Source organism: Zalophus californianus, chromosome 12 (assembly GCF_009762305.2).
Source record: "Zalophus californianus isolate mZalCal1 chromosome 12, mZalCal1.pri.v2, whole genome shotgun sequence".
Lineage (NCBI taxonomy): Eukaryota > Metazoa > Chordata > Mammalia > Carnivora > Otariidae > Zalophus > Zalophus californianus.
In genome coordinates this window covers 19,146,754-20,083,927 of record NC_045606.1, presented here as the reverse complement: position 1 = coordinate 20,083,927, position 937,174 = coordinate 19,146,754, and the positions used below count along the sequence as shown (strand labels likewise).

General features: G+C 40.7%; 3 protein-coding genes, 2 long non-coding RNA genes, 1 other non-coding gene and 2 pseudogenes across 11 annotated transcripts; 3 read left to right on the top strand and 5 right to left on the bottom strand.

Moving 5' to 3' along the window:
• Window positions 1-27,672: 27,672 nt before the first annotated feature.
• LOC113911400 (eukaryotic translation initiation factor 3 subunit E-like) lies at window positions 27,673-29,187 on the bottom strand. The gene is given in 2 exon segments (XM_035723301.1): window positions 27,673-28,319; window positions 28,321-29,187. Coding segments are annotated over 2 exon segments (1,338 nt in total). The 5' UTR covers window positions 29,161-29,187; the 3' UTR covers window positions 27,673-27,821.
• Window positions 29,188-115,240: 86,053 nt separating this feature from the next.
• Window positions 115,241-205,210, bottom strand: ORC5 (origin recognition complex subunit 5). Of its 3 annotated transcripts, XM_027574953.2 has the most exons (14): window positions 205,030-205,209; window positions 202,128-202,220; window positions 200,226-200,426; window positions 191,308-191,382; window positions 186,781-186,892; window positions 180,238-180,368; window positions 171,366-171,414; window positions 171,187-171,277; window positions 162,553-162,605; window positions 161,069-161,181; window positions 159,647-159,694; window positions 153,613-153,723; window positions 125,985-126,097; window positions 115,249-116,053 (listed from the first exon to the last, which is right to left on the bottom strand). In XM_027574953.2, the coding sequence occupies exons 1-14, from the start codon at window positions 205,099-205,101 to the stop codon at window positions 116,008-116,010; spliced, it is 1,308 nt and encodes a 435-aa protein (XP_027430754.1). In that variant the 5' UTR covers window positions 205,102-205,209; the 3' UTR covers window positions 115,249-116,007. The 3 variants fall into 3 exon arrangements, with proteins under 3 accessions (XP_027430756.1, XP_027430754.1, XP_027430757.1); XM_027574955.2 differs by lacking the exon at window positions 191,308-191,382 and having other exon boundaries at window positions 115,241-116,053; window positions 205,030-205,210; XM_027574956.2 differs by lacking the exons at window positions 115,249-116,053; window positions 125,985-126,097; window positions 153,613-153,723; window positions 159,647-159,694 and adding an exon at window positions 160,254-160,385 and having other exon boundaries at window positions 205,030-205,210.
• Window positions 201,203-201,537, top strand: LOC113911963 (annotated as a pseudogene).
• A 15,026-nt stretch (window positions 205,211-220,236) lies between the features above and the next one.
• TRNAN-AUU lies at window positions 220,237-220,309 on the bottom strand. The gene has a single exon. It is a non-coding gene; the product is annotated as a tRNA-Asn (tRNA).
• Window positions 220,310-293,868: 73,559 nt separating this feature from the next.
• LHFPL3 (LHFPL tetraspan subfamily member 3) lies at window positions 293,869-866,988 on the top strand. 3 transcript variants are annotated; one of them, XM_027572964.2, is made up of 4 exons: window positions 293,869-294,313; window positions 704,845-705,081; window positions 809,050-809,077; window positions 864,659-866,988. In XM_027572964.2, exons 1-3 carry the CDS (start codon window positions 293,869-293,871, stop codon window positions 809,064-809,066), a joined length of 699 nt encoding a protein of 232 aa, XP_027428765.1. In that variant the 3' UTR covers window positions 809,067-809,077; window positions 864,659-866,988. The 3 variants fall into 3 exon arrangements, with proteins under 3 accessions (XP_027428765.1, XP_027428763.1, XP_027428762.1); XM_027572962.2 differs by having other exon boundaries at window positions 809,050-809,097; XM_027572961.2 differs by lacking the exon at window positions 809,050-809,077.
• Window positions 722,278-756,172, bottom strand: LOC113910909. Of its 2 annotated transcripts, none has more exons than XR_003516312.1 (3): window positions 756,055-756,172; window positions 754,467-754,648; window positions 722,278-722,424 (listed from the first exon to the last, which is right to left on the bottom strand). It is a non-coding gene; the product is annotated as an uncharacterized LOC113910909 (long non-coding RNA). The 2 variants fall into 2 exon arrangements; XR_003516313.2 differs by lacking the exon at window positions 722,278-722,424 and adding an exon at window positions 739,825-739,984.
• Window positions 855,294-857,639, bottom strand: LOC113910910. Its single transcript, XR_003516314.1, has 3 exons — window positions 857,521-857,639; window positions 856,236-856,314; window positions 855,294-855,424 (listed from the first exon to the last, which is right to left on the bottom strand). It is a non-coding gene; the product is annotated as an uncharacterized LOC113910910 (long non-coding RNA).
• A 4,365-nt stretch (window positions 866,989-871,353) lies between the features above and the next one.
• LOC113911973 lies at window positions 871,354-871,670 on the top strand (annotated as a pseudogene).
• Window positions 871,671-937,174: the final 65,504 nt, after the last annotated feature.

The following is a 937,174-nucleotide window of genomic DNA, read 5'->3' as shown; positions in this document are numbered from 1 at the left end:
AGCCCCGACAGGCGCCCTTCGCTGGACTGTTCTGTTATTCATTGCTGCTGGGTTCTTCAGGCAGAGAAGGTGGTAATTTTTAAAATACGTGTTTATTTCCTTTAAATGTCAGCTACGACCAATGTCCCTGAAATGGGGGAAGGGGAAAACGTTCTGGGGAGACGCTAGCAGTGGTGACTGAAGCGGGTGGTAATGAGCAGCTGCACATGAGACTGCGGGGAAGTGAAATAAAAAGCACGTTTTTTAACCCGGGACGGCTGGCAGGAGCCCTGAGGCATCCAGAGATGGGGGAGCTAGGTTGCCAGGTTTTAATGCTTCTCCGCACCCACCCTTGGCTTACCACCAAGCCCAGATAAACCCGCACGTACAGAAATGAGTAGATTATAAAACTGGAAAGAATGGTGTCTTTGCCTATTGGGGGGGGCGGTGCACGAAAAGCAGGGGCCCACGGGAGATCTCTGTAGTCATTTAGGTTGCAAAAGGAAGAGATTTTCTTCCTCTTACCCAGACCGAGTTCAGACAGGCAGAAAGGTCCCACTTCTAGCTGCCTTCTGGTTTTCCTTCCTTTGAACCCCCGAGGGCCCGACTGCTGTATATATTTGATGTAATAATCGTTACCACTGCAGCTCTGTGCTGGGTGCAGGCTACATGGGCTCTAGGTAAATTAACACATAAAATACTCACACCACCCCCAAAGGCAAAAATTATCCCCATTTCACAAGGGAAGAAACAGTCAGAAATGTTAATTTGCCCAATATCAGTAACAAAGGCTGGATGCAAGACAGCCTGGCTGCTGGCTCTAAAGGCTCTCACGCAGAACAGCCCTGCAACCATCTACAACCTTAGCTAGAAGGAAAAGCATCACCACCACCTGTTCACAGCAGGCAATGTTGCCCCAAACAGAATTACAAGAAACTCACCCCACTGCTGGCATGACTGTTACCATGTCTTCCTGTCCAGTTATGTGAATATAACCTAACACAAAATGAATCACTTCTAGAAAGAATCCAAAACTATTGCACATTTTTAGCTAACACTTTTAAATGTTTACTGTGTGCCAAAGGGCTGTCCTAAATACTTCATAGATTAAACTCTTCTAATCCTTATAATAACTTTATGGGGAAAGTACTATTAATAGCCTCATTGTACATATTATGAGAATGGAGCACAGAGAGGTCAAGTAACTTGTCCAAGGTCACACAGCTGATAAGTGAGACAGCCATGACTTGAACAGTCTGATTCCAGAGTCCCAGCACTTAACCGCTACAGACCACTTCTAAGGAATGCATGTTGGTGTTGTTAGAGGAATGGGAAAAGAACTATTCTTTACTAATATCGGATCACCTCATTTAATCCTTACATTACCCTGTGAAGTAGATATAATTATCCTCACTTTTTAGAAAAGTTGAGATTCATAGAAGTTAAGTGATTTGATGAATGAGTGCAAAAAAAAATACAGCTGGATTGTTTGCCACAAGTTTATTATTCAATAAATTTTCTGTGGTTTGATGTGCAAAAAAAAAGCTAAGTGATTTGTCAAGGGCACTCAGTAAGGAGTCTGGGATCACATCTGGCCATGCTTGTTCCCAAGATTGCTGCTTTAAATCAATTATCTTTAGGGGCACCTGGGTGGCTCAGTCAGTTGAGCGTCCAACTCTTGGTTTCGGTTCAGGTCATGATTTGATGGGTTGTGAGATGGAGACCCAAGTCAGGCTCTGGGCTCCGCAAGGAGTCTCCTTGAGATCCCCTCTCTCTGCCCCTTACCTCACTCACACACACACACTCTCTCTCAAGTAAATAAATAAAATGTTTTTCAAAAAATTGTCTTTAGTAAAAGCACTGATAATTGGTCCAGGACATAACTGGCACCTAATTCGCAGAAGGTTACCAATTCCCAGAGGTCCCCCTCTTTCTGTTCTATAAGAAGTACTCTCTTGTATGTCTCTTACCATGGCTTTCTTAGCATTCGATTTATGTAACCAAGTTTATTTTCCAATCTTCCCCCTTTTTTGTGCTTTAACTTTTTACAACATTACCTTGCTATGTACATTTTGGTGACTTTTATACTCTTAACTACGCAGGCTCAAATCTCTGCCTTCAGCCCCATGGTTGTTCATTAACAGGCACAGAGACTGTTTAAATAATGCCCTGAGTGGTGTTGAGTTGCTTAAGAAAGGGATAGATGCTGGTACACCCCACTTAGCAGTCCCTTGGACAAGCATGAGTACTTGTGCTCTTACAGTAACAGAGGTCCAAGTTCACACACCTCTGATACTTTCATGGTTAAACCCAGTTCAACTAGCTATTATTAATATCTTTTAATAATCTTAAAAATAAATCAGTAAATGGGCCCCTGGGTGGCTCAGTTGGTTAAGCGACTGCCTTCGCCTCAGGTCATGATCCTGGAGTCCCGGGATCGAGTCCCACATCGGGCTTCCTGCTCAGCAGGGAGTCTGCTTCTCCCTCTGACCCTCTTCCCTCTCGTGCTTTCTATCTCATTCTCTCTCTCTCTCAAATAAATAAATAAAATCTTAAAAAAAAATAAATCAGTAAAATACATGGCATCTATATAGAATCACCTTGAACATCAGGAATTAGCATCTTCCTAGTAGAGCACTTTACTGAAGTCCCACAACAGGAGGCAAAGTGAGTTACAATTCAAAATTTCCAGTTTCCCAGCTCCTGTGTTAAGCCTTAGATCTTACTTTTATTTAGTGAACTATAATAAACATCTTCAAGAATATTTGGTCCAGAAAATCTACAAGCCTTCAAACTAAATAGAAAAATAGAGAAATGCTTTTCAAGAAAAACTGGCTTTCATCAAAAAAATCTGCAAAAAATAAAGAGTGGTGTCAGGGGTGAAAAATGAGAAAATCTGTGGGAAAGGGAGTTTAAAATGGGGCAAGATTCTTTTTTAATTAAAACTGCTCTTAAGTGGTAATTAGTCTACCAAAAAAATTACACTTAGGCATTCTTAGACTATGAAACTTTTCTTGCTGATAAGTAGAAATCATTGCCCAGTATTGAATGTGAATAATCATAACACAATGGGAAATATATGTATATACATATAAAATCAGAACCACAACTTTCAAATCATTGGGAGATGATGAATCCAGATAAAATACAAAACAGACATTGAATTACATTTAAAAGTTGCATGAGTTCACTCACTGTCTGCCTTTTACCGATCTTTTGAGCCCAAGTAACAAATGTTTTGATATGTGTGAGAAAGGAAATCTCTACTCTTATTTACTATGGAAAAGCCAAGCAGAAAGTATATAAAATTTTATATATATATGTATATATATTTATATATTTTATTTATATTTATATATATTTATATATTTTATATATTTATATATTTATATTTGTATATATTTATATATTTATTTATATATATATTGGTTCCAGGTTGTTCAGGAAAAGTTAAGCAGAAAGTATATAAAATTTTATATATATATTTATATCTGTGTATATATTTATATATTTTATTTATAATATTTATATATTTTATATATTTATATATATATTTATATTTGTATATATATTTATATATTTATTTTTATATATATTGATTCCACGTTGTTCAGGAAAAGTCAAGCAGAAAGTATATAAAATTTTATATATATATTTATATATTTTATTTATAATATTTATATATATTTATATATGGAGAAACTGAACAAACTGGAATCAGTCAACTCTTTAAGCTTTAAAATAGTAATAAAGGGCCAAATAAGAGGAAACCCCTCCTTACGTAGAAGTAAATTTCTCAAACCTATTACTTGTAAGACATGGTACGATCTGAAGAAGTTGAGACTCTTTAGCAAAAGAAGGGAGTCTTCAGGGAATGAAACTTCACTGGGAAAGGACTGGCTCTGATATTCATGTCCTGCTAGAACATGTTACTTACTGCACCCCAAATTTAAATACGAAGATGAGATAAACCATGGGTCAATAAAAGGTCATTATATCATAAAATTTCTGAAAAAGATCCCAATTCCTCAACACTAAAAATCCTTCTTTTTTAAGCTTCTCCACTTCCAGGGATTTGTACATTCTGTTTCCTCTCTCTGGAATGTCCTTCCCAATCCTTGTGCCCTAAGTGCACACCCTCGGCCTTCCCTCCTCCACCCCATTCCTCACTTGGATGCTGTCAACTCATCCTCCACATCTCCATTTACAGGTTTTTGCCTGAGAAGACCTTTCCTGACCCTGCCCTCCCCCCATCCTAAATCAGGTTCTCTAGAGCTGCACTGTCCATTATGGTAGGCCCTAAACTTCATGTGTCTATTCAAATTGAAATTAAACAAAACTCAAAATTAAGTTTTTCAGATACACTAGGCACATTTCAAGTATTCAAAAACTACATGTGGCTAGTATTTACTATATTGGACAGAGCAGACTTAGATTATGATGGTTAATTTATGTGTCAACTTGACTGGACCAAGGGATGCCTGGTAAAACATTATTTCTGTTAGGGTGTTACCAGAAGAGATTAGCATTTCAATTGGTAAACTGAGCAAAGCATACGGCCCTCCCTAATATTGGTGGGCATCACCCAATCCACTGAGGGCCTTAATAGAAAAAAAAAATAGAGGAATGGAAAAGTCACTCTCTCTTCCTGCTTGAGCTGGCACATCTATCTTTTCCTGCCTTGAAACATCTGTGCCCCTGGTTCTCAAGTTTTGGGACTCATATCAGGACTTACACTATTAGGCCTTCAGACTTAGAATGAATCATACCATGGACTTTCTCCTAGTTCTCCATCTTGCAGGTGACAGACTGTGGGACTTCTCTGCTTTTATAACCACATGAGCCAATTCCTATAGTAAATCTCTTCTTATATATATATATCCAGGTAGGTAGGTAGGTAGATAGATAGATATCCTAATGGTTCTGTTTCTCTGGAGAACACTGTCTAATCTATAGACTGTTTCCATCATCACAGAGTTCTATTGTTTAGCACTGCCCTACACTGAAAGGTTGAATGAATGTTCAAACACTAACACATTCGTTCAATCATGCAATCAATATATATCAAGCACCTTCTATGTGCCAAAATGCTAGATGCAGTAGACACAGCAGTGAATAAAGCCAATACAGTGCCTGCCCTCACGGAGTTAACAGTCTAGTGTTGGGAATTGAACAGTAAACAAGGACAAAAAAAACAACATAATTCCTGACACTGGTAAATGGTATGAAGAAATAAAACAGGATGATGTGGAAGAGAATATCGAGGGCAGGCAGGTTCCTTTAGATTGAAGAGGCAGGGAAAACTCTGAAGAGCAAAATTGGAGCTGAAACTTCTTGAGTATGGAAGGGCCCACCATGTGAACATGTAGGGGAAAACAGTCCAACAAGTCCAACCATACAACTAGTATGAAGTCCCTAAAGCAGGACCATGCTTGGGATGTTCAAGGCTCAAGAAGGGCAGTAAGGCAAGGGAAGAGCCATACGGGATGAGGCCAGAAAAGCAGGCAGGGGCCAGATCACATCAATATGATGGGAAAGATTTAGGTCAAGGAGTGACATGATCTGAAGGAATTAATTAATTAATTTTTAAATGCCAAAAACTTTTTGAGAAAAAAATAATCTACTACATTTTCCCCAGGGTTTAAATAAATGTCCAGCATAATATTTTAACATCATTGTCTCTAGTACACTTTCTGTTACAGCATCGCAAAGTACATTCTTCATTCATTCATTTACTTGGCAAATATTAATTAAACAACTATTATGTGCAGAGCACTGTGTTAGATCCTAGGAAAACTGGTGAACAAGGCAGATGCAATTCCTGCTCCGTAAAGTTTACATTTCAGGGGTAGAGATAGGTATCGACATCGATTACCACAGTCAATGAGGGACTTAGAAAAGTGAGGCTTTAAAGGGGAATAAAGGATGAGAAGGAAAATAGAACAGTGGAGATTTACCTGAGCAATGAGCTGTTAGTTTGGTAAAAAGGACTGAAGGGAAGGAAGAAAAACATATTTCGGGCCAAAGCACCTATGTGTAAAGAAGGAGCTGATGGGGAAAGCAAAGTGGTGGATTCCAGGCCTGGAAGAATGTCAGTGCTGTTGGAGTAAAGAGCATCAAGGGAGATTGGCCCTGAGGAGCTGTGTGCACAGTAGTGGACAGACTGGACAGGGCCTTTTCAGCCCCAGCAAGGATGGTGGTCTTCTTGCTGAAAGCAGTGGGGAGCCACAGAAGGGATAGTAAGCAGGGACATATCCTGAGGTCATAGTCATACATTTGGAGGGTCATCTTGGTTACAGTGGGTTGGAGAGCATGCAGGTAGATGCAGGGAGAGGACTCAGAAGTGGTACACGTAGCTCAGGTGAGAGAGGATGGTCTGGGAGAAGTAGGAGGGGAAGGGCAGAATTGAGAATATTTAAAAGACCCACAGCCCTCGGTGATACACTGAATCACTGGACACAATGCTAAGGTGAGAGAGAAGATGGTGCCCAACTTTCAGGCTTTTTGCAGCTTAGTGACTGTTGCTGTTTAGATAAACGATTTTTTAAATAATTTTTTATTAAGTAAACCTTTAAATGAAGTATTAATATGCACAAAAAAGTGAACAAATAATGAGTGTAGAGCTCAATGCATTTTCACAAATGGAAGACCCCATGTGAGCAGCATCCGGAGAACGTTAGGCAGAAGTGCCTGTGACCCGCTAGAGCCATCACTCTTCCCCAAGACATGGAAGGGATTTTAAGCAGGGACATAATATGTCTTCCAGATGGTTAATTTTGCCTGCTTTTAAATGTTATATAAACAGAGTCATGCAATATATATATGATCTTATACCTGGCATCTTTGACTCAACATTGTAAGAATCATTCATGTTGTTGCATGTAGCAATAGTTTGTTCATTCTTATTACTATATAGTATATGGTGGGGATCACAATTTATTTATCTATTGTTAGGGGAAATTTTGACCATTTTCAGTTTGGGGCAACTATGAAAATGTCATTAAAAATTACTCTTGTGCATGTCTTTTGGTGAATGTATGCATACATTTCAATGAGGAGAGAGAGAATTGGATCATGGCAGAACCTCTTTCAATGCACTGCCAAACTAGTGTGTGATATAAAGACAAATCTATAGATGTAAAAAATGAAGTCAAAGCAAGAATCAAGAGATAAGCCAGTAGGTGCTCAACCCACTCAGGACTCTGACATCTCCCACTTCAACAGACCTCAAACTTCCATTTTGATGGCTACGTGGGACGTGGGAATAGGAGATAAAGCTTCATCTGTGATAGGTGGGAAGAATGATAGGGTAATCTTACTCAAGGTGGGGTTTGCAGGTGGGTCTGTAAATTGTCTGTTGCCAGTCCATGTTGAGATGTACAGAAATTAAGTGTTTAGAAACATTTACAGTAATTTTATAGTACAGTGACATCAGTGACATTCTGTTTTTCTAGTAACTAATTTTGATCGTATTTTATAAAAATATCTGTTGGTGACATATCAGGGATGTTTCTAAAGCACTGTGATAGGAAACCCATGCATAAAACTATGACTGATCCTCAAATAGCTAGACCCTCAACAGAAAGGTGAACTAGAAAAATTTTCTCATTTGTCTCAATCTTGGCGTGGAGTAATGATGGCAGGGAAATGCTCTCACCAAAATTTGAAACCACAGTCTGGCTCTCAAAAATATGTGGCCCAAATTCATACTTCTGTTATATTTGAAAACCCTCAAGCCAAGAATTAATTTTAAAATGGTCCAGGGTTAAAAGTGCTCCCAGGCACCTAGAAGAAACAAATTCAAATGGTCTCTTTGAAGGAAAAAAAAACCTCCTTTAAGTCAGGCTTCAAAGAATTACAACAGATAACGATGCACTGAATATATGTTTGCAATCATAAGTCACTTATACTGCGAGAAGGCAGAACCCAGTGGGTCAACAGAAACAGTAGCTAACCAGAATCAGACCCACAAAGACTTCAGATATTGGAATTATCAGCTATAGAATACAAGATGTATTTATTTAATAAATGTAGAAAAATAAAATGTTCCAAAAATATAAGAATAAGGGACGATCAAGAATGACCAGGCATTCTCAAAGTAAAAAACCTGATACCTAAAATTTAGAACTCAGAGGACAGACATACCTGCTTCTGGCAGTCTGGAATATTAGACATTCTGGGAGGCCTTTTTCTTATAAAACAGCTAGATCCAGCATTAAACATAATTTTCTTGTGTTGGGCTTATAGGAAATAAAGGAAATCACGAAGAGACCAGGAAATTTTAAAAAGGAACCAACCATGAGGAGAAACGGGCAGTGAGCACGTATGAATGTGGGTTCCCAATCATATAGAAGCTTAATGTACAGCAGTTGGCACTGCAGATCAAAAGAGGAAAAAAACGGACTTTTCAACAAATGTGCGGAGACCATTGTTTATCTATATGGAAAATAATAAAATTGAAACTACACTTCCCTACCTAGAACCACAGCCTTAAGTATAGAGCCTTTCACTTGCATAAGTGTCTTTCAAGGCCATGGGGAGGGAGGCGGGACTAGAAATGGATTCACATAGTTATTTATTACTGTACAATTTGAAAAGACATTTTGGCCACACGGTTAAGGTCTCCATTCCGTTCTATTCTAATTACATCTCCACATTTCTCCTCGTGTAGATTGTCATTGTAGGGGCTGTGAGCACTGTTTTGGATACAGCTGAAGGGAAGTCGATTTAGAGATTTGAGTTTTGCTGGGTATTTTTATGTGGTTTGCAGTCACTCTTTATATGCACTTAAGTTTACTGCTAGCCACTGTCCCAGTAAAGAATGACTTCCAGAAACACTTCTACTGTCTACCATGGTGACCTAATTGGAGTCAGGATACATAGGTACAGTTCAGAGGTCATATTACAGACTGTCCTACGGCCCCTGGCTCCAGATATATGTGATGAGTGAAAGGGTAACATGGTGGGAAATGTATAGAGCCAAAAGTTAGTGTGTGGAAAATTCTCCCAATCACCAGATATTTTGAAACATCAGAAATGCATGAATTAATGCCATATCTACAATTATAACTATTTTTTGACAGGATCACTTGAAACATAATTTAACTTAACCAGAATACCTATATTTGAAGGGCACAAGTCTGTGATATCACTACAGAGAACAAACGTATCTGTCAGTGAAATCTCGAGTTTCATGATTCCCAGTCTGTGGAATCACATATTTAGTGTGTCCAATGTAGTTTGCTCTGGCCATCTGATGGATCCAAACATGAAGTACACACAATTGTCACTGGTACAGCAACATGACGTGAAGAAACAAGTGTCCCCACGACAAATCTCTTCAACATATTCATCTGTAGTACTAGGTATGTAGTATTAGTCTGAGTGAATTTGGTGATACATCGCACTTACTTGGTTTGGGCATGCCTTAAATTCAGATTAATTTTAGGTTTTTCATAATCGTTGATGGTACCAAAATTCAAATACGATGAGGAGAAAGTATTTTAAGGAATATCAAAAACATAAAACTAAATAGAGAAAATGGGTTACATTTTGAAATGTCAAAAACTATTTTCTAGACCAATGGGAACCCAAGATTCTGACAGTCCATGTCATGAAGACAAAAGAATTAAGATAGACAAGAAAATATAGAGGATAAAAATGAGTATAAGAGAGACAGAACTATGGGAATTTGTACCATCCCGAACAGGAAGTGAAGATGAGAAGACGAAAATAATAATAAAGAATTTTTTCTTTATTATTATTTTTTATTTTTATTTATTATTTATATGATCGTATGTGGAGGTCTGAGGCAACTTCAATTTGATAAATTTGATAGTTCTATTTTTAATTTTTTGAGGAACCTCCATGCTGTTTTCCATAGCGGCTGCACCAATTTACATTCCCATTAATAGTGCACAAGGGTTCCTTTTTCTCCACATCCTCGCCAACACTTGTTATTTCTTGTCTTTTTGATACTGGGCATTCTGACAGGTGTGAGGTGATATCTCCTTGTAGTTTTTCTTGTTTTTTTTTTTAAAGATTTTATTTATTTATTTATTTATTTATTTATTTATTATTTATTTGAGAGAGAGAAAGAGAGAGAGCGCATGAGAGGGGGGAGGGTCCGAGGGAGAAGCAGACTCCCCGCTGAGCAGGGAGCCCGATGCGGGACTCCATCCTGGGACTCCAGGATCATGACCTGAGCCGAAGGCAGTCGCTTAACCAACTGAGCCACCCAGGCGCCCTCATTGTAGTTTTGATTTGCATTTCCCTGATGGTCGGTGATGCTGAGCCTGTTAACCTCCTGTTTGTCTTGTTTGGGGAAATGTCTATTCAGATCCTCTGCCTACTCTTTAATAGATTGGTTTTTAAAAATTTTTTTTTTGCTATTGAGTTGTATGAGTTATTTATACATTTTGGATATTAACCCTTTATCAGATATATGGTTTGCAACTATTTTCTCCCATTTGGTAGGTTGCCTTTTCATTTTGCATATTTTGAAAAATAAACCCTACTCATACCACAAATTATCAACTACTAAAATAAAGTTTTAAATGTGTAAAGCCAAACTTCAGAAGTTTTAGAAGAAAATACCGTGTTGGATTTCTTTCATTTGCTCCCCACCAGATCTATTCTCCACTCTTAACTATGCTCAAGATGCTGACCTATGCGATGGCATCACAGAGTGCCTGTGGCCTCTGTCTTCTGAGTGAGTTTGGTCAATGGGAGACCAGGAAGGAGATCAAAGGGTAAAGGAAAATGAGGTAAAGGTTTTTACAAGGCTGGGAGTAGGGTGAGGTTAGTGAGGCATTATTCTTTGACATGTGCCTCTCCCCATTCTCTCTGGGCTTCCCTCTGGAGCTCAGTTCAGATGTAAACTACATTTTCTCCCTCACTTTTCCATATCTTTTAATCTCTCTGTTGTATTTTCTGTTCATTTGTGTCTCCGTGCTGCATTTGAGAGAATTTCAAATGTATCTTCCAGATGAGTCTTCCAACACACCAATTATCTCTTCCCACTTGTGTGTCCAAGCTGCCATTAACCTGCCCATTGGGTTTTCTTTTTTTGTGTGTAATGTAAAATGTTATATATATATTGAAGGAGTTCTGAAGTATAAGAAACAAGACAGTATTGCATACTTAAAGTTTTACTAAAAAGGTAGATCTTACACTAAGTGTTCTTATTATAGGAAAATAATAATAAATAATATGAGGGCAGGAAGAAACTTTTAAAGGTACTAGATATGTTTATGGCATAGATTGTGGTGATGATTTCATGGGTATATACGTGTCTCCAAACTCCTCAAGCCATATATATTAAATATGTTCAGGTTTTTGTAGATCAATCACATCTTAATAAAGTAGTTTTTAAAAAACAATGAGCAGAATGGTAATAATAATAATAATAATGAATACATGTACATAACAGAAATTTAAAAGTTAAGTTGTGGAATCCATATATAACATTTAATTTGAGACTGCAGAGTGTTCAGGAAGAGCACACTAACTAACTTCAATCTTTATTGATAAGAGTTTAAACATCATGTTCAGGACATGTGGGTGTGTGGGGCTTACAGTGCAGAAGGGCGAGCACTGACGGGGCAGGAGCAGCAGATGAAATCAGCCTGGGCACCGCTTGCCAAGCCCCCACAGGACAATAGGAGAGTGGAACATTATGGACCAATCTCAACCACTCATGCACAAATCACAAAGATGCACAAATTCTAAGCAAACTATTAGTAAATAGAATTCAGCAAAATATAAAAAAGATAATACAGGATGACAAAGTTGGGTTCACTCTATGACTAAAAGAACACTTTAACATTAGAAACCTCTTCATTATATTAACAATTAAAGAAGAAAAATTAGAGAATCATTTCAAAAGATATAGGAAATTTGGCATCTGTTTACGAGAAGCAAAATGAAAACTGAAAGGAACTACCTTGGGGCGCCTGGGTGGCACAGTCAGTTAAGCATCTGCCTTCAGCTTAGGTCACGATTCCAAAGTCCTGGGATCGAGCCCCACATCGAGCCCCACATCGGGCTCCCTGCTCAGCGGGGAGCCTGCTTCTCCCTCTGCCTGCCGCTCCCCCTGCTTGTGCTCTCTCTGTCAAATAAATAGATCTTTAAAAAAGGAAAAAGAAAGGAACTACCTTAATCTGATGAAGGATAGTTACAAAAAATTCTACAGAAACATCATTCATATTGGTGAAACATTAAAAGAATTCCATTCAAGATCAAGAATGAGACAGATGCCCTCCACCACCATTTTTATTTAACATGATATTAAAGGTCCTGGTCAGTGAAATAAGACCAGAAAAAAAGGAAATAAATATATAAGGATTGGAAAGGAACAAACTGAATTCTTAGCTGGCAGTTAATTTCTTTCAGCATATTGAAGACAGTACGTTGTCTCTTGACTTTCATTGTTACCATTGAGAAGTTAACTATCCATCACCTTAACTGCTACTTATTTGAAGGTAATCTGTATTTTTTCCCCTTAGTCTTTTAAGACTTTGCTTTATCTTTGATGTTCTTCAGTTTAACTATAATACTTTTTTTCTGCATAAAAGTTTCACTTTTGTAACGCACCTATTCATTCTAATAGTTTGTATATTTCACAGTTGCATTGACTACCTACATGGAAAACAGGGAAAAATATAAAACGATACTACTCAGAGAAGCACAACAACACAAGAACAAAATAGGCTCTGTAGGTATAAGTTAAAACAAAATGTGAAATTATATATGGCTAAAATTATAAAATAGTCTTCCCAAGTTACAACCTCTAGGAAGGGGTAGAACTATAATTCAAACCTAGACAGAATGTCCCTTAGCGTCTAACCACTACACTATCTTGCCTTGGGCCACAGAGAAGAAAACAACAAGGTCTCATACCAGATGAAAATATTGCAATGAAAATTAAAACAAGATACCCTTTCATACTTACTAGATTGCAAAAACTAAAAGTCTGACAATAGCAAGTATTGGTGAGGCTATAAATTACAAGAACTCTTACACATTGTTGCTGGAATATAAATTGTTGCAACCATCTGGAAAGCAATATTTCAATATCTGGCAAAGTTGATGCAATATAGTAATTTTGCTTCTAGCTATACACCATAGAGACATGCCCAGTGGGTGCAGAAGGATGTATGTACAAGAATGCTCATAGCAATATTGCTATTAATAGCAAATGCAAATATGAAAGCCACCTTTAATAGAAAAAGAAATAAATGATCTGGTCGTACAATGGAGCAAAGTTTCTTGCTGTTTAAACAGTTTCATTGAGGTTTAATTTAAATACCATAAATTTCATCCATTTTGTCACATATTAGTGATTTTTAGTAAATCATTTAGAGTTGTGTAACATCATCACGATCCAATTTTAGAACATTTCCATTACCCTAAGAAAGATCCCTGGTGCCCATTTGCAGCTAATCCTATCTTCCTCAGCCCCAGCCCCAAGCAGCCACTAATTTAGTATGTATCTATACATATCTATATTTATACTTGTCTTTTCTGGTCATTTAATATAAATGACATCTTAAAATTTAGTCTCTTGTATCTGGCTTCTTTCACTTAGTATAATGGTTTTGAAATTCACCCATGTTGTATCATGTATCAATAGTTCTTTTTAATTGTTAAAGTATTGTTGTAATGTATGGATAGACCCATTCACTTTTTTGGCTATTATTAATAATGCTCCTGGGCGCCTGGGTGGCTCAGATGGTTAAGCGTCTGCCTTCAGCTCAGGTCATGATCCCAGAGTCCTGGGATCGAGTCCCGCATTGGGCTCCCTGCTCCTTGGGAGCCTGCTTCTCCTCTGCCTCTCTCTCTCTCTCTCTGTGTGTCTCTCATGAATAAATAAATAAAATCTTAAAAAAAAAAAAAGAATCATTTAAAAAAAAATAAAAATAATGCTCCTTAAACATTCCCATATAAGTCTTTGTATGGATGTGCATTTTCATTTCTGTTGGGTACATGCCTAGGTGTGGAATTGCTCGAGAGCAAAGATTCTAACCTTGTTTGTGCCCAGGACTTCTTTAACAGTCTGATGAGAACTATGAGCCTCTTCTCAAGGATAATGCTTAAAATTTTTTTGATGCCTTTAAATAAAATATATAGGAGGGGGCAGAGCAAGATGGCGGAGGAGTAGGAGACCTGGATTTCGTCTGGTCTCAGGAATTCAGCTGAATAGGGATCAAACCATTCTGAACACCTACGAACTCAACAGGAGATCAAAGAAGAGAGTAGCAACAACTCTCTGAACAGAGAAGCGGCCACTTACTGGAAGGTAGGACGTGCGGAGAAGTGAATCCGAGGCGATATTCCGGAGGATCGACGACAGGGGAGGGGGCCTCCGTCGGCCGCTTCTGGCAAGTGATAGAGCCGCGGAGCACAAAATTGGAACTTTTAGAAGTCGGCTCCGCTGAGGGACGTCGCTCCAGTGGCTAAGCGGGGGGTGGAACCCTCGCGGGACAGTGTGGTCTCAGGACCCTCGGGGTCACAGAAAGACCGGGGGAGCCTGAGTGCGGCAGAGCTCCCGGGTATCGGAGCAGGGAACCCGGCTGCAGAGACAGAGCCAAGGCACGGGCTCTCAGCTCGGGGTGGCCATAAACTGTGATCCGTGGCACAGTCGGGCCACTGCTCCTCCAGCAGGGACCAAACAAGCGGCAGAGCCGGGGAGACTAGACTCCCCATCCTCCCCTGGGAGGAGCGGCACGGGAGCGCACCGCAGGGATCTGCTGGGTTTGGAGACTCCACACGGGGTCAGGTGCCAGAGATAGAAACACTCGGTCACAGGCCGGGTGAGTGCGGCCGGAGACCAGGGAGACGGGAGTGACTGCTTTTCTCTGGGGGCGCATTGAGGAGCAGGGCCCCGAGTTCTTGGCTCCTCCGGGCGGAGATTGGGAGGCCACCATTTTCACCCTGGTCCTCCAAAGCTGTGTGAAGGCTTGCAGGGAACAAAAGCTCCTGAGAGCAAACCCGAGCAGCTTGCTTAGCTCCGACCGACAAGGGCGGGGCAATTCCACCTCCGGCAAAGACATTTGGGAACCACAGCAACAGGCCCCTCCCCCAGAAGATCCGCCCAAACAGCCAGCAAGCCAAGACCAAGTTTACCCATCAAGGAGAACGGGAGAACTCCAGCTCTAGGGGAATACTGTACATAGAATTCATGGCTTTTTTACCATGATTCATTAGTTTTTCAAAGTTAATTTTTTTAACAGTTTTTTTTAATTTTTCTTTTTCCCTTTTTCAACCATCTTATCAATCCCTTTTTTAAAAAAATATTTTTTTTCATTTTTAGAGTCATATTTTATCCCTTCATAGTAGTAACCCTTATTTTTGGCATATATATATATATATATATATATATATATATATATATATATATATATAAGTTGTTCTCTCTTTAAAATTTTGAGATACAGTTTCTTCTAACAGATCAAAATACACCCTAAATCACTAGTGTATGGCTTTGTTCTAGTCTCCTGCCTGATCACATTCTCTCCCTTTTTTTTTCTTTTTTTTTTTTGAATCTTCTTCTTTTTTCAAACAACTTATCAATTCCTTTTATAAAATCTTTTATAATTTTCATCTTTACAGTCATCTTCCATCCCTTCATTGTATCAACCCTTATTTTGTATATATATAAGTCTTTCTTCCTTTAAAATTTTAGGAGGCACTTTTTTCTGACAGACCAAATACACCCAAATCTAGTGTGTGATCTGTGCACTAGCCTGATCATATTTGATCATATTCGGGTTTTTTTTTGTATTGTTCTGTTTTTGTTTTTATCTTTTTCTTTTTTTTTCTCTCTTTCTTTTTTCTTTCTTTCCCTTTCTTTTCCCCTGGTTTCAGGTCTTTTCTGATTTGTATAGAGTATATTTGCTGGGGACGTTGTTAACCTGTTAGCATTTTGCTCTCTCATTCATCTATTCTCCTCTGGACAAAATGACAAGATGAAAAAAATCACCTCAGCAAAAGAACAAGAGGTAGTACCGTCTGCCAGGGACCTACTCAGTACGGACATTAGTATGATGTCGGACCTAGAGTTCAGAACCATGACTTTAAAGATACTAGCTGGGCTTGAAAAAAGCGTGGAAGTTATTAGAGAAACCCTTTCTGGAGAAATAAAAGAACTAAAATCTAACCAAGTGGAAATCAAAAAGGCTATTAATGAGGTGCAATAAAAAATGGGGGCACTAACTGCTAGGATACATGAGGCAGAAGAGAGAATCAGCGATATAGAAGACCAAATGATGGAAAATAAAGAGGCTGAGAAAAAGAGAAACAACTACAGGATCACGAGGGCAGAATTCGAGAGATAAGCGATACGATAAGACGAAACAACATTAGAATAATTGGGATCCCAGAAGAAGAAGAAAGAGAGACTGGGGCAGAAGGTATATTGGAGCAAATTATAGCAGAGAACTTCCCTAATGTGAGGAAGGAAACAGGCATCAAAATCCAGGAGGCACAGAGAACCCCTCTCAAAATCAATAAAAATAGGTCAACACCCCGACATCTAATAGTAAAACTGACGAGTCTCAGAGACAAAGAGAAAATCCTGAAAGCAGCTCGGGAAAAGAGATATGTAACCTACAATGGTAGAAATATTAGATTGGCAACAGACCTAGCCACAGAGACCTGGCAGACCAGAAAGGACTGGCCTGATTATCTTCAGAGCACTAAATGAGAAAAATATGCAGCCAAGAATACTAGATCCAGCTAGGCTCGCATTGAAAATTGAAGGAGAGATAAAAAGCTTCCAGGACAAACAAAAACTAAAGGAATTTGCAAACACGAAACCAGCCCTCCAAGAAATATTGAAAGGGGTCCTCTAAGCAAAGAGAGAGCCTAAAAGCAACATAGACGAGAAAGGAACACAGACAATATACAGTAACAGTCACCTTACAGGCAATACAATGGCACTAAATTCATACCTTTCAATAGTTACCCTGAACGTAAATAGGCTCAATGCCCCAATCAAAAGACACAGGCTAGCAGATTGGATTAAAAAACAAGACCCATCGATATGCTGTCTGCAAGAGACTCATTTTAGACCCAAAGACACCCCCAGATTGAAAGTGAGGGGGTGGAAAACCATTTACCATGCTAATGGACACCTAAAGAAAGCAGGGGTGGCAATCCTTCTATCAGACAAATTAGATTTTAAAACAAAGACTGTAATAAGAGATGAAGAAGGACACTATATCCTACTTAAAGGAGCTATCCAACAAGAAGATCTAACAATTGTAAATATCTATGCCCCTAACATGGGAGCAGCCAATTATATAAGGCAATTAATAACAAAAGCAAAGAAACACATTGACAACAATACAATAATAGTGGGGGACTTTAACACCCCCCTGACTGAAAAGGACAGATCATCTAAGCAAAAGATCAACAAGGAAATAAAGACTTTAAATGACACACTGGACCAAATGGACTTCATGGACATATTCAGAACATTCCATCCCAAAGCAACGGAATACACATTCTTCTCTAGTGCCCATGGAACATTCTCCAGAATTGATCACATCCTAGGTCACAAATCAGGTCTCAACCGGTACCAAAAGATTGGGATTATTCCCTGCATATTTTCAGACCACAATGCTTTGAAACTAGAACTCAATCACAAGAGGAAAGTTGGAAAGAACTCAAATACATGGAGGCTAAAGAGCATCCTACTAAAGAATGAATGGGTCAACCAGGAAATTAAAGAAGAATTAAAAAAAAATCATGGAAACCAATGAAAATGAAAACACAACTGTTCAAAATCTTTGGGATACAGCAAAGGCAGGCCTGAGAGATAAGTATATAGCAATACAAGCCTTCTCAAGAAACAAGAAAGGTCTCAAATACACAACCTAACCCTACACCTAAAGGAGCTGGAGAAAGAACAGCAAAGAAAGCCTAAACCCAGGAGGAGAAGAGAAATAATAAAGATCAGAGCAGAAATCAATGACATAGAAACCAAAAGAACAGTAGAACAGATCAACGAAACTAGGAGCTGGTTCTTTGAAAGAATTAACAAGATCGATAAACCCCTGGCCAGACTGATCCAAAAGAAAAGAGAAATGACCCAAATCAACAAAATCATGAATGAAAGAGGAGAGATCACAACCAACACCAAAGAAATACAAACAATTATAAGAACACATTATGAGCAACTCTATGCCAGCAAATTAGATAACCTGGAAGAAATGGGTGCATTCCTAGAGATGTATCAACTACCAAAATTGAACCAGGAAGAAATAGAAAACCTGAACAGACCTATAACCACTAAGGAAATTGAAGCAGTCATCAAAAACATCCCAACAAACAAAAGCCCAGGGCCAGATGGCTTCCCAGGGGAATTCTACCAAACATTTAAAGAAGAATTAATACCTATTCTCCTCAAACTGTTCCAAAAAATAGAAATGGAAGGAAAACTTCCAAACTCATTTTACGAGGCCACCATTACCTTGATCCCAAAACCAGACAAAGACCCTATCAAAAAGGAGAATTACAGACCAATATCCTTGATGAACATGGATGCAAAAATTCTCACCAAAATACTAGCCAATAGGATCCAACAGTACGTTAAAAGGATTACTCACCATGACCAAGTGGGATTTATCCCTGGGCTGCAAGGCTGGTTCAACATCCGCAAATCAATCAACGTGATACAATACGTTAACAAAAGAAAGAACAGGAATCATATGATCCTCTCAATAGATGCAGAAAAAGCATTTGACAAAGTACAGCATCCTTTCTTGACCAAAACTCTTCAGAGTAGAGGGATAGAGGGTACATACCTCAATGTCATAAAAGCCATCTATGAAAAACCTACAGCGAATATCATTCTCAATGGGGAAAAGCTGAGAGCTTTTCCCCTGAGGTCAGGAACGCGGCAGGGAGGTCCACTCTCACCACTGCTATTCAACATAGTATTAGAAGTCCTAGCCACAGCAATCAGACAACAAAAAGGAATCAAAGGCATCCAAATCGGCAAAGAGGAAGTCAAACTCTCACTCTTTGCAGATGATATGATACTGTATGTGGAAAACCCAAAAGACTCCACCCCAAAACTGCTAGAACTCATACAGGAATTCGGTAAAGTGGCAGGATATAAATAAAATCAATGCACAGAAATCAGTGGCATTCCTATACACCAACAACAAGACAGAAGAGAGACAAATCAAGGAGTCGATCCCATTTACAATTGCACCCAAAACCATAAGATACCTAGGAATAAATTTAACCAAAGAGGCAAAGGATCTGTACTCAAAAAACTATAAAATACTCATGAAAGAAATTGAAGAAGACACAAAGAAATGGAAAAACGTTCCATGCTCATGGATTGGAAGAACAAACATTGTGAAATGTCAATGCTACCTAGAGCAATCTACACATTCAATGCAATCCCCATCAAAATACCATCCACTTTTTTCAAAGAAATGGAACAAATAATCCTAAAATTGGTATGGAACCAGAAGAGACCCCGAATAGCCAGAGGAATCTTGAAAAAGAAAAGCAAAGCTGGCAGCATCACAATTCCGGACTTCCAGCTCTATTACAAAGCTGTCATCATCAAGACAGTATGGTACTGGCACAAAAACAGACACATCGATCAATGGAACAGAATAGAGAGCCCAGAAATGGACCCTCAACTCTATGGTCAACTCATCTTTGACAAAGCAGGAAAGAATGTCCAGTGGAAAAAAGACAGTCTCTTCAACAAATGGTGTTGGGAAAATTGGACAGCCACATGCAGAACAATGAAACTGGACCATTTCCTTACACCACACACAAAAATAGACTCCAAATGGTTGAAAGACCTAAACGTGAGACAGGAGTCCATCAAAATCCTAAAGGAGACCACAGGTAGCAACCTCTTCGACCTCAGCCGCAGCAACTTCTTCCTAGAAACATTGCCAAAGGCAAGGGAAGCAAGGGCAAAAAAGAACTATTGGGATTTCATCAAGATAAAAAGCTTTTGCTCAGCAAAAGAAACAGTCCACAAAACCAAAAGACAACCGACAGAATGGGAGAAAATATTTGCAAATGACATATCAGATAAAGGGCTAGTATCCAAAATCTACAAAGAACTTATCAAACTCAACACCCAAAGAACAAAGAATCCAATCAAGAAATGGGCAGAAGACATGAACAGACATTTTTCCAAAGAAGACATCCAAATGGCCAACAGACACATGAAAAAGTGCTCAACATTGCTCGGCATCAGGGAACTCCAAATCAAAACCTCAATGAGATACCACCTCACACCCGTCAGAATGGCTAAAATTAACATGTTGGTGGGGATGTGGAGAAAGGGGAACCCTCTTACACTGTTGGTGGGAATGCAAGCTGGTGCAACCACTGTGGAAAACAGTATGGAGGTTTCTCAAACAGTTGAAAATAGAGCTACCATACAATCCAGCAATTGCTCTACTGGGTATTTACCCCAAAGATACAAATGTAGGGATCCGAAGGGGTACATGCACCCCAATGTTTATAGCAGCGATGTCCACAATAGCCAAACTGTGGAAAGGGCCAAGATGTCCATCGACAGATGAATGGATAAAGAAGATGTGGTATATATACACAATGGAATATTATGCAGCCATTAAAGGAATGAGATCTTGCCATTTGCAACGACGTGGATGGAACTGGAGGGTGTTATGCTGAGTGAAATAAGTCAATCAGAGAAAGACATGTATCATATGACCTCACTGATATGAGGAATTCTTAATCTCAGGAAACAAACTGAGGGTTGCTGGAGTGGTGGGGGGTGGGAGGGATGGGGTGGCTGGGTGATAGACATTGGGTAGGGTATGTGCTATGGTGAGCGCTGTGAATTGTGCAAGACTATTGAATCACAGATCTGTACCTCTGAAAGAAATAATGCAACGTATGTTAAGAGAAAAGAGAGAAAAAGAAGATAGCAGGAGGGGAAGAATGAAGGGGAGTAAGTCAGAGTGGGAGACGAACCATGAGAGACAATGGACTCTGAAAAACAAACTGAGGGTTCTAGAGGGGAGGAGGGTGGGGGGATGGGTTAGCCTGCTGATGGGTATTAAGGAGGGCACATTCTGCATGGAGCACTGGGTGTTATACACAATGAATCATGGAACACTACATCAAAAACTAATGATGTAATGTATGGTGATTAACATAACAATAAAAATTAAAAATAAATAAAATATATAGGAATACAAAGAAACAAATTGTATTGAAATATGGTTATTATCAGCATACTAAAAATGTTATATTTTTATATAAAATATAATTTATATATAAATATATATTATATATATGTTTTATAAATGTTATATAACTAAAAATGTTATATATGTGTTTCTATTAACTCGTTAGGGTAGCAAGATAAACAAGTATCAATGTCAAAGTAATTAATGAGCTTAATCTATACTTCAAGGTCTCTGTATTAACCGTAATGTGATATGGAAATATCTATGATTTCTATTGGTGATAAAATCACATATTACTATTGTTGGTTGCCTATTTTATAATTAAAGGAAATGTTAAATTTCAGTTAAAGTTTAGTAAAAATTCTGTGTCATAGATTTCCCCCACCCCCTAGCTGGGTTCTCAATCTATTAAGAGCTTGAAACACAATATTATACTGCAGTGAAAATTAATGAAGGAAAGCTACTCATTTCAACATGAATGAATTTCACAAACATAAGGTTTAACTTAAAAAGCAAGTTGCAGGAGAAAACATACAGTATTATACCATTTATGTAAAGCTTATTTACCTCCTAAATAATACTATTTGTTGCTCAGGCATTCATACATATATGGTAAAGTATGAAGCAATGCATGGTAATGATAAACAACAAATTCAGAATGGTAATTACCTCTAGGAGGGAGGGAGACGGGTTTGTCCAAGAAGAGGGGAAGGGAGCTTCAACTTTATTTGTAATGATACGTTTCTTAGGCTAATAAGTACACAGGTGTTGGTTATATTATTTCATATGTTATTTCATATGTGTTTCTTTTTTTTTTTTTTAAGTAGGCTCCATGCCCAATGTGAAGGCCAGTGCAGGGCTTAAACTCACAACCCCGAGATCAAGACCTGAGCTGAGATCAAGAGTCAGTTGCTTAACGGACTGAGCACCCAGGCACCCCTCATATGCTTAATTTATGTTTCTAATGTATTCCCATATGTATGAAATATTTCATAAAACATTTTTAAAAGGATGAATTTACCCTTTTGAAAACATGTAATTAAAGAAACATTATAGCCTCTACTTAAATATCAATTATAATATTAAAATATTCATGCCCAAAATATGACCAAAATACTTAAAATGCTTATACTCAAATTTGTGAAAGTAAAAAAGGGGAAGTGAAAATATAATAATGTCTTTTCTCACCTACCATTACCAGTTGAGAATTTGTCTAATTTTTGAAACTAGCTTGAAAATTTTAGAGATGTTTAATATTCATTCCCTTCATATTTTCTTTTACTTTTCAATTATCTGAGCTCTCTGGACTTTCTCCAGACATCTTTTCCAGATAACTTTTAAATTTCAGTACGCTATTATTTGTAGATTGGAGTTGACAGAATCTTTTGGTTATAAGCAACGGAGACCCCCAAGTCAAATCAGTTTAATCCAAAAAACCTATTTATTGGTTAAGATAATAGAAATATTCAAGGGGCACCTGGGTGGCTCAGTCGTTAAGCGTCTGCCTTCAGCTCAGGGTCCTAGGATCGAGTCCCACATCGGGCTACTTGCTCAGCAGGGAGCCTGCTTCTTCTCCTTCTGCCATTCCCTCCGCTTGTGCTCTCAGGCTCTATCTCTCTGTCAAATAAATACATAAAATCTTTAAACAACAACAACAACAATAAAAAAGATAATTGAAATGTTCAAGGGAAGTTCTACCTTCAGGCACAGCCTAAATAATGCAGCCAGAGCTCCACTCACTCTCTCTCTACTTCTCAGTTCTGGTTTCTCCTGCAGTGGTATCACTCTCAGGCAGGCCCTCTCAACATGGTAGCCCTTGGCAAGTCCAGGCATACTTTATCCTTACAGGACTGAGTCTCATTGCATTGGTTTAGAGTTGTGTGCCAATCCCTGAACAGTCACTGTGATGAAAATGCTTATTGGCTCAGTCACAGGCATGTTTCCTAGAACCTAGGGTGACTGAGTGTAAGCCCACCAAAACCACATGGACTTTGAGGGAGGAGGGGGTGGGTCTCCGAAAGAAAATGTATTCAAAGATCGGAAAGGACATGCTAAACAGGACAAACAACAAATGTCCACTACATCATCTGAGGATTGAAATGTCCTCCCATTGTCTAGCAGTGGAGGTTCATTTTGGTGTCATGTTGTTCTCTAGTAACTGCAGGATGTCTGGTATGTCTGCATGGATTCTTCTGCTTAATGACGAGTGCTGATCAGGGCTGGTTTTCAGAATTAGCACTCAGGGCAAGAGAAATTTTAACTTGATCAAGAAAAGTCTGGACCATTGTAAAAGAGAGGCCAGGACTCCCATGTTCTGTAAAATTTAATAATATTAATGGTGTTTCTTATTTGGATCCTCCATTTGCTACTTCCATGATAAAGTCCTACATGAATACTATATAATTCCGTAAATCTTTCCAGTAAAGTTAAATAAAAAAGAAGGATCTGTTTAATACTATTGGATTCAATGCTGTGTATTGACGTAATGGGAAAATTATTCAGGAACATTTCATTCTCGAGAAAATACTGCCCATATGGTCAATGCCTCAACATACCTGGGCTTATAAAAAACTATAATCCGTACTTTCTAAGCACATGAGCTTGTTGGCAACAACAACAAAAATTTATCTTGGAATTCAACAGCTATTAGCAGTGTTCAAAAAGTTTTCTGTAACAGAAAAGGATACAGTTGCAGATGATATTTACCCATCCTTCACACAATGGTCAAGACAATTTCCTGAGAAGTTTCTTTATTTATGAACATTCTTCCTATTGAAATAGGTACACAGAATTTTTTTTAAGATTTATTTATTTTTAGAGAGAGAGAGAGTGGGGGGAGGGGCAGAGGGAGAGAATCTTTCAAGTCGACTCTCCACTGATCATGGAGCCCAACTTGGGGCTTGATCTCACAACCCATGAAATCATGACCTGAAATGAAACCAAGAGTCAGGCACTTAACCGACTGAGACACCCAGGCGCCCTGGTAACCAGAATTTTGCTTATAAGGGACCAAACTGAGAGAGATTAATAAATAGTGATTCATTAAATATTTACCTACTGTATGCCAGGCACTCACGCTAAGCCCTGGGGATATAAGAGTGAAGAGAGAAGCTTATAGTTTAATGGAGGAAACCTACAGAAAAGTAATTATAATAATGATGGTCAATACTTTGATGAAATGAGTTAATATGCACTGTGATACTTAGAATAAGGGTCAGCAAGAAAAAGAGTGAAATGGGATGGTAGAGGTACTGGGGAGGCTTCGATGGGGAATAAAAATGTGTTAGGAGAGACTTGGGATAAGTGTTAAGGATAAATAGGAATTATCCCTGTACAAAGGGTAGGGTGAGAATGGGAAGAGCAACTCAAGCAAAGTCAACAGAGAAATGAGCAAATATAGTGGGTCTGGCAAACTAAAAATAGGCTTCAGTAAAGGAGGTACGTAACTGAAGACATAGGCTCTTCCTGGTAAGCCCTGAGAAGGGTACCTACTAAAATATAACTATCAAGTACCCATTGAGATTTTATTCATGTAACTGCAATTAATTTTGTCAGCATTTTAATAGGTTAACATTCTAGGGGATGGTTTGGGGAGAGGTAGTCATCCACATTTTAGTGTCAATTAATTTAATCAGTTTACTGCTCTAACATTTGGTCTAGATCAGGGGTCGGCAAACTTTACTTGTAAAGCACCAGATGGTTACTATTTTTGGCTTTTCGAACCAGACAGTTTCTGCTGTAACTACTCATCTGTACAGTTGGGTTTTTTTCTTTAGAGAGACAGAGAGAGCGAGGGCACACACACACACCACACACACACACACACATAGAGGAGGATGAGAGGGAATCCCAAGCAGGCTGCACGCTCAGCGTGGAGCCCAACATGGGGCTCGGTCTCACAACTCTGAGATCATGACCTGAGCCAAAACCAAGAGTCGGTGGCTTAAACTGACAGAGCCACCCAGGTGCCCCTACTCATCTCTACTGTCGTGTCCGGAAAGCAGCCCATAGGAAATACGTGAGCACATGGACGCGGCTATGTCCTAGTAGAACCTGATTCACACACAGGGGCAACTTCGCCAAGGTCTCTACTAAGTGAAAGAGCTGTGAATTAAACCAAGGGCTTTGGATCCCCCAAACAGTGACCCTTCCTAGCCTCGCTAACCCCCACAAAAAACTTTGGACCTTTAATACCTGCCTGCACAGACAGCCCTTGCCTCTCACTTTTCTCTTACACTGCCAGCTGTCAGAGGCCATAGGAGATCTCGGTCTGTTTGGAAAATGGTGCTCAAGAGAGAAGGGAAACCCTGTCCCTCTCTTCTCAATGCATCCCCTGCCCTGGGGAGGCGGGAGGCACAAATTCTATACAGAGAAGTGGCTTCTCTTGTCCTAGGGTAAGCATCCCTTTCAAGTTTTCAGACGTCTTCCCCTCCTCATCGGCCTGGCCGAAGCATGGCACTTAAGTTCTCCTGGAAGGGATTTTGGCTCCGTGCAGGTTCCCGGGAACACTGCATTCCGATTCTGAATTTATTTTCCTCCCCCGTAGCCTCCCCCAAATATAGTAAATCATAGTTAGCGTGTAAGCCTAAACATAAAAGCCTATTAAACACATCACATAGCTGAAATATAGCACTATTCCACTGCTAGAAGTTCTGTCATGTTTAGTAAAAGTGTGACTCTTGGACCATGAAACTCACTCTGAAAGGCATAAAAATATTTAAGAAGTAGGAATCCCAAGCCTTTGGGGGAGGGAGAAAAAGAATGAAACCGGCTACCTTTAATAATTTATTTCTCTCGTTCTTTATCCTCTTTTGAATTTGAGAAAAATCCTTAAGGGTTAGAAGGGACTTGTGCATGCCAAACAATTTATCTCTATGAATTCCTTTTTTGTGCACTTCACATGTCACAGACACACAATAATGCTACCATTACTTGCCAGTTGCATGAACTTTGATCTCAAACCGGTCATGGGTCAGTTTCAAACAAAGCACCAAATGTGAAATGATAAGCAACTTCCATGCCTATGATATTACGAGATTTTATTTTTCACATAGTGGGCACAATGACACATTTCTGTCCATTTTTCAGTTAATGACTATAATGTGGATATTGCTAGAAGTCAGGGACAGGTCTAACAATTTCGTTGAAGACAGAAACTTGTCAGCATTACACAATCCAGTATAATATATCTTATTTCCTAACAGTTTAATGGACATTTCATTGTTCATTAATATTAGAGGATTTAATAAAAGAAAGGCCATTGACAAAATTTGCCTTATAATTGAAAATTGCACATCTTAAGAGTTATGAAACTGGTCACTGGGTTTTTTAAAGTTTTTATTTAAGTTCCAGTTAGTTAACATACAGTGTAATATTAGTTTCAGGGGTGCAGTATAGTGATTCAACACTTCCATACATCACTCAGTGCTCATCACGACAGGTGCACTCCTTAATCCCCATCACCTATTTCACCCATCCCTCCATCGCCCCTTCTGGTAACCATCAGTTTGTTCTCCATAGTTAAGAGTCTGTTTCTTGGTGGGTGCCTGGGTGGCTCGGTCCGTTAAGCGTCTGTCTGCCTTTGGCTCAGGTCATGATCTCAGGGTCCTGGGATCAAGCCCCGAGTTGGGCTCCCTGAGCTTCTCCCTCTGTCCTTTCCCCTACCCGTGCTCTCCCTCTCTCTCAAATAAATAAATAAATAAAATCTTAAAAACAAAACAACAACAAAAAAGAGTCTGTTTCTTGGTTTGCTTCCCTCTCTCTTTTTAAAACTTGTCACTGGTAAGACCTGGTTTCACAAAGTTGTTACTGAAGCTGTCGGTATACACGCACAAAGTTGTAATAATTTTAAAACCTTCTGTCATTGATATAAGTCATACAGGAAGTGTTAAATAACACACATTTTACATTAAAATGTGAGGCAGGGTATTTATAACAAGACCAATGCTGTAGCTTCAATATTAAGATATGGAAATGAATTTGGACCTATAAAAAAAAGCGCTCAAGTCCAGCTGGTTGTGCTGAGTAACTGAGTGTTACGAATGGTGATGAGAGCATTGAAGCTTCAGGGTATAACCAACTATCTCTAACCGAATGCCCCGTTCCTTTTCCTCACCCTCTATGGTCCTGGATTATTCTAGAAGGTTTGTGAGTTTTGTCTTACAAGAACCCACAAGCCTAAGAATACAATAATATAGTTCTGACTCAATTTAATTAAGTGTACTACCTCTAAGTTATATGCTCATTTTTAAGAAATGGTAGTTATGATTATTTCTAAAATATTATTTTAGTACATTATGAACTATATAGATGATAGGTCAAATTGAAGCCTTTAAAATTATCACCATCATTATTATTTTGCACTAGTAGGTGAAACGTGAGCAGCCAATGTGTGCAACACAGTGACGAGTTTTCATAACTCTCAGAGTTCTCAGTTATCAGATTCTGTTAATCGCTTTTTTCTTATTAAATTCTTTTTTTTCCCCAAGATAAAATGAAACACAGCCAATTTTATTCAAATTCCCCGAAATCTATACTCAATATGTTAGTTGTTCCTAAAACGTAGGTCACCCTTTATATAATGGTTTTATTATTTCATCTTTATTTTATAGTTTTTTCATGTTGTCTTTATACAGTTCTTCAGTAGAAGCCAGAGTCCTGAGTTGCCCAGTTAGGAGCCTCTGACCTACTATTCTGATTAAGTTTCTTCTCAATATTCATGGTCAACATCTGGCTTCTAAACGAAAGGCTTTTGGTCTTTTCAATCACTTGCTGATAAGGTGAAACTGCATTGTTACCCATAACCACATGACCTAATTTGGAATCAATCTTGGCATCCAGTCTTGCATTTCTAATCAAATTTACAATCCACCTTTCAGCTTCTTCTGGAGTCATGTTCAGTTTGTCTGCCAACATGTTAATGCTGATACACTGGTGGATGCGACAAAAAGTCTCAAATATGAAGAGACGAGCGTTCTCAATGAAATCCTCAAGACAAGCCACCAAGAAGAAGTCATTCACAAGTACTGATTCACATTCCCTCAGCTTTTTCTGAGCCCCATCAAAGTCAAAGTTAACATATAAGCATTCAACAAATTCTGTAATTGGGTCTTTGTATGTGTAAGACTCCTGTTGAATTAACTTTAACAAGATCTTTTAGCACCTGTCGGCGTTTCCGAACATCTTTGTTTGTTATGACGGCTGTAGTCAAATAGCGCAGAATATGTGGATACATTGTCTGAATTGCATTAAGATACTGTGGCTGGTAAAGGAAGAGATCAATAATGTTATCACGCCCTTTGGGGTGGTTGAAGAAAACGAACAGAGACCAGTGGATGAGCCATGTTCGCTGCTGAAGAGACTGAAGTGGAGAACTCACAGAATTATTATCTATGGTCTCTTTTAACCGTGTAAGGTCTTCCATAGCTGCATCCCAATTCTGCATTAAGATTTCAGAGGCCAATTTTCCCCAGAGTGAACCCAAAGCATTTCTATCTGTAGCTGGAACCAACACTCTAAAGAAGTAAAGATATTCTGCGGCTCCAGAGTAATTCCCACATTCATACTGACATTTTGCATACCTGTAGAGTGTATCTAAATATTCCTGCCTAAAACCATGCTCGTCCGCCAGGTAGTCAAACAGCATCCGACCATCTCTGGTTGACTGCATCTGCCTTGTAGTTTCTGGATCTTCAAACATCTTCACAATTGGTTCTGTTTCTGCCTGAAGCTGTTTCAGTTGTGCAACAACTGTGGTTCTTTTTTCTCTCAAAGCATGTGGAATATCATCAGAATAAAGGTTTTTGTATACATCCATAGCAAAGTCCACCATGTTGGTATCACTAAGGAGATCCAATTTCCCTTGTAATAATTCTTTTTCATTATATATCTCTTCTATGGAGAGAAACTCAAGCAACGGAAAGACCAGATGCCGATCCAAAAAGTGCGCGATGCGAGTAGTCAAGTCGTACTCCGCCATCTTGCCAAGTAAAAAAGGAGTCTGTACTCGCTAAAACTTTATTAAATTCTTTTTAATAAGACTCACAGAATTATTTATGACACTCTTCCTCTTTTATGGCTAAATTCCTACTCTAGTTCACCAAACTACTGCCTACAAGATGGGTGGACAACTTTTAAAATTCTTGGAATTATTCTAGGTAGGCTTTATCTGAAGCATTTTTGAAATATTGACGGTCACAAAAATCCCCTTCCATTTTATAACAGTTTCTAACTTCATGTAAGGTACACACAATGCAAACCACTAGCAGCTTGCCTTTTCAGTAAAGGTAGAATTCACGTCAAAGGGATTACACAATTTAGAACATTCTGTCTGTTCAGTAGGATTAATTTTACATCTTTAGGGCATGGGAGGTTGAGAAAGCTGGCACAAAAGACTACATATGCTTTTATAACGCACAGCTCTCAGGAACCTCACTGAAATACTTTCAGAGTTAAAACATCCTTATGTTTGAGGTTGGCCATCGGATGTGTTATATGTAGAATAAAGACAGAGTATGAGGATTTTCTAACTCTACTTTCATGAAAATCAAGTCTAGCCACCCTGCTTTATTTTGCAGGAGCCTCTCCAGGGGATAAGCCATGGTTCTTCTAAGAGTCATTTAAAGTGCTCAAGAGAAGATTTTCTCCCAAAATGGGCATTTCAGAAGCTCCACATGAGGTGAGCTCAGAAATGCTTCCCTGTCAGAAGGCCCGGGGGTGGGGGTGGGGGGCAGGCACCCCAAAGGGAGGACGACACACTCCTCTGGGTAGGGGATCCGTGCTCTCTGACCTCAGTGGAAAAGCTGATCCATAGCCAGGGGGACAGAGACCGAGGAGTTACTGTGAGCAAGCAGCTTTGCTCGCTGATGCGAAAGCCTAACTTTGAATGGCAACAAGCAGCACTTTCTGGGCCCTCAGGAATGGGTTTCTACCACAGCCCTTCTGGCTGCCTCTGTTAATCATTGAACTCTCTCTTTCTGAATTTGAGAATGAGTCATGGTTTTAACTCCAGGGCAGCCTGATAAAGGTCCGGCATCAATGGTCTGCCCTAGGATTTCCAGGTCAAAGGAAAAGGAAAAAAGAGGAAAATGATAACTGCCAATTTAAGAGAGGCCCGTGACAAGTGTTTGTATTGAAAAATAATGCTGACCTCAAGATGACCTTCAGTACAACAGTGCTCCCTGCTCGTGGATAACTGAGCCTCGACTAAGATACAACATCTAGAAGGAGCTTGCAGCTTCTTTTATCCACCGCATTTTGCGTTTTGGTAATATTTGGTATAAATGGCTAATCTCGATTAGGACATCTATTGTCCTGATCCATATATAAAGCAACTGGTTCATTGAGGTTCAAAGTGAACATGTGTGAGTGATTCTCCAAGAGAGAAAATCATACATTAACATACAGAGGTTTTGAAGGCCCTGGTCTAGTGATTGCATCACCAATACTTACTATTGATAAAACTGGATATGATTTTGTTGTCTTTTTCATTTTACGACAGTCATTTTAGGCATCCAACAGTCAGGGTTCTTTAGAGAGCCTGAAGCCAAAATGATGGAGTTTTTTTTTTTTTTTTTCCCTTCCCTTTGGCCAAATTAGATATAAACAAGGAAATCTGAACTTAGGGAAGAAGAAAATCACATTTCAAAGACTCAATAACCAGAATAATGTTCCTAATTATCCTGCCAGATGAAATTTTAAGACCTCAAATGAGAGCAGAATATGTCAAATTAGGTCAATGTGGTTTTATGGTCAAATATATTGTTTGACCTAATTATTGAATTTAAAAAATACATACAAGATGAAGTTTAGGAACTGAAGAAGCCCTAAGGTTACATCTTACCATCTACCAGGCAGACCCCATCTATAGCCCCAAATTCCAATGAGCAGTCCATTGCTGCTGAAATTTATTTTCTAAATTGCTTATTATCAAATGATAAACTATTAAATAGGGTCAGGGAAATAAACACAATTAAGTGTTCAGTAGATGACTCAGCAGTCTAGCTGCCTAATTTTAATAAGTTCCAAGCCACAGATTTCACATTTTCCTAACATTCTATAATTGAGAAAACACTTGCATGCACAAGTATTCTATTTTATCCTCAAAATAAACCCATGAGGTTGGTATCACCACTCCATTCTATAGATGCAGATGGCGAGGCGCGGTGAGTTTAAGAGTGGAGATTCATTCTTCCCAAAATTAGTGGTTGAGGGCCTACAGTGTGCCAGCCACAGCTAGCAAATACACGTAGACCAACATCTACTAAGGACCCCTATTGTCAGAAACATGGTTGCAGTATTTTCCTCAACACAGAGAGGCAGAGTAGTTTCCAATCTCTTCGAGCTGCCACGTGAGTTGAAATCTCTTTGCTGTCCCAGCGCTGTGCCAAGCTACCTCTGACAATCTGAGAGCTAGAAAGTAATGGCTCTATCTAGCCTTTGAAATACTAATTATTGGCAAAATTGTGAGGTGGAGCTGTGAGCCAGCTGTCCCCTTCCCACCACGGGGCCTTTCTCTGGACTTGCTCTCCTCTCTGCCTATGTCCCACCTTTTCTATTTCCGTTGACTCTTATTTGAAAAGCAATCTTAAAAAACGTAGGTTCTTGGCGCACCTGGGTGGTTCAGTCAGTTAAGCGTCTGCCTTCACCTCAGGTCATGATCCCAGGGTCCTGGGATCGAGCCCCACATCGGGATCCCTGCTCGGCGGGGAGTCTGCTTCTCCCTCTCCCACTCCCCCTGCTTGTTCTCTCTCTGTCAAACACATAAATAAAATCTTTAAAAAAAAGTAGGTTCTTTAAGAAAAAAAAGCCTGATAAAGGAAAAAAAAGCAAAATATTTTTCAGCAATATATAAATGACCAAAATTAGCCTAAGAAAAGAATGAAAATCTATACAGACCAATAATCATAAAAGATAACTAAAGATGTACCTTTAACAAACTCTACAGACCCAGGTGGTTACAGATATAGTCTTAAAAAACTGATGATTCATGTCATTTAATGCACTCTAGCTCATAGAAAAATGCATTAATCTCCATTTCATCCAGCTAGCCAACACCTTATTAACAAAACCCAATAGACAGTACAAACAAGAAACTTACAAATCAGTTTTGTTTAGGAACATAGATGCAAAATTCTAAGTCAAATATTATCAATCTAATCTAGCAATAAATAAAAAGAGAAACAATTTGAGTTTATTCTAGATATGCAAGGATACTTCAGTATAAATAATCTTTCCAGGTAATTCATTAAAGCAACAAATTGAGTGTGAAAATGAATACTGCTATATATGACGATATTATACTAAAACAAGATTTATCAAAATTCACCATCCATTCCTAATTTTAAAATCCTCCAAAAAAAGTAAATGTGAGAGGATAATATGATAGAGACTGTTTGCTACAATCCAAGAGCCAACATCAAGCTAAGCAGTAAAACTAAAGCCATTTTCCTATTAAAACCAGAAAGGATGCAGACTAGGGACACCTGGGTGGCACAGTCAGTTGGGTGTCTGCCTTCAGCTCAGGTCATGATCCTAGATCCTGGGATCGAGCCCCACATCAGGCTCCTTGCTCAGCGGGAAGCCTGCTTCTCCCTCTCCTTCTGCCTGTTGCTTCTCCTGCTTGTGTGCTCTCTCTGACAAATAAATAAATAAAATATTTTTTAAAAAAAAGAATGCAGACTATCCACATCGGCATTATCAACATCATTTCAGAGCTAATATATTAGATAAGAAAAAAAATCACATAAATATTGGAAAGGAAAAGACAAAATTATTCTTTTTGGCAGTATGTGATTATAGACATAGAAACTCAAAAAAACTAGTTTAAGAAATTAATAGTATAAAAAATTAGCATACTGTACACAGGATGCTTTTCCACATGTTTATATTTACTAACTCATTTATTCCTCATCTCATCTTATGATGGGATCCTATCTAATTCATAGGATGAATCTACAGCCCCAGATCGTACAACCAATAAATAAGAAACCTAGAATTTGAACTCGGAGTGTCTAGCTCCAGAAACTGGACACTACATTAAATTGCTTCTTGCATCACTGACCAGAAAAATATATTTAGGGATGCCTGGGTGGCTCAGTCGGTTAAGCATCCGCCTTTGGCTCAGGTCATGATCCCAGGGTCCTGGGATCGAGTCCCGCATTGGAGCTTGCTGCTCCCCTTGCTTGTGCACACACACTCTCTCTCTCTCCCTGAGAAATAAATAAATAAAATCTTATTTTAAAAAAAGAAAAATATACTTACAACATATATTATCAACCATTATACCACCAATATACAATGAATTCTAAAAATTAATAATAGTAACAAGAATGGATACACAACTCAATAGAAACCCTGCCAGAGGATATGAAGAGTTAATTCACAAAACAGTAAATTCAACTGGCCAATTAGCATAAAAAATGTTCAACCTGCCAGACAAATACAAGTAAAAGCAGTAGGCAAATCACAAAGAATGATAAAAATCAAGTGCTGTCAAGGATGTTGGAAAACAGTTATACTCAGATGTTCCTGGTGGGAGTTTAAGGATGAATTGCCATACTTTTAAAATCTGGCCATAACACTGAAAATGTAATATACACATATTCTTTTACCCACAAATTTCACTCTTGGGAATCTCTCTTATCAAAATAAAAACACGAGGACGATGGGTGCCTGGGTGGCTCAGTTGGTTGGGCAACTGCCTTTGGCTCGGGTCTTGATCCTGGAATCCTGGGATCGAGTCCCGTATCAGGCTCCCGGCTCAGTGGGGAGCCTGCTTCTCCCTCTGACCCTCTTCCCTCTCATGCTGTTTCTCTCTCAAATAAATAAATGGATAAAATCTTTAAAAAAAATAAAAACAAAAACACGAGGATGTAAGACTACTGCATAAGGATATTTATTACGACATTGCTCTAGTTGCAATTAGTTATGATATGTCCATTCTAAGCAATATTGTGTAGATGTTAAAAAGAAAAAATAAGATTTCATATCTGTTACTCTTTAGGGATGTCCACGTATTGTTAGGTGAGAAAACAATTGCCAAATACTGTATAGAGGATCCTCTCGTTTTTAAAAATCAGACATTGTAAGGTATTTGCTTTTATCTGGGCATTGAGAAAGGCTGTTAATATCAGCTTCCCCTGGGAGTGAAATAAAGGAGGCAGGTATAAAGGCAAAGACTGTTAATCTTTTAAATATGTGAACTGTCTTTAAAGAGGGCACATACTGAATGGAGCACTGGGTGTTATACGCAAACAATGAATCATGGAACACTACATCAAAAACTAATGATGTAATGTATGGTGATTAACATAACATAATAAAAAATAAACATGTGAACTGCCCTACTTGAAAAAAATTTATTCTGAAACTGAATACCTGAAGGGGCTCAGTCAGAATACGTGGCTGGCTCAGTCAGCGGAGCATCCAACTCTTGATCCCAAGGTCATGAGTTTGAGCCCCACCTTGCAGGTAGAAATTAAAACCAAACACACACAAAAATGAAATACCTGCAAATGCAGAGAAAATTTCTGGAAGATACCCAAAAGTGGAGTGGAATTTGAGCATGGCAAGGGAAGAAACTTTTTCTCTTTATACCCTTTTGTAGAGTTTGAGTTTGTTTTTTGAGCAAGGAACATGTAATTCTTTTTTAAAATCTGATAAACTAGGGGCACCTGGGTGGCTCAGTGTGTTGAGTGTCTGATTCTTGACTTCAGCTCAAGTCAGGATCTCAGGGTCATGAGATGGAGGCCCGTGACCAACTCCCCTCTCAGTGGGGGGCCTGCTTCTCTCCCTCTTCCTCTGCCCCTCCCCCTGCTCACATGTGTGCTCTCTCTCTCTCAAATAAATAAATAAATCTTTAAAAAAAATTCTTCTAAATTTTTGAAAAATCTGAGAAACTAATTCCAGTGATTGAAACATAGCTTAATGTTATCCTTCAGGGGATATTTAAATTTTAATGGGTAACCTAGCACTTTTTATCTGGGAAGAATAAGTCCATTTCAAAAAGAACATCAGGGCCAATAAACGAGAGACTCCCCACATCATACCATAGGGTATGATGGATTTGGTCGACCTACTCACAGCTCTTTTAAAATGCTTCCTGTCTCACATAGAGAATTTCAGTTCTTGAACTTAAAAGCTTTGAACTTGTCAGGATTTCGAGGAAGCTTGGAGGGGCGCATTTAGCATTGGGGTAATAATCCTTGAGACATGGAGGGGAGAGGTTGGTAAACACAGCATACACACCTATTAACGCTATTCAGACCACCCACCGCGTGTTATTTTGGTATCAGGGTGATTCACACAACAGAAAGAACCAGAAATCTCTGCATGTCAAAATTATTTTTTGTTTACATGTCTCAAGGAAACCTGAAGTTGGTGACTGCATTTCACAAGGACACTGGGAAAAGCCATTTGTAGCTATCTAACTTTATGCGACCAGCAGAAGGTAGACATTGATCACACAAAGAACAGAGGGTGATATTAAGAAAAGAAGTATTCTGCTATTATTCCTGGGTAAGTCCAGCAGGCAGAGATTACAATAATCAATAAAAAAAATCAATTACTTACATAAGTCATACTGTAATATCTGAACTGGTTGGATATGGGGAAGCACAAAGAAACACTTAAAAATTATTATTTGGAAGTCCTCAAGTTCAGTTTTTCTCTTTTTATTGTCTTAATAAATCACACATCAAATAAATACTGTTGAAGGAAAAAAATTAAATGAAAGAAACGTGTGATGAATGTCAAGTTGAGTAGGAAATTTTAATTGCAGAATAATGGATATAGATGACACTTTTAAGTAAAGTTATCGCTTCCTTTCTCCCATCTCAGCTCCTAACACAAAGTGATAATTGCTTTAAAAGCAAAATAGTTCTAGATACACTGATAGGTATATTTTTTTCCCCAAGGACTATAAGTAGCAAATTTCAACACCCAATGAATCATGTTATTTCTCGTCTCACTTAACAAAATCTTATAGGCAGCTAAAAGTCTCTTACAGGGTATTCATTTATCTCAGTACAAAATGTTTGAGGTTGAAATCTGGCCCAGAAAATGGAACAGAAAGATCAGGAAAGGGAAATTATATAACTGTCATCACAAGTAATATTCTGTTCTGCGGGACCTGAATCATACCATTTTCACCATCAATGCCTGCCTATATTTCCTTCTCAAGAAAAAGTAAAGAAATAATCAAAAATTTAGAAATCTCAATAAAATATCGACAAACACAGCGTCTCCTAAATGAACTCACTGTGAGAGAGTTAAAAGAAAATGGGAAAAATATACTACATAAGGGTTTTTTACAGAAATGGAATAAACACTTGCAACATTCACAGAACGGACAGAAGATAATTATGGTCAATTATATTATACTCCTACTCCTGAGAAAATATCTCACAGTCCAGGAAATGAGCTCTGAAATCCTTCCTGGATGTGGTAATATGTCCCAGTGAGCCTTATTGTCTATTAAATGCCTTACTCTCACACAATCTAAGAGTGGATATGCATTTGTATTGATTTTTATGAACCACACCTTCTGTTCCAAAACAGACTTTTAAGATAGCTTAAAAGGACAAATACAGTGCAACAAGACCTCAAAAATTAAAAGTACAAGCAAAGGAGAAAGGAACAGATGGATGGGAGCATAAATGGAGCAAAAATTAAGGCCAAAGAAGACACATTATAATAACCTCACTCTTGCTAGTCATAGGCCACAGACTTGGGGCTAAGCTCTCTAGCAGCGGCTGAGAAGAGGACATCAAACTCGAGTATATCCTTACAAAGGGAAAAAAGTCCTGATGAAGCTTCAGCACTAGCTTCAATCATTTCATTTGTAGTAATACTAAAAATATAGCAATGGAGTAGATCTAACTCATAGAGTGCTTACTATAATTTCAGGTAATCCTCTGAATACATTACATATATTAAATCATTTAATCCTCACAAAATTGAATGAAGTAGATAATACTATTATTCCTTTTTTATAGATCAGGAAACCAAGGAACAAAGAGGTTATGTATCTTACCCAGGATCATGTACCGAGGAAGGGATAAAGTGAGATGCTACTAAATGTGTACTTGGAAAAACAAGGTCTAATCTTCAGTTGCTTATGGCTTTTATATATTCACCTATATGAAACAAATCTGAGTAAATACAAAAACAAGCCAGCTAACAAATGATCCTGTTTGAAACTAAATGCTGCTTGCAACATTAATATGGGATTGAGTGTAATGATGAAAGTTCATTTGAGTTTGGAGTGCTAACCTGATGACTCAATTTTCCCCCCATTTTTCTCTAATTAGACTACTGAGAAGCCTAGTTCATGTGGCCTGTTGTGATACCGTTTGGCCTTCCTTTGGTGAGAAGACATTCTCAATATATCAAGCACACCAGTGTTTTTTTTTTTTTTTTCTCATTAGCTGGCAACAATTCAAGAAATACCACTTGGCATCAACTCTATTGGAAACACAAACAGAAACTCAAGCAGTGAAACTATGGAGCAGTTTTCAATTATAAGATAAAAAATGATCCAAAATATGCTCATTTAATTTGTTCTCTAGAATGTCATTTAAATAAAAACACAAATTTAAGCATTCTTGTGAATAACTCTCAAGTCCCCTCTCTTGGGAAACACTTTTTTTTGAAGAAACATATTTGATAATGTTCTTAACTTAAAAATTAATTGCTTCAAGTATTACTAATTTTCATTGTAGAAGACAGTTATTTCTAACGGGGGGGCAATATAAAGAACACATGTGGAATTAAATCAATAATGGTGTAGGTACTTCTACCAAAAAAGACAAGGATCTTAAAAATAGAGTGATGACATCACATCAATGGCAACTCAGTAAAAATAATTACAATGATCTGGTTGGATTTGGAGGCATATTTTTAAGTAGAGGGAAGTCAAGCTTTTGGGAAAGAAGTCTGTGGCAATGAACTTAGAGACGTCAAATATCTGAATTCAGCAACTATGTGTTGCTGGTTGAATATGGATCCATGGACTTCTTCAATATCAAGAGGCTCTTGTACAGGAAGCAAAAGAGCCCGATAAGAAACTGAAGCTGAGGGCGCCTGGGTGGCTCAGATGGTTAAGCGTCTGCCTTCGGCTCAGGTCATGATCCCAGGGTCCTGGGATCAAGTCCCACATCGGGCTCCCTGTTCCTTGGGAGCCTGCTTCTCCCTCTGCCTCTCTCTCTCTCTCTCTCTGTCTCTCATGAATAAATAAATAAAATCTTTAAAAAAAAAAAGAAACTGAAGCTGAATGGACACATTCCATTTGTATTCACAGACATGCTGAGAGAATATTCCTTAGAAGTATGCCATCCAAGAATATATATTTGTATGATGTCCTTAAGCTTAGAAATCAACAATATCTTAAAGATGCATCATTATTTAATTTGTTTCCATTTTCCATACTCTTAACAGGATGCTTTCAAATGGACTTAGACAATAAGAGAACATAGTATCTCACATAATAAAAATCCAGTGGAGGTAGGGCTTCTGAGTTGGCTGATTTAGCAGCTTAAAGAAGTCCAGGCTCCATTCAGTCATTTCACTCCATCTCACTGTTTTGCCTTCCACCATGTGGACTTGTTCCTACAATAGGTGATCAAGGCATGGTTGTCAGTAGTAATAAGGGTATAGGATTCCTCATTTATATATTCAGAAAGCAAATACATTTCTCCCCCAATTATGCAATAAGATCCCCTCCTTTCAGTCAGGCCCAACATAGGTCCCATTACCAAGAGAAGGCCATGAGCTGATTGCTTACGTCAGGTTACATAACCAACCCAGGTAAGAGGTACGAGATCACCATGGTTGCTTTCAACTAAACTAGTTAAAGCCTATCCAGAAGTTGGTGTTGGGGTCACCTTTCCCTAAGTCACTTGAGCCGCATTTTGTGGATGCCTGTATAAAACCAGGGTTCCTCTGTGAAGGGGTAAGTAGGGATAGGGTGCTGGGTAGACAATCAACAGATCCTCTAGCCACAAAACCTTTTCCTGAGAATGTGAAGGGAAAATATTTTGTGTTATGCCCTGGTATATCTCGCATGGGCTATAGGGGGCAGTAGTGGCTCAGTACTTAGTGAATTTCTGCCACGTAGTGAAGGACACTTCCCTGGAGAGGTATTTTCTTTAAGGGTCAAATATCACTCGCTGTTTCTAAGTCATACCAGAAATAACTGGTATTTTCATCATTTAAAATTACAGCTGCTTACAGTCAAATCATTGACATACTGACTGGTTCTTTTTTATCAGTATCTCATTATAGGGCCTTTCTATACCTTTGACTGAACATGCAGAATGATTTGAGTTAGCAAGAACAGTTTATGCATTCGACTGACATATTTTCCCCACCAACCATCTGCCTGCTATGTTCTATAGAATGGGTGAAGAAGCAAAAGATATTTCTACATATTTATTCTATACAAAGGAACGTGGTTAACATTAAACTCAAATGTTATAGGTGTTCAAAAACTAAGCTAATAAACATGCCAAGTTCTGATTTAATCAGGAAGACCTCTTAAATGAGTAAGCCTCTGAGCTGGAGATAAATGAAAAGGAAGATAGAGAGGGAAGGTATTCCAGATAAACAAGCTCCAATGGACAAAGAGAGAAGTCTAAGCAGGGTGGTAACAATCTGGGAAGACAGTCGTGGATGGAAGAACAGAAGAAAGGACCATGGGACTAGTTCACTGTTAGGGTGGATTCTGAATTACTGGGTAATGAGAAACCTTTTGTTTTTTTTTTTTTATTTATTTTATTTTATTTATTTTATTTTATTTTTTTATTATTTTTTTATTATTTTTTTAATGAGAAACCTTTTGAAGGAGATAGGAAGGAAAGTAACATTTGCTGGTTGTCTCAAATGTATCAGATGCTTAATGTATTTCTTTTATTCAATCTTCCCAAGAGCCTAGCACAGTGAGTTTTATCATTATCGCCCTCTTTTACGGATGAGAAAACTGAGGATCAAAGAAATTAATTGTCCAAATCACAGCTAGTAATTGGCAGAAGAATTTTAATCCAAATCTGTTTATGCCAAATCCTGAGCTCTTCCCCACTGTCTCCTGTCTCCTGTCGGAGGAGAGAATGATATAACAAGAATCTTAGCGTTCACAATTGACCACAGGCTGTTGGAGGAAGATCTGAGACGGGGTATTCCAGTAATCTCAAGAAGGAGTGGGTGGCCAGCAGACAGAGCTTGCATGAAATGCTTGATTATGGAGATCGAGATGAGATAATGTCCAGGTTACTCCTACCAGTTAATTACGTGAAGCAAAGGATTCTAAGGTAACTCCAGGTTCTGTGCTTGGCTCATTGGTCAAATGGTTCTGCTCCAACCAAAATAGAGAGGACAAAATGTCAGGAGTTGTCATTGCCATCAAGGATAGTGACTGGGCCAAGTGACATTTGGAAGATATTTTTGTATGTAGCCGCATGGGTAATATTCCAGAGATTTCTCTCACTTGGAACAGAGCTAAATTTCAAATCTTCTTAAAATGTACTTAGTACCCAACCCAGTTGGAATTTGTTCTAATTTGGAAAAGGATTGAGTTAAATTTCCCTTTTTTCTTTTACAGATTAACGATATAAAAAAAGATATTTTAACATCTAAATTATCTTACTCTAAAGTTTAGAGTCTAAACAAACAGCGTATTACTTAAGGTCAATTGACAAAGAAAACAAAGTAATGTGAATATTCACATTAGAATATAATGCATGACAGTACTCCATGAAATAGCAAGTTCTCCCTGTCAATTTTATTTTATTTTATTTTATTTTATTTTATTTTATTTTATTTTATTTTATTTTATTTTTAAAGATTTTATTTATTTATTTGAGAGAGAAAGAATGAGAGACAGCATGAGAGGGAGGAGGATCAGAGGGAGAAGGAGACTCCCTGCTGAGCAGGGAGCCCGATGCGGGACTCGATCCTGGGACTCCAGGATCATGACCTGAGCTGAAGGCGTTGCTTAACCAACTGAGCCACCCAGGTGCCCCTCCCTGTCAATTTTAAATACTTATTCAGCTCACATTGTAAAGTCCGATCTGCTTTTTGAATGCATATGTTACAAGTGAGGTTGGTTCACAGGTCTGTTTTCCTCAGCAGGAAATTTCAGGGCAGAGATCACCTTTTCAGAAAACGTCTTTAGTCATTTAGTTTAAGAGGTGCATGGCAAATGCCTGTGGACTGCTAGCATGTTTGGTAAATGCAAATTGAACATTTTATATTAGTACTGTCGGAAAGGAAAGAGTTCCTGGTTCCTCTGTTTTTGGCTGCATGACTTCAAAAAAGTTGTTTACCATTCTGAACCCTATCAGCGATTCCTACGGAACAGCATTCTGTGCAAACATAGCAATGTATGCAAAAACACCACAGAATTTATTTTATTAAATAAATGAAGCTACAACTGTGCAAATATTTTAGACAGCATGCTGTTGATGACCTCAGCCATGCCAACAAGGCAAGCCCTGATCATGCACTCTGAGGATTTGATGTAAGTAAGAGAACTTCTCTCCTAACATATTCTATACTCCAACTGTCTTATAAATTCAGACTGGCAACCCTCAAAAGATTCCTTCTTTCTACTGAAATGAAGTTTAATAATAATAAAAAATGGGGAAAGAAAAGACCGAGAAATGAATACATGCTTCTAGAATATCAGAGTTGTTTTTTCTCCCCCACTTTCCCTTATCTGTTGACATTCCCTTGAGCAAAGAAGCTGACTATTTCTTTAGATTTTTGCAGTACATCTACTCTGTACATTTCAAGTCAATGATCATATAACTCCCAAATGACTGAAGTAAGTTTTGGACTAAAAACAAATGTCAGTGTTAAGAGTACGTGAAATAAAAAAGGACTCCACTGGGGGAAGATCGGGGGACACAAACAAAGAGAATGATGGGGGTAGCTAAGAACGATGGTTTCAGCCTCCGCTTGGAGGTTGGGAGGGAAGAGTAAAAATCAGAAAGGCCATAAATCTGGAGAAGCTAGCAACAGTCCCTGTAATGAATTCTAAAAGTGTGATCCCCTCAGACACAGATGCTTCTTCAAACCACCATTCCTCTCAGGTGCCATGCAAAAAATGTATTTTTCAGACATTGTCTACAAGAGCTACTATTGTGCTGGGGAACAAAGAATGAATATAGAATTAGCTCAAATTAGCTCAACGCTATTTGCATATAAGTCTAGGCCAGACCACAAAATCACTACCTGTAACCTTCCCCTGAATCCTAACCGTGGACCCAGCAAAAAAATATGAAAGGGAGGAAGGGGATTAGAAACCTTTGGCTGCAATGGTTCTGCCTGAACCTGGCAGCTTTTCTACCATTTACAAAGGAAAGACAAACCAGCCATTAAAACAATCAAGCTTAATGCAGGTGAGATTTCTAATAAACATTTTTGTGTGTGTGTTGTAATAAATTTTTTCTAGAGTTTTATTAAAAATCTAGAGGTTCATTAAATATGAGAATGGTTCTCTGAAGACTTATTATTGGACCCGAAAGGCTTTACTAAAGGGGCTCCCTCCACTCTCCATCCCTACCGAGAGGGTGGTTATTCTGCCTCTCAGTTCTCTGGGTAAGGAAAAACAATAGTGTAACTGCTCGGAACTCAAGATCTGTAGTCACACAATTATAGCACTGAATCTGATGCAATTACTTGCTGGCTGGGTGGTGTTCAGGAAGTGACTCCGCCCGCTCCGTGCCTCAGTTTCCTCACGTGTAAGTAGATACAACAACAGTACTGCCTTATGGAATTGTCAGGAATGTCACTGAGCTCCGTACCTGACATGTAGATCCAGTAAATGGGACCCATTAATATTAAACATACACCCTGTTAACAGAGTAGGAAATCAAGGGGCTGCTAGCTTAGGAAAAGACACTCACCTTGAGAGGCGCACCAGCAGGTGAGGCACAAAGACGTATAGTGAGCCCCTACAAGGAGTTACGGGATGGCTTGGGTCTATTATTGGAAGGGAACCTGGGAAGGGACAGCCCCACCATTTCCCAAGAAGGGCAGAGAGGATGCAGTCCGCCCACAGCTGCACGTCCTTGCATGGATATTTGTGTGAGCAATAGGTTGTTTAAAGTTTTTACTTCCCACTTTTAAAGCTCCTGAAGGACTGCTTGCAAGTGAGCTTTACGAACTCAGGGCCAGCCCTGGCCTTCAGAGGTTTGAGGGAATGGAGCGTTGGACTTTGGAGTTTAGAACATTAAAGAGGTTGTACATGTCTTTCCTCATGCAGCCCCCAGGCTGAGAGGATCATCTCTCATTTTAAAAAAGCTTTCATTTTTTGGGGCCCCTTGGTACCTCAGATTCATTTTATATCTGAGTTTTATAGCTGTTATTTTGGGGGTAGTCTACATTTATCTTTTCTCTGCTTTTCTTTTGTGCTCTCTTTTGGGGAATTGTTATTTGGGAATGCACTTTGGGTTAGAACCCAGCTAATACGCACTAATGCCAAGGATGTCCACGGTGAGTTTTTGAAATGGACGGATAATAAATCAGCAGACTACTTTTTAAAGTCTTTTAAAAGACTTCTTTAACAACTGTTTTTATTAAAAGTCAAGGATACGGCTTTGCAACATCATCTTTAGTAATTTATTTTAACACATATGATTTAAGAAATGGCAACATGTGGGATGTTTTTAAAGCCTTTTATGAGAGCCTCTCTGAATAAGCTTTTATGGAGGTGAGCCCACAGATCCAACTTACTGTGTTGAAAACAGAGCTTCCAAGAAGCTAACAGAAGCTAACAGAATTACCCAAGATCATTTAATAAACGGTAACCAATCCAAAATGGAGTCCAGGACCCTTGACCAGCGCAGTTTCCTTTATGTGCATCAGAATGACTGAAAAGCTTTTCAGACATGGAGGTTTTCTCATCCCCATGCTGCAAGAATCCATTTCAGGAATGTGGGAAATGGCCCTGGAATATCCATTTGTATACATATTTATACATACTATTTTTACTAATCCTGAGGCTGGTGGTCCACAGGTCACACTTCAGAAGCTGTATCTTTAAATCCAGTTCAGAGCTCTGAGACAGCGAGTCTCAAACTGTTTGGTTTCAGGAACCATATAAACCTTTAAAATTGTTGAAAATCCCCCAAACCTTGTGTTTTTGTAGGGTCATATCTATTATACGTAGTGTATTAGAAGTGTGAATGGGGATGTTTTTTCAAATATCTACTTATAAATTCATTTAAAAATTATAAATCTGTTACATGTTAACATAAACATACTGGTTTTGAAAAATAACTATATTTTCTAAAACAAAAAAAATTGGTGAGAAGAGTGGCATGGTTTTATGTTTTTTGCAAATGTCTTTAATGACTGGCTTAATAGAAGACAGCTGGATTTTCCTATCTGCTTCTGTATTCATTCTGTCGCAAGATGTTGCTTTGGGTTGAAGTACATAAAGAAAATTGGGCCCGCCGGCACCTGGGTGGCTCAACCGTTAAGCGTCTGCCTTCGGCTCAGGTCATGGTCCCAGGGTCCTGGGATCGAGCCCCGCATCGGGCTCCCTGCTCGGCGGGAAGCCTGCTTCTCCCTCTCCCACTCCCCCTGCTTGTGTTCCCTCTCTCGCTGTGTCTCTCTCTGTCAAATAAATAAATAAAATCTTAGAAAAAAAAATTGGGCCTGACACAGATACTTAGTTGGAAAAAGAGGGACTATTTTAATAACCTTTTTATATACTTGTAAACATTCTTTGATACTACAGCAGAACTCAACAGGTGGAAGTTTCTTAAAGGTTATCTGCAATGTGGATCTGAAACTGTATTAATGAACTTTTCATATTCTATCACACGGAAATCCACTGGTCTCACTTATATTTTGACTATCCTTTTTATCCATCCCTGATTTATCGTCATGTTAGTCATTTGAAAAAAATTGTTTCAGTGGATTATGCAGACCTTCCAAATTCTGGCGTATTTCACTACATAATATTTTTTTAAAAATCACACTCATTAATATCACCACCCACATTGTCAGAAAAATCATTAAGTTTTGAGACACTGCTAAGATCCTGGTGGCAGATACGATCCTTCCAAAGCCCTAATTTTCACCTGAAAACTCAAATTTATCACTGGCAACAAATATCTTTTTATTTTATTTTATTTTGTTATGTGTTGCAACAAATATCTAAAGTTAGAACAAAGGCTTGCTTGGTTCATTTTTGGCAAATTCTAAAAAGCCAAATTTTATATGTCAGTTGCTCCTCAAATTAAACTGTGTTTCATTAAAAAAGTGGCGAGTGTAGCTCACAAGTCAAACTATCGCCCTATTGCTTTCCCCTACATTTTGGTCCCTTGTGAGCACTTCCCATTTTGTCACACAGATTTAAAAAACATGTTCTCAAAAGATTGAGATTTCACAAAATTAATAATTTTTACTGCTTTATCAAGGACATTCTTAACTGAAACTAGAATTTGTTTGTTTAACTGCAAGAGCATAATGGTGAAGAAGGACGACTAGTACAATCTGAAACCATTGCCTTGATTTGGGTTAAGGTGCCAATAGCTTGCTTTTGCACTCTCTTTTATCTATTTTTTAAATTTTCCCCAAGTTTTTATTTAAATTCCAGTTAGTTAACGTACAATGTAATATTAGTTTCAGGTGTAGGTAAATTTTACTTTTAAAATTATGGAAAACTTAAAACACATAAAAAGTCATAAGCAATAATATAAGCTTTTGCACTCTCAAGGGAAACATCAACACTGCAAAAAAAAAGGGCAAAATAACATCTTGTGTTTTTATGAAATTAGTTTTGACCTCGCTGTCCTTCTGGAAAAGTCTCCAGGACTCCCAGGGTCTATGGATCACACTTTGAGAATGATTGCTCTAAAAAATACAGTCTGCCATTTTTCTAATATAATCCAGCCTGTTAGATAAGAACACAAATTTAGCAGGTTGTCCTCATTTTTATTGGTTCATCTTCCCCAAAGAGGTAACACACGAGTACAATTAATTAACCCATCATTCCTCTTAAACCAACTAAAACAATCATGTGTTCTTGTAGAGCTGACAAGCTGGGAATTACGCAATATGGGATAAAAACTCATCACCGTTTATAGAAAGGATGATAACCCAAGTGTCAAATGATGGTTACAATGTATGGAGGGTCCACCCACTATAGTTTCACTCTTGGCTCCATACTAAGTGAGGGATTAAAAAGAGTTTGGGGGGTGGAATTTTAGGTCACAGTGGTTCTTGAGGCTGTTTCATCACAAAGGAAAATATATCCCTTCGTGAGGCACCACTGTGTACCCTAAGCAATACAGAGAGAAAAGCTTTCACCCCTGGGCATAAGTGTTCTCAATGGTGGGGGTTGAGGGAATTGCTATTGTAAAGACAATAATGTAATGGGGAGATAAAAATATACTTCTCTTTGCCCCTTAAGTGTTCATCTGCCAATGACTGGATGTTACCCTTGTATAGCTTTCTCCCTTCAGGCACAAAAATGGTAAGGTACTTCGAATTCAGAGTAAAATTTGAATAGGCTAGACATCTGCCTTCCAGAACTTTCTACACGGCCCAAACTGCTAAGAGCCTTAGGGTCCCTGCCAACTTATCATAACCAGGAAAGTTTATTTTTTTTATTTTTTAAAGATTTTATTTTTAAGTAATCTCTACACCTGACGTGAGGCTCAAACTTAACAACCCCGAGATCAAGAGTCACGTGCTCTACTGACTGAGCCAGCTTGGTTCCCCCTTAACTGGGAAACTTTAATATATATTTTATTTTATTTTATTTTATTTTATTTTATTTTATTATGTGTATTTTAGAAATTGAGAGATTGTTTAATGACTTTGCAATTAGTTTTCGGTTATCGCCTTCAGTCCATGGGTCACTGGTTTGGAGAGAAGGTAAGAGCCCTGAACAGTAGTGCTTTCTCACTTCCTCGTTAACTAGTTGTATGGCCTTGAGCAGGCCTCAAGTCTTCCATCTCATAGGTATAATTAGGAGGTCTAGACTCTAGACTCTGCACAAAAGCCTGGAGTTGTTAAGTCTCTGGAAAATATTATCTATTTCAATCCCCTTTTTGTTCCTGGAGCCATTGCTAATTTACCACTTACTATAGCCAAGTGTTCCCTAAGGGTTTTGTGCATATTAACTCAATCATTAGCGTTATGAAAGAGACAGTTGTTGATATTACAGTTATGCTGTCACGTAATGTAGGTGTTACTAAAAATCACCATTCTAGACAAAATCATGCAATGGAAAAGTGGAATGGGGGTACAATACTCAAAAACTTTTCAGCGTCACATTTTTAAAAAGATAAAAACCTAATAAAAGTGGTATCGCAGTTTTATAGATGTGAAATAGTTAAGAATCACATGGTCACGACAATAAATCTGGCACTTTACCTTGAAAAGGACATGAAGCTTGCTTGTGGGGGCGGGCACCTGAACTCCCACCACTGCCCCACCTGCTCCCAACTCGCCGCCCTATGTGCAGCTAACAAAAGAAAGACAAGAATGTGAGGGCACCTGGGTGGCTCAGTTGGTTAAGCGACTGCCTTCAGCTTGGGTCATGATCCTGGAGTCCCGGGATCGAGTCCCACGTCGGGCTCCCTGCTCAGCAGGGAGTCTGCTTCTCCCTCTGACCCTCCCCCCCCTCATATGCTCTCTCTCTCTCTCATTCTCTCTCTTTCAAATAAATAAATAAATCTTTAAAAAAGATAAAGTCTTGACTCTCTTTAAAAAAAAAAGAAAGAAAGACAAGAGTGTGAGAAAACCGACAAAGAAAGAAAAAGAACAGAGAATGGAGAGGAAAAGTACAAAACTGGCTGGGGAAGAAGAAGGCAAATGAACGACGGGGGGCGGTGTCTGACTGGGTGGACACGAGTGGCCGCCTGCGTGGCTGCGTGACTCCGTGGCTGCGGAGTGGGGAGCAAGCCATCTCAGCAATACTCCGAGGGGCGGTCCTGGCCAGGTGTAAGTGTTTGCGTGTTATACACGCGGCTCAGGGGCTCGGTTCAGCTGGTGCGTTTTCCTGCCTTTTTCCAGCGTCTCTTGCTCCCAAACAGCAACTTCTTCGAATAAAATCACGTTTTCTTAACAGGCAGGACAGCAGAACGGACTATATTATGTATGAGGACTCAAAGGAGCAGAAAGGTAAATTATTGAAGATTAGACAGTTTAAAAAGAGGCACAACCAATACTTGAACGTGGGCTATGAACACCAGAGGCCACGCTCTCCCTCACTGTCCCGGTGCCCTCCTAAACTCAGGGGAGAAGGGACTGAACCTACAGCCTATGCATTTCAGCCCGAAATCTAGAGATCTCAGGAGGGAAGGAAGCAAAAACTGGAAGAAGGTGTCGGCTGACACATGGTTCAGAGAGAGGGAGAGCAAGCAAGTGATCCTGTAACGTTGGCCAGTATTCATCCGCCGTACAGTGAGTGTATTTATTCCTAACACTGGGAGCCCAAGACTGCAAAGCTGAGTTCTCCATGTTTCACAGTCCCACGTGCATTTTCTAACACATTCTTATTCTCCCTTAGCCCACAACTAAAAAATGTGTGTTGTGCGCCTTAAAGTTTTGGAAGAACATAGGAAGGACAAGCATTTTCTTTCTCAGTACAGAGTATTAGTGTGGCTGAGGGAGAGGGCAGGCATTACTCAATGCATCAGGGCAGTGATATACTGAGGAGGGGTGAGCAGAGCCCAGATTTGTAACATCTGCCAATTTTGTGGAGTAAACACTCCCAGCATGGCCAATTTCAAGCTGCTAAGATTTACAACCAACTTTCAAAAGTCCTGATTATTTAGCATTCAGTTCTTCCAAGCCAGTAAGAGCAGGCTCTGGCACCAGCCTGAGAGCTCCCTGACTCCGTGTTAATGGGAACTGGGAGCGAGGCCGGACTCCAAAACAATCAATAAGCAAACAGCTGCAGTTACAGCCAAGCCAAACAAAAAAACAAAAAAACAAAAGGATGAATCCCAACTCCACAATTTACAGATTGGTACACTGAGGCCCAGAGAGGTTGTTGAATTTCCCATGACCACACAATAGGATGATTAGATCTCGTGTTTGCCCTCTGTTTCATTTAGTAGTCTAAAGCAGTAGTTCTCAAATGGTCACTTGCATTAGAATCACCTGGACGACTTGTTAAATGACAGGTCACCAATCCCTACTTCCAGTTTCCAATTCAATAGATCTGGGGTGGAGCTCCAGAAGATTCCCGCCGCTCCCTAGGTGCACACCCTGCATAATCTCCCTTTCCATTACGTGACACTAAGTATATGATAGGATTTTTGTCCCTGTGATTAAGCTCTTGTTACAAGGCAAAGTGAAGGGATTTTGCGGATGTAATTAAAATCCCTCATCAGTTGGCTTTGAATTAATGAAAAGGGATATTATTTTGGGCGGGCCTGATCATAAGATCAGTGAGCCCATGACAAGAGAGAGGAATGGAAAAGAGAGAAATGCCTTCCTTCAGAGAGAATTGGGAAGGTTTTCTGGAGGAGAGATTTGGTTTGAGCCTCCAAAATAAGGGAAGTCCCTTACAAGGGGCTCACGGAGTAGAGAGAGCATATTGAACGAAGGCCAGAAAGTATAAAGGTACAGAGGAATTTGTAATATAAAAGAGGCAAGAACAATAGGTATAGAGGGAGTTGTATTTTGACATCCTAAGTTTGAGGGTTCCTAAAGTGCTTGCTTACTGGTGGTGTGAAGGTTAGGAAGGAGGTCAGGAACAGAGATAGGAATATCAGAGGCAGCTATGCAGAAGGCATAATTGAAACAGTGAACATTGGTGAGATTACCAGGTAAGAGAAGAAAAGGGCCAAAGAAGCACCTTGAGGAAGAACCACATTAAAAGCCCAAGCAGTGGGGCGCCTGAGTGGCTCAGTCGTTAAGTGTCTGCCTTCGGCTCAGGTCAGGATCCCAGGGTCCTGGGATCGAGCCCCACGTCGGGCTCCCTGCTCGGTGGGAAGCCTGCTTCTCCCTCTCGCACTCCCCCTGCTTGTGTTCCCTCTCTTGCTGTGTCTCTCTCTGTCAAATAAATAAAATCTTAAAAAAAAAAAAAGCCTGAGCAGTGTCTTCTTAGATGTAGATTAAAAACAACCAATCAATCACTACACAATTAGTATAAGTTCCATACTGAGACCTGAAATCTGAGAATATTTCTGACCCATGGTGGGCTTTACTCACTTATAAATATTCAGTGTGTTAAAAATTAAACTAGAGTGTTTTGAAGGTGTGTTATAATAGTGGTCCCTGGACAAAGAAGCTGAGTATCACCTGGAAAATTTTAGAAATGCAAGTTCTTGGGTCTCACTCCAGACTTAAAGTTTGCCAGCAATCTGGTTTTTCTTTTTTTAAGATTTTATTTATTTATTTTGAGATAGAGCGAGCGAGCATGAGCGGGCGGGGGGGGGGGGTGGGCGGCAGAGGCAGAAGGAGAGGGAGAAGCAGACACCCCGCTGAGCAGGGAGCCAGATGTGGGGCTCCATTCCAGGACCCTGGGATCATGACCTGAGCCAAAGGCATTTATTAAAACTTTAAAATCTGTTTTAATAAGCCCTCCAGGAGATTTTTGTACCACCCTGAAGTTTGGGAAGCAATACTGAAGTTACTGAAAAGAATGGTCACACTGGTTAGGCAGAGACTCTCAGTACTGGTTGCAAAGACTAAGAGAGGGATTGTCTGACTTAAGGAATGTTGGTCATTGGGTTATCAAAAAAAATCAATCAAGATGTAAAATCAAACACAGTATCATGTTGATAAAATATTCTCAGAACAGACATTACTTTCCCAAAAATGTGCTGGTTATTTGATAATCTATCATCAAAGCCAATGTTTATATAAATATTAGGAAGCAATCATAACATAAAAAGACCAAGGAGGTGATTGGAAACCATTAGTTGATCATTACCCCACGGAATTCTATATCTGAGATTTATCTCAGTTTTATCATAATAAGATGGGAGAGGAGACCTAAGTCACACCCCATGGATCATTGATATTTTCTCACCTCATCCTCCAGCACATCCAGCAGAAAAATAAAGCCCAAGAAATTCTGAAAGCCAATTTGCCACATATAAACTGAGAATATGGCACCTTTTAATGGGTTATCAGAACTGGATTGTCTCCTTTGTGAATATTTGGATTAAATAATTTACTTGCAGAACCTCTTGGAAAGTTTGTCATAGAGAAATGTAAAACCTCATCAGACTTTCTCATATGTTGCTCCTGCTGCTGCTGATTATTATTACCAACATTTTGTATCAGAGAGGCTGCAAGTGAGAGAAAACCCCAACCCAGAACAACCTGAACAGTAAGAAAGGTAACTAGGAACACAGAGGTAGGGCAGCCCCCAGCCCAGGTCCTCAGTGGCCCCTGCCCTCCTTTGTGTATTGGCTTCATCCATAGGCTGGCTGCAAGATGGCTCCAGCTGTTCCCATTATCACACCCAGGCCCAACAATGTCCAAAGGAAGAAGAGAGGGACCAGTCCTTTCTTGCAGCTCTTTTTTGGCAGCAAGAACATCTTTCCCAGAAACCTCCGAGCAGACTCCCGCTCTTGTCTTATTGTCTAGAATTGGGTGACATGCCAGTCTTATTGACACCATTCCCGGTAGATGGCTACAGCAAATCTCCGGGGATTTACATGCCAGACTCATGGACCCTCCTGGCTTTCTAGGTTCCCCCAGGATGTTTATCAAGTGGAGTTGGCATTTAGGCATTTTTATAAAATTATTGAATATTTTTTTCCTATTTCTGTTGGTAAAGCTACAGTCAGGCACAGTAAGGGTAAGCGTATAACCACGACTAGTTCAGACTAACCCTTGGGGTGGAATAGATATTGGAAAGATAATCACTATTATCACTACAAATAACCTCCACTAACAGATTTACTATACATACTTCCATTGGGCTGGGAACTGTGTAAACCCTCTATAAGTATCATATCATTTGAAAATAAATCCAGAAGATATGCAACTTTATTAATGTCATGTTACATGGGAGGAAACGTGGGCTGAGGTCGGTGAATCTCTTCAAATCACACACCCGGTAAACGCCGAGCCAGGACACAAGCCAGGACTCCGCTGTATGGAGAGCAAAATTACCTTGTAAATCTGAAGGGACAGTTCAAATATCAGGACTATGTTCAAGGTAAGCACAGCATGAACTTCAGCAAAAGGAGAATGGAAAGATAGGAGGAAAGAGGAGGTACCAAGTAAGCATGCCCTTTGGTGCGTTCAATGCGTCCAGCCTGCCAAGCTCTAAAATTTGTATTCTAAAACACAGAAAGAAGCTGCATGTGTGACTTTGGGGATGTCACGAAGGTAAAAAGCACCAGAAAACTGAAGAGAAGCAAGTGCCTGGATTTTCAAGGAGCAAAAGAGTAGATTGTGAACCGAATAATAACAGCGAACATTTATGGAGGAGTGCTTCCTCGATGCCTGGAATTGGTCCAGCAATTTTGTGATGTAGAATTATTATTCTCTGCATGTTATAGATGAAATACTGAACTCATGGGGCTTCTGAAAGGATTAAATAAGTGGTTAGATAAGTAAAGTGTTTGGAATAATTCCTGGCACATAGTAAAATCCTCCATAAATGTAGGCTGTTATTGTTACGGAGAAACCAAAGAAGTTCTCTTCTTTATGCTCACCGTGTGCCATCTTTATTTCAATTATTTAATTCGTATTTATTCCATTTAGAGCCATCATCTGCTTTCCTAATTATTTTTCATCAGCAATATTTTGTAGCAATAGTGTGTATCAAAGGAGAGTACAGAGTTAGCGGATTCATTTTGCAGGTAAAGAAACAGGCAAGCGGATTAAGCAATTGCCGTGAGGTTCTGTGATTTGCTTAGTTGGAGCGGCGTTAGCACCACTAACAGTAGGACATGAGAGCTCTTAAAGCTCCCCTCTCTGAATCACCGGTATTAACCACACCTGAATCCAGCCGCTTCCACAGTCCTCGGCCAGGGAGCTGAACTCCTCAGCCGACCTTAAATTGCTGATCTGTTATTTACTAAACTATCCTCTTTTTCTTCCCTTTGTGTCTTCGGCCTTTGTCTGCAAGCAGTCATAAAAGTTTCCTATAATGACAGGTGAGGGACTAGGAAAAGATGCAAGCATATGAAATCTGACATTTGAAAGATGTATTTGTCCGGCAGTATGCCTCAAACAAAGCATTTTTCTGGACATTAAAACAATAACAGTGAAAGAAGCCCAGCCCCTGCCAATGCTAAATTATTTTGCCACAAGAGTCATTTTGCCTCACCTCATAAAAATAGGTGTGTTTGGTTCTTGGACATACTCGAATCTTTGGGATGTCTGACTAGTTCAAGAATGAAAAATGTTGCAAGTTCTGAGGTGTGAGGACAGTGGTTTTGTTTGCTTGCTTGCTTGCTTGCTTGCTTGCTTTCTCGGGCAGGAATTTAGACCTTTTTCATCGTGGGTTTTATTAGCATGCATTTCCCACTAGATGGCTGCAACAAATCTCTGGAAATTCATTCTATTAGGAGGAGTGGACCATGCCAAATTCATGGACCCCTAGCTTTTGCAGGTTTTCCTGGGATGTTTTTCACATAGAGTTGGCATTTTGGCATTTTTATAAAATTGTTGAATATTTTTTTCTTTTTCTGTCAGTTAAGATATTAATTCTGAATTCAATTCCTTTCTTTCCCCCTAATTTGAAATCACTCTCATCATCATCCCAAATGTGTTTGTCTACTAATGTAATCAAGGATCACCTCATAAAGCAACCTGTACAGCTGATCCTCCAACATGTGGAAACTGTATGTAACCATGATCTGGATAATATAAGATCAAGAAAGAGAAAAATTTAGCTTTCATCCCTGACATGAATTTATATTATTGAAACCAAGAAACTAGGCCCTTTAGCAGGGAAGAGAATGTTCATTGACCCCACTCATGGCTCTCTTCACCTCCCCACCCTCAGACTGGAGGAACCAAAGAGCTTGTTGATAATCTGGGAGTGATAGTAAGGGTCACTTACCCATTCCTACAACTAATCAAAAACAGGCACCAAATCCCATCAAATGTTATCTATTGTTACACCAAAGTTAAGTAATAATAGTATTCCAACTCACCCAGAGCCCTTAGGGCAGCAAAGATTTTCAGCTAACTTCCTTCATCAACTTGGGTTGTCTCTGATTTCCACTTTTAGACACAAGGCCTTACTCCTAAACTCTCAGGTAGCCCCCATGACCTCAATTATCAGAGAGTATCCCCCTCGAGTCCTCTCCCTGTGTCTCCTTCCAAAGTATCTCAGGCTCGGGGCTCCTGGGTGGTTCAGTCGGTTAAGTGTCTGACTTCTGCTCAGGTCATGATCTCGGGGGCCTGGGATCGAGCCCCGTGTTGGGCTCCCCACTCAGTGAGGAGTTTGTCTGTCCCTCTCCCTCTGCCTCTGCCCATCCCCTGCTTGTGCTCTCTCAAATAAATACGTAAAATCTTTAAAAAAAAAAAAAAAGCATCTCGGGCTCCATAACCATTTTTCACCTACCATAACCCTCCACCAAGACCTCATCTAGTGTCCTGCTTCTGCTGATGGCTGTGGTCAATCTATGTACCATCCAGTTCCTCTAACACACTGGGGGAAAGGGGAGCTTCCAATCCCATGAGTGGATAGAAAGAAGGAAGAGGCTATCAAAGAGAATAAACAGGTCTAAGATTGGAAACATCTAGCTATCATTCAGACATTTCATAATGCAAAGGTTAATTGCCTTAGAATATCCAGCATGATGCATCAGTATCTGTCTCCTGCCCTTTAGTTATGTTAGAAACAGCTCCTTTCTATCCCCTCTTATTCCCTCTGCAAGCTTGAGAAGACCAAGTTCCATGAGGTGACAGATGGGGGGATGGAGAATGGGAAGAGAGAATCCTTCCTACAATATTATATCACTTTGAGAATCCCGACCTTCACCTGAATCATTGACTACAAGATAATTTGCTTTATTATGACATTAAATGTATGTTGTATCATATTTCTACAAATAAAAATACAAATGGGACAGACTAGAAGTGTTTGAGCGGGAGCCTGTACAGATTTCCTTCTTTCCCCCATCTACCAAAAATACCCTATAACTTCCAGGTGATACCCTGTCCCCTTCAGTCTTGTGAAGATGAGTTCTTTCTCACTATGAGAGATGCTAAGTTTATTTACACAATGAAGGGCTTACAGAGAAGTGAAGTAGTAAGAGAAACTAAGAACAAACATTTCTGGTAATGTTCAAAGAAAAGGGTACCAGATGTAAAGAGATAGGGCAATGGATAGAGAACTATATATTTGGATTTCTTTCAGGTTTTTTTTGTTTTTGTTTTTGTAAGAGGCAATCATAAGGAATAGAATTCCATACTAACTATTTTTGGCTATTAAGCATGTGTCTTCATTCATATTTTTAAAAATAGCTTTTTTGAAATGCCAGTTAGAGATAATGCATTTCTCCATTTTGAAGCATACAATTTAGTGGTTTTTAGCATATTCACAGAGTTCTGCAACATCACCATTATTTAATTTCAGAATATTTTTAGCATCCAAAAAGAAATGCCATACCCACTATCAATAATTCCCCATTACCCCTTCCCCAGCACTTGCAACCATAATATACTTTCTCTTTCTAAGTATTTGTCTATTCTGGACACTTTATGTAATGGAATATTATAATATTTGGCCTTTTGTGATAATTCAGTAACATAATAATCTCCCTTAGCATAAGAATTTCAAGATTTGGGGAGCCTGGGTAACACTGTCGGTTAAGCCTCCAACTCTTGATTTTGGCTCAGGTCATGATCTCAGGGTTCTGAGATCAAGCCTGGGTGGGGCTCCATGCTCAGTGTGGAGTCGGCTTGTCCCTCTCCCTCCCCCTCTACCCCTCCCCCTGCTCATGCTCTCTCTCTCTCTCTCTCTCAAATAAATAAATAAATACAATCTTAAAAAAAAAGAATTTCAAGGTTCATCCATGTGGTAGCATGGATCAGTACTCCATTCCTTCATATGACTGAATATTTCATTGTATGGATATACCACACTTTGTTTATCCATTCATTCATCAACGGGCATTTGTTTCTACTTTGGGGCTATTATGAATACTGCTGCTATGAACATTCATGTACAGGACATATGATTTCAATTCTCTTCGGTATATACCTAGGAGTAGAAATGCTGGGTCATATTTTCACTCTATGTTTAACATTTAGAGAAACTGCCAAACTGCTGCGCTGTTTTACATTATCATCAGCAATATGTGAGAGTCCCAATTTTACCACTTCTTTCCCAAAACTTGTTACCATATATCACTTATTCTATATACATCCTAATCATTTTGAAGGGGTATCTCATTATGGTTTTGGTGTGCATTTCCCTAACATCTAATGATGTTGAGCATTATTTCATGTGTTTGTTGGCCATTTGTATATATTTTTAGGAGAAATGTCTAATAATATCCTTTGCCCATATTTAAATGGGTTATTTGTCTTTATATATTCTGGATACAAGTCCCTTATCAGACATATGATTTGCAAACATTTTCTCCCATTCTGTAGACTGTGGAAGGCTTTCAGTCTTTCACTGTTAACAATGATATTAGCTGTGCAGTTTTTGTAGATGCCCTTTATCAGGTTGAGAAAATTCCCTTCTGTTCCGTGTGTATGTGTGTGTGTGTGTGTGTGTGTGTCTATTTTGAAAGAGTATTGAATTTGTCAAATGTTTTTTCTGCATCTGTTAAGATGAACATGTTTTTGTGTCCTTTGTTTTATAATACGGCATATTGTATTAATTGATTTTTGTATATTGAACCAGTTGCATTCCTGGGATAAATATCACTTGGTCATGTTATATAATCTTTTTATATGGTTTTTTACATATATATATTCATAAGAGATATGGTGTGTAGTTTTCTTGTGATTCTTGCCTGATTTAGCTATCAGGACAATCCTGGCCTCATAGAAGAAGTTATGAAGTGTGCCCCTCCTTTAATTGTTGGAAGTTTGTGAAAGATTGGTGTTAACTCTTCTTTAAACATTTAGTATAATTGACTACTGAAGCGATCTGGGCCTGGGATTTTCCTGGTAGGAAGTTTTAAACTTACCAATCCAAGCTTTTACTTGTTATATGTCTTTTCAGATTCTCTATTCCTTCTTGAGTCAATTTCAATCATTTTTGTCTTTCTAGGAATTTGCCCGTTTCACTTAAGTTCCCTAATTGTTGGCATGTCTTCTATATTCCACGCACAGTTTCAGGTTCTAGGGCTAAGGGGTGAGTGATACCTTGCCCTTATGGAGCATACATTCCCTCATAAAAGAGGTGGACAAGAAGTATAACAAATAAGTTATATAATACATAATATAATGTCAAAAAGAGTTTTGATTATAAAGCACAATTTAATAGATGATAGCTATCAACGTGTTGGATATTATATTCCAATCATAAGTTAATGAATGAGTAGAACATGCTGGCAGGATGCCTATCAGGTTAAACATCCTCATAATGAATTTCCTTTCATACATCAAACTCATATAACGAATAAATTTGCATCTGTATTTTATTTTTAAAATTAAGGTGTGTCCACAAAGATATTAATTGGTCAGTTAAGACAACTCATTGAGAGGAAGGACAAATCAAGTCAAAACAGCTGTCTTCTTAACTGGCTAGCTATTGTGATGGCACTTAATCCCATTAGATAGCTTATGTGAAGCAGTTTATCAGTGGTCCCACTTCAACTTAGTCAAAATAAAATAGATATAGCCTGACTGAATGGAAGGCCATCAACTTGATAAATGTACATACTGTACAGCTCTGGGCAAGCTATTCGTATTGTGTCATAATGGTCTATGATTCAGAGCTCACCTCAGCACCCTGGACAGCACCTTGCTAAGTTCATGTTAGCGCATGAAAAAATACTAACTTTAATTACTAAATTATGCTAAATTCTTTATTAACACAATCTCATTATCCATAATAACACTGTAAGGTAGGTAATATCATTTTTCTGTATTTACAGATGAAGAAACTGAGGCTCTGAGACATAGGCACAGAGCTAGTAGGTGGCTGGGATGGACTTGGAACCCAGGAAATTTGATTATAAGCCGATTTGTTTTACTGCTGTATTTTCCTGCCTCCTTTATAAGTAACACATTATATAGGTAAAAAGTCCTTACTTTGATAGTTAAATGTGGCTAACCTCACTTCCCTCAAGTTACACTCATTAAGAAATTTGCATATGTAATTTATTTAAAAAGTATGTTTGTGTCCACAAAGCTATTAATTGGTGAGTTAAGACAATTCATGGGGTGGGGGAAGACAGAATAAGTCAAAACAGCTATATTCTATCTAAGCCACTGTTTCCTAAACACCTACACATCCTTAACCTTGTACCCATCCTCAGAGGCAGCATTTTCATAGATCTCCTGAGAAGACACATTATGCTAGAACATGTGATGGAACTAGGATAACCCTTAAAATAATGGACAAAGTCCAAATACGTTAGCAATTCCTAGACCTACAGATAATCTATGTGAATGTAACAGTACCCTAACTCTCTTCAACTATCGCAGCATGAAATCACCATTAAAACACATAATTAAAAGATTCAAAATACTTAATTATCCTCAATACGTGTAAAATGGAGTAAAAGTCACTCAAGCTATGTGTTTCTGAAATTAAAATGGTTCACTGTTTGTGTTTTTGGTCCCTTTGAGTTACTTAGTCTAGCCACCCCCAACTTTGTTTTCTATTTCTAGAACAATTAAGAACAGTCTTGCTGAAGGCCCGCTCATCTATCGTTGCTCATTGCTTATAACAAACTCAAAGTCTTTTATAACAACACAGAGGACATGCTTTCCCCCAAATATTAGAAAACAACACTCAGTACAAATCCACCTTCACACACTACTAGTAAGCAAAGGAATACAACCTCAAACATGAAGACAATCTATTGTCAGGCCACTTTGTGGTATCCTTATGCTGAGAGGCTCACTTTTATCTTAAAGTAAATCAAACACTGTGTTTTGGTCAAGTGTATTGTGCTTCCCCTGCCCATGTAATTCACAATTACCGTAATAAGGGCACTCAGTTCTCTAGCTGCCCTATGACGAACACATCTGAGGAGCTGTGGGAGAATGTTCACAAGCATCATCAGTCATTGTCTGGAGATTTACGATCCACATATAAGATCAACAGTCTGGTGCACACTGATTATTTTACTGCTGAGCTGCACCATCTGTCTCCACCCAGGAATCTGAAAGATTTCTTAGATAATGTTGCAGGATCATCTTTTAAGAGGCATTGTCAATGGCCCTCCAACCTCTTTTGACTAAAGCAAAATTGATATGAGCGTGTTAACCAATAAGTCTTGGAAATTAAAGGACTTAGTACAAATAAATATCCGATCCATGACAATAAGGTTTTACTAACAGGTTTAGCAAAGGGGAAAAAGAAAGTGTACTCCACAGTATCTGAAGATTAAATTAGACGTGCCAATAGCTACTCTGGTTATAGATTTAAGGATATAAAATGTAGATTTTGATGCAGTAAGACTGCCTTGCTAAAATAAACCACTACTGATTTAAAAGATGGCATGAGAGCTGTGCTTAGCTACAGTGACTAAATACTCATGTGCTCTTTCTATGGTAGCACCTTTAAAAATTATTGGCATAGCATTCTTTGGGTATGTTTTTCTAAATATCAGTCTACATCTTCATTAGGTATTTTCCCATCCCCCTTGTAGTTAGGTTAGGACCATATGACTAAGTTGACCAGTTGGCTCTGACTGTATCCCTTCCAGGCTGAGGCACGTAGAAGCTGGTATGCCTTCTCCATCACTCCCTTTCCCAGTGGAGACAACCTTGGAGAGCACACACAGATGCTATAGAATATGGAGGCCAGCCTGGCCAATGCTGGGCTGCGATGAGAGTGAGAAATAAACTTTTATTGTGTTAAACCCCTGAGATTCAAAGTTATCTGTTGCAATTAATTACTCTGAATAATACAGCCACAGACATCAGATGGCATTGAGATTTCTCACCGCTAAGAACAAATCTTATTTTCACTACCAAACTGGGAATAAATCAGGAAAGAAGTGTTTCTCTTATGGAAGGAGTTAAAGTTTTGTGGCATTCTATGGTATTGTCTTTAAAAATTATGCTGATCGCAAGGGTCTTTGGGTACTTTTTTCTAAAGATCAGTTTATACTTTAATTATGTTGAGAGATAAGCAAAATAAAGATCTCTGCCCAGAGATCTGGTTGTTGTTATTGTTATTCTAGTCTTATTAGCAGGTCAGAAGAACAATATCTAATTCCAGTACCCTGAGCTACCAGTACCTGCAGCCTCCAGACCATGATAAGCTACCTCCCCTGCAAGAGCTTTAATGTCAAATACTTCCTTGATCCATCTTTTTGGGCTCGGCCTATCATATTAATTGCCCGGATTCAAATGTAGTATGGACAGGGTGGCCAGGAGAGAAGGGCAGAGGAACCAAGATTTTAACAAGCCGCCGTCATGAACTATCTGCCGATGAAGAATGAATTTTATGGAGAAAATCTCATTGTTATTTCAGAAGGCATCTGTCACATTATCTTAGCCACAATAGGTGAAACACAATGAAGCAATTTTTTGCAAGAAGGCCTTGGCCAAAAGCTTCTTTTGGTGACCCAGAACTGATTACAGTATTATAAGGGTTGTAAAAGACTGTGGTGGATGTAAGAATACTGCCTATAACTCATCAAAGGAAATCCTCTTCCATGAGGTGTGATTAAGAAATCTTGATCAAGAATATATGTATGGTGATTAACATAACATAATAAAAAAAAGAATATATGTCACCTTCCTATACCTTCTCTAGATGGAGAAATCTCTATTTTCAAAGATGTCTCAAAGGTTTTCCTCTTATTCATTGAATTTTTGTGTCTTCTCTTTTCCATAATGGCAGGCTTCCTGCAGCATTAGGGTATACAAAAAAGGGGATCCTGCCTCAGTGTGGAAGACATAGCAATGAACAGAGAATCAGCAGTTTTGCCAGGCTCGAGAGGGACTACCTCAACTAAATATTTCCCCCTCCATAGGTTTCTGTACTTGTAGAGGGACAGCCACTGCATAACACTCCTGGACTCTCTCACCCCTTCTTCATTCCCAGGAAAGGATGAATTTCTTATCTGCTGTGTGACTTTAGAAGCAGGAACTATGACGCTGTAACTTAGTCCCTCTTCCTCCCCCCCGCCCACCCCATCTCTTTGGGATTTGTCTGATTGCAGAGAAGATGTGCCACAAGGTAAATTTAGGGGTAAAGACTCTGCCCCTGAAGGAGGGGGTCCCAGTTTTCCTGTGCTACCTGTGAGGGGTGGAGAAATTGGTCAAGTTCTGAGATTCAGCATCAGGAAATCCTCTCTTATCACACACCTCCAATTCAACATCAGTAGGCAATAAACCTAATCCTTCTATCTTCATTTGCCTGACTCCTCTATCTTCTGGTTCAGAACTTGGTATGGGGGACGAGACATGCCAACCCAGGAATATGTGCAGAAGCCAGTCTGAAAAGTCTCAAACAGGCCCTAAATGATTCTGACTCTTTGTATTAGCCAACTGAACCCAACTCAGGCTGGGGTGGAGTGAGGGAGGGAATGGAGTTTCAGGTGAAGGAAAATACAGTAATGTTTCATAGAACTTGGGGCAAAAAAGCTCTTGGACCCTCAGGAAGGAACTGGAACCAGGAAATGTGAGCCCAAATGGATGGAATCTTTTCTACCTCTTGTCTTGGTGTCCCTGTAAACTTGCTTCATTCTTTATTCTCTGCTTCTTCAGACCACACAGGGTTGTGTGTGTGTGTGTGTGTGTGTGTGTGTGTGTTTGATGGGTGTGTCCGCAATGATCCAGTCAGTTGTAACCACAAGGAGAAAAATCATATAGAACGATGTGTCTATTGTATCAATAAATCAATAATGTAGGTTATCGAATAAGTGTTAGGAATGGGAAACAGCTCTATGAGGTTTGAGGAAGATAGTGTAAAACAGGTAGCTGGGAGAGAGAGACTGGAAATTAAGTATTATAGGTAGTCTGTGCTGAGGGGACCTGTGAGATCTGTGGTCCTTGTCCTTAGGGACCCATCACCCTAGAGGCAGTTGTCTCCCAAGTCATGAACAGCTCCTGACGTGTAGACACAGCACAGGCAGAGAGCTGAGTTTAACCTGCGTTGCTTTGTCAGGTGAGTAAATCAGAGGAAGAGAAGATAGTGATGGCATTTCACAGATATAGGTAAAGCTACCTTTCAGTTCTCTTTTGGTTTTCACTTAAACCCACACTTATAGGAGCCCCCTGACTTGCTCTTCCAATTTGGGCCAATGGCTTGGCTTTCCAGGCTTGCTGCAGAATTCTCCCCCTGGAATTTCTTTATAGTGGGCACTGAGTAAGTGTCATCATTTCTCGAATCCTACAACCCCTTTCATATTCCTTTTTATCTTATTTTCTCAGGAAATTCTTTAGAAGGAAAATTTTACATGCACATTTCCTGAGACTCTGTATATCTAACATTGTCTTTATGTTACCACCATTGTTGATTGATCATTTGACTGGATGTAGGATTCTAGCTTGAAAATTATTTTCTTCAGAATTTTGAAGGCATTGCTTTCATGCCAGTCTGACTCTTCACTCCTTTATATGGTGACTTCTTTTTATTCCATGCAAGTATTTAGGATCCTTTCTCTACCTCTGGAGTCTTAATATTTCACAATCCTATGTCTATTTGTGGGTCTTTTTTCATGCATCCTTCTCAAAATTTGGTGAGTAAATTCACTCTTAATTTAAAATAATCCAGCTCAGATTAATACTAACTTAATTTCAACATTATATAGGAACTTTTCCCCAATACATATCCCTTTCTTCCTCCCTTCTTGGGCTATTATTATCATACAAAGTACATCTTTACATGTTATACGTCCATCAGTATAGTTTTATTAGTTATAAATTCTTATTATTATTAATTATAGTTTTATGCAGTTATCTTTTTAGAGAATTATGAGAAAGGCAATTTCAATCCAAAGATTCATGTCTCTTTTGCTCTGACAAATTTTCTTCTATTCTTTATTTTTATAAAGATTTTATTTATTTATTTGACAGAGAGATAGAAAGAAAGCACAAGTAGGCAGAGAGGCAGGCAGAGGGAGAGGGAGAAGCAGGCTCTCCACTGAGCAGGAAGCCCGACGCGGGGCTCGATCCCAGGACCCTGGGATCATGACCTGAGCCGAAGGCAGCCACTAAACTGACTGAGCCACTCAGGCACCCTATTATTTCTTTAATAGCATGTCCCTTTTTCCTTGTTTTCTTTTCGTGAAGTTCATATTAGTGAGATTTGTTATCTCTTTGTAACTTTGCTCTGCTAGCCAAACTCTTCTGTTATTTCACCAACGTTTACTTTCCAAGAGCTCCTTCTTGTTCTCCATTCCTTTTCTATAGTACTTTGTTCTTAATTTATGGATATGTTATATTTTATTAATTTATTACGTTAAATAGTAATACATGAAGCTGGGACAAAACTCAATAGTTTTTAAAAAATGTATAGTGACAACTAAGCTCTCTCTCATCCAGTTCCTGGCCCTAGAGATGACCTTGTTATTTTATTAAGTTGTTGTGACTCCCTCACAGATATTTCATAAATTTTAAAAACATACATACACTTCAAAATACATTCTTGAATCTCTCTGAAAATGTAATTTCAGTTTTGCTTTACTTTTTTATTCTTTCCTAAATTATCTCATCTTTTTTAAAAGATTTTATTTATTTATTTGAGAGATAATGAGAGAGAGCACGGGGGGAGTGGGGTTAGGGAGAAGGGGAAGCAGACTCCTCATGGAGCTGGGAGCCTGACATGGGGCTCGGTCTCAGGACCCTGGGATCATGATCTGAGCCGAAGGCAGCTGCTTAACCGACAGAGCCACCCAGGTGCCCAATTATCTTGTATTTATTGGGGATTGGATATTTTCTTTATCTTAGACTCTAATTTCATGATTCTTGTTTTCTTCCTATGATTTGTTGTCCATTCACAAGTAAACATGGACTAGATTACTCTTTCTGTATAGCAGATAAGGATTTTCTCCTGTTGGAAATGTTAGTATATTTTCTTGATCATTCTCACCCCTGAGGAGAAAAGCTGCCTAGGAGTTATGTTTATGCGTGGTAACAGTGGTAGAGTCAAGCCGAAGGACTCATCTTAGAGTGAAGTGGTTGAGAGCTGGTCTATGTGCTGGCCAGATCAGTGCATGCAGGGGCCAGAATCTGCCCAGCAGCCTCCTATAAGGCAGTCCATTCTATGTGTTTACACAGACTTCTACTTAATGCCTGTTTTCCATCTCCCTCCTCACTCCCACATTCCACCCCTGCCAACCTCTCTGTCCAGAATCTCTCTGGGTTTCGTTCAGCAGCTCAGCTCTCTCCATACTGTTGTCCTTGTTTGCATTTCCACCTAGCTTCCACCAATTTGTAGTAGTCATTAGTATCTCCTACCAGACGAAATCTCCCCTCTGCGGGTGGTTGCCTCCAGTACACAAGGCTTGGAAAAAGTTCTGGGCGTTGGAAAATAATGCAGCGTAAGTACCCCAGACTAGCCTGTCAGGACATTGTAACGTTAAAGGAGAGCCCATAGTGAAGGTGGGCGCTTCTCTACAGAAGGATATTTTTTCATGTGAAGAGATTGTCAGTCTGTTCTTGGGGATCTGGAGATATATTTTGGGGGGAGCCCCGGAACCGAGGCGGGAGAGGAATGCTATTTTTATTCATCTGTTCCTACATCTTCTCCCCATTCCCCATGTGGAAGTTTGGCATTTTCCTGAGAGACATCTGGCCACCCTGTCTGTTCTAGTGTTCCTCATTAGTTTAAACAACACAGCAAATGCACTGTACTTATTATTTCTTCCTTATAAATACAGCATCATGCAAAGCTTGCCACACTCGGGATATCATTATGGCTCCGTCTCCCTGGGAATAGCTCTCATTTCCTACTTTGAGGTACATTGTTCTCTTCTTCTGACAGAAGAACCTTCACTCATCTAGGCTTCTAGCAACACTATAAAATTAGAAGGGGGGGGACTTCAGAAGTTGCAAAACAGATGATTAACAGTAATGCTGTGGCCTTATTAAGTTAAGGATATCACGCTGTTTGCCCATTCACACGTGCTTATTGATTTAATGTTTTGTAAATTTAGCTCTCTGGAGTCTCAGCTGATGTGTGCATGCATATACCAACCAGACTGATATTCGTGCCATAAGTGAGAAAGAACTTGATAATTTATGAGTGGTGAAACCCAAAGTTGGACGGGTTTTCCCTCAGGAAAGGAAAAAACACATGCGGCTCATTGTAGACAACTCTCTTCTCTCAGGCTCTTTGATTTTAAGAAAGTATGTCCTTTCGGCTGCAGTGGTCGGAGGGGACTTAACGCCATTCAATCAGCCCACGTTTTGTTCGATGAAGCAGGGCTGAGAGGAATGTGCCTGAGTGGCGGGGTTTTCTTCTTGCTTTTTCCCTGCATCTGTGCAGAGGCTGCCCTTTGCTAATGAGGATATCCTGGGAGGCCAGGGCCACGTTTGGGATGTCCAGGCATTGTTACTAAGTGACTGGCCAATGGAGACGCCATGCTGAGGGAATAATTAGTAGATTAGGTCCTTTGCAATGTCTGATATGAGCCCCTCTCTTTCTTGTATGCCCTGTGTTGGACAAAAGAGTTCTCTGTTTTGTTTTTGTTTTTGTTTTTGTTTTCTTTTAAAGTAAGGGAATGGATTTGGTTATAAAGGGGCAAAGGAAGTTGTTTCTTTGGAGAGAAGGGTACGTATCAGTTTGGGGAGGAGAAGGTAGGGGAGAGTTGCTTGAAGATCCTCTTGGAAAAACACCTCTCCCCCCAAACATATACACATGCATACACATGTGCTTGCACACATATTCACACTCACTTGATGGGAAGGATGGGGAATCCTGAAGGCAAAAAAGGAGCAGCCAGCCAAGGTTGACAGTCCTCCTCCCCCCACCCGCCGCCCAACAACCTTGTTCTCCTTTCATTTGGAGAGGTCCGTGGCAGTTCAAGGGCACCTGAGTCAGAACACGTATCTAAAGTACAAAAGCTTGTGTCAAAAGTTCCTTCCTGGGGCGCCTGGGTGGCTCAGTCGGTTAAGCGTCTGCCTTCCGCTCAGGTCGTGATCCCGGGGTCCTGGGATCGAGCCCTGCATCGGGCTCCCTGCTCCGCGGGAGGTCTGCTTCTCCCTCTCCCACTCCCCCTGCTTGTGTTCCCTCTCTCGCTGTGTCTCTCTCTGTCAAATAAATAAATAAAATCTTTTAAAAAAATTCCTTATCGTCAGAGCAGCATAGATCCCTCAAGGACCGTGGGCTTCAGTGCAGGACCTAATCTATTTTGGCTGAGTTTTGCCCCTGCCTATCACAGAGGAGAGAGAGGTCTGGAAGTCAGGAAGTTGATTCAAAGGTTGAAGCTGGAGCGGGAGGAAGCACAAGGGGAGGCATGTAGCCGGCACCGGTCTGCGGTAGTTCTGGGAAACGGTCAGGAACATAGTGTTCCTTTCTTGATGACAGCCCAGTGCGGCTCCTTGGCTCTTAATGCTCAGCTCAAGCTCACAGCACTTCCAGCAACAAAATTCTCTTGTGTTCTGGGGGTTCTCCATGCATCATGTTATCAGTTTCATGTGGGCACCCACGTGTACTTGGTGATGGGAAGTATGGGCCAAGAGAGACACAAGCTCAGACCTCTTTAAAATAAGCTCTCTTCCACCTGCAGTCCTTATGAAGCTGCTGTGTGACAACCCCTTCGGAGTCTAAGCAGCGCCATTGTTCAAAAGAGAGTCGGTGAAGCACATCCTAACATCTTTTTTTTTTTTAAAGATTTTATTTATTTATTTGACAGAGAGAAACACAGCCAGAGAGGGAACACAAGCAGGGGGAGTGGGAGAGGGAGAAGCAGACTTCCCGCCCAGCAGGGAACCCGATGTGGGACTCGATCCCAGGACCCTGGGATCATGACCTGAGCCGAAGGCAGACGCTTAACGACTGAGCCACCCAGGCGCCCACATCCTAACATCTTTATCAGAGCTTCTGTCTATCTGAAAGAGTCTAGGAGGTGGCATTTTAAAATATTCTGAGGTTTAAAGAAAGGATCTTACAGGTCCATCCTAGATTTGATCTTTGCCTGGAAGCCATTTCTTAATTTGAGAATAGCTTGCTATCTTCAGAGACTGAGAAAATACATACTTTTTATTTTCAAATCGAAAGAGTCCTGGCTCTTTTACAATTTTCCGAATTTTGCTGGAAGTCAAACAATTGCTGTATTCATTTTTTATCTCTGCATAACAAATTATTACATACTTAGTAGCTCAAAGCAACATAAATTTATTATCTCACGGTTTCTGTGGCTCAGGAGTCCGGCATATTTTACCTGGGTACTCTGCTCATGATCTCACAAGGCTGAAGTCAAGGTGCCAGCCAGCTCTCCTCATCTGGAGGCTCAACCGGAGAAAGACCTGCTTCCCAGCTCCCTCGGGTGATGGCAGAATTGATATTCTTGGGTTGTGTAACTGAAGTCCCATCTCTTGCTGCTCGCAGCTTTCAGGTCCTTCCCATGTGGCTCCTCCATGGCCCCTCACACTTCAGGTCTCTTCATGGAAAAGGACTTGCCTGATTAGGTCAAGCCCATTCTTTCTGCTGTATCGTTCCTTCTGCTAGACCAACCTAGCCATGGGTGCAACACAAGGAGGTAGAGATCATGGGGCCATCTTAGAGTTCTGGGGGCCATGGTTCCTTTTTCGGTTTATTTTTCTTTTCCTATTTTATTATAGGTAGCTAAAAACCCCAAGCAGAACCATCAGTTCTCTTCATGAAAACTTCCTTAGCTAGATCATCAAGTTTATTGCTATATTACATTTTCTATTTTTCATAGTCTGCTACTACGTAACAAGGATCCTGTTTTTCTAGCTTCTAATAATATTTTCCTCTCCTTCCTTCAGGCCCTTACTGACAGCTTCCTCGAGGCCTTTTAGACTTCTCCGAACACTCTTCTGAAGGCCTTTTAGGTTTTTGCTAATGTGCTCCTTGTGACCCTTCCAGCTTCCACCAACCATGTGGTGCCAAAGCCAATGACGTGTTTGGGGTTTTTCTCGTGGCAGTACCCAAATCAGGCACAAGTACCAAAATCTGCATCAGCTGGCCACAGCGATACAGAAAGTCACTCTAAAACTGAGTGACTTAAAACAGCAACAATCGTTTTTTTAGCTCTTGAATCCACCAGGATAGTTCCAGACATAGGTCTGTGTTTACTGAACCAATTAACACATAAGATAAAATGAGATTACTCTGTTCACATAAAATTCTCTGGTCTAGGAGTTCTACTTTTTTGCCATCGAAAATTAGTTGTTTGGACCAAATTCCCCATGGAGAACTAAAAAAGCTGGAATACACATGTGCATGTGTGTACACACACACACACACACACACACACACACAAACCCACACACACCCCAGGACAGTTAAGATGTGTAGGGAAAATGTCTTAGGTGGAGGAAGGAAGCCCAAAGAGGTGAGTCTGGCATTTGGTGCCACAATCCTTTCAAGAGAGAGAGTAAAGTTCTGCTCAGTCAATGAGAAACTGAGCAGAACTTTTAGCAGACACAGGTCTATGGGACAAAAGCTAAAGTTCAAGGCTTGTCAAAGAAAAGGAAATCTATTTCTAAAGGGATTCCAAAAGGTTATATACAAATATATACAATGACCAAGAGTAAACTGGAAATAGATCAGCGCTTCCAGATACCAATAGCCAACTTCAAATCACTGTAATTTCTGATTGTAAGGGGATCTGGAGGCCCTAGCTCAAGGTCCGCTTGCAGAAGTAAAAGATAATTCTCTCTGAAGGAAGAGAATATTACACAGAGCTTCAATTTCCTCTCCATTTTTAATATAGAGTGTCTGGTATCCAATCAAAAACACTTTGGTATTTAAGAAGATGGGACTTAGTTGAAAGCCCAGATAATAAAACATATGATAGATGTATATTCTTTTGTCTGATGGAGTTAACAGCCATGAACTTTAAAATAATAGGTTCAAGGAACCAAAAGAACAAAATGAGAATTTCAGCAGAGAAATAAAAAAGAAGAATGAAATAGATGCTCTAGCTGGTAAATCCTAGTGTTAATAATAACTAATATTAAGAACTCAATGATTAATACAGTTGGCCTGTCATATGCTGAACTGTGCACCCAACAGCTATACAACCATTTATCAAAACTGGAGACATGCTAGTTCATCAGCTTCTCTAATAAATTTCATAGGATTAAAATTAGAGAGTATATTCCCTGACCATTGTGGAAATAAGTCGGATGTCAATAACACCATCACAAAAAAAAAAGCTAGAAAATTTCTGTATGTTTGGAACTTAAATAACACACTTCTAAATAACCCATGTGATCCAGAAGAAGTTATAATGGAAATTAGAAAATACTTGAACTGAATAATAATGAAAATCGGGCATAAAAATTTGTATAATGAAACCAAAGCAGTGCTTGGAGGGAAGTAAGTAGATGCCAATATATGTGTTAGAAAAGTAAAGGGGCTTCAAATCAGTGATTTAAGTATCCATCTGAAGTTAAAAAATAAAATCAAATGAAACCCAAAGTAAGTAGAAGCAGAGAAATTATAACTCTGAGAGCAGAAATTGCTTCAGAAGAAAAACATAGAAGAAATTTAACAAAACCATAAAAAGTATTCCTTGGAAAGACTACGAAAACTGGTAATACCTTGGCATGACTGACGAATGAAAAAGAGAGAGAAGGCACAAATAACCAATAATACAAATGAAAAAGAAATATTACCGCTGGTCCTTCTGACAATAAAAAAGATAATATGAGGATACCAGGATTACGATGAGAGATTAGGACATTCAGGTAAAATGGAGAAATTCCCAGAACACACTTACTACCACTGAAGCAAAAGGTAGAAATTGATCAACATTTTAAAAATGTATATGGAAACAGAATAATGGCTGAGATAATCTTGACAAGAAAGGACAGGATTGGAGGAGCCAAGTTACTGAATGTCAAGATTTGTTAGAAAGCTACTACAACCGAGACTGGAGTGTTGGCACAGGGACAGACTGACAGACATGGAATGCAACAGAATCCAGCAAAAGGCCCGCCTACATATGGACACCTGATTGATGAGAAAGGTGGCAAAGCAGAGAAGGAGGGAGTAGAGAATCTTGCAACAAATGTTGCTGGATCAACTGGATATCCACAAAAAGAGACACTGAAAGTAAGATTCAGCTACTATGAGACTGTAGGGAAAATTTTTAGAAAAAAAAAGGAGAAAATCTTCATAAAGTGAAGTTGGTAAAGATTTCTTAAATGGAACACATAAAGCACTAACCAGTAAGGAAAAGATGAATAAATTGGAATAAGTTAAATGTAGGAACTCCCGTTCCTAAAGGAAAAGACAAGATAAGACAGTGAAGGGCAAACCACAGAGTTTTTTTTAGATATTTGAAATTTGAAAAACATATACTAAGGGCTTGTATCCAGAATACGTAAAAATAATTTCCATAATCCATAAGAAAAATACAGAAATCCTACAGAAAGATATCCAAATGGCCAATAAATATCTGAAAAGATGCTCATTATTACGAATCAGGGAAATATACAAACTAAAAGCACAATGAGATACCACTACACCCCCACCAGAATGGCTACAGTTAAAAAGACTGGCTTGGGGCGTCTGGGTGGCTCAGATGGTTAAGCGTCTGCCTTCGGCTCAGGTCATGATCCCAGAGTCCTGGGATCGAGCCCCACATCGGGTTCCTGGCTCAGCGGGGGGTCTGCTTCTCCCTCTCCCTCTGCCTCTCCCACTGCTTATGCTCCCTCTCTCTCTCTGTATCTCTGTGTCTCAAATGAATAAATAAAATCTTTAAAAAAAAAAAAGACCGGCAATATCATGTGTTGGTGGGAATATGGGACAACTAGAACCTTCATGCACTGGTGGTGGGAGGAAACTGGTGCAACCATTCTGGGAAAATGTACATCACATGTACACCTATCTTATGACCCAACGAGTCCTCTCCTAGATTTATATCAAAGAAAAATACGTATGTATATGAGCCAAAAGACACAGCACCATTATATGTAATAGCTAAAAATAAAAAAATAAAAACCAAAGTTGCACTAACTGCCAAATGAGAAATACCATGTGCTCGGATCGTATAATAAAAGAGCACATTGCAATGACAATGCAAATGTTACTGCCACACAACATGGATCAAGCTCCCAAACATGCTGTCAAGCAGAGCAGGTCAGCTACCCGACCCCAGCAAAATACAGTTTTTAATTCCATTCACATCAAGTTTGAAAACAGGCAAAAATCATTCTGAGTGGTTATCTCTGGGGAGGACCGAGTGAGTAGAGATCACGGAGGGTGGGTCTGTCCCCAGGCTCATGGAGCTTCCACATGCTTAGGTCAGCATCCAGCCAGACACTCAGCAAACCCTTTGCTAATCTCCAGAGTTTTCTCTGTGCAACTTCTTCCTCTTTGATGCTCTGCTCCACAAATTCTAACCCCCTTGGCCTCCCAGAACCCCACAGCAAGACCCTCAGACTCTGTTGAGGTTCCCTCTTGCTGAGTTGAAGTCTGGAAACAGCCTCCAGGCAGGATGCTGGAGCAATCGAAGGGCTCAGCTCATCTGTTTGCCTCCTTCCATGGATCAGTCTTGCACGGCCTATTACAGTGTCTAAAAACCATACTTTCGTATACCTTTCCTAGTTTTCTAGCTGTTTATGGCAGTACTACCATATCAAAAGTGCAAGTATTTGGATTCTATTCCTGGAAATTCTGATCTACTAAGTCCAGAGTGAGGCCCCGGGATCTGCCTTTTTGAAAAAATATGTACAAGTGATTCTACAATGCAATTCCCCAGTTGTCTATGATTTTTTTAAAAAGGCCATTGTCATTCATTGACAGGCCACTATGGTTCCCTATTTGAAATACTGACGGTCCCATTTACATCGAAACATACACGCATATAGTGTGCATATTCAGTTAGCATATAATCATTTCAATTATTTTGTATTTATATACATGTTATTTTTTTTAAAGATCCTATTTGTTTATTTGAGAGAGAGAGAGAAATCAAGAGCAGGGGGGAAGGGGCAGAGGGAGAAGCAGTCTCCCCGCTGAACAGGGAGTCCGATGCGGGGCTCCAACCCAGGACCCCGGGATCATGACCCAAGCCGAAGGCAGCCGCTTAACCAACTGAGGCACCCAGGTACCCTACACGTTATTTTTTCCTATGTACATGTTACTTTAAATACACTGGACATTGTGAATCTATGATTTTGAATTATAAAGTGAAAATATATTCACCATTTTAAAGTACATCAACCTGGCTTGATATGCATGCCCAATTTTTACAAATAATGTTGGATAGCCCTATACAGATGATATCTCTATTCAAGGGGTTTTAAGACTTACTGATCTTTAAAGAAAATTGCTGAGCCCACTTACATTCAGATTCTGTAATCTATAGTTTTTGGATTATGCAAACACACACACTCTAATCTGCATACATATAAATTTTGAAATAATATAATTGCATTGATAGCTAATATTTACTGAGCACTTATGTGCCAGGCACTGAACTAAATTCTTTATAATTATTATATCTTTGGAAACTCAAAACCACCGTAAAATGTAGGTCTTGTCATTATGTCCTTTTATAGAGAGGCCCAATGTTAGGCAATGAGAAGGTTAGAACCGCAAACCAGCTCACGTTTGTGACTCCAAACTTGCGCTTATAATAACTTTGCTGCCAAACCCACGTAGAATCAGAAAAATTCCCTCCAGAGTTTTGAAATAAGAAGATGAAACAGTGAAGAATTTTGGCCAAAATCTCTTTCTCAGATTAATGGGATTTTTAAATAAACCTATTTTATGGAAAGAAGTAGTGTAAAAAACAATTGCAAATGGTAAGTTCCTTTCCCTCAAGTAAGGCATGACCCCTCAAGCCAATATTTACCATTATTGATTGAAATCTAAACATACAGTGAGTTCGACTGAGAAAGGAAGTTTTGCCATATCCAAGAACTTTGATGCAGATAAAGAAGAAAATGATTAATCCTGGAGGAATCAGAACTTTGATCCCGTGTTTACCCTCAGGTGAATGGCAGCAGACACTTGACCAAAGAAGAGTCATTAAAATGAAATAAGTGACTTCAGGAATCCCTTGGATCAATACGTAGCTTTCCCCATGTTTGTAAAAGCCCGTCGTCTGTCTCTGCGCAGGCTGGATGGGGTCTGTTCAGACATCTCTCAGTGCTCACATTTTCTGCTCATTAAAGCCACAAACGTTGAACTCAAGATAGCTCAGCCATCAGATAAGAAACTGTCCGGTCTCCAAAATAAATGTCTTATAAATTTTCACTAAAAATATTAAGGCAGTCTGTGTATATGTGCTTCAGAGACTACCATAAAAGGGAAAAGTAGGGGATGTTTCTCCATTGCTTCTGGGTTTTTTTCTTATTTTTTTAGGATATACCAACTTCCTCTCCTTTGTCCTTCCACACCCAGAAACACTTGCCTGTTTTATAAAACTCAGTTTGAAGAAACTGAGGTTAATGAAGCCCACATAAATAGAAATGATGTCCAGGTTTCCATAGTGAACATTTAGGGTTGTTCATCTTCCCCACCTCTTTCAGCAATTGCAAAGTGGAAGCTACATCAGCCCGGAGGCCTAATGAGCACCTGTTTCATTTACTAGGGATATAACTTGCGCCGCTGCAAAAATTGCTTTTGCAGAAAAGATGAGAAATGATAAACAAGTTCCTCTTCCCAGAGGCATAGTAGCTTATCCATAACTATCACTTCATAAACAGATTCAATCCAATTCTCATCTTTTGGTGTCTCCGAGGAAGGCAGTTACCTGCCGTGGAAATAGGGTAGGAAAACATTCACTCCAGCTCAAACTGCTTGGATTTGGATCCCAAGACAACCACCTGCGAGCTGTGTGATTTGGGCAAGTCACTTAGCCATCATGTGCTTCACTTCCTTATCTGGAAGGTGGGAATAATAATAGTGCCTATCTCACAGGGTTTTGTGAGGATGAGTAGGCTTTTTTTTTTTTTTTTTAATAAAATTCAGCTTTATTTGCTTGTTCCTATGGTCCTTGCCGGGATAAACTCTCCCAAGTGTGTATCCATCTTATCTGAAATAAGATAGACGATATCTCATAGAGTTAAGAAATCTCTAAATCAATCACATTGGCAATCTATCCTAGCTAATTTCATTGAGCCTCAAGACCCCTTACAATGCCCTCCTATATACAGAATCTAGCATGACTAGCCTTGACCAAAGGGGCATCATGCATATTCCTTCAAATTCCCGGATTACTGTAACTGCTGCCTGGCTGAACCCTGTGGCTTATCACATATTGTCTTGTATTCTCAATTATACTTCTTTTTATTTATGCATCATCTTCCTAACAAGACTGAGCTACTCAAAGGCAGGGTCTATGCTGAATAGTTCCTTGTTTCCACCCTTACACTTAGCATCATCCTCATTGTCATCATCATCATCATCATATCTCTCATCTCTTCAGCTAAGGCAACCCCCAAAAAGGACTGATGGCTAAAGGCTGTTTGCTGGCAGCACTCCCAATAGCTGGGGTAATAAGTCCTTCATTCCTGAGGAGGGACCTGGATGATATATCAGAACACCTACTTTACTATCCAGGATAGTGGGAGATATAATATCCACAGAAGGTAGAGCCAGACCTTCCCACACTTGAGCAGAGATTTCCTAGCCACCTCTTTGTGGTACAGTTTGGTGCCGATTTTCCTAGGGGGATAGACTGCATGACCTCTGAAGGTTGGCCTTGTCTATTATCAGCCTGTGAATCAATGGCAGTTGAGAGGCTGCCTTGGGCAAACAGTTACTGCCCTTGTGAATCAGAATGTCAATGCTAAGAAAACATAGGTATCTGTTTGAGCAACCACATTCAATTTACAGATCCAAGGAAGTCCATGCATGATTCCTGTCCCCAAACTGAACCCAAGAGAAACTGGAAGAGCTCAGAGCTAACTCTGCAAACTTAAAAAAACAAAACCAAACCAAAATAATGAGAAACTCTTTGAGAAATAGGAGGTGGTTGGGTCTGGGATGGGTAGATGATGATGCATGCTCTAAAGCTCCAAATGGGCATAGACCAGCAGAGAATTTTTTAGTTTAACTCTTTTCTCTCCCCAGCATTGCCCTGAGCATTGACTTTTCTGCTACAACCATTGGGCCAGTCAGAGAATATCCTGGAAGCTCTGAAGCTGCAGAGGTAAAGAATAGACAGCATAAGTGCAGATGAGTTGGCAAACTCCTGAGAAACCTGCTCCTTCTCAAACCACCCCATAGTTTGAGCAATTGCAACATCCCTGGATAAAAGCAGTTCCTGGGAAGAGCGACTGAACTCCCAGGATGGAAAGAATGATGCAGGGTGGTTTAATCCCGAATTTCAACACAAGGGCCGCTCCACCATGGGGCACTCCCTCTAAGTCACTTGGTATAATGCTCCCTGTCTAACTCACTTGGAGAAACCCTAGGCAGGATCTAATCAGCTTTTGTCCCTCTCTCCAGGTAAATAACCCTGGTTGAATATACTAGTCAGGGTCCCAGCAGGAAATGGTGGCATACTCAAACTGATCATTTGAGAAGACTTTAGTAAGAAGACTATTTATAGTTATGTGGCCAGCATAGAGAGTACTCAAGTGCTAGTCACAGGCCTGGGAGAGGGAGAGGAGGTAGGAGGTCTCAGACTCACAGGGAGAAAGTCTTTGAAAGAGGTCTGTCTTGACAGGAGTTCTGACCTACAGTCGAGGACACAGCCAACAGCATGGGGAGAGAAGTGAGAGAATAAGTATCCTTGACTGCACATTCTTCCCTCCCACCGTTCACCTGCTGGGTCTCCCCAGTTGCTGAACCCAACAGGAAGCCAGAGGACAAGGGATCCTGTAGATGTCCTTTGCACAGGTCAGGCTCAGAAATACTGAGCAGGGTGGGGAAGGTGGAAAGTGGATCTAGAAGGGCAAACAGAAGACCTGCAAAACACCAAGTTAGCTGATAACCTCAAGGGACAAATAAGGAGATACCTTGTAAGCATAAACACTATAAAACGGAAGCAAATAATAAAACATTTGCACTAAAAAAGCACAATTAATGTAACTAAAAGATTTTAAATAAATAAGTAGATAAGATATAAGGAGATATAAGGAGGAATATTGGAAACGATGCAGAGGAAAGCAATTATGAAAAATAGGCAATAGAACATATCGTGGTAGAGAATAATACATCAGATGGGTTTAATAACAGCGGTTATAGTCAAAGAACAAATTAGTAAGCTGGAAGATCAGGTCAAGGAACTCATCCAGAAAGTATCTGGATGGGCTAAAAAGATAAAGAGAATGAAAGAGAAGTTATAAGACATGAAAGACAGGTCAATTTCCATCAGGTGGGAGTCCCAGATGCAGATAAGGACTAAGTGAAAACAAGAACATTTTTTAGGAAATAATGCCCAAAAGTCTCCTAGAATTAAAGAAACATCTAAGGGGTGCCTGGGTGGTTCAGTCAGTTCAGCATCCAACTCTTGATTTCAGCTCAGGTCATGATCTCAGGATTGTGAGATTGAGCCCCGTGTCAGGCTCACATGCTGGGCATGGAGCCTGCTTAAGATTTTCTCTCCTCCTCTGCCCCTCATCCACCCCCTAAAAAAAAAAATTAAGACTCCAGAATGACAGGATTTTTAATGCTGAATTAGAGCCCAGAAGAAAAAAACCTATTCTAAACGCATTATAGTGAAGTTTTAAAACCTTGAAGAAAAATAAAACCGTATTTCTTTTTTTTTTTTTTTAAGATTTTATTTATTTATTTGACAGAGAGAGACAGCGAGAGAGGGAACACAAGCAGGGGGAGTGGGAGGGGGAGAAGCAGGCTTCCCGCCGAACAGTGAGCCCGAGGCGGGGCTCGATCCCAGGACCCTGGGATCATGACCTGAGCCGAAGGCAGACGCTTCAGCGACTGAGCCACCCGGGCGCCCCGAAAACCATATTCCTCAACAGCAAAACTGTATAGGAGATAGATATATAATCTCGCTAAAGTACCAAAGGAAAACAACTTTTAATTTTGAACTTTATAATCAATTAATCTATCGTTTAAATGTAATAATGGAATAAACATATTCTCAGATGTGTCCCAGAAGGTTTACCACGCCAGCACTCTGAAAGATCTCTTGGAATCTGTACTCCAGCAAAAAGAGAAATTAATATGGGGAAGCAACAAGATAGGAAAAGAAAGGACGAATAAAGAATATAGTAAGATTTATTCTTGTTTAGTTAAGCCTTGGCTAAAACAAACAACAAAAAGTATATCCATAATAATCCAGAACTAAAATTTTAGCTGATACCCATTAGGCGGGGAAGCGATAGGCGGAAAGGGGGAAGGCAATGATGGTATACTAAAGTTCCTGTCTTCTTTGCAGGGACACATAGTTTCTGATGACCTTTAGATACTGACAGAGAAAAAACAAGCATAAGCAAGATTTAATAATTGAGATCCTAGCAACAGATATATTCATGAATATATAAGAACTAAACACAGATAGAGGTAATATCACAACTATTAGGAAAAGAATGAATCATTTAGTAGACGGGGTTGGAAAAACAGGCTCACTAAATGGAGAAAAATAAGATTGGCTCCCTATACTATACTGGTTAGCATTAGGGCGTTAGGTTTAGTTGTCTATATATTACTCTCCCCCGCCAACAAAGTGGCTGCGGTTAAATAAGGCGTAAGCTTATTTCTCTCTCCTATAAGAGAAATCCAGAGGTAGGATGCAGGGCTGATACTGCAACTCTATAATATCACCAAAGCTTTTCTAGCTTTCTGCTCTGCCATCCTCAGCATATGGCACCCAACTTCAAGATCCCTCCATGGCTCAATACGGCTGCTGATACTCCAGCAACATTTCAGCAGTCCAGGCTGGTGACAGAAAGATTCAAAGGGAGAAAAAGGGAGGAACTTGTCTCCTCCTCTTCCCAGGACTCTCTCACATACTTTCGGTTATATCAAATTATTGAGAACTAAGTCATGTGGCCTCACTTAACTGGAAGGAAGTCTGGAAAATGTAGTCTTTATTGTGGGTAGCAATATGCCCATCTGAAATCTGAGGCTATATGTCTAAAGAACAAGGGAGAATGAGTATTGAGAAGTAACTATTCAATATTGACTACAAAAATAATAAGCTCCAAATTGATTAAAGATACAAATGTGAGAGATATAGAGTCAACTAAATAATAGAATAAGTTGATAAAATGCAGAAGAATATCTTGGTGATATTGGGGCAGTGGGAAGAAGGTGAATTTCAGAAACTAAACATAAAAAATAAAACCCAGAAGAGGAGAATGGATGGATTCTACTACAGCAAAAGTAAAGATTCCTCCTTAATGAAGGGCACTATGGGTCAACTTTCCCATGGAGGGGAAAAAAGATATTTGCAAGAAACCAACAAGAATTAATGTCTAGAATATACAAAGAACTTCTCGAATTATCAAGAAAAAATAGGACAATTAGCGAAGTATATAGACATTCACCAGTGGGGAAACCTGAATGGCTATTAAATACATGGAAACGTCAACTTTAGTAGTGGTCAGAACTATGCTGAAAACAACAACGAGATACTTATTTTGCCCATTAGAATGGAAATTATTAAAAAGTAGCATTGAATGCTGCTGATGATGTTGGGAAAGAGGAATCTTCATACACAGCTGTTCCAGATTCTGGAAAGCAATCTGGAGGTACTTAACGATACTTAACATGTGTGAGCTCTGCATCGTAGCAAGTCCACTTCTGCTATATAATCCAGAGAATTTCTTGCACAGTCCCACAAGGAGCTATATACAAGCATGTTTTTTGCATCATTGTTTGTGATCGTAAAGTGTTTGGGGCAAATTAGGGGGTCTATCTTTTGGGGAGTGGGTAAGTAAAATATGGCATTTTCCATGTAGTGCATGTAGTAACACAGACAGATCTCAGAAACAGAATGTCGAGAGAGAAAGAAGAAGTAATAAGATACACAGTATGTTATGGACTGAATTCTGTTCCCCTCAAATTCATATGTTGGAGTCCCAACTTCTAGTTTCTCACAATATAACCGTATTTGGAGATAAGGTCTTTAAGAGGTGATTAAATTAAAACAAGGCCATTAGGATGGGGCCCTAATCCAGTTCAACTGGTGTCCTTATAAGAGGAGATTAGGATATACAAAGAGACACAGGAATATACATGCTCAGAGGAAAGGCCAGGTGGGGACTACAGCAAGAAGGCAGCCATCTGCAAGCCAAGGAGAGAGGCCTCAGGAGAAACGAAACCTGTTGACACCTTGATCTTGTACTTAGAGCTTCCACACTGTGACAAAATACAGTTCTGTTCTTTAAGCCACCCAGACTGTGATATTTTATTATGGCAGCCCTAGCAAACCAATACAGAGCACAATACCATTTATTGCACAATTGCTAAACACACACACATTAAGGGTGTTTGAAGGGAGGAGACAGGATGGAGGCAGAAAAATGATCAAATAAAAGAAAGCAAAGGATGGCCTTGTACAGACTGATGATTCTGGAGTGCAAAGAGTATAATCAACTCAGTCTGAGTGAGTTATAAGGAAGCATAAAGGAGGCATGTCAGGTTGTCAATCAATTCCATTTATGATACAGGTAACCAGAGCCACAGCCTCAGCCAAGAGTCCTCTATAGGTGGGAGAGAGGAGAGGCTCTTAGGTCAGAGACAAGGTATTCACCAGAAAGACACTCTGGGAGCATGATTTCTTCATTCACAAACATGGTGGACATTGGTAAGTGTCAGTGAGCCAGGGGTCAGTCCGCAAGACTGGTAAGAGACTGTACTGTTAGGTTAGGACTCTGGCCGATGAGAGACAAGGAAGGGTTAAAAAAAAAAAAAGCGGCTGGCCTGGAGCGATTCTACCTTGACACCCAGGACCAAGGTTGTGGGCATCTCCTCTGTGCTTCCTTTTGTCTCCTTACCGCCAAACACCACACCACCCACTCCCTCAGCCCTCACCAACTCTGTCCCAAGTATGGAAGGCCAAATTTGTTCCCCAAAACCTACAAAAGGAGATCCCTGAGTGACAATACAGCCTAGCAGTAACCAGAACTCAGAGATAACACATAGAGGCTAAATCCCTAAAACCCTGTTGTGTGGAACAAAACAAACTGGAATGAACTCACAAGCCACAGTAAATTTGAAATCAGAAACTTAGCTCGAATCACTGAAAAAGGTAGACTGTCAGAGCTTAAAGGAACCTTACATATTACCTGATTTATAAATCCATTCAGTAATCCACCCATTCACTCAACAACTATTTTCTGAACACATAAAATGTTCCAGGTACAGTGTTAGGCTCTGGTGATTCACTGATAAATCAAAACAGATTGGTGTCTTGTCTTCACCAAGTTTTAGTCTCGGGGCAGAGATAGTAAAACTCCTTCCTGTCTTTGAGCCTTCACAAATACGGTATCTTCTGCCTACAAGAAACTTCAAATGAAAGTATCTTTCTGAAACTTTAGGTTGTAGCTGAAATGTTAGAGTCCTGTCCTAACAACTCTTTCTAAAGTGGACCCTGTCCCCAATACACACACTGGTATTCTCCTATCATAGCATCCTATTCACATCCTTCATAGTACACTTATTACTTGTATTTGTAATTATATGTTCATTGACTTGTTTTGCTCAATACCTAAAGTTCATAGATGGTAAACTGAGATCCAGGACATACAGCAAGCTATTATCAGAATCAGGATTAAAACCCAAGCTACCTAAGTATACAGAAACTTTAAGAAGCTATGTAACTTCCCTGAATCTCAGTTTTTCCATCTATAAAATATGGTTGATAATCTATCTTACCATGGAAATCAGGCAAGAAAAAGATACAAAGGGCACCCAGATTGGAAAGAAAGAAGGAAAGCTATCTCTGTCTTGGATTATACACATGACATAATCTTGTATATAGAAAACCACAAGGAATCCACACACATTAAAAAACAAAACAAAACCTGTTGGAGTTCAGAAAAGTTGAAGGATACAAGATCAATATACAAAAATCTGTTGTATTACTATACACCAGAAATCAACAATTTGAAAAAATAAATTAATAATTACACTTATGATAGAATTAGAGACAGAATAAAACACTGTAGGGATAAATTTAACCAAGAAGGGCCAAGACCTATACACTGTAAACTACAAAATATTCTTGACAGAAATTAAAGAAGACCTAAGTAAAGAGAAAGTCATCCCATGTTCATGGATTGTAACACTTAATATTGTCAAGATGGCAATTCTCCTACAGAATCAATGTAATCCTTATTAAAATCTAAGCTGGCTTCCAAAACAATTTTGAAAAAGAAGAGCAAAGTTACAAGATGCACACTTCTCATTTTAAACATTATTACAAAACATAAGGATAGACATATAGATCAATGGAATAGAATTGAGAATCCAGAAATAAACCCATATGTTTACAGTCAGTTGATTTTGACAAGGATGCCAAGATAGTTCAACATAGGAAAGAATAGTTTTTTTCAAAAACAGTGCTAAGCCAACTAGGTATTCACATATAAAGAATGAAGTTCAACTCCTACCTCATACCATTTACAAAAATTAGCTCAAAATTTTACCTAAATGTAAAAGTTGAAACTATGAAACCCTTAAAAAATACATAGAGGTAAATCTTTGTGACCCTGGACTAGGCCATTGTTTCTTAGCTATGACACCAAAAGAAAAAAAAATGATGGAATGTCCTCAAAATTAAAAACTTATACTTCAAAGAGCACTATTATGAAAGTGAAAAACAGCCCATGGAATGGGAGAAAATATTTGCAAATCATACATCTATTAAAGGCCTAGTATCCAGAGTATATAAAAGAATTCTTACAACTCAAAGACAAATGACTCAATTTAAAAATGAGCAAAGGATTTTTTTTAAAGATTTTATTTATTTTTGACAGAGAGTGAGAGAGCACAAGCGGGGGAGGGGGCGGCAGAGGGAAAGGGAGAAGCAGGCTCCCCGCTGAGCAGGGAGCCCGATGTGGGGCTCGATCCCAGGACCCTGGGATCATGACCTGAGCCGAAGGCAGGCGCTTAACCGACTGAGCCACCCAGGCACCCCAAAAACGAGCAAAGGATTTAAATAGATAGTCCTCCAGAGAATATATACAAATGGCCAATAAGCACATGAAAAGATGGTCAACATCATTACCACAATGAGATACTACTTTACACATGTTAGAATGGCTATAATAAAAAAGATGGATAATCACAAGAGTTGAAGATGTGGAGAAATTGGAACCCCATATATTGCTGGCGAGAATATAAAAAACGATTCAGTTGCTTTGGAAAACAGTTTGGCAGTTCTTCAAGATATTAAATATAGAATTCCCATAAGTCCCCATAGTTAAACTCCTAGGTGTAGAATGAAGAGGGTTGAAAACATATATTCCACACAAAAATTTGTACATGAATGTTCCTAGCAACATTATTTATAATAGTCTGAAAGTAGAGTCAATCCAAGTGTCCAACAACTGGCAAATGGATAAACAAATGTGGTATATCCATTCAATGGACTAGTATTAGGCTACTAAAAAGAATAAAGTACTGATCCATACTACAACATGGATGATCCTTAAAAACATATGCCAAGTGAAAGAAGCCCAGGACAAAAGGCTCAGTAATTTGTACGATTCCATTTAAATGAAAAGTCTAGAATATGCAAATCCATAGAGATAGAAGTGGATTAATGATTGGTAGGGGTTAGGAGAGGGGAGAATGAGGAGTGATTGCTCATGGGTGAGGGGATTCTTTGGGAGGTGAGAAAAATGTTCCGGAATTAGACAGCAGTGATGGTTACATAACTTCGTGAATATACTAAAAAGCACCAAATTGCACACCTTAAAAGGGTGAATTTATCATCTGTGAATCATAACAACAAGATTTTAAAGATCTTTCTGGGTAGGGGGCACCTGGGTGGCTCAGTCAGCTAAGCGTCGGACTCTGGATTTCCGCACAGGTCATCTCAGGGTCTTGGGATCAAGCCCCACATCAGGCTCTGGGCTCAGAGGGCAGTCTGCTTGAGGATTTCTCTCTCTCTCCTTCTGCCCTTGCCCCCTGTTCTCTCTCTCTCTCTCTCTGTCTCTCTCTAAAATAAATAAACAAATCCTAAAAAAAAATAGTGGGTATAGTGCATACCAACTTCTCACTCTCCCCAACTCTGGTGTTTTCGAACTTGCCTCACTCACCACCTCCCATTCCCCCACCCTGTCATCATGGGAATATCTAATAGGACAGTCATGTTTTTATAAAGCCCTACCTCCTGGCCTCCATCTATTGGGCCCCATAAATCTCTAGGAACCAGGATCTTTCTCCATGATTTCGAACCTAGGAACAGATAAAGAAGCCGTCAATTCTTCATCAGTGTTAGAAGCTGTTAGAGGTAAGCCTAACCTGAAATTAGAAGCTGTTATATTCCATGGGAAGAAAGCCAGTGTGCAGTGAGAGGCAAATTAAGATTATCTCAGAGAGGGAGGAGTGAAAAACAAAGAACATGTCCTGGGGGGGCCTTCAGGTCCTGATTCCAGAGGTCCTGAACGTGAGATACATCCGGGATCTTCCCACCATTCAGGGCGTCCAATCTCCTTGGGTTCCATAAATCAAAAAGTTGTTTCTCTTCCTAAACTGGTTCTATCACTGGCTACCACACCAGTATACTTTAACACTGCAAAGCTTATTGTGAACGACAAATGAACGTAGGGTAAGAAAAAGAAAACATTACTAAGAGCTAACAGTTACGAAGGCCTTACTCTCTGTCAGACACCACTGTAAGCGCTTTAACTGTTGAACATGCTCAGCCGAATACAACAATCTTAGGAGGAAGGTGCTACTATTATTCCTATTTTAGAAATAAGAAAGAGAGGCACAGAATGGCTAAGAAACTTACCCAAGGTCACACAGGTAGTAATTAGCAATGTCGGGATTCTTCCACATTGCACTACGTTGCCTTGCATAGAGTTAAAACGCTGTGGGTGTGTGAGGCATTATTAGTACGTGGAAGACACCAGCAGGGGAAGTTTCCCTGTTGTTGTGATTTAACAACTATTCTGAGATGTGGGTTTCTTTTAAAAAGCAGTCTCTTTCAGCCCCAGAAATGCTCAGGAACTAGTCATGGTATTTGGTGCTTCTAACCGATGATTTCAATTCTCTGACTTTCAGTACTTCTATTACCTGGATCCAAATGACCTTTTATATTGGTTCCAGTTATTCCAGGTGATCGGTAATGGAATTTTGGTTTTTACAGCCGCATACAGTGTCTGTCTCTGTTATGTTCCTGAAAAAGAAATGTTCATATTCTGATGTTTTTATTATCAGGAGAGTCAGTAAATGATCTCCACAGAGTTCACACTAGAGCCGTGGAGTTTGAAAGAATATGGTCACATCATCTCCAATTCATGCAGGGTCTGCTATTGCAGCTGCAAATCAAGAAGACTAACACTTGTGCTGCCTGGTTCTCCTTGCAAGAGCATCTCCAAATTCATGTCAACCTTAGAAGCTGCTTTCTCGAGATGATTAGAAAATCAGATTCTGGTGAATCCCCGTGCATACCCAATCTATCCCCAGCACAGGTTGGAACGTTGCACATTAAGCTTTTTCTCTCCTTCCTCTCTGCCTTCCCTGCCTAAGAAGGTGTCAACTTTGTGTTAAAGGAAGAGCTCAAGGGAGGGAGGCTGTTTTCCTCCAGGCTATTCGGTCCCCTGTGTCTGATTTCCTACAAAGTGCTAATTACTGGTGGAAACCTGTTAGATGAAGTGTGTGCACTGGGCATCTTTGTACAAGGAACAGGAAATGAAATTACCACTTCATTTCAGAGAAATATCCAGTTGTCACCAAGAAGGCAACCACTAATGCCAACGGCAGATACCAGCTGGTGGCCCCCAGGAAGCACACTGGCTTTAGAGGTAAGTAAGAAGTGTGCTGAGATGGGTGAGGAAACTAAGCTGGCCAGAAAGAACTTTCTCCTCTCACAAGATAGTATCCCAAATTCCATGGTTCGAGTTTCACTCCTTAGTTTTAAGACTTTGCTAGGTTGAGTTGCAATTAATCTAACGAAAGGGGACATTTTAAGTCTAATCAATTCTTTGTATCTTATTTGAATGAGTTTCAGATCCAATCCTGTGTTTTAGGAATGCAAAGAAAGAATAAGAACACACTCCAGGAAGAAGACATGAGGGACAGGAGCTTACAGGGAACTCAGTGTGGCCCAAGTCCTGCCTTGCAGTGCCATCTCTGGTCAGTGTCTAACTGGGTCGCTGAGCCACTGAACCAAAGGGAGATCTGTGAGGCCTGGCCATCCCACGGGAGGAATTGGACAGAAGTCTTCCAGAAGGGGAAATCACAGCAGGCATCTAGTCAAGAGAGGGGAAGGGAGACCACATTGCGTTGTTGTTGGGAACGACCAGGTAGGTGATAAGCCCTCACGCTTGATGAATGGTGGTGGAGTCACTGCTTTCAGCAAAGTCCTACCTGAAGGTGGTGAAGGAAGAAGAATGAAATGAAATAGAAATGGAAGGATTAGTTGCCCCTGTCCTTTGAAAATCCAGTGAGAACAATCGTATGGACACACCAAACAAGTAACAGCAGTTCCAAGCAACATGTCTGTGCATACCAGTTGCTAAGACAAAGGCAGGGTAAGTTCTCTCTATTCTCACAAGCTCCTGATCCAGTCTGCTCATCAATCCTATTTACCAGATGCCTAATACTCATCTGTGTGCTGCTCCTCTCAGGAATCCCATGATGTGAGTTTCGAGCTGAGTCTAGTGTTTCTTTTTTACTCTCTGAAGACTGCCCTGATGAATTTTTTCCCCAGCAGCTTGGAAAATAAAGTTAGCCATCAAAATAATTAGTGCTAACTATTCATCGTCTAACCCTAAGCGGCCCTAAAATTTTTCTAGAATTTGAATAGAAAAGTAAAGCATGCCTTAGGCTTGCAAAAATAAAAGAATGACAGTAGAAAATTGACTTAGCATAAAATTATGTCACAATTCATTCGTGATGGCCCCTCCGATCTCTCTCAAAATGCAGAGTTTTAAAATAAAACCATGAAAATCTTTACAGCATTTCCCAAATTACCTCGATTCTCACAATCATCCCATAAAGGAGGCAGGACTATTTACGATGTGACAAATGATGAAATTTTGGGGGATTTACTTTTATTCTCTTTTTCCTCAACTTTATCTTGGAAAATTTTCAAATAAAGTCAAAAGAAGAGTACAGGGGACACTCAGATGGCCTCCACCTAGATTGTACCATTGTTAATATTTTGCTAACTTTGCTTTATTTATATGTGTATAAAAATATTCCTCTTTTGCTGAGCCATTTGAAAATCAGTTGCAAACATCATAAACTTTATCCCTAAATATTTCAGAATTCATCAATTAAAAATAATGACCTTTTCTTTTATTGCCATATCATTCTCACCATATGAAAATTAGAAATGATTCCCTAATATTGTCCAATATTTAGACTATGTCTAAATTTCCCCATTTGTCCCCTTAAAGGTCTTTTTTGTTTTTGTTTTTTATTGAGATATAATTCACATTCCATAAAATTCATCTTTTCATAGTGTATAATTTAGTGGTATTTGTATATATCATCATGATGATCTAATTCCAGAATATTTTCACCCCTTCAAGGGAATCCCTTACTCATTAGCAGTCATTCCTCTTCCCCTCCTTTTGCCAGCTCCTGCCAACTACTAATCTACTTTCTGTCTCTGCAGACTTGCCTATTCCGGACATTTCATATAAATAGGTAGGTCGCCTTTATATCTTGCTTCTCTCACTTAGTACAATGGTTTCAAGGTCGATCCATGTGGTAGAATGTATGAGCACTCCATTTCTTTTCATAGCTGAATACGACTCCATCATATGGATCTACATTGTGTTTATCCATGGACATTTAGGTTGATTCTAGTTTCTGGCTTTTATGAATAATGTCGTTATTGAACATTAATGTACACATTTTTCTGTGGATGTATGTTTCCAACTCCCTTGAGTCTAGACCTAGTAGTGTCATTACTGGGACACAGGGTAACTTTGTGTGCATATTGTGGGGAACTTCCAAACTGTTTTCCAAAGCAGCTGAACCATTTACATTTCCGTCAATGTTATGTGAGCGTTCCAGGTTCTCCAGATCTTCACCAACACTTGTGATTGTCCACCTTCAGATCATAGTTATCCTAACATATGTAAGGTGGTATCTCATTGTGGTTTTGATGTGCATTTACCTAATGATGATGCTGCTGAAAATCTTTTCCTGTACTTATTGACCATTTATTTATCTTCTTCAGAGAATGGTCTATTCAAATCCTTTACTCGTTTTTAAAATTAGGTTATTTTCTCTTATTGTTGAGTTGTGAGTGTTCTTTACATATTTGGGATATCAAACCCTTATCAGATACATGATCTGCAAATATTTTCTCCCATTCTGTGAGTTGTAGTTTCACTTTCTTGATTCTATTGTCTGAGGCACAAAATTTTCAGTTTGTTTTTTAAGATTTTATTTATTTATTTGAGAGAGAGAGAATGAGAAAGAGAGAGCATGGTGGGGGGGGAGGGTCAGATGGAGAAGCAGACTCCCCACTGACCCGGGAGCCTGATGCGGGACTCAATCCCAGGACTCCAGGATCATGACCTGAGCTGAAGGCAATCGCCTAACCAACTGAGCCACCCAGGTGCCCAAAATTTTCAGTTTTGATGACACTCAATAAACTTATTTTCTTTTGTTATTTTTCCTTTTGCTGGCACACTTAAGAAATGACTGCCTAATTCATGGTCACAAAGATTTTGCCCCTATGCTTTCTTTTAAGGGTTTCATAGTTTTTGCTCTTCTGTTTAGGTCTAGGATGAATTTTGTTTTTTTAAAAGATTTTATTTATTTATTTATTTGAGAGAGCGAGAATGAGAGAGAGAGAGAGAGCACATGAGAGGGGGAAGGGTCAGAGGCAGAAGCAGACTCCCCGCTGAGCAGGGAGCCCGATGTGGGACTCGATTCCGGGACTCCAGGATCATGACCTGAGCCGAAGGCAGCCACTTAGCCGACTGAGCCACCCAGGCGCCCTAGGATGAATTTTGGATCAATCTTTGTGTATAGTGTGAAGTAGGGGTCAGACTTCATTTTTCTGCAAGTGGATATCCAGTTGTCCCAGCATTATTTGTTGAGAAGACTATCTTTCCCCTATTGAATTCTCTTGGCACCCTCGTCAAAAGCAGTTGACCATAAATGTGTGGGTTTGTTTCTGGACTCTGAGTTCTATTCATTGATCTCTATGTCTAAACAGATGCTAATTTTATGCTAGTCTTGATTTATTGTAGCTCTGCAGTAAGCTCTGAAATTGTTAAGTGTGTGTCCTGTGTCCTCCAACTTTGCTCTTCTTTTTCAAGATTGTTCTGGCTGTTCTGGGTCCCCTGTATTTCCAAATGAATTTTAATATCAGCTTGTTGGGGCGCCTGGGTGGCTCAATTGTTAAGCGTCTGCCTTCGGCTCAGGTCATGATCCCGGGGTCCTGGGATCGAGCCCTGCATCAGGCTCCCTGCTCAGCGAGAAGCCTGCTTCTCCCTCTCCCACTGCTTGTATTCCCTCTCTCGCTGTCTCTCTCTCTCTCTGTCAAATAAATAAATAAATAAATAAATAAATAAATAAATAAATAAATAAAATTTAAAAAATATATCAGCTTGTCAATTTCTGCAAAAAGGACAGCTAGGGTTTTGATAGAGACTGTGTCTAATATTTTTTTAAAAACTTGCGAAGAGTGACTTTTAGATGATAGCCAATAAGCTTTTCTTAAGCAAAGAGGTTTTTCGAGGACAATCACTTTTAACTATTTTAATTGTTTCAGAGGACTAAATGTGGGGTATTTATTCTCGTTTTTAAATAACTTCATTCATTTTGAAGAAAAAATACATTAAATACATGCAAAACCGAATTTCAAAGGGTGTTCATGAATAAAGATGTGTGCTGCCAAGTAATCTACAGCACTCTTACCAAGAACTAGTGCTCTTTAATCAGCAACTTTTTTATTTAAAAAAAAAAAAATAATTTTGCAAGGGATTTTTTTTCCTTTTGAAGAAATCTGATTGCTAATTATTAAAGAGAGTACTACATAGCTCCAGCAACTAAGTGAGAAACAGACTGAAAGATGAGTTTTCAGCGAATGAAAATTCAAAATGCAACAACCTCACTTCAATCTGTTGGTGTAAGCTCTTAAAATGCTACTTTACAGAAGTCTGATTGCCTGGGATTTCAGTTAGCAATACTGTCAAAGAAAGCGATTTAAAAAATGCTTCCTTATGAGTTCGGTGCCAAACCCTTGCAACTGATTTCGTTTTCACTGCTCTTTCTCCTCCTTAGTGCCTCCTCATCACTCCCTTCCACCTCATCCTCACTGACTGCTTCCTTTTTTTTTCTCTCTTTTCCAGGGAATTTCAGTACAGATTTTTTAAAGTATCATAAAATAAAGTTAAAATACATTGTTACTGAAATAATTGATTTTCTTACATCTAGGTCAGTGTTAACTCATTCTACACCAAGCTCTTGGGTCATGTCCTGAGAAAGTGTCAGGGGTCGGGGGGTCCAGGAAGGGGGTGGTGGGTGCACAGATCAGTTCGCCCAGATCAATTCGGGTGAGCGCGTGCATGAATACTGAGATGGGATGCTGTCCACCCTCTACTCACTCTACGGCAAGACAGACTCACTCCACAGCAAGACAGGTGTAAAATTTCCTAATAAAAAATTCTTTTTGGTACTTCTAAGACAAATTCATCTTCAATAGGACTCATGCTTGCTTAGACAAATTCAATTTTTCTCTATGGCGAATACTATGTAATAGAAGAAATAATACTCAAACATCTGTCATAAATGTGAATTGCACCAGCTGCAAAATCTCTTATAAATAGCTACTTCGTGGACTATATGAGGCAAAGTTTAACCTCAAAGTGGCAGCTTTCAATCACTCGGTTTGTGTCTGAGTCACCTACATCCCTCCACTGTTAGAGTCTATGTTCAGAGGAGGAAACTCATTTGATTACAGCTCTATAGGAAAGGTACATAGTGAAGTAAATCTAGTAAGAAAACTCAAGTACTATATTCCAAAACAAATACAAGTGATATTTTTCTTATCTAGTATCTTGTAGTCTCTGGTTCACCAGCCTCCCCTGTATTATCCTAAGTCACTGGAAGTTGAACATATGTTCGAAAGGGAACGTGTGTTAAGTCAAATAACCACTCACACAGAGATACATTCATCCTCACCTGTTGTACTGAAAGGTTGAACTGGCCAGTTACGTGCAGTTTCTGAGAACATTCTTGTTTAGCCTAGTTTGAAAGAACTCAAACCTAGGCTCTCTTTGCAATAAAATCCTTGTGGAAAATTATAATAAAGTACACTTTTCCAAAGAATTGAGATTTTAATGCTTCCAAAATTTTAAACGTGCAATTGGGTATTATCAAAAAATGTACTCTATGACAGTACCTTTTTTTTTTTACTCTGACATTTTTTTTTACTCTTTTTTTTTTTTTTTACTCTGACATTTTACATTGCATGTGTGTGTGAAATGACAATTTTTTACGAAACAGTACTTACTACATGCAATGCATTCTGGTGTTTTCTATTCTATTTCTTCAATATTGTAAAAATGCTGAGTTATCCACCCAACTGATTTCACAACTCATTAATGGCTCCCAACCTGCAGTTTAATAAACACTGTTCAGAGAAAGACAGTCTTATCACCCCAGAGTAATCCAAGAATCGGACTTCAGCTTGTTGGCTGATAACCCCAGCTTTGACTCAGCTGCTGCCCCACTTTGACAGAAGGTTTATATTCTTTCCTGCTTTCTTTCTTCTGTAAGAGTCTCCCAAGCCACGTAGTGCAGGTAAATATAAATACGCAAAGAGAGAAAACTGAGCCATCCTGTAGCATCAGTCACAGGCTTAAAAAAAAAAAAAATCCCTCATCTTCAACACAACAATTTATAACATTGGTGATTATGTAATCAGCAATCCAGAGAAGGGCAAATATTGAAGGCAAAATAGATCCACAAGAGCAAAATATGCATAGTGTTAACATTCTGCAATCTCCCTCTCTCTAGACTCATTTCTTATCCTCTGTAATGTCAATTTTTTTGCTCCGTGGGCAGAATACGGTTGCCTTCTTTGCCCTAATGTCTGCTTTTTTTTCCCAGAAAGTTGCTTTTCTCTTAGACTCATGGCAGCCTTCCATGCAGTCTCTCCCCATCCTTCCCCAGCGCTCACTGAATAATGGAAGCTCTTTTATTCAATCCAGGGCACTAGCTCTCACTCGACTTCTCACCCACTAACAATCACTCATTGCCCAAGGATTCCCAGTAAACTCTGGCTCCCCTTCCTCCCCTGCCCCAACATTTTTCCAGCTTTCCTCACACAAAGGCACACGATTGCATAGCCAACCTAGATAAGAATAACGTGAAACAAAAGACAGATTAAATTTTTTTTTCATTTCATTACAGACAACATCATAGTCTATTGGGTACATATTAGTCACTGTATCTACCCAGCATAAGATAAAGGTTTTATTTTATTTGCCCCAGGATTAGGTGAAATTAATTGAGCCACAGGGCATTCCCAGCCCTGGTTCTGGCTGGAGGAAAATCCCCTTTGGTCATCCATCTTTCTGTTTAATTGCACATATCACCTTGTGAGTGAGGCTACGTCACTGCTAATCTTCCAATTCATCACTTGGCGGTTTTTGTTAATTACTTTTACTTTTCCTACAATGACTCCTTCTTTTCTTGTTACTCACATGGCCAAACTAAATACAAAGTAGACTTGTACCCTAGAACAGAGTAGAACTAGACCTTCAGCTTTTGTTCAAAAAGGGGGTTTCAACCTCCTCCATGTCATCTTTCTGGAAGTCGTATTTGATTACGTCATTACGTCTAAAAAAGATGGACTGCATATCATTTCCTATCAGGTGACAAACCTCAACAGAGAAATAACCGGCTTCACCTGTTTTACTGTATTACTTTTTTCCCTGATGTTAATTAAAAGATGGCCACATGTCCTTTTTCCTAATATTATATAAAAGTATGGAGATCAAAGTGAAAATCATGATCGTTCCACCACCTAGAAATAACCACTGACAATAATTTACAAACCCACAGAGACATTTTCCTCATATTCACGTCTCCCTCTATCTCTCTCTCTCACACACACACACTTGAATGCAATATTTCAGAAAATCTCCAAAACAGTCGCCTTTGGCTGGTTGGACTAGGAATAATTTTTTTTCTACTTCTTTTTATCTTTCTCTGCTTTCCACAACTTTTTAAATGTCCCTACATGGGTACAAGTCACAGTAAAGAAAAGCCAGAAACTAAAACACCTAACAACCGAGGAGCCACGGTGGTGTGGGGAGAGGTCAGGGGCTGGGGCTGGCGGGGGCAGCTGGCACCCGTGGGCGGCAGGCCGGGAAGGGAGCACCCCGGGCAGGGAAGGGAGTGCGCGTGGGGCAGGGGAAGAGGCTGCGGAGGCAGGAAGACCCAATAATCATTACTAATTCTCAGCTCCTGCTGATGTTTTCTCAGAACTTTGACACTTGGCCACCTTCACAGTGACTTTCTCATACGCTTACATTTTCCAGGACTTTGTTTAGGACACTCTGAGAAAAAGAAAATTACCTAGATCTCTTGCCAAAGTCAAGAAGAGAGGAATAAATTTATACATATTTCCTTCACTTCTGCTATCTGGGTCATTATGAAAAATCCCGCTCAAAGGTAAGATGTAGTTGGCAGGAAAGATGTAAGTATTGTCTGCATCCCTCCCTCAGGCTCAGGGAGGAGGAAGTGCGCACATCTCTGCAGGGCTGGGACTGACTCCCCATAGGCCACTGTTTCAATCCAACTCCGTTAAATTACACTCCTGCGCCAAACCCAGGAAACTCCCCTCCTTCACTAATGAAGCATTTATCACCCCTTCCACACTGAATCTACAGCCTGTTCCCTCTCCTGCAACTTCATATCTCAGTCCCATCCATCTCTTCCCTTTGTTTTACTTTAGGAGGGAGGCTTGTTATATATTGCTTGTATAATGCTTTAATCATGGATTCTGGGGTTGCTTTACAGTTCCCTGAATACCTTGGCAAGGTCTCTATATAAATAAAATTATTATTATTAAAATCAATTAATCAGAGGCACAATTCACTTTTCAGTGTCTGACATCCTGAAAGCTTACTGATGCAGAGAAGTAGAACAACATTTTGGGGAATCAATAATATAAAACATGGTACTATAGAGGTCCTTAATTAGATTGTAATCTGCATGTACATATGGATGCATTTCTTTTTGTTGACCTGTTAAGGATCAGTGATTGATCAGAAGTGCAGTAAGATAGGCTACTCAGTAATTATGTTTAGGAAGTGCTGGTGAGGCTTGTCATATAATTTGCAAGCTATTTTAATTCATTCTCAGCAAAAGAAAGGAGAAGCAGCTCATTGTATAATTTGAATCTCTCATCCACATCAATTGCTTTTGATAGGGTCTCTCTGGAGCAGCTAATAATTTGATTTTCCTTTTTTACTCTTAGTAAACTTTTTATTGAAGCATACATAACAGATATATGGAAAAGTGTGCAAATCACAAGTGTACAGCTAAATAATTTTCACAAAGGAAACAAAACAAGTACCACCCAGATCAAGCTATAGAACATCACCATTCTTGAGCGGCCCTCATACCATGTTCCATTTATTACCCTTACTCAAAGGTAATCCTGCTCCTGTCCTCAGATTAGTTTTGCCTGTTTTGGAACTTTCTCTTTTTTTTTAAAGACTTATTTATTTGAGGGGGCTGGGTAGGGGCAGAGGGAGGAGAGAGAAACTCAAGCAGACTCCCCGCTGAGCACGCAGAGCCTCAGGTGGGGCTCCATCCCACGACCACGAGATCACCTGAACAGAAACAGGCGCTCAACCAACTGCACCACCCAGGAGCCCCTGGAACTTTCTATACATGCAGTAACACAGGATGCATTCTTCTGTGTCTGTCCAATGATTTGGCTTTTATTGGACTTGGATTTTTCATTTATTATTTATTAAGTACCTGCCAGGAGGCAGGAATCATATTAAGGGCAGGGACTATAAAGACCTACTAGAGACAAGCCCTGCCCTTGACAGTTTTTCAGTTCATTGTGGCGGTGGGAGGGGGGTAGCATACACCTGTGCACAGATGGTGGCAGGTACCTGTTAGCAGTTCTGTGTGAAGGCAGGCGGTGGGACTCCAAGTAAACAGGGTTCAGTCCCACCAGGGTTCAGTGGGTAAGTTAAAAAGACTCCCCAGACACCTGTCTTCATACCTCTTATAAAATTCTCTAAGGTCTTGAAGAAAGAGTGGGAGGCATAATGGTGTTGTTCGGACAAATCCTGGAGGGGCTTCCCTTCCCTTTCAGCTCATTCTATCCTCATCTCCTTTCTAGTTTTTCCACCGCCTTCCTCCTCTACTCTCCCTTTCTCTAAACTCTCCCCTCTTCCTTGGTCTCGTCCCAGTAGGATCCTGCGGGTTCTGCCCCAGCATCTGTTCTGGATCCTTCCCTCCTGACTGACCCCTGCTGCTTCCAGGGGGAGAGGAGACAAAGGACTGAAGCCTCTGCGCTCTCTGTCCACATGCCCCGTCCACACGCCTTCCCGGGTGGGCTTCCTTAGGATTCGTGGGCTTGTAGCTCTCCTGGTGGCTGAGGGCTGAGCAGGTGGAAAGGATAGATAAAGAGAAGGACAGGCGTGAGTGCGGGATAAACACAAGGGATAAGCAGAACCATTTCAATCAATTCTTTATGGTTTCCTACTCAAGTCCTACGGTCAATCGAATTGAGTTTGGCTGATTTAATATTTATTGTGCTCCTTGTACCACTGCCAAGTGCTATTCAATTTCGGGTGTTGAGGTGGAGTGGAGAGAGTTCTTTGTTTTGTTTTGGCTCCAGCAAATACATCCTTCTCTCCGAAAACCCAAAAGGTGGTTTGTGGTGATGGCTCGTCCACCGAGGGGATGCTGCGCTTGCGTCTCCTGCCAGAGGGATGCTCCCTGTTCAGTGTCAATAGGAGACCATTTAAAACGCCAGCAAGGGACCCGGACCTCCTGCTTCATCATTATGCCAAGAATTCCCAGCCTGTGTTTCTTTTTCATCTGATTCCAACGGGGTGGTTTTTGTATTTTACCCACTGGCTGCTTAAATTGGAGACTTGGCTGAAAATGAACTGGCTGAAGTTCAATCCAGACAAGATGAATGCCCAGGGTTGGTAAACTATAGAAACTGGAAGAGATAGTCCTGGTCTCTCGTACATGGGATTTTCCACAGGGGGATGTTGGTGTTCCAGAGGACGGAATGTGACTGCCATTTGGCAAATGTTAGGTTATGTTAAGAGGCAGAGGAGTGAGATGGTGAACATCAAAGGGCTTTGGATGAAACCATCTGAGTTTAAATCTTGGCTGCGTCCATTAGCTGGGTGATGGTAGGCAAGTTGCTTAAACCAAAGCCTGTTCACCGGTCTGTCACTTGGGATGGTAATGTGGCCTCTTCGGCTGGAGTCAGTGAGATCATGTGTGGGAAGGACGGTACAGTGTCTGGCACAGCTCCTCAAGGGGAGGTGTGTCTTTATCTCTTCTGGATGGGATTCTGTTTTTAATTTGTTACATTTTTTTTATTTTTTAAAATTGATGTATAGTTGGCTTACATTATATTAGTCTCAGGCGTACAACATAATGACTTGATATTTGTATAACTGGTGAAATGATCACCACAATAAGTCTAGTTAACATCCATCACCACACATAGTTACGCAACTTTTTTTCTTGTGATGAGAACTTTTAAGATCGATTCTCAGCAACTTTCAAATACGCAATGCAGTGTTATTAACTATAGCTGCCATGCTGCACATACTGCCAGTCTGTTCTCTGTGTCTATGAGATCTGTTTTTTTTTTAATTTTTATTTATTTATTCATGAGAGACAGAGAGAGAGAGAGGCAGAGGGAGAAGCAGTCTCCCAAGGAGCAGAGAGCCTGACATGGGGCTCGATCCCAGGACTCTGGGATCATGACCTGAGGTGAAGGCAGACGCTTAACCATCTGAACCACCTAGGCGCCCTATGAGATCTGTTTTATAGATTCCACATATAAGTGAGATCATATGGTATCTGTCTTTCTCTGTCTGACGTATTTCACTTGGCATAATGTCCTCAAGGTCCATTCATGTTGTTGGAAATAACAAGATAACATTCTTTTTCATAGCCAAATAATACTCCATTATGTATATGTGTGTATTTTATATCTATCTGTCTATCTATCTCACATTTTCTTTATCCATTCATCCAATAAAGGACACTTAGGTTGTTACCATATCTTGGCTATTGTAAATAATCCTGCAGTGAACATGGAGGTGAATTTATCTTTTTGAGTTAGTGTTTTTGTTTTTTTGTTTTGTTTTTTTTTTTTTTCCAGATAAATACCCAGAAGTGGAATGGCTGGATCATATGGTAGCCTTATTTTTAATTTTTGGAGGAACCTCTATACTGTTTTTCATAACAGCTGCACCAATTTACATTCCCACCAACAGTGCACAAGGGTTCTCTTTTCTCCCTATCTTCACCAACATTTTTTATCTCTTGTCTTTTCGACAACAGCCATTCTAATAGGTGTGAGGTGATATCTCATTGTGGTTTTAATTTGCACTTCCCTGATAATAGGTGATACTGAGCATCTTTTCATGTACCTGTTGGCCATTTGGATGTCTTCTTTGGAAAAACATCTATCCAAGGTCCTCTCCTGTTTTATTTTATTTTTAAAGATTTATTTATTTATTTATTTGAGAGAACGAGAATGAGAGAGAGAGAGTACATGAGAGGGGGGAAGGTCAGAGGGAGAAGCAGACCCCCCCACTGAGCAGGGAGCCCGATGCGGGACTCGATCCCAGGACTCCGGGATCATGACCTGGGTCGAAGGCAGTCGCTTAACCAACTGAGCCACCCAGGCGCCCTGGTCCTCTCCTATTTTAATCAGACTGGTTTTTTGCTATGAGTTGTATAAGTTCTCTATATATTTTGGATATTAATCCCTTAGCAGATATATAACGTGCAAATATTTTCTCTCATTCAGTAGGTTGCTTTTTCATCTTGTTGACTGTTTCCTTTGCTGTGCAGAAGCTTTTTTGGTTGATGTGGTCCCACTTGTTTATTTTTGCCTTTAGTGTCAAATCCAAAAAATCATCACCAAGACCAATGTCAGGGAGCTTACCACCTATGTTTTCTTCTAGGGTTTTTTATGGTTTCAGGTCCTACATTCAAGACTTAATCCATTTTGAGTTACACCACTGGTGTAAGATAGTGGTCCAGTTTCATTCTTTTGCATGTGGCTCCAGTTTTCCCAGCACCATTTATTGAAGAGACTGTCCTTTTCTCATTGTCTGAGATAGTTTTAAAACCACAGGATGCCCTGGTGCTAAATGCAGAAGCTTGCTGATGTCAGGGCAGGTTTTTACAGGGATCTGATTTCAGGTCCAATTGAAGTTTAAATTTCAGAAAGGTACCGTTGAAACTCACAAAATGTAGCTCTCTGGTTGCATGACTGAGGAATGGATCTTTTGGAATGACAAAGACCCCAACACCTCTACAATAGACGGTATGTGTGTGAGGACCTTCTGGGCTCATTGAGCCATCACCAGGATCCAGACCCTGAACGACAGCAGGGTGCTCGTAAAAAAAGAATCTCCTTTTGCTTCTTCAAGCTGAGACTTCCAATAAAAATCAGAAATCATAACTAATACAGCTCTGAAGTTATAATGGCAGGGAAAAAAAAAAAGAAGACTTGAGACCCAAACAATTGATTTCTTTTTCTCCTACATGGTACATCCTCACACGTCAGGAAATCCTGCTAGCTCTACCATAAAAATATAACTAAAATTGAGCTACTTCTCACCTCTCCCACTACCACCATAGACCAAACCGTCATCCTCTCTCATTTGGAATAGGCTCCAAACTGGTCTCCCACCATACTCTATTCTAAACACAGCAGCTGTGGCTTTCTTTCACTCAGAGTAAAAGCCAACTTACGGTGACCCTAAGAGGCCTGGGTTCCCACTCTCTCTCTGACGTCATCTCCTACCCCCACCCCTGGACCACTCCGCTCCACCACACCAGGCTCCTTGCTTCTCCCCATCCTATTTTCTCAGCTCCCTTAAACCAGCTCTTTGCACTAGCTCTTCCCTCAGCCCGGACCCTTCTTCCCCTAAAGCCACATGAATGACCCCTCATAATATTCAAATTTCTATTCAAACTACACTTCTCACTGAGGCTTACCCTTACCACAGTATTTTAAATTGTCCTCATGACACACACACACACACACACACACACACACACACACACACACCCCTCAGGCACTCGGGTACACCTAACTTGTGCCTTTCTGCCACTGATTTGCGGCTCTACATTTGTGTCATTTACTTGCTCATTATGTTTATCATTTACTCGTCATCTCCTTCCACTAGAATGTAAACTCCACTTTTTGCTATTTTATTTGGTAGTGTATTCCAAACATCTGGAACATTTAAACAATACATATTTGTTAATTGAATGAATTAATCACATAACCAAGGCAGTTAGATACCTTAGAGATAATCCGACCCCCCACCTGATACCTCAGACTTTCCAGGAGGCATTTAATACACAACCTGAAAACGACCTGTACTTCCGTGCTCCGCACTCGGTTCTGCTAAGAGTGCACTCCTTGGCAATGGGTTTATTTATATTCCATTTGATTTTGACCAGGGCTTCTAAAATTATCTGCAGTGAAGGATTTTTTTTTTTTAAAGATTTATCTATTTTAGAGAACAAGCACGAGCAGGAGGGGCAGAGGCAGAGGGAGAGAGAAACTCAAGCCGACTCCCCACTGAGCACAGAGCCCAAAGCAGGGCTCAATCTCACGGCCCTGAGATCATGACCTGAGCTGAAACCAAGAGTTGGACACTTAGCTGACTGCACCCACCCAGGCACTCTTACAGTGAAGGATTTTTAATTACAACCTGCAGTGAACCAATACTTTTAAACATTACAATAAAAATCAGTTACTAGAAAAATAAAATTTAAAAATAGACACATAAGAATAATAGTTGAGTTAATAAAAAAGGGGCTCCTGGGTGGCTCAGTCGGTTAATTGTCTGCCTTCGGCTCAGGTCATGATCCCAGGGTCCTGGGATTGAGCCCTGTGTCAGGCCCCCTCCTTTGTGGAGGGTGGGGGGGGTCTGCTCTCCCTCTGCTGCTCTCTCTGTGTCAAATAAATAAAATCCTTAAAAATATATATATTATTATTAGGTCCAATTGAAATACAGTGACTTTGTCCAGCTGCTATAAAAATTCTTAACACTTCATTCCTACCCTTAGATCACAGTGGCCACATGACCACAGTTGGAGAAACAGGCTTTGGGGAGCGCTAGTCTAGACCCTGCTTTAGGGTCCACTCCTCTCCTGCCCTCCAGGCTCCCAGCATGCCCTGTGCCCTCAGCGTAAGGAGGGTGGCCTATGTGTTTTGCTAACTGTGTCCACAATTTCCTTCTGGAGAAAGCTTCCAGAGGGCTTCTGTGGAATTCTTGCCAATTCTAGTTTAACAGAAGCCCAGTGAGTTGACCTTTGGAACGTGGGGATAAAGCCTTATCTTTCCAAAGTCTTTTATTCTTCTGCTGGGGAACAGCAAGGCCACTGTTTTTGTCCTTTATGTTTCATTATGCTCCCTGTTACTAAAAACCGTATTTCTTAAAATGCAGCATGCCCGATACAGTTTGTATGTAATATCTGGGAACATCCAAAATACATCTAAAGTTTTATCCACATGCGTGAAAATAGTGGACAATATATTTCTCTGATTTCACAATAGTTACTAGCCTATCGCCCGGATACAGGAATCCGAAAGCTCGTATCCCCCAAACGGTGTGACCATTTTTAAATTGCCACATATGTTTTGGGGGGAGGAAGTGAAAACGTAATTTAGAAAAGAAAGAAGGCGGTCCATGCATATTTCTCCGGAATTTCTCAAATACGAGTTCACATTCAGGGGGCTGCAATTTCTCCTCTTAACAATACCCCAGTTGAGCTTTTGTGAAGTTATGAGGAATTTGTTTTCACTTTATGTACGGGATTTCTCCATGGAGATATGTCCATAACATGAAGGCATCCAATATAGAAAATGACACGCAATGCCTTTATTCTCGCGGTTTAATTAATGCCGTGACAACCAGTTGGCAGAGCTCGCAGAGGAGTGGAGGCCTCTGGAGGGAACTGCAGGTTATAAGCAGTAAGGAAATTGTCAAGCTGCTCCTTGGGGCCCCAATAGAGCAAAAAGCTGAAGCTCCCTTTGAAGCATCGCCGGAGATAAATCCCAAGGAGGGCAAGCAACTTGGAAAACTGGGTTGTTCGGTCTAACAAAGAAGAAAGCGGGTGATGGCCTGAGTCATAATGTTTTATGCATTTCAAATTTCTAGAGCATGGTTGCCCATCTTTGAAAAAAAGAATCCTTGTACTTATCCAAGCTAAGGCAAGTTCTCGGTGCCCTGAGTCCTTTGAGGAATGTACGTGTCTTTCCTTCCTTCTGGGGTGATTCCCTGAGCCGCAACATGGTGGCGGGCGTAGCAGCAAAGGAGACAGCCCCTGCTGCCACAGAGGGTCAGCAGAGCATCAGACACGGGGCAGGGGGGTGCGAGCGAAGCAGGGAGCCACTGCAGACAGGGGCATCAGGGAGGCCGCGGGGACCTCTGAGCTGACACCTAAGTGAAGGGGGAGACGGAGACCCACGGAAAGAGTTCCAGGCCAGGCGGAGAGACGGGGCCAAGACCTGAAGCGGTAGTCTGTTTGCTGGGCTGAAGAAAGAACAAGAAGCTCATGGGTGGGAGCGGAGGGAACAGGTGCAAAGCAGGTGGAGGTGAGTGAGTTAGCAGAGGGCGCATCCCTGAAGCTTCTCCCTTCTAACAAACCAAAGCCCCCTTTACATAACAAATGCTTTCAAATGGCCCTTTCTCGCTCTCTTGTCACGAAATCCGCAGATAATACAAACTTTACTCATAATTTTTAAAAATTAACACAATAGCCTAACTCCAGGAAGAAGTAGAAGGCCTTCCATAAAATAAGTGTTTCCTGGTGGTACCAGAAATTACAATGAATTAGTAAGACCCTTGCACCCACACATAAAATCACCGCGAATCTGACAGTGAACCGAGACCAGTGTGTTGGCAACTCCGTAGCGTACTGTTGCTGTCAGTATAGAGATTTTCTGAAAATAGTGACTCGATTTTGAAGACTAGCTTTTTGTGTTCTTGGATAACTAGGTGCACGGTAAAAATTAGTTTGTGTTTACGTGTAAAATGGAGTTAGGATCTAAGCTTTAGGTCATAATTAATAGAGTTCAGGACTTTCAAAAGTCTTGTTACAAACCAGACAAATGGGGTTGTGCGAAACTATTCCGAGCATGGCATCACGTCTGCCATTCCTGGTACCCACCCACTAAATGCCAGCAGCACCTCCACGTCCTTCCCAGAAGCCTCCCAGTGGAAGCACCCTCGCCTTGGAGATCACGGGGATCGGCCACGACGGGGACTCTGGGTCTTCGGAGAAGGCGTTGGGGGTTTGGAGCATGACTATAGCCCAGTGCTGTCCACAGAACTGTATACATCGATGACAGTTTCCATACTGGCCCTGTCCAGGAACCCAGCTGCCGAAATGTAGCTAGTGCAGCGGAGGAGCTAAATGTGTCATTTTATCTCATTTTAATTGATTTAAATTTAAATGGGCACGGGTGACTAGTGGCTGCCATGTTGGACAGAACAGCTATAGACTATAAACACTGATTCCCAACGACCAGCTTTTTTCTTTTGTAGTTATCCCTCTCTTCCCTTATTTTCACGATCACTTCTTTTTGAGTCTACTGATTTAACTACACTTGAAAGACGAGCTCCCTGGAGGAGATGGACTTGGAGCACTTGCACCATCACTTACCCAAGGGCTAGGCAAGTAATAGGTAATGGGGGCTCAGGGAGGCGAGTGAGACTCCTCACTCCTGCCTCTAGCCAGACGCGGACAGGCAGTGAGCCGGCCTCCCTGGGACACAGGATGTCTGACCGCAGAAGTGCATCTCGCCGGCAAGCACAATCACCCGAGGGTCTACCGTGTCCCAGGACGTGAGGTTCAGATAACAGAGAAAAGGAAGATAAAGTTAAAGGGGCCAAGAGAGGAAGCAGAACGACATGAGAGGGCAGCTTACCTGGGGCGCAGTGGGGGAGGCCTTTGAGAAATGGCACTGTATCGTCAAACCGGGGGACAGAGTCATGTCCCCACCATTGCTGTGAACCAAGTGCTGTGATCCCTGTTAGGCGAGGCTTCCCTGTCAACCAGACCCCTCCCTCACTCTATTTTTTTTTTAAGATTTATTTATTTGAGAGAGAGAGAATGCGCATGCAAGAGCGAGCAGGGTGGGTACAGAGGGGCAGAGGGAGAGAGAGTTCTAAGCAGACTCCACGCTCGGCATGGAGCTCGCCGCGGGGCTTGATCTCACGACCTTGAGATCACGACACTGAGATCAGGACCTGAGCCAAACCGAGAGTCATACACTTAACCGGCTGTGCCAACCAGGCGCCCCTTCCCGTCTTCTTGAAGAAGAGAGCATTCCTTGCCTCCAGGCTTTGCTTGCCCACGTCCTCCCCTTAAAATCTTCCCAGTTGTCAGTGCCCCGGCCCCATACCACTGCCTCCCCGCACGCTGTCCCCACACAATGCACTGCGTCTGTTTCGTCGGGTTGGCTGGATCGCCTCCCCACCGTGCTGCCCTGTGTGCCTCTATCACAGCACTTACCCCAGCCAGGGGAAAGGAGGCCTCCCCCCGAGCCTCCGGGTGGACGCTGGCCCTTCCCTTCTCCTGAACCCCTCCACACTGTCGTTGGTCATGACGTGACATGGTGTGTCGTCCCGGTCCCGTCCCCCTCCCTACAGGAAGCTCTGAGCAGGCAAGGACGGGGCTCACTCATCGGTGGATGCCCTGCACAGTGCCAGGCCCAGGTGGGTGCATGATGAACATCCGCGTATTGGAATCTAGCTCCTTTTCTCCTTAACAAAAATGAGAGCCCTCATGTGACAGGCGTTAGAGCCCTCCAAAGGTCCACATCCTATTTACCAAAACCTGTGCATACGCCTCCTCGTATGACGAAAGCATCTTCGCTGATACGATTAAGGATCTTGGGATGGGGAGACTATCCTGGATGATCTGGGTGGGCCCAATGTCATCACAAAGGTTCTCCGGAGGGACGGGGTAGGCAGGAGGCAACAGAAGAGGAGGTCGGAGTCAGAGAGGGATTAGAAGATGCCGTGCCAATGGCTCTGAAGATGAAGGGAGGTGAAGCAGATTCTCTCCAAGAGCATCCAGAAGGATCTCAGGCTGTCCAACAGGCAGACTGTGGCCAGTGAAACCCATTTTGGACCTTTTACCTCCAGAACTGGAAGATGCTAGATCTGTGCTGTTTTAAGCTAACTTGGTGGTTATTTGTTAAAGCAGCAGTGGTCAACTACAACATCCTAAACATCCTTTTGGCTCTTCAGCTGTGAGGGGGACCCTGTCAGCACTGACTGCAGGTCAAGGAGCGTCTCACAGACTTGATGCATGGTCAACGGGGTCCCCGACTACCCCCTGTCGGTTTCCCAGTATTGCCCGTCCAGTAGCCCTTTCCTGCTGGAGTGTGTACCTTGTCCGAGTCTGAGTCTGTCTTCTTCGCCGCTGCATCTCCGGGCCCGGCACGGTGCCTGACCCACATGCTCTGGACACCTGTGTGGAGGGCAGGACGACACCGCCAGGTGTATTGCCTAGAAGGAAAGAGCTACCAGAAGCAACATTCCTGTGTCTGAGGAAGGCACGTCAGTGGGGTCCCTTATCTGGGGTGCAAAGTTCAAAGTCACTGCAATCTGCCCTTCACTGCTTTTCACCCTTTGTGATTTGACAGTTTATACTTCTTCCAGGTGACATTCTCATTGGCATCCATGACTCAAGTTTCTCTGGTGTCTACTGCCACCTTCCTTTCTCTTCACTGTTCCTCTCTGCAGGATCTCATCCATGGTCAGGACTTTAGCTGCCATCCATAAACTGATGAAAAATCTACCCCAACTCAGCATCTTAAAGGGACCTGACTATTGTAGGGACAAGCCTAACATAGGTAGAATAGTCTTCAACAACACAAAGTAACAGATGACAAGGCCCTAAATCATTTGTCAAAGTCAACTGGTTTTCTGACCTTGCCACCTAACAAAGATGGACATATCACCTTGATTTGTCAAACCGAGTCCTCACTTGAAATGGATTGCTTTAATTCTGTATCTCATTTGGGCTTCTGTGGACATGAACTGTAAGTCAGCATCCTCATTTCGAAAATCCTTCATCAAACAATGGGCCAGAAACGTAGTCTCCTCTTCACCTGATATGAGAACAGGTAGGGGAAGATTCTGAAGGAATGGAATCAACTGGACTAATGACAGGCCCTCCATACAAAGCCCCACCTCTGCCCCACGCATAACCTTTTGGGACAGCTATTGTGCACAGCATAAGGTGGGAAGGTCAACCACCCATTTCCCATCACCCAGCATGTATTTTGGCATTATAGTTTCCTGGAAATTCCTGCACTCAGCAGTAAATATTCAGTAGACTTGGTTATAAAGATACTGTCTATAAGCAACATCCTGAATTTATCGAGGGCATGGCTGGATGATCCTTAAAGTAAGAGACTGTGTCAGATGGGGAAACCCTCTGTGATGGGGGCACCTGTCTTTGTTTTTTTTAAATGCTCACGGTGGCTGTCATTTGTATCGGTTATTTTCCACCTATATATAGTCTTCTCTCCTGTCCACTGATAATTTAATTTTACCGCTCCTGACACTGATTTGCAACCAGAATAATTACTAAATGTCATGAATCCTCCATTCATCCCATAGAGCACATTTACAGACCTAGTTCTCACACGAGTCCTAACCTATACCCCAGCCTCCACTGAGCACTCCTCACCCTTGAGGACACTGCTACTGTATTGTCCTTTTATGGGCTTAATAGTTTCATCAATGCACTTAGAGATGTATTCATTTATAAAAACCAGTTTGGGAAAGGCTTTTTTTCCCAGATGACTTTATTTTGAAATAGACATGCAATGATTCTTCTCATTCAATAAGTTCAGTAAGTTTGAATTCTTCAATACAATGATTCTTCTCGTTCAGGAAGTTTGTGAATTTACAGATACAAGGCCAGGAGGTTCAAGACATAATTTTCAAACCCTTGCTGTGTTCTTAAAGTCCGTCACATTGTCTCAGTGTCACAGGTCTTGGATTTTTAAAGTAACGTGTTACGCGCAGTGCGTTTTCTTCCTCTCCCTGTCAGCATTTAAAACAATCAGATTCCCATGACAACTGAATCCCACTGGCTGCTCACGACTTACAAGAAGACTGAAAACCCAGCTGAGATTGATTGCGGGGCCACCAGCTCCAGTGGCAGCCCCTCACCATGACCCAAGAGCATTTCCAGCAGGAGGGAGACCGCCCTTCCCCACACAGGAACTTCTTTTTTTTTTTTTTTTTTAAGATTTTATTTATTTATTTGACAGAGAGAGACATAGCGAGAGCAGGAACACAAATGGGGGGGGTGGGAATGGGAGAAGCAGGCTTCCCGCTGAGCAGGGAGCCCAATGTGGGGCTCGATCCCAGGACCCTGGGATCATGACCTGAGCCGAAGACAGACGCTTAACGACTGAGCCACCCAGGCGCCCCACACAGGAACTTCTTGAACTACTCCCTCTCTGAGCTACTCAAGGGCAAGCCTTCAAATGAGGAACATGAACACACTGAGGCCTGGAATACATCATGCAGATATGCTGACTCTGTATCTGGCAAAGGTGAACTAAGAGACCCTTAGGTTGACATCTGGGGTGTCTACATTCCCATTAACTAGAATTCCAAGGTTTATCTCAAGGACTCAACCTGTGACATACACAGTTTCTAGAGAACACGGTATTGAAAATATATTGATCAACCCAGTCTCATCAAAATTATGGCCATAATATAATAGGGTACAGAATGGCTTGGGTTTGAAACTTGGCCCTGCCTTTTATTAGCTATGCCTTGGAATACCTTTTTCTTCTTTTTGAGAGGTGTGGGGGGTGTCCCTGTTGCAGGTTTGTCCCCACCATTTTTTTAAATTGAAGTATAATTAAAATGCAATTTTATACTAGTTTCAGATGGGCAACATACTGATTCAACGATTCTGTACATTACTCCATGCTCACCATGATAACCTTAGTCACCATCTTGTCACCGTACCGTGTTATTACAGTACTGACAATATTCCCTCTGCTGTACTTTTCATCTCCATGACTTACTTATTTTACAACTGAGGTTTGTACCTCTTTTAGAGGAAATACCTCTTAACCCCTGCAAAGCTTTGGTTTCTTCATTGATTAGAAGAACACCTGCAGGGTTGTTGAAAATGTAGCAGAATTTTTATAAATGGGAAATGTAAACCTAGCGTTTTCTTTTCCCCTCTTGATTTTTGCTTTTTATTTGTTTTGCTATTATGAATAAAACCACTATAAACATTCAAATACAGTTGTGTTTGTTTTGTTTTTGTTGGATAAACGTTTTCATATCTCTGGAATAAAATCTCAGGAGAATTTCTGGATTGTGCGGTAAGTATATGTTTAACTTTTTACAAAACCGGCCAAGTGTTTTCCTAAGCAGCTCTACCGTTTGGCATTCCCACCAACATCAACAACATAAAAGAGTTCCTTCTTGTCACTCTGAACCCTCGCTAGCACTTGTTATTTTCAGTTTGTTGTCTGTCTGCTTGCTATCTTTTGCTAATCTCATCTGTGTATAGAGGTATCTCCTGTGCTTTTAACATGTTTAACATGTTAAACTTTTTTTTTAAGATTTTATTTATTTACTCATGAGAGAGAGAGAGAGAGAGAGAGAGAGGCAGAGGGAGAAGCAGGCTCCCAAGGAGCAGGGAGCCCGATGCGGGACTCGATCCCAGGACCCTGCGATCATGACCTGAGCTGAAGGCAGACGCTTAACGACTGAGCCACCCAAGCGCCCAAACATGTTAAACATTTCAGCTGAATTCCTCTTACCAGCTTATATGACACTGAGCATCTGGCCCAGGTAAGCAAATGCTCATATCCCATTTTTCTTTGATTTCAAGTCACCTCTCTTTCTCTAGATTTCAAGCTAGTTGGTTGCTCTGTACCTCAGCTGTTTGATGGGCTCAAGAGAAGTCATGATTTTGCAGACTTTTGTCCTGATTTAAAGTTAGGAATGCTTTCATTTTCTACATTCTAAACAGAAGCTAAAAGTCCCAATACACAGCTTTTGGGTCTAGCAAATAGGTTTTTTTCAATACCTATCAGGAAGAAGCATCACATGTATTTGTCATTCACATATGACGGACAACTATATACCTTCATGGTCTTACTCCAGAGTTATGCTAATTCTCCTGTTGTCTGTTGCAATATAGCCAAAGGGCCCTGAACCATCTGGATATCACTTAGAACATAATGTTGGTTTAGTGTGGGTGATATGGTATTAATTGGGCCAACTGAGCAAGAACCTGCAAGGAAGCTGGACATCTTAGTATGACAACATATATCCTCCATGTGCTGGATGGGAAATCCTCATGAAGATTCAGAAGGCTTCCAAACCAGTGAGGTTTCAGGGAACTGGTGGTCTGGGATATGATGTGACACCCTTCCAAAGTAAATGTAAAGTGAGGCGCCTGGGTGGCTCAGTCGGTTAAGCATTGGACTCTTGATTTCAGCTCAGATCATGATCTCAGTCGTGAGATCAAGCCCCACGTCAGGCTCTGGGCTGGGTGTGGAATCTGCTTAAGATTCTCTCTCTCCCTCTTCCTCTGCCCTTCCTCCCCCATTCTCCCTCTCAATAAATAAATAAATTAATAAATAAATAAATTAATTAATTAAATTTAAAGCTATCGTACTTGCATCTTCTATTGCTAACAAAGAAATACAGTGCTTCTTCAGGTTCTGGGGACAACATACACTATTTCTATTCATTTACCAGTGATATGGAGGGCTGTTATTTCTGAATGGGGAGCAGAGCAAGAAGAATGATAGTGGATCTAGGCTGCAGTAGAAGCAATCTCCCTGTGCTTTGGAAGAACGGAGGGGAGATACTTGGCGGGCGTCGGAGGACAATCAGCAGTCCCCGCGACACCGATTCAAATTTGGAGAGGACATGAAATATACTTCATCTGCATTCCATAATAGTATCATTTTCAGCCTATTATGTTCCGTGTAGTGATTTAAGGCATGTTTGCAAATGCTTTGCTACCCTTCCTATCAAGAGAGGTGGATCTAATTTCCTTCCCTTTAAATATAGGCAGGTCTTGATCACGACGCTGCAGAAGTGATGCAGTCCCGAAGCGGAGAGGGCACACAGAAGGATGAGAGCTGCCAGCCAGCATCCATTTCCAGACATAAATGAACCAGCCCCCGTGGGACAGCGCATGGAGCCATGCCCTGCCCAAACTGCAGATTCACCACCAAAACGAATGATTGTCGTTTTTAGGCCGTGAAGTTTGGAGTGGTTTGTTACCCGGCGATAGATTAACTGGAACATCCCATTTCCGTGCGATTTGTGGTTCATGTTCGTACAAGTTAGCATCTGTTTCACCACTCTCCTCATTCCATCCTTCACTTCAGTTTCTCTTCTCTTTCCCCACTTTAGTGTTTCTTTTGTTTTCTTCCATTTTAGTACCAGGATAAGCATTTTTAAAGAAACAGTTCCATTTAAAGAGACATATTGGCCACACATGTTTGAGAACTGGGTTTTTGACGCTGTGTCTTTGGGATACTAACTTTTCATGCTGTTAATGTGGTTTCACATTTCAACTACTTGTATATAAGTGATTTGAAAAAAAAAAAAACAACTGTTGTCACTCTAAACAGTTTTGGTGATGCTCCGAACTTAAGTCCTACCGATCGTATTTCACAGGCCGCTGTGAGCACCGCTAGTCTCCACCAGACCCGTCCCTTCTTTCCCAGTATAAAAGACACGATTTGGGGTTTTCTTTAAATTACGAGACTCTAGCAACTAGAAGTAAATATACACAACACTGACTGAGAGACTATCTCTGAACATTGCTAACTGGTGATTTTTACTTTTTCATGACTGCCTCCAATTTCTGCAGTAAACTTGTGTTCCTTCTATAAATAAGGACAGATTATTTAACTATATATAGCAGCATTATGAAAAACACGTTCTAAAGCGTTTTCTCTTTGCGGGTGGAGGTCTTTTCATTCTCTCCTTAATTTCTTCCTGGTTTAACCCAGACCTTTGATCGTAAAAGAAATCCAGGCAACCAGCCCATGCTGCAGGGAGCTGGGGACAGTGTCCTCTCCTTTCAACAGTTCCAAAGCTTCATTCCTACCTCAGCTGGGGGTTTCTCTCATGGCCTTCCTATTCTAGTAGTTTAAGAAAATTTCTTTTTTTATTGGTACATGTTTCATTTCTCCCATTTAAGTTTTAGTTAAACTAATATCACAATAAAAAATGCAATTACTTAGATCTACTTAATTCCTTTCTCTGTAGGTCACTTCAGCTTAATTATTGCTTTTACATTCAGAGGCATTCATAGCAGCTGCCTGTTTTATCCCTCGAGACACGTGGCTCCTTCTCAGGTCTTTCCATCCACTCAAAGACAAGGCTTCAGTTAGTCAACGTTGTTCAATTAAACAAAGACTGATGTAGTAAGTAGCAGAGGTTTCTATTTCAGCTTCCTTCCTCCTGGATGTTTATGGGGTTGGTACATCTCAGTTCCTCTGAGGCTTTCTTCATTTCCAGCTGGATGAGTCCCATGAAGGATGGCAGAACGTTCTGTCCCAGAGGAAGTGAACCTAAAGAGGGCTCGGAAACTCCAGGGCACACCTGAGCCACAGTAATGCCTCTATTATTAGGAGAGTCGGCCAAAAGTGATGAAATCACGTGTTTGGAACTAACGGTTCTCCACAGAAGACTCTAAGTGGGTCTGATTTTTCCTTTTGGGACCAGATACTAAATGGGACTTAGCCCATGTCTCTTTAGCTGCCGCCTCACATGCTGGAGAGAAGGGGGTGTGCATGAACAGTGCAGAAGTGTTATTTGGAAAAAAAGAACAGCAATAGCTATGGCCACCTTCTATATATTTTCTTGAACTCATTTCCAGATGGTTTCTTCCTCGCCATGTCAAGGACACAACTTTAAGAACTAACACCTCTTACTCACTAGATAGCCCCCTCTATGTTGGTGACCTCTACATTTATACTTGGCTATAACTCGGATCTCAAACTTAGATGCAACTACCTACTTCACACTTCCACTTGACTAAGCACCTCAGTGGCAACATGATCAAAATTGAACTCATAATCATCCCCATCCCACAGATCCAGTCCTTCCCCCGAGATTTCCTCGCTCATGGAATGGCTCTATCGATGCTGAGAGCACCTGTTGTCCAGACATCTGACTCCTTTGACCACTGCTGTATCTCCTCCCCCACCAACACAATGCCTGGCACACAGCTGGTACTCAGTATTTTTTGGATGAATATTCAAAATTTGTATGGAAAAATGTCAATAATTAGACTCTCAACTCCTTCAAAGACCAATGAAATGGACTGTGGTTCATCCAAAGCCCAAGCAAATCTTCAGTCTCTAAAATCCAGACTCTCTGCTCATGCCAAAGCTACCACTATTTACTCAAACAGTTGAATGCCTTCTAAAATTCCCATCATTACTGTGCATCAACATGCAGTTAAATGAATGAATTGATTATAATTTTCTCTGCTCTACCAAATTTCTGCTTCTCATACTGTGCTTCATGAATGTGTCACTGCTGGAAAATGAACACTAACTGTGTATTCAGGGCATTTAATAGCAAATTTGAGCGAAATGTTGGTATCTTGATAGGAAAGATTTTTTTGAGCTCTACTAAGCATTTTTGAAAGCAAAATGTGTCAGCAGACTGAAATTACATGCAAAATTATTTAAACTATTTACATATGACAGACAGTCACTTTGTAGCAGATGAAGCTTTCAAAATGTAGGGGGTGAAGCTGAATAGTATCAACCTTTGGTCTAATTACTTCCAAGTCTTTGCTCATGGCTAAAGGCATAAAATGCAAACAATTATGATACACAGTAGTGTGAGTCTTGAGGAAGCACCGGAGGGCACTATGACAGCCCTAACTGCACACACTGGGGCAGCTGCTGCCTTCCATCTACTATTTGAGAGACTTAGTCCTTAGTGTGACAAGGGATGCACTGTCCCTGGACTTGGTGCATTACTTTCTTTGCATAGTCCAAGCAGCTGTGCACACCTTGACGGGACTAAAGAGGCTGCTCCTTACGCCCGAGCTTTCCATGCTCCAGACCACCTTAATTCCATTAAACAGTTTAACTAAATCCATTGGAGGTATACCACTCATTGCTCGACCATCACACCTTGAGGGAAAACAGTGTATGTCACTTGTTCTCTGATTTAATCACTCGCAGAGCATGCTTTTCACTACTGGACAAACTCTTGAAAAGTAAGTAATGAAATCTGTGCGCGAAACAGAATCCGGAATCCTCCAATTTCAAAAATAAAAATCCAAGGTACTGTGTCCATTTGCGTAATTCCGAAATCTCAAACAAGAGCTATCTTCCTTAGGTGTAGCTTAGAGTACCTCTTTCCCTTCTAGTTGGAATGTTGCTACATTCCCTCACTTACCTGCTTTCTGGGCCACAATTATTTCATATTAACAACAGCCAACGTTTACTGAGCACTTACCATGCCAGGTAGCTTACTTGGATCAGGTTTCTCAGCCTCAGCACTACCGGTATTTTGAACGAGATAATTCTGTTGTGGGGCAGGCACGTAAGATGTTTAGCAGTATCCCATTCCTCCACACATCCCACAGTTGCGACCAAAATGTTTCCAGAAATTGCTAAATATTCCCTGGTGGGAAAAACTGCTCCCAGCTGAGAATTATACTGCCTCAGATATATCAACTTATTTAATCTTCTAAACTACTCCAGGAGATAAGTTCCACTCTCCACTGCATAAGTGTGGAAAGAGATGCACAAACAGATTCAACTTGTCTAAGGCCATATTGCGTGAGGAGACACAGCCGGTATTTGATCCAAGGTAGTCTGACTCCAGAGCCCCACCTCTTAACTGCTGCCCTAGAGCCCTGACCCCTTTCTGACTTTAGGGCTTAATGAGCATAACAGGCTTGTTGGATCAGAATCCCTTCCAGGGTTATTGAAAAGAAATTGCTTCAGCAATGAAGACTGATTCAGGAATTGAAATTAACTTGAAAGTAAGAGAGAAGAGGGCATACGATCTCCACCTAACTAGGTATACACCTGAGTCACAGTAATTGAAAGAAACCATTTTTCGAATGGTCAACCATATATAAAAAAAGTCTAAAACCCCACAGTATAGTAATTTTCTTCTTCTACCACCTATAAATCATTTTTATTTTTTTAAAAAATATTTATTTATTTCAGAGAGCGAGAATGAGAGAGAGAGAGAGTACATGAGGGGGGGAGGGTCAGAGGGAGAAGCAGGCTCCTTGCCGAGCAGGGAGCCCGATGCAGGACTCGATCCCGGGACTCCAGGATCATGACCTTAGCCGAAGGCAGTCGCTCAACCAACTGAGCCACCCGGGTGCCCCACCTATAAATCATTTTTAGATCTAGGTAGAATACTTGCGGAGCATAATTTAAGTGCCTCCTCTCTTTTTCCAAATGATGCACCAGAACATTATATAACAAACAAAATGACTTCCTGATAAATTTCAACATAGTATATTTCATATATTTTATGTTTGGTGTTAGGAATTAAGATGTTTATTTTTGAAGATTTTATGTATTTTGAAAGAGGGAGAGAGCACAAGCATGTGAGCTGGGGGCGGGATGGAGGAGGAGTGGCAGAGGGAGAGGGAGAGGGAAAGAATTTCAAGCAGACTCCCCACTGAGTGGGAAGGGCCAAGGCAAGGCTAAATCCCAGGACCCTGAGATCATGACCTGAGCTAAAATCATGACCTAAGCCACCCAGGTACCGCTAAGATGTTTATAAAGCATATATTAAAATTAGGGTTGAAAAAAGTTCTATTCTTTTTTTGTGATGAGACCTTTTAAGATTTACTCTTAGCAACTTTTAAATATGCAACACAATATTATTGGCTGTAGTTACCATACTGCATAATATGTCTCCATGACTTATTTATTTTACAGCTGGAAGTTTGTACCTCTTGACTCTCTTCACCCACTTGGCCCCTCCCCACCTCCCTTAATGCCCTTCCCCTGTGGCAGCCGTCAGTCCACTCTGTATCTAGGAGTTTGGTTTCATTTTGTCTTTTTTATTTCACATATAAGTGAAATCAGAGTATTTATCTTGCTCTGACTTGAATATTTCACTTCGCCTAACACCCTCAAGGCCCATCCACAAAGCTGCAAATAGTAAGATTTCATTCTTTTTTACGACTAAGTAGTACTCCATTGCATACATGTACCATATCTTCATCCATTCATCCATTGATGGACTCTTAGGTTGCTTCCATATCCTGGCTACTGTATATAATGCTTCAGTGAACATAGTGGTACCTATATCTTTTCAAATTAGTTTTTCATTTTCTTCAGATAAATCGCCAGAAGTAGAATTGCTGGATCATACGGTGGCTCTATTTTTAATTTTTTGAGGAAACTCCATACTGTTTTCCATAGTGGCTGTACCAATCTCCATTCCCGAGGCATCTCCTCTCTTAATGGAAATATCTGGCCCATCAGCCAGCAAGTCTCATCATTAGATCCCTTCTTGTATTTGGAGATTCATACCTTCCCACTACAGAATTCATTTGCAGATGACCCTTGTTAAAATGCTAATATCCATCTTAAGCTCTGTTAGCTTTCATTTAAATAAATTAATCAAATTAGTGAGTGAGTCATTTAGCAAGCCATTAGAAAGGAAATTACAAACAGACAAGTTCTTATGGTCCAGTCAGGAGCAGGGAAAATCTGGTTACCAGGTCTCCTGCAGGGAAGCCATACATGGGGCTGGTGGCACCTCCCGGGGCAGGACAGGCTAGGCAAGGTGCCGGGCAGGGGACAGGTGGCCAGCAGTGAGGAGGAGGCATGGAGAGTCACTTACATTCCTGTAAGTGTACTCTGCCTCCTTTCCATCCTTCATCCCAGTGCCCCATTTGACACTTTCTTCTCCCTCTGACATTCCAGAGTTCTTCCCTCAAAATGCAGAATGGTCCCAGCCTATCCAAGAAGGCTACACAGCAGACCTGCCACTTTACAGCCAACTAAGAGGGGCTGAAAACTTCCCCAAGTGCCACTGCTCCTCCTTGAATCAGCTACCCACTTTAATGATACCTGCGTTTCTACGTGCAGGAAATCGAAGCCTGAAATCGCAATGCACATGGCTTTCCCCTGGTCCTGGTTTCTCCCAGCATCCTCCAGGAACACAAAATTTTACCACCTTCTGTGGGGCAAGAGATGTAGGGCAAGGGTGGATGTCATCCTTTGGGAGGCAAAAAGGAAGTCCATTCCCTCTCCCCGTCTCATTACCTCTAGACAAATGCAAGCATACAACTGCTTGTTTTCTTTGATCCAGAATGTGGCAGACAATAACTACACGAAAAGGTTTCCTACCTGGCAGTGCCTGTTGTGAGAATTCTTCTTCAAAAAAGGAATGAAAGAATACAATGCCCCTGAAATGTAATTAAGCACTGTAAATCTGCTTAGAACAACTTTCTAGTATTCAACTGCTAACGGAAATCTTCTTCAAAAATATGAACAGACAAGAAAACCAGACCCAAGGTTCATAACTGATATAACAGGAAAACATTTTATTGTGGAACTCTTAAAGGCCAATGATTAAAAAAAGAAAAGAAAACCATCATGCGGATTAAAAAGCTAGGTTGGGTGGTTAATTGCAAGAGTGACCAGAAAAACCACACACGGGCATACTGCAGACACTAAGCAGGCTTAGAGATGGAGACCTGGCCTCTATCTGATCGGACTCTACCTTGTACCTTTTGAGAAAATCAGGGTGAAGGATAAACATATACAAGCTTGGATTAAAAAAAAAAAAAAACCACCAACTTCTATTTATTATATTTTGCAACTATGATCTTTTAAAACGGTGGCCTTAGGAAAATCTGCTTTGGCAAGCAACTGCAGAGGCTCCCGTGGAGAGGAAGTGAAAAGACTGGGCTTATATACAAGGCTGCTGGCACGTTCAAAGCGCAGGGGATAGTTCACAGAGCAAAATGTAGCCTTAAGTAAATGGGTTTCAGGCAATTTCAGTGTTAAGATAACATCATTAAGAGTAGAACAGATTGTGCTCAAACCCTGCTGTTTATAATTAACACGTTGCTTCCAAATACTCCAGGGTCTCTGGTAAATAGTCTTCTGCTCACATCCACCCAGACCAATCAGAGTATTTTCATCAGATTCCATGCTGGGCCAGCACCTGTCTGGACAAATCCAATAGAGCCAAAGAACTCCTCTCCCTGGCCAGCTAAGTAGTTGGATGAACACAGCTTGGCTTAGTCATTGTCACAGTGTCCATATGGCTTTGAAGCTTGTTTTCACAAGAAATCATACAAGTATTTTATTATGTCAAAGTTCACCGTCCTATAAACAAAAATAGATAATATGTTAGCATCCTCACCCCCTAGACTGCTCAGCTTTGTATGTGTGATTCTGGGGAGCACGTGCAAAATAATTCACAACCAATGCTAACCAATCCTATAGTGCTATCAAAAGCACCATAATAGGAATGGAATTGATTTTATAAAATGTCACTAGGAACAAAGTTTCTTTGAAAAGTTTCCTTTTTTCTCCCATGCATAAAGTTTGCTTTTCTGAAAAAAAAGGAAGCGAAGTTAGAACTATTCAACATTCTGTATTTCAATTATACTACAGAAAGTTTAGATTTCATTTGAAAGCTATCTGCTTTTTTGTCTAATAACCAGAATAAAGTAATTAGAGATGCAAAAGTATTTAAATCTTCTCTGCTTCTGAACACTGTTTATCTCCCCAGACACCTGTTTTATCATTACATAATGCATAGCTCATCCGTCCTCGTTTGTAGCTTTCATTCTTTTCAGTCTTTTAACACTGGGTGACCTGTATGTGTATTGTAACTAAATCTGTATGATCCAAGAATACAACAAACAGACGATGTGAATGTATATTTTTGTACTCTGATGGCACGCAGAATAAAACAGCAGAGAGACAGAAACATATAATTATTCTCCTTTCTCCAAACTCATTCTTCACTATAAATATTCAGACTTGGAGGTTTATTATTTGAATAAATGGTGAAAATAATTAGTTATAATGATCTAGCAATAAGTATAAAATTAAAGCCTTAAAGTATTCAATTCTGCAAAAATAATCATCCATGGGAGAACAGTCTTTTAAAAAAAGATTCACTAATTGCACACTCTTACTTATTAAACCATCATCAATTAATGTTTTTGTCTATCATTTTATAATACACTTTCTAAAAAAGTTTCTAAGCAAATGACTGACATATCAAATATTGTTTAAAATCTGGAATGGGGAACTATGGATACTGGTTATGAAAACACATTTAAAAATAGCTCAAATGAGATGCTCTGGCTATTGTGGTACCTAATGTAGGACTAAAGAATACCTTACTTGTTTCATTACAACAGTGCCTCTGAAGAATACTAAACCTTTCCAAATGGTATAAAAACACTGCCAAGACAATCCTGTTATCATTAACAGTAATAAAACAAGTAAAAACAGTTACTAAAATTAAAAAAAAATCTCAGGCATAAAGACGTTAAAATGTGTGGTTATTATCTCATAATCTATTTCATTTTTATGTTTTTCTTCTGTTCAATTCTAGGACCTCCCAAATATACTGGCAACAAGGTATCACTAACCATTTTTTTTTATAAAGTCTTAAGAAGTACAGACTTCAGTTGGACAAAATTGCCAAAAAACATAAATCATACCAGTTCAAAAGATCTTTTTTAGAGGATCTTAGAAGGAAACAGACATAAAAAGCTATCTCTAAGCACAGGCAGAAAGGGGAGGAGATTTGTATATTTCTCAGGTGTATACCCACCATAACTTTGGGGTTTCTGACATTGTGTGGGGAAAAAACTTAGAAGCAGCTAAGATTAAAACATTTACATTTCAAAACTACAAGATTAGAAGCTATTATTTGATGGAATGTGAGATAGTCATACAAAATGACCAATACGAAGACACACCTACAATACTAACAAGGGAAAAGGAGAACAGAATTACAGCTCAGTAGTGCCAGCACAGGAGAAGCGTCTGCATAATGAACTAGGACCAGAGGAGAACACAAACTAATGAAATACTGTGTTAGTGGCAGGACTCCTCTATTTTACTCAGTCTAGTTGGGTAACTTTAGCAGAGTTTCCGCAATAAAGTTTTCTTTGGCAGAACAAACGGACTGACTTAAAAACACTACGCTCTTTAAGTGTCTTCATCTATAAAAGCTTCACCTACGTTCCCTTTCTCTGCTTTGCCACTAGAAAATACTCAAGCAAACTGAATGATACCATAAAGATTTTGGGGCTTTTTCAAGACAGTAAATGATTCAGGAATTGAATATGGAAGATCATTCCTTTAGGAAACATTTAGTGCCCAAGATGTATGAATGTCTTTATCTTCCCTCCATCCCCCAATGTAAACTGGTGACTTGCCAACTGGTCCCCACATATATTATTCTAAGGCAGAATTTGAAAGAATAATCACAAGCAAAACATGAAAAATTATGTCACACATTCTGAAGATAACTTTATGCTTTACAGGACTCAGAGACAAACAATTCACTGTAAACAACACTTTAAATTTCTACAAAGAGAATGATGTACTTTGTACTTTCTCTGGCTTTTCATGGCTTCAGATGCATATTAAATTTATATAAACATGACTTTAAGGTTTTGGATAGTTTTTATATAATACAGGAGATTCTCAGAACTGAAATGAATTATTTTCTAAAGGAAGCATATAGAAAAAATAGGATAAACACAAATAATATTAGTCACAATTTGCCTAGGAGTAATTAATTCTTAAATCAGAATTCAGAATACTTTAATACAAGTTAGTTAGATGGTATGTCTAAAGATTTAATTTTCCCTTTATCCTTTTATTATACTTTATTGATTCTTTTACTACACTGAAATACTTTTTTTCTCATGGGATACTATTTTATTTCCTTTTACATTTGTGGGCAGTTAGAGTTTGGTTCCACTGACAACTTGCAACTGGACAACTTTAAGCAATCTTATGTTGTCTTCCCAGTGACTGTGTAAGAAAGAAACTTAAAACTACCATTCACATTAAGAACAACCCAAGGACAATATTTAATAAGCTTCTCATCATCTGTCTTCTCCCACATTCTACCTCCGTATTTTGTGCTTCCTTTAAAGTCTCCCACTGCTTCTCGGTCCAAACCTTTCCACTGTTCCTTGGTCAATAAAGTTCTCTACGTCCTCCACCTCTTCCGTGAATGTTTTTTCTCTTCTGGGTTTAACTGAAATCTGGCTCCCACTGAAGGACCTAGCCGCCTCTTTAGCTCTTTCTAATGAGGTTAGACTCCAGGCCATCCTTTGGGTGGGGTTCGGTGTCCTGGTGCAAAAAGCTCTGCTCCTCTGAGACTCAGATCATTCCACTCACCACCTTGTGTCTCCCTGCCACTATGTCTTAGTCACTGAATCATGCAGCACCCAGTTTGGTCTTTCTCTCCATCCCAAGATCTGCACAGTGACCTCACTGCATACCTGTCTCTCCTACCTCCAATGGTCTTCTTTTTTACTCTCATGATCATATTCAGAAATACTCTACCTCTAAAAACATAAATTCAGGCATGCTATCCTCCGATCCCCAAGCTCTTTCTCTAGGCGATCTGGAACACCTTGACACAGCCAGTTCCCAAGCCCCTTCACTTGTTCGTGATCTGCAAATACTTACTGGTATTATGTGCTAGGCACTGAGCTACTGGCTCTCTACTGGCTTTCCTTCCTTCCTTCCCTTCCTAGCTTAGACTCCACGGTCCATCACTTTTAGCACTCACTTACTAGCACCCAGAAAATTTACCTGGCAAAACCTCAATCCTATGTGATTTCAACAATATCCCTTTGCTGTCCCAGTACTTAGCACACGGAATGCTATTAGAGAAGATCCTAAGTTTCACAGATGGGTGCCACTGTAAATTCAAGGTCAGGAACTTTAAATGGGCCCTCAGTACTCCCAGCAAGTTCCTTCTCCTGGCGGCACCTTCTTCCATTCCCCACAGCAGCTATTTCAAACACCCACGCTCCTCTCAAACTGCTACTACTTCTGTCCTTAGTCTCAGTTTGTCTCCACATTTAGAGGCTAAATTAAGAAGACATCAGAATTCCCTCGACTTCTTGCCACCAACCTTCCAAACTCAGCTCCATCTGAATCCACTTTTTCCTCATGTTATAATGCAAAAAGAGTCCCCTTTTTAATCCAGGGCTATTTCTTTCAACTCATGTTTCTAAAATCCCACGTTGATATACCATTTCAGACTTTAATCTCTCTTGTCCTCTGTATCATTAATTCTCCTCTATCACCCCTTTTCCATCAGCATTTAAATATGTTCAAACGTTTAAATAATAATAACCCTCTCACAACTCCACAACCCCTTTAGTAGGTAACAATCCTCTCTTCCTCTTCACAGCAAAAAGAATCCTAGAATACAGGCTCATGAGGGTAGGATATAAATCTGTTCCACTTGCTGCCGTATCCCCAAAGCCTAGCATAGTGATTATAATGGCAATACAATAAATGTTAAGTGAACAAATGAATTAGAAACATTCTAGTTGCTGCATCGATTTTCTTATAAATACTACTGAAATATGCTATAATCTGACTTCTAACCCACTGTCTCCCTGTAAGTGTTCCTGATAAAGTTGCAAATGGTTATTTTATCATTAAATCAGATGGACTCTGCTTGATTTCTTGGCATCAATTGCCAGTTTTGATCATCACTCCCTTCCCTGAGGTTTTCCTACTTTTCTTGTGCATGTAACTCCATATACAACTGCTTTATTCACTTAAGCCTGTATCACAAGTATTTTTCTGTATTTTTAACCTTCCAAAGTATGATTTTTAGTAACTGCATAGTGGTTTTTTTTAAAATAAGAAGGTACAATAAATTACTAATCCATTCCCTTGTTTTGGACATTTAGGTTGTGTCCTCTGATCTTATCATTCATTCTCTACTACAGGAGTCTGGAACTAGACACACCTACCTCTTCCTCGGTAACTATCCTTGTGATCTCTTAGCTCTAGCACACCTTGATTTGGAATAAAACGCTGTCTCCTTAGCTCCCTTCTTATTGCTGCCCCAAAAGACAAGCCCACAATGGTTCCCCTTCATCTGAAGTTTTACTCCTAATCACTATAGGGAAACATGAACTATTTATATATTTAGCATATATAAGTTTAAAGCATTAAGTTTGAGGTAAGGCAGTGACTGGCACAAACACAGTCTCTGTTTTTTTGTTTTTTTTTTTAAAGATTTTATTTATTTATTCGACAGAGAGAGACACAGTGAGAGAAGGAACACAAGAAGGGAGAGTGGCAGAGGGAGAAGCAGGCTTCCCGCCGAGCAAGGAGCCCGATGTGGGGCTCGATCCCAGGACCCTGGGATCATGACCTGAGCCGAAGGCAGACGCTTAACAACTGAGCCACCCAAGCGCCCAACACAGTCTCTGTTTTGAGCTTCATGGGCTCATACTGTCAGAAGAAAGATGAACTCTAATTATTAAGTAATTAATTAAAACTATGAGAAGTATTAGAGGAAAACAATGAGACCTGTATACTGTGATTGGAGTGGGGGCACAATGGTGGTCATGGTATGTTTAAGAATGCTTCTTTTATTTAAATTGAAATCTAAAGGTTATGCAGCAGTTAGCTAGATAAAGGACAGGAGGTGATGGAAAGTGCTGCATTTGCAAAGATGGGAAGCAGAATGGTGAATATGAAGAACTAAAAAACAGCCAGCGAGGTTAAAGTGCAAATACCTAGGGGAGCAGTGTGTGTATCAGATGTGGCTGGGCGACACAACCATGTGGCAGGGGCCAGACCACTGGGGCTTTGTAAGCTACATCAAAGATTCTTGTTTTTTTAAATCCCAAAAATCATAGGAAACTATTGAAGACTTTTTTTTTTGAAGTATAATTGATGTATAATATTATATTAGTTTCAGGAGTATACCATATTGATTCCACAATTCTATACATTACTAAGGGCTCACACAGTAAGGTGTAGTCAACATCTGTCACCAAACAACATTATCACAATCTTATTGACTATATTTCCTATTCTGTATTTTTCATCTTCATGAATTATTTATCTTGTAACTGGAAGTTTGTACCTCTTAATCCCCTTCACCTATTTCACCCATCCCCACCCACTTCTCCTCTGGCAACCACCCATTTGTTGTCTGCATTTAAAGAGTTTGTTTTTTAGAGTCTACATGTAAGTGAAATCATATGGTATTTGTCTTTCTCGGCCTGACTTATTTCACTTAGCATTATACCCTCTAAAGCCACCCATGTTGTTGCCAATGGCAAGATCTCATCCCTTTTATATGACTAATAGTCCATTGTATATATGTACCACATCTTTATCCATTCATCTATTGAAGGACACTTGGGTTGCTTCCATATCTTGGCTATTGAAAATAATGCTTTAATAAACATAGGGGCACATATATCTTTTCGAATTAGTGGGTTTTTTTTTCATAAGGAGTTAATATCCAAAAATATATAAAGAACTTACACCACTCAACACCAAAAAAAATCCAATTAAAAAAGATTAAAAGATGATTAAAAAAAAAAGGATTACAAGAGATTAAAAAAATGAACAGAGGACCTGAACACTTTTGCAAAGAAGACATAGATGGCCAACAGCTATATGAAAAGATGCTCAATGAATCATCAGAGAAATGCAAATCAAAACCACAATGAGATATCACCTCATACCAGTCAGAATGGATGGCTAGTATCAAACATACAAGAAATAACAAGTGTTGGCGAGGATGTGGAGAAAAGGGAACCCTCACGCACTGTTGGTGGGAATGTAAGTTGGTACAGCCCCTGTGGAAGACAGTATGGCGGTTCCTCAAAAAATTAAAAATAGAAATACCATATGATCCAGTAATTCCACTATTCGGTATTTATCCCCCCCAAAAAAAAACTAATTCAGAAAGATATATTGTAGACTTTTAAGTAGGAGGCTGCCATTAAATTTGTATAAAATCATTCTGGCTATAGTGTGAACAACAAGTTATAAAGGGTAAGAGCAGACAGAAGACCAATTAGGAGGCTACTAGAGAAGAGATGGTGGTGCCCTGGTCTATAGAAGAGAACAGTACAAATGGTAAAAGTGAATGAATTTGAGATCTATGGGAGGGACTTGGTAGTCAACAGGACTAATGCTTGGATACTATGAGTGTGGGAGAGAGAAATGTCAAGAATGACTCCCAGGTCTCAGGCCTGTATAATGTGGCAGACTGCAGTGTTAACCACTGAAACAGGCAACACTGGAGGAAAGCTGAATCATTCTTTTTTTGTTGGCAGGCAGAAGTAGAGATTAGAATTCCTGAGTTCAGTTTTGGAAATGTATTGATGTAGCTGAGAAACATCCAATAAAGGTCAAGAATATTAGAATAAAGGTCTGGCCTTTAAAAACTGAGGAGTTATTAATATAGAGATGGTCGTTTAAGTCATGGGTATAGCTAAAATTGCCTAGGGAAGAAGTACAATATGAAAAGAGAAAAGAGCCAAGTCTTTTTTTTTATTTATTTATTTATTTATTTATTTATTTATTTATTTATTTATTTATTTGACAGAGAGAGAGAGACAGCGAGAGAGGGAACACAAGCAGGGGGAGTGGGAGAGGGAGAAGCAGGCTTCCCACCGAGCAGGGAGCCCGACGCAGGGCTCAATCCCAGAACCCCTGGGATCATGACCTGAGCCGAAGGCAGATGCTCAATGACTACACCACCCAGGCGCCCCTAAAGAGCCAAGTCTTAAGGACCAGCTACATTTAAAGGTAGGGTGGAAAGGATAAACTGGCAAAAGAGTCATAGAAAAAAAACAAAAAGAATAAAGAGGAAAACCAGAAGAATGAAATCATGGGCTCTAAGAAAAGAGTTTTTAGAGAGTGGTCATCAGTGTTAGATGCCACTAAGTAGATAAAGAGCCTGAGAAAATTTCAAAAAAAGGTTCTGGGAAAGATGGAGGAGATAAAATTCAGATCACAGGTGGAAGAGAGACCCCCACCTACTGAAAAAGGAAAGAGAGAAGATGAACACCAATGTAACTGAAGGAGTTCTCAACTAATGGTTAAAATTTTATTCTGTAAAACAGGTGAATGCTGAACAGAGTGAATTTGAAAAGAGTCAAGAATCTAGGTTAAAAAGAAGCCTGTGAACCATGTGCTCTATTCTTCAATATATGAGGTGGAATGATGGGTGGGAGGCTGTAGAAGATCATCAAGCATAAGAAGAATGGGGAAACAGAGCCAGATTGCACGAGGCCCAAAGGAGTTCACGTTGCTACAAGTTGGGGGCAGTAGCAATCTGGAAGTGGCAATACGAAGGAAGGGTGGTGGCACTTAGGAGCATCCAACCTTGAGAGATTAGCACGTGAGAAAATAAGCAGCTACCATTAGAGGTAACTCCAGGGGAAGGAGTATCCCCAGGTAAGAATCAGGTTTTCATTAAGACAATGAGGAAGAATATTAGGAGAAGATAGCAGGATATGGGGAGGGAGACAAAGAAAGAATGGAAGGTTAAATGAGCAGAAAAAGAACACAATATATCATGGGGATGAGGGAGTGGAAGAGGGAAGATGTGGGAAGAAGGAGGTGGTTGTTCTTTGGACACTGCCCGTGGAAGGCAAGGAAGAGAAAACAAAAGTAACAAAGCAAGTTAGAGAGATCCCAAGTTCTAGGACAGAATCCCAGGTCTACAAGTCCTGCTCCCTTCTTAGGTGGTAAATGGAAGCGCACTTCTCTGGATGTGTTTAATATCACTGATGCTATGAATTAAGTTTCTGTTTAGTTCACTGTATATTCATCATATTGGGCATTCATAAGCCTCTTGTCCTGTACATGTTTATGTTGGGGCACAACCCAACACATTCAGAGTAATGACAAAATCCCTGAAATAAATACACTTCATTCAAAAGTTATGTCTTTGATAGAAGCTCATAGGTACAGAGTTTTTAAAACAGTTGTTTAGAAAAAGAAAGGTACTGCTTTATGGTCATAGTGAATACACTCAGTTTCTGTTCAATTTCTTCTGGGTAAAAGCTGCCCAGTTTTGCCAGAACAACATATTTTAAAACCTTCACTTCATGTTTTAGAGTCTACATGCCATCAAAATATCTCAAATACCTGCACCATAGTATCACAGAACTTTTTCTCTGCACAGAAGAGACTTCAGGGCAGAGGCCGCCAACCTGTGGACTTCAGAATGTTAGGAAGCTGTCGACCTTATTTGAGGAGATCTGCAAATTCATACCCATGTCAAGCACTATTTTTAGCCTGAATAATGTTTCATGCCTGTATATAATTTTGAAATATATGTAAATATTTTCAAGATTTTGAAGGATATTACAATTGAATCTTCATATTCAAAAGGGTTGGGAAAGCCCTGTCTTACGGATTGCCCTATTTCACCTGCCAGTCTACACGGCCTGACAGAGTGCTAACCAGCTGCAGTCATGAGATGAGGTCATTAATTCACATAAATGGCTGGAACATTTTTCATAACAGTAAGTAGACCTCTGTGTGAGGAAACTCGCTACATTTTTAGACAGCTGTCATTTGACAGATGTACTTTCTTCCCTAGAATTTCTAACGTTCTAGACTTCTCAGAAGTAGTCTCATCCACTTTGTACGTGAAAGCCCCTGAAATACTCGAGACAGTTACTGCCTCCTTCCTAGGACTTTACTCTCATACCCTGTCCCTCAGTCAGGGAGGTGACATGGTTCCTCATTCTATCACTCTCCTCCTGCTCCCCCCCCTTGGGCACGTGCCCATTGTCAATGCCCCTCTTAAAATGCCAAGCACAGGACAGCACACCAGATTTGTTCTGCCTATGGGAACACACAGCAGACCTATTACATCTCCTAAATGAGACACCAGATTGTTAAAACCTTGCCATCAGCTAAAATACTTAGGACTTAAGCCAGGTCTCTCCCACCTTGTTTTAGACATTTCAGTTTTTGTAGTCAACTGTCCATTAATCCTACCTTGCTTCTATGGGACCATTATCCCAGTCTTTTAAGGTCTTTCAGAATCTTCCTTTTTGCCGTCTAACATATTAGCTACTTCTCCCAATTTTATGTCATTGTAAATTGAGGAGTGAAACTTATTCATTCTTGGCACTTAAATGATCTTCTCTGCTTAAATGACTAATGACATTACATTAGGAAGAACATTAATTTTTATATTTAGTATATCATTTACATAATTCAAGACATTTTACATTAACGATTATTCTATGCTTACCTAGCAATAGCTCTGATGAAATCTAGAGATACTGTGCATTTGTATTTTGGTCCATCAAGCTGATCATCATGGCCAACCAGGGTTAATAGCTGAAGGGTCACTAGAGAGGTAATCTAAAAATAAGAAAACATTTTTATGAGCTGTTTTGATGAGATTACATGATGCCCTCATTTCTAAAACATTTTATAGTTCCTTTGATAAAGATATATAACTGAATTCATAAGAATAACTGCAAAGAATATGACTTTGAAATTGGGTATACACAAATGTGTCATATGCTTAAATTCCTGGTTAAACTAACACATCAGTCTTTAAGGACTCCACTAGAGACATCTTTGTTTCATTAATAACTCACGACTGCTATCTTTAAAAACTACAAAGAAAGCACATTCCTTCTGTACTCAGAATTTTATGGAGTTTCTATCTTAACTCAGAATATCCAATCTGCACTCCCTTGAGAATTGTGCAGTTAAAATGTGGATGTGGGCCTTTTTCAGAGTTGGGTAACTGGTTAAATGAGATAAATACATCCTTCAGACCTGGGCTTAGTCTTAATCACCAATTGGGTAGTCAGGAAAAACACCAAAAGGATTAATACTAGCAAAACTAAAAGTGCATTTTAACAAGTCAAATCAAAATATAAGATAACTTTACATTCATAAGCCCAACAAAAGTATTTTTTTAAAGATTTTTTATTTACTTGACAGAGAGAGACACAGCGAGAGAGGGAACACAAGCAGGGGGAGTGGGAGAGGGAGAAGCAGGCTTCCCCGTGGAGCAGGGAGCTGGATGCAGGGCTCCATCCTTGACCCTGGGATCATGACCCGGGTCGAAGGCAGAGGCTTAACGACTGAGCCACCCAGGTGCCCCAAGCCCAACAAAAGTATTATGTATGCTAATATCCAAGCAAGAAAGTTGATCCAAGAGCTGGAATTCTTTGAGCAGGCCCATTCTCTTTTCCCAATTTCTTCCCCCATCCTTCACCCCCCCAATTTCTGATTCTCATCTCCTAGATAACAGGAGAAGAGGTCAGCAATGCCAACAAGAAACGATAAGGAGACTTGCTTTGTGGCAATATAAGGGATAAGAGTTTTTAAGTCTGTAATACCTAATCACAAGTCTTAGGAATTAAAAATATTCATTTAATTTGAGACTAATACTTTACAGATGCTCAGTAAAACATTCTATCAGTGATTAAAAACAGTAATAGCAGTAATGACTTGCTTGGTACCAAGTACTCTATACACAGTGTCTCATTTATTCCTCAAAACCTTAGAAGGTGCACATTATTACTCATGTTATAGATGAGCATTAAAGGTATTAAATAACTCTCCAGATCCTAAGCTGGTAGGTGGCTTAGCAAGATTTCAAACCTAGAGTCCCTCCTCATCCTACTACAGTACAGTACAGTTCCATTCTCTTCCCATTTTAAAAAGTGTTATGCAGTGTTCAGTCAGCTGTCATTACTTCATTAACAAATTAAAAAATGAACAGATGGTAGATTCCACAGTATTTTATATACAGAAAATTCTATATTTAGCAAATATGAAGCATTTTGGCTAATTAGAAAAACATTTTGTTAATACACCAAATATGAAGCTCTGCACTCAAAAAGCTATGACTTTAATTTCTAATTCAATATCACAAATTATGCCTTGAAACGTTTTTTACGGATGTGTGTGTTGAAAAGAGTTATGCATTCTGCAGCTGTCGTACACTATTTTACAGGTCTATTAGAACAAGCTCATTTGTAGGGTTGAAATCTTACAATCTCCAGTTTTTATCTATTTCATCTATCGAAACTGACAAAAAAGCATTAAAATTCTCCCACTGTGAGAAGGAGTCTGTCCTTTTCTTTTTGTAATTGTTAGTTTTTGCATGCACTTAAAACCACTGTGTTTTGCTGGTAAATTAAACCTTTGCATTACTATTTAATGGTCGCTTCCTTCAGTAATGCCTTTGCCTTACAATGTATTTTTTCTAATATTAATATACCTATATCAACATTCTTTTAGGTGATAATCTTTTTTCCTTTTTCAACATCTTATTTTCACATTTTGTATTTTCTTAACTTTAAATGTTCTCATGTAAACAACACATAGTGGGATTATCTTTTTACAGCCATTCTGACAATCTTTATCTTTTAGACTATACGCTCCATTTGCTTTTATTGTAATGATATTCTAAAATTTTATTTCTATTATGTCAACTTATTTGTTTTTATGTGCCTTTCTTGCCTTTTTAAGAAAAGATTTATTTATTTGAGACAAAGAGCGAGCGAGAGCACACATGTGCACGAGTGGAGGGAGGGGCAGAGAGAGAATCTTCAAGCAGACTCCCTGCTGAGCACGGAGCCTGACGATGGGCTCTATCCCAAGACCCCAAGATCATGACCTGAGCCAAAATCAAGAGCCAGATGCTCAACCAACTGAGCCACTCAGACGCCCTTCTTTCTTGCCTTTTACTGAACTGAATTATAATACTTTTCCATTCTATCATTTGTTCTACTATCTTGGAAGTAGTTATATACTCCAGTTCTAATTTCTGTTTTGATTTCTTCTTTGGCCCCTAAGCTATTTTAGAATTCTTTAATTTCCAACTCATGAACTTTTTCTAGTGTTTGTAAATTTGGAGATTTTGGGGGGGCGGGGGTGGAAGGGAATTGCTGGAAATCACAGGATGTGGTCTGTATACTGGCAATCCTTTGAAATTTGTTGAGACAGCTGGGTTGCCCAGGAGGAAAAGAAGAATGCACAGAAACCTGAATATCACTGTGACAAAGAGTGAAACTGACCACGGTAGTCACCCTGCCTGTCCTGCCTGCCAGGCCCCTTCCCTCTTTGTCCCCAAAATGTCTCTAGCTGATGGCAACTGAGCATAAAACATGCCCACAAAATGTGATGACCTCACACCAGGCAAAAAGACTGGAATGAGGTAAGAGTCTTCTCTCTTACTTACTTAGGTACCGATATAATATTACCCTCCATTTTGTCTCTTTGCCTGCAAAACTTAAGATATTTCAATGTGGCTCTTTACTGAAGAAGTTTGCCAACCCCTCCATTAGAAAACTGCGAGATTCAGATAATTAATTTAACCAATGTGGAAATCAAGATGCTCACTGACTTGCCCAAAGTGATAATGACAGGATAGTGCCAGAAACTCAATTGGCTAGGATTTAGCTTTCCTAACTACAACTCAAAACTTTTGAAAATCATAACTAAACTGTGATCACAGCTAAGAGAGCTAACATCTAATGAGCTGTATTAGACTCTTGCCTGAAAAAAGTATGTGTTGAACGAATGGGGATGATCTGTAAAAAAGGAAGCATTCAAGAGAACAGACTTGGCAGTGTGCCTCCAACAAGAGGACTAAAGGGCCTTGCCCATTAACTTGGAAAGCTGAGTGGGTGTTCACTGTGGAGGTGGAGCTGTTTAGCTGTTACTCAAGGTATTAAGATCATCCAATAATCTTCCCACTCCCACTCCTGAACCTACTCTGATTCCATGTTTAATCTTCTCATTTCAGAAAAGAAGGAACATTCAAAGTTAGGAAGACCTATCTTCTTCCACTTACTACAATTCAGATTAGTCACTTCAACAAATTGAGACTCAATTTTCAAAACTAAAAATCATAATAATAAACCAACCATGCAGTATGTTCTAAGTATTTATGAGATAACCAAAAATGAGCAGAAAGTCAAGGTACTATTTCAATGCCTGGCACAGAGGAATTGCCTATTAAGAAATCAGTATTTTAATTCTGAGTTTATTGAGCTGATCAGTAAACTTAAATATCCTATCTGCTTAATAATTTTTTCAGTATCTAGTCTGCTTAACAATATTTATCAATAAACTGGCATTCTGGCTTACACGTTTGTCTCCTGAGATTTGACCAGTATAATTAATTCCAATCATATTCCTGAGATGCTGACCACCTCTAGGAAAATCTACAAAACCAAAAACCTATGAAAAAACTAAAAGCTAATGGCCAGTTCCTGAAGGGCCCGCCCAAAACAACAGCTCTAGAGTCCTGACTCGGCAGGCTACACCACAAGACCTTACCACTGCTGCCCCCTAGGCTCACTGAGCTCTTACTTTTGTTTAATTTTCCAAACTGTGACATGAAAATTTTAAACTTGGGGTGCCTGGGTGGCTCAGTTGGTTAAGCAACTGCCTTCGGCTCCGGTCATGATCCCAGGGTCCTGGGATCAAGCCCCACATCGGGCTCCCTGCTCAGTGGGGAACTTGCTCCTCCCTCTCCTTCTGTCTGCTGCTCTGCCTACTTGTGCTCTCTGTGTCAAATAAATAAATAAAATCTTAAAAAAATTTTTTTTAAACTTTTTAGTACTTGCAGATAACATAAGTTCTAGATGTGACACTAGTGTGTTTGATTGAAGTCCATAAACATAAACTGTATCTGAAGCAAAATCAACTCTTTTATTCAAATAATTATATAAATTATTATAAGTGATAGGAAAAGTTGAAAAAATGGCCAAAATTAATAAACTCTGGAAACTTAGTAATCAGGCATAGATTTTCAGTGGGGATAAAAATTGTTTATCAACAAATTTCCATTTACCTCTTAGAGAGACTTTGTTAAAGGGTGGACATGAGAAAAGAGCCAAAGTTTAAGGCATCTTCTACAATCATTACAAGAATGGAGCATCAGATAATGAAGTGAAATGAAAAACTGAAAGCTCCTTTCAATATGCAGCACAGAATTAAGTGCTTCTTTATACCACCATCATTTTTAAAACTTTTACTGGATTCACTGACCTCACCCCTAGAAGCACTTGTTAGTACCTGCCCAGCTTCTTACGCCACACTTCAGAAGAGATTGACCTCAGGCATCACAGGGCCTTCATATCGAGAAAGTAACATCCAGACTTTTACTAGAAACTAATCATGGATCTCTTCTCAAATTAAGCTAAAAATGAGTAGTATCTATTTTACAATGACCTACTATATATATAACATTTTAAAATTCACTAGACAAATATTTATTGTGTACATAGTATGGATCAACCATTTTGGCATATATGCTAGGTATCTTCTAGTCCATAAAATTACAAACGGTACACCCCTTCTTTCCTAGGGGTTGCCCCCAAATAATATAATGGTGTTCACAGATCTCAAAATTGGTATGTATTACAATAGGGATGTAAAAAGAATATTTTTTAATCATTACCTTTAGTTTTTGAAAGTTTAAGAACACGTATTATTAGGTGAAAAGTGAAAAGACCTTGTTTTCTTGACTGATTTTGAATTAGATAGGGATTAAAATGAAAAGAGTCAAATAGGTAATTAACTCATTTCAATCCCATAAAATTCCTTCACATTTTCACTGGAAATGCAAAGAGGAAAATGAAATGATAGAAATGGGAATCCAGGTGATACAAAATCAAAGAGAATCCAAAGTAGCCTACAGCTGGCACAGATCACTATTTTCAAAGTGAAGTTATTTCTATTGTTAGTATTTTTACCTCATCCCATGAAGATATAACGCAAGTAAAACCGATTCAAGGCAAAAAATGATTTCAAAAGCTAGTAAATACTTTTCTTAGTAACATTTCATATGCACATATGAGTAAAGTTAATGAATGGTAAAAAAAATTTCAAGTTATTCAACATTTTTATAAAAAATAAGGGCTTCCATTTACCTAGTGTAGGAGTTAAAGTTCAATGAAACAAAAATGATTAAAATTAAGTTAGTTGTTAAAAACGTGTGAAATAGGAGCACCTGGGTGGCTCAGTCGTTAAGCGTCTGCCTTCGGCTCAGGTCATGATTCCGGGGTCCTAGGGTCAAGTCCCGCATCGGGCTCCCTGCTGAGCAGGAAGCCTGCTTCTCCCTCTCCCACTCCCCCTGCTTGTGTTCCCTCTCTCACTGTCTTTCTCTCTCTCTGTCAAATAAATAAATAAAATCTTAAAAAAACAAAAGTGTGAAATAGTGATGTGCCCATCAAATGAGGTCATCTGTAAAACACTTAGCACAGTGCCTGGAACACAGTATTTAGTAATATGAGGTATTATTTATATTATTACTACCTATTCGCATTATTTTTCAATTTCAAATTTAATGAGTTTTTTCTAACAGCTCATTATTTAAAACTATATTATTTTATTTGAAAACACTGAATTTCCTATAGCTTTCTGAATAATATACCATGCTTGACTTATTTAGAAACATGAAGTAAAACCTAAAACTATCTGCAGGCTAAAAATATCTGTGTTAAAAATGTAACAAAAGTTATATGGCAATTTGGACCCAGCTGTAGAGAAAATTAAGGAACGTGAGAACAGTTCTGAAGAAATTAACCAAAATGCAGAGTACAGAGATACAAAGAGGGAAAATATGAAAGAGATGACTTAACATATTTCTAATCAAAGCTCTAGAAGGAAAACAGAGATGGACAAAAGGGGACACAAGCAATATCTGACGAGATAACAGATGGGAATTCATCTGAGGAGAGGAAAAACACCAAAGCACAGAATTAAAGAGCTAAATAAATCCAGAGAAGGAGGAATCAAAAGAAATCCACACCTAGACACATCATAGTGAAAGTGTAGCCCGCAAGAGGAGTTCTTAAAAGCAGCTAGAGAAGAAAACACATGATTTTCCAACAAGGGGCAGTTGGACCTACAGATTTCTTAAGAACAATGAAAGCCACAAAATGGTGAAAAGATAGCTTCAATGTACTGAAGAAAATCACTGTTAACTCAGAACTGTACACTCAGAAAAAAACAATCTCTTAACACTAAGGATGAATTAAGTGCATTTCCAAACTAAGAACAATCAAAGGTTTGCTACCAAGACATCCCTACTCAAGGAAATTACTAAAATGTACCACCCGGTAAAGGGAAGGCATCCCACTAAAAGGTGAAATGCAAGGAGGAATGAAGAATGAAGAGAGCAGAAAATATGATGGTAAATCTAAATGGATGTGCCTGCAGAAATGATAACAATAATGTATTATGGGTTTAAAAATAAGAGTAAAGTGCACAATACCAGTAATATATAAATTGGGAGTACAGAAAATGAAGTTAAAAATGTTCTAGGGTGCCTGGGTGGCTCAGTCGTTAAGCGTCTGCCTTCGACTCAGGTCATGATCCCAGGGTCCTGGGATCGAGTCCCACAACGGGCTCCCTGCTCTGCGGGAAGCCTGCTTCTCCCTCTCCCACTCCCCCTGCTTGTGTTCCTGCTCTCGCTATGTCTCTGTCAAATAAATAAATAAAATCTTAAAAAAAAAAAATGTTCTAAGGTCCCATGGTATCTGAAAAAATACTAGTACTTATTAAATTTTGACTTTGGTAAGTATGAATGTTCTAACTTTTAGAGTAACAACTAAGAGGACAGAAACAAGAGTATGTACTTCTAAATTAGTAGAGGAAAAACTGAATTATAAAAATAATCACTCCAAAAGAAAGAAACAAAAGTAGAAAGTATAATAAACAAAATTATACCAGTAATTATATTAAAAGTAAACTAATTGCTGCAAATTAAAAACAAAGATTGCCTGAAAAAAAATAAATCCAACTTATATACTGTTTAGAAGAGATACCTCGAAAACAGAAGAATATGGGAAAGTTAAAAGTCAAAGGACAGAACGAGATAGGTCAAATACCAACTAAAAAGAAAAATGAAGGTATATCAACACAGATAAAACAGATTTTAAAAGAGATTTAAAGAAAGGTTCACTTAGGCGCCTGGGTGGCTCAGTTGGTTAAGCGACTGCCTTCGGCTCAGGTCATGATCCTGGAGTCCCGGGATCAAGTCCCGCCATCAGGCTCCCTGCTCGGCAGAGGGTCTGCCTCTCCTCTGACCCTCCCCCCCGCTCATGCTCTCTCTCTCTCTCTCAAATAAATAAAATCTTAACAACAAAAAAAGGTTCACTTAATAATGACAACATGCAGGCCCAGTACTCATCTCTCTTACAAGATGGGTGGCTTGAGATCTTTATTATGAAGGGATGAGACACAGCAAAGATCAACAGCAGGAATAATAGGGGTCTTTGGAGGAAGAGCACACATCACTGAACATCAAGACAAACTTGTCATCCTTCCTATTTTGGAAGCAGGTAGGAATCATGATGAGAAAGCAGGCCGAATTTTAAGAAGGATATATAGAAAAGAATTAACACAGTTTCCTACAGCAAAATACATTCATTAACTTCAATCTTTTCTATTTTTCTGTAAGGGATTCATTTGCTAAAGTACGTTAGTAATAGTCATTTGAAACTCTTATTTTTTTTAAATATTTTATTAATTTATTTGACAGAGAGAGAGAGACAGAAAGAGCAGGAACACAAGCAGGGGGAGTGGGAGAGGGAGAAGCAGGCTTCCTGCCGAGCAGGGAGCCCGATGCAGGACTTGATCCCAGGACCCTGGGATCATGACCTGAGCAGAAGGCAGACACTTAACGACTGAGCCACCCAGGCGCCCAATCTTCCTTATTATTAAACGCAGGTTTCTTTAGTTTCCTTTTAAAACAGAAGAAAACATTAATTACCTTTTTACTCTGCCAGTGGCACCTCCTTATATTTCTTATAACTTCTACTTTCCTGAGATTCAAATACTCTCATATATTTAATCCTTTAACTCAAACTGTATGCTAAGTTATTCTTACATATTTTTTCATAAAGAAACAGAAAAATCTGTCTTAAGTTAGAATTTCAAGAATATTTTTGGATAGCTTACTTTTATTACTTTTATCACATTAGCTTCAACAAAATTCTAAAGGCACTTAAGTTGAACTAGATAGATAGTCCCTTAAAGTCACTACCAGAATTCCATAGATAATCACGTAAATTGTGTGAAGGATACAGTATCACTTTAAGACAGAGCAGTCAAAAGGCATTTCCAAACTATTACTAAGATGGCTGCTCAATTTGGGAAGGGGGAGGAGGGTATGATTTAGGAAGAGCTAATACACAAAAAAATCTAAAACCAAAATGAAGTAATTAAATTAGGATGTGATTTTTCAAATTAAAAATTACTAATTTCAGAGATTTTTTTATTCCTTGATCTTACCATATGAACAAAGACATACAAATAGTTTTAGAGAATACAACATAAAGCAAAGTACAAATGTACCAACAATTTAAAAGTACTCTGCGAGTTTATTAAAATATTGCTAGAATAAAACTGAAAAAAATCATGTACAAAGATTATTTGTAGCATGAACATTTTGAATCTCAAACATATTAACTTATACCTAAATGAAAACTTGCAGAAGAAAATATATGAATCTTTTGGAAAATTATTTCTATACACGTATAAGTTCAAGAATATCTACCCTCCTCAGGACGGTTCTGGGATGTCTGTTAATCCACCTCTTAGAGCTAGAGGTAGTCCTATATACTTGGTCATTAAAATGGCGGAGGGAGCAGAGGAGGGGTGAAGGGAAGGGCTTTTTGCTAGTATCTCCACATCTAGAAGACCATTTTAGGTTATCACCATAGGTCTGTATATGCGTTTTTATGAAGTATCTGTGTTTGTTGTGGACAAGGTTCAATATTTTGTAAAATCTAAGCTTTTTGGATGTCCTGAGGTGACAATGTCTGATGAAATGTACAGCTGGTGAATTAAACAATTTATAAGTTTCTTTTTGTTATTGATAAGAAAGAAGCATCCTGGACATGGAATTGTAAAGCTATCTCTAAGAAATGTCAGGACTTACAAAGTTGGCAGTAGAGGGGCAGAAGGAAGTATAGAAGGAGAGATGTACGCGGATGTGTTCTTATTTACATTGTAATGATAACTGTTAATGTGTGTGCGTCTCTTTGGTTGTACTATAGGAATACATTAAGTGATTCAACGCAAACATACCTCCTTGCTAATATCTGGATAGTACAGATTGAATAATTGGATAATTTAGAAGTATTACATGTTGTGTACGCTGTTACTTTATGTCTCCGTTTTAAATTGAATATTAAGGGAATGCAGTATTTTAATTGTAACTCTGCCAATATCTTTATCTAGAGGCCTGTTGCCATTTTTGTCTTTTAGGAAATTTTTGTTGCCAAGAAAGGCAGGATTACATTTTTTTTTTTCAGATGTGAGTTGTATTCTTGGTTATCAAAATACTCTTAGTTTGGGGACTTTGAAATGGTAAATATTCATGGTGTGTGAAAAAGCATGATACATAACTGTATGATCTTAATTACATTAAAATGCTTACTTGTGTAGATACACACATGGGACCTAGAAGTCAAACTGTAAACTGCTCGTGAGTATGGATGACTTTGCTGTTTCTTGTGTTTTTCAGTTTCGTTTTATGCACGTTAACTTTTAAAAAATAAAAATTTTACAACCTAAAAAAGAGTATCTACCTTCTTCAATATTAGCCAATTCATAAAAATTATCTAATTTTTATTTCTAATTGCATATTCATGAAACTTTTTAGAGCACCTCCTGAGCTGCTCTAAGTACTGTGCATCTACTGATATACTTCTTTGCCCAACTTAAAATGTTCATGATAACATAATGAAATCATATCTCCAGGCTGGCATTAATACCTAAATATTTTGATATGATCAGTGGGAATATGGCAGAAGTCTCTAGACGGTGAAGGTACCTGGGACCAGATTCATTATATATACAGTGTCCCGGTTCTGTGTGGGTACATGTGCATGCATAAGGTAGAGGTGGGATGACAGTCTTTCTCATCTGCTGCAGCAACCGATCCTGTTGTTAGAGTCATTCCCATTGGTAAGGCCCCAAATGCAAGAAATTATTCTGAGTAAGGCTCTGTTTCTAGCAAAGAAGAATAAACTGGAATATACTACAGTCAATAAAACTAATGTCTTAAAAGGATTTAATCTTGATTGGGGATAAATTCCCTAAATAATGGTAAAATATACTTGAATATTCTGGAAAAAATGTTAGCAGTAACTTACAGAAGGTTTCTCATGCAACTGAACTTTGAATTACCCTTGAATATTCTGTATAAACGAATACTAACAAAGAGACTAGAAAGTAGGGTTAGAAAGAAAATATAAAAAATTAAATTAAATGAAAATACAGGAGAACTTCTGGTCCAGACAAGATGGAAGAGATTTGTATTTACTGTTCTTCCCTGGACAACTATACACCTTGGAAAGAAGCCAAAGCAGGGCTCTGAAAGGTGGAAAGAGGCAGGCAGACTACTCAGGGACCCAGGACTAGCGGAACAATATAAAAGCAGGGAGTCCGGTGGTTGTCCAGGCAACAGCACAAAGTGATCCAGGCCTCGCGTCCCCTAACTCCCAATCCAGAAAAGAAAGCTCCCCAGGTAGGCTTATTCCTCCCTGGACTGAACACAAATCCTGCCCCCCACAAAACTGGCAATTGTGAGTTCTATGTCTCAAAACACTATCCTTCATGAATAAAGTAGAAATAAAGAAATTCTCAAATAAGGGAAAACTAAAGAATCTGTCATTAGCAGACCTACCTTTAAAACATGATTAAAGGAATTTCTTCGAACAAAAAGGAAATGGTAGAAGGAGGAACCCTGAGTTCCAAGAAATAAGACAGAACAGTGGAAAGAGGAGAAATACAGATAAATCAAATAAGACTATCTCCTCATGAATTTTCTAACCACATCTGATTAAAAACTATACAACCACCTGACACTCAAGACAATATCAAAACCACAATGAGATACCACCTCACACCAGTCAGAATGGCTAAAATTAACAAGTCAGGAAACAACAGATGTTGGCGAGGATGTGGAGAAAGGGGAACCTTCCTACACTGTTGGTGGGAATGCAAACTGGTGCAGTCACTCTGGAAAACAGTATGGAGGTTCCTCAAAAAGTTAAAAAATAGAGCCATCCTATGGCCCAACAATTGCACTACTAGGTATTTATCCAAAGGATACAAACATAGTGATTTGAAGGGGCACATGCACCCTAATGTTTATAGCAGCAATGTCCACAATAGCGAAAATACAGGAAGAGCCCAGATGTCCAACGATGGATGAATGGATAAAGAAGATGTGTGTGTGTGTGTGTGTGTGTGTATACACACACACATACATACAAATAAATAAATAAATAAATAAATAAATATCTTGGAATATTACTCAGCTATCAAAAAGAATGAAACCTTGCCATTTGCAACAATGTGGATGGAACTAGAAAGTATTATGCGCGCGCCTGGGTGGCTCAGTTGGTTAAGCAACTGCCTTCGGCTCAGGTCATGATCCTGGAGTCCCGGGATCGAGTCCCACATCGGACTCCCTGCTAAGCAGGGAGTCTGCTTCTCCCTCTGACCCTCCCCCCTCTCATGTGCTCTCTCTCTCTTTCTCGCTCTCTCAAATAAATAAATATCTTAAAAAAAAAAGTATTATGCTAAGTGAAATGAGTCAGTCAGAGAAGACAAATACCATATGATTTCACTCATGTGGAATTTAAGAAACAAAACTGATGAACATAGGGGAAGGGAAGGCAAAATAAGATAAGATGAAAATTGAAAGGGAGGCAAACCATAAAAGATGCAGAACTCTAGGAAACAAACTGAGGGTTGCTGGAGGGGAGGTGGGTGGGGGGATGGGGTAATTGGGTGATGGGCATTAAGGAGGGCACTTGATGTAATGAGCACTGGATGTTATATGCAACTGATGAATCACTAAATTCTACCTCTGAAACTAAAAAAAAAAAAGGCCAGAAAAAAATACGCGGATGAATCTTAAAAAAAAAAGTGGGAAAGCAAAGGGATCTGAATGGAAGTAAGATTACCATACTTCATAGGAAGTGGTAAAACACTGACATCACTTATAAAACAAATATCCAATTATTACCTACCAATTGCACCACTGGGCATTTATCCCAGCAAACTGCACGTTCACACAAAAACAAAACAAAGAATGGGAGAGCCCAGATGTCCTTCAAGAGGTGAATGGTTAAACAAACTGTGGTACATCCATATCATGGAATATAACTCAGCAATAAGAAAAAGAATGAACTACGACACATGCAACAATTTGGATGAATCTCAAAGGAGTTAATTATGCTGAGTGGAAAAGGCCAATCTCAAAACATTACATATTAATAATTCTGTTTATAAAAATTCTTTTTTTTAAGATTTTATATATTTATTTTACAGAGAGAGTACAAGCAGGGGGAGCAGCAGAGGGGGGAGAGGGAGAAGCAGGCTTCCCGCTGAACAGGAGCCCCATATGGGGCTTAACCCCACGACCCCAGGATCATGACCTGAGTCAAAGGCAGACGCTTAACCGACTGTGCCACCCAGGTGCCCCTAAAAAAATTTTGAACTGACAATACTTTAGAGATGGAGATTGGTGGTTGTCAGGGATTGGCAGAGGGAGAGGGCAAGAGGTGTGTATGGTTATAAAAACATTGTGGTGAGGTCACTGGTCTGTTATCTTGACTATAGTGGTAGATATACAAACTACACATGGGATAAAATTTCACATAACCAAGTATGCACAGACATACACAAAAATAAATATATGTAAAAGTGGGAAATTTGAATAAGATGAGTGGATTGCATGAATGTTAAACTCCTGTTTGTGACACTGCAGTTTTATAAGATGTAACCTTTGGGGGAAACTGAATAAAGGGCATACAGGAAGAGCCCCTATTATTTCTTACAATTGCATGTGAATCTACAATTACCTCCCAAAAAAGCCTATTTAAAAAATAAACACACAAGAAAAAAATTTTTAACGATGTATAGTGAAAAATGTTATCTAGACTTACTATGGTGATCATTTCACAGTATATGCAAATCTCAATTCCTTGTGTTATACACCTGAGACTAAGATAATGTTATATGTCAATTATACCCCAATAAAAACATACATACACACACTGATAAAATACACAAAATACAGAGGGCTTTGAGAAAGACCTTATAAACTGCCAGAATAAATTTTTTCTCAAAATGTTTAAGTACCTATGAAGTTATAAATAAAAACATTTTTTAACTCATATTTACAGGAATTTAAAGAAACTACTTGATAAAATATTGCTTAAAATGGGCAAATTCGAGATGGTAATTATGTCAATACTGATATGTTACTGTGGTGAGGCTATGTAGATTTTTAAAAGCATACAAATTACAGATTTTCTTACTGAAAGCCAGAGGATTAGCTATGACTTATGGTTCAGCCGCAAAGCATTTGTAGCTGCTGGTTTCATGCTCTGAGCCCATAAAGGTCTCACAAAGTTGCTACAAACCTGTGACTTGTACAACTTATTTCCTCTAGAACATATGATTATAGAAAAACTATTATTATGTAAATCCCAGCCTGAGTGTTCCACATTTTCCCAAAATTTACTTTTTATTTCTATTTCTTAAAACTGTTAAAGTTTTTTTTTGTGTGTGGGGGCTATTTATGCTTCAATATAAAAATGACTACAAGATAAAATTCTGAACTAGTCTATCAGGACTGAAAACCTTGGAGATCAATGCCTCATTTTACAGATGAGAAAACAGACATCATAAAAGGATGAATGGCATTATCAGTCCCTGGTCAGTCACCCCCAAACAAATACATTGAGGCACTTTAGCAGATGTTGCAAAATTATTTAATCCAAAAGTCCCAGTGAAAAAGAATACATACAACATGTACACCATGTTAGAGGTTTACAAAAAAAAAAAAAATTTGAGTTGTAATAATAAATTTTAAATTAAGCACTTAATCTTAAGAATGTTTAACACATTAAAAATGTTTAGCCAAAACAATGTCTCACTTTGGGTGTTGATGACTATTAGAAGGTGGTCTGCCAAAGCTATTAACTACTGTGCTAAAGACCCCAGTCAGTGTTTTTATCTTTTCTTCTAGTGTCCCTCAAAATTCCTGAGAATGACACATATGTAACCTGGTATTCCTTCCTTCCTTCAGGATCTAGCAGAGGATATGGACAAAACCTGAGGGGGGGGTGGGGGGGGAGAGCTATGGGACTGGTTAATATTAGAGACCATGGGTAACAGTGGTATGAGGACTGGAACTTGTTATTGAGTCCGAGCTCTACAGATCAGATACAGACATTGACAGATCTAGATCTCAAAATTATAGATAGAGACACTGTGGTAGGCATTTTAATGTCTTCAGTCCTCACAAGAACCCCACCATGAATTAGGTACTATACATAAACCTTTTTTTCCAGATGAAGAAACAACCTCAAGCAGGTTAGTAAATGTTTAAGGTCACTGAGCTAACAGTTGTAAGAGCAGCACTGAATTTGAGTACCATCTAAATCCAAAGCCAATATTCCTTACACTACCCCAAAAGGGAGCTGCAGAATACAGGAAGAGAGAACTTTGTTGGGACAGACTAAGGAAAGCTTTACGGAAGCAGTGAGTAAAATGACAACTGTGGAAGCACTACACGCTGAAAGGGGGTTAGAAACCCAGCAGCAAAGACACCAGACAAAACAAAGACCTTAATGAAACTGCAGCAAAAGGATAAAGAAATCTCAACATTGGCAAATGTCCTGCGGCAGGGGTACAGGTAATAATAGCCTTGAGAATAATCAACAATCCTGTGAACAAAATTATCAGATGTGAGGGGTGTGATGTCACCAAAGTAAAATATTAAAGCGGAATTTACTGACCTAATGAAATGTTAACTTTTCATAAATCAGACTGCACACTAGATATAAAATTACTGTTTTTAAGGTTTAATTTTTAAAAGACAATTTAAGGGCGCCTGGGTGGCTCACTTGGTTAAGCGACTGCCTTCGGCTCAGGTCATGATCCTGGAGTTCCGGGATCAAGTTCCGCCATCGGGCTCCCTGCTCAGCGGGGAGTCTGCTTCTCCCTCTGACCCTCTTCCCTCTTGAGCTATCTCTCATTCTCTTTCTCTCAAATAAATGAAATCTTTAAAAAATAAATAAATAAATAAAAATAAAAGACAATTTAAGGTGGGGAAAAGCATGATTTCTTAAAACCTGAAATTATGTAATACTAAAAATGGTATTATAAAGCAAAATTTCTCACACATTTGTGGATTAAAGATCATTTACAAAAAATCATTTTAATAAATCATACAAAATATGTAACAGTTGAAAATGTTAAGTTAGGATAAACATTAAGATTTTTAAAAGCAAAGGCAATGAAAAGGTCTTTCCTGAAACACTGAAATCATTCCAAGTAGTATCATTTTAATTATTTAAGTAAGTTTAAATTGTTGTGGGGATATTATTAACCCCCCCTTTTGGTTTCTATTACCTATTAAGGCATATTCTTTTGTCAATAATTTTTAGATTTTTAACTGTGTTCCACAGATGCTTTTCTTGTCTATTGTGTCAAGCTCAAATTCAAATGAATGAAATTCAAATGAGTATGAAAGTAGTCTAGGGAATGGGTTTTCTTTTTCCAAGTCAGGATTTAGATTTGGTGCTAGGAATTACAGAATAAAGTTAAAAAAAAAAAAAGCTGTACTAGAAGAAATCAGGATCTAGCAGAGGATATGGACAAAACTTGAGAAACAGCGGGGGGGGGGGCGGGGAGAGAGCTGTGGGAACTAGTTAATATTAGTGTTAAGCTTGAGTCGTATGTTGCCATTGATGTTTTTTCTCAAAATAAAATTAATCCTTGGTTTAAAAATAAGCAAAACTCCTAAAAATCTGAAGCATCTTGCTATCAAACAGTATTTTCCTAGCTTTCATGTACTACCAGCAATACTGACCATAATTAATTTTATTTTACTTTAGCTTAAAATAATCAATCTACCTAAGTCAAATGCCAAAGTATCTATTTTTCCCCTCTGACTAGTTCCTAGGTCATGAGGGAGGCATTCACAAAGAAAAATTACAAGTGAAAACCTCCTTATACTTGGTATTTTAAAATTTACATGTTAAATGGGGTTGTGCAATATTTACTTAATCTTTGCTCTGTGTACTATTATGTTCTTTGTTCTCCTCCACGTAGGGGATGAGCTGATTATTTATGTCTTAACAAGAGGAGTTCATGTACCACAGTGAGGATTTTTTTTCTTAATCTGAGAGGCAGTCACTAACAAGCTTCAGCTGGAAGTGCTTGATGTTAAAACAGTGTGAACCTGCTCCTGGGCTAATAAACTGTGTTCTTTCTGCCAACAAAAGGAAATCAATTTACAACTGTAATTAATTTTTAACATGCTCATTATTTTTATAATTTCATAGGTTGGTATCTATGTCAATTGATTTGTGAAATACCCTGTCTTGTTTGTCCTGGAGGAGCTTTACAACCTGAAACATATTAAATTATTTAAATAAAAGAACTTAACACATGATATGTTAATGCATGAGGTTCATACAACCCAACAGGCACCACATTTGATCTGATTTCAGGTGACGAGATAGTTCATGAGCATGTGGCGGACATCAAGAGAGTTCAACTGACAGTTTTATACACACAAGGTAGAGCTGATGAGTGCGGCAATGGAAGGGATAGGCAAATGCTGTCAAAGCTGCTCAACTTAAAATCATCACCTCTGGAAATTCACCTTTGGAATTTTTATTTCCAAAAAAAAGGTGGGGAGTAGACTATTAGTCTTCACTTATGCTCAGATAAACAAAAACTGGCATGTATGTTTTTACACAGAGGACTAAAGAGAGTGCCTATAATCTCTGGAACTTATTAGTACACAAATGACTACAAACCATTCATATCTAGGAAGGCCATAATGCAAGCTTAGGCGAATGGGAGACCATTCAATGAGTGAATCTCATGTTGAAGGCACTGAGAGACACAACAATGAAAAGACAGAGGTCTCTGCGGCCTCAAAGAACTCAATACATCAGAGAAGACAAACACATAATAAAATGGTAATGACACGACACAATATGAGAGGGATGCTAGTGATATGTATAAACTCAACTATCTGATCAGAGAAGAGAATGAGTAATAGGGAGGAAGGCAAAATGTGGAGTCATTGAGAAATGGCATTTGGGAGTGCAGAGCATGAAGCATAAAAGAGAGCTCAACAGCGGCTGGGAGACAGCACATGTAACAATACAAAAGAAAAACTGGTGTGTTTTCAGAGGGAACAGTTTATGGTGAATGGTGTAGAGAGTGAATAAAGAAAGTGGCAGAAAATGGGGCCAGTCTGTGAAGAACCTTACAGGAAATGCTATGAAATGGATAACTGACTTTATAGATAATGTAATTCATTTAAAAAAGTGTAAGCAGAAAAACAAGATCAAATTTATTTTTTAAGATTTATGCTGACGACTTGTATGGAAGATAAATTCAGAAGTACATGGTGACAGGGAGACCAGTCAGGATGCTGGTGCACTCGTCTAAGACATAAGGAAGCTACGTATTTAAGGCAATGGCAGCGTGGGTGGGAAGAAAGGAGTTAAGTCCAAGAGACATTTATACTTAGGAGGAAAAACAGACTGGACTTGGTGACCAACTACAGGGAAACAAAAGTGTTCAGAGATGATTTCTCCACTGAAATAAAAAAAAAACCTGTATTATGTTTGTTTTTCTAGCACCTAACAATCGTGCATGCCACAAAGTATGTGCTTTGTTAAAGGATGAAAAAATAAATGATGAGTTTTGAAATCTAGGTAAGGCTGAAAAACAGAAAAAAGGTTTAGGGAATAATTTTCGGTTTGGATGTGTCAGTGTGTGATGGATATGGCGTGTTCAGGTATGATTGTTCAGTTGGCAATTTGGGTCCAGAACTAGAGAGGATAATGGCTAGAAATAAAGGATTCAAAAGACGTGAGCAGGCACACAGCATCTGAAGTTAAGGGAGCAGATAAGACAGTTGTGGGTACACTTATTTCCCTTTCTGACTCCTAACAGGACATGATTACTTTTGATTCTAAGACTTCAACTCTATCACATTTAGGGTGTCCAAGGTGAGGGAGCAATTAGGTTCTATAGATGGCTTGGGACTGACAACCCCAATTTCTTACTATGAGAAACTGAAATATGTCTTTGTGTGGGCAGGTGAGGTCAATGTCTTCCAAAGGACTCCAATTAGTTGCAAGCTGACAAGAAATCAAGACAATTTCTCATTGGAAGTCCCCTTAAGCATCAACATTTCTTCTAATCTTTTTATAAAAGTATTTTAAAATATGGCACACATTTCCATAACGTAGATTTTTCCAAATCATTTATCTCCTAAACCATTCTTATTAAAACTCCTTTCCTCACTGAAACAAACTAGTGCAAGCAAGCACATACCTCCATATGTTCTTCAGTGCTTTCAGCAAAAAAAAAAAAAAAAAATCTGCCAAGTCAAATAAAATTTATTGGTGTTGACTACATTTCCCCCCAAAATGTGAACAAAGGGTATACATTTGCGATATTTATTAGAAGCACTACTAAGCTTTGAGAAAGGTGGCTATAAAATATTGCCTACAAAAATAAGGTACCAATGCATTATTTTACTCAGAAGTTGAAAGCATAATTTATGCAATTTTTTTCAGCCCTTAGGCAGTATTTTACATGTCACCCTTAAGCAATGGTTCCATTTTTCTAGAGTTCAGTAAAAATGCCTATTGCTGGGCTAATATATTCACAAAGACAAAGTGGCTACACTGATGAAATTTAATATCACATTTAGGGAAGACAAGAGAAGAGCAGAGTAGGTGTAAACACTGTTCTTTTACAAATGACAAGAAATTCAACCTTTACCCCTGGGCAATAGAGTAAAATATACTGTGCTTTTTCTCATCCTTGGTAATAATTAATATCAGTATTCCTTACCACCAAAGTAGCTTTACTCTTTTCAAATATGAAATATCCCCAAATAGTTTTTAAAAATCTCTGGAAATAGGCACCTACTACAGAGTGTCTGACAGCAGAATAGAAATACACCCACATCAGGGGTAGGAGTGGATTTGAGAATCTAATTTACTGCACCAGTGGAGACCGAGCACCACGGGAGTCAGGCCCTTCACTGCTAGAGAAGGGTCTGCCTCTGTCAAACAGCACCCCTGCCAACCTCGTCATCAGTGAAGTAGGCATTAAGTAAGCCTCCTTTACCATGTTTGCAATGAAATGTGCCACAGTCTCAGTTATGGTTAAAAAAAAAAAATTATTAGAAAATGTTAACATTCAATATATCTTCTGTGATTTATATAATTTACCTTAATAGCATCAAGTATTTAAGTTGGATATTACAGAGAATATAGGAATGCTGGCACAAGCCAAATGAAGCATAGAGAAATCACAAAAGAATAGCTTTTCATATTTTCTAATACTCTAGTACGCAGAGAATTTGTTTTCAGGAAAACTGTTGTTTGCCAACCTTAATATAAAGAAAATAATCATACTTAAAGTCACTTCATATGAATATATTATAGCTAGATTTTAGGATGTTACCCTTTACGTTTACAAGTTTCACATTCTCACCTAATCAAAACATGCATGGGATAATATTTCATCAACTATGATTTCTAATGTTATGTGACTAACATTTGATAAATGTTATTACTTTTTCTGTAAAAATATAAATCAAATAACTGTAGTAGTATACAATAAACTAACTTTTTAAGGTAAAGAGGTTTATAAGTCTATAAAATCAGCTTACTTGGTTAAAAATTTACAAAAGTAGTTTGAAATATTATATATAAAGGAGTGACATAATAGGGTAACTTTTATTTTTTTATTTTTTTAAAATATTTTATTTATTTGACAGAGAGAACACAAGCAGGGGGAGCGGCAGGCACAGGGAGAAGCAGACTCCCTGCTGAGCAGGGAGCCTGATGCGGGGCTCGATCCCAGAACCCCGGAATCATGACCTGAGCCAAAGGTAGACGCTTAACCAACTGAGCCACCCAGGCGCCCCCAGGGTAACTTTTAATCGTAAAGCATTTGAAATACACCCATGTAACTTTTTAAGTCCCACTTAGTTTATAAGCCAAATAAAATACACTGCTTATTTGTCCACAACTTAACAAGTTTCAAGTCTTAACTGAGACTGTTTGATACCAATAGACACAACTAACAATCTAATTTACTTACAACTAAATTTAATTGGGTATTAGCAAAATTTAGTTATGACACAGGTATTAAACAATCATGCTCCACAACACTAAGTTCAAGGCATGTCAGAGGGAAAGATTCAACAAACAGGTTTGTTCATTTTACTTGGAAGAAGACATTCAAATACCTCTATTATCAAATAACAGGGACTACTAAAGTGAAAAATTCTGTTTTTTCTAGTCACCTTAAATATTTAAGTATTAGTTTTCCCTTTAAGTATTTAAGTATCAGTTCCTTCATTCAGCATGTCTGTCCTCCCAGTAAATACACACACAGGCCATTAACCCTAGTACAAGCCAGAAGAGGGCAGATGCCCCAAGACCAAATGAAGGGCCGTGGAAGCCACAGACTGACTTGGAAGTCCTGAGCGCAGAAGCAGCATTCTCTTCACATTCATATTCTCTTTATTTAACACAGTGCCTGCAACATAGCAGGCCTCAATAAGGATCTGTTAAATGAAATCTTAAGCAGAGAAAGAAAAACTTAATCCCAACCAAGGAAAGAAGGTAAACACTAACTTTGAAGTATGAATTAAAGTAGATTAATTAGATTGAAATTTTTATTTTTAAATGTTTTCAAGTTAAATAATATTAACAAAATCCCTTCTATACCGTAAAAAAAAGCAAACAAAAAACCCCAGAAAATTATATACATTTACTGAACAGCTACCTACATTTGAGGAAAAATGCCAAAAATCTGTTTTTGGTTGAATAAAAGGTTAGCGGCCCTAACAAGTGTAGCAACAATATCTTCCAGCTATGGTAAATTAGAGATGAAGCATCTGCTTCAAAAGCTCTCACAGATAAAATAACTAAATTATCAACTGCATTCTGACAGATGATGATTTGGAAAATATCACAATTATTAGTTTAAATATATCCTGAATAGCTTATAAAACCAACAACTAAATGAGCAGAAAGCTTAAGGTTATCTAAATGCTACTACCATTAATACAACATTAAAAGGTCAAGTTGATTCATGACCAAAAAATTAAACTGATGTAACAAATATAGTCCAAATATATTCCATTATGTATATGGTATTATGTGAGTTCAAAAGCAGAAAAATAGAAATGGAAATGTATATTTTTGAAAAATGTATCTGTACATTATACTTTGCTCAAAAATTCTTTATACTCTTAAAAATGAAAACCAATTTGTAAGAACATTTTAATTTAATTTTTCCTTATTAAATTATGCACACCTAAATAGAAAGCCATTCGGAAATCAGATATTAATTACTGAAAAAATTCAACTTGTCTCTATGGTACATAGAACTATTTTTTAAAGGAACAATGTATGCTCCTTTTCTTATCTTTCAACTACTTCTTGATACTGATTTAGAGTGCATTTTTATAATACAGGATATAACAATTATTTTAAAACTTCTGAAGTATACAATTACAGTAAACTATCTTCAAAACTAATTCTTCAAAATGCTAACTAATCAAATAGGATCAATGTTAATATGTAATATATGGTTAAGCAACTGCCTTCGGCTCAGGTCATGATCCTGGAGTCCTGGGATCGAGTCCCACATCGGGCTTCCTGCTCAGCAGGGGGTCTGCTTCTCCCTCTGACCCTCTTCCCTCTCGTGCTTTCTATCTCTCATTCTCTCTCTCTCTCTCAAATAAATAAATAAAATCTTAAAAAAAAAAAAAATAAAAATAAATCTCAATTTTTAAAGATAAACTTCCTTTTAAAAGTCACTTTAGAAACCACTACCAGTAATTTTAGAAATAAACTCTTCAGCAAGTTTATCCTCTGAGAAAAGAGAAGGCAATATATTAAAATAAGTAATATACATGACTGCAGTCTTAAAGAACTGTTCCTACTATCTTCACCTAAATACAAGACTATGGAGGAAGTGGACAAAGATGAGTAAGAGAAGATACAGAAATATCAAAAGGATGAAATAAATCATGCAAAAATTTCCAAACAAATTATCATTTTTCTTCAAGAAAAAAAAAAAGCATAACCTGGTTTTTATATACTTCTGGAAAAAAAGGACAAGTCAACAGTACTTCTTTTAAAGATGATAAATGGTCTTCAATAACATACCTGATCAAATTAAAATTTGAAAGTAATACCTCTAAACTTTACTACTTCCTGCATGTAAATGGTATAGTTTACCCATTCTAGCCACGCTAACAGGCAAAAAGAATGAAAACACCAGAATTAATGCTTTGCCATTCACAAAGTTCGTATACATATATAAGAGCTACATCTGTTTTATGTGAGTGACAATTTTTAAAATGATCCATGATCTTGACTACAAGATTATATTAAATTGGGTAAGGCTAAACTTATCTTAAAAGTCTCAGAAAAATTTAAAAACCATATTTCAATTTGATAAATCTGAGCATTAATCTAACATAAAACGTTAAATGTGCTAATATTCTTTTACCTATTTATGAGACTAAAAAATTAATAGAATTTTACCTAAAATTTAATAGATAATAAATTCAGAAGAATACCAACTACAATACAATACTGTTATTAATACTATTATGAATTTGACTATTATTCTCAACTGGAATTTTAACAACTTTAAAGATTCCTTAAGCTACTATTTTTCTAACTTTTTTACAGAATAGATTTAAATAGATTTGAATACAATGCAATGGAAATAAAATTGCACTTCAAGAAAATTGTGAACATATATACCACATTTAATCAATTTGTTTTATGTAAAAAAATAATTATATAACTGGTAATTCAAACTGAAAGAACGGCAAATTACCATGAAATAAATATTTAGAACAGTTGCATATGAAATAAATGATTAGAAAAATAATACATTATCATCTCATATAGGCACATTAACAGCCAATAGAAAACAGTTTACTTCCAGGTAGAAAATACTCATGCAACACAATTCTTTGCCAATCTTATTTAAATTTTCATGAACATGTACACATGTGTGCATACATACACGTATGTATCATTAAACATCTTCAGGCAATTGTATTTTTGTTCAAATAAACCAATGCGTTCATTTAACAAACAGCTTTCTCTAAACATGAAAGACTATTAAGGAGTAACGCGGTTTCCTTAGTTCATCTTAAAGCTAGAATGCAGCAATATCGCCATCTAGTGTTCATATCAAATAAGCACTGCCAATACAAATGTCGGCATCCTTCTTTTGCTTAAAATTTAAGTGAACTTAAGGAAATTGTCATTCCTATGGGCAAGAGTAAAGTCTGATGGCTGAATGAAACAATATAAATAGAAAAGGTCACTGGGAATCAATGGGAAAGGAAAATAAACTTGTGGAAGAAATAGCCTTTTTCTGAATGTGATTTCTGCCACATTTTGTTCTTAAACACAGTATATATGCTACTTGATTTTCTTGGATACTTTATTGACCAAGCAAAAGTAGAGGTCAACTCCTTAGGGTTAGTTGCATCTATCTCTCTGTATACTCTCACCCTTTGTATCCCAAATGGGAATCACTGAGATCAAGTCCTAAATGATCTGTCATCAAATGAACACAAATTCATTTAAAGCCATGTTTTAAAAATATAAAATTAATCATTTTGATTACTGCTAATGAGAAGAAATCAACAAAAACTTCGTTTAGGTTGTTAAGATTGAAGAGAATTTCATTTCATTTAAAAAATAAAGATACATTTAGGCCAAGCTGTTTCTTAATTACACACATTACAGACACTGTTGAGGGCATAAAGACTGATGATACCGTTCTCTCATCAAAGCCTCAGGGTAGCTAGTAAATCTTCAAATCAGCAACCTCTTGTTGGTTTTTGACTGTCCATCCCTATAAATGTAGGCGTGCTGCTGGGAAAATCTGCATCCAAGTCTGGATGCTGCCAGTGATTTGCTGTGTGGCCTTGGGCAGATCTTTGAGGCACTGAGCTTCAGTTCCCTCTCCTTTTCTAAAGATTAACCCAGGACGCGGCAAACTTTGTTAAGATGCCAAACGCTCTAGCAATGTAAGGTACAATGTGGAAGGCATCAACAGCAAGGCAGGATGTGCAGTGATGGCAGGACTACTTGTCCTGGACCACAGCGACAACGACTGCTGTCACTACTACGATACAACCCCATCCACTCTCAATGAAACTGAGGCGGCAGTTCACAAATGTGTCTTGCTTTTTCCCAGTCCCATCCCTTTGCTCGTATCACCTCCCCTTCTTAAATCTCTAACTCTATCCACCAGAAGTAAGATGTCAGGTTTATCTATTACTTTTCCTTATTTACCCAATTTCTCATTTTTTTGTACAATAAACAGGTATCACTTACATAAACTAGAAATACTTAAACAAAACTCCTACTCATTCTCCACAGCCCAGCTCCATTTTTCACCTTTTCTGTGAAGCTGTTTTTCTCTCACCCTGCCCAATCCAGAAGCACTCTCTCTCTGCTCTAAAATTCTCAGCAGCACTACCCAGCATCCATTTACAGCCTTACACCATTATTTTTATACATGTTTTATTCCCCCAGAATAAATTACAAGCTTTCCAAAAGGAAGAAACATTTATCCTTCCCTCTCTCTCCTGTGCACAAAGGTAGCTTTTGAGCACTTGAGAAGTACAATCACATGTGATGCAAACTGCCTTCCTTAACTGTCTACCTCACTTCTCTAGGCTTTGATTCTCAAAGATTTACTCATTGTGTCATATTTGGAAAGCTCAATTCCATTTAACAAAAATAATAATACCTGCTTTCTGTTTCATAGTTATTGCGATAGCAAAAACAAAACAAAAATCATCTACTATATGTAGAAAGCTATTAACAAAATGTAAAGTCTGATTAAAAATTAATTTTGGGGGTGCCTGGGTGGTTCAGTCAGCTTAAGCGTCTGCCTTAAGCCCAGGGTCCTGGGATCGAGTCCCAAATCAGGCTCCTTGCTCGGCGGGGAGCCTGCTTCTCCCTCTGACCCTTCCCCCTTTTGTGCTCTCTCACTCTCTCAAATAAATATCTTAAAAAAAAAAAAGTCACTATGACTTTTTAAAAATATGGAAAAAAAATCCTTATAATACGGATTAAAACTGCATTAGATTTTTATTATTTATTTATTTATTTATTTTAAAGATTTTTTATTTATTTGACAGAGAGAGACACAGTGAGAGAGGGAACACAAGCAGGGGGAGTGGGAGAGGGAGAAGCAGGCTTCCCGCCGAGCAGGGAGCCCGATGCGGGGCTCGATCCCAGGACCCTGGGACCATGACCTGAGCTGAAGGCAGACGCTTAATGACTGAGCCACCCAGGCGCCCCGTGCATTAGATTTTTAAAGTTACCAGCATTAGGGCTGCCAATCTACCTACCTAAGCTAGTTACTTACATAGCCTAATAACCAACTAGACTACCTTTCTTCAAGAACACAATAAATGTAGATACAATTTTCTATAAATGCTGATTTACATAAAAATTATCTAACTTCAACGTTGAGAACATAATTGTTTTTGGTTCTCAAAGTCTTCTTTAAATGAATAAATAAAAGTTAGCATCATATAGGGGCGCCTGACTGGCTCAGTCGGCTAAGCATCTGCCTTCAGCTCAGGTCATGATCCGGGGATCCTGGGATCAAGCCCTAGGATGAGCTGCTTCTCCCTCTCTCCGCCCACCCTGCTCCCCCAATCGTGCTCTCTACCTCTCTCAAATAAATAAAATCTTAAAAAAAAAAAGTTACCACCATACATTAGATTACAAGTCAAACATCCATTCAGGGACTAAATTTATTTGCAGCGAATTTAAACATAAATGTTAGTATTTATATATTTCTCAACCTAAAAGCATATATAGAGAACAAAATGCTCACTGCAAAATCTGAAGTGCTTTTTAATAATACTAGTCACATCATTTGTTTTATCTTCTAGCCATTCATACCAAGAACTGTTTTTCTGGACCATTTAAGAAATCTATTGTGACTATATTTTCAATAAACAGATTTTTCTTAAAATGTCAACTAAAAAACCCTTAATGACTTTATTTTTTTAATAAGTCATATTTCATATTTTTTGCTACTGCTGCCATCTAGTGAAAATTTTGAGAACTTAATCATTCTGGAAATTTTTTTTTTTATCATACTGTTGACATATATATGAGGAATAAGGATATTATAGATTACTTTCTTACAAATACTTTTTTTTTAAAGATTTTATTTTTATTTGAGACAGAGAGAGAGAGAGATAAGAGTACAAGCAGAGGAGTGGCAGGCAGAGGGAGAAGCAGGCTTCCCATGGAGCAGGGAGCCCGATGCGGGGCTCGATCCCAGGACCCTGGGATCATGACCTGAGCCGAAGGCAGACGCTTAAGGGACTGAGCCACCCAGGCGTCCCTTACAAATACATTTTTAAAAATTTTGTGTTCATTAGATTATATTTCTACATAACAATTCATCAATTTAATCATGAAGCCACTTATTTGATCAGCAAGATAATTATAAGCATTTAATTTAAAAATTCCTTTATTGAAAAAGAAGAAAACATCTGGAAACATCAAGTTGGTTTTGTCATCAAGTTATAACTGTAAATAGAAGCAAATTCAGGGATACCCTCAAAGATTCTATATTTGGAATTTTCAAGTACTTACCAAAAACACTGTTCATTGCTTAGTTAAAACAGTGATATATGCTGACTAAAAATCTAAATGGCTAGAACTATACCAACTACACTACCTGAAGAATTCCATAAAGACAGAGAGGACAGATAAAAATCTATTAATTAAGCTTACCTGGGAAAAGATGTTTGCTGTTGGAGCAACTCTACTGTCCACGATACTATATAATATTGCTAATAATCTGTCCAGTGGAAATGGTTTTGGTCCGAGAAGATGATTGCTTGTCTGTAACAAAAAGAATATGGATTTTCTTCTTATAGCAGAACTCACTTTCTGTACCACAAATTCCCAGTAACAATATACGTATACCTCAAAGATCCTAACAATTCTAACTTTTAGTCTCTATGTTAAAACCTTAGCTGATTAATGACTTATCTTTCAACATTTTCAAGATTTTCTGACTTAGCATAAACAGGTATTAAATAAACAGCTCATAAGTTATCCACTTCTAGTCCTGAACATCACACCAATTTTGTTGTTATAACCAGATGGTGAGTTAAGCCAGGTCATTTGTCATAATAGTCCATAATCAAAACCAGGGTCCAGGTCCTAACTCCTCGACTAGAACCTACTCCTTACTTCTCACTATTCATTCCTTTTTGTGCCATCGCCAGGAAAATACATTTGTTCAACATTAATAATTCTAAAAAGATCAGTTATAGTAAATACTAGCTTAGAAAACTAATAAAAGACTTGATAATTTGTGAATAAGCTGTCAGCCTGAAACAACATAAAATTTAAAAACGGAAAGATCATAAAATGTACATATTTGTGTACAAAGCCATATGGTACAATTTCTTGTCATCAGAAAACTGAACTGCTCAAGGTCCACTCTAAGATAATTTTAGTAGCACTGTTAGAATGTAAGTACTCTGTATTACATCTATGTGATGCCACATAAATGGAAATCTGTATTTACATGCATTAGAAAAACTATTTCTTTAAAGAATGACTGTAAAGAAAAACACCTAAATACCTACACAGAATTACAAAATGAAGTATATGTTTACCTCAGCTATTTATATCTAAAAAATAGTTTAGAAATCATTTTCCAGGTCTTAAATTTTATATCCTTTCTCATTAAATACTTCAAACATTTAGAAAAGTACAGAGGCTGGTATAATGAATAATAATGTGCCCAGCACCCAATTTTATCAAGCCCTAACAGTATGTGATATATGCAAAGAAAGAAAACAGTAGATCAATTACAGATAAACTGAAGCTCCCTTACACCTCTCTCATCCCATTTTCTCCCTAAACGGAACCACTCTCCAGAATTTGGTGTTTTTACCACTTCCATGACGATTTTTATACTGCTACTACAGATGTATTCATAAACAATATACAGCACTGTCTGCGAGATCTAATCTCATATAAACAATATTATTTTGGACATATCACTCTACCAAGTTGCTTTTTTCCTTCAATATGTTTTTTGAGGTTTATCCATATGGATACATGCACTTCTAAGTCCCATTTTTAAGCAACCCTACAGAACTCCATTTTATGACAAATCACTATCTACTTCTAAAAATTCATCACTATAATTCATCACAAATAATCCTGTGATGGACCATCCTATACATTTCCCCTTGTGCACATGTGTGAGTTTCTCTAAGTGGGACTGAGAAACTAAAGTAGAAAGCAGAGGGCAGACACAATGCTGTATGATCACCAACACTTCCGTCTGGGGCCCAGGGAAGACTACATTTCTCAGTATCTCCTGCCCTTAGATGACTGGGGGGGTGAATGTGATGTCACCTACTTCCAAGCCTGGCCTTTCAAACCTTTAATCTTCTTTTATTCCTTTAATCTTCTTACCCTTTGGTGGCCACTTTAGAAATCACCATGTTTTACTTGGCATCACTACAAAAGAGGGCCACCCAACCCATACTCCACTGTGTCATAAGCAACATATAAATCTGTTATGTTAATCCACTAAGGGTTTGGGGGTTTGTTTTTTGCTGCAGCATAGCCCAGCCTAACGTGACCACTACAAAGTACATTCACATATTAACTTTATTATTGCCAACCTACAGAATATGCAGGCTCTTACTCTTCTACACTCTCACCAATAAAATCATCAGATTTTTTTTTTTTGGTTTTGCCAATCCAAGAACATGAAATAACAGCTGTTGTTTAAAGTTTCAATTCTCAAAAAAAATAAAAATAAAGATTAATTTCTGTCATTAGTGAATGAGGCTGATAATCATGTCAGGTTTGTTAGACATTTCAGGTTCCTTTTTATATCATTTACCCACTTATCGATTGGATTTTTGCCTTTTTCTTACTGGTTTATATATGTCTTAAAAAAAATTCTAGATACTAATCATTTGTTACTAATCATTTGTCGGTTGTGTGAGTTTAAGAATAGTGGTTAACATCAGGGCTCCTGGGTGGCACAGTCAGTTGAGCATCTGACTTGTGGTTTTGGCTCAGGTCATGATGTGAGGGTCATGAGATGCAGTCCCACGTTGGCTCCGCGCTCAGCGCAGAGTCTGCTTGAGACTCTTTCTCCCTCTCCCTCTCCCACAGAAGTACTGTGAATTCTGCCCCCACATCAGTGTTAAGCCCTATTTCCTAGCTGAAATTCTCAGGGAAGACTTTTGTCCTCCCTTCACAATGAGTCAGAGTTTGGCAGGGATATTTCCTTACCAAATCCGTTTGCTTAGAAAGGAAAAATTTTCACTTTTTACATTTTTTGGTTAGAAAACACATATCCAATTTAAAATTAAAGTGTTCTAGTGGCACGTGAGGCATATGATATTTACCTTCTTCACTGAACTGGTTTTGTGCGCTATACATGCAAACTGGCTCCCCTCCTAGAGGGGAAGGCAAAGCCTGAGAAATGCCTACTAAATCCACTATAGAACTCATTACAGAGAATGAAGACCTGTAGAAATAGATCAAAAAATGAAATGAAATCAAATCAAATTTTTGAGGCGTTAAATGGCATCAAATTTGGTGTCAAGTTACACCAAGAAAAACAGAGACAGAAACTTAAGAGTTATGAATATTTATACTAGAAAAACTAAAACTAGAAACAATTCAGAGGGGAATGAGACTATGGGTGAGGATAGGGGGAAAACGTTGCTTTTCTACATAAACTGATGGGCAAATAATCTGGTATCACACACAGGCATTAGTTGAATTAAAAAATAAAATCTTAAAAAATCAGTGTCATCTGAGGACAGAGAAAAAGAATTATACAACTGAAGATATATAGTATTTTCAAAACAACTGTTACAATAATTATTCATGTGGTTTGCTTTTTAATGTGTAATGGCTTGATTAGATTGAGAGCCTCATGAAGGCAGAGACAACGGCTATTCTGTTCTCTGCTCTATCCATAGCATCCAGTAGAGTGCCTGGCATAAAATAAGCATTCAGTCAAGATTTCAGGAAGAGAGGGAAGAAAAATATAAACTAAGGATGCAGGGAGCTTTCAGTTAAGCTCAAATTTTACAATGACATGAACCAAACACAAAAGAGGCTACTATAAAGGTCAAGTCAATAAGAATCCCATCAAGAGAACTACAGTTCCTTTACAACTAGAGATATTTTCATGAGGTCTTTGCTCATATGGTTCCCTCTGTCAAGACTGTCCTCGGGGACTTATACAAATCCATTCATTCCACAGGGGTGGTCTCAAGTGCCAGGATATCACAGTCCTCACTGACATTCATACAGCACTCATATATCTCCCACCTCAAAATCCTTAAATGGTTTTCACTGTCTAAAGAACAGGCCTAAAATTCTTAGCCTTATGTTCATTCTTCAATTTTCTTTATTCTACCTATTCATTTGTAAACACCCGCAAATACCACGAAGTGCTGAGACACAGAGGTGAAGGGCTTCCTTCCCTTAAGGAACTGGTGAGTGATAAAATTCCTCCATAACTTGGCCTCACATGACTTTTCTCTGAAACTCACTTCACACTTCAGCCAATTACATTTCATTATTTCTTTTTTTTGCCCTACATTTTCTCACCTCTGCTCTTGGCCCTAATCATTACCTCAAGTGGAATAGCCCCTCTCCCATCTATGCACATACAGTTCCCACCATTCTTTTTTTTTTTTTTTTTTTAATTTGAGAGAGACAGCAGAGTGAGCAAGAGAGAAGCGGGGGGGGGGGGGGGAAGAGAGGGAGAAGCAGACTCCCTGCTGAGCAGGGAGCCTGACATGGGGCTTGATCTTAGGACCCTGGGATCATGACCTGAGCCAAAGGCAGATACTTAACCAACTGGGCCATCCAGGCGCCCCAGTCGCCATCATTCTTGAGTGCCCATTCCTATGCACGTCCCACAGATCCTTCCCTGACCACCCCAGCTATAAGGACTCCCTCCTAACAATCCTTTATTACCCAAAGCGACTACACATATAAGAAAGAAGGTTCAAAATCAACGATCTGCCAACGGTGGAAAGCCTAATCAGAGATGTCTCAGTGAAGAGGCAATACGAGAAAAAAATTTTCCATTCCAAGCAAATGGATCTGATAAGGAAATTTCCCTGCCAAACTCTGACTGTGTGAAAGGAGGACAAAAGTCTTCCCTGAGAATTTCAACTAGAAACTGGGGCTTAACGCTGACGTGGGGGCAGAATTCATGGTACCTCTGTGGTCTGAAAACCCCAAGGCTAAGAACCGAATTTCAAATGATCACAGGTTACTGGTGTTCTTAAGTGCCTGCACAGAAGTAAATGTAAAACCTTTCTAAAGGAACACACCTCAGGCCTCAAAAATTCCAAGATGAAGTTCAGCCAACAATTAAAAATAATAAAATGTTCAGGAGCAAGGCATTATGCGCATGAACCAGCAAAAACAGAAAATGGAGAATTCGTAGATCGACAAGGACTTCTAATACTAGAATATACGAGAGAACATAAAATATTTCTATGTTAAAGAAAAATGAGACAAGGAAAAGTATAAAGGTAATCAGACTTGAAATAAACCAATGAAACATCTAAAAATTACAATGACATTACTGGAATTATAAAGATGATTTAACCAGAAGAGACAAAACTAGAAAGTTAGAACACAGAACTGAAGAGATCACCCAGAACAGAGCACACACAGACCAAAGATAATAAAGAACGAGAACGACTTACGAGACGAAGAAGACAGAGTGGGAAGGTCTGTCATAGCTAATCAGTGTCTCAGGAAGACATGTTAGAAGCTAATATTTGAAAAGTTAATTCATCAGAACTGAATAAAGGCATCATTATTCAAATTCAGGAAACAAAATGAATCCCAATTAAAAAAATTCAATCCCAGATCCACCATAGTGAAACAGTAAAAACACTAAGGGAAAACGAGAAGAGAACTTGTAAGCAGCTAGAGAAAAACAAAGATATCAACAAAGGAATAACAGACTAACAGCAAATTTTTTAGTGGCAACAATAAAGCCAGAGACAGCAAAACAATGTCTTCAAAGTCGTGAGAAAATACTATCATTTTAGGAGGGCATACTGAGAAAAACTGCTTTTAAGAATAGGACTGAGAAACAAGAGTCACAGCTTCTGTGGTGCAAAGTTTACAGGTAGAACTTCTCTTATCTTTTACAAGAGAGGCATCGGTGGTTTTGATGTACAAAGCAGAACGTGTCTGAGCAGTCCACACGCTCCTTCCCCCAATTTCAACGTGGCCCCACACCCTGCCTTCAAATGCGCTCAGGGCCTCTGATTTCTAAGCTGTTCCAGATTCCTCAGGTCAAATCTGCTTGCTTCTGGGCTTAGCTGCCTGCCTTCTCGGCCTATTTAGTAATCTGTGCATCTACCTACAAAGCAGTTCCAAGTTGTGCGGGTCTGTCATCCACTTAGTCCCTATGTGTTCACCTTATTTCTTCAGGGACATTTTTGTCAGAGCTTCAAAGAGGAAAACCAGCTGTGTTTAGTTAAAAATTCCAGGGTAATCTTTTTCATCGATGAATTCACTAAAAGAACTTGTCAACTCACTTTTATCTCTAATACCAGCTCACGTGAATGTGTCTTCATCACCGCACTCAACATAACAAAATACAACATTATAATGGTACCTTACCAGTAAATAACTTCTTACATCCAAATGACTAATAAAAGCATGCATTTATCCACTTTCTACAGTATCTTGAATTCATGAGTTTTTCCCAAGAAATAAATTAAAAGGTAAATACCTTTTCATGTTTCTTTAGAAAGTTAGTTTTCTTGATTTTCCCATGATGCTGCAATTAAGGAAAGTAATTGTTAAGATGGAAAAAAAAGGTAATACTCCATAAAAACAGAAAATCTAATTTAAAACAATGGCATATATAATACTAATTTACGTATCTTAGGCTTTCTTATTTTATTTACTACCACCTAAAATATCAACATATTTTAGGCTGCTTTGACTTAGATTTCGATCATATACAAGATTATTCTGTATGTAAAGAAAAAGGTGTTAAAACAAAATGGTGATACTTCCTAAGAGATGAAATTATTGTATTGACTTAGTACAGCATATTTGTTTTGTCTGTTTTTTTTTTTAAAGATTTTGTTTATTCACCCGTCAGAAAGGGAAAGAGGGAGAAAGACAGAGAGAGAGCGAGCGCGCACAACCAGGGGGAGTGGCAGGCAGAGGGAGAAGCAGGCTCCCCACTGAGCAAGGAGCCTCATGCGGGGCTGGATCCCAGGACCCTGGGATCATGACCTGAGCCGAGGGCAGATGCTCAACCAACTGAGCCACCCAGGAATCCCCAGCTTATTTGTTTCTATAAAAACAAAACTTCCAAAGATAAATGGGTTTTTATTCATCCCTTAAGGCAGGCTGTCAATTCGCATAAGAAACACTGATTGAGACCATTTGGTTAAGCACTTGGAATTTAATCGTGGAGAAAAAACAGATGTGGTCCTTGTCTTCATGAAACAAAGAGACTAGTGGGAGAGATAAGCAAAACAACAAATAAAAATTTATTACAAATATATTCAATAATGAATCAAATTGCATTTTTTTCCCCAAAAGAAAACAATTCCAAAATGGGATTTCTCCAACTAATGTACATGCAGAAGAGGCTTCCGAATGTTCTAGATAACGCTGTATGGAGTGCATGGTCCTACTGTAGGAGCTCTATAACAATAAAGGAGTTACCACACTTAAAATTATTCCCATCTCTCATACTTTACACAAAACCTTATTTATGTATTTTTTTTAAAGATTTTATTTATTTATTTATTTGAGAGAGAGAGAATGAGAGATAGAGAGCACGAGAGGGAAGAGGGTCAGAGGGAGAAGCGATGTGGGACTCGATCCCGGGACTCCAGGATCATGACCTGAGCCGAAGGCAGTCGCTTAACCAACTGAGCCACCCAGGCGCCCTTATTTATGTATTTTTTAAATCTAGGACTATTACCTAAAGTATACCTGAACTCTCCTGTGAAGCTATCTACTTTCCCCAATCAGGTTGTGACCTTAATTTAAAGTTTTTGAAGAATAAGTCCTAAATATACATTTAGCAATCCCTTATTCTAATCTCTGCCCTGAGAAACTTATAGGTGTTGAGAAATTTCAAAACATTCCTGAAATCTTCAAAAACAAAGTAAGAAGAAATAATTATTACCTTAAGGAAGAACCTCTTGTCAGTTCTTGCTGGATTGTATGAAGCGAGGTATGCAGCAATTAGAATAAACTTAGAGTAATATGGAAGCTCCACCTGAGTATATGCTGAGAGACCTACGTAACAAAAATCTTTTATGAAGGCATTTGATAGGCTACCATTAGATTTTAAGTATCTCTTATCTTTTCTCACTGATCTTTTGACTTCCATATGGTGTTCTGTGGTAAAAATGACCTACTCTGTAAGCTTAAATTATAATAATGGGCAACGGCAGTGAACGTTACTATTAATCATATGCTTGCTTTTTCTATTATTTTTTCTTAGCTCCTCCTATTCCGAAGTGTAAATCCTACCCTTCCTGCCCTTCAAAGCCTCACTTTCCATTAAACTTCCCTGCTGCTCTCCTATCATACCAAAATAGAAAATCTATCCCTACTATGAATTCCTACTTTGTGGATTTCACTTATGCCCCTGTAACTTTATACCTTGTAGAACAGTTGTACATAAATTATATTTCTTACCAAGCTATAATATTTGCTGAAGGAAACACATTTGGGTTTTTGTTTTTGTATCCCTACGGTACCCCCACACAAAGGAAATAACTAAATGCATGGATAAATAAAACAAAGGAGCCAGTCAAATAGCATCGATTAATTTTACAGGAAAGAAAGGAATCTGATATTTACTGAATATCTAGCACAGACACTGTGCTAGGTGCCGCCTTATTACTGAGGCATCTCCAAATCTTTGCAGTAACTTAAAGTTAGACATTCTTTTCATTTTAGATGAGGCCACTGAGTTGGGCTCAGGGTCATACACTTAGGGAATAGTGCAGACCAATTACTGCAGATTTTCTAACGCCAGCATCTATTTCTTGCCATTGGAACACACAACTGAAAATCACTTGTACAGCATCTAGGGCATTTAGAAACCAAAATAGACAAAAGAGAATTGCAACACCACTTAATTTCACACCATGTCCTCTAACCACTAGCCAGTGATCTACTTTTTAAAATAAGAATATTTTAGATACTTGCTCAATTTTTTTAAGTGAAGTTGTTCTATTGGGATAAATCCAAAGTAATAGTTTCTTCAAATAAAACAAAAGCACAAAGTTTTTTAATCATAACCAACAGAAACGCATCCCCCAAACTGAGTTAACATTAAACTCAAGAAATACATATATACTGAGATAAAATTGTGTCATACAACTGAACAAAAGCATTTAAAGAAATTAAACCACTTGATTTTTACATGACATAATCCAACATTTAGAAAATAGAAACCTGGTATTCGAATTATTTCCCCTCATAAATTGGAGCTTCACTTAAGAGAAAATCATTAATTAAAATATCATAGTAATTTGTAAATTATTTTTCATAACACTATTTACTGACTGATGCTATTTTTAGTATTAACCTCAGTATCTCAATTATTAGTAATCAAAGAAATGTCTCTCATAACTGTTTCAATACTTCCTTCGATACCTTTAAGTTGTGCTGGATCCGTGTCATCTTTCTGTAGCTTTTCCCACTGTGAACTGAAAGAAAATAGAACAGCAATAATGGTTTGAAAATATATGAAATCAATATACTAAGAGTCCTAGAAAAAGTAATTTTTTGGTTTAAGAAAATAGCCAGTTTCCTTATCAATAAGACAATATAAATGGAATGTACATGTTTGTGCCTCAATGAAATCATTTAGTATTAGAATATAAACTTACATATCAATATCCAGATGTTAATTTTTATATCTCTTTTCCTGACAATTTTAAAGCTATCAAAAAGTACCAATAAATAAATAACATCACCTATTCTTCAGTAAAACTCCCAATGCTCCAGTCAGCATATTAGATGCAACTGTTACACACCATTTCCAACTCCTTAACAATCTCTTTTTTTAAATTTTATTTATTTGAGAGAGAGCACAAGCGGAGGAGAGGGGCAGAGGGAGAAGGAGAAGCAGGCTTCTCCTGAGCAGGGAACCCGATGTGGGGCTTGATCCCAGGACCCTGGGATCGTGACCGGAGCCAAAGACAGACGCCCAACCGACTGAGCCACCCAGGCTCCCCTGCATAACAATTTCTTAAGATAAGTGCCATTACATCAGAAAATTGAGGCCCATAGGTTATGTTGCCCAAGGACACCCGGCTAGTCAGTAACAGAGCAGAGCTAAGACCTGAGTCCTTATAGAATGCCTGTAAAGTTCATGGCATTTCCACTGCCCCCTGATTTTACTTGCAATTAAAACTATTAAACACCCCAAATATTATTAAGAATATGAAGTCATGATACGACAAATCAAATTCATTAGGAAACACATTATAGTGTAGGAAAAAGACTACCCTGAGAGACAGAAGTTTTAGGTGTATGACCTTGAATAAATAAATAACCTTCTCACCAAAAAATAAGGCAGTTATATGCAATGATCTGTAAGAACCCTCTCAAACTCTTTAACTCAGCTCTTAAAATAGTAATTTAAAAATAAATGCCAGACCAGAACTAAATAACCCAAATCAAACTGTATGTATTTTTTCAAATTCACAAGCACAGCTGAAAATTATGGAAATATAGACACACCTCATTTTATCATGCTTCACTTCACTGGGCTTTGCAGATAGTGCGTTTTTTACAGATTGAAGGTTTGTGGCAACCCTGGGTCAAGCAAGTCTATCAGTGCCATTTTTTTTACAGCAGTTGCTCACTTCATCTCTCTTTGTCACATTTGGTAATTGTCATATTAATTTCAAATTTTTTCATTTTTATTATTTCTTATGGTGATCTGTGACCACCAAAGGTGATCTTTGATATTACTATTCTAATTGTTTTGGGGGTCACAAACTGCACCCACAGAAGATGGCAAACATAACTGCTCCACTGCCTGGCTAGTCCCCCATGTGTCCCTCTCCTTGGGCCCTCCTAGTCCCTGAGACACAACAATATTGCCAACTAATGGCACAACACAACATAACTGCTTTTTAAGGGCCTTAGGATTTTTGGAATGGTCATTGAGCATTGGCTTCAACTTAAAGTCACCAGCTACATTAGCCCCTTACAAGACAGTCAGCTCTGTAGCTATGAAAGTCCCATTTCATGGGATTTAAAGAAAGAAGCCATCTCTCTAAAATAAAAGTGCAGGGTGAAGCAGAACGTGCTGACGTAGAAGCTGCAGCAAGTTACTTCAGGCACAACACAACAATCAGGCCAATTAATGACCCTACAATGGCCTCTGAGGGTTCAAGTGAAAGGAAGTCTCTCACTTTAAATCACCAGCTAGAAACTATTAAGCTTAGTGAGGAAGTCCTTTCAAAAGCTGAGACAGACCAAAAGCTAGGCCTCTTGCACCAACCAGTTAGCCAAGTTTAAGTACAAAGAAAAAGTTCTTAAAGGAAACTGAAAGTGCAACTCCAGTGCACGCACAAAAAATAAAGCAAAACAGCCTTACTGCTGATATAGAGAACATTTCATGGATATGGACAGCGATATAGACAGAAGATCAAACCAGCCACAACACTCCCTTAGGCCAAAACCTAATCCAGAGCAAGCCCCTAACTCTCTTCAATTCTATGAAGGCTGAGAGGGGTGAAGAAGCTATAGAAAAAAGGTTTGAAGGTTTGAAGCTAGCATTTTCATGGGGTTTAAAGGAGAAGCCATTTCTCTAACAAAAGTGCAGGGTGAAACAGAAGGTGCTGACGGAGACGCTGCAGCAAGTTATTTCAGAAGATCTACCCAAGATCATGAATGAAGGTGGCTACACTACACAACAGGTTTTCAGTGTAGGTCAAACAACGTTCTATTGGAAGAAGAGGCCATCTGGGACTTTCATAGGTACAGAGCTGACTCTCCTGTAAGGGGCTAATGTGACTGGTGACTTTATTTATTTATTTTTTAAGATTTTATTTATTTATTTGCAAGAGAGAGAATGAGAGACAGAGAGCATGAGAGGGAGGAGGGTCAGAGGGAGAAGCAGACTCCCTGCTGAGCAGGGAGCCTGATGCGGGACTCCATCCCGGAACTCCAGGATCATGACCTGAGCTGAAGGCAGTTGCTTAACCAACTGAGCCACCCAGGCGCCCTTGACTGGTGACTTTAAGTTGAAGCCAATGCTCAAGGACCACTCCAAAAATCTTAAGGCCCTTAAAAATGATGCTAAAGCTACTCTGCCTCTGCTCTATCAATGGAACAACAGAGCCTGGATGACAGCACATGGGTACAACATGGTTTACTGAGTATTTTAAGCCCACTGTTGAGACCTACTGCTCAGAAAAGATTCCTTTCAACATATGACTGCTTACTGACAATGGACCTGGTCACCACACAAGAGCTCTGATGATGAGATGGACAATGAGATTAATGTTGTTCTCATGCCTGCTAACACAGAGTCCGGTTCTGCAGCCTCCTGATTAAGGAGTCATTTCAACTTTATAGTCTTACTATTGAAGAAATACATTTCTCAAGGCTATGGTTGCCATAGACAGTAATTCCTCCGATGGATCAGGGCAAAGTCAACTGAAAACCTTCTGGGAAGGATTCACCAGTCTAGACACCATTAAGAAAATTCATGTTTCATGGGAAGAAGTCAAAATATCAACATTAACAGGAGTCTGAAAGAAGCTGATTCCAACCCTCATGGATGACTTTGAGGGGTTCGAGACTTCAGTGGAAGAAATAACTGCAGAAGGGGTGGAAGAGCAAGAGAACTAGAATTAGAAGTGGAGCCTGAAGATGTAACTGAATTGCTGCAATCTCATGACAGAACTTTAATAGATAAGGAACTGCTTCTGATGAACAATGGAAGTGGTTTCCTGAAATGGAATCTGGTCAAGATGCTAATGAAGATTTTTGAAATGACAACAAAGGATTTAGGATATTATATAAATTTAGTTGATAAGGTGGCAAGAGGATTTAAAAGTACCGACTCCAATTCTGAAAGTTCTACTGTGGGTAAAATGCTATCAAACAGCATTGCAAGCTACAGAGAAATCGTTCATGAAAAGAAGAGTCGGGGCGCCTGGGTGGCTCAGTTGGTTAAGCATCTGCCTTTGGCTCAGGTCATGATCCCAGGGTCCTGGGATAGAGCCCCACATCGGGCTCCCTGCTCAGCGGGAAGCCTGCTTCTCCCTCTCCCACTCCCCCTGCTTGTGTTCCCTCTCTCGCTGTGTCTCTCTCTGTCAAATAAATAAATAAACTCTTAAAAAAAAAAAAAAGAAGAGTCAACAGATGCAGCAAATTTCACTGTTGTCTTAAGAAAGTGCCACAGACACTCTAGCCCTCAGCAACCACCACCCTGATCAGTGAACAGGCATCAATATCAAGGCAAGACCCTCCACCAGCAAAAAAAAAAATTACAACTCACTGAAAGCTTAGATGATGGTTAGCATTTTTTAGCAATAATATATTTTTTATTAAGGTATATGTACACTGTGGGGTTTTTTAAGATAATCTATTACACTCTTAATAGATGAGAGTATAATGTAAACTAACATATATGCACTGGGAAGACAAAAAATTCATTTGACTCACTTTACTGAATTTTTTTTTTTAATTGCAGTAGTCTGCAACAGAACCTGCAGTATCTCCAAGATATGCCTGTATGGCAATATGGGAAATTTTGACAGACTACTAGTAACCTATGTGGAGAGCAGACCTAGCACAACAAACTGACTTTCAAAACAGATCACTTCCTCCACCTTATAGCTCAATATTGCTTCAGAATTATAAGGCATTTTCACATTCATTACTTCTTATAAATGCAAATAAAAATAAATTTTTATCATTTACATTGTTAAAACCCAGACTTTGAGACAGTTCAAATTGATAAGTTTCTTATATAGCAATTACCCATTTAATGTTATTTAAACTTGCAAAGGACAACCAGGAGATAAAATGACCATTTTAATGAGATGAGAGGAGATTTATATCTCTTATGAACCCAGCTCTTAAGATATTCCATTTAATACTCATGAACTTATAAGACAGATAGCATATCTTTTCTTTCTTCTTTTTTTTTTTTTTTTTTACAAATGACAAAACTGAAAGTCAGAAAAGTTAACCAACACAAAGCTTCTAAGAGGTAGGACCAGTTTCAACTGAGATCTGACTAAAAAGTCTATCCATGTTCTAAATAAATGTTTATGAACTATCAATTTCCAGAGGTGACTCAAAGAGCAGTTGTATTAATTGAGGTCAAACAGGCTAGAATTTTAAGATGAACCAGGGAACAAAGCTGAAGTCTTTTTTATAATTCATCCAAATGGTTTATAAAAGCTGTACAAGCAACATATATTCCTAACAACAGCTTGCTGAATCAGAATCTAGCCTTCTATGACTTTATTCTTTTTCTTTATTCTGTTTATCCAATTATTTAATCTCAACTTGGAACTATAAAATGTGATTTTTTTTTTAATTTAGCAAATCTTATTTTACATGGGTGAAGAGTCAGGGATGGTGGGAAAAAAATAGATAAGTCACACCTTGAAGCAATTTGAATGCTTTCAAATGGACCAGTAGATCTCAGCAAACTTAGAATGCTATTTTCCTACTACCCTATTGGAAAGTCTCACTGGTCCTTTACCCCACATTACAAGAAAAAAGGGGACTTAAGGGCATTCTATGATTTGACTACAAAGGTAACCAAGTGGAACAAAAATGCAAAGTATCCTAACTGCCAAAAAACGTTTTTCAAAAAGACAAAGAAAATAACCACATAAGGAAATTAAGCAAATTAACATGACAAAGTTAATAAAGACTATACAATTCATATGTTTCAATATGGCAAGAGGTCAGATTAGCAGTGCTTATTTCTGTGCTCTGCACCTTTCTGTGAAAGAAACATATTACAGACTATACATACATGTGACTGAGTTAATAAGAATCTTGAGATCGAGAGATTATTCTGGAGTATCTGGGTAGGCCCAATGAAATCACAAGGATTCTTTTAAGAGGAACACAGGTCAGAGAGAAGAGAAAATGATACATTACTAGCTTTGAAGACAGACCAAGGAACACAACAGGTCAAGGAATGCAGGTAGCCTCTAAATGATGTGACAAGGCAAAGGAATACATTCTCCCCAAACGCCTCCAGAACGAACACAGCCCTGCACTCATATTAGACTTCTGACATCCAGAAGTATAAGATAATACACATTGTTTTAAGATACTAATTTGTGGTAATTTGTTACAGATTAATAGACTAGGGCAGTCTCAGAATTGACCATTCTGGGTCAAATGAAAAGATGAACCCTATACTATGTGGAACCAGGGACGCCTGGGTGGCTCAGTTGGTTAAGCGTCTGCCTTCGGCTCAGGTCATGATCCCAGGGTCCTGGGATCGAGCTCCATGTCGGGCTCCCTGCTCAGTGGGGAGTCTGCTTCTCCCTATTCCACTCCCCCTGCTTTGTGCTCTCTTTCTCCCTCGCTCCTTGTCTCTCTCAAATAAACAAAATCTTCTAAAAAAAATGTGGAACCAGGTCTTTTTTTCCTTCTGGAAAATCTTGGATTACAGTTTTAGGGGCGCCTGGGTGGCTCAGTCGTTGAGCATCTGCCTACGGCTCGGGTCATGATCCCAGGGTCCTGGGACCGAGCCCCGCATCGGGCTCCCTGCTCGGCGGGAAGCCTGCTTCTCCCTCTCCCACTCCCCCTGCTTGTGTTCCCTCTCTTGCTGTGTCTCTCTCTGTCAAATAAATAAATAAAATCTTTAAAAAAAAATAGATCTTAATTCAAATCCAGTGTTTTCTTTCTTTGGGAAATCCAATTATACATACATTGAATCTTCTTTGCCTGTCACATTTGTTACATTCTATTTGATCACTTTTACCTCTTTATTTAGTTTTGTCCTTTGGTTGTTTTCATTCCTCTCTTCAACACTCTTTATTATATTCTCAGTTGAATCTACTCTCCTTTGGATATCTTAAAATTTCATTTTCATCTGAGGAAATTACTTTTGCTTGAATTGCATTCCTGAGTTTGGTCAATTTTGTTTCACATCCTATTTTTTTTTTTTTTTTGTCTATTCTGAGTTGCTGAATTTCTGATTGAAGGTAATTTTTCATATTAGAAAATGCTTGTTTAAAATTTAAACTAGGTTGGTATGTGGTGTTGTATCTTCCTCTGCTTTATTTGGGTGGGAAGGCAAAAATTCTCATCAGCTAAAATTTTTTTATTCACATTTTCTGTTTCTTCTTATAATACCTTTTTATGGATTTTCTGTTTATTTTCTCTTCATTTTGAAATGCCCAATGTTTGCTTGGATGAGCAAATAGATGATACTATGAATGCAGGGGTGAGGGTTTGGGATGGCTTAGATTTCTTGGTTCTAAAATGCCTTCTTCTGGGGCGCCTGGACGGCTCAGTCGTTAAGCGTCTGCCTTCGGCTCAGGTCACGATCCCAGGGTCCTGGGATGGAGCCCCACATCGGGCTCCCTGCTCAGCAGGAAGCTTGCTTCTCCCTCTCCTACTCCCCCCTATCCCCCCACGGCTTGTGCTTCCTCTCTCACTGTCCCTCTGTCAAATAAATTCTTTTTAAAAAAATAAATGAATAAAAATAAAATGCCTTCTCCTGTAAGGATGAAGTACAGTTTCTTTAAAACATAGTGCCATTTTGAGGGGGAGAGATGGCTTATCTTTTGATTTTGTCATTCTTTTTTTGTTTGATTGGGGGTGGGGGGGCGCCAAAGGCATCTTAATTTCTACCCCTTGCTTCTTTCTTGACTACCTACCCATCCTTCAGGGGATACCCAGCCCTTCCAAATCACCTGTCTTCCCTAGAAAACAATCCTTTCCCAAGACTGCCATGATAATTCTTGCCATACATACTCTTCAAACACTTCCTTTTGATTCTTTAGTAGCCAGTGCTCTAACCCTCCAGGCGCCACTTGTCCTCCATGTTTTCCCACTCAGGGCCGGATTCTCATGCAGAGGGGATTTCATCCGTCTTTCACCACTACTGGTGAGCCCACCCCCTACTTCCTCTGTCCTCTCCTTGCAATGACTGCTTAACGTTTTACTTCAGCATGAGCTCCAGAGTGGACTCCACTGACTTAGGTTGTTTCATTAATAACACATAAATTGAAGTTTGTAGTCAACTCCACAGCCTCCCAGTTATACTGCAGACAGGGGATAGGAGTGATTTTATCTCCTCTCCTTATTGATCTTGTAGAGAAAACTGGATTTACATGGCCATGACTATCCTATGAGAAACTCTAAGTACTTATGTAAAAATCATTTTAACAAACATCCAAATTTTTCTACCTTTAAAAGAGTAGATCACAAGCTTTTCTATTCTGTGACTTCCAAAAATCCTCATCAAATGACTTTCATTATTGAAAAGAGGAATAGCAGTATCTTTGTAATGCTTCTATTTATTTAGAAACTATTAAATTTCTCCCTGAATTATAATCAACTAATTAAATGAAAAGCAAACTTAGTAAAGAAAAGTACTTACAGATTAAGGTATTTATGAGACAAAAATGATAACACAACTGACCAGAAAGTGAGAAAAGCAGATAGTGTTGTTGTTGTTTTTAAATTTCCTATATTGCTTTGTAACTGAGGCTTAACCTATCACCTGTAAGGCACTCTATTACTCACAAATCGTTTTCACACACATTCTTTAAATCTTGGAAAGACTGTGAGAGGAGGAAGCTGAGGCCTAGAGGTTTTTAGGTGACTTGCTAAGACCACAAAGCAGAAAATGGCTGAAATGGAATCAAAACCCTGTTCTTCCCACTAAACGCCACCATGTCTCCTTAGCAGTTTCACTACTATGAAATTCTAATAACAGACAAATGCAGACTTATGACTTGATTTACACATTGCTTTAATAATCAAATTTTCATCATACCTATTCAAATATCTAACACAAATATAAAAAACAAAGCTAAAGCTGATTTTCCTGTAGCTTTCCAGACTTAAAAAAATTAGCAATTGTGAAATATATGCCTTGCTTCAAACTGTGTAACATGCTGGTTAAATTGGCTGTCCTTCCCAAAATAAGAAGAAATGATTCAAAACTCGTGGGGTTTTTTCCTAATGTGAAGAAGGTAAAGGAAAACATTTACACTTTAGTAGACAAAATATCCAAATTAAAGATAGAAATATTACACACACTAAACAGAAAATTACCTCGATATTTCCCTGAGATAAACAGTCTGCATGGCTCTCTTCAAATGAGGTTCAATATTTCTCCAGAGTTTGCGAGTATCACGTTCATTTGCTACCCCAAAAGGGAGAAAATTTCAAAAATTCAGATCTTACAGAAACTGTTTCAAAACAAATATTAATAAGTAAAATTACATAGTTACCTTCTCCTTTAACCACAGGTTCACAATATTTAGGAAAATTAAGTACTGCCTGTAAATAAAGGGAAAAAAAGAGAGAAAGCACTTATTCACCACAAATAGGAATTATTTTCCAAGTACAATTTTTATTAGAATGTAAGCAATTTTATTTCAATATAATTATTCAAAATATTATTATAGCTTATTACAATAATAAAACAATAGAAAAAATGATAGTAAAACAACATGCAAAATACTCCTGAAGTCCTGCCTAATGTATTAGCTTCTAGATATAAAGTAATATAGCAAAATATAATTTGAAATTTTAGTTTATAATTCTGTCACAAAGGACCATAAAACACACAGTACCACTAGAGTTACCTGTTACTTTCCAAGTTTTGAACATTCTCACAAATCAAACATCATCTCATTCAGTACAATTCAAAATTATGAGATTGGCAGCACCACCTGAGACTACTATAAATTCAAGTTCTTGGCACCATGCCAGGCATACACAATGAGAGCCTCTAAGAATGAGATCCAGGAATCCATGTTTTAACAATCTCTCCAAGAATTCTATGTATTCCAAAGTCTGAGAAGCACTAACTAATCATAATTACTTAATAGTTTTCCATGAATCAACATTGGAATTTTACCGAGAGGTAGTTCAAGCAAACTGATAAAAACATGTAGCTGCCATTTATTAATATTAACTTGATCACAAGTATTTCATACTGAAATGATTCCATAATGAAGCCTGGAGAAAGACAGATGTAAATGTTAACTATCCAACCTCAAATCTAGAAGATAAGAGAGAGCTAAGAACTAATTCTTGAAACAGTTCTTCCTATTTTACTCCATAAAAAGCAACTGTTTAGGGCAGAAAAATCTTCCAAACTCTATTTATATTAAGTGTAGACAGGCCAACTTTCTTAGTTTCAGGTTTTCAGATCTAAACACTGCTTAATAACAGTAATGTCACAATGTCAGCAGTAACTGGTAAACAACTTGGCCAACTGCTTTTTTTCTCTCGGCCAAAACATTAAAATCCCTGTTTAATCATTTACAAATAGCAGTAAAAAGGTAATGAAGATAATTTTAGGAGACTGTTTTCCCATTTTACTTTAGTAAATTAGTATTTTCCCCATGCCATTCCACAAGAACTTGCTGAGTATATAAAACTATATGATTATGAGCACCCTTAACTGTCCAAATACAATCTCTGTATTTAAGTAAATCTATAAATCCTAGCCCTAACAAGGGGAATTTGACAAAATAATCTGTCCAAATACAAAATACTTTCCACAACTTTGGCTATTAACATTCAAATGTGCTCTCTAATACTATGCCCATTTCTCCTATATTAATCCTCAAATATAAACAAATCTTACTTCCCTATATTAAGAATTATTTATAGCAAAATCTAACTTTAGGCCCATTGATATTTTAAACTGTCCTCCCAATGACCCAGAGACTGGAAATAAAAAGAATGCTAATAAAATCACAAAAATAATTCCAAAGCCCAAGCAGAAATAATTTTTAGATAATTTTTTGATATAATAAATTTCTATTCCCACTGAACATTCCGCCCATTTAACTACCCATTATTCCTTAACTTTTAAATATATATTTTACTCTTACCTGGTCCCATTCCTGAAAAGGGGTGGGAGGGGCAAGACAGAGGCATAATTTTATTAAGAAATGACCATGTGCTCAGCAAATATTCATGCTTATAACAGGACAAGCATAATTATGGCCACCTGTTACCTCACTTATTTTTGACGACTGCACTTTTATTATGCCCATTTGTTGGCCAAGAAAGCAAAATATAATTGCCTACAGGCACAGAGATTCCAGTGCCTGAATTCATGATCATGTTTTGTGAGATGTCCTGGGAATTTATTTCTTAAACCAATTAAGGGCACAATGTTATCAAAGCCTGATCCAGGTGAAACAGAGAGACTACTTCCCTTATACTGCAAAGAAAAACTTGCATTGCTTTAAGAGGCAAAACAATCCATTATGAATAATCACTAGGTTGCCACAAGATAGAGATAGGCAATTTAGGAAACTTCCAACTCTTCCTCAGCAAGATTTTCAGAAAAACTTCATTATTCTATTTGAAATTATTTGTTAGAAAATCATCTAAAAGGGGCACCTGGCAGCTCGGTCAGAGAGTGTGCCCCTCAATCTCAGAGTCGTGAGTTTGAGCCCCATGTTGGGTGTAGAGATTACGTGAATAAAAACTTTAAAAATATGATACATGTATACTGTAGGAAGCAAAACTCTAAGCCCCCCAAGACTCCCAGCCCCTGATATACATGCACACCTTCTCTCAGTTATTCAATCAAACACTAATTTAGGTACTGCTGTAAAAGAATTTTGTAGATCTAATTAAAGTCCCAAAGATAGTACTATTTATGGGAGAATTAAAATAGAGAGAATCAGATGAGTCTGACCTAATCAACAAGCCCTTCAAAAGCAGAAAGTGTTCTCTGGCCAGTCACAGAAGTCAGAGACTAAGAGTATGAGGATTCAACAAACCCCTGCTGGCTGGTGGATGGATAGGTATGTGGCAAAGAACTCAGGTGCTCTCTAGGAGGCCTGAGACTTGGCTGACAGCCAGCCAGACAGCTTCAGACCTCATTCTTACAGCCAAGAAAACCTGCATTCTGTCAAGTCTGAATGAGCTTAGAAGCTATTTTCCCTAGAACCTCAAGATTAGAATACAATTTAGCCAAAACTTTAAATTTACCTGATATCCTGAGCAGAAGCCAGCAACATTGCCTCGATTTCTGACTTACAGAACTGTGAACTAATAAATGTGTGCTTTTTAAAGCCACTAAATTTATGGTAATTTCTTATGCAGCAATAGAAAGCTAATACACATGTTCAAGTACAAATATAAAAACATATTCCAATATTCTAAGGCCACGCAGAAATAATTTCTGAACTCTTTTGCCTTTTTAAGAATGCCTACATTTCACCTCTGAAATATTAGAGAAATAAAAATCAGAACTGAGAACATTTGCATTAACATTAATATAATCAAGCAATAGGGGCCTTATTACATGCATTGTCCTTAAATGAGTTTAATCCTCTGAGCCTACAATGTAGACATGATATTATCATCATCCCCATCTTATAGAGAAGTTAAAGTATCTTTCCAATCTCTGACTTCCCCTTCTTTGATCAGCCACAGAAAATTCTGCTTTTAAAGTGCTCATGTGGATTAGGTGATACCTATCCTGGTAATTGCCCTATCTTAAAATAGGATATCCTGAAGCCAGACAGAAATGAAAAATGATTAAGTTGAAATTCTGATGAGGAGCAAGGTATTGACAAGGTTTCGAGGTACTTCCCCACAACAAGGAGAAAAGAAATACCATCTTAATCAAATGATCAAGTGAACATTATCAGTTATAAAATAAAATGAAATCCTGTAACACCTGATGGGATGCAATGAGAACAAAGCATCATTTCTGTTGATATTCCTGTCAGATGCATAACCTGAATGTGACCATAAGCAAACGTTAGACAAATCCAAATTAAAGGTGATTCCACAAAACAACTGACCTGTAATCTTCAAAGGTCACAAGATCATGAAAGTCTAAGACTGAACGACTACTCTAAATGAAAGTTCAAGAAACATAGCAACTAAATGCAGTATGTGACTCTGAACTGGATTCTTTTGCTCTCAAATCCATTACTGTGACAACTGGCAAATCCTGAATAGGGCCTGAGGATCAGGTTGGAGCAATGAGTCCATTTTCTCATTTTGACGGTTGTACTGTAGTTATGTGGGAGAATGCCATTCTAAGATACTAAATACTAAAGATACAAATACTAAAGTATTTGGGGTCATGGGGCATCAGGTCACAATCTCAGATGATTTGGGAAAAAAGAGAAAAAGTTCTTTTTATTGTACATGCAATTTTTTGTAAATTAGAAATTGATTCCAAAATTTTTTTTTAAAGATTTTATTTATTTATTTGACAGAGAGAGAGCAAGAGAGAGCACAAGCAGAGGGAGAGGCAGAGTAAGAGGGAGAAGCAGGCTCCCCGCTGAGGAGGGAGCTGGATGTGGGGCTCAATCCCTGGACCTTGAGATCATGACCTGAGTCGAAGGCAGACACTTAACCAACTAAGCCACCCAGGTGCCCCATAACTGCTTCCAAAAATTTTTAAATAAATTTTAAAACTATCCAATACTTTCATTATCTTGTAAATACTATATCTAATAAAATGATGAGAGCAAACTATTAACATGTCAGTACCAACAGAACGCTGTTGTGATACAAAAAGAATTCTTAATTATTCAAGGCCAAAAATAAAGGTACCCTGTAAAGGCCCAACTGGGAAAGCTAGCTAAATACTGCTTCTTGCTTACCCCATGTCTAAAGATGACTACGGGACTGCTCAAAATACGCCACAGCTTCATTTAACATGGATGAATATCTCAAAATGTTGAGCAAATGTAGACAGATAAAAAAGAATGCCTACTGTATGTTTCCAAGTGCAAAAACAGGCAAAACTAACCTTTAATGTTAGAAGCAAAGATAGTGATTATCTCTGAGGAGGGAAGAAGAGGTAGAAATCAGGAGGAAGCATGAAGTGGGCTCCTTAGATGGTGGTCATTTTCTACTTTTTGACCTGGATTATATTTACACGTGTTTTCATTTTGTGATAATTCACTGTGGTACATATGTATGGTTTCTGTGCTTTTCTTTCTTTTTTTTAAGTAGACTCCACACCCACCATGGAGCCCAATGTGGAGCCTGAACTCATGACTCTAAGATCAAGACCTGAGCTGAGATCAAGAGTCTGACGCTTAACTGACTGAGCCACCCAGGGACCCCTTGTGCTTTTCTGTATGTATGCTACACTTTACTCCAAAAGTCAAGAAAAAATAAAAGAAAAATAAACCTAACTAGGTTATTTCTCCTAATTAAACACTCTGTCTCCCCCTTAAGCACCTCTCACCAAAAAATAGCTCTTCTCTATATGGAAAAGACATCCTCATTCATACATCAATCAATATAAAGACATAAGAGAATGGTGAAGGACACCCACTCACCCAACCATCTGTCAAACCAAACCTGGCCATGAGCGGAATGACAGCTGTCCTGCCAGATCATTCTTCAAACTTCGTATTCTTTAATATATGACTTCAACATATGATGCAAACCTACAGCAGTTTTAGTTAGCAGTCTCCATACCCAAGCCATGGTTTATGTTCTTGGAGATACTAAGATTACAATGTATTTTTAAGTCCATGAACATCTGGTCAGCAGAGGGAGGAAGAGAACTGAAATTAACTGATCCCCTTCAGCTATCAGGCATTTTACACGTGCTCCCCACCCCCCCCTTTTTTTAACCTCACAAAACTCCTCTGACGCAGATATTATACCCACTTAACAGAAGAGAAAATTCAAGTTCAAAAAGGTTAGGTAACTTGCCAAAAACATACTGCTGGTAAATGACGCAACTTGTGTTTCTTCATCTATAAAATGAAAATTCATAATAATGCCTTCCTTCACAGGGCTGTTTTAAGATTTGAGTCAATATTGGCAAAAGGCTTAGAACAGTGGCCAGCACACACAAAGTACTTAATAAAACTGGCTATTGTTTAAGAGGTAGTTGTGGTATAGTGCTTATGAACGTATGCTCTGGAGCCAGACCCCAGGATTCTTTATTTGCAAAATTTTATAATCTAATTCATTTTAGTTCTCAGGGACCATTTTTCCCTAGCATACAATCATATCGTAAAAATAAAGCAAAAATAACTGATATGTATAGAAACACATTGGTGTGTACTGTCTTTTGAGTCAACTGAGACTAGGGGACAGATCTGCAACCATTTCAGAACGTGACAATCTCTTCCTCATCAAAAATAAAGTTTGAAAAATACATGAAAGAATTTGACATATGAGAGTGTCATGACTGCTTTAAGTAGAAATTACGTTGGGCTGGTCAGCTGCATGTGAGACAGGTGAGTTATGTGCAAGGCAGAAGACTCTGTACCCTGAGCAGCTTCTCTGTGCCAGCTCCCTTCACCATCCTGCAACCTAGAACCCACCTCCTCCCACGCTCCAAACATCCATGGGACAAATCTACCTAGTACCCTACTCAAAAATAAGATCAAAACTTCTATTCCCTAGGCAGTGCTGGGTCCTGGCTACATAAAAACCAGCTGTATTATTTCATTAAAATAATTCATAAAAAGTAAATGATCCCCCCAGAAATTATTTGTACTTTAAAAGGAGAATATTTATTTAAATAACTTAGTGTTATCAGTAATATCACCTAACATATTTTATAAAAACTTTAGTAGAGAGTATTTCATTTTATCCTCATAAAAATCATCTGAGTTATGTTTTCTTGCTTGCCCCCTGCCCACTTTAGAAATGAGGAAACTGAAGTACATAAAATTACATACATATCATAGCTGGTAAGTGGCAGACCTAAGGTATTTGAATCTTAAGTCCTCTGCTCATTCTACCATATATACTTCAATTATCTGGCACCCGCTTCCTAGTCACTATGTCACTGGTCACCACAGGCACATGGCCAAACAACAACAAAAACTTGGGATCAGAAATTTGGAATTACACTCTAAAAGATTACTAAGCTTTGCCTAAGCAATTAATTTTTCTGAGTAATTTCTAAGAAAATTGTGATATTTAAGAAGAAAAAAGTTTAAAATACAATAAACTTAATGTGTAACAGATTTGTTTCAAAAGGACCATGCAAACATTTTTAAGAAAATGAACTACTCTGTGTTTGGCATTCATAAATGAATATAAAAATAACTTCAATTGACCCTTTTAAAAATTATAAATACTATTTTTAAGAATATCATAGTCATATAAAACAAACCTAAATGGATATTCTAAGTGGTACTTTACTTTCTCCTATCTCGTGCTACCTACAGACCTAGCCTCCAAAAAAATAGTACTTAAAAAAATAATGTGTAAAACAAACTTAAAAGCGCACACATAGAAAAGATGCCTAAAAAGAATCCTTTGCAGGTGATTTACTAAACTTTCAATAACCATGCCATTTACAAACTTTGAAACAAATAATAGTATCCACATGAAGGAAAATATATCTTTATTATCCTATGTTCCACATATGGAGGAAAGTAAGAACACTGGTATTTTTTTCCTGTGCTTACAGATCATATCTTATATATATATTAGTATTACCAGTACTAGTAAAAGCTTAAATCACACTTCAAGCTTCAAGTTTATGAACATGATGTAATAACAACAACAAAACTATAAGCTCATCCCTAAATAATTTTTCAGTAAAACCTAAAGGACTAAAAAAGGACTATAAAAAATATAGGACTATATAAAATAGCATATTTAAATATATATTTTCTTTTACACTTTATCTAGAAATAGTTCCCTAAACATTTATTTATTCTTACACTTTATGATCTACTTTGAAATGGCTGCAGGCACAGCTTCCCACAGGATTCAAGGAAATCAGTGCTAAGTTGTGGTAACTGCAGGTTACTTCCCAGGCAAGATGGTAGAGGAGTGTTGCCCCCTGACTCTACCTCATGCAGGGACCGTGTACTGACCCCTCTCCTCTCTGTAAGGCCCTCTGTTGTCATTTCCTTTGGGCACCAGGGATCCAAGACATTCAATTCCTATAGAGATGTTAGTGATGAGCTTGAACTAGAACAGCCTGCTCCCTACTGTTCTAGTTCTAGTTTTTTCCCTACTCTGAAGATACCTGATATCTACATCTAAATCAGAAGAAGCCTAAAATCTAAAACTTAGAAAAACATCCTAAATGTGAACCCAATTTTAAATGGTCACCTTCTTCTACATTCTGTCTGAAACACACATTTCAAACACATACTGAATCCCTCTAAATGACTTCTCAGAGCAAAAAGAGTAAAACAAAGAAAATGTGCTAAAATCTATAGAATCTGTTCCTTTTAAAGTAACTGTTTTCCAGGGGCACCTGGGTGGCTCAGTCAGTTAAGCATCTGCCTTCAGCTCAGGTCATGATCCCGGGGTCCTGGGATCATGCCCCACATCAGGCTCCCTGCTCAGCAGGGAGTCTGCTTCTCCCTCTGCCCCTCTCCCTGCTCGTGTTCTCTCTCTCTAATAAATGAATAAAATCTTAAAAAAAAAAGTAACTGTTTTCCATCCTCATATATATTACTACTTTCTCTTACATGTAGATAAAATCTTAGTATGAATGGAAGGTTTCTAAAAGGGAAACCAGATATTCTTGCCTCCTCCCTTTCACATCCAATTAAAAAGGAGAAAGATCAAAGAAAAATTCAATATGATTACTTTACAAATTACCTATGAAATATAAATAGCTTTACTACTCTTTTAAATAATGTTTTAAGTAATCATTTATATAAACATCAAAAGTAATCCGTTATATAAAGATAACTGATTCAAGGTCATTGGCTCATGAAAGACCTGTAATTAAGGCTTCTGACTACCCTTAAATTCATCTAGATGTCAGACCACTATTGCTACATACATAAAATGTGAAAGAAAATTAAAATTATGTTACAAAAAATTAAGACATAAAATTACTTATTAAGCTTTTACACCTTCTATTTCTCTTCATTTTTATTTTAATGAAGTTTTACATTTTCTGCAATTAAAAGAGAAAGAAACAAAAAACATTCCTAAGGAAGAGTGAGAAGACATAATTAAAGATGAATGAAGGTTTTCTGATCAGATTGAAGTTTGTACTAAGGAACAGACTTCCACCTACTTATGTTAGCCTCAAAAGGCCATATCCAAATTTCTAGAATAAATTCTCAGCTTCTAGCCTACCTCACACCATTTCTACATGGAAAAATATTAAAAGATATACTTTTTCTTTTTTTTTTTTAAAGTAAAAAGCTCACTCACCAGATGTCTGAGCTCTTTCAAATCTCGGCAGACAGTGTAGAAAACTCCAAGAAGAATATTAATGTAGGCAGCATAGAAATCAGCCGAATACTCTGGAGGATGATCATGTGACAGGATCTTTTGAAGGTTCCCTGTTCAAAGGACACACATGAACTTAAGGATTAAGCCAGCAGCCCAGAAGTTATATCTTCTAGCATTTTATAACAAGGGTATAAAACAATAAATATATAGGCCCAGCAATTATTAAGGAATATGAAAACTATTACAAGATTAGAAATGTAACACAACTTTTGAAACTGAGGTAAAAGAATTATGAATCTAATGTTCTAAAAACATTATTAAAAATTGCTTAAGACAGGGACGCCTGGGTGGCTCAGTGGTTAAGTGGCTGCCTTCGGCTCAGGTCATGATCCCAGGGTCCTGGGATCGAGTCCCACATTGGGCTCCTTGCTCAGTGGGGAACCTGCTTCTCCCTCTGCCTGCCACTCCCCCTGCTTGTACTCTCTCTCTCTCTAGCAAATCAATAAATAAAATCTTAAAAAAAAAATGTTTAAGACAAATATTAAACAATGACATCTAAAGAAAATCTCAAGAACCTCTGCAGGCAAAATCTGTATCAAGGGTGAAAAATAATATACATTCTATTTATTTGTCTGCCTAATAAGTAAATCAACTAGAAAAAACAAGCAGGAGTACTACATAAACGACCACCAAACTGGAAAATGCTCATTTTTTGAAAAATAAAAAGAATTCATAAGTTTTTATGAAAATCATCATCTTTACTTTGTCATTCCCCCTTTTATAAATCATATTTTCTTCCTAAAGCTTTGGTATCTTTACTATATTTCTCTTCTACCTTAAACTCTTTATATAATATCACACGTTTAGAATCCTAAACTTTATTTTATCCTGCTGGAAATATTATATTGTAGAAGCACAGTTAAAATTAAAAGAGAAACAACCACCCATTACTCAAAAATTGCCCATGAAATCAATTGTACATGAAATTAATTAGTCATTCATTCCTTATTGCAATTCCCTCTGACTCCCTGGTGCAATGGTCTCTTTAGACTCCTCAGTTAGTTCTTTGTCTAATTCCACAGGTTCAGGATTTTTGCAATACTTAAGTAAAAAGTCTCATAGGATGTTCTGATCAAGTCAATTTCCTTTTGTCTAAGGTTCCCTTTAAGAGATGAGCAATTATTTTTAATTTTTATTTATTTGAGAGAGAGAGAATGAGAGATAGAGAGCACGAGAGGGAAGAGGGTCAGAGGGAGAAGCAGACTCCCTGCTGAGCAGGGAGCCCGATGTGGGACTCGATCCCGGGACTCCAGGATCATGACCTGAGCCGAAGGCAGTCGCTTAACCATCTGAGCCACCCAGGCACCCTAAGAGATGAGCATTTTTGTGCTCGCTTCGGCAGCACATATACTAAAAAAGAGATGAGCATTTTTTTTTAAAGATTCTATTAATTTGAGAGACATGGCAAGAGAGGGAACACAAACAGGTGGAGTGGGAGAGGGAGAAGCAGGCTTCCCACAGAGCAGGGAGCCCGAAGCGGGGCTCGATCCCAGGACCCTGGGATCATGATCTGAGGCGAAGGCAGACACTTAACGACTGAGCCACCCAGGCGCCCCCAGAGGTGAGTATTTTTACCATAGATACTATGCCATTTACCATCAGCCCTTGACTCTACCACTCTCTTGTTCCTCACAATCAGATATAGGTGCAAGATCGAACAATATATACAGCCTATCATTGGATATATATTAAGAGAAACTTATATATAGTTATGTATCAAGGGGCTCTTTTAGATGGGGCTGCTGACTGAAAAAAACAAAACATAGCACATTTCAAAGCCCAGCCACATGCTTGGAATATTATCCTGAATGGATTCTCTATGAGAGACTGTTACTAGATCTGCATTTTTTTATATCACAACCACTGAAAAAAAAATACACAAAGTCCAAAACTTGACTTTGGTGTCCATGTATTTTTACATTCTAATAGGACATTTTACTTTTTAAAAAAATATATTTACTTATTTGAGAGCAAGAATGAGATAGAGAGAGCATGAGAGGGGGTAGGGTCAGAGGGAGCAGCAGACTCCCTGCTCAGCAGGGAGCCTGATGCGGGACTCGATCCCGGGACTCCAGGATCATGACCCGAGCCGAAGGTAGTCACTTAACCAACTGAGCCACCCAGGCACCCTAGGACATTTTAAATTTAATGTTACTAAGCTTTTTAAAACTATGAATGGGAAAATATTGGATACACTGAAAGTTTCTACAAGGTGCCTTAAAACTGAGGAGATATAGAAGGGATGGATGGTCAGACAGATGAACATACACAGGCGAAAAAGATGGTCTAACCATCTGGTTAGATGCAGAAATCTGGAAAACAGGTCTCCAGATCAGAGGGCACTCCTAAGCTCCTGAACATCTCTATCTAAACATCCCTTATTGGTGACTCTCGATGCCACACATGAAAGTTGATTAGATGTTACCACTGGCCCAATCCTGATGAAGTGTTCTAAGAGTTAGAGATCTTACTGTGTTGCTATAAAAATAAAGCAGCTGCTTAGTTAGACTACAGGTAAAACTGCTGAGTATAACTCCACGTTAGAGAAGCTCTGTCTGGGACTATTCAAACATATGGAAAAATCCCATCTCTAATAGAAAGTCAAAAAATAGTACACTAACAGGTAGTAAATAAAGGGAGGAAGAAGCCATCTGATTGGTCTCCTGTTGTCTTAAAATTTCACTATCAAAATATAGTTTAAAACATAAAGAACAGCCATTTCTAACTTGATGAGGAACTTCAGCTTCTAGTCATGAACAAGTAAAAGAGGCTCCAGAAATACTCTCCGGCAACAAACTAAAATCTGGACAAAATATAAAAAACACTATTTTTAGACATCAAACAACAGGCAATAAAGCAGTATGATACCTGAGAAAAAGGAAACAAATAAGCCATCAGCCAGGCTTTCTAACAAGAGGTAATTTTAGAACTGTGGTACAGGAAAGTTCCAAAAGGAGCCATTAATTCCAAAGAGAAGACAAAGATCAGAGTAGAGGGAGCTATCTAAGGCCGCTAGAATGTGCAGGGTAGAGTACAAGAGAGAAAGAGTTATGGAAAGAAAGAGCTACAGAAATCTACACAGGGGTTCTGCTTGAGTCTTGTCTGAATACCAATCTGTATATGCACGGACTAAAACCCTACAGGCCAAGCAAGAACAACTTCTGGGGTTAAACAATTAATGGAGAGTTGTCAGTCAAACAATTATCAAAGCTCACAAAGAACTGTAAACCATTCATACTGTCACCAGTCACAATGAAGAAACTATATATATATATGGCATTCAGCAGAGATCCCAGAAGGGCTATGTCTTAGAAGTAGAGCTAAAATTACCCCTGGAATAAAGGCCACTCCAGAGCATCCCTCCAAAAAACCTTTAAAAAAGCCCTAAAGAGTCAGATATATCTTCAAGAAATTTAAGTGCTCCTAGAAAAATGTCCAACATACAACAAAAAAAACACAATATCTATTATTCAATCAAAAATTACTAAATATACAAAGCAGCATAACGAATACCCATAATAGATAAAAATTAGTCAACAGAAACAAACCCAAAATGAAAGAGGTCATGGAATCAACAGAAAAGGACATTAAAACAACTATTATAAACATACTCATAAGCTCAAAAATACAAATGAAAAGCATAGTAAGATCTGTAATGAAAAATTCCACTGGATGAGATTAACTGCAGATTAGACACTTGTAGGAAAAAAAAAAAGTCAGTGAACTTAAAAACAGAGAAAAAACACTATCATTGATAAAACACAGAGAAGAAAGATTTAAAATTTAAGTAAGTAAACAGATTCAACGAGAGAATATCAAATGATCTAACATACACATAATGCAGTCCCAGGAAAAGGCAAGATCAGGGGACACAGGGAACAAAGATAAAATGTTTGACGAAGTAAGAGCTGAAAATTTTCCAAAGTCACCGAAACTATACAATTCATACATCCAAGAAGGCCAAGCAAGATAAACAATAATAGACTTTTTTATTTCTTTCAAGTCTGAATAATAATTTAATATGGGGTTTATAATGGGGCACCTGGGTGGCTCAGTCAGTGAAGTGTCCAACTCTTTATTCCGGCTCAGGTCATGATCTCAGGGTTGTGAGTTCAAGCCCTAAGTTGGGCTCCATGCTCGGCACATAGTCTGCTTGAGATTCTCTCCCTCCTGCTCCCTTTGCCCCTCCCTCTGCTCACAATGTCTCTCTCTCTCAAATAAATAAATAAAATCTTTTTTAAAAATATGCGGTTTATAATAAATGTGGCTCAGTCTGTTAAGCATCTGCCTTCAGCTCAGGTCATGATCCCGGGGTCCTGGGATCGAGCCCCGCATCAGGCTCCCTGCTCAGAGGGAAGCCTGTTTCTCCCTCTGCCTGCCACGCCCCCTGCTTGTGCCCTGTCTCTCTGACAAATAAATAAAATCTTAAAAAATATATATATAATAAATGTAGAAATAAAACACAGGACAAAAACAGCACAAATGGTTGTGATATGGGAAACTCTAAGTCACTGAGATTTTCAGATTGTTTATTGGAAAAAAACTTATCCTGAATGATACAATAACTAAACCAAACCAAAAAGCTGATGAAGTGCATTACAATCCACCGGGGGTGGGGGGGGGGGTGGGGGGAAACTTTACCAAAAAGATGAGTAGTCTGCATGTGGTAGAGATCAGAAACAAGAATTCCAAACTGAGCTCCTAGTGATCACCACTGAGAGAGGGCATCCTGAACATCAAATACCATATTCTTATAGATGGTATGTGTATCAAGTTATGACTGGATGACATTAGCCACTAAGATTATCCCTTTACTCTGGTTCCATGCTTACTCTAACTACAGTTTGGCTTATCAATTAATGTTTCCTTTTTGAATGCCCTTCTATGTGATTATGGTGTTATGCTTTTTAAAAAGATCTTGGGATGAAGGTGGCCCTGAATTAAATCATCAGATAAAACGTGGCTCCATTATTATATACTTTTCAAAAACCTAGTACTCTATGCGCTGAAATTGGCAAGATTATTTTTATTATTTAAATGTCCCCAAATTCTCTCCATCTATGATGCTTTGTATCTTTACTTTCTAAAATTTTAAACCAAATTCTATAATTATACCATACTTTAATACAACTTCACTAAGATGTAGAAAATCAGCTTTTAAAAAAACAATTTCTTTAAATTGTAGTTTTTCAGTACTTAAACCCTAAATGGGTCATGAAAAAAATTAACTTTGAACAATGATGACACAAGGTACAAAGCAATTTTTTTAATGAAATCCTTTGATTGATTCCTTTTCTTCCTACCCTTTTCTCTTCTTCCTGTTTTGCAATTTTCATGGAAGAGAAGCTACTGAAAATAAGGGCTCCCTTCATCTATTTTGGGTTCCTTTTTTCTATTTCAGTTAATTAGCTACGGCAAGGTGTCATTTGATTGCTGTTCGGGTATAAATAGGCAAAAATGTGTTTATCTTAACAATGAATGTTTACAGCTGGTTAGTTCAGAGGGCTAGTGTCAATGAGGCTAAGGTCAAGGAATGCTATTTTTTCATAGCCTGTTAACCACTTTATGCTTCACAATTATAAACTTTGAATCAGAAGCAGCATATTTGTATAGTGACAACACAATACTAATCTACAAAACTATTCAGCAACACAAAATGCTACAGTGTTCTTCCAGAGACAAAAATAATCAAGATCTATGAAATTTAAGATTAAATACAAACCAAAAGGCAGGAAGAAACACAAGGCCTAGCAGCTGGTACTATAAGAGGAACACTAATGAAAAATAAAATCAGATTTACAAAGTTAAAAGATACATTCCACATAGTACTTAACCCAAATAGATGGTAAATAAAGATTCCCATACAATTTAAATGTGCTTTGCCAACCTAGTCTGATTCTTGTTTGTTTTTTTTTTTTAAATAACTGGCTGTTTTGTTTTTTTATTTTATTTTAAAGATTTTATTTATTTGATGAGAGAGAGAGATAGCGAGAGAGGGAACACAAGCAGGGGGAGTAGGAGAGGGAGAAGCAGGCCTCCCGCGGAGCAGGGAGCCTGATGCGGGGCTCGATCCCAGGACCCCGGGATCATGACCTGAGCCGAAGGCAGATGCTTAACGAATGAGCTACCCAGGCGCCCCACGATTCTTATTTGTACGGGTGTTACCATCACAATATATACGTCTTACTATACTAACTAAAAAATGTGAAAATACACCATTAGCACAAATATGTGAAGAATACTCATTCAAAAAATTTTAGTAACTATCTGAGAATAACTCCTCACAGTTCCAAAATAAAAACTCTGTAAGTGCAGATACATAACATTTTATTTGAGATTGGCAGCAAATCTGAACAGATTAAGACATCAAAGTATTTCACTTGAATATGCTAGCTTAATCTTTCAAACAACAAAAACTATTTTAGTGAATATCATTTGTCAAAATGAAGTTTTAAAATTTACCTATACTATAATCAGGGAAATACAAGACAAATGGCTCAAAGCACCCAGTATTTGGCCGAAACTTTTCCCAAACAATTTCACTGAGAAACAGAACAGTCACATTTCTGTCAGTCTGTAAAAGAAAGAGAAATAAAAGTAACTTTGCATTTTAAAATCTTAATCAGAGCAGCAATTCCATTTGAATTTTTCTTTCAAATAAACCCAGCAAAGTTACAACATATAACAAGTTATTTGCATATTAATAAGACTTATTTATAAAACCTAATGAAGGAGCTCATCCACTTGCAAATTTTCATACATCATTACTTAGAATTTCCATAAAACTTTAAGGTTAACCAACATTTCAGTTACCCATGAACGCTAGGACAGTCACACAGGGTTTATTTTATAGAAAGTAAGAAACACATTTGCTTAGTAATGAAGACAAGATCCTTTTATGGGAATTTTAAAAGAAATCATTAGCTTTCAATCAATAAACAAAAAATGTGCAACTTAACATCTCTCATCATTAAAATAGCTACAGAAACCCAGAAAGGAAATAAGAGTTAAAGAAAAATAGCTATGTTGTACTTACAACCATATAATACTAGGAAACGTTAAGGGTTTTTTAAGGCTATCTTCACAGAAACTATTGAGCAAAACACGTTGAATATACATTAAAAACACTAAATACACACACAAAACACCAGTGTAAAGTGAACAGTCATCTTTTGAAGTATATTTGGAAAGCATTATCAGTATACCAAAATGAACACTTAAGTAAACAAGCTCAACATGTATACTGTCCTACAGAGTGGCCATAAATACACTATGATGCCAGTTAGAATTTATCTGTAGACACACCTCTGCATTTTCAACACCAATTTTAATTTCCCCCCTTTTTTTTATTATTAACATATAATGTTTACTTGTTTCAGGGATAAGGTCTGTGATTCATCAGTCTTACCAGCGCTCACAACACATACCCGTATTTTTTTTGACAACTCCCAAGGTGACAGAGCAGACATGGTAGCTGCTTTGTTCAGTAACTATTCTTAGGATCCAAACACATAAATTACACTATATTTTGGTGGTGATTTACTATTTACTGATTACTAACTTACATGTAATCTTATGTTCCAGTTTTCATTACTTAGAAAAACATTCTTTTGGCTAGCAAAGATAGCTGAGTTTAATAAATTAATAAGTCCACAAAAATCTAGCTTCTTTATGAAAAACAGGAAAAGATTTTTACTTTCAAATGCTTTTTGTCTCCTTGAATTTATTTCTATAGGGATAAAAAAGTATGCTCTAAATACAATCTTGATTACATAGCATTGAGTGGTTTTGCTTTAAAAAATGACCATCTAAAAGCATTTGATAAAATCAGTTCAAAAATAGAGGTCTAAAAAATAGAAGATATTTATCTATCTGAAAGAATTTTAAGTTGGTAATGTTCTCATCTCATCTCCCCTTCAATGTACAATGATTATCTATCACAACTTAAACTTCATTTTACTCAGATAAATATTTAATATAAAAAACATGAAATGCTGGGGCGCCTGGGTGGCTCACCCGGTTAAGCATCTGACTTCGGCTCAGGTCATAATCTCAGGGTCCTGGGATGGAGCCCTGAGGCCTGTGTTGGGATCCCCACTCAGCAGGGAGTCTGCTTCTATCTCCCCCTTGGACCCTCCCCCTGCTCATGCACACAGGAGCGCGTGCTCTCTCTTGCTCTCAAATAAACAAATAAAATCTTAAAAAAAAACAAACATGAAATGCCTTTACTAGATTTCTCCTAAATGAAATACATTTTTTTACATCAAGCCTGTTTCCAGAAATGTCAAAACAATTCTCTTTTCTGCTAGAGTTGAAATTACTATTTCATTTCTTTCACTTTTTTAAAAAAAAGTGAAAGGCCTAACTACTATGAAGGGATGCAGGATGACCACTACTAGGCATGGGGGAAAATGAGGCAAGCTATAGTGGAAGAGCAAGAGGACAGCAACAACGTCCTCAGGACACCATACGGGGAATCCTACAGCAATGAGGACAGTGGAAGAAGGTATGTAAAAAAAACCCCACAAATGCAATGCAACAAAACAATAAAAAGAGGGGTGCCCTGGTGGCTCAGTTGGTTAAGTGTCTGAGTCTTGGTTCCGGCTCAGGTCATGATCTCATGCACCGTGAGATGGAGGTGGGCGTTGGGCTCCATGCTCAGCAGGGAGTCTGCTTCAAGATTCTCTCCCTTTGCTCCTCCCCCTACTCTAATGCAAGCACACACGCCTGCTCTCTCTCTAAAATACATGAATAAATCTAAAAAAAAGAAAAACAAAAAAAGAAATGAAGGAGGAGGCATCTACTCAAAGAGGACGGGTTCCTGGTCTCAGTAGTAAAATGCCAGGAGTTAACCTAACTACAAAGGCTAGACTATGTGAGGAAATTTCCAGGACGGCTACCAAGAGCTATACCTCTCTCTCCTCCTGTCCTCTCACAGATCACCTCTGCCGAATACTATTACTAAAAGTGGATTTTAAGAATCGACCCTAGACACACAATGATTTCAATGGCACTTGGAAAGCCTCTCTGAACTTCTAACAGTTTCTCAAATTTCAGTAATATGTTCAGTAAATATTTAACTTTTCAAAGGCAGAAATGCTGCAAGCACTGTCTCTCCAAATATTAATTTTAATGATAATGTTACTTAATACTTAACGCAGACATAAAACTAGGTAGGTACAAACTAGTTATGCTCAAAGTACTTATAGGATTATAAAACAAAAACAAAAATAAACCTGTAAGTTAAATACAAAATTATAAAATCAATAAAATTTAAATGAACAGTAATTGAATATGATTAACAATACTGTTTTGATCAAACTAAATATCTGCTCACTTGTGATTATGGTACAAATAGGAAACAGCCACAGTTCTTTTGAGTTTAGCACTCCTATACCAATTGGTATTGGTGAACAATGAATTCTCTCCCCAGTTGTCTTTTTCTTTCTTACTATGTTTTGTTAATCACCATACATTACATCATTAGTTTTTGATGTAGTGTTCCATGATTCATTGTTTGCGTATAACACCCAGTGCTCCATTCAGTACCCGCCCTCTTTAATACCCATCACCAGGCTAACCCATCCCCCCACCCCCTCCCCTCTAGAACCCCCTGTTTGTTTCTCAGAGTCCATAGTCTCTCATGGTTTGTCTCCCCCTCCGATTTCCCCCCTTCATTTTTCCCTTCCTGCTTTTTTTTTTTTAACATATAATGTATTATTTGTTTCAGAGGTACAGGTCTGTGATTCATCAGTCTTACACAATTCGCAGCGCTCACCATGGCACATATCCTTCCCAATGTCTATCAACCATCCACCCCAACCCTCCCCCTCCCCCCACTCCAGCAACCCTCGGTTTGTTTCCTGAGATTAAGAATTCCTCATATCAGTGAGGTCATATGATACACGTCTTTCTCTGATTGACTTATTTCGCTCAACATAATACCCTCCATTTCCATCCACGTCGTTGCAAATGGCAAGAGTTCATTCCTTTTGATGGCTGCATAATATTCCATTATATCTTCTTTATCCATTCATCTGTCGATGGACATCTTGGCTCTTTCCATAGGTTGCTATTGTGGACATTGCTGCTATACACATCGGGGTGCACGTACCCTTCGGATCCCTACATTTGTATCTTTGGGGTAAATACCCAGTAGTGCAATTGCTGGATCATATGGTAGCTCTATTTTCAACTTTTTGAGGAACCTCCATACTGTTTTCCAGAACGGCTGTGCCAGCCTGCATTCCCACCAACAGTGTAGGAAGGTTCCCCTTTCTCCGCATCTCCGCCAACATCTGTCGTTTCCTGACTTGTTAATTTTAGCCATTCTGACTGGTGTGAGGTGATATCTCATTGAGGTTTTGATTTGGATTTCCCTGATGCCGAGCGATGTTGAGCACATTGTCTTTATTCAAACTTCTGCAAAACCCTGATTTGCCATAACATTATTTGGCTTTGACCTGACACATATGCATATTAGATCCATCCCTATTCTTTTCTCATTAGTCCATGACAATTAGAGTAGTATTAATACTATTCAGTGCCAACAAATTATAAATTGAAATACAAAGCCGGTTTTGACACTGACTGGCCATGAGGTAGAACTCCAGAGACCCAGAATAGACATACCATTCTTTTTCTAGATTACTGAAAAGAAAATTTTAAAAAATTCTTCAGAAAGTCTAAAGTTTAGGCCCCCACCATTTACTCTAGCAAACACCTAAAACCTTTAAAAGAAAGCAGGGTTAGTCACTTCACAATTAGAAATAAAAAGCTAAAATAAAGAATAAATGTTATCAAGTCACAAACTGCTTTTACTTTGGAAAAAATGCTCAACAACATTCATAATAGAGAAATGCAAACTGAAATGCAAACTAAATTATGTTAAGATTCATTTCTCACCTGTCAGATTGGCAAAATAAAAACTCTGACAAGACAATCTATTGATTAGGTCATAGGGCAAAAAGACTCTTATACATTACTTACCAATTCTTGTAACCTAAGAAACCCAGGCAAAAGATTTGCTTCCATATCTCTTAGATATTCTGCTTTATCTAGAACCTTATAAAAAAAATGCAGTGTCAAAATCAATTTACAAAGCTCTTTATAAAACATTAACATTATATAATGCACAATTCAAGACTTGAATTTTCCATGTTCAAAAGAAAAATTGTAACCTATGAATTAAGTTTTAACTGGCATTTACATTTGCAGAAGGCATTTCAAACAAGTCAAATTAGTAAATTAAAAAACACTACTTATAATGTATTTTAATCCAAATTTCTAAATATAAAATGAATCACAGCTACATTAAAAAGGTTTCTTTTCTAGGTATACCATCAATGCTCTAAGGATACCTTACTAGGTATACAAGAAAAGTAACTGGATGCATTTTTTATGCCATTTGATAAAAGTGAAATTTTTGTTCAGTTACAAAACCACTGGTATTAATGTTATTTTAAAAGATACTTCTCTATATGTTATTTTAAAAGGTAATTCTCTTTCAAAGATATATGGTATACATACTATACTATATACTATATACACTATACTATATATCTATATAGATATAGCACATATATTCATTGATAACATATATGATGTATATAAATATGTAGAGAGAATGTATATATGTTATTATGGATAATATAATATGTTGCAGGGAACAATGTTCCTGGGTAAAGATGACACAAGTTTGACCATGTTAATAACTGAAGAGGGATGATGGGTTCATTGGAGTACATTACACTATTCTCTTTATATGTTTGAAATCTTGATGATAAAAAATGTTAAAAAAAAAAACCTTGCTTCAAGTCGTCCATTAGTCCATAAAAATAAAATCAAAGTCTTCATAACACTGTCTAAAATATTTAATCTAACCTTTGTTTTTACTTGTTATGGAAATTTTAAAATATACACGAAGATAGGGAGATCAGTAACTCCCACATATATTTCACGTAACCTCAACAAACATCAACAGACGGTCAATCTTGTTTCTTCTACCCACCTCCACTTTTCCCCTCCACCATCTCGCTGATTATGTTAAAGCAAACCCAGACATACCACTCCATTTGTAAATATGTCAGTATGCAGCTCTAAGAAATGAAAACCTACTTTTTTAAAACATAATCACAGTATCATTATCATGCCTAAAAAATTTAACATTTCTTAACATCATGTAATAACCAACGTTCAAATTTTCCCACTTGTCCGACAAATGTCTCCTTAGAGTTCATTTATTTGATTCAGGATCCAAAAAGGTGCAAGTGTTGATTTTACTGTATTTGGTTTGTCTTCTAGTCAATTTTAAATTATAAGATTTCCCCTGACCCTTCCTTTTTTCCCTGTTATGTATTTGTTGAAAACCGGTAATCCATTGTGTAGAATTTTTCGTAATACTGAATTGGCTGACTGTCTCTCTTTAGTATCATTTAACATGTTCTTATATCCCTTATATTTCCTGTAAAACCGTCAATAAATCTAGAGACTTGATCAGATTCAGGTTCAAGTTTTGGCCAAGAATACTTCACAAACAGTGCTCTGTATTTCTTATTGAATCACATCAGCCGGAACACAATACCTGGCTGCCTCTCTGTGACATTAAGACTGACTGACAGGTTCAGGTACTGTCAGCCTGATCGATCTATTATAAAGTTCCCCAGCGGCCTTTCACCAAATGATTTCTGCATCAACTGACGATCATTACCTATATCCAAAACTTTCTTAGGTATTGCAAAACTTAATTTTCTATGATTCTTCCTGCATTTGTTGCAGGACATTTTTCTAGAAAGAACTTCGCCTCATCTGCTATTTAGTTACTAAGAAATAAAGTTCACACAGGACAGAAGGGATAAATGCTTGATTCTTTCCTTTTATCTACTAATTTTCAGAATAAGTTTGTGCCTCTATTAGTTTTCTGTGCTTGCTGTAACTGTTACCACACAAACTTGGTAGCTTAAAACAGACTAAAATTGATTCCTTCACAGTTCTGGAAATCGTAAGTCTGAAATCAGTTTCACAGAGCCAAAATCAAGGTGTCTGCAGGGCCACATGCCCTCCAGCAGCTCTAAGGTAGAATCCATTCTCTGCCTCTTTTAGCTTCTGGTGGATGCCAGTATTCTTTGGCTTGTGGCTGCAACACAGCATAATTCAAGGCCAGCATCTTCAAGTTTCTCTTACTCGGCTTGCCTCGGCTTCTATCACTTGGCCTCCTGTCTGTGTGGTTTAGTCAAATCCTCCCTTTGCCTCTCTCCTACACAAACATTTGTGATTGCATTTTGTGACCACCCAGATAAACCTGGTAAATCTCCCTATTTCTAGACCCTTAACTTAATCACATTTGCAGAGGCCCTCTTTCCAAATGGAGGATCATTTACAGGTTCCAGGGATTCAGATCTGATACCCTCAGGGGCCATTATTCAGCCTACGGCTGTGCCCCAGTAAATGAAACTCCCATGGTAACCAATGAGCTGAGGTTTTGTGTTTTTTATTTATTTGTTTACTATCATTATAAGTTCATGGATTTTAACACATCTAATGTACTTCCATCTACTGATTATTCTTTTTGATGGCCCAATTGTACCATGTTTGGCCAGTGGAAGCCCCTCCAAACTAGCTTCTAGGTCCTTTTTGTACCCCCAGCTTTGAGATGTAACTAACATATAACACTGCATAAGTTTAAGGCATACAACTGTTTATTTGATACACCTATATACTTAAAATTATTTCCATGAAAGCTTTGGCTAACACCTCCATCACCTCACATAATTATCATTTCTTTTTTGTGGTGAGAACATTTAAGATCTACTCTTAGCAACATTCAAGTATATGTAACACAGTATAGCGTAACTATAATCACCATGCTGTACAACAGATTCCCTAGAGCTTATTCATCTTATAATTAGAAGCTTGTACTCTGACCAACATCTCTCTATTTCCTTTATCCCACAGCCTCTAGTAACCAACCATTTTCCTTTGTTTCTATGAGTTTGGCTTTTTATATTCCACATATAATTAAGAGTCTCTGCCTGACTTCTTTCACTTAGCATAATGCCCTCAAGGTCCATCTATGTTGTCACAAATGGCAGGATCTCCTTCTCACGGCTGAATAATATTCCACTGTACATATAAACACATAGTCTCAGCTCTTATGAATAAAACTGCAATGAACATGGGAGTGCGGCTATCTCTTTGACATCCCAATTTCATCTCCTTTGTATATATTCCAGAAGTGGGACTGCTGAATCATATGGTATTTCTATTTTTAATGTTTTAAGGAAACTCCATACTGTTTTTTCCCTAGTGGCTATACCAATTTACTATCCCAAGAACAATGCACAAGGGTTCCCTTTTCTCCACAACCTTGCCAATACTTGTCTTTTGGATGATAGTCATTCTAACAGGTGTGAGGTGGTATCTCATGGTTTTGGTTTGCACTTCCTTGATGATTAGTGATGTTGAGCACCTTTTCATGTACCTGGCCATTTGAATGTTCTTTGAAAAACTGTCTATTCAGGTCCTCTGCCCATTTCCTAACCAGATTTTTTTTTTTGCTATTGAGTTGCATGAGTTCTTTATGTATTTTGGATATTAACCCCTTGTTCAGTAGATGACTGCAAACATTTTCTCCCATTCTATAGGTTGCCTTTTCATTATGGTGAATGTTTCTTTTGCCATGCAGAAGTTTTTCAGTTCAATGTAGTCCCACTTATTAATTTCTGTTTTTGTTGCTTGTGCTTTTGGTGTTGTATTTAAAGAACTGTTGCTAGGGTGCCTGGGTATCTCAGGCAGTTAAGTGTCTGACTCTTGATTTAGGCTCAGGTCATGATCTCAGGGTCAAGAGATTGAAGCCCCACGTTGGGCTCCATGCAAGTGGGGAGTCTGCTTGAGATTCTCCCTCTCTGCCCCTCCCCTTCCATGCATGGGCACTCTCTCTCAAATAAATCTTTAAAATAAATAAATAATAAAAAACTGTTGCCGAAACTAAAGTCAAGAAACATTTTCCCTATGCTTTTTTTCTAGGAGTTTTATGATTTCACTTTTTATACTTAAGTCTTTAATCCACTTCAAGTTAATTTTTGTGAATGGTGTAAAATAAGGGTCTAACTTAGTCTTCTGCATGTGGCTATCCAGTTTTCCCATTACCATTTACTGAAGACACTATCCTTTCCCCACGGAGCATTCTTGGCTTCCTTACCAAATATTAGTGGACCATATGTATATGGGAAGATTTATTTCTGTGCTCTCAATTCAGTTCTATTGGTCTATGTATCTATTTTTATGCCAGTACCATACTGTTTTACTATAGCTTTGTAGTATAGTTTGAAATCAGGAAGTACAATGCCTCAGGCTTTTTTCTTCTTTCTCAGCATTGCTTTAGCTATTCCATCTTTTGTGAGTCCATACAAATTTAGGACCGTTTTCTCTATTTCTGTGAAAAATGTCATTGGAATTTTGATAGGGATTGCACTGAATTTATAGATGGCTTTGGGTACTATGGACATTTTAACAGTATTAATTCTTTCAATACATGAGCTTCTGTGTCTTTTTGAAATGACCGTAGTTGTAGTTGATAGTTTCCTAGCTTTCTATTATGGCAAAATGTTCTAGATTCCTCTTGTACATTTTCTTCTCAGAACTGAAATTTAAAAAGCTGGGTTGTTTTTTTTTCTTTTTAACATTTACACTTTATTAATAAATCTTATTGGAAACTATAATCATTTAAATTGGGAATAAAATTAAAATGCAAAGAATATTATTTCCTTAAGTAGTCCAAATTGTTTTATACGTTTTATTAATTAGTAGACAGCTTGAAACAATCTATGAGAGTAATCAACTTAAGGTATTTCATTCCTAATTAGACAAAATAAAGTTAAAATTATTTACTGCTAAAAAGATATAAATTATTTTCTCCACTAAGCAATTATGCAATTTCCCCATCAATCTCCATTTAAATAACTCACTAATCCAGGACACAGATTAATTCAAATAACTGGCCCATCTTTATGCCCATTTTAATGCAACACACAAAGCTGAAGCAATAAATTAATAGTTCATTCTTCTAATTTAGTTAATCCACTATAATTAATGATTTTATGATATTCTAATAAATGATGCTTCTTCAAAAGCAATGATCAGATAAGATTCAGAGAAGTAAAAATTTTAATTCAGATCCAAACATTTATCTTAATAAATCACAAAGGCATTCTAATAGACTCCTGATCTGCAAATTGGTTTACTGCCTAGAAAACATTCTCAGCTACCTTTCTGTATTTCCTAAGTACTGAAGCTTACCAATTCATTTATTAAATAGCTGAACTGTCTACAGATGTACTCTAAAAAATGTTCCACACTAAACACCTGCAAACTTTCTCACACTTAATGTTTAGCCAACTAACAAGTACTTACAGAATATCTACTTCTATCCAATGGATCTGAAAAATGAGTAGAGCCCTACTTACTCGTCAAGGCTGTTTATAGAATATTGATTTTCCGTCCTACCTAAAGACATTCAGCTTTGAAACTCTCCTTGTTGTCATCCACATATACTGAGGTCATTCCTCTTCATTCTTTAAATATTACCATTTCTTACTACCACTTCCCTATTATAACTCCTATATTTTTTGGATATTTCAAAACCCACATTAATGCCCCCCTTCTGATATGGCCTCTTAATTCCTTAAATTCCTCCCCACCAGTGATCTTATTTCCTACCTTATCTCACTGAAAGACCAACTTTCTTAGAACACTGGTTTTTGAGGTACGGTTTGTGGCCCCCTGGGGGTGGGAAGGGTGTCTCTGATATCCTTTCAAAAGGCTGGAAAAGTCAAAACTATTTTCACCGTAATACTGAAACATTTAGCCCTTTTCACAATATTGACATTTACACTGATGGTGCAAGTAATAGCGGTTTAAACTAGAGTTGCCTTGGCATAAATCAAGGTAATGGTGCAGAACTGTACTAATAGTACCTGTATTCTTCACTATGCACCTGCATTTTAAAAGAACTTCGACTTCTAACTCTGAGAAGATGGGAGTAGATGTATTTTTTCCTATTCCTTCTGCTAAGTAAAACTAAGAATCTTGAATATTACATCTAAAACAAACAGGGCTCTGAAAGGTAGAGAGAAGACAGACCAGCTAGGGACCTTAAGAGCAGAGGAATGACAACTCACTGTATTGAGGGTGTATTGCCTGAGTTGTCTTTTTGCCTCACACAGCACATACGTGGAGCTGAAGAAACCAGCAACACAGAAAGACTAATGAGCATAAACCAAAAAAGCGCCAAGAAACCCTGCTCTCCCTAGTCAAAGGACCAGGAAAGGGGCAGTGTAGCAAGACTTCCAGGACACTGCATTTACCCAAATTTTCTTTATACATCCCTGATTTCTTCTCTGTCCTCATTTGTTCTTCCTCATCTCCTCATTCCATAACCAAGAGATTGCCACAAGACTCGGGCACTTGGACTCCCCTCTCTTCTAACTCACTCACTCTGCTGGTGACCTAATGGTCTCACAGCTTTAAGAACTACTACCTCTGTACTCACAACTCCAAAATCGTATCTCCACAATGGGCCTCTCTTGACCTAAGACTCCAGTCTCCAAGGGCCAACTGAACATCTGTATTTGGATTGGATTTAACATGTCCCAAACCAAACTCCTGATGATTCCTTCCCTACCCAATAAGACGCCCCCCCTGCGCTGTAGTCTTCTCCACTAAGATAATGACAACTCCATCCTTTCAAGTCCACAAAAACTTCTGAGTCACCCTTAACTTTGTTCTTTCTCTCCTCCCCTATAGTCAACCTACCAGAAATTCTGTCAAAATATATTGAGACCACTTCTTACCACATCTACTGCTACCACCCTGGCCTAAGCCAACATGATGTTTTGCCTAAATTATTAAAAATGCCTCATAACCAGTTGTATTAGTTTCCTACCGCTGCCATAAAAAGTACCATAAACAGGGTGACTTAAACTACAGAAATTTATTATCTCACAGTTCCAGAAGCCAGAAGTCCAAGATCAAGGTGCTGGCAGGGCCATGCTTCCTCTAAAGGTTCTAGAGAAAGGTCTGTTCCAGGTCTCTCCTGGTTTCTAGTAGTCTCTTGGCTTGTGGCAACATAACCCCAATCTTTACGTGGCATCCTCCCTGATTTTTCATGTCTATCTCCAAATTTCCTCTTTATATAAGGACACCAGTCATATTAAATTAGGGGTCCAAACTACTCTAGTATAACTTCAGCTTAATTAATTAGAACTGCAATGACCCCATTTCCAAATAAGGACATTCTGAGGTACTAGGGGTTAGTACTTCAACATATGAATTCTTGGAGGAAACAATTCAACCCATAACCCTAGTCTTCGTGCTTCTATCCTTGTACCCTTCATTTGATTCACAACATTACTACTCTGCCCCCTACTTAAACTATTCCAGCCACAATGGCCTCCTTGGTATTCTTTGAATACACAAAGCATGTTCCAGTCTTCTTTGTAGCCTTATGTAAATCTCTTTACCTGGAATACTCTTTTTTCACATATCTTCAAAGCTTGCTCCTCACTTCCTTCCCTGCTCCTCAGATCTCAGCCCAGTCATCATCTCAGTGAGATCTTCTCTGTCTTCTCTATTTAGAAAAGTAACTACTCTCCCCCTACCCAAGTGATTCTCCCTTACTCTATTAACATATTATATCTGACATCCTGCATACTAACTTGCTTTTTATCTATCTTCCTCAACTACACTATAAACTGCAAGAGGGCAGAGACTCTATTTTGTTCTGTGTTCTATCTCCAGTATCTAAAATAGTCCCTGGCATACAGGAAGTGCCCAAGAGTTATTTGCTGAATAAATAAATGAATGAAACTAAAATGTGGAAGGAACTGTTTTATAAATTTCAGGAGATGCAAGAATGTGTAAGATTTGGTCCCTTATAACTAAGTTTATAACTTAGTTGTTATAATAAGGCATTATATTAAAATTTAATTCTAATTCCAGAGATAATAATTTTAAAAAGGGCTAAAGTATTATAAAAAAATCCACTAAAATAAAACACACTACACATTTTCAGTTGTCTGCTAAACACTTTCACATTGATTTAACAACTACAATTCAGACTCAGCCACGCCAAAATCAAATGATTCATCTTTCCCCACAAACCTACTCCACACACAATTGAAAAATTTGACCTTTGAGGTCTCTTCCATTTATTCCTCTCTGCATCTTCCCCAAGGCTAGTCCTGGCCCAAATTTCCTCTAATTTAAACAGTGATAAGAGCCTGAAAACCATCTTTTAGACTTCAGTCTGTCACCACCACCCCCTAACTATTTAACATGCCTTGCAGAATAATCTTCCTAAAACGGATTTGTTGCTCTAAAATCTTCACTACCGCCTCACTGCCTATATGCACTTTAGTAGAGTTTTCAAGATACTCCATGATCTGCCTCACCTACCTTCCTAGCTTTTTTCTCCCCTCATACACTGTTACCCACCAAAACTGGACTATTGGCATTCCCTGGCCTCCACTGCATCTGCATGATTCTCCTTACATAATTCCTACCATCCGAAATTCCTCTTCTTCAGTTTCTTCCTATAATCCTTTAATCATCCTTTTAAGCCTATCTCAAATGTTATCACCTCATGAAGCTGTACCACATATGCTTAAGTCTGTACTTTGCATCTCATGGTTACCACTTATCACACTCTGCACATAGTCACATGTAGTATGTGTCATAACTCTTCCATTAAACTGAAGTTCCCTTTGGATAAGAAATACATCTAAAACATTTCTGTATCCCAAAAGCACCTTTGCACGGTGCAATACAAATAATGAGACTAGAAAAAATTTACAGAAATTGACCAACAAGCAGTTTTCAAATAGATGGTATAATGAAATTAAATTACTCACAATATATACAGTCTGATCCTTGAGACTTTCAGCTTTGGTTACTTGTTTAAACAAGCGAACAAAGTCATTAAGTGTTTCACAGGTTATTTGAGTAGAGCATCCACCCTCTGAAGAACTAAGATGATTCAATTTGTTTAAAATTTGTTCCAAAAGCAGCCTCGAGGTAAAGCATTCAACACAATTCACAAAGACATGTGGGAGCTGAAAACAAAAATTTGAAAAACGTGTCAACAGAAAAGAAAACCCACATATATAGTAACGGCTCTGATGGATATTCAGCAGGTGACCTTCTACTCTGCATCTCCCCCATCCCCCAACCTCCTCTGTACCCCAGGAGGCTGACCACTACCGCCTGCATTACCCAGACTCTCTTATTTTCTGGCTCTGGTTGGTTTCAGTCAACAAGAACCAGGAACCTGAAGGAGAGCAGTAAGAAGAAACAAAATGAATATTCCCTTAACTTACCCCTTATCCCTCAGTGGCCCATAGTTCCACCATGGCTACATTCTTCTACCAAAAGCCACAGCTCCAGCTGGGCAGCCCTCCCATTTAAGGCTACAGCTCTTACAGTGATCTGGTAACAGCTACTTCCTATGGTCCATTCAGGTCTAGGAGGAAGAAAAGCTTTCAGTGCTTTATCATCCCTTATTAGTTCCCTTAACATTTCTTCGACCTTTGTGCAACAGTACCAATGAAGGTACTCACTTCAATTATTTGAGTCTGCCATTTGTTTCCTACAGAGAATCAGAGCAAACCTGTACTTTAAAGAATTTGTATAAAGAAACCCAAGTACATGTTAAAATTCTTAGGAATTTCATACTAATAATTTTAAGATAATATTCCAACGATAAACAAACCTCGATCGAAAAGAATTTTAAGAGTTTGAAACCATAGTAATCCTCCTATGAGGATTAAGCTAGCTCTTCATTTAAAGATCAAAATGGACCCAGCAGGCAACGCTGCAGCCTCGGGTCAAAATGGCGAGCAGGCCTGCTGTTGCAGCATTAAGCCAGTGGCTGGAGGGTATTCGAAAATGGTACTACAATGCTGCAGGGTTCAATAAACTGGGGTTAATGAGAGATGATACAGCATATGAGAATGATGACATGAAAGAGGCCATAAGAAGTCTTCCTGAGAACCTTTATAACGACAGGATGTTTCGCATTAAGAGAGCACTGGACCTGACCATGAGGCATCAGATCTTGCCTAAAGAGCAGTGGACAAAATATGAGGAGGATAAATTCTACCTTCAACCATATCTGAAAGAAGTTATTCGGAAAAAAAAGAGAGAGAGGAATGGGCAAAGAAATAATGATGGAGTTGAAATCTGTGGTTGCAGCTGCCCTCAAATATTTTTAGGAAATTGAATAAACCTGAAATGTACAATTCAGAACTATCGAGCTGCAACTGTGTTACTCTAAATAAACATCTATTGTGATTTAAAAAAATAGTAAAATAAAGATCAAAATGGAGGTTAATTCCAGAAGTAACAAGGACACAAAGACGTGCTTACAAATATAGTCTGTTCTCCAAAAGAAATCACAAAAGCAGTACTGCTCATTCTAGGAAGATAACTTTTGGCATCTAGCACAAATAATGGAACCTATAACTATTTTTAGTGACATTCCACAAATCTCACCGAGGAACGGAAGCTTTTCTTTCTCTTTCAGAGTAACGATGTAACTAAGGCTACCTTGTATCTCTTAAGTCACAGTTTCACTAACATTTGCTGGCCTTTTTTATCACAGTCCACAATATCTCAAACAAAAATTGGTGAGAAATGTTTCATATAGAAGATATTCCTTCAGAGAAAGGTAAACTATACTAAATAATCCCCCAGATTCCATTTCTAGGAGTCTATGAGAAAAAAAAAAAAAAAAATCAATTAACAGTTATTCTTACCTCTAAAGTTTTCAACAAAGTTTGTGTTACGTAGGTCTTTCCACTGGCAGTGTGTCCATAAATAAAAATTGATGGAAAGCTGAAATGATGCCTCTAAGAGAGAAAAGGCAAGTATTACTCTGCACGTACAAAACAGAAAATAATTACCAACATGAGAAAGTTTTACATGGCAAAGTAAAATTTAATTCAATCCAAGTTATTTCAACAGTGACCATACACCGGATCCATGATTACACTTTGAACTTACCTGAATTCAATTCTAAGCACTTTCTCTGTTAAATTAAAATTTCCGAAAAACTGCATTTGGCATATTTAGTATATACTACATATACAATATGATATATATGCTATGTATAGTATATATGTATTTATGCTTTTTATTACTGTGCAGGTTTATATGCATGAACTCTTGTATTTTCAAATATATAGATTTGAGATTTTTCAAGGATAACTTTGACCATACTCCATTTTTATCTTAACTCTTTAAAGAATCTAATCCCACAGACTACAATTTCACTATACATTTTAAACAAAGCCTATGTAATCACAGAGTTGGAAGGAATTTCAAGAGTCCTCTGTTCTTAGGAAAACTTAACAGAATACTTTTAAATTATGCATACTATATTTACCCTGGCCTAAATGTACACATTTCATCAAATAAAACAATAAAATCTATATATCATATATTTCAAAACACATATTCCCAAGAACCTCTTGCTAGATGTTAAGAGTCAGCTGCCTAGTGAAAAGACTGTCGAAGACCCCTCTATTGGACTCATTAATACTACAAATATGTTTCATTCATCTATTAACCACCTAACAAATGCTGAAAACGATGATGCATTAAAGAGTACAAATAGCTGTTAAAGACAAAATCTTCTCTGGAAGAGTTCATAGTCTAGTGGAATGCACTTGTTTTAAAAAATAATTACAAGAATATTGGATGATGCAATTTCCACAAGAAAGTAGAGTCTCTATGATCATCTACTACTGCAATAATAGTAATTTATTTATTTTTATTATTTATTTATAAATTCACTATATTTGTGTTTATTATCATTATTATTTATTAAACATTTATTACATTATAGCCACCAAGTTACACATTTCCTTTTGCAAGACAAATCAGGGACTCAGATTTATACAGGAGAAAACTTTCTAATAGGATATGCCAAAGCAGCCCTAAAATAGACTTAAGATGGATGATTTAGTATGTGAATCCTTTTTTTAAGTTTATACCTAACAATCTTGTAAATTAACTGGCTCAAAAATGCTATCCCAAGAATTAAACGCCTGCTTGCTGAGCCTCTTTGCTATTCAAATACTACAGTTCACCTTTAAAGAGAAGGTCAAGACATCCTTCAGGAAATTTTTCCAAGCTACACTGAAACACTCCTCTTCTGGAATCCTGCCACATCGGTCTGCATACACTATTAGCTGCTTAGTAATATTCCACCCTATGACATCTTTTCTATTGTTACCTAGAATTGTATTGAACTCTTGCACTGTTACTTAACCTTTCACCCTCATAAATCTCCTTAACAAAATGTAATTAGCCAGGATCTGGCACAGTGCCTAACATAGAGAATGTGCTCAGTAAATATTTGTTGAGCAAATAAATGAATCTGCTTAGAAATATGAACCAGTTTTTTTTTTCTCCACAGTTTTTGCATCTCCTACATGCACAGCACCTTGGAGAAAATTGGTATTAATATTGCTAAACGTGATCTGCAGTAAGAGCAAAGGTCGAAACCCTTCCTGTGATCAACACTAAACCAATACTAGTCACCTCTATTTGCCAATATTCTTTTTTCTGGAGGATGGCTCTAGTTGGGAGTGATCTGGTGTTATATTATCTCCAAAGAAGGAATGCAAAGAGCAAAACGGAGAAAACACTTCAGTGATGATATGGATAACTGTAACTGAAAGCATTATAACTAGAATAATGAGGATGCAGTCATTGACCTCTTACTTTCCTACCTACAGTGCACCTTTAGAAGGTGGTCCTTTTCCATTAATACTCCACAGACTCAGACTGCCATCCAACATTTTAAGTTGGATGCAAGTACTTAAAAAGTACTTAGGAAAGCAAACCAGAAGATGGGTGGGAAGGAGCGATAATGAGTATTGACCCTAAACTCTCATTTACTCTCCTCACAGATAAGACCCAAGTCTGACTGACTTGACTCCATGCCTAATTAATGAGGCTGAAGCAAAAGGCTCACCAAAGGCCGCCAGAACACAAAAATAGACGAAGTTGTGAACTGGTGAATGCTACCTCCTGCCTATGAAAAGGAGTCCCTAGCTGTGTTCATTTAAAGACACTTAACCTCTTCTCTCAGGCATCACCTGAACCGCTGGTCAAGAATTCTAGACAAGATCTCTTCACGGCTTCTGCAATTCTGCAAAAGCCCCTGAAGTTTTAAACCTGAAGTCTGCTCTGGCCCTCACTAGTCTTGAAACCACCACCTACATCCACGCTTGATTTACCCCTATTACCTCAATAAAACGTGCGAACTGACACTGGAAAAAAATAACACTGCGATCACACTTGTGTAAAATCTTTTTCAGCTGGGATAAGATACTAAGCAACTTCCAGTGGCTACTTTGGGTTAACACCATCTCAAAAGCGTGGCGTGTGTAAAAAGAACCCGTCCTGGGCCAACGTCCTGTGGTGCCGGCCGCTCCCGCCTGTGCCGTTCTCCTTTAAAAGGGACTAACCAACACTTACTTTGGGTGGAGGAGTGGGGTAGACCTACAACAACCCTTTTCTCAATGAAGAAAAAATGGAGTATTGCCCCTCAATCCAAACACGAAGACAGAAAATCGAGGACACGTCGCAAGACCACGGAAATGTTTGCCTCCAGGATTTGGAAGAGAAAAGATAGTTTGACCACAATACCTCTCCAAACAGGGACTGCAAGATGGACACTTGGGACTCGCGACAAAGCACCATGTTTTCCAAGTGAGGCATTCCGGCGGGTACCAGTGGGCAACGGAGCCTCTGCCACCTCCACAACCCGAGCCGCAGCGCTACCTCCGCCCCTCGATCCGCGCTCCCGCCGGAAACCAGACTCGCGAGGGCGTGGGCGGGCCCGGCCGGCCCGTGCGTCGGCGTAACGGCAGCGCGCACGCAGAGCGTCGCCCCGCCCTTATCTTCCAAGGTCCGAGGAGGCGGGCTCTGTTTTCCCCTTCGAGGAGGGGTTCGGCTGACGGTGCTGTTGGTGATTGGACATCTCGGGTTCCGCTTTTCGCCAATCCGGGAGGCGAAAGGCCGGGCGACCAAGCGGGGATGCGCGAACAGGAAAATGGCTGGCACGAGCTAAGGGGACCCTTCGGGTTTCTGATGACCCGCGAGCCCGTGGCTTTGATTGTCTTTCCTACAGAAACTTTGACTCCCAGGAGCTTTCGCCGTGGAGCGCCATCGAGGAAAAGAAGGCAGGCGTGCAGCTGCTAGGCCCCTCTCCTTACAGGGACTGTAAGGCGGACTGAGCTAATCAGTCGTCTAAAGATGGGGTTTTTTCCCCTAGGAGAGTGTGGCAGTTAGGGGGTCTCTGGTGCAAAGAAAGAGTGTAATGGGGTTGAACAAACAACTTGGATTACTAGTGTTCGTGCAACCCTGAAACCGGATCTGGAAATGCCTCTCCCTCCTAAAGGGAGGAAGATCTAAGGTGAAGGTGTTGGTGAGGGCGCCGGGAATAACAGTAATGCTATCCTTAGCATAAGACCTTCACGTGTATTTATTCGAGAAACCAGACACTGGAAGATTCTGTAAATAAAAAGATACAGAAGTAAAGGGAAAAGAGAACTTGGGGTCCTAAAACTTAAGAACGGAGAGACCTCGGTAAAGTCGTTGAACCATTCATTTCGAACTTCAACTTCCTTATCATAAAATGAGGATAATAATAGCTAGGATATTGCTAGGAGTAAAAGATTATATACTTAGTGCCTGGTACGTAGGATTAATTGTGCACATCATGGCCCGAATCATGGTCTAAAGGATCTTCAGTTACTTATTCTCCAGTTTTTAACTAAATGATTTGTTTACCAAACAAGGAGAGATGTTTTAAGCCCTAAAATACTGGGTGATAAAATGCGCTTTCAGATTATTGCTTTTCAATACCATTTTGAAAGTCTAATATACATTGTGATGTACTGGCATTTGGGGCTAGTAAAATATAAATTAAGAAGTTATCACGCAGAAAGAAAATCTCAAATAATGGCCCTGGAACTTAACCATGTCATCAAATAAACTAGAAGTAAACCCAAATGTAGACGGACAACTTCAATATTTTGGTATAGCAGTAATCTAATTTTTTGAAAGTTGTCATCCCCCTACTCATCCTTCTCATTTCTCATTCCACCAGACCCTCACCAAGTACAAGACCCTGTAGAACCTGCTCCCTCCCCATCTCACACCTTCACTCACCTCATCTGCTTCTCTTCTTTAAGCTCGCTCCCCTTCAGTCATACTGGCATCCTTGCTTTCGCTGGAACATGCCAGGCATGTTCCAGCTTCTTATGAGTCTAAGCTGTTCCTCCGAGACAATTTGCTCAACCTTATTATTATTATTCATGTGGCTTGCTTCTCAACTCATATCTCTGCTCAAGTCTTTGCCGTCCCCCACTCCCCTTTTTTCTTTATTCACTGTACTTATTAAATATATATATTACTTATTGTCTCTCACACTAAATGTAAGGTCTCTGAGGAACTTAACCTAAAAAAGTTCTAGTGCAAAGCAGGCACTCAAATAATTATTGAGGGGCGCCTGGGTGGCTCAGTCGGTTAAGCATCCAACTCTTCCTTTCAGTTCAGGTCATGATCTCGGGGTCATGAGATGAGCCCCACCTCGCTTAAGATAAATTTAAAAAATAAAATAAATATATAATTATTGAATTGATGACTTTTTCCCAATGACTAACATGAGTTCTCATACAGAGTAGATGTTTAACCATATTTGCTTTATGAGATGAACAATTAAGGAAAAATTCTTGCTAAAGTAAAACACCAAAAAAAGCCCCAAATATCCTAGTTTTAGTTGTAAAAATGCTTTCTGTGCCTTGAAATACGGCATCCCACTTTTACACAGTAGTCTGATTATCATAGTTTTAGCCACTTTGAAGAATACCCTGAGCTCAAAAGAAAGTATAAATGGTTGTCCAAAAAATAAACAAGCATATAAATAAATAAAATTGGGTTAAAATCCAGTTTTACTCTGAAATGAAGCTACCATTAGGTCCTTTGGCCATTTACTGTTAAGGAGGTTTGAACGTGAAGGACCAATGGTCTTTAGAAATTGGGTAATAAACTGGCTGGCTCAGTTGGAAGAACATGCAACTCTTGATCTCAGGGTCGTGAGTTTGAGCCCCAGGTTGGTTATGCAGATTACTAAAAAGATAGAAATTGGGTAATATATCCTCAGTACCACATTACACTTTTGTGAAAATCCCTCCAGGTAGATGAGGACATTGCTTAGAGTATTATTTGAAAATAAACCGAATACTGACTTTTTCCCAAAATAAATATATTTTAACATGTAAATACTAATTAAATAATAATTACCTGTATGCATGAGTTTATATTAAGAGAAAACATGAAGTAGATTTGAAAGCAATGTCATACTTAGGCAGATTGCTATATTTTATGTACCTTCCCTAAACTTAACTATCCATCTCTCTAGTTCAGTCTAAGCATGATGTCCACCTTCTCTGCTCCTTCCATTTGCCACTTCTGATAGGCAGAATAATAGCCTCCCAAAGATAGCCATGACCTAATTCCAGGACCTGTGAATATTTTAGATTACATGGCAAAGGGGAATTAAGGTTACAGGTGGAAGGAAGGTTATCAGCTGACCTTGACAGGGGGCGATTAGACTGTATTATCCACATGGGCCCAATCTAATTACAAGAGTCATTATTAGTGGAAGAGGTAAGCAGAAGAAGGAGAACCAGAGAGGTGGGAGTGTGAGAAAGACTTGGTCCGATATTGCTGGCTTGGAAATGGGGGGGGGAGGGAGGGATCATAAGCCAAAGAATGCAGACAGCCTCTAGAAGCTGCAAAGGGGAAGAAAATGGATTCTCCCTGAGAGGTTCCAGAAAGAAACGGAGCCCCACTGAAGCCTTGATCTTAGCCCAGTGAGACTCATTTCAGACCTCTCACCTCCCGAACTATAAAAAAAAAAAAAAAAAAATCGTATTGTTTTAAGCTGCTAAGTGTTACAGCAACAACAGGAAACCAATGCACCACCTGTTAGAGTTCATCCTGATCTTTCTGCTGGATTAAAATATATAGACACGCCCCTCATTAGTACTCCTATTGGTTAGTCTTCATAATAATGTTTGAAAGTTATTTAGGGATATTAAAGTGATTAAAAAGGACATTTGTCTCTACTCACCGATTTCAAGAGTGAGGGTCATAACACAGACCCTGAAGTATTACAACTTTTTTATTGCACCAAAATTATGAAACAACCCTATTAAAATTACATCAAAACTCAAAATGCCACAAATGGTGGAAATTCAAGGAAAAGTTGTCAAATCCACTCCTAGCGCAGATTTCAACAGAATCTCCCTAAACTGTTAGATCAAGCAGACAAAAATAGTAAGGATATAGGAGGTTCGAAAAACATAATTAACAACCTTGATTCACCAGTCATACATAAAACCATTGCTTTTTTCAATATTCTTATTCCACCCCCAACTCTTGGCATTCTCTGTGGGCTTGCAATTCAGAGGTGGTCTCTCTCCCCATTCTAGCCTCTCCCCTAGAGACAGAATGCTGTTTTTTTTTCACCTGCTACTCTGCCAGTCTGATTGGGGGAGGGGGGTGGTATTCTCCGCTGTCCCGTCCTGCCGCAGTCTCAGGCTGGCCCTGAAACGTAGTAGTGGGTTTTTTCTCGGTAAACCTGTCCTTCTCTCCATAGCGGCTAAACTCTGCAGTGTGTCTTTGGGGGTCTTATTTGGGATTTCCTGCTCTGCTCCTAGGAGTGGAAGGTGTTTTCCATTTACCCTTCTCCCAGCTGTGGTTTTAGCTTTCCACATGTACTCTGTGGGTAAGAGCATTCGTTGCCTTTCTTCTGAAGGCTTAAGACTTTTGTTTTATACAGAACCAAGAGTCAGAGCAGGGTTTTGTTCATTTCCCAATTTCCAACATTTCTCATTTCCTCTACCTTGTACCTCAAGGGAAGCTTTCTCCTGCTCTGCCCCCGATCTTTCTTGTGAGCATCCAGTGGAGGTCTATGGAGATGAGCCTGTGTCTGTGGCTCTATCTTAGCTACAGTTGGCCTTCACCAAATCATAAAAAATTTTAGCTAAACATTTTTACCTGCTTCTATGGCACCTACCTTCTCCCCTTCCCCCTATTTTGCTACAGGTGAGTCAATGTTTACATGCATCTCTCCTTGAAGGAGCCCATCTTTCCTTAGATTTCATGCTACTTGGTTTCCCTGTGACCTTAGCTCTTCTTTAACCCCGGTGGGTTAAAGAAAAATTATCAGTTTATCCAGCTTTTCTTGTTAAAGTGGGAGTAATGCTCTTTCCAGATTTTTACAATCTAGATTATAGTGGAACTCAACTAGTTGTTTTTTTAAATCCAAGCTCACATATGTTCTCATTTCCCTTTTTACTTTTTCTGCCTCTGGTTTGAACCTTCCATCTGAAAGCATTTTCATCATTGACTCAAGCTGTATTTTCTAGGAAACCAAACCTAAGACATTGCCTATTTTAAGTCCAAGCTCCAGCGCTACGAAACTCCCCCAATTTTCTCAACAAAACCTTTCCACCCTCAAGTCTCATAGGATTTATTACTTTACACTTGTATAGCACCTGAAATTCTTAACTTTGTATTACAGATATTTGTGCTTATGTTTTTTTGGGTACCAATTCGATTAAAATGCTCCGATTCACTTATTTATTCCTTCATTCATTAATCTAGCATTTGAGTGGAGTGCCAGGGATGTAGTGTGACCAAGAGAGACATTGTACCCCATCCTTGTGAAACTTACAATCTGGTGTGGAAGACAATGGAGACATAATTAGAAGCTTATGTCCTACAAATGCCAACTCTCAGTAAAAAATAATAAATTAATATAATACTTATAGAATGAGTAAATGAGTGACTGAATAAATGTGGGAATGATAATCTTCACAATTTTTCCCTCTCTTCTTTATATTACATTTAGCCTAAAATATAATGTTTCTTATGGTCCCTATCACATTATTTTAGAATTTCACTAAATATAGCCCCAGGAAATATTTTTCACAAAACGTCTTCTTTGATAAGTGATCAAAATGTAGCTCTTCCCAAGTGTTGGGTTCTCATTACAGGACCACAGTTTTCAGTGCTTCTTACTCTCTGAGAGCTACTAATATTAGAAGTCTTTTTAAATATTCCATTGAATCGGACAAATAATTTGAAATTCAGCTCAACTCAAATTTTTTTCAATGCGATAATTTTTAAAATTATACCACAAAAGAAAAAGAAAGTAATAAAAATATGTAATGAAACTATATTCAAAGTAATTTATGTAGTGAAATATAAAAAAATCCAATATCAGAGTGAGATTAAATCAATATTAAGTAGAAAAAGCAAGTCAGTTAATTTTTCCACTGCACTAGCCAGAGCCATTATTTTTACATTACTTCTTTTTAAATTTTCAATACTGCATTTCTAAGGACAGTTTATTGGACAGCTAATTTAGCACTACTTAAATGACATTATATTCACTTTAGTGAACATTTATGAATACATTCTTATTCAAAAGATAAATAATGGGGCGCCTGGGTGGCTCAGGAGGTTAAGGGTCTGCTTAGGTCATGATCCCAGGGTCCTAGGATCAAGCCTCACATCGGGAACCTGCTTCTCCCTTTGCTGCTCCCCCTGCTTGTGCTCTCTCACGCGCATGTTCTCTCTCTCTCTGTCAAATAAGAATGTATAAAATCTTAAAAAAAGATAAATGATAAAGTATAGGCTCTAGCGTTAAACAGATGAGTTAGAATCTTGACTCCTACATTAATATGCTTAGGCATATTAATTTTCTAAGCCTTGATTCCTCATCTATAAAGTGGGGGGAAATAAAAAATCCTACCTCATAAGGTTGACAACTCTATCTCCGGGAAGAGATGATTCTCACTCACACTGAACTTCCTCAGCAGCCTGACTGTCCTTTGTCAGAATGCAAGCACTACAATAGAACACAGGGATTTTGCTGGTTTTGTTCAATGCTCTAACTCCAGATCCCGGGATAGTGACTAACATGTATAAGGTGCTCAGTTACTCTGTGTCCAGTAAATGTATATGATGTGTTTATCAGGGGGCCCAGCACATGACAAATACCCAATAAATATCATTATGATTATAATTTAATTAGCCTGACCAAAACCAAACTTCTCATTCTTGCCCTGCTGCTACCACAGTCATTCCACCTCAGCGAATTGGCACTACATTTTTCCAGTTGCTTAGGCCAAAAATTTGGAAGTCATATTTATTTCCCCTTTTTCTTACTACCTCATAAATCCATCATAAATCCTGGCTCTGCCTTCAAATTACCATTGTGAGATAATTCAGCATGGGTCTCTCACATCTCTGCATATCTTGTGAGCAAGACACTGACTGCCCTTTTCTCAAGACTATCTCTTCGAAGAAGCTGGTCTAGCAAACAGTTTTGGAAAATAGAAATAGAATCTTTGGAGTGAAAAAGGACAGGCGAACTTTTGGCCCCAAATGGTAAAGATAATATCTCCTTCAGGAGCAAAAAGCGGGCATGTTTACTGCCCGTTATAAAAGATTCAGGTTCCCCACCTCCTACACTGTTGGTGGGAATGCAAGCTGGTGCAACTACTCTGGAAAACAGTATGGAGGTTCCTCAAACAGTTGAAAATAGAGCTACCATACGATCCAGCAATTGCACTACTGGGTATTTACCCCAAAGATACAAATGTAGGGATCCGAAGGGGTACGTGCACCCCAATGTTTATAGCAGCAATGTCCACAATAGCCAAACTGTGGAAAGAGCCAAGATGTCCATTGACAGATGAATGGATAAAGAAGATGTGGTATATATACACAATGGAATATTATGTAGCCATAAAAAGGAATGAGATCTTGCCATTTGCAACGACATGGATGGAACTGGAGGATGTTATGCTGAGTGAAATAAGTCAATCAGACAAAGACATGTATCATATGACCTCGCTGATATGAGGAATTTTTAACCTCAGGAAACAAACTGAGTGTTGCTGGAGTGGTGGGGGTGGGAGGGATGGGGTGGCTGGGTGACAGACATTGGGGAGGGTATGTGCTATGGTGAGCGCTGTGAATTGTGCAAGACTGTTGAATCCCAGATCCGTACTTCTGAAACAAATAATGCAATATATGTTAAGAAAAAAAAAAAGAAGAAGAAGATAGCAGGAGGGGAAGAATGAAGGGGAGTAAGTCGGAAGGGGAGACGAACCATGAGAGATGATGGACTCCGAAAAACAAACTGAGGGTTCTAGAGGGGAGGGGGTGGGGGGATGGGTTAGCCTGGTGATGGGTATTAAAGAGGGCACAGTCTGCGTGGAGCACTGGGTGTTATGCACAAACAATGAATTATGGAACACTACATCAAAAACTAATGATGTATGGTGATTAACATAACAATAAAAAATAAAAAAAAAGATTCAGGTTTCCCAAACTCAGGGTTCCCTCTCATGTAACAACCCACTGCGTGTGCAATTGTTATCCAGTTTTTGTTGTGTTGCTTTTTAGGAATTGGAGCTGGGGCAATTTACACAAAAAGGCTAATACTAGGACATAGAATTAAAAGTATGTGTCATAGAAGTCTTTCTAGAGAAAATGATATCTGTTGGAATACTGAACTATCAGTAGAAGTTAGCCAGGTCACTAAGAAGAATGTGTAAAGGTTCAATGTGCAAAAGAGCATGAAAACAGAAAAGTTTCAGATGTGTCAGCAGAGCCAGAGTGTTGGGTACAAGGTAGAGGGAAGGAAATGGAAGACGAAGACTAGGGGAGAAAGTCAAAAACTTTGGAGAGGTGAGAGTATCCTGGCGACTAAAGGGCATGTATGCCATAACATGGAGCTTAGACGTGATCTTGAAGATTATGGGGAGCCACTGAGGGATTTTATGCATGGATATTTGCACCTTGGAAAGATCACAGTGGCAGCAGTATTGAGAACATTGAAACAGGCAGGAATGAAAACACAGAGATCTTTTAAATCTCTGATTTAGTAAACTGGTTTGGAATTTTTAAGGAATTCAAACAGGAAATGGCAGAAGCAGGATCAAATTAAGGACTCAAATTTCCTTTTTAAGATTTTATTCATTTGAGAGAGAAAGAGCACGAGAGGGGGGAAGGGCAAAGGGCAAGGAAGAAGCAGGCTCCCCACTGAGCAGGGAGCCAGACTTGGGGCTCGATCCCAGGGCCCTGAGATTGTGACCTGAGCCAAAGGCAGACGCTTGACTGAGCCACCCAGGTGCCCCTAAGGACTCAAATCTTGCAAACATTATGACATTTTCAAGTCTCCCCCATGCATATTTCAAATAAAAACTATATTAAACCATAAAAATATTTATAAGGAAATTCAATTATGTTGAATATAATCTTTTTTTGATACAGCAAACATTAAATTCCTTAAATTTTTGTCTTGTTTTTTTGTTTATTATAATTCCTGAGGTTTTAGAGAAATCATTTAACAAATATCAGGGAAGACTTCCTGCTGCTTGTCAAGGTGTCAATTAATTACATGGTTTGAAAGACTCAGAACATTAAATGACAAAAATCAGTCAAAGGGTTTTTTAAAGCAATTTTCATTTCTCTTTAATATTTTTATTACATAATCAGATATTAGCTATACACTGGTTTTCTCAGTTCTCTATCGGTGAGGTTTCTTTCTTGGAGCTGTCCCATAATTTTAATAATGAACGCCTCTCCTATCACAGGGATAGCTGATAAAATGATGTCTATTTATAGTTAAACATTGTGGGCATGATCTTGTTACTGTTTCCCAGGGTAGTGGGGGTGAGATGCAAATTGAGTGCCTCTCTTTTTTGTATCTGAGATGATTGACAGTCAAGATGTCTAAGTACAACTTTTCCTTTCTTATTTGGGACACTCAGAGGTGGACTTCCTCTATTGTCTATTAAAAATATTACAAAGTAACAAATATGTAAAAATTCTCATGACCAAATAAGATAAGAAGATTCTGAAGAACATTTAATGTTTTAGTATCTTCCTCTTGTATAATATATCAATTATTTCTTGGGAATAGGACAGGGAAGATATTGGTCTTCCAGTGCCCATGTATCAAGTTCATCTTTTTCTCAGATGAGTATAGAATTCTTACATGACAAATAGCCAAGAGTCTTGGCCCACAAGGTGGGAGTTTGAGGGTTTCCTGGGACCCCCATCCTCTGCCAGTGCCCTATTCATGCAATGAAGCCATCTATTAGATAATCTGACAGCAGGAAGAGGAATGAAGATAAATAAACAAGTTTGAAAGCTATTCAGATAGTAGAATTAACAGACTTGTTTGGTTGAAGAAAGAGAGAAGACAAGAATGGCTGCTAGGATCCTGAATGGAGGTGGTGGCCATCATTAAGATGAGGCACACTGGGCAGAGCAGTTTTGGGAGGACAAAGAAGGTGAGTTCTGTTTGGGGCAGAGATTGAGGATCCTGGAACACAACCAAATAGTGATGCCCAGTTGGCTGAATGGTTCTGGAATTTAGGAAAACCATTGGAGCTAAACACTCAGATTTGAGATTCCCTAACGTTTAAATGGTTGTTAAATTTGTGTAAAAATTTATGTCACTCAGGGCCCCTGGATGGCACAGGCAGTTTGGTGTCTGACTCTTGGTTTCGGCTATGGTCAAAATCTCAGGGACATGAGATCGAGCCCGTCTTTGGCTTCACGCTCAATTCAGAGTCTGATTAAGACTCTCTCTCTCCATTTCCCTCTGCCCCTCCTCCACGAGTGTGGGTGCTCGCGCGCTCTCTCTCTCAAATAAATAAATCTTAAAAAAAGAGAGAGAGAGAAATCACTCAAGGAGAGTGGACAGAATGAGAAGATAAAAGAAGGAGAATATGGAAATCTGGAAAATATCAACATTCAGAAGTGGCAAAAGAATAGATTAACAGATTGAGAAGACAGCCAGAGAGAGTGCAGGAAAATTAGGAGTGAGGAAAGAGGTGTCATGAAACTAAGAAAGTTTTAAGAAAGGAAATGATCAGCAGTGTCAAGTGATGCAGAAGACAAATGGAATGTATATTGGGATCATATTAAAAAAATGCTGTCCTGTAGGTGGTGTTTTTCCTTACACAATATTGCAAACATTTTTTCATTTCAATAACTATAGATCTGCATTATAATTTTAAATAGCTACAATGTAGCTGCTACATAGATTTCAATTGTACGGGTGCATCATAATTTAACCAATCATCCTCTGAACCTCAAAATTATTTCTAATTTTTGCGTTTATAAAAATTTCTGCGAATATCTTTGTATATGGACCGAGACATGTGTTCAAATATTTCCTTAGGTTAAAATCCTAGAATTGGAATCATCAAGTCAAAATGTCTATAGGTATTGAAGATCTTTTATATATACTTACCAAATTGCCTTCTAGTAATTTGCTTCATTTCCCTCAACCTGGGGCTTCTGAATTAAGCCAGGGAGACTGAAAGAGAGGAGGAGTGGTCACAAGCCAGTAATGTTACCTGATTCTGGGCAAGAGGGAATGGACATGCTTTCTGGAGAAAAGCATCTATTAGCAGGGTCTCCAAAGATTGAGATCTACCAATCCTAGCACCTGCTATTGCAGGATAAATTGCTGGGTTGACCAAAGAGGAGGAGGCAGGCATGCCCTCCACATTCTTGAACAGTATGGGCAGAAGCAGAAGAGCATGCTCTGAGCCTGAGGCTGTACCATCTGGAGAGAGCATGCCAAATTAGGAAAATCCCTCAATTGAGCAGGATTGTCAAGTAGAGTGATGTGCTTCGGGCTCTAGGCCAAAATCTTTGGGTTTTGCCGGCACCTGCAGCTGTAGGGTAGAGAAAGAGAAGCCAGAGGACTGATAGAAAAACCCTGGCCCGATCCACAAAACTGACTGGGGCTGCATATATGGGAAAGAGAAGAGCTAGAGCAGTTTTTAGAAAAAGAATACCTCTTGGAAGGTCAATGAGGAGGGAAGAAAGCCATGAGAAAGATAACGGGTGAGGAGGTCCTCGGGATGGGAAAATTGGATTCCCTTTAGAGATCTAGACCTTTGTCCTTGCTCTCTCAACTCGCAGCCTCACAATCCCTGAAGGTGAAGATGACCCACCAGGCCTCTCCCCATCCATCCAGGTCCGGTGCCACTCTGCAAACTTGGCCTTTGCAGAGACAGACAGTCACTACTCTGGTTGGGTCTGTTGAGACTAGAGGAGGACAGGTTGGAGTTTGGTCGTCCAGGCCCTCCCACCCCAACCGCTGGGTTGTTGATACTTACAGAAGACAGAACCCTTCTTACCTGTGATTTAGTTTGGGGGCTTTTGGCTAAACCGTGAGAGCTCATCACGTCTCCCTGCTGATACCTTTTAGAATGGAGGAGTCTAACCGAAATGCAGTCCGAAATGGGCGGGAGGGGGTCGGATATTAAGGGGGCAGTCTTGACCCTCGGCCACTGTACCCTGGCGGGAGTCCTTGTCACCGGGGAAAGGGCCTCAGCACACCGCTGGAAGGATGATGGAGATCGGGATGGCTTCCGCAGCTCTGCAGCTACTCTTCTCTGCCTCTAGATGTCGCCCTTAGAGTCAGAATAACAAATCGTGGCTCCCCCGAGAGCACGTCACTCCAAGAAAAGAACTGTGAAGCTACCTTACCCCTCAGGCACGACGGCGAAAACCCTAATTGGTAGAACCTACACACATCCGACCGCAAAACTGAAGGGCTGCCGAGGTGCAAGGAGGGGCAAATAATTGCTTTCTCTTTCCCTATGTCAGATATGTGAGGAGACCGGAGATTAGGGTCTGGAATTACCTGAAAAAGATTCCATCTCTCTGTTGTCTGGGCAAGGAACTAGTTTGGGCTGGTAGCTCCCTCATACCCCACAACAAGAGGGACTGTATCGTCTTACTGGCCCCAAGATCTCCAAGGTGCCTGGCAGTGAGGTTCTCAGAAAGCTCCCTGTAAACAGCTGACACCTTAATGAGCATTTCCTGGAAACCAAGTAATCAGCAGTTGCCCCATTGAGAAATTTATTCTCCTGCTGGCCCACTAAAAAGGGAGCAGGGAGGAGGTGGGTGTCTCTTTGCTGCAACTTGGTGGTGTGGCCCACCGTAGCATAGATTTCTATGGGATGGGGCAAGTTCCTTGCTTGATGCCTTTGGCTTGCGAGTGTCCCCCAGTAAAGCATATTCCCTACCATGTCATGTGATATTGCAGAATTCACCTTTATCCACCTCACCACACTGCAGAAAAGCAAAAACAAACAGAAGATCATAAACACTGCCTAAGAGAAAATTTAGATACCTACCATGAAACCACAAATAGACTGATTGTAGGTTCCTACTCAACAACAAAGACCAGGGACAGAATACCATGTACAAAGAGCTGGGAGAAAATATCTATCTCAAATTATGTGCCCAGAAAACCTCCTATCAAGAATGGGAGCCAAATAAACGAATAAATCTGTTTTGGTAAATAGAGAGTTTGTCACCAACAGATCTATACTTAAGTTACACATGAAAGCTGAACTTCAAAAAGAAGGAAAATTATATCAAAAGGAAGGTCAGAGGATGCAAGAAGCAATATTAAGGAAAGAGAGTGGTAAACAGAGGTGAACCTAAAACACTGCAAAAAAATGATGATAATGATGGTGATGATAGTAATAATGTCTAACTTGAGGGGTGTGAAAAAGGACAGAACTAAAACATGGGGCAAGAATGGCGTGCAAGATGGCAGGGAGTTGACAGGAGTCTGAGTGTTCCAAAGACCTTTATCAGAGGTCTTCAAGATATTATCCATAGACTTTGACGTACTTTTTTTTTACATATATAAATTGTATAAATCATGTCTTAACTAAACTTCTTTCAAAAGGGAAAAATAAAATGTACATCGGAAAACTTTGGAAGTGTATAAAGTGAAATCTCTCCTTAATTCTGTCATTTATACTCCCCGGATGGAATTTTTTGTTTACTCGTGTATATGTACACACGTATACAAGTATCAGTTTTTAAACAAAAAGATTACTCTTCAACTTGCTTTTTCACTTAGAAATATTGGGGAGGGTATGTGCTATGGTGAGCGCTGTAAATTGTGCAAGACTGATGAATCACAGACCTGTACCTCTGAAACAAATAATACATTATATGTTAAAAAAAAAAAAAGAAGATAGCAGGAGGGGAAGAATGAAGGGGGGGAAATCGGAGGGGGAGACGAACCATGAGAGACTATGGACTCTGAGAAACAAACTGAGGGTTCTAGAGGGGAGGGGGGTGGGGGGATGGGTTAGCCTGGTGATGGGTATTAAGGAGGGCACGTACTGAATGGAGCACTGGGTGTTATACGCAAACAATGAATCATGGAACACTACATCAAGAACTAATGATGTAATGTATGGTGATTAACATAACATAATAATAATAAAAAAGAAATAAACATGGATATTTTTATAATTCAGTATACAGACACACACACACACATACATACATACACATACACCCCTTTCTGTTTAATTGCTGCATAATATTTTATTGTCTGAAGGTATCATAATTTTGAAAATTCCATTGATTTATAGTAGTTTGGTGGTTTTGTTGTCACCACTATTATTTCAGTGTCACAATAGATCTTCTTAGACATATCTCTGACAATTTGTGATTATTTCTATAGGGTAGGTTCCTAGAAACAGATCAAAGGCTACATGTAACTTTAAATTTGACAAAGTCAAATTACTCTCCAATCCACAGCCCAACAAGGTATGAGAATGTCTGTTTCCCTACACCTTCCTCAACACCAGAAATTATAAATCTTTTGGATTTTTCCAATTTGATGCACAAAAATGAATTTTGAAATTTAGTGTTTTACATTGTATTACCTTGATTGTTAATAAAGTTATCTTCTAATTTTATTGGCTGTTTACTTTTGTGATTTGGCTATGCATTTTCTTTACCTGTTTTTATTGGCTTTTAGTCTTGTTCAAGTTGATTTTTTAAATTTTTATGGGAGGATATAGTCAATAGACAATAAATTGTACATATTTAAAGTGATTTAAATGTAAAATTTGAGAAATTTTGGCATAGTATATACTTCAAAACCATCACCACAATTAAATAATGAATATTTCACCCCAAAAATTTCTTCATATTTCTTTTTTTTTAAGATTTCATTTATCTATTTGACAGAGAGAGAGAGAGAGAGCACAAGGGCAGAGGGAGAGGGAGAAGCAGGCTCCCTGCAGAGCGGGGATCCTGACGTGGATCTTGATCCCAGGACCCCGAGATCACAACTGGAGCCAAAGGCAGACGCCCAACTGACTGAGTCACACAGGCGTTCCTTGTATTTCTTTATCATTCCATCCTTCTGCACTTCCACCCCACTCCAGCCCCGGGCAAACATTGATCTGCTTTCTGTCACTATAGATTAGTTTGCAATCTCTAGAATTTTATATAAATGGGATCATGCAGTATGTAGTCTCTTTTCTGCCTGGCTTTTTTTTTTTTTTCATTCAGCATAATTGTTTGAGATTCATCCACGTTGGTGCTCATAAGAGCTCTTTCTGTATTTTAAATCTGAATTCTTTGTTATATATAATGAAAAGATGTTCTTAGAGTTCTGTCTATATTTTATTGTGGATTATTGTGTTTTATAATATGAGTCTATGTTTGGATTCACAATTAACAGGCCTCCCCCATTCCAAAATTATAAAAACACTCAAGAATTTCCTATTACTTGTTTTTTGGAATTACATTAAATTTATAGATTAACTTGGGAGAGAATTGATACCCTTAAAATATTGACTCTTATTATCCAGGAACATATATTTCTTCATTTTTCCATATCTTTCTTTGTGTCTTTCAGTAAGGTTTCATAATTTTTATTTTTTTAAGTTTTATTTATTTTGGTAATCTCCATACCCAACGTGGGGCTTGAACTCACAACCCCGAGATCAATAGTCGCATGCTCTTCCGACTGAGCCAGCCAGGTGCCCCTATAGTTTTTAAATATAAACTTGTCCTTTCCTTTTGACCTTACTCACAAGAATTACTATTAGGGGTTAGTTATTGTGAATAATATTTTTCCTTATATTTCTCTTACCAGTTTTCTAACCAGATTAAAATGTACATTCTGATTGTTGCTCTGGATCTTATAGGTTTATGTAATTTTGTGTCAATTCAATACAGTCCTCACTTTGCACAGTTCCAAAATGCACAAATTTCAGTTACCATGATTTAGTTATATAACACCAGTCCCCTCAACAACACGATTCAAATCTCAGTTACCAGGGTATATTTGGCTATGAGTAATTGCATATAGAACGCAGTCTGCAAATCAGGACAGAAATAACAGATGAGCATCATGATCAGTGACCAATCACATCACTTCTTTCAAACTCTGTCCCTGTTTGGTCACCATGCATTAGTGATTAAGTTCAAACACAGAAGGCAAAGCTTATAGTTTTGCTGCCTCCTTATCTCCCGATGAGAAGCTCATATGACAATTTACAAAAATGAATACTCAAAAGAGGGAATTGGTCACGAAAGGTAAAAGTGCAGCAAAGAAATGAAAAGTAATAGCGTTGGAAGAGAAATTTGAATGTGAACTATAGAAGTTATAGCTGACTGTGGGTAAGTTACCAACGCTGCCATTCAAGAAATTCTAGACATACAGCCAGAGGAACTTTGTGAAGGTGAACTTATTGACATAAATAAGGATAGTGGTTGTAATGAAAAGAATGAAAAGGAAGTGAGCCCAACAAAAATCTTCACCTTGAAGGAACGCTCAGAATTATTTCACAACATTGAAAACACAAAGGATGAAAATCAAAAACGCTTGCACCGGTAATAAACAGTATAAAAATGTAATTTAGAAATTATTTGCCAAACAACAATCGCAATAAAATAAGCTTTTAGCAGGAAATCTAAAAAAAAAAACAAACAAGACTTTTAAGAAAACATGAGCTTAGCACTCTAAAACTATATACCTGTATGAAAACTTGGAGCTACTTGATTCCACCTGCGCTCACACAGGTGCAACATGGGAAAATCCTTACGGTCACTTGCAGGGTCACTCACCCCCCACTTACCCTGTGGGGAAGCAGGACGCTGAGGAGACCTTAAATGACGCTGGATGTCTGTCCAATCAGGAAGCCCTCTATAGATATTGCTCCTCTTTTGCGGTACCTCCCAGCCAGACACCTGTGGCCTGTTCAAGATGTGGAATGATACCTGAAGAGTCTACTGGTGGCTTCTTCCTAAAGAACATCCTATGACATCTTGGGAAACCCTTTCTCGTGCCTAGGAAGCCCTTCCTAGCCCCTGATACACAATTACTGAGGTTCATCCTTCCCATTTTGTTGTTCTCAAAGACATAACACTACCTGAGTGGCGTCCGTTGTGGACTATTGCTGCACTTACGGAAGACTTGTTCAGGGCACTTGACGCGTACTTCTACTGCTATTTGCTGTCAGCCCAGCAGCAAGGAGCACCCATCTACTAAGTGCTTAAAGCCTTCCCATTCTCACACTTAGTCCCTGCTCCCACATCCTCGCCCAAGCCAGAGTCCTACCTAGGAGAGGTCACAAATGGGTCAAGGGCCTCAGGTACAAACAAATGTAATTTAACTATTTGTTTTGCGCTTCGCAAAGTCACACTTAGGCTCTGGAATGCCCGACCTCTGTTCTTCCCTTACTGGGTCATCCCAAAGTGTTCTGAGAAGAGATTCTTCCGCAACGAAAAGAGAGAATAAAATAGAGGGCTAAGAAAGAATGTGAAGAAATGAAAAAAGCATAAAATATAAAAATAAATAATATAAATCAAACTGTAGGTATCAGGAGTGAGATGGCAATATATCTAAAAGAGCAGCTAAGGGGTGCCTGGTTGGCTCAGTCGGTGGAGCGTGTGACTCTTGAGTTTGGGGTTGTGGGTTTGAGCCCCACATTGGGTGTAAAAATTACTTAAAAAAATAAAATCCTTTTAAAAAAAAGAAGCCAAGAGGTTAGGAAAGATGTTGGAAAATTAATGATGGCAAATGTGAATCCATACACTCAGGCGTGCAAAATCAATAATGATTTTTTTCATGTTATTTTTTTCAGTCTGACTTAATATGACTTTTGTCCACATTTCCATGACCAGGCTGACAGAAAGTTTCATCTCAATTATGTTGGAAACGTCTGCTCCCACCCAATCCTATGAATGACTCCAGGGAATTTACAAAAGATTGTGGGTGGCACCTCCCATCTTCAGTCCCCCCTGATTACCACTCATATTCCCATTGTCTTTGCAAGACCTTTGCAGAGCTCTTCTACTTCTTTGGGCATGTGAAACTTGGTCAAATGCTAGATGACTGTCTAAGCTCAGGCTGCTATATAACAAAATATCATAGACTGAGTAGATTTAAGAACAAACTTTTTTTTTTTTTTTCTCACAGTTCTGGAGGCTGGGAAGTCCAAGATCAAGCTTGGAGGATTTGGATCCAATGAGAAGCCTCCTCCTTGCTTGCAGAGGGCTACCTTCTGGCTATGTCCTCACACTGCAGAGAGAGAGAGAGCACTCTGGTTTCTCTTCTTTTAAGGACACTAATCTCACAATGGGGCTTCACCCTCATGATGTCATTTAAACCTAATTTTCTCCCAAAGTCTCTACCTCCAAATAACAGCACTTTGGGGGTTAGGGTTTCAACATATGAATTTGCAGGGGGGACACAAATGTTCAGTCTGTAACAGTGACTATGCAGCCAACCTCCCACTAAATTCTCCCACCTTTCCCGGTGCACCCTCAGGTCCTCACTCCCTCTGGAAACTGCTGACTTCCAAATTTATGCAAGCACTAGAAAAATCCACTTTCTCTTCTGCCACTCCTCAAAATCATTTACTTTTGTCTATTTCTTCCTAATAGAATTCCCTCCAGGATTTCAGTCTTTTGGGACCGGTTGCCAGAGAAGGAGGTTGCCTACCTGAGGCAAAGGAACATAGAGGACCTGGCTACCTTCTTGGACGTGGGGGATTGGACAAAAAGCTGAAGAAAAAGAAAAAAAGCAAAAATTAATATCTCAACAAATTGTCCTTTCCCATTAAAGTTGAAGAAATCTTGTATAATCTCCTCCAGGCTCAGCACGTTGATGAGGCAGTAAATGGATCACACAGGAATGGGGGCTTGTACTTAGACTCAGGAAAGAGCAGTTATGAGGGACAATGTCTGATCAAAGACCCCTGATTCACAGTGCTAGCAATGCAACAACCCCAGCAGGTGATTGGCCAGTTCTGGATAAATAACCAAGCACTACAATCGGCGCCCAATCCATGATTAGCTATTGTCTATAATACATGTCCCAAATCTAGAAAGCTCTGAAAGATAAAAGCTTCCTGGTAATCATTTGGAAGCAATATCTGGCCTGGTCTGTCTTGAAACAGTTTATAGGCTTTATTTGCCTTGTTTCTTGTGAGTAGTCATATATTTTGCTGGAGAGAGATTCATGTGTTTGATGAAAGGCTGTAATCTCAGATTTGCTGGGTTTTTAAATAATATACGTCCCACATACCATATTTTCTTCATAAAATTGAAAAAAATCTGAATTCCAAAAGATTAAACTACAAGGGTTTCAGAAAAATGATTGTGGAACTTGTGTGCTTGGATCTTACTGGCTCAGGTGCAAAATTGTTCCAGATAGACTCCTCAAGTCACTCATTTCTGACCACAAGGAAATATAACATCAGAACAGATGTCTTGGGTAATCCTTTTTAAGACTGATGAACCTGAAGGCCTGGTTTCCCCTGAGGGCAGACTGAGAATAATGCATGAGGAGAGGTAGCTTGTGGCCAGGGCTCTCTGGCTGTCTGTGTGGTGTGTAAGTTTATGGGCCAAAGAAGCAATACACCCAGGATAGCAGTAACTCCCTCCCTGTGGTTGGGCTTTATTCAAACATTAGGAATGAAAGAGGAAGCTGGGGCTATGTTCTATGGCCTTGAGATGGAGGTCAAGGGTAGGCGGAGAGGGGGGTGGGCAGTCACTGTTACCCAGCATGAAGCTTATTAGCAGAAAGAGATCTTTTGGAAAACATAAATCCAGGTCTTACAACTTACCAAGGGGTTTTGCCAGGTAGAGACCACAAGCTTATTAGATCTCAGCTTTCTCTGAAAAAGATGAGATTGGACAAAAGAAAGCAGTAAAGGAAATGAAATGGCAGGCATTTCAATAGGAAATGGGTTGTTTCTTTTACATGAGAAGACGAGAGGTAATACACAAAGAGGAAATTCTCTAAGAGGTAAAAATGCAGACAAGAGCCCAAGAAAATCAAAAGGAGAGGTACTGACCCATGGATTGCCTCAGAGCTATTTCACAGTGTGAAAAGACATCTGGGGGTTATTATCACAGTTTGAGGAAGCACCCATAATGTGAAGACTTAATTGTATAAGAAAGCATAAACACGAGCTGGTTCAAATGCTTTGATGAACAAAAGAGGTGTAAATAAGTAAACAAACATGTATCATTTAAGGTCATCTACCACAACATACATGAAACATACTTATTTGGGGGATATTTAGTGTGTTTCTTTTTTTTTTAAGATTTTATTTATTTGTCAGAGAGAGAGAGAGCCCACAAGCAGGGGGAGTGGCAGGCAGAGGGAGAAGCAAGCTTCCTGCTCAGCCAGGAGCCCGTTGCAGGACTTGATCCCAGGACTCTGGGATCATGACCTGAGCCAAATGCAGATGCTTAACCAACTGAGCCACCCAGGCATCCCTCTTATGTTGTACCATTACTGTGAGCTTTAAAAAACTCACCACGGGATTTGACTGGGTTAGAATCTTTCATTGGCGTTTGAGACTTGGCAATCTATCTTTCCTGTAGAGATCCTTGTCAACCAGAAACACTAGAGTAATGTTTGTTCCATAATGCACATTCTCATGAAGAGGTTCAGGAGGGGGTGAAATACTCACAGGTTGATTTCCTTAACAGGTCAGGTACGATGGAAGCAAGGGTCCCAATCTCTTGTGGCAGGGTGGTCTTCTACCCCTCTGTGTCACCAGGGGTCCACTGGCACGAGCTTTAGGAAGGGCCACTGACCTACTTTCAGGAACTGCTGTTTCTCATCTGACATTACCTCCAGCGTTCTTGCTAATTGTCTTTACTCTCAGCTTCTGTTTTCTCACTTTTTTGGGACTACCTCCTGAGATTACCTTCTGTTCACCCTTGGTTTGTGTTTTACTTCCTGGCTTTGGAACGTCATCCATCTTGCTGAATCCATCTTGCTGGCTTGCCTGGCTCTCATCCAGCCTCATCTCTGGCTAGATTCAGTGTACCCTGTTCACTCAGCCCTCTTCCTGAGAGATGCTGTATTATTTTTTTCTCTGATTAGCCTCCTCCTTCTAAGTCACACTCTTAACCAGGCCTCTCCTTGATTATTTACACATTCAGAGACCAGAGACGCCTGATAGGTCTTTTAAATTCTGCATAATACCTATCTATAGTTCTGGACACTATTAATTGCTCATTAAATATTTGTTGAACATCAATCAAACTTGTTCCCAAACTAGTCACGATCAGTTGTGGTCATGAAAACACTTTGGTGAGTCAGGGCTAGGGTTTGGTGGTGTTCTGTTTTGTTCTTTAATGAAGTAGAATGTGATAGAATGAAAAAATATCAGAGTACATTGCAAAACAGAGTATTGTTCTGTAAAATTTGTGTTTCACAAAGGTTAGGAACCCTAGGACCAGTTCTTTTTCATCCCTGTAGGTCATGGTTAAAAAATGCAGAGTGGGTTAGATGAACTAGACATTTGTTGTTTTTGTCTATCCCTGGAGGACTCCATCCCCTCAGTAGCATGACTGGCTGAGGAAGATGCAAGTGGCACAAACCAGTCCAATCAGAGTGCTCCTTGAGATTTTTTTTCCCCCTAGAGCTATAAGAAAAAACTCTTTCTTTCTACTGGAGTTGTCAAATTGTTAGACTATGATTTTAAGGCTACCTGTGGACATGCTGGAGAGACTTGGAGAGAGAGAGAGAGAGGCTACCCCCGGTCCCAGTGTCACTTCTAGACTTTCCCATTATATGAGCCAGTGCACTTCCTTAGTTTAAATTGCAATTTTGGGGGCGCCTGGGTGGCTCAGTCGGTTAAGTGTCTGCTTTCGCCTCAGGTCATGACCCCAGGGTCCTAGGATCAAGCCCTGCATTGGGCTCCCTGCTCAGCAGGGAGTCTGCTTCTCCCTCTCCCTCTGCCCACCCCCACTCGTGTTCTCACACGTTCTGCTCTCTGTCTCAAATAAGTAAATTAAAAATGTTTCAAAAGAAAAATAAAAAATAAATTGGAGGTTTGCCTTTTGCAACCATAAGAATCACAGCTAATGTAAAAAAACAGGGGACAAGGATGGGGGAAAGCTGGATTTGGGCCCTAATAGTGTCACGCCCCAGATATAGGGCTCTTGGAGAGGATCAAAAGCTGTACAGGTCTCAGTTTTCTCTTCCTCCGAGAAAAGAGAAGCTTTAGAAAATGCAGATGTCAGAGCTCCAAGCCAGGTTTCGGTTTTCTGAATCAAAATCTATAGGAGTGTGGCTGAGACAGGCGTTCGTCACTGTAAAATGACCTCCCATGATTCTGATGCACAGCTGACGTGGGTAAGTTTACATCGTCGCTAAGGTACTTTCTACTCTAATCCTCAGCGCTCTGTAATTCTTTTGACATGCACAGTCTAATCAAATTTCCAGCAGTTGACACAGTGACGAAGGCAGACTCAGGATTCACACTATTTTTGTTGACTAGCCTGAAGTAAATGATGTCATGCGAATGCTAATAATGACTAATAAAGACGTGCTATCAGCCTTATAGAGAAGTAACACCCACCAATGCAGCAATCACATTTTCTCAGTGCAGACACCCACGGTATGGTCTGCTATCATAATACACTCTCTCTTTTCTTCCCCCCCCCAAAAAGTAGAGGCTTCAGGGGAAGAGTATGGAAATAAAAAAATAATAAGTGCAAGAAAGTCAGATGATTAAATTTGCTTTGTGTCATTACAAATATTTCTAGTGCCAGAAGCAACACATTTCCATTCTTTCCTGTGTCAGAGCACATGTGTAAATTGGAGTTGTTAGCCAAGTGATAATACATTGACCTCAGTGATCTTTCTTGAATAATTGTTTCTTGTCTGAAGATTTCATTCTGTATAGAAAAAGCATATTTCTTTCATTAATGAAAAAACCCACAGAGATAAGTCTCATTACCCCTACAGATTTGTGTCTATTTTCCTCTTTAGTATGCTTCGAGATTAATTCATTAGTCTGTTCATTGTTTTTCACAGGAACACTAACAAGACCAGCAGACTTGAAATTCTTTGTCTGGGAGACTAATGTCTTGGTAAATTTTCATTATGTTCCTCTCATTCCCACTCTTCAGTGGAAAATGCAGTGAGTTACAGGCTTGCTGCAGAGATGTGCACGAGGCCCCCAAGTGCATGTGTTCAATTCGGTATTCTGGGGACTCCAGGGTAGTGGTCACAGAGGGGAGAAATAGCGTAGCCTCTTCTTGAATCAAGCCCTCCTGGGATGAAGGAGGAGATGGGGACCACCAAGCAGGCAGAATGGAGGAGGAAAGATAGGAGACAATTTTGCACCGGGGGAAATAACTATTTCTGAAATGTTAGAGTAGCCTGTCAGCCTTCACAATTTTTTTTTTTCCAGATTCAGAGGAAACCAGGGTGAGTAATTATAGGCAGTGACTGTCATTGTCAAGATAGTTCTGTAATTAGAGAAACACAAAATATGTCTCATTTAGAAGCACCTCAAATAGAGGCCTGGGGACAGCCATCAGTTAGAAAAGGTTAATAAAGTCAGAACACTCAGGCACTGGTGCCGAGGCTGAAGGCTGCAACAATGTCCTGACAGGAGAGGACATTCTGCCCTCCGAGTTTGCTTTCAGGCAAATCTGGATGGAGCAGTCTTCGTTCCTGGAAGAGGAAATGGCTCCTGGAATCTGCAGTAAAATGGAAGGAAGGGCGCAGAGGCAAAGCCCACTCAATGTCTATGCGTTTTAACTCGTTAAAATTCTATTTCCTTTCTTAAGTTCATAGAATAAAAAATACTTTGGGAGCAGGAACAAGACTCTTTCCTTAGACTCATGATACTGTGGCAATCCACTTCCGCACGTGTGTACATCCAACTAGACGATTTCAGGGAGGTAGCTCCTGACCTAAGCAGTCAGTGTTTTAATAAACATGAAGTCAAAATCTTAACTATCTCATGATCTGGAAAAACAAGGCACTTTCACCGTGAAAGTATGTAAGAAGAAAATGTGTATGAATTAGGGTTGAGGAGAAATCATTTTCATTGTTTACTTCATAAGCAGGAGAAGCAGCTGGGTGCGGTTACCTTGGGCCATCGGCTCCAGATTTAGTAGCACCCGAATAGATCTCCTAAATTCTAGTAAAGGCACACGGTTGGATTAACTGCTTGTACAAACCATCTTCTTACGTACGGTTTTTGTTTGGTTTTTTAACTCAGAATATCTCTCGGATTCTTACCACACCAGTAAAAGGAGCTTAAGAAAAAAACTGTATCTTTAACTTTTTATGTAATCATGTGCTTAAAATGATTTTCCACGTGTATGTAAAGTTCAAGGAAGTTTGTTTCCTATAAAGCCAGGTGATATAGTATCCCTTCCTCCTTCACCTCTTCCTTGGCTCCTCTCTCCTTTCCTTTGCAATTTATATTTAGGATCTGAAATTTCTCTAAGCAAAAGGTGAGAACTATGTGAAAATTAGGCTAAAATGGAAAGCTTTATTTATTTTGTTTAGAAACACTTTATTCATCAGTCACAAGTAGATGTGCTCTTTAAATACTTACACTGTATCTTAGTTGGATATAAGAATAATTTTAAAAGTTGTGTTTATTTTTTTCTTCTCATTTTTTTAAAGATTTATTTGTTTTAGAGAGAGAGAGAGAGAGCATGAGCAGAGGAAGGGGCAGAGGGAGAGAGAGGATCTCCAGCAGACTCCATGCTGAGCACAGAGCCCAACATGGGACTCCATCTCAAGACCCTGAGATCACAACCTGAGCTGAAACCAAGAGTTGATGCTTAACCGATTGCATCATCACCCAGGTGCCCCTAAAAGTCATGTTTAAAAAGGAAATCTAAAGTATTAAGATTTGAGATGCTTCTACTAGAGTGAAGATATTTGCCCATATATGGAACTTTTTTCCTTCTCATTTAATATTGAGTGTAACAAAGTCCAGTTTTCATTCCAAGCTTGAGTCAATCACGTCATAACCAGTATTCAGTTTTACACAGGAATAGTGTTAACCTGCCGGTAGGTTTGGAGAAACCTGTTGAACATTATTGATGGTAAAATGATAGTTATGGTTGTGGTTTCTAAAAAGCAGCAGCTAGAGTTTAAACTGTTATGGTCTAATGAGTTGATTAAGAAAACAACATTTCTGATTCAAATTCAAATGTAAATAACTTGTAAAGAACATAAATGAAAAATGGTGTTTTTGTAATGGCTCATGGCAAAAAGTACCATTGAGTAGTTCCATTTCTGTTGAATTGACATCCAGAAGCTGAGCATTATCTTTTTTTCTAAGTTTATTTATCTTTTTTAGTAATCCCTATACCCAAAGTGTAGATCCCAAGATCAAGAGTCGCATGCTCTTCAGTCTGAGCCAGCCAGGTGCCCCTGGCCATTATCTTTATAGATAACTCAATATAATTGCAAGACTCCTCAACATGCAAACATGTTGGAACTACTCTTTCATTCTTCAAATATTCATTAGGACACAGACTCTCGGGGTGCCTCGGTGGCTTAGTCGGTTAAGCATCTGCCTTCAGCTCAGCTCCTGATCTCAGGGTCCTGGGATCGAGTCCTATGTAGGGCTCCCCACTCAGCGGGGAGTCTGCTTCTCCTTCTCCCTCTGCCTCTCCCCCTGCTCGTGCTCTCTCTCAAATAAATAGATAAAATCTTAAAAAAAAAAAAGACATGAAGGTAGAGATAATGAGAACATGAAGATTGAAAGAGACGTGATTTCTACCATCAAGAAGCCCAAAGTTGAGGGGCGCCTGGGTGGCTCAGTCGTTAAGCATTTGCCTTCGGCTCAGGTCATGATCCCAGGGTCCTGGGATCGAGCCCCGCATTGGGCTCCCTGCTCAGTGGGGAGCCTGCTTCTCCCTCTCCCACTCCCCTGCTTGTGTTCCCTCTCTCGCTGAGTCTCTCCCTGTAAAATAAATAAATAAAATCTTAAAAAAAAAAAAAAAGAAGCCCAAAGTTGGGGCACCTGTGTGGCTCAGTCGGTTGAGCATCTGACTCTTGATTTTGGCTCAGGTCATGATCTCAGGGTCATGAGATGGATCCTTGCATCGGGCTCCATGCTGAGTGTGGAGCCTGCTTGGGATTCCCTCTCTCCCTCTTTCTTCTGCCCCTCCATCCCTCCAAAAAGAAGCCCAAAGTTTAGCCAAGAAGAAAGACATTTGTATACATGTGTGTTAGGTTCAGATATGGAAACATGTCTAAATGCTTAGGAGAGTCTACCTCTGCCAGGGAGAGTCAAATGAAAGTTCCAGAGAGTATTTGATGTTTTAGTTGAGTCGTGAGGAACAATTAGAAGTCTCACAGGCAAACGAGAAAGCTCCAGAAGGGCAAAGCACCTGTGCAAAAGCATGGAGTGATACATGAATACTGGAGAGGAGCAATTGGTTTAATTTGGCTAGAACAGAGATCAAAAACTTGGAGGTTAACTAAAGATAAGGAGACAAGAAGGGTTGATGCAGGTCAGGTGGAGTTTGCATTTTATCCAACTGGTCAGCAATTCTTAGCCTGAGGAAGCGCACACATACCACACTGCAAAAAAACATTCCAGGATGATTCATAGATTTCCTTTCCCCATTTCCCACCCCCTACCCAAATCTTCAGGTTAAGAACCCTTGCTGAAGGTAGTAGGGACCACTCAAGTATTTTAAGCCAGAGAATGATACAATAAAATTTGTGGTTTAGGAAAATTAATCTTATAGCAGAGTGGAGACTATTACTGGATCACCTCCCATGCCCCAAGTTTGAAGGACAGACTGGGGGCAAAGAGATCCATTAACATCTCACTCAGCTCAGTTTCTTTAAAATCTGGCTCTCCGCTGTGAATTGTGCAAGACTGTTGAGTCGCCGATCTGTACTTCTGCGACAAATAATGCAACATATGTTAAGAAAAAAGAAAAAGAAGAAAATAGCAGGAGGGGAAGAATGAGGGGGAGTAAGTCAGAGGGGGAGACGAACCATGAGAGACGATGGACTCTGAAAAACAAACTGAGGGTTCTAGAGGGGAGGAGGGTGGGGGGATGGGTTAGCCTGGCGATGGGTATTCAAGGGGGCACGTTCTGCATGGGGCACTGGGTGTTATGCACAAACAATGAATCATGGAACACTTCATCAAAAACTAATGATGTAATATATGGTGATTAACATAACAATAAAAAATAAAAATTAAAAAATAAAATAAAATCTGGCTCTCGATCCCATAGGTAATAAAACACACTTGAGAAGAACATCAGGATGCAAGTGGTGTGTGTGTATATCTGGTTTCCAACCTAGCTCCTCTCAACTGCCACACCAATTGACTTTCCTCCTGGCTCATGTCCTTTTGATACACAGCCTATATTCTGACTAAGATCTGTCATTTTGTAGGAAATCTCACAGAGTAATAACTGGTTACAAGCCCCCTTTTGGCACTGCCTCAAGACCTCCCACGTCAATGTGTGTTCCTCTGAGACTGCTCACACCAGATTTCCTCCAGTTCCATTAGCTGGCTTCAGACAGTAAGGAGGCCAATGTCACTTCTAGGTGAGGGGTGACACAAGATTAAACGGAGATGGGGGTGGAGGGTGGGAATACAGATGGGTCACAGGAAGAATTAAAGGGCCTTAGCCATGGGGGCACCTGAGTTCAGGATCGGTTCTCAGGGTCCTGATTCAAGCTCCATGTTCGACGTAGAGCTTACTTTTTAAGAAAGGGCCTTTGCCACCAGTTGGATGTCGAGGATGAGGGTGAGGGTGTGACATGAATGACTATCAGGTTTCCAGCTCAGAGAATGGGATGCTTATAAAGGATATAAGAGAAAGAGGAAGTGTGCCTAGCTGGCTCAGTTGGTGGAGTGTGCAACTCTTGATCTCCAGGTTGTGAGTTCGAGCCCCACATTGAGTGTAGAGATTATTTAAAAATAAAATCTTAAAAAAAAAAGAGAGAGAGTAAGAGGAAAAGATATACAAGGGGGATTTTGGACCTGCTGATATTAAGCCTTCTGCAGTTCACCCAGGTTCTGTAGGGCATGTTCTGCCTGTCCATTAAATGTTAATGAATCCTCGGGTTTGATTCTTACGTACCTTGCCTTACCCTTGCACACAGACTCTGCACGATCCCATTCATTCTCATGGCTTCAACCACCACCTGCTTGAATGCTGTTCTCTCTGCTTCCAATCTCTCCCCTTTGTAAGTGGATAATAGGAACTCAATGAATATTCATCAAGTAAATGAATGTATGGTTGACTGAACCCTTCTTCCATAATGCCCTAAGAGTTCTCTTTCTAAAATGTAAATATGAGAGGTGGCTAGGTGGCTCACTTAGTTAAGCGTCTTGCCTGAGGTCATGGATCTCAGGGTCCTGAGATCTGGCCCTACATCAGGCTCTGCACTCAATTCCGGGTATACTTGTCCCTCTCCCTTTACTCGTCCCCCCTGTTTGTGCTCACTCGTGTGCTTGCACGCTCTCTTTTTCAAATAAATGAATAAATAAAATCTTTTTTAAAAATTGAATTCACAGGAGAGGAGTAAAATAGGCCTTTAACCATGGGACCCAGAAGCTAATGGCCTGAGAGAGCATTGGAACATCCTATTAAAGGCGTAGATAACATGCAAGCTTGGAGATACTTTACAAGAATGGAAGTAAGCAATATACACTCTGAGTCAAAAAACTTAATGGAGTGTTGTATCTTCGGTGGGAAAAATAAATGGGTCCAGGAACCAAGGGGTGAAAAGAAGAGTTGGCTCCTGCTTGCCATCACTCCCAAGTAACTCCCATTGTTTTCCATGTGAGGCATTGGTGTTTCCTATCCATGCAACTCTGACCTCTGCAGGCTTAGAAGTTCTAATTCCAAAAGGGGGAAGAGTTCCACTAGGGGACAAAGGAAAAGTCCCATTGAATTATAAACTATGACTGCCATGGATCCTTGAGCCAAGGGACCATCAAGTAAGAAGGGGAGTCGCCATCCTGGCAAAGGCAATTGACTGTAAGCACAAGTATCAGTTGTAGCCTTGAACTCAGCTGGAGTGGCAGGGGCATAACTCACCCCCTAACCTTCTCTGCAAAGTTCCTCCAGGAAGAGCTGCTTCCAGAATAAATATAAACAAGGGGAATCCGAGCGGCACTGTGGTAGCTGCTGTGAGGCACTGCCCAGATCCCTCTTCAATGAAGGGTTGGTTGTACTAGTTGCTGGGAGTGCTAGCTGCAGATGGCCTTCAGCTGTCCACCCTTCCAGGGATTGCCTGCAGAGAGTGGCTTTGCCCAAGGTCATGCCCCTTCCCAGGGAAGCCCACATATGATAATCAGTTGGTGAGGAAGTGTAAAAGCCTGGCTATCCTGGCACACCTTGGGCTAAATTTGAAGATCCATTCCGGGTCGAGTTCTCCTTCCAGTCAGCCAAGGCTGTCATTGGGCTACATTGAAGCTCCACGTCTCCCCTCTTCCAGTCCTGCTTCCGTCCTCTACCTTCGACAGGTATTGATCCTTAAGGACTCTTTTTAACAAACATATGCGTGCTTCTGCTCAGATTCTGAATTTAAGATTCTGCTCCCCACGGAACCCAGCCTGGGATGCTTCCTTAATGACAATTCACATCATTAGTCCTGGATAAGAGTTCTCTTCACACCACTGTTCATCCTTTCTTCAGACCTGGGATCAATCCTCCTTGGAGACTGAAAGTCCTTGGTTTCAGTGCTCTTAGGGTCTTTTGCTCATGGGGTCCTCTTCCAGGTGGAAGTCCATCTGGCCTGCCATCTTCTCTCAGCCAATTTCAATCATTCACCTTTTCCCCGGCATGACTGCTATTAGGATGTGGAGCCTTGGAATACCTTACTATTCTGGCCAGGGGTTACATTGCATTCAGAAGATCACACAGAAAAGGAAATCCAATTCAACTAATGTTTATTGAACAGCTACTGCAGAAGAGATACCCAGCTACCATCTGGGAGTTTACAGAGATAAATTAAGTCTTTTTCCCAAAGAGCATACAAAAATGTGCTGGACATGCGATTTTCTCTTTTGAAGACTAACCCAGGAGCAGCAGAACGTTTTAGGTTTTTACACATTACATGCTTCCTTTCCTTTGGAGTGCAACTATTGCTGGGAGCTTCAAAAGCAACATTCAGAAAGAGGGACTGAACTCATCCCATCCGCCATGCCCTTCTGTCTTGCCAACCACAGGATCAGACATCCAGCAGTTTCTTTCACAGAGATGCTTCAAGCCTGAGTCCATTAACACACTAAACACCGTGATTGGTGGTCTCCTGCCTTATCTTCCCTGGGTGGTAGAAGAGAATGATGATTCCATCCAGGGTGCTCATAGACAAGTACCAAGAACCCTATTCTGTAGGCCAAGTAATTCCTAAGGCTGGGTGGCCCTAAGAGTCTATTTTCATTGACCCATGTTTAAGCACAGCAATTAAAGAGGTCAGGGCTCAGAATCCTGGCTCTAGACAAGCAAAGTCACATTCAGCATTGTACACTCTTACACACACGCTATGCTGAAAGGCACTAGAGGAAGCCTCCCTCAGAGACCAGTTGCTATCCTGATAAATACCCTAGATTATTTTATCAGAATAATAGGTGTAACTTCACACAGGCAGATTGAAGGGGACTATAACATCAGTTTCCTTGTTTGTAAAGTAAGCATAATAATGCCTATCCAGGCTGCCTTACAGTTTATTTTGCTGGTCAGATGAAAACATACGAGTTCATGTCATAAAAACTAAGGCACTAAGCCAATGATCTCAATCACATAGCCCAGAGACAGGCTTGGTTGTGACAGAACAGTATTTTTATGTTTTGAAATTTGGGTGCCTTCAGATGAGTGCCAGTCCCCAACAGATTTAACACCTGGTAGGATTCATTAATTTATATAATTGCCTGGCCTGAAGGCCTTTCAGCTTATAATTCTGCTTATGCAAATGTAAGATCTTAATATTATCAATGCTTTAAAAGAAACTCCTACTATTACAATGGTGCGTGTGTCCTTAACAATGTCTAATACATGACAGATAAGTCTCTTTCTTTTTTAAAGATTTTATTTATTTAGGGGCACCTGGATGGCTCAGTGGGTTAGGCATCTGCCTTCGCTCAGGTCATGATCTCAGGGTCCTGGGATCGAGCCCCGCATCAGGCTCCCTGCTCCGCGGGAAGCCTGCTTCTCCCTCTCCCACTCCCCCTGCTTGTGTTCCCTCTCTCACTGTGTCTCTCTCTGTCAAATAAATAAATACAAAATCTTAAAAAAAAAAAGACTTTATTTATTTGCGAGAACACGGGGGTGGGGCAGAGGGAGAGGGAGAAGCAGACTCAGAGGGGCTCAATCCCAGGATACAGAGATCACGACCTGAGTCGAAGGCAGACGCTTAACCCACTGTGCCATCCAGAGGCCCCAGACAACTATCTTTCTGTATCAACCGTAAATTCATCCCATTTGATTGTGAACTCACTGGAGAGAAATACAGTATCTTATTCATTATTATATCTCCAAAGGCTAAGACCGTGTCTGGACATTGCAAATACTCAATAAATACTTGTTGGGCCTAATTGAACCAGATCGTGGGGAAAGTGGGTCATTATAATAGGGTAGATGTTAAAGAGAAGCACGACATGGAAATGCAAAAAAAAAAAGAAGAAGAAGAAGAAGTTATGGAAACATGAAAAATGTGGAAATACCTGTAGAGAAAAGAAGAATGCTATTACAACAAATACTGAGCACCAAATGGACATGGGGACATATCCAGGACAATTTCAACTCCAGGGGTCAGGTTCAGGGCAGGGGAAACGGAGCAGGTCTCTGAAAGACAAGACACTGGGAACTGTGTCTGTCCTGTATTAGGAAAACGCAGCTTCTGAGGGCTGCTGACTGGCAGGCAGTATCTAGGCTTGCTGGCCAGACACAATACCGGGCCGGCTGGAGGTGGTCTGCTGCGTGTGTGCAGGTACCCAGTTTAGGATTATGACCTTAGCTGCCTCTGCAGCTTACATAAGATGCCAGTCTAAAGATTAGGGTGTTCGGCTCACTTCTGCTCTGGATGCAAAGTGCCCAAATCAAGATTACATCACCCAGCCCTGTATGTACAGATGGCCAGGTTATGGTTTATTAGCCTCCAATCTTTCTCCCTTCTTCGACTTCACATTGGCAGTTCCCCAAGGTCTTTGCTCTTCCCCAGCAGTAAGCCACAGCCTAGACCTGAGTGTAAACTTCCAGCATCCCACACCACGGTCTGGACTTTTGGTCTAGATACCTTTTGGCTTCCAGACTCCAGCCCCTTTCTGCCTCCACTCTTATTATTATTACATTGGGTTTGTCTCTCCACCTGACATGGCACCCACTTGTTTTTCGAGTCAAATTAAAATGCCATCCTTCTCTTCCCATAGAAACCTCCTGCTGTCTTCATTCATGCCAAGGCGTGCCCTTTGCCCCATCAGGTCATCCCCCCTGCTCTCATCGTCTGCCTCTCTTAAGGCTAGGCCTAGTCTAGTTCCCATTGGCAGCGGGGTCCCCACTTTTCTTCACCAACCATTGGTCATTTTAATTTTAATTTCATATTTTAATTTTGAAATGTGGGCTTATGGGTGTTTTTCAAATGGTCTGGCATAGGAAGGCATCAACTCAGAAAGTCACTGTCATAAGCATGGCTTATCTATCTGGGTAGATGAGATGGCCTTGTCTCTTTGGGAAGGACACACATCCCCTGGCGAGGAAGGAAGAGGATTCCTGCATGTGCCACCATGTTGACCGTCCACAGGAGGTAGGTAGGGGAGGGTAGGTAGAGCAAAAGTACCTTCACCTGAGCAGGCGCAGTCAGCAAACTAGGGCCTGGTGGTCAAATTCAGCCTGCCACCTGTTCCTGTAAATGAGACTTTATTTGAGCACAGCCACACTCATTCATTTACATACTGTTTATGCTTGCTTTCATGCTACAATGGCTCAGCCGGGTAGTTGCAATAGAGACCATATGGCCTGCGAAAAGGAAAATTGAAAATCAGTATCTAGCCCCTTGCAGAATGTTTGCCAATACCTGACCTAAAGTTTCCTTATTTTAGCCTGTCTGGTCTCCTCCAATCAGGCTGTGGCCTGCTGAAGAACATGCCCATATTTCTCCTTTTGTGATTTGTAATACACCCCGTACAGTGGAAAAGTGGAATTTCTGATTGAATAACAGGCCTTCATCCAAGGAAATTTTTAAGTGCACCAGATGAGCAGGAAAATCTAGAAGTGATTTCTATTTTATGTGATGGAAAGGCTATTTCCATGCCTTTTCTTCTCAATACAATGAATTTTTGAAGTTTTACTCCACAGGGACACCATGATAAAAACATCTCAAACTTTGTTGAAGAAGTTTCCAGAAGACATGATCTCTTTGAGGAAAGAGATTCTCTGGTTTGCTGCTGTGGCCTTGTCCTACTTGCAGCGCCGGGCACAGAGGAGATGCTCTACGGATATTAGTTAAATGAATGATGAATAAATGAGCTTCCTCTTCTAGTTGCAAATAATTTGATTTAAAATATGTTGTTTGAAAACATATGTAAACTTGAATTTCACAATGTGCATAACTCCATGGTTAATTAAATAACACCCGGGCATATGTTTGTTTGGAAAACACCAGCATATTTGCAGGGAGATCATCTGAAAAGCAAGTGCTGATATAAGGAGCCCATCAGGCCAATTCTATATATTATGAAGAACCCCCTTTCCATCCCGGAACAAATAGCAGCATTACTCTCGGAATGAACATAGACAACCTCCATTTATTTACTTATTTATTTTTAAAAGATTTTTTAATTTTTATTTATTTGACAGAGAGAGAGAGACAGCGAGAGAGGGAACACAAGCAGGGGGAGTGGGAGAGGGAGAAGAAGGCCCCCCACGAAGCAGGGAGCCCAATGAGGGGCTGGATCCCAGGACCCTGGGATCATGACCTGAGCCGAAGGCAGACGCTTAACAACTGAGCCACTCAGGTGCCCCTAGACAACCTCCATTTAAAACACAGGGTGAGGGGCGCCGGGGTGGCTCAGTCTTTAAGCATCTGCCTTCGGCTCAGGTCATGATCCCGGGGTCCTGGGATCGAGCCCCACATCGGGCTCCCCGCTCTGCGGGAAGCCTGCTTCTCCCTCTCCCACTCCCCCTGCTTTTGTTCCCTCTCTCGCTGTGTTTATCTCTGTCAAATGAATAAAAAATAAAACACAGGGTGCATTTCAGAATTTCACTTATAAGTCAAGACTTTGACAGGTGTTTCCACATAGAAATGCTCTTATATGGAAAGGCTAGGTTCTAGTCCAAAAACACCACTGTGTCAAGGAAGGCTTTGTTTAGAAGAAAACAAATCTGGGTTCAATCAATCTTGGCTCCGTCACTAATCAGCTGACTTGGGCAAGTTATTCTCTCTTGCCAAGCTTCTGGGGCTTGATTTTATTTTGTTCTTAATCTGTAAAGTGGGGGAAAATAACACAAGTTTCGTTGGGAGAATTAAGTGTGATCATATACATGAATTGACTTTCACAATTCCTGGCACATATCATATGTTTAAGAAATTTAGCTTCCCCTTGTTTAGGCAGTGTTGGAGTTGAACTTGAAGCAACCCCTCCTTTCTGCTGGCCTCCTTCAGCTCTAGCACCTTTGTTCCGTGGAGATCAGTGATCTAGATCCATGTCCAGGTCTACCTCATTTCCCAGAGCACTCCAAGCTCCAGAATAACTAAAAATCTTGTTCCCTCATTCAGCTGATCTTGCTTAGGTGTTTTCTGACACCCAGGCAATGTGATTGAGTTAACTTACACTACAGTGCTAATGGCTCACCAAACAAACATTGTTGGTATTTTCAAAAAGAACTACAGGATCACCCAAATGAATCTCTAGCAGTCCAACAAACATGCAGGCGGAGGAAGTGCCATTCCATTTCTTCCTCTTAAAATGATCCTTCCCCTGGGTAGCTCAGTTGGTTAAGTGTCCCACTCTTGATTTTGGCTCAGGTCATGATCTCAGCGTTGTGGGATCAAGCCCCACATTGGGCTCCACACTGGGCATGGAGCCTGCTTCAGATTCTCTCTCTCCCTCTCACTCTGCTCCTCTTTCTCTCAAAAAAAATATTTTAAAAAGACCTGGAATGTTCTGAAATCAATTTTTATTTGCAGAGATTCCCAAATGCAAATACCTACAGTGTTAGGCAGGTAATACAAAATGTAAAGTTCTAGGTGACTGTAGAGGGGGTCCATAGCCAAGTGTACTGCCTGCCCTCCCTAAAGGCAGCCAAATTCAAAATTCTGCATTTGTCGCTTTCCCTTTCAGGTAAAAAATGAGAAAATAGAACATCCCTATCTCAATTGCAACATTCAAGCATATTTTATACTGGTAGGTAAAAGAACCTATACATGTGGAGAAGGATGAACTGAAATTAGGGGTTTTCTTAGACTCTGCCTTAAACATGTTCAGAATTCTGCCTCTTGCAAAGATCACAAAAATGTTCTACCTGAGAACCTAAGCTGACTGAAGAGTCTTCGGACCTCCTGGGACCTACCACATCTCCCCACAGCCCCCCAGTCCAACCAACTTTTGAAAGTCTGTGCTCAGAAAGCCGAGAAGACTGGGAGCATGAAGTTATCCATCTTCCATGTGGCCAACCCTGAAGCATATTTCTCATGGGCCTATGTCCCCTGGTAAGCTGTGCCCAATCACCAAGGGCCATGATGAATTTCCACCCTGTCAGAATAGCCTTCAAACTCACCCTTCTATATACTGGCCTGGGCATGAGACCTGAGAGGGACTTGCCATGGCTTTATAAGGGACAAAGAAGTAGTCACTCTACACTGGGTAAAATGTCGAGTGTAAAAAGGGAAATGTCCACAGGAAAAACCACTTCAAGTGGAAGGACCAAAAGCTAGAAGAAAGACCACATGGAACAACATACCTGTTGTCTCACTGATAGAGGAGATTTAGGGAAAGGAACATATTTACCTAATTGGAATGTTCAAGCAAGTTTCTTTATTCATTCATTTATTCATTCATTCATCCATTCATTTATTCATTCATCCACAAGTATGTCTTAAGCTTCAACGACTTTCCTGGCCTGTGGTATGGGAGATAAGAGGAAACGGTCTTTATGTTGTAAATTTTAACCAGAAGATTGACAATTACCACAGTGTGTCAATTGTTTTAGAGGAAGTAACTCGAGGTGTGGTAGGAGTTAGAATAGCAGTATCTTAGTGTGTCTGGGAAAGGATGGAAGTTTTGACAGAGGGTGATGTTCTGCGCTAATCCTTGAAGAAAGAAGAGCTTGCCAGCACTGACTTCCCAAGGGCTTGGTTTATTGAAACTGGGCGCCAATTATTAGCGAAGAAAGACTATCTCCTCTCCCCAAACTCAAATAATCAACACTTTAATGAATTTCTTTCTGCTTACATATTATTTTCTTCAGACTGCTTTATTTTATTTATTTTTAAAAAATGTTTTTATTTATTTATTTGACACACAGAGAGAGAGAGAGACCACAAGCAGGGGGAGCGGCAGAGGAAGAGGGAGAAACTCAACAGGGAGCCCCACACAGGGCTCAATCCCAGGACCCTGGGATCATGACCTGAGCTTAACTAGCTGAGCCACCCAGGTGCCCCGAAAGAGAATCTTAAGCAGGCTCCATGCCCAGCATGGAGCCCAAGGTGGGGCTCATCTCATGACCCTGAGATCATGACCGGAACTGAAAGCAAGAGTTGGACGCTTAACCAACTGAGCCACCCAGGCACCCCAGAGACTGTTTTATTTTAAACCGGAAAGAGTATCATTTAGGGTTCACTTAAGCTGCTCATAACAACCAAACCAAATCAGCAACATATCACATTTTTTAATTATTAAAAGTCCACAGAAGTGGCTTAAACAAGATGGGAGTATATATCTTTGTACTTCTCTTGCAAAGGAAGTCTGGAGGTAAGAACACCAGGGCTGGCTGGGTAGCTTCATGGCTGTCAGGCATTTTGGCCTTTTCTATTTTGTGGCTGTATAATGCTTACCGTGCCACTTCACGGTTCAAGAAAACTGTCAGAGTTCCAGCTACTCTATATGCACTTCAACCAGCAAGAAGAAAGAAGGGAGACAGAAGGAGAGATCTCGCTATCTTTTAAGGATACTTGGTAAAAGGTCCCTGGATAAGTCAGCTCATGTGTCATTGGCCAGAACTTGGTCTCAAGTTAGTACTCAAGGCATGGGAGGCTGGGAAATGTAGTCTTTTAGCTAGCTGACAAGCTGTCAAACTAAAAATTGAGCTTGTTACTAAGGAAGAGAGGGTGAATGGATATTTGGAGGCAAGCAGCAGTATCTGCCACAGATTGTCAACTCACCTGGGCTTGAACACACAGTGCCTGAAGACCGCATCACAGTCTCCTAGAGCCCCAGAATGGCAACCTAGTGGAGCAAGGCCAATGGAGTAAAAGTTACATGAAAAGTGGATACTGTGTAAAATAAGTTTGGGAAAAACTGCGTTACAAAGTTAGACAGGTTTCCTTGTTATGGGATTTCTCAGAACCCTTTATTTACTAATGTCCATTAGGAATCCCTAAAAGGTCCCAGGGAACTCTCTGACAAATTTCCCATATATACTTAACAGGTAAGTAATTTATTTAAAAGTCTTTTTTTTTTCACCCAAGAGATTTTAATGGGCTTAGTGTTCCACTGGACATATTTTGAGAAATGCTTATTTAGTGAAAAGACGGTGGGCTTTGCAACCAAACTGAGACATGCTAAATCCCTGCTTTTACTTACTAGTAGTGTATCTCTTACAGTTGGTTTTGAGGATAAGATAAAGTAACATTAGAATTAATCCAAGTATAGTCCCTAGCAGATAACATGCATCTATTTTTTTAATGAATAGAATTGACTTTTTAGAACTGTCTTAGATTTACAGAAAAATTGAGCAGCCAGTACAAAGAGTCTTTATGTAGCCCCTCTATGCGGTTTCCTCTACTATTAACTACATTAGTGTGGTAATTTGTTAACAATTAATGAACCAATATCGATACATTATTATCAACTAAAGTCCATTGTTTATTCAGGCTTCCTTAGTTTTTCCCTAATGTCCTTTTCCTATTCCAGGGTCCCACCCGGAATACTAACTTATATTTAGTAATTGTGTCTCCTTAGGCTTCTCACAGTAGCTGTGACAGTTTCTAAGACGGTCTTTGTAAAAACAAGGAGTTTGGGGGCACTGGATGGCTCAGTTGGTTAAGCATCTGACTCTTGATTTTGGCACAGGTCGTGATCTCAGGGTTGTGAGATCAAGCCCCACATCGGGCTCTGCACGGAGCATGGAGTCTGCTTAGGATTCCCTCTCTCTCTCTGCTCCTCCCCACCCACTCGCTCTCTTTTTCTCTCTCTAAAAAAAAATAATAACAAAAAATTAAAAAAATACAAAGAATTTTGAGGAGTTCTGGTCAAGTATATTATAGGATGCCCTGCTATTGGAATTGGTCTGATGTTTTTCGCATGATTAAACCAGAGTTACGGGTTTTGAGAGGAAGATCGCAGAGGTAAAGTTCCATTTTCATATCCTATGAAGGGTACATTCTATCAACATGATTTGTGACTGTTGAAGTTGACCCTGATCACCTGACTGAAGTAGTGTTTCTCAGGTTTCTCCATTGTAAAGTTGCCCTTTCCTTCCACTGTCCACACTGTACTTTTGGGAAGGAATGCCACTATGGGAGCCCACACTTAAAGAGTGAGGAATTACACTACCCCTCCTTTGAGGTGAAGGATCTACATAACTTATTTGAACTTCTGTATGGGAGATTTGTCTCTTCTCACCAATTTGTTAATTTATTCAATCATTTGTCTATATCAATATGGACTCAGGGATACTTCTTTAAACTTTGGATTATAATCCAATACTACTTTATTTTGTTGCTTAGATTGCTCCTGCCTTGGTCATTGGAAGCTCTTTCAGTTGGATCTTGTGTCCCTTTGACATAACCCCATTGATGTGGGTTGTGGGTTGTTTGTTTTATTTTGAACATTTCCTTCCTTTCTGGCACTACATGGTGCTCCAGACACCTCTTATATATTTCCTTTCCCAGTCCTAGAATCAACCATTTCTTCTAAGATCCCTCTTCCTTTTATTGGAAAATGGTTTTAGAAACCTGTACTAAATGCTAGATGTGCTCATTGCTATTAGAGTATCATTTTTTAAAAAAGATTTTTATTTATTTGAGAGAGAGAGAGAAAGCGCACAAGCTGGAGGAGGGGCAGAGGGAGAAGCAGACTCCTTGCTGAACAGGGAGCCTGATGCCGGACTTGATCCCAGGACCCCAAGATCATGACCTGAGCCGAGGGCAGGTGCTTACCCGACTGAGCCACTCAGGTGACCCAGAGTATCATTTTTTAAAGGCTCTGTCAGCTGACAAAGATATACATGTATACTGACCTACGTATATGCACATATCTATAAATATTTCTATATGTAACCATCTTACCTGTATGAAGTTTCTACGCATGAGCTCTTAGTGATGTCTCCAACTCTAATACATTACCACAAAGATCATTCTAGCTTTCTCCCCTTGCTGATCTGTCAATTTCCCCTCCAGCAGTAAGATATCTGACTCCTACCATCAACCATCCATTTATTTAATTGTCCAATTCCAGTAAACATGTATAGCCATCTCTGAATTGTTAACCCATACTCCTGTGGGAAACAACTCTAGACTAGAGCACATTATTTATGTGCAGTTCCTTTTGCCTTTCATGTTACATTCATTTCCAACATTACTTGGGTCAGTACCTTTTCCCCACCACCTTCAGGGAGGCTGTTTCATACATTTGTAATATGATTAGATTCTCTTTTCAGATTGCTTTTTTCCTGGGATCTTCAAACCTCCTAAATGATTTTTTTAAAATATGTCCACATCAAGTCACTGTCTGTGTTGTAGAATTCTATGGGTTTTGGCTAATGCATAATGTTGTGTATCCACCATTACAGTACCATACAGAAGAGTTTCACCACTGTAAAAGTTACCCAAGCTTCACCTATTCATTCCTTCTGCTCTCCCATGAACCTTTGGCAACCACAATCTCTTTTATTGTCTCTGTACTTTACCTTTTCCAGAATATCATATAATTGGAATCATACAGCCTTTCCAGACTGACTGTGTTCGCTTGGCAATATGCATTTAAGTTTCCTCCATATCTTTCTGCAGCTTGAGAGCTCATTCATTTTTACTACTAAATAATATTATATTGTATGGATGTACCACAGTTTGTTTATTCATTGCCTGTTGAAAGACATCTTAATTGCTTCTAGGCTTTGGCAATTATAAATAAAGCTGCTATAAACATTCCTGTGCAGGTTTCTGCGTAGACATATTTTCAACTTAATTGGATAAATACCTAGGAGCACAATTGCTGAATCATATGCTAAGTCTATGTTTAGCTTTGTAAAAAACTGCCAAACTGTATTCCAGAGCTGTTATACCATTTTGCATTCCTACAGATGATGAAGGAATATCCCTGTTGCTTCACATCTTTGCCAGGTTAGTGTTGTTTAATATTCTCAGTTTTTTTTTTAATTTTAGCCATTCTAATAGAGGTGTAGTCATATCTCATTATTGTTTGAATTTGCAATTCCCTAATGACAAAACAAATGATATTAAGCATTTTGTCATATACTTATGTGCCATCTGTATATTTTCCTAGGTGAAGCGTCTGTTCACATATTTTGCCCAATTTTTTCTTGGGTTGTTGGTTTTCTTATTGTAAAAAAATTTTTTTAAAGATTTTTATATATTTCTTTGAGAGAGCACAAGTGGGGTAGAGGGGGGAGTGGCAGAGGGAGAGGAAGAAGTAGACTCCCCGCTGAGCAGGGAGCCCAACGAGGGGCTCCATCCCAGGACCCCACGATCATGACCTGAGCTGAAGGCAGAGACTTAACCGACTGAGCCACCCAGGTGCCCCTAAAAATTTTTGACAAAAAAAAATTTTTGTTTTTATTTAAATTCCAGTTAATACACAGTGTAATAATCAGTTTCAGGTGTACAATTATCAGTAATATCAGTTTCAGGTGTACAATTTAGTGATTCAACACTTACATACAACACCTGGTGCTTAGCAGAACAAGTGTATGCCTTAATCTCCATCACCTATTTAACCCAGCCCCCCACCTACCTCCCCTCTGGTAACCATCAGTTTGTTCTCTATAGTTAAGAGTCTGTTTCTTGGTTTGTCTCTCTCTCTCTCTCTCTCTTTTTTCCTATGCTCATTTGTTTTGTATCTTAAATTCCACATATGAGTGAAATCATATGGCATTTTGACAAAATTTTTTGACAAAAAGGGTATAGTCATAGTTGGGATGTATTGTTTTTATATACAGTAGTACTGTAAAGAGTTTTCCTTAAATATTATTGACTAGGTCTTATTCAAGAAGATAATATGTAGTTATTGATTTTAAACATAATTATTTTATTCTGAAACTTACCTGATCTTCCAGACTTTTCTGATTCATTTCTTTTACGTGTTAACTCTTCTTTCCATTCAAGTTTTTCCTTAAAATTTTTCCTCCTTTAGAACAACCAGAAAACAATCTATTTTATGTGTACAGATAAAGACTGGCTGAAGTTATATGAGTAATGGAAGTGTAGAATCTGACCTCCAACTCCAAAATATTCTACTTCTACAATGTTCATTCATTAAAAATAGGAAGATAAAATTAGAGTAATCCAAAAGATTTTTTTAAAGGTGTTTTTAAAAATTGCTTTGCATAGATAATAATAAGTAGATTTCATTATAGAGCCTTCATTGTAAAGCCAAAGGAATAGAAAATAAATGGTGGCAGTCCAGGAACAGTTGATAGTGGCAATTAATATTCATAACAGCCATCATATAGCTATAAAATATTACTGATTATTATAGCTGGTATATAAAATCCAATTGACTTCCTCGGGATTACCACAGTAATGTCATTATAGTCTGAAATCATGTTATAAAACTGTAATCATGCTGGCCTAAATAAAATGAGAGTTTGTACCTGAAAAAAAAATTAATCCATTTATTTTTTGCATTTGACTTAACTCAAATGCCTCATATCTAAGTTGTACATCACATGGTCCTATTAGAATGTACAAACTTAGTAGAAAACGCAAGTTCTAACCAAGGTGCCATCTATGGGAAATCATTGAAAATGCAAAGGTTATCTCCCTCCAGAATATCTCGTTAAGAGGAAACAAACCTATAGGATACTGTCTGAGATGGAGGACACGTAGGAGCAAAGTCGCAAAAGGCAAAGCAAAATATAGAATCAAAGGAGCTGGTTAATTACTACTTTTGAGTTCAATGAATGGAGTAAACTGCATAGTTCAAGAAATGAGTTCCCACCCTCATTTGTACATGGTTTTATAGTTTTCTATGCACTGAATCAATGAAAGGAAAGTCTGCAAGAAGTTCTTTCTGTATGTCTGAATTGTCAAGGGGCATTTTGATGAAATCAAGACTCTCAAAAAGAGTTAAGAGATCTGGGTTCAACTCCAGTCACCACTTATTAGTTCTGTAATCTTGGGTTATAATATTGGAAGCGTGGGCGCTGGACGCTGGCTCCCGGATGTGAATTTTCACCATTTCTTCCTCTCGCAGTTCCTCTCCCTTCCTCAAGACCTCCTGCCCTCTCTCTAGCTTCTTTCCCCGACATGTCCTTAACTCCTTTCCTCTCCGTCCTATTTCTCTCTCTTCTACCTCTGCCCTTTGTGCTTTCTCCTTTCCTTCCCCTAGTCACTGTTCTCCTATGTCTTTCCCCTTCTGTTTCTGAAAAGATACCCACAAAACTTTCTCTTTGTAACCATTCACCAAATGTGTGTAAAATAGTCAAGTATACACAGTTTCAGCTCTTTCATTAATTTTCATTATTGCGGTGGGCATCTGTCATGTGTTCTGACTGCCCAGCATATTTTCCCCCCACATATTTTTTAACACTGCTGCTATATTTGAGGAAGACAACAGCTTATGAATTCAGTGTCCCCCCCACCCCAGGTTTCTTTGCAGCTAAAGCACAGGCATATGACTTAGGTAGATTCCACCTATGGACTCACTCACGTGAGATTTGAGATTTGGAGGAAGGTAACATGGAGCCGGAGACACTGCATGCAGGCAAAGCCAGGTGACAGGAGTGTGGCACTCATGAGGATGCACGCCAGACCACCAGCTGTGGGGAGCATAATTGATCACGGGCCCCAGCGGCTGCCCTCTGGGAGCCGTTGCAGCATTTATACTGAGGCCATGCTTTCCACTTGTCAGTGAGTGACGCAGAAACGTTGAGGAAGGCCCATTCCTGTCCTCTGATGACTAACTTCACTTGCAGGACTCCCTGAAGGACCTTCCAGAAACTTCCATAGACTGCAGCAGTCTGGCGCGCCTCTGCTCACCTTCTCTCCCTTCTCCCTTCACTCAGGGTCAGACTTGGTTAGGGATCTGAGAGCACCCCCCCTCCCGCCCCCGCAGTCCAGCACCCTCCCGTTTTCTCTCACACAGGTATTTCCCTGCATAAAATCCTTGCATGTCTAATACTCTCTCGGTGTCTGTTTCTAGGAGGACCCATAGTAACACGAGAGGCATTGCGGGAAGGCAGTGGCTGCAAGGTCGAGTCCCTGGCACAGAAATAGCTATGGGGGATGTGTCCTCATCAGAGCAGTTCTAAAGTATGTTTTGAAGCAATTTTCCCTAGAAGATTAGCCTCAGACCTCATTCTCTGGCTATCTCTACAATTCCATGAGCTTCTTAATTCCTAAGTTTATGCTTGATCAGCCAAAGTAAGTTTTTCTTCCTTACGATTAAGAACTCACGATACAAAAATCATTTACAGAAGTGGCCACAGGCAACAGAACCTCAAAGAAAGGGAGAAAATCTGAAATGCGTTGTCTGACCTAGTTGGGGTGGGTGGCTCCGAAAATCCAGCTAACGTTAAGAGATGGTGGCATTACGTGACGTACACCGTGGCAAAAGAGCTAGTTAAGTTAGGTAAGCCAATGAACGCCTATAGTTGTGTGGAATCAAGTGCCCATTGAAGGTAAGACTGAGTGACCACATGACTGCTACCATAGCACAGAAAAAACGGGAAGGTTGTGAGGGATTGAAGGGCCACAGGATAAAGTGGTTGCTTCTCCTTGAGGGGGATGGCTTAAAGAAAGAATAAAAGTCTCCACCTATTAAATCCTCACCTCACAGAACACCATGCACTCTCTGTGATTAAGATACAAGAATCTCTTCCCAAAAGTAGTTGCAGGAAAATACAACAGAAAATCAAACTCAAAATTGGATTCCCTGGATGGTTTCATCATATCGGTGGAATTCACAGCCAAACCTGTTCTCTTAGAAGAAAGTTAAGGGGGGGGGGAAGAAAACAAGACCCCAAGAATTGGAGTGATTGGATTTGAGTGATTCAGAGTACTCCAACCCCATAAACTCTGCTGAGCTTCTCGTCAGGTAAAGTACTATCTACTCCTCTCTCTGAGCAGACTCCCGCCCTGTGTGAAGACCTTGGAATTATCACAGTTTCCTTGCAAAGGGAAGGCAATTCTCCTGCCATTTATACCATCTTCCACCAACTCCAGACCTGAAGAATCAGTTACCTGGAATCAGTTCCCAGCAAGTCCAAATTAGGCAAATGTAATGTCAAACCCAAGAATCAAAGACTCACGCACCAACGGACTTGTAAGATTTTGCTAATTGTGATTATGAATGAAAGAAAAGAAGAGCATATGCACTGAAATATGTTCTAAAAGAGAATAAAGAGAGGAGAATAAATAATTTTATTGGGCAAATTTATCAACATGAGTACACTTACCAAAGTTTCTGGATTAATGTTTGAGAGAATTATGTAAGTATTGCTTGCTTAGTTGGTCGACTGAAACCTAGACTCAACAGTGCCTACTATGAATGCTCACCAAATGCCCCTCTGAGGATCCCCTGGATCCACAAGTAGAGACTGTCAGATAACCTCTTTCCTCTGTCAGTCCAGGGCTTTCTCAATGGGCTCATGGAAAACATAACTAACTCAGCCAGAATCAGATTCGGCTACTTGAAACTGAAGACTCTACTACAACAGGTATCTTTAATTTTAAAAATTAAATACAAGGTGTATTTTCCAGGAAATACAGGGTTCAGGGTTCTCCAGGAAAACAGAACTATGAGGTTAGGTATATTCATAGAAAGATATTTATTATAAGGAATTGACTCATACTATTATGGAGAATGCAAGTCCAAAATCTGCATGGTGGGCTGAGAGGCTGGAGACCCAGAAAAAAGCCGATGTTATAGTCCAAATCCAGGAGCTATCTGGCACAGAATTCCCTCTTGCCTTGGCAAGGTGAGTTTTTTGTTCTATTTGGGTTTTCAACTGATTGGATGGGTCCCATCCAATGTAGGCCACTCTGCTCTCCTCTAAGTCCGCTTATTTAAATGTTTATCTTATCTAAAACATTCTCAGAGAAACCTCAAGAATAAGGTTGGGTTTTTTTTTTTTTTAAGATTTTATTTATTTATTTGAGAGAGAGAGAGAGAGCATAAGCAGGGGGAGTGGCAGAGAGAGAGGGAGAGGGACCAGGCTTCCCACTGAGCAGGGAGCCTGATGTGGGGCTTGATCTCAGGACTCCATGAGCCAAAGGCAGACGCTTAACCAACTGAGCCACCCTGGAGCCCCCAGAATAAGGTTTAACCGTATATCCGGGCACCATGGCCCAGCCAACTGACAGATAAGATTAACTCTCATACCAGGTAAAGAAAGCTTTTTATCAGAAGAATACTGAGTATCTGCATTATAAATTAGAATTATTTCTAGGAATGACTGTATTTAGCTTTTATAAGTAACTCAGGAAGTGAATGCCTAGGACAATGTAATTTCAGTCCAGTTTAAAATGTTGAATTTAAATGCCAAAGAATTCCATATTATCCACTTTTTAAAATTGCTTTTTCTAATGATTAATGGCTGGAATAGGAGGGCACCAGTCTACCATGCTTATTCTCAATTCTTTTTTCTCAGTCGATATGCTTTATTTAGAGATTCCAAGCCCGTAACTTGGTATTCATGGCACATCTCCAAATAGAAACCTGTGAAAGATAATGGGTAAACATTAACACTCCAAAGTTCTGATCCATGGGGTCATCGAGCTATTGATCTTGCTTGTTTGTATTTGTCTTGCCAATGGAAATCCTAAGATATGTCTCCTTGATGTGTATTATAGACAATAACTGCAAAATCATGGGATAGATCATACACTCTAGCGAGGGAGAGGCAAACAGATAAAAATAATTGAGATTTAGAGAACATTTTTGTCCCTAGACAAATGGAGACTTAACAATGAAAGCATATTCTTTTTATTTAATTCAGTCAAGGTTACTTTTTCATGATGTTAGGGTGATAGAGGTCCTACAGATAATATTCTCATAAAAATTTCCCCACCAAATACATACACTCAAATGAGATATAAAAAGAGTCAGTGAATTATTCTGTTGAAAGCAACTTTTTTATAACAAAATCTGCAGAAGAGAAATGAATTAACTTTATGCATTACGATATAATTATTTGACCTCCCTTGAACCGAGAATCTCAAGGACTTTTGAGAGCCAGACAAAAAGCTATTTAGTCTCATGGAAGGCTATGTAAGTTTCTCCTTTAAACCCAGCTTGGAGTCAACGTTCCAAGTAATTATTATTACCCAGTGACTCAGAGAGGGAGGTTCTTGGCCACTAACAGAAGGGGAATACTGAACATGCTAGTTTCACATCAGGCTTACCCTTGTCAGAACCCACAGGTGCTCTCCACCACAGCCTTTAAATAAGCCTGACTGTTCTCCAAAGTGTCGTAGCAGTGCATAAATAAATTTACCTTTCACAGTATAACACTTAAGAAGAACTATACCTTAGTTATTATTTCAAATCGTCTTCAACAGTTTAATGATAGAGCTGGGTACGACACGGTAAAATATTTTCTCTTGTGTCTCCGTTCATAAAACGCCTATGCAATTTGTGACTATTGCAGTAGATGGCAGTATTTTTAAACTTCTCTGTTTGCAATCAGGACGATTGGATGATTATCTTTAATCAGACTCTTTATATTTTCTTATAGATGAGTCCATACAAAAGAGTTATGGTTTGATCCTCACATTTATTACTTCCTGGACAAATGCTAAACAGCAATAAAATTTGAATTAAACATTATCTGTGTACTTGAGAGGTGCCAGGTGTTACTTGGAGAGAACATGGATTTCCCTGAGCCATGGGAGCAGGAAAAGTCAGGGTTAAATTGTACTAATGATGGTCATCAGCAGAGACTAATAGAGCCCAGACAACATTAAATGTGTTTTTAAAAGAACCATTACTGGAATAGGGGTTTACATTTTATATAATGGGCAGTTAGTAACCCAGGAGAGGTGAAATCATTCTCCCCATTGAAAAATATTCTGACACTCAGATTTGCATTGGAAATCTTTAGAAAATGCTTTCGGCTGAGTATTATGCAGCATCAGTACTATGTTATTTATTTTTACTGACTAATATAGATCTATGGGTCTGGCTTTTGCCAACTTCGCCTAGAAGCATTTCTTTAAGCTTTGCTTTGGGGGGTGGAGAGGGGCCTCACTGTGTCTTTTCACCATATAGCTATAATGGAAATAATTTTTTTTCATTATCCCTGGAAATAGGTGGATATTCCTATAATTGGAGGAAAATAATTTCTGGAAAGCCAGTAGGCAACCAACAGAGCTCCTGATCAATTAAGCATTTTGTGGAATCCACTCTTCTCCACGCTGACACTTTATTTTCTTCCAACACTTCCTGAATGCAGACTATTAAACATTTCAACAACCAATGATGAGTAACGATTTTGGAAACTCTGCTTCATACACACCCAGTATGTGTTCTTCCTATTTTTTAGATCAATCCCCAAGTCACGCTCTTGGTCCCACTTCCTACTGCTTCCTTTGTAGTTTTGCTCCACTAATTATCCATCCCGTCTACTGTCTCCCCAATTTTTCCTTTGCCATTGACTTCTTCCTTTTATCCTAGAAATGTGATCAATCTTGTCCATCCTAAAAAATTAAATTAAGAGCCTTTCCCTTGATCCAGACCTTATTTTGATTATTGGCTGTTTTAGTCAGCTCAGGCTGCCATAACAAAATACCATAGCCTGAGCAGCTTAACCAACAGAAATTAATTTTCTCCCAGTTATGGAGTCTGGAAGTCTAAGATCAGGGTGCCGGTATGATGGTGTTCCGGCGAGAGCTCTTTTCCTGGCTTGTAGATGTGTCTTCAAATGGCAGAGAGAGGGATTGCTCTCCCTTCCTCTTGTTATGAGGCCGCTAATCCCATCATGAGAGCCTTCCTCTCGTGATCTTATCTAACCCCAATTACCTCCATCTGCTCATCTCCAGATAATATTTGGACACGTGGCATACCATCACATTACTGGTTAGGGCTTCAACATATGAATCCGGCAGGAAGGAACACCAACATACAATCCTTAACTCTCATCCTCATTTTCCTTCCTCTGGAGCTTCTCAGATGACATTTGGGAAAGGATAACTCTCACTCCCTGCTCCTCTACCTCACCTCGCATTGTCCTACGACTCTCCACACTTGGTTTCTATCCTGATAATGTGACTGGCATCACTAAGATAACCAGCGACCTGATGTTTGTGAAATTCAAGGATGGCTTTTCAGTTCTTGACTTACCTGACCTCTCTCACTTGGCTGTCCGGTGCTGTTGACCATTTTGTTGGTGGCTTCCTCCGCCTGCTTCCAATAAATGATATTGTTTTCTGCCTCCTCCTAGCTCTGGAGTTTCTCCTTAATATCCTTTGCATTGCCTTCCTCAGGAACCCCAGTGACAGGGTTCCATCCTTGGTGCCCTTTTCCTTGTAATCTGTATCCTCTTCTTGTACTTACTCCCTGGTCTTCATTACTGCCTCTGTGCTGTGGTAGATCTCCTGTGGACCTCTCTGTCCGTGACGTAAAGGAAGCTCCCCTTTTTCTCAGATGGAATTGGAATCTGCCACTTAGTGACTATGGTTCTTTCCTTTGTGGCAATATGAAACAAATTTATCCTCTCACTTCTGTAGCAAAACTCTTCAAGTTTATATTTTAAAATGCTTATTATTGGCTTTCTTTTATTTTCTCTTATTAACACTAATTAGCATGTTATCTTCTATTGCTCCTCAGTAGGGATGGTCTCTAGGCTGCTCCAATCACCTCTGGATACTTTACTATTTGTCAGTGTCTTTCTTACAATGTGCCACTAAGAAAATCAAATACAGTACTCCAGGAGTGAAAGAATTATTTGTTTCATGCCTGAACTCTATTCTTTTTAATGATGTTCTGTTTCCAAACCACATTTCCAAAGCACGTGTTTGGGTTTCTTTTTTTTTTTCCCACTGAAAAACACATGAATTAATATTTATTTCTATTAAGTTTCACTCCTCAGACTTGTAATCCAGTATTCTAGTTCATAGAAATAATAAATTGTAATTATGTAATCTATTTCTTAATTTTACTTTCAGAAATTTAGATAATCTTTCTTTCCGCGTCTTTGTCCAAGTCACTGATGTTCTTGAATAGGATGAAATCAAGGAAGAGCTGCTAATACTTTTTTGAAGATGCTGCTTCACTGGTGGTGCTGTGTACTTTCCTCAGGATTTGCTCTGGAAGTGGCTGACCCACACAGTATCATTCATTAGCATCAACTGTGGTTGTGTAAACTGCCATAACTCACCAATGATGCTGTCATGTCAACAACCTATCCATAAGGCCGTCATGGAAATCTTCATCGAACAGTTATTAAACATCAAAATATGTTAAATGTCTATGATGTTTCCATGTTCCATGAAACCATAAATCTTATCCCCCCAAAAAAGAGTAGTTTAATATGATGTTCTCACTGAACTCATTTTGAACTCTCATTTGAGTACTACACTTTCCATTAATTAGTCTGTTTTATCACATTTCCCAAACTTTCCAACTTATCTTGATTTTTATTTCAGTTTTCAGACAAATTATAATTTGCCTTTGTCTCTCCTTTCTCAAGGCAAGATACTTGCCTTGAATATTTAGTCCACATACTGGCCAGAGTGAACTCCTTTGTTAGGAACGGCCTCATTGTTCTAGGACATTTTGCTGACACAGTTCTGCAGCATGGTTTGTGATAGTAATGAGAAACTCTCTATAACCTGAATAGTATGGATTCTTCCTCCTGAGTAAGCTTTACCACTGTGTCACACAGGGGTCCCCCCAAATATAAAAGCCATGCTTTTATTGTCTCTTACAGATCAGAGTCTCTCCAGTACGTTAGGAGATTCAAAGTGTGATTTTTCTTCAGTATTTTAATCCCAGGCGCATGAACATAAGTATAATTCAGGAAACTGATTGTTCATATCATGGGTTCATTTCACACTCTGTTGCAAACAGTCCAAACACTCTGATTGGAGTATAAATGCTTAGCCTCAAGATTCTTGCACATTCCAAAATATTGCCTCGAAAATGATGGTTTAGGATCCTTCCCAATTTTCACAGCTTTCCAGAAACATCTTAGCCAAGCATATATACAAGTATAAATGCCAGTACCTTTCTGTTTTGCCTCTTCTAGACTTCCCTTGATCTATTTGTCTATTTGTCATTGAACAGGACAGAATAACACTAGCAGCTTTCTTAGCTTTCCAGGCATCTGCTACCAGGCTCTTTCCCTGGAACTTCTCTTTTACTGTCTCTTGCCCATCACTGACAGCCTCCCCTCCTCACAGTTATTGGTCCATCTTTATGTTTTCAAGCCTACACAATCAACCCCCATAAGGAACATTTGCAGTTAGATTCAATCTCATCTACGCTGAGGCTTAATTCTTCCAGGTGTTTGCCCTTGATTTCTAGCTGTGAAATGAGACACTTTGTTTCCTATGTAAAGAATTTCAGGCCACAGCAGGCAGAAGAAAGTTCTGCTTTTGGTGGGGGAGTTATTTTCTTCTTGCTCCTGAGCCAGATATACCTAAGGCTGGCTCTGAAAGTAAAGCACCCTCCCTCGTTTATTTAGGGTGCCTGAGATAAAGGGGAGCTTGGTCAGAATGGGCAGTGAAGAGTCTGGACCAGTCCCGTAAGTCAACTATTTCAAGGAAACTATAGGTCAAAAGTTGGGGGAAGAAAAAGAAACACACCATCCTTTCTCCCAAAATCTGGTCATATGTAGCCATTACTTTGACTAATTATGTAATTCTTAGATTGATAGTTACCCCAATGTACAGAGAGACATCCAACCGAGGAATCCTAAAAGATCTCTCGGGTCGAGTGAAAACTGAAGTTGCCATTCAACGTCTAGAAGAAGAGCCAAAAGGGAATCAAACAATTGATACCTCCTTCATAATTTTCAGGCCTGTAATTAAGTCTTTTAAGAACTCAAGAACTGTATTGAATTGTACTTTTGTTTCCCCCAACTCATGGGTTATAATGAGCTATTGAATAACAGAGTGAGAAGCACTTGACTGAAGTTGATTCGGTATGCCTGATGGAAAAACAAGTCCCACATGGGGTCAACTGTAATTTCTGATAAAAATGACTAAGTCATGGCTCTTAGTGAGAGCCTCTGACCTGTAGCCATGTTGGAGATCCAAAGACGACTCTTCCAACCAAAAATTAGGTGCTATGTTAGCAGTCTACAAAAGGACAAACCATTGGTGAGTCCCCATAAATGACCAATCTTATTCAGAAAAGAGAAAACCCAGGAAATATGAAAGTAATCTTTCTTTTATAAAGAACTAGTCTACCCCTCAAGTTGACTCAAGTCATGAGAGATGCAGTTATTTCTTCTGGAAAAAACAAATTTGAAATTTCAATATGCAACATTTTTGGGAAGATGTGGTATATCAGTACGGCTGACACTGGTGATAGAATTAGTTGGCTGCTCAGATATAAATCCTTTATATTTAAATCTATACTAATAAAGTATAAGGTATTAGTATAGATTTTCACAGGCACAATGAGGATCCATGGTTATTACATATAATGTATGAGAAAGGCTGGCAACTTGAAATACACTACACTCTTATGATACAGAAATAACTTGGAACTTTATATTTGTTTGGTTGATTCATTTTTGGAAAATGAAATAAAACCTAGATTGCTGAAATTTCTGTGAATCTCACAAAATTTTTCTGCTTCAACATTCTGAGCAAATATTTTTAGAAAAAGCCTTCCCTAGAATGGTACGGAGGAACTGCATACATAGATATATTTATCTTCATTCATTTATATTGGCATATTTTCAAGGAAATTGCAACTGGATAAAGGTATGAAATCCATTATGTAAATACACAAGTCCAGTTTCAGTGAAATTGGTATTCTATCAGAAGGTAGGACATTGGGGCACCTGGGTGGCTCAGTCAGTTAAGTGCCCGCATTTGGCTCAGGCCATGAGCCCAAGGTCCTGGGATCGAGCCCTGCATTGGGTTCCCCGGTCAATAGGGAGTCTACTTCTTCCTCTCCCTCTGCGCCTTCTCCCCACCCATGCTCCTTCTCTCTCTCTCTATCAAATAAAATAAATAAAATATTTTTAAAAAATAAGGTAGGACATTGTCTACCGGCCAAATCTGAATCAATGAATGACTTGATGACATATCTAATTCCACTTACACAAGGCAGATGGCCTTCTCAGGTCCCTCACTAGCCCTCAGTCATCTTCTTCCTCCTTAACTACGATTAACGTCCAAAAAAATGGTGGCCTTACACTGTTTCTGTTGCTCTACTATGAGCCTTTGCACTTTTTCCTCTTTTTTTTTTTTAATGTGACTCATAGAAACCAGTCAGAAATCAGTCTTCAGAAATGGGTTTATCTACTCTCATAAGGGGAAATAGACTTAGCCAAATAGGGAGTCACAAGCGTCCTACGCAACATTAAAGAGCTCTCTACCAGCAAAAGCAAGTGGTCCAGAAGCAGAAATCTGGAGGTTCTTTAGTCCTAAACTTCATGAGAATATCTGGGTAAGTAGTTTCATGTTTGATTCAATGTAGCACTAAGAGCAGATACTGCTGATCTTACATAAGAATTGGCACTGTCTTCACACTAAACCTGTGGCTTACTGGGGAACAGCAGCAGGGACAACAAATTGAGTGGCAATTAGAGGACTGCTGAAAGTTTTTAGTAAAGACAGATCAGGAGGCCAGGAGCACATATTTTATATAATTCAAGGTCTGCAAATAGCCGTCTCTCCTAGGGTGTACCTCTGTCCTATGGGGAAAGAAGAGCTGATCACAAAGTTGCCCGGCTGTCTCAGTTGGTAGAGCATGTGACTCTTGATCTCGGGGTTGTAAGCTCGAACTTCATGTTGGGTGTAGAGATTACTTAACATAAAATCTTTTAAAAAAGAAAAAAGAAGGGCTGATCACAAATGGACATTTCAGCCTTGGATGGGCTTATGCACTCTGGAAGTAGCAACAGCAGAAGCAGAAGGATCAGCAGTAGTATGAATGTGTGGATTTGTATGCTGGTGGCAGTTTACTTACACTTACTGAAGAGCTGCATCTCCAGTTGTGTGTGAAGTTTGTTCATTTAAGAAAGTGGCATTACCAGAGTATTTTATCTTTCAATAATCTATGTTCTCCTCTGATTTAAAAATAATCTAGTATTCTCAGTAAAGACCTGTATTTGCACGAGAAAAAAAGCCAAATTTGCATTGGGAGAGTGTTAAAATATGGGATAGCATGGAAGGTGATAAGCCGAAGGATAGACTGAGTTGATCCTTGATTCCCAAATGCACAGAAATCAACATTTTCACCTCTTGGAAGGATAAAAGGAAAAGGCAAAAAATATATTCAGCAATGTCCTGGCATTTGCCATTAATTGTAGCATAACCCAGTTGCATATTGAAGAGCAGTTACTGTCCTTCAAGATTTATGTAACACTTATAACAGTATGATTTATTTACAAAGAGCGCCTTTGATGTGTTCTTTGAAACAGCCCAGCAAAGTCATATCTCTTCCATCCAAATAATGTTTGATTTGAATTCCAAATTCAGTCCTGGAAAGGAATGCAGGCAGTCAAGTGCATTTGCTTTGGACATGAGCCATGTGAGGATCCCAGACCTCTCAGAATCCATGCCAACTGCTCTGTCCCCTCTGGGCCCAGCAAGGTCTCCTGGGATTGCCTTCTTTATCAGCAGGGTACCCTGAAGACAGGGGTGCTGGACACTGGGATTTTCCCTTGATCGGCATCTGACCCCTATTCTGTCATTGTGCCCCAGGCTTGCCTGGGAGAATTAGCCCTCCCTTGTTCACTGGATACTGACTTGATGGGTGTAACCATCAAGATGTCCTAGCATCCCACATTAGGGGGATTTCTTCTGGGAATCTGACTCTTGAATTGAGATGGATGCAAGGAGCTGGCCCATTCCGGTGATGGCACTTTGAAGAGATTGTCCATTGGTTTTTGTTATCCATGTCCCAGCTGCTCTGGACCCTGTCCTTACTGCATACTTGCTGATTTGAACTTGTAAGTCACCTCAACTACGTTCTTTCTTTCTGCCTTCCTTTTTTTCCTTTCTTTTAGCTTAAATTAGCTACGTTTTTTCCCTCTTGCTTGCAAAGAAGCTTAACCACTGAGTTATGCCTCTCAGCCTGTAAAACCTCACTGTCTGGAATACCTGTCTCCAAGGCCAATCTGTATTCACTCCACTCTCCTTGAAATCTCTAATTGACTCTTGGTGAGTGGCCTCAGGACTGGTAAGTCAAGATTCCTTAAGAGAATACAGGTAAGGATAGGAAAGGAGATGAGTAAGGATTTTAGTAACAAATATTTAGTGTTTTGGATGCCAGATCCCTTTTTTTCCTAAGATTGGAGGTACTTCCTTACACGTCTGAACCCTGATATACCAAAACTGGCTCCTACTTCATCAGCAATTCAAATAAAAATGTTCATCATCAACCATCAGCAATTCAAATAGGCTCCTGGCACACCGCCAGAGAACTCTGCACATCCTACTGTCGTCAGGAATGGTTTTTGCTTATTCCTCTCTAGTAAATTGTGTACCTGACAGGCTTAGGTGGGAGATTTCCCTTCAGGGATTTCCTGGAAACCACCTTGGTGGAGAGCCAACTGTGCCCTACTCTCTACTTTTACTCTTTAGGTTTTGGGTCTTGAAACTTGTCAACTGTCCCATTGCAACAGCTTCTTAACTGACCTCCTTGTCACCCTTATATCCGATGTTCCCACTGACACCAGTCATGTTGAGAGAGAAAGCTGATCATTGTGCTCTTCTGTTTACAAGTGGCTAATGGCTCTTGACTTTCTACGGGATAAAATACAAGCTCCTGGCAGAACACCTAACCCTTTTCAGAATCTGTGCAAACTCTGTCTCCAACCAAGATACCCCACCCTTCCTCCACTGGAGTCAAATCAAATTTCAGTCTCTCACATTAATCAACCTTTGCACATGTTACTCTCTCTGCCTAAGAAAGAAGAAGGTGACGGTCATCACTGAATGTCCACCACGTACCAAGCCATTGTGCTATTCATTTCTCCTTCAGTACTCCTAGAAATTAGTTCTTTTTCCCATTTTGAAAATAAGGGGAAAAACCATGCTTAGAAAATTTTGAAAACCTTTCTCAAATTCCTAGAATGATTAAGGGCTAGAACTAGGATTCAAACTTTAGTCTTCCTGATTCTAAACTCAAGCACTTTTTACAAAATCAGACTGTGCTCTGAAACTCATCCCCTCCTTGTCCCTTAAGACCCAGTCTAAAATGCCACCTCCATTGTAAAACTTTTTTTGACCCCCAAGCCCGACTTAGTCATTCCCTCCTTCCAGTTCTGTAGACAGTGGTGCCACAGTCTACACCTCTCCGTGGTAGTTCTTGTCACATTGCATTGTAGTTATGGTCGCGTCTGCATTCCCCGCAACCTGTGGCACAAAGGCCACATCGAATTGACCAGCAGTAAGGCCAGCTGGGGAGGTGGAAACAGCTACAGCTTGCCAAGAGTTGAGTCCCCTTCCTAGTATTTATTAACCATGCAACCTTGGCCAATTTACAGACAATTTCCTCACCTGCCCCATACTGATGATACCACAGGCAAGTTTTCTCCTACATAGAAGGCTCTCAGTAAATGTTGAAAGAAAAACTTGCAAGACTATTCAATAGTCTAGTGGTCCTTTCAAGACATAAATTTGCATTTCAAGGGATCTTCCACAGAACTTTAATAGTGGGACTTTTGATATTTGCAAGAGAATGGAGGGAGAGGTGGTTCGTGGTTCAGGACAGGCAGACCATCCAGTACTCTCCCCACCCACCCTATTTTGGTATCCACCAATGCTTGCCCTAGCAGGATGAGCTGGACCTCTAGGGGAAAAAAAAAAAACCAAAACTTATTCTTAGATCTGTTTGGCACCTCTTTACAAGAGTCAGAGCCCAGCCCTGTGCTAGGCAGGCATGGAGAACATACTCACTGATTCACTGATTTGCTACCTGAAAACTCTCAGCTTCATCAAGAAAAATAATATGCATTTTATTGTACCTTTATGGAAAATGCTCAGTAATAGACTTTGTTTCACCAAAAATCTTTTAAGAAAAATGTGTCCCCAAAATATCTTTTGTAAAGCTCCTATTTATGTGAGTCTTCGTATTTCAATAGACTCAAAAGCATTTTGCAAACAGATTTATTACCTATGTAGCGTGTTCAAGTCAATTAAAGCAAAATTCAATTAAAATGCAACCACCTCCAAAGTGGGGCGCAGCAGATGTTCAACAGCCCACGGTGACACCTCACAGCAGTGACACTTAAGCAGCAGTTGACGAACAAAAATGAAGAATTCCTTTTTCTATTTAAGCCACAGGAGCAACAGAGAGAAGCAGAATGTAATTATCCAAATTAGAAATTTTCTGTGACACTGAGGTCAGTCTCTTTGCTATTCACATAGGGGCCAAGGGATATTTATTGACCACACGCAGCCAAGAGCACTGCTTTATGTCTCTGCGGATGGCCAGCCCCTCAGGCACATGGCTGCCAAGGACTCCCAGCAATAAGATTTCTACAGAATCAGGAATGCTGTTCAGGACTTTAGAAAAGCAGTCCCTTCTCCTTATTCTTCTACCCCTGGGCTCCAAACACTGCTGACCCCCAGACTGTCTACTGAGGGACACAAGTGAATACAGTGGGAGACAGTGAGAGTGTATCTTTTTGTCCGGTGCAGGAGGGACGTTACTGGTATTCAACTTGGTCCTGGGTCTGGTTGGAGTGGAAAACACTCTGACAGCTTCATTCTGGGATTTCCACATTCCCTGAGGCTGAAGACTAAGGGCTACTGAGGTGGGAGGTGGGTCAAGGTTTCTTCTACATGTAGAGATATGATTTGAAGAAAAGTCACTACACAATAACAAGGCAACCTTATGAAGAGTTAAAAAAAATCAACCACTATATGAAAAATGCCTGGATGGAGAACTGGGTATGTCTCCCCTTCTTCTTGACTCGAGCTGTTCTTTCCTCATCCACAGGCTAGCTTGATCATCCTATATGTACCAACCATATGCTATTACACTGCATTTAACTTAAATGTCAGCTAGGTTTCCACGTAGAGAAAGAGCAACCTCTTGTCTTCAGTTTATGTTGAACTGAATGATAATTTGACTCAGTTTTGCCTTAATCTGATAGAATTCTAAAATAGGAAGCAAGCAGAAACATGTCAATGGATTTGTCTCTGGGTCAAATTCTACATCAACTCACCATTTTAAGGTTATTATTTAATTAACTCATTTTGGTAATGGCCACTTGCAAACAACTTACTGATACATAGAGAATTAACAATTATTCTGTCCCTGCATGCTGAGGAAAGGATGTCTCCAAAGCCTGAAGGAGAGAAAAGCCAGCAGTTTCTGGGAGAGGCACTGTATACTACTGAATCACAGTCTATTTAGATGTTGTTACAATTTTACCTAATGAGAACTACAACAAAGGCTGCTTGGATATTATAGTATGACCTCACCTCTAGTTTATGAATTGCAGGGATTAAATACTGAGGTAGATATTTTCCTCCCATGCAAGAAAAATGGAAGCCTTCCTTAAGAGGTTCACAGGGACTTGATGCACTCCGGATCAAAGCAGATGCAGATCAACATGGTTATTACACACCCACTGTGTGTATAAAACTGTGCTGAGCACTGGGCAGATATAAAGATGAACACAGTGATCTCTCAAATCCTTACAATATTTCAGGGATCTAAGGAGATAAGGAGCAAAAACTAAGAAACGGGAATCACACAGAACATTTCTGGTAAAGCCAGAAATTGTATTAGAACTTCTTTTTTGTAGTCTGGGGCTGCCATTCAGAAGCAGAATTTTGAATTAGGCCTTAGAGCTATCAAATGGTTTTCAAGAGCATACATAAAGAGTAATGGAACCAACTAGGTCACCTTCAAGACAGCAGAGGAAGAATCACTCCTGGTCACACAGAGCAGAGACTAAATTTGGAGACCAAGGTAGAGGCTGTCATTTCTCTCCAGACTGAGATTTCTCCTGTCACCTGAAAACTGTTCTTCCGTCAGTAATTTCCCTCTCCTGGATCTGCCCACCTCTCTCTGACCACTGGGTCCTTCTCGGCACAGAATTTGAAAAACTCTCTTATGTCCAAACTAATCATATAGGCAAGCAAAATCTTACCTAAAGCCTGAGCCTCCTGTACATCTCTCTCCATCTTTCTCCTACCATCCACAGCCAGACTCAGGAAAGAAGGAGTTGTCTGCACTTACAGCCCCTCCTTATTTATCAAAGTCTCGCCTCAGCTACCAGCAATCGGGCACCACACTCAACATTGCTCTCCTAAGGTCACTAACAACCACTTTTCTATCATTCATCTCGGAGCAGTGACGATCATGCTGCCAGTTTTTCCATCCTGAATCTCTCCCTTACCACTGCCTTTATGATCCCACTCCTAATTCCTCCCCTCTCTCAGACCACACTCATTAAGACTCCTCTGGCTCCATTCACCTCTTCCATTCTTAGTTCTCTCACTTTATCAATCTCCCAGAGCACCGTGGAGAGTGGAAGTAACTTGATTCATTGGTTGGAATTGATTCTTGATTCTTTCACTTACTGGCTATGAGATTTCAAGCAAATTATTGACCTCTCTGAAACTGTCTCCTTGTCCTCAGTAAGATGGGGCTAATCATGCATAAGTCATCAAGTCCCTGTAAGAAATAAATGTGAAACTACAAATTTCACATAGAGATGATCTTGGGTCTGCCACATGGTATGTGCTCATTAAATGTTCATTCTTCACCTACTATCGCTGTGTTAATAATGCCTTAATTGATTTCTCTAGCTTAGACCTTACTCTCTCTCAGTGCAGGTATAACATCAAACTGCAAGTCATTTACAAGTCACCTTAGACTTTTTCCTCTGCCTCACTCACGTAGAATTCCATTGCCTTTAAAACGCTAGAGTCAGGGGCCCCTGGATGACTCAGATGGTTGAGTGTCTGCCTTCGGCTCAGGTCATGATCTCTAGGTTCTGGGATCGAGCCCCGTGTAAGGCTCCCAGCTCGGTGCTTCTCCCTCTCCCTCTGCCTCTCCCCTCTGCTTGTGCTCTCTCTCTCTCTCTCTCTCACTCAAATAAATAAAATCTTAAAAAAAAAAAACCCTCTAGAATCATTTATCTTCTCCTTTTCCCACTTTGACCCCTGTCTTACTTTGGGGGTATCTTCATCCTTTACCTGGGCTACTGCAAGTCTTCTGGTTGGTCTCCCTCCAGTCATTCTCACTACCACCTCCACCCGTCTTCCTCCGTAGCTCCCATCTAATGCGTCTTCTCTACTGGAAAGTCTTCACTGGCTCCCCCAATCCTCTAGAGAACAAAGCTTGCATCATTTGCATGGCATGCAAAGCCTCTCAGGGTGTTCCTCTTATTATAACTTTCTACCCTCGTCTGCAGCACAGATATCTTTATCCCGGCACAGACGGCCCGTCCTCCATTCTTACCAACCTACTAGTAAGTTTCCTAACTTAAATGTCCTTACGTTCTCTCTGCCTTTTACATTCTGATTCCTCTGTTAAAAGGGAAATATGAAGTGTCCTGACACTATATGGTGTGATGTGTGTGTTTTTGTAAGTGTAAACTCCTAACACTGTTCCCTATGGTGGGATAAAATAACCCAGGATGGAGAGTGAGAGAGAGAGAGAGAGAGAACACCAAAAGTCAAGAAGGAAAGGGAAAATATAGATTCTTAGGATCCTGAATAGTGTTTTATCAAAGTAATTAATAAAATAAGAAACAGTTTCAATGTAGACCATTTAGATAACTTTCCCCAAGCTGGATCCACATGTTAGGAATTTAAAGTATGGAGTGTGTCAGGAGCATTGCTGCTAGCTTAAAATACAGGTGGTTTTTTTGAATTGATATCTTAGTATATTAATGGCTCCCAATTTTCAGGGACCATTTCTTTTCTGAAAAATCACAAAGATGGAAAGTTTATTCACCTTAAGCACCAGGATGCCTAGAAACTATTGGTTTTCTTAAACTGTCATTAAGAGTAATTTTAACAAACCCGGCAACACTTTTGGCCACCGAACCTGGGATATCAAAGTGTCTTCCTGTTTGTTGTACATTGAATTTACTTAACGTAGGCCACTTTCTTTTCTTCTTTTTAAAAGATTTTATTTATTTATTGGAGACAGAAAGACAGAGATAGCGAGAGAGAGCAGGAGCAGGGAGGAGAGGGAGAGGTAGACTCCCCGCTGAGCAGGGAGCCCGAAGCAGGGCTCGATCCCAGGATGCTGATGAGATCACCACCCGAGCCGAAAGCAGACGCCCAACCAACTGAGCCACCCAGGTGCCCCAACGTAGTCCACTTTCAATTCAGTTGAAAATCAGGAATAATTACACTTAGTTAAGAAAAAAAGGACATCTCTAATGATTTATAAAGGACATGATCACAGGCTTACAGTGCTTCTTACACTTTCTCTAATTTTGTTACTCAAGAAGAGGAAGCATTGGTTAATCAGTTTAAATCTAGTGGTGGTGGAATTGGGAAAGAGATTTAATGAAAGCTATAAATCTTTATTATTCATGACAAAACAATGTTGGTCTCTGAGCACAGACATTAAAGGAAATCAGCTCGATTATCGTCCCACTTTCCAACTTGGATACCTCCCAACTTTGGGTACAGATTACAGGTTGTCACTCCTAGTCATGAAGGAAGAGCCCTTCTCATTTCCCCTGGGAAACACTTCCTGTAGGACGTGAAATTTCTGAATAATGGGAAGGAAAGCAGTCAGTATATTTCCATCCCAAGGTGTAAAGTCTGGGCACTGGAACCTGACTGCTTAGCAGCAAATCCACATTTGCCACTTACTGATTACCCTCACTACATCTCAGCTGCCTTCTCTGTAAAGTGGAGGCAATAATAGAACATGTGTCATAAGATCATGATGGGTTTTAAAACTCGTTGATTAATATAAAGTACCCAGAATAAGTCCTGCTCTGCAGTAGGCTTGTAATAAATGTTAGCCCTTTTGATAATCTGGAGCTGTTTTGAATGACCCAGTGATTACTTACAGAATGCCTGTATGGTTTATCTCATCAAATCATGGAACGTTTGTAGTAGAAAGGAACATCTTAAAAATCACCTGGTTTTAAATTAAGCAAAGACTGGGGCACCTGGGTGGCTCAGTCATTAAGCTTCTGCCTTCGGCTCAGGTCATGGTCCCAGGGTCCTGGGATCAAGCCTGGAATCGGGCTCCCTGCTCCGTGGGAAGCCTGCTTCTCCCTCTCCCACTCCCCCTGCTTGTGTTCCCTCTCTTGCTGTGTCTCTCTCTGTCAAAATAAATAAATTAAATAAATAAAATAAAAATAAATTAAGCAAAGACTGCTTCTCCCCTTCAAGTCCCTCCCCCCCAATCCATATTTTTCACACAGTAGTCTGAGTGATCCTTCTAAAATGCAGATGAAATCAATGACTCACCATCCTCAAGGGAAAGACGAAACCATTTCCCCTGGTAATAATACTCTAGCTGCTTCCCCACCCCCCCATCACGTATCACATATTTAAGTCTGTTTTGCTGAGATCCCCCCTACATTTTCAGGAGCTGTTGCTTCTGCCTCACACACCCTTCTACTCATCTTACTAACTCATTCCTACTGTGTGCTTAGGGAGAACTCCCATGCTTTCTCCATTAGCCCCCATCACGCTGAACTGTAGTTGCCTCTTCGTCCCTATCCAGCTACTTACCCCCAGTTCTGAGGGAAAGGAGCATCTCCATCTCCTCCATAGCTTTATCGTCAAGACTAAGTGCAGTGCCTGGAATATAGTAGGTACAAAACAAATACTTGTTTTGTGAATGAATTGATACATCAATGATTTTTGCCCCCAGGTTACCCAGGGCAAAAGATGGGCTTAGAATTAAGGTCTTTCTGGGGCACCTGGGTGGCTCAGTTGGTTAAGTGTCTGCCTTTGGCTCAGGTCAGGATCCCTGGTGGGATTGAGCCCTGCATCTGGTTCCCTGCTCGGGGAGGAGTCTGCTTCTCCCTCTCCTTCTGCAACTCCCCACACTCGCTCGTGCACGTGGGTGCACTCTCTCTCTCTCTCAAAGGAACAAATAAAATCTTTAAAAAAAAAGAATTAAGGTTGGCTAACTGAACATAATAAGAATAAATAAGTAAATAAATAAATACCATTAAATTAAAAATAAATAAATAAATAAACTTCCCCACAGACACCCCCCCCCCAAAAAAGAATTAAGGTCTTTCCTCCATAGGTATTTGATCAGTTCTTTTGGCAAAAAGGAAAGATTTTGTTCAATAGTCATTGAAGTTATCAGAAGAAATGGTTTTCCAAATAACAAACGTAAACACTCTTATAGAAAAAAGCACCAGGATTATATTTTGAATTTACTCCTTATTTCTTCCTATGTCTATTCCTCATCTCAGCTTCTTATGAACATGAATATGTTTTTATTTCTTGATGATTTTATTCCTTCCACTTGCAGATAACCATTTTTTTCCTTTGTGTGTGTATGTTTAATGGAGCTGAGATTAACATGGATATTTTTGCTTGACAACTTCAATTTCTGAAGCTTCTTATTATAACCAAACATCTTTAATTTGATGCTATATTGGCAATTAGAAAGGGAAAATCTTTGTGATGAGGAGTAAATGTCTCAGTTACTGATTGTTATGTTTGTGAGAAAGAATAAAATCATTCACCTGATCTCATAAATGTGCTACCAGTTTTAAGTGAAGTCACCGCTGCTTCTCCCCTGTGCAGAATGGAAGAGCTGCAGAGTGTCTAATGCTCAGTCTAAGCCATTCCATCCCAGCCTTCACATGAACTCTGGTGGAAGAAAATGGGACCCCAACATGCCTGCCAATGCCCTCCCCTGTCCTCCCCACCCACAGGCACAGCCTCTCAGGCCTGCCCTGCTCTGACAATCCCAGGGCTAATTTCATTCTGTTCTTTACCCCTGCTTACGTTAGTGACAGAAGTCCAGATGCCAGGTGATCTTTGCTCCCACACACTCGCCAAACAATTTGGCATATTCTCCTTTTAGATTTTATCTCACTCCTTCTTTTCCAGCCAGTTCTCTGAAACTCATGCTCCATCATCAGGGAAATCTCAATCTTCTCTGAACATTTCCCTCACCCAAAGGTGGCAATCCCATCAGGACTCTGCTTCTGCTTTGGTGCTTTCCAATGAAGGCTGCTTCCTTGCCCACGCTCTGTGCGACTGGGCTTATAGGTGGTTGTTGCCTCTCATTGCTCCTTGCAGACCATTCTTCCTCTTTCCTCCTTCCCACAAACACCAGCGCAGAACTTTGAGTCATCAGAATCTGCCATCCTCTACTTCTCTGGTTGATATCAGCTGCTGACTCTCATTATTTGAAGATCTTACCTTAGTCATAATCTTAGGCTCGGGTTCCGCATGAAACAGACTCTGGGATATTAGCATGCAGGAGGTTTATTGCAGAGTGCACCATGACACAACATTTGTGAGGCAGGGAAAGAAGCAGAGCCCGACTGAGGAGAAACTGGTCCGTGATGAAGCTGCAAGAGAGGCCTCAGCTCACGCCACAGGTAGTGGTGGAGTTGGGATGTTCCTTCAGAGTCATCCCCAGTTGATGGAAGGGAGTCGAGACTTTGTACTTTATCATCAAACTCTTACTCTCTGGAGTGTGAGTATACTTATCTTTTCTTGCTCAACCCAGTCTGATTAACATGATCTCATTGCTATAGTGGACCAATGGGATGTTCTGCAGAATGTCCAGATGTTCTACGCCCTTCAGACTGTGACAGAGGGTAAGAAAGTTAATATAGCCCTGGATCAAGACATAAATGTGTATACTCTTGTCTGTGCCACATTAGTATAAACTACTCCTGATTCTTCTTCCTGAGAGCGATGAAAAAGGATGCACTCACCAGATCAATGACTGCCTACTGTGTGCCTAGGCTGCATTAATCTGCCCCAGGAAAGACACCACATCTGATCTGTTGCTCTTCCTTGCTTGAGTTCGCTGTAGTCTATATTCATTCATCCAATCTTGTAGGGACTGAACTGCTGAATGACATGAGAATATGGTGGGAACAATCAGCCCTGCATCCTTTGTCATTATTTCCTCAATAATGCAGAAAATTAATCTGACCCAGAGAGCCTGTGCCCTCCTTCAAAATACAGAGTTGTTGCCAGGGTGGTCTACTATACCCACGGCACCAGGCGATGACTCTTCCAAGTCATGTCACCTGAATCCCTTCACTTTTGAAGGGAATTCTCTTAGGTTCAAAGGTTGGGTGCCCTCATGGTTTCCAGAGACTGATGAACTGTGACGCTCTAGAGACTGAAGGTGTGCTAGAGATGGGAACTGAGCTGGTTGGCAGCATTTGGACCAGAGAAGATGTGGAACCAGAAGTGGGGTCAGCAGGTGGCATCAGGGACTATAGTTACGTTGTAGTCAGACCTGAAATGATGATGCAAGTAGGCCTCTGGAGAGCAACAACACCTAGTGCTTCTTCCAGTAAAAGCTGGAGCTGGTGTAGCATAGGACGAAGAGTCACTTCCATGGTCTGTCCTCTTTACTCGGGCCACAGCCTTCTTTCCTTCTTCACCTTTGTCTGATAAGCCCTATCTAGCTCAGCTCTGGAACATGGCAGGAGCACAATGAACTCAAATGAATTGATCAGGTATGCAAAGAGTTTACCCTCCCAAGCACATTTGCATTTAAAGAGGACTCTTTCTGGAATTAAACATTTATTCAGATACCCCTTCCTGAGACTTGAAAACAAATAAAACACAAATTAAGAATATTAATAATTTAACTTTAAACACTGAAGAATTGACACAATAGTGGGGAACTGCCAGCCAAATTTTGAGAGGAAACCTAATTCCAGAGAGGCAAGGAAAGTCACTAGGCACTAATGCTGACTGAGGACATTTGCCCGTGTCAGAAAATATACCAGGAAACCTACATTTGCATTCATCAGCCTCAGGGGTAGGGGGACAGAAATCAAGTCCTTTGCCGGCAAATTCTACCTAATATTCAACAATGAAATATTTCGGTGATGAAATTGATCTGGTACAAACTCTTACAGAGAATAGAAGGAGGGAACGTTTCCCAACTCCTTTTTGTGAGGACAGCAAATCCTTGGTCCCAAAACTCAATAAGGATAGTATGCAAAAGGAAAAATAAGGCTAATTTCAATAAATGAAAATAGTTGCAAAACCCAGGAATGTGAGATTGGATTCACATTAAAATCAATTAATTTATCACAACAAAAGATGGAACTAGAAAGATCATAGGATCAACTCAAAAGATGAAGAATATATAGCCTGAATGTTCATCACCAGTAGAGTACAATGGAATACTATATGAACTCTATACTATGTAGGCGTGATGACACAGAGCAGGGACTGGACTCGGGTCCTCTCAACCCCGGCCACCATATCCAGCATTCCTCGATGGCTAAAACTCCATGACCTTGGGTAGCATACCTTGCAGGAATGGAGGCGGGATGCTTATTGAAAAGAGGGTCTCGACTACAAAGACTGGCCAGGGCCGAACTAAGCCAGTCTGCACCAAGCTGGACCCCAGAGCCAAACTCTCACCAACTTTTCCCCTCATTCTAATACTAACAATCATATCCAGGGATACAATTTGTACGTGTTAATTAGACACACAAGGCATGAAGAAACAAGACTTATAAGTGCACAGGTGCTAAAAATCCCCACCTCTCCATGCTTAGACATCATCCTTTACCCACCCAGGTTTCTTTAAGAAACTTTCCCTGACCTCTCCTAGGAAACAGCCTGAGGATTCTTTCTTTTGTGCTGTCTCTCTTGTACTGGAGCATAAACCCAAAAAACACTCTGCCCGAAACTCCTGTTTGGCCTCTTGTCAATTTGGCCTCTTGTCAATTTCTGTTGCTCAGAGAGTCCAAATGCTAAGGGAACAATAGTAGTGGGTTAACTGTAGCTAAATGCCACAACCCAAATGAGTCTTACCTATAATCTTAGCAAAAGAAGCAAGACATTGAAGAATATCTACAGCATGATTCCACTTACATAGTTTTTTTAAAAAATAGACAAAATGTAATCATATTCTTTAGGAATGCATACATAGCAGGTAAAAGTATAAAGAAAATAAATTTATTACTGTAACTATAAGAACACTATTACCTGGGAAAGAAAGAAGGGGTTGTGAATTGTGAATTTATGGTGGTGTAGGAAAAGATGTCAGGGTTCAAAGCCAACAGACAAGAAAGAATTCTTGAGATGTCTTTGGTGCAAAAAGGTGATTCTATTACAGCATGGGGACAGGACCCGTGGGCAGAAGGAGCTGCAGCGGGGTCGTGAGGCGTGGCCCATTATATACTTTCAAGTTGGGAAGGGGTTAGGGATAGCACAAGTCTCTAAGGAATTTTGGAAGCAAGGTTTCCAGGACCTTAAGGGGGCTGGCTATTGTGGGGAAAGGGTCATTTATGACTGTCTAATAAAACCTGAGTCATGAGACCCTTCAGATGTGTATCAGTGGGTCATATGCTTGGGGGATGATTGCCAACATGTATCTTGGGGGGTAGAGATAAAGGAAGTTTCCAAAAGATTTTTTTAAAAGATATTATTTATGTATTTGACAGAGAGAGAGCGCACAAGCATGGGGAGTGGCAGGCAGAGGGAGAGGGAGAAGCAGGCTCCCTGCTGAGCAGGGAACCCAATGCGGGGCTCCATCCCAGGACCCTGGGATCATGACCTGAACCAAAGGCAGAAGCTTAACGGACTGGGCTACCCAAGAGCCCCCAAAAGAATTTTTATATGCTAATGTAGACTTACAGGATCCTGGGGGTTGAGCTAAGAATGCCTTTTGTCCTTAGCAAAGTATTAACATCAAGGCGGTTGAGTCCCTAGAGGAATGTCACCCTGCCTGTTTCAAGGACTTGTCAATGGGCTGTAGATAGTACAGAAATTTAATAAATTTTCCTCTGCCTTTGTTTCCCACATCAATGGGATACAGGGAGGGTTTGGAGAAGTTCCATCAGTGTTTTATATCTTGATTTGAGTGGTAGTTACTCAGGTGTTCACTTAATTACTGTCATCGTTAAATTTCATTGATGGTTTCTGCACTTCTAAATATGTATCTTGTATTTCACACCCCCCCCAAAAAAATCTTTTTTAAGGAAACCTTTTGAGACTCACAGAAAGAAAGCTCCAATGGTGGCATTTCGGGCACCATGTCTGACAAGTAACAGGAAAGATGTTTTGGGGTAGGCTGGGCAGATCCATACTCCCTTCAGGAACATGACACACCCAACAGTTTACTCTGCTACTCACATAGGCAACCTCCCTGTCTACAGTCCAGCTCACTAGACTGAAAAGCCTGGTCCTGGTCATTTATGCAGAGGTCTATTGACTTTTGCCATAATCTTTCAGAACCAACCAAGGCAACACTAGGACCCCTTCAACCATAACAGATCTTACATTTAAATTGAAAGCACAATAATTATTTTTATGTTTTTTAGAATTTTTGAATCATGCAAATTGATAAGTGTGATCCCAAAGCAACTAAGATGATTATTCATGCCTTGTAGTTTGTCTGGTCATGGGCAATAAGAAATAAGAAATAAAACCTACTAAAAGTGATAGAAAATAAAAATGCAGAACTTAGTAATTTTTTTTTGAATGATAACAACAGCTCATCAGAGAAGAGCCTAAGAGTTGTCATGGCAACAGTAATATGGGAAAGTAAACCTCCAGCCTCTGAGTCTCCTTTCTCTCTTTCCTAGTACTGGCACTAAATGGTAAAGAATGGTCCCAGATGATGTGTAAAACCCATAATGTTTATAAATTAGTCTCAGTTAACTCATACAACAACCTTGAGTTTCTAAACAAATAACATGCTGATGAATGTTAAGAGAGTAGAGACATCTTTGATGAATGTACAATGCATCTAGGTCTCATAAAATAAAACAATACAGCGTATGGTTGGGTTTACTGATGGTCTGTGCATAGCAAACCTGACTAGCATCACGTGTAGTTTCAAGCGTTGAATTTTGCTCCATCTTTATGACACTTACTGTGACACACTTATTTCAAAACTCACATATAGATTCTCAACCTTGATCTCCAATGAGCATACACCTTATCTACGGTACAATGGATAGGTAGTAGGGTATACTGGTTAAGATAGTGAAATTTGGGGCCAGAGAGATCTAAGCTCAAATTCGAACACCACCACTTCTTTGCTGGGTAATCTTGGGTGAATTACTTAATATTTCCAAATTTCAAATTCCTAATCTGTAAAATGGGAGATGACTATAATTATAATACCTCTTACAGGACGGTTGTGAAGGTTAAACGAGATCATGTGTATAAAAGCCCTTAGCAGGGCACCTGGGTGGCTTTGTCTGTTGAGCGTCTGCCTCAGGCTCAGGTCATGATCCCAGGGTCCTGGGATCGAGCCCCGCATCGGGCTCCCTGCTCAGTGTGGAGTCTGCCTCCCACTCTTCCTGTACCCTCCTCGCTGCTTGTGCTCTCTCTCTCTCAAATAAAAATTTTTTTAAAAAAGCACTTAGCACAAGCACCTGACATACTAAATACTCCAAATATTAATTTATTATTATTATACTTAAAATACTGTCCATGACCTATAGTTATAGATATTTCAAGCACTATTTGAAACTCACAGAAAAATTGGAGTTCTTAGAGTTGTAATTCTCAACCACTTTATTCAACTTTTGTTTCTATTCCTGATTTGGTGTTTTATTCCTCAGTTAATGCTTGGAAGCACTATTCAAACACCACTCCTCTATTGCTCTCACTGCTTATTTTTTTTATGATACATATTTCAGAAATTTATTTGAAGCTTTTCAGTTAAGAGGCAAGTGGGGTGGGCACACTTGTTGGTTGTTGTTGCTGCACCTGCTAAGTCCAATAACAAGTGAGGTAAATCTAAAGCTGGAAACCAAGTGAAATGAATGATCCAGGAAGGGATACCATCTGTCAAAGGAATAAAAGAGGCAAAGATTTGGAAAGATACTAAGAAAATGTGCAAATATTAGTTAAAAAAATAAGGAATGCTTTTAATTCATTAATGTTTCCTCTATTTATGAATTGCCACGGTTATCAAAGGTCAATGACAAGGAGGGCCTTAGTATTAACGAGGGGAAATTCCTTATTCCAGAAGGTATGGGGAGTCAGGGATTTTTTTTTCCTGTGCTGTCATTGCAGTGTCAACACCAGAGTTCAGAATCAGGAGTCACCCTTGGAATGATGCTCCCAGTAAGAAGGTCTTCACTTCCAGCGAGCGTGCAGCACGAGGCAGAGCCCTGCCCCTCAGGGCCGCACACCCTGAAGTCGTTCTGGAGGAGGAGTCCCCTAGTGTGGAGGACAGGCTTTGGGCTGAAAGCCAGAGAGGCAGGAGGACCTGCACCTATGCAGACCCCCTGCTCTCACTGCTTATTATGCTTGCTTGGGTCCCATTCTCAATCACAACTAAGAGTGGCAAGCTCTGGGGACGCCTGGCTGGCTTAGTTGATAGAGCATGTGATTCTTGATCTCAGGGTCATGAGTACAAGGCCCACGTTCGGTGTGGAGCTTACTTAAAAATAAATAAGTACAACGTGGGGATATTAAAAAAAAAAAAGAACGGCAAGTTTTCTAAGAGACAAGCCTCAGTTTAACTCCTATTCTGACCACAGTTTTGTAAGCGAGATAGAGTGTAAGTATGTCATGTCTATGAATATAAAAAAATGGGATACTGGGCAACTTGCAAATCTTTTTGATGTACCATCAGCTAATAGCTATGAATGAGGAGTGTAGACTTGAGTCAGGCTGCTTGCCCTCTTTTTTTTTTTAATTGAGGTATAACATGTATACAGAAGCACAGATATTTTGTGTAGAGCTCGACGAATGTTTACAAAGTGAACACACTCATGGGCCCTTTGCCCAGATAAAGAAATAGAATATTATTATCAGCACAAGAGAAGCCTTCCTTAGACCCCTTCTCAGTCATTACCACCTTCTATGGGAGCCACTTTTCTGTCATTGTCAATTGGTTCTGCCTGTCTTTTAATTCTGTAAATAGAATCATACAGGGGCACCTGGGTGGCTCAGTCCTTAAGCGTCTGCCTTCGGCTCGGGGCATGATCCCAGGGTCCTGGGATCGATCCCCACATCGGGCTCCCTGCTCAGCGGGAAGCCTGCTTCTCCCTCTCCCACTCCCCCTGCTTGTGTTCCCTCTCTCGCTGTGTCTCTCTCTGTCAAATAAAGAAATAAAATCTTGAAAAAGAAAAAAGAATCATACATACACTCCTGTGTTTGGTTTTCATTTATCAACAATATTTTTGTGAGGAAGCGATACTGTGACTGATGATAAGAAATATATATTTGATCTTTGACTCCATTCCTGGCACGGAGCTCCTAAAACTCTTGGAATTTCCTGTGATCAGAGTGGTACATGTGTCTTTTGTTATGTCAACGAGGTGACTTTGGGAAAGCCTTTAGGTAACCAGAGGATAGAGCCTGGTTGCTGTGGGACCAACCACTTGATTAGCTGGATCACAAAGTAGGCAAATGCTTGGCTTTAGTAGACACCGGTTTGCCACTTCGCCAAAGTGGTTTTGCCAAACTGCACTCTCAGCAGCAGTGTATGAGACTTCCAGATGCTTCTCATTTTCACTAATACTTGGTTATGTCTGTCTTTTTAAACTTACCGTACTGGTGGGTGTGCAGATGTATCTCACTATGGTTTTGATATTCATGTTCTTCATGAATAATAAGACTCAGGCAGTTTTCAGGTACCTACTGACTGGTTATCCGCTTATGAAGTGCCTTGGCCAAAGCTTTTGCACATTTTTCTGTTTTTCCATTTTATTTATTTGTTTATTTATTTATTATTTATTTTGTTGTTGTTGTTGTTGTTTCAAGTTTTTATTTAAATCCCAGTTAGTTGGGCATCTGGGGGCTCAGTCAGTTAAGCATCCTGGTCAAGAGATCAAGCCCCGATTCAGGCTCCATACTCAGCAGGGAGTCCACTTCTTCTCTCCCTCTGCCACTCCCCCAACTCTCTCTCACTCTCTCTCTGAAATAAATAAATCTTAAAAAAAAACTCTGATTTTAAAAAAATAACAAAATAAATAAATTCCAGTTAGTTAACATATAGTGTAATATTAGTTTCGGGAGTAGGATTTAGTGATTCATCGCTCACCTACAACACCCAGTTGCACATTTTTTTAGTGTCCTTTCTTATTGATTGCTAAGAATTTATATATATATACACACACACACACACACACACACACACTCTCTAAAACAAATAAATCTTTAAAAAAATGAAAGGCTCTGAAGTTGGAGAGATATATGTTAAAATCCTACTTTTGCTAATTGCTTTACTTCTCTAAACTTGAGTTTTCTCATCTATAAAATGGGAACAGTAATCTCGTCTCCCACACGGTAGTGCCATGAAGATAGAAGAGGACCATTTGTGTGAAGCATCTAGAATAGTACTAGAATAGGTATGCAAACTGTTTATTATACTCCACTCATTATCAATGTAATTCTCACTATTTTATTCCCATGTTAAAATATCCATGTAGCAAAACCACAATTTTATAGGTTCACATCATGGGTAAACATAATTTGTTTTCACCTTAATATAAACAAATTTTTACTTTAATATATAAACAAATTTTCTGACACTGATATTGTATTGCAGGCCTGGATCACACAGTGGAGTTGAAGAGAATTTCCTCCTTGTCTAGAATCTATTTGATTTGCCAGCATAGTTGATTTTGAGTCTTCAGTTTCTTTTTTTTTTTAAGACTTTTTAAAAAAAGATTTATTTACTTATTTAGAGAGAGAGAGAGAGGGAGAGAGTGAGCGAATGAGTGTGAATTTGAGAAGGGGCAGGGGGAGAGAGAGAAAGAATCTCAAGCAGACTTCCCGCAGAGCATGGAGCCTGATGCGGAGCTCCATCTCATGACCCTGAGATCATGACCTGAGCCAAAATCAAGAGCCGGACGCTTAAGCAACAGAGCAACCCAGGTGCCCCGAGTCTTCAGTTGTGTTAATCCATTTTTATATTTTATTATATGAGTTATGCTTTAATGTAGTGAATTCCACAGCATTATGTAGATAAGGGCTTTGAAAAAGGAAACATACTGCATTATTCTTCCTTTAACCTCACTGGGAAAACATTCTTATGATCACATTTAAACAGTTATTCATCTGGATTTACTTGAAATTTTGTTAAAAAATTCCCTGGAAGTAAGGTAGGCATTTCTGGGAATTTGTTGAACACACTATAGTATCACTCGTTGTCCTGTGGTCTTAATTTTGTAAATGATATTCTGGTTCTCTAAGTTACTAGAGTGAGAGCTAGGGTTGTTCTTCACCTGGTAAACTTAAAACAAAATTGCAACAAACATGAAGACAAGAGAAGGGGGAAGGGGAATGATTTGATATGGTGGGAGGTGGTCTTAAAAATTATAAACTGACTCCTTTCTTTCAAGGTTGTTTCATAACATTATCATTCTATAAAGGTCGTGCAGAGATTGGCCAAGTAAGATGAAACTGGAAGCAATGAGTCATGATGGATATAATGGAAGAGTTGGTATTTACTGAGCACTACCTAAGGCCATGCCTCTCTTCAGTGCTTCACGTGGATTATCCCTCTTAATCTTCTTGGCACACCTCCAGAAGGGGTACCATTTTGTACCCATTGTACAGCTAAAAGAAACTGAGCCTTGGAAAGAATGAGTAATTTGGCTACAGGAACACAGTTAACAAATGATAAGCCAGCATTCAAACCCAGGTAGCTAGATTCAAGATTTGGCATTTTTCCTCTTTTTTTTTTTCTAGTTTTAAAAATTTTATTTATTTATTTGAGGAAGAGAGAGCACAGGCAGATGGAAAGTCAGAGGGAGAGTAGACTCCCCGCTGAGCAAGGAGCCTGAGGCGGGCTCGATCCCAGGACCCCAGGATCATGACCTGAGCCGAAGGCAGACGCTTAACCAGCTGAGCCACCCAGGTGCCCCGGTTTCTTCTGTTCTATTCAATTATTAAAATGGTTGATTGAAAAGCATTTTTGTGAGTGACCAGATATTCAAGATTTAGTGATCTTGACAACCTAATCTGGATATCTTGTCAGTTACGTAAGAATCTCTTTTACTGTATATTCCAGTTATCTCTTGCTGTGTAACAAACCATCCCAATTTCATGGCTTCAAACAGTAGCAAGCATGTATCTGCAGGGAGGTCTTTGCAGAGGTGGTTTATCCCTGCTCCACATTGTGCTAGTGGGACGGCTCAGCCGGCGGCTGGAGGATCCACGTGCAAGATGGCTCAAAAACATCGCTGCAAGATGGCACTGGCGTCAGCTGGGAGTTCAGCCCGGGCTGTGGAATGAAGGGCTCAGTTCTTCATCTTATGGGCTCTTTGGACTTCCTCATGGCTTGGTGGCTGAGTTCCAAGAACAAAAATCTCAAAAGAACCAGGCACAGGCTGTTGCCTTTCATGGGCTAGAATCACTTCTGCTTCTGCATCACGCGGCATCACTTCTGCTATGATCACAGGCTGCCCGGATTCAAGAGGAGGAAACATAGTTCCCACCTCTCACCAGGAGGCGCCTTGAAACCACACATTAAGAAAGCCTGTGGGATGGGAGATACGGCGGCCATTTTTGGAAAGTGCAACCTGCCACACCATATGTGTTCATTCATTCATTCATCTGGTAAATATTTATTGAGCACTGAATTAGGAGTTGTTTTCAGTAGTGGGGAAAAATATACACTTACTGTGTGGTGAGGGAAATAGGCCTTATTCGAACAGTCACATAAATAGATCTATGGTTAAACAGTGATAAATGGGGCAAATGAGAGACCATGAGGGAGTGTGAGGAGATCTAAGACATCAGTAAAGGCTTCTTTGCAGAAAAAGAAATGTGAGTTACACTGAGCTCTTAAGGCTGAGGAAGGGTAAATTTCTCAAATGGCATTCCATGCACAGGGAACAGCATGTGAAAGGCCATTTGGCAGAAGGGAGGGACCTAGTGAGAGCAAGGACACAAAGAAGGTCCGTGTGGCTAGGGAAGCGAGTGAGAGAGAAAGCAGAAGTTGAGGCTGGAGAGGCTGGTCCAAGAGCTGGTAGAACACCAGGCAGGGACATGCTAAGGCATTTTGCCTTTAGTCTCAAAGCAGCGAGAGGCCATGGAAGTGTTATGAGCAGAGGCAATGGCAGAATCAGATTTGCCTTTCGAAAAGTATGCTGCCCTCAGTGTGAAGGATAAACAGGAGAGGGTGAAAGCAAGGAGAACAACAATGTGGCTACTGTCGTCATGGTTCGGGCAAGAGGTGGTGGGTAACACAGGCTAGCCCGGTGGTAGAGATGGAGAGAATTGAGCAGATTGAGAAATGGATGGGAGGTCCTGCGTTTCCTTAGGTTGGATCCTGGTTCTCTAGAGCAATAGGGGTCAAATCTTAATAGGGTTTGAATCTACACTACTTAGCCCAGCCTCTGGAATGTGAGAGATAATTAATGAGGGTTTGTCAGAGGATGGATGGATGGATGGATGGATGAGAGAATGAATAAGAAAATAGACACACCTCCCTTTCAATTCCAACCTCCTTAGTTCTCTCCTGCCTTAGTGCCTTTACTCAAATTGCTCTCTTCTTGCAACATCTGCCTTCTTGATCTCACTTCTCTCCACCCCCTGGTCAACCCATCCTTCATCAAGGGAGCATTCTTGGATCTCGAGCTGCTTGGATGTTTCTCCTCTGCCCTTCCGAAGGCATCTCTGTCGGATGTCAGAACTTACCACACTGCATTGCGATACTTAATTTATCTCTTTACCTGATTACGTGAGCTCCCTCATGCAGGGACTCTGTCTTGTTCGTATCTGTAACCCCAACAGCTAACACAGTGTACAACCTACAGGAGGCACTGGTTTATATCAGTGAATGGAGGGAGTGAATTCCATGTGTGTAAGACCTCCACATGCAAAGGTGTCAAAGCTGACATTCTGTGGGGGGAAATTAGGAGTACCCCTAACTAGCCTTCTTTCCCAAATGGTTGCCATTGCCTCTGCCAGGGAGTAGGCCAGAAGGTTGCTGGTGAACTGTCTTTACTTCCCTGTCTCCCTCCCCAGAGTGCAGCCACCCCACACCCCCAGCCAAGAAACTGCTTCAGCATTTGAAGGAATACTCGGCTGAGATTTCAGAATTTGCCATCATAAAAGACAGCAGGAATGAGTTGGGCCTGAAAAATATTTAAAAGCAGGTGTTTTCAATAAAAAACTTAATATGTAAAATACCCTTCCCAACAGAATAATTTGCTGAAGCACTATTTCATGCTTTTAGTGGGGACACTAATGAAATATACTCATGAAACTCGGAAACACTACCAGGTGAAATGCATAATGATTTAGGCCAGTGCCTTTTAAACTGAGATCCACAGGACATGTTCTTAGCATTTGTGAGTTCTGTAGGAGAATTTTTAATTTTAGTTTTTAATTAGGTGCTAGTTTAAAAATTAATATGAGCATACCTCAAATTATCTGATACATTTACTGTCTGGTGGGGAAACAGTCTGAAAAACAGTACTGACAAACAGTTTTAGAACAGAGGAAGACTTCATCTATATTTTTTTGATGCTCAGTGATCCACCAAAGACTTTAGTTTTAAATGTATTGGTAAGCATGTCCAGCTCCACTATACATCCTAATGTCAAGATGATAACATTCATCACAACTACCATTATATAACTCTTACTAGATTTAAAGATAGAACAAAATGAAACACACCTCTTCTTTTCTGCAGTGATAATTTGCAGTTGAAAATCATTTTCATAGAATAAGATGTTAATTTCTTATTTCCTGACTATGATACTATCATTTGAAAATGATATAGTGATTCAGAGTCATGTTGTGAAGTACCAACACATAATAGAAGTGGTCTTTTTTTTTTAAGTTTCACTTATTTAAGTAATCTCTGCATCTCACATGGGGCTTGAACTCACGACCCTGAGATCAAGAGTCACATGCTTTTCTGACTGAGCCTGCCAGGCACTCCAAAAGTGGTCTTTCTGTGTAAATTCATTCATTCACTCTTTTGATATCTGCCATATGCCATGCACTGTTCTCAGCTTTGGGGACACAGCAGTGAATCACAAAAATCTCTGGCCCTGTGGAGCTTACATTCTAGTGAATGACATCTAGGCACCAAGTAAAGCCAAATCACATTATGGTCCAATTGTGTAAAGAAAAGTTTTGCAGTAGTTTGGAAGGAGAAAAGTGATTAGAGAATTGAATTGCCACAGGGCATACTGTAGTCCAGACCTTGTCGCCTTAAAAAAACCTGCACCAGAGGTGCCTGGGTGGCTCAGTCGGTTAAGTGTCTGCCTTCGGCTCAGGTCATGATTCCAGGGTCCTGCACTGGGCTCCCTGCTCAGTGGGGAGCCTGCTTCTCCCTCTCCCTTTGCTGCTCCGCCTGCTTGTGCTCTCTCATTCTGTTAAATAAATAAAAACAAACGAACGAAAAACCTGTGCTGGATCAATAACAGCCACATTCACAGTGAGAGAGGACTTTTTTGAGTTGATCTTGTCTTTATGCATATCAACTGGTGGCATTAGTATAAATGATTAAATAATATTTAAGAAAAATATTTTATTAGATGGTATCTATGAATCAGTTATATTCTGGAAATGTTGAGTTTATTTGTTTAGCAGTTTGACCTAGGCTTAATTTGTAAATAACCTTGGGGTTAATAATTTCATGAGTACGTTTTCCAAGTATAAGCATTGGGAGTTTACATTTAATTCTGTAAACAGTTTTATTGAAGTATAACTTATATGCCATAAAAGTCAACCAGTGTGCAGTTCAATGACTTTTTAGTAAATTTCTACAGTTGTGCAACCATCACCATAACCCAGTTTTAGAGCATTTTAATTTCCCTGACAAGTTCTTTTCTGCCCATGTGAAGTCAATCCCTGCTCCCACCTCCAGCTCCAGGCAATCACTTATCTACTGGTCTCTAGATAGTTTCCTTTTCTGGAAATTTCTTGTACATGGAATCTTTTGCATCTGGCTTCTTTCATTTAGCACAATGCTTTTGACATTCATACATCTCATAACATGTATCAGTAGTTTGTTTCATGTCTATGGCTGAATAAGTTCATGTTGTTTAGATAAAACACATTTTGTTTACGCACCAGACATTTGTATTGTTTTCTTGCCAGTCTGTCTTTTGATTGGTCCATCCATTTGTTTTTTTAAGATTTATATATTTATTTGAAAGAGAGGGGCGGGGAGGGACAGAGGCAGAGAATCTCAAGCAGACTCCCTGCTGAGCATGGAGCTGGACTCAGGGCTTGATCTCACAACCCTGAGATCATGACCTGAACTGAAATCAAGAGTCTAAAGCTCAACCAACTGAGCCATGCAGGTGTCCCATTAAGTTTAAAATATGTATATGTTGGGGCAACTGGGTGGCTCAGTTGTTAAGCGGCTGCCTTCAGCTCAGGTCATGGTCCCAGGGTCCTCGGATCGAGCCCCACATCGGGCTCCCTGCTCTTGCAGGAAGCCTGCTTCTCTCCCATTCCCCCGTTTGTGTTCCCTCTCCCGCTGTGTCTCTCTCTGTCAAATAGATAAAATCTTTAAAAAAAATATGTATATGTTTAGGGGTGCCTGGTGGGCTATTAGTGGAGCATGTGACTCTTGATTTCAGGGTTGTGAGTTCGAGCCCCACATTGGGTGTAGAGATTACCTAAAAATGAAATCTTTTTTTTAAAGATTTTATTGATTTATTTGAGACACAGAGAGAGAGAGAGAGAGAGAGAGAGAGCATAAGAGGGGGGAGGGGCAGAGAGAGAGGAAGAAGCAGACTCCCTGCTGAGCAGGGAGCCCCATACTGGGCTCGATTCTAGGACCCCAAGATCATGACCTGAGCTGAAGGCAGATGCTTAACTGACTGAGCCACTCAGGTGCCCCTAAAAATAAATCTTTTAAAAAATGTATATGTTTATTTTTACACACAATTTTTAAAATTAAACTTTTTATTTTGAGATAACTGTAGATTCACAGGCAGTAATACAATACAATAATATAGAGAGGTTCTTGTGTAGCCTTTATCTAGTTTCCCCCAACTGGTAACATTTGCGAAACTCTAGTACTATAGCTCAACTAGGATATTAACGTGGATACAGTCAAGATACAGAACATTTCCTTAGATACAAGGATGCCCCCCAATCAGTTGCCTTTTTACAGCCACACCCACTTACCTCCCATAACTTCCCTTCTTAATGCCTAGCAGTGGTTATTAATCTGGGTTCCATTCCTCCCTTCCTCCTTCCTTCCCTCCCCTCCTTTCCTTCCTTCCTTCCTTCCTTCCTTCCTTCTTTCCTTCCTTCCTTCCTTCCTTCATTTCTTCCTTCCTTTCTTCTGTTTTAAAGTAACCCCTATACTCCACCTGGGGCTCGAACTCACAACCCCAAGAGCAAGAGTTGCATGCTCCACCAACTAAGCCAGCCAGGCACCTGTGGTCTCCATTTCTATAATTTTGTTATTTTAACAATGTCATATAAATAAAATCATGCAGTATATAATCCTCTGGGATTGGCTTTTTTTTTTCCTCCACTCAGTTCAATTAACTGGATATTCACCCAGATCACTGCATGTATCAATAGTTGCTTTTTAAAAATTGCTAAGTGATATTCAGTTTTGAAGGATAGTTTTCCTGGATATAGAATTCTTGGTTTATAGTTTATTTTCTTTAGGCATTTTGAATATATCCTCCAAATGCCACTGGCCTCCATTGTTTCTGATGTGAAGTTAGCCATAAATTATATTGCTGTTCCAGCATTCCTATAAATTGTTTTTCTTTTGCTGTTTTCAAAAATTTCTCCATCTTTAGCTTCAGCAGTTTAACTATGACAAGCCTAGATACAGATCTCTTTGTGTTTACCCTACCTGAGATTTGTTGCCTTTGGATCCGAAATGTTTTTCATCAAATGTGGGAAGGTTTCAGCCATTATTTCTTCAGATAAACTTCCTGGCCCTTTATGGGGCTCTCATTACACATTCTTTGGTACACGTGATATTGTCCCACAGATGTCTGAAGTTCTGCTTATTTTTCTTTAATCTTTTTTTCCTCTGTGCTCTTCAGATAAGATAATTTCTCTTGATTTATCTTCATCTTCACTGATGCTTTCTTGTATGATCTCTAATCTGCTGATATTGTTGAATCCACCTAGTGAATTTTTCACTTCAGTTATTGTACTTTTCGACTTCATTTGGTTCTTTCTTGTATTTTCTGTTTCTCTTGAGATTCTCTATTTGTTGAACAGTTTATTTCAGTCTTTAAACATGGCTTTCTTTCTGTTTTAAAACATATTTTAAATAGCTGCTTTGAAGTTTTCTGTCTGCTGAAACCAACGTTTGGGCCCACTCACAGTTTGTTTCTACTGACTGATTTTTTTTTCCATAGTAAAGATTAGATTTTACTATTTCTTTGCACGTCTCCATTTTTGGTTGTTATTGAAAATGAACATTTTGGATAATATGTTACAGCAACTCCAGATTCTGATTTTTCCCTCCTGATGGATTTTTTCCAGTAACTTGCCTGAACCTAACTTACAGGATCTGTCTCCCTCATGGTCTGTGGCTGCTGATATCTCTTCTCAGGTTTTTTTGTTTGTTTGTTTTTAAGATTTTATTTATTTATTTGAGAGACAGTGAGAGAGAGAGAGAGAGAGAGAGCATGGGGGGGGGGGAAGAGGGAGAAGCAGACTCCTGCTGAGCAGGGAGCCCATATGGGGCTCCATCCAGGGACTCCGGGATCATGATGTGAGCAGAGGGCAGAGGCTTAACTGACTGAGCCACGCAGGTGCCCCTCTGCTCAGGTTTTTTTTTTTTTAATTATTATTCTTATATTTATTTTTTAGTTTGATTTCCTAGAGGTTTCCCCTGAGTCATCATAGTTAAGGGTCAGGCAATGCTTTCAGTGGAGGTTATGCTCAAATACAACAAACCTATAAAAACTCCATCCTCTGACAATGGACTCAGGCATTTTTCAATTCTTCCTCAGCTTTTTTTTTTTTTTTTTTTTTTTTGTTAAGTACGCTCCATGCCCAATGTGGGGCTGGAACTCACAACCCTGAGGTTGAGTCACATGCTCTACTGACTGAGCCACCAGAGACACCCCAAGTCTTCCTCAGTTTTTACTTCCCACCAAATCCTTTTTTGTCTCCCCTGCATGTGCATGTCATTCCTCAGTTGTCCAGGAATCTGTGGAGAGGTTCTCTAGCTTGCCTATGGATCTTTCATTTCCAGACCGTCCCCATTAAATTTGAGACTAGTCCACTGCTTGCCCCAAGAGGGACCTCAGGCTAGTAGAGCCATGGGTTTTCCACACTTGTTTCCTACTAGCTTGCTAATTTCAGTAATAATGCTGTTTGGCATGAGCTTTTGTCCTCCACTCCAAATGAGGTCTTCTTCGTCTGGCAGAAGCCGGTGGTGTTCACTGCCAGCCCTGCCCTCCTAAACCAATGCACCGATTGAGCAAGCGGTGAGTGGGAAGAAAGCTACTTCAGGCAAAAAGACCGCAGACTTTCGGTTTTCTTACCAAATTCATGAATAAACACCTCATAGTTTGCTTTTGCCCTTGGTCAACCCTCAGAGCCTTAAAATGGCTGTTTTGATATTTTTGGTTTTATATTTGCTTTTGGGGAGAGGATGCACTGCCTTCTTCGTGCTGCCATGACTGAAAGTCAATTAAGTTTTATGCTTTTAGTTTTTTTCAAGATTTTATTTATTTATTTGAGAAAGAGAGAGAGAGAGCACGAACGGGGTGAGAGGAAGAGGGAGAAGCAGACTCCCCGCTGAGCAGAGTTCTTTGATGTGGGGCTCGATCCCAGGACCCTGGGATCATGACCACAGCTGAAGGCAGATGCTTAACCGACTGAGTCGCCCAGGCACCCCAAGTTTTATGCTTTTAATATTTACTTTGTACATTTAAGTAACATTACAATAATAATTATAAGTCATTACTGTCGATGTACTAAGGTTTTTTTGTTGTTTTTATTTTTTAAAAGGATTTATACAGTTTGAAAAACGCTGTAGACTTGTGAGAATTTACAAGGCAACATGTATTTTCTCCACTTTGAAGCTAAATGCCATTTCAGGTCAAACACACCTCAACAGGAAGAATCACCTATCATGTCTGAATATTGTAAAGTGAAGAAATTCATTATGAATTTGGCTTCTCATGAGACTTTTTTTCCGTGTGTTAATATTCTATGAAATAAAAAGTAGTGGCAGATTCTTCAAAAAAAGAGTGAATGGGATGGAGTGTTTATGTAAAATGAAATAGCCTATAGCATTCAAGTGAAAATTATATATACATACAGTCTTTCCAAGAAACATCTGAAAAGTAAGTTGGTGTTAAAGCTTTATCAGAGGCTGGATGTGGTAGATTTGATTAAAAGTTCTTGATTTTTCACTCATCTGTTTCCTGTAAGAGCATTTTATATCCCTAGCACATGGACTTTTGGTTTCAGCATATGATGTGCTTTGGCCAAAGGAATATGAGATGATATGCTACATGCTATGTTTGAGCAGAAGTTTTAGATATAGTTTTATAACTTGCCTCAGACTCTTATACTTCTGTCCTTATGCCAACAACATGTCCCAGACAGGAGCTGCTCCTTCAACTTGGACCTCGGAATGAGAATACCAGCAGACCTACAGCTAGGTCCACTGCCTGGAGCAGAATCTTAGCCAACCAGCAGCCATCACGTGGTTTGGGGTAGAAGTAAATGTTTGAGGTTCACTTCTTCAGCAAAAACTGACTAAAATAAGCATAAAAATGTGACTCTTCAACAAAAGCACTGAATTATCAAAATTAATATTTTTGTACTACTATAGCAGTAACAGAAAGCATGTGGATGGGTTTCCTTTACATTTAGAGGGGTATCTGGTGTTATAAGACTTTAAATATATGCTTTGTGGGTTGGGGATATTCTCAGAAAGGCTGAAACTGAGCTTGAGAGACTCAAGCGATTGCCAAGCTTTGTGAATAAAGATGTGTCTAGCAGAGAATCCAAGCAGTGGTTTCAAATATAAGCCCTAAATTGAAAGTACAAGGGTAGATATTTCAAATGAAGGTGTTGCTTGTCAATCAAGGTGCACCTTGAATGGGAAACTCCATGAAGCAGTTTCAGAATTAACCACAGATGGAATTAATTTTTTTAAAGATCAGGAAGACCAAATGAGTGCAAGATTGAAAGAGAATGGAACACACATACTGAACTGAAAACTTTAATAATCACTTCATTACAAAATTGGACAGCCACATGCAGAAGAATGAAACTGGACCATTTCCTTACACCACACACAAAAATAGACTCCAAATGGTTGAAAGACCTAAACGTGAGACAGGAGTCCATCCAAATCCTAAAGGAGAACACAGGTAGCAACCTTTTCGACCTTAGCCGCAGCAACTTCTTCCTAGAAACATCGCCAAAGGCACGGGAAGCCAGGGCAAAAATGAGCTATTGGGATTTCATCAAGATAAAAAGCTTTTGCACAGCAAAAGAAACAGTCCACAAAACCAAAAGACAACCGACAGAATGGGAGAAAATATTTGCAAATGACATATCAGATAAAGGGCTAGTATCCAAAATCTATAAAGAACTTATCAAACTCAACCCCCAAAGAACAAATAATCCAATCAAGAAATGGGCAGAAGACATGAACAGACATTTCTCCAGAGAAGACATCCAAATGGCCAACAGGCACATGAAAAAGTGCTCAACATCACTCGGCATCAGGGAAATCCAAATCAAAACCTCAATGAGATACCACCTCACACCCATCAGAATGGCTAAAATTAACAAGTCAGGAAACGACAGATGTTGGGGGGGGATGTGGAGAAAGGGGAACCCTCCTCCACTGTTGGTGGGAATGCAAGCTGGTGCAACCACTCTGGAAAACAGTATGGAGGTTCCTCAAACAGTTGAAATTAGAGCTACCGTTCGATCCAGCAATTGCACTACTGGTATTTACCACAAAGATACAAATGTAGGGACCCGAAGGGGTACGTGTACCCCAATGTTTATAGCAGCAATGTCCACAATAGCCAAACTGTGGAAAGAGCCAAGATGCCCATCAACAGATGAATGGATAAAGAAGATGTGGTATATATACACAATGGAATATTATGCAGCCATCAAAAGGAATGAGATCTCGCCATTTGCAACGACATGGATGGAACTGGAGGGTGTTATGCTGAGTAAAATAAGTCAATCAGAGAAAAACATGTATCACATGACCTCACTGATATGAGGAATTCTTAATCTCAGGAAAGAAACTGAGTGTTACTGGAGTGGTTGGGGGTGGGAGGGATGGGGTGGCTGGATGATAGACATTGGGGAGGGTATGTGCTACGGTGATCGCTGTGAATTGTGGCAAGACTGTTGAATCACAGTTCTGTACTTCTGAAACAAATAACGCAACATATTTAAGAAAAAAGAAAAAGAAGAAGACAACAGGAGAGGAAGAAAAGGGGAGTATGTCAGAGGGGGAGACGAACCATGAGAGATGATGGACTCTGAAAAACAAACTGAGGGTTCTAGAGGGGAGGGGGGTAGGGGGATGGGTTAGCCTGGTGATGGGTATTGAGGAGGGCACGTTCTGCATGGAGCACTGGGTGTTATGAACAAACAATGAATCATGGAACACTGCACCAAAAACTAATGATGTAATATATGGTGATTGACATAACAATAAAAAAATAAAAAAAATAATCACTTCATTACAGACTTAAAAAAATCATACCTCAAATGATGTTTACAAATCTATAGTTATTTATTCAATAGAGGTCACTACTTATCCTCAGATAGAATTGTTTGGAAATCATCAAGGGCTGAAAAAGGTTAACAGAGAGATGGTCCTTCTGGCACAGGCTGGTAGCAGTGTTCAGCCTATGAGAAAAACAACTTATGGTCTTAGCTGGGTTCTGGAAAAGTGGAAAGAACTTACTAAAGGAGTGATTCTTACACAGAATCCAATTCGAAATAGAAGAAAAGGGGGAGGAATTGGAGTGGGGTAAATAGAGGAAAGGGGAAAGAAGAATGATTGATATTCCTATTTCCCATTTCTTTCCATATGTGGAACTCACATCTTTTTGCAAGTGGTATAGACTAAGGTGCAATGAAGTCAGAGCCTTGTGGTCAATGTGATCTTGATTTGCAGGGGGCTTTGAAACACTCAACACATTTGATTGCCGTTGCTGACCCAGCGACTGATTAACTAAGAGGTGTTTCCAGACGTCTTAAAAGCCCTAACAGAGGACCTAAGGTGGAGGGGTGGGGCAGAGGAAACCCTAGGTCAGTGAAAAGAGATTCATTATTAGAATCTGTATATTCTGGAGTGTGATCTGATACTGACCTTGGTAATAGCTCTAGAAATTGATGAAATAACAGATTTTAGAAATCATGTCTTTCTCCATTTTCCAAGGTCATCGCAATGACTTACCGGAAAACACTAAGTACTGATTGCCTGAAAAATTGTAACAATTGAATTTCAGGAGGGATTTCCAATTTCAAATAGAATGCCTGCATCACGAGTCTGATAGCTCTTGTTAGGTCTCGCCTCATTTTCCTGCAAGGACTGGGTTTTATCTTTTTCTGCAAAGTCATCCTAGAATAGTCTTTGTAGAACAGAATAGAATTCTACTGCAGAAAGGGACCTTGGAATTCATCTGATATCCTCTTTCCTTCATCATAATTTTAGAGATGAGAAAATGGAGCCCCGAGAGCCTCAGGCTTTAGTTAGGCAGAGATGGCACTGCATCTGGATCCTGTCTTTTGCCCTCCAAGGTCTTCACACTTTCCCAGGCCATCATAGATTAGTTTGGGCTCAAAACATTTCATCCTTTAACTTACTCAGAATCTTTTAATTGTGTTACACAGTCCAACTATTCTTCTTCTTTTTTTTTTTTTTTTGTTTTGTGGTCCTCACGTTCATTAAGACACAGTTTGGGAGAAGAGTGGGTCTCACTACTGACTCTTTGTGGCAGTAAGAGAAAAGAATCTTTAAGTCAAGTTTGAGATTTGAATGTTCAGTGTGTCTAATTTGAGGTTGTCAGTGACACTGACTTCTACTAGTTATTTAGCACATATGAATCATATTATAGTTTCAAAATACTCTTCTATCAATAGTAACTTCTTAGCATGAATCAGGCTAATTTTATTATTTCCTCTTCCCCCAAACAGCTTTCCTGGTCACATCACATTTGATGAATGTAATGAGCTGCCCAGGTGCTGAGCTGTCTGAAGTCCTAAGTCTGTGTGGTGTCAGACAAAAGCTTTACGTTCAGTTTAGGGACAATCTTACCTCTGGGGTTTCTGGTTGCAAAGGGCAAGGTTGGGATGGGCAATGAAAGGATTTGGGAAGATGTAGAAGGACAATCTGCATTCACTGATGGCAACTGAAGAGTTTATGGGAGTTCTAGCTCATCCCTAGTTCCAAGAGTGTTGGGAGACCCTGCTCATCCTGGAAATCTGCTCTGGTGCAGGGCAGGCTAAAGATAGGGAGATTGGCCATTGGCAGCATTCAGTTCATCCCTGACCGACCCCTCACCTCAAGGAGCAACAGCTCAAGTTCTCAGGGGAATCCATGGGCACACTTCAGTTCACCAGTACACCAACACCAGTCTGTTCCAACTTGCTGTTGACCGGAGTGGACACCTTGAGTGTGCCCCTTGGTGTAGTGATTCTGAGCACGAACCTAGAGGCAATTCTAAACCTGGAATAAGGGCTCTCCTTGGGTATGACTCAAATAGCAAAGCTCTTTGAATCATAACATTTGAATCTGAGTCACTCGCCAGTCTTTTCTCTGTCCTATAAAGGCAATTTAAGCATTGAGGTCTAAACTAGGTTTTCTGATTCTCAGCCTTTCCCCTCTCAGCAACCTTCCTTCTCAACTACCCCATGGGAGCAGTAAGATCTCTTTTAGGCATTGATTTTAAAGAAAGACCACTTCATACAAGCAGGTTTGGGGGGATTTGAGGGCTTGGGAGAATTGTTAGAAATTATTGTCAGTTCATGTTGTAAAGCTATGTCTGCCCCTGGGAACCATGGTCAGCCAGATGGCCCCATAAATCCGATTACCCTCACCTTTCCTCTTCCTTCCATGCTAAAACTCTTCCGATTGTCTGATTTACCAGCAACTTCAGGGGAGTTAAAACAAATGACACCTAACAGAAGTTCTGACCCTCCATTGCCACCAATGCACTGGTGATGCATCATCGTGAATTATATTTTTAGAGGCTTGCAAGTGTTATATTGGGCTGCCTCATATTTAGGTCGCTTTCCCCACCTCCCCCAAATCTCTCTGATTTTTTTTAAAGATCCTCTGAGGGTCTACAACCATACTTGCAAAAAATTCTTAGTCTTCTGGGGTTTTTTTAAAATTTAATTTAATTTTATTATATTATGTTAGTCACCATACAATACATCATTAGTTTTTGATGTGGTGATCCACGATTCATTGTTTGCATATAACACCCAGTGCTCCATGCAGTACGGGTCCTCCTTAATACCCATCACCCGGCTAACCCATCCCCCCACCCCCCTCCCCTCTAGAACCCTCAGTTTGTGTCTCAGGGTCCATAGTCTCTCATTGTTCATCTCTCCCTCCGATTTCCCCCCCTTCATAAAAAATTCTTAGTCTTCTAAACTTACATGTCTCATACTCCTGTTTAACTCTGTCCCCTTGATTTCCAAAGACCTGCCTAAAGGACCTGGAACTGTATTACCTGAATTTCATGCTTATAGGACAAACTGAATATAAGATCCCAGCACTAATTCTTTTAGATTCTTTCTCAGTTTCAACAATAGCCAATAGCCCTTTCATTATCTCATGTGTTCCGCTTCCCTATTTCCACTCCCTCTCTCTCCCCATGCAATCTCAAATCTTCAGGTTATCAGATGATGGGCATGGCTGGTCTTCATCACTTAGGGTATGACCTGAATCTTCTACCATATGATAGGTATTCAGGTAGCAGAATACCTTTTGGAGCTTTCCTTCCTTCCTCCCCAACACCCTCTGCTCCCATTAAACCATTCTAGGCATTCTTATCCATTTCTGGTAGTTTCATACTCCACCTGGTACCCCCCTCCCCCCGTTTTTCACTGCAGGCAGTTTGGGCATAATGGCAAAATGATGTCAAGGAGCTTAAACAGGTTTTTCATCATAATAACGTGTGGAAATGAGTGTAGACTTAGGGGTCAAATTCTAAGAGAATTCTCTCCTTTCTGCTCACAGAATTCAGTGGTCATCTGGGCCCAAATGGTTTATTACCACTGTTGTCCTTGCTGTTGAGCATTCTCATTTCATTGCAATGGGCGGGGGTTACATGTTTCTTTATATCAGAATCAGAAAGACCCAAAGAAGTAGACAGTGTAAATAAAGAAATGGAGATTGAAAGGCAGGAACTGTTAAAAGAGCAACAGAATGACGGTAGAGGGAAAACATTAAGCTAAGGGAATAGTACAAAGTGCAGGTGTAAAACAGCAAGGCTACATGAAAGTGTAGTGTAAGGAATTACATTGTGGCTCGTTCACGGGAAAATTACTCTGAAACCAACTCTCTGGTTAGCTGGAGCTTTGGGTTGTGGGAGAGGGGGAGATACCTGGACAATGAAAACGATCGATCCTCCTCATGGTAGCAGCACCCAGCACAGTGCCTGGACACAGAATAGGTGCCAATGAGTATTTGCGTGAGAAATACACCACTAGCTGAAGTGCCCAGTGTTTTCAGACAGACTACACATTTCCGAGACGCCGTCACTTCCATGCCGCGCAGGCTCCATCTATGGCAGGATTTGTGGGGAAAATGACCTGACTTAAAGGGGAGTATAGGGCATCCATTGGCTACAGTTCGTTTGGCCGCATGGAGGGGGGAAACGCGAAGAGGAAATCGGCTCAGTTGAGCAGATATGAGACCACCCTTGAGGTGTGCCTTTACATTATCGTCTGTCAGGCTCCTATCCAACTTCTGTCTCCACCTCGTGGAACACCTGGCAACCGAGGAGTTAGCCAGGGGGCAGTTCCGTGGTTGTAACAGGGAGGCTCTTGGGGGCAGTACGTCTCCTCTTCCGTGCATCTGTTGCCTGCACCTGCCGCGCGGCCCCTCTCGCCTCCGCAAAGGTGCAGAGGTCGAAGCACGTTGCTGTGCGGTGCTGAAATGCTCCCAGAAGCAGCCTCCCACGCCCGCTCCCGAACACCAACCGGGATCCTGGGATCGCCTCTAGGATCCCTGTGGGGGATTCTGCTTCCTCCTTAGATTTCCTCCTCCCCAACTCCAGGCCCGCTTCTCCGGCCCACACCCGCCGCTCGAGGTTGCGTCCCGGGGTCGCCGCGGTCCTCCACGCCCCGGGGCACCCGGCGTGGGGGGGATGGGGCGGAAGGCGGGAAGCCGAGTGGGGGGCGCCCGAGCTCGCGCGCCACGCTGCCCCGCGCGGGATTTGCCGCCTTCAGCTGCAGCGGCTGCAGCGGCGGCGGCGGGAAGAGGGGTAGAGGGCGGTGAGGAGGGCTGGAGCCCGGGCCAGGAGGGAGGGGGGCCGGGAGGCTGTGCCAGGCGAGCCGGAGGGGTGCTCAGCGCTCCCCCGCCCTCCTTCCGGGAGCGAGGATGCAGACTCTGAAACTGGCGCTGCTGGGCTGAGGCAGAGGCAGGGGAGTTGCAGCGCGCGCGGCTCGGTGAGTGTGTCTCCTGAGCGCGGAGAGGCGGGGGTAGGCGGAGGAGGAGGAGGAGGAGGAGGGGGAGGAGGGGGAGAATGCCCGGAGCCGCCGTCGCTGCCGCCGCCGCCGCCGCCGCGATGCTCCCGGCTCAGGAGGCTGCCAAGCTGTACCACACCAACTATGTGCGGAACTCGCGGGCCATCGGCGTGCTGTGGGCCATCTTCACCATCTGCTTTGCCATCGTCAACGTGGTGTGCTTCATCCAGCCCTACTGGATTGGCGACGGCGTGGACACCCCGCAAGCCGGCTATTTCGGGCTCTTCCACTACTGCATCGGCAACGGCTTCTCCCGGGAGCTGACCTGCAGGGGCAGCTTCACGGACTTCTCCACGCTGCCCTCGGGCGCCTTCAAAGCCGCCTCCTTCTTCATCGGCCTCTCCATGATGCTCATCATCGCCTGCATCGTTTGCTTCACCCTCTTCTTCTTCTGCAACACGGCGACGGTGTACAAGATCTGTGCCTGGATGCAGCTCACCTCCGGTGAGTGCGCGCTCACCTCGGTGGAGGCTGGGGGACCGCGGGGCGCCCGAGCCCGGAGGGGCGGGAGTGGGAGGGACGGGGGCCAGTGCGCGCCGCTGGGTGCCCAGCAACTTAATCCGTTCTGGCGTTGGGGGTGGGTGCGGGAGCCCTGGGAGGCCGGAACCCCGGGGGTTCCCCAGCCCGGCACTGGCGCCTTGTCCCGGGCTTTCCAGAACCTCCCAAGCGCGGGGGACACTACCCGGGGGGACGCGCGGGAGGAAGGGCGGTTGCTGGGCCGAGTCCGCTCCGAGCTGAGGATGGGGAGGAGAGGCCGGCCGCTTAGGGCGCGAGCTGAGGGACTAAGGAGGGGCTGACACAGCCAGGCGGAAAGCGGATTTGGAGAGGTTGTAGTGGAAGGAGAGTCAGCTTGCTCTGTCCCTCTCTGGGACTGTTTCTGTCTTTGCTTCAGGAGGGGGTGGTGCTGGAGTGAAACTGTTTCACTCTGTCCCGGGCAGTTATTAAAAATGCATCATCCATCTGGAAATGAGTAAATGCTAATTCTGTTTTGGGTTTCACCCTTTTAAGAAAAATGTAGCTTAGAATGTTCCTTAGCGATTCCCCAGATGTCTAGTCCTCAGTTTGCTTCCCTGTCAGCAAAGGTCCTTACATTAAATCCTTCAACAGAGATCTTGAGGGAATCAAGATTTCTCAAGATCTCATTTTGGGGAAGTGGCTTTAGGGAGATGGGTTGAGAGGAAAACCCCTTTCAATAGTATTTCTGATCACTTTTTGCCCGTGGAGGATAGATTGTTGCTAGCTGGAGGATATGAAAGTACTTTTTCTGAGCATCAAAGTTACTTTTAACCCAGAAAGGATGGGAATGCATTTCTCGGTGGCTTTGGAGAGCCCTGAAACAAAGCTAAGTCCTTTCTCTACTTCCGGTGATGCGGATTCCCACTCTGCTAGCCACCTCGGATGCCCTGCCTTCTAAAGGCAGCCTCCTTCCTAGGACACTTGACACCCTCCTGGTTCAACATTTTTGGGTCCTTTTGATTTTATGGATGATCTGGTTGTGGAAGAATATAGGATATCTCGGCAGTCAGACTGTCTAAATTGTGTTTCGTTTTATTTCTCCCATTTTTAAAAGCTGTTACCTTCAAGATTTGGTACATATTCTTCTGCCTGGGGATGTTTTCTGGGGAGTAAGGATTTGATCCCCGAGTTTACCAGAGTGTTGTAGGATGATCAAGTCCTTAAAGGTGCTTGATAAGAGCATTAAAGTTCATGTTCTTATACTGCTGGTTGATATAAGAGAAACTTGTGGGAGACTAAACTTGTATTATGGGAGTATTTGCTTTGCACGAAGTGTGTCTCAGCCGATTTTAATTTGCCATGTTCTGGGAACACGTTCAGGTGAAAGGAAAGAAGTAGGCACCAACAGAAAAACACGCCCTCCCCTCACACTGTTACCCTCCTGAAATGCTCCAAGCACCCCATGGACACCCTCTGTTTATATACATAATGTTAACTTTTATGGTCATTTCAGGAGCAGACTAATTTTGAGATTTGGAATAAATTCACGTATTACATTTGTTCCTGACATTTGGCTCTACTTTGACTTTGAAGATGATGGGACATTGAGGAAGCAGATGTTTTAGAAAAAGAATTGACCCTGCACAGCTAATTTTAATTTTTCTAAGTTAAATGACCTATTTAGACTGATGATTCAAATTAGATAGTTTTTCGAAGGTCTGAGAGTAATTTGCAGGTGATTTCTCTACAACATATTCTTAAATAATTTTTAATGAGTTTTTGTACTCTAAACCCAAGTTTTTTTGTTTGTTTTTGTTTTATTTTAAAAAAGGAAAGAAAACTATCTTTGGGAAAAAATTACCAGCTTTGAAGTTAATACAACTACAACGATTACAGTGTTTTTTTCTTTCCTTTTTCTGGAACAGAGCACACAGGAATCATTCCGGGGTAGTGAAATATGATGTCATGTTTTCAAAAATTTGACATAAATATACTCTCCTGTTTCCCATATGTCAGTGTAAAATGTGATGCTGGCCTTCATACTAATGAAGATATTTGGACTTTTTGGACTTCATTTTTGGAGGAGTGCAGGTCTTTAAGTTCTAGGCATACTTTCTAAAACCTTTATTTGCAATTTGGTATTTTATTCCTGGATAAACCACAGAAGGACATAATTTTATTTATTAATACAATTTATTAATTAAGGAAGAATGATTATGATGATGGGCAGTTAAGAATCAAAGTCAATTATGTTCACAGATTTTTAGGGAATGGGTTATAGAAGATATTTTTGAAGAATGTCACATTTAACATGATTTTCTTTTTTATTTTTAAAGATTTTATTTATTTATTTGAGAGAGAGAGAATGAGAAGGAAGAGGGTCAGAGGGAGAAGCAGACTCCCTGCTGAGCAGGGAGCCCGATATGGGACTCGATCCCAGGATCCTGGGATCATGACCTGAGCTGAAGGCAGTCGCTTAACCAACTGAGCCACCCAGGCACCCGGTTTTCTTTTTTTTAAAGTCTCATGGCACTAACAAGAAATATAGCATAATGGAAGCTATTTTCCAAGTTTAGGTTCTAACCTTTAAACTATTCCTCTTTAATGTTAAGCCTTCTCATACTTACAATTTAACTGTACCTAGGCTAATCTCAAGTGTAATTTGTAAGCTGTGCAAGATGAGACTTAACGTGCTATTTGCTTATTAGAGACTGTTTAACCTTCACTGGAAGTCAAACAATTAACTTGTGTATTTAGGTATCTAAGCATTCTCACGTAGTAACATCATAAACCAGAGCCAAGTAGAACATAAAATCCCATATGGAAATGATAAGAAGATGATGGAGCAGGAGACTTTCTTGTGAGTTATCCTTTTTATGATTCTGAACAATGAACTAGAAAAAGTACTTAATTTATTGGACCTAGAAAATGATGTTCCTCTTCTATCTAGATATGCAAAGCACGTATAATTAATGGTGCTATTATGAACCTTGCCCTGTCCCTCTCTCTCCCCTGTAAATCATTATTAACCTCAGTAGAGTGAAGCTGCTGAATTAGGAGCTAATATGTCATACTACTTCTGGATGTAATCCTATACTTATGGACCATGCCTAATATAAAGACTGAAGGCATAACAATAATACATAAAATAAGTAATAACAATCAGAGATGCAAAATTTTTCTAATCTACAGAGAGACAACTTGAGAAGAAGAGACATGTTTCTTTTTTCTGTATGATTTCTCTGACACTAAAAGAGGTAGATCTGTAATTGGCCAACTAGGGTAATAAAGTCCAGAATTTTTTTTTTTTTTTATAATCAGGATGGAAAAGGAATTTTGTTGCTCTGGGAACATGGTTCTCTGTTTCCATGTTCTTGTTCTTTAAATCAGTGTTTTGGTCTGTTTCCAAGTCTATTAATAACCAAGTCTCATAAAGGTGTTGTTTTGTTTATTTGTTTTATTGACTATAAGCCATGTCTGGAATTGTTTCCAGAAGCCCAAGCGTTAACCATTATAGACCAAATAAATCTTTTCATTTTTTAACAAGGTAAAGCATTAAGGAGCGCCTGGCTGGCTCCCTCAGTAGAGCAGGTGATTATTGATCTTGGGGTTGTAAGTTCGAGTCCCACATTGGGTGTAGAGATTACTTAAAAATTAAAAAAAAAATCTTTAAAAAACAGAATAAGCTAAAGCATTAAGGTAAAATATAAGGTTTTTTTAGACATCCACCATGGACTTCTTGGTCAAAGGCAGCAGATGAGGTAATTGCTTTCTTCTGTGAAAAAGGGGCACCAGATCCAGATTGGATTTCTTTATTCAAGAGGAATGAGGTTAGGAGAAGGGATTGCATTTGCCATGTCCTTCCCCTCTTGCCATTTGGACTACATCAACAAGAAGGGCCACCAAGATGGCAAGGCTCTATGGCAAGGGTTAAGGGCTGAATTGCTCAGTCACTTTCCCTGGCTTCCCACCCTTAGTTTTTCCCAGCTTTTGTTAGCCAACTTGCTTTCTTAAATTGTATAACTTTAGGTGAGATGAGAATCATCAAGAGGTAATCACTGCATTTCTTAGCCTGCAAGGAGAGCCTTTGCAATGTTATATGATAACTATCTCATGGCACCTTGCTCTTTTCTTATAGACCTTACCAACATTTGAGATGATAAATGTGTTTGTGTGTTTGTTTAATGTCTGTCATCTCCAGTACATGGAATGTTCCATAAAGCCATGTCTGTATTTCTTCGTATCGTATAAAGGTCAAGATCATGGACACTGGAGTAAAAAGATGTGGGTTTCGACCCTGGCTCTGACACTCACTAAATGTATGACCCAGGGTATTAATTTCTCTGGACTTCAGTTGCTCTTCTGCAAAGTGGACATGTACTTACCTCAGGAGATTGGTGCAAGGATTAAAAAGTGAATGTGTCTGCTGAGATCAGTGCCTGGTGCAGAGGAAGCAAAAACTCTATGAGTGTTAGGTTCATGTGCTATTACTGCTATGTCTTGGCACACAGTAGTATGCGTATGTCATATACCGAATAGTAGATATTCAATAAATTGTTGCTACTGAATAGAAGAAAGAATGAATGATTAATGGGGTGAAAAATGAAAGGAGAGATTTAAAATTTCCCACATGCCATGTTGAGAAGTGAATGTCATATATTCTTTGAAGCCATGATGCTCATCTTTCTCACTGGTTTGTGGTAACAGCAGTAATTGAACTAAAGGATCTCTTCCAACATTCTTTGACAGCAGTGATTGTGACGTGACAGCCTAATTCATGATGAACTTATTCCCAAATGGGGGTCTTTTCTGATGCGGGGATAACGATCTTTATTACAACCATAGGACATAATTATATCTTAGGATTCAGCAAATGTTTCCTTACCATTTGATTTCTTATGAAAAACATCATTCAAAATGGAGGTTTTATGTAAGAATCAAAAGATCAGGTTTTCATAAAGGCAGGGACCCCATTCCAGCTTGAATTTTCTTACATACCTTCAGGAGCAATCCAGACAGAAGGGGGTGTATCTTCTGGGCTTCCTTTTCTCTTTCTGGGCATCATTGCACACGTGTTCTTGGATCTGCCAGGGATCCTGCCCCGGATCTGCTCAGATGGGTGGCCTTGTGTATTCAGAGCTGTGATGCGGGTCTCCAAAGGGGACCAGGTTGGGATTGACTGGCCCTCAGGACCATCACCAATTTTTACCGTTTGGTGGTGCTGGGTGTATGAGAAAGAGGTCTTGCCTCAAAGAGCTGCTAACCCATCCTACATTCAGAGTTGCAGAATGATCTTAAAGGGGGTTTTTTCCAATGGCAGGGCATTCCAAACACTCGCCCAGATGCAAAGGGAAGAGTGTACAACGGGTGAGGGAAGTTTTCATTTTCTGACAACATGTTCTACTTCTAAGAATTTTCTATTTACCAAGTCAAACTTAGAAGAAAGTGATTTGGAATGAGAATTTAGAAACTGTTTTTTTCTTTCTTTCTTTTTTTTTTTTTGCTTTCGTGCAGTGTGACAAGGGATCTGACAATTGAAGAGATGTTGAAAAATATATTAATGTGAATGTCAAAGCAAATGATTTTTATAACAGTGAGATTTTAAGTGAACATCTGTGAAAAATAACAGACCCCGTATAACCCATGCAGTATATTGTTAAGGTATTTTCTTCCTTTGGCGTGAGGCTGCTTGTTTAACAGCGTTTTACCCATTGAGAAATGTTAACAAGGTGTTCACATACTTCTATTATGAAATAAATAAATACATACATACATACATACATACATACTTAACCAGAATGTGGCATCAGATGCTTAACCTGAAAACAATTTAGTGATTAGCACTTATGTTTGGTATGATGTGATCAGAGAATCCAGATGGCCAGGCCAATGTATTGCATTGTATGTACATACCTTAGAAATCTTTCAAAGTGAGCAGAATTTTCAATGAAGGAAAGAGCAGAGCAGAGCATATAGCTGTGGGTGGAGTTTGTGGCTCAGTGCATTTCTGTGTGTGGTGTGAGGCTGTGGGAAAAGGAGTAGAGAGAACTTCAAACTACAATTGGCATGAAGCAAAGAGCAAACACCCTGAGAGAATTCTAATTTGGGGGCTTCGTAGCATGATAACTGGGAGAGTTTAAAGTGTAATTTCCATAATAGATTTGAACTTTGGGGGTCAGCACCAGCTTTAATTAATGTGATTTTTGCTTATAATGAGTCAACTAGAATTTTTATTTGATAATGAGGAAAGACCAAGGAGCTGACCTTTATTCTTAATAATAACAAGAAGATATTAATAATGACAGAAAGTAAGATGCTGGTTCATATAGCGAATGGTGGGTAAGTTATTTGATGGCTCAAACGTAAAACTGTTATGAAAAGTCACTGGGGCGTTTCAAAAAAGAAACCAACAAAACAACCTCTGCTAGCATTCTTAATGTTTGCATAATTAATAGTATGCAGCTCTCCAGTTGTGATTATGAGTCTATGATGCTCCTACTGTGCAGGGGCAGAGTGTCATTCCTGGTTTAAACTGTCATAACTGTAATCTTGAACAAAATCATTTCTCATCTCTTCTGCTAAAATGAAACAAAAAAATGAGTGGTTTGCAAGAGAAAGATAATTTTTGGACCACTGTAGACATGAACCCTCTCCAACTACTCTCGGACAGAATGAAAGAAGAAAGTAAACCTTTCTAAAGTAGGGTTACTGGCATGGGATCAGCACACTGGGTCTCGCTTACCTGGATTCTGACATCTTCCCATACTAGGGAAACCAGATCGGCAGCACTGTAGGGGCTGTCTCTCTGTGTGCTGAATATGAGAAAGGATCCTAAGTGATAGGCTGAGTGAAATTAGGCTAATTGCATGAAATTTTGAGATTATGACTTATCAATGAAAGGGCTAGTGGCAGAGCAGTGAAAGGTAATGAAATTAGTGAGAAATGATTGTCCATCAGAAAAGAGGCCTTAGCTCAGACAGGCAGAACTTAACGAATCAAGAGAGTTCTCCTCATTCTTTGCCCACTTAGAAAACAATGGCTCACTTAGCTTTGGTATAGAATGCATCACAGGCCCACTTGCTTAAGTGTCTGGAGACTTCCTGTGGAAATTGTCTTGGTGGGGGCGGCGGTGGGGGGCGGGGAGCAGGGTGCTCTGCATCTCCTTCTTCTGCTTTAATGAAGATCAAGAGTGAGGCTGCTAAAATCAAAATGGGAAATATGTATCATCATTGACAGAAGGCTCAGTATTTGAGAAACAGGCAAATAGATCCAGCTGTGGAGAATGACAGGGACAGCGAAGAGTGACACCAAAAAATGAAGTTTGAATAGAAAATAGAAGAAATTCAAGGTTGCAAAACCTGTGGAATTTGATAACATTAAAAGCCTGTTGAGGTTGATATCATCAATGGCTTAAAAATATATTGGCACAGGACAAGCAGAGAGCTGGAGTGTGCCTTACGGTGCAAAGCTGTGTGCAAATCCCAATTCCCAAGAAGGAGAGATTAAGGCTCTGCTGTACCTCCTCCCCCCACCTCTCAGGAGTTATAATAGATTCTAATACCAAGCTATTCAAAGAGAGAGATGATCGAACTTCCTCTACGGCAGATGAAGATATGGAGAATTAAAATAAGCCAACCAAAGAAAGAAAAGGTCATTGTGAAACTTGATAAATAGAATTCCTATAGTGTCTCTTTGAAAATCTAGTTACAGATTGTGAAGCTAAATTGATTTCTATAATGGCTTTAATGGTGAAAGAAAAGTTACAGGGAGTATTTAGGATAAATATATTTACAGAGCATTTTAAGAACGTGGATAGTTGCAAGCTAGACTAGTTAGATTTAAGATTCAGATGATTAACAACCAGCAATATTGTGGATCTGTGTAATGCCAAATATTAGTTAATGGAATATTTACTTTTTTTTTTTAAGATTTTATTTATTTATTTGACAGAGAGAGACACAGCGAGAGAGGGAACACAAGCAGGGGGACTGGGGGAGGGAGAAGCAGGCTTCCCACGGAGCAGGGAGCCCGATGCGATGCGGGGCTCATCCCAGGACCCTGGGATCCTGACCTGAGCCGAAGGCAGACGCTTAATGACTGAGCCACCCAGGCGCCCCTGGAATATTTACATTTTAACCAGTTAACTGAACTAGAAGTAGCACTGAATAGTTGACATTTCTTAAAAACCTTCATGGAGAGAAGAATCCTGCACTGCAATGTTTTACAAACTCTGGTTGGTGACCCTTTGATGGGTCACGATATTAGTTGAGTAGATCATGATCAGCACTAAAGCTTGGATTAAAACAATAGAAAATATGAATGTAGTGGAGATAGAAAGGGTTTCGTGAAACCTTTATTTCTTAAAATACTTAAATATGTGTATGTGGACTAGATTACATTGTACAATGTATTGCTTACCTGTGGGCTGTAGTCAAAATGTTTGAAAGACACTATTCTAGAGAAAAGATGATTGTGTGAATTTAGAAAAATAACTATCTCTTCTTTGGAAAATTGTGGAAGTTTTGCATCAATTTATAGGTAATTTTGTATTAGAGGGTAGATTGGGTAAAATATACTTAATCTAAGCATATTTGAGACATTTTTCTTTGCTTTTCTTTCTTCCATTAATGACCTTGATTGCTAATGTCTCCCAATTAGTTTGTAGGTGGATTGAAAAAGAGAATTATTTTTCCAGCTGTGATTTGATTGGCCATTCATGCTACGAAAAATGACACGGTCCACCTCTAAGCAAACATTTAAACAAGTGTACTTAACCCAGTGCCAAATGGATATAGACTGAAAAGCTTTGAGAAGTTGGAAGGATATTAATAATTATTTAGCAGTCTTTACATTTTCCAGGTAAAGAAATAGTAATGGAAAAATACTATCGAGCAACTACCACTTGCAAAAACCTTTAGTTTAGTATATTTAGCCTTCACAGTAATTCGACAAGTTTATACCATTATACCCATTTTGCGGATGAAGAAATTGAGGCTTAAAAAAATTGTCCAAGGTCTCATACCAGTGAGGGGTTTGAGCCAAAATCAGACTTGCCCCCTTCCCTGCAGAATGTTGCCTCTGAACCTGAGAGAAATTAATGAGTCTTGCCAAAATTACACCTTGATAGACTTGAGACTAATGCATCTGATTCCCGGTGCAGTTCTATTTCTACTACTTTCATTTGTTTCCCAGCTTTATGTGCATTTGCTTAGTATATATGTTCAATATGCATTTTCACCATGCTGTATCAAGGGAAGGGGCTGGTGTTTAACAGGGAAAATAATTGCCAAATGTTACCAGACTTTTCTCTTCAAGCCTGCTTAGGAGTAAAGAGGTATTCCTCATCTCTCTTCCTTTTCATTTCCCTAAGCTAGAGCTTGGGTGGTTCTTTGCCCATAGCATCCTCTTGGTTACACCTCTGATCTCAGTGCTATTTTTCTGAGACTGAATCTGTCACCCATTCCTGCCCTGCATCAAATGCAGAAATGTTCTTAATAGATTTGCTTACTGATGGCGGTGGTGAATGTGGTGATGCCACTGGACAGGATCGCCAAGTCACAGACACAGTTCCAGGAAGGCTAATAATAGACTTGGACAGCTTCTGGAGGCATCAGGGTGAGGAAGGGGAACTGGGCATGTGGCCAGAAGATGCGCATCTTGGCTTGGCCATCTATTGGCTGGATGACTTTGAGCAAGTCATCTAACTACTCTTGGATTTTCATTTTCTTCACTTCGTTCATTTTTTCTAAGATGTATATAATTGTGTTGCAGATACATAAAAAGAGATCACAAGTTATGGACATTAAAAATATTATCATCTGCCAACTAGTTGTTGCTGTGCATTTACCGACAAAGTAAATGTTAGGAAAACCATCAAAGATAGGATGCAATTAAAGAAGAAAGCAAATAAAGAACAATCCTAGACAGACAAGTATCCAGAGTTAGATTTCCTCAGTATAGTGAGACTTTAAATAAAGGTACCTATCTATTAGGATTCTCAGGATTATTGAATTAATGCACATGAAACACTTGTAACTGGACCTGGCACACAGTAAGCCCTCAATAAATATTAGCTATGTCTACTGTTGTTACTGTTACTCTACCAGCACCAAAGAGAGCAGGGCTGGAGGAGTGGGTAGGATTCAGAAAATTTAGTAGACAGAAAAATGGAACTCAAAATACCCAACTTAAAGAAGGACAGTGTCATTTCATGACTTGCGTATGCCAGACCTAACTTGTTTTGAGGATCCAGTAAGATAATGGCTGTGGAGAGCCTTTTAGAAACTGCACGGTGTTCTATAAATGCCATTGTGCTTCCCGTAGTGGATTTTGTGCGTTACTAACAAAACACCATCTTCAGCTGAGAGTTTAAGTTGGTGTTAACAGGGTCTAGCTCTTCTATTTTATATATCAACTTACGTGGTGGAAATAGTAAACCTATATTTTCATAATTCTATGTGTATTTTTATTTTGAATAAACTGAAAGAAGTTTTGGGTTTTTAATTTTTTTTTCTCCCCCTGACTCAAAATGCATTGTCATTTAATATAGCCTCTTTTTAAAAATCTGTTAGGGATAAAAAAATAAATAAATAAAAATCAGAGGCCTATCTTTACATCTGTCCTGTAAAATTTTTATAAATCAAGTGAAAGGTGACAGTACCAGAAACATACCATTAACTTGCACTGCTAGGTTAGGGAGGACTTAGGGATGTCTCCTGTGTAGTATGTGCTTTTCTTTATATACGATCAATTCTGTTGGTATTTTCATTGTCACATTTCTCAAAGCTAAGAGGGTATATATTCTGGATAATCAACATACTCTATGTCTAGAGTAATGACTCAAAGTGTCATTATCTCCAAAATGTATTTTGGAGATAATTTTGAACTGTTTAATAACTTCAGCTAAATAAACTTAAAAAGAGAAGCCATGTTTTGAAGGCATTGTGGACCAGTTGATCTTTTGATTATGTCAAGACTGTTATAAATATTTAGGCATTCTTATTAAGTTCCCCCCAAATGATAGGGAAATATTATCAGATATTACTCAAATTATTTCCTCTTGACAGTTATCAAAAGCAACATTGAATGTTCTTGATCTTTAGTAACATCATGTAACAGGAACAATTTACAAACAGCATTTTTTTCTGTGCGGTTTTAAATGTAGTTGTAATATATTGAAAATTAGGTTTCTCAATATTGTATCTGTGAGTCTTTATTTTTCCTTCCTAAGCAAAGAAAGTAGTGATTTAAGATTCTCAGATTAATGCTCAAAAGGAGATTGTTGCTCTCTTTTTAACATGTTAATTCCGTGAATTTCTTTAGCTTTCCTAAAGAAGGCAAGACAAACAAACTCAACATTGCTTCTTATTAGTATTTTCATTTCAAATTTATAGTCATCGGCTATTGTAAGAAGAGCATATCAGTGTGGGTTTTTTTCAGAGATTTTTTATTGTTATGTTAATCACCATACATTACATCATTAGTTCTTGATGGCATATCAGTTTGTTATGACTACATGTATGACTATGACCCAAACCACTGAATTGAATAATGAACAAATGAACATTCTCTGCTCCGCATAGTATCAAGATCCCATTTGCAGTAAATATCCAGAGTTGATGTTGACAGGAGAATGTATTAAACAGGAATGCTCCATCAGAATCTGCTTTTAGACATGCTGGTGAAGAGATGTTTGGTGAGCACTGCCTGGCAGTGTCCCAGCTGTGGCCTGGAGGTTATACTGAATAGCTCCTCTCTTAGGGACCTCTGCTGGAAGGGGCTCTCCAGCAACATGAACTCACATGGGGACATGGGCCAGGATCTACATACCCCTACTTCACTTTACTGAGACCCCTCCATTGAGTGCAGGATGGGCTCTAGAGGGAGCTCCAGCCCTGTCATCTTGTGGTTCTCGGAGTTTTGTCTTTTATAAGGTCAGGTCCAGAGTCATTTTCTCCCCTGATACTCCTTGCAAGGTAACATTTTAGAGAGTAGCCAGTGGAGGATAAAATACGAAGGGTGAAAAAGAATAAGAAGAGGGATCCATTCAGAATACAGCCAGTAGAAACGGAAAGCTTCTTTATCTACCAGAAAAAAGCCAACTCCTCCTGGACTTTTCTGTAGCCTTTTGTCTTTATATAAATTCTTTGAAATTAACTCTCTAACTTATCTGACCTTTTAAGAAGCTGTTGTGACTTTTCAGTGGCCTACTTTTGTAGAGGACTCATTGGGATGGTCTTTCCCCATCAGAACATTTTGGCTATTTTTCTCTTAGCCTGGAGATGGATACTTTGGAATAACTTGGACATCACTGGAGAATTAACAGGTCACTGGAGACCTGGTATAGTAGGTTACTAGAAAATTCAAAAGAAGTAGAGGAATTCAGAACTGCAGAATTTGAAATAGCTGTTTGATCTTGGTGGTCATGAACTATGCATTATGGTTGCATCTCTGCGGCAGCCTGAGCACATTTTGGAAATGAAAAAAGTAGAATTGGAAATTACATTCCCCAGGAAACTTTAGGGACTGTTCAGAATTTAAAAATAATGTTTACAGGAACTCAGACCATGGACCCCAGCCATTGGCAATTAATACTTCATATGTTCAGAATAGAAAACTGGACACATAATTTCATTACTAGCTCCTATCTACATATTCTAGTTGCCCTTTCCTTAAATACAACAAAATAAAAAGAAGGAACGAGTGCCTGCTATACCCACACATAGTTGTCTCCACTGGAAGCCACTCAAAGAACACACAAATTCCTTTCTTCTTTTCTTTTCTTTTTTTTTTTTTTTTTAAGTGGGACCTGAACTCAATCTGGTTTCTATTTTATCTCTTTGGGAACCTGAAGTGCAGAAAGTTCTTAGGAAAATTCAGAAAGCACATTTCCTGCTCAATGCCAAACCTTTTTTCCCCATCTCATACTCACAAAACATTTTTAAAAATCCTCACCAGAATTCCCCCTTGTCAGCCCTGATGCCCCCACTCTGGCCCCAGGGCCTGTCGAAATGTCTGTGTCTGAAAAAGCCAAGCAGAAAATCTGGAACTCTACTGGTACTGTGGTTCAATATAGCACACTAGCATCACTGTGGGACCTCTTGGAATTTGGGGGCTGAGTTTAATGTGCATAGAACAAAGGGGAAAAGTTCTGTAATCAATCAGAGTTCATTTGATGAAGGCTATTCACTTCCAGTGTGTACTATTAAAGAATTGATTTTTTTACAAAGGTTTCTAAAAAACCAACCTAGTGATTGTGAGAGGTGGTCCCTGAACACTAAAGTTTTAATCGTGATAGATTTATTTAGGAAATAGAATGAGTCTCGCATACAATTCTTTCTCTTTAAGTCTCATGGTGACATGAGCAGTTCATTTGGAATTTATTCTCAAGTATGTTAAAGTATTATCTAAGTTTAGTGTAGAAATATAACTTACATGGAGGCAAGCTTGAACTTGTCCAATGAAAGAGAAAGTGATTTAAATTTCTATTGTAGTTACCACATTATTCAGACCAGCCATCATTCTGGTCTTGCCAAGCATTTGCCGAATGAATCATTGTTTCAGTTCATCTATAAACACATTATGCATATTATACTTTATATTTGTGTGTGCGTGCCTGTGTGTTTTTGTGTGTATAGTTTAAAAAATAACAATAAAATAACTGCTTGTGTATCCACTACCCACTTTCCTGATGATATCTGCCCAGAGGTATCCACCTCCCTGAGTTTTGTGTTACTAACCTACATTCCTTATAGTTTTATCACTAATGTGCATATTCTCGAGTCACAGGTTTTTTGCTGTTTCTGTTTTTTTTAAGATTTTATTTATTTGAGAGAGAGAGACAGAGATAGCGAGAGAGAGCACGAGTGGAGAGGAGAGGGAGAAGCAGGCTCCCTGCTGAGCAATGAGCCCGATGCAGGGCTCGATCCCAGGACCCCGGAATCATGACCTGAGCTGAATGCAGATGTTTAACTGACTGAGCCACCCAGGTGTCCTACTGTTCCTGTTTTTAAAGGAAATGCTTCACTGTTTAGTATGACCTATGCAATAGATGCAAATACTATTCATTATGTTAAGAAAGTTCACTTACATTCCTCCATTGATAAGAACTTTTTAGTTTTTGAATGTATGTTGAATTTTATTAAATGCACTTTCAGCACCTACTGAGATGATTAAATGAATTTTTGGAATTAATCAGTACTGATGAAATAGTTCTAATACTGGATTTTCTAATGTTAATGCATTTTAAAAACAAAGCCAACTTTCATACCCATTGTGAGACTCAGTCTCTAATATCTTATTATTTTTCAAAGTATTTTCATGAGTAAGGTTGTGTGGGGTTTTTGTTGTTGTTGTGTTGTTGTTGTTTGTTTTCGTTGTCACACGTCTTCATCTAGTTTAGGTGTCAGGGTTATGTAAGATCCATAAAAGTAGTTGAGAAGTCTCTTCTTCTGTTCTTTGAAAGAATTTGTGTATAATTGGATTATCTGTTCCTTGAGTATTTAATGGAATTAAATTGTAAAACTGTCTGGGCCTGGTATTTCTTTATAGGAAGATTTTTTAAACTACTTATTAAATTTCTTTAATTATCTTAGAATCAGTCAGGTTTTTAATTTCGTCTTCAGTTTATAAAAGAATATTTTTCTAAGAATTTGTCCATTTCACCTACATTGTCAAATTTATTGGCATAGAGCTTCTTAAACTATACTCTTATCATTGTATAGGAACTGTTTGCTTGTGTCTTCTGTTTTCTTTAGATCAATTTTCCCAAAAGTTTGTCAGATTTATTAGTTTTTTTGAAAAGAACCAGCTTTATCTTTGTTGTTCTTATGCATTGCATTTGTTTGTTCGATAGCATTAATTTTGGCTTTTATTTTTTACCTTTTTTCGCTTCTATTTTCTTTAGGTTTATTCTCTTATTCTTTTCCTAACTTCTTAATTGGTTACCAAGCTTATTAATTTTTTATCTGCTACAAACTTATGAAAAAACTCCTTATCTGTAGTGAGACTTTTGAAGAGACCATCATTAAAAATTTTGATCAGGAATTGTATGCAACCATCTCAAGCATGACACAAAACGATAAATATATATGTTCTTCATGAAAGAAAGCTCAAATTGCATATTTATGTTTATATTGGATATATATTCAATATATTTAGTATTTAATACTTTATATTCTGTGTCATATGAAGTAAGTATGAATGTTTTTGCAAAATCACATATAGCTGCTCCCATTTATTCTAGCAATTGCTGTTGTAATAATATCGTTTTCTGTGTGCATCATATGAAATACATGAGAAAACACTCAAGATCACTAATGATCAGTGGATGGCACCAAGTTCATTATTGGCTTGAGTGCTCAACTGCTTCTCTGGATTCTTGTTTTGTCTTTTTCCTTACCTATAAGGGATTTCTCTTACTTTACTATTGCTCAGCCATGCATGTAAAAAAAAAAAACTTTTGTATTTTTATCCAACATTTTTAGGTATTCTATTTTGGAGTGTTTTTTTGGGTCATCTGATTTGCCATGTTGCCCAAAATATAGATCCCATGGATAATATTAAGTTGGCTTTGCTTAGTTCTATGGCCACATGGACTCTAACTTCCAAGTGCCAAGTCACCAATTTATGCCATTGCTGAAATGGGGAACAATCAGAGGAGTGTGGATTGATGCATATAAACTAATTATACTTTCTGAATCTACTACTCAAAATTCATGAATGTCCCATAGTGATTTAGTGTCATAGTTTTCTTTCTTTCTTTCTTTCTTTCTTTCTTTCTCTTTCTTTCTTTTCTTTCTTTCTTTCTTTTTTTCTTTCTTTCTTTTTCTTTCTTTCTTTTCTCTTTCTTTTCTTCTTTCTTTTTCTTTCTTTCTTTCTTTCTTTCTTTCTTTCTTTCTTTCTCTTTCTTTCTTTCTTTCTTCTTTCTTTCTTTCTTTCTTTCTTCTTTCTTTCTTTCTTTCTTTCTTTTTCTTTTTCTTTCTTTCTTTCTTTCTTCTCTTTTCTTTCTTTCTTCTTCTTCTTTCTTTCTTTCTTTTCTTCTTTCTTTCTTTTTCTTTTCTTTTCTTTCTTTCTTCTTTCTTTCTTTCTTTCTTTCTTTCTTTCCTTCCTTCCTTCCTTCCTTCCTTCCTTCCTTCCTTCCCTCCTTCCTTCCTTTCCTTCCTTCCTCCTTCTCCTCCTCCTCCTTAGAGAGAGAGAGAAAGGGGGGAGGGCCAGAGGGAAAGAGAGAGAGAGAATCTCATGCAGGCTCCATGACCAGTGTGTAGTCTGATGTGGGGCTTGATCTCACAACCCTGAGATGATGACCTGAGCTGAAACCAAGAGTTGGGCACTCAACTGACTGAACCACCCAAGTGCCCCAGTGTCATATTTTTCTAAGATGAAATATGTAGTAGGAGCAAAGGAGTGAGTCTCCACTTCCAATGACATATGCATTTAACGTAGATTCCTCTTAGTTTTAATATAAAAATACCAAATTACATGACAGAAATATTGTCATTGGGTTCTCAGTCCTTTTATTCTTTCATTCATTCATCCTTCCCTATTGCATGCCTAGTATGCGTATTAGAGAAGATATGAAGCCTAAAACACTTCTTATAGTAAAGATCTCTTCATCATTGGTTTTCTTCTTAGGTTTGGAAAGAATTCTGAATTCCTCAGAAGAAAACTGTGGAGGCAGCTATAACATGCTAGAGAAGTGCATAAGCTCTGAAACCAAAACATCTGGTTTTGTGTGGTGGCTTCTTCATTTACAAGGTTGCTGTATGACCTTGGACCAGTTCTTTAGCCTATCTATGCCTCAGTTTCCTCATCTTTAAAGTAAGGATAAATATAGAACCCATCTCATATCTGGAAAACAGAAGACACTCATAAATGTTAGGAATGAGTATGACCATCATCAGTGTTGTCATCATTATCATCACTAGAATGGTGGTCCCAGAAGGCACAAAAAAAGAAGTACAAAGTACATTGCTGTTCTGTTAAAAACCCCATATGACCTCAGATTGTTTCTCTTTTAATCTAGAAAAGAACTCATGTACATTTTGAAGGTGGAAATTCATTGCTACTCCATTTTTTATTGGGTGAGATTAGCCCTTTCCGTCCTAGGTCTTCATGCGGGATTTTATAAGAAAGAATGAAGGAAGCTGTGAAACTTCCCTGCAGTGGGTGCCCTTTCAGCCCTCCTATTGGGACGGAGATCGGGGATCTGTAGAGTGATATCACCAGGGCTCAGCGAAGAAGGATAGCAGTTAGTGCTTGCTGCTTCTTGTGCCCTATGTACTGGAAGCTTCCTGAGGACAGAGATCATGGTGGTTTTATTTGTCCTTGTACATTTAGTGCTTAGGATGCTTGTTGTTGCAATTTTTCTGCTCTTTCAATGCCTTAAACTGATGCCACAATTCGAAGCTCTATCCTAGGAACGGATATAAAGAAAATGTCTCAGTACTTTTTAGAGGAGTCAATATAGTGGTTTTCCCACAGAGTCAGTGCAACCGGAAAACTTATCATTTCTATATGATTTAAGCTCTACTTAAGAAAACAGGTCCTAGGGGCGCCTGGGCGGTTCAGTTGGTTAAGCATCTGCCTTCGGCTCGGGTTGTGATCCCAGGGTCCTGGGATCGAGTCCACATCGGGCTCCCTGCTCAGTGGAGAGCCTGCTTCTCCCTCTCCCACTCCCCCTGCTTGTGTTCCCTCTCTCGCTGTCTCTCTCTCTGTCAAATAAATAAAGAAAATCTTAAAAAAAAAGAAAAAGAAAACAGGTCCTATTTTTATTTTAAGTTTCAAAGTCAAGAACTATGAACCAGACTTGATTATGCTTTAATATCTGTATATGAATTTGGAATGACACATTCTCAACGGCTCACCTTGACCAGAGAAATGTCGTATTGAAAAGCAGATGTTTTGTTAAAACCAGATACGTGGGTCCCGTGGTTTGTAATTTTTTACCTTAACACAAAGAATACAAATGTTACAGAACCAAGGAAACACCAAACACATTTGAATATAAACCTTGTTTTTAAATAGATTATTTTCCAAAATGAATTCCTTTAGTTCTCTGCCTTCACTGTAACAACCATAAAATCTGCACGTTGAGCAAGGTGGGAAGATTGCAGTGATGGAGGAAAAAGACAAAAGGACACAGACAGCAGAGTAGGTCAAGGCGCTAAACAGAGGGATGGACTGGCATGGGACAGAAGCAGCAGCAACCGTGACATTCAAATTCCCTGAGAAGGACGAAGAATCTAAATGTTTATAAAAGAAAAAAAAAAAACCTGTGTAGGTAAGGAGAGAACATTTTACTTGGAGGCTAAAACGAAGACAATACAAAATAATAAAAAATTAATCCAAGTCTCCTTCAAAATACAATAACGTCGGTTTGCTGCTTCCCAAGGCAATAAGAAAGTGGTGTCATAAGATAGACTTCATAATCATTTTCTTCTTATAAAATAATTGTTTTACCTTTTTCCCTGTTGTGAGTTTTTTTTTTTAAGATTATTTATTTTTAGAGAGAGAGAGAGCTCGCTTACACACATGCGGGGAGGGGCAGAGGGTGAGAATCTTTGAAGCTGACTCTCTGCTGAGCGAGGAGCCCAACACGAGGCTCGATCCCACAACGCATGAGATCATGACCAGAGCTGAAACCAAGAATTGGACGCTTAACCAACTGAGCCACCCAGGCGCCCCACTGTTCTGAGTTTTTTTAAAACACATGAGTAAATCCTCAGAAATAAGAAAAACATGTAGAATCGTGGGTGCATTAAGGTAGATCTGGAAAAACTGGGGACAGGTGCTAAGGAATGAATTTTTCTCTACGATAAACCCCTCCCCAGACAAGGGAGCCCTTTCCTTATATTGCTCAGTTGCATTGTTCACAAGGATTCTTTTAAGAAGAATGCTCATTGTCTCTGATTTTGAAATGACTTTGTGATGTCTGGCTGCTATGGTAACTGCTATTTTATTAAAGAGTAATGTGTATAGTCAACTAAAATTGTCAGCTTGGTGGCATGCTATTCTAGATGTCCCTTACATTTACCAGTTCTCTGACTTCTCACGTATTTGATATAATGTTACTTTGTGGAAGTGCCTCTATTTCCCCATGTCTGGTTTATATGTTAGGTTCCTATTGCTGTTGTGTCTGAGTAAGGACACAGTGTTATTGCAAAGCCTGTTTCTTTTGTTCACAGCAGTGCCATTAATGATCAGGAACCCACTACGTACCAGGCCGTTCAGTGCTCTGTCTGTTGCCCCGATCTAATCCTCACTAAGTCCTGTGGGGTGCTGTTGCCGTGTTGTTATTATGATTATTACTACCACCATTTCACTGATGGAAATGGAGGAATTGGAGGCATAGAGAGATTAGGAAGTGTTGCCCAGGATCATATGGCTACAACCGTGCTTTCCAACACAGTAACCTCTAGCTATGTGCTGCTACTTAAGTTAAACTAAAAATTCACTTCCTCAGTTACACTAAGGCACACTTCAGGCGTCCATGTGGGTAGTTGCTACTGTGTTGGACTGTGTGGAACAGAATCTTTCTATCATTGCAGAAAGTTCTGTTGGATAGGCTGTTGAGGAAGCAGTGAAGCCAGGCTTGAGACCAGGTGGTGTGTTCCAGGTCCATACTTGTAACTACTATACTGCACTTTCTTACTTTCTCCTTCTGTTAATAATAAAGGGATTAGTATAGGGATGCCTGGGTGGCTCAGTTGGTAGTGTCTGCCTTTGGCTTGGGTCCTGGATCGAGCCCCGCATCAGATTCCTTGCTCAGCGGGGAGCCTGCTTCTCCCTCTGTTGCTGCTGCCCCTGCTTGTGTTTGCTCTCTGAAAAATAAATAAATAAAATAAATAAAGGGATTAGTACTGACAGTCGATGAGTTGGCTGTTAAATGAAGGACCGAGAGCAAGAACTAATGACTAAAGACTGAATGGGAGATTCATTCATTCATTCATTCATTCCACAGATATTTATAGAGCCCCTGTGGAGTGATAGACACTGTTCTAGAGGTTGTTGCTGCAGCGGTGAACCCAACGGTTGGGTTGCCTGACCTCAGAGAGCTTGCATTCTGCTGGGGGCAGACAGGGATGAACAGTGAAGTACATAATATATCAGGTCATGATAAGTGCTTCGGGGAAAGCAAAGCAGGGACAATGACGGTGGGGTATGGGTGAAAAAACTTTCTGGTAAGACACCATTTAAGAAGAGACCCGTGAGAAGGAAGACATGGGGAAGTGAAAGGAGCAAGCCAGTCAGAGGTAACAGCATGCAGAGGCCCTGAAACAGAGATCAGTGAGCATCCTTGACGTGTTGAGTGCCATGGAAAATGGTGGGCACCCACAGACATTCCATCTCTTCCTGATTGTCATACAGCTCTTTAGCCTTCCTTGCCCTTGGTGTGAGGTCACTTTTCTTGCCCAGTTCCTATACCTCTTCCTTTGTGCTGTCGGAGCCCATGGCATTTCTCTTGCAGATATTATCAGTTTTGGAGGTTGCAGACTTTGGAACATAAATCAGATCTTAACAACCCTTGTATGATTAACCTTGTCTTAATGGGATCACAGGATCCTATTTGTTGGAAAAGTCTTTCTGCTTTCCATGGCCCTCTTGCCTTTATAAACCAAGACCCCTATCGGATCAGAAGGCATTGTATGTAAAGCCAGGATGATAACATTATTTTTAGAAGACAATTAAGATGAAAAGAGACTCACCCATGGTCTAAAATTTTTACTTCTAGACTCAAGAAACAGTCTTATGAATCTAATTTTTCATTGTTAATGGTTTGACCAAACATGGAAAATGAGTCCCAAGTCTTTGAGTAAATGTAAATCTTTCCAGATCGCGACTACATTGGCAACCTGTAAGGATACATTGAGCCTCTCATTTGCCAAGTGTTAGGAAGGCTTTGTTCTGTAAGACAATACCTGGGAATTTGCATGCGCTCTCCTCCCTGACTGTGGCCCTGTCCCTTCCTCCTCTTTACATCCTGTAAGTGCAAATCCGTGCTCTCCTTTTCTCTGTTACAATCTAGTATAACTTTTTCTTCTTTTTTTTTTTAAAGATTTTATTTATTTATTTGAGAAGAGAGAATGAGATAGAGAGCACGAGAGGGAAGAGGGTCAGAGGGAGAAGCAGACTCCCTGCCGAGCAGGGAGCCCGATGTGGGACTCGATCCCGGGACTCCAGGATCATGACCTGAGCCGAAGGCAGTCGTTTAACCAACTGAGCCACCTAGGCTCCCACAACTTTTTCTTCTTAATTGAGGACAAAATGAATTAATGAAAGAATGTAAAATATCACTTTTATATTTGCATTGTTAGCATTTTACCTACAGAGTACTTTTACGTGTAAAATTCTTAGCATAGTGCCAAGTCCATGGTGAGAACTCCATAAATGTTAGTTGCTATCACTGTTATTCCCAGTACTCTCCCCTCTCTTTTTTTTGTCATCTTAACCTGAGTGCATTCTGCCTTTCTTTGCTGTAGCCCATCTGTGTCTTCCAGTCCCACCCCTGTAACCTGGGCAGCTCACACACAGTGCATGTCTTCTTTGGTGAGCACTGAATCCCCTCCTTGTCCTTCTAATTGATCCTGCCAATGGGAGCTCCTATCCCCTGGCAACTTTTAAAAATTCTGTGCTAGGTCCTGTTGAGGTTTCACTTATTCGCAAGCATTTTATCATCTGAAGGGAAGGCCTCAAGGCTGAAGACAATCTAAGCCTGTTTCTCCAGGAGCAGAGCTTTCTTCCTCCTTCTCTTCCAGTGTAGGGTGGATCAGCTGCGCCCACCGCCACGTCTCGAGCCGAGAGTCTGGGTCCAGTGGGTGTGGGTGGGATCCAGGAAGAACCAGTCACCTGCTCCTCACTGATCTTCCAATGACAGCTGAGGCTCCCACCCTATTTAGAAACAGTCCAGAAAAGCTTGACAGTTGGCAGCTGAGCAGGAGTGAGTTCTTTTAAATGCATTGAGTAGGTAGGTACCTGATTTCAGTTGGTGGAGGGGAGCCTGGGAGGGTGACACAGAAAGGCTGTTTTTCCCTCTGCAGTTCCGGATGCCTCACAGAGACTCTGAATGGGTTGAAATTCACTGATTTCTGTTTGTCATGTGCTTGTGAGAGAGCACTAAGAGCTCTGACATGTTCACAAAGCCAGGCATTTTGTCCATTTTATATTACCAAAGAGAGAGAAATAGAGCATACTGTGGGCCACTCTGTGAGGAAGTGTACGATATTTAGCAATAGCCAGTGTTGGAGGAATTCACATTTTAAAACTACCTGAGCTCATAGGCAACAGCACCAAGGAGGAGTAAATTAGGGCACTCGGTGCTGATGTCGTGTGATGTTCGATGAGAGGAGATGAGCAGCAGGATGTATGGGAGGGATCACACTTTTCTCAGAAAAGTCATTGAATCATGTTAGTTCTTTTTGTTTATGTCCCCTCAGGCCTTAATTTAGGTCTCTTTGTTCCTGATAGATAACAGTGATAATTTATTCATCTGTATATAAATAAAGAGCACTTTCTGGATGCAAGAAGTATTTGCAAAGTGAGAGTAATTCCTGTAAGATAAAGGATAATCCTTTATAACTACCTGACATCTGAATGATGGCCCCTTATTTTCTCCATCGACGCCTGGTTGGCCAGAGATTAAATAAGTTGTGAGCAGCAGTGCCTAATAGAGGAGGAAGGATGTGCTTCAAAGGGTGAGCAGAACCTGTGTGAACTCCCAGCGTTAATAGCTGTTTTCATTTAAGGAGCCCTGGGATATACCAGCGCTGTGCTGGATGCTTCACACACTGCACATTCACTTTTCTTAACACTCTTCAGTGGGAATTTTGTTATTTGCTGATGATGTGACCAAAGCTCAGAGAGGTTATGTGAATTGTCCGGGGCTACCAAGTGGAAAAGCAAGGCTTGGTTCTGTGTCTCCTCTTTCATTCATGTATTTCTTCTTTCTTTTCTCTTTTTCTTTCTTTCTTTCTTTTTCTTTCTTTCTTTCTTTCTTTCTTTCTTTCTTTCTTTCTTTTTCTTTCTTTCTTTTTTCTTTCTTTCTTTCTTTCTTTCTTTCTTTCTTTCCTTTCTTTCTTTCTTCTTTCTTTCTTTCTTTCTTTCTTTCTTTCTTTCTTTCTTTCTTTCTTTCTTCTTTCTTCCTAGATTTATTTATTTATTTTAGAGAGAGTGAGAGAGTGCATGAGCAGGGGGAGGGGCAGAGGGAGAGGGAGAGAATCATCATGGAGACTCCCGACTGAGCCCCATCCCAGGACCCTGAGATCATGACCTGAGCCGAAATCAAGAGTTGGATGCTTAACCGACTGAGCCACCCAGGTGCCCCTATGTATTTTTTCTAGTTAATCTTTTTTCCCTCATTTTCCACTCCCATTGCCTTCCCACCATTAGACAAACCATTAGAATGAGTCTGATGGGTATCCTTTTGTTCGTGTGGATTCTTGCAAAAAGAAAAAAAAAGCTTTCTCTTTTGTTTTCCTGTATTTTCAGTTTCAGGCAGTGGTATTTTACTATAGATTTCTTTCTCTTTTTGTTATCCATTTATTTAATTGAAAGCTTTTTTTTTTGTGCAGCACTAGGTTGTGAAGATCCATCTGTGTGGCTGTATGTACTTTGGGTCCATTATTGCTAAAGGCTGCACACGACTCGGGTAGTATCCACCACATTTCAGCTGGTGACAGACTTCCAGATTGCTCCTGGATCTCCAGCACACCAGATCACCCCACAGTGAACACTCTGTCCACGTCCCTCAATGAACCTGCAGGGGATGGTTTGGCAATTGGTGGCCCGTAGGGAACACATACACTGACTCTGACCACATTGGGTGAGTTTGCTGTCCAGGCAGGCTGCTCCAGTCCCCATGACTGCCAGCCATGCAGGAGTGCCCTGGATCCTCTCATCGCCGCTGATACTTCCAGTTGTCTAGTTTTTCTAACTCTTTACCTCTGGCCAGTCTGTATGGATACAGTGATATCTCATTGTTTTAGTTTGCATTTCCCTACATTTTTGAAGTTCAAAAAAAAAAATCATCTCTTCATATGCTTGTGAGTTGCACTTTTTCTGTTTCAACTTTGTATTCCAATTGAGGGGATGAAGGTCATGGTCAGGGCCCTGCCCATCTCTCTAGACCAGCACTGTCCATTCAAAATATAATACAAACCACGTACATAATTTCAGATTTTCTAGTAGCCATGTTAAAAAAGGCAAAAAGAGACAGGTGAAATTAATTTTAATGACATATCTTGTTTAACTCAATAGATACAAGCTATTATTTCCATAAGCAATTGATAAAAACAATTGTTAATGATATTTTTAATATATTTTTTTCAAACTAAGTTTTCAAAATCTCATCTGTACCATCTCAGTTGGGATGCTAAATTTTCAGTGATCAAAGTAAACTGTCACTTTATACAAGTAAAGTTTTGTTTAACAGAGAAATACATTGTTTATAAAATGTTGGATGTACCTGATTATTAGAAAGCCCCCTTCTCTCTGATTTTTACTCATTCATCATTATATTGCTTTCCATGGCAACACGTAAGATGTTTAATCTGTTTTTGAAAGGACATCCTGATAAGCCTGGAATTATAGTTCTTGACTTTCTCTTTCCTCACAGTATCTTCTCTTCTTGGTCCCCAATATTCCACATCCCCCAGTTGTACCTCACATGACATGGTTCCTTCACTCAGTCACAGTGGTCCCTTGGGTTGATTGCATTGCAGATTGTCCATGTCTTTCTAAGATGAGGCACTAGAAGCAGCATGTTTCTTCAGGTGCAGTCTATACATAGGGCTGTGTCCAAATGAATTTTAGCTTCCTCTGACCCAGACATTCTGCCACCACCAGAGTCACTTGAAACTAAGTCAGCTTTTCACAATCGCATTTGGACTTGGTTAACAATTGCTTCTTGTCTGGTAATTCACCTATTGACGTTCTTCAAGTATCCAATGTATATTTAATGTGCCTATAAAAGTACAGATCAGATGTGACCTTCTTGCAATAATTTCTAAGCAAAGAGAATCAATCTTATAAAAACAAAATTTCTATATATTTTTAAAAAGATTTTATTTATTTATTTGAGAGAGCATGAGCAGGGGGAGGGACAGAGGGAGAAGCAGGGTCCATGGAGCCCAACACAGGGCTGAAACCCAGGAGCCTGAGATCATGACCTGAGCTGGAGGCAGATGCCCAAATGACTGAGCCACTCAGGCGCACCCCTCAATAAAATTTCTTTAAATAGTCCCTTTCCACTGTAACTCCCCCGCAAAAGCATTCCAAAGACCCATCCTCAGAAATAACTGTAGCACATTTTAAGTGCTAGAGACATTTTTTCTGCCTGAAATTGGCGGGAAGCCTCTTCCTCAACTAGCATCCATCCAGAATGAATGAGTAGAACAGTTGTTGAACGTGTTGTTAATCTGATGTAAGGTTTAGTGTATTTTCCTGCAAAGGGAAAGCCAACACACAATCTCATTTTAATAAGAAAAATATGATATAGGGGCACCTGGGTGGCTCAGATGGTTAAGCCTCTGCCTTCGGCTCAGGTCATGATCCCAGGGTCCTGGGATCGAGTCCTGCATCCGGCTCCCTGCTCGGTGGAGAGCCTGCTTCTCTCTCTCTCCGTCTCTACCTTCCCCTGCTCATGCTCTCTCTCTCTCTGTATCTATCTCAAATGAATAAATAAAAATCTTTAGAAAAATGTGATATAGAAAGATAAATTTTCATCCCGGTATCATTGATATAGTTCAATTACATAGATGTACCAAATTAAGAGATAATGAAATGAAATATGGTAGGCATAATAATGAAGAGAATGTGAAAGATTGTAGGACAAATGTAGCATCAGTAAAATGATCACATTAGCATATAGCTTTTATAAAAGGAGGAAACATGCTATAACAAAGGAATGAAAAATGTGGTTGCTTGAAACGTACAGTCACATATTCAGACTTGGTCAGAGCTCAGCCCAGGGGGTCGAAGAGAAAGTGACAGAATCCAGACTCAAAGGCAACAGTATAGCAGGTACAAGAATCTTCTCTCTTGTTTTCTCTACTCCTTAGTGTTGACCACTGACTTCCCCTGACCATATATCCAGAGAAAGGGATAACAACGTTCATCCTTAAATCAGGTGAGGACCAGTATGAGCAACACATGATGGGAAGGAATAATTAAAGGAATGGGAAGATATTTGGCCCAGAATCATCTTTACCTGACCCTTCTGAACCCCTGCATTTTCTGTCACTTCCAGCAAGAGTTTTGTTCAGACCATGGAAGCAATGGAGTTCCTTTAGCTTTGATAAAACCGAGAGACAGGGAGAGCGTTTGGGAGGGGGAGGGGGGACAGACTGAAGGAAAAAAAGAATGAAGAAAAACCTAGTTCTGACCCCAAGGGATTCAAGATGGACTCTTTGGCTCCCATTTCTCCCTAGACTCCTAGGACTCAATTCACTTCAGCAAAGAGTCTTCTAGCAGACACTGTGCTAGTCTTTATAGGATCTTAAAGATGAATGGTACATTGCCCCCACAACCTAATGGGGAAGAGATGGCACCAACACACGGACAATAAAAATCAAGGGCAGTGTGTGCTCAGTGGTCTAAGAGAGACACCGAATGTTGTAGGAGTTCAAAGGGGGGGAAGCCTTCACATTTAATTTAATTTGGGGACTTGGGGTGAACTATCAAGTAGATAGTCTTTGAGGTGAACTTTAAAGGATTTCCATAGACAAAGATGAGCTGGAAAAAGTATGCTAGGTTATTCCCTCAGAGGGGAGTCCCAAGTGGTATTATGCAGGCAGTTTCTTGCCTATTATACTTAAAGTTCTAAGTAGTAAAGGCATCCATACCATGCTCTACAGGTCTCTTAGGGTCGTGAAGATAACCGAGAGGGGTCTCAGAGCTGTGAGACAAGGGCTTCCTTGCTTCTTTGACAAGTCATGGGCAGTATTGGCCAGATACCTGATCAGCAAGTATGAGTTTGAACCCAGGATACAGATGGAGTAAGGCCTTTTTCCTCCTCTTATTTGTAATTAAGAGGTATTAACTGGGGTATCAGGGCAAATGACTATGTAAAACAATCTTTAAGATAGGTCATTAAGATAAGCACTAACTTTTAGGAAGGCAACTTCAATGGACTAGACAAATTGGAATACTATATATTTAAGTCTCTCTTTTTCTTCCTGTATCAGTCAGGGTCCAACCAGAGAAATGAAACCAATGGGAGATATACATTAGGAGACGTATTCCAGAAAATTAGTTTACACAGTTGTGGGGACTAGCTGGACAAGTCTGAAACCTGTGGGGCCGGCTGTCAGGAAGGGCAGGCTGGCGCTCTCGGCGTGAGCTGGAACTGCTGTCTATGGGTAGACGTTCTTCATCCTCAGGCTCTGCTCTTAATGCCTTCTAACCGATAATAGACTTATTCACATCTACAGAATACCTAAATGGCATCACTTAGATTAGTGTTTGATGAGTAACAGGGGCCTGTAGCCTAGACAAATTGACATTGGTAAAATGGACCATTATACCTCCTGTAGACCAGCCGTGATATTAAGGTGAGGGCAGAGAGTATTGACAACGGGATCAGGCAGGTTACAGCAGTGGCAGAGAGGAATCCATCAGAGGTATAAAATGCCACATGTTCTATGAATCTATGTATAGGACTGTCTGGAACAGACAAATCCACAGAGACAGAAAGCTGATTTATGGCTTAGGGTAGAGGGGAAGAGGGAGTGACTGCTTAATGAGTGTGTGATTTCTATTTATTTTTTAAAGATTTATTTGTTTATTAGAGAATGAGAGAAAGAGAGAGAGAGAGCGTACAGGGAAGGGCAGAGGGAGAGGGAGAAAAGAAGGCTCCCCATTGAGTGCAGAGCCCGACGTGGGGCTCCATCCCACAAAACTGAGATCATGACCTGAGCCAAAATCAAGAGCTGGACACTTAATGGACTGAGCCACTCAGGGGCCACCCTCTCTTAAAAAAAAAAAAAGATTTATTTATGTATTTGTCTGTTTGTTTATTTGAGAGAGTGTGGGGTTTCCATTTAGAGATGATGTAAAAATTCTGGGGCTGGAGAGTGGTGATGGCTGCATGACATTGTGAACGTACTTAATGCCATTGAATTATACGCTTTCAAATAGTAAACTTTACGTGCTATGTATTTTTGCCGTAATAGAAAAATTACCAAATGTAAGTGTCATGAAACAGTGCTCTGTACAGCCAACTGTAGTGGCCCCGAAATTGGAAAACATGTCTCGTTGAGGATCACCGGGGTGTGATTTAAAAGTGTCAGTGTAGTGTGTTTACCTGTGTTTTAGCAAGGGAGTCAGGTCCCTGACAAGTGGCAGCCTCAGCTCCCTGACACACTTGAAATGGACATTGTCCAAGCCTATTGTTCTGAATCCCCAGCTTCTTAGACAGCTTGGTATTGAATTGAGGAATAAAGATAACACAGGATTGGGTGGCTTTCACAGAGCTGGTGATGGAGATCTCCCCATATGGGGAGCTTTTGTTTTAGAGTTTGCTGATTGGGAAGAGGGTCATGAATCTCCGGGCTGTCAGGAAGAAAACCGAGATTTAGCTTGGCTGTTGTATTGGGTTCCTGGGAATATTTTACTGCCGTGACTTATTTTCTTCTTGATAAATGCTTTTCAGACTTGCTATTTATTGGGAACTGTGATGTGTGGGTCCTCTCCTCTGTGTAGAGCACGTGCTCTTGCTCGGTGTATGGAGGATGTCAGCATAATGATCCTTTTGCCATGGTGACAGTTCAGAGAAATGTTTTTCAAATTTGTAGCGTTACTGACAGACATATATGAATTCCCAACTAGAGTTATGGATCACCAAGAAAATGGGCTCTGACAGCATCCTGGAGCCAGGGAGCAAGATGGACCTTCTTTAGAAGAGGCCGTGTGGGGCATATGTTCAGAGCTGATGTGCATGGTGCCACAGAGACAGCCAGCTTGGAATGTTCATGTTCAGTTTATGTCCACGCTTCTTCCTTCTCAACTAGAAACAGCATGCTCTATGTTTAAGGCCCTCAATTCAGAGCGCTCTCCTTGGAAATATGTTCAGCTCTCTTTGAAGCAACATTAAGTATTTGAAGTCACTAAGGAAGATTTTTATTTGGTGGCATCAGAGGGACTTCAGACAACTGGAAGGATCTGTGTTGGGCTTTGTCTGTGGCAGTTTTATAAGTTAAAAAGGAAATTTAAAAGTTACTATTAACCATCATATATGCTGATTTCACATATGACTGATTTCAGCCTCTAAAAAACAGGTTTTAGACAAAATAAATTTTTTGTGGTATAAATGTATGAAAAATGAAGTACAATTTGATGTGGTTCTTTCCACAAAATAGAATCTGCCAACTGACACATCTCAGGCATCCTTTGACTTATTCAGGTCCCTGCATATGGGGATGTATGAGCAGCTTTATATTTATGGGAGGAAGAGTTCTCCCAACTGCAACTACCAAAGGCCCAGCACAGTGGTCAGATGGCTACTGTTAGGGTCCTCAATTCAGGCTGGTCTATCCCTAGGAGACACCTGTTGGAAGGTAATTATTTATGAGTGTGATGTAAGTATGTTAAATGTCTAAGATGTGTGAGGCACTCCATACACGTGACATGATTTTTTTCTCACAATTTTGTGTGTATGTGTCATATCATAAAACTGACACTCAGAAAGGTAAATAACTTGCTCAATGCCACATAGACAGTAAGTGACAAGCGTTGACTGCAAACGGGATAGTCTGGTCCTCCACCTTGTCACTTTCCATTCCACTATGCGAAACTAACAAGGATTTTCAGAACTTTTATCCACAGAGCTGATGTTGGGATCTGTTCTGGCTACTATAACAACATACCACAGACTGAGTTGCTTATAACCAACAGAAATTTATTACTCACAGTTCTGGACTCTGGAAGTCTGAGATCAGGGTGTCAGTATGGTTGGGCGAGAGCTTTCTTTGGGGTCACAGACTCCTCCTTGTGTCCTCACATGGCAGAATGGGCAAGCAAGCTCTCTGGGGCCTCTTTTATAAGGACACTAATCCTATACATGAGGGTTCCTCATGACTCAAGTACCTTTCAAAGTCCCCACCTCCTAATATTATCACCTTTGGGGATTAGGATTCCAACATATGAATTTTGGGGGACATAAACATTCAGACCATAGCAGTTAGTCACCAGGAAAGAGCACTTAGTGCACCTACAGTTTTAAAGGAGAGAGGGCAATCCAGGGAAGTTTCCTGATAAGATCTGTGCAATGGTAAGTGATTCACTTGAAGAGCTTCTGGTCTCTTAGAAAACACAACTTAAGCATGACCTCCCTTTTGAGCCTTGTGTTCCCACGTATCATGTTCCACAGTTAACCATGTCTCCTGTGCTTACTATACACCTGTCCGTATGTTTGTAGTCACACTTAAACCATACTTTATTGTGCCTGGCACACAACCTGGCATAGAGTGAGCCCTTAATGAGTGCTTAGTGAATTAATTGGGTTTAAGGCATCCAGGCTCATCTTGGAGAATGGGAGAGCCAGAGGGAGACTGGACAGGTGAAGTAGGAAACGAAGGATGAGCTAACTGGACTTGAAGACGAGCCACCCTTCACTATGCTTGCCTGGGAATAGATCAGTTTGCACCTGAAATGTAAATGCGGTGACAGACATGATGATAAAATCAGGCTTTCTAGTCATTGTATTTTCAGCTTTAGGGAGGTTGATTTCCACAGCAGACTTATTTTTTAACTAAGTACATTCCTGTGTGTGTGTGTGTGTGTGTGTGTGTTTGCACGCTTGCATGCATATTGATCCATTCACATGCATTCTTGCCCAAGATGAAAACAAAGGAAGAATATGGAGAAAGACTTCAGGGAGAGCGAAAATGGGGAGATCATCTGCTCTGAAGATTCAAAAAACCCCATTTTGTCCTCCAAGCTAAGGATTGGGTAACTACAACCTCTAGACCAAACCTCTCTTGCTGTCTGTTTTTTACAGTCCTACAAAAACCAATCTAAGGATGATTTTTACATTTTTTTGTGATTGAAAAAAATCAAAAGAAGAATATTTCATGATATGTGAAAATTATGTGAAATTCAAATGTCAGTGTTCATAAGTAAAGTTTTATTGGAACCACGCAATACCCATTCATTTATGTATTATTTATGGCCGCTGTGGTGCTATACCAGCAGAGCTGAGCAGTTGCGGTGGAGACCATATGGCCCACAAAGCCTAAAATATGTATTATCAGCTTCTTTGCAGAAAAAGTTTGTCAGCCTCTGCTCTAAGCCATAGTTGTGTCATCCCCTTTAAGGCTGGTAGGAAAACAGAATAAGGTTTCTGTTGTTTCAGGAGATCTTTGGGAGGAGCATATGGATTTTATTTATAGATTCCTATTGATTTTTGGTCTTTAATCTGTGTTGGTGTGAAGGGACTGGAACAATTGTACATTGTGAAGGTACATTCTAAATAGCATCTGGAAAACCTCTCATGATTGATTTTGGTAAAGAAGTTTTAATTTTTAAATTGCTTTTGAACCTTTCCATCTGAGAGTGGGAGCTGAAGAGAGAGGGTGGAATGGGCAGAGCAGCCCTTGGCCCCAAGCTGCCTCACGGGCTGCCGTGAGGATTAATGAGATAATGTATAGGCAGCATTTTGTGCTTCCCGAGGAAAGGTGCTACATCAGACATTATTATTAATAACACACAGAGGGCCTTGAGGTAACGATCTTCATCGCTGACTCACAAAATAATAGGTTTCTACTAAAAGAGTTTAGATTGGATGATTAAGCACATGTTTGTGATGGGGCGAGAGTAGCAAGGAAATCTTGGAGCTATGAGAGAGACCATTGTGATTTCAAGATATATAAATCTGTCTCCATTTTTAAAAAAGACAATTTTGGAGGTGCTCCTGAGAAATAGAAGTGAGGCAGCGAGCAAGGAGAGAGGAGAAGGAAGAGGAAAAGGCAGTAGAGAGTGTATTCCTTGGGTGGTTAACTTATGGACAACCGAGGCTTCATCACTGAGCACACTTTGAGCCACTGTGCAGAATCAGCCTCATGTCTTTTCTAAGGAGGTTGGGATTAGTCAACTCATTATATAAGAAGAATAACCATTGCCAGGTGTTGAGGTCATAGATTGTGCCAAGAGCTTTGTCTAAGTAGTTTTGTTTAGTTCTAGATCTGAAAAAAATTTGGAAAGGCATCTTTAGTCACACTTTACAACGAGAATCACAGGAGTTAGTATGAGTTACATAAAGTCACTTAGCTGGCAAGTACTAGATCTAGGATACAGATCCAGGTGTGCCTAACTGCCCTGCTCATGCTCTTTCCTCTATGTTCTGTAAGAATGTAATTGCCTCCTACTAAAATTTATCTTGTTTCTAATTTGTAATGTTGGGAAAATGGGTGTATGTGGGTAAATTATGCTGCAGTAACAGATAACCCCCAAATCTCAGTGACTGAACCACAACTTATTGTTCTTAGCACATGTCCATGTGTGTGGCTGGGTGGCTTCATGTTGATAACATCTTCCCTTGAGGATCCAGGCTGATGGGACAGCCACGGTCTGGCAGTGGTGGCTCTAGGGTGAGGCCAGCAAGGCATCTCTGGCACTCATTCTCGGGGTCATGCAAGTACTAACCCTCCATTTACATGACCTTGGGAATGAGTGCTTCCTAAATTTTGTACCATAGGTGCCTTGCTTCTTAGTCCAGTCCCAGTAGGGGAGGGAGGAGGGCCTGGTGAAGTATGTGCAGCCTCTTCAAACTTTTCACCCCAGGTGACATGCTGTTTCTGTTCATAAATCCTTGAAAAAGCAGGAAGGACACCAGATATCGGTGAACAATAATAGTCTCCTTGAGTAAGTTTGACTTAAATCATTTCTACAAGCCTCCTCTTTTTCTTGTGAATAGGTTAACAAGTTTAAGCTATTAAGCAGATCATCATGACTTGGAATATTTGTAATTCAAATGTTGACTTTCCTTTGTGGTCTCATGAAAATTCAGAGTACCGAGTGCTATAGCTGAAACTTTTTGTATGTGGGTATTAGAAGTGGAGTAACAAGGCTGGTGCTCTGTAAAAGTTCCTATTCCCAAATCAGCAGCTGAAAGCTAATCTTGGGATTTAGCCATTTCCTAGATGGCCTGGGGAGGCAGAGGAGACAGACAGGCAATTATTACACAAAGATTTTGTCTTGGACATTTAATAACAGCCTTTGGCAACAGGCACAGTTTGATATTATAACAGTGTGATAGTGGTGGGGGTTCATTTATGAGTTGTTGTCCTTTTCAGCATATGGTCTAGCAACTTCTTTTGTCGTGGGCTTCATTTTCTCTGTGAGTTGGACACACAACCAGAGTAAATGTAGAAGGAACATTAACCACACACACACATGATTTCAAAGCGGTATTGCAAGAAGAAGAATGGCTTTGAACAAATAATAGTAAAGCTGATCATAGATATTAGATATTAGATATTTATGTCTCCTCATCCCTGGTCAGAAATTCAGATCCTCTACCAAAATTCTATTCTTGTCTTGGGGACAAGTTCTGGTGGTGGAAAATGGTGTGGTACAGTCAAGATTAGAATTTAGGCACTGGTCAAAACCCCAAATAAGCCAATTAATAATGGGCAAAGGACTTGAATTTCTCCAAAGAAGACATACAAATGGCCAACAGACATATGAAAAGTTGCTCAGCATCGCTAATCATGAGGGAAATGCAAGACAAAATCACAATGAGATATCACCTTGCACCAGTCAGAATGGTTAATATTAAAAAGACAAGAAATAACAAATTTTGGTGAGGATTTAGAGAAAAAGAAACCCTTGTGCACTGTTGGTGGGAATGTAAATTGGTGCAACCACTGTGGAAAACAGAATGGAGGCTCCTCAAAAAATTACAAATGGAAATACCATATGACCCAGTAATTCCACTACTGGTATCTACCCAAAGAAAATGAAAACACTAATACAAAAAGATATCTGTGCCCCTATGTTTATAGCAGCATTATTTACAATAGCCAAGATACAGAAGCAACCCAAGTGTCCATCGAAAGATGAATGGATAAAGAATATATATGATACGTGTGTGTGTATATATATATGCATATATATATATATATACACACACAATGGAATATTACCCAGCTATAAAAAGAATGAAATCTTGCCATTTGTGACAACATGGATGGATCTAGCAGGTATTATGCTAAGTGAGATAAGTCAGAGAGAGACAAATACCATATGATTTCACTTATACCTGGAATCCAAAAAACAAAACAAATGAACAAACAGAAACAGAGTTATTAATGCAGAGAACAAACTAGTCGTTGCCAGAGGAAAGGGGGCGTGGAGGTGGGCAAAATAAGTGAGGGGGGATTAAGAGGTACAAACTTCCAGTTATAAAATAAGTAAGTCATGACGATGAAAAGTAAAGCACAGGGAATATAGTCAATAATAGTGCAGTAACATTGTACAATGACAGATGGTGACTAACTTATCCTGGTGAACATGGTGTAATGTATAGAATTGTCAAATCACCATGTTGTACACCTGAAACTAATATAATATGTCAACTGCACTTCAATTAAAAGAAAGAATTTAGATTTTGGGGGAGAGGGCAGGGTGTTGAGAGGAAGGGAATCAATATGGTGAAAGTGTTGCACTCTTGCATTTTGTCCACTGTAGCACACACAGTTGTGTGACCATTTAACTTTGCTTCCTTCACTTATAAGATGAAACTAGAGGAGAAGACTGTAGCTCTGAATTTGGTGATGCAAGTAAAGGAAGAGACTCGTCACTTCAGAAGGATAGCAGGACTGAGAAATTTCCTTTTCAGGTTAGAAGAGATTTCAGTAAGTTTGTACAAAGGCTGCGTGAAGGAGTAGGTTGAGAGAGTTTCTAAAGGTGCAGGGAAGGAAAATTTCTGCTGTAGGAAGGTTGTGAATGAGGCAGGAGGGAGTTGCATCAGGAGACCAGTGTGGAAGATACAGTCCTGAATGGCTGGGATGCTCCTCCCTCTGTGATAGGCCCGAGTGAGGACACCATGGTTGGAGGGACAGTTGGTGAGGAAAATGAGGTCACATCCAGGAGATAAGAAGCCTCATGCCGGTTTGGTCATCTGCCTAGATGTTGGCAGGGAGGGGAGAGGGACATGTTAAGGAGTAGAGAAAAAGTTTGGAACAACTCTGTGGAAAGTGATCAAGACAGTTAACTAAGAAGGCAATAGAAACACTTGGGAACACAGCAAGGACTCAAATGAAGTGGAACAACAGGAATTGTGGTGGGGCCGGTTGCCATGTTTTTCATAATTTAACACATCAGGACAAGGGGTGAGGGAGTCTAAATGTAGGATAGGGCCACCTTGGAATGAGTGCCCTTGGCCATTTGGCTTGGGAGGAAAACAGAAGAGTTGAAGATTTACTGTGGTCACTATGAGGGAGTAGAGAAGGTTTAGTAGGCACGAGAGTGTGGGCAAAAATGGAGGGAAAAGGAGTTTTGGACACTCAGGGGACACTGGAGGCAAAAACCTCACCAAAGAGGTACTAAGATCTGTGAGTGATTGAAATGGAGCAGGAATTACACTCTTTTTGTGAGAAGGTTGAGGAAGAGGGGTCAGGGCTGAAGACTCCTTTACCTGTGCATTCTAGCCCTTAGCATGTCGTCAAGCACAGAGTGGATGCTCAGTCGATCTTGGTAGAAGTAAATTAAGCTAATGTTATCCAGGATGATGGCGAAAGGTGGAGTCAGGAAGCCATGATGGGGCTGTAGACAAGGTTCACGTGGGCTGGTTTTGTCTCATTCAGGGGAGGTGACCTAGTTTCTCTTGTCAGACAGCCCATCGAAGGCTTTCATTAATAATTGTAACAACTGGCTCCACAAATAAGGGGTAGCTTCCTTAACTATGCCAATTTCTGCGAATACAAAATTATATCCTCCTGCTTGCCTGGATGAATATGTTTTATGGCCATGGCTTTGACAATATTCTTGTTAAAGAGTCATTCGTAGAGGCTCAGTAAATAGACTGCAGAGAAGATGAAACAAAAACGAGAAGCCAGCTAATTTGTATTAGAGATGGGTAAGTCAATTTGTGGACTGCTGAATTTTGAAAAATAACCAAGAAATAGAAAACAAATAAATCAAACAGCTAGCCCTGATGAAGGAATGTAGGTTTTTTTTCCCTTTATTTTGCTATATGTGGATGTCTGTTTATTACATATTTATGATAATACTTCATAGCTTAGCTGTGGATGTCCCGAAGCATGTTTTCTAAATGTAATGAAGTCTGGACTGCACGGGGGGCCCTCTTGCTCCCCTGTTCTGCTATTAAATTTGATGTGGGAAATGGTGTAAATTTGCTATGGTGTTTGTGGATTAATTATATTGGGGTGGGTTTAGCTGGGATCTGTGATCAAACTAAAATACCAGAGAGGCATTCTTAATTTTTGAGAAGTTCTATAAAGTTTCTACCTTTACTGCACACAAACAATGCATTTAATCATCAGAGAGAACTATTTCAGTATTGTGTTCTGAGGGCCTTATGGGCTATAAATGCCCTGGCAACCCTTTTATTTCCAGCTTGGGAATGAGATTCCTGTGTTGAACTCATAACCTGAGTGAACATCTTTCTTAGTCTCCTATTTCCAAATTAGAGAACTGGTATGTTGTTACGCTCAAGCTTCTGTGTCATAAGATGGGATTCAACGTTAACCCCTACCTAGTATTGATGTTGTGCCAAGTACAGTGGGCTGATAATGGCTTTGGGATACAGACTGTCAGATTGTAAGCAGGCGGGAGAGGAAGACTGCTGTCTTATTGATGACCAGAGCCATTGGAAACATCAGCATAATGGATGTGTGTTTTCCAACTTAGAAATTCTAGAGCTGCTCACATAGTATTAGGAAAAAATGTGTGTGAGAGCACCTGGGTGACTCAGTTGGTTAAGTGTCCAACTCTTGATTTCGGCTCAGGTCATGATATCAGGGTCCTGAGATCAAGCCCTAGGTCGGGCTCCGTGCTCAGCGCAGAGTCTGCTTGAATTCTTCCCCCCCCCCTCTAATAAATACTTCTTAAAAAAAATATGTGTGTATTTTAGTTTATTTGTTTGTTTTTAGTTTTGCTGCCCAGACAAATAAAATTGAGTTGTCATGACTTGCAAATGAACGTAGCTGCTGCTGGGGGATGGCTGGGACTTGAGTTTGGGGAGTATCCCACAGTAAACATATATTTTATATATTTCATCTGAAGACACAAGGAAAAAATTGCTTCTCTGTAATGGTCCATTTACTACAAGTAGCTATATCACCAAGACTTACTTTTCCCTCATACTTCTGAACTTTGAGCTGTTAGCTCAGAAGCTGAGAAATTTGTCATTGTAATTCTTTGGCTCTCATTTCTTGCCTGGGAAGCCAGCTTTCCTCTATTGGGTGTTCAGTGCTCTTGCTGGGTTGTTTATCCAGAGAGAGTGGTACGGAGTGAAGCTGTCAGCTCATTAGCCGCGGGGCATGGGATTTCTGTGTACTTGGAATTCAGGACGGCTGAATTAGGAGGCCTTCCCAGGCAGGGTTTGCTGTGGGTCCTGCACTTTATTTTCCCCAGCAGGACAATTTGGGTTTGAATAACATTTTCCTGATGGTGAAAAGTCCCGGTCCAGTATTTTTTGAAAGGAGGTGTGAGGGAAAAAGGAAGGAAGGGACCTAAATTGTTCTGTTTGGGACTTTTAAGACTAATTTTAGCTTAGCAAGAAGCTTCAGGACTTTGGCCAAGACAAGATGCTTGTAGACACCCAACTATCTGAATGGGGTGGAGGAGGTGGGGGCCCACTTATCAGGCTTATCATCTGTTCCTTTATTCTCCCCACCACTTCCTGATTTTCATGTATGTCTTTGTTCCTGCCTCTGCCTGAGTCTTTCCTCTCTCTTTTTCTGCCCCTGATTCCCAGCTGCAGCATCTTTGCCCTGTTTCCAAACATGGTGTGCGTGCGTATGTGTGTTGTTTTGCTTTGTTTTGTTTTTCTTTGCATAGTATTCCCACAGACCAACAGTTCTATTGTTTCCAAATGGATACCTCCTCTTGGATACCTCTGTCCTGACCTCCTAGAAGGGCATGGACAGCTTCTTCTGCACTGATACTAATATTTAAGCACCTACTATATGCCAACCATTATGCCAAGTGCTACATATAATATTTAATTTGTGATAGATGAAGTAGTAATAATGCAAGAGTTAACACTATGTAACACTATGTGCCAGGCACTACTGTGCACACCTTCTGTGTAATAACTTGTTTTATATTCACAGCAACCCTATGAGCGTTATATCCGGCAGAGTCTATCCAGGAGACAGAACCCACACCATTTAAAAAATAGTTTTATTGCGTATAACTTATATACCATAAAATTTACCCATTGTAAGTCTGTACTTCAGTGATTTTTAGTAAATTTCTAGGTTGTGAAATCATCACCTTAAGCCAATTTTAGAGCATTTCCATCACTCCCTAGAATTCTCTCGAGCCTGTTTGCAGTCAATACTGGCTCCCATTCACAGCCTCATGCGACCACTGGTTTGTTTTATATCTCTATAGATTTACCTTTTCTGGACATTTCCTATAAACGGATCCTGTACTATATGCTGTTTTGTGTCTGAGGTCTTACACTTGCATAATGCTTTTGAACATTATACTTGTGTGTATCAGAAGTTCATTCCTTTTCATTGCTAAGTAGGATTTCATTGCATGGATACAACACATTTTGTTTATGAGTCCCCAGTTGATGGACATTTACATTTTTTTCAGTTTTGGCTATTATAAAAAATGTGTGGGCATATGTTTTCTTTTGGAGAGATTCCTAGGACTGGAATTACTTGGTTGTATGGTAAGTTTATGTATAACTTTTTAAGAAACTACGAAACTGTTTTCCAGAGTAGATGTACTGTTTCACAATCCCATGAGCAACATAGGAGAGTTCTAGTTTCTCCATATCCTTGCCCACACTTGATATTGTCTGTCTTTTTGATGATAGCCATATGAGTGGGTATGCAGTAGTATCTTATGGTGGTTTTATTTGCATTCCTCAAATGAATAATGATTTTGAGCACTTTTTTTCATGTGCCTGTTAGCCATTTGCGTGTCTTATTTGGTAAATTGTCCATTCATGTTTTTTTATTTACTGTTTGTTTTCTTATTTTTGAGTTGTAAGACTTCCTTATATATTCCGGTTACAGGTTCTTCAGAGATATATAATTTGCAAATGTTTTCTCCCAACCTGTAGCTGGTTTTTTTCATTTTAGTAGAGAGGATTTAAAATGAGGAATTATTAACCTTGTGAACGTGCATATCAACCATATATTGAAGAACTGAAAAGGCAAAAAAAAAAAAAAAAAAAAAACACAAAAATTCCACAGAGGCAACCACTGCAAGAAGCAGCTAACACATCTAAGGATGGAGGAGCAGAGGGAAGAGGGTGAAATGACAGGACTTAGAAGCATGGAGAAAGAACTAAATCTTAATCATCTGAGGAGAGGATGCTGCCCAGTGGTGCTGGTGTTTCTGCAGGGTACAAGAAGGCTGCTTCTTGCAGTGCAGGGAAAACTGCAAACCAAAGTCAAGTGCTGCCACTGATGGGAAGAATGGATGGGTGGGTGGGGGGGACGAACTGGCTGAAGATCAAGATTCCCTTTTTCCATCTCCATCCAGCAACCCCTGCCCCCCCATCCACCGCCAAGGAACAAGGTGGCAAAAGCAGAAATATGGCTTGCGGAGCCAGCATCAAAGCTTAGAGTACAGAAGGGAGGGATTGAAGCTGGTAGGCTGTAGCCTAATGACCGACGTGAGGCGGTGATGCCATTCTTCCTATTTTACAGGTGAGTACACTGAGGAACAAAGAAATTATATTGCTTTCCCAAGATATTCAAGCTGATAAGTAACAATTGGAATATGACTTCACATGTCTGGCTCCAGAGCTCCTTTCCTTAACTGCTACACGGTCAGCCTTTCCAGTCCAGCCATACGTTACAGTAAAACAAATGGTGCTCCTTCCTGTTGTGACTTCTTGGATCATCTGTTGTCCTGTGGTCTTGTTAGTTGAGAAAAACCACAGTTTTTCTGAATTCTTGAAAGCGTAGGAGAACTGTAGCATTCTTGATCCTAACTCAGACCCAGTCTTCAACAGAAGCCAATCTACACGGTTTATGTTGCTCCCCCGCTGTTACTGTGTCCCCCCACTTTTGATTTTCCACTTCCTACAATACTAAACTGGCTTACTAACAAGGGCACGTGTTTTTTTCCCTAGTGTTACCCCTGGGGACTGCGGGTATTTGGCTTTAGAGGACAATCAGTAGGATACCGTTCTCTCTTACACTCTAATTCACTTAGTTCTGTGCTTTCCACTTGATTATGCCCTTCTCTCCTATTTTTTAGTTGCTTCCTAGTTCTCTTGAGTTTCAGAATATAGTTCACTGTTTTAACTTTGGTCTTGAATTTGATGCTTGCATTGCTTGGCTTGCAAATTCTGAAAGAGTGATATTACCGTAGTTTTCCCCAATTGAGAAATTAAACACATTTTCTTTTCTTTCTTTTTTTTCCCAAATGAGTCACAATATGGATGTTACACATGCATAATCGGTTCAGTACTCTGTGTGGTACTCCTTTGCTTAGCATTCGAAAGTGACATTTTAGAATACTTGTATGAGTATAAGCACATAATTTTGCATAGACAAATAGTGTTGGAACAAAATAAAGTCAGCTGTCAGGGATAAGCATATAGCATATGAGTGTTTCCCCATCCTATGGATATACATGTAGGAGATATATATTTTCCCTCACAGAGGTATCCAGACCAAAAGTCTGGACCACAATTATCTAAGTGCATATTGAGAACATCAGAGAAGATAACATTTTTTGGGTGGATTGTTAATGGCAGTTAATTTAAGTGAATGTTACAGCCTACTTAAGAATAATCTAGCCCTTGGGGTCCCGGGCTGGTTTATAGTCTGTTGAGTGTCCAACTCTTAATCTCAGCTCAGGTTTTGATCTCGGGGTCATGAGTTCAAGCCCTGTGTTTGTCTCCCTGAGAACCATTGCATCTTTGGCGATAATTTGTTACTGTTTCAAACAGCCACTAAAAAGCAGTGCGAATTCATCCAGAGTGGTCAGGACCTAAACCTGACTCCAGTGTTGTAGCTGGAGGCACTTGTGGGCCCACCCACAACATAAAAATCCATCCTCTAACAGTCTGGGAGGTGATGAGGAAGCTACTTTTTCTTTTTGGCTCTTGCTCTTCTCTGGTCAGGGAGCCTGTGAGATGGAAATTCAAGGTCACAGTTCTCAATGTATGATGTTGATGTGGGACCAACAGGAGCAATAAATCTGATACTTGCATTTAGGTATTAGTATAGTTCTTGATTCATCCGTGACTTCCACTGTTTCCAAGATGCTGTTTACATCCTATTATTTCTAGGATCAGCTGTTTGTGATTTTATTATACATTATCCAGTGAATGGTCAAATAAGGAATTAATCAAAGTAAAACACTCTGTGCCTGTCATTGATGTGCTTCTGAGTAAAGGAAAATATCTATGATTTAAACATGCATTTCCCAAAGTTTTCCTGAGAGATGCTTTAAAAAAAAAAAACAACAAAAAACAGTTCCATAGGCAAATAAGTTTGAAATGCTGTATGCCCTAGTTTTCTACTAAAGATTCATAAAGCTTATTAACATATTAAAGGTTCTGAGAAGTCCCACAATCAATAATACTGGTGAACTTTGTTAATCCAACATGTTCTACTTGTGTCACTGTCAGGTCTCCATGTAACATCTAATGGGATAGTGTATATATTTGATATATTCTGCTTTAAGCAAATTTTTCAAGACAACAAGATGCTTGAATTTTCCTTGGAAATAACATCAAAGGAAAAAGGCTTTCTGTACTTAATTTGCACAGTAACAGCCCCATTTCATGACAAATTATGAAGTAAATGAAATGGACTTTTGATTGGATGAAACTGGGAAACACTTAGTTTGAAAGTGTTATATAAGTTTTTAATATTTGCGAAGTTATGGTATTGATAGTATGTTATAACCTGCCATCCCTTCAACTCCCATGTCTTGGAATAAACATGTCTTGAATGTTTGTTGATTTGGACGATAAATCTCTTATCAATGAATGGATATTAAAGTTTCTTTGCAGACTAGGGTTGGGGAGGTGAAAGACATATTAAAAATGGACATTAAGACACAGCATGAGAAGTACTATGTGGGGGGGGGGGTGCCTGGGTTGTGAGAAATACACGGAGCCCTGTCTTGATCTAATGGGATGGTTTTGGTAACAAACACCTATGAATAGCATCACAAGCACTAATGTGATTGCAAATAATTTTGGAGCCCACTAGAAGTGTGGGCTCCTCCACCAGACTCTAAGCTTCTTAGGATGGTCTTCATGTGCTTTTGCATTCTTAGGTCCTATGCACATGGTAATGATGAAATTTTTTTTTTTTTTTGATCTTCAGTGAACTAGTAGCATTGGAAGCAGAATGTTTTGACCCCACCTGTCATTCAGGTTCTGTTTCTTTGCCTTGCTAATGTTCTTTGCTTCAAGCAATAAATAATTATTTGTTTACTTTAAATGCAATTCAGAGTAAATTTTATCTGTAGAAATGACAATGCAAAATAAGAATGAAGATGATAAACACTGTGCACGGTAAAATTTGGTATGTTTGGAAAACTTGTTTTAAAATCAAATCCAGGGGCGCCTGCATGGCTCAGTTGTTAAGCGTCTGCCTTCAGCTCAGGTCATGATCTCAGGGTCCTGGGATCGAGCCCCGCATTGGGCTCCCTGCTCAGCGGGAAGCCTGCTTCTCCCTCTCCCACCCCACCCCTGCTTGCGTTCCCTCTCTCACTGTGTCTCTCTCTGTCAAATAAATAAATAAAATCTTTAACAAAAAATCAAATCAAATCCATTTGGTAAAATTTAGTAAAAACTGACCTGAGAAAAATTGGACTTGATGGAAAGTAATCAGAGTAATATAAAATTAACAAGACTCAAAATTACACATGGTTAAATTTATTATTGGCTAAGAGTTCACATGACAGCATTTAGATTTGCACAATCTGACCCCAGGAAAATAACTGAATTTGGTAGAAACAATGAGTGTAAAGGAAGTCTCACAGACACTGTCTTGGATCCTTCACTTTGATAATGGGTTTCTGGAGGCAAACTTGCAAAGGCTGGTATTTCTCTCATTCTTCTCCAAAAAATGCAATATTACAGTTCTCTAGCATCCTGTATTATCTTTCCATTATCATAGCTATCACTTTCATCTCCTATATTAAACTGTTTGCCATTCTCTTTTCCCTAGCTCACTGTTCCCCCAAGTGCTTCAGCATCATCTGGAATACTTGCTAAAAATCCAGATTCTTGAGTGTTCCCCTCTAAACTACTAAATCTGAATCTAGGGTTTGGCTTAAGAATCTGCATCTTTACAGCATAGTAGGTGATCCTTATGCAGATTTAAGTTTGGGAATTCCTGGCTAATATGTAGGGGGTCATGATATTGGGTGTGGGAGAGGACACAAACAGGACCCTTGGTGGCAGGATGTCAGGACAGCACAAAGTCATTATTCACTGATTTATCCAATCATTCAGCCCACAGTTTGTGGACACTGTTATGTGGTGGGCTCTGCTCTATATGCTGGGGTTATTCAACAACATCAAGACGCTACCCTCATCAAGTTTACATTTTAATGTAAAAGACTGACTCTACAGAAGTAAAAAGCATGTATTTTCAGATAGTTTTTGATTTTTAAGGATTTATTTATTATTTATTTATTTTTTAATTTATTTTTATTTTTTTAAGGATTTTATTTATTCATTTGAGACAGAGAGAGAGCGTACATGAGCAGGGGGAGAGGCAGAGGGAGAGGGAGAAGCAGGCTCCCCGCTGAGTCAGAAGCCTGATATGGGACTCGATCCCAGGACCCTGGGACCACGACCTGAGCAGAAGGCAGACACTCAACAATTTGAGCCACCCAGGTGCTCCCAGGATTTATTTATTTATTTCAGAGAGAGCACAAGTGAACCGGGGAGAGGCAGAGGGAGAGGGAAAGAGAGAATCCTCAGATAGACTCTGTGCTGAGTGCCGAGCCCCACTCGGGGCTTCATCCCAGCACCACGAGACCATGACCTGAGCCAAAACCAAGAGTCCAACGCCCAACCCACTGAGCCACCCAGACGCCCCTTTTCAGATAGTTTTAATTGCAAGGAATAAAGTGTAAGGAAGTTTTCATACATAACTTTTCACTGCATCCTCCTGGGCCAGGAGCCCATAGGAAGGGAGATGGTTGAGGAGATCCTGATGTCAGTTATCTCCCCAGCAGGGGCAAGGGTAACTTTGGAAGTTTTCTCCTCTCCATTCTCCTGATAAGATCTCTGCTACTTTTCTTGGAATGTAGGTTGTCATGGTGATAACTTGGTGTTGAACTGGCAGGGAGTTATGAAAAGGTGCATCGTGAGAAGGAATTTCTACTCTGCTAAAGCTTTTGTCAAAATACACTCCTTGGGTGGACATCAAGAAAGTAATAAAGGCTGGTGAAGTGTCTGCTCTGGGCTGGCAAGGAAGCTGTGGCTAGGTTCTTCCTCCCCAATTCTAGAATATATTGGTAAATTATGTTATTTTAGTCATTTTATGTCTACGGTTCATAATATATTGTTTTTTTCCTTGAAAGTTCTAGGGGTCCTGCAAAACAAGTTAGCACTGTGGTTGGTATATAGCATACCTGGGTTATGCCTTTAAAATGTTGATGTGGGGGAGATGAACCATGAGAGACAATGGACTCTGAAAAACAAACTGAGGGTTCTAGAGGGGAGAGGGGTGGGGGGTTGGGTTAGCCTGGTGATGGGTATTAAAGAGGGCACGTTCTGCGTGGAGCACTGGGTGTTATGCACAAACAATGAATCATGGAACACTACATCAAAAACTAATGATGTATGGTGATTAACATAACAATAAAAAATATAAAATACTAATGAAATAAAGAGAATTCATCAAAAAAAGATTACTTGTAAATAAATGAGCACTGGGTGTTATACGCAACCAATAAATTATTGAACTCTACTTCTGAAACTAATGATGCATTATATGTTGGCTAATTGAATTTATAAAAAAAAAGATTACCTACGACGGGGCGGAGCAAGATTGCGGAGGAGTAGGAGACCTGGATTTCATCTGGTCTCAGGAATTCAGCTGAATAGGGATCAAACCATTCTGAACACCTACGAACTCAACAGGAGACCGAAGAAGAGAGTAGCAACACCTCTCTGAACAGAGAAGCGACCACTTTCTGGAAGGTAGGACATGCGGAGAAGTGAATCCGAGGCGATATTCGGGAGGATAGACGGCGGGGGAGGGGGCCTCCGTCGGCCGCTTCTGGCAAGTGATAGAGCCGCGGAGCACAAAACCGGAACTGTTAGAAGTCGGCTCCACTGAGGGACGTCGCTCCAGTGGCTAAGCGGGGGGGTGGAACCCTCGGGGTCACAGAAAGACTGGGGGTGCCTGAGTGTGGCAGAGCTCCCAGGTATCGGAGCAGGGAAGCTGGCTGCAGAGACGGAGCCGAGGCGCGGGCTCTCAGCTCGGGGTTGCCATAAACTGTGATCCGCGGCCCAGTCGGGCCACTGCTCCTCCAGCAGGGACCCAACAAGTGGCAGAGCCAGGGAGACTCCCCTTTCTCCCCCGGGAGGAGCGGCGTGGGAGCGCACTGCAGGGATCTGCTGGGTTTGGAGACTCCCCACGGGGTCGGGTGCCAGAGATAGAAACGCTTGGTCACAGGCCGGGTGAGCACGCAGTGCGGCCGGAGACCGGGGACATGGGAGTGACTGCTTTTCTCTGGGGGCGCACTGAGGAGCGGGGCCCCAAGTTCTCAGCTCCTACGGGTGGAGATTGGGAGGCCACCATTTTCACCCTGGTCCTCCAAAGCTGTACCAGAGTTTGCAGGGAACAAAAGCTCCTGAGAGCAAACCTGAGCAGATTGCTTAGCCCAGACCGACAAGGGCGGGGCAATTCCACCTCCGGCAAAGACATTTGGGAACCACGGCAACAGGCCCCACCCCCAGAAGATCAGCAGGAACAGCCAGCAAGCCAACACCAAGTTTACCGATCAAGGAGAACGGGAGAACTCCAGCGCTAGGGGAATACTGCACATAGAATTCATGGCTTTTTTTTTACCATGATTCATTAGTTTTTCAAAGTTAATCTTTTTAACCATTTTTTTAAATTTTTCTATTTCCCTTTTTCAACCAACATCTTATCAACCCCTTTTTTTAAAAAAACATTTTTTATTTCTCATTTTTAACATCATATTTTATCGCTTCATGGTAGTTACCCTTATTTTTGGCATATATATATATAAGTTGTTCTCTCTTTAAAATTTTGAGATACAGTTTCTTCTAACAGATCAAAATATACCCTAAATCACTAGTATATGGCTTTGTTCTAGTCTCCTGCCTGATCACATTCTCTCCCTTTTTTTTTCTTTTTTTTAATCTTTCTTTTTTCAAACAACTTCTTATCGTATCAATTCCTTTTATAAAATCTTTTATAATTTAATCTTTACAGTCATCTTCCATCCCATCATTCTGTACATATATAAGTCTTTCTTCCTTTAAAATTTTAGGAGGCACTTTTTTCTAACAGACCAATATAGGCCCAAAATCTAGTGTGTGGCACTGATCTATGCACTAGACTAATCATATTTGATCATATTCGCTTTTTTTGTATTGTTCTATTTTAGTTTTTATCCTTTTCTTTTTGTTTTTTATTCTTTCTTTCTTTTCTCTTTCTTTTTTTTTCTTTCCCTTTCTCTTCCCCTGGTTTCAGGACTTTTCTGATTTGTATAGAGTATATTTGCTGGGGACGTTGTTAACCTGTTAGCATTTTGTTCTCTCATTCATCTATTCTCCTCTGGACAAAATGACAAGACGAAAAAAATCACCTCAGCAAAAAAAAACAAGAGGTAGTACCGTCAGCCAGGGACCTACTCAATACGGACATTAGTACGATGTCGGACCTAGAGTTCAGAATCATGACTTTAAAGATACTAGCTGGGCTTGAAAAAAGCATGGAAGTTATTAGAGAAACCCTTTCTGGAGAAATAAAAGAACTAAAATCTAACCAAGTTGAAATCAAAAAGGCTATTAATGAGGTGCAATCAAAAATGGGGGCACTAACTGCTAGGATACATGAGGCAGAAGAGAGAATCAGTGATATAGAAGACCAAACGATGGAAAATAAAGAGGCTGAGAAAAAGAGGGAGAAACAACTACAGGGTCACGAGGGCAGAATTCGAGAGATAAGCGATACGATAAGACGAAACAACATTAGAATAATTGGGATCCCAGAAGAAGAAGAAAGAGAGAGAGGGGCAGAAGGTATATTGGAGCAAATAATAGCAGAGAACTTCCCTAATGTGACGAAGGAAACAGGCATCAAAGTCCAGGAGGCACAGAGAACCCTCTCAAAATCAATAAAAATAGGTCAACACCCCGACATCTAATAGTAAAACTTACGAGTCTCAGAGACAAAGAGAAAATCCTGAAAGCAGCTCGGGAGAACAGATATGTAACCTACAATGGTAGAAACATTAGATTGGCAACAGACCTAGCCACAGAGACCTGGCAGGCCAGAAAGGACTGGCATGATAGCTTCGGAGCTCTAAACGAGAAAAATATGCAGCCAAGAATACTAGATCCAGCTAGGCTGTCATTGAAAATAGAAAGAGAGATAAAAAGCTTCCAGGACAAACAAAAACTAAAGGAATTTGCAAACACGAAACCAGCCCTCCAAGAAATATTGAAAGGGGTCCTCTAAGCAAAGAGAGAGGCTAAAAGCAGCATAGATCAGAAAGCAACAAAGACAATATACAGTCACAGTCACCTTACAGGCAATACAATGGCACTAAATTCATACCTTTCAATAGTTACCCTGAATGTAAGTGGGCTAAATGCCCAATCAAAAGACACAGGCTATCAGATTGGATTAAAAAACAAGACCCATCAATAAGCTGTGTGCAAGAGACTCATTTTAGACCCAAAGACACCCCCAGATTGAAAGTGAGGGTGGGAAAACCATGTACCATGCTAATGGACACCAAAAGAAAGCTGGGGTGACAATCCTTCTATCAGACAAATTAGATTTTAAAACAAAGACTATAATAAGAGATGAGGAAGGACACTATATCCTACTTAAAGGGTCTATCCAACAAGAAGATCTAACAATTGTAAATATCTATGCCCCTAACATGGGAGCAGCCAATTATATAAGGCAATTAATAACAAAAGCAAAGAAACACATTGACAACAATACAATAATAGTGGGGGACTTTAACACCCCCCTGACTGAAAGGGACAGATCATCTAAGCAAAAGATCAACAAGGAAATAAAGGCTTTAAATGACACACTGGACCAAATGGACTTCACGGACATATTCAGAACATTCCATCCCAAAGCAACGGAATACACATTCTTCTCTAGGGCCCATGGAACATTCGCCAGAATTGATCACATCCTAGGTCACAAATCAGGTCTCAACAGGTACCAAGAGATTGGGATCATTCTCTGCATATTTTCAGACCACAGTGCTTTGAAACTAGAACTCAATCACAAGAGGAAAGTCGGAAAGAACTCAAATACATGGAGGCTAAAGAGCATCCTAACCAAAGAATGAATGGGTCAACCAGGAAATTAAAGAAGAATTTAAAAAAATCATGGAAACCAATGAAAATGAAAACAAAACTGTTCAAAATCTTTGGGATACAGCAAAGGCAGTCCTGAGAGGAAAGTATACAGCAATACAAGCCTTTCTCAAGAAACAAGAAAGGTCTCAAATACACAACTAACCCTCCACCTAAAGGAGCTGGAGAAAGAACAGAAAGAAGCAAAGAAAGCTTAAACCCAGCAGCAGAAGAGAAATAATAAAGATCAGAGCAGAAATCAATGAAACAGAAACCAAAAGAACAGTAGAACAGATCAACGAAACTAGGAGCTGGTTCTTTTAAAGAATTAACGAGATTGATAAACCCCTGGCCAGACTTATCCAAAAGAAAAGAGAAATGACCCAAATCAACAAAATCATGAATGAAAGAGGAGAGATCACAACCAACACCAAAGAAATACAAACAATTATAAGAACACATTATGAGCAACTCTATGCCAGCAAATTAGGGAACCTGGAAGAAATGGGTGCATTCCTAGAGATGCATCAACTACCAAAATTGAACCAGGAAGAAATAGAAAACCTGAACAGACCTATAACCACTAAGGAAATTGAAGCAGTCATCAGAAACCTCCCAACAAACAAAAGCCCAGGGACAGATGGCTTCCCAGGGGAATTCTACCAAACATTTAAAGAAGAATTAATACCTATTCTCCTGAAACTGTTCCAAAAAATAGAAATGGAAGGAAAACTTCCAAACTCATTTTACGAGGCCACCAATACCTTGATCCCAAAACCAGACAAAGACCCCGGGGATGTGGAGAAAGGGGAACCGTCCTACGCTGTTGGTGGAAATGGAAGCTAATGCAACCCCTGGGGAAAACAGTATGGAGGTTCCTCAAACAGTTGAAAATAGAGCTACCATACAATCCAGCAATTGCACTACTGGCTATTTACCACAAAGATGCAAATGTAGTGATCTGAAGGGGTATGTGCACCCCAATGTTTATAGCAGCAATGTCCACAATAGCCAAACTGTGGAAAGAGCCAAGATGTCCATCGACAGATGAATGGAGAAAGAAGTGGTATATATACACAATGGAATATTATGCAGCCGTCAAAAGGAATGAGATCTTGCCATTTGCAATGACGTGGATGGAACTGGAAGGTGTTATGCTGAGTGAAATGAGTCAATCAGAGAAAGACATGTATCAAATGACCTCACTGATATGAGGAATTCTTAATCTCAGGAAACAAACTGAGTGTTGCTGGAGTGGTGGGGGGTGGGAGGGATGGGGTGGCTGGGTGATAGACATTGGGTAGGGTATGTGCTATGGTGAGCACTGTGAATTGTGCAAGACTGTTGAATCCCAGATTTGTACTTCTGAAACAAATAATGCAACATATGTTAAAAGAAAAAGAAAAAAGATCACAGGAGGGGAAGAATGAAGGGGAGTAAGGCAGAGGGGGAGACATACCATGGGAGACGACGGACTCTGAAAAACAAACTGAGGGTTCTGGTGGGGAGGAGGGTGGGGGGATGTGCTGGCCTGGTGATGGGTATTAAAGAGGGCACAGTCTGCGTGGAGCACTGGGTGTTATGCACAGACAATGAATCATGGAACACTACATCAAAAACTAATGATGTAATGTATGGTGATTAACATAACAATAAAAAAATTTTTAAAAATTACCTGCAGAAAAAATAAATAAAATAAAATGTCGATGCAGTATAAAGGTTAATTTTCATGTTGGTAATTTTGCTTGGTAAGGACAAAAAGGAAACATCACAAATTGGCTACATTTTCCCAAATACCTGGATGGTTTCCAGCTTTCCATTAGCTCCATTAGGACTGCAGGAAGGTCAAAAATATCCTAGTTGTGGGTGGCAGGGGACTCAATGCATTGTGACATCTTGTAAAGTTCCATGCAGGATAGAAGGAGAGAATTTGCTGACTCACCTGTCATCCTCCAGGTGCGTGAAAGGTGACAGAGTGAGGGATCATGGGGTGCTGTAAAATGCTGAATACCTCTTGCAAAACTCAGTTTTTATTTCCCTGCTTATTTGTTACTTGGAGGGAGACATAGTTCCATTGTTTATAGGAAAAGGAGGGAAATCAGGTTTTGATGTCTCACATAAGTAGGAAAAGGAAGAGTTTCAGGAAAGGAGCACTTCAGACTGAATGCCTGGAAAAGCATCTCTTCATCATAATATCCTTTTGTTCTTTGGATTCAGTTTTTAAGGAAATGACAAGCCTCATTGCTTGGAATACTTAAAACCGTCTATTGGCTTCGCTGAAGAATCAACTTGCACCTGTGAGGAACTGGGTCAATTAACATAAGTTGACTCTTCACCGTTTTCAGTGACAGTTGGTAAAACAGTGACTGCTCTACATTTCACCTCCATCCCCACCCCAAATCACTGCAGTGTCTTCTCAGCATTATATAACCTCTGGGGAGGACAAATCTGCATATTAATGAAATTAATAATGCTTCCGACATTTCCCTATGTCTTCTCAATAATAGCAGATAAGTTTTTATTTGCCTTAAACTTAGAGACCTACAGTTTACTTGCCTGTGGCTTCTTCAAATCTTGTAAAAATTCTATCTTGTGAAAATAAAATGGATGCAGCATTGCACTAGAATTTTGAACTTTCCCAAATGAAATTTATTTTCAGCCTAATCTTTTAAAAATGTCAATGCTTCTGGGAGTATAATTTTCATTTAATAAAATAACATTCACTTCAAGTGTACAGTTGAGAGTTTTGACAAACTATACCCATAAGTAACACTATTAGGAGGTAGACTCTACCACCCCAGAAACTTTCCTCCTGCCCTTTTGCTATCATTCCCCTCACCCTTGACCCAGGCAACCACTGATCTACTTTTTGTCATTATAGATTAGTTGACATTTTCTTTTCAGAGTACTGGAATATGCAATGTGTAGTTTTTTTTTTTTTTAAAGATTTTTATTTATTTCAGAGAGAGAGAGAGCACAAGCTGGGGAGATAGGCAGAGGGAGAGAGGGAGAAGCAGACTCCCCGCTGAGCAGAGAACCCAATGTGGGACTGGATCCCAAGATCCTGAGATCACAACCCGAGCCAAGGGCAGACACTTAACCGACTGAGCCACCCAGGTGCCCCTGCAATGTGTAGTCTTATGCTTCTTTTACAGAACATGTTTTTCAGATTCATCCAAATCATTGTATTTATCAGGAGTTCATTTCTTTTCATTGTCGATTGGTATTCTGTTGCATGGATGTACAACATTTGTTCACCTGTCGATGAGTGTTTATGTTGTTTCTGGGCTTTAGCTATTATGAATATATTTGAAGCTGCCATGACATTCATGTACAAATCTTTTTCAACACAAGGAAAACACGTTTTCTTGGGTAAATACGTAGGAATAGAGTTTCTTGGACATAGGGTAAGTCCATGTTTATCTTCTAAGAAATTGCTGAACTGTTTTCCAAACTGGCTGTCTCATTACCATTCCTACCAGCAATGTATGAGAGTTCCACTCTCCCTATCTTTGTGCACACTTGGTTTCACCTGTCCTTTGATTATAGCTATTCAAGGGATATAATGGTGGTGGTATCTTATTGTTTTAATTTGCATTTCTCTGATGACTAGTGGTGATGTTAAGCATCTTTTCATGTGCTTTTTGGCCACTAGTGTATCTTCTTCAGTGAAGTGTCTTTTAAAATCTTTTGTATGATTTTGGTCTGAGAGTTCTTCAAATATCTCTGATACCAGTCCTTTGAGATATATGTAGATCTTGAATATTCCCCCCCCCCCCCACAGTCTGTGAGTCACCTTTCCATTTTTCTTAGTGGAGTCTTTCACAGTGTTAGATTGTCAATGATTTTCTTTATGCTTTGGGTTCAATTTATTATTTTTAAAAATTTTCTTTGAAATGAAAAGACAAAGCTGACCTTATTGTTTAGTAGAGACAGTACCATGCTGTTCAGGCACAGACTAGACTGTTAATCTTGTATTGGATTTTGAGAAAGTGGCAAGTTCAGGAATTGGTGAACTTTCAGAGCCCTAAGTGTGTTGACATCAACTGGAGAAGTGATAACTTGGGTGAGGACTATTGCTGATTGGTTGGCACTCAGAGGCATGTTTATTGAAGTGAGTCTCTTCTTGGTTGGCTGATTTTCAGAATCAAGGGGTTGTCTTAATTGGGCTTGCAAAAACATGTTCACTGGGGTGAGTTATCATTGATCCATTGAACTGAAAACTGGCTCTGATTTCTGGCTAATATCATGGGAATGTGGGAACTTTATATTCTGAAGTCTCCCAACACATCATCCTTTGTATTGCTCCTAAATTCTGAAACCAGGAACCAATCACACCAGGTGAGAGTGCTGACTTTTATTTTAAAAAGTTTGCACAGAAGTTTGAAAGAAATGGTGCCAAATGGCCTGGAGATACAGGCCCTTGCTTCCTTCAGTCCAACCAGGTCCGCTTCTAGGACAAGCTTGGAAATCTAGATTGATTGGCAGATCCCTGGTGCCACTCCAGGACTGAGCCATGTCTCCAAATTGGTCTCTCAGGGAATTTGAGGTAATTTGGAGGAACAGTCCACACTTCCTGGGTGTTCCTTAGTGCAGACCAGCTTAAACCAGACCAAACTAACAGCTGACATTGGGGAATTTCCCTTGTATGTTGTTAGTGTGCCTGTCCATTATTGATGCTTTCTTGAACATGACAGTGGAGTTCTTCCCTTATCCAAGAGGCTAGGTAAAGCTTTTTGTTTGTTTGTTTGTTTTTTGTTTTTTAAGGATCATGATGTGTCTGAGAGAAGTACCATATCTAAAATAATAAAGTGCTTGCTTTTTCAAATCTTGGACAAGTCAACTATTTTAATTGTCCAAGCAGGCAGTAAGGAAGCAGGGCATCCAAGGAGGAGGTTGGCTAATGGACTTTCTTGTAGGTGCACCAATTAATGCTTCTAGGCATGGTCTAACAGAGCAAAAGCCACTGAACCTCTCTGGGAGGAAGTCACAAAGATTCATGTAAATGTGCAGATCCATTTGGAATGTAAGGGAAAATAGAGATGGGGAAAAAGGGCTTCTTAGCAGAGTTGCTGTTCTGCTTTGTAGAGGAAGCAATGGATGTGGGTGGAGCCATAGTCTGGGACTCTCAGTCACAGCGTTGTCCCAGATTTTACCAAATCTCATGCTTACCATAATGGAAATGCCATAATGGACTATTACTGGACTGGTTATATGAAAATTCTCTGACTAGATCAGACAATTAAATTCTGTCCATGGCATAGATTTAATGAGAAAAATATACTTTCTAGGGGCTCCTGGGTGTCTCAATCAGTTAAGCATCTGCCTTCAGCTCAGGTCATGATTCCGGGTTCCTGGGATCCATTTCTGTGTCTGGCTCCCTGCTCAGTGGGGAGTCTGTTTCTCCCTCGCCCTCCCTCCCCCCGAACTCTTTTACGTGCTCTCTTTCTCTCTCAAATAAATAATGAAAAAAGAAAAATATACTTTGTATGTTGTATTATAAAGTTTTATCTGTTTCATTATGATATATATCATATCCTTAATAGTAAGCCTGGCGGTTAAGGGCACAGCAACAAACATTAGAATGATTGTCTTCCCGTCATAATTCCATCACTTAGCAACTGTGTGACCTTGAATACATAATTGTATCTTCTCTGCAAAATGGTGATATAACAGAAACCATCACATAGAGTTTTCTTATGAAAATTCATTCAGATAACCCATGTGCTTGGCACATGATGAGTCCTTAATAAATATTAACTATTATTTTATTGAAAATAATATACTTGTAGATATATATATATCTATATTGAGAGATGAAAATTGAGAGGTGTTAGATGTGGAGATGGGAAAAATAATCCAGCACATGGTAACTGAAGTTTATAACAGAAGGTTCAAGAAGAAATGGAACATAAGCAGAATTTATAGTATAAGTAGAAGAAAGCATTCCAGGGCTCAAGGAAGACCTGAATCTGCAGATTGAGTTTACCATGTTTCAGGAAAAATTAATGAAAATAGCTGTAACCTAAACACAATCTGTGTGGTATTTGTGAATTTCAAGAGTAAGGAAAAATTCTGGCAAGCATTCAGTAAGGGAAAAAGGTTTCCTACAATGGAATAAAAAGTCAAGTTAGTCTTAGACATCTCCCTAAGATGAAGACCATATGTCAACGGAATTTTAGGAGAAACATTTGTGACAGAGGAATTCTAAACCATATATGCCTGAAGGAGTCAGAAAGACATTCTCAGATTTGGAAGGGCTTAGAAAATATGTCATTTATATACAATCCTGAAAATTTTACGTACAGGCATTCTCTAGCCAAGAAAGAAATGAATAAAAACAAAGCGAGAAACTTGGGGAATTCACGTCATGAAAGGCATCATTGTGAACACCGAAATCAGTTGTGTAGACTTCATTCTTAATTGTTGAAAATTGGTTTATTGAATAGAATGTAATTGCAATAAATAATTATTATGGGAGAAAAGAAATACTAGTTTAGAATTTATTAACTTGGTTCGAAAATCTTAAATTATATTTTAAAATAGCAAGTGTGAGGTGGTAAGGAGAAAAATAGTAAATATGTTCATTTTTTAATGGCAAGAGAGGGAGTTAATAGATGTTTGACTCTCCTGCTGCTAATTAGTGTCTTAGGCTCAATGAGTTGTTTAAAGCTGCAAGGTACCTGTAAGTAGAATTAGAACTGTACCTTCTAAACAGCAGAGACTGCAAATGGGCATGTATAATGGGTGAATTTTAAGGCATATAAATTATACTTCCCTAAAGCTGCTTTAAGAAAATATAGAAGAATAATGGGGTGCCTGGGTGGCTCAGTCGGTTAAGCATCTGCCTTCAGCTCAGGTCATGATCCCAGGGTCCTGGGATCGAGCCCAGCATCAGGCTCCCTGCTCAGCAGGGAGTCTGCTTCTCCCTCTTACACTCCCCCTGCTTGTGTTCTCTCTCTCCCTCTCTGTCAAAGAGATAAACAAAAATCTTAACAAAAATAAAAAGTATAGAAAAATAAAATATAATCCATGTTATGAAAGATAGACTGCAAAGGAAACAAGGTACTATACAAAATAAAAAACACAAAGCACGACAAGATTAAGACCCAGTGTTCACTGATGACTGCAGTTAGTTCTGACTATAAGTTCAAGTGGGTGCTTCTCCTCTCTATGTACTAACCAAGATTTACAGATCAAGCCCCTTAACAAGAGAGTTCCACAGAATGCTATATATAAGAGCAGATGTGACTCAAAAAAGCTCTACTACTATTGAGCTTCTAGCACTTCTGCCTTATATTCTTTTATTTGTTATTTATTTATTTATTTATTTAAGAGAGTGAGAGCGTGTGAACGAGGAGAGGGGCAGAAGGAGAGGGAGAGGCAGACTCCCCACTGAGTGGGGATCCCCTACTCAGGGTCTGAGCCAAAGTCAGCTGCTTAACCGACTGAGCCACCCCAGGCATCCCTCTGCCTTAAATTCTTAAGAGTTTGTTTTATCCATGTTGCCGTGTTAATGCTATTCAATACGTAAAGATTGATGACTATTATCTCTGTATTAGAGGTTATACCCACTCAATCCCCTCTGCCCACTTATTTTTCTGCTTTGCATTATGCGATGATTTCTTTGTGCCTCTCTCCTTTCTTCCCTCTGCCTCCTCTCTTCTTCCCTTCCTTTGTTCAACCTGCAGCTTATTGAATGTTTACTAGCTATCAGGCACTGCATGTATTCTGGATATAAAGTTGTGAGTAAAAAAGCTATGGTCCCTGCTCTCATGGAACTTAAAACCTAATGACAAGTTAAAATTGTGACTCCTGTTTTCATTACTTGCCTGATGAATCTCTGCTTGTCCATTTACCATAAAATATTTTTGTAAGTGAATAATGGTAAGTCGATTTTGACTTAAAAATCCAGTCTCTTTCATTGTAAGCTTGGTATTGGGTGAAGTGTCACTGCTTTCCACTAGAACAGAGGGGAATGATGAGAGACATTAATTTGATTAAAACTGCCAAACATAGGCATAAAAATGCAAACCTGTGCTTATCATTTGAGCTAGCCTTCAGAAAGAAATTGTGAGGTAGACAGAAGTATGTTTTGTTCCCCACTGTGTGTTTCTTGACTCCATTCTGGGGACACTTTGCTTTCCCTTTTCTCTCCATATATTCACCCTCCTGCAACATTTTGCCTCCTCAGACTCATCCAGGTGCCTGGATGCAGAAGGAATTCTTGATGATCTAGGGCCGTGGTTCTTCAAGGGTTTTTCCCTGGACCAGCAGCATGAGCATCACCAGGGAATTTTGTTAGAAGTTCAAATTCTCAAACCCTGTCCCATCTCTACTGAATCAGAAACCCTGAGGGGGGGGGGGCCCAGAAGTTTGTATTTAGGAGCACCTGGGTGACTCAGTCAGTTAAGCGTCTGGACTCTTGGTTTCAGTTCAGGTCATGATCTCAGGGTCATGGGATTGAGCCCTGTTTTGGGCTCTGTGCTCGGTGGGTAATCTGCTTGAGATTCTCTCTCTCCCTCTGCCTCTCCCCCTGCTCAGGTTCATTCTCTCTCTCCCTCTCAAATAAATAAATAAATCTTACACAAAAAAAGAGAAGTTTGTATTAATAAATTCTCCAGGTAGTTCTGATCTGGCGGTCTTTAAGCTGGCTGCACATTGGAATCACCTGGGGAGTTTTGCCAACTACTGATGATTGAGTCCCACCTCCAAAGATGCTGGATTTTAATTGTTCTTGGATGTGGCCCGAGCATCAGGAGCTTTGGCCTTGTACAGACAAGGCTGAGCACCACTGGCCTTGTTCTTTATGGAGTGTCATTCTCTTTTTTATCCCGTGTCTGATCACAGTCTGCATATCTTTCGTCCCATTTCCACAAAGAAATCTGAGAAACAGAACAGCCAGCTTCATTAAGATCTTACTGTGGTGCGATGGTGTGCAAAGCGCATGCCTGGGCTTCGGGACAGATGGCCCTGATTACTGTTGAGGGCTCTGCTCTTACCTGCTGTGACTGTCAGCAGGCTATCTCATTTCCTTATGGCTCAGTCTTCTCATCTGAAAAAGACGAATCCAAATACCTGTTACATACTTACCACTTGCCAGCCACTCTTAAAGGCAGGCCTATCTGCAATAATTAATCTCCCGTTTGCCAGAGTCCCATGAGATAAGTACACTAGTTGCCCCCTTTTGCAGATGAAAAAACCGAAGCACAGTGAGGCTCTAGCACATGACAGAGCCAGGCTCCAAGTCGGTGAGTTTAATTTAACATCCCATGCTCCTTACGCCCATGTCTTAACGCCTCAGCGTCACCACTGTGACAGACCTCGTGAGATTTTTGTGAGGATCATACGTAGTACCTAATGTGGGAAACCCTAGTAGAACTTTATTTTTTTTTTTTAAGATTTTATTTATTTCACAGAGAGAGATAGAGAGCAACAAGCAGGGGGAGCAGCTGCAGAGGGAGAGGGAAAAACAGACTCCCTGTTGAGCGGGGAGCCCGACATGGGGCTCGATCCCAGGACCCTGGGATCATGACCTGAGACGAAGGCAGACGCTCAACCGACTGAGCCACCCAGGCGCCCTACCCGAGTGGTACGTTATTATCTGTGCTTTTCCTCCCCTTCCCTTCTTCCTGTGGATAGTGCATGATTTAGTGTCAGCTCTTGGGAGGCTCCCGTCTAACCAGTGATAAGGATGTCGAGGTTTCTGGTGCCAAGACAAATTTTAGGTGGGGTCTTGGGCACAGGACTGTCAGGGCCTGTCACAAATTAGTGGCTTCCTAATCTGCTCAGACATAGCCTGGCCTTGTCCATCATCAATTAAAGTTTAAAATTTTTTAAATGTACATGCTAATTGGCCCCTCTGGGTCTACTTCCTTGAATCACATACTCAGATGTACCAGCATTTCAAGATCTTTTGTTTAAACAGTTTTTGCCCTCAGATCTTAGCATTTCATTTGCATTTGCTGATTGAATACACAGCACCTGGCTTCTCTTTCGAAGTGTTGCTATGAAGGAAATGGTCTTTTCTCCTAAGGAGCAACACTTTAATTCATTTGATTTCTGGATGGAAAAATGGTGCTCTCAGAAAGCCTTGAACTTGTGAGTTTGCTGCTCTTTTTGACAGTATTTAAAGTCTGAGGTTAAGATTACAGGAATTGTTTGTCTTGCTTGCTTAGAAAAAAAAGCTTTAAATATGCAAGGAATTAGTGGCACTGTTGTTTTTTTTTTTTTTTTTAATTTGTCTTGTTATCGGGTGTGGAGGAGGTCTTACGGCCCCTCATTAAAGTTTAGTTTTGAATCTTCACTATCAAGAGGGCTTGTTTCTGTCTGCCTCATGGATTATTTTTAAGCACATTATCCGTTGTCTGATCTCTAGCGATAGCCATTCAGTTCTCAAAAGAGCATCTTGTGAATCCTGGAAGATTGGTGGACAGGAGTATTACTCACCTGGCTTTACCTTTTCACCTGCAACCAATAAGTGTGGGCAGAATGGAAATGAGAGAAATTTTGAATAATGAGAACAGAGTATGTGGGAAGAATAAGTTAAACCAGTAATAATGTCAAAGGAAACTAAATGAAACCAACCCCTGGGGGTGTTTGAGCATGGGAGAAGTATAAGTTCTGAGTGGATAAGCATGTCAAGAAAATGTTATTCACTCCAGAAATTGAGAGGGATTAAATAAAAGATTTAAGAATATAAGGGAGATAGAAGACCAGACAGAGGGTACAGGGGAAAAGAGAAGGATCAGGAGTCTTCTTAGATGGGGATTTGGACACAAAATGCCACAGTAACCTGTTCAGTGCAGACACAAATAAATACAAAACAGAGGTAGAGTCAACATGTGGTGACAAAACTTAGATGCCTCCCAGAACTATAAAGTTGATTTGAGAGCCTTGAGGGAAACCAAAGTAAGTCTAAAGAATGAACCATATCAAAAGAGGGGTTGTTCAGGAACAGTATATGTTAAAAGGGAAATCAGCACAGGGGGTCTGGAGAGTACCACTCACCTTGCCCACGAGAAGGAAGTCTTTGGCCCCGGAAGGGTAAGGAGAAGCTGGGAGATGAAATCTTGATCGTGTTTTGTCGTGGGGAAGTCTGAGGGCTACACAGGCTGGACAAGCGGGCCTCTGGTTTTCAGTCGGTCTTCATTCTCCTGGTGGGAATGGTCCATTTGAGAACCTGGGGCTTCTGAGAAGACAGGTGCTAAATGTCTAGCTTTCTGAAAGGGGGACTGTAGGCCTCTGCCACGTGTGGAACCATTGTCCCCAGCCCTGTCCCTTCTTGCCCTTCTCAAGCTCAGGGAAACCGTGTACTCACCCAGGTCAGGCCACTTCCTCTTCATGTCTCAACATTAGTCTCCCTCTCCTTCCCAGTTTGACTCCTTGCTGGGCTCAACTTCTCACACAAAGGCTGGGAGTGGCCCAAAGAAGCATAAAGAGGTGCTTATTCCCTCCGTGTCTTCTACCTCCTTGCCCTTTACCCTTCTAAGTAAGAGGAGCCTTAGATCTTGCTTGGGAAGACTACCTCGTCATTATTCCCAGTCTTCTAAAACAACTGGAACAAGGCAGAAGTTAAGATTTTAATAGATTCTTAGGCCTCAGTAGCTCACTTATCATTAAAACAGTTGAATTCTCTAACATTTCTCATTGTGCTTGTCTGGCAGACTTCTCAAAAGGATTTGTCTTCCCATGTGGATCTGTCTACAGGGGGAAAAGGCGCTCGACCTGCTGATATTGTGGTCCTCATGGCATTTATAGTTCTTATTGTAAATTAATATGTTGGCATTCCGATCTCTCTGAGCTGGGTTAATGCGAAGCTGTCTGAGAGATGTGGCCCTGCTTATGTGCTGACAGACTGGCTTTAAGCTGAGTCTGCAAAGCTGAAGGCCAGACTTGGCACCAGAGTAAAATCACCAAGATAATGATTGTCTCTCTAGAAGGCATTTTGGTAGGCAGCCAGCCTGCCTCTCCTGAAGATACTTGAGATTCCCCGGAAGGATGGATATTCATTATTTCCGCGCGCGTTTACTCATTCATTCATCCACTCACGTACCAATTCATTCATTCATTCATTCATTCATTCAAGAAATAGAGTTTTACTTTAATGTTAGGATGAGTTAAGGTAACTGCACTTTCTTGTCTACAGTATAATACTGTGACCTTTAAGTGCTTTAAACTGAAGATTAACACATGAAGTCACATTCTGTTCTTTTGTGTGTGTGTGTGTGTTTTTTTTTTTTTAGTGTGGAAGTAAGTTTTAAAATAGTCATTTTTAAAAGTTTGAGAGGAGGAAGCTCTTCTGGAATGGACTTTCAAAAATTGCACTTCCATAAAAGCAATGAGAGCGCTGGTAAAAGTCCTCAAAATCCTTTTTAAGAGCTCTGAAAATTTACTGAGGACTTGCAAAAATCTGAGAAGCATGGATTCAAGAAAATAGTTGAATCTTCATAAGAACAGTGAGATTTATGGCATTTTTACTTGTCCTATCCCATCTTCCTGTCCCCAGCTCTGTGGTGGCCTCGTGAAAAACAGCAGGCTAGCAGTCACTGCAGTGGGCATAGTAGGTTTCAAATTCTTCAAAAAGTCCTATCTCCTGAGCGTTGTCATTATTTGACCTGTCTTACAGTTCCCTAGAAAACCTTTATTCACGGGACATTGTCATTATTTGACCTGAGTTGGAGCTCATTCTGCAGGTAAAAAATAATCACTGGTAGTTGTTTAATATCACAGCTTCCTGACGTTGCAATGCCAATCGGGGTAAACAAGAGTCTGGCCAAAATTTTAAGAGGAAGATATGAGAAGCAGGATGTCCATAGCACTTTTTTTTGAAAAGCTCTGCCATAGTGCAGGGGACCTAGAAGACCACGTACACATTCAAGGTTGTAATCATGTCAGAAGAGACCAGAGAATCTCCTAATTTCTCATGTTGGGCTGACCCCCAAGGCTATGTACAAGCAGGAGGGAAGGCACTAAGCAGAGTTATAAACTTTCAGAGCATTATAAATGTGCCCCAATACACACATGGAGTCTCTCAGCAAAGGTCTGGAGACTGTTGGGTCAAGGCAATTAAAATCCCTGTCCAATCCCTGTTCCTGGCTAGCTATTAAGATCAAGAACAAGACAAGAACATCTACTCCCACAACTGCTATTCAGGATTGTACTGTAGTTTCTAGCCAGGGTAATTAGGCAAGAAAAAGAAATAAAGTTACCAGGATTAGAAAGAAGAGGTAAAACTAACTGTTTGCAGGTGACTATAATCTTGTATATAGAAAATCCTAAGGAATCCATCCAAAAAAAAAAAAGATTAGAACTAATAAATGAGTTTATCAAGGTTTGCAGGATAAAAAACTAATATAAAATGATCAATTGTATTTCTGTACACTATCAATGAACAGTATGAAAATTAAATTAAGAAATCAATTCTATTTATAACTATCAAAAAGAAAAAATACTTAGGAATAAATTTAACAAAAGAGATGTAAGACTTGTACACTGAAAATTACAAAACATTGTGAAAAAATGAAGAGCTAAATAAATATAAAGACATCCTGTGATTCATGGACTAGAAGGCATAATACTATTAGGATGGCAGTAGTCTCCAAATTAACCAATAGAGTCAATGCAACCCCTATCAAAATCTCAGCTTGCTTCTTTGTAGAAATTGACACATCGATCCTAAAATGCCTGTGAAAGTAATAAGGGACTCAAAATAAACCAAAAAGTCTTGAAAACAAATAACAGAGTTGAAGGATTCACGTTTCCCAATTTCAAAACTTACTGCAAAGCTACATTATTTAAACCAATTGGGGTAGTGGGATATGAATTGACATCTTGACTAGGAAATAGGACTGAGAGTCTAGAAATATACATTTCCTTAATTAACTATCTGTAATTTTTTGTTAACTATCTTTTATTTTTTTATTAACTACCTTTTATTTTTTAATTTTAATTCCAGTATAACTAACATACAGTGTTATATTAGTTTTAGGTGTACAATATAGTGATTCAACAATTCTAAACATTACTCAGTGCTCATCATGGTAAATGTACTCTTAATCCCCTTCACCTATTTCACCCATCCCCCACTGACCTCCCCTCTGGTACTGTCAGTGTGTTCTCTATAGTTAAGAGTCTTTTGTTGTTGTTGTTTTTTCTCTTTTTTTCTTTGTTTTCCTAATTCCACATAGGAGTGCCATCATATGATGTTTGTTTTTCTCTGACCTATTTCACTTAGCATTATACCTTCTAGATCTATCCATGTTGTTGCATATGACCAACTGATTTTTCAAGAAGGATGCTAAAGACCATTCAACGGGGAAAGAATAGTCTTTTTCAACAAATGGTAATGGGATAATTGGATATCTACATGCAAAAAATGAAGTTGATCCTCCTTCCTCACACCGTATACAATAATTCACTCACAGTAGATCCTAGACATAAATGTTAGAATTAAAACTATAAAACTCTAGAAGAAAATATAAATCTAAATGTAAATCTTTCTGACCTTGGGTAATGATTGCTTTCTAATAACACCAAAAGCACAAACAATGAGAGAAAAAAAATAGATAAATTGGATTTCACCAAAGTTACAATTAAAACCTTTTGGGCTTCAAAGGACATCAGTAAGAAAGTGAAACTACAACCCATGGAATGAGAGAAAATATGTATCTGTTAAAGGTCTAGCATATAGGATATATAAAGAACTCTATAACTCAGCAATAAAGAGACAACCCCATTTAAGAATAGGTAAAGGATCAGAAGAGACATTTCTCTAAGAAAGATATACAAATGGGCCAATGAACACAAGAAAAGATACTCAACATCATTAATCATCAGTGAAATGCAAATCAAATCCACAATGAGATACCACTTCACATCTAGTAGGATGGCTAAAATAAAAAGTCAGATAATAACAAGTGTTGTTGAGGATGTAGAGAAATCAAACTCTCATACCCTGCTGGTAGGAATGTAAGATGGTGGCACTACTTTGGAAAAATGTCTGGCAAGACTTCACAAACAATTAAACATAAATTTACCATATGACCCAGCAATGCCATTCCTAGCTATGTACCAAAGAGAAATGAAAATATGTGTCCATACAAAAACATGTACATGAATGTCATAATAGCCAAAAAGTGAAAAGAAAGTTTTCATCAGCTGTTGAATGGATAAACAAAATGTCACATATCCATACAATGGAATATTATTTAGCAATAAGAGGAATGAAGTACTGATGTATCTGATGTATGCTGCAACACGATCAATATTGAAAACATTATGTGAAGTGAAAGAAGCCAGCCACAAAGACCACGTATCATATGATTCCATTTATATAAAATTTCCAAAATAGCCAAATCCTTAGAGACAGAAAATAGATTAATGGTTGCTGAGGAGTTGGGGAAGCAGGAGTGGGGACTGGCTGCTAATGGGTATGGGCTTTCTGGGAAGATGATGACAATGTTCTAGAATCTGATAGTAGTGATGGTTATACAATGCTCTGAATATACTGAAAACTGATTTGTGTACTTTGAATGGGTGAATCGTATGGTATATGAATTATATCTCAATGAAACTGTCACAGAAAAAATTCTGGTTCGACATTTTGGCAAAGCAAACTAGTAAGTAGTTCTCCACCTTAGTGTACATCAAATCACCAGGAGCGTCTCATTAAATGCATATACTGATTCAGTGGGTCTGGGGTGGGGCCTGAGATTCAACATCTCTAACGAGTCCCCGGTAACATAGATGCTTCTAGTCCTCAAACTACTAGACTTGCAGAAAGAAAAAGTCTGGAAAGAACTTCTGAAATATTATCAATTAATGGGTGTGGTGATATAATTTAGGTCATTTTCATTTTCTTTTTTATATCATTCTAAGTTTTCTAATTCTTAAAAAAAATAGAGGGGCCCCTGGCTGGCTATCAGTAGACCATGCAACTTGATCTCGGGGTCATGAATTCAAGCCCCATGTTGGGGATAGAAATTACTTAAAAAGAATCAGGAAGAAGTAAATAGTTATTTCTAAAAACAGAAAATAAATCCTTTGCAAGCATGTTATATTTGTTTTAGGCTAGAGTTATTTTTCCATCCTGCATTTCTGTCAGGAGAATTAATTTTGTAAAGCAATTGGATGACAATTTAAATATATACATTCAGGTTACTGATTTTATATTTCCTTCTTAAACATTCTAGTTAGCTTTGATAAGGCAATTGAGATTAGTTATAATTACTACCATTATTTGCTAAGGATCAGCACTGCCATATGCTATAACTGGTTCTTGCTCAGAGAACTGGAAAAGTAGTTAAAATATATCACAATACCCAATATCTACTATTATGCCTCATTGCCAGGAAAGAGACCAAAGAAGAGATTCTAAAGATTTGATTTATGAGAAGTTTATAGTTATTTTATTAACCACTGGGTAGCTTATTAAATAACAAGTCTCATTTTATTTTAGTTTAGTTTTTAAAGATTTTATTTATTATTTGAGAGCGAGCACAGGAGCAGGGGAAAGGGCAGAGGGAGAAGCAGGCTCCCCGCTGAGCAGAGAGCCCGATGCGGGACTCAATCCCAGGACCCCGGGATCATGACCTGAGCTGAAAGCAGATGCTTAACCGACTGAGCCACCCATGTACCCCAACACTCAATTTAACATGATTAACAAACATGGAGGTTTTTAGATTAAATGTCATTTGTCCTGAATACATGGGTCCATAGTCCCTTTTGAAAACCTGGCCTCTGGTTTGTCGCTTCAGAGTCGAGTTGCTGTTGCAGTAGCTGAATCCTCCTGCTGGTTCACACGCGCACACCTCCTTTGAGCACGTTCAGTGACTTACCTGTGTGCTCCAGCCAGTCTGTGTCACTTGTATCATTACAGGGAATGATTTTTTTCTGAAACTGGAAGCCAATTTCTTGGCCACCTACTCTCAGACTTTTACTCTTACTCCAGAGACATTTTCCGCAGTTTTTTATTTACTCAGTTATCAGAAGGGCCACTGACTGACAGGAGAAGCAGTCGTTAGGAGAGGTGGGAGTAATTGCATAACAGGTGAAGAAATAAATTGTCAGCCGCAGAGATACCAACTTTATTTTTCTGTCTCAATTCTGCTCAGTCCCAAACATACCTTATGAGAATAAATTTCCATACTTTATGAGAGTAGATTTCCTCAGCCTGGTTTTTTTCTAGGACACCAGGTTATTTCTCATATTGGATTAAGTCACAGGGACAATTACTCTTTATTTCCTAATGTTTACGGTCTTCAGCTAGCTTTAGATTTTACAGTCTCCAAAATAAAACCTTGATTTTTATGAATGTGTATTGACTAATGAAACCTCTTTCCAGCTAAAAGGAAGAGAATAGGCAAGTAAACCTAAATCCCAAGAGGGAAATCCCAGGTTGTCTCACTGGCTCTAAGAACAAGAAGGCAGGTTTGGTCTGAAGGAAGGAATATTGAAGACCACCAAGACTCCTTCATTCTTCTCTCTCTGTAGAGCCCCTCTCCCTGCTCTTGGGTCCACATGATAGAAAACTTGGCTACTCCATCACCTCTGAATTGTATTCGTAAGCCTGTAGGGACCGACTTTCTCTTGGACCTGTTTTAGATTCTTAGGAAAGGGAACTGGCCCATTTCTTTTCAGTTGCCCTCCTTATATTAGGTTTGTACAAAATGACTTCCTCACAGCCACCACCACCCGGGGGCCGTGAAGGAGGTCAAAGATAGGGAGATGGAGATGGCACAAAATTGCATGAAATGGTGTTGACATAAGAGATAACAGCCCAGGAATGAAGGACTGCAAAGGAGTGGAATATGCTAGGATACCAGAGAAGGTGGCAAGAGATTGAAGGACTAGCTGGAAGCAGATGGTGCGGCTGGCAGTGGTAGAGATGCTTTACTATGAGCTCCTCCAGAGGAGTGACAGGGCTATCGTATTAAACCGTTTGTCACCGGCTCAGTCTAGGGAAATCCAGGGGCCATCCTCTTTTCTCCAACACATACTCTTCATTAGATCCTCTGTGTTTTTTACCCTGAGATGTGCATATAGAAGCACAAATAATGAAGAATCAAGAAAGGGAAAAGAAAGTAAGAAAACATGTGCAGAGGTTTTCTTCCATTTTTATTTGTAATGTTTTGCTTGGTTTGGTTGAAAAACATCAGATTAATATATTTGTGGAACACTAGTAAAAAGCTGAAATCAGAGAAGACTGAAAATAAGAGCAAACATGAAAACATATAATAGAGCATAAAGACCATTCTTATAGAGCTTGGGATGCATTTAATTTAAAAGTAATTAGTAACAAGTGAGTTTTTGAATAAAAATATACAAATTCTATTAAAGTAAAAATTAGAGGCTATAATTTTACATCATTTAACATTATAAGAAACACTCTATATAGCTGGAAACCAAGAGTGGAGATCTTATTGTTTTTTTGGGGTTCTTTACCCAATAGACCATTTCACCAGGTTACTATTAACTTCCATAGTTATTAAAAAATTTGTATGAGTTGAGATTAAGTCGTGCTTGGTTCTTGACCTTCTCACCACACCACCTAAGAAAACCCAAGACCCTTGAGGCAGTCCTGGGAATTCCTGGGAGGTGGAGGCCCATGTTCGCAGTGGTAGGCATGGAAAGAAAAATGTGACTATTGGGATAGAAGCCTTCACCTACTTCGTCACATTACCTCCTAGGTTTTCCCAAGTAACAGCACTTTCCTTTACCCCCTTCTCCCCACTGCATAAGCAGTCTGTCCTTCTCCCACTGCACCTGCTAAGATCAGAAGACACATTTGTTACCCTCTAATAACCCACTTATATAGCAAACACTTACTGAGCATATACCACTTGACAGGCAGACAGAGGGGTGTGAACAAGCTGAAAAGAAGTGATGTGCATGGGAATAAACCAGCGTGTGTCGTTCAAAAAGGAGATGAGATAGATTTGGGCCCTGAAGGGAGAGTGGGCATATGATAGTGCGCAGAGAATAGCATTCTGTGTTAAGCAAACAGCACAAGTAAAGGCTTCTGTGGGTAAACAATTTATCTTGAGCTCCATGGAGATAGCAAAAACCAGAGCCACTTCAACATACAGTTTCTCATGATAGAAAGAACGAATGTTTATTTTAAATTTATCTTTTTCAGGATGAGAAACCAACTGCTTTCAATTTTTAACATGGGTATATTTTTTCTATTCATTGAAAAATGGGTTGGGGTTTTTTTTGTTTGTTTTTTGTGTGGTTTTTGGTAAATCTCTTCAGCTTTTCCTCAACCTTTTTTTTTTTAATATAATTATCACAAGATCCTCCTGTAAAGATTTTACACTTTTACAATTCCAGGGTGCATTGCATGAGTGAATGAGTCATCCCCAGTTTGTAAAACACTCACAGTACTCTTTCCACCTGTTCAGAGTTCAGTCCCTTCCCATGGGAAGCGACTCTGGATTATCTTCCGTGTGAAAAGCATGAGGAGACAAAGCTTTAGGCGTCACTCCCAATTTTCGAATATTCCCTGAACAGAGGGAACACAGAGATTGCACATGCAAAGGGAATTTTTGTCAGCGTTAACAATCTCTTGCTCTTCCACCTGGATCATTTTTTTCACGTTATTTGTGCATCTCCTTTATCTCATTTTGTGGCAAAATTACGACAAAGTGAGGAGGCAGGTGGAAAACTGTCCCAGTGAAAGTGGTGACTAACACTTTTAAAGCTTTTCAGCTTACAAAGCCTTTCCACATGTATTGCCTCATCGATTCTCACATCCACCTTGTGTTTATTATCCCATTTTACAGAAGAGAAAAGTGGGACACAGAGAAATTAGACAACTTTTCAGTACCTTCCAGCCCTTAGCAAGGAGTTCAAGCCCAGTATTCCTGCTTTTCACAGCTTATTATGGTCTAGTGGATAGCTGTCGTGTCCCATTTTTCACTCTTACACTTCTGTTCTTCACTGGCAAGTTTCTATTTTCCCTCCTTCAGGAAACCTTCTCTGACCAAAGAGTGTCCCCTGGATGCTGTCATAGAAGCTGCATGTCCCGAGATCACAGCTCCTATCACACTGTCTTTACTGTGATTTGTTTGCCGGGTTTCCTCCCTTGTTAGCATTTTGAGAGCAAGCAGTGAGTCTTACTTGTTTTGCTATCCTCAGTGCCTACCACAGGGTCTGACATAGTAGGGACTTAAAAATGGTCCATTCTTTTACTATTGACTAGGATAATAGTCATGGTGGAGTAAAAACACCAATTTCCAAGAGCTTGTGTGTGTAGCTAACAGGGGGCAAGGTGTGGGAGAGAAGATGTGGCTTCCTGTGCCATTTCCTGAGGGCTGGTTTCTGTGCACTGGTCTAGAAGCTGCTGCCCCTGATGTCCTCTCCCTTCCCTGGACATCCTGGGGTCTCGACTGCTGGAGTCCAGCATCTAGGCATTAAATTGTTTGAAATTAGAACAAATGTTGGTATTTTGTGCAGTTTTACTTTTGCTGAGTAATTTAAGATTTTAATTGCTCATTTACTATTGCTCTGATGGTTTTTTTCACATCTATTCTATCACTGGGTGAAATCAGAGTAAATTGTCTGAGGATTCCATTGTGTTCTGTTCTTAAGGCAATTACATTAGCTTGGAAGGGTATCTTGGGGAGGTTGTCTTGAGGGCTGTATAAAGACTCCATGAGAGAATTGCAACCTGTTCTGCACGTATTTTTTCAGATTAATATCTTTGAGCAGTCTTCCAAGGTTGAGTTAGTTATTGAAGTTCAAAGAAGACACGCATTCTCAGCTCTGATTATAAGACACAAGAAGTGTCCGAATCTGCCAAATAGCTTGTGGAAAGAACAGTTTGGCATAAAGTATATTGCAACTAAAGTTGTATTTGGGAGATTTTGTCCAACATTAAATGGAAGAATATAATTAACCCATCTGACAGGTCAATTTTTTTTACCCTACCTAGGGGCATATTCTTTTTTTAAATTTTTATTGTTATGTTAATCACCATACATTACATCATTAGTTCTTGATGTAGTGTTCCATGATTCGTTGTTTGTGGCATAACACCCAGTGTCCACGCAGACTGTGCCCTCTTTAATACCCATCACCAGGCTAACCCATCCCCCCCACCCTCCTCCCCTCTAGAAGCCCCAGTTTGTTTTTCAGAGTCCATCATCTTTCATGGTTCGTCTCCCCCTCCGACTTACTCCCCTTCATTCTTCCCCTCCTGCTATCTCCTTCTTTTTCTTTTTTCTTAACATATGTTGCATTATTTGCTTCAGAAGTACAAATCTGGGATTCAACAGTCTTGCACAATTCACAGCGCTCACCATAGCACATACCCTCCCCAATGTCTATCACCCAGCCACCCCACCCCTCCCACCCCCCCACCACTCCAGCAACACTCAGTTTGTTTCCTGAGATTAAGAATTCCTCATATCAGTGAGGTCATATGATACATGTCTTTCTCTGATTGACTCTCATTTCACTCAGCATAACACCCTCCAGTTCCATCCACGTCGTTGCAAATGGCAAGATCTCATTCCTTTTGATGGCTGCATAATATTCCATTGTGTATATATACTAGATCTTCTTTATCCATTCATCTGTCGATGGACATCTTGGCTCTTTCCACAGTTTGGCCCATTGTGGACATTGCTGCTATAAACATTGGGGTGCCCGTACCCCTTCAGATCCTTACATTTGCATCTTTGTGGTAAATACCAGTAGTGCAATTGCTGGATTGTATGGTAGCTCTATTTTCAACTGTTTTGAGGAACCTCCATACTGTTTTCCAGAGTGGTTGCACCAGCTTGCATTCCCACCAACAGCGTAGGAGGGTTCCCCTTTCTCCGCATCCCCGCCAACATCTGTCGTTTCCTGACTTGTTCATTTAGCCATTCTGACGGGTGTGAGGTGGTATCTCATTGAGGTTTTGATTTGGATTTCCCTGATGCCAAGTGATGTGGAGCACTTTTTCATGTGTCTGTTGGCCATTTGGATGTCTTCTTTGGAAAAATGTCTGCTCGTGTCTTCTGCCCATTTCTTGATTGGATTATTTGTTCTTTGGGGGTTGAGTTTGATAAGTTCTTTATAGATCTTGGATACTAGCCCTTTATCTGATATGTCATTTGCAAATATTTTCTCCATTCTGTCGGTTGGTCTTTTGGTTTTGTGGACTGTTTCTTTTGCTGTGCAAAAGCTTTTTATCTTGATGAAATCCCAATAGTTCATTTTTGCCCTTGCTTCCCTTGCCTTTGGCGATGTTTCTAGGAAGAAGTTGCTGTGGCTGAGGTCGAAGAGGTTGCTGCCTGTGTTCTCCTTAAGGATTTTGATGGACTCCTGTCTCACGTTTAGGTCTTTCAACCACTTGGAGTCTATTTTGTGTGTGGTGTAAGGAAGTGGTCCAGTTTCATTCTCTGCATGTGGCTGTCCAATTTTCCCAACACCATTTGTTGAAGAGACTGTCTTTTTTCCATTGGACATTCTTTCCTGCTTTGTCGAAGATGAGTTGACCATAGAGTGAGGGTCCCATTTCTGGGCTCTCGATTCTGTTCCATTTGATCTATGTGTCTGTTTTGTGCCGGTACCATACTGTCTTGATGATGACAGCTTTGTAATAGAGCTGGAAGTCCGGAATTGTGATGCTACCAGCTTTGCTTTTCTTTTTCAATATTCCTCTGGTTATTCGGGGTCTCTTCCGGTTCCATACAAATTTTAGGATTATTTGTTCCATTTCTTTGAAAAAAGTGGATGGTATTTTGATGGGGATTGCATTGAATGTGTAGATTGCTCTAGGTAGCATTGACATCTTCACAATGTTTGTTCTTCCAATCCATGAGCATGGAACGTTTTTCCATTTCTGTGTGTCTTCTTCAATTTCTTTCATGAGTATTTTATAGTTTTCTGAGTACAGATCCTTTGCCTCTTTGGTTAAATTTATTCCTAGGTACCTTATGGTTTTGGGTGCAATTGTAAATGGGATCGACTCCTTGATTTGTCTCTCTTCTGTCTTGTTGTTGGTGTATAGGAATGCCACCGATTTCTGTGCATTGATTTTTATATCCTGCTACTTTACTGAATTCCTGTATGAGTTCTAGCAGTTTTGGGGTGGAGTCTTTTGGGTTTTCCACATACAGTATCATATCATCTGCAAAGAGTGAGAGTTTGACTTCCTCTTTGCCGATTTGGATGCCTTTGATTTCTTTTTGTTGTCTGATTGCTGTGGCTAGGACTTCTAATACTATGTTAATAGCAGTGGTGAGAGTGGACATCCCTGCCGCGTTCCTGACCTCAGGGAAAAATTGAGAATGAGATTTGCTGTAGGTTTTTCATAGACGGCTTTTATGATATTGAGGTATGTACCCTCTATCCCTATACTCTGAAGAGTTTTGATCAAGAAAGGATGCTGTACTTTGTCAGATGTTTTTTCTGCATCTACTGAGAGGATCATATGATTCTTGTTCTTTCTTTTGTTAATGTATTGTATCACGTTGATTGATTTGCAGGTGTTGAAACCAGCCTTGCAGCCAGGGATAAATCCCACTTGGTCATGGTGAATAATCCTTTTAACGTACTGTTGGATCCTATTGGCTAGTATTTTGGTGAGAATTTTTGCATCCATGTTCATCAAGGATATTGGTCTGTAATTCTCCTTTTTGATAGGGTCTTTGTCTGGTTTTGGGATCAAGGTAATGGTGGCCTCGTAAAATGAGTTTGGAAGTTTTCCTTCCATTTCTATTTTTTGGAACAGTTTCAGGAGAATAGGTATTAATTCTTCTTTAAATGTTTGGTAGAATTCCCCTGGGAAGCCATCTGTCCCTGGGCTTTTGTTTGTTGGGAGGTTTTTGATGACTGCTTCAATTTCCTAGTGGTTATAGGTCTGTTCAGGTTTTCTATTCTTCCTGGTTCAATTTTGGTAGTTGATGCATCTCTAGGAATGCACCCATTTCTTCTAGGTTATCTAATTTGCTGGCATAGAGTTGCTCATAATGTGTTCTTATAATTGTTTGTATTTCTTTGGTGTTGGTTGTGATCTCTCCTCTTTCATTCATGATTTTGTTGATTTGGGTCATTTCTCTTTTCTTTTGGATAAGTCTGGCCAGGGGTTTTCAATCTCGTTAATTCTTTAAAAGAACCAGCTCCTAGTTTCGTTGATCTGTTCTACTGTTCTTTTGGTTTCTGTTTCATTGATTTCTGCTCTGATCTTTAATATTCTCTTCTGCTGCTGGGTTTAGGCTTTCTTTGCTGTTCTTTCTCCAGCTCCTTTAGGTGGAGGGTTAGTTGTGTATTTGAGACCTTTCTTGTTTCTTGAGAAAGTCTTGTATTGCTGTGTACTTTCCTCTCAGGACTGCCTTTGTTGTATCCCAAAGATTTTGAACAGTTGTGTTTTCATTTTCATTGGTTTCCATGATTTTTTTTAATTCTTCTTTAATTTCCTGGTTGACCCATTCATTCTTTGGTTAGGATGCTCTTTAGCCTCCATGTATTTGAGTTCTTTCCGACTTTCCTCTGTGATTGAGTTCTAGTTTCAAAGCACTGTGGTCTGAAAATATGCAGAGAATGATCCCAATCTCTTGGTACCTGTTGAGACCTGATTTGTGACCTAGGATGTGATCAATTTCTGGCGAATGTTCCATGGGCCTAGAGAAGAATGTGTATTCCGTTGCTTTGGGATGGAATGTTCTGAATATGTCCGTGAAGTCCATTTGGTCCAGTGTGTCATTTAAAGCCTTTATTTCCTTGTTGATCTTTTGCTTAGATGATCTGTCCCTTTCAGTCAGGGGGGTATTAAAGTCTCCCACTATTATTGCATGGTTGTCAATGTGTTTCTTTGCTTTTCTTCTTAATTGCCTTATATAATTGGATGCTCCCATGTTCGGGGCATAGATATTTACAATTGTTAGATCTTCTTGTTGGATAGACCCTTTAGGTAGGATATAGTGTCCTTCTTCATCTCTTATTACAGTCTTTGTTTTAAAATCTAATTTGGTCTGATAGAAGGATTGTCACCCCAGCTTTCTTTTGGTGTCCATTAGCATGGTACATGGTTTTCCACCCCCTCACTTTCAATCTGGGGGTGTCTTTGGGTCTAAAATGAGTCTCTTGCAGACAGCATATCGATGGGTCTTGTTTTTTAATCCAATCTGATAGCCTGTGTCTTTTGATTGGGGCATTTAGCCCACTTACATTTAGGGTAACTACTGAAAGGTATGAATTTAGTGCCATTGTATTGCCTGTAAGGTGACTGTGACTGTATATTGTCTCTGTTGCTTTCTGATCTATGCTGCTTTTAGCTCTCTCTTTGCTTAGAGGACCCCTTTCAATATTTCTTGGAGGGCTGGGTTTCGTGTTTGCAAATTCCTTTAGTTTTTGTTTGTCCTGGAAGCTTCTATCTCTCCTTCTATTTTCAATGACAGCCTAGCTGGATCTAGTATTCTTGGCTGCATATTTTTCTCGTTTAGAGCTCTGAAGCTATCATGCCAGTCCTTTCTGGCCTGCCAGGTCTCTGTGGCTAGGTCTGTTGCCAATCTAATATTTCTACCATTGTAGGTTACATATCTCTTCTCCCGAGCTGCTTTCAGGATTTTCTCTTTGTCTCTGAGACTCGTAAGTTTTACTATTAGATGTCGGGGTGTTGACCTATTTTTATTGATTTTGAGAGGGGTTCTCTGTGCCTCCTGGACTTTGATGCCTGTTTCCTTCATCACATTAGGGAAGTTCTCTGCTATTATTTTGCTCCAATATACCTTCTGCCCCTCTCTCTCTTTCTTCTTCTTCTGGGATCCCAATTATTCTAATGTTTGTTTCGTCTTATCGTATCGCTTATCTCTCGAATTCTGCCCTCGTGACCCTGTAGTTGTTTCTCCCTCTTTTTCTCAGCCTCTTTATTTTCCATCATTTGGTCTTCTATATCGCTGATTCTCTCTTTTGCCTCATGTATCATGGCAGCTAGTGCCCCCATTTTTGATTGCACCTCATTAATAGCCTTTTTGATTTCAACTTGGTTAGATTTTAGTTCTTTTGTTTCTCCAGAAAGGGTTTCTCTAATAACTTCCATGCTTTTTTCAAGGCCAGCTAGTATCTTTAAAGTCATGATTCTGAACTCTAGGTCTGACATCGTACTAATGTCTGTATTGAGTAGGTCCCTGGCTGACGGTACTACCTCTTGTTCTTTTTTGCTGAGGTGATTTTTTTCGTCTTGTCATTTTGTCCAGAGGAGAATAGATGAATGAGAGAACAAAATGCTAACAGGTTAACAACGTCCCCAGCAAATATACTCTATACAAATCAGAAAAGACCTGAAACCAGGGGAAAAGAAAGGGAAAGAAAAAAAAAGAAAGAGAAAAGAAAGAAAGAATAAAAAACAGAAAGAAAAAGATAAAAACAAAAATAGAACAATATAAAAAAAGCCGAATATGATCAAATATGATTCGTCTAGTGCATAGTACAGTGCCACACACTGGATTTTGGGTATATTTTGGTGTGTTATAAAAAAGTGCCTCCTAAAATTTTAAAGAAGAAAGACTTATATATGTACAGAATGAAGGGATGGAAGATGACTGTAAAGATGTTAATTATAAAAGATTTTATAAAAGGAATTGATACGATAAGAAGTTGTTTTGAAAAAAGAAAGATTAAAAAAAAGAAAAAAAAGGGAGAGAATGTGATCAGGCAGGAGACTAGAACAAAGCCATACATTAGTGACTTAGGGTATATTTTGATCTGTTAGAAGAAACTGTATCTCAAAATTTTAAAGAGAGAACAGCTTATATATATATATATGCCAAAAATAAGGGTAACTACCATGAAGCGATAAAATATGATGCTAAAAATGAAAAATAAAAATGTTTTTTTAAAAAAAGGGGTTGATAAGATGTTGGTTGAAAAAGGGAAAAAGAAAAATAAAATGGTTAAAAAATTAACTTTTGAAAAACTAATGAATCATGGTAAAAAAAAAGCCATGAATTCTATGTGCAGTATTCCCCTAGCGCTGGAGTTCTCCCGTTCTCCTTGATCGGTAAACTTGGTCTTGGCTTGCTGGCTGTTCGTGCTGATCTTCTGGGGGAGGGGCCTGTTGCCGTGGTTCCCAAATGTCTTTGCCGAGGCGGAATTGCCCCACCCTTGTCGGTCCGGGCTAAGCAAGCTGCTGGGGTTTGCTCTCAGGAGGTTTTGTTCCCTGCAAGCTCTCCGTAGAGCTTTGGAGGACCAAGGTGAAAATGGCGGCCTCCCAATCTCCACTCGAGGAGCTGAGAACTCGGGGCCCCGCTCCTCAGTGCGCCCCCAGAGAAAAGCAGTCACTCTCATCTCCCTGGTCTGGCCGCACTGCGTGCTCACCCGGCCTGTGACCGAGTGTTTCTATCTCTGGCTCCTGACCCCATGTGGAGTCTCCAAACCCAGCAGATCCCTGCAGTGCGCTCCCGAGCCGCCCCTCCCCGGGGAGGATGGGGAGTCTAGTCTCCCCGGCTCTGCCGCTTGTTTGGTCCCTGCTGGAGGAGCAGTGGCCCGACTGGGCCGCGGATCACAGTTTATGGCAACCCCCGAGCTGAGAGCCCGCGCCTCAGCTCCGTCTCTGCAGCCGGCTCCCCCGCTCCAGTATGTGCGAGCTCTGCTGCACTCAGGCACCCCCGGTCTTTCTGTGACCCGAGGGTCCTGAGACCACACTCTCCCACGAGGGTTCCACCCCCCGCTTAGCCACTGGAGCGACGTCCCTCAGCGGAGCCGAGTTCTTAAAAGTTCCGATTTTGTGCTCCGTGGCTCTATCACTTTCCAGAAGCGGCCGACGGAGGCCCTTAGGGGCATATTCTTAAAGTTACTCATGATAAGCCATTTGATTGCCATTTTATAAAAGAAAATAAAATATTCTATATAGATCCTACTGAGGTTGTTCGGTTTATGAGTAATGGTTGCTCAACAATGTCCATTGTCTGTTACCTGTCATCTGATTTTTTTACCAGGTTGCGTAAGTAGTAATTTAAAAACTCTAGAGATTTGACCCTGAAGACAGTATCCTTTCCAGTCAACCAATGAACAAACTTAAATACCCTGTAACACTATTAAAATTGTCTACATAATTCCTGTGAAAGCCACAGACATTTAAAAACTATTCTCAGTATTTTCATAAAAAATTTTCAACCTCCTTTTCCAAACATTTCATAAGGAACTGTTTATGACTTTTCCATTATACATCATTTGGAATTATTTTGTAAATACTCTCCATTGGTGAGGACAGCCACCATCTGTAAAAATGTACTGAGCTCTCAGTATGCCTTATTACATTGTTCTAATTTAGAGCTATGAATTTTATATTGACATCTACACGAGAATCCTGTAGAAGTAGCAAAATGTATATAATTGTTTTGTTCGTTAGAAAGAAGCCCTAGAACCTATTCTAGTCTGGAGTAGGCAGGCCCTGGACCTCGGCTTGGCTGTTGGGTCACTTTACCTCTCCCTTGTCAGTGGCAAAGGCTCTCACTCTCTGTGTAGTGATGGGAAGGAGCACAACCAATGAATCGTGTGGAAAAAAATCAAGATTCTCAGCCATCAACTCTAAACACGATAGAACATGGTTATTCGAGGCCCATTCCTAGTATTTACCCCAAACTGGTTTATAAAGGCCTTTGAGATTCTTGGAAGAAAAGGAGGCTTTATTTTTGTGAAAATAAGAAAATACTATTTTTGTGCATTTTTCAAAGACTGTAGGATGGAATTTTAAAAAAATGTGTTTGGCATAACATTTAAGCTAACATTTTCATTAAATAAAAACAGCCATATCAATTTCTGCAGTGTTCAGAAGACCAGAAAATAATTTGTATTTACCAGACAGGAAAGGACTGAGACCAATGGAGAAGAAAAAAAAAATATGAATGTAACCTTTTGGTGACTTAAAATTAAAAAAAAAACAAACAAAAAAAAACAAAAGCAGAAATCCTAAACTCAAATGAATTTTATTGAAGGAAAAAGAAGATACCCAGTACCAGATAATTTTTAGATATTCAATTTGGAAAAGAGAATATTTAGAAAAATATAAGTCAAGACAAACTAGATTTATAAAAACAACAGTCAGAGTTAAACTTATACATTATCTTTTTGTTATTGTATAGTGGCTCAGCTGTAGACCTTTCATTAAGAGAAAGAGTCAGAAAATTGTAAAAAGAATCCAGTGAGGAGAGAATAAATAATACAAATTATTAAGGGAACAATGGAATTAATTTATGAGGAAAGATTAAAGTAGCAAAGACTGTCTAGCTTTGCTTACAAGTGACTCAAGGGAGTGATAATAACAGTCTATAAATATTTAAGAGGTGTAAAACACCGAGAAGAAAGAGGAATTATATAGCATGGATGCCACATGGGTAAAGTCAAAAATAACGGGATAAGCTCAAAAAGATTATCAAGTTGGCTTCCAACCAGTGAATACCCCGCATGACTGAATGTTTATTCCCACTGGAAGAGCCACAGGTTTTAAACATTGGGCTTTCTGAGAAAATAAAACATAAAAAGACCTTCTTTGTTGTTACTTATTGGTCTCCTCACTTAGTGCATGAACATCCCAGATCCAAATTCCAGGGGAGGTGGATCCAGCAACCTACTTAAAGTAAATTTATACAAATGTTTAAATTAGGAAATTGTGTCAGGCTTACTTAGCCAAGGGCTTGTGTCAGTAGTCTCAGCTGATGCTGTTCTAGCTCACCTTACCTGTCACACTCGGCTCTTTCTTTGAGACTCAATGTAGATATTACAGTGGAGTAATATTATTACCTTTGCCACTGGGCCAGGGTTGGGCAGTTGTCATGGGTCCTCCTGAGGTGGAATGAGAGGATGCCTGTACCCTGGACAGCACAGTGTGATGGAGTCCCAAATTTCCCTGTCTCCCCCGAGAGACCCTGGACTCCTTCAGGGCGAGGACTGTGTCTTATTCAGCTCTGCATCCTTGGCACTTCTCAAGGCACTGTTCACAGAACAGACACTCTACACATCGGCTACATGAATGAATGAATGAATGAGAAAAAGATACGAGGGATCATAGTGTTATTCAGTTCTCCTTTTGAATGCATTACTTTGGTCTTTGGATACTTTTCGACAATCAGATTCTTTATACCATTGTTTGTGGTTAAAGATACCTTTGGAGGAAAAAAAGAAAAAGGAGAAAGACTTTAAGGTGAAACTCCAGGATTTTGCTAGAATTTGTGGTTTTGGTGGCTCTGGGATCAAAGCACGTCCTCATGTGAGCATAGGCATCCTCTCTCTCTTTCTACGACAGAACGCCTGCAGTGGAGGTGCCATTCCTGTGCTCTGGCTAGAACAGGGGTTGGCTAGAGCAGGGCTTTGGCCTGCCACCTTGTTTTATATGGCTTATCTAAGAGTGATCTTCATAGTTTTAAATGGTTAAAGAAAAATCAAAGGCAGAATAATATGTTGTGATCTATAAAAACTATAGAGAATTCTGATTTCAGTGTCCATAGATAAAGTTTTATTGGAACACAGCCATGTTCATTTGTGGACTTACTGTCTATGGCTGCTTTTGTGCCACAACAGCGTAATTTGAGAAGTTGAGAGAGATCATAGGGCCTGTAAACCTAAAATGTCTGCTGGCCCTTTAAAGAAAAAGTTTGCTGATCCTTGCTCTAGGGAGATAGTAGAGTTCTACAAACTGTTGCAAAGAATGGATCTTGGTTAATAAGCTAAATCTTTAAAAATTTTATCTATTTATTTGAGAGAGAGAGAGTACAAGTAGAGTGAGGGGCAGAGGGACAAGCAGACTCTCCGAGGAGCAAGGAGTCTGACAGGGGGCTCGATCCCAGGACCCTGGGAACATGACCTGAGCTGAACGGAGACGCTTAACTCACTGAGGCATCCAGGTGCCCCAGTGAGCTAAATCTTTTAACACTTATTTAATGAGATCACTTAGTTTAATTGTTTTCTGATTTTTCTACTTTCTTTAATAGTTTATTGGTGAAATAGCCATTGTTCAAATATTTGAAACTAAACATTTTTTCCTTTTCAAAATATAATTACATTTAATTAAGAATCTCTGAAGTTTGACTCTCAGCCAAATGAAGCAAAGATTTTTTTTTAATGTTTAAAAATTTTTTTTAAATGATCAATAATGATTTGATTATAGGTTCATTTTTATTCATGTAAAATTGGGAAACACATGCTATACTTTAGAGACAGTGTTTTGAGAGACAAAGTCTGGCTTGAGAATCAAGGTTACTGACTTTCAGGTCTGGTTAGTAGCAATAAACCACAGTCATCACCTCTCCTGTCATAAAAAAGAATCTGAATTGAGCCATAAAAGTGCTAGACAAACTACACTAGTTCAAACTAGCAGTTCTGTCTCCTTGATGTTCTGCCTCTGCTGTGTCAGAGAGGAGACTTTTTAAGAGGCAAAGCAGCTGAGCTCCATGTTTCTGACCCAAAAAACTCAGGTGAGTAGGTGGTACTTTTCTTGCCAGTAATGTGCCACGTAGGAACCTAGCTAAATATTTATGGAAACATTTTGTATTTTCATCCTGTGCTAGCTTATAGGGACTATACGTGCCTTGATTTCATAGCTTAGTATCCAGGTAGTTTAAACAAAAATAATCAAAGAATCATCTGTGGAATTATCTAGATAAAGGACATGAAGGTTAAGTTATTTTCAGATTTATAGTTTCACTGTATCACTGATAGTTGGCAAATAACTGATCAAGTCCACATAACCTACTCAACAAGTTGTCCCATCTGCTTTAGTCATTTTTGTTTTTCAGGAGAGGTGTGTGAGTGTGTGTGTGTGTGTGTGTGTGTGTGTGTGTGTGTACATGCCTATGTGTGTATATGTGATTTGTTTCTAATAAATTCGGAGAGGTAGTTTTCAAAATAGTATTGATTCTATTTGTGAGATATTACTTTTTACTTAAGGTAAAATCATGATGGGGCCTGTCAGTCTGTTTTTCTCATGACCCAACTTTTGAGCCTACAAAAACAATCTCAGCGTGATGGCATTATTGAGGGAGGTAAAAACTGACATTTGAGATATTATTTTCTCCTAATTAATATTTGGTGGTGTAAAAACTATTATTTCTCCTCCCTGGACTTTTACTTATTAATAAGGAGGATTGACAGGGACTAAAATGTTTTTTTCAACACTGACTTCAGCAGTACATTTAATACTTAATTTATCAGATGACCAGGAAAGTAAAGTAAAATTCAGATGTTCCCAAATAGTGATAGCTAACATTTACTGGGGAATTATGTGCCTGGCATTTTCTAGTGCTTTAAATTAAATTTTCTCTTTTCATCCTATCAGCAGTCTAATGAAGTAGGTACTGTGATTATCCTCATTTTATAAACTGGGGCAAAGAGAGGGTAAGTTGTTTAAAATAACTGTGGATTCAGGATTCAAATTCAGACTGTTTAAGTCAGAAGTCCATGGTTTTAACCGGTATACTCTACTGCCTCCTAATCATTATCTTTCTGGCAACTTATTTTTTTAAAGTAAACGCTACCCCCAGTGTGGGGCTCGAACTCACAACCTTGAGATCAAGGGTTGCATGCTCTACCGATGGAGCCAGCCAGGTATCCCCTTCCTGGCAACTTTTTAATTATAAATTTTGTTTTTAGAGCTTTGGGACAAGACAACATTTAAAGCATGGATATGTTTGAGAAGATTTGGATTCAGCATATATTAATTGATTGTTTATTACATGTTAGACCCTAGGCCAGAGGCATTCACTTCCTGTGATTCCCTTTAATCCTCACAAGTGTGTTGAGATATCAGAGTCATTATTCTTGTTTTATAAAATAGGAAACAGAATCTTAAGAGCTTATCAGGTTTCCCTGAGTTAAACAGGTAAAGCAACAGCCAGAATTCTAACACAGAGTAACTCATTTCTGAATGCATCTGGCTAGGGATCTCTTTATCCTTTATTGTCTTCTAGATGAGGATTCATAACTTTGAGCAAGTATGCTGTCAAGTTGGAGTCATTCACTTATCTAAAGCTTTCCATGGGTTAATGCAGCCATTCTTCACCTAGATCCTTGCCATTTGAGAGCTGTTTAGTGAGCTGGGACCCATGTGAATGGAAGCATAGTGATGCTGCTGATATATTCCTATTTGTCTGGAGAAGCCCGTGAGTCTGAAGATTGCAGACTTTGGACCAGTGAAGCTTCCTTGCAGGCAGGAGATAGGTGGAGCACTTTATCTGTGGAATGCAGGCCAAGGTGAACCTGTTAAGAATTTCGGAGCCGACACCAGCAGTGATTGTCCAAGAAAGGGTCAAAGAGAAGCCGATTATGAATTGCTGCCATAGGCTGAATGTTTGTCCCCACCCCTTTGCCCCCCAAATTCATGTCAAAACCTAATCTCCAATGTGATAGTGTTGGGATATGGGGCCTTTGGGGGTGATTGAGTCATAAAGGAGACCCCAGAGAGCCCCCGCACCCCTTCCACCCTATGAGGATGCAGCAAGAAGATGGCCATCAATGAACCAGGAATTGGGCCCTTACTGGATGCTGAATCTGCTGGTGCCTTGACCTTGAACTTCCCAGTCTCCAGACTGTGAGAAATAAATTTCTGTTGTTTATAAGTCCGAAGAGACTATTTGCCTATCCACTATGTGCCAGGAAATTCATATACTTTTTATTACTGATTCCTCAAAGTCATTGTAGGATGTTATAACTATTTCCATTTTAACTGATATATGATCACAAAGTCAGAGGGTGACTTATATGCCCATAGTTGTATAGTAGAATTCAATCCACAACTGCACTGATTCCATGAATTTGATTTTAGATACATTGTATAAGTGACATCATGCAGTATTTACCTTTCTATGACAGGCTTATTTTACTTATTATAATGTCCTCAAGATTCATTCATGTTTGTCCTTACTGCAGAATTTCCTCCTTTTTTTTTAAGATTTTAATTTTTTATTTGACAGAGAGAAAGAGAGAGAGCATACGCAGGGGGAGCGGTAGGAAGAGGGAGGGGGAGAAGCAGACTCCCCGCTGAGCAGGGAGCCCGATGCAGGGCTCGATCCCAGGACCCTGAGATCATGATCTGAGCCAAAATCAAGAGTCAAATGCTGAGCCACCAACTGAGCCACCCAGGTGCCCCACTAATTTTAGTTCTTTTAATAAATATACAGAAGTAGGATTGCTGGATCATATGATAGTTCTGTTTTTAATACCATACTGTTTTTTTCCTTAATGGTTCACCATTTTGCATTCCCAACAACAGCACCCAAGGGTTCTGATTTCTTCATATCCTTGATAACACTTGCCTTGTGTTTTTGGTCATAGCCATCCTGCTAGATGTATGGTGATATATCATTGTCTTTTAATTTGCATTTCCCTGATGATTAGTGATGTTGACCATCTTTCCTTTTCAGTTGGCCATTTGCATGTTTTCTTTGGAGTACTATTCAAGAACAAAGTTTCAGTTAAGCAAGATGAATAAGCTCTAGAGATCTGTACAACGTTGTACCTATAGTCCAACAATAATGTATTGTACCCTTAAAAATTTGTTAAGAGGGTAGATCTCATATTATGTTCTTACTATAATAAAATAAGTTTTAAAAAAAGAAAATTATGTGATTTTTAAAAAGTTTATTTATCTATGGGGTGCCTGGGTGCTCAGTTGGTCGAACCTCCCACTCTTGGTTTCAGCTCAGATGAGGATCTCAGGATCGTGGGATCGAGCCCTGCGTGGGACTCCATGCTCAGCGCGGAGTCTGCTTGTCACTCTCCCTCCTCGCTGCTTGCATGCTCTCTCTCTTTCTCTTTCTAAAATACATAAATAAAATCTTTTAAAAAAGGCTTATTTAAGTAATCTCTGCCCCTACGTGGGGCTTGAACTCACAACCCCATGATCAAGAGTCATATGCTCTTCTGACTGAGCCAGCCAGGTGCCCCTGAAAATGAGGTGATTTAAATGGAAAAATGAGAAAGGGACAACAGATTAAAGGGCAAGCAGATAAAAAACACAAATGTGGAACATGTAGAAGTCTAAGAGGTGATTAGAGAGAAAAAAAAGACATACTGGGAAAGAATGATGTTAGTAAATCAAGGAAAAAAGACTGCAACAAGAAGATACAAAGTTGAAGGTCACCAGTTAGCCTAGTGAGGAAAGAGAGAGCATATAACATTGTTACTGGGGTTAAAACAGGAGTACTGCTTTGTTTTTAGATAATATCATCTGCTGTCTTATAGTTTTCATCCTTTTAAACTGAGGATGATGGGTTCATCATTCCAGAAAGTTAATGTATAGTTTTCGGATACACTGAAACATGTATGTATATTAAATTTAAATTTAATTTAAATTCAGGACAATTTTTCATTATCCAAGTCTAAACTAATCATAGCATAAAACAGCTTTGACCCAGCTAAAGCTTAAAAGAATTACAACTTATTATTTATTTTTGCAAAATGAAATAAGGCAGCCCAAAGAGCCTAAAAGTGACTATAAGCTTTTATAAAAAGGTAGATTAACTCACAGAAGAAACTTACAGTACAGTCTGATTTTTCTCAATCCTTGGCTATATTATATATTTGAAATAAGTTAACTATTTCTCTTTACCTCATTAAAAATAGAAGCTTTACTCTCTCCACTAAATTATGTCCTCAACATGCTGTTGTGCAGATTTAATTTCTGAGATTTATATAATAACTAACAATAAAAAGCATGTGTTTCTTTCATCTAAAAAGGAAAGAAAAGCTGAACAACTAGGAAGTGGCACAGCCTGCAATTGGACCTGGGTGGTGTTGTAATTCTAAGTCCAGTAATGTTTATTTCAACATTCTGGCTGTCATCTTTTTTTTTTTTTAAGATTTTATTTATTTATTTGTCAGAGAGAGAGAGCGCACAAGCAGGGGGAGCAGCAGATATAGGGAGAAGCAGACTCCCCGCTGAGCAGGGAGCCCAATGTGGGACTCGATCCCAGGACACTGGGATCATGACCTGAGCCGAAGGCAGACACTTAATAGACTAAGCTACCTAGGCGTCCCCTGGCTGTCATCTTATTCACTCTCTTTGGGTGTAGGACTGCAATTAGTTGCCTCTGGCTTGTTCTTCTTTTGAGCCCTCTTCTTGAATGAGGTCGTCTAGGAAACCCAGAAATTCTTTGCTTTACATGATTGGACCATCTGCTTGGCTCAACTAACCCAGAGACCTACGAGTGAGCCTTTTCTTACCCCATGTTGTTATCTGGCAGTTTGCAATGACTCAGACCATTATTTTGAAACTTGAACCTTTTTTTTCTGGCTCTAATAGCATTTCTATTCTATATAAGAGCAGTATGTTTGAAATATATTTTTTCTCATTTCTGTTATTATAGACTCACTTTGTTGTTCAATTTCAGCTAGTAACAAGGGTTTGACCTACCTGGTTGTTGTGGAACAGGTTTTCCCCAGATTGGATTTAACTTTCACACGTGAATTTGTAGTATTTATGCATACCAGCTAATGATTTGCTCACCAAATCTTAAATTATCTGGAATAAATAGTCTTCTGCGTCTCCGAAATAGTGATCAGTATTGGACAATATGATACAACTCTGATGTTTCTACCATGGTGTCATGTGAATTGAGCAGATTACCGCCATGGGCCCTATCTTTGGAGATAAGCTCTGGAACCAAGAGGAAGCTATCTGGTCAAATTAATTTTATCATAGATTAATAATGTTGATCAATAGAGTCTGTCTCAGAAATAGCAAATAGGTAAAATACACATGCCAATTCTGAAGAACTGGGTAGGGGCTATCTGGATACTTGGAAGACTTGAGGCAGAGTCTGAAACATGTCCCCATTCATTGGAATGAGTGTTGTTATCTGAGGATCCATTCATGTTCTCCCAAATGGCAGGATTTCCTTAGTTTTATGACTAATATTCCACTGTGTATATATACTACAAACTTCTTTAACTATTTATCTGTTAGTCGACATTTAGATGTTACCATGTCTTGGCTATTGTGAATAAAGCTGCATAATGTATGAATAATGGGGTTCAGCTACCTCTTTCAGATAGTGATTTTATTTCCTTTGGATATATACCCAGAAGTGGGATTGCTAGATCATATGATAGTTCCAGTTTTAATTTTTTGAGAGACGTCTGTACTGTTTTCCACAGTGGCTGCACCAATTTAACATTCCCACCAACAACGCACAAGGGGTCTCTTTTCTTTACATCTCACCAATACAGGTAACCTCTTGTGTTTTTGAGAATAGCCATTCTACCAGATGTGAGGTGATATCTCCTGATTTTTAGGAAGAGCATTTGAACCCAAACCAGGAGACCTGGTCCAGATTACCTCACTAACCAGCTGCATGACTTGAACAAATTATATAACCTCTCTGTGTGTCTGTATTATCCATTGAAAAACCTATCTTATCCACAGGGTTGTTATGAGAATCAGCTGGATGACATAAAATAATGAATGTGAAAGCAAGTTAAAAGTTAACATAAATAGAGGTCTGTTAGTAACTAAAGGGAGTAATAATCCACAAATTGAAATATTTTACCATTAAACTGACCCACTAAGTCATTCATGAGTTATAACACATCTTTTTTTTTTAAGATTTTATTTATTTATTTGACAGAGAGAGAGACACAGCAAGAGAGGGAACACAAGCAGGGGGAGTGGGAGAGGGAGAAGCAGGCTTCCCGCTGAGCAGGGAGCCTGATGCGGGGCTCGATCCCAGGCCCCAGGATCATGACCCTGAGCGGAAGGCAGATGCTTAATGACTGAGCCAGCCAGATGTCCCTATAACACATCTTATAAAGATTCAGACAAGGTCATGCAAAAGGACATAAGTAGTGCATTATTTTGCAGCACTGAGGAAAATATTAATATCGTGTTGATTAATATGGATCATAAAAAGATAATCACCAAATGATCTTAATAACTCAACAAGGAAGCAGCTAAGAAGCATATTAGTAAACATGTAATTAAAACACTTGAAATATGGATTGGCAAAGCAAAATGTCTAATGCTGATAAAGCTTGAGTATCTCAATGTGATTCTGAATGATTTTTCAGAAATGTGATTCATTTTTTCAACCATGCAGGCAAAATAGGACGCAACCAGGAATTATTTTTAATGGAAAGTACCTCCTTCTGTGATTTAAACAGTGCAGAAGAGAGGAGGCATATTGACTATGACTTCATAAAAAGCAGATTCTTTCCAAGTGGATTAATTTCAGTGAAGGTATTTTAATTAAAAGATAATATGGGCTTAGTTGTGTGGAACATGTTATAACTGTTCTCATGCTTGTTGGCCATCAGTTGGTTTTGAATGTGTTAACTTTTTGATTTATGACCTAGAAGTTCAGTGCTGGGTGCCAGTAGTTTCTTATTTTTAATTGATAGTAGTGTCGATTACTTATCTTTATATGTGAGAGGATTAACAAGATGGTAGACAGCTACAGTGCTAGTGACTGTTTTATGAATACCTTGAAGTCATTCCTTGGTATGGCAGGTTATTTTGCCCTGATATGTTTTTTGCAGGAGAACATCCAGAAAGGTTTATTGGTAGACCTTTTTGACTAGAGATGGCAGGAGGAGAGAGATCATGTGTACAGTGGTGTATATTTTTAGAATTCGATAGTCTTAATTCTTTGAGATGTTCAGGTAACATGTATATGCCTTAAGGACCCTCCCTACTTTCCTCCTAAAGTCACCCGTCATAGATCTAATTGAGCCTTAGAATAACAGTTTTAAAATAAATGGAAATAGGCTACCCAGAAGTACTCAGAAAACAAAATTTGCTCTTTCCAACTCCTTTAATAGTTGTGGGTTTGTTCTAATTTCATTTGAGGCTATCAGAATATCAGCAGAACAAATAGCACACACATGAAAGGAGTTCAGACAAGGGCAATGTTGAAAATAAACCAAAGGAAAATTTTCCTTTTAGAAGTAATAGTACGTGGGGCGCCTGGGTGGCTCAGTCGGTTAAGTGACTGCCTTCGGCTCAGGTCATGATCCTGGAGTCCCGGGATCGAGTCCCACATCGGGCTCCCTGCTCGGCAGGGAGTCTGCTTCTCCCTCTGACCCTCTTCCCTCTCGTGCTTTCTATCTCTCATTCTCTCTCTCTCTCAAATAATAAATAAAATCTTTAAAAAAAAAAAAAAAAAAAAAAAAAAAAGAGAAGTAATAGTACGTTACTGCAATTCAGCTGTTAAAAAGTAAAAAACAAAAACCATTGCTTCAAATTGGTGGCAGTCTATGGAAACTGGATTTGCTAACTCCAAAACAAAAACAAAAACAAAAACAAAAACAAAAAAACCCCCACATACAAAGCAAGGAGCAATATTTTAAACTGTTTTTAAAAATCTATTTGAGAAGATGTGGCTGAAGTTCTACATGCAAATATCTTTTAGACTGTTCAGATCAGAATAGGAGAACACTGGCAAAAAATTAAGGCAAAAGGAACAAGATTTTTCTCATTTTACTGTCTCCTTCCCCTCTCTTATCTGCCAACAAAAGGCACTGATCTAACATCCAGTAAGATCTCTCCTTAATTTTAACAAGAGCTGTGATTTAGCCAGTGTTTACCATGGTTTTAAGCACTGTATTAAACTCCTTCAATATACTCCTATTGTTCATTTAGTCCTCACAGCCATTCCTCAGGGGGCATGGCTCTCCCCATTTGATAAATGAGAAAGCTGAGTGAAGGACAGGCTGGATTCTTGCCCACAGCTTTGCAAACAGTGAGTGATAGGGTCACACCCAAACAAAGTCCCTTGCTCCCCACTCCCCTGCCTTCCTTTGTGAAGATTGTCACAGAAAGGGGGCACTAGAAACTAGAATTGCTCATCAATTATTCAGAATAAGCTTAAACAACGCAAAGCATCAGTTAGTGAAAATCATTCCCACACATTTTATTTTTTTAATTAAAACATTTTTTTTTAAAGATTTTATTTATTTATTTGAGAGAGAGTGAGAGAACGCCCTCGCATGAGCGGGGGGTGGGGTGGGGGAGGGGCCGAGGGAGAGAGACTTGATCCCAGGACCCCGGGGATCATGACCTGAGCCGAAGGCAGACGCTTCACCGACTGAGCCAGCCAGGTGCCCCATACTCACACATTTTAAAGATGCTTATCCAGTGTCAAGCTTCCCCAGTAATTTCAAGGATATATAGTTGCTGGGCACAGGCAGGGCTGGAGTGGCGTAGGACCTCCAGTGTGGCACCCTCGGTCATTTCTATCTGCACTGGGATATACTCTGGGCCAGGATCAACACAAGAGGTGTGTAAGTGATGGATGCAGTTCACATCGCTTGTGCGGGAAGAAGGATCTCCATTTTATACTAGAGGGTTCCATAGCTTGTGTGACATCTTCTATTCATGTCCCAGAAATCTATAGATTCCAGGTATGGACTTCCCGGTAGCTGCTGGTCTCTTTTCAAAATCAACTACTGGCTTAGAAATATGCCAGGCAAAGGGAAGGAAAGAGGGCCTAGTTTATTGCTACCTGAAGATTCCTTCCTTGTCAGACCAGTCAGCTTGGTAGCCAACGTCAGCCAGCAGATGAGACCCCAGGAGGGACTGGCCTGCTTCTTCCTCAAACGAATTCGATATTGTTAAGCCAACATTGACATAAATGTCATGATCTAGGTGACACCTCCCCGGCCTTGTTTGTCCCTACCCAGGTGGTGCCTATTCCCCCAGTGGGCCCTCACCCTTTAGTTCTGCTTCTCTGAATCCTCACCATCTACAAACAATTATACTGGTTAACACTTAGAAGTTACTTATTTATCAGGTACTCTTCCAAAGTCCTTTTATATTAGCTCATTTAATCCTCAGAAGAACCCTATCATACCTGTTTTGTAGTTGAAGAAACTGAGGTATGAGCAGCAAGATAACTTGCTCAAGATCACATAGTCTGTCCGAGGTAGAGTGGAAACAGGAACCTAGGGGATTTCGGTCCAGAGTCCATGCTCTTGACCTCTAAGAGAGAGCTCTGTTTCATGTCCCTGGTCTCCAGTGAAACCGTTCTGGAATGCTCCAAACGGTAGTGTGTTCTGGGTGGCAAGCTTCAGCGTGGTACTCATAGAAATACCATCTCACATTGTTTTTAGTATCCCATGGTCATTGTTCATGGCCCCCCTTCTATTCCCATCATAGTCAAACACCAGGCAAAGGTTCCAATATAAGGGATCACCTATTTTTTTTTTTTTTTGCCAGGAACCCCATCTTTACTTTCCATTTGACCCACTGGCCAGATTCATTTCTTTTCTGCAGAAAAAGTGATTTAACATATAAGAATCTCTCATTCATTAGAAAAGGCAGCCTTTTAAAAAGTATAATATTACAGTATAGATGAATACTTAAGTGAATTCTTTCATCTTTTCTAAATGTGTCACTATATTTCTTCATTATTTCAGTGAAAGAGAATTGTATCACACAAACGTTTATTTTTTTTCTTTAAAACCTGCTCATTGGCATTTAGTATGAATAGTAGATGGGGAATCAGTTATGCCAGAAATGATTAACCATCAGTCACAGTGGCTTTCATATTTCATACACGTAAAAAATATGCTCTTAATTAGAATTTCCCTTTAGCTTTTTAAGAAAAATACAGAGCTTCAGGAATAAGAAGAGGAAATTGTCACTGATGAGTTTTTCAGGATCCCTAGCAGAGGAATTTCTGTGTTGATTTTTAAAAGAATCATGCAGAAGGAGAACATTGTTAGGCATTTCAGAGTTCTTGGGAGCCTCTATAGTCTGAGAAAGACGTGATTGTGCCCAGCTCTGAGGACAGGGAACTCTGAAACGAAACACAGCTGTCCTGATATTTTTAAGAAAATTGTAAGGGATATACTATGTGCAATCAATTAAATTGTTCTTTTCCCCTTTTCAGAAGACAGAAACAATTTGTAAATGCAGAGTTGCTGTTAAGACTGTAAATTGGGTAGAGTATCTGTTTATGCTGTTGGATTTATGCATAACCTGTAGATGGCACAAACAAAGTCTTATTGACCTTAGCAGCTAAGCAGTGATCCAAAAGAGGCTCATTGCATTCAATTTCATGCTGCCAACCAGCAGTCTTAATTTTTCAGTATTGAGGGTTGAATTCTCTTACTGATTTAAAAGAACTTTTACAAATTCAGAAAATGTTGCCATCTAAAAATTATATTCACCAAATGGGTGTGTTTCCAATGTTTAATAATGGCATTGCTTAGGATGTGTTTGGATTTAATGATGGCATTCATTCATGGGTCACCCTAGGAAGAAAACAAATTGGCCCATGTAGTTAGACTATCAGTAAATGTGAACTCTGGTTAGCATATAATTGAGATCCTGCTGAAAAACAATACATTCAGAAATTGATCTTAGAGCATAACTTTAAACAATCATCGACTGGTATCGGTTTGAGCATAACCAAGAAACTGGAACTAGAAACAGAAAAGTGGGAGAATAAATTCTTAATTTATATTTGCTTATTCATGCAATTATCAATAATTTAACCATTCAACAACAAATATTTGTTGAGCACAGTTCTGTTTGTGATGTCCACACTAGGTGCTAACAACAAAATAGTTAAAATATAATCTTTGACTTGAGAGCTTGGTTGAATGGCTGTATCTCTTAACCATTCTATGAATGATGCTTGATATTTTGTTTCTCGGTACCAAAGTGTTGGTATTCCCTATCCCTAAACACTATTACAAAATTCCTACTAAGAAAACAATAAATTATAGTATCAGATTGAAGGCAGACTTTGATCATTTATTCTTTCCTTCTTACCTCTTCTGCAATTTTTGAAAATTGAGAGAATCATATAATATGAAAGACAGTTGTGAAAAATTAGTAAACCACAGCTGTTCCCTCACCCCAACCATACAATACAATATTCTCCTAATGTTACTTTCCTGTTATTGGCTATTTAAGTACACATTTTCACATGCCTACAACCATAAAGCACATCCCATTTTCTGGTCTGTCTTTTTCATTTAATGTGAATCATAAATATATTTTTAAATAACAGATTTTGGGGGAACAGTTTTAGGTTAACAGAAGAATTGGATAGAAAGCACAGTGAATTCTCATGTTACCCCTAGCTCTTGTCCTGCATACAGTTTCTTTTATTAATATCTTGCATCTCGTGGCATGCTTGCTTGTTATCATTGATGAGTCAATATTGACACATTGATATTAACTAAAGTTTACAGTATACATTGGGGTTCACTCTTCATGTACATTTTTATCCTTCAATAAATGAATGGATAAACTGTGGTACATTCCAGACAAGAGAATATTATTCAGTGGTAAAAGGAAATGAGCTATCAAACTGAGAAAAGATATGGAGGAACCTTAAATACATATTGCTAAGTGAATGAAGTCAGTCTGAAAAGGTTACAGACTATGATTCCAACTGTATGACATTCTGGAAAAGGTAAAACTATAGAGACAGTAAAAGACATCAGTGGTTACCAGGGGTTAGTGGGGAGGGAAGGATGAATAGGTGGAATGTAGGGATTTTTAAGGCCGTGAACTATTCTGTATGGTACTGTAAGAGTGGATACATGTCATTATACAAAACCCATAGATACATAAGTATTTTTTTTTTTTTTTATGGAGAGAGATGAGGGAGAGGCAGAGGGATGGGGGAGAGTGAGAGATTCTTAAGCAGGCTCCACACCCAGCACGGAGTCCAGCACAGAGCCTGATGCAGGGCTTGATCTCACAACCCTGAGATCATGACCTGAGCCAAAATCAAGAGTCAGTTGCTTAACCGACTAAGCTACCTGAACACCCCAATGCATAACTATTTTTATACTTCTGAATAATTGTATAATGTTCTTTTGTTGAAAGCCAAAGAAATATAGCCAATTCAAGTAGAAAAAGATTTATTAAAGGACACTAGATAGCTTTTAGAATTTCCAGGAGGTCTTTAGTTGGTTAGAGACTCCAAAACAATGTTCCAGTCAGGTCAGGACCATAACGAGTTAGGATGCCCACCACTGCCCCCAAGCACTGGCCATTGCAGCTTGCGTTGGAGACACACTGATGTAGGTCAGTAGATACCACCTATGCTTGCATTGTGTACCCCTAAAAAGATAGGTTGATGTCCTAACCTCCAGTACTTCAGAATGTGACCTTATTTGGAAATAGTTGTAGATGTAATTAGTTAAGATGAGGCCACACTGGAGTAGGCCAGGTCCTTAATCCAACATGACTAGTATCCTTATAAGAAGAAAAAGACACACAAGGAGGAGATAACCATGTGATGACAAAGGCAGAGAGTGGAGTGTGATGCAGCTACAAGCCAAGGAATGCCAAGGACTGCCAGCAAGCATCCGAAGCTAGAAGAGGCAAAGAATGATCCTCCCCTGCAGATTTCAGAGGGAGTATGGCTCCCCTGACACTTTGATCTTGGACATCTAGCCTCAGAATGTTGGGATAATAAATTTCTGTTGTTTTAAGCCACCTAGTTTGTGGTACTTTGTTATGGTAGCCCTAGCGAACTACTAACCCACGCACCACCATATCACCTCCTCACTGCCCACCCCCTTCACTCCACTCACCCCCTGCTAGCTCCAGGGAGAAATCTTCCCCAGTTCCTCTTTCTGGATCATCAGCTCTCCTCTAAGCATGGCAGGAGCATCTGAGCAGTGAATCCTAGGGCAGATGCCCATGCCCTTGTTACAAGGAAGGCTGAGAAAATGAGGATCTGGCATTTTCTGCTTCTACAGCATTTCATTGAAACTCATAAGGCATGGAATTCCCCAGCATAGGAAGGGGCTCAGATGCCAGGCAACCAAAAAGAGTGACAAATGTCCAATATAATTGACTTTATAATTATGAATTGTATTATTTCTTTATTTGAGAGGGAGAGAGTGTGTGGGAAGGGGTAGAGGGAGAGATTCTTGAGCAGAGTGCACTGAGCATGGAGCCCAACATGGGGCTCGATCTCAGGACCCTGAGATCACAACCTGAGTTGAAATGAAGAGTCACATGCTAAACCAACTGAGCCACCCAGGCGTCCCTGTAATTATGAATTTTAAGGGCTGCATAATATTCCATCATGTTGATGCTGTTACTAAAAAGCTTTTTTCACTTTAACTGAGAAGTTAGGGTAACTTTCAGATTGCTGGCATTTTCCATGGTGACATTTGTGTGCCTGTAAGTTTTTGCTTCTATTGAGACTTATCTTGAGTGAAATATTAGCACCTTCATGACTACAACTAGGTATTCATAGATTCTGTTTCAAAAGCCATTTCTCAGGTTACAACTCCATAGCTATCTAAGTGTATGCCTGTTTCATCATAATTCCAGTATTAAGTGATTTTTAAAAGTTTCTTTGTATTGAACTGGTAACATGGTATAAAGTGCTACCTTACAGTTGATTTGATTCACACTGGTTGATCTTTAGAAAGAATAAGTAATGTCCACATGTAGAACTTTGCATTTCTGCATAGCAGACCATGTACTAACTCTGCACTGCACATGCATTCTCTGTTTAAATCTTCTGAGACAAAAACCTTATTGTTTTGGTGTTATCGATGAGAAAACTGTATCTCCGAGAGGTTATATATTATATCCATGGTGATGCAGGCACATGCGGCAGAGTTCATAGCTTGAATCCTTGTTCTTCTGACTCTAGAGCCCAAGCTCTTTATCATATTTGAGGAAATGGCCTCACATTAAAACTAGCAGGTCCAATTTGGTGGCAGTTTAGAATGCAAGTTGGAAATTAATGAAAGGTAAACCAGAAGAGGAGGTATATTAATGAAAAACTATGGAGGGTTGCTTAAGCGTCAGGGGAAGAGTTTTGAACTTCATTTAGGATGGACTAGAGTGCTACTGGTGTTTGGAGCAGCAGATTGAGAGGTTCAAAGTGTTGCTTTGGCAGGATGATCTGGTGACATTGTATAGGATTTATTGGAAAGAGAGATACTGGAGTTCAGGAGATCATTTAAGGAGATAAATAATCATTGATTAGTAAGGTAACAAGAGTTTGGATGTAGTCAAGAGAATAATAGAGGACAATTGTGAATTTGAAAGACATTTCTAAGGTGAGTGAACCCATGGAAAATGGGGCAAAGGAAATGAAAGAAAGAAGTCAGAGATGTACCAGTGTTTCAGATCTGGGTCACTGGAAGATTATGGTACCACTAAAACACTTATACAGATGTTAGAAGGAGAGTAGATTTTAGGGGGAAGATTATAAACTGGACTTGAGACATGTTGATTTTGAGGTGGATATCTTTATCAAAAAGTTCAAGAATTCAGAACTAGAACTTGGGGGAAGGACGGAGCTAACGCTACAAATTTGGGGGTCCTCTGGGTAGAAATATTAGTTGAAGACAGTGGCCATATGCACTGGCTGAAGGGAAAGCAGTAGGGGATGAGCCGGAGGCTGGGAGCTAGGACATATACTGAATGGGAGGAAGAGAAAGAGAAAGGGGCAGCGAGGGATACAAGGAAGAATACCTAAAAATACCCCAGTCATACCCTTGACAAGTTTACTGTCATCCTCAGGCTCCAAGTGGAAAAAAACAAGTTCAGAAAAGGCAAAAGCTGAGGAACACCTCCTAGGAGAGGGCTTTGGAAGAATTCCAGGGGCCCAGACTTGGCCATGCGGAGGACCCCATCTGCCTAGGCTGGATAAAGCCTCAGGAGCCCAGAGGCAGAGCAGGATGGAAAGCTCTTTTCTGGGCTTTCTTCCAGGAGTTACAGCCAGGCCTTCTTACTGCTTTTGCTACACAGAAGGGAGAAAACCAGAGGGCCACACAAGTCATGGGGCCCATCCCACTGGTACAGTGGTTAGCAAAGCTTGCAGGGGCAGTGAACGAACGAGGACATAGAACAGCTAGGACTCTACTCGGCGTTCTAGTTAACAAAGGAACAAGACAGGTAGACAGGTGGGTAACGAAGAGGCTCATCAAAGAGGAAAAGAGGAGCTGAGAGACAGAGAAGGGGTGTTGAACTCCACGTAAGGAGGGAGGAAGGCCAGCCCTGAAGAAAGGTGCCATTTAAGTTTTAGATGGTTACTGGTGGCCTTCTGAAGGGTGGATTTGGTAGAACAGTAGGTTTAAATCAAATGGAGAGGATTGAAGCAAAGGCAGGTGGGAGGCATGGAAAAGAATCAATGTGAACCACACCTTGGGGTGATTTGAGCTGAAAGGAATGAGATGGGCTAAGGACCCCAGGGCCTAGCCGGACGGAGACTTTGTGGTTGTCACTGTATGTTGTTTGAAAGGCAAGGGACACTGGCAGAGAGAGGAAACCGCAAGGAGAATATGTTTATGCAAAAGAGAAATGCGTCCTAGGGGCGCCTGGGTGGCTCAGTCGGTTACACGACTGCCTTCGGCTCAGGTCATGATCCTGGAGTCCCGGGATCGAGTCCCGCATCGGGCTCCCCGCTCAGCGGGGAGTCTGCTTCTCCCTCGGACCCTCCCCCCTCTCATGCTCTCTCTCTCTCATTCTCTCTCTCAAATAAATAAATAAAATCTTAAAAAAGAGAGAGAGAAATCCGTCCTTAATGAAGTACGATCCTGGAGGGCGCAAGAAAGGATAGAATTAGAAAAGGACTTGTCATTGAACTTCTGCAGAAAAGGAAAATGCTCGGAGTTTGAAATATAACTGGAGTCTATGAGGACTGGTGAGCAAGGGCAGCTCTGCTCCTGGAGTTTGAAGGAAGAAAGATAAGACATAGGCAGATTAGGCTGAAGGTGGAGAAGAGACAAAGTGGAAGTTAGTCCGGACCAGACGGAAGGCCATGCTGCGGGAGACAGAGGCCTTGGTGCAGACGTGCAGATGGCCTCCGGTTAGCAGCTGATTGTTAGGGAAAAGACCCAAAGGAGCACAACGGGGAGGAGGAAATGGGCTGAGCAGGTCCCATGCCGTGGAGGACCATGGCATTGGATGGGGGAAAGTCGCATAAAAGTCTTTTTGGGGAAAGCCATAGAGAGGATTTTTTCTTCTCTCCTGCAAGAGAAGATGAAGTCTTCACTGCAGGTTAAGAGACCTGGCTAGGGAAGCCAGTGAATAGATGCTAGCCGTCAACACTGGAGATAAAGGGTTGAAGCACTAGGAGGGAGAAAAGCTCCACACAAAAATACAAGAACAACATAAGTTGTCAAGACACAGAGAAGGGAGAAATGGATTTGGAAATTGTTCAGATGTGGAAAGCAAAATTGCCATAGTCTTCCTAATGATGGTCTCTCTGATTTCCAACTCCCCCAGAATAAATTAGATTGAGCTACGTGGCTTATAGAGATTCACTTCTCTTCACCTAACTTTTGTTGCAAAATAATTAAGCAAGAGTTCTAGAGTTGAACTTCCTGGGGTTGCCTGGGCTTGAATCCCAGCTTGGGTAAGTTACTCTCTCCCTAAGCCTCAGTTTGCTTCACCTATACAAAGGGGATCATAAGATAATACCTACCTCGTGTGAAGATGAAATACGGTGTTGCACCAAAAAAGGGTCACGGAACTGGCAAGTAGGACACATTTGTTAATGCTCCCTATTACCATGCAGGTGGTGGTGGTGATGGCCATGTTAACTACACTGGGAATTCAGAGATGAATAAAGCACAGTCCCTGTCCTCAAGGACTCAGAGGCCATTGGGAAAAATATTCATATCTCTGAGTGAACCCACAGTTATATGAAAACTAACTGATTCATTGAGCACATAGTTATTGAGCCCCTCACAGTGTTCCAGGTGCTGGGGATATGTCGGCGAATGAGACATCCCAAGATTCCCTACCCTCGGGGAATTTGCCTCTAGCCAGGGGAGAGAAGAAATAAATGGTAGAGCAAATAAGTACAGTCTATCAGGACGTGATCTGTGTTAATGGAAATGGAATGGTAATGCAAGCTGATGGTAATGATAATCAGGATGGAGCAGTGGTGGGATTGCCTGTTAAAATAGAGAAATAGAGTGATGAAGGTAGGCCTCGCTGAGCAAGATGCGTGGGGGTTGTGATGCACGTTTATAATGAAGTCATCACGCAGGCTAGTGCTTATGGAAGTACAGAGGTGGGCTGTCCAACTTGGCCTGGCCATGAGAGAAATGAAAGGCTTCCCAGTCTAGGGATGTTTGGACTAGAAAGGGCCAGAAGCCATCAGAAAGGCTGGAAAAACTATGCAAAACAGCACTGAGGTTCCTCAAAAAAGTTAAAAATAGAATCACCATAAGATCCATCAATTCCACTTCTGGCTTTGTACCAAAGGAAGTGAGGTCACTAACTCAAAGAGATATCTGCACTCCATGTTCATTGTGATGGGGTTTTGGAAGATAGGTGAGGTTCGGTGGGGTAAGGTCCAGAGCCGATGACCAAGAAGAATTCTTGAGACGTCTTTGTGCAAAATGGGAGTTTATTAAAGCCCCGGGACAGGACCCGTGGGCAGAAAGAGCTGCTGCCTTGGGGTTGTGAGGGGTGCTGATTATATACTTGGGAGCTGCAGGAGGTAAGGAAAAGGGAGGTTTCAAAAGGATTTTTGTATGTTAAAGAAGACTCACAAAGTACCAGAGACCTTGCCATTGTCAAGTTAAGGTTCTTTCCTTCTAGCAAGGCATTAACAGTAAGATAGCTGGGAGTTCCTGAAGGAACATTACACTTTGTTGGCTTCAAGTATCTGTCAATGGGCTGTCGGTTATAAGGACATTTAATTGTATCTACATTCCCTTCTGGAAGCTAGGCCATTGATAGAAATGCTTTGTTCTTGTAGATTGCTAAGACATTTGTAAATTGAGGGAGACTCAAGTCTTGCAGGATTGTAATCTCTATAAGTTAACTATTTGTTTTTCCTTTAGGGCAGCCAGGAGTGCCTGAGGAATGTCACATATATCCCATGGGGGGGTTGTGGGGTGTCAGCTTCTGCCTGCCCTCAGCTAGCCTTCTGCTCCCGCATCAATTGCAGCATTATTTATAGTAGCCAAGACATGGAAAAACCTAAGTGTACATAGACAGATGCATGGATAAAGAGAATGTGGCATGTACATGCAACAGAATATTATTCAGCCATAAAAAGAAGGAAATCCTGTGTCATTTGCAACACCGTGGATGGACCTTGAGGACATTATGCTAAGTGAAATAAGTCAGAGAAAGACAAACACTGTATGATCTCACTTATATGAGGAATCTGAAAAAAGCAAAGTCATAGAACAGAAGGGTGGTTGTCGGAGGTGGGGGTGGGTAGGAAAAGATTGGCCAAAGGGTACACATTTCTAGATGATAAGTTCCGGGACAGCATGGTGACTGTAATTAATGATACTCTGCTGCATGTTTGAAAGTTGCTAAGAGAGTAGATTTTAAAAATTCTCAACAGTTTCACACACAAACACACACACGCGCACGCACACACACACACACACACACACAGAGTAAGTCTGTGAGGTGATGGATGTGTTAATTAACCTTATTATGATAATAATTTTGCAATATATACATATATAAAATCACTTCATTGTACACTTGGAACTTACACGGTGTTGTATATCCATTATATCTCAATAAAGCTGGGGTAAAAAAGGAAAGAAAAAAAAAGAAAGGAAAGCAGCATAGAATTGGCCTGCAGAGAAGGAATGGCCTGGGAGGGCTTTAGCTTTGTTAATAAAGGAAGCAATATGATGCCCCCTAATGTGCGCTTCTAAAACAGAATATAGCAAAAAAAAAAAAAAATCACTCAACTAGTGCTTTTGATAAGAGATGACCCTATAAATGCTTCTCTCCCTTAGAAAAAAAATGGGGGGTGCTATAGTTTATAGTGTTTTTCACATTAAGTTTCTTCAAACTATGGCTACCTTACCAAATGTGTGATTTACTGTTATTATTAGAGAGAAATTGGTTTTGTGATTTAGCTCTCTTTTGATAGGCACTTGCTGGGCAAGAGACAGCAGGATCCACTTGGCTTGAGGTACTTTTGCTGGGGAGTCAGAGAACTGTCTGTTGTAATTCACAGAAATGCTGCTGAATGAAGAAAGGGCTGGGATCTGCACCAGGACTAGCCAGCCTTTGAATTCATTCAGAGTGTTCACAGCTTTCCCTTACAGAGGAGGTTCTGTAAGAGCAAAGAAAGATACATAATAAAAGGCTAGCCTAGCTGAATAAATACATTGTAGCCATCCCCCCTCCCAAGCAATAAACCCAAATATTGCTTAATCTCAAAGGTCAGCCAGCCCAGTCTGGGGCCGTTTTTTGCTTGGATGTCAGTTACTGCCATCTGGTGGGCAGAAGCTAACAGGGTAGAGGTCAGGGGTGTTGCTGAACTGCCTGCAATGCACAGGACGGCCCCCACCACAAAGATTGTACAGCCCCAAACATCAGTTCTGTCATGGTTGAGAAGCCCTGGAAGTGAAGCTGGGAAAGGGGTGACCAAGACGTGGAGGACACAAGGGGGCAGTATCAAGTGGTAGGATGGCTAGATGGTAGGGTCCGGTAAGGGGAAAGGTGTCCTGGAGTTGGGGTAGTGGAGAAGATGATGGAAAGCAGATGTGGGGTTGAAGAATAGGAACCCTTCCAAGGATTTTGGACGGTGGTGTTCCAATGTCCTTTGATACTGACAAAGGACAATTATAGATGTGAACTTGAGCGTTCATTCCAACGTTTAGTGACTTTGTGATCTTTGTTAAATTCTCTGAGCCTGTCTTATCTGCAAAAACTGGACGTTCTCTTCATTTGCCTCCTAGAAAGATAGAATGAGTTAGTATGTATAAGTTGTTTGTTTGTTTGTTTGTTTAGATGCTGCTTATTTAGTAAGAGTTGAAAGTGACTTTGGCAGACTCTAAAGAAAGGAAAAACATGGCCATCTTTTAGAGACACTGATGAATTCTGACTCAAAGGTATCCACTTGTTGACATGTTATGAATGCTGGAGCACCATGGAGCTGCCGGACAATCATCCCCCCTTCTTAGATCCAGTTGGGTTTATGAGAACAAGAGATGACAGCCATAAATACATGAAGGAAACAAACCTTTCAACTGGCCTGCTGAGCAGTGTAACTGTTTCTGCCAAACACAAGTTGTACAAACCGGGTTTCTTTCATTTTATTACCTATATTCTCTGTGCATCAGGAAGCAGTACAGTGTTTATTGCTTGCAATTAAATTGCTTATTGCATGAGAAATAATTCTTTGATAAAGAATCCATATAGCATGTAGTACCATACATTGGCAGTTCACTGCAGTTTTGTTTTGTGTGTGTATGTGTGTGTTAGAGAGGGAGAAAGTGTGCAGGAGCAGGGCGGGTGGGGGGAGAGGCAGAGGAGAAAGAATCTTAAGCAGGCTCCACGCCCAGTGCAGAGCCCAACGTGGGGCTTGATCTCATGACTCTGAGATTACGACTTGTGCTGATATCAAGAGTTGGATGCTTAACCATCTGAGCCATCCAGGTGCCCCAGTTAACTGTATTTTTAGACATAGGATTAAGTTATCATGCTACATTTCTTTTAATTAAAGTATAATTAATATATAATATTCTGTTAGTTTCATGTGTACAGAGTAGTGATTCCACACTTGTATAAATTGCAAGTTGATCATCACAGTAAGTCTAGTTTCCATCTATCACCATACAAAGTTAATACAATATTATTGACTGTATTCCCCGTGCCATACATTACTTCTCCATGACTTACTTGTTTTGTGACTGGAAGTTTGTACCTCTTAATCATTTTTTCCATTTCATGTCCCCCAAGCCCTTCCCCTCTGGCAACTGCCACTCTGTTCTCTGTATTCTACTGATAAGTGAAATCATGTGGTATTTGTCTTTCTCTGTCTGGCTTATTTCACTTAACATAATATCCTCTAGGTCCATCCATGTTGTTGCAAATGGCAAAAATCTTTTTTTGGCTGTGTGGTGTTACATTATAGATATAGGTATAAATATAGACATCTCCCATCTTCTTTATCCATCTGCCCTCTGGTGGGCAGAGGCTAACATTAGGGGGTGGAGGTCAGGGGTGTTGCTGAACTGCCTGCAATGCGCAGGATGGCCCCCACCACAGAGATTGTCCAGCCCCAAACATCAGTTCTGGCATGGTTGAGAAGCCCTGGAAGTGAAGCTTCCCAGGACTCTTAGGTTGTTTCCATATCTTGGCTCTTGTAAATAATGCAGCAGTGAACATAGCAGCGCATACGTGTTTTCAAATTAGTGTTTTAATTTTCTTTGGATAAATATTCAGAAGTGGAATTGCTGGATCATACATGGTTTTTGAGGAATCTCCATACTGTTTTCCATAGTCGTTCTACCAATATACGGTGTATAAGGGGCTCCCTTTTCTCTACATCCTCTCCAACACTTGTTATTTCTTGTCTTTTTGATAACAGCCGTTCTGACAGGTATGAGGGGGTATGGCATTGTGGTCTTGATTTGCATTTTCCTAATGATTACTGATGTTGAGCATATTTTCATGTATCTGTTGTCCATCTGTATGTCTTCTCTGGAAAAATGTCTATTCAGATCATCTGCCTATTTTATAATTGGATTGGGGTTTTTTGTTATTGAGTTGTATGAGTTCCTTATATGTTTTGGATATAAACCCCTATCAGATATATGATTTGCAAATATCTTTTCCCATTATACTAGGTTGATTTCATTTGTTGATGGTTTGCTTCACTGAGCAGAAGCTTTTTAGTTTGATTTAGTCCCATTTCTTTATTTTGGCTTTTGTTGCCCTTGCCTTTGCAGTCAGATTCAGAAAAGAATTGCTAAGACCTATGCCAAGGCACTTACAGCCTGTTTTCTTTTAGGAGTTTTATCGTTTCAGGTCTTACATTCAAGTCTGTAAACCATTTTGAGTTAATTTTTGTATATGGTATAAGAAAGTGGTCCAGTTTCATTCTTTTGTATGTAGCTGTCCAGTTTTCTCAACACCATTTACTGGAGGCCATCCTTGTCATAAATTCATTGACCATATATGTGTGGGTTTTTTCCTGGGCTCTATTCTATTCCATTGATTTATAGGTTTGTTTTTATTCTAGTACCATACTGTTTTGATTACTTTGGCTTTGTGATGAAGTTTGAAATCAGGGAATGTGATATTTTGGCTTTGTTCTTCCTTCTAATGATTTCTTTGGCTCTTTGGTGTCTTTTGTGGTTACAAATACATTTTATGATTATTTGTTCTGGATCTGTGAAAAATGCCATTGGAATTTTGATAGAGATTCCATTGAATGTGTAGATTTTTTGGATACTATGGAGATTTTAGCAATATTCATCCTTCCAATCCATGAACATGGATTATCTTTCCAAGTATTTGTGCCATCTTCAATTTCTTTCATCAATATCATATACTTTTCAGTGTACAGGTCTCCCACATTCTTGGTTAAATTTATTCCTAGATATTTTCTTTATGATGCAGTTGTAAATTAGATTGTTTTCTTGGTTTCTCTTTCTGATAGCTTTTTATTAGTGTATAGAAATGCAGTTGATTTTTGTATATTTTTTGTGTCCTGCTCCTTTACTGAATTCGTTATTAGATCTAATGGTATTTTCATGGAATTTTTAGAATTTTCTGTATAAAGGATCATGTCATCTGCAAATAGTGACAGTTTTACTTCTTCCTTTTCAATTTGTATGTCTTTATTTTTTTCTCTTGTCTAATTGCTCTGGAGAGGATTTCCAATACTGTGCTGAATAAAAGTGGCAAGAGTGGGCATCTCATTTTGTTCCTGTTCCTGTTCTTAGAGGAAAAGCTTTCAGGTTTTTACCATTGAATATGATATTAGCTGTGAATTTGTCATATATTACGTTATCATATTGAGACAGGTCCTTCTGTACCCACTTGTTGAGAGTTTTTAATCATAAACAAATGTTGAATTTTATTATATGCTTTTTCTTCACCTATGAGATGAGCATATGATTTTTAGCTGTCATTTTGTTGATGTGGTGTATCACATTGATTGATTTGCAGATGTTAAACCATCCTTACATCCCTGGAATAAATCTTACTTGATCATGGTGTATGGTCATTTTAACATATTATTGAATTTGATTTACTAATATTTTATTGAAGATTTTTGCATCTATATTCATCATAGATATTGGCCTGTAATTTTCTTTTTTTGTGGTGTCCTTGTCTGACTTTGGTATCAGGGTAATGCTAGCTTCATAAAATGAGTTTGGAAGTGTTCCTCTTTTTTCAGTGTTTGGGAAGATTTTCAGAAGGATGGATATTAAATCTTAGAATGTTTGGTAGAATTCACCAGTGAAGCCATCTGGTTTGTTGGGATGTTTTTGATTACTGATTCAGTCTTCTTACTAGTATTGGTCTATTCAGATTTTCTATTTCTTCATGAATAATCTTGGAAGATTGTATGTTTCTAGGAATTTATTTATTCTAGGTTGCTTAATTTGTTAGTATATAATTGTTCATCATTGTCTTTTATGTTCTTTTGTACTTCTGTGTTATCAGTTGTAACTTTTCTTTCATTTCTGATTTTATTGATTTGGGCCCTCTCCCTTTCTTCTTTTTTTCTTTGGCTTTCTAGTTAAAGTTTTGTCAACTTTGTTTATCTTTTCAAAGAACCAGTTCTTAATTTCATTGGTATTTTCCATTGTCTTTTTAGTCTTTATTTATTTATGTTCTGGTCTTTACTATTTCCTTCCTTCTACTGACTTTGCATTTCATTTGTTCTTTTTTTAGTTCCTTTGGGAATAGAGTTAGATTGTTTAGTTCATATTTTTGTTTATTGAGGTAAGCCTATTTTGCTATGAACTTCCCTCTTATAATTGCTTTTGCTATATCCCATAGATTTTGGCATTTCATATTTCTATTTTCATTTATCTCTAGGTATTTTTTGACTTCTCCTTTGATTTCTTTGAGGATTCATTGGTTGTTTAGTAGCATGTGCTTAATCTCCACATTAAAAACATTTTTTTAAAGTTTTCTTTTTGTAGTTAATTTCCAGTTTGATATCTTTGTAGCAGAAAAGATCTTTGGTGTGATTTCAGCCTTCTTGAATTTATTCAGACTGGGTTTGTCACCTAACATATCATCTGTCCTGGAGAATATTCCATATGTACTTGAGAATAATGTGTATTCTGCAGCTTTTGGGTGAAATGTTCTGTTAGGTATCTATTAAGTTCATCTGGTCTAATGTGTTGTTTAAGGCCAATCTTTATTGGTTTTCTGTCTGGATGATCTATCCATTGATGTAAATGGGGTGTTAAAGTTCCTGGCTTATTAGGGTATTGCTGTCAATTTCTCTCTTTAGGTCCATTAATATTCATTTTATATATTTTGGTACTCTTATGTTGGGTGCATATATATTTATAATGATATATCAGCTTTCTGGATGGACCCCTTTATCATTAGGAAATGTCTTTCTTTGTCTTTTAGTGGTCTTTGTTTTATAGGGTTTTTTGTTTTTTGTTTTGGTCTGATATGAGTATAACACAAGCTTTCTTTTCATATCCATTTGCACAGAATATTTTTTCCATCCCTTCACCTTCAGTCTGTGTATATCCTTACTTCTGAAATGAGTCTCTTGTAGGCAGCATAAAGATTAGTCTTTTTTTTTCCCCATTCAGCCATTCTCTGTGTTTTGATTAGAGAATTTAACCCATGTACATTCCAAGTAATTATTGATAGGTGTGTGGTTATTGCCATTTTGTTAATTGTTTTCTGGCTGTTTTCGAGTTCTCTGGTCCTTTTGTCTTCACTTTCTCTCTTACCTTCTGGTTTGATGACTTTACTGTTGTATTTAGACTCCTTTCTCATTTTGTTTGGTGTATTCCCTAATAAGTTTTTGCTTGTCATTACTGTGAGGTTCACCTACATTGTCCTATGTATATAACACTATTTTAAGTTGATAGCAACTTAAATTTGAACATATTCCAAATCTTTACATTTTTACCCAATCCCCAGCACATTTTGTGCTTTTACATCTTATTTTATATATCCATTTACTAATTATAATTTTTGTTAATTTTACTACTTTTGTATTTTTGACCTTCGTACTAGCTTTATAAGTGATTAATCCACTACCTTTACTATATTTTTACTTTTTCCAGTGAGATTTTTGTTTTCATATGTTCTCTGGTTATTAATGAGTGCCATTTCTTTTCAGCTTAATAAAGTCCCTTTAAGATTTCTTGTAAAGCCAGTTTAGTGTGATTAGCTCCTTTAGCTTTTGCTTATCTTGAAAACGTTTTATTTCTCCTTTAACCTAAGTGATAGCCTTGCTGGGTAGAGTATTCTTGGTTGGAAGTTTTTCTTTTCAGCATTTTGAATATTTCCTACCCTTCTCTTCTGGCCTGCAAAGTTTCTGCTGAAGAATTTGCTGATAGCTTTATGGGGTCTCCCTTATACATAGCAAGTTGTTTTTCTCTTGCTGCTCTTAAGATTCTCTCTTTAACTTTTGACATATTAATTATGTGTCTTGAAATACATCTCTTTGAGTTCATCTTATTTGGAACTCTCTGGGCTGCTGGAACCTGAAGTCTGTTACTTTCCATAGGTTAGGGAAGTTTTCTGCCATTATTTCTCCAAATAACTTTTCTGCCTCTTTCTCCCTCACTCTTCTTCTTCTGGGACCCCTTTAATGCAGATACTATTTCACTTTATGTCCCATAGGCCTCTTAAGGTATCTTCACTTTCTAAAATACTTTTTCTTGTGGCTTTATCTTTCTGAGTTCCATTGCTTTGTCTTCCAGCTCTCTGATCCATTATTTTACTTTATCTAGTCTGCTGTTAAAACCTTCCAGTGTATTTTTTTTTTCAGTTCAAATACTGTATTTTTTCCATTCTTTGACTTCTGGTTGGTACTTTCTTATATTTTTTATCTCTTTGTTGAAGCTCTCCCTATGTTCATCCATTCTTCTCCTGAATTTGTGACTGTTACTTTGAATTCTTTATCAGATAGATTACTTATATCCATTTCATTAATGTCTTTTTGGAAGTTTTTCCTTGTTCTTTTGTTTGGAACATATTCTCTGTTTCCTCATTTTGCCGGATTCTCTGTGTTTGATTTTATGTATTAGGTGAGACTTCTCCCAGTCTTAAAGTAGTGGCCTTGTATAGGAGATGAATCATGAGACCCAGTAATACAACACCCTTAGCCACCAGAGCCAGGTGCTCAGGGGGCACCCCCTCTGTGAGCTGCACTTGCTCACCTGCCTGTTGTGTCTCAGGGAGGTTATGGAGCACTCATCCATATGGCTATGGTGCAACTGCAGCACAAGGTGGGGGATGGGAGGGGTATAGCTAGGTGCTAACCCTGATCTCTCTGGCACAGCTCTGGCATGGGCGTGGAGATGCTTGCTTGACTGGCTATGGTGTGGCTGCAGTGTGGTGTGGGGCATGGAGGTTAGAAGGAGAATGCCAAAATGGTGCCCAATCCCACTAGCATTAGCAGGGTAGAATGAGACCACTGAAATGGTGCCTGCCATTGCTTGTGTCCAGGAGACCATCCCATCGAGTTCCTGTCTCTCCCACAGTCACTTTAAGATCAACAAGTGTGTCTCATTCACATATGGTGTAGGCACAAGGCCTTTAAAAGTAGGTTCTCTATTCCCTATAGTTGTGTGGTTCTCCTGAATGTACTCTCTATTCATTTTCAAAGCCAAACATTTTGGGCTCATCTCTCCAGTGCAGCACCCATGCACTGGGGTGCATGATATGGGGGCCAAACCCCTCACTCCTCAGGGAAAAGTTTTGTACTTTTGAGATCCCTACAACTGGGGGTTGTCACGCCTAGGGTGAGGTTTTTGGCAAGAGTGTTTCTCTGCCTCTGTCTTTTTATCCTTTGTTGTGGAGGCACTATACGTTTAGTTTTCAGGATATTTTCAGAGGATATTATTCCATATGTATCCATGGATTTGTTTTGTCTGTGAGAGGGTGTAAGTTCAGGATCTTCCATCTTGAATCGCTTCCTATTTAAGCTCTAAATATAGTGCTGTGTAGTACATATTGGGTGCACGATAAATGTTATCACTATTACAATGATGGTTAGAAAGGAGACAGCTTTGGTTATTTGCTATATTGTCACCTGAGGGGGAAAAAAGGGACAAGAAATGAAAGAAAAAGGAAAAGAGTTTAGCTGAAATGCTTTTCTTGAAGATTTGGCTTCCCTCTTTGCTCTAATATTACATCTGTAGGTGATTAATTATATTACTAATTTATTTTTTTTGTAATGAAATTGTATTTATATTTTCACAGTTGGGAATGCCTGAGGGATTCTCTTAACTCTGGGAAGAAATGATGTGGGTGAAATTATTTTCAATAAGGTTTTTTGGAAGTTTTTTATGTGGAAGACCAAATTAAGTATTTCTTTCATCTTCTCATTTTTAACCTTTTACTTACAAAATAGACAGGCTCTTATCTTTTCCTAGCTCTCTCTTATATTGGGCTAAATAGTCTGAAAGTATTATACATAGAAGATATAGATATAACGTAGAAAACGTAGAAAAGCTTCTACGTTATTTGAATATTGTTCCATCAACACTACTTGTTAACGTCTGTTCACCGTGGCAAAATTGTAGCTGAATACCCATATTGTAGTATAAAATGTTACTTTTCCTCAGGTGATGCAGGTGGCATTAGGATATCTCCTAGTTTATTGGCAAGGCCTTTTCTACACCGTCCACTTAAGCAATTTATTCTAGTGAATGGTGGGATTTAAATTTTATTTTATTTTTTGCTTATTAAGGATTGGAATTTTTTAGATTGACTTATATGTGATATTTTTATTCCTGTGTTCTATACAATGATTCAAAACATAGTGAAGGTCTTAAAAACATAAAGTCAGTGTTTATAAGATGAACCAAATTAAGAGCAGATCAAAGAATTTAAAAAACAGGCGCACCAGGGTTAACTTTATACTGATCGTTTTCTACCTTGTGTATGTTTTATGAATAATTTTCTTTCCCCAAGACATCCTTTATTCTTTCATTTACATTAGTGAGTGAAAAGAAACTTTTTGATGAATGTCTTAGCATTGAACCTCTGCACTGCTTTATAATGCTCTGCTATGGTCTTTTCCCTTTACTAGTCGTGGTTCCTTGAGAGAGGGGAAATTGTATATTATTCATGGCTCTCACTGTTGTCCCAGCTGCCCCGGCCCAATTCATGACATGTAATAAGCATTCAAAAAATGTTTACTGAATAGAATTGAATTAATGAATAATTAGTAAACATTTATAGAGTAACGATTGTGTTCTAGGTACTCTGCTAAATTCTAGGGATGCAAAGATATTGTATCTCAAGGTGTTCAGAGTCTGTCTAGTCAAATCCAGATGATTGTTCATTGTCAACAGTGATGTTTATGGAGGGATGGAAAGCAAACTGGAAGAAGAGAGGATGGGGGGGGCAGAAACATCATACAGTGCCCTTTAATCTCTTCAAGGAGACCAGTCTAGTTCTCATTTGAAACCTCTGTGAACCTGAAAAGCTGGCTTTGTGGATGGGGAAGCATCATTATTCTAAATCTATTCCAGCCTACACTAAACTACCTAAGTAGAGGGTTTGCTAAGAAATTAACAGCTGGATCAATGTAGAGCTTCTCTTTTACTTCCTAAAGGAAACAAATTATTCTTTTTAATCTGTTAAAGTGCTTGTATAAAAACAGATGGTGCTGGTGTCAGATCATTCTTTAAAGCAGGCCTGGCAGGGTCTTCACTTGGAAATATTTTGTCAATATGTAGTTTGAATTACTGTGTAAATTTGAAAGAAGTAAGCCACATACCTGAAAAAAATATTCTGCGTTCATGCTTTGTACTGACGCAGCCTGGCTTATTCCCTGGCTGATTCGATCCACATTAGGGCTTTTCTTTGTAAGTTGAAATCATTTGTGCTACCTTCATCTGAACTTATAAGCAGACCCGTGGTTTATGTGGAATCAGAAGTTCTGAACCCTATTTTAAATTCAAATCATGTCGTTCTTCAAGTACTTGACATTTTTATATGCAGTGTCATGGACAAAGAAGCTTGGATTGTTCAATTCAAGCAGTCATGACTCGAAATACCTCATGCATCAGTTTTTGCTGTGATGAGCATCATGAATGAGAACTAGCACCAGCAGTCTCTACTGCTTCTTCAAAATATGAAAGGTGAGATTATATAGCATACACCAGGATAGAACTTGTCTAATTAAAATAGATGGAAAGTGCCATACCAATAAAGCAGATAATACCTCAGTGTCACAATGCATCAGCTAGGTAATGGTAACATTTCACCTTGCTCACGTGGTTTTTAAATGGTCATTTAATAAACAGATATTTCTCCAAGTAAGACATCCAGAGGGCCAAAAGACACATGAAAAGATACTCATCACATACCATCAAGGAAATGCAAATCAAAACTGCAGTGAGATATCACCTCATACCTGTCGAAATGGCTAAAATCAACAACATAAGAAACAGGAGGTGTAGATGAGAACATGGAGAAAAAGGAACCCTCATACACTGTTAGTGGGAAAGCAAATGTGGAAAAGAGTATGGAGATTCCTCAGGAAGTTAAAAATAGAACTACCTGATGATCTAGCAATTGCACTACTGGGTGTCTACCCAAAGAATATGAGAACAATAATTCAAAGGGATATGTGCACCCCTATGTTTATAGCAGCATTATTTACAGTAGAAAAGGTATGGTAGCAACCCAAGTGTCCATCAATTCAACTGATGAATGAATAAAGAGGATGGGAGATACACACACACACACACACACACACACACACACACAATGGAATATTGTTCAGCCATAAAAAAAAGAGTGAAATCTTGCCATTTGCAATGACATGAATGGAGCTAAAGAATATAATGCTAAGCAAAAAAAGTCGGTCAGGGAAAGACAAATACCATATGATTTCAGTCATATGTGGATTTTAAGAAAGAACAAACAAGCAAAGGGAAAAAATAAGAGAGAGAGAGACACACACAAGCCAAAAAACAGACTCTTATGAAGTTACCACATGGTTACAAGAGGAGAGGTGGGTGGGGGATGGATGAAATAGGTGATGGAATTGAGGCACACACTTGTTGTGTTGAGCACAGGGTGATATATGGAAGTGTTAAATCACTGTATTGTACACCTGAAACTAGCATAACACTGTATGCTAACTAACCGGAATTAAAATTAAAAAATAAAATAAGTGGTCATTTAGCCACTTAGTACAGTCATATTATGCTGTCTTTGCCTAATAGCATCCTAAATGGTAGCCATTTTATAGATGTCTGTCTACAATTAGTTAAAATCTACATATATAAGGTGGCAGTGTGGTCCCGTAATGCCAAGTTTTCCCCACTGAGGAAGAAACGATTCATGTATGAAAACAGGATCCTACGATAATCATCGCTTAAATTGTTTCACCATATCCAAGCATGCATACTCTTGTCTAAGTAACTTCTCTTGCGGTTAATACCTTTTTTCCAGAGATGAGAACACTTGAATCTTTTTGATGAGTTAGGAGGTAATAAAGGTAGTAATTTTCTTTTCAGGTTGGACAATTTAGTACATTTTTTCTGCAATATATACCTCTGTGTGGTTGACACATTAATAATTGCTATCCTGATGATATTGTCTGATAATGTTGAATCTAGAATTTTTACTTAATCAAATCTTCACAGAGCTTCTTCCTATAGTACTAAAATGTCTACATCAAGCCCAAGTCATGGCTTTTTTTTTTTTTTTAAGATTTTATTTATTTATTTGAGAGAGAGCATGAGTGGAGAGAGGGAGAAACAGACTCCCTAGCTGAGCAGGGAGCCCGGCACGGGGCTTGATCCCAGGACCCTGAGATCATGACCCCAGCTGAAGGCAGACGCTTAACTGACTGAGCCACCCAGGTGCCCCACAAGTCATGGCTTTTGGTTTGTCACTTATGACTTGTCTTTGTGGAACAATTAGAATCAGCCACTTAGGATTTAAAAAATAACTTTGCAGCTCTAGAAACTTTTATTTTGTAATTATTTTCATACTTCGATTTTTTTTTCATTGTTTAGAAATGAATGCCAAAATATGTTTCCCTATCCAGAAGACTAGCTTTAAATGATATCAATATCGTTTTCTCTGGCAGACTAATGGATTATTATTTTAAACAACTCAATTGATAAGTTATCTTTGGAAGCTTTCCTTGTGTACACATACTGGTCTCTCAGAATTAAATACAAGTGTCTGGGCTAGGTTCAGAATTTGACCAAAGGGGTGCCTGGGTGGCTCAGATGGTTAAGCGTCTGCCTTCAGCTCAGGCCATGATCCCAGAGTCCTGGGATCGGGTCCCGCATCGGGCTCCCTGCTCCTTGGGAGCCTGCTTCTCCCTCTGCGCCGCCCCCCCCCCCCCCGTCTCTCATGAATAAATAAATAAAATCTTTAAAAAAAAATAATTTGACCAAAAATAAACAAACAAAACCACCCTGACTTCCAAATGCTTGCATAAAAAGACAAATCCCTGAGAAACTTAAAAAAAAAAGCCACCACTACCACCAATGGCAACAACAAAAAACCCATAATAAAATCACTACTGGTGACATTATCTATTGTTTTTCTTGGTCATAAGTATTTCTCATTTTATTCAGAGATATATGTTTTTGATGATGAAATTGCTGATGTGCAAGGCATTTAAAAATTAACCCCCCAAAGGTAACTGGGGTCACATCTGCTCTATTTAAAAAGAGCAGCCTAGATTTTATTTTGTACAGGACTGTGTGTAAAATACTTCATGTTCTATCTTCCACACGAGTGGGACAAAGTTTCACTTTTTCGTATAGAAATAGTCGTCAGCACCTATTCATGGGATCCTAGAGTCTTCGCTCAACTTTCTAGAGGCAAACAAGTCCCCTCTGAAACAGTCAAGGGACAGAAATTTTCCCTGCAGCTCCTTGCTCTGCACTTTGAAACAGATTTGCACTCCTAGCCAGGAGTTTATATGTTAATCATCTCTGATGTTACTTACAGCAAAAAAACCCAAAACAGACAAACAAAATAACATGGAAAATACTGGAGCAGAGCAATAGCCATTGAAAGATTTAGGGAGGGATCAAGAACACACACTTGTGGGTCTATCTGTGACATTTTAAAATTTTTTCTTATGACAAGCTTGGAATCTTTACAGCACTCCTCAGGCTGTCAGCAGTGCAACTTAGGCAGGTTCTTTGACTTGATTTTTCCTTATCTATCAAGGTAGAGTAATCATACCTAACAGGGTTGTTTTGAAGCTTGCATGAAATTATGTATGTAGGTGAATTTGAACCATGACTGAGGCAAATCAACAAAGAACAGTACAGGTGGACTTTGAAGTCTGCCGATCCAGGAAAGAAAGAAGAGTGACTGGTGGACTTGTGGTTTATGAAAAGCAACGCAACCATTGATGTTTGAACAGTTCTTTATAGGCAAGTTTATTACTTTCCTTGAGATACAGAAGGACGAAATCAAGGAGACCTGGCTCCCTGGCTCCACAGGCCAGTCTGGCCGTGACTCCTGGCAGGGCTTCAATTTCAGCTGAATGTGACAGTCACAGTCATTTAGAAAACATGAAGGAATAAACGAGACAATGGAAAGATGGGAAAAAAGAAAACCTAAATCCAAGATATTCTTTTAAAAAATCTGGTTTGCAGAAAACATCCTTTCAATCTTTGTCTGTCTGCTTTCAAGTTGGAGTCATTGATCATTTATCCAGGAGACATCTGTTCTCTGTGGAAGAAAATGAGGACATTAGAGGAGAAAAATGATGGACCAAGGCGAGGGTTTAGCCAGCTCTCCAGAGCCTGTGGCAGCATCCTGGGCGCAGGCAGATCGGTGTTCTGGTTAGCATTCGTGTTTATGCAGGTTGATTTTTTAAGCCGAGAGTTCTCTGGCTTTGAGTTGGCTGCTAGGAAGCCCGGCACCCGCCTCTGCTGCATCTCTGTAAGTGTACCAGGTATGCACTTTGTATATCCGGTGGCTTGATTTTTTTTTTCCCATGTTCATTTCCCCTTTATCACAATTTGCTCATCTGGTTCGTATGTATTTCAAAACCACCTCCAAATTATTTTATGATGATAAATAAAATGAATAAAAATGCTCAATTCCTCCTTCTCTGAGAACCCCTCCCACAACGTGTTATTTCATCCTTCTGTGGTTTTCCTCTCTTTTCCTTTAGAGACAATTTTAAACGATTTTTCTCTAGCTGCCATTTGTGTTTCTTTATCTCTCACTCCTAAATCCACGGCTGTCTGGCTTCGGTCCCACTGCCTTTTTAAAATTGATTATCATGATAGTCAAGAACGACCTCCTTCAGTAAACACTTCTTACAGTTTCTCTTGACCTCTCTGTCATAATTATGCCATCGTTATTTTCTTCATCGTTATCAAGTCCTTTTTTTTTTTAAGTGGGTGTGGAGCCAAACCATGGGGCTCGATCTCACCACCCTGAGATCAAGACCTGAGCTGAGGTCGAGTCAGGCTAACTGACGGAGCCACCCAGGTGCCCCTCATTGTTATCAAATTCTTATTTTACCATCATCTCTCTGTTCCCCCCCCCCCATCCGTTTAGCCCCACACCATCTAGCTAATTTCTGTGTATTTAGAACTGATTGTTTTGGGCCATATTTTTTCTGTTTCTTCAGTCCTTGCTTTTTTAGAGAATAGTACATTTTTCTTTTTTAAAGATTTTATTTGAGAGAGAGAGAGCACAAGCAGGGGAAGGGCAGAAAGAGAGGGAGAACAGACTCCCCACTAAGCAGGGAGCCCGATGCGGGACTCGATTCCAGGACCCTGAGATCATGGCCTGCACTGAAGGCTGACACTTAAATGACTGAGCCACCCAGGTGCCTTGAGGCTAGTACATTTTTCTAATTTATTTGGTTATTCTTATTTCCTGTATCTCTTGTCTTATTCTCCTGAATTTATTTCTTGTCTTTTTTAGCACTTCTTTTTTTTAATAAAAGATTTTATTTATTTATTTATTTGAGAGAGAGAGACTGAGCACAGGAGTGGTGGGGGTAGGGCAGAGGGAGACAATCTCAAGCACTCTCCGTGCTGAGTGCAGAGCCCTATTCAGGGGCCTGAGATCATGACCTGAACAAAATTCAAGGGTCTGATGCTTAACCGACTGAGCCACTTCTTCAGCTTCTTAAGCACTTCTAAGAATGTTTCCAAAGTAGGCCCTTGTGTGGCAAACTGTCTGAGACCTTATAAAGCCCGAGAGTGTATTTATTTCACCATCACATGTATATAATAATTTGGTGGACATAAAATTATAGGTTCCAAGATTTTTTCTTCGGTATTTTAAAATACTGCTTTATTATATTTTGGCATCCAATTTTTCTATTGAGAAACATGTTTTCATTCAAATCTTTATCCCATTGGAGACGATAAGCTCTTTCTGCAAGGCTTTAGAGCTTTCTCTTGTCTTACATGTTCCTCTCCAGCCAGTCTCCTCGGTTTGTGGTCTTCTGGTCCTGGAGGTTTGAAGGGGAGAAGAGGTGGAGGAAGAAATGTCCCAGGGGTCCATCAGCCTCATTGGTATATTCCAGCCCCCTGCCCCACTGGACTTTGGGCTGCCTGATATTGCACCACAGGAACAGGCCACTGCTGCCTGTTTCTGTCCTCTTTCATGGCAATGAAGGGTAGAGACTAGAGCAGAATATAAAAGCTCCCCCTCGGCCTGTTCTCCCATTGCACCAGGCTGTACTTGACCTTGCTGATTCATGCTAGCCTTTGGCTTACCCCGGATTTTCTCAGTTTTTATGTTGCTGGTACTTTCTGTCTGCACATCCTGTTGCTTCTGTAATTTCTCCAGTATTGATTCAGGCGAAGGAAGCCAGCAACCAGGTTTTGTTTGCCATCTTGTCAGGACCTGGAAGACCCCCTCTCAGCAATGTTTTACACAGTGGACTCATGCCTTTTTGCTAAAACGTGATTGCCTTACCTTCCTGAGAGTGCCTTTATGGGCTGCTGTCTTCTCCTAAGGGTCCTTCTCTTCTGCCCACGCCTGTTCCGTTCAAACCCTGCTTTCTTGTCACACTCCCCATTCTCCAGAGTTGATCTCATTTCCTTTAAAGACCTCAATTGCCACCTGCATTCTGAAGGTGCCTAACTGTCTTCTTCCAGCTTGAGACTCTGCTGTACTCTAGACTCGCCATTCAACGTGACCAAATAGATGTAGCACACATCCACAACTGGACTCTCCATTCCTCACACCTCCTCCTGGGTTCCCACTGTCTGTGAGGCCTCCACTTAACTTTCAAAGCTAGAATCTGAGTGTCTTTTACCTCTCCATTATATCCCACACCTAAAATATTACCAAATTCTGTTGATTCTACTTTTTCAACACATCTTAGACTCATTGCCTTTTCTCTACTTCTACGTTAATCTTTAATCCAGGCCACCATCATCACTCACCTGGGATGGGAATGACCCTCGTAACTGTTCCAGCTTTGCCCTCTCTCTCCCTCCATGTCCATTCAATACTGTTGAAGCAAAACCTTTATTCTTTTTCTTTTTATTTATTTATAGTTTTAAGTAGGCTCCACGCCCAAAGTGGGGCTCGAACTCAGGACCCTGAGATCAAGAGTCGGATGCTCCACCCACTGAGCCAGCCAGGCGCCCGTGAAGCAAAATTATAATTCAGTGGTTCTGAAACTTTTTGCTCTCAGGCAACCTTTGCATTCTTAAAATTTGTTGAGAGCCCCAAAAAGCTTCATGTATGTGGTATACATAGATATACAGACGTAGACATACATATAGGTCTAGACATTATAGACGGGTATAGACACTTTATTAGAGATTAAGACAGAAAAATTTAAAACACAGGACCAACACCAGCATTTATTCTCAGAGCCATCAGACCAGTGAAAACTCCACTGTATATTCTTCAGAGATGAGAGTGAAAAAGGTAAACACTATCTTATTATTATTATGAAAATGTTTTGACCTCACAGACCTCTTGAGGTCTTAAGAGCCCCGCCCTGCAGAACATTGTGGACCACACTTTGGGAACCACTGCTTAATTTTTCCATCTTACCCCTTTGCTACCCAGTTTAAATCACTCTAATACCTTGCCATGGTCTCTCAGGACAAAGTCCCAAACTCCAGCAAGACATGCAAGACCCTTCATGTTCCATTCTCTGCCCATCTCTGTCGGGAGCCATGAGCAACAAGGGGGTTAATCAGGTAGAGCAAAGGCTCCCTGATCCCTTTGAACCATGGCCACCTGACTGCCCCCATACAAAAACATGTTGTACTGGCTAGCTTGAGTTGTATATAGGCCAAGAAAACCACAGTGTTATTGATAAGCCCTGAAAAATAGCGCACCGGGCCCTTTGAAGGCATGGGAAGAAACTATGCGCTTGAGGAACCTGGCCTTGAACCAGAAACTCGGGACGGAGCCAGGAGAAGGGCAGGGAGGAACCTGTGGAACTTGTTTATGTCTTATTGTTATATAACCTGAATTTATATAAAGTGTGTAAGTAAGAATAAAGTTGTTGCTCGCGGCATCCCCGTGGGCAACCCTCCTGTTCCCATACTTTTATGTTTCATTCTCTTACCCTCATCCCTGTTCGACCTTGCACGCGGGCCGTGACACATCTCCCCAGACTCCCCTCTTGTGATGTCCCTTCTGAACTCGGCTTCATCCATCCTGAGAGGCTTACGGGCCTCAAGCACTTGCCTTTTAGTCTCTGTTCTCCTGACCATTGCTTCTGCTTTTCTCCTGGCCTGGAATGCCTGTACCCCTACTCAGGTTTATCTTCAACTTTGCCTAAAACCCTCCCTGAAAACCAGTCCCTTCCTCTGCTTTCCTTGAACTTAGCCCCATTTTAGCATTTAGCCCCTCCTTTTCTAACTTGTTAACTTGAGTCTACCTCTCTGGATCCTTGGGTCTTCCTCAGGAGTTTCTAGCACAGTGTCAGGCACATAGCAGATGTTTTAATAGCATTATTGAATCAGTGGCTAAAAAGTATATGCATAGTAATATCAGGCATTTATAACTGACTTACATATTTTTCCCTTAATTGCATAGTAAGTTGGGGTTATGGGGAAAAAAATTCCAATTTAAAACCACTAGTGAGATACTAGTTGTGGATGCTACTGGGTATATGCTATGGACCAACTTATTTGATGGCGACTGGGGGGCTAACTGCCCCTGAGCATGTCCACCTTCACCCTAGCCACTAGGAAATCAGTGTGGTGTAACTAGGACATCAAAACGGGAAGCGGTTCCAAGTATGACTGCTTTCTTGGCCACTAGACCTTCGGAATATTTGCCTGTGGTCTTTCTGTGCCAGTTATAGATTAGTCTAGGGGCAGAGGACCAGAGGACACACTACGGAAATTGCATGGAAGAGCTTTTTCTGGGAAGGGGATACATGGCTTTTACTTTGAAAGGGTTCAAGGATTCAGAGAAGTGTAAGAACCACTTCACGATCAATTAGTTGTTTTCAGCATATAATGGGCTATTTTATTTTCTATGAAAAAGAATGAACTTAGGTGCAAGATCAATCAGTGTCCCAGGTCCATTTTTTCAATGACATATTTGTACCAACAATGACTCTGTGAGAATTTTTTTATTGAATACGTAGAATTTTATACTGTGTGTAATACAAGCTGAGGATGTGAATCTTTCTGAATCAGACAGCTCATGTGCAAATAGACTGTGCACAGCTACTCTGCAAATGGAAAGTGATTAGGGGTAAATTCAGAACTATATTTTCAGGTTAATGTTAATAAATCACATTCAAAATAACCTTATGCTCAAAAAGCTATTTTGTAAAGTCAAATTTCAGTTGCTGATCAATTCAGCAGACAAATAATTTTAAAAACATCAGTATTTTTCGTGTAGATACTCATTAACAACGTGATTCATTTTATCAGGTGTTTATTTGACTATTACATTTATTAAGCATTTAATAAGTGTTTTGTTTGCATCTGGAATATATATTTTTTGTTAAAGATGTGACTCCCTTATTTAATGCTAAACTTTAATATTAAAGGAAAAGCAAACATTTAGAAGTGAAAATGAATGGAAAAATGAGATTAAGTGCTTTCCACAATATTCTTTTTTTTTTTAAGATTTTTTTTATTTATTTGAGAGAGTGAGCACAAGGAGGGGGTGGGGAGAGGCAGAGGGAGAGGGAGAAGCAGATTCCCCGCTGAGCCAGGAGTCTAATTCGGGACTCTATCCCAGGACCCTGGGATCATGACCTGAGCTCAATGCAGACGCTTTGACTGAGCCACACAGGTGCCCCCACAATATTTTTTTTAATATTCATTTATTAAAAGGTGTTAGGCTTTGATATTTTTTTCTTCCAGATTAGATTTCTTTTTTTATTTTTATCACCCCTCCCCACTTAAGATATACACACTGGTACTCATTATTGTAAGACATGGTCTGTATTTTTTTTAAAGATTTTCTTTTTAAGTAATCTTAAACCAAGCATAGGGCTTGAACTCATAACCCTGAGATCAAGAGTCACACACTCCACCCACTGAGCCAGTCAGGCACCCTATATTCTGTATTTTTTTAGAGCATAAACAGTTAATGGTCCCTTGTTTGGCTTGTTGAATATCTTTTTTTCTTTTTCTCTATTTTGAAAGTTCACCTCAAGAAAATGTGTTTCTTATTGAATTCTTGTTCAAATGCACATTTCTTCCTGCATTCATTTTATGTTTTAGGTAATTATAAAATGACTGATTGTTTATAGACTGGCCCCATCGTCTGTGAATTTCATCTAATAAGGTCAAATGGGTTCCTTATGATTTTCAAACAACAAAAATAAGGCCATTTCCAAGATTCTAGAAGAGAAATGGCAAAAATAATACTATTATATTTGATCTAGGAATATGTTTTGGATTTGCATTTGAGTGTGAGGATGTCTGGTGTTTTGAGAAGTTTAGTAGTGGTAATAATAATAAAAATATTTCAAATAATAGCTATTATACATGTTTATTATATTCTAGACCTGCACTGGCCAATGTGATAGCCCCTGGTCACATGTGGCTACTGACTACTTGAAATGTGACCAGTGCCACGTGTTGAAAGACAGTATTTTGGAGATAATAAGGTTAAATAAAGTATATTATTAAAATTAGTTTCACCAGCTTCTTTTTGCTTTTTTAATAAGGCTACTAGAATATTTAATATTATATAAGTGGCTTGTAATAATTTATTATATAAAGTTATATAATACTAATTATAATAACTTAATATAATAATATAATGCAATATTTTTGCACAGTATTATTATATAAAGTTATATAAGTGGCTAGCATGGATGTAGGCACTTTGTGTGCATTTAAATTTCATTTAATCCTTGCAACAATCCTAGGAGTCATGTATCTTTAATATTCTCATTTTTCATAGAAACTGATAATCAGGGAGATTAAAGAGCTATCCCAAGGTGATTCATGCTAAAGCCAGTACTCAAACCTAGTTTATGTTCTTAACCAGTAGTCTCTTAGCCTTTCTGATAGCATACCTGTAGTTCTTTTTTGCCACCAGTGACTGCAGTGTGATTGAATATCCTTCTTTATTTTTTAAAATCTTGGCTTCTGGGCGCCTGGGTGGCTCAGTTGGTTAAGCGACTGCCTTCAGCTCAGGTCATGATCCTGGAGTCCCGGGATCGAGTCCCGCATCGGGCTCCCTGCTCAGCGGGGAGTCTGCTTCTCCCTCTGACCCTCCCCCCTCTCATGTGCTCTCTCTCTCCCATTCTCTCTCTCAAATAAAATAAATAAAATCTTTAAAAAAAATAAATAAAATCTTGGCTTCTTACTTTGTGATAAAGCAATCTGAAGGTCTCATTCATTTTTAAATGCATGCATTTAATGGATCTGATAGCTGAAATACATACCCTACAATGATCTGTGCATCATAGAAGGAAAGGCATCATTGACTACATGTATTAAATCATGATGCTCAATCTTTTTATCCACTCATTAATTATTCAAAGGATTTTATTGAAATTTAGCTAGTAGATTTCTGTTTCGCCTCATGTCATTAAGCTGTTCTTACAAACTAATTGCATGATGTTGTATTTTTATGTTATCAAAAGGCTCCTACTAAAAACTCTTGGTTTGAAAGATTTTAAGCAGGCTTAAAATGATGTGAGACTTTTTAGAGGCAATTTTTTTGAAGTGGAAACATTTCCATATGTTTATTTTTAAAATTCCATATGTTTAAACATTTCCGTATATTTATGTTTTAAATCTTTCTGTTCTTGTTGCTAAGAGTGACACCTTTATGTAGGGGACAGATTAAGTATGATTACCTTTTTTCCCAAGTATCTGCGATGTAGCCTACTACCGTTAACCACTTGTCATCACAGAGAAGTTCAGAAAATTTATAACACTTGTCCTTTCTCAAATAATGTGCATCATCTTGAAGTTCGACAACTTTATTAAGTTCTATACTTTGTCACATGATACTGGAGATAAAACAATTTTTATAATTAGCAACAATCTTATTTAAAAGTATTGTAAAGACTCTACAAGATTCTACTTTTAGAAAAATGTTGGTACAAAATGAGCCAAATTGATGATACTCTGTCACACTGTGCACTTTGGTCTTTTCTTCTACTTGACTGCAGTGAATGGATTTCGCATGTGATGCTTTCTCTGTAACCTTACATTTGAAGTACTTTAAAAAAAAAAATCCTCATTTAGGGGCACCTGGGTGGCTCAGTCGTTAAGCGTCTGCCTTCGGCTCAGGTTATGATCCCAGGGTCCTGGGATCGAGCCCCGCATTGGGCTCCCTGCTCCACGGGAAGCCTGCTTCTCCCTCTCCCACTCCCCCTGCTTCTGTTCCCTCTCTCACTGTGTCTCTCTCTGTCAAATAAATAAAATCTTTAAAAAAAAATCCTCATTTAAAAAGTTACTCAGGGGTCCTGGGTGGCTCAGTCCATTAAGCGTCTACCTTCAGCTCAGGTCATGATCCCAGGGTCCTGAGATCAAGCCCCATGTCCAGCTCCCTGCTCAGCAGGAGTTTGCTTCTCCTTCTCCCTCTGCCCCTCCCCCCAACTTGTGCTCTCTCTCAAATAAATAAATAAAATCTTTTAAAAAAAAGTTACTCTACCATTGGTTACACTTTACAGGTTTTCCATAAAACATTGTTCTCATCAAATAATTCATGTGCTGTGAGCATATAAATTCTCTTTAGAGGTTTATGAATGTAATTCTTCATGATTTTGTTATTGAGGTGTAATTTGTGTATGGGGGGATTAGAAAATATTATAATTATTTTTTTTTAGAGAGAGTACACAAGTGGTGAGGGAAGAGCAGAGGGAGAGGGAGAGAGAGAATCCTAACCAGGCTCCACGTTCAGTGCAGAGCCCTATGCGGGGCTCGATCCCATGATCATGAGATCATGACCTGAGCCAAAATCAAGAGTCTGAGGCTTAACCAATTGAGCTATTCAGGTGCCCCCAAAATATTTTGAAATGAATGATAACAGAATACAATGTATCAAAATTTGGGGATACAATGCCTCAGAGAAATTTGTAGCTTCAAATGCTTATATTAGAAAGGAGAAAATGCTTAAAAATCAGTGATTTACGTTTCCTTGTTAAAACGGTAGAAAAAGATGAGCAGATTAACCCAAAAGTAAGTAGAAGAAAGGAAATGATAAATTAAGAGCAGAAATCAATGAAATGGGATGCAAGCAACAGAGAATATTAACATAGCTAAAAGTCGGTTTTTAAAAACATTAACAAGATTATTAATCTCTAGTAAGACTGTTCAAGAAAAAGAAGAGAAAATACAAATTACCAATATCAAGGAAAAGGTTTATCACTAGAAATTCTACAAACTAAAAAGAATAATAAGGAAATAATATACACCTAAGTCTATGCCAATAAACTCAACAACTTCGGTGAAATGGACAATTTCTTGAAAAATACCATTTATCACAATCGACATAAGATAAAGTAGAAACTATATAAGCCTAGCTTATATCTATAAACAACGTTAAATTTATTAACAGAAGTCCCCTTACAAAGCAAACTTCAGATCTAGGTAGTTTCACTGTTCAATTATGTCAAAGAATTAAGGAAGAAATTATACTCTTATATGAATTCTTTTGGAAAACCGAGGAAGAAGAAATACGTTGTGACTAATTCTATGAGGCAGAATAACCCTGGATACCAAAGCCAGGTAAAGAGATTACAAAAAACTAGAAATGAATATCCCTCATAAACGTAGGCATGAAATCCTTTTAAAATTAGCAAATCAAATCTAGCAATACTTATAAAAACATTATACATATGATAAACATTTTTATTAATATATGTTAATATATACATATGATATATATTTTTATAAATTCCAGGTACATTTATCCCAGAAATAAAAAGTTGATTTAACATTCAATAATTAAACAATGTAACTTGCCATATTAACAGGCTGCAAATTAAATATTATATGATGATCTCAAATGATGCGGAAAGATCATTTGACAAAATTTGATGTTCATTCGTGATTTAAAAAGAAGCAACTATCATTAAATGAGGAACGGAAGTAAGCTTCCACAATCTGGTAAAAAGCCTACAGCTAAAATAGTAATGGTGAAAGATTTGAATGCTTTCCTCCCTCAGATCAAGAACAAAGCAATGTTATCTATTGTCACCATTTTTATTCAACATAGTAGTAGAGATCCTAGCCAATGAATAAGGCAAGAAAAAGAAGTAAAACAAAAATTGGTAAGACAGTAAAACTGTCCCTATTTATAAACAGCATAATAGCACATGGGGCACCTGGGTGGTGAGTCAGTTGGTTAAGCATCTGCCTTAGGCTCAGGGCATGATCCCAGGGTCCTGGGATGGAGCCCCGTGTTGGGCTCCCTGCACAGCGGAGAGTCTGCTTCTCCTTCTCCCTCTGCCTCCACCCCCACTAGTGCTCTCTCTGTCTCTCAAATAGATAAATAAAATCTTTTAAAAAACAAACAACATAATAGCATAGAAAATTCTAAAGAAGTAACCCCAACCTCAACCACCACAACAAAACACACTAGAACTAATAAGTGAGTTTCAGAATACAAGGTCAGTATACAATATTATCATAAACTTTCCACTCATAGATTATGGTTTTAAATGAACCAAAGTATTGGTTTGGCCATATGAAATATTGACCTATTTGAACTACAATTACCTGAAATGGCCTAATAATACAGGAAAGGAAAATTTGAGTAATTTAAGTTCCCATATAGCTAATATATATAGCTATATATATATGGTATATATGCATATATATTATATGCATAAATATATATGCCTAAATACTTATATACATATGCAAATGATGATCAACCTACAGTTTATACATTCTGTTTTTGGACACCAATCATTTGAAGAGAACACTTCATTGGCTTGTTTTCTCTTTGCTCCAGTTTATCTCATAGTAGCATTAATTAGCACAGAAATGGTTGGAGAGGGGGAAAGGGAAAAGGAAGAGAAGGTAAGCCTTTTTAGTGGCATGAACTATGATTGCATGTTGACCGAATTAGAATGCCTGGTGCAGAGGTCAAGAGAGATCATCACCCTAGACACCTTCTGTTTGGTTTAAGACATATGGACTATGGGACTCTCTTTCTAAGGAATTGTTTGATTACACATATTAACCATCAATCCTAAGGAAGATTGTATATCTCTTTGTAGGTATGTACACTGATATCTGATTTGTGACCTCAGTCATGTGAGTGGTTTGTTTCAATTCTTTTTTTTAAGTTTTTAAAACAGCTTTATTGAGTTATAACTGATATGCCAAAACTTCACATACTTAATATACACAGTTTGATGAGTTTGAACATATATATATATATATATATATACATTATATACATCTGTGAAACCATCACCCCAAAGGTAAGACGTATCCATCACCTACAAAAGTTGTCTTGTGCTTCTTTTCCTTCCTCCCTTTCTTTCTTTCTTTTCTTTCTTTTTCTTTCTTTTTCTTTCTTTCTTTTCTTTTCTTTCTTTCTTTCTTTCTTTCTTTCTTTCTTTCTTTCTTTCTTTCTTTCTTTCTCTCTCTCTCTCTTTTTCTTTCTTTCTTTCTTTCTCTTTCTTTCTTTCTTTTTTTCTTTCTTTCTTTCTTTCTTTCTTTCTTTCTTTCTTTCTTTCTCTCTCTCTCTCTCTCTCTCTCTCTTTCTTTCTTTCTCTCTCTCTCTCTCTCTCTCTCTCTCTCTCTTTCTTTCTTTCTTTCTTTCTTTCTTTCTCTCTGTGGTGAGAACACTTAATTTGAGATCTACCCTCTTAAAACTTTAAGTACACAATACAGTGCTAACTCTTGGGACTATGTTATATAGCAGATCTGTGCAAGTTACTCATCTTGCATAACTGAAACTTGATACCCATTGAAAACCCCCCCCTCCATTTCCACTCCCCCAACCCTTGAAAATCACCATTCCACTCTTTGATTCTATGAGTTTGATTTTAGATACCTCATGTAAGTGGAATCATGCAATATTTGTCCTTCTTTGACTGGCTTGTTTTACTTGATACAGTGTCCTGCAGATTCATCCATGTTATCATACATGGTGGGATTTTCTTCTTTTTAAGGCTCAGTAATATTCCAATGTCTGTATATACCACATTTTCTTTATCCATTTATCCTTCAGTGGACGTTTAGGCTGTTTCCATATCTTAGCTAATGTGAATAACACTGCAGTGAACACAGAGTGCTGACGTCCCTTTGAGATCCTGGTTTCAGTTCTTTTGGATAGATACCCAGAATTAGGATTGCTGGGTCATATGGTTGTTCTTTTTTTAATTTTTTGAAGAACCTCCATACTGTTTTCCATAGTAGCGGCACCATTTAGCATTCCTACCAACAGCGCACAAGGATTTCAGTTTCTCCATATTCTCACCGATGCTTTTCTTTTTTTTTTTTTATAATATCTTTTCTAACAGGTGCAAGATAATATATAATTGTGGTTTTGATTTGCATTTTGCTGATGATTAGTTATGTTGAGAACCGTTTCATATACCTGCTGGTCATTTGTGTGTGTCATCTTTGGAGAAATGTCTTTTCAAGTCCTTAGCCCGTGTTCCAGTTGGATTATTTGTACCTTTTGCTATGGAGTTGTAGGAGTTCCTTATCTGTCTTGGATATTAACCCCTTATCTGCTTCAATTCTTTTTAGAAAATCCTAGCCTAACTGTAATTTTCCTCCATTTCAGCCTATCTTGATGGACATTGACATGAAGCTTTGATACAGGGATTCTTTTATTTTTTTAAAGATTTTATTTATTTATTTATTTATTTATTTTTGAGAGAGAGAAAGAGAGATAGAGAGAGCGAGCAGGGTGAAGGGTCAGAGGGAAAGAGAAACAGACTCCCTGCTGAGTAGGGAGCCCAACGCGGGTCTAGATCCCAGAAGCCTGGGATCATGACCTGAGCCAAAGGCAAACGTTTAACTGACTGAGTCACCCAGGTGCCCCAGGATTCTTGCTTTTTAAAAGATAAAAGGAATGACATATTATATGTTGAATTGAATTGAATGAGAAGTTTCTGGAGGCTGAGGGAAAAAGTATACAAAATCTAGAAGAAAATATCTAAAAGAATAGATTGCTAAGCTTTTGTATTATCTTTTCAAGAAGCAGTTTATATCTAGGAGCCTGGACTTGTGGCCTACCAGGTAGAATCTGGGTTTTTAGGTTGATGATTCTCTATTTCTTTAGCCAGATGGTTCTGCAGGCTGGGTGCCATCTGACCAGGCAGTGTTTAGTTAGATTATTTAATTGTGTGTTTATTACTCTTTCTGGAAACATATTGTACCTTTTTTGTGTCTCCCTGGCAAACTGCTGATTTTGGGGTGGTGATTGTTTTTTTAAGTATATAACTGGGGCTGCCAGTGTTCACTACTTACTCTCCTATGCTCTAGAATGCCAAAGAACAGGGCTTCCTTAACTTTGGACCTCATTGTACTCCTGCAAAAGTTGCTTTTGATTTTCAAGTCTTAATTTTTGCGGTATTTGGAGTTGTCCTTTGGAGTGATTGTCATAGATGATCTAGTGATTGGCAACTGAACACTGAATCCCTTCATTAATTCGAGTTATCTTGGAGAGTACCAATAGTTTATACCCGGACAGTTGGTAACCATGTCAGAACCACATTTTCAGAAAGTGTGGTTAGGGTTAACCTAAGAAGACAAAGATCAGTGCGGTTGTTAGAAGCTTGAGAGATTTGATTTTGTGGTCCTTTGTAGCCACTGAAGGGGATATAAGACAGGCAAGATGTAGCCCCAAGCCTGTCCCCAAAGTGAAGAGCCCAAAGTCACACAATACTAGCATCCTCCAAACCTACCCACATACTAGGACAACACCCACACAGGATGAAACAGTTTGGGGTGAATGAATTGTCAGAGGAGACAGGAGGAATGAAGTCCATGACCGTTATTTCCAGCGCATGAGTAGTTGACATGCAGGTCTGTGTTTTCCTGTGAATCCTAATCATTTTATGACTGCCATTAGCACTGAAGGATGCAAGCACTATTAGACATCTTGGCATGAACCCCTCTATCCACCAGGTCCATACTCACAGATCAGGCACATGGCTCAGAAATGTCTAAAATTTAAAGAGACACTATATCAACCAAGAGAAAATTCAGAAGGATTCAAGACAAAAGAAAAGGAGGCTGACCCCAGCTGTTGCTCTTTAACCAGTAAGAACATGTAATTGTAGAATTCCTTAATCCCAGAACAGCTCTGACTCCTGGCCCTTGGGAAGTGGTTTCAGTGAGGAATCTGGAACTCCATCCCCATTTGAGACTAAGGCTGCCCTAACAGTATTCTTAGATGCTTGTAGCCCACATGAAAGTGATTATAGAAATATTCTTCTTTGGTCAGAAAAAGCAGAATGGGTGTGTTTCTTTTGGTAGTGGAAAGAGAGTAATAGAGGAACATGCAGAAAGCACAGAGAAATTACAGTGATAAGAGGATGATTTATCAAAGTTTAGCATCTTGATGGACCTATTGAACCGAAATATAGATTAGTGCAATATTCATCCCTCAAAAGTCAACTCATCGGGCGCCTGGGTGGCTCAGTTGGTTAAGCGACTGCCTTTGGCTCAGGTCATGATCCTGGAGTCCCAGGATCGAGTCCCGCATCGGGCTCCCTGCTCAGCAGGGAGTCTGCCTCTCCCTCTGACCTTCTTCCCTCTCATGCTCTCTCTCTACCATTCTCTCTCTCTCAATAAATAAATAAAAAATCTTTAAAAAAAATTTTAAAAAAAGTCAACTCATCATTACTATGTAATATGGGTTGTTTGCAAATTGACACAACCTTTGGGCATGGTAGGAAAACCATCATTCCACATGCAGTTAAATACTTACTATGAAACTGGAATCCTTATGTGAGTTTCCCTTCTTAGGCCTGGTTCAGTATAGGAATAGAGAGACAGATACCAGCTAGGGGCCACTTGTGACCAGCAGAGCTTCACCATTCATTAGAGGAAATCCATGCGTGGTGAATCTGGCCGGGTACACATCCCTGTAGAAAACAAACAATAATAGTGTGTATCAGCTAAGTGAGTGCTGGGTTGTGATTGCTCTGAAATCCCTTCACTGAGTGTTAGTTTAATCGATATCTACTTTGTGCATGTGTTAGAAGTCACTCAGTATGTCGAGAGATTTGTTGCGTATGGATTATGTTTAAAGAACTTTTCAAACTCACCATTGAAGGTTCTGGGCACCGCTACTGTGTTGGTTACAGAGTGCCTACTGTCAACCTAATATGGATTATTGGTCTTTTAATTAATTTAATACTAATTATTCGTCCTTTTCCAGTAATTCTTAACCATGATTTCTAAGTTGCAATCACTGTGTTTATTGAATCATAAATATGGACTGGCAGGATCTAACTGAAAGGAACCTGATTTGTGTTATTTTCTTTTAAAGAATATCATAGATGTGGCAACCTTTCTGGTTTTCTCTTTGTTAATTTGAATGTGCTCTATAGTTGATCTGAAGTTTTGTGTTGCCTGGGAAGTTTTTTGTTGGTTTGTTTATAGTAGCTGTTGTTTTTAATACAATATCAGTTACCTGGCCAAAATGCGGTAGTCTTTGTATCTGTTTGTTCTTAGCAAAAACTTTAACACCTTATGTTATTAAAACACAGGTTGATGTTTTATGGAACTGAAAAATCAATTTCACAAGCTTCAGTGGATAGGGAAATAGGGTTGCATAATGGATAAGAACATTAGTTCTGGAATCAGAGTCCTTGTGTTTATCTCCTGCTTTCTTTCTTATTAGGTGTGTTCTTGGGCAAGCCACTTAATCTTTGTGATCTTTGGTTTCGTTGTGGTTAAATGGGGATATGGAAAACACACCTTATAGGGTTATTGTGAAGATTGAATGAAGTAATCCACTTAACACAGGGCCTGGCACACAGTAAATGTTCAGTAAACTTATATCATCTCACCTGCTAACCTTCTCACCGGCTTGAGAAATGGTGCCTGCCTCTAAGGTTAATTCTTCCTTGTCTGGTTACTGCATTTATTTTAAGGAAGTCACACAAAATGGCCAGACTTCTAGCCTAGGGCTCCTCTTTTATACACATACTTTTTTTTCATCTATAACAATTAAATTTGTATCCAGGAAGAGTTGAAGCTATAAGACTTAGTAACAGTTCATTTCTTTCTTTTATATGTCATTTGAAAGGGGATTTTGCACATTGTAATACTCCACCAATTTTTTGGACCGCACCTCTCTTAATATATCTCTTGCAGGTTAATAGTAGCAAAGCAAGACCATTTTTCTGTCCTTTGATTTAATCTGAGCCTCTTGACCCTCATCCATAAAGCAGTATCTTTCATCTTCTTCAGGAGCTACTAATGAAAGTCAAGTGGTATAAGACATTGTTCTTATCACCAGGAAGGCTTATTAGTCAGTACCTTCTCAGAGGGACACAGGATAATTGGACAAAGCTGGATATTTATTTGATAAAATGCTTCATAGGTCAGTTTCTATGATTTATCCTCAAGAGGCCTGGGAAGTATCCCAAAAATGAATAAAAAAAATCTTTGTACTTGAGAGGTAATTTTCAGTAGAAATTGACTTGAGCGAAATCAGTTCTGTTTGTGTTTTCTGCTCTCTGATCATTTGGAATGGCCTCTTGGGTTACAGAGGAAGGGGGCAGGTGGAAAAACAGTGATAAAAGCCGTCACCAAAGATATGGCCAGCAGAGGATCAGGCAGAGCTGTACACGTTTTTTTCTCCATCTATAACCTTTTGGGTAGGAAGATTCTTCATCAGAGCTATTTATAGAACACAGTTTTATTTGGCACTGTTTTTTAACTATCAGTTACAAAATAATGTTTGCTCTGATTAACTCACACTCATAGATAAGTAAATTCTTCACTTTAGGAGAATTTGAGTTTTCAGAAACATAGGTAGGAAAACTATGTCACCTAGGGTCAGTACTGAAATCTGTAGTTGTTATTTTGCATTGGGTCCTGACTGCAATTTTCTTTTTTTTTTTTAATTTTATTTTATTATGTTATGTTAATCACCATACAATACATCATTAGTTTTTGATGTAGTGATCCATGATTCATTGTTTTCGTATAAAACCCAGTGCTCCGTGCAGTATGTGCCCTCCTTAATACCCATCACTAGGCTAACCCATCCCCCCACCCCCTCCCCTCTAGAACCCTCAGTTTGTTTCTCAGAGTCCATCGTCTCTCATGGTTCGTCTCCCCCTCCGATTTCCTCCCCTTCATTTTTCCCTTCCTTCTCCTAATGTCCTCCATGCTCTTCCTTATGTTCCACAAATAAGTGAAACCATATGATAATAGACTTTCTCTGCTTGACTTATTTCACTTAGCATAATCTCCTCCAGTTCCATCCATGTTGATGCAAAAGTTGGGTATTCATCCTTTCTGATGGCTGAGTAATATTCCATTGTATATATGGACCACATCTTCTTTATCCATTCGTCTGTTGAAGGGTGTCTCAGTTCTTTCCACAGTTTGGCTATTGTGGACATTGCTGCTATGAACATTGGGGTGCATATGGCCCTACTTTTCACTACATCTGTGTCTTTGGGGTAAATACCCAGGAATGCAATTGCTGGGTCATAGAGTAGCTCTATTTTTAATTTTTTGAGGCACCTCCACACTGTTTTCCAAAGTGGCTGTATCAACTTGCATTCCCACCAACAGTGTAAGAGGGTTCCCCTTTCTCCACAACCTCTCCAACATTTGTTGTTTCTTGTCTTGTCAATTTTTGCCATTCTACAGGTGTAAGGTTTTATCTCAGTGTGGTTTTTTTTAACTTATAAATTCTTTTTTTGTTTTTTAAATTTTTTATTGTTATGTTAATCACCATACATTACATCATTAGTTTTTGATGTAGTGTTCCATGATTCATTGTTTGTGCATAACACCCAGTGCTCCATGCAGAATGTGCCCTCTTTAATACCCATCACCAGGCTAACCCATCCTCCCACCTCCCTCCCCTCTAGAACCTTCAGTTTGTTTTTCAGAGTTCATCGTCTCTCATGGTTCGTCTCCCCCTCCGATTTCCCCCCCTTCATTTTTTCCCCTCCTGTTATCTTCTTTTTTTTTCTTAACATATATTGCATTATTTGTTTCAGAGGTACAGATCTGTGATTCAACAGTCTTGCACAATTCACAGCGCTCACCATAGCACATACCCTCCCCAATGTCTATCACCCAGCCACCCCATCCCTCCCACCCCCCCACCACTCCAGCAACCCTCAGTTTGTTTCCTGAGATTAAGAATTCCTCATATCAGTGAGGTCATATGATACATGTCTTTCTCTGATTGACTTATTTTGCTCAGCATAACACCTTCCAGTTCAATGTGGTTTTGATTTGAATTTCCCTGATGGCTAATGATGTCATCATCAGACACATATTTTCATCAACAGACACATATTTTCATGTGTCTGTTAGCCATTTGTATGTTTTCTTCAGAGAAGTGTTTTTAATGTCTTCTGCCCATTTGTTGACTTGATTATTTGTTTTTTGGGTGTTGAGTTTGAGAAGTTCTTTATAGATCTTGGATACCAGCCCTTTATCTGTAGTGTCATTTGCAAATATCTTCTCCCATTCTGTGGGTTACCTCTTTGTTTTGTTGACTGTTTCCTTTGCTGTGCAGAAGCTTTTTATCTTGATGAAGTCCCAAAAGTTCATTTTTGCTTTTGTTTCACTAGCTTTTGGAGGTGTATCTTGAAAGAAGTTGCTGTGGCCGATGTCAAAGAGGTTACCGCCTATGTTCTCCTCTAGGATTTTGTTGGATTCCTGTCTCACATTGAGGTCTTTCATCCATTTTGAGTTTATCTTTGTGAATGGTGTTAGAGAATGGTCGAGTTTCATTCTTTTGCATGTGGCTGTCCAATTTTCCCAGCACCATTTATTGAAGACACTGTCTTTTTTCCATTGCATATTTTTTCCTGCTTTGTCGAGGATTATTTGACCATAGAGTTTAGGGCCTATATCTTGGCTCTGTATTCTGTTCTGTTGGTCTATATGTCTGTTTTTGTGTCATTACCATGCTGTCTTGGTGATCGCTGCTTTGTAATATAGATTGAAATCAGGCAACGTGATGCCCCAGCTTTGTTTTTCTTTTTCAACATTTCCTTGGCGATTTGGGGTCTTTTCTAATTCCATGCAAATTTTAGGATTGTTTGTTCCAGCACTTTGAAAAATATCATTGGAATTTGGATTGGGATGGCATTGAAGGTATAGATTGCTCTGGGTAGCATAGACATTTTAACAATGTTTATTCTTCCGATCCACGAGCATAGAATGTTTTTCCGTCTTTTTGTGTCTTCTTCAATTTCTTTCATGAGTGTTCTATAGTTCCTAGAGTATAGATCCCTTCCTGATTAAAACTCTTCAGAGTATAGGGATAGAGGGAACATTCCTCAAGTTCATAAACTCCATCTATGAAAAACCCACAGTGAAATCATCCTCAACGGGGAAAAGCTGAGAGCCTTTCCCTTATGATCAGGAACACGTCAAGGATGCCCACTCTCACCACTATTGTTCAACATAGTACTAGAAGTCCTAGCAACAGCAATCAGACAACAAAAAGGAATAAAAAGTATTCAGATTGGCAAAGAAGAAGTCAAACTCTCTCTTTTCGCAGATGACATGATACTTTATGTGGAAAACCCAAAAGACTCCACCCCCAAATTACTAGAACTCATACAGCAATTCAGTAATGTGGCAGGATACAAAATCAATGCACAGAAATCAGTCGCTTTCTTATACATTAACAATGCAACTGTAGAAAGAGAAATTAGAGAAAAGATTCCATTTACTATAGCACCAAAAACCATAAGATACCTCGGAATAAACCTAACCGAAGAGGTAAAGGATCTGACTGCAGTTTTCTAATACAGTTTGCCCTTTCCTACAACTCTTTTTCTAGCAGATTATGTAGATAGCTGAATATCAAATTGAGCTTGGGTCTGAGACTACAGAGTGTGGGGACTTGCCCGTGTCACTGGGGTACATACTAGGAAGAAGCTGGGTTCTTTCTCTGAAACCTCCAAGGATAACTTTAATCTGCAGGAAATGAAAGTTTGCAAATTTCCCTCCCTGGTGATCTGTAGCATTCACTTTCTAAATCCTGAATTTAAAAAAATAATATTTTCTCTAATTGATCAATCAAAGCACCTAATGGATGCAAACATTTGTACTAGGTGAGCGATTCAGAAAACTTCAAGTTTCAAAATTTTAAAGACAATTATTGTATCCCAGGGCCGAAATGACAGGAAGGCTGATTTAACTCTTTACTATATAAGGAAGATACACTTAATATTTGGATTCACGTAAAAATAGAATGGGATGCTTCATAATGTCATGATCTCTTGATCAGTGGAAGTGATCAGAGAAAGTCTAGATTGCTTCCTGCCTATAGTGGGAGAAGGGATTACTGGATTATCCTCAAGGCACGTTTCAAATTTAAGATTCTGTGTTTTAAAGAATACTAAATGACTAAAAAGTTCATGATTATTTTTGTTGAGGAGAACAATACACAATAAACCACTATGGATACCTGGTTAAAAAAAAAAAAAAGAACTGCAAGTTTCTTACCTTTAAGAAGTTTCTCATCTACTTCGTGGTACAAGTCAAAAAGTCAGTCAGGTTCTTTATAAATCAAGGCCACCAATGGTCTCTACATGTTGAAGTCTGATGACATTTTCTTTAGCTCCAGTAGCATTTAGCACCAATGCCTGCCCCTCATCCTGGGAACCCTAGGCTGGTTACTCTGTTTACGTTTTGACTTCTGTGTTCGCTAGGTAGAGATTTCATCAAGGTTCATACCTAGGCATTTCTATTCTCTCTGAAATGTTTGTTTTTATAAAAATGCTTTTAGAACATTACTTTATACTTTTTACATCTTTCTATCAGTCAGTTTAAATAAATGAAAATAGCCACTTATCTGAGAGTAAATGTTCAAGACACATGTACAATATTAAGTTGGGCCATATGAAATTACTATTTTTTAGGTCAAAAATGGTCAGATATTTGTAATTTCCTCTTTTTCGCTTATATTTTATTTGCTTTCTCTACTACTGTGTAGGATATCCATCTTCTGCTTTATGGATTGAGATACGATTTACCTTTAGGCTTTCTAATACATTTTAATGAAAAATTCTCGTTTTCAACTAAGTTGATTTATTTTGATGTTGTATTTCCCTGCTCAAGTCATGTGGATAACTTCCACTATCATTTATATGGTACAAATATTGCAAAGGAAAAGGGCATCCTTGAGTTCTTTTTCAGTAAAATAATTTATTGGACTCACAGATTTAACCAGTAGACTTTTTTGTCTTCTCCTGAGTAGTATTGAATAGTGAAAAAGACAGGGAAATTCTTTTCCTTCCCTTGCTTTTCCTCACTATATATTCATTCTTGTCTGCAGTGCCAGAGTTAGAAATAACTGTAGCCAAATTTCAAGGTCTCACCCTGTAGCAGGTTCATCTCGTTCCTTGGCAGGCACAGACCATGCTTTATATGATGACTCTATAATTACCCAGTTTTGGTAAACACACATTATTTAGCCAGTACAGCAAAATGGCTCCTTCAGAGCCATTACATTGCAGTTCATCAAGTAAATAGTGATTTAGCCATTTTCACGAAAAATGTGTGTTATTTTGTTCATAGCCTGTCAATCCACAGCATTCTGCTAATTCCCTATCACTCCTTATGAATATTTGGAGCCTCTTTGTGAAAACCATTACTGTATTATCTGAGAACTGTACAATGGTCTATTTCAGTGTAAAAATCACTTAGCGTGATTGATTTTGTAGATATTTCTATTATGAACAGTCTCTCCATGTTGGAGATACCAGGACACAGCACTGGGGCTATTAATGTGAATTGCTTTGCTAGAAAAGAAAATGGTTTGATTGCTTTTAAAGAATGAAAAGAAATGATTTTATAATGTTTAGGCCCTGGCAAAATTTTTACTTGATCATTTAAATCTGGAGTCATTTAATGACAGAATGATCAAACCCATTTGGGAATGTATGCTGTAGTGTTTATTGTTGCTGTCTCCAAGCAGGTGCACACTGGTGAGCCTGAGCGTTAATACTTGGAGAGTCAGTTTCGCAAAGATGCCTTTCAGGTTAAAATTAAGATGACATATTTACATCTCTTTGGAAAGGATTGATTTCCTTCAGGATAAAATTATGGTGTGGGGTTTTTGGTATACCTTCCTGAGGGACAAACACCAAGAAGTAGACTTCAGAACTCAAAGACAGAATTCCATGGAGACACTGGCGGAGAACCCGTGCTCATTTCTTTTTGTAGGGATGCGTCATGCAAGGGTTTCTAACAAAGCAATGCACTAGGATGTAGACAGAGTTCCTACCCACTGTAATGATTTTTTTTTTCCTGAAAGACAAAAATAACTGCCTTGCCACACGGTGCTGCCGGGCCCTGAAGGAAAATGTCATGCTGTTTCTTGCTTCTTTCCCTGACGGCATGATACATATATTGAGTACAGGTGTGACAATCTAAGTATATTTAGCAAATCTCTGCAGGGCACAGAAGTGGGAAATTAGAATGGAATCACAGAAAGACTTCAGATTGGAATACCACAAACCACATCAGGCTTTGGTACATTCGGTAACTCTATGAGGACAGGGCAAAGAAGAAAATCTTGATTGCTCCTCCCACGTGAATTAGCAGTGGTTCTTATTTCAGGGTGTCTTTTCGGCCTTAGTTGGAGGGTTTGCCTTAATCCATTTATGTTCCTGTGAAAATTCTTTCAGTCCATCTTGCTAATCCATGTGTGATTTAATCAGGGCAGAAAACGGAGTTTGAGGACAAAGGGCATTTCTCCATGGTGCTCTCTCGTGATCCCCTGCGCAGTATACCTTCTCTCTCCGGCTAGCGACTCTAGGCTGTCTTCCCTAAGAATGGTGAAATGTTAGTACCGATTTCTCTCTTGTATGACCACCATTGTTTGATAATCAGGAGTTTCTTCCTGGATTCTCTTGGCTGGTGACACAGGAGGAGTACAGTTCTTTCACAGTTCAACTGCTTCATTCAGCTCATACAACTTTCGGGTTTTGTTTTCACATTTTAGTCCCTCATTTTAATGGATATATTCAGGGAAAAGGGCACCAAGAAAACCCCTTTATTATGGTTACGATATGGCAATTCTCCTTCTGTGCCTTCCCACCCTCCACCCCCCAAAACATCTGTGGTCTAATGAGTTTTCCTGAGGACTCTTCAGGAAGAAGAATCTCCTGAACCTATCAGAGAAATCTAGAAAGTAGGGAAGGGCAGAGAAAAAGAAGCTTTGCTATGGAACTTGGCATCAAAAGTGCCGTCCTTAGCATTAAAAGACCTCTCTCTCCCGACTTCTGAATTTTAAACAGTACCTTTTAAAAAGTAATGCTAGGAAGTGAAGTTACCCTTCTAAATAGAGACAAAAAGACACAGAATGGTGGTCTGACCTCTGTGTCTGCCTCATGACTTGACCTTTAAGGTCTTTTTCCCATTCCGCAGTAAGCTCTTATCAACTTACTCTCTGTGAAAAGCCTTCACTGAAGAGACAAGGCAGCTTGAAAATGAATGGATCAGGCTCCTATAAAAACTCTTTTCTAACTCCTCCCTCTACCCTTCCATCCAGGGGGGTCCTCAGAGGTGGGAAGCTCATAGGTGGTCCAGCGCCCTCAGCAAGGAGCCCATAGCTCCTCCTAAAAATCCAGTGGGGCTAGGACCAGAGAGAACAGAAACTGGAATTGGAATTAGAGACCTAGATTTTGCTTTTCTGGATATCATATGAATGTAATGACTAATTTGTTTCTTCATGGAGAGTGTCAGAGAGTATTAACAGAAATGAGGGGACACCACTCATACAGATTACTACTTTCAAAATGTTTTCCTGGTGATGAGATGGCAAGGCTGGAAAGTGAACTTGGCTGCCATGTTCAAAGTTAAGACAACTGAAGGAATTGGAATCAGTAAGGCAAGCCGATCAATTACAAATTGATTAAGCATATCTAATCCGCAAACTAGTAGGGTATTAGGGAAGGAAGAATGCCTTGATGGTAGTGATGCAGAGTATTTTTCTGTTTTCTAATGCAATAGCTTTTTCTGACTTTAAAAGTAATATATATGAAAACAATATAGAAAAATTAGGAAAAAAGTAAAAATTGGTAACCATCCAGTACACATAGATAATAGCTGTCCACATTTTGGTAAAAACATCTTTCTACACCTAAATATATATGATAAAATTGTTTTTATAGCATGTATTTTTTTATTTTTTATTTTATTTTTTAAAGATTTTATTTACTTATTTGAGAGAGAAAGAGAGCATGAGCAAGGGGACAGGGAGACACAGACTCCCCACTGAGTAGGGAGCCTGACATGGGGCTCGATCCCAGGACCCTGGGATCATGACCCAAGCCAAAGGCAGCCACTTAACTGACTGAGCCATCCAGGAGCTCCATCGAGTATGTATTTTTTAAAGGATTTTATTTATTTATTTTTGAGAGAGAGCGCACGTGTGCGTGCACACATGGGCGGAGAAGCAAAGGGAGAGGGTGAGCGAGAATCTCAGACTCCACGCTCAGTGTGGAGCCCTGTGTGGGGCTTGATCTCACGACCCTGAGATCATGACCTGAGCCAAAATCAAGAGTTGGACACTTAATGGACTGAGCAACCCAGGTGCCCCTAGAGTATGTATTTTATGTTTAAAATATTTTATTGTTTCGGCAAAAATGACACATGTTCATTGTTTAACATTTTCAAATAATATAGTCAAGTACAAAAAAAATAAAGAAAAAAATTCCCCAAAATTATCTCCCAGTAATAGCTACTGCTAACATTTTGGTGTTCTTTCCTAAGGAGCATGTCCCTCTGCGTGCATAGGTATGGATTGATTTATGTGACTTTTATATGAAGGGCATCTGTTTATTTACTCAAAATAGGGCATGGGTACTTTTCAAATCAGACATCAGTTTTAATGGCTACATTGTATCTCATTCTATGGATGAATTTTATCTTATCATTGTTTTATTGATGGACATTGAAGTTGTTTAGAGTTTTCACACAGTGGTACAGTAACATTCTTGTACCTAGAACTTTTGTTCACTTGTTCAAATTATTTCCTTAGGGTCAATTCTTAGAAGTGTAGTTTCTAGGTCAGTGCCTATTTGGAAGACATTTTATAGCTAATGATAAACTGGTATTTTATAGTTTCAGTTTACATTTCTTTGTTTACCGGATGGACTTAGACTTGTCATATATTAATTATCCATTTGCATGTTTTTCTTTTATTTATATTTTGTTGATATTTTGCTTATCCTTTTATTTGTATCTTTTTTGTGAATTGTCTATTTTGTACCTTTTGATTTGTAAAAGTTCTTTAAAAAAGTAGATATTAACCCTGCGTATGTATTTCAAAATACTTCTCCAGTTCGTAATCTATCTTGAAAACTTACTTAATAATGCCTTTACAGTTGGCTGGCTCTTGATCTGCGACTTGCTTGTGAACCAGAAAAAATGCACTGGATTGGTTTAACAGGCAAGGAAGACTTTATTCAAGACTATTGCAATAGGGCAGAGATTGAATTCACTGAAACAGAAGGTGGTGTTTTTAAGCACCTGAATGAGCTAGTGGAAAAGTACTGGAGGATTTGTAGCCTTGGGGAATGCAGTCAATGTAGTTTAGGCTATCTGTGTTTGCTGATCAGTAATTATTGAAGTTAGGCTCCTATCCTCCCCCAGAGAATGGGAGATGGGGTGCTTACATTTCAAAGGGATGGCCCCCAGGTCCTTGAGAAAGATATAACTGGATCATAGAAGACTTACATCTCAAAGGGGCAGAGAAAGAATTTTACAAGTTTTCTAAAGTAAATGTTCTAAGAAGAGGGAGGTTTAAGGGTGTTTAATCAGGAAGAAATCTGTCTAACATTTAGTCAAGCTGAAGGGAATGTTAAGACTATCTTTCTCACTGGGGAATGGTAATATCCTTCTCAGGAATAGGGAAGATGATCAAAGAGAGAGATGAGGGAGAGAAGAATAGGTCTGACTTTTCTGTATACTGGTTCAGGTACTTCTCAGGCAGAAGCTAGGAGTGGAATCCATGTCCTGTATTTATAAAAGTAAAAGGAATATGGTGGGGGCATCAGTGGGACCATAGGTAACCCCTTGTTTGTCTCCCTGAAACCCTCCCTCAAGGTCAAGTTGTGGTAAATTAAGCAGGCAGTCAGAATAAATGTTTTAAGATTGGTCTTCACCTGTGAGAAATGAGAATTGTTACTGGGCACTCCCAACTGGGACTCTGCCATTTCCTACTTGAGTTACTGCATCCTTATTTGTCACAAATTAAAGCTGGAAAGGGTATCTAGAGGTCGTATCCATAATATTAAGGAAGAGCAAGAGCCTTTAGACATGCAGGCCTGGGTTCTAATTGCAGCTCTATTATTTATTAGTACCCTGTAGACAAGTAACCTCTGTAAGTCTCAGTGTCCTTTCCTGTAAGATAAGGTTAATAACTCTCTTCAGGATCATTGGGATAGTTCATTGAGATCACGTATGCAAAATGCCTGGTCCATGCCTCGTCCATAGAATGAACTCAATTAATTTTTGTTTCCTTCCCTATCATATGGCCTCCCCAACCCATAAATGCCATTCCCATTTTGATTAAAAGACATGCAGAGCATAATTGCCTGTCTGATTCTTTAATTCCTGTATTGCCCATCTATAAAGTTACAAATTACTTGGAAATCCTATCCTTTGATTTCATGGTCCGGTCTATCGTGTATGAATTCTGGATGGAACAGAAACGAGAATGTTACCTGCTTCTTCCTTCTTGTCTTATTAGCTGTGACCAATTAACTGATGTTCTCATCTTGTGTCTGTCATTTTGCCTCAGAGCCTTCTCAGTGTTTTTCCCTTCGAGTTTCATTTAATCTTGACTCACGAACTAGGCGTGGATTGCAACTTTTCACTTCATCACCAGTATCAACATTGACTTGTAAGCAGCCCGATTTGCCAAAAATGGATCTTGTGATTTAAAAATGCACATTAATTAGCATTTTGCATTTAATGAGTTATTGGTGATGAGGCAAATTAATCGAGTCACAAAAAGCTTATCCCAGGTCTATAATGTGCAAATTAGTTGATTCACAATTAATTGAAGACCAGAAATTTTAAGAAATTTGGACAATACATAGCAGGCGCTTCAGAAAATAGAATCTAAAACTTGAACCATAAAAAAAGAGGGACTTAGACTTTGAATTCCATATATGTAATAGTTACTTCTCTTAAACGGCTTATGACAAAAGTATATTCCTTGAGACTGTACAAATATTTTGTAAGAAAAATATTCAGAAAGTCAGAGCAATCTCTAGTTTCATAAATCATTGCATGTAATTCTCCAGCGATAATTATTTTATATCTTAAGTCAATTTAGTTAGTTGATTATGAAGTTTTTTTGTTTTTGTTTCTTTCTGTCATCTCACACAGCATGGAGCACCTAAGTGTCTGCAATACTCTTGTGGTCTGTACTTATTGATCTGATCAGGGAGTCAGTTTTCAGGGAGTTGACTATTATAGTTGTGCACATATAGATGAAAAGTGTCTTTTGCAGTTTTATGTACTCCATGAATAAGAAAGAATAATATATGTACCTATGCATATATATACCTACACCTATTTCATTTATAAAGTTGTATTTTATACAGTCTGATGCTTTATGTGTTTGAAGTTCAAAAATTATGATGCAGTAGTTAACTCCAGATGAAGTTATTAAGAAGCTCTCAGGGGGCACCTGGGTGGCTCAGTTGGTTAAGCGTCCGGCTCTTGATCTCAGCTCAGGTCTTGATCTCAGGGTCATGAGTTCAAGCCCCATGTTGGGCTCTGCGCTGGGCATGAAGCTTACTTAAAAAAAGTTTGTAAACAAACAAACAAACAAAACAAAAAGCTCTCAGAAGAGCTTTGATTTACCTAAAAGACTGAAGCGTGGATGGGGGAAATGCACAGAGGACTAATGTTGCACACCTTTTTTAAAAAATGATATTTAAGAAATTGAAACAATGAAAAGATACATTATGTAAGTGTATTCAGATTGTAATTTCAAAAAAACCAAAAAGTCCCAATATATAAAAACTAAGTTAGGAGATGTTGCCAAAGACCTGGTAGGAAATGTCCAATGGCTTCACCTTATAGCTTTAAATATTTTAGGATTGTCATCAGCTTTCATCCCCAACTCATTTTTGGTTTTTTTTTTGTTGTTATTATTGTTGTTTGCTTAAAGATTTTATTTATTTATTTGACAGAGAGAGAGACACAGCGAGAGGGGGAACACAAGCAGAGGGGGTGGGAGAGGGAGAACAGGCTTCCCGCGGAGCGGGGAGCCCAATGCGGGGCTCGATCCCAGGACCCTGGGATCATGACCTGAGCTGAAGGCAGACGCTTAATGACTGAGCCGCCCAGGCGCCCCCCCCCAACTCATTTTTGAAAGGGTCTCTCTTCTATTTTTTTTTCAAACCCTGTGCACTACTGTTGCCACTTTGCTCTCAGCTGTCCTGTGTTCCACTCCATCCGAGGGCTCTCAGACTGTATTTCTCACATCCCATTTTCAGTGGCCTTTTCCCTGGAGTCTGCCAATGAAGGGCACTGGTAGGAGGAGATGAGGTAGGGAGATGGGAGCGTCCTGGTTTGGGAGCATTTCTAGGAGTGCAACAGAGGTCACAGCATTGTGGGCTCTGGCGATGGGGGTGGGGGCGGGGGCGGGGCAGGGGTCCGGATTGCAGGGCTTTCCCCAGCAGGTGCCCACAACCTGCTGCGCCAGACAGCCCTGGCCTCCGAGTGTTTCTGTTCCTTCACCCAGGACCGCAATGGTTTTCTACAGCTACCACTAATCTTTGAGTTACTTGACCTTGTTTACTTTGGCTTCTTAATGCTTCCAACACCTGTGTAAACAACCAATTCCTCTATTAAATTTCTTCTTTTTGAAATCTCTAGAGCGGTTCCTGTTTTCCATTCAGTTCCTCGTGCAATGTGTTCAATCCTGCCTTTTAAGTACCACTTGTTGCTTGTTAATGTGTCCAAATCCTAGTAGGATAAGGCACCCTGAGTTTTACCTGAAGTAACAGATTTAAGTGGAAATGAAATTGCAGCATTAGACTTCATTGTGAGTGTTCTTCACAAAAACCAATATAACAAGATGAGGTGGACAGAAATATTGCTCTGAGGAGATCAAAATTCATGGTGCAAATGGCCACCATTGACCACCCAAAGAATACTTTATTAATGTTTTACCATGGAGGACGTGGAAGGCAGGAAGTTATAGGGACCAGAGTATTTTTACAGCTGGTTCTACCCATCTTGTATGTAGCTGCATCACACCTGCCCCAGGCTATTGTCTTGAAAACTGGCAGAAGGAGAAGGGTCTCATTTGTGACTGGCACCGGAGAGGAAATAAGTAGCTAGGTGGCTATATACTTGTCTTTTTGTTCCAGGATTAATAATGAGATCTAACATTGGAGCAAGGAATCCTCCTTTTTGTATCTGATTTTCCAGGAGAGTGTTAACCTTAATTTAAAAAAAAGAATCTATCTTTATTGCTTAAACAGGTTTATAAAAAAAAAAAGTAACACCTTTCCTCAGCAACAATTTACATATCTGAACATTTACATCTCTTTATTGCTATTAAGAGTGTGCAAGAAACAAACAAAACCCTGATATTGTTGAAAGGTGTTGTTATGTTTCTGATTTCAGTCTTCTAAAAATGTGGTTCTAGAACACTTCCTAGAAGTTAGGGATACATTTGAATGGAAAGGATGACTGGAGAAGCTCATCACACACACTTTTTTTTTTTTTTAAGACAATACATAACCTCTTTGCCCTTCCCCAGCAGAGCACAAAATACCAACACTGGAAGCAAAAGAAATAAGTAGACTGTGTTACCGTGCTTCAGACAACTGTGTGTATCCCTGAGTCCATTCAGGCTGTCATAACAACATACCAGACACGGCGTGGCTTATAAACAACAGAAATCACTGCCCTCAGTTGTAGCGGCAGGGAAGGCCAGATTAAGGCACTGGCAGATTTTGAGTTTGGGGAGGGCTGGCTTCCTGATTCAGAGACAGCATCTTCTCATCCTCACATGGCAGACGGGTTGAGCTGTCTCAACCGAGCTCTAGGGCGTCTGTTTAATGAGAGCCCTAATCCCATTCCTGAGGGTTTAGCCCTCATAATCTAATCACCTCCCAAAGGCCCTCACCTCCTTATACCATCACATTGGGGGTTAGTATTTCAACATATGAATTATTATTCTATAGCATTATACTAATGCTACTACTAAAAATATCGAGGTAATCTGGGAATAATCTGCTTTTCCACTGCTAAAAAGTGACCTTTTTTTTCTTCTTTCCCCCCCCCCCCAAATCCTGTAGCATTGAGTTAAGTCCCCATGTTGTTGTCAGCCCTTTTGGGCGCAGCCCTGCCAATATTTCTATCAGTTCTACCCAGCTGAAGGAACCTGGCTTTTATGTCACTTGTTTTTTGTTGGGCCAAGACTTTATGGATAAGTGGAACTGGGTGTTTGACCTAGCTATAATCCCTGCCTATGGGTTAAAAGGCATTTTTATCTGGAATTAAAATCTTCGGATGAGAGTCCGTGATACCGTGTTGCAGGACTCCACATGTCCCAACAGCATAGCATTTGCCCAGAATCAGCATCTAATTTTGGTTCCTGTTTTCATTGTTTCTTTTCTCAAGAACCACACTTCTGATGCTTTCCTTTATTTCTATCTCTCTCCCTCTAAAGTGCTCACCACTGCTAAGAATAAACCCATCTTAACGATTTTCCAGTGTTCAGCACCTTTATTAACATCAGTTTCCTCCCTAGCTTCTTCATCTTGGGGTCCTTCCTTCCCAACATTCACTCTAGAACCAAATAGTTTTCATTTTTGTATTTGCACCTATGAAGTCCAAAAGTTAGTCATAAGTCAGGGCAAGGGCCAGGTGGTATCTTACTGGTTCACTTAGAAGTGGGAGGGGAGGGGAGGTATTCCTTGCACTCCCTATCTCGTGTGGCTGGTGTGGCAGTGAGACAAGAGTCATGGGATGTGGTGGGGTGGGGTGGGGAGTTACAGAAAGGTCCTAGGACTGGGGGAGGGGCAGAAAACTTAGGCTTAAGTCACATCTCTGCAACTCAGTCACATGATGTCTTCCTGAGTGTCAGTTTCTTAAACTGTAAAACAGGAGTGATAATATACTTTTTCACAAAAGTGTATCGGGAGCAAATGAGATACAATATGTAAATACAGCTCACACACTGTGACGTGCAATACAGTGTAGGTTATGCAGGCCTATATCTGTTTAAGAAGAAAGTGGCAAATTGACTAAGGGGGATTAATCTGTTTCATTATCCCTGCATTAGATTGTGTTGCACGATGAACAGGCTATCTTCTGTGATTTGGCAAACTGTGTATGGATGCATAGCCAATTTAATAACATTTCCTGGGTTGGTTTCTCCTCAACCAATCGTGAAATTAGATACGTTTGGAGAGGACCATATTTGAGAACAGGAAGATTGAAAACATGGATTTGCTTTGAGCAGATTATCAATTTGGACATTAAGCCATTTGTTTATTTTCTTTATTCCTCCCCCTCATTCTGGTCTGCCTTCTCCTCCTCCTCTTTATCTCTCCCTCCTCCCCCCACCCCCCACCCCTGCCGTCTCTTCTCCATATCGTTTACCATGTCTTTCACCTGTAGGCTGACTCACAGATTTCCTTCCTGTTCAGTGTTTTTCCTTCCCATAACATAGCAGTAGCGGGCAGGTCTTTCTCCACTTCTCACCTGGGAAAGATGGATCTGTCAGTTTTCCGCGCATTCAAGGTGTTTTAAACAGAAGGATTTGACAGAAAGAATTAGATGTTCACAAAATTTTTGAAAGGGCTGGAGGAGCAGAAATCATCTGGACTATTGATTTCAAGGTTTAACTACCTTAACTGCAACCCAGAGGTTGGGCAGCTGCTAGTACCCTCCCCTTCCTCTGTTTTGCTTTAATTGGCTTTGTACCCTGGAAGTTCGTGACTGCACACCGGAATGTGAAATCTAGCTATTGAGGTCGTAGGTACCTATCTTGCCAACCAGAACTCACATGAGCAGTGAGTTCTCATTGGCAGAATGTATACTGCCTCCAGAACCCTAGCTGCTACAAAACCTAGAAATGCGGTTTTTAAGTTCCCATCCTCTGCAAGAGTGGGGTGAGAATGAAAACTATTGCCATTGGCTTCAGCTTGAGAAACTGGCTGGCTTACATTGGCAGGTCATTCTAAAGTTTTCAGAAACAAAAGGGCGGAAATAAGGGCTTTGAGTTATAGAAAACCAATAAAATGGATGCATCACCTGTGCCCTTGTGAGGAAGAGCAAAGACGTGAAGATCTGCCATCAGACTGAGAGTCGAATGGGCATGTTTCAGCATGGAGTGGTTTCCATGGAGAATGACAAATTCCCTAAAGTAGGAAGGTCTTGTGAAAACATTTCTTACCTTTAACCACTGAGGTGCTTCCCAGGGAAGAGAACTTTGATTCACTGGGCTCTTGTGTGATTCATTCCATGGGGACTCCAATTTAACAAGCTCACATCAAACTTTTGCCCTGTGGACATATGGACAGTTTGATCCAGCCTCTGGTCACTGAAGTAAATAAAGTGAGTGCCAACAGCTTCTGAGCTGATGGATTTATTTCTGAAATGACTGCTGTGGATCATTGCAAGTGCTGTCTAGAAACAGAGAAACACGGTCATGCAGGGGGGCTAAAAGCAGATCATGCGTTTCCTGGCTCATCAGCAGTGTGTTTCATGGCAACAGGAGAAGGGCAGGGTCTGTCTGAACCCCTGCAACCTTTTGTGGCAGGACCCATGCGATCAGTATGTCTGATGATGTGGACTTGAAACACTTGAAGGACTTGTGCAATTGTACTCATTTTATGAATGCTTCCTGGTAGGCATTAATTGGGAGTGGTGTCAAACTGGATTTTATCTGTGTCTGGTTTGTGTGTGTGTGTGTGTGTGTGTGTGTGTGTGTGTGAAAATTTCCTCCTCAAATAAATACCCTGTTAACTATCCTTAATGTTCTTTACCTGGTTTACCTAAACTCTTCTCCCTCTGCCCCCAACACACCCCCCTCTCAATAAATAAATAAATAAAATGCCACACTCCGAGAATGCCCAGATCCTAGGTAAGGGTGCCATGTGGGGTTTAGATGTTCAATTAGAGCATGCGTTGCCATGCGTTTCCTTCTGAAAGGAAAGAACGGTACTGAGTGAGAGGTTGAAGAATGAACCAGCAGGGGTACTCAGAGAAGAAGAAAATGAATATTGTTGGGAATTTCCCCCCTCTGTTCTTTGTACCTGGTCCCATATTTTCAAAAGCAAGAAAAGGAAAAATGATCAATTTGCATGGCTTTAGCCAGAATTGTCTTTTATTGATAATACCATCCCACTTCTCTGTCGTGGGATAATTCTGAATTTGAGGAAATGAACTATTTCACAAACAGGGGTTAATCTGTATCCATCCTCGTAGTTTTAAATAACTACTCATTCTTTGTGAGCCTCTGCTTCCCGCATGGTCCCACTCAGGGAATGTAGTGTGTAACACAGGGTTTTAAGGCGTTTGCAATATCTCAGCTGAAACTAACCTGCCTCAGATAGAGCAGCTCATCTTCGTGAGCACCTGCCCAGAACGGGACCAAGGAATTACATCAATCTAACACTTTTTGTGGTTGCACAGACAGCTCTACAACTATGAACTCTCTGAACTCGCACAACAACCCTGTTGTTCCCTGTGGGACAGATGAGGAAGCTGAGCGGCAAAAAGGATAAGGAACTGCCCAAGGTCACAGAGCTAGTGAGTCCCTGAGTGAAATCGGCACCCGGGTCTGCTGGCCCTAGGGTCCATGTTCTGAATCAGCCTGTGCCTGCAACACAGCCACATGTATAAACGCTTGTCATTTCTTTTCATGGATGCTTTCTCTTCACAGCAACGCTTCTGTGTTTTCTACCTCTTCCCTCTTACTCCAACTCTCATTGCCATCATCCAGTTTCTGGTGGGACCTTTCCTGGGCAGCCTAAACATCACCTCCCGGCTGCTGCCCTCCCAGTTCCCAGCCTGCTCATAGTGTGCTTCTTTCTTCCCTTTGCCTTGTTGACGCCTTCTTAGTTTCCAGTGTGTCCGAGAGAACTCAGCTTTTCTACAGAGACATCCCTGACCAATAAGAAGACAATTTCTCTTTATAAATGGGGAATTCCCATATTTTCTCATTCATCAGATTCCTGAGGCATGATGATTATGCTGTATACAATAAGATAATTAAATATTTCTTTCCACAGGGTGTGCTCATTTACTTTTGGTATATTTTCTATGTGTTTGCGTTAATGGTCTCGTAGACTCCAGGGATCGGGACCAGTACTTGTAATTCAGCTCAAAGCATCCCAGGCAGTGTTCTTAATAAATGTATTTGATGGCAGTGGTGATAGTTACTGACGATGACAGTATTTAGCTACTGGATGGGAATGGGATGTTTTGCTGTCGCTGTTGCCACAAAGCGAGGTGGCTTCGTTGTGTCTTCTTCTGTTTCTCCCCCTCCTCCATCCTTGTGACCATGTGCTTACAGAGCCTACATTGTGCCAGCCACGGTTCTGACACGCAGTATTTCCTCTAAGCCTCATCACCAGTACAAGGTGAGTATCATTCCTCTCAGGTTACGCGGAGGAAACAGATGTTTAGGTAACTTGCCCTGTTCCTGTATGGCAATGCCAGAAATCAAAACTGAGACAATGACTTCAAAATCTGTGGTCTTGACAATCACTGTATATAGCTTATGGGAGACTTGATGAACCTCAGATAAAAGGTTCTCTACTGTGTGACTTTGGGGAAATTATATAACCACTCTGTGCCCTGTTTTTCCTGGATACACTTTGTTTTAATTGATAGAATCAGAAAGCTGCGTAATGCAGTTTCACACTCAGTACTTTCCATTTGGATTCATACTTTGAAACTGAATTACATTAACAAATGTGTATAGATACTATGAAAAATCTTACACTGAAGCATGATCATTAATGCTTCGATCAGATGCTTTACTCAGTGTAAAATTTTCATTACCCAAGATTAGCGAATGTATTCTATTTTAGTCACTATGATTGAGCAAAATAATATAGAACAGTCTCTTGCCACTGGTGAATTTTATATGCTTTTAAGAAGGAAAGGTAGGAAGTGGAGGGAAGATGCATTTTTTTTAAAGATTTTATTTATTTGAGACAGAGAGAGAGAGAGAGATCACCAAGGGGTGGGAAGGGGCAGAGGGAGACGGAGAAGCAGACTCCCTGCTGAGCAAGGAGCCCAATGCGGGGCTTGATCCCAGGACCCTGAGATCCTGACGAGCTGAAGGCAGAGGCTTAACCCACTGAGCCACCCAGGTGCCCCAGGAAGCTGCATTTTTAAGAAGCTGGCCTCACTTTCCGTCAAATGGGTGATATGAAGTACTATCCTCAAAAGTTACTTTCTTCTATCTTTAATAACCTGTAAATATTACATGTGCTTTGTAGAATATTAGAAAATATAGGCAAGTAAAAGTAAAGAACAAAATAAATCATTGCATTCCTACCACTCAGAGATCATCACTGTAGCATTCTGTGGATCTTTCCATATATCTTGTATGCATATATGTATATGAGTATTTGTGAATATTTATTTTTAATTAATCAAAATATTAATACTCTTTTACCAACAATCATGTAATCTGTTTTTTTTCAACCAGTGATTTCCTTTCTATTTAGGTAACATTTCATGTCAAGTCCATATTCATATTTCCCCAAATGACCCAGGATTTTTCTGTACATTTGGTTTTTTCAAACCAATACCATTATATTTGGTTATTATCCCTTAAGTCCCTTTTAATTTAACATAGTCCTTTTTTTATGACCCTGGCTTGTTAAAAAATGCAGTTTCATTGTAAAATGTCACAATCCAATCTTTGAATGAGGATTTCAAGCCTGATCACAATAAAGTTTGCTGTAGCATTACAGGAACCTCCCTCATTAGACCCTCTGCAAGACTGGTAACAAATATTATTGATACTAATGAAAGATATTCCTAATTTCAAATAGCTATAAATTTTAATGAAATGATTTTGTTCTTTGTGGAACTAGAGGCAGTGAAATAGAAAACTATTTTCAAACAAAGGGTTCAGAATTATATTCACATATTTATATGTGCGAAACATATAATATATAATTATGAAATATAAATCCTACCAACATATTGTCCGTGTTGAGAACAACCACCAGAACTCTGCAGGGAATACATGCTTCTTTCAAAGTTAGGTTTTACCATCTGTTAAAATGTTTTCCTGTGCATTTTGTGATTGGCCTTTTTAAAGTTTTCTCTTAAAGACAAAGATTTTCTTTGTGTAGATTCTTCCCAGTTGTACTTCTCAGTGGAAAACCTGTATAGCCTACATTTTTTTACTTGTATCCACTACACAATGAATAGCAAATGGCGGGTAGGTCAACTAACATTATCAATGCTTTAATACAATTATGCTTGGTTCCTATGATCTTTCTATCTTACCAGTTGCTTTCACCATTTGCCAAGAAAACAGGTATTTATTGAATGCTCACTTTATACCTGACTACCCATGCATTGTGGTGGAGAACTTGAGCTCTGGAGTCAGAACATCCTGTTTTTAAATCCTTTTTCTACAGTGTAACCTTGGGCAAATTAAAGAACCACTTTGTATCTCATTTTTCTTGATTGTAAAATTAGAATAAAACAGTCTCTATTTCATAGAATTGTTGTGGGGGCTGGGTGAGATACCCATGTCAACCGTGTAGAATAGCGCCTAGCACATGGTAAGTGCTAAATAAATCTTAGAGTACATTTGTTTTAAAAACTGAGTTTTACAAATAGGATCTGAAGGTGCTGCATTGAAACATGTTCCTTGATGCTCACCCTTTACTAAAAGAAAAAAGCAAAGTAAAATATTTATTTGGGGAAAAGTATTTATAAAGCTGCAGGACACACCTATCCTTCTTACCCCACTTACATACACACACACACACACACACACACACACACACACACACACACACAGTGTGCTTTTTGCCCACAAGCTCGCCATTCTGCCCTCAAACCTACCACTATCAGGGAGGAGGAAAACCTCCCAAGCCAGGAGGCACATGTGATCTACTTAGCAGGGAGGTAAGGTAAAATAAATCCAAAGACTTCTTGTTTCTTCCCAAACTCACCACAGTACAAGAAAATCATTCCAGCCCAGTTTAGGTTGTCCCCGGCCTTCTGGAAAGTGCAGATATAAGTCATCCCTGAACAATTAGAATTTGATCTGCTTCTCAAGACCTTTTATGAAGGTCTATTTTGAGATTCAGTTCAATTCAGTTGGACAAATATTTGAATATTTATTATAAAAAGACACATTGCTAGGGCCAAGGTGAATGAAAAGACTAAGAAATTATCCTTGACCTCAAAGATCCTGGGGCTTCAAGATACAGATGTAGAGAGCAGACATATATGCTGAAAAGACATAAGCAAGGAGTTATGTATAGGTTTTATTTTCTGAAGCAGAGAGAGAAGGTGGGTTCTTCTTAGTGGAAAGCATGGAGGAAGCACATTCCAAGATAAAATCATAAAAGACATGATGGCACAGGGGTTTAAAAATAGAGTACAGTGTGGTGGGGAATAGTGGTATGTCTGCAGCACTGGGTTTTGATTTAAAAAAAAAGCCTAGAAATATAAATCGGGACCAAATCACAAAGGGCACAGAATCCTTGCAAAGAAACTTGAACTGTGTGTTTTAGGCCATGAGAGCCACCGTAGGTTGGCTTAAGATGAGAAGAGTCATGATACAGATCAACTTAAACATACAGGCATGCCTCAGAGGTATTGTGGGTTCAGTTCAAGACCACCTCAATAAACCAAATATCACAATAAAGCAAGTCAAATGAATTTTTTGTTTTCCCAGTGCCTATAAAAGTTATATTTATACTGTACTGTGGTCTATTAAGTGCGCAATAGCATTATGTCTAAAAACATGTATATGCCTTAATTAAAAAATAATACTAAAAATGCTACCTATCATCTGAGCTTCCAGCGAGTCGTAATCTTTTTGCTGGTGGAGGGTCTTGCCTCGATGTTGATGGCTACTGACTGATCAGGTTGTTGAAAGTCAGAGTGGTTGTGACAATCACTTAAAGTAAAACAACAATGACGTTTGCCGTATCAATTGACTTCTTTTCACAAATGATTTCTCTGTAGCATGTGATGCTGTTTGATAGCATTTTACATATTCTATATATTTTGGATACCATATATTTTAATATTTATATGTTATATATTTTGGACATTAACCCATTATTGGTTAAATTCTTTGCAAATATTTTCTTCCACTCAGTATATTGCCCTTTTTTTTTCTTGATGGTTTCCTTCACTGTGCAAAAAAGCTCTTTAGTTTGATGTTTGATTGTTGATTTTCACTTCTGTTGCCCTTGCCTGAGGAGACAGATCCAAAAAAATATTGCTAAGACTAATGTCCAAGAGTTTACTGCCTATGTTTTCTTCTAGGAGTTTTATGATTTCAGGTTTTACATTTAAGCCTTTAATCCATTTTGAGTTTATTTTTGTATATGGTGTAAAAAAGCGGTCCAATTTCATTCTTTTGCATATAGCTATTTTCCCAGTACTATTTATTGAAGAGACTGTCTTTGCCCCATTGTATTTTCTTGTCTCCTTTGTCATAGATTAATTGACCATATAAGCATGGGTTTATTTCTGGGTTCTCTATTCTGTTCTCTTGATCTGTGTGTCTGTTTTTGTGCCAGGACCATACTATTTTGATGACTGTAGCTTTGTAATACAGTTTGAAATCTGAGATTGTAATACCTCCAGTTTTGTTCTTCTGTATCAAGACTGTTTTGACTATACAGGGTCTTTTGTGATTCTATACAAATTTTAGGGTGGTTTTAGTTCTGTGCAAAATGTTGTTGGTATTTTGATAGGGATTGCATTCAATATGTAGATTGCTTTGAATGGTATGGACATTTTTATGCTATTAATTCTTCTAATCCATGAACATGGTATATCTTTCCATTTATTTGTGTCATCTTCAATTTCTTTTATCAGTGTCTTAGAAGTTTCAGAGTACAGGTCTTTCACCTCCTTGGTTAAATTTATTCTTAGGTATTTTATTCTTTTTGCTGCAATATAATTGTAAATGAGATTGTTTTCTCAAATTCTCTTTCTGCTAATTTGTTATATTTGTATTGAAACACAACAGATTTCTTTTTTTTTTTAGCTGTAGCTTTTTTTTAAAGATTTTATTTATTTATTTATTTGATAGAGAGAGAACAAGCAGGGTGAAGGGCAGAGGCAGCTCCCCTTGCTGACTGGGGAGCCTGATGTGGGGCTCAATCCCAGGACCCTGAGATCATGACCTGAGCAGAAGGCAGATGCTTAACTGACTGAGTCACCTAGGCACCCCTAGATTTCCATATACACATTTTGTGTCCTGCAAATTTCCTGAGTTTATTTACTAGTTCTAATAGTTTTTTAATGGCGTCTTTAGGGTTTTTCTATATATGGTATCATGTTATCTAAAAATAGTGAGTTTTACTTTTTCTTACCATTTTGGATGCCTTTTATTTCTCTGTCTTGTCTGATTGCTATGGTTAGGATTTCCAGTATTATGTTGAAAAAAAGTGGTGAGCATAGACATCCTTTTCTTGTTCCTGATCTTAGGGGGAAAGTTTTCAGCTTTTCACTATTGAGTATGATACTGAGTTTGTTATATATGTCCTCTGTCATGTTGAGTTATGTTCCCTCTATACTCACTTTGCTGGGGTTTTTATCATGAATGGATGATGAATTTTGTCAAATGCTTTTGAACGATACACTTTAAAATGTTTAAGATGTTACATTTTATGCTATGTGTTCTTAACCCAAGTAAACATATTTTAATTAAAAAAAAACCTATAGAAAGGGCTCTGTGGTCCAATATGCTTTTGAAACATGCATACTTCTGATTTCATTTTGGTGACTTAACAGTTCACAAAGACTGAGAAGTTCTGCAATAAAGGAACCCATATAACTTTGTTTAGAGCTAAATTTCTAAAATAGTAGTACACACTAGTTTTTGTCAAAACAATATTTGGAAATGCTTGTCTAGACTATGTGACTAGAAAATGGTGACTGATTTGTTTTTTATTTCTTGAATGGAATAACATGAAATTCATAAAACAATGTTTTTTTGCTATCAATTTTTAGCCTTTTATTTTTGAGAAAGACTTCTAACAGATATTGTCACTCACATTAGTCTATTTAAGAAGTAATTTTCTTCTTGCCTCAGTGTAGCATGTCTTGAACCTGTGTTTACTGAGCTTAGAGAAATTGGAGTGGTAGCATTTGTTTATTATTAAAAACACTTATTAGAGGGTTTTCCAAGCATTTTTCTTTTCTTTTCTTTTTTTAAGATTTTGTTTTTTTATTTGCCAGAGAGAGAGAGAGAGAGCACAAGCAGGAAGAGTGGCAGGCAGAAGGAGAGGAAGAAGCAGGCTCCCTGCCTGAGTGCAATGAGAGACTTGATCCCGGGACCCAGGGATCATGACCTGAGCTGAAGGCAGCTGCTTAACAAACTGAGCCACCTAGGCATCCCATCTTCCAAGCATTTTTCATTGACAAATGTCTAGCTACTTCCATCTGAAATGGGCAAGCCCGGGGCCCCTGGGTAGTTCAGTCAGTTGTGTCTGCCTTCAGCTCAGGTCATGGTCTCAGGGTTCTGGGATTGAGCCCTGCATTGGGCTCCCTGCTCAGTGAGGAGTCTGCTTCTCCCTCTCCTTCTGCCCCTCCCCTCCCCTACTTGTGCTCTCTCTCTCTCTCTCAAATAAATAAAATCTTAATAAATAAATAAATAAAATGGGCATTCCCAAAGGAGCCTCTTTCTCAATGATTATCATGGAAAAATTAAACAAATGAAAAATCCCATCAAAGATTTTCCAACTTGGAGATACCACACAAGAGATATAAAATAGCAAATTAATGTGACAGAACTGTTCTGGCGAAAGGATTGGGAAACTAGATTTCAGATGATGTTGACTGTTGATACTGCTCCTGATTTTTGTCACCCATTAGGTATTAAAAGACCTAAATGTTGGAGGAAATGGGAATATGACTTCTTAAAGCCTGATATGAATTCTTAGCCTCCCTCTTCTTTTTATTGTTAAATGAAAAAAAGGAAAAGGAAATGTTTTAGAAGAATTCTTTTCACTAAAATCTCATTATTAGGTAAATTAGAAACAAATATACTCCATAGGAGCACACATCTGGGCAATTGCTACTTTAAGGCAGGCAGGGGCCATTTAATGAATTACTGTTGATCTGTGTTAAACAGTTCATTGTGATACTGGTCTCTACAGAATATAATTTCTTACAGGTGATTTTATTCATTTATTCACTCATTCAGTAAATATTCATCAAGTATTTTCCGTGTGCCAGGCACTGTGCTCGGCCATAGGCATAAAGTGGTGAACAAATCCAGTGTGGTCTCTGTTCTCCTGCAGCCTACAATTAGGAGGAGAGGACAAATATTAATCAAATAATCACACGAATCAGTGAATGGTTATGAACATAATGATGTGGTTTAAAGAAAGGACTGCTGTCCTATAAGAGAATTAACAAAACGTAATAGGTCGAGGAGGGCTTCACTGAGGAAATGACACTTAAGTGGAATCTGAAGGATGACCAGCAATTAGCCAGATGCTGAGTGAGAGGGAAAAGCTTTAGAGACATACAAACATCTTATGAAAAGGAGTAGGGACTGGTCCATGTTGAACCCCGTCCCTTGGGGAATAATTACTGAAATCTCCAGAGCTTTCTTTATATTTTGCATTGAGGAAAGAGTAGAAGAATAAGCATAAAAATATTAAATGTGAGTGCTTTGTATATATATTGTTACCTTTCTGTTTGTATTCTGCCCCCCTTTTTTTTCAACAATGAAGATATAATACTTTTAAAGTTAGGAAGTTATAAAAATCCCCATCAATCAGAAAGGACTTTATTAGATTGAAAGTTTTATAGGAACCCTTTTATGAGGCTCCATTATTTTAATAAAACTCCTGATTCATTGAGAAATTATTTCATCTTCGACAGAATTACCTAGCATGGGAAGACGTTTGGTCTGCGGGATTCTGGGGCTTCAGTCACCAGGGGTTCCTGGAAGTCATAGCTCCTGAATGAATGAAGAGCCAAGATCATGGATGTTGGGGGTTCTTGGAGTTTGCTTTTTTTTGGTCTTTTGTCCTCTTTTCTCCACTGCTCCACTCACTTGGACACAGAAAGTCTTAATGAGGCATGGAGTTCTCCAGAGAGAAAATGGCACCAGGGTGGAGGTGAAGGCACTTTTGCTCATCTTGGTCCATCAGGGTTGGCCTGTGGTTTACCTTTTTCCTTGTTCTTGTATCATGCATGTCCCTGGCGTGAGGCTCCCATGCAACAGGGATATATGGTGTCCTCTGAGTGCTACTTACAAATAGGTTCTCTCCATGAGTTCTGTCCTTTCATCTTAAATCTCTCTTTTAGGAAGACTTGGATAAATATCTAAAGGCTACCAATGAAAGAGCCTTACCAAGTTCCAGGCACTCCTTGGTGTGTTGCTACACAGTCAGTTCTCAACTATTAGTCTTATCTCTAATGCACAAAAAGTCTACGGCCATACCACCCTGAACGCGCCCGATCTCATCTAATGCACAAATAAAGTGCCCCCGGGTGTAGCAAGAATGTCTTGGGAAGATAGTGAGTGCCGACTGGAGGCAGCTGGTACTAGGACAACACTGTCCCAGAACCACATTAGGGGGCAGTAATCTGGTTAAAATAGTCTTTTGTGGGGCAACTGGGTGGCAGAGTCCATTAAGCATCCGACTCTTGGTTTCAGCTCCGGTTGTGACCTCAGGGTTGTGAAATTGAGCCCCAGGTCAGGCTCCAGGCTCAGCGTGGAGTCTGCTTAGAGTTTCTCTCTCCCTCTGTCTCTCTCCCTCTGCCCTCTATTTCTCCCCCCACACTCACACGTGTGTGCACTCTCTCTCTCAAGCAAATAAATCTAAAAAAATAAAAATAGTTTTTTGAGAGCTGTGCAGAAAACTGGTGAAGCCACATGTTGGTGCTATAATGGAAAATTTCCCTGCACTGTGGAGAACCAGTCCCAAGCAAACCTGCCTGGACTAGAGTCTGCAGTGTGCTGGGGTTGGTAAGGCTGGGGTTGCCCGTTGGCTCCAGCTCACATGGTGAAAGGCCTTCATGCTGGAAGAAATCTCCAAGAGCCCACAGGATCCTTATCTGAAAGCAGAGAAAAGAATGGGCTCCATTTACCTAAATCTAGTCATCGTGTGTTCTTCACAGTAAGCACTAACATATTAGCATTAACAGTTTTCATTAAGGAATTATTATTTTCCTCAGGCACGTAACTGTCTGATGGCCACTCTGAGGGATCCCCAAGGGGTTCTTATGTTTGCTAGCTCTTCAGCACCCCAGAACTACCAGGAGATGTTGAGGGGACATACAGGGCACTTCTTCCACTGGTACCAACATTAAACAACCCCAAGAAGGAAATGCGTTCAGTTCCCAGACTCTGTGTGTCAGCCAAACCTGCACAATTTTCGAGCTCTCTCTGCCCTAGCATCTGTTTTCTACCCCGAAATTTCACAGCTGTGCTGTGCCTACTATACACCACACACATAAGAACACTTTCTGTTTGTGTAGCAGTTTATGATTTCCTAGAACTTTCTTGTTGATCATCTCATCTGTTCCTCAGAGTTCATCTGTAATGTTAGGTTTCATTGTCTTTATATGCAGAACAGAAAGTGGAAATTTTAGGATGAAGTTTATTGTTTGAATGGTATTTACTCATCACAGTTTTATACCAAACAACATTTTGAAGCATTCCATCATGTATACAATTTTGGAGACAAGAAAGTACTGCATAGTAGGTAAATCAAGGCCTTTGAAGAAAATAGACTCGAATGTGAATCATAGTGCCATGAGAACTTGATTAATCATTTAACCTCTCTGAGCCTCTCTCTTCCACTATAAAATAGGAAACATGATTTTACCTCACAGAATTGTTGTGAGGATTAAATGAGATTCCATATGCAAGTCATCTAATTCAGTACCTGATGCATAGCAGGTGCTCAACGAATGTCACCCCCCTGATTACTAAAAGGCATAAAGTGGAATGGTACTCAGATTAACACCTAATTGTGAGTAGCCTAATGGTGAGATAGCCCTGCCCACCTACAGATGAAAAGTCACAGAGAAAATGCCCTTCCATGAAATGGAAAATATATTTGGAATAGAAAAGAAAAGAAATGACTTTATTTGGACAATTGGAGTGGACTATCCTCAGAATATTTCAAGGATGTCTGATTTTAAGACTTTGACATTATTTATGCCCAGTTGGCAAGTTGAGAGTTGCCTCTTTGTGCCACTTTCCATTGTACGCTGTTTTGAGACACCTCATTAGAAAGTTAAGTGTCTGAAAAATATAACAAATTATGGAACATGTCCTACTATTGTTGTACACATAGAGCATCCCAGAACTGAAATTATGGCCAGAACAAGGAACTTGGTATGCAAACAAGCCAACAGTAATGAGATCTTGAATAACCTGTGGGCAAAATCAGGAATTTATATAGGTTGGTATTTGTGCTGGCATTTACACTAGAGTGGCTGAAGGTGGGGTGTTGGGAATTCTGATTCATTTAGAAGAGTGTGAGACTTATCTGCTCATGAAATAAAGCACCAGGTCTGGCCTTTGAAGGAACAACTTGTCAGGGAACCCTGGGATGAAGGAAGGAAACCAGTTTTGAGTCTCATTTCTGCCCCTGGTCAGTCACGTCACTTGTCTTACTGGGCAACATGATTCTCATCTATTAAATGCTGGTTTATTCTCACACAGACATTCTACATGTGCATGAATAAGGCCTTGAATAAGGACATAGAAGGCTCTCCACGATCAGGCTCTACTCGTCACTCCTGCCTCATCTTTCACTTTCCCTCACCCTAGGCCCCAGCCACACAAAATTACCCGTAGGGCTCCAACACACCTGGATCCATAAAAATGGCAATTCGGAATCCAGAGACCCAATTTGGTTAATTTTTTGGAGATCACTGGTACAGGAAGGAGACTCCTTGTTCTCTGAGGGAAAAGTTCTGAGATTTGGTCACTTGTGCTTCCTTTTATAAAGCATAGATGCCATCAGTCCAGAGCAGTGGGAACAGGACCTGAGAACTCTTATGGCTACAAAAGGAGATGGAAAAAGAGATATGGTTGGAGACTGGGAGCTGGTGAGGGATGTAGTGTGTTCATGGCAATATTTTGAAAGAGACGATTGTTATGCATAATGGGAAGTTGAAATTTTTAAATGTCTCCTAAATACAAGAAATAATGGCACCCCACTTCAGGCTTTTTTTTTTTTTTTTGTAATAAGAATACATATATAGGGACACCTGGGTGGCTCAGTCATTAAGTGTCTGCCTTCGGCTCAGGTCATGATCCCACGGTCCTGGGATCGAGCCCCACATCGGGGGTCCCTGCTCAGCGGGAAGCCTGCTTCTCCCTCTCCCACTCCCCCTACTTGTGTTCTCTCTCTCGCTGTCTCTCTCTCTCTGTCAAATAAATAAATAAAATCTTTAAAAAATAAAGAAAAAAAATATATATCTTTTAGAAAGGAGATAAGCTCGAGCACTAAGTGCTTGAACTTGCAGTCTGTGTGGTAGCAGCTGTTATGCCCTGCACACATTTGCCCCAGTGCACCCATCGAACCCTCCCACTCCATGAACGTTGGCTGCTGTGGGCTCACACGTGTAACTTTTGTTGGAGAGTTGCCTGTATTGGAGGGTCATTGTCCTATCTGAATGGTTACATACTTTCCTCCCTCCAGAGGGGGCCTGCAACAGACGAGTTGTACCAGGGGTACAAAAGCCCAGCTCCTTTTCCTCAAGGTGAAAGAACTCTGTTGTGCATCTATTTTCACTCTAGAGCCCTCCAGGGGATGTTCGCTGAGGTGAGATTTCAGTGGAATCAGATCTTTGCTTTATCCTTCCCCTGGTACCTCCCTCTTCCCTCACTTCCTTACAAGTTTGTCTCTTGATAACACTGCCTCATAAATCACTTGCAAAATTGCTTGGCTCAGGCTCTGCTTCCCAGGACCCAATCTAAGCCACATGGGTGGCCTGGAAGTCCTCTTGTGGATCCAGACCTTCCTGACTCAGGGGTTCCTGAGGGTTGCTGCCAGTCGTGTATTTGCCCAGATGGGGCCTCTTGCAAGCCACTCACCCTGAATAGATGTCCCATCGGTGGGGTAGTTAGCAAAACTCTTCTTGAAGTTGGGTCTGTCTTTTGAGACTCTCATGTCTTTACACTCTGTGACTCTCTTCCTGCTTTGCTGTGTGTAGTAGGTGGCATGAGTCTGTCATCGGCCATATCTGGGACTAAAAGAAGATATTGACTTTCTGGGGTTTGTTTTTCTTGTTCCTTCTCCCTGCCACCTCCTTGCACCCTAAAACAACAGTTGCTTGCATCCCATGAACATTGAACAGATCTAGAACCCAAAAGGCAGCTGACAAGTTGCCCAGTGTACACATGCCACCTTTTCCCATTCCAGGTGTTCTGCCTCTTGATTGGCAGCTCATGGGTGGGCTGTTGGTCCAGTCTGAGGAGAAAATCTGGGAAAATACACTCAGCAAAGTTTTTTATAATGCCAAGGCTCCATCTGGGTTTTAGTTTGTTGGACATTGTTTATTGTCCACCCATATGGAAATGAACATGGGATTATAGGAAGTCTGTTGGATGTCCTTCATGCCCTGATGATATGGGCATATGTGGAACCACATGGATGCTCTCAACCTTGGTTTTGTAAAGAGTCTGAAGTGATTGCAGAATTGAGGTACAGACTCCAAAATAGAAGGAAGTCATTAAATTCTGTACAAACATGCTCACTGCGATCACAACAAAGGTTTGAGGCCACTTTACCAACTGATCAAAGGGTAGGAACAAGTCATTTGTTCTCACTCTTACTCCTGATTTGTTTTGCACATTGATTCCATTCTCTCAGATGCCCTTCTTGTCCTAAAGTAGGATAGAAAACAATCTCCAGCTAGTAGTGATGCCTAATTAAGTCTTGATAAACTGGTTTTGGGTGCTGAGATTAAATGAGAAATGTATAAATCAATATGACTACCACTGTAATTCATCATTTTATAAATTTCATGTTCAGTTGTAATTTCCCTTCCTTAACCAAAGGGCAAGGTTTTTTTTTTTATTTTTTATTTTTTTAAAATTTTTAAATTAACAATGTATTATTTGTTTCAGGGGTACAGGTCTGTGATTCATCAGTCTTACACAATTCACAGTGCTCACCATAGCACATACCCTCCCCATTGTTTTTCACCCAGACACCCCACCCCTCCCACCCCCCACCGCTCCAGCAACCCTCAGTTTGTGTCCTGAGATTAAGAGTCTCTTATGGTTTGTCTCCCCCTCTGGTTCCGTCTTGTTTCATTTTTCCCTCCCTTTCCCTATAATCCTCTGCCTTGTTTCTTAAATTCCACGTATCAGTGAGATCATATGATAATTATCTTTCTCTGGTTGACTTATTTTGCTTAGCATAATACCCTCTCGTTCCATCCATGTTGTTGCAAATAGGAAGATGTCAATTTTTGATGCCTGCATAATATTCCATTGTGTATATATACCACATCTTCTTTATCCATTCATCCGTTGATGGACATCTAGGCTCTTTCCATAGTTTGGCTATTGTGGACATTGCTGCTATAAACGTTGGAGTGTACATGCCCCTTCGGATCACTATATTTGTATCTTTGGGGTAAATACCCAGTAGTGCAATTGCTGGATCGTATGGTAGCTCTGTTTTCAACTTTTTGAGGAACCTCCATACTGTTTTCCAGAGTGGCTGCACCAGCTTGCCTTCCCACCAACAGTGTAGGAGGGCAAGGTTTTATAACTGATGATCCACAGACTTTTAAAACTACAGAGTAATTTTTACTATTTGTCTCAAGACAAAAAGGTATATCATGTAAAAGAGATATGAAAGTAAACACGTGGGTGAGATACTCTTGGCACATTTTGAAATATTTGTCATTCTTCCAAGTAACTTAGTAAGAATTCTTAAACTTGTATTGTAGACATGTAGTCAGCTTACATAAGATATTGATTTAAGTAAATGAGCAGAGTTGGCTTATGTAGCAACTGATATGTCTTTATAGTATCCTTGAGATTTTCAATAGGCCTGGAAATTACATTTTTTAATACCTTTCCCTTCCTTTTCAATGATTTGGGGCTCTTACATCCTTTCTCTAATAAGATAATTCACCTGGCTGTGCTGTGGCTATGTTCTGCTTCTTCCCCCATCACATTTTAATGGTACCTCTAGCTCTGAGAGATTGAGGGAAGCAAGACTGAGTGGACAGGCATATCTCAATGTACAGAGGGCCTCAAAGCACACTCCCCACCTTACTCACCCAACCCTCACATAGAGTCACCTTCCATCTCCTTCCCTCCTTCACTTTATCTCTCAGAGCATGGGTATTCCTGGACCAAAGTGTTGGGGATGGAGCATCATGGGGAGTAGGGAAGGAGGAACAGTAAAAACTCTAAGGCCCACAAGAAGTGACTCCTGTTGGTCTCATTGTTTTCTTGATTTTATTTTATTTTTTTGGACTTAACCTTCTCCAAGTCTCTCTTCTCTCTGAAGGCGGGTGAGGTGAAGGATTTAAGGTACCTCATACATAGTAGGAAGTATTCACCACAGGTGAAAATGAGGTGATAAACTAAGGAATGAAGGCCTGATGAGGCCTTTCCTTTTAAACATATTATTCATAGTTTTAATAGGTAATTTATTCATGTGATTTGAACATCATGAGGTCTATAAAAATACACAGTGAAACCTCTTTCTCCCTTTTATTATTCTCATTGTCTCAGTTCCTAAGCGTGATGTTGACTTTTGCACTGAGAAAAATACATTTTATCATGCAAAGGCAGTATCTCTTAATTCTCATTTTATGATGTATTCTTCAAAAAAATTTCTCTAATGATGATGATCATATGTTTTTATTTTCTTGGAAATACTGGTGGTGAATTATATTAATATGATTCTAAATATTGGACCATCTTTTGGTCATTATTCCTTAACGTACTAGTGATTCCATTTGCTAGTGTTTTACTTAGGATTTTCACATTGATATCCATGAGTGTTGTTGACCTGTAGTTTGGGAATGTGTTTTGTGAACTCTTCATCATCTTTTTGTGTTAATATTATGATTACTACATGAAAAGAATTTGTACATGTTTCTTTTAATTGTTTTTTTTTTCTTCTGGAGCAGTTTAAATAACAGTATAATTATATTGCTTTTAAGGATTTGGTAAAGGGGTGCCTGGGTGGCTCAGTCATTAAGTGTCTGCCTTCGGCTCAGGTCATGGTCCCAGGGTCCTGGGATCGAGCCCCGCCCCGCATTGGGCTCCCTGCTCCACAGGGAGCCTGCTTCTTCCTCTCCCACTCCCCCTGCTTGTGTTCCCTCTCTCACTATGTCTCTGTCTGTCAAATAAATAAATAAAATCTTAAAAAAAAAAGATTTGGTAAAATTTTCCTGGTAAAAGCAAATCTTTTTAGGAGTTGGTGGCGGGGGAAAGGGGAGATCCCTTGATAGCTTCCTCTGTTTCATCTATGGAAACTAGATACTTTAGATTTTCTATCACTTTTATTTTTTTTAATTGAAAGCAGGAAGGGGCAAGGATAGTTTTGCATGCAGCTGGGATTCACAAACCTGAGGCTCTCTTCTTTTTGGCTGCCATCAAGACAGGCTGCTTCCTGCAAATATGGCTTGTCTTCATGATTCGTCGTGTAATTCATTCTCCTTTGCTTCTCTGAACCAAACCAGGTCACCTCCCTCCTAATTCCATCCCCACTGTTGCAGGTAAGGTCCCCTTGGAATGAACCTCTTTACTTCAGAGAGTGTATTTTCGCCATTACTTTGCGAGACCTTCCCACAGCTGTGTTCTTGCCATAGTAATCTCTGTTTGGCTTCTCTCCAGTATTCTCCATGAAACTCCTGAGTGAACTTGATTGCTTTTGGCAACCCTTAACAAATATTTCAGAGTTTCTTCTGGTTTTGCCAGAAATTGAGTGTGCTTTTGGATCATTTTCAAGAGGAGAAAGGGAGAATGCTGAATTATGCAGCTATGTTCATACCAAAATTCTTTGTTGATCTTTAGGGAGCAATGCTATTCCCACTGGCTCATTTTTCCTTGGAGAGTGGTAAGGTCTTTGATATAAAAAGGCCAGGAAAGCGGTCATACTGCTTTACATTTGGTCCACTTGAGTTTGGGATCCTGGGATATTTCTCTTCACCGTAAGGTTATGATTTCATAATTTCTCACATTTCCAGAGCTGGACTAAGAATTTGGAAGGTCCAGGACCTGAATTATAACTACCCTTTCAACCCCCCTGGGTGGGGTATCAGATGGTCAAAGGATGAAAGGAAGTTTGGCTGACCATAAATGGAGGTCCTACTGATCAGGCAACGTAGGGCATCTAGACATATGGCAACAGACTGAAGGCATAGTTCAGGTAGGAATGTGGTGTCCTGAACCTTGGCTGCAATGACACAGTGTGTTGAGAGCCCACAGCATACAACAAAGTTCTAGACAGCCAGCAAAGTCTGTCAACACTTAGTGGGATCCAGACTCCACCACTGAGAGTGAGTGGAATGTGGTAAAAGGCAGGTTCCAAGTTCTTGGGAGTCTGGGGTTTTAGGCAAAGAGAACATGGTTATGTAACCATGAATGGCTTCATGAGCATGCAACCAATGCTCAGATGATCTACAGCTCTACTGTCACTGTCTTGAAATACTTAATGCTTTTTGAACAAGAAGCTCTGGGTTTTCTGCAAATTCTATAGCAGGTGTTTTGTATAAGTCAGGATAGATCCCTGGGAATTCCTGTTTATTCTTTACATTTCAGCTCAAACACTCAAATATATCCTCTCTTACCTTTGTGGCCTCTGGTGTGTCATCTAGTGTACTGCTGTAAATATTTAATTAGTGTAATGGTCACCAGAAGGGGAGCTTAAGGTTCGAATAATTGACCTTGGGCTCTTTCAGTTCCCATTTGTCAAGAGTAAGAGGGAATTCAGAACCTGAGGTGAGAATAAAAGCACAGGTTACTCAACTCTAGGCGTCAAGAAGTATGGGCACAGGGAGCTGGGCTATGGAAGACCTTAGGTGGGTGATGTAGTGTAGTACCATGAATGTGGTACCATAGTACCTTGACTGAGCCCCTCCTACGCGCTCCCGAAATCCAGGTAGGTATGACCTCACAGTTCACTGGAATAATGTGGGGACCAGGAATTGTTGTGGAGGGTCAGTTCGCCCTTACGTGCCTTTTGGCTGGGTCAAAACAGCTCTGCAGCTAGCAGCCTCTTTACTGCTGTCACCCTAGGCTTTTTCAATTCCTCCCACCCCTTCACTCTGTGGTCCACTGCAGGCTTACTGTGGGCTTATCTGAAGAGGCTTATATGTGCCAGTGTAGGGGCTGAAGAGGGGCTTGTACCAAGAGCTGTGTGTCTACCTCATCATCAAGCCATTATTAGGCCATTTTGTGGCTAATTTTCAGACACTTTCTATAGTTTTATCATAAGTCACTCTTTTAACCTTCCTAGTAATCCACATTTTTTTCCTTTAGAAACTAGATTTTTCTCGATTAACCCTCTTTTCCTATTACTTTACTAAATAAGATGAAAATAATCCACAAATGAGTGACCAACATTCCCTCATCCTTTTAGGTACTTCCCTCTCATGTCTATGCTACCAGGTGACTTTTACATGGAAGTCGCCCACATCACCCCAGGTAGAGTGATACCTCATTCTAATTCATAAGAGATGTACACATAAATAATGCTCCTTCTCCAGAGGAACCAGAGGGTGTAACAAATGTATGGGGACATTAATTCTTCTTGACCTGTGACAGGATATCTGAAAATCAGCCCCTGGGTACTCAGATCCAAGAACTATCTCTGATCACATTAGGCAGCCCTGAAACAGACACACACATACACACACACACCCCGAGCTCTCCACCGGGTACACAGAAAACCACAAAATGGCCTGTAGGTCTAAAGCTACTAAAATAAAAACTTAAATCCCCACATATCTAAGACATAATAATAATGATCAGAAAAATAAACAGGAAAAAGATGGATTTAACTGTTTTGCCAAAACTCTTGCTCTAATTCTTTTTCCAGATAGAATAATGTGTAATATAAAAACTGATCCTCTTCTGCCTAAATACTACTCTCTGGAATTCACTGTTTCCCCCTCCTCTCACATGCTTCTTTTTGGGGTGCCACCTCCTATTTTTAAGGCCTTCTTACGGAGTTGCATTTAAAATAGCCGCAGCCACCCATGCTTTGTCCTTTTCCTGCCTTTCCTAGGGCTAGGTGCTGGTGGCCCCTCCAGGGTCCCTGTGGAATTTACATAAGAGTTCTTTTACCTCATTGGAAACTCAGTGAAAGTTCCCGTAAGGATTGGTAATTAAATTCCAGGGGCCCAGGATTTACCCTTAGGAGTGCTCAGATCCAGAGAGCAGACCCCGGAGAGCAGGAGCCATAGCCTCACTTCAGCTGTGGCTCTGGAAGATGACTTAGGGTTTAGATTAGACCAGAGACTCAGATATGCAATGCTGGGGTTCCATTTCTTTTTTTTTTTTTTTAAGATTTTCTTTATTTATTTGACAGAGAGAGACACAGCGAGAGAGGCAACACAAGCAGGGGGAGTGGGAGAGGGAGAAGCAGGCTTCCCGCTGAGCAGGGAGCCCGATGCGGGGCTCGATCCCAGGACCCTGGGACCATGACCTGAGCCGAAGGCAGACACTTAACGACTGAGCCACCCAGGTGCCCCTGGGGTTCCATTTCTATCCTGACTCCAAAAATTTACCTTTTGTATCAGCAATCAGTTCCTTAGGAATCCTGGCAATATTGAACTTCCCCACAGAACAGTTGGGGGAAATGGGATGGAAAATGATCCCTTTTATTCAAGCTTTAGAGGATTTTTCATGAGTGCCTACGCGTCTCCACTTGTAGATCAGGACATATTCCTGCTGAAGTCGCACGTTCGTATTCCTTTCTGGATATTTTCATTTAGTATTACAAGTAAGGAGATGACCCTATCAAGCTTGGCAAAATAACAAGAACAATTCCATTTAAAAACAAAAACAAAAACAAGTTATAGATGGAGTGGGAGGAGCTAGACATAAAAACATCAGCCCACATCTTGCCTCAGGGTGGGCAGGGAGATATCAGGGTACTACCAGAACCCTGCAGGAGAGTAAAACAGATCACAGTAGATGAGGGCTGATTGATCAACCATGCAGGGTTCTCCTACCATCCCCTTTGCACTGACAGTGCTAAGCAATGTGGGGGTGGAAGCATGGAGGCATGAAATAAACAAAAGTATAGAATTATAATCCTTTGACACTTAAAAGTGATTTATTGTAGTGTGTGTTTATATCATCCAAATTAAGCACTCTAATATACCCCAAATAATCTAAAGTTTTCCCATCCAAATTGAAATGACCGACACCAAACACAAAATACGAATTTTCTAATCAGAAACTTCTTTATACTTACTAATTTATGATCCTCAATTTCATTCCCATCATATTTTAACAGACATATTCTTTTTTTTAATTTTATTATGTTATGTTAGTCACCATACAATACATCATTAGTTTTTGATGTAGTGATCCACGATCCATTGTTTTCGTATAACACCCCGTGCTCCGTGCAGTACGTGCCCTCCTTAATACCCATCACTGGGCTAACCCATCCCCCCACCCCCCTCCCCTCTAAAACCCTGTTTGTTTCTCAGAGTCCACAGACATATTCTTATTTAAAAATCACAAAAATTAGGTCTGTGTTCTCAGGAAACTGTGTGTGTGTCCTACCATTGGAATGTTTGTGTGGAAAATGTTAAATGGGTTTGAACGTTTCTTTCCTTTAGTATATGCTGGTTCACCAGGAGTTAACTTATTTTAAAATTATTAAAGATTTTTTTTCTGTTCTATCATAAATTCTCAACCAGTAGATTAAAAACTACAGGATTGTTTGAGTAATAATGGTATTATGAATTGGATTTTATTTTAAAATGTTGGTTTTGCATTTGATGTTTCATTAAATGATTGTTCCCCTTATTTATAGGTAAGCAACAGGAAACAACATCAAAATTTCTATAATTGAAACAGGATAGTAATATTCTTGAAGCACTGGCCCCTTCAGCAAAGAAGAGATTGGCTTGACCCACATTATTCATTTTAGGAAGAATGTTTCAAACTGGGTGTCTCTGAGATGGATCCATTCAGAGCATGCCTCAAACTAGGGTCAGACCCCAGACTATATTGAACTCACCAAAGAAAGCTATCATGAGAGGTGTATTGGGCAATAGGTCTGTATTCAGGCTTTGCCTGGCACATTCTAACTGTTCTGTTGGCTGTGTTTTCCACTTGGAACCTTGAACAATTAGCACAGAAAAGCTTAATAAATATTGTATGTATATTAACAAATATTCAAGACATATGTTTCAGATTCTTATGTGAATTCTATGAAAATCTATTGTGCTCACATTCATTTGTAACTACTATGTCCACTAACTAAAAAGACGTTTGACTTATGAGAGCCTCAAACTCCTTGTTTTCCAGTTTAAAATGTGTTATTTTACTCCATCTTCTGTCCTTTCCTTTCTGTCTTAGAGGAGGGTATAGATGTTCACTGTGTTCCTTCTGTTTGCATCTTTGACCCTGTTCCCTCCTGCCTCCTTGGGGCCCTTCATCCACCATCATCACTCCCTACTTTCATCCCTCCTTTTCCATCAGACCCTTCTCCTGAGTCTGTAAACAGGGACACTTCCCACTGATCCTAGAAGACTAAGCATCACAACCTTCATTTTCTCCTTCATACAGTTCTCCTTTATTCCTCACTTATTTTTCAAAGTTATTAAAATGGTAATATTTACACTGTTCCACTTCATTTTCCACATGCTCTTTAATCCCGTGTAATTAGTTGCCCTGGAGTCTAGAAGGTTCACACCAGTGACCACATTAAAACCCCTCCCGGGTATAGGTGCTCATCCTCCTCACCCTCCCTGCAGAATCTGACCTTCTTTTTTCTTGATTTGTGCTTCACCTTGGACATAGGGCTCTCCCAGTCCTCCTCCAACTTTTTTGATTGCTCCTTCTCCATCTGTTCTTCCACCCTCACTCTTCCCACGTCACGTGTCGGTGGGATTTTTATCTTTGGCTCCTATTTTGCCTCCCTTAAAGCTCCCCACCTCTGGGATGTCACCCAGAATCGGTTTCAGTGTCTCTGTGTGATGACCTCCTGATCTACCCTTCAGTGCCCATCCTCTCTCTAGAGCCCTTGTATCTTGAGAGCCAGCTGGCCTTTTTCACCATGTGTCCTCCAGACCCATTCAAAACTGAACCCACCAACCATCTCTCCTCCCGAGCCACCAGCACTGTTGCATCCCTAGCCTGCTGACGCCACCACCATCCCAGACCTGAAGTCACTAGGATCAGCGTTGCCTGCTCCCTCTCCCTTCACCTCATTGTCTTGGCAATTTTCAGGTGCTGTTCGTTTTATTTCTGCAGCAATTCTTTTTTTTTTTTAAGATTTTTATTTATTTATTTGACAGAGAGAGAGACCGTGAGAGAGGGAACACAAGCAGGGGGAGTGGGAGAGGGAGAGGCAGGCTTCCCGCGGAGCCGGGAGCCCGATGCGGGGCTCGATCCCAGGACCCCGGGATCATGACCTGAGCCGAAGGCAGACGCTTAACGACTGAGGCACCCAGGTGCCCCTTCTGCAGGAATTCTTGCAGCTGTCTTTTTTGTTGTTGTTGTTGTTCCCCCCATCACTGTCCAAATTCTGCCCTCATTACTCCTGAGCTATTATAGCCATCTCCTGACTACTCTCCTCTCCTGATCTCTTACTTCTCTACACCATCCTAGAAACCTGTGCTACCAGTAAGGAGCCAGTGGTCACAAGTGCCGTTGAGCACTTGAAATGTGGGTAGTCCCAAGTGAGATATTTAGTGGGTGTGAAATCCATACCTGATATTGAGTACTTAATTCTGAAAGAATAGTGTAAAATAGCTCATCAACAATCTTGATATTATTACATGTTGAAATGATAATATATTATGATATATTAAAATTAATTTCATCTTTTTTCGTGGTGAATAGAAAGTTTAAAATTACATATGTGGCTTTATTTCTATTAGGTAGCATTCCCACAGCACACAGTGAAGCTAATGTTTTTTTTCAACACTTTAACAGCTTCTCATTACCATAAAATGATATTGGCAGTAGAAGCAAAAACTAACATATATTATTTTACAAAATGCTTTCACGTAAGTGCCTCCTTTAGTATTGAATCCAAATCTTTTAGTTCAACATTCCATGCCCCAAACCACTGGGTCCCAACCTGTGTTTTTCATTCATTCATTCATTCATTCATTCATTCATTCGTGCAGCAGATATGCATTACCCACTGTATTCCTTGTTTGTACCCTCCATAGTCAACACCTTATCTGCCACATACTTCTCATCCATGCCCTTGCATTCCCAGTCCTCTGTTTATAATGCTTCCTCTACTTAGAACTCTCTTCTCCTTTTCACATGTCCATATCTTCACATCCTTCATTATCTGTAATAAAATCTTCCCTGCCAGAAAAAATACTCCTCTACCCGCCCCCAATTCCCTTAACACTCTGTGCAGTATGTGCAAGTTGCTCTGCGATCCTCAGAAAAATCATGCTTGCTTGATCCCCCTCCTCTTTTAAAATCTGTAGCAAGAGGTGGAAGCCAGTATTACAGCTGGTTTCCCAACATGTCACTATTTCCTCTGTCCGTCTTGCTATCCTCTGGCATTTCTATGGTTCAAACCTCTGCTTCTCAGGGATGGCTCAACCCCTTCCTCTTCTATTCCCCACCAGCCACGCAGTCACTTCCCTGTTTGGATTTTCCCGGCCCCTTTATTTGAGGAGTGTTTCATTTCATTTTGTTGTCAGTACATGCCGTGCACTCTGTGTATGTTATTTCATTTAATCTTCATTTATTACTTCACTCTGAGACAATAAGTTAATAGTCTGAAATTGCATAGCTAGTAAATGGAGGAAACAGGATTTTTAACAAAGTCATACTCGTTCCAAAGTCTGTATTTAGACATTAGCCTGTATTCCTTCAACTTAGATGTAATTGAATCCATGCCCTTGAATATGTATCTCGTCATTACTGCTAGATGCTGAGCCCACTGAGGGCAGGAGCAGTGCAGGTAGGATATGAATACAAAACATTCCTGGAAAGGGATGGAGGGGAACCTTAGAAAAATTGTAACCTAAGTTCTTATAAGCTTTTCAGGTCTTAGGAGCTTTTCCAAATTATTTCCCAGATGTCATTTCTACTTCTTCATAATATAAAATTCAAAGCCTAAATGAAGAACAAGGTCCCTTTGTCCCTTTCGCTCAATCTGTCATTCTTCCCATAAACATATCCCAGTCTCCCTAGAACCAGATGAAATCATCCCTTGGCCTATTTTGTGGTTAGAGACTCTGGTTGTTATAGGTGATTTACTGGGTGGCTGAAGTGCCAGGAGAGAGAGAGAGTGGAAGACTAGATTATCTGATTACCACTATCATGGTCATCAAGTATGGATTGACAAAGCAAAAAACAAAGGCATTTTTCCCCAGAGCATGTTTTGTGCATTTATAGTGTTTATTTATGTGTGAGGCATTGCTAATTGACTAGATAAAAAAATATTCTTAAGTTTCAATTCCCAAAAGTAAAATTTATTTTTGAACATTATTAATTAAAAAAAAACCACATGTAATACGAAGATATGTATATAGAAGATAGATATATATATAAAAGCTTTGTTCATTTATCTGATATAAAAGATTCTTCATTTTCAACCTCAAAAGGTAAAATTTCCTTTTGAACATTATTAATAAAAAAACACATGCACATAAATAATGTGAAGGTATGTATATTAAAAGTAGAATAGCGATGAAGCCAACTGGAAGCCACATGAGTAGCCTTTGTCTTCATCTGTAAGAGATGGCAGATCTGCCACTTTTAGTAAACAGCTTATGATATGCATTTTTGGGGTGAAATCGCATTTCTCTTATTCTGCTGTTACTATGGTTACCATCCTACAGGATCCCTGTGCACACTAATAAAAAAGAGAGGAAAAGAGCACAAACATACATTGCAATATTAACATCCCTCCTTAACTAAGAAACACTGGGTACAGGATGCTCTCACTGGGGTGTGGAAAGAGCTGTCCATTCTTCTTTCCAGAGGAGCCCACTGCTGGGAACCTGCCCGGAGCCTGGTCAGAAATCCCTTGGCCCGGATGTCACATTGTTGCCCACTGATTTCATCTCCAGTGCTACTGTGGAAGGCCACAGGCACCCGAAGGGGTGGTGAGGCCAAAGCCAGAGCCCCACATGGCTCCTTTTGATAACAGAGGCTGGACACCTGCGTCCCAGAGTCCTAACCTGTCATAGCCTGGCACCGATGCGATGAGAGAAGCCAGAATCCAAAGGCCCGGGTTTTAAGGAAGTCAGAAAACCTAGGTATGGGCATTGGCCAGGCATCGTTGCCCAAGGCCCAAATGATTTTTGCCAAGTTTTGTTTCATTTTGTTTTGTTTTTTAAGACAGTTTTCTCTTTGATCCTTCATTTCCTAATCTCTAACAGGAGGACAAAAAAATAATACCTATCTCACAGAGTTATTGTGAAGATTCAATAGGATAACCACCATGAATGTATTTTGTGGACTCACTGTGCTGTAAAATGCAGTTTTTAATCTGTGATTATGGCTATTACTATGACGACACAATCAACCACGATGACCATGAACTGGGAAAAAAATCCCTGTGCGTCTGTCAAACCATCTGAGGCCTTGACAGAAAAGCTCGAGGTTTCTCTTGTCACCCGCTTCTGCCCCTTGTTCTGGATATCTTGCCTTTGCCCTAGAAGACAAGTGGGCCAAGAATTTTTTCATCTGAAATGAATTTTAATCTTCATTTGTTGCATTCCCTATGCTTCACTCTCCATACATGGAAAGAATTTTTAATAAAATTTTCTTTTCCCTTGGCAATAAGAACAGTTAGAAATGCCAGCTGTTAGGATGAAAATGGGTCCACAATCAATTCTAAGCTAAAAATAGAACATTTAAGTAAATTTTTAAATGGAGAGATGCATTCATCTATTTCTCCTTTGAGGATCACTTCTAAAAATGTGCAGTGAATTTCCTCCCATGATGACAGTGGGTCTAAGGTTTGGGCATGGACGTTTCTGGGTATTATCCCTCATGGAAGCTCAAATTAAGCAAAGCATGATTGGAAGGAATTTTTACTCCAAAAGTGACGGCACAGAACATGGTTGGTAAGGCTTTTTATTCCCTTACTTTTATTCCTGAGGGAAGTAGTGTCATCTTAACTACTTTGTGAGAAAAGAAGAATACAGGGATGAGTCAGGAGATGCGGCATCCAGTCTCCACTTGGCCATCAACTTGATGGGTGATCTTGGCAAAGCCACTTAACCCTGTTTTCTCTTTTGCAAAATGAATCACATATCCTCTACTTGTCTGAGCAGAGTTCTTACTATAAAAGGAAGTGATTGATGTCAATGGGCTTTGAAAAAAATTTTTTTTAGTCCTAGCCCAAACTTGCATTGTTTACACTTTTGTTAGTATTTGCTCTAAGGGAAGAAACCTGTTAAGGTTATAATGAAGCATGACTCGGTTCTTATCCTTTGAGTAACTACCTTAGTATATCACCTTGTACAGGCCCTATTGGGAAGTTTTAAAACCAGCCAGTCTCAGTGGCTCCCAGGCCTTTGGAGAAAGGCCTTCAAGAAAATGAGGGAATTCTTTGTGTTTTAGTTAGCTTTCAGTGCACCAGAATTGCATCATTAATTACAGTGTTTTCCCTCCCCAACGAGGCCTGGTGACTAGTAATAAGATGAATTCGTTCAATCTGTTACGTTAATTTCTTTTTATTGGGAGGTTTAAATTGTTAAACTAATGATCTCATCCATATTTTGAAGCGAGATAATAAAACACATGCAGTTATAATTACATTTAACCCCCAAACCATACTGAACTTGGTAAATTGCTTTAGAAGATTCCATTATATTTTTAACACTGCTTTATTAACAGTAGAAGCAAAAACACTACCAGAAATAAAATAACAGAATGAACCAACAGATTAGAAAGATGTTTTACAACTTTTATTTTTCCAAATGCAGTAAATGTGTTATCCTGCTTAAGAATTCTTAAACAGAATAATACATTGAAAGGGATTATTAATCCCTTTAACTGAGGATTGAATCACACAGATGAGCACGGTACGTGGCTGGATAAATGTTTATATTTGTTGTGCATCATCCCTGATTAGGTGGCTGTTTCCAGGACTGATTGAGTCCAAGAAGTAGGAATGTGGGTGAATACTGGCACCTCAGAAATTCCACAGGTAATCATAAACCTCTAGTTTGAATGGTGATATAGTTCTTTTGAGAGTTGTTCTTTTCAGAGACAGGTGAGGGGGTTAGCCAGCTTCTGGAAATGTATTTCAGTAGCCTGCTGGTTTTATCAGTATCTTTGTGGCCCTTCTTATCAACTGGAGATCAATATTAGATATTTTGAAAAACAAAATAGAACTTGCTATAGCCTAGTGTGTGATTTTACAAAGTATTTCTTCCTAAATTTTGCTTTATAAAGCTAAAAATATGCTAACATTTCACCTTTATGAAGGTAGCCAAAAGATGGTTAGTGAAATTTATATGAAAGTGAAATATATATGATGTGAAATACGTATATCTCTAATCTCCACAATTTCATTATTGAGCATTTTGTGTGTTGGCGAGGGCTGAGATCTCTGTGGTTTTGTGCTATCTCTTAAATCTACCCACTGTTTCTTTCCTCATTACTGCTGGGCTCCTTGAGACTCATCCTGTCTCATCTGGACGGTTATAAACAAGGCCCTTTTGGTCCTCCTGACTTACATCTTTGCCTCTTCCACACACTCTTCCCTCCCCACAGAAGATTGTGAATTTTCTAAACACAAATCAGGTTATTCACCAGCCTGAAATCCTGAGCAAATCCCTGCCCACGGAATAGATGGTCTCTTCTGTTCATATGTGACTGTGTGCAGTTCTTTGAACACTCCATGCTCCTTCATGTCTTCCAGCCTCCACTCCCAGGAATATCCCTACTGACTTTTTAAATGTGCTGTCATCCTTCAAGTGTCACATGTCCCCAAGATGCCCTCTCAGGCCTGCCCCACATTTCCTCTACTTCCAGGCAGCTTTACTCATTAGCTTACCAAGTATATAGTTATCATGGTATATACACTTGTCATTTTGTATTGCAATTTTGTATTTACCTCTTGCCTCCTCATCTTTCTCATTAATATATCCAAAGTTTATCACTGTGTCTGGCAGAAATACTCAATAAATGTTTGTTGATTGAAGGAAGAAAAAAATAAAAAAGGAAGGAATAAGCAACTTTCGAATTTCAGACACTACTCCTTGGTTAATCAGAAGTATATTTTCACAGACTCTTTACAATATAATAAGTCAATAATATATATCACTTTAATGCCACTTTTCTTTCAACAATATTTGTTCTACTAATTTAAAAGTTATTATGCAAAATGAAGCCTTCCAAACCAGTCAACTGAACTGCTCTAGTCAGTTGGGAGCAGTTAGTGTTCTATACAATTGCTAATATGATTTAAACTGAAGGCAAACATTTTTAGATTTGAAGTAAGAGCAAGTAAGATATTAATAAAATTTGGACTCCATCTAAAGAGAATATTTCGCATGCGGTTTTGTCGTGAATTGTAGAACTCAAGATCACCACTGTCCCCTAAATGTAATGGTGAGTCATACCCACAAGCCATCCACTCCTTCTCTTCTGGGAACTTGATGACTATTTCCCAGCCCCTGATCATCTCTGAGGCCCACCATAAAACACCCCGAGTTAAAAAAAAAAATACGCTGAGTTCAGAGGTTCTGGGCCAGTTGATCTGAGGATGCCTAAGGCTTAGGTATGTTAAGAGAAATTAAAGGGAGTTCTAAAAATGATACATTTCCACTTGAAATAGGAGAAAAAGGAAATATTGTAACTCAAGAAAAATCTCAAAGAAAACCAAATATATTCTGCAGCTAGGTCTAGACTCTGCTATTGAATTAGCTGCAGCATAGTTGATTTGATGATTATTGTCCTTTCTCTTTTCTTTTCTTTTTCTGGCTGTAATAACTAGATTTATGACAGTAAATTAGATCAATTGTACTGTGCTAGGAATCAAATTAACTGAATGGAATTTCAAAATAATCAGATTGTGGCCTACTTATTATAAATACATTTGATCAAAGGAGTGAAACTAGATTCCTAAAGATACCTATAAGGAAAATTATTCAGTGAAAATAGACATGAATTATCAAAACTTCACATATTATTATTGAGATTTTATGGATATTACAACAATTAATTCAGTATGGTTCATGTCCACAAAAACCATAGACTTGGTATCCTAACCATAGCATATTATTTTTTGTGTTATATATGAAATGTAATAATGCAAAGCACAGTTTATTTGCTAACACTGAAACTAGTTAAAATTTGTTGTCTTTGTCTCATGGTTTGGAATTTGAAAATACATCCCACTTTCATCTATAGAGTAGGGAAGAAGTCAGTATTTAGGGCTTCAGTTCTTTTTTTTTTTAAAGATTTTATTTATTTGTCAGAGAGAGCATGGGCAAGAGAGACAGTGAGCAAGGGTACAAGCAGGGGGAGCTGCAGGCAGAGGGAGAAACAGGCTCCCCGCTGAGCAAGGAGCCTGATGAGGGACTTGATCCCAGGGCACTGGGATCATGACCTGAGCCGAAGGCAGACACTTAACCGACTGAGGCATCCAGGCATCCCTAGGGCTTCAGTTCTTAAAAGATATAATGCTTACCACCAAATTAAGAAAAAAAAAATGGTTTTATGCTCTTCTTATTTGAAGTCAAAAAGATATTCAGGAAAAGACCACAAAAAGAGTGTCTACATGTTGACTAAGCCACTTGGCCAGTAGGTACATACAGAGCTCTTGATTCTGACAGCATGAATTATTGCTCCACGTTAAGATTACAGAAGATCATACCTGTTGTCCAGGGTGGATCTAGGATGCAGTGTTCCACCTGCCCCATTATAGACATCACCTCCTGAGGAATTTGGGTATGCTTTTTATAAAGAAGATACAATGCCCTTATGCAGCGTAACTTGCCCAAAGTAGTTTTCTAACCCTTACAACTCAAAGGTTTCTAACAACATTTATTTTTCCAATGTCATATTGTTGGGCCATAAGTAGTATTTCTTATTGTTTATTTAACTCTCTTCCCAAACCAGGTTTTAAGATGGTTCTGGTTAGGACTAGTTTTAAAATGTTGTTTTATGTTCATTATGTTTTAAAATGATAATACCCAGTTATATCTGAGTCCTTAGAATAAGGCATTCTCTCACACTGCCAATGATAGTGTAAGTTTTTAAGTTTTCTGGAATATAATTAAGAAACAGTTACTAACAGTTTTATAATTCTGCAAACCTTTAATCCAGCAATTGGCCTCTACAAATTTATATTAAAAATGTAATTACATATGTTTGCAAATACTTAATTATATAAATGTGCATCACATGTTTGTAAAAAGAAAAACTAGAAAAACTTTAAATACCCCAGATAAGGAAGTGGTTAACTAAATTCAGCTTTATAAGACAGTGGACTACTATGAAGTTATGAAAAGATGATCACATATAATTTTAAGTGGAAAAATCAGGTTAAAAAATAGAATGAACAAAGCTATCCCATTTTGGTAAAATAAACACACACATATATGTGAAGAAAAGACTGGAAGAATTTAGCTCTTTCTGGCTTTGCATATTCATCTCTTTGCTCACCAATTTTTTCTAGATTTTCCATAATGAATGTTTATTTTATAAGAAATAATCATTTTTTAAAAGATTTTATTTATTTTAGAGAGATTGAGTGTGTGTGTGCGTGTGCACGCTTGCATATTCATGAGAGGGGAGAGGGTGGAGGGAGAGGGAGAGGGACAAGCAGGCTCCACACTGAGCATGGAGCCCAAAGCAGGGCTCCATCCCTCAGCGCTGAGATCACCACCAGAGCCAAGAGTTGGATACCTAATCGATTATGCCACCTGTGCTCCCCAACAGTAAAATCATTTTTATGTGCTCAAGGCAGTGATTTCCAATATGCTCTCAAGTATTCTATTTCATAGGGTGATGGTGTCCATATTTAAGAAATTTTTTTTCTTAAGTCCAACCAACATTTTCCTAGTATTCCTTAGGCTCTCATTTTATATGTCTTGTTTTATTTGATTGATAATAGAAAGTAACTCTTCAGCACAGTTGCATGATCCATCCTGTACTTGAAGATAGTAATCAAGTCACCTGTTCCTCTTATTTCTCCCCAGGCTGGCAATGGCTCCATTCCTTTCATCTTTCTTCATTAACCAATTTTCTATTCCTTTAATCTTTGTTGTTCATCTCTGAACCTTCTCTACTTTTTTTCGTGTAGAATTTGAAATGCAGTGACCAAATTGGAGACAATCATAGAAAAATGTAGCTAAGACTGACTAGAGTGGAAGGAGTTGTCCTTTACCCTTAGCTATTCAAGGACATAATAAGGGTTTTTTTCCCATTGTCATAGTTAATTGTGTATTCACTTTACACTTAGAAATAGTTAATACGTCCCAAGGTTTTCTTTTTGTTTGCTATATTTGTATCTTATTATACTTTATTCCAATTTTTAATTTCTGCTGTTAGATTTTTGTCCTAAGTATCTTCTCATTCATTGCTTACTCTACGCCATTAAATTGCATTCTTTTGATACTGAAATATCAAAAAATGTCAAGGTCATTTTGAATGCTGTCAGTGGTGTTAAGAGCAAGGACAACCCTTCTGATTGAGAATTTTCCACAGATTTGGTAAATGTACTCCTGATTCTGGGTCATGAATGTTGAATACAAATACAGTGGCCTCAGGGCTGATTCCAATACACACTACGTCACCTTTTCCTCCGGGTTGCATCCTTCATTCAACTACCTACTCATATTACAACAGGACAATAAATACCTTACTTCCTACCTCGTTGATGAGACATGGTGTACAACGTCATTAAAGCCTTTGCCATATTTCAAGAAAAACTATTTGGGTCACTATCCCTTTGTTTTTGCTGTGTAGCACTATCATAAAAAGACATACAACTGGCTTGGCATGCTTTGTTCTTCATAGGATTACTGTGGCAGTATTTTGTTGGCTGATCATTAGCAATGGGACAGTGAGTTGGCTGAGATTTTCCTAGTCTTCAGGGATTACAAAGTCACATTGCTTATATGTAGGAGGTAGTGCATCAAAGCAAATCTCTTCAACATTCGCAGTTGCATCAGAGTAGCACTGGTTCCCAAAATCAATATTCAGAAAGATGAGCATGAAAGAAAATTATATTACTTTTTGGTCCCATGGGACATAATTCATACAACCAGTGGGATTTTTTTTTTGTCTTCTAACTCCATGATTATATTCAATCATGAATAGGAGAAAACATTTTACCTGGGCTGCATTTATTTTTAAAGCCATCACACTGAAATGAGAGATATGGAAATGAAAAGCTTTCACATTGCTGATGTTGAAGAGCAAATTAGAAGCAGATGATGATAATTACAAAGAACAACCTTGTGTTCTCCTGGATATGCCTAAAGGTAATGAGAACGCAGAGGGTAAAAAGTTGGAGCTGGTGAAGATGGAGAATGGTGAGCTGTCAGTGAGCTCCAGATAAAAGAGGCATAACAACATTGATCTTGATGGGTGTCGAGGGGGAAACTGTCTGAGCATGGTTGACTGAGTTATTTTGTTTGAGAGGAAAAAAATTTAAACTCTCTGGGAATATGGCAATTGGTTAATTATCATATATATAAAATATATTTATATAGACAAAAAATAAGCACAAGGTAATGAATGTAGGACTATAGTAGAAGAACCCAATCAAATATTCAAATATGAATAAAGGCAATTAATGGAATTAGTCACTGTTACAATTATCAGAGCATGTCATTGCGAATCCCTCTCAAGTAGATTAATGACAAGTCTTTAAAAAGTAACTCTTGTCCATTTTCAAAGATCACAGTTATAGACCAGAAGTTACATAGCGAAAAGACATCTTGTACAGATCTCTTTCTCCAAAGCTGAAAATGGACTTGATTACATATAATATGTACACATTTCTTTGAAATTGAACTTCACTTTCAGTTCGTTGGAACAGCATGAAAACTGAAAATATTTTTATACAGAAAATACACTTTTTTCTCCCAATACCTCAGAGTATGCGGAATACATCTCATACATTTCCCATTCCTGAACTCTTACTCATACCTCAGGACTCAGCCTAGATGTACCTCCTTCGGGAAGCCTTGCCCGAGCCCTCAAGGCTCCTAAATGTTCCCATGACAATTGCTGTGCCTATCATGTTCCCTCCTACTTAACCCCATGCATGTTTACTTATCTGTCCCTTGTGTGTCACGTCCTTGAGGCTGTATTGTACTCACTGCATGTATATCCTATTATACTGTCTGATGCTAAATGGTATTCATTAAATACATATAATATCACTTGGCCTTAATTTGGCCCTAAAAGGTATAGGTCAGGATTATAATCCCCATTTTATAAGGAAGAAAGTGAGGCTCTAAGAGCTTTTGTGATTTGCACAAGCTCATACAGACAGTTAAAGAGCTGGGATTCAAACATTTGGACGTAGAAACCAAGGGAGATAGAATTTTAACAAGAGTGACCAAACAATTCTAAATGCAGCAGACATTTGGATTTAATTTAAAGAAAAACATGTGGGGTAACATAATCTTTGAGTGCAGTCTTAGCAGAAGCCTGAGGAATGGAAACACAAATCCAGGAAATTCAGAGAAAACAAGTTGTAATGAAAGGGAAGTAATAGAAATAGCTGACTAATTCACAAAGTTTTTCATTGGAGGCCACAAAAATGTGGCAGTCACTAAGAAGGTATAATAAGAAAACTCTTTTTCAGAAGGAGAGACCTGGTGCATATTTAAAGCATGGTGCCAAGTTCTGCCTCTGGGAGATTAGAGAAGATGTATTTTCCTCTATTCTCCCTGTTAAGTACAACTAAAAACTTCGGACATTACAGCATTATAGACAAAACAAACATAAGGAGATTCTGAACAGTGCAGAGAAGAAGGCAGATGGGCTGGGGACCGTTAGGCTTCAAAGAACATGGAACAGAGTTCCTTGGGTTTTCCTAGACTTGGAACTGAAGAAACCAGGGACACAAATATGCCAGTGGGCACTGACAAAAAAAAGTCCTAACAAGAGCCTGCTCTTTCTAGCCAAAGCACCAGGAAAGGGGCAGTCTAGCAAAAGAGAAAACTCTTAGATTAGAACCAGCCTACTCCAGCCAAACAGTCCCACCTCCATTCATGCCAACAACAGCCAAATGGTGACCTTACACTTCTTCCACTCTCTGTGCTGTAATTAGTTCCTCCCTTCCACCTGTTTTAGTGTAAGTGGAGACCACATGGGAAGCCTGGACTTCCTTTTTTACCAGGAACCAGTACTCCTCCCCTCCCCACTGGGTAAGTGCCAGAGGAGTGTTGAGCCAGTCTAGTGTCCAGCCAGACCACCCCACTACAGTGTTGGTAGAGGATACACGGGGACCAGAACTCCCATCACCCAGCCAGGAGTAACAAAAAGCCCACACCTTTGGGTGTCAACAGATCCCAAGGAGGGAACATGCAGTTCTGCCTGCACCTAGAAGTAACCACACAGACAGCTCCCCCTTCCTCTGCCAGAGTGATGTCAGAGAAAACCAGCTAAAACAAAGTTTAGATAAGATCTGGAATCTCATAACATACCATGACAATATTCAGGTTTCAATCAAAAGTCACTTGTTGTACCAAGAACCGGGAAGATCTCAAGCCAACAGAAAAAAAAAGACAATCAATAGATGCCAACACCAAGATGACAGAGATGTTAGAATTATCTGACAAAGGTTTGAAAGCAACTATGATAAATGAGTAATACGTAAGCATGAATAAGCTTGAAACAAATGAAATAAAACAGCCTCACGAAGGAAGTAGAAAGTCCCAGCAAATAAATAGAGAATATAAAGAAAAACCACATGGAAATTTAGAACTGAAAAAGATACTAACTGAAATTAAAATCTCAGTGGATGGGGTCAACAGCAGAATGTAGAGGTCAGGGGAATCAGTGAACTGAGAGAGAACAATAGAAATTACTGAAGCTAAGAAACAGAGAAAAAGACAGAAAGAAAATGAAGAAAACCTCAGGAACCTGTGGGAATAAAACAAAAGATCTAGCATTCATGTCATCACAGTCTCAGAAGAAGAGGAGAAAGAAGATTGGGCTGAAAACGTACTTGAAGAAACATTGACTAAGCTGTGAATTGTGTAAGACTGTTGAATCACAGACTCGTACCTCTGAAACAAATATATTATATGTTAAAAAAAGAAGAAGAAGAAGAAGATAGCAGGAGGGGAAGAATGAAGGGGGGGAAATCAGAGGGGGAGACGAACTATCAGAGACTATGGACTCTGAGAAACAAACTGAGAGTTCTAGAGGGGAGGGGGAAGAGGGGATGGGTTAGCTTGGTGATGGGTATTAAAGAGGGCACGTTCTGCATGGAGCACTGGGTGTTGTACGCAAACAATGAATCATGGAACACTACATCAAAAACTAACGATGTAATGTATGGTGATTAACATAACATAATAATAAAAAAAATGTATGGGCATAGAAAATAAAAATCTATAAATCCAAAAAGAAAAGAAAAAGAAACATTGGCTAAAACCTTCCCAAATCTGGGAAGAAACCAAACTTTACTGATCCAGGAAGTTGAATAGGAGAAACAGGGTAAACCCAATGATATCCACACCAAGACTTTTCATAATTAAACTTCTGAAAACAGACCCCTCTCCCCTGCCCCCCCAAAAATCTCTAAAGCAGCCAGAATAAAATGGCAACTTACCTATAGGGGAAAAAATTCACATGATGATGGATTTCCCATCAGATGCCATGGAGGAAAAGAGGAACTGGAACCTTATTTTTCAAGTGCTGAAATAAAAGGCTGTCCACCACAAATCCTATACTCTGCAAAAATAATTTTTCAGGAATGAGAAAGAAATCATGGTCTCAGGTAATGGGAAACTAAGGAATTTGTCACCAGGAGACTTATCCTGAAGGAATGGCTGGAGGAAATTCTCAGAACAGAAGGGAAACAGTAAGAAAAGGAACACTGGAACATTAAGAATGAAGAAAGAATGTGATAAGTGAAAATATAGGTAATATAAGCTTTCTTTTTCCTCTTGAGTTTTCTAAATTATGTTTGGCAATTGAAGAAAAACGATAACATAATTCATTCTAAATGAAATATATCCTTAGCCTTAGCTAAGGACACTTGACATCAAAATGCAATCCATAAAAGGAAAAATTGACAAATCGGATTTTGTTAAAAATGTAAAACTATTGTTAAGAAAGTGAAAGTATAAGCTATAGAATGGGAAAATATATTGTGCAAACCACATATTTGAGTAGCATATACGGCATATAAAGGACTCTCAAAACTCAACAGTAAAAATTGGAATGTTTAATCCAGCCAGAAAACAGACATGAAAAGACACTTCATTGATTAATCCAATCAGAGAATAGACACGAAAAGACACTTCATTGACAAGGATATACACATGGCACATAAACACATGAGAAGATAGTCACCATCATTAGCCATTAATGACATGCAAATTAAAACCACAAGGGGATATTCTTAGGCACCCATCAGAATGGTACAATAAAAAAATAGTGCCACCACCAAATGCTGGCAAGGATGTGGAGACACTGGGTCACTCGTACATTGTTGGTGGGAACATAAACTGGTACAACCACTCTGAAAAGAGTTTGGCAATTTCTTTCTTTTTAAGATTTATTTATTTATTTACTTTAGAGAGAGAGCGCGAGCAAGAGAATGAGCACAAACGTCAGGAGGGGCAGAGAGGGAGGAAGAAGGACAAGCAGACTCCGTGGTGTGGAGCCCGATGCAGAGCTCCATCTCATGACCCTGAGATCATAACCTGAGCTGAAATCAAGAGTAGGTCGTTCAACCGGCCGAGCCACCGAGGGATCCCAAGAGTTTGGCAATTTCTAAGAAAACCAACCGTTTAACTACCATAACACTCAACACTTGCTCTTCTGGACACTTACTTATCCCAGAGAAATGAAAACATGTACTCACAAAAAACCTGTACACAAGTATTCACAGCAGCTTCATTTGTAGTAGCCAATAACTGGAAACAACCCAGATGTCCTTTAATAGATGAACAATTAAAACAAATAGTGGTAGATTCAGACCAGGGAATGCAGCTCAGCAGTTAAGAGGAACAAACTATTGATACATGAAACAACCTGGATGAATCTCCAGAGAATTATGCTGAGTGAAAAATGCCAATCCCAGAAAGCTATATACTGTATGGTTTTATTTACATAACATTCCTTAAACAACAAAATTGTAGAAATAGAGGACAGATTGGTGGATGCTGGGGTAAAGGAGTAGGTGAGGGTATAGGAGGGGTTGTGGCTTTAAAGGACAACATGAGGGATCCTTGTAGTGATAGAAATGTTCTGTGTTTTCAATGTGTCAATGTCAATATCCTGGTTGTAATATCCTACTGTTGTTTTGCAAGATGTTACCTTTGGGGGAAATTGGGTGAAAGGTACATATTTCTTACAACTGCATATGAATCTATAATGATCTCAAAAGAGGTTTTATTTTTTTGAAACAACATGCATGGAACCAGTAGAAAGGGAAAGACTGAAGATGAGAAGAGAGAATGCAAAGAAGAAATGAGAACGGGGAGTTTTACTTTTCATTTAGGAGCTCTCCCTGGTGTTCCTGCCGTTTTAATTCCAATCCAGCTGTTTATTAAGAAGTTATAACACAGAGGAGATCTCCATTACATGGTGAGTCCTAATGCATCAAGTGGAGGCAATAATTAAAGATGGAGAGTGGCAAATACAAACAGAATTTATCTCTCTTCTCTTTGTATTCTGCCTGATCAGATCCTCAGTGGTTCTCGGTCTTGGCTTGATCTCCCTTGAGATAATCAAGGGAGCTTAAAAAACAAAAATACTAATGCCTGGATTCCCCACCACCACCACCCCAAAGATTCTGATTAAGTTGATCTAAGGTATCTCTTGGGCATTTGCATTTTTTAAAAAAGATTTATTTATTTATATGAGAGAGAGAGAAAGAGAGAGGGTGCACGTGCAAGTGGGGGGAAGGGCAGAGGGAGAGGGTGAGAATCTTCAAGCAGACTTCCTGCTGAGTGTGGAGTCCCATGTGGGGCTCTATCCCACAACCGATGAGATCATGACCTGAGCCAAATCCAAGAGTCAGCAGCTTAACTGACAGAGCCACCCAGGCACCCTGTACATTAGCACTTTTAAAGGTCTTGAAGTGATGGCAAAGTGTAGCCAGGGTTCAGAACCACTGGCCAAGTGGGGGTCCACAGCCTGTTTGAATCTTCTTTGTGGATACACATCATGTGTTTGTTTTAAATTGAGCGTGAGGGGACAAGGTTGTGATGTGTGTAAATTATTTCACTGTGCCTGTAGACACAGAGTTCAGTACATCTTTTAAGGTAGAGGTTATATTTATAAATGACATCAACTAACATGGTTGTCAGCTCTCCCAAGACTTCCCTGTGTGCCTCACTGGCCTTCTTTCAGCTCCTAGGAATTCCGTGTTGTCTTTTGCCACAGAGTTTTCGATATGTGCCATTGTCCTACCCAGAGCAGGAAGTCCCTCTCATACAACGCCATTCTTCTTTCCCTCCTTTGCCTAATTAATCTCCTTCAACTCCCATTCACTTTTCACCTCTGCAGAGAAGTCCAGCCTCTTAGGCTACCATGAACCCCTCCTTCCCAGTACTTGACACAGTTACAATTTTACAGTTATTTTTTTTTAAGATTTTATTTATTTATTTGACAGAGATACAGTGAGAGAGAAAGCACAAGCAGGGGGAGTGGGAGAGGGAGAAGCAGACTCCCCGCTGAGCAGGGAGCCCAATGGGGGCTTGATCCCAGGACCCTGGGATCATGACCTGAGCTGAAGGCAGATGCTCAATGACTGAGCCATCCAGGCACCCCACAATTTTACAGTTATTTTATAATTATTCCATAATGTCTGTCTCTCCTACTAGAATGGAAACTCTTTGGGGGTAGAAATCTCCCCTGTAAAAAGCTCACTGTTTTCTCCCCAGCCACCAGCCTCATGCCTCTGATATCCTGTAAGTGCTCTGTAAATAACTTGCTGCCTGAATGAACCAACCAATCTCTATTTAGAAACTTGGGAAGTATTCACCAGAGATAGAGGGTGTCACAAAAGCAGTTAACTAGGAATGGTTCAGCTGAAAACTAGTTCACAGGACCTTGGGCAGGTCACTCATTCTCCCTGGGGCTCACTGTTTGTGTTTGTGAAATGGGGACGGTTCTCGAACTTGGCTGCACGTGTTAAAAACCATTGGGGGAACTTTAAATAGCAATATGTGGGACTCAACACATGTTCTTGTTTAACTCATTTGAGGTAGAACTCAGGTATTGGACATTTTTAAATGCTCCAGAGTGATAAGATAGGCAGTCAAAGTTGAGAACAACTAGCTGGGCTTAATGATGTCTAAAATCTGGCACAATTATAAAATTTTAGCATCATGTAAAGCAACCCACCTCCTTTAGCAATGACCCTCCTTTTCCTCTGAGATAGTTTGCACTGAAGGGAATCTAAGCCCATGACCACTCAGGGGCAGACACAAAGTGAAAGATACTTATAACCTACCACATTCATTCTTTTCCCTGCTTCTTTTGCTTTCAGTTGTGGTGTTTGGTAGAGAGCCAACCCTCCACAGACTTGGCCCTCTGGCACCTTACGTAGTGAGATTATGGGATGGTGTATGAGGTACAAGGAAATTGGGAATTAATTATTGACATAAAGACAGAGCAAATAAAAATTTGCTCCTTTGATTGTGAACTTTCTGATTTTCAAAATAGTGGTTTAAAAACACATCTCTCCATCCAAATGCCCAGAGGGATTCATCTGCATTGAAGATTAATTCCCTGAGAGGTTTTACTCTTTAACAGTCTCCTGGTTTGGTTTTTAATATTTGGCACTAAAAATAAAGTCTGATGCCAGATTTCATTTGTTGTCACTCTTTAGCTGTAATTGACTCTAAGATCTAAAAGAACTCATCAGGTTCCATGACTTTTATGCATGACAGAGGAGTACCCCTGTTCAAAGAACTGGGATCACAAAAGGCAAATAGGGAGGGAGTTTGCTAGCCAGGCGTCAGAGAGACTGTTCCAGAAGTAAAAAGCCAGGACTGTGTCCTCCAGCTTCCTCCAGGCTGTATTTATTATTTTTTGTTTACTGGTGTCATGACATAAACCTTGGCTGATTAGTAGAATGACTGGAATTATAAAGAAATTGTGCCTTGTATGATTTCATTCTAATTAGAAATATTCATTGGCATAAGAAACAAAAGCGTTCTGAGGAGAAAGAATTGTTTTCATCTCTTGGCAGCCCTTGAGATGAGGTGCACTTCTCTGGGGGTCCATCCGGAGGGTATGGGGGATCCATGTGTGGAAAATACCAGGACCCTTTAAGTCTTTGGGTGGCACTCAGGAAGAATTGCCCTCTTCATTCTTAGCAGTGTAGACAAATACATCTCCCCAGCCTGAGTCACTCTGATCAGATGAGTGCTTGGGAAGCCTGTTCCTGTCGTGAAGCTAGAAGTGTGCTATTTGAGCCCATTCTGTAGTGGGTCAGTTACTTAAATGGTGTCCTCCCAAGTGCACGATGTACCACTAAAAGATAGAGGCCTGAATGTACTCGTAAGTAAGTTAGGCATAGAAAGACCTTTTATTTTGGGAGTGGGGGGAGGCAAACAAAATGGCTGACTTTCTATTTTTCTGTAGTGGGGAGAGGAGAGTGAAAGAAACTCCCCTTTCTCTACTTCTACCCATCAAACAAAATAACTCTGGCCGTATTCCACCAGTAACTCCTCTTTTAAAGCAGAGGCAACCTCAGGAAGAATTAAGCATTTTGACCATTCACACTTTAGTCTGAATTATGCAAACTGGAAAATCAGATCACTTTCCTCCTTGGGAAAGTCAACCATAAAGAGAGACTGAGAGTCTGGATTGGGAGGGAGCTGAGTGAAGTTAATTTCAGAGAATAAGGAAAGGTTTGAGTGGGGTCCCAGGGTGGGGAATTTTAAATGGTTAGAAGCAGTCTGAGTCCTCCTGATGCCTGAGCCTAGGAGTGAGGTCTGGGAGTCAGGAGTGTTGCAGGCAGAGCCGACCAGAGGCTGTTTAAAATACTTTGCATATGTGCCTAAATTTAACCACTGAACAACGTAGCAGCAAAAAAATATACTTCCTGCCACACTGGGTGTGTACATTGCTGTAGGCAAATAAGAGATTAGGTTCTCTTAACCTAAAAATTAGGAAGTCTGACTTCCTTAGGAAAACCTGCACAGTTGGTCAGAGGGTAGCCAACTGCCCTCCCAATCTCTCTGTCTGGATACTCAGACACTGATTCTAGCACTGCCTTCCATCCTGCTCTTGGATCCTGAAGGCCAGAGAACTCCACAGTGGGGTTCGAGGGCTCCCAGGACTCACAGAGAGTGTCCATGCAATAGGTACACACAGAGAATATAAGGGACTCCATTTCTAGATCCTCAGCGTGGGCACGTATACTCTTTCCCAAAATTGATCTGCCAGAGAGGGGGCTTGCAGTGAACATGTTGGGATTCAGTTCCTTCCCACCTCTCCTTCATACTCACCTGTTTCCTGCTTTATAAAAGAAGATCTCTTTCGCCCTTCCACATTCTTCCTACAATAACCTCCAGAATGTCAAACACAGGGACAACTGGGGATATTGAAGTTGGGTAAGGCTCCCTTCATCAGAACACTTAGGCAGGGCATGTGTCTTCCCTGTCTTAGACACATTTCTGTTACAGGCCAAGCATGGTCTCCGAGAGCAAGTATGCTGGTTCTATGAGATGTTCTGAAGTCCCATAGTGATGGCAGTTTTTCCTTTAATGACCTCATTTTTCCCACTCCCCAACTATTATCAAAGAATGCGTTGCTCCTGAGGGAGAGTTTTTTGAGAGCGAAACAAACAAACCATAAAAACAAGTATTGAAGATGACAGCAGTTTATTTGATCCTTGCAACAAACTCTTGGCAGAGCTTCACGCCCTATCTACCTCTCTATTTGAGAATTAAAAATCCAAAGTGAGGTGGCTGTCACGAAGATGCGTATTAACACATTTGTTAAACTGAAACACGAGGCTAGACTTGTTTCTCATGAAATGGGAGTTTGTCAAGCCAATTATTTGACAATAAAGACTGCTTTGCCAATTATATCAAAGAGATCTTCTTCTATCAATTGAATGAGCTAGATCTTAAGTTCCAGAGTTTTGACCAAAATTTGTCATGTTATAAAAAAGTTTGTGTTGGCAAATGGGTATTGAATGGTATTTTTTTTTTCTCCAACTATTTCTGAGTACCTGGAGTTAAAGAAGATGCCTTTGAGTGAAAGAAAGCAGGTATAATGGAGAGTCATTTGAGAAATCTTTGTAAAGTCTTTTTGGTACACTCTCAGACCTGATAAAGTTAATGACTCTAATGAATAAGTATCACATGCTTTTACTAGACAGGTTTCTATTTTCTAAAATGAAATAAAATTTGCCCGAGGCAGGGGAGTGGGGGGATGGGCAAAATTGGTGAAGGGAGGGGGTCAAAAGATACAGACTTCTGGTTGTATAAAATAAGTCATGGGCATGTAATGTACAGCATGGCAACTATAGTTAATAATAATAAAAAAGATTTGAAACTTCCTAGGAGAGTAAATCTTAAAAGTTCTCATCACAAGAAAAAAATTTGTAACTGTATGGTGATGGATATTAACTAGACTTACTGTGGTGATTATTTTGCAACATATAGAAATATGGAATGACTATGTTATATACGTGAAACCAGTGTTATATGTCAATTATACCCCAGTTTTAAAAAATGAGTTAAAAGATGTAAACAAACTTAATTTTGATATTTTAATACTAAACTTAATTAAATTATCTGATGAAATAACTTTAAGTGAAATTTTTATTAACTAAATTATTAAATAATTTTTGTAATAGATCACCCTGACATTTTTGGCATATAACTCAAAATCTGTTCAAATAATTGTTTTGTATTATTATTATTATTAAAGATGAAAAATAGGAATCAAATTGAAAATGAGCCCTGTTTCATCTTAGTAATAAATATTAATCTAGGAATATATGAATTTGATTAACCATAAGAATAACAACAAACCATTAAGAGCTGCATTTCTAGGAACAGTTTACTTTGATAGCTTATCAAAATTTATAATTTACATATGTTGTTTTGATCACTCATACACTACTAATATTTATATGTTACTAGTAATTATAAATTCTTCATCTGGAAGAAAAAGTTTAAACTTTTTGCAACGTATGGTTTTAAAAACTTTAATTTATATACTTCTTTGTTTCAGCTAAGATAGGATAATCAAGAAAAGATTTTCAGGGATGAAAATATATCATGTTTGAATAATAATTCGTGGGGACAGTGGAAGGCAAATACAAGTTAAAGGAGCAAAGGAATGGTATAAAAATTCCTGCTAAAAAGAGCTTGGGCCTCGTCTTTTTTTTCTTAGTGAATGATAGTGGGTATCCAATCTCTACAGTATTTAAATTCCACTGGATATGTTTAAAAGAATGATGTAAGAGTTTTGTTTGAGAATATTGATATACTTCCTTTATAACTTCTTAATTTTACAATAAAGAATTTTAGATGCTAACTTGAAAAATGTACAAAGGGGGTACATAGTTTCTTTAAATTTGGGGGCAGGGCTGGAATATATGAACAGAAATGTTTTGGAGACCATTGTCTTCGAGCTCTTCTTTCTCCTCCAACACAGCTCTCTTCCTGTTTCCCTCAGGACCCTCACTGCTCCTTTCCCACATGACAGGCTAATACTCACTTTGGTGTGGGTGACTGTTAATCACTTACTCTTCTCAAAAGGTGTTTGTGTTGTACAAAGCTTTCCTAGAAACAATAATATAGCGTAAAAGAATGATGTTTGAATGAGAATTTTCAGCCAAGGACAAAGGCATTTTGAGGGAAGAGGAAAAGTTCCCAGAACTCACATGGGTGTTCTGAGATTTGCTGGGCCTTCTCTGATTTCAGGTAATAATACTGCACTGTCAGGAGAGGTGGCATGGACAACTTCATGGCTCAAAGAGAATTTCGGTTAAACTCTTGACTAAGAAAATTAAACTCACTCAATAGGCGTTGCTTTTTATATTTTAATGATATTTTTGATGCTTCCTGCTCCAACATTTTAAAAAAGCTGATGATCTGCATTCTTAGGTTTGTTTATTTTTTTTTTTTTTTATGTTACATTGACTCAGTTTTCTCCCAACAGAGCACTGTGTCAAGGAAACATCTTTGATTTTTTTTCCTTTACAAAAACTCCTCTAAGTAGGTCAAGATCAAGGCTTTGATGACTGTGTTGACTATTAATTTTATGTTGCCTAGGGGCCATAGACAATAAATGATATAGAGAAGACAAGCCTGCTATGCACAGATGTCTCTTTGTGCTTCTGGGAAGAACAACTGTAGCCGGTCATAGCGGGGGATGGTCAGGAGCCTCATTTTTACAAATGAACAATTATAAATTATAAATGGGGCTGTCCTTGGCACTAGTGGAATTCATCCTGCCTATTTCTTTGGATTTCTGCAATTGTCAAGGTCTTGCTAACGGTATCAGCTCAGTGAAAGAAAAATTAGTGAGTGCTAACTGTAAAGATAGATAATAGATAGATAGATAGATAGATAGATAGAGTGAGTGAGCTTACTTTCTAATGGCTTACTCAGAACTTTATATTAAAAATGCTTCTCGAATTGATCCTGATTAATAACACCTTCTGAGTAATAGTGATCCACCGCTTATGAGCCCCTACCATGTGCCAGACACAACAATTAGACCCTTTAAGTAAATATGTTATTATTAAATTTAATGATCTCATGTGGCAAATTTGTCTCTGGGTTATATAAAACACACAAACACTGGAGAACCTGGAATGAGTATTTTCCCAGCTTGTGTCTGTTGATGGACGAATGGATAAACAAGTCGTTACACACACGAGTGGAATGTTACTCAGACATGAAAAGAATGAAAGGCTACCATTTGTGACAACTTGTATGTATGGACCTTGAAGGCATTATGCTAAATGAAATAAGTCAGACAGAGAAAGACAAATACTCTATGATCTCACTTCTACACAGAATCTAATTTTAAAAAACCAACTCACCAAACTCCTAGAAAGAGATCAGATTTGTGGTTACCAGAGGCAGGGGGCAGGGGGAGGAGGAGAGGGAGGAAGGCTGTCAAACAGTAAAAACTTCCAGTTATAAGATAAATAAGTGCTAAGGATGTAATGTACCACATGCTGACTACAGTTCACACGGCTGTATGGTACACAGGAATGTTGCTAAGGGAGTAGATCCTACCTAGGATTCTCATCACAAGGAGAAATTTTTTTCTTTTCTTTTTATTGTGTCTGAACCTCCGGTGGCAGCGTTTCACAATATACGTAAATCAAACCATCGTGCTGTATGCCTTAAACTTACATAGTGATGTATGTCAATTACTTCTCAATAAAATTGGGAAAAAGTCAATAAATTAAAAGTATTTTCCAATCCTTTTTATAATGAAATAAGACATTTTCTAGGACTAGGGAGAAAAAGTTTTAATAGCAGCTGGTTTTTCCTTTACATATGTGTCATATGTGTTAACAGTGGGAAATGTATGAAGTGAAGTACAGCTTCCCTCATAATCGACCCATTAACCAGAGCTGATCAGGAAACCCCCAGGTGTTGCCTCTCATTCCTTCCCCTTTTGTCCCCTCATCTACAGTCCAGACATCTTTTCTATGTTCCTTATACAGATTCTTTATAATGAATGTTTAATATACACATAGCTGTTTAGATGTGTGATGCATGCACCTGCTTCAGCAGCACACATAGAAACAGATGACCAGTCTCCAGTGAGTAACTGCAACAACAACAAAAGATTTTATGGGGGGCCAGCAAGTGGCCCTCTGGTTGTAACATCAGTGTAATGATCTGCATGTGGCTCTATGTCTTCCACCCTGTGTCCTCAAGCCTAGCCCAGTGCTTATCTATTTACTGATCTGAATTAAACTGAATTGACAAATCCCGATAGACTCAGACCCCAAGGATTGCTCAAGAGTCTTATAAAATCTTATCCACAAGGAAGAAAGTATGTTTAATTTTGGAACACTAATTACAATGCTACTTTGAGTAAAGACCAAGAGTAATGGGGGATGTTTCAATACTGAGTTGTACTTGGCCCATAATCCTTCAGACTTCTTCTAAAATTTGTAAGTTCTGGGCCTCCCCTAAAGTATTCTTTCAACTCCTATGCATCTCAACTTACTTGTTCTTTTAAACTCTCAGCAGCGTGCTTAAAAAAGCAAAACAAAACACAAGGTTTTCATTCATTGATTCTTGGTTTGGCTTCTGTTGTGCCTCAACCACTGACAAATTACATCCACCTAGTTCTTCTGCTGTAACGCGGGCTTCCTAGAGAAGCAGAATGCGCTGTGACCATGTGCGTTGTAGTGGAAATATGAGAAGGTGGTGCTGATTTAACAGCTCCTTCAGCTTGTGTTGGAGTAACAGTTCCCCTTAAAGTAGGAGTGGGTGTGTTTGTTTCCCACTCAAGAGTTGAGCTCCTTGGTGTGCATCACACTTCTTAAATCTCAATATGCTGCTCACAGTGTTAGCTCCAAAACTACCAAATTCAAATCTCCCCAAAAGAAACAACTCCCCTCCTTTTCCAATGGCTCACATCACCAGTTCTCTATGTACTTATTCCACTCATAATGGACCATACCGACAGCAGGCATTGGAAGTCTGAAGACGAACAGCATTAGTTTAAACACACATGATAAATATGCAAGGAGTCTTTGAAAGCATGATTTTCATGGGCATTATTTTACTCTAGGATAGGGAGGATGCTTTGGGAAGTGACAGAAATCCAAGTCAGTGCATTTAAGCAAAAGGAGAAAATGTTGGCTCATGCAGCAGAGAAGGCTGCTGTGCTAGTTCACAAGATTGAAAGAAGAGCTTAGGGAATCAGGTTTTGGGGATGAGTCCAGAGGAATTGCCTCCAGATCTCTGTCTTTATTGCCTCTGACTCTCCTTGTCTCTCCTTGGCTTTAGGATTGGTCCCACATGAGTCCTATTCCTACCCCTTTGATTAGGGTTTCTAACCTTTGAAAATGCAGATTCCTATGTGCCACCAGCAGAAATGCCAATTCAGTAGTTGGGAAAACTGCATGAAATGTGGGAGAGGTGGTTTTCCAAAGCAAAGGGACACTAGTCAAACAAACAAAAACATACATGCACAGAAGAGCTTCATTTAGGATTTGTAATTCCATGAAAATGACCACAAGCATCTGTGGGGTACAACAGTGACACCATAAAAACACAGAGGTGGACAAAAAGGATGGAGACTTTTGCATGAAAATATCAGAGCAGTCCCCAGCCCTCTAGTTATAAATGACAAGTTCATTAGTTACTTAATTTTTTTTGGCAATTAATATGAATTTTATTTTTTCCCTTTTTTAAATTTTTAAAAAAATTTTTATTATGTTATGTTAAACACCATACGTTACATCATTGGTTCTTGACGTAGTGTTCCATGATTCATTGTTTGTGTATAACACCCAGTGCTCCATGCAGTACGTGCCCTCCTTAATACCCATCACCAGGCTAACCCATCCCCCAACCCCCCCTCCCCTCTAGAATCCTCAGTTTGTTTCTCAGAGTCCATAGTCTCTCATGGTTCGTCTCCCCCTCCAATTTCCCCACCTTCAGTTTTTCCCTTCCTACTATCTTCTTCTTCTTTTTTTTAACATATAATGTATTATTTGTTTCAGAGGTACAGGTCTGTGATTCAACAGTCCTACACAATTCACAGCGCTCACCATAGCACACACCCTCCCCAATGTCCATCACCCATCCATCCCACCCCCACCACTCCAGCAACCCTCAGTTTGTTTCCTGAGATTAAGAATTCCTCATATCAGTGAGATCATATGGTACATGTCTTTCTCTGATTGACTTATTTCGCTCAGCATAATACCCTCCAGTTTCATCCATGTTGTTGCAAATGGCAAGATTTAATTCCTTTTGATGGCTGCATAATATTCCATTATATATATATATATATATATATATATATATATATATATATATATATATATATATATACTGCATCTTCTTTATGCATTCATCTGTTGATGGACATCTTGACACTTAATTATTTTTTAAAGATTTCATTTATTTATTTTAGAGAGAGAGAGTGAGCGTGAGTGGGGGGAGGAAGGGAGAGAAAGAGGGAAAGAATCTCAAGTAGACTCCATGCTGAGGTGGAGCCCCACATGGGTCTTGATATGGCGACCCTGAGATCATGACCTGAGCCAAAATCAAGAGTCGGACACTTAACCGGCTGAGCTTAGCTACTTACTTAATATAAATAAATAATGGCCAGTGTCAACTTGAAAATGTGGCACACCCCATAATAATGTTAGTTAAGCTATTTCTTTTTTTTTTTTCATTTGACAACTGTTTATTGAATGCCATCCCAGAGCTAGGTACTGGAGATACAATGGCAAGCAAAAAATCCACACGTGGTATGAGGGGGGTGGGGAGTGGTAACAGCACATGCTTAACCAGTGTTCATCAGGGGACAGACACTGTGATCAACTTATGTATTTATTATTATTATTATTATGTTATGTTAATCACCATACATTACATCATTAGTTTTTTTTTTAATTTTTTATTGTTATGTTAATCACCATATATTACATCATTAGTTTTTGATGTAGTGTTCCATGATTCATTGTTTGCATATAACACCCAGGGCTCCATGCAGAACATGCCCTCCTTAATACCCATCACCAGGCTAACCCATCCCCCATCCCCTTCCCCTCTAGAACCCTCAGTTTGTTTTCAGAGTCCATAGTCTCTCGTGGTTTGTCTCCCCTTCCAATTTCTTTAAAATGCTAGGTGCTAATATTCTGAATGTTTGTGTTTCCCCCCTGCCCCCCAAATTCATATGTTGAAATCTTAATGCCTGACTTGATGGTATTAGGGGGAGGTACCTTTGGGAGGTGCTTAGGTCATGAGGGTGGAGCTTTCATGAATGAGATTATTGCCTTTATAGAAGAGACACCAAAGAGCTCCCTTGCCCTTTGCCACCATGTGAGGACACAGCAAAAAAGCACTAGCTGTGAACCAGAAAGAGAGCCGAGTACCTTGACCTGGACTTCCCAGCCTCCAGAATTGTAAGAAATAAGCTACCCAATCTAAGACGCTAATCGACAATGCTGTTGACCCACTTGAGAAATGTTATCCAGACTCTGTTGTCATTGCAATTAAGACTTTTTTTTTGGTGCACTGACAGCAGAGCCCAGAAAGCAATTTTAAGATTTAGAAATTAGTTCTGCTTCTGTGGACCCAGTATTAATAATATGGAACTCTTATCAGCAAAGACAGAGAACCACACATTCAACAGTTGTATTGAGTACCTACTGAGTGAGAAGCATTCTTCCAGTGATGAGGAAGATTCAAAATTCCTATCCTCATGGAGCTTACATTCTAGTGGGAAGACAGTAACTAAATACACACTATATAATCAAATGCCAAATAGAGGTAAGTGCAATGAGAAAAAAATAAAGCTGGGTATTAAGAGTAACAGGGGGTCAGAGAGATTATGTTAGCTGAAGGGTCAGGGAAGATGACACTCAAATGAAGTGAGAGTACCTGCCATATGTAGATCTGCAGGAAGAGCACAAAGGCAAAGGTCTTGAGGTGAGCACAAGCTTGGTGTGTTTGCCCAGTGTTGCTAGAGCAGCAAGTAGGGCGGGGGGTGAAGAGGTTGGAGAGGTGGGCAGGGGGCAGATACTGTAGGGCCTTGCAGTTCATGGCAAGGAGCTGGGGTTGTATTCCAAATGTGGTGGGGAGCAACTGGGGGACTAGAGGGGTGGCAGTGGTGATTCATTAAAAACTCCAGTTTTTAAGTTTTTTAAGATCTCCCTGGTTTCTGTGGGGGGCATAGATTGAATGGCTAAAGTAGATGCTGAATGATTAGGTAGGAGTTCATGAAACTTTGTCCCCCATTTGTAGCAGTGGAGACAGTGTGAGACATGGACATATTTGGGATATATTTTGAAGGGTAATACACTGGATTGGAGACCAAGGGGAAGAGAGTTTCAATAAGAGGATAGGAAGTAATGTTAAGAATCCCCCCAAATAGGGAGAGCGATGGTTGAGGGAAAGGGCTTGGATTGGATAATAGGTCAGTTATTTTTTTTAAAGACTTTATTTATTTATTTGAGAGAGAGAAAGAGAAAGAATGAGTGGGGGAAGGAGCAGAGGGGAGAAGCAGGTGCCCCGCTGAACAAGGAGCCCAATGTGGGACTAGATCCCAGGACCCTGGGATCGTGACCTGAGCCGAAGGCAGACACTTAAGGGACTGAGCCACCCAGGCTCCCCAGGTCAGTTATTATTTTTAAATAGAAGGATATTAGTAGTGATTTTTGAGAGGTGCAGGCAGAGTGTTGGAGAGAAAGCTAGACAGCTGAAGGGTGAGGATGGGAGCGGGTGATGAGAAAGGTCAGGCAACAGACCCACAATGGCGCCTTTGAATGTCTGGCCTTCCTATAGCCATGTACCCTCAGTTAGAGGTCTGACTATAGAAGGAAATTCTCAATTCCTGACCTCTTTAGGAAATATCCATTTACTTCTAACTCCCCACCGACATAGGATAGCCTGGGACTCAGAATACTGTGAAAAAGGAATGCTGGGTGGCTCAGTTGGTTAAGCATCTTACTCTTGATTTCTGCTCAGGTCATGATCTCAGGGTCGAGCCCCGCACCCAGCTCCGCACAGAGTCTGCTTGAGATTCTCTCTCTCCCTCTCCCTCTGCCCCTCCCCTGTTCACATGCTCTCAAATAAATAAATAAATAAAATCTTAAAAAAAACTGAAAAGGGCAGAACCTGTACTTTTAATATTCAAAGTGGGTGACCATATTTATTTAAATGTAAATCAGAAATCAAAGTTTATATACATGGTTATCTTTGGGGACATCGATCTCTATCCTTCTCTATCTCTTGGAAATGGTTGTTCCAAACTCATTAAACTCTCAAGAGAGCAAAGGAGTCATGTAGAAGGCTGATAATTAAATTAAGAGCTCTTTAGACCTTGTGATACATTTTCCACAAAGGAAACCGAAATAAGTTGCTTTTACATCGGGAACTCTGTTGGTTTGATCATTTCAAAGGGATTGGTGTTTTCCTTTGGGGTTCGGCAGCCACCTGGGGATTTATCAACATATGTCAAAGCAATTGGGCAAGTTGCTGTGATTGGTAGAAACATGCACAGGGGCAGGAGGACTTTGCAGTTATGTAACTTAAGTCACTTGGCTTCTTCCTCTTGGAGAATAAGCAATGTTGTAATACAGGGATGGAAGCTAAATTTGGTGAGAAGTGTTCACAGACTCCGGGAAAAGGATTTTGCTTTCCTTTTCTCATTCTTTTTACCCTAGGCAGATAAGCAATTTAAAAAGACCTACTGAATGCCCAGGACTGTGTATCAATCCCTGGTATTGAAAAGGGAAGAGCAGGTGAACAGGAGAGCACGCAAGAACCAATGATAAACCATCTAAGGTAATATCTAACTGAAGGGCTAAACCATGTGCAACAAAACACGTTAAAGCATGTTCTGATCACATGGAAGAATTTACTGTTCCTTGAGAAAGCAAGCCATTTTTAGGATTATCAAAGGTCAGTTATGACTCTCATGTTCATTAAGACAGCCATAATTATGTAGATTCCATGCCCTCAGACTCTGTCTTTTTATTTTCTGTGGAATTAAGTCCAAACACTTTAGTGTGGCATCCAAGGTGTATGGCTGAAGATTTTGGAGGGAGGGGGTTGTAAGGGATAGGAAACCCAAGTCAAACTGCTTTGACAGGACAGGAAATTCATTAGCTCATATAACCACCCTGGGGGGCGGGGGTGTGTGTGTATTATTTTCATGTGTGGCTTAATCTAGGAGCTCAGTTTCTCCCAAGCTCTCAGTGAAGCCTTCTCCTACATTGCCTTCAGTCTCAGAATCTGCATGTCAGCTCTTGGTAGCTCTAGGCTCATAGTCCCAGTGCACAAAGAGCACGTGCTTTCTTCCCAAGAGGCCCCACAGAAGGTTCGTTGCATCTCTTGATTCTGATTGGATCAAGTATCCATCTCTGAACCACTGACTATAGTCAAAAGGGTGTGGTACTGCTTGGCCAGACCTTGTTAGCATGGATTCCCTTGTATATTCTGTTGTTGTCTTTAGAACAGTGAAACGACATACCTTAAATACATGATTCCTCAGTTAGACCTCAGGTAGGCCTCGTATCCCCCGCTTCATCTCTTGCTATTCCTTGTTCGGCCCCCAGCATTCCAATGACCAGGAATTAATTCCTGTTCCCCAAGAAGCTGGAGCCCTTTTCAGAATTAAAAGCTTATGTCTGTGCATGTCCCACTGCCTGTGACATCATTTCCTCTCCTCGGAAAAACTCAGTCTCACTGAGTTGGAGATCAAGCTCCTACTTGATCTGAGCTGATGAAGGGTCCTCCAAGAAGTGTGGTAGAGAAACATGCATCCTGAATGTGGTAGAACAACATACATCAAACATTGGGTATTGCACCCTCTTCAGTGAAAGTCATCATCAGGTGGTTCTCATCTCCTGTCTGTGGGGGACCATCCCTCTTTCTCTACACAAGGCAGATCATGTGGACAGATGCAGGCCACAGTTTGAGGGCCAGACTAACTGGGGAGATGGCAAAAGAGTCAGGCCAGTTCTTCAGGTGGCCTGCAGAGTGGCATGGTGAGTCAGAACAAGTTATTTGTGTATAGGGCTGAATTCAGAAAAGGCTGTATCATCACAGAGGATAGAGATTCTGGGTGGGAGTCTGGTGTCAAACAGGTGAGGCTGGGAGGAGCTAACAAGGGGCAAATCTGAGACAGACTCCGGTAGAATGAGGCTCTGAAGGGAACGTAGACTTGACAAGAAGAGCAAGAATGTGCAGGTACCAAGGCCCAGAGGAAATGGGGCCATGAGAGAGTATTACTTCAACTGCTTTCCATCCATGCATGTTCCTGTGCTGTATTTTTATCTTCTTAGTCTAAATGGTCCAGACAGGGGGGCCTGGATGGCTCAGTCATTAAGCATCTGCCTTCTGCTCAATGGGATCGAGCCCCGCATCAGGCTCCCTGCTCCGCGGGAAGCCTGCTTCTCCCTCTCCCACTCCCCCTGCTTGTGTTCCCACTCTCGCTGTGTCTTTCTCTGTCAAATAAATAAATAAAATCTTTAAATAAACAAACAAACAAACAAATAAATAAATGGTCCGGACAACTTTTGCTGAAATAATAAAAGTAGTGTGACATCATAAGGGAGATACATAGAATGGAAAGAAGATACGATTGAATAATCCTCTCTATGACTGCAACTCAGAGTTTGAGACTTGGCCCTTAGTGTAGATCTAAGCCATTGTACATCCCACAGAAATGAAAACACGTTAATTCCCATAGACTTGCAGAAGATGAGATATTGGTTCTATTTTCCAGTGACTCAAATATAGCCAAAATGAGTTTTCAGTGGAGGCCATGTGGCTCTTTATGACCACAGACAGCATACATATAGCCCGGAAAAGTGCTTCCCCCCCAAGCAGTTACATTTCTGGTACACCCCAGACCCAGCACAGCCACAGCTGTGGTTGGTAGACAGTGAGGAAGCCTGGTTGTTTGCTTGTCCTTGTAAAATTGAGTGTGACAAGCCAATGAGGGGTGGACTGTGCCTGTTGTAAACACATTTAGAATTCAAGAAAAGCTAAGTGTAGATTTGAGACTTTGATTTGTGAAGCTCGTAACTATTCATTCATTTCTTAACCATAGTTCGTTAAATTTAACAGTTGTGTGACTCCAAATTCACAGAAGACAACCGCAACATATTTGGGGCAATAAATTACTAGCTGCTTTAAGAAATGGGACTGATTTAACAGCGTACTGTGGAGTAGTAATAGAGGCACTAAAATCTATCTTTCTACCTCCGAGGGGTTTGTTTTAAAGGTTTAGATTGCAACAATAAACATTCTTTTAATCCTATGCTGTGCAAGCCAGTCCACTTGCAGAGGCAATCATTTACTTGTCTTGTAATGAAAAGTAATTTATGATACACGATATCGATTTACATTTATACTTTCTCTTCATGGCAGGGGCATAATGCTCCTGGGTCGTTCTAGTGGAAAGTGCTTTACAATTATCTAATGTCTGAAACCAAAATATTTAAAAAATAAATAAAAAGTTCTGAAAGGGGGAGCAGGGCCTGGAATGGGTCTGCATTAGAAAGGTTAAGTCTGCGCTGAAGGAGGCCCATGTACACGTTTGCTTCTTGCGCCAAATCCCTGATGTGCAATTTTTATGACAATATTGCGTTCTTTTTATTTGATTTTATTTCTGTCGGTTTTGAGTATTCTTTTCCCTCTCTCTACAACACTTTCCTCTCCACAGAGGTGTCCAGACAGATCAGCTCACTTTGTCAGCTAAGAACTTCAGGGAGTTGTAGGACTCCAGTGAAGAGGTAAAACAGTTATCACAAGCTAACAACCACAACATCTGTTAACCGCTAAATAAAGTAAGAGTCGGCAAGGGCCATGGGTCTGAACTGATGATTTTCCTAGTAGGAGGGTTAAACTTCTGCTGATTAAGGCCCTCAGAATCCTGATTAACTTTGGGCATGGTGTTTACATAATTATGTCATTGGCCTTGCAATGAAAATCTTTGACTTTCAGAGAGGCCTCAAGGTCAGTTTTACTTTTTTTCTGGAACCTGAGATCCTCACGAAGACAGCCTGGCCAACCTGTTTTCTGCAAACCACAGGAGTTTTCCTAAGGATCCTATCCAGATAGGTAATGAAGGGATCTCTATGGGATATCATCTATGTGGTGGGTATGAATTAGAAGGCCACAAACTCAAAAGTCCAGGAAATATCATATTTCTTTATTTCTCAGTTAACAATTTAAGTCTGACTTTGTGATATACCATATGTTGCCAGGCTACAAACTCAGCTCTCTGTGGGACTCATCCAACTGTGGTTTTGCTAAGGTTTTGGGAGTCAGGATGGCTCCCCAAGCCATCAGGCATCTGTCCCTACGTTATTCCAGCCTGGGTCATCGGTACATTGATCGGTGGCTTTTGTTTGACACTGGGCACACAAGACACTGTGTCAAGGCTGTGAGTCCTAGGCCCTGATTTCTCCTAGGTTCTGCCACTTCTTCTTGGAAGTGCCAGGGACTAACACATAGATTCTAATGCCTGAGGAACCCCACACCTCTCTCCTCTTTCCAGCCTAGATCATCTGTTTTTAGCTTTGGGAAACGCCCTTTCTCCCTATTTCCATCAGAAGCATGCACATAGACTAGTCTCTTTCCTCTTCCTTTGACCCCAGGGAACCTATTTTTATCCTGGAAAACCCTTCTCTCTTTTCATGTTTCCCCATAAATACCCCCATTTCCTCAGTACCCCATTATTCTCAATGGGCTTTTGCTTCTGGAAACAAAAGTCAAGAAGGGACATTTCTATAGGCAATCTTTGTTTCTTTCCCTGAAAGGAAGAGAAAATAGAAAATATAGGGTGAAAATTATAAATTACTACCACAAAAACCTGTCCTAGCATAAATACATATATGCATTCTCAGAGGCAAATGCCTGATTGATTCATTTTTGCCCAAAAAAACAAACAAATAAAAAACCACACTAAACAAAAGGACCTGCAAATCATATGCACTGAGTAATTTGTGAATTTGTCACAGTTTTCAAGGCGAAAGAGAACCTGAGTTTAGTTTAATGTGCCAAGGAAGAGAGAGTGAAGAGAGGGTCAGCTTCCCAGAACACCTCCATTTGGATGTTCCGTAGCACCTCAAACTCAACATTTCCAAAGCAGAATGTCTCAACTTCTATCCCGGGTACACTAACCTCTACCCTTCTTTATGGTTCTTCTTTTCATCCACACAGTTGGAATTCCCTCCCTGCTCCTCAATCTTGACCAGCCCACCCAGGCCCACACAATTAGTAGCTATGCCGGGTGGTTGCTCTAGCAGCTCCAGATTTATTCCCAGACTCCTTGTTACTACGCTCATCCAACTGGCCTTGGGGTTTCAGGTTTGATTTCACTCTGCCTGACCCTGCCAGTTTGGTCATCTCTAGTCTCCCTTTTTGCTTCTTGGACTTCAACTTCCCTTTTAATACTTGACTTTTCTATCTTTTTAACAAATTGACAATTCTTGTCCCATGGTGATCTTGGAAGAAAACTCCCTTGACCAGTCAGGCTAACTTTCTAAGCTGCCCTCTGCTGGTAGCTGGTGGCTGGTGAAGGATGAGTCAGACTCCTGGCTTCCAGGCTCTGCTTGGTTGCTCACTTTCCTTCGCCTCCTCACATTAAGTTACCTTCTAAGCCCTCATTGAGGCTGTTCTGGACTCTCCTCTACTCTGCAGACACTGCCTTAATTTAAGCCCTCATCCACTTTCCCCTGGAATATTCAAACAGGTTCTACATGGTCTCCAGTCTCTTGTTTGTTTTTTTTGTTCCCCACATGGCAGCCAAAATGATTGTTCTAAAATTCAGTGCTGATCATTCCTTTGCTTAAAACTCACCAGCAAATATTTGCAATCCTGGTATCTCATCAGAAAAAAAATTCATGAAACTTTTCAAATATATTGATTTTGGCCTCAACACCAGAAAGGATAACTCAGGGGATCTGAGATAGGGCTCTGGCATCAGTGTTGCTGCAAGAGCTCCCTGAGTAACTCTGATGTGCAGCCTCTTAGCCTGGCCCCACCAAGTCCACCATGGCCTCCCTCTACCCACATTTCTACCTTATCTCCTGCTCCAGGAGAGCTGGAGGGTATCTCTTACCTTTCTCTGTCCTGGGGTCTATTACAGTCTTTTTTTTTTTTTTTAAGTTTATTTTTTTATTTATTTATTTGAGAGAGAGAATGAGAGAGAGAGAGCGCACATGAGAGGAGAGAGGGTTAGAGGGAGAAGCAGACTCCCTGCTGAGCAGGGAGCCCGATGCGGGACTCGATCCTGGAACTCCAGGATCATGACCTGAGCCGAAGGCAGTCGCTTAACCAACTGAGCCACCCAGGCACCCGGTCTATTACAGTCTTGATGTTCACGGACATTAACTGGACTGCTGCAGGAGGACAGCAAGTATTATCAAAGATCAAGAGCTGGTATTTGAGGCCATTCTGGACCCTGGAGCTACTGTTTAAAGAATTCCGTTGCAATTGTTCACACCGTATTCAGTGGATTCCTTTTCTAATTTCATGTTCAGTGCTATTTCTGTAGAGTACTAGACAAAATAATTCCTCACCCTGCTTGGTATTTACACCTTTAAAGTATTTATAGGCTGTTTTTATGTCCTCACTTAGTCATCACTTAACTAAGCCGTATGCATTTTGCTTCCACACTATTAATTTAGAAATCCATTCTTTCATAAGGCGATCACTTTTCCTGAATTATTCCATTCTTCTATGTAGTTCTTAAGTTGTGGTTTTTCTGCTTTGAATAAATAAATTATAAGCCCATTGAGGATAGCAGTTATGACTCACAATTACGATTTCAGCTTTATTGATGTCTCCCATGCTCGACCCAGAACTGGGCACAAAATATAGGGAGGAGACGGAAGGGTGGATTTATCAAGACTATTTAGGGACAGTAAGTTCTGATTGCCCTTTCTGTCATCTTTTGTCATGTTAACCCATGTTTAAGATGCTCATTACTCCTACCATTGGGTGGTTTAGGCATCAGTATTTCTCTGATTGAACTGTGAATAAGTTTATTCAAGATCCATTATTCTTTGGTAAGAAAGAAAACCTAGGAGAAAATGGGATACTTTGTATTATTTTTATCTCTGGAAGAGGATTGATCACATCTTATAACTAGATGAGAATTTGCCAAAAATCTAAATGATGCTTCTATCAAGCAGTGCAAATTGTCATTCTGGATCTGTATTATAAGAAGTTGTATTTGACTACAATCTAATGAAATGTACGAACATGCAATTTCCAAGGCATTCATTCAGCACTGTACCCTTCCTTTGATTCTGTGCATGCCCATGTAGTAGCTGGAAAATATTCATTAAGTTTCTATTACTGAGTGAAATAATTCAGGACTCACTTCAATACATTTTTGCTAATTCATAGACATTCACCCCACCGACAGCCCCCCTCAAGCATCCAGTTCTGTTCTAATCACAGTTGTAAATAGAAAAGGGTCTTTATCAGCAGAGGAGTAACCCTGGAACCCAGCAATGGTGAAAGCCACAAACACCTAAATTTCAGACAGAGAACACTGCGGTTAGTTGTTTGGCATATTATGAAGGACAAAGCCCTGTGCCAGTGGAGGAATGCCTTGAGACCAGGCTAGCTTTTGAGAGCTAAGGAACATGGGTGAAACATGGGCATCCAAAGGGACAAGAAAGAAAAAATGCAGAGAGAAGAGCGTGTTAAGGAATATTAAAAGCAGCAGGGATAACGAGCCAGGGAAATCATAAGCATGGTACAGATGTTGAGATGTAAGCCAATGGGAAGACAGAAAAGAAGAGGTCATTGGAAAGTGGTAAGCAAACTAGCATCAGCGCTGAGTTAGCGAACCCCCAAGCCAGCTGTGTGTGCTCATTAGCACAGTCAGTGTAGCTCTGCCATCTGGAGGGGCCATCACTGTGTCTGTGGGACCACCTGAACAAGCTACATCATCTTCCCATGGCCCACACCATTTTTGCCTTTGTCTGTAGCCATAGCTGCCTGTAGGGCAGAATAAATGATTCATTTCATAAAGAGGACCCAAACTCAAGTCAAGATAAAATGGCCCCTTACTTTTCTCTGTTTAGAAACTCACAGATGTATATAGTACATTTTTAAAGATTTCTAATTTTAAAATATTTAGAATGGACCTTCAAACAAGGAACACAAAATAGAAAAGGACAAAATCTTTTTGGGGGACACCTGCAACCCCAAGCCGCAATAAATGAAGATGGGAGACAGATGAATGCGAGAGGACTTTGAAGTTAAATTTTGACCAGTTCACACATCATTTCATGGTTCACCCAGCCCACATGCCCTGGGAATACTTGGCGATTTCATCTACAGGCCAATTTTAATTTTTCTTCCCAAGTATAATTTCCCAGACCATTATATCAAGTCTTCCCCTAAAGTAGGAATAAATAATTGGCTCTTTCTCAATATCAGTTAAAGTTGTTCTGTCAGAGGAAGCTATCGATCCAAACTTCTGTGATCTGATCTTGCTCAGGAAACATAACTTCTGACTTCTGCCTCCTCCCATGTTTCTCCTTGAGTGGCAGCCTTAAGTTTTCTATCTAATTTAATCCTTTTACATTGATGATAAGATGCCCCTATCATTTACTTCCCCTATACATCCTGTACTGTTTACTTCTGAATGGTAACAGAGTAAGCTTGCATTTACACAAAAGCTCTTCTACTGTTGCCTTTCGCGTCAATATGTTTATAATACAACACATCGAGAAGTACTGAAGAATGTCAATGATGGGCGACAGCATTCATGGCTTAAATGACCATCAGTTTCATTCTTTTCTTCTGTATTCTTTCCTGTAGTCCTTGGTGTCAATGTTGTGGACTGTCTAATCCCCCAACTCCAGTTAGCTTTGTTTGTTTGTTTGTTTGCAAAAGATGTTTTAGTCACTCGAGAGGCAAAAAGGAATTTTAACTGTTGAACCCTTGAAGCTTCCTTAATGAGCCTGGCTGATCTTCAACCCAAGAAATTGGTGGTCCATCTGTTCAAGAGGAGCTTGACTACTGTAATTGTTTGGCTCACATCACAGAAGGCATTTCAGCACACAGCCTCCATCTGGTCACTGCTGCTTGCTAATCTAAAAAGAGACTTGGGGATGTGGGGGAGAGTGACATTTCCAGTTAATAGTTATTATATCTAAAAGCGCTCAGCTCCTTTTCACATTCCCTCCTCCTTCTTGATGTTTCCATCTCCCATGGAGGACTCCTAGAAAATGAGGTTGTAAGAAAGAAGTTCTGGTGCTATATTTCCTCATTTACGCAAACTTGGTTTTTGTTATTTGGTTCTTTGTAACCCCTCCTACTCAGTTGTTGTGGATTCCAGCACCAGTTGTTTGATTTTCTGAGGTACATTGCCCATATCTGAAGCCCGTGTGATAGAACAGGGTGATCTCACTAAGTGTGCACCTGAATTATTACCCAACATCTCTAGCTGTTCTTTCTTGTTTTGATGATTGATAAAGGTTGTGCATGTAAATCAATGATGCATCTGTCAGCTTTGACAAACGTGGATAAAATGGTTGGTTTCCCTGCATCACGGATGTGAGTACTTTGAAGTTCGGATAGTCACATATAGGTGGATTATCATAAATGACACAGCTTTTGCTAACCTAAATCAAGATAGCACTCTCAAAATGTGGTATATATTTACAATGGAATATTATTCTGCCTTGTAAAAAGATATCCTACTGTTTACAAAAACATGGATGAACCTGGAGGACATTATGCTAAGTGAAATAAGCCAACACAGAAGACAAATACTGCATGATCTCACTTATACATGGAATCTAAAATAGACTCCTAGAAGCAGAGAGTAGAGTGGTGGTTGCCAGGGGCCGAGGGGTGGGCGGGGGGTGGGGGAAATGGAGAGGTATTGGTCAATGAGTATAAAGTTTCGTTTATGCAAGAAGAATAAGTTCTGGAGATATAAAGTACAACATGGTGACTATAGTTAACAATACTGTATTACGTACTTGAAATTGCTAAGAAGGTAGATCTTAAGTTCTTACCACACACACACACACACACACACACACACACACACACACACACACACAAAACCAAGGAAAGAAAATGGTAGCTATGTGATGAGTATGTAATTAGTTTAATTGTGCCGATCATGACATGGTGTATACATATATCAAAACATCAAGTTGTACACCTTAAATATATACACTTTCCATTTGTCAATTATACCTCAATAACGCTGAACAAAAAGAAGAGCACATTCTTTCCCTATTGGTCTCTGTTGCAAATGGATGAGGGAAGTTGAAGAGACTTACCTAGGATAACCTATGTACAGTTCTGCCTATAAACAGATGATTCTCTAGATTCCTTACCACCAAGGTCTTCTTTGGGTAGGTAAGGCTACTCTGAAGCTACAGGCAGTTCTAGTCATTGTCAAAACACCTCAACAGATGGTAGGTCATAGTGAATAGCAATCAAGGCAAGGTTTCTTCTGCAAGAAAGTATCTCCTGAGCCCTGCTAGAGAAAATAAAACTGAACTCCAGGTTTCAGTTCAGTGGTAATTAGTGATGAAATCTGCCACAAAGACCTTACTTACCATGCACTATTATATTAATTAAGTCTTGAAGTGCCCAAGCCCTGAATCACCACTGCATAATGAATGCTAAATTTTAAAACAAAAATAGCCCTTTCTACCCCACAAAGGCTTTGCATATCTGAACAGTGTGACAGCTAAAGGGGAGCTTGAGAGAAATATGTTCTTAGATCAAAGCTAAGGAAGCCTCACTGTGTAAGGTTCCAAGATGCTAAAAATACACTGACACCTAGGAATGAGTGTTGCCCAACCACATAGAGCCGAGTTATGAAAGCTGGAGCCCAGTTTAGTAGATTGTCTTTCAGATGTCTTTTGTGGCCATGAACATTTGTCTTTGAACACAAAACTGTACTTATACCAGGAAATGGAGGAAAGCATCAATGCATTTTCAAATGCCATTTAAAAGGTGTCTCAGAATAAAATGTTTTCAAAGCCTCATCATCCCCTCCACATGGCAGCCATCCACTGCACAGGGCAGATGTTTTGTGATTTCTTTCTTTATCACAAAGGCATTGATTAGATGGAGCTTTGTATCCCACATACACCTGGATTCAAATCCTGATTCTGTCATTTGTTATTTTTGTGATCTTGAGCAAGTTTCAGATCATGAATATAGAGTAAGGAATGTGGATTGATAAAGAACAGTGAGAGTGGGTATGTTAGGCAGAATAATGGCCCCCAAAGATGTCCATAGCCTAATCCTCAGAATCTGTGAATGTGTTAGTTTACATGATGGAAGTAACTTTGCACATGTGATTAAATTAAGGACCTCATGATGGAGAGATTCTCCTGGAGTATCCAAGTGGGCTTATTCTAATTGCATAGGTCTTCAAAATCAGAGAAGCTGCTCTGACTCAGGTCAGAGTCAGAGAGAGATGTGCCATTTGACAAATGATCAGAGAGATGCAACATTGCTGGCTTTGTAGGTGGAGGAAATAGGCTATGAGCCAAGAAATTCAGGTGGCCTGTACAAGCTGGAAACAAGAAAGCAGAATCTCCCTTAGAGCCTCCAAAAAGGAAAGTAGTAGCCTTGCCAACACATTGATTGGAGCCCGGTGAGATTTGAATCAGACTTCTGACCTACAGAAATGTAAGATTATAAATTTGTATTGCTTTAGACCACTGAGGTTGTGATAATTTGATATGGCAGCAATAGAAAACTAAGAATAGGTATTCCTGGTGGAGGGAATGTAATATCCAAAGCCAGAGTCGATTTGACCACTTAATATAGATGCATTTGTCAGGTGTCCACTATTAACTTGCAATGCCCTTTTCTACAAAATCGAGGAGATGCTGCTGGTTGTGACCTAGATAAAAACAACTCTAGTAGGTAGAATACAAGAAGTATCTTCAAGACGTAAGCTAAGCAAGGAAAAAATCTGCCTCTGGTTTGGGGCACAACTTAATTTTTGAATGCCAAATTTGAAGAAGTAGTAGAAGGTTTCCAGACAAGGGTGGGTTGGGAGTATATATTTGTGGGGAGCATGAAGAAGTCCATAGGCCAAGCGGTTCAGGTCAAGAAAGAAAATAATCTAGTCAAGTCAGCTTGGCCTGGAAATGAGATCAGGGGTTCCCAAATGCTGGTCCATGATGAAATCTGTACCAGTGTTTTCTCAGAAATGAGGAAAATAAGGACAATGTAGTGAGTTCTTTTATAAAGCTAAATTCATTCCATTTACATTCCTTTCTTTTATCCTGAGATTATGTTCTTTTCTATCTGTTTGGTATTAAAACTTCCTTTAACGAAGATACGGTGGGTGGTTGTTGCCATTACTATTGTCGAAATGCTTTTACCTGGAAAAAGTTGGCAAGCCTACGTTGGTTTTCTTTATGAGGGTAGGCTAGGGTGGAGAGGGGTCCCTGATCCACAAAATGTAGAAGCCTGGAAGCCATCCTTTGCTATGGCAAAGGATGAATGGGGAGGGGAGGATAAAAGGAGATAATGAAATTCAGCTGGAGAGTTGGTGGGGCTGGATTTATGCAATGTTCACTGCCATTCTAAGTTTGGGCTTTAATCTCTTGATACTAGAGAGCTGATGAATATATCATTCTGTGACAGTCATTGCTGTGTTCTAGGCATTGTTTAAGGTATGGGAAAATTACATGGTGTGAGGTGGGAATGAGATTGTAACATAACCTTACCTGGCTAGAGTGGTGGTCCATGGAGGCAAGCAGTCAAGAAGCTGTATTTTTGAGGATAAGAGATGGGATTGAGATGGTGGTTGGCCGAGGGACAGAACATTCTAGAGCAGTGGTTCTAAACCATAGCTGCTTTTCCTTCCAGGTTACAGGGACGTTTGGCAATTTCCTTACAGGTTACAGGGATATTTGGCAATGGCACTTTTGATTGTCATCACTGGGGTCAGGGTCCTACTGCTATCTAGAGGGTAGAGGCCATTCCACAATGCCTAGGACATCCTCCCTGCCCTCAACAAAGAATTATCAGGCCCCAAATGTCAGTAGTGCCAGGACTGAGAAAAACTGCTCTACAAGAATTTAGTTTCAATGTAATAAAATAACAGGGAATGCTGTGCATTCTGGGGTAGGGTACGACAAGATCAATACAATGTTTGAGGAAGGAAAGAAATGAAAATTTACTGATGACTCTGTGTACAACCTCATTTACCATCACAGTGATCCTGGGTATTAGTTATTGTTCTTACCCTCTTACAAATGAGAAAACTTATGGCTAGGGAAGGTCTTGATCAGCCTGCAGTCAGTTTAATGACCAAGATCAGATTTGAACCTGGACCTGTCCAGCTTCATCATTCATGAAGGCCAGTCTGTTGTTGATTATTCCTCTTCTGTCCATCCTCATGGCCACTGTCTTACTTCAAAGCCACCATTGTTGCCTGGGTTACTGAATGCAGCAACCTCCAACCAGCCCTTCCTCTCATCTCTTGTCCTGACTACAGTCAGAGGGAGCTTTCTCAAGAGTGCTTCTGACCCCATCACTTTACTGAAAACCCTGTAGTGAGGAGACTCTGGCAGTCTCTCTGCTTCACTATGCTTGTGCTTATTTGCCTCCTATCCACATCCTCTCCACAGTACACACACACACACACACACACACACACACACACACACACACTCACACACCCCTCTCTGGCTGACCCCTGTTCCAGTTCCTTCAGAACTCACTTTCAGAGGGAAAGCTTCTCTGATCCCCAAGGGTGAGGTAGGTGCTCTCAAGGTTCCCCTGCATAAGCCATCATTGCCTTGGCCGCCCTCTGTGTCAGTGGTGCACCTGGTGTCTCTTCCACTAACATGTAAACAACCTGAGAGCAAGGATGCTGTAATTTCCAACATATGCCCTAGCACTAGGCACACAGTAGGCGCCAAATGATAAGTGGAGTGAATGACCTCCCTCATCACTATGTTTGAATACTGAGTTGGGCTCAGTATTGTCCACAGAGGAAGACCAGACAAAAGACTGTTTTCTCTCCCTAGACACAAGGCGTTAAGGATATTGAAGAAGGTCTAGGGGCGCCTGGGTGGCTCAGTTGGTTAAGCGTCTGCCTTCAGCTCAGGTCATAATCCTGGAGTCCCGGGATCAAGTCCCACATCAGGCTCCCGGCTCAGCGCGGAGCCTGCTTCTCCCTCTGACCCTCTCCCCTCTCATGCTGTTTCTCACTCTCTCAAATAAATAAATAAAATCTTAAAAAAAAAAAAGGATATTGAAGAAGGTCTGACCATGCAGAAGGAAAGGGAAGATGTGGCATACACAAAGGAGACAAGTCTGGGAGACTTGTTGACAGACGGCAGCGTGGGAGGATGGAGAGAGGGAGAACTGCGAAGGAAGGATTCTGAAGTGACCAAGTGTGTAGGACTGGGATGCTCAGGTTGTCATAAATGATAACACAGAAGCATGTTTCTCTATTGCAAATTCTCAATAAATGTTGAGTGTATAAACTTGAATGTTTTTCTTTAAATTTGTGAATCATCTAAATGAAGCCTAGGTGGTATTTAAAACTTTAGGAATAAATGGGATCCCTGAGGGCGAACACCTAGCAAGGAAGAAAAGGAGCCTAAGACGAAGCCCAGGGAACTACCAAAAAGTATAGGAGGCTGGGAAGAGGACGAAAAAGCAGATACCAAAAGTAAGAGAAAACCAGAAGAGGGAGAGTGTGCCGGGAGAGCCAGGAGAGGAGAGTATTTGAGGAAAGAAGCAATCATCTTGGAGCAGTGCTGCCGAGAGACAGAGCCATGGGCAGGAAGTGGCCATTTTCCAGAACTTTCCTCCCTGGCAGCGGAAGTCCAGGAGTGATAGCAGACACTGAGAGAAGCTCAGATGACTGCTAAAGGGGGAGGCAGCTTGGTTTTTTGAGGCCCCCCCGTTCCGGAACCTGGTCGTGGAGACCTGGCCTAAAAGTGTTCTCATTCTTTGTATGACTTTGTTTTCCTTAACAAGATAAGGCAGTTCAACTAATGAAGATGAAACCCTCCACTTGTCTGAGTGGTCTTAAGGAGCCAGTGCTCGGCATATTCAATAACGGTAATGGATAAGCCAGTGAGGAGTGGCCCTATCTTCTGAAGCACAGAAACAGGTGTGGGGACTGCCATTAAAAACCTGAGACCTTTGGTTATAGACCTGGGCTGCTCTTTGAGACTTCCCAAATTTGTCCTGTGCAGAACATGCTCTGATACCCAATTCTGTTGCTCCACCTTCCCCAAAATGGAATCTCAGCCAAGACAAGTCATGGTCTTCAGTAAGGCATTGCCCTTGTCTTCTCTGCAGGCACACCTGTCCCCGGTGGGAGGTGGCTGTGTCCACCTGTGCTTGGTGGACTGGGGAAGCATTGATGCTGCTTGATTTTTTGTTGACTTTCCTCAGTGCAAGTGCTCCTTAAGAATACCTACTATTAGGAGATTTCAGTTCATTCAACCCACAAAAGTGGGTAAGAGCAGAATCATCCGATTTTAATTTTTCTACCTAATCTAGGTGCCATTCAGAGCAAATGGGAATAATTAGTACATTATAACTCAAATGCCGATGGTCATAAAACATCACTAATAACTGGAATTGCAGTCCCTTTCCAGTGAATTTTAAGATCCCATTTTTAGAGAAATGAAAATAACTCCAACAGTAAACTCAAATTCACATTTATAGGTTTTTTGGGGAAATTTGTATGACTCCAAGGTCATCTCAGGATACAAACTAACCATGTATACAAGTCACTTTATGTAGCTAGTGGTGATTAGGCAAGCAACCACAAGATTATAATTTGCCTTCACAAAGACAAAAATTTGGAGCATTATAGGTCAGATGCATTTTGATGGGACATCTGTTGTCTTCTCCCTCAGAAATATAACATTTTCTTTTCCCATTAACCCCAAGCCCTGAAGTAATTTCTCTCTCAGCTTTTTCTAGGACAAGCAGGAGTTTTAGCTGAGAAATGGTGGGTGAGGACAATTCAGCCTCAGTGATGGGGGCTCTTGACAAAGACAAAGATAGCACACCCCACAGGTCATTTCCCCTCCACTCCACCCTTCATACTCTATTTATCTGCACACATGATTTCTGAAGAAAAGAGGTGTGTTTTCATGTGCTGAGTGAGCAATTGTTTGGGGGGAAAGAGTATGCAATTGTGGAATTCTTTGAAATGACATGTCCCCTTCCTGCCTCTTACCAGAAGTGGAGCTGTTGTCACAAAGAAGGCTCTGTAGAAACATAGAAGTATCTTTTAGCTTTTTGAAAAGGTAGCTGGCTTAATTGAAGACAACATCATTTAAGTCTTAGGCTTAAGATTTCTGGGTGAAGTACCTTACATAAAACGAAGAGTGTGTCATTGAGATTTATACCAAAATGGATGCTGCCTCATCTCATCTTGAATTCAAGCCTCTGTGTCCTTTACCCCCAAGCTCACAAATCATTACCTTTGAAAGTTGTCCAATTTCTTCCCTTTTTTAGGGCCAACTGAATAAGAAAATCCTTCCCACTTACACCATTCCTGTTAAAAATACATGCTTCTCCCCATTTTTATCCTCATCTTTCTATAGCTTTGTAATTTGTCGCTGAAGATCGACTACCACATAAGTCTCCCTGAATGGTATCAGCCCAGCACAGCTTCAGGCTTTTTTTTTTTTTTTACCTCTGAATGGCCTGCTTCCAGCCTCCTCTCTCCTCTTTTTTAAATTTTATTTTATTGTGTTATGTCACCATACATTACATCATTAGTTTTTGATGTAGTGTTCCACGATTCATTGTTTTTGTATAACACCCAGTGCTCCGTGCAGTACGTGCCCTCTTTAATACCCATCACCGGGCTAACCCATCCCCCCACCCCCCTCCCCTCTAGAACCCTCAGTTTGTTTCTCGGAGTCCATAGTCTCTCATGGTTCATCTCCCCCTCCAATTTCCCCCCCTTCGTCTTTCCCTTCCTTCTCCTAATGTCCTCCATGCTCTTCCTTATGTTCCACAAATAAGTGAAACCATATGATAATTGGCTTTCTCTGCTTGACTCATTTCACTTAGCATAATCTCCTTCAGTCCCATCCATGTTGATGTAAAAGTTGGGTATTCATCCTTTCTGATGGCTGAGTAATATTCCACTGTATATATGGACCACATCTTCTTTATCCATTCATCTGTTGAAGGGCATCTCGGCTCTTTCCACAGTTTGGCGATTGCGGACATTGCTGCTATGAACGTTGGGGTGCATGTGGCCCTTCTTTTCACTACATCTGTGTCTTTGGGGTAAATACCCAGGAGTGCAATTGCTGGGTCCATAGGGTAGCTCTATTTTTATATTTTTGAGGCACCTCCACACTGTTTTCCAAAGTGGCTGTACTAACTTGCATTCCCACCAACAGTGTAAGAGGGTTCCCCTTTCTCCACAATCTCTCCAACATTTGTTGTTTTGGTCCTAAGGGGGAAATACATAGCCATCCAAGCCTCACTCAAAAAAATTGAAAAATCCCGAATTCACCAACTAACTTTATACTTTAAAGAACTAGAGAAAAAGCAACAAACAATGCCTACGCCATGCATTAGAAGAGAAATAATTAGGATTAAAGTAGAGATCAATGAATTAGAAACCAAAAACACAGTAGATCAGATCAACAAAACTAGAAGCTGGTTCTTTGAAAGAATTAATAAGATTGATAAACCACTGGCCAGACTTATCCAAAAGAAAAGAGAAAGGACCCAAATTAATAAAATTATGAATGAAAAGGGAGATATCATGACTAACACCAAGGACATAGAAACAATTATTAGAAATTATTATCAACAACTATATGCCAATAAATTGAGCAACTGGAAGAAATGGATGGCTTCCTGGAAACCTATAAACTCCCAAGACTGAAACAGGAAGAAATTGACAACCTGAATAGTCCAATAACCAGTAAAGAGATTGAAGCAGTGGTCAAAAACCCCCCAAAAAACAAGAGTCCAGGGCCTGATTGATTCCCTGGGGAATTCTACCAAACATTCAAAGAAGAAATAATACCTATTCTTCTGAAGCTTTTTCAAAAAACAGAAACAGAAGGAAAGCTTCCAGACTCATTCTATGAGGCCAGCATTACCTTAATCCTCAAACCAGGCAAAGACCTCATCAAAAAGGAGAATTTCAGACCGACATCCCTGATGAATATGGATTCCAAAATCCTCAACAAAATCCTAGCTAATAGGATCCAACAATATATTAAAAGGATCATCCACCACAACCAAGTGGGATTTATCCCCAGCATGCAAGGGTGGTTCAACATTCACAACTCTCTATTTTTTTTAAAGATTTTATTTATTTATTTGAGAGAGACAGTGAGTGAGAGAGAGAGAGAGAAGGAGCAGGGGGAGAGGCAGAGGGAGAAGGAGACTCCCCGCTGAGCAGGGAGCCCGATGCAGGGCTCAATCCCAGGACTCCAGGATAATGACCAGATCCGAAGGCAGTCACTTAACTGACTGAGCCACCCAGGCACCCCTCTCTCTATTTCTAACCCTTGCAAATTCCCGACACACCCTAGATTCTCATGCTCCTCTAGTACTGGCCTCTGGGGAATAATCAAATCTTGTCACCAGTCAACTCATCTACATCTTTGCCTGTTGGGTTTAAGTATGGATGTGAAGGCTTTCCTTAGGTTGATTTTGATCTGGTTGGCTCTGGTAGAGTACTGTATGAGCCACCACCTCCCCTCCAATTGTAGGGGTGGCCTCAAGAGATGCTCTTGTGCCAAGGGGACTCTGTTTAGCCATTTTCATCCTTCTACCAGTGGCTCCTTCTTGTCACCCTCTGAAGAGTTGGGGTTTGGTGCTTTGGTAAACTTACTGGAAAAGTCAGAGCTCAAGGAAATGACTCTGTCAGTGTTCCTAGGTCAGCCTCCTGCCTCCACCAGGCCTGTTTCCAATGGGGCATTGCAAACTGAAATGTGCACAACAGCCAGGCATCTCTCTTCCACATGGAACAGGCAGGCATTTTCCTTTCTTCTTTTACCTGTGTGAAAATCTTCAGATATTAACATTTAAAGGATTGTTGGCTGCCTATGAGCCCACGGTGAGCTAAAAATCTTACAAAGCATAGTACACACACACACACACACACACACAAATTATAAAGGAGAAAATTTTGGCCTGTGGTATTACTAAACTAAATTTTTGTTTCAGAGGCTGGTTCTGGGCTGTTGTGACCTGTTTTGTTATGACATAAATGTTTTAACTAACTTTCTGAACCAGAATGTGTTTAATGGGTCTTTAGTGGGTGCATGCTGTTTGCAGCCTGACTTTGAAAGAAATATCCCAGGGAAAGAACCATGGAATTTGATTTAACACCTCATTTGTAGTTTGTATATAATTGTATATTTCTAGTGGAAATACATGAATCCACAACAAAATATTTAATTTAGCACCTTTGGATCAATAAACTAATTTATCTTTGAAATTCCCTTGATATGTATCCAAGACTGATTGACAACTATTATTATTCACACATTGTATATGTGAAGATTCATGAGGCACTAGATAATGTAATGGGGGAGGGAGGCAAAAGACACACAAAAAAGTTAAGTAATGAAACTAGTAATTGACACGAAGCCTGCTCTCTTAATGACCGAGTCCTTCACTGTAAAAGGACAATGTAGATTTCTTTCATTGTAGTACACATTGTTACTATAGCCAATGTTCTTAATACCACGTTGAATTAAAGATTCACTGTAGCTATAGAGGATCATATAGAGAGATCATTGCCTACAATAAATTCTTGGGTCCTCCGAAGGCAGCACAATTGAGTGACAAACATTCTTGCTTTGGATTTGGAGGTCCTGGCTTCAGGTTCTGACTCCACGGCCTGTTCTCAGAAATGTAACCTTGGTCATTACTCTGAGTCTCAGTTTTCTCCTCTGTAAAATGAGAGTAATAATCTGTACCTACCCCAGTGTTGTTATGAGGATCAAAGGAGAAAATGTAAGGTTTCTGGTGTATATGTTAACAAGAACTCAGCAAATGGTGGCTTTAAATAAGTATAATTTATGCCAGTTAATTTCCCCTTCTTGCAGGTGGAACTAATGTATTCACCTGTCAGGTGGATGGTTGTATTAGTTACTTAAATTGGCTGTCATACAGTTCTTTTTCAATAGTGTATTCCAGCAGTGCCTGGGTGGCTCAGTCGGTCAAGTGTCTGCCTTCGGCTCAGGTCATGATCTCCAGGTCCTGGGATCAAGCCCCGCGTCAGGCTCCCTGCTGAGGCAGGGAGACCCTGCTTCTCCCTTGCCCTCTGCCCCCCTCCCCACTCACAAGCGCACACACTCTCTCTCTCTCAAATAAATAAAATCTTTTAAAAATTAGCATATTCCAAGGGTTGGAATCTAGGCTTGGGAGTATAAGAATTAGAATAGGTGTGATGTGGATCTGGAGTGATCCTTCAAGTTTGCCTCTTGAATATAAGAGCAGTTTGTGTTTCTACATAAATTAGTTATGATTCCTGATGATGGTGAGAGTAGATGGGATTCTGCAGCTGTCTGGGGGCCATGTCTGTGCATATGCTTCCCAGATTTAGGAAACTTCCAGACAGCACATTGACCTACCAGTTCACTGGCCTTTTTCATAGCATAAGACATGAGGGAAAGTAGGGTTTACACCCTTCCAAGTTTCAGGAGCCAGGAAAGCATGCAGAAGGAATATGTGGGCCATTCTTTTTCAATTTTCATTTATATAAAATTCATCTGATGAAAATTAATATAACAAGCAGCTAGAGTTACAGAATTTTAGAAATGAATCTTTTCATTTGCTCTCATGGTAAACATTAGCAAATACAAGTTAAATCCCAGTTATTCCTAGTCTGGAAAAAATAACATGATTTTCAGAAATATAAAATGCATCTAAGCAACTATGACAATAAATACAATTAAGTAATTATCACTTAAAATTTAAAGCTTACTACATTTTTAGAGTGTTATTTTATCTGAGTAGTATTTTTATCCTATGTTTAAGTTAAATCAGAACCAAAATGTCTGATACTAATATTCTTTTAACCATAAAATTTTTTCCAGTAATTAATGATGTTTTCCTCTCAGTCTTGATTTCTTGTTTTATTTTATTTAAACATTTGTTTTGCAGTTGCATGTGTGTGTAAAAGATAAATAAATGAACATATAAATAAATTTCAACAAAATGAAAGAAAGAAGAAAAGCAGAAAATGGAGAGCTCAAGTAAATATAAACATGTATAATCTACATATAGACTCAAGCTGCTTTAAAAAAACTGGTGATTTTTTAAAATTAAGCATTCTATTTGTAACTGCTGGAGAGAAATCCCTATTTAAGTGCTCCAGAAGGAATCCCTGCCAAGGAGAGACATGGCTTGGCCAAGCTCAGACTGGTTAGCCATCCAGGGAAGTGGTAGGAAGAATGAGGTGCCCACACCCCTTTTCTGTGCCCTCCTGTGAGAGAGAGACAAAGCAGTCATTGGTTCTCTACCAATTAGCACACAAGTACTACCAGCTGACTGTGAGCCAGCCAGGGAGGGCTTGAGATGGCAGCCATTGTTCTTACCTTCTAGGACCCTGCAGTCTGGCTGCTAGACTGGCAAAACAGCTAGACAGTAGCTCAGTACATTTATTTTAAGTGTTTGATAGAGTTGGGCAGTCCTTAAGGGATTCTCAGAGCAGAATTTTAGAGTCAGGAAATAGTCAGAAGAACCGGACTTTACATAAATTTAAAGGATCCAGTAGTTGGTCCAGTGGGGGGGAAAAAGACCTCTATAGGCTGAAATGGGAGTTAATAAGATCTATGCAGGGAATAATGGGGGAAACTGGTGCATCGGTAGAGAAAGGAGTAAATAGCAAAGAGGATTTTTAAAGTGATGGGAAAGTCCAGACTTGATGCAGTAATCAAGGTGAGCGGCTGCAGATTCTGGATTAGGAATATATATACATATATATATATAATGGAAATCTTTGAATATATAAATACTCATTAATAAATAAATATTTATTATTATATAAATATGTAAATCATTTAACCCTTGCCACAACCCTATGAAGTGGATGTTGTTAATCCCCATTTAACAGATATTGTTATTCAAGCACTGGAAGGTTAAGGAAACCAACACTGGTTCACAGCCAACCTGTGACGGAGTTAGGATTTGAGCCCAGGCAGTCAGTTCCAGACATTACTTTCAACCACTACCTTATAGTGCTCTGGAAGTGAAGTGCTGGAAGAACATTACATGTGATTTTCTGTCATTGAGCTCAGCTTAGTGTAAGGGAAGAAGAAAGAAATTGGTCCAGAAGACCTGAAGAGCCTTGATAAATTCAAATGAGGTCTCAGTCTCCTGCCATGTAAAATGGTATAAAATGAATGTGGAACTGTTTTTAACATTCTTTAATGCTAGACACATGGTAACTATCATTGCTTGGCACAGATAGTCAAAATTGATTAAAAGTGGGCTAATATGGAACCAGAAAAGACCCTGAATAGCAAAGCTGGTGGCATCACAATTCCGGACTTCAAGCTCTATTACAAAGCTGTCATCATCAAGACAGTATGGTACTGGCACAGAAACAGACACACAGATCAGTGGAACAGAATCGAGAGCCCAGAAATGGACCCTCAACTCTATGGTCAACTAATCTTCGACAAAGCAGGAAAGACTATCCGATAGAAAAAAGACAGTCTCTTCAACAAATGGTGTTGGGAAAATTGGACAGCCACATGCAGAACAATGAAACTGGACCATTTCCTTACACCACACACAAAAATAGACTCAAAATGGTTGAAAGACCTAAATGTGAGAAAGGAGTCCATCAAAATCCTAGAGAAGAACACAGGCAGCAACCTCTTCGACCTCAGCCGCAGCAACTTCTTCCTAGAAACATCACCAAAGCCAAGGGAAGCAAGGGTAAAAATGAACTGTTGGGACTTCATTGAAATAAAAAGCTTTTGCACAGCAAAGGAAACACTCAACAAAACCAAAAGACAACCGACAGAATGGGAGAAGATATTTGCAAATGACATATCAGATAAAGGGCTAGTATCCAAAATCTATAAAAAACTTATCAAACTCAACACCCAAAGAACAAAGAATCCAATCAAGAAATGGGCAGAAGACATGAACAGACATTTTTCCAAAGAAGACATCCAAATGGCCAAAAGACACATGAAAAACTGTTCAACATCGCTCGGCATCAGGGAAATCCAAATCAAAACCTCAATGAGATACCACCTCACACCAGTCAGAATGGCTAAAATTAACAAGTCAGGAAATGACAGATGTTGGCAAACATGCGGAGAAAAGGGAACCCTCTTACACTGGTGGGGAATGCAAGCTGGTGCAGCCACTCTGGAAAACAGTATGGAGGTTCCTCAAAAAGTTGAAAATAGAGCTACTGTATGACCCAGCCATTGCACTACTGGGTATTTACCCCAAAGATACAAATGTAGTGATCTTAAGGGGTATAGGCACCCTGATGTTTATAGCAGCAATGTCCACAATAGCCAAACTATGGAAAGAGCCAAGATGTCCATCAACAGACGAATGGATAAAGAAGATGTGGTGTGTGTGTGTGTGTGTGTGTGTGTGTGTGTGTGTGTGTGTGTATTCCATTGTATGTATATATATATACATATATATGTGTATATATATATACACATATACATATATATACAATGGAATATTATGCAGCCATCAAAAAAATGAAATCTTCCTATTTGCAACGATGTGGATGGAACTAGAGGATATTATGCTAAGCGAAATAAGTCAATCAGAGAAAGACGTGTATCATATGATCTCACTCATATGAGGAATTCTTAATCTCAGGAAACAAACTGAGGGTTGCTGGAGTGGTGGGGGGTGGGAGGGTTGGGGTGGCTGGGTGATAGACAATCGGGAGGGTATGTGCTATGGTGAGCACTGTGAATTGTGTAAGACTGATGAATCACAGACCTGTACCTCTGAAACAAATAATACATTATATGTTAAAAGAAAAAAGATAGTAGGAAGGGGAAATGAAGGGGGGAATCGGAGGGGGAGACAAACCAGGCGAGACTGTGGACTCTGAGAAACAAACTGAGGGTTCTAGAGGGAAGGGTGTGGGGGGATGGGTTAACCTGGTGATGGGTATTAAAGAGGGCACGTACTGAATGGAGCATTGGGTGTTATATGCAAACAATGAATCATGGAACACTACATTAAAAATAAATAAATAAATAAATAAATAAATAAATAGAGAAAAAATTGGGCTAGTGGAGTCACTCACTAGCTTAGTACTTTTTCAAGGTACATCTTTTCAACACCACACACACACACACACACACACACACACACACCCCTACATATATAATACAAATTTGGTATGCACTACCTCTACCCAAATATGTGTTGGGGTGGTAGGAAATCACAAAGAACATTGCTGTCAGGGTTTTGCTTTTATAATTGGCAGATAATAAGGAGTAAGAGATCAATTAGAAATAAAAAGTATAATCTGTGCATGTCTTCATACAGTGGGGAAAATTTGTTTAAATTCTGTATTTCTGTATCTATCCAGAGACCTTGATTATTTATAATTCAACTTACTATGTACTGGGCACTGTACTAGGTGGGCACTGCCTTCTTGGAATTTAGAGCCCAGGGGTGGACAGAGATGTTTACCAGGAAATATCCTAAAAAGTTCAGTGGAGGCCAAAGGGAAAAGACAATCACTTTTGCCCTGAGGAGAGGAATAGAAGGTGGTGCAGGGCTGTCAGGTGGTGCTGTGGTGAGGAAGAGTCTGCAGACAATGTGGGAAAGAACATTCTGTCCAAAGGCACACAGTTACATCATGGGTCATTTGAAGGACAACAGGATGAGTTGGAGAAATATAGTATAAGAGGCAGCTGGAAATGTAGTTACTGGCCAGAAAACCAAAGGCTTGATTGCATAGCAAAGGGTTTTTGGACTTTCTCCCATAGGCCATGAGGAGTATTTGGGGTTTTAAGCAGCAAACTCTCAGTCAGCTGTGTATCTTAGGAAGGTCACATTGACCTCTGCTCTCACAAAAGCAGCAAGATTACCAGCTCTATTGAAACCCGTGAAAATAATTTAAGTTTCTTAGAGAAAGATTGGCTAGAGGAACATAGCATTGTTTCCATGATTTTTTTAAATTATTCTAGATTTCTCTTTAAAGCTATTTGTATAAGAAGTTATATTTGTCCTTGATATCTCTTTTTATTCCAATCACACTCTTCATAAAAAGAATGAAATCCCTTCAAAAAATGTTCTTATCTTCCAAACAGTATGGAAGCCTCTCAAAATTTTCCAGAGCTCTCCCAGCTCTCTCTCACCAGGTTATATTTAGCTCAGCTATAGACCTTGACCTTTTGAAAAGACGGCACAACACGATGCACTAATCGGAATGTTTCTTAATAGACTTGAATGAGAACTTAGTAGCCCAACCCCAGCCTCGTCCACACACACATAGAAACACACACATGCATGCACACAAGCACACACTCATTCGTGTTTTAGAGTATTTTGGAAAACAACTATCAAGTTGGTGCAGGGGAAGACAGATGTGTAATTTTGTTAACAATATAGATTTTAAATAGGCTTTATTTCTTTGAGCTTAGGGAAGGCATAGAGTTGCATGTCTTCCTTTCTTAGGAAATTTTTCTTTCTGTTTGAATAATGTTGGCATGTTTCCAGTTGCTATAAATCTTACCTAGAATGGCTCTCCCTTGGTTTCTATTTCTCAGGTGGAATTTGGTTTGCAGGCAGGAACTGTATGCAAAGATTGACCTGCAGGGGTGTAGTGTTCTTCCTGGGAATGTGAAACCTCCCCTTCTCTCTGCCACACCTCCCCTGAGTCTTACTGGCCTTGCTATTATGGATTGATTTTGCTCAGGGAGACCTCTGTCATGGTATCAAGGTATTTTACTGCAGAATCAAGTTTGTTCACGAATGCCTCCACTATATTATTTATTATTGTAGTATTAATAGTAATACTAGCTACAGAGTGGATGACAAAGTGGGAAGCCAAGAATGCTCTCCTGGCCCTTTGGCAACACAACTACTCAAAAATTAACCTAACTTCGCAATCCTATTTAAAATAAGGGTATTGGTGATTGTCAGAAATAAAAATAGAGGAAAACTAAATAAGCAGGGGAAATGCTGTTTAGTTCTCCCAAGGAAAAGTGTGAGAACAAGAAGGACTACTTTTGAAGTACATCTGTCTCCAAGAGGAGATTCTTTCTTTATAGAAACTTCACCAGCTAGTCATTTGCTCATTTCATGGTGTGCCGTGATCATCAGCCACCGTCTCCTCTCTAGGCCTCTCAGTGTCATGGTCTGTCACGCCCTGCCTTCTTCTGTGGAGGACTACCTCAAGCCTTGTTGACCTTTATTCAGGGAAGTGGTTGTATATAGAGATCGGGGGGGGCGGGTGATCTCTGCCACTGGCTTGGCTGGGTTTGAATCCCAGCTCCAGTATTTATTAGCTATATGCCTTAGGCAAGTTACTTAGCCTCCTTGTGCCTCTGTTTCCTAGTACGTAAAACCCTGCCTAGATCAGTCACAGGGCTTAAAGTAGTCTACAGCAATGTGAGAGAGGTATCCGGCAGCAACCAAATGAGCAAGACGTGAACCAAAAAATCAAGATAAGGGGGATAGAAACACTGGCAAACCCATGGCTCGGTGGCCCAGTTCAGACAGAGATCAGCACCACGGACAGCTCCATAGAAGCGGGGCAGCGGCCTTTCCAGTAAGGAACAGTTAACTTTCTGACTTCCTGCTATAGCAACTTTCTCCTAATTGATTAGGCTTCACTGGATTTTAAAGATGACCAGAGTGTCACCCTGTCCATGGTTGGGCTATTTGACATCTTCTAACCTGATTGAGATACCACTGAGAGTCCTGTGAGGCATATTTAGGTTTCCTAGGGGTAGAGTAGGAATTGGAAGGCATCTCTTTCTCCCCTTAGAAGAATTATCTCTGGGACTTACTGTCACTTTTGAGTTAAGCAACAGAGGTCTGAATTAGGGTTGGAGCTTTAAAAGGAACAAATTCAGTTTTTGGCCATTTCTAAGAAGATGCATATGTTACCTATAATTAATCTATGCTATGAAATTTATATATGTGGAAATTTTATAATTGAAATATCTTTAAGTGTGGCAGGTTTTTAAGTATGTTGATTGTAATCTAATGAATCCAATAAAGAAAATTGCTTTCTTCTAATTTTCTTCTTTTACTAATCTAGATTTTTATCATCTGGAAATATAAAGTAGGAACTGAGTTCATGGGTGCAGATCCTGGTTCTACCTTTTATTAGCTGTGTGACCGGGCATGCTACTTAAACTTTTTTATGTTTTGGTTTTCCCTCTTTAAATGAGGATATGAGTGGTACATATTTTGCATGTGATTTTGATGATCAGATAGATGGGTTAATATCCATAAATATATCCATAAATATCCACTTAGACTGCTGCATCTTTACATGTTAATCTGCATTATGATTATGGCTATTTATATATTAGATTTCTTAATTGTAACGCACCTTTCCATATCTCCAACTCAGTGTGCAGCTTTCTACCATGTTATTTTGATCCTGGATCTAAAATAAAAACCCAAGTCTTGTTTTATAGATGTTTTGCAATATCTTTGCCCAAAGAAACAACATTTCACATTCTTAGAGTTCACACCTTTTGAATTGGAGCCAGAGTTCGACCTTCAGATTAATAACTCAGGGCAGAAGGCAGCCCATAGAAATTGTGCTATAAGACACAAAAATATGTTCTCCTCTGCTGCTTTGCCACCTTTCTGTCTATTTTGATAATAAGTTATAAAGGAACCAGCATCCTCCACCTAGACAGAGTTAGGTCCTTTTTTTGTTCTGAACATGGAGGGGAAGAAATGACTTGAGACCACTAGCTACTTCCCTTGTCTCTGAGTACCTTCCAGAAAATTTTAACCCTAACTGTCCTGATTGGATATGAAACTGCCACTAGGCCCATTACGTTTAGAAATATGGATCTAAAATGCAAGTGGCTTAAAGTCACCTTCTTCCCAGTTCTCTTTTCAGCTGAACTTTTCTTTTACTGTGCCTACTGCTCTGCATCACACTCTTCACAACCCTTAAGGCAATTTACAAATTAAAACCACAGAATATTGAAATAATTTCATACCCTACAAATCAGCAAGTCCCTTCTGTTGCCATACTAACATCCCAATTGTTATTGACATTTCATGCTGGGAAGTAAACACTGGAACTTTATTAGTCCAGGCCTGAAGGAATCTTTCCTTCCCAATAAGTAGTGTCTGGCCAGACTAGAGGCTCAGCTGTTGACTGTGTGAATGTGAAATTATGGATTGTGGATTCATTCTGATTTATTCTGTCTCCCAGTATTTGCTCAAGATGTCTCTGTCCCAAAGTCTTTTCCATATGATACTCAAGATTCTTTGTGATGTGACTATTTCTGGCTGATGACAATTCATCAGTAAGGAATCTCTGATTGGGTGGCAGTCCAAGATGGTAGCATAGGAAGACCCTGAACTCCGCTTCTCCCAGGGACACACCAAATCTACAGCTACATATGAGACAATTCCCTCTGAAAAAACCTGAAAACTAGTTTAACTGCTCCTCCACAACAAAAGATAAAAGGACCATGTTGAGAAGGTAAGAGAGGCAGGGTCAGTCTCACTAAAAACCCCATGCCAGCATGGTGACCCACAATAGGGAGGGATCTCACAAGTCCAGAGTTTCCCCAAAAGGAGCAAGTCATTTATGCCTATATCAGACACCCCAACTCCTGGGACCTGCACTGGAGAAATGTGCCCCCAAAATATCTGGCTTAGAAAACCAAAAGGGCTTACATCCAAGGGACCCAGAGGGCTGTAAGGAACTGAGATAATCCTTTCAAAGGACTCACATGTAGTCTCAGTCATCCTGGGACTCAGAACAAAAGCAGTAGTTTGGAAAGTAACTAGACTATATGTGAAGGAGATTTATTTGCTAATCTTAAAGCTTCTGCTGGAGGGGCAGGAAACAGTTGGAACTTTCTCCAGCTACAGAGGCACTGGTGAGCACCATTTTTGCTCTCTTCTGTACCCTGCTATTTCCAGCAGGCAAGCATAGATGCTGCACTCTTCCACTGCCTTGTTAAGGCTGGTGGGCATGTGTGGTTACACCATACTCTCACTGCCTTGCTGGAGCTGGTGGGTATGTACAGACACAGCACATTCCTTCTGCCTCACTGAAGCTGACAGGTGTGTACAGCCAAGGCACTTCGCCCACACTCTCCAGCTGCATCACGAAAGCCAGAGGGTGCACTCAGTCCACCCAGGCGACTACCCCTTGATCACCTGATTTTGTTGGTCAGGGGGGCATATAATTCTGGGCTGCATAGGACTGTAACAATTGGAAAGAAAGTTCTTGGCAGACTGCCACCCCCAGGGCACTGCATAGACACTAGACTGACACACTCCCAGTCTTCCTATGAAAAAGGCCTATTTATTTACACTGAAGCTTCAGCCTGAGGGATAGGCTTCAGGTTTGTCACACATCTAGATACTATGGAGGAACTCTCAGGAAATGTAGGCAGGGAAACCTTATCCTCATGCTGTTTCCTGGCCTCACTACAGCTTGCTGATATCCCCATCTGGAGCTGATGGGGCTAACACACCCATCTAGAGCCAAATTTTTGCAACTGTTGCCTAGGGACACCTTCAGATCTCCTGGTCTGGAGGCCAGCAGGGTTTATAATTAAGATTTCATGGGACTGTATATATTTGCATACTTTAAAAGCTGCCACCTGAAGGTCTAGCTTCAAATCAGCCAGAAACTAGGTGCTGAGATCCTTTACCTTGGAACGCTAATGGGTTTTGGCACAACCTCAACAACTAGGACCTGTAAAGAATAAATCAGGCTGCTTATACAATCTCAAAGGTTCAGGAGACAACCAAGAGCAAAGGCAAGGTTGAAGGATAAGGTTCATCACTACATAAGGTCACTCCTTCAAGACAGGGAGAGGTAGCTGTTTTGCTTAATACATAGAAACAAACATAGAAAGTCAAGCAAAATGAGGAAATAGGAATATGTTCTGATGAAAGAACAAGATAAAACCACAGAAAAGACCTCAATGAAATAAAGGTAAGTAAACTATCTGATACAGAACAAAGTAATGGTCATAAAGATGCTCAGTGAACTAGAAAAATAATACATGAACACAATGAGAATTTCAGTAAAGAGATGAAAGACTCAAAAAAGTAACCAAACAGAAGTCAGAGAGCTGAAGAATACAATAACTGAACTGGAAAATACACAAGCCAGTTCAACAGCAGACTGACTGAAGCAGAAGAATGGATCAGCAAGCCAGAGGACAAAGCAATAGAACCAATCCAGACAGAGCAGCACAAAGAGAAAATATTTTAAAAAGTGAAGATACCTTGAGACCAATAAGACAATATCAAGCAGAACAACATCCACATTATAGGGGTCCCAGAAGGAGAAGAGAAAAAAGGAAGCAGAAAAGTTATCTGAAGAAATAATAGCTGAAAAATTCTATAACCTGGGGGAGGAAACAGACATCCGGGTCCAGGAAACACAGAGAGTTCCAGATAAGATGAATCCAAATAGATCTATACCAAGACAATTGGTATAAAGTGTCAAAAGTTAAATATAAGAAGAGATCATAAAAGTAGCAAGAGAAAAACAACTTGTTACATACAGGCAACCCTCATAAGAGTATCAGCAAATTTTCAGCAGAAACTTTGCGGGTCAGAAGACAGTGACACTATATATTCAAAGTGCTGAAAGGAAAAAACTTCCAACCAAGAATACTCCAACTGACAGGTTATCATCAGAATAGGAGATATAAAGAGTTTTTCACACAAGCAAAAGTGAAAGTTGATCACCACTAAACTAGCCTTACAAGAAATGTCAGAGACTTCTTTAAGCTGGAAAGAAAAGGCACTAGAGTAACAAAAAAGCTTATAAAAGTAGAAATCTCAATGGTAAAGGTAAGTATTTAGTAAAGGTAGTGAATTAATTACTTATAAAGCTAGGTAAAAAGACAAAAGTAGTAAAACTAACTATAATTGTGATAATTAAAGGATACACAAAATTTAAAATGTAAACTGAGACATCAAAAACATAAAATTGGGGGGTGGGAGGGAGTAAAAATAGAATGCATTCAAACTTAGTTTGCTATCAACATAATTTAAAATAGGCTGTTATGCATATATATACTACAATAATAGTAGGAGATTTTAATACCCCAGTTACATCATTGTATAGATCACCTAGACAGAAAAATCAATAAGTAAGCCTTAAATGATGCATTAGACCAGAAGTATTTAATCGATATACACAGAACAATCCACCCAAAAGCAGCAGAACATACATTCTTCTCAAGTGCACATGGAATGTTCTCCAGGATAGTGCACACGTTAAGTCACAAAACAAGTCTCAATAAATTTAAGAAGAGTGAGATCATATCAAGCATCTTTTCCAACTATAGTAGTATAAAACTAGAAATCAAGTACAAGAAGGAAACTGGAAAAATCACAAAAATGTGGAGATTAAACAACATGCTACTGAACAACCATTGTGTCAATGAAGAAATCAAGGAGATATTTTAAAAAAATAACGAGAAAAATGAAAATAGAAATATAACATTTCAAAATCTATGGGATGCAGCAAAAGCTGTTCTAACAGGGAAGTACATAGTGATATAGTCCTTCTTCAAGAAACAAGAAAAATCTCAAATAAAAAATCTAACTTTACAACTAAAGGATCTAGGGGGAAAAAAAAGAAACAAATGAAACCCAAAGATAATAGAAGGAAGTAAATATAAAGATCAGAGGAGAAATAAATGAGATCAACACTAAAAAAAAAAAAAGAAAAGAAAAGAAAGGAAAAACAGTAGAAAAGATCAATGAAACTAAGAGCTGGTATTTTGAAAAGATAAACAAATTAAAATCAGAAATGAAAGAGAAGTTACTAATGATACCACAAATACAAAGGATCATAGGAAACTACTATGAACAATTATACTCCAACAAATTGGACAATCTAGAAGAAATGGATAAATTCCTAGAAACATGCAATCATCTTAGACTGAATCACGAAGAAATAAAAAATCTGAACATACCAGATGACTTCTCTGGTAAATTCTACCAAACACTCAAAGATTTAATACCTATTTTTCTCAAATTCTTCCCAAATATTGAAGAGGAGGGAACATTTATAAGCTTATTTTATAAGGCCAGCATTACTCTGATTACCAACACTGGACAAGGACATCACAAGAAAAGAAAATTACAGGCCAACATCCCTTGATGAACGTAGATGCAAAAAAATAAAAATTAGCAAACCAATTCAACAATACATTAAAATCATCACACACCATGATCAAGTGGGATCTATTCCAAGGGTGCAAGGATGGTTCAATATCTGCAAGTCAATCAGTATGATACACCACATTAACAAAACAGAGGTTAAAAATCATTTGATCATCTTAGTAGATGCATATAAAACATTTAACAAAATTCAACATCCATTTTTGATAAAAACTCTCAACAAACTAGGTATAGAGGAATTGTACCTCAACATAATAAACTATATATGAGAAACCCACACCTAATATACTCAATGGTGAAAAACCAAAAGCTTTCCCTCTAAGATCAGGAACAAGATGCCTACATGCATCACTATTATTCAACATAATACTGGAATTCGGAGCCAGAGTAATTATGCAAGAGAAAAAAATGATATCCAAATTGGTGGGGAAGAAGTAAAACTGTCACTATTTGTGGCTGACATGACTTTATTTGTAGAAAACCCTAATGACTCCACAGAAAAAACTTCTATAACAAATAAACAAATTCAGGAAAATCGAATTCAGTTGCGTTTTTACACATTAACAAAGAACAATCAGAAAGAGGAATTAAGAGAACCATCCCGTTTACAATTGCATCAAAAAGAATAAAATTATGTAAGAATATATTTAACCAAGGAGGTTAAGACTTATACAACAAAAACTGTAAGACATTGATGAAAGAAACTGAAGAAGACACAAATAAATGGGAGATATTCTGTGCTCATGTATTGGAAGAATTAATATTATTAATGTCCATATTACCCAAAGCACTCTATAGATTCAATGCAATCCCTATCAAACTTCCAGGGCCCATTTTTCCACAGAAAGAGAACAAACAATCCTAAATTTCTTATGGAATCATAAAAGACTCTGACTAGTCAAAGCAATCTTGAGAAAGAAGAACAAATCTAGAGGCATCATGCTCCCTGATTTCAAACTATATTACAAAGCTTATAGTAATCAAAACAGTATGGTATTGGCATAAAAACAGACACATAGATCAGTGGAACAGAATCAGAAGCCCAGAAATAAATTCACCCATATACAAAGTAGGCAAAAATTCACAGTGGGGCAAGGGCAGTCTGTTTAATAAATGGTATTGGGAAAACTGGACAGTATGTGCAAAAGAATGAAACTAGACCTCTATCTTACACCATATACAAAAATGAACTCAGAATGGATTAAACACTTGAATATAGGACCTGAAACCATAAAACTCCTAGAATAAAACATAGGTGGTATGCTATTTGACATGGGTCATGGCAATAAATTTTTGCATGTGACTCAAAAAACAAAGAACAAAAACAAAAACAAGTGGGACTACATCAAACTGAAAAGCTGCTGCGCAGCAAAGGAAGTCATCAGCAAAATGAAAAGGAAACTTACTGAATAAGGTATTTGCAAATCATATACCTGTAAGGGGTTAACATTTAAGATTTATAAAGAACTCACACAACTCAGTAGCAAAAAAAACAATCAATCTGATTTAAAAATGGCCAGAGGAGATGGACAGACATTTTTCCAAAGAAGACATGCAGATGGCCAACAGGTACATGAAAAAACACTCAACATCAGTGATCATGAGGGAAATGCAAATCAAAACCACAATGAGATATCACCTCACACTTGTTAGAAGGGCTAGTATCAAAAAAGACAAGAAATAACAAGTGTTGGTGTGGATGTGGAGAAAAGGGAACCCTCATGCACTGTTGATGGGAATCTAAATTGGTGCATTCACTGTGGAAAACAATGTGGAGGTTCTTCAAAAAATTAAAAATAAAACTAATACTGTCAACTACACTTCAATTAAAAAAATAAAAATAAAACTACCTTCTGATCCAGCAATTCCACTTCTGGGTATTTACCTTAAGAAAACAAAAACACTAATTTGAAAGGATATATGCACCCCTATGTTCATCACAGCATTATTTATAATAGCTAAGATATGGGAATATCCTAAGTGTCCACGGATGGATGAATGCATAAAGAAGAAGTGGCATATATATGCAAGGAATATTATTCAGCCTTAAAAAAGAATGAGCTCTTGCCAATTGTAACAATATGGGTGGACTTTGAGGGAATTATGCTAAGTGAAATAAGTCAGACAGGAAGAAATATCATGTGATTTTATGTGTGCAATCTAAAACAAAACAAACAAAATCAAACAAAACTCACAGATACGCAGAAGAGAATGGTGGCTGCCAGAAGGGAGACAGTTTTGGGGGTGAGCAAAATAGCTGAAGGGAGTCAAGAAGTACAAACTTCAAGTTATAAAATAAGTCATGGGGATGTAATGTACAGCATGGTGACTATAGTCAATGATATTGTAATGCATGAAAGTTATCAAGAGACTAGATCCTTAAAGTTAACTTTGTATGGGGATGGTTGGTAACCAGATTTATTGTGGTGATCACTTAATAATGCTTATATTTAATTATTATGTTGTACACTTGAAATCAATGTTTTATCTGTCAATTATACCTCAATAATTTTTTTTAAAAAAAGAAACAAGAAGAATCTCTGATCTTTTGCAACATGCTTTGTGTATTGTCCATCAATTTTATGGCGGTCATTCTTGTTTTTTTGGTTTTGATGAACAGCTCAATATTTTTGCTGGAAGGTATGGTTTCTGTTTTTGTTTTTGTTTTTAAAGTTTGTTTTTTTTTTTTCTTTTGTAATCTCTACACCCAGTGTGGGGCTCAAACTCACAACTCTGAGATCTAGAGTTGCACACTCCTCCAACCAAGCTAGCCAAGCCCCCTCTGTTTTGTTTTGTTTTTTTTTTAAGTAGACTCCATGCCCAGTGTAGAACCCAATGCAGGGCTTGAACTCTCAACCCTGTGATCAAGACCTGAGCTGAGATCAAGAGTTGGACACTTAACCAACTGAGCCACCTAGGCACCCTTTTTTTTTTAAATGTTCTTACCAATCTTAGTTGATTTCACATTCTCACCCTCATTTAGGAAAAGGTTTATAATATAGTTATTTTCATTAATAATTGTTTTTCTTATGCATTCTAGATGATTTACAAATATTTTTTTAAAATCTAAGTTCAATTAGCCAAGGTATAGTACATCATTAGTTTTTGATATAATGTTCAATGATTCATTAGTTGAGTGTATCACCCAGTGCTCATCATATCATACCATCTTGTCATCATGTTCCACAACTTGCAAGGCAACTAACCAAACTAAAAGCCAACAATCTGATTGGAAAGACCATTGGGATATGTTTTATCCTTTTCAAGTATAGCATTTTATACATAAAAAATCAATATAAATGAAGAAGTCAGCTGGCTAAGCAGAAATATTAAAGTTGGCCTTTAGCCAAGGACTTGATGTTTGAGTGTTAGGCAAATGGTGTTGCAATAACTGGTCTTCCCACTATAGAAAATTTCTAATAACAATAGTAATAGTTACCATCTATAAGCTTTAATTTACTATTAATAACCATTATGTGCTTATTATGTGCCAAGCATTATGCTAAACACTCCACATGTAATAACTCACTTGATTATCCCAACAATCTTAGGGTGTGGCTACTGCAATTTTGTATAAGAGACAATAGAGAGATGAAGTAATTCACAAAAGTTACACACCAGATAGAATTAGGATTTATCCCCACGTTTGTCTGACCCAGGATTTGTGTCCATAACCCTTCTGTTCTGGACTCTATCGCCTCTACTTTTACTGATTGATGTTCAGAGGGCTCTGGGAGAGTCACAACTTCCCTGGTCATATTCAAGACTCAGTAAGTCTTGATGTAGTGATACCACTTTTAGAAAATCCTTCCCTACATTATGAAATATATCACCAAGATAGGTAAAACAGCCAGCAGGAAGAACTGATGACATTTACTTCTGTTCTATCCAATTCAACACATATTTACTGAGGGCCTGTGGTGTCTAAGATCTAGAACTGGTTATTGAAAAGATACAAAGATATTTGAGTCATGTAACGAACTCATCTAGATACCTCATAGAATCTAGTCACCTAAATAAAAAGTATGTTTTTATGTGAGAAAGAAACAAAATAGACAATACTGGACATAAAGAAATGTGTTCTCCTGAGTGTTTCTTGTAAGATTTCAATAATGCCTTACCCAGGCAATCAGATGTAAATGTACCCAGTCTAGTTCAGAAGTCCCTAGGAAGGGGTGGAGGGTAGGAAGTTTGGCCTTGAAATCACACACTGCTGGGCTGTCTGGTTCTGAAGCCTGTGAGGGCCACCCCATGACAGCCGCCTTGTCTCTGTGTAGGAGAAAAATGTGCCGGGGCGTCTAGAACACTGGGGAAGAAAACACCACCCTTCTTTCAGTGCTGGTGTAAGGGCTCAGAATCCGGCTGTGTGAACATGAATTACCTGTGCTCATTGCTCCCATTACAGCAACTCCCCTGTAGTGATAGTGAAATAGAAACTGAAGGACACCAGTGATGGAATCTTGTGAACCTGGAAATTTAAATAGCAGTGTGTGGCCTGCATTGATCTGGAAAGTCATTTTGCAAATGGCTTAATTTATCATCAATAGAAAATACAAGTAATTAAAGTTAAAATTGTAGTTGACCAGTAGTCTTTAGAAAAGTACAAATATATCTTTGAAATTACTTAGGCATTTGAATGTATGAGTCAGATTTACTGGAAAACGTTAAGTCCTGTGGAGACAACCTTATTCAGTGTTGTGGCTCCTAGATATTTTGAAAGAAACTAAAGCCCTCCAGAAAATTATAAATTTAAGTCTACCTCCTGTTCAGAAAGCTCTGTGGTTCAAATAATATGTTTAAGAAGGTAATGCATAAAATGAAATGCTGCTATTTACTTAACACTCTTTAAAAGCTTATTAGAGAATCAGGACTAAACTGGCCTATTAGTTAAATTGGTCCAACTTGGCCGAAGCAATTTTGTTTAGTAGATGTGTGGAGAAGTTGTGTTGGGGAAGGAGGGAAGAGAAAGGACTGGCTGGAAATGGAAGAGGAGAGATGGAAGCTGTTTGAATGTTTGTATACGGGGAAATAGTAATTTAAAATACAGATCACTCACTGCTTGGCACTTTACTGAATGTCATTGAGCAAATGCATATACTTCATCTGCTTGGATAACAGTTATTCTCCGTGCATGAATGGCACCATACTTTATCTTCCTGACTATTTCCTAATCATCTTGCCATATGACCTATCATTCCAAAAGATCAATTCTGGGGCAAGTGTAGTCATGGGTATGTGTCAGGTTGCATCTTGACGTATCAGAAAATATAAGTGGCTTTTATACAAAAACTGGGTCTGTAAAGGTATAGAATACTTTCTGTTAATCTTTCTCTTTTATAGCCTTTATATATCAGTGAATAAATGCTCTGGGCTCCCATTCTGGGGCAACCACTGATGAGTCTGTTTGTGCCTATATGTGACATGGCCAACAAGCATGGTACACTGTGAATGCCCATAGCCATACATTCACCAAAGGGAAATGCCATTTCAACTAGAAGAGCCAAACCGAAATAGGAATTAAGAGGTAAGCTCTAATCAGTTTTGTGACTCAGAAACCACCTTTTCCCACCTTATTGGCTCCCTCAGCTTCCACATCTGGAAATAAAAATACCCGGACTTTTCATGACTAGTCTTTCTATGCATATTTAGAAATCAGGTTGTAGGGACACCTAGGTGGCTCAGTTAAGCATCTGCCTTCGGCTCAGGTCATGTTCCCGGGGTCCTGAGATCAAGCCCTGTGTTGGGCTCCCAGCTCAGCCGGGGGTTTGCTTCTCCCTCTTCCTCTGCCCCTCCCCCTGTTCATGCTCTCTCTCTCTATCTCTCAAATAAATAAATAAATTCTTAAAAAAAAGAAATTGGGCTGTAAATGATATTTATACACGGGCTTTCAGTGTTTCTTTTTAATATAATGGAGGAAAAACAATGGGTTTTTGAGTAAGATCCAAAGATTGCTCATATTATTAAAACTGAGAGTTGTAGAGAGCACTGACACCTTGTTGTAATCTCTTTCCCACTAGTCAATCCATGGCCCCAGAAGTCTTGCCTTTCTTCCCCCGTGATGACACCAGGGAAGTTGGGTACCCTATTCATTGAGAATTAATTAATATTCTTTAAGATGGGAAGTTTTGAGGAAATACTACATGTCCTTGGGCCAAGTCCCCTCTGTGCTGTTTATTTCCTTGTTTACCCAGACACCAGGGGAAAACATTATTTATTTTTTAAATGCAAATTTTCATTTCATACCTACATTGCATGAGGTACTTCATAAGGAGAAAATGTTGTAACCTTTCAAACGAAACAAAAATTCTTCTTCTTTCCTCCAAGTAATGTGCTTGTGGCTCATCCCTCACACTCTTTCATGCCAGAATTCCCCAATGACTGTTATAATTTCTGGCAAACTTGGTTTTATTTGCATAGCTTTTTCCCAGACAGCTATATGTTTAACATATTTATATATGTTATATATAAAATAGAGTCAGCTTTATATCAAACGAAGTTTTTAGGTGATACAGGCTTTTTGTGAAAGCAGTTTCTGAAGTGATTGCTAGTGATTGAGATCCCTTGCATATTTTAGAAGATTGTATTTCCTTTAGCAGTGAGTTCAATGACTTCTCAAAACTTATATCCAAAGGAACACCTGTGCAATAGAGCAGTGTTTCATAAGAGCAACGTTTTGGGCCCTCTAGATAAATCAGTCATTCTTAGGAAATGCCACTGACCTGATGAGTCTTCTTTAGGAGATGTAAATGCAGCTCTCCTTTGCCTTGGTTATACCCACACCACACTGTGTCAGGAGATGTGGGCATTTTGTATTTTTCTCTGAATATACTACATCCCCAAAGCTAGGGTGTCAGTCCATCTGTGGCATCAAATGAGGACCTGTATGAGCTTTAGGATCAAAACCAACAGGTAACTAGGACAAAAATATTCTTCTAGGCACAAAGGTATATTTGTTTAATCCTCTTGGTTGGGAGGTTCTAGTATTTTTTTAGACAGTGTAAGAAAGCTGTTTTGTCAGAGACCAGCCCACAGTGAAGAAAGTGAGTGGGGCTGGTGGGCAGATGAGCAGGCTTCTTTACTTGTGTGCATGGAGATAGCCCCAGGGACCCAGTGCAGCTTTCCACAAGCTCCTGTGGGTCTCCGCCTCATGCTATAGAGGCTATACCTTCAGTACAAACAGACAAGCCCTGCTGTTGAACTGATGGTCATGCAAGCTGCATTGTCTTGTGGACCCTTCCGCCTCTTCCAGACCTGAGATACTTTTCCTCCCATCTCTCTGAGCCCTGGGTCCAGACTCCTCTTGCTGCCCTCTCAGTCAGGTCTCCAGGTACCGACAGGGGCTTCCCCAGCAGCCGTGCTTTGCTGTTCTGTAGGTTCGAAGATGTCAGGATGGAAGGATCCTGATTCTATACTTTACTTAAATTACCCTCCTTAGGGGGCGCCTGGGTGTCTCATTAGGTTGAGTGTTCAACTCTTGGTTTCGGCTAAGGTCATGATCTCAGGTTCACGGAATAGAGCCCTGCGATGGGCTCTGCACTCAGCAGGGAGTCTGCTTCTCCCTCTCCCTCTGCCCCTCCCTCCACTCATGCTCTCTCTCTCTCTCAAATAAATAAATCTTAAAAAAAAAATTACCCTCCTTTTCAGTTCCCCTCCCCCTATTCCATGAGCCCTCAAGGAACCCTAGAGACAAAGGGATTCTAGGAGGATCCTTAAGGTATATACCTGAGATTCAACTGGGAAGAATTTTGAAATTCAAACTCCACAGACAGCAACTGACTTGGTAGATGCAAGCAACTCCCAAGGTTGTTCTGCTCTGCAGTCCTGGTTAAGCATATAAGACCATGTGGCATGCTTTTTCTTGTGCTAAAGGTACTCGGGTTTTACTCCTCTTCCTCACCAAACTGCGAACTCCTTGAAGGCAGGGGTCATGTCCTGTTCTTCTCTGAATCTTATCACCCAACTTATGGTAGCTACTCAGTACTTGTAGGAGAGATGGGAAGTTTTTTAGCTCAGGAAGCCAAAGCTGCTGAATGTTAAATGTCTTAGCCAAGGTCAGAGAATGAATTTGTTGCATGGATCATCTCAGCTCATTGTCCTTTCTATTATTCCAGTACTGTCATCTGAACTTTACCCTCTAGCTTTATTTATTTATTTTTTTATTATGTTATGTTAGTCACCTTATAATATCTGCACATCTTCTCTCTGGTGGGACCTAACCCCTGATTGCAGCTGATACAACGTGCTAAAAAGTATGCTGCCCATCTGGCAGCTTTCTTGTTCCCTTCCAGTTGTCTCTGTCTTCTTACCACCCCATGATATGGTGTAGATCCTTACCTCCCAAGAAATGCACTGGTGGTGCCCTCCCAGAGGTTAGAGGAACCAGAATTCATCTTCTAAATCATTATAAATCAACAACTAAACTTTACAACTGGCTCCTCAGAGTCCTGTTAAATTTCCCCTGATGCTGTTCCTTGTGATGTAAAACAACATAATGTTACTAAAAATCTAGTGGACTCTTTTTGAGTTATGTGAATTAGTAAGAAAAGAAGCATTGTATTGACTATTGACACATGTATTGAATATATGTGAAAGTGACAGGCTAACAAATATATGTTAACAACAACAAAAGATCTCCCTAAGAATCAATAGATTTGGTGATTGGTCTTCATTACAGGATTCACAGCCTCTATCGCCATATTTTTATTAAATTAGGTTTTTCAACTCATCTTTTATATTGCAGTCCTGGACAGATGGCCAACTATAGACAATATAGTGATTGAAGTACAGAGAATCAGAGGATGTAGTCTTCCTGTTTCCTTACTTTCCTTCCATGGGCCATGGTTTCTCTTATCTTTATCTCTAATGTAGCACCCATGACATTGTACTACAAGTATTTGTTTTAATGACCATGTCCTCTCCTAGACTCCAGGCAACATAAGGTCAGAGAAATGTCATGTCCATTTTTCTATAACCAGCATCTAGCTGATGCTCAATAAACACATTTAAATGAATAGATGACATTTGACCTGCAAAGTAAAGATAAATATTTTTACTTTCATGGCAAAGGTAGAAAGAATTGCACATGAGTTTATCACTCAGTGATCTCTTAATAGAAATCATTGTAAATACATGATGGCTAATATTTGATGATGGCCAACATTTACTGAGAGTTTATTATATGCTGAGCACAATGCTTAGCTTTGGATACTAGGCCATTTAATTCTGAAAGCAAGCCCTATTAGGTAGATTCTATTGTTTCCCCTGTATATACGTGATATGAAATAGATTTAGAAAAGTTGTGTAACTTGCCCCAGGTCACATAGTCTGTAAATAATGGAAATAAGATTCAAACCCAACTCTGTTTGACACTAGAGACTATCTTCTCAACTGCTACACTCTACTGCCCTCCCTGTCCTGCTGCCACCCAATTTCCTGATTATCTTCAAGGGTAATCTTAAAACAAACTCATGAGAATCATGTAAATATTTGCTACAGCAAAGTCATGACTCATTATGTTTTGGAGCACCAGAGTCTTATATGAAAATGTTAATTTTTCCAAAATATGTTTCCTTTTAAATGTTTAAAAGTGCTGCTTAATTTAGACCGTTTCTGCATTATGAAAGCTGTACTTTCCACCAGCGGTTGGAAAATTGTGAGATGAATGGAATTTGTCATTACAGAAAATACCGAATCAACTGATGGGTTGATTGAAGCCTTCCCATTTTCACCTTTTGCCTGCCTTTGTCATGCACAGCACAGCACATGCACAGCAGTCATCAGCACGGCTTATACCCCTCATGATGGTACCATGTGTCACCTATGAATAGCTCAGGCATCAGACTTTTCTGATGACTTACACATATGAGAAGGCATTACCCAAAAGAATGGCTTTTTACAGTGGAATTTCAGGAGCTCAACTGGCTATGTGATACCACCAATGTGTTCAGTAGACCTGGATTCAAATCAGGACTTGGCCCCAATGGTATGATTTTGCACTTTTTATTATGTGACAAGCCAAAAATCGGAGCAATTGTCTTGAACTTCAGTCTCCTTGATAAATGGACAGATGTTCTATCTGAAGATAACTTACTTCCAGTGCCTGTCCCTGTTTATCTTAGGGTGGATGCCTAGGAGCTATGTTGTCTCTATTACCATGTTTCTACCAGCAGAAGTGTTCCTAACAAACTCTGTGCTTCTTTCTTATGGACTCATATACGTAAATATACACCCTACCTAAATAATTCTGCTTTTCCGTCTAATAATTATTCTGGAATATTAGCTGTTCTTATCTTGTAAGGAATCAGACATTTTTACATTATTCAGACATCCTATCCTTAGTGTTCACCTGCAAAAAGAGCTCTTTTGAAGAATCCAGGAAATGTGAATAAGAGTAGCATCTGAACTAAAATGTTAATTTGATTATATTTCACACTCTGCTTAAATTCATCTTGCTTCAGTGTTAAAAACCTTGGATAAACTCCTTCAGCAACTTCACCCTAAGTGATTTGTCAGTAATTCGTACTTCTCATTTTTACATGATGCCCTGAAGTGATTATTTTAGACCATCTAACAAAAAGGCCATGAGGAAGTTAAGAATTTATCATTTTGTCCAGTTCCATTAAACCAAACTTTCCTGCTCTTTTCAGTCTTCAGTCAATGGGAAAAGATGAGGTATAATATGAAGTTCTGTGTTTCAGCATAAATCAGAGAATATTCCACTTGGAAGGAGACTCAAAGCTCCTCCATTCTCCATCCTTTGCTTCTTCCCAGTGTGGCCATCTCATCTTTGAAGTTCCTGGCAAGTGGTTCCCAAGCCTTTCCTTGAGCACATTTAGTGAAAAGGAGCTCATTCCTTTGAAGGAAGCCAAATCCACTGATGGGTGGTTCGGGTTATAAGAAAAATGCTCTTTGAATAGAAATAAAAATCTGCTTCCCTGATATTTCCACAAATTAACCTGAATCCTGCCTTCAGAAGAAACATTACATACATTTCATTCTTTTTTTTCCCCACTCCTGGTAACCTGTAGGTATTTGCCAGCAACCAAGTTTTCTCAAGGCTACACATCCTTCTCTTCCTCAGATGCATGGTGTTTAGTATTTTACCATCCTGTTGATTCTCTAGATGCACTCTATTTTGGTAAACATCTTTGTTAAAATTATACTTTTTCTTATTTTAAAAAAAATCTGAAAATATGCAATACGTAAAGTAAATTATAAAAACCTTCTAAAATCAGAACATCTCCCCCCTCCCCAAGGGGTAACCATTATGAGCCGTGTGTTGTGTATTTTTCTGGCTGTCAGTCTCTCTGATATATAGTACAGATTTTAACAGAGTAATTCGTTCCCTTCGTGAGATATACCACCCGACTTTTAAAAAAACAAATTTGTTGAATCAAAAAGCATTGTGGCATTTTCAAGTATTTTCCTCACAGATTTGAATCTATATTTTGTTATTTTTTAAAAAGTTCTTAAAGTGCCATACAACTAATTTTAGGCTCACATATCGTCCATGTTTTAGAGGTATAGCTTTGGAAGCAAGAGAGAAATGTGGGTTTCCTTTTGGCAAATGATTAGGTCTCTTTCTGCAAATCATACATCCAATAAGGGATTAATATCCAAACCATATAAAGAACACAACTTAATATTAAAAAATCTGAGAAAAAACTGTCAGAAGACTTGAATAGAAATGTTTTCAAAGACATATAGATGGTCAACAGGCACATGAGAAGTTGCTTAACATCACTAATCATCAGGGAAATGCAAATCAAAACTACAGTGAGCTATCACCTCACACCAGTCAGATTAGCTATTATCAAAAAGATGAAAAAAAAAAAACCCACAAGTGTTGGGGAAACCTCATATACTGCTGGTGGGAATATAAATTGGTGTAACCACTATAGAAAACAGTATGGAGGTTCCTAAAAAAAATAAAAATTCAAATACCATTTGATCAAGCAATTCCACTTCTGGTATTTATCCAAAGGAAACAAAAACACCAACTTGAAGAGATATATGCACCGTTATGTTTATCACAGCATTATTTACAATAGCCAAGATTTGGAAGAAACTGAAGTGTCTATTGATAGATGACTAGATAAAGAAGATGTGGTATACTATAAACACAGTGGAATATTACTCAGCCATAAAAAGGAATGAGATCTTGCAATTTTCAACACATGGATGGACCTAGAGGGTATTATGCTGAGTGAAATAAATCAGACAGAGAAAGGCAAATACCTATGATTTGACTTACGTGTGGAATCTAAATAACAAAACAAACAAAACAGAAACAGACTCATAGATACAAGAAACAAACTATTGATTACCAGAGTGGGGAGAGATTGGGGGTTAGCAGGTTAAATAGGTAAAGAGAATTAAGAAGTACTAACTTCCAGTTATAAAATAAATAATTCTTGGGGATGTAATGTACAGCATAGAGAATTTAGTCAATAATAGTATAATAACTTTATATGGTAACAGATGGTAACTAAACTTACCCTGGGGATCATTTTTTAATGCATAAAAATATCAAATCTCTATCATGTGTACCTGAAACTAATAGGATACTGTGTGTCAATTATACTTCAATTTTAAAAAAGAAGATTTTACTTGAGAAGGGGAAGAATTTTATAGTTTCATGGACTTCAAGCCTTTTGCAGAGATTCCCTTTTCTTCAGACACTGGGAACATTCATAATAATGTTGTTCAACAATTTTTATATAAACCAGTGTCACAGAATTATGTTTTCTCTTTGAAAAATGTGGTCTACTCTGTTGTATTTCTGCTTGATAATTTTGCAAAAGAGCAAAAAGATTCTTAGTACTTCATAACACCATGTATTCCCTAAACCGGTCACTGAATGACCCTTTCGTCCTAACAGCAAGAATCCTGGGTATGGGGTGGGGGAAACCTGTGATTGTTTTGGTCTTCCTTCAACAAGTTCATCTCAGTGGCCCTTCCCCATGGAAAGGTATTACTGGGGGACCTTCCCTTTCTCTCTCAATACCATCGCTGCTTCTGGACACAGTATTTTCCATTGAACGGCTCTGTGCTGCATGCTCCTCTCCTCTTTCAGAGTGCACCATCTAAGCTTTCTCCTTTGTCTTTGTTAAAAAGGAAGAGTATTTGGGGTACCTGAGTGGCTCAGTTGTTAAGTGTCTGCCTTTGGCTTAGGTCGTGGTCCCAGGGTCCTGAGATGGAGCCCCACATCCGGCTCCCTGCTCGGCGGGAAGCCTGCTTCTCCCTCTCCCACTTCCCCTGCTTGTGTTCCCTCTCTCGCTGTCTCTCTGTATCAAAAAATAAATAAAATCTTTAAGAAAAAAAAGGAAGAGAATTTTGCTTTAATTTTGGTGTCAGTGAGAATGACATCCATCCACAAAAGAGCATGCATTAGAAGAGGTAGAGGATGGAATGATGGTCATTTGCAATAAAAGATTATTGCATCACAGCTTAAATACATTTACTGCTAATTCAGATCTCTTGATTGTGGTCAAAGCAATACAAGTGGACTCGAAAATAGGTACCTATAAAAAAACCCAGCAAAATTAAGAAATTATAGACTTTCTCAATAATCTGTCATATCAAGATGGTTTAATTGTCTACTCAGTACACCATTGTTTCAGCTGAAAAAAAAACATACCACAACAGTTCACCAGCATGCATTCTCACACACGGAGTTCCATTGAGGGACAGAGACAAGCCATCCTGGATAAGATACATAAAAGTCCTATGGTATGATTAATGGATTATTAATTTTTAGAGTGTTAGAGTAAAATACACTTAACATAAAATTTTGCCAAAAATGTAACTATTACCTTTTTATTCAGAAAATCCCTTAAGGAACTTCACATTTTTAAAGAAAGAGTTTTGGTAAATGCTAAATCTGTGAAAGATGGCTCAAAGCAAATAACAGATTACAGAGTTCCCAATCCTATTGTAGTCTTTTCTTTCTTTAAAGGGGGAGAAGGGAGAGGAACTAGCAAGGTGCCCTTTAGAACCTAAAATGAAAAAAAAAATGCCATAAGAATTTGGGGATGGTAAACATAGATATTGTCAAAAATCCATCTATAAGTTTCTTTGATTAAAAAAATAAGTGCTCTCTCTCTCTATCTCTGTCAAATAAATAGATAAAATCTTAAAAAAAAAAAAATAAGCCCTACCTACTTACTCTGAAGGGAATAAGTGCTAAAAGATCTTTTTTGATTTTGTAAAGCTTACTTTATTTAATAGTTAATTTATTTGTTAATTTAGGATTTTCCCCCAGTCTTGCATACTCTTAGGGTTTTGCTACTAGTAATCTGTATATATTGCTGTTCTATAAAAAAGAAGGCAGTATGGGAGCTGAGAAAAAGAAGCAGTAGTATTACAGATGGAAAATATGACACTCTCTGCATGCAGATCCTAAGAAAAGGATGAGAAAGTGCGCCCTGCATATTTTAATTTTAATTTTAATTAAATTAATTAACATATAATGTATTATCGGTTTCAGAGGTACAGGTCTATGATTCATCAGTCTTATATAAGACCCAGTGCTCATTACATCACATGCCCTCCTTAATGTCCATCACCCAATTACCCCATCCTTCCAGCAACCCTCAGTTTATTTATTTATTATGATCAAGAGTCTCTTATGGTTTGTCTCTCTGGTTTCATCTTGTTTTATTTTTTCCTCTCTTACCCTATGATCCTGTTTTGTTTCTTAAATTCCACATATCAGTGAGATCATATAATTGTCTTTCTCTGATTGACTTATTTTGCTTAGCATAATACCCTCTAGTTCCATCCATGTCATTGCCCATGGCAAGATTTCAATTTTTTGATGGCTGCATAATATTCCATTGTATCCACATCTTCTTTATCCATTCATCTGTCAAAGGACATCTGGGCTCTTTCCATAGTTTGGCTATTGTGGACATTGCTGCTATAAACATCGGGGTGCACATACCCCTTCGGATCCCTACATTTGTATCTTTGGGGTAAATACCTAGTAGTGCAATTGTTAGGCCATAGGGTAGCTCTATTTTCAACTTTTTGAGGACCCTCCATACTGTTTTCCAGAGTGGTTGCACCAGCTTGCATTCCCACCAACAGTGTAGGAGGGTTCCCCTTTCTCCACATCCCCGCCAACATCTGTCGTTTCCTGACTTGTTAATTTTAGCCATTCTGACTGGAGTGAGGTGGTATCTCATTGTGGTTTTGATTTGTATTTCCCTGATGCTGAGTGATGTTGAGTAGTTTTTCATGTCTGTTGGCCATTTGGATGTCTTCTTTGGAAAAATGTCTGTTCATGTCTTCTGCCCATTTCTTGATTGGATCCTTTGTTCTTTGGGTGTTGAGTTTGATAAGTTCTTTATAGATTTTGGATACTAGCCCTTTATCTGATATGTCATTTGCAAATATTTTCTCCCATTCTGTCGGTTGTCTTTTGGTTTTGTGGACTCTTTCTTCTGCTGTGCAAAAGCTTTTTATCTTGATGAAGTCCCAAAAGTTCATTTTTACCCTTGCTTCCCTTGCCTTTGGAGATGTGTCTAGCAAGAAGTAGCTGTGGCTGAGGTCGAAGAGGTTGTTGCCTGTGTTTTCCTCTAGGATTTTGATGGATTCCTGTCTCACATTTAGGTCTTTTATCCATTTTGAGTCTTTTTTTGTGTATGGTGTAAGGATATGGTCCAGTTTCATTCCTCTGCATGTGGCTGTCCAGTTTTCCCAACACAATTTGTTGAAGAGACTGTCCTTTTTCCATTGGGTATTCTTTCCTGCTTTGTTGAAGATTAGTTGACCATAGAGTTGAGGGTCCATTTCTGGGCTCTCTATTCTATTCCATTGATCTATGTGTCTGTTTTTGTGCCAGTACCCTACTGTCTTGATGATGACAGCTTTGTAATAGAGCTTGAAGTCCGGAATTGTGATGCCACCAGTTTCAACTTTTCTTTTTTAACATTCCTTTGGCTATTTGGGGTCTTTTCTGGTTCCATACAAATTTTAAGATTATTTGTTCCAGTTCTGTGAAAAAAGTTGATGGCATTTCGGTAGGGATTGTACTGAATGTGTAGATTGCTCTAGGTAGCATAGACATTTTAACAATATTTGTTCTTCCAATCCATGAGCATGGAACGTTTTTCCATTTCTTTGTGTCTTCCTCAATTTCTGTCATGAGTGTTCTATAGTTTTCTGAGTACAGATCCTTTGCCTCTTTGGTTAGATTTATTCCTAGGTATCTTATGGTTTTGCATGCAATTGTTAAATGGGATCAACTCCTTAATTTCTCTTTCTTCTATCTCATTCTTAGTGTATGGAAATGCAACTGATTTTCTGTGCATTGATTTTATATCCTGCCACTTTGCTGAATTCCTGTATGAGTTCTAGCAATTTTGGTGTGGAGTCCTCTGGGTTTTCCACATAGAATATCATGTCATCTGCAAAGAGTGAGAGTTTGACTTTTTCTTTGCCAATTTGGATACATTTTATTTCTTTTTGTTGTCTGATTGTTGACGCTAGGACTTCTAGTACTGCCCTGTGTATTTTAAACACAATATAATCTAGGAGAAAATGGTCACTGCTTTTGACAGATAAATATTAACGCTTTAATCATTATTAATGTTTAATGGAAGTAACAAATTACTTATATGTTTGTTTTGGGGGAATGGAAATGCAACACATATAACAGAAGACTTCTTTTTAATAGAGGCTAAAGATTTTACTAATTCTTTGCATTTTACTAATTCTTTAAAATTGAGAATTGGAAATAGCCTTAGAGAGAATCCAGTTCCTCCAGTTTGGCAAATCAGAAAACTGAAGCCCAGTGAAATTGTGCCTGAGTCAATTAACCACAAAACCAGAACTAGCTTTCAAGACTCCTGCCTGTCAAACTATCCCTCTTTGCACTGAACCATTATCCTTCTCCCTTGTTTTTAAGAATTCTCTTTAAGGGTTGGCATGAAGTCTATGATATGCCCCTAATTACTTTGGAAGGATGAACCTTGAAAAGAAATTTGAAGATTAGTTTATTTAAAGAATATAATAATAGAAATTGAGTATGAGTAGCTGTGCAATTCTGACCGTAAAATTTACTGGAAGTATTATGTGTGGTTTTTGTATATTATTGACAAATAAGCCTATTTTTAACATGAAGGAAGTGGGTGATAAAATAGCAGACAGTACCCCCCAAGAGCTTTAAAAAACAGAAGCAAGCAACCTGCCAGAAAGTCTTCATGGCAGGCAGTGGGCTTTTTCACACTATCCTTAAAGATTAAGAGAGAATCTGCCTCCCCCCTACTCTCAACCAGTGTTCTTTTTGTCTCCAGAACTTCCATATAGAAAGGGCTTAAGACAGGCAATCTTTTTGGAATGGATGGCTAAGGATGTTGTATTGTAGCCAGGGTTGCAAACACGCTATTTATATTTAGGCTGTATATTCACTTTGAGTAGTTTGGGAAAGGGAATTGATGGAAATTATAGGTAGACTCAAGTGCCCCATTATCCCTGCAGTGCAAGGCATGGCTATGAGTTCTTATAGACTGCCTTCCTGTCTAAACCTAGGATAGATTCGCCTCACCCACTACCATAGTGAACAAAGGTCTTCCTACAAGGGCAGACCTACTGATCCTCTGTTCTGTTGGAGATAGTTGCTGTCATATTTGCCATGACCTATATTGTTTCATGGACCATTCATCTCCCAGTGCTGTTCAGTCAGCAGTCTTACACCTTGACCTCCAGGTCCCTCGAGAAACAAGTTGGCTATAATAACATAATTGCTAAGGCTTAAACAGGAAAATGATTAGTGCCAAATTTCCAAAAGCCATCAGTCTTATCTGCCATCACTTCCTAAGGGTCTTTACACTGTATAAGTGTTAATCTCTCTGACAGTCTCCTGTTGGATCCTTGCCCACAATGAATCTTTTCCCAAAAGTTCTCTTCTTACCTTCTTTGGGCTCTGGCCTCTAGCTCAATCCTCTGCTTAACTGGTTGGCTTTTGATAACTCTTACCCTTATGAAGTAATTCAAAATTAACTGAATTCATAGCTTTCCCATATTCCATGAAAAGGATCCAGAATTTCATCAATTTATTCATTCAGTACACATTTACTGAACATCACACATGAATCAGAAACTGCACTTCTAAGGATATAAATACTCAATTCTTGCTCAGGAGAGGGATATAGATTGAGGGCCAGACATTTTAAGTAAATAATCAAAGACAGTGTGCTTTAGGAGAGGCTGTGGGAGTGTGTAGCTAAGCAGGTGGGAGCATAGGGATGTCAGGGAGAGCTTCCTGAAAGAAGTCACCCCTAACCTGAATCTTAAAGGACAAGTAGGCATGAAATAATGATTAGAGAGAGAAAGATATCCAGGTAGAAAGTATACCATACACAAAGGCCTGGAATCAGCACAGAGAATGTGGAGAAGTTCAAATAGCTCAGCATTTGGGAACATAAAGTATTAGGAAGAAGTGGGTGGCTAGGCAGTCACTGGAGAGTTTTAAACATGGAAGTAACGTCACACTTATAATCTAGAAAGATGACTCTCACTAAAGACTGAAGAACAAATTGTTATGTGCAAAGCTGGAAGTAGAGACATAAATGAAGAGGCCGTGGCTATAATATAAAGAAAAAGGTATGAGCCTGAGTTAGACCAGAGGAAAGGCAAATATGAGAGCTAGATAAGAATGAAAATAGGCAAGACTTTGTGATTGATTGGCCTTGGGGTGTATGAGAAAGAAGCAACAGTCAAACTAGGACCTGGCTCTTAGCTTAAAGGTTGGGTAGATAGTGACAGCTCCATCTGTCTGTGGGACAGACAATGAACATGAAAAGCTGGTTTAGAGGAGGGTAATGAACTTGGTTTTTGACTGTGTGGGTTTGAGGAGACCATCAGACATTGAAATATGGGAGTGTAGCACACAATTAGAAATACAGGAACATTAAGTTCTAGGTAAAAACACTTAGGTGGATAAGATCATCCAGGGAGATTTTATAGAATGATCAGAAGAGTAAGATATGAATGAAACTCTGGGGAAAACACATATTTCAAGAGCAAGCAGAGGAACAAAATCCAGAAAAAAAGATAAAAAAATAAAAAGAATTGAGGAGAACCAAGAGCCCATGGTGTCATGAAAGCCAAGAAAGTAGAGAGTTTCAGAAAGGAAAAGATCATCAGCAGTTTGATGTTCAACAGGGAGGTTCAGTAGTTTAAAGATGGAAAGATGCCCATTCGATTTTGCAAGCCAATGCAGGAGAACTTTTAGTAGGATGGGGAGGAAGATGATGAAAGCCAGACTGCATGAATGGGTGGGAAGAAGCAAGGGTATTTTTGAGAGTTTGGATGAAAATGGGAGAGAAGGGGCACCTGGGTGACTCAGTTGGTTAAGCGTCTGCCTTCAGCTCAGGCCATGATCCCAGGGTCTTTGGATTGAGCTTCCTGCTTCTCCCTCTCCCTGCTGCTGCCCCTGCTTGCGCTCTCTCTCTCTCTCTCTCTCAAATAAATAAATAAATAAATAAATAAATAAATAAATAAATAAATAAATAAAATCTTTCAAAAAGGAAATGGGAAGAGAAAGATGAATCAGTAACTACAGGGAAACATCTAATGGAAGGAAAGTCATCAGAAGAGTGGTAGTGATTGAAGATTCAGGGAAGGGATAAGGGACTGGTTGATAAAAATAGTTCTAGAATTTTGTGGAGAGGTTGTGGTCAAGGGCACAGATAGAGTATTGGACTTGGCCAATTGATCCTCTGAAATTTGAGTATGCACATGAAGATGGGGGAATATTAGGGGGCCCTGAAAGAAAACTGCATGAAATCATGCCCAGTGGCCCCTTGTGAGGTAAGACTCCAAAGGAGAGGAAAGCAGAAAGGAGCTGACTGAAGACATAAAGACATTGATGAGAGTCACTTCTCTGGGCATTTCTGGCCACTTGGGAGGCTGGGTATTGATGTGGGCCCAATTAGCCAATAAAGGAAGGGCCTGAGTGGTTGTCTTAGTTTCCAACCCAGTAGGTGGTGGTAGCAGAGAAACTGTGATGGGGGCAGAAGGGGCGGTTGTTGCTGGGATGTAAAAGGAAAGAGAAACTCACTCTTCCTTTTCTCTGAAAGTACTAACGCCCCTGGACAGGATAATTTAGTTGAAGGTGACAGTGAGCAAATCACACCAGTTTTCATGATGATGTTTCAAAGACTTGCTTTCCATGGCCAATGGTGTGCGTGTGTGTGTGTCTGTGTCTGTGGCAGTATTTTTTTTTTTTAAGATATATTTATTTATTAGAGAGAGAGAGGGCAGGGAGAAGCAGAGGGAGAAAATCCTCAAGCAGACACCCCATAAAGTGTGCAGCCTGATGCCAGGGCTTGATCTCTGGACTAATGAGATCATGACCCCAGCCAAAACCAAGAGTCAGATGCTCAACTGACTCAGCCACCCAGGCGCCCCATCTTTGTCTGTGTCAGCATTAATGAAGAGCCAACAGTTGAGTTTAATATTGTAGCCTTCTTGTTCTCCTCTCTTTATTCTGACCCCTTCTCTCTCTTCGATCTAAATTTTTTCTGTGATTCTTAATTCCCAGCAATGGGAAAATGAGAGCTTAAACTTTTTTTTGTTCTAGTGCCAACTGTATTTTAACTGATGTCAAAGAAAAGTATTTGATGTCAAAGAAAGTGTTTGAACTCTGACAGTTAAAATTCAGGCATCAGACTTCAGATGGCTGCTGACTTGGAACAGCAGCAAGAATTTTTGCCTCATCTGTGAACTGGCCTGTCCTTCACCACAGAATAGCTAGTGTGTCAGAGACACTTTTACTTACTGGGTCAGAGTCCATCAGAGAAGGAACAGTGAGACTGACTTGAACAGTTCTCCCTTCTGAGAACATTTGAAAAATCTGGAATCATCAGTCCTGTTGATTTTGTAGTTTACAAATCAGTAAGGATCCAGGATAAGGGATAATCATGGTAGAGAAGGTTTCCTCAAGTCAGAGTTAAAATGTTTTATCAGCCATCTTTGCTCATATTAAAAATTTCTGGGAATAAGAAAAATGAATAGGAGTTTCACCAAAGTTTTTGGGAGAGTGTTTCCTCTTCAGAACTCATGATCTGGAAATTTTCCACACATTTAGACTGTATTCTTTTTAGTTAATTAGCTAAACTCCTTGAAACATCCTCTTTGAAAAATTTATTGGTTTTATCATTCAACAAACATTTAGAACACCTAAATTGGTGTTCCTAAACACCTAGCATGTGCCAGAGTGTGTGCTGGGTGCAAGGGATACAAAGGGGAGTGAGACATGGAGCATGCCTTCAAGGAGACCAAGATGTACCCACCTCATTGTCGCTATGACAGCAGGAGGTTTGGGGGAAGGAGGTGACAGTGCCACCATTTTAGAAAGTTCATTCTTGCTTGCAGATTTAAATGGTCAGGGCCAAGACTCATAAGCACTTGGCTGATATGGTCAGCAGTCCAGAAACAGAGTAGTCAAACATTAAGGAAAATCAAATGAAATGAAGAAAATGAAGAAGTAAGGAGAAATTCAAGATTCCAAGACCCCTTGCAGTTTAGTGAGAGAAGTGCTTACATGAGCTAGATTTTCTCTGATTACCTTACCTGATGGGACACCCAAAGAACTGGAAATTAGAGTTAAGTCTATCTCAGCACTACTGATTGAAGCTCTCAGATCAATCATATAATCTACCCCTGCTGCTGTGCCTCAGTTTCTCTACCATGTAAACAGAAGCAACAGCAGGACTTCAGTTCTTGTGTCTCATAAATCCTCTCCTGCCTTTCTCTTCTGTAGCATTGGGTTACATGCGCCCCTCCTACCCATGATAAACTCCCTTAATCTTGTCTCGTAATTCAATTGCCTTGTGTTAATCACTTGCTGCTGCCATTCTTGGCATTCATGCCAAGTTTTCTGTTTGTTTGTTTACCTCCTTTGACATTGAAAACTCTATTCTACTTAGAGTTATCTTGATGCCTGTGAAGAAAAGAATCACTTCCTTCTACTGTGTACTTTAACCTTTGTGTTTACAGAGTCCTAAACTTTTTGTCACTGTGTTTCATTGTAAGACCACATAAAATTTATTTTCTATCAACGCTCTCAAATATTTCACCCTCTTCTAAGGTTTTCTTTCTGTTCAGTGTCTGCAATTTGAATTATCTAGTCCCACCTACACCATGACTTAGTACTTTCTGAGTGTCATTAAGGTCCTATTGGATGATAAACTATCAAAAATTTAAATTAAGGGGTTTTGTTCCCTTTTGGCTGTGTCAGAGAAATTTATTTTTGCATTCCTAAACTCACTGTTTTATTAGTGAAAATCTACTCTCCATGCTAATAGATTGTGACTAGTAATAGGCAATTAAGGTATTTTCCACGTGAATGTATCTTTATGAAGTGCTTAAGAGTGGAAAAATAAGCCGTCATATCAGAGCAACAACAGACTTCCTTCCTACAAACTGCTGGAAGGCCCCATTAGGGAGAGATTTAGTGATCAGAGGTGTGGTTATGTAACGCCACCAATTGAATTATGTTCTGGTTTAAATTCAGTCCTTGTTATTGGCTAAATAGTACTCAGTCATCTAAAATCATTACTGTTAATGTTTTATTTGATAGGTCCATTTTCAAGGAAGCTATGATTATTACCAAAGGCAGAGCATTTAATAAAAGGCTATTCCATGAATATTAATGAGAAAAGGCAAGCTTGAAGGATATGAAGATCTGTTCTTGGAGTTTCATCAGAAGGCAGAGGGGTCAGGATTGCATGGCAATTCAATCAGGGATCTCCTCATGACTTCATTTATGTTAGTTTAAAAAAAAAAATCAACATCAGAGGCTGAAAGGGGCCTAGGAGCTCACTTAGTTCAGTTTCCTTCCTTTTCTAGATGAGGATCCTAAGCTGTAGCTGTCAGCCCAGGTCACAAGGCTGTCTGGTTCTCAGACTAGAACAGAACCTGGTCCTGAATTCCATACTATGTTGACTAGTCTCGAAAAACATCATCCACCTGGATGTGATCCTCCGTGGGGTACAAGAATCAAGACCATAGAATCATCTGAATGAACTAAGTGAGGTATTTTGTCTATTTCAGCTATACCACTTGACATTTCAAACTTCATGATAACTTTAGAAAGATCTAGTTAATTTTGTTTACTTATTCCACAAATGTTCACTGAAGACCTGCTCTGGGTCAGGCCTTGTGTTTTGTGCCGTGTTTACTCTCATTAAATAATATCAAAACATACTTTAAATTAAATCAGTGGTTTGAATTGGCATATTACAAAAAAGTAGCCAGTAAAAGTTTGAATGAAAGCTTTTTTTCTGTAAATTTATCATTTCAGTTAGTTGGAGATTAGTTCCACAAATCTATATTGAGTGTGTATCATTTGCAAGGTCTATAATTGTTGTGAGATAAAGATACAGATGTCAGAGGAAAAAACTTTTTACTGTGTACAGCTCAGAGACTTCTCAGTCTATGAGTGGGTCCCCATGTGACCAGAATACCAACATGTGTGCCAGGGGTATAGTAAGCCTTCCCTTTTTGTCAGTAGCTTATCCGACCCGAGTGGGAAGCTCAGTGCAGTGTGGAGGCTCATTTACTTATTTATTATAAACATTCCACCTCCTCCAAACAGGATATGAGAAGCAAATGATACCAGACCAATACCATATTTTATCAATTCAGAAATATACATTTGTTCTCATTTTTATCTCTCTGAAATCAGTATGCATCATAAAATGAACAGATTGTAGCATTGTTTCATAGGTTAATGGGCAGTAATTTTTTCTGAGCTCTTAATAGAATAATGTTGTTTTATATTTTAGATTGGATTAAGTAAAGTACATTAAGATAATTATAATAAAGATTTTTAAAAAACAGGTACAAAATAATTAAAAGTGAAAAAAACCGAGGATGTCAACTACACCTCAATAAATTTTTTTTCTTTAAAAAGTTAAAAAAAATTTTTTTTTCGTTTAAATGGAGACTCAGGCTAGCTGTCGCAGTGCAATGACCAATTTAATTCCGGATTTTCTAAAAACACAGGCAGGATACCAGTTAAACATGACAGTCCCTTCGGAAACCCCAAGACAGTGACAATGCAGGAATAACATAATACAGCTCGCATTTACCCACCACCCCCACCCAAAAAACTAGAAAGACTGTTTCAAAAGAAGAAATATATTTTCACAAGACAGAGAGCAGAACAGATAGTGGGGTGATAACCAACATGGCAGAGCCAAGTTAGCAGTAATCCAAGTACCCATAAAAGGCACTCTAATGAGTATGATATTAAACTGTAATTCTGTGAAGGTATTTCTAGGGGCAACTAAAATTATATAACCTAAGTAGATGGAGTTTTCTTAAGTACTTAGAGGGTCTTTCTAACTCCCCTGGGAAAAATTCTCCAGGCCAGAGGTGGAAGAAGTAGGGTGCAGGCAGAATATCTGTATGCTTCCTCTGGATCCAACACTCCAATAGGTTTCAATCTGATGATTTGCATCTAGCTTTTAAAACTTGTTTGAGATTTTATTTAAGTTTAAGAAATCTGATCAGTTATACTTTGTATTTTAAAACAATTGATATAAAATCAATTCAGCCACTTTACTGAATTCCTGTATGAGTTCTTGCAATTTTGGGGTGGAGTCTTTTGGGTTTTCCACATAGAATATCATATCATCTGTGAAGTCTGAGAGTTTGACTTCTTTGCCAATTAGGATGCCTTTTATTTCTTTTTGTTTTCTGATTGCTAAGGCTAGGACTTCTAGTACTATGCTGAACAGCAGTGGTGATAGTGGGCATCCCTGTCATGTCCCTGACCTTAGGTGAAGAGCTCTGTTTTTCCATTGAGAATGATATTCATTGTGGGCTTTTTGTAGATGGCTTTTATGATATTTAGGAATAATCCCTCTATCCCTACACTGTGAAGAGTTTTAATTAAGAAAGGATGCTGTACTTTGTCAAATGCTTTTTCTGCATCTATTGAAAGACTCATATGGTTCTTGTCCTTTCTTTTATTAATGTTGTGTATCACATTGATTTGCAGATGTTGAACCACCCTTGCAGCCCAGGAATAAATCCCACTTGGTCATGGTGAATAATGCTTTTAATGTACTGTTGGATCTTATTGACTAATATTTTGGTGAGAACTTTTGCATCCATGTTCATCAGGGATATTGGTCTGTAATTCTCTCTTTTGGTGGGGTCTTTGTCTGGTTTGGGGATCAAGGTAATGCTGGCTTCAGAGAATGAGTTTGGAAGTTTTCCTTCCATTTCTATTTTTTGAAACAGTTTCAGAAGAATAGATATTAATTCTTTTTTAAAGGTTTGGTAGAATTCCCCCTGGGAAGCCATCTGGCCCTGGACTCTTGTTTGTTGGGAGATTTTTGATTACTGCTTCAATTTCCTTGCTGGCTATGGGTCTGTCCAGTTTTCTATTTCTTCTTATTTCAGTTTTGGTAGATTATACATCTCTAGGAATGCATCCACTGCTTCCAGATTGCCTAAATTGTTGGCATATAGTTGCTCATAATATATTCTTATAATTGTATTTCTTTGGTATTGGTTGTGATCTCTTTCATTCATGATTGTATTTATTTGGGTCCTTTCTCTTTTCCTTTTGATAAGTCTAGCCAGGGGTTTATCGATCTTATTAATTCTTTCAAAGAACCAGTTCCTAGTTTTGTTGATCTGTTCTACTGTTCTGGTTTCTATTTCATTGATTTCTTTTCTAATGTTTATTAATTCCCTTCTCCTGCTGGGTTTAGGCTTTATTTGCTGTTTATTCTCCAGCTCTTTTAGGTGTAAGGTTAAGTTGTGTATTTGAGACCTTTCCTGTTTCTTGAGAAAGGCTTGTATTGCTATATATTTCCCTCTTAGGACTGCCTTTGCTGCATCCCAAAGGTTTTGGACAGTTGTGTTTTCATTTTCATTTGTTTCCATGAATTTTTAAAATTCTTAAATTTCCTGGTTGACCCATTCATTCTTTAGTAGGATGCTCTTTAGCCTCCATGTATTTCAGTTCTTTCCAAATTTCCTTTTGTGGTTGGGTTAAGTTTCAAAGCATTGTGGTCTGAAAATATACAGGGAGTGATCCCTATCTTTTGGTACAGGTTGAGACCTGATTTGTGACCCCGTATGTGATTTATTCTGGAGAATGTTCCATGTGCACTCAAGAAGAATGTGTATTTTGTTGTTTTAGGATAGAATGCTCTGAATATATTTGTGAAGTCCATCTGGTCCACTGTGTCATTCAAAGCCCCTGTTTCCTTGTTCATCTTCTGCTTAGATGATCTCTCCACTGCAGTGAGTGAAGTGTTAAAGTCCTCTACTATTATCATATTATTATCAATATGTTTCTTTAATTTTATTATTAATTGGTTTATATAATTGGCTGCTCCCATGTTAGGGGCATAAATATTTACAATTGTTAGATCTTCTTGTTAGATAGACCCTTTAATTATGATATAGTGTCCTTCCTCATCTCTTATTATAGTCTTTGGCTTAAAATCTAATTTGTCTGATATGAGGATTGCCAGCCCAGCTTTCTTTTGATATCCATTAGCATGATAAATGGTTTTCCACCTCTTCACTTTCAATCTGGAGCTGTGGGGTCTAAAATGAGTCTCTTGCAGACAGCATATCAATGGGTCTTGCTTTTTTATCCAATCTGATACCCCATGTCTTTTGGTTGGGACATTTGGCCCATTTACATTCAGAGTAACTATTGAAAGATATGAATTTACTGCCATTTTATTACCTGTAAAGTTTAAAGTGACTGTTACTGTACTCTGTTCCTTTCTGGAGTATGCTCCTTTTGGGCTCTCTCTTCACCTAGAGGATCCCTTTTAATAGTTCTTGCAGGGCTGGTTTAGTGATCACAAATTCTTTTAGTTTTTGTTTGTCCTGGAAGCTTTTTATCTCTCCTTCTATTTTGAATGACAGCTTAGCTGGATAAAGTATTCTTAGCTGCATAATTTCTCCTTTAGCACCCTGAATATATCATGCATGTCTTTTCTGGCCTGCCAGGTCTCTGTGGATAGGTCTGCTGACACTAATGTTTCTACCCCTGTAGGTTACTGACCTCTTGTCCTGAACTGCTTTGAGGATTTTCTCTTTGTCTCTGAGACTTGCAAGTTTACTATTATATGTCAGGGTGTTGACCTATTTTTACTGATTTTGAGGGGGGTTCTCTGTGCCTCCTGGACTTGAATACCTCTTTCCTTCCCCAGATTAGGGAAGTTCTCCTATAATTTCTCCAGTATACCTTCTGCCTCTCTCTCTCTCTCCTCTTCTTCTGGGATCCCAATTATTCTAATATTGTTTCACTTTATGGTATCACTTATTTCTCAAATTCTCCCCTCGTGATCCAATAGCTGTTTATCTCTCTTTTTCTCAGCTTCTTTATTCTCTTTTGTCTTCTATGTCGCTAATTCTCTCTTCTGCCTCCTTTATCCTAGCAGTTAGAACCGCCATTTTTTATTGCATCTTATTAATAGCCTTTATATTTCAACTTGATTATATTTTAGTTCTTTCACTTCTCCAGAAAGGGATTCTCTAGTGTCTTCTATGCTTTTTTCAAGCCTAGCTAGTATCTTTATAATTGTTATTCTGAACTCTAGTTCCGACATCTTACTTATTCCCATACTGATTAGTTCCCTGGCAGTCAGTACTGCCTCTTGCTCTCTTTTTTGAGGTGAGTTTTTCCATCTTGTCATTCTTGCAGAAAGTGATCGCTTTTCTTTTTTTTTTCTTTTTTTTTTAAGATTTTATTTATTTATCTGACAGAGAGAGAGAGCATAAGCAGGGAGAGCGGCAGGCAGAGGGAGAGGGAGAAGCAGGCTCCCCGCTGAGCAGGGAGCCACATGTGGGGCTCGATCCCAGGACCCTGGGATCATGACCTGAGCCGAAGGCAGATGCTTAACCATCTGAGCCACCCAGGTGCCCCTAGTGATCGCTTTTCTATTTACATGTAGAGTTGCAGCTATTCTTTTCTTAGCTCTCTGGTTGAGTTCGCTGGTGTTCAGAATGATTTGGTAACTATCTATCTGATTTCCTGAGACCAGATGAAACTAAGGTCTCCTACTTCTCTGCCACCTTGGACTCTCCCCTGAAGCAGTTGGATTCTTTTTTTTTTTTAAGACTTTTACTTACTTGACAGAGAGAGTGCACAAGTAGGCAGAGCGGCTGACAGAGAGAAAAAGGAGAAGCAGACTCCCTCTAAGCAGAGAGCCTGATGCAGGGGGCTAAATCCTAGAACCCTGGGATCATTACCTGAGCCAAAGGCAGATGCTTAACTGACTGAGCCACCCAGGCACACTTAAAACAATCAGATTTTTTAAAAAGATGTATTTATTTATTTGAGAGAGAGAGAGAGAGAGCACGAGCCAGGGGAGGGGCAGAGGGAGAGGGAGAAGCAGCCTCCCCACTAAGCAAGGAGCCTAATGTGGGGTTCAGTCCCAGGACCCTGAGATCATAACCTGAGCCAAAGGCAGATGCTTAACTGACTGAGCCACCAAGCCTTCCCCAAAATGAATTCTTATTTAAACCTGCAGGTGGTTTCCCTTGTGTCCCTCTGATATTTGGTTTTGCTAGAAGTTCTCCTCTGGTTTCATTAACTATGCCTTCTATAAATGCTAACAGCTAAGCAGGAGATAGGTTTTATTCTCCACAACATGAGGCATATTGTGCCGTGGTTTCTGTGAGTGGTCACTCTCATTATCACCTTGTATTTTCTAGAAAACCATCACTGTGCCCATTCTGCCCCTAGGCTCCTAATGCATTCTGACATCTTTAATAAATGCTTAAAGCATGCCATGTAGTACAGATTCTTTTTTCTCCCTCAGGCATGGGGAAGTGAGAGAAATATATTTGAGTCTGTTTCTTTATGAAAGAAGCCTTCCAAAAAATTCTGGAAGGAAACTCTGTCAGTTAATCATTTTTTATTGAGGCATATGCTGATATCCCCTGTTTTTTGAAAGTTTGCTTTTACAAAAGACCTACATGAGTACCTGTTTTCACTCACTGAAAAAAATCCAACTTTTGCTTTTATGAGAAAAAGGTGAAAAGCAAAAGTTCAGTGTTTGTTTTACAGCGAGGCTTTGTGGAGGCTGCAGGCACCCTGAGCAGTGAGAGTGGCCCCGTCAAGCTCCTTCCAGGGAACTACACTCAGGATCTTGGCATCAAGCCACCATAGCTTTGAGCTGTGCCTGTGAGCCGCATCTGTGCTCTATCTCTATTTATTTTATGCATCCATTAGCAAGATATGTCCTTAGGTATCAAAGGAGCCCAAGAAAGGTTATGTTTTGAGGTCTAGAAATACTCAAAATCTTTTCCATATAAATTAATGGGTAATTGCTTCTTTGCTTTATGCCATTTCAGCTTAGAAATGTTTTTGTAGGAATGCTCTACTTTCAGATGTCAGGGGTAACCTGTATAGAATATAGGGGAAATGATACCTCAGATAGAGATATACAGTAGAAGACAATTATTTAAGGCATTTTTCTAAGTCAGTTAATATTGGTTGTTTGTACCCCATATGTCAAGAAAAGGTTACAGCCCGCTTTTCTAGAGGAGAGGTTTCAGAAAGAGTCATTGTGATTTGGTTTTAAGAGTCACAGTTTTATAGGCTTGTTCTCAAAAGACTTCCTCCAGATGTGAGTAGGTCCTAGTGAGCTCCCCTGTCAAGAAGGCTCCATGGAGCTGCCTGTGATTAGCCTGCTTTATTTACAATCCTTGTCACTTTCCATCTCACATCATCAGACATTTGAACACTGGATTCCCTTTCATGATAGACAGATACTGCCTTCAGCTGACACATCTGTACTCCCCCTCTCCAGCCAGGGGCACACCCTGCCTTCACCTGTGGGTTCTAGGCCTTAAGGTAGCTAGGCAATAATGTTCTGAGGATCAAATAGAATATCTGAAAATATGTCAAAGCCTTAAAATGCTTGATATTATATCACATTATATCATATCAAGTCATATTACATTATAATCTCCTATTTTGCACTGCTAACCTTGCTTCAATGTTTCTCCTGTCCAGTCCTTAGCATATGTTCTTGGGGCCTGCCCACCTGTGCTCCACCCTAGGGCATGTTGGATGCCGTTTGACAGTGCCCACCCACCAGTAGAGACCACTCTATACCTATCTTTCTCACTCTACTTTTAGGTGCGGCCCTGAATAGAGTTAGAATTGGTAGATGGACAGATTAGCCAATAAAGTCAATGTCAACTGAGACACAACTAAGAGTAATCAGTTGAAAACCATGCTTGGCTACACCTGAGCTTAAAGTAGAATTCTTTCTTTCTTTTAAAGGGAAAGAGAGAGAAGAGGCAGAGGAAGAGAGGAGAGGCAGAGGCAAAGACAGAAAATCTTAAGCAGGCTCTACACCCAGCATGGAGCCTGATTTGGGGCTTGATCTCACAACCCTGAGATCAAGACCTGAGCTGAAATCAAGAGTTGGACGCTTAATGAACTGAGCCACCCAGCCGCCCCTAAAGTAGAATTCTATTTGAAGTCTCCTAATTTGATTTAGTGTCTTGCCAACCAGTTTCCTTGTGGGTCCTCATTATTTGACTAAGTTTTTGAGGATTTTAATAATGGATTTTTGGAAGCATTCAAGAGGTCTACTGGGCTGAAATACATTGCCTGATCTTAGCTTATGCTTATCTCTTCCCCCATTTTCTAAAGGCCCAGATAAATCAGCCACTGACCCAACACTGGCCATTGTTATTGTCATTAGTATTGACCACTTACTTTTTATTTTATAGATATCTAATATACTCCATTCCTCTGAACTATACAAACTGGATTACACCTCTAGTGAGAAAACTGAGCCCAATGCATAAAATTATCCTGCCACTTAGTATAATAAGTATCTATTGTATTAAATGCATACTATATATTAAATAAATACTGAGCATCTACCATGTACAAGGAAGTATTTTAGCACTAGGGGAGACAATAAGTAGATAAGACAGAGTTTCCACCCTCCTGGAGGTCACTATGTGGCTAAGCTAGAGCTAAAGTTTGCTTACAGGACATATTGTAGCTCTTGGGGGTTGAAAGTTAAGTCTCTTTACTAGCTGACTGCAAGATTTACAACTCAAAACTCAGCTTTTTGTAATGAGGTATTTACTTAAATTTTAACTTGATGGTAGATTTGGTGCTATAAATATAAGACCTTTCAGTGTTCAGTCCTAAGTTGAAAAGGTGAGATACCCAGCAATGTACTCACAAAGACCCTCAGGAGACGTAGAGAAATTAAAACACTCACTCATCTTTAGTCAGAATAAGTTCTGAGAATGTGTTTGTGCTTAAACGTCTTTCAGCTGACCAGTCAGGTTCCCTCGGAAATGCTGGTGTATGCAAATTAGTGGTTACTATTTGTGAAGGCCCAGGAATATAATGTTACAGATGAAAATTGCAGCACATGTTATTTTTTCCTTAAAAATTTTATTAGAAAAATTTCAAACATAGGAAAACTTGAAAGATTTGTGCAGTGCTCGATCACCCATCTACCTGACACCTAGATTCTAGAATTAACAAGTTTGTGCTTTATCATGTATCTTTTCATCCATCATTCCATTAATCTGTCTTACTTTTTATATATTTCAAAGTGAATTACAGGCACCAGTGACCTTGACACCTAAATACTTTAGCATGCATATTGTTAAATAGAGTTCAATATTTTGTTATAGCGGAAAGTACTAATCTTAATCATACCATTCAGTGAATTTTGGCAAACACGTACACCCCAATAACTCAAAAGCCTATAAAGATCTAGGACATTCCCATCACCCCAGAAAATTCACTCCCATTCTTCCCAGTAAATCCCCACTCCTACCCTCAAAGGCAACCACTCTTCTGGTTTATTCCACTAAAGATTAGTTTTCCCTGTTCTAAAATTTCATATAAATTGAATGAACCCTTATGTAAGGCTTCTTTTGCTCCACATGTTTTTGAGATCCATTATTGTTGTTGTATGTACCCTAGTTCTTTTTATCATTGAGTGGTATTCCAGTATATGAGTGTACCCAGTTTGTTTATCCACTCTCCTGCTGATGGCCATTTAGGTTATTTTCAGTTAATGAATATTATGAATAAAGCTGCAATGATCACTCTTGTATAAGTCTTTTTGAGGATATGTTTCATTACACTTGGGTAGGAAGCTAAAAATGAAATTGCCATAAGACACTGCCAGAACATTTTCCAAAGTGGTTGAACAATTACATATTTGCATCAGCAAAGTATGAGAGCTCCAGGTGCTCCACATCCTCACCAACATTTGATGTTTCTGGTCTTTTTAGTTTTAGCTATTCTGACAGATGTGTAGTGTTATTTTACTGTGGTTTATTTTGCAAATCCCCAAAGACTGATGATGTTGAGCAGTTTTTCATGTGCTTAATGGCCATTCATATCTCTTCTTCTGTGAAGTGGTTGTTCTGATATTTTGCCCATTTTTATTGATTTGTGTACCATTTATTATCCAGTAGCAGATTTTTTTTTTTTATGTTCTGGATATAAGTTCTTTCAGTTATATGGTTTGTAAATATTTTCTCCCATTGTGTGGCTGGTCTCTTCATTTTCTTAACAGTGTCTTTTAATGAACAGAAATTTTTAATCTCAATGAAGACTAATTTATCATTTTTAAAATTTTGTGCATATTTGCTACGTCCTAAGAAACCTTGCCTACCCTCGGTTTGTGAAGATATTCTCTGTTTCCTTCTGGAAGGCTTATAGGTTTAGCTTTTACATTTGGGTCTATGATCCATCTCAAATTAATTTTTGTGTGTGAAGTTCACTTTTTACACATAGATATTCAGTTGTTCCCACACCATTTGTTAAAAAGACTTCCTTTAATCATTAAATTATCTTGGCACATCTGTCAAAAAACAAGCACAAATAGTCCCTGACTTTTCATGGTTCAACTTAAAATTTATTACTTTATGATGATACAAAGGCAATAGACATTCAGTAAAAACCATACTTCAAATTGTAAATTTTGATTTTTTTCCTAACTTAGTGATGTACAATACTCTCCCATGGTGCTTGGTGAAGTAGTGAGCTACACAGTTCCCAGTCAGCCATGCAATCATGAGGGTAAACAACTGATACACTTACAATCATTATGTGCCCATATAATCATTTTGTTTTTCATTTTCGGTGCAGTATCTATCCAGTATAACTATCCATGAGATAGTCAGTACTTTATTATAAAATAGGCTTTGTGTTAATATTTTACCCAACTGGAGGCTAATGCATGTTCTGAGCACATTATGATGTTCAGTAGGCTTAGTGTATTAAATGCATTTTCGACTTATGACATTTTCAGTTTATGATGGGTTTATCAGTACAGAAGCCCATCCTAAGTTGAGGAAGATCTGGATCCTTATGTGTGGGTCTGTATCTGAGCTCTCTATTTTGTTCTGCTGATCTAGTTGTCTATTCTTATGCCACTACCACACTATCTTGATTAATGTAGCTTGATAGTAAGTTTTAAAGTTTTAAAGCTTTTTCAGATTGCTTTGGATGTTCTAGATATTTTCATTTTCATATAAAAATTTTTTAAAGATTTTATTTATTTATTTGAGAGAGAGAGAGAGCACAAGCCGGGCAGGAGGCAGAGGGAGAGGGAGAAGTAGACTCCCCACTCAGTGAGGAGCCCGGCGTGGGGCTCAAACCCAGGACCTGGAGATCATGACCCGAGCCAAAGCCAGATGCTTAACCATCTGAGCCACTCAGGCGCCCCTCCATATAAAATTTTAAATTTTTACTTTTACCCAAGAAAGCCTTGATGGGATTATTATCAGAATTCATTGAAGCTATGACCAATTTCAAGAAAATTGATAATACTGAGTCTTCCAATCCAAGCACATGGTATATCTTTCTATTAGTCTTCTTTCATTTTTCTCAGCAGTATGTTGTAGTTTTCAGTAGAGAGGTTTGTACATATTTTAAAAATTTATTCCTCTTTTTAAATCCCTTTTTAAAATTTATTTTGTGTTTTTGACACTACTATTAATGGAAATGTTACTTAATTTCGTCTTTCACTGCTAATACATAGAATGTTACTGATTTTTGCATGCTGACCTTATATCCTGCCAACTTACTACATTTGAATTATTAACTAAAAATTATTTGTAAAATTTTAATATAATTTCTACTTAAGTAATTATGCCATTTGTAAACAGAAGCAGTTTGTTCCCTTTCTTTTCAATCTATAACCCTATTATTTATTTTTCTTGCCTTATTGCACTGACTAGGATCTCCAGAACACTGTTAAATATAAGTGGTGAGAATGAACTTTCTTGCTTTTTTTTCCTGATCACAAGGGAAAATATACAACATTTCAAAAATTGGAAAAGATGTTGTAGGTTTTTCATGGACACTCTTTACTGGATTGAGGGAATTCCCTCATATTTTCTAGTATTTATTATGAATGTTGAATTTTGTCAAAATTTTTTTCTGTATCTATTGATTAGTTCTTTTCTAGTCTGTTAATATAGTTAATTACATTGATTATTTTGCTAAGGATTTTTGAGTTTATATTATTTTTTAATAAAACAAGATAAAACACTTAAAATTATGAGTAACTGGCCTGGCATTTCTGGAGCAATTTCAGAGAGTTTCTGGATAGGTGAGATCTTAAAGTTCTACCAAAATAGGCTTGTCCAAAACAAAACATTGCAAATATCTATTTTCCCCCCTTTAGTCAAAGCTAAATAGAAAATTAAGATCTTTTATTTCTTTATTAATAGTTTGACATAATTTAATTCTGTTCCTTAGCAATTAACTAAAATAGCATCCAAATGTAAACCAACTGTTAAGCCATTACCCAGTAGTAGAGTTCAGTTGTTATATATCAAATTAGAAGATTAACCAAGGTAAGAAATTCTCACTGAGTTCTTAGTAAAGCATCCTGATTATTTAGAAAGAATGCATTTCCTTAAGGAAATATGCTCACATTACCCCTCGAAAGAAATAGTAAAACCCAGAAGCCTTCAAAATATGACTCACTAGATAGTAGTCCTTAAGAGAGAAAAAAAAAAGCAAAACAAAACACCTTATTGGTCTTAGTGGTCCACAGAATAAACAGAAGTCAGCACAGTATTTCAGTGAACTCAACTAACCTTAATCAAATAAGTATTGAGTTAGACTTACCAGTATAGGTGGCATCAGTAGGACTTTTTTTTTTTTTTGGTTTTATGTTTTCATATGTTCTATGTTTACAACAAATTCTCATGCACATACATGAAAGATGATTATTCTATCACACTGCAGTCCCTCAGTGGCACCCAAGCCTCACAGCTCTGCCATGATTGATGCTTTTTTTTCTCTTTCTTATTCTCTCTCCTTCTCCCTGTTCCCAGCACTCTTGTGTAGTATGCTCCCTCTCCTCTTTTTACTGTCTGCCCTCTGTCTTCTGTGCCATGGGCCTGTCACAACTTGTGGCACCTGGTAACTCTTGCAGGGATTACTATGCCTGGAGCATGTCTAAGACTATTTGCCTAAGGGGATGCCTGTGTCTAAAAGGATTCTACCCCAAGAAAACTTTGTAACCAACTCTTTGTTCCTGCAAAGGAAGATGTTGACATTTACTATGAACAAGTATTACTTTTGTCAGATCTGTAATGGGCTCTTCAGCATTCCGCATCAACACTCACATCATTTTAACAACAATCACTTTGTTTGAATATGATGCAGCCAGGGATGGAAGTGAAGTAAGGCACTGGGGAAACACACACACACACACAACACACACACACACACACACACACACACACCAACATGTTGATGAATGTTGAAGAGCGCAGAAGCCTTTCCACAGTGAAGGTTTTGGCAGGCTATATTGTTCTACAATTTATCAGTTGATAACTTTTGCTGCCTCCAAGTCATTGTGTTTTCCCAAGTGAAGAACCTTTGGCTGAGCCCTGGAAATACACATGCTCCACAGAAATGAAAAGTTATTAAACCAAGACTGCAGGGGAATGCAGAGAAATGCTCTGTTTGTAATTCTGGGGGAAACAATTTGGAACACACTTATGAAAACTTAGCAAAATTACTTAAAATCTCACAGGGAACCAAGCAGCCTTGTTTTTATCTGGTCTCCAAGGATTTCATTTATCTTTTAGATCTACTTGCTGCAAAATAGTGATAAATGCACAAATTCTGTGAGGTGTTAAATCTGCATCTACCCGTGGCTTGCCAAATTAATCAGATTACCTTGAAGTTAATGCAGTCGGTGAGAAGAGTTTAATGATATTCAAAACCTTCATGGTAATAATTACAGATGAAGAGGGTCAGTCAGTTGAGAATTAATGTGAAAAATGAATAGAATGAAAATCCAAATTAGGATATCAAAACGTGCATAAATTGCGGGGAAGGTGAACCATGAAAATAAAATTCATTTATGTTCATTCTGAAGGAAGAAATGAATGAAGGTGTGTTGCAATTTGAACCTGGAGAAATTTTAAGAATTGGATAGTTCTAATGGGGAAAAAGAAAGAGGAGTTAAGGATGGTTGCGTAAGCCACATTGTTTCTTTTTTTTTCTAAATTGCAATATTCACTTTATTGTGGTACTCTGGAACCAAACCTACAATATCTCTGAAAGCCACATTATTTCATTTTATGCCTACTTCTTCCTTTTTTTTTTTTTTTTTTATAGATGGGGGTGGGGGAAAGGGAGAGAGAGAATATCAAGCAAGCTCCATGCTCAGCACAGTGCCAGATGTGGAGATCCATCCCACAACCCTGAGATTATGACCCGAGCCAAAATCAAGATTATGGCCCGATACTTAACCAAGTGAGCCACCCAGGTGCCCCTGCTTCTTCCATTTTTAGGGTGTTGAAAACAGCTATTATAATTCATCTACTGCTTCCACCCACACATTCTTCTCCTTGATGTCATCTGTACATACACCTTTTATTTCTCCTCTGTATTTTTTTAAGTTTTTATTTTAATTCCAGTATAGTTAACATACAATGTTATATTAGTTTCAGGTATATAATATAGTGATTATTTCTCTTCTGTATTTTTAAAATGAAGAGATAACATGGTATGTAAATTATCCTTCCTGCTCAAAAAAAAAAAATAATTGTACAAAGCATTCCAAAGTAAAAAGTTGAGATGACTTAAAGTAAAACACATTTTATTTTAATTTATCTTACCATATCCAGATCTCCCTTTTTAAAAGTTGAAAAGTATGTGTCTTTTTAAGGAATTTAAATATTATTTTAGATTTCCAATGAGTAAAACATATTACATATTTTAGAATTAGCATTGTCTAACCACTGCATTTTTTTAAAGATTTTTTTTATTTATTCATTTGAGAGAGAGCATGAGCGGGGGGGAACGTCAGAAGGAGAGGGAGAAGCAGACTCCCCACTGAGCAGGAAGCCTGATACAGGGCTCCATCCCAGGACCCCGGGATCATGACCTGAGCCAAAGGCAGGCACTTAACTGACTGAGCCACCCAGGTGCCCCTACCCACTGCATTTTTATAGAAGGCACTCAACAACAGAAGGTGTAATAACTTTAAAAAGTGATTGAAGATGTGTGGCTAGGCCTTTGCACTCTTTATTAGAGTGTCTAATGAGCTCTAATTCTTTATCCTTTTATTTGTCCATCCCCCCGCAAATGACCGTGAGCTAATTGAGGGAATTAGTGATCCTGCCTTGTTCACCCATTTTATCCCCAGCAGCAGTCCCAGCGTCTGACCCATATCTGAGTGCCCAATAAATGTTTGTTGAACTACAGGAGCTCACAAACACTATCTCTTCTGTTCTTTTCCACTGAAACAGCTGTAATCATCTCCCCTCCAGATAATTTCACACTGTATCAGTTTCTAAGTCACATAGCTATAGCATGATAAATAGATGTATAAGATGTCACAACAATAACAATTTGCCTAATGGGAGTAACATCCTTTTATTAATTTGTGTATACAGCACATTAAGGCCATTTCTCTCCATTCAAAGTTCTTTTGGAATAGTTGTTCATTCTTCTTGTCTTTTGAATACTACTTCATGCATTTCAGCCGTTCTTTTTGTGAATATTCATTAGAGCTGCCTTTAGAGTTAACTACAAAATAAAGTTTCTGTATCCAGTCTTTACATTCCAAGCTTCCATGCAACTGAATCATTAAGCACTTTAGTTAAGACTTACAGATGCATCTTTAAATTGATCCCCCTTGATTAAAGCTAGTTTGCAGGCTTCTGATAATATAGTCATACCAGGAGGAATTAAATGCTTATTATTCTCATTAGATTGTTCAAGTCCACTTTACCCCACTACATACATAGACAAGCAGAGCCTGTGTCTACTGAGACATGTGGTTTTCTTTTTTTTTTAAAGTGTGGTTACTTGTATTAATTCAGATGAAAAATAATCTTCAGTAATTAAAGTCTGAAATAGACTGTATTTTTAAGGACCTAGAATTATCTTTGCCAAAATTCTGACTAGAATTATCCTCTTTCAATCAATATATAAAATTGCTTTGTGTATGGACAATGCTGGCTTCTGCTAGCATTGTGATTACCCCTTTTGCATGTACATGAGTGCTTCTACGGGAACTGAAAGTTGTGCTTTGCTTGTTCTTTCTCTCTTTCTATCTCTTTTGGATTAGACACTGTGCTCTGTGCTTTTTCTACTTTTTAAACAATTTATTTAAACTAAAAAAAATTCTTAACTAGGTAAATATTCCCCCTTGTCCATATATTATTTTTACACGTAATAGAAAACTTTACTCTGACTTCTATCTGAATGATCACAAGTGGAGAGTTAGTGATCTGGTGAATGACAGTTATTCTTGTAGATTTCTACTAGTTTGTGTAATTTTTAAACCCATACACATAAAATAACTATTACCGCCATTGATAGTCTGTCTCAATCACAGAAGTGTCTTACATTTATTTTCTTCTCATTTTCATTGGAATTAAATTTGGCTTTCAATTTCCACTTTGGAAATAAATGAGGTTCTTGTGCTGGTGTAATGTAGACAGAGGACAAGTTAGATGATCCTGGATTTGGCAACTTATCCTCTGTCCTCTCAGGTAGAGCAGCATTAGGGTTTTAGAGCAACAAAAGAACCTGTCACAAGGCATTTTATCCATCCCCTTCCTCATTCATTCAACCAGGCTAGCACCTTTTCTCTGCCAGGGACTGTGCACAGCACTGGGGATATGAGGGTGAGCCAAGTACTTATCACTGTCTAATGGGGAAAACATCAAAATTTTAACTCTTAACTATGATGAGGAAGGTCTGTGATGTAGATACGCAACAGGTGTTAGGGAAACATCATCACAGAGGGACATAAAGAGGGACCTAAACCAGGCTTTTGTTCATAGCAACAGTAGTGAGGAAGGTCTCTCTTATTTTCCCATCCAATCAGCCAAGTACCTCTACCAGCCAAACATCAGCAATGGCTAATGTGAGGCCATTTGACAACTAAGGTCTGGCTAGACAGGCAGTCCTGAGCTGCACTAGCTTGAAACTTTGTAAAAGACCTAGATCTCTTAAACCCAGACACCACTCGTAGCCTCCTTGGCACTTAGGCTTCAGCCCCAACTGGACTTGTACACTTCCTATCCTAGCCAGAAGCCTCAGATAAGGACTTATGCCTCTTTGTCCTTGGCCTGATGTCATGTATGGTAATGCACCTGGTCTTCCTCACCGTTCTTTGGTGTTTAACCCTTGGAACTGTAACCTGGGCACTCCTGGCCCATTGACTCATCTGAAATGCTGGGGAGTGAGGGACAGGGAAGGTATCTGAACTCATTGCAGGAAAATTGTTAAGTAGATTTTCTCATCATAACATTGCTTCGCTATTGAATACTTCTTGGGCTGGCTACTTTTGAGAATTAATCCTTCATTCTTTCCATTCAACACTTATTGAGATACTGAGTTCTGTGGAGAATAGAAAGCCCCGGGCATAAGGAAGTACCATTAATTCTATATACTTTCCATATCACCAAGCTGATCTATGACTGAAAAGTTATTGTCGTGCAGGTTCTAATAGGACACTTAATGTTCAATTGAGCTGTCACCAGAGCCATCGGAACTGTCATTTTGATGTTGATGATAGTAATGACAGAAAACTCATGTTTCATAATGCTTTTCACTTTTACAAAACAGTTTCCAAACTGTTATCTCATTTTATCCTCAGAGTGAAAAAGTAGATAATGAGATAAAATCCTCTTTTTCCCGATAAAGATTTAGAGGCACTGATTTAGTCACTTAGCTCATGGTGAAGCCAGGAATAGAGTCTCATGCTTGAATGCACTCTGTAGTTCATAAGTGGCTGTACTGTGTTATTCATTCTTCACAGTGTCCTGTGAGTTGGAGGTACCACTCTTTTACAGATAAGGAAACGGAGGTGCATAGAGGCCATGTAGCTACCCAAGGTCATGCAGATTGACCTCCAGCTAAGGGGTAATAAGTGGCTTCTTTGGACCAGGCACTGTACTGAGGACATTCACATAGAGTGTTTTTTCTAATCTCATAGCAATCTGTCAGGTAGGTATCTTCATCCATATCTGATTGGAAGAGTAAGCCAATTAATTATGCACATCTCCATTAACCAGCAGTGGAGTCAATTCTTAAAGTCTTTTCTAATGTTCTTTTCATTAAGCTAGAGGTTCTCCACCTTTATCTCATCTCCAATATTCAGAAGCAGAGCGCACGTTCATTGATAATATCTCTTCTTGCACCACAGAGATTTCTCATGAAGGGTTTGACCCCTGGGAGGTATATCAGAATCGGCTGGGACAGGAAGGGAGTGTAGAGAGGGGCATTCAGGAGAGAGGGGAGGTTAAATCGGCGCTCTTCCCCTCCCTGAACTATATCTCTTCACTCTTAGAATAGTCTTTTTTTTTAAGATCCAACTTTATCCCTATTTTCTCCTCTCAACCAAAATCTATTGAGTACTTACATGTGCCAAGTGTGTTGTAGGTGAAGACACAGCAGTGAACAAAAGCTGTGAGGCCCCTACACTTAGGAAGCCTGTATTCCAGATGGCGACAATTTCAAATGAAATTGAACAGAATGGTGAGGTAGACAGAGGGGAGAGTGGCTGCTGAATAAAATGGTCAGGGATGTCCTCTCTGAGGAGTGACATTCAGGCCAAGACTGAAATGCAAAAAGCAGTCAGTCTTTCAAAGAGCTGGAGTCAGATCTTGGATATTTTCTTGTCCGTGGCTGCCACTGCTCTCCCTTATCTCACAAATGAACCAAGCACAAACTCAGTCTACATGACTCCCAGCTCCGGCCAGACCGCGGAAAGCACCAGCCAGGCCCTTCTCTCGCGGGAGCCCAGCGCTGGCTCAGGTTCGCACGACCTGAAATCACAGCTGCCCTGCACTCTGTCCCACAGCTCCCCAACAAGCAGGTGTGCTCGTTCTGTCTTCAGCAAGGGTGGGGACCTACACAGAGAGAGCCCTCCACTCACATGAGAGTGGACTTCAAGACATTCGTTCTTTCAAAACTGAAAAACATTTACATTAGCAGTTTATTTTCCTATAAGCAAGTTGTCTTTGTTAAGGATTCAGACTTTTCTCTTTCCCTGTCCTCTGAATGGCACTGAATATACACGCAGGAGACAAGGCAACTTGTGGGGTGGGTAGGAACTAGATTCTGGAAGGGAGCTTGGCTCGTGATTCATTGTTTGGCATGTCTATGTCGCATGTCCTGTAACTTCTACATATAAGGTGACTAGCAACTAGTTTTCTATTCAGTATTAATCTGATTACAGAGGGAGGCTAGGTGGTGAAGTTCCCTATAATTTAAAACTCAAAGACACAGAATCAATGGTGTTTTCAGTATCATATCAGTAGAAGTGTTTCATACAAAGCAACCACTGAAAGAGATCAGGCTAGGACTTAACAGTGAATGGGAACCAAGTTTATGAATAAAAGTGGGAAACGTAAATGTTAAACCCTAACCTAAAAGATCAGTGATGGGAGTAAAGGAGGCATATGAGCCTGGAGAGATTTTTCAAATTAACATTCCTTTCTTTCCTTGTTAAAAAAAAAAAAAAAAAAAGACATATACACTGGAGATATGACCCCCTTAGCGATAGTCATTATACTCAGTTTTGCTCTTGTTGGTCTGTGTTGGAGCTGAAAGAAAATGCTGGAACCTGCTGGCAGAGTGTCTTTCACAAAGCCAACCTTTATATAAAGTATAACCTGTAGAACCTATCTATCCTGGATCAGGGTTTGTACCACCTGCATTGATGACCCCACGTTGGAATCCACACACTCCCACCCTTTCCTAATGCTTGCTGTGTCTATAATGGCATCTCTGTATTGAGTTGTGCTAACCTGTAATTTGTGTTTGTCCTTCCCATCTCAATGTGAACAGAACAGTCTTTCACCTTCATAACCCCACAGTGTTTTATACGTAGATACTGAAGATTTGCTAAATAAAATTTGTTGTATAGACCCTTAGGCATTTCCTAATTTTTTGCATTGATACATTTGGACAAAATCTGAATTTCTAAGATGAGCTTCTCAAGTAGGAGAAGATTATAAATCTGTTCATCCATTCTTTCACTAAGTATCATGTTGATCAGCTTACCTCTCATAGATTTTAAAATACATAGATTTTAAAAATAACAGTTACCATTTTTGAAATCTGCATAAGTCCTGATGATTCAATTTTGAGGTTTTTATGACTTAAAGTCCTTAAATATCTAATTTGAATCTACTTAAATTGGCAGAAACTCTGAAATAAGCTCCTCCAAGAAAACAGGATATACCGTGTCCATCACTATGATATGATTTTTTTTTAACTTTTGGGGAAAGCAAATAGCAGGAAAATCCAGTTTTTCCAATAATAGATTTTTCCACTCAATTGTTCAGCAGTCAAAGCTGCTGGGCCATGCCAAACTGGTTTCAAGACTGCTCCACTGCCAATGAAGTTATCAGGATTGCCAGTCTCCAGGGAGCCTAAGAATTATTTCAAAATGGTCACAAAGGACTGTCAGAATTAAATGTACTTTACTGGGGGAAAATCGTTATTTTTCTACTGGGATTTACCAGACATTTCCTTCGTCCTTCAAGGTTCTGAAAGGTCTTTCAATAAACACAATTTTGTTATTTTCAACTATCTATACAATGTATGTATAACTAAATATTCTAATAACCTAGATTTGAGGAATGAAAACACAAACTATTTTTCCTAATCTGCAAGAAAAATTCTATACTATCAGATAAGGTTCTTTTTTTTTTAATTTTTTATTGTTATGTTAATCACCATATATTACATAATTTGTTTTGGTGTAGTGTTCCATGATTCATTGTTTGTTCATAACACCCAGTGCTCCATGCAGAATGTGCCCTCTTTAATACCCATCACCAGGCTAACCCATCCCCCTACCCTCCTCCCCTCTAGAAACGTCAGTTTGTTTTTCAGAGTCCATCATCTCTCCTGGTTCGTCTCCCCCTCTGACTTACTCCCCTTCATTCTTCCTCTCCTGCTATCTTCTTCTTTTTCTTTTTTTTTTTTTCTCAAAATATGTTGCGTTATTTGTTTCAGAGGTACAGACCTGTGATTCAACAGTCTTGCACAATTCACAGTGCTCACCGTAGCACATATCTTCCACAATGTCTATCACCCAGCCACCCCATCCCTCCCACCCCCGACCACTCCAGCGACCCTCAGTTTGTTCCTGAGATTAAGAATTCCTCATATCAGTGAGGTCATATGATACATGTCTTTCTCTGATTGACTTATTTCACTCAGCATAACACCCTCCAGTTCCATCCACATCGTTGCAAATGGCAAGATCTCATTCCTTTTGATGGCTGCATAATATTCCACTGTGTATATATACCACATCTTCTTTATCCATTCATCTGTCGATGGACATCTTGGCTCTTTCCACAGTTTGGCTATTGTGGACATTGCTGCTATAAACATTGGGGTACACGTACCCCTTCGGGTCCCTACATTTGTATCTTTGGGGTAAATACCCAGTAGTGCAATTCCTGGATCGAATGGTAGCTCTAATTTCAACTGTTTGAGGAACCTCCATACTGTTTTCCAGAGGGGTTGCACCAGCTTGCATTCCCACCAACAGTGTAGGAGGGTTCCCCTTTCTCCACATCCCCGCCAACATCTGTCGTTCCCTGACTTGTTAATTTTAGCCATTCTGACGGGTGTGAGGTGGTATCTCATGGAGGTTTTGATTTGGATTTCCCTGATGCCGAGCGATGTTGAGGACTTTTCCATGTGCCTGTTGGCCATTTGGATGTCTTCTTTGGAAAAATGTCTCTTCATGTCTTCTGCCCATTTCTTGATTGGATTATTTGTTCTTTGGGGGTTGAGTTTGATAAGTTCTTTATAGATTTTGGATACTAGCCCTTTATCTGATATGTCATTTGCAAATATTTTCTCCCATTCTGTCGGTTGTCTTTTGATTTTGTGGACTGTTTCTTTTGCTGTGCAAAAGCTTTTTATCTTGATGAAATCCCAATAGTTCATTTTTGCCCTGGCTTCCTGTGCCTTTGGTGATGTTTCTAGGAAGAAGTTGCTGCGGCTGAGGTCAAAAAGGTTGCTACCTGTGTTCTCCTTTAGGATTTGGATGGACTCCTGTCTCACGTTTAGGTCTTTCAACCATTTGGAGTCTATTTTTGTGTGTGGTGTAAGGAAATGGTCCAGTTTCATTCTTCTGCATGTGGCTGTCCAATTTTCCCAACACCATTTGTTGAAGAGACTGTCTTTTTTCCACTGGACATTCTTTCCTGCTTTGTCAAAGATGAGTTGACCATAGAGTTGAGGGTCCATTTCTGGGCTCTCGATTCTGTTCCATTGATCTATGTGTCTGTTTTTGTGCCAGTACCATACTGTCTTGATGATGACAGCTTTGTAATAGAGCTGGAAGTCCGGAATTGTGATGCCGCCAGCTTTGCTTTTCTTTTTCAATATTCCTCTGGCTATTCGGGGTCTCTTCTGGTTCCATACAAATTTTAGGATTATTTGTTCCATTTCTTTGAAAAAAGTGGATGGTATTTTGATGGGGATTGCATTGAATGTGTAGATGGCTCTAGGTAGCATTGACATCTTCACAATGTTGGTTCTTCCAATCCATGAGCATGGAACGTTTTTCCATTTCTTTGTGTCTTCTTCAATTTCTTTCCTGAGTATTTTATAGTTTTCTGAGTACAGATCCTTTGCCTCTTTGGTTAAATTTATTCCTAGGTATCTTATGGTTTTGGGTGCAATTGTGAATGGGATCGACTCCTTGATTTGTCTCTCTTCTGTCTTGTTGTTGGTGTATAGGAATGCCACTGATTTCTGTGCATTGATTTTATAGCCTGCTACTTGACTGAATTCCTGTATGAGTTCTAGCAGTTTTGGGGTGGAGTCTTTTGGGTTTTCCACATAAAGTATCCTATCATCTGCAAAGAGTGAGAGTTTGACTTCCTCTTTGCCGATTTGGATGCCTTTGATTTCTTTTTGTTGTCTGATTGCTGTGGCTAGGACTTCTAATACTATGTTGAATAGCAGTGGTGAGAGTGGACATCCCTGCCGCGTCCCTGACCTTAGGGGAAAAGCTCTCAGCTTTTCCCCATTGAGAATGATATTCGCTGTAGGTTTTTCATAGATGGCTTTTATGATATTGAGGTATGTACCCTCTATCCCTATACTCTGAAGAGTTTTGATCAAGAAAGGATGCTGTACTTTGTCAAATGCTTTTTCTGCATCTATTGAGAGGATCATATGATTCTCGTTCTTTCTTTTGTTAATGTATCGTATCACGTTGATTGATTTGTGGATGTTGAACCAGCCTTGCAGCCCAGGGATAAATCCCACTTGGTCGTGGTGAATAATCCTTTTAATGTACTGTTGGATCCTATTGGCTAGTATTTTGGTGAGAATTTTTGCATCCATGTTCATCAAGGATATTGGTCTGTAATTCTCCTTTTTGATGGGATCTTTGTCTGGTTTTGGGTTCAAGGTAATGGTGGCTTCATAAAACGAGTTTGGAAGTTTTCCTTCCATTTCTATTTTTGGAACAGTTTCAGGAGAATAGGTATTAATTCTTCTTGAAATGTCTGATAGAATTCCCCTGGGAAGCCATCTGGCCCTGGGCTTTTGTTTGTTGGGAGGTTTTTGATGACTGCTTCAATTTCCTTAGTGGTTATATGTCTGTTCAGGTTTTCTATTTCTTCCTGGTTCAGTTTTGATAGTTGATACATCTCTAGGAATGCACCCATTTCTTCCAGGTTATCTAATTTGCTGGCATAGAGTTGCTCATAATATGTTCTTATAAGTGTTTGTATTTCTTTGGTGTTTGTTGTGATCTCTCCTCTTTCATTCATGATTTTGTTGATTTGGGTCATTTCTCTTTTCTTTTGGATCAGTCTGGCCAGGGGTTGATCAATCTTGTTAATTCTTTCAAAGAACCAGCTCCTAGTTTCGTTGATCTGTTCTACTGTTCTTTTGGTTTCTATGTCATTGATTTCTGCTCTGATCTTTATTATTTCTCTTCTCCTGCTGGGTTTAGGCTTTCTTTGCTGTTCTTTCTCCAGCTCCTTTAGGTGTAGGGTTAGGTTGTGTATTTGAGACCTTTCTTGTTTCTTGAGAAAGGCTTGTATTGCTATATACTTTCCTCTCAGGACTGCCTTTGCTGTATCCCAAAGATTTTGGACAGTTGTGTTTTCATTTTCATTGGTTTCCATGAATTTTTTTAATTCTTCTTTAATTTCCTGGTTGACCCATTCATTCTTTAGTAGGATGCTCTTTAGCCTCCATGTATTTGAGTTCTTTCCAACTTTTCTCTTGTGATTGAGTTCTAGTTTCAAAGCATTGTGGTCTGAAAGTATGCAGGGAATGATCCCAATCTTTTGGTACTGGTTGAGACCTCATTTGTGACCTAGGATGTGATCAATTCTGGAGAATGTTCCATGGGCACTAGAGAAGAATGTGTATTCCGTTGCTTTGGGATGGAATGTTCTGAATATGTCTGTGAAGTCCATTTGGTCCAGTGTGTCATTTAAAGTCTTTATTTCCTTGTTGATCTTTTGCTTAGATGATCTGTCCATTTCAGTCAGGGGGTGTTAAAGTCCCCCACTATTATTGTATTGTTGTCAATGTGTTTCTTTGCTTTTGTTATTAATTGGCTTATATAATTGGCTGCTCCCATGTTCAGGGCATAGATATTTACAATTGTTAGATCTTCTTGTTGGATAGTCCCTTTAAGTAGGATATAGTGTCCTTCCTCATCTCTTATTACAGTCTTTGTTTTAAAATCTAATTTGTCTGATATAAGGATTGCCACCCCAGCTTTCTTTTGGTGTCCATTAGCATGGTAAATTGTTTTCCACCCCCTCACTTTCAATCTGGGGGTGTCTTTGGGTCTAAAATGAGTCTCTTGCAGACAGCATATGGATGGGTCTTGTTTTTTAATCCAATCTGATAGCCTGTGTCTTTTGATTGGGGCATTGAGCCCACTTACATTCAGGGTAACTATTGAAAGGTATGAATTTAGTGCCATTGTATTGCCTGTAAGGTGACTGTTACTGTATGTTGTTTGTGTTCCTTTCTGATCTTTGCTGCTTTTAGGCTCTCTCTTTGCTTAGAGGACCCCTTCCAATATTTCTTGGAGGGCTGGTTTTGTGTTTGCAAATTCCTTTAGTTTTTGTTTGTTCTGGAAGCTTTTTATCTCTCCTTCTATTTTCAATGACAGCCTAGCTGGATATAGTATTCTTGGCTGCATATTTTTCTTGTTTAGTGCTCTGAAGATATCTTGCCAGTCCTTTCTGGCCTGCCAGGTCTCTGTGGCTAGGTCTGTTGCCAATCTAATGTTTCTACCATTGTAGGTTACATATCTCTTCTCCCGAGTTGCTTTCAGGATTTTCTCTTTGTCTCTAAGACTCGTAAGTTTTACTATTAGATGTCGGGGTGTTGACCTATTTTTATTGATTTTGAGAGGGGTTCTCTGTGCCTCCTGGATTTTGATGCCTGTTTCCTTCCTCACATTAGGGAAGTTCTCTGCTATTATTTGCTCCAATATACCTTCTGCCCCTCTCTCTCTTTCTTCTTCTTCTGGGATCCCAATTATTCTAATGTTGTTTCGTCTTATCGAATCACTTATCTCTCGAATTCTGCCCTCGTGATCCCGTAGTTGTTTCTCCCTCTTTTTCTCAGCCTCTTTACTTTCCATCATTTGGTCTTCTATATCACTGATTCTCTCTTCTGCCTCATTTATCCTAGCAGTTAGTGCCCCCATTTTTGATTGCACCTCATCAATAGCCTTTTTGATTTCGATTTGGTTAGATTTTAGCTCTTTTATTTCTCCAGAAAGGGTTTCTCTAATAATTTCCACGCTTTTTTCAAGCCCAGCTAGTATCTTTAAAGTCATGATTCTGAACTCTAGGTCCGACCTCGTACTAATGTCCATATTCAGTAGGTCCCTGGCTGACGGTACTACCTCTTGTTCTTTTTGCTGAGGTGATTTTTTTCATCTTGTCATTTTGTCCAGAGGAGAATAGATGAATGAGAGAACAAAATGCTAACAGGTTTACAACGTCCCCAGCAAATATACTGTATACAAATCAGAAAAGACCTGAAACCAGGGGAAAAGAAAGGGAAAGAAAGAAAAAAGAAAGAGAAAAAAAAAAGAAAAGAAAAAAAGATAAAAACAAAAACAGAACAATACAAAAAAAGCAGAATGTGATCAAATATGATCAGGGTAGTGCATAGATCAGTGCCACACACTAGATTTTGGGCGTATTTTGGTCTGTTAGAAAAAAGTGCCTCCTAAAATTTTAAAGGAAGAAAGACATATATGTACAAAATAAGGGTTGATACAATGAAGGGATAGAAGATGACTGTAAAGATGAAAATTATAAAAGATTTTATAAAAGGACTTAATAAGATAAGAAGTTGTTTGAAAAAAGAAAGAAGATTTAAAAAAAGAAAAAAGGGAGAGAATGTGATCAGGCAGGAGACTAGAACAGAACCATACACTAGTGATTTAGGGTATATTTTGATCTGTTAGAAGAAACTGTATCTCAAAATTTTAAAGAGAGAACAACTTATATATATATATATATATGCCAAAAATAAGGGTAACTACTATGAAGGGATAAAATATGACTCTAAAAATGAAAAATAAAAAATGTTTTGTTTTTTTTTAAAAAGAGATTGATAAGATGTTGGTTGAAAAAGGGAAAAAGAAAAAGAAAAAAAACAGTTAACAAAAATTAACTTTGATGAACTAATGAATCATGGTAAAAAAAAGCCATGAATTCTATGTGCAGTATTCCCCTAGCGCTGGAGTTCTCCCGTTCTCCTTGATCGGTAAACTTGGTCTTGGCTTGCTGGCTGTTCGTGCTGATCTTCTGGGGGAGGGGCCTGTTGCTGTGGTTTCCAAATGTCTTTGCCAGAGGCTGAATTGCCCCGCCCTTGTCGGTCCGGGCTAAGCAAGCTGCTCAGGTTTGATCTCAGGAGCTTTTGTTCCCTGCAAGCTCTCCGTACAGCCTTGGAGGACCAGGGCAAAAATGGTGGCCTCCCAATCTCCACCCGGAGGAGCTGAGAACTCAGGGCCCCACTCCTCAGTGCGCCCCCAGAGAAAAGCAGTCACTCCCTTGTCCCTGGTCTCTGGCCGCTCTCCGTGCTCACCCGGCCTGTGACCGAGCGTTTCTATCTCTGGCACCCGACCCCGTGTGGAGTCTCCAAACCCAGCAGATCCCTGCGGTGCGTTCCCGCGCCGCTCCTCCCCAGGAAGGAAGGGGAGTCTCCCCGGATCTGCCGCCTGTTGGGTCCCTGCTGCAGGAGCAGTGGCCCGACTGGGCCGCGGATCACAGTTTATGGCCACCCCGAGCTCAGAGCCCGCGCCTTGGCTCCGTCTCTGCAGCCGGCTTCCCCGCTCCGATACCTGGGAGCTCTGCCGCACTCAGGTACCCCCGGTCTTTCTGTGACCCCAAGGGTCCTGAGACCCCACTGTCCCGCGAGGGTTCCACCCCTGCTTAGCCACTGGAGCGACGTCCCTCAGCGGAGCCGACTTCTAAAAGTTCCGATTTTGTGCTCCGCGGCTCTATCACTTGCCAGAAGCTGCCGGCGGAGGCCTCTCCCCCGCCGTCTATCCTCCCGAATATCGCCTCGGATTCACTTCTCCGCACGTCCTACCTTCCAGAAAGTAGTCGCTTCTCTGTTCAGAGACTTGTTGCTATTCTTATCTTCGATCTCCTGTTGAGTTTGTAGGTGTCCAGAATGGTTTGATCCCTATTCAGCTGAATTCCTGAGACCAGACGAAATCTAGGTCTCCTACTCCTCCGCCATCTTGCTCCGCCCCCTATCAGATAAGGTTCTTAAACATTTGACTGACAGCTCTCAATCAAAATAATGGCTTTCACTTTGTTTCATAAAGACAATTCTTTTACCTCCCTCTTTTTTCTAAGGAAAGGGAAGTAAAATGAACCCTTGTGCACTGTTTGTGGGGAAGCAAACTGGTGCAGGCACTCTGGAAAACAGTATGGAGCTTCCTCAAGAAGTTAAAAATAGAGCTACCCTACAACCCAGCAATTGCGCCCTTGGGTATTTACCCAAAGAATACAAAAATACTAACTCAAAGGGATACAGGCACCCCATCTTTACTGCAGCATTATTTACAATAGCCAAGATATGGAAGCAGCCCAAGTGTCCATCGAATGATGAATGGATAAAGAAGATGTGGTATATAGATATACAATGGAATATTATTTAACTATAAAAGGAATGAATTCTTGCTATTTGCAACTACATAGATGGAGCTAGAGAGTATAATGCTAAGTGAAAAAAGTCAAAGAAACACAAATACCATATGATTTCATTCATATGTGGAATTCAAGAAACAAAACAAACAAAAGGGAAAAAAAGAGACAAACCAAAGAACAGAGTCTTGACTATAGAGAACACCCTGATGGTTACCAGAGGGGAGGTGGTAGGAGGGACATGGCTGATATAGGTGAAGGGGACTAAGAGTATCTTGATGAGCACTGAGTAATATATGGAGTTGTTGAACCACAGCATTGGACACCTGAAACTAATATAACACTGTATGTTAGCTACACTGGAATTAAATCAGACCTTCTAGGCAGGGTTTTTCTCGTGTGTTTTTAAGATCCCGGTTTTCTAAGTGTGATACTTTCATGAGGCTGCTGACATCAAACCTCCTTCTCCCCTCCTCCTCTTGGTGATTAGACATCGCCTGGCCATGTTTTAGCTCTGAGGCTATTTCGGGGTTGAAACTCTCCTCCTCCAGGCTAAAAGTGTAAATGAAAACTGTCGTTATATGGCAGTGTCCTTCTGTCTGTCTGTCTTATCTATCTATATACCTACCTATCATCGTTTTTTTTTGTTCTTTTTAATATTTTATTTATTTATTTATTTGAGAGAGAGAATGAGATAGAGAGACAGCATGAGAGGGGAGAGGGTCAGAGGGAGAAGCAGACTCCCCGCCGAGCAGGGAGCCCGACGCGGGACCCGATCCCGGGACTCCAGGATCATGACCTGAGCCGAAGGCAGTCGCTTAACCAACTGAGCCACCCAGGCGCCCCTATCATCATTTTAAAAAAAAAAGATTTACTTATTTATTTTAGAGAGAGAGCATGAGCAGAGGGAGGGACAGAAGGAGAGGGAGAGAGAATCTCAAGCAGACTCTCTGCTGACTGAGGAGCCCATGTGGGGCTCGATCGCAAGACCTGAGATCATGACCTGAGCTGAAATCAAGAGTCAGATGCTCAACCTGCTGAGCCCCCCAGGTGCCCCTCTATCTATCATCTTTGTCAAAGAGTAAAAAGGTATCAATATTCCCATCTTTTATCATCTCCTTAAATCACAAATCTACAGGCTAGGCTCTCTGGATATACAAAAATAGGAATCTCGTTGGACATTCATAGGCTGTGTGAGAACTTTACCTTTTATGTAGTTTCCCCGGACTTCTTTTTTTTTTCCTTTTTATTAACATATGATGTATTATTTGTTTCAGGGGTACAGGTCTGTGATTCATCAGTCTTACACAATTCACAGCACTCACCACAACACATACCCTCCCCAATGTCCATCACCCAGCCACCCCATCCCTCCCACCCCCCTCCACTCCAGCAACCCTCAGTTTGTTTCCTGAGATTAAAAGTCTCTTATGGTTTGTGTCCCTCTCTGGTTTCATCTTGTTTCATTTTTTTCCTCCCTTCCCCTATGATCTTCTGTCTTGTTTCTCAAATTCCTCATATCAGTGAGATCATATGATACTTATTTTTCTCTGATTGACTTATTTCACTTAGCATAATACCCTCTAGTTCCATCCACATCATTGCAAATGACAAGATTTCATTTTTTTTGATGGTTGCATAATATTCCATTGTGTGTATATACACACACACACACACACACACACACACACACACACATATATATACCACATCTTCTTTATCCATTCATCTGTTAATGGACATCTTGGCTCTTTCCACAGTTTGGCTATTGTGGACTTTGCTGCTATAAACATTTGGGTGCACGTAGCCCTTCAGAAGTATGTGGTGTTTCTTATAAAAGCAATCTTCCCTTTAAGAGCCTCAAATCACACTTTTGGTGATTTAGTTTATAGAGAACTTTCAAGAACATCCCTGTTGCATAAAGCAATGTTTACCATAGTTGATACAACCACAGAAAAAAATACCAGACTTGCTGTCATATTAAGAGTGCAGAAAATTCAAGTCCTTTTTGAAGCTGGTCAGAATCAAAATAACAGTTTCTAAAACAATAAATGTCTTTAAAAATATTGAAAAGCTACCACAGATTTTGACCAGCTCTCATTTTTATATATAAAGGTGTTGGTTAGAGCAAAACCAAGAAGACATGTTTGGATGGCGGAACTTGGGAGCTGATGGAGACTGGGAACCTGTGGTATCCACTACGCCCCTCTCCTCATCAGCCACCTTTATGGATTGGGAATTCACTTCACTATGCCTGGGTCTTGGCCAGGCAGTAGTGAGGGAGATTTGGAAATAGAAAGACAGCTATTGGAAGGCACTGTTGCTTTTGTCTTTTTTTTTTCTTTACAAATTTATCATTTGGCCAAGTCTATAGACAACCAGCTTTGTTGTTTTGAACAGACTGAGAGGTGTCCAGGGCTGACTAGCTTTGACTCTGCGTTTGAAATGCTCCATCTTTTGTGAGTGGGCAAATCACTTATCTTCTTTGAAACTCAGGTTTCTGTAAAAATATGAAAAGTAGAGATAATGATAATCCGTGCCTGCCTGCCTCAAAGGATTGGGAGGGAGGTCAAATGAGATACTCTATAATAAGGAGCTTTGAAAACCACAAAGCGCTGCACAAATTTATGGCTTCATTCTGATGGTCTCAGAAGGGTTGTCTGCCTGAGACACATCAAGCAATCTGGAAACCTTAACTACATGGAGAGGTGTATGTTTAGATCAGGGTCGCTTGCGTGCCTGCTAAAGGCTTTGCAAAACTCCGTGTGTGATGTCCCCTCCTTATAACCATCTCTAGGGCTAGGTCCAGGAACACTGGAGATTCAGGGCTCAGTGGAGAAGGGCAGTCACTCTCACCCAAGCACGAGACCAAAGGCACCACGAATGACGTTTAGGAGTACACCAGGTTTCCTTGAATGAGAAGCAGGAGTAAAAGATACTGACCCTGTTTTAGACACTGTGTCAGTCCCGTAGAAAGAGTTAGGACAACTCTGACAGAAATCTAAGCTTTTCAGCAGACCCACTCAAATATAGGTATAGTGGTTGTCAGTGAAGTACAGAATTTAGAAAGTGAATTCTGCTCGATCCTCCTAACCAGTGGGTAAATTACAGAACCTCTCCATGCCTGGGTCTTATCACCTGTAAAATGGAGATAGGCATGATGTCCATGCAAAGGGGTTGTTAAAGGGATTAAATGACATAATAAAGCACTAAGAACAGTGCCTGCAGCATAGTACCGTCTCAGTAAGTGTTAGCTACATTCATTTTATTTTTTATTATCTTAATCAGGACTTAAACTCCAATACCTCCATTTGTTCATCTATAATATAAATGTAAGCAACTACACATTTCCTGGAAATAGAGGGTTTTTTTTTTTTCAATAATTGAGATACATAAGTAGATTTTTTTTTTTAATTTCAAAGTAAATAGTGTTCAGGAGTAATACTCTCTTTGGTTTAAGAAGTTGGACATAATAAAGGGTCCCAGCTTAAATGAGCTGGAAGAGACATAGAATCACCAGTAATGGAAATGGTGCAGAGTGTAAAAACCCAGGAGAACAGTAAAGTACATTTAAAATGACAATATTGGTATTACACAGGGCCCATAAAACAGTTAAACATGCAGTTCCTGCCAAGCTTGTTTGCCATCACTTCCTAAATTTGGCTGGTAAGCAAGAAAGACATCTGGAAAAAATAGTTCAAACAAAACAGTGTCTAATTAGTTTTAAAATATTGTAGTTAAAAAGTACAGTAATTAAATTATGCGATTGGGAGAGGATAACAGGGAGAAACAACCCTGGGAAGGTACAGGATTGTGTCCTCAGACATTGCCAGTAGAGACATTTGGGACTTGTGAGGGAAGCAGAATTACTCCTTCTTTAGTTTTTCATAATGAAAATATTCAAACTAACAAAAGTACCAAAAATAATATGATACCTTTTCTCACCACTGGGATTAAATGGACATCAACATTTTGCCTTAATTACCTCATAGAGTTATTGCTAAAACCAAAATTATATCCAATTATTGTGCTAGCGGATCCCCATTCTAATATTGATTCCACTTGGCTATATAGTTATTTCCTGGGACTAGAGATCCAATACAGTAAATTAAGACACAGGAGTAAATGTTAGATTCTGAGTTGAAAATTTAAAAAAAGTCCTCCTGTATCCTGAATCTTCGAAAAGACTCACTAAATATCAGGGCATCTGGTGCAGCAGCTTATACTCCAGTGTCATTCTCCAAGATCCATCAGAAGGCCAGCTAGGTGAGCTGAATGGGAATGTGATGGGAATCACCACCCCTGCGTCTTTCAAATCACTGATGGCGGCGCTCATCTTTGCAATTCCTCCAACAATCCAGTATTACTTTTGGTAAATTATTTTCCTAGGTAGAGGCTGCACTAATGGCTTCCACTTGGCCTTTTCCACCATAATATCCGTCCCTCATTCCACAGGTCGGGAAGTCCATGTGGCGATTCTGCCAGCTGCTGAGTATATCTAGTCCAATTATGCATAATGGAACTGGGGGAAAAATGCAGGGTGGGTTTGGGGACCCATTGCATCCACTGTGAGACAAACCTGAACTAAAAATTCACTGATCACCTGACCGCCATAAGCCCCTCCTCTGGTGGGCCACAGTGACATTTTGGATCTCTTCGAATTTGTGTCAGTTCTGAATCAGTATCCAGTGCTCCCCCAAAAGTCTGATTATTTCCTTTTCCTCAGGGCACATTTACCTTGGTGAAAGGCCATTGATCCCTTTGAGGGAGGCAGGAGGAGAGATTAATAGTACAAATTTGGGGCACTAGGTCAGGGTACTTCCTCCAGGCTGCCCCACCTCCCCTTCATTCAAGAACATCTGAGTCTGTAAACTAGCTGAAATCTGGGAACTGATTGAGGTGCCATGATTCTGTTTTTATGATTCAGGTTGGAATTTTGAATACTTGACCTAGAACGTTTCTGCTTATATAGATCAAGAATTTAGTAGGCTTCCTATCTGTTTCACTTCTATGAACACCATGAACAACTAGCCAACACCATAGGTTTGCAGGAGTCAGACTCTTCTGATTGCTGCTTTGACTCTTTGTCCGTTATGGTGACCACACCCACCTTGCCTTGGGCAGTTGAATGCTGCCACTTGGCCCCTGTCATCCTGGAACCTAATTATTCCCATTACGTTTAGGTGACTGAACTCAGTGACTACAGTCCCTACTGTAAGTTCTGTCCTACATAGAAGAGCAATCATGGAACTTTCGAGGATGTTGAGTTGAGGCTCCCCTCACAAGTTTATTTCTTACTGTAGTGGTGAAAGATATGTCTTCTGGACTCTCCCAGAGTGGGTGAGTGGGTATTAAATGACAAATTCATTCTAACATTCCAATCTCCCTGAACTTTTGAATCCCTTCCTATATGTTAAATTAAAGCATGTCCAGCATTTCCAGTTTGCTCACTGTGGGCCACCTCCTGGGTCATGTTTCAGCTAACCAACCAAACTCTGACAGCCCGTTCCTTTTTTAATTTTTTGTTTTTGTTTTTTTTAATTTCAGTATAGTTGACACACGGTGTTATGTTAGTTTCAGGTGTACAACATAGTGATTCAACTTTTTTATATGTTTTACTATGCTCACCACAAGTGTAGCTACCATCTGTCACCCTACAACTCTATTACAGTGTCACTGACTATATTCCCTGTGCTGTGCCTTTTATTCCTGTGACTTATTTATTATATAACTGGAAGCTGTATCTCCCTCACCCCTGCACCCATTTTTGGCCATCCTCCGACCCCCCTTTCCCTCTGGCAACCATCAGTTCGTTCTCTGTATTTATAGGTCTGATTCTGTGACAACCCTTTCTAACTACCTAAGCTGCAACATTAAATGAAGAATCTCTGCTTAATGAGCTCATATCAATAAATAAATTCGTTCCTTCCACCGTTATCGTATATACCTGGAATATTCATTCCCACATACATTCTCTGGATTTCTGCCTGTATAAATTCGAAAATTCAAGTAGTTCTTTTGGAACATAGCACACCTCCCCATGGGTCATACTTCATACCCCACCTTTAGCTGCCCGCTGGGATCTGAGTCTAGTTATAGGTCTAGAAGCAAAGAGTGGGATGGGTCCTAAAGAGAAACAGCATTGTCTTGAGGTCACTATAGTCCCTTCAGATAATTCATAGTTAATTCCCTCAGACAGGAATGGACAGGCTGCTACTACTGGAGGTAGGGAGGGTGTTCCCGCTGGTAGTAGAGAGACCTCTTCCACTAGCAAAGAAGATATATCAGAATTTAGGGGCACAGTGGCCCCACCTTCATCAGATATTCCCACACATCTCCATTACAGCTTACAGGATCCCATTTTTTCCCAGTCGATGCCTTCATTTTAACAGTAGGCTGGGACTTCAACTTGCATTGTATTTTAAGCAATTGCAGAATGAGATGTTGCATTTGATGTTCAGCAGTCTCAGCCCTGGGGCTACAGGCGGTAAGGGTCTCCTTCAGGGCACACAGAGGTTTTCAGTCATTTCTGTGGCACTCGAGCTAGGAATTTGAATTCCTGAGCTCATCCTTTTTTTTCACCACTTTGACAAGAGACATTAGGAGCAACTAGACAACATCTTATTCTTTAGAGTACCAAAAATGTTCAGAGATATCATATACAGAGCCACTTAGCTTCTTACTTCTTGTAAGTGGTTTCATCAGGGTTACCCAACAGAGATATTTTGCATACCTTTGTTGTCAGAGCATGCCATGAACTATCTGTATTACTGGAAATAGTCGTTAGCATCTTTAAATTTAATAAGATTAGAGGGGCGCCTGGGTGGCTCAGTTGGTTAAGCGACTGCCTTCGGCTCAGGTCATGATCCCGGAGTCCCAGGATTGAGTCCCATGTCGGGCTCCCTGCTCAGTGGGGAGTCTGCTTCTCCCTCTGACCCTCTCCCCTCTTATGCTCTCTCTCACTCTCTCTCAAATAAATAAATAAAATCTTTAAAACAAATAAGTTTAATCAGATTAGAGAGCCAATTCCAGAAACCTCAGAATGAATTCAGAAAACCCATCCTTATAATTGTTCCTCTGGAACCACTCTCAGTACCAAAATCTGCATTAGTCTGGGTTCTTCAGAGAAACAGAGCCAAGAGTGTATGTATATATACATAGACGATTTATTATAAGGAATTATGTCACACAATTATAGAGTCTAAGAAGTACAAGATCTGCAGTTAGCAAGCTGGAGACCCAAAGGGTCATTGATACAGTTCTGTCTGAGGCTGAGGACCTGAGAACCAGGGAAGCTAATGACATAAGTTCCAGTCCGAGTGAGTCTGAATTCCAAAGCAGGAGAAGGCTGCTATGCCACCTGAAGACAAACAGCTCAAGAGAAAGAATTCTTTCTTACTTAGCCTTTTCTTTTACAAAGGCCTTCAATGAACTAGATGCAACTCACTCACATTGGAGAGGACATCTGCTTTATGCAGTCTACCAGTTCAAATGTTAATCTCATCCAGGAACATCCTCACAGACACACTCAGGAATAATGTTTAACCAAATACCTAGATACCACATGACTCAGTCACGTCAACACATAAAATTACCCATCACATGGTGGATGTGAAAAAAGAGAGCAGCTCTCTTTATTAAACATATGCTCATTTTAAATACCCAGTTTCTGGTTATCTGGAACAACCTTCTAATTGTCTTTCCAGCTGAACAGCAGCATGAATCACTGTAGTGCTATGAAAGAGATGCTGGCCTGGTAATTTTAAAACGCAGTGAGACAGGAAAGGTGAGAAAACAAAGCAGCCTTGAGATGTCTGGACCATGTCTGGAAAGTTGGACATAGGCTGATAAGGGAATTGGAATAAACCCTAGGATGGTGATGATAAGTGCTGGGTGGTGATGATAGCAGATAAAATTTATTAAATGATTATAATGAGTTAGGCAGGTACTATGATAACCCTAACTTTATTTAATCATATGAGGTATGTACCATTATTATTTTCAGTTTACAGACAAGAAAACTGAGACTTCTGGAGGTTAGATCCGAAATCACAGAGTATTGGTCATTTACTGAGTTGGAATTCCAGCCTACTCCGTAATACTGCTGGAAGGAGATATCAATACCAAGAATGCAGGCTGCATGGGGAGGAGTACAGGCAGGAAATACACCACAGCACACAGCATGCCGTGCACAGTTTTGCTCTAGCTAATTAGAGGAAGGATGTGTTTGTTAGAACGTTTGAAAGTCTCTGAATCAAAAGGCAAACAAGGAAGACTAGTCTCATGTTTAGCTCAACTCAGAGAAGTTGGTAGTAAGGATAGTTGATGCAGCAAATGAAGAAAAGGGAAAGGGTAAAGGAGAAATAGAATCATCTTTGCCCAATTTTCCCATTCTCAAGGTTGAAATGAATTATTGAGGAGAAAAAAAGAAACATGGGGTCAACAATAAGATAGTTGATTAAAAGGCAGAAAATGTTAACAGAAAAGAAATTCGGATGGGTTTCTATGTAGGGATAACAATAATAGAATAAGAGTAGTTACAAGTATATGAATTCAATCCCAGTTTAGGTCATTTGAAAGAAACAAGATGATACAGAGGTGCTGTGCTTTGTATAATAGATAATGTAATCCTGGGCTGCCTTGTACACTTCATGCTGGCATGTAGGCTCTTGGGAGCATGTCATCCATTTCTCACATTCAGCTTCTGACATAGCAATTTGCCTACAGTAAGTACTCAGTAAAATATTGTCATTCTCCCAATTGAATTGGATGATTATCACAAGTACTTTTCCATTATTAAGCAACAGTCTAATTGTTTTCTTCTTTTGGAGTAACATGGTATATGAAATGTTAGGGGGATTAATTATGTATGTTTGGAAATTCAAGACCAAAGATTCAGAATATAAACTTTGTAGTCAAACCACCTTTTTAATCCCAGCTCCTCCACTGATTAGCTCTAGACTTTAAATATGTTACTTAATTCCTCTGAGCCTTGTTTCCACATTTGCAGACTACTGCTGATAGAGTTACCTCCCAGGTTGTTGATAATTGAATAAAATGTGTCAAGAATTATCTTGATGCTTCCATAGTGATAAAGGATGGATTGGGTGGATAGATGGATGACCAAGAAGCAAAGCAAAGTCAGTGAATGCTTCAAAAAGAAATGAGTGGACTTATGAACACTCAAAGTTTGGAATGAAGAGAAGTCCTAAGAATTTTTAGGACCTCTCTAATAGCTACTAGTAATTTTAGAAGTATTTGCATGCCCATATGATTTGTTTGGGCTTCTAAAATTTGACTATGAATTAAAAAGCTTAAAGAGAGCTCTTGAGGAAAGCTCAGCGGGCACCTGTTAGGCGATCTAAATCTTCACACTTCTCATCTGATTCATCATGTAATTGTGGGTCAATACAGGGAGGTAGAGTGCTATGAAGGATGTTGACACTGCTTTGCCCAGAGAAATTAACATTTCATTTTCCTAACTGCCTTGCCAAATGATTCTCTTCCTCCTCCTCCATAGACTATCTTTGAAAATCCATATGTTGTGAATTAACCGGTGGCATCAATCATAGCTTCCTTGTTCCAGAATTTTTCATATCAGTGTTTTCCCCTGCTACACTCAGCTCTCATGTTTATGATTGAGAGGTGGAATTGGAGTAATTCATTCGGAAACAAATATGCAAAGAAATGTATTTAACAATCCCGGTGCCTGTAATGAAAGTTCTTTACTTATATCTGGCATCATAAAAAGTCAAACTTGTAACAGGGATTAGAATGGTGGTTACCAGGGAATAGGGAAAGGGGAAAATAGGAGAGATGTTGGTCAAAGGGTTCAAACTTTTAGATAGAGGATGAATAAGTTCTGGAGAGCATGGTAACTTCAGTTACCACCTGGGTGGCTCAGTCAGTTAAGCATCTGGCCTCAGCTCAGGTCATGATCCCGGAGTCCTGGGATCAAGCCCTGCATTGGGCTCTCTGCTCAGTGGAGAGTCTGCTTCTCCCTCTCCCTCTGTCTGCTGCTTCCTGCCTGTACTCTCTCTGTCTCTCTCTGTCTATCAAATAAATAAATAAAATTTAAGAAAAAAAATTTAAAAATGCATTGTATACTTAAAATTTGCGAGTGTTCTCACCACACATACACACACAAAACAACTATGTGGTAGATATGTTAATTAGCTTGATTGTGATAATCATTTCACAGTGTATATACGTATATCAAAACATCATGTTGTACACCTTAAATATATACCATTCTTATTTGTCAATCATAAAGCTGGGGGCAGGGGGAGAAAAAGGAGTCAGTACTAAATGGTTCCAGGGCCCCAGAACTTTTTAAAAGCTCAATTCTCTGGGTGAAAACTCCACAGGTCAGCTTAGGACAGATCTAGCTTAAAAGCAACTTGAGCTATTTAAGAAGAATTTTAAGAACAAGAACTTTATTGCCTTGAATCCTATAATTTCTTTCTTGTGTAATTGCAAATGACCCTCATGCCTTTTAATTGCTGCTATCAAAGAAAAAAAAAGATCCAGGCCTTAGGAAATGATCATGCTTTTGAAATTACCTCTTCAGAACCAGTAGGAAGGCAAAAAGTGATCAATGGTTGATGAAAGGCGGTAATAGAGAATAGTTTATCTCTTCCTGCCTTGTATACCCACCCTACCCCAGCATCAACCCACCCACCCTCTACTCATCCCCAATCAGTGCTTGCATCAATAACTCCAACTTCCAGACCTTGGCTTAATCATCACTGCCTCCATCAAGTGTCCTCAATCATTCTGCCACTCCATCTAGATTAGGGTTGTCAAAGAAAAATTATACTGAGCAAGGAAGACTTTGTTCAAGACTATTGCAGTAGGGGAGAGAGATTGAACTCAACTCTGTTGAAAGAAAAGGAGGGAGAGTTTTTAAGTCCTGGGGTGAGCTAGTGGGAAAGAACTGGAGGACATTAGAGGCAAGGTTAGTCAATATGATGAGGCCATCTGTATTTGCTCATTGACATTGAAGTTAGACTCCTACACAACCATCACCACCACCTCAGATTAAAAGATGGAGATGCTATCTTTCTTCAAGATTACACTTCAAAGGAATGGCTTCCAGGTCTTTGAGAAAGACATCTTGGGTTATAAAACCAACAAGAGGCTGGGAGAAGACTTAATCTCAAAGGGGCAGAAAAAGAATTTTCAAGTTCTCTAATATTTAGTCAAAATGAGGGGAACATGAAGGAGGACAAGCTGGTCAGCACCTGCCCGTTATATGCTCTCATGGCACTTCCATAATAGTTGCTTCAATTATAATTCTTTGCTTGGGCTTCTAAAAGTTTACTGTGAATTTATAATATTTTTATTGTTATGTTAATCACCATACATTACATCATTACTTCTTGATGTAGTGTTCCATGATTCATTGTTTGTGCATAACACCCAGTGCTCCATGCAGTCTGTGCCCTCTTTAATACCCATCACCAGGCTAACCCATCCCCCTACCCCCCTCCCCTCTAGAACCCTCCGTTTGTTTCTCAGAGTCCATCGTCTCTCATGGTTCGTCTCCCCCTCCGACTTCCTCCCCTTCATTCTTCCCCTCCTGCTATCTTCTTCTTTTTCTTTTTTCGTAACATATGTTGCATTATTTGTTTCAGAAGTACAGATCTGTGATTCAACAGTCTTGCACAATTCACAGCACTCACCATAGCACATACCCTCCCCAATGTCTATCACCCAGCCACCCCATCCCTCCCACCCCCCCACTCCCGCAACCCTCAGTTTGTTTCCTGAGATTAAGAATTCCTCATATCAGTGAGGTCATATGATACGTGTCTTTCTCTGATTGACTTATTTCACTCAGCATAACACCCTCCAGTTCCATCCACGTCGTTGCAAATGGCAAGATCCCATTCCTTTTGATGGCTGCATAATATTCCATTGTGTATATATACCACCCCTTCTTTATCCATTCATCTGTTGATGGGCATCTTGGCTCTTAACACAGTTTGGCTATTCTGGACATTGCTGCTATAAACATTGGGGTACACGTACCCCTTCGGGTCCCTACATTTGTATCTTTGGGGTAAAATACCCAGTAGTGCAATGGCTGGACCGTATGGTAGCTCTATTTTCAACTTTTTGAGGAACCTCCATACTGTTTTCCAGAGGGGTTGCACCAGCTTGCGTTCCCACCAACAGTGTAGGAGGGTTCCCCTTTCTCCGCATCCCCGCCAATGTCTGTCGTTTCCTGACTTGTTAATTTTTGCCATTCTGACGGGTGTGAGGTGGTATCTCATCGAGGTTTTGGTTTGGATTTCCCTGAGGCCGAGCGACGTTGAGCACTTTTTCATGAGTCTGTTGGCCATTTGGATGTCTTCTTTGGAAAAATGTCTGTTCGTGTCTTCTGCCCATTTCTTGATTGGATCATTTGTTCTTTGGGTGTTGAGTTTGATAAGTTCTTTATAGATTTTGGATACTAGCCCTTCATCTGATATGTCATTTGCAAATATTTTCTCCCATTCTGTCGGTTGTCTCTTGGTTTTGTGGACAGTTTCTTTTGCTGTGCAAAAGCTTTTTATCTTGATGAAATCCCAATAGTTCATTTTTGCCCTGGCTTCCCTCGCCTTTGGCGATGTTTCTAGGAAGAAGTTCCTGCGGCTGAGGTCGAAGAGGTTGCTACCTGTGTTCTCCTTTAGGATTTTGATGGACTCCTGTCGCACATTTAGGTCTTCCAACCATTTTGAGTCTATTTTTGTGTGTGGTGTAAGGAAATGGTCCAGTTTCATTCTTCTGCAGGTGGCTGTCCAATTTTCCCAACACCATTTGTTGAAGAGACTGTCTTTTTTCCATTGGACATTCTTTCCTGCTTTGTCAAAGATGAGTTGACGATAGAGTTGAGGGTCCATTTCTGGGCTCTCGATTCTGTTCCATTGATCTTGTGTCTGCTTTTGTGCCAGTACCATACTGTCTTGATGATGACAGCTTTGTAATAGAGCTGGAAGTCCGGAATTGTGATGCCGCCAGCTTTGCTTTTCTTTTTCAATATTCCTCTGGCTATTCGGGGTCTCTTCTGGTTCCATATAAATTTTAGGATTATTTGTTCCATTTCTTTGAAAAAAGTGGATGGTATTTTGATGGGGATTGCATTGAATGTGTAGATGGCTCTAGGTAGCATTGACATCTTCACAATGTTGGTTCTTCCAATCCGTGAGCATGGAACGTTTTTCCATTTCTTTGTGTCTTCTTCAATTTCTTTCCTGAGTATTTTATAGTTTTCTGAGTACAGATCCTTTGCCTCTTTGGTTAAATTTATTCCTAGGTACCTTACAGTTTTGGGTGCAGTTGTAAATGGGATCGACTCCTTGATTTGTCTCTCTTCTGTCTTGTTATTGGTGTATAGGAATGCCACTGATTTCTGTGCATTGATTTTATAGCCTGCTACTTGACTGAATTCCTGTATGAGTTCTAGCAGTTTTGGGGTGGAGTCTTTTGGGTATTCCACATACAGTATCATATCATCTGCAAAGAGTGAGAGTTTGACTTCCTCTTTGCCGATTTGGATGCCTTTGATTTCTTTTTGTTGTCTGATTGCTGTGGCTAGGACTTCTAATACTATGTTGAATAGCAGTGGTGATAGTGGACATCCCTGCCGCGTTCCTGACCTCAGGGGAAAAGCTCTGAGCTTTTCGCCATTGAGAATGATATTCGTTGTAGGTTTTTCATAGACGGCTTTTATGATATTGAGGTATGTACCCTCTATCCCTATACTCTGAAGAGTTTTGATCAAGAAAGGATGCTGTACTTTGTCAAATGCTTTTTCTGCATCTATTGAGAGGATCATAGGATTCTTGTTCTTTCTTTTGTTAATGTATTGTATCACGTTGATTGATTTGCGGATGTTGAACCAGCCTTGCAGCCCAGGGATAAATCCCACTTGGTCGTGGTGAATAATCCTTTTAATGTACTGTTGGAGCCTATTGGCTAGTATTTTGGTGAGAATTTTTGCATCCATGTTCATCAAGGATATTGGTCTGTAATTCTCCTTTTTGATGGGATCTTTGTCTGGTTTGGCGATGAAGGTAATGGAGGCCTCGTAAAATGAGTTTGGGAGTTTTCCTTCCATTTCTATTTTTTGGAACAGTTTCAGGAGAATAGGTATTAATTCTTCTTTAAATGTCTGATAGAATTCCCCTGGGAAGCCATCTGGCCCTGGGCTTTTGTTTCTTGGGAGATTTTTGACGACTGGTTCCATTTCCTTAGTGGTTATAGGTCTGTTCAGGTTTTCTATTTCTTCCTGGTTCAATTTTGGTAGTTGATACATCTCTAGGAATGCACCCATTTCTTCCAGGTTCCCTAATTTGCTGGCATAGAGTTGCTCATAATATGTTCTTATAAGTGTTTGTATTTCTTTGGTGTTGGTTGTGATCTCTCCTCTTTCATTCATGATTTTGTTGATTTGGGTCATTTCTCTTTTCTTTTGGATCAGTCTGGCCAGGGGTTGATCAATCTTGTTAATTCTTTCAAAGAACCAGCTCCTAGTTTCGTTGATCTGTTCTACTGTTCTTTTGGTTTCTAGTTCATTGGTTTCTGCTCTGATCTTTATTTTTTCTCTTCTGCTGCTGGGTTTAGGCTTTCTTTGCTGTTCTTTCTCCAGCTCCTTTAGGTGTAGGGTTAGGTTGTGTATTTGAGACCTTTCTTGTTTCTTGACAAAGGCTTGTATTGCTATATACTTTCCTCTCAGGATTGCCTTGCTGTATCCCAAAGATTTTGAACAGTTGTGTTTTCATTTTCATTGGTTTCCATGAATTTTTTTAATTCTTCTTTAATTTCCTGGTTGACCCATTCATTCTTTAGTAGGATGCTCTTTAGCCTCCATGTATTCGAGTTCTTTCCGACTTTCTTCTTGTGATTGAGTTCTAGTTTCAAAGCATTGTGGTCTGAAAATATGCAGGGAGTGATCCCAATCTTTTGGTACCGGTTGAGACCTCATTTGTGACCTAGGATGTGATCAATTCTGGAGAATGTTCCATGGGCACTAGAGAAGAATGTGTATTCCCTTGCTTTGGGATGGAATGTTCTGAATATGTCCGTGAAGTCCATTTGGTCCAGTGTGTCATTTAAAGTCTTTATTTCCTTGTTGATCTTTTGCTTTGATGATCTGTCCATTTCAGTCAGGGGGTGTTAAAGTCCCCCACTATTATTGTATTGTTGTCAATGTGTTTCTTTGCTTTTGTTATTAATTGCCGTATATAATTGGCTGCTCCCAGGTTAGGGGCATAGATATTTACAATTGTTAGATCTTCTTGTTGGATAGTCCCTTTAAGTAGGATATAGTGTCCTTCCTCATCTCTTATTACAGTCTTTGTTTTAAAATCTAATTTGTCTGATAGAAGGAGTGCCACCCCAGCTTTCTTTTGGTGTCCATTAGCATGGTACATGGTTTTCCACCCCCTCACTTTCAATCTGAGGGTGTCTTTGGGTCTAAAATGAGTCTCTTGCAGACAGCATATTGATGGGTCTTGTTTTTTAATCCAATCTGATAGCCTGTGTCTTTTGATTGGGCATTTAGCCCACTTACATTCAGGGTAACTGTTGAAAGGTATGAATTTAGTGCCATTGTACTGCCTGTAAGGTGACTGTGACTGTATATTGTCTCTGTTCCTTTCTGATCTATGCTGCTTTTAGGCTCTCTCTTTGCTTAGAGGACCCCTTTCAATATTTCTTGGAGGGCTGGTTTCGTGTTTGCAAATTCCTTTAGTTTTTGTTTGTCCTGGAAGCTTTTTTATCTCTCCTTCAATTTTCAATGAGAGCCTAGCTGGATCTAGTATTCTTGGCTGCATATTTTTCTCGTTTAGTGCTCTGAAGATCTCATGCCAGTCCTTTCTGGCCTGCCAGGTCTCTGTGGCTAGGTCTGTTGCCAATCTAATATTTCTACCATTGTAGGTTACATATCTCTTCTCCCGAGCTGCTTTCAGGATTTTCTCTTTGTCTCTGAGACTCGTAAGTTTTACTATTAGATGTTGGGGTGTTGACCTATTTTTATTGATTTTGAGAGGGCTTCTCTGTGCCTACTGGATTTTGATGCCTCTTTCCTTCCTCACATTAGGGAAGTTCTCTGCTATTATTTGCTCCAATATACCTTCTGCCCCTCTCTCTCTTTCTTCTTCTGGGATCCCAATTATTCTAATGTTGTTTCGTCTTATCATATCACTTATCTCTCGAATTCTGCCCTCGTGATCCTGTAGTTGTTTCTCTCTCTTTTTCTCAGCCTCCTTATTTTCCATCCTTTGGTCTTCTATATCGCTGATTCTCTCTTCTGCCTCATTTATCCTAGCAGTTAGTGCCCCCATTTTTTATTGCACCTCATTAATTGAGCCTTTTTGATTTTGACTTGGTTAGATTTTAGTTCTTTTATTTCTCCAGAAAGGGTTTCTCTAATAACTTCCACGGTTTTTTAAAGCCCAGCTAGTATCTTTAAAGTCATGATTCTGAACTCTAGGTCCGACATCGTACTAATGTCCGTATTGAGTAGGTCCCTGGCTGACGGTACTATCTCTTGTTCTTTTTGCTGAGGTGATTTTTTTCGTCTTGTCATTTTGTCCAGAGGAGAATAGATGAATGAGAAAACAAAAGGCTAACAGGTTAACAGCATCCCCAGCAAATATATTCTATACAAATCGAAAAAGACCTGAAACCAGGGGAAAAGAAAGGGAAGGAAAGAAAAAAGAAAAAGAAAGAAAAACAAAAGACAAAAAGAAAAAGATAAAAACAAAAACAGTACAATACCAAAAAAAACAGAATATGATCAAATATGATCAGGCTAGTGCATAGATCAGTGCCACACACTAGATTTTGGGCGCATTTTGGTCTGTTAGAAAAAAGTGCCTCCTAAAATCTTAAAGGAAGAAAGACTTATATATGTACAAAATAAGGGTTGATACAATGAAGGGATGGAAGATGACTGTAAAGATGAAAATTATAAAAGATTTTATAAAAGGAATTGATAAGATAAGAAGTTGTTTGAAAAAAGAAAGAAGATTAAAAAAAAAGAAAAACAAAAAAAAGGGAGAGAATGTGATTAGGCAGGAGATTAGAACAAAGCCATACACTAGTGATTTAGGGTATATTTTGATCTGTTAGAAGAAACTGTATCTCAAAATTTTAAAGAGAGAACAACTTATATATGCCAAAAATAAGGGTAACTACTATGAAGGGATAAAATATGACTCTAAAAATGAAAACTAAAAAATGTTTTTTTAAAAAAAAGGATTGATAAGATGTTGGTTGGTTGAAAAAGGGGAAAAGAAAAATTAAAAAAACAGTTAAAAAAATTAACTTTGATGAACTAATGAATCATGGTAAAAAAAAAAGCCATGAATTCTATGTGCAGTATTCCCCTAGCGCTGGAGTTCTCCCGTTCTCCTTGATCGGTAAACTTGGTCTTGGCTTGCTGGCTGTTCCTGCCGATCTTCTGGGGGAGGGGCCTGTTGCCGTGGTTCCCAGATGTCTTTGCCGGAGGCATAATTGCCCCGCCCTTGCCGGTCCGGGCTAAGCAAGCTGCTCGAGTTTGCTCTCGGGAGCTTTTGTTCCCTGCAAGCTCTCCGTACAGCTTTGGAGGACCAGGGCAGAAATGGTGGCCTCCCAATCTCCACCCGGAGGAGCTGAGAACTCGGGGCCCCGCTCCTCAGTGCGCCCCCAGAGAAAAGCAGTCAGTCACTCCCGTCTCGCCAGTCTCCGGCCGCACTCCGTGCTCACCCGGCCTGTGACCGAGCGTTTCTATCTCTGGCACCCGACCCCGTGTGGAGTCTCCAAACCCAGCAGATCCCTGCGGTGTGTTCCCGCGCCGCTCCTCCCCGGGGAGGGAGGGGAGTCTCCCCGGCTCTGCCGCTTGTTGGGTCCCTGCTGCAGGAGCAGTGGCCCGACTGTGCCACGGATCAGAGTTTATGGCCACCCCGAGCTGAGAGCCCTCGCCTCGGCTCCGTCTCTGCAGCCGGCTTCCCCGCTCGGATACCTGGGAGCTCTGCCGCACTCAGGCACCCCTGGTCTTTCTGTGACCCCAAGGGTCCTGAGACCACACTGTCCCGCGAGGGTTCCACCCCCCGCTTAGCCACTGGATCGACGTCCCTCAGCGGAGCCGACTTCTAAAAGGTCCGATTTTGTGCTCCGCGGCTCTATCACTTGCCAGAAGCGGCCGACGGAGGCCCCCTCCCCCGCCGTCTATCCTCCCGAATATCGTCTCAGATTCACTTCTCCGCACGTCCTACCTTCCAGAAAGTGGTCGCTTCTCTGTTCAGAGTGTTGTTGCTACTCTCTTCTTCGATCTCCTGTTGAGTTCGTAGGTGTTCAGAATGGTTTGATCCCTATTCAGCTGAATTCCTGAGACCAGATGAAATCCAGGTCTCCTACTCCTGCGCCATCTTGCTCCCTCCACTCTGTGAATTTATAATCTTAAGAAGAACTCTTGATGAGAGCCCCAAATGTGCCTGTATTGACTATAACTGATTTGTTTAATATCTGTCCATTTGGGCAGGGACAATGCCTCTTTTTTTTTTTAAGATTTTTTATTTATTTGACAGAGAGAGACACAGCGAGAGAGGGAACACAAGCAGGGGGAGTGAGAGAGGGAGAAGCAGGCTTCCTGCCGAGCAGGGAGCCCGATGCGGGGCTCGATCCCAGGACCCCAGGATGATGACCTGAACCGAAGGCAGACGCTTAAAGACTAAGCCACCCAGGCGCCCTCTCTTTTGTTTACCACTGTATGCTTAGTGCCGAGTACCTGGAACATTGTAGACTCTAATTGAATATTTGTGGGAAAAGGAGAGAGCTCTGTAAGAACCCAGTTTCTTCAGGAGGAGGAATTCCTCCCTGCTCATTCTTTGGTATCGCAGGGTTAAAGGTTTGTGTGAATATTGGGTAAGTGGAGAAGGAATCCATTCATTCATTTATAAATATTTATTACCATGACCACAGCACTGTTCTGTCCAAGTAGCACGTATCTTACATGATTTTCCCTCGATAAGTCAAGTAAAAACAACATACCAACAGTCTCCACACAGGATGCACAAAATATTCTTTCACATATGTGAGCTGGCTCAAATAGATAAGCTCTACTAAATATGAAAAAATGTTGTTATTTGGAAACATTTGTATTAATGTCAATTTTCTTCTCTTGAAAACATTTCCCCATGACAAGTAAAAGCCTTTCCAATCACCCACAGATCATTCTTTTTCAGAAAGAGTCACTGTAATTTTATAAACATTTTAAATCATCACTCAAGTCTAGCCTTGGAATAGGAGAATAAGGTTTTTTTTAAAAAGATTTTATTTATTTGAGAGAGAGGGAGTGTGCAGGCACGCGAGTGTGTGTGTGAGAGAGAGAGAATGAGCACCAGTGGAGGAAGAGGCAGACAGAGAGGAAGAAGTAGGCTCCCTGCTTCAGTAGGAGCAGGGAGCCCAACACAGAACTCAATCCCAGACTATGACCTGAGCCAAAGGCAGATGCTAAACCAACTGAGCCACCCAGGTGCCCCAGGAGTAGGAGAATATGTTCTAACAGAAAAATTAATGTAGCTACAGAACTTGGAACACAAGCTTGTCAATAAGGATAGTTCCCCTAAATTCAGGGATTCAGCTCCCTTTTAAATAAAATAAAGATGATTGTTAACTGAGTGTGAAACACTATGAAACAGACTTTATTGACAATAAATCTAGAAATTTAAAAAATTTTTCTAGCCATCAAGAATCACTTGTGGTTTTTCATGCATAAAATGGAACAACATTCTTAAATCATAACAAAAAGACTTTGGTTTCTGCCAGACCATTCTGTGATGGCACTATAAAGAAAACAAAAGCTGATTTTCTCCTTTGCATATTTAATTGGTCCCTTCCAAAGTTTCTGAGTCTGAGAGCTTTAATAATGGCATCTTACATTTCTTTTGTTTTCCCTAGATATAATTCATGTTGACATAACATTAAAACATCTGGATACAAAGAGAAAACTCTAATTAAAAGCCTTCTGATTTGTTCTAGATAGTATCTAATAAGCAAATATTTCCAAATGCCTGAATCACAAAGACACATAGTTGTCAACTGTTAAAATAAAAACCAAGTGGAGACCAGCCTTGAAAATTCTGTGAGCAGACAAAACTGGTTTAGTCATACAAAGTTTAAATTAGCTTATTTTGGAAGACTAACTTGACCTGGGTCATTTTTTGCTTGTGCTTCTGGAAATTATAAGCAAAACTTGAACTGTTTCCCAAGAGTGATAGGAGGTAACCATTAATCAATTCCCTATTTTTTAAGAAAATTCTAATATAACCAATCACTGTGAAGAATAGACAGTCACTGCGTTCTCACTTTATATGTATTTATAACAATTTATATTTAATTATAACAATATGCCCCTGAGCCTCTTTTGACTGCTCCTGGTTTGCAAACTATCGTTTTGGTGTGTGCATGATAAACTTATACTGGTTATTGCTTTGACAATTCATTGGTTTCACTTCTGTTATTCCTGAACTTTTCTTCTTTTTTCTGACCTTTTGACACAATAAATAATTAGATGAATGGTCTGCCTTTCCTCCAAACATTGTAAAGTCACGTAGTCCCAATGCTCACTACTCCAGTGCCTTCAATAATGACTTCAAGCTAAGACTTTAGATTTTTAGGGTGTTCTTTAATATATTCATGACAACAGTAATACCATAGTTTGTTGAAGACAAAACTGAGCCAGCCTCTGTGTATCTAGAGGAAATTTGCAATCTGTGCACGCTGTATAAAATATAATGCTTGCCTCTGCCAAACAAGAAAACAGACTCAAAATACCTTAAGCCTTAAACTTCAACAATAAGGAATCGGATTACTTCACTGAACAAGAACTCATTGGTGGGGCAGGTACAGACTAGTTGAATCTGCAGGTTAACAATATGATCACTGTCCATCATTTCTTTTCTGCAGTGTTCCAGGTGCTCCCTTGTCCTCAGGACCAAAAGTTAACTGGCCCAGCTGCAGATAGAGTGTGTTGAAAAGAAGGGACACCTTTTCCTCCATGTGTCGTTTTATCAGCCAAGGAACTTTCCCAGGAATCTTTCACACTGCATCATATCATTCTATCAGATGCACAGGCCTACGGCAGTCACTTGCAAAAAGAATGAGACCATGGTGAAAGACAGAATCATCAGTATTTCCCCTAATAGGATGCCCAGAGGAAGCCAGGTTCTGCCAGCAAGGAAGGAGGGGTGGCTTTGAGTATAGAAGCCCCAGGGAATTCTGAAACCTCTAGAGCTCAGCCAGTCCGGTATTCATATGCAGCTGTTTTCTCAGTGCCTACCTGAGACCCTTGGATAGGGCAGTGAGCAAAACAGATTAAGCCCTGCCCACATTAAGTGTATAGTTTAGAGGCAGGAGATATTTAAAAATAAAAAGGGGCGCCTGGGTGGCTCAGTCAATTAAGCGGCTGCCTTTGGCTCAGGTCCTGATCCCAGGGTCCTGGGATGGAGCCTTGTGTCAGACTCCCTGCTCAGCGGGGAGTCTGCTTCTCCCTCTCCCTCTGCCCCCATTTAAAAATTTAAAAAAATTAAAAAATAAAAACAAAAACCAAATCGACAAGGATATAAATGCTGTGGAGGGGAAAAAGGAAGGTGATGAGGCTAGGGAGTTTCTGGTTCGGAGGGCAGTGTGTGTACAGGTGTATGTTGGCGATGGGGGTTGTTACTATATTATATGGGGCATTTGGGGAAGACCTCACTGATAAGGTGTCAGCTGAGCAGAGACTTGGATTATAATTCTGAGTGAAAAGAGAAGCTATTGGTGGGTTCAAAAGGGGAGTGATGTGATCAGACTTATACTTTGTAGAAAATAATCTCTGGATGGGCACGGGCTGACATAGGAACACTTTGAGGAGACCATTGCCACATTCTGGGTAAAAGGTGTCAAAGGTCTTGACGCAGGGTATCAGTGGAGGGGGTGAGAAGTGATGGCATTCTGGATATGATTTTAAGAAAGAGCAAAGAGTGTTTACTGATGGAGGATCGGACGTGGTGTGTGAGAAATAAAGTCAAGCGTGAAAAAAAAAAGAAAAAGAAAGTCAAGGGTGACTGCGGAGACTTCGGGCTGAGCAGCCAGGAGGACAGAGTCCCCACTAACTCAGATGAGGAAAGTGGATAGGGTCACTGTCAGGAGAATAGGGGAGGTCTGGATATAGACCACTGGATTTAGCAACACAAAGAACACTGGGGATCTTAACAAGGGCTTTTGGGGGGCAGTGGTGGAGATGGACATCTAATTGGAGCACCTGCCTGCTCTTAAGAAATGGGGCTGTGAGAATGGCAACTTTTCTGTTTTGAAAACCGAAGTAGTGAAAGCCAAGCCCCTTAGTAAACACTATTCCCAGAAATGTGTGTCGATAAAAATCCTATGCGTCTTGCCAGAATGCTTGATGTATGCAGAAGGAGCAAAACATCCTGAGACTGACATGGGCAGGCTTGCACCACTGTTCGGTGGTTTGGCTTTGTTTTAACAAGGGTTCCACATTCCCAATATGATGAGCAATTCCAAAAGTCATTATTTTCTTATATGTTACCCGTTTTATTCACCATTGTAGCTCAGCAGCCAAAGAGTGCCTAGCACAGAGTAGGATTTTAATACATATTTGTTTATGGAATACATGCTTATTTCACAATGGTACTACCCCCAGGTAGGACTGGAAAAAAAAAAAAGATTATGTGCATTCCTTGCCTGTTGATTTTTTTCCCCATAATTTCTTTCCACGCTAGTTCCATAAAACAGCTGTTCCTATTTTTCTTAATAGCTAGAGACTTTTCACTTGGGTTGCTTACTGCAATATACAATATCCATTACTGTATTTTAGGTACACTATACTTTAGAGAGTGTGTTTTATAACCATGAAAAAAAAGTAAAAATAAAGAAATTCTGTAATGAAGAAAATAGTATTATCAGTGCTGTAATGAACACATGCTTGATCAACAATAACTACCACCTTACACAATGCTTACCATAGGCTTTCTAACACCTGCTCATATAAGCCTCATCACAACCCTCTGGGGAAGGTGGTATTATTATAACTCCCATTTTACAGATGAGAAGGTTGAAGCAGAAAGAGGTTAAGTGTTTTGCCCCAAGTTTCATGGCTGGTATGCTAGGACCAGGAAGCAAACCCAGGTCGTCTGGCTGTGGAGTCCGCATTCTTAAACCCCGCACTCTGCTGCCGCCTCCATTGGCCTCATTTTGAAGACCCCACCTCTTCCAATTCATTGTATGTTGTTTGATCATTTTAGCTTTACACGTCTTCCCATTTCTTAATGCAAAACTTACATGGGCTGTGTCACAGACCTAAATAACCTAAGGAACCATATTAGTTAAAAATGTTTATAGCAGCAATGTCCACAATAGCCAAACTATGGAAAGAGCCCAGATGCCCACTGACAGATGAATGGATAAATATACATATATATTACATTTCCTAACATCATGAGCAATTCCAAAAGTCATTATTTTCTTATATATTATCCATTTTATTCACCATTGTATCCCAGCAGCTAGAAGAGTACCTAGGACAGAGAGTAGGATTTTAATACATATTTGTTTATGGAATACGTATATACACACACAGTGGAATACTATCAGTCATCAAAAAATGAAATCTTGCCATTTACAACGATGTGGATGGAACTAGAGGGTATTATGCTAAGGGAAGTAAGTAAATCAGAGAAAGACAATCATCGTATGATCTCACTTATGTGGAATATAAGAGACAAAACAGAGGATCATAGGGGAAGGGAGGGAAAAATAAAACAAGATGAAATCAGGGAGGGAGACAAACCCCAAGAGACTCTTAACCATAGGAAACAAACTGAGGGTTGCTGAAGGGGAGGGGGGTGGAGGGACGGGGTAACTGGGTGATGGGCATTAAGGAGGGCAGGTAATGTAATGAGCACTGGGTGTTATATAAGACTGATGAATCACTGAACTCTCCCTCTGAAACTAATAATACACTATATATTAATTAATTTAATTTAAATTTTAAAAACTATTAAAAAAACAAAAACAGGGAGAAAAGCTCTATCCTAGGACTCTGAAAGGGAAGAGTAATATAAAAGTCACTAGATTCAGATTATTTGGTTCACATGGGACACTGTAAGATCCAGAAAGTTCACATGACCTAGCCAAAGCCCCACAGTCCCTTAATGGTAGAGCTGGGACTTGTATCCACATATCTTGCCAGCTACTTAGCTGAGTTTGGGGATATCTTAATTAAACTCAAAATGACGTGTAACTAACAGGGCAGATCACTGGAATGCAAGACAGCTGAAAAAACAGGCCCCGTGGTGGCTTCTCAGTTCATCCTCCACCTATTTTTTTCACTTAAGTGATCAAATGAGACTATCAGGAGCATTCCTCAGCCTTCACACCCTCCCTCTGGACTCCGTGAGAAACGAGGCAGCCTGCCGCGTGTGCCGTAGAGAGTGGGAAACTCTTAAGGCTTTTTAAGCTGTAAAAATTGACTTTTTTAGATATAAATTATTTTGGTAAGACTAATGGCGTTTCACATACTACCTATAGTCACAACTCATAGTCTCCTTTATTTGTCTAGAATACTGTTTATTTCTGATACTGTTTTTAGACCACAGTGTGAAAAATATGTTATCGTTAATTTTGTTGCTTTTCTTTATCCCTTCTCTATACTTCTGTTATTTCTCATATATTCCTTTTACTGTGACTTGCTTTAAGATTTCTAATATAATGCCATTGGTATTTTAATGTTACATATCAGCTTACGATTATAGTCCCTTTTTCTTATTTTAGAATTTTTTTTGCCAATGCTCAACCTATTTCTTTTAAAATTTGTATTAATTCAGAATGATTTGGATGAGAGGTATTCTAGTTAATAGAATAATGCATATTTATTCCAGTTAATACGGTACTATATATTTATTGACTCGATATGCTAAAGTATCAATTCTCAAATAACTCAAATTAAACATACATAACTTCTTAATGCTCATTAATTTACTAAGTCAGAAATCATTTATTGTGTGGATCAGGCAGTGTTCTAGATACTGGGAAAACAACAGTGTCACAACACTGCCCCTCAAGAAGTATATGGTCCACTTGGGTTGCTAGATAAGTATCATACAATATGATAAGTGTCATACAATAAGAACATAGCACTCAGGGCACCTTTAGACAAGCCTGTAATCCAGCCTTGGAAAACCAGGGATGCAGGCACATCTTATTAAATATAATTTCATTTTGAATGATTCAGAGGACATATTGGGGTCTAATAGTACTTAAATTTGTTATTTAGAAACAGTTATCACTGTACTGGAGGTTTATAAAGGTGTTTGTCAAGAATTTTAGATGGCGGGGCGCCTGGGGACTCAGTTGGTTGAGCAGCCAACTCTTGGTTTCAGCTCAGGTCATGATCTCATGCGTCATGGGATCGAGCCCTATAAGGGCTCTGCACTCAGTGGGGAGTCTGTTTGAAGATTCTCTCCGTCTGCCCTTACCCCCACGTGCATGCTCACGTTCTCTCTCTCTCTCTCAAATAAATAAATCTTTTTTAAACAGTATTTTAGATGGAACAATGATGCATATACCCTTCTGTCTATATAGATTGTTACATATTTTCTGCTCCTACCTCACCTTTTGCTTCATTGTCAAACTGTACAACTTTTGCTTCCAGTTTGACCATTTATCACTGTATGACAGTCTTTGCTTTCTTCCTTCAAGTCTGTGATTCCTGAATACTTTCATAAATCAACATCCACTTCATTTCTACCGGTACTCCTTATCAGTTTTAACCCCTTGTCTAAGGCTTCAACTTGTTCTTTGTTGCTCGCAGCAACCCTGGGCAAGTAAAAATACATTTTATCTTTAATGTAGCCCTTTTCCTCAGTGATTTTCCATTTCTAGGTACATAATGGCCCAGAACTCTCTAACTCATCATTGAGGATCTTGAAATGGCAATAACTCCTGTGTGTAGAGCCCCAGTTGGGGCTTATGATTAACGAGAAGACTAAGTGGAGATAAAGATGTCTGGAGGTCATGACTGAGGCAGGTCTTCTGTGCCCTGAGGCTGGGGAAACGGTCTCATCTGCTTCCTCACAGAGAAGGCCCTTTCCTCAACACTTTACAGTATGAATCTCCACCCCCGTTAAGAAAGCCCTCACCCCCTGCTCACAAATTGGCCCTCTTCAAGCATTTTTATACATTTCCTCTTCTGTGGCAATCCACGGAGCAAAATGAGGACTTGGATTCTTCAGTTTCTTTACCTCCCAAATCTGTGGACCCATCCCTAGATCCTCCAGTTTTTAGTCTTCAACGCCACCCATAATCCCATGATGCCTCTGCCACCCATCCAAAAGACAAATGCGATCTGGAACTGAAAATTAATTTTATGGCTTTTGAGGTTTACTGAAACTGGGTTCTTTCTCTCTGAAGGAAAGCTCTGATATTCTATGAGAGAGGTTTCACTGAAAGAGTTTACCACTCGAGAAAAAGCATGCTTCTGTTTTCGTTGACCTTTCCTAAAAGCACAATGCTATTTGTGATTTCCCGGAGTTAACACATTTGCAAACTGAATTACTGCCCACTCCAGCAGTCTCAGACTGAAAAGAAGCAGCTGCTACTGCAATGAAGGAGAAAAGCCTTTGGAGAGTGAGCTGAGCAAGAAGGAGGGCCCAGAACCTCCAAACAGAGGTGCTGCCATTGATACATTTCCTCCATGGAGCAGGGAGATCACTGAAGCTCATTGCCATCTGTGGAGATGACCTACTAGGGAACTCTTCTCTCTCACACAAGGGAGCTGTAACTGGTTTTTTAGTTGTATCTGGTTGTGTCTGTAACTAGGAACAGAGATGGCATGTACACTCCAACTTCAATTCTCTTGTTTTATCGCAGAATTGTTAACAGGAAAGAGGGCAAGAACAGAGGACCCCTCCCCCCGATAAATAGAGGTTATAAAACTTTAACTTTATAGCAACTTTGAGCTCTAAGTTCCCAAAAAATTTTAAAAACTGAGAAAGAAAGAAAATAGGTCATCCTGCCCAGTTTCTGGTCTTTCAGTAGCATAAAAAACATCATCTTCCACCCACCAAAAAATACTCTTCCCACCCCAGAAGATACAGCATATGTGTTTATACTTAATTAATCCCTTTGATTTCTACTTATCATGGCATAAATTGTCAATCCCTCTAATTGGGGTACATTGTGTTTCCAAAATGGCTACAACAATATCGCCCATCCCATTAATAGCTTTATTGAGACATAATTCATATACTGTGAAATTCACCTGTTGTACACTTTAAACGTGTACAATCCAATTGTTCTTAGTATATTCACAAGTTGTGCAACCATCAACCACAATTGATTTTAGAACATTTTCATTTCACGCCCCCAGAAAAACTGCATACCCATTAGCATTCACTCCCCCCTTTCAATCTACCCCTTCTACCCCACAGCCCTACACAGCCACCCTCATTAGGAAAGCCCTCATCCTCTGTTCACAAAGTTGGCTCTTCTCAAGCATTTTTATACATTTCCTCTTACACAGGCAATCCATGGAGCAAAATTTCTACCTCTAGAGCTTCCCCTGTTCTGAACATTTCATATAAATGGAATTATATGATATGTGTTCTTTAGCGACTGATTTTCCCACTTAGTATAATGTTTTAAAGGGTCATCCCTAGTGTGGTATGCATCAATATTTCATTCCTTTTTATTGCCAAATAGTAGTCCACTATATGAATATACCACATTTTATTTACCTGTTCATCAGTTAACGGACATTAGGGTTGTTTCCACTGTTTTTTGCTATTTGGAATAATGCTGCTCTGGACATTCATGTGTAAGTTTTTGTGTGGACATATGTTTTTATTTTTCTTTGGTGTATACCTAGGAGTGTAATTGCTGGAATATAAGGTAACTCTTCTATTTAACCATTAGAGGAACTACCAGACTGCTTTTCACAGTGGCTGCACGATTTTACACTCCCACCATCTGTGCATGAGGGTTTCGGTGTCTCCACATCCTCACCAACACTTGTTATTATCTGTCTTTTTTATTGTGACCCTCCTCCTGGGTGTGAGATGTTCTCTCACTGTGGTTTTTCCTTTGCGTTTCCTTGGTGGCTAATGAGCTTCTTTTCATGCATTTATTGGCCATTGATATATCTTCTTTGGAAAAATGCCTATCTAAGTTCTTTGCCCGTTTTTTAATTGGGTTATTTGGGTTTTATTATTGAGTTTTAAGATTCTTTATATATTCTATATAGGAATCACATATATATATATATATAATATATAAAGAATTTACAACATGATTTACAACATGATTTTGACATTCCTCTTTCATTGTGGGCTGACTCTTTGGCCCACTTGACCAAGGACATGTGACAGAAGTGACTCTGAATAACTTCTGAGTCGGTATCTTATGGGAGCTGCAGATTATGCCTTCAAAATCTGAAGAACTTCTTGTAACCCCACTGCCATGCGGTGAGACAGCCCAGCAGCCATGTGGGGAAGTCCACATAGAGGAGGTCCAAGGCTCCCGGCCGACAGCTCTGACTGAGCTCTCGGCCAAAGCCAGCACAACCTCCAGCCATGGGACTGAGGCCATCTGGGGCTTTCTGGCCACTCCAGCACCCCTGTCAATGCAAGTGAAGCAGGAGAACCACACAGAGGAGCCCTGCCCAAATCACTGACTCAGAATAATGAGAAAATAAAATAGTGTTGTGTGTTTCATAAAAATGGGTAACTGAAACACTGAGAAATTGAGTAGTGTCTAGTTCAGAAATAACAGATTATAGTTATCAAAGAAACTTCTATAGAAGAGTTGATATTCTTTGGTGTTATTATTGGGATCCTAAGTCTTGAATATTGTGCATGTGAGGTTTTTCAGCATTTAGGCAGTAGTGACTTCTCAACTGCTCTATCACTTCAAATTGAAACCAGATATCCTGAGACTTTTCTATACATCTAAGAGTGAAATATCCACTTCAAATTCAAAAAGATTTCAGGATGTAGTTTGTGGAGCTGCAGCTATGCTCAGCAACCTAGCTCCTACCTAAGTCGTCAAATCAAGAATCAGAGTTTTCCTCTCATTAACTCTTGTGGTTCGCCGATAAAGGGTGACCTACCGAAATTCAAGAACTTCCTCGGAATTTCAGCTATTCTGACTGTCACGGAGGGACAAGTCACTTCATCTCCTTGGTACTCATCTTCCTCAGAGTCCCACAGGGTGTGTGGACGTGCTTCAGTTACCCTGCCAGTGGGAAAGAAGTGGTGAGAAAGGAGGACAAGGACATGGGTGGGCCTCCCCATTACCACTGTCCCTTCGGGCAAAGCAGCTCTGCTTATTCCTGACTTAAATATTGTAATAAAGGAGTCATTAGTTCAAAAATTTTTTCAAAAGATGGAGTGGAATGGATGGATTGATAAATGGGTGGATGTATGGGTGGATAGAAGGAGGAAGAATAATATTCTTAGAGACCATTTAATGGTATCCCTTCAACTCAAAAAAAATGAGTGTTACAAAAAGTGGCAGGTTGAGATTTATGAAGGGTGGGTTTTTCTCCTTTCTTTCCTGGTGGAAAAAGCTGGATGGATGAGTCTTTGGTTTATCATATATGAGAGATATTTATCTCTGGAGAATTCATTAAATAGAAGTGGAGAATAAATCTGTGTTCAGGTATAAAAAGAACTTTCTGGTCATGTGGGATATTAATCATTGAGATGGTTTGTAGATAATAAGCATTGTGTTTTCACCTCTTTAAGGATTATGAAGAATTAAGTATTTATCTTCCCACAATGGTTTAGATGACATCTGCCTGAAGGTTATATATAGAGGGGAACTTCCTGCTTCTAATTTATTAAAACATAGTAGAAAATCATATAGAGTCGGATGAACTCTTCTCTAGGATTGTCCTTGAATTAAGTCTCCACCTGGATAGTGTTAAGTATTAGGCAATTATTTAAAAGATACTAATTACATTTAATATGTTGTCCTCCTTCACCTAGCAAAATGTGTGAAAAGAAGGTAACCATTCTGAATTGATTATGACATCTGTTTGAAAGCAATGATTGTAATTATCTTTGGCATTTTGGGGCTTATCATAGGAAACAGCCAGCTTAAACAACAAACTTACAATTTTGCCTTTTTGTTCTGTGAGCAGTTGCCCATCTCAGTTCCACAGTACTGGGGACCAGAATCCCCTCATTCGTGAACAAAGCCCAAAAGCAGTAATAAGCATGGCATTCCAGCAGAGAGAGAAGTCATACTTGGCATTTTCTATCTTCAACTTGTCTACCACACCTCCCTTATTGCTGTACCTCTATATTTTATGCATAAAGGAAGGAGAAGATCATGTTATCCTTGTGATCATTGGTCTTTCTGTTGAGACTGACATCACCACTTATTTGTGATGTGAATACCAGGCCCCCTCACTCATTGGCTGTCCTCCACCTCCAATTTACAAACAACTTTCAGTCACTAAGTGATCAATGGCTTACCTGAATTTGGAACTTCAAGGGGAAATTTTACCAATTTGTGAACTTTTCCATGGGCTCTTTCATGCATTGGATATGACTTTACCAAACAAATACAATCAAGGTTATACACACAAAGATGGCAGTGTTGATGGTTTTTTAATTTTTTTTTTAATTTGAGTATAGTTGACACACAATGTTTCAGACACACAACATAGTGATTCAACTTCTAAGTTATGTTATGCTCACCACAAGTGTAGCTTGTTACCATACAGTGCTATTACAATATCATTGACTATGTTCCATATGCTGTGCCTTTGATTCCCATGACTTATTCATTCTGTAACTAGAAGCCTGTATCTCCCACCCCACTCCACCCATTTTGCCCATTACCCTCTCCCCAGCAACCATCTGTTTGTTCTCTGTATTTATAGATATGATTCGGCTTTTTTGTATGTTCATTCATTTGGGGGTTTTTTGTTTTTAGATTCCACATATGTGTGAAATCATATGATATTTGTCTTTCTCAGTCACACTTATTTCACTTAGCATAATGGCAAAAATCTCATCCTTTTATGGCTGTGTAGTATTCCATTATATATATGTTATATATATCACATCTTCTTTGTCCATTCATCTATCAGTGGACACTTCAGTTGCTTCCATATCTTGACTACTGTAAATAATGCAAAAAATGTAGGGTGCATATATATTTTTGAATTAGTGGTTTCATTTTCTTTGGGTAAATACCCAGTAGTGGGTATTATTGGATCACATAGTAGTTCCACTTTTAATTTTTGGAGGAACCTCCAAAATTTTCCATACTATTTTCCATGGTGGCTGCACCAGCTTCCATTCCCACCAATAGTGCACAAGTGTTTGTTTTTCTTCACATCCTCACCAATACTTGTTATTTCTTGGCTTTTTGAATTCAGCCATTCTGGCAGGTGTGAGATGATATCTCATTGTAGTTTTGTCTTCATTTCCCTGATGGTTAGTGATGTTGAGTATCTTCTATTACTAATTTTTTATTTTAATTCCTATATAAGTAACATACAGTGTTCTATTAGTTTAGCTATACAGTGTTGTGATTCAATAATTCCATACATTACTCAGTGCTCATCATGGTAAGTGTACTCTTTGATCCCCATCACCTATTTCCCTCATTCCCCTACTCACCTCCCCTCTGGATAGCTATCAGTTTGTTCTCTATAGTTAAGAGTCTGTTTCTTGGTTTGTCTATCTTTTTTTCCCACTTTGCTTGTTTGTTTTGTTTCTTAAATTCTATTTGTGAGTGAAATCATATGGTTTTTTCTTTCTCTGACTGTCTTATTTCGCTTAGCATTTTACTCTCTAGCTCCATCTGTGTTGCTGCAAAGGGCAAGAATTCATTCTTTTTATAGCTGAATAATATTCCATTATCTATATCTATATCTATGTCTCTGTCACATCTTCTTTATCCATTCATGTATCAATGGACACTTGGGCTGCTTCCATAATTTGGCTATTGTAAATAATGCTGTAATAAACATAAGGGTGCTTGTATCCATTTGAATTAGTGTTTTTGTATTCTTTGGGTAAATACCCAGTAGTGTGATTACTGTATCATAAGGTAATTCTATTTTTAACTTTTTGAGGAACCTCCATACTCCTTTCCACAGCGGCTGCACCAGTTTGCATTCCCACCAGATGTTGAGCATCTTACATGTGTCTGTTGGAAGATGGCGATGTTTAAAATGTTCACATGGTACTCTCATCATGAAACTTCTTCAAAGTTTCCAAAATAACACCCAGCCAGCCAGCTGTCATCTTTCGTCCCATAACCCTGCCGGAACCAGTTTGCCTGACAGGCCTTAATAAGCTCCGCTCTCACGCTTGGCATATATACTCAGTAAGAATAAGCAACACAATGTTCTGTAGTTATTCCTTTTATATAAATAAGACAGTAATATTATGAGAAAAACATCCTCCAAGTCCATGTAATTTTTTCACTTTAATCAAAATATGTACTAGTTCCAGAGCCGAATATTTTAGACATGAGTGTCTGCTCCTTACAAGATTGCTTTCCAGAGAGGGTGATGTGTGTGACTCATTATCAACCCCAAAGACACTTCTTGGCAGGGCTCTGAGCATCAGACTTCCTGCCTGTAGAGTCCAGCTGCTTACAGTTACAAGTGTGAATATCAGAGACAGAAAGTTTCAAACTTTCATTCTATTTTTTCAGTTTCCCAAATAGGAATCTACAATGAGCTGGACTGCTCTGGTTTGCATAATATCCTTTCTTTGTTGTCTCATTTAAGCACTTTAGAATACTTACCTCCTCCCTCCATCTTTCACTTTTATGGCCCTCTTTGTAGAGACCCGGAGTCCCCAATCTAATATATGAATCTATGTAATTCAGGAGTTTTGACATATGAATGATGGACATTGTGAGGACACAAGAGGAGTTTAGACATTATGAAATGCTAGTATGCCTTGGTTGGGAACATCCAAAAACAAAATTATTTAATGATGGAGCACACTTCCTGCTGCTTTTATAACCAGATTATGGAGTGTGGCTTGTTATGATGATGGAAGGGACATCTTCAGGAAGAACTAGAAGATATGCACCATTGGACAGAATTGAGGTGAGCAGACTTATTCACAAAATTAGGTGTCCTACTGGGCTGTTTTTCCAATGCAAAGACCCTCCTTATTTTTGCTAGACCCTCATGAAGATGCCATTCCTCTCATCACTTGTACTGAATGATCCTCTCAGTGACAAACCAAGAAGAGTTTCAGCACCCAGGACAGTTCCTTGCCTGCTATGTCTGCTCCGTATTGAGAATTTGAGATTAGAACTCTGAATTTGAGCCTCACTTCATGGAAGTGTCAGAAAACTCAGAAAGATGAGATATCTTATAATGTAGTAATATAAGAAGATTTTCAGAGCGTTGTCACATGTAAAAAGCTAAGGGAAAGGAAAATAACTTTACTCACAAGCCCAGTGGCTGGGGCCATGTAAAGTTAAAGACATTAACAGGAAAAGGTTTATTTCATATGCACATGGAGGGGTCTCAGAGAAATGAAATGAAAACCCCAAAGAGGTGGTCAGACCTGGAGGCATATATACCACTTTAACAACAGGGCAATACATTTTGCAGAGAAGTGTCCAGACAAAGGAAAATGGTATTGAGCTTCTAGTGTGGCAAATTCTGGGAAAGTAAATATGCGGGCAAATTAATGTAAGATAAAGGTTATTTCAGAAAGGGCTCTTTATGCAGATGCTAGTTGGTGCCATCTTCTCTTTCATGGGAGAGGGGATGAGGAACACATTCACAAAGGGAGATTTATACTCTACCTTTGGGTAGAAAGGGGGAGGGTTGAGAGATTTTTCTGCATTTGCTGTTTTTCAGTTACTTTCATCTCAAAATAATACTTACGCCAAAGTGGTATGTTTTGGGATGGCATATTCTGATTCCCTTCATCACATGTGAGAAACCATGTAAATGTAATGGATATAGGGAAGATTTCCACTAGGAGTTAAACATCAGAATCAGAAGACTCATGGAATTAAACATATGAATGTAATGAATATGGAAATACTTTCATCCAGACATAAAATATTGTATTATATCAGACAACTTAATCACATGAACAGCCCTATAAATGTCATGGGTCTTGGAATGCTCTCAGCCAAAAGTCATACCTTTGAGAACATCAGAGAACTCAGAGAGGAGAAAGTATAAAAATGATGCATATAGGGAAATTTTCAGCCACATGTCAGGGCTAAGAAAAGATAGCAGACTCAGAGAAGAGCCTACAACCTATTAAGATCATACACAAGGATATTCCTCAGGAAGTTCCTCACTATTCATAAGAGAACTGTCTTAGTCTGTTCAGGCTGCTGTAAGAAAAATATCCGAGACTGGGTGGCATAAATAGCAAACATTTATTTCTCCTAGTTCTGAGAACTGGAAAGTCCAAGATCAAGGGCTGGCAAATTTTGTTGTCGGGTGAGGATCCACTTCCTGGTTCATAGATGGCCATCTTCTTGTTTTATCCTCACATGGAGAAAGGGTCAAGGGAGATCTTTGGGACCTCTTTTATGAGGACATTAATGCCATTTATGAGGGCTCTGCTCCCCTGACAATCATCTCCCAAAGGCCTCTGCTTCCAAATACCAACACATTGGGGATTAGGTTTGAATATAGGAATTTTGGAAGAGCACTTACATTCAGTCTAGAGCAAGAACTCACACTGGAAGGAGACTCTTGAAATGTCCATAGACAGTTTTTCAGCCACTAAGAATAACTTTAGGCCTTATTGGACATCAGGAAATTCTCTGAAGGAAGGAATCACTGAAGGTAATGAATATAGGAAACACTATGTATAAATTCAACCCTCGGTAAACTTCCATTGTAGAGAAACACAGAAAGTAATAATAATGTGAAAGTTTTTGTCAAAAGATTGAATCTCACTAAGTAGAGAATGAGGAAAATCTAGAAAGTAATAAATGTGTGATAACTACAGCCAAAAGCCACCTTTCTCTGGACAACAGAAAATGTATTGAGTGGTAGAGATCTCATAGTATATCAACCAGATGAAAAATCTTATGAAGGTAATGGATTTGGGAAATTCTAACAGAAGTCAATCTATAATAAATTCCATGTAGTAGAATGTGGGGTGCCTGTGTTAAAGTAAGTCCCATGAAAGACTTCTTCATCCTTTATATTCTGTCTCCTGTCTCTACACTGAAGATGGAAGAGTACCACCACATGGAAAGAGTTGGGCTCAGGATTGCTGTGCAGAAAAATTCCTTCCTCTAAGCAGTCTGAATTTTGTAAGGAAGAGAAAAACTTATTCTGTACTGAGCTGTTATAGGTTTGGGTCTATTTGTAACTCATATATCCTATATATCTCAGCTACCACAAGCAATGACTATGACCCTCTGAAAAGTGCCACATTGGTATGTATGAGGAAAGCCACATGGGAGGAACTGACAATATCCTGAATGACCATTAGCTATTAACCACAATTCCTTTTTATGATTAGTCAAGTAAATAATAGGGTTTGTTTCATGTTTCTTTATGATTACATTATGTATCTTTTGCAGTAATACAAGTGTTGAGGATATCGTAGTACTTCATGCCAGGAATCACATGCTGTTGATCAGTCCCATTAACAGTGATATTAAATTGGATGATATAGTTAAAAAAAAGAACTCTGAATTTCTAAAATTTGTTCCATGATCAAACTTCCAGGCTATACTGTCTACAAGGCAAAATCCAAAGAAAGCACTTTTGCCTCATTATGTGGTATTATAGGCAGAGAGTTATCGAATAATCAAACATTCTCATTCTGCAGTTATCTGCCATTCTTGCAATAAAGGAAATAAGGAAATAACCGTAACTATGAATTACCCAAACCAGATGTCCATAATCCATTAGAGGTAGTAAATGTATGACCCTGCTCATCCTGAATCATCAGAGTGGACAGGGCTTCTAACATTGCTCTGGGGCCAGGGAAGCTGTGCCCACAGGTAACTCTTGAATGCCTTGAATGGAAAAGCTTGGAATGCAGGCAGAGAAAAAGCATAAGGCTGGAGTATATGACAGTGAGAGCTGTTCTCTTGTCCTCTGAAAATCAGATACACATGGCCCACTCCTGTTCTACATCAGTGCTGGTAATTGTACATGCATGTGGAGTCTTATTGTAGGTGATGTTGTATTAGGTACATTACCAAGCAAGGCTTAAATAGAACAGTTCTTTATTCCTGCAGCTACTACCCTAGACAAAACCTTCCATAAATCACTTCCATATTCAGCTAAGATAAAGCACCAGAAATCAAAATACAGCACTGGCTTGGCATATATAATCCTCAGATACTGGCATTAAATCAAGCTGTAGAATTTGACAAGCAACAAAAATCAAATGCTCAATGATTTTTTTTTTTAATCTGATGATGTACCAAGGATCCTTTTATATTTACAAAATGTATTTCTTGGGGAGATCTCAGTGATGATGTAAGTAATATTTACTTTGAGCCTGTGTTGTTGTAATATTAAATTTAGTTAATAAATCTTCCCCTGTGGTCCCATCAGGTGAATATTGTCAACAATCTCACTGCATGTGCAAAATTGCTAAATTATTACAACCAGCAGTAGTGTTTTTTGATTATTGGAAGTAAGTGGCCATGTGTGATGTGTGTTTGGGGGTGGGAGGGCAGGAGAGGGAGAGAGAGAGAGAGAAATTTTCATATTACTGAGATACCCTGGAGCTAAATTTATGTTTTTTCAGTTAAAATTAAATATACCATTTTCATAGGATTTTTCTATGTAATTTTACCTAAACATTAGTTCTTTTCAAAGAAATTAAGAACTGACCCCAATTCTACTCTCATTGATTAGTATGGTGCCTTTGGACACTTAGGCCATAATTTGGAGAGACTACACCATAAAGAGGAATATTTCTTGATGTCAGATATAAAGTAAGCTTCTCAGATCCAGGGAATCAGTGACTGTCCTCAGCACTGATAATATCAACGTTGACTTAAGATATGTGGGAAATATTCTTTGTCTAAGTGTCTGGGCATATTGCAAAATAAAATACCATCTTGCTATCTGCTGCCAGATAAATTTTGTTTGGGTTTTACTCCTTTTGTGTCACTGTAATACTGCCACTTAAGCAACTAAAAATATAAGTGCTACCAGCTGACGACCAGAAAAGTCCGTCTCCCCTTTACAGGGTCAATGTTCTCCCGTACTTCTTCTGACATATTAGACCTGTCTCACTCACCGCTCTTTGTATTCATAGCAGAATACTGTTGGATTCACTGACACTCATGTGTTTTTGCAAGGTGATAAGGACTGATGAGGGTTCAGTAGCTCCCTACTCATTGCATCTATGCACATCTTCTGGAAAGTTAGCTGCTGGCCTGGTCACTATTCATAGTTCTGTTTCTTTACTCTCAAGAATTTGTGGTCCTGCAGTTCAGAACAATTTATTTGTCTCTGAGGTCCATAAGACAGGTGGAATAGCTTGCTGTTTTAGCAGTATTTATAGTGTAGGTAGCAGCACTTTACATCTTCCTCAAGCATTCTTCGCCTGCCCTTCCTCACATGGAAGCTGGTTAGCATGCCTTCTGCTCTCTGTCACTTGTACATTTCCAACCCTGCCGAGCTAATGCTACTCAAAGCTTAGCTTCAGTACTGATGTAGTGGCTATGTTCCAGCTCACCACTTGTGACATAGACTTGCCAATTGATGCATAAAATGTGTTCAGAAAACTATTTAAGAAGCTACTTACAGTAGCCAGAGCCAATCTGTATCCCAGCCATATTGGCCCTTAAACACAACCCCACCTCTGTAACCATTAGCTGGCTCTTCATCTTGTTCCAGTGTTGATGCCATATTGGATGGGGTTCACTTCTGACCACTACACTTAAGTAGGAAATGTACAAAATGGACCACATGCGTTTTTTAACATCACAAATGCCTCAAGAATATACATACTTCTTTGTGCATTTTTCTTCTCCTGCAGCTCTTGTCAACACATCATGTTGTTTTGACATCATTTGTCAAAGAACTGACAAAGAACTGAAGGCTCCAGCTGTCCCTAGTCATTCAGTTAGCTCTGACCAAGAAAGAAGCCTCAGTGAGCATAGAACCAGGTCCCTCAAGAAGACATACGAGAGAAATAAAAGACAAAGTCCCTGCTTTGGAGGAGTTTGTGATTTACTGTCGGAGTCTCAACAGACTTATCAAGAAGATTTCAAATATTTAAAATGCATATTCTATGTTGTACTAGCACCAGGGCCCCAGAATTACCAAAGGCAATTGCAGGAGAAATGAGCAAATCATATGTATTAAGGTTCATGTAGAAAGATTGTTTTAGAGAAATTGAATAGTAAGTCCAGTTTATAAGGTGGTAGGACTAAGTCAGAGGAGGAAAACAAGCATTCAAGAAGGAGATAATCACATGCAAAAAAGGCATGATTGGTTATGAGAATTAGGTCACCTTGTGAGGGGCAGCATGCAGATTTGGCTGGAGTAAAGAATGCTGGCAGGAGAGAAGGGAAAATGGAGATTTCTGAGATGGTAGAGCAAGAGAGAAACCATCAATGGGAGGCCTGGAACACCATGCACAAGAGTTGAATCCAGTAACTCAACACCAGATGATTCAAGGCAAGGGGACAGCTCCATTGCTTTGTTTTGCATTTGCCAGGTGTTGTGGAGGTATTTACTTACCTGATCTTTTCAAGATGGAGCCAGTTCTTTCTCAAGGCCCTTGTCTAACACTCACAGTCCAATTAGGAGAGAAAAAACACACAATAACTTGAACTAGGAAAACTGAATATAAAGAATTATTACTTATAGCAGGGGATTGGAGCAACAAGAGATTGGCTTGTAAAAAAAGTAAAGAGCTCTAGAGAAGATAAGAAAATCAGATTATAAGGAGCAATCACTGCCCTTAGAGTTTAGAAAAACTATCCAAGGAAGAGCCTTCCCCCACTAAAAAAACAGGACTAAAAAACAGACCTTGTTGGAGAGGGAAGAACTATGACTCATTAAATGGCAGAGAAGTCACTGCAGTGTAGTGATGGTGGAACATGCTCGAATCTGCCCCTGGGTGCCGGGAAAAGCTGTTCCCTACGAGATGTCTCATCTCCTGTGTATCTCCACAACACCCTTTCCTGACCACACTTCACCTCATACTAGCTGACAAAGGAAAGCATTTAAAATGTCCATCTCAATTTTTGCAGAGCAAGCAATGAAGAATGAATTTGCAGCTAAGGTAATAAATTGACAACTGGAGCTCCTTATCTTCTCATTTCCTGAAAATTTACCAATGTCCTCATATTTAACTTATTCTCTAGGTTATTTGTGCCTGATGAAGTCGCATCTCTTTTAGGAAGAAAACAATGAAAAGACCTCTAAAGTCAGCTTTTCATATACAGACAGCAGTAAAACTTGCAATCATCCCACTCCTGAAGATCCAAATAATTAACTTCCTGCACATAATTAAGTTGTACAGGACCATTACTAACACCGCTATTTGAATGTTGCTCTTCAGGATGTAGACATTATTATTATAATAAAAGGAGAGGATTTGATGGTTCATTTTAAATGGGTTATGTGAATTCTTTAGCCTAAAGATTATTACAGTCCTATAATGTGAAGGCGTTTCTAATAGATAACTATTATGAAATAACCCGATTACATTTAAAAGATGAACAACCATTTTATACATGTTTTCCAAGAAATTTGATGCAGTCTCTCTGGTTTTTGATACGGATAACTCTTTAAAATTAAGTCAAAGTTATATAATTCAGGTCACAGGTTAGATTAATGATAACTAACAATATCTAATGATATCATTAAACGATAAGGGTATAGAAATGGAAACTCTAGATATTATGCATATAGCTGGATAGTCTCAATAATGCTATGAGCACATCAGAGTAGGTGTTTTTGCAGTAAATACAAAGGATGATTATAATGATGACAATGATGATAACGATGTCTAGAGGCAATTTTTAGTGTTGTGAGAGGCTTCTGAAACCTTCCTAACCCTGGCAGGAGAGAAAGGCTAAGGTTTCTGTTTAGGTTGTCTGCAAGTTATTAGATTTCTCAATGTCAGATACTCTCTGGAAAACATCAATCAATTTGAGTGCTAAACGTTTGGAAGCATAATTTAGTAATTTGTCTTCCATTCTGAGTTCCTAGATTATATCCAACAAACAGAACTTTCTAGGGAAAAACAGTCATTCATTCTACAACCGATAACTGAGCACGTACCTTGTGACAGGCATTTTGTTTGTCAGCTCAAGCTGCCATAACAAATACCATAGACTAGATGGCTTAAGCAACAGAAACATGTTTTCTCAGTTCAGGAGGCTGAAGTCTGAGATCGGGGTGCCAGCATGGTCAGTTTTGACTCTTGGTGAGAGAATTCTACCTGGCTTGTAGATAGCCTCTTCCCACATGTCCTCACATGGTGGAGATAGAGAGCTCTGGTGTCTTTTCCTGTTCTTACAGGGGCACCAGCCCTATTGGGTTAGGACCCTACCCTTATGACCTCCTTTAACATTAATCACCTCTTCACAGGCCCTGTCTCCAAATGTAGTCACATTGGGGGTTAGGGCTTCAACATAGGAATTTGGGGGTTGAGGGCGCACAGTTCAGTTCACAGAAGTATGTCTTCAGGATTCCTAAACTATTAGCTGCAGAGTGCCAGGCACTGTGCTAAAAACTTTTACCAGTCAGTCACTGAGTCCTTACTATGACTTTGAATTTAGTAATAATGTAGATAATTTAACGTCTAATAGGTTAAGTAAATTGTCCAAGATGAGAAAGCTAGGTAAACTCAGAGCCCAGATTTAAACTCACCTCCTTCCAACCCCAGTTTGTGTTCTTTCCAATTATACCTTATCGCCTTGAAAAATACATTGTCCATATATTATGAGCAAACAACTTATTAGACTAACATTTTATTCAATGAGTTGAATAGCTATTTTGACCTATGGATATAGGTAATTTGAGGACTCATGCCCTTGTCTTTTTGATCCTATAACTTATGACCCTTCTCTCAAGATACACACACACACAAAGACAACAGAGAGAACAAAAGCAGAAGCAAAAACTTTATCTTGAATTAAACAAAGAGACAAATACCATCCTGAATGACAAAAATATAAAAGAGAAAGCAAATAGAAGAATGGTAAAGGAGTTATCCAAGAAGAGTAAAGTTGATCCTCTTTACCACACACAAGGGGAGAAAGGATGATGACTAGCCAACAAGGCTCTCTTCTGTGGGAGTCTTTAAGAGTCTCAGAAATTAGAGACATTGAGCACCACAGGAGGAAGAAGACTATGGCTGAAAAGAGGGGAGGGTATCGAAAAGTCTGTATAAGGAGTAGATAGAACCCCTCAGAATTTTACCTCCACCCCATGTGAGTAAGGGACAAATTTTTCCCCACCTCCATAAAAAATAGAGGGTCTTGTCCTGGAAAAAAAAAAATGAATCAGCTACGTTCTGGATTAAGGACATCAGGCACCAAGGAGAAAAGAATGTTGGACTTAAAAAGGGGGAATAAGTCCACTTCCTAGTGAACAGTGAGACTCTTCCAGTCTTCTTTCCCACCCCAGCTCCAGCATATTGACATCCAGAATCATATCTCCTAAGCAGAAGACTGTAGGATCCTTCCACAAAGAAATGGAACCACACCAAGAACTAGAGGTACTGAAATGTGGACATTCCCCCCAAAATGCCAGCTGGCTATCCTGTTGCCCTACAGTAAAGCCCTTTAGTATACCAGTCCTGCCTGTAATCTAGAGAACTTCCGAGAATCTTTTTGGTGCCTCACTCTTAAATATCAATGGACACAAAAGGACCATGTGACATTTGAATAAAGTCTCCAACTTGAAATACAGAAACTAAAACAAATAAACAGGAAAACAGAGCTCAGGGGAAATAGAAATAGTACCGAACAGAACAGAATCAAATGTCAAAGAAACTATAATTAAAATGCTCAGAAAGCTAAGAGGAGAAACACAAAACAAGAATAAGATGCTATGTTAAAAAAAAAAAAGACAATTAAAGACTAAGGAAAAACACTTGGAAATTTTAAGTGGTGTAGCCAAATAATGTCTTTCAATGGAAGGATCTCTCAGAATATAGAACAAAGAAAGACTGACATTATAGAGGGAGAAAAGATGAGAAATTAGACTATCAATCCAGAATGCCCAAGATCCAACTAATGTGAGTTACAGAAAGAGAGGACTTAAAAGAGAGTGAGGAAGAAATTTTAAAAGAAAAAGAATAGCATTTCCTAAGATGATATTAATTTCTAGTTTGAAAAGGCTACCAGGTTCTCAGACAATGAATGAACAATGGTATACTCCAAGGTACATCATAATGAAATTTCAGAACACCAGGGAGAAGGAGAGGATGCCCAAAAGCTTCTGGAGAGAACAAATGGACAAAATGTAATGGAAAAGGGGGTGAAATAGTATCCGACCTTTCAACAGACACAGTGGAAGCTGAAAAACAACAGAGCGATGCCTTCAAGATACTGAAAGAAAATGTCTATAACCAAGAATTCTGTATCCAGCCAGACTATCATGTAAATGGGAAGGTGGAAAAGATATTTTCAAGCATGAAAGCACACACACAAAAAATGTATCTCTCTGCACCATTACTCAAGAAGTTACTGAAGAATGTGGTCCGCATAGCCAAAGGGAGTGAACCAAGAAAGAGGAAGACAAATGGAGATCCAGTACGGGAAAGAGATGAAGGAAACCTCCAGTATGAGAGTCAGAGGAGGCCCCAGCATGACAGCTCTGCCCCTAGTCAGAACACAGCCAGTCAAGATGAGAGCAGGAAACCAGCAGAGGACTCTAGGAGGTATGTGTCTAGGGAAGAAACAGACCAAAACATTAAATAACAAATTTGACCATGTAGAAAATCATACTGAGACACATTTTATGGAGTTGTTGGAGGTTGTGGAAAGACAACCAGATATTCCCCCCAAAAATGAGTAAATTAAAAAAGCAATTATTAACTCTAAGAACAATAAAATATAATTCAAGAGAAGAAATGGAGTCATAGTAACTTTCTGGTTCAGCAGTGAACAATTCGTACTTAGGCATTATAATGAAAACATTGAATATGTATGGACTTAACCAAAGCTGAAGTCTAATTATATTGGGAACGGGGGAAGAATATTCATTTATCATAAAGGATATTCAGCCCTTTTTTTGGTAGTCAGTGTCTAAAGCAGATATGTTAAAAGGTAATAGTATTTGTACTACCTAGAAATATGGAAGTTAATGCCAGAAGAAAAGGCTCAAAGATTTGAAAGGGGTTACCTCTGAGGGATGAGGAAAAGATAAGATAGGATACAAGAGACTGATATTTTTTATTATAAGAGCTGTAGCACTGTTTGACATTTTTTTTTCAAGATTTTATTTATTTGACAGAGAGAGAGAGACAGCGAGAGAGGGAACACACACAGAGGGAGTGGGAGAGGGAGAAGCAGGCTTTCTGCTGAGCAGGGAGGCCGATGGGGGACTCGATCCCAGGACCCTGGGATCATGACCTGAACCAAAGGCAGACGCTTAACGACTGAGCCACCCAGGAGCCCCACACTGTTTGACTTTTAAACCATTTTTATATGTAATATTCTTATTAAAGTAATTTTTTTTTTTTTGGAACAGTGGATAAAAATCCTCACTTCATATCTAGGGCAGTATTTTGGAGTGGGAGGGAATGTTTTAAAAGCAATGCAATGGAAACCGTCATTCGGCTCTTGGAAGGAAAGAGCCACATACATCAGAGATGAATATTTACTTATCTATATGCCAGATTTATGTGGGTTGATAATTTGAAGTAATGTATATAAAACCACTGACATCAAATAATTACTCAACATACATTTGGAAATGTACTTGAATTTTCAGGACTCCTTAATTATTCTGTGATCTTTTTGCAGTTTTAAGGTGTTGGGGAAGATATTTTGGATTACAAATAGACTAATGGCCAAAAAGTCAAAGTATTCAGTATTAGCATCTGTTATGCGGAGTCTGTCCTCTCTCCTCTCTGGCAGAGCAGGAAAACCTGCTATCCATAAATGACACAGGGCTTTGTATAGAACCAAAGAGCTTGAGCATTTTGCATTTTTAGGAGCAGTAGACATGAATTCCAAAGAAAAGTGTGTCCTTTTTCCCCAAATAAGGAAATTTGGGGCATTAGGCACATAATAGTTAACTCTTGATTGATTCTGCTAATGGAGGGAATTGTGCAGATAATCTAAAACACTGGAAAATATTTGTTTGGTTTGGGACCATATGACCTGATTTTAGAAACATATTTACCCCTTACATGCTGCTTCTTTCAGTTGACTCATATTAAAGACAGTTCACTTTCCCAAGTGAACATATGTTGTGGGTGGGGGAGCAAGAAGGCAAGCTAGGTTGAAAATGGGACAGGGAATGAGTAAGTGTATGTTGACTGTGTTTTGGTATCACATTATTCCCCAGACAGTCTATCTTACTTCCAGTAGAATGCCAAACGACTTGAGAAGAAGCAAAAGTAATAGAAGTTTGAATGTCAAAATACACCAGGCATTCCTTCTGGTCCCCAGCAATGCACAAGATAGAGTTGGCACTATCTGACTTTAAATCATCAGTGAACAAAATCAGAATCATGAGTAGCTTCACTTGAATGGGACCATGCTACCACCCCCTTCCTCGCGCACCTTGGAGAATATAACATGCTCAATAAATTATGTAGAGAGGATACATGAGCGAGCTAATTGTGTTATCAAAGAGGATCTATCCTATTATTTACAGAATGATTATCTCCCAGTGAGTATATAGCCTTCATTTGCTCCATTTTCCTTTGAGGTCAACTTCATTTGAGGAACCAGAACTGGGTTCTTCTGGGGAGAGGATAGTACTTCTTGTTGTTGACAGTTTCCTTTAAGTAAAATATGACAGAGTTTCTCTGGTGCTAATCGCTCTTTTTTGCTAATGTGCCCTGGCCTGTGGTTTCAGTGACAAATTCGTTCTTAAACTGAATGGGGAAAGCTTTATACAAAAGGAGAAATAAATGAGAAAGATCATAAAATTCCATGTTAAAATATTTATAAGACTACTCATTCACATCCTCAGAAGATTGGGTTCTATCAGACTTTTTTTTCAATATTGCACTTCTATCTTTATTGAGGTATAATTGGCATATAATTCTGTGTATTTCAGAACTTTATTATTTACATAGAAAAAAGACTTCCTCATAAATGTGATGGGTATCTGTTGTCTGTACCTCAGTATGTTAGCCATTGTTTTTGAAGTAATACATAAAAAATGAAAAACAACTCAAGTTTTATAACCAGACATAACAAAATGGACATTAAAAATAATAAATCTTTTGATTACTACTCTTAAATTCCTCAGGAGCAGTAGTTAAAAGGCTTCACACTGGGATTTTCTACTGGCCCATAACTGGTGAGTTTCACAAATTGGTTTATTTTCTATTCCTCCCCTGGAGTAATCTGGTTTTTCTAGAATAAATAAATGGTAGAGAATAAACATAAGTAGGAACGTCTCCAACTGAAAATTTTTCTTCACTTCCCTCTCAATTTTCAGGGCCCCATACATCTAACGTTTACAGAATGAAGCCTCTCACTTGGGAAGTTTCTCTCCTCCTTCTCCCTGTTAGCCATAGACAGAGGGTGTTTCTTCCCCCTTCCATGTGGAAGTAAAGCCACTTTTTACCACCCCCTCCCCATTCTTTCCCATAACCTGGGTCCCACTGTTGCGCGCAGGGCGTGATAGAAGAGGATTGGAGGACATCACCCTTCCATCTGCCGCCAGAGCTGATTATAAGACAGCTGGTGCAAGTCTCAGCTCTGAAGATTTGCCCTTCACCAGCTGGCATTCCAAACGTTCAAAGATTTCGAACTCTAACCCAGCACCTGCCTCTGGAGCTGTTGTTGTTCTTAAAATCTTGTAATATACAGTGATTTTTTTTCTCCTTAGTTTTCTCTGGTTTTATGAAGTTAAAAGCTGATCCCCTTTTCAGTCTAACTTCAGTGATATTTAGCCAAGGGATTTTTTTTTTAAGTTTGTTTACTTATCATCTCTTTTGTCTTTAGATCTTTTTCAAGTAAATTCACCGTGGTCTCTATTCTGCAGAGGGGGGCATGAATGCCTGGCAGAATCTGAAGTCTAAACTTGGGATAAAATTGGGTCATCCGGGAGGCATTTCTTCAGGGGAGTCTTGACTTCTTCACCCAGCTGTTTGCAGGAAGGAGCTCCTCTGGCCTCATTTTCTTCTGACCCCTTCTCTACCAACTTCCCCAACAGGAAATTAAAAAGGGAGATGGTAAATAATACCTCTGGAGCCTTCCTCTAAGACCACTGCAGGCTTTGCAAGCCTCAGCGTTCTTATTTTAAAACGGAGGTAACAATAGGACCTAACTCACGTAGTTTTTCTTATGATTGAGAGAATCTATAAGGTTATTGTTCTCAGTCTTAACTACTTCTACTACAGGGTTTCTTATACATAAGATCAAATACATTCTATGTTCATCATATACATTATGATTATCGTATATATTATGATTCTTCTGTATGGATTTTCTTGAAATGTTTCTAGAAATGTTTACAATTATCTTGCGCTGTCCAGGGTAAAGCGAGAGCAGTAGGAGAAATCGAGTGCTCTATGAGAGGTCTAGATCAGGAGAATTTCCCCCTGGTCCCACGCTGGAATCACCTGGAGAGCTTGACAAATTATTGATGCCTGGAAACTTCTCCCCCTCCCCACAGAGTTATTAAATCATTTGGTTTGAGATGCAGCCTGGCATTTAAAAAACTCCCCAGATGATTTCAGCAGGCAATTGAGGATTAAAAACAGCCGTTTTTGTTTAAATTTAGATTCAAGCCCCCCTTAGCAAAATCTAACACAGGGCTCTATCTTCAGTCTACAGCCTCTAAAAATGCCAGCACATAGCCCATTCACAAAGGAACTCTCCACCTTTTTTGGTAAGAATTGCAGGATTTTCTTGGGGGCTATTGAACCATGATCTTATCCACAAGAGACCCTGAGAAATCTATTAGTGAGCTCTTATAAGCTAACGTAGTTCAAATTCAAGCATCATTCATGGATATCAACTACTAGTTCTTTGCTGAGTGTTACCTGTAGTAGGAGACTATAGCCACTAATAAAACATTTCACATTTTTGAATTGACAGTAGTCAAAATAACTTGTCACTGAATTCACAGATTAGTCAAAATACTAATTATCAAGTTTCTCCTCTATCACCAGACAAATATTTCATTGACACAGTCATAAATTACAATTGCAGTTTCTGAGTCTTTCCATTAGACTTGAGACCTGTGTCTGTTAGAATGATCAGTCCCATGGCTATAGGTGCAAACTTCCTGCATCCTCCAGAGCTTATCCCCCCCCTCGGGGGGGCTCTTGTTTAAGCACTAACCCAAGCGCAACCTGTCAGCACCCTAACTTTCTTTAACCCAATGGTCCTCAGGAACCCTCTTCTTTACCTACTGCCTGTAACACAGCCACAAAAGCAGTATTGGGTGATGATAAGCAAGCTGACACGCCCTCCCAAAAACATAGATTAATTAGCAGCATCCATGCCCGCTCTTGGGAAAGGAACATCTAGAATTGGTGGTAACGAAACTGGGCTAGTAGCATTCTCTTGGTAGAAAGACAACTTGATATCCGGCAATGTGTGTGACTTCCAGCAACAGTAATGGCTTTCTCCTCGGCCATCAGAGCCCCACTCAGAGCTGTAAGCGAGGCCTCGGGGCAGACTCACCTCCCTGGCCTGCGCCTGCTCCTTCCCCTAGAGACGTCTACCATTCATCACAGTGGTTTTCTAGCCCCAGCTGAACAGAAGCATCACCTGGAGCAACTTCTAAATTATAGGAGGCCCAAGCTTCATGCCAGATCAACTGAAAAAACCCTCTGGGTATTGGTGTTTCTTAAAAGCTCCCTCATGGTTTTGATATATAGTGTTTCAAATCACTGACCTGACCTCACCCCACCCCTGCCACATCCCCAGTTCTCAGACCTTGTCTCTGCCCCGATCTCCACAAATGCTCCCACCATAACAAAGAGGCAACCACGCAGGCTTTTCTGTTGAATTGAATATGGATTGTCTAGATTCTCCCTGTTGCCTCGTCCCCGTGGGACCAGCGTATGCCTTGCTTCTTCCACACCTGTAGAGCCACCTCGGACACTTTTTTACCTGGTGGGCTCGGTCACCCCTAATGAGGCTGCCAGCAGAAAGAGCTCTCTATCATGATGCATTTGTCCAACTCTTGTTTTTGAAAAACTGTTCTCTAACTTGATTCGCAAAGATGAATTGTGCCCAGCAGTCAAGCTCTTGGTGAGCTTGCTGTTCCTCCTGTTCACTATTCTTTTCAAAAAGGACAGCAGGCGCACAAAAATGAATTAGAAGCAAAACTGGAACAAGGGTGGTTGGTGTGCATGTAATCCAGGCCTTGCTTAGCATTTGAAAGAGCAGCGGCACGGAAGCATCCCTCGACCCCCTACCACCCCAGTATTCAGCAGAGGCCAAGGGTCTGAGAGCTCCATGGCCAGAAGTTCCAAAGGTACGGCAAATGCTTCTTTTCCAAAATGCTCGTTATTAAAAATTTTATTTTTAACATGTTTTGTGAATTAATTCAGTTTTATCTGAAGGTAAATGTTGTGTACACACCTGAAATATAGAATGAGACATTTATTTGAATGAAGAATAGACTCCAAAAGGCTCTCTTATTATGAAACAGTGTGCCCATGGCATCATTTCTGTGTTTAATTAAAATTCAGTAGTCAGAAATCGTTTTCTTTCATATGGCTCCATTTCTCAAGATTTAAGTCAATTCCTAATAAGCACTTCTCTGGAAGAATGTGTTACCTGGTGTCCAGGTTCAGAGCACATGTCCAATCCGGGGCCTCGTCATCTGGCCGAGCTGAAGAAACAGGCATTCCCACACCTGCCAGGTCTCCTGGACTATGTGTTAGTTCTTCTTTTTATTTTTATTTAGATGTATTCATTCATTTTAGAGAGAGAGAGCAGGGGGAGGGGGAGGGAGAGAATCTCAAGCAGACGCCCCCACCCCCACCCCGGCCGCTCTCGATCTCACAACCCCAAGATCATGACGTCAACTGAAACCAAGAGTCAGAGGCTTAGGCGACTGAGCCACCCAGGCGCCCCCATGTTAGTTCTTCTACTCGGGTCACCTCTTCCACCCTCAACTCCTCCATCAGAGAACCGCCCAGGTAAGCATGGCAGCCCCAACTGAGGAACACTTGGGCGGGCTTCAAGGATGTGTTGGCTTCAACTTTTCTACCACTTCTTGTGAGCTAAAGTCTGTGTTTGAGGCAGCATAGCTCATAGGTGCTTCCTGCTCTGAGTTTAAATCTTGATTTTCTCAAAACTGGGAGCAGGCAATATATTGAACATGTCTGTGCCCCAGTGTCCACCTGGGTTAAATAGGATTAGCCTGTTGTGGGGACTGAATGAGAGGATATGCTTGGTAAGCATGCAGTTTATGTTTATAAACTATTGTTTATAACATAACTATTGCTATTGTTAGGTTTTTAAGAGCATTTTTAAATCTGGAAGTTTTAAAACGTTTTCCCCCATATAATCATGAAATGAATACAAATGATCTTATACAGAAGCACTGACTGGCTGTATTAACATATTTTTGGTTTTAAGAAACAAAAACCAACACGAGCTTGCTTAAGCTGCCTGAATTATTAGGAGGATACAATGATGTTAATAGAATTCAAGGATGCGAATGCAGCCTGGAAAGGACCAGAGCCAGGGACTGCTCTGTGATTCTCATCTTTATCCTCATTCTCTGTGCACCTGCTTCCTCCCTCTTTGCTAGACCAGTTTTATCTCCTCCTTAGTCATTTAGCAAAAAGCTGCCAAGAGGCCCAGCCACCAAAAGAAATCAAGTTGGTCTCTTTCAATACCAACGCTAAATTTCTAGACACAGGTCTCAGATTTCCAGACCAGTCACTGAGGTCAGGGCAAAGCAATATTTGGGGGGGGGGGTGGTTGTTTGTTTTATTTATTTATTTTTTTGTTTGTTTTTAGAGGTGGGGAGAGTCAGAGGGAGGAGAGAGAGCAAATCTTAAGCAGGCTCCACACCCAGTGCAGAGTCCGAGGTGTGGCTTGATTTCACAACCCCCGAGATCAAGACCTGAGCCGAAATCAAGAGTCAGTCACTTAACCGATTGAGCCACCTAGTGCCCCAGGGCAAAGCAATATTTTTTAAATGGCTCCTGAGAGCTTACCACTGTATGTAGGCCCTGAGTAAGTAGAGTACTACAAAGAAAGAGTTGAGGAGGACCTTTAAGTAACTTGGAAGACACGGCTAATCTGCAGTTTAAATGATCATGATTCACGTTGTGAACCAACTCTATTGTAAGGAATAAATATTTTCCATCTTAAATACAGCCCTTTAGAACTGGAATTGCTCCAAAGAAGGTTTACATACCTCCAGGGATGATCCAGAAATGTGACTGGTAGAAATCTCCCTGGAAGCAGAGTTTTGCTAAATGATTGGAGATGGGGAAGAATTTTATGTAATATTAATATAAACATAATTATTTGTGCAAATGATCGAGTTGAGGATGGGAACCCTCAACTGTAATAAGGATGTCAACTCTCTCTAGGTTAATATGTTAATTTAGCTCAACCATAATAAATAAAGGTATTAAGAGCCCCTTCCTTTTTTTGAAGTAGATAAGGTAATTAGGTTGAAATTGAAAAACAGACAAGCAAGAATAGTTAGGGAAAGTCTGAGAATGATCTATTATTGGGAACTAACCTCAACTAGATTTTTTAACATTATAAAGCTTTAACAAGTAGAATGGTGTGGTACTGGTGCATAAATAATCAGTTAGACTAATGTAATTGAGTAGAAAGTTCAGAAATGGGCCCCAGTACAGATGGGATTGTGTGTGTATGTGTCAACTGTACTTCAGTAAGATATTACATTAGTTTCAGGTATACAACATAATGAATCTACAACTTTATGCTATTCTGTGCTCACCACAAGGTAGCTACCGTCTATCACCATACAATGCTATTACATTACCACTGACTAAATTCCCTATGCTGTACATTTCATCCCCAAGACTTATACATGGCATACTGGAAGCCTATACCTCCCACTCCCTTCATCCATTTTGCACATCCCCCCATTCCCTCCCCTCTGACAAGCATCGGTTCTCTGTATTTATGGGTCTGTTTCTGCTTTTTTGTTTGTTCATTTATTTTGTTCTTTAGAGTCCATATATAAGTGAATCATATGGTATTTGTCTTTCTCTGTCTGATTTGTTTCACTTAGTATAATACCCTCTAGATCTATCCATGTTGTTGCAAATGTAAGATCTCATTCCAGTGTGTGGGGGGGGGGTGTGTGGGTGTGTGTATACACATCTTCTTTACCCATTTATCTATGGATGGACACTTGGGTTTCTTCCATATCTTGGTTATTGTAAATAATGCTACAGTAAACATAGGGAAGCATGTATCTTTTTGAGTTAGTGTTAGTTAGGGTTTTCATTTTCTTTGGGCAAGTACCCAGTAGTGGAATTACTAGACTGTATGGTATATCTATTTTTAATTTTTTGAGGAACCTCCATACAGTTTTCCACAGTGGCTGTACCAATTTGCATTCCTACCAACAAACACTGCATTAGGGTTTCTTTTTTTCCACATCCTCGCTAACACTTCTTGTTTCTTGTCTTTTTTAGCCTAGCCATTCTGACTGTATGAGGTGATAGCTCACTATGGTTTTGACTTGCATTTCCCCACTGATTAGTGATGCTGAGCATCTTTTCATGTGTCTGTTGGCCATGTGTATGTCTTTGGGAAAATGTCTGTTCAGGTCTTCTGCCCATTTTTTAATCTGATTATTTGTTTTTTAGGTGTTGAGTTGTAAAGTTCTTTATATATTTTGGGTATTAACCCCTTATTGGATATATCATTTGAGAGTGTCTTCTCCCATTCAGTAGGTTGCCTTTTTGTTTTGTTGATGCAAAAGCTTTTTATTTTGACATAGTCCCAATAGTTTATTTTTTGCTTATGTTTCCATTGCCTAAGGAGACATATCTAGAAAAATGTTGCTAAGGCTTATGTCAAAAAGATTACTGCCTATGTTTTCTTCCAGCAGTGGTATGGTTTCAGGTCTCACATTTAGGTCTTTAATTCATTTTGAGTTTATTTTTGTATTTTGTGTAAGAAAGTGGTGCAGTTTCATTCCTTTGCATGTAGCTGTCCAGTTTTTCCCAGAATCATTTGTTGAAGAGACTTTCTTTTCCCCATTGTGTATTCTTGCCTCCTTTGTCATAGATTAATTGACCATATAAGCATGGGTTTATATCTGGGCTCTCTATTCTTTTCCATTGATCTATTTATCTATTTTTGTGCCAGTACCATACTGTTTTGATTACTATAGCTTTGTTATATAGTTTGAAATCTGGGATATGATACTTCCAGCTTTGTTCTTTCAAAAGATTACTTTTGCTCTTCAGGATGCTTTGTAGTTCCATATAAACGTTAGGATTATTCTAGTTCTGTGAAAAATATTAGCAGTATTTTGGTAGGGATTGCATTGAATCTGCAGATTTGGGAGAATAGTGTGGACATTTTAACATTATTAGTTCTTCCACTACATGGGCGTGAAGTATCTTCCCATCCATGGGCGTGAAGTATCTTCCCATTTGTTTGTGTCACCTTCAATTTCTTTCATCAATGTTTCATAGTTTTCAGAATATAGGTGTTTAGCCACCTTGGTTAAGTTTATTCCTTGGCATTTTACTCTTTTGGGTGCAGTTGTAAATGGGATTGTTTTCTTAATTTCTCTTTCTGCTACTTCGTTATTAGTGTGTACAAATGCAATGGATTTCTGTTTATTGATTTTGTTTCCTACAACTTTACTGAATTTATTTATTACTTCTAATAATTTTTTGGTAAACTCTTCAAGGTTTTCTATGTATTGTGTCATATCATCTGCAAATACTGAAAGTTTTATTTCTTCCTTACCATGGATGCCTGCCTTTTTTTTTTTCTTGTCTGATTGCTGTGGCTAGGACTTCCAGTACTATGTTGAATAAAAGTGGCAAGAATGGATATCCTTGTCATGTTTGTGATCTTAGAGGAAAATCAGTTTTTCACCATTGAGTATTATGTTAGTTGTGGGTTTTTCATTTATGGACTTCATTATATCGAAGTCTCTTCCCTCTAAACCCACTTATTTGAGGGTTTTTTGATTATTAATTCAACTTTGTTACTAGTAATCAGTCTGTTCAGTCTTCTCTTTCTTCCTGATTCAGTCTTGGAAGATTGTATATGTCGAGGAATTTATTCATTTTTTTTCTAGGCTGTCCAAATTTTGGCATGTAATTTTTTGTAGTAGTCTCTCATAATCCTTTATATTTCTGTGGTATTGATCATTACTTCTCCCCTTTCATTTCTGATTTTAATTATTTGTGTCCTCTTTTTTTCTTGATGAGTCTGGCTAAAGGTTTATCAATTAACATCTTTCAAAAATCAAGCTCTTGGTTCTATTGATTTTTTCTATTTTTTTATCTCTATTTCATTCATTTCCACTCTCATCTTTATTATTTCCTTCCATCTACTAACTTTGGGCTTTGTTCTTCTTTTTTCCTAGTTTCTTTAGGTCGAAAGTTAGATTATTTATTTGAGATGTTTCTTGTTTCTTGAGGTAGGGTGGTATCATTATAAACTTGCCTCTTAGAACTGCATCCACTGCATCCCAAATATTTTGGACTGTTGTTTTTTTCATTTTCATTTGTTTCCATGTATTTTTAAATTTCCTATTTAAGTCCTTCATTGACCCATTGGTTGTTTAGTAGCATGTTGTTTAGTCTCCGTGTGTTTGTGTTTTTTCCAGTTTTTTTCTTGTAATTGATTTCTAGTTTCATACCATTTTGGTTGGAAAGGATGCTTGATATGATTTCAATCGTCTTAAATTTATTGAGACTTTTTTGTGGTCTAACATGATCTATTCTGGGGAGTGTTCCATATGCACTTCAAAAGAACGTGTATTCTGTTGTTTTTGGATGGAATGTTCTGTAAACATCTTAACTCCTAGAGGGATTTTTGTGTAAGATCAAGGGAGTATTGCAAGTCAGTGGGGTAGTCTACTCAATAAATGGTATTAGAACAACTGAGTGCAATTGGGAAACAAAAGACTTGACTGACATGTCACACCATATATCACAATATATTAGAAATTAAAGAATGAGGCCATGAAAATACAATAAAACACTGAAAGAATTTTTATATAATGTCTAAGTAAAAAAGGTCTTTCCAACTATGACTTAAAATCAAAGAGCGATAAAATAAAAAGTTGATGTTTTCAACTATATGAAATTCAAAAAACCTCTCAGTGGCAAAAAAAAAAAAAAATGCCTTAAGTAAAATCAAAAATTGAAAAACAAACTGGGGAAAATATTTGTAAATCATATCACAAAGAGCAAAGTACTGATTATAGAAAAAAGCTCATAGAAATCAATAAAGAAAAAATGAAGCAGAAGGAAAACAAAGGATATTTAAAAAGTCACAAAAAAGGAATTACAAATGGCTTCGATAAAAATGGCTTGATTGAAAAGATGTTCAACTTCACTCATAATAAGAGAAATGCAATTTCAGATTGCACCGAGACACCATTTTTCACCTATCAATTAGCAAAACTTCAAAAAATTGATACCCTGTTTTGTTTGTGAGACCATGGAGAGATCAGCTTTCATATGTAGCTCATGAAGTATAAACTGGCTCAGTTCCAAAGAATGAGTTATGGCCATATCTACAAATTGTAAATGCACACATCATTTGACCCAGAAATTGAAGTTGTGAGAATTGATCTTACAGATAGGCTTGGAAGTGTACAAAATGTATGTACAAGGTTATTCAGTGCAGCAAAAAATTAGAAACTAAATGTCCATCAATTGGGGGCTATTAAATAAATGATGGCGTATATATATAAATATATATATATACACATACACACACACACACACACACAATAGAATGCAAAGCAACTGTGGGAAAAGAAAGCAAGGTGCAGAATAAAATGTATCGTATGCCAATATATATTTTTAAGGGGGTTAAAGAATACATATGTGTACATGCACTTGTATTTACTTGGTTATTCTCTAAACATCACTGAAAGAGACAAGTGACTGAAAGTTGCTGTGATCTCTTTGTCAGGGAGATAGCAAAATAGCCTAAAATGGGCATAGAGATTTCATGTTAAGCTGCGTAAGCTAGTCAAAACTTACAATAAGTATGTCTTTAAAAAGCAAACATATGTTGGCATAAAATATAAAATTTGCCTAAGTTTAAAAAATAAAAGAAGTCTTTTTTTTTTTTTCTAATTTAGCTGTTGCCTCAGTCCCAACGGGCAGTCCAAACCCTTGCCCACCTCAGTCCTCACTGGAATCTTTCAAAATCGATTCACCATTTATTGATCATAGAAATAAGAAGTTCAACTGAATGATATCTGGTCTTGTCACCTGAAATATAATCGTCCAGTGAGAAGAAATTTTTAGAAATTCCTTGGTGAATATTATGTTTTCTCAGAATATCTCACAATAATTGTGTTCCTGACAAAAAGAGAATGTGAGGTGATTCTGTGGAAGAAATCATTTATAAATACAGAAAAATGTTTTTAAAAGAAAAACCATATCTAACTCCTCTTGTGATGTGATGTGAGGCATTTCTGCTCTGCAGGGGTAGATTTTCCATACTGCTGCTCTTCAGGACAAGGATCACCCTCAGAAAGGAGAGCAATGCCCTGCGGAGAGGCCCCAGCCTCGGGAAACATGAGGCTCTCCTCTCAGATAAATCTGGGTTTGACTCCAGGCACTACTTCTTCCTAACTAGGTAACTAAAAATAAGATACTTAATCTCTCTGAGCCTCATTTTCCCTAGTTACATAAGAGAGGGGTAATAATGCTGCCGGAGGGTACAGACTTTTTCTCTGCCCTTTTAGGTTCAGTCAGTGGGGCCTATAAATTTAACAAACAAAAGATTAGCAGGAGAAAAGGAATATAAATGTATTCATATTTTTACATGCACGGGAATTCCCAGCAAAGAAGCAAAACTCAAAGAAGTGGTTAGACTCAGGAGGTTAGATACCCGTTTTAAGAAAGGAAAGAAGGTTTGGGCTTCAAGGGATGATAAATTGTAGAGAAGTGACGAGGACTGTCACTTCTGACTGACAGTAGATGAGGGAATTAATGGGAGATCGGGGGTATTTTAGTAAGATTCCTTTATGCAGACTCATCCCAGTGCTGGCTCTCCATCTCCAGTGAGCTTCTCATCCTAGTACAGGAGAGGGGGGAAATTTATGCCTTGTTCTCAGGCAGATGTGGGGAAGGCAGAGAACTCTTTTGGTTTCTATTGATTGTTCATCGCTTCCAGTTCAAAATGATCCTTATATCAAAGGGCATATGTGGGGATGGCATATCCTGATCTCCTTAAATGCCGGTAAGACTTACTGCTGTCAATTATGTATAGCAACAACCCCAGTGCCAGGTGTATTTTAAGTGGTGAATAAATTGTTCGGTTTGCAAACGTGGATTTTAAAGAGTTTGTTCACTTATACTTGGATTGCTAGTTGCTCACCAATTATTTTCTGCAGCACACTCTCTGTGCTATTATCATTTTTCAAATGATCATCAACATCATTGTAAGTGAAGAAAAATGACGCTATATGTGTGTACAATGAGGACTTATGATTCACAGTTTTATTTCTGTGACATAAGAGTATAAAAATTGGCAAACAGAGAGGAAAAAGATCCAAAAACTTTTTGGCTGCATTATCTGGTTTCCATTGGGAAAATAGATTCTAAACTCAACAAGAAAATTGTTTTAACTGGGAAGACTCTCCAAGTTTATTTCTAATGTGTATTGTACTAAAACAAATTAAATGGGCAGGCACAAATTGTAGTTGTCCTAATCAAACATAAATATAATTACAGGAAATTGTGCTATTGAATGTTTACATAAGCTAAATCATTAGTCTCTGAGTTGATTTTCTGCAAGTATAATACACTTAGAATATAGCAATGAGATCTGAATTAACAGCTCACTGTTAATAGAAACTCTTCCATTTATTCAATATTCAGCAAGTTTCTATTGAATACCAGATTCTGTGCTAAGTGCTAGAATACAAAGATGAATAAACATAGTGCCTGCCCCAAACATCAGCCCCTAGAACTCCTAAGGAGCTGTGAACATGAATATCTCAATTCAGTCTACAGAGCACTATAGTGCCATTAGAAACAGGCATTGATTATCTTGGAGTCAAAGAGCCTATCCTATGCCCAGTGAAGATCCCAGAACAGTCTGAAAGTCTCAGGGAAGTCTTAATGATTTACTTCTTTTCATTTAGTCTAATGAAAACCCAAGTCTTATTTTTTTTTTTACTATCTGTAATATAGTTGTTGAAATGTATGAGTTGTGAACCTAAGTTTTTCAGGAAGAGAAATTCCTGTCTCTGGACCAGCTCTGGAAAGTTTTCTCCTTAGTTCCTAAAGGCTCATGTCCCGCAGCACCCCAAGTAAAATGGCCTGAACTAAGTCAGGTCAATATATTTCCAACTCAGGGTAGCTCTGGACCTCTGGTAGCTGGATTTGGCTTGAGCTGTGATTCCTGTCTGAAGAAAGTATTCATTCAGCATCCAAAGAAATATAATGAATGAGGGCTGGGATTGTGAATTTGAATTCTACAGGCATTTAGAAAGGGTCCTGAATAACCTGTCAGTTTGTCTTTCTTTTGTTTCATTGGTTCTTAGCACATGTTTGCAGGGTTTTGCCACATCAAATATTCATTTAAAAAGGACCATACTGTATTTAGAAATGCTTTCAGTGCATTCTTTATGCCACTCAACTAGAGTGGCATAAAGAATTTCGTTTTCTCATGTAAAATTGCCGGAACTTGTTTCAACAAATCTATAAGGCTAGTGCAGAAATCTTGATTCTCTTGTCCTTGTCCTCACAGTCATGGATGGCTGCTGTAGTTCCTGCCATCATTTTTATGTTCCTCTAGGAAGAAGGAAGTAGAGGAAGGGGCAGCATTTGTATCAGGAAAGCAAAAGTTTCCCAGGGAGCCGACAGCAGGCTTCTGTTGACAATTTATTGGGCCAGAGAGGGAAGGGGAGTTGGGAAGGGGATGAGTCAGCCAACCACCAGAGTCTGCTCTGCACCGCCCTCATGGATGCAGGGGATGATATTGAAATAAGTGGTTAATTGGCCTCACTTGTCTGCTAGTTAAAACAAATCGACTCTTATCAGCAGTGATACCTGATTTTGCAGGAGGCTTCCAATGAACTGACTGGAAAGTGAAATACATACCATTTCTATTAGATATTTAGATGTGTGTTCTCCACCTTTTCTACTGAGTAGGCTGGGCCACTTCCATCTGACGAATCAAAGCGTCAATATCATTACCCCTGTACCTCTCCTACACAGGAAGCCAGTGGCAGAGATGTGAGTCCTGAAGAGTGCTGTTCCAATTCGTGGGCTGCTTCTATTCGTAAGAGTGACAATAACAGCTCTGTACTGAGTGCTTATCCACGGCCAAGCCCTGTGCTCAGAAGTGAGCTTCCCAGGGATGGCCTCTCTGGGACCTCCAATCAGCCATATTTCCTCACTCCAAAGAAGCTCTCAGACAATGTCTAACTATGAATAGTTTCTTTCCTCTGACCCCCACCAAAAGGAAAACTGTCCTTTAATCAGTGAAGTATCTTTCATTGGTTGCATCACAGAATCCAAGAACTGTGGTATTCCTCCCACTTGAGGACACAAAAGCTTGTAAAGGTAAGGTAAGTTTTGGTAACTCACCCAGTGCTTACCCCCCGCTGAACACCAAGCTTGCGTGATCGAGCCCCACACCATCTGATTAGATTCCCCCTCAAACTGACGCGATACTACGTGGTAGAGTAATGACCATGTACAGAGTGCTCCCTTTGTGCCAGGCACTGAGCTAAGGGCTGGTCACAGGGGAGCCCATTTCCTCCTCACAGCAGCCGCCCCGTGACTACTGGTCCTAGTGAGCCCAAGTCCCATCAGGAAAACAGATTCTAGAAGTAAAGTTCCTTGCTTAGATGAAAGCCAGCTCATCTGTACCCAGGCACCATGTCCTTTACCACAGAGTGGTACTAGTTCTTAGAGTGACACGTGGGAGCATTTAATTCTCCTCCATTTGACATGACTTCTCAGTTCTGCAGCCCAATCCCTAGGGACCTCTGTGGACACATCCTGGCCTTAAGTCCTTTTACGTGCCTTCCCTTCCCATTTTTCTTTACTCCTGTATCCCAGTAGAGTGAATAGGTTAACTAGCAGAATTCACTTTATTGCATTAACTTGAAGAGCAGGGAAAGGCGTGGGGATCAATGCTAGGAGTGACAAAACACTTTGCAGGCCCCTAAAGAATTCGGTATCTGGATGATGCATTTTGGGGAGAGAGGCAACAAACGAACAAACAGATCCGTCCTGGAAGCTGTGGGAGCATTGAGTCCAAGCAACCCTGCCTAGGAAAACCCAGGAGTGCTTCCCAGAGGAAGTGGCATGGGTCTGTTACCACTCAGCAACAGAGAAGGGGAGAGAGGACTGGTAAAGGGGCAGTGTGTGCAAGAGCCCTGAGGAATGAATGAAGTTGGTCAAGGGGCAGGGCCTGGCCTGTGGGAGCAGGAGACCAGCCCAGAAGGAGAGAGGTCAAATCATGATGTTTGCGGGATTTGGTATTTGACAAACTAAATACAAACTCTTGTTGAGAGGGCACAAGACTGCCAAAGGCACTGAGGTCCAGGAAGAAGGATGGATTTGTGTGTGACTACACAGAAGTGTGACATGATGGGAAGATGCAGGAGCCAAGGAAAGGGACTATAACATCCCAAATGGAACGTGGGCTTTGTTGGGGGCAGGGGGCAAGAAGCCCCTTAAGATGCTGTAACAGTATCACTGAATCTCTGACTCACAAATAGGGTGAGTGGTTCATATGGACCATACCTGGGGGCTTGTTAGAAATGCAGAATCTCAAACCTCACCTAAAATGCTGACACAATCTGCATTTTAATAAGATGCTCAGGCAACTCATATGTCCACTGAAGTTCGAGAAGCATGGCTCAAATACATAGGGACAAGCGAGAGAACTTTCTCAAGGGGTCTATTCTAAATCCCATCTAAGCAGTGAGTCCCAGTAGAAGCCTTCACAAGAGCAACTAAGACGGGACGTCTGCCATCGCTCAAGTAAGAGCAAAAAGGAGGTGCCACGTGCTGTGTGTAACAAAGTGGAGAAGTAGAATGTAGTAAGAGGCTGCTGATTATTAATTAATAATAATAAGATCTCCAGGATCTGACCAAGCCATCCTCTGGCGCCATTGCAGAGAGCCCTAGCAGCCTCAAAAGATGCTGGAAGCAGAGAACTCCCCAGTAATAGGGTGACAGTAGAAATCATTGTCCTCACTGCCTCTTCCTCCTGAGCAAACAGCCCCTTCTAGCGAGTTAGCTAGTTACATGTCTTGAATTAATGAACCTGGAATATTAGCGAAACCTTTCATACAAGGTTAATAATGACAGTGCATAGCTATATGTAAGCAAACTTAAATTATTCTGTTTGGATTGGTGAATTCCTTGCTGAAAGCATTGTTTTCATTACGCTTGAGTAGCCCTAGACTTTGGAAACTTCAAAACGCTTTTACGGCCTGAAGAAAGTGAACATTTGAATGCTACAAGCTGCTGATTACCTTTCCTCATGTCAACACAAACCCATTTGGGGTGTGTAGAAAATCCACAGTGTGGACAGAGGGCTGCTCTTGACACTGGAGAGATGCACAAGAAATCAGTGGCAGGAAAAAGGGACAAAATTGTAAAAGCGAAGCGGACAATCGCTGAAGGTGACTCAAATTTCTATGGAGCATCACAGTGGAGCTTCTGAAATGAATGATTCGTGTTGCCAAAGACAGTCTGGTTTTTAAAAAAAAATCAGACTCGATGGTGACTTGCTTCAGTAAGAGTCTGTCTTCATCTCAAAGGACTTTTAAGAATCTAACTGTCTTCATGTGACAGGGTCACCTCTGAGTAACACCGAGGTAAGAACGCAAGCACCATAAGAATAAGTCAGACTGCATAACACCACATGGGGTATGGAACAAGGGTGAGTTTGAACCAAGCCACTCAGGGAAGTCTGTCAGATCTTTGAATAAATGGGAAAGAGGCTACCCTTTAAATGGGCCACCCTGAGAAGTGCTTTCCCTGGTGATGCGGTTTCTCTTCCATGAGCTAAAAATCAAACTTCCTCAAGCTCTAACATGGTAGAAATTTGAACAAAGACTGGATTGTCTCGGATACTTATTGCCAGTATTCTGAAATAAAGATTTTAAACCATAGGCTAGGAGGCCGGAAGGCAGTGTGAGCTGTGTGAACCGAAGGTGCAGTGAGGATTAAGGATCTCTGGAGAAACACGTCTGTGCAGCTCTGAGCCCCAGGGCCTTGGCCCCTGCTCCAAGGTGCCTCTGCACCTGGCAGCGCATCAGATGCTCACTGTGGCACATGCCCTCAGCAGTATGGCTTGTGAAGAGAAGGGAGGCAGGGCGCCTGGCTTTGTTTCTCATAGAGAGCTGAGTTAGAGACAAAAGATCCAGCATCATGATTTCTTTCATAGAGATGCGCAAAAGAAATAAAAGTGACTTGACCCGGGAATTCTTCCTTCTGTCTCCAAGCCTGTGTACAAGGATCCATTTCTGATTCCATCCTCTGTGCGTCCAGCCCGCACCACCACTTTGGTCTTGCCCACAAAGCACATCTAAGCATGCATTCTAGAATCACTCTGCCTCTCACTAGCAGTGAGACCTGGGAAAGGGAGTAACCTCTCCAAGCCTCAGTTTCCTGATTTGTAAAAGGTGATAATAATTCCAGTCTCACAGGCAGTTGTGAGGGTTAAATGACATCACATGTGTGGAGTGTCTCGCATGGTTCTCTGACACATAGGAGATGCTCAGTAAACGGGAGTTACCTCCTCTATGTCCAGCGTATGGTGTAGAGGTTTCGTGATACGATGTGGAAAGGGAGCAGAAGAGAGGGCTCTGAGTTTCTAAGGTTGGTAATTAGGTTCTGGGAGTCGCTTTTAACTCAGAAAGGAAATGTAGCAGGAGGAACAAGTATGGGGTGAGATGTTTGGATTGACACATGCTGACTTTGAGAGGAGGAGATGTCAGAGAAGCTGGGAAAGATGAACTGGTAGCCTGGGACAGTGGCTGGTGTCGGGTGAAAGCACCAACAAGGGTATGCAGGGGTGCCTGGGTGGCTCAGTCAGTTAAACGTAGGACTCTTGGGACACCTGGGTGGCTCAGTTGGTTAAGGGTCTGCCTTCGGCTCAGGTCATGATCCCAGGGTCCCACATCGGGCTCCTTGCTCAGCGGGGAGCCTGCTTCTCCCTCTGCCTCTGCCCCTCCCCCTGCTTGTGCTCCTTTGTGTTCTTTCTCTCTCTCTCTGACAAATAAATAAGATCTTTAAAAAATAAAAATAAAAAAATAAATGGGGGATTCTTGATTTCAACTCAGGTCATGATCTCAGGGTCCTGGGACGGAGCCCCACGTCAGGCTCAGCACTCATCGGGGAGTCTGCTTGTCCCTCTCCCTCTGCCCCTCCCCCCACTCGTGCGTGCACATGCACGCGCTCTCTTTCTCTTTAAAAAGAATAAATAAAATCTTTAAAAAACAAACAAACAAGGGTATGTAGACTATGGAGAAAGGCCAAGGAATGAGCCCCAGGGAGCATCAACATTGAAGGGTGGATTGGAGAAAAGAGCCAGATGAGTCAGAGAAGTAGGAGTGGAACCTGCTGGTGACAGTGCCCCAGACTCGGGAAGTTTCAGAAACAAGGTCTCCTTCTGGGAGCAGAGGCTGCAAAGGCCTGAGAGGCTGAGGACCAAAGGAGGCCACCGGGGGTCAGTGGGGGAGGGGTAGTCAGTGGGGATGTTATAGAGATAGTGCCCTGATGGCTGGGACTGACGAGTGGGTGGGAGGTCACAGCTCAGAGGTGGTGAATGAAGGCCACTCTCAGGGGGGACCAACGTTGGGGGTGGTGTCAGAGAGAGGAAGCTGGACGCTCGTGAAAGACAGGCACATCTGATTCTACTCTGTGACTACTGCAGCAGGAAAGCGAGTCCGGTGTAAACTGAGGTGTGCCAAGGTGACAGGAGTTTTGAGGGAGAAGAAAGGAGTGGGCAGGGGGGGAGAGGGTGGGCTGCCAGGGAAGTGTCCATCGGGGAAGTGGAAGATTGCCAAATGTGGGTAAAGGTATAGGTCCGTGTGATAAGACCATGTGGGCTTGCTCACCGATGCTTACGGAAATTAAGCTCCGAGCCTCCCACGGCCTGGGAGATAGGGGTCTTATCTTTGAGAGTTGCTGGGAACAAACAGTAAATTCTTTGGCAGCCTTGAGTTTTCCCAGGCATGCACAAAAGGAGGGGCCGGGTCAGTCCAAGGACATGGCCTTAGAAACATGCTAGAGTCTGCTCAAGTCTCCTAGTGGAACGGGGTGGGGGGGGGCGGGCAGACAGAATCTTCTGTGCTGAGTGTCTGCAGTTCAGACAGGCAAGGTGGAGGCCTAGTCAAGGAGAGGGCTCCAGGGAGCCTGAGTTTGGTCAAGGAGAGAGTCTTTGTCAGAGGAGGCAGGTCATGAAAATGTAAAGACATTTTTAAGCTGACTGGAAGGATCCGACAGAGAAGGAAGATGGAACCAGAAACTGAGGACAGGCTAAGATGCACAAGTGACCAAATACACAGGGTGGAGGTAGGAGGCATGGAGGGACCCTCAGGGCTCACAGTGGCGATGTTCAAACCAGGACTCGCCAAACTTTCTCTGCAAAAGACCACATTGTAAATACTTTGGGCTTTGCAAGCCCTATATGGTCCCTGCAGAAACTTCTTTTTTTTAACCCTTTAAAAATGCAAAATTCAAGACCCCTGGGTGGCTCGGTCGTTTAAGCGTCTGCCTTCGCTCAGGTCATGATGCCAGGGTCCTGGGATCGAGTCCCGCATCGGGCTCCTGCTCAGCAGGGAGTCTACTTCTCCCTCTGCCTGCCGCTCCCCCTGCTTGTGTGCTCTCTCTCTCTCTCTCTTTCTCTCTGACAAATAAATAAATAAACTCTTTAAAAAACAACAACAATGCAAAAGTCATTCTGGCCATACCAAATCAGGCTGCAAGCTGGATGGAGCCAGCCATCACTTGCCAATCCTTTTTCCAAGCTGTGGTTTGATCCCTTGTGGGGGGAGGTCACCCTTTTCACATCTCCTACGTACACAGAACTTTGATGTTCCACCCGCCTGTGGGGACTCAGAACATTCACCTGCAAAAATTTCATCCCCTCCTCCCAGCCAAGAAAAATAAATTACAACCTCGTCGACTAGATGTAGAACTAATTTGTTGCTTGGCATCCCCCCAGATCCTTAGGCCGGATCCATTCCATCGAGCCGCGTGTCAGCAGCCTCCATTCAGAGCCAGGTGATGCTGTCTCCTTGGAGACAGCACTTTTTTGCCCACTACTTAAGCTTGATTGGGAGCAACTTCCTGCATGACAACACTCACATTAAAAATATCTTAGGATGGCACCTAAGGTCTGCCCATTCATTGCGTGCCAAGAAATTCCTGACCCGCTTCCAGAAAGAAAACACCAGCAGGCAGTTCGCAGTTCCGGGTCCCCTTGGATTGCAACTCCACATGTGATTTAATTAATGGCCTTCTTAGTTGCATTATCTAAGAACAGAAAAAGGAAAGCAGAGGCGGTGTCTGTCCACGGCATCATGCTAGTATTTCAGCCCTGTGTCCTTGGCAGAACACCCAAGGGCTGACCAAAGGAATTTGCTCCTCTCAGCTGATGATGTCTGAGAATGTTGTTTGTTTGTTTTAAAGATTCTGACATGTCTCCAGGACTGCAGGGTTTAGGTGGGGTGCCATGAATTAATGATTTCCTGAACCTCGTACCCTCTCCTGTGCACCCCTCAGAAAACCAACATGTTGGGGCACTTGGGGTAGCTCAGTCGTTCAGAGTCTGCCTTCGGCTCGGGTCATGATCCCAGAGTCCTGGGATTGAGCCCCGCGTCGGGCTCCCTCTCCCACTCTCCCTGCTTGTGTTCTCTCTTGCTGTCTCTCTCTCTCTCTGTGTCAAATAAATAAATAAATAAATAAATAAATAAATAAATAAATAAATAAATAATCTTTTAAAAAACAAACAAAACCAGCATGTCATCATGGGGGGATGTTCCAATTTGGGAATCAGACTTGGATCTGAATCTCAGAGTCAAGTGTCTCTGTCACCTTGAGCGAGTTACCTATCTGAATCACAGACTTCTCATCTGTGAATTGAGGATAATTGTGTATATCTTGCAGGATTATCATGAGGATTAGACATGATACTTGTAACCTTCCAGATGAGGCATCCAGCACCCAGAAAACGTTCAGTAAATGGTTGTAATAATAATATTAGTAAGGTCATAGAGTCTCATTTCAGAATATATAAAAAGAAGCTAGGTGCCATTTATGCCCGACAGCTTGGATATTCATCCGCCTGAAGATGAATGGCTGAGCAGTGTGATTTTTTTTTCAAAGTCTCTTTCAGTTCTAGTTCTATAAACTCCAGATTCCTAATCACATATTGCTTTACTCCCATGAGCCTCTTTTTTCTTTTTTTTATTTGAGTATAGTTGACAAATAATTAATTTCAGGTGTATACCATAGTGATTCAACAAATCTATTATACCACTGCTTGTGCTCCTTCTGCTGTACCTTTCATCTCCGTGAATGATTCATTCCATGACTGGAAGCCTGTATCTCCCTCCCCCCTGCACCCATTTTGTCCACCCTCCCATCCCCCTCCCCTCTGGCAACCACCAGTTTGTTCTCTGTATTTATGGGTCTGATCCTGCTTTTTGTTTGTTTCTTTATTCATTTGTTTTGTTTTTTAGATTCCACGTATAAGCGAAATCATATGGTATTTGTCTTTCTCTGTCTGACTTACTTCACTTAACGTAATACCCACCAGGGTCCATCCATGTTGTCTCAGATGGCAAAATCTTATCCTTTTTATGGCTGAGTAATATTCATGTGTGTGTGTGTGTGTGTGTGTGTGTATCACATCTTATTCATCCATTCATCCGTGGATGGACACTTAGGTTGCTTCCATGTCTTGGCTACCGTAAATAAACATAGGGGTGCATATATCTTTTTGAATTAGTGTTTTCATTTTCTTTGGGTAAACACCCAGTAGTGAAATTAGTGGATGGTAAAGCACTTCCATTTTTAATTTTTTTAGGAACCTCCATACTGTTTTCCACAGCAGCTGCACCAATTTACATTCCCAGCAACAGTGCACGAGGGTTCCTTTTTCTCTACACCCTCACCCACACTTTATATTTTTGCATTTTGTCTTTTTTAGCCTAGCCATTCTGACTGGTGTGAGGCGATATCTTACTGTGGTTTTGATTTACATTTCTCTGTTGATTAGCAAAGTGGAGCATCTTTTCATATGTCTGTGGGCCATCTGTATGTCTTCTTTGGAAACATGTCTATTCAGATCCTCTGCCCATTTTTTTAATTGGATTATTTGCTTTTTGGTGTTGAGTTGTATCAGTTCTTTATATATTTTGGTTGTTAACCCCTTATCAGATATGTCATTTGCAAATATCTTCTCCCATTCAGTAGGTTGCCTTCTTGTTTTATTGATGGTATCTCTCCACCAACCCCTTACAAACCTTACATGCGCACATACACACACACACACACACACACACACACACACACACACTCACTCACTCTGTTACACCAAATACGAATTGTTCTCTTCTACCTATGAGCATTCACACCGGATGCATTCCCTACCTCAGGAGCTTTCTATGGTTCCTTCCATTCCTTCCTCCTTGTAGGTCTGCCCACAACAGCTAATCCAGGAAGTCAGCCCTGAGTGATGATAACCCTTGTTCCTCTCCCCCCATCTGGCTCCATTTCTCCGATGCATGCATACAGCGCTGTGTAGCTAGCTTTGGCAAAGTACAGTTTTTATGTTTTCTCTGGCTATATTTCCAGTTGGATGTCTTTTATTTTTTCATTCCATATGTTTGTTCTGTCTCTGCGGTTGTCTATTCCTTGGCCTGGGGTTCTATATCTTGTTTCTTCTATCTTTCCTCTTGGTGCATGGCTGGCATTCTGTGAATGTGTTTGATGAAAAATCGAGAGATGATTGTGTGGGCAGATATTTGGGTGTGCCTCGTGAATAGGTGCAATTGACAATGTTATATACAGGAATGATAACTTGGCAACCACAGCAGGAAATAAATATCTTGGCAGGAAATAGAACTTTGGGACAAAGGCCCTTGAGGGCAAAATTGGGGATACCTGAAAGGCCACAGACAAAATGAAACATTAAATGGATTTTATTATAAAGCACAATGCTGCTATGAACTAAGGCCAAAAATAGGTATTCCCTATGTTGAATTGTTTGTAGCAGGGAACTTTGTTATAGGGAATCAGCAAAATGCAAACAGAGATGTTATTTACAAGATACTTTGGCAGGGCACATCTTTTCTTGCAGTGGGATTTAACCTACAGTTGTATTATCTTCCTCCTGCCCCTCCTTACCTTTCTTTGAAAGAGTTCCAGCAACACTCAACCATTCATTGTGAGTTTCCTTGGTTACCAATGACTTTCAGTTTTTCCTTTGTGGGTTTCTGGTGTTAAACAAAAATCTCTCTGCTTTTGTGCTGCATTGACAAAGGTTAGAACTAGTGATTGTGCTTTTGTCTCCAGAAAAGCATTGCATTTTGTTTTCTCAATAAAATTACTACAGTAACAAAAGAATAGAAAATGACTCATAGAGGTGTTTTTTTTTTTGTTTTTTTTTTTTTTACTGGAGAGGTTTTATTTCTCTGGTCACAGATTTCAGAATTTTGACATTTGATTTAAAATTCTATATAATCAATCTGGCTTAAAAAAATAATTTGAGTTTATCCACCTAAATAAAATAAACAAGATTACTGCTGCTATTTTTTTATTTGAGTCCCACCAACATCCCTGAATTGGCTAAATGTGTTTTATATGATTGCAGGAGAAAGTAGAAGCGATGGGAATTAGGGAGTATATGTGAAAAGCCCGTTCCAAAAAAGAAACATATTTTTTGCATGATTACTAAGTACTGTTGAATGTAACAGTGAATTCACATGCGCTTAGCCTAGTTGAATCCATTAGTCGGGTGAGGTCTGGTGTAAGCCATAGAGGAGGTAAAATGAGCTGGAGTGGGTCTTGCTGAGAAATAGGTGTCTGAGCAAACCTTGGGCTGCTTTCAGGGGTATGACCCTGCTGACTCCCTGCTCACAGACCTGCTTCTCGATTTCCCTCCTTGCTGCCTGGGACCTATGACAAGATCTCCTGGCAGAGGCTGATACACAATCTTGAGTTGGCGATGACATGCATGGGCATCCTCCCTCTTCATGCTTCCTGAAAGGGGTGGCCCTTTGGACACTGCTCCGCTTGGGAAGGGCCTGCCCAGAGACAATCCACAACCCATGCACCACGAAGCTACTCTGCTCTCCATCCTCAGAGCATTCTCCCCACACTTCTCCAGAACTCCATGAGCTGAGGGACCGTGGACCTGTCAGGCCAAATATCTGCTGATTGTAAGGCCACTTGCAAATTAAGTTTGCAATAGATTTTCCTTTAAAGTCATCGCATGCATATTCTCATTCCTCATGTGAACATTCTTCACATTCTACTGTCCTTTTAAAGAAAGGTCATGGGTGTCTACCATTGCCTTTTGGAACCCACGTTATTTACATTTCCTGAAACTGTGGTTGTCCACAAGTCCACGCCTAGCTGGAAAACAAAGCCCTGGACTCCAATTTACCTTTTTTTAAAGGTTATGACTAGGAGCTTGGCTGATTGTGCTGATTCGATTTCTCCACACATCCCCTTTCAATTTATCTTTTTTCAATCATGCACAATCTAACAGAAGATAATACCTGCTGAGCAATCTTATGTGCATACTCATTTGTGTTATGAATCCCTCTCCAGGTGGTTCTTAGGCATCAAAATATTTCAGCACTAACCTGCTTTCCAAGCCTGTATTTCTAAAATCAGTAGCTGGTTTGTATCTTTGTCTCTGAAGAATACAGACTAAATGCTGCTAAAGAAACTGCTTTCGGAAAGTGTGCTCTCGTAAGCCTGCCTCTCAGTAGTTTCAGCTGTTCTAAGGCACGTGTCACTGATGACATTAGAAAAGCAAAGTTTCAGTTTGACTCTTCCGGCAGCACATCATTGGCTGAAATTCATTCTGACGATTCAAAATAAAATCTAGGGTTGTTTCTTTTTAAGTGTCTGTTGGATATACCAGTATCTAGTTTTAAGAGATATCACCTTACTTAATGTCCAATAGCAACAGAGATTGAATCCACCTAGCAGCCCTGCAACATAGATAGTAATATCCCCATTTTACTGAAGAAATTTGAAACCTCTAGAGCTAAGGACCTTGCCAGATACATGAAGGTGCCTGGATGTGAACACAGGTCTGGTTCCAGTCCCCACACCCTTTCCAATACAACTGGCTCTCGCTCTCTCTCTCTCTCTCTCTGTCCCTTTCATTCCTACCCACCCTTCTGGCCGGCCATCTTCCTCTTCCAGGAGCTTCCTTCCTGGCCTACTGCACACTTCTCCTTCCCCAACTCAGAGGTCATGACTTGAAACTCTCTCTTCTCCATTGTCGTGAAAGCTTCCACAATCCCATTCAACTTGAACTGCTCTAATGATAGTAAATCCTGAGTCTTGGCAGTTGAATCATGTCCCATTCTATTTGGTTACTAACTTTCCAGTAGAAAACAATTACAGTGATATGTGGGCCCACTTAATCGAGTATTTTCCTGTAGATACTAATCACAGTTGTTTTCAATGCTAAGTCTTTGGCAGGAAAAAAAAGAGAGAGAAAGAGAGCCATAATATTAAATCATAAAGTGTTCATTGGAAGAAAATAATACATGATTTCATGTAAAATTATGGAGAGCTTTCAAATTTCTTGTTGCCTTGCAGTTAGAAGTGCTTGGTATTGAATGCTGACTTGGTCAAATACTATACATATAGCATTCTAGGTACCATTAAATATATCTATATATATTCTTGCAAGTTCTCAGTTCTGACTTCTTTTAAGTATCAAGTGCATTTCTAGGTAGATCAAGAAGAAGGACTCAGGGGAATACCTTTTCCCAATATGTGCATACATACATCTTTCTGTATTCTCTTTTACTCTAGTCCAACTTTGAAAGCAGGCTGACCTAGTCTTTTAACTACACAGTGAGTCTGTGAAATCAGATTGAATTGCTCAGAATCCCTATTGACAGTATCAATGATTCTCCATCTTTAGTACCTGGAGTACTTATTAAAAAATCATCTGAATCTGCACCCCAGATTCAAATTCAGGATGTCTGGGTTGGGGCCCAGGAATCTGAATTTTTGGTAGGTACCCCCAGATGAATCTAACACAGGTGATCCCCAAATCCTACTTGAGAAAAGCAAAAAAGGAGCTATCATAACAAACATGACCTTATTCGATTCTCAAAACAGGCTTGTGAGATCAAAATTTACCAGTGGGAAATCTGGGGTTCTGTGAGGTCCCACTACCTACACCATCTGGTTCCCCGAGCACACCATGGGCCTTTACATGTCATTTTCTCATGTCTGGAATCCCCTTTTCTTTTTCTCTATCTAATGAAACTCCTCTTGTGCTTCAGGGCCCAACTCCGGACAGGCAGAATTCATCACCTTCTTGCTTGTAGAGCCCTTGGCTTGCTCCAGTGCTTTCATGTCTATCACACTGAAGATGTCAGGTTCTATACCTGTCCGTGCCTCCACAGACTCAGTTCATCCATGGCAGCCTTCATCTCAGATCCCCACTGCCTTTCCCAGGGCCTGGAAAGTAGGAGGTGCCTCTTAAATATGGCACTCAGGGGACGCCTGGGTGGCTCAGTCAGTTGGGTGTCTGCCTTCAGCTCAGCACATGATCCCAGGGTCCTGGGTTAGAGCCCCACGTCAGGGTCCCTACTCAGCAGGGAGCCTGCTTCTCCCTCTCCCCACTGCTTGTGCTCTCTCTCACACACACTCTCTCTCTCTCAAATCAATAAATAAAATCTTTAAAAAAATATATGACACCCAGGTTGTAGAGCCAGGATCCAGACCACCACCTTCTGTGAACCATTCAGTGCACTTTCCTTCTTACCAGGAAATTCCAGACTACTCCAGCAGGTCATGAACTTTAGGTGCCTTCCTGAAGTGCTCGATAATACACAGTATGCTCACATGCTTTTCCTGGATGCTGCTGGTGACCTAAATCCACAGTGGTAGAGGAATTCTTAGCACAATTAAGGGAATGATGTAATAAGGCCTTGAAACAGATGAAAGGGACTACTTTTCAACACTAATATTGAAATCATCAACCTGGGTACCTTAGTGCAATATTCTAAATAAGGAACTGAACTAATGGGAAGCCTTCACATTCACTTCTCAAAACTTCAGACTCAAAACATTAAGGAAGGGTGCCTGGGTGGCTCAGTTGGTTAAGCGACTGCCTTTGGCTCAGGTCATGATCCTGGAGTCCCGGGATTGAGTCCCACATCGGGCTCCCTGCTCAGCAGAGAGTCTGCTTCTCCCTCTGACCCTCTTCCTTCTCATGCTCTCTATCTCTCATTCTCTCTCTCTCAAATAAATAAATAAAATATTTAAAAAAAAAAAACATTAAGGAAGATGCTAGGCTGCTACCACAGAGAGTTATCTGGCTTTCGTGTGGCTTAGCTATAGACCCTATTTCTGAGCCAGCTAGCACTAATATTAGAAAGGGTTAGTTAGAAGTGGTCCCCTGTATGCTCTACTGGCCCAGTGCCCCCCGAGAAGAGCCTCATTGTCACTTTCTAATTATTACACAATATTTCAAGTTGATTCCTTTCTGGCTCTCGAGTTTCTCACAGCTACACTTTCTGTTTAGTTGAACCTGATATATAGCACATGATCCATGTACCATCTGCTTTGTTAGCACAACCAGCCCAGCTCTGCCCAGGCTGAGATCCAATCAGTTGTGGCTTGGACAACATGTGGATTTTTTCCCTTGGTCATTGTGCGGGAGAATGTTAGTCATAGCATGCTGGCTGTTTGTACTATGCCAAGTTGTCTCTTTCTGTCAACTAGATGCAAATGTAGCAGAAGGTACATGATTTGCATGTCAGCGTGGGTTAGAAAGTTGCTATGTAAACAACCCGATGTGAACTTCCTAGTCACCTTCTGTTGTATGTGGAGGTGTTAAAGAAATAGATTACTCTCTAGTCAATGTCAATTAAATCATCCTTGAAGACTTTCATCTTGGCCTTGAAGGTTATATTAATAGTCATATTTGCATAGCTCTTTCCTTTTTCAAAAACTTCCACATTTGGCCTCACAACAGCCCTTTTAGGCATCAATATTCATTTCATCTTGCATAACACAGAAGTTAAGTGGCTTTCACAAGGTCGTAAATTCCATTGCACACCACTGTGTTTGGTCTTCTTTTCATTACACTAGAGCACTCCCCTTAAACATAGATGCCACACATCTTCACATTTACCTACAAATGTAAACTCAGATGGACTTAAATCTTAAAACTGGTGCTACTGCTGATTGGCAGTGGGGCCATGGAGACATCACATTTCCATTGGTAGTACAACTAACTTTCTTCAAGAAATGGATGCCTCCATATTAAGGTCCTGTGAACACTGATATCAGGCAGGCTTAGGAGTGGTGCAGTAATGGTCCATGAAGTTGCTGGACTCAGAGCATAGTGAGCTTAATTAAGATGGTGTTAAAGGAAATTCAGGGTCCCATGAGGTGGCAATGGTGGCTGGATATGTAGATGTAAACTATACACAGAAATCTTGGCCTCTGGGGGTGCCTGGGTGGCTCAGTCGGTTGAGTGTCCAACTCTTGATTTCAACTCAGGTCGTGATCTCAGGGTCCTGGGATGGAGCTCCACATCAGCCTCTATACTCAGCGGGGAGCCTGCTTGAGAATTCTCTCTCCCTCTCTGGAAATCTTGGCCTCTAAAAGTGTCGCTCTGCTGACTGAGTAGTGGGAAAGTGGCTGTCCTACCCATTTCATCCATGTACCCCCTTCCCTGGAGTTTTTCCCCAAATAGTTACCACATGCATGGACATATTACTGACTAATGGAGCCGAGCCATTTTAGACCACCGTTTGAAAAAACAGGCCACCTGAACTGCCCTTCTCTGAACTATAAGCAAGTAAATTAGGAAGTGAAAATGCCTATGTCCTGACTCTTTTGTCTTAGTTTACTTGGTGAGAGGAGACAAAGATATTTTTATGTTATGTTGGAATAGAGACAAGGAGAAGTATTTGGTAAATCCAAAATGTGTTTTCCACATAATATGTAGACACTAATAACTGGCATCAGGACATAGTTTGTGATATTTTATTTTCAGTTCTGGTGATATGTTTGAATTGAACCATCTTATAGGTAAGTATTACAGCAGAAGTACATTATTACTTGCTATTTGCCTTCACTGCTCCAGGAATTTTTCATAAATTATCTCATTTAATCTCCTCAAAGACCCAATGATGTAGGTACTGTTATTAACCTCCATTTTGCAGATGAAAACACTGAGCATGATGACCTTTAATGACTTGCCCAAGGTACACAGCTAATAAATGGAAGCACCTAGAGTCAAATTCAGGCAGCTTGGCTCTGGAGCTAACTCTCTCTATAACTATGTGCCCCACGGGTTGTGGTAGGCAATACTCAGCTCCCAAAACAATGAGGATGCTTTATAGGCACTTAATGAATGTTCGTTGGATGAATGTTACAAACAAATGACTAAGTGAACAAGTGAATATCCAACCAACTTGCAAAGAAAAAAAGAAGTGTTTGGGGTACTTCCTGTTGAGGGGACCTATCTTCCCAAATATTGGATCAAAATCATTTAATAAAAGCAAAGCTCTGTATAATTACCATTAGGTCATCAGTTTTTAAAACTTTAAGTCAAAATGCATGACTTTCCAGAAATACTATGTAGACATTTTAAACTGATTCTCTCAAAGTTTTTATCTCAAATAAATCATGCCCATCTATATTTTAAAATACTTTCCCTTGGGGTGCATGGCTGGCTCAGTCAGTGGAGCAAGTGACTCTAGATCTCTGGGTCATGAGTTCTAGCCCCACACTGGCTGTGGAGCCTACTTAAAATTTAAGAAAAGAAAAACAATAATAAATAAAAATACTTTCCCTTTCATGACTTAGGTCTCAATTCCTCATGTAACCTTTCTCCTCAAATTCCACCATGCTTGACACTGAAAAACTATTTATTTGAATGCCTATTCGTCCTATGTTAACTTTAGTATTTAAAATAAAATAATAACCCTGGGGCACCTGGGTGGCTCAGTTGGTTAAGCGTCTGCCTTTGGCTTCAGTCATGATCCCAGGATCCTGGGACAGAGCACCACATCGGGCTTCCCACTCAGCGGGGAGTCTGCTTCCTCTCCCTCTAACCCTGCCCCTGCTCTGCTCTTTCTCACTCACTTTCTCTCAAATAAATAAATACAATCTTTAAAAATAAAAATAAAATAATAACCTTGGTCACAAACCCGAGAACTTGAAGGTTTTCTAGTTCAGCCTCTTGAGTTTATAGTCAAACTGTTTATAGTGCATATGAATTTCAATCTGAAATGCTTTATGGATTTTTTTTTAAGATTTTATTTTTTAAGCATTCTCTACACCCAGTGTGGGGCTTGAACTCACAATCCCAAGATCAAGAGCCGCATGCTCCACCAGCTGAGCCAGCAAGGTGCCCTGCTTTATGGATTTTTTAAAACAAATTATTTTAACTACATGCTACAAGACCAACTCCTACACAGGGAGAGAAAACACACCAGAAGTAACAGATAAACAACACATAAAGAGAATCTGTGTGGTTTTCTCCTTTTTTCTCAACATCTTTGGGTGGCCAGTGTTCACATTCCCATCCAGGAAGAGTTGAACTTTTATCTGGAGGGATTTCACTAAGGAACACCTTATACCAGTTCTGGATGGAACTCCCCATCTGCAGGGGAAGCCAAGGTTCACTCATCCCTCACTGAGCATAGAGCCAGGCTTCTGATTACAAAGGAAACATGGCTACACCATCTGGCTGGAGAACTCATATACAACATGCAGAGCTAGAGTCCTACCCATGACATAGTCATATAGTCATATGCCCTGCCAGCAGCCTTACTATCATGGGTAAACCAAGGAGGGTTTGAGCATATGCCAAAATTTTCCAGGTGTGGGAGAGTAAATTTAGAAAACTACGTATTTGATGGTGAAAGGGAACAGCCAGAAAACTAAAAGAGCTGGTGTATTACAATGGTGTCATATTATCCTCAGTGGTGTATTACAAAGATAAGTTTATATATTTATATTTATTATCACAGAATCCCATGAAGGATCCTCATCAAGAACCCAGACTCCTTCCATAATCTGTCTCCAATATCCCCTATGGCAAGAACTGGTAAACTTTTTCTGTAAAAAGCCAGATAGTAAATATTTTAGGCTTTGTAGGCCACATGGTCACTTGCAATTCCTCCACTCTGTAGCTGTAGCACAGAAAGCAGCTACAGACAGCTAAGCATGACTGTATTCCAATAAAACTTTATTTATAAAAACAAGTGGCAGGCTAAATTTGGCCCAGGGCCTATATTTTGCTGACTGCTGCCCTTAAGTCTCAGAATCTTCTCAGAAAAGGTAAAGAGCACACACTCCTTACTGAGTCACCTTGCCCTGAAAGTGTCACACATCACTTCCATTGGTGAGAACTAGTCTCCTGGCTTCACCTAGACACAAGGGTCCCTGGGAAATGTAGTCCTAGTCCCCGGTTGGGTAGCCACTTCCCTGTAATATCTCTGCATCATGGAAGAGAAATACGAGTCCTTCATAGACATTTAGCCATCTCAGCCATAGGCATATCGCATACATAGCAATTATTCTGCTGGTCCTATAAAAGGAATGTATGTTAAATTTCAGGTTTCTTAAAAGCAGTACTATTCATAGAAATGAATTTTAATACTTATTCACTAATTAACTGGCTATGAATTTCTTGGCCCAGACTGCTGTTATAAAACTAGTTTTCAAAAGGGGTAAGGAATTCTTAATTTCAGGAAACAAACTGAGGGTTGCTGGAGTGGGGGGTTGGGAGGAATGGGGTGGCTGGGTGATGGACATTGGGGAGGGTATGTGCTATGGTGAGCGCTGTGAATTGTGTAAGACTGATGAATCACAGATCTGTACCTCTGAAACAAATAATACATTATATGTTAAAAAAAAAGAGAGAAGAAGAAGATAGCAGGAAGGGAAAAATGAAGGGGGGGAAATCGGAGGAGGAGACGAACCGTGAGAGACCATGGACTCTGAGAAACAAACTGAGGGTTCTAGAGGGGAGGGGGGTGGGGGGATGGGTTAGCCTGGTGATGGGTATTAAAGAGGGCACGTTCTGCACAGAGCACTGGGTGTTATGCACAAACAATGAATCATGGAACACTACATCAAGAACTAATGATGTAATGTATGGTGATTAACATAACAATAAAAAAATTTTTAAAAAACTAATGATGTATGTGACTAACATAACATAATAAAAAAAGTATAAAAAAGGGGTAATTCATTCTGTATTGGAAATAATAGATTGTATTTTTATTGAAATATTGTTATCTGCAAACATAGCATCTAATGGAAAGTGGTCGTTTGTGTATCTATAATTACATGCTGGCTTTTCTGTATAGGTTTCATCAGAATACTCAGCAGGTGGGTCCATCCATGAAGACCTTGAATTGTTTCCATAGTTGAAGTGCTTTCTTCAGAAGATGAGGAAAATATGGTTCAGAGATTAAAAAGCTAGCAATCCATTCAATTGAAAAATACAACCATAAAGAGATTTTTTTTAATTGTAAGAAAAAAAAACCCAGGAATTTCTAAAACCATAGTTGCCATGGTAACTTGGACTCTTCTATGTGCATAAAGTGCTTTGCATAGCTACAAAGATATTATATCAAGACCAAGTTGTGTCCAAAGCAGCAAAAGCCCTGATTATAGACACCCTAATTCACGTTTATCCCTTTTTCATAATTTGTCTGAAAGAAAATGTGATATTTTTTGGCAAAGCTTTCCGTATGTTTTATCTCTGCTCTAAGGTGAGTTATTTCAAATGCATGGGGAGAGAATGACCTCTCTCTGATGGACTTGTGGATGAGGGAAGAATTGATCCTCTGCTTTGTTTTCCACTTTTTCCAGTGCCTAAATTGACAGGTGTCTTCATAATTGCTTAACTATCAGAAAAGACTGCCGGACTCAGTGTGAGTAGTGAGTTGTGTTGCTGCTCCTCAGTTCTGTCTCCCTTTTGAAGTTCTCCCTCTGGGCACAAAGCTACAAACTGCCAACTCAGCGCAGGTGCACTGTGCTTTACCTATTCAAGTTCTATGTAAAATATTCTATCACGGTTTCTAAATAATTTTTGGTGAAACCTTTTCAATACAAAAATTCCCAGTGTAAATATCCCCTCCTACAATTATCCATTTTTTTGGGTGGGGAAAAATTCCTTAATTGGCTTGCATGGCACTGATACAAATGAGCACATAAAGGTGTTTTATGTGGCTACACTCACATTCTTCTAATCACAAATCACTTTCATACTCCCTGCCTGTATTAAGCATCACAGGCTACGGGCCATTGCTGTCACTTTATAGATTTGACTTTTCAAGGCTCACAACCCAGCGGCTGCTTTCATCCTCCTGGGTGCCTGTGCCTGTAATTTAAGTTAGCTGCCCCAGCAGGATCTATGTCATCTGGGTGATGAACTTGTGGTCAGCTTAACCAGTCTTCCTATAAAGCCCTGTAATTGGATCAAATATCAGCATAACTAATATTAGTTATCCCTTTAGTGTACAACACTGAACTTGTCAATATCGCTAAGGGTAAATGGTAACTAAGGTAAACACAATTATATCTGCAATTTACAACTTAGAGGAGTAATTAAAGAAACACAAGGAAACGGGGCACCTGGGTGGCTCAGTCGGTTACGCATCCGGCTTTTGGTCTCGGCTCAGGTCATGATCTCAGGGTTGTAAGACTGAGCTCCATGCTCAGTGGGGAGTCTGCATGAGATTCTCTCTCTCCCTCTCCCTCCTCACTCTGAAATAAATAGAGATCTATAAAAAAAAAAGGAAGTGACGTGAAACTGACGCTTAGAGAAATGAAATCTGAAAGGCCCATGACTAGAAAGTGGCAGCACCAGCCCTGTCTCTTCTCCCTGCCTCTTACATAGTGGAGGAGAGCGTTGGCATCCTAAGACCATGGATGTTCCTAGCTCTTACTGGGAACTCAAAATGTTTGTTTCTTACCCTTCTCTACCAAAGTACTTTTACGTATCTCAGTCCTCAACCCTTATTTTGGATTCACAACTTAATCTAGCCTTGGTTTTTGTGGTCTCACAAGAGGTAGACCCTTTCGATTCATTCTGAACCCTCAAGAAGTTCCTAGGCTTTTCCTCCATCTTCCTTCCTCTTCCACCATTTTTGTTAATTCCAGGAATGGCTTCATATCCTGCCCTCCTATTGAGAGCAAATGAGCCCTCAGGATTCCTGCGTCTCTTTCTCTACCCATTCAGTAAGGCAAAAAAAAAAAAAAAAAAAATATATATATATATATATATATATAGTCATTTCTCTGCATGACTCTCCCAAAACTGTTCTTTATTTCTAATCTGAATGAAATAATTCTCCTGCTTTCATTTAACCTTAGATGTTTATCCTTTGCAGCTATTGCTCACTTACTGATTAATTTTCATTTATGTACAAATCCATTATGACATCCAGGAGACCCCCTGCAAGTTCACAGCTTGCCCTCTATGTAGGCTGTATATTTTGAAAAGTCTGGGAATTACTTGCAATCTGAACTAAATTAGAATTTAATTTTTTAAAACACTTGAGCAAAATCTAAAAAGAGTTTATACACAGATGCAGGGTGACTTAGCCACATACAGTTAAAGTTTCGGGGAAAACACTAAATCATTATTTTGTTGGTTTGCCTTAAGAAGTTGTAAAATAGAATATTAAGTATAAAATTATTTGCTTTTTACCTATGCTATGTGTTCTCACCCAACACTTTTTGGAGGGTCAGTGATTTTATGTAATCTTATGATTAAAATGGCTGATGTATGATCAGAGATCTTTGTAATCAAAAGCGACACACAGAGAACCTTCTGGCTGGCAGTTACTACCAGTTTTTGCACCTTTGCCACATGCGCTGCATGAAACCTTAGCTCAAATGAAGCCAGATGTAATGCTTTTTGATGTTTTCCAAAAGCCGTGTGCATTAGATTGGAAAAAAAAAACACACACTCTGTTTCTCTTTGGGGAAATAAAACATGCAGGTACAGAACAATGAGACAACAGTACAGAAGAAAGAATCTGATGGGAGGCAAAATTGCCTGCTAGACTATGAGTGCCGTGTGAGTGAAGAGCCACTGTCCATAGTAAGCTGTGGATCTGGTGGTGTGAAGCCAGAGCATCCTCATTTAGTGGCAGGAGCTCAGAACTGAATGAGAACAGGAAAGACAGATACTTCTTTTGAAGCCAGAGCCTCAATTAGACCTGGGAATGGAATTGAAAGCATAGCCCCTTTAACCACTCTGTTAGAACTGTTTGTACGTGATTCTTGTTGCCCACCTGTATATGCCATCAAACAGTATTGCTCTGCCCATTGAAAAAGGAAGGAACTGGGTTGCTGAAGAGGATTTCTGCAGGACTGCTCAGATCCCTGGTGAGAAGTGACTGGTGGGATGCGATCGGTCTTTCAACAGGACCTTCACGGCTTTTCCAGGATCAGCTTAGAGGGAGAAAATTTCAGTAGCCCAGCTGGGGACACCTTCTGCTTTGTCCATGATGAGGAAAACCTCCAAATACAAGCTCACTGTAATTTCACAACCAGCCATGTGTTCTAGAAGCTCTGAGTTCCTCATCCTGCTCTGGTCAGTTCTCACATACCTCTGTCTTGTCAGTCACAACATGTAGCAAAGGAGATCCTACTAGGTAGAGTGAAAAGTTCAACATTTTAAAAACACTCCACAAGGAAATGTGTGTGATTACTTTATGAAATTTGAAATGCACAAAGAACTTTGTATGGCATAAAAGCAGTGAAATAAACTATGGGACAGAAAAATGGACACCCATGACAATATAAAATTTAGATATTTTTATGTTTCAGAGGATATTGTACATAAAATTTCAACGCAAATCAAAATTAAGAGACAATTTCTCCAACAAAGGGTAAATGTGTCCAAAATGTAAATCCATCTTTTAAACCAATAAGAGAAACACTAAAAACTTGAAAGAAAAAGGAATCAAAGGTCGGAGCAATTCACAAGGGAAGAAATACAAATGTACTCATTAAACAAACACCAACTGTGTAGCAAGGCAGTGTTGTAGGTGGTGGAATATAACAGTAAGAAAGACCAAGTTCCTGCCTTCATGGGGGAAAAAAACATTCTGATGTGCAAAGGCCATCAATAAGCAAATTTTAAAAGTAAGTAAGTAACTACATAATATATCTGATGGCGATAAGTACTTTAGAGGAAAATAAAGCAGAACAGAGCAATATGGGATCCCAGGGGTTGATAGGCTATATACCTCTCTGAGGGGGTGACATTTGATCAGAGGGAAGAGAGAGCATTCCTAATTAGATATCTAAGAGCAGAGCTTTCTAGGAGACCCAAATAGCATATGCAAATGCCCTGAGGCAGAGAGTACTTGTGTCTTCAAAATAAGAGCCACCAGTGTGGCTGAGCACAGTTGGCAGGAAGGAGAGCAATGGGCAATGAGATCACAAAGGCAGGAGGTAGGAGCAGGCCATGCAGGGTCTTCCCTGCTCCTCCCTGCCTTTGCTCTGAGATGTGCAGCCCTTTGAAATTTTGAGCAGAAGAGTGACGTAATGTAGCCTAAGGTTTAAAGGGACCATTGCTCTGGTTGTTGTGGAGGGAAAGTGTGAGAACACAAAGGCTAAAACAGGAAGCAGTTAGGAGGCAATTATAACCTTCCAGGTAGGACACGAAGGTAATTTGGACTAGGATGATAACAGGAGAGGTGGTGAGAAATCTTTTTTGGATATATTTTAGAGACTTCGTCAGTAGATCTTGCTGAAAGATCCAGTCCGGTGTATGAGGGAGAAGAGTCTCAAACGACATGTGAGTTTTTTGACCTGAGCAACTAGAAGTGATTTGCAGCATGGAGGAAACTGTGGGGACTACTGGTTTGAGGGGAACACTCGGGAGTTCTCTTTTAGGCACGCTATGTTTGAGTGGTTCCTCCAAAGCTGGACGCGTGGGTTTACGGTTCAGAGGATCGGGCGGCACCGTGGGCAGACATTGGGAGTCATCAGGGTAAGAATGGTTTTTAAAGCTGAAACCAGGTGAGATAATCTTTGGCTAGGTGCCGAAGAGGTAGGGAGGAGGAATTTGTCTGGGAGTGAGCCGGGGACACCCCCACATCTAGAGTCTGATTTCCCAAGGCCCACCGGCTGGGGCGGGCGCAGCTCTGGGTCCCAGCTCTCTGCGCGCCTCAGCTCCGTGCCACGGTGTCAGCCTCTGGCTTCCAGCAAACTCGCCCCCTGCGCCCCCTGTGCTCCGCAAACCCCAGTTCAGAGCTCGCATTACCCCCGCAGGTATTCTGGACGGAGTCAGGCGCTCACAGGTGTCTCAGGACGGCCGATGGCCAAGTGGTCTCAGGCACCAGACTCCATTTTCTGATTCGAGCTTGGGGGTCCTGGTCTCCGAATGGAGGCGTGGGTTCAAATCCCACTTCTGACATTCTGGCGTGTCATTCTTGCCGTGTTCAAATTCTGCAGCCTTTAAAATCGAATCACAACCTCCTTCTTAGGCAGCGACACTGAATCTTATCCTTCCTGTTACCGTCCGCACTTCACCCTTCTTAAGCCAGTGCGGTTTAGATGTCTTTCTCTGCCTGCCCTTCCTTCCTCCCTCCCGCCTCTCTTTTTCTTTTTCTCTCTTCCTGTTGGTACTTATGGTGTTTATTTATATCTATGTGGAATAATAGTAATAGTAGTAATAGTAATAATAGTAATAGTAATATGGACTTAAAATGTAGGTCTTAACAATGTAGATGAGGTGAAGGTTTTAAGTTCCTGTTTCCAGTATTTTAACTGTTCTGAGAGAGTAAGCGGCAGGCATTTTGAGCGTTCTTCCACCCTCCTCTGTGTGTCCTTCCCTCTCCCTTGCACCGATGACTCAGGAGGAGCCAGCAAAGAGGACTGAGAAATATAGAGGAGTAAAATTTTTGTGCAGCCAGATGTGTCAAATTTTTGCTTCATTGTTTGCTCCATTCCTTTTATGCTCATCTACTCCTTTGATGCTTAATGGAGTGTTCTCCACTTCTGAGAACATTGCAAATTATATCTAGAAGCAAAAACCAAGACTGGGGCAGTTTCTTGAACAAAGGGTTAATATCCCTGATTTATAAAAAACTCAAAAATCTCTAAGACAAAACACAAACACTTCAGTGTTCTCGAGAAAAAAGCTACACATATGAACAAGTGTGAAATCAGGAAGTCATAAGCTTTATGTTTATCATTTTTTTTCTTTAAAAAAAATTTCATCTTTGGCTTCCAAAAGAGTGAAACACATAATATTTTAAGTACATAATCTAATTTAAAAAGCAAAGATAGAATAAAGAGTCTCATCAAGAAACTTCCCATGGTGGGCGCCTCGGTGGCTCAGTTGGTTAAGCGGCTACCTTCGGTCCAGGTCATGATCCTGGAGTCCCGGAATCGAGTCCCGCATCGGGCTCCCTGCTCGGCGGGGACTCTGCTTCTCCCTCTGACCCTCCCCCCTCTCATGGGCTCTCTCTCTCTCTCTCAAATGAATAAATAAAATCTTTTTAAAAAAAACTTCCCATGGCATGTGTTTATGATGCACGTATTCTTTTCTGGTAGAAAATATTTTATCAAGCATATGTGGTATTTTTTATTTATTCATTTTATGATTGGAATATAATTAACATAGAGTGGTATATTAGTTTTAGGTGTATAATGTAATGATTCAAAAATTCCATACATTACTCTGTGCTCATCACCATAAGTGTACTCTTAATCCACGGGCACCTGGGTGGCTCAGTTGGTTAAGCGACTGCCTTTGGCTCAGGTCATGATCCCAGAGTCCCAGGATCGAGTCCCGCATCGGGCTCCCTGCTCGGCGGGGAATCTGCTTCTCCCTCTGACCCTCCGCCCCTCGTGTGCTTTCTCTCTCTCTCATTCTCTCTCTCTCAAATAAATAAATAAAATCTTTAATAAAAAAAATCCTGTTCACCTATCTCATTCATACCCTCAACCACCTCCCCTCTGGTAACACCTATTTGTTCTCTGTAGTTAAAAGTCTATTTTTTTTTGTTTGTCTCTTTTTTTCTTTGTTTTGTTTCTTAAATTCCACATATGAGTGAAATCATGTGGTGTTTGTTTTTCTCTCATGACTTATTTTACTTAATATTATACCCTCTAGGTCCATCTATGTTGTTGCAAATGGCAAGATTTCATTCTTTTTTGTGGCTGGGTAATGTTCTGTAGTATATATAACACATCTTGTTTATTCAGAGATGGACCCTTAAGTTGTTTCTATATCTTAGCTACTGTAAATGTTGCAGTAAATGTAGAGGTGCATGTATCTTTTCAAATTAGTGTTTTCAGGGCACCTGGGTGGCTCAGTCAGTTAAGCATCTGCCTTCTGCTCAGGTCATGATCCCAGGGTCGTGGGATCAAGCCCCACATCGGGCTCCCCCTGCTCTGTGGGAAGCCTGCTTCTCCCTCTGCCTGCCGCTCTCCCTGCTTGTGCTCTCTCTCTCTCAAATAAATAAGATCTTTAAAAAAAACCACCACAAATTACTGTTTTCATTTTCTTTGAGTAAATACCCAGTAATGGAATTACTGGATGATATGGTAATTCTGTTTTTAATTTTCTGAGGAACCTCCATACTGTCTTCCACAGTGGCTACACTAATTTGCATTCCCACCAACAGTGCACCAGGGTTCCTTTTTGTCCACATCCTCATCAACACTTGTCATTTCTTGTCTTTATTATCCTAGCCATTACAACTGGTATAAGGTGATATCTCATTGTGGTTTTGATTTGCACTTCCCTCAAGATTAGTGATATTGAGCATCTTTTCATGTGTCTGTTGTCCATCTGTATGTCTTCTTTGGAAAAATGTCTATTGAGGTTCTCTGCCCATTTTTAATTGGATTATTTGTGGGGTTCTTGTTGCTGAGTTGTGCAAGTTCTTTATATATTTTGGCTATTAACCCCTTATCAGATATATTATTTGCAAATATCTTCTCCCGTTCAGTGGGTTGTCGTTTTGTTTTGTTGATGGTTTCCTTCACTGCGCAAAAAGCCTTTTATTTTGACGTAGTCTCCATAGTTTAATTTTTCTGTTGTTTCCTTTGCCCAAGGAGACACACTTAAGGAGATATCTATGGCTGATGTCAAAGAAATTACTGCCTATGTTTTGTTCTAGGAGTTTTATGGTTTCAGGTCTCACATTTAGGTCTTTAATCCACTTTGAGTATATTTTGGGGTATGGTGTAAGAAAGTGGTCCAGTTTCATTCTTTTGCATGTAGCTGTCCAGTTTTCCCAGCACCAGTTATTAAAGAGACTGTCTTTTCCCCATTGTATACCCATTATATATTCAGGCCAATATCTCTTATTAACAAAAATGCAAAAATCCCCGACAAAATATTAACAATAACAAATTCAACAATACATTTTAAAAAATCATTCACCATGATCAAGTGGAATTTATTCCAGGGGTGCCAGGGTGGTTTAATATACACAAATCATTTAACGTGATATATCACATTAACAAGAGAAAGGATGAAAACCATATGATCATCTCAATATATGCGAAGAAGTGTTGGACAAAGTACAGCATCCATTCATCAAACTTGCATCAGAGTAGGTTTAGAGGGAACATACCTCAACATAATAAAGGCCATATATGAAAAACCCACAGCTATCATACTCAATGGTAAAAAACAGAGCTTTTCCTCTAAGATCAGGAACAAGACAAGGATATCCATTCTTACCACTTTTATTCAACATAGAGCTGGAAGTCCTAGCCACAGCAATCAGACAAGAAAAAGGAATAAAAGGCATCCAAATTGGTAAGGAAGAAATAAAACTTTCACTATTTGCAGATGATATGGTACTATACATAGAAAACCCTAAGGACTTCACCAAAAAACTGCTAGAACTGAAAAATAATTCAGTAAAGTCACAGGATACAAATTGAATATACAGAAATCTGTTGCATTTCTATACACTTAATAATGAAGTAGCAGGAAGAGAACTTAAGAAAACAATCCCATTTACAATTGCACCAAAAAAAAAAAAATAAAGTACCTAGGAATAAACATAACCAAGAAGGCAAAATACCTGTACTCCAAAAATTATAAAACATTGATGAAAGAAGTTGAAAGTGACACAAAGAAATGGAAAGATACTCCATGCTCATGGATTGGAAGAACGAATATTGTTAAAATGCCTATACTACCCAAGGAAATCTATACATTCAAAATGCAATACCTTCAAAATACCAACAGCATTTTTCACAGAACTAGAACAAGTAATCCTAAAATGTGTATGGAATCACAGAAGACCCTGAATAGCCAAAGCAATCTTGGTAAATAAGAACAAAGCTGGATATATCACAATCCCAGATTTCAAGATATACTACAAAGTTGTCGTAATCAAAACACTATGGTACTGGCACAAAAATAGAAACATAGATCAATGGAACAGAACAGAGTCTGGAAATAAGGCAATACTTATATGGTCAATTACTCTATGACAAAGAAGTTAAGCATATATTGTATTTTTTAAAAATCATCCCACAATCACATTACATGAAGCAAATCATCTTAGAAATACCATTTGGTAAAGACATGGAGACGTTTAGCCTCAGTAATAAATAAATACATATGAAAATAAATACATAAATACATGTGAATGAAATATAATTTTTCCCTTACCAAAATGGAAAAGAACACAAAATAGAAAAATCCCAGAGTTGGCTAGGAGATCCAGAAATGGTCTTTCTGAAATAGTGCTAGGGGGTGTGTATATTGGTATTGCATACATTTTCTGGTGTCAATTTGTATCAAAAGCCTGAAAACTTGGCATAGTCTCTGACTCAGCAGTCCCAGCCTTAGAAGTTCTGATTCTCAAAATGTATACAAATGAAACAATAATTGATAAGGGCAAAGATTTAACTACAAGAATGTCCACAGTATCCATCATTGAGATGGTGAAAAGTTGGAACACCATAAACAATACAGAAAAAAACTATATGATAAAATACTATGCAGCAATTAAAAATGCTGTCATAAAAGTAATGACATAGAAAAATATTTCTAATATAGTGGAATTGTATGACCTATTTCTGTTTATGTATGCCTCGAAAACAGACTGGAAGAAAATACACCAGAATGTCTTATTCATCTCTGTGTAGTAAGAGATAAGTGATTTTAGTTTTATTAGATTTGCCTGCTTCAAATTTTCTACCATAAATTTATTAGTTACACTGGCACACTGAGCAATTACAGAAGAAAAGGCTAGGGATTTTTCACAAAATAACACAGAAGCAACATTCTAGGACAGCGCATCATTAGAACTTTTTATAATGTCAGAAATGCTCCGTATCTGTGCTATCAAATGCAGTAGCCACATGTGGCTGTTGGGTACTTGAAATGTAGTTAGTTCAACTGAGAAACTGATTTTTCATTTTAATTAAGTTAAACTTACAGAACCACATGCAAATAGTGGGTACTATATTGGACAATGGGATTCTATGGCAGATTGTCATGGTAGAGAGAAAAGGATTAACAGACCTTATTCAATGTGGGAAGAGCTCTGGATTAGACCAGATCTGAGACTATCAACCCTCATTGGAAGTAGGATGCCCATCAGTTTCCTAGGAGAAATTGGAAGCTTATTTTCAACTCCGGTGTATCAAATTCATCAATGCCTGTAATTTAGGTGTAAGTTAATTGTAAGATAAATGATACAGAGTTTTCATTCTATAATGTAGGCTTTTTCTTAATTTATATATTTGGTTGTTGTCATAAAATTTTTAATTAAAGAACTCTTCCAGGGGCGTCTGGGTGGCCCAGTCGTTAAGCGTCTGCCTTCGGCTCAGGTCATGATCCCAGGGTCCTGAGATCGAGCCCTGCATCGGGCTCCCCGCTCAGCGGGAAGCCTGCTTCTCCCTCTCCCACTCCCCCTGCTGGTGTTCCTGCTCTCACCTTGTCTCTCTCTGTCAAATAAATAAGAAAAATCTTTAAAAAAAAAAAAAAAAAAAGAACTCTTCCAGATCCTGGTAAAGACAGAATTCTGGACAAAGTGAATGCTATCCTAATATTTCAAGCAATATGTTGATGTCAGTAAACAGCACCCCTTATCAAATGTTGCTTTTTTTTATTTAATTTAATTTATTTATTAGAGAGAGAGAAAAATTGTGGGGGGAGAGGCAGAGGGAGAAAGGAAAGAGAATCTCAAGCAGACTCCATGCCGAGCACAGAGCTCAATGTGGGGCTCAATCCCAGATCCTGAGATCACAACCTGAGCTAAGAGTAGGTCGCTTAACCAACTTTGCCACCCAGGCACCGCCAAATGTTGCTTTTTAAACAGACCTATTACTACTATCTGCCTGTGCATCATGTTAGTTTAAAAGTACTACCCTATAATGAGCTCTTAAAAGGAGGGCAGAAGACCTTCTCTTTTCTGGTATTTTGTGAGTGTGTGGCTTATGTTTTCAGAGTTATTTTCTTGTAGTTAATGTGTTTAAAAGCTTCCAAAAAATCTACAATCTGTTTTAACTAGGAAAAAAAGTCACAATTCTTAATTCTTCTTAACCAGGATTATTAAATTTTATAACACTTAAGGTAATATAATGATTATACTCTGATGGGAAAAGAATGTTTTAAAAATAATGAAATTATGGGGTGCCTGGGTGGCTCAGTTGTTAAGCGTCTGCCTTCGGCTCAGGTCATGATCCCAGGGTCCTGGGATCGAGCCCCGCATCGGGCTCCCTGCTCCCCGGGAAGCCTGCTTCTCCCTCTCCCACTCCCCCTGCTTGTGTTCCCTCTCTCGCTGTGTCTCTCTCTGTCAAATAAATAAATAAAATCTTTAAAAAATAATAATAATAATGAAATTATGGCAGAAGCATTTAGATATAATTATATAGCCACAATAAAAATTTCAATTAGCCTTCCATTACATTGCAGTTAACTCTGTATTTAACATTAGTGTGGCCATAGGCTTCACTTGTTTCTTACTTTTTGAAAACAACATATGAGTGTTTTTTTTTGTTTTGTTTTTTCACATTAGTCTGAGAAGTGTCCTGGAAAATTAAATTAAAATCTAAGTAAGTTTTCTAAAAAAAAAAATAGGCAAAAATGTAGAAGATACACTTCAAATGGTAACAATTCATAATATACATTATTATTAGTTATCTATTGCTGTGTGACAGATTAACCCAAAACTTTGCAACTTAAAACATTTATTAGTCCATAGTTTGGGAAGGTAAGGAATCTGAGAGCAGCTTAGCTGGGTGGTTCTGAATCAGGGTGTCTCATAAGATTGCAGTGAAGCTGTCCACCAGGGCTTTGGTGGTCTAAAGATTTAACTTGAGCCTCCACTCAGTCGTTAAGTGTCTGCCTTCGGCTCAGGTCATGATCCCAGGGTCCTGGGATCAACCCCCACATCGGGCTCCCCGCTCTGCAGGAGGCCTGCTTCTCCCTCTCCCACTCCCCCTGCTTGTGTTCCCTCTCTCGCTGTGTCTCTGTGTCAAATAAATAAATAAAATCTTTAAAAAAATAATAATAATAACTTGAGACTCCAAGTGGAGGATCCACTTCTAATATGGCTGTTGGCAAGAAGCCTCAGTTCCTTACTGGGTGTTGGCAGAAACAGAAGCCTCAACACATGGATCTTGCCAGAGGGCTTGCTTGAGTGTCCTTTTTACAAGGCAGCTGACTTCCTCCAGAGTTGGTAATCCAAAAGAGGAAGTCTGAGGCTCCGATGACTTTTATGGCCCAAACCTGAAGTCACATAGCTGTATTTCTACCTTATTCTGTTCATGAGAAGAGTCACTAAGTCCCACCCATATTCAAGAAGAAGGAAATGAGAATTCTACCTCTTGAAGGACATAGGAATGTGTGTACTTTTAAATCAAGACATATATGGAATGCTAGTCCAATAGGAGAAGGCAAAGCCATACTTAGAACTTGAATAGAACTTACTTGCTGAGGCCCACAGACAAATGTCAGATTGGCATATACTTTTCTCCCCTTGTTTCTTGGAGTTCTGTTAGGCAGTACTTGTAACTTTGTGCCTGACACATTTTTCCCACTAAGAATGTACCTCTGTGAGATCAAAAGTCAAAAACATGCATGCTACCCTCTGTTTTTCAAGATTTCTACTAGGCTCACTATGAAGGAAGAGCTCAAAGAAAACTCAGGTGGTCTCTCAACTGGGAAGTAAGAGGGGCCAGAAAATATAATAGTGGGTGCTCTGCAGCTTTGCTTTCACGGATGGAAGCTTTCTATTTGAAATAACCCTTTGCCCTCTGCTATTCCCTACCTGTGTTCTGTCCCCCCGGGTGCTCTCATGCAATTCAGCAAGGTTCACAGTTTTATCTCCCGCCCAGACTTCTCCCTGATCTTTAGACATGTATATCCAGCGGCTCCGCATCTCTGCTGCTCTGATAAATTGGCTTCTCAAACTTACCTTGTCCAAAGCAGGATATTTCCTTCAGAGTCATGGGGACGAAGAAAAGCAGTGAGATAAGCCGGCAGAGAGCACTGTGTCTTAGGTGCTCCCCTTGAAAACAGGCCCTGTTTCTGCTCACGCAGTGATGTGGCTACTCAGTCAGCCTGCCTCTGCGGTGCGCTGTGGTTGCTCCCTGTGCCAAGGGGTGGGCGGAGTCCTATCCCACTCCTTTGGCAGCAGGAGTAATTTCCTAATTGGGATCCAAGCCGAAAACAGATGATTTGCCCTATTTGGGTGTCACAGCACTTCCTTTTTTTTTTTTTTAAGATTTTATTTATTTGACAGACCCACAGCTAGAGAGGGAACACAAGCAGGGGGAGTGGGAGAGGGAGAAGCAGGCTTCCCTCCGAGCAGGGAGCCGGATGCGGGGCTCGATCCCAGGACCCTGGGACCATGACCTGAGCTGAAGGCAGACGCTTAACAACCGAGCCACCCAGGCGCCCCGTCATAGCACTTTCTATGTGACAGCATTCCTCATTCCTCATGGTTGCAAGAAACCTCGCCAACACGGAGGATTGTTCATTAATCATTTCTGCCCAGGATTGTGTGGGGGACAAGAGCACGTATTCTGATGGTGTGGTTTGAGAGCACTTGAAGTCCTTTTACCTCCCAAATACCTCCTTTTATCCCCCCCAGTACTTCCTTTCATCGAGCCCTACCATGTTCTGGTTCTCACCATGTAAGTCATACCTTAAGGGCCTTAAAAGCAACTCCCCCTGCAGGACCCAACACTACTCAAGTCCTTCTAGGGAAGTTGGTCCCAAAAGCCTATTGTAGGTTTTATTCTGTAGTTTTACAGGAAAGAGTATATATGTTATAAAATTACACATTAGCAGGGACAATTTAATATGAAATACTTACTGGCATCTCTGAGAGATCATTGCTTGGAAGAACCAGGACCTAAAAGAAACAAACAAAAAAACAAACAAAAAACAGATAAATTTGATTTGTTGGAGGTGAAAGAAGAAGACAAGAAGCAAAGATCAGAAGTTCCTAGACAGGATGAATTCTCTCTGAGAACCAAAACACAGAAAGGGAAATGTCTGAAGGAGGAAAAGAATCTGGTTCTAAATGTTTCTTGATGAATGAGTTGGCTGACTGCATAGAACTAATAGTATCCATCAAACCTCTACTAAATTGAAGTTTTTCACATATTGCTATTTCATGTAGGAAAGTAAATACATATTTGAAAAGATTGTGTCATATGAAATACAGCCTCTTTCCCAGTGTATTAATAGCAACATTTTAACTTATTAAACAGTCATTAAGCAAAATGAATTGTTCTGCATGTTTAAAATATCTTACTGGTTTGCTTTTTGGTTTTCTTCTGTTTGTTTTGTTTTTGTTTTTGTTTCTGTTTTCTAGTATGCCCTGCTGTTTTCTGTCTTATTTACTGCTGTATCCCTAAACAACAGCTAAAATAGTTCTTGGCACAAAGTATGTGTTCCAAAATTATTTATTGAAAAAAGAAAGAAGATGGTCAAAGGGTACAAACTTCCAGCTTAAAATGAATAAGTTCTGGGGAGTGAATGGGTGGCATGGTGACTGTAGTTAACAATACTGTATTGCATACTTGAAAGTTGCCAAGAGAGTTGGTCTTAAATGTTAAATGTTCTCACTACAATATAAAAAGTGGTGATTATGTGAGGTAAAGGATATGTTTGTTAACTAGTCTTTATAATCATTTCTCAGTATATACTGTTAAATAACAAAAATCTAATTGAGTAATTTTTAAATATCTAATTGGCTATATTAATCTGTTCCTGAATTGGGGAGCATCCCATCTAGAAAGTAGAGGGGAACTCCAAGGGGCTACAGAAAAGGAAAGGTTTTTAAAGGTAGAGAGGTAGCAGATAAAAGGAAGTTATTAGAAAGAGTCCATTCTTTTAGGCAAGTTTGCCCTCCTAAGGGAAACGGAAGGGATCTATCAGTAAATTTCTTAGTGCTGACCAGGACATTCCCAGGTGGACTGGTTAAAGGTTACATTTCTGGGGATCTGAAACTGTAGTTAGGTTAGATATTAAGTCTTGGTTTACTGACTTGGGGCCTTAATGTAAGTGAGGCTATTTTAGGCCTGTGGTTTTCTTTTTAACAATTTGTGTATCAAATCATTATATTGTAGGGGTGCCTTGGTGGCTCAGTTGGTTGAGCATCTGCCTTCGGCTCAGGTCATGATCTGGGGATCCTCGGCTCAATGGGGAGATTGCTTGCCCCTCTCTGTCTGCCCCTCCCCCCACTCGTATTTTCTCTCTCTCCCAAATAAATAAATACAATCTTAAAAAAATCATTACATTGGGGGCGCCTGGGTGGCTCAGTCATTAAGCGTCTGCCTTCGGCTCAGGTCGTGATCCCGGGGTCCCGGGAATCGAGCCCCGCATCGGGCTCCCTGCTCGGCGGGAAGCCTGTTTCTCCCTCTCCCACTCCCCCTGCTTGTGTTCCCTCTCTCGCTGTGTCTCTCTCTGTCAAATAAAAAAAAAAAAAAAATCTTTAAAAAAAAATCATTACATTGTATACCTTAAATTTACACAATGTTATATGTCAATTATATCTTAATAAAGCAAGAAAAAAAGATGAAGGAAGGAAAAGAGGGAAGGAGGGAGAGAGGAAAGGAAGACGGAGGGGGAAGAAGGGAGGGAAGGAAGGCAGGAAGGGAGAGGGAAGGCAGGAAACATTATCATATATAATCCCCACAGGGTCTTGTTTTCCCTTTTTTACAAACAAGGATATTGAGGCTTATCGAGGTTAAACCACACAGCTAACAAAGGACTTGATTCCCACCTATATTCATTCAACAAATACCATTCTTCCAACCTTAAAAAAAACAATACTTGGTCACATACAGACCAGATCCCACACACACCGTCCTGTTTAGATTCTCATACATGTCTATGGGACTTTAAATAGCTCAAGTTAAATCCAGATTCAAGTTAAATCTTATAAAGGATTTGGAGATACTGTATACAATTAACTAGGTCATAGTGTACAGATGATAACAGTTGCTGCTCTTCAAGATAAATTGGTGGATTAGCAAATTAATAGTTGCAAAAAAAAGCCCTTCAAAATATAATGAACTACATAATTGCAAAGTATTGTTATTAGCAGCCTAACTAGTTGTGGGAAGTAATTCAATAGGCATCTGGAAAAGCTAATGTTTTACATGTCTCTTTTTCAAACTCATTTTAATTTATTTTATTTTATTTTTAAAGATTTCATTTATTCATTTGAGAGAGAGAGAGAGCATGAGCAGAGGGAGAGGGAGAAGCAGACTCCCCGCTGAGCTGGGAGCCCTACTTGGGGCTCAATTCCAGGACCTGGAGATCACAACCTGAGCTGAAGGCAGACGTTTAATCATCTGAGCCACCCAGGTGCCTCTCCTCTATTTTAAAACAGCCAGAAAAGGAGAAAGGTACTCCCATGTCCATTTTGGATTAGTATGTGACTTTGGACCAGAGACCTCCTTCTGTAAACTCTTGTTCCCCAAAGTGTCATCCGAGGAACACAGCACAGGGTTCACCTGACACCTTGTTAGAGTGCAGAATCTGGGCCCCACCCCAGACCAACTGAATCGGAATCTGCATTTTAAGATCCCCAGGTGACTCACAGATACATTGCATTTTGGGCAGTATACAGCTGTAAGTCTCAGTGACCTCATCTAGTAGAATGTGAGAATTCACGTGCCCGAAAGAGTTCCTGACCGTGCTCAGTAGAATTTTGTTCTTTATGCCCGAAGCCCCTATGATAACAGTAACCTTGAAATCTCTGGGAAGGCCAACTATTCTGGCACCATGGGGTCAAGGTGAGGGACTGACTTTAGAGGGTCCTGGACTGGAACTGTGCCAACTGCAAAAAACAATTTGTTTTCCAATAAATACATCCCCTCCCTCTGCTCTAATATGTATTTGCAAGTTTATTTTTATCCTCTGAACTGCTGAGCCATTGTTAGGATTTGATTGTGTCATGTGCTTTCACATTAATTTTAATATGCAACAGTGTGAATTCAAGGTCCTATTCAGATGGAGGTTTTTTCCGTTCTTAGGGTGTTTATTTCTATCTAACTATAAAAGCAACACATGCTTATTATAGTCAATTTGGAAAACAAGAACCACTGCTGTGAACATGTGTGTTTCCTACCAGTCTTATTTCAAGCAAAAGTGGGATTATACTGGTGAATTTTGTGACCTGATTTTTCTACTTGTCCTGAACACTTTCCCACATTATATAATTTGAAGGTAATTAGATGGATCTCTATTATTTAATTTTGTGACTATATCAAAATTTTACCACCTCTAATTGAAAAGATAGATAGTTTTTAACTTTGTTTACTATTTAAATTGTGAATATTCTTATTTATAATTGATCATTGATGATTTCTTACTATTAGTTCCACCTAAAATTTACTGAGTCAAAAGGTATTTGATACCTTTACTCTGATACATGGTATATCAGTTCATGGTCCCAAAAGCAGTCTAAGTACTAATCTAAACACAAAGCCAACTAAGTCTAGAGTTAGTGCATGTTTTTAAGTTTCTACTAATCGAGGGCAATATAATGGTGGGTAATTATTTTGATTTGCATTCTTTGTTTCTTAGTAAACTCCAATAGTATCACCAAGTCACAAAAACAAAAACAACTATCAAAATTCCACATCTCCTTTATATGGCCAATTAATCTATGACAAAGGAGGCAAGAATACACAATGGGGAAAAGACAGTCCCTTCAATATATGGTGCTGGGGAAACTGGACATCTACGTGCAAAACAATCTAACTGGACAACTTTCTAACACAAAATAAACTCAAAATGGATTAAAGACCTAAATGTGAGACCTGAAACCAAAAAAAAAATCCTAGAAGAGAACACAGGCAGTAATCTCTATGACATCAGCTGTAGCAACATTTTACTAGCTATGTCTCCTGAGGCGAGGGAAACAAAAGCAAAAATAAACTATTGGGACTACATCAAAATTAAAAGATTTTGCACAGCAAAGGAAACCATCAGCAAAGCAAAAAGACAACCTACTGAATGGGAGAAGATATTTGCAAACTATATATTCAATAAGGGGTTAATATCCAAACTATACAAAGAGTTCATACAACTCAACACTAAAAAAATTTAAAAAATGGGCAAAGAACCTGAATAGACATTTTTCCAAAGAAGACACACATGGCCAACAGACATATAAAAAGATGCTCCACGTTGCTAATCATCAGGGAAATGCAAATCAAAATCACAATGAGATATCCCCTCACACTAGTTCAAATGGCCAAAATCAAAAAGACAGGAAATAACAACTGTTGTCAAGGATACGGAGAAAAAGGAACCCTCATGCCTTGTCGGTGAGAATGTAAATTGCTATAGCCACTGTGGAAAGCACTATAGAGTTTCCTCAAAAAGTTAAAAATGGAAATATCATATGATCCAATAATTCCACTACTATTTACCCAAAGAAAATGAACACTCACCCCTGTGTTTATTGCAGCATTATTTATAAATGCCAAGATATGGAAGCAACCTAAATGTCCATCCATAGACACATGGATAAGGAAAATGTGGGGTGTGTGTACACACACACATATAAGTATATTACACACCCATAAAAAGTGATGAGACCATGCCATTTGAGACAACATGGATGGACCTAGACGATATTATGCTGAGTGAAATCAGTGAGACTGAGAAAGACAAATACCACATAAGTGGAATCTAAAAAAACTGAATAAACAAAAAGCAGAATCAGACCTATAAATGCAGAGAACAAACGTGGCACACCACTCCCCCAGCACCGCCACGTGTGCACCAACCTGGAAGCTCTTGGGACTCTGTACTTTCGGGAATTTTGTGGAGGCTTCATGACAGAGGCATGATGGATCACAAACTCTATTTCCAACCCTTCTCCTCCCTGGAGAATGGGGGGTGGGGCTGAAAATTCCAAGCTTGTAATCATGCTTTGATCTTTCTGGTGACCAGCCCCCATCTAGGAGCCCAGCAAGAGTCACCTCATTAGGACAAAAGACACTCTTATCACCCAGGAAATTCCAAGGGATTTAGGAGCTCTATGTCTGGAACTGGGATCAAAAACCAAATATTACAAAAGATGCTCCTAGTGCTCTTATCACTTAGGAAATTACAAGGGTTTTAGGAGCTCTGTGCCAGGAACTGGAGGCAGAGAATAGATATTTTTTCTATTATCTTCCAGTCATAAAATATTATTCTTCTTTTGATTTCTTTTCAGTCATTTATAAACATAAAATACATTCTTTGCTCCCAGGCTGTATAAAAACAGATGGCAGTCTATATGATTTTCTGACTCCTGCTCTGGTCTTCTGTCCACACTGCATGCCACTGATATATGCTCAAGGTAAAGCCAGGACTGTCAGGAGGCGGGGGTGGGGGGGGGTGGGGCAGCACATCCAACCTAGACCTCTCCGGCTCCTACCTCTTAGACAATTTTCATCCTTTTTTTGAAAACTCAGGAGTTGAGGATATTCCTGATCTCCACCACTCACGGCCCTATTTGCCTACTTTTGGGTGAGAGGGAAAATTGTACTCCTTCTGTTTCTTTGACAGCAGTAAGAACAAAATATGAATTGATCATCTGAAATTATCCTGCCTCTGTGGGTGCTTTTAGAAGCAAAATATGTTACCCTTCACAAAGAGAAACTCATTTATTCTTGTGACCACTGAGTAAAGAATTGAGACAGGATTTTAGAACGATGCAGCTCTAGTTCAGCTGTTCCTTTTTTCAGATAAAGCCTAGCCCAGAAAGATTCAGTAATTCATAAAAAACACTCAGGATCAGTAGCACAACCCAACCCCAGACACTCCGTGTTGTCTTCCGCACCATCTCCTCCACAATGCATCTTCCTGGCATTACCCAACTAACTAGATTTTTAAGTCAGAGTGTAAGAGCACCCAGGAGGCATCCTCATACATGCTCATGATGGGACACCTGCAGAAGATGTAACCAGGTACCTGTAGCCACAAGAGATCAACCGAGCATCAAAACTGCAGGACCCTCTGCCACGAAGATTCTGTTCATTCAGTAAGAGACATGCCATTGTGTTGAGTCCATGATAAACACATTGTGCCTGGTCCCTTGAGACCTGCCCAGTGAAGTTGCAGGTGTTTCCCACAAGAAGATCAGTTCTTCCTTGAGCCTAGTTGTTGAAATGTCCCTGAAGACTTAGGTGAGGAGTCGAGAAAATGGCTAGCAAATCCAAGCAAGACCGGAGGTGACATTGCAGCCAGATGATTCCATTTTAGCTCGGTAAATAGAAAAACCACTTACATACCATGGTGTTGCAGAGGAAGATGGAGGCCTGAAGTGTGCTTTTTAGCCAGAGGGAAGAGGAAGAGGAAGAGAGTAGAAGCTGATCCCATCTTTATTTAAAATTGGAATGGTACTTTCTGAAATGACTTTCTATTAGATGGGTACCTTCTGAAATTTCTGGTTAAGAAAATAAATTTCTACTTGAGCTCTCTGCACTGTATACGTCTTGGGGCCTTGTCCCTCTTTGAAGAAGAGTGGTAAAAGCTAAGTTCCAAACACAGCAGTGTGTACAGAAAGTTCTGTTTACTCTTCGAGGCCAGGTTCAGAATAAACTTCTCCACGAAACCTGTATGGCCAGAATTAACCAGGCACTACCTGCCCGTGACCATCCTCAAGCTCTTAGCCTCAGGGTTGATGCTTCAAGCTCCCCAACTGCTCGATCCACAAAAAAATCTGTTCCTTCCTGGCTTGCCCTCTCCATCTACTTCTAAGAACGACCAGGTACAAATTGGACAGAGTCGGTCCTTTGCCACCATCTTAGGCTCCAGTCTCAAGTTAGACCTCTGCTTCCAGGGCCTGGATTCTGAGTTGAAAGTCCAAATAACACAGCAGATTCCCAGAAAGGAGGAAGGACTCTCATTTAAGATATAACTGGGCACACCTTACTAGATTCACTGAGGGACAGTAACCTTTGATTCTCAAATGCATGGAGCATAGCTTGCCCTATTGAAACAGAATTGTAGTGATAGGAATCTGTTAATCATGGAAACGGTATCAACAAAGAGAGTTAGGAAGCAGTCCCCTACACAGAAGCACATGAGAAATAAGTACCCACAGATTGGTGAGATTGTGTTTCAGAATGTTGATTTATGTTTTCCCCTCTTGTATTTTTATTACCCCTCCTCTTTCTATATTTGGGAGAGTCAAATTCTTGGCTCTTGAGTTTCAAAAGCCTAATTCCTAGGGCATCTGGCTGGCTTAGTCGGAGGAGTTTGTAACTCTTGATCTTGGGGTCATGAGTTTGAGCCCCATGTTGGGTGTAGGGATTACTTAAACAAGATTTTAAAAAAAAGAAAGAAAAGAAAGAAAGAAAGAAAGAAAGAAAGAAGGAAGGAAGGAAGGAAGGAAGGAAGGAAGGAAGGAAGGAAGGAAGGAAGGAAGGAAGGAGGAAGGAAGGAAGGAAGGAAGGAAGGAAGGAAGGAAGGAAGGAAGGAAGGAAGGAAGGAAGGAAGAAAGAAAGAAAGAAAGAAAGAAAGAAAGAAAGAAAGAAAGAAAGAAAAGAAAGAAAGAAAGAAAGAAAGAAAGAAAGAAAGAAAGAAAGAAAGAAAGAAAGAAGAAAGAAAAAGAAAGAAAGAAAGAAAGAAAAAGAAAGAAAGGAAGGAAGGAAGGAAAGAAGGAAGGAAGGAAAAAAGAAAGAAAGAAAGAAAGAAAGAAAGAAAAGAAAGAAAGAAAGAGTCTAATTCCTGGCATAAGACCAAAGATTTGGAAGCAGTGTGTCATGAAAGCAAAGCACCCCTAGGGTATGAGGAGGATTTAGGGGAGCAAATGTGGTTCCTGAAGAGAAGTCCTGTTCCCCCACCTGCCAGGGCCGAGTCTCTAACAGGGGTGTGCTTGAAACCTCAAAGTGCACAGAGCCAGCAAGAGTCCAGCCCCCACAACCAGCATAAGGAACAGCTGGGTAAATAGGCAGACGGGCCCCAAACAGCGTCCAGGGTTCCCTGCACCACCCTTGGAGAGCTGGGGGAGCCCTGGTGCCTGGCAGGAGTAGAGAAGTAAACCGCATTGCAACACCATGGTATGGGAGCAGTGGTGTGATTCCCAGACACCAAGAGCAGGACATGCCAGGACAGAGAGCTGGCCAAGTTGAAGGGCTTTGCCATTGGATACAGGGTATATATAACAGTGCCCCACCTGGCCCAGCAGCTGAAAGCCTGGGCGTCTCAACAGAGAACTCAGGACCAGCGCTTTGTAAGCCTACTTGGAGTTTAAACAAAACCCGAGAGAAAGGACAGATAAGAACCTTGAATTGCCTGATAATAAATTTATTTTTTAAAAAAGATTTTATTGATCTATTTGAGAGAGAGAGCATGCAGACAAGCAGGGGGGAAGGGCAGAGGCAGAGGGACAAGCAGACTCCCCGCTGAGCAGGGAGCCTGACTCAGGGGCTCAATCCCAGGACCCCAGGATCATGACCTGAGCTGAAGGCACACACTTAACTGACTGAGCCACCAGGCGCCCCTGACCTGATAAATTTCTATCATCGAGCAGAAGGGGAGATAGAGATTAAGTTCCATTATAGACAAATACAGGATGTTGTGTTTCTTACATACCTGAATTTGTGATCTGAGATTCTTAATAACCGCACACATAATTAGGGATCAGTTTATGTTCTTCATAAACTAGAATGTAGCTAGGTCTGCTGATAGAGTCGTAATGGAAGGAGTGTTTGCTTTGCTTTCCCTGTTCCAAAAGAGCAAGGGCCATAAAAAGTGGTTTAGAATTTTTTAACATCTAACTGAAGTGTCATAGGATTTACATTGGTGGTCTATGCACACATTCTCACTGGGGGCAGTATTCATTCTCACTGGTTTCTGTCCCCTTTCCAAAGGGCTACAGTACATAAACAGATATCAACATTTTTTAGGAGGCCATTTAGGGAAAAATGTCAAAAATGCTCCTTGGAGAAGAATAATGAAAAAACAAAGGTTGAAAAAGACTGGTCTATTGTAATCTGGAAAGCTTGGGAACCAGACTGAACAGTCTTATCCAAAAACCACTCATTAACGGCATGATGGCGATCACATTGAATTAACGTAGTTAATTCACTTATTTAATAAAAACCTAAATCCCCCCCCACACACACACACACCTTTTTTTTTTTCTTTTTCTGAAAGTAGAAGTGGTGCTGATAAAAATCTAAATAAAGACGTGTGGACATGATGTCAAAATAGAACAAAAAATTCAGAGTTCTAAGGAGGGTTACCACTGCCACACCCACCCCTCCTAAGAAAGGAAAAGGAAGTTGTTGGTCAGGTTTTTTAATCAAATAAGTGAATGGATTAACTATCTTGATACAATATAATTGCTGGTGATGAGTCATCCCTATAGAAGCAGAGCTGTGGGTGTTACAGTAAAAGATGCAAAGCAACAAAGAAGCAAGAAGACAGATGATCCACTGAAAGAGTAGAACCTGATCTTGGGTCTCCTACCTTTTTGAATCCTCAACATTTGTGGTAAGAACAGTTAGCTGGCAAGAAATACCAATGAGCGGGAGCAAATACCCTAATTTGTAAACAGGGCCAAAGAAGCTGCTGAGACTAGGAAATTCAAGGGCTTCGGGGCAAGGTGTTTCGGACCTGGAAGACTGACACATTGTTTCTGCTGGGTGAGGTCAATGGGGGTGAAGACGGAATGACAAATAGCCAGAGGAAACTTACCACCCACCCAAGGGACATACAAGCAATAAGCAATAGATCTACTACATCTAGCATGTATCTAGCTTACAAGCAATAAGCAATAGATCTACTACACCTAGCATGTATCTAGCTTAGAAAGACCAGGGCAACAAGCATATAATAAACAGAAGGGCAGGAAGCGGTGCAGAAAGCCAGGTACAAAGGCAGTTGGGCGACAACAGAAGGAAAAAGCAGACTTGGTCTCATATCCTCGCTCCCCCACTTTGTAAATGTGCATGCCCTTTGCCAGAGGATTTCAATTCTGCGCTTCAAGCCTCTCATTTGTAAACCAAGCTTAATTCCGACTCACAAGATTGTTTTGAGGATTAAATGAGAATAGATTGCAAAGGAGCAGGCTCAGTAAATGGGAGTCTAAATAAAGAGGCGGGTGAAAATTGAGAAGGATGAAGTGGAAAAAGATAAAGTGTCACCAAGCTGAGTGTGTGTGTCTGGGCATGGGTGTGTTTTTTTTGTAAAATTCATCAAGGTTTACCTCCTAAAGGGTGTTGAGAGTATGGGTTCACTTAGCAAAGGGGGCAGGAAGAAAAAGTCTTGGAAGGGAAGGTATAAACAGGTGTAAGTCCTGCTTCACCATCACTAAAGAAGAGGATTAATCGCGGCAAGAACTGAAAAATTCAAGGTCATGCCACCAAAGGTGAAAGAAATTGGTGACTGAGGATTTTTTAAGCACTGATAACATGGGTGTCCCTGCAGAGTTCTAAATCAGGAATTTGTTTTGGGAGTTGGCCTTTGGGCTGTTTTATTAAAAATAAATGCATAGCAGCAGACAGACTCATTGGAGAGGGGTTTCACAGCACAAGAATGAACTTGCAAAAATGGCACTAATTAGGAAATGGTGAGGAGGAACCATAAGGAAAGATAAATGTGGTCTAAGCCGTATTGGCTGGTAAAGTTAAAATGAAATCCCCCATCATTTTATCCCTTTGTTAGAAACGGTTTCCATCAACAGGCCAGAGGAGAGAACAGGAGCAAGTCACTCGGGGTAGGATTTCTTTCTTCCACGTCAAGGAGACCTTCAATGACAAGGAGATAGTTGTCAGGAAAACACCATCTCCAAAAATAAAGGCAAGCATTACCATTTAATAAGAGAGAAGCTCTGAGCAGAAGACTTAGCAAACAGCTCAAGTGCTTTATACAATCTGTATGAGAGCGTACAATTTATTTCAGATTGGCAGATCTAGGAGGAGGCTCACCTGAATCATATGTTGCAAGAATCCACAAGCAAGGATTGAGCAAATTTACTGCCTGAGAGTATTAATAGTACATAACTTAAAAGTAAAATAAAATATAAAGCGGTGTTTCCTGCCAAAAGGAGATTTATAGCCTTCTTAGAAGTACCAATAAAACAGAAATCAGATCTGCTATATATTAGATCAAAGACTGTAAGTATAATAATTCATTTGCCTTGGGGCACCTGGGTGGCTCAGTTGGTTAACTGCCTTTGGCTCAGGTCATGATCCTGGGGTTCTGGGATCGAGCCCCACATCAGGCTCCCTGCTCAGCGGGGAGTCTGCTTGTCCCTCTGCCTCTGTCTCAACCCCTCCCCCTTGCTCATGCTCTCTCTCAAGTAAATAAATAAAATCTTAAAAAAAATCATTCATTTGCCTTTTTCAAAAATAATAAGCAATGTACTTTGGAGATGGGGACAGTTTCTCCATATCAGACTTCAGAAGGACAACAAAACTGTAGAGCAGAGCTTTTTTGAGCATTTCCTCTAGTCTTTATAATTGAGTTTTACCCTGGTGCGGATGCAATATTTATGTTATTAAATATGAAGGTAAATATGCTAGTTTGTCAGTTCTTTAACTTGAGCCCACAGAACATCGGCAGCAGAGAGAATACCCAGTTAATGAATTTGTGTCCTAGAGATCTGGTGGGAAGGCAGCAGATGCGACAGCATATTGATGCCTTCTGAAATTCTGTTTTGCCTTTTATAACTTCCATTTAAATTCCCATCTTTACCATAGTTGTATGAGGGCGTTTCTTATTCCCTGCATGATGGTTTTTGTGTTCTTGAGAAGGAAAAACAAACTACCTTAAATAAGGTCTAAATCCTCCTCCAATATCACCAGGCCTTTGTGTATAGCTCAAAATGCCAACCAATGTGCTTGCCCGCCAGGCCCCATCGTAGGCAAGTTCTTGATGTGGAACAGTGTTCCGGGAAAGTTTTCCCGGGGCTTTTGTTACATTTTGCTTCTGAATTTTCTGCCATCCTTTTGAATAAGGAACAAAAATATATACACTAAAATTCAGATACATAAAAACGATAAGAGAGTAACTTTCATTTTCTGTAACTGACGGTATCTTGCATGAGAGCTCCTATTCTTATTAGTGGCAAAAAATAAAAAACAAACAAAAAAAGGTCATAAGCTTACCAGTTAAAGTTAATCATGTCTCTTTTAGTTTATTAAGCTTTGAAGGAGTTGACTTAGACTCTTTTGGGTCTCAGTCAATTCAAAATTTAAAACCCTCTAAAGAAAAAACATAAGCAAAAAAAGAAAGAATTGGTAAGTTGAACTTTATGAAAACTGGTCTTTAGACATATTCCACATCCCCCACAAGTGAGGACCGTGTAGGATCTACAGGCTGTGGGGAATCAGTAAGAGCTGCCTTGAGTCCTCTCGAAATCCACAGGCCACACCACCACTTCATTTTCTCCCCTCCCTTCCCAATATTGCCTCAAAGATGATCAGCAAAGAAAATACCGGTCCCCTCTGTTTTTGGCTTTCCTTTTAGCCTATGTGAAGTTTCCACAATTTCTCTAACCACCCAACCTCCTTGACCAAGGCCCGGAATGGTGGAGCCCTGGGGTTCATGAGGGACTCGGTCAGGGTCTTCCCCCTTTACTCATTGCCCATGAATCTCTCCCTCTCCTGATTCCACCAACATGAAGGGCTTTCTGCTCCAGCCCTGGGGTGGGGGGGAGTGGATGTGACTCCACATGACATATTCTGAAAGCACTATCAAGTCATCTGTACTTGGTCCATTGGTTGACTCTGAAAGTTGAAAATGTCTGAACTGCCTTTATGTGAACATGACTTGAAAATGTGTTTTGGTCTTGTGTCACATGGTGTATTTGATTATATTTCCTTCCTCTATGGGTGACTCAAAGGAGAGTATCTTTAGCATAGAAATTAATGGATTAACTTTTCTTACATTCCATCGGCTGTTTAAATTCATGCCATGTTTAATTTACAGAATTTAATTTCTAGTTTTAATTACCTTTTTGTCTTGCATTATTTGATTTTATTATGTCCTCCATTTTTCCCCCCAAACTTCCATCGTATTCTCTATCCTGTTAAATCCCTTTTTTTTCTAGAGCCCTCCACCACCCCCACCCCTGCAAGCCAATCTGCACCAGTTTATCTCCAGGCCTCCTGCACATTCAGTAATATGAATTACTCTTTATTGCTCTTCTGGTGTAGATCTACTGTTTCAGCCTTCCTCTTGCTTTCTTTCTCTCTCATTTTGCTGGAGTATGTCTTCAAATAACTCCTACTAATAGGTGTGTGGGTGGTAAACCTTGAATCTTTGTGTGCCTGTAAAGGTCTTTACTCTCTTGTCCCATTTGATGAATAATTTTTCCGGGTGTAGAATTCTGGGGTGAAAATCCTTTTTCCTCTTTAAGAAATTGCCATTTTATTTTCAAGCATTCAGGTGTTGCTGATAAACCTAATGTCAGCCTGATTCTTCTCTTTTGTGGGTGAAATTGTTTCCCTTTAGAAATTGTTAACATTACTTCCTCATCTTCACTGTTCTACAGTTTTACAAGGACATGTGTTACCTAATTTCACTCAACCTTCTCAACATTTAGTGAGGTTTTTTTATCCAAAAATTCACATCTTCTGTGATATATATATAGAGAGAGAGACAGACAGACAGAGGAATATTACTCAGCCATAAAAAAAGAACGAGATCTTGCTTTTTCCAACAATATGGGTAGACCTAGGGAATATTATGCTAAATGAACTGTCAAATTGAGAAAGACAAATACCAAATGATTTCACTCATATTTGGAATCTAAAAAACAAAACAAATGAGTAACAAACAAAAAAGTTGAATGAGACCTCTAAGTACAGAGAACAAACTGGTGGTTGCTGGAGGGAAGGGGGTCGGGGGATGAGCAAAATGGGTGGAGCCAGGTGGGAGGTGCAGGCTTCCAGTTATGGAATGAATAAGTCACAGGAATAAAGGGCACAGCATAGGAAATATGGTCAATGACAGATACTCAAAAAACTTTTAATATAAATAAAAGAACTGGAAAAAAGAACAACTCTATAGAAATTAAGTAAGATTTTGATTTTAAAACGCTTCATTTTGTTAAATTTACCTATGTGGCAGAAAATTATGAAACGCACTACGTTTAAGAAACATGGATTATGGGGCACCTGGGTGGCTTAGTTGGTTAAGCACCCAACTCTTGATTTCCATTCAGGTCATGATCTCAGGGTCGTGGGATTAGGCCCCACGTCGGGCTTCATACTCAGCGCGGAGTCGGCTTGAGATTCTCTTCCTCTCTCTGCCCTGCCCCCGCTCACACTCTTTTTCTAAATAAATAATTAATTAGTTAATTAATAAATAAAATATTTTAAAAAGGAAATAGGGATTCAAATAAAAGATTCTCTCCAGAAAAAAAAATTTACATCTTCTATATTTCTGAAAACTTCTATTTGTTCTGACTCCTTGTATGGCATCCCTTTCTTGCTCTTTAGAGGATATTAACTAGAAATTTCTGTGCGTGTATGGGGGAACAGTAACATTGTGTTTTGTTTTCCTTTCTAATTTCTTTTCCCTGCATTATTTTTTATTCCTTTGGTGTCATTTTTTTCCTGCTTATTTTTCTTATTCTCACTTACCTCACAGCCTCTCCTCCAATATCTGTTAATCCTTAACTTTCTATTCAAAATTCGGAATGAGGCAAAAACAGGCTCATTGGAAACCCTGCATATCTGAATAGGGCTTATTAACTGGTGCACTTGAAGATAAGCAGACAATAAATTGGCCTTTGAAAGAAGAAACAAAAATACAAAGCAGGACACTCTTTTCTCTTCAAAGCCAACTCCCATACTGGTTGCCTCAGTTCTTCCCAGACAATTAATTCAATTTCTTTAGAGAAAATTCTCCAGTTATTTTGCCTGGGACATAAACTCCTGATGGGCGTTACGCACCTAAGAGGAGAATAGGCCAACTCTTCCAGATAGATACCTTCAACTCACTATTTCCTCCTTCGTGTTTTGTTCTTGTTCTACCTGGCTTTTCTAGCTTCCTGATAGGATTCCTCCTCAGCCGTGGTCCCTTCATTTCATATTTCAAGATGTGGCTGCTTCCAACTTGTTGACTCATTCACTCCTCCTCCATGTTTCTGTATAATTCTGGAAGGCCTCAGCTGCCAATAACAGCTCTCCCCTTCATCCACTTTCTTGTTTGTTTGGGAATCATCGTTTTTCCTGTAATGTGAATTTAATGAGTCTCAGAACAATGATATAAACATGTGCCATCCGTCTGTTGTCTTGAAAGGAAAAACTTAGTCCTATACGTTTTGATATAAAGACTTCCATTTATTCTAGATTTTTTTTTTTTTAACTTCTAGTATCTATTTAATTTCCAAGCTGTTTTTTGGGTCATCTTATCTTTTTATTGTTGATTTCTGGTCTTTTCAAATCAAGATGTAGCTTTTTAAAATCCCAACTTGGATGACTTTATTTAGGCTCTTTATCATCAAATTGATGTTTGCAAGTATTCTATGGACTCAGATGATCTATTCTGTTTGTAGGGTAAAAATTCTATAAATGTCAATTAACTTGACCTTGTTGATTATGTTATTCAAATCCTTTGGTTTCTTTATTTTTAGACTATTTTATCTGTCAAATTCTGAAAGAGATTTATTAAAATCTCCCACTGTAATATTATCATTTTCCCTCCAAATTTTTAGCAAATTTTGCCTGATCTTTTGCCAGCTCTGTTTGTACATAACCTCGTTACGGCTTGTTTTTCTCATGGATGTCATCTTTGGTAGTATATAAACTTCTTTGTCCCATTAAATGCTTTTGACTTCGAATTCTATTACTCCTACTTACTGTGTTTGCATGAACTAAGTTTATCTTTGCCCATACCCTTATTTTTTATCTTTCTTTGTCACTTTTTTTTTTAACTGTGATTCTTGTTGCCATAGTTGGATTTCGTCTAACTGAATATGATAATGAATTTTGATAAGGAAATGCAGACTTTTCACCTTTATTGTGATAATTGATACTCTTTGTGTTATTGCTTCCATATATTTTAGATTTAATAATTAACATCTTTTATTTTTTACTTTCCCCTCCACTTACTTCATTTACAAGTGTTTCTCAGTTTGCCCCCCTTCGGTGGGACAGTGCGGCTAGAAGTGGCTGCGTTTGGGCATTTCCCTTCTCCCAGGTTGAGTAGGTTCTGATAAAATCCTAATAGTTCAGGCTCTGGTAAAACAGTTTCCCTTGCGGCCAGGCCTTGTTAAGAATAACAGAATGCTCTGGTATATTTCAAAATGGTTCCTGTTTCCCTCCCGCTGCTGGAAGCTGAGCGTGGGGGGAGGGGTGCGGATTTTTCTTCCATCTTTACTGTGAGGACCTGGCAGAGCTCCAGGAGGTAGAACCCACAAGAGTGTGGAGGCTGAACTATGACTGCCCCCCGCCACCCGGGTTTTTAACTCTGGACTTGTCCACAATGAGCCTCCAGCAACTCATCGATCACAGGTCAGCCATCCCTGCCCCAGCCATGGTTCCCGAGGAGGTTTCTGCTCCAGGAAGTTGGATGCTCCAGAACTGCCTATCTGTCTCTCCAGTTGTGAGGGCAGCGGTTTGCCCCGTGACGTCACTTCCCGTTCCCGGACAGATCTGGGAAGTTTTTTAGTTTGTTCAGTTTTTTACTTATATTTAGGATGAAGTGACTTCCAGGCTCCTTACATGATGGACCGGAAACTGGCAGTTCCTGTCCTTACTTTTCGGGTTTGGCTAGTTCTCTCTTCATTGCATCTTTTTTGCCCCGTTGATTTGGAAGTATTAAGGCATTGTTTTCAGTTCTGCGAAGGCTTACGTTCTCCCCCAAACAGGTGTAGTCACCCTTGTCTTTCTCTATTCATGTATCAGAATTAAAAGTGTCCCCCCCACCTCTCTTCTTGGCCTACTCAGCCCGCATTCCACAAAGAGGGAATGTTTAGGCTGTTATAACTTCTTCCTATCTCCAGTACTCCTCTTGACATAGTGTCCTGAAACCGGTTCCTACCAACTCTTCCCTTCCCGACTCTGTGTTTAGAGACGTCACCTTGATAGCTTGAAATTGTCCACGAAGGGAGTATTTATACCCTGAAAATTGGCAAGCACTACAAAGCCGGGCTTTGGTTCTTGTTTATCATTTTTCCATAGGGTCATTAATCATTTACCAGCACACCGCTGCATTTCTGCTTCTACTGAAGTGTGTGGGTTTTGCTGGACTGCTGCAGAATTTTAGTTCAGGGATATTATCTACCCTTTTGGTGTGTATATATATTCTTTTTTTTTTTTTCCAAAACTCCGTAACACGCAATAACTAATTGGTTTAACTAATCTGTTTGTGCTGTCATTGTTGTGGTCACTTTCTGTGTGGGAACTTAAAAGATTTTTTTTCTAATCTGAGGAATTTATAAACTTCACCAAGATAGAGCGAGGTACATAATTTTTTTTTTCATTAATCCCACCTGAGTCTTGGAAACTGTTATTAATCTAAAACCTCACCTTTCTCCAGAGAAATGTCCCTCTTTTTAAAAAAATTTATTTCTCTATATATTCCTTTTTTGTTTTCCTGGAGCTCTTAATACAGCAGCCCCCTTACCCACAGCTTGGCTGTCAATGGTTTCAGCTACCCACGGTCAACCATGGTCTGTAAGCAGACAATCCTCCTTCTAACAACTCATCAGAAGGTCGATTGTAGCCAAACACTATGTCACAATGCCTACGCCATTCACCTCACCACATAGACATTTTATTATCTCACATCCTCACAAGAAGAAGGCTGAATACAGGACAATAAATTATTTTGAGAAGAGGGACCACACTCACGTTACTTTTATTACAGTATATTGCTATAATCGTCCTGTATTTATTATTGGTTGTTGTCAATCTTTTCCTGTGCCTAATTTAGTCATTAAACATTCTCATGGGTATGTAGGTGTAGGAAAACACTGTATACATAGGGCTCAGTACTAGCTGCAGTTTCAGGCATCCACTGGGGGGCGGGGAATGGTATCCACTGTAGGTAAGGGGAGAAAAAGCAGGGACTACCGTATTTACATTTTAAGTCTCTAGCCTCCAGATCTCTTGTCTTTCTCCTCACGTCCCTGGGATGTTGTTCTTTCGTGCCATTTGTTCTAAAAGGTCTTCCAAACCCTTTTTCAGTTCTCACGAACAGCTATCTTTAGGGGTTTTTTTCTTCTTTGTAAATTGAGGACGTCTTGGATATTCTAGCGGCCTCTCCTCAAGGAGTATCAACACTTCGTAGTGTTCTGTCCCACTTTTTTTTCAGTTCTGTGGCATTAGGAGTCCCCAGATCCAGTTCAACTTTGCCTTCTTGCCTTGTGTCTCTGATTCCCCCCTGAAGACATCATCCTTTCTTTACCTGCGCATGGTTTATTGACCTCTGGTCCTCAGGGCATTGAGGTTCCCCAGGCCATGAGGTTGGGCATGAAAACTTCTTTGGCTTTTGTCAGCGGCTAGGCAGTCGAGCTGGCAGGCCCTACACGGAGGCAGGAAGGAGGCCCGTCTGGGAACAAGCAGCAGTCCTCTCTCTGTCTGCAGGCCCTGGAAGCAGCTCAGCCTACCAAAGCATCTCTGCTCCAGGCCATGAGGTCTGGCAGCTCCTCTCAGGAGCATATTCAGCACATGCACACAGGTCTCTGCCCGTCCAGCCCTCTCAAGGAGCCGGAAACTTGGAGGCTTCACGCTGCTGTTCTCTCCACTCCTCCTCAACCACACAGGGAGCAAAGACCTTAACTCTCGCCTTGGCGCCCCCACGCTCTACCGGCAGCCTCATTTTCCTCGTGTTTTCAGAGGAGGAATGAGTCGGGGATTTGTTCTCAGGCCTCCATCTCCCCATACGTTTTTTTTGTTTTGTTTTGTTTGGTTTGGTGGCAAAGCAGTTGACGATGGCATAGGCCTACAGTCTGACCCTGTTTCAAGGGTATAGTAGCCATTACCCACGACCAGACCAAAGCAATGGCGGGTGTGGTACTTGTCAGTACCTGAAACGTTCCAGGATATCAGTTGCTGCCGGCTAGTGATACCACTGGTGGATGAACCAGGCAGGGTCATCACTCACAGGGAGGCCTTCCTTGACAAGGACACTGCTGTGTAGGATCTGGCCCTGGCCTGTGACTCAGCATCCCAAGGGACCACCGGGCATGAGAATCACCAGCACCTGTGTACATTGTCAGAGCTGGACAAGTCAGGCCAGACAGGCAATATTCTGTTTCCTGACCGTCAAGGTCTCACATGCAAGATCATGCATCCATGATGTAGTTCACTCCCCAGGTGGGGCAGAGCTACAATTTGAGTCAGGATCACATCCCAGTACCACATCATTTGAGGGTGTGTGAACTGACTATGTTAGGGTGGTAAAATGTAGGTAGTAACTATTCCCTGGAAGCCAGTGTTCAGGTTGGTGAGGCATAGCTTACAAAATACCCTCTGATGGCCTCCTCTCTTCAAACAGGAGAAAGGTCATCATGGGTCAGTTGTATGGGTGATGTATGTCTCGGTAATGACATTTCAGTGACCAACATCAATGTTAATATCTTTCCAGACTGAGTGACCCAGCCACGATTCTCATTCTTGGCAACATCTTAAAAAAAAAAAAATTAAAACTGGTAGACATGAGTAGTGGCCATTGTCCCGGGGGTGGGGGTGAGGGGTGGTAGCCACAAACTCTGATGCGCAACTACATTGATATATGATACGGATCAGTACCCTGGTTTATCGGTGCAGGATGAGGAGAAGACAAAAAAGAAGCTTTAGATCTTCATTCTCCGTTTGACACCAAGCATTCAATATCCCAGGTGTGCCGGAGGAATGGTGGTATCATCACTCAAGCATATCCAAAGCACCACCTCCAGTCAAACCCAGTATCTGAAAGTGCCTGACAACAGATGGGTGGAGACCTACGTTCATGCTCCATTAGGTTTAATTCACTCTAGACCACACCACTTCCCAGAGTGTGTAGGGTTCAGTCAGGGAAGAGTCAGAAGCAAACGTTTTCTAACCAGCTGTTCAGTGAAAAATATATTCTGTCAAATTTAGAATTGTATCAGCCAGAGATGAATAAAACAAACACTACCTCCCTGCCAGGTGTGGAAACTTCATGGTCATGTTCGACGTGCATAATCTGGTCAGAACCCGGAGGATGCACAAGCCACCATCCAGAGGAGAGTAGTCTGTAATAAGGCAGCAAGTGATGTCCCAGGAAGACCAGTCTGTCATGGCCACATGCCAACTGGAACCTTCAGGAACTTCAGTGGCCTTAAGGAATTTCACCATCCCTGAGAGAGGTCCTGCTGGGACCACAGAGAATGTTCCTTCTCTCCCTCTGACACATGAAGAGATTTAGGTACAGAGCTGTGCCTTTTCCATTTTCTCTGGTACCGATTTTTTGTTTGTTTGTTTAGATTTTTCAGTACACTGGATCCATCCTGGCTTATAAAAGACAGGGTGAGTTCTCCACTGATTTCATCTGCATGACTGAAAAAACCTCCCACAGAATGTAAGGAACCAGTGTGATCCCCTACCCAACGCAGGAGAGGGATTGCATAAAAGGAGAAGAGATGAGGTTTAGGGGGACATATTTGGCCATGACTACCAGCCAAGCCAATCCAAACCAAACCAGAGTAATCTAAAACCATGAAATGGTCCTGACTTCCAGAAAATATGAAGAAGGAAATCCAGAGGGACATCAGAGAGGCCAAAGTCCTAGGATATGTCAGAAATAAAAGGGAAGAGGAGAGCAGAAGTGTGGGTGCCTAGAACTCTTTTCCCCTCTCTTTCAAGGGCCAGCTTGGAGGGTTAGCAGAAATAACCGAACACCCATCACCATACAGAAAGGCCCAAGAGTGAGGTTCTGGTCAGCTTTTATAGTCTACAGATCACTTCACGTTTCTAGCTAGCATTCTAGGATCTGGCACTGAAGAAGATATGAGGTGTCCTCATCCAAAATAGAGGAATAGGAAGTCATTTTTCCCTGTAATGTGGGCTCTTTCGAGGAAACATATCTCTCCCTCTGGAAACATCTAGTATCGGTATCTGTTGTTGTCTATACTTCAGTAAAAGAGATGAGCAACACACCACACTACTGATGATATAGGGAACTTGAGTTTGAACCTTACTGTAATAGAACAGAAACATCCCCAGACCTCCTTCAGCTTGAGACTAAACCGAGTTCACGTTTCTTTTGCTAAAATTATTACCTTTTTAAAAATCTCTTTTTTCTCCCTGGTAATTATAAGTTCTGCATATTTCTATTTTGATACTAGTTACCTTCCTATTCTTAACAGTTATATTTATACCTATATGTGAATATTTACATGCTATAATTAAATAGACATGCCCCCCACACACAGACACTCTTTTACTTCCCTCCTCCAAATCTCAGTCTTCTGTCCCCCATCCTCTTCCAAATCTTAGATCTGGTTGAAAGAATAATGGTCTGAAACAAACAAACAAAAAATCTTAAATTTGAGATTACAAAGCTTAGCTTGAAGTTTCAAAATTATATGTTCATTTACACAGAGCAGTCTATGTCTCCCTTTGTCCTCACTTGGTTACTCATTACAGCAGTTAAACTGGGTACCTTTTTGATTACAAGTCCCTTGACAAAGGGAATTAGATTTGTTTTAATCACCAGTATCCCCAGACCTGCGACATAAATAATAGTTACCTGACTGAAGAGGCTATTTGCCAAGGATATGTAAAATTGCTTTATGTCTGGCCATTCAAAAAATGGCACCTCTTGAGACTTTCATCAGCCACTGACAAGAACTCCCTTAGCTGGGAATATATTGCTCTAAAGTTCAACAACAACAAAAATCAATGAAGTTCCTACCTTTAATTTACTGAGATTTTGCTGCCAGTTATTTCTAGGGATGTCATTTTGACAATTCAGAATGCCAATACCTTGAGATAAATCGGTCCGTTTCTTAATGTTCATGGGAACCCTAGCATTGTTCCACCACAAGACAATTTCTCAGTAATAGCCTTCTAGCGATGTACTGCAATACAGATATTTGTTGGTGAGTCCAATTTTTGCATTCCTTCCAACCTACTTTGACCTTATTTGTTAACTGTATTTAATGAAGTCACAGTCCAGTCTTTGCCAGATTATCTACATCAGTCTCACCAGTTCTTAGGTGAATCTGCTTCTCTTTAAGCATTCTAATTTTACTGTCAGAGAAAAGCCATGTGTCTTCCTGGAATAGGAAAAATTAAACTCTGTAACTGTATAATGGTTAAGAGATGGAACTACCCAAGGTGTCAATCCTGGTACCTTACCTGTGACATTTTTCAAGTTACTTAAGATCTGCCTTCTTGGTTCATCTTTTATAAAATGGGGGTAATAATAGTACCTACTTCATAGGGGTGTAATGCAGTTTAAATGAGTTGATTCATATAAGAGAGTGCTTAGCACGAGTATTCAATAATGTTCGCTCTCATTTTTACATTATCGGAATACTCCAGGCAAATGAAGGCACTACCGGTTTTTGCTCCAATTTCTCTGACATATCTTTTTCTTTTCTTCAAAACTGTTGACACTACTAATTTCACTGGGGATTCTGGACTCCCAGAGGCCTAAATGATGACTCACTCTGGCTTTATAGAAAAATAATAACATCATTAGTGTCCAGAGATCCACACTGGTGACATGGGAGTCATGGGTAAGAATTGAGATATTGAGCTCATCCTATGCACTAGACCCATAACTAACTTCATGCAACTGGTTCTGGACCTCCCAGTATGTTGCCTGTCTTTGTGAAGATACGTTCAGAGGTGTGAAGGTTGGGCCACAGGTTGAATACATTAGTACCTAGAGATAAGGGGACAGAACACATATGTACTCTTACCCAAACTTCCAAATGTGTCACCTGGCAGAAGTTTCAGGAAGCTTTTATTTAGCCCTGTCACTCTGCAGATATCACAGTGTTAGATGTTGATCACCCACATTTTAAGAAAGAATGGAGACAATATAGTCTCCGGTGACAGACTCTACAAGACTGGAGCTATTGAGATGGCCTTGTTTGCTGCAGTTTAGATGAGCTTAGCCAGATATTTGTCACAACCCCAACAGGAAGCCGGTGCTGAAAGGGAGAAAGTTGGGACAAGCAAGACTGATCTTACCCTGAGCCACTACTGGGACTAGCCAGTGGCTCAAAGGATTGCAATGTTAGGCTTGATTCAAGCTGGAGGTAATGTCCAAGGCAGAGAGTGGGCAAGCAGTGGATTGGGTCCTGCAGCTAGAAGGCCCATAAGTCAAGGCCATTCTGAACATCACTTGCTTTGGTCAAGGTAATCCACCTTCTCGGAACATAACTCAAGCTTGCCTTTAACGGCATAAGAAAAAGAATTTGCATACCAGAGCCAAGCAAAATATCAGGACTCCAGACAAGCAGACTGAAAATAAGATCAATGTTGGCCCCAACAAAAAACCATAGAATCAGGAAACCAAGACAGAACCATGTCACAAGCTGAGAAAAAAAATCACAAGCCATGATCCATGGAAGGCCAGCTGTGAGAGGCACGGGTGCTCAGCGTTCATCCCATATAATAGATCTACAACTGACTTTATGTGCCTCTGTCTGGACCCCAGGAACTACAAATCAGAAGACAGGAACAAACAAGACACTGCTATGTATCATATTACGTGGTAGGTAGAATAATGCCTCCCAAAGATGTCCACACACTAGCCCTTGGAACCTGTGACTATGTTAGGTTATATGGAAAAGGGTAATTATGTTTGTGGACACAATTAATTTTGCTGATCACCTGACCTTGTGATGGGGAGACTATCCAGGTTGGCCTAATCTAATCACATGAATTCTTAAAACTAGAAGGAGAAGAAGTAAACGAGAGGATCAGAGAGATGGTACACAAAAAAGACTCGACTTGCCATTGCTGAATTGAAGATGGCCAGGGGCCAGGAACCATGGAATGCTGGCATTCTCTTGAAGAAAGTGAATTGTCTTGCAGAGCCGCCAGAATGGAATGCAGCCCTACAACACCTTGATTTTAGCCCAGTCAGACCCACATCAGAATTCTGATCTACAGAACTATAAGATAATAGATTCGCGTCATTTTAAGCCACTAGATTGGCGGTGGTGATTTGTTGCAGTAACAATGGAAAACAAATACACATTATGAAGAAGGGAATGTTTAGATTGCCATTGACTCTAGAATCAGCCAAACCATAACTTGTCTCAAATGGTATTTCTTTTATATACAAAAAGTGACTTCTCCTTGAAGAATACAAATAATACCTCGAAGAGGGGGAGCAGGCTTTTTGTGGGGGGGAGAATGTGTATTCATCTTCTCTTGACTCCCTGGAGCTGAGCACAAGTCAAGCTAGGGACCAGACCCAAGCCTGGATCACATCATTTTAGACTGTTCTCAATTTCCATTCAGAAATGTTAAGTTCTATATTTGTCTCCAACAAGAACTAGTATCTCCTACTCTGTCTGGGCAAACAGGTAACTAGTACTCTAGACTCAGATAGTGGTAAAAGAAAAAATAAATAAAAGAAGAACAAGGAAATTCTTTAGTGAAATGAATTAGAACAAGTGTACCATCCTATCACTTTATTAAATGTTTCTAACTAGCAGAGTCTATCAATAATTCACATGACCATCATCCCAGAACTTAAAATGCTTTAGGTCATCACAGTACTGTATTTCCATGGGTAAACCCCAGCCTCAGCTGGGAGAGTAGCAAATGAATCACAACAGATTTTTTTGTATTCCCAGAAGGAACCTGGAGCCTGTGGATAAAGGGTGAAAGTACAGAACCCTGAGGGGAGGAAAGATCCCCAAGGGCAGAGAGCAAAAGTCCAAGCTCCTGCTCAGTTTCTAGAACTTACCCTCAGCCCTGCCTGAGGCTACTCTGTAGCAGCCAAGTTCAAAGCAAAACCACCTTCTGGGCATTTCACCGGCGGGTTAAGACTCGGTTAAATTGCATGTTAGTCAAGGGAAGTCATTGTTCTGATTCAAGCATTGTTCAAATGTCACACTGGTCAAGGTTTTATCTATAAACTTTTGGCTACTGCTTTCAGAATTTGAAGTTGAAAGATGTGCAAAAATTTTTTGACAGAACATTTAACACGCTGACTTCTTTTACCCTCTCTTGACCTGGTTTTTGTCCTACACTTTTTTTGATACCTACTGCCAATTCCAATTCAGTTTCTCTGGGGAGTTTCTTGTTCTGAAGCTGTAGCATTCTCTATAAATACATAAATTACCGGAAGATCTTGCCATAGATCGGTTGAAGCCTAACATACCTCAAATCATTTATTTTCCAAAGTCTGGATAGTTTGTTTTGAAGGAGCAGCAAAGAAAATGGAAGGCTAAAAACACATTTTAAGGAAAATCTGCTGGGAAAAGGGAATAAGACATAAAAAGGGGACAAAGGGGAATTTAAACAATTTGCCACAGTTGTCTTTTTCTTTAGATTTTTGTTTGTTTAAATGTCATAAATCAGTTCCTCTGAGTCCACAGAACCTTCATCGTAAGCATTCAAGGGGGGTAAGGGGTGGGAGGGCAGAAGTGACACTAAAGAGAAGCAGAATAGACATAAGGAACGGTCAGCTCATAGATTGTGTTATCCAAAGCCCCATCATGCGGCTCTGCTCTCTTCAGTGTAGTGGAAAAGTAAGCACCTGGTCTAGACCATGTCTGTCCTGCATGACAGTATGAGTCCTTTCTGCAAAGAGAATGACAGCACTCAAGAGCTTCCATAACTGTTCTTTAACTGTGTAAGGACCAGGACTGGTGTAGAGGGATATATAGATAAAGCAAGGTAGGGCAGTAAGTAGGTAGGTAGGTCGGTAGGCAGAGAGATAAATAGATTGATAGGGAGATGATTGAGAGATAGATAGATAGATAGATAGATAGATAGATAGATAATCAGCTTAAACTGTGAAAAAGCACAGCCTGGGAGTCCATTAGAAATGTGAAAATGTGTGCATCTGATCACCCCTTGGAAGTGAGATCCATGCTTACAAAGGATGGTCATCTTTCTTGAGCTTGGTTCTGCTTCTGACATTTTTGGCGAGCAGTATTTAGTTTTTCCATGTGTTTCCTTTGAACAATTCATTTTTGCCATTTGAAGTCTCTAAAGTATTAAAGTGTTAACTTCAGGAGAATAAAATCAAAAGTGAGCAAACAGACTCATAAATACAGAGAACAAATTGGTGGTTGCCGAGGGCGGGGGGAGGATGGGTGAAATAGGCAAAGGGGATTAAGAGGGACAAACTTTCAGCTATAAAATAAGTAAGTCATGGTGATATGAAGTACAGTATGAGGAATATAGGCAGTAATATTGTAATATCTGTGTATGGTGACAGATGGTAACTACACTTATCGTGATGAGCATTTACTAATGTATATAAATGTCAAATCACGATGTGCACCTGAAACTAATATAATATTGTATGTCGACTGCACAAAAATTTAAAAAAACATAAACATAAAAAAGAGAGCAAGCCATATAAAAGAAAAGCTTGCCACTGGTGCCAAATTTTCTTTCAGGAAAGCGTATAGAAATGGGCACTCTGCCTCCAGGGGGTCCCACAGGCCTGGGAGAGCTCAGCCTCACTGAGAAGGAATTTCGTTGCTCCTCAAGTTACCCCTTGTGCTGAGAAATGAAATCCTGGTAGCCAGATTGGCCGGAGACCCCTGACCTTGTCCAACGGCGGCCAACGGTGACTTTTCCTGAGTCCCGTGGTGAAGCAGGCGGAGAGCCGGTGTGCCATCCTCTGTGCACCTGCTTTTCAAGAAGACACGAGTCAGTTCGGGAAGCATTTCTCCAAGCTTGTTATTATTTCCCATAATAGGTGTATGCATGGAGCATCAATGAGTACAGACTGATTCCTAACTAGGAGTAATATAAGGTAAAGAGTAGGTAGCATTCAGCGATGTCCGCTGGCCTCCTTGTTTCACGGATAAAATAGCTGCGGTACAACGAGCCACCTGGGAAACTGCTGGCCGGGGAATTATTAGTCTGGGTCGCTTTGTTTTCGAGGTTATCCTGGCTCCAGCAGATTTTGCTGAGAGAATGGTGATACATGTACTACAAAGGGTTCTGTTCATATGGCCGCGCAGAGAAAGAATCTTTTCTTCAGACCCTGTGCCTGAAATGCAGTGTAGATTTTAGCACCTGAAAATTGTTGCCTGAGTCAAGGGCTTTCCTGCAAACAAACAAACAAAAACAATTTCAGACGCGTTCGTGACCTGTCAGCACCTTCAGTTGTGTTTATGAAAGTGTCCATTAAAACAATGTGTCTATTACAAGCCAGAGAAGTTACTCAGAAACTTCAGTAGAACATAATTGATTCGTATCTTTATTTTTCCCCGAAGGAGATATTATGTTACATGCAAGTAACCATGTGTAAATTAAGCAGGTACGTATGTATTCATAGACATATATATATTTATACATATAATCTCAAAAGGAATATAAGAACATATAAGAATGTCTAGCTGACACATAGGCAACTTAAAATATCAAGCCAAAAAATCAGGGCGGATTTTCTTGTGAAATGTGTATAAATCCAAATATACATGTATTTATGTAGTAAAACCTCATTAATTCCCATTCGATGCATGTAGACTTCATAATTACTCAAATATGTGGTGCTCTTGGCACCACATATAAGATGAAATACTGATTAGGTGAAATAGTAGTGTAAACAAAAGAAATACTCATGCATATAAAAGCTCACAGTTTCTAAGTATCATTTTAGTAGTAGCTCTCAAAGAATAAATGTCTGATTATAAACACCATGTTAAGCACTGCCAAGATTCTGTAAGTGTTCTTAGTACTAAAACCAATGTTCTAAAGTGATTTCACGTGCATTATCATTAATAAGGAAAGGGTAATAGCATAGTTGGTGTTAAAGGCATGGATTCCAAAACTAGACTATCTGATTCAAATCTGGCTGTCCCATTTGTGAGCTTTGTGTGACCTTCGGCAAGCTATTTGAAAGTTCTGTGCTTCAGCTTCCTCATATGTAAAACAGAAAATAACGTTGGGTTGAGAGACCCTCTGTCCACCACCCCCCCCCGCAATGGACTGGATTTTTATGTCTCCTCAAGACTCATAGATTGAAACCTTAATCCCAGTGTGAGGGTACGAGGAGGTGGGGCCTTTAGGAGGTAATTAGGTCGTGGGCGTGGAGCCCTCATAGATGATTAGTGCCCGGATAAGAAGGGGCTGAGAAGGGGCCGAGAGGGCACAGCTGGCTTTCTCTCCACCCCGTGAGGATACCAGCCAGTCTTCTGCAGCCCAGAGGAGGGTGCTCACCACAACCCAACCATGCCGGTTCTCTAATCAAAGACTTCCAGTCTCCCAGACTGGGGGACCCTCCTCAGCTCTGAACCCACTGAGAAAGAAAATTGGCAGCAGGAACCCAAAATATCCCCTTTATTATGAGAAAGACTAGGTTGAAGAAATGTCTCTGGGTCTCTCAGCCAAAAGGACTTCCTAAGCTGCTCCCTCAGAATTAGGCCTACTTAACCTTCCCACTCAGCACTGGAAAAGCAAGCCCGCCCCATGTTAAATCCCCAGCGCAGAGGAGTGGGACACAGGCCTCCAGTAGGCAAACAGCTCTTAAGGTAAGGTCAGGAGGGGGCTGGGCCGGTATGCCCAGATTTTCCTCCGGGAACTCACTCCATCTCCATGGAGAGGAATAAGGTGTGGGGTAAGGGGCCAAGAGTATTTTAGGAAAAATCCCTTTTTGTGGAAACTAGAAAAGCCAAGAACAAGCGCTCTCATGTTCCTCTTGGCTTTGAGAATTAAATGAGATGATGTGCACTGTGCCCCACTTGTGGTGAGCGTTAATAATTAGTAGCTCTTATGAGGTGTGTTATTCTTAACTATGTCACTATCAAAAGTTTAAGGAATTTGACTGGATCCAAGATACATGTCAAAAGCCGTCTGGTGAACATTCTAGAGATCAGATGTGCATTGTGTTTTTAAGTTCTACATTCTGATTTGTGTTACACTTGGCTATTAAACCTCAAAATCTGGGTAAATTAGCAAGTGATGTTGTACCATTAATGGTTTTTCCCCTTGTCCGGCATCCTATTCTGGAAAAGCTTTTTCTCCACTGTGTAGCTCCTAAGTGCAGGTGTGGGCAGATGCCTGATTAGCCCTTGCAGCGATGCTCGGGGCGCGCGGCTGATTCAGCACGAGGCACAGAGAGATGTATGGCTCTTTCCCCGGGCAATTAGGGCTGAGCATCTAGGCAGCGTGGAGGAGCTTTTATCATCCTCACACACCCCTGTCTGACTCTTCTCTTCGGAGAGCCCGGTGTTTATTCACACTTCCTCTTCCCCCGCTTTCTAAGGGATGTGGTACCTTTTGTGCTATGACCTCGAGGTAAATGCTCATAAAATTATACAGGGTTTAAGACCAAAATTTATCAGGAGCCCATTTGTTTCCTCCGCCGGATAACCCAGTGTATTCCGTGTCCTGGGTTACCTAGCAACTCAGCTGCCTTAGAGGTGAACTGAGGTGTAACCATGATACCTTCCCCAGATGTATAAATACCGTGGCTCCGGTCGTTGGCTAATGAAGGAGCTGTGGGAAGGGGCGCCGCTCCTTTCCCAGGTGTTCGGAGTGACAATCACCGGGAGGTTCCCTCGCGTAGCGCCGCGACTTTGCTGCTGTCCGTTCCTTCGGTGAGCGCAGGCCTGAGTCATTGATGGAGTTAAATGAAGGCAGGCTCGTTTTCCCACCGCGTTCCCCGTAACTGCTTCAGCAACATGAGGCAGTTTATCATGCTTTTTGTGCAACAGTGCGTAAACTTTTTAAAGACTGAATTTAGACTTCTTCCTGTCCCCAAAATAAGCCATTCTCAGGTTCAAAGTGCTGATTAGGAGAGTTGGACCAGAGGTGTGGCGTGCCCACGTGACCCACATCCTGGCCCTCCCCCACCCACCCCCTCTGCTTTTCTCATCTTGCTATGTTTTCCTTTGGAGAAAGACCCAATTAAAAAGCCTGGTGGATTTTTCTAAGGACGTTTCCTTCACAGAGCTTACGTTCGGCTCTTTGGCCAGAAAACTGGCAGAGCAATTAGCGGCTCTAGGGAGTTTCTAGTTGTTTGTGTACGGTTTGAGAAAAACCCACCGTGGGCATCAGCAGCCTTCAGACGGAGGGTTCTTTTAGAATGCGAATGCTTCCTAACCATTTGGAATACGCTTAAAATTGAAATCAACAGTCCTGTCCTCACAAGGACATCTTTATTATGTGTTCTAAGTTAGATGTCATGACAGCATACAGTAAGGACACGGGTTTCTTTCCATCATCGTTCTCTACTCATCTCCAGCTTGTGAGCTCTTTAACATTCAAAAATGTTCTCTGATATACTTTCAGAAAACCTGCTGCTGAAATGAAGGAATCTATCGCTCCAAGTAAGTTAGTCATTTCCTAGGTGACATTCTAATAAGAAACCCATTTTGGGATAATAGTCCAATTGGAACTAATTCTCCATGTATTCCTCATGGTCAGGAAATAGCATGTCCAAATTAATCAAATGTCCCGGTGCCTTGTGTATTCTAATGTTTAATGTAGTGATGCTGCTACATCTTCTAGGATGATCAATTTGTAAAGCATTAGAAATAATTATAAAACCAAGAGGTATATTATTTAATTTTTCATTGAGACATTAACTAGGATCTTGCAGGTACTGCTTAGGATTAGGAACAGCTGTTGGTTTCCACTGGCTATACACATTGTGCAGGTTAATAAGGTTCTGGCTAATAGGATGCCAGAAAACGGAATTTATTATAGCACTCAGGCATTAATGTGGAACATAGTAATACCTTTCCAAAGAAACTAACAGGGCCTAAAATATTTTAATGGCTTCAATTAATCTTAAATACGCTATAACTTTTGGGAGACTTCGCATTTCAAAAATAAAATAGCCAAGTAGGGGAAGTTTGGATAAGGGGAGAAGAAAATGTGTATTTTGGTAATACATTGTCAGAAACTAAAATTTTTGTTATGTAATGACCATGTGGAAGCACAGCTTTCAAAAGGATAAGATTTATTTATTTAAAAATTGGATTTGGGGCCACCTAGGTGGCTCAGTCAGTTACGCATCTGACCTTTGGTTTCAGCTCAGGTCACGATCTCACAGTTCTGAGATCTGGCCCTGCATCAGGCTCTGCACTCAGTGCAGAGTTTACTTGCCCCCCTCTCCCCCCTCTCCCCCCCTCTCCCCCCCTCTCCCGGTCGTGCTTGCTCACATGCGTGCACTCTCACTCGCGCTCTCAAACAAATAAATAAGATCTTTTTTCAAAATTGGATTTTAACCACAGATTTCACTTACAAAGCTTTAAAAGCTTTTGAATGCAACTGAGCTTAATTTTTGTTCTATAATATGACCATCCAGATTTTCAGAACAGATATATTAGGAGAAGACCAAATGTTTCACTTTAAAAAGAAGGCCAACAAGGAGTGAGTGGGGCATCCAAGACATTCCAGTGCCCTGTGGCCTACCGGACACCTGGTATGGAGTACCCTTCCTGGGGGGAGACCTAAACATTTTCCCCAGGAGGCCAGAGCCTGACACTGTCAGCCCAGGGTTTATCCTCAGATTTCTCTGAACAGCTACTCCCTTAGCCTATCGAAAATAAGAATTCCATTTCAAAAATTCTGTTTTGTAACTTTGAGCCAAATACCCATTGCATAAAATGAAGCACAATTGCCTATCCTCTATCTTTTCAGATTCATCTTGTAAAATTTGATTAAGGAAATCTATCCTTTGAAGATAGGGAGCAATGATAGAACCACTCTTATTCTCATGTGGTTTTAGTTTCAGATTATTAATTCTGCCTCTGTTTTTATCCTAATCTGTAACTCAGAATTTCCAGAAATGGAACCTTTTAAGATAATCTATCCTCAGTGTAGAAAAGACCTTGAGAAAAGATGTCTTTATTGATGTCACCATTCCACAAATATCCTGTTCCAGTGAAGTTGTCCTGCAATGTCCAATAACCTGCCCAAACCTGTGTCACTTGGTGATTTCTATTAAGTTTTGCTAGAGCTATAAGTAATATAATAGTGTCATTCTCCAAGTGCTTCCCATTCATAAAGGAAAAATACTTGGTTTTCATTTTTTCTGTGTCAGAAATTTTCTCATACATAAACATTATTTAATGTGTAAAAAAACATTTAGAATGTTTTTAAAATCTTCCAAGTAACAGTATTTTTAGAGGAGATTTTTCTCAACTGTGGTTTGGATTCAAGCATCTTGTGTATCTTTCCAAATAAAGTTAATTTTTGCTCATGGAAACTACATTTTTTTTTTTAATACACAGATCATCATTGCTAGAAAGACCTTGGAGACCATGTTGGTATTGAGTGCTAGGAGATAACAGAAGGAGTGGGAATTTGAAATATTTTGAAATCATCAACTTTTTTCTTTTTTTAAAGATTTTGTCAGGGGGGGAGAGCGCCTACGCACAAGCACAAGGAGGGGGAGCAGGCAGAGGAAGGAGCCTGATGCGGGACTCGATCCCAGGACCCTGGGATCATGACCTGAACCAAAGGCAGACACTTAACCTACCAAGCCACCCAGGTGTCCCCATCAACATTTTTCTAATTGTTCTCCTGAGTACTTGTAATCTATTGTCTGATCATAACAAAATTGTCTCTGTTGAATGTCCCCTTTTAAAGATGAAACTTTAACTAGATTTGTGATCTTGGGTAGTTGTAATATTGACTTCTATAAACTATATGTTGGAGTATACTGTCTAGGTGTTTTAATTCATTTACTCATTTGTTTTACCTTTCCATTCAAAAGTATTTTAGTGCCAGCTATCTATAAGGCACTGTTTTAGGTGCTAGGAGTATGGCAGCTTACCAAAGTTTCCTTCCTCAGAAAGTTTACAGTCTGTTAATTGAAATACTAGTAAATAAGTAACAAATGTATAAAAAACTACAAGGACTCTAGGTACAGTCAGCGGCTACAGGGGTTCTGAGAAGGGCAATATTGTAGGTCAAGAAGAATTCAAGATGGCTGACTTTGTGGAGGGTGTAGCATTTGACTTGATCATTGAAAGATATTTAGGAGTGGACTATTTAGGTACAATGGTGGCAAATACTGGAGGCAGAAGAAAAAAAGAATGATCCCTGAACTTGGTGCATAGACAGGAAGTCAGGTGTGGCTCAACCCAAGTGAAATGGAGAGTCTAAAGGGGAGGGGAGCTGGGAAAGTAAGTGGGGGCTAGATCGTGGCGCCTTTGGAGACCTAAGATGTCTGCATGTTCTTCAGTACCAGTGGGGGATGAGGGGGAAGCCACCGAAGGTTTGGAATATGATGGGCTCAACAATCATATGTGATCTGGATTAGAGTGTGGTGAACTGAAGGCAGAGGGAAGTTAGGGTTCCTTTTGAGACATAATGAGGCATAAACTAGGGAAGTGTCCATGACACCTACTTATGCAGAGATCCTGCACACGTACTGTTCTGTAATATAACATGAGACACTAAATCCAAGTTCTCCCAGGCAGTCTTCCCTCTTGGTCACTGTGTCCTCCACACCGGCCGGTAGAGTCATGCTCCTGTAAAAAATAAGAAATCAGGTGTCCACTGCTGGCTTGTTCAAGAGGTAGCAGCTTTCCAGCTTCAGGAATTGTTTAGCCCTGACCATCACACAACTGTACGTTGCTTGTGGCATCAGAGTCTTCTTAAGTGGCATGCCCTGGAAACCTGAACCTGCCTTGAGGCATAGCCCCTGCCTCCCTTGCAACCTCAACATGATCACCTTCTCCATCCCATTACTGATCTCCTGGTCACTCCTCAAACACCCCAAGCCTCTTTCCAACCCCAGGGCCTTTGCACATGCTGTTGCCTAGAACATCTTTCCCATCAATTTCATAGGTCTAATGCCTTGTCTGTTTCTGGCCTTTGCTTAAATGTCACCCCCTCAAGAGGCCTTACTGTTATTCTTTATCCAAGCCCTTTGCTTCTTTCCTACCTAGGACTTCAACTTCCAATTATTTTATTTGCATGTTACTCACTTTTTTTTTTTTTTTGCCTCTTTCCCTGCTAAAACATAATATAAGCCATGTCTCTTTTCTTGATTGCTGCATCTCTAGCACCAAGAACGGTGTCTGGCACTCCATAGGAGATCATCAATATGTAGCTGTTGAATTAGTGAATGAACTAATGAATTAGTGAATTAATGAACACACCTGTTCAGAAAGCCCTCTATAACCTAAAGCTATCTTCATTTATCCCTAAATAATTAAATATAGAGTGGCAACAAATGACCACTTATCTTTCGTAATCTGCAAAGTGACATATTCTATAAAAAGTGTTCATAGGATTCCCATAGTGATATTTGGGACATGGAATATAAGTATTCTGCTTAAATTCCTGAATTACCATTAAAAATTCTGGTACCACAACATGTTGCAGTTTTTTTCAGCCTTCTAGAAATGAAATAGAACAGAGATTAGAAAAGAAAATATCAGGGTGTATTGCATCTGCTAAGTATAGATTCAAGAAACTTTTCAGGGTGTGTAAGGAAGTTCCAATATGAAATTATTTTTTACTATGACTCAAAGTCAATCTACACTGGGTATTTTCCATGTTATCCTAATCCCTTATCTGGCTGCTGTCGAGCTCTTCAAAGCCAGTGTTGAATTGTCATTCTGCAGTGTTATGATTCCTTATGGTTTATTTGCAATGGAAGCCTTTTCACAAATGCACACCAAAATTCAATTTTTTTAGTATTTTCTTAGAGATCAACATACCTTAACCTCTCTCAGAATGCTCAGGTTCATGATAAAGAGTGCTCCCAATCAACAAGGAAATAAAGACTTTAAATGACACACTGGACCAAGTGGACTTCACAAACATATTCAGAACATTCCATCCCAAAGCAACAGAATACACATTCTTCTCTAGTGACCATGGAACCTTCTCCAGAATAGATCACATCCTAGGTCACAAATCAGGTCTCAACTGGTACCAAAAGATTGGGATCATTCCCTGCATATTTTCAGACCACAGTGCTTTGAAACTAGAACTCAATCACAAGAGAAAAGTCGGAAAGAACTCAAATACATGGAGGCTAAAGAACATCCTAATAAAGAGTGAATGGGTCAACCAGGAAATTAAATAATTAAAAAAATTCATGGAAACCAGTGAAAATGAAAACACAACTGTTCAAAATCTTTGGGATGCAGCAAAGGAAAGTATAGAGCAATACAAGCCTTTCTCAAGAAACAAGAAAGGTCTCAAATACACAACCTAACCCTACACCTAAAAGAGCTAGAGAAAAAACAGCAAATAAAGCCTAAACCCAGCAGGAGAAGAGAAATAATAAAGATCAGAGCAGAAATCAATGAAATAGAAACCAAAAGAACGGTAGAACAGATCAAAGAAACTAGGAGCTGGTTCTTTGAAAGAATTAACAAGATTGATCAACCCCTGGCCAGACTTATCAAAAAGAAAAGAGAAATGACCCAAATCAACAAAATCATGAATGAAAGAGGAGAGATCACAACCAACACCAAAGAAATACAAACACTTATAAGAACATATTATGAGCAACTCTATGCCAGCAAATTAGATAACCTGGAAGAAATGGATGCATTCCTAGAGATGTATCAACTATCAAAACTGAACCAGGAAGAAATAGAAAACCTGAACAGACCTATAACCACTAAGGAAATTGAAGCAGTCATCAAAAATCTCCCAACAAACAAAAGCCCGGGGCCAGATGGCTTCCCAGGGGAATTCTATCAGACATTTAAAGAAGAATTAATACCTATTCTCCTGAAACTGTTCCAAAAATAGAAATGGAAGGAAAACTTCCAAACTCGTTTTATGAGGCCACCATTACCTTGATCCCCAAACCAGACAAAGACCCCATCAAAAAGGAGAATTACAGACCAATATCCTTGATGAACATGGATGCAAAAATTCTCACCAAAATACTAGCCAATAGGATCCAACAGTACATTAAAAGGATTATTCACCACGACCAAGTGGGATTTATCCCTGGGCTGCAAGGCTGGTTCAACATCCGCAAATCAACCAACGTGATACAATACATTAACAGAAGAAAGAACAAGAATCCTATGATCCTCTCAATAGATGCAGAAAAATCATTTGACAAAGTACAGCATCCTTTCTTGATCAAAACTCTTCAGAGTATAGGGATAGAGGGTACATACCTCAATATCATAAAAGCCATCTATGAAAAGCCCACAGCAAATATCATTCTCAATGGGGAAAAACTGAGAGCTTTCCCCCTGAGGTCAGGAACGCAGTAGGGATGTCCACTATCACCACTGCTATTCAACATAGTATTAGAAGTCCTAGCCACAGCAATCAGACAACAAAAAGAAATCAAAGGCATCCAAATCGGCAAAGAAGAAGTCAAACTCTCACTCTTTGCAGATGATAGGATACTTTATGTGGAAAACCCAAAAGACTCCACCCCAAAACTGCTAGAACTCATACAGGAATTCAGTAAAGTGGCAGGATAGAAAATCAATGCACAGAAATCAGTGACATTCCTATACACCAACAATAAGACAGAAGAGAGAGAAATGAAGGAGTCGATCCCATTTACCATTGCACCCAAAACCGTAAGATACTTAGGAATAAATCTAACCAAAGACAAAGGATCTGTACTCAGAAAACTATAAAATACTCATGAAAGAAATTGAAGACACAAAGAAATGGAAAAACGTTCCATGCTCATGGATTGGAAGAACAAATATTGTGAAGATGTCAATGCTACCTAAAGCTATCTACACATTCAATGCAATCCCCATCAAAATACCATCCACTTTTTTCAAAGAAATGGAACAAATAATCCTAAAATTTGTATGGAACCAGAAGAGACCCCAAATAGCCAAAGGAATGTTGAAAAAGAAAAGCAAAGCAGATGGCATCACAATTCCGGACTTCAAGCTCTATTACAAAGCTGTCATCATCAAAACAGTATGGTACTGGCACAAAAACAGACACATAGATCAATGGAACAGAATCGAGAGCCCAGAAATGGACCCTCAACTCTATGGTCAACTCATCTTCGACAAAGCAGGAAAGAATGTCCAATGGAAAAAAGACAGTCTCTTCAACAAATGGTGTTGGGAAAATTGGACAGCCACCTGCAGAAGAATGAAACTGGACCATTTCCTTACACCACACACAAAAATAGACTCAAAATGGTTGGAAGACCTAAATGTGCGACAGGAGTCCATCAAAATCCTAAAGGAGAACACAGGCAGCAACCTCTTCGACCTCAGCCGCAGCAGCTTCTTCCTAGAAACATCACCAAAGGCAAGGGAAGCAAGGGCAAAAATGAACTATTGGGATTTCATCAAGATAAAAAGCTTTTGCACAGCCAAAGAAACAGTCCACAAAACCAAAAGACAACCGACAGAATGGGAGAAAATATTTGCAAATGACATATCAGATAAAGGACTAGTATCCAAAATCTATAAAGAACTTATCAAATTCAACACCCAGAGAACAAATAATCCAATCAAGAAATAGGCAGAAGACATGAACAGACATTTTTCCAAAGAAGACATCCAAATGTCCAACAGACACATGAAAAAGTGCTCAACATCGCTCGGCATCCCGGAAATCCAAATCAAAACCTCGATGAGATACCACCTCACACCCATCAGAATGGCTAAAATGAACAAGTCAGGAAACGACAGATGTTGGCAGGGATGCAGAGAAAGGGGAACCCTCCTACACTGTTGGTGGGAATGCAAGCTGGTGCAACTACTCTGGAAAACCATATGGAGGTTCCTCAAAAAGTTGAAAATAGAGCTACCATACGACCCAGCAGTTGCACTACTGGGTATTTACCCCAAAGATACAAATGTAGGGATCTGAAGGGGTACGTGCACCCCAATGTTTATAGCAGCAATGTCCACAATAGCCAAACTGTGAAAAGAGCCAAGATGCCCATCGACAGATGAATGGATAAAGAAGATGTGGTATATATATACAATGGAATATTATGCAGCCATCAAAAGGAATGAGATCTTGCCATTTGCAACAATGTGGATAGAACTGGAGGGTGTTATGCTGAGTGAAATAAGTCAATCAGAGAAAGACATGTATCATATGACCTCACTGATATGAGGAATTCTTAATCTCAGGAAACAAACTGAGGGTTGCTGGAGTGGGGGTGGGGTGGGAGGGATCGGGTGGCTGTGTGATAGACATTGGGGAGGGCATGTGCTATGGTGAGCGCTGTGAATTGTGCAAGACTGTTGAATCACAGATCTGTACCTCTGAAACATAATGCAATATATGTTAAGAAAAAAAAAGAAGAAGATAGCAGGAGGGGAAGAATGAAGGGGGGAAATCGGAGGGGGAGACGAACCATGAGAGACGATGGACTCTGAAAAAGAAACAGGGTTCTAGAGGGGAGGGGGTGGGGGGATGGGTTAGGCTGGTGATGGGTATTAAAGAGGGCACGTTCTGCATGGAGCACTGGGTGTTATGCACAAACAATGAATCATGGAACACTACAGCAAAAACTAATGATGTAATGTATGGTGATTAACATAATAAAAAATTTTTAAGAAAAAAAAAGAGTGGGCGCCTGGTTGGCTCAGTTGGTTAAGCGACTGCCTTCGGCTCAGGTCATGATCCTGGAGTCCCGGGATCGAGTCCCATGTCGGGCTCCCTGCTCAGCGGGGAGTCTGCTTCTCCCTCTGACCCTCCCCCCTCTCATGTGCTCTCTCTCTCTCATTCTTGCTCTCTCAAATAAATAAATAAAATAATTTAAAAAAAGAAAAAGAAAAAGAAAAAAAAAAGAGTGCTCCCAGAGCTGCAGGGCTAGGCTGCTTTTAAGTAAACCAAGGGGTGAAAAAAACACCCACAATATTCAGGGGAGGAGAGTGATAAGATTTGCTGTTCTTTAAATCAAGAATTTGAGGGGCGCCTGGGTGGCTCAGTGGGTTAAGCATCTGCCTTCAGCTCAAGTCATGATCTCAGGGTCCTAGGATGGAGTTGAGTCGGGCACCCTGCTCATTGGGGAGTCTGCTTCTCCCTCTGCCCCTCCCCCCTGCTCTTGCTCTCTCTCTCTCTTATGTTCACTCTCAAATAAATAAAATCTTTTTTAAAAAAATGAAGAATTTGAAGCAATGATTTGACACACAGTAGCTGTATTTATTAAAATAACATTTATGTTAACTACTTTGTTTTTCTTTTTTTTTTCCTCTCTCTCTCTCTCTCAGCTGCCTGCCTTGTGCTTGGCTGTATGATTTTCCCTGATGGCTGGGATTCAGATGAAGTAAAACGGATGTGTGGAGAAAAGACAGACAAGTACACTCTTGGGGCTTGTTCAGTTCGCTGGGCATACATCCTGGCTATTATTGGGATTTTGGATGCCCTGATCCTCTCATTTCTGGCATTTGTGCTTGGTAACCGACAAGACAGCTTGATGGCAGAAGAACTGAAGGCAGAAAACAAAGGTAAGATTGCTTTGGGGAACTCTTATCCCTATGCCTCAAGCACGTCAAGTCCAGGGCTTCCCTTGTGGGTCTAGTTTGCTGCGTCTTTCAATGCTGTCTAGTTCATAGACTTTCCCCTAGACTCAACTCAAGAAATTTACACAGTTGAAATACAGGATTTTCACACTTTACCTTTCTAAGGTTCTCAGAGTCCATTATTATTTAAATGCATTTTTCCAGTTTCTTTTTCCCTCCCTAAGTTAATGGTTATGATGCAGCTTGCTTTTTTTTTTTTTTTTTTTTTTTTTGGTCTAGTTGGTTAAATAGTACATCCTCTCTATGTATTTCTGCTGTTTTCCAGATTAAAATAAATGCCTGGGGGATCTCGTAAAACCATCTACAAACATCTTTATTAAACTGTTCACAATCATTTTATTTGAAATCAGACTCCTCTCAGAGAGAAGGCACAATATTGGCCCTAAATAGTTACAATTAGGGGTTTCAACAGTTACCTAATTAACTGAATTTTAAATGTGTTATCTGGATGGTGAAAAGTTCTCCTATTTTCAAAAAGAAAATGCCTTCTGAGACACAAACTAGAATAAAAAACAGGACATTGACTAGTGAATGATATGTAAATATTACAGTGTGCCAATAAGAAGTAGCAAGTCCTTATTCAAGATGACTCTCCATTCTCTTTCCAGACTTTTAAACCAAGTGTTTGGGGATAGAATTTTACCGTCTCTGTCTGTTGCACACTTAAATTTATTTCACTGTTTTGTCTTTGTTATTTTTAACTTTAATACTTTGGACTTATATCAGCACCTTCAATTGAGTGACTGATGCTTCTAGTTTTTATTTCTAATTGCAAACTAAATCCATCCTTGAATTATGAAATTTAACTTACTACTTCAAGTGGTTGCTAACTTCAAAAACTCTTCACTACTTCAACAGGCCCCAAATAGAAGTATGTATTAGTGTCTACAGGAGTGTCACATGTAATGATAGTGTAGCAAGCTTTATATTTAGACCATCGCTGTTGATGCTTGTAAGCTATGAACTATAAAGAGAGAAAATCAAGAGGTCTGAGAAAGCAGTCATCTTTGAACTCTTTATTGCCCTGATTTATAGACAATACATACTAGTTTACTTGGTTCCATCAAAAATATTCTAAACATGGGGCAGCTAGGTGACTCAGTCAGTGAACATCTGACTCTTGGTTTTGGCTCAGGTCATGGTCTCAGGGTCGTGGGATCAAGCCCCGTGTCAGGCTCCTCGCTCAGCATGGAGTCTGCTTGTCCCTCTCCCTCCCCACTCTGTTCCTACCCTCATATTCTCTCTCTCTCTCTCTCTCTCTCCCTCCCTCCCTCTAAAATAAATTTAAAAAATTAAAAAAATTCTAAACACAAAAATCTTTCACAAGGGAGTAATGTTTTCTAAAAACATAATTACTTCCTTCTCAGAGTTGTACTTTCTAGATTAAAAAAAAATACGAAGATAATCATTATGCTTTATAAAGCCTGTTACATATTTAAAGTGCCTTCACCTGCACTCATTCATTTGGAGCCCTAGTCCAGTCTTTGTAATCTGGTGGATGTATACGGGTCTCTGTCCAGTTAGCTTCACTTCAAAGTTAATAAGAATAGCTCAGTATTAGAATAAATTACTTTTCCCTAAAGAATGAATTCAAGAACACACCACTTGGTTCTGCAGATGGTTGATTTCTACCACCACCTAATAATGGACTGGAGTGCTATTTATTCACTGTATAATTTAAAGTTATACTAAGAACATTTAACTTTCCAGACATCCTTTGACCCCAAATAAGGAAGTTCAGAAAATTTTTTTAAAAATAACAAAAGCAGGAAGATTTTTTTACTTGGCAATTGAGAATTCTAACTTCTATCCACGTATATGAGTGACAACAATTCTGAATTCATGCTTCAGAAAGAACCGGCTAGGATTAGAGGATAACCCTCAACAGTTTTCAAAGTGGGTCTTTTCTTCCACTGGATTCAGTTACATGTTGATATCTGATCTCTTCAGTTGAGGTTTTCATTTTAAAAAGCATTTTCCACTCCAACACCTTGGTAAAAGTGTTGATAGGAAAGAAAGTGAAAAGAAGCCAGTATAGAGGCACCTGGGTGGCTCAGTCTGTTAAGTGTCCAACTCTTGATTTCGGCTAAGGTCGCCATCTTAGTGTCGTGAGATCCAGCCCCACATCAGACTCCACGCTCAGCAAGGAGTTTGTTTGTCCCTCTCGCTCTGCTCCTCCCCCACTCTTTCTGTCTCTCTCTCTCAAATAAAATTTTTTTAAGAAGAGGCCAGTGTAAGGTCTGGGGACTATCTGTGCATGATTTTTCTGTGTTCATAATCTTAGTTTGTTTGTATCACACTTGCGTGAGTCCACAGTTTCTTCCATTTGGTTCTGAAGGACCCAAATCAGTAGCAGTTCATCTGTTATCAAATCGGATCCAGTGAAATAACAGAGAGCATCAGCCCATGCTGAGGGACATTTCCGTCTTACCACATTCTTATTTCACAATCGAAATTCTTTTCTCTGAATTCTGAGACTGTATCAGCAGCTCTATTGTGTAAACCTTTCAGATCCTCCTCTGATAGGGTCTGTATAAAATCAGACCAGAAAATGTAATCAAACCTACATGTTTCTGAGAAATGGTACAAGACTTGTAGTAGCTCTACAAAATAGTGTTTATTGTTTGGTATTATTTAAACACTTGGTTCAGTGTTGAAACTTCCAAAGTTGGATTGTTTGGGAGAGGACCAGTCGGTGACTTTGTAGGTTTGTGTATGAACAGTTTAAACAGTAGTTCAGTTGCTTTCAAGTGCGTGCAATAACCAAAACTACCATCACTGTTACTTTCTATAAATCCTAAGGAAGGAGACATCTGATAAGTGGCGATAACTTGTAAATATGAAATTGATTATATTTAAATAGGTACTTTTACAATTTGTATGGATACATCGATATCAATTTTCACTTATTAAAACTATTTTTTCACTATTCTTTTTCTGTCCCTTGATAGCCAAGGCCTCCTTTGGATGTCAGAGCAATGCAATGAGATAGAGGCCAATCTAGCCCACAGAATTTTAGCAGAATTTACTAATCCCATGAGCCTAGTGGCACCCTAGAAACAGACAATACCAATATCTCCAGTCTTGGCTCAAAAGAGTAAAACATTCATATGTCTGATATACATTATGTTACTACACGCACTATAATACCTTTAACAGTCTTCTTCTAGTTTTATGGTCTGCCACTCATCCTCTAATAAATAGCAGGAGCATTATAGAGAGAATAAACCTACAAGTGGAGCGTATGCCCCCAATTCAAAGAGGTTTGTCCTGAGGGATCTCATGATAGGATCGTATCTTCTTTTTGTAGCTTTTATAATTAATCTAGCAACACGCTTCTCTGTGTATCTGGAAAAGCCACCAAATGGGCTCAGGTTTGCCATGTGTCACTACAGTAAGGATACTGCTTAGATCTATGAGTCCTGCCTAACACCCTCCCCAATGGATAAAACAAGAATCACTGTTACATAAATCCTAGACTATATTGAAACAGGGAAGGGAACGCCATTCCAATTGTTGAGCTGTACTCCATTTACAGATTTCTTAAGGGAATATAGGATGCTATTGAGCCATAAATTAACCATGACAAAGGTATGATTCAAAGGGAACACAAGGGAAAGGTACACAGGTGAGCTCTCTACCTGGACAGACCATGGCCTGTTAAGATAAATTTCCAGAGAACTCTCCCCAATACCATTAGAGCGTCTCCCTTCAACACCGCCTGCAACATTTCTTAAGCATTTTCCAGGCAGCAACTTTGAAGATGCAAGGGTTGTCTCAGAAGGAACTTCTGCGAGAGATAAAGTTTATCATCTGTGTTGCATCCTCAAAGTCCTGCAATATTTTCTCATGCAAAAAAAAAAAAAGGGCAACAAAAACCCCACTGAAAAACAAAGAGAAGTGAAAACTATTTAAATATCCAACTAACTTACACAGGAGTTGGCACGTGTGAGAAAATTCGACTGTGCATTTGGGAAGCCAGCCCTGCAGGCTGTGTGCTGTCCCTGGCTCTGGGGATAAGAGCAGGCAGGCAGGCAGGTGTTCATTCTTCTTGGGAGCTCAGCAGCATGATTTCTCAATGAGCCAACAACAGGAGGCATTTCACCTTGATATGCTGTTTAATTGCATATTTTAACACACTGAACTGTGAAGTCAATTTAATTATGTAAAATTAAAGTTTCATCCAGATAAAAAGGATTTGAAATGAAAGCTTCATTTTCCATTTCTTTCATTAATTGTGAAAGGATAAACAATTACATTTTCCAGAACTCCTGTGCCACAAATATCTCTTTCCTTGTCAGACACCGTTCATAAAGAGGTATGTTTCTGCATTTGTGTATATGGTCTTTGGAATTGCTTATCAGATAATTGGGTCCTCTCTTGAACAGTTTTAAAGTGACTCTTCTAGCACTTAAACTGCAAATGAGAAAACATGATTATCCATTAAGAGGTGACTCTAGCTACCATTTATTAAGTGGCTTAAGCTCTTTTTAATGTTATAATAGGTGGAGTTAAATTCATTTTACTCAACTAACTAATTGAGAATCCCTTTGGAATTTTGATTTAAGGTGCCACGGCATGCCACGCCACAACCACACTGTGAACAACAGTGTGGGGTAGTGGAAAGAACGTGCGCTGCCTGGAGCTAGCGTGGTCTCTGACATTAACCAAGAGCCCTGCCCCCAGATCTCAATAGTTCCAGAATGAATCTTCCTCCTCCATAAAATATAGGCTTGTCCAAATGGCACCTGAAGTTTCATCCAGCTCTAAAATATTCTAATTCTGGGGACACCTTCAGAGGTATTCTTTAAAGATGCTCCAAGGGCAGTAAGAGCTCCGGCCCTCAGAGCAGTGAATATTCCAATGGCTCTTAGGAACTTGTTTGAAACTTAAGGGTAACTACAAGAATGGAAAGATGAAGGTCAAGGGGAAGGAGCTCTAGGATGCCCAGGGTGTATCTCCCCAAATAGTGTTGTCACACCCACATCATTCACACCACCGGGTGGAAGGAGTCAGATTTAGAAACTCTGGCCCAGGGCAGAGGCGCCTCCTCACCCCGCTAATTCCCATGTTATGCGGTGCCCATGTGGACACCTTGACAGTGGACAGAGCCCCAGATCAGAGAGAAAAACTTTGTTTCTGGTCTCAACTCCAGCACAAAGGGTCATTAGGACTTTGAGCAAGTCCCTAATAACCCAGAAGCTTGGTTTTACCTTCTTTAAAATAATAATAATAATACCCAGGTATGCCCCCTCCATAGGGTTGGGAAAGTCCTGTGAAAGCATGTATGTGGACACAATTTATAATCAATAATATCTATGTAAGCTTTACTCATTACTAATCATTTGTCCTGTATGACATCTTATTTGGATTTGCAAGAATCCTGTGAGATAGCTATCAGCATCCTAGTTCACACATCAGAAACTGAGGCTCAGAAAAGTTAAATATTTTATCTAAACTTCCATACCTGGGAAGGAATGAATCCGGGGCTCAAACAAGTCATTTTACTCAAACTTTCAAGTTTTCTCTACCATACAAGATGATGGAATCATTTTTTTTAAGATTTTATTTATTTGAGAGAAAGAGAAAGAAAGTGCACAAGCAGTGGGGAGAGGGAGACGCAGACTCCCCGCTGAGCAGGGAGTGCAATGCAGGACTCAATCCCGGGACCCTGGGATCATGACCTGAGCCAAAGGCAGACACTTAACTGACTGAGCCACCCAGGCGCCTCTGGAATCATCTCTTAAAACATGCTGATTCTGTTGCTTTCAACTTGACCATTGAGCCCTGTACAAGTAAAGAGTTTAGTCTTACTTTCATTTGGTAGCTTTTAGATAATGTTAATCAAAAATATAATCTACTTGAGAATAGATGTTGGTACATGGTATTTCAGTTGTCGTTTGCTTGAGGTGTATTTTCACTTCTCTTTTGATTTCTTCTGTGACCCACTGATTATTCAGTAGTATGATTGGTTTGGTTGCAAAAATGAGAAGCAGCCTTTAAAACTGATCCTCTTACTTGACTACGTAACTTTACGAAAACCTAGTGAGAAAGATCAGAAAGGCGTGGCAAAGAGTATCAAGTCCTTTGAATTAAATCTTTAATAGGGCCATAGTGAACCCCCTATTTCCCAGTGGGGTTAGTGTTGAACAAAGCGCTCCTGGTCATAATTCTTACGTTACCTTTTCACAGTCAACTGCAGTGAGCCATCTTGAGACTCCTTCATCAGCTTCCAATAGCTGCCCTTGCCCAGATACCTTTCTGCAGAGTCTCCTATGGGGCTTCCTCGCTACCTCTCCACTCTTTCTACCTGTGCTCACTCTGTAGGTTATCTCATTGGGCGCCATGGCTTGAAGTAACATCACGCTAATGAGCCCCAGATTTAACCCACCTGTACCTCTCCAGTGAACTCTGGTCTCCCATACCCAGCTGCCTACATGATACCCTTTCTGAATATCTGCTTGCTTCTCAAACTTAACATTTCCACAACTGTGCGCCTGATGTTTCTTTCTCCCAAAGCTGCCACTTTGCACATTCTTCCCCATCTCAGTTAATGACTGCTTTATCCTTCCAGCTGCTCAGGCCAAAACTTCAATCACTCTGGACTCCTCTCTTTCTCTCACAACTCACATTTAACCCACCCCAAAATCATGTCCGCTCTACCTTCAAAATGTAGCCAGAAACCTCCAACTTCTCACCACCCCCCTTGCGGCTTCCATCTTGGTTCAGGCAGTCATTGTAAGACACTCTCACATGGTTTCACTGGATCCACCCATGCACACTTTCAGTCGGATCTCAACAGAGCAGCCACATGATACTGTTAAAGGGTAAGTCAGACTGGGCCATGGCTCAGCTCAGCATCCTCCAGTGACTGGATGATCTTAGGGTAAAAGCCAGAATCCTTCAGTAACGGTCCCCAAGACCATGTCCATCTGCCTCCATCTTTGCCACTCTGACCTTTCTGTTTTTTTCCCCTCATGTCCTCTGCTCTGGACACACCAGCTTCCTTGTTGTTTCTCAAACATACCAGGGACAGTCCCATCACCAGGGCCTTTGTGTTTGCTGTCCTGAGATGTCCTTCCTCGAAACCACACAACTTGCTCCTTCATTTTTTTTCAGGTTTTACCCAAATACTACCTTCTCATTGAGGTGTTCCCTGGCCAACCTCTCTAAAATGTCACATACACGTGTATTCCATCTAACCCGCCAAATAGTTTACCTCTTTGTCTTGTGAATTGTCTGCCCCCAGAAAAGCTCTACAAGGGCAGGGATTTTTGTTTTTTGTTCACTACTTGTATCCCCGGTGCCTGGAATTATGCCTGGCATCTGTGGACCTTCAGTAACTATGTGCTGCGTGAACGCATTATTGAATGAAAGTGCATCTATTCTGATCTCTCTCTTACAAGGTCATTCCATTGTTGCACAGATCTGAACCTTAGAGAGTTTTGGTTTTGGTTAAGTTGAAGTATACCTCCCTGTAATTTCCACCTATTGCTATTCCCTTTTATACTTTAAGCTCTTGACTTATTTAGAAACACTTCTCCTGTCTGTAATGGCTTAAAGTTGCACATCGGCCAAATGGCCTAATTCCCCATGTCTTGTTGGGCATCTGGAGACATCTGTGTGGTTATTGCTGTCCACTACCCACCCAAGGATGGTCCACTACCCACTACCCACACAAGGTGCCACCCCTGGGGGGAAAAGGAGAGATAGGACATCCGGAAGTGTGGTGGAAGGAAGAGAATTCTATAGGAGTCACTCGTGAATGTGTTGCTGGAGACTGCCTCCTTCAGTTTACCCTCCATGCCTAATGGTAATTTGGAGAACATCTGAGTTTGTGAGATTGACTCCAGTCCATTTGACAAATACATGTTGAGGTCATAAATGTACCATGGCATGCTCGAGGAGGGAGTTCCTTCTTTGACCAGAACCCAATCTCAGATGGTACCCTCAAAATCAGTATATTCCTCTCAGCCTTCCCCAGTTAGTGGACTTGCAGGCAGAAGTGGTTTATGACTTGGAGGGCAAGCGTAGTGTTGACTTTGAATGCTCAGTCATTATCCACTCCAAAAGGCAAAGTGATTTTGATGTCTCAGTGATCTTGTCCATGCCTGAGAAAGGATCTCTGGGTAAATATTAAATCAGCTTGAAGGGGCGCCTGGGTGGCTCAGTTGGTTAAGTGACTGCCTTTGGCTCAGGTCATGATCCTGGAGTCCCGGGATCGAGTCCCGCATCGGGCTCCCTGCTCAGCAGGGAGTCTGCTTCTCCCTCTGACCCTCTTCCCTCTCGTGCTCTTTATCTCTCATTCTCTCTCTCTCAAATAAATAAATAAAATCTTTAAAAAAATAATAAATAAGCTTGAAGAAAGGAAGGAGGGGAGGGAGTAAAAAAATAAAGAAACCTTATATAACAGAGTCATGATGTCTAAGATTTAACCCTACCAATAAATTTTCAGTCAGCATTCCAGCATGACTTTAAATGAAGTCTTATAATTAGGTTAAAGCCAGCTTTGCCCTCCCACCCCTCGCCTTCTCCCTTTTATCAGTAACATTATGAGAGTTAAAAGCAGGGAGAATCATGACCTTCAGAGACAAGACCCAGGCTTAAGGATCTTTTTTTTCAAAATTATAGATCTGTGGCCAATTCTTTTTTCTTTTGTAACACTGGATCTAATTTCAGATCTATACACTCTGGATAGTTTTGATAGGCACCTCAATATTTGCCATTAATTAGTGATCAACTGTCCTTTCTAAATTTGCTGTTTTTATTTTAACCTGTAATGCAGACTTGCTCATTAAAGTAAACTTTTATTTTAGGGCAAATCTATTGTTTAAAGCCAGTTAATCTACACTTGTGAACTACAGATATACCTCTGAAAATCTTTTCTCCAGCATAAATATACCAAAGTAGGTTTTTTTCTTCCTGTTTAGATAGTTTCCCAGCCGTGAACCCCTCTACTCCTATCCATCCCGAAGCCTCTGGTTCTTTCCCGTATGCCCTGTCAGAGAAGAATAGGTACCAAGTGAAAATGTTCTTGACTTAATTCTAGTTGAATCTCCTTGGGCCCCAGCTTCCCTACTCAGATTTGTTTTTTAAGGTACATAAAAAATTTTTTTTTGGCAGAGCAGATGTTTACACTCTTGCTACCTGTTCAGTGATTCCATTGTAAGGTCAAAGAACACAGTGAAAATGTATCCTGTCACTTGTCCCTCAGAAAGGAGAAACATAGTTGTTCTTAACATCTGGCAGGGTGGATAAGAATGGAGCACCAAGAAAAACTCGGCTGAGATAAATAAATGTGAAGATTACTTGCCGAAATAGGTGTTGCCTCTGTAATGCTTCACAAAATACAGGACTCCCCAAACCCTACGAATTTCACTTTTTACTCTGAGTCTTAAGAGCAAGGGCTATGTCTTGTTTATCTGTTGTCTCCGGTGTCATCAGTCCTGGGACATGGTAAGTGCTTAATAAATTTGAGCACTTATTGTTACTTTTATTGACTCAATTTGATGGAAAAAAAAGTAAATATTTAATGAATGTCCCCACTTCTGTACCTGAAGCAGTATGTCCCTTACTTCATTGACAACAAAGGAAATAAATTTGTGCACACCTTACACACTGATACATATTTTAAAAGAATCATGGAGTAGTATGTTAGAAGGATAGACTGTAACTCTGCCCCTGGAGACCAATCACTGCACCTCTTTCAGCCTTGTTTCAACAGCCACAAGATTGTCCTGTGCACTTACTGTGTGCCAAGCAACAGCCAAAACTATGGCATTCACCTCACCAGTCCTTTCTCATGTGCCTCACGCATGTCCAGCCTAGTGGTAGACACTGGGAGTTCAAAAATGAGTGGGAGAGGGCTTTGCCCTAAGTCTCCCCTTTAGGGAGGACGTTCAGTGTTTGATTTCTGCAACCCAATCCAATTCTGGCATCTGTGGCTTCACCATGTTGAGTGAGTGAGTCCCACTCCCTCACAGCTGACTTACTCCAGCACCGGTGAAAGATGATGCTTGTGACAAGCAGAAACTGTTTGACACACAGGGTTTCATCCACTGAGAGACTTTAAAAAATCAGCTGTGGAAAAACATCCACGCGTCCATTAGTATTAAATAAAGGAAGACACAACTATGAAGAAATGAAAAATATGATGGATGTGAAGCAGGGACAAGAAAGATAGATGAGAAGTTTTCTCTTCTTGCTAAAGCATTCATTTTAGAGCAGCCTATTTAAATTAAACTCCAGAAATGGCTTCGGGGAGAAGTCACTCCGAACGGCCAACACAATCCCTCTCGAACCCTGGCTTCCCAGCCGGTCAGCCTGCTGATACCCAGCAAAGGCTCTCTCTATTTATGCATCTGGCTGATGTTTTCTTCCTGCTTCACTGCACACCTACCCTGGGCCTCACATTTCATGGGGAGGAAAATCAGTTTGGCTGAGAAGACACCATCTCCCTAACTTAGCTTGACCATGTCCCCTTTGATGATGTGCCTAGAATAATCAGGAGGCGAAGTGCGAATTCTGGCAGGTACCCTGCCGTGCTGTCTGCAAGTCCACATGCTGTTTGAGCCCATGACACGAGAGTGAAGACGCCGTCAAGAGATCTGGAGGGCAGAGGTCAACAAGGAAGAGAAGCAGCTGTGGTGTTAGCGTCAGTCCCCTTGATGAATGTTCTGACAGAGCCACTAGACGGGCTGGCAAGAAGTGCGGGCAGGGGTGGCTGGAGATGGCCCAGGTGAAGCTGCAGCCCTCATAAAGGAGCAGCTTCTCGAAAGAAAATCAGCTATCCCTTGTCCCAGAGAAGGCGACAAGCCCAGAAGTCACATGAGCAAGCTCCATCTGTTGACCTGAGAGTTTCTCACCAGAGGCTGGCCTCTCGGTGCCAATATACAAAATGAACCAGACGTCCTCTGTCCGTTCAGGTAGGAGAAATGTGATTGCTTGGTCTCTGGGAGCTTTGTTTCTAGTTCACCCACACACACAAAAAGAAAAACTTTTCCTGACCCTGGTAAGGGGTGGGTGCAAAGATCACGTGTAAATCAATAAAGCTCTCTCCAAGTTCCTTTTTTAGGAAAATTTTCTAAAAGCATGAGGAGCTGTTGTTTTTATTTGTTCATTTCTGTCTCCTATATTATTCTGGTGGATTTTTTTTTTTAGAGTATCATTGACACACAGTTAATTTCGGGTGTACAGCCTAGTGATTTGATAAGTCTGTACTTTATGCTATGCCCACCACAAGCATAGCTGTGATCCATCCCACCATACATGCCATTACATTACCTTTGACTATTCCCCATGCTGTACCTTCTATTTCCATGACATTCATCCATAACTGGAAGCAACTGGGGTTTTTTGTTTTTCTTTTGTAGTCAACTGAGTGGTAGACTTAAAATCTTCAGATGTGGGGTGATAATGACCTATTGGGGATCTCTCCTGGGGATCAAGCTAAAGGAATATTGGAATACAATCACAGAGGGAGATCTTGTAGCACCAAAAATCATGTGTGGTTCTGTACAACCATGTAGAGAGATTTGAAGTGTATTCCAGTGCTTGGGTCCCACCCCAGAGGTTCTCATTCATTTGGCATGAGGTGGATCCAGGTATGAAAACTCCCCCAGAAAATTCTAACGTGTAGCTGAGGTCGAGGACCAATGGGTTCACCCAACACCTTCCTTTTACAGATAAAGAAGCAAGGCCCAGAAAGGGAAAGTAAAGAGCATCTCATTAGCTTGAATTATTATCATTAGAAATCAGTAGGTAACCCATAGTCAAGTTTCACTCTGTAATAGGCTAAGTGTTCATTGCTGATAGAGTTCCATTGCTGCCTTTTTTGGAGAAAGAGCTCCCTGGCAGCCCTGGCAAATTGATTGGTGCCCCCTGCTAGCTCTGCAAACATGGGCAAACCTCTCTAAGCCTCAGTGTCCCCACCGTAAGGGCATTCCTAGAAACTGCCTTGGGGAGATTTTGTGAAAATAAGGTAATTCATGTAAACTGTCACAATCTCTGGCACATATCAGCTGTTGTTCTTTTCAGAGCCTTGATTTTGCTTGACAGACACATACATAGTGCTTATTATACGCCACGTTCCTGTGATGCAGAGCGCATGCCCTAACCACCTCCCCTGCCCTTGTTCCTGCAACCCTGTGTTGTCCTGATGAAGGCTTTACTAACATCTAGAGATTGCTTCTCCCATGTGCTTAAATACGATTTTGTCATCTGGTAGATTTATGAATATTTTTAGTAAGACTGATGAGGGCTGATTGGTTGGTTGGTTGGGGGTTTTGTTTTGCGTGTCACCTGCCTACATAAACCTGAATCTCAGGATGAGCTGGGGGGAGCTTCTCCCTTTACACTTGCTGCCCAGCGAGCTCACACTGTGCAGCTGGCTCTGTACATTCAGTGACAGTTACCACGGAGAGCCCGTGATTCCCTGATGGAAATGTGACTCGCTCCTTACAGTGTTGCCTCTTTTCAACCTGGCTAAGAATTACTCCAACATCCGCAGAAAGTAGGAGAATATGATCACTTCTGTTCTCTCCCAGGATGATAAAAGTGTAGTGCCACGAGGCTGGCAGGTCCCTGTGTTTAGGTGAGAATACATCTTTATTTCCCTCACTGTAAACATTGCAAATAAAATCCACGTATCAAACCAACATAAGTAATAAAATTTTTATTTGGAGTTACAATAAATTGTGAGACTCTTCCCTCATTATGCAAAAAACCCCATTTCTCTCTGGCTGTGTCTCCCGCTGCTCTCTGACATGATCCCTTTGCTCACCAGCTCACTCACACCCACTAGTTAACACCGACAGCGAGCCTTGTCATTATAACTCTCCAGTAGTAACTGTCAAACTTCTGTGAACACAGTATTTACCTGGGATGCTTATTTTAAATGGAATAAAGTTACCTGGGATGCTTATGTTAAGTGAAATGAAATTCTGGCATCTGGAATCTTTTACAAATTTATTTTTTAAACTAGTTTTAGGTTAACAGCAAAATTGAGGGAAAGTACAGAGAGTTCTCACATACCCCTTTCCCCATACACACAGCCATCCCCGCTGTCAACATCCCACATCAGTGTGGTCCATTTGTTACAGTCGGTGAACCAACGTTGACACCGAAGACTGTAGTTGACATTAGGGTTCATTCTTTGTGTTGTACATTCTCTGGGCTTTGACCATTGGAAACTTTATTTTTAATAAGCACATTTAAGTACATGTGATGCAGTTGATTTGAGGACCACACCTTAAGCAACACTGCTGTAAGTCACTTGTAATCATATTAACACTAAAACTATAATGTAATGACATAGAGTCCAATGACCATAGCCAGACCATCATCCTTGCTTTAGAGTTCCTTTTCATAAATATCCTGGCCATATTCCATGCATAAATAGGCTCTATTCCAAAAGTTTATTTCTAATTTGGTGTTTTGGAGCTCAGATCACATATTTTTTTCATAGAATTGATGTGCACAACAATCAAGTTCTTGGACCTGCCCTTCAAAGCTTATTTCATTCATAATGTTATAGAACTAAGGTTATTTTAGCAATCACATTTTAAAAGGAAGCAAGGGAATTGTAAACCCATCAAGTTAGTAGACAAAAATATTTTTTAAAAATCTCTGAGAACTGGAGGTGTGGTAGGATTTTTTAACAAAACTTCAAAGGCACAAGCCTTAAGGCAAAAAATATATATTAATCAAATTACATCAAGGGCACCTGGGCACCTAACTGTGTCATCAGTTAGGCATCTGCCTTCGGCTCAGGTCGTGATCTCGGGGTCCTGGCGTGGAGTCTCGCGATGGGCTCCCTGCTCAGAGGGGAGTCTGCTTCTCCCTCTCCTGCTGCCCCTTCCCCTGCTCATACTTTCTCTCTCTCTCTCTCTCTCTCTCTCTCTCTCTCTTTCTCAAATAAATAGAACCTTAAAAAATAATAGAACTTCTGTTCATGAAGGACAACAAGGACAAAGACTAGGTGACAGATTGGGAGAAGTTGTTTGGAATATTTTAAGCCAACGAGTGTCTAGACTAAGGAATTCCTCCAAATTAATAAGAAAAAAATTAAAATCACTTACAAAATGAGCAAAAATTATGAACAGTTTATAAAAGAGGAAGCTCAAAAACTGAACTAGCATATGAAGAAATGTCCCAAATCATTGGTAATTAGAAAATTGTAAATTAAAACAACAATGAGTTGTCAACTTAGACCTTTTAGTCTCACAGAATTTAAACAAGATAACAGGTGTGGATTTGCTTCCATGCATTGGTAGTGGGAGTATGGGCTGAAGCAACTGTTCTAGAGAGCAATCTAGTCCAATTGTTAAACACACCCTGTGACATGAACAGTTCTGCTCTGGATTTATATCCAGGAATTTCTCCCTAGGGTGTTAAGGGACTGTGTATGAGGATGCTTACTAAAGTATTATTTGTGGTGGGGAGTTGCAGAAAATCGGGATGTTATGCAGGGGTGAATAAATAATTTGGGGTGAGTGAAACCGATACTATTATGTGGCAGGTCAGAGACAACCGATTAAATGAACACCTAGCAACATGGATGGATCTTAATAAAAGATGTGTAATGAAAAAAAGGACACAGAATAAGATAGAATAAGTTTATGTAGATTAAAATTAGCACATACCAAACAACTATCCACATTGTGCAAAAATGTGTACATTAGGGGTGCCTGGCTGGCTCAGTCACTAGAGCATGTGATTCCTGATCTCAGGGTCGTGAGTTCAAGACCCCATGTTGGGCATGGAGCTTACTTTAAGATAGATAGATAGTTGGATAGATAGATAGATGGGTAGATGGGTAGAGAGGTAGCTACAGATATATTGGTTGCCTGTGGTTGGGGGAGCAGAATGAGTGGGAAACGGGGATAAGGAAATTCACCGAGAAGAAGCCGTGGGTGTAGACGTAAAGAGTGTGAGCTGTGTCATCAGACTGCCAAGGTTACAACTTCAGCTCTACCCCTTACTAGCTGTTGATCTTGGGAAAATCATCTGATGTCTCTTGGGCTTCTTCATGCATAAAATATAGATCATGTTATCTATCTTACAGCAGAATAGTGAGGTCTACAAGATATAATCCAAGTAATGCACTTAGCTAAGTACTTAACATATATAGTGAGTATTCATAATAGAACTCCAACCTTATCACAAGGACTTGGTCTGGGAACATAAAGATTTAAGGATAGGGGGCACCTGGGTGGCCCAGTTGGTTGAGTGTCTGACTCTTGATTTCGACTCAGGTCATGATCTCAGGGTCCTGAGATCAAGCCCCCTATCGGGTTCTGTGCTCGGCACAGAGTCTGCTTGGGATTCTTTCTCTCCCTCCCCCTGCTTACACTCTCATTCTCTAAGTAAAATAATTCTGTTTTTAAAAAAAGAATTAAGAGTAGGAAATAGAGCTGGGGAGAGAGAGGAGATGGGAGAATTGAAGTAGGAAGAGGGTGGTGACGATTAACTTTTCCATGTTTCCCATGAGAATCTCATGGTTTGGCCTTAGTCTTCTCTCCTTTGCCCTGTTTCCTCCCCTTATTTTCTCTCCTACTTCCCCAGAACCATAGCGGGTCCCACTCTTTGTCCCCAGACGACAGAGTAAGGTGGGAAAGAAGCACAAGGAGTAAAAAAGAGGAGGACCTGGGATGTGGGCTGAGGAGAAAGCAGGGAACATGTCATTTGATTATTGCTGTGTACAAACCATCAGTGGCTTAAGACCATCGTGTATTATTCCTGACATGTCTGTGCATTACCTGGTGGTTGGAGCATTTGGATTAGATTTGTCTGGGGTGTTTCTGCTCCACATGTCTCTCATCCTCTTCCTGGAAATAATAGGCTAGCATGTCCTTCCGATGGTGATGACAGGGGCACAGAGAAACCAAGTTCAACAGCAGCAGGACTTCTGAAGCCTCTTCTGTGTCACAACTGCTACCATCTCATTGGTCAAAGTCAGTCATCCTGGGTGGGGAATTATACACCACCCACAGGAGAATGGCACAGCCAAATAAGACAAAGAGCAGGGAAGGGTGAAGAATTGGAGCCATTGAGGCAATCCACACAGGGAGCCACAAACTTAGAGTGACAAGAGAGAGGGAACACAGCCTAGCTGAAAAAGCAGGAAAACTGAATGTCAGGCTTAAGAAGGGCTCTCGCACATACCAGGAAATACTTATCCACATTATGGCGGAAGCCCCAGTGATTAGTGTAGTATTCATTTTAATACTGTGAGTTGGTAACTAGGAATAGATAGGTCTTACTATGGGCCAGCGGCTGGAGATCTTGAAAGAAGTAGACAACTGTATCAATAGTGCTGTTTTGAGATTTTTTTTAAAGACAGAAAACTCTCAGAGCACCTGGGTGGCACAGTTGGTTGAACGTCCAACTCTTGGTTTTGACTCGTGTCGTGATCTCAGGGTTGTGAGATCGAGCCCCGCGTCTGGCTCCTCACTCAGTGTAGAGTCTGCTTAAGACTCTGTCCCTCTGCCCCTCCCCTGCTTGTGCTATCTCTCTCTCAAATAAATAGATCTTTAAAAAGGGGGGGGGATTTCTTGAATTCAGAGCAAAGGTAGAGACATTTAAGGACTGAGACTGAATTATAAGTTTCTGTAAAGTTTGTTCCTAACCTTTAAGTAACAGTGTATGGCCCTGAATGTTTGATAACTTACTATCATAGCCTAATGTTGGTGTTCCTGCTAATATCAATGGCTATAGTCTGGCGTATACAAAATCTAAATACAAAACTGGCAGTTTCTAATGAAATAGAGGATTATCCACAAGTCTCTTTTAAGAGAAAAATAAATCCATGGTCCCAGACTAGGGGTAGACCTACTTAAACAGCCAAAAATGTGTATTCAGATTATATTATAAACACAAGAGTTTTACCTTTAAAAAAGCATTCATACCAAAGACAGACTCTAAAGACTTTTTGCTGTGTAATATATCCCTTTCTCTGCTGTCAAAATTAAATTTCAATGTGCCTTTTATATTTTAAAAATATGATGTTTTACCAAGTGCCTAGTACCTAGGATGGCGCCCTACAAGCAAGAAAAAAGAAAGAAAAGAGCCCACTACATGAGAATCAATAAAATAGTCGTCATAGATATGTAGAGGGGAGTCTCATTTATTTCTGTCTGAGTCCAAATTGCAAGTAGGACTGTGTCTTGCTCAGTTCGGCACTCTCGGGGCCTGGTATCAGCAGGTGCTCAATACTGATTTGAACTGAAGTAACTAGGAACTTTGTGTCCTCCACCCAAAATGAAAAACCTGAAATGAAAGAGTGATCAGATATTACACCTATCACACATGCAATCTTACAGGCATAGATTCATTTGTACCACCTGGCCCACTCCACATGTCATTGTTTGCTTTTCACGGGGAAAATATCACCCAAACAAGCTATAAAACAGATGCACGTAATCTGTCCTAGGAACACACACCAAGGGGCTTCTTCCTATTATTAGAATGCTCTCTCAGTCTCCCGTAAGAGTTGGGTCTTAAAATAAGACTAAATATTTAAAACACAGAGTGTCAAGTTTCCTTAATCCTCATATCTTTTTTTAAAGATTAGAGCAGGCTTATGTCGTCTTGAATAATTTAAGAGGTGCAAATACGAAATTGTCATTTGAAACATCTCAACTCAGGTAATTCCATGAATGTTTCTCTCTGTAATATGCCTGATTGACAGATGATTTCCCGAGTTGATTTTTAAATCAAACCGAGGACAAGTAGACATCTGAGGGAATTGCTTTTCGCTGTCTTTTGTTAAGCAAAGGAAGATGGAGTGGGCCGATGCTTAAGAAACTCTCATTTCCTGAAAACTGACTTTTTAAAAATGTCTGACGTTGCGTGTGTCTGCGTGAGGGGGTGTGTCTGCATGAGGGGGTGTGTCTGCGTGAGGGGGTGTGTCTGCAGGGGGCTCCACTGGCCTTTGAATGATGAATAAAGAGTCGCCTAATTCAGCATGACCTGCCTCACAGGCTATGTCATAAGGAATAATGGATAAAAACAGGGTGGACTCCTTTGCGGCTACAAAATGCTACAAAGATGATAATGAGGAATAATTCCAAAGAGAACAGAGGTTTTGTAGCCAAGAATTTACCAAGCAGGTTTTTTTTTATGTTAATCACCATACATTACATCATTAGTTTTTGATGTAGTGTTCCATGATTCATTGTTTGCGTATAACACCCAGTGCTCCATTCAGCACATGCCCTCTTTTACATCACCAGGCTAACCAAGCAGGTCTTATCAAAAGACTTCCCTTGTTCCCTGGGTCTGGCATGAGGACAGTGCAGTGAATCTGGAGGTGCCTAGACCCACACTGTACAACAGAAATGTCATGTGAGACACATACTTACATTTTCTTGTAGTCATATTTTTTACAGTGATAATAATACTGTGTGGTATACTTGAAATTTGCAAGGATCTTGCCATCTGTGGCCCCATTTTAATTTGTTAAAAGGTGAACTTGGTTTTATTAATTAATTTTATGACTATCTGAACTTTCAATTTAACAGTAATCAATAGAAGAAATTATAAATGTTATATTTTGCTTTTTTCATACTAAGTCTTAAAAAATCTCGTGTGTATTTTAAATCTGTAGCTCATCTCAATTCAGATGAGCCACATTGCACGTGCTTGGCGGCCAGTAGCTCCTGTATAGGACAGCCCAGGCCTCAGCAGCAGACAGCCCACTTAATATGAGATGTCTGACTTACACTGAGGAATGTCCATGTGAAAATTCTCTTAATTTTCCACAAACATTGATGGAATCTTACTGGCTAGATTTCCCAGCAGGAACCCAGCTTCAGGAAGGGAAGAGGAGAAGCACCCTTATTTTCCAAGCTACTGTAAAAGCCGGGACTTAGGTCACCTCATTTGCTCTACAACAGGTCTGTGAGGAGAGGAAATGGTTCTCATTTCATAGAAGAGAACATCAAGATTCAGGGAGACCAAGGACTTGCCAAGGTCACACAACCAGCACTGGCAAAGGGGGACAGGGACTCAGGCTTAGCTCTGAGCCCTGGCCCTTCCACTCTATCATGTTCCTGCTCAGGCATCCCTGGGTAGCAGGTGCTTCTCAAACCACTGAGCTTCCAAATCTTCTGGAGGTCTTATTAAAACACTGGCTGCTGGGCCCCGCCCCCCAGTGTCTTTGATTCAGCAGGTCAGGGTGGGGCCTCCAAGTTCCTAGGAGACGCTGATGCTGCTGGTCCAGGAATCACACTTTGAGAACCTCTGCCTTAAAGACTGGATTTGATGCCTTTAACAAGGGTTGTCTCTCTTAAGCTAATAATGGTGCTTCCCTATGCTGCCCGAAACCAAAGTTTGATCGATAAATGCACCCATTGTTCTCTCAGCTAAAGTTGACTACCACGTAGTATTGACTAGAACAGGTCCCCTCATTCTGAAAAATTTTATTCATTTATAATTAACCATTGAACATAAGTTCTTCATTGCAGGTAGGGAAGCATGCACCTCTTCACTCAGTTCCTGCAGGGAACAGGAAATTATACATGTAGATGTATTGTACCATGAAAGCATGGGATAGTCTTCTCTAAAGTACACACACTTAAAAGTCATCACTACTTCCACAGGGTGGGGTTTTGATATATCTGAATAAATGAAAAAGACTAAAAATGATAATACCCCCAATCTCACAAGGACATGTTTTGAGCAAAAACATTAGAAGGAAAGGCCACCAGTTCAGTCGTGTCACTGAAAATACCTGCCATTTCTCCACACTTTCCCCTACCATTTCCTCCTTGACCACTGGGCTCTGCTCTGTACTTGGGCGCTGGTTCTGGAGGAACTGGTGGAAACAAGGTAGGTTTGGGGAAGGCTGGAGTACAGGTCATAAACGCAGAATCCCTTCATTGGAGTTGATTCAGAAGCAAGTAGAACTGCCCTAGAGTAAATTTCTTCAGATACTTAGCCTACTAGAATTTCCATTTAACTGCATCTTCATACAAGCATGGGCCTCATTCTTGAAACACAAAGCCCATGCCTGGGATGAAGAGACAGGATACCATACTGCAGTCCCTTTGGTAGCAGCGCCAGCAGGCCATATTAAGAAACAGCATTTTGTCTCAAGAACATCACAAGGAAGAAGGTTAATAGATTTTGCCAGGCACCACCAAAGGATTTTCTAACCTAGCCACATTTCCTTGCTTAAGCTCAGTCTTCTCAGACTTTCACATGCGTATGAGTTAACTAGGGATCTTGTTAATACACAGGTTCTGATTACAAAAAAAGTCAGGTGATGCCAGGGCACCACGCTTGGGGTAGCAATAACCTAGAGAACTCTGTTTCCTATCTGGAAACACTGCCTGGCATGACAGGGCTAATATCCAGGAGCTGAGAGTAGATCATTGACTGGAGCAGGAGGGGAAGAGGAGAGACACGTTAACAAAGAGAGAAAATAAGCACCCAACTATGAGTGACCAGAAAAAGCAGGTGGAACTTGGCATCCAGAGAGTAACGTGACAAATAGCAGGTGGTAATAGCTAGGCAAGCAATAGCAGTCTAGGATATGAGGATCATTGAAAGGGTAATGTATGCAGTGGGGAATCTCAAAAATACCAGATATCTGCATGAGCAGGCAGCTGAGTTGCAGATATATAGCCACAGAACTCAACACGAAGAGGAGACAAAGGGTTGGGGGAGAAGGGGGCGGACAGGAGGATAGAGGTCTCAGCAAGGTCGAAGAGATGGTGGGGAATCAAGACAGACTCAGATCAAGGTCCACACAACAAGGATCCATTTACCAAAAGTGGAGCTTCGGAAACATGGATGAGCCCCCAGACATAAAGACTCAGCCCTAAAGAAGCTAATCTTTAGTAGGTTTGGTCTGTATGCCGGACACTGCAGCAAAGGGCTTCATATTGTCTCGTGTCATTCTTACGAATCTCGATGGCAGGCATTAATACGCCATTTTGGACAAGTATCTGAGGGTCAGAGGGACTCTACATTGCCTAAGGTCCCTTTTTAATAAAGGGTAAAGCAAACAACTCACATTCTACACTCTTTCCATGACCCCACGCAGGCCAACAGCACACCAATGGGGTAACCTAATGCCACCCTGGGGCTCCTGCCATCTGCCCCTAGATCCAAGGAAGGAGGTAGGCCTTTGGTGTGGCAAGGGGCCTGAACTGAAGACGGAAGAGGGAGGGGCGGGTGAGGTGCCAGGCACAGCAGGTCATAGTGAAGACCTGATGTCCTAAGCCTACAATTGTCATTATGCCAAGAATAGTCTCTTTTTAAACACTCTTGCAGTTACCTTACTTCCTCTAGGAAGTACCTTATCTTAAGCTCAGGGCTTGTCGATAATAACTCAGCACAGAAAGTGTTGAAATAGGACAGGAGAGACCCTTTAAGGGTCACAGTGTCCCAACCTTAGCCAGACCTTGTCCTTATTTCTCTATGTTGGTGTCTGAATTGACCATCCCTGTAGAGCTTACCGAGAGAAATCTAATGACTCCATTGGAGCGTATTCAAGATGTCACGTGCTTGAGTACTCTTCAGCTGAAATGAACAGAAATTGACTGGACCTAGTTTGAGAGGAAAGGAGGCAAAGTGGGGGCGCCTGGGTGGCTCAGTCGGTTAAGCATCCAACTCTGGATTTCAGCTCAGGTCCAGACCTCAGGGTCCTGGCATCGAGCCCCACATTGGCTCAGCACTCAGCACAGAGTCTGCTTGAGTTTCTCTCCCTCTGCCCCTCCACCTCCCTCAAATAAATATTTTTTCTTTTAAAAAAGAAGGCCAAGTAGACATGGTGGGGATATACAGATTCACTCACTGAATCACATTGCATCCCGAGCATGGTTTGCTGCATGCCACGGGTGGAACAGTAGAAACTGCATTGCCCAGACTCCTTAGAGCATTATTCTGCATATCGCCTAACTTCCACCCAGCAGGGTTTACCTCAAAAGCTGGAGTCATGCCCCATAGTTGGTGAGGGGATGTGTGGGGGTGGAGACTGAGAGGTAACAGATAACTCTGTGGCCAGGTCTTGGCTTCAAAGAAGTCAAGAATTCTTCTGGTGTGGATCTTGGTAAAAGCAGTGTGGTTCTAAAGCCAGTGGCTATGGGAGCAGCCTCTTTCCCAGCTTTCTGGAAGGGTAGGTGGATAGTAACTCCCTCTGTGGACCACTTCTGTGGGGTGGTTTGGGGGAGTCATCTTGAAAGGTTGGCCTAGAGCCTGCTCATCTCCCTTCCAGCAACGTTGTAAATACCCACTTCCCACACTAAATCCCTTTCTGCTTAAACCGGCTAGAATGGATTCTCTTATCTGCAACTGAGCCTTGACTAATCCAGAAGGAATTTATAATAAGGATATTTGGGGATGTCACCCAGAAATGGAATAGTAAAGAAATCAGGAAGTAGTCTTTTGCTTTCCGTGTATGTGTATCCCTCTCTCACCTACTTCAGCCTGCCTTCTCAGTAAACCTCCTCTACTAATCATCCTTTTATACAAGGCACCTTGAGCTCTCCTCTGATATCCTTATTCAGAAATAATGGATGGTCCTTTATGCCTAACCCCAAATTCTCCAGGGAGAAAAACCAAGTGGCATAGTTTAGATATCTATCTCCCATTCAGTTGGCTGTTATTTCAATTTCGAAATCCCGTGAGGCATTTTGGTAGTTTAATAATTCACATTTACAATTAAGAAAACTGGGTCTTAGTTCACATGGCTTGCCCCAAATCACACAGCAGGTAAGCAGAAGACTCAGGACTTACACCCATGTCTCCTGATCTCAAATTTGAGGCTCATTCCACTATACCGTCGCTGCCTCTTTAGTATTCATAACTGGATCTCTGGAGCATTTCACAATTTACAATGTGTTTTTATATCCCCTAACTCGTGTGCTCCTTCCAAAAGTCCCATTGTTGCTGTTATCCCCATTTTATACACAAGAAAATGGATGCTACAGACATTAGGTGACTTTTCATCCATTTTGTGAAAGCTGGTGCCAAGATTCACTCTTCCATCTTCTGGTTCTCAGAGGAATTCATGTTAGAATAGGGTGGGGAAGCCAAAATCTAAATGGAGCTCAGTCTCCTAGGATATCAGATCTGACACTTCAAAGCCATTTCTTACAACAGGTTCTAAGAGAAGGAACCAGAAGATGACACTTCAGCTTTTGTTTGTTTTGTTTTTTGATGAAATGGCCGGGGGAAATTGTTGGTCCCCAAATCTGATAAATCTAAATAAAGGACAGCTTTAAAGGAAAGGACTCCAGCTAGCCACAAGGAAGAGTCTCCTCCACATCCTCCTCAGCACCACAGGAAAGATTATGACCTTAGTAGATTCCTCGGGAGTTGATAAAACACATCTGAAATCAGGATTTGATGATTTTCTTCACAGTTTAAAGATCAGCATGGACTGCACAGCGCTGTTGAGCTCTGTATTCGGCCAGAGACCTTGCTGTAGCATCTTCCTGTACTTCAAAGAGATACCTAGATGACCTTCCAATTTTAATACAACTTGGAAACAATTTCTATTGTCAAGGGACAGGATTAGCATGAAGGACTCATCCTTGCTTCTTGTCATCCCTCTGAGAAGTAGTTACTGGGGTTTTTTTTCACCTGACTTTCGCAAAGAAAGACATTTCCCGAGAGAAATTACAAAGGCATTTTCTGCACCATCTTTAATACTGAGCTGCTGTCATGTACCAGCTGCAATGCAGGGCATGCAAAGGACCAAATACTTGTAGGTTTTTGCAAGCTGCTCCATTATTTCTTCCATGGTGACCTTGTGGCAGCAAGGCAGAGCCCCGTGATAGAAAGCTCAATTGTTGGAATTCTCCCTCAACTGAGCTTTCAGCAGGCATTTCCACTCCTACTGTTTATGTGCAATGCAGATGTTTGATTACTTTGTGGCACAGTGATGGAAGTCCAGGCTCCAATCTCTTGTGCAGAAATCCTGCCCTTTTCCTGGAAAAGTTCTGGCAGCCCCTTCCTGGTCAATATCAGGCTCAATCCAAGCCATTTCACTTCTGACCACTATTCAAGAACAGATTTTGTTTTTGTTTTTGTTTTTTAAGACTTTATTTTATTTATTTGACAGAGAGAGACACAGCGAGAGAGGGAACACAAGCAGGGGGAGTGGGAGAGGGAAGAGCAGGCTTCCCGCCGAGCAGGGAGCCCGATGCGGGGCTCGATCCCAGGACCCTGGGATCATGACCCAAGCCGAAGGCAGACACCTAACGACTGAGCCACCCAGGCGCCCCTCAAGAATGGTTTTAAAACTCCAGCGTGTTCTTCCCTATTTTGTAGTCAGCTGTCATAGTTCTCTAAACCCTGCTTTATGGCTTGTGTCCGTATCTTTTCTGCTATCTCATCATTGTGCAACAAAATTCTTTGTTCCTGAATTGGCACAGAAATCCCTAGTGATTATCTGAAATGACCCTAAAATAATTTCTGTCAATGATAAAGCTGAGCTCTGTTGTTATCCTGGCTTTCTAGAGAACAAAAGAAATTCAGGAGATGTGGGAGATGATCTGAAGCCTGAGGAGTGGGCTCATCCCAAGCTAACCTATACTTTCTTAGGAGCCTGAATGCTACAGGACCCAAGCTTTGGCAGAGGCCAATATGAGGAGCACCCTCTTTGCAAGCCCTGAGTTTAGAAAGTTCAAACGTGAGGGGCATGAACCAATAACAAGAAGAGGATCTTTCACTTGGGTCACTTGTGATCTTTGCTGATTGTCTCCACCTTGCTCATTTTATGATGATTCTGATTTTAAAACTGAAACACTAAATAGATTAAGTTTCACCTAGAAAACTACAGTTGGCCTTATCTTTAGGATTCCATCTTACTGTCAAGTCCATGAAAGGTTTGGGGAAAAGGAAATGGAGCCTTTCCTCATCTATGAGGCAACCCCTGAAAAGAACCTCTGGGGTTCCTTGGCACATGGTTTGAAAACCACTGCCATACTTCTATCCTCCTGCATGATCCTCTAATTCTGGGCCTCTCAGATGAGAGGCAGAAGTGTGACATCAGAGGATAAGAGCACAAACATTCCTTCTTTCATTCTTCAATCTCCCACTCCCATTTTTTCCTCCTAATTTCCTTAATTTTTCTCCTCTATCACCCTACCAATCTATGGCAAAGTTCAAACCATACCAGATGGTCCCTGAAAAATCATACTCAAAGCACATAGAATAATGTTTTGGGAAGGAAAACCCACTTAGGGGTTTTTAATCACTATCTCATAGACCCCAAATCCAAACTAGCTTAATCATGGTTTGTATATTATGCTTATACTTTTAATTTTCATTATTATTTGCATTTAGCAGAGCTTATAATCATAGGAAGCATTATAATTGCTCCTCTTTATCTTAAGAAACTTAGATTTTCTTTTTTAAAAGTTAAAAACAAAAATAATGGAATGTCTCCAAATGTGAATGATGAAGTTATAATCCAAACAAATAAAAAAGGTTAAAGATCAAAATGGAATAAGCTGGTGCCTTCTGAAGATGATATTTGTCAAGGTAACCACCATGCATAGGCCCTGCAGTCTTGTAGTTTAGTGTCCTCATTATGAAGGAGACTCGTAGTGATCTGATGGAAACTGTGAAGCCTAGAGCAGCTGGGGGTTAGATGCAGCTGAGACAGGTCTTTTTGTCCTGCAGTTAGGGAATGAGCTCTGAAAGATAGGGTGTGAATGCTGGAGGAGCTGTAAACCCAGAGCTGTCTCTGAGAGATGGCTTCCATCCTGTAGAGGACCTAGAGAGAAGGTCTGAAAATGAAGGTAATACCCAGAGGGACAAGATTAACAGAATCACCCCATTTCTGATCCTATGAGGCATGTGGAAATTGATCTGATTCTCTCCAGCTGATATATATGCAGTCTCTGGGTAAAGTTTGTACTTAGGCACCTGCAAAATGGGTTTTGGAACCATGTATACGTTTCTTTTCTAAGTTGTCCTCAGTTTACTTTCTTATGCTACCTTGCATTTCTTTTGTTGTTGTTGTTGTTGTTTTAAGATGTATTTATTTATATGGGGGAGAGAGAGTGTGTGAGCAGGGGGGAGAGACAGAGAGAGAGGGAGAGAGAGAATCTCCAGCAGACTCCCGACTGAGTGCAGAGCCTGATACGGGGCCTTATCCCACAACCCTGAGATCATAACCTGAACTGAAATCAAGAGTCAGATAGTTAACCAACTGAGCCACCCAAGTGCCCTGCTACCTTGCATTTCTAAGCACCTTTCATTGAGCCTCTCAAAGTACAAACCTTAATTAAACCAACCTTGCAACTTCCACATGATTCAGGGAGTGATTTTGTTGAAAAACATCATGGAAGTCAAATGAACTGGCCAAAGTATATTACAGGTATAGTAAAAGTATATTACAAATCCACAGGTTGGCTTGAGAATAAAAACCCAGGGTTCAGTCGCTTCTGACTCCCTCTCCTGACGATCACACCTCCAGATCTGGGGATTTTCCCCACTTGTAAGATAATTTTTATTGGGGCACCAGGGTGGCTCAGTTGGTTAAGTGACTGCCTTCGGCTCAGGTCTTGATCCCAGAGTCCTGGGATCGAGTCCCGCATCCGGCTCCCGGCTGATCGGGTAGGCTGCTTCTCCCTCTGACCCTCTCCCCTGTCATGCTGTTTCTCTCAAAAGAATAAAATCTTGGGGCGCCTGGGTGGCTCAGTTGGTTAAGCGACTGCCTTCGGCTCAGGTCATGATCCCAGGGTCCTGGGATCGAGCCCCGCATCGGGCTCCCTGCTCGGCGGGAAGCCTGCTTCTCCCTCTCCCACTCCCCCTGCTTGTGTTCCCTCTCTCTCTGTCTCTCTCTCTGTCAATTAAATAAATAAAATCTTTAAAAAAAAAAAAGATAACAAAAACTAATGATGTAATGTATGGTGATTAACATAACAATAAAAAATTTAAAAATATTTTTATTTATATTATGTTCATATGACAAAACTTTTTTTTAGAGATTATTTTAGAGAAAGAGAGCATGTGTGTGCATGATTGGGGGGAGGAGCAGAGGGAGAGGGAGAAGCAGACTCTACGCTGATCACGGAGCCCAACGCTGGCTCGATCCTACGATCCTGAGATCGTGACCTGAGCTGAAATCAAGAGTCGGAAGCCCAAGTGACAACTGACTGGTCCACCCAGATGCCCCCACACAACATAACTTTTAAGGAAATGGTAGAGCAAAGCAGAGAGAGAGGATATGTGGTTTTATCTTTGCCTCAAAGCAAATACTCCCAGATTCTGTTTTCTCTCCTTTCATCCCCACTACCTGGCATTCCCAATTTTCTAATCCCTAAATCTCTGAGATAATGACTCTTTCAGCAAGGAAAAAGAAGCTATTGACTTCTTCGCATCAGCCTTCAAGGAAAGTACTTATGAAAGACTGAAGCAGACATCCAAACACTCTTGTGACTTTTCTTAGGAAAAAAAAAGGGGGGGGGCAGGGGAATATTGCCTCTTCCTTCTTCTTACTGGAAATATCTCAGGTCTCTAGTTTTGATCTTCATGTTCTTTCTTTTTCTTTATCTTTTTTTAAGTACAGTGACCTGGTGAGTTGGCGGAGGGAACCTGAGAATTTGCTGAGAACACTTTTCTTGGCTCAGTGAGAAAAAGTTGACACCAAGGGCAACACCTCACTGGCCTTTGTGAACTGGCTTCATGCTTCTATCTCTGGGGACTGAAGACCCCTCTCAGGGCTGCCGTTTGTATTAGTGAAGTCAGCAGAGCTGAGTGTGAGCCTGCTCCTTTGCCCACAGAGGTAGAGGTATGAAGTGGCAGTGCAGGGAACTGAGGGCTCTTAGCGTCCCATGGTCATCTTTAGATGCTCCCCTTCCCAGCAACAGAGTCTCTGCTAATTAGCTGACTGGTTGCATTATTTCTATGACTGACCCTTTTCAGACAAAGAGACATAGGCCCAGTGAGCAAAGCTCCTGGCATAAAAAAGATGAGTATGACTTTTATTTCCAGGAACAGAACACTACTCCCAGCATTCCCCCTTTCAGAAGAGGGTTTGTTGTCACCTTCTATCAAACGGAAACAGCCCTCCCCAATTAGCCTATCCTGTTGCTCTCTTTAGTTGCTCTGAAGTCCTTCAGACGAATGTTAAAACACTCAGGTACTTCCACACCACACCTGCGTGCACACACAGCCATTGGATTGCATGAGTAAAATAAAAAGGGATGCTCGGACAAAACTTCACCAAACACCAGCTTTGTCTTCCTGGAAGGTTCCATCAGATTAAATACAGATGCTATTCAGTAGTTAATAGAAAAACTAGATTGCCCTCAGACTCTTGAGAAATATAGGTATGGATATCATTTCAAACATCCCAGGAGTTTCTCAAGGAATGCTTCCTTTTCCCATTCAACCAGTGAATTTACCTTAAGGGGACAAGTTGCCTTCTGGCTTTATGTCGTGTATAAAAGCCAAGCTGAAGAATATCCAACTGTTCAAGTTTGGAAAGAAAAGTCTTTGAGCAGCTTTTCTTACTGTCGTTAAGGAGGGAATAGGAAGAATGGGCTTTGAAAGCAGAAAAATGTTTTTTGCTGTTTTGTTTTTTTTTTTCCCCCAGGGAGAGAGAGCACGTGCATGTGTGCGGGGGTGGGGGGAGCATGCAGAGGGAGAGGGAGAGGGAGAGAATTTTAAGCAGACTCCATGCTGAGTGTGTAGCCGGACATGGGGCTCGAGATCATAACCTGAGCCAAAATCAAGAGTGGGATGCCTAACCTACTGAGCCACCCAGGCACCCCCAGAGAGATGTGTTTTAACAAACTATTAATGTTTATTTCCCCTTACCTTTCTAAGTACAAGGCATTCTCCATAAAACATCCTAAAGCCCAGGTCCTCAAGATTAGGATTGTTACAGAAGGTATACAAATATTAGATTGAGCCATAGGAAATGGCTGGTAGTCAACCTTTTGACCTAAAATATGGCAATTTCCTACAGTCCAACCTAACGGGGAAAAAAATTAACAGTTTTGATATACAGAATAAATTTTGCACTCGGAAGATAGCTTCAAAACAACACAATCTCAACAAAGGATTTTCGAAATTTGTTTGTTTGACATATCAAAGGTTAAGTAATAGGGTTTCCTTCCATCTACTTTTAAGGCCTAGCTAGAAAGCTGGACTCATCTTAGTATGAAAGATTCTAGAACCTCAGTATGCTGTAAGAGATATGAGGGGTAAATGAGTCAACAAAGTTGAGTTAAGTCAACAAGGTTAAGTTTCCTCAGGAGACTTAAAGGAAAGAAGTACATCACTCTCTAAAATGCTGTGACAGGGATGAATTAGATCTCCAAACAGAAGAGAAAAATAGCAAATAAGGAGCTAAAACTTCTGAAATTCTAAGAGGCTGAAGCTCACTTTGAGTTGGGGTCCAGCAAGCAACGAAGTGGAACCACAAACACACACATTCTATGAAACATAACCAAGTTACGTGACTGCTCGTGGTCTCAAAGTAGAGGAGATGGAAGTTGGGGTAAGTAGACCAGTAAGGCTTCCTTTTATGCAGGAGAGCCTTTCTCTGAGGATATTCCAGTAATTTTGCACGTATACATAAATGCTGGACTCGATAATACTGACTTAGTGAACTTCATAACAGTCTCGGGAGAGTGGAAGGACACAGACCATAATGGCCCGGGTGTAATCCAGCCACATGAGACCTTTCTGGGAATGGCAGATCCCCCTTCCCACCCCATTGCAGACGTCATTCATAGATCCTGGCCAGACATTTCTATCTGAGCCAAAAGGAAGTCTCAGAGTCCTTCTCAACATAGGTTCCAACAGCCACTACCAGCTAATCCAGAGGAAAGCCAGAATTGAAGCTTCTTTTCCCTTTCCGTGTCCCCCTTCTGTGTCTTTGTTAACACCGCCCAGATGGTCTCTCCTCACCCTTACAACGTGCTTCACCTAGCCCCCACCTTCTTCCACTAGAATGTGGATTCCTGAAGTGCAGGGATCTTCTTTCTGTTTATGAACGCCAAAGGCCCTTGGACAGTGCTTGGCACAGGGATGAAGCCCCACAAATATTGATGGAATGAATGACTCTTTGCTTGATCAATCTCATGTCAGGGGCAGCTCACACATCACCTCTGTAATGAACCCTTCTCCATCCTTCCAGCCTGAAGCCACCCCTTTCTCCTCTTGCTTCACCGATCCACAGAGGATGAGTAACTTCTTGACCAAATGTACCACACCTGGCCTATAGACCCCCAATCGGCGACTGTTGACTTGAATTACAATAACAGAGACCTGACCAAATAATTACAATAATGGCACTTCTCAGGTATATGGTACTTACACATTTTCAGATATGTGTTTCATTTCATTTCATTTCACCCTGTGAGTTGATGAGGACGGGAACTGTCTCCATTTTATAGGTGTGGGAACACAACACAGAGGTGTTTTTTTTATGATTTGTTCATGTCAGAGGTAGCACCTGTCTGCTCAGTGTTCTTTCACGAGGCTGCTGCTGCCATGTTTTTAGACCATTTGCTTCAGTTGAGACTATATCCATAGTCTCTACAGTTTGACAGATATCTACTAGTTATATAGTTGTAGTTAGGATGCATCTTGAGTATTTCTCTAGATTTTTTTTTTAAGAAAACTAATTGTTTAGCCTAATGAATATTGGTATTTTGGCTCCATTTTTGTAGTTACTAATTCATACTGCTCATAACCCTGAGTGATTTGCTTATTCTACTCCTTTTCCTTATTCTCTGAAGAAAATAAGAGACTGAATTTTTTTCTCCCGGGCCCAGAATTTACCCTTAGTTTTATTTATTTTAATTTTTTTTCTATTTGGATAAAATTGACACATAACATTATATTAGTTTCCAATGTACAATGTCATGATTTAATATTTGTATATATTGCAAAATGGTCACCATAATGAGTCTAATTAATATCCATCACCATACATAATTACAAAAATTTTCTTATGATGACAACTTTTAAGAGCTAGTCTACTTCCAAATATGCCATATGCTATTATTAACTAAAGTCACCATGCTATACATTACATCTCATGACTTACTTATTTTATACCTGGAATTTATATTTTTGTTTGTTCTAAAATTTTTATGGAATCACAAAAGACCCTGGATAGCCAAAGCAATCTTGAGAAAGAAGAACAAAGCTGGAAACATCACGCTCCCTGACTTCAAATCATATTACAAAGCTACAATAATCAAAGCAGTATAGTATTGGTGTAAAAAGAGACACAAAGATCAATGAAAAAAATGAGCTTGTGTTTTTGTTTTGTTTTGTTTTAGATTCCATATAGAAGTGAGATCGCACAGTATGTGTCTTTCTCTGAGTTATTTCATTTAGCATAATGCCTTCAAGGTCCATTCATGTTGTCGTGAATGGCAAGATTTCATTCTTTTTACAGCTAAGTAATATGCCCTTGTATACATAGACCATATCTTCTTTAGCCATTTATCCATCAGTAGATACTCATGTTGTTTCCATGTCTTAGCTATTGAGTAATGCTGCAGTGACATGGGAGTGCATATATCTTTTTAAATTAGTGTTTTCATTTTCTTTGGATAAACACCCAGAAGTAGAATTACTGGATGATATGGTATTTCTATTTTTAATTTTTTTAGCAATTTCTATACTGTTTTCTATAATGGTTGCACCAATTTATGTTCCCACCAACAGTGCATAAGGGCTCCTTTTTCTCCACATCCTTGCTGACATTTGTTATTTCTTGCCTTTTTGATAAGAGTCATTCTAACAGGTGCAAGGTGGTATTTCATTGTGGTTTGGTTTTGCATTTCCCTGATGACTAGTGATGCTGAGCATGGTTTCATGTGTCTGTTGGCCATCTGTATGTGTTTAGAAACATGTCTATGCATATCCCCTGTCCATTTTTTTGTCAGATTGGGGTTTTTTTGCTATTGACTTGTATGAGTTCTTTATATATTTTGGATATTAGGCCCACATCTGATATATGATTTGTAAATGTCTTCTCCCATTCAATAGGTTGCCAGTTCATTTTGTTGATGGTTTCCTTTGCAATGTAGAAGTTCTTTAGTTTAATATTGTCTCACTTTATTTTTACTTTTGTTGCCTTTGCTTTTGGTTTCAAATCCAAAAAACCATCACCAAGATTGATATCAAGAAGCTTACCACCTATGTTTTCTTCTAAGAAGTTTGTGGTTTCAGGTCTTACATTCAAGTCTTTAGTGAGTTAATTTTTGTGTATGGAATCCTGTTTTCCCAGCACCATTTATCGAAGAGACTGTCCTTTCCCCATTTTATAATCTTAGCTAATTTGTCATAAATTAATTGGCCATATTTGCTTGGGTTTATTTCTATTTTTTTTTCATTGATCTTTGTGTCTGTTTTTACGCCAATACTATACTGCTTTGATTGTTGTAGCTTTGTAATATGATTTGAATTCAGGGAGCGTGATGCTTCCAGCTTTGTTCTTCTTTCTCAAGATTGCTTTGGCTATCCAGGGTCTTTTGTGATTCCATAAAAATTTTAGAACAAACAAAAAAAATTTTGTTCTGTTTCTGTGGAAAATGCCTTTGGAATTTTGATAGGAATTGCATTGAATCTGTAGATTGCTTTGGATAGTATGGGCATTTTAACAGTATTCTTCCAATCCATGAGCATGGAATATCTTTCCATTTATTTACGTCTTCTTCAGTTTCTTTTATTAACGTCTTATAGTTTTCAGTGTACAAGTTTTTTACTTCCTTGGTTAAATTTATTCCTTGGTATTTTGTTCCTTTTGATGCACATGCAAATGGAATTGTTTTCTTTTTTTTTTTTTTTTAAGATTTTATTTATTCGACAGAGACACAGTAAGAGACGGAACCCAAGCAGGGAGAGTGGGAAGGGGAGAAGCAGGCTCCCCGCTCTGGGGAGCCCGATGCGGGGCTCGATCGCAGGACCCTGGGATCATGACCTGAGCCAAAGGTAGACGCTTAATGACTGAGCCACCCAGGTGCCCCAAATGGGATTGTTTTCTTAATTTCTCTTTCTGATAGTTCATTATTAATGTATAGAAGTGCAGCAGATTTTTGCATATTGATTTTGTATCCTGCAACTTTACCAAATTCATTTATTACTTCTAACAGGTTTTTGGTGGAGTCTTTTAGGATTTTTCTATAGGTAGTATCATGTCATTTGAAAATAGTGACAGTTTTACTACTTCCTTTCCAATTTATATGCTTTTTATTTCTTTTTTCTTGCCCAGTTGCTCTGGCTAGGACTTCCAATACTATGTTGAATAAAAGTGATGAGAATAGACATGATTGTCTTGTTCCTAATCTTAGAGGAAAAGCTTTCAGCTTTTCACTATTGAGTATGATGTTAGCTGCAGGCTTGTCATATATGGCCTCCATTATGTTGAGATACCTTACCTTTGTACTTTCTTTGTTAAGAGTTTTTATCATAAATGGATGCTGAATTTTGTCAAATGCTTTTTCTGCATCTATTGAGATGACCATGTGATCTTCTCCTTCATTTTGTTCATGTGTGTATCACACTGATTTGTGGATGTTGAAGCATCCTTGCATCCCTGGAATGAATCCAACTTGATTATGGTATATGATCCTGTTAATGCATTATTGAATTTGGTTTGCTAATATTTTGTTGAGTTTTATATCTATGTTCATCATAGATATTGGCCTATAAATTTTTTGTGTCATCCTTGCCTGACTTTGGTATCAGAGTGATGCTGACCTCGTGAAGTAAGTTTGGAAATTGCTCCTTCCTCTTCTGTTTTTTTTTTTTTTTTTTTTTTTTTTTTGGAAGAGTTTGAGAAGGATTGGTATTCATTCTTTGAACATTTGGTAGAATTCACCAGTGAAGCCGTCTGGCCCTGGACTTGTGTTTGTTTCGGAGTTTGGGAGTTTCCTTAGTTTTATTTTTGATTTTTATTAGTTTCTGTTTTGCTGGATTTTTTGGGTTTTTTTTTTAAGATTTTATTTATTTATTTGACAGAGAGAGATGCAGCGAGAGAGGGAACACAAGCAGGGGGAGTGGGAGAGGGAGAAGCAGGCTTCCCGCGGAGCAGGGAGCCTGATGCGGGGCTTGATCCCAGGACCCTGGGACCATGACCTGAGCTGAAGGCAGACGCTTAATGACTGAGCCACCCAGGCGCCCCTGTTTTGTTGTTTTAATACCATAAAATGACAAATTCCCTGTTGACCAATCACTTAAGGCTAATGATAGCTAGTTATATTCATGATATGTCTGTGTCTATTATTTTTTTTTATTCTCTCACCGTACAGGGATCGAATGACTTTTTTACTATCATTTGACAGATGAGAAAAATGAGGCATAAAGAAGGGAACTGACTTGCTAAAAATCATTCAATTAGTTAATGACACAGAGACTTAGAACTCAATTCTTTTGACCCCCATGTTCTGCACTCTTTCTGCTTAAACGTAATGGCCTTTTTGTGAGCTGTCTCGCAGCCCTGCAGTCCCAGGGCATGCTGACAGGAGAGCTCAGACAATGGCTCAGATTGCTTCCTTGCAACAACCCTACAAGGACACTGGAACCCACACAGCAGTGCCCTTTCCCATTCTAAGGCCACCTTAGCTCACTCTTCTCAGGAAAGGGCAGGCTGTACTAACTGGCACTGCTGCCCAGCAAAGCGAACAGAAACATCACGCAGAGATAAAGTAAAAAGCAGAAACCTCATTCCCTTGCTGCCTTGAAGTAGAAAATAAAGCATCCTTGGAGGTCCTCCTTCTGAGAGTGGGTTCACCTTCAGAATATAAATGGCAGCCTCCTTCCCGTGACGCTTCCTGCTCTCGAGGCAGGCAAACCACACATTCAGTGGGTAAGACACATGACTTGGGCTTCAATCCTGCAATCAGATATATTTTTAATTCAAGTTCCATGCAATTTGGTTAATATTAACTTTATTGGGTAATTACCTTATTTGGAGTGCTCTTAACAGCACTGTCGACAAGAATGTCAGCTTGCTATAAGACATGAGCCTGCTGACAGCAACACAAAAAGAAGCTGAGGCAGGTTTTTTCTTTTAACCTATTTATTAAAATTTTCTGAGTAAGTCATTTTCTCCCTTGTGAGCTTCCCCTTCTACTTTGTATGGGATCACAGCTGCTTGAATGTAAATGTAGCCACCCAGTCTCCCTCTCATCCAGAGCAGTTGCCTCGGAGCCAGAGAGGCCCCCTGGAGGTCTTTCACCACCACCACCCGGCCCCCAGGAACTGATGAGACCGTGAGGGGCTGCTGGCTTTTCATCACCCATCATCTTGGTGAGCTAACCACAGACAGGCAGGGTGCTGCTGTGGGGGAGTCAGGGTGGGCTCTGCCCTGAGCTGGAGGGAGGACTTTCTATGCCTGGTTCTCATCAGCCTGATTGTCCATATTCATGACAGGGAAGTAACAGCCCCATCAGCACTGCCTAAACGGCCATCACGATTGGCACCAGCAGAACAAAAGTGCCCTCTAGTTAGATAAGTTTAAGAAATACTGTGCATACTTTATGGCTTTCCTGGAGAATCACAGCCACAGTAATATTCAAAAGACTCTGAAAACTGTCCCTTGGTGCTATGGGTTGAATTGTGTACCACCCCTCCCTCCCACCAAACTCACACGTTGAAGTCCTAACCCTCAGTACTCCAGAAGGTAAACTTATCTGGATATAGACTCATTGCTGATATATTTAGTTAAGATGAGGTCACATGGGAATAGGGCAGACCTCTAATCTCATCCTTATGAAAAGGGAAAATTTGAACGCAAATGCCCACACAGAAAGAACACCATGTGACTGTGACAGCAGAGAGCAGAATGATGCTTCTCCAAGCCAAGGGACATCCAAGATGGCCAGCAAGTCACCAGAAGCTAGGCCCATGGCATAGAACAGATTCTCCCTCACAGCCCCAGAAGGAACTAACCCTGCCTACACCTTGATTCAGACGTGTCTGGCTTCCAGAACTATGAGACGATACATTTCTGTTATTTTATTTTTTTAATTTAATTTTATTATATTATGTTAACCACCATACATTACATCATTAGTTTTTGATGTAGTGTTCCATGATTCATTGTTTGCGTATAACACTCAGTGCTCCATTCAGTACGTGCCCTCTTTAATACCCATCACCAGGCTAAACCATTCCCCACCCCCCTCCCCTCTAGAACCCTGTTTGTTTCTCAGAGTCCATAGTCTCTCATGGTTCGTCTCCCCCTGCGATTTCCTCCCCTTCATTTCCCCTTCCTACTATCTTGTTGTTGTTGTTTTTTTTAACATATAATGTATTATTTGTTTCAGAGGTACAGGTCTATAATTCAACAGTCTTGCACAATTCACAGCGCTCACCACAGCCGCATACCCTCCCCAATGTCTATCACCCAGCCACCCCATCCCTCCCACCCCCACCACTCCAGCAACCCTCAGTTTCCTGAGATTAAGAATTCCTCATATCAGTGAGGTCATATGATACATGTCTTTCTCTGATTGACTTATTTCGCTCAGCATAATACCCTCCAGTTCCATCCACTTCATTTCTGTTATTTTAAACCACATAGACTGTAGTACTTTGTTACAGCAAACTAATATAGAAGGTAAGAAAACGTGCCTGCAATCACACAGTAGGTTAATGGAAAAGCCACGAAGGGAAATCAGCCTACGGGGCCCTCCTTCACAAAAATTAAAATGATATTGGGAGTAAGAGCTAAATTTATTGAGCACTTGCTATGTGTCAGGCATGGTTCTAAAATGTTACATACATTACCAAACTCTAACAGTGAGTTAGATGCTGCTGTTAACCCCCTTGTACAGATGAAGAAACTAAAGCAAGGATTTTTAGATGACTTGTGCAATGTTTCTCAGCTAATCAATGTTGGAGCCAGGATTTGGTCCCAGACTGCCAGTCTCCAGAGCCCGATGCTAACCACTTTCCTATACCCTCCTGTATCTTCAGATAATGTAGCAAGAAAGGGTCTTTGCAACCTGCAATCAAGCAAAGCCTTTAGCTTTTCCAGGGCTTAAACCCCAGTAAAGCCTCTAAATGAATGCTCGTCACTATGTCCCAGTGTTTTTCCAGAACTTGAGCTTTATAGAAAAAGAGTGCTTTGATTACTTATATTCTGAGCATCAAGATATGGTCCATTTTATTCAAGTGCTTTTGTATACTCAGTTAGATCTCATCGTGTTCCTTTTATGGAGTTTTGCTCTGAGGATCTCTGTTTGCAGTACAAGGAGCATGCTGGATCAAAGGCCTCAGTTCAGAAGGCAAAAGATAGGATTCTTAGCATCTTTCTACATTAGAGCAGAGCCACACTATAAAATTTCCACTTGTCCTGCCTCTTCGAGGTAAGGCAAATGCCTGAGCCGTCAGCACCGGTATTCCAGTTAGAACAAATCGCTGGCTTTCCTGGGGCGGGTTTGATTTCAAGGGTCATTGTCAATGCACATGTCAAAAGTAGAATCACATGAAGACTCAAGAGTAGGGTAACCATAATATGCTGCTTTTCAGGCAGTTAAATACAGCTACTAATTTTTCATAGGTTACTAACCAAATAATATTTCCATAGAACCCTCAGCTCTCTTAATATTACACATCTGCGCCAGAACACCAATATTTTTATGTAAAAAAAATTTTTTTTCATTTTCCTGCCAGGTACATTAGTATTAGGGGCCAGGTAGAGAAAAGTCACAGAGATTAAAGAAATAGTTTGCAAGAATTTAAAATACCCTCTCCTGCCAGACTGAAGAATATGATTTAAAACCTCAAAGGTTTTTCGCTTGCCCTGAAGCAAGCACCCAATGTAATAATTTAACCAGAACCTTTTATTATATTAGTCATTAACTTTAAAAATGCAAATCTTCTGAATATAGCCAACAACTAACAATCTTTCTTCTTGGCTAAAAGGCTTATTCTTCAGGGTTTCTTCAAGATTCTCTGAGGTTTCTCTTCCATATTTTCTTCTTAGCTTATCAGACCATAAAAATGCATGCTCACATTTTTCTTAAGTCATGATTTTCCATGTGTGCCCTAAAATGCCTCCTATTTCTCTCAGAATCTTGGAATGCATTGTTTGGAAGAAGAGAAGAAGAATGTCATTTCAAAAATAGCCTCTGTCCATATTTCCTAGTTCGGTCTTAAAGTATAAACTAGTTGGTACCAGACCAAAGCCAAAGAGGGATCTAGATCCAGTGGATATAAATTTAAATGTATTCCTAATAACATCAAAACTTCATGGTGGTGAACATCATAGACACGAAGGACTAGGGAGTAAATCACCTCTGTGAGTCCGAAGTCATCCAGGCTACAGCTAAAATTATATGCCCACACTGGTAAGAAATTATTTGGAAAGACGACACTTTGCCATAATTATAATGCCAACCAGAGTGAGTTTTTTTAAGCCATGCCTCAAATCCATGCTCCCAAGGTACCTATGAGTCTCCCCACTCCTGCTGCCAATACGATCCACCTCCTCAGGCCTTCCTCCCAAGCTCTAGCAAATACATCCTGTGTCTGAAACGCCCTGAAGTCTTAGTCCAGGCACAAGAGCCCCCTGACAACTCCCTCTTTTACTGAGGTCGGTGTAAACCCATGGTTCCCACCTAACCCTGTGCTTCGGAATCACCTTCTAAGCACCCCCTCTGCTGGGCCCCACCCTCAGGGTTTCTGATACCTGGGGTGGGGGAGGAGGTGCCAAGCGTGAGAATTTCTAACAAGCTCCCAGGTTATAGGAATCTGCCGGTCCCACGACCACACTTGGAGAACCCCCACTCTTAGATCATCAACAAAGTGCCGCTGTAATGTCCCAGATATTTATACTGACATATAGATTTTCTTTTCATTACGAATTTCCCTTGTGTTCGGTCTCCTACTTTATGGCATGTGGTGCTGTGGGGATCACATTGGTTGGCTGGGGTGCTAGATGGGAGGGTAATTAAGCTCACATTGTATAAAACCAAGACAGGCTTTTACAACAAGGGGAACAAACATAGCTCCTTAAGGCTGGATACCCTTCATCCCTGATTCAACAGTGAAAAGCCCCATTGAGAAAACGGTGCCCGATTTCATGAGCTCTGACCATCTCCCTGGGAAGGAACATTATGTTCCAGCATCTTCTAGAGGGCACAGCTTTGTCTGGTTCTGAGTGTCATGACCTGTAGGAAGGTCAGGCTGTCTGGGCAACAGGAAGAAGTCGCAGGGAGTTCAATGGTAGCCCCATGGATTATGGCATGGCCTAAAGAGAAAGAAGCTGCCCCTCGTCTTCATTTTCTGCCTTGAAAGGACCCTGTTCCATGTGTCATTTTTAATGGATCCTTGTACATTCTTTGATGTGCTTGGAGATGAGCCCTCAGGCTCTAGCACTTGGTCCTTTCCTTCCTGGTGCTCCTGGAAAACAGGGATCAAGGGGTAGGCAGGGAAGAGTACCCAGAGAAGTCCAGAACTCCATTGGCAGATGCCCCCGTCTGCCCTGATCTGTCCCTGCAGGCCCAGAGACTGTTGGGCATGAGGAGTCACGAGGCTTTTCCTGAGGATAACCTCCCATTGTTATGTCTGCAGTTTCTCACTTCCTTTTGCAGCTGATTATCCCCTTGGCCTCATCCAAACTCCCAGAGGCAGCCTTCCCAGAAATCCCCAGTACCTCATCACCAGCACTTCAGAGAAAACCGCTTGTCTTAATGAATGACACCACAGAAAGCTGGGGAGAGCGTGTCATGTTCCTCTCGGGCTGCTGGTATTCGGCTCCGTTGCTGTAGACTAGCCTCTTGTTTTCTCTCCTTTCCTATCTGAGAGACTGAAGTGGAGGCAGAGTTGGAGTGGAAACAGCAGAAATCATGTTCTTTGGAGAAATTCCTCCAAGTAAAAGCAAAGGGGACGACAGGGATCCCCTGTAATTGAAGTAAAACACTCTGGCTGCCTTGCTTCACCAGCTGCTTGTGGGGCTGTGCAGGGCTTGATGTCTAGGGGAGAATCTGGGATGCATTGACTCTGCTCTCCTTGCCCAAACAGTGCTTCCTCAAGCTCCTTCCATGACAACCTGCGCTCTGCTTCCTGGGGCAGCCCTGCTTTAGAGAAAGGAGGAGGACTGAGAAGGAAACAGACCCAGGTCCTATCAGGAATGGTGGAGTCCCAGGTGCCATGGCTGACAGACCCTGAGCCCCACATCCCTGTCACAATATGCTTCACGTGCTGTTGGAACCACAAGATTGAGCAGGGTTCAGGTTTGTCCTTATGCGGGCTCCCAGTGGTCCTCACCTCGGCTCAGCAGATTCTCCCGTGACCTTGTGCACAGGTGGCGACCACCCTACCTCAGGCCCTTGTGCCTCAATGAGCTGTTGCGTCCCTAAGCCAGCATCAGTTGACTGTCACTGAGCGGCATGGGGTCTGGTGCGGGGGTGTTGGCGGGCCACAGTCTTCACCACTCCACAAATTTACCCAAAAGGCATCCTGAGCTCTACATACTCATGTGGAAGGAACAAGTATCCTGATTCTCAAGTGGAATGAAATCCTTCACTCTGTTTCTCAGTTTTCCAGTCATTGTGTGCATGCTACAGGAGCTCCCTGTGCCCACTAACATCCACTGATTTCCCACACATACCTCCTTGTGCCTTCGCCAACACACCCCCCTCTGCCCCAAGGCCCCCTTTTCCCTCCCACAATCCTCCTGGAGCTCCCGGGATGAGGAACCTACATGTAGGGCAGTGGTTGGGTGCCCCGGCTCTGGCACCAGACGGCCTCAGTTAAAATCCAGGCTCCGGCATGTGGTCTGTCACATTCAGCACATGCTGAGCCACTTTGTGTTTCAGTGTCCTCTTCTCTAAAATGGGGGTGGTGAGGGGCACCTGGGTGGCTCAGTTGGTGGAGTGTCCACTCTTGGTTTTGGCTTAGGTTGTGATCTCAGGGTCATGGGCTTGAGCCCCATGTCAGGCTCCGTGCTCAGCGGGGAATCTGCTTGAGGATTTTCTCTGTCCTTCTCCCTCTGCCCCTCCCCTGCCCGCATGCTCTCTCTCTTTCTCTCTAAAATAAATAAATCTTTTTTAAAAAATAAAATGGGGTTGATGATAACTGAGCCCATCACAGAGGGATATCAGGAGAGTTCAGTTCAGTGGAATGATTTCATGTACATTACTTGCCATAATGCCTGACCAAATATATGTGAACTATGATTATTCTTCAAGATCCAAATGGAATGCTACACGTGTCTTCTAGGAACCTATCCTTCCCTCTTTTGCTCCCCACACTTGAGCCTTCTATAGCTATTTTCACGTATATGTGATAGCAGGTGGCTTTGTGTTATACAGCGTGAAGTCTACAGCCAGACTCCCTGGGTTCAAAGGCTTAGCTCTACCACTCAATAGCTATGTGATCTCCATGCCTCAGTTTCTTCTCCTGTAGAGTGGGCATAGTGGTCAAACCTCCCAGGCCTGCACACTTTCTGAACACTTTGGCTCAGGTCATGATCCCAGAGTCCTGGGATCAAGCCCCTCATCGGGCTCCCTGCTCAGCAGGGAGACTGCTTCTCCCTCTCCAGCTCCCCCTGCTTGTGTTCCCCCTCTCGCTATCTCTCTTTGTCAAATAAATAAAATCTTAAAAAAAAAATAAGCCAAGATTCAAACCCCTGTGTGCATCCCAATCTTCTATCAATGTAGACTATGAATACCAAAAATGAGATCTAATGCACTGAGGATATTGGTAATCAGCAGCTGGGATCAGTCTTCCAGTAAATGCTTTGATCCTTATGTAATAGAAAGGAGACACGGAGTAGGTACAGTGCCTACAAAAGATTTTAATAAAACCCCAGAAGGGAAAGGTATGCACTGTTGAATCAACCTACAACCCTGAAAATGGACCATCTGACTCTAGTCCTGCAGTCAGATAAACTAAGCTCATCATCTTCCCATTTCTGCATGGCCAATTCCTCCATTGTTTGCATTTTAATACACTATATTTAACTGGAGTTTTTAAAATGCCACTGCATCTTTGGAAATTTGGCAGAAGAGAAGAATCTGGGTCATGCAACTGTGCAATCTAAATAAGGTATAATTAATATGTCCATCAAATTTCACACAAGTGATGCTAGTTTGCAAACTATTCATTAATTCTGAACAATAACAGCAACTGGTTACAATGCAGACACCCAAGCCGAAGAAGAGAGCCTCGTTGTGTTGCTAGCCCGGAGTGTCATTGGCAGTGTGTAGGAATGACCTGTCTCTGCTTGCTGCATGGAGAGAGATGACTATTTAAGAATTTGGGGCCAGAATTATGAGAGTGGCAATGTAAACCACTGACTCCCAGTCCTTTTAAATGTTACCTTGTAAATTCACGAAGTACTCTTCAAATTGTGAAAAACATTTCACAAATCACTAGGGAACTTGGGAAAATGAGCCCTTTTCATTGGAAATAAAACATCAAAATGGCTACATCTGAAAGTCAGGAGAGACCTGAATTCACGTCCCAAGTCCTAACTAGTTCTTTGGCCTGTTTAACATTTCTATATCTCATCTGCAAAATGTTCTAGTAGTACCTCTTCAGAATGTTGCTTTGAGGATTAAATAAGAATGCACATTTCTGCTCAACACACAGCTAATATGCCAAATAGCTATCATTTCTATGTTTTTTAGTCAGACAGTGATATCAAAAATCAAGTGGACTGCCTTTCTGCACTACCCAGGGAAGGGTTCATCCAGCATTGTTTGGCATTCCCATGGTAACTTAAAGGGAAACTTTTACAATATCTGGAGCCCTTGATGTTCTACAAATGAAGGAGGAGGTTGTCCTCAAATTCCTTGCAGCAGGAACCCACTTAGCTGGGACCAGCCTTGACTTCCAAATGGAACAGTAAATCTACAAAAGGAAATGTGATGGGATCTACATCATGAATCTCAAGAGGACCTGGGAAAAGCTTCTGCTGGCCTCTTGTGCCATTGTTGCCACAGAAAACCCAGCTGAGGTCAGTGTCCTATCATCCAGGAATAGTGGCCAGTGAGCTGTGCTGAATTTTGCTGCTCTCCTGGAACCATTCCTATGGCTGGCTGCTTTACTCCTGGAAACTTCACTAACCAGATCCAGGCAGCCTTCCAGGCACTGAGACTTCTGGTGATTACTGATCCCAGGGCTGACCACCAGCCTCTCACAGAGGTATCTTATGTTAACCTACCTACCATCACTCTGTTTTTGCACACCTATGTCAGGGCAGTATTATTCACAGTAGCCAAGAGGTGGAAGCAACACAGATGTCCACTAATGGATGAGTGGATAAACAAAATATGGTATATACATACAATGGAATATTACTCAGCCTTCAAAAAGAAGGGAATCCTGTCACATGCTACAGCTTGGATGCACCTTGAGAACATTACACTAATAAGCCAGTCACAAAAACATAAATACTGCACAATCCCGCTTACGTGACCTATCTAAAGTCATCAGACTCCTAGATCTTGGAAAGTAGAATGTTGGCTTCCATGGGCTGGGGGGGAGGGAGAAATGGGGAGCTGTTTTTTAATGGAGTTTCAGTTTTAGTTTTACAAGATGAAAAAGTTCTGGAAATCTTTTGCCCAGCAATGTGAATAAACTTAACACTATTGAACTGTACACCTAATGGTTAAGATGGTGAATTTTTAGGTTACATGTTATTTTTTATCACATTTTAAAATTTTTTAAATAAAAAAACTGGACCCTATTCCCTATAATGCTGTGTACTCCTGCCCTTCTCACCGCTCTGACTCAGTCCATTTTCCTCCCTTCTCCTCCTTCCCCAGCGGTCCTTTGGGTGTCCAGATTCCTCAGAGTTCTGTCCTCAGACATTCTCTCTTCCTGCTGTTGCCCGGCTTAGGATTTCAGCCACTCCTCTGGCTTTACCAGCCACTTACATGTCGATGACTCTTCACTGCTCTATCCCAAGTCTCTAAAATAGGCCTGGAGCTTAGTAGGTACTCAATAAATACCTGTAAGTAAATGAACCTCTAGATCCCTAGCCCCTACCCAACCTGAGGCTCCATCTGCTATCTGAACACCTCCAGCTAACTATCCCAGAGTTCTTTCAAATTCAACATATCCAACATTTAATTTATGTAACCTCTCTTAAGAGGAACAGAAAATCTCCTGGGGCACCTGGGTGGCTCAGTCGGTTAAGCGTCCAACTCTTGATTTCAGCTCAGGTCTTAATCTCATAGTTGTGAGATCGAGCCCCACATTGGGCTCTGCGCTGAGAGTGGAGCCTGCTTGAGATTATCTCTCTCCCTCTCCCTCTGCCTCTCCCCCATGCTCGCTCACTTGCTCTCTCTTCCTTAAAAAAAAAAAAAAAAAAAAGGAATTTCCTCCTTGTGAAATTGCTTAATATTGTCCTCAAATCTCCCAACCTGCCTTTAATGAATATCCAAATCCTGCTGATCTTAAACTAGAAATGTCTGGAGAATCTGGCCACTTCTCTCCTTCCCCAGGGCCTGACCTTGTCTCAAGTGGACTATGGCAGTAGCTTTCTCCTTGTCTGTATTTGCTCCTCCAAGAATTCATTCTCCATGCTGTGCTAGATTTTTCTTTCTAAAGGACAAATCGCATCAGTAGTAACGTTGCTTAAGCTTTAACCCCACTCACGCAGCCATAAACTCCCACCTCCTACAGATTTCATTCCATAAGCGTTGGTTAGACCACCAATGCCCCTGTGTTCTGATCCCCACCTTTTCCACCAGTCCTTCCTCTCCAGCCCCAAATCCCCCACACTGCAGACACACTTCCCTTCGCATGCCGGGCCCTTCTATAACTCCATGTCTGTGTCCATGCCGGCCCCTCTCTGTGGACAGCCTCTCCACTACCCCCAACTTCTCTTCTTGGAAACAACTCATGATTCACGGGTATTAAATGAACAGTCAGCAAAGAGCAATATAGCTAGATGGAAACAATTTCCCTTTAAAAATTTTCCTACCTCAGCTCAGTGGTCCATATCCAGCTCAGCTACTGGTTACAGACTGAAATGTTTATATAAAATTCAGCTATCCACAAAGAAAGATATAAAGGCAGGGAGTGGAGGCTTTAACTGGCGGTATTTAGAATTAAAAGAGTCAATTTTATCAAAGTCAAAGTAGCATCATTAGGAGCTGAGCTTTAGAATTATCTGTAGCTGGGTTGCTATCTGTTCAGCCTCCTCATCTGTCAAATAAGCATAAGAATAACATCTACCTCTTACAGTTATCAAATTTTGGATGAGATTATATATAAAATGATTGTCCTAATATAATACCTAGTGTAATGTAATGCTTAATAAATAGCAGCTATTATTACTGTCATAGAATCAACGTTCTCAATCTGTTGCTTAGGCATGGGTTCTCACTAACATACCTCATTAATCTCTCCAGTGCTGCTGTATAAATCCTTGTAGGCAGGGGAGTAAGAGGGATTGAAGTGATGGGTGCGTCCTGAACAACATGAGGTGACAGCCCGTGGTCTGGTGGAGTAAGACTACTCTGGGGGGGCCGAGGGGTTAGATTCCATATCAAACTTGAAGACAAGATTTATGTACCTAATAATGCTGTTACATATGGTTAGTGCAACCTAATTCTGCTCATTTGTTCTAATTACACAATTAAGTTTAATTACCCAGATCATATGAGTGCATTTGTATTACTAGGAAAATATCTTTTAAAGAGACAATGTAATATATTTACTAAAAGCCCAGCATTGTGCAGAACCAACAAGGCAGTTCTAGAAAATTCTCTTATTATGCCCTGTGTATGACTAGGCCTAGCTACTAGTTACAATCTGTAATTATTACGCTGCCTCTTTGTCTTCCCAAGCCACATGCCTTCATACTTTGCTTTGTTGTCTTTTAAGTGTTTTCATCACTAGACAGTGTGAGAGATACTCTTCCACTTCTAAAATGGGCTTGTTCTCTCTGTTGCATTGGGGATCACTCTGAAACTCTCCTAGCATGATTGCTGAGGCCTCGTGTTATCCTTACTATGCTCTCTGCCCTTCAAGTCTAGGAAAGTCTTACAAGTGCTTACAGTATAATTCGGGTGCCTTGTTGAGATGCTGCAGCTGTGAAGCCAAAAATTAGTGTCAGCTCATTCCCAGGGTAGTCACGTGTCCTAATACAATAGAAAGCATGAGAACAATAGATTTGAGATGGTTATCTTCCTTACCTTCTTTCTCATTGAATTTTTAAACCCTGTGCAATGCAACCTATCCCTAGTGATGCTTTTATAAATCATGTGTAGTACTATGGGCAAAGTAGAAACCATTCCTTTTTGTTCACACATGGAAGAAAACATAATTCTTCCATGAAGAGTATTCTCAGCAGATCCTGGTTCTGTTCTTATAATCTCTGACACGTGATGTAGGTCAACTAATTTATAGTCTAATAAGCAGAACAGAATCACCTACAGCCTAACTATTAGAGAGCTCAGCATGTATCAAGGGATATGAACAGACCATTCAAGACCATGTTCTCCAGAAGGCCTCAGCATCCTCCATCCTGAATCCTGTCAGCTACAGCTTTTCCAACTGACTCCTCTGTTAACTTAGCTCATTCTCTTCACACACCATTTCACACTTTATCTTTTCAATCTATTGTAGGGCTTCATCCAATGGGACTATAAAAACCTTTTTGTTACGTTTGCTCTCTTGCTGTTGAGAAAGCATGTAGTGCTCTATTTTGTCCTTAAATTATACACATAAGAAGACAAACTGAATCCAGAAAGTCTAATGCTTTCTCACTAACTGCTGAGGCCGGTCAATATCTTGACTTTCTTGTGCGTTTGGGCTTTTTGTTGTTGTTTTTGTTTTGTTTTGTTTTAATTAGAATAAGACTCTCTTCTCCCTGCCTTCCTCATGTGAATGAGTGAAAATTGCTGAAGCCAGAGAGAAAGATGCTGCTTGAACAGTTGGAGCAGGTGACCATTCCTGGGCTAGAACACAGTTTCCTGAGGTGCTGGTGAAAGAGTCCTCCAAGTCATACTTGCTGCTTCTACCATCTTTCTCTTCACCTTCTTCATTCTCTCTCTTTTAGCTTTCAACAAGACTGCATTTACACAGGAGCTGTGGCTAAAGTCAGTGTCAGGGCAAAAAATATGTAGAGCCAAACTGCCCTTGAGAATCCTTTTAGGAAAGAACCACAGTTTCTCTGTGTCCAACACATCAAGCTTTTCTTTCCACCAGTGTGGGAAACAGTTGTTGCTTCCTGGTTGAGCACCATTCTTGCATTTATGGACTATGCTTTTAAAAAAATAATATCTTTAAACTCTAAAACACACAGCATGGCAAGATGCTCACATTATGGAAAGCACAGGGGAACTGAGAAGGACCAAGTGAAGATGAATTCATAGCTCCCGTCATGAGCCCAATGACAGCTTGCCTTCCCTAACTATAACAGAGGCCAGTAACCAACCTGCACTATTTAAATTCTCTCTCTCTTTCTCCCTCTTTTATACACACACACACACACACACACACACACACACACACACTCTCTCTCTCTCTCTTGCTTGCTCACTCCCTCTCTCTTATACTATAGCTAATGAGTACATGGTGTTCTTGGTAAATATATAGAGAGAACCTAGCTCAGTCCTAGGGATAGAGGTAAGGGAACAGGTCAGTTTTAAAGCCTGTAAACTCCAACAGACTCCTGGGGTTGAGAGAAATGCTAATGGGGACCTCTTTAACAACGTTGGGTTTCTGGGCTTTTCCATGCTCCGACCACCCTTCAACTATCTGCACAGGAAGCTGCCATGAGGAAAACATAATTAAAAGAGCAACCTAAATTCCAGCTGCATGTCCTGCTACCCAACCTACCAGAAGAAACTTTGGTTCCTATTTTTAGACATCAGTTACTCCTTCCCTGTCATTTTCTGTTAAATCCACATATACCATAAAAAGGGTTTGGACGGGGACGCCTGGGTGGCTCAGTCAGTTAAGCATCTGCCTTCTGCTCAGGTCATGATCCCAGGGTCCTGGGATTGAGCCCCGTGTCGGGCTCACTGCTCAGTGGGGAGCCTGCTTCTCCCTTTCCTGTTCCCCCTGCTTGTGCTTGCCACACACTTGGTCTCTCTTTCTCTCTGTCAAATAAATAAATTAAAAATTTTTTTAAAAAGAGGTTTGGCCACCTTAAAGAATAGTAGGAAAACAGAAAAATTACTCCACTCATAAGCTGTTTCTTTCCATTACCAGCCCTGTGGCTGACTTAGATGTTCTTTGAGGGAATTCCTCTCCATACACACCTTCATGGAGGATTGAAGTCTTTAACAAGAGTCTTTGTCAACATTCATATTGATTGCAGGCCCTAACTTTTTCTAGGAGTTCTTCCTCTCAATGGGGGCACTAAATTAATGTTATATATTATAGAATTTGCCAGCCAACCAAGTCTGTCCCTGGGTTTCTCAATTTCCTGATATATCCTGCTGTTTTTTTTATATTCAAAACTGCCTTGCAGGACAAGAGGAAAGCCAATGGCAGCACTGTGGAGTAGCATGAGCCACATGGACCCTATGTGTTGGCCAGGGCTCTGTGCCCCAGCCTGCCTGGCTGGTTGTTTCCAAAAGCAAACGAAGTTTATTCTGATACTGTAAGTGATTTGAGTCCTCATAGCCTGGTGTCTTCACTCCCACCCACGGCAATTCTCCCCACAAATTCCCAAATCTTCTTGTACGTCACTGAAATCAAGATGTCCCCCAAGTAGCCTTTTTGCTCCCTGGGTCCGATTCACACACCCCACTGCTCATCCCACAGGCAGACCCCACTTCAGTGCAATGCTCAGTCCATCTAGATAGATCTTACCTCCTATCTGAAAATCTGCCCAGCATTGCCTGGCCATACTTAATGTCTCCTCTCTGGAATTTGCTTATGCTTTTTTTTTTTTTTTTTTTGGTACCATCCAGTTTTGCAGTGTCATGTGTAGTCCTAATATGAGGGCCACTCTCTCCAACCAGATGGTAAACCACCTGTGAACAACATCACATCATTTCTTCCTTTTGAAATCCATGGTGCCTAAAACAGGCTCTTATAATCTCAGTTATTGTCTGATTTGTGTCACCTTCTATACCTTACCCTCCTGAAATATATTAAAAAGGACATTCTAGTGCACTGAAATTCACACTTGACTGGTTGCTAGACAACCAGATTTCTAGTCATTTGTGACTTTAAACCAGTCACATAACCTTTTGGAGCTTCATTTCCTTGTGTACAAAATGAATATATTATATACCTCTCTACTTGCCAGGCTCAAATAAGGATCACACAAGACAGGATAAGCAAAAGCAATTCATAGCTATAAAAATATTATTCAAATGTGGGGTTTTATCATCAAGTCATTTGGTCTTTCTATATGTCATTGGCATAAATGAAAAGCATAAATAGAGCACCTTGAACTTCCTGAAGATCTTCCATAAATTTTACACTTTCTCTTTGTTTTTCTGTGATTAACATTCTCTTGTTACTTCCATGACTGCCCCGTTTTTCTTCATGCTTCTTGGTGGTGTAATCGGAACTGCCTTTCTGAGCAGGTTCCTTTCCAGTATCCAAGCTGTCACTCCTGTGATCTGATCTGAGGACAGGGAGGGAGTCATTGGCTTAACCTTCCCTGGCTTCGGGAAACTTTCTTTTTGTTCACAAAACAAACACAAAAGTACAAAGGAAATTTCAAAAGTCTGGGAATCAAGCCTGTGGGCAACATTTTATTGATGGGGCTAGTTCTGACATAATTAAAAAGGGTTTAATTAAGTCAAAGATAAAGCATTTTCCCCCTCAGTGTATCTCTGCCCTCTAGCCCTCCTTCCACAGGCTTGCTGCCTACAACCATCCAAAGGATAGAGAGACACACAGGGGTGCACCCCAGGAAGGAGAGTGGATAGAAGTGTGTGCCTCCTCATTAGCTAGCATGCTGGCAGCTTATGGTTTTTTGTTTGTTTGTTTGGGTTGTTTTTTTAATCTGAGAGATCTCTTTTTGGCCAGCTTCTTCCCTGGAAGTCACGACATATCTCCCTCCCATGTGAATCCAAAACTTGCTAGAATTCTCTGCGAGTCCAAACTCTATTACAGATGAATTCATCACCTCCGTCATGGTTCCTTATATCAGTCCACTTTGACATGGTACTATCCATGACTAAATAGCTTTTTCACTTTTTGGTTCTTACCCGTGCTTCCAGACTCAAATATCAAAAGAATTCTGCTGCCTCTGGGGAAGAAGGCACGTGGCTGTATAAAATGCTCCCTAGAGAGCAAACCCAAGCACTTTGTTCCTATACCTTGTTTTTACTATTGTAACTTTACCCCTTCATTTACTAGACAAGGAACTTTACCCCTTCATTTACTAGACAAGGAAGATCTATTCTGTTTTTCCCATATTCAGTAACTTATAGAGCAGAAAAATAAGATGATCCATCGATATGCTGAAAGAGTTTGGACAGCTGGTAGACCCAGTTCTGCAGCCACTTGTATTTCCGCCCATAAACTGCTTAGGTAAGTATCTGACTGTGCAAAGGGATAGGTGACCAAAAGATGCAGATCTCACAGATATCCTGTGGGCTGACCATTCGTCTGTATCAGACCCTGCTATTTGCTAGCATCTCTAAGATGCAGTCAGCTGCACAACTGGGTGGTAAATGAAGCATGTAGATTTACATTACCTCCCAGAGAAAAGGGAGAAGACGGAGGAGAGATAGGAAAACTGAGTATTTCATTTCAACTGTCATAGAAAACCGAGTATTTCAACCAAAATGAAAACAAGCAAACGGAAAGACTAGCGTTGCATTATAGGAGGGAGATGGAGAAAGTCGGTTATTCGTTGTGCAGAAATTTAGCAAGTACTCAAATAATCTTTCTTTCTCTGGATCTGCTAAGATGTCAGTGATGAAAAAGCAATATTATCAAGGATGGTAATATATCAGGATGAAAATCAATAGCAGCCACAAAAATGGTAATCAGTTTTTCTAAGGAATGATTGGAACTCACACTTATAGAATCAGAGTGGCCAAGAAGCAACTAGGTGGGCCAGCAGTCACAGCTGCCCGGACAGGAGCTGGGTTTGGCTTGTTTGGGATTTTTAGCACATTGGCTCCAATGAAGTGGCTTTCCTGCCTAACTGTGAAAGAATTCAGAGCTGCCTTGAACCTGATGGAACTCTGACCTCACAATAGAATTTGATTCCCCTTCCTGTCTCATTTTTTTAAACTCCTGAACTGCTTTGTGTTATCTCCTTTAGGAGAACGTGATGTCCAAAGAAGCGGGGGTGGTGCGGGGAGTTGCTGACTGACAGGCTTTTGGATCCATTAATATAAAATCAAAATTAGTCTGAGGTATTAGAAGTCAAGATGGGGTCCGAGGAGTGTGGTGTAGTTGGGAAGGGAGCCTCAAGGTACTGATTCTGTTTCTTGGGCTGGGTGCCATCCAGACAGGTGTTCCCACTTTGTGAATTCACTGATCTTACATGTATGATATGCATACTTTTCTGTATATACTAGAGAAGTATAATACACATACTTCAGTAAAACGTTTACATTAAAAAGCCTCTGCATTCTCTTGCCAGACCTGCTCTAAATAGCTAATAGATTTGAGGGCGGTCAATTGAGCCCTGGTTTCTTCTGCAAAATGAAGAAAAAAAAAAAAGTGGCCCAGATGATCCCAGCTCTGAAGCTTCCATTGCCGTCATCATTGGCACATGATGAATGCATAGCATTGATATTCCTGCTATTAGTGACTTGAATAATAATCAGAACGTGGGCAAAGTTGCCACAGGCCTTCCCAGAAAAGGCAATGAACTGAAAGGCTCTGTAAATGTGCTAGGTGGGGCATGATGTAGAGTAATTTGAACTACAGAGCTCATGTTGATAGCAAAGAAGTAGAATTAGGATGGCTGTCAGTGTGGACCCCTGTTTTAAAAGCAGATGGTCATCACACAGCTAGTGATGTGTGCGATCACATTAAATTTGAGAGCCAATGTTTCTTGAATCGTTTCTTCTCAAAAGTAGCTGCTGGAAATTATGATTCTGTTAAAATATACTCCAGAAATGTCCAACCAATCCTGCCATTCGGTGTTCCAAGCCATACCTTTAAAGCCCTCCTTGTTTAATATAAAGTGAATTTAAAGGTGACCTGTATGGTGGCTGATTGGCAGCTGGGGAGAATCAGCATCTCTATCATCAGTGAGAAGTTGCCAATCACATATCACAATGGATGGGAAAAGTCCAGGGCCTGGGCTAGAGGGCATTTGCTGGACTGATAGGAGAAATTATTGTGACCACCATTTGGCGAGAAAATAAGCTATCCATAACTCCCTGTGGGCTTTACCTACAACTTGAGTCTCTTGGAAGGCAAAATATGTTCAATAGAACACAGAAGGGGAAAATAAATGATTTTGATAATCCCCTGCACAACTAGGTAGTCAGCACCTGGATAATAGACCCACAGGGAAATTCTTAAAATCTTATGGTCCTTTTCTAAAGTCTTTAAAGTCCATTAGAGACTGGTCACCTGATTCTACAAAGCCATCTGCCTTCATCCCCCCTGAAAACCATTTCTGGAAAACCAGGCCAGATATGCTCTCTGATGGCCATTCCTCTTCTGAGTCCCAAGAATAATCCTTTGGTACAAACATAGAAGTGTATTATTTAGTCTTCCAGCAAACATGAAGGGGAACAACAAAATGAAGGAAATGCAAATCATGAGCTGCCACATAAGATCCTAATTACCATAAATTGACCCAGCCTCCTTCCCACTGCCGGAAAGTCAGCCTTCTGGATGAGAGGGAGCCAAACCAGCTAGATAACAGCCTTCTGTTCTCTCTCCCCAACCCTTGCCTGCTTTCTTTCTTCCTCTCTTCCTTAAATGATGTTCATTAAGACAGCAATTCTTCTAACAGTTTGTGAGCCTCAATTGTATTAGTGAAAGCTTTGCATGACTTGATAAAATGAGCTAAAGAAAAGGAAGGGTGGGGGGTGGGGAAGCAGACACACGCTGTCTCTTTATTCCCCAAAGCAACTGTCAGTCTCAGAATATTTTCCTAGAACCTGCCAGAAATCTCTCTGGAATCATCCTGTTAGATACAAGGGCAGTCAATGTAAAAGGTCCAGATCTTCTGTGGTATGGTTTTAGGAAGTATTAATAATTCAGAAAGGGGCCAACTCAGACTCTGCATGTCTAGTCCTATAAGTAACACCGTGCCTTCCACCCCCACACAGCTCCTAGAATAGTCCTATTTCTTAGATTGCTCACAGCTTTGCCTCGTCCCTGATTTTTCCTAAACTATTTGAAGTGAGCTAACTTGGCATAACTTCTTATGTTTATGGTGGTAAATGAGCTGGGCTGGAAGACACGCAAAATGTGTTAACTTCATGCCTATTAGAATTCACCTAAAATATGCCCATTAAAATCTGGATCAAAAAAGCGCACCCCTGCCCACATTGGTGCTGGGCTTTCTGCTTTTTGCCTACTGTCACCCTTCAGCTCACGGATGGGATGTGATGGCTTGTTTCAGTGGCAGCTTTAAATCCATTTGCTGAGGCTTCTATAGTGCAGCCCCAATTTAGGACTCAAGCGAGCCAGTCATTAAATTGCATAGCGCATGGTTCTTTGATACTCTGTGCCCCTGACAGAGTGGAGGGACTGTTCCACTGGCCTTTTGTATTTTATAGCATTTGACCATGCAGGCTGCTTTAGTTTCAACCAGTGTGTAGGCGAGATACAATTTAATGATACAAAGGACACGCTTTAAAGAAACAAAAATCTCTTTGAGAAGCTGGTCTCCTTCTTAGCATTGGTGTGGGTGCTGCGAATCAAGGCAAGCCAGGAATGGTCCAAGTGTTTGGAGGCAGAGAGTTAAAGATCAAGCAGACCACATGGGAAGGTCATGAAGTCAGTAAACAAAGGAAGGATTCATATGATACTGGGAGTTTGAGGCAAATCTGTATTCTATATCCAAGTGAATTGTGACAAGAGGGAAAGGCAGCTAGTAGAATGTGATAAGGAGCCCAAGTTGGAGGCAGGGACTACAAATCGGCAAGAAGGACATGACAGGAAACCTAGTTAAGCAGATGTATCAGTTTGGATGCTTTTGGCAAGGATAACTGAAGTCCTAAGGGAGAAGAGGCTGTAGGTTTGGCCGACCCCTCTCCCCAAGCCAAGACCCAGGTTTTATCCATCTCTCAGCTCTACAGCCATGGTGGTCGGTTCTCCTCTGCATCACAGAATGGCTACAAGTAGCATTTGGGCTTATATGCTTTCCTCCCCACATCCAGGGAAAACAAGGGAGTTACTCTTAGAAGCTATCCTAGAAGAATGAGAAGAAACCTTCCCCCAAAGCCTCTGCAAACCTCTCATAGCCTCTCATTGGCCTGAATCATGCCTGTCTTCCTTCCTGAACCATTTATAACCAGGTTAAGATGTTTTTGATTGGCTAAAGTGCAGCAGGGTCCATTCCGGGAAAGGAAAGTAGGCTCAGGTTTCCCTAACTTAATGGGCAGCACGGGGGAGAGAGAGGTAACTAATCAAAGTCAGCATCCTCCTAAGAAGGAGGAAGAAGACATGCATAATGCATGGAAGACTATAAAAATAGTTAATGCTGTTCACCCAGTATTTCTGGCTTCCCACCCTCCTGGCACATGATGGGATTGTACTTCCATGAGACCATAGGACTCGTTATAGTCAGTAAGTAGTGAGCAGAAGTGATACGTGTCACTGCCAGACCAGAAACTTTAATGGCCAATGGGAGGCCTCCAGACTTGTCTTTAAGTCTGCTTGGGACACCAGTAATGGCTCCAGATGGCCACTGTTGCTTCAGGATATATCCCCAAATGAGGAGACATGAAGCAGAGCCCCCAGAGAGCAGAACCTATGATGGAGATGAACAAGAAATAAACCTTTGTTGTTAAAACCCACAAGGTTTTTCTTTTTTTTTACCCCAGTGTGTCTTAGTCTATCCTTGATGCTGCTCTGATCAATGTACATGGCAGCAGCTGGTGTTAGCACTGACATCTTGTCCTAGGTAGGTGGTTAGGTGGACCCCAGTATCACATATCAGTTAGGTGTGGCCAGGCCAGGGGGAGCAAGTATGTACTAGAGCCAGAAAAAAAGCAAAGCTTTCCTGAGAATCCCCTCCAATACACAAAGCTGCCACTATGGTTCTTGTCCTCGAGAGAGAAGAAGAAGAAAGATTAGTCCTAATTTGTCCTTTTAAAGACTTTAATGAGCTTTAAAAAAAAAAGAATCTAATAATCTTAAGGACAAAAATACATGCCTCACATGTAAGAAATAAAAAGGAATAAAGCAAGCAAACAGAATCTACTTTCTATTAAATTTTTTAAGTTACTCAAGAATTTGGAAAAAAGAATTGCTCAGATCAAGGAAATCTGAATTCTTGGAAACAATTATTACAGATCAGAAATGTATTTATGGAAAAAATAACCTACAAAGTAAAAAAACAGAAGTTTTTTTTATTTTTTTAAATTTTAATACTTTTTTTTCTGAAGATTTTATTTATTTTATGGACAGAGAGAGAAACAGCAAGAGAAGGAACACAAGCTGGGGGAGTGGGAGAGGGAGAAGCAGGCTTCCCACTGAGCAGGGAGCCTGATGGGGGCCTCGATCCCAGGACCCTGGGATCATGACCTGAGCCGAAGGCAGATGACCAACGGCTGAGCCACCCAGGCACCCCAAAAAACAAAAGTTTTAAGTCTCACAATCACTGGAATAAATTTTAGTTTTTGAAATGCATTTGAAATATGAAGGTTATCCCTAATTGGTCTGTATATATGACACAAAGGTAATGTTTATTGCTCTGATGAATAGTCTACCAAAAGATTATAGTTCAGGGCCATTTCATCTTATAATTGGCTTTTATATTCAGATATAACTGACATAATACTGTGTAAATTTAAAGTGTATGATGTGTTGATTTGATACATTCATCTGTTGCAATATGACCACCACCATAGTGTTAGTGAATACTTCCATCATGCCATGTAATTATCATTTCTTTTTTGTGGTGGGAATAAGCAAGATCTAGTCTTTTGGCAACTTTGAAGTTTATAATATAATACCGTTCTCTGTAATCACCATGCTGGGCATTAGATCTCCAGGACTATCTACTGGTTGCAAGTTTACACCCTTAAAATCTCCCCAATTTCCCCATTACCCAGTCCCTGGTAACCACCTTTTTACTCTTAATTGCCCTTTTTTCAAAAATGACAGCATTTTCTAAAGTATAAACAAACAGTATATTTTATATTCTATTCTATTCTATTATCCTAGAACCAAGAATGAGAAGTGCTGTAAAGTCTCTGGATATTTTATGAGTTTTCATAGCCTAGTTCTCAAATGAAAATAAAACAAAAAGTCTTCATTTTTTTAGTGATTAATAGTTAAAATACCTCTTCCATATATTCATCTGTATTTTCTTTCTCAAAAAATCTTCAAAAACCAACTCCTGTCTTTGCTACTGCTTTTGGGGGATTAACTCTCCCCTGTGCTTACTGTAAAATTTTCCTAATCACTTCAGCAAAAAAAAAAAAAAAAGAAAGAAAAGAAAAAAAAATTGTACAGAATTCCTTGGCATAATCTGAAAATGATTGGAGGAGGGTTTTATTTTCCTCTCTGAGAGTAATGTTTAAGACTCAATAGGGTTTTTCTCCCATAGTTCATTTTTTATTCTTGCATTCAAAAACATCCTGTCTGGTTGTTGAGAGCTTCCAGAGGAGAATACCTGGGTAATTTTTTTTTTGCTTTTTTTTTTATATTTTTATTGTTATGTTAATCACCATATATTACATAATTTGTTTTGGTGTAGTGTTCCATGATTCATTGTTTGTTCATAACACCCACTGCTCCATGCAGAATGTGCCCTCCTCAATACCCATCACCAGGCTAACCCATCCCCCCACCCTCCTCCCCTCCAGAAACCTCAGTTTGTTTTTCAGAGTCCATCATCTCTCCTGGTTCGTCTCCCCCTCTGACTTACTCCCCTTCATTCTTCCTCTCCTGCTATCTTCTTCTTTTTCTTTTTTCTTAAAATATGTTGCGTTATTTGTTTCAGAAGTACAGATCTGTGATTCAACAGTCTTGCACAATTCACAGCGCTCACCGTAGCACACATCTTCCCCAATGTCCATCACCCAGCCACCCCATCCCTCCCACCCCCGACCACTCCAGCAACCCTCAGTTTGTTCCTGAGATTAAGAATTCCTCATATCAGTGAGGTCATATGATACATGTCTTTCTCTGATTGACTTATTTCAGTCAGCATAACACCCTCCAGTTCCATCCACGTGGTTGCAAATGGCAAGATCTCATTCCTTTTGATGGCTGCATAATATTCCATTGTGTATATATACCATCTCTTCTTTATCCATTCATCTGTCGATGGACATCTTGGCTCTTTCCACAGTTTGGCTATTGTGGACATTGCTGCTATAAACATTGGGGTGCACGTACCCCTTCGGGTCCCTACATTTGTATCTTTGGGGTAAATAGTGCAATTGCTGGATCGAATGGTAGCTCTAATTTCAACTGTTTGAGGAACCTCCATACTGTTTTCCAGAGGGGTTGCACCAGCTTGCATTCCCACCAACAGTGTAGGAGGGTTCTGGGTAATTTTGATAGGTCATGATCTTCAAAGCACTCTACAGTTGGCTAGTGACAGGATGCTCATTGCTCAGATTTTTTTTTTTTTTTTTGCCCTATTCTGAAATGCAGTCATAATTCCCTATGTGAGAGCTATTTTTACTATCTTCCTTTCAGAGATGAAAATACAAAGGCACAGGAATTGTTCTTAGGTTGTCTGCTGGCTTATAAAGGGGCACTGGCCCAGGAACCAGAAGGTCTGGGCTGTGGGCTTTGGGCTCTGGGCTGTGGTCCTGACTGGCTCATAGTTGAGCCAGCAAAGTTTGGATGGGAGCAGAGTCCCAGACACTTGCTGATGGGAAAGGTGTGCAGCACATTTACATCCAGGCAGCCGCACCAGCCTCACCTGGAGAAGAGCATCCGTTTCCTCTGATCAATGACCCTTGCAGGTCTGTCTGGTCAACCTGGATCCATGACACGCCAGCCCCGCCCATGCCCCCACCAGCACAGAGAGGAAAGCCTCCCAAAGCCCCCAGACCCTGGCTTCCCTCTTCCCTGGCACAGTGAGGGGCGGGCAGGCTCCTCTAGGATTGCCCTTGGCATTGATGATCCGGGCATCTAGACCCCACCCCTACCTCAGGAGCTGGAAGCAGACACTCTGCTGACAAAAGAGCCTGCTGTGCAAGGGAGTCGTGGGCATCTCTCCTAATGATTTCCATCATGCTCTCCTTCCCACACACTCTGCCCTGAAGCACCTCATTTTCCTTTTGCTTTTCTCTTGATTAATGCCCCTCATAAGTTTGCCTTCCCACAGCTCACCCTGCAGCCGCTGCCCCAGCGTCCACTCACTGTCTTGATCTTTCGGAGTTGTTTTCCATCTTTCTTGGCATCCTTCTTCCTCCTGACCCAAAGCCAGTTGGGGCCAGAATCTCTTGTTCTGCTCTTCAGGTGACCTTCCTTTTTGCAAGTGGCCAGACTCCGGGTCTAGGTTTTGTCTGTTATGGCTGTTTCCTTTGAAAACCTACCTCATTGATAATTGAGCTTACATGTCAGCTTGCCTAATATACGTCTCTTTATTTGAAAGGCAAAATGAACTTTAAGTACTGCTGTTTAAGTGAGTTTCTGTGAGCTTTGCAAGAGGCCTTAAGCTCTCTGGAATCTGTATGTGATGGGCTCAGGCTTTATGCCCGAGGGGGAGCAAGAACCCTCCCCCTGCCTCCCCAACCCCTCCTTGCCAACCAGGGTCCTTCCAGCTCCGAGTCCTCAAGTGTCTCCTCACCTCCTCTCTTTCTTGTGTCTTCCTTAACTTCACCCATTCCTGTTGTTTTAAACTACCCATAACCTAATCTGGGAGCCTGGGTGGCTCAGTCAGTTAAACAGCTGCCCTTTGGCTCAGGTCATGATCCTGGAGTCCTGGGATCGAGCCCCATGTCAGGCTCCCTGCTCAGCGGGGTGTTTGCTTCTCCCTCTGCCTTCTGCTCCCCCTGCTTGTGCTCTCTCTTGCTCACTCACTTACTCTCTCTCTGTCAAATAAATAAAATCGTTTAAAAAATTTGTAAAAAATATGGGTGTTATGAACAAACAATGAATCATGGAACACTACACCAAAACAAATGATGTAATATATGGTGATTAACATAACAATAAAAAATTTTAAAAAAATTTAAAAAAAAAAAAAGAAAAAAAATTTGTAAAAAATAAACTACCCATAACCTGCAACTCTGGCCACAACTACTTTTATTTTTCATTGTGAAATATTTATTTTTTTCTGGTGATGGTCTATTCTCATCTAAGAAATGCATTTTTTTCTGTTAAAATGACATTATTAATTGTAAAGTAATTACCCTGGCATTCTTATGCTAATGGAAGAATGTCAGCTCTGTGAGAGGAAGGAGTTTTTTTCTTTATTACCTGCTTTATCTAGGGCACAGGTACAGGCCCGGACATGTAGCAGGCATTCAGTTCATGTTTATTGAATGGTTGAATGAAAAAGTAAATAGAATAAAATCTTTAAAAAAAAATAAGTAAATAGAATAGGCTCTTCTTTCTGGGTCTTCTTTTTGTTACAAAGGAACCCCCAATGGCCACAACCATTCTTGTCTCCAAATCCTATTTCCCACTGCCAAATGCAGGATGCCTTAGAATACCTCAGACACCTCAAATTCACCCTGTCTACAATGAACGGATTGTCCCTTTACCCCCGCACCCACACCTTTGCCCCCTGCCACCATTGTCAGCATCATCACCATCAAGGGGTGAGCGTTGAGATGGTAGAGTTTCTATACACACCCCCAACTCTGGGACCAACACCAGGGAGTGGACAGGAGGCAGGAGTACCAGAGAAGTTCCAGACAGGTTCTGAAGACCCAAGGGCACATAGGACCTTGGCCTGGTTTCCCTTCCTCATACAGAATACCTTGGCCTGGTTTCCCTTCCTCATACAGAAATCCACATCATCTGACACCTGAGCCACAGATTAGAAATAGCTGAGGGAGGTGACCAGGCAGATGTGCCTAAGAATATTTCCAGTTTCCCAAGGAGTACTCCAGGCTTTTAGGGGCCTTAGGAGTTCCTGCTTGTCCCAGAGGGGCCCAGAGAGGTTCTGGAAAAACCAGTGGCCGGGCAGAACCTGGGATCTGGACGAAGAGGCCCCAGAGTGTGAGGACTTGGAACGAGAAGGATATAGCTGAAATGGTGAATGCAAGCAGCAGGTGACCCAGGCACCAAACATGATCGCAGGAACCCCAGTACAAAGCACCCAGGCCCCAGGACCAGTGCAGCCCAGGTAGGGCCCTCACAGTGGGCCCTAGCCCAGACCCAGAAAGGACCTTCCTAACGCCATGAGAACAGATGAGCTTTCCTCTACAGATGGTCCTCAACTTATGATGGCATAACTTACAATCTTTTGACTTCACAATGATGAGAAAGTGATATGCATTCCAGGGAAACTGTATTTTGAATTTCAAAGTTTGGTCTTTTCCCAGGACTAGCGATAGGTGGGACAGTCCCCTGTCATGGTGCTGGGTGATCCCAATCAGCCATGAGATCATGAGGGCGAACAACCGTTACACTTACAACCCTTCTGTTTTTCACTTTCAGTGCAATATTCAATTAATTACATGGGATATTCAACACTTTATTATAAAATAGGCTTTGTGTTAGATGGTTTTTGCCCAACTGCAGACTAATGTAAGTGTTCTGAGCATGTAAGGTAGCCTAAGCTGAGCTATGATGTTTGGTAGGTTAGGTGTGTTAAATGCATTTTTGGCCTTTCATATTTTCAACTTACAATGGATTTATCAGGGCATAACTCCATTATAAATCAAGGATGATCTATACACTCATAAAAGAAGAGGTTGGAGAGCAAGGTAAAGAGGAAAGACCCTGAAAGTCTGAGTCTAACCAGAAGAGGTAGAGTTAACCTGAAAGGAATTACAAAAGAGTGGGATTTCCTTAGTTGACACTAAAGTGTTTCCTTCATTTATATTTTTCCCTTACCGTTGGTTGAGAGGTATCAAAAATGAACAACTAAGTAATAGACAATTTTTAAAAAGCTGTGATTTTTTTTTTACAATTTGAGTTGTAGTAGTACATTTTTGACATTGCCGTAAAAAATCCTCACTGTTAACCCATCCCCAAGGTTTACCTCCCTTTACCACCATCTAACAATAGGCTAGAGCATGTAGACTACAGCTGACCCTTGAATAACCCAGGTTTGAACTGTGCAGGTGCACTTATACATTGATTCTTTTTTCCAATAAATATAGTACTATAAATATATTTTCTCTTCCTTACAATTTTCTTAACATTTTTTTAGCTTACTTTATCATAAGAATACGGTATATAAAGAGGGCACGTTCTGCATGGAGCACTGGGTGTTATACACAAACAATGAATCATGGAACACTACATCAAAAACTAATGATGGAATGTATGGTGATTAACATAACAATAAAAAATTTTTAAAAAAGAATATGGTATATAATACAACATGTAACAAAATATGTTAACTGACTATGTTATCAGTAAGGTTTCTTGTCAACAGTAGGCTATCAGTTAAGTTTTAGGGGAGTCAAAAGTTATATGCAGATTTTCCTTTTTTTATGCACAGATTTTCTTTTTTTTAAGATTTTATTTATTTGACAGAGAGAGAGACAGCGAGAGAGGGAACACAAGCGGGGGAGTGGGAGACGGAGAAGCAGGCTTCCCGCGGAGCAGGGAGCCCGATGCAGGGCTCGATCCCAGGACCCCGGGATCATGACCCGAGCCGAAGGCGGACGCTTAACGACTGAGCCACCCAGGCGCCCCTTATATGCAGATTTTCAACTGCATGGGGGGTTAGTGCCCTCAACCACTGTGTTGTTCAAGGGTCAGCCGTGTATCTCTGAACTATCTCACATGGATGTTCCATTCTTTCCATCCCCAGTGACAATGCCCAGATTCACTTTGGTCATCTCTTACCTGGATGATGTGACCCTATCTCTAGCTCCCCTCTTTCCAACCCATCCTCATTCACCCTGCTCCCCAGCTTTCAAATCTACAATGATGCCCCATGACTAAAGGGTGATGTTCAAACTCCATAGCTTGTCTAGAAGCCCCTTCCCAATCTAGCCCCAGTCTAGCCTGCCCTACTACCATTCCGCCCTCTCTCACACATTGCAAGTTCCAGCCATAGCAACTATTTACCATTCCTAGAACAGACCAAGTGCTTTCACTCCACCAATTTCTGTACTTGCTATTACCCCCACTCAGGGTGCCCTTCCTTTGTTTGTAAATCACATTCCTCAACTTATGATTCCAAGGCCATGGCCCTATGTTAGCCTTTATTGCATTGTATCATGATCTTCAGTTTGCCTCTCTCACCCCACACTTGAGTTACAATCCTAAAGATCAGGAACCATATGTGGATTAATCTTTACAGCCATACCTTCCTACCGTGCTCACCTTCCACCCACCTCACCTTAACAGAGGGATAGCTGGCCTATTCACAAATCAGAACTCCTACCACGCCCCCCACCAACCCACAGTAGATTGATTTCCATGCCAGGGTAGAGGACTGACAAATAGAAGGAAGATTGATTTCAGTTCCCACTTAACCCCTTGGCTAGGTGCCTTTGTTCAGGGCACAAACTACCCATCTTTATGCAACACTCCTAGATCTAAGATGTTATAAGAGCAAAATAAATCATTGTTGATGAATGAACTTGTCTAGGAAATAGCCCCCTACCTTTGTCCCTTTTATATCATATGAACTGTTTCTCTGTCATTTATATAGTTTTTATATTACACTATATCCAATAATCAAACATTCTTCAGCATGCCATTGATAAACTAATGTCAGGCTTACTCACAGAAACTTATACTGGGATATTTGCAGCATCATTGAGAAATTAATTATCAACCTTTTTCAGGTACTCAGCACAGGTACTCAATATATGCTTATTAAATAAAAGTGACATTAATATTTAAAATTTTATTGCAATCCCTTTAATGGTTGCAATATAAGCATTATCCCCATTTTGTCTCTGAAGAAAAGTGAACCATATTCAGGGATTGGATTTTAGGTACCAATTAACTATATCACAAAAATAACAGCAACCTGAACATTAGTGGAATATTGGTGGCTTATTAAACTATAGGTCTGTTTGTTTCTTACTAATGGCTCTAACACCCAACCAGTTGATGTGTGCCCCCATGCCCCACAGAGCCTATTCACACATTCAGCCTTCGAGCTAACTTAGAGGTCAGGCAAAGCCAACAAAAGTCTCTGGTGCAATTTGAAATAAAATGAAATGTTAACACATGCCTCTTCACTTCTGGAGTAAGGGTTCTGAAGGGAGTAAGGGAATTTTAGAATATACAAAGGACACAGTGCAGATCAATAAAGACATTGTGCTGTAACATACCTTGATTTAAAAAAAAGTAAGGTATATTTGCCATAAATCTGCTCTAGAAGAAACTATGAATTCCTATGCAGGATATATAAATATCTTGGAATCCCTATGATTCTCTAGACTGCTAAAGATACCACAGAATCAAAGATGGAAGGAAAGTGATGCCACCCCCTTTGTCTCCAATGCTTCATGTTAGGACAATTCATGATGGGCTAAATATTTTAGGTAAAATATTTATCAATATAAGTAAAATAATTTGGCAACTCTAAATAAAACTGGAGGATTCAAAAGTTGCCTTCAAATAAGCATGGGATGTTCATGACTCTAAAATGTGTCAAATAAATGTTAGTTTCTTCCTCGGTGACCCTTTCAGTTGCAAATTATAGAAAACTTGACCTAAACTGGATTGAGCACATTAGGAATAATTCACTTAAGGCACAGCTGGACTCAAGTCTCGTTCAACAATAACATCAGGACTCAATATCTCTTCTTGATTCTCCTTCTGCTATGTTACCTTCAGTCTTGGGCTTCAGGTCATAGCAAATGGAGTAGCAACTCCAGGCCCTAGGTCCTCTCTAGCTTTAAATCATTCTGAAAAATAAAACATATCTTTCCAGGAGTCCCAAGAAAGCTTAATTGTTTTTCATTGGCTCTTGCTGGGTCATGTGTCCAAGTCTAAGCAATCACTATCACAAGGCATGTGACATTCCTACTGGCCACACTTGAGGAATGTGTCCACCTCTGAAGTTGAGACTGCCAGAATTGCTTTAGGAATGATGCAGAGGGCTTTCCCTCAAAGGAAAATCTAGGTATAATTACCAGAGGGAAGATGAATAGATAGAAAGCAGGGAGGAAAAAACCAGATATCTGCCATCCCTCTTTCTTCCCTGTGGTGGGCAGCCTCTAAATGGCCGCCACTGATCCCCAACTTTTGGTATTTGGTCCTTTCATAATGCCCTCTCCTTGAGTGTGGGTGGGACCTGTGACTTGTTCCTGATCAATAGAATATGGCAACGGTGATGGATGTCATTACCAATATTAGGTGTAAGACTATGACTTCCATCTTGCTAGCAGGCTCTCTTTATAAATTTCTTGACTTGGATGCTGTGATGAAGCAAGCAGCCATATTGGAGAGGCCCACATGGCATGAAACTAAAGATGGCTTCTGGATAAGAACTGAGGCCCTCAGTGCTGTAGCCCTCAAAGCACTGTATTCTGCTGATAACCACATGAGTTGGGAATTGTATCCTTCCCCAGTCAAGCTTTCAGATGAGTCTTCAGCTCTGGCCAACACTTTGATTGCTGTTTTGGAAGAGATACTGGGACAGAGGACACAGAGGCTAGATAATAAATGTGTTCCTGTTTTAGGCCACTAGGTTTGTGGTCATGCCGTTATGCAGCAGTAAACAACAAATACACTTCCTTTTCCCTCACACATCTCTTTCTGAATCTCTCCCAGATCTGCTGTGGTCCCCCCATACCCAGTACCCAGTACTAATCTGGAACAACTGGGGGCTTTTATACCCTGGGAAAGGTCTAGCGCTCTGATCCCCATGCACTCCCCTCTTGTAGCTGTGCACGACCCTCAGTTTGCTGTTCAGAGAAAGCATCTGATTGAGCCAATTATCACAGATTCCTCAGGTCTTCACCCAAAGGAAAGGACTTTTGGTGACATTTCTCATTGATGATATCTGGGGCCCTTCTTCCATCCCTTAGGTTCAATTACAGAAGTCAGCTCCACACTGCAGAGCTGAAGGGTAACGAAGCATTTTGGACCCCAAAATCACTGCTCCGAGAGAGAGAAATGACTCAAGTGAAAATAATTCTTGCGGATGGCAAGTCATGACTGCCTGTGATGATGTGGACAATTGTCACCTGTTACTGTTTTTGAGGCCCTCTCCTATCTGGAGTCACCATGAATTGCCAGAGTTGACCTCCGTGGTCCCACCCAGCCTTCTTTCTGTCTTCAGTTCCTTCCACTTGTTCTCTTTAGTGCTTTTCAGGACATGCAGCTGCAGCCTCACAGAGCCCAGACTGCAGCGGCACTGAAGGAGGACTCACAGTGCTGCACAAAAGCTTCCAGCCGCCAAAGCACAAAGCCTCTCCTTCAGTCAGGCTCCAGGCTCTCTCAGCTCTCCGGAGGACCATAATCCTACACGGAGAGTCACACTTCCTCTCTCCTGTGGGGCTTTTGAGGCTGACCCCAGGTCCCCTTTCCGCTCACCCCCATCTCTTCTCTGCCCTACCCCCAGTTTTCAAACTGGATCCCTTACCCCTCGGGGAATGGGATTGACTGGGTTTGCCCTGGCCACATTGCTTCATCTGAAACCTGAGCTCTATTCTTCTGTGGACTCTGATTCTGCAACTCAGTATAGTAGTTGAATCTCATGGCACAGTAAACCGTGGTACATTTCATGATTAAGCGCTAAAAGGGCAACAGGTGGTGCATTTATGGGTAATGAAAGCCGGCTGTAGGCTGGGTTATAATGCCTAAGACTGATGGTGTAGGAATTCCAGCAATCCTGGGTGAAGAAACAGCTCTCCCTGTCCCATGGCTGGTGCTACATGTGCAAGCTTTTAGACAAAGAGCAGGATGAGGGGGAAGCTCACTACTTCTTTTTTAATTGACATTTAGGTCATTTGGGAAATAACCGCTTGAAGATGCTAGGCATTTGTCTCACTGGGTTTTCCCCCAGAGTTCCAATGGGATATGCTGTGGAGCATAATGATTCACTCATACTTAAGTTTCAATTTGTTCAGGACTGAGTTATTCATAGACTGTTTAGAGATGCGTTACATCTTCTGAATTATTAATTCAAGATAAAACTCATTCTGTTAGGGGGAATTTTTCTACGACAGTTTATCCCAAGAATCCACAAATGGTTCTTGATCTCTGCAGTTTCCTAAACCAATAAAGGGATTGCATTGACCCCAAAGCTCTTTTTGACAAAAATACAAGGTCTGGATTCTGGGAACTGAAATATCAAAAATCTCTTTGCAGTACTGATACATGCTGTCTTGGTGACTGTGAACATTTTCTCTGGAGTGTCTACTAAAATGAAGAGCACTTAGAATCTTTTTAGGATGTTTGTCCATTAGGTTCTTTGATCTGAACATCATCTGAAATGTTTTCAACGTGAAAAACCAAAATGATTAAATTCTCTTGACACTTCTGGAATTAAAATTATTATTTGTTAGTGCAAGGGGGGTCCTTTTGCCCTCATTCATTTGTGAACAAAATATTTATCAAGCCCCCTGTAGGTCTGGACCCTGGAATGAGGAAAGTTGTACCTGGCAAAGTCCTACTATGGGCCACGAACAGATCAGGAGATCAGGCATCTGCCTTCACCTCATAACTGTCAAAGTCAGTGGCCTCATTTTACTCATAAAGCCTCTGAGGCATTAAACACTACTTTTGGAAATCCTCTTCTCGTTTTCTCAGCCCTCTTCTCCCTCTACATATTCTTCCTCATAATTTCATTTATTTCTGTGATCCTGTTGTGAGGTGAACTCTGTTCCTCCAAAAAAGGTGTGTTGGGATTCTAACCCCCAGTACCTTAGAATGTGACCATATTTGGAAATCCGGTCTTTACAAAGGTCATAAGGTTCCAGTGCAATCACAGATTAGCCCCTAATCCAATAGGACTGTGTGCTTATAAAAAGGGAAATTTGGACCCATGACAGACACATACACACAGGGAGAAGGCCATGTGAAGATGATGGCAGAGATCGGGGTGAAGCTTCTGCAAGCCAAGGAACATCAGAGATGGCCACACATCACCAGAGGGGAGCAGCCTGGGATGGATTCTTCCTCATGGCCCTCAGAAGGAAGCAACTCGCCATTACCTTCGTCCTAGACTTCTAAACTCCAGAACTCTGAGACAAGAAATTTCTGTTATATAAGCCACTCAGTCAATGGTACTTTGTAATGGCAGCCCTAGAAAATGGAATAGATCTCAACTCCCAAATTATTATCTCTGCCTCAAAGCCTTCTTCGAAACTGCCCGATTGACAAGGGACGCACAGGCTTCTCAAACTCACGTAAAGGGCTTATTTAGCCCAGTGCTTGCACCCTAGCAAGTTCTCAGTGAAAGGTAACGGTGCTCCTCACTACTGCTGCTGAGGATGGATGAGGAGTATGGTGAATGGCAGAGGAGGAAGGCGGAGAAGAAGCAAAAGAAAAAGCAGGAGAAAAAGAGAATGAATCCACAGAACCTGGCTCCTCTCTATGAACAAAAGAAGTAAACAGTCTCAGCACGATGTGTATCTTTTCTATCTCTGTACTTCCCCCCACCAACTGACTCACCCACCCAAAGAGTATAAAGCGGGCTCATTACTGAATCTTCTGAATGTCTGTTCCTACCGAACACATTAGTGGGCACTGGTATTTGATCACAAATGCACAGCCTTGAGAGGAAATCACAGTTCCCAGTCCCCTTGTTCATTCAACAGAAGTATTTATCTGTGGTCAGGAAGTCTGGAACTCTGCCTCATTAGCTAGCACCATCCTCCATCCAAGTAGAAGGGGAGAAACGTGACATGTTCGCACAAGGGCTGTGTCTGTGATTTAAGTGTCCTGACTCTCTGGCTGCTCTCCTCCCCCTTCAGTGACACTCTTTCTCTGATAGAGATGAAGAGCCATAAAACAGCAAACTATGCCCACCCCCTGCAGGAACCGGAATGCCCAGGTTATTTTAAGTGGTTCCATTCATCAAGCACCTGCTAGATATCCAAAACATGGTCAGACACTTACTTTGTATTCATAATTCCAACTGATCCCACCAACCCCTACTTCCAGCATGGAAGACTTGTTATTATTCCCATTTTTTTTTAAGTACCACCCTCCTCACAAGGATCTGGATTGCCCAGGATCGTCCAGCTAGGGAGTGACAGAGCTGAGATTTGAACGTGTCCATCTGCGACTGCCCTGCTTAAGACCCAATCCCTGGAATGGGGACTGGTATATAAATAGGTGCTCATAATAAGTATTTTGTGGCCTAAATGACTCCAAAGCCTGTACTCTTTCCACAACATGGTAAAATTATCTGGAACTGGAGAAGAGCTGGAGCAGACAGAAACTCAAGGCCAAAGCTCTGGGTAACAGGAGTCTGTGTATTGAGAGAGAAGTATTCATTCTTTTTGTTCTACCAATGGCTGATTTAACCAACTTGTAGTAATTACACACACTGCAAGGCAATATTTATTAGATACCTTCTGGCCAGTGAGTCTTAAAAACAGGTGAATAACAGCAACAACAAAGATTATTGTCATTAGGAATGTCTCTTGATGTTAGGGTAACCCCCCCTCACAAAACACTGATTTCATTAATCACCATTTGGTCATTTGCTGTCCTCTCACACAAACCCTGTGGGTCTTGGATCATCTTGCCAAGAGTTTAAGAAGGAATCTAAAATATAGATCTTGGAGAAAGACAGACACTGAAGATATCACTTACATGTGTGACCTAAAAAAGAAGAACTCATAGAAACAGAGTAGAATGGCAGTTGCCAGAGGCTGGGGTGGGAGAATGGGGAGATGTTGATCAAAGGGTACAAACTCCCAGGGGCACCTGGGGGGGCTCAGTCGGTTGAGCATCTGTCTTTGGCTCAGGTCATGATCTCAGGGTCCTGGGATGGAGCCCTGTTCAGTGGGGAGTCTGCTTCTCCCTCTCCCTCCCACCCCCCCACCACCCGGCCCATGCTTTCTCTCTCTTTCTCTCTCAAATAAATTTAAAAAAAAAAATCTTTTTTTAAAAAAAGGTACAAAAGGTGGCGCCTGGGTGGCTCAGTTGGTTAAGCGACTGCCTTCGGCTCAGGTCATGATCCCGGAGTCCCGGGATCGAGTCCCACATCGGGCTCCCTGCTCAGCAGGGAGTCTGCTTCTCCCTCTGACCCTACCCCCTCTTGGGCTCTCTCTCTCAAATAAATAAAATCTTTAAAAAATAAATAAATAAATAAATAAATAAATAATAAAAAAAGGTACAAACTCCCAGTTATAAGACAAATAAGTTCTGGGGATGCAATATACAGCTTGGTGATTATAGTTAATAATACTATATTATACTTGAAACATTTGCATACTTCAGCGTTGTCAAGAGAGTAGGTCTTAAATGTTCTTACCACTGAAAAGAGATGGTAATTATGTGATGTGTTAGAAGTGTTAGCTAACCTAAGGGGGGAATCAGTTTGCAATATAGAAGTGTATCAAATCAGCACATGGTGCACCCCAAACTTGCATAGTGTTCTGTGTCAGTTATATCTCAATAAAGCTGCGGGGGGCTAAAAAATAAGAAGTAAAGTGCAGGTCTTTCAGCCTGGGGTTCTCCAGAAAGTTCTAAATCATTTAACATCTTTTTCCTAAATGTCAGATTCCTGAGACAGACAGAAGAGGTACATATGCCTTCAGATTCTTTTCTTAGTACATATGCTGAAGAGAGCAAAATGTGAAGAGTTCTTTTCCATCTCCACTTAGGAGAGCAGATTAGTGACTGTTGCCGTGGGTACTAGAGGAACCAACCACATCTGCCTTTGAGGGGCTGAGCTTGGATGCAAGGACAGGTTTTCTATTAGGAAAAATCCCAAAGTCCTTGATCCAAGGTCAATTGTGTTCCCTAGTTCTTGATACATTTCCTTCCTAAAATATCTTGCCAGCCCTCTCACAGCAAGAACACCTTTAATTTTGGATTATTGTTAAATAGTATTTCCTATAAGCAATCTTATGTCATAGAACGTGAGTCCTTTTATATAGAGAGAGTACCAAATGAATAGCTTAAGGAGCTTACTATAGAAGGTAAGAGAAGAGTCTGACCCAAACTGCACAGAGGAAGTTCATTCTGTGGCTCAGACAGCCTGGATTTGAATGTTAGTCACTTCACTGATGACTCTTCTGAGCACAACAGTATGCTCTGTGCACTGAGCCAGGTGCCGGGGATGAAGTAATGAGCAAGATGAGTACAGTTCCTAGCCATTCAAAGCCACTCATAGTCTATAAGAAAGCAGTTAGAATAAATCGTGGTAAGTGCTCCACTAGGAAAGATGCAGGCTGTACCTGGCAGGAACACTGAATCTAGTTTAGAAGGGCCAGAGAAGGCTTCTCGGAAGAAGCAACAGTCTAAAGGAGCAAGCCAGGTGAAGAGAAGGAGTGCTCCAGACCGGAAGTGTCTATGCAACAACCAGAGAGAGTGGGCATGGTGCTTCCTAACACCTGAGGTCCTGAATGCCTGGAAGGTACAGGATAACATGTGGAATGTCAAAAGGAGCACCCAGAGGTCCAGCCATGATGGGCCCATGAACCATGACGGGTCCGTGGCCCCGTGAACCACGGACTTCAGCCAAAGGCAATGAGAAGCCATTGCAAAGATTTACGCAAAGGTGACATGATTACCCTTATGGTTCAAAGAGTGGAAATCAAGTCATAGAGAAGCAAAACTAGATGCAGGAGGACCAGTGAGGGAGCTTCATGGAATAGCCGAGGCAAGAGATGATGCTGTATGGAGAAATACAGTGGCAGGGAGATGCAGAAGGGCTCGTTTGGAGGAGGTTTCACAAGACTTGGTGAGAGAGGGTCATTCTTCTGCTCCACTTTGAGCCACAGGAAGAATGATCATGCCCATGACTGGGAAAGGGAACATCAGTGGAGGAGCAGTTTGGAGACATGGAAGGAGGTTGGAGAAAGAAAGACATGAATTCCTTTTGGTAGGGTGACCATATCATTTATTATCCAGATGGACACACATTTGACAATACAAGGAGGCACGATTAGTGCTATCAGGTCAACAACATAAACTGAGACTGTCCCTGGCAAACCAGACTTTTGGTCATTCTAGGCTGGGGACATATTGAGGTTGGTGGTACCAATAATAGATCCAAGTGCAGAAATCAAATAGGCAGCAGATCTATGTGTCTGACCTCGAGGTAAAATTCTTGACCAAAGAGTTTTCCACCAGGGGGACAATTTAGGAAGGCAGTTTTTTTTTTCCCAATTGCTTTACGATATGTAATTAAGACACTTATTACGACTGTTGTCACTCTGCAAGCCAAAATAAACTGGCAGCTAGGGATTATTGCTCTGTCCTTTCCTTACAGTGTATCTCCTATCAGATGGTCCCAGGAGTACTGTCTCTAACTTGAAGTTAGAGTCAGGATGAATGTGATCAAGGCAACTTGCCTAAGGTCAGACTTTTAATGGAGGTCAGTTAGAGCAAGGATGGATGCACACACATATATCCCCAATCCTGAGGGGAGACAAAAAATGCTCAAAAAAAGATAGTCTACTGACTTTGGATTAGTGGCATCATTTTATATCTGGATGACAGCATGTTGTTGCTGTGGTTGTTATAATCATTAGCAATTATCATTATTATTATGACAGATGCCACACTGATGCTAAGCATTAGTCTTTGTCAATGCTAGCATAAATGAATGCATATATTAAAGTTCTTTCCACTTTTAGTTCATTCTCATTTTGAAGGCTCAACCTGAAATAGCATGAAGACATTTATTGCTGTCACCTACCAGCTGATTATATCATTCGAAGAGAAAGCTATTCTAGAGAATGCACACAACAGTGAAGGATTTGGCTGGTAAGTCTGCAGAATTAAAGCATCCCACAAACAAGGTTTAGATTATTATTTGATAACTTGTTAACCTGACTGCAGTAATTATTTCTCTAATGCTGACAGAACTGCAGCATGTTAAAATTCAAGAGCAGCCTGGGGCACCTGGGTGGCTCAGTCATTGAGCATCTGCCTTCGGCTCAGGTCATGATCCCGGGGTCCTGGGATCGAGCCCCGCATCAGGCTCCCTGCTCCACGGGAAGCCTGCTCCTCCCTCTCCCACTCCCCCTGCTTGTGTTCCCTCTCTCGCTGTCTCTCTCTCTATCAAAAAATAAATAAAATCTTAAAAAAAAATTCAAGAGCAGCTGATGTGGAGACTCAGGCTTCTCCCAGTGTCTGAGCCACCATGAACCCTACCATTTGTTGCATATGCGGTCTTACTTGGAAAGTGGTCGTTAACACTTTCTCAGTAACTGATCTTCATGATCTAGAAAGCTTCCATCAGAATTTCAATTATTTTTTGGCCTGACCACTGTTGACAAGAGAGCCAGCAGCTGCTGAGAAAGCAGCAGTCTCAAAAAAGAAAGGGCAACAAACCCAAATCACCCTTCCTGGTAGAATGGATGAGTAAATTGGTATATTGATGCAGTGGAATATTATACAGCAATGGAAATTTCAAAACCACAGCTACCCACATTGACATGGATAAGGCTGAAAATGCACAATGTTGAGTTAAAGAAGGAAAACATGAAAGAATACATATAGTAGTATTCTAGGATCAAAAACTGGACTCAGAATAATGTTAAGATGTGTACTTAACTGATGACCCCATAAGGAAAAGTAAGGAAGTGATCATCATGAAAGTCAGAATAGTGTCACTCCCAGGGGAAGGAGTTGGCATGTGACTGGGGAGAGAGACATGGGGTTTCCAGGATGCTGTCAATGTCCTATTTCTTGACCTGGCTGGTGGTTACATGGGTGTTCACTTTATAATTGTTAGCCTGTGCTTTTGTGTTTTATGCGCTTTTCTGAATGCGTGCTCTACTTCACCAAAAAAAAAAAAAAAAAAAAAAAACATTTTTTAAGCTAAAGAGACTACTTGAGTAGTAAATATGGGAGAACCTAAATCTGTACATTTTAAAATTCTAATTATATTCATTTATGCAATGGGAACGGGAATTCTTAGAGTTCTACCTTTTCCTCCCTCTCTTCAGAGCTCTTCCCCAGTGCCACCCCCTCTCAGGCCTTTCCACTCACCTCTGTCCCCACCCCCTCTCACAGTGTCTCACACCTTGGACCCTCCCTCTTGGTTTCTGACACAGGGAGAAGTCACCTCTTGGCAGGTTGCAGGTATGGAGATTGGGGGATGTAGGAAAACTGCCATACCGCCTCACAGCAGGACTGAGGAAGCCGCTCGGTAGTAAGAATGGCCTCCCGCCAAACATACAGTACTGATAATATACCTTCCTCTTTGAGGAATGACAGATTTATGCATGGAATTGCTTTGCTCATTTAGACTGGAGAGCCCAAACCCCTCCTGGTAGCTGACCACAACATTCTATACAGGCCAGCACCCCCTTTCCAATGAGGGGAATTAGCCCCATGGTGTACTTCCTGTTACCTGTTCTGGGACATTCCACAACAGTCTTGCCCCTCATTGAGTATGAGATGGAGATCCCTGCCTAAAAGAACAGCTTGAAGAACTAAGCCCTATATAGGAACATCTTTATTCTTAAGTCTTTGGAGGAAAATCTTTTTTATAGCAACCACCTTTGCTAGTAGATTCCAAGCTTTTCCCCAAGTAAGCCCACCATGGGTGACAAGAATCAGCATCATGGGTAAGAACTGTGTCCACAGTTCTCATGCCTGTTATGAACCTAGTTTCCTTTCAGCCTAGCAGGATTCCATCTGTGGGTCTGTATGAAGGTTCAGGGCTGCGCAAATCACTATGCTCTCTCCTGAGGTTGCTTCATAAAAGGACGCATTTGCCAAAGATAATCAGATAGTCTATACAAAGCATAAATGTGAGCTGTAGCTTGAACCTATTCTATTTCCTTGGATTTGAAATCATCACCTTTGATCTTAATTTTAGTCCTCTATGGTAACCATGGTTTCAGAATCCTTCTTTCAATTACTAGGAGCTGTTGCATAAAAGGGATGTTAGGTTTAATCTCTTAAGCCCCCTCTGAAACTTCTGCACTGGTCTGGGTGGCAACTCACTTATAAAATGAACTTCAGACACTGCTTTCAAAGGCAGACAGAGGCTGTCAGAGCTGAGCATTTCATTTTCAGGACACTCAACATGGCAGAAGGCTCAGGCCTAAACAGTCTTTGCCCTGTGTGGAAACATCCCATCTTGCTCCAGCTATCACCTCTCCCTGGAGCCTCCCAGACTCAGGCTGTTTTAACACCACAACATTTTTTAAGAAAATGCACTTTCCAGGGCGACTGGGCGGCTCAGTTAGTTAGGCGTCTGACTCTTGGTTTGGGCTCAGGTCATGGGATCGAGCCCCGAGTAGACTCTGCTTGAGTTTCTCTCTCTCTCTGCCCCTCGCCCTGCTCCTGCTCGTGCACACTCTTGCTCTCTCTCACATAAATAAATAAAATCTTTTAAAAACAAAAGAACGAAAGAAAAGAAAATGCACATTCCAAGCTTGCCTCATTAACTCTCTGTCTTCTGGCCTTCCAGAGTCCTCTGTCTGGATCAAGCACACGCTTCTGGCAATGACTCCTTTAACTTCCAAACAGTTACCTCCCCAATTATTCTCTAGGTCCCTTCCACCTGCCTTTCTTCCCTCATCCACTTTGCACCCAGACTCTGGCCTGCCCCAAGTCTTCCGCACCCTGGCCACCCCAACCCACAAGGGCTTCTCCCTGCTCTGAAGTGAGGAGCTCCCCATCTCTGCCTCCCTATGCACCTCACATAGCGTTGTTTTGTATTGCTGTTTATCTCTGTCCACGTAGGGCTGGATTGCCTGTCTTTCTTATAATTTCCCTAAGGGTAGAACTGTGTCCAATAATTTGTGTGCACAGCTGATACTCTGCTGCACTGGGCGTTCAATATCGATGTGCTGGGTAAAGTCTCTGATTTTTTTAGCCTAACCTCGTAACCTTCACATGCCTCCCCTTTTCCCACTCACCTGATTCACTATCTCTAACCTTTGTCTTGACCCAGCTCAACCCCAGATGAAAAGAGCATGTCTTTCTTATTCCCTGGGAAGTTTTCTCATTAAATGCCACCTTTTTTTTTTTAACAACCCTGCTTTCCAACACAGTCTCTGAACTCCATCCTTTTCCCAGTCACCTGAGATACTTATTTGCTTGCATTTAGATCAATAGTATATTCTCTGCTCTTATACCTCTCTCTCCGTTAGACTGGGACCAACACTGAGGACCAGAACGATTCCTGTGCTTTATTATACAGCCCCAAGGGCTTCACACCCCACAGGAATTCTGAGGCCTTCCCTGATGGGCTGATCGACAGGTTTAGCTATAGAAGCTTCCTCCCCAGACAGCACCGTTTTGCTCATCCTTATCCCATATGAACTCCTCAGCCACACCATCACTCCCTCCTGCTCCGAACAGCCCCTCCCTCACACTACATCATCAACTGTCCTTTGAAATCCTCCCATTGTTGACTTATCATAAAGCCTTTAATTGAAACACTGTTCCAGTACCAAGCACTTAGACCCATGCTGGCTCTTTAAATTGAAGTTAATCAGAAACACAATTCATTTCCTCAGTTGTACTGGCTACAGTTCAAATGATGAATAGCGACCATTGTATTAGACCAGGCAGGCCTAGAACATTTCCAGTGTCACAGAAAGTTCTGTTGGACAGTGATGACTTAGAGCAAGCAGAAGTGAGGAGAAAACAGGAGAAGAGAGGGTTTATTTAGCCAGTGGGGGTCGTCTGGCTCATTTCGAAGCTCTTAGGGAGGAGTGTGCCTATAGTCCCTGAGAAATATGGTGGTTCATTCTTCTGTTCTGCTTTATTTTCTGTTGATTTGAAGGCAAGTCTTTTCACCACCCCCTGGGCAATCTATCAAACCTGTCACCATTGACAGGGCCAAGAAGTTCTCCCCTAAAGTCTTGCCTTGTTTGTGGAATTCCTTGCCTGCCTAAAGCAGCTGACCGGGGCAGCCTGATACCATTGCATCTTCAAATATCCGTCGTGATTTTTTTAATGCCAGGCATTGCAGTTTCAGTTTTATACTTTGCTGAAATTCTTTTGTACTTGACCCTGAGGTGAGCATAGCACTGTGGACTCAAGTTTATAAGTAAAATAATCAATAGCCTAAATTTCAGATGTTCAAAAGAACTCAGGGGAAACAAAGCCCGAAATACAGAAGACATTTCACCTTTCCTATAACGTTATTTACATGGGTTGGGTTTGGGAATTTGTTGTCTTAGTAAATCTTTCCTCTTCTCTCGCCCTCTCATTCTCACTCTCTCTTGCTAAAAAAGGCAGGGACGACTTCTTATGCAAACTCAAGATCTTTGAGATTTCATCTAAGTGCTCATTTTTAGACTTCTTCCCCTTTTCTAATCTGGTAATGCCATCACCAACTGTGAGATTCTCTTTTCTCATCATATGCCTGCTACGTAGAAGAAACTGCCTGTACATTTCATAGCTATGTAGGACTTTATGAGAAAATAGATCATGGCCCCCTGTCAGTATTCACAACATTTATTTTACGTGCCTTCAAGCATTAGGCAAAGCCCAAACCATTCCCAGCATTACTAACTGGATTTAATATCAGCTCAATTTGATCCCTGTAAGTGCAACTGAAAATTTTTCATCTTGATCCTGCTAAGAAAGTAGTAAATCACATGAATGATAGGGTTTGTGCTTGCATTTCTAATAGTTCTCAAACAGATGGTCCCTATTTACAACCATCGCAATTAACACATCACCAGTAGGACTCCACCACGGCCCACCACAGTTCCGTTTGATGCAAACATCTTTGCTGCCCTTTATCTGTCTCCAAAAGAATATATTCCTCTTGTCCATTTGGATCTGGGGAAAAAAAACAAACAGACCTCTCTTGACTACTCAAATTCAGCCTTGCACAGCAGCCTCCAATGTGATTACACACACACACACACACACACACACACACACACACACAAACACACAAACTCTGACCCTTGCTTCTGAATGATTTCTCAATATCCCAGCAGGAAAAAAAAAAAATTTACAGTAGCAAGCCTGTGCCTTTTTTTCTTCTTCTCTCATAAAAAGCAGCAGTTTTGTTACTTCTGTAATATAAAGTATATGTCCTTCAGCACTAATACCCCATGTCACAGCAGCCAAATTAATCGCTTCATTTTTTTTCAAAGATTTTATTTATTTATTTGACAGAGAGACACAGCTAGAGAGAGAACACAAGCAGGGGAGTGGGAGAGGGAGAAGCAGGCTTCCCGCCGAGCAGGGAACCTGATGCGGGGCTCGATCCCAGGACCCTGGAACCATGACCTGAGCTAAAGGCAGAATCTTAATGACTGAGCCACCCAGGCGCCCCCCAAATTAATCACTTTAAGCACCGTTCACAGGGAAGTCTTTTGCTCGAAAGTAATCACGACCACTCAGGAGTCCAGTTCTTTTATACTGGAGTGGTTGATATTTGCCTACCTTAATAGACATGCCACACCATCTTTACAAATCCAGCACTGCAGCCTGCATTTTTAAAGACACGCACAATTTGTCAAGGAATGATCAGTTTCAAAAATTACAAAGAGACAAACATGGCTATGGGGAAGTTTCAGTGGCCATGATGGTCCCCACCATCGCCAGGCCTCTGATGGAAGAAGAACTAGGATCAAAGCAAAGCACAAGATGAGCTGATTGTGGCTTTTCTTAATGAGAGAGAAAGCCCTTTCTCTGTTCTATGTCCATATGTATTTAACAATTTGGGCTCCATATTTATATTATTGCAGAATCCTGTCCAGGAAAATTGGGATCATCAGGAGCTTTGCATCTTCTCTCTCATACACATCTGGACATGTTATATCTGAAAACTGGAAAATGCACATGCATTCACAGACCACGCAAAAAATGAGAGTGGGAAACGCCGAGCCCATTTATCATTCTCAGTGAAAAAATAGTATACAGGTGGCTTCTTATGCAAGAGAAGCAAATGAATGAAAAGGGTGAGCAAAGTGCTAATAACGTACCATGGCTCCAGCTTAAAGTGTCAGTGCTCCTGCTCAGCATCTGAGAAGCTGAAATGCTTCCCTGGGTTTTGATTAGGAAAAGGAAGATACTCAAAGAAGTGTGAGCTGCTCAGGACACATTTTCATAAGCCAACCACGCCCTGTCAAGTCAGTAGCGGAGCTGATGCTGGTGGGGGTTCCAGGCCCGGCTGAAGTCCTTGACAAAGTCAGGAGGCAGATGAATTGGTGTTTCCAGGGGTCTTTGCTGAGGCTCCCAAGCAGCCCACTTCGTGCCCAGCCTTCTTCAGTTCCTGTGCTCCCAGCATCATACAGAACCTATTTCTCTCTCTGGTCTGGCAGCTCGCCTCACTCTGGGTCACCTCAGTGAGCACCAGCTTAGGGAGACACGATAACCAAACCACCCCCCCCCCCCCCGCGCCTCCTCCCCAGGCAAAAGAAGCAGAGACCTCTGTGTTGCAAGATCCTGGCCACGCCCTCTCCAGAGGAGAAGGAGATGCCTCCCATTCCTTTGTAACGCACCCACTGCCAAGGAAAGCAAACACAGTATGCTTCCCAACCAGTTTGTCCTGACACTGACTTCAAGCATTTTCAGGATTTGATCAAACAGAAGCCTAGAAACACACACACACACACACACACACACACACACACACACACACACCTCCCCCCGCCACAGGATTTCGCCCACTTAAACTTGACTGCACTTCCCCTTCCCCTAGGAATTCAAACACCTCACCGGTGCTTTCTTCCCAGTATTAGCTTCTGTAGTGTTAAGTTCCAAAATGGAACCTTCAAAGCATTGCTGCAGTTGGAGCAATCTTTATCTACGTTTTTTCTTTTTTTCCCCAGTTTTATTGAGATGTAACTGACATACAACATTGTATGAGTTGAAGGTGTACAACATGATGATTTGGTGCACATATCTATTGTAAAATGATTGCCAAAATAGGGTTAGTTAGCATTTCCATCACCTCACATTGTTATCGTTTGCGGGGGGAGGGGTGAGAGCAACTAAGATCTGTTCTCTTAGCAACTTTCAAGTACATGATACAGTATTGTTAACTATCATTACCAGGCTATATACAATGGATCTCCAGAATTTATTCATCTTATAACTGGAAGTTTATACCCTTTGACCAACATCTGTCCATTTCCCCCACCATCCAGCCTCTGACAATAATCATTCTACTCTGCGTCTATGAATTCAGCTTTTTGACTCTTTAAGATTCCATATATAAGTGAGATCATGCGATATTTGTCTTTTCTGTCTGACTTATTTCACTTAGAATACTGCCCTCAAGGTCCAGCCATACTGTTGCAAACGCCAGAATTTTCTTCTTTCTTGTGGCTGAATAACATTCCACTATATATATACACACACACACATATATATACCACGTCTTCATTATCCATTTATCCACACATGGACACTTAGTTTGTTTTCACATCTTGGCTATTGTGAATAATTCTGCAATGAATATGGTGTGCCGATATCTCTTTGAGATTCTGATTTCACTTCCTTTGACTATATACCCAGAAGTGGGATTGCTGAATCATATGGTAATTCAATTTTCAGTTTTCTAAGGAAACTCCATACTGTGTTTCCATAGAAGTTATACCAATTCACGTTCCCACCAATGGTGCACAAGGATTCCCTTTTCTCCACATCCTCACCAACACTTACGATCTCTTGAATTTTGATGAGAGCCGTTCAAACAGGTATGAGGTGATATCTCCTGTGGCTTTATTTGCATTTCCCTGATAATTAGTAATGTTGAACATCTTTGCATGTATCTATTGGCCATTTTTATGTCTTTTTGGAAAAATGTCTATTCAAGTTCTCTGCCCATTTTTTATCAGGTTGTTTGGTTTGAGGGAGGGTTATTTTTGTTTTTGTTTTACTGTTGAGTTGTATGAGTTCCTTACATATTTTAGATATTAACCTCTTATCAGATGGTGGTTTACAAATATTTTTCTCCCATTCTATAGGTTGACTTTTCATTCTATTGATTGCTTTGCTGTGCAGAAGGATGTAATTACACTTGCTGATTTTTGCTTTTGTTGCTTGTGCTTTTAGTGTTATATCCAAAAAAATTATTGGCAAGACCAATGTCAAGGGTCTTTTCCCCCTATGTTTTCTTCAAGAATTTTACAGTTCCAGGACACTTGGATGGTTCAGTCAATTAAGCATCTGACTCTTGATTTCGGCTAGGGTGCTGATCTCAGGATTGTGGGATCCAGCCCTGCATCAGGCTCTGCACTCAGCATGGAGTCTGCTTGAAATTCTCTCTCCCTCTCCCTCTTCCCCTGTGCTTGCTCTCTCTCAAATAAATAAATAAAATCTTTTCTTTAAAAAAAGAATTTTACAGTTTCAAGTCTTATGCTTAAGTCTTTAATCCATTGAGTTAATTTTGTGAATGGTGTAACACAGAGTTACAATTTCATTCTTCTGCTCGTGATTACCCAATTTCCCCCATCACCATTTGTTGAGGAGACTATCCTTTTCCCATTGAGTATTCTTGGCTCCCTTGTCAAATATTAGTTGCCAAAATGCAAGGGTTTATTTCTGGACTGTTTATTCTGTTCCATTGGTCTGTGTATCTATTTTTATGCCAGTACCATACTGCTTTGATTACTATAGCTTTGTAAGATAGTAGTCCCTGAAATCAGGAAGTATGATGCCTCCAGCTTTGTTTCTCTTTCTCGGGATTGCTTTGGTGATTTGGGGTCTTTTGTGGTTCCATAAAAATTTTAGGATCATTTGTTCTATTTCTGTGAAAAATGTCATTGGAATTTTGATGGAGATTGCACTGAATCTTCAGATCATTTGGGGCAGTATGGACATTTTAAAAATATTAATTCTTCCAATCATGAGTACAGGATATCTTTGCATTTATATGTGTCTTCTTCAATTTCTTTCATCAGTGTCATAGATTAGTGTACAGATCTTTCACCTCCTTGGATGAATTTATTCATAGGCATTTTATTATTTTTGATGCAATTGTAAGTGGCATTTCTTAATTTCTGTTTCTGATAGTTCATTGTTAGTGTATAGAAATGCAACTGAGTTCTGTATATTGATTTTGTATTCTGCAACTTTGCTGAATGCATTTACCAGCTCTAACAATTTTCTTGTGGAGTCTTTAGGATATTCTATATGTGAGACCATATCATTTGGAAAAAGACACAATTTTACTTCCTCCTTAACAATTTAGATGCCTTTTATTTCTTTTTCTTGCCTTGTTGCGGGTTTAGGACCTCCAGTACTATATTGAATAGCAGTGGTAAGTAAAAGTGAGCACCCTTGTCTTGTTCCTGATCTTGGAGGAAAAGCTTTCAACCTGTCACCATTGAGTATGATGTTAGTTGTGGATCTGTCCTATGTGGCCTTTCCTATGTTGAGGCATGCTCCTTCTATATTTAATTTGTTGAACATTTTATCATGAAAGGATGTTGTATTTTGTCAGGTGCTTTCTCTGCATTTACTGAGATGATCATATGATTTTTATCTTTTATTTTATTAATATAGTATTGTTTTGCTTATGTTAAACCATCCTTGCATCCCCTTGGTCATGATGTAAGAGCCCTTTAATATGCCATTGGATTGAGAATTTTTGCATCCAAATTCATCAGGGATGTTGACTTATAGTTTTCTTGTAGTGACCTTATCTGGCTTTGGTATCAAAGTAATGCCAGCCTCACAGAAGGAGTTTGGAAATGTTCCCTTTTCTTCAATTTTTGGAAGAGTTTGAGAAGGAGTGGCATTAATTCTTCTTTAAATGTTTGGTAGAGGGGCACCTGCGTGGCTCCGTCAGTTTAGCGTCCAACTCTTGGTTTAGGCTCAGGTCATGATCTCAGGATGGAGAGATCAAGCCCCACATTTGGCTCTGCACTCAGTGCACAGTCTGCTTGAGATTCTCTCTCTTCCTTTCCCTCCCCTTTTTTCCCTCCCCCCTCTCAAATAAATACATAAAATATTTTAAAATTAATGTTTGGTAGAATTCACCAGGGAAACCATCTGGTAGTGGACTTCTGTTGGGAAGTTTTTGATTGCTAATTAAATCTCCTTACTGTTGATCTGTTCAGATTTTCTGTTTCTTCATGATTCAGTGTTTAAAGGTTGTATGTTTCTAGGAATTTATCTATTTCCTCTAGGTTATCCAGTTTGTTGGTATATAGCTGTTCATAGTCTCTTATAATCCTTTGTATTTGTGTGGTATCAGTTGTAATGTCTCTTCTTTCATTTCTGATTTTGTCTGTATGAATCTTCTCTTTTTTTCTTAGTCTAGCTAAAGTTTTGTCAACTTTATCTTTTAAAAAAAAGAGCTCTTAATTTCATTAATCTTTTCTATTGTTCTTCTAGTCTCTATTTCATTTATTTCAACTCTATTCTTTGTTATTTCCTTTCTTCTGCTAATATCGGCTTAGTTCTTTTTCTAGTTGTTTGAGTGTAAAGTTAGGTTGTTTATTTGAGATCTTTCTTTTCTTGAGTTAGACATTTATCACTATAGATTTCCCTCTGAGAACTGTCTTTGATGCATCCCATAACTTTGGTTACATTGTGTTTCCATTTTAATTTGTCTCAAGCTACTTATTTCCCTTTTGATTTCCACCTTGACCTATTGGTTGTTCAGGAGTTTATTGTTTAATTTTCAAATGTTTGTGAATTTTCCAGTTTTTCTCCTATTATTGATTTGTAGTTGGAAAAAATACTTGGTATTATTTCAATCTTAAATTTGCTAAGATGTGGTTTGTGACCTAACCTATGATCGATTCTGGAGAATGTTCTGTGTTTGCTTGCAAAGAATGTGTATTATGCCGCTTTTGAATAGAATGTTCTGTATATGTGTTAGGTCCATCTGTCTCAAGTATGGTTCAAGTCCAATGTTTCCTTACTGATTTTCTGTCTGGATGATCTCTCCATTGTTTTAAGGTGGGGTATTCAAGTCCCCTACAATTATTGTATTGTCTGTTTTTCTTTTCAGGTCTGTTAGTATTTGCTTAATATGTTTGGGTGCTCTGATGTTGGGTGCATATATATTCACAATCATTATATCCTCTTGATGAATTATATAATGGCCTTCCATTCATTTATTTATTTAAATTCCAGTAGAACTAATATGCAGTGTTATATCAGTTTCACATGTACAATATAGTGATTCAACAACTCTATATATTATTCAGTGCTCCTCACAATAAGCGCACTTTTTTTTAAATATTTTATTTATTTGCAAGAGAGAGAGAGAGCGAGAGAGAGATAGAGCAAGAGAGAGTACGAGTGGGGAGGAGAGGGAGAAGCAGGCTCCCCGAGAGCAGGGAGCCCGACACAGGACTCAATCCCAGGACCCTGAGATCATGACCTCAGCTGAAGGCAGATGCTTAACCAACTGAGTCGTCCAGGCGCCCACAATAAGTGCACTCTTAACCTCCTTCACCCATTTCACCCATCCCCCCACCTATCTCTCCTCTGGTAACCATGAGTTTGTTCTCTATAGTCAAGAGTCTCTTTTTTTGTTTGCCTTTTTCATTCGTTTGTCTCCTTTTTTCATTTGTTTCCTAAATTTTACATATGAGTAAAATCATATGGTATTTGTCTTTCTCTGACTGACTTATTTCATTTAACATTATACCCTCTAGCTCTTTCCATGTTGTTGCAGATGGCAAGATTTCATTCTTTTTATTGCTAAGTAATATCCCATTGGCATGCATATGTAGATAGATAGATAGATAAATAGATCCCCCATCCTTATCTATAATGGCCTCCTTTATCTTGTTACAGCTTTTGAATTGAAATCAATATTTCCTAATATAAATATAGCTCTCTTTTGGTTCCACTTGGATGAAATATTTTTTTCATTCCTTCACTTTCAATCTATGTGCGTCCTTGAAGCTGAAGTGTCTCTTGTAGGCATCTTATGGCTGTGTCTGTTTTTTATCCATTCAGTCACTCTATGCCTTTTGATTGGAGAATTTAATCCATTTACCTTCAGAGTAACTATTGATAGGTAAGGACTTACTAATGTCAACGCATTGATTGTTTTTTGGCAGTTTTGTAGTTCTCATGTTCCTTTCTTCCTCTCTTGATGTTTGCCCTTGTGAAATGATGATTTTCTGTAGTGGTATGATCTGATTCCCATCTCCTTATCTTTTGTAGGTTTTACTTTGTGGTTACTATGAAGTTTGCATAAAGCACCCCTATAGATATAACTGTTTATTTTATACTGATAACAACTTAACATCAATCACATACAAAAACTTTACTGTTTTAGTCTCCCCTTTTATATTTTTGATGTCACAACTTACTACTTTTTATATTATGTATCCATTAACAAGTTATTATAGCTATAGTTTTTTAAATATTTTTGTCCTTTAACCTTTCTATTAGAGTTGTTAACACACCACCACATTAGAGTATTCTGAATTTGACTATATACTTACCTTTACCAGTGTGTTGTAGATTTTCATTACTAATTACATATTTTCATTACTAATTAGCGTCCTTTCATTTCAGCTTAAAGAACTCCTTCAGCATTTCTTTTAAGGCACATCTAGTGGTGATGAACTTTCTCAACTTTTGTTTTTCTGGGAAGGTCTTTATCTCTCCTTCATTTCTGAAAGACAACTTTGCCATATAGAGTATTCTTGGTTGGCAGTTTTTAATTTCAGCACTTTGAACATATCATCCCACTCTCTCCTGGACTGTAAGGTTTCTGCTGGGAAATCCACTATTAGCTTTATTGGGGTTTTCTTGTAAGTTACAAACTTCTTTTCTCTTCCTACTTTGAAGATTCTGTCTTTGACAGTTTTATTATATGTAGTCCCCCCTTATCCATAGCTTTGCTTTCCATGGCTTCAGTTATTCACAGTCAACTGTGGTCCAGAAGCAGATGACCCTCCTTCTGACATACTATCAGAAGGTCAGTAGCAGCCTAACTAATGCTATGTCACAAAGCCTGTGTCTCATCATGTAGGCATCTGATCACATAGATATTTCATCATCTCACATCACCACAAGAAGGGTGAGTACCATACAATAAAATATTTTGAGTGAGAGACCACATTCCATAACTTTTATTACAATATATTGTTATATGTATTATATATATGTTAAGTATAACAATATATTGTTATAATTGTTTAATTTTCTCATTAGTTATTAATCTCCGACTGTGCATAGGTATGTATGTAGCAAAAAACATGGTCTATATAGGGCTCAGTACTATCCACAGTTTCAGGTGTCCACTGGGGATCTTGGAAAGTGTCCCCTGCAGATAAGGGGGGGCTACTGTAAAATAAGGGCCTTGGAGAATACCTCTTTAAGTTGAGTTTAGAGACCTGTGAGCTTCATGAACTTGGATGCCCAAAACTCACCCCATATTTGGGAAGTTCTCTGCTGTTATTTCTTTAAAAACTTTCTACCCTCTTCTCCGGAACTCTGATAATTCAGATTGTTTGTTCTGATAGTTTCCAGTAGACTCCCTGATGTGACTAGTAGGATCCACATTCCCTTAGTATGTTTTGCCCCCCTCACTGGGCAGCTTATGACTCATCAAGAGAGAAATGGGCCTCTTTGGCAGTGCCCCATGCAACTAGGGAAACTGGGCACTCATGCACACTCTTACTTTCCCCCCATGGGAGAAATTACAGGCCTAGAAGGGCTCTCTGAGCCCTGAGCTGTACCACCTTGGGGGTAGGGTGTTGCAAGTAAAGTCAAACTATTCCTCTTACTCTCAATTTTTTTTGCTCCAACCATGGGACTTCTCTGCTGGGCTCCTAGATTTCCACAAAGGCTCTTTCATCCCTGGGTGATTGTCTAAGACAGTGTTCTCCTGGGACTCCTAGACCATGGCTGAGAGTGGCTGGAGCTGGTTCATGGGGCACTTTAGGGTCCACATCCAGGACTGAGGTCTGTATGTCTATTTCTGGACACACAGGTGGACAAGACTCCACCTGGATTCCCTTGGCATATGGTGCTGGTGATAGAACCAAAGCTGAATGGGCCTATAGCCTAGTCCTCAGAAGTATGAAGTTGTTTCTGGTTCTATAGTTGGGACTATGGCTGGTGACTCAGCTGCCTGGGTGCAGGCCTGTCTCCTAAAACAGTTCTCCTCCTTCTTGAACTATCCCAGGGTGTCACAGTCTTCCACCTGGATCCAACAGCTCCCACAAAGGCACTTTCGGCTATGGATAGATTCCAAACAGTTGTTGTTGAGGAGGGGATACAAATGACAAATGTTGGATTCAGCCATCTTGCTGACATCACTTCTTCTGAATATGCAGACTAATCTTTAGTGTGTGTTTTCTGCTTAAAAAAAAAAATGTGGTGTCGAATTTTTTAATAACCTGTGGCGGGCCTTGCCAAAGAAAGTCCATTCCATGAGTCTTAGCAAGTATCCATAGTGATGAAGACAGTGGAAACTGAATCTGGACAGGCTGCCCCACATCCTTCTCCAAGACTCTGTGGACCACTCCTAAGCAGCCCAGGCTTCTACTAAGAGCATCCACCCCACAGCATGACAGGGCTGCCTCTTCAGGAGGAGGAGAGGCAAGGAAGTAAGGAGTTCCAACTCAGAAGCACTTGCGGCTGTGGGCAAGAGGCAGTTAATTCAGATTCCCTCTAAAGTGCGGGCTGAGGTAGGGAATGTTTTGAAATGGGATACTGAATTAGCCCCTAAGTATGTTTACCTATCCCTGTTCCTCAGAACCAAATCTTCTTGGAGGTAAAGCTGTGTGGGCCCAAAGGTTCTGGAAGACAAAGGCTGGACCTCTTATAGGTATTCCTTATAGGTATTCCTGGGACCTCTTATAGGCATTCCTGTGAATGAGGTGGGACACCGAATTCAAGGTGTCTGATGTACCTACAGTGTGACCACCTCACTACACTGCTTTATAAAACCTTGTTGTGCCATTTTTAAAGAAAGGCCTGAAGTAGCAGAGCTTCTAGAGTTGCAAAAGCAGGAGTTCCCAGAGAAATGAATAAAATAACCAGTTCTCCCAGCTCCAAGGGAAACCTCATTAAGATACAATAAATTGTGCAACTAAGAATATAGGTGAAGGACTTTGCAAACACTGATTAAGTACTGTAATCAAAGGTTGGTAGATTTACCAAGAGTTTTAGAGAGCTACTTAGCTCCCCTGAATTGTAGGGTGGAGATTATAACAGCCTACATATATTAAAAAGGCATCAGCACCAGAGAAAGAGGTTCGTTATTTAGCAAGGCATAAGGGGCTGTAACGTAGTTTGGTGACAGCATCTTCTAGAGAAGGAAGCGGGGAGGGTCTTTCAATGATTCACACCCAATGACCATACCTGGAGCTTTAGCACTTAAGGAGGTTTCTGTGAGACTAGGTGATTGGATGGGACTTTAGTAACCCAGGGCTCAAGCTGTATTCCAGAAGTGATCTTTGTCTGAAGGGTCTTTCTCAAAGGTAGAAAACACAGAGCCTAAATACGACTCTAGTGTAGTCAGGATGTTTCTAAATGCCAATGTCCAGAAGTATTCAGTCATGGTCCAAGGAGGTATTTGATGCAGGAAACACTAAATGCTTAGTATAACACATTTATCAGGTATAAAAAGTCCCTAAATCATCTTTGTCTAATTCTGAAAGTTTTTCTTCTGCTGCATGGTTTCTCATTGTCACCACAATTGACATTCTGGACCAACTGGTTCCTTGAGGGGAGGGGAGTTTTCCTGTATATAATAGGGTGTTTAGTGGCATCCTTGACCTCTACCTATTATAAGCCAGTAGCACCCCTCAGTTGTAATAATCCAGAATATATTCAGTCATTGCCAAATGTCTTCTAGGATCCAAAGTCTCCCCTGGCTGAGAACCACCAGCCTAGAGGAAGGAGTTACTTTCTCTAATTCACACAAAGGCACCCTGTGGGCTGATGGTGGCATGTTAGCAAACTCATCTGTGTCCATCCCTAAGACCAAATAAGCCATATCAGCTTGGGGGAATCCTAAATGAAACAGAGGTTTGGAATGGCTGTGATCTTCAGCAAAAGGCTAACACAGAGAGAAAGGACATGGTGGGAAGGAAAAACTAAAGATAGAATTTTAAAGGGCAGTGGGTTGATACCCAGAGGTTGCTTTGTTTTCATTGTTCATTCTCCCAAGTAGTGCCTGTTGAGTGTCTACTGTGTGACTGGCTTGAGGCTATACCCTGTAAGGGCTACAAAACCAAAGTAACATAGAGTCCCAGGCCTGCAGAGCTTTGTAGTCTGCATGAGGAGGTGAGCAGAGACATGTCCAACAGTAGGATTCCACACAATAGCAGTATGTAATATGCAGAAATAGTGATGCATGATCGTATATGCTGTCGGACACATAGCCAGTCCTACATTATGCAGAGAATAGTATTGAGAGCTCCTTAGATTAATAAATAACTTCAGTGAAGGAAGATGATTTCATTCCAGAAAATTCTATTGCCCAAACATTTTGTTAGTATCTTTTATCTGAATGAAGAGTTTGGAAGGCCCAGGTTGTAGGCCAAGTCCAATCCTAACCAGCTACATGACCCCTGACCACCACTTAACTGCTCTAGGTCTCCATTTCCCCATCTCTAAAATGGCAGGGCTGGACTGGATCATTCCTCGGACCCTTCCAGCTACAACACTCCCTGACTCTGAGCCCTTTTGGATAATTGTCTCCAGGTGATTGGACTTATTAAGCAGTTTTGAGGTTTCTCCATTCTGAACTCAGTTTCTCATTCAACAATGTTTTCATCCCAGAATGTGCTATATAAAAAAATTGTATTTCCAAGTCAACAGTAGCTTTAGCTTGAAATATATATTATGCCATAAAAAATCACTGTAGATTTGTAAAGCAAAACTCAGAAACATTAAAATTAGCCCATAAGAGCTTTAAAATTAATTTGATCTTGAATGTGTCTGTGAATGAATGGGCTTGACATAAGCCTTTCGATTTTTCGCTCCACTTCAGAGAGTGCACAAAGTACAAACTGTAAATCAACCTCCACATTTGCTGATTTGGCCACTAAGCTGGAAAAAAAGAAGAGAGATGGCTAATAAACTATTCAAACAAGATTTAGGAGTTTGGAAAACACAGGGCCCCAGCTTGTGACTTGCCTTCTTTGAATTATGCTCATGTGACTCAGGTAGTGTCTAGACACCCAGAGAGTGGACACTGGAATCAGAGGGTCTAGTAACTCAAGATGGAACAGGACTTCACTTTTATTATCCATTTCAAGCAGGCATATCTGAGAAAGAGTATGTTCTCAGATGGGAGAGTGATAGAAAGAACCAGGACTGATGTCAGAAGGATACAAATGTTCACTTCACGTCTCTACTAAGGTTCCATGGGCCACACAACAGTGAGCCTGATAGACTAGAGAGTATGTAGACAGCAGGAGTAGTCCACATATATCCAATATGTTGGTACAGAATTCGCCATCACACATTAGCTACTCTGTGAAAGGAGAAGCATTACGGAAATAGGATGGACTTGGGGTCAGATTGATGCAGGATAAAATCTTAACTCTACTACTATCTAGTTGTGTAAATTTGGGCAAGCTATGTAACTTCTGGGGGCTTTCATTTCCCTATCTATGAAGTGGATGTGATGAGGCCCATCATCAGAATTGTTGTGAGAATTAAATGAAGTAATGTGTGTTTCAGGATTAAGTCAGCTGCATATAACAGAAAACCCAAACCCAAATAACAATGTGTTAAACCCAACAGAGGTTGACTTTTCTTTATATAATATGAAGTCTAATGGTAGCAGTTTAGGGTAGACAAGAGGGCTCCATAATATCGGGAATGCCCCAGTTTCCTTCTTTATTGTGCTGTATTATCTTTAGCATGTGGCTTTTATCCTTGAGATGACCTTGTGATCATAAAATGGTTGCTGCAGCTCCAACCATCACATTTGCATTTCAGACAGGAAGAAGGAAGAAGAGGGAAAGACAAAGGGCCTGCCTCCTGGCTGAGTTTTTAACCCAACAACTTTTATTTATAATTCACGAAACTATTTATAACTCATTGGCTATACCTGTCTTCAAGGGAGACGGGAAGAGTTGGGATTTTAGCTGGAAACATTAGCACCCCCAACAATATAGGGGATTGTGGCAAAAGGGGAGAATAGATAGTGGATAATTAGCAATCTCTCTCCTTTTATGTAAAGCACCTAGCAAATGGAAGTTATTCAGTGAATAATAGGTATGTTATTTAATTTATTCTTAAAACTATCTTGGAAATGTTTGGCCCATCTCACCACACTGACTCCCTCAGAAGATGTCTTCCATCTTTGGGTGAAGACCCATCCCTCAGAGGCCTCCACCACCCTTTGGGTATCCCACAAAGGAGGCTAGACCCTCTTCTAGACCACAGTCTTTTGTATATTTGAAAGCACTGTCCTGTGCTCGTCAGGCCAACTCAGCTCCACACTGCCTGACTCCAGGTCCTTCTGGTCAAACAGTATTGTCAGAAACCTGCACATTCTTCTCTGAACTAGATTTCTCTTCAGCTGTGGCTCCCACAGCAGAACTCAACGATCCAGGTATAGGCAACCCAAGAGGAAGCAGAAATAGTCCATCAGTTCCTGAGTTTTAGACCCTCTCTTTGCCCCTCACTCCTGCCATGCCTGACTCATAAATCAGCCCTGGGACTTCATTCAGCAGAGGCCTGACATAGCCCCAGGCCTCTTCCTATGGGATGGTCTCCGAAACACAGCCAACCTCCCCCTTGGGAGCAGAGAAGCAGAGCCCCTGGGTCTCTGCTCCCAGCCCCCCTCAAAGTCCCCAGGCAGGCAGGAGGGTGCTGCTGCTAACTGAATTAGCAGGAAAAGGGGCAAGGAGACAGCCTCACAGGATGGAGAGGGGAGAGCTCCTGCCCCAGGAAGCACAGAGCTCAGTAACTCACATCTAGCCCCCTCCTTTGTCCCCCTGTCTGAAACCAACAGACCTAGATGCTCAGATATTCTTCCAACAAAGGAGTGGTGTCCCAAGGGTACAAGACGTGTGCTCAGGAGATACTGGCCTGACAGTCCTTCCCAGGGAGTGAGGCCCGTAGGACTCAGGAGAGCATAGCCAGCTTGGCCCTCCTGGTCTCCAGCCACAAGGGTGTTGCGTAAAGTCTCCCCAGGCCAGAGCAGCTAAAGAGGTCAGACAAACGGCATAAGTAGGCAGGTAGGAGGAAAAATTGTCCCCAAACATACTACCTCTCAAAGCCCAAAGCCTCCTAAGAGGTCCAGGCTGCAGTCTGGCCCACTGGTCTTGGGACTTAAACACAGCTCTCACTCCCTGGGGAGAAAGAGCACCCCCACGAAGGCCTCCCAGAGGGTTTGACTCTCACTAACCAAGGGTCTGCAGCCTGGCTTGCCCACCATCAAAGGTAAGCAGAAATGGGCGAAAGTAAAGGGAAGAGAGTAGAAAAAAATAAAAAGACTCCTGTAATGGGGAGTGTTTGAGATCACACACGGGTGCCTTTTAAGTCATGGATTGCTGGGCTGCTCATGGAATATATGAAAGAAGAAGGAGTGGCTTCCCTTTGCATAGGATGGGTATCTATCCTGGTTTCCCCAGGAGTCCCAGTTTATGCCTGCTGACTAGATATAATTATTGATAGGGGGCGCCTGGGTGGCTCACTCAGTTGAGGGTCGGACTGTTGGTTTCAGCTCAGGTCATAATCTCAGGATTCTGGGATGAAGCCTGGCCTGGAGCCTCACATCAGGCTGTGCACTCAGCATAGAGTCTGCTTGTCCCTCTCCCTCCCGCTCGGCTCCTCCCCTTGAACTCACTCTCTCTCGCTCTCTCTCTCACTCTCACTCTCGTGAATGTATAAAATCTTTAAAAATAACAATAATAATTACTAATAGCACTCAGTTTCACTCTCAAGAGTGACCTAGTGGGACAACAAATGAAATGGTGGCTCAACCTTGGGGAGGGAGTAGGAAGAATAAAAATCATTCTTTTGATAACATTTTCCCTATAACTCATATATATATCCAGAAATTGACCATTTCACCATGTGATCATGTTCAGGTTTACAAATTAAACATTTTATTCTTTTCCAAGCTAAGTTATCTCAAAGTATTAGGTCATCAAGCTGCACTTTATTCTTAATTTAAAAAAAAACTGTCCGTGCATAACAGTGATACTGAAATTAACCAGAGAGTTTTGACAGAAGTGCAGTCTACACAGTTTTTTGTCGCCCTTATTGCTGGAAGATTCAATTCAGGCGATTCCAACTTAGGTAAAGAGAGCTTTGGAGGGAAACTAATCATGTTCTCAAAATTTTCTGAACTTACAAGTTTTTTTCTTTAAGAAAAAATGGTTCATTTCTTTTGAAGGAAAAACAAAAAATTGTAAAAAACCAAGTGAAGAGCAACATACAGAGTGTGGAGTTATATATACAGGAGTAATCATCTCCTGTATCAGAGGGAAAGTCTAGGGCAGGGCACTGCCATGATGGGAGATGGAGACCCGTAGCCCCCCCTTCAGTGTGCCCTCACCCCTCCCCTCCCCACGTGCTGTCCCCACATGTACCCTACCTCAAACCACCAGGCACCCCAACAAGATTGCCAGATTCTCTGAGAGCCGTCATGCAGCACCGTGTTCTCATTTGAAAAATAAGAGGCGGGGGGATTTTCCAGCATCGTGAAAAGATTGTGAAGATGAATGAAGTAATGTCTCATAGAACATCTTAATACATCAGAAAAGGATGCTCAGAATGCTGTACAACACAGGGAGGATGCTAGATATAGGCTTCAGAGCAGCTGAACACGAATTTGAATCCCCACCAAACCTGCACTACTGCTTACTAGTTAGGTGCCTGTGGGTGAGAGACTAAAGCCTCGCTGTCCTCACCACCTGTAAAAGGAGAGCTCGAAACACCTGCCTAGGATGTCATGCCAATGGACTAAGACAGTGTGAGGAAATGCCTGTTCAACCGTAGACTCTCTCAGTCCCTGTCCCTAATTAGCGCTTCAATTCTTTGGGGACTAATGATGTGTGTATAATGTAAATTTTTCCAGCCCTCTTGCTTTTCCTGTTTTTCTGTCTTTTGCCATTTCAGCGGCATATTGGTGAAAGCCAAGCTGGAATAGTGAGAAAACTTTGAAATGGAATGAAACTTCTAGAAATCAGCATTGTCCTTTGTTATTCTCTGCTCCCATAACAGAGTTTGGCAAAGAAGATAGACTTGAATATTTGGGGTGTTTGAGGGCTTAGACGCACCAGACAATTTTCAGTGGCCTCTTCTGGTGGAAAATCTAAAGTATTGTCCATCACTCTGTCAGGCGCTATTAATACCCATAGCATTACACCCTTCAATGAACATAAAGAACATAAAGGGTAACAACGAAGGACCAAATTTTGGTCCCAGCTACACATTCAGGGACTTTAATTCATAGGGCTTGAGTGCATACATCTGAGGAGAGAATTTTCTTCACAACCCATGTTCATTCTGTCCAAATGTGTCACAGAGTAATACTTCTGTAAAGCATATTTAACCTAGCAAATTGAGTCTTAAAGCATATCTTCTGTTATTTCTCATTTAGAGTACTCTTTCATCTGCCTCAGCAAGCTCTTTTCCTGTCATGGCTTGCTACCTTGTTTTGGGATCTTTCTGTTTAGTATCTCTATTTAATGCAAAGGTCAGACCAAATGGTTAGAATAACTAAATCCTCAGGAGGACTTTCCTGTCTCTGGGTTCCGCAGGGACCCAGCCCCAGGCTCCTTCTGAATCCTCACCTCCGTCTCCCTCTTCTGTATCTCCTAGATGTGCTTGGACGGCCCCAGCATGTTTGTCTCCTCACTTTAAATATTCTGTAGCATCATTTGCCTCCTGAAATCACCTGTTGAGACCTATTAGACATCAGAAGGGTCTGGCTGGACAAGAGGGACCAAGATGGCAAGCCCAGATGCCAGATAAGGTGTGACAGTTGCCATTGTCCAGTAGAGACAAACACTTGCACAGTGGCAAGTGGACAGAAGGAAGATCTAGAGCCAAAAGCCAGCTGACATGCTTCCAGTGTTCCATTGATCAGCTAATCAACATGCACATGCATGGTCTGCTCAGTGTGGCCCACTCAGGTCCAGGAGGCAGAGAAGGCAGCTTAAGTTTCCTGATGGTTTGGATGGGAAACATGCCTAAGGAATTCCTTTATTAGATGTCTGTAGTGCTGAGAAGTTTGTTCATCTCAGTTGAGATGAACAGCTGATGTTCTCAGATCACTGAAGGCCACTGTAGTTTTGGAGAGGTAGAAATATCTTTTATTTTGATGCAGGTAGGAGACAATTATCAGCCAGATTTATATTCCTTAAACACATATAAATTCACATTCTCTAGCATTTTCTTTTTGCCATTCATTCCTCCCCTGAATTCTCTTCCCTTGGATGAGTTCCATTCTGTAACACTTCACAAGGTGGCCTCTGGAGTCAGATGACCTGCGTTCAAATCTTGGCCCTTCAGTTTACCATCTGTATGGCTGTGGGTGATACATTTAACCATTAGGACCTCAGTTTACTGATCCTCACTAATGGAAATGAGAATAGTGCCTACCTGATTGATATATTGAGATTAATTGAGTTAATCCTAATAAAGACCCTGGTATCAGACACAAAATAAATACTCCTTAAATATTGTTCAATCAACCAATGTTTACTATGTGTTTTACTAGTAAGAGTGATTTTTAGATTTGCTCTCCATGGGGCTGCACGCTTTGCATCTAGTCAGGCAACGCCCAGAGCCTGTGAGATTCCCTGCAGGTATAGATAGCCCCAGCAAGAAGGTAAACTTAGATGAGATATGACCCTGCAGTGGTCGTCACTTGTTCATCCACTCTTTGCATTCAGCAAATACTTTTTGAGCACCTACTATGTGTTAAGCACAGTTCTAGAAGATGGAGATAAAGTAGTGAGCCAAGTGGACAAAATCCCACTTCTCCTGAAGTTTGTTTTCTGATAGGGAGAGAGGGGCAATAAATAAATTTAAAAGGCAAGAAAATATCAGAGAGTCGAAAGTGCCATGCAGAGAATTTAAACCAGGGGATACATTAGGCGGTGGCTCCCCAGGTTGTTTATTCAGGCCCTCAGAGGGCCTCTGAGGATGTGGCATTTAAGCCAAAATCTGGAGACTGATCCAACAACAGTCAGTGAGAAAGAATTTCATGCAGTGGGAAGAGCAAGTGCAAAGATCCAAAGATGGGAATGAAGAGCCGTTTGGTTGGATGGTAGCAAGAGGGAGAATGGAGTGAAATGAAGCTGGAAGGTAGGCTCGGGCCAGATCCCATAGGTTTCATAAGACAGGGAAAGGAGTTTGGATTTCATTCCAACTGTGATGGGAGCCATTGGATGGCTGTGAACAGGGAGTGATATAATTGGACGAAATTTGTAAAGGTGTCTCCTGGCTGTCTTACCCCTCTCTTTACTGTCACTGGGCATGGCTGGCCCTGCATGCTGAGGTATTTATTGTCTTTGGAGTAAGGCCCTGCATGCTGAGGTATTTATTGTCTTTGGAGTAAGGCCCTGCATGCTAAGGTATTTATTGTCTTTGGAGTAAGCTGTCCTATACAGCTGCCACACAGAAAGAAGTGCTCAGAAGACAGAGAGGCCATCACGTTCTAATTTGAAAAACCCACAGTTCTTTCACCCTTTGTGTTTTTAAGAGGTGACAAGATAAAAGCAAGGATTAAGCAAGAAGTTGACCACCTGCCCTGGAAACCGAAAACCAGGAAAGATGGTATCAGGGCTGCGGTGAACATAAAATTGGGTCCCACCTTCCAGCGCCCTGTTTTTCAGGAGTCCACTGTGCTCTCCTCGTCATTGCCATACTCCAGAAAGAATTGAAGAGTTACCTTGGCTGAGCAGTAGATATGCTAGGTTAACTTTTGGGATATACCACAGACTAGATGTCAAGAACACCTAGCTCTTGTAGATTGTGAGTCTGCCATCTTAGAGTCCCTTCTAGGAGATATATCTCAGAATATCAATTTATCTCTGGGGACAGATGAAAATTGTACCCAGTATGGTTTCTGGGTTCTGAAGTTAATGCAGTGTTTCAAAATAACCCCACAGCCCAGTGACATTAAGATAAGCATCTTTCCTGATATTTCATGGTGATGAAGATTTCTGTTCCATTTGGAGGCGATTGATGTATATACAACATGGGGCAGGGAATCAGAAACCCTAGGTTCTGACCTCAGCTCTGCCACCAGTGAGGTGTGTTTAAATTTTGGGAAAGCATTTTGAACCTTAGTCTGCTCGTCTCTGAAGGAAGGAACTGGAACTGACTTCAACTTGGATCATTCTTAGCTCTCACATTTGATTGTCCATATACCATCATCCTGATTTTCTGGCAGCCCATGTTTGTGAGATGGCAGGGCTAAAGGCAGAGGCATCTGGTCTACCCTACAGCTGACTGGACGACACAGGAATTAAGCCTACACCTTTGACATCTTTAGCACTATTTCATTATCAGTTGAACCAGCCACCTCTGCAGTTAGGAAGAGCACAGCTTTTCAGTGAGTCTTCCTCACCAAACTATATACTCTGGTAATAATGTAGTTACTAGATTTTATTGAATTGTTCACCTTATATCATTCCATCCTCATAATTTAATGCAGGAAACTGAACCTTGGATAAGTTAACTAATTTGCCTAAGGACACAGGTAGAGCATACCAGGCTCAAACTCGGGCTAACTCCAAAGCCCACGCAGGAATTGAGCCACCACACTCCAGCATCACTACTTACTTATTTACCATACTCCACAATAATGTATCAAGGTATTTGACAGCTATTACTAGTTGCTTAATAAGTCATTCTTGAACAAATAAATGTTTAATGCTCTGTGAACTTCCCTTCAGCATTTACCCATGCTGCTTTGGAAAAGCGATATAACCTTGCTAACCAGAAAGCTTACCCACGCGACTTAGACTTTGTGCGGAATTGCCCATGAGACCAGCTCCTGTAATCAGAACCTAATCTATGTGGTGGTTAATTTTATCAATCAACTTGAATGGGCTAAGGGATGCCCAGATAGCTAATAAGACGTTATTTCTGGGTGTATCCATGAGGGTATTTCCAGAATACAGCAGACTGAGTAAAAAAGACCCACCACACAAATGCAAGTGAGTGTTCTACTGAGTGTCTGAATAGACAAAAAGTTGGCGGAAGGGTGACTTTGTCTCTTACTTGAGGCAGGATGTCCACCCCTTCTGACCGCTCAGGGTGCCATCAGCATTCCTGGTTCTCGAACCTTCAGACTCAGACTGAGACTTACACCATCAGCTCCCCTGGTTCTCAGCCATTTGGACTTGGACCAAATTATCCCACTGGCTTTCCTGGTTCTCCAGGGACAATACATATATTTCCAGTCTATCCTATTGGCTCTGCTTCTCTAGAGAACTCTAATATAAGCTATATAGGACTTAGGGGCTTAAACTACATAAATGGTCCTTGACATTCTGCCATTAGGCACATCTCCCTAACAGTTTAGCCATCTGGGGGAGCAGTGGTTCCCAACTTGAGGGATGAGGTGGAAAAAACACATGGGAACCACTTGAGGAGCTTTTTCAAATTACAGAGGTTCCACCTGCAGCACCTCCCCTCCCCCCCCAAAAAAACTCCCGGTCTTATGTGGGTAGGGGAGACCATGTCTAGTTTGACACAAGTTCCCAGGTGCTTCTGATAGGTCTCCCCATGCATGTCCACCACCCCCAACCTCACGTGTACAACTCCATTTAGTGAAAGTCATTTTATCGTTTCATTTAAATAAAGGCTGATCTCCTTAGAACCTCAATTAAACGACGAGGATTTGTGTGACTTGAACATAAAGACACCCAGACTTCCAACTGTATTGTTTATTCAGTAAGTCTCCTCAGCACTTTACAGATTGGTTTTGACTGAAGTTGTCTTATGTATTTATGTTTCATTGTATCTTTTTCAGAATCCGACTTCTAGAGCATAGTACACATCTTGCATTCAAATTTTATTAATGCATAATAAATGTTTTAGAGCATCACTGTGCCAAAGAACAATGATGGAAACATTCTGTATCTGCTCCGTCCGATATGTGCCCTACACACATGTGGTTTTCGAGCCCTTGAAATGTGGTTGAAGAGACTGAGGAACTAGATTTTTAATTGAATTTCATTTTAATTAAATTTAAAGCCACGTGTGTCCAGCGGCTACCGTACTGGAAGGTGCAAGTATAAAGAAACAGCCTTTCTTTCTTTCCTTTTTGTTTTTTTTTTACCAAAATAATGTAGAACTGAGACCCATCCAGTTTTTTGTAAGTTGCTATCCATAAAATCCAAAACAAAAACAACAACTGTAAGAGCCAAGAAGAAATTCTAGCATGCTTATGTGCGCCACTGGGGAATGAATTCGTAAGAGAATTCTGACCCAGGAGTGGAGGAAAGCAGGTAGGCAGGAAGAGACATTCCCAAGGGGAGCTCCCTGGCAAATTCCTCGTCGTCTGTGAGACATGGAGCAGAGAGAGCCTGTCAAGGAGAGAGTAATTCCCTCGCAGAGGAAAATCTAAATGTGTTTTTAGCCACCTGTCACCCCAGAAGGAAGACAGGATGGCAATGTTAAATTGGCAAGATTGTAAAACACGGAAGTTAACTGCCATACAAGGCCAGCTGAGGTGCTTAAAGTGCATTTTTTTTACTTTTTTTTAATTTTTTATTGTTATGTTAATCACCATATATTACATAATTTGTTTTGGTGTACTGTTCCATGATTCATTGTTTGTTCATAACACCCAGTGCTCCATGCAGAACGTGCCCTCCTCAATACCCATCACCAGGCTAACCCATCCCCCCACCCTCCTCCCCTCCAGAAACCTCAGTTCATTTTTCAGAGTCCATCATCTCTCCTGGTTCGTCTCCCCCTCTGACTTACTCCCCTTCATTCTTCCTCTCCTGCTATCTTCTTCTTTTTTTTTTTCTTAAAATATGTTGCGTTATTTGTTTCAGAAGTACAGATCTGTGATTCAACAGTCTTACACAATTCACAGCGTTCACTGTAGCACATATCTTAAAGTGCATTTTAACTGGTAGGACTTCATTCCCGAAATCCAGACAGTGGCTGATGCCGGTGGATGGCAGACTGCAGACCTCCATCTCTTTCTTTCTACAAAACTAGCATTTTCAATAAAAATACGGTTCCACGAAGGCAGGATTGGGCTGGATTTTCAACTAAAGCAAATATTAAGAAAATCACAAAGGACCCGGAATTCAGTAAGAGAGATCAGGTGACGAGGTAACAGGACACACAAGCTCCATTGCAAAATTGTGAACTAAAAAACATCCATTCTGTACAAAGGTAGCTACTACAGGAGCAAAGGTGGGAAGGAACATAAACTGGAGGAGAAGTTCATTAATGGGCCCAGAGAAGCGAACAAGAGATGGATTCTGAACTAGGACAGTGTTACTCGAACTGAATTTCAGGGACATATTCTTGCGAGGACGTGGAAGTCACTGGGTTTAGTAAGGATGTTTTTAGGTTTTATGCTTTCATTTTACCAAATATAAAGATATAACTTGTCTTTCTTCAGTGACAGTTCTCAATTGAAAATTATGTTCAAAGGATGAGATTTTAGCTTTCTTTTTTTAATTTTATTTTATTATGTTATATTAATGACCATACATTGCATCATTAGTTTTTGATGTAGTGTTCCATGATTCATTGTTTGCGTATAACACCCTGTGCTCCATTCAGTACGTGCCCTCTTTAATACCCATCACTGGGCTAACCCAGCCCCCCACCCCTCTCCCCTCTAGAACCCTCAGTTTGTTTCTCAGACTCCATCGTCTCTCATGGTTCGTCTCCCCCTCCAATTCCCACCCCCCTTCATTTTTCCCTTCCTACTATCTTTTTTTTTTTAACATATAATGTATTATTTGTTTCCGAGGTACAGGTCTGTGATTCATCGGTCTTACACAATTCATAGCACTCACCATAGCACATACCCTCCCCAATGTCCATCACCCAGCCATCGCATCCTACCCCCCACCACTGCAGCAACCCTCAGTTTGTTTCCTGAGATTAAGAATTCCTCATAACAGTGAGATCATATGATACATGTCTTTCTCTGATTGACTTATTTCACTCAGCATAATACCCTCAATTCCATCCATGTCGTTGCAAATGGCAAGATTTCGTTTTGGTCTGCCTTTAGGTCACTGATCCCCAGGGATCAGTGACCTAAAGGCAGACCATACACACCATTTGATTTTATTCTTATTGGAGGAATGAAAGCAGCTTCCTAACTTTGCCCTTAGCTTATGAAGAGACTAAACCTTTCTAAACTCAGCAGGGCAGACTGGGCATAGTGCTCATATTTTACTCCTTAATGGATGTCATTGCTTAGAAAATTATGTTCTTCTCTTGTAACTGGGGAACAGCACGGCTCGGTCATCTGGATCATGAGTCAGGGGGTCCACCACTAACCCTGATTCTCCAGCAGGCTGAGATGCTGGTCCTCTGGGGGCCTCATAGCCTTATCTGTAAAACAAAGCAGCAGACTGGGCCATTAATTACAAAGGTCATGTCCAGCCTAGATTTCTGACTCCAACCATAAATTACAGCGCCATCTTATATCTCACCTCTGAAAGGCCTCTCAACTAAAAATCATCTTCACCAGGGCTCTGTTCTTTTCATTGCTGCCCTCCAGCACTGAGCACTGAAGGCCCAAGAGGTGATGTGTTTGAAGGAAAATCAGTCAACACCCAGTGTTCTACCTATTATCTGCTACCACCTAAGAAGTGAGAAATTAAACTGTCGAACCTGGACTCCCGGGGCTTAGTGCAAATCACCCAGATATAAAAGAAATATTCAGAGGGACATTTGGGGTTTTTATAAAGTTTCTAATGAACAAGACAGCTGTTCCTCAAGTGTTAGTAAATCAAGTGGAAACATAAGGGCTATGACCGCTTTTGTGTTTTGAGTATTATAGAAAAAATTATGTAATGAGTAGAATCTCAGGCTGTTAGTTGATCTGCTGCTGTTAAGAGTGACTGATGGATTTGGTGAGCCCTCTGAACAGTCAGTGGTGTCCAATAGGACCAGTGAAGGTACAAGGCCTGTCGGGTCTGTAGTGGAGAAGGGCATGCTGGGAACCACCAAGCCAGAGCTGCCTTTTGGTAGGGGTAATGCTATTCCTTTTCTCTGAGAAGTCCTCTCCCACTCTAAGGCAGGATGCACACGAAGGATGTCCCGTTGCTTCGGCCTTGATTGGAACATGATACCTATGGCCTGGGGGATAATTCTCAGCGGTCAGAGGGATCCAGAAGTTTGTCTTGAGACTTGAGTATATAGCTAAAGCAAAGAACATCAGAGTACTCTAAAAAATGACTCTGGCATCAGCCCTTCATTTGGTGATAGAGCCCATTATTTTGGCCTTTTTCCTACGCGGGCTACCCACTGAAAGGTAGCCTGACAACTGACGCCTGGGTGTATCAGTACTGCCTTGGAGATGGTGAGGCCCTGGGACCCCGAGGAGAGCTTAGACACTATGGCCATTGGGTCATACTAAAGCTCACACTGCAGGACAGTGGTGGCCCAGCCAGCTTCTCTGCATCAAGGGCTCCAGCCCTCCAGATGTGGTCCTGTGGCCTGATGGGCTCCTTGACCCTCCCAGAAACATGACGTTGCTTGTCCCATCAACCAGAAAAATGTGACCGCCTCTATCTCTTCTGCTAAAATAGTGACCTTCCAGACAGTATAGAATGAAAGCCTTCCAGTGCAAGAGAATGACTTATTAGAAATGATTCCCTTGGAGATCATCTTGTGTTTCCCATCCTAGTTATAATTTGGCTAATTGCTTAATAATTCTGTTTAAATATCTCCATTTCTGCAAACATCAATTCATTAGGACTGCTTTTCCTGGTTGGAAATCTCTTTGCTTCTCTGAATATCCTCGGCCCCTCTCGCATTTGCACTTTTGCCCAAGCAACATTCTGATGACATAAATAGGTTCCCTTCGCAAAGGTGTTGAGTAGATCAAGGTGTCTCTGCGTTCCAGAGCCCGAGCGCTGTAACCTGTGTCCTTGAAACGGTACCTGTGATTGGGAAAAATCTCAGGCTGTGTTTTTAAAGAGCCAGCTTCCTTGCCAAACCAAGCTGCAATCACCAGCAGCCCTAACCCCGTCCTGCAGCAGGGGGCATGCCATCTGGCAGGGTGAGAGGCTGCCCGAGACAGGAAAACCCAGGTCCAGCCTTGAGGAGCCTGCAGCCCACCCGGCAGCTGGAGAATTCAACTCTGGGGTACCTTTGCACATAAGAATAGTATCCACGTTAAAACTCTGCTTCAAGCAGGAGCCTTCTCAAAGCACACCCATCCATGGTGGGGCACCATAGATACACACACACACATGCACGTGCACACACACACACACACACACACAATGCCCTGCATGTAGCTGGAAGCTGAATACCCTGGAGGTGTCTGTGCTTCAGGGCAGGGGGTGGGGTGGGGGGTGGTGGGCATGCTACCCGTGACTCCTCTTTTCTGGCAAAGGCCAGTTAGGCGAAACAGACGCAGACATGTTCCTTATTATTCGCTCCCTCGGTCCCCTACCAGCTGAAAACATCCAATGTTGCTTTTCCTTTTTCCTTTGAAAAATTTAGCACCCGCCCATCCAACTGTACCCACCACATCACTTCGTCTAGATGCTCCCATTCCTAATGGAGCCAACACAATCCCCACACCTTGGAGAAAGTGGGAAAACTTAGAGTGACAGAGGAGGAACCTGAAGCTTCCCCCTGGGAAACTTTCTGGGACCCATGATGAATAAGAAGTGACATAGGCAGCAATCAAAAAAGGAAGCTGGACGAGTGCCCGCATCCCGTTCTTTCCCACGGGACCACAGGATCCTGCCCAGTGAGCTCAGGGCTGTCAGAACAGTTCTGGGAAGGAAGGGAGGAGTGACAGCCGTCCTCCTGCCTGACCTGGTGAACCACTTGGTTCTCATGACCCTCCCGTCCTTGCACCAGTGCCTTCAACATTTCTGTGCGTGAAGCCGGTTCGAAAACACAAGACACCGTCAGTCCAAAGGGTAATCCCTGATGATGTGTACATGGCCTTGAATTGTCCAGCATGAACTGGGCCTCAGGGTTCTAACTGATCTGTGGGTATGCGATTGGTTTTTATTTATCTTTCTTTAAAACCTACTCTGAATTGCTTTGGAATTTGAAATAATGCCCTCACAGAATTATTGCAACACATGAAACCATTGCCCAACCTGTGCGTTTCTAACTTTGTCTGTTTCTCCTGAATGCTTTGATTTGTTTCTGTTGTTTTTTTCTTACTGAGCATCTAAAATTCTCTGTGAGTCCTTGGTTCTCCATAAATGTTTGATCACCTAGTCTGGGTGGTACTGCCTGAGGAAGCCAAAGGTAAAACTAATGATAACAATGGTATCTAATACTTAGATAATGCTCAGTGGTGAATAGGACTGTTCCAGGTATTTCATGTGTATCATTCATGCCCTCCTCACCACAATTTTATGAGGTAAGTGCTCCTGTTGGACCCATTTTACAGATGAGGAAACTGAGGCCCAGAAAGATAAGATGCTTGCCGGGGTCACACAAGCTAACACGTGGCAGAAACAAGATATGAAACCAGGATATGGCTCCCAGAACTCTGCCTTTTGTCACGGTGAACCACCACGTGTGTCTTTCTGCACGCCGTGACTGGGATGGCCAGGAATGACATTGTTGTTTTTAACCATGAAAAAAAAAGTGCAAGCTCTTAACTTATTTTACTTTTAACCCTTCTGTTTTTCCCTCCCAAACTCTCAGACGATGGAAATGCTTAAAGCAAACTAAGGTAGTGTGAGACCACACCATGTAAGTGTGAGCATGGCTCCTTGTGGGTCCGGCTGTTGTGTTGTGCGCTTCTGCCTACCACCCCCGCATGTTTTCTCCGCTGCTCTCCGCTGACTCCCGCTTGGCGCTTGGGCCGCATGAACCGTCACTTTTAAGCCATAGATCTTCTGTCTCGGTCCTGATTTTATATTTGTCCTTCTCTCTCCCACAATCCCCGGCACCTGGGCAAGAGCCAGAGCACGTGAAGCTGTCAGCCTGGCACCTGCCGGGGGAAGGAGCAGGGGACTCCTGGGGAATGCATTGGATCATTGTTCTCTGACAATGAGCCCTCAGATTATCAGCTTTTAGGATTCTAGGCATGTGTCCACATTCTTGCGGTGACATCAGCTTCACGGTGTGGAAACATCTGTAGGTTTCACCACACTGGTCGTGGTCACCGGTTGCCCACCTTTGCTGTGTAGTGTCCTTCTGGGGCTGCCAGCCTAAACAGTTTATTGTTCTGTGAGTCTTCGTAGGAGTGAATGCTATGTGAAAATAAATACCATCGTGCCCTGTGGCAGGGCTAAAATGAGCCATGGAGAGAAGTGGTAACCTTCTCGTTTATTATTTCTCTCTGTTCGTATGTATATGATGGACACACACAAGTGTATTAAACGTGTGATCATGAAGGAGAAGATAATGGCTTTTAAGCCAAATAATGGGCTCTCTTGGCACTTCATTCACACAATGGTGTTTTGGTGTTCCCTGAATCCACATAAACTGTATTTCCACTCTGAGTGAGTTTAGTGTGTGATAAACTAGACTGACAGAATAAATAAATTGCAGAGGAGGAATTTGTGCCTGACAAAGAGAATATCTGGAACGTTTAAAATATAACCCCATCTTACTGTACAGCCTTCCCCACCCACCAGCAACCTCAGGGCTGGATCGGCTTGTTCTCGGTCTCGCTGAAGTTTCAAGTGCATGTTCAGTGGGCATTAGTAAGGAGGAAATTTTCCAAGTTGTCAGAGATGACAAGAACTTAAAATTGAAGGGGCTCTCAATTGTCCATCATGTGTCCCCTCGGTGTTGAGACCCCAACCCGCCATTTAGACGTGCACAGAATTCTGGAGCTGACAGGTCCTTAGAGATGATGGGTCCTTCACTCCAAACCCCTTAATTCACAGAAGATGACTGGGAGGGAAAGTCACTTGCCCCAGATGATGGGGCAGAGGCTGGGTTAAATCCCAGTCCCCCTCTTTCCATTGAAGCATCTCACCAGTGTATCATCCCAGCTCATTTCTCACGAGGAGAGAACCCCCTGCACAGCCAAAGAGCTTTTTTTTTTTTTTAAGTGAATGAAAGTGAAGGAGCTGACATCCCAAGAAAAGACCCTGGTCCCAGTCCTGGCTGTGCCATAAACATCTGGGTGAGCTTGGGGAAGTCACTGTGCCTCTCTGGACCTCAGGCTCCTCACCTGTAAAACAAGTGTGAGAACAGCCGATTTCAGTAAGTCTGTAATGCTAAATTTGCTTATGAACCTCCAGCTGCTTTCATGCGGGTCCTCCCAGCCATGTTCATTTCCCACTACAGAGTTACGAAGAGAGTTCTAGTCGGGCTGTACAAACCCGAGCAAGAGCCCCGTGAGTCTGTTACCAACTGAAGGGGGACAGAGGCAGGAGCGAGAAGGTGTGGGTGAGAAGCAAGCAGCCTGCCCTCCTCACACGGTCCCGTGAAGCCAAGGGAGATGCAGCAAACTCCAGACTCGGTCATCTCCGATTTCTGCCATTTGGGGCTAGCTAGCTGATGTCTACTTTTCTCCATCATGAGATGCCAGGCCCAGTATGTGAACAAGGTTACATTTTCTCTTTCCAGTGTATTGCTTACTGAGTTAACGGGGCCAGGGAAGTCTCTGAGGCAATCCAAGAATAACTGAAAAGCCAACAGACGCCCACAGATGCCACCTTCAGCAAAGTTGTGAGATACACCCCTTGTTCGGGTAAAACTACAGAAATGCAGATATGAACCAAATACGCAATGTGATTTTAACAGGGCTTGCTTTTTCCATGGGAAATCCATGGCATTTTTATGATCAGTCTTTTTTAAGAAGCAAAGAATCGTCACTTGATTTAACAATTTGGCCCATTTGGGCTTCCGTATATCAAGTTTAGCTTAAAGTGCATCTTTTTTCAAAGTGGCCCCTCTGGTCTGCAGCCGTCTGCCTTGGATCTGCCCCTGATTCAAAGTTGGGTGGGAAGAGCAGCTCAAGCTATAGCAGGGATGGGGAGGATCACAGACGTGCATAACTGCCTGCTCACTTCTTAGGCTCTCATGCTGCTGGACAAAATGTAGCCCTGCATAAAAGCTGTGAGCTCAGAAAGTATCACTGGGCTAGAATTTCAGCGCCAGGATTTTGGTGGAGCAGGGACTTCAGAGGGCAAATCTGGCTGGAAACCAGGCGGTGGTAGATGACTCATAAAGCTGCGTTTGCGTGGTACCTCATCCTGGATTGAAAACTGTCGCTCCACCACGTCCTTTGGAGCGAGCACCTGTTGAAAATGATGCTAAGGGCCCGCAGGCCCCTTCCTGGGGACCTTCATTGCCTTAGTATTCGCAGCCCTTCTCCAGAGACAACCGTTAGCGCAGTTTGAAGAGGAAAATGCCTCCTTGGGCAGCCATGCAAGACCAGTTGTCCCACTGAGGATACTGGACAGGCAGGCAGAGGTGGTGAGCTCTTCACGCTGCTTTTGCCTTTGCTGGAGAATACAGGGGGCAGTGGGAGAGGCACTTTCCTGGGCTTCTTCCAGGTCCTTCTGGCCCCTTTCCAAGATAATCACGGTCCTGCCGAGACCTCTAGTGGCCATGTTGGTAACTGCAGGTGTCTGAGCCAGGCGGGGAGGAGCCACGCACACACTGGTGAACCACTGCTGAGCGTGGCCTCGGGGGTGTGTGGAGGCCTCAGCCTGCAACACTTTCTATATGGGGAATAAAGGGAGCCTCTGTGGCCGGAGACTCCTGAAATATCAGCCCGGAGGCCTGGTGGTCTGTCACGTGAACATGTCCTGCAGGCTCCTGGCCGGGTAATGAGAACTCGGCTCTGTTTTGTGCCTCGGTGATTCCAGCTTAGTTGTGGGACCTACCGGAAGTGCTGGATTTGGCCGATCCTTCACGGCTTGCCCTAGAACAGACCTGTAACTCCACTGTTATCTGAAACCAAGCTGAGCTCCTGAGAGTCTGAAAAGCCAGCCACCAGCAGCCTGACAACCCAACAGCCCACATTTGCTCCCCAAGGGCCTTGGGTACACCAGCCTGGCTTGGGGTCCAGGCAGCCCTGCTTGGCCTCCCCAGACCCTCACCGCCCAGAGGGACAGAAACCAAGCCCTCCACCACCACTCCCTCCTACACACTGATCCTCAGGGCTCCCTGAGAACAGTTAAGTAGGTTACCCCTGATGGACATAAAACTAAATTGTTGTAATTGTTCTAACCCAGTGGTGTTCTCAGACCAGCAACATCAGGATCACTGAGGAACTCAGAAGAAAGGCAGATTCTCAGGCCCTGCCCCAGCCCCCCTGAATCAGAAACTCCGTAAATGGGGCCCAGCCATCTCCAGGTGATCCTGAGGCCGCCTCAGTAGTTTGAGAACCACTTCAAGCTTCAATTCACAAATGTCAATAGATGCAAGATTACAAACACCCGGCATATTTAAAATGTGGATTCTGACCCCCTCCCCCAACGGATGTAGTAGCTCTGAAGTGGGGATGCAGATATCTGATTTTGAAACCATCATTCCGTGTAATTCTGCTGTGGATGATTCACAGACCACCATTTTGAACTTCTGCTCTAGAACAGGGAGCAGGACCATCTTCTCTAGCACACGTTAGCTTCCTCTTTTGAATTAGAAGTAAATACTGTTCTCACATCTCGCTGGTCATGAAAGAGATCTCAGTGAGTGTATCATAGTACTCCAAGTCTTTTGTATTGTCACAAATTCGTTTTTGCTGCAGCCGTGAGGAGAATCTCGGTGGAATCTGTATCATAATCTGAAAGTGAGATCTTTCTCTGGGAAGTGATGTTAATCACTGAGAGACCAGGAAGAAGAGGAAGCCTGTGGCTTCTTAGGAGTCTGGATCTCTGGGGTGGCGTGCCAGGCTTGACCAAGAAGCTGTGTGTCGTCTCTAGGCTGTGAGCCTATCAAACAGGGAGTTGCCTTTCTTCTCCCTTATTGAAGAGCGAGAGAGTTAGCGGTGGGCTTTCCCAGTAGGACCCAAGAGGCTAGTTCAGTCTACCATTGTCAGGAAGAAAGGGTTTTCAAAACTTGAGGCTGTGAGTACACATGGCTCGTGTGGCCTCTGCACTGATCACCCTGGAAACGTAGAATTAATTTCCGTGAAGATTTTTGTGACTGAAATGTCCCAGCGCTCCTCAACACAGGGCCCTGCTAGGAACTCCAGAGAGGGTTTGCCATTGTTCTCTGTCCCGTGTCACACTCCCATTTCACCCCCCGGCCCAGTTCCGTCCAGAGCACCCACACCTTCCCAGGGCACTCATTCTTCGGGAAGTACTGAGATTAATAGGCCAAGTCACACTCTTCAGGATGTGCTGAGCTGGGCAGGAGGCTTGGAGCCGAGCCTCCTGGTAGCTAGTTCTCATGTCATTGTCTGACACCAGCATGCACAGATGTTGTCGGCTTGGGGGCAGCAGCTTGACCAGGTGAAGCTTCTAGTCTTTCTGGTATGTTGGTAGACCAGGCAAAGCGCTGGCTCACTGCCTGCCCTCCTTCCTTCGTTCCCTCCTTCCCTCATCTTCTTCCCCTCACCCATCCTCCCATCCTCCCATGCTCCCTTTCCCATATTTTCTCTGCTTCTGTGACTTTCTGCAGCTTTTTCCCTCTCTCTCTCCATTCTTCTTGTTGGGCCTCCCTCACTCTTGGAAAGCAGGCGCCGCCCCTCCCCCCCGCCCCGGGACTGAAGGACCTCTCCACAGCATTAATGGCTGGAGCCGCGTGCACCCTGCCAGGCAGGGACCCCCACCTTCACTTCCTATAAAGCACAATTAGGAGACAGACTTCCCATCTGCCCTTGCACAGACGGAGGGGGAGAGAGGGAAGCAAGAAAGAGAAGAGCTGCAAAGGAACACCCAAAAAGAAACCACAAATGGAGTTCAAATTTTAAACTTACTCTGTGTCCAGGAGTGCAGCCCACTCTCCCAGCAGTGGGGGTTGGGTCAAACACCAGACTTAAAACCCTGAGTGGGCAGGGAAAATTGAGGGCAGTGCTGAACATGGGGCAGTATCAAGAGAAAAGAAGGCTTTGTCCGAGGAACAAATCGACTCTTCAGAGAGATGTTTGTGGGTCAGGAGGGACCCTGTTGGGAGCGGGAAATGGGCAGGGCTGGCCTTGCTGACAGGGGCACTGACTCTCCTCTGGCTCACTTGCTCTTTGCTTCCGCATGCAAGCTCAGCTCCAAGAGTGCACCACTGAACAGTGTAGTCCCATAGGGACCTAAGCTCAGAAGGGCCCCATGCTTGGGGTTTAATGCTGTGCAGCCCCAGGCTTGAAACTATGTTGTAGAAGTGAAGTCTGATGGGGTAGTGGAAGCTTGGAGCGTGCAAGGGGGTGGGGAGGCTTGGAGACTGTTTATGGGGCCCTGCTTCCTGCTGCCACGCCCCTCAGATGTTCCCAGCTGGAGGGGGGGGGGATTTCTCCACCCGCTTTCCTGTCCCCTGGAACCTGAGCCTGCCCAGCCTCCCCTCCTTGGGCCTGCCCAGTGACCACTGCCACCTTCTGCCCCAGGAAGGGCCTGGGCACAGGTGGGGAAGATCCTGGTTGGGTGCACCTGTCCTGTAGCATCTTGGGGCGGGGCATGGCGGTGGTCACCTGGGGGGCCCAGGATAGCAGGGCTGCATCTGTCTGGTGGACATCAGGCAGGAGGCCACAACTCAATGAGGGATGGGCCTACCGCCCACTCCTGACCCAGTTACCGAGTCCAGGGATTGCAGTCCCCTGGCAGGTAACCTATCACCATTGGTTGGGGAGACCACCAGCGGGAAGGGGAGATTCCCCAGGACCTGCTTCAAGCCAGGGAACGATGCATCAGTCCATCAGCGGATGGGAGGGGTGATACCAGCAGCAGTCAGATCCAAGTGGGCACACAGGGCAAGGACTCCCAGCCAGCTCCCTCAGGCCCACTCTCTACCTGGGGGAACCCTCTCTTCCTTCCCAACCCTCCCGGATCTGTGTTGGTATCTTCCAGCCAGTTCAAGGCATCCTCCTGAGACGAAATACAAATTGTGTGATCTCAGTGATTGTACAAATCAGCTAAATGCTCTGACATTTACATATAAAACTAGCACAGCACAATGTAAAAATGAATGATGAAATTCATGCTAATAATTCAAAGGTTTAACTTTATTTCCCTAGAAGGACATTAAATAGCAAATAAAGAGAAGCCTGGGTGGCTCAGTTGGTTAAGCATCTGCCTTCAGGTCAGGTCATGATCCCAGAGTCCCAGCTCCTTGCTCAGCGGGGAGTCTGCTTCTCGCTCTCCTTCTTCCCCTCTCCCCTGCTCATGCTCTCTCTCTCTCTCAAATAAATAAAATCTTAAATAAATAGCAAATAAAATACACCATGACCAGTGGTGATTGCACAACAGTGTGAATGTATTTAATACCACCAAACTGTACACTTAAAAATGTGCAAAATGTACATATAACATATAAATATAAAAAAGGTTAAGAGGGCAAATTTGATGTTCTATGTATTTTACAATAAGAAAAGAAGAGTTAGGGCGCCTGAGTGGCACAGTCGGTTAAGCGTCTGTCTCTGGCTCAGGTCATGATCCCGGGGTCCTGGGATCGAGCCCCACATCCAGCTCCCTGCTCAGTGGGGAGCCCGCCTCTCCCTCTGCCTCTGCTGCTCCTCCACCCTGCTCTTGCTCGCTTTCTCTCTCTCAAATAAATGAATAAAATATTTTTGTAGAAAAAGAGTAAACACAAACACCATGACAAGGCAAGAGAGAGACCACAAGAAAGAAGGAAAAATCTTCATATTGTAATACCTTTAATGGCACTTTTTCCCACTTTCTGAACAATTTTCATTTAGCCCTGGGCCTGAAATTTTGCAGCTCATTGCCTGTACCTCAGTCTCCCCTGACTAGGAGATGATCGTTAATTTTCACACAGTGTTAAGAGGTGAAATTCCTTTTTTTTTTTTTTAAGATTTCATTTATTTATTTGCGAGAAAGAGAACACAAACAGGGAGCGGCAGAGGGAGAGGGAGAAGCAGACTCCCTGCTGAGTGGGGAGCACTGACGCTCGGTCCCGGGACCCTGAGATCATGACCTGAGCCAAAGGCAGACTCTTAACTGACTGAGCCACCCAGGTGCCCCGGGGTGAAATTCTAATCCTGTGGGGAGAAAACGTTTCCAGTCTATGACGAAAGGTAATTTCCATCTTAGCATCCGTCCGTCTACAGGAGAAAAAAAGGAGGAAATGTAAAAGTAAAACAACAAAGAGATTCTTGTGTTTGGATGAGCACCCGGTCACCTTTTGAGGTGACCTCGTACATGCACAGGGCAGCTGAGGTTCCATGGTGAGGTCAATTCATCACGAGAGCTCCTCTTCAAGAATGTAGTTTCTCAGGGGCACCTGGGGGGCTCAGTTGGTTAAGCATCTGCCTTCGGCTCAGGTTATGATCTCGGGGTCCTGGGATCGAGCCCTCTCTCTCCCTCTGCTTCTCCCCCTGTTGTGCTCCCTCTCTCTCTCTCTCTCTCAAATAAATAAATAAGTTCTTTTTTAAAAAATATAGTTTCTCACACTCAGCACAACCGTCTGCACTTCCAGCGTATTGCAAATGACTTCGGTCATTTATCACCCTCCTGTCTGAAGTCTGGTGCCTCATAAGATAATTAATAAGCTTGTAGCTTCTCATAGCTACGAGAGAGTATAGCAATTTGGCCCTTCCTTCCAGGTTAAGAAAACTTTATCTGAACTGAGGTTGCTATGGCTTGTAAATTCTTCATAATGACTCTCCATCGACTGGTAATGTATCCACCCAAATACACCTTTCTTTGCACTCTTGTGAACCTCAGTAAGCTCTTTAGGCAGGCGTGGGAAGCTTAATGTATTTCCTGTGAAATCGTACCATTCTCCTTGATCAGCTTATCCCAGCTTTGCAAATTGAAAAAAAAAATTCATTCCTGGCACCAACAGCCTGTTAAATTGGTTCTGATTAATAATTGAATCTTAAGACCCGTTCAAGGCAACATTCACAACAACAGATTAGTAGGGGAGGGGAGAGTGGTGCCAGATTAGCACCGCATCATGATGGAACAGACTCATGACCTCAGACGGAGGTTAAATGCGGAGTGCAGATTCCAGGAGAGTTTAATTCCTTAGAAAAATCATGGAAATACACAGAAACTTCTCCCCGGCTGACTGAGGGGCCTAACATTTATTTCCCAGTAATAGACTTTGAATGCTGATCTAGAGGCATTCTTCTCGGACTTGGAGTGTGCTGTGGGTCATATTCTTGTGGTTCACATTAAGCTCTCTTAGATGTTGAATTATTTACAATGGCACTGCAGAATATTTCTTCCTTAATCCTGAAGGAGAAAATACAGTCCTCCTGAAGTGTCAGGCTGAGAAACAGATAGGCTCCTCGCTTTACAATCCAAGAGCATAGCCCTTGTGGATGATTTCCAGGCATAGAGTGTGTCCAAATGACTCTAGATCTTCATGCCAAATCCTTTAAGCATGTCTATACTTGCTCAACACCAGATTCTCCCAGCCCAGTCTATGACTGAAGGTAATTTCCATCCTTTCTTCTTTCAGCCATTGGAGAAAAAATAAGGACGCCTAAAAGTAAAAGAACAGATTCCTGCTTTTAGATGAGCATCCATCACGTTTTTAAGTAACCTCTAGATTTTCTCAATAGAGAACTTGAGGCTGCTGTAAAGTGTTGCATCAACTATCCGGGGGACTGGTTTAAAATGCTGGAGACAACCCTCTTCCCAGATCTTCAGATTCTGACTCTTTGGGGATTTTTGAGTTAATCCAGAAACTCTTGTGTTTACCAGTGAGAACCACTGACCTCCAGACACTTTCATTAATTTCAGTGAATTGTTGCATTCTCAAAACCTAAGGGTCCAACAGTTCTGTTGCATACGTGGGAATCTTTAAATCACTTGCTTAGTAAGACTAATTTGTGTGTTTTGTAATTCCCGGAGATTGAGAGCAAATGTCTTTCAACATTCATTCTTTCAATTCAATCCTCAATAGGTATTGAGGATACACTATGACCTGGGCACCTGCCCGACGTTCTGTAAATTAACTGACCTTCCCAGCTCTCTGAGCAGTAACACTCTGCATGTTTGGTATATTTAGGAACACCCCAGGCTGCAAGCCGGGGATGAGAAGTGAATCCTAGGCTTAGGGAAAAAGGGAATCCTGTCAGCAAAGAGACTCCCAACTCCCTTGCATGATTGTGATTCCATTGTGTGCCCGGGGCTTTGTCTCTTTTGTCTCATTTCATCCTCATGATGATCTGTGACGGAGGTATGAATACATTGTCCCCGTTTTACAGATAACGATACTATAGCTCAGTGAAGCTATTCAACTAGAAAGCAGTGAAGCAGGGATTCCCTCCCAGCAACCTGCTTCTAGAATGCAGGCTCTTATTTAACACCATTCCAGCTGTCAGAAGTGTTCCTTTCCCTAATAAGGTAGAAAGCAGGAGGTGATGCTATCAGATGTGAATATTTTATATTACCATGTGGCCACCTCATTTCTATTCCACTGGTGATTCCTTCTGTATTAAAATCCATGAAGCAGGTGTGGATGCCAGGCTCTGGGGACACAAGACAAATAGATGTGTGTTTCAAGAGGCTCCCAATTACCAAGTCACTCAGTCACACAGAAAGTCTAGAATTAGAACTAAGAACCCCCCAAAGTCCTTGAGCAATCTTGAGGCCATTCAGCTGCCCGGCCCGCCTTTCTAAAACTCTCCTTGGGAAAGTAGCTGCACCTCCCTCACATTATTGTGATGTCAGAATTACTCTGCCGGCTGGGCTGTCCCCCACTGCTGGGGACAGTAAATTTGGAACCAAATCCTCTTCGTCGTGCCATCTGGAAATTTTCAATATTTTAACATCTTTCAACGTGTGAAAATCAGTCTTTCTCTTCTTTCCGAAGGCTGGTAAAAAATTTCCTGGGTTCCCAATCCTGGCCCCCTCCACATCATCACTAATAACAAAACTATGCGTTAGAACAGCAGAGAGGTTTCTAGCTGAAGGTTCTGCAGGAGAGAAGCAGGGCATGTGGTTTGCAGTCAGTACTGTGTAGCAGCTTCTGTGCTAGGTAGACTCTAGTTGAAATAAGTTGGTAAATTCTAGCTGGGTCCCAGGCTACCTCCTGCTATGAAGGCTGAAGCCAATCTAGGATATCTACTGTCAGTATGAAAACTGTAAAACTATCCTGAAGATCCCCTAGACTTGCCCTGAAAGCTAGCGTTGCAGACCTCTTTCACCCAGACTAATCAATCTGTCAGAATTTTCCTCAGCCCCTTTGATATTACAGACCTTATAGGTGCCCCAGTACTCCAGGGGGTTTTCTAGGGGCTCCCCTACAGGCTGTGAGACCTGAGGCAGGCTCAGATCTTACAGCACATACAACTCACAGGCCTCCCTGCCCCTCCCAATTTGGCCCCCAAAGCAGAGCTATCTCCAGAGACCCCCTCCCAAATGTAAATACGGACAGAGAGTATGTCTCGCTCTGCCGGGCTCAGTCTTCGTCAGCACCCCAAGCCGCTTCCCCCAACCTTGAGAACCCTCAGTTCAGGATTACCACCCACACCCTGTCTGCTTTCTCCACCTGCATTCCTAGGTAGCTGAGCAGAGCCAGAGAAACCCCCAAAGATGGTGTTGTATCTACTGCACCCCCACACAGCTAACCCCTGCTGAGCATTCCTTGCCACCTGGTGCCTCCTTCCTTCATTCCTCGCTGGTGCCTCATGCCTCCCTTCCACAAGAGACTCCAGACCTCTTTCTCTTTGCTCCAGCCTGCAACACACCTCCCCCCTCAGTGGACCCCACCAGTCCCTGTGCCAAGATGAATCTCATCCAGTGACAACTTCAAATTTCTGCTTGTCCACCTCAAACCTTTTCTTTATTGTCACCCTTTTTTTATTCCTTCATCTCTGGCCTCTCTCCTTTTTCTGACCCAGAGACTACTCCCACCCCCCTACCCAGCCGCTGGGAACCACCATTCTGCTTTCTGTCTCTATGATTTTTTTAATCATTTTATTTTATTTTGGTCTTTTTCATCATGATAAGTGTACTCTTTAATCTTCATCCCCTATTCTCCCCATCTCCCACCCACCTCCCCTCTGGAAACCATCAATTTGTTCTCTGTAGTTAAGAGTCTGTTTCTTGGTTTCTCTCTCTCTCTCTCTCTCTCTTTTTCTTTGCTTATTTGTTTTGATTTTTAAATTCCACATGAGTGAGATCAAATGGTATTTGTCTTTCTCTGACTTATTTCACTCAGCATCATCCTCTCTAGCTCTATCTATATCATTGCAAATGGCAAGACTTCATTCTTTTTTGTGGCTGATTATTCCATTATATATATATATATATATACACACACACATACATATATATATAGTGTGTGTGTGTGTGATATATATATATATCACCTCTTCTTTATCCATTCATCTCTCAACGGATATTTGGGCTGCCTCCATAGCTTAGCAATTGTAAATAATGCTACAATAAACATAGGGGTGCATGTATCCCTTTGAATTAGTGTTTTTGTATTTTTGGGGGGGGATAAATACCCAGTAGTGTGATTCCTGGATCATAGATATTTCAATTTTTAACTTTTTGAGGAAACTCCATATTGTTTTCCACAGTGGCTGCACCAATTTGCATTCCTACCAACAGTGCACGAGGGTTCTTTTTTCTCCACATCCTCTCCAGCACTTGTTGTTTCTTGTGTTTTAGATTTCAGCTGTTCCAACCGGTGTACGGTGATAGCTCATTGTGGTTTTGATTTGCATTTCCCTTATGATGAGTGATGTTGAACATGTTTTCATGTGTCTGTTGGCCATCTGGATGTCTTCTTTGGAGAAACATCTGTTCATGTCTTCTGCCCACTTTTAATTGGGTTATTTGGTTTTTGGGTATTAAGATGTATCAATTTTTTTATATATTTTGGATACTAACCCTTTACAGGATGTGTCATTTGCAAATATCTTCTCCCATTTAGTAGGTTGCCTTTTGGGGCGCCTGGGTGGCTCAGTCGTTAAGTGTCTGCCTTCGCCTCAGGTCTTGATCCCAGCATGCTGGGATTGAGCCCCACGGGCTCCCTGCTCGGCGGGAAGCCTCCTTCTCCCTCTCCCACTCCCCCTGCTTGTGTTCCCTCTCTCACTGTCTCTCTCTGTGTCAAATAAATAAATAAAACCTTTAAAAAAAGTAGGTTGCCTTTTAGTTTTGTTGATTTTTTCCTGTGCAGAAATATTTTATTTTGATGTAGTCCCAATACTTTATTTTTGCTTTTATTTCCTTTGCCTCAGGAGACTTATCTGGAAAAAATGTTGCTCTGGCTAATGCCAGAGAGACTACTGCCTATGCTCTCTTCAAGGATTTTTATGGTTTCAGATCTCACATTTAGATCTTTAATCCATTTTGAGTTTCTTTTTGTGTATACTGAAAGAAAAGGGTCTAGTCTCATTCTTTTGCATGTGGTTTTCCAGTTTTTCCAGCACCATTCGTTGAATAGACTGTCTTTTCCCCATTGTATATTCATTCCTCCTTTGTCAAAGATTAATCGAGGGCGCCTGGGTGGCTCAGTTGGTTAAGCGACTGCCTTCGGCTCAGGTCATGATCCTGGAGTCCCGGGATCGAGTCCCACATCAGGCTCCCTGCTCAGCAGGGAGTCTGCTTCTCCCTCTGACCCTCCCCCCTCTCATGTGCTCTCTCTCTCTCTCTCGCTCCCTCAAATAAATAAATAAAATCTTTAAAAAAAAAAGATTAATCGAGACCATATAATTGTGGGTTTATTTCTGGGTTTTCTGTTCTATTCCATTAATCTATGTGTCGATTTTCATGCCAGTACATACTGTTTCAATCATTACCACTTTGTAATACAACGAAAGCTGGAATTGTGATACCTTCCACTTTGTTGTTCTTTTTCAAGATTGTTTTGGCTATTCTGGGTCTTTTGTGGCTCCATACAAATTTTAGGATTGTTTATTCTAGTTATGAAAAATGCTATCAGTATTTTGATAGAGATTACATCAATCTGTAGACTGCTTTGTGTAGTATGGACATTTTAACAATATTCGTTCTTCCAATCCATGAGCATGGAATGTCTTTCCATTTCTTTGTGTCATCTTGAATTTCTTTTATCAGTGTCTTATAGTTTTCAGGGTATAGATCCTTTACCTCTTTGGTTAAGTTTATTCCTAGATATTTTATCATTTTTGGTGCAACTGTAAATGGGATTGTGTTCTTATTCTCATTTTCTGCTGCTTCCTTCTTAGTGTTTAGGTATGCAACAGATTTCTGTATTTCTGTACATTGATTTTGTATCCTGTGACTTTACTGAATTTATCAGTTCTAGTAAATTTTTGGAGAAGTCTTTAAGTTTTTCTATACAGAATATCATGTCATCTGCAAATAGAGTTTTACTTCTTCCTTACCAATTTGGATGGCTCTTATTTCTTTATGTTGTCTAACTGCTGTGGCATAGACCTCCAGTACTATGTCGAATAGAAGTGGTGAGAATAGACATCCTTGTTCTCTTCCTGACCTTAAAGGAAAAGCTCTCATTTTTTTCCCATTGAGTATAATGTTTACTGTGTAGTTTTCATATAAGGCCTTTATTATGTTGAGATATGTTCCCTCTCAACCTACTTTGCAGAGGGTTTTTATTGTGAATGGATGTTGTACTTTATCAAATGCTTTTTCTGTATCTATTGAAATGATCAGATCAGTTTTTATCCTTTCTCTTATTGATATGACGTATCATGTTGATTGTTTTGTGAATATTGAACCACCTTTACATCCTAGGAATAAACACTACTTGATCGTGGTGTATGATTTTTTTAGATATATTATTGGATTCAGTTTGCTAATATTTTTTGAGGATTTTTGCCTCTATATTCATGAGAGATGTTGACCTGTAGTTCTCTTTTTTTGTGGTGTCTTTATCTGGTTTTGATATCAGGGTGATACTGGCCTCATAGGATGAATTTGGAAGATTTCTTTCCTCTTGTATTTTTTTGGAATTACTTAAAAAGAATGAGTATTAACTCTTCTTTAAATGTTTGGTAGAATTTAGAATTTAAAGCCATCTGGTCCTGGACTTTTGTTTTTTAGGAGTTTTTTGAATACTGATTCAATTTTCTTGATAATAATTGGTCTGCTCAAGTTTTCTATTTCTTCTGCTTTAGTTTTGATAGGTTATATGTTTCTAGGAATTTTTACATTTCTTCTAGTTTGCCCAATTTGTTGGCATATACATTTTGGTAGTATTCTGTTAAAATTGTTCATATTTCTGTGGTGTTTTTTGTTATTGCTCCTCTTTCATTAGTAATTTTGTTTGAGTCCTCTCTCTTTTTTTTTTTTTTTAAATGAGTCTTGCTAGAGGTTTATCACTTTTGTTGATCTTTTCAAAGAACGAGCTCCTGGTTTCATTGATCTGTTGTATTGAGGTTTTCTTAGTTTCTGTATCATTTATTTCTGCCCTAATCTTTATTATTTCCTTCTTTTCCTGGACTGAGGCTTTGTTTATTCTTTTCCTAGCTCCTTTAGGTATCAGGTTAGGTTGTTTGTTTAAGATTTTTCTTGCTTCTTGAGGTAGGGCTGTGTTGCTCTGTGTCTATGATTTGACTAAGTAGCTCATGTAAGTGGATATAGTATTTATCTTTTCATGACTGGTTTATTTCATTCAGCCTAGTGTCTTTAAGGTACATTCGTGTTGAGCATGTATCAGAATTTCCTTCTTTTTTAAAGCTGAATAATATTTTATCACATATATGCCACATTTTGCTTACCCGTTCATCTGCTGATAGACACTTGAATTGCTTCCACATTTTAGTTATTGTGCCTCCTGAGTTCTTAATCCCCTCCCCTTTCTCCACTCTGGAGTTTAGTCTATCAATTGCCTTCTTTTTCCCCCACAGTGAAGCCCCTCTTCTCCATTGGCATCTTCCCCTCAACTATTAATGTGCTCAAGACCATGACCTGCACCCTCTACCTCATGAGTTTTACTCTTTCTCTTGCCTTTTCACCACTACAATTTCATTTTTTTTAAGATTTTATTTATTTTGGTGCTCTTGCACACACAAACAGACCAGTTTGGGGGGGCGGGCAGAGGGAGAAGCAGACTCCCCACTGAGCAGGAAGCATGGCGCAGGACTTGATCCCAGGACCCTGAGATCATGACCTGAGCCAAAGGCAGATGTTTAACCAACTGAGCCACCCAGGTGCCCTACAATTTCATTTTTTCTTTCTTTCTTTGTTTTTTTATTATTATGTTACGTTAATCACCATATATTACATCATTAGTTTTTGATGTAGTGTTCCATGATTCATTGTTTGCATATAACACCCATTTTTAAAAGTAATCTATTCCCAGTACTTCAACTTCCACATTACCTATTCACTCTTTTTGAAGAAAAAAAAAACTTTTATTATGAATATTTTCTGCATTCAAAGTATAAATAACCATGGGATAAACACGTATTTAGGGGCGCCTGCGTGGCTGAGTCATTAAGCGTCTGCCTTCGGCTTGGGTCATGATCCCAGGGTCCTGGGATCGAGCCCCACATTGGGCTCCTTGCTCAGCAGGAAGCCTGCTTCTCCCTCTCCCACTTCCCCTGCTTGTGTTCCCTCTCCCGCTGTCTCTCTGTCAAAAAATAAATGAAATCTTTAAAAAAAATGTATTTACTTACCACTTGGCTTAAGAAAAAAAGCATTACCAATACCCCACTGCAGAGTTGAACTGGGATTTCATCTTGCTCCTAATCCTTCCATTGGCATCATCCCCCAAGCCCCACCAGCACACACACCAAATGACCTTGACCCTTCTCCTTGGAACTATATCCTCTCTTACCTACCATGACCCTGGACTCTCCTAGTTCCCATCTTATATCTTTGATTCCTTCTTCTCTGCCTCCTCTAACTCTGCTTCCCCTTTCAAGGGGATTCTATAGCACCTCTATCATCTTTCTTCTCTACATTGTCCATTTCCCCTGTTTTACTTCTCATGCACTCCCACATTTCAGTGGTTCCCAAATCTAAATCTCCAGTCTATATTTTTATAGATTTAAATTCTAATAATAACATATAATAATGTGATAATAAAATAATTAAAATCTGTAATTTCCATTTGCATGATATACGTGACTAAGCTGTCCTGCTAGGACCTCCAGGTGGCAGACACTAAGACTTATCCTCAACCCCAACCTGTTTGACATTCTCAACAATGACTCAGATGGGGATATGAGCTTATCAAATTTGTAAAGGACACAAAACTGTGCAGGGTCTTGTATAGCTGGATAACAGAATATGGATCCAAAATATGGTAACAGGTTGACTCTAACAGAATTAAATTTAACAAAGGTCAACATAAAGACTTGACCATGGGTTGAAACACCCAACCGCACAGAGAGGTCAAAAACCAGGAGCTATATAGAGGAAAGGCGCAAGGGATTTAGTTAAATGGCAAGTCTTTGGGCACCAGTACTGTAAAAAGCGAATGGAATCTTGGGCTATAAAAGATAAAATATCTACTGCAAGGAAGGGATTGTCCTCCTCAATTGAACAGTATTCGATTCAGGTCCATCTATAATGCTGATTTCAGCTCTGACACCACATTCAAAGCAAAGCTATAAGAAACTTGGTGGGGGCATTCAGAAAGGAACAACTGGGACCATAATAGTACTTAAAACGGGTCCTATGGCCATGTCCTAAGGGCTATCCAGAAGAAGGTATTAGACCGGCTTTTTGTAGCTCCGTGTTCTGTAACACCAGTAGGAGGCACTGCAGGATACTGATTTGGCAGAGGCCAGTGGAAAACTCACCAAGTCTTGGAGCTGCAGAGCACGGAAGAGACCTTTTGGGGAGTTAGTGGGTAACCAGGGGAGGTTTCCAAGTTCAGTGGATATGGACATGGCAATTCCAGCTTCCTCTCTTCAAATCTCTGCTGCCACTGAGATCCTTGATTATGTGTACCTGCCTAGACCTGAACTCTCCAACTTTTTAAAGTTGGAAAGTCACTGTTCATCCTTATAGCCACAGGGAAAGCATTTGGAAATTTAAGAAATTTTTTTAAAAATCAGAAAACTTAAAATACAGGAGAACTTCCTTGACCCTTAATAGGATATGTAGTAGAAAGTCATGGCAAACATCGTTCTTAATTGTGAAACATCAGACATCCTTCCTTTAAAGTCAGGAACAAGAGAAGATGCCTCTACCACTACTCCCATTAAAACATTATGCTGGAGGCCCTAGCTAGAGGAATAAGGCAAGAAAATAAATAAGAGATATAAGGATTGCACAAGAAGTAACAAAATTTCATTACTCATGGAAGATATGATTGTCTTATATAAAATTTAAGAAAATCTGGCAAACTACTAGAATCAATAAGATGATTCAGCAGTATTTCTTGGACATATAATCAGTATGAAAAAATCAATAGTGTCTACCAACAACAATCAATCAAACTATAAATGTTTCAGTAGCAAAAAAGACTACAAAGTAGCTCATGTGCTCTGGATTTTTAAGAAGATATTATAAAACTTTACTGAAGGACATAAAAGGAAGTCTAAGTAAATGTTCATAATGGAAATTTTGAGAATCTTAAGTATGTCAATTCTCCCTAAATTGTGAGTCTATAAATACAATTTTACTCCAATCAAAATCCCTATAGGGTTTTCTCAGAACTTGGCAAGCTTATCCTGTATTGATAAAAAAGAATGAAAGACCAAGAACGGTTAAAACATTTTTGCATCTGGATAGACAAAAAAACCCTGATAGACAAGAACCCAGAACAGACTTATTTAGATGTATATACCTGGTATATGACATAAATGGCATTACAGATACATGAAAAAGGGGTAAAATTGTTAATTATTGGTAGTGAACAGTGGTTCTCCAAATGGAGAAAGAAAAGTTAAATCATATGCCTACTTCATACACACAAAAGTAAATTTTATATGAATTAAATACCTATGGAAAGAGCAAAACTTTAAACCTCCTAGAAGAATATTTAGACTATTGTTATGTCCACCACACAAATATATACATAGTCCATGTGTGCATATGTATATTTTTGTTCTTAACAAAACATTCAAGCGCTGACGATAAAGGAAATGCATGGTAGATTTAACCACATTAAAAGTTTAAATTTCTGGCTGGCTCAGTTGGTAGACTATGCGACTCTTGATCTCAGGGTCATGAGTTCAAGCCCCAGGTTGGGTGTAGAGCTTACCAAAAAAAAGAAAAGTTTAAATTTCTACATAAATAAAAAATGAATAGGAAATTCACAAAAGAAGAAATGTCATGGCCAATAAATATACTCAAACTAGGTTTTCAGGACACCTACAACTTTTGCCTAATGCAGGGAGGGTTGATTATTAAATAATCCACTGCTGAATAAGGACTCTGTGTGGTGTGGTTATTCACAGCATCGTATTTGTTACAGCTCTGAGTACTGACTAATCTTTTGCTATGTCTTTGTCCAAGGCAGATCAAGAATTTTACCACTAATAAAGGAAGTTCATAACATCCTGAGGGTTCACTTGTATGTGCACAGGGCTAAAAAGACATCTAGGTTTCTGGGGCCAGTCCTCCAGAGGCAACCCCAGGAATGGACCTGAAGGGTCTACCTCCCCCCCCAGGCCCCCACACCACCCCCATAATTTTGCAGTCTCTTTGCAAAAGCATCTGGGTTTTCCCACTACACACTCCAAGAGCGAACAATAAGGGCCCACTCTACATTAACGGCAGCTATATGTAATGGATTAAAAGTATTGGGATGTATATTTTATCCCCTAGGTCATAAATTACATAAGAAATTCCAAGCTCTGGCAGTGAATGCCCCCTCTCCTAGCACCTCTTTTTTCATGCTAACAACTAGAAAAATCAAATCAAATATCCAGATAAACCTATGTCTCCTGTCTCCAGATTTAATAGGACACAGAGAGTATACTAAGAATCCAGCCTGAAGTAGACAGAAAAATTTAATCTTCTTTATTTTGATTTTTTTTTCTGGAATGTTTTTATCAGTACAATTACCAGAGGCGGTGCGGTCCCTGACTTCCCCTGACAATCTTATGCTTTCCGTTGTCACATACAGTTAGGTGCTATTTATCATTAAAAAAAAAAAAAGTAACAGATGATAGGATACAGCAGGTGAATTCTCCATCTCAGCGTTGATAAAGGCTTTATCTTAATATGATATATACAATACAATATACAATATACTAATTGTATCAGATTGTGGAAAGAGAAGAAAGAGGGAGTGAACAAATACAGCATCAAAATTACTTTACCCACCTAAGAGAACAGGTAGAAGGGCATAAGACAGATCTGGGTTTGATACCTATAGCTTAGAATTTATATGACTTTGGGAAATGTATTTAACCCTATCTTCTTTCTCCGCTTCAAAATGAGCAAGCATATCTATCTACCTCAAGGAGATTTTGTGAGAGTTGAGCCTTGGAGGTGGGGGTAGGGGGACGCAACCAGACCCCACATGGCACCCTCCACAAGGATGATTTAGGAGAGTTTAATGAAGCAACTATTTACAAAGGTGTGGGCAGGACTAAGGAGAGTGGAGGGACGATGAGGCTTCCCTGGGTTAGCAACAGAGGGAGTCTTCACCAGGGGAGTAGTGACCAAAAGCTAGAGAGAAGTGTAATATTTTAGCTCTCTCTGCATCTGGCTGTGGGCAGGGACCCCCACAGGTGTGTGGTCCTCAGTGGAGCAACACAGCCCCCAGCTTGTGGCCCCAAGCAGGGAAGGCACCCCAAACTCCTTCTGCTTCCATCCCCCAGCCTCTTTGCTGGTGGTTCCTATGGCTGAAGCCTGAGGGCAAAAGAGCCCGGCGGATGCAGTCTAGATAGTGCACCTCCTAGAACACAGAGCTGGGTGGAGGAGGGTGGGGAATGGAGCTGGAGGGGCAATCAGAAAATATCAAGCATATGCTTCACAGATTTAAGTCTCCTTCTCACTCCCCTCCCCAGGCTCATTTTGCTCACCAAACAATGCTGGTCTGTCAATTGGAAATTTTTTAGCCACTCATATCTTTTCAAAAAGGCTCCACTCAAAGGACATTCATTACTTTTTTATTTGATTCCCCATAGCATTTTATTAGGTAAATGGGGCAAGTCATATTATACTGAAGCTTGAGATTTATGGCTCTTCAAAGACCATAGAAGGTCCAAAGCTATAACCCAGATTCATGAGATTTGTGGGAGGCTGCAGAGACACAAATGCTGACAAAGATTATTTGATGATGAACGCTCTGAGTAAACTAATGGATCCTAAACATTACCATCAGCCAGCCAGCTACTTCCACGGGAGAGAAAGTTGTACCTCCTAAAAAGGATTTGACTCCACATATAAGAAAGTATCAAAGTGTGTGTGTAGCATATATGCATTTATGTATCTACATATTACTTATAAGGAAGGAGATATATATATATATATATACACAACGAAAGATACACATACTTTTTTTTTAAGATTTTAAGTAAGCTCTATGTCCAACGTGAGGCTCGAACTCACAACACCCAGAGATCAAGAGTTGAATACTCCACTGACTGAGCCAGCCAGGTGCCCCCAATACATATATTGTTAATAAAAGAGAAAGAGAAAATCAGAACCAAGGAATGGAGCACAGTTCAATGTGCTAATCATAAAAGTTACTCTGGGGGTGCCTGGGTGGCCGTCGGTTGGGCATCTGTCTCTTGGTTTCAGTTCAGGTCATGATCTCAGGGTTCTGAGATGAAACACCACACCAGGCTCCGTGCTCAGCATGGAATCAGCTTGATTCTCTCCCTCTGACCCTCCCCCACCCCAGCTCAAATAAATAAATAAATAAATAAATAAATAAATAAATAAATAAATAAATCTTCTAAAAATAAATAAATAAAAGTTACTCTGGTTGCTGTGGCTGAGCCTCAGATTCAATTCTGAGTTTCTTGGGATCAGTAAATTAAATAATTCTCATTCTCAGAAAAGCAACACGCTATTTTCTCAGGGGAAGAAAGCGGGGGTGGGTGTTCCCAGAAATAAAATCTATAATAAATTTCCTTTCATATAAGACAGTGACATAATGGACAGAATCCTTGACAACAGGTTTATAATTAATAAAAACTAGTGTTTTCCATGGCTCTGTCGTGAAATCAGAGCATAACATTTTTTTATGTTAATCACCATACATCATTAGTTTTTGATGTAGTGTTCCATGATTCATTATTTGCGTATAACATCCAGTGCTCCATTCAGTATGTGCCCTCTTTAATACCCATCACCAGGCTGACCCAGCCCCCCACCCCCCTCCCCTCTGGAACCCTCAGTTTGTTTTTCAGAGTCCATCGTCTCTCATGGTTCGTCTCCCCCTCCGATTTCCCCACCTTCATTCTTCCCCTCCTGCTATCTTCTTTTTATTTTTTAACATATAATGTATTATTTGTTTCAGAGGTACAGGTCTGTGATTCAACAGTCTTGCACAATTCACAGCGCTCACCATAGCACATACCCTCCCCAATGTCTATCACCCAGCCACCCCATCCCTCCCACCCCCCACCACTCCAGCAACCCTCAGTTTGTTCCTGAGATTAAGAATTCCTCATATCAGTGAGGTCATATGATACATCATTCTCTGAATGACTTATTTCGCTCAGCATAACACCCTCCAGTTCCATCCACGTCGTTGCAAATGGCAAGATTTCATTCCTTTTGATGGCTGCATAATATTCCATTGTGTATATATACCACATCTTCTTTATCCATTCATCTGTCAATGGACATCCTGGCTCTTTCCACAGTTTGGCTATTGTGGACATTGCTGCTATAAACATTGGGGTGCATGTACCCCTTCGGCTCCCTACATTTGTATCTTTGGAGTAAAAACCCAGTAGTGCGTTTGCTGGATCATATGGTAGCTCTATTTTCAACTTTTTGAGGAACCTCCATACCGTTTTCCAGAGTGGTTGCACCAGTTTGCACTCCCACCAACAGTGTAGGACGGTTCCCCTTTCTCCGCATCCCCGCCAACATCTGTCATTTCCTGACGTTAATTTTAGCCATTCTGACTGGTGTGAGGTGATATCTCAGAGGATAACATTTTTTTTTAAAGATTTCATGTTTAAATAATCTGTACAGCAACGTGGGGCTCAAACCCATAACCCTGAGACCAAGTGTCACGTGCTGAACTGACTGAGCCAGCCAGGCGCCTGCAGAGCATAACATTTAAAGTACATGCCAGGGGCGCCTGGCTGGCTCAGTCAGTTAAGCCTCTGACTCTTGATTTCAGCTCAGGTCATGATCTCAGGGTCCTGGGATCAAGCCCCACGTCGGGCTCTGCACTCAGTGTGGAGTCTGCTTGTCCCTTTCCCTCCCTCTGCTTGTTCTCTCTCTCTCTCTCTCTCAAATAGATAAATAAAACCTTTAAAAAATTTTTTTAAGAATAAAGTACATACCAGTGAAGGTGATCCTGGGAGAAGCTGAGGTCATGTCCCAGCATAAACCTCCCTGGTGTTCTAATGTGGTCAGTGGTGATGTCAGTGAACCTAAGGGAGGAGAGGTAGCCCTTCCCTTTGAGACCACCTTCCCTGCAGAGCTTTTCTGCCAGGTGACACGGATATCTGGAGGTAGTTCTCTCCGTCGAGGTCTGCCTTGAGTGCCGGGGTCCAGCGCTGCCCGCCAAGGGAAGTCACGGGCGTGAGGGCACAGAGCCGGTGGTAGGGCTGCTGACAGTCTCCCACAACAGGACTGTGACTCCGCACTCCTGGAGACCTCACGTCCTGCAGACGGCAGGTTAGAACGCGCTTGGGCCAGTGACGGGCAGTCCCTCCCTCCCCCGTCTTCCAGCACTTGGTTTTCAACTATCAAGGAGGAGAAGGAGACAAACTGACTGGGGGATAGAAAATACTCCCCATATTCACCCCCTCCGAATATCAACCTCAAACGCAACTCCCCAGAAATGCCCTACCATGTGCCAGCTAGAAGACTCGACCTCTCGCTTTTGCTGGGAGTTACAGACCACAGCAAGTTAGAGCCCCTAACCTCTGAGTTTTAACGCAGATGAGATGAGACTCAACTTGGACTAATGCAGCAGCTATCACACACTGCCATCCGAGCACCGATCGTCCCACTTACCTTTCAGATAGCTATCATATCCATGTCATTTTTCAGACAAGAAAATGACGTTCTGAGATGAGAGGCAATTGCCCAAGGTCACACACTGAGAGAGCTGTGTTTGAGCCCAGCTTTCTCTGACCTGAAACGGGGGCTCTCACCGCCTCTCCCCTCCAGGCCACGGAAGGCTGGATCCTTGGCCTCTGTGATTTAGAGAAGGGCAGGTCTGGGCTCCCTGGCACCTGTGCGCTCTTGCCTGAGTCCCAGGCCCTGACTGGGTACCAGACCCAGGTGTCCCTCAGCCCTGCAAAGCTCCAAGCTAGACATGGATGTGAACCTGCCCCCGCCAGGGCGGGCTTTTCAAGGAGCTTTATCTACAGCTCCCACTGGCTCTTAGAACAACCCAGAAGTAGGTAGAACCAGATAAACAATGCTCATTACAGGAGAGTCAAAGAGGGAGAGCTGTCACACGCATGCACGCACACGGCCCTGCCCATGTCAGAGCCGGGAGAAAAGCCCAGCTGCCTGCACTGTCCAGTCCCAGGAGAATCTGTGTGGGAAGATGTTGTATAGCCGAGAAACTAAATGTCTAAGCACGCTTGTGCTAGCTCAGATGTGGACATCATAGCCCAATTACCCTGAGCTGGAGTCATGCTCTGTTAACCGCCCTTCATTTTTGGCATACTGGGTTTTCCTAATTAGAGCCCTGACCTGCCCAAGGAAGAAATTAAGACTAGAAATGGCTTTGCGTTATTGATTCCAGATCACATTTTTTGTTGTTTTCCTTGACTTCCGTTTGACTTATCTCTCTTCATCTCAAAATCCTATAAAGTGAACGATGCCAAAATGATGGGTAGGGGGCTTGATCTTCTGCTTGGAGGCATTTCCACTTATTCCTATGGGTGTATGGAACTGCATTCTGGTCAAGCAAAATTGACTCTCTTGCCTCCATTTTTAATGAGCATCTGCCAACACCTTGTGGTCACTGACCAACTACAAATAAAGCAGCACAACTAAAACCTCTGTATGGGTTTCAGTGACATTGAAGGCATGCCAGAATGCCAGCACTGTGCTTTTAGGGTCTTGTCTCTTATACTGGCTCCTCTTCAGCTGGGACCTGTGTGGCAAAAGTCTTGAGTTGCATTGGGGCAGCTTATGGTCAGGATGGCGGGGTATAGCCAAAAAGGCGACTGACATTTACTGAATACCTACTGCATGCCAGGCACCTTCCTTCAATTACTGCCTTTAGTTTTCACATGACCCCCCTGGGTAGGAGTTAAAGTCCTCGTCAGTAGAGGTGACACCACAAATTCAGAGACATCAGGTACCCAGCTCAGGCTCACACAGTGAGTCACTGGCTGGGTCAGGATTTGAACCCAGTCCTCTCTGATTACAAGGCCCATTTTCTCTTCCTTCTGCCATGCTCCTCACTCCACTTCACCCCTGGGAGAATCAGGCACTGAACTCCATAAATTGGAATCAGTCATTCACAAAAGGCGAACAGCCCTGGGGAAGTATCTTGTATTGGGCTGGACAGGTCTCATCCTGCTGCAGACAGATGTATTTCTCTGGGGGCGAAAAGTCTCCATTTTTTTAACTTTAGTGCTCTTCTTCGTCTTGGCCTTACCATTCTTTTTCCCACAATCCCATCTTCATCTGGCCTCGCAGCCTTTGTCATTCTCCTCATTTCCCAAATCGTCTCTCAACTCTCCTTTTCCCTCTTCGCTGATTTTTTGCCCAGTCAAGAAATGGGTGGATGGAGTTGCATTTAACTTGTTACTTAACATGGATTCAATCACCTACTCCCTACCAAGGAGAGGTCGACAAGAAAGCCAGCCATGAAGTGCTGGTCGCTCCCAGAACAGAAAGAGAAGTTGCTAAGCGGCCTACAGGGGTCAGGAAAGTTTCCAAGAATAGTTGCCTCATCTGAGATAACCTACCCTTACACCAGCAGAATCCTGTACAAACAAACAAAACAAAAATCTGACCTCTGCTCTTCAGATGTGCTTACGTTTATTCAAGAGAAGTGGTATGGGTGGAGGGGAACGCCTGGGTGGCTCAGTAGGTTAAGTGTCCAACCCTTGATCTCAGCTCAGGTCCTGATCTCAGGTTGTGAGTTCAAGCCCCGCATTGGGCTCCACACCAAGCATGGAGCTTACTTAAGAGAAAAAGAGAAAAAGAGAGGTGGTGTGTGACGTGTTCAGGATCACAGAGCCTGGAGCAGCCAGACTGCCCACAGTAAGATGCCAGCTCCACCACCTGCTAGCTACAGGACCTTGGACAAGTTACATAATCTCTCCACACTTCCTCTTGCCCATCTGTAAAATGGGGATAGTAAGACAGCCTGTCTCTTGGAATTGTTTGGGATGTATTTGTTCATGAAGTACCTGGATCACTGCCTGGCACAGTTAGCACTGTATATCAGTTAACTCTTCTTCTTCACTCAGTCAGCAAACATTTGTGGAGCCTCCTCTGTGTAAGAGTTCTGTGTAGGAGACAGTACCGAATACCACAAAGCAGCAGCTAATAGATGATGGCCGGAGTTCGGGATGGCGCAAATGGTGTGCAAATCCCAGCTCCGCCACTTAGCAACCCGTCACACCACCCAAGACCACAGCAAGTTCCTTACCTTCTCTAGGCCTACCTGCACTTCTGTAAAATGGGAATAGTCCCATCTGTCTCACGGGGCAAGGGTTACAGGTGAAAACATAGGAAGGCCCTCCGCACAGAGCCTGCCGCACGCGTGGCAAGGGCAAAATACATGGCAACGACCAGGGTCTTTGAGGGCCCTGTCCCAGGTCCAAGAGCTTTCAACCAGGTGGGGAAGCCAAAGTGGAAAACCCTCCTGCCCTGAACGTGCAGTGGCCTGCGATGGCAGGAACATCACCTGTGACAGCAGGAGCATCACCTAAGACTGAAGGTCCATCTTATGTATGGAGGTAAGAAGCCCTTGGGCACTTTGTCTATGGACTCAGACTTCCTCCAGGATGTTCACTTGAGGCAAATCCAAACACACTGGAAGGCAGGGTCTGGGTGTGCAGAGGACTCAGCCCTCCCCAAATCTACCGGTGTGAAAGATGCACAGCAGCCTCAAAAAAAAAGATCCTACAGGACGGGCAGGATCCCAACCGTGACCTTTTTCCTCACCACAGTGAGAGAGGGGGAGACGCTGTGTAGACGGCGCAGACATCCCAGTGAGGAGAGGTCCCGGCTGTCTAGTTCAGTGTGGGGACTGGAGCACGTACCCGTGCCCAGCCGAGGGGCAGCCTCGTCAGCCTCATTTTCCATGGCCACCCAAATACTTGACCAATGTGCTTTAATCCTATTAATAACCAGCCCAGGTTGAAGCACTGGGCTGCTTAACCTTGTCAAAAGAAGACAAAGCAGGTGTGTATGTGTGTATGTGTGTGTATGAATATTTTTGTCAGGTTTATTTGGTCTTCAACTCATCTTCCTGAAAGGAGTAGGTGTCAAGTAAATAAGTAGTTAGTAGGATTGTTTTAAAAGAAAAACCGTGGTGGATGATCCTATTAAGAAAAAAAAAAAGGGAAAAAAATCTAAAACCAGCATGTTGGTTTTTCAAATTCTGATTCGTAACAATATATGAATGTGGGATGCCTGGGTGGCTCAGTTAGACCACCGACTCTTGGTTTCGGCTCAGGTCATGATCTCAGGGTCGTGAGATCGAGCCCCGAGTCGGACCCCACGCTCAGCGGGGAGTCTGCTTGAGATTCTTTCTCTCCCTCTGCCTCTCCCCCTCCCCCATTATGCTCACACACATGCACGTTCTCTCTCTTGAATAAATAAATCGTTTTAAAAAATATATGAATGTGCTTATACACTGTCGCACACACATTTTATTTCTCTTCCTACATTTCTGAAGGGATTTCAGGCACGAAGATCACACTGCCTTCGTGCACTGGCTTCACAGAGTGGGAGATCACAGAGTCGGAGCAGGGACTGCAGTTCACCCAGTTACAAAGCTGGTCTCGGGCGCCTGGGTGGCTCAGTTGGTTAAGCGACTGCCTTCGGCTCAGGTCATGATCCTGGAGTCCCGGGATCGAGTCCCACATCGGGCTTCCTGCTCAACAGGGAGTTTGTTTCTCCCTCTGACCCTCTTCCCTCTTGTGCTTTCTATCTCTCATTCTCTCTCTCTCTCAAATAAATAAATAAAATCTTTAAAAAAAAAAAAAAAAAAAAAAAAAAAAAAAAAAAAAGCTGGTCTCATGGTCTCGGCAGCCCTCAGAAGGTTGTGGAAAGGGCCTGAGAGTGCTTCTGCAGGGAAACAGTTGCGGGGGGGTGGTGAGCAAGCTTTTGGAAATCCCTAATGGAAACTGGCCCACGGAGACCTCCCTCCCTGACATAAGCACTGATGTTGGTGTGGCCACAAGGTGAGCCCGGAAATGTGATAGGACTCCCAAGAAATGTCATCTGTATAGAGCTGGAAGCTGCTCTGATCTTATTCCTCTAATTCTCTTTATTACTAAAATGTTCAAAATATTAACCTCACTCTGGATATTAAATTAATTTGGACAAATCACAATTGATGCCAATTAACTGTACTGAAGAGCGTTTCCTCTCAATACTACAATTCACAGTTGCACATAATTGCAATCTAATTATTTGCTTTAATTAATATTTGATTTATTTAAAAAGAGATGGGAGAGATTTTTCAAGAGTGTCTTTCTGCTGACAGTGTTTTGGCGCCTAAAAGGGAGCCTTTTTAATGCTAAGGTCATTTTTTCTTATGTTCCAGTGAGTTGGGTTTCAGGAGGCTCTGAGCAATCACAATACAAACAAGTTGATCCGGGCTCATCCATCACCCCTAATCCCATGACATTAAAACTCTGCAGTTTGATGGCTCTTGCAGAGAATAATTTTACATGAATTTGTCCTCTCTGTTCGTGAGGTGGACTGCTCATTCCCCATAAACAAGGCAGGCCCTGGCACAATTGTACAGTCCAAGTTTGGTTTTGGTGCTCTTCATGTTCCTTTCTTTGACCCCCTTACCAGTACCTCCCTGCACCCACCCCCAGGTCCTCACCCCTCCTACCACCCTCCCTCCAGCCCACCAGATGTAAGCCAGCTCCACACTCTGGGGAAAATTTACTAGTCCTGAGTTCTGGCAAGTCATTAGGGTCCATCTGCGGGAATTAATTCAGAGGAAAATCTTACCTGACTGATAATAGCTCTCAGATAATATAGCTCTATTTTAACCAAGATCTTCAAAGCTTCAGACATGTTTAAAGATGATGGAAATGTTACTTGCTAGTAGCAGATAGAGGAGATTTTTCAGACCTCAACAAGCCTTTTAGAATGCTTTAAATTACATGACAAACAAAAACATTGCAACTCCACACACAATAGAGGCAGGAGGATTTCCAGTTTATTGAATCCTGATTCAATTTTTATTTCAAATATTTACTTTTGGGGCGCCTGGGTGCCTCAGTCGTTAAGCGTCTGCCTTCAGCTCAGGTCATGATCCCGGAGTCCTGGGATCGAGCCCCGCATCAGGCTCCCTGTTCGGCGGGAAGCCTGCTTCTCCCTCTCCCACTCCCCCTGCTTGTGTTCCCTCTCTCGCGGTGTCTCTCTCTGTCAAGTTTTTTAAAGATTTTATTTATTTATTTGACAGAGAGACACCGCGAGAGAGGGAACACAAGCAGGGGGAACGGCAGGCAGAGGGAGAAGCAGGCTTGCCGCAGAGCAGGGGGCCCGACTCGGGGCTCGATCCCAGAACCCTGAGACCATGCCCTGAGCTGAAGGCAGATGCCTAACGACTAAGCAACCCAGGCACCCCAATTTCAAATATTTATTGATCGCCACTATGTGTCCCATACTGCACCAAAGGCTAGAGATAAAGGGAAATGAACCCTATATTTATGAAATTTTTCCCTCCCCAGTCTCCCTAAAACCATTTGTTTGCCTGCTTCTCTGTCCCACATCAGACTGTGAGGTCCTCCCGGCAGCTCCTCTTCACCCCAGGAGCCCCAGTGCCTGGCAAACTGTTTAAACTCAATACTGAATAGATGCTCGAAATGAAGAACTCCAGGGTCTAATAACATTTGGGGAACACTGGCTCAAAAACATGTTTCTGAAGCAACCCACAGACTGGGAAAGTTATTTGCAAATTACATACCTGATAGGGCACTTTTATCCAAATTATATAAAGAATTCTTAACACTTGGGATGCCTGGGTGGTTCAGTCAGCTTAAGCGTCTGCCTTCAGCTCAGGTCATGATTCCAGGGTCCTGGGATCGAGCCCCGCATCGGGTTCCTTGCTCAGCCAGAAACCTGCTTCTCCCTCTCCCTCTGCCCCTCCCCCTGCTCTTGCTCTCTCTCGCTCTCTCTCACTCTCTCTCTCACTCTCTCACTCGCTCTCTCAAGTAAATAAAATCTTTCTTAAAAAATTCTTAAAACTGAACAACAAAAGGGCGAGTAACCCAATTAAAAACTGGGCAAAGAATCTCAATAGCCATTTCTCCAAATGACACACACAAGATATGCAGATGGCAAATAAGCACATGAGAAGATACTCCACATCATCAGTCATTAGAGTAATACAGATCAAAACTGCAAAGAAGGACCACTTCCCAACCACCATGATGGCTGGGGTCAAAAAGATAGACACTAACAAGTGGAGAAATTGAAACTCTCCTCTATTGTTGATGGGAGTGTAAAATGATGCAGACTCTTGGGAAAATAGTTTGGAAAATCCTCAAAAAGTTAAACAGTTGCAGTTGAATCCAGCAATTCTACTCCTAGGTATACACTCAAGAGAAATGAAAACATACGTACACACAAAAACTCCCCCAAGAATGTTCAGAGCAGTTAGTAGAGCATTACCCATAATAGCCAAAAGGTGGAAAAAAACAACCCAAATAACCGTCCATTGAAGATTTCATAAACAAAATGGGCTATATTCATACAATGGGTACTATTTGGCAATGAAGAAAAAAGAACCAAAAACTGATTCATGTTACAGCATAGACGAACCTTGAAATCCTCATGGTAACTAAAAGAAACCAGTCCTAAAGGACCATCTATTGCAGGATTTCATTTGTATGAAATGTCCACAATAGGCAAGTCCATAGAGACAGAGCTGATTAGTGCTGCCGGGGTCTGCAGCGGGGGAGAATGGGAAAGTATAGGGTGTTTGCGGTGATGAAAATATTCTACAGTTCCTTAGTAGTGCTGGTTACACAACTCCATGAAAATACTAAAAATCAATGAATTGTACACTGGAAGACGAAACTCATGGTAGGTGAATTGCATCTCAATAAAACTTATACAAAGAACAGTTTCTCTTCCATAGGACTTTTCAGTGGGTAGCAAATCCTCAAGATGGGGGTATGGTTTGTATCATATTTAGGGTTCTCATTTGCCTGGGATCGAGGGTGTTCCCAAACATACAACTTTCAGTGCTAAAACCAGGAAAGTCTTGGGTGGCTCAGTCAGTTAAGCGTCTGCCTTCAGCTCAGGTTATGATCCTGGAGTCCTGGGATCAAGCCCCGCATTGGGCTCCCTGCTCAGTGGGCAGTCGGCTTCTCCCTTTCCCCTGCTCCTGCTCTCTCTCTGTCTCTCCAATAAATAAAAAAAAAATCTTTTTAAAAAATGGGAAAGTCTAAGACAAACTATGCAGTATTGGGGTAGGCCCCAAATATTTACTTATACCAAAAAAACCATTCAGTGTTTATCTGAAATTTAGGAATTCTGTATTTTTATTTGCTAAATCCGGCAACCCTAGTTTTAAAAGATGATCCAATTCACCTAGATCAAGTTGAAGCAGAGATCTAGAATTAAAACTGATTACAATCAAGGAGAGACCAAAAGAGTTTGAAGTTAAGGAAAAAGAGGTCCCAAAGCATTTTATAACCTTGGCCAGTACTATAGCAAAATAGTGTTGTGGGAACCTCTTCAAACCAGACGAAAATTCTCTCATTTCCAAGATCTATAGCAAAGGGTTCGTATCAAGGTCTTCCTTAAAAAAATGATATTAATAAATAGTTACGTGAAATAATGTGTTTCTTAAAGGTATTTCATCTTGGATGAAGCTCAAATTAAGCTTCCTCCCAGCAGCTGAGTACATGATGAATTGTATTATAAGTAAGTCTATTTTTAGCCCACTAGTGCTTTGGCAGACAGACTGTTAAAAATAGAAGCAGGCCTAGTAGAGTAGACAAGCTGGGGAGCTCTTTCTTACTGATTAATGAAAATGAAGCCAGTTCTCTGAGTCTAATGGTTGGAGGGAAGGTGTATGCAGCTGTGATCAGGTTAAAAGGCTGTGGTTTGTAATCTGGAAATCAGTGTGTCACGTGTCACTGAGGCAGAAGATGGTAACATAGCTCTTAACTCACGCTCCGTGGAAATGCTCAGATACTGGGAGTAGAGGGTTTGCATGTTTAATCAGGTGAGAGGCTGGTATTTTAAGAATCACTTATGTTTCAGTCCTGTAGACCTCCTGTTTCCCTCTGTTATGACTTGGTTCATTGACTGTTCTCTGTTCATTGATTGGTCATCCTGGAATTTCTCAGCACACCGGGTTAGTGGCCACTAGGGGGCACCAAAGAACCCATCCCGGAGGAAAGCATGCAGGTCACCGAGCCTTTGTGGCTTGCTCCTCAACACCTAGGTGATCATGCCAGGCTTCCCTTTGAGCATCGATGCCCACACTGTGCATTTCAACAGTGCAACACAGTGGTTGAACACGTGGATTTGGAGTCACCCAGGCAGGGATTCCAGACGGAGCTGGATCTCCCACTTAAAACCTTTGGGTCCTCTTTAATCCATGCACAGGCATTATAAAGTACCTCCCTCAGAGGAAGGTAGTAAGAATTAAATGAAATAGTGCCTGGAAAGTTTTGGGTTTAGTTTTATTTATTTATGTAATCTCTACCCTCAACGTGGGGCCCGAACACACGACCCCAAGATCAAGATCACACGCTCTTCCAACTGAGCTAGCCAGGCACCCCAGTACCTGGAAAGTTCTTAAAACCCAATGCTGTGCCTGGTGCGTGATAAACGTTCAGTTCCTGGGTACACCCTGGAAGTCCTAGGGTGGTGTCAGGTGCTAACAACATCAGAGAGAAGACATTAACTTCCTTCCGTTCCCTTCTGTACTGGGATCTCTTCCCCCTTCCTCTGTCCTTCCACAGGGACACTGAGACCTACCCCGTTCTGTCAGTTCAAAGGTCTTCCTTCTAGCAGCTTGCCAAAAATACCCTATGTCCCTCAAAGTTCATTCTATCTTCTGTACCCCAATATTTCCCAGGGTGGTTCGCAAGCCACCTGCATCAGAATCACCTGGACCTACAAAGTCGAAGTTTCTGGGGATGGAACCTAGGACTCTGCATTTTAATGTTTCCTAACTGACTCTTATGCACCATATCCTTAGTGAGTTTTTTTTTTTTTTTAACAGAGATACAGTGCAGATTGTTCTCAACCAGCTGTTAGGAGGGAAATTCGCTGATTATCTGATTAAACTAATTCACACTGAACTGTGAAGAACAAATAAACTCCCCTTTCAGGAGAATTTGCATTCTGACATTTTGCAAACCTTCACGAATTTCTAATTGGTGAACCACGTGGGATGGATGTTTAAAGAAAATTGACCTTCCTCATGACCCACTTCCTGGGGGGAAGGCTTTATATGCACGTTGAAGGGAAGAGTGTGGGACTTAGGAGCGCATTCCTGCTGCCCTCGGCCACCTGCAATTCAGTGGCAGGTTGGGGGGGGGCGCGGAGAGGAAACAGGAAGAACCCTCTCAAAAAGCCCCACCTCCTCAGCTCTCAGTCCTCCAAACTCATGGAAGGACAGAATGGACTGATGGAGAAAGGACCCCGCTGCTGTCCCTTCCGCTCTATTACAGAGACGATCACGACTCTTCTAGTTTATAAGCTCTTCAGTTTAATTTTTTAATATGAAGCTGCAAGGGGGCGACTGTTCCCTTGTTCCTCTTTCCTCCTCCCAGACCACTTCTCCTCCCTCTAAAGGCAAGCCTGGCCTAGGCCCCCGTCCTTGGGCTTCCCACCTTCCCTTTTACAGGCCCTCAGATGAATTCTAGTTTCATGGGTTTAAATACCCTCTGTACAACAGATGACTCCCACCTATGAAACTCCAGTCCCCACCTCTGCCTTGCACTCCAGATCCTTCTGTCTAACCACAGACTCTCATCTCCACCTACATGTCTACTGGCAGCTCACACTTTTAACAGGTGCGAAACTACACTCCTGATTTTTCTCCAAAATAACCTGTTTCTCCCCTAGTGGTCCCCATCCCGGTAAATAGCACCCCACTCACCCAAATGGATCAAAAACTTTGGAGTCATCCATCAATCGATCAATCTCTCTCTCTCTCTCTCTCTCTCTCTCTCTCTCACACACACACACACACACACACACACACACACACACTCCTCATCCAACCTATCACCAGATCCTGCTGCTCTACCTTAAGAATGCATCTTGCTTCTGAGCCCCGTCTCTCCACCTGCACCCCTGTGAGCATCGCCTCTCACCCAGAACACTTCATTGCCTCTTGTCCCCTCTGCTTCCACTGGTACCCCTACAGTCTGGATGCCACACATAGCCACCATTGAACCTTGTACCCCCTCCCTCCCCTTTTCCCTAACCTCCAGTGACTTCTGATCACATTAACACCAAAATGCCTTACTGTGGTCCTCAGCTCCTACCAGACTTGTCCCATCCACGTTGTTGGTCCATCTCCTATGTCCAGTACCCTGGCTTCTCTGCTCTTCCTCCTGCCCTTGCCTTTGATGATGTCTCCCCCTGGAAGCTGGAGATCCCTCAAATATCTCGTTCCCTCGCTTCATGCAGAGAACCCTTCCCTGACCACCTACCCACAAGATAGCAACTCTCTTCTTATCCCGATTTCTTTTTCTTCACAGCACTTAAAATGACCCGATATATTACAGTATATATGTGTTTGCTTATTGTTTCTCTCCCCATTTGAACGTAAGCTCAATGAGAGGGGGACTTATACTCTTTTGCCCACCACCCTAGTACCTGGAACAATGCCTCATACATCATATGTGCTCAATTAATATTTGTTGAATGAATGAAGCAAAACTACAAATGTGAGTAAAGATGGCTACTGACAAGTGGTTTCCAGACTATATTGAAGGTCCTATTTATTAGGAGAGTTGGAGGAAAGAACGGGATAACTAGCCCCTTTCTTCCCCCCGCCCAACCCTGTGTTATTTTGTGGTGGCTATTCAAAGATAAGGCATGTCCCGATTTCATTCCCTATCTCAGTAAGTGGTCATTTCTGGAGTGCTGGACCTCCTCTTTGCCAACAAGAAAATCTCTTCTTTATTCCACTAAGCACTCAAAAGTTATGTATTAACAATTACCAAGTCACAAACTCAGCTTTTACTCACTTATGTACATAAAACAGAGTTAATGAGATTAGGCAATAGGAAGCTTTGCTACGGCAAAATTATATTAATGGGATTCTCCCAGGGGCTAAGCTGCTCCCTCTCTGAAAGTTAAGCACATCCCAGAAATCACATTAAAACTCTTTCAGGCCTCCCTGGGTCTCGGGGGTCGAGGGAAGGGAAGCCTGATGTAGCTTCACAAAGCAGCTTACTACGCTCAATGTTTAACTATGGGTGGGAGAATCTGCCTTGTGACTTTCTTCCTGTGCCTTAAAGAAATTTATAGTATTTTTTCATGCCAAAGCTTGTTATGCTGGCAGCTGTTTCTCATAAATGGCCCCCACAAAGATGAGCTTAACCTGCCACATCAGTAGCTGCTCCATAGAGCGAAGCAAAAAGCAAAAATGATTCCTTTGCAGGAAAGAGCTGGAGTGAAGGAAGGTGTCATCTTACTTATTCTCTAAGAATATGATCTTAGCTTGAGCTCCCCCATAGGCCGACCCTGAAACAAGAAATCAAGGGTGAGTAGTGTGTTAAGGAAGAGATCCCAGAAAACACTGGTGGGGGGTGAGAAAGTGAGACAGGAAAGGGAGGGCAGCCAATGTGCCATCATGCAAGTGACTGTTTGAGTAACTGGAGCTCAGTCTTCTCATCAGTCATGGACTAAGGACTGCTGGCAGCAAGGGACAGTGATATCCTGGCATTTCCAGTCTGCCACATGGATAGGCAAGGGAAAGCTCTGGTATCCAGAGAAAGTCCTCTGGCAAAAAGATGCCGGGGCTGGCAGTTGGACATTGGTCCACTGGGCACTGATGTGGCCAAGCCCAAGGAGAAAGTGGTGGAGAACCAACAGCCTCTGCCCTGAGGATTGGCTTTTCCAAAAAGCACTTGCCTGAAAATGGATGTTCCCCCCATAAAGTCAGCTTGGGTGTGAACAAAGCTTAGCAGGAGAACTGTGAAAAGTTTTCAGTGAGAAGTGACATCTTCGGGATATGTTTCGAAGCAGGTCACCTTGGCTCAGGGTAATTGGTGGGGCTTTCTGAGTTGGGCTTGAGTTTTGTTTGTGACAACTCTCAACAGCCTAAGAGTCAGAACAAGTTACAGAGAAAAGTGGATCTGGTGTACCCGCCTGAAGAAAGCAGCCCTGGCTTTCATTCTAGAAGCTCCCAGTTCCCCTGGGGTGGCCATCAGAAGGAAAGCCACCTGCTATGGGTTGACCCTCCTTCACAGAGCCACACTGACCACTCTTTCTAAGACCAAGAACTTCAGACATATGTACACACACATACCTGCTTGCTCAGGGTACCGTGAGAGTAGAAACACAGCACTGATTAACTTTTTCCTATTTAGACAGAGAGAGACACAGCTAGAGAGGGAATACAAGCAGGGAGAGTGGGAGAGGGGGAGGCAGGCTTCCCACCGAGCAGGGAGCCCGATGTGGGGCTCGATCCCAGGACCCTGAGATCATGACCTGAGCCGAAGGCAGACGCCCAATGACTGAGCCACCCAGGCGCCCCTAGACATGTTTTTAAGATACCTCATCCCTTTGAGCAGTAGAGTCTAATTATATAAAAGTATGTAATAGAAAAGCACATACATTCAAACAAATACCAAAGGCCTACCATGCACCAGGCATTCCACTAGATCATGAGAATACGAAGTGCCTGGTTCTTGTCACTGAGGTTCACCCAGTGCCAGGAAGGAGGATACCCTTGGTCCTCCTTGTCACAGAAACACAATACTCTACTGCTGTCATTGGCATACATGAGAACACCGCACAAGCAATCATGTGTAGGCACGTAGGTATCAGAGGCCTTAAACTACCCTCGACAATGTTTGGAAAGCATTCTCAAAAGGTATTTGGGTATTTGGGATGAGTCTAAGTTTTCCAGGAGAAGGAAGAGGGGAGGTTCCTCTCTAAATTGTTTTCATTGATTAATCTGCTGAAAATCCCCACACTGACTTTTGAAAAATCAAGCTCATGTCAGAAAGTCAGAGCTGAAAAGGTAGAAGGAAAAGGAACAGTCACATGTGTTAAAAAATGAGATTTAAATAAGTAAATTTTAAAGATTTTGTTGGCTTGATTCAGTGATTCATGAATAAGGCAACATCTCATCTTTCAGATAGAAAGGAGCTCGGAAGAGCTATACAATATGAAAGACTTTTATAGGGAGAAGGGGGCAGAATAAGAAGGTTCCTAGCAACAAGTAGACTGTTTGTGGCAAGGTCACCTTCCTTGAGGGTCTGGAAGGGGTCTGTCAGGCAGATTACCTCATGGTACTGACCAGTTAATTCCAGTCTGGTGGGTTTAAAACTCCACCCCTAGAAATGGTTAAAACTGAAATTAAGTTAGGTATCAAGTCTTTGGGGACATAGGCTTAGCACAAGTGACTCCATTTTGGACCTCTTTTTTAATACGTGAGAGTTTCACCTCAAATAGAGACGACTTGAGCCTGACTAAAGTCAGAGAACAGGACAAACAGCCACAAGTATACATATTATTTAAACTCATGAAGTCAACCAACTAAAAATTGGGAGAGAAAGAAGGTGAGGAGGAATGGAGGCAAATTCTCACTTTTCTAGAAGAGACTCAACAGATATTATCTAAACATGATAAATTAATAGATAGGGGACTATTAGCATACTATTTCAACTATTGAAGGAGCTACTGTAATAAAACCGGAAGCTATGAAAAGAGAGCGCCTCCCGGGAGTAAGATTCAGTATGAGAAGGGGAGCGGTGAGGCGGCTCTTCTCATCACAAGACCATCCCCAGGGTTTCTTTTCTTTTTCTTTTTTTTTTTTTTTTTTAACAATACGCACAGAGTGCCTTGAAAAAAATCAAAATTTAAAAATTCAAGGTACTACACTCCACCTAGTATGTTGTAACCGTCTCAAAGCTATGTAAGTTCAATCAGTTTTTCTTATGAAGGAGCAACCCTAATTGTATTTTTCAGAGGTCTTCTTTCCTTCTCTCTTCTCTCCTCATTCAGTCCTTGGGCTCTGGAAACATCTAAAAGGAGTATTTCACAGCTTAGCAGAATAGTGTGGAAGGCATCCCACTGCCCTACCCCTGCAGGGCTTAAAGGGGGACCCTAAGGAAGGCTCTGAGTAGTCACAGGCCATTAGACCCACTTACCTTCTTCATCTGTGCCCCATCCCCTTCCTGCCCTGCACTACAGCCCCCTGCAGAGCTCGGGGGAAAATGCTCAGCCGCCGCCTCCAGCAGTAGCCCCGCCCACAGCTCCCAGCTGGATGCTTACACTTACGCGCTGAAAGCACGCCCCTAAATTGGCTGTGTTGGTCCCTTTGGAACTGAGTCAGTGCCTCGCCCTCAGTGGGTTCTCAACACCCGCCTGGTGAAAACCTCACTGCCCAGAGCGGAGACAGATTGCCAGCAGGAAGGAAGAGATTCCAAGCCAAAGGCCACAGAGCGAGCAGCAGGGAAGCCTCCTCTGCCCCCCAGTGCCTCAGCAGCCAACCGGGTTCAGGCGGACCGAGAGGACCGCCTTTGTACCTCGTTCCGTCCGTTGTTCGCGTACCCGAAACGCAGACGGAAGGGGGCTCCCAGGACGGCCTGGAGGGGGCGTTGCGTCTGCTTCCCTGCCTCTGGCTGATGAGGACAGACAAGATGTGGTGCCAGGAAGCTCACCAGCAACGCCCCTGTGTGCCTCACACTCTGCCACAGACCAGAGTAGGTGGCCTTTGAATGTTCATTTAATTTTTGTTAATGACCCCGCGGTAGATCATTTCTGTTTCTACCATGTTTGCTGGACAAATCTGCTGAGCCTTTCTGCTGATCTGGTGCCGTGCCTATGGGTACCCCAACTTTCCTCTCCCATTAGAGACCTCCAGTTGCCAAAGTAAGAGTCTCAGGGTTTTTGTTTGTTCTGCTGTTTGTTTTTAAGAGGCTGTTTTGGACGATCCCTGGATTGGCATTCTATTGTATTGGCCAAGCGCCATTTCCCAGAATCACAAATAAAATCATCAAAGTCGGGTTGGAGGTTGACAAGCCTTTCTACAAGCCAGAAATCTGTTCCCTATCTATGGAAGAATAATGTCCTATTACAGTGAACAAGCAATGGACAAAGGAGAAATGGTGTGTGCTGTGGGGAGCATTATTCAGCCCTCCTATCTGTGACAGCCACCAAAGGCACCAATAATGAACAAAGAGAAGAGTTAACAGTGTAGACAGGTTGATGGGAAACATGTTGGGGCTGGCTCTTACAGTGACTTAAACAGCTCCTACCCTGCTTTGCCCTGATTCTGGGATCTATCTGCTGGACTCGTTGAATCACTTTTTTTTTTAAGATTTTATTTATTTATTCATGAGAGAGAGAGAGAAGCAGAGGGAGAAGCAGGCTCCCCGCTGAGCAGGGAGCCCGATGCGGGACTCGATCCTAAGACCCTGGGATCATGACCTGAGCCGAAGGCAGACGCTTAACCATCTGAGCCACCCAGGCGCCCCTTGTTGAATCACTTTCAACAACACAAGCTGATCCTGCTAACCAGGAATCCAAGAAAAAGAAAGCGAGTTATTCTTTCCCATTGTTAATAACTTCTTCCAGTCCTTATGAGAGTGTTCTTCTTTTGCAATACTTTGCGTATCAATCACAGATTTTCTTCTCAGGGCTCGTTCATTGAACAAGAACGTATTGAGTGGTATATTGCGGAATATATGGAGTATATGTGGACGTGCTAAGGGATGCTTACAAATACACACATGGCTCTCCCTTTGGTGTGCTCACTTTTCAGACCATCTCCTAATCACCCTCTTAGAAAAACAAGCACGAATCCATGAAGACACTGAAAATGGCACAATGTTTAATTTCCCTTTCCTTCCAAGGCATTTAATTTTCAAAATGATAATAGAGCATTTTTTCTAATTATAAAAATAATGCATGCTCAGCTCACTGTAAAAAAAAAATCAGTACAGAAAGTAAAGAGCATCCTAAATCTATCATTCAGAACTTAATTAGCATAGTATGGGGTAGATCCTTCCATGTTTTCTTCTATGTATATATAAACATTTCATTTTCAAAAAAGGATCACACATTCTATTTAATAACCTGCTGTTTTCATTTAATATGTTATAGATGTCACTCCTTTAATTTGGATCTACATTCATTTTTTTTTTTTGGATCTACATTCATTTTTATTTATTTTATTTTAGAGAGTGTGCGTGTGCACACACTGGTAAGTGGGGGGAGGGGCAGAAGGAGAGAATCTTCAAGCCGACTCCCTGCTGAGCACAGAGCCTGAGGTGGGGCTCCATCCCACAACCCGTGAGATCATGACCTGAGCCAAAACAAAAAGTCAGTCTCTCAACTGACTGAGCCACCCAGGCACCCCTAGCCTTTTAAATGGCTATATGAGGGGTGCCTGGGTGGCTCAGTCAGTTAAGTGTCTGCCTTCTGCTCAGGTCATGATCTCAGGGTCCTGGGATCAAGCCCCACAACAGGTTCCCTGCTCGGCGGGGAGCCTGCTCCTCCCTCTGCTTCTCCCCATGCTTGTGCTCTCTCTCTGGCTCTCTCTCTCAAATAAATAAATAAAATCTTTTAAAAACATTTAAAAAATGGCTATATGAAAGTACCACAATTTATTTATCCAAGCTCATATTTGTGGCATTAAGGTTACTTTCAATTTTTTGTATGATGAACAATCTTATGTGTACAACTTTATTGTTATCATAGTGTATTCAGAGCATTTTTTACAAATGCTCATTAAATGCCATTCATTGGACCACAAGCTCACAACCTGGTATTTGAGACCCTGTCTCATCTGTATAAAGCAGAGAAAGGAACAGAGTGACAGGCAAGACTATCTCAAGACTCAGAATTATCTCGGTGAGCAATATCAAAGTAGAATGTTCAAGAAAACAGCAGAGGAGGATCCTGTTTGCCTTTGCTCTTTGTTAACTTTGCAGTAGTACTCAGGGTCATAATCGCTGAATTGTTTGGTTTTTTTTAAGATTTTATTTATTTATTTGACATTGGGAGAGACAGTGAGAGAGGGAACACCAGCAGGGGGAGTGGGAGAGGGAGAAGCAGGCTTCCCGCTGAGCAGGGAGCCCGATGCGGGGCTCGATCCCAGGACCCTGGGATCATGACCTGAGCCAAAGGCAGACGCTTAAGGACTGAGCCACCCAGGCGCCCCTGAATTGGTTTTCTTATGGCAAAACAGAATTAATGATACTACCTGCCACTCAGGGATACTTGTGCAGATTGAACATCATAATGTGTGTAAGTACTTAGCACAGTGCCTACCTACAGTCCGTGCTCAGTAGAGGTAGCTGTTATCATCATAGAGAAACCTTAAAATCTCAGCCAGTAGTCTTCCAGGGAACAAGGATCACCGTTGATTTCTAGGCTTTTCGAGGAGATGTCCTTACTGGGGACATGATTTGACTCCGGGTGTGACCACATCCATAAAACAGTAGACAGTCCTCTCCTGGGGTGAAGTCTGTTGGCCCCTCCCTCCTCCCCCAAGCCAAAGGCTTTCCTCAAAAGGGAGTTGTATTTCCAGCTCTTGGATGTCATCCTTGGTGCCCATAAAACCCTCAAGAGTTATTTTTAAGTGCTCAATTCCAAAAAAGCTCTTACAGACTATATGAGTTTTTTGTTGTTTTTTTGTGTTTGGTTTTGGTTTTGGTTTTTCTGTGTGTGTGTGTGTGTGTGTGTGTGTGTGTGTGAGAAAATAGTAAAAACTTCACAGGGAGGTCTTAGAACTGAGGTCTTTCTCACTTCTACTCTAGTTCATCTCCTCTCTGTCTTTCCCCAGGGAGAATGAGTGTTAAACCCTGAACTTGATTCCTCAAACAACCCCATAAAATAGGTACTATGTCCATTTCACAGATAAGAATGCCAAAGCTATGGCAAGTAAAACTACCCGTCCACATCCAGGAAATGGCCAACCCAAGATTCAGACTTTTCTCTGATTCCAAAGCCCAAGGGCTAACAACCTTAAACTTGAATGCAAATGAGAATCACCTGGGGATTAAGTCCGGCCAAGATCCTGGAATCTACATAGTCACAAATACCCAAGTGATTGAGATCCAAGAAGATCCAGAGGCCACGTCTGGAGAAGCACCGCCCTTGGCCATACAGCATTTACAAAGCCCCTTTCTGAGGCAGGGCCCTCTAAGGCCATAGGATTTTTTTCTCCTGGTCATCATCAAAGCAGCTTTACCAAAACTTCAGTACCCCTCACGATGGAGGGAGCCATGTGTATATTTGCAGACTTACAAAATGGATCCCAGAACCGTGGTTGGGACACACCCGGTTTCTAGGTGATTCTGCGTTATCTGTTGCAGTCATCTTTATCACCTCCCCAGGATAAAGTCAAGTCAATTGCAGAGGGCTTTTCTTCTCTGGAACCCTAATCCTCCACCCTCCGTGCCATCATACCTTGCCCCTACTGACCCAGGTGGCTTTGCTCTGTCACAACAGGCTTCTCATGCATTATGTCAGTGTGAGAGAACACGGTAAATTGGGAATATCTGTGATATTGTATGTGTAATAGAGGCAGCGTGGGGTACAGCAGTCGTTCAAACTCGAGTCCGCGAATGCTTAGAGAGCCGCCAAGGTACAATGCAGAGAAGGGGTGGGGAAGAGGGGAGAGCCGGGGCAGGGTGGCTTCGGGGCCAGAGACCAAGGCAGCTGCCCTCAATTCTGCTTCCCTAAGAGAATCACTTGACAAAAGTTTTTCTCTGGGGAAAAGAGAAAAGCTGGTGCAGAAAGAACGTGAGTCTAGCCCAGAATTCTAATCCAGGTCTTCGGCTAACTAGCTGGATGACTTTGGGCAAACTTTGTCTCCCTGGCCCGGGGGAACTTACCTGCCAACAAAGAAAACCAAAAGGTTGGCCTTGTTGATACCCGTCTTAGTCTGTTAGGGCTGCCATGACAACATGCCACTGACTGGGTAGCTTACACGGCAGAAATAGATTTCCTCACCAGCTCTGGAGGCTGGAAGTCCAAGATCAAAGATGTGGGCAGGTCTGATTTCTCCCGAAGCCTCTCCCTTTGGCTTGCAGATGGCCATCTTCTTGCTGGGTCTTCACATGGCCTTTGTTCTCTGCGTGCATGCCCCTGGTGTCACTTTCTTTTCTTAGAAGGACACCATTCCTGTTGGGTCAGGGCCCCACCCTTATGATCCCAGTTTAACCCTAATTACCTGCTAAAAAGCCCTATCTCCAAATACAGTCACATTTGGAGGTGAAGGCTTCAACATAGGAATTATGGGGACACGATTCAGTCCATAACTAGGCCTAAGGCTCCTTTCAAAAAGCACAGGGAGGTTTACTAAGCATCTTCTATCTGCTGAGCCCTGATCTAGGTGTTTGGGACACAAAGGCTTACCAGCAGGGGCCTTTGCCCTCAGAGGGCTTGCTGTATAGAAGGACTGGGTAGCTCTGATAAGGGATGATGGGGGCAGAATGCAGGCCTTCTGGGGAAGTGACTTGAGAAGACATTTGAAACATGAGGGTGTTCAGTGGCTCGAAAATGGCGGGAGGGTGCTTCCAGGAGCAGGGAGGCAGGCCTGGAGGATCCATTCTGAGGCCTGCAGGTCACATTAAGTGGGAGGGGAGGGACCCCTGAGGTAGAGGGGATGCTGAGTGGTGAGGAAAGGCCCTGCGAGGCCTGGTGGGTGTTGTTGAGCTATGGGGTTGATTCCATAGCAAAGTCTCCCCTAAAAAGTTTTCAGCAAAGCACAGTCTTTTCACTTCTGCATTATAGAAAGCCCTAAAATTCTCCAATTCAAGTGATCTCTGGCTCTCCCTTATTACTATGTCATTTGTGGCTAACCGATGTCAGCCAATCAGTGATGGATCACACATTTACTAAATGCATTAATTCTTGGCTACTTCTCTGACAGGGGCAGTAGAGCATGAGTGTGGGTGTGAGTGTGTGTGTGTGCGCACGCCCATGTGTGTGTGCTTGGTCAGACCTTGATTATAAATTGCCTTCTGGACTCTGCGGTCCGCTTCCCTTTGGTCTGGAGAGGAAGCATATATCATACTTGAATGTTTTATTTCAGTACAACAAACATCCATATGGATAGTTAGGATGAGGGCTATTAAATTTGTGGTAATAATGGCAACGGAAAGTCTCACGGCCCTGAACTCCCTGCTAACAACTCACTCAAGTCCATATCCTGAGGAATAAAAGCTTCCTTGTTTCCTGGAAAAGAGAACGAGTTTAGGTTTTGAAGAGCTGTGCCTTATCGTAATTTCACAGAAGCCTGTAGAATGGTTTGGAAGAAGACAGGAGAGCATCAGCTGGGTTTTATTAGGTAATCATTAGCAAATCCCTTTTTAATAACACCGATTTTAGTACCCTCTAAGAATTTTTTTTTAATAGTCCCTTCCCTCTTGTAAATTCTGTGCTAAAAGAGGACAGGCATTAAATAAAGCTATCTGATGCACAAATAGGGGTTTACCAGTATACATCACTCAGGTAATATAATTAAAAACAAAATCTTTCCCCCGGAAAACCTCTCTATAACACTAGTAGAGAAAGAAAAACTCAGTGCTTAATTATTAAAAAAGCATTAAACCAGAACATGATGCACGGCACAGGCAACCCATTTAGAGAAGGCAAAGACAGAATGCAATTTCACCTTTTTATAAAGCCAAGCAGATGCAACCCATTAACATACATGTCTTCAGGATAAAAGGTAACTAGTCCTCACGACCATTTATTATAGACCATTCACCCTAGATTCAGCTGGTTAATTGAGGGCGACCGTCTGGGTTAATTGGTTTTATGCACAGGAAAAATAAGCTCGCCTTATCTTCATGACAGAGGAGTCATGACTTGGAGCAGGTGCCGCTGAAGGTAGGCTCCTACCCTCCCACAGAAACTGGGAGATGGGGGAGCTGTCTCCCTTGACGATTACGTTTCAAAGAGATGGCTCCTGTCCTTGAGAAAGACATTCCTGAGTCATAAAGCTGTCAAGAGCCTTATATAGTTTCTAAGAGGATTTACACACGTTGCAGACACAGAGAAAATTTACAATTGTAAGATTTCTAAATGCTCTAAGAAAAGTAGAGTGAGGGGCTAGCTAGGTACAGACCCGGTAAAACTCCACCTCACAGCAATAACAATCATACTAACAGCAGGAAGAGTTCACATAGTACTCACCGTGTGGGAACTTATTTAACGCCCACCGCAGCTGTATAGACAAGACTAGTCTCCCCCCATTTTACACGTGAGGAAACTAGGCCAGGTCACGTGCCCAAAATCACAGAGCCAGTAAGTAGTAAAATTGAAGTTCACACCCAAACAGTCTGTGTCCATTGTCCCCAGTCTGAACCATTGGGCCATCCTGTCTCTGGGAAAAGTAAATGTTTCCATGATTTACTGTTGGTTAGTATATGTATGTGGTATTTCTGGAATAACATAGTGCTACTTCTACGATTGTGCATTCAAAATAAAAAACTAACAAACAATAAAAACAACCTGCCAATATTTATTGACCTCTTCCTATTTGCCAGGTTTTCCTGTTAAGACATAAACACCTTATAAGCATCATCTCAGTCACAATCTTCAGGAAGCCCTGGGAAGGGGGTACCCCCATTTTTCAAGTGAAGTACAGAAATGTCCAAGAACTTCTCTAGAGTGACCCAACCAGTAAATGGTGGAATTAGAATTCAAAGCCAGAGAAAATGGCTTCAGAACACATACATTTAGCAACAAATTGTATGCCTCCAAGAAAATCAGGAAATTTATATTATCAAGGAAGGCCAGTTGACTCTCAAGAAAGTGCAGAAGAGAAAGCCTGTGAATTTGAGCTTGTTGAAAGAGAAAGAGAGGGAGGGAGGGAAATGATACATATTATCAGTCTTACCCTGAACAGGAAGGGGAAGAAGCTCAGAGGCAGATGTGTGAGGCTGAATATTCAATATCAACAGAGACAAATTTATTATTTTGAGAAGTCAACACATTTGGGTTGCATGATTTGCAATTTTGTGTGTGGTAATACTTAATTTGGTTTTGCTTTTATTTATATTTGTAAAGGATTGTCATGACCACATAGTGAAGTGTTAGTCATGAGCTAGTTCATAAAATGGAAAGGCAAAACAATCATGAAAAATTTCAGAGGAGTGCAGAGAAGTCGCTAAGCTGGGGCTGGCACATTAAGATTGACACAGGATTTATTAGTTCTTGTGCAATGCACTAAGAATTGAGGATGCTGACGTCCTACCCTGCCATGCATATGGTTTTTGGGCTTCATTAATAAAAGCCTTTCAGCCTGTATGCAATATGGAATGGCTTCATGTTAAAACTGGACAGTGGATATTATTAGGATTAACAAACCAGCACCAACATTCTATTGTCAACACTTCTACCAAAGAAATGTGCCTGTTTTCCTGCTGGCAATAGATTCTGCAGTATTTCTCAATGGGGACAAGAGGAAGAAAAGAGATGTTCATGAATTAACACTCAAAATTCCTTCTCATGAATTACTTACTTCCTAGAAAATGTCACATGAGAAAGCATTGAGCCTGATGTCAATGTCCAGTCGTCTGCTGCACACAGGACTAGCACACAGGTATCAGCACCTGATTCTTAGGCCACTCTCTGCCCCTTCTCAGTTCGAAGATCTACGGGAGTAGCCAGAAGAATAGTTTAGCAAATATCCTCCAACTCTCCGTATGAAAATCAATATCTCAGTACTGAAGGGAGGTAGGACACAGAAAAAGATAGCGAGAAAGGCAGAGAATATAAAGATTTTTTTTAAGTTTATTTTTTTAAGTACTCTCTGCACCCAGTGTGGGGCTCCAACTCACAACCCCGAGATCAAGAGCCTCATGTCCCTCCAACTGAGACAGCCAGGCACCCTGGTGTTTTGTTTTGTTTTAAGAAAAAGAAGAACCTGGGGAAGAAAGGAGGAAAATGTGGCAGGACTGTCTCAGATGGTACATTTTTCATTTCCCAGATACCTCTTTACATATTTGTACTACTATATATGTAATTAAAGCCAAGTGTTAAAATCTCTATCTGCGGGCGGAGGGTGAGAGAGCCCCTCACCCACCTCCACTCCTTCATGGCAGTGGAAGGAATGGAAAGCCTCTAGAAACCCACACTGAGTTTGCAAGTCACTGAGTACCTCTCCTAAGTCGCTCAAGATTTGTTCCGTCAGGTTTTTCATGAATGCCTGTGCCTGTTTTGGTTTCATTCGACAAACACCTTTTGAGCACCTATGATATCCCAAGCACCTCATTAAGCTGAGAATGCAAAGGTGAAGAGGACACAGTGTCTGGCTCAGGCCGTGCAGTGCAGCACCTTGACATCACCTGGGAGATAGACGTGTAAATTCGCAGGCTTTACCTCCGACCCACTTAGTCAAATTCTGCATTTTTCACAAGATTACCAGGTGATTCTGAGACATATTGAGGTTTGAGAAGCACTGACCTGGTGGATTATTGGCAGGGACAGGGAGGTCCTCTTCTATTTCTTAACTCCTCTGTTGTGTCGACCGAGAAAGAATTCCCTGAAAATTTAAGCCAACGGGCATTTATTTGGGCAGTTAGAATTGCAATTCGGGAGACAAAGACTCAGGTAGAAACCTGACTCTTGTTCTGAGGAAGACAACAGAAGGGGCAGAATTATAAAGGCTACAGGTCAGGCATACAGTTCGTATTTAGGTCCTCTATATACAACAGAGATTGAAAGTAGGTTAACTAGGGGGCACCTGGGTAGCTCATGAGTTAAGTATCTGCCTTTGGCTCAGGTCATGATCCCAGGGTCCAGTGATTGAGCCTCTCACTGGGATCCCTGCTCAGCGGGGAGTCTGCTTCTCCCTCGGCCTCTCCCTCCGGCTTGTACTCTTTACTTGCACACCACCATCCCACTCGAGAATCTAGACGGGCTGGTGACTGGGAGGTAGCTTCCTATCCGGCTGTCTTCCTACAGTGCTGCGGGCGGGGCTCGGGAGTGTGCTGGTGGGGATTGTGAGTGGGACGGTGGCGTGCAAGGAAAAATTTAGCACGTGAAGGTGAAGTACACCCTGGCGTTCATCAACCCACCGGTCAACTACACAACAAACAACTACAACAAATTCAGACCCTCTGATCCCCTATAAAGCCAGTGGTAATCAAACTGCAGCCAAAATCAGTATTGGACTTTTTTTCTTAATTCAGTGCCAAAGTATGTTGTGAGCATGCATTTATTTTCAGCCCAGATCCAAAACCCCTGTGGTCAGAGGGACAAACTAATGATCGCCTGGAGAGAGACTATGGCTGCAGTAGGAAAGTGGAAGTTGGGGTTTCAGATGTTGCTTCTCTAGAAACTGGGTCAAGAGGGAAAAACAAGTCAGAGACAGCGGCACACTCTCTGCCTCGGGAGCACTGTGTCAGCTGTCCAGCCACACTGGTCACTTACAGTGTACTGAATACAGCAAATCTAAACCAGCCCGAGAAAGGGCATTTGCCCACTGTTCCAGCTCTCTACGCCGCATTAACAAACCATCCCAAAACTTTGTGGCTTAAAACCGTGCAAAGTTCTGCTGGAAAAACTCACACCCGTTAGGATTGCTACTGACAACCACTTTTGTTATATCTCACAATTGTGTGGATCAGGAATTCAGGAAGGGCCCAGCTGGGCAAGTCTCCTGCTCCATGTGGCATCAACTAGGGTCACTTGGCAGCCTTCAGCAGGTGGTTGAATGGCATGGAGGGTCCAAGATGACTTCACTCACATGTGGGCCCCTTGGAATAGAAGGCTGGAGAGCCGGGCTCAGCTGGGCTTCTCTCCCTCTCCATGTGCTACCACGGCCTCACCCATGTGGTCACTCCAGCAGAGGAATCAGAAACTGCCTGTACTCAAAAGATGTTCAACATCACTAATCATCAGAGAAGGCAAACCAAAACCACAGTACAATGTCACCTCACACTCATTAGGGTGGCTACTGTTACATTACAAAAATTCAACTCAGTACATCTTAAAGATGTAATTGGCTTTATTAATCGATTCATGAGTTGGGCAGATCTCACAAGTAGAGGGGAGTTCCAAAGGGGTACAGAAAAGAAAATGTTTTGGGGCGCCTGAGTGGCTCAGTTGGTTAAGCGACTGCCTTCGGCTCAGGTCATGATCCTGGAGTCCCGGGATCGAGTCCCACATCGGGCTCCCTGCTCAGCAGGGAGTCTGCTTCTCCCTCTGACCCTCTTCCCTCTCATGCTCTCTATCTCTCATTCTCTCTCTCTCAAATAAATAAATAAATAAATCTTTAAAAAAAAAAAAAAAGAAAAGAAAATGTTTTTAAAGGTAGAGAGGGAGCAGAAAAAGGGAAATTACTAGCAAAGAATCCATTGTTTTAGGCATGGTCACCCGGGAGAATGGAAAGGGTCTGTCAGTAAGTTTCCTTCTGCTGACCAGGTAATTCCCATGCTGACTGGTTAAAGGTTAAAATTGCAGTTAGGTTGGGGCTTCTGGCTGGCTCAGTGGAGTGTGTGACTCTTGATCTTAGGATGTGGGTTCAAGCCCCACATTATGTGTAGAAAGATTACTTAAAAATAAAATCTTTAAAAAAAAAATTGCAGTCAGGTTAAGGATTAAGTCTTGGTTTACTGAGGGCACCTGGATGGCTCAATCAGTTAAGCATCTGCCTTTGGCACTCGTCATAATCTCGGGGTCCTGGGATCGAGCCCTGTGTCAGGATCCCTGCTCAGCAGGGAGTCTGCTTCTGCCTCTCCCTCTGCCCCTCCTCCCCACTTGTGCTTTCTCTCTCTCAAATAAATAAATCTTAAAAAAAAAAAAAAAGTCTTGGTTTACTGACTTAGGGCTTTAACCCAACTGACACCATTTGGGGCCTGTAGTTTTACTTTTAACACTACCATCCCCCCCCCAAAAAAGCAGAAAATAAGTGTCAGAGAGACATGAAGAAATTGAAACCTTTGTGCAGTGTTGGTAGGATCATAAGATGGTGCAACAATATGGAGGTTCCTCGAAGCTTTAAAAATAGAACTACCATATGATCCAGCAATCCCACTTCTGGGTATATATCCAAAAGAACTGAGAGCAGGGTCTTGAAGAGGTATTTGCACACCCATGTTTATCGCACTATAACCCAAAACTGGGTTTGCCTCTTGGTGGGTGCTGAGCCAAAAGACAAACCAGGCCAAAGAGTAGAAAAGGAAGATTTCACTTGCAACAAGTAAGAACACTAGGGATATTTCCCAAAGCAGCATCTCCCTGAACAACAAAATTGGAGCAGTTTTAAGCTAAGAGTACATGCATATTCATGGAAGGGCCAGGCCAAGGAGCGTCCCATATGAAACTGGGGCAAAAGTCATCGTAAGTTAACAGTGTCCAGGTCCTAGGTGATTGAAGTCACAAGGCTGGCAAGGGTCGGCATCATTCAGTCTCTGGCTTCAATTAATCCAGTGTCCAAGGGCTCAAAGTGGCTTATATCCTGCAAAAACAACTCAAAGAATGTGTGTGAGGTCAATTTTTCCTTTCGAAACAGGACTTAGAGTTTTACCACCAATTCATTGTCTCTGATATGGTGAGGTTATCTTCCTGGCCTGGTCGTGGCTGTTGTTTTTTACATTTTTCTGTTCCCTTAAAATCATCAACTACTGAAGTCTCTTTTTCTACAGTTTTCACATATCCCAGGAAGTTCTGCAAGATATGTGCTTAGGCAAGTAATGCTGGTCAGGCATTAATCGCAAAACATCTGGGGATCTACAATGACTTTTCTTATGTCAAGAAAGCATCAGGGAATGGGGCGCTTGGGTGGCTCAGTCGTTAAGCGTCTGCCTTTGGCTCAGGTCATGATACCAGAGTGCTGGGATTGAAACCCACATCGATGCGGGGCTCCCTGCTCAGCGGGAAGCCTGTTTCTCCCTCTCCCACTCCCCCTGCTTGTGTTCCCTCTCTTGCTATATCTCTCTCCATCAAATAAATAAATGAAATCTTTAAAAAATTTTAAAAAAAAATTTTTAATAAAAAATATATGTAAAAAAAATAAAGAAAACATCGGGGAGGTGGAATTCCTGTCCCCTCAAAATCCCTTCTAGCTGGACTAAAAATCAAATTGCCGTGAGACAGATTGACAGGAGAAAATCAAATTTAATAGGTGTACTCCGGGGAATCCACGTAAACATGGAAATCCCAAAGATGGGCAAAATGGGATATAGATGTCATTCTGGGGGTAGGGGCCTGGAACATCAGGGGAATGCATATAGGGTGGGAAGAAGAGCAAATGTTTGATAATTAGATGTTTGCCCTTCCATACAGATGGGTCACTCAGATAAAATTGATCTTTGTTAATAACTTATTCTGGAAAAGACCCCCAATTTAGATTCTTCTGTGTGGTTAAGGGAGGGACAGAAGTTTCTCTTGAGCCTGCAGAGTCACGAGAAGACAGATACCATATGATTCCACTCACAGGAGCTATCTAAAGTCGTCCAACTGGTAGAAACAGAAGGAATGGCAGTTACTGAGGAACAGGGGAAGGGAGAAAAGAGGAGTGTTGTTTCAGGGATATGGAGTTTCAGATTTGCAAGATGGAAAAGTTCTGGAGATTTGTCTCACAACGATGTGAATATACTAAACACTCCTGAACTGTAATATGTCAAAGTGGTTAAGATGGTGAATTTTATTTTATGTGTTTTTGCCACAACAAAAAATAAACTGCCAGTACTCTTTTTTTTTAATTTTCTTTCCTTTTTAATATCTATTTATTTATGAGATGAGAGAGAGAGCTCTGTGAGTGGGGGGAGGGGCAGAGAGAGAATCTCAGACAGATGCCCTGCTGAGCAGGGAGCTGGACTCCGGGCTTGATCTCACAACCCATGAGATCATGACCTGAGCCAAAATCACCAGTCGGAGGCTTAACTGACTGAGCCCCCCAGATGCCACTGCCAGGTCTCTTAAAGCCCAGATTCAAAGGGAGAGGAACAGACACACGCACACACACACACACACACACACACCACAAATGAGAAGAAAGCTAAAGAATCTGCAGCCATCTTTAACGTGCTCTGCCCACCGTGGGGCACATCACGTCTAGAGCACCTGGGGACACCGATATTGAGACTTTACTTCAGAGGCCTGTTTCAGCCTCCTGGGCAGGAAGGCTGTCAGGAGGCCCCGTGAGAGGTGGGTGTGGTTTGAAACAATGGAGTGGGAAGAAATGACAAAGCTTATAGAGCCAATGAGAAAAAAATGGTCTGGAATGCCTCCCTTCTTCATTTTCACAACAAAGATTCGGGAGCCATTGTGCTAAAAGCTCCCACCAAGCGTTTTTCTCACCCCCACCCCTGCCCGCTCCCCGCCCAGCTATCCTGGGGCAGTGGGGGCTCCGGGCCCTAATTGAATGGGTTGATAGGAACAATGAGCAGAAGCGGACCACAGGAGACCTTTCAAAGTCCGCAAACACAGAGAAAATGCAACCACGCAGCATTTAGATAGTCTGGACAATGTGGCCATTATAAATGGTGCTCTCCGGAGCAGCAGCGATTCAAATGACAGCTCCGCAAAGGATTTGCAAAGAGCCCTTTAGAAATGGAAACATGGGCAACTCAGAGCCCCATGACGTGTTACAAGGACAAACCCGACTGAACAAAGATCCAGAGCAGTGTTGAATGACTTATTTATTCAGTCCTGCTCTGTACAAACCCGGGAGGATATGACATCTGTTAAATTGCCTCCCCTGATCTATGCAGTAGGCATGGTGCATGGGAAATGTGAGCGAAAGTTCAGAAAAGAAACAGTGTTTTACAAAGCAGGGATCACAGCGTAACCACACGCCCTTCTGCAGACAGCCCTGATGTCCCAGTCGTTGGCCTGAGGAAATGATGGCCACATCCGGAGAGGGAAACCCTGCCTTTCATCTTCTTCCACCGACCAGCTTCCCAAATCTGGGTGCAGGGCCCACACTGCCCAAGCCGTCAGGTGGGAGACGCCCCACTGCGCTTCCTAGTTAAGTCATCCTAGTGGCCTTCTCACGTTACTGCTCCCGGCAAAGTGTTTCCCTGATACTGTGTGGGGGTGTTTGTGTTCCAGTCCCCACCAGCTTGAACATGCTGGTTATTTTTCGCCTTGCAGTCTGCAGGATTCTCAAGTACCCTGGGACTCCTGTTGCATGGTGGTGTCAGGCACTAGAAAGAAAAAAAGACACGGTGTCCAGAATGTCTAAGGAGCTCAGACTCCGAGCAGATATTCCCGGGAGGCCCCGTGATGAGCGGCCGGCTCAGGATGAGGCACAGCAACTCCCTCGTGGGCAAAATGGCAGGAGGCCCTCACCGGAGAGTGAGGGCCTCCTTCAGTCTTGTGCCCTGGGAGCCTCCCCGGCCCCACCCAAGTCCAGCCTGGCTCTCTGGCTCCGCTCATTTCCCATTCACTCCTCAGCTCCCTGCCCAGCCTTGACACTGCAGGTGGGGAGTGCAGTTCCAAGGCTAACAAAGTCAACAAAGAAGAGACCTTGAAGAGGGAAAATGACTAATCAATGGTGAGGTCAGTGAGGGATCCAGTGAGGGATTTGGTCACATGGAGGATATGGGTGACCCAAGATGGCAGCAGATCCAAGGATTGGTGGTGACTGACCCCCCTTGGGCAGCCACTAACTGAGTTAGACCCCCGATGGTGGGGTGTGAACAGGAACCTTGTGAGATTGGCTCCAGCAGTTACCTTCCTACAAGAAGGCTAAGGATCTTCCCAGGGAGATGCCTACCCGGCAGGAAGCTGCCTTCTCCTCCTCAGGCTTGGTTGTCAGTGCTGGGGGCGCCGGGGGGTTGCTGATTGAAAGCCCCTCCAGCCCTGTCTGCTCTCTTCCCAGCCCACTGTGATGTCATAAAGCCAAATCAAGGCAGCTTAGAGCCAGGAAAAAAGTGGGAGTCTCTGGTTCCTGGATGCCAACAGATGGTTCACAACAAAGCAGGCTTTTCTATCATGAAATCAGCGGTATATTTATTTGCAGACATCAAGAAGATGAGGGCTACCTTCTTGCCTCCCTCTTCCCCTGCTTCACACAAATAGGGCCCTGGCACTTCCGTATGCTACCTGCTCTTCCGTGCGCATACCCACATTTTCAAAACCCATTCCCCTCTTCTGCTTAATGTATTTATAACCTGCACCCACTCCGCCCTCTCCCCCACCCCAGCTAGAACCTTTCATGGATTTTAGTGGAAAACCCAGACACTTTGCTCTGTGCATTTGCAATACAAAAATATTTGGAGTGAAGAATGCTAGAGCAGTGGAATCGCGGACACACAAACCCGACTTTGGATTCCATCTGGCAAGACCACCTCCGGGGCAGCAGAACAGAGAGCAAGCGCTCAAGGTTCAGAAGCACCTATAGCTGTGTGTAAAACCCACGGGTTGCCTTTGTTGCTTTTAATAATATCCGAAGAAAGCATTCCCTTCCATAGGGCTTCTACCAGCATGATGCAATCTCAGAGAATCATTACAGATTAATCATCATTAGGACATGATCACATTTCAATTATCCCCTGTGTAGTCTGGGTACATTAAAGCAACTGAGTTCTCTCGCTGAGAGAAGTTCATTAGAACCATAATGTGCATAAGATATTTTAAAGTGTTTTAAAGTGTATTGGAAAACAACAAGGGGATAAATGCTAGAAACGACAGAATCTTCCAGAGGCTTCTCTAGCACTCATTCAGAAACCATAATCTTATCTTGTGATGTGGAACGGGGGCTGTAACTAAATAACGGACCAATTGTTTTATTATCATTTGTAGTTTCTAAGTCCTCTGTGATGAAAACCCAACAGGCTGTTTCCTTTCAGCCCAAATCTGGCCATCTAGATGCATTTACCCATCTTCACAATCTGTAAGGGACCCTTACACCCTGGTTAACAGTGCCAAAGTGTATGGAAATCATCCAAAGAAAGGAGTCAATCATACTATTTGTAGTCTAGTTGTATCAATTCAGGAATCGTCCCTAATAGTGTGCTGGACAAAAGGAAAAGCAGCCTATCCCCTGAGAATTTGTCCTAAAGAAAGAATTTAAAAGAACAAACAGAGCTTTATACGCAAAGATATTTATTCTTGATAAAAAAAAAAAAAAATGGGAAATCTACCTACAATCTGCCAGTGGCCAAACGGTTGAGAATGGGATACTGGGCATGGAGTGAAAGGAATGAGAATGGAATGGAATATTCTGCAGCTCTTGGAAACTGATGCTGTTGGGGCACCTCGCGGGCTCAGTCAGTAGAGCATGCAACTCTTAATCTCGAGGTTGTGAGTTCGAGTCCCATGTTGGGTGTAGAGATTACTTCAAAATAAAAAATCTTTAATAAAAAGAAAAGGAAATTGATGCTGATGATGCAGAGTGGAAATGTAAAAAATTGTTTTTAATATGTTAAAAATGTCATCTATTCTGTGATTCCAACTGTATAAAATAAGTGCACATTTAGATATTGAACAGAAAGATACATAGGGAAGAAAGCAATGTCTCCTTTGCAGCTGTTACAAAGTTGATTGTATAATAAATAAATAACACTTGGAAAGCAAAGGAAAACCCTCGAGTGAGACATTTTCTGTGCCAGGCAGAAAAATTTTTGCTGCTTGGGATCATTTCACATTCTTCCTTGCTCCTTCAAAGCAGCCTATAATCTTCACCCAGATGTGGGGAACACACATGTCTGGGTGATGGGGGGCTCCCTTGCCGGAAGACTGTGCTGTTTGTTTATGGAACAGGAGCCTCAAACTTTTCAGTCATCTCTGATAACAAATCTAAAGTGCCTTCGAACCATTTGCTGGTGTGGTTTTTCTGTGACAGCTATGCACAAAAATCTTGCTGACCGAAAATGATGCATTTTTTCTTTCTCTTTCTCTTTCTCCTCCCCCTCCTCCCCCACCCCTTTCTGCAGTTCTGCTAAGCCAATATTCTCTAGAATGAGCACAAAACAAATCAAATAACAGCTAAACAAATTGAATAAGAGCTTTTGTACATCAACATCAAGAAGGAAGACTTGGGAGAAATCAGAGTACAGAGACACATCTGGACAAGAGTGAACCATCTACTTGTCAAGGCACCTTCTAAATCTGGACGGGCAGAGATGGGAGTGATTTTCTGGAAGGAGTTGTGATAGCGGATTAAACACCAGCTCAAGGGAAGCTATCATCGAATAAGATCAGATCACATTCATGAGAAATCACATTCAGGAAATATTTTAAGAAAGAGGAATATAAACGTGCTAGAATTAACATGTAAAATATATATGTACTGAGGTTTGTAAACTGTCCTTTTTTAATCAAACCGAAAACAAAAAGCTTTAATCTTTCAACCTTATTTTAAAAAAAAGGCAGTCAATCCTAAATTATTCCTCTCTCAACAGCCAAGAGGCTGATCAAGCATCATTTACAGAGGAAGACAGCTTAGGAAAATGCCTCTGCGTATTTTCACAGGAGCCCTGATCTTTGGTTCCCCATCTCTGCCGTGTGTTTATTTCACTGTGTAATTAGTTACAACCACTCCGTTAAGAGATGTAACACTTCAAACTTTTTATGGAGTCCGTGTTCAGTTTAATCTGTCTGTACAAGTTATTACTGAGAAACTGTTTCTGACGTGTACTCTAAAACTCCATCAAGCTGTATATTACAGGAAGTACATCTTTACATCATAGGTCCCCGAGCAACATAGCTATCCCTATCTTTCAGGAAACAGCATCAAGGAACGCTGAAAAATATAGAAAGCTCATTTTCACCTTGGATGCTCACATGTAATATATAGGCTGCTATCAAATAAACACTTTTTTCTAATTCTCCCTAGTAAATGCATAGGAATTTAATATACTTTATAAATAGGCATCTAAAAGCTCTCCTCTTTTTTTTCCCTCTATTTCTTTGCTGTACATGTCATCAGAAATCCACAGCCTTTCTTTCCCTTACTCACAGGTACTCATTTCTGTTTAAGAAAAAAAATCATTCCATTAAACCTATTTCTAAATGATAGTAAGTGGTACTAACAAAATAAATAATAATAGCCTTAGAAATAAATGAATATATACTTATACAGGTCAAGAAACTTGGTAGGAGTAAGTTGCCTGTTTGTTTACTAATGTTGGTTTTTCAAGAATACTCAGATTGCTTTGAGTTGGTTGACATTTGGAAGTAGTTAAAACTGGTCAGTTGTCTTCAGCAATGTTTTGCTCCCAGGCTTCCCCCCAATCACCCTCATCACGTATCTTGCCAATATGCAACAGCAGAAAAATACGTAATACTGAAGTAGCCAACGTCTTGAGAATGGGCACAAGCTTAAAACATACACGCGGGGGGAGTAATCAGTGTGAGCCAAACCATGTCCTATACCCAAGCAGAAAACACGGACATGTAGAATGCCTTCATTTTTAGACTCACAATTAAGATCAAATTAGCATACATCCCTGGAACACCAGATGGAGGATAAGACAAAAAGTGATACAGGTAGGAGGTGATTTCTCATTCCCTGTCTCTATTAAGACAACACTCCCATTTTGGCCAAATGTTCCTAGTACGAGCTATCTTCTCACCATAAATGAGATTATGTTTTAAATGGCTAAGAGTATATTACAGGTATGCTTAAATGAGTGATCCCCAAATCACAAAGATATGGGTTTTCTAAAGAACCACATTAAGGAAATACTTATTATCTCTAAAGTATGAGCCATTCTGGGAGTTACCTGTTAACATTAAATATTAGCTCTCCCGCTGCATTCCCAACACCCTCCTTACTAAATTTAATTACACACAACTTTTCAAGAATTCATCTTTTATTTAAAGGGAGGTACCTCTCTATCTACAAGAAAATTAGAAAGTGTTGGTTTTCTCTAATCCATGTAAATTACAGATTTAGGACTCCACTGGGAGTCCTACATCACTGATAGTGATGTTTACGAAAATGAAAAAGTGCTTCCTATCCACACACAAATGTTTTGTAAAATTTTTTCCCATAAAACCTAAGTGTAATTTAGCATACCGCAGTGCTCTGAGGATGGGTCATTGATGATGTACCATTTGTACATAGGTAACACACCTGTAAATCACTAAGTGTTAAGAAGTATGTTTTTATCTTTTAAAAAGAAAAATGTGACTCCCTTTCTCATTCTGTTCTGTTGTATTGTGTCCAAAAAGTTGTGTGTAATTTTTTTAAGGTCCAGGAAATGTAAAGAAATTTGTTGGAATATCTGAATTTCTGTAAAAAAATTAAAATAAAAATAAGATTTTGTTATTTAAAGAGGGCTTGGTGATATGGCACACATTCGCTGCATTCAGAGTCTTTGTCCAGTGAGCCAGTGACAGCGTGATGATTTGATCAAAATAGCTATCTTCAGAAAATCTCTTTTGTAGGGGTGCCTGGGTGGTTCAGTTGGTAAAGCGTCTGACTCTTGATTTCAGCTCAGGTTGTGACCTCGGGGTCGAGAGATCCAGCCCTGCGTCAGGCTCCACACTGAGTGTGGAAGCTGCTTAAGATTCTCTTGCCTCCTCTCTCTCTCTCTCTCTGACCCTCCCCCCCACTCCGCGTGCACACACCCATGCGCACGCTCTCTCTCTTTCTCTCTAACAGCAACAAAACAAATTAAAAAGAAAAAAAGAAAATCTCCTTTCTGTCAGATTCCATAAAGTTCACCAACAGCAGACATTTATTAGGACCCTCGTTTAGAAGGCATGATTAACATCCCCCAGTCTCTTCTAGCCAGTATAGACATACCTCAAGCTGAATCTTCATATACTCAGCAGAATGAAATCAGGAAGTAAACAGCCAGACTGTTCAAGTAAAACTTGACCTGAAATACTCACTTAACTTTGAGTCAATCTCCACTTGGCAAATTGAAAATAGCCACCTGCTCCTCAGACATGGGCAAGCCTTTTCCAAAGGTTCATATTCAGTGTGTGCTGCCCAGGTGGGTTCCAGTACCCCCTCTGTCACTTACTAGAGGATTCTGAACACCTCTCAGCCTCAATGTCCTTATCCATAAAATGGACACAAATAATAATACTGGCCCCACAGTGTTGTAAAGACATACATTAAATTAGAGCGTTGTTATGCCTGACTGGTAAGAGATATTCAGTGAATGTTAATTCCTTGTCCTCCTACTACATGCAAGACATTGAAGGAAGAAAAGAAACATAAAATACAGCTGCTTTCAAAACACTGAGGCTAATTAGAGTAACATAAGCAGGGATTGGAAAATTAGATGCCTAGAGCAGCCAGGTAGATAAGTAAATCGACAAAGCAAAACAAGCTGGGTTAGGGAGGTAATAGGAAGTAATGGGCACTGCGGAGCACGAGAAAGCCCAGGTCCCATCTAAAGAGAAGAAATAGCCAATACTCAGTTCTAGTCATTCAACAAACATGCGCTGAGTCCCTACCCTGTGCCAGGAACTGTTCTAAATCCTGAGAAGATAGTGGTAAACTAGACAATCAAGGTCCCTGCTCTTAGAAGTCTTAGGTCCTTGTAGGAAAAGAGACCATCAGCAGGGAAATGTCAGCTAAGAATAGGTGCCCTCGAGAGAATGCAAACATGATGATGTAAGAGACATGGAGAGGCTGATCGGGGAAGGCAGCTATGAAAAGGTGGCACTTAAAGTGAGATCTGGGGGCACCTGGGTGGCTCAGTCATTAAGCGTCTGCCTTCCGGTCAGGTCATGATCTCAGGGTCCTGGGATCGAGCCCCGCGTCGGGTTCCCTGCTCAGCGGGAAGCCTGCTGCTCCCTCTCCCACTCCCCCTGCTTGTGTTCCCTCTCTCGCTGTGTCTCTCTCTCTGTCAAATAAATAAATTAAAAATCTTTAAAAAATAAAAATAAATTTAAAAAAATAAAGTGAGATCTGGGGGCGCCTGAGTGGCGCAATCAGTTGAGTGGCCGACTCTTGATTTTGGCTCAGGTCACAATCTTGGGGTCATGGGATCGAGCCCCATGTCAGGCTCTGCACTGGGTGTGGTGTCTGCTTGAGATTCTCTTCCTCTTCCTCTGCCCCTCCCCCAGCTCTCTAAATAAATAAATAAATAAATAAAATATTAAAAAGATAAATAAATAAAGTGAGATGGGAATAAGAACAAGCCAGCCCTGTGAAGAAAGGGGGAAGATCCCATGCCACACAGGGGGAGACACAAGTATAGAGGTTCTAAGGCAGGGTTAAGGTCACTGCCCTTGAGGAGCCGCCAGGCAGCAGAGGCCAGTGACTGGAGCTAAGTCAGGAATGAGGTAGGCCAGGATGGTTGGTACTGTTGTCAGGTATGAGACAAAGCCATTGGAGTGTCTTAAGGGGAGAGAGATGCAAGCTACTTTATAATTTTAAAGATTACTCTCAGCTTCTGCATCTAGCAGTATAAACCTGATACTCTAAAAAGCCTTCCTTATGCAATACTCCCAGGTCTTGGATAAATTACAATGAGCTTATTTTTAATACACAGCTTAGCTTTCAAGAAAGTAAGAGAAATCCCAAAGGCATTAAAGAAGAAGAATAAACTGAAAACTGAGCAAGAAGTGTAAGCAAATGCAGAAACTGGGATTGCCACTACACAAACGCATATATCAGAGCAGGGAGAGGGAGGCTGAGCCTTGGGCCACTGGAAGTGGATTAGCTGAATTTGAGAGTCCCCACCATAAAGTAGGACACTTGAAAAAGGCTGCAACCTTCAGACAAGTGCAGCACGGGAAAAATGTTCATGCTAGCAAACAAAAGTCTTGTCAAGAATTCCAACTCCAGGGGCGCCTGGGTGGCTCAGTCGTTAAGCGTCTGCCTTCGGCTCAGGTCATGATCCCAGGGTCCTGGGATCGAGCCCCGCATCGGGCTCCCTGCTCGGTGGGAAGCTTGCTTCTCCCTCTCCCACTCCCCCTGCTTGTGTTCCCTCTCTCGCTGTGTCTCTCTCTGTCAAATAAGTACATAAAATATTTAAAAAAAAAAAAAAAGAATTCCATCTCTACATTAGCTCTAGATGGAGTTGGCGGGGGAAGGGGGAGAGAAAGAAAAAGAAGAATAGTTACCCTCTGAAATGTTTAACCCATGTATATGCACCCCCCAGTCTGGAATTCAATCTTACACTCTCTCTATGCTCAAAGAAACTTCAAACCAAGAAATTAAAGAATTTGCCAGAGCCCTGGTAGCTGGCAAATTCAAATATACATCTTTTCGGAAGGAGAGCACCTTTGTAACAAAGATCTCACCAGTTCAGCTCCACAAAGTATGTATCCACAATTTTTTATTACTATGCATACAAATAAGCCATGAGAGAGAATCAGCAGAAATCATGAACAACAGACTTATTGCCCCATAGATTTTAGATACTGCAATTACCAGACACGGAATATAAAATAACCATGTTTTATATGTAAAAGAAATAAAGATGGTATCTAAAACATGAACAATATAAAGAAGCCAGTAGATATAATCACTTAGACTTGAAGAAAAAGAAAAAAAAATTTCTTAGAATTGAAAAATATAATTATTGAAATTTAAAATATGATGTATCAAATATAAATTAGGTATAACTAGAGAGAGAACTTGTCAACTAGAAGACAGATCTAAAGAAATTACCTAGAATGAAAATACGGAAAGCCAAGAGATTGGAATATGAAAAGCGGTTCAGCAACAGAGAAGATATATATGTCTAATCAGAGTTCCAGCAGGAGAAATAGAATAAGCGAAAGACAATATTTGAATAGAAATTGGCTGAAATGTTTCCATAAATGATGAAAGGTATGAATCCACACATAGAGGAAGCACAATAGTAATCACGCAAGATAAATAAAGAGTAAATTGAAACATGACAGTTAAGTGTAGACTGAAGAAGAGGAAGTACCATGAAAGTAACCAAAGAGAAATGGCATACCACCTACAAAGGAATCATTTCTAAACTGATCATAAATACCAGAGACATTAGCATATATACCCAAAGTGCCAAAGTAAAATAACTCTCGGTTCAAAATTGTGTTTCAGCAAAACTTTTCTAAGACCAAAAGTGAAATACCGTCATCTTGAGATGAACAAAGCTAAAGGGATTACCAGCAATAAAGCTAACCAGAAGGAATTTCTGAAAATGAACCGAGAAGTAAGGTTCAAGATGCAAAAAAGAATAGGGAGCAAAGAATTTGGTACCTACGTGGGTATATCTAAACAAGCATTGTACAAAATAATAATAAAACATCTAATTTACAGAATTAAAAAAAATGACAACTAAGATACTGGATAACAATACCGTGTCAATTGAGATGAGATGACCAGAGTTTAAGGCATTTATGTTAATTGGAAAAAGAGTTAAGATATGGATTAATAATAGTAATCACTAGCAATTGTTTATTTATAATGTGCCAGGTATGTGTACCAATTCATTTAACCCTCACAACAAACTTATGAATTAGATACTATTGTTATCCTCAGCTTACAGATGGTTTAAATAATTTACCCAAGGTCACACAACTAGTAAGCAAAGGCATGGAATTGTGGCTGTAATTCATCCATCCATCCATCCATCCATCCATCCATCCTTCAGAGCGGATGAAGCGCACTTCTGGTGGAGGCTGGGGAGCCGAGCCAGAGCCCTGGCCAGTACTCAGCAACAGCCAGAGCCGAGCCAGTGGCCTGACTGTTGCTCCTGCAGGATTTGCAGGCCATTATGTTCTGACAACCATGAACCAGACGGAGCCCCAAGCAAAATAAGTTTTTCAAAGTCTACCAAAATCTGCCTTCCGCGGTGGCTACTATATAGGTGGGTTTGCACCCAAAATGACAAAACGAGAAGCAGCATTATTACTAGGCATAAGTCCTCTTGCCAATAAAGGAAAAATAAGAGATGCTCATCGATGAAGTATGCTTTAAAGCACCCAGAGAAGGGAGGAGCTCCTTATATAGCAGCCAAAATCCCTAAAACTAAAGATTTATTAGTTCAAGCTAAAAAATGAAGTGTGTGATGAATCTTAAGTTCTTGTTAGTTTATGTATATGAGTGCCAGCTTTTTATAATAAAATGCCTCAAAGCTACAAAAAGAAAAGTGTAGGAAAAGGAGAACAAATAAAAAGCACAATGTAAGGGGCGCCTGGGTGGCTCAGTTGTTAAGCATCTGCCCTCGGCTCAGGTCATGGGATCAGGCCCCGCATCGGGCTCCCTGCTCAGCGGGAAGCCTGCTTCTCCCTCTCCCACTCCCCCTGCTTGTGTTCCCTCTCTCGCTGTGTCTCTCTCTGTCAAATAAATAAATAAATAAAATCTTTTTAAAAATCTTTTTAAAAATTAAAAAAAATAAAAAAGATCAGATTCTCCTCAAATTGTACAATGAAATGCCCGCCAAATATTCATCAGGGCTTTCTGAGAAACTTGACTAGCTGATTCTAAATTTTTGTGAAGACACAGGGCACCTGGCTGGCTCAGTCAGTACAGCATGAGACTCTTGATCTCAGGCTAGTGAGTTCAAGCCCCACATTGGGCATGGAGCCTACTTAAAAAAACAAAACAAAACAAAACAAAACAAAAAAAATATATATATATATATATATTATGATGTCAAGATGTCAAGAACAGCCATGATGCTCCTGAAAAAGAACAAGGTAGAAAGACTTGCTCAATCAGATATTGATTTATTATAAAACTATAATAATTGAGAGGTGTCTGGGGTGGCTCAGTCAGTTAAGTGTCTGCCTTCCACGCAGGTCATGATCTCGGGGTCCTGGGATCGGGCCCTGAGTCAGGCTCCCTGTTCAGCAGGGAGTCTGCTTCTCCCTCTCCCTCTGCTGTTCCCCCCTGCTTGTGCTCTCTCTCTTATCTCTCTCAAATAAATAAATAATCTTTTTTAAAAACTACAATAATTGAGATAGACCAACCAATGAAGCAAAATAGAAAGCCTAGAAGTATCTAAATGCATTTTTTTGAAAATTGGAATAAGAAATGGCATGATGGATCAGTTGAAAAAGTATGTGCTAGTCAGTAAATGGTGCTGGAACATTTGGTTGTTGTTGGGAGATAATTCTACATGAGAGTGGTGTTTCTGAACATCTTGTGAGCAGAGACACTAACTGCCTTTATTCCAGGTTGTCCTTTCAAGACTCTTTGTATAACAAACAGCCTGGGAAGATAGAGACAGGGCCTCCTTCTAGAGCAAAGAGTAGGTTTGTTTATTGTTCCATAATAAAGGTAACATCTCCCTCTAAGACAAAGTCAGCCTGGCTCACTGCCCATTATAAAAGATTCAGGTTCGCTAAGGCTCAGGGTTCCTCTTCTGTAATAAACCCATTACAAGTATCACCGAGCCCTCTTCTTATGGCCTTATGGGAATGCAGCAAAGGGAACCACCGCCGGCAAGCTGCTTGCCTAGTTGTGGACAATGAAGTCCTTTGTCTCCGACCAGGAGTCTTGTGTGTTCTGCCGACATCCGGAGATTGTGGCAGGCCAGCTTCTTAGTCGGCCAGCAGGATTAAGATCACAGTGCTTCAGTTATCCACTTGAAAAAAAAAAGGAAATGAGACATCTGACTCACGTTGTACACAAAAATCTACTCCAGATGAATTTAGGACTTAAATGTGAAAGGCAAAAATTTAATTTTTGGAAGAAAATATGGATAATCTCAGAAAGGGGAAGGATTTATTGAATAAAACACAAAAATCATAAAGGAAATCATTGATAAATTCAAGTAGACTGAAATAAAAGACTTCTGTTCAACAAAATATTCCATAAAGAAAACTAAAAACCACAAATTAGGAGAAGATGTTGATTAAATATATTACTGATAAAGGTTAACAATACAGAATATATAGAGAACTCTTAAAAATCAATTTCCTGGGGCAGCTGGGTGGCTCTGTCAGTTAAGTGGCTGACTCTTGATTTTGGCTCAGGTCATGATCTCAGGGTCCGGGGATCGGCCTGCGCATCGGGCAGGCTCTGTGCTCAGCAGGGAGTCTGCTTTAGGATTCTCTCTCTCCCTCTGCCCCTCCGCCCACTTACTTGCTCTCTCTGTCTCTAAAATAAATAAATGTTTTTAAAAAAATCAATTTCCTAAAAGTCAAAAAAAAAAAAAAGGAAAAAATGACAAAAGGTATGTACAGGAATTTAACAAAAAAGAAAACATGGGGGCGCCCGGCTGGCTCAATCGGAAAAGTGGGTGTAGAGAGTACTTAAAAATAAAATCTTTAAACAAACACACACACACACAAATGACAAACAAGGGGCGCCTGGGTGGCTCAGTTGTTAAGCGTCTGCCTTCAGCTCGGGTCATGATCCCGGGGTCCTGGGATCGAGCCCCGCATCGGGCTCCCTGCTCCGCGGGAAGCCTGCTTCTCCCTCTTCCACTCCCCCTGCTTGTGTTCCCTCTCTCGCTGGGTCTCTCTCTGTCAAATAAATAAATAAATATCTTAAAAAAAAAAAAAAAACAAATGGCAAACAACTGACAAGATATTCAACTGGTAATCAAAAAATGCAAATTAATTTCAAGTGATAATATTCATTTTATTGCCATAAATTACAAGTCTGACTGTACTAAGCATTAGCATGGCTGTGCAAAGTGGGGTTTCTTATATTATTGGTGAGAGTAAAATCTGATATAATCACTTTGAAAAACAACTTGGCATTGCCTTGCAAAATTGAACATTATTGTTTTTGGTTTGGCTTTTTTTAAACATTTTTTCTTTTTCTTTTGTTTTTTAAATAGGTAATACCTTTCTTTCTTTCCTTCGAGTAATCTCTATGCCCAATGTGGGGCTTGGACTCACAACCCAAAGAACAAGAGTTATGTGCTCTACCACCTGAGCCAGCCAAGCACCCCAAAACTGAAAATTTTCTACACTAAATTCATCAATTCTATTCCTAGCTTTATATGCTGGAGAAATTGACAGAAACACCAAAAAAAAAAAAAAAATTCATCAGAAGAGAATAGATAAATTGTGGACTATTCAAATTTTATTTTTCAGTTAATTAATATTACTATAAGCATGGAAATGAATAAACCAAACTCATAAACCTCTACATAAATGATTAGATTAGATTAGATATATAATGCTGAGCGGGGAAAAAACAAGTTGCAGCAGATACACTATGGCTCCATTTTTATAAATCACAAAACAAGCAAAACTAAATTATATATTGTTTAGAGAGAAACGCCTATGTGGTAAAACTATAAAGATAGGAGCACAGGAATGATAAAAACAAATCTCAAGATTGTGGTTCCAGGGGCGCCTGGCTGGTTCTATTGGTAGAGCGTGCAACTCTTGATCTCAGGGTTGTGAGTTCAAGCCCCACATTGGATGTAGAGCTTACCTAAAAAATAAATAAATAAATAAAAAATAATGAAACAAATAATATATTATATGTTAATTTAAAAAAAATTAAAAAGAGGATGGAAAGCAGAGGCAGGGAGACAGGAGGGAAGGTGCTGCCTGAAAGCAGAACAGAGTTGGTGTTGCAGACTGGATTTCCTGGGAAGCCAACTGGGGGAGATCAGGGTGAAAGCAGCCTCTCAGGATCAGCACCTGTGGAAGGGAGCCAGCAGGGCGGGCAGGAGCAGGTGGGCTGGATGAGGGCAGCAGGCCCACGGAGGCCTCGGCTGACCCACAGGGAGCACAGATGCTGGGATGGTTTTCCAGGGTTGTCCTGCAGTACATGAGGGGCTTGGGCCTCAAGCACCCATCACTTTATGTGGGTTGCTTGGCCCCAAGAAAGAGGTGTGACCTCAGGTGTGGTGGCTGTCTTCAGCTGAGGACAGTTTCCAGAGAGGACAGAGGGCTGTGAGGTTCTAGCCACCCAGCAGCCGTGGGCATGAGGCCTGGTTCTGAGGAGGGCCCTGGGGGCGCCTCACAGCACCTACGACAGACAGGTGTCTTTAGACTATGACACCTGTTGGTGGGTTGAATGTGGAAGATGAAGAAAGAAAGCTACTGATTTTTTACTCTGGAAAGGGATGTTGGTTCCTGAGGTAGGAAAAGGAGGCGGGGGGGGGGACAGGTTAGAGAGATGGAAATCCAAAATTATTATGGGAAGACTGCTGAGGGGGGTAGAGGTGACAATGAGGTTGGTGGGCTGACAGGTTAACAGCAATGGTAGCCGGTACTTGGACAGGACCATAGAGCTTACAAGGGCTTCATGTCCATTCATGGCAATTTTGCCCTCACAACACCCCTGTGAGGTATTATCATGCCCATTTAACAAATGAGCAAGCTGAGGCTCAGAGAGGCTAAATGACGTGCCCATAAGATCACAGAGGGTTGGGCGCCTGGCTGGCTCCGTCAGAGGAGCGTGCGACTTGATCTCAGGGTTGTGAGTTCAAGTCCCACGTTGGGTGCAGAGATTACTTAAAATAAATATTAAAAAAAAATCACAGAGCATGGTCTTGACCACAGATGTCCTCACTCCTTATTTTGATAAAAGCTTTCAGATACACTTTGGCTCTTACTGGTCTGTGGGCAGGGGGTAGCCTGCGTTTGCCTTTCAAAAGTCATGTCCTGAAACTTCAGTTTCTTGGAGGGATTAGCTGGATTTCATTTCTTCCATGCTGGTTCCCTGTGATCCTTCTAGAAGAGACTAATAATTTGCATATGATAGCTACAAAGGAAAAAAGAATGCATTTCTAAGTCAGTTTTTCATTTTGAGAACATTTAGCATCCAGGCACAAATGTACTGCCATCTCTAAAATAAAACATTCTTTATTTTATTTTATTTTATTATGTTAGTCACCATACATTACATCATTAGTTTTTGATGTAGTGTTCCATGATTCATTGTTTGCATAAAACACCCAGTGCTCCATGCAATACGTGCCCTCCTTAATACCTATCACCAGGTTAGCCCATCCCCCCCCTCCCCTCTAGAACCCTCAGTTTGTTTCTCAGAGTCCATAGTCTCTCATGGTTCGTCTCCCCCTCTGATTTCCCCCCCTTCATTTTTCCCTTCCTATTCTCTTCTTCTTTTTTTTTCTTTTTTGTTTTAACATATAATGTATTATTTGTTTCAGAGGTACAGGTCTGTGATTTAACAGTCTTACACAATTCACAGCGCTCACCATAGCACGTACGCTCCCCAATGTCTATCACCCAGCCACCCCATCCCTCCCACCCCCCACCACTCCAGCAACCCTCAGTTTGTTTCCTGAGATTAAGAATTCCTCATATCAGTGAGAGCATATGATACTTGTCTTTCTCTGATTGACTTATTTCGCTCAGCATAACACCCTCTAGCTCCATCCATGTCGTTGCAAATGGCAAGATTTCATTTTTGATGGCTGCATAATATTCCATTGTATATATATACCACTTCTTCTTTATCCATTCATGTCGATGGACATCTAGGCTCTTTCCATAGTTTGGCTATTGTGGACATTGCTGTTACAAACATTGGGGTGCATGTGCCCCTTTGGATCACTACATTTGTATCTTTGGGGTAAATACCCAGTAGTGCAATTGCTGGATCGTATGGTAGCTCTATTTTCAACTGTTTGAGGAACCTCCATACTGTTTTCCAGAGTGGCTGCACCAGCTTGCATTCCCACCCACAGTGTAGGAGAGTTCCCCTTTCTCCACACCCCCGCCAACATCTGTTGTTTCCTGACTTGTTAATTTTAACCATTCTGACGGGTGTGAGGTTTCGTTGAGATTTTGATTTGTATTTCCCTGATGCCGAGTGATGTTGAGCACTTTTTCATGTGTCTGTTGGCCATTTGGATGTCTTCTTTGCAGAAATGTCTGTTCATGTGTTCTGCCCATTTCTTGATTGGATTATTTGTTCTTTGGGTGTTAAGTTTTATAAGTTCTTTATAGATTTTGGATACTAGCCCTTTATCTGATATGTCATTTGCAAATATCTTCTCCCATTCTGTCAGTTGTGTTTTGGTTTTGTGGACTGTTTCTTCTGCTGTGCAAAAGCTTTTTATCTTGATGAAGTCCCAATAGTTCATTTTTGCCCTTGCTTCCCTTGCCTTTGGTGATGTGTCTAGGAAGAAGTTGCTGCAGCTCAGGTAGAAGAGGTTGCTGCCTGTGTTCTCCTCTAGGATTTTGATGGATTCAGTTCTCACATTTAGGTCTTTCATCCATTTTGAGTCTATTTTTGTGTATGGTGTAAGGAAATGATCCAGAATAAAACATTAATTCTCTCTCCAAGATAGGATACCAGTTAGATCATTAAAATCCATCCTATGAGAGGTGCCTGGGTGGCTCATTCTGTTAAGCATCGACTCTTGGTTTCAGCTCAGTCATGATCTCAGGGTCCTGAGATTGAGCCCCAAATCGGGCTCTGTGCTCAGCACTGAGTCTGCTGGAGATTACCTCCTTCTCCCTCTGCTCCTCCCCTGCTTGCTCTCTCTCTCTCAAATAAAGAAATAAAATATTTAAAAATCAAATCAAATCCTTGAAATCCATCCTATGAGAGCCAAACCTTGGTGAACTGAGATGAGGAAATGCATTTACCTTACTTCCTGCCACTCACTCTCTTAAATAAAAAGCTGGGAATTCCCTTCTAATGGGTGAGATCTATTTCATGATCTCAACATAGGACAATGGGCCCCGGGGCTCAGGTAGCAGAACCAACCTGTGGCTCAGTCCTAGTTTCCAGAATTACTTAAACACTGGCCTTTCCTCTGACGTGAACAGAAAGGAACTTTCCCTCAGGACTAAATTGGCAACTCTCTTTGCAGTTATGGACTAAAGACTAATTCTTGGCCAAGCCAAGATGGCGAACTGAAAGAATCCTGGAAGTATGTGGATGTGATGTTATCTTGTGGACAGGTTCCCAAGTCAAAGTATTTACTTGAAATTTTAGCTTCCTCCAAAGCAGGAATTCCTAAAATTTTAGAAGCAGCTTCCTTATCAAAGCTTTTACACTTTTCAGGTCTCTTGATTTCAAAAAACTCGTGATTCTTTGCTAGATGATTAAAACCCATTCAGAATTAAATACAGTTGCCCTGATCCTGTCAAAAATGATTACGTTTCTTCCTAGAGCTTAGTTTACCGAACAGATTTAGAAAGCAGTTGGATTTTTTAAATTGATTTGTACTGCCATCTAGTGGTATATTTCCATTACAAATTTCAACACCCCACAGTGCATTTCTGTCGGTCCCGTGGGTTACTCTTAAAAACATTGTAGAATCAAGGGTTTATGCTTGCAAATATAGAGAGAACTAGCTCCTCTGTGAGCATACAAGTCCTATCATATACCTTGTAGGCTAAGAAAAATTTTTTAACATAAATATGGAGCTCCCAACAGAGATCCTCATAAACCACAGAGGCTCCTAACCTTAACTTTTTTTTTTACTTTTATCTTTAATTTTTACAATAATTATCCCACATAAGTTGTTTCTTTCTCCTAGATAAATAATACAATCCTGGCTGATTAATTTAATGATCACTCCATTTGGAAAGGCAGAATTGTGTAAAGATAAAACACACAAGAACTGACACGATGCAGTCTGGGCTCAAATCCTAGCTCAGAACTTGCTATCTATGTGCCCTTGAACTAGTTATAAGACACCTGCATGCCTCAATTTCATAATCTGTAAAAGAGGGATAAACATCAAATCTACCTCATAGAGTAGTGTAAGAGACACTACACTCAGCCCAGAAACTAGCACAAAATAAGTGCTCAGTGGAAACACAAGGTAGCATTACATCCATAGATCACTGGGAGCCTAATTTGCATAGCCCCCAGGGTGCTGGGATAGCAGAAGAGCCCCAGTTGTATTCCATTCACAAATACATCTTTAGACACAACAGGACCAGTGGTCAGGTCTCTGGATACTAGAATTACCATATGATCCAGCAATTCTAGATAAGTACCTAAAAGAATTGAAAACAGAGACTCAAACAGTTAATTTGTACTCCAAAATTCACCACAGTATTATTCACAATAGCTAAAAGGTGAGAACAATCCAGATGTCCATCAGCAGATGAATGGATAAATAAAGTGAGATCTATACATACAATGAAATACTATTCAGCCTTAAAAAGGAATGAAATTCTGACATATGCTAACACATATGTGGTTGAACCTTGGAAACATTACATGCAGGGAAATAAGTCAGATACAAAAGAGTAAATGTCTGATTCCACAATTTATGAGGTACCTGGAATATTCAAATTCACAGAGACAAGAAGTAGAATCGTGGTTACCTAGGGCTGAAGGATTGAGGAACGGGGAGTTATTGTTTAATGAATAGAGTTTCAATTTGGGATGATGAAAAAGTTCTGGATTGGAACTAGTGGTGTCAGTTGCCCAACAATGTGAATGTGTTTAATGCCACTGAAACTGTGCACTTAACAATGGTGCAAATGGTAACATTTACGTTACATGTATTTTACCACAATAAAAGAAAACAGGGCCAGAGACCTGGCCACACCTTCCTTGTCCCCGGGAGGGGGACGTCATTACATACAAGCACTGGCTGAGCGTTCCTGGGGCACCCGCAGGGGACAGGGATCCTAGGATCCTAGGCAGCAGGCACCAGCACCTTAAAGAGGTGCTACAGTCTTCTGACTCCTCCCCTCCATGCACACGCGCACGCACACATGCACACGCACGTGTGCACGCGCACACATGCATACACACAGGCACACATATATGCACGCACACGCATACACACACATGCACACATATATGCACACACGCGCATGCATGCACACACAGGCACACATATATGCTTGAGGCACACACATATATGCACACACATATGCACGCACATGCATACACACAGGCACACATATATGCACGCACACACATGCATACACACAGGCACACACATATATGTACGCATACACACACACACACACAGAGGCACACACAGGTACACAGGTATCTTTCTGTGTTACCTTTTGACTCTTGGAGGGAGGACAAAGGGGCAGCCCTCTGGAATCTTGGAAAGCTACCAGGGCTTGTATGACAGACTCTTTAACCTGGACCCTTCTTTTCCCCTGAGACTATCTTGGCCTAGGAAACCAGAGTTATGTTTTTTTTTTTTTTTTAAGATTCATTTATTTATTTGAGAGAGAGAGAGAGAGACTGTGAGCAGGGGGAGGGACAGAGGGAGAGAATCTCAAGAAGACTCCTCACCAAGTGTGGAGCCCAAACTGGGGCTCGATCCCACGACGCATGAGATGATGACCTGAGCCAGAAACCAAGAGCCTGGCGCTCAACCAACTGAGCCACCTAGGTGACCCTGGGTTATGCTTTTAAAAATACAAAAGTGGGGGCACTTGGGTGGCTCAGTCAGTTAAGCATCTGCCTTCAGCTCAGGTCATGATCTCAGGATCCTGGGGTCGAGCTCCCTGCTCAGTGGGGAGTCTGTTTCTCTCTCCCTCTGCCCCTTCCCCTGCTTGTGCTCTCCTTCTCTCTCTTTCTCTCAAATAAATAAATAAAATCTTTCTTTTTAAGTATAAAAGTAGGGGCACCTTGTTGGCTTAGTCAGTTAAGCAACTGACTTGATCTCAGCTCAGGTCTTGATCTCTGGGTCGTTGGGCTCGATGCTAGGTGTAGAGCCTACTTAAAAAAATAAATAAAAATAAAATAAAATAGAAGAATGAAAATATTCCCCAAAAACGTGTACATGATTCTAATTTTCATTTGTAGGCAGAGCAAAGAGTAAATGTGGACCATCTCGATGCCTATTGATTAATGCTGAGAAACAACTTAAATGAACCAGTGAACCAAAAGATAAGCCAGATCCAGAAACAGCTGTGGCTCTCCCCCCAGCAAGGGACTGGAGGTGCATGAGACAGCTAAGCAGATGGAGAGCTAAAAACCTGCTCCTCTATGCTTCATACTCAGAGTAAGTAATTACGTGTATGAAAGGAGCCAGGGACAAACAAAACCAAAAAGGCCCTTGGCCCAAACCTACCAAGAAACAGTCTGCTTGGAAAAACAGGTTTGGCCCAGCGTTTTGAAAATATCTTATAAGGAGGCTCACATTTTTTTAAGTGTATAACCCAGAATGTATTGGTCATCTATTTTCAGTGTATTGGGAGGATTATACGTCTACTGTCTATAGCCATGTAACAAAATACCTCAAAACTTTGTGGCTTCAAACAACAATCACTATATCACCTGTCACATTCTCTGTGGGCCAGGAATTCAAGCAGGGCACAGCAGGGATGGCTTATCTCCACTCGCGGCTGCCTGAGACCTCAGCTGGAAGCTTGCAGGCTGGAGGCTGAAATCACCTGAAACCTTGTTCATTCACATGTCTGCTGGTTGATGCTGACCGTTGACTGAGAGTCAGCTGGAACACTCATATGTGGCCTCCTTATGTGCCCTGGGCCGCCTCCAACATGGTGGCTAGGATCAAAGGGCAAGCATCCCAAGAGAGAATCCCAGTGAAAACCTCATGCCTTTTATGAACTAGCCCTGGAAATCACACAGCATCACTTTGGCCATATTCCATGGGTTGGTAAAGTTTACAAAGATCTGCCAAAATTCCTTCCAAGAGGAGGGAACAAGATGGCCCCCAGCGAACCATGCCTCCTGGTAGTCACAGTCTTACACAATCTCCTCCCACATTCCACCAGGGTTGGTCTAAGTAACCAACAGCATCCCCCAGAAGTGACTGATAAGTCACTTCCAAAACTTGGTTTTAAAATACTGTGACTTCTGTCTTAGACTGTCGCTCTTATCACTCACAGAAGATGCAGCTGTCATGTTTTGAGAACATTCAGGAAGGGTATGGAAAGCCTTACATGGTAAGGAACTGGGACCTCTAGGCAACAGCCAGCAAGGAATGGTACCCACCAGCCACCATATGAGCGAGCTGGGAAGCTCTGAGCTCCAGCCCCAGTCAAGCCTCTCAGTGACTGAGGCCCCGCTAAACAGCTTGGCTGCAATTCCAGCTATGTGCTCCTGGGTTCTTGACCCTCAGAAACCACCTAAGATAACAAATGTTTATTGTTTTAAACTGCTACCAGAAGGGGTCGTTTGTTACACAGTAATAGTATCTGTGTTACTAGCAGAAGAGCTGGGGTTTGGGAGACCAACACAGTGCTTTAAATTCTGGTTCCACCCCTCCCTGGGCAAATAGCACCACCTCCCTGAGCCTCAGGTTTCTCATGAGCAAAAATGGAGATAACACTTACTCTAAAGCTGCATAAGGAGCTAAGGCAAACAGAACAGAGAATATTCCTCTTTGCAATATTTTGAAGCTAGAGTTAAGAATTCCCTCAGACTGGGGCACCTCAGTGGCTCATTCAGTTAAGCATCCAACTCTTGATTTTGGCTCAGGTCCTGATCTCAGGGTCGTGAGATTGGGCCCTGCGTCAGGCTCTGCATGCACGAGCGCGCGCACATACTCTCTCTCTCCCTCTCTCTCTCTCTCTCTCTAAGGAAGAAAGAAGTTCCCTCAGAACAAGTAGCTCTTTGACAATACTAATAGGTGATAACTGCACATCCAGCATTATAACAATAACAATAATAATTCCTTATTTCACGCCAGACTTCATGCTGAGCACTTAAATTTCAGGTACAAACCTCTTGTACTATTCAGCTATATTTTTATTCTTTCTATAGATACATTAGAAAGAGTGTAGCATTAATAGTAGCACATTATTTATGCTTAAGTTTTGTTTCATAAGGGCGCCTGGCTGGCTCAATCAGTAGAGCGTGCAACTCTTGATCTCGGAGTCATGAGTTTGAGCCCCACATTGAATGTAGAGTTTACTTAAAAAAATAAATAGGGGCGCCTGGGTGGCTCAGTCAGTTGAATGTCCAACACTTGGTTTCTGCTCGGGTTGTGATCTCATGGGTTGTAGGATCCAGCCCCACATTGGGCTCTGTGCTCAGTGGGAAGTCGGCTTAAGGGTTCTCTCCCTCTGGGGCACCCGGGTGGCTCAGTCGTTAGGCGTCTGCCTTTGGCTCAGGTCATGATCCCAGGGTCCTGGGATGGAGCCCCGCGTCGGCCTCCCCGCTGCCTGCTTTCTCCCCCTGCTTGTGTTCCCTCTCTGGCTGTGTCTCTGTCAAATAAATAAATAAAAATCTTAAAAAAAAAAAAAAAGGATTCTCTCCCTCTGCCCACCACCCCCCCCCCCCCCGCAGGCTCTAGTGTGTTCTGTCTCTCGCTCTCTCTTTAAAATAAATAAATAAAACTTTAAAATAAAATAAAATTTGTTTCATAGAAATGATACTTTTTTTTTAAGATTTTATTTATTTGAGAGAGAGAACAAGCAGGGTGAGGGGCAGAGGGACAAGGAGAAGCCGGCTCCCCGCTGATCAGGGAGCCCGACGCAGGGCTCGATCCCAGGAATCTGGGATCATGACCTGAGCCCAAAGCAGATGCTTAACCGACTGAGCCACCCAGGCACCCCTAGAAATGATACTTTGAAAAACCCTATCTGCTTAGAGTATAAGAAAGTAGTTAAATTATTAAATAAATCACACAATGTATTTCAGCTGTTTCCCATATATATACACATAATCATTCAATAACCCATATATGTGAGTGTGTGTGTGTGTGTGTGTGTGTGTGTGTGTATATATATATATATATATATATATATATATATATATATATACACACATTTTTTTTTAAGTAGGCTCCACACCCAACCTGGGGCTTGAACTCAGGACCCTGAGACCAAGAGTCACACAATCCATCAACTGAGCCAGCCAGGTGCCCCCATTCAATAACCCGTAGACAAGTATTTATGGGATATCGATTATACCTAAGAAATGTCATAGGTACTGCAAGGTATGAAAAATAGTATAATGAATTATTTTTGTCTTCAACAAATTTACAGACTTCTTAAGGTAAAATAACATGAAAACCTAAATACTGTAAGATAATACTATAAATGAAGTTGAAAGTAAGTAAATAACCAAATAACACAGCAAACCAGATTGGCTTTGAAGGTATCTAGACCTTAATCTCAGATTCGCTGTTTTCTAGCTTTGTGGATTTAAAATTTAGGCAAAATTACTTACCTGTCTGCCTCAATTTCTTCATCTGTAAAATTGGGTTAATAAGGTATTTCTGTTTTTTTTAAAAAGATTTTATTTATTTGAGAGAGAGAATGAGAGAGAGAGCATGAGAGAGGGGAGGGTCAGAGGGAGAAGCAGACTCCCCACTGAGCAGGGAGCCCGATGCGGGACTCGATCCCGGGACTCCAGGATCATGACCTGAGCTGAAGGCAGTCGCTTAACCAACTGAGCCACCCAGGTGCCCCAATAAGGTATTTCTTAATGAGATGTCTCACAGGGTTGTTGTAAGGACCAAAAAATATATATCATATATAATTATTACATATATGATATATACATATATATATATATATATATATATATATATATAGTGTCTGATATAGGAGGAATGCTCCATTTCTAATATATAGGTTATAGGCTATTGAGAAGAAAGAAATAAACCAGGCTGGAATATGGAATGTGCTGGGAGATACAGAGAAAGTGGTTCTTGATTTGGCCTTAAGACCAAGCCAGCTTTCTTTCTTTTTCTTTTTCTTTCTTTCTTTCTTTCTTCTTTCTTTCTTTCTTTCTTTCTTTCTTTCTTTCTTTCTTTCTTTCTTTCTTTCTTTCTTTCTTTCTTTCTTTCTTTCTCTCTCTCTCTCTCTCTCTCTCTCTCTCTTTCTCTCTTTCTTTCTTTCTTTCTTTCTTTCTTTCTTTCTTTCTTTCTTTCTTTCTTTCTTTCTTTCTTAAGATTTTATTTATTTATTTGACACACAGAAAAAACCAGAAGCAGGAGGAGGGGCAGGAAGAGAGAGAGAGGGAGAAGCAGGCTCCCCACTGAGCAGGGAGCCCGATGCAGGGCTGGATCCCAGGACCCTGGGATCATGACCTGGGATGAAGGCAGACACTTAACTAACTGAGCCACCCAGGCGCCCCAAGACCAAGCCAGCTTTAAATGATCTGGAAGAAAATGCGCCTGGCTGGCTCAGCTGGAGGAGTGTGGAGCTCTTGATCTCGGGGCTGTGAGTACAAACCCCACACTGGGTGCAGAGATTATGAAAATAAATAAATACCTTTAAAAAAAATAATGATCTGGGAGAAGGGAGGGGTGAGGTAGGAGGGCCCAAAGTGTTCTTTTTTTTTAATTTGTTTGAGAAAGTGAGAGCATGAGTGGAGCAGCAGAGGGAGAGGGAGAAGCAGGCTCCCCGCTGAGCAGGGAGCCCCATGCAGGGCTCGATCTCAGGACCCTGGGATCATGGCCTGAGCCAAAGGCAGCCACTCAACCGACTGAGCCACCTGGGCGCTCCAACCCATCACGTTCTGAGCATATGCAGGAATTGGAAGGACAGCCTTGACATCTCCTTGCCACCAGGACACTGCCACCAATAACAATTCCACTCTCTTTAATAAGGAATAATAGAACAGATCCTAATAATGGCTGACCTCATGTGGTGCTAAGGGCTTTGTGTGGATTCGCCCACTTACTCCTCACAACAATGCTATGAGGTAGTAATGTAGTTACCAACCCATTCTACAGAGAAAAAACTGAAGCTCAGAATTTAAATAATGTGCCCAAGGCCTTGGGGTTACAGAGCAGCAAAGCTGGGTCTGAACCCCACCCCCACCCCAGTCTCGCTCCAGACCCTGGACTCTTAACTGCTCTGTTAAGCTTTTCACTGGTTAATCAGTGACGCATTGTTCATTCTACTTAACATTTTCCCCACAACCTAACCAAATCCCAAGACAACTGAACAGAAATCTCTTAGGGAAGGTAAAGTAATTTTAAATTAGCTCAAGTTAATATTAAACCAACAAAACATTATCTGAATATGTCCCAAAGTAATGATTCTTAACCTCTAGGGGTCCCCGACCTTGAAAATCTTACAAAAATTGAGGACCCTCTTCCTAGAAAGATGTACATATATACACAAATATAAAGTGTGCATAGAATTTCAGGGATTTCCCAAAGCCCAGGGAGGAACCCTAAGTTAACACCTCTTGACCTCACAATTTCCAGAGGAGATAAAGCCCCTCCGGAGTGCACACGGTCTGGGTATGGGGAGGATTTCACATCCACGTCCCAATGACCTCATTAGTAGAGATAATCAAGGGGCAGGAAGCCGCTCTGCCTACATACATATTCAAATCACAAACTTTCTCTTCAACCACATACATTTTATTGAATAAGGATCTGAGTTCTTGGCAAGCCTTCTGGTGTGGGGCTGCTGATGCTTCTGTTCTGTGAGTGTAAGGGGAGCAGGCTGTGGGTCGGGCCTTCTGGAGGAAGCCTGTGTGGCCAGATGGTGTTGCTGCTGCCCCCCATAACCGACAAGTGCCACTGGCAGCCAAAAGACCAAGAAAAAGCCAGACTCAACCCATCTCCAGTCCCGTCCTCAAACAGCCCGGCCCCATGGGTCCAGAGCCAAGTCAAAAGCATAATAAATTCTTTCTCTCCCCCAACTCTGAGTTTTGCAGTAGTGTCTTTCTCCTCTCACTTTCTTCTGCGCTAGGAACAAAACACAGACAATATGGTATAACATTAAAGAATGAGCTTAGCTAAGTGATAGATGTAGGTTCACATCCTAGCTTTACCACTTACTCAGGCTAGTTACTTAGCACCTCTGAACCTCTGGTTTTCTAGCTTAGAAAAGGTAGCCACTCGTGTTTAAGAGTCCATAATTGTTCAGAGGATTAAATAACAATACACTTAAGTTCCCGGCACATAATAAGCACTAATAAGCAGCTGCTAAAATAAGACCTCATGGTGTGTCTGGCTATCAAATTTCCACTGAGATTAGTAGCCCCCTTAGATGGGTGTGTTTAAGTCCTTGAAAATCAAGAGCTATTGTAATCTCCAGGATATATAAATGATCCATAAATCCTAAATCCTATAGGTCAGAAGCCATAACCGCTTCCTTCAATTTTTCGCTGTTCCCGGCACAGAGCTTGGTGGACAATTAAACGTTGGCAAGTACACACGGGCCTGAAGTTACTCTCGGAGAGCCAGGATCATCTTAGGAAACTGACAAGTGGAGCAGACTTCCTGTTCACTGTCAGAAGACAGGGTCAGTGTTAAATCATGACTACGCTGAAGAGTGCTCTGTGCAGGGGAGAGGCTTGGTCTTCCGAAGTTTTCTTCAATCCTTTGGTTCCCTGAAAGGAGTTGGCTGCAAAGTACCTTTGGAGGAGCTCTTCATCTCTTAACTTGGAGGTAAAGGAAAGGCCTTGGGGAAATCAGTTGGATTTATTTATATCCTGTATCTTTAAAGCAAACAAACAAAAAATAATTTAAGGGGCACCTGGCTGGCTCAGTCAGAAGAGCATGAGACTTTTGATCTCAGGGTCATAAATTCCAGCCCCACACTGGGGGTAGAAATTAATAAAAATAATAATAAACTTTTAAAAATTTGAAGAGGATTTACAGTGAAAGATACAATAGACTTAACAAAATAGAACCCAGGATTAAAGAAAAAAGGAGAAGCAGATGTGATGCCCCCAAAACTTACCAGAGTTATAAATTTGTACGTTTCTTGAATAAAAAGAGAGACAGTAAGTTTCCTGGCTCTCATCAGAAAAAAAATAAAATGCCAGGGCGACTGGCTGGCTTGATGGGACGAGTGTGCGGCTCTTGCCCTCGGGGTCATGAGTTCGAGCCCCATGATGAGTGTAGAGATTACTCAAATAAACTCAAAAAATTTAAAAAAAAAAAGGAAAGAAAAGAAAGTGCCAATTTGTATGGGAAGACACAACTCTTTCCTGGCACTCAATTCTGGTGAAATTTTCTTGTATGGCCCGTACATAAGGAACTGCAGTCACACCAGGTTCTGTCTTCAACAACCATTTTACAGTAAATAAGTGGTTTTCATGTGGCTACTTACCATAATGACCTGAAATAAAACGCCACCTCAAGGGGGATGATCAGACAACACCAGGGTGTGGAACATTCTAATGTGGCTTTGTGTCTTCAAAAAGTCAACATTGCAAAAATAAAAGGTGAAGGAACGTATTCAAGATGAAAAGATACAGGATACTGAAGAGACAGGACCATTTTCAATGTGTGTGTCTTGGCTGGTGAAGAAATTTGAATATGGGCTCTTCAGTGATGTAGGGAATTCTTGGTAGGTATGATAAGGGCATTGTGGCTGTGTAAAGGATGCCCTTTTCCCCTTCATTTACTTTTGGAAATGTATCCTGAAGTATTTAGAGGTGACTCTGAAATGGTTCCAAAAACAGACAGATACATATCAATGGAATATCTTACAAAACGTTGACCAACGTTTCCCTATAAGAAATGAGAAAAGGAAGACACGGGGGAATATCTCAGAGGTGTGTGTACCCTACACGTGCCAGATGGAAAAGCCTGCAGGCTGCCCTGGGCATGCCAGACTGGGAGGAATGAAACTGTTATCGACAGAATTAAGTCTCCGTATGGTGAAGTCTAAAGCCCCCGGACCTCAGAATGTAACCATATTTGGAGATAGGGTAGAAAGTGAGATAATTAGGCTGGACCCTAATCTAATATGTCTGGTCTCCTTACAAGAGGAGGACATTTGGACGCAGACCCACACAGGGAATGATGTGAAGACACAGGGAGAAGACAGCCATCAATAAGCCAAGGAGAGAGGCCTAGGACAGATCCATCCCTCAGGGTCCTCGGAAGGAACCAACTCTGCCCACACCTTGATCTCAAACTTCAAGCCTCCAAAAAAAAAACAAACAAACAAACTAAACCAAACAAAAAAACTTCTAGCCTCCAAAACTGTGAGAAAATAATTTTTTTAAGATTTTATTTATTTATTTGAGAGAGAGCGAGAGAGCAAGAAAGAGGGAGAAGGAGCAGGGGGGGAGGGGCAGAGGGAGAGGGAGAAGCCGACTCCCTGCAGAGCAGGGAGCCTGACCCAGGCTCGATCCCAGGACCCCAAGATCATGACCTGAGCCAAAGGCAGACACTTAACCCACTGAGCCACCCAGATGCACCTAAGAAAATAAATTTCTATTGCTTAAGCCAGCTCTAGCAAACTTAGTCACCAAAGCCCAAGGTCTTTTCCCATCTACCCGCCCAGCAGTCTGGTGACTGCAGAATCCACACTGGGCAGGGCATGACAGTGAGGCCCTGTCAACCTGGCAAACAGAGTTCTGGCTCATCAGAAAGCAGTGGCCCTGTGTAGACTGGGGTGTGCACGCGCATGCACACACACTCCCAGATCCCAGAGCACCGCCATCCCAATCTGACACATGCTGGTCCCCTCCCTTTCCTAAGTGCTTTCTGGTCTTTCTGTCTTAAAAACTTAAGAAACACATCTGTGTGTGCGCGTGCACACGTGCACACATGCACACACGCCCACACATTGGGGAAGAGGGAAGAGGGAATCTAGCTCTAAAAACCCTGTAGCTAACATTTCTTTATGCTAATTAATCATTGATATCTAGCACTTAGAATTACAATTAATATTCGGGTGCTATACGCCATACTTGATTGTTAAACTGTTTATGTAACTTCTTCGCACTTGCTGATAAAAAGCCATTACCCTCCTCATCACCCGAGCCCCTCTCTGGAAATTCCCCACCTTCCAGCAGCTAATGAGCCAATGCCTGGTACCAAAAGGGCCTCCAGAAGCTGCTCCCACAGTCTTGCCCCTCTATTCTGGTAAGAAGGACGCTGTCTGCCCTTGCTAGTTGTGACATGCTTTTCAGGTTCATCCCTGCTTTGTATGTTCCCAGCACTGTCCTCTAAATTCTTTAGGATGCGTTATTTCACAACAACTCCAAAGCATACACTGTTCACATTTCCTTTTGCATGTGAAGAACCTGAAGCTCAGAGAAATTAAGTAATTAGCCCAAGTCACAGGCAGAGCTAGAAACCACTGCTCCCTATTTTCTGACTGTAACCCCTGGGATTGGTAGGTCGGAATTATTTTATCCTTAGAAGAGGGGGGAAAAAAAAGAAACCCAAGCAGACAAAAAGAGTTCAAAGGCTGCGCCCCGGGTCCTGGAGAGTCTGGGTGTCCTCAGGGCTCCCCTTTTCTCCAGGTAAGTTCTCCCCTTATGCTAGCTCGTAGTAAAGATTCACAAAGAACAGGCAGTCCTGCGACGAAACAGCTTTCTAAAGTTCCCGCGACGGAAACTACTGGAACTCCAGAGGGCCCCTCACCTGCAGGGACCGTATCCCTTGGAGGGCAAGGCAGGAGAGAGCAGGTGGGGGGGGCGACCCATTTAACCTTTCAAAGCAATAGCAAAAGTCTGCGTAGCTGTCTGAGGACCCCCGCCCCCGCTCATGCCCCTGAGAGTGTTGCCGCGGGGGACCCTGCGCTCCAGTCCCTGAGCGCTCGCCGCCCACTGCCTGCACCGTCGCTCACACCAGGCAACATCGGGAGGCCCGCGATCTCCTGGCGACCTTCTAACTTTACTCTTGCCTTTCTCATGGCACTTAAACCCCTGTTAACCTGCACACTCACCCTAAAAACCAGTCCTGCTAACCAGCTGGCGTGGGTACAGTAGCACCCGGAGGGCAAAGTCATGGGACTGAAACCAGAAGAAAACGTATTCCTGAGAGGCGCGGGAGGCAGCTGGAAACCAGAAGGAGAGAGAAAGGAAGGCCAATTCCTACCTCCTACGGGACCCGATTAACTGGGCATTTGAGAACAAGAGTCGCTAGACCTAAGACCCCTCCCTCTCCTAATGAAGGCAGCTCCCCGGGGTTCCCAGCACCGCTCGCCGGAGAAACCCCCGGAGGAACCCACCCCCGCCGCCCGCCCCCGGCTTTGAGACCGAAAGCGGTGGGGGCGGGGAGCGTGGCTGACTTGGGCGGTCAAGAGATGCTCCTCATCGAATTCGGCTCTCCGATGAAACACCAAAGAAATATTCCTGAGGGCGTGTGTTATTGTTAAATAATGTTACTCATTTTAAAATTTCACAAGTAGTGTATTTTCATTGAAGAAAAAAAATGTTTAAAGAAGAAAAATAATCTTAATTTTTTTTTTTTTTAAAGAGAGAGAAAAGTCACCCATAATACAACCAGGACATAGCTACTTCCAACATTTAGTATACATGCGCTTTTCCCTCTCAAAAAAAACTAGATGCTACTTTACATAGACTCAAGAGCAGATCGTGAACATTTTTCCAGGTCAGGATAGCGGCTTCTGCCACCTCCCGTCTAGTGGCGACCGCGCGTTTCTTTCTTTCTTTTTTAAGATTTTATTTCTAGGGGCGCCTGGGTGGCTCAGTAGGTTAAGCATCTGCCTTCAGCTCAGGTCATGATCTCAGGGTCCAGGGATCGAGTCCGGTGTGGGGCTGCTTGCTCAGTGGGGAGCCTGCTTTTCCCTCTCCCACTCCCCTGCTTGTGTTCCCTCTCTCTGTCTCTCTCTCTCTGTCAAATAAATAAAATCTCTAAAAAAAATATGGAAAGAAAGAAGGAAAGAAAGATTTTATATCTAAGTAATCTCTACAACCCAACATGGGGCTTGATCTCACAACCCTGAGATCAAGAGTCATGTGCTTCCCCAGCCAGTGGGAGCCCCTCACCGTGTGCTTCTTTATATGGGTAAGAGATAAGGGTTTAAGCCAATCCCCCTACTGTTGTGCATTTGGATCCTTGCTGGATGAAATTTAAATTCTTTTATAAAGTAGCAGACACTGAGACTAGAGGAGGTGATACCCTGGCCCCGTGAAGCTCCCAAACGCATCATGCGCACTACTCGCTAACTACTCTGCATTTTACATCGTGTTCGCTTACAGTCCACCTCAGATCCCACCCAGGTTAGCCATGTCCAGGACCATGGGTTGCAGAGGCCATAGCATCATCTCTTACTTTGGCTTTCCCCTCTTAGCCCTTGGAGATAACAGATCACCAAAAAAGGGTGGTTTTAGCTAGATCTTGTTTCCAGAATCCTGTTATTCTTTGTTAGTGGACAGTGATGTCCAGATCACACTGTTGCCATCTCTCCGCCCACATTAGAGTTTCTGGCTGATCAGACAAAGGGCCCTGGAACTGGCTAGCAAGGGATTTAAACCCTCCTGCAGGGAGAGAGGGCTGAGACAGGGTAGGAAGGAAGAGACCCCCCCCCCACACACACACACAAGTGCACACACATACAGGCACACACAAGATACAAGCACACGGATAGGCACACACACACAGACACACAAGACAGGCGTGCACACACACAAGCACACACACAGGGATGCTCTAGAGCAATAGGAGATGAGAAGCTTTCTTAAGGACACAAAAGTTGTATCTTATGCATTTCAGAGGGAGAAAAGGCAGACCTAGGGACTGCATGTGAGCATCTATTTTGCCCCCAGAGAAGGGATGCCTGTGTGGGAGGCATCCTGGGGATGCTGTGCCAGTTTAGGGCTGAGATTACGTTGTCAGCTATACATTTCACACCATTGCAACCTCTGTTTTTTCTAGTCTCCGTGAGACCACTGTAAAGTCTCTCCCTGTCTCCGTGAGACCACTGTAAAGCCTCTGCCCGTCTCGTTTCCTCACTGTGACATTAAGAACACCTTTGAGGAACGCCTGTGCCTTTAAATGACTAAGACACCGCCTCTGAGGTCAGGAGGGCTGGGGTAGGAGTCCGGGAGGCCACCCCTGTTTTTGGCACTCCTCCCCTTAACCGGCCCACAGCTGGAGGCCGCTCGCGGAAGGCCCGTCTGGCAGGGAGTGCCCGAAAGCAGCCCGAGAGCCACACCCTTGACTTCCCTGTGTCCTTGTCTTCTTGGTAGCCACCCTCTCCAAATGGCCCTGACCTGAAAAGCTGAGGCCACCTTTGTCTTCTCTTCCTTGTTCTCCCAAACCTAAGTGCGCACTCTTGTCAAGTTCTGTGGGATCTTTCTTCCCACTTCCCTGCTCCCGTTTCTTTCTTTGCATTTCCAGAGCGAGTGCCCTCACTCGGGCCTTTCCCCTCCCCTTGGACCGACTTCCAGCCTCCGGTTTGTCTTCACCATTCCCACTCTACCTTTTTAACTCCTCCCAGCCCATGGTCTCGACTAAGAACCCTAATAAATGATGTGCATTATATTGTCCTCCTGCTAGAAAACTCTCCGTGGGTCCCCATGGCCTGGCAGGAAGAGCCCACCACAGCTAGGCTTTGCCCTGCCCGCCCACCATTTTCTCGCCTGGCTGCTTCCATCTCCCGGATGTGCCAAACCGTCCAGTCTTCCCTGAGATGCCCATCTTTCCCTGGAGTTCCACCCCCTGAATGCCTCACCTTTGTCATCTTTACTTTTGGTGTCAGAATGACTGTTCAAAGCAAATCTCCATCAATCTCAATTATCTCTCAACCACAAGAAAGCCCTCCCTCTTCTATGGCTTTATTCTTTGTACCTTTCACTGCCCTTATTTTATTATCTGGTTAATGTCTTATCTCTCCTATTGGATTACATTTCCTGAAGGGTGGAGGCTGAGTTTTGTTGGTCATTGTAGCGCCTGCAGCCCCAGGAAATTCTGAGTTTCTGGGCGCTGGCTCAGTAATTACCGGTGATTACCCTGGCAGCTCTATCGGATACACTACACCCTTGAAGACGTGGTCACTGGCCCTGGAAGGCTCAAAAGCTGACCCACCTCCTGGGCTCCCCCCGGCCTGAGAGCAGATGCCTACACTTGCAAAAGGAGTTCAGACTAGTGTTATGGACTGAATTGTGCCCCTCCCCCAATCCATATGTTGAAGTCCTAACCCTCAGTATGGCCCTACCTGGAGATAGAGTCTTTAACCAAGGTAATCAAGTTAAATGAGGTCATCGGGGTGGACCTTAATCCAATTTGACTGGGGTCCTTATAAGAAGGAGACATGTGGGGGTGCCTGGGTCTCAGCCGTTGAGCTTCTACCTTCAGCTCCGGTCATGATCCCAGGGTCCTGGGATCGAGCCCCGCATCGGGCTCCCTGCTCCGCAGGAAGCCTGCTTCTCCCTCTCCCACTCCCCCTGCTTGTATTCCCTCTCCTCGCTGTGTCTCTCTCTGTCAAATAAATAAATAAAGTCTTAAAAAAAAAAAAAAAAAGACATGTGGACCCAGAGACTGACTTGAATAGAGCAAAAAAAGTGAATGTGGAGATCCAGGAAGAACATCATCTACAATCCAAGGATCTCCGGAGGCTACCAGAAGCTGGGAGAGGGGCCTGGAATAGATCCTTCCCTCACTGCTCTTAGAAGGAACTAACCATACTGACACTGTGATACCCAGCTTCTAGGCCCCAGACTGTGAGACACTCATTTCTGCTGTTCCAAGCCAGCGAGTATGTGGTGCTGTGTTAGAGCGGCCCCTGCAAACCGTAACAGCTGGATTCCTGAGAAACACAAGGAGGGCAAAGCCAAGTCTCTGAGATCCTCTGAGCAGCAATTAGCCCGTGCCGGCAGCCGAGCAGACGCGGCTCGTCCGCCTCCCAGGACAAGGGCCTGCCTGACACAGCCCTTTGAAGAGAGTGTTTTGCTTCTGCTTTTGGGCAGGGGAGGGCAGCCCTGGGGATGGGGACAGGAAATCCTGCTGAAAGGCAGACCCTCCTTCCAGGCTCTAAGCGCTTCCAGCCAAACTCTTTTGAAGCAGGGAAAAAAAAAAGGGGGAAGGACGTCTTAAACCCTGCAAGAGCCCCTTTGCTCTGCCCTGGAAACTCCGCCCTAATCACCACCTTCCACTGTGGCTCCTGGTGCGTCCCTCCTTCTCAGCAGGGGGCCCAGGGATGTGGAAATGCCTTTCCTCCAGACTCTTAAGGGGCATTTCCTGAACCCTCCTTAACCAAAATATGTCCTCCCACCCCTGGGGAGCCCCGACAGACATGCTAATTATACCGAGGTTGATTCCATATAATTAGGTTTAACTAAGTGTAAGGGGCTCCCCCATTAGCAGACAGGAAAACCAAGGCCTGGCGGGCCTCACGTTAAGGCTCTCTGCTGCCAGGAAACGGAAGCCAGAGCTTCTGCCCTTCTGGAGTCAGTCCCGAGCCCTCCTGCAGTGAAGGCAGTAGGCAGGGAAAGGCGAGGGCAAAGCCTGAGGGTGTGAATGCAATCCAGTGAATGAGCAATGCGCTCAGGAGGAACCTCCCTGCCTGGAGGCCGGGCCCCAGGCCCCGGCCCAACCACATCGGCGTGAACACGTAGGCTTCCAGGCCTCACTAGAGAGCTCTGAACCAGTACGCCAGCCACGGGCCGCGTGTGATTACTAGACACTTAAAAGCTGAGACATGTAGTAAGTGTAACATGCACACTGGACTTCAGGACTTCGTCTTTAAAAAGGGATATAAAATGTCTTGCTAAAAAAATATTGCTTCCACGTTAAATGGATACTATTTTATATGAGGCGCTAAATCGATTATACTACTGAAATTAAGTTCACTTCTTTTTACCCTTTTTACTAGGGTGACTAGAAAAGTTAAGTGACACGTGAGTCTCAGCTGGGTCTTTCTCTTGGAAGGCACTACGCTGGGGACTGCTCGAAGCACAGGCTCACGCCAGATCCTTAGCACGAGCCAGCAGGGTGGTGCTATTCTCATTTCCATTTTGCAGAGATCACACTCAGGCGCTGAGAGGTTAAGAAACCTGCCCGAGGACACACAGGAAGGAGAGGGAAAAAATGCAAGAGGAGCGCCAGAGTGGCCGCTGAGATCTGTGAGGAGGGCATCCCTGAGGGTTGGCCCGCACTAGGATGGCGGCAGGGAGGTAGAGAAAAATGAGCAGGTTTTTAAAATATATATATTTTTTATTTGTTTATTTGACAGAGAGAGAGGGAACACAAGCAGGGGGAGTGGGAGAGGGAGAAGCGGGCTTCCTGCCGAGCAGGGAGCCCGATGCAGGGGCTCGATCCCAGGACCCCGGGACCATGACCTGAGCCGAAGGCGGACGCCCAACGACTGAGCCACCCAGGTGCCCCCAAATGGGCAGATTAGAGATAGATTCTCAGGTAGAAGTAGTCGGCGTGAGTAGTATGTGAGGACGGTGAGGAGGGGAGAAAGAATACCCCCAGGCATCTAGGGCACAGGAGCATTTGGGGTCACAGGGCTGAGTGACACAGGAGGAAGACACAGATGTAACATTCAATCCTCACTTTTCCATTTACTGACTGAGTTATCCGGAAGTTATGTCACCTCTTAGGACTCAATTTCCTTGGCTAGCAAACGGGAAAAACAGAGCCTCTCCTAACAGATTGTCAGGAAAAAGAAATAGGATGATGTATACAAAAGTGCTGCATCGGTGTTTGTGAATTGTTTATAAAGAGAGAAAACAATTAAAAACAAAAAAGAGTGAGAAGTTTCAGGATCCAGAAACATTCCTGGCCTCCCCTCTCTGTCATTTCCCAGGGCGGCCACATCAATGATTAGCTCAGGCGGCCCCTTCCTGGGAGGCACATCAAAGCGAGCACAATTGGAATGGCTTCTTTCTCCCAGGGAGGCTGCCTCACTGGGGTCACAGCCCCGTTCTCACAGGAGGACCTGGACCAGAGCCACAGAGCCAAGCAAATTCCCACAATGTCAGGGCAGACCTGGGCAGAGATCCAAGAGGTGGGGGTCCATCTGGGCTCCTCTCCTCCCACCCCAAGGGACAGGTTTCCTTGTGCAAGGCCCCCAGATCCACAGCCACATACTTTCAGGGAAAAACTCACCCCCCTCTCAGAGCCTTTACCAGGTGACGGCACAACCCCCCCCCAAATCTGCCCAATGCCACGAGTGATACATTGTATTCTGAGAATGACGCCCTCTGGAGTTGTGCAGCAAGAGCTCCGTGAATCAAAGCCAATTGCTGGATGCTTCCTCTGGCCCTACATAGCTCAGGCAAATACAGAGCAACAGGAGGGTTCTCTCTGTCTCTTTCTGCACTCCTGTCTTGTAATACCCGGCACTGTCCCGAGTCCAGCTCTTCCTCAGTTGCAGTCCCAGCTGGAAGATCTGACTGACTGAGGGGCCCTTCCGCCATCCTGCCTGGGTCTCTAGCCTGACCTTAGTACACTAAGTTGATATTTCTAACTGTCATGGAGCCTGGGCAGGGTAGAGCCTACTCCTGTCTGATGTGTGGTACTCAGTAAATGTTTGTTGAACGAACGAACAATGAATGAATGAGTTTGTCTCTGCTAAGATCTCTGCTGATAAAGGCTTCCTACAGAGATGGTTGCATTTTAATGAAAGGTTCTTTTTTTTTTAAGATTTTATTTATTTATTTGACAGAGAGAGATCACAAGTAGGCAGACAGGCAGGCAGAGGGAGAGGGAGAAGCAGGCTCCCTGCTGAGCAGGGAGCACCGTGCGGGGCTCCATCCCAGACCCTGGGATCATGACCTGAGCCAAAGGCAGACGCTTAACCAACTGAGCCACCCAGGTGCCCCTAGAAGGTTCTTTAATACCAAGACAACTTCGGGGCGCCTGGGTGGCTCAGTTGGTTAAGCGTCTCTCTCCCTCTCCCCTTCCTCCTGCTCTCTAAAATAAACAAATAAAATCTTTAAAAGAAAAAAAACCCCGACAACTTCAGGAGTCAAAGGATTGACCACTCTACTGATAGCATACCTGCCGTGACCCTTAGGGAAAAGGAGCCTTTCCAATTTTTCTCAGCTGACGCTAAGTAGGCAACCACCCACCGCCCCAGCCTCCCTGTTGGAAAATTGCAGGCGGGTTGGACTGGGGCTCTTGGAGGCAGCTTTCCAGCTCCATTCCCTGGCAGAGCTGTTAGGTGTCTGGAGCCCGTGAGGAGGCTGACTTTTCTCATGTCAAGGCCCAAGCTTGCTATCTAGGCCTGGGTACTCTGGGCCACACTTTCCACACCGTCTGAAGGATCCTCACCTCCTGATTAATCATCATGGGCGTTTTCCATGTATCATTTTGGAGCGTCTGTGAACAACACCATTTCTCAACAGGGCTGAGACTAGGGTGAGGAGAGTGGGTTCCTCAGCTCGGTGCAAAATTTGAGTGAGGGGGTTCTGAAACTTAGTTATTGAGATAAGCAATATTTGGATGTAATCATTTCAAAAACTGAAATTAATGCAAAATAATCCACAATGAACAAAGTGTCAAAATTTTTTAGATTAGAATTTTATTTTGATGACTGAGTTTTATTTTGAAGATTTTTATTTATTTATTTGACAGAGAGAGAAAGCAGCAGGCAGAGGGAGAGTGAGAAGCAGGCTCCCCGCTAAGCAGGGAGCCCGATGCGGGACTCGATCCCAGGACCCCGGGATCACAACCTGAGCCGAAGGCAGACGCTTAACGACTGAGCCACCCAGGCGCCCTGTTGATGACTGAGGTGTTTTTTTTTTTTGGCACCCCCTTAAATTCTGTGCCAGAGCGAGTACTTCACTCACCTCCTTCTAAGTCTGCCTCCAAGAGTCGAGTTGGGGTCTCTAACTGGTGTTGGTCTTGCACGGCCTTTAATTGGTGAGAGCCACTTCAAGGAGGTTAGTAGGATGGTAATTGGTCTGGGGGCCCATTTACCTCTTTCAGAAAGTCAGGCAAACAGAGCGGCAGGGGGCCAAGTCTATTGTTCCAAAGCTTCCACAGACCTTGAACAGCCCTTGGGCTCTGCGGTCTGCTGATCAGAGGTGCAAAGGTTTATGAACAACCCAAGGCCTTTGATATGGTTGCCAACACCCACATTTTCCATTCTGGGAACAATGCCACCGAGGGCCACAGCCACCCTCCCCCACCCACGTGAGGAAGTGTCTGCTGGTTGCCAGTGGGGACAGGTCCTGTGAGGTCAAGGGTCAGAAGGACGGAGGCGTCTTTCTCATCCTGGCTGCCTGCCCTCTTCCCTCTGGTACACACCGACATCTCCACCCTTTTTGCACTTCCCAAACCTGTGCTTGTCTTACTCCTTTTGCCCTCCTTGGCCAAAGCAATTTCTTTTTTCAGAAATTGCAAAAAAAGAGGGACCCCCTGGGTGGCTCAGTCAGTTAAGCGTCTGCCTTCAGTTCATGATCCCAGCGTCCTGGGATCAAGTCCCGCCTCAAGCTCCCTGCTCGGGGGGGGGGGGGGGGGGGGTCTGCTTCTCCCTCTGCCCCTCCCCACTGCTCGTGCTCTCTCTCACTTGCGCTCTCTCTCAAGTAAATAAATAAAATCTTTTAAAAAAGGAAAAGAAAATGCAAAAAAAAAAAAAAAAAAGAGTGAGCCACCTTGTTAATACAAGCAGGGAGACCCAACCTCAAGTTCCCCTAACTGACGCCTCTTGAACTCTCTACCGAAAAACCGGGGCGTCAAACTCGTCGACAAAGTCCCTTTGGGGGAATCCACCATCTGGGGCTACCCCCCAGAAAGGGAGGTATCCGGGCTACTTGGACTGCTGTTTTGGAGAAATGCAGGTGAACAAAAGGTGGTTTCCAGTAGGCAAAATGTTTTTTCCACTTCCTGTTCTTTGCTAGTTTGTCTTGTTCCGGCGTTAAACCGCTGAATTTCGGAATCAGATGAAACTTATCGTAAGTCAAGGCCTGCCACAAGTTCTCCATCGACCCGTACCCTGATAACCAAACCAAAAGAACAGACTTTTGCAATGAGGCAGAACTCACTGTTCTGAATCAGGCTCTTAGGCTGAGCCTGGATTTCTTGAGAATTTTCCTTCGAAGGCTGACCTAATGGAGCTGTGCATTTTTTCAGGGGAAGCCCGCGCCTGGCTTCACTTCCTCCGGCACCAGCCGGTAGGGACGGCCGCGGTGGGTTCCGGCCCCGTCGTCCGGCCCCGGCGAGGACGCTGCGAAGCGCGGCAGAGCCCGGAGCGGGGAGAGCCCCGGCAGCACGCACAGCGCCAACCCCGCGGCTTGCGTCACCCTCCCGGAAACGGAAGTGTGGGCGCCTGTTTTGTTGCTGTGGCAACAAAAGCCACCGAGCGGCCGACCGGAGAAAGCCCCGCCCTTTAAATGGGGGGCGGAGGGGAGTTTCAAGCACCTTGTGTCCCCAGGGACTGGACCTCGCTCAGTCGGGGGAGAAGCCAGCATCCGAAGACGTCCGTGACGCAGAGGAAGCCAGGGGAGACAGTGGGCGGCTGGTCATCACTGACTCACGGTCACAGAACTCAGAGCAGCGGGGGGACCCCTCACTTCCCTGGTAAAGGAACCGGAGGTCGGAAAGCCCTGGTTCCGGGCCCTTCTGCCAGGGAGTGGCAAAGCCAGATCCACCGCCCTCCGGCCTTCTGTTTGTAGAGCTGGAACAGTTTGCAAACGCTCTCACGTGCTCTCATTCCACCCAATCCTCAACGAAGACCACACATTGGGTTCTTCCACCGAGGGGCCAAACGAGGGCAGCTTAGTTTCCTCATCTGAGAGAAGAGTAGTCTTCTAATGAATTCTTATTAGGATTAAATGAGGTAATAGTTTGGGAATCCAAGAGGATATAATAAAGGGCACCCCTCATTCCTTACAAAGCCCTGAGTGAGAGATGGGCAAGAAGAAATCGAACATACGGGATCAAAAGTAGTAACTTTATCGCTGATCAATTTTTTTGTTGGAGTCAGTGGTTTGTATCTGTAGGTAAGAGAACAGAATTAGGCAGGTACCCACACAGGTTGAGGCAGGCCTCTGGATAGGGGACTGTCCCTGTAAACCATGGAGAACAGAGCCCATGGCATGTTCAGGAGGCCAGCTGCCAAGGAGGAGAAGGGCTGAGCTATGCATCTGGGGTTCCTTCCCCCATACTTACCACTGAGAAGTGGCTGCCCGCTTCCACTCCGAGGGAGGAGTGAGTCAAGGACTAGAGAGATGCCAGAAATCTCGGGCTAGAAGAGTTTCCTCTGTGCGGAAGGGAACATCAGAGCCGAGGAAGACATTTTTTCGACCTTAATAAGTAAGCACTAGTACTTGGTACAATAGTAAGGGCTCAATAAAAGTTAGCTCTTACTATTATTATTCTGGCTGTTGCCTGTTGGTCATACCCGAGACTGCTTTACCTTCACCAGTGTGACTTCTCTGTGTCTCCCCTTATTAGATGTGTGACATCAGGCATGTTACTTACTCTCCCTAAGTCGGTGTCCTCCTGTGTAATAATACCTGCAAGACTACATGACTTCAATGTAAAGGACTTTAGCACAATACCTGAAACATAGTAAGTGTTCAATGAATGGTGACAGTTGCTGTTATAAAAAGGACTGGCGAGGGGCGCCTGGGTGGCTCAGTCCTTAAGGGTCTGCCTTTGGCTCAGGTCCTGATCCCAGGGTCCTGGGATGGAGCCCGCATCAGGCTTCCTGCTCGGCCAGGAGCCTGCTTCTCCCTCTCCCGCTCCCCCTGCTTGTGTTCCCTCTCTAGCTGTCTCTCTCTCTCTGTGTCAGATAAATAAAATCTTAAAAAAAAAAAAAAAAAAGGACTGGTGAGTCCAGCGCAAAATCAGTGCAAAATTAAGACAGAGACATGATTGATTTTGAAGCGGCATGTGAAGGAAAGGCTGGCTACTATCCATTAGAATTAGAGCAATTGCTTCTGTGGGATCCACAATCCAGACACCTGATGGGGAAGCCCTCGGAGCACTGCCAAACCCTTTGGGCTTTCCCCCATCACTTTCCCTACACTGAGGAAAAACTCGATTCCGTGTTCACCTGTGGAAGATGATGACAATCTGGAGGCTGTGAGCTCCTTGGGAAAGGAAAATGAAGTGCTATTTTATGCGGGGACCAAGATGGCTTGAGCGAGTCACAGGATCTAAGAGTCACTGTCTGAGCCCCAGAAGGGTAGATACTGAGGCTGTTTTACTCACTGCTTTGTTGTTAGCCCCTCACCGTGGTGGGTGGCACATAGCACACATTTAATAAATATTTGCTGAATAAGTAAGTGAATGGATCAGGTTGCTCTGCACACCAGCCACGGGGAGATAGTGCCTAAGAGAATGCAGTCTGACTTTCTTTCTACATCTAAGGCATGCTGAACCAGAAGCATTTGCACAATCCCTGATTTTGGTCTTGCTTAAAGGAGGAGGGAGGGAGAAGGAGGTAATCCAGAGAACTATAGATTCCTGATTTTTTTTTTTCCTTCGAAAGCCCAGTGGATATTATTTTGAATGTGGGAACTTGAGTTACACGTGCTAAAGATTTCCTATGCAAAGTGAGATAAGAAAGAGTGGAAATGTAATATCTTGGCAAGGAGGGTCAACTGTAGGAATAGTCCACTTTGAGACAGGGATGGATGTAGGACCCTGGAAGATTTAATGAAATTTCATTCTAACGTCTCAGACACCCAAAGAAGCTAACACACACTTTATATAATAGCGAAAGACTGGACACAAGTCCATCCACAGGGGGACCTACGTAATTGTGTATCGTCCAGTTGTGAAAAGTAAGAGAAGTGACTTTGTGTATTAATATGATCCCTGTTGTGTGTCGTCATGTGAAAAAAAGGGTATGGAACAGTGTGTGTGGAGTATGCTAGTATTACCCAAGAAGGGAAAATACAACTACTTATATGTATTTGCCCCCTTTTTAATTTTTTTTAAAAGATTTTATTTATTTATTTGACAGAGAGAGAGAGACAGTGAGAGAGGGAACATAAGCAGGGGGAGTGGGAGAGGGAGAAGCAGGCTTCCTGCGGAGCAGGGAGCCCGACGTGGGGCTCGATCCCAGGACCCTGGGATCATGACCTGAGCTGAAGGCAGCCGCTTAACGACTGAGCCACCCAGGCTCCCCTGCCTCTTTTTTTAATGGAAAGAAAAACCAAACACTAGTTAAAACGGTTATCCGTAAGGAGGTGGGGGGATAGAGTGAAGGGGAGAGAGAAGCTAGACTTGACTGCTCTCAATGCTCTTTGTTTTGTAGATTTGACTCTGGAACCATGTACATAATTTAAACAATTATAAAACACAATTTAATAGACATGGGTTAAAAAAAGAAGTTCCTGGGACACCTGGTTAGCTCAGTCAGTAGAGCATGTGGCTCTTGATCTTGGGCCCCATGATGGTGTAGAGATTGCTTAAATAAATTTTTTTAAAAATTCTTAAAAATTGAAAGCAAATGAAACAAATGAATCTAATTGTGTATTGAATTAGTGACTTAACTATACAGAGAGGAATTCTTTTTTTTTTTCAAAGATTTTATTTTCAAGTAATCTCTCCACCCCATGTGGGGTCTGAACTCACAACCCAAGATCTAGGGTTGCATGCTCCACTGACTGGACCCAGCCAGGCACCCCCAGAGAAATTATTTCTAATAATTTTAAATTCTAGTGAGCTGACTATATCCCTACTATGATATATCCTGAAGATAAAAAAGAACTGTGTATTGGTTTGCTAGGGCTGCACAAACCGGGTGGCTGATAAAACAGAAATTTATTGCCTCACAGTTGTGGAAGCTGGAAGTCTAAGATCAAGAAGCCGGCAGTGTTGGTTTCTTCTGAGACCTCCCTCCCTGGCTTGTAGATGGCTGTCTTCTCCCCATGTCTTCACGTGGTCTCCCTCTGTACACGTCCGCGTCTTAATCTCCTCTCCCTAACCACACCAGTATACAGGATGAGGGCCCACCTTAACGACCTCATTTAACCTTAATACCTTGAAATATGGTCACATTCTGAAGTACTTCAATATATTAATGGGGGGGGGACACGTTCAGCCATAATAAACTCTAAAGAAACTTAAAACTATATTCTATGTTGTAGTAGTAATACTGGTATTAGGGTGTGTGTGTGGAGGGGGGGGTAATTTGAATTTTACTCCTAGCTAGGGCCCCAGATACCATGAAGCAGAGATAAGCCATACGTGTTTCCCTTTCCACATTCCTGACCTGTAAAATCATGACCAAATTTAAAATTTGTTTAAGCTGCTGAGTCTGGGGATAATTTGTTATGCAACCATACTAAGCAGAAGAGAAACATTTTGTACCTCCCATCCCCAATAAAGGGGGGTGGGGCTGGATTTTACCAAGACTCTGGGTATAATTCCACTGACCGGTTTGCAGGATTTTTTTTTTTAAAGATTTTATTTATTTGAGAGAGAGAGAGAGAACGAGAGCAAGAGCGCACAAACAGGTGGAGGGGCAGAGAGAGAGGGAGAAGCAGACTCCCTGCTGAGTGGGGAGTCTGATGTGGGGCTTGATCCCAGGATCCTAAAGGCAGAGGTTTAACTGACTGAGCCACCCAGACGCACCTGACCAGTGTTCAGGATTAAGGAACATGTAGGGGGGCACCTGGGTGGCTCAGTTGGTTAGGAATCCAACTCTTGGTTTCAGTTCAGGTCATGATCCCAGGGTCGTGAGTTCGAGCCCCATGTCAGGCTCCACGCTCAGCAGGGAGTATGCTTGAAGATTCTCTCTCCCTCTCCCTCAGCCCCTCCCCCTGCTTGCGCTCTCATGCTCTCTCTCTCTTAAATAAATAAATCTTAAAAAAAAAAAAAGGAACATGTAGAGGAACATGATGCCACAGAAATACAATCAGAAAAGCCCAGAATGTGGAAATCTCTGATCTGGACAAATGATCCTGCTTTTTCAACAAAAAAAGTTGCAAGAAGAGAGAAAGAGAAGGGGAATTTGTAGGTTAAGAGACTTGAGAAACAGATCAGTCATACAAATTTGACATGTGGGCTTTGTTTGGATCCTGATGGCAGACAGACTGAAACAAAAATATTATTCATGATACAATTAGGAAAACTTGTATACTAACTGAACATTTGATGCTATGAAAATTATGGTCAATCTTTTTAAGTTTGATGTTACTGTGGTTATGTTTTGTTTTGTTTTAAAGGTCTTTATCTCAAAGAGATAGATGCTGAAGGAAATGGAAATGATGTAACATACGGGGTTTTTGCCAAAATAATCATGAGTGTTGTGGGAGTGGGGGGAAGGGAGGTAGGAAGTAGAGGGTTCTAGATGAAACAGGATTGGCCCTGGGCTGGGAGATGAGTGCATGGGACCTTATTTTACTATTTTCTCTAATTTCATATGTTTGAAAATGTCCATAATAAAAAGGGTGTTTTTTAAAAAGATTTTATTTTTAAGTAATCTCTACACCCAATGTGGGGCTCAAACTCACAACCCCAAGGTCAAGAGTCACATGCTCTACTAGAATGGGCCAGCCGGGCACCCCAAGAGTGTTTTGTTCTTGAGCAGCAAACTTTATTCTTCAAAATATTTGAAGGTATAATTCACTTAATAAGCATTTTATTCAACATTTATTGAGCTCTTATTGTGTGCCAGACACTAAGCTAAACTCTGAGGCTACAGAAATGGGTCAGTCACGACACTGTCTCCTTAAAGCTTATAGTCTAGTGACAAAGTATGTACACAAATGAAGTATAAGGAGAAGAAAATGCTCTGTGCCACAGAAAGTAGTAGGCTGCCTGTCTAGGACAGTTTCAGGCAAGAGTGTATCTTCGTAGAATCCACTCCCACCCAACAATGACTGAGAGCTTTACTCAGCATCTCCACCCAAGTCTCCCAGAACCTAGCACAGTATAGGTTTGAACTTACGTGGAAAATATGACCTCAAATTATTTGAAAGTGGCTGCAGCCTTCCTAACATTACAGAGGGGTGGTCAGCTTTGTGTTATCTGCTTCATGGTTGTCTTAGCTCAGGCCACCGTAACAAAATATCACAGACTGGCTGGGAAGCCCAAGATCAAGGGGCCAGCTGTTTCAGTTCCTGATGACAGCCCTCTTCCTTGCTCACAGATAGCAGCCTTCAGCTGTGTCCCCACTTGAGGCGAGAGAGTGCCTCAGTGTCTCTTCTCTAATCCCATCGTGAGGGTCCTTTCCTCGGGGTCTCAGCTAAACCTAATCATCTCCTAAAGGCGCTATCTCCAAATATTATCACAATGGGGGTTAGGGCCTCCACATTAGAATTTGGAGAGGGGTGCCCCTGGATGGCTCAGTCGGTGAAGCGTCAGAGTCTTAGTTTTGGCTCAGGTCATGATCTCAGGGTCGTGAGATAGAGCCCCACGTCAGGCTCTGTGGTCAGTGCAGAGTCGGCTTCAGATTCTTTCTCCCTCTCCCCTCTGCCCCTCTCTGCTCCCACTCTCTCTCTCTGTCTAATAAATAAATAAAATCTTTTAAAAAATAGATTCTCTCTCTCTCCCTCTGCCCCAACCTAGCCCTCCCCACTGCCTGTTCATGCACGCATGCAGGCGCTCACCCTCTCTCTAAAAAAAAAAACAAAAACAACAAACAAACAAAAACAAAAAAGACTTGGGGGGGACACAATCAGTCCATAGTAGTGGTCTACTTCAGAGTGTCTTCAAGATGTGGCTCACAGACCCAAGAGCATCAGAATCACCTGCTTTTTAAAAAATATTCAATATCAGGAGCACCTGGGTGACTCAGTCAGGTGACTGTCGACCTTTTGACTTCCGCTCAGGTCATGATCTTGGGGTCCTGGGATCAAGCCCTGTGTCAGTCTCTGCGCTCAGCCCAGAGTCTGCTTGTCCCTCTCCCTCTGTTCCTGCCTTCACTCTCTCTCTATCTCTAAAATAAATTTTAAAAATAAATAAATAAATAATAAAAATACTTAATATCAGAAACTTTGCCCCAGATTCAATAGGGCCAAGCTGGGCCCTGGCATCTGACTATTTTATTTTTATTATTTATTTATTTGTTTGTTTATTTATTTTAAGATTTTTATTTATTTATTTGACAAGAGAGAGACACAGCGAGAGAGGGAACACAAGCAGGGGGAGTAGGGGAGGGAGACGCAGGCTTCCCGCGGAGCAGGGAGCCCGACGCGGGGCTCGATCCCAGGACCCTGGGACCATGACCTGAGCCGAAGGCAGACGCTTAACCACTGACCCACCCAGGTGCCCCTTATTTTTTATTTTTTAAAAAAGATTTATTTATTTGAGAGAGAGAGAGAAAGCTGGTGGGGGGCAGAGGGAGAGAGAGAATCTCAAGCAGACTCCCCCCTGAGCATGGAGCCCGATGATCTCACAACCCTGAGATCATGACCTGAGCGAAAATCAAGAGTCAGACACTTAGGGGCGCCTGGGTGGCTCAGTCGGTCGGGCATCTGCCTTCGGCTCAGGTCATGATCCCAGGTCCTGGGATCGAGCCCCACATCGGGCCCCCTGCTCCGCGGGGAGCCTGCTTCTCCCTGTGCCTGCCGCTCCCCCTGCTTGTGCTCTCTATCCAAAAGAAGAGTCAGATACTTAACCGACTGAGCCACCCAGTGCCCCTACATCTGACTATTTTAATAATTTCTGGTCATTTTCTTGAGGCTCCTTGTTGAACCCACTGGCTGAAAAATGCCAGGCCAGTAGGGGCACCCACATATGGGAAAGGAGCAACTTAAGCATTAAATTTCATAAGGTCACTATTTCCATGCCCCAATTTATTTTTTTAATTAATTTTTTTCATTATGTTTTTAATTTTAATTCTAGTATAGTGAACACACAGTGTTCTATTAGTTTCAGGTGTACAATATAGTGGTTTAACAATTCTATGCATGTCTCAGTGCTCATCATAGTAAGTGTATTCTTCATCCCCTTCACCTATTCCACCCATCAGCCCCCCACCTCCATGCCCCAATTTCTACTTTCTGGTTTTGGTTTTAGATTTATCTTGCATTTCTTTTGCTTTTCAAGTTCGAGGACTGATGGCCAACACACCTCCTGACTCTGGGTCCAAGCACCCAGCCTTCTCTCCAGGGCAAATACTAATTCTTCCTCTTATCATAATCGCCCATATCTGGACATAGTCACTATTTTGTACTCATCTGAGTTAATCCAACTTATACTTGCATTATTTTCTTTGGCTGAAGACTTTGGAAAGCAGCATGAAGTTTGGGGATTTTTCTTTTCTTTCCAGAATGAGAAAATTCTTCTTCAACACAAGGCCTTTAGGATTTTCATTCCCAGTCCTTCATCTTCATTTAAAACCTTTGCACCCACTCAAGAAAAAGAAGATTTTCTAGACCTTTTCAAGGAATTACACACATGGTTTATTAGAACATAAATTCCTTTCTAGAACTGTGACTTGGGGGGCACCTGGGTGGCTCAGTCAGTTCAGCAGCCCACTCCTGATTTCATCTCAGGTCCTGGGACTGAGCCTGGCGTCGGGCTCCGCACTCAGCCTGGAGTCTGCTTGAGGAGTCTCTCTCTCCTGCTCCCTCTGCTCCTCCCCCACACGTGCTCGCACACTCTTTCTCTCTTTCTAAGATAAATAAATCTTTAAAAAAATAAATAAAAATAAAACTGTGACTTTGCTTTGGTTCACTAAAATGTGCAATGCATTTCACGGAATTAATTTCCAAAACACTTTTAGGTCTTGGAATGAGTTTCAGGGTTCTACAGTGAACTGTTGATAATTGCAAGCTGATTATTTCAATTTGTTGACATTTTTGCCTCCCCCACGTCTTGCCATTGCCCGCTTGTGTGTGGCTTCCCTGCTTTAAGCCACCAGTCCAAAACGATTGAGCACCTTGTCGTCCGCTGGGTGCCAGGCACATGGAATGACAGCGTAAGAGGCAAATTCACATTCCCTACCTTTAGAATTAAAATGCAGATAGGGAGATAAGGCAATCACAAGAGATTATAAAACAATTTAAAGCAGCCAAATAGGACTGGCCACGCTCCAAATGGTTCCTTTCTGGGAATCTGTATTAGTCCGCCAGTTTGATTGCCTAGCTGGACTGAGTGGCTGGTTCTCTGCAGCCCTCTTTGACCAAGCGTGAGCTATCAGAGAAAGCAATCTGGCACTTTCTCCGGGGTCTGTGAAACAACCTGCACTTGGTATAAATCTGCAGGAAAGAGAAGGGAGCAGCCATGGTGTTTTGTCCCCAAAACTTTTCTACAAAGTTGAGGCGTCCCTGGACTGCATTACTGAGAGAGAATCTGACTTCCAAGCAGTACTTGGAAAAAGCCACTGCCAAGGCCACTCTCCACACTCCTCCTCTCTTCTCTCACCTCAGTCATGGCTGTTAGGCAAACTCCATCCCCCTTTCCCTTCCAGCTCCAGTCCACTCATCAGGGAGTACCTTTTCCCAGGGGGCCAGCCTTCTGTAACCTCTACACCACCGTCTGCAGTGAGCTCTGTCGTTAATGCAGCTCCTTGATTCACCTCGTCGATTGGCCAAAGCATCCTTAAGCGCTTATGTACATTTCTTTTTAAGCAACATTTAATAATTCTCAAACTCTGGAAAGCAGAACCATACCCCAAGGCCCAGACAGAGTCTGAGAGCTGGCTAATTCATTTTCTCTTTGTTTTAAATAACTAGCTTGTAGCACCATTTCAAAGCACTGACTTTCTTTTTTTTTCTTTTTAAGAGTTTTAAATTTATTTGTCAGAGAGCGCAAGCACAAGCAGGGGGAGTGGGAGAGGGAGAAGCAGGCTCCCCGCTGAGCAGGGAGCCCGATGCAGGGCTCGATCCCAGGACTCTGGGATCATGACCTGAGCCAAAGGCAGACGCTTAACGACTGAGCCACCCAGGTGTTCCTCAAAGCACTGACTTTCATTCTTGGCATTTTCTGTCTTATAACGTGCCAAATGCACAATATTGCAAGACAGCAAGATCGGGACCCTTGGTCCTGGGGTTAGGCTCTGATGCTGTGATCTCCTCAAAGTGCACAGGTGGTATTATACCCTCTGTACCTAGCGCTTATTCAGTCAAGATACAGAAATCAAATAAAATGCCTGTTTGATGCTTACTGAATCCCCCCTGGGAAGAGAACTGCAGGAGGTGAGGGAGTTAATTTCCCACGAGACAGATCTTCAAGGTGCAGCTGACTCCAGGAAATTTGCCACCTGGCCTTCCAGACAGAACGGTTCAATGGGCCATTGTGCCTCATCCACTAAAGGCCTCTCGGGCCCTCTTTGAATTATAAGTCAACTTTACACGGAATCCAGGATTTCTACACGCTCGCTGAGTGTTGCTAGAGAACTAGGATTTCGGGCTTTCCTACCACATCGATGCTTTTTTGCCTGTTCCGCTAAGCTGAGCAATGTGACGAGTATCCTTGGGAAGGGAACGCTTGGTCTGGGTATCTTGTTGTCATGACAACATCTAAGCTTATTTTACCTTTATAGAAATGAGTCAGAAGCACATATTCTATGACTCCACTTATATGAAATGTGCAGAATAGGTACATCTGGACAGGAGACAGAAAGTAGAGACAGAAAGGAAATTAGTGATTGTCTAGGGTCTGGGGAATTTGGGGTCGGGGGGATCAGAATGGCTTTTTATGGGTATGGTGTTTCTCTTGGGAGTGATAAAATGCTCTAAAACTGTTTGTGGTTTGGGGCGCCTGGGTGGCTCAGTTGTTCCCTCTCTCGCGGTCTCTCTCTGTCAAATAAATAAATAAAATCTTTAAAATAAATAAATAAGATTGTCTGTGGTGAAGGTTGCACAACTCTGTGAATATGCTAAAAACCATGGAGTCATACATTTATTTTTTATTATTGTTTAAAGATTTTATTTAATTATAACTTTTTTTGAGTCATACATTTTTTTTTTTTTAAGATTTTATTTATTTGACAGAGACACAGCGAGAGAGGGAACACAAGCAGGGGGAGTGGGAGAGGGAGAAGCAGGCTTCCCGCTGAGCAGGGAGCCTGATGCGGGGCTCGATCCCAGGACCCTGGGATCATGACCTGAGCCGAAGGCAGATGCTTAATGACTGAGCCACCCAGGCGCCCCTTGAGTCATACATTTTAAATGGCTGAATTGTATAGAACGTGGATTGTATCTCAGTAAAGCTGCTAATTTTTTAAAGGATTTTATTTATTTACTTACTTATTTGAGAGAGAGAGAAAGAGCGGGTTGAGGACCAGAGGGAGAGGGAGAAGCAGACTCTGTGCTGAGTGTGGAGCCCAATGCGGGTGTTGATCTTATGACCCTGAGAGCACGACCCGAGCCGAAATCAAGAGTCAGACACTTAACTGACTGAGCCACCCAGGCGTCCCAGTAAAGCTGCTAATTTTTTTAAAAAAGATTTTTATTTATTTGTAGGAGAGAGAGCGAGCAAGCACAAGCAGGGGGAGCGGCAGGTAGAGGAAGAAGCAGGCTCCCTGCTGAGCAAGGAGCCCAATGCAGGACTCGATCCCAGGACCCTGGAATCGTGGCCTGAGCCGAAGGCAGATGCTTAACCGACTGAGCCACCCAGGTGCCCAAAAGCTGCTATTTTTAAAAGAAAACAGAAAATGCACAGGCAACACCGAGTTGGGAGTGTACTTGAACTTGTTCCAGTGAAGGAGACAAACTACCTGCAGTCACTAGAGGAGAAGTCTGGTCTCTTACCCTACCTATCCTTATTGTATACACAGTTTCTATTTGGGGCCTTTTCATAGTTGTGTGTCACAGCTGGTGAGCAACAGTTAAGTCAAAAACCACAAAGGCCTTGGTTACAGTTTACCCTTGTTTTGATCAACAATAACATGACTGATGTCACCATGGCTCAACTCAACCACACAGATGGATTCAGGAAGTTCTGGATGCATGCTGGAAGCCAGTGGGGCTGACCAGCTGGAGATTCAGTGCTTCAAAGAGACAGTGGTTGGCTAGACCTCGGCTCCAGGGCAAGATGTCGGTGAAGGATGGAAAAATGTCTTCCCCTGACCTGGAGGTGGAATGTGGCTATGGAAGGAGTCCCAAGGGGAAAGAGAGTTCTCTGGCTTGGCTTAGACATACAGACTGGGAATTCATGAGAAGTGCCCATTTTGAGCCCAACATTTCTCTAACTTCCAGCCCAGCACCCCTCTTCCACTTGACTCCCACATCCCTGACCCCCAGGGGAAACCATACAAGATCAGGAGGACATGGGGGCTGGGGGGCACCTGTAGTGAGCTGACTGCCCTGGAGGCAGGATGAAGTTAGAGCACAGGAACATAAGACAATTCTCCCATCACTTAGTAACAAGGCTCTGTGGTGGTTAACTTTATGTGTCAGACTGGCTGGCCACCGTGCCTAGAGAGTTGATTAAATTTTTTCTGGTTGTTTCTGTGAGCGTGTTTTTGGATGAGATTTCCATTAAATCAGTGGTCTTTGAAGAAAGCCGATTATGATGTATTGTATGGTGACTAACATAACATAATAAAATTTAAAAAGAAAACCAATTGCCTTCCATAATGTGGGTGGGCCTCATCTAAGCAGTCGAAGGCCTGAATAGAACAAAAGGCTGACCCTCCTCTGAGCAAGAGGGAATTCTGCCAGCAGACTGCCTTCAGACTTCATCTGCAACACTGGCTCTTCCTGGCTTGCTGGCAGAGCCTCTACCCTCGAACTGCAACTGTTTCCTGAGTCTCCAGCCTGCCGGCTGCTCCCTTCAGATTTTGGACTTGCCACAAGCCTCCACAATGGCATGAGCGCATTCCTGAAAAGAAATCTCTTTGTATATATGCCTCCTATTAGTTCTGTTTTCCTGGAGAACCTGACTAATACAGGCCTGTATTTCTCTGTCTTCGGGAGGGACACTTGGAGCAGAAGGGAGATGTTGCTCTGACCTCACCAAAAGGAGGCTAAGAGACAGCCAACCAAGGACAGGAGCAGGAGTCGAGGCCTCAGTGCGGCAGCTTAGGGAGAGCATAGCTGGTGAGAGAGCCATGTGAGAAACAGGTGAGCCTCCAACTAGAAAAGGGGATTAGGAGACCTGTGCCTCTAAGTCGTACCCGTGGGCAAGAAACTTGGCCAACAAGCCAAGCAAAGATGGCTGAGGGCCTCCGCCTACTTCTCTCTTCTGAAACTTGCCCAGTCAGTAAGTTGCACATCCACAACTACAAAGAAGTCTGGGACATGTAGTTTTAGGCTTTCCAGTCTCTGAAACACAGAAAGGCACCCCAGGAAGAGGTGGAAATGGATACTCAATGCCAATGGGTGTCCAACCCAAGTCGTGATTGTAACTGGGGTTTATCCTTGCTCTTGCTCAGGAGAAATCTTGTGCTGGTTCTGCTCAGCGGCATTCGAGATCAAGTGTGGGGCTTACTCTCCCTCCACTCCCTCTCCTGCCGCTAGCCGTCCAGGGCCCCACGCCCTCCTCAAAGGCTGATGGACATTCAAGAATATTGCAAGGAGGGATTATGCATATGGTACAGGGAGGACAGAAACCCAACAATTTCTCCTGCCCGTCAGGCAGGCAATGGAGAAAGCCTGGTTGCTGTCGAGTATAACTTGTCAGCAGACACCTGCCGGAAGGCAAGTAGCATAGCCCCTTGGCCCAGGCAAAGTATAGGGCTTACTCAGATTCAGTTTTCTCCTGGTGGCCCACCCCACCTCTCTCTCTCTCTCATCACCTACCTCCCTGCTGTTTCCCTTCATCCCTCAGCCTGGGGAATACTTTGCTAATCTGGGTGAGGAGTTTAGCTTTTCTCCTGAGGTTTTCTCAGTCCACTTCACTCCACTACAGGCCAAGACCAACGGTTTTCAAATGTTGCCGGTAAGCACCAGAATCACCTGGACGACTTGTTAGGACACAGCCTGGGGGCCTCATCCTCAGAATGGGCAAGTTGGTAGGTCTGGGTGGGGCCCAGGACTTTGCCTTTTTCTCTCTGCCGGACCCTCCAGGCTCTCCCAACCTCTCTGCTCGGCCCTCAGTCTTGCTTCTTTCCTCTCTGCTCCTGACAGCCATTGGCTCCACCTGGTCTTCTCCCAGGGGACAGGGCTTACGCTGATACTTCCAGACACCGTGCTGAGCAATGTGCAGACGACACCTCATTGAAGCCTCACGACAATCCTGCTGTTGGTATTTTAGTGCTCATTTCACAGATGAGGAAATGGAGGCTCAGAGAAGTCACGCCACTAGGAGCTGGGGAGTCTGGGATTGGAGTCCAGCTTTGTTTGGCTCCCAGGTCCGGGCCTTTCCCCCATCTTCATGATTTGGTGTCATTCTGCATCCCCAGCCCATGGGACAGAGACCTTCAGCAGGAGACCTGCCATCACTGTGTGTGCGACGAACAGGCTCCATTGTAGGTGTTAGTCTCTGGACCAAAGCTTCATGGGATGTGTCACTCATAGTGGGGGCTTCAGGGCCGCTGTTTCCAACCAGGAGGCTCATTCCCCATATGCATGTTCATTTCTGGGACATTCTTTTTGACAATGAAGTCGGTGGGAACTTAGGTTTTATTCCAAAAAAATCCCACAAAATTCCCAGCAAACCCCAAATTGTGTAGATTGTAGGGAGGAGGCATGTTATTTCTTGGCAGAAATAGTCTGGCAGTATACTTATAAAAACATAATAAAAGTGCCTTTTAACATCCTGTTTTTCCTCCTTTTGTTGATTTTTGAGCATTTCTTCCCAAGCAAGGAGTTACGCAACAAGATTTGAAAATTGCCAAACATCTATTTTGTTGGTAGTTTTATTTGGTTCCTTCTCTGTGCTTCTGTGCACCTTATCTGCTCTGAACTTGAACCTAGGAACTGAACTGACTTTATAGCACTCTGAGAGTGACCCAGAAACCACACGGGGCTAGATAACAGTTTCCTAACTGTGAAAAATGAAAAGCAAAGTGAAAAGCTCTGAAAAGCTAACCATAGGTTATCAAGGTCACACATGATCTCCTGTCAGTGGATAGGCAAGCCTTGACTGAACCTAGGAATATGGATGTCTGTGATAACTGGTTCTTGCTCTTCTCCCTGAACAAAAAATTCAAATCCCTATGTCTTTCTGGGTGTCTTCAAAAACTTCCACTCCAGGGCACCCGGGCGGCTAAATCAGTTAAGCATCTGCCTTTGTCTCAGGTCATGATTCCAGGGTCCTGGGATCCAGCCCCGCATTGGGCTCCCTGCTCGGGGGGGAGTCTGCTTCTCCCTCTCCCGCTCCCCCTGCTTGTGTTCCCTCTCTCGCTGTGTCTCTCTCTGTCAAATAAACAAATAAAATCTTAAAAAAAAAATGCTTACCTAGAGCCGTCTCTGGTGTGTAGTAAATGCTCAGCTAAAGTGTTATTATAAGATGGCTTTGGTCTTGTGGTATAAATTAGATCACACTATGTGAATCCGTCTACAAATACCTTTCTGGCTTCCAGAGTGGTTAACAGACTCACAAAGTCCTGGTCCTCGCCAAAGATGTGCGGTAGCAGCAATTCCTCCAGAACAATTTGCTCCTTCTCAGCAGCATTTGTCATCCTTTTAGTCAGGCCTCATTTGCTGCTCCCTGTCAGAGGTGAAGACACAGAGGCGAAAGTCACAGGTCCAAGCAGTCTCCCATCAGAAGCCCTGGGTGAAATGTGACTTTCCTTGTTTCCAGCCTCGGTGGGGTGGCCTGAGAGCCATGAAACGTCAGTCCTGGCGCCACCATTGACTAGCTGTGTGCAGAACCCTAAGATAGGGGGGCTTTCCTAGATCCCAGGGAACCTGCCCAGGCCTCAGAGCTGATGGATGACACGCTCAGGTGTGAAGTTTGATCATCGCCAATAAGCCCTGTCTACTGGCAATGAAGCCCGCTGGGGTAGGGGAAGCGTAAACGGGAGAGGCAGAGCACCCTTCGGTTCCTACTATTCAGTGCTGGGAGGCAGCGAAGCTGAGATTCTGCACAGCCCCCGAGAGAGGCCCCCCCACAGACGTAGAGTGTCTGGAGCCATGTGGAGGCAAAGTGAATATTGGGAACTCTTGGCCCATGTTTAGGAGTATTTACCTGGTGTGATACTGTGATTCACAATAAGAAATACGTATTTGGTCTTTGACCCCAATCCTAGTACAGTGCTCCACAACCCCTTGGAATTTTCTAATCAGTAAGATCCATAAAGGTGTCTCGTTATTATGCTAACTGGGTAACTTTTGGATCCCTACCTAAGGATGGGGTTTGGTTGCCAAAACCAACCAAGAGATTAGAGGGTTGGAACTTTCAGTCCCACCCCCTTGACCTAAGGGGTGGGGAGAGGGGCTGGAGGTTGAGGTCAGTCACCAGTGGCCAATGATGTAATCAATCAGGCTTAAGTAATGAAGCCTCCGTAAAAACCCCAAAGGACGGGGTTCAGAGAGCTTCCGGCTAAGCAGGTGGGGTTGTGAGAGGAGTGATGCGCTCAGAGAGGACATGGGAACTCTGCATCCTTTCTCTCTACCTTGCCCTATGCATCTCTTCAATCCCACTGTTCCTGAGTTACGTAATAAGCCAACGATCTGGTAAGTAAAATATTTGTTTGAGTTGTGTGAGCCGCTCTAGCAAATTAATGGAACTCAAGGAGGGGTAGTTGGAACCTCCAATCTACAGATGATTAGTTGGTCAGAAGCACAAGGGACGACCTGTACTTGCTTGCAGTCGTCACCGGAAGGTGGCAGGAGGAGGGGCAGGGAGAGCATTGTCGTACGACTGAGCCCTTAACCTGTGGGATAGGATGCTATTTCCAGGTAGATTGTGTCAGAATTGAGTTGGATTGTGGGACATCCAGTTGGTGTCTGACAATTGCTTGGTGTGTAGAAAAAGCCTACACGTTAGGATGGGGAACAGAAATACACGTGGCATCGGGAATGTTCGAGGTTGCAATTCTAGCTGTGCTATTTACTGTATGGGTGACCTTGCATGAATCACTTAACCTCTCCCAGCGCCTGGGTAAATAAAGGTAAGTACGTGAGGCACCTGGGACAGTTTAAGATAGGCTAAGCTCTTAACTCTCATTCATTCCTGCGATCATCGACATTTCAGCAGGGTCAGCTGGTAGGGAGAAGGAGGCAGTGGGACTGACTTGGTGAGGCTGGTTCTAGAAAAGCTCATCAGGTGGGTTCAGTGGAGAAGGCAATCTGGGATCAGGTTCAGGCAATTATCAGTATCTTCAGGGGGCAGAATAAACAGGGAATAACTGTCTAGATGGTGGACCAAAGTCATGGAGGAATCCTGGCTCTTGAGCAGATGACTCACCACAGCAGAGACCCAGCCAGTGGGAGGGTGGGAAGAAAACCATGGAGCGGGCAAACAGCAAGACAGGGTAATTAAACCTCCACTCGGGGGCAGGTCTTTAGGCCCAATGAGGGAAACTGAGGCACGAGGCAGCTGTCGAATAAATAAAGGTAGCGGGGGCAGGTCTTCAGTCCTAATGAGGGAAACTGAGGCACAAGGCAGATGTTGAATAAAGGAAGCAAGTGGAGAAAAAGGAATGCAGGGGCACCTGGGTGGCTCAGATGGTTAAGCGTCTGCCTTCGGCTCAGGTCATGATCCCAGGGTCCTGGGATGGAGCCCCGCATCGGGCTCCCTGCTCCTTGGGAGCCTGCTTCTCCCTCTGCTTCTCTCTCCACGCACCGCCCCCCCCCCGCCTCTCTCCCTCTGTCTCTCATGAACAAATAAATAAAATCTTTAAAAAAAAAAAAAAGAAAAAGAAAAAGGGATGCAGGAGACCTTGTGAGCTCTCAGAGCCCTGCTGTAGCTCCAGAAGTGGTTCCCAGCTCGGTGAATCCTGGGCCCCCAGAACCCCAACACTAGGAGCACGGCTTCGAGGAGTGCGTTCATCGGATGTCCAGGGGGGCGAGCGGTCAGGGCATGGCCGTCTGAGGGAGATAGGAGCAAGAACATTCCTCAACAGTGACAAGGGCTGGAGCTTGGCCTAAAAAGGCTTTTCCTAACTATCTTCAGAAAAACATGTGGTCTTTCTTATCAAACCTGGTTCGTTCTTGGAAAGGAGCATTCCTGGCTCTATCCCAGCGGTCTACTGTTTTTTCACAACTGCCAAAACAAAATGAGATGGAAAAATTTGAGTGTAAGAATAAGTGAAATTACTTGGACTTCAGGTTTCGTGGAATTTCCCCAAATCCTTTACCAAGGCTCATGCCTTGGTCAGGTTGTAGTCTCAAATTGGAACGCGACTGTTACTCTGAACTTAGAAGCAACCCTGAATACTTGAGCCCTGTTATAAACTGTGTTAGCAGAAGTCTGTAAGTTTATACTGCAAATTTCCTGCTGTTTTTTCTCTACTCATTTGTATGCAGATGCACTGCTCACGAGGAGTCTCAATCAATATCTGGGATAGGGGGCAGTTTTTCTAAATTTCTGAGGTTTTTTTTTGTTTTGTTGGGTTTTTTTACTTATAAGATTTTTGCTTAGCATCTCTTTATGATGCAGTTCACAATGTCTATTGCTCCTGTACAAATCACTGTGTGATTTTGGCCTCTGCTTTTAACCTGGGTGGCTCAGTTGGTTAAGTGTTATTGAGCATTCTTGTTTATGCTACCTTGGAGTCAAGTGTCCATATAAAGCTTCTTAAATTCCCGGGATTTCATCTACCCTTCAGCTCTGAAACAGGGTCCCTAAAGGAATCAGCTCTATCTCCTTGCTGATGAAATCCTGAACAGCCGCAGCAACCCATTTCTATTTTTTTTTTTCTAAGAGGAAATGCTTCAAAGAAGTCTGAGTTTTGAAAAATGGGAAAAACTGGCTCATGTGTTTATAGATCAAAAGATTAAAATATTTGAAGATTAATCCTTTCAGTGCAGATTATAGACCTAGCTTTTTAAAGTTGAATTCCTGGTCCTCTAATGATTAAAAAAAAAAAATCATTTATCGGGGCGCCTGGGTGGCTCAGTTGGTTAAGTGTCTGATTCTTGGCTTTGGTTCAGGTCATGATCTCAAGGTCGTGGGATCCAGCCCCAAGTTGGGCTCCGTGCTCAGTGCAGAGTCTGCTTGGGATTCTCTCTCCCTCTGCTGCTCCCGCCCTCCACCCCCGCATGTGTGTGTATGCACGCGCTCTCTAATAAATCTTAAAAAAAAAAAAATAACTTATACTTCTTATAGTATATCTAAAATATCATTCAACTTCCTTCTGGCACAAAAATTTCAATGTAGGGGCGCCTGGGTGGCTCATTCGGTTAAGCGTCTGCTTTCAGTTCAGGTCATGATTCCAGGGTTGTGGGATCAAGTCCCGCTTTGGGCTCCTTGCTCAGCGGGGAGTCTGCTTCTCCCTCTTCCTCTGCCTCACCCTCTGCTTGTGCTCCTGCTCTCTCTCTCTCTCTCTCTCAAATAAATAAAATTTTAAAAAAATTTCAATGTAGATACAAGAGCTGAGAAGACGGTTTGGAGACAAATGGGTAAAGATTACTACTTCGTAAATTTCATCAAAGCCTATTTTTAAAAATACTGTGCTGGGGCACCTGGGTGGCTCAGTCGGTTAAGTGTCAGACTCTTGGTTTTGGCTCAGCTCATGATCTCAGGGTGATGGGATAGAGCCCCACATCTGGCTCCGTGCTCAGTGCCGAGTCCACTTGAGATTCTCTCTCCCCCTGCCCCTCCCAAATAAAATAAAAATTATAAAAAAAAAATACCGTGCTATTGGGGCGCCCGGCTGGCTCAGCTGGTGGAGCATGTGACTCTTGATCTCAGGATTGTAGGTTTGAGCCCCATTTTGGATGTAGAGATTACTAAAAGTGTTAAAAAAAATAAAATCAAAATACTGTGCTATTAAGCTGTTTTTGGAGTGATAGTTATGTAGGCCTAAAGTTGTATTAAACAAGTAACTAAAATTTTCATTCAGCAGTTGCATAGATTTAATTTTATTACCTATTAATAGAATACAAAATGTTCTTACTTCAAGCTGGCTTTCTATCTTCATGATCTTTATTAGATTTAACTGGCCTAAAACCAGCTAGAAAAGACTCTGTTATAGCTCTGATTCATTGGTTTTATATTCACTGAATCAGAATTATAAAGGCCTATTTTGTAGGTAAATCATGTTGTGGGCTCAACACTATTATGAGTAAAACCTTTCATTACAAAGAGATTCCCTTTTGGTTCTGTTAGAAATAATTTTGGTTAGAAAGTAAGTATTAGTTGATTTATTCTTGGTTATTGAGTAAAGAGTGAATGAGCAAGAACTGTGGTGTTTTGGGTGTGTGTGTGTGTGCGTGCGTGTGTGCACGCTCACGCACACGCATGGGTGTGTTCAATGGACTAGAGCACATGTAAATCGTTTCCTTGGGTTATCATAAAAATACACTGACAATAGCATTTCCAGGGCAATGATGAGAGTTGTGTCACAAACCAGGAATGATGATTGATTTCATTCTGTGCTCCTGAGGTCTATTTTAAAAATAGCATATACACATAATGTAAAAGAGAGAATCCTACTTTGTGTGTGTACAGAGTATTTACGTGTGCGCATGGCAGTCATGAAGCAATGTTTAACTTCACGAATCTTAGGAACTTAAAATGTGGAATTCTAGTAGGGATGCCAACGAGAGGGAAAGCAAGAGAAAAAAGCGAGCAGAGAAAACCTGGTAATATTTTTTCCTGTTTGGTGTTGTTGGTAAAATGGTAACCAGAGGTTTTTATTACACACAACTAAAAGGACCCATTAAAGGGTGGAAAGTGTGGCTTTGCATAGTCAAATGCTAGGCAGAGAAATACGATGTCACTAGGAATTGCTATAGCAGAGTTATGGTGAAGGATTGCAGAAATATAAGGCCTTGTTAATCCCATACTGGTTTATTCAAGTAGTGTATAACTCAAAGCAATTGCTGCTCCCCAGGCAGGAATTTACAATTGCCACATTTGAAGGGAGGCTAATGTGTCATTCCAAGGGGAAATCAGGTCTGGAAAGGGCCTCGTGGTTGGAGAACCTCCTAAGTCCCAAAACAGCTCCACAGTCGGCCAAGTAAAACAAAAGGGCAGAGAACCACCCTGTGAAGTCAGTCTGCCTCCAAAATGAGCTGCATTTCCCTTGCTTCCCTCCTGTCTTTCTGGTGGATTGCAAATGTCCCCAAAGCAAGGAGCAAGGGGGAAAAGGCAAAGGAACTCAAGTCCTGGATAAGCTATTACTTAACTTCTTGCCCCCCAGCAAGGGCATACAAGTTCATTCATGAGAACCCCATGTGTGCATGAGCTGTATGTATATTTAATTGATGGTGAATACAGAGCATCCTCCCTTGGCATAGGAACACTGGACAAGAATCAGACATGAGTCAACGGCAAGAGGAGGCTTGAATCATAATATATTTTGAACAACTTGGTCAACAGTCTTTTAGAGAACAATCCTCCAGCTTTATGTTGGCATTTTCATGGAATTAAATGTGAACAGCTTAAAATTCCAGGATTTTAAAAAACGCAGCTTTCGTTCCAATGACTGACCCATGCTCCCAGGGACACCAAGCTACGTCCGTCTCCCAACAACACTGTGAGTCTAGCTAATCAGATAAATAAAAAATGGGAAGAGCTGGGGGTTGAGGTAAAACCCTGACGAAGAACCCACCTTAAATGGGGTGGGCTATTTTTGACCTGAGAGCTAGCTGCCTGTTAGACACCAGGAAATTATCAAGAAAGACCTTCAGGGGAGACATCTTGGCAGACTTGGATTCAAATGATCCTTTCGTGGTCTGGGATTCTGAGCTGCTATTACATGTTGTAGCACACACTCAGCTTTGAAGGGCGGCCAGGGCAGAGACCTTTATGGCTCGGCCATATCTATGCATCTCCCCATCCATCCCAGCCCCCCTCTGTACTTGGTTCTGTCCAACCACTGAGACAGAAGTGACCTATGTCCCTTCCACGCTGAAGAGGAGCACGTATGAGTTCTCCATGCCTTTTCTTCTCTGGCCAGGATGGTGGAGACCTAAGACTCCGGTGATACAACTCCAAATGTCGGAGCCTCTAGCAACCAGGGTTCTGGAGCAGGGTTCCCTCGTCTCCACCTCCCACTCCACCACCAACCTGCATCCGTCACGTAATGAAAGCAACGATACGCGTTACTGTGGTAAATCAAGATTCTGGACTCAGTATAGGCGAGGCTAATAAAGTGGCTCTTCGGGATCTTTGTGTAGAAAAGGAAGCTCTTCCATCTGGAGAGAGGATGAGCAATCTGAGTTATGCAGTTCTGGAACAAGCCCCCCTGAGGCTTTGCCAGATTGCCTTTGCGTCATATTCCCCCCAGAGTTATTCCATGCCATTGTTGGTCACTGTTCTTCAGGGAGTGGTGAAGGAGGAAGCAAGGAGGAGCCCTAGTTGGTGGGGTTGACATGGACAGTTCCCTTTCGATAGTTTCTCTTCTTATTCACAACCTTCTCCTGGGATCTTGGGCTTGCTTAACATACGGTACAAATCAGTGAAATTATTCACTGTGGTTTTCATCTGAGTGAGCTGGTTTCCGTTCCTAAGGGTCTTAACAAAACAGGAAGTTTTTCTTGGATCTAGAAATGGAACTCTGCTTCCTGACATGTTTTTACCAACTTCTGCAAATCTCTATTTTCCTACTTCCCTGTCAGAAGGTGAAACACAGAGACCACTAGCTGTAACTAGAAAATGCCAATGAGTTATTGTAGTAGAGTTAGGGCTGACTGGGTTTGGTAAAATGGCAGCCTGCCCAGGCCAGACCACATCCTCCCATCTGACTGCCTTATCTCCTACCTCTTCCTCCACTTTGGCCTTGGCAAAGAGGTGTGAAGGGCTGAGGAACACTATGATGACTGGTAGACACTCCTTGACAGTAATCTTTGACATAGGTTTCCCAAATGATATTCCTCAAAAGATTTTGATATGCATCACCCATTAGATTCTACTCCAGGGGGACAGTGAACAAGTCTGTCTTATTCTCAGTATCTTTCACATGGTGGGCACCCAAGAGAATTTGAAGAAATCCAGGAAGGAAGCCTTGATTCTTATAACTGTCTTGTAATGGGGATTGAGAAAATATATATGTACATTTTAAGGAGGGAGAAATGGAAACATGATGAGTTTGTTACTTGCTCAGGGTCACGAAGGGGTCAATTAAGAGGTAGAGCTAAAATCCAAGTTTCTCCATTTGTTTTCTTTCAGTTGTACGACAGGTTAAAGCCCTCTCCCCACCCCACCCCAGCCAGTAATACAGATCATTTATCATCACCACCATCATGCAATGTAAATTCCCACCCTGAGATTCAACAGCCACATTTGTATCGGGCAAGTCTGTCAGGAAAGACCTCAGAATCTTGACATCCCTCTCACGGGCGGATGGAGGCTAAAGGTGCTAATTCTTTTTTTAAGTTTTTATTTAAATTCCAATTAGTTAACATACAGTATAATTTAGTTTCAGGTATACAAGAGAGTGATTCATAAGAATCCTTAAATTCTTACTGATTTGTATTTCCTATTCCCCCCCAAGGAATAAATATGTACTATCCAATGCTATCCAAAAATAATAGGGTAGAAATGCCTCTCATTTTCAATGTTTGCACATAGGGAATTCAGTGGGCTTCTAGCTCAGCATTTTGAATTATTAATCAAGTAGGTCTGGAGCAGAAAACCACGGGAAGGGAATTGCGGCAGAAACTGCTGGTTGTTCTCTAGTCTGTACTTATTTTCTTATTAACAGAATTTTTAGCCAGACATATGGTCGCCCAGCTTCCCAGCCTCCCCTGCAGCTGGATATGGCCAAAGTTGGGAGTAGAAGTTGGTGTATACAACATCCAGAGTGTTGCCCTTACAGAATGTCTTTATTTTCTCTTTTTCTGCTGGGATGTCGATGTGAGCATTGGAGCTGAGCAGCTATCTTGGGCTATGAAGCAAAAGGCATGTTTTAGGAGCGGCAGCACAATGAGAGAAAGAAACTGGGCCCCGGACTCAGCTGAACTGCCACTGTATTTTGGCTTCTCTTTGTGAGTCGTTGAACCCATAGCCTAAGCAATACCAGATCTAAACATTGACTAGAACCATGTTCCAACTTCCTGGCCGGGAAAACAAATGTGCTGTTTGGAAAGAGCATATAATTGAGTTAATCAAGCTTTCTGTGTTTAGGGGCACAGGGTCCAGTTTTAGCTCTGTGATCAAAAGTGAGTCCTTAATCCAAGCAGGACAGGTTATATAATAAGGATGGTGAAGAAGCTGTGGAAATTCATCTGGCATTTTCAGCACACCACATATACTTAGGCTCTCCCCCTACACAACTCAGAATTTGTGCATGTGGTGCCAAGATTTTGTGTAGGAGGGCTGCCTGAACAGGCCATCTTGCTATGTATCCTCTCCAGCAATATGGTAAATTCCAGGCTACATCTGCCAGTTAGCATGAATTCAGATGAGTTAGAATTAAAATTATTCATGTATTAACACACAGGATAAGTTGACTAAAGATAATGGAGCAACTTTTTTTTTAATAAAGATTTTTATATATTTGAGAGAGCGAGAGAGAGTGAGAGCATGAGCAGGGGGAGAGGGAGAAACTGACTCCCCACTGAGCAGGGAGCCCGATGCGGGGCTCAATCTCAGGACCCGGGGATCATGACCTGAGCCGAAGGCAGATGCTTAATCAACTGAGCCACCCAGGCGCCCCCAGGAGCACCAACTTCTTAATAGAAATTCTTTTTGGAGGCCTCTTAGGAACACAGAATAGGCTTACCTTCTGAGCTGAGTTGCTCAGTGGCTAGATTCCAGCCACAGGCTCAAGTCTATGACCCAACAGGTCATACCGAATCTCTTAATAATCTATAACCAGAATGTCATCATTTAAAGAGAGGTTGGTGAAGCTCTCTTAACCCAAGTTAATTAGCTCTGGTCTATTTGTGGAAGTATGTAACCTTCCAGGCTCCTTCCAGATTAAAATAACACCCGATTGGATGCTACCTGTGTCTGAGAATTCCCTCACAACTTCCACGGTTATTCTCTCCTATCATGCATGGTCAAGGCACTTGATATTTCATTTTTCCTGTTTTCCAAAAAAGGAATCTTTAAAAAGTCACACAGCAGCGTCGGGATTGAACCCTTCCTCTGAGGCAAAAGCCCATTTTGTTTCCAGCCTTCGAGAAGCCGTTGGTCCAGAGGCTGGAAAAGTCCTTTGACAGCATTCCCGCCCTGTCAGCATCTTCACCCAGTAGCTTTGCTATTAGCTGTAAACAGTTGTAAATTCCCAGAACCGCAGACACACCCATATAAAAATGTTCATCACCACAATGCCTCGTCAAACCACATGTAAATGAACAAGGAATTAGGGTCCCATTGGAGTCCTGTCTTGGGGTCCCCTCCCCTAGCACAGATCGTTGAGAAAGGACAATATTTAATTTTTTTCAAATTAGATTTTTCAAACCTGATCCCTCTGTCATTTTGTGAAGCTTCTCGGTTCTGGAGAAAATGATGGTTGAGGCTACACCTGGGCTCCTTTTCAAACCTGAAACCTCTTTTATCGGGGGTGAAACTGAGGCTTGTTTAAAAAAATAGAACTTCTTTAGGCCCCCAAGTTTTGTTGAAACTCTTGCAGAGGGGACACATACGGACAACTCTTGTTAGTGCTTCTGCTTTCTGAAAAGTTCCAGAAACCATAGCTTCTGGGGAAGTGCCCTGCAGGAACTGCAGGCTTTAGAAAATAACAAAAATCCCACTGGGATGAAAGAGGCCCATTTGTTTTCAAGTTGTGGCCCCTCCCTCCCAGGGCTGGGTCTGAGGCTTTGATTTATAATCTTCCACCCCCATAAGCCTTGGCATTCACTGGGATTCTACAATGAGGTTAAGGTGTAAACCTGGAGAAAGCATTTAAGGACAAGGGCGAGGTGGGGGAGATGGGGGGAGGGCTAAAGACAGGAAAAGCAATTAGGAGACCACATGCTTGGCCTCAGTGAACGAGCCCCAGCGGCGGAAGGCCCGCCCGACTGAAGGCCCGCTGAGTGTGGTTTGGCGTTCAAGACCGTGCCTTTGACTCTGCATCACAGCCTCCAGGCGGGGCGCTCCTTGCCCAGTGTGCTGGGACCGGGATGGCCAGTGTGTGCACGCCCCTCCCTCTTTGTCAAGATTTGTTTTATATGCTTGCAAAGCCAGATCTCCATGTTCCCAGCTTTAAGGCTTGGGATTTGCAGTATATCCCCCTGGGGGGTGAATACCAGCAGCTGTCATCTTCTGCCAGAAAAGAACTTGCCGCCCCAGCTTAGCTTGGGGATTTAATGCATGATGAAGGCAAAAAAGGTTTTCTGGAAGAGAAATTGAGATATCCCCATGGGTCAACCTTAGAAAAACTGCAAGGTGCCGACCATATGTGAGCCATCCCAGGTTCTAATAATTATCATTACGGCAGGGCTAGGTAAGTGGGCATTCTTGAAAAGGAGGCAGGCTCAGAACTGACATCTTAGTGCCTGAAGGGAGTTTCAAGATTCTCCTTGCACTTCTGAAGGCCACATAACCCACAGTTCACCCTTTGGAAAGGGTTTCTGATGTGATGTTGAGGCCATGGGCTCCAGAAGCTGACTCAGGTTGGAAGCCTGGCTCTTACACTTATTACCTGGGTGACCTAGTGTGATTCCCACCCCCCCTGGAAAATAGGGCTAATACCCCCTACTTTACTGGATTGAGGTTGTGAGAATTAGAACTAATGTATGTCAGGTACTCAGCATAGTGTCCAAGCTTATGATAGAGGCTCAATAATGGCTAGCTGGTAGCTGTTCATGAGGAAATCAGTCCTGTTTAGCACTCAGGCAGTGGAAGGGAAGGAGAAACAATTCTGACCTATAATATGACACATAGGAAAAAGCATGGTGACATTTATTATACACAGGACCAGCCAAAGACTCCAGAGGGGTTTGAGTAGGGGTGAGAAGCACCCAATGCTTTCTCCAGGTAACTGGTTCTTAAGGGAACCCAGGAGGTAGTGATGTTAAGCTTCAAACTCTTGTCAATGAGGGAAAAGAATTTGTAAATCCTGATTCACCTGGGTTCAATTAGCATCAATTATGCTTTCCCACCTGTACACAGGAGATACAAATACCATCCAACAGTTTGTTCAGGAACTCCAATCCAGAAAATATAATCCAGAGAAAGGAATTTGGAGCTTCCAGCTTAAACTAAAGTCTGAATCCAAATCTTCAAATATTTCCCGCTATCATTCTGCATCTTAGACTTTTTAAGATCTATATAACCATTTACCTTAAGCATTAACACAAGTACTTTTAAGGGTGTGTAATTATGGCACTGTAAAGGATGCGAAGAAGTCTGTTTCCAGACTGGAGAATTTGGCATGAATTAACTCAGTAAGATGGGACCACAGATTAGAGTCCTGCCCAGGTTTTTTTTTTTTTTTTATTTTTAAGCTGCTCTTTAACATTCTTCGCATTCCCCAACTAGCAGATTTAACACTTAAGTCAGGAATGAATACCCTCTCCAACATGTTTAGTATTGGCTGGATCTATTTATATGTATTTTTAAAGGCTAGCAATTGTTGAGGTCCTACTATGTAGAAGGCATCCACATTACATGTAATGGCTCACTTAGTCCTGAGGAACCCTACACAGTTCTTGTGATTGTCATCCTTATTTTACAGATGAGAAAACTGAAGTTGGGAAATCAAGCAACTGGTGCAAGGTCACAGGCTAGTTAAGAGTGTCATGGCTAGGAAATAATGTGTAGGTGCAGAGAGGGGCAGATCTCTTTGGATGTCGCAAAAAGCAAGATCAATCACACTGGGAAGGTAGAATCAAATTTATTTTATTTTTAAAGTAATCTCTACGCCCAACGTGGGGCTTTAAGTCATGACCCTGAGATCATGAATCTCGTGTTCTACTGACAGGGCCAGCCAGGTGCCACTGGGTGGACTGAACGCCCTTCACCGCGCGGGCCAGCCCGCCGCCGCGACACATTTTATCTTCCAGCTAACAGCTTAGCAAGGGTAAGAGGCTTTTGTTATTTAAAATAATACACTAGAGGGCGCCAAATACAAAAGCTGTGACTTTGAAACTTTTAATAATGCAGTTCCCACAGTGCTACAAGATATATAATCAGTTAATGGATTCAAGCCAAAAGACCATCCCAAAAACAGTATGACACAGTTCAGGATAATTAAGAAGCTGTGTTTTCATTCCCTCAATTATCTATATATAAAAAAACCTCATGCTTTATATTAAGCAATTCATAATGTGTTTCTACTTGATACTGTTTTTCAAAGTACCTTTCAGCTAGTTTAGTTTGCTCTGACTGCCAGGTGAAGGGAAAGAATAAACTTGGAAAGGATAGGTTAACCTAGATAAAAATAAATCTTAAAATATACCTCAGGGGGCACCTGGGTGGCTCAGTTGGTTGGGCGACTGCCTTCGGCTCAGGTCATGATCCTGGAGTCCCGGGATCGAGTCCCGCATCGGGCTCCCTGCTCAGCGGGGAGTCTGCTTCTCCCTCTGACCCTCCTCCCTCTCGTGCTCTCTATCTCTCCTTCTCTCTCTCTCAAATAAATAAAATAAAAAATCTTTAAAAAAAAAAAATATACCTCAGTGTAATTTTTTTAAATTTAAAAAAAAAATTTTTTTAAAGATTTTATTTATTTGACAGAGAGAGTGAGTGAGAGAGGGAACACAAGCAGGGGGAGTGGGAGAGGGAGAAGCAGGCCTCCCCGTGGAGCAGGAAGCCTGATGCGGGGCTCTATCCCAGGACCCTGGGATCATGACCCAAGCCGAAGGCAGCCGCTTAACGACTGAGCCACCCAGGCGCCCTTACCTCAATGTAATTTTTAACCTTTTAAATTTAGCAAAGTAAAACATGCATGTTTTATTTAAAAAATCCATATCCAAGAGCTTAAAATGAAAAGGAACAAGATCCCATCTTCAACCTCAAATTGAAGAGGCATCATCTTTTAGCAGTAACTCCAGATAGCTAAATAATGTTTTATTTCTTGACTTATCAAACTGACATTGTCTTTGAAAACTGAGTTAACAGAATATCCATCTTTTATAAAGTTTACATCTCTTATAACCCATCTTCATAAAGTTTATGAAAGAACTTTTCCTTTACACTATTACAAGAACAGTACCTCATCATAGAACCCTTAAAAAGACCTGAAGAGGAAATTAATATTCTGATCCTATCCATACACATATTTTTGCAAAAATAAGATTACATTGTACATGTAATTTCATTACACTACATATTCCTTGTGTTTCCATATTAAATATTCCATTTTGGTTTTTGTTATTGTGTAATTTACATACAAGTTAAATGTTCTAAAGTATAAGGAACTTCCAACACTTCAACTCATGTTGTGATCAGATGATTTCACTACACAGTGGGAACTGTGCTGTTTGAAGGTATTATTCAGTCTGAGTTATGGATGCTTAGTGTTTGAAGGGGCAAAGACTTAGAGGGTAAGACTTAGGAATCCTGCAGGGACAAGAGAAATCAACCAGAAACTTAAGTTAGCAACTCAGCATGGAAAAGAAGGGTTTTAATTATTCCTCAACACCTGAAGACTCAGTGAATCACCGATGAGTCTGCCGCAAGTTTGTGGAGTTCGTCCATTTTTTGTAGAGATGATAATCTTTTATATGTTTCTTTTTTTGTAAATTATTACCAAAATTATCTAGCATCTCTCTCGTTCTTTTTTAAGACCAATCCCCCTACCCCCCAATCTATACTTAGTTCCAAATGGTAAGGGATCAAGTGTAAGGAAGCATTACGGCCTGCTATCAGGCATCAGCTTAAAATGGACCCGGGAAGAAGCTTCGTCTACGTCTCCATTCATGTGATGCTACAATCATACCCAACCTAGGCTTGTCCACTATCCCTACACAATATTCATCCAGTACAAAGCGCTGCAAAGGGGGGCAAGTCCAGTAAAAGCAAACACTTTTTTTTTTAAAAAGATTTTATTTATTTATTTGGCAGAGAGATACAGAGAAAGAACAAGTAGGCAGAGGGAGAAGCAGGATTCCCTGCTGAGCAGGGAGCCCGACGCGGGGCTCGATCCCAGGACCCTGGGATCATGACCCGAGCCGAAGGCACACGCTTAACCAACTGGGCCACCCAGGCGCCCCAAAAGCAAAAACTTTCTTAGGAACTAGAAGCATCAAGGGCTGCCTGGGAAACGGCAAGCAAACTCAGAAGCCGTCAAATAACAGCTCTTTCAGGTACTAGAGGGCCATTCCGTGGGGATGAAGAATCAAAAGTATTTTCCATACCTAACACAACGAACATGGCATGAGGAAATAGGTGCTTAGTAAATCCTCATGGCTTTGCCTTACTTTTACGCCAGATACTGTTCTAAGAGCTTTGCATGCATTACCTCATTTGACCCAACAACGAATGAGAGGCACAGAAAGTGTCATTTTTTCAACGTGGGACAAAGCTGATTAAGGAGTTGGGGGGGGTTCTGAATGCAAATACACGTGAGTCCCACCAAAGGGCCACTCTTGCTCTCGCCCTCCCCAGCAAAGTATCAGACATACAGACGGAATAGTCCCTTCCTCTGGGTACACAGGACAATAGGGGCATAGGCCGCTACCAGCATTTCCGGAAGATGGCGGCTGCGCCAGGCTTACGGTCTGAGCGGAGTGCGTCACGGCTGGGTGAAGCCGGAAGTGGCGCTAAGCTTTTTTTTTCTTTTTTAGGAGAAGGCGACTGACAAATGGGATAAAAGGGAGAAAGGGAGTCACTTAAAACCCTGAATACCGAAAAAGCTAGAGCCCTGGACCCTGAGTGCCGCAGAAAGCGCTAGGCGGAAGCCGACCTGACAGAAGCAGTCCAGCCCCGCCCCGGCTCTCCGCCGCGCCGGAAGTGCGTTTCTGGCTCTCCTCCGAGATGGCGCCGGCAGGAAAGCAGCAGCGCGTCTCCGCCGGCCCGTCTTTTCCCTCCTCGGTTCTCGCTCTACCAATTGCCGTAGGCACGCTGGGCCTTCGGGATTTCCAGCCCGGGGAGGGTAGAGCCGCCTTCCGCGCCGACCGCGGGGGAACTTGGCCCGCCTGCCCCTCCCCCTCCGGGAGGGCGGCGCCCCTGTGACGCAGGAAGCGGCCCGGGCTACGCCCTTCACCGCGCGGGCCAGCCCGCCGCCGCGACACAAACGCCGGGTCCAGACTCGCTCAGGCTAGCGGCCCAGCCACGAGTTTGCAGCTGCTGGCAGCCACCCACGGGTCGCTCTTCCAGAAGCCGGGCGAATGTCTGGACGGCTTGGTGTTCACGACAGCAAATAACCCCCCCCCCCCCCGAAAGCTTAGGTCTCAAGGAAGAGGTTTCTCCCGTGTCATGTGGGTGGTGGGTCCTTAAAAGGGTTCTTCCGTGCGTCCGTAGGCACGGTGAGCCAGTTATATATCGTGTGCAGTGCCAGAGGCTATTGCCACAAAAGGTCAAAACTGGGTTATGGAACCCCTTTCCTCTTGGCGGGTTAGAATGTTGGAAGCGCGGTTTTTTGCTTTTTAAGTGTTTCTTATCGAAGCAAAATTCCTCATTGGCTTCTCACCTCAGCCACTTTTAAGTGTGCTAGTTTCTCGGTTGAGAGAAGGGGTCACTCCAGCCAGAAGCTAGAGTGAGTAACACGAATTACCCGAACCTGAACAGGGTGCTCAAATACCATTAGCTACAGTCCTCATTAAGTTAGTTTTCTCTCGGAATTTTAATACCCGGCATAGGATGCCTAACTAGATGTCTGTAGATGGGGATGTGTGTGCAGTATGTAATACACATGTAAAACATCCCGAGAAGGGATTCATAAGCTTTAAGGCCCCTGGCACAAAACTAAGAATCTGTGTAGTTGGGGGCAAGGGAAACATCTCTGTTAGTAATATAACAAAAAAACCACTGGCTTAGAGGCAAATACATCATGCTTGCTTCAAATTATTTCTGTGGTTGATCCCCAAGGTTATCCTGGCAACTTGTAGATTTTGCAGAATCAGACGGAAATTATCTACAGAGGTAGACAGCCAGAAAACTTTCAAGGTCATTTATCTTCTGGGATCTTGAAAACAAATGAAGCTTATAGTCTTGGCCAGTTAAGAGTGTTTTGGGAAAAGGTACTTCAAAGAAGGCCTACTCCACAAACCAGGGTGGTCATGTTGCCTTTCCCTAATTTCCTTTCTCTACTGGGAAACAGATGGTGGTTCTTCAGTGCAATTTGGTTCCACAAAATCACCAGAAAAAGGATTCTAATCAGCCACTGTCTTAATCCATACATGGGGGGTGTTTAAAGCTTTATTCTTTAATGTACAAAGAACCTGGTTTTTGTTCCTGGATTACCCTTGACTATTTCTGTTATGGTTGGGTTCACAAGATAACTAACATAACTTGTTGAAAACTTTTTTTAAGCCTATCAACAAATGGTCATTTGGATTGCAGTATCCGTTTATGTTGAGCCTACTATGTACGTAACTTCCTTCAATTTAACATTGTCTTGTTAATCCTTATATTTTAACTCATTTCGCTCAGCCAACCCCTTTGATAGTGGTATTGTTCTCTCACCTCCTACAATTAAGTATCTTTATGTCAAGTTACTTTTAACGACTAGTTTTCCTGTTCAACAGGAATACAGGAGAGGGACTATCCATCAAATCTTTGATATGATGCAGTTCTGTGTGCAGCTCAATAGCTAGCATTTTCTCCCCCTCCTTTCCCTGTAGCATTGCACTGTAAATTAAAAACTACCCCCCAATCCATGACTGCTTCAATACACTACTCTTTGCAACTGTTTATGCAGTGCCCTTTTTTTGGCATTCCTAAAAGCTTGTTAAAATACTCATCTGTGTTTCATAACATCCCATTAATATTATGGTATTGTTCCTCATTAACATAACTTTCAAAGAGAAGTCTCTTCACTGCAGTTTCAAGATCTCAAAAAAGGGAGCATTTCTTTTGATTATAGTTGTCTTTTCAAAATGTAGAAATGATCTGATTTTTGACTTTGGTAGGTTTGTCAAGACTCTGAACTCTAAACAGGCACCAGGTAACTGATGCAGGATGACCCAGGATCCACGTTTCTTTTTTTTTTTTAAGATTTTGTCAGAGACAGATCCTGGTGCGCACAAGCAGGGGGGAGCAGCAGGCAGAGGGAGAAGCAGGCTCTCCATGGAGCAAGGAGCCTAAGGTGGGACTCGATTCCAGGACACTGGGATCATGACCTGAGCCGAAGGCACACGCTTAACCAACTGCTTAATCGTCCCCCGTCCCCCACCTGGGGACGCCTGAGTGGCTCAGTCGGTTAAGCGTCTGTCTTTGGCTCAGGTCATGATTCCAGGGTCCTGGGATGGAGCCCAACATCTGAATCCCTGCTCAGCGGGAAGGCTGCATTTCCCTCTGCCTGCCACTCCCCCTGCTTGTGCTCTGTCAAAACAAAATCTTAAAAAACAAAAACAAAAAACTACTGGCCTAGAGGCAAATACATTGCGCTTGTTTCGAATTATTTCTGTGGTTGATCCCAAGGTTATCCTGGTAACATGCAGATGTTGCAGAATCAGATGGAAATTATCTACAGAGGTAGACAGCCAGAAAACTGAATAATCTGTGCAAAAATGCAAATGTTTTAAAATTCTTTAAGTTCTATATTGTAAAGGAACACAGCCAAATGAAATGTGCTACATGGAAACTGTGGCCTTTCTGTAGAAAAAACCTGTTTCACAAAGACTTTATTTAAGATGTTCAGGCTCAGATAAAATGTATTCCAAGTTCTCCTCCACCTATTTATGATTAAAATTTACAATTATTTACTACCTATGTTAATGCTAAGGGCCCAGGTTGAGGGAAAGGGCTGCTGTTAGCAAACTGAGCCTTTGCAGGCCCAGGACTTGAATCAAAATGTAAAAAACCCTAGTTGTACTACAGTCACACCCTGCCAAATACCTGGCAAAATTCACTGGCTTAACCCAATGAGACATTCCCCAAAGATGTCAGACAGACACCGTGTCTCCTCTATAGTGGTGTCCCTCTGTGACATGCAACTACAGGGTTCTTGAGTGAGACTTTGAATTAAGGATAAGTGCTACAGAGCAGCACATAAAATCTGACTGTATTTGCTACATCCTAAGCAAGAATATACTTGCTAAGGTTGTATAGTGCCCACAACTGCTAAACTGTTCTGCGTAAGACAGACTTAAAGGAGTAAACTTTTAGAAAGAACAGGCAGCTGAAAGTGAGAAACAGAACTGTACAGTGCACTTTAAAATTTAAGAGGGTAGTGCTCATGTGTTTCACAATTTAAAAAAAAAGAAACTGCATGGGATTTTGTGAGCAAAATAGGGTATTTTGCAGTTTAAACTCCCAGTCTATCTTGTGAAATCATGAATAAAATAAACATTACTTATTTATGCCTCACAAAGTAAATTCTTTTTGGGGAAAGTGATTAAGGAAAACACAGCCCTGTTTTGAATTTTGGCATGAGTCAAAGCATGGATGACCAAATTTAAGTCCAACACAGGATAAGTGCTTTATAAAATGCTTACACCTCACTGAAGAGTCCATCATCTTAAAAGAAAATCTTGACAATGTTTATTATGTCCGATTAACCTTACTAGTAGTCTCTCGAGTAATAAAAAAGCATTTATAGTAATTTGTGATTCCACTGCAGTAAAATTTTAGTAGTGCCATCTTTTGAACGTTAAGTTTTTCCAGTGAGGCGGCAAATCTTCCATTTATTAATATCACTTATCCCATCAGTTTATTCTTTTTTAATACTGTGCATGATACAGGCCTTGGTTCACACTTAACCTAGCAGTTTCCATTTCTCTTCAGAGAATGCTGCTACATAACCAACTAAACACTCAGTAGGCAGGAGTGAGATTAAGTAAAACTACTAGAGAAGTATGCACTAAATCAAAGTTAATACATTTATATTTGCTTGCTGTGGTGATATAACTTTACTTTTTCTTCCTGTGTGTCTCTAATGTAATAGGGTATTAAAGCCCTATCCTAATAGTTTAAATATACAACAATTTTTACATACTATAAATTCATTTTAATGGTGGTATATTACTCCATCTACTGTCTGTGACATGATACATATAATTATTTGCCTATTCATTAGCCAGTTCTTAACAATATTTGTTATTCTGACCTCCCGGCTAAGCTGGCTTCCCTCTTTTCTATGTACTGAATGATCCCTTGATGAATAGCAGGCTCTCTGGTAAACTAGTTGCCACTTCAGCACTGTTTGTTTTTAGAAGTCTTAGAAAGTATTTCCTTTAACTGCTCTAGTCCAGGAATCTACCTTTGGGGGGGCGGGTATAACGCCACCCAGGAAGTATTCTGGGCTTTTCAGGTCACAGTATCAGTTACATGGGGCCCCCCTGAACCCTTCAACAACTTCTTAAAGGAACTTTAACTCCCAGGCTGTGCTTCCTATAGTTTGTCCATTTCTTTCCTAGTCCTTATTGGGAGAAAAAGGGTAAATCTCAGGTGTGTGCACGTATGATCACGGTAACTTAAAAAGTTCTGGCTAGGTATTTAATTCAATTTGGTCTTCACCATAATACTTTTTGGCATCTCACCTCTCACTGTGTGCTTTTGTCTGGCCAATTAATATAGCAAGTATTAAAATATGCCTGCTACACCCTGGGGGAAGAGAAACTCAATGATTAAAGAAAGAAATCACTGAAAGTGGACGCCTAGGTGGCTCAGTAGGTTAAGTATCTGCCTTTGGCTCAGGTCATGGTCCCAGAGTCCTGGGATCGAGCCCCTCATCAGGCTCCTTGCTCAGCGGCGAGCCTGCTTCTCCCTCTGCCTGCCACTCCCCTGGCTTGTGCTCACTCTGACAAATAAGTAAATAGAATCTTTAAAAAAAAAATAGTGAAAGTAAGATTTAAGTTTATTGAAACAATGCTACAATCATATACTTATATGTATAATTTCAGTTAGATGTTTATATCTCACATAGCTCCTAAAACTTGCCACTGTAATTCTAATAGCTAACATAAAGAAAACTAGAGTTATTTTATGAAAATATTCTCATAGATTTGAAAATAACACTAGTAAAAAAAAACAAAAACAAAACCCTAATAAGGTTAAGTTTCTCAAATAGTTTGTTGTTTACTTATGGAGTGAGCTACATGTCCTAATAACCTATGTTGTTTGCCACTTACCTACACTTACCTACCCAATTCCTCATTTTACTCATGTTTTTGTGGAACAGAATTAATTTAGAGTATTGTATTCAGTTCTATAGGCCCAAAAGAAAAAAGTGCTGTCCAAAGATGCAATGAACTGCCCCAAAATCACTGTGGCTATTTGACCAGAAGTCAGTCACTTTTTAGGCAAACTAATGCTTGCATAAAGAGGGAGAGGAGTTAGTTAACACTGGATATCTTAGAGGATTTTAGGTTTATCCTAAATTTTATGTCTCCACTAATACTTGTTAAGCTTATGCTGAAGGGAGCAAGACCACTGTGACAGCCCACAGATACACCTGGTCTTTTAAGATATACAGTGTTTGAGGGGTGCCTGGCTGGCTCAGTCAGTGGAGTGTGCAGCTCTGGATCTTGGGGTTGTGAGTTCAAGCCCCATATTGGGTGCAGAGATTACTTAAAAATAAAGTCTTAAAAAAATACCGTGTTTGAGAGGAATTTTAGTAGGGTATTTTCTTATTCATGTATTTGGCACTTGTGTAAACTCTGGCTTTAGGAATAGTGATACCTTAAGATGACTCTCTAGGAGCAACAGAAACCATCAAATGATAAACAAAAAAGAATGAAGGCCAACTTCTCTTTGACAACCGTAACTCCATTCTTACTGCCCTTGGGTACTTATATAGCACATTATTTTTAACTGCAGCCACTCAAATTACTCCTCGCTGCCTCTGAATAGGAAGAATGATTAACACAATGGAATGGTGGAAGGACTAAATTCCACACCTTATTTATCCTTTCAGCCATGACTTTATTAGGCAGGGTGAGCTAAAATCCACTCCTTAAAAAAGTATCTTTCTTTTTACACAATTCCTTATCTTACTCATTTACTCTTAAGTGCAGTTGTGTTATATTTGCCTTTCACGTTAAAAACCCATAGCTAATGATGTGGACTACTTTAGTTTCCAATTTGGAGAACCCCAACGCTTTAACTTGAAAAAAATACCCAAGTGCCCCAAACTAGTAAGTGACTTCTGCTCTGAAGTCAGTGCTCTTTCAGACAGTGCTCTGAATGTCAAATAAATTCAATGAAGCGAGGGTATGAGAGAGTAACTGTAACTCTCAGAGT

Coding starts and splice junctions, on each gene's coding strand:
- ORC5 (XM_027574953.2), bottom strand. CDS start 205,101: ATGCCTCACTTGGAAAACATGGTGCTTTGTCGCGAGTCCCAAGTGTCC. Junction 171,415..180,237: donor TGAAAGAGCTCAGACATCTG/GTGAGTGAGCTT, acceptor CTTTATTTACAG/GCAGTACTTAATTTTCCTAA. Junction 162,606..171,186: donor TATCTCAGGGAAATATCGAG/GTAATTTTCTGT, acceptor ATTTTCTTTCAG/TTCACAGTGGGAAAAGCTAC.
- LHFPL3 (XM_027572961.2), top strand. CDS start 293,869: ATGCCCGGAGCCGCCGTCGCTGCCGCCGCCGCCGCCGCCGCGATGCTC. Junction 294,314..704,844: donor CTGGATGCAGCTCACCTCCG/GTGAGTGCGCGC, acceptor TCTCTCTCTCAG/CTGCCTGCCTTGTGCTTGGC. Junction 705,082..864,658: donor ACTGAAGGCAGAAAACAAAG/GTAAGATTGCTT, acceptor CCCTTTCTGCAG/TTCTGCTAAGCCAATATTCT.